At 35.1% G+C, this 1,128,108-nt stretch overlaps 10 protein-coding genes and 2 long non-coding RNA genes across 16 annotated transcripts; 6 read left to right on the forward strand and 6 right to left on the reverse strand.

Annotated features, from left to right (window-relative positions):
* The first annotated feature begins 12,151 nt into the window (after positions 1 to 12,151).
* On the forward strand, positions 12,152 to 16,224 carry LOC105261725 (uncharacterized). Its single transcript, XM_059127297.1, has 6 exons — positions 12,152 to 12,606; positions 12,668 to 12,999; positions 14,824 to 15,319; positions 15,352 to 15,627; positions 15,658 to 16,018; positions 16,074 to 16,224. Exons 1-6 carry the CDS (start codon positions 12,423 to 12,425, stop codon positions 16,213 to 16,215), a joined length of 1,791 nt encoding a protein of 596 aa, XP_058983280.1. The 5' UTR covers positions 12,152 to 12,422; the 3' UTR covers positions 16,216 to 16,224.
* Positions 16,225 to 68,557: 52,333 nt separating this feature from the next.
* On the reverse strand, positions 68,558 to 69,298 carry LOC109612274 (uncharacterized). Its single transcript, XR_009343142.1, has 2 exons — positions 69,083 to 69,298; positions 68,558 to 68,989 (listed from the first exon to the last, which is right to left on the reverse strand). It is a non-coding gene; the product is annotated as an uncharacterized LOC109612274 (long non-coding RNA).
* Positions 69,299 to 104,738: 35,440 nt separating this feature from the next.
* Positions 104,739 to 120,447, forward strand: LOC109612276 (glutamate receptor ionotropic, kainate 2). The gene is made up of 12 exons (XM_059127330.1): positions 104,739 to 104,878; positions 104,941 to 105,093; positions 105,172 to 105,234; positions 111,064 to 111,267; positions 111,332 to 111,543; positions 111,763 to 111,885; positions 111,937 to 112,140; positions 113,896 to 114,122; positions 114,181 to 114,364; positions 114,420 to 114,643; positions 119,194 to 119,762; positions 119,831 to 120,447. Exons 1-12 carry the CDS (start codon positions 104,782 to 104,784, stop codon positions 120,364 to 120,366), a joined length of 2,796 nt encoding a protein of 931 aa, XP_058983313.1. The 5' UTR covers positions 104,739 to 104,781; the 3' UTR covers positions 120,367 to 120,447.
* Positions 120,448 to 124,570: 4,123 nt separating this feature from the next.
* On the forward strand, positions 124,571 to 133,980 carry LOC101894975 (glutamate receptor ionotropic, kainate 2). The gene is made up of 10 exons (XM_059127298.1): positions 124,571 to 124,589; positions 127,402 to 127,605; positions 127,681 to 127,892; positions 129,549 to 129,668; positions 129,798 to 130,016; positions 130,078 to 130,304; positions 130,366 to 130,552; positions 132,496 to 132,719; positions 132,777 to 133,345; positions 133,403 to 133,980. Exons 1-10 carry the CDS (start codon positions 124,571 to 124,573, stop codon positions 133,918 to 133,920), a joined length of 2,499 nt encoding a protein of 832 aa, XP_058983281.1. The 3' UTR covers positions 133,921 to 133,980.
* A 6,716-nt stretch (positions 133,981 to 140,696) lies between these two features.
* On the reverse strand, positions 140,697 to 734,199 carry LOC131804446 (uncharacterized). 4 transcript variants are annotated; one of them, XR_009343139.1, is made up of 2 exons: positions 728,308 to 734,199; positions 140,697 to 141,035 (listed from the first exon to the last, which is right to left on the reverse strand). XR_009343139.1 is itself a non-coding variant. In XM_059127326.1 (2 exons), the coding sequence occupies exon 1, from the start codon at positions 729,280 to 729,282 to the stop codon at positions 728,326 to 728,328; it is 957 nt and encodes a 318-aa protein (XP_058983309.1). In that variant the 5' UTR covers positions 729,283 to 734,184; the 3' UTR covers positions 140,702 to 141,035; positions 728,308 to 728,325. The 4 variants fall into 4 exon arrangements, 2 of the variants coding, with proteins under 2 accessions (XP_058983309.1, XP_058983310.1); XM_059127326.1 differs by having other exon boundaries at positions 140,702 to 141,035; positions 728,308 to 734,184; XR_009343140.1 differs by lacking the exon at positions 140,697 to 141,035 and adding an exon at positions 727,798 to 727,919.
* On the forward strand, positions 243,343 to 243,979 carry LOC131804449 (uncharacterized). The gene is made up of 2 exons (XR_009343141.1): positions 243,343 to 243,594; positions 243,654 to 243,979. It is a non-coding gene; the product is annotated as an uncharacterized LOC131804449 (long non-coding RNA).
* Positions 396,615 to 403,662, reverse strand: LOC101891259 (gamma-butyrobetaine dioxygenase). The gene is made up of 4 exons (XM_005192156.4): positions 402,978 to 403,662; positions 397,456 to 397,582; positions 397,088 to 397,393; positions 396,615 to 397,022 (listed from the first exon to the last, which is right to left on the reverse strand). Exons 1-4 carry the CDS (start codon positions 403,507 to 403,509, stop codon positions 396,698 to 396,700), a joined length of 1,290 nt encoding a protein of 429 aa, XP_005192213.1. The 5' UTR covers positions 403,510 to 403,662; the 3' UTR covers positions 396,615 to 396,697.
* Positions 414,283 to 415,547, reverse strand: LOC131804440 (uncharacterized). Its single transcript, XM_059127299.1, has 3 exons — positions 415,332 to 415,547; positions 415,000 to 415,259; positions 414,283 to 414,942 (listed from the first exon to the last, which is right to left on the reverse strand). Coding segments are annotated over exons 1-3 (921 nt in total). The 5' UTR covers positions 415,333 to 415,547.
* LOC101900346 (alpha-tocopherol transfer protein-like) lies at positions 470,640 to 471,636 on the forward strand. The gene is made up of 2 exons (XM_005190275.1): positions 470,640 to 470,947; positions 471,021 to 471,636. Exons 1-2 carry the CDS (start codon positions 470,640 to 470,642, stop codon positions 471,634 to 471,636), a joined length of 924 nt encoding a protein of 307 aa, XP_005190332.1.
* Positions 623,537 to 850,205, reverse strand: LOC101887903 (uncharacterized). Of its 2 annotated transcripts, none has more exons than XM_059127329.1 (5): positions 849,832 to 850,205; positions 769,049 to 769,916; positions 676,664 to 676,746; positions 637,996 to 640,646; positions 623,537 to 625,538 (listed from the first exon to the last, which is right to left on the reverse strand). In XM_059127329.1, exons 4-5 carry the CDS (start codon positions 640,190 to 640,192, stop codon positions 624,613 to 624,615), a joined length of 3,123 nt encoding a protein of 1,040 aa, XP_058983312.1. In that variant the 5' UTR covers positions 640,193 to 640,646; positions 676,664 to 676,746; positions 769,049 to 769,916; positions 849,832 to 850,205; the 3' UTR covers positions 623,537 to 624,612. The 2 variants fall into 2 exon arrangements, with proteins under 2 accessions (XP_058983312.1, XP_058983311.1); XM_059127328.1 differs by lacking the exon at positions 849,832 to 850,205 and adding an exon at positions 802,998 to 803,367.
* Positions 749,971 to 758,768, reverse strand: LOC131804448 (uncharacterized). Its single transcript, XM_059127332.1, has 2 exons — positions 758,539 to 758,768; positions 749,971 to 751,463 (listed from the first exon to the last, which is right to left on the reverse strand). The coding sequence occupies exon 2, from the start codon at positions 751,459 to 751,461 to the stop codon at positions 750,403 to 750,405; it is 1,059 nt and encodes a 352-aa protein (XP_058983315.1). The 5' UTR covers positions 751,462 to 751,463; positions 758,539 to 758,768; the 3' UTR covers positions 749,971 to 750,402.
* Positions 850,206 to 878,658: 28,453 nt separating the features above from the next.
* LOC101901320 (uncharacterized) lies at positions 878,659 to 879,281 on the forward strand. Its single transcript, XM_005187543.4, has 2 exons — positions 878,659 to 878,913; positions 879,013 to 879,281. The coding sequence occupies exons 1-2, from the start codon at positions 878,699 to 878,701 to the stop codon at positions 879,161 to 879,163; spliced, it is 366 nt and encodes a 121-aa protein (XP_005187600.1). The 5' UTR covers positions 878,659 to 878,698; the 3' UTR covers positions 879,164 to 879,281.
* Positions 879,282 to 1,128,108: the final 248,827 nt, after the last annotated feature.

Genomic DNA, 1,128,108 nt, shown 5'->3' on the forward strand with positions numbered 1-1,128,108 from the left:
AGGAATATAAAATCGAATGAAACATATACAGGCTGAGATAAAAAAAAAAACTGCAATAAAATCAAACGCCATAATTATCAAAATGTCGGAAATAGCATCAAATTTTAGAATAAGTTTAGATTTGTTCGTATTGGTCACCTTTGACACGAATTATGGCCAATGAAAATATAAAAATAATCCAATGGTCATCCAAAATGTTTAAATTCTTCCCTGTCCTTAACTCTCTTCTCATACTAAATTGATGTCGATTAGTTTCAAATGTGTAATCAGGAAAAATGTTCTGTTTTTGGTTCATTTGAACCCTTAAATATTTTGCGAAAATACCCAAATGCAAGACGCCCTCTGTATCTCCAAATTTAGACTCATCTATATGATTTCCTTGTCTACGATATGTATGTATTTTGGATTTCGCCTGTAAGTTATTTTCAGCGTTTCGGTAGAATGGAAATGTTTCACACAAAACTATTGGTCCATTCTACCCGCTGTCCTGAACGCTAACTTCATGCGAGATTCCGTGTCCTTTGGTTTCTATTTGTGACCTTTATAACGGCTGCAACATCAGGAACATTTTTAAGTGTTGGTCCATTTTAACCCCTAAATATATTGCGGACATCTTCAAAAACAATAGGCCTAGCCCTTCTGAGCCCAACCCTACCCTAGGGAAAATTTTCGTAAGGATCGGACGATAATTGTTGTAAGGAGAAAAATATTACAAAATATACAGATTATATACTCAAAATATAGAACATCAATGAAATGCAAGGATTCGGCAAAATAATGTTGGCCGAGGTCAATGTTTAACAACTAAATAAAATTGTAACAAGATTAAAACATAAAAAAAAAACATTTTTTGCAAACTAAACTAAATTAAATGATACTTGTACAATAATTTATTGCATACTGGTTTTGCCAACAATACAACCAAAATAAAATGTAAATTGTTTGACAATAAAAGTACGAAACAACACCAGCCAAACAATGACCGATTGTGTTTGAAGCACACCAGTAAAATCTACAGAACCCGGCTAGTTGGATGGCTGTCGCGCGAGCTGGCCTATTCGGTGTCTGTGTGGACTGTCTGTAATGTCCCTTAACTTCGACATCGTAAATGCATATTTTCACTTTGTAAATTTACGATCGGTTTGAACGCGTTTTTCACTGATGGCTTGACAGTCAGTCGCAAAAGAGGTCAAACAGCCGTAAATCCGGTATTGTAATTAAACAGCAAAAACGATAGCAAAAAAAATGGAATATTAAAATGGCAAATGAAAACCCAAAATGAGGCACAACACAACAAGCTACTATCAACGCACAGATTTTTGTCATGAAATGTTGGAATTTATTTACCCATCGCATACATTTAGAAAATGGTTTAATTATAAAACCGCAAAGTATTTAAGCTGAAATGAGAACATAATGTAATGTGGGAGAGAACTAAGATAAAAGATAACTGAGAGGAGATATATTTTGTGGGATAATGTATTTTCCAAATGTTTGTTTCTTGGGTAATGAAGAACAGTTATCCAGAAATTTTTTGGGAGAAATATAATTGTACACAATTATTAAAATGTGTTTTAGTTTAGCAGGTCATTGTTAGATTTTAAACAAATAATTAAACAACCGTTTTGTTTTTCAGCCATAATCGCTTCTTAAGTAGCAATAAAATGGATGAAGCTAGTTCAGTTAAAAGTGCTGGCATCGTTATGATAGGTTTTAAACAAGTTTTCATATATGGAAATATGTACTGTAGCTATTATAGGACATACTTGTAATCCGCACCATATTTCTTAAGATTTCTAAATCTTAAAGTTTTTAAAAATTGAATTAGCCGAGTTCTTGCTTAATGTATTCTTGTCATACCCATTCCTATAAACAGTATATATATTTTGATACGGCTAAAATGTGTATCATCGATATAGCGGTTCTAGACCCTGATAATGTGTATCTTTTACACCAAAAGGTCTTCAAAATCTTTTATTTTGAAATTTACCGAGGAGGGTATTAGTAAAACAATTGCACAATGGGCCCTCACCTAACTTTTCTTTCCAAAACTATTTCAACGTCCCCATATGTAAAGTCTTAAAATCAGCAGAGTCCTTGAAACCGAATTTCAGAATTCCATGTCTCTTCCAACACCCAATGACACATTTTGTGTTATTTTATCTTTATAGTACGCATTTTCAAAACCACCTTCTTCTCCTTCGCATTTCTGAAACCGCCATTCATTGTAAATTCCAGGCTTTCAGCTTCATTCCTTCACTCATCACTTGTATTTTTAAAATATCTCAGACTGAGATACCAACAGTGACCTTAGTATCAAATTTCAGGATTTCACCATCAACACAAATATAGAACACAAACACAAGATACCATCAATAATCGAAATATCAAACATCAAAATTTTATCTATCTATACAGGGTGAGATGAAAAAACTGCAACCAACTTAAGACTGCTGTCATTTCTAAGCCACTCGTCCGACAGCTGTTTAAATCATTCCAGTGATAGCTCATTATATTGTTTACAAGCGTACAAAAGCATTTTGGTGAGACTTTTCCAGATTAAGGTTATTCGTGATGGAATTCAAGCGTGATAGTGTGATTTCTTTATATTTGGCTGGAAAACCACAAGTGGCTGTCGTTAGAGCACTTCAGCATTTAAATGTGAATAAATATAATAAATAATAAATCTGTTGTGTCTCGTACCATCGCTCGTAGCCTGACGTCAGGGAAGTGGACGAAAGAAAACAACAACATCGGCAGAAATGGTTCGAAAAGTAAAGAAGCGTCTTCATCGAAACCCGTGTCGCAGTGGCCGAAAAATGGCCAATGGGAAAAATGTGAGCTAAACGTATCGCAATATTCCATTCGGCAAATATTGAAAATCGGGCTCGGGGTAAAGCCATTGAAATTCCAAAAAGTGCAAGAACTTACACCGCAACCGAAAGAAAATAGACTCAAAGGAGCTAAATAGTTCCTTCGTTTGGCCGAAAGTGGTGAACTGCCAAATTTGGTTTTCTGCGATGAGAAAACATTCGTTGTCCAGCAATTTGTAAACAAACAAAATGATCGTGTTAATCTGGCAAAGAGGTCAGCTGAAAATGTGCACCTTCGGTTGGCTACCAGAACACAAGCGGCAGCTTGTAATAACCGACAAAATATCGAATATTATTGCGTAAATATTCTGGAGGGTGTATTAAAGCCTTGGGCACGCAAACATTTTGGCCGCAGACCTTGGACATTCCAACAGGACTCAGCACCATCGCACTCAGCACACGCCACCCAAGGATGGTTACAAAATAAAAGGCCATAATTCGTGCCAAAGATGACCAATTCGAACATTTTTTTTATCATTCAATAAAATTAAAAAAAAAATGTAAAAATGATGGCGTTTGACTTTGTTTCAGATTTTTTTATCACACCCTGTATAGTACACATTTCTGAAACCACCTCCGTATGTCCAGGCTACAAATACCAAATTTCGGATTTCAAGCACTATTTGTTCTCCAATACCAAATATTGTACTATTTATTACTTTTCGTGCACTGCAGTACACATTCCCAAAATCACCTTTTTGCCGCAAACCTACCACCAACAGGGACCACCAATATGTTCCAAATATAGTACCATTTAGTACAGTTCGCACGCTTATTTCACATTTCCACCTTCATATATCAAACTTCAAGTTTTTAGCTCTATTGGTTTATATGATTCCTAATGGCACACTATTAGAAGTTTAGTATTATTGTGGAATTTTTCGTAACCTTAAAGATCGAATTTCCAAAAATCCTTCAATAACATGTACATATCTCAACATCTCAATTCTAGAGACCTCAATATCAAATTTGAGGATTCTTGTCTTAGCCTTCACTTAATATCAAATATTGTACTTTTCAGTGCAAATATAGAACAAATTTCCGAAATCACCTCTAAATGTCCAGCATACACATGACCTGCGACTCTAATATCAAATTACAGTTTTCTAACATTTTCTGTTCGCTCACAAATTGTACAAAGTATACAGGGTGAGATAAAAAAATGCAATAATGAAGTAGTATCAAATTTTAGAATAAGTGTAGATTTGTTCAAATTGGTCACCTTTGGCACGAATTATGGCCTTCCAACGGCCAATGAAACCGTCACACGCTGCCCAAATGTTGCTCTGCGGTATTTTGGCCCATTCCCGGCGAAACGCTTGCTTGGGGTGATTGACACTGTTTTTTGCTTTCTAAAATACTCCAGACACAATAGTCCAACGGATTAGTATCCGGAGATTTTAGTGGCGCGCTGGAAATGAATCGAGGAACCTCATTCTGTAACCATTCTAGGGTGGCGCGTTGTTTACTAACTGCTGAACAACGAATGTTTCAATATTTTTCGAATGGAATATTGCGATATGTTCAGCTCACGAGCCATTTTTCGGCCAATGAGACGCGGGTTTCGATCGCTTCTTTACATTTCGAACTATTTTTGCTGGTATTGCTGTTTTCTTCCGGCCACTTCCTTGACGTCGGGCTACGCTACCAGTATCACGGTAACGAGCGATGGTACGAGACACAAACGATTTATTAGTACGCTTTTAAACAATATAATGAGCTGTCATTGGAATAAATTTAACAGCTGTCGGACGAGTGGCTTAGAAATGACTGCATTCTGAAGTTGGTTACAGTTTTTTCTTCTCACCCTTTAGTACTTTTCATGCACTTGTATTATACATTTTCCAACACACAATTTTAAAATTCTAGCTTCATCCGCTTACTCCAAACCAAACTGTTCTAAATTTAGTACAGTTCGTACACTTAGTACACATTTCCAAAATAATCTCATATAGCAAACTTACTTTTCAACCTTGATTCTCATAATATCGAATTGTATCATTTTAAAAATTTAGTGCCATTTTAGAATTTTTGGTAACCTTAAAGTTTGAATTTCCAGTACTCCATCGGTGACTTTCAAAACAAATTTAGAATTCTAGTTAATTCCGTTTTTACAATATAAAGTATTCAATAATAAGATTCTACATCAGTCAGTTAGTTATTTCACTACTCTTTTGTATATACGAGTATACCTAAAATGGTCGAATTCCAAAAAATCTTAATCCCAAAATATCGCACAAATGTTGAAGAGTGTGCAACTTGCACCCTCTATTTAGGTTTCTAAGCGATGAAAACTTTTATAACGCCGATATACTTGTTTTCTATTTTAGCTCTACTTTCATAATCTGGTGGATTTTCCTTGCATTTGTTGCAGTGTATTTGTCTTAAAGTGAAAAAAATGTCCAATTTTCTGTCAATTTCGAACATCCTAATATTTTTGGGCATTTTAGTGTAACTGTGAAAATTAATGTCTTTCTGGTACATAGAAAAAAATTAAAAATTGAATTTGGACTTTATATACCTCAACATTCTCTTAAGCGCTTTTATGAAATAAGAGATGAAGGAAAACTTAAAATGATATTAAAACATGTAAGCAAAGGCTACAGTCGAGCGGGGCCGACCGTTGAATACCCTACAACACTATAATAAATGATACAGTTTATATAGGCGAGATACTCGAAAGAATTCCACTAGATATTGTGACAAATAATAAGAGAAAACTATCAGGTTTCGTTCTCTAATTTTCGAATAATAGCAACTTTAACTAATTTGCACATTTCCAATTTATTGGTAAATGTTTCACGTAAATGGTCTTCCTAGATCTGGTACCAATATTTCCTAAAGACCTATAATCTCTCAGAAGTGGCAAAAGATTAACATTTATTATTGGTTTTTGACTGAAACGCATCTATATGAGATACAGACATTTGACTATATTCTTCAACGAAATCAGCGTTAACGAAATAGTCAGAAGTGCGTCTTTCCTGTATTTCTGAATTCTCTAAAAAGTCACTGGAATGGTCATTTTCGTATTTTGTCTACAAAAGTTGGCAAACTTTTTCACACATTGAATATTTTTGGATGGTCATCCAAAACTGCTTGGCTTTTGCAATGCCCGGTAACCCCCATTCAAATGTGCGTAAGGATCGGGCAATAATTACGACCTGCTGACAATTTTGCAGTTTTTCGGTCCATTTCAACCCCTAAATATATTGCGATCATCTCCAAAAAGAGTGGGCTTCTATTCTGACCCTCATCTGATCCCCATGCAAAATTTCGTTAGGATCGGGCCATAAATGCGATCTGTATATGATATCCTGATATCCTAACTACTTAGCTGTAGAAATATTAATTCAAAATGAAAATATGCCAAAAATGTGACAAAATTGAAAAAAAAATTTGAGAAAATTCTACAAAATCAATATTTTCATCTTTAGAGAGACATTTTTATGCGATTTTTTAGACGTTCTTTCCTTCCAAGAGGCTATTCTGAATTAATGAGAACTGTCGAAATCAGTTCAGCCGTTCTCGACATATAAGTGATCTTTCAAGTATATCTTCTTTGATAGACATATATATTGCACATATTTTGCTATATATCCGTTTTGTTGGATGTTAACATCAATGTAAAGATCAGAAGTAACCTTGTCATGGCTTTGTGATTTTGGCGGGATTTAAAATATTCGCGGTTTAATAAAAAAAATTGAATTTTTTCAACACAAAATGTATGGTCTATTTTACCCGCTAAATATTATCCGATGACCACCCAAATTGGTAGGCTTCTTCCCCGCCCTAAACTCTAGCTTCATGCGAAGTTCCGCGTCGATTGGTCTATAATTGCGACCTGTATAGCTACTGCAAAATCTGTCATTTTTTCAGTTTTTGGTCCATTTCGACTAAATATTATGCGATCATCTCCAAAACAAATAGGGTTCTATTCTGACCCTAGCTCCACCTCCGTTCCAAATTTCGTGAAGATCGGGCCATAATTGCGACCTGTAGAGTGATTACAAATTAACATGGACAGACGGACGGACATACATAGCTAGATCGACTCAACTCGGCGAGATAGGAAGATCCATATATACTTTCCTATGTGGGAAATCAATATTTCGAGGTGTTACATAATTTTTGGCCCAATCAAAGTTATAATACCCCCAACACATAGTGTTGTAGGGTATAATTATTTATCAAACACATATACGAAATTTGTTAAAAAGCAAACTAAACTTATCCAATCAAATTTAGCATGCATTTTCATTGTGAATTTTAGGTAAATGTTTTTAATGAGTCGACAGAGTATCTTCCTATATCCGCATATGATGACTTAATATCTGATTTTTAAGATGATTTTTCATTTATGGGTTACCAATTGTTAAAATTATTTGCCATTTTTTAATCAGAAGCCATGTTATGAAAATCTTGCTTATGCAATCATAATTTCACTTAATTTCACAGTACCTCCAACAATGTCAATAGACATGTTCGTTCCAATCACTGACATTTTATGCATTCACTTACGAACAGTTCAAAGCACTTTATAAATAAAAAACAAGTAAGCAAAGGCTACAGTCGAGCGGGGCCGACCGTTAAATACCCTACAACACTATAATAAACAATACAGTTTATATAGGCGAGATACTCGAAAGAATTCCACAAGATATTGTGACAAATTATAAAAGAAAACCATCAGGTTTCGTTCTCTAATTTTCGAATAATAGCAACCTTAACTAATTTGCTCATTTCCAATTTATTGGTAGATGTTGCACTTAAATGGTCTTCCTAGATCTGGAACCAATATTTCCCAAACACCTATAATCTCTCAGAAGTGGCAAAAGATTAACATTTATTATTGGTTTTTGGCTGAAACTCATCTATATGAGATACAGACACTTGACTATATTCTTCAACGAAATCAGCGTTAACGAAATAGTCAGAAGTGCGTCTTTCCTGCATTTATGAATTCTCCAAAAAGTCTCTGGAATAGACATTTTCGTATTTTGTCTATAAAAGTTGGCAAACTATTTCACACATTGAATATTTTTGGATGGCCATCCAAAACTGCTTGGCTATTGCAATGTCCGGTAACCCCCTTTCAAATGTTCGTGAGGATCGGGCGATAATTACGACCTGCCGAACAATTTTGCAGTTTTTTTGGTCCATTTCAACCCCTAAATATATGGCGATCATCTCCAAAAAGAGTAGGCTTCTATTCTGACCCTCATCTTATCCCCATGCAAAATTTCGTAAGGATCGGGCCATAAATGCGATCTGTATATGATATCCTGATATCCTAACTACTTAGTTTTGTTAGCTGTAGAAATATTACCAAATGTTTAATTCAAAATGAAAATATGCCAAAAATGTGACAAAATTGAAAAAAATATGAGAAAATGTTACAAAATCAATATTTTCACCTTTAGAGAGATATTTTTATGCGATTTTTTAGACGTTTTTTCTTTCCTGCCAAGAGGCCATTCTGAATTAATGAGAACTGTCGAAATCAGTTCAGCCGTTCTCGACATATATGAGATCTTTCAAGCATATCTTCTTTGATAGACATATATATCGCACATATTTTGCTATATATCCGATTTGTTGGATCTTAACATCAATGTAAAGATCAGAAGTAACCTTGTCATGGCTTTGTGATTTCGCCGGGATTTAAAATATTCGCGGTTTAATGAAAAATTTTGAATTTTTTCAACAAAAAAGGTATGGTCTATTTTACCCGCTAAATATTATCCGATGACCACCCAAATTGGTAGGCTTCTTCCCCGCCCTAAACTCTAGCTACATGCGAAATTCCGCGTCGATTGGTCTATAATTGCGACCTGTATAGCTACTGCAAAATCCGACATTTTTTCAGTATTTGGTCCATTTCAACCCCTAAACATTTGGCGATCATCTCACAAAGAAATAGGGTTCTATTCTGGCCCGACCCCGACCTCCATTCCAAATTTCGTGAAGATCGGGCCATAATTGCGACCTGTAGAGTGATTACAAATTAACATGGACAGACGGACAGACGGACGGACGGACATACATAGCTAGATCGACTCAGCTCGGCGAGATAGGATGATCCATATATACTTTCCTATGTGGGAAACCAATATTTCGAGGTGTTACATAATTTTTGGGCCAATCAAACTTATAATACCCCCAACACATAGTGTTGTAGGGTATAAATACTTAATGTTTTATTATTGTTAAAATTGAATTCATGTTGACTCTGTTAATGTGCAAACAAGCCAATTAATTTGACAATAAACATATGGATGGATGGATAGGTAGTAACAAATGATTAAAACATGTGTCTTGTGCGTGCATTTAATGATACGAGCTCGTAACGAAAACTATTTGATTGACGCTAAACTTAATGCACCTTTTGAAGTATGCTCTAACATAGAGGCTGAGATAAAAAACTGCAACAAAGTAAAACGCCATAATTTTCACATTTTCTTTTTAATTTTATTGAATGAAAGCAAAAAATGTCGAAAATAGCATCAAATATTAGAATAAGTTTAGATTTGTGCGAAATGGCCTTCAAAGGGCCAATGGGCTTGAGGTGATCGACACTTTGTTATTTCTTAGTGCCAACCTTGCTTTCCAAAATACTCCAGACACAATAGTCGATTGGTAATTGTGCGCTGGAAATGAAGCGAAGAACCTCATTTTGTAACCATTCTCGAGTGTCGCGTGCTAAGTGCGATGGTGCTGAGTCCTGTTGGAATGTCCAAGGTCTGCGGCCAAAATACACCTTCCAGAATATTTTTCGCGATAATATTCGGCATTTATTCTGAGGCCACGGTCGATTAATACAAGCGGAGAGCGACCTTCGGCTGTTATGGCGGCCCACACCATCACCATGGCCGGCGATTGAGTTCTGGTGGCCAACCGAAGGTGCATATTTTCAGCTGACCTCTTTGGCAAGTAAACACGATCATTTTGTTTATTTACAAACCGCTGAGCAACGAATGTTTTCTCATCGGAAAAAAAATTAAATTTGGCAGTTCACCACTTTCGGCCAACCGAATCAACTCTTTAGCTCTTTTGAGTCTATTTTCTTTCGGTTGTTCTTGCACGTTTTGGAATTTCAATGGCTTTACACCGAGCTCATTTTTAAATATTTGCCGAATGGAATATTGCAAAATGCTCAGCTCACAAGCCATTTTTTGTCCACTTCAACGCGGATTTCGATCAAGTCGCTTCTTTACTTTTCGAACCATTTTTGATGATGTTGATGTTTTTTTCCGTCCACTTCCTCGACGTCGGGCTACGCTACCAGTATCACGGTAATGAGCGATGGTACGAGACACAAAGGATTTATTCAAAATTAAATGCTGGAGTGCTCTAACGATAGCCACTTGTTGTTTTTCCTGCCAAATATAAAGAAATCACACTATCACGCTTGAATTCCATCTCGAATAACTTTTTTTTTTCTGAAAAATTCTCACAAAAATTTTGTAAGCTTGTAAACAATATAATGACCTGTCATTGGAATAATTTTAACAGCTGTCGAACGAGTGGCTTGGAAATTAAAGCAGTCTGAATTTGGTTGCAGTTTTTTCATCTCACCCTATAGTTACTAGTGATTATTGCAAAAATGGTTTTGGACTTAGTTCAGTGTTATTGAAATGGTGATATTTAAAAAAAAAACTGTTGTAAATTTCGACAGGCCTTCTAAAATCATCACAGAAAATTGGATTTACCAACAATGACATTATTCTGTCTTAACCGAAATTCCAAATTTCCCCCAAATCTGGTAATGTGTGTTAAACCCTTGTTAACCATATCAAGAATAGTTTTGGAATTTGAAACTAAAAACATGCAAAATAAATAAAATGGTAGAAAATATGAAAAATCTCATTGAGAGACATCTGTCAGAATGAGAATATCCAATATTTCAACGGTTTTCCTATTATTTATGACATTGGTAGTCTTTTGAGGGGAAGACTATAAGCAAAGACACATCTATGATTTGTGTCTTTGCTCTGAGGTGAATTTCGAGTAGAAATGGTTTTTGGCTGGGAAAAGTGTATTATTGTTGGAAATTGCTACTGACTACGGTGGTGACACCATCTATTTGCCAAAATGAGCCAAGAAGTAATTTTATCGAAATTACGGTCCAGATTTAGATGTAGCTCCCATTTATATCATTATCCGATTTTAAGTTTACTGTGCACCAAATCGTTAATATCAGCCTAAACTAAATACATTTTAATACATATGACAAAATTCGGTCGGGAAAAAAGTGTGACAAATTTGGTGACACACTTGCTATAGGTTCCATATATATTATTATACGATTTTGTATTTAAGCCCACCACACCCGTAAAATGCACTCGTGTCTTTAAAACGCATAACTCAAACCATTTCAGTTAATTGAAATAATGTTTTGAATTAAAAACTAGTTGGCGTAGACGAGGAAAAAATCTCAAGCCTCGGTCGAACAACTTTTGGCGGGTTTTATAAAAATATGGGACGAAAAAATCGATAATTCTCACAAAACTTCCGAGTCGGTTTAAGTAAACCTATACATTTTTGCGGACGCATATTTGATTTCATATCATACCTGCAGCCGGACTTCGGTTCAAATATTAGTAGACCGTGCCGTCCCCCCAAAAAAAAATTTCCGAGATCAGGGAATATATACCTATCTCTGGACTGGAGTTGATTATAGTAGAAGAAAATTGGTAGATTCATCAACACTTGGGAACTGTGATAAGTCAATAATTTTAGGATGTTTTTTAATTATGTAGAATTTTATATGTTTCTTATACGAGCCAATTGGAGGTTGTTATGATTTGCATTTTCAACTATTTTTACAAATTCGAATAATTTTTTGTTAAAATTTCAATTTCCAGTCCCAGCAGCTGCTACCTGCATTCTTATACCGTCATAACTTTGAATAATTTTTCGTTCAAAAATTTCAATTCCCAGACTCAGCAGCTGCGTCGATAAGACTACCTGCATTCTTACACCATTATAAATTTGAATAATTTTTCGTTCAATAATTTCAATTCCCAGTTCCAGCAGCTGCATCAATGCGACTACCTGCAGTCTTCTACCATGGAGTTGACCCAACCAGTGTCGTGTTCCTCTGGCTTTACATTTTTGCATAGTAAAAGAAGACGGACAGACGTGTCAAGGCTGGTGAACATTAATGTCCACATTTTTAAAAAGTTTGTTTGGAAGTTGTTTTGGTACGTATTTTTTAATAACTTTAATTCCAAAATTCATTTCAAAGTTCATTGTACCAGCAGCTGTGTCAATGTGGTAGTCTCAAATTAACTAGTTCCACAAATCCATTTTGATGAATCTTCCAGCTGTTTGTGTTTTCCCTATGTTTATTTCGTAAACAGCAGATGTTACCAGCATTATGCATTATTCTCATTCGTAAACATTATCTTTATTCATCAGCCGGCCAAACGTCAGGTTCTTGATGGTGTTACTCCCATCAAACGTATAAAAAATAAATATATATTGCATATAGGGACATCTTTTACGAATAAGGAAGCGATTACAATCAAAAGAAGGTGTCTTAAAATGTTTCCATCAGTCAACAAAAGTTTATTAACCGCCAACATTTTGCATTTCTACAAAGATGTGAGCTGTGAAGAAGATTTAGAAGATGTTGGGAAATATTTTGAAGGTAATGGAGCATTTAATATCACCGAAATTGTTAGGAGGACTTTTCCAGAACATGAGACCCCGGAAGCTGTCTTAAAAGGTAAGCTGTTCAAAGAGAAATGCTAGCTTTTGAATTTAACAGAACTTCATTGCATATTTAGCTATGGACGCTTTCAAATATGAAGATTATAAACGACGCTATACTGCTATTTCATCGATATTCAAAAACACACCAAAAATGTACCAGCAGCTACAACCATATGCCGAAATGAATTGGATTGGTACAAACAGCTCAATTCTTACGAAGTTAATAAGTGAATCTAAAGGCCTTAAAAAGAGCAAAACTGTGGAGAATATATTGATATTGACCTCACTAATGGAAAACGCTCTGGCGAACATCTATTTTACTGAAACCAATGGCAAATTTCCACCACATTTATTGCGGGATCTGATAAGCACCCCGGAGATAAGGAAGGTTCTTGGTGCAGAAATGGTAATTACTAATTTTGGAAAATGAAAAAACAAAAATATTAAGCCATTAATTCCACAATTACAGTATAAATCTAATAAACTATGAAAGTAGGGCTAAACATAGAAGACAAGGTATCGGCGTTATTAAAGTTTACATCGCAAAGTATGTTGTAGGTCATTCACCTGTGGCGAAAGCAACAACAACAATTTTTGCAAAAAGAACTGAAGTGACAGGGTGACTCAGATTAAGGGGTGATTAGGCAGCCCCATGATTAATAAATAAGTGGGAGACTTGTGGCGCGGCACTTTTAAATAAATTGAAATATTGAGAAGATTTGGAAGAAAAGATTTTGATGGTTAATAATGAACGTTTTGATTAATGTCTCGATGCCGTATATGGTTAGGAAAAATGAATGAAATTTGAAATCAGGGGTGATGTGAAATAAGTATTCACAATAAAGATAAAATGAATTACCAAAATAACAAATAGATTTTGAAAAGAATGGAATAGAATTAAAAATGGTTTAGCAAAAATTGGGTTTTGTGGAATATTAGCATCTGAATTTATGTGTTGCAAGTTTATATTTGTGTAAGAGGTAGTGACAGTGATTTGTTGAATAATCGTGTTGTAAAATGTGATGTGTGTTGCTCCAACAGGAAATTCGGACGACTTATAAGTCTCCAGGTAGCACCAAGAATTATCTTTGTTAGTTTGCACAATGGCAGGAAATTACCTTTTTTGTTGGTGACAGATTGGTAGTTGTGTATTGTCGGAGGAAGCCAGAAAAATTCCAGAAATAATTTTAAGCCGTAAGAAGCAAAAATAAAGTTAAGCAAATCAACGTGTGTAAAATCATTGCTCAGGTAATATATGTCTAATCGTTGTGTATTTTTGTATGTGACGTCTAAGAAATCAGCAATTTTATATGTATATGTAAGGTGTGTAAAATCACTGCTCAGGTAAAAGATGTCTTACCGTTGTGTATGTTTGTATGTAACATGGTACAATAAAAAGGTAAGGTAGAGGTAACAGCTGATTACAATTTTTTTCTAAGTGTGCCCGACTTCTGCCAATGTTGTGTATGTATTTATTGTTTTGAAAAATGAAAAAAAAATATATATTTTCACAACCAATGATTGGAAGACACATGAATTGTATCTCGCGCATTAAAGCTATTAACCAATATAGCCATGAAATTGAATGTTTGAACAGTTAGGATCATATTTTTGAGAGAAAAATCGAGACATTTTATTCATTTTTTCGCGCTTTTTAACTCATTTTAAAAATGAGGAAAAATATGAAAAAAAAAATGAAAACAATAATTTTGAATGAGTCTCACAGGAAGCGGGCATAGCCTCAGGGCTGTATTTTTGTAGTTTTACGAAGCCTCCTTATTGTACCATGGTATGTAAGGTCTAAGAAATTGCCAATTTTAAGAAAGAAAGAAAGAGAAAAAATTATAAGTCAACAAATTCAAGTAAAGTACCACGTTTAATTTAACAAAGGATAGGAGGTGTTGCGATCATCTTGAGTCCTTGTGATTCTATTCTATTTGTTAGTTCTGGAACCTCTAGTAGAATTTTATGACAAATAAATTTGTAGAACATTAAGATAAGCTACGATGCTCTTTTAAGTTTTTAATATTTTGACAAAAATTTGATATTTGTTACCTTGTTAGTGGATTTAAAATTTCTACCAACGTCTCTGTATAAGTTAATTTTGAGGAATCTTAATTCGGATATTTTAAAATTAATTTTCAATTTCATAATCTATTGAGTTTTTTGTAATTATTTCTGTGTGTTGCATATTGTTATTTTAATAATACCTCATTTACAATTTTTACAGGTTATTTTGTTGAAATTATTAATGGGCTCGCCAAATTCGATTAACATACGCAATGTGGTATGGCATGGTTTCCCAAAACCCCATGAAATTCCTGATTACTACGAAACTGTTTTATTTACAACAATATGCACATTGGGTTTTAAATTCGAGGAAATAAAATACGTAATTAAAGAACGGCCTTTGGTTAAAGATTTTCTGCAGCCTCTACAGCACATAGATGATAAATTTAAGTCGAAAATAGTTGATATTAAAACCCATGAAGAGAATATGAAAAATATTCATAATGAGTTCGCCAAAGATTATATAGAATTTTGGACGACTATTTGTAAATATTATCAAGAGGGCCGATATATTAATATGATTATATTAATATTACCACAAATTGAGCTATTGCTTCGTTTGCATTATGGACAAGTCAACAATGTGGATATAAATGCCAAATTGGATGAATATTATATCACCATGGATACAATATTTGAGGCAGAAATTGTAAATTGCAAAACTGGCGATAAGGAATGTGATTGCCAGCCAACAGAATATTGGATTTTGATTTATATCCACAATTTGAAGGGACTTTTCATTTGATGTATGATATATTTTTCAGTCCAAATGGGTGCCGTTTAAGAGACAAAGTTAGTCATGGTGAAGTGGATTATTTAGCGCTTAATAACTCTGAGTTGGCTTCCATCACATTGCACATTTTCCTGAATTTATTAGAGCCTTTAGATTTCAACAGTCTTTTCAATAATGAAAGTAAATTACATTTGAATAGTGTAAACAAATATTTATTAAAAGAGGTGCATGGAAGCTAAATAAATTCAAAAATGTAATTTTGCAAAATGACTTCAGGTGACAACTTTCAGGTTATATTAAATTTGCCAACCAGAAAAGTTTTGATATTTCAAAGACCTAACAAAGAATCTGAACTTATGTTGCTAATGAAAGTGATACTGGATAATATCGGGTGTACACTCGATAACTATCAGGAAGCCATTGAAATACGTACAGCACAATTAGCCCAACGTGAACTTCATTCGAAGAGAAGAAAAACTTTGGAGAAAATGCAAATGTCGTTACCACAAATCTACTCTACTCTGGCAGTGATGTTTAAATCTCTAATCAATTTGTTTAATTTACTACAAAGCAATCACCAATTAGTTTTTAAAGAAGCGGATATATTTGATAAAACCTTAAGGTAATAAAATAGAGTATATATTTTGGATGTATTTATTTAATATATTTATTTGCAGATATCTAAAACACTCAAGAACAGTATCAGAAAATATGGTCAAGTATTCTCATTATGAAAGTAATGAATGGATTAAAGCATTGGATTTGTGTCGTAAATTTCAAGAATTTTACAATAAATGGTTTATGTTTTCAACAAGCTGACCAAAATAATGAGTATGTGAATTAACATCATCAATACGATATTGTGGACCTATATAGACAAATCTATGTCTGAGGGTAAAGTACTCACAAGGAACTTCTTGTGTGGATTTTCAGGTAATTCCATTGGAAAATGTGGATAAAATCATCAAAATACCGAATATCAGTGGGTACCGTTATATGATATCGTCGACCTATATAGATAATTCTCTTCCGAGGTATAAAGTACCCACAAGGAACTCCTTGTGTGGATTTTCAGACAATTCCCCCGTTATATGGGGGATATACGAAATCGTTGATCTATATAGACAATCCTCTTTCAGGGGGTGAAATACTCATAAGGGTCTCCTTGTGTGGAATTTCAGACAATTCGATTTGAAAAATGTGGCTTAATATGTATACTTTGTTCAGTCTAAAATGATTATTTCAATGAGTTACAAACGGAATGACGAACTTAATATACCCTCCATACTATGTATGGTGGAGGGTATAACAATATAAGCAGTATACATTTTTTTTTAGTCTGTGAGTTCATAATTTTTATCTATATATGCAATCGTAAACTCCATATTTCTTCTTACCAAAAGTTGGAACAAACCATCACTTAACTGATAAAAATTTAGCCCTACGCAAATATACCCAAATTGAGTGAAGTGGCCCACCGAATATAGTTTCTGTAAGACTCCAAACAAGCCCCCTAACGTGTTTCATAATCGTCGCAACGAATTTGTAGCCGTGACCAAAACCTTATTTCGATTGGATACAAAGAATTGACCATATACATCAATAGATGTCGCTGAAAACTTTCATGATTCTTGTATGGAAACCCGTCAACAGGTTATATGAAACCAAGGGAGACACCGGGCAGAATAGAAAACACTAACCACACACTGCCGAGAAATATTAACGGAATACACAGAGCAAGGACGGTCAGAAGAAAAAAATAGAAATAATACTATGAAAAGCCCAACCTGTTGAAATTACGATAGAGTTATTAAAAATTAAGCTTTGAAAATGCACACAGGCATTGATATTATTCTAAGGATGTTTGATATTGAAAAGATTGGATCACGCTTAGACGAAGACCCAATATAACGATACCTCCTCATGGAGGTTTCTAGTCCAATATAAATAAATCTCCTGATTTGATGTATTTTGAGGGTTCGACCTATTTTTCAATCAAATTAACTGTAATTTTAAATTTTGGGCTCTCAAGGGTTGTATATCTCTTTGAAATTTTCAATATAGGTCCACCTTTTGTGATTTTCGGTATTTTGAAGGGTTCGGTCTCTATTTCCAATAAAATCAGCTGTAATTTAACATTTCAGGTTCTCTGTTTAACTCCTTGTAAAAATATTCAACATGGCCATATAAAGGACTTAAGGGATTTTGAGGATAGCCGATTTGGCCAGGTTTCGCATAGTGGTGAAATCAGCTTGATAAAGCAACCCCACACTGCTTAATAAAGCAACCCCACACCCTGCCTATTGGGTATAAACTACAGCATTGTTGGAACCAAAAGGAACTTCATCCAATTTCCATTATAGATACGATACGATCTAGAGGCATCTGAAAATAGGATAAGTGTTGTTGATGGAACACTAAAAAGGCAAACCCATCAAAGGGGAGTTTCTCGCCTTGATTGTGGAGTTTCCTTCAGGTTTTTGTAATTTGTATACTCTTCATGGAGGGTAAATTAAGTTAGACATTCCATTTGTAAAACCTCGAAATATAAATTTAAGACCCCACAAATTAGACCTATTCTTGATCAACATAAAATCCAATATCGATTTAGCGATGTCCGTCCGTCTGTGGAAATCACTCTAGATACCAAATTAAATGAAGTGGGTTAATAAAATTTACTCAGATGTGTGTTAGGTCTGCAGGACTGATAATGGACTATATAAGTTCACGTTTTGTTATAGCCTCCATACAATTTTTTTTAAGAAACATCCTTGTTTAGAGCTGACAGTCCTCATATTACTATACCTCCAGATATTCGGTACTATAATGGTTTGTTGCAAGCTTTTCACTCGAAATATTTCAAATATAGAATTTGAAGTTCCTAATAGGTACAACATCCTATGGCAGAAAATTGCATATGGGGGCCCACGTATTCATATAGCCCCCATATAATGGTACCTATCTATATTCGGTATTTTGATAATTTTAGATATATTATTCACTGGAATTCTATGAAATTTCGTATTTTAAGTTACTAATGGTTACTACAGCCAGTCACCGTCAGAATTGTCTATACAGGCCCAAGTCTTCATATAACCCTCATGTAATGGTATCTACCTATATTCAGTATTTTCATAATTTTAGCGGCATTATTCACCGAAATTCTCTCAAATTTCGTATTTAAAGTTACTAATTGGGTACTACAGATGGTCACCGAAAATAATCTATGCCTCCCTATATTCGGTATTTTGATGATTTTAGTGACATTATTTACCGGAATTGTATCAAATTTCGTATTTGAAGTTCCTAATGTGACTTACGACGGAATTGTCTTGCATTTCGTATTTTAGTATCGCAATTACCTATGAAAAAATTCATATACAAATCCACGTATTCGCATAGACCCCGATTTAACGGAACTCCCTATATTCCGTATATTTGATATGACATATATTTTTCATCGGAATTGTATAAAAAAATTGCAAATTCCATCCATTCGTCCCCGCCGAAGATACTGCTTTTTTACTTGTTAACAGAATATTTGATTTAGAACTCGGTCATGAACGTTTATAAGGACATGCAACCAGATTAGAACGGGATATTTAAGTTGTCTCTTGATGGTGCATCAACAATTGAGCCATCCATTTCACAACGGGTAGGTGAAGAGGTCATATCAGGTCCGACTGAGTAGGAAATCAGTTCCGACGGGAATGATGAACCTATTTGTAATGTATTGATGGTTGAGCACCTCATCGATGGATGGCCTCGAATTTGGAAAGAAGTTCTAGACTTTCAGTGCCTTTGTCATCCAATCTCCTTCATAAAGCCCACGACCTTTATTTAAAATTAAAAGACTTAACAAATTAATAGTTTGCAATTTGTCATTTTCAAGTCTGGAAATCTGTCAAAAGATTTCCACTCTTTCAGTTTATATTTTAAAGTAGTTTCAAACATTGAAATAGTCCAATATTTTAAAACTAGTCTTTAAGTTTTTTAAGAATGATTTTAATGAACTCAAACAACAGAAATCGTACATCTTTTTAGGTTCTCCGAAAAAATTTTATATTGAAGGCTTTAAAATATTTTGATTGGTTAAATTTATATTAAAAAGTAAACATGTTAATTAAAATTTCCCAATTGTTTATATCGTCGCAATCACTTTTGTAATAATTAATATCTCCCATTAATATTAACATCAATGATATTAATTTTTTAATATTTAATACATACATATATGTGTAGAGATGTAGGCCGGCTATTAAGGCTGCAATCACACACACATACAATCCGCGCCTTTCAATTAAGTAGCATAAAATAAGCCCTACCTGGATGTTTGTCATCACCAATATTTAATTGATTTTCAATAAATTATCAGAGTGGACAAAGCTCTTTATGAGTGCGTAAGTAAATATATTTATACAATATTTTTATTGATATCCAATGCTATGAAATATTGTAATTAAAAGTTAATTTATGTTCTTAACATGTGGTAAATAAATAAATGTTTGCATTTAAATTCTGTAAAAGAGAAAATGTTGTGACAACCTTTATCGTTAAAACTACAGACTTGGCAATTACCTAATGACTTTATGTGCTGTAATTTTCATACAGATTCCATATCATTGTGGAGATTTTAAAAATTAGCTTTATCTCATCCATATACATCAGCATTGAGCCCTTTTAAAACGCCTACTAAAGTTACTTCAACATATATATAAAACGTACAGTTATTATAAATTCCAACCATAACAATTACTAAAACATACTACATTGACATTGAAATTCAAAGTTCCAACATATATTTTTCTGCTGTAGTTTTTCTGAGCTCCATTTCCTCCGAATGTCAACCAACATCTTTGATATCATAAAACTTAATAAAAAAATAAGTTTTTATTATTCGGTGTTTAAATTTAACTGCTTTATTGTAGAACTTTTTTTGGTTTGGCATTCATTCAACAACTACAATCACGCGCATCTCATTTACTTCGTTCGTGGTTTCATCCCTTTTGTCGTCAACGAAAGGGGGGGTATTAGCAGCTTTTATGGATATGAAGATTTTTATGAACATTTCTATTGGCTTTTTTTTGTATGCTGTGTTCGGCAAGTTTGTGAACTTGCGCCATTTTTATGAGCGGAATTTTGAATTAAATTTAACCACTCTTTTATGATGCAATTGCATTGCATTAGTCCTTATTTTCGGTGCAGATGTTAGTAAATGGCGGCAGTAACAAGGCGATAAATGAATTTGTCGTTACTATTATTTTCTTTCTTTTTGTTGCTGAAAATTAAGTAAATTTTTGTGTAAAATGATTGGATTAGTGTTAATGACAGTTTTATTGTCTTTTGTTAATTGTTCCCTTTTTATATGAATCTCTGTAATGGTATTTGTGAAAATTGTGAAGTTTAAAAGGGAGCTTTCACAAAGGCCTTTAGATGATGTAGAGTAAATGTAATATTATAGCCCAACAATAATTCTAGGAGTTCACTTTCAGTCAATGGAAATAAAAATACTTTTCGGATTTTTTTATTGGCATTCCAGCAAAATATGTCTGTCTGTACGTCTCTAAGAAATGTTAAAGCCTTTAGTCACACAGAAATAATCCTGTAAACTGACAATGACAAAACAAGTAACAAGTAAAAAAGCTGTAAGTTCGGCTGGGCCGATCTTTGAATACCCTCCACCATTTGGAACAAATTTGCCAATTTTTCAAAAAATAAATAAATAAAATAAGTTAAAAATTCTGTTAAAATCTTAAAAATACCGAATGTAGTCATTATATTAGGATCTATACGACGACGTGGACCTGCATAGGTAATTACAATATTCAAATACGAAACTTGAAAACAATCGGTGAATAATGTAGCTAAAGTCATCACAGCCTGTGAAAGAAAATTGGTTATGCAGGCCCAGGTGTTCGTATGGCCCCCATATAACGGTACCTCCCCATATTCGGTATATTTATGATTTTAACCACACTTTTCAATTGTCTAAAAATCCACACACACAAAAAATGCAACAAAGTCAAACATCGTGGACCTATAAAGCCCATCTTCGAACTTGATCTGCCTGCAGACAAAAGATTGATCTGTGCACAGTTTTGCCTTCCTTCCTATACTATGTATGATGGAGGTTATAAAAAGCTGTTGTTTTATATTTTGGGATGCATGGAATAATAAATAATTTTAGAATTTTTTAAAGGCACTTAAAATTTGAATTATCCGCTTGGATTTTTTGTTTCAGATCTAATTTTTCCCTATTTAACACTCAAATAATTTTCTTGGTGAATCAACTTTAAATGCATTGCAATTGCTCTCAATGCTATCATATGACATGCCATTGTGTTTGCCGAATTCTTTTTTATCTCCTAACTTAAATTTAACTATCACGCTCAGTAAAGCAGAAAAATATATTCTTAGACATTCACATACTATTTGTTGCCATAGTTTTTTACGCAAATTCGGATTTGCACCCTTTGAAATGTCGTATGTCTTGTTGCTACAATATTCGTCAAATGTAGAAACGAATGCAGACATCTAAAGATCCAAAACGAAATAACGAACAAAATATTTCGGTACTATTATAACAGTCGATGAAGCATAAGCTAATGTGACAAAGCATATCCTGCTTAGATATTATTTAAATCCGCTTACTAGTTTGAATACGTAGAGTTTTGCAAAACTAAAAAAGAAGATAAATATTTTGTGTCCAGCGAATCTTAAAATCCCTTCACTTTAAGATTTGTAAATGTTTGAAGTTAGCGCCCAATTAATAGAAAGTGTAATACATAATATTGTATGCCACTACTTCTAAGAAACACTTTAAATCATACAATTATATAACTAATTGGCAAATATAAAGTTTCAAAATACCCTTAAAACGTCCAAATGGACAATGTTTGTAAATTAAAAAAATAAGAAAAGGCTATAGTCGTGCGGGGCCGACCATGTGATACCCTACAACACTACACTTCGAAGTCCCCTGATGTCCAAATCCATTTTGGAAGATTTCGTTTTTGAAATAATGCCTCTGTCCTTAACTCTCTTCTGATACGAAATTCCGTGTCCATTAGTTTTCAATTGTGGTCTATAGAGCGACAACAAAATTAGAAAATTTTTAATTTTTTAGACCATATGAACCCCTAAATGTACATCTTAAGAACAATAGGCTTCTATTCTGATCCTAACCCTACCCCCATACAAAATTTCGTGAGAATCGGGCGATAATTGCGACATGCATATAAAACAATCAAAACGTAGTGTTGCGGGGTGTAAAAATTTAAAAAAAATACAATTAAAAATTTTATGTCCAATTGAAAAAAATCGCATGCGATAAAAAATATGACAAAAATGGAACAAAAGATTTTCACTTTTTTATTGCTATATTTTTCCGCAAATTTCTTAGATTTTATCCGTTTCTGTCCGATGGCCGCCCGTCCTAAACTCTAACTCCAGTCCTAAACTCTAACTCCATGTAAATTTCCGCGTTGATTGGTTCATAATTGTGGCTTATTGAGCAACTGCAAAATCAATGAAATTATTCTGTTTTTGGTCCATTTCAACCCTTAAATAGTGTGCAATTATCTCTTCTATTCTGACATAATTTCATTTTCAATTTCGTGAGGATCGGGCCATAATTGCGACCTGTAGCTTGATTACAAATTAACATGGACAGACGGACGGACATACATAGGTAGATCGACTCAGCTCGGCGAGATAGGAATATCCATATATACTTTCCTATGTGGAAACCAATATTTCGAGGTGTTACAGTGTTGTAGGGTATAAAAATAAATAAATAAACAGGTATGCAAAAGCTATAGTCGTGCGGGCCGACCAACACTACAATATCTTAGAAGCCCCCTTATGTCCATACCATTTTGAAAGATTTCGCTTTTGAAATTATGTCACGGTACACTGCATAGATATTATTTAGCATTTTGACCAGGGACATTTGTCCAATATTTACGCACTTCGTCTGCTGTTAGTTGTTGCGGTCCATTTTACAGCTAAATATAATCCAATGGCCTTTCAAAATGCTAAAACTCTTCCCTGTCCTTGACTCTCTTCTCAGGCGTGTCGATTGGCTTCAATTGTGTGATAGCGATTTTTTTCTGTTTTTGGGTCATTGGAACCCCTAAAAAATTTGCGATCATCTCCAAAAGCCAGAGGCCTCTCTGTATCTCTAGATTTAGACTCATCTATATGATTTGCTTGTCTACGATATTTGGCTATATACATCAACGACTTCAGTATAAAAAAGCCAGAAGGTTGCCTTTGTGTATTTCGCCTGAAAGTTATTTTCATTTTTTCGGACGATAATTGCAATCTGTATATAATAACCCCAAACTGTGTTGTAGAGTGAAAAAATATTACAAAATATAATCGAAAAAATCGCATGCGATAAAAAATCTATATATTGATCGACTCATATACTTTCCTATGTGGGAAACCACTAGGACCGATTTTGCCCATCTTTCAGGAATAATTTTCTTCACAAAAATGCTACCCTTTAGGTATATTATTTTTGTACGTCCTGATTTTTGCTATTTTAAAGTTTTCTGACTCAATAGTATTTTTGGTCGTTCTAAGGTTCGTAAGTAGGTCTAAAAACCTAATGAGTCGAAAATATTCTCTCCAAAATTGTATAATATGGTGAATCTTATAATTTTGGGGTTTTGAAGGTTGAACTGAATGTACCATATATGAGTGTTTTTAAAGGATTGAGGGATTGGGGTCCAGGTCTCATCCAATACGACTACTTTTCTGACATTCTTTGTATATATTTTACCTGGTCAAGTTAATTTTTTGCTTGTTGGTCACCACGGTTTTTAAATGCATTTTTAGCCCATGTAAAATGAAAGAAAACAAGTAAAAAAACATTAAGTTCGGCCGGGCCAAACTTTTAATACCCTCCACCTTACGGTAAAGGAAACATTAGAAGAAATGTGGCGAAAACCATTAAAATGCTGAATATTGGGAGGAACCGTTATATGGGGGCTATACCAAATCGTGGACCTACACATGCAATGTTTCGCCACCGGAGCTGGAACCTATTATGACCAACAAATACCAATTTTTAGACAAATCCGTGATAAAATGTGGCAAAAATAATCAAAATACCTAATATCGGGAGATACCTTTATATGGGGGCTATACCAAAACGTGGACCTATGCATGCAATGTTTTGCCACACGCACAGGGACTCGTTATGACCTACAAATACCAATTTTCAGACAAATCCGTGGAAAAATGTGGCATAAATCATCAAAATACCCAATATCGGGAGTTACCGTTATATGGGGACTATACCAGAACGTGGGCCGATATATCTCATTTTCAATACCAACCATCCTAGACACAATAAAAATTGCTCTGCTAAATTTTGGCGCTCTACGTCAAACAATGTGGGCTGTATCGTGATTTCAACAGACAGACAGACGGACAGACAGAGGGACATCGTTAAATCGACTTAGAATTTTATGCTGATTATGAATATATATACTTTATGGGGTCTACGACGAATATTTAAGGATGTTAGAAACGGAATGACAAAGTTAATATACCCTCCTTTCCAAGGTGGAGGGTATAAAAATGAGTTCACAATAATGGTTTAGGTATAATTAGTTCAGTGCGATCGAATTTAAAGACGTTTTTACTTGTTTCACACTATTATTTTAGTACTTCATCCTAAACTGTGTTTTATATAGGCAATAAACACCATCTTTTACCACTTAGTATGTATTATAGTTACTAGGCCATGTAGGAAGTAAAAGATTTACGGTAGCTTGCCTCGCATTGAGTTTGTTTGGTGTCTTTTTTACTCGTCGGTGTATTGTGACCCAGTCTCGAACTATCGGAGTAAAAATAAGGCACTCATGCTAAGTACCAATCAAGTTAGTTAGAGAGATTTCTCTCTCTCTCTCTTTGTTATTAATGTTTCAAGCAATAGAGCAAAATTTATTTCTCATATCCTGTATGATCTTTGATCCTGCTGTAACATCACCTTCACCCTTTTAGCTGCAATTCCTTAACTTTACCTCATCTGCACTTCGATCCACGTAAATAAGCAATTCCCATAAATCTGCCGACGTGGAACACAATTATGGAATACAATCCATTACCAAAAAAGAAACGCAAACGTGCAACAACATTCCCACGATGACAATTATGACAAATTGTTCCACATTCCCTTTTATTGGCAATGTTAAGCAAACTGTCGAGCGAACGTTTTGCATAAATAATTCGAGCTTGCAAATCAAGCTGTAAATCTGTTTATAAAATATTTACCGAGGCACTGAATAATAAAAAAAGTGTCATAATGTCAAGGTAATAAATGTTCAAGATTCAGTTGTTATCCTGCTCTACTGTTGTTGTTGTTGTTGCTGGTTGGTTGGCCCATATTGTGTTGACTTGACATTGCTGGCGCTGCTGCTGTGCTACTACTGCTGTTTCCTTTTTGACGAATTCATTGTTGTTGGTTTTTGCCAAGTCAAATTGCCTGGAGCAAACAAATCTTTTGTTACTGTTTCTCCTGGTAAATGAGAAAAAAAAACTGCAGAATGAAGGTCGAGGTTTTATTGTGTGTGTGTGTGTGAGGGTGGGTGAGTAAGTGAAGGAGGTTGTTGTTGGTAGGAAATTTTTAAGGTTATTTTTTACTCATAAATATTATGCTGTTAGGTATTTTAAACACCTTCGGTTTTTACCTTTCAATATTTAGGAGCAAGGTATCCTTCAGTTGGATTTTTTGAAGGTAGATTGACATTTATATTATTAGGAAAAATTTGATTAATTATTTTTATTTTTAATTTGTCAATGTTAAAAAGTTGGTAAAATTGCGATGTCTATATCAGCCCATAATGGGGCTTTGCAAATGAATTATATTACTTCGTTATAGCAGAATGTTCAGTTAATTTTGCGTTTTTTTGTATAAATTATTTGAAGATTGTTAAGAAAAAAATATTTCATTACATGGCAAATTATTTTTTATACCCTCCACCAAAAAAGGTATGGAGGGTATATTAAGTTCGTCATTCCGTTTGTAACTCATCGAAATAATAATTTTAGACCCAACAAAGTACATATATTCTTGATCAGCGTAAAATTCTAAGACGATTTAGCCCTGTCCGTCCGTCTGTCCGTCTGTCCGCCCGTCCGTCTGTCCGTCCGTCCGTCTGTTGTAATCACGATACAGTCTAAACGAATTAAGATAGGAAGCTAAAATTTTGCACAGATCTCTCTTTTGTCTGCAGGCAGGTCAAGTTCGAAGATGGGCTATATCGGTCCACGATATCGTATAGCCTCCACATAACGGTACCCCCGATATTCGGTATTTTGATGATGTTATCCACATTTTTCAATGAAATTGTCTGAAAATCCAAACAAGTAGTTCCTCGGTAGAGAATTATCTATATAGGTCCACAATATCGTACATCCCCCATGTAACGGTACCCCCGATATTCGGTATTTTGATGAGTTTACCCACATTTTTCAACGGAATTGTCGGAAAATCCACACAAGGAGTTCCTTGTGGATACTTTATACATCGGCAGAGAATTATCTATATAGGTCAACAATATCGTATAGCCCCCATATAACGGTACCCCCACGGTATTCGGTATTTTGATGGTTTTTGCCACATTTTTCAATGGAATTGTCTAAAATTACACAAAAGGAGTCCCTTGTGGGCATTTTACCTCCTCAAAAAGAATTGTCTATATAGGTCCACGATATCGTATATCCGCCATATAACGGTACCCCCCCCCCATATTCGGTATTTTGATGATGTTAGCCACATTTTTCAATGGAATTGTCTGAAAATCCACACAAGTAGTTCCTTGTGGATACTTTGTACCTCGGCAGAGAATTATCTATATAGGTCCACAATATCGTATAGCCCCCCATATAACGGTACCCCCCGCGATATTCGGTATTTTGATGATTTTAGCCACATTTTCCAATCGTATTGTCTGAAAATCCACACACGGAGTTCTTTGTGAGCACTTTACCCCTGAAACGGAATTGTCTATATAGGTCCACAATATCGTATATCCCTCATATAACGGTACTCCCCTATATTCGGTATTTTGTTGATTTTAGCCACTTTTTCCAATGGAATTATCTGAAAATCCATACAAGGTGTTCCTTGTGAGTACTTTACACGCAGACATAGATTTGTCTTTATAGGTCCACAATATCGTATATCCCCCCATATATCGGCACCTTCCTATATTAGATATTTTAAAGATTTTAAAATAATTTTTATTGGATTTTATTTTTTTGAAAATTTTCTAATTCGTTCCAAATGGTGGAGGGTATTCAAAGTTCGGCCCGGCCGAACTTACTGCTTTTTTACTTATTTTTATTTTATTTTATTTTATTTTATTTTATTTTTTGAAAATACATGTAAAACCCATTAATAGTTGTTGGTTTTATTGTAACATGTTGTGTTCGTTTTGTCTATCTAATTTTAACTTCAACGTTATAAATTCTGCTAACGACCTTCATTAGTGAGCTTGACTGGGCAGACGTTTCGCAGATCTTCATAAAATCGAGCCCAATTCCAAATGGGGGCTAAAACTACCCTGATTTGTATATACAGCCGACATTCTTCTCTTGCAATGGATGGGGGAGTGAACTCCGAGAACGACATTCATACTAAAGGTGTTTATGTCATCTGGGACTGAATCAATATGAATGTCACTCAGACCTGCCTAATAAGCTCTCTCTTATAGTGTTGGACTGTTAGGGCGTATTATCCACCATATGATGTTTTGGATGACTTGTATAGTAAGATCCTAACGAATACAGCATCAAAGGCATGATTATACTGACGTACGGAAGAGCTTTCGCCTATTCATGTAGATGTTTCACTGGAGTCATGAAGAAGCAATCTGTAGCAGTTCGCAGGGCAGCATTCAGGCTGATCCAGATACTCTTCCACTGTGTTGCTCTAGTATTGGCGGACCACACTAGGCCTTATAGACGTTAAAAGATGTTAACAACGTTTCCTTGTGAGCGCCCCAAGTTCTGCGAGCTAGCTCCTCGTATATATTATAACCTTAGTCATATGGCTACAGAGGGTATGTGTCATTTGATACGGCCAAAACGTGTCCCATCGAAATAACGGGTTTAGCCTCTATGTCTCTTTAGACTTAATCCGTTTCAGGACATTTGGAGTCGATCTAAGGGATGACCGTCCGTCGGCCCGTCTGGCTGGTGAAACGATAATTCTCGAAGGGTGTATTCGTTTTGGTCTAAACTTGGCACAACGTAATATTATTAATGATCTTAGATCGTGTTTGGAGATGGACAATATCGGTCCCCTTCTTCTGGCACCTCCCCACAAAAGGTCATCATTTTCATAGAAAATAGTTTAACTAAGAGAAAAATGAAGGATCATCCAATTTTGTTCAAACTTTGCAAATCCCTATGTTTTTTGTTTAAGCAAAATCGGGTGCGAAGATGGGATATACCGGTCCACTCCTTCAGGTACCACCCCTACAATGGGTCAAAATTTTGAATAGCCACCCATGGTACATCTTGATATTTCTATCATTTTTGTGAAGGTGGTAGACATCGTGCAACTCCTTCTGGTACCTCCCCCAAAAAGGGTCAACATTTTGAATAACCAGACGCTCATAAAATGCGAAATAAGCATTCGATTATCTTCAAATGGCACACATCCCAATAGTTATAGTAAAACAATATCTGGTATGAAGATGGAATATATAGGACAATTCTCCTGGTTCCTCTCCCACAACTGGTCAAAAATTGGAGTAAGCGATTCATTCTAAGCTTCAGAAGATACAATGTATCGGCTGACGGATTAAGTACAAGTACCTTCCCTAGGGGACAACATGAGAAATAAGTCAGCGATTGTTTTCGAACTTGGTTTATCTAAATATTTTTCTGAACCAGAGATTTGATGTGAATATGGACAAAATACATATAGTCTATTTATGTTTGAATCAGGTAATACATAGCAGAAGACATGATACAAATGCATTAAAAAACAAGTAAGCAAAGGCTATAGACAGGCGGAGCCGACCATGTGATACCCTACAACACTACAATATTGAAGAAGCCCCCTCATGTCCAAATCCATTTTGGAAGATTTCGCTTTTGAAATTATGTCACGGAGCACTGCCCAGATATTACCCTTAGCATTTTGACCAGGTACATTTTCCCGATATTTATGCACTCCGTCGTGCTGTTAGTTTTTGTGGTCCATTTTACGGCTAAATATAATCCAATGGTTATCCAAAATGCTTCTTCAATGTGCTTAACTCTCTTCTCAAGCGTGTCGATTGGCTTCAATTGTGTGATCAGGAATTTTTTTCTCTTTTTGGTTCATTTGAACCCCTAAATATTTTGAGATCATCTCCAAAAGCAATTTGGCTATATTCGTCAACGAAATAAGCATAAAAAAGCTAGAAGTTCGCTTATTGTGTATCATGTAAGTAATGTTGGTATTTTTTCACACAAAAGTAGTGATCCATTCTACCCGCTGTCTTATATTCTAACTTCATGCAAGATTTCGTGTTCTTTGGTTTCTATTTGTGACATTTATAACGGCTGCAAAATCAGGAACATTTTGAGTTGCTGATCCATTTCAACCCCTAAATATATTGCGGACATCTTTGAAGCCTAACCCTACCTTTGTCAAAAATTTCGTGAGGATCGAACGATAATTGCAATCTGTATATAAATAATAACTCCAACCTGTGTTGTAAAGTGCAAAAATATTATAAAATATACACTTCAATATTATAAGTCAAATTGAAAAAATCGCATGAATTTGAATATGAAAAAATAAAAAAATGTCACAAAATACTACAAAATCTACATTAACATCATTATTAGTATCTTTTTATGCGATTTTTTTAGCTATTATACTTGTATGCCAAAAGGGAATTCTAAATTTACAAAATTTGTCAAAATCGCTCCAGCCATTCTGGAGATATAAGCATTCTAGATAACATCCCCTTCCTTTGTATATATACATTGTATATATTTCACTATATATATCCGATATTTTTACTATCGGCATCTACGTAACCGTAAGAATTGACCTGTTCGTCTATTTGTGATTTCGTGGGCATTAAAAATATTCGCGGTTTAATGGAAAATTTGACTTTTATTTAACACAAATGCTATGGTCTATTTCAACCACTAAATGTTACCCGATGACCATCAAAATTGGAAGGCTTCTGCCCAGCCCAAAGGTCTAGCCCCATGTTAACTTTCGCTTCGATTGGTCCATAATTGTGACCTGTAGAGCAACTGAAAAATCATTTTAACCCCTAGATATTATGCGATCATCTCCAAAAGAAATAGGGTTCTATTTTGACATTAACCCCACCTACATTTTAAATTTCGTGAAGATCGGGCCATAATTGCGACCTGTAGAGTGATTACAAATTAACATGGACGGACGGAGAGACGGACATACATAGGTAGATCGACTCAGCTCGGCGAGATAGGAAGATCCATATATACTTTCCTATGTGGGAAATCAATATTTCGTGGTGTTACATAGTGTTGTAGGGTATAACTAGTAAAGAAAATCGAGCGAGGCCGACTTTATGATACCCTACACTATGTTTATAAAGTAGAGATATCCGCAATATAAATAAACGTTTATATAGGGAATGTATGAGGATTAGATCATACCAACTATGATCGTTTTTGAGTGCATATTTTGACTTTAGAGCAGTTTAGAGTGGAACGTATATCCTAATGTGAATCGGTTTCCGCCAAATAAAACGGAGGCATTTTTGTCTGAACCGATTTTCACCAAATTGGATTAGATATTTGCTTCTAGGCTGAATTCGGTCGGATGCGCCGAAATACATTCTATTTGGATGAATATTACATATTTGCCGCACAATCTGAACCGATCTCGATACAACTTGGCAAAGGTATTTCTGAGCTCTATGAGATATCTAATATGTTGTAGATTACATATTACAAATGTGAGGGACTTAAACACCAAATCTGAACATATATATGGGAGTTATATTTTCCCCAAATTTGAAGTACTGAATTCGGTCGGAAGTGCCAAAATTCATTCCATTTGCACAATAAACGTGAGAATATATATATATATGGAAGTCATATATAAATATAAACCGATATTATTCTTGTAGTGTGCATATTAAAAATATTTTAATACTGCAATACAAATATTTTAAATAGGAGTACTGCAAATATTATAGATATTTTTCTGTTGTTGCAAAATAGTCTGGCTTAATCCCATTACTATTGTTTTTATGAAAACACCCTCTACAGGACTTTTGGTATTGAAAATGGGCCATGTAGGTCCACGTCTTATAACGGTACCTCCCGATATGCGGTATTTTGATGATTTCAGCGACATTAATCGATACCACAGCCTAAGACAGAAAATGGGTCATGTAGGTCCACGTCTTCGTATAGCCCCCCGATATTGGGTATTTTGATGATTTTAGAAACATTATTTACCAGAATTGTTTCAAATTTCGCATTTAAAGTTCGTAATGGATACAACAGCCTATGGCAGAAATTTTTCTGTGCAGGTCCACGTTTTATAAAACCAATGGTACCTCCCTATATTAGGTATTTTGATGATTTTAGTTACATTATAAACAGATTTTTTTCAAGTTTCGCATTGCATATGCAGGTCCACGTCGTCGTATAGACTCTAATATACGGCTACTTTCGATGTTTTTAAAATTTTAACAGAATTTTTAACGGATTTTATTTTTCTGAAAATTTGCCAAATTTGTACTAAATGGTGGAGGGTATTCTAAGTTCGGCCTGGCCGAACTTACAGCTTTTTTCTTCTCTCTTTTGTCTGGAATATCCCCCAAGAGTTATTTGAAACATTTAAAATTTAAAAATCAGGTGCGACAATGGCCATACTTGTTCCAAAAATTATCAATTTTTTAACAAATAATGGATCCCTTTTTTTGCTTTGGGAGTTTTCAAACAATTACCTCCTCCACGAAGGTCCAAATTTTGAATGCACAAAATGTTCATGAAATGAGAAATTACATAGCCCTAATTATGCAAAATTTAATAACAAAAATTAAATTAAATGACAGGACGGCTACCTAACATACCATAAAGTCTATCGGTATTACCAGACTAATATTTTCTAATGTGTTAAAAAGTATATTTTAAGAATCACTTTAGTAAATTCTAACAACTCCTTCTAAAATAGAATGTATACACCGACACACATTTCCCACATTCCATTTAGTACTTTTCAGAGATAGTACTTCGGAAAATGACACCTATAACCGCATTGAAATGTCAGGAATATGGCACACACAAATACTGAAATGGTTCTCTGTGCACCTGACGACAAACGTCTGTCTTGTCGTTCTGTGAAACTTTGTAACCCTCTAGCCAAAAATGTTGGTGTGTCATTGCAAAACGTTACCTACCGTTGGCAAACACATCATCATGATGGTATTTCTGTTTTGCATTTCGGGTTGTATTCTGACCATGGCATCAAATGACATTACTCCCCTAGAAATATGCAAACATGACTGCATAAAATGCCAAATTGAATGACTCTCGCTCTCTCTGCATTGCAATGGAGACAACTTTAAACTGCAGGCGAACTTGCAACACAGATGTGATGTTGTATATTGAAATTCAAAATTTTGGAGCCACTAAGAGTCAGGGAGGAATTTCTGCAAAGTTCCAGGGTTTTTATTAGAAATCCCTTCTTGTATTTTATGTAGGGAATTATTCCTTTTAAAATTGCAATTGCAATGGACACTTCGGGTTCTTATTAGGTAGAATTCTGTTTTTTTTTTTTCGAAAAATAAAGAGTGTACAATATTATAAGTTAAAATATTAATTCGTTTTAATTAAAATAGAAAAATTACCCAAATATATTATTATGATCTAATTTTGTTGGAAATTGTGTTATGTGGTGGATATATTGAAGCATGGACCCATATAGCCCATTTTCAACACCAATCACACTATATATAATATAAATCTTTGTGCCAATTTCCAAAGCTCTATATTAAATAATGTGGACTCTATCGTGATTTCAACTGACAGACAGTCGAAAAGACAGACCGGCATCTCGAAATTGACTAAGAATTTTACTCTGATCAAGAATATATATACTTTTTGGGGTCTCCGATAAATATTTCGAGGTGTTGCAAACGGAATGACAAATTTAATATAGCCTACAATGTATGGTGGAGGGTATAACATACCGAATAAAGGGAGTTACCGTTATATTAGGGCCTATACAAAGAAGAGGACTTGTATGTGACAGTGTTGTCACCAGTAAGTACGATATTCAATATTTTCTGTCATAGGATGTAGTACCCAAAATTCCGGTGAAAAATGTCGCTAAAATCATAAAAATACTGAATATCGGGAGGTACCGAGGCTACACGAAGACGCTGACCTCCATAGGCAATTTTCTATCACAGATGGTAGTGCTCATTAGAAACTTAAATACGAAATTTGAAACATTCCCTTGAATAATGACGCTAAAATCATGAAAAGACTGAATATAGGGAGACACTATATGGGGGGCTATACGAAGACATGAACATATATGAGCAATTTTCTGTCATAGAACCATTTCGAATTCCAATTTCGAAAGATTTCTGGTGAAAAGTGTGACACAAATTTGAATATCTGGAGGTACAGTTACTTGGGGGTTATACGAAGACGCGGTCCTGCATAGGCAATTTTCTGTGATGGACTAGAGTACCCACTAGGAACTATAGGAAAATATATTTCTTTGGGAACGGATAACCTGTTATTTAATCCTAAAATCCGGATTCAAGACTCGGGTTAGATCCGGATCTACAAAACCGATATGGATAATATATATGCCGAAGTGAAATGTAATGAAAATGACTATCCAATAATGGGATTATTTGAAACGGTTATATCAAAATTATAGATTTCTTTGAACCGGATTTTCGGAAAATGGCCCCATTTTGGAAGTCCAGCAAATATAAGCCAAATTATAGTTGACACTATCATCTTTCTAAAATGCTGCAATATGTGCTTTTATCTTTCCTGGATCCAGATATAATGGTCTTCGGACTGGGACAACTTGATTCTAAATTTAAGCAAAAAATTTAAGCCAAAAAAAAAAAAAAACAATAAAGCTGTTGGTATTTGATATATGGAAACTACACCAAAGCACGGCCCAATTTTAATAAAGTCCTGCAGACCTAACACACTTCTGAGTAAAATTGTATCTATCTACTTCCTTTCGTTCGGATGCTAGGGTGATTTCCACAGACAGTCAGACAGACGGACGGACATGGTTATATCGACATAGATTTTTATGCTGATCAAGAATATATATAGGGTGAGATGAAAAAACTGCAAACAACTTCAGACTGCTGTCATATCTAAGCCACTCGTCCGACAGTTGTTAAAATTATTCCAGTGACAGCTCATTATATTGTTTACAAGCGTACAAACGCATTTTGCTGTGAATTCTCCAGACAAAAAGTTATTCGTGATGGAATTCAAGCTTGATAGTGTGATTTCTTTATATTTGGCTGGAAAACCACAAGTGGCTATCGTTAGAGCACTCCAGCATTTAAATATGAATACATCTTTTGTATCTCGTACCATCGCTCGTTGCCGTGATACTGGTAGCGTAGCCCGACATCAAGGAAGTGGACGGAAGAAAACAACAACATCAGCAGAAATGGTTCGAAAAGTAAAGAAGCGACCTGATCGAAACCCGTGGCGCAGTGGCCGAAAAATGGCTCGTGAGCTGAACACATCGCAATATTCCATTCGGCAAATATTGGAAAATGAGCTCGGGGTAAACACCACAACAGAAAGAAAATAGCTAAAGATTTGCTTCGCTTGGCCGGAAGTGTTGAACTGCCGAATTTGGTTTTCTCCGATGAGAAAACATTCGTTGTCCAGCAGTTTGTAAACAAACAAAATAATCGTGTTTACTTGCCAAACAGGTCGGCTAAAAAAGGGGAACCTTCGGTTGGCCACCAGAACACAAGCGCCGGCCATGGTGATGGTATGGACCGCCATAACAGCCGATGGCCGCTCTCCGCTCATATCAGAATACATGACGAATATTATCGCGAAAATATTCTGGGTGTGTATTAAAGCCTTGGGAACGCAAACATTTTGGCCACAGACCTTGGACATTCCAACAGGACTCAGCACCATCGCGCTCACCACGCGCCACCAAAGAATAGTTACAAAATGAGGTTCCTCGCTTCATTTTCAGCTCACAATGGCCACCAAAATCTCCGGATACCAATCCATTGGACTATTGTGTCTGCAGTATTTTGGAAAGAAAGGTTGGCACTAAAAACATATTTTATAACAAAAAAAAAAAAAAAAAATCATATTTTATAACAAAAGTTTTCACTCGGTGGAGGTTAAAAGAAGAAGATCAGAAGTTTTTTTTTGTGCACCCATCATGAGCTTTAATTCACTTTGCATTAAATTAAGTTCTTAGCAACAAATTTAGTCCCACCTCCACATACCTATAAATATTTTAATATTGAAAGCACAACAAGCTTTACGTTTACATAACCGCTCACCTCACACTTCTCTAATACAATCTTAAACTTGCTTTAATAATGCGTGTCCGTATTCCATCATATTTTCATCAGCGTCGCAATCAAGTCTCACTTGTTTTTTATCATTTCTGTACTTTAAGAAAAATTAGTCTATTATACTTCAGAGTTAAGATTATTTTCCATTATCTTTATAGGCGAACGATAAAATACCGAACATAAATATTCATTCTTCTCTTTGCTTCGACGATATAAAGATGAAGAAGCTGAAGCTTTAATGCAGCTGTCTGCTGCGTTCATTCGGGCGTATGATGAATCGAGCAGATATTTCTATAGGTGTTCAGAGCTGATGTGTAGACGCTTCCATTTACCCACAACACAACGCAACGTAACGAAATGATTGATGTTTCGACGAAAAGTCAGCCAGTCAGTCATAAGGCATATTACTGTGATTTTCAAACAAATGAACCATTCATGCCAACGGCAAGGATGGTAGGCATCCTTTGCCAACCAGACCTGACGTTGAGAATATAATTAAAGCCATATTCATGGACTGCGACGGAGTTAATATCGATTAATGTCTAGCATTTGTTAGCGTTTTGCGGTGCGACGAACACACTGTGAAAGGATCGAAATGTAAATTTCAATGAAAGTGAAAGCCTTTTGTAAAATCTAAAAGCAAAATATTTCAATCAAAAGCGGATTGGTTTGTCTGCGGGGGAGCAACCAGCTAAATATTTATTTTACATATTAAGGGATTCTCGAAGAATGTGAATGAACTTTTTTTTAAAAAACTCCCTATGGTTAGGTTGGGAAAGTTTTTTTTTGGTTTAAGTGAAGGTCAAGATTATTTAGGAGCGCATGCAGTAACGAAATTAAATATATGTTTGTACTTCTTTTTTATAAAAAAACATTTGTAAAACTTAAAAAAAAAAACAAGTAAGCAAAGGCTACAGACGAGCGGGGCCGACCGTTGAATACCCTACAACACTATAATAAACGATACTGTTTATATAGGCGAGATACTCGAAAGAATTCCACAAGATATTGTGACAAATAATAAAAAAAAAAAAAAACATCAGGTTTCGTTCTCTAATTTTCGAATAATAGCAACTTAAACTAATTTCCTAATTTCCAATTTATTGGTAGATGTTGCACGTAAATGGTCTTCCTAGATCTGGAACCAATATTTCCCAACGACCTATAATCTCTCAGAAGTGGCAAAAGATTAACATTTATTATTGGTTTTTGACTGAAACGCATCTATATGAGATACATACATTTGACTATATTCTTCAACGAAATCAGCGTTAACGAAATAGTCAGAAGTGTGTCTTTCCTGTATTTGTGAATTCTCCAAAGAGTCACTGGAATAAACATTTTCGTATTTTGTCTACAAAAGTTGGCAAACTATTTCACACATTGAATATTTTTGGGATGGTCATCCGAAACTTCTTGGCTTTTGCAATGTCCGGTAACCCCCATTCAAATGTGCGTGAGGATCGGGCGATAATTACGACCTGCCGACAATTTTGCAGTTTTTTGGTCCATTTCAACCCCTAAATATATGGCGATCATCTCCAAAAAGAGTAGGCTTCTATTCTGACCCTCATCTTATACCCATGCAAAATTTCGTAAGGATCGGGCCATAAATGCGATCTGTATATGATATCCTGATATCCTAACTACTTAGTTTTGTTAGCTGTAGAAATATTACCAAATGTTTAATTCAAAATGAAAATATGCCAAAAATATGACAAAATTGAAAAAATATGAGAAAATTTTACAAATCAATATTTTCATCTTTAGAGAGATATTTTTATGCGATTTTTTTAGAAGTTTTTACTTTCCTGCCAAGAGGCCATTCTGAATTAATGAGAACTGTCGAAATCAGTTCAGCCGTTCTCGACATATAAGATATCTTTCAAGCATATCTTCTTTGATAGACATAAATATCGCACATATTTTGCTATATATCCGATTTGTTGGATGTTAACATCAATGTAAAGGTCAGAAGTAACCTTGTCATGGCTTCGTAATTTCGCCGGGATTTAAAATATTCGCGGTTTAATGAAAAATGTTGAATTTTTTCAACACAAAATATATGGTCTATTTTACCCGCTAAATATTATCCGATGACCACTCTAATTGGTGGGCTTCTTCCCCGCCCTAAACGCCAGCTACATATGAAATTCCGCGTCGATTGGTCTATAATTGCGACCTGTATAGCTACTGCAAAATCCGATATATTTTGAGTATTTGGTCCATTTCAACCCCTAAACATTTGGCGATCATCTCCAAAAGAAATAGGGTTCTATTCTGATATTAACCCCACCTCCATACTAAATTTCGTGAAGATCGGGCCATAATTGCGACCTGTAGAGTGATTACAAATTAATATGGACAGACGGACAGACGGACGGACGGACATACATAGCTAGATCGACTCAGCTCGGCGAGCTAGGAAGATCCATATATACTTTCCTATGTGGGAAACCAATATTTCGTGGTGTTACATAATTTTTGGCCCAATCAAACTTATAATACCCCCAACACATAGTGTTGTGACAGTGTTGTACTGTCATGCAATAAATGAAAAGCATTTGTACATTATATGAATAGTATGAATTAATGAACAATGTTCATATATCTTAATACATGGTTTCTTTTGAGAGTAAGCGAGAAACAAACGTTCCAGCAGATCTTTCGAATGTTGCTCAAAACTGTGTCCTACGCCCAAACTGTGCCCTACATAAAAACACTAAAACCAGTGTGCAAAATCTATCGCAAGTGTTGGATTTCTGCAATTTATGAACTCTGTTCATAGAACATGATGGCTATTCGTGAGCGGAAGAGAGACCAAACACGCATTTCTGTTATTGGTAACAAATGTGAGATAAACGCACAACGATTAGATTTAAAAATAAATTGTCTCATTTAATTTTTCTTGGTTTCTATATTCTTTTACGGTTTTATAAATGTCAATACAGGGCGACATAAAAAACTGCAACAAAATCAAACGCCATAATTTTTCTTTTTTTTAATTTTATTGAATGAAAGCAAACAATATCGGAAATAGCATCAAATTATAGAATAAGTTTAGATTTTTTCGAATTGGTTACCATTGGCACGAATTATGGCCTTCAAATGGCCAATGAAACCGTTACACGCTGCTGGAATGATGCTCTGCGGTATTTTGGCCCATTCCCGGCGAAGCGGTTGCTTGAGGTGATCGACACTTTGGTATTTTTTAGTGCAAACCTTGCTATCCAAAATACTCCAGACACAATAGTCCAACGGATTGGTATCCGGAGATTTTGGTGGCCACTGTGCGCTGAAAATGAAGCGAGGAACCTAATTTTGTAACTATACTTGGGTGGCGCGTGCTGAGTGCGATGGTGCTGACTCCTGTTGGAATGTCCAAGGCTTTAATACACACTCCAGCATAGTTTCGCGATAATATTCGGCATTTATTCTGATTAATAATAATACGAGCGGGGAGCGACCATCTGATTAATAATCGAAAGTGCACATTTTCAGCTGACCTCTTTGGCAAGTAAACGCGGTCACTTTGTTTTTTTTACAATCTGCTGGACAACGAAAATGCGGCAGCACTACTTTCGGCCAAGCGAAACAACTCTTTAGCTCTTTTGAGTCTATTTTCTTTCGATTGCGGTGTTAGTTCTTTCACTTTTTCGAATTTCAATATTTGGAATATTGCCATATGTTGAGCTCACGACCCATTTTTCGGGCACTGCGACGCGGGTTTCGATTTAGTCGCTTCTTTACTTTTCGAACCATTTCTGTTGATGCAGAGCCATTTTTCGGTCACTGCGACGAGGGCTTCGATGAAGTCGATTCTTTACTTTTCGAATCATTTCTGCTGATGTTGCTGTTTTCTTCCGTCCACTTCCTTGACGTCGGGCTACGCTACCAGTACCACGGTAACGAACGATGGTACGAGACATAAAAGATTTATTCACATTTAAATGCTGGATTGCTCTAACGATAACCACTTGTAGTTTTCCAGCCAAATATGAAGAAATCACACTATCACGCTTGAATTACATCCCCAAATAACTTTTTTTCTGGAAAATTCTCTCCAAAATGCTTTTGTACGCTTGTAAAAAATATAATGAGCTGTCACTGAATAATTTTAACAGCTGTCGGGCGAGTGGCTTGGAAATGACTGCAGTCTGAAGTTGATTGCAGGTTTTTCATCTCACCCTGTAAGGTACCTTTTGATGTAGGAATTTGGACAATTTCAGTCATATATTTTACGGAATTTTTTAAAATTCTGTGCACAGATCAAGTCATGGGTTCTACCAGCTGTGACAAAGTTTTTATACCCTACACCACATAGTGGTAAGGGTATTATGTCTTTGTGCATTTGTTTGTAACATGGAGAAGGAAACGAGATAGACGCATAGTTACTTTTGAGAACCTTCATAGAATCACTTTCTGAGTCGATTTATGCATGTCAGTCCGTCTGTCCGTCCGTCCGTCCGTCTGTCCATGTATTCTTGTGAACAAAATGCAGTTCGCATTTATTATCCGATTGAGATGAAATTTTCCAAACAATATTTTTTTGGCCCAAGGACGAACCCTATTGAAATTGGTGAGAATCGGATCAAATTTAGATATAGCTCCCATATATATCTTCATCCGATTTCGGGTTAAATGTGCACCAAATATCCACTATCAGTCCAAATTACCTGAATTTTGGCACACCCAACCGGGTTCGGCCTAGAAGCAAGTATATCAAATTTGGAGAAAATCGGTTCAGATATAGCTATAGCTCCCATATATATCTTTCATCCGATTTGGTGTTTAAGCCTCTCACATTCGTAATATGCACTCCACAAGAATGATATTTAGTACCAGATATAAGATACAGCCCAGAAATAGCTGTTTGTAATTTTATCGAAATCGGTTCAGATTTGGATATAGCTCCCATATATATCTTCATCCGATTTCGGGTTAATTGTGCACCAAATGGCCGATATAAGTCCAAATGGACTGAATTTTAGTACATCGGACCAAATTCAGCCTAGAAGCAAGTATATCAAATTTAGTGAAAATCGGTTCAGATATGGATATAGCAACCATATATATGTTTCATCCGATTTAGAGTTTTAGTCCCATACATTCGTAATATTCACTTCACATCCGTGATATTTGGTACCAGGTATTAGATGGAGCACAGGAATAGCTGTTTTAAATTTTATCGAAATCGGTTCAGATTTGGATATAGCTCTCATATATATCTTCATCCGATTTCGGGATGCACTAAATGGTCAATATCAGCCCAAATCACCAGTCTAGAAGCTAATACGTAAAATTTGGAAGAAGCTAATACGTAGATTTTGATTTTGTACCAAATATCTCATAGAGCTCTGAAATGCCATGTATAAACCTTTTTACGAGAGTTCTACTAAATATGCATAGTGGTGTAGGGTATCATATAGTCGGCCCCGCCCGACTTTTGAGCTTTCCTTACTGGTTTTCCATATAAGTTCTTGTTTGGATATAACCCGATACACCGGTGCCTTACAATGTTCTGTAGGAATTTAAAGAAGCAACGTTTTCAACTGGATTTTTTTTAATATTTAATATTTTTGAATTTGTGATGGTGCTACGTCCTTTGTCAGAGGTAGCGCCTATACAGCACCTCCTGATATTCTATATTCTTATGATATTTCGTGATTTAAGTCAAATTTTCAAAAGGAATGGTTTCAAATTCAATATTTACAGTTCGTAATGGGATCAATCTCCTGTGGCAATAAGTTGAATGAATAGGTCCACGTCTTCTTATATCCGAACATTTGATATCTGTGATATTTTAGCTACATTTTCACTTAATTATTCAAACTTTGGTATTTGAATCTTCTACAGCAGGAAATTGCCTATTTCGCCCCATGCAACGGTATTGCCTTTTTTTATGGCATTTTATAGGCTTTAACTGCAATCTCCAACTGATTTCAGTGGCAAAAATGAAATTAGCTCGACTATTAAATCCCAATATATTTATTTTCAAGGGGTTGATCTTTACCTCATGGTTGAGGGTGCCATAAGTTCGGCCCAGGTGAACTTAATTATTTTTAACTTGTCATTCTTGTTTTTGTTCATAATAAGAACCATTATCTCTATTTGCAAATTGAACTCGTCAATTCTCGACATGGTGGAGGGTAATCAAAAATAAGATTTAGAAATATAGTGCAAGAAATATTTGGGTATACCCTGGTGGGTATACATACAGCTGACGTACAGCTGTACACTACAACGTTCTAACTTTTGCAACACAATTATTTTAAAAAAAAACTGTCATTGTGCGGTGCGGTTGTAAGTGCTGTTGTAAGATTTAAAAGACTTTCCAAAAGAATTTTAGTTTTATTTAATTCTTTGGTTCCTCTTCTATTGAGCTTACGATCTCGTCACTTGGGTAAAAAATGTTTTTTGTTTGGGGAGAATATCCCAGATAAAACAAGTAAAAAAGCAGTAAGTTCGGCCGGGCCGAACTTTGAATACCCTCCACCATTTGGAACGAATTAGAAAATTTTCAAAAAAATTAAATCCAATAAAAATTCTTTAAAAATCTTTAAAATATCTAATATAGGAAGGTACCGATATATGGGGGGATATACGATATTGTGGACCTATAAAGACAAATCTATGTCTGCGTGTAAAGTACTCACAAGGAACTCCGTGTGTGGATTTTCAGACAATACGATTGGAAAATGTGGCTAAAATCATCAAAATACCGAATATCGCGGGGTACCGTTGTATGGGAGCTATACGTTATCGTTAACCTATATAGAGAATTCTCTGTCGGTGGGTAAAGTGCTCACAAGGAACCCCTTGTGTACAAAGAACCCCTTGTGACCATTCCGTTGAAAAATATGGCTAAAAACATCAAAATACCGAATATCGGGGGTACCGTTATATGAGAGCTATACAATATCGTGGATCTATATAGATAATTCTCTGCCGAGGTATAAAGAACCCACAAGGAAAATGTGGGTAAAATCATTAAAATACCGAATATCGGGGGGTACCGTTACATGGGGGATATACGATATCGTGGACCTATATGGACAATTCTATGCCGAGGTATAAAGTACCCACAAGGAACTCCTTGTGTGGATTTTTAGACAATTCCGTTCAAAAATGTGCGTAAAATCAGCTAAATACCGAATATCGGGGGGTACCGTTATATGGGGGCTATACGATATTGTGGACCTATATAGATAATTCTCTGCCGAGGTATAAAGTACCTACAACGAACTTCTTGTGTGGATTTTCAGACAATTCCGTTGAAAAATGTGGATAAAATCATCAAAATACCGAATATCGGGGGGTACCGTTACATGGGGGCTATACGATATCGTGGACCTATATGGACAATTCTCTGCCGAGGTATAAAGTACCCACAAGGAACTCCTTGTGTGGATTTTCAGATAATTCCGTTAAAAAATGTGGGTAAAATCATCAAAATACAGAATATCGGGGGGTACCGTTATATGGGGGCTATACGATATTGTGGACCTATATAGATAATTCTCTGCCTAGGTATAAAGTACCCACAAGGAACTCCTTGTGTGGATTTTCAGACAATTCCATTGAAAAATGTGGCTAACATCATCAAAATACCGAATATCGGGGGTACCGTTATATGGGGGCTATACGATATCGTGGACCGATATAGCCCATCTTCGAACTTGACCTGCCTGCAGACAAAAGAGAGATCTGTGCAAAATTTTAGCTTCCTATCTTAATTCGTTTAGACTGTAGCGTGATTACAACAGACGGACAGACGGACGGACAGGGCTAAATCGTCTTAGAATTTTACGCTGATCAAGAATATATATACTTTGTTGGGTCTAAAATGATTATTTCGATGAGTTACAAACGGAATGACAGAGTTAATATACCCTCCATACCTTTTTTGGTGGAGGGTATAAAAACAAGGGAACTGATGAGGATTGGTGGCTCTTTCCGAAACCTAGGTATTCCCTGCCTTACCCCCTGGTAAACATTACCATCGTTCTCCACTAATACACAAACGTTGTTTTTATAAAAACAACAATAAAGGGATAAAGCCTGACCATTATGCAACAACAAAATACTACGGTATCCAGAACAAACAAGCCACACTGTTATATTTTAAATAATTTTAAAAATTCCCATAACATATTTTATTTGAGAATACTACACCCAAAGACATTACTGCATATTTCCCGAAATTATATAATACTTTAAAATATTGCCTTACGTAATTGTTTGCTTAAAAATTGACAGTTATGCAAAGTCACTAAGTCAGTTGTCTGGTTCACAGCGAAGTTTTGGACATATTTCGTCCTCTAAAAAATATTCACACAAAATTTAAAAGAAGTTCAAAGTGGCTGGTCTAAAAGAGAGTTATGCGTTCTTATGTGGGTGGTTGAATGACTGCTTGTCTTTGTGGGAATTTTGTATAAATTAATGTCTTATGAGGCGACACACACAAACACACACACACATAAATATTTACACTCAACCAATATAAATGTCTTCTTGCAGCCATCCTTTAAACGTCGTTCCGTCATTTTTTGTTGTTGTTATTGTCACAACTCCAGACTTGTTGGTTTGCTGCCATAACTTGGTTGTTGTAGTGAATGCCTGATTACCAAGTCATTCTGCTTAAATTTACATGAAGATGCCGATGATGAAGATGAGGTCTAGGATGCTGGGTGAAGAGCTGGTGCTGGCTGGCAATGAATGATGCTATTGGTTAAGTGTATCTTGTCGAAATGGAGGTATTCTTGACATACTTAAAAGGACACTGACATAACAAAGGAATTTCAAGAGGACACCACTAGAAGTTCGGGAAATAATTTTATGCTAATGATACTGCCGAGATTGCCTAGCAATTTCTCAGCCGGCCACAGACTGTAATTGACTTGAAGAAATGTCTGAGAATATAATTTGACAGTGTTAATGATTTGCAAATAAATTAAAGAGCTTTGCGTTGGGAAATTGTGGCTGACCTATCTAAACGGACACTTAACACATCTTTCTTTCTGGCATTTTTCTGTTATTGAAATGGATTTAACTTGTCACTTGCATAAATATTCATAATTAGTTGCCCAAGGGTCTTAAATGAAATGCAAAATAAGTGTCTGGAAAATATTCTAGAATATAAATTTAATAGATTCTAAAGAAATGAGTTACAAAAAGTTTTCCTAGGAAGCAAAGAAAAGCAACACTATGGTGGGCATGCAATTAAGATTTAATCAGTAAGGGAAGAGCAAGATGTCTCATGCAGAATGTCATTGGTATTAAGCTTCTATTACAATTTCGAAGATACTGTAATTTCAAATCGTATGGAATATATCTGATGGATATAGCTATGCGTGGTTTGATTTCCGTAACGAGGCTTTTATAGCCTGTACGTGTTGGTCGGCTGAATTATATAAAAATGCCGACGAATTATAATTGAGACATAAATTAGGATTTAAAAATGCTCGAAAGATCATTTTTATACATATTTCATATTTTTGTGAACAAAATGCGCTTATTATCCGATTGAGATTAAATTTTCCAAACAATATTTGTTTGACCAAGGACGAACTCTACTGAAATTGGCGAGAATCTGTAAAAATTTAGATATAGCTCCCATATATATCTTCAACCTATTTTGGGCTAATTGTGCACCAAATGGCCAATATCCGTCCAAATGACCTGATGATCCGACAAAATTCAGTCTAGAAGGATATACTTCAAATTTTCATCCGATACCTATGTTCCATCCGATATGGTGTTTAATTCCCTCATCTTCGTAATATGATATTTAGTACCTGACAAATTATAGAACTCTAAAATACATCTGTCAAATTTTATCGAGATCAAATCAGATTGGGGTATATCTCCTACATATATCTTTATCCGATATCAGGTTTATTGTGAAATTTCAAGAAAGTTCGAAATGGTACTATATTTGTAAACTGGTACCATTTAGTATTATTACCAAAAAGAGTAAATAGTAATACAATGAGAGAATGAGGTGGGTTTGGCTCGTACGAAAAGTGCAAATTATGTTGGGATAGAGATGGAATTATGAAATTTGATATTCAGGCTACTGTTGGTGTCTAGGGTGGAGAGAAGGAGGTGTATTGAGACATGTGTAAAATGACTGCAAAGCTAGTTAAAGTTTGTAAAACTAAAACAAGTTAAAAAGCAGTAAGTTCGGCCGGGCCGAACTTTGAATAACCTCCACCATTTGGAACGAATTTCGAAACTTTCAAAAAATAAAATTCTTAAAAAATTCTGTTAAAATTTAAAAAAACCCCGAATATTGGGGTCTATACAACGTGTAGCTATATAGGTATTGCTTGTCATAAGTCATTACCATATTTAAATTCGAAACCTCCCTATATTCGGTATTTTGATGATTTTAGCGTCCAGTCCTCTGTTTAACATTTTACCTGCAGAAGATAATGTATTGCATATCGCTTAAAAAAATTCGATAAAAGTTTTGTGAAAAACTTTCAATGGTCAAAGCGTTCTACGTCATGTTATTCATGTGTGATAGATTATTCCACATTGACCATACCAACCGCTATGTCACTTTGAAAAAAAAAAAAAAAAAACACATGTATACCTCCAAGCCACCTCTACCGATGTATATCCTTTTTTAGAAATGCTCAGATTTTAGATTATGTTTGCTGATTGCCATGATTTCTACATTTTTTTGTGGTTCTCTTTGTGGTCTAAGCAGAAAATCCTCAAAAAAATATCCTCAAGTTACTAAAGCACACTTTTTGTCCGCACTTCGATTTGGGGACATATGCTACCATTCGAGCGGAAACAGATGTTTGTGAATACGTCATGTGTGTGAATGTATCTCTGGCTTCCGGGAAGGAGAAGTGTGGTTAGGAATGTGTTTTTGTGTCTGTGCTTTTTATACCCTACACCACATAGTGGTAAGGGTATTTTGTCTTTGTGCATTTGTTTGTAACATGGAGAAGGAAACGAGATAGACCCATAGTTACTTTTGAGAATCTTCATAGAATCACTTTCTGAGTCGATTTACGCATGTCAGTCCGTCTGTCCGTCCGTCCGTCCGTCCGTCCGTCCGTCCGTCTGTCCATGTATTCTTGTGAACAAAATGCAGGCCGCATTTATTATCCGATTGAGATGAAATTTTCCAAACAATATTTTTTTGGCCCAAGGACGAACCCTATTGAAATTGGTGAGAATCGGATCAAATTTAGATATAGCTCCCATATATATCTTCATCCGATTTCGGGTTAAATGTGCACCAAATATCCACTATCAGTCCAAATTACCTGAATTTTGGCACACCCAACCGAGTTCGGTCTAGAAGCAAGTATATCAAATTTGGAGGAAATCGGTTCAGAAACAGCTATAGCTCCCATATATATCTTCATCCGATTTCGGGTTAATTGTGCACCAAATGGCTGATATAAGTACAAATGGACTGAATTTTAGTACATCGGACCAAATTCAGCCTAGAAGCAAGTATGTCAAATTTAGTGAAAATCGGTTCAGATGTAGATATAGCAACCATATATATGTTTCATCCGATTTAGTGTTTTAGTCCCTTACATTCGTAATATTCACTCCACAACCGTGATATTTGGTACCAGGTATTAGATGGAGCACAGGAATAGCTGTTTTTAGATTTATCGAAATAGGTTCAGATGTGGATATAGCTCCCATATATATCTTCATCCGATTTGGTGTTAATTGTGCATCAAATGGCCAATATCAGCCCAAATGGCATGAATTTTCGTTTATAAGACCGAATTCAGTCTAGAAGCTAATACGTAAAATTTGGAGAAACCCGGTTCAGAGATAGCTATAGTTCGTAAAATGCACGATAATATTAGATAGATTTTGATTTTGTACCAAATATCTCATAGAGCTCTGAAATGCCCTGTATAAACCTTTTTACGAGAGCTCTACTAAATATGCATAGTGGTGTAGGGTATCATATAGTCGGCCCCGCCCGACTTTTGAGCTTTCCTTACTGGTTCGATTTCTTATTGTTGAGATGGCATATTGATATGTGATTCCAGCTTGATTTGTTATTAAATGCAAGTGTTGCTCAAATTGAATTTTAAATTTTGTTCTAGCAATTATGTTAATAAAATCAAAGCATTAATTTCATATTTTTTGCAATATATACTAAACGTAATATATACTAAAATATAACATAGCAGTTTATAAACAAACAAAATAATCGTGTTTACTTGCCAAAGAGGTCAGCTGAAAAAGTGCACCTTCGGTTGGCCACCAGAACTCAAGCGCCATCATGGTGATGGTAAGGGCCGTCATAACAGCCGATGTGTCGTTTCCAATCGTATTAATCGACCGTGGCATCAGAATAAATTCCGATTATTATTGTGAAAATATTTTGGATGGTGTATTTAAGCCTTGGACACACAAACATTTTGGCCACAGACCTTGGACATTATGGGGAATTCTATGCCAAAAAAAAAGACCATAGCCCCTCAATATCATGATTTTTATCACGATTATCTTCGGAACTACTAATATCTTTGGAACTGGTACAATTTCGGAAAGGCAAGAGTGAAGGCTATAATATATTATATAGATCTTAATACCCCATTAAGGGTCCATTTTCCACTTTTCGGTTACAAAAATACCAATTTTCTTGTATTGCTTCGAAACCGGCTCGAAAAACCATGACAACTTGTTGTATAGGCATTTCCATAAGCATTCAAATGACACACGTTACCCGTTATACCCATATCAGTTTTATAGAACCGAATAAAAGCCAGATATTGAAGACGAAGTTTCGGGTCGAATAACCGGTTATTTCCCCCACAAAGAATTTTCTGCCGTAATCGGGTTTAAATATCTACCTGTTATACAAATTTCAGGTCAATCGGAGCATAGCCCTTAAAATTTGTTTTCTTTCTGGAAATAATCACACGGTCATATTCCCCATGGAGATTATATCGGTATGGTCGTAACCCCCATTGTAAAGTCCATTATGGTAACCCCCATAATAATGTAGGGATTATCTCCGCATTAGAAACGGGAGCTATAACACTGTTATATGCGATCTACATCAAAACATAGATCCATATTGCCAATTTTTGTCAGCAGAGCTACAGAAAAGTTTTTAAAAGTTGAAATGAAATTCATAAAAATACAAGAAAAATTATACAAACTATACAGGGTGATATAAAAAAAACTGCAACAAAGTCAAACGCCATAATTTTTATTATTTTTTTTAATTTTATTGAATGAAAGCAAAAAATATCGGAATAATTTTAGATTTGTTTGAATTGGTCAACTTGGGCACGAATTATGGCCTTCAAACGGCCAATGAAACCGTCACACGATGCCCGTTTGCATGAGGTGATCGACACTTTGGTATTTTTTAGTGCCAACCTTGCTTTCCAAAATACTCCAGACACAATAGTCCAACGGATTGGTATCAGGAGATTTTGGTGACCATTGTGCGCTGGAAATGAAGCGAAGAATCTCATTTTGGAGTCAATCTTGGGTGCGCGTGCCGAATTCTGTTGGAATGTCCAAGGTATGCGGCAAAAATGTATGGGTGCCCAAGGCTTTAATACACCCTCCAGAATATTTTTGCGGTAATATTCGGAATTTATTCTAATGCCACTGTCGATTAATACGAGCGTGGTCCCCCTACGCTCGGCTGTTGTGGCGGCCCACACCATCACCATGGCTGCCGCTTGAGTTCTGGTGGCCACCCGAAGGTGCACATTTTCAGCTGACCTTTTTGGTAAACACGATCATTTTGTTTGTTTGTTTACAAACTGCTAGAAATCGAATGTTTTCTCATCGGAGAAAACCAAATTCGGCAGTTCACCACTTTTGGCCAAACGAAGCAACAACTCTTTAGCTCTTTTGAGTCTATTTTCTTTCTGTTGCGGTGTAAGTTCTTGCACTTTTTGGAATATCAATGACTTAAGCCCGAGCTCATGTTTCAATATTTGCCGAATGGAATCTTGCGATATGTTCAACTCACGAGCCATTTTTCGGCTACTGCGATGCGGGTTTCGATCAAGTCGTTTCTTTACTTTTCGAACCATTTCTGGTGATGTTACTGTTTTTTTCAGTCTACTTCCTTGACGTCGCTGCCAGTATCATGGTAATGAGTGATGGTACGAGACACAAAAAATTTATTCACATTTAAATGCTGGAGTGATCTAACAATAGCCACTTGTAGTTTTCCAGCCCAACATAAAGAAATCACACTATCACGCTTGAATTCCATCATGAAAAAATTTTTTTCTGGAAAATTCCCACCAAAATGCTTTTGTACGCTTGTCACTGTAGCTTTTGAGAGGTCCCGAACGTGAAATGTAAGTTCATCGAGGTCGCATTTCAATAATTCCATTGTTCATCCATTCAATGAATTTCAAACCAGTCTTACCAAAAAGACAATAACTTAAAACAATCACCACATATTTCGATCCTAAAACTGACTTCATCCAATATTCTCAACAGAGTGATGCACGACATATATATGCGCTTTATTAAATGTTAAAAAACAATCTAAAATTGTTTTTGTTTTGCACTTTTAGACAGTTTATCATCGCTTCAGTTTCCTTTTTTTTTGTTCTATTTCACATTCTTGCCCAGTTTCACTATTCTCACATCAACGCGCTGTTGCAGTCAGTATTGCCGCCTGCATCTGTGCATTTTTCAACGATGTTGGGTGTTAAAATATTCAAACTCAATTTTTTCACTGTTTGGAAAACATTGCTGGTGGCCCGCGTTAAACGATATTGTGTTAACATGTGTGTGTGTATGTGTGTACATAGTATAAAGCTACTGTCTAATGACAGTCTGACAGATTCAAAGGTCAGTTTTAAAGAGTGTGGTTTGTGTGAGGTTTTGGGGGACCATTTTAAGTTTAACTGAAGAAAAGAAATAATGGTGTTTAGAGATTAACAAGTAAATAAGCTGTAAATTCGGCCGGACCGAACTTTGAATAATCTCTACCATTTGGTACAAATCTTACAATTTTCAAAAAAAAAAAAAAAATATCCGTTAAAAATTCTGTTAAATCTTAAAAATACCGAATGTAGCCGTATATTAGGGTCTATACGACGACGTGGACCTGCATAGGCAAGCTTTGTCACAAACTATTACAATATTCAAATGCGAAACTTGCAAAAAAAAATCTGTTTATAATGTAGCTAAAATCATCAAAATACCGAATACAGGGATGTACCATATGGGTTATAAAACGTGGACTTGCACAGACAATTTTCTGTCATACGCTGTATATCCATTACGAACTTCAAACACAAAATATGAAATAATTCCGGTAAATTATGTCTCTAAAATCATCAGAATACCCAATATCGGGAAGTACAGTTATATGGGGGCTATACGAAAACGTGGACCTACATAGACAATTGTCTGTCATAGGTTTCATAGGCTGTAGTATTCATTACGAAATTCAAATACCAAATTTGAAATAGTTCCGGTAAATAATGTCGCTAAAATCATCAAAATACCGAATATCGGGGGGTACCATTGGGGTTATAAAACGTGGACTTGCACAGATAATTTTCTGTCATAGGCTGCAGTATCCATTACGAACTTCAAACACAAAATATGAAATAATTCCGGTAAATTATGTCTCTAAAAACATTAGAATACCCAATATCGGGAAGTACAATTATATGGGGGCTATACGAAGACGTGGACCTACATGGCCCATTTTCGAAATCAAAAGTCCTGCAGACATAATACACATTTGAGTAAAATTTTATCAACCTACTTCATTTCGTTCAGAAGCTAGAGTGATTTCCACAGACGGACGGACATTGATAAATCGACATAGAATCGGAGGTGACATTGAATGTAACAAATGGTATTTGCATCTATCTATCAGTTATACCTACGTATATCGTACAAAATCCTACTTTTTATTTTCATTGCCAATTCCGAATGACCAACTGCCCTTTCTATTGTCCATTTCATTAATTTTGTTTTCTAAAATATAATTTTGAATCTATCTGGGTATGTGGGACACTTTCTATAAAATTTGAAAAACAAAATCACTCACACACACATCCATGCTGTTGTATCTCTGACCAGTAGTAGCAACAGTTTCTCTACCTTTCACCCATGACCTACAATTGAATGGGACTGGCAATCATTATTTAATTTCAAATTAAATAACAGCTGACAGAAAAGAGGACACAGATTGTGGAATGTTGTCTTTGGAGACGTGATACCGTTTTAAATTATCCAACCAATAACTAATGAGACCATTCGGTCTAATGGACGACATCCATGTATTTTTTGTGTTTTGTCGAGGAGGCGAAGCAGTGATGTAGCATATTGAAATAACAGGCGAAGTTGGCAGGCACGTATTCACCAAAAATAAAATTAAGGACATTTTGGGAACACTTTAGTTTTAACGAAAAAGTTGGTTCTCTCATTCAGTTCGGTTTCATTGCAATTTAATTAATTACAATTTTAAAATAGTAATTGAATACAAATGATTTTTGGGAGTTTTAAAAAAGACAGTTCGTTATCATTCGTGTTCAACATTAAAGGCGGCCAACATAAATGCTAATCAAAGTAAATTAAATTAATTTTTACTTAAAAGAAAGAAGTTGGACAATATCAATCGGAAATTTATCCTCAATCTAACAGCATGTGTGTATATAACCAGCATTTATGACCACATGATAGGAGTTGTATTCTTTACATTCTAAAAAATCCACTATTTTGGCGGTATGGTTTTTAGATACATTCTATGTATATTAAGATTGTCATTCCGTTTGTAACTCATACCGTTGTATGCCCAATAAAGTATATATATTACCAGCGTAAAATTCTAAGTCTAAGTCCAATCGGCATGTGATAGGAAGCTACAATTTCGTATAGAGTTGTATTTTGCCTGCAGTCAGGTCAAGTTTGAAGATAAGCTATATCGGTAACGTTTCTGTATAGACCCCATATACCTCCCCATATTCGGTATTTTCACGATTTTAACCACACTTTATAACGTAATAGTTCTTTATAGGTCCATGATTTCATATAGCCCCCATAAAACTGCAACATATAAGTCAAAGTTTTTCTATAGCCTTTATCCTACCGACATTCTAAATTTTGAAGACTGTAGCCAACTTCTTTACAGAACTGTTTCAAATTTGGATTGGATGTTTCTAATAATACTGGAATTTCAGCATTTACAGATATATTCTCAGATAACTTACTTTCTAAATTGTGGAGGGTATAAAAAGTTCGGCCCGATTGAACTTAAGTGATTTTTTCCTTTTTTAAGTTCTTATAATTTGACTTGCACAGATACAAATATTATAATGTGCCAGATTTGGGCTATGTCGGCTATTTTCTCACTTTACGCAAGACTAGCAAGTTCCCGCTACTTCGTAAGAGAGAAGTCACCTTAAATTGTTTGATTCGTTCCAACAGTTCGTGTTAGACCGTTTTAGTACTTAAAATTCACAATTTGTTCGGTTTGATAACATTTTATACCCTCCACCATACTATGGAGGGTATATTAATTTTGTCATTCCGTTTGTAACTCCTCGAAATACTCATGTCAGACCCAACAAAGTATATATATTCTTGATCAGCGTAAAATTCTAAGACGATTTAGCCATGTCCGTCTGTTGTAATCACGCTATCCTTCGAACAAATTGAGGTAGAAGGCTAAAATTTCGCACACATGTACGTTTTGCCAGTAGGCAGGTTATGTTCGTAAATGGGCCATGTAGGTCCAAGTTATCATATAGCCCCCATATAACGGTACCTCCCGATATTCGGTATTTTGATGATTTTAGCGACATTATTCACCGGAATTGTTTCAAATTTGGCATTTGAAGTTCGTAATGGATACTACAGCGTAAGACAGAAAATTATCTGTGCAGGTCCACGTCTTTCTGTAGCCCCCATATAACGGTACCCCCCGATATTCGGCATTTTGATGATTTTAGAGACATTGTTTGCCGAAATCGTTTCACATTTGGTATTTGAAGTTCGTAATGGATACTACATCCTAAGTCAAAAAATGAGCCATGTAGATCCACGTCTTCATATAGTCCCCATATAACGGTACCCCCCGATATTCGGTATTTTGATGATTTTAGCGACATTATTTAGCGGAATTGTTCCAAATTTGGTATTTGAAGTTCGTAATAGATACTGCAAAACAGAAAATGGGCCATGTAGGTTCACGTCTTCATATAGCCCCCATATACCGTACCCTCGATATTCGGTATTTTTAAGATTTTAGCGACACTATTTACTGGGATTGTTTCAAATTTCGCATGTGAAGTTCATAATGGATACTTCAGCCCTTGCCAGAAAATTGTCTGTGCAGGTCCACGTCTACGTATAGCCCACATATAACGGTATCCCCCATATTCGGAATTTTGATGATTTTAGCTACATTATAAACAGATTTTTCTTCAAGTTTCGCATTTAGATATTGTAATAACTTATGACAAAAGTTGCCTATGCAGGTCCATGTCGTCGTATAAGCATTCGGTATTTTTAAGATTTTAACAGAATTTTTAACGGAGTTTTTTTTTTGAAATTTCCAAATTTGTACCAAATGGTGGAGAGTATTGAAACTTCGGCCCGGCCTTACAGCTTTTTTACTTGTTGTTATTCGAACCATCATACATCGTACTAAATTTTCAGAATTTCAAAGTTTGTATATTATTCAAGTTTTCCATTTTTCGGAAAGAATAGTAGGAAAATCTCTACCTTTTACACGAAAAGTTTTCAAAACTTTTTATATTGAAATTTACCGTGGAAGATTGTAGTAACACCATTTCAACGTCTGCATATGTAGACCCTAAAAACCAGCAGTGTCCTCACTATGAAATTTTAGAATTTCAGTTCTATCCCTTCACCCAATAATAATTTCAGCAACATTTAGCACGTATGTCCATAACAATATACTTCCCTCTATCCTAGACACCAACAGTGATCCGTTTAGTACTTTTCGAATAATTCCATCTCCATATCTCAATCCCAGGTACCAAAAGACACCTCAATATCAAATTTCAGGACTTCTTTAACTTTTCAACCAATACCAAAGAGTACTACTTAATAATTCTCGTACAATTACAAACTTTAGTACTTTTAGAAATATTACAACATGCATTTCCAAAACAATCTCCATATCTTAATACCAGATACCAACAGAAACCTCAATATCAAATTTCAGTATTTCAGCTCTTTTCTTAAAATTATAGTACACATTTTCGAAACTACCTCCATATCGCAATCCAGATACTTACAAAACCCAAATATCAAATTTCTGCATTTCATTTATATTCCTTCACCAAATACCAAATTTAGTACTTTTCGTACAATTATAGTACACATCTCCGAAACCACCTCCATATGTCCAGGCTACACATGAACAGCGACCCCAATACCAAATTTCAATCACTATATCCCAATACTAATTGTACCAAAATTTAGTACTATTTAGTACTTTTCGTACAATTATAGTACACATCTCCGAAACCACCTCCATATGTCCAGGCTACACATGAACAGCGACCCCAATACCAAATTTCAATCACTATATCCCAATACTAATTGTACCAAAATTTAGTACTATTTAGTACTTTTCGTGCAAATAAAGGATATATTTCCAAATCACCTACATATCTTATCCAGCTACCAAGAGAGACCTCAATATCAACTTTGAGTATTTAACTACTATTTTATGTATATTGGGCATATTAGCACCGATGAACACACAAGCTCAAAAATTAAAGTCAGTAAATTATACACAAATGTGGTATGAATGGAAGAACTGATTGTTATTTTATTGGTTTTTATGTCCCTACATTGAATACAAGAGCTCTTAAAGCTAAAATGACGGGCCAGCAACGCGGAGTGGGTCAGCTTGTTCCGGGGTTTAAATGCCAGCGCCATAGCCTTTCAGTGCTTTTACACGGCTAAAATATGTTCAAGAATAGCTATTTAGCCCGATTTTGACGATTGAGCCACCGATGACATATTTTTATGGTTGTTGTGTTGTCAACGTACAAATTATTTAAACAAATACATATTTATTTGAGCTCGACAGATAATCGAATTGAGTCTTGGCAATATTTTCATATGAAATTGCAGAATAATATCGTAGTGAACTGAAATAGACTTTAACAAGTAAGCAAAGGCTATAGTCGTGCGAGGCCGACTGTGTTATACCCTACAACACTACAATATGTTAGAAGCCCTCTTATGTCTAAATTCATATTGGAAGATTTCGCTTTTGAAATTAGGACATTTTTGAAATTAGGATCCCTTTTAAATTAGGAATTGGAATGTCCCTAGTCATTTGCCCAATATTTATGCACTCCGTCGTGCTGTTAGTTGTTGTAGTCGATTTTACAGCTAAATATAATTCAATGGTTATCCAAACTGCTAGAATTCTTCCCTGTCCTTAACTATTTCCTCAGGCGTGTCGACTGGCTTCAATTGTTTGATTAGGAAATTGTTACTGTTTTTGGTTCATTTGAACCCCTAAATATTTTGCAATGATCTCCAAAAGCAAGAGGCCAATCTGTATCTCTAAATTTAGACTCATCTATAGAATTGCTTGTCTACTATATTTGGCTATATTCGTCAACGAAATCAGCATTTTCGAATATCGCCCGTAAGTAATGCTGGTATTTTTTCACACAAAAATAGTGGTCCATAGTACCCCCTGTCCTAAACTCTAACTTTATGCGAGGTTTCGTTTTCTCTGGTTACTATTTGTAACCTTTATAACGGCTGCAAAATCACGAAAATTGTTAGTTGTTGGTCCATTTCAACTCCTTATATATTGCGGAAATCTTTGAAAACAATAGGCCTAGCCCGTCTGAGCCTAACCCTACCCTCTTGAAAATTTTCGTGAGGATCGGACGATATTTGAAATGTTATATAATAACACCAACATGTGTTGTAAGGTGAAAAAATATAACAAAATATTATAAGTCAAATTGAAAAAATAGCATGCGATAAAAATATGGAAAAATAAAGATATGGCACAAAATACTACAAAATCTATATTAACATCATTATTGGCATCTTTTTCTGCGATTTTTTTGTCTAAATCGTTCCAGCCATTCTTGAGATATAAGCAGTTGACTTTTATTTAACACAAATGTTGTGGCCTATTTCACCCACTTAATATTACCCGTTGACCACCAAAATTGGAAGACTTCTGCCCAGCCCTCTAGCCCCATACTAACTTCCGCGTCGATTGGTCTATAATTGCGACCTGTAGAGCAACTGCAAAATCAGGATTTTTTTCAGTTTTTGGTCCATTTCAACCCCTAAATAGTATGCGATCATCTCCAAAAGAAATATGCTTCTATTCTGACCCTAGCCCCACCTCCATTCTAAATTTCGTGAAGATCGGGTCATAATTGCGACCTGTAGAGTGATTACAAATTAACATGGACAGACGGGCATACATAGCTAGATCGACTCAACTCGGCGAGATATGAAAATCCATATATACTTCCCTATGTGGGAAACCAATATTTCGAGGTGTTACATAATTTTTGGCCCAATCAAACTTATAATACCCCCAACACATGTTGTAGGGTATAATTAAAACGCTTCATGAGTTGCTACTTCTTGGCGTAGCTATTTGTTAGGCAACATTTGTTGAAGAATTGGCGTCAGCATATACTAACTAGTTTTATTCTATAAAATTAAATTTTTTAAAAGTATATATTTTCATTTAAATTTGTTATACAATTTTTCCGATGAATTTGCTCCTGAAGATGTAATCTCTATCGTGATATCACATTTTCAACAAACATAAGAAGGTAAACAAACAAATTGGTAAACATTGCAATATCACTTCAGCTTCCGGCCTACACCCATTTATTATGCCCAATATGTAGGGGAGGAAATTAAATTTGTGCCACTGGACGTAATCTGTTCCGTTTGCCTTGTTATCATTCACCACCAATGGTGGTAGCTTGTCATTATGACGTGGCAGTGTAACCTCGACGGTTTTGCTGTGTTTTGTAAAAAAAAGTTAATTCTATTCAGATTAAATTTCCCCTCCACAAGTAGATGGTACAAATATATGTGTGTGTGTGTCTTGCCTCGAAAAACGAATACACCCTCAACGTCTAGAGCAAAGTGACCAATTGTAATTTTAATGATGGTCACTTTTACTTTGATTCTCTTCTCTTGAATTGGTCGATAATGCGATTAATACACCGACTTTCCCTGCCACTGAAAGTCAATAATACGAAACCAATAAAAAAGTGACCTAATCGGATACTTTTAACAGATTAATGAAAATAAAAGACGGCTTAAATAGCCTTCGATGCGGAAAAAAGGATAACAATTCTGCTCAGGATATTTCTAATGACCAATTATGTCCACAATGGTATCTTCAAATGTCATTGTGAGAAGACGAAGAAAAAGTGTTGATTTGAAGCGATTGCTATCTTGGTGATAAGAATCATTATACCCCACACCACAAGGTGGTCAGGGTATTAGGTCTTTGTGCATTTGTTTGTAACATTCAAAAGGAAACGAGATAGACCCATAGTTCCTTTTTGATGATCTGCATAGAATCACATTCTGAGTCGATTTATGCATGTCCGTCCGTCCGTCTGTCCATGTATTCATCATTTTTTGGTCCAAGGACGAACCCTATTGAAATTGGAGACAATCGGTCAAAATTTAGATATAGCTCCCATATATATCTTCGTCCGATTTGCTTTTATTGTGCACCAAACGTGTAATATCAGTCCGAATAGTATGGAATTTTGCACGTACAATCAGATTGGACCTGAAAATAAGTATGCCAAATTTGATCGAAATCGGTTCAGATATAGCTATAGCTCCCATACATATTGTTCATCCGATTTGTTATTTTTGTCCTCGGCAGCCGTAATATGCACTCTGTAACAACAATATTTGGGGAAATATATCAAATACAGCTCAGAAATACATTTGTTAAATTTTATCGAGATCGGTTCAGATTTGGATATAGCTCTAATATATAACTTCGTCCTATTTACCTTTTATTGTACACAAAACGTCTAAAATTTGTCCTGTGGGATGAGTCTAGAAACTAGTATGTCAAATTTGGTGACGATCGGTTCAGATATAGCTATAGCTCTCATATATAATGTTCATCCAATTTGTTACATTTGTTACCCACAACAGTAATATGCACTCCGTAACAACGATATTCAGAGAAATATATCAAATACAGCTCAGAAATATATTTGCCAAATTTTATCGAGATCGATTCCGATTTGGATATAGCTCCCATATATATTTTAATCCGATTTAAAATTAATTGTGCACCAAATGGGCAATACAAGTCCGAATTTAAAAGATACAAATGCTTCGGCATATTTAGTCCTTTGAACTTTAAATTATAATTATAATCATAGCGTATATGATTGAATTCTCCCATAAAAACTTTTAATTGTTATGCGCTACTAAATTAGCAAAGTGGTGTAGGTATCATAAAGTCGGACCTCTCCGACTTTAAGACTTTCTTTAAGTGTTTTTCATTATATTTTTGAAAAAATCTCCAACATTGATCTTTTATATGTGTATGCATATACTTACATATACGGTTTGTTTTTCTCCAAACTTAATATAGGAAATTGTTTAACAAATGCATGGAGGAATAGGAAAAGTAGGTCAATATAAAGTAAAACAAGTTAAAAAGGATCACGATTATTCAAATTGTTGACCATCTAATATTCTCCATTTCGTATCGTACCTATATAAATATGTTTAAGTATTGCTACGTGCCAGGTTTGGACTATATTGGTTACTTCCTTAACTTTATATGAGATATATGATATTTTTTAGAAAATTTTAAAATGTACGTGAGGTACGAGATAAAGTCGACCGAAGTAATTCATTTTCACACTTCATTTAATACAGATAAAAATATTGGTATGGGCAAAATTACAAAAAAATTGAACATTTATATCCAATTTTATGCGAATTTGTAAATTTCATATTCATCTCAGTTTTCTGGTTGAGAGAAATATTTTTAGCAAGTTGTAAAGAATCGCTGATTTGTTTCGCAAGTTGTGATAGATAAAAGTATTGAAAATTGTGACACTTTGTGGGTGAGGTACCAGAAGGGGTTTGCAAATATATATCATCTTCACAACAGATCTTGTGTTAGTAAAAATGTTTGGGTGTGTGAAATTTGAAGAGGTTTGTTTTTTTCAAAATCTTGAACGCTAGGTGGGCAGGAACCGTACGAAATGGTCTGATATCTACCATCTTTATAACAAATCTTGTGTTGATGGAAATATTGAGATGTACCAAGATTGGATGGAATCGGATGTTACTTTCGCATTTTATGAGCTTCATGGATATTCAGAATTTTTACCCTTTGCGGTGGAGGTACCTGAAGGAGTTCACCGATATATCCCATTTACATAGCAGATCCTGGGTTAGTAGAAATAATGGGATGCTTATTTCGGATTTAATTATCGTTTTGGTTTGACCTTATGTGGGGGTACCAGAAAGAATGGTCCGATCTGTACCATCTTTATAAATGATCTTGTGTTTATAGAAATATTAAGATGTACCAAGGCTGAATGAATTCGGATGATAATTTCGCATTTTATGAGCTTTATGGATATTCAAAATTTTAAACCCATTTTCATAGCACATCCTGTGTTAGAAGAAATTATGGAATGTGTGGAATACGAATAGAACTGGATGCTTATTTCGGATTTTGTGATCGTTTTGTTATTCAAAAATGTTTACCCTATGTGGGGTGGTACCAGAAGGGGGTGGACCGATATATTCCACCTTTACACCAGACATTGGCTTAGTAAAACTAAATTGGTGTGTGTAATTTGAAGGCTATCGGACTTATAAGACTTAAAATTATTCAAAATTTTGACCATTTGTGGGGGAGGTACTCGATGGAGTGAATGAATATAGTCCATTTTCGTACCTGACCTTTCTATGAGGTATGTTTGTTTGTATGTGTGAAATTTGAAGAGAGTTGGATGTTTATTTCGCATTCTTTGAGCGTTTTGCCTTTCAAAATCTTAAACCCCATGTGAAGACAGGTACCATGAAATGGGCCGATTTCTACCATCTTTAGAAAAGATCTTGTGTTCATAATATATTGATATGTACCAAGTCTGAATGGAATCGGGTGTTAAGACCTGAAACGGAGTTGGTCCAAAGAGTCCTAGGTTCTAAAACCGTTATTTCGATGAAGCACGTTTTAGCCGTATCAAATGATATATATCATCTGTATGTAAAATATGGAACCGACAAAATTCGGGCGGAATGGATTATATGACACACTACACCACTATGCATATATATCCGATCTACCGGTAACAAATATACCAACAAAATTACCAACTATTGAATGTATATTACGGTTTTAGATCGGTTTCAGTATGAAATCGAATAAAATTAATATATGGGACCTATATCTTGGTCTAAAATTGTTTCTATTAAATTTGACGGGACATAATTTTCTTCTGTATGTGAACCTTAATTCAACCTTATACGAATATTATGTGACTGCAGAGAGATTTTCTACTGCGATATGCTTCTTAAATGTTAGTATCATTCTAGGTTATTGCATGGTTGCCATAGCCAACTCTAACCCCTAATTTCTTATATCCGTGTACACAATATCTCTCCGCATCTATCCGATTGTACTTAACCCCAGTGTACAAAAAAAAACGAACCCTTGTAAAGGAATATGTTCAATTTCCTGTTGAATACTCATCGAAACTCTAACATGGATCATTTTAATGTCATTTTCTATGGGATGTCGGTATGTATGTACCGTCGTGTAGTTGTTGCTTCATTGGCTTCCTTGACACCGGTCACATAAATATAGACGAGATTCTATCTTCTCTAACTTTGGACAAACAATGCTTAACCTCCTGCTGGTGAAAATCCTCATTAATGGTGGCTTAGGGAGACAAAGCGTTTGCTGTACAAAAGTTGCAAACAGTAAAGTGCACTTCACTACACATAATGGCTATCACTCACTCTGTGAGAGAGGAACCAATGGCTATGTGGTTGAAGTTCAATAAATAGGAGAATGGATAAAGGTTGCTATACATTTTCTGTCAATTTAGGGATAGAGAGAGTAGAATACAAGTGTCAATCAGTTTTTCTTGTGCGGTTTAATTCGTCTTAATGGGTCATAGTCACTTGTTGCGTTCCGCATTCACATCCAAAAATCACATCCAAAAATGTCATAATCATAGTGTGGATTTGCTTACTTTATCAGCCTACTATCTAATTATTTTTGTAAGCATATAATTTGAAGAATGTGAGCGAAGAATGTGGGTCAATCCCTTTTTACCTTCCTCGCAATGGATAATATTTTTCATGAAATCAATCTATACCTTAGAAAGACAGTTGATAACATCGGCCTACATGTCATGCTACCGACCCCACAAAATTTTAATTATCATAAATACAATCAATTCTATGCCGTCTCTCAATTTTCTATCAACTTAGAGCATAGCAATATTTCAATCAACTTTAGTTATGCCCGTTCACAAACTGTCAAAATAGTCCATCATTTCATAAACCCTTATCTGTTTGGAAGAATTACTGTATGTAGGTCGAAAGTAAGCAATATTAGATTATTGTGTATGGTGCACGTACAAAAACTGTAATTGAATGCGGAATAATTCCCCAACTTTCTACACACTTTAAATAATGAAATTTACCTATAAAATACTTTTTTCGGCATAGAGATGGGGCATATTCCACTGTCATTTCTTGTATATCTCCTATAAAAAATCATAGTCCATAAGTAAGTCTGAGTTTTGCACATGATAATATTTATACCCTGCAACACTATGTATTGGCGGTATTATAAGATTGATTGGGCCAAAAATTATGTTACACCATTCTAATTTGTAATCATATTACAGGTCGCAATTATGGCATGATCCTCACGAAGCATGGAGGTGGGACTGGGCCAGAATGGAAGCCTATTGTTTTTGGAAATGATCGCATAATATTTAGGTGTTGAAATGGACCAATAAGACAAACATTTCCTGATTTTGCAGTCGCTCTACGTGTCGCAATTACAGCGTGAGATAAAAACCAGTAAGGAAAGTTCAAAAGTCGGGCGGGGCCGACTATATGATACCCTACACCACTATGCATATTTAGTAGAGCTCTCGTAAAAAGGTTTATACAGGGCATTTCAGAGCTCTATGAGATATTTGGTACAAAATCAAAATCTATCTAATTCTATCGTGCATTTTACGAACTATAGCTATCTCTGAACCGGGTTTCTCCAAATTTGACGTATTAGCTTCTAGACTGAATTCGGTTTTATGTACGAAAATTCAGATGATTTGGGCTGATATTGACCATTTAGTGCACAATTAACACGAAATCGGATGAAGATATATATGGGAGGCATATCCAAATCGGAACAGATTTTAATAAAATTAAAATCAACTATTTTTCGGCTTTATCTGATATCTGGTACCAAATATCATTCCTGTGGAGTGCATATTACGAATGTGAGGGACTTAAAGACCAAATCGGATGAAAGATATATATGGGAGTTATAGCTATATCTGAACCGATTTTAACTAAAATTGCTGTACTTGCTTCTAAGCTGGTTTCGGTCGGATTTGCCAAAATTGATGCTATTACGGCCATTTGGTGGTCAATCACCCGAAATCGGAAGAAGATATATATGGGAGCTATATCCAAATCTGAACCGATTTCGATAAAATTTAAAACAGCTATTCCTGTGCTTCATCTAATAGCTGGTACCAAATATCACGGTTGTGGAGTGAATATTACGAATGTAAGGGGCTAAAACACTAAATCGGATGAAACATATATATGGTTGCTATATCTATATCTGAACCGATTTTCACTAAATTTGATATACTTGCTTCTAGGCTGAATTTGGTCCGATGTACTAAAATTCAGTCCATTTGGACTTATATCGGCCATTTGGTGCACAATTAACCCGAAATCGGATGAAGATATATATGGGACTGATAGTGGACATTTGGTGCACATTTAACCCGAAATCGGATGAAGATATATATGGGAGCTATATCCAAATCTGAACCGATTCTCACCAATTTCAATAGGGTTCGTCCTTGGGCCAAAAAAATATTGTTTGGAAAATTTGATATACTTGCTTCTAGGCCGAACTCGGTTGGGTGTGCCAAAATTCAGGTAATTTGGACTGATATTGGCCATTTGGTGGTCAATTAACCCGAAATCGGATGAGCTATATCCAAATCTGAACCGATTTCGATAAAATTTAAAACAGCTATTTCTGTGCTCCATCTAATACCTGGTACCAAATATCACGGTTGTGGAGTGCATAGTAGGAATGTGAGGGACTTAAAGATCAAATCGGATTAAAGATATATATGGGAGCTATAGCTATATCTGAACCGATTTTCTCCAAATTTGATATACTTGCTTCTAGGCCGAACTCGGTTGGGTGTGCCAAAATTCAGGTAATTTGGACTGATAGTGAATATTTGGTGCACATTTAACCCGAAATCGGATGAAGATATATATGGGAGCTATATCTAAATTTGATCCGATTCTCACCAATTTCAATAGGGTTCGTCCTTGGGCCAAAAAAATATTGTTTGGAAAATTTCATCTCAATCTGATAATAAATGCGAACTGCATTTTGTTCACAAGAATACATGGACAGACGGACGGACGGACGGACGAATTTTCACCTTTGTTAATATTATTGAATAAAAGCAAAAAAATGTCGGAAAAAGCATCAAATTTTGGAATATGTCTAGATTTGTTCGAATTGGCACAAATTATCAAAATTATAATTATAACAAATCCGTCACACGCTGCCTGAATGTTGCTCTTCGGTATGTTGGCCCATTCTCGGCGAAGTGCTTGCTTGAGGTGATCGACACTTTTGTAGTTTTTTTTAGCGCCAACTTTGCTAAGTCGATCTAGCTTTGTATGTCCGTACGTCTGTTCATGTTAATTTGTAATCACTCTACAGGTTGCTATTATGGCCTTTTAATACCCTCCACCATTTGGAAGGGGCTTGGAAAATTTCAAAAAACTTCTGGAAACTACCACTTAAATGAAAACTGTTATATGGAGCCTATACAAAGACGTGAACCTGCTTACGAAATTTTTTGTCATAGGCTGAAGTAGACATTACGAGCTTCAAATAGCAAATTTGAAACAATTCCGGTAAATTATGTCGCTAGAATCATGAAAATACCTAATATTGGGGGGTTCCGTCATTATGTAGGGGCTACGAAAATTGTTGTAACCATTAAGATCTCCCGAGACGAAAGTTGAAACGATTCCGTTGAAAAAGGTTGCTGAAATAATCAAAATACCGAATATCGGGAGCTACCTTTATGTGGACTACGAAGATGTGGACTTGCATACAAAAATGTTTGTCATAGGCTGTAGTACCCATTACGAACCTCAAATATGAAATTCTAAATAATTCCTGTAAATACTGTCGCTAAAATCATGATCATAATACCGAATATCGGGAGATACTGTTATAAAACTATGCATGTATGCAAATCAAAGGAACTTAAATAAATTTGAGTCAAATTTTAGCCACATGCTTGAGATGTTACGAAAGAAACGACAAACGTAATATAACCTCCATAGCATGGACGGTTAAATAATTAAAAAGTTTATTAAATCCCATATTTTTTTCGAAATCTAGAGAAGAAATAATTTCGTTTTGTGGTTTATTGACCCATTTGCCTAGACGCTCATAGCCCCTAGGTATACTGATACTTCCAACTCTTCTCATATGTTAAATGATTATTTACTGTGGCATTCGTTTATTTTTTAAACCATCCTACACACATTTTAAGGAGTATGTTAATAAAATGTCTTTAACAAGTTTTCTCAAAAGTTAATTCAAAAACAACTGCTGTGTGCATGTTTCCAATATATTTTCTCTAAACTAAACATTTTCGTAAAGGTTTTTTTTTGGCAAAGTTTGAGCATTTGCATGTTTGTCAATGAGTTTAACTTTTATGTTTGTGCTAATAAGCAGAAGCATGTTGGGTTCGAACTTAATTTACCACAAAGCACTTGACGAGAAACAGTTTCTCTAATTTAATTTTATTTAAAGTTAGAGGAGAACAGTAAACGTATATAATATTAAATTAAATTTCCGTGTGCCTCGGTGTGTGTGTGTGTGTGTGTGTGTGTGTGTGTGCGAATGTCTGTTGCGGTGCGGGTTGCCATGCATGACTTACAAGCACAGTTTGATCCTTAGTCGCAATGGGTGGAAGGAATGAATAAAGGAGAGAAGGAAGGATGAACGGAAACAAATATTTGTTGGAATATGTCACTTTAATAAAGATATTTGAATTTAAATTAAATATATTATGTGTAACAACTTTAATGCAAGAGTGAAGATATGCTGATAATTTTTAGAATTACTTATGTGTGGTTATGGAATTAATTAAAGATGACATCTTTGATGATGGCATATTTGTTTAAGTTGAGCGTAATTATAATAATTTTGCACCTAAATAATTGTTGGCGTGTGATCATATTAAGTAACTCATTTATTCTCATTTTGTCTGCTTATCTAAATATTTACTTTGAGATTCTAAATAAAACTGTAAATTGGAGAGGAATTCCATTATCTCAAGAAAAGAAAATGTAAGTTTGCACATACAGGGTGAGATAAAAAAAAATTCAACAAAATTAAACGCTATAATTTTCACATTTTTATAATTTTATTGAATGAAAACAAAACAATGTTGGAAATATTATCACATTTTAGAATAAGTTTAGATTTGTTCGAATTGGTCACCTTTGGCACGAATGATAACCTTCAAACGACCAATGAAACCGTCACACGCAACCCGAATGTTGCTCTGCGATATTTTAACCCATTCCCAGCGAAGCGCTTGCTTGAGGTGATCGACACTCAGGTATTTTTTAGTGCCAACTTTGCTTTCCAAAATACTCCAGACACAATAGTCCAACGGATTGGTATCCTTTGTTGGTATATCATTGTGCGCTGGAAATGAAGCGAGGAACCTCATTTTGTAACTATTCTCAGGTGGCGCGTGCTGAGTGCGATGGTGCTGAGTCCTGCTGGAATGTCCAAGGTCTGCGGCCAAAATGTTTGCGTGCCCAAGGCTTTAAAATATCCTCCAGAATATTTTCGCGATAATATTCGACATTTGTTCTAATGTCACGGTCGATTTATACGAGCGAAGAGCGACAATCGGCGGTTATGAGCTTGAATTATGGTGGCCAACCGAAGGCAACATGACGCCTTTTTTAATTTTTGGTGAATTTTTTTAAATTAAAATTGCAACACACCAATAATACACTAGTCAAAGAGATTAAAACCAAACAAGTCAAAAAAGCAGTAAGTTCATCCAGACCGAATTTTGAATACCCTCCACTTTTTTTAAAAGCCATAAAAATATTCAAAATTTAAAAAACAAAAACCGGTGAATAATGCAGCTAAAATCATCAAAATAATGAATATAGAGAGGTACTGATAGTAGTATAGCAGCCTATACGGAGACCTGGACCTGCATACGCTATTTTCTTGCATAGACTGTAATTCCCATTACGCGCTCTAAATACGAAATTTGAAATAACTCCGGTGAATAATGTTGTACTGTTGTATGTGGGATATACGATATCGTGGACCTATATAGACAATAATCTTTCAGGAGGTAAAGTACTCAGAAGGAATTTTCAGACAATTTCTACAATAATCAAAATATTAACATAGTGGACCAATATGGCCCATATTTCAACTTGCCTACTTGTAGACAAAAGACTGATATGTGCAAAATGTTAGATTCCTATCTTTATTAGTATTTACTCTAGCGTGATTACTAGAGACGGACAGATGTAGAGACGGACAGGGCTAAAGTTTACGCTGATCAAGAATATATATACTTTGTTATGTCTAAAACTATTATGTCGATGAGTTACAAACGGAATGACCAACTTAATAGGGTAAGTGTACCAGTAGTCGGCACTTTTAGGATTTTCGCGTTTTTAATCGCTCACCATTCTGAGTGAAACTTTTCAATTATTATAAAGTTAATTTATTCAGATTCGAAATTTTGTATAGTTTTTCCAATAATAAATAACGTTTTAATAACTTTTTATTAAATTTTATAAATTTGTAGTTTTATTAAAACAATGCTTTTTTGCCAGTAGTCGGCACCACTTGCCAATTGTCGGTATGGCATGTTCCAACAGTCGGCATACCAATTTTTTTTTAAGTATAATTAATAATAAATTAATTCATTAAAATATAATATTTTCGTTTAGTTAAACCGATTCAACGTCTTTATTGTACTTTTCTTAAGAATATGGATTGTTGAGGACCTTCACAGACAAAAATTTAATTTTTATTAGAATAAATCATCTTTTCTTAGCGAAATTGTACACAAAGATAGCTGACAATGTATTTGAAGTAAACAAAATACATTTAGTTACAATAGTTTCATTTACTTGGGCTTAAAAATAAAAAGTGCCGACTACTGGGACATGCCGAACTTAGGCACACTTACCTTATACTCTCCATACTATTTATGATGGAGGGTACAAAAATATTAATCAATTCATTTTAAATATTTAATGTCATTTCTGACGTTTTTATTATGATAATAATATAAATTAAAGTATGTATAAATATATTGTATGTATGAAGATATTTAAATTATTAATGTTATAATTCGGAGTCCCCTAGGGCAACATTTACCAATGTCATTTGTTGTTTGGTCATAGTTTTTGAGGAATAAGTTTTGTTCAAATCGATTTCATCGCCGCCATCAAAATCAGCAACATCGTCATTATCATCCTCTTCCATAACTTCGTAATTACTCAAATCAAAATTGACTTTGTTATCTTGTAAAAATCCACAACTTGTGGCATTCGATAAATTAATGTTAGACATGGCATTATTTAAGCTTGTCATCTTGTAGGGATCGAGCGATTTGTCATAGTCAGTGGCGCTTACAAATTTTGCATTGGCCATGGTGTGTTTTTGCATTTCTCTGCAATTAGAATGACGAGATAAATATTTTAGATACCATTTTTTGTATAGATTTCAAAAATACAACCTATATTTTCAAAAATGTATACCTTACCTTTAAATCTATTTATTTTATTTAAAAATTCAATAACGTATTTGTTGACTGAAAATTCTTTGTATACTGACTCATTTCACTTTCGCCAACATCATTTTATAGTGACGATTCCTACCTGTCTCAATTATAATGGCCGGTTTTATCGTCCTACCTGTAGTTTATCTATTGGAAAATACCATCACCAACTTCTACCATTTTTCTTATTGCCTGCTTAAAAAGAAAATCCCAAAAGGATTAAACCTGTTTATATTCTGCAGATGTTATAAATTCTTTGCCTTATTTTTAGGTAGATTTCTGACTTGATTTAAGAAGGGATTTGCTTTCAAATTGGAATTCTTTCTCGACCATTATATGCAACGAGGCCAGGTGTCCTTAAATACGTTTATCTTCTTCCTCTGATAAGCTACACTGGAATTTACAAATATTTGTTTTATGATTTTTTCTTTTTGGTGAAATTAAGTCGGATGATGTAAATCATGTTCCAAATTAAAGGAAAAATAATAATCTTTTAGTTTATATTTAAGGATAACGTTTAGCAAAAAACTGCAGAATTAAGTAAAATTCTATCCTGTGATATTTTAAACACTTACGTTGTTATTAACCTTTATCCTACTTCTTTTTAATTTTTTGAGCAAAGAAAACTCAAATATATAAAAACATGTAAGCAAAGACTAAAGTCGGGCGGAGCTGGCCATTTGATATCAACAATAGCATGATATGCGGTAAAGTTCTGAAAATCTGAAATCCTTTTGAAGTTTTATCTTGACTTTTGACTGAAACCACGATGCTATGCAAATCTTCCCTATATTTACGCCCTATGACTTGTTAATGGGTATTCAAAACAATATTTAAAAATTAGATTCCTCGATATGATTGCTTATATCTTCGATATTTAGTTATAATCGTCAACGAAATCAGCATTAATGTAAAGGTACGCCTTTTATATATTTGTGACACCACACCTTAGTCAAGGTATTAAGTCTTTGTACATTTGTTTGTAACATGAAAAAGAAACGAGATAGACCCGTAGTTATTTTGAGGATCTTCATAGAATCATTTTCTGAGACGATTTATGCATGTGAGTCCGTCTGTTTGTCCGACTGTGTATACATTTTTGTGAACAACATGCATGTGGCATTTATTATTGGTTTGGCCCAAGAACAAACCCTATTGAAATTGGTGAGAATTATTTCAAATTTAGACCGATTTTGGGTTGATTGTGCACCAAATGACCAATATCAGACCAAATGACCAGAATTTTGCCACATCCGACCGATTTCAGTCTACAAGAAAGTACTTCAAATTTATTTAGATATACTTATGGCTCACATATATATGTTTCATCCGATTTTTTCACATGCTCAGTATGCACTCCCCAAGAATGATAATTTGTACCAGTTATCAGATACAGTGCAGAAATACCTCTGTCAAGTTTTATCGAGATCCGATCAGATTTGGCTATAAACCTCATATATATCTTTATCCGATATCAGGTTTATGATGCGCAAAATGGCGAATATCAGCCCAAAAAGACTGAATCTTAGCACTTTCGACGGAATTCAGCCCAGAAGCAAGTACTTCAAATTTTGGTGAAAATCAGTTCAGATATTGTTTAGCTGCCAAATGAATTTTTCATCAGATTTGGCGTTAAAGTCGATCGCATGCGTAATATGCACAACAATGATATTTGGTACCGGAAATCAGATACAGCTCGAAAATACCTCTGTCAAATTGTATCGAGATCGGTTCAGATTTTTACTCTTGATATATATCTTCATCCGATTTTATGGTTATTGTTCAACATATATTTAAAATCAGCCCAAACTGGATAAAGTTTTTTATATTCAGCCGTATTTTTCCATTTGGTGAAACTCGGTCCGGTATATCTATTGCTCCAATAAATATTTGTTAATGTAATTCATATCGAAGTCACTATTCATCAATGCTATTTGGTACTGGAAGTACAAAAGCCTCCCCCAGATTTGATGAAAATCGATTCAGTTTCGATATTGTTCCAAAATTGTGACTACTCTAACTCTTAACTCAAATAAGGTTCACGGTTCGTATGATCTACTTCAAATAAATTCCCAGAATATAAACTCAAATATACCTCAAAATATACATTTTAGACCCCACAAAGTATATATTTTTGATCAGCATAAAATTCTATGTCGATTTAGCGATATCCGTCCGTATGTGGGAATCACTATAGCTTCCGAACGAAATGAAGTAGGTAGATAACATTTTACTCAAATGTTTATTATGTCTGCAGGACTTTTGGTATTGAAAATGGGTCATGTAGGTCCACGTTTTGGTGTAGTCCCCATATAATAATACCTCCCTTTTTTAGTATTTTGGTGATTTAAGCGACATTATTCCCCGGATTTGTTTCAAATTTGGTATTTGATGTTCGTAATGGATACTACAGCCTATGACAGAAAATTTTCTGTGCAGGTCCACGTCTTCATATAGCCCCATATAACAGCCCCATATAACAGTATTTTCAATAGCCCCATATAACAGTATTTTGATGATTTTAGCTATATTATTCACCGACTTTTTTTTAAAGTTTCGGATTAGAATATTGTAATGGCTTATGACAAAAGTTTCCTATGCAGTTACACGTCATCGTTTAGACATTTGGTATTTTCAAGATTTTAACAGAATTTTTAATGGATTTTTTTTTTTTTTTGAAAATTGCCAAAATCGTTCCGAATGGTGGCGTGTATTAAAAAATCGGCCCGGCTTACAGCTTTTTTACTTGCTTTTACTTATTTCATTTAATGATGTCTAAAAGATACATATTTCCAAAAAAAATATTCCATTATCATTTCATTTCATGGCCCATTTTGTATCGCTCGCATTCAATGAAAAATTCTGATTTTCAATGTTTGGAAGATGCATAATTTTGATACTTTAGGTTTTCAGTAAATAATATATATTTTCAGGAGGTAAAAAATGCTCACTATTGGCCCACTATTCTATATTACTCACATATAGAGTTATGTATTGCCCTCATCTAGATGTATATTCCACTTTAAACGGGTTTAAACGCATTTTTATACCCTACACCACATAGTGGTAAGGGTATTATGTCTATGTGCATTTGTTTGTAACATGGAGAAGGAAACGAGATAGACCCATAGTTACTTTTGAGAACCTTCATAGAATCACTTTCTGAGTCTATTTATGCATGTCAGTCCGTCTGTCCGTCCGTCCGTCCGTCCGTCCGTCTGTCCATGTATTCTTGTGAACAAAATGCAGGTCGCATTTATTATCCGATTGAGATGAAATTTTCCAATCAATATTTTTTTGGCCCAAGGACGAACCCTATTGAAATTGGTGAGAATCGGATCAAATTTAGATATAGCTCCCATATATATCTTCATCCGATTTCGGGTTAAATGTGCACCAAATGTCCACTATCAGTCCAAATTACCTGAATGGAAGCAAGTATATCAAATTTAGTGAAAATCGGTTCAGATATAGATATAGCAAACATATATATGTTTCATCCGATTTAGTGTTTTAGTCCCTTACATTCGTAATATTCACACCATAACCGTGATATTTGGTACCAGGTATTAGATGGAGCACAGGAATAGCTGTTTTAAATTTTACCGAAATCGGTTCAGATTTGGATATAGCTCCCATATATATCTTCATCCGATTTCGGGTGATTGACCACCAAATGGCCGTAATAGCATCAATTTTGGCAAATCCGACCGAAACCAGCTTAGAAGCAAGTACACCAATTTTAGTAAAAATCGGTTCAGATATAGCAATAGCTCCCATATATATCTTCATCCGATTTCGTGTTAATTGTGCATCAAATGGCCAATATCAGCCCAAATGGCATGAATTTTCGAACATAAGACCGAATTCAGTCTAGAAGCTAATACGTCAAATTTGGAGAAACCCGGTTCAGAGATAGCTATAGTTCGTAAAATGCACGATAGAATTAGATAGATTTTGATTTTGTACCAAATATCTCATAGAGCTCTGAAATGCCCTGTATAAACCTTTTTACGAGAGCTCTACTAAATATGCATAGTGGTGTAGGGTATCATATAGTCGGCCCCGCCCGACTTTTGAGCTTTCCTTACTGGTTAAAAATAATAATATGTAACTTTACATTTGAAGTTCTCAGAGATCACAAATCCGCCTTACTGATCTCCTGATATCGGTATTCCCAAACATTTTCTTTACTTTAATCGCGTGCTGTATCATTAACCTCTTCAAAATATTGTTTATTATTATCAGCAACGTCCTTAATTTTTCCTTATATAACTTAGTCCCCCCTAAGGCTAAATTAAAGCAATCTTGATAAATAGCTCCATTTAGATATCTTCCTTTTGTTACAATTTTTTATACATTTGTAATAAAACTTTTAATGGAATTTTAAAATTTATAGCATTTGATTGCTTCATCTTCTTCTCCTCTCCTTTGGCTGACGTACGTACACATACCAAGACACGACCATTATTTGTACAGCATTTGTAGTGTAGAGAATTAACTTACAAGCCATAATATTCGGTGCAAATTACTGGACCGGAAATTTTAAGGTAAAGTTTCGTATTAATGATTTATTTCATTAGTGTATCTTTGGCCGACTATAAGTGTTTCGAACAAAGCCATAAACTTTCCAGACAAGTTAATAAATGTTGGGTGTGTGTGTGTGTGGGGGGTTTTATTTTGCTGGCTGACAGATACAACACCATTGTGTCGCTAAAGCGGCATTAAATTGTAAATTTTTAATTCACATGTCCTTAAATATACTTGAAAAAGTAAAACCATATTTATTTCATAAGCTGATAATAAAATAAACATGTGATTTTAAACAAATTTTCACATAAAGATAATGCATGCTAAGATTGTCAAGGCTAATACTTAGCTTGTTAAGAAATGTTAATGTGTACATGATTATGTTTATGAATACAAAACGACATTTGGATGTTTGTATGTATCGGCTTTGTCTCATATGGATAAAATTGGCAACAGGTTTGCGCAGTAAAAAGTGGTATACCATGGGATATATACAGGGTGAGATAAAAAAATTGCAACAAAGCTAAGAGACATAATTTTTCTTTTAAATTTTATCGAATGAAAGCAGAAAGTCGAAAATAGCATCAAATTTTAGAATAAGTTTAGATTTGTTCGAATTGGTCATCTTCGGCACGAACTATGGCCTTCAAACGGCCAATGAAACCGTCACACGCTGCCCGAATGTTTCTCTGTGGTATTTTGGCCCACTCCCTGCGAAGCACTTGCTTCAGGTGATCGACCCTTTTGTATTTTTAGTGCCAACCTTGCTATCCAAAATACTCCTGGGCTGGAAATGAAACGTGGAACCTCATTCTGTTACCATTATTTGGTGAAGCGTGCTGAGTGCAATGGTGCTGAGTCCTGTTGGAATGTCCAAGGTCTGCGGCCAAAATGTTTGCGTACCCAAGGCTTTACTACACCCTCCAGAATATTTCATATCTTCGGATAACCCAATAATATGGCAATTACCGATTTTAGAAATTTTTATAATTTTGCAGTATTTTTCTACCGATTTTTTTTTAAATCTGAAAATTTCTTCCAAATGGTGGACCCAAAAAGTGTATATATTCTTTAGGGTAATAAAATTATAATAATCCGTCTGCCTATCTGCTGATAGGCACGATGGAGTCCACACTATTTAATCCAGAGTTTTCCTAAACAAAAGTTTATATTATATGCAGGATGATTGTATAGAAAATTGCCGGTACATCCAGATTTCCGGTAGTTTGAATGTTTCTGCCACAATTTTCAACAAAATTAATTTTGGGGTTTTTGTTGGGTGTGTTCTCTCTTTGCAAAAAATGTTCGACACCAGGCAGGACCACTAATTGGTATGGCCCCCATCTACCGGTACCTGCAGGTTTGCGTATTATTTTGCAACAATTTCCAGCGAATCAGCTAAAACTTTACATTTCGGGTTCTTGGCAGATCTGTTCTCATCATTCGAAAAATATTCGCTACAAGTCCACTAATTGGTATAGCAGCCATTTAGTTGTACCTTTTTCGGTATTTTGAAGGTTTTTACCACAATCCAAACCAAATTAGGGTTCCCGGTAGGTTTGGTTTCTCCTATGTCGATGAACTCTGTCTGATACCCTTAATAGTAGGACGCATATCAGTAGGGTTATATCTTTTTAAGGGGTTATAACGAATTTTAGGTTTCAGACCAAACATCTGTCATAGAATTCATTAACCTATCTGGGTTGCATGCTCGGTAACTCATATAGGCAACTACCGAATCTAGAATTTGCTCCTCTGTGATATGTTATACGAATTTTTTCCACATATTCATGAAACATATTTGGTTCATTGCTGCTCCTTGCTAATTTTCGGAATAGTCGTACATAGTTGAAAACCACATTTGCATTATACAATTATCGCGTTTTAAATGTGTCTATATTTTTACTCCAATTATTTTTGTATTTTTTTTTTTGTAACTTTTTAATATGTCTTTAAGTTTGCCTGTTTTTCCTCGTTCTTTGTTGCCATGTTACGAACTTATTTATTTAATTAATTTCTGGCCCATAAAACGTTTCTGTGTTAAAAGCTGTCATTTCTACGAACATTGGATTTTGCTGTTTGGTTTCATTGTGCTTGCGGTTGAAACTGAAAATTCCAGCCACCAGCCCCAGGTCAAACTAATGTTGGAACATTTGTTCTGTGGTGCTTTTCATTTCCACCGCCGTCGTGGTGTCATGTTCACCTGTTGTTTGATTGTAAACTTTTAAAAAGGAAACATTCAGAGAATTTAAAATTACTGAAACTTTTTTTCAAACGAATAGTTTAATTGGGGGACTTAAAACAAGGAAAATAGAAATACTGAGGGGGAAAAATTCACTATCCCACACAATTGTATATATGTGTTACAAAGTAAGTACAATGTTATCAAAAATGTTTTTGACAGTCACAATGGCATTAGGGGAAAACAAAAGCTAAAAAAAGCCTGTTCGAGAAAACAAATACCAAGAATCAATAGGTACAATAATTGAACACAGATTGGACATTTTTTGCGGGTAGAAATGGTTGCTAATTTAACTGGAAATTTAAAATATCACTGAGACTTGTATTATTAGGAATCAGATGGTACCATTAAGAAATTTTGTTGTCTCAGAACCAGATTTCCAAGTTGATTCGTTTGGAATTAGTGGTTTTTACTTTAAATCGGGACATGTTGTAGTGTGGGTGCATAGGAGATGTTGTAGTATGAGGGTCAGAGTCAGATATACGCACAACTGTATTGCAGAATATTATGCATAATGTCCGTCTGTCACTATATTTATACCCTACAACACTATGTGTTGGGGGTTATATAAGTTTGATTGGGCCAAAAATTATGTAATACCTCGAAATATTGGTTTCCCACATAGGAAAGTATATATGGATCTTCCTCGCCGTGCTGAGTCGATCCAGCTATGTATGTCCGTCCGTCTATCTGTCCATTTTAATGTGTAATCACTCTACAGGTCGCAATTATGGTCCGATCCTCACAAAATTTAGCATGGAGTTGGGGTTAGTGTCAGAATAGAACCCTATTTTTTTTGGAGATGATCGCATAATGTTTAGGGGATTGAAATGGATCAAAAAACTAAAACATTTCCTAACTTTGCAGTTGACGTGTAGGTCGCAACTATAGACCAAGGCGCGGAATTTAGCATTGGGTTAGAGTTTAGGGTTGGTCATCGGACAAGCGGGTAAAATAGACCATAACTTTTAAGTAAAAAACTAAGAAAATTGTCACTAAACTGCGAATATTTTTAGTTCTGTTGAAATCACAAATACAAAAAGTTTTTCTTCTGACCGTTACATGAATGCTCATATCCAAGATACCGCATATATAGCAAAATATCTATAATCTCATATATAATGAAGGGCATTTTAGTTAGACCGCTTATAACTCAAGAACGACTGGACAGAATCTGATAATTCTCACAAATTCGGAATGTCTTTTTCCCAGAAAAGGATGAAATATAAGAAAATCTCATGAAAATATGTCAATAAAAAGTGAATATTTTTTTTATATTTTTTTTTGTGATATTTTTATCGCATGTGATTTTTTCATATTTGATTTACATTATTAAATTTTACATTTGGTTATATTTTTTCCACTATATAACACTATGTTTTTGGATTGTTATATTCAAGTCGAAATTATTATCCGATTCTCAAGAAATTTAGCATGTGGATAGAATTGGGGTCAGAATTGAAGCCCATTGTATTTCAAGATATATATTTAGGGGATCAAATTGACCAAAAATTAAGTCTTTCCTGATCTTAAAGAGGATCTGCAGGTCACAATTAAAAACCAATCGACACGGAGTTTCGCATTAAGTTAGGGGTTAGGACAGCGCAGAAGTGCAGCATTTCAGACGAACCGTGAATTATAGTTAGCAGGAAAATGGACCACAACTTTTGTGATAGTGTGATTTCTTTATATTTGGCTGGAAAACCACAAGTGGCTATCGTTAGAGCACTCAAGCATTTAAATGTGAATAAATCTTTTGTGTCTCGTACCATCGCTCGTTGCCGTAATACTGATAGTGTAGCCCGACGTCAAGGAAGTGGACGGTAGAAAACAGCAACATCGACAGAAATGGTTCGAAAAGTAAAGAAGCGACTTGATTGAAACCCGCGTCGCAGTGGCCGAATGGCTCGTGAGATGAACATATCACAACATTCCATTCGACAAATATTGAACTCGCGGTAAAGCCATTGAAAATCCAAAAAGTGCAAGAACTTATACCGCAACAGAAAGAAAATAGACTCAAAAGAGCTAAAGAGTTGCTTCGCTTGTCCAAAAGTTGTGAGTTGCCGAATATGGTTTTCTCCGAAGAGAGAACATTCGTTGTCCAGCAGTTTGTAATCTAAAAGCATGATCGTATTTACTTGCCAAAGATGTCGCCGCCCAAGGTGATGGTGTGGGCCGCCATAACAGACGATGGTCCATCTCCGCTCGTATTAATCGACGTGGCATAAGAATAAATGCCGAATATTATCGCAAAAATATTCTGGAGGCTGTATAAAAGCCTTGGGACGCAAACCATTTGGCCGCAGACCTAGGACATTCCAACAGTACTCAGCACTCGCCAACCATGAATGGTTACAAAATGAGGTTTCTCGCTTGATTTCCAGCGTACAATGTCTAGAGTATTTCAGAAAGCAAGGTTGGCACAACAAAGAAAAAAATACCAAAGTGTCGATCACCTCAAGCAAGCGCTTCGCCGGGAATTGGCCAAAATACCTCAGAGCAACATTAGGGCAGCGTGTGACGGTGTCATTGGCCATAATTCGTACCAAAGGTAACCAATTCGAACAAATCTAAACTTATTCTAAAATTTGATGCTATTTCCGACATTTTTTGCTTTCATTCAATATAAATTTAAAAAAATTGTAAACATTATGGCGTTTGACTTTGTTGCAGTTTTGTTTTATCTCAGCCTATGTATCCATCTTGGTGTATGTATATAAATGGATTATCTGCAATTCTTTTTCCAGCCAATTAGATTATCTTCTTATTCTCTCACATGTCAAGTTCTTCGAAGTACTGCTTCATTATTTCACGATTAATCAGTTTAATTTTGTTCTCTTAAATGACAATGAAAACTATTTGATTGTTCGGTAATTTATCAATTATTGCTGAATATCACAGAATATTTCAATGGGATTGTTTTAAAATAAAAAATTAAATGAAATATATTCACACACACACAATTAATAATATTTACCAATTAATTATGAAAACGCAAGATTGAAATAAATGACAATATATCCTGATGAGGCGAATTAAATAAACAAATAATATAAAAGTACACATTTTACTGAGTCAGTTGTTCGTTTGTCTCAACATTTATTCTGAAAATTGCATTACATATGCAATTAAGAATATTAAAAAAACAAGTTAAAAAAGTATCAGTCGGTTTTGCCGACATATGTGTATCCTCAGCCAATGTTCGATTATTTTGATACATTTTGACTTCTGCTATGATTATTCAAATTGTTGGCTTCTATGGTGTAGGTTCCGAAGGAATGGGCCAATATCGGATCTAAACGAGTTAAAAAACAGTAAGTTCAGTCGGGGCGAACTTTGAATACCCTCCACCATTTGGAACGAATTTAGAAATTTTCAAAAACTAAAATCCTTAAAAAATTCTGTTACAATTTTAAAAAAACCGAAGATAGTAGTTATATTGGAGTGTATACGACGTGGATCTACATATGCATTGTTTGTCATAAGCCATTACAATATTCAAATTCAAAACTTGAAATAAACGGTGAATAATGTTTAGCTACATCATCAAATTATCGTATATAGGGAGGTACCGTTATATCGGAGCTGTGCGAAGACCTGGACCAGCATAGACAATTTTCTGTCACAGGCTGTAGCATCCATTACGAACTTCAAATACCACATCTCAAACAATTTCGGTGGGTATTGTACCTAAAATCGTCAAAATACCGAATATAGGGAGGTACTGATATATGGGGCCTATACGAAGACCTGGACCCGCACAGACAATTTTCTGTCACAGACTGTAGTTCCCATAACGAACTTCAAATACCAAATTTAAAACAATTCCCGTGAATAATGTCGTTAAAATCATCAAATTACCGAATATCGGGATGTACCGTTATATGGGGGCTATACGAAGACATGGACTTACACAGACAATTTTCTATCTTAGACTGTAGTATTCATTACGAACTTCAAATACCAATTTTGAAACAATTCCGGTGAATAATGTCGCTAAAATCATCAAAATACCGAATATCGGGAGGTACCGTTATATGGGGGCTATATTTTAAATTACTTCCGGGAAAAAGGTCGCTAAAATCATCAAAATACCGAATATCGGAGGGTACCGATGGACTTGCACAGACAATTGTCTATTTTAGGGTGTAGTATCCATTTGGAACTTCAAATACCAAATTTGAAACAATTCCGGTGAATAATGTCCCTAAAATCATCAAAATATCGAATATAGAGAGGTACCGTTATATGGGGGCTATATGATAACGTGAACCTACATGGCCCATTTACGAACTTAACCTGCCTACTGGATAAAAAAAAAACATAAATAAACATGTGTGCAAAATTTTAGCCATCTATCTCAATTCATTCGAAAGATAGCGTGATTACAACAGACAGACGGACAGACAGACAGACTGACATCGCTAAATCGACTTAGAATTTTACGCTGATCAAGAATATATATACTTTGTTGGGTCTGACATGAGTATTTCGAGGAGTTACAAACGGAATGACAAAGTTAATATACCCTCCATAGTATGGTGGAGGGTGTAAAAAAGCCAGAAGTTCGCCTTTTGTGTATTTCGGATATCGCCTGTAAGTAATGCTTGTATTTTTTCACACAAAGTTAGTGGTCCATTCTACCCGCTGTCCTAAACTCTAACTTTATGTTATGAAACCAGTATTTCGAGGTGTTACATAATTTTTGGCCCAACACATAGTGTTGTAGGGTGTAAATACCAAAGGGTCGCAAGCGCTTCGCCGCGAATTGTCCAAAATACCGTAGAGCAACATTCGGGCAGCGTGTGACGGTTTCATTGGCCCTTTGAAGGCTATAATTCGTGCCAAAAGTGACCAATTCGAACAAATCTAAACTTATTCAAAAATTGGATGCTATTTCCGACTTTTCTTGCTTTCATTCAATATAAATTTAAAAAACTTGTAAAAGTCATGGCGTTTGACTTTGTTGCAGTTTTTTTTTATCTCACCCTGTGTATCCATCTTGGTGTATGTATATGAATGGATTATCAGCAAGTCTTTTTCCAGCCAATTAAATTATCTTCTTATTCTCTCACATATCAAATTCTTGGAAGTACTGCTTCATCATTTCTCGATTAATCAGTTTAATTTTGTTCTGTTATATGACAATGAAAACTATTTGATTGTTCGGTAATTTATCAATTATTTGCTGAATATCACAGAATTTTTTCACAGACTGAATTTCAATGGGATTGTTTTAAAATAAAAAATTAAATGAAATATATTCACACACACACAATTAATAATATTTACCAATTAATTATTAAAACGCAAGATTGAAATAAATGAAAATATATATCCTGATGAGGCGAATTAAATAAACAAATAATATAAAAGTACACATTTTACTGAGTCAGTTGTTCGTTTGTCTCAACATTTATTCTGAAAATTGCATTGCATATGCAATTAAGAATATTTAAAAACAAGTAAGCAAAGGCTACAGTCGAGCGGGGCCGACCGTTGAATACCCTACAACACTACAATAAACGATACAGTTTGTATAGGCGAGATACTTGAAAGAATTCCACAAGGTATTGTGACAAATAATAAAAGAAAACCATCAGGTTTCGTTCCCTAATTTTCGAATAATAGCAAATTAAACTCATTTCCTATTTATTGGTAGATGTTGCACTTAAATGGTCTTCCTAGATCTGGAACCAATATTTCCCAAAGACCTATAATCTCTCAGAAGTAGCAAAAGATTAACATTTATTATTGGTTTTTGACTGAAACGCATCTATATGAGATACAGACATTTGACTATATTCTTCAACGAAATCAGCGTTAACGAAATAGTCAGAAGTGCGTCTTTCCTGTATTTGTGAATTCTCCAAAAAGTCACTGGAATGGACATTTTCGTATTTTGTCTACAAAAGTTGGCAAACTATTTTACACATTGAATATTTTTGGATGGCCATCCAAAACTGCTTGGCTTTTGCAATGTCCGGTAATCCCCATTCAAATGTGCGTGAGGATCGGGCGATAATTACGACCTGCTGACAATTTTGCAGTTTTTTGGTCCATTTCAACCCCTAAATATAGGGCGATCATCTCCAAAAAGAGTAGGCTTCTATTCTGACCCTGATTTTATCCCCATGCAAAATTTCGTAAGGATCGGGCCATAAATGCGATCTGTGTATGATATCCTAACTACTTAGTTTTGTTGGCTGTAGAAATATTACCAAATGTTTAATTCAAAATGAAAATATGCCAAAAATATGACAAAATTGAAAAAATATGAGAAAATATTACAAAATCAATATTTTCATCCTTAGGGAGATATTTTTATGCGATTTTTTAGACGTTTTTTCTTTCCTGCCAAGAGGCCAATCTGAATTAATGAGAACTGTCGAAATCAGTTCAGCCATTCTCGACATATATGAGATCTTTCAACATATCTTCTTTGATAGACATATATATTCCACATATTTTGCTATACATCCGTTTTGGTGGATGTTAACATCAATGTAAAGATCAGGAGTAACCTTGTCATGGCTTTGTGATTTCGCCGGGATTTAAAATATTCACGGTTTAATGAAAAATTTTGAATTTTTTCAACACAAAAGATATGGTCTATTTTACCCGCTAAATATTATCCGATGACCACCCAAATTGGTAGGCTTCTTCTCCGCCCTAAACTCTAGCTACATGCGAAATTCCGCGTCGATTGGTCTATAATTGCGACCTGTATAGCTACTGCAAAATCCGACATTTTTTCATTATTTGGTCCATTTCAACCCCTAAACATTTGATCATCTCCAAAAGAAATAGGGTTCTATTCTGACATTAACCCGACCTACATTTTAAATTTCGTGAAGATCGGGCCATAATTGCGACCTGTAGAGTGATTACAAATTAACATGGACAGACGGACAGACGGACGGACGGACATACATAGCTAGATCGACTCAGCTCGGCGAGCTAGGAAGATCCATATATACTTTCCTATATGGGAAACCAATATTTCGAGGTGTTACATAATTTTTGGCCCAATCAAACTTATAATACCCACAACACATAGTGTTGTAGGGTATAAAAACAAGTTAAAAAGTAGACAAATATTCATTTTTTATTGGCATATTTTAAACGATTTTCTTAAATGTTATCTTTTTTCTGATAAGAGACCATTCTGAATTGGTGAGAATTGCCAAAATAAATCCAGCGCTTCTTAAATAATTACATTAATTTTCTTTATACATAGATTGTACCTATTTTGCTATTATCTTATATCATGGCTATGCTGAAAGCCTTGCAACGGTCAGAAGTGACCTTTTAATCTATTTGTGATTTCGCTGGGATTAAGAATATTCGCGGTTTAATGGAAATTTTCTTATTTTTTAGCACAAAAGTTATACACGCTAAGTTATTTTCCAAAGACCAGCCCTAAACTCTAACTCCACGCAAAATTCAATTTTTTATTGGTTTTTGGTCCATTTCAACCCTTAAATAGTTTGCGATCAACTCCCAGTACAATATCCTTCTATTCTGACCTTAAACTTACCTCCATGCTAAATTTCGTCAAGATCAGGCCTTAATTGCGACTTGTGGCGTGTTTATAATTTAACATGCATAGACAGACGGACGGACGGACACACATTGCTGGATCGACTCAGCTCGGCGAGATAGGAAGATCCATATATAACATCCTATGCCCTGGATCAATATTTCGATGTGTTACATAATTTTGACCCAACCAAATTCACAATGCCCCCAACATAGTGTTGGAGAGTATATTTATATTTAGTAAATCTTCTGAAAGAAACATTTTGAAACTTGGTATAAGAGGCAATAAAAATTGTGCCTATACCGTTTTTGTACTCTCCGCCATATGAGTATAGAGGGTATATTAAGTTTGTCATTCCAAAGTATATATATCAAGAATATATACTTTGGAATGACGTAAAATTCGTAAAATTCTAAGTCGATTTAGCCGTGTCCTTTTGTCCGTCTCTCAATGTGTTGAAATCATGCTAGCATGTGAGTTTTTGCATAGAGTTGTCTTTTGTCAGGCAGACCCAGTTCGAAGATGAGCTACATATGTACATCTTCATATTCGGTTTTTTTTTTTAAATTTTTACCACATTTTCGAAGGTACATTCAATTTTGACAGAGAATAGTTTTAACTGCCATATTACAGCATTTTTGTTTTGGAATTGTGTCTACGATGCCTAAAATTGAAGAGTGTATTAGGAAGGCTTGGTTAATATGGGTATACATAGCTTATCTCTGAAGCTGAAATAAAGTACAATGCTCATGCGTAGAAAATGTCGCCACAATATCGGCATTGCTGCATCAATTCAGAGCAAATAAAACCTGATAATGGAGTCGATTGAAATGGTCGTGTGTTCCACGACCTCATTTGAATTCGCGTAAAAAATCAATGGAATCGAAGCATGGCATGAATGATTTCACTTCAAGTCTTGCTTACGTACTTCATCAATTAATCTGTAAGTATCAATTAATTTCTCTCCTCTGGCCAGCATTCTAAGTACATATTGTGTCTAAAGGAGTCAACAGATTCACCTTAATAACATACAACGTCGGGCATTTGTCGTATGTAGCTAGAGTTTAGGGCGGGGAAGAAGCCTACCAATTAGGGTTGTCATCCGATAATATTTAGCGGGTAAAATAGACCATATCTTTTGTTTCGAAAAAATTCAACATTTTTCATTAAACAGCGAATATTTTAAATCCCGGCGAAATCACGAAGCCATGACATGGTTACTTCTGACCTTTACATTGATGTTAACATCCAACAAATCGGATATATAGCAAAATATGTGCGATATATATGTCTATCAAAAAAGATATGCTTGAAAGATCTCTTATATGTCGAGAATGGCTGAACTGATTTCGACAGTTCTCATTAATTCAGAATGGCCTCTTGGCAGGAAACAAAAATCGTCTAAAAATCGCATAAAAATATCTCTCTAAAGATGAAAATATTGATTTTGTAACATTTTCTCACATTTTTTCAATTTTGTCATATTTTTGGCATATTTTCATTTTGAATTAAACATTTGGTAATATTTCTACAGCTAACAAAACTAAGTAGTTAGGATATCAGGATATCATATACAGATCGCATTTATGGCCCGATCTTTACGAAATTTTGCATGGGTATAAGATGAGGGTCAGAATAGAAGCCTACTCTTTTTGGAGATGATCGCAATATATTTAGGGGTTGAAATGGACCAAAAAACTGTAAAATTGTCAGCAGGTCGTAATTATCGTCCGATCCTCACGCACATTTGAATGGGGGTTACCGGACATTGCAAAAGCCAAGCAGTTTTGGATGGCCATCCAAAAATATTCTATGTGCGAAATAGTGTCCCAACTTTTGTAGACAAAATACGAATATGTCCATTCCAGTGACTATTTGGAGAATTCACAAATACAGGAAAGACGCACTTCTGACTATTTCGTTAACGCTGATTTCGTTGAAGAATATAGTCAAATGTCTGTATCTCTTATATATGCGTTTCAGTCAAAAACCAATAATAAATGTTAATCTTTTACCACTTCTGAGAGATTATAGATCTTCGGGAAATATTGGTTCCAGATCTAGGAAGACCATTTACGTGCAACATCTACCAATAAATTGGAAATGAGCAAATTAGTTTAAGTTGCTATTATTCGAAAATTAGAGAACGAAACCTGATGGTTTTCTTTTATAATTTGTCACAATATCTTGTGGAATTCTTTCGAGTATCTCGCCTATATAAACAGTATCGTTTATTATAGTGTTGTAGGGTATTAAACGGTCGGCCCCGCTCGACTGTAGCCTTTGCTTACGTGTGGCTTTGTAAAACACAAAAATATTCGTAGCCAGATCGCATATATTCCTGATCGAAGTAAAATTATATATTAAGTTGTTTAGGAATTCACCCTACGATTTCTTTAGTACCGATTTTTAACGTGAGCTTAATGTAGAGGTATCGACCAGCACCTGGTATATTTTCAAAATTACCAAATTTTAGATTTCCAACTCTATACTTTCCCTGTTTTTTTTGTGCGCATTCTTAAAATCGCTTGAAATTCTCATCCCAACACACTAACAGAGACCCCAATGGGAAATTGCGGTTTCAAAGCTTTATTCGTTTACCGAATACTAAATGTAGTACCATTTAGTACTATTCGTGTAGGTGTAGTGCGTCTATACAAAATCCCAATAACAATATTTCAAATTTCGAGATCCAAATCCAAAAACTAAATTGTACCAAATTTAGTACCATTTAGTACACTTATTATATATTTCTAAAACCATCTCCTCGTATTGACCCTACTTCCTATACTTTATTCTGTTTCCAAAGTCAAGATTTTACCTCAATCCCTTCATATCATACCAAATGGTTACAAATTTATTGATTTTTAGTACTTTTTGTACACTTTCCAAAAAATCAGCCTTATCTCACCCATACGGATCAATATTGACCGACGGGAAAAATGTCAAGATTCTAGTTTCATCTCTGTGTTGAATCTATCAGTCAGTTACATATTCACTGAAATCTTTTCAAAACACATGTTTCGAAATGAATGCAGTGTTCACGTTAATGGTTTTAACTCATTACTCAAGGTTGGAGAGATAATCAACATTTATAAATCAATATCTGCATTATTTTTGAAAATATAACGACTCTAGATAATTCGTGGACGTGTTCAATTTTTCTTTCCATTAAAACCTATGTTAGATTATGACGGATATTTCCATAGCAAATTATCCTAATCGGTCCAGACGTTCTCAACTGATCCAATTACCAACAAACGACATTTAATTGTTATATCCTACACCACATAGTGATAAGGGTATTATGTCTTTGTGCATTTGTTTGTAAAATGGAGAAGGAAAGGGAATAAACCTTATTGTTGAGGATTTTCAAAGAATCGCTTTCTGCGTCGATTTATGTGTGCCAGTCCGTATGTCCATGTATTTTTGTGAACAAAATGCAGGTCGCATTTATTATCCGATTGAGATAAAATTTCCCATACAATATTTGTTTGGCCCAAGGACGAATACTATTGAAATTGGTGAGAAATGATTCAAATTGAGATTTTGGTTTAATTGTGCACCAAATGGTCAATATCAGTCCAAATTACCTGTATTTTTGCACATCCGGCCGAATTCAGACTAGAAGCAAGTACATCAAATTTGGAGAAAATCGGTTCATATATTGCTATATGTTTGATCGGATTTGGGGTTTTATGTCCCTCACATGCGTAATGTATACTCCAAAAAAATAAATATGAAATAAAATAAAAAAAATGAACTGAATCTTGGCAACTCTGACGGAATTCATCCTAGAAGCAATTACCTAAAATTTGTAAATTTTGTCAAGATCGGTTCAGATTTGGATATTGCTTCCATATATATCTTCATCCGCTTTCAGGATTTTCGTGAACTAAATGGCTAATTGTGGCACATCCGATCGAATCTAGAAGCAAGTCACTTCAAATTTGGTGAAAATCGGTTGAGATATAGCTACAGCTCGCAGATATATGTTTCATTCGATTTTATGCTTAAATCCCTCACCTTCGTACTATTCATTCTATAACAACGGTATTCAGTACCAGATATATTATAGAGCTCAGAAATACCTCAGCCAAATTTTATCAAGTTCGTTTCAGATTTTTATATAGATATACATCTTCATCCAATTTTACGGTTATTGCTCACCATATATGTAATATCAGACCATATTAAAAATATTTTTTCATATTCCAACGAATTTTACTATTTGGTGAAACTCGGTCCGGTATATTTATTGCTCCAATTAATATTGTTTATTTTTATTATTATATAGTCGGCCCCGCCCGATTTTCGAACTTCCCTTACTTGTTTTTCTTCTGATTTGCAACATCAGACAATGGGAACTGATCTCCCATGTTCACCGTTTCCTCTCAATAAATTATATATATTTCAGTTTGATAAAACATCTACACAAACCACCTCTGCAACCTTTTCAAGCATGCAATTCTCTCTAAACTTAAACAATGACAACCATGATTCCATTTCACCACCTAACATGCTGCTAAAAACGTTTACCACAAAAGTGGGTAATCGAACGTACGTTTCTATGCCAACATTGTTCCGCAAAATCGTGTTCGTGTTCATGATTTTGTATTTTCTATTTTTTGCCAGCGGAGCGTATGTTAGTGGCAGGATGTTACCACAAAGTTTTCACTTTGCCTATGACATTTATATCGCACATTTTGGTTACATCATTCTATGCACCACATATTGGTTAGATGGAATATTTATATATAGTTCTTTGCATGTATGCACGTATTTGCGTATGTATGCTATTTTTGGTGAATTTGATTCCTGCGATGAATTCAATTGATAATACAAACATTTGTCTTTTATGATGTGCTAGACAAAACATTACAAGTGAAGTTATACAAATTGAAATATAAAAGAAAATGGTTCGCAATGGGTGAATATGTAAAGATAGCACATTGATCTAATTTAAGGGGAATTGTAATATAAAATCGATGCGATGTTAAAGGGGAAAAATGTAATGTTATTGTCGGGAAGATTTAGGGCACTCGATTCATAACAGGAAATCTTTTTTAAATATACGTGTACTTACATTTTAAAATCAGTTACGCATTGTCTTGATGTTCTTTAAGTTTTACAGGAATCTAAAGAAAAAACCATATTTCTATTAAAGTCAAAACTTTTTGAATTCTTTGGACAGTTATGAATAGACTTTATTTTAGTACACCTTCCCTGCAGTTGGTAGCGTAATAGTTTGAGGCATTCTTTAATTAATGTATCCTCTATTAATGTATATATAATTTTCCATGTTCATATTTTTTTAAAAATTGTTTTGCATTTATTACCGGAGAAGATCGTAGTGTAGAATTATAGATTATAGAGTAGAATTCTAGATTATAGAGTAGAATTGTATAAGGTATTTTAATGCTTTCCTTTTATACCCTCAGCCATATGGCTAGAAAGTGTATATATAATTTGATACAGTCAAAGCGTGCCTAGTCGAAATAACGGTCTAGGTCTCTTTGGACCAAATCCGTTTCAGGACATTTGGAGTCGATCTAGCGATGTCCGTCCGTCCGACTGGCTGGTGCGCACGATAGCTCTCGAAGGGAGTTTCCGATTTGGTCCAAACATGGTACATCGTTATATTTTTGTCAAACTTAGATCGAGTTCGGCGATGGGCAATATCGGTCCACTCTTTCTGGTATCTTCCCCACAAAAGTTTGAACATTTTCAAAAGTATATTTTCTGCACAGAAAGAGAAATGATAATCCGATTTGGCTCGAACTTTGCAAATCTTAACATTTCCAAAATGGACATTATCGACCCACTCCATCAAGTACTTCCCCCACTAAGGGAGAAAATTTTGAATAATTACAACTCTTATACAATGTGATGTAAGAGTCCGATTGTCTTCAAATTTCACACATCCTTATATTTTTATGAACCCAAGATCTTGTGTTAAGATGGAATATATCTATCCACTGTTTCTGGTACCTCCCCACAAAATCTCGAAATTTTCAATATCCATTAAGCTCGTAAGACGCAAAATTAATATCCGATTCCATTTAGACTGGGCCCATCTAAATATTTCGATCAACACAGGATCTGTTATAAAGACGGTAGAGATCGGACTATTCCTTTTGGTACCTCCCCCGCAAAGAGTCAAAGTTTTGAATAACCAAAACGTTTATAAAATCCGAAATAATCATCAGGTTCCCTTTATATTTCACACATACCATTATTTCTACTAACACAAGATCTGTCGTGAAGAAGGGATATATCGGTCTGCTCCTTCTGGTACCTCCCCCACAAAGGCTTACATTTTTATACCCTACAACACTATGTGTTGGGGGTATTATAAGTTTGATTGGGCCAGAATTTATGTAACACCTCGAAATATTGGTTTCCCATATAGGAAAGTATATATGGATCTTCCTAGCTCGCCGAGCTGAGTCGATCTAGCTATGTATGTCCGTCCGTCCGTCTGTCCGTCTGTCCGTCTGTCCATGTTAATTTGTAATCACTCTACAGGTCGCAATTATGACCCGATCTTCACGAAATTTAGAATGTAGGTGGGGCTTGGACCAGAATAGAACCCTATTGCTTTTGGAGATGATCGTCAAATGTTTAGGGGTTGAAATGGACCAAATACTGAAAAAATTTCGGATTTTGCAGTAGCTATACAGGTCGCAATTATAGACCAATCGACGCGGAATATCGCATGTAGCTAGAGTTTAGGGCGGGGAAGAAGCCTACCATATTGGGTGGTCATTGGATAATATTTAGCGGGTAAAAAATACCATTTCTTTTGTGTTGAAAAAATTCAAAATTTTTCATTAAACCGCGAATATTTTAAATCCCGGCGAAATAACGAAGCCATCACAAGGTTACTTCTGACCTTTACATTGATGTTAACATCCAACATCGACATCGGATATATAGCAATATATGTGCGATATATATGTCTATCAAAGAAGATATGCTTGAAAGATCTCTTATATGTCGAGAACGGCTGAACTGATTTCTACAGTTCTCATTAATTCAGAATGGCCTCTTGGCAGGAAAGAAAAAACGTCTAAACAAATCGCATAAAAATATCTCTCTAAAGATGAAAATATTGATTTTGTAAAAATTTCTCATATTTTTTTCAATTTTGTCATATTTTTTGGCATATTTTCATTTAGAATTAAACATTTGGTAATATTTCTACAGCTAACAAATCTAAGTAGTTAAGATATCAGGAATCATATACAGATCGCATTTATGGCCCGATCCTTACGAAATTTTGCATGGTGATAAGATGAGGGCCAGAATAGAAGCCTACTCTTTTTGGAGATGATCGCCATATATTTAGGGATTGAAATGGACCAAAAAACTGCAAAATTGTCGGCAGGTCGTAATTATCGCCCGATCCTCACTCACATTTGAATGAATTGCAAAAGCCAAGCAGTTTCGGATGGCCATCCAAAAATATTCTATGTGTGAAATAGTTTGCCAACTTTTCTAGACAAAATACAAAAATGTCCATGCCAGTGACTTTTTGGAGAATTCACAAATACAGGAAAGACGCACTTCTGACTATTTCGTTGAAGAATGTCTGTATCTCATATAGATGCGTTTCAGTCGAAAACCAATAATAAATGTTAATCTTTTGCCACTTCTGAGAGATTATAGGTCTTTGGGAAATATTGGTTCCAGATCTAGGAAGACCATTTAAGTGCAACATCTACCAATAAATTGGAAATGAGCAAATTGGTTTAAGTTGCTATTATTCGAAAATTAGAGAAGGAAACCTGATCTTTAATTATTTGTCACAATATTTTGTGGAATTCTGTCGAGTATTTCGCCTATATAAACTGTATGGTTTATTATAGTGTTGTAGGGTATTCAACGGTCGGCCCCGCTCGACTGTAGCCTTTGCTTACTTGTTAAATATCCATGAGGCTATAAAGATGGTACAGATCGAATCATTTCTTCTGTAATCTCTCCAACATAGTGTTCAATACTTTGAAAAACAAAACTCTAAGGAACAAAACGAAAGAAACATCCAAATTTCTTCGTATTTCTTCCATCCAAGAATTTTTGCTAACACAAGATCTGTGAAGATGATATATACCCCCACAAAGGGTCACAATTTTCAATACTTTTATCTGGCATAACTGCATAAAATGTCAGCCATTTTTTACAACTTGCTATATCTAAATATTTCTTTCAACCAGTAACCTGATATGAATATGAAATTTATCGGAATATTCGATGTTCTTGTAATTTGCCCATATCAATATTTATACCCTACAACACTTTGTGTGGGGGGTATTATAAGCTTGATTAGGCCAAAAATTATAATTATGTACCACCTCGAAATAATGGTTTACCACATAGGAAAGTATATATGGATCTGTCCGTCTATCTGTCCATGTTAATTTGTAATCATTCTACGGGTTGCAATTATGGCCCGATCTTCACGAAATTTAGAATGGAGGTGGGGCTAGGGCCAGAATATTTAGGGGTTGAAATGGACCAAAAACTGAAAAATTTCCTGATTTTGCAGTTGCTCTACAGGTCGCAATTGTAGACCAATCGAAGCGGAAGTTAGCACGGGGTTTGAGCATATGGCTGGGCAGAAGTCTTCCAATTTGGATGGTCATCGGGTAATATTTAGTGGGTAAAATAGACCATAACATGTGTATTATTAAACGTATAATAAAAGTACAATTTTCCATTAAAGCGCGAATATTTTGAATCCCGGCAAAATAATAAATAAAAGAAGAAGAAGTCAATTCTGGCCGTAACGTAGATGCCGATAGTAAATATATCGGATATATATAGCAAAATATATACAATGTACATATACTAAAGAAGGAGATGTTAACTAGATTGCTTATATCTCAAAAAGTTTTTTTTGACAAATTTTGTCAAAGCAGAATGCCCTCTTGGCATTAAAGTATAAAATCTAAAAAAATCGCAAAAAAATATGCCAATAATAATGTTAATATAGATTTTGTAGTATTCTGTGACATTTTTTTTCATATTTTTTATCGCATGCGATTTTTTCAATTTGACCATATTGAAGTGTATATTTTGTAATATTTGTTCACCTTACGACAAAGGTTGAGGATATTATATACAGATTGCAATTATCGACCGATCTTCATGAACATTTTCACAAGGGTAGTGTTAGGCTCAGAAGGGCTAGGTCTTTCGTTTTCAAAGATGTCCGCAATATATTTAGGGAATTTGTACGTAAGGGGGCTTCTAAAATATTGTATGTTGTAGGGTATCACATGGTCGGCCCCGCGCGGCTATAGCCTTTGCTTATTTGTTAAATTTGATATACATATTGCTGACGATACCAGTATATAAGATTTGACGGTGGTTTCAAATTGCGTCCTATATTAGTACGAAAAGTATTAAAATGTACACAATTTGATTGTTGGTGAAGCGATAGAGCTGGAGTCCTGAAATTTGATAAAAATTAGACCTCATTTCAGTAGTATCTGGCATTGAGATATGGAGATGGTTTTGGAAATGGTACTAATTTTGGATTACTGTTGGTGTGTGTAGATTGTTTTTGATATACGTAGGTACTAAATGATTTTGATTTTGAGGTTACTGTTCCATGGAGGGTATATTAACTTTAAAATTATTTTGTAACTCCTCGAAATAATCATGTTAGACCCTACAAAGTATATATATTCTGGATCAGCGTATATCGATTTGGAGATGTCCGTCTGTCCACTTGTCAGTCTGTTTGTCCATCTGTCTGTTGTAATCACTCTCCCTTAAGAGCGAATTGAGGTAAAAGGCTAAAATTTTGCACATGTGTGTATTTTTCCAGTAGACAGGTTCGTAAATGGGCCATGGTCCACGTTTTCGTGTAACCCCCACATAGCGGTATTCCTAATTGGTTCCAGTGGGTACTAAGACCAATGACATAAAATTGTCTATGCAGGCACACGTCTTCGTATTCTTGTGCTATAGCTTCAATGCAAGTGTTTAAAATTTGCTATTTGATTTTCGCAATAGTTATCAGCCACTGATGGGGACAATTGTTTACCGAGACCTTCTGCTTCATCGGTATTTTGCCGATTTTAACTACAATTTATATATGATTTGTGGCACCCGGTATCTCATCGTCTACAAAAATTAACGTTTTTTCCTATAACCCCAATATAACGCTACCTTCTAATATTTGGCGTTTTGATGTTTTTAGCCACATTTTCCCACCCCCGTAGCAGAAAATTGTCTATGTTGGTAAGTTCAAAAACTTTGAATGTATACTTGATCTACTTTCATTGGCAATTTTAAATTGGAGTCGAATATTAAATCCCAATACTTTTATTTACAAAGCTTTTCTTTACCTCATGGTGGAGTATACTAAAAGCACTGCAAGTTTGAAATTAAAGCGTTGTACCTTTTTCTAATTCGGGGAAACCCTACTTTTTCATCTATTTTCTGGAGAAATATACTGTCATTTCTCGGAAAATGTTATCGATAAGGGGTTTCAAATAACCAACAGCGGCCAATAGTAAACTTTGTGCTTTTAAGTTCATTTGTGTAGGGAAGTGTGTTGCTACTGCGAAATTGCTGCTATAAAAAGCATTATACAGTACAACAGAATGAGTTGAGTGTATTATAAATTTGTACATTTTGCAAAAATTAGGGCAAGGGTCTGCTGATGAAAGCAAATTATGAATATCAACCACCTTAAGTTATTCTTCTTCTTCTTGTAAATCTTAATTTTACACATACACCCTTGTGTCACATGGTGTTGGCTTATTTTGTCCCTGTTATTCCAAGCATATTCTTAAATACCTTTGATGAGCTTAAATTCCCAAACGAAATACCCAACAGTTCTATTTCCACAAATCTATCAATCTGATAGCTATTAATACCTTTATTATCGAAATTAATTGAACACCAACATACCCAGCCAGGCAGATGAAATGAAATCCATTTATTATGCGGATGTACTTTGTTTTCTTCCAGGAATTTTGCATCTGCAGTTCGGTATTATATTGCTCCTTCAGCTCGCTCGCTTTCTCTGTTGGCTTTTGTTTTAGTCTGATTACATTTTGCATTTTAATTTCCTGTCACAAATTATTGTCATTTCCCCTTTTGTAGTTTCCTCTTACTGGCAGGGTGGCAGTGGCAGTGCGGCAGTGTTGTTGCTGTTGTTGTTGATGTCGGTGTTGTTCATTTTGTCAAATTGCTGGAGAAGATTTCCATTTGCTTTGCAGTGTAGTCGATGATATTCGATGCAGAACCAGTATCCTTTGTGAGGACTGATTGTGTACGATACACGAGAAGTATACAATTGGGTCTGTGTTAAAATCAACGAAGAGTAATCGAAATTACAAATCAATTTCATTGGATTTTGTATTTCATAGATAAGTTGACACACTTTCAGCATTTGTTACAAAACTTGTTATATATATTACATCATTTGTCTGTAAAAAAACAAGTTAAAAAGCAGTAAGTGCAGCCGGGCCAAACTTTGAATACCCTCCATCATTTAGAACAAATTTGCAAATTTTTTTAAAAAATGCAGTTTTAAAACAAATTTCGTAAATTTGGGCCTATACAAAGACACGGACCTGCATATAAAATTTTCTGTCATAGTCTGTAGAACCCATTAGGAACTTCAAATTCCAAATTTAAAACATTTCCGTTACATATATGTGACACAAGTCACAAAAATACGGAATACCTGGAGGTACAGTTATACGGGGACTTTACGAAAACCTGGACCTATATTGACAGTTCTACGCAGGGATGTTTCTTACCTAATTGGAACACATGATACAAAATTACAGCCAATGCGGCTTAAAATCGCAACTGTTATACAAGGTGAGATGAAAAAACTGCAACCAACTTCAGACTGCTGTCAATACAAATCCACTCATTCGATAGCTGTTAAAATCATTCCAGTGACAGCTCATTATATTCTTTACAAGCGTACAAAAGCATTTTGATGAGAATTTTCCAGAAAAAAGTTATTTGTGATGGAATTCAAGCGTGATAGTGTGATTTCTTTACATTTGGCTGGAAAACCACAAATGGCTATGGTTAGAGCACTCCAGCATTCAAATGTTAATAAATATTTTGGGTCTCGTGCCAGCGCTCATTACCGTGATACTGGTACCGTAGCCCTCGTGAGCTAAACATATCGCAATATTCCATTCGGCAAATATTGAAAAACGAGCTCGGCGTAACGTCATTGAAATTCCAAAAGTGCAAGAACTTATACCGCAAGAGAAAGAAAATAGACTCAAAAGAGCTAAAGAGTTGCTACCAACTGCCGAATTTGGTTTTCTCCGATAAGAAAACATTCGTTATCCACCAGTTTGTAAACAAACAAAAAGATCGTGTTTATTTTCCAAAGAGGTAAGCTGAAAATGTGCACCTTCGGTTGGCCATCAGAACTCAAGCGCCGGCCAGCCAATGGTCGCTCTCCGCTCGAATATTATCGCGAAAATATCCTGGAAGGTGCATTAAAGCCAAATAAAGCAAATATTTTGCAGCAGACCTTGAACATTCCAACAGGACTCAGCAACATCGCACTCAGCACGCGCCACCCAAGAATGGTTACAAAATGAGGTTCCTCGCTTTATTTCCAGCTAATAATGGCCACCAAAATCTCCGGATACCAATCCGTTGGACTATTGTGTCTGGAGTATTTTGGTAAGCAAGGTTGGCACTAAAAAATACCAAAGTGTCGATCACCTCAAGCAAGCGCTTCTCCGGGAATTGGCCAAAATACCGAAGAGCAACACTCGGTCAGCATGTGACGGTTTCATTGGCCGTTTGAAGGCCATAATTTTTGCCAAAGGTGACAAATTCGAACAAATCTAAACTTATTATTTTCGACATTTTTTGCTTTCATTCAAAAAAATTTTAATAAAAAAATGTAAAAATTATTTCGTTTGACTTTGTTGCAGTTTTTTATCTCACCCTGTATATTTATAATCAGCATAAAAATCTAAGTCTATTTGACGATGACCGTCTGTCTGTCTCTTTGTTGAAATCACGATGTAGCCTACATTAGATTCAGAACAATTTATTTTTATAATGGGTTCTAGCTCCGGTGGCGAAACATTGTATGTATAGGTCCACGTTTTTGTATAGCATCCATATAACGAAATCTCCCGATATTCAATATTTTGATGATCTTAGTCATTACCCCCGGAATTGTTTCAAAATTGGTATTCAAGAAGATTTGGTAGATGACAATCCTTGAAGTATAAAGTTATCTATAGGGGTTCCCGTTTTGGTATGACCCACATATATTATCCAAACGGTCTTACTGGTATTGTTAGCTTAAAGTGAAACACGTTTGAATTCAGATACTTTTAATAAAAATGTTTGCTTTACCCAAAGGTGAAGGGTATTAAGGCCCGGCCGAACGTAATGTGTTTTTTATACCCTACACCACATAGTGGTAAGGGTATTATGTCTTTGTGCATTTGTTTGTAACATGGAGAAGGAAACGAGATAGACCCATAGTTACTTTTGAGAACCTTCATAGAATCACTTTCTGAGTCGATTTATGCATGTCCGTCCGTCTGTCCGTCCGTCCGTCCGTCCGTCCGTCTGTCCATGTATTCTTGTGAACAAAATGCAGGTCGCATTTATTATCCGATTGAGATGAAATTTTCCAAACAATATTTTTTTGGCCCAAGGACGAACCCTATTGAAATTGGTGAGAATCGGATCAAATTTAGATATAGCTCCCATATATATCTTCATCCGATTTCGGGTTAAATGAGCACCAAATGTCCACTATCAGTCCAAATTACCTGAATTTTGGCACACCCAACCGGGTTCGGCCTAGAAGCAAGTATATCAAATTTGGAGAAAATCGGTTCAGATATAGCTATAGCTCCCATATATATCTTTCATCCGATTTGATCTTTAAGTCCCTCACATTCCTACTATGCACTCCACAACCGTGATATTTGGTATCAGGTATTAGATGGAGCACAGAAATAGCTGTTTTAAATTTTATCGAAATCGGTTCAGATTTGGATATAGCTCCCATATATATCTTCATCCGATTTCGGGTTAATTGACCACCAAATGGCCAATATCAGCCCAAATGGCCCGAATTTTGGCACATGTGACCGAGATTAGCCTTAAAGTAAATACAACAAATTTGGAGAAAATCGGTTCAGATTTGGATATAGCTCCCATATATATCTTCATCCGATTTCGGGTTAATTGTGCTCCAAATGGCCGATATAAGTCCAAATGGACTGAATTTTAGTACGTCGGACCAAATTCAGCCTAAAAGCAAGTATATCAAATTTAGTGAAAATCGGTTCAGATATAGATATAGCAACCATATATATGTTTCATCCGATTTAGTGTTTTAGTCCCTTACATTCGTAATGTTCACTCCACAACCGTGATATTTGGTACCAGATATAAGGTACAGCCCAGAAATAGCTGTATGTAATTTTATCGAAATCGGTTCAGATTTGGATATAGCTCCCATATATGTCTTCATCCGATTTCGGGTTAATTGTGCACCAAATGGCCGATATAAGTCCAAATGGACTGAATTTTAGTACATCGGACCAAATTCAGCCTAGAAGCAAGTATATCAAATTTAGTGAAAATCGGTTCAGATATAGATATAGCAACCATATATATGTTTCATCCGATTTAGTGTTTTAGTCCCTTACATTCGTAATGTTCACTCCACAACCGTGATATTTGGTACCAGGTATTAGATGGAGCACAGGAATAGCTGTTTTAAATTTTATCGAAATCGGTTCAGATTTGGATATAGCTCCCATATATATCTTCATCCGATTTCGGGTTAATTGTGCTCCAAATGGCCGATATAAGTCCAAATGGACTGAATTTTAGTACATCGGACCAAATTCAGCCTAGAAGCAAGTATATCAAATTTAGTGAAAATCGGTTCAGATATAGATATAGCAACCATATATATGTTTCATCCGATTTAGTGTTTTAGTCCCTTACATTCGTAATGTTCACTCCACAACCGTGATATTTGGTACCAGGTATTAGATGGAGCACAGGAATAGCTGTTTTAAATTTCATCGAAATCGGTTCAGATTTGGATATACATAGCTCCCATATATATCTTCATCCGATTTCGGGTTATTGACCACCAAATGGCCGTAATAGCATCAATTTTGGCAAATCCGACCGAAACCAGCTTAGAAGCAAGTACACCAATTTTAGTAAAAATCGGTTCAGATATAGCTATAGCTCCCATATATATGTTTCATCCGATTTCGTCTTTAAATCCCTCACATTCGTAATATGCACTCCACAGAAATGATATTTGGTACCAGTTATCAGATAAAGCCCAAAAATAGTTGATTTTAATTTTATTAAAATCTGTTCCGATTTGGATATGCCTCCCATATATATCTTCATCCGATTTCGTGTTAATTGTGCATCAAATGGCCAATATCAGCCCAAATGGCATGAATTTTGGCAAATCCGACCGAAACCAGCCTATAAGCAAGTACACACATTTTAGTAAAAATCGGTTCAGATATAGCTCTAGCTCCATATATATGTTTCATCCGATTTGCTCTTTAAGTCCCTTACATTCGTAATATACTCTTCACAGGAATGATATTTGGTACCAGATATCAGATAAAGCCCAAAAATAGTCGATTTTGATTTTATAAAAATCTGTTCAGATTTGGATATAGTATAGCATAGCATACTCTTCACAGGAATGATATTTGGTACCAGATATCAGATAAAGCCCAAAAGTAGTCGATTTTAATTTTCTCAAAATCTGTTCAGATTTGGATATAGCACCCATATGTATCTTCATTCGATTTCGAGTTAATTGTGCAACAAATGGCCAATATCAACCGAAATGGCATGAATTTTGGCATATCTGGCCAAATTCAGCCTAGAGGCAAGGACACCAATTTTAGTAAAAGTCGTTTCAGATATAGCTATAGCTCCCAAATATATCTTCATCCGATTTCAGATTAAATGTGCAGCAAATGGCTAATATTGGTACATCAAATTTAGTGAAAATCGGTCGGATACAGCTATAGCTCCTATATATACCTTTCATCCGATTTGTACTTTAAGTCCCTCAAATTCGAAAAATGTACGATATAAGAATAATATTTGGTATCAGATGCAGCCAAGAAGTATCTTCTTTTCCAGTTTTACAAATATCGGTTCAGATTTGGATATACCTCCTATATATATCTTCATCCAATTTCGTGTTGATTGCGCACCAAATGTCCAATATCAGCCCAAATGTCCTGGGTTTTGGCAAATCTGACCGAATTCAGCCTAGAATCAAATACATCAAACTTGGTGAAAATCGGTTCAGATATAGCTATAGTTCGTAAAATGCACTATAGAATTAGATAGATTTTGATTTGGTACCAAATATCTCATAGAGCTCTGAAATGCTCTGTATAAACCTTTTTACGAGAGCTCCACTAAATATGCATAGTGGTGTAGGGTATCATATAGTCGGCCCCGCCCGACTTTTGAGCTTTCCTTACTGGTTTTTACTTGTTTTTGTATTTTCACACTTCTTCGCCCTACTATTGTCCTCTTTCATATGTATTAAATTCATTGCCTTACTTTATGTGATCTCCAAAAATTTTTCTGCTTGTATTTTTTAATCTTCATCAACCATTAAGAGTTCTTAAAATGTTTGAAGTATTTAAATTGTTTTCTCATACTTTTCAGTTCAAGTGTCAATTGTATTTTAAAAATAAATAAATGTAACCAGTAAGCGTAGGTATAGTCTGGATCACCGAGCATGTGATACCCTACACCTTTATACTTTGAGGGGAAAATTCTCTTGATCTTAAGGCATTTTGCAGGAAAAATTTAGTAGATTATGAAAGTCAAGCTAAAAATAGGAGATACGTGTGTTGACGTTTTGAAATTTCACATTACAAAGTAACTTTAGCAAGAGGAGCAAATTTTCCCCTCTTCCAACTATTTTTATTTTTTGTATTTTCTTGAAATGTTTATATTTTAGGTATTTGGATTGGATTATTTTGGTTTAAAAATGACTAGATAGAACTAGTCATGAATTTGGGACTTTTTTTATACCCAACAACACTATGTGTTGGGGGTATTATAAGTTTGATTGGGCCAAAAATTATGTAACTCTTCGAAATATTGGTTTCCCACATAGGAAAGTATGTATGGATCTTCCTATCTCGCCGAGCTGAGTCGATCTAGCTATGTATGTCCGTCCGTCCGTCTGTCCGTCTATCCGTCTGTCCATGTTAATTTGTAATCACTCTACAGGTCGCAATTATGGCCCGATCTCCACGAAATTTAGAATGGAGGTGGGGTTAAGGTCAGAATAGAACCCTATTTCTTTTGGAGATGATCGCATAATATCTAGGTGTTGAAATGTTTAATGTATAAAATCTTAAAAAATCGCAGAAAAATATGCCAATATTGGTGTTAATATAGATTTTGTAGTATTTTGTGACATATTTTTATTTTTTTCATATTTTTTATCGCATGCGATTTTTTCAATTTGACTTATAATATTTTTTCACCTTACAACACAGGTTGAATTTATTATATGAGGATTGCAAATATCGTCCGATCCTCACGAAAATTTTCACAAGGGTAGGTTTGGGCTCAGAAGGGCTAGCCCTATTGTTTTCAAAGATTTCCGCAATATATTAGGGGTTGAAGTGGACCAAAAAAAAATTTTCCTGGTTTTGCAGCCGTTATAAAGGTCACAAATAGAAACCAGAGGACACGAAATCTCTCATAAAGTTAGAGTTTAGGACACTAATTTTGTGTGAAAAAATACCAGCATTATTTACAGGCGATATCCGAAATACACATAAGGTGAACTTCTGGATTTTTTATGCTGATTTTGTTGACGGATACTGCCAAATATCGTAGACAAGCAAATCATATAGAGAGTCTAAATTTAGAGATACAGAAGGGCTTCTTGCTTTTGGAGATGATTGCAAAATATTTAGAGGTTCAAATTATCCAAAAACAGAAATGTTTTTCCGATCACACAATTGAAGCCAATCGACACGCCTGTGAAGAGAGTTAAGGACAGGGAAGAATTCTAGCATTTTGGATAACCATTGGATTATATTTATCTGCAAAATGGACTACAACAACTAAAGCCCGACGGAGTGCATAAATGTTGGGCAAATGTCCCTAGTCAAAATCCTAATTTCAAAAGCGAAATCTTTCAATATGGATTTGGACATAAGGAGGCTTCTAACTACTGTTCGACAAGTGATCGCCGAGGATCTTTTCCGATTTCTACTACTACATCTAAAATTTTTTCCAATGAGAGCAGAGTCTCGTATGTGTCAAAGTGAGCTAACCAACAACAATCACCGCCCAATGGCATCTGCGCTCTACGGTCTCCGCCGAGAGAAGTTGCCAAAGATATGTCCGTGGTGTCAATCAGCATCCGTGATTGACTGGACACGTCTCTTTAAACGGGATCATAGCACGTCAAGATATAACAATCCTCTTACCAATTTAATACCCCCTTTTCGTAAATTTGATTAACTACATTGCTCCATGTACTCGTATGTATTTGCCATCCTTTTGCAAACAGATGTTTTTTCTTCAAAATAAAATTTTATTATCGAATCTAATATTTCATGGCCACTTGACATAAAGGATGAACAAGACCCAATTTTTTAAAAGAAAATATTATCAAAGTTTGAATAGTATTTATGAAAGCTTTATTTAAAAAAAGTAGATAAAACATGCTTCGCCCTTGAATCACATTTAAACAATTCAAAGATTTTATGGCGCCTACGTCACGCCCATCTGAAAATCAAACAAAAGCATAAAGGTATTGTTCAACATTAAAGATAAAAAAATACAATTAAAACAATCTGATTTCCTAACAAACCACTTGAACAACCTTTTTTTACCACTAAGGATATTTGTATTTTATGCTGAATTTTGTTAACCTAATTAAGACGATGAACAGAACCCGTTAACAATGTCTAAACGAGATAATTTGGCGAAACAATGCCATGTACCCCACATAATGTGTTTTGCTAATCGCACGGCTGCAAGTAGGTGAAAATATTCCCACAAAACTTTAGTTCGAAACGTGAAAGCTGTGTAAATGGAAAGAGGAGTTTGTTTTGCTGTTCGTTTTTTTACCTCATTCCTCTTGTTATTCAGGGTCAATAAGATAGGCTGTTAACCCTCCATAGAAAATGTACTACAGCCAAAGGGGAAAATAAAAACGAAAATCTAATGGAGATATTTAAAATGTCTGGAATGAATTCAATATGCTTGGAAAACAGACGAAAGCAATGCTTTTGAAATGCTAATGATATCAAATAAAGTAGGTTGTTCTATGTATCTGCTGTTAATTTTGTAGATTGCAATTAAATTGAATAGACGTACAACTTTTAAAGTAATACGTGTAAGTGGACGTCAAGCTCCGCCGGCTTGAACTTTCTTTCCTGAAAATCGCTAAAATATTGAGATTTACTTTATATGACTTAAAGCTTCAACAAGTTAAAAACATTAAGTTCGACCGGGCTGAACTTTTAATACCCTCCACCATTGGGTAAAGAAAACATTTTTATATATTTAATATCTGAATTTAAAATTTTTCCACTTTAAACTACAAATATCAGTAAAACAGTTTGGATAATGCTGTTAAAATTTTCAAAAAACCATAAAATGAGTGAGGCCGTTATATGGGGGCCACATCAAAACGGAAACCTCTAAAGAGGTTTCATAGAAAAGTTTATACTTTACAAGTTTTTACTTCAAGGATTGTCATCTACCACATTTTCTTAAATACCAAATTTCAAACCATTTCGTGGGTACATGTAATTAGGATTATCAAAATACCTAATATCGGTGGGTGTCGTTGTATGTCCGCTATAGGAAAAAGTGGACCCAATTAGCTGTACTGCAAATACCAATTTTAAGACAAATACGTGGAAAATGTGGCAAAAATCATCAAAATATGTCCGCTATAGGAAAACGTGGACCTAACTATCCAATGCCACCGGAGCTAGAACCCATTATGACCTACAAATACTAATTTTAAGAAAAAATCAAAATACCGAATATCAGGAGGTACCGTTAAATGAGGGCTATACAAAAACGTTGTCCTATGCATACGAGGTTTCCCAACCGAAGCAAGAACTCATTATGACCTACAGATATAACTTTTTAGGCAAATCCGAAATAGAAAAGTGTGGAAAAAATCATCAAAGTACCGAATATCGGGATGTACCATTGTATGGAGGCTATGCCAAAGCGTAGACCTATATATGCTATGTTCCGTCACCGGAGCTGTAACCCCTTACGAACTACAAATACCAATTTTTAGACAAATCCGTGAAAAAATATTGCAAAAATCATCAAAGTACCGAATATCCGAAAATATGGGTGCTATAGCAAAACGTGGACCAATATATACTATGTTCCACCACCGGAACTAGAACTTATTACGAACTACAAACACCAATTTTTAGACAAATCCATTGAAAATTTTGGAAAATAACATCAAAGTATTGAATATCTGGAGGTACAGTTATATGAGGGCTATACAAAAACGTGGATCTATGCATACAATTTTTCGTTACCAGAGCTAGAACACATTTTGACCTACAAAAACCATTTTTTAGAGAAATCCGTGAAAAAGTTTGGCGAAAATCATCAAAATACCGAATATCGGGAGGTACCGTTATATGGGGGCTATACCAAAATCTGAAAAAAAATATATATATATCATTTTCAATACCAACCACCGTAGACACAAAACAAATTGTTGTGCCACACACAAACGGACATCGTTAAATCGAATTAGAATTTTATGGTGATCATGAATATGTTACTTGTCGTTACTTAGGGACTTCATTAAACTATTTTTTCTAGGATTAGTTTTATTTATTGAGATTCCAAAATATATCAAATACTTCTACTATACTTCGTCTAGAAAATCTGTCCTTAAAAAACACCTAACGGCAGCAAACATAGTAACTGTATTTGTTTTCTAATGCTAATTTTTTATCTATGCCTATTAACAACAAATGTGCATTCTGATTTTCTTCCGTAATGCTTTCCACATGTTTTCCTCCGAAAATATATCAACAAAATGTATTTGTATACAAAATGTGGAAAAGAGAACATTTGTTTGTCGCCAAATGTTGAGAAGATCCATTTTTCTCTCTCGAAAATATTTTCCAAAAATTTTTATGTGTCGATCTAATATTTAGTTAGTTTCAAGATTCGTGTGTGCGCTGATGGAATGTTTCGCCTTGTGAAAAAATATATTATATGTGAAATAAATATTGAAAGTATCATATCTGCTCCCAAATATACATATAATTCATTATAACCGAAATTTGTAATGTAATGCAAAACAAAATGAGAAATAGTTTTACTTGGAGTGTTTTTCTCATTGCGGTGCTATTTATACGAAAATCGCAGCAAATTGAAAATATAAATATTGGTAAAAACTTTTTCGATTAAAACAAAAATTGGAATAAAAAAATTTGGTTTCTTTATTTAAAGGTGCATTATTTTATGACGATGAATACGAAATCGAAGAATCATTTGTTACAACAATTAATTTAATCAACAATCAAAATGAAGTGAATTTCAAATTAAATCCGTTAATTGAAAAACTTTACGATTATGATAGTTCGGCAATTTTAGAGAATAAAGGTCAGTAATTTGTTTGTTGTTTTGGAAAAATGAAAAATTTTATACTAAAGTGATTTATTTTTGTTAATAATATTTCAGTCAATAAACTAATAGAGAATGGCGCTGCAGTTATTTTTGGACCAAGTTCAAAGGCAGACAGTGGTATGTATGAACAATGTTTGCACGAACGACCAGTGATGGCAAATTGCAAATACTAGTACGTTGTACGGAAGAGTAAAATAGAGTAAAAACAATATATTTTATTGGAGGATTTGTGTGTGTGAAGTAGTAAAGTGATGTAGCTGTGGAAGAGGGATAGAGCCTGTACAATAGACAAGAAGAGAATATCAACTGAAGAGGAATATTTCAAGTTTAGACAAATAAACGTATAGACTAAAAAGTTTTTTTTTGTTTACCCTCCCAGGCCATGGTTGTTCATTGGGACAGTAAACTGAAACACTTTTTTCGAGCATAACAGATGATACAACTTTTTAGTCTATACCTTTATTTCCCATGTTGCAAAGGCTAGTCGATTTTGTGTAAAAAAAAACAATAAAAGCAGCAACACTATCTTATGTTTAGATTGTAGAGATCGCCCATAATCCTATTTATTTTTGATTTATTTACAGTTGTGTGTTGCAAATAATACAAAAATAACATAACAAACCATCTAAGAGAGTACTCTACAAAAGTAAAATTTTTTCGATTTCGCTATTTGAGTGGCACAGGAAAATAGAGTATACTTTAGGAGTACTCCCGTTTACATTTCGGGGATATAGGCAAACAAAATAAACTGCAACAGGTAAACACACAGTTAAGTTCGACGGTTAAGATTCCCTCCACTATTAGGAAAATAAACATTTTTAAATATCTAGCAATTGTATTCATATAGAGGGTAAATGAAAAGAATATATTTTTATACCCTCCACCATAGTATGGATAGTACATTAAGTTTGTCATTTCGTTTGTAACACCTCGAAGTATACATATTAGAACCCACATATTCTTGATAAGCATAAAATTCTATGTCGACTTAGCCATGTCCGTCTGTGGCAACCACTCTAGCTTCCGAACGAATTGAAGAAAGTTTATAAAATTTTACTCAGAAGTGTCTTTGGTCTGCAGAACTTTTGGTATTGAGCTTATGACCGTTACATTGATGTTGATATCCAAGATATCGTGTACATATACCAAAATATATACAGTTTCATGTATAACATAGACCGCTGTGCGGATTTTGACAACTCCTACTAATTCAGAATGGCTTTTCGGCAGAAAGAAATAAAATCTAGAAAAATCGCATTAAAAGATGCCAATAAATTGTGAATATTTTTCTGCAATATTTTTTTATTGTTTCTCATATTTTTTATCGCATGAGATTTTCTACAATTTGACTTACAATCATGGCAAAACAATAAAGGTAAACTCATTTACTACATTCCATAATTAAGTCTTACATGACTTGCCAGACTTTTTGTTTTCGGTTTTTATTTGACTTTTATACCCTCTAAAAGGCTTATTTCGACAAGTTTTGGTAATTTAAGTTCTTTGTATGAAGAGCCCATCCTTGCAAAAATTATAAATATATGCCCGCGTTTTGGGGTTATATCTTTGAAGTTATCTCATTGTTTCAGATATTTCTCTCAGGCCCAGGTACCTAACCAATGTTTTCTGGGGGTTGACAACACGGTATTCTAAACGTATTAAGTACAAAATATCAAATTACAGCTTATTTCAATGGAAAATCTTGCTAAGTTATTTACAATACTAACAAGTTAAAAAGCAGTAAGTTCGGCCGGGCCGAACTTTGAATACCCTCCACCATTTGGAACGAATTTGGAAATAAAATCCTGAAAAAACTTTGGTAAATTTGTAAAAATACCGCATATTGCCGTTATATTGGTGCCTATACGACGTGGACACACACATGCATTATTTGTCATAAGTCATAACCAAATTCAAATTCGGAACTTGAAATAAACGGTGAATAATGTAGCTAAAATCATCAAAATACCGAATATCGAGAGGTACCGTTATATGGGGGCTATGTGAAAACTTGGACCCATTTACGAACTTAACCTGCCTACTGGCAAAATAAACATGTGTGCAAAATTTTAGCCTTCTATCTCAATTTGTTCGAAAGATAGCGTGATTACAACAGACAGACAGACAGACAGACAGACGGACAGACAGACACACAGACAGACAGACGGACATGGCTAAATCGTCTTAGAATTTTACGCTGATCAAGAATATATATACTTTGTTGGGTCTGACGTGAGTATTTCGAGGAGTTACAAACGGAATGACAAAACAAGTAAGCAAAGGCTACAGTCGAGCGGTGCCGACCGTTGAATACCCTACACCACTATAGTAAACGATACAGTTTATATAGGCGAGATACTCGGAAGAATTCCACAAGATATTGTGACAAATAATAAAAGAAAACCATCAGGTTCCGTTCTCTAATTTTCGAATAATAGCAACTTAAACGAATTTACACATTTCCAATATATTGGTAGATGTTGTACGTAAATGGTCTTCCTAGATCTGGAACCAATATTTCCCAAAGACCTATAATCCCTCAGACGTGGCAAAAGATTAACATTTATTATTGGTTTTTGACTGAAACGCAACGAAATCAGCGTTAACGAAATAGTCAGAAGTGCGTCTTTCCTGTATTTGTGAATTCTCCAAAAAGTCACCGGAATGGACATTTTCGTATTTTGTCTACAAAAGTTGGCAAACTATTTCACACATTGAATATTTTTGGGATGGCCATCCAAAACTGCTTGGCTTTTGCAATGTCCGGTAACCCCCATCCAAATGTGCGTGAGGATTGGGCAATAATTACGACCTGCCGACAATTTTGCAGTTTTTTGGTCCATTTCAACCCCTAAATATATGGCGATCATCTCCAAAAAGAGTAGGCTTCTATTCTGACCCTCATCTTAACCCCATGCAAAATTTCGTAAGGATCGGGCAATAAATGCGATCTGTATATGATATCCTGATATCCTAACTACTTAGTTTTGTTAGCTGTAGAAATATTACCAAATGTTTAATTCAAAATGAAAATATGCCAAAAATATGACAAAATTGAAAAAAATATGAGAAAATGTTACAAAATCAATATTTTCATCTATAGAGAGATATTTTTATGCGATTTTTTTAGTCGTTTTTCTTCCCTGCCAAGAGGCCATTCTGAATTAATGAGAACTGTCAAAATCAGTTCAGTCGTTCTCGACATATAAGAGATCTTTCAAGCATATCTTCTTTGATAGACATATATATCGCACATATTTTGCTATATATCCGATTTGTTGGATGTTAACATCAATGTAAAGGTCAGAAGTAACCTTGTCATGGCTTTGTGAGTTCGCCGGGATTTAAAATATTCGCGGTTTAATGAAAAATTTTGAATTTTTTCAACACAAAGAAATGGTCTGTTTTACCCTCTAAATATTATCCGATGACCATCTAAATATTATTCGTTAACGAAATAGTCAGAAGTGCGTCTTTCCTGTATTTGTGAATTCTCCAAAAAAAGTCACTGGAATGGACATTTTCCTATTTTGTCTACAAAAGTTGGCAAACTCCTTCACACATTGAATATTTTTGGATGGCCATCCAAAACTGCTTGGCTTTTGCAATGTCCGGTAACCCCCATAATTACGACCTGCTGATAATTTTGCAGTTTTTTAGTCCATTTCAACCCCTAAATATATGGCGATCATCTCCAAAAAGAATAGGCTTTTATTCTGACCCTCATCTTATCTCCATGCAAAATTTCGTAAGGATCGGGCCATAAATGCGATCTGTATATGATATCCTGATATCCTAACTACTTAGTTTTGTTAGCTGTAGAAATATTACCAAATGTTTAATTCAAAATGAAAATATGCCAAAAAATATGACAAAATTAAAAAAAATATGAGAAAATGTTACAAATCCAATATTTTCATCTTTAGAGAGATATTTTTATGTGATTTTTTAGACGTTTTTTCTTTCCTGCCAATAGGCCATTCTGAATTAATGAGAACTGTCGAAATCAGTTCAGCCGTTCTCGATATATAAGAGATTTTTCAAGCATATCTTCTTTGATAAACATATATATCGCACATATTTTGCTATATTTCCGATTTGTTGGATGTTAACATCAATGTAAAGATCAGAAGTAACCTTATCATGGCTTTGTGATTTCGCCGGGATTTAAAATATTCGCGGTTTAATGAAAAATTTTGATTTTTTTCAACAAAAAAGATATGGTCTATTTTACCCGCTAAATATTATCCGATGACCACCCAAATGGGTAGGTGCCAGCCCTAAACTCTAGCTACATGCGAAATTCCGCGTCGATTGGTCTATAATTGCGACCTGTAGAGCAAGTGCAAAATCAGGAATTTTTTCAGTTTTTGGTCCATTTCAACCCCTAAATATTATGCGATCATCACCAAAAGAAATAGGGTTCTATTCTGACCCAGGCCCCACCTCCATTTTAAATTTCGTGAAGATCGGACCATAATTGCGACCTGTAGAGTGATTACAAATTAACATGGACAGACGGACAGACGGACAGACGGACAGACGGACGGACGGACATACATAGCTAGATCGACTCAGCTCGGCGAGATAGGAAGATCCATATATACTTTCCTATGTGGGAAATCAATATTTCGTGGTGTTACATAATTTTTGGCCCAATCAAACTTATAATACCCCCAACACATAGTGTTGTAGGGTATAATTAATATACCCTCCATAGTATGGTGGAGGGTATAAAAACAGCGCCACGCCATTTTTGACCCCCCTCATACTTCACTGTATCTTTGCAACACTGCGGCTTGAGTCCTTCATTTTTTTGGTCTTCTCACCGTAAAATTTTTCACGTCTGAGCCTTTAATACTAAACGTAGACTCATCCCAGAAATAATGTTTTTCCCATTGAGCTTGATTCCACTTAATATTATCGTTTCCGAAAGCCTTTCTGATTTTTTCAGATATAAATGGTTTTTTTGATGTCTTACGGGCATGCAGACCAGCTGCCACTACTCGTCTACGCACTGATCTCGAGCTTATATCCAATGATTGCTCTCTCACCAATCCAGTTGAACTCTTAAATAGTTGTTTTTTATTTCTCTCACAATTTGTGGATCAGTACGGGCTGAAGTTTTTCACGGCCTTCATCCGTTATAGACTGTTACTACTGATCCAGTTTCAAAAAACCGTCTTAGTATACAGAAATAATTATGAAATCACATAAATATTTATGAAATATTTCTCGGAAATCATTTTCTGTGATACGTTGTTTTGATAGTCACTGATAATTTGCTGTTTTATTCAGGTACTGTATTTGCTTATAGCCTTTTTTAAAAATTTTTTGGACAGTACTTAAAAACGAAGAGAAAAAAGGATTTATGACAAGCGAAATTATCGAAGGAAGCAAAAACCGATAAATATTACAATAAAAACCAAACATTATTTTTTATATAAAAATGAATTTTGGTTTTATGTTTTAGGTTTTTAAAAAGTGAATAAAGTACCTAATTTAAAACAAGAAAAACTTTCTCATTTTCATAATTTTTGGAGAAGTTACAGGGCATTCATTCTTCTTGTAATTTCAGTTGCTTTATTTTTGGCCATCAGTGTATATAATCATTTTTCCCAAATTTTCGACCATTTTTGGGTAGGTTTTATAATGTCTTCGTAATGGTACAATATACATCTTTCCATCCATACATTTTATTTTCTTTTATTTACAAATATTGTTTATTTTCAATAAATTTTGATTTTCCATCACTGTTTCGAAAATGCTTTAGTACTCTTTCATATGTAGATCTATTTTCCATCCCCACACAAAATGTGTGACCCACATTTATTTTATGATGGAGCGGTGGCGACAAAAATATCCATGTTTTTCACATTGGTTTCTTTGCTATTGCATTTTCTTTGTTTATGCTTTTCTTCTTATTGTTTTTATTCATATGTTTAGATATTGTCTCGCTTATTTGTAATGCCACCGGCATACCGCACATGCTCTTCGATTATTTGGAGGAAGAGAACGATCTCTTGAAGATTAACCATCAAATGTCTCTCAATGTCTTTCCCTCTCAGCCGGTGCTGTCGAAAGCGTATGCGGATATTGTACAGAATTATGGCTGGAGAAAATTTACGATAATCTATGATGAGGACGATGGTAAGATGAAAATGTGTAAAAAAGATATTATTTTATTATTATTTCTTTTCCTTTGTATTTTTAGCCAGTGCTCCATTTCGTTTACAAGATCTCATCCAGCTAAGAGACCTCAATGAAAAAATTGTTCGTGTTCGAACATTTAAGAGAGGCGTAGATCATCGCATTTTATGGAAGAGTATTAAGGGAGAAAGACGAATTATTTTGGATTGTCCACCCGATATGCTGGTGGAGCTTCTGAACTCTTCGATTCCATATGGAATGACGGCGCAGTTTAATGTAAGTTGTGAAAATAAAAAAAACCCTATGCTTAAATAATGGTATTAATTATTTATGGAAAAATTGACTGAAGATACACATTTTAATAAAATGTCGCATTGGGAATATTGTTATACATTTTTATAGTTATATGGAGAGGTGTATTTGGCCAACAATAAGTGACATTTTAAATTACTTCACCATTTCTACAAGGAACTACTTTTCTCACCTTCTTTTCAGCATTTATTTTTAACGAATTTAGACACCCAAATATCTGGTTTAGAGGAGTTAAAAGACAATGTGACATTTGCTGCCAATGTAACTGCCATTCGTATGAAACAACATGAAGTTGATAATTTGGAGGTATGTAACCGTATCGGCAATATATTTGCTTACAAAAAAAATTTTTTGTAGGAAAGCATTTGGAATGAAATCGACTTGCCAACTATGAAACTGTTACCAGACCTAATTCACGACGCCGTTATGCTATTTTATTTGGCCGTTAAAAATATCAGTGTTATGTACGAAATAAACCCGCCAGGTACGCCGTACACGTACGAGGAAGGCAATGAAAATCCTTGGCCTATGGGCTTGTACATAAATCGAGTTATGAAAGTGGTAAGTTGATGAGGAAAGAGGAAGATGAAATAACAGTATCCAAATAATATGTTTCTTCCATATCAATAACAGAGGAAGATGTTTGTACATTTGATTGTTTGTTTGAAATTTTTTAGACTCAAAACCCGCTAAACAGATTTTCCTGCAAGTTTCCAAATATCGCCTGACATAGGCTATATCAATTCCTAAAGGAATTCCACTTGGAACTTCAGTTATAGCATCAGAATCGCGTATGCACATATCTATTGATCTGTTATATATACAGTCTTCAAATTTGAAATGTTTAACGGAATTTGGTACAAAAATAAATTTGCTAAATTATATTGAAATAGGTACAGATTTGAATATAGGTCCCAATTATATTTTCGCCCGATTTGATGCACAAAATAGCTCCCATATATATTTTCGTCCGATTTCACATATTTGATGCACCAAACACGATATGTATGTCCGATTCCAATAAAATTCGGAATAAGAGAAGAAGTTTGGTACCAAAATTATGTAATAAATTATATTGAAATCGGCACAGATTTGGATGTAGCTCCCATACATATATTTTCGGCCGATTTCATATATTTAATGCACCAAATACTATATGTATGTCCAATTCCTATAAAATTTGGAATGAGTGCCGGCATTCAGTAGAAAAATGAATTTGAAATTGGTGACAATCAGATTTAGATATAGCTCACCTACATATTTTCGTCCGATTTCGATTTTATTGTCCTCCAATGCGTAATATTCATGCATACCCGATCGAATTCAGCCCAGAAGCAAATACTTCAAATTTCCTGAAAATCGGTTCATTCATAGCTATAGCTCTCATATATATGTTTCATCCGATTTGGTATTTAGATATCAGATACAGCTCCTACCAAGATTTTTTGTGATCAGTTCAGATTTGGATACAGCTCCCATATATATCATTATCCGGTTAATATCAGGCCAAATGAAATAGAATTCAGCATATCCAATCGAATTCACCCCAGAAGCAAGTTTGGTAAAAATCGGTTCAGACATAGCTATAGCTTCCATATATATATTTCACCCGATTTGGTGTTTAGGTCACCCACATTCGTTATATGCAATCCACAACAATAGTATATGGTCAGATACAACTCAGAAATATATCTGTCAAATTTTAATGACATCGGTTTAGAATTGGGGTATATCTCCCACATATATCTTCGTTCGATTTTAAGAATATTGTTCGCCAAGTGTGTAATATTAGCCCAGATGGGATGCTGAATTTCGATTCAGATATAGCTTTAACTCCCATAAAAAAGTCTCATCCCATTTTGTATCTAAGTCACTCAAATCTATATTATACACTCCATAATAAGGATTTACGGAACAAGATATTGTACACTTTAATACGACCTTTTCCAAGTTTTTTCGAGATCGGTTCAATTTTGGATACACCTCCCACATATATATTTCCCTCTAATTTGATGTAAAGAATTTAAGTGTTTCGAAAGTCATAACATGCACTCCATAGCAACGAGACTTGGTTCGACATAAAAATACATCGAATTTAAACCACTCTAAAGCCGTAGTACCAAAATTACTTATACGAAATCTACTAAATATTCAAAGTGGTAAATATTCAAGATATTCGTATATAAAATCAAAAGGGGTCAAAAGCGAAGCTCGTCATATATAAAACTCTAATTTAGAAGACAAAACATTAGTGCTATTATTTTGACCACTAGTTTATTACACTATTCTAAAAAATAATCTTTTTCAACTATTTAGCTTGCCTCTTCGGATGATCGTAATTTTCACATGAGCTATATGCAATTCGATGAAGGTGGTCAAAGGATTAATTTCACGCTGGAAATTTATGAACCGATCGATAATTATGTATTGGCCACATGGAGTCCGAATGGTCATATTAGTCAAAAAGTGGTGGAAATGACAAATATAAAAAAGATAATTTACAAAGTGGCTACACGTATTGGAGAACCCTATTTTATGTTGAAGTATACCTCATCGGAGAACAGTTGATTGTAATACAAAACTAAAGTCGAACATTTTCAGGGAAGATGCCGAAAACCGCACCGGCAACGATCGTTATATCGGATATGCTGTTGATTTAATCGATGCCATTGCAAATATTTTAAGTTTTGATTATTTATTTGTTCCGGTTGCGGACAATTCGTATGGTAAATTAAACAAGGAGACCAATCAATGGGATGGTATTATTGGTGAATTGATAAATAATGTAAGATCTTGAATTATTTTTTATAAAAACAAAATTGAATGTATTTCACATTTAGGATGCTCACATGGGTATATGTGATCTGACAATTACCCAGAAACGTAAGACGGTGGTGGACTTTACGGTACCATTCATGCAATTGGGTATCAGTATTTTGGCCTATGAAAAACCTATTGAACAGAAACCTTGGAATGCCTTCTTGGAGCCGTTTACCAATGAAGTTTGGATTTATGTCATGTTGTCGGTTTTTATTATGGCATTTTTATTTCTCTTTATGGCAAGGCAAGTATGGGAGTTATATCACTTTCTATTTTAATAAAAGAGTCGAGTGACTGATTTCTTGACTAATTGACTGATTCATCAACATCCAGACGATGATAGAATCATGCAGTTTTGGGTGAGGTTAACCTTAGGGCGAAGATGAGAAGTCTAGATTTTAGTAAATTTTTATTACAAGGGTATGATAAGAAGAAGGAGCGGTCACTGGCGGAATGAAGTATACATATACCAAAGGGTTTTTAGGAAATTTAAACTTCAAGTGTACGAAAGCTACAATTTTGGTACCATGATGTTTTACGGATAAAACTGAATTCTTGAAATTGTATTTGTGAATCAAAGTTAAGAATCATGCCTGATGTGAGGTGGTTTTGGAAATACCAACTTAAGTGTAGCAATCTTACCAAATGGAACTAAATTTGGTAAAACATGGTTTTGGGTGATGAAATTTAGTATTATTGCCATTGTTATTGTGTACAATTCAGATGAAGAGGTTATTAAGGAATTACGTACAATACGTGTAGGAAAATAGTAAATGGTACAATATTTGGCATATATTTTAGATATATAACTATACAGGCTTAGATGAAGAAAAATATGCAACAAAGTCAAACAACATAATTATACCCTACAACACTATGTGTTGGGGGTATTATAAGTTTGATTGGCCCAAAAATTATGTAACACCTCGAAATATTGGTTTCCCATATAGGAAAGTATATATGGATCTTCCTAGCTCGCCGAGCTGAGTCGATCTAGCTATGTATGTCCGTCCGTCCGTCTGTCCGTCTGTCCATGTTAATTTGTAATCACTCTACAGGTCGCAATTATGGCCCGATCTTCACGAAATTTAGAATGGAGGTGGGGTTAATGTCAGAATAGAACCCTATTTCTTTTGGAGATGATCGCCAAATGTTTAGGGGTTGAAATGGACCAAATACTGAAAAAATGTCGGATTTTGCAGTAGCTATACAGGTCGCAATTATAGACCAATCGACGCGGAATTTCGCATGTAGCTAGAGTTTAGGGCGGGGAAGAAGCCCACCAATTTGGGTGGTCATCGGATAATATTTAGCGGGTAAAATAGACCATATCTTTTGTGTTAAAAAAAATTCAAAATTTTTCATTAAACCGCGAATATTTTAAATCCCGGCGAAATCACAAAGCCATGACAAGGTTACTTCTGATCTTTACATTGATGTTAACATCCAACAAAACGGATATATAGCAAAATATGTGCGATATATATGTTTATCAAAGAAGATAGGCTTGAAAAATCTCTTATATGTCGAGAACGGCTGAACTGATTTCGACAGTTCTCATTAATTCAGAATGGCCTCTTGGCAGGAAAGAAAAAACGTCTAAAAAATCGCATAAACATATCTCTCTAAAGATGAAAATATTGATTTTGTAAAATTTTCTCACATTTTTTCAATTTTGTCACATTTTTGGCATATTTTCATTTTGAATTAAACATTTGGTAATATTTCTACAGCTAACAAAACTAAGTAGTTAGGATATCAGGATATCATATACAGATCGCATTTATGGCCCGATCCTTACGAAATTTTGCATGGGGATAAGATGAGGGTCAGAATAGAAGCCTACTCTTTTTGGAGATTATCGCCATATATTTTGGGGGTTGAAATGGAGCAAAAAAATGCAAAATTATCAGCAGGTCGTAATTATTGGCCGATCCTCACGCACATTTGAATGGGTGTTACCGGGCATTGCGAAAGCCAAGCAGTTTCGGATGGCCATCTAAAAATATTCAATGTGTAAAATAGTTTGCCAACTTTTGTAGACAAAATACGAAAATGTCCATTCCAGTGACTTTTTGGAGAATTCACAAATACAGGAAAGACGCACTTCTGACTATTTCGTTGAGGAATATAGTCAAATGTCTGTATCTCATATAGATGCGTTTCAGTCAAAAACCAATAATAAATGTTAATCTTTTGCCTCTTCTGAGATATTATAGGTCTTTGGGAAATATTGGTTCCAGATCTAGGAAGACCATTTAAGTGCAACATCTACCAATAAATTGGAAATGAGCAAATTAGTTTAAGTTGCTATTATTCGAAAATTAGAGAACGGAACCTGATGGTTTTCTTTTATTAATTGTCACAATATCTTGTGGAATTCTTTCGAGTATCTCGCCTATATAAACTGTATGTTTTATTAGTGTTGTAGGGTATTCAACGGTCGGCCCCGCTCGACTGTAGCCTTTGCTTACTTGTTTTTTTTTTTTTAATTTTACGAATGAAAGCAAACAATGTCGGAAACAGCATTAAATTTTAGAATGAGTTTAGATTTGTTGGAATTGGTCACCTTTGGCACGAATTAAGGCCTTCAAACGGCCAATGAAACCGTCACACGCTGCCCAAATGTTGCTCTGCGGGAGAAGCGCTTGCTTGAGGTGATCGACACTTTCGTATTTTTAGTGCTAAAATTGCTTTCCAAAATACTCCAGACACAATAGTCCAACGGATCGGTATCTGGAGATTTTGGTGGCCATTGTTCGCTGGAAATGAAGCGAGAAACCTCATTTTGTAACCATTCTTGTGTGCGATGGTGCTGAGTCCTGTTGAGTCCTTTAACAAACCCTCCATAATATTTTCGCGATAATATTCGGCATTTATTCTGATGCCACGGTCGATTAATACGAGTGGAGAGCGACCATCGGCTGTAATGGAGGCGCACACCATCACCATGGCCGATGATGTTGCTTTTTTCTTGACGTCCACTTCCTTGACGTCGGGCTACGCTACCCGTATCACGGTAACGAGCGCTGGTACGAGACACAAAAGATTTATTCACATTTAAATGCTGGGGTGCTCTAACAATAGTCACTTGTGGTTTTCAAGCCAAATGTAAAGAAATCATACTATCACGCTTGAATTACATCACGAATAACTGTTTTTCTGGAAAATGCTTTTGTACGCTTGTAAAAAATATAATGAACTGTCACTGGAATAATTTGAGCAGCTGTCGGACGAGTGGCTGAGAAATGACAGTCTTAATTTGGTTGCAGTTTTTTCATCTCACCCTGTAATTATTCATTTTTGTCTTATATAGATTTCGAAAAGCTTAGAATAAATTGCACAAAACGTACTAATTGATACTAAATTTCAACCGGGTAGAATTTTTAATACCCTCCACCATAATTTCAAGAAAACTTTAAAAATCGGTATTGAATATAGGGTCCATTTCCATTTTGACAGTGGTAAAGCCGATGGTTATTTTCCGGTTATTTTATTGGTTATTTTACCGGATATTTTCTACGTAGTTGAAATATATTACGAGTTTTAAAGTCGTAATAATACCGAATGGCGGGAAGTACAGTTATATGGGAGTTACAGAAAAAAGCGGACCTATGTAGACAATGATTTGCTACAAGGAGTAGAATTCATTATTAAGAACCATCAACAATAATAATGGATTTTTGGAATGTTTTTGATAGAACATCGAACCATTAAAATCAGATTTAGGGAACATTTTTGAAGGAATGTCAGACTAGTTACTGGGGATTTTTGAAAAATATATTTTTTTAGGTCCGACCAAAAATTTTAAATTTTCAAGAACAAATATCAAAAACTATTTAAAAATTGACAATTTCAGAAGGTCACTCGCTACGTCAGTGATGTTGAAGCATGATAGAGTTCATTTATTTTATATACATCTCTGCTGATAATGTGCCAGACGATAAAAAAATGCTTTTGATATAGCTCCCATTAGGATTCCTGATAAGAGAATTGTTGGTTTTCGATATTTTGAATATTTCTGCCTCAAAACTCGGCCGAGATTAAGATGTTTGAGGTTTGGTCATATTTCCAGCAAAAGTCGCTGTAATATAGTTTTGAAATCTCGCCAGATTTTTAATACCCTTCACCTTACCTCAAACTTTAAACTGCATAGACAATATTTTGTCATAGACTGTAGTTCGCATTACGAACTCTAAATACAAAATTTGAAAAATCTCCGATGAATAATGCCGCTAAATTCTTCAAAATACCGAATATTGGGAGTTATTGTACAATGCTATATGGGAAATATAGAAAAATGTGGTCCTATGTGGACAATTTTTAGTAGTCGGGACTTTTATATGCCAAACCTTAAACAATTCCGCTTAAAGTGTGGCCACAACCATTAAAAATAAACCAAATTTAGGGAGGTTCCGGGTTGTGGGGAAAAAAGAAGACCTACAACTGTATGGACCTTTTTCCGTCTGAGAGGTTGGTATCTACTAACAACTTCAAATACCAAGTTTCGAATAAATTCGTTGGAAAATGTGGCTTAAATTATCAAAAATCCTGAATATTAAAAGGTACGTTGAAACCCTGTTTTCAATTCCAATAAAATATGCATATCACCAAAATTTATGTTATGTATATTGATCCCTTCTAAAGTTAGAGTGACAGACATGTTTAAATCATTTTAGAATTTTACGCTAATCGCTAATTTACAAATTCTGTAGATTTTAAGACAATTGATTTAACAATATTTTATGTTTTGGCTTGGTCAAATTAACTCCGTTTTTACTTGTTTTATTCCAGAATATCGACAAGTGAATGGCAAAATCCCCATCCCTGCAACAATGATCCAGATGCATTGGAAAATTCTTGGAATGTTTCAAATGTGTTTTGGCTAACGGTGGGTTCCATTATGACAGCGGGCAGTGATATCTTACCGCGCAGTGCTCCTATGCGCACCTTCAACGCCATGTGGTGGATTTTTGCTGTTATTATAGCCAATTCTTACACAGCCAACTTGGCTGCCTTTTTGACCAACAGCAAAATGGAAGGTGACATTAAGGGCGTCGAAGATTTGGCCAAACAAAATGAGGTGAAATTCGGCACCATAGAGGGTGGTAGTACATATACATTCTTTTCGGAATCTAATGACACCGATTTTCGTTTGGCCTATAATATGATGCAGTCTCAGGAGCCGTCGGTCTATACTAAAAGTAATGAAGAAGGTGTGGAGAGGGTGTTGAAAAATAATGGTTCCTATATGTTTCTGATGGAAACAACCTCATTGGAATACAACACTGAGCGGAATTGTAAATTGAAAATGTTGGGTGAGACTTTTGGTGAGAAACACTATGCCATAGCAGTGCCATTTGGTAAGATTTTAATGACAAGACGGATTTACTTATTTAAAAATAAACATGTATTCTCTTTCTTCCTATAGGGGCCGAATATCGTTCCAATTTAAGTGTTGCCATTCTGAAACTTGGCGAACTAGGACGACTTTTTGAGATGAAGAAAAAATGGTGGGTTAATGAAGACAAGGATTGCCCCCAAGAAACCAAATCAAATTCGGAAACAAATGATTTAAATTTTACCGAAGTCAGAGGCATATTCTATACCCTCTATGTTGGCCTCTTCATAGCCTATGTTGTTGGTATCACTGAGTTCTTGATTTACGCCCAGCATGTGGCTGTTGAAGAGAAATTAACATTTAAACAAGCTCTGACCAAGGAATTGAAATTTGTTTTAAAAGTTTGGAATAACAAGAAACCAGTATCACCGGTCTGTAGTACACCCTCCTCGTCGCATAGATCCGGTAGCACTGACAAGTCGACCAAATTGTATGCCATTCGAAAATCACCATCGGATAAAATTAACGGAGATGTGGACGAGAGAAAGAGCATGAAAAGTATGAAGAGCATCAGAAGTTTGAAAAGTTTGAAGAGCGCCATTGTAAATACCATAAGAAAATTCTAATTATTTTTGTCAATCACTTATTTATATGATCAATAATGTATGTAAACGAAAATTAACAATAAAGTTTAACAAATTAATTCGAACATTGTTGTCGTGTCTATGGAAAAATAATAAAATAAGGGGAAAAAGAAAAATCATTTACATACTAGGTCTCAGTCGAAGTCTAATTTAACAACGATTCGTAATGGAATGCAATAAGTATATATTACTGGGCCAAAAATAAATCTAAACCAAATAATTATTCTTTATAGTATCCAAAGAAAAATACATACCAAAATAAATATCAACCAACTAATTATACCAAGTTTTATTAACTTTAGACAACGACTTCTGTTTCCGTCCAACCTTACAAAGATGCAGCGCCACTGTGTATCGAAGATTGTAAGTATAAATCAAACTTCTTGTGATGGCTTCAAGCTGTTTTGTAAGTTATATACAAGGGATTTTGGTTCAAAGAGCCCTACGGTCTGACATGACACTTTTTGGCCGTATCAAATGATAGTCCTTACACTTGCTTTTCTACTATTACGGCACACAGCTTCACAAACGAGCTTTGAAAGGCCTCGTTCTGATGGAATTTTATTTTAAATATAAATCAATTGAACTGAATATTTCGTTGCTTGTTCCTCGCCTATTTGGCTTACAGAACAAAATATTTGCATCGGTTTGTCTTCCAGAATTTCAGCGCAGTCATAAGTTTGTAAGTATGAATACAGTTGGCGTGAGTATTTTCGCGCATTCAAAACTTGAGTTTTTTTGGAATGTCAGAGACTGAGATTTTAATTTGAATATTTTCCCGATAATATTCGGCATTTATTCTGATGCCACGGTCGATTAATACGAGCGGAGAGCGACCATCGGCTGTTATGGTGGCCCACACCATCACCATGGCCGGCGCTCGAGTTCTGGTGGCCAACACATTTTCAGCTCTTTAGCAAGTAAACACGATCATTTTGTTTGTTTATAAACTGTTGGCCAACGAATGTTTTCTCACCGGAGAAAACCAAATTCGGCAGTTCACCACTTTCGGCCAAGCGATGCAATTCTTTAGCTCTTTATACCCTACACCACAAGGTGGTCAGGGTATTATGTCTTTGTGCATTTGTTTGTAACAGGCAAAAGGAAACGAGATAGACCCAAAGTTCCTTTTGATGATCTGCATAGAATCACATTCTGAGTCGATTTATGCATGTCCGTCCTTCCGTCTGTCCATGTATTTTTGTAAACAAAGTACAGTTCGCATTTATTGCCCTATCCAGTTGAAATTTTGCACAAATCATTTGTTTGGCCCAAGGACGATCCCTATTGAAATTGGAGATAATCGGTCAAAATTTAGATATAGCTCCCATATATATCTTCGTCCGATTTGCCTTTTATTGTGCACCAAACGTGTAATATCAGTCCGAATAATATGGAATTTTGCACGTACGATCAGATTGGACCTGAAAATAAGCATGCCAAATTTGACCGAAATCGGTTCAGATATAGCTATAGCTCCCATATATATTGTTCATCCGATTTGTTTTCTTTTGTCCTCCGCAGCCGTAATATGCACTCTGTAACAACAATATTTGGGGAAATATATCAAATACAGCTCAGAAATACATTTGCTAAATTTTATCGAGATCGGTTCAGATTTGGATATAGCTCCCATATATAACTTCGTCCGATTTACCTTTGATTGTGCACCAAACGTCTAATATTTGCCCAAATGGGCACTTTGGCACTTTCGACCGAGTCTAGAAACTAGTATGTCAAATTTGGTGAAGATCGGTTCAGATATAGCTATAGCTCCCATATATACTGTTCATCCGATTTGACATATTTGTTGCCCAGAGCCGTAATATGCACTCCGTAACAAAGATATTCAGGGAAATATATCAAATTCAGCTCAGAAATATCTTTGCCAAATTTTATTGAGATCGGTTCCGTCATATTTAGTCATTTGAACTTAAAATTATAATTATAATCGTAGCGTGTATGATTGAATTCTCCCATAAGAACTTTTAATTGTTATGCGCAGCTCTACTAAATTAGGAAAGTGGTGTAGGGTATCATAAAGTCGGCCCCGTCCGACTTTAAGGCTTTCTTTACTGGTTTTTATCTATTTTCTTTCTGTTGCGGTGTAAGTTCTTGCAATTTTTGCACTTGAAAATGCTTTTGTACGCTTGGTGATGGTGTGGAACGCCATAACAGCCGATGGTCGCTCTCCGCTCGTATTAATCAATCGTGGTCATGGGGAATATTCTGGAAAGTGTATTAAAGCCTTGGGCACGCAAACATTTAAGCCGCAGACCTTTGATATTCCAACAGGACTCAGCACGCGATGTTATAAAATGAGGTTTCTCGTTTCAAAATCTCGGGATCCGTTGGACTATTGTGTCTGGAGTATTTTGGAAAGCAAGGTTGACACCGGGAATGGGCAAAAAAACCCCAGACCAACATTAGGGTAGCGTGCGGAATGTTCGTACCACAGTTGACCAATTCGATCAAATCTAAACTTATTCTAAAATTTGATGCTATTTCCAAAATTTTTTGCTTCCATTCAATAAAATTAAAAAAAAAAATGTAAAACTTATGGCGTTTGACTTTGTTGCAGTTTTTGTATCTCACGCTGTTTAATTGACATATATCTCTAAATATAATATAATCTAAATATATTTCTGTTTTGGGTGTTAGTACCCGTTAAGAAATCTAAATATCCGGTTTTAATCTACTGCTTTAGAAAGTGTGACTAAAATCTTTAAAATGCTAAATACGGGGAGGTACATTTATACGAAAACTTTGACCGATATAGCTCATCTTCACCTGCCTGCACATACCGTTTGGACTCTAGTGGGATTACAAAAGACTGACGGACGGACAGAGCTAAATGACTCAGAATCTTACGCTGATCAAGAAAATATATATACTTTTTTGTGTTTCAAACGTCTATTTCGATGATTAACAACCGGAATGACAAACTTAACATGCCTTCCATACTGTGTATAGTAGAGTGTATAAAAAGTAAATCGTCTTAGAATTTTACACTGACAAATTACATAAATAATTCAGTGGGTCTAAAGTGGAATAAAAAACGTAATACAAATATAAATGAGGTAAGTGTCCGTCCGTTTCATCTCATAAATATTTTGAAATTATCTCCAAAAACTATACGCCTTATTCGTGCCATTACTCAGACACCATTACGATATTTACATCGACTGATGAACGGACAGACGCGCAAAGCTTCATCGTGTCAGCATCGGAAAACCAAATGTTGGGCCTAGGACCAATATTTCGAGGTGTTACAATCTCTCACATTAACACCACCAAATTTATTTAAGCTGATCTCTTGGATAGATTTTCCCTACCAACCACTGTGATAGCATAGCGTTGATGCGTTGAATTCCATTTCCACGTCAAATTTGCCGCAACAACAAAAGAGAGGCATCTCTTAGAAGAGTGAAATATGGGTTTTATTAAGAAAGTTTCTGCTTCCAAAATTTAGAAAATATCCAAAATAAGTTTATTAACAAAATATACAATTTAGTTGGTCGCGAGATTCGAATGTGTATGGACGATAGAGCTAGCCAATAAAAACAACGTCATCTGTGTTTAGCCCATTTATGTGTTGACATCAAAAATAAAAACATGAAATTTATTATATTACTATTGTGTCTAGGGGCTGTTAAGTGTCAAAAGAATTTCCCACAAGTTCCTCAAATTAAAATAGGTGACGTGTAATTTACAAGTGTTGTGATCTGGAAATGAATTAAAAGAGGGTTTTTAATTTTTCGTGTTTTTTTTTTTCAAAAGGTGCCTTGTTCTACGACAATGAATATGAAATTGAGGAAGCCTTCGTGCGAACAATTGAATTCGTAAACGCACTACCTAACGGTGAATTCATGCTGGAACCGATCGTCATGCGACTAAACACATACGACAACACAATGTTTATTGAAAAGTATGGTTCGTGGCCCATTTTATTTGATGTAAAAATACTTTCCTTCCAATTACTTGCCCGCAATTTGTTTTAAAAAGTCACAATTTTATTTACCGTCACTATTTCTAGCATGCGACTTATTAAATTTGGGTGTTGCTGCTATTTTCGGACCAAGTTCAAGGGCAAACAGTGGTACGTATGTATGAGTGGAAATGTTCATGTTCATCTTCGTATTGTCTGATAGCTGTCTGACTAGTGTTTTAGAGACCAATGACCGAAATGATAACAAAAACAAATAGTGGGTGTAAAAGTGACAGAATATATTAATATAATTCTTATTATAGATCCAGACAATCGTTGTTTATATTTCACGTGTGTGTATTACATTTATATCAAAATATTGTCTCATGGGAGACAAACTAATTGTGTGTGTTTTCATATTTATATGGGTAATTTGTTTGTCGAGATGTTCATCGAGAGCTTTGTTAAGCAGAATTTGTTCAATGAAAATAATTAGTTAAATATTGCTATTTGCCCATAATTAAACTATAAATAACAATTTTGAGGATTATCAGTGATATGGAACATTAGTAAATCAAATAGCATAAATGGTCCTACCGAATTGAATGTGATGTGGTATTTAGGGTTCCATGAATATTAAATCTATCACTTCTCTAAAAATCCTCATAATAATAATTTATTTTTCTTAGGGCTTCTTGTGAAATACATACTTTGTCTCTCTTAATATTTGGAAGCTATAGTCCACTAAATGTGAATTTGGCCTTAAAAATACTCTCAGATTGCCCGAGAAACATAATCTTTCTTTCAACCTACACTGCAATGTGGTGATAGGATATTTAGTGTTTGTTTTGCTCTAAATGCAAAACGGCAAAATAATAGTCCTTGAATCCACCTTTGGTGTACCAATCTTCGACGTGATGAAAATGTAAAATGTAAATATGATATATGTTTATATACAGCGTCCAGTGACAGCTCATTATATTGTTCACAAGCGAAAAAAGCATTTTGGTAAGAATTTTCCAAAAAAAAAAAAAAAAAAAAAAAAAAAAAAATTCGTGAAGGAATTTAAGCGTGATTGTGTGATTTCTTTATATTTGGCTGGAAAACCACAACCACAGTGGCTATCCTTAGAGCACTCCAACCTTTAAATGTGAATTAATCTTTTTCGTCTCGTACTATCGCTAGTTACCGTGATACTGGACGGAAGAAAACTGCAACATCAGCAGAAATGGTTCGAAAAGTATGTGAGCTGAACATATCGCAATATTCCATTCGGCAAATATTAAAAAATTAGCTCGGGGTAAAGCCATTGAAATTCCAACCAGTAAGAAAGCAGTAAGTTCGGCCGGGCAGAACTTTAAATACCCTCCACCATTTGGTACAAATTAGAAAATTTTCAAAAAAATAAAATTTATTAAAAATTCTGTTAAAATCTAATATGGGAAGGTACTTTATGGGATGACATAAGATATTGTGGATCTATATAGACAATTACCTTTCAGGGGTTAAAGTGCTCACAAAGAACTCCTTGTGTGGATTTTCAGACAATACCATAGGAAAAATGGCTAAAATAATCAAAACACCGAATACCGGGGGTACCGTTGTATGGGGGCTATACGATATCGTGGACCTATAGATAATTCTCTTCCGAGGTATAAATTACCCCACAAAGTACTCCTTGTGTGGATTTTCAGACAACTCCGTTGAAAAATGTGGGTAAAATCATCAAAACACCGAATATCGGGGGCTACCGTTATATGGGGGCTATACGATATTGTGGACCTATATATATAATTATCTTCCAAGGGATAAAGTACATACAAGGAACTCCTTGTCTGGATTATCAGACAATTCCGTTGAAAAATGTGGCTAAAATCAAGAAAATACCGAATATCGGAGGGTATCGTTATATGGGGGCTTTACAATGTCGTGGACCTATATAGATAATTCTCTTACAAGGGATAAAGTACTCATAAGGAAATTCTTGTATGGATTTTCAGACCATTCCATTAGAAAATGTGGCAAAAATCATCAAAATACCGAATATCGGGGGGTACCGTTATATGGGGGCTATATGATATCGTGGACCGATATAGCCCATCTTCGAACTTGACCTGCCTGCAGACAAAAGAGGGATCTGTGCAAAATTTTAGCTTCCTATCTTAATTCGTTTAGACTGTAGCGTGATTACAACAGACGGACGGACATGGCTAAATCGTCTTAGAATTTTACGCTGATCAAGAATATATATACTTTGTTGGGTCTAAAATGATTATTTCGATGAGTTACAAATGGAATGACGAACTTAATATACCCTCCATACTATGTATGGTGGAGGGTATAAAAATTGCAAGAACTTACTCCACAACAGAAAGAAAGTGGACTCACAATAGCTAAAGAGTTGCTTCGCTTGGCCGAAAGTGGTGAACAGCCGGATTTGATTTTCTACGATGAGAAAACATTCATTGTCCAACAGTTTGTAGCAAACAAAATGATCGTGTATACTTGCCAAAGAGGTCAGGTGAAAATGTGCACCTTCGGTTGGTCACCAGAACTCAAGCGCCGGCTATAGTGATGGAGTGGGCCGCTATAACAGCCTAATCTAAATCTAAACTTATTCTAAAATTTGATGCTATTTCCGACATTTTTTGCTTTCATTCAATGAATTTTAAAAAAGAAATGTAAAAATTATGAAGTTTGATTTTGTTGCAGTTTTTTTTATCTCATCCTGTATCTTTCTTCGAAGTTATTTAAAAACTCTTACCCAAAAACTGCTTATACTCAAATGACGATCGAAAGCTCAATAGAAGAGGAACCAAAGAAAGAAAAAATATTTCTGAAAAATCTTGCATCCACACTTGTAAACATATCATAGTTTGGTCCGTTCTTATGGGTTCATTGTACTAGTTATTGGTCGTCAAAATACGCCGATAAATAAGAGCGTACACATCGTACAAATAATATCGAAAAATGTTAAATCATGTAAATTCTAGCGGCATAATTATATGGAAGCCATACAAAATTTAAATTCATTTGTACTTATATTTTAATAACCTTCGGTGCATTTCTTAAAACGTTTACTCTTTTAGATATTGTTTCTGTACTTTCAAATATTACTGGCATACCAAACTTGTTATTTGACTTCATTAACGAAGAGACTGAGGAACAAAAATCTGGCCACCAGTTGAGATTGAATGTCTATCCAGCCGAACATATGCTTTCCAAGGCCTATTCGGATATTATCCTTAATTATGGTTGGAGAAAATTTACCTTAGTCTATGATGTTGATGATGGTGAGTACCATATCTGAATTCGTTCAAAAATATGGGACACCCTTACAAAATAAATGTTTTCCTTTTCTCATACAGATACTGCCCCTATGAGATTACAAGATATTCTCCAGTTAAGAGATCTATACATTGATGCGGTGCGGGTACGAACATTCCGAAAAGGCGATGATTATCGAAATTTATGGAAGAGTATGCAAGGCGATAGAAGAGTAATATTAGATTGTTCGCCAGATGTATTGGTGGACATATTGAATGCCTCCATTCCCTTCGACATGACCGGACAATTTAATGTAAGATTTTAGTTTTGAAAATCGAAATACTCAATTTAAGTATTTTTTATACCCTACAACACTATGTGTTGGGGGTATTATAAGTTTGATTGGGCCAAAAATTATGTAACACCACGAAATATTGATTTCCCACATAGGAAAGTATATATGGATCTTCCTAGCTCGTCGAGCTGAGTCGATCTAGCTATGTATGTCCGTCCGTCCGTCTGTCCGTCTGTCCGTCTGTCCATGTTAATTTGTAATCACTCTACAGGTCGCAATTATGGCCCGATCTTCACGAAATTTAGAACGGAGGTGGGGCTAGGGTCAAAATAGAACCCTATTCTTTTTGGAGATGATCGCCAAATGTTTAGGGGTTGAAATGGACCAAATACTGAAAAAATGTCGGATTTTGCAGTAGCTATACAGGTCGCAATTATAGACCAATCAACGCGGAATTTCGCATGTAGCTAGAGTTTAGGGCGGGGAAGAAGCCTACCAATTTGGGTGGTCATCGGATAATATTTAGCGGGTAAAATAGACCATATCTTTTTTGTTGAAGAAATTCAAAATTTTTCATTAAACGGCGAAATCACAAAGCCATGACAAGGTTACTTCTGATCTTTACATTGATGTTAAGATCCAAAAAATAGCAAATATATGCGATATATATGTCTATCAAAGAAGATATGCTTAAAAGATCTCTTATATGTCGAGAACGACTGAACTGATTTCGATAGTTCTCATTAATTCAGAATGGCCTCTTGGCAGGAAAGAAACAACGTCTACAAAATAGCATAAAAATATCTCTCTAAAGATGAAAATATTGATTTTGTAATATTTTCTCATATTTTTTCAATTTTGTCACATTTTTGGCATATTTTCATTTTGAATTAAACATTTGGTAATATTTCTACAGCTAACAAAACTAAGTAGTTAGGATATCATGATATCATATACAGATCGCATTTATGGCCCGATCCTAACGAAATTTCGCATGGGGATCAGATGAGGGTCAGAATAGAAGCCTACTCTTTTTGGAGATGATCGCCATATATTTAGGGGATGAAATGGACCAAAAACTGCAAAATTGTGGGCAGGTCGTAATTATCGCTCGATCCTCACGCACATTTGAATGGGGGTTACCGGACATTGCAAAAGCCAAGCAGTTTTAGATGGCCATCCAAAAATATTCAATGTGTGAAATAGTTTGCCAACTTTTGTAGACAAAATACGAAAATGTCCATTCCAGTGATTTTTTGGAGAATTTACAAATACAGAAAAGACGCACTTCTGACTATTTCGTTAACGCTGATCTCGTTGAAGAATGTAGTATCTCATATAGATGCGTTTCAGTCAAAAACCAATAATAAATGTTAATCTTTTGCCACTTCTGAGAGATTATAGGTCTTTGGGAAATATTGGTTCCAGATCTAGGAAGACCGTTTACGAGCAACATCTACCAATAAATTGGAAATGAGCAAATTAGTTTAAGTTGCTATTATTCGAAAATTAGAGAACGGAACCTGATGGTTTTATTTTATTATTTGTCACAATATCTTGTGGAATTCTTTCGAGTATCTCGCCTATATAAACTGTATCGTTTATTGTAGTGTTGTAGGGTATTCAACGGTCGGCCCCGCTCGACTGTAGCCTTTGCTTACTTGTTTATTACAGCATTTGTTTTTAACCAATATGGGGAACCTTGAAGGCGTTCTGGAGCCATTGAGAAATAATGAGACTTTCTCTCTCAATATTACTGCAGTTCGGCTGAAAGAAAGTTATGTCAATATGAATGTAAGTAAGCTAAAAACAGCGAATTACTTGAAACCGAATTACCATGAAATTTGGGAAGTTAAAAACTCAGGTTCAATAATTTACAAATGTTCATAAAAAATATCTTTTTTTTTAATGGTGAATATAAAGTTTGCGGATAAAGAAAATTTGGCGCGAGAAGAACAACCCAGGAAACTACTACCGAACCTAATACACGATGCTGTAATGTTATATTATTTGGCCCTGAAAAACATAAGCTCACATTATATGATAGAAGATTCACCGCAGTACTTCTGTGAAAATTTGGATTTCAGTGGGGAAATGCAACGTTGGCCTTTTGGCGAATACACCAGAAGAGTAATGGGCCAGGTGAGCTGTTATCATAATATTTAAATATCTCATAATAATATATCTCAACATGCAATTATAGGCATTTTATTTGAACGACAGTTACTTCAAACATGGTCAGATACAATTCGATAGCTATGGATATCGAACACAATTTGAAATTGAAATCTATGAACCAGTGGATAATTATAATTTAGCCGTGTGGAATACAAATGGTCACATACGCAATGAACATATTTCGAACAATGTTACAAAGAAAATTGTTTATAAGGTGGCCACACGCATCGGTGCACCGTATTTTATGGAAAGGTAAAGGGAAACGTATATCACTTTTCGTCACTTATTTCTAATAAAATATATTTTTTTATAGGGAAGATATGGGTAATGAAACGATTGGAAATTCACGCTATATTGGGTATGCTGTCGATCTTATTGAGGAGTTGTCAAAGGAAATGCAATTCGAATATGTTTTTGTGCCAGTTCCCGGTAATGGTTATGGAAAATACAATAAGGAGAGAAAACGCTGGGATGGCATTATTGGTGAAATTATAAATAATGTGAGTAAAAAGCGAGGGAAAATTAATATGGATAGCGGAAAAGTCAATTCAACTATTCAACTTTTATACCCTCAATACTATGTAACACCTCGAAATACACATTTTAGACCCTACCTAGCGATGTCCGTCCGTCTGTGGAAATCACTCTAGCTTCCGAACGAATTGAAGAAGATTGATTTTAGGGACATTTTTCACCAGAATTGTTTCAAATTTGATATTTGAAGTTTGTAATGGATACTACAGCCTACGACAGAAAATAGTCTGTGCAGGTCCACGTCTTCGTATAACCTTCATATAACGGTGCCTCCGGATATTCGGTATTTTGATTTTATCGACATTATAACCGATTTTTTTTAAGTTTCGCATTTGAATATTGTAATGGCTCATGACAAATGTTACCTACGCACGTTCATGTCGTCGTATAGACCCTAATTTAATAGCTACATTCGGTATTTTTAAGATTTTAACAGAAGTTTTAACGGATTTTATTCTTTTTGAGAATTGCCAAATTCGTTTCAAACCAAACTTACAGCTTTTTTACTTGTTTTTATTTCAATTTTCTTTTAAATTATAATTGGCCACCATCATCCTTAAATCCTAGAAACCAACAGAGACCTTAATACCAAATTTCAGGATTCTAGCTCTATTTATTCACTCAGCGGCAAATTTAATACCATTAATTACTTTTCAAACAACCATTCCTAATTCCAACGCATGTCCCAAACCAAATACTTCATACCAAATTTCAAAATTCTATCTCTACTTCAACACCAAACGGCACATTTGGGGACATTTTCCATTTTTGAGAGTTTATATTACGCATTGCCGAAACCACCTCCTTCTCTCAACTACAGACAGCAGCAGTGACATCCATATCAAATTTCAGAATTTCAGCTCCATCCCTTCACCCAATAACAAATTTAGTAATGTTTGGTTGTTTCGTACAATTATAGTACACCTTTCAAAAACGACCACCAAATCAAATTAGAGGATTCCAGTCTTATCTCTTCACCCAATATCAAATTTAGTACGATTTAGTACTTTTCCTACAAGTATTCGACGTAGTCCTACTCGATTTAATACTTTTCGTACAAATTTAGGATGCATTTCCAAAACCACCTCTATATTTTAACCAAAGACACTCTTGGTACACTGTCACTGTTGGTACATCTATATCAAATTTCAGCTCTATTCCTTCGTCCATTAACAGTATTTTTCGTACAATTATAGTATGCATTCCTAAAATCACCTCAATTTCTTATTTCCAAATACCTACAAAAATTAACACTATTTAGTATTTTTCGTACGATCATAGTACATATTTCCAACACCGCTTCCATGTCTCAAGTCCGGACATCAACAGGGAGCTCAATATCAAATTTCAGAGTTTTATCTCTATCCCTTAAACCAATACTAAATTTAGTACCACTGAGTACTTTTCGCACATTTATTATACAAATTATCGAAAACAATTCCATATATTCAGGCTACACATCAAATTGTATCAGGGACACCAATACAAAATTTCAAAATTCTAGCTTCACCCGTTCATCCTAAACCAAACTGTTTCAAATTTATTACCTTTCAAACAATCGTAGTACACATTTTCAAAATCCCCATATTCTAACCACAGAAACCAACAGTGACATATCTTTCAAATAATTCTAGTAATAATTAATAATTTTAGCAGCCTTGGAATTTTGCAAGTTCCTTCAAATAGGTGGAAGGTATCAAAAGTTCGGCCGGACCAAACGTAGCTGGATTACTACTTTTTAGCTCTAATTTTATTATCTACTGGATTGTTCCTGTAATTATTAAAAAAAATAATAATTTTGTGGCACAGTGTGGAGGCAATAAATATTTCGTCCCGACATAACTTTATGCGGCTTTTATTTTATTTTATTTTTATTTTTTTATTTTTTTGTTGTTGTTGTTTTTTTCAGGATGCCCATATGGGAATATGTGATTTGACCATAACACAGGCTCGCAAAGAAGTCGTGGACTTCAGTGTGCCCTTTATGACATTGGGCATTAGCATCTTGGCCTATCAGAAACCAGTAGAACGAAAATCATGGAGTGCCTTTCTGGAACCATTTCAGAGCGAAGTATGGGTCTACGTTATGGTTTCAATATTTATAATATCGTTTCTCTATTTCGCCATATCGAGGTAAGAACATGCGAACGAATATTGATAATTGTCTTATTATCCCGTCCTTTGTTCCAGAATAACTGTCGGTGATTGGGAAAATCCTCATCCCTGCAATAAAGATCCCGATGTTGTGGAAAATCGTTGGAATATTTCAAACAGCATTTGGATAACAATTGGTTCCATTATGACAGCCGGCTGTGACATCCTACCCACCCATTCGACAATGCGCATTTTCACAACTATGTTTTGGATATTTGCCATTATCATCAATAACTCCTACACCGCTAATATGGCTGCCTTTTTAACCAACAGTAAAATGGAGAGTTCAATTAACGGCATTGCTGATTTGGCCGGGCAAAATGAAGTGAAATTCGGCACCATTGAAGGTGGTAGCACCCACTCATTGTTTGCCGAGTCGAATGAAACAACTTATCGTCTGGCGTTTAATCGAATGCAAGGGTCAGAGCCTTCGGTCTATACAAAGGATAACAATGAAGGTGTCGAACGAGTCCTGAAGAATAATGGCTCTTATATGTTTCTGATGGAAACAACCTCATTGGAATACAATACCGAGCGGAATTGTAAATTGACAATGCTGGGTGAGACTTTTGGTGAAAAACATTATGCCATCGCTGTGCCATTTGGTGAGAGAAGTTTATAGAAATTTATGCATTTTAAGATAGAAATTTATTTCGTTGCAGGTGCGGAATATCGTCATGCATTGAATGTGGCTATTCTTCGGTTGGCAGAGAAGGGAATTTTACCCACGCTCAAACAGAAATGGTGGAAAAATACAAACAGCTCATGTGAACAGGAAGAGGAGTCGGAAAAGGACACCCCCGATTTAACATTCGACAATGTTCGTGGTATATTTTACACGCTCTATGTGGGTGTGTTTATAGCCTATGTCATTGGTATTACGGATTTTTTACTCTATACGCATCATTTGGCTGCCGTAGAGGATATGTCATTTAAAGAAGTTTTTCTTCGAGAATTTAAATTTTTTTTGAACATATGGAATAATAAGAAGCCCGTGCCGAAATCAAGAAGCATTCGTTCAAACTCAATTACATCGAGTGAGAAGTCGTACAGATCCTGTTCGAAATCCATAAAATCACACAAAAGCTGTAGATCACTGAGGAAGAAGTGCATGGCCAACGGAGATGTTCCGGAGGTAAAAAGTGTTAAGAGCTTGAAGAGTTGTCTGACAAAACATTAAATACAAATATTTTTCCAATAAAGATATATCAAAATTTTAAAATAATAATAAATAATACAATATTTAAAAATATATCTGAAGGACAATTTACTAAAAAATGTACAGAATGGTTACAAGGCTTGAATCAGACAAGTTACGAAAGTTGTATTCAGGATTGTTTTGTTTTCCTATCCCATCAACTTTTGCTGTTATGGGCCGCGGAAGTTTGGGCCTTTATATCAAAAAGGATGCATTTTGTGAGGCTTATAACTTGAAAATCATTTAGAATTTTGAATCTCTGAGGCTAAATTATAGCTATTGTAATCTATATATAGAGTACCGGAATAATTGATTGACTGGCTGATTTAGAATCAACGACCAAACGAAACGGCTGAAGCTAGAATCTTGAAATTTAGCACGAGGGCCAGTCTTAGTGCGTAGACTGGGTTTTTGGAAATTCGAAATTTAAGATTACGAAAAGTCCTAAAATGGTACTAAATTTCTAAAACGATATCATTTGGTATTATGTGAACGGATAGAGTTACAAACTTGAAGTGTGTTAACTGTACTAAGTGGTACTAAATTTGGAACAGTTTGGCTTAGGAAGAACGAATGAAGCTGGAATATGGAAATTTAGTATTGATGTCCCTATTGGTAGTAGGTTTGACAAGTGCACGAAAAATACTAAATAATAATTTTATGTGGTAATTGGTGAGCAGATAGTGCTGGAAAACTGGAATTTGGTATTTGGGCCTGTTTCCTTTAAATAAGGAGGTGGTTTCGGAAATGTTTACAATGATTGGACGAAAAGTACTGAATGGTACTAAACTTGGTATAAGGTGGAGGGATAGAGATAAAATTCTGAAATTTTAAATTTGAATTACCGATGGTTTCTGGAATTGAGATTTGGCGTTGGTTTGGAAATGCATTCTATATTTGTAATAAAAGTACAGTACAGTATTTGACATTAAGTTCTCTGTTGGTGTCTGTGGCATATATGGAAATGTTATTGGAAATGTGTTCTATAATTATTTAAAAATACTAAGTCTTACTAAATTGAATATTGGGTGAAGGGATGGAGCTGGAATACCGAAATTTAATGTTGAGGTTTCTATTGGTATTTGGGATGTAGTTATGAATGTGGTTATGGAAATGTGTACTATAATTGCACGAAATGGTACTAAATTAAATAGTGCTAAAATACTTGAATTTAATATTAATGTTAAGATCTGGAGGAGGTATGGGAAATGTGTCCTATAATTGTCCGAAAAGTACTAAGTTGTACTAAATTGGGTATTAGGTGAAAGGATGGAGCTAGAATCCCGACATTTGATGTTGAGGTCTCTATTGGTATCTGGGATAGAGTTATGAAAATGGTTTTGGAAATATGTACTGTTTCTAGGCTTACCTTTTTTGCCTTTGAGCCTTTTGAAATAATAAGAAATTAGTTTTGTTTTTTATTTTGTGTTTTTATTTATTATTATTTAGATTTTTTCCCAGGGGTAATTGCAATATAGATGTAACATTAGGTTTTAGGTTTTTGCAATTTATTTTATGTTTTCAATAGTTCATAAGTTTTATTTAGTTTATTTATTTTTGTACATTTTAACTCACTAGTTTCTAAGTTTCAATTCACTAGTTTTAAGTTAATATATTCTTAAATTAATTAGTTTGTAGGTTTTAGAATTCAAAACTTTCGTTGCATAATTTCACCTTCTTGTTGTACGTTGTTTGGCATCATACATCTTTGTTATATCTGCATTGAAGGCATATTTAAAAAATCTCCATTTTAGAATTTGTAGTACCAAATCTTGTTGTAAAATGGGTCCCGGAAACAATATGTCATTGAGACTTGTTTTGTTTGATGATGGGCAAGAAGCATTGAAGACGACTCTTAACTTTGTCGTGATTCGATCTGGCTTAATTACTGCATGATGTGGTAGATAATAATTTGGCATTTTATCTATTTCATTCGGATTGATTTTCCTCATATGACCAAGTTCTAAGTATTCTAGTATTGAGGCATCATATTGTTCTTTGATCTCTGGTGTTTTCATAAGTTTTTTCTCCATTCTGTAGAATTGAGCTAGGGCGATGTTTCTGGAATTCCCCAATTCCTCGCATTTTTTGAATGGGAGAGTCACCACATATCTTCCATCCTTGTTCCGTATTGTTGTTTCAATGAAGTTTTGTTCACAAAATTGGTCTTCTTCTGACCGTAAAACTTTTTTAGGGGTCTCTTCCACCTCCCAAAAACGTGTAAGTACTTTCTCTATTGAAGTTGTGTTTAAAAGTGAAATTTGTTTTCGTTGAAGGATGCTTCCTGGTATGGGTCCTCCAACTATCCATCCAAATTTGGTTTTTTGTGTTAAAATTGATCCAAATGTTTTCATTGGAGTTCCAATTGTGAATATTAATGGTCCTATGTCCATTCCAATAAGTAAATCGATTGGTTGACTAACGTAAAATTTCGGGTCAGCCAGTTCTAATGCTGTTACATCTCGAAGTTGTGAATCATCTAAGTTCTGTGGTGGTAGATTTGAAGGTAAGTTCTTTAAAACTGGAGCCCAGACTTCCAGTTTAAAGCTAGGGTCGTATTTGGATCTCATTGTAAACAAGCAAGATTTTGTTGAAGTCTCAGAAACAAATTGACTTAAGCCAGTGACATGAACTAAGTTGTTCCGTGTAGGTAACTTCAAAAAGTTTTTCATCTTTTCCGAAATAAAGGTGGATTGTGATCCTGAGTCTATTAGAGCTCGGGCATCGTAAAGTTGTCCTTTGGTTTCAATTTGTACTATTGCTGTGAAAAGTAGCGTTCCTCCAGATTGTCGCTCACTAATTTGCTTATCTTGGAGGGTCAAAGTAGTAATAGTAGTTGGTTCTAGGTTTGTAGTGGACTGTATTTGATTTGTAAGAGCGGCAGCACTAGTACTAGGTCGTGCTTCCACTCGAGCTAGGTATGAGTTAGTTGTTTGGGTTTCCGTTCCCTTGTGTAACAAAGTATTGTGTTTCATAGTACAAATACGGCAGCCAAAGCGACTTTTGCAATCCTTTACTCCGTGATTTGATGACAAGCAATTGTAGCATAAGTGTGAAGTTTTCACGATGTGAATTCTGTCATTCACACTCTTTTTCAAAAATTCGCTGCAATCTCTTATGAAATGATTTGATTTGCAGACTTGACAAGTTTGAGTATTTTTCGGCTTATTTTGTTGAGGTAATATTACATTAGTAGGTCTTCCTCCAAAGTTGTTTGTATTTTTTGAGACATTTGTTTGAAATGTTTTCAAAAATCTAGGCGTGTGATTGTTAGTTGGTTTTTGTTGAGCGAATTTCGATGTAGAAGGCTTTATGTTACCAACTGATTCCAAAGTTTTGAATTTGTTTGTTAAGAAAGCGTCAAACTGTTCCCATTTTGGAATTTGTTTACAATCGCTTAATGAGTTCTCGAATTCTTCTAAAAAGCCTCTAGGTAATTTTGTTGAACAAATGTATATTAAAATCGGATCCCATCCTTTAACATCGACATCAAGCATCCCCAGTGTCTGAATGCTGCTATTTACCGTGCGTTGTAGTTTTTGAATAGAGTGACTTGATTCAGCAGAAACTCCAGGTAGATTAAAAAGTGTCTTGATTTCTTCATTAATTTGCATTCGTTTATTCTCGTAACGATCTGTGAGATTTTTCCATGCTAATGTAAATCCATCATTAGTTAGTGGGACATGTGAAATAATTTCTCTAGCTTCTCCTGCTGTCTTTTGCGTTAAATGGAATAATTTTTCGACATTGCTTAATTTTGAGTTGTTTATATAAATTGCCGAAAATAGATCTCTGAAAGTTGGCCATTCTCTATAACCACCTTTAAATGTGTCTGTATCGCATGGAGGTAGCCGCGATACATTAGTAAAATCCACTTCCCTTCCTTGTTGTGACATCTCTGACTCTCTTTTCATTTTTTCCTGTGTCTTTTCATCCAAAAGATTTTGAATTTGTCCATTTATTGAACTCAGCGCTTTTTTGTACGATCCCATTGTATCCATATAGTACTTTCTCAGTTTATTTTTATCGATCGGCTTTCCTTCCTCTTCTGGAACATAATCCCGGCAGTCTATGTAGGCTCTCTTGACCTGGTCCCATGCAGAGTCCAACTCCATCCTTGTTGTCTCCAAAGTATGTACCGTGTCATCAGGTTTGGTTATTGAAAAAATTGAAATATAATCCAGAAGATCGTTGACGCAATTTGTGAATTTATCGCTTAACGTTTTATCCATTTTGAAAACTGAGCGTTAACCTTTACGAAATTTTGTTGGTTTACAAAAAAGAAAAGTTGCCCAATGAAAAGGACTAACTTGGTTTAGAATTTAAACTTTTATCCAAATTTTTATTTGTTAAAATGAGGATAAGTTTTTTTCTCAATAGTTGTCGACGAAAACGATCCTATTTTATTGGTTTGAGTCAAATTATATTTCGTTCCTTTCAATAATTAAAATTTTTTTTTTCCAAAAATTCAAAAATTTTCTTTATATTTGACGCCGGACTGACTTGATTAAAAAATGTTTGCTGGGTTACCAGAAGGGTCAAAATTTCGCCAAAATGAGCAAAAAGGAAAATAAAATCTCTTAAGGTCCACTTACAGGAGGATTTTATTCTTGCAATTCGACAAATAATCAAAGGTTTTTAAAACAAAAGTGTTTAAACGAGAATTGCAAAGCAGAAATTACCAGAGATGTTTTGCTCAGTAACAATTTTTTCCAAAAAAAAACGAGAGTCTAATTTGATTGTCAACGAGGAGTTGAAAATTCCAAAAAAAAAAATCAGAGAATCCAAAAAAATTTCAACGAAGTAAAAATGTGTGTTGGGTTGTCGAAAAAAATTTTAAAAATTTTTGGTTAAAATCACTTAATATCCTATGAAAGGAGGATTTTATTTTATAACCAATAACTTTGATTATTGCTTGTGAAAATTTGTCTGATTCAACAAATTTTCTAAATTCGCCAAATTTTTTCGATAAAATTCGCAACGAGAATTAGAGAAAATTATGTATGTATAAATCCAAATATTTCAGAAGAAATATTTCAAACAAATAATTTGGGTCAAAAATCCAAAAATTTGAGCAAAAATTTCCAAAAAATTTGATTTGGGTCAAGGTCCAAATATTTCAGCGGAAAATTTTATGTCCCAGCAAAATATTTCAAAAGAAAATAATTTGGGTCAAAATCCAAATATTTTCAGCATAAATTTCAAGAATTGCAGAAAAATTGAAGAAATTGCAAAAAATTTAAGAAATTGCAAAAAAAATCCAAGGAAGAAATTTTTCCCAAAAAGTCGTGTAATGTGTCACAAAATCAAAAAAGTATACCAGCAAAATATTTCTGCGAAAAATGCAAGAAATTAATTTTGGGTCACAGAAAAAATTTTAAGCTCCTTAGAGCAATAAATATTGTGCTAAATGGGAAAAAGGTTAAAATTAGAATAAAAATAAAAAATTGTAAATATATGGGATCGATTTTATGTCTGTCCACCAGACTCCGATATAAAATTTGTTCTCCAAAATTTTAAATAAATTTGTAGTTTAAGTTTCTCATGTATGTCTGTCCACCAGACGCTTGCCTTTTTTTTCCAAAAAATGTTTCAAAAAAAAATTAGGTTATTTTTCGTCTGTCCACCAGACGCTATTTTTTAAACGGGGTTTATTTACTCGTTTATGTATTCGGATGACGCCAAAATTTTCCAAAAAATATGGCGACTATATATTACAAGTGACGCTTTGTTTCAAAAGTTGTATATAAAATTGTTGTAATATGGCGTTTATATGCTTTCTTGGTGACGCCAACTTTCCAAAGTTAAAAGCTTATGTGTTTGTGTCAATATGGCGCTTATGTATTCGCCTGAACTCCACGTTCATAAAATTCCAGAATTTTTAGTATATATATATTTGGATATGGCTGAAAATTCCCGTTTTTTCAGAAAAGAATATGTCTGCCTGTTTTTCCCGGGTCAAAAGCCAACTGTCCGTCCAGAAAAATGGCTCAAAATTGGTAAATTTTCAGTCACTGTGTCAGAGTTGGCAACTAGCAGCTTTGAATATGGGTCAAAGTGTTATTGCAAATTATGGGAATGTGCGGGTCAATGCAAATATTGAAGATTTGCTTGCTCCCGAAATGCCCTTTTGTGTCAAAAAAGAAAATTTCACGAGTACTCACTTTGATGTTGGGTTTTGGGTCTCGGTTGTTGTTGTTGTGCTGCGTGTGTCCGTCCTACTGCTGGCTCCAAAATTCTCCGTGTTGTGGTTGTTTCGCAATTTTCCTTTGCCACTGCTTTTTTCCACTGAATACTGTCTCTTTTGTGTCACTGTGTATCGTCTTTTGTGTATCACTGTGTATTGTCTTCTTGTATAAAAAAAATTTAATGTCATTATTTTGTAAAATTTTTTGAGAATTGTATATTTTTTAAAATTAAAGAAAAAAATTAATTTTTCTAAAATTTTAAAAAATTTTATTATTTTTGTTGCACTGTGTATAGTCTCTTTTCGTTGCACTGTTCACTGTCTATTTTTTTTATTAATTGTTTTGTTTTTCAATATTTAACAATTTATTTTTTCTTTTTTGACTTTTTTGTTCTTTGCACTTATTTTTGCACCCACTGTATATTTCACTGTTCTTTTTTTTTTCACTGTTCTTTTGTCCGTCCACTCACAAGTTTTTTTCGTTTTTAATAATTTAAAAAACTTCACTTTTTTAATCCGGCTCTGGAGGACCAAATGTTTCTAGGCTTACCTTTTTTGCCTTTGAGCCTTTTGAAATAATAAGAAATTAGTTTTGTTTTTTATTTTGTGTTTTTATTTATTATTATTTAGATTTTTTCCCAGGGGTAATTGCAATATAGATGTAACATTAGGTTTTAGGTTTTTGCAATTTATTTTATGTTTTCAATAGTTCATAAGTTTTATTTAGTTTATTTATTTTTGTACATTTTAACTCACTAGTTTCTAAGTTTCAATTCACTAGTTTTAAGTTAATATATTCTTAAATTAATTAGTTTGTAGGTTTTAGAATTCAAAACTTTCGTTGCATAATTTCACCTTCTTGTTGTACGTTGTTTGGCTCTTTATGTTGTAACTTCACTGTTTTATGTCTCTATTTTTTGTAAAAGTTGTGTTATTAGTCTTGTTATTTTGGGGTTTTGTATTTACACTTTCACTTGTCACTCGGGGGGGAAACTCGCGTTCGCGCTAAGAATTCGATGAGAACTAACTATTCTCCAATTTGCATCGTCACATCAAACCTGTTTTGGCTGTTGACGATGCCTATTTATTGGAATTCAGCATTGGAATTTACCGGTGGCTGCATAAATGTATGTGTGTATGTGTACGTGTTTACATTATTTACATCATTTTGTTATGATGCCATTTATGCGGCCGCCGGTAAATATCCAACCAACAGTGTTGGGCAAATTTATAGCAACTTTATGAACATGTACTATAAATGTACGAAAAAAAAAACTAAATGTTACTAAATGGGTATTGGATAGAAAATTGATATGGATGTTACTGTTGGTGTCTATATTTGAGAGAAGAAGATGGTTTTTCGAAATAGGTACTAGGAACGTACGAAAAATCCAAAGTGCCTCAAAATGTTCCGTTGGGTGTTGGGATAGAAATGGAATTCTGAAATTTGGTATTAAGGTCACTGTTTGTGTATAGGGTGGAGAAAAGGAGGTGGTTTCGGACATGTATAGTTAAAGTCTATGAAAAGTATGGTGATAAATTTGGGTTGAGTCTTATGATTGAGCTGGAATTCGGAAATTGGACATGAAGAACGGTAGATATTAAGATATTAGCCTCACAAAATAATTTCTTTGGACGTAAAAGTCCCAAATTTTGAGAACCTATAAAAGGAAAAACTGATTAGGTAGGCGTAAAAGTCCTCCACAAAATATATTTAAAAAACCCAGGTTTGGTGACCCGTCGTTTAGAAAATATTTCAGATATCCTAGATTAGTGATCTTATTGTCTTAAAAAAAATAAAAATCCAGAAAAATCACGATTTAGGACTGAACAGATTTTGAGAAATTATTTTTTAAAAATCCACATGTGGTTATCTGTATTTATATTTAAAAATTCCACGTAAGTTGGCCTTAAAGTCCATAAGAAAATCTTTTTAAAAATTTCACGATTTTTGGCCGAAAAGTTCTTGAGAAAACTTTTTTAAAAAACGTATATTTGATGGTCTTAAAGTCCTTAAGAAAAATAGTAGCGTCAACAAGTAAGCAAAGGATACAGTCGTGCGGAGCCGACCTTGTAATGCCGTACAACACATTGTATATACATTGGCACTTGTCCCATATTAACGTCCTCTGTCGTTCTAATAGGTTTGCAATGTCACACAAAAGTTCCTGTTCATTTTATCGGCTAAATATTATCCCAATACTATGTACGTTGTAACGATTCTAGGACGAACGAAAATTCCTAGCTAGAACGACGTTCCATATGCGGCCAGGCCTATCATATCAAGGTGTTGTAGGGTATACAAATCCACGTTTGGGGACCTTGACATTAAAAAATCTAACTTTGATAACATGTGGGTCCTTCGGGAAATATTTAAAAAAATCCAACTATGGAAACCTTTATATGCTTCTGAAAATGTTACAAAAAAATTATTGTTTCCTAAAAGACTTTGAGAAATTTTTTTAAAGATCCTAGCTTGGTTGGCTTAAAGTCTATAATAACATTCTTTGAGCAAATATGCCTTGAGAAGATATTTAACATATATTATGTTTGATAGCCTAAAAGTCCCTGAGAAAATATTTTTAGAAAATGTTCAAAAAAATTTAATTTTTTAATCCACTTTTTGTGTGATGGTTATTGGGAAAATGTTAAAAAAATCCCGTATTTCATATATTTCCAAACATAATAACACCCAATATCAGTTTCCTTGCTCTTATGCTTATTTCGATGGACCAACCATCAGACATTTTACAAACGATTGCAGCTGTGTTTTGGAAAATACCTTCTGCCCCTCGTTTTTTTAAGGATAAAGTAGTCTATATTAAAGATAAAGTATCTATATTAAAAAATTCAGCTTGGTTGTCCTAACATTCTTTGAGAAGATATTTAACAGATATTATGTTTGATAGCATAAAAGTCTCTGAGAAAATATTTTTAGAAAATTTTCAAAAAAAAAATTGTAATCCACTTTTTGTGACCTGATGGTTACTGAGAAAATATTTAAAAAAATCCGTATTTCATATATTTTCAAACATAATGACAACCAATGTCAGTTTTCTTGCTCTTATGCTTATTTCGATGGACCAACCATCAGGATAAAGTAGTTCTCTGAACCGGCTGATAATCAGATAAATTAGATTTTCGATGGTTGTAGAATGTATGAGTTTATGAAATTGAGCATTCATCTGCAGTGGATGACTATGCAGAAATTTGCTTCCCAAAAAATCTTACTTATCTTGATATTTAACTTGGAGGTTATTGCCACCCCGAAAAGCACCATTGCATCAAATTCGTTTTTTTTTTTGTATTTTGTAGGATCTCGCATAGTCTAATTGATATCCCAACGGTTGTAAAACGCCAACACGTTTATATTATCAAGTTTTGATGACATTTTATCCCCTTTTTTTTAAGAATTCTTTTCAAGTTTTTTTATATTATTTACAGATGCTTATTTTTCAACAAGTTTCGGATAAGCTCTACTCGAATAACGCATTGCATGCCCCTTAGCCACAGTTGGTTTTTTTTTCTGCCAACTAATTTTCAAATGGTCCTCCCTTCAACTACAACATTTTGTTTTTTCTCTACTTTCCTTTATGTATATATCACTCAAGTAGCTCGACTTTATTTTTGCGTTCATCTTGATTGACAGTAATTCATTAGAAACAAATTGCGTACACCTGAATACTTAAAATATCAATGTTTTTTGCAGCTTATCTAATGTCAAATTGTCAGTTGATGTGCAATTTTCAAGAGTGTTCAGAAATTCTAAAATTTCAGCTACTTTAATTGACACATTTTAAAGATAAGTAGATTGGAGGGAGAATCGCAAATTGATTGAAACGAAATACGAGAATTGAAGGCATTGTAAAAGGTAAAAATTGTAAAAAAGAAACTGAATTGGATATGCCCGTGTATGTCATTAAGTTAATGGTCTTCTGCTAAGTATGTGTGGAAGAGATGTATAATATGTCTTTCTCAGATATTTAGTTGAAAACAAATAACAATTAATTTTTTTATAGAGTACATGTCTGGCTGGCGAGATTAGACTTTTTTAATTTCGATGTGGAAAAAAATGTATATGATTGAGAGTAAAGAATTGTAATGTGAAGAAAAATTAAGTAAAAATGACGTTGAGTTTGACCTAACCGGATTTATTTAGTCTCAACTACTTAAAATTATAATTGGATCGCTTGTTCAAACATCTCTTTTTTTGGGGAGTTTTGTTAAATATTTTTTATTTGTTAGGAAATCAAATTTCAAATTTTAGCCCATTCAGTTCAAGACACTTTCAGGAACGTTCTGCGGGTTGCAGAAAAACTTTAGAAAATTTACAATTCAAAATTGTAAATCATATTAACAACAAGTAAGCAAAGGCTATAGTCGTGCGGGGCCGACCATGTGATATCCTACAACACTACAATATGACGATTTTGCTTTTGAAATTATGTAACGGATATTACGCTTATCATATGGAACAAGGACTTTTGCCCAATATTTGTGCACTCTGTCTTGCTGTTAGTTGTTGTGGTCCATTTTACAGCTAAATATAATTCAATGGTCATCGAAAATGCCACAATTCTTCCCTGTCCTTAACTCTCTTCTCAGGCGTGTAGATTGGCTTCAATTGTGTGATCAGGATATTTTTTCTGTTTTTGGTTCATTTGAACCTCTAAATATTTTGCCATTATTTCCAAAAGCAAGAGGCCCCTCTGTATCTCCAAATATAGGCTCATCTGTATGATTTGCTTGTCTACGATATTTGGCTATATTCGTCAACGAAATCAGCATAAAAAGCCAACTATTTGTGACCTTTATAACAGCTGTTGGTCCATTTCAATCCCTAAATATGTTGCGGACATCTTTGAATACAATAAGCATAGCCCTTCTGAGCCTAGCTCTGCCCTTGTGAACATTTTCATGAGGATCGGACGATAATTGCAATCTGTATATAAAAATATGAAAAAATAAATAATTTTCACAAATTACTACAGAATCTATAAAAACGTCATTATTGGCATATTTTTATGCCATTTTTTATACTTTTATGCCAAGAGAGCATTCTGAATTGACAAAATTTTTCAAAATCGGTCCAGAAATTCTTGAGATATAAGCATTCTAGCTCACATCCTCATCCATTGTATGTACACATTGCATATATTTCGCTATATATATCCTATATATTTACTATCGGCATCTACGTAACCTGTTCGGCATCTAGTTGACCTGTTCGTCTATTTGTGATTTCGCCGGGACCAAAACAATTTGCGATTTAATGGAAAATTTGACTTTTGTTTAACACATATGTTATGGTCTATCAATCAAAGTTATAATACCCCAACTCATAGTGTTGTAGGTTATAAAAATCACACGCAAAAAAATATGACAAAAATTAAAAAAATGTAACAAAATATATTTACATTTTCATTGGCATTTTTTATGCGGTTTCCTTTTCAGGCATGAGATTAGTGGTCCAGCGGTTCGGGCCATAATTGCGACCTGTAGCGTGATTACAAATTAACATGGACAGACGGACGATCATAGATATTGGGGACCAATATTTCGGGGTATTACAAAATTTTTATTTTTGGTCCATATATAAAGATGAATATTTCCGATGCTTCTCTCATGTCATCCAGGCTTGTGTAGCATAAGTTACAATTGTGCAAAAAGTTGCATATTTAGTACTATTGGCACCTTTTCAAAGATTTGTATACCCTCAGCCATATAGCTAGATACGGACAAAATGTGTCTCATCGAAATAACGGGTTTGGACCCTAGGTCTCTTTGGGCAAAATGCGTTTCAAGACATTTGGAGTCCATCTTGCGATGTACGTCGGCCCGTCTGTCTGTCTGCCTGGCTGGCTGGTGCGCACGATAACTCCCCATCGTAATATTATAGTCAATTGCTAGAGAGATGGGCAATATCGGTCCACTCCTTCTGGTACACAAAGGGTCGAACTTTAAAAAAAAATATTTTGATGCACAAGAAAGAGCTGCAATAGAAAGGATAATTCCATTTTACTCCAACCTTGCAAATTCTAATATTTGCATTAGTGCTAGATTAGTTGGAAAATATCTGTTTACTCCATCAAGTACCTCCTCCACAAAGGGGCAAAATTTTGAATAATTGAAACTCTTATAAAATGAAGAGTCCGATTGTCTTCAAATTACACTCATCAAAATATTTTTATTAAACCAAGATCTGGTGTGAAGATGGGTTATATAGGCGCACTCCTCCCGGTACCTCCCCCACAAATCGTAAAAAAATTTAAAACCATGAATTATAACGAGAAATAAACATCCGTTTCCTTTCAAACTAGGCACATCTTAATATTTCTATCAACACAATGGTCTGAATATGGTATATATCGGACAATTCCTTTGGGTACCACACCCACAAAGGGTCACAATTTTGAAGAACCAAAACGATCAAAAAATTCGAAATAAGTTTCCGGTTCTCTTCATATTTCACATGCCATTATTTGTACTAACCTTATGTCTGGTGTAAAGATAGAATATATCGGTACATTATTTAATCGGTAATTTAGAATACCCATGAAGCTCATGAAACGCTATATCAACATCTGATTTGATTCAGACTTGGTGCTTCTCAATATTTCCATCAAGACAAGATCAGTTATATAAATAGTAGAGATCGGATGATTTCTTAGGCTTCAAGATTTTGAAAAAAAGAAAACGCTCAAAAAAACGAAATAAGCATCCAACTCTCTTCAAATTTTGCACATACAAACATTTTTACTAACACAAGATCTGTGGTGAGATATATATCTGCGAACCCCTTTTGGTACCTCACTCACAAAGGGTCACATTTTTATACCCTACAACACTATGTGTTGGGGGTATTATAAGTTTGATTGGGCCCAATATTATGTAACACCTCGAAATATTGGTTTTCCACATAGGAAAGTATATATGGATCTTCCTATTTCGCCGAGCTGAGTCGATCTAGCTATGTATGTCCGTCCGTCCGTCTGTCCATGTTAATTTTTAATCACGCTACAGCTCGTAATTATGGCCCGATCCTCATGAAATTAAAAATGAAGATGGGGTTATGGTCAGAATAGAACCCTATTTCTTTTGGAGATGATCGCATAATATTTAGAGGTTGAATGCAGCTGCTCTTTAGGCCACAATTATGAACCAATCGACGCGGAAATTTAGATGTAGTTAGAGTTTAGGATTGGGTAGAAGCTCACCAATTTGGGCGGCCATCGGACAATACTTAGGTTGAAATAGACCCTGACTTTTATGTAAGAAATAGAAATTTTTCCATTAAACAGCGAATAATTTAAACCCCAGCCAAATCACAAATACATTAAAAGGTCACTACTGACCGTTAAAGTGATGCTGATAGCCAAGATATCGGGTATACAGCAAAATAGGAACAATATATATGTAAAAGAAATAGATCTTATTTATTCTTATTTATTTTATCGCATGCGATTTTTTCAATTTGACTTACAATTTTGAATTGAAAATTTTCTAAATTTTTACACCCATCAACACTATGCTTTGAGGGTATTATATGCATGTCACAATTATCGGCCGATCGTCGCGAAATTGCATGGGGAAGCATTAGGTTCAGAATTAAGGCCTATTGTTTTTAAAATGTACATTTAGGGCTACAAATGGACAAAACAATTTAAGTTTTTCTAATTTTGTAGTCGCTCTATAGGCCACAATCGACTAATCGACACGGAATTCCGCATCAGAAGAGAGTTATGGACAAGGAAGAAGCCTAGCATTTTGGATGACTATTGGATTATATTTAACTATAAAATAGACCACAACTTTCGACGGAGTGCGTAAATATGGGCCAAATTCTCCGAGTCAAAAACCTAAGGGTAACATCTGGGCAGGGCTCTTTGACATTAATATACAAACGAAATCTTCCAAAATGGATTTGGATATAAAGAGGTATCACATGGTCGGCCCCGCACCAATATAGACTTTGTTTATTTGTTTTTTTTTTTTTTTTTTTTTTGAATGTTTTATGATTTTGCATAAAATGTGATAGAAATATTAGAAAATCCTCAATCTGGCCCCAGAAATAATTTTTAGCCCCAAAAACACAGTTTAAAGTCATTTTTTTACCACTTCGTATAAAGTTCCTGGAATACCATTTTATCACCCACTTACCTACGTCTTGTTCATTTATTGATGATACTTAACTTGTATTCTACCTATTAAGATTTCAAAATATCAAATTTTCACCCTTAAATATTTTCAGATAATGATTCAAAAGTGTGGGTTTTTTTCTGTCCTTGACCTGATCCTGTTTCATAATTGATCATAATCATATAATTAAAACCCATTGGTCAAATGCGATGTCAAGAAAAAAATATTTAAGATTTCGTAGGGATTTGAATTGATTACTAATTAACCTGGATAGACGGACTACGAAATACACATATGTGCCCAGCAAACCAAATTGGAGGGGTCGAATTCGAAGGAAGAACCACTTCCGCAACAACTATCATATTGTAATGACAAAAGAAAATATCAATAATTGCCGCCTATTCTTCAGTTGTATATGTTGCATATGTAAAACAATGCAAAGCATCTAAATAGGCTTATAATACACTGTCTGCATAGTAGTGAACGGTGTAAAACGCTATGTCGAAGTAGTTTCGGTGTTGTTTTTAGTACAATCGGAAGCTATTTTATATTAGCTATACTGCAAACAAAAATGCCCCATAAAATATTTCCTTATTTTAAATTTACACATGCCATTCAATGTACTTAAATTTCTACCAAATTTTGTGTTACGTACACAAACACAAGACCAGTTATTAATTATATTTGAATTTCCAGTTAATGAGTAAAATGTTCAAGTGACGATCTGTGAAATTAATGTAATTGAATTTTCCTAGAAATATATGAAATTAATTTACCATCAAAGAAATTGGTTTCAATATGAATTCAATTATGTTGCTGTTTTGTAAATTATATTAAACAAAATTTCTTCTTAATCATTCTGTCGAAATTTTCAGTTGAATCGATTCAATTAATATTTTGGCAAGAATTATGGGAATATAATTGTATTTTTCCATAATCCGGAATGGGTCGGTTGCTCATTTTTCATTTCTTCAATGTTGGTAATCGGATATATTAAGTAAAATATGAAAATTAATGTTACTTAGAGTAGTTATAAAATTATTAACTGAAATACAATTACGTAGTACCAAACACATACCAATGAAACAAATTTATTTTGTTCGCTTACTAACATGAATGTAAATACAGATCGGACTCCAAATATCAAATCAATTATGTTGGATAACACTAACCCCGTAAAGATATAAATCTGCGGGCCAAAATGGAACAAGAAAGAGACCTGAAATTGTGATTTTTTATCGAGTAATATTTAAGGGAGTTTGCAACTCCTCGAAATAAACATTTTAACAAAACTTAACTCAAATGTCCGTAGTCTACTAGGTCAACGTTTTTATTTACCGCCACATTTAAAGTTTTTGGGTGTTTTAGGTACGAATTTGCTATAAATTGGCAGCATGACTTGACATAATTTAATAAAAATTCACACACAAAACTGTCAATAAGTCTAGCTTTTGCTATAGTTCCCAAATAACATTCCGTATTTTGATGATTTGTGTCACATTTTTCACAGGAAATGGTTCAAATTTGGAATTTTAGGTTTGTCCATACAGGTCCACGTCTTCGCATACTTTTCATGTAACGGTACATTCCAATATACGGTGATTTGATGATTTAAGCGACACTATCGTAATGACATGTGCCAAGAATTACATATACAGGTCCGCGTCTTCTTATAGGCCTCAATATATAATATATGGAGGCCTATAAGAAGACGCGGACCTGTATATGTAATTCTTGGTACATGTCATTACGATAGTGTCGCTTAAATCATCAATCAATAACTGCCTATATTCGGGATTGTTATAATTTTAACAGTATTTTTCAGCGGATTGTTGTACCCTACATCACATAGTGGTAAGGGTATTGTGTCTTTGTGCATTTATTTGTAACATTTAGAAGGAAGCGAGATAGACCCATAGTTACTTCTGAGGATCATCATTGTATTCGTGTGTCCGTCCGTCTGTCCTTATCTGATTGAGATGAAAATTTCCGAACAAGATTTGTTTTGCCCAAGAACGAACCCTATTGAAATTGGTGAGAATCGGTTCAAATTTAGATATAGCTCCCATATATGGAAAATATCCGTCCACTCCTCTAGTGTACCTCATATAACAAGATTTCGTTCGATTAAGTACAAACTTTTAATATTTTTGTCCGTGCTCCATCAAGCACTTCCCCCACAAAGGGTCAACATTTGGAATAATTATAACACTCATACATTTGAGAAGCCAATTGCCAATTTCACACATATCAATATTTCTATCAACAGAAAATCTGTTATGAAAATGGTATAGATCAGACCATTCCTTCGGGTACACAAAGGTGCAAAGTTATGAATAACCAAAGCGATTATAAAATCCGAAATAAGCGTTCGGTTTTCTTCATTTCACACATCGCATTATTTCTACTAACACAAGATCTGCTGTGAAGGTGGAATATATCGGTCCACTCCTTCTGGTACCTTCCCCACAAAGGGTCAACATTTTAAATATCCATGAAGATAATAAAACGCGAAATTAAAATTCGATTCGATTCCATTCAGACTTGGCACATCACAATATGTCTATCAGCAAAGGATCTGTTATTAAGATGGTAGAGGTCGGAACATTTCTTCTGGGTTCAAACGCTGAAAGAAAGCGAAATTGATATCCAACTCTCTTCTCTCAATGAGAAACCTGCATAAAATATTATATAAATGTTCGATTTTCTTGTGATTTTTATCTGTATTAGATAAAGTATGGAAATGGAATACTTCGGTCGACTATGTCTTGTAACTCACGCATGTTTTAATAATTTTTCAAAATTATTACATATCTCATAATGGCGAAATATTTATATCATATTTATTTAGGCCCGACAATATTGGCCCATTCCATCAGAAACTACAGAAGTCAAAGTATATTTAAGTAATCGAATATTGGCAGAGGGTATACATCTATCCTTCTGTCCAACAGATATTTTATAACTTGCTTTATTTATTTATTTTTTTATTTATATATATATATTTTTTTTTTTTGCATTAGATTCTCTCTCATTTATCACTTCTTACAAAATACACATATTATATGACATACATATGTAGAAGGAAGCTCTAATTTTAGAGAAATACGACAATAGCCGAAATCAAGTGACGAATTTAATTTTCATTTTCGAGAAATTTACAAAAAACTTGTCATAAAATAAAAAATATTCAAAAATTAAAAATAAAAAAAAATATTTTTTGCTTACACACATTTTTCACATAAATATGCAACAAATGTGCCAGCAAATTCAAACATTTGATTAAAACACAAAGTGCTCTCAATAATTTTCACTTGCATGAAAGTCTGTACATTTGCCACAATTACTTTTTTGTCTGAGCATCATAAAATTATGCTCCAGTTAAAGTTGTGTACTTCATTCTCAATGATGAAGTATCATTTGCAGAATATTGCCCTGCCACGCAGAACCGAAAGCAGACAAATTGAGTTAATGTGACGACTCAGCAGACTTTCGGTTATTGAATGTTTTTATGTAATCCACTAAAGTTAATTATGTGAAAGAAATTAATTTGTAATTGGTCTTAACTGTGGCATGAATAAATTTAATTTAGCCGACTTTAAGCGTTATCACTTGTATGAAAATTAAATTAAAGGTTTAAGCGTCGTGTTAACATAACATGGATGGAAGTAAATTAAAGTAAACAAAAGGAAAGATGGATTATTTAAAAGACGCTTAAATTGCTTAAAACCATTTATATGTAAATTGGATTGAATTTAAATGAATATTAGAGATGTGCTAAATTTTAAGAAAATCGGTGCCTCATTTCTCATATTATAAGAGTTATGATAACACAAAAAATTAGTTTGTAAGGGAGGTTAAATGAAATATTTGCGAATATTTTACATTCCTCCTGACCTAAGTATGAAACAATTATTACGAAGTGGAAAATTTATATGAAATATGTGATAATTTTTAAAAAATGTTATATTGTGCGGAAAGAACCAGATATAGTCGACCGAAGTATTCCATTTTCATACTTCATTTAAATCAGATAAAAATATTGGTGTGGGTAAAATTACAAGAAAATCGAACATTTATATCTTCAATTTCTGGTTGGGAAAAATATTTAGATATCGCAGGTTGTAGCAGATAAAATTATTGAAAATTGTGACCCTTTGTGGGTGAGGTACAGAAGAGGTTCGCAGATGTCTATCATCTTCACAACAGATATCGTGTTAGCGAAAATATTTGTATGTGTAGAATTTGAAGAAAGTTGGATGCTTATTTCACTTTCTCTTAGCGTTTTGTTTTTCAAAATCGTGAACCCTATGTGGGGGAGGTACCAAAATAAATGGTCCGATCTCATTTATGACAGATGATAGAAAGATCTGTTTGAATGGAGTCGGATATTAATTTCGCGTTTTATGAACTTAATGGATTTTCAAAATTTTGACCATTTGTGAGAGAGGTACCAGAAGTAGTAGACCGATATATTCCATCTTCAGTCCAGACCTTGGATAAATAGAAATATTATGTTGTGTATAATTTGAAGATAGTTGGAATCTTACATCACATTTTATAAGAGTTAAAGTTATTAAAAATTTTGACCATTTGTGTGGTAAGTACTTGATGGAATGATTCGATATTGTCCATGTTGGTACCTGACCTAGCACTCATGCATATATTAGGATTTGCGAAGTTCGTTCAAAATCGGATTAAAGTTTTTCTCTCTGTGCAGAAAAACCTTTTTTTGAATATTTCTACATTTTTGTGGTTATGTACAAGAAGGAGTGGGCCGATATTGCCCATCTCCGAACTCGATATAAGTTTAACAATAATATTACGATGGACTTAGTTTGGACCAAATCGGATACTCCCTTCGAGAATTATCGTGCGTACCAGTCAACCAGACACACAGCTAGATTTGATCCAAAGAGACCTAGGGTCTAAAATTTCGATAAGACACGTTTTGGCCGTATCAAATGAAATATACCCTCTCATGGAGAAAGATACGAGATAGACTCATATTTACTTTTATGGCCCTTCATAGAATCACTTTCTGAGTCGATTTATGCATGTCAGTCAGTCTGTCATGTGAACAAAATGCAGGTCGCGTTTTTTTTATTCGATTGGGATGAAATTTTCCAAACGATATTTGTTTGCCACAAGGACGAACCCTATTGAAATTGGTGAGAACCGGTTCAAATTTAGATATAGAGCCCATTATATCTTCAACCGATTTCGTGTTAATTATATATTAAATGGCTAATATCAGTTCAAATGGACATCCGACCGAATTCAATCTAGAAGCAAGTACATTAATTTTGGAGAAAATCGGTTCAGATATAGCTATAGCTCCCATGTATATGATTTATCCGATTTGATGTTTAAGTCCCTCACATTCGTAGTATGCAATCCACAAGAATGATATTTGGTAACAGATGTCAGATACAGCCCAAAAATGCTTCTGCCAAAATTTTTCACGATCACTTCAGATTTGGGTATAGCTGGATATAGCTTGACTTGCTTATTTAGGTTACTTTGCGATGTCAAAACGCCGATTTACGTGTCTTATTTATCTACTTTAATTTTCTGCTGGACTTTTTCTGTAATTACTTCTTGTGTTGCACAGTGTTATTCAAGATTATAAAAACAGGTGTTAACACAATGCGTAATGATTTAAATTTATGCAAAAGTCAATATTGTCGCCAAAATTCGATTATATAAAAGATAAATTTCCCACAAACCATATTCGAGAGATCATGTTGAAAATGCATTAATTAACGTGTTTTATGCCATTTTTTGCTCTTGAAATAAACGAAACCTTGTGGATGTTATTGTAAAACTTATGTTGGCAAATTAACATATTGGTTTTTATGGGAAAATGTAAAGTCATGAAAACTGGTAAGGTTGTGCAAACTCGTATGTGTATGAGTGTGCTATGGCTTATATCAGTTCTGGGGTTACTCGAATTGGTTGTGAGGTAAAAAAGATTCCAGCTGCAGGGAAAAATGTGAAAAATCTCTGACAGCCCTCACCAGGGAAAATTACTCTCAGAAAAGATTTAATGGGAAATTCGATTTATTTAGTAACTGAGAAAGATATAATTCTCTGGAAAAAGCTTTTCTGGGGAAGTAATATATAAAATATTAACAGACGAGTCAATATATCTCGTGAGGACTTTATTTCAGCACTCAAGGGCTTACTATTGCCCTCAAATGAACTTTAAATACTATTAACTGATTAAAGCCCTTGTAAAAACATCTTTATAATATCTGCCACACTTGCCTTACAGAATAATACGAAGAAGTATTTTTTTTTAGTAAGAAGAAGGATATGTGGCCCAGACCTTATTTTAGAATCCAAAAGTTTTGGAGGAAAATCTTAAAAAAATAAGATTGACATTTGGTCAAAATAAAACCAGTAGGGAAAGGTCAAAAGTCGAACGAGGCCGTCATATATGATACCCTACACCATTATGCGTATTAATATATATGGGAGCTATTGCTATATCTGAACCAATTTTCACCAAATTTGATACACTTGTTTCAAAGCTAAGGAAGGGCGTATATGTCAAATTCCACTCTATTTGGGCTTATATTAGCCGTTTTGTGCACAATAAACCTCTAATCGGATGAAGATGCATATGGGAGATATATCCAAATCTGAACCGATCTTGACAAAATTTTAGACACTTATTTCTGAGCTGTATCTGATATCTGGTACCAAAGATCATTGTAGTGGAGTGCGTATTACGCATGTGAGGAACTTAAGACCCTAAATCGGATGAAATGTATATACATATGGGAGCTATAGCTTTATCTGAACCGATTTTCACCAAATTTGTTTCAAGGATGAATTCACTCGGAATTGCCAATATTCTGTTCATTTGGACTGATATAAGTCATTTGGTGCACAATAAACTATATATCGGATTAAGATAAATCTGATCCGATCTTTTTAAAACCTTGTATTTCGGGGCTATATCTGATAAATGGTACCGGATATATTTAGGAGGTATATCTAAATTTGAAACGATTATCACCAATTTCAACGGGGTTCGCGCATATCCATCGCTCTACATGAAATTTGATTTTTTTTGAAACATTTTTGTGGGAGAGGTATCAGAATGTGTGAATCTCCCAACTCGATTTAATTTTGGTAATAATATTACGAAGTACTAAGTTTGGACCAAGTCGGATATTTTCTTCGAGAGTTATGATGCGCACAGACAGTTAGAAACGTTTGTGCCTTACACCATACTAGGAAGTGTATATCAAGTTTGTCATTCCGTTTGCAATATCTCGAAATACTGTTAGACTATGTTAGACCTTACTCTAGATCAGCGTAAATTTCTAATTTAATTTAGCGATGTCCTTCTATCTGTTGCAATCACGCTATCTTCCGAACGAATTGAGATAAAAGGCTAGTATTTTGCAAATGTGTATATTTTTTGTAAATGGATCATATTTTGACCACGTTTGTGTATAGCCCCCATATAACCTCTCTATATCACGTTTTCACGTATAGCCCCCATATAACTGTACCTCTCTATATTCAGTATTTTGAAGATTTTTGTCACATTTTCTAACAGAATTGTATAAAATTCGGTATCTAGAATTTTGTAACAGATGTTACCTCCTGTGACCTCATTATAACCAAAAGTCTGCAGGTATAAAAATTCAGATGTACAAAGCACTAAATGAGTTTTTGAGATATTTAAGAAGAAGAAAAAAAAGCATTTTATTTGATTTAATAACCCTACGAAAGTCGCATCAACAATGATGAACTCCATCAAATTGAAGGGCATATTTAGTCAACTAAGTGAGTAAATATGTGTTGGTATAAAATTGTTGGAATCCATATTTCGCCATTATGGAAAATATGGATGTCCTATTGAAATTCCCATAAGCTATATTAAAATTTTTGTTGTGTGCATGGTTGCAGTTTAATGTGATATAAACGACGATTTGCAAAATGGTTGCTTTTTATGCAGCGATGCATATTTGAACTCCAACCGCATTGTTTAGCAATGAAGAAATTAAAGTGGCTTCATAAGGCAAATCTATTTTGTATTGCTATCATCACAACTAGTGCTTACTTTTTAAATCGAAGTCAATAATATAATAAACAACTAGGCTATAGTGGGGCGGAGTTAAAAATATCGCCATAATCTGCTGCGGAGTATCTGCAGATCTGAAATCCTTTTGACCTATAACATAATAAAAGAAATGTTAAACATAATTGTTCCTATTTTCGAATAATCATCATAGATCGGTAACCAATATTTTCCAAATACAGGGTGAGATAAAAAAACCGCTACCAAATTCAGACTGCTGTCATTTCTAAGCCACTAGTCCGATGGCTGTTAAAATTATTCCAGTGACAGCTCATAATATTGTTTACAAGCGCACAAAAGCATTTTGGTGAAAATTTTCCAGAAAAAAATCATTCGTGATGAGATTCAAGACCGATAGTGTGATTTCTTCATATTTGGCTGGACAACTACAAGTGGCTATCGTTAGAGCAAATCCAACATTTAAATGCATTTAAATAAATCTTTTATGTCTCGTACTATCGCTCGTTACCGTGATACTGGTAGCGTAGCCCGACGTCAAGGAAGTAGACGAAAGAAAACAGCACAGTACCATCAGCAGAAATGGTTCGAAAAGTAAAGAAGCGACTAGATGGAAACCCGTATTTCAGTGGCCGAAAAATGGCTCGTGAGCTGAACATATCAAAATTCAGCAATTATTGAAAAATGAGCTCGGGGTAGGAACGAAATTTCAAGAAGTACAAGAACTTACACCGAAGCAGAAAGTAAATATTCTCACAAGATTCAAAGAGTGGCTTCTCTTGGCCAAAAGTGGTGACTTGCCGAATTAAGTTTTCTCCGATGAGAAAACCTTCGTTGTCCAGCAGTTTGTAAACAAGCAAAACGATCGTGTTTACTTGCCAAAGAGGTCAGCTGAAAATGAACACCTTCGGTTGGCCACCAGAACTTATGTGCCGGCCATGGTGATGGTGTGGGCCGACATAACAGCCGATGGTCGCTCTCCGCTCGTAATCGATCGTGGCATCAGAATAAATGCAGAATATTATGGGGGAAAATATTCTGGAGGGTTCATCAAAGCCTTGGGAACGCAAACATTTGGCCGCAGACCTTGGACATTCCAACAGTACTCAGCACCATCGCACTCAGCGTTTTGGTATAGCCCCCATATAATGGTACCTCCCGATATTCGATATTTTGATTATTTTTGTCACATTTTTTTTTACGAATTTGTCTAGAAATTGGTATTTGTTGGTCATAATGGGTTCCAGCTCCGGTGGCGAAACATTGCATGTATGGGTATTGGTATAGCCCCCATATAACGGTACCTCCCGATATTCGGTATTTTGATGGTTTTTGGGCCATTTTTTCACTGAATTGTCTAAAAATTGGTATTTGTGAGTCATAATTGGTCCTAGTTCGTGTGGCGAAACATTGTACGTATAGGTCCACGTTTTGGTATAGTCCCCATATAACGGTACCTCCCGATATTCGTTAATTTGATGATTTTTTCCACATTTTTTCCACGTATTTGTCTGAAAATTGGTATTTGTAGGTCATAATGGGTTCTAGCTCCGTTGGCGAAACCTTGCATGTGTAGGTCCACGATTTGGTATAGCCCCCATATAACGGTACCTCCCGATATTTGGCATTTTAATGGTTTTTGCCACATTTTTTCTAATGTTTCCTTTACCCTAAGGCGGGGGGTATTAAAAGTTTGGCCCGGCCGAACTTAATGTTTTTTTAATTGTTTTATCTCACCCTGTATTTTGCGATCATTTTCAAAAAAATACGCTTCGATTCTTACCCCAAGCTAAATTTCGTCAGGATCGGGCCATAATTGAGACCTCTAGCGTAATGATGGACTGACGGACAGACAGACATACATACATAGCTAGATCGACTCAGCTCGGCGAGATAGGAAGATTCATATATGGTTTCCCATGTCTTGGACCAATATTTCGAGATTTCATATAATTTTTGACCAGATCATACTTATAATACCCCCAACAGTATAAACAGTAGACAACAGTTCGTCCCATTTTTCGCTTATTTCAAATATTTAAATTATGTTTTTTAATCATCTGCAATACAGCTTTATTGTTGTTTATTATTTTATTCGGATAATTGATAAAAAAAAAAAACCTTTAAAAATGTTTGTTTTTATTTTAAGCTTAATATTTTCTGTGTTGGTTATACATTTTTTGAACTAACATCCAGCAAAATTTATTAACAATATGAATTAATCTACTAAAACACACACTAGAACCATAACCCATTTGGAGAAAAATGCGAATAAAATATTTTTAATATTTAAATTGGTTATTTAAATATACATATTTTGGAAAAAGAAAAAAAAACGATATACTTTCTTATCCAGAGTTATGCAAACTATAACAATGGTTCATTGTTCCAGTTTGCCATGACCTCTCCACAGAAAAATACACAACTGGAGCAAATGAAAATCAGCTTCATTCCATGCTTAAGGCAACACAATGACTAACAAAAACAACATTGTGGAAAGTTCTGCAAATGATTGAGTCCAATGGTGTTTTCTTGAAATTGGTTGTTAGGATTGTAGAAAAAAAAAAAACATAAAACTCTGTGATATGTGCATTTTAAAATAATATACAAATCTATTTTTTTTATTAATGAAGGTTATTTTTTATACCGCACAACAGTATTTGTTGGTTGTATTATAAGTTTGATTGGGCCAAAAAAATGTGTAACACCTCGAAATATTGAACCTATCTCGTCGAGCTGAATCGATCTATCTATATGTGTCCGTCTGTCTGTCCTTGTTGATATGTAATCTCGCTATAAGTCATATTTATGGCCGATTCTCAAAAATGTGTAGTTCTTGATCGTAAACAATCGTAAACAAACGACCCACTCAAGTGGTTTTATGAGCTATTGTGACTAAACTTCGAATTTAAAGAACATTGTTTGGCATAAAACCACGAACACGTTTTCTTAAAGAGCTAACTGAGAAAATATGGCTGTATAGGCCAATATTAATAATGGCCAAAAATTACCGAATGGTCTCCGTTTGCTGATATTGGGTCTCTCTTAGTCAACAAAGTGGAGAATTTTGGTGAAAAATTTAAATGTAAAGCCTTTCAAAATACATCTGGTGCAAGTGGTTGCAAATTACGCATCGTATAATTACGAATCGGATAAAGCTCTCAATCGCTCAATAACTATATTGTAGAATTTTGCGTTTTCGATCGGAGGGTATAAACTCCACTATAGTATGGAGGGTATATAAGGTTTGTCATTCCGTTTGTAACACCTCGAAATATACTTTTTAGACCCCACAAAGTATATATATTCTTGACCAGTATAAAATTCTATGTCGATTTAGCGCTGTCCGTCCGTCTGTGGAAATCACTTTAGCTTCCGAACGAAATGAAGTAAGTTGATAAAATTTTTCTCAATTGTATATTATGTCTGCAGGAAGTTTGGTATTGAAAATGGGCCATGTAGGTCCTCGTTATGGTATAGCACCCATATAAGGGAACCTCCCTATTTTCGGTAATTTGATTGATTTTACCGGAATTGATTTCATTTTATTTTACCGGAATTGTTTCAAATTTGGTATTTGAAATTCGCAAAGGATACTACAGCCTCTGAAAGAAAATTGTCTGTGCACGTCCATAGGGAGGGTGTATTAAGCTTATATTTCCGTTTTTAACTCATCGAAATAATAATTTTAGATCCAACAAAGAAATATATTCTTAGTCAGCGTATAATTCTAAGTCTTTTGTAATCTAGTGTCCAAGCAGCTAAAAATTGATATTTTGAGTTTTCGTAGGTTTTCGTATAGCCCCCAAATAAATGCACCTCCAGATATTAGGTATTATGATGATTTTAACAATAGTTTCTAGCGGAATAGCATAAATTTCCGTAGTTGGAGTTACCTATAAACGCTGCATTCATATTCCGTACTTTCACCATTTTAACTTCAGATTTTAACGAAATTACTTTCAATTCGGTATTGGCTTCTACTGCTGTAGCAGGAATTTTTTTAAAGGGGCCACGTTATTCACCCTCTCCCGATATTCGGTATTTTAATGATATTAGACACATTTTAATAGAATGGTTTGAAATTCGGATTGTGTTTTCCTAATGGCAGAAGTGAAGCATTCCCCTCGAATTCAAGAAATTCGGTATTAACAGACATACTTTTAAGTGAGATACTTTACAAATGGTGGAGGGTATAAAAAGTTCGGTCCGGACGAACTTAACTGTTTTTTTTTTACTTGTTAGTACGTAAAAAGGCAACGTTTTAAATACAAATATTGCCACAGACAGACAAAAATTTATATCAAACTTGTTGTATCGCTATCAATAAAATTATAAGTACTTGAGTACTAAATTTCAAAACTATGTGGTACATTTTTATATATTCAACATATATACAATAATATATCATTGTAGAACTACATTTCAAAAACACACCCTAAATATTCGAATGCTAAAATTGTACATTTCATTATTTAGCACTTCATAGTTTTTAGCTTCAATTGTCGCAGATAGTTCCGCAGCTCACTGTCGATTCTAACAGTTCAATATTCAGTACTTTCTGGTACCCTATTATTACAGATTCCAAAAACATCACTTCATCTGATGTATGTCACCAAAACTGACCTACCTGTGAAATGGAAAGGTTTTATAGATTCATCACCACAATACAGTCTTAAGCACTTGTTTGAAACCTTTTTTTTACGAATTTTCCAAAACACTGCCTCATCAAAAGTCTGGTATCAATAGTTGAGTGAGAAATTTGAGGAATATAGCTTTGAACATACATATAGCTATAGTCGAAGAAACAAGTATTTAAATACTTTTTACTTCAAATTTTCAAAGACGACAGATTATCTGATATATCTTATCAATAGTAACCTTCATGCAAAAGTTGACCCAAAAATCAAAGATTTTAGAATTTTAGCACGAAAAACTCAATTTTGTACTATGTACCTCTTCCTACATGCCACATTTCAATATTCCGTATAGAAATATTATTTAGTAAAATAAATTAAATTTTAACATTTTCCCAGTGTCATTGCATAGTAGCGATAATGTAATGTATATCCTGGATGTATGTACAGAATGTATATACATTTCCGCAAACAAATATATGCCAGCAAACAGACTGACAAACGTCAGCATTAAAATACACAGGAGAATTGTAAATGTAGCACTCAAGTGTTGCATGCCACAGACATGTGTATGTACGTACCGTTTGTACACCATCAAATCATGGCGTTACACTAAACATTGAAATTGCATTCATTTCCGGTGATGCTGATCATTTGATTGACATCTGCTGTAAAATGTAGAGTTTGCTTTTTTTCTGTGAATGTTGTCGTCGTCGTTGTCTTTGGTGTTGTTGTTGTTGCTATTTTTTCTCATCACTCCCTCCCGTTAGCAGAGGTGGTTGCAGCTCTAAACGTTGTCGGGTGCGGGGACATTTTATTGCAACTGGAGATTTGTGAAAATGGAAATTGAATTTCAATTTCTATTCACACTGACTGGGCTGACTCTTCAGATAATGAATTTTGCGGATGAAATGGAATAAATTAAATTTAGCAAATAAAATGTGAAATTTGCAATGGGTGGGTGGGAGAAGGACAAGTTGAGAATTTTTTAAATTGCGGTTCTTGGGAATGGTAAATATTTCTTAAATAGTAATATTTAATTAAATTCAATGAGAAAAATAATTTCTTTTTGGTTGAACAATGCGTATGAGTATTATTGAATGAGAACATTAAATGTTGTTCATACGCACAGATGACATTTGAGTCATATGTCAGAAATGTGATAGAATCTTGTCATTTAGAAATATAAAGAGATACAAGATACAATTAAAGACAATTCCGTTTAAAAATGTGGCAAAAATCATTAAAATATATACGATATCATGGATCTATATAGAGAACTCCCTATCAGTGGGTAAAGTGTTCACAAACAACCCCACAAAGAAAAATTTCAGACAATTCTGTTGAAAAATGTGGCTAAAATCAACAAAATACCGAATATCGGGGGGTACTGTTATATGTGGACTATATGATATCGTGTACCTATATAGATAATTCTATTTCAATGAATAAAGTACAAGGAACTCGTTGTGCGGATTTTCAGACCATTCCATTGGAAAATGTGGCTAAAATCATCAAAATCCCGAATATCGAAGGATACCGTTATATGGGGGCTATACGATATCGATACACATAATTCTCTGCCAAGAGATAAAGTGCTCTTAGAGAACTGCTTTTGTGATTTTTCATACAATTCCATTGAAAAATGTAGCTAAAATCATCAAAATACCGAATATCGGGGGTACCGTTATATGGGGGCTATACGATATCGAGGATCGATATAGCCCATCTTCGATCTTGACCTGCCTGCAGACAAAAGAGATATCTGGGCAAAATTTTAGCTTTCTATCTCAATTCGTTTAGCTTGTAGCGTGATTACAACAGACGGACAGACGGACGGAAGGACAGGGCTAAATCGTCTTAGAATTTTACGCTGATCAAGAATATATACACTTTGTTGGGTCTAAAATGATTATTTCGATGAGCTACAAATAGAATGACGAACTTAATATACCCTCCATACTATATATGGTGGAGGGTATAAAATCGGGAAATGGAAATAACAAAGTAGGATAAGGGAATCTATTTGTCTGAATATGTTGTCTATTTAAGAGCAAAGATTATAATCACAAGGATTATACCTTTTATACCCTACAACACTTTGTGTTGGAGGTATTATAAGTTTGATTGGGCCAAAAATTATCTTCCTATCTCACCGAGCTTAGTCGATCTAGCTATGCATGTACGTCCGTACATGTTAATTTATCCATGTTGATAAGTAATAACTCTACAGGTCACACTTATGGCCCGATCTTCACGAAATTTAGAATGTAGGTGGGGCTAGAGCCAGAATAGAAGCCTATTGCTTTTGGAGATGATCGCATAATATTTAGGGGTTGAAATGTACCAAAAATTGCTCCTGATTTTGCAGTTGCTTTACACAAATCACAATTACAGACCAATTGACGCGGAAGTTAGCATGGGGCTAGAGCTTAGGGCTGGGCAGAAGCATTCCAATTTTTGTTGTCATCGGGTAATATTTAGTGTTTGAAATAGACCATAACATTTGTGTTAAATAAAAGACAAATTTTCCATTAAAACGCAAATATTTTTAATCCCGGCGAAATCACAAATTGACGAACAGGTCAATTCTGACCGTTACGTCGATGCCGATAGTAAATATATCGGATATATATAGCGAAGTATATACAATGTGTATATACAAAGTAAAGGGATGTTAGCTAGAATGCTTATATCTCAAGAATGGCTGGACCGATTTTGACAAATTTTGTCAATTCAGATTCAATTGGCATAAGAGTATAAAATCTAAAAAAAATCGCATAAAAAGATGTCAATAATGATGTTAATATAGATTTCATAATATTTTGTGACATTTTTTTTAATTTTTTCATATTTCTTATCGCTTGCGATTTTTTCAATTTGACTTATAATGTTGAAGTGTACATTTTGGAATATTTTTCAACTTACAACACATGTTGGTGTTATTATATACAGATTGAAATTATCGTCCGATCCTCACAAGAGTTTTCACATGGGTTAGGCGAACTTCTGGCTTTTATATACTGATTGTGTTGACGAATATAGACAATTATCGTAGACAAGCAAATCATATAATTGAGTCTAAATTTAGAGATTCAGAGTGGCATCTTGCTTTATTTGGGGGTTCAAATGTATCAAAGACATAAAAAATTTCCTAATCACACAATTGAAGCCAATCGAAACACCTGAGAAAAGAGTTAAAGACAGGAAAGAATTCTAGCTTTTTGGATGACCATTGGATTATATTTAGCCGTAAAATGGACCACAACAACTACCAGCACGAAGGGGTGCGTAAATATTTTGCAAATTTCCATGGTAAAAATGCTAAGGGTAATATCTGCTAAGGGTAAATTTCAAAAGCGGAATCTTGCAAAATGGATTTGGACATAAGGGGGCTTCTTACATATTATAGTGTTGTGGGGTATCACATGGTCGGTCCCGCACGACTATCGCCTTTGCTTGCATGGTACTAGCTACTTTGTAAGCGAGAAGTCCCCCTTATAATTTTAGATTCGTTTCACCAGATCATTTCAGCACTCAAAATGTATAATTTGCTCATCAAAACTTCCAAACAAAATTTTATACATCGCATTAACTTTTCAGAATGATCATCTCTTGCTCCAAACCTACCAGCAAAAAAAATTCATAATTTTAGCTTAATCCGTTCAACCTAGACCAAATTTGGTACCATTTAGTTAAGTTCGCACATTTCAAACCACATTCATATATCAAACATTCTTTTCACCATTGATTCACATACCAAATTTCAAGTTTTTAGATTTATCTATTCACGTAATGCCAAATGGGAGAAGAAGTTTAGTACCGTTTTAGAACTTTTCGTAACTTTAAAGATCGAATTAAAAAAAAAAAATCCTTCGAAACCACCTTCATATCTCAATTCCAGATAATAATATAGGTCGCAATATAGAATTTAAAGTTTGAAGAGTTAGTAACTATTAGTACTTGTCGTAAGAATATAGGCCATATTTCCAAACCACCTTCAAATCTCAATCTAAGATGCCAATAGAGAACTCAATATCAAAGTTGAAAAGCTCTAGCTCTATTGAGGATTTATCTAATACAAAATATATAGTACTATTTTATACTTTTTGTGCATTTGTAGTACACATTTACAAAAACCAGCTCTTTATCACAAACAAACCACCAACAAAAACTCTAATTATAAATTTCACAATTTCAGCTAAAAATTTAGTACTCTTTACTACACTTACTTTCCAACTTTGATTTTTATACCATAGTTCAAGTTTTTATACCCTCCACCATACATAGTATGGAGGGTATATTAAATTCGTCATTGCGTTTGTAACTCATCGAAATAATCATTTTAGACATAACAAAGTATATATATTCTTGGTCAGCGTCAAATTCTAAAACGATTTAGCCTTGTCCGTCCGTCCGTCCGTCTGTTGTAATCGTGCTAGAGTCAAAACGAATTAAGACAGGAAGCTAAAATCTTGCACAGATCAGACTTTTGTCTGCTGACAGGTCAAGTTCGAAGATGGGCTATACGGGCCACGATATCGTATGTCCCCCACATAACGATACCCTCCCATATTCAGTATTTTGATGATTTTAGCCACATTTTCCAATTAAATTGTCACGAGGAGTTCTTTCTGAGTACTTTACCCTCCGGAAGAGATTTGTTTATATAGGTCTACGATATCGTATAGCCCACTTACAAGGGTACCCCCGATATTCGGTATTTTGATGATCGTAGTCAAAATTTTCAATAAATTTTTCAATGGAATTGTCTAAAAATCCATACTAGAAGTTGTTTTAAAGCACCTTACTCCCTGGAAGAGAAATATCTATCTATATCCCACATACAATCCCAATATGGCGGCTATATTCGGTATTTTTAAGATTTTAACAGAATTTTTGGCGAACGTTATTTTTTGGAAATTTAATTTTTAGTACCCCTTCAGCGCGAATTTCTGAAACCCCAGTCTCACACCAAGACTGGCCCTTGTCCAAAATTTCAAGATTCCACCTTCAGCCTCGGCGTTGATTCCAGGTCAGTCAATTATTTTACTACTCTTTTATAGACATAGACACGTAACATTTAGTACTTTTTGTACATTTAAAGTACGAATTTTCAAGAATCACTACGCACGAGGGGAGAGCCACATACCGACACATCTTACAGACCGCTTTAGAACTCTGATATATCATTTTCGATTTTCTATACTTTCCATTCCCATTAAAAAGATTTTCAAAAACTCTGTGTCAACGCATCCGATTTTCCCCGTTTATGTGTCAAAATAGAGACATAACACAACAACGGTAATTGTTTTAAATGTAATTTACACAGAGAACAAAAATGAGAGCAAAAAATAGTTATAAGAAACAAATTTTGGAATATATAAAAAATGTATTTGATCTTGATATTAATTATGAAAAATTTAATAAAATATATTTTTGTTTGTGCTCATAATTCCCTATTCAATGTTGATCATTTCATACGGCTTCAGTACTAATAGAACAGAACAAACACTCATGATTAATAAATTCCTGTGAATTTGCTTAAAGAATATTCCATCGTCTGTATTTATTTCATATTTCAATATATATTTCAATATTACATACATATTTGTAACTTTAATCAATATTTACAAAATTGGATAAATGCTTTTGGGCATTACAAAAACACTACGTTGAGCAACATTTTCGTTTTTGGTCTACTTAGCAATAGTATTGAAATCGTTTTCTTTTTTCTCTTTTGAAACGAAAGCGAAAAGAAGCTGATTTACCATTATCCCATTTATTGTATGGTGATTCTCGCTAAGTGCAAAAAATGAAACGAAATGGTTCTATTAAACTTTCACCTTCTTGCTGGCATCATGGAAGCCATTTTCCTAATTCTCAAAATTGTTTTCCATCAACGTGTCTGGCGTTTTTATATAAACAGATAATTGCCTTTGTTGTCTGCTCTAAATCAAGGTTATAGCTGCTGTTGGTGTTAATATCCCGCATTTGTGAATGCGAAGATTAGGAGTGTGTTGCCTTGCAGCAACAAGACGCTTTATTGTTACTTTTTTCAACCCCGCTATTTGGATGTTCACAGACAGACTTTTGACGTGAAAGGATATTTTTACAAGTGATAATTGATTGATAGATAATCAACGAAATGGCGTCGGGGTCATTACAACTTTTAGAATAAGGTGAGAGATTTGAAAGGTTTTTTATTATATTAAAACAAGTAAGCAAAGGCTACAGTCGAGCGGGGCCGACCGTTGAATACCCTACAACACTATAATAAACGATACAGTTTATATAGGCGATACAGTTTATATAGGCGAGATACTCGAAAGAATTCCACAAGATATTGTGACAAATAATAAAGGAAAACCATCAGGTTTCGTTCTCTAATTTTCGAATAAGAGCAACTTAAACTAATTTGCTCATTTCCAATTTATTGGTAGATGTTGCACGTAAATGGTCTTCCTAGATCTGGAACCAATATTTCCCAAAGACCTATAATCTCTCAGAAGTGGCAAAAGATTAACATTTATTATTGGTTTTTGACTGAAACGCATCTATATGAGATACGGACATTTGACTATATTCTTCAACGAAATCGGCGTTAATGGAATGGACATTTTCTTATTTTGTCTACAAAAGTTGGCAGACTATTTCACACATTGAATATTTTTGGATGGCTATCCAAAACTGCTTGGCTTTTGCAATGACCGGTAACCCCCATTCAAAAGTGCGTGAGGATCGGGCGATAATTACGACCTGCTGACAATTTTGCAGTTTTTTGGTCCATTTCAACCCCTAAATATATGGCGATCATCTCCAAAAAGAGTAGGCTTCTATTCTGACACTCATCTTATCCCAATTCAAAATTTCATAAGGATCGGACCATAAATGCGATCTGTATATGATATCTTGATATCCTAACTACTTAGTTTTGTTAGCTGTAGAAATATTACCAAATGTTTAATTCAAAATGAAAATATGCCAAAAATATGACAAAATTGAAAAAATATGAGAAAATTTTACAAAATCAATATTTTCATCTTTAGAGAGATATTTGTATGCGCTTTTTAGACGATTTTCCTTTCCTGCCAAGAGGCCATTCTGAATTAATGAGAACTGTCGAAATCAGTTCAGCCGTTCTCGACATATAAGAGATCTTTCAAGCATATCTTCTTTGATAGACATATATATCGCACATATTTTGCTATATATCTGATTTCTTGGATGTTAACATCAATGTAAAGATCAGAAGTAACCTTGTCACGGCTTTGTGATTTCGCCGGGATTTAAAATATTCGCGGTTTAATGAAAAATTTCGAATTTTTTCAACACAAAAATATGGTCTATTTTACCCGCTAAATATTAACCGATGACCACCCAAATTGGTAGGCTTCTTCCCCGCCCTTAACTCTAGCTACATACGAAACTCCGCGTCGGTTGGTCTGTAATTGCGACCTGTATAGCTACTGCAAAATCCGACATTTTTCCAGTATTTGGTCCATTTCAACCCCTAAACATTTGGCGATCATCTCCAAAAGAAATAGGCTTCTATTCTGACCTTAACCCCACCTTCGTGCAAAATTTCGTAAGGATCGGGCCATAATTGCGACCTGTAGCGTGATTACAAATTAACATGGACAGACGGACAGACGGACGGACGGACATACATAGCTAGATCGGCTCAGCTCGGCGAGCTAGGAAGACCCATATATACTTTCCTATGTGGGAAATCAATATTTCGAGGTGTTACATAATTTTTGGCCCAATCAAACTTATAATACCCCCAACAAAAAGTGTTGTAGGGTATAATTAAAAATACTGAAACATCATTTAACATGGTCTCCAGATATAAAAAAGTAATGTTAATGTACGCTTATAACTGAAGAACGGGTGGACTATTTTGTCATTTCACACGCGTATTTGTATTCCCTTCAACACCATGTGTTGGGGGTATCATAAATTTAAATGGACCACAAATTATGTAACACCTCGAAATATTGGTCCAAGACATTGGAAGTTATATATGGATCTTCGTATCTCGCTGAGCTGAGTCGATTTAGCTATGTATGTCCGTCCGTCTGTCCATGCTAGTTTGTAATCATCCTACAAGTTGCAATTATTTAAGAATAGAAGAGAAATAGAATAGAGGTCACAATTACAGACCAATCGACTCAGAATTTTGTATGAGACTAAAGTTTAGGTCTGGGCAGAAGCCAAATTTTTATTTTTTTGTATTTTTAATTTTATTCCTGCGAAATAACAAACACGCTAAAAGGTCACTTTGGCCATTACATTGATGCTGATGTTCAAAAATTGGCATGTATAGCAAATTATATACAATCGCATATATCAAAGAACTGGATGTAAGATAGACCGTTTAGAACTCAAGAAAGGCGTAACACATTTTCTCATAAAGTCAGAATGACCTTTCGACAGAAAAAATATTTTTATTTAATATTTTGTCATATTTTTTATCGCATGCGATTTTGTTATACCCTCTACCATACTATGGAGGGTATATTAACTTTGTCATCTCGTTTGTAACTCCTCGAAATTCTCATGTCAGACCCAACAAAGTATATACACTCTTGATCAGCGTAAAATTCTACGTCGATTTAGGGATGTCCGTCTGTCTCTCTGTCTGTCTGTTGTAATCACACTGTACAAAATACTTTGTACATACTTTTGAGTGCGATTGAGGCGCTGGGAAAATGTAGCAATAAAAAATAAATGTTCTAAAATTAAATATTTCCCAGCCGCCATAAAATATCACATATGAAGAATTCAGTGATCTTGTGCGCTGACGCATACGATAATGTGTCAGATAATAAAGGTTATGACCCACAGGCACAGATATCGATGCGCTCAGTAGATGCACAAGACCACTTGAATGAAATTACAAGCAGCCCTGCAATGTTCTCCATTCAATATTAGAATAGATAAGAACAATTGTGTGGCTGCGACTAGGTTAAGTTAGATTAGTTTCAGTAGTACGTAAGGAACATATTTCTTAAATAAAATCAGAATTGAAATAACACACAGACGAAACGGTCGTGTATCTATTCTCAACACACACTATCTTTCGAACGAATTGAGATAGAGGGCTAAATTTGGCACACATGTTTATTTTGCCAGTAGGCAGGTTAAATTCTTGAATGGGCAATGTAGTTCCACGTTTTCATATAGCCCCCATATAACGTTACCTTCGTATGTTAGGTACTTTGATGACTTTGGCGACATTATTCACCGGAAGTGTTTTAAATTTGGTATGTGAAGTTCAAAATGGATACTACCGCCTAAGACAGAAAATTGTCCTTGCAGGTCCACGTCTTCGTATAGCCCCGGTATAACGGTACCTCCCTATATTCGGTATTTTGATAATTTTAGCGACATTATTTACCGGAGTAGTTTCAAATTACGTATTTAGAGTTCGCAATAAGAACTACAGTCTGTGACAGTAAATTGTGTATGCAGGTTCAGGTCTTCGTACAGGCCCCATATATCAGTACTTCGCAATATTCGGCATTTTCACGATTTTAGGTACAATACTCACCGAAATTGTTTGAGATGTCGTATTTAAAGTTCGTAATGGATGCTACAACTTGTGACAGAAAATTGTCTATGCAGGTCCATGTCTTCGTATAGCTCCGATATAACCGTACCTCCTCATATACGGTATCTTAATGTTTTTAATTACATTATTCACCGTTTATTTCAAGTTTCGAAATTGAATATGGTAATGGCTTATGACAAACAAAGCCTTTGTAGGTTCACGTCGTAGAGACCCCAATATAAGGGCTATATTCGGTATTTTTAAGATTTTTACAGATTTTATTTTTGAAAATTTCCAAATTCGTTCCAAATGGTGGGGGTATTAAATGTTAGTCCCGGCCGAACTTAATGCTTTTGAACTTGTTCAATTTGACTTCTAGTATTGAATTGTACATTTTGTTAATTTATTTCCTGGCAACACTATGTGTTGGGAGCATTATATTCAGGTTGCAATTGATTGACTTCCTTGTTGATAATCAAATTAATTAGATATACAGGACCTTTTTGGCAAATAATCGGGACCTTTTTGCAAAATAATTGGTAATGTGTGGTTAAATAAATAGATTTTTTCCGAGCATAATCATAACTTATTTTTACGATATCTACATTCGTGTGATGAGTAAGAGTAGAGAACAAAACTAAACACTTCCCAATATTACAGCCAAAAGAAAGAAACGATAAATTGAATCATTGTTGATAGAAAGTTTACTACCCATTGAGACCCCAAAATATAAAATAACAGGCATTGCGGTTGAAAACACACCACTATGTGAAAAAAATACTATATTTTTTAGTGAAGACATACTGATGTAATTCTGACTTCAAGATATGAAATTTCACTCACTTTATTTCAAAATATACAAATTCGAATGGTGTATATACAGGATGGGATAAAAAAACTACAACAAAGTCAAACACCATAATTTTTAAAATATTTTTTAAATTTTATTGAATGCAAGCAAGAAATGTCGGAAATAGCAAGTTTAAGAATAAGTTTAGATTTGTTCGAATTGATCAAATTTGGCACGACTTATGTCCTACAAACGGCCAATGAAACAGTCACACGCTGCCCGAATCTTGTTCTGCGGTATTGTGGCCCATTCCCAGTGAAGCGATTGCTTGAGGTGATCGACACTTTGGTATTTTTTAGTGCAGCCGTGCTTTTCAAAATACTCCAGACACAATAGTCCAACGGATTGGTGTCCGGAGATTTTGGTGGCCATTGTCCGCTGGAAATGAAGCAAGAAACCTCATTTGTAACCATTCGGTGGAGCGTGCTGAGTGCAATGGTGCTGAGTCCTGTTGGAATGTCCAAGGTCTGCGTCCAAAATGTTTGCGTGTCCAAGGCTTTAATTCACCCTCCAGAATATTTTCGCGAAAATATTCGGAATTTATTCTGAGGGCCACCATCGGCTGTCATGGCGGCCCACATCATCACCATGGCCGGCGCTTGAGTTCTGGTAGCCAACCGAAGGAATTTCAGTGGCTTTATCCCGAGCTCAATTTTCAATATTTGCCGAAAGGAATATTATGATATGTTCAGCTCCCGAGCCATTTTTCGGCCACTGCGACGAGGGTTTCGATCAAGTCGTTCTTTATTTTTCGAACCATTTCTGCTGATGTTGCTGTTTTCTTCCGTCCACTTCCTTGACGTCGGGCTACGCTACCAGTATTACGGTAACGAGCGATGGTACGAGACACAGAAGATATATTCACATTTTAATGCTGGAGTGCTCAAACGATAGCCACTTGTGGTTTTCCAGCCAAATATAAAGAAATCACTCTATCACGCTTGAAATCCATCACGAATAATTTTTTGTATAGAAAATTCTCACCAAAATGCTTTTGTACGCTTTAAAACAATATAATGAGCTGTCACTGGAATAATTTTAACAGCTGTTGGACGAGTGGCTTAGAAATGAAATTGGTTGCAGTTTTTTCATCTCACCCTGTATATGTTTCATCTGACTTGGTGTTTAAGACCCTATATAATACTATAAAATACTGCTCTACATCAGTGAAGTTAGAATGCATTTTCTCAGGCTTTCACCGAGCAAAGTTGCCTAACGTTCAGCAACGCAAAACTTGCACGTATATTTTTTTATTTTTCTTACATTTTGCACAATTCTCTCATCGAATATTTAATTGCTTTCCAATTGTTTATCATTTTATTTTAATATTGTTTACTTCGTAAATTTTCATTTTTTACGCTAAAGTTTATTGTGTATTGAAATAAAAGGGACTTTTATTGCTACATTTAACCAATTGTAATACGGAACAATTCCAATTATTGCATTTTAGAAAAAACTACAGAACAATGCGTATTTTTTGCAGTTTTTTTTTTTTTTTTTGCCATTTTATCCAGTTGCAGTTGGTCTATGAAAATTGCATTCGAAGTGCTTTTTGTTCGGCTGTTTGTGTGAGTGCACGTTGACTATATAAATGAAATTTATGACTATTGGCAGGAAACTTTAATATCATTTAAACATCAATTTCCTCTATTGATTTACGAACGAAAAAACAAGAAGCCAGCTACACGTTTGCATGATTTTAATGTGAAATTTATTTGACACGTACATGAGTGTAATGACTCTGCAGTAAATGTTAATCTATTAAATGTTATGAACTTTTTAGATTGCGACATGTATTCTGGGTGAATTGGCAGTGTGGCGTTTGGCATGCATTGATTTCGGAAAATTGTTAGTTTATGGCAAATGCAATTTTCAATTTATCCTTCATATGAATAAATCCCTCTTTTAGAGGTAATGAAATAAATAATACAACCCAGTGTTTCCAAAGAAAATAATATAGCAAAAAAATGTTTATTTCATTGTGAAAAGTAATTAGTTTTTGCTGCATTGTAACACTTTAATCCGATGATGGCGCAATTTTGACAAAAGTAGAATTTTTTTGTTGTTGTTATAGTCATTAGCAAATATTGGTTTAATAGATGCTACAACTACGTAAAGAATGAGCACATGAGTCACTAATAAAATCGGCGATGAAAGAATAAAGATCGAGTAAATCTACTACATGTTATCCTAAATTCTCGTCAACGCCAAGTGTATTTTAACGAAATTCAATATTTTTGGGAAGAAAATGAATGAATTGAGACAATTTTTTGAACATACAGGGTGAGTTAAAAAATGCAACAAAGTCAAAGGCCATAAGTTTTACTTTTTTTAATTTTATTGAATGAAAGCAAAAAATGCCGAAAATAGCATCAAATCTTAGAATTAGTTTAGATTTGTTCGAATTGGTCACCTTTGGCATGAATTATGGCCTTCAAACGGTCACACGCTGCCCGAATCTTGCTCTGCGGTATTGTGGCCCATTCCCAGTGAAGCACTTCCTTGAGGTGATCGACACTTTGGTATTTTTTAGTGCAGCCTTGCTTTCCATAATACTCCAGACACAATAGTCCAACGGATTGGTCTCCGGAGATTTTGGTGGCCATTGTGCGCTGGAAATAAAAGAAGGAACCTCATTTTGTAACTGTTCTTGGGTGGCGCGTGCAGAGAGCGTTAGTGGTAAGTCGTGTTGGAATGTCCAAGGTGTTGGAATGTCCAAAATGTTTGGAATTTTAATGGCATTACCCTGAACTCATTTTTCAACATTTTCCGAATGAAATATTGCGATATTTTCAGCTCACGTGCCATTTTTCGGCCACTGCTACGCGAGCTTCGATCAAGTCGTTTCTTTACTTTTCGAACCATTTCTACTTATGTTGCTGTTGTTCTTCCGTCCACTTCCTTGACGTCGGGCTAAGCGATGGTATGAGACACAAAAGATTTATTCACATTTAAATGCTTGAGTGCTCTAACGATAGCCACTTGTGGTTTTCCAGCCAGATATAAAGAAATCACACTATCACGTTTGAATTTCATCACGAATAACTTTTTTTCTGGAAAATTTTCACCAAAATGCTTTTGAACGCTTGTAATATAATATAATCAGCTGTCACTGGAATAATTTTAACAGCTGTCGGACGAGTGGCTTAGAAATGACAGCAGTCTGAAATTTGTTGCAGTTTTTTCAACACACCCTTTATTTTCTTAGTCTATTTAGCGATATCCGTCTGTCTGTCACGCTATCTTTCGAACATATTGAGAAAGAAAGCTAAAATTTTACACGCAAGTGTATTTTGCCAGTAGACAGATTAAGTTCGTAAATGGGACATGTCGGTACACGTTTTCTCATAGCCCCCATATAACGGAACATCCCAATATTCGTCATTTTGATTATTTAAACTCTGCATTTGAAGATTCTAATGGGCACTACAGCCTTTGTTAAAAATTACTTATGCAGGTCCACGTCTTCATATAGTCCCATAAAACAATACCCACAACAATGATATCTGGTACCAGAAACACCTCTCTCAAATTTTTGCAAGATCGGTTCAGATTTGGATGTAGCTTCCATAAATATCTTTATCCGATTTCAGCATTATAGTTCATCATATGTTTAATATTCATCCAAATAGGATGTATTTGGACACATCCGATCGAAATCAGCATAAAAAAAGTAATTCAAATTTGGTGAAACTAGGTTAAGAGATATGGGAACTATATCCAAATCTGAACCTAACTTGATAACATTTGATCTATGAATTGCTAGGCTATATCTGATATCTGGTGCTAAATATCAGTCTTGTGGAGTGCATGTGCTTCAAATTTTACCAAATTTGAAGCACATGCTTGTAGGCTGAATTCGGTGTTACAAACAAATGCACAGAGCCATAATACCCTCACCACTGTGTGGTGTAGGGTTTAAAAAGGTTCATAGTTGATATGATCTACATCAAATAAATTCGGAATGTAATCGTTTATGTGTTACTGTACTAAATATGCATGGTGATGAAGGATATCATATTGTCGACACCGCCCGATTTTGAGCATTTCATAAATGGTTCCATTAATAGTACATCTTCTCTAAATGTTTCGAAAATCATATTCACATATCCAAAATACATAGCCAGAATTTGTAGTCGGTTCCTCCGACCATAGACTTTTTCCACCGTGTTATATTGTAGATTGGTAGTTTTTCCTAGAAATTTGTTAACTTTTACAAACCCTACGGAACGAGTAATTTCTGCATTACATACAAAAATTGCCTTACATTTCGAACCCTTTGGATTTAACAAAACAATATTTTGCATTTAATTCGGATAATTTAATGTCTGTAAGTAGAACAGAAAAACACTTAAAATCCTTTTGTTGTCATATCAGCCGAAGGAAGTAAATGGTGATGATAATGGAAAAACTTTTCAAACAATTGAAACTTGTGAAACAAAGCAACAACAACAACAAAGTCAAGCTGTTTGTTTTGCCCTATGTTAACAGAGAATAGACTGAAATAAACACACAAATAAACAAACTTGCATACATTTACTTATACAACTCTTTGTTAACTTTATCAAAACCACAGACATACATACTGACACACACAACTTGGAATAGAGTTTTATGGTTTCTAGAAACAAAATAATATAAAGAGAGAGAATAATAAATGAAATAACAAAAATATAAGAAAATCAACTTTAGATCTCCACAGAGAGCTCACATTCGCAAACATCTGTGAACAAATTGCAATTCCAGGAACAGAATAAAATTTATTCCTCATGGTCTTGGCCATAGATCGACAGACAAAATTATCAGATAGAATTGTAGAAATATTATCTACGAAATTCGAACCATTTTTATAATGACATTAGATACAGTGTGTTTAGGTTTTAAACCAGCAGCGACAAAAACCACTTATCGGAGTTATGCTTAAATGTTCCCTATGCCATTTTGAGAGAAAAGTATTTTAAATTTTACAACTACTACTATTGCCATTATATGTTCTGTACTTTTTTCGCACCGTTTTAAAACGTCGTCATTCTTCAAAACATAATTTTTTAACCGTATCCTTTGAAAACTATTCGTGAAGATAATTTTTTTTCCAACAATGTTGGCATTTTTTTTTTTCTTTTACTAATTATTTCTTATACAAAACTTGAAGGTTTTTAATTATTTTCATCTCACGGTAATGCAACGACGATGTCTGCATTAAATAAAGAAAATGTCGTAAAATGCAACATTATGACGGCAAATTAATACAAGTTGGCATCATGTGACACTGTTAAGGTATGTTTTAAGTATCAGTTTGCCGTCACTTTCAGCAAAGTAAACAACATAACATTTTTCATGCTAACCATGATGACGATTAAATAGCTATTGTGCTGAAAATCTAATTTAAATGATAAGGGCAAAGTTGACAGAGATTTTTTTACGTTAAAGCCGAATATATGGACAAATACAAGGTGAGATAAAAAAACTGCAATAAAGTCAAACGCCATAATTCTTACATTTTTTTTTTAAATTTTATTAAATGAAAGCAAAAAATGTCGGAAAGAGTATCAAATTTTTAGAATAATTTTAGATTTGTTAGAATTGGTCACCTTTAGCACCAAATATGGCCTTCGAACGGCCAATGAAACCGTCACACGCTGCCCGAATGTTGCTCTGCGGTATTTTAGCCCATTCCGAAGCGAAGCGCTTGCTTGAGGTGATCGCCACTTTGGTATTTTTTAGTGCCAACAGTACTCTCCAAAATACTCCATACACAATAGTCCAACGGATAGCTGGAAATAAACCGAGGAACCTCATTTTTAGAGTGCGATGGTGCTGACAAGTGTTGGAATGTCCAAGGTCTTTCTCATCGTAGATAACCATATTCGGCGGTTCACCACTTTCGGCCAAGCGAAGCAACTCTTTAGCTCTTTTGCGTCTATTTTCTTTCTGTTGCGCTGTAAGTTCTTGCACTTTTTGGATTATCAATGGCTTTACCCCGAGCTCATGTTTAAATATTTTCCGAATGGAATATTGCGATATGTTCAGCTCACGAGCCATTTTTCAGCAACTGCGACGCGGGTTATGATCAAGTCGCTTCATTACTTTTCGCACCATTTTTACAGTTTTGCTTTTTTCTTCCGTCTAATTCCTTGACGTCGGCCTACGCTACCAGTACCCCTGTAACGAGCGGTGGTACGAGACACAAAAGATTTATTCACATTGAAATGCTGGAGTGCTCTAACGATAGCCACTCGTGGTTTTCCAACCAAATATAAAAAATCACACTACCACGCTTGAATTTCAACATCACGAAAAACTTTTTTCTGGAAAATTCTAACCAAAAGCTTTTGTGCGCTTGTACACAATGTAATGAGCTGTCACTGGAATAATTTTAACAGCTTTCGGAAAAGTGGCTTAGAAATGACAGCAGCCTGAAGTTGGTTGAAGTTTTTTCATCTCACCCAGTATATCTTCAACCGATTTCGGGTTAATTTTGCACCCAATGGGCAATATCTGTCCAAATGTCCAAAATTGGCCTGATTTTGAAGTTGCTCTATAGACCACAATTATGAACCAATCGACGAGGAAATTTGCAAGGAGTTAGAGTTTAAGACTGTGCAGAAGCCTACCAATTTGGACCCTAACTTTTATATAAGAAAATAGGAAAATTTCTGCTAAACCGTGAATATTTTTAACCCCAGGCAAATCACAAATACATCAAAAGGTCACTCCTGACCATTTAAGTGATGCTGATAGCCAATAAATCGGATATATAGCAAAATAGGAACAATATATAGGTAAAAGAAATAAATCTTATATATTCTGCTTTTAAATCAAGAACTGCTAGGCAGATTTTCACAATTAGGAATGGTTTCTGGCCAGAAAAGGATAAAATCTAAGAAAATCGCGGAAAAATATACCAATAAATGAGTGAATATCTTTTGTTTCATTTTTTCAATTTATGTCCTATTTTTTAATCGCATGCGATTTTTTCAATTTAACTTAAAAATTTGAATTGAAAATTTTCTAAATTTTTACCCTCCTCAACACTACGCTTTGAGGGTATTATATGCATATCGCAATTATCGCACGATCCGCACGAAATTGCATGGAGTAGCGTTAGGGTCAGAATTAAAGCCTATTGTTCTTAAGATGTACATTTAAGGGTTCAAATGGATTAAAAAATAAAATTAGTCTAATTTTGTAGTCGCTCTATAGGCCACAAATGAAAACTAATCGACACGGAATTTCGCATCAGAAGAGGGTTAGGGACAGTGAAGAAGTCTTAAATTTTAGATGACTATTGGATTATATTTCACTATAGAAAGGACCACAACTTTCGTGTGAAACTGTTTCGATTTTTTTTTTCTTTTTTTGTTTTGATGAAGTGCGTAAATATTGGCAGAATTCTCCGAGTCAAAAACCTAAAGGTAACATATGGACTGGGCTCTTTGACAATATTTCAAAAACGAAATCTTCCAAAATGGATTTGGATATAAGGAGACTTCGAACATATTGTTGTGTTGTGGGGTATCACATGGTCGGCCCCGCACGACTATAGTCTTTGATTACTTTTTTTTTTTGAGTTATGACCGACCAATGATTACAATGATTAAACAAGTAAGCAAAGGCTACAGTCGAGTGGGGCCGACCGTTGAATACCCTACAACACTATAATAAACGATACAGTTTATATAGGCGAGATACTCGAAAAAATTCCACAAGATATTGTGACAATCAATAAAAGAAAACCATCAGGTTTCGTTCTCTAATTTTCAAATAATAGCAACTTAAACTTATTTGCTCATTTCCAATTTATTGGTAATTAAATTGTCTTCCTAGATCTGGAATCAATATTTACCAAAGACATAAAATCTCTCAGAAGTGGCAAAATATTAACATTTATTATTGGTTTTTGACTGAAACACATCTCCACATCCATCCCTCCTCAACACTACGCTTTGAGGGTATTATATGCATATCGCAATTATCGCACGATCCGCACGAAATTGCATGGAGTAGCGTTAGGGTCAGAATTAAAGCCTATTGTTCTTAAGATGTACATTTAAGGGTTCAAATGGATTAAAAAATAAAATTAGTCTAATTTTGTAGTCGCTCTATAGGCCACAAATGAAAACTAATCGACACGGAATTTCGCATCAGAAGAGGGTTAGGGACAGTGAAGAAGTCTTAAATTTTAGATGACTATTGGATTATATTTCACTATAGAAAGGACCACAACTTTCGTGTGAAACTGTTTCGATTTTTTTTTTCTTTTTTTGTTTTGATGAAGTGCGTAAATATTGGCAGAATTCTCCGAGTCAAAAACCTAAAGGTAACATATGGACTGGGCTCTTTGACAATATTTCAAAAACGAAATCTTCCAAAATGGATTTGGATATAAGGAGACTTCGAACATATTGTTGTGTTGTGGGGTATCACATGGTCGGCCCCGCACGACTATAGTCTTTGATTACTTTTTTTTTTGAGTTATGAACGACCAATGATTACAATGATTAAACAAGTAAGCAAAGGCTACAGTCGAGTGGGGCCGACCGTTGAATACCCTACAACACTATAATAAACGATACAGTTTATATAGGCGAGATACTCGAAAAAATTCCACAAGATATTGTGACAATCAATAAAAGAAAACCATCAGGTTTCGTTCTCTAATTTTCAAATAATAGCAACTTAAACTTATTTGCTCATTTCCAATTTATTGGTAATTAAATTGTCTTCCTAGATCTGGAATCAATATTTACCAAAGACATAAAATCTCTCAGAAGTGGCAAAATATTAACATTTATTATTGGTTTTTGACTGAAACACATCTATATGAGATACAGACATTTGACTATATACTTCAACGAAATCAGCGTTAACGAAATAGTCAGAAGTGCTCTTTCCTGTATTTGTGAATTCTCCAAAAAGTCACTGGAATGGACATTTTCGTATTTTGTCTACAAAAGTTGGCAAACTGTTTCACACATGGAATATTTTTGGATGGCCATCCAAAACTGCTTATCTTTTGCAATGTCCGGTAACCCCCATTCAAATGTGCGTGAGGATCGGGCGATAATTACGACCTGCTGATAATTTTGCAGTTTTTTGGTCCATTTCAACCCCTAAATATATGGCGATCATCTCCAAAAAGAGTAGGCTTCTATTCTGACACTCATCTTATCCCAATTCAAAATTTCATAAGGATCGGACCATAAATGCGATCTGTATATGATATCCTGATATCCTTACTACTTAGTTTTGTTAGCTGTAGAAATATTACCAAAAGTTTAATTCAAAATGAAAATATGCCAAAAATATGAAAAAATTGAAAAAATATGAGAAAATTTTACAAAATCAATATTTTCATCTTTAGAGAGATATTTTTATGCGATTTTTTAGACGTTTTTTCTTTCCTGCCAAGAGGCCATTCTGGATTAATGAGAACTGTCGAAATCAGTTCAGCCGTTCTCGAAATATAAGAGATCTTTCAAGCATATCTTCTTTGATAGGCATATATATTGCACATATTTTGCTATATATCCGATTTGTTGGATGTTAACATCAATGTAAAGATCAGAAGTAACCTTGTCATGGTTTTGTGATTTCGCCGGGATTTAAAATATTCGCGGTTCAATGAAAAATGTTGAATTTTTTCAACACAAAATATATTGTCTATTTTACCCGCTAAATAATATCCGATGACCACCCGAATTGGTAGGCTTCTTCCCTGCCCTAAACTCTAGCTACATGCGAAATTCCGCGTCGATTGGTCTATAATTGCGACCTGGATAGCTACTGCAAAATCCGACATTTTTTCAGTATTTGGTCCATTTCAACCCCTAAACATTATGCGATCATCTCCAAAAGAAATAGGGTTCTTTTCTGGTCCTAGCCCCACCTACATTCTAAATTTCGTGAAGATCGGACCATAATTGCGACCTGTAGAGTGATTAGAAATTAACATGGACAGACGGACAGACGGACGGACGGACATACATAGCTAGATCGACTCAGCTCGGCGAGCTAGGAAGATCCATATATACTTTCCTATATGGGAAACCAATAGTTCGAGGTGTTACATAAATTCTGGCCCAATCAAACTTATAATACCCCCAACACATAGTGTTGTAGGGTATAAAAATTAATAGCGAGCTATTGTGGGAAACATTTTATATCCTTATTTCACCAATATGGAAAGTGGCAAACATATGCGAGGAACATTACTTTTATCAAAGAACATCTCTAGAAAAAGTCAAAGCTTTCCATATGCATATGGTAACGAGAACAAAACACGCCTACCATGTGGAATGATGTCATGGGATTTGTTATATTTATCATGTAAATCTGTTTTGTTCTTGTTGTTATTCTTAGAGATTTACTGATATGTGACTGAAATAAATTTCTTTCTATTTCTTCTATCCAGACTACAGGAGAATGTAAGCTGAGAGAATACTAACATGGCATTGAATTGCTTTTACTTTCCGTCAACAACTACACACTCAACTCAGCTCAGCTCAGTTCATTCACAATTACACCAGATAAAATTGTAGGTTCTGATGGCTGCTGGCAGCACAAGTTAATATCGACTGTACTGTTTATGCGGGAGGTGTGGTTTCGATGCTGATTGTTGGAAGTATTTCATTGTGACATGACCTCAAGTAATTGTATGATTTACAATGCTGCATGTCCTTGGAACGTGACACAGATTTTTTTTTTTAAATTCAGCTTACTTGCATTGGTATTATGGTGGTGTTTTAATGTAATTTTCTTTGCGCTCATTCTTTTTGCTAGTTAAAATAATATAAAGCGTTAATAAAACATTTTGGAGGCAGTGAATAAAAATTAGAGTGGCAGGAAATGAATAATTGTTTCAAGCACAAACCAAAACAATTTGCCTTAGGAAAGCAAGTAAATGGAGCATTATGATCTGCCAGTTTAAAATCTTCCGCTGTTTCTAATTTCCAAGTCACAAGTATATTTACCTTGATTATGGGAAAGTATATTGTCTTTCTTGATACCTATCCTACAAGATGTGTTTATTTTAGCAGAACCAAGAATTAAAATTAAGAAAGCCGGGGCTTTGGAACCTGCGGATGACAGCATTATAAATAAATAATAAGCTACGCTTTAAACATTTCAAACTCATAAGCACTTGTCATAAGCAGCAGAAAGCTGCAACGAGTATAAATGTGTAGGCTTGATTATACTTAACTACCCGAGTTGTTCAAACGAAATTGTTGTGATCAAAAACAATTTTTTTAAAGGTCTATGTTTGCAACCAAACAGTCAGCTCGAGTGTTTTGTCTGGCCATATAAGTTTGATTGATCGTTTGGATGATTATATGATTGGTTTTTGAGCGGGAGCACTCCAGCATACCCTACCTATACCCTGCGGCACAATGTGGCCCAAGGACGAACTCTATTAAAATTGATGATAATCGGATCCGATTGGGATATGGTTCCGGTATATAGTGTCGTCCGATTTAATTTTTTAGTGAGCCATATATTTATCATTCATCAGAATAGAATGAATTTCGGCATACCCGGCCGAATTCAGCCAAAAGCAAGAAATTTAAATTTGGTGAAAATCGGTTCAGATAAAGCTACTGCTCCCATATATATTTTTCATCCGTCTTGGAGTTTAACCCTATCACTTTCGTAAAATGTACTCTCCAACAATAATATTTGGTGTCAGATACGGTTCAGAAATAACTCGGCAAAATTTTACTGATATCGGTTCAGATTTGGGTATAGCATAGCAAATATCTTCATTCGATTTGAAGGTTATTGTGTACCAAATATGTGATATCAGGCCAAATTGGATGGATTTGATAAAATTTTACTCAACTGTATATTATGTCTGCAGGACTTTTGGTATTGAAAATGCGTCATGTAGGTCCACGTTTTGGTATAACCCCCATATTATAGTAACTCCCTATTTTCGGTATTTTGGTTAATTAAGCGACATTATTTACCGGACATGTTTCAAATTTTGTATTTGAAGTTCGTAATATATACTACAGCCTAAGACGAAAAATTGTCTGTGCAGGTCCACTTCTTCGTATATATAAGGGTACCTCCCAATATTCGGTATTTTGATGACTTAAGCTACCTTATTCACCGATTTTTTTCAATGGCTTAAAACAAAAGTTGCTATAACGGATACATTTGGTAATTTTATGATTTTAAGAGCATTTTTAACGGATTTAATTCTTTCTGCTGCTTATGAAATTCGTTGCAAATGGTGGAGGGTATTCAACGTTCGGACCGGCCGAGCTTACAGCTTTTTGACTTGTTTAACATTATAATCGTTGCAGTTCTCTTCAACTCATGGAGATTTTTTGTTTAGCCCAAAATAATTTGAGAATAAATTGCTGAGAAGAGGCTGAAGCTTGGATCTTGAAATGTTTCAGAGGCCAGATGTAGTCATGTGATGAGGCTGCTTTCTCTCGAACTAAAAGGGCACGAAAAGTACAAAAATGTACTTAAAACTTAACAAAGTGTATTGAACAAACGGAATGAACGAGAATCACTGATGGTGTGCAGGATCGAACGAACGTTAAAAGTATTAAATGTTCCAAAATGGTACTTAACTTCAAAAATGTTACAATTTGTTACTATGTGAACGGATAGAGCTAAAAACGTGAAATTTGGCATAAAATCCAGGTTGGAAATAAGTTTGATTTATGAAGGTGGTTTTGGAAATGTATACTAAGTGTGCGAACTGTACTGACTGGTACTAAATTTGGAACAGTTTGGTTTAGGGTAAACAGATGAAGCTGGAATTTTGAAATTTGCATTGGGGTCTCTTTTTGTGGTAGATTTGTAATAAAGTGGTGGTTTTGGAAGATTGTACTACAGGTGCACAAAAAAGTGATACATTTTTGAAATTTAATATTTCGATAAATAACTGTGTTTGAGATTTGGACGTGGGTTAGATATGCATAAATTAGGTACTGGGTGAGCTGAGACTCCGGAATTTCATATTGAAGTTCTGTAGGTATCTGCGATGGAAATATGGAGGCGGTTTCGGAAATGTGTATTATAATTGTACGAAAAGTACTAAATAGCATTAGTTTCGGATCACTGTTGATGTCTAGGATGGATAGATGTAAATTGTTTTGGATATACGTACTAAATAAAAACTAAATGTTGGGATAGAGTTGAAATCTGGAAAGTTGATGTTGAGGTCCCTTTTGGTGTCTGGAATTGGAGGTGGTTTTTGAAAAGATGCACTAAACAGTACCAAATTTGGTATTAGGTGAAGGTATAATGCTGAAATTATGAAATTTGATAGTATCTGAAATTGAGATATAGAGGTGATTGTAGATATGCGTACTATAATTGTACTAAGAGTACAAAGTTTGGTAGTGGGGAAATTACAGTTAGTGTTGGCTGTTGGTGGAGAATGGAACGGTGGATGGAGCGGTTTTGCAAATGAGCACTAAAATTATACGAAAAGTAGTATATGTTACTAAATTGGGTATTGGGTGAAGAGATAAGGTTGGACACCCCAAATTTGATGTTGGGGTCTCTGCTTATATCTGTAATTGATATATGGAGGTGGTCTTTGAAGGATGTGTTCTATATATTGTACTAAATTGTACCAATTTTGACCCTTTAAGCCTAACAACGACAGGAACCATTTTTAAGTTCGAAAATAGTTTGTCTTTCAGTTAACAATGAAACACAGTTTAACTCTAACAGAATTTATTTAAATAATTATAGTTTATTTCAAAAATTTATCTGGTAGTACAATTATAAATATTATTCAGTCATAAGTAATAAATTCGATATATTTTTAAGACCTTTTTCCATATGGGAACGTGCATATAATGTATATAATCCGATTCTGAAAAAGAAGAAAAGAACAGCAGATTAAATCATGGACAGTTGTTAAATAATTTCCTTAAAATAAGGTTTTGGTTTAAGAAACATACAGCTATCTATATTCATTTTTGGTTATTAAAAATTTCAATTTCAATTTCCAGTCAAAAACAAATTTTACTTTTTTGATACTTTTTGACCCATTTTACCATTGTGAAAATCGAGCATGAGACGAAGGTTGTTCAAACTTTATACATTATGAGCAAGTGTCCGCTACTTCGTCACCACGAAAATATCACCTTAAAATTTTAGTTTCATTCCATCAGCTCCATTTTATACTCAAAATGCACGATTGGTTTATTGATTCTTGGACAAAACTTCATACATCGTACTAACTTTTCAGCTGATCCAGTTCGACAATACTTTATTCATATTCAAGTTTTTTCTTTATCGATAAAGATTACTTTTTCCACCAGCAGAGCATGTTGGTCAAATCCTTGCACAATGGTTCCACATCCAATTTTTCTGGCCAAAACTATTTCATCGTCTTTTCATAATTAAAATTGGTCACTGCCATATCTAAATTTTAAAAACCAACAATGGCCTTTATATCAAATTCCAGTATTGAAACTATACCCAAAACTATTTATCTCGCAAAACTATTTAAACACTGGCCCTCATATAACATTTCAAAATTGGTTCAATTATGGTTCACATTTCCAAAACAACTTCCATATATCTAGTTCGAATACCAACAGAGACCTCCATATCAAATTCAAACATTCCAGTCCTTATTCTTCACCCTACACAAAACTTCGTCAAATTTAAAACTTTTCGTAAAAATATACGAGGCATTTCTAAACCAGAATTCAGAATTTTATCTCTATCCATTAGCCCAACACCAAATATAGTATCATGCCTTACTTTTCGTACAATTTAGTACATATTTCCGAAACCGCATCCATATGTCAGAATTTCAGATTTCAGACATTATTTATTTATCACTTTCCGTTTATTTGTAGTACACATTTCTAAAACAATTCATTATGTACCATTTTAGAATTTTTCTTAATTTTAAAATTCAAATTGCCAAAATACTTTCGCATCTCAATCAGTGACTCTTGTTCTATATTTCACTTCTCTTTTATATTTATAGAGATAACTTTTTTTTTAATTTTTTTGAATGAAAGCAAATAGCATAAAATTTTAGAATAATTTTAGATTTTTTCGAATTGGTCACCTTTGGCACGAATTATGGCCTTCAAACGGCCAATGAAACCGTCACACACTGCCCGAATTTTGCTCTGAATTTTTATACCCTACACCACAAGGTGGTCAGGGTATTATGTCTTTGTGCATTTGTTTGTAACAGGCAGAAGGAAACGAGACAGACCCATAGTTCCTTTTGATGATCTGCATAGAATCACATTCTGAGTCGATTTATGCATGTCCGTCCGTCCGTCTGTCCGTCTGTCCATGTATTTTTGTAAACAAAGTACAAGTCGCATTTATTGCCCGATCCAGATGAAATTTTGCAAAGATCTTTTGTTTGGCCCAAGGACGAACCCTATTGAAATTGGAGATAATCGGTCAAAATTTAGATATAGCTCCCATATATATCTTCGTCCGAAATTACAACCGAATTGAGCCTAGAAGCTAGTGTGTCAAATTTGGTGACGATCGGTTCAGATATAGCTATAGCTTCCAAATATATTATTCATCCGATTTGTTATCTTTGTTACCCACAACCGTAATATGCACTCCGTAACAACGATATTCAGGGAAATATATCAAATACAGCTCAGAAATATCTTTGCGAAATTTTATGGATATCGGTTCCGATTTGGATATAGCTCCCATATATATCTTTATCCGATTTCAAATTAATTGTGCACCAAATGGGCAATACAATTACGAATTTAAAAGATACAAATGCTTCGGCATATTTAGTCCTTTGAACTTTAAATTATAATTATAATCATAGGGTGTATGATTGAATTCTCCCATAAAAATTTTAATTGTTATATGGAGCTCTACTTAATTAGAAAAATGGTGTAGGGTATCATAAAGTCGGCCCCGCCCGACTTTAAGACTTTCTTTACTGGTTTGGTCTTTTCCCGGCCATGCGCTTACTTGAGGTGATCGACACTTTGGTATTTTTTAGTGCCAACTTTGCTTTCCAAAATACTCCAGGCACAATAGTCCAACGGATTGGTATCCGGAGATTTTGGTTGACATTGTGCACTGGAAATGAAGCGGGGAACCTCATTTTGTAACCATTCTTGGGTGACGCGTGCTGAGTGCGATGGTGCTGAGTCCTGTTGAAATGTCCAAGGTCTGCAGCCAAAATGTTTGAGTGCCCAAGGCTTTAATACATTCTCCAGAATATTTTCGCGATAATATTCGGCATTTATTCTGATGCCACGGTCGATTAATAGGAGCGGAGTGCGACCATCGGCTGTTATGGCGGCCCACACCATCACCATGACCGGCGCTTGAGTTCTGGTGGCCAACCGAAAGTGCACATTTTCAGCTGATCTCTTTGGCAAGTAAACACGATAATTTTCATCGGAGAAAACCAAATTCGACAGTTCACAGTTTTCGGTCAAGCGAAGCAACTCTTTCGCTCTGTAGGGTCTGTTTTCTTTCTGTTGCGGTGTAATTTCTTGCACTTTTTGGAATTTCAATGGCTTTACACCGAGCTCAATATATTTCAATATTTGCCGTATGGAATATTGCGATATGTTCAGTTCACTAGCTATTTCTCGGCCACTGCGACGCGGGATTCGATTCCGCTGATTTCGCTGTTACAAGCGATGGTACGGGACACAAAAGATTTATGCACATTTAAATGCTGGAGTGCTCTAACGATGGCCCCTTGTGGTTTTCCAGCCAAATATAAAGAAATCACACTATCACGTTTGAATTCCATCATGAATAACTTTTTTTCTGGAAAATTCTCACCAAAATGCTTTTGTACGCTTGGAAACAATATTATGAGCTGTCACTGGAATAATTTAACAGCTGTCGACAAGTGGCTTAGAAATGACAGCAGTCTGAAGTTAGTTGCAGTAATTTGATCTCACACTGTAGAGATAACATTTTGTCAAACATATATCCGGGTTATCTACTAGATGCCTCCCTTTAATATTAATGAGTTGAGCTGCTACTGAGAATTCATATCCCTAAACACCAGAAACCACAATAGTATTGCAAAATAGTAATCCCTTACAAGTTCTATATATAATTATTTTGAAATATTAAATTGGCCATTGGCTGAGAACATTATTTAAATCAGTTCTTGTTGTTTTATTTCCCCATCCCCATTAAATTTGTCCTATTTCTTTAAACAATACATGTTAAGCCCACTCTGTTGAATGTTGGTTCCACTATATATTTCTAAGTAAATGTTCTTAAGACCATTCCAATTCAATGGGCTTTTATCACTCACTCTTCACAATTTATGACATTAATTATGTCACCACAGCGTAGACAGCCGAAAGGTTAAGTTTACTTTTCGCTGGGCGGAAGTAATTGTTTGTCTTTTCAAGAATTAAAACTGCTATAGCAGGACAAAAAGTACACGAGCAATAACCAAAAACCAGGCAAACGAAAGAAATTTGATAAAAAGGGGGCGAAACTTCGAATACAATATACAGGAACATAATATAGGCTAATTACACAATGTCAGCCGCAGACACAGATTGATGTTGATATTTAAAATTTTAAATATTTTACAGTGTTGATAATGGGACAAAGGACAAATGGAACAAAGCGGGTGGAAATAAATTAGGACGCCCATTTTACAACTGTTTAATGAAATTAGCATAAAACAAGTAAGCAAAGGCTACAGTCGAGCGGGGCCGACCGTTGAATACCCTACAACACTATAATAAACGATACAGTTTATATAGGCGATACAGTTTATATAGGCGAGATACTCGAAAGAATTCCACAAGATATTGTGGCAAATAATAAAAGAAAACCATCAGGTTTCGTTCTCTAATTTTCGAATAATAGCAACTTAAACTAATTTGCTCATTTCCAATTTATTGGTAGATGTTGCACGTAAATGATTTTCCTAGATCTGGAACCAATATTTCCCAAAGACCTATAATCTCTCAGAAGTGGCAAAAGATTAACATTTATTATTGGTTTTTGACTGAAACGCATCTATATGAGATACAGACATTTGACTATATTCTTCAACGAAATCAGCGTTAACGAAATAGTCAGAAGTGCGTCTTTCCTGTATTTGTGAATTCTCCAAAAAGACACTGGAATGGATATTTTCGTATTTTGTCTACAAAAGTTGGCAAACTATTTCACACATTGAATATTTTTGGATGGCCATCCAAAACTATTTGGCTTTTGCAATGTCCGGTAACCTCCATTCAAATGCGCGTGAGGATAGGGCGATAATTACGACTTGCTGACAATTTTGCAGTTTTTTTTGTCCATTTCAACCCCTAAATATATGGTGATTATCTCCAAAAAGAGTAGGCTTCTATTCTGACCCTCACCTTATCCCCATGCAAAATTTCATAAGGATCGGGCCATAAATGCGATCTGTATATGATATCCTGATATCCTAACTACTTAGTTTTGTTAGATGTAGAAATATTACCAAATGTTTAATTCAAAATGAAAATATGCCAAAAATATGACAAAATTGAAAAAAATATGAGAAAATTTTACAAAATCAATATTTTCATCTTTAGAGAGATATTTTTATGCGATTTTTTTAGACGTTTTTACTTTCCTGCCAAGAGGCCATTCTGAATTAATGAGAACTGTGAAAATCAGTTCAGCCGTTCTCGACATATAAGAGATTTTTCAAGCATATCTTCTTTGATAAACGTATATATCGCACATATTTTGCTATATATCCGATTTGAAGGATTTTAACATCAATGTAAAGATCAGAAGTAACCTTGACATGGCTTTGTGATTTCGCCGGGATTTAAAATATTCACGGTTTAATGAAAAATTTTGAATTTTTTCAACACAAAAAAATATGGTCTATTTTACCCGCTAAATATTATCCAATGACCACCCAAATTGGTAGGCTTCTTCCCCGCCCTAAACTCTAGCTACATGCGAAATTCCGCGTCGATTGGTCGATAATTGCGACCTGTATAGCTTCTGCAAAATCCGACATTTTTTCAGTATTTGATCCATTTCAACCCCTAAACATTTGGCGATCATCTCCAAAAGAAATAGGGTTCTGTTCTGACCCCAGACCCACCTCCATTCTAAATTTCGTGAAGATCGGGCCATAATTGCGACCTGTAGAGTGATTACAAATTAACATGGACAGACGGACAGACGGACAGACGGACGGACGGACATACATAGCTAGATCGACTCAGCTCGGCGAGCTAGGAAGATCCATATATACTTTCCTATATGGGAAACCAATATTTCGAGGTGTTACATAAATTCTGGCCCAATCAAACTTATAATACCCCCAACACATAGTGTTGTAGGGTATAAAAATGTTGCCAAAGTACCTGGGTAGAAGGACATATACTATTATGCTTATTACACATAAATCAGGGGAGGTATTGACGTTGGTATACAGGGTGAGATGAAAACAACTTCAGACTGCTGTCATTTCTAAGCCACTCGTCCGACAGCTGTTAAAATTATTCCAGTGAAAGCTAATTGTATTATTTACAAGCGTACAAAAGCATTTTGCTGAGAATTTTCCAGAAAAAAACTAATTCTTGATGAAATTCAAACGTGATAGTGTGATTTCTTTATATTTGGCTGGAAAACCACAAGTGGCTAACCTTTGAGCACTCCAGCCTTTAAATGTGAATAAATCTTTTGTGTCTCGTATCATCACTCGTTACCGTGATAATGGTAGCGTAGCCCGACGTCAAGGAAGTGGACTGAAGAAAACAGCAACATCAGCAGAAATGGAGAAATTATGAAGCGACTTGATCGAAACCCTCGTTACAGTGGCCGAAAAATGGCTCGTGAGCTGAACATATCGTAATATCCCATTAGGCAAATATTGAAAAATGAGCTCGGGGTGAAGCCATTGAAATTCCAAAACGTGCAAGAACTTACACAGCAACAGAAAGAAAATAGACTCAAAAGAGCCAACGAATAGCTTAGCTTGGATGAAAGTGATGAACTGCCGAATTTGGTTTTTTCCGATGAGAAAACATTTGTTGTCCAGCAGTTTGTTAACAAACAAAATTACCGTGTTTACTTGCCAAAGGCGTCAGCTGAAAATGTGCAGCTTCGTTTGGCCACCCGAACTCAAGCGCCGGCCATGGTGAAGGTGTGGGCCGCCATAACAGCCGTTGATCGTTCTCCGCTCGTATTAATCGACCGTGGCATCGGAATAAATGCCGAATATAATCGCGAAAATATTCTGGAGGGTGTATTAAAGCCATGGGCACTAAATATTTTGGCCGCAGACCTTGGGCATCCCAACAGCACTCAGCACGCGCCAAGAATGGTTGCAAAATAAGGTTCCTCGCTTCATTTCCAGCGCACAATGGCCACCAAAATCTCCGGATACGAATCCATTGGACTATTGTGTCTAGAGTATTTTGGAAAGCAAGGTTGGCACTAAAAATACCAAAATGTGTCGATCACCTCAAGCAAGCGCTTCGCCGGGAATAGGCAAAAACACCGCATAGCAACATTGAGGTAGCGTGTGACGGTTTCATTGGCCGTTTGAAGGGCTTAATTCGTGCCAAAGTTGACAAATTCCAACAAATCTAAAGCTATTCTAAAATCGATGCTATTTCCGACAATTTTTCTTTCATTCAATGAAATTAAAACTTTGTTGCAGTTTTTTATCTCACCCTGTACTATAATGCTTATTACACATAAATCAGGGGCGGTATTGACGTTGGTATATGTTCAATGGCGGGCTGCATACACACCCACTATTGATTTCTCCATAAATATTAATCTGATATAACCTACAAATATTTTTAAAAATCACAATCTCAGAATTGTCTTTTTCTTGCTATGAGCTATTCAAAACAACCAAACTCTGTTCTGAGCATCATTCTTTATTCCTTTGCACACATTTTGTTTTAATTCACCGACAACATTGTAACAAACAAACATACTGTGAAACTTTGTAGTATGTGGGTGAATTGTATCAAAAAGTTGCAACAGAAATACATATTCAAAAGAAAGAAAAACAACAAAAAATATGAGCTGAAAAGAATGATGCTACGGTTCAAGAGAAAGCCATGATGAATTCCTACGCTACACGTTTTACTGAGACTGAATGAATTTTGCCAAGATTCTTGATAATAACAACGGCCCTTAAGGTTATGTGAAGTACGCAAATTGAGAATATTTTTTTTTTTTTTTTCAAGAAACTTAAACAAAATTTAAATACCATTAAAAGTTTGACTAAACTGTGCACTTGATGTTTGATTTGTATAGAATTCTTGATACAGGCTTTATTGCAACATTGGCGATTGCAGCGCTCAAGACTTAGGAATAGTTTCTACATGTTGGAAACAGTTGGATGAGGAGAGTATGGACAGTATATTAAGTTTGTCATACCATTTGTAGCACCTCGAAATATACATCCCATAAAGTATAAATATAATAAATATTATACCCTACAATACTATGTGTTGGGAGTATTATAAGTTTGATTGGGCCAAAAATTATGTAACATCTCGAAATATTGGTTTCCATCTTCACGAAATTTAGAATGGAGGTGGGGCTAGAGCCAGAATAGAACCCCATTGCTTGCTTTGGAGATGATCGCATAATATTCAGCGGTTGAAATGGACCAAAAGCTGAAAAAGGTCAATTCTGATCAATACATAGATGTCGATAGTAAATATATCGGATATATATAGCGAAATATATACAATATATATATACTAGGGAAGGGGACGTTAGCTAGAATGCTTATATTTCAAGAATGGTTGGACCGATTTTGACTAATTTTGTCAATTCAGAATGCCCCTCTAGGCATAAAAGTATTAAATCTAAAAAGATACATAAAAAGGTGTCAATAAATGTTAATATTGTTTTGTAATATTTTGTGACTTATAATATTGAAGTGTATATTTCGTAATATTTTTTCACCTCACAACACAGGTTGGGGTTATTATATATAGATTGCATTTATCGTCCGATCCTCACGAAAATTTTCACAAGTGCTGGATTAGGCTCAAAAGGGCTATGCCTTTTGTTTCCAAAGATGTTAGGTGTTGAAATGGACCAACAATTAAAAATGATTTTGCAGCCATTATAAAGGTCACAAATATTAACCAAAGGACACGGAATCTCTCATGAAGTTATAGTTTAGGAAAGCGAGTAGAATGGACCACTACTTTTGTGTGAAAAAATACCAACATTACCTACAGATGATATCCTAATTCGCCGACGAATATAGCCAAATATCGTAGACAAGCAAATCATATAGACGAGTCTAAATTTTCTTTTGAAGTTGATCGCAAAATATTGAACCAAAAAGAGAAAAAATGTCCTGATCACACAATTGAAACCAATCGACAAGCCTGAGAAGAGAGTTAAGGTCAAGGAGGAATTCTAGCATTTTTGATGACCATTAGATTATATTTAGCTGTAAAATTAACCACGACAACTAACAGCACGACGGAGTGCGTAAATGTTGGGCAAATATCACTGGTCAAAATGCTAAGGGTAACATCTGGGCAGTGCTACGTGACAAGCGAAATCTTCCAAAATGGATTTGAACATAAGGAGGCTTCTAACCAATTGTAGTGTTGTGGTGTCACATTGTGGGCCCGCACGACTATAGCCTTTGCTTACTTAATTGAGTCTATTTTCTTTCTGTTGCGGTATAAGTTCTTGAACTTTTTGGAATTTCAATGGCTTTACCCCGAGCACATTTTTCAATATTTGCTGATTAGAATATTGCGATATGTTCAGCTAACGATCCATTTTTCGGCCACTGCGACGCGAGTTTCGATCAAATCTCAATTTTTACTTTTCGAACCATTTCTGCTGATATTGCTCTTTTATTCCGTCCCCACCCTATATAGTTGTTCTGAATTGTCCACTGAACAGGGATTTCGTTTTAATTTTGAAAAATTATAAAATTTATGTTGTCAGTATTTTCTTGGAATTGAAAAAAAAGCTCAGACGAAGAATTTCCTAAGAAAACTGAGGGATATCAGATCAGAATTAGATTTTAATGCAAAATTTTTATTATAGCTTACATCAGGGTATTAGTAATTTGTCTGGGCTCAAATGTTAGAATTTATATCGAAAGACCCAATTTTCATTATAAGGATGGACGCGCACCTGTGTTCTATATAAATCTTGAAATCTCTTCAGAGGCTACAATTTTATGATATGTTTTGAAATTGATATAGATCCCGAACCAAAATTTTATATCTAGGTTTAAAGAACTATTTAAAATCTAATTCAATGACTCGTTGAGTACATCAAAATTCGTTCTTGAATTCAATGACAAAATACTAGTTAGAGTACCTATGAATTCATACATAAAATGCACGTGTAAAGCCATTAGATCTCAAAATCCACATTTTAAGTTCTAACTCGTTTTCAAAAAAAAAAAAAATCCTTTTCATAATTTAATTTTATAGTCCTAAGTATTCCATAAAAATTGTTTTCTCAAATTCCGATTTGAAGCTCATATAATTAATTCTAAAGATCCAAATTTATAAATCTACTTCAAATACCGATTTGAGCACCTCAAAATTTCCTCTAAAAATCCACAAAATCGACCTTAAGAGACTAAAAGGTCTCTCGTCCGTTAAATCCACGTTAAAGACCGATGATAGTCTTCGAAATTTCTATTTGAAAAAATCCTATTGACAGACCATTATTATTCCGCCAAAATTGTGCTTAAACCCCCATTTTAAAAAGCCGATACTTCATCGGTCTTGTTGATATTCTGTCTAAAACCCCACGATTTAAGGTCCATATTAATGTTAACTTTTAATGTTGCATTTAATGTTAACTTTTTTCGCGATTCTCTTAGATTTTATCCATTTCTGGCAAGCGGCCATTCCAAACTTGTCAAAATTGGTCCAGCGGCTCTTGAAACATAAACCAAAATCTCTGGATACCAATCCGTTGGACTATTGTGTCTGGAGTATTTTGGAAAGCAAGTTTGGCATTAAAAAATACCAATGTGTCGATCACCCCAAGCAAACGCTTTGCCGGGAATGGGCCAAAATATCGCAGAGTAACATTCGGGCATCGTGTGACCGTTTCATTGGCCGTTTGAAGGCCAGGGGAATAATTCGAACAAATCTAAACTTATTCTAAAATTTGATGCTATTTCCGATATTTTTTGCTTTCATTCGATAAAATTTAAAAAAAGGTGTAAAAATTATGGCGTTTGTCTTCGATGAATTTTTTTATCTCACCCTGTAGATTGTATCTATTCTGCTATATATACTCTATCTTGCCTATCACTTATACTGTATTTGTTATTTCGCCGGAAATAAAAATACTCATGCTTTGTGAAAAGTTTAGTATTTTCTGTACATAAAATTTACGGTCAAACAAAATGTTAGGCTTCTGCCTAGCCCTAAACTCTAGCTCCTGTTAAATTCCGTCGTCGATTTGTCTAAAATTGCGACCTGTAGGGCAACTGGTCCATGGTCCATGTTAACCCATAATTAGTTTATGATCATCTCCAAAAAGTATAACATTTTGTTCTGACCTTTACCCTACCTCCATTCCAAATTTCGTAGGGATCGGACCATAATTGCGACCTGTAGAGTAATTAGAAAATAATGAAACTAATAATTCCCCCGACACATAGTGTTGTAGGCTAAAAATTTTACAAATTTACACGTTTATGACAGTCTGTCGAATTTCTTATATTTTTATTTATATTATATTTATTTTATTTATATGACTCTTGAAAAATCTATACGTTTATTAAAAACTTTCATGAAAGGACATTCCTTTACATTCCCCGAAAATTTTATGAAAATGTTGTTTAAATTTCAAGAAGAATGTACAAGCAACCCTACAAAAATTGTAGATTTTAACACGTTCGACTCCGCCTCATTTTAGCCCTTTCATATTTTAAGCCTTTTCTACACATATGCATATGTTATTGATTTTATGAACGTGTATGTGTATTTAAGCTTTATTCATTAAATCAATGGAACGAACGTGTGCCACTCTGTTTGCACACCCAACGTATTGAAAGTTTGTATTGATTGATATGTTCAAAGCATTTAAATTTAATACACAGGCTTAAATTCATAACAAAAAACTTTTTGCTAGAAACTTTTCATGTGATACATTTTATTTCGAGGTATTTTTATCTTTTTTTTTTTGTATTTTGTACTTTTCCAGGCAATTTGAAACGTTTATTTCCAGTTGGTTACTTTACAGCTACTATGTGTTTTTTAGTTTCTTTTTTCAATTTTCGCTAGAAATCACACTAACACATTCACAATTTAAGTTTTCTTTTACACAAAAGCAATGTTGCGAACAGCTCAAAGCCAAACTTTTAAAACGGTGGTGTAAAAAATGCAAAGAAAAGAGAAAAACAACTTGAATTTTTATTGATTCAGAGAAAAGGAAGCTGGTAGCATAATAAGATGTTCCTTATTTATCATTTACTTTGGGTTTCTGGCTGATTCTTTTTATTTTGCATCTTTTACTGAGCTCTGTGATTATACACCATGTTTGCAAATTATTTTTTATGGCTTTAAAGTCTGAGTGCGAATCTATTGAAAAATTATTGTACTAATGGAAATATAACGAATATTAACGGTTATTAACCATCATATATGAAGTAATAAGTAAGGCAATAACTAAGTCTAAATCATTTATGGTGGGGGATGTCATATTTGGCAAAATGCAATAAGAAACAAGTTATCCTTATTTAAAAGTGGACCTTATCCAAAAATGGGTCATTTTCTCTACCTGTGATTCTGGAAATATATGTCAAAATATATTACATAAAATAGGGGTACTATTATATAAATAATAACTCAGACTGAGAAATTAAAAGAAAATTTGCAGCGAATTTAAAAAAATGCCAATTTTTTTCTAAAATAAACTAAGTTTTTTATTAACAAAAATTGATGCAATTTTGTATGGAACATATTAGGTATATCTTTTTAGAGCCTAACATTGAAATTTGATCTGAACTTGATTATTCTGAGATTTATGGTGAAATTTTGTGTAGAATATTTCTTTTTTTGATACCTTCCACATAAACAGAAATGTTATGGCGTCAAATCGAAAGAGGGCCGAAATATCAACCAGTAAGGAAAGCTCAAAAGTCGGGCGGGGCCGACTATATGATACCCTACACCACTATGCATATTTAGTAGAGCTCTCGTAAAAAGGTTTATACAGGGCATTTCAGAGCTCTATGAGATATTTGGTACAAAATCAAAATCTATCCAATTCTATCTAATTCTATAGCTATCTCTGAACCGGGTTTCTCCAAATTTTACGTATTAGCTTCTAGACTGAATTCGGTTTTATGTACGAAAATTCAGGTGATTTGGGCTGATATTGACCATTTAGTGCACATTTAACCCGAAATCGGATGAAGATATATATGGGAGCTATATCCAAATCTGAACCGATTTCGATAAAATTTAAAACAGCTGTTCCTGTGCTCCATCTAATACCTGGTACCAAATATCACGGTTGTGGAGTGAATATTACGAATGTATGGGACTAAAACACTAAATCGGATGAAACATATATATGGTTGCTATATCTATATCTGAACCGATTTTCACCAAATTTGATATACTTGCTTCTAGGCCGAACTCGGTTGGGTGTGCCAAAATTCAGGTAATTTGGAGTGATAGTGGACATTTGGTGCTCATTTAACCCGAAATCGGATGAAGATATATATGGGAGCTATATCTAAATTTGATCCGATTCTCACCAATTTCAATAGGGTTCGTCCTTGGGACAAAAAAAGATTGTTTGGAAAATTTCATCTCAATCGGATAATAAATGCGACCTGCATTTTGTTCACAAGAATACATGGACAGACGGACGGACGGACATGCATAAATCGACTCAGAAAGTGATTCTATGAAGGTTCTCAAAAGTAACTATGGGTCTATCTCGTTTCCTTCTCCATGTTACAAACAAATGCACAAAGACATAATACCCTTACCACTATGTGGTGTAGGGTATAAAAAGAAGAAATATCAAAAAGCAAGTAAAAGTCTATAGTCGTGGGGGATCGACCATGTGATACCCTTAAATACTGCAATATGTTTGAAGCCCCCTTATGTCCAAATCCATTTTGGAAGATTTCACTTATCAAATTTTAGCATTTTGAACAAGGCATTTTGGGGCAAAATCAGGAAATTTTTCCGTTTTAGCCCCTAAATACTTTGCGATAATCTTTCAAAACAATAGGGTTCTATGCTGACCCCAACCCCAGCTCTATTTTCAATTTCGTGAGGATCGGACCGTAATTGCGACCTGTAGCGTGATTACAAAATAACATCGACAGACGGACGGACATACATACCTAGATCGACTCAGCTCGGTGAGAGAAGAAGGTCATATACTTTTCTATATGGGAAACTAATATTTCGATGTGTTACATAATTTTTGGCCCAATCAAACTTATAATATCAAACTTATATAAAAAAAGAAGAAATATTTTCAGGTTGTTTTCCGGAATATTGATTCAAAAATATTTTGTCATAAAATGGGAATAGAGATTTTTTCCTATTGCGACTTATAGTAAAATTTGATGAAAAATATTCTTTGCCTTGACGTCATTCTTCTAAAATGATGATTTGTTGGAGATTTTTGCACAAAGCCCGACTTTAACCCCAAAATGTGTTTTTAATATATATGAAGTCCCGGCGCTTAAATAAGATTTGTATGTCAAATAATTTTGTGGAATTCTTTTTACTTGTTACGATCCCGTTTAAAGGAATGTTTTAATAATATTTTGAGAAAGGACCAAAAATACCCCTTTATTAAGTTGTTTGAGGGTTTAGACTTCCTACCAAAATATACGTCGTATTCTGCAATATTGATGAATACACTATATAACTTAAATGCACGAATTCCGAGGAATCTTTATCTGAAAATTTCCAAAATTGTGCTAAAGGTGGGAACTTGCCCCCTCTATTTTGGTTACTTTTCGACGTAAACTTTCAATTATATGCTTAGCTCTACATTTATAATCTGGTTTGACAGAACGTTATACAACATCGATCTGTCTCGGCGGATTAGAAATTATACCGGATTAAGTTGAGATTACACCGAAATAAATGACATTCCTGCAGCAATGTAGTTGCCAGTGGGTTCACGTTTACACCTGGCATCTTACGCCACATGTTGCGATTCCGGCTCCAGATTGTCCATTGTTTTTCTTGTATAATGGAAATGGAATCCGAGTCAAAATAGTTCAAATAGTGGAATTTATGAATCGGAGGATGCAATGAAAATTACAGCCTACAGCATTGTTGTGGTCACCGACGCAGCCATGGAGGTGCAAGGGGCCCAGCTTCCTCCGAAATGTTATATTTTCAGATATTTTTATGAAATCGGTTATTATGGTAGTAACGTATTGAGAAGGGATTGTACCAGAAGTGGAGGTGGGAGTTCCTGTGCTCCTATTACACCACTCTGTTCAATGCAGACCTATCTCGCCTGAGCTAGCCTCTAGTGACCCGTATACGGAATGTATGAGGTAGCAGTAAAGTGTGGAACTTTTGGAAGGAAATAACCCAGGCACTACGTGGATTCCAATATCCACCATTATTTGTGACATTCCGTCCTAGGTAATGACCAGAGGGGATTAGCGTTAGCAAATCCATTGCTCCACATTCTGAATTAGAAATGAAGATGCCCCAACCGAAAAAGAGGCGAGTGTCACAATTCACCACACTGAACCTGGTATGAAAAATGACAAGTCATATTATCTCTTAAATCAGACCATCTCCGGATTATAGTCCCCATTATCAGATCACCCTATTTCATATCCCCTGAATGCCACACTTTCCTTTCACTCAAATTAACTGTCCGACCCTTCTGATATTCGGGTAGCAGAAAAGTTTTTTCCGAGACATCATTAAAACTGCAGCTGCTCGCTTTGTACCAATACCCGAGATAAGACCAAATTTCATAGCATCCTACAGATTCAAGAGTCATTGAATTGAATAGGGAATTGATACGCTCTCGCAAAGACCTCAGTCGTAACTTCGACGTAACGTTGACTGATCTCTAGTCATTTTAACCGCCATTTTGTTGAGGAGAGCTATAGGGCAAAGCGAAAAGTTCTACATTGTATTAGATCTCTTCCCGTCGAGGAGGTACCACCAGTTTACGACGGAATCTCAATGGTAATTTTGGAGTAGATGGATACACCGGGAGTTGAGTACCTGGTTATGTCCCCAGGTAGATCGTTGCCGAAGTCTGGGCCGGTTCATTCGATCCGAATGTTCGGATTCAAACTGACAAAAGGGAAGCTAATGGAAATACCTAACCAACAAGTGGACGTATACCGGTATTTTTGTACCGGAACTTTTTGTAGAACCCCTAAAAACTCGAAATTGGACCTATGAAGATGAGTTATAAAAATCTACATACTTCATTATAGCCTACACTCTTGCATTTCCAAATATTGACTTTAAAATCGAAGACCGGCTACTTACAAAAGTTATAAAGTTTAGAAAAAAATATGGATACGGTGCTGGACATACCCCGGAGGAGAACATCTCAAGCCCGTCTACTTAAAGGAGAAAATTTTAATTTCATATTTTTTCACTAAAATTATTGGAACTATAAGAGACACACACATGCACATTCGGCACCATCTTGGAAAGGCAAGTGTGTAGGCTACAATTGAAAATGTATATCTTAATACCCCATAGTAGGCCAAATTTCGACTTTTTAGGGGTTTAAAAAAAGCTCCGGTACAAAAATACCGATTGAACCGGACTACATAATGATACTCATATTGTTCATATCAGTTTTGTAGAATCGGATAAAACCCCGATTTTGTATCCAAATTTGGGGGGGGGCACATAGCCGAAAAAATTACTTTGCCGTAATCAGGTTAAAAATATCTACCCCATATGGGGAAAATTTTCGTTACTTTTAGGAGGTTATGACAATTTTTTTTGGACATAATCCCCCTTTCCTGGGGGGGGGGGTGGTTAGAACGAAAAAAGGTCGTGACCCTCATAATGGTAACGGGGATTTTGACACAGCACTAGCGAAAACTCTTGTGGCTTTAATTATCCCTATCGTTAGAGAAACATTTCCAGATTCCGATCATCAAACCGGAGTCTTCCATAACATAATAACAAGACAGCATTACACTCCATATCCAAATATACTTGTCGAGGTCAAAACTAGAACAAGCCGTGTCATAATACGGTGTAGGTAACGCTGATTTATCAGAGTCGTTTCAGAACACTATTTCAGAATATCGAGAGAGCTACACTTCGGGCAAGTTTGCAATGTTGGAAAATCCACTCTATATGCAAGTTGTACGTGGAATTCCGAAACCAGAAGTCCAAACTCGTAGAAGGCCTGTAAAAGTAATTTTTGTGATAGGCCGTAGTATCGACTCCGATCTTCAAATACAAAATTTGAAACAATTCCGGTGAATAATGTCGCTAAAATCCTCAAAATACCGAATGTCAAGAGGTATTGTTATATGGGGGCTATGCGAAGACGAAGGCCTGCATAGGATGATGAATGTCCAGGTCGAAAATTTAATTCCGACCATGAATTACGACAATATCTTAGAAGTCACATTCGACAGCATGTGTAAATCGTTCGAGCAAGCCACAGATATCTGCGGTCAGTTAAAAAGTAGGACAAAATTTTCAGGAGATATGCAGCATACCTTGTTGCATCTAATAATGCGATAGATATGTCTGTGGTGAGATATGCGGCCCCAGTGTAATCTGTGTACACTAATGCTATGCGTTGAAATATTATCCAGACCTGCCAGAACGCTGTCTTGCGGACCGCAACACGTTGCCTTCTTAAGACCCTAGTACGTCAGCATAAACGCAAAAATTGGCGAAATGAGGTGGAAAAAGTGACTATAAAATTAAAAGATACTTAAAACAAGTTAAAAAGCTGTAAGTTCGGCCGGGCCGAACTTTTAATACCCTCCACCATTTGGTACAAATTTGGCAATTTCCAAAAAATAAAACCCGTTAAAAATTCTGTTAAAATCTTAAAAATACCGAATGCTTATACGATGACGTGGGCCTGCATAGGCAACTTTTGTCATAAATTATTACAATATTTAAATGCGAAACTTGAAGAAAAATCTGTTTATAATGTAGCTAAAATCAAAATACCGGATATGGGGGGTACCGTTATATGGGGGCTATACGAAGACGTGGACCTGCACAGACAATTTTCTGGCATGGGCTGAAGTATCCATTACGAACTTCACATACGAAATTTGAAACAATCCCTGTAAATAACGTCGCTAAAATCATTAAAATACCGAATATCGGGGGGTACCGTTATATGGGGGCTATATGAAGACGTGGACCTACATGGCTCATTTTTTTGATTTAGGATGTAGTATCCATTACGAACTTCAAATACCAAATTTGAAACGATTCCGGTAAACAATGTCGCTAAAATCATGGAAAAACCGAATATCGGGGGGTACCGTTATATGGGGGCTACAGGAAGACGTGGACCTACACAGATAATTTTCTGTCTTAGGCTGCAGCATCCATTACAAACTTCAAATGCCAAATTTAAAATTAATTCAGGTGAATAATGTCGCTAAAATCATCAAAATACCGAATATCGGGAGGTACCGTTATATGGGGGCTATATGATAACTTGGACCTACATGGCCCATTTACGAACTTAACCTGCCTACTGGTAAAAAATACATGTGTGCAAAATTTTAGCCTTCTATCTCAATTTGTTCGAAAGATAGCGTGATTACAACAGACAGACAGACAGACAGACAGACGGACAGACGGACAGACGGACAGACAGACAGACAGACACACAGACAGACAGACGGACATGGTTAAATCGTCTTAGAATTTTACGCTGATCAAGAATATATATACTTTGTTGGGTCTGACATGAATATTTCGAGGAGTTACAAACGGAATGACAAAATTAATATACCCTCCATAGTATGGTGGAGGGTATAAAAACTATTTGTAAAACTTTTATTTTTAATTATCGGATGAATTATTCAATTTGAATTGAATGTATTATGCCACAGCTTTAAATGTTTTTGAATATAGCGTTGCTAATTTTTTTACATTTCCACAGATACTCAAAGTCTTTCAATTAACATTGTTAAACAATTTATTGGACCATCATTGAAACTCACAAAAAAAAGCACAACCTCCCATCCACTTAATTTAACATCCCTCAACTATGCAACTTGTATAATTATAAGCAAAATAATGGTATGATGTATAACAGCATTAACAGTGAGGTAGGTTTAAATGTGTAGTGTCATCAAAAACCAGATGTGTAGGGTAATTATCCTTGACATACCCTAACACACACACACCGACACATTTCATTGCCACACATCACCCCTTCAATATTACATACGCAAAAAAAAAAGAAAATAGCAATTATGAACACACACCTATGTATTTAGTTACACATTTCCATAGATGAAAAACGAGCTTTTCATATAGACCGTGTAATCAATGTCATTCGCCACAAAAAATACGTCTGATGGCAATTTCGATATTGATGTGCTTCAAACGCGACAGTCCGATAATAACCGCTTTGTCTGCAATACTGTTTTTAGTCAATTCATGAAACTGGATTTTATATCATAAACATTTGTGGACTCTCATTTAAAGATGACAACTCTACTGTGTTATCGACCAGTTATGACAGTTATCCACAACTGAGCGTAAAATCAAGGCATGCGTTATACACATTCTCTTCGGTTTCATGTCCTTCCAGTGGCATGGAAATCTTACTTGGGGCAATAAGGCGAGTTTATAACAGTTTTCTTTATTCAACAACGACTACTGAATAATACGACCCAAATTTGTATAAAAGTTTCAAATCATTTTTTCCCTTTTGTCCTTCCATAATTATGGATTTGTTTTGGTTAACTTGTTTCAAGGGACACACACACATGTATTCGATCAAGGTGATATTTCCCCAAGGTAAATAAGTGGCATCCTGTCAAAGGATATTTTGGAAAAAAAGATTCTCTTTCCTATTTTCTTTAGTAAATCAACAGACGAATGCTACACAGGGAATTTGACTACAAAAACGATGACGAAAATGTGTTGGTAGTCCTCAATAAAATCTAATAGTTTGCTTCACTGTGCAGAGACTGGTAACTGCTATGGCGAAGTATGGGTGGAAAAGATAATTACACTCCATGAAATGCTCTGAATAAATGTTGGATCTGTTTATAGTTGCGTGGCTCAGAAGAAGTAACCAGTTGGGAGAGAACTAAAATGAGTCGACAAAACGATACACTACAATACCATGCAATATTCAGCTGCGTGTAGCGCAGGGAACACAGGCTAGGGGTTACGGTTTTTTGTCTGGGAATGTTCTTCTCAAGAGTTATTTGAATATCAGGTTTGGGCTGTATCGACTAGTTCCTGCACTGAACTTTTATTGGGAAGCTACAAGAAAAATTGAACCGAAATATTTTATATTTTTATGAGAGTTATAATTATTCAAAATTTTCATCCGTTGTGGAGGGAGGTAAGGAGTAATCCGTTATATCCGTTCATTATACTAGATATTATGTTAGTAAAAATATTGGTATGTCTATGGCTCGTTGTGGGGGAGGTACCAAAAGAGTAGTCCGATATCTTCCATCTTCATACCTGCTCTTTCGCTGATAAAAATATTGAAATGAGCCAAATTTGAAAGTGATTGGAGGCTCAGTTCGCATTTTGGAATGTTTGAAATTAAAGAGAATCGGACGCACATTTTGCATTTTATGAGAGTTGTAGTTATTCCAAATTTTGAACCTTTGTGGGTGAGGTACATGATGTTTCGCGTACGCACGTTTTGGCCGCATCAAAGGATATATACACTCTGTAGCCATATGGCAGACGGTATTTTTTTTTTGGTAATTTTTTAATTTGAATTTTGAAATTTGAATGTGAATCAATATTGGAGACCGGCTGCGTTTTTGGATATTGGAAACTAGGGTTGATCTAAGATGTATTTGAAAATGTGTAAATTTGTTGAACAGATGGAGCTGGAAATGTTAGTAGGGTTTAAATAAAAAGTTGCTTTTGAAATTACTTTCAATAAGTGTACAAAAAGTACTAAATGCTCTCGCATTTGGTATTTGGGTATAGGATAGAACTGGAAATCTTAAGTTTAGCTTAAGGGTTTTGATGTTGTGTAGAATTAACAAACCAAATGGTTCTAAAAAATTCGAACAATAAGTGTACCAAAAGTACTAAAATGGATTGAATTTATTACCATTTGGAATTTTGTAAGCGGTTAGAGGTTGAAATTTGGTATGGTAATTAAGTTAGGAAAAGTTGCGTTGATGTACGGAGGAGGTATTGGGAATATTTTCTGAGTGTAAGAACTGTACTGAATGGTAGCATGTGGTTTGGGTGGATATTTGGGGCAGGGTTAGAGCTAGAAATTTTAAATTATGGTCTTTGAAGTTGTGAAGTAAAAACAAGCCATAGAGTTTTTTGAAATTAAAATAATTAATGAACCAAAAGTACTAAAATGCCCTAAATTTGGTACCATTTGGAATACGGTGAACGGACTTTTTAAATTTGATTAGGTTTGGGAAGTAGGAGGTTTGGTTTATCTAAGGAGGTGGTTTTGGTAATGTTTGCTAATTCTAAGAACTGTACTAAATGGTATTAAATATGGCACAATAAGGCTATGGGTTAATGGTATAGAAATTGGTCATTCTGGTGTACAAAAAGTACAAAATGTTACTAAATTTGGCAAATATGAATGTTGGAATAAAGCCGGAAGTTAGAGGGATACTGTGAGCGTTTATCATTAGGTAAACGTTGAATTTGGAAGACCATTTTATATAGTCTACGAAAAGTACTAGATGGTACAAAATATGGTATATAGTGTTGGAAAAAGAGAAATTTGAATTTGGGAATTAGTATCACTGTGAGTGGATGGTGTGTACGAATAGTACAAACTAATAATAGATTTGGTATAGAGGGTAGGAATAATACTGGAATTATGAATTTTTGGTTTACTGATCACTGCAGGTGTGCAGGATTTAGACAATGTGGTGTTTTCGTCTTCGTCACAAGGGTTACTTTGGAAAGAATCACATCGAGGTAAAGGTGTTGTGTTGAAAATTGTACAAAATGATTTTCGGTAAAAATTAGAGACGCCCCAAATTCTGTCCTGAAGTAACCAAATCAAATACTCGGCAAAAAGATTAGCTCTTTGAATTTATAACATTCTCCAGCCAAATCATGGGCATAATGCCTTCCGAAAATATAAATTTCTCAAATCCAGCATATTAGTTCACATCATGGCAAGTTTCTAAAACAAAATGTTTAATGTTTTTATACCCTACAGCACTATGTGTTGGGTGTATTATAAGTTTGAGGGTGGCAAAAATTATGTAACACCTCGAAATGTTTGTCCCCGACATAGAAAACTATATATGAATCTCGTCGGGTTGTGTCGATCTAGCTATGAATGTCCATCTGTACATATTAGATTGTAATCACGCTACAGGTGAAAATGGAGGTGGAGTTAGGGTCAGAATAGAAGCCCATTGTTTTTGAAGATTATCTCAAAAGTTTAGATTTTGAAAAGCACCAATAACACAAAATTTCCTGATTTTGCAGCTGCTCCAGATGTCGCAATAATAGACGAATCGACGCGGATTTATTTAGCGGGTAAAATATACCATAGCTTTTATGCAAAAAATGCGACAATTTCCACAAAACCGCGAATAATTTTAGACCCTGTGAAATCACAAAAAAAGTAAATACATGCAATTACCGTTACAGCGATAAAAAAAAAGGTAAAATCTATATTTTTACAAAAATTGATGTAAGTTATTCCGCTTATAAGTCAAAACCCGCTGGAGTGATTTTCACAATTCTCATCAATTCGGAAAATCTCACCAATCTAAGAAAATTGCGCAAATTTGCATGAGGAGAAAGTTAAGGACAGGACAGAATTCTAGCATTTTGGAAATTGTTTTTTATGTGAAATAGTTTTGAATACCAAACAGGACGACAGAGAGGGGTAAACATAGAGCGAATTTCCCGTTCAAAAACCAAAGATAAATTGAAGGACCGTCTGATATTATTTAAAAATAATCGACTAAAATGGACTTGGACCTAAGGAGGTTTTCTAATATATTGTAGTGTTGTGGGGTATCAAATGGTCGGCACCGCACGGCTGTAGCCTTTGCTTACTTGTTAATTTTGCTTACTTCACTATTACTGATTTGATAACAAATACCAAAGATAATACATTTTAAATAGACCATATATAGACTAGTATCAAACTTCAGATTCATAAATGAGAACTTTATTTATCCTATTAGTCATTTCCACACACAAGTTATTCAGGTGGATGAAAAAAAAATATCACATTTTACACAACATTTTATTATCATTTCTAGTTTGCCCAATTTTCTGTGAAAGACTATTTCATAAGAATTACACTATTGAATCAAGATTGATGCTAAAAAAAGAACAACAGCAACAACACCTTATTCATCTTCCATTTACACCTTGCCACATAAATTAATCTCGGTCGTCCTTACAGTCAATCATTTGTCCATTACCTTCCACTCCTTAACACTCTCCACTTATTTATCTCGGTCGTTCTCATAGTCAAGCGTTTGTTCATTGCTTTCCAGTTCTTCGTCTCTTTCTTTTTTCAAAGAAAAATATCAACATCGAAAGAAGTGAATAAAGAATTATTGTCTGATGAAAGTAGTAGTTGGAAACATTCAAAAGATGTATAAAAATGATGAGCTGAATGGGTGAACGACCACTTGAATGAATTAAATTCTAAGAAACAGAAGTCTTATTGATAGAGGAAATTTTTCTCAGTGGCGTTTTGTGTCTCTCATTTTTAGTTGTATATAAAAAATGTATAAGCTTTAAGATGTTGCTCACAGAACAATATTTTAAAAAAATATATCATATTGCAAACAATAAATTTCCGCATTATTACGTCATGATATAGAGGGTATATATAAATTTTCTTTCTGTTTGTAACTCATCGAAATATTAATTTTAGACCCAAAATGTGACACAAAGCGAATATTTTACATAGATTTTTCTTTTGTCTGCAGTCAGTTCAAGTTCGAAGATGAGCTATATGGTCAATACGGTCCTCTAAATAATTGTACCTCCCATATTCGGTATTTTGATACATTTGGCCTCAGTTTCAAGCGGAAAAGCTTAAAAATTGGTTTTCGAAATTTATAATGGGTATTTATGTGGCAAAATATTGTCCATTTCCATTATCCTTCTTGATTTTATATGTAAAAAAGTAAAAAAAGACTACCAAAACGTGGACCGATATATTTTCAATACCTAGACACAATACAAATTGCTGTGCCAAATTTTGAAACTATGTCAAATAATATGGACTGTATCGTGATTTCAAGAGACAGGCCGACAGACATTGCTAAGTCGAGCACCCGTTACGAACTGCAAATAGGAAATTTAAAAAAATCAGTGAATAATTACGTAAATATTATTAAAATTCCGAATGTAGGAGGGTACCGTTATATGAGGGCTATACGGAGACCTGGATCTGCATAGGCAATTTTCTGCAACAGGATGTAGTACCCGTTACAATCTGCAAATATGAAATTTGAAACTGTTCCAATGAATAATGTCGCTGGAATCATATAGGGTAGTACTGTCATATGGGGGCTATACGGAGACATGGACCCTCAAAGTTCTGTCACAGGCTGAAGTAACCTTTGCGAAAGTTCATTACAAAATTTGAAACAATTCCGGTGAATAATGTCGCTTAAATTATCAAAATACCGAATATAGGGATGTAAAGTTATATGGGGGCTATACCTAAACGTGGAACTATGTGACCCATTTTCAATTCCAAAAGTCCTGCAGATCAAACACAGATTAGAGTAACTTTTTTTCGACCTACTTCAATTCATTCGGAGGCTAGAGTGATTTCCACAGGCAGACGGACATCGCTAAATCGACATAGAATTTTTTCTGATCAAGAATATGTACTTTGTAGGGTCTAAAATGTATATTTCGAGGTATTTGGAATAACAAACTTAATATACCCTCCATACTATGGTGCAGAGTATAAAAATTGGAAACATCTTATTTCAATTGTTCACCTTACTCTAATATGACATCAAAGATCTTATAAAATTGGTGTCACATGAAATATCCAACTGCAATATAGCTGAGGAATCCCATCCCTAAATATTGTCTTACTATCAAAATCGGCTTTATTACAAAGTCACTCAATTTGTCTTTGCAGAATTTAGTCACAGACAAATATATATGTCATATATTGCCACAGTAGAAAGATTTACGTGTGTGTGTGAGTGTCTCTACCACAAGAAGTGCACACCCTCAAAGACAATGGAGTTTCGAATTCAAAATTCCAGGAAAATTATATAAGTCTGTGTGACAGACTTGTCATTGTCTTAGAGTTAAAATAAACGACATGTCTGCATGGTGGTACACCAACCTCGCTACCACAACATAATCTTAAAGTTTCCCCACATCCTTCCTCTGGCCGCTTATCTTTGTTGCAGTTACAATGAAAGACTTGTTGGCTGCCATAATTTAGCTGAGAATGGCTGTTTACTAAATCATTCTGGTTAAATTTGCATGTTGATGAAGGATGGCTGCATGGAAGTTTGGGTAGGTGGCTGGTGGCAATGGTTGGTCGCATCCAAAGAATTCATGTCTTAAACGGAACATTGCTGATGGAAGAAATTATTGAAATACTTTAAAGCAAAGTGAAAAGTTGAAGGCTACTCATTGGGGATACAGCTTAGTTGGAAAAATAATTTTATGCTAATGATAGAACAAAGATTGAGTCGATGTAAACAGCTATTGCTGATGTTGAAGAGGTCAGAAGCAGACATAGCGTCCGAATTAATGATTCCAAAATAATTTGAGAAACTTGAAATAATTTTATTTGGCACACCTAAATGAGCGTTTAGCACATCTTTAGTTTGGATATTATTTCTTTGGAATGCGAAATTTGTGATTTTAACTTGAATGACATGCTTGTCGAAGAGGAAGTAAAGGAGCTTTTGGGAACGGAGAATCTGTTAGTTTAATGGCAATAATCAAATAATAATATAACAATATAACTATTTTAGGATCATGAATTAATACAGGTCACTAAAACAAAACTCAAAAACTTATTATACCCTACACCACAAAGTGGTCAGGGTATTATGTCTTTGTGCATTTGTTTGTAACAGACAAAAGGAAACGAGATAGACCCAGAGTTCCTTTCGATGATCTGCATAAAATCACATTCTGAGTCGATTTATGCATGTCCGTCCATCCGTCCGTCTGTCCATGTATTTTGTTCATCCGATTTGTTACTTTTGTCCTCCGTAGCCGTAATATGCACTCTGTAACAACAATATTTGGTGAAATTAATCAACTACAGCTCAGAAATACCTTTGCTAAATTTTACGAAATCGCTTCAGATATAGCTCCCATATATAACTTCGTCCGATTTACCTTGGATTGTGCACCAAACGTCTAATATTTGCCCAATTGTATGAAGCTAGCACGTCAAATTTGGTGAAGATCGGTTTAGATATAGCTATAACTCCCATATATCTTGTTCTTCCAATTTGTTATATTTATTACCCACAGCCGTAATATGCACTCCGTAACAACGATATTCAGGGAAATATATCAAATACAGCTCAGAAATATCTTTGCCAAATTTTATCGAGATCGGTTCCGATTTGGATATAGCACCTATATATATTTTTATCCGATTTCAAATTAATTGTGCACCAAATGGGCAATACAAGTCCAAATTTAAAAGATACAAGTGCTTCGGCATATTTAGGTCTTTGAACTTTAAATTATAATTGTAATAATAGCGTGTATGATTGAATTGTCCCATAAAAACAATTAATTGTTATGCGCAGCTCTACTAAATTAGCAAAGTGGTGTAGGGTATCATAAAGTCGGCCCCGCCCGACTTTAAGACTTTCTTTACTGGTTTTTAAATTAAAATTTTGTACTTCTTTCTTTTGTTTAAGTTTCAGTTTCCTTTCGATTGGGCAGCGACTAAGAACTTTGGTGTCTTGAAAAAGAAAATATGCCTATAGAAAACATTCAATATTGCCCTCATAAAATGATGATGGATTTCAGACTGATATCATTTCTAACCCACTCGTCCGACAGCTGTTAAAATTATTCCAGTGACAGCTCATTATATTGTTTACAAGCGTACAAAAGCATTTTGGTTAAAATTTTCCAGAAAAAAAAGTTATTCGGAATGGAATTCATGCGTGATAGTGTGATTTCTTTACATTTGGCTGGAAAACCACAAGTGACCATAGTTAGAGCACTCCAGCATTTAAATGTAACTAAATTTTTTGTGTCTTATACCATCACTCGTTACCGTAATACTGGTAGCGTAGCCCGACGTCAAGGAAGTGGACGGAAAAAACAGCAACATCAGCAGAAATTGTTCGAAAAGTAAAGAAGCGACCCACGTCGCAGTGGCCGAAAAATGGCTCGTGAGCTGAACATATCGCAAGATTCCATTCGACAATTCGGTTATCTCCGATGAGAAAACATTCGTTGTCCAGCAGTTTGTAAACATACAAAATTATCGTTTTTACTTGCCACTCAGCTGGAAATGTGCACCTTCGGTTGGCCACCAGAACTCAAGCGCCGGCCATGCTGATGGTGTGGGCCGCCATAACAACTGATGGTCGCTCTCCGCTCATATTAATCGACCGTGGCATCAGAATAAATGCCGAATATTTTCGCGAAAATATTCTGGAGGGTGTATTAAAGCCTTGGTCATGGACACATTTTGGCAGCAGATCTTTGACATTCCAACAGGACTCAGCACCATCGCCATTCAAGAGTGGTTACAAAATGAGATTCCTCGCTTCATTTCCTGCGCACAATGGCCAACCATGGATTATTGTGTCTGCTTTCATTCAATAAAATTTAAAAAATGTGGAAATTATGGAATTTTTTTATCTCACCCTGTATACCTTCAAATTAAACCCGACCCAACATATAACAGTATATCTAGGCGAACGGTGGCCCAACTAAGTTCCATTGCGAATATGGACTGCATCATTGAACTCCGCCTTATAAATTTCCACCCTCAGATATAATTATATAGCAACCCATTTCAGGATATTTTGTGTCGCAGCAGCTTTCTCTTATAGTTCATCAGTACGCCTAGAAGATGTACTCACGTAGCCCTCAATATTAATTCCCTATTTGGAATATAATTAAAGATCATTATGTTTTTATCAAATCGCTTTCAAAAGGATGAATTAAATTCTGTCACTTCTTCTAAAAGTTCTCATAATATGTTCATATATACGATCACAGGCTGAGGCTAGTAAAGACTTATACATTCTTGCTTGCCAATTCCAAAGTGAATAGAACAAAAAAATATTATTTCTAATTTATTTATTACATAATTAGTTTTTCATCAGCAACTGATTGCGTTATGTACAAATATTAAAGTAAAATACAATTAAACATTTACATTTTATAATTATTCGTCTTGTAGCTCCGTTTCCTCCAATGCCGTTGTTATCAGAGCTATTTGTTTCTTTGACATTGTTTTTGTGGTGTAGGTTTTATTTAAATCAATTTCATCGGAATCAGATGAATCGAACACATCGTAGAACTCATCATCGCTGTCACTTTCCATGGACTGGTAAGCACTCAAATCGAATTGAATCGAGTCGTCCTTCAATTGTGAGACATTGTTCAATGAATTAAAATTCAATAGACTACCTTGCTGACATTCAGGAACGAAGTCTTTAGTGCCAATATTTTGAATATAATTAGCAGTAGATTCGAAATTGATGGTTAAGTTGAACACGTTGTAGCTTTCCATTTCCTGAATAGTTGGATTATTTTTTTCTAAAAATAATGCGTGTGTATGCTTTCTTTAGTGTGGTCAATGACTTGTTATAAGTACAATGCGAGTTTTGCAACTGAGTGATGTTAGCTGGCCTCAATGGCAGTTATATACACAAATTATCTGCGTGACAAGGCCAACAGGTAAAAATGTGGCTGTCCTTTCGAAAATTAATGCATGCCTTGGAATCATAAAAGGCTAGAAAGGGAAATTTTATTAAGTCCTGGCTTTTCCGTAGGGGGAATACTCAGAAGGCCTACTTCTTGCAGATGTTAATTGCAGTTAATTCTTACAGGTAATAATAAATTTACCGACTAAATAACTGATTATAGCTTAAGACAACATAGCTTGGGGACAACATTTCATTTAAATTGTAAATGGAAAATTGTGCAGTTTTAGTACAGAAAAGAACATCGTAAATTAATACCTGTAATTTTGGAATGTCTAAGAAGAAGATTAAGAGAAATCAAGAAGCGTGCCCTTAAAGGTGTTTTTACGATAATTATAATTATAATTGTTAATAATTATTTATTGAACTGGATACTTTAAATATTCGAATTTGGGTCACTGTTGGTGGATATGGTTAAAATAAAGAGATCGTTTCATAAATATATACTACAGGTACACTACAGGTACATGGAACACAATTTGGTATTGGTGCTTGAAATCTGAAATTAGGCAATAAAGTGACTGTAGGGTTAAGATTTGAAGGTGGTTTTGGAAAAACATACAAAAAACCGAACTACGAAAAGTACTAAATGGTTCTATATTTTGCATCTGAGAAGTTATAGAGTTGGAAATCTAAAATTTGGTATTGGGATACTTTTTTTATGTACCTGGTACTGTTCGATATCGCTATGTGGAACTCAGGTCTAAATTCATAAGGTGATTTTACAAAACAATTTAATCAACATCGAATTTTATCAATTTTACTCTTATCAAGAAGCGAACTATGATGGCTTTTTACGATGGGGACTACTTCTTGGGAAATTTCAATATCATCGTCGTACGAGTGCAACAAGTGCTTATTTTATTTATTTATCTCACATATATTACAATGAAATCATCATTTCGATCAAAATGTAGGTATGTCATACTAAAATATGGTATAAATAAAAAATAATTTTAAAAAAACATTTCGGAAATAGCATCAAATTTTAGAACATGTTTAGATTTGTTCGAATTGAACACCTTTGGCACGAATTATGGCCTTCTGCTCTGCCGTATTTTGGCCCATTCCCGCCGAAGCGCGTGCTTGAGTTGATAGACACTTTGGTATTTTTTAGTGCCAACCTCGCCTTCCAAAATACTCCAGGCACAATAGTCCAATGGATTGGTATCCGGAGATTTTGGTGACCATTGTGCGCTGGAAATGAAGCGAGGAACCTCATTTGGTGGCGCGTGCTGAAAGCGATGATGCTGAGTACTGTTGGAATGTCCAAGGTCTGCGGCTAAAATGTTTGCGTGACCAAGGCTTTAATGCACCCTCCAGAATATTTTCGCGATAATATTCGGCATTTATTCTGATGCCACGGTCGATTAATACGAGCGGAGAGCGACCATCGGCTGTTATGGCGGCTCATACCATCACCAAGGCCGGTGCTTGAGTTCTGGTTGCCCACCGAAGGTGCACATTTTCAGCTGATCTCTTTGGCAAGTCAACACGATCATTTTCATCGGAGAAAACCAAATTCGGCAGTTCACCACTTTCGGCCAAGCGAAGCAACTCTTTAGCTCTTTTGAGTCTATCTTCTTTCTATTGCGGTAAACGTTCTTGCACTTTTTGGAATTTCAATGGCTTTACCCCGAGCTCATTTTCCAATATTTACCGAATGGAATATTGCGATGTGTTCAGCTCAAGAGCCCGTTTTTCTGCCACTGCGACGCGGGCTACTCTAGCAGTATCAAGGTATTCACATTTACATGCTTGAGTGCTCTAACGATAGCCACTTGTATTTTTCCAGCCAAACATAAAACACTATCACGCTTGAATTCCATCACAAATAACTTTTTTTCTGGAAAATTCTCACCAAAATGCTTCTGTACGCCTGTAAACAATATAATGAGCTGTCACTGAAACAATTTTATCAGCTGTCGGACTAGTGGCTTAGAAATGACAGCAGTCTGAAGTTGGTTGCAGTTTTTTTTTTTCATCTCATCCTGTAAATAACTGCATACAATTGCCAACTTAGTATTTCTTTCGTCTCTTGATGAACACATTTTTTAAATTTTTTTATCTAGAAATTATTTTCTTATTAATATGTTTGTCATTTTCTTTTTTTTCGGCCGGGTCGAACTTTTAATACCCTCTACCTTGAGGTAATGGAAAAATTAGAACCAATTATGACCCACTAATACCAAATTTTAGACAATTCGTGGGAAAATGTGGCAAAAATCATCAAAATACCAAATATTGGGAGGTACCAATATGTGGCTACACAAAAACGTACAATGTTCGCCACACGAACTAATACCCACTATGACCTACAAATACTAAATTTCAGACATATCAGTGAAAAAATGTGGCAAAATTCATCATACGGGGGCTATACCAACACGTGGACCTATACATGCAATGTTTCGCTACCGGACCCACTATTATCAACAAAGAACAATTTTTAGACAAATCCATGAAAAATGTGCCAAAAATCATCAAAATACCGAATCTCGGGAGGTACCGTTATATGGGGGCCGTACCAAAGCCTAGGTCTATATATACAATGTTTCGCCACACGAACTAGGACCCATTATGACCTACAAATACCAATTTTCAAAAAATCTGTGAAAAAATGTGGCAAACATCATTAGAATACCAAAAATCGGGAGGTACCATTATATGGGGGCTATACCACAGCGTGGACCCATACATACAATATTTCGCCACACGAACTAGGACCCGTTATGACCTACAAATACCAATTTTCAGAGAAATCCGTGAAAAACTGTGGCAAAAATCATCGAAATATCGAATATCCGGAGGTACCGTTATATGGGGATTATACCAAAACGTGGACCGATATATCTTATTTTCAATATCATCCTAGGAACAATACATATTATTCTGGTAAATTTTGACGCTCTACGTTAAATAATGTGGCCCGTATCATGACATCGTTAAATCGACATAGAATTTTATGCTGATTATGAATATACTAGCTGGCCCGGTCCGCGTTGCCGGCCCGTAGTTTTTGTCTATTATGCATATTTGTCAAAGCATAATTATTCAAAGATATGAATGATATAAGTGTTCGCGTACTGGTCGATTAAAAGGCTTTTTAAATACCTGTACCCATATTTAAGCCGTGGGCTTCAATATTTAAACCGTGGACTTCAAAGGTGTGGATGTGCTATACAAATCTATTAAAATGTATAAATCAATCTTATCCCCATGTAAGGGATCAAATTAATTTTTAGTATGGTAAAAATCGTAGCATAATTTTCCATTCAAATGAGCAGTAATTTGGAATTTACTGTATTTTGTACACCTCATAATTGAGGGTTGAATGAATTAAGAATAGCCAAAGTAAATTACTTTTTTAAAGCCATTAGCACCTCAGATTGTCCATTAGAGTTCTTATAAGTCCCTCTAACCATGTCGGTCTGTTTGTCCGCCAAAAAGTGGACTTGAGGGGGTACTATTATATGGAAAAAAAATCCTAAAATTTGTAGATATGTTCAAATTTTTGTGTAAGATTTTCACCCCCAAATACACATTTTTAGCCAAATCCTTTGAAATATGGTAAAATCAGGAGGTACTTTTATATGGGCACTACTCCGAGAGATCGACCTATATTGAAAACATTCTTCTAGCCCTTATAATCCAATATGACAAATAGAGACCAAATCAAAAATATAGCAGAACAACAACAACTGAAAAAAATTTCGCGTGATTTAAATGAGTAAAAATAGTTTTATCCACCATATTTTTCATCATAGTATAATTCAATGACGATTCAACAAATATTCGGTCCCGTGCTAATTTCATATATTTGTAATTTGTTCATGTTTCCACAATTTATTTCATATAGATGTATATCCCAAATATACGTTTCCAACCAATATTGTCTTGGGGGTTACAAATCCAATAGAATACAAAATTTTATTTTCTGACCACACATTATATGTGAAAGTGGACTTGGGTATACTCCAATGTGGGGACTTTACTTAAATAAATTCCTATGTGGCAATTATCTGTATGATGGTTCCCTAACCCCTTAGAGACAATGATGCCAAATATGGGCCAAGCAATGAAAAAAGTGGCCAAGACCCCAAAAATAGCTTAAATCATATGATGGTTATATAAATATGAAATCGGGATGTACCCTTATCGTGAGTTATGATCGATATCATGACCTGCAAAAGTGGTTTAAGGTATCTTGAATGTTTGTGAAGAATTTCTGGAAGGATAGAAATCCTTTTCTTACTAAGAGTCTCATTCGCTCTATATTTTCCACCCTTTATATTTGGTATTTTACTGATTGTACTCCCAAAGAATTTTGCATTGGACGGATTATTGTCACATGAAAGAAGTAGGTCCACGCTTTGAAATGAGCTCCATTTGGCTTTTTCTGTCATTTTTGGTTGTTTAAATGTGTTCGCATCTTCCATCTGAACCACGATGTCGGCCCTGTAATCGAAAATTAGATGTCAGTTAACATCGTATTTCGCACTTATTTCATTTTTTTTTTTTTTTTTTGGTGAAAAATTGTATATAGTGAAAAATTATTCTTTATTTTGTTCACAAAAAATCCATTGAATTCAATATGATAATACAAATTGAAAAAAATGACAAAAGAAGAATAACAAATTGAAAAAATCTTCAACCTGTTCGCTGATTTATTATAGCAAATGTTTAAAGACCCTTACTATCATTTTAAAATTCGATTCCACTGAAAATTTTTTCGATTTTTTCCCGATTTGAGAATTTTTGCAATGAGATCTCTTTTCTGTGATTTTTTTTAGCGATTTTGAAAAAGGCAAAGTTAATATACCCTCCTTTCCAAGGTGGAAAGTATAAAAATATATGCTTTTTTGCAACCTTATTTAAATACTCCATAAACAATGTTTAAAAATGCCCAGTTCGAAAATTCTGCACAAACAATGGAGAAGACAAAAGTTAAAGAAAACAAAGAATAATGTCAACAGGCTATTGATTCTTGAGTCTTTTCAATGGCCATGGAATAATAAATTTAAACAAAAGAGATTGACAAAAACCTTTTGCAATGTCAACTCATCTTCATAGCCAACTATGATATATGTGTGTATGTATGTATGTATGTACTGTTAAATATTTTTGATTATTCACACAACTGTGTCGGTATGTCGGTATGTATTATCACATATTTTGTGCTCTACAACAATATGATGTGGGAGCATTTTAAGTTTGATTGAAGCGACATTGATCTTTCTGTCTCACCGAGCAAATTTAAGTTAGCTATGGATGTCCATCCGGCTATCCATATTTACTTTTAACCCCTCTACATGTAACAATTACAGCCCGATCTTCACGGAAATATGCACGAAATTCATGAAAGGGAAAGGGAAAGTTTTGTTTTTATATCTATTTTGATTGCGCTAACGAAAAAAGTAACAATGACAATAATCAACCTTTAAGTTGGAAGTTAATATAGTATTGAGTTGACAATTAGGAACCAATCCTTGTTAATTGGAATGATTTATTAATTAGTATTGGGGTATATACATAAAGGTATTCATTCATTCTTATCAAAAGTCAAAAGATAATAGCGTAGGATATTACATGGCCGGCCTCGCCAGACTTTTTTTTTTTTTTTTTTTTTTTTTTGTGAATTTGATGAATTCATTTACAAATTACATTTGCATCTGTTGTTATTGGCATTTTTTATTTTGAATTTTTCGTTCAGTTCAATGAATACAATTGGCAGACCAAACAATTGTTTTCTCTCTATTGTGTTGAGTAAAACATAAACAAATGAATATCATATGCTTTGTATATTTTGAATACAATCAATAATTTAATCTTAATATGAAATCGAATGCGATTCTCTTATTGAAGAAATTTAATGTTTAGCGAGGGTATTAAAGATATTTAACTCATACTTTTAGATATACGACAATAATGGGTAGTTACCAAAATGAAACATTAAGACCCAAAGCATAAAATTCAATGTCGATTTAGCGATGTCCGTCCGTCAGTGGACATCACACTAGCTTCCGAACGACTTGAAGTTGATTGACAAAATTTTACTCAAATGTATATCTGCGGGACTTTGCTGAAATGGGCCATGTAGGTCCACGTTTTGGTATAGCCCATATATAAGGGTACCTCCTGGTATTCGGTGTTTTGATGATTTTAGCAATACAAATCGTCGATTTTTTTAAGTTTCGCATTTGAATATTGTAATGGCTTATGACAAATGTTACTTATGCGGGTAACTGTCGTCGTATATACCCTGTTATAACAACTACGTTCGGTTTTTTTAAGATTTTTAAAGAAGTTTGAAAGGATTTTATTGTGTTTTAGAGTTGCCAAATTCGTTCCAAATGGTGGAGGGTATTCAAAGATCGGCCCGGCCGAACTTATAGTTTATGTTCATTATGGGTATGTTTATTAGGATAATCTTCATTCTGGTCAAGAGGGTTTCAGATCTGTAAATTAACTATTTTTAAAATTAACCTTACCTATCCCTTATTAAAAAAATATTTTTTGAGAATTTAAGTTGTTTAATAGGTTTTATTAAATATATCTTAAAGTGTCAAAGTTAAAATTTCACACGTACATGCAAAATCCACTTTCAACCTATTTTAATCCGTGAAATATATTGATATTGCCAGGAAAGAGGTCAGCTGAAAATGTGCACCTTCAAGCAAGCGCTGCGCCGGCAATACCGCAGAGCAACATTCGGGCAGCGTGTGACAGTTTCATTGGCCGTTTGAAGGCCATAATTCGTGCCAAATGTGACCAATTCGAACAAATATAAACTTATTCGAAAATTTGATGCTATTTCCGATTTTTTTTTTTGCTTTCATTCCTTAAAATTAAAAATGAAAATTACGACGTTTGACTTTGTTGGAGTTTTTTTTATCTCACCCTGTCACGTTTAAAAAATCTCCTTTAATAATTCATTTTTATGGAAAGTTTTAGAGAAGAAATTTTATGCTGCAATTTTTTTGTAAAATTTCACACCTCCATGAAAAATCCACTTTCAACGTATGTTAATCCGTGAACTATATTGATATTGCCAGGAAATGTCCCCCGCTTTGGTATTCGATATTTTCACTGATTTATTTTTCAGCGAGTAAAAAAAACTGAATTTTAAATGTAATCTACAACATTGCACTTGTAAACTCAGCGTAGTGTGACGACAGATATATGCATAAAATATGCACACCCTTCCTGTTGACATAAAATCATTTCGTTCGCGTCGTTTTTGCAAAGGTTGTTCTTTTCATTGGAATTATACGAAACGGAGGCAAATATTAACTCAAGAACATTCGGAAAATTCAATTTAATCAAGAAATAAATTTAATCTGTTAAATGGGAGCAGGAAGACGCATGCGGTGTTTACCAATCATTTGCGTACGAACAGAATCGGACGCGTTACTTGATTGCGGTCTTGACAATTTGCACATTGGAAAGATTGTGGGGGACAGATTCGGCCATTTTGTGGGGGAGATTTCCCCCACACCCCATGTATTCGGTGACTACAATATATGAGCAATCAGGTGTGCATTTGGTCAAATTTGTATTTTAATTTAATCACTCTTACTTGGTTTATTACTCTTTACACTTGTCGGAGGATAAGCAATTATGTTACACAGTAAAAAAAAATAAATAACTTTGGCATAAAATTCAATTTTATTTTTTTTTTTTGCCACAGAAGGCGGAACCCATTAAAAACTGTATACACGAAATTTTAAACGATTTTGCTGAAAATAAGGCTTAAAAATCAGAATGCCCCATATGGGGAAGTACCGTTGTATAGAATATTTCTTCTTTTGATAGCTTTCACATAAAATGTAATTTAATGTTGAACTCGGACAATTTTCACAAAATAAGAAAAAAAAAACAAGTAAAAAAGCTGTAAGTTCGACAGAGCCGAACATTGAATACCCTTCACAATTTGGAACGAATTTGACAATTTAAAAAAAAAAACAGTAAAGAAAGTCCTAAAATCGGGCGGGGCCGATTTTATGATACCCTACACCACTTTGCTAATTTAGTTGAGCTCCACAAAACAATTAAAAGTTTTTATGGGAGAATTCAATCATACACCCTATGATTATAATTATAATTTAAAATTAAAAGGACTAAATATGCCGCAGCATTTGTATCTTTTAAATTCGGACTTGTATTGCCCATTTGGTGCAAAATTAATTTGAAATCAGATAAAGATATATATAGGAGCTATATCCAAACTGAATCGATCTCGATAAAATTTAGCAAAGGTATTTGTGAGCTATATTTGATATATTTCCCTGAATATCGTTGTTACGGAGTGCATATTACGGCTGTGGGTAACAAATACAAAAAATCGGATGATCGGATATGGGAGCTATAGCTATATCTGAACCGATCTTCACCAAATTTGGCATACTACATTCTAGACTCAATTCGGTCGTATGTGCCAAATTCCATCCCATTTGGGCCAATATTAGATGTTTGGTGCACAATAAAAGGTAAATCGGAATAAGTTATATATGGTTATATACAAATCTGAACCGATCTCGATAAAATTTAGCAAAAGTATTTCAGAGCTGCATTTGATATATTTCCCCCATATTGTTGTTAAAGAGTGCATATTACGGCTGCGGAGTACAAAAATAACAAATCGGATGAACAATATATATTGGAGCTATAGGTATATCTGAACCGATTTCGATAAAATTTGGCATACTTATTTTCAGGCCTAATTTGGTTGTATGCGTAAAATTCCGAATAGTATATTCGTGCTGATATTACACGTTTGGTGCACAATAAAATGCCAATCGGACGAATATATATAAGAGAGCTATATCTAAATTTTTACCGATTATCTCCAATTTCAATAGGGTTCGTCCTTGGGCCAAACAAATGTTGTTTGGAAAATTTCATCTTAATCGGATAATAAATGCGACCTGCATTTTGTTCACAAGAATACATGGACAGACGGACGGACAGACCGACTGACATCCATAAATCAAATCAGAAGGTGATTCTATGCAGATCATCAAAAGGAACTATGGGTTTATCTCGTTTCCTTTTACCTGTTACAAACAAATGCACAAAGACATAATACCGTGACCACCTTATGGTGTAGGGTATAAAAAAATAAAATCCGAAAAAATTCTGTTAAGATGTTAGAAATATCAAATGCAAAGGCAATTTTTGTCATAAGCCATTAAAGTATTCAAATGCGCAATTTGAAAAGAAATTCGGTGAATAATGTAGCTAAAATCATTAATAAAGGGAGGTACCTTTATATGGGGGCTCTACGAAGACGTGGACCTGCACAGACAATTTTCCGTCATAGGGTGTAGTACCCATTACGAACTTCAAATACCAAATTTGAAACATTTCCGCTGAATGATGTCGCTTAATTCACCAAAATACGGAAAAGGAAGGTACCATTATATGGGGGCTATACCAAAACGTGGACATGCACACACACTTTTCTGTCATAGACTGTAGTACCCATTACGAACTTCAAATACCAAATTTGAAACATATCCGGTGAATAATGTCGCTTATGGGGGCTATACCGAAACGTGCACCTACATCACCCATTTTCAATACCGAAAGTCCTGCAGACATAGTATACATTTGAGTAAAATTTCATCAACCTTCTTCATTTCGTTCGAAAGCTAAAGTGAATTCCACAGACGGTCGGACGGATAGACGGACGGACATCGCTAAATCGACATAGAATTTAATGCTGATCAAGAATATATATACTTTGTAGGGTCTAAAATGTATATTTCGAGGTGTTACAAACGGAATGACAAACTTAATATACCCTCCATATTATGGTGGAAAGTATTAAGAGGACCAAAAGGCCCCTATGTTGACTCACTTGAGGTTTAAAATATTCTTCATAATCTTATCTGCAATATTGCTGAAAACAATATATGATCAAGAATATATATACTTTGATCAAGAATATATATATATACTTTGTAGGGTCTAAAATGTATATTTCGAGGTGTTACAAACAGAATGACAAACTTAATATACCCTCCATATTATGGTGGAAAGTATAAAGATTACCAAAAGGACCCTATGTTGACTCACTTGAGGTTTAAAATATTCTTCATAATCTTATTTGCAATATTGCTGAAAACACTATATACCTAAACTGCACGGATTCTGAAAATGTCCAAAAATGTGGAAGAGAGGGGAACTTGCCACCTATTCATGTTTTTAGCACTACTTTCATAAGCTGCTGGATTTTCCCCGTAATTATTTAATGTGTTGGACAGTGTTATTTTGTTTCTAGGTTATATAGCATTCCCACTTCATTTGCTTTGTTTTCAAATCTAATTTATTGCTATGTATTTTATTTCTTTGAGCCTAATATCAAACATACATAAATTTCGAAAACTTTTATCATTTCAATATAACGACTAAATAAATATTTTATGGCCCAGACAAGACGTTATTTTATATGTATTTCTGTTGAATGCGGAGGGTTATCAAAAAGACCAAAATATATACAATTGAGTGTTTATTGAATCAGATTTTATTGCAATGGAGATATTTCGCTGCTAAAACCTTTAATCCTTTGTTAAATTTAATGCAGACATTGAAAAAATATTGCAACGGTAAATGTGTTTTGGTTTTCGTTGAGAATGATATACGATAATATACATCGAGACAGTGAAAGTCTCGTGAATATATATTTGAGATAAGGTATTTTTTTTTTTACCAAATTGAAATAAATTGTAATTGCCTTCACGAACAATAAAGATTACCTGATTTACGCACTTTTTATAGATTTCAGAAACAGTTTCATGTATTTTTATACCCTACACCACATAGTGGTAAGGGTATTATGTCTTTGTGCATTTGTTTGTAACATGGAGAAGGAAACGAGATAGACCCATAGTTACTTTTGAGAACCTTCATAGAATCACTTTCTGAGTCGATTTATGCATGTCAGTCCGTCTGTCCGTCCGTCCGTCCGTCCGTCCGTCTGTCCATGTATTCTTGTGAACAAAATGCAGGTCGCATTTATTATCCGATTGAGATGAAATTTTCCAAACAATATTTTTTTGGCCCAAGGACGAACCCTATTGAAATTGGTGAGAATCGGATCAAATTTAGATATAGCTCCCATATATATCTTCATCCGATTTCGGGTTAAATGTGCACCAAATGTCCACTATCAGTCCAAATCACCTGAATTTTGGCACACCCAACCGAGTTCGGCCTAGAAGCAAGTATATCAAATTTGGAGAAAATCGGTTCAGATATAGCTATAGCTCCCATATATATCTTTCATCCGATTTCGGGTTAAATGTGCACCAAATGTCCACTATCAGTCCAAATCACCTGAATTTTTGCACACCCAACGGAGTTCGGCCTAGAAGCAAGTATATCAAATTTGGAGAAAATCGGTTCAGATATGGCTATAGCTCCCATATATATCTTTCATCCGATTTGATCTTTAAGCCCCTCACATTCTTACTATGCACTCCACAACCGTGATATTTGGTACCAGGTATTAGATGGAGCACAGAAATAGCTGTTTTAAATTTTATCGAAATCGGTTCAGATTTGGATATAGCTCCCATATATATCTTTCATCCGATTTCGGGTTAAATGTGCACCAAATGTCCACTATCAGTCCAAATCACCTGAATTTTTGCACACCCAACCGAGTTCGGCCTAGAAGCAAGTATATCAAATTTGGAGAAAATCGGTTCAGATATGGCTATATCTCCCATATATATCTTTCATCCGATTTGATCTTTAAGTCCCTCACATTTCTACTATGCACTCCACAATCGTGATATTTGGTACCAGGTATTAGATGGAGCACAGAAATAGCTGTTTTAAATTTTATCGAAATCGGTTCAGATTTGGATATAGCTCCCATATATATCTTCATCCGATTTCGGGTTAATTTTTCACCAAATGGCCAATATCAGCCCAAATGGCCCGAATTTTGGCACATGTGACCGAGATTAGCCTTAAAGAAAATACAACAAATTTGGAGAAAATCGGTTCAGAAACAGCTATAGCTCCCATATATATGTTTTTTCCGATTTGGTGTTTAAGCCTCTCACATTCGTAATATGCACTCCACAAGAATGATATTTGGTACCAGATATAAGATACAGCCCAAAAATAGCTGTTTGTAATTTTATCGAAATCGGTTCAGATTTGGATATAGCTCCCATATATATCTTCATCCGATTTCGGGTTAATTGTGCACCAAATGGCCGATATAAGTCCAAATGGACTGAATTTTAGTACATCGGACCAAATTCAGCCTAGAAGCAAGTATATTAAATTTAGTGAAAATCGGTTCAGATATAGATATAGCAACCATATATATGTTTCATCCGATTTAGTGTTTTAGTCCCATACATTCGTGATATTCACTCCACTACCGTGATATTTGGTACCAGGTATTAGATGGAGCACAGGAATAGCTGTTTTAAATTTTATCGAAATCGGTTTAGATTTGGATATAGCTCTCATATATATCTTCATCCGATTTCGGGTTAAATGTGCACTAAATGATCAATATCAGCCCAAATCACCTGAATTTTCGTACATAAGACCGAATTCAGTCTAGAAGCTAATACGTAAAATTTGGAGAAACCCGGTTCAGAGATAGCTATAGTTCGTAAAATGCACGATAGAATTGGATAGATTTTGTTTTTGTACCAAATTTCTAATAGAGCTCTGAAATGCCCTGTATAAACCTTTTTACGAGAGCTCTACTAAATATGCATAGTGGTGTAGGGTATCATATAGTCGGCCCCGCCCGACTTTTGAGCTTTCCTTACTGGTTTTATATTTGCTTTTATTTGAAGTTCAAGATGGATTAGTCTGGAATATTGTCGGAAATCTATTCAACAATTGGAACTACGTTTCTTTGAAAATAACAATGAAATTTTCCAAGAAAATATGCCATATTAATTTATATATAATATATATTGTGTATATAAGTTCAACAATCAGCCACCGATGTTGAAACTGAAACATTTGTTTTCTGCCGTATCTTATTATTGACACCACCACATAAATGGTAACGAACTACATTTAGATAATTGAGTTGTTGGCGGTGTTGTATACTCCTAATAAAGATTACCACCAATGTGCCTGTTAACCAAATACACAGACCGTTTTTTGTGGTTTAACCAAAATCCATTTATATAGACTGTGAGAACCACATATGCAGGCAAAGAGCAACGCCACATAAAGGCATACGATAGTAATGTAAATTTAATAGAGGTTAAATGTATTGTAAACTTTTAGGTATATGATTTCATAACTGTTGGAGTAAGTTTCGGTGAATAATATTTTTACCCTTTATCCGTAAATGGATGATATATTAATTTTGTCTGTGTGGGGTTATGCCAACTTGATTTTCACCCAAATTTATGTAGCGTGCAGGAATGATAGAGAGACTTACCACCGACTTCGGAATCTATTTTGACCTGTTAGTCTATAAAATATAGACATCTATATCATCTATCATCATCTATATAGACATCCCTCCCACCGTCGTAGACCCCATGAAGTCTGCCTTCTATCCTAACGGATTTGTGTAATTTTCGTAATGAGTTCCAGCTCCTGCGTAAGAACACTGTACACACAGGTCCACATTTACTGTAGCTCCCATGTAACGACACCAACCGGCATTCGATCTTTTTATGATTTCAGCCATACTTTTCAATGGAATTGATTCAAATTTTACGCTATCCTTACCTTCGGATATTAAGTATTATTACGATTTATGACAAATTTTCTATAGGGTTTGTGTTAAATTTGTTACTTGCAGTTCACATATCATTCATATAATTTCCCGTTTTGGTATGGTCCCATAAACGGTTCCACTCTCTTTTTTGTTTATACCCTACACTATATAGTTCTAAGGGTAAGGGTAATTTCTGAGCCGATTTATGCGTGTCAGCCCATCTGTCCACCTGTCCATGTATTTGAACAAAATGCAGGCCGAATTTATTATCCGATTGAGATGAAATTTTCCAAACAATATTTGCTTAAACCAAGGACGAGCCCTACTGCAATTATTGAGAACCGGTTCAAATTTATATATAGCTTCCATATACAGGGTGAGATAAAAAACTGCAACGAAGTCAAACGCCATAATTTTTACATTTTTTTAAATTTAATTGAATGTAAGCAAAAAATGTAGTAAATAGCATCAAATTTTGGAATAAGTTTAGATTTGTTCAAATTGGTCACCTTTGGCACGAATTATGGTCTTCAAACAAAAAATGAAACTGTCACACGCTGCCCGAATGTTGCTCTGCGGTATTTTGGCCAATTCCTGGCAAAGATCTTGCTTAAGATGATCGACACTTTGGTATTTTTTAGTGCCAACTTTACTTTCCAAAATGCTCCAGACACAATAGTCCAACGTTTTTTTTTTTAATACACCCTGCTGAATATTTTCCCGATAATATTCAGCATTTATTCTGATGCCACGGTCAATAAATACGAGCGGAAAGCGACCATCGGCTGTTATGGCGGCTCACACCATCACCATGGCCGGCGATTGAGTTGTCAACCGAAGGTGCACATATTCAGCTGACCTCTTTGGCAAGTAAACACGATCATTTTGTTTGTTTACAAACTGCTGCACAACGAATGTTTTCTCATCAGAGAAAACCAAATTCGGCAGTTCACCACTTTCGGCCAAGCGAAGCAACTTTTTATCTGATTTGAGTCTATTTTCATTCTGTAGCGGTATAAGTTCTTGCACTTTTTGGAATTTCAATGGCTTTACCCCGAGCTCATTGCGATATGTTCAGCTCACGAGCCATTTTTCAGCCACAGCGACGGGGGTTTCGATCAAGTCGCTTCTTTACTTTTCGAATCATTTCTGCTGATGTTGTTTTTTTCTTTCATCCACTTCCTTGACGTCGGGCTACGCTACCAGTATCACGGTAATAAGCGATGGTACTAGACACAAAAGATTTATTCACATTTAAATGCTGGAGTGCTCTAACGATAGTCACTTGTGGTTTTCCAGCCAAATATAAAGAAATAACACATTATCACGCTTGAATTCCATCACTAATAACTTTTTTCTTGGAAAATTCTCACCAAAATGCTTTTGTACGCTTGTGTACAATATAATGAGCTGCCACTGGAATAATTTTAACAGCTGTTGGACGAGAAATGACAGCAGTCTGAAGTTGGTTGCAGTTTTTTCATCTCACCCTTTAGGTCTTCAACCGATTTCGGGTTAATTGTTCACAAAATGGCCAATATTAGTCCAAATGTCCTGAATTTTGGCCTACCCTACCGAATTCAATCTAGCAGCAAGTATATCAAACTAGCTGGCCCGGTCCGCGTTGCCGGCCCGTAGTTTTAGTCTTTAATGCAAATTTTGCATAGCATAATATTTCACAAATCTAGCTCATAAAGGTGAACAAATTTTAATATAAATATTGATTCGACTAAATAGAAATAAATAACTATGGAAGGAGGGCAAAATAATTTCTGAATAGTCAAAGTTAATTACGCTTTTACACCCATTACCATAGCACCTCAAATTGCGCATTAGAGTCCCCAAAAAGTCTATGTTCTTGTTCATGGTAAAATTCAATAACGATTAAAAAATACCCGCGTTGTTATCCGCCAATCGGTAAACATCACTATAGATCGGCGGGCCTGGGGACTATATGGTGACTGTACCAAAATATTTACATATTGTTGACATTTTTCTGTAAGATGGTTCTCTACTCACAAAGTAGCCTAAATACAGCAAATAATGGCCAAATCAGTTGAAAAACGTGGCCAAGACCACGGTCACAGCTGAAATCAGGGATACATTTATATAAGGGTTATACCAAAACGTGGCCCAACCAATATTCTCTTGGGGGTTACAAATTCAATAGAAAACAACATTTTTTTTTCTGACCACCAATTAGATGTGAAAGTGGACTTGGGAATACGCCAATGTGGGGACTTTACTTAAATAAATTCCTATGTGGCAATTATCTGTATGATGGTTCCCTACCCCAGAGTAGCATAAATACAACCTTTAGCCAAGTCAATTAATGAATGTGATCAAGACCAAAATGGGCCCTACTCTGAAAATTTCAAACTTTATGCGAAGAGGTTCTCTACCTCCTTAGAAACAAAAATGCCAAATAATGGCTAAAATATTAAAAAAGTGACCAAGACACCAAAAATAGCTTAAATCATACGATGGTTATATAAATATGAAATCGGGTTGTCCCTTATCCGTGAGTTATGATCGATATCATGACCTATCTTGAATGTTTGGGAAGAATTTCTGGAAGGATAGAAATCTTTATCTTACTAAAAGTCCCATTCGCTCTACTATTTTCCACCCTTTATATTTGGTATTTTTCTGATTGTACATTGGACGGATTATTGTGACAGGAAAGAAGTAGTTCCACGCTTTGAAATGATCCCCATTAGGCTTTTCCGGCAATTTTTGTTTGTTCAAATGTGTTCGCATCTTCCAGCTGAACCACGATGTCGGCCCTGGAGTTGAAAGGTAGATGTCAGTTGACATCGTATTTCCCACTTATTTCATTTTTTGGTGAAAATTTGTATATAGTGAAAAATTATTCTTTATTTTGTTCGCAAAAAATTTACTGAATTCAATTAGATAATACAAATTGAAAAAAAATTGACAAAAGAAGAATAACACATTGAAAAAATCTTCAACTTGTTAGCTGATTTTTTTACAGCAAATGTTTAAAGATCCTTATATAGTTTGTCAATAGAATGTACTTCTATTTTAAAATTCGATTCCATTAAATTATTTCGACATCATCTATTCCGTTTCGCCACCACATAATTCGGTACTACGCTTCCATGTAACTCGCCATCAATTTCATTTCTCAAGAAATCAACTCAATTAAATAAATTGGTATTAATATTTGAATTAAAAAAAAAAAAAAAAAAAATATATATATATATATATATATATATATATATATATATATATATATATATATATATATATATATATATAAAAAACACTACAAATGTACATTAGAAAAAAGTAAGTAAAAATGGAAAAAAATCATGCAAAATAAAACATTACTATTGTACATTTCAAAAGTCAAAATGAAAATGTTAAAATATCACATTTTTACGCGATTTTTTTGGATATTATCCTTTTCGGAGAGGAGAAAATTCCGAATTTGTTTGAATCGTTAAAATCAGTCCAGCGGTTCTTAAGTTATAAGCGTAGTAACTAACACAACTTTCTTTTATATATATAGATTTCGTATATAGCTAAAGCTCCCATATATATGTTTCATGCTTTGGGGTTTTGAGTCCCTCACGTGCGTAATATACACTTCTCAGGAATGAAATTTGGTACCAGATAACCCATGGAGCTCCAAAATACCTCTGTCACATTTTATCGATTATGATAAAGCTCCCATGTCTATCTTTATCCGATATCAGGTTTAGTGTGCACCAAATGGACAGTATCAGTCCAAATGACCTGAATTTTTGAACATGCGACCAAATTCAGTGTAGAAGTAAGTACTCCACAACAACAAAATCTGGTACCAACTCAGAAATAAGTTTTTAAAATTTTGTCAAGATCGGTTAACTTTTATATCCGATTTCAGGTGTTTGTGCACCAAATGTCTAATACCAACCCAAATGACCTGAATTTTAACACATCATTGCAGTTTTAAGTCACTCCTTTTTACTCACAATTCAAAGGCATGACTTGTATGACATGTGGTTTCAACAAGGCTTCGATGAACATTTTATTTCACATTCGGGACCGGTCAACTAGTTGCCTAAATCGCGCTAAATAACTCTCTTGGACTATTTTTTGTGGTGCATTGAAGGATTTATGTTTGAGATACCGGCTAAAAGGTTGGAATGTGTATGCCAAAACTGAAAAAAAATCGTATAAATTTTAATAAAAATGTCCTTTATTTGCAATTGTTAAAAATTCTTTCGCTTTATATATAGAATTACGTTTTGAAATTGTTTAACTTTTGTGGAAGAAGTATCAGAAAGAGGAGCACACTTTTTTTTTAATCAATCTAAGTTTGTTGAATCAATAGGATATGGAATATTTGGATGTTCCGTTCAAAAAATACTATGCGTACCAACCACACTGACATACATCACCTCATCAACTCCAAAAGTTTTAAGACCGATATCGCTCAATAAACAATATGATCTTCAAATGAAAAATATTACATCTATGAGACAAGTTTGGTTGCATTAAACAATACATACCCCTCTGTACAATACATGCGTGTTATAATACTTCAGTACTCGTATTTTAATATACAATGCCAAAGCCACAAATTCTTCTTAAGCTGTACGTAGGAGTCCCACCGTTGATGTTTTGTATAACTTTGCAACTGTTTTTCAATGGAATTCTATAATCTATAACAGGGCTAGGCAGAGAGCCTCAAATTTTTTTTGTGATTGTATGTGTTTTGAAATAACAAAATATTGCAAGTGCTTTTTTGCCTCTCTTTACAGAGTGAGAAATAATTTTTTATCTTTAAATTTTCAATTTAAAATTTTCTGTTTTAAAAAGGACTTTGTTGGTAAAAATTAATATTTTGATAAGACAATTCGGAGATATATTTGCACAATTATTTCAATTATGTTTCATTTTAAAATAAAAAAAAAATATAAGTTGACATTTTTAAAAATTTTATATAATTTTTATTAAAAAAAATTAAAAAAAATTATTAAACACAAATAATAATTTCGGACTTAACATCCTAACCATCTAAGTTGATCCTTTAAAAATTAATACGCAAATAGTTGTAAAATTTTATGCTGATCAGAAACTCATTTCCTGCGTTGGGTCCTAAAATATTATGTCTATGAATTACAAACAGAATGACAAACATCACATCCTGTTATTTTTCCAAATATTGACTAAGAAAGTACATATAATTTCAGAGAAATCAAGGGATATGAAAATGTCTATTAATTTGGAAGGACAATAAATTTGTCTAACAATATGAAATAAATTTCTATTCCTAACATGCGAATTTTTATACAAATTCTGTAAAAATAGAATTCAATCAAAAAAATAAATCTTAGCAGTTGTAATTTTTACAATTTCGGAATTATTTGCTTCTAATATGTAGTAAGATATATTTATGTGCTCCAATATTTCTTACGGTGTATTCATAAAAATATCCGACAGCACCTTCCATCGACTGCTCGAACCAAACTAAATATTCTCCCAAAACCAATTTGACAGAAAATTCAAAACAATTTAGTTTTTACAATTGTGTTGGTGAACACACAGATATCCCAAGGGATACTCTTTGCCTAGCCTTGATCTATAACAAGGCTAGGCAAAGAGTATCCCTTGGGATATCTGTGTGTTCACCAACACAATTGTAAAAAATAAATTGTTTTGAATTTTCTGTCAAAATGGTTTTGGGAGAATATTTAGTTTTGTTCGAGCAGTCGTTGAGGAAGGTGCCGTCGGATATTTTTATGAATACACCGTAAGAAATATTGGAGCACAAATATATCTTACTACATATTCAGAACAAATATTTCCGAATTTGTAAAAATTATAAATTTTAAGGTTTTTCTTTTTATACCCTACAACACTATGTGTTGGGGGTATTATAAGTTTGATTGGGCTAAAAATTATGTAACACCTCGAAATATTGGTTTCCCACATAGGAAAGTATATATGGATCTTCCTATCTCGCCGAGCTGAGTCGATCTAGCTATGTATGTCCGTCCGTCCGTCTGTCCGTCTGTCCGTCTGTCCATGTTAATTTGTAATCACTCTACAGGTCGCAATTATGGCCCGATCTTCACGAAATTTAGAATGTAGGTGGGGCTGGGACCAGAATAGAACCCTATTGCTTTTGGAGATGATCGCCAAATGTTTAGGGGTTGAAATGGACCAAATACTGAACAAATTTCGGATTTTGCAGTAGCTATACAGGTCGCAATTATAGACCAATCGACGCGAAATTTCGCATGTAGATAGAGTTTAGGGCGGGGAAGAAGCCTACTAATTTGGGTGGTCATCGGATAATATTTAGCGGGTAAAATATACCATATCTTTTGTGTTGAAAAAAAATCAAAATTTTTAATTAAACCGTGAATATTTTAAATCCCGGCGAAATCACAAAGCCATCACAAGGTTACTTCTGACCTTTACATTGATGTTAACATCCAACAAATCGGATATATAACAAAATATGTGCGATATATATGTCTATCAAAGGAGATATGCTTGAAAGATCTCTTATATGTCGAGAACGGCTGAACTGATTTCGACAGTTCACATTAATTCAGAATGGCCTCTTGGCAGGAAAGAAAAGACGTCTAAAAAAATCGCATAAAAATATCTCTCTAAAGATGAAAATATTGATTTTCTAAAATTTTCTCATATTTTTTCAATTTTGTCATATTTTTGGCATATTTTCATTTTGAATTAAACATTTGGTAATATTTCTACAGCTAACAAAACTAAGTAGTTAGGATATCAGGATATCATATACAGATCGCATTTATGGCCCGATCCTTACGAAATTTTGCATGGGGATCAGATGAGGGTCAGAATAGAAGCCTACTCTTTTTGGAGATGATCGCCACATATTTAGGGGTTGAAATGGACCAAAAAGTGCAAAATTGTCAGCAGGCCATAATTATTGCCCGATCCTCACGCACATTTGAATGGGGGTTACCGCACATTGCAAAAGCCAAGCAGTTTCGGATGGTCATCCAAAAATATTCAATGTGTGAAAGAAACAGTTTGCCAACTTTTGTAGACAAAATACGAAAATGTCCATTCCGGTGACTTTTTGGAGAATTCACAAATACAGGAAAGACACACTTCTGACTATTTCGTTAACGCTGATTTCGTTGAAGAATATAGTCAAATATCTGTATCTCATATAGATGCGTTTCAGTCAAAAACCAATAATAAATGTTAATCTTTTGCCACTTTTGAGAGATTATAGGTCTTTGGGAAATATTGGTTACAGATCTAGGAAGACCATTTACGTGCAACATCTACCAATAAATTGGAAATGAGCAAATTAGTTTAAGTTGCTATTATTCGAAAATTAGAAAACGAAACCTGATGGTTTTTTTTTTATTATTTGTCACAATATCTTGTGGAATTCTTTCGAGTATCTCGCCTATATAAACAGTATCGTTTATTATAGTGTTGTAGGGTATTCAACGGTCGGCCCCGCTCGACTGTAGCCTTTGCTTACTTGTTTTAATTGAATTTTATTTGACGAAATTTAAATACGAATTCAGGAATAGGAATTTATTTCATATTGTTAGACAAATTTATTGTCCTTCCAAATTAATGGACATTTTCATATCACTTGATTTCTCTGAAATCATATGTACGTTCTTAGTCAATATTAGGGAAAATAACAGGATGTGATGTTTGTCATTCTGTTTGTAATTCATAGTCATAATATTTTAGGATCCAACGCAGGATATGCGTTTCTGATCAGCATACAATTCTACAACTATTTGTATATGTCAGCCTGTGGTAATCGGTATTAATTTTTAAAGGACCAACTTAGATGGTTAGGATGTTAAGTCCGAAATTATTATTTGTGTTTAATATTTTTTTTTAAATAAAAATTATATAAAATTTTATTTTATATATTTTTTTTTATTTTAAAATGAAACATAATGTAAATAACTGTGCAAATATATCTCCGAATTGTCTGATCAAAATAATAATTTTTAACAACGAAGTTGTTTTTAAAACGGAAAATTATAAATTGAAAATATAAAGATAACCAATTATTTCTCACTCTGTAAAGAGAGGCAAAAAAAAACACTTGCAATATTTTGTTATTTCAAAACACATACAATCACAAAAAATTTTGAGGCTCTCTGCCTTGCCCTGATCTATAATCAATTATTTTATTCTTCTTTCTATTAATTCGTTTTGTTTATATTCTACTAGCTGGCCCGGTCCGCGTTGCCGGCCCCTACTTTTAGTTTTTAATGCATATTTTTTAAAGCATTATAGAACACTGATCTGAATGATTTCAAAATAGTCAAAGATAATTGGTCTTTTACACTCATTACCGTAATATAGGAATTAATTTATTTTTGTCATTAAAATTGTGCGTTGGAGAACCCATAAAGTCCATATTTTTCTTCATAGTATAATTCAATAACGATCCAAAAAAATAATATTCGTAATTATACCCTACACCACAAGGTGGTCAGGGTATTATGTCTTTGTGCATTTGTTTGTAACAGGCAAAAGGAAACGAGATAGACCCATAGTTCCTTTTGATGATCTGCATAGAATCACATTCTGAGTCGATTTACGCATGTCCGTCCGTCCGTCTGTCCGTCCGTCCGTCCGTCTGTCCGTCCGTCCGTCCGTCCGTCCGTCTGTCCATGTATTTTTGTAAACAAAGTACAGGTCGCATTTATTGCCCGATCCAGATGAAATTTTGCACAGATCATTTGTTCGGCCCAAGGACGAACCCTATTGAAATTGGAGATAATCGGTCAAAATTTAGATATAGCTCCCATATATATCTTCGTCCGATTTGCCTTTTATTGTGCACCAAACGTGTAATATCAGTCCGAATAGTATGGAATTTTGCACAAATCATTTGTTTGGCCCAAGGACGTACCCTATTGAAATTGAAGATAATCGGTCAAAATTTAGATATAGCTCCCATATATATCTTCGTCTGATTTGCGTTTTATTGTGCACCAAACGTGTAAAATCAGTCCGAATAGTATGAAATTTCGCATGTACGATCAGATTGGACCTCAAAATAAGTATGCCAAATTTCATCGAAATCGATTCAGATATAGCTATAGCTCCCATATATATTGTTCATCCGATTTGTTATTTTTGTCCTCCGCAGCCGTAATATGCACTCTGTAACAACAATATTTAGAGAAATTTATCAAATACAGCTCAGAAAAACATTTGCTAAATTTTATCGAGATCGGTTCAGATTTGGATATAGCTCCCACATATAACTTCGTACGATTTACATTGGATTGTGCACCAAACGTCTAATATTTGCCCAAATTGGATGAAATTTGGCACTTACGACCGAATTGAGTCTAGAAGCTAGTATGTCAAATTTAGTGAAGATCGGTTCAGATACAGCTATAGCTCCCATATATACTGTTCATCCGATTTGTCATATTTGTTACCCACAGCCGTAATATGCACTCCGTAACAACGATATTCAGGGAAATATATCAAATAGAGCTCAGAAATATCTTTGCCAAATTTTATCGAGATCGGTTCCGATTTGGATATAACTCCCATATATATATTTAACCGATTTCAGAATAATTGTGCACCAAATGGGCAATACAACTCCGAATTTAAAAGATACAAATGCTTCGGCATATTTAGTTCTTTGAACTTTAAATTATAATAGTAATCATAGCGTGTATGATTGAATTCTCCCATAAAAACTTTTAATTGTTATGCGCAGCTCAACTAAATTAGCAAAGTGGTGTAGGGTATCATAAAGTCGGCCCCGCCCGAGTTTAAAATTTTCTTTACTGGTTTTTTCATGTTTCTGCCACAATTTGATATTTCGGAGTTTATGGCATGTAGACGTACATCCCACATCTACGTTCCCAACCAATATTCTCTTGAGAGTTAAAAATTCAATAGTATACCAAATTTTCTTTTCTGACCAAACCTTGGTTAGGAAAGTGGATTTGCGGGTACACTAATGTGGGAACTATACTCAAATAAATTCCTATGTGGACAATTATCTGTAAGACGATTCTCCACCCCAGAGTAGCCTAAATACATTTTTTTAGCCAAATCAATTGATGAATGTGATTAAGAGCATATAATATAGCTTAAATTATATGATGGTTATGCCAAAACGTGATAATTTTTTGCGAGGATGGTTTCTTCTCAAATTACCAACTTTTGCTAAAATGCGTATGAGTAAAATATGGTTAAAATGTAAACTATACTTGAAAAAGGATTGTACCCTTATCCGGGGGTCATATATCATGACCTGCAAAAGCGATTTAAGATATCTTGAAAGTTTAGGAAGTTTTTTTCTTTTTTACCTAAATGTCCAATTCGCTCTACCATTTTGTACCCTTTATATTCGGTATTTCACTGATTGCCGTTCCAATGAATTGCATTTTGAGTTCTCATTGGGCGGATTATTGTAATATGAAAGAAATAGGTCCACATATAAGGGTTATACCAAAGCATTGTCCTATTCTTATAATTATTTGAAAAAATGTGTTGTTCTTCCTAAAATCTCAAATTACCAACATTTGAGGAATTTGAAAGGGGCTACATCATTTGAGGGACTACATCAATTTAGGCCGACCCTTTGTGTTTGGTTAAGCTATATAAAATGGACCCTAAAAACGTTTGATCCGAAACCCCTTTTTGGGATTTTTATGTACCAACCAAACAATTTTCCAAGTGTAATTTCCCGCAGTGTAATTACTGATTATAGCGCATAGTCACCGTATAACGTTACATGGGAGTTAAGGTTACTTTTAAGGTATCGGAAGAATTTCCCGAGGATATGAATCCTTTTCTTTCTAAATTTTCAATTTGCTCCACTATATAACAGTGCTCTTCATATTCGGTATTTCACTGGTTGCAGTCCCAATGAATTTTGCATTTTAAGTTCTCATTGGATGGATTATTTCCATATCTAGTCAATTTCCATTGAATTTTTTTTTTCGATTTTTCCCGATTTGAGAATTTTTGCCATGAGATCTCTTTTTTCGTGTTTTTTTAGAGATTTTGAAAAAGTAATTATCTTTTAACTTTGGTCTAACTGCGCTAAGTTATTTCGATATCATCTGACTGAATTCCATGCAACCCGCCATCAATTTCAGTTCTCAAGAAATCAAGTCAATTAAATAAATTGGTATTAATATTCGAATTCAAAAATAAAATATAAAAAACACTACAAATGTACATTAGAAAAAAGTAAGTCAAAATGGAAAAAAATCGTGCAAAATAAAACATTACTATTGTACATTTCAAAAGTCAAAATGAAAATGTTAATATATCACATTTTTACGCGATTTTTTTGAATATTATCCTTTTCGGAAAAGAGACAATTCCGAATTTGTATGAATCGTTAAAATCAGATCAGCGGATCTTGAGTTATAAGCGTAGTAACTAACACAACTTACATTTATATATATAGATATCCAACTTAATTTATGGAAATAAATATTTCTTGTTAACCGTTCTGTTGGGAAAAAATCCGAATAGAATAAATTGATATAGAGTGGTTGAGGCGAAACATCCATCTTTTGAAATGAACACAAAAGAGCGGTTATATTCCATCAGTATGTCAACATCATATCTATTGTACATGTGAACGTGTGTGTGTGTATTTATATTTATTTCCAATTCCGGATTATTTGTTGATTGTTTGTATTTCAGATGCGTGAAATACGTATTTGACGATAGGCAAATATTTTCTTGTGTTCGTACCCAATATCAATATTTGGACGTAGAGCAATTTGTATAACAATATTTACCGTTATTTGTCATCATAGCCATCAATATACATATAGATATTCACATATGCATATCTACATACATATATTTTTTTGTTGCCAAAATCGTTGAACCGTTAGCGACACTGGCGTGTATGCTGTGTATATGTAAATATTTCCGACTCTTTCAAACAAAAAACAAATTTTATGAAATTTTATAATACATTGCCAATCATCCATCATAATGTGGGCGTGCGAATCTATTACCAAAGTTACGTGCCAACGTGCAGAATTATTATTTATATATGGGGTGTGATGTATGCTATAAATATTTCAATTTCAATGGGGATAATAAATGTGAGAATGGAATAATTTAAATGTTCAATAAAACAATAAAAATGAATATAGGTTTTTTTTGAGGAACATATATTGTTACTCTGATGTATCAAAAAGGGGAACATCTTACGCATTTAAAGTGTTAATATTTTAGACCAACTTGCATCATTATATTTCGAAAAGTTCATATTTCTTTTGTCGAACCTTTGAATTTCTATTAGGAATTCGAAATACTCTCAATTAAATCTTAATTTACTTATTTAACTGAGAGTTGGTATTTCGAATTCTGTAAAACTTGTAAGATAATATTAGGAACAAGTTCGGTCGTCTACACCTGAGTTATAACATTCAAAGTACCTTTTTTATACCCTCCACCATAGTATGGAGGGTATATTAAGTCTGTCATTCCGTTTGTAACACCTCGAAATATACATTTTAGACGCCACAAAGTATATATATATTCTTGTTCGGCATATAATTCTATGTCGATTTAACAATGTCCGTCCGTCTGTCCGACTGTGGAAATCACTCTAGCTTCCGAACGAAATGAAGTAAGTTGATCAAAATTTACTCAAATGTGTACAATGTCTGCAGGACTTTTGGTATTGGCCACGTAGGTGGACATCTTCGTATAGCCTCCATATAACGGTACCTCCCCATACTCGGCATTTTGATGATTTTAGCGACATTATTCATCGGAATTGTTTCAAATTTGGTATTTGAAGTTCATAATGGATACTACAGACTAAGACATAAAATGGGTCATGTAGGTCCACGTCTTCTTATAGCCCCCATATAACATTATTCATCGGAATTGTTTCAAATTTGGTATTTGAAGTTCATAATGGATACTACAGACTAAGACAGAAAATGGGTCATGTAGGTCCACGTCTTCTTAAAGCCCCCATTTAACGGTACCTCCCCATATTCGGTATTTTGATGATTTTAGCAACATTATTCATCGGAATTGTTTTAAATTTGGTATTTGAAGTTCGTAATACTACAGCCTAAGACAAAAAATTGTATGTGCAGGTCCACGTCTTCGTGGCCCCCATATAAAGGTACCTCCCGATATTCGGTGTTTTGATGATTTTAGCTACATTATTCATCGGAATTGTTTTAAATTTGGTATTTGAAATTCGTAATGGATACTACAGCCAAAGGCAGAAAATTGTATGTGCAGGTCCACGTCTTCGTGGCCCCCATATAAGGGTACCTCCCGATATTCGGTGTTTTGATGATTTTTGCTACACAAATCACCGATTTTTTTTAAGTTTCGCATTTGAATATTGTAATGGCTTAGAACCTATGTAGGTCCATGTCGCCGTAAAGGCCCTGATTTAACAGCTACATTCTTTATTTTTATGATTTTAACAGAATTTTTAACAGATTTTATTTTTTGAAAATTTCCAAATTCGTTCCAAATGATGGAGGGTATTCAAAGTTCGGCCCGGCCGAACTTACTGCTTTTTAACTTGTTTTCAATAAAAATGCATACATCGTATTAAATTTTCAGACATTCACGTTTTTGTATTTTATTCAATTTTTTTCCTTTTTCGGCGAAAATAACAGAAAAATGTTTACTTTTACAACGAAAAGTCTTGAAATTGAAATTTGAGAATTCCCGACCTATCCCTTCACCCAATTTAGTATTATTGAACGCATTTCTAAACCACCGCCAAATCTGAAACACAGATAGCACCAGTAATCTAAACATCAAATTTCAGGATTTCAGCTCCATTTCTTCACCCAACACCAAATGTGTACCACTTAGTAATTTTCGTACAAATATAGGGCGTATTACAAAATCACCACCAAATCTTAAACTATTAGTAATCTATATATCAACTTTCAGAATTGTATCTCTATCCCTTTACCCAATACTACAGTACTTTTCGTACAATTGTAGTTCACAGTTCCGAAACCACCTCCATATGTCAAGACGACAAATGAACAGCGACCTCAATATAAAATTTCACATTCTAAGCACTATACCAAATTGTACCAAATATATTACTATTTAGTACTTTTCGTGCACTTGTAGTAGACATTTCCAAAAATTCTTCTAAACCGAGAAAAATTCTTAATATATTGCTATGTAAAAATAAGTAAGTAATGGACGCACTCGGGCAATTCCGATAACCTACAACACTATAATTTGCGGTAAACTCTCTACAATTAAAAAAAAAAAAAATAAAAATAATAATTCGGTCCATTTGATTCTTGAAATACTGTCATATAATCAAGTAAAGTTGTTATCTTCGATTTTTACCGGAGCCAAGAGACAATTTTCCTTTATTTTTGTCCCGCGCCGATCTAATGCGAATTCAAAAACAAGTAAGCAAAGGCTATAGTCGGGCGGGCCGACCATGTGATACCCTACAACACTACAATATGTTAGAAGCCCCTTTATGTCCAAATTCATTTTGGAAGATTTCGCTTTTGAAATTATGTTACGGAGCACTGCCCAGATATTACCATTAGCGTTTTGACCAGGGACATTTGCCCAATATTTACACACTCCATCGTGCTGTAAGTTGTTGTGGTCCATTTTATAGCTAAATATAATCCAATGGTCATCCAAAATGCCAGAATTCTTCCCTGTCCTTGGTCCATTTCAACACCTAAATATTTTGCGGACATCTTTGAAAACAATAGGCGTAGCCTATAATTGCAGACTGTATATAACAACCCCAGCCTGGGTTGTAAAGTGAAAACTATTACAAAATGTACACTTCAATATTAAGTCAAATTGAAAAAATCGCATTCGATAAAAAATATGAAAATATAAAAATATGTCACAAAATTCTACAAAATCAATATTAACATCAATTTGGCATCTTTTTTTTGCGATTTTTTGATTGATTTTATACTTTTATGCCAAGAGGGCATTCTGAATTGACAAAATTTGTCAAAATCGGTCCAGCTATTCCTGAGATATAAGCATTCTAACTGACATCCCCTTCCTTTGTATATAAACATTGTACATATTTCGGTATATATATCCGATATATTTACTATCGGCATCTACGTAACGGTCGGAATTGACCTGTTCGTCTATTTGTGATTTTGCCGGTATTAAAAATATTCGCGGTTTAATGGAAAATTTACTTTTATTTAATACAAATGTTATGGTCTATTTCACCCACTAAATATTACCCGATGACCAATCAAATTGGAAGACTTCTGACAGACAGACGGAAGGACGGACATACATGGCTAAATCGAGTCGGCTCAGCGATATAGGAAGATCCATATATACTTTCCTATATGGGAAACCAATATTTCGACGTGTTACATAATTTTTAATTTTTTTGAATTTTAATTTTGGTATTTTTCACCCGATAAAAACTATCCGATGACCCTCCCTAATATAAGGTTTCTACCCTATCCTAAACTCAATCTACTTAATATTATCTTGCAATTAATAATATCCTATAATAATTGTAAAAACTGAAAATTGTTGTCGATATACTTGATTCTCTCTCCCTGGTACTGTTTATAAAATGAGTATTTTTTATTACAAATTAATCCAACGTAACAGATGTGCTTATATCGTATGTTTTTCACCAGAAATACTATCAATAGCTTTTGAGTGGTTTTGTTATCCTCGGTTGTAAAAAATGATATTTTAAGTACATTTACAATAACAAAAAACAATGGTTAGTACGCGAAAACAATATTTTTATTTAGCGCAATAATCCAAAATATGATTATAAAAAATATTGTAATCTTTACAGTCATAAAGAGGATCAACAATTGAAGTAAGCTGATTTCAGAGGTATTAATCAAAATCAGCATTAAATCAACAATTCTTGCATCAGAAACACACAATAAATATAATTTACATATTGAGATAATGTTTATATTTATAAAATCCGAAATAAGCATCAGATTCTCTTTATATTTCACATATCCCATTATTTCTACTAACACAAGACTTGTTGTGGTTGCTTCTGGTTCCTCCCCACACAGATTCAAAATTTTGAATATCCTGAAGCTCATAGAAATCGAAATTAACATCCGATTCGATTCCAGACTTAGTACATCTCAATATTTTCATTAACACAAGTTCTGTTATAAAGATGGTAAAGATCGGACCATTTCTTTTGCTACCTGACCCATACAGGGTTCAAGAAACGAAATAACCCAACATACCAAAAATACAATACAGCTTGAGAATAATATTATGAAAATAGTTTATCGTAAGAATTCCTCAACAATGCTAGAGAAAAACTTTTTTGCACAAACTTTTCTCAAATCTGTCCTTTGTTGACAAATTTGTTTTGATTTTTTTTTTTTTTTTTTTTTTTTTGAAAATTGTCGACAAAAAAAATATTTTCTTTGGTTAAAATCAAAATCACGCGAATTTAAGACTCATTTCTGGACGAAACTCTAAGGTAATGATGAATAATAAATCTGGGAATCTGTAGTGTATATTATTTCAATCTCATTTCAGAATAGAGGCGTCAAAAAGTTGCAAGAATTCAAGAGAAGTGAAGAATTAGTGGAGGAGATGCGGAAGCTCAAATAAGGGGAAAGAAATCATCTAGGTATCAATGCAACAGGAGGCAGCGACAGCTGGGATGGCGATCAATGAATGAAATGTGTAAAATAATTAAAAAATAAATATTTTATACCATTGAAAAAATAAGCTTGATATAATATTACTTTCGTAAGCTTATTCTGCAATTACAAGAATAAGCTTATGAATAAGGGTTCCCTTTCGATTATTCTATAATTGTTAAACAAGCATTTCTCAATACATTCTCAAGATTTTCTCAAGCTTAAGGCTTATTTTTGAAAGCTTATTAAAATATTATTCTCAAGTCAATTTGGTATGTTGGGAAGCATCAAACTCTCTTCAAATTTCACACATAGGGTTGCCCACATTCGACGGACCTTTGGGCCCATTCCAATCGACGAGGCTTGTTCGCAGGCAACATTCTTTGCGTCAATTGAATTTTGTACGGGAACAAATGCAAATCAATGCGAATAATCCGTTTTAAAGTGGACCGAGCCATGCCCAACTGCTGAGAACGGCGTTTTTGGGATGTTCTTGGGACTTCTCAACACTGGCTCGTACGGCAGCGATATTCTCGGCCGATCGCCTTGGTCGACTTTTATATGGCCTCTTCCGATTAGAAAGAGCCTTACCAGTCGAAAATGTTTCGTATAAACGCTTCATGGTGTTCTTAGAAGGCGCATTTCTCACATTTTTTAATGTTTTAAAAGCACGTTGAGTTTTCACAATTGACTTCTTCTGTTGAATGTAAATTTTACCTATTTCAGAGCGCTCGCGTGGCGTGTATTGGTTCATGGTAAAAATGTGCTTGGACTGACGTTTCAAACGCGGTATGTCATTAAGCGATGTGACATCTCTGTCAAAAGTTATGGCATTGCCAGATGGGTTCGTCGAATATGGGCAACCCTGTACAAACATTTTTGGTAATACAAGATGTGTTGTGAAAGTGATATATATCTGCGAAACTCTTCTGGCAGCTCACCCACAAAGGATAATAACTTCAATACTTTTATCTGTCATAACTTGCGATACAAGTCAGCGATTATATCTAAATATATATTTCTCTCAACCAGAAACCTGAGATGAATACGGAATTTATGATTTCGTATAAAATATGATATAAATGTTCAATTTTCTTGTAATTTTACTCATACCAATATTTTTTATATGCATTAAAGTAAAGGATTGCTGCGGTTGGTTCCTCAGGCACATTATAATATTTTCTTAGAATTATTACATATCTCATATTAAATGAAGAATGTAACCAATATAGTCCAAACCTGGCAAATAGCAATATTTATATCGTATTTAATTAGAGGATCAACAATTTGAATAATCATAATAGAAGTCTAAACATACTAAAATAATCGAACATTGGTATATATCGGTAGAACCGATTGATATTTATTAACTTGTTTTATTTACTAGTTCGGCCCCTAAAATTGTTTCGAAATGTATTTCCGTTATTAATATTAAAATCACAAGCTAGCAAGATGTTCACTCTCCTTTTTCTTTACTTTTAATATGCACATTGTGAGATAGAGAAGACTATATTCTAGTCGCACTTTGTTCAAATTATCCAAAATTCAGCCTTAAAGGATGATCGTGAAATGGTTAGGTGCATAACTGCAACGACGATCGTAAAATAGTTAGGTGCGTAACTTGCAATGAAAAAAGGGAAATATAAAGGGGCTATATCTAAATATGGACAGAAAATAAAAAAAAAATGAAAAATGAAAAAAAAAAAAAATAATAATATTTTAGTCTTTTTACACGAAATTGTGGTTCATTTTGCTAGGCTTTAACGTTGTCCTAAACTATAAACTCATAAAAAATTTCATGACTATTGGTAGGGTCACATTTGTTATCTTGCTTAAGCCATTTCTCAAACAACCCTGAAACCCTGAACCCTGAAAGATATAAGACCCCTTTCCTTCCAACTAATTTTCTTCTGCCTGAAAAAAATTGTGGGTTTGAAAGTTAATTATCCCAATTTATTTCATTGTGCTTTGCGATTTCATTCATTACCATGGATTAATCAAAACTAAATTTGTTGGACTTATTTCATAATTATCCTTTTCATTTGTTGAATAAACCACAATTAGAATTTAATGAAAGGATTCAGGCAGACAGTGATAGTAAATGAATTTAATTTGAATTGAATTAAAACATTCTTAAAGTATTGCGTGCAGATAACTTATTGTGATATTGTTATTATCATAAATTTTGTGAACACTTTAAAATATTGCAAAATATCTTACTAATGAAGCTCAACAGCTGAATATAATCTATCAAAATACATCAAATCACGTTGATGTCGTTGCTATGTTTTAAATAATTAAAATATAATTAAATCTTGAGGATTGAGAACAATCAAATTAGAAACATGTATTTGGCGATAAATATTTGCGTTAAAAGAGGGGGAAGACAATTTTGTGTTAGACGAGAAAAAGGTAAAAGGGACCCAGTCAAGTGTTTCAATGGATAGGAGCTGGAATATAATATTAACCTGTGAGGAAAGTCTGTTAGGTGAATTATACCCAACATCATTTTTTTCGTAACATAATTTTTACATTTTTTTTAATTCTATTGAATGAAAGCAAAAAAATGTCGGAAATAGCATCAAATTTTAGAAAATGTTTAGATTTGATCGAATTGGTCACTTTTGGCGCGAATTATGGCCTTCAAACGGTCAATGAAAAAGTCACACTCTGCCTTATTTTCAAAAATACTCCTGACACAATAGTCCGGAGATTTTGGTGGCCATTGTTCGCTGGAAATAAAGCGAGGAACCTCATTTTGTAACCATTCTTGGGTGGCTCGTGCTGAGTGCGATGGTGCTGAGTCCTGTTGGAATGTCCAAGGTCTGCGGCCAAAATGTTTGCGTGCCCAAGGCTTCAATACACCCTCCAGAATATTTTCTATTTTCTTTCTATTGCGGTGTATGTTCTTGCACTTTTTGGAATTTTAATGGCTTTACCCCGAGCACATTTTTCAATATTTTCCGAATGGAATATTGCGATATGTTCAGCTCACGAGCCATTTTTCGGCCACTGCGTCGCGGGTTTCGATCAAGTGGCTTTTTTACTTTTCAAACCATTTCTGCTGCTGTTGCTGTTTTCTTCCGTCTACTCCATTGGCGTCGGGCTACGCTACCAGTATCACGGTAACGAGCGATGGTACGAGACACAAAAGATTTATTCACATTTCAATGCTGGAGTGCTCTAACGATAGCCACTTGTGATTTTCCAGCCAAAATGCTTTTGCACGCTTGTAAACGATATAATGAGCTGTCGCTGGAATAATTTTAACAGAGTTCGGACGAGTGGCTTACAAATTACAGCAATCTGAAATCGGTTGCAGTTTTTTAATCTCACCCTGTATTTTTGCTTTGGCAAGAGTAGGCCATGAAATCGTTTGAAACATATATATTGAAGCCATAATCAGATGTATCATGTGTATGTAGCCTATCATAGCCAGGGTTTTTGGAAATTCGTATTAAAAGCGTAAGAAAGGGAATTCTGAAATTTCAGTGTCGGATGGAGTGCAGATAGATGTCAATGATAGAGTGCAGGAGAGATGTAGCAAAGGGTTTTTGGGAATTCAAACTTTGAGGTAACGAAAAGTTCTAAATGGTACTAAACTCTTAAAATGGTACCATTTGATATTATGTGAACGGATAGAGCTAAAAATGAAATTTGGTATGAGAATCAAGGTTGGAAGTTTGAATATATAGGTGGTTATGGAAATGTGTACTAGGAGTACGAACTGTACTAAATGGTACGAAATTTAGAAGAGTTTGGCTTAGGGTGAACGGATGAAGTTGGAATTTTAAAACTTTGTTTTGGGGTCCCTTTTGGGCGTAGGTTTGTGATAAAGAGGTGGTCTTGGAAATGTGTTCTAAAGTATTAATAGTACTATATTTAGTACAATTTGGTATTATGTGAACAGATAGAGCTTGAAATCTGAAATTTGCGACCCTAAGTTCCTGTATAGCCTGGAGATATGGAACTGGTTTTGGTAATGTGTACTATAATTGTACGGAAGTACGAATTGAATGCTACTGTATTTGGTATTGGGTGGCATAATATTCTGAAATTTGATAATTATATTACTGATGGCATTTTTGTCTAAGATTTGGCGGTGGTGTTGAAATGAGTGATATATTTGTACTAAAAGCAATAGTTAGTATTAAATTATGTATTGGGTAAAGGAACTGAACTGGAATCCCGAAAATTATATAAATATTAATTTATATATGTAATTGAGATATTGAGTTGGTTTTGCAAATGTGTACTATAATTGTACAGAAAGTACTAAATAGTACTCACTTTGGTATTGATTCGAAAAGTTCTAGATAGTAATAATGAAGGGGTAGATGTGGAATACTCAAATTTGAAATTTAGGTCTGTGTTGGTATTTGAAATTGAGATATGAAGGTGGTTTTGAAAATGCATGCTGTATTTGTACGAACAATACTTCGTGGTACTAAATTGCATATTGGACGAAAGGATATAGCTGGAATAACGAAATTTGATAATGAGGCATCTATTGGTATGTGGTGTTTAGATCTGAGAGAGGTTTTAAAAATATATATAATAATTGTAAGAAAAATACTAAATAGTACTAAATTTGGTACTGGAATAGAACTGAAATCCTAATAATTGATATTAATGTCAATGTTGGTGCCTGTGGTTGAAAGAAGGAGCTGGTTTTTAATAGGCGTACTATTGTACTAAATGGTACTAATTTGGTAAAGGGGGAAATTAAGGAGCTGAAATCCAGAAAAAATAGGATGAGAGTCCGTTGTGCAATGCTTTTACTAATGTCCTCCACGGTAAACTTCAAAATGAAAGATTTTGACGACTTTTTGGTGTAAAAGGTAATCATTTACCAATTATTTTGTCCAAAAAAGAAACAGACTTAAAAAACATATAAGACCTTGAAAGTCTAGAAATTTAGTACGAGGTATGAAGTTAAATTTTGAAAAAAATTTTGTCCAACTGAACAAATTGTGCATTTTGAGTACAAGAAAAGCCGAACACGAACTGTTGGAACGCGTTTAAAATTTTAAGATGAACTTTGACGCAGTCGCGACCACTTATCTAATGTACGGCAATAAAAATTGTGTATTAGGATCACTTTAATAAGATTTGTTTCGGCTTTACAAAGTAGCCCAAAGTATACAAACTAATAAACTGTTAGGCTCAAACAATTCCATTTTTATAACATGTCATATATTGCCTGGAAAAGAAATAGCTTGTTTACTGGAAACTTTTAATTAACATTTGCTTCACATTGTTCAAAGGTGACAAATTCTTGGAAGCTCTTTGGTAACTTCCTGGCTCTACTTTACAAAATATTTGACTCACAAAATTAAAAACACTAAATCGGCATTTTAAGTGACAAAAAGTTCATTTGTATTTTATTTCCATTAATTTGTAATATGGATATGGGGCACTACAATTTATTTATAATTTCAAAAATATGCAAAAATTTTCAAAAATTTTAAAATGTTTTTAATTTTTTACCCAAGGCACTTAAAATGTGATTAAATAACCATATGACTCCTTCCTCCATACACAATTCCTGAAAAAATCCCAATCGGTGAGTAGCCCATATTGAAAAAGTCCGCACCGGAAAAAAGGATTGGTCCCCTGAGGTGAGAAATAGTACTTCCAGGAAAAACAACAACACAAAAAACGAGAAACAAAAATGTTTTCTTCTTCCATTCTCCTCTCTATGCAATTAATTTATGCAAATAGAAACAACCTTTTTTTGCTGTTGTACACAATTATTTAAACATGTTTTTGGATTTAAAGCATCACATCATAAATTTTATTGTGACAGACGCACACAATAAAAGAAGAGTTGAAAAGTCTCTGCTAAATAATGCAAATAGATTATTAAGTCTGTGTTTTAATTAAATTATTTGTTTATGCAAATTTCATTATTTTGCCATATCATGCCATAGAAATTTATGTATTTGATTTGCCCGATGGCAAAATATTAGAAAATACACATATAATGATTTGGGGTTTTGTTTTAGGACAACAATGGCTAATAAAGTTAAAAACAGAGATAAGGAGGTGTCTTCTATAAAATTTTAAATAGCAAAATATCTTGAAATACCCAAAATATGAAAAATTCCATAAAAATGATAAATCATTGAGTAAAACAGATTCCTTTGATTAGTTCCAAGGGACACAACAATATAATTTCAAAATCAATACATCTATTCAATGGCAATTAATTGCCAAAAAATCCTCTAAGTAATTAAACCAGTAAAGAAAGAACAAAATTTGTGCGGATCCGACAGTATCTAAAAAATGCATCTTAAAAACAAGTAAGCAAAGGCTATAGTCGTGCGTATAAGTTAAATTTGTCCTTTATTTATCAAAAATGCTATGGTATATTTCAACCACTAAATATTACCCGATGATCATCAAAATTGGAAGGCTTCTGCCCAGCCCAAAGCTCTAGCTCCATTCTAACTTTCGTTTCGATTGGTCTATAATTGTGACCTGTAGAACAACTGCAAAATCAGGAAATTTTTCAGTTTTTGGTCCATTTAAACCCCTAAATATTATGCGATCATCTCCAAAAGAAATAGGGTTCTATTCTGACCTTAACCCCACCTACATTTTAAATGTTTAAATGAAGATCGGGCCATAATTGCGACCTGTAGAGTGATTACAAATTAACATGGACAGACGGGCGGACGGACATACATAGCTAGATCGACTCAGGTCGGCGAGATAGGAAGATCCATATATACTTTCCTATGTGGGAAACCAATATTTCGAGGTGTTACATAATTTTTGGCCCAATCAAACTTATAATACCCCCAACACATAGTGTTGTAGGGTATAAATATGCATATTTTGTAGTTACGGGCAGCAATTCATGTTGTTTTTATACCCTCCACCATAGTATGGAGGGTACATTAAGATTGTCATTCCGTTTTTAAGTTCGTAATGAATACTACAACCTATGACAGAAAATTGTCTGTGCAGGTTTACGTCTTCGTATAGCCCCCATATAACGGTACCTCCTGAGATTCGGTACTTTGATGATTTTAGCTACATTATTCAACATCCGCTCTCCGCTCGTATAAATCGACCGTGGCATTAGAATTAATGCCGAACATTATCGCGAAAATATTCTTTAGGGTGTTATAAAGCCTTGGGCATACAAACGCCATCGCACTCAGCATGGGCCACCCAAAAATGGTTACATAATGAGGTTCCTCGCTTCACAATGGCCACAAAAATCTCCGGATACCAATCCATTGGATTATTATATCTGGAGTATTTTGGAAAGCAAGGTTGGCCCTAAAAAATACCCAAAGTGTCGATCACCTCAAGCAAGCTGTTTCATTGGCCGTTTGAAGGCCATAAATCGTGCCAAAGGTGATCAATTCGAACAAATCCAAAGTTATTATAAAATTTTATGCTATTTCCGACATTTGCTTTCATTCAATAAATTTAAAAAAAAGTAAGAATTATGGCGTTTGACTTTGTTGCAGATTTTATCTCACCCTTTAATACTACATTTGGAACAGTTTGGTTTAGGGTGCAAGAATGAAGTTGGAATTTTTAAATTTGTGTATTTGGGTCCCTGTTGGTGGTTGTTGGTGATAAAGAGATGCTTTTGGAAATGGGTACTACAAGTGTATGAAAAGTACTAGATTGTACTATATTTGCACACCCTACACCACATAGTGGTAAGGTTTGTAACATGGAGAACGAAGCGAGATAGACCCATAGTTACTTTGGAGGATATTCATAGAATCACTTTCTGAATCGATTTATTCATGACAGTCCGTCTGTTGGTAAGAATCAGTCCAAATTTATATATAGCTCCCATAAATATCTTTATACGATATCAGGTTTAATGTTCACCAAATGGCTAATATCAGCGAAAATTGATTGAATCTTGGTGATTCTGACTGAATTCATCATAGAAACAAGTTTTTCAAATTTGGTTAAAATCGATTCAGCTATATCTATAGCTCCCATATATATGTTTTATCCGATTTTATATTAAAGTCGCTCACATGCATAACATGCACTCCATAACAGTAATTTTTGGTGAAAAGATAGAGGTTGAAATTTGAAATGTGGTATTTTGTATTAGGTCATTTTTTTATACCCTCCACCTTGGAAAGGAGGGTATATTAACTTTGTCATTCCGTTTGTAAGATCCTTAAATATTCGTCTTAGGCCCCATAAAGTATATATATATTCATAATCAGCATAAAATTCTAAGTCGATTTAACGATGTCCGTCTGTCTGTCTGTCTGTCTGTTGAAATCACGATACAGCCCACATTATTTGTGTCTAGGATGGTTGTATTGAAAATTACATATATCGGCCCACGTTCTGGTATAGTCCCCATATAACGGTACCTCCCGATATTCGGTATTTTGATGATTTATGCCACATTTTTTCACGGATTTGTCTGAAAATTGGTATTTGTAGGTCATAACGGGTCCCTGAGCGTGTAGCAAAACATTGCATGTATAGGTCCACGTTGTGGTATAGCCCCCATATAAAGGTGCCTCCCGATATTCGGTATTTTAGTTTTTTTGCCACATTTTTCTACGGATTTGTTTGAAAATTGGTATTTGTTGGTTATAATGGGTTCCACCTCCGGTGGCGAAACATTGCTTGTATGGGTCCATGATTTGGTATAGCCCCCATACAACGGTACCTCCCGATATTCGGTATTTTGATGGTTTTTGCCACATTTTTTCACTGATTTGTCAAAAATTGGTATTTGTGGGTCATAATGGGTCCTAGTTCGTGGCGAAACATTGTAATTATAGGTCCACGTTTTGGTGTAATCCCCATATAACGGTACCTCCCCATAATCGGCATTTTAATGGTTTTTGCCACATTTCTTCTAATGTTTGATTTACCCTAAGGTGGAGGGTATTAAAAGTTTGACCCGGCCGAACTTATTGTTTTTTTAGTTGTTAATGTGTAGCCTGGATATATGGAAATAGTATCGGAAATGTGTACTATAATTGTACGAAAAGTACTGAATGGTACCGTATTTGGTATTGGATGAAGGGATGGAAAAAATTCATAAATTTGATTATAATATTACTATACCTATATCTGTGTTTAGGATTTGACGGCGATTTAAAAACACATGCTATATTTTTACGAAAAGTAATAAATGGTTCTTAAGTTGGTTTTGTGTAATTTGATATTAAAGTCTCTGTTGGTATCTGGAATTGAGATATGGAGGTGGTTTTGGAAATGTGTACTATAGTTGTACGAAAAATACCAACTCTGGTATTGGGTGAAAGGATAGAGCTGGAATCCTGAAATTTGATACAGATTTTACTGATGGTATCTAAAGTTGATATATGGATACTGTTTTGAAAATTCCTACTATAATTATTCGAAAAGTGCCAAATGCTACTAAATTAGGCCTAGAATTCTCAAATTTGATATTGAGGTCTCCGTTGGAATCTGGATTTGAAATATGGAGGTGGTTTTATTTACCGATTTTTTCCAAAAGACCATTGCAAAATTTTTGTGACAGCAAAGGCACTGTTCTAAGGACTGCATCTTCTCTTATCAGATCAATATTCTACCTCTTGAAGTCGGTAAAGATGTTCTCTTCTTTTTTCTTTTACCTTTCATTTTGCTACAAATAACGCTTAATTGCCGCCAACATTTGTGGTATTTCCGGTGGCAGTCATTCCTTATTTCCGGTTTCATCAAATTGTGTTTATTGTTGTCGCAATAAAGTCATATTTTATGTATAACAACCCTCAAATAAAGCCATTAGATAAAATGAAAATAATAAGTAAGAAATGAGATGATGAAATATCTGGAATTTAATGGGGAAAATATTTGAATCTAAACCAGTTTAAACTATAATTTAAATATGACGTAGATCTATGAATTTATAATGACAGGTAGTAATGGAAATAATTAATTTACAGTCAGACTTGTTGGCTTCCATATCCCGTAATGTTGGGATATGACGTACAGCTACAGCTCTTTCCCTTAAAAAGATATCAGAATAACTGTTAATAATCGTATATATTTCATTGGTTGAAAATTATATTTTCAATAATTGTAATGCTACACAAAGATCAACAATTATTTTTTAAAATTTTCAGCAGCAAAAATGATTTTACTTAGTTGAACCAAAACTTTCAAAAAACCTGGCAAGCATGAATTTTCGTAGACCTTAATTAAGGCGCAAAAATATACACACATACATATTTAACTACATTGCCACCAATACTTTTTAACATCAAAAGCAAAACAATTTTCCCACCCATTAGCATTGAATGTAATTACTCGTTGAAAATTAACATTGACTTTTTAATCAACATCAATCGATTAATTTTAAAAATAACAAACACGATTATTTGTTTGTATAATAAATTTATCACAGACAGGTGAATTTATTTTCATTTATCCACATGAATGTAGGACGCCGAGACAAACAAATGTGTGGATAAATAATTAACAAATAACGACATTTGTGTATAATTCAACACAACATTCGATTGATTCGGGACGAATTAAGTTAAATTCAATTGAACGATTTACAATAATAAATTGCGTTAAAATTATGAAAGTTAAATTGACGTCATAAACCATTCGCACACATATACAACTGCAAAGTACATATGTGAAAGTCAATTAAGAATATTGAATTGAAAAATATTTATACTCTACACCACATAGTGGTAAGGGTATTATGTCTTTGTGAATTTGTTTGTAACATTTAGAAGGAAGCGAGATAGACCCATAGTCACATTTGAAGATATTCATCGAATCACTTTCTGAGTCGATTTATGCATGTCAGCCAGTCTGTCTGTCCTTTGTGATCAAAGTGCAGGTCACATTTGTTGTCCGATTGAGATGAAATTTAACAAATAATATTTGTTTGGCCCTCGGACGAACCCTATTGAAATTGGTGAGAATCGTTCCAGATTTAGATATGTCCCCCATATATAGGGTTGCCCATATTCGACGGACCCATGTTTTTTTTTTTTTTAAATCAAAGAAAAAAATAAAAATTTGGCGGTTGGCAATGTTAATCATTTAATTTGTTCCAAGTAGATTTATTTACATCAATTTTTGAATATGATATCTCTCAAATGGCCGCCTCTGGCGTTAATGACGTATTGTGCCCTTTTTGCTGCATTTTCCATCGTTTTTGCCAACATTTCGGCCGGAATAGCGGCTATTTCTTCACGAATGTTGTCCTTAAGCCCTTCAACGGTCCTTGGCTTGTTAACGTGAACCTTTGACTTCAAATATCAATCAATGCGAATAATCCGTTGTAAAGTGGACCGAGCCATGCCCAACTGCTGAGAACGGCGTTTTTGGTATGTTCTTGGGGACCTCTCAACACTGGCTCGTACGGCAGCGATATTCTCGGCCGATCGCCTTGGTCGACTTTTATATGGCCTCTTCGGATTAGAAAGAGCCTTACCAGTCGAAAATTTTTCGTATAAACGCTTGATGGTGTTCTTAGAAAGCGCACTTCTCACATTTTTTAATGTTTTAAAAGCACTTTGAGTTTTCACAATTGTCTTCTTCTGTTGAATGTAAATTTCAGAGCGCTCGCGTGGCGTGTATTGGTTCATGGTAAAAATCTGCTTGGACTGACGCTTCAAACGCGGTATGTCATTAAGCGATGTGACATCTCTGTCAAAAGTTATGGCGTTGCCAGATGGGTCCATCGAATATGGGCATCCCTGTATATATCTTCAACCCATTTCGGGTTTATTGTGCACCAAATGGCCAATATCAGTCAAAATGACCTAAATTTTGGAACATCCGACCGAATTCAGTCTTGAAGAAGGTACATCAAATTTAGTGAAAATCGGTTAAGATATAGCTTAGAACCCCTTATATATATTTTTCTTCCGATATGGTGTTTAATAACAATGATATTTGGTACCAGATAACTTTTTGAGCTCAAAGATACCTCTGCCAAATTTTTTCTAGATCTGATCAGATTAGGATATAGGATATATAGCACCAAATGGCTAATATCAGCCCAAATGGACTGAATTTTGGCAATTCCAACTGAATTCATCCTAGAAATAAGTATTTCAAATTTGTTAAAAATCGGTTCATATATAGCTTTATCTAACATTTATATTATTCATCCGATTTAGGGTTTTTGGAGTCCCTCGCAAACAATATTGTTTAGTACCAGATAGAGCTAAGAAATAAGTGTTTAAAATGTTGTCAAGATCGGTTCAGATTTGGATATAGCTCCCACATATATCTATATCCTATATCAGGTTTGTCGTGCACAAATATCAGCCTAAATAGAGTGAATTGTGGCACTTCCGATCGAATTCAGCCTAGGGGTATGTACACCCGATTTGGTGTTTATGTCCCTCACATGTTAATATGCACTCCACAATAATGATATTTGGTACCAGCTATCAGATACAGCCCAGAAATATATCTGACAAATTTTATCGAGATTGGTTCAAAATTATATATACATATTCGATATACATTTTCATCCGATTTTACGGTTATTGTTCACCATATATGCAATATGAGACCAAATTGGATAGATTGTTTCATAATCAACCGAATATTTTCATTAGGTGAAACTCGGTCCGGTCTATCTATTGCTTCAATAAATGTTTTTAATATAATAATATAATATGATGCATTATACAGCAATGTTATTTGGTACTAGAAGTAGTACAAATCCCTCCGCCAAATTTGTTAAATTAAATTAAATTTGTTAAATCGACTCTGAGTTGGATATATAGGGTGAGATAAAAAAACTGCAAAAATTTCAAACGACATAAATTTACTTTTTTATTTTTGAATGAAAGAAAAAAATATCGGAAATAGCATCAAATTTTAGAATAAGTTTAGATTTGTTCGAATTGGTCACTTTTGGTACGAATTATGGCCTTCAAACCGCCAATGAAATCGTCACACTGCTCTGCGGTATTTTGACCCATTCCCAACGAAGCGCTTGCTTGAAGTGATCGACACTTTGGTATTTTTTTATTCTGATGACACGGTCGATTAATAAACTGCTGCTGGACAACAAATGTTTTCTCATCGGAGAAATTCAAATTCGGCAGTTCATCACTTTCGGCCAAGCGAAGCAACTCTTTAGCTCTTTTGAGTCTATTTTCTTTCTGTTGTGGTGTAAGTTATTGCACTTTTTGGAATTTGTAAAAAAATTCCAGATTTGACTACATTTCTCAGGCAAATATTTAATTTCAACGACGATGTTTGGTATAACAAGTCCTTTACCTCTACATGAAATTCTTCTATTTTTTGCTAAGGTTTCGACTAAAATTTTATCATTTGAAATCTTCCTTTATTTGTTTTTCTTTGTTGCCTGAAGTGAAAAGTTCGATGTTGCTGATGCTAATGTCAATTACGACCGAATTCGTGATAATTTACCCAATATCACAATGTTTTCTTAGTATTCTTAATTTGGTAGCTGCTATACAAGCGCCAAATGCACGAGGAAATCAGCCTTTGGTCGCGTACATTGTTTTCCAGACATTCCTGGCAATTCTTTTGAGTAGCTTCCTAAAACTCACAGGAAATGTTCAACATCGCAAGGTCTTTTGTTTAAACACTGCGTAACATCCAGGCTGGTTCTTCTGTTCGAACATGCTGCAACTGACACTCTTTGAAAAATTTCCAAACATTTTGATGTGTGTGGAATGTTTTTGAATGCATGGGCGAAGAATCTTTTGATGGATGCCTAATGCAATGTGAATTGTGGAATATTTCAATCTTTTAAAAATCTTCATCTCTACTCCTCACTAGACACAATTTCGAGCAAAATTTCAACAACACATACCAATCATCGCTACACTTGTCCATTGTTCGGTTTAAAGCCATTGCCTTTGAGTTTTACAACTTTGAACAGCATTGTCATAAGAAAAACATCATTCCCCAGCTACCAATTGTATCGACGACAAGGGTATCATTCGATTGACAACAACATCAACGATAGGACATTAGGATTCTTGCATGTCATAAAAGTCAATCGCATGTGGAACAACGCGTTGTAATGTTCGAGGAAATTTAATATTGTTTTGTTCATGCAAAAACAAAGCGGAGTATTTGAGAATGTGTAAATTGATGAATACAATAATTCCCCCATACGGGGGTCACTTGGACGATAGTTAGTCGGGTAGGGTTAAACTTATATGTAAAGTTAGAGAAATTCTTTTTTAATACATTTCTGCATTTTGGTATTTTTTACACAAAAGTTATGGTCCATTTCACACTCTAAATATTACCCGAAACCCATCCACACTGATAGGCAATGGCCCTTTCTTAACTTTTTATCCCATGCTAAACCTGCAGAGAAACTGCAAAGTCAGGAAATTCTCTTTGTGGTCCAAATCCTCAAAAACTAGAAACTCGGCTCAGCAAGATAGGAATATCGGTGTATAACCTTGTGGGAATAATATTTGTGAGGACTACTCAAATTCATAATACCTATAAAAATACATAGGTACTTGAAAATCTTTCTGTACCAATGATCTTGCGAAATATATCTTAAAATATAAGGGTCCCTCTGTATGTGAAAAAATATATAAAGGCTTAAGAACACAAAACTCGTTTGGGGTTCTGATCTTCAAGCAAGTGCTATCGATTTGGAATTTTCACGAACGAGACTGATTATTGAACTGTGAAATTGGAAGAAAATGAGAAATAAATTTTTAAAAAATACATACGATTTGTGTATTAACAAACAAGCTTTCTATACCCGTAAAATCTTGCAAGTTTTTATTCTTTAAAGTTAAATTTTATCTTTTTTACAGGAAAAGTGGTTAGATTGTATCTAATGTCAAGTAATTTTGGATATTATTATAAAACTCTGCTTTAAACACTAAATGGTTAAATACGAACAACTTGGAAGTCGTTAAAGGCATATTTTGGAAACTGTTGCTGTTATATAAACATTTCATAAAAAAAATGTCCCAATCCAAAGACAAACGTTGTATTTCTAGTATAAATTTAAATTACTTATTTCATAGTGACTTTATTTTTCACTATAAAAACAATCTCAAAATCTTGTTTTCATGTACTTCATTCTTTCCTTGGGACAGTTTCTGGACAGTGTCATGAATATATTGAACAGCACACCACTTGTAAAAGCAGTTTTCATGCAAAAGCTACCATAATTCTAGGAAAATAAAAAGTTATGGATTCACATTTCTCGCTTTTTATACCCTACACCACATAGTGGTAAGGGTATTATGTCTTGTGCATTTGTTTGTAACATGGAGAAGGAAACGAGGTAGACCCATAGTTACTTTTGAGAACCTTCATAGAATCACCTTCTGAGTCGATTTATGCATGTCAGTCCGTCCGTCCGTCCGTCTGTCCATGTATTCTTGTGAACAAAATGCAGGTCGCATTTATTATCCGATTGAGATGAAATTTTCCAAACAATATTTTTTTGGCCCAAGGACGAACCCTATTGAAATTGGTGAGAATCGGATCAATTTTAGATATAGCTCCCATATATATCTTCATCCGATTTCGGGTTAAATGTGCACCAAATGTTCACTATCAGTCCAAATTACCTGAATTTTGGCACACCCAACCGAGTTCGGCCTAGAAGCAAGTATATCAAATTTGGAGAAAATCGGTTCAGATATAGCTATAGCTCCCATATATATCTTTCATCCGATTTGATTTTTAAGTCCCTCACATTCCTACTATGCACTCCACAACCGTGATATTTGGTACCAGGTATTAGGTGGAGCACAGAAAAAACTGTTTTAAATTTTATCGAAATCGGTTCAGATTTGCATATAGCTCCCACATATATCTTCATCCGATTTCGGGTTAATTGACCACCAAATGGCCAATATCAGCCCGAATGGCCCGAATTTTGGCACATGTGACCGTGATTAGCCTTAAAGCAAATACAACAAATTTGTAGAAAATCGGTTTGGAAACAGCTATAGCTCCCATATATATGTTTTATCCGATTTGGTCTTTAAGCCTCTCACATTCGTAATATGCACTCCACAAGAATGATATTTGGGACCAGATATTAGATACAGCCCAGAAATAGCTGTTTGTAATTTTATCGAAATCGGTTCAGATTTGGATATAGCTCCCATATATATCTTCATCCGATTTCGGGTTAATTGTGCACCAAATGGCCGATATAAGTCCAAATTGACTGAATTTTTGTACATCGGACCAAATTCAGCCTAGAAGCAAGTATATCAAATTTAGTGAAAATCGGTTCAGATATAGATATAGCAACCATATATATGTTTCATCCGATTTAGTGTTTTAGTCCCTTACATTCGTAATATTAACTCCACATCCGTGATTGGTACCAGGTATTAGATGGAGCACAGGAATAGCTGTTTTAAATTTTATCGAAATCGGTTCAGATTTGGATATAGCTCCCATATATATCTTCATCCGATTTCGGGTTAAATGTGCACTAAATGGTCAATATCAGCCCAAATCACCTGAATTTTCGTACATAAGACCGAATTCAGTCTAGAAGCTAATACGTCAAATTTAAAGAAATCCGGTTCAGAGATAGCTATAGTTCGTAAAATGCACGATAGAATTAGATAGATTTTGATTTTGTACCAAATATCTCATAGAGCTCTGAAATGCCCTGTATAAACCTTTTTAAGAGAGCTCTACTTAATATGCATAGTGGTGTAGGGTATCATATAGTCGGCCCCGCCCGACTTTTGAGCTTTCCTTACTGGTTTAAACGCTGTCTTTCCTCACTTCATGAGTGGAAGTGGGCAAAGACATAAAACATAAAACTACAATTCTATAGAAATTTTATAGGATTCTCTTTGAGATTTCACAGCTGTATTTGAGTGTCACTGTAGTCATCATATTTTTTTTTTCAATTTCGAAAGTCCTGTTTCCCGATCTCCATTATTATTTTCCTATACCAAGAAACAACTCTGACAATATCAAAAAATTTCAATTTCTTACGAAAAACTGAAATGAACAAAAAATATCTGCTTTCATTGAGGCGTATTACGTAGGAAAACAAAACTTTTCTTTTGGATGTGATGATGATGGTGCGTATACGCCCTTACCACACCTTTCGGTCCCATGCCTTGCCATGATTGATGTTCGCGTAAAAAGTCATAGTAAGACATATTACATAGATTTTAAAACAAATTAGTGATTCTTGCCTGTGGAGCGAAAGGAAAGCTTCAGTCTCATGCTGGGCAAATAATTAATGTAAAATTGTAAAGTGTTACCATGTGACTGTCTCAACCATGGATTTATGTCTGGAATTTGTATGTTATTTGTTGTAGCCACAAAATAAAATCAACAAAAGAGATCCTAAAGTCTGCAGCTGTTCAAATTTAATATTTTTGTAGTATATGCAAAACATATTTATTTTTAATAAACGTTGCTTTATGTTTAAATGGATTCAATAAAACATTATTTTTAGCAATAAAGTAAAGAATTTAGTTTTATTGTCATAAATATGTTAAGTGTAGATTGATTAACTCCGGAGTATTCCCCATTGGCTTAACTTCATATTACTCACTATTTTGTTCTGCTGATTTTTTGGAAGTTAATGTGAATGATCGACACATATAGAGCTTGTTTACACCAAAGTCATCATATCAAAAAGCTGAAAAGGGCCAAAACGAAATCATGAAATTGGTAGCGATCAGCAAATATTGCAAAGCTGTCGGTTTTATTTAAAAAAAACATTGCTCTCTGTAATAGTAGAAAATGCAAACAAGTAAGCACAGGCTACAGTCGTGCGACAATGTGATACCCTACAACACTTCAATATGTTGGAAGCCCCCCTATGTGCAAATCCACACTCTTCATAACATAGTCCAGGACTCTAACACTAGAAATGTAGAATTTAAGTCCAAAAGTACATTTTAAATATTTTTTTGTACAGTTATTTGTGCGACTTTCTAAAAACACCCTCTCATTTGATGTATTTTATTAGTGTTGACACTAATAATTATGACTCATAACATACTTTGGGATTTTTTAATTGGGTTTCACTGTTTTTTTTAATAATATATCGAAAGTGACAATTTCAATACAAATTTTCACGAAACAACCATGACTTGCTCTAAACATTTGCTTTTCTCGTGAGAAACTGTAATGAGCAAAATATATGCGTTCATCGGAGCGTATTATGAATGAAAACAAATAATTTCACTTAGGTGTGATAATAATGCGTATACGCCACCGCGCCCAAACTCATGCTGAGCAAAAAATTAAATTAGAATGGGAAAGTGTTGCAATTTGTATGGTCCTCCGTGTGAAATGGATTTATGTCTAGCAATTATTTGTCATTTTGCTGTTTTTACAAAATATCTACACCTGAAATTTTTGAATAAGTCAAAAACGAAAGCAAATTGTCATATTTGTTTCTGAGAGAAGGGGCCAATGGACAAGTGTCATGTTCCCCATTCAACTATATAAAATTTATTTTTCTTACCGAAAAACATCTAGCATATTATGTGAAAATACATTGAACAAATCAAAAATATCAAATATTTTTTATAGAACAATTTTAAAAAAAAATTTTCTTTCAGTTATTTTGTCAAAATACAAGAAAATATATATTTTCTATTACAAACTAAAACCTCCAAATAGATATGATATATCCTAAATAAAATCCACATTGAAATATGTTTTTCTTCCTAAACCCCAATTCATCAAAAATGTCATTCAATATTAATTTTTCCGCTATGACATTTTTAACTGCTGGGATGTTTTTTAATATGCCATTGTTTGTCGTGAGATTTTATGTCACGCAGCGGCAGCGCACTCGTTTCCCCATTTAGCTCGTTGAAAAACAATATGAAAGCTGAAACTTTTTTTTGGGTTACCCCTTTTTGGTATGCTACCTTAACGGCATATTTTTTGTTAGTGAGAGTTAAAATATTCATACTCGATTTTTTCATCGTTTAGAAAACATTGAGTTATGGGCAAAAACTAACTTGTGTCATAATATAGGGAATATTCCGCATGACGGTTCGATATAGGGAAGCCCTTCTGAATGGAAATTTAATTTTTAAATGTAAATCGAAATAGTTTATAACTTTTGTTAAGAATTTGAAGAAATGTTTCAGTGGAATGTTAGATTGTCATTCAACTGAAACCTTTCTTTTCAGTTGTGAAGACTACTTCTTCAGTTCCCTGTAGACTTCCTTTTGAGCTCGAATATGAAATTAGACTCTCTTTTCAAGGCTAGTCTATCGAAATAGACTATTTGTCTATGGAACTAGATTCTTTGTCCAGGACTCCTCAATGGAAATAGACTCTTTTTCCAGCATCCATATATGTAAATAGATTCTCTGTCCAGGACTCGTCTATGAAAATATAGTCACTGTCCAGGATTCATCTTTTTAAATAGAATCACTGTCCCAGCCTCATCTATGGAAATAGACTCTCTGTTCACCTCGTTAGTGGAGATAGACTCCCTGCTCAGCTTGTCTATGGCAATAGACTACCTATTCAGCTTGTTTGTGGAAATAGACTCTCTGTCCAGGACTCGTCTATCGAAATAGATTCTCTGTCCGAAATTCGTCTCTGTCTAGGACTTGTCTATGGAAATAGGCTATCTGTCCAGGACTTGACTATGGTAATACACTCTCTGTCCAGGATTCGTCTGTTTAGCTCGTCTATGTAGCTTCTCGTCTGCGAATCTTCTCTTCTCTCCCTGCTCATCTTATCTCCCTGTCCCCCCATCGACTGTTCAGCTCATCTACAAAAAAATGAGACTACCCTCTTTCTCTCTCGATATGAAAATAGACCCCTTGTTCAGTTCGTCTGTACAAAAAAACTTAGCTCTTAGAGGAGAAAGTTTCCCTTGTCAGCTGGTACTAGAAAAAATCTTTAGTAAATTCATTAAATTATTCTTTCTTCTTCCTCTACAAAAGTTTCACTTCAGTTCTTCTTTTACGACTCCCCACAATTTTTAAAGAATCATAGCACAACATATATAATGTAACAATTCCATTAAAGAAACTATGCCTTAATTCCCTTTCCTTACTTTATTTCATTAGTGTTTTTTCAAAATTCCTCCAATTGCTTTCGCCACCTTCTTTAAATTCTTACCAATCGACCTACTTTCAGCTGGTAACTTTCGCAGGACAATTTACATTGCGTTTCCAAAAAAAAATGTTGATATTGCCATTCCATTTACATCCGGACTCCAGTAGCACCATTTATTATGACCGATATGTTGTGGAGGAAATTAAATTCATGCCACTGGACGTAATCTGTTCCGTAACTGTAATCGTTGTCTCGTTATCGTTTTACCACCACCACCACCTCCGCCGCCAACCAGCACCATTGGTGGTGGCCAGTGTAATCCATGCTGGGTCTTGTTAAAATTTAATTCAATTCAGATTATATTGCCATTCTAAGCTTGTTTGAGTTAGTCGTACAAGAAAATATGCAGAGCACAGCAGCATAGTGAATTTTTTCATGTAGATATATACGACAACGAGATCTTAAAGTGACTGTTTTGGTGATGAAAATGATAGTAAATTTTATCTGGATTATCTTTGCGAATCAATTGTAATGCAATTAAAAAAGTTAACATTTTAATATAGTGTTAATCTGTTCCTTGATAAAGTAATAAACATGATAAATGAAAATGGTTGAAAGTATCGTCTTCGTTTCAAAATTTAATGATTTACATATGTATGTACGTAAATATCTTGCCTTGTAACTAATAATGAATATAGCCTATGACGTATATGGAATAGTGTTTCCTTAATCCTTCGACCTATCATACTTTGTCATTATTGATCTCAACTTCCATCCTAGTTGCAAATTAAATTTGTATTTGCATTCTTGTATGGGTTCTAGTATTTTTCTGCTCTGTGCGTCATTTGAGAGCATAGTAGTTATTGGCTCCTTGAAGTACACTTTACATAATTGAAAAACTCTACCTCGTATTGAGCTGATGGATGCTGAAATGTCATTAATGAAGATTTCCTGAATCAAAGAATGGCTTTTTACAAAGCAAAGGAAAGTGGCACAAAATTTTCACACAAAAAAATATATATGTATATGCATTATTGGCAATACAGAACTCTGGATACAGGCGACACAGCGTTCGGCCGGGTCAAACTGTGGAGAACTTAAATTATATTCCAATCAGCTGATAAGGGTTACTACGACTCTAAAGGAGTAAAATGTGTTATTAACGTTATGTGAACGATGCTTCGTGTGATGTTTGATGTGATTGACTGACTAATCAAAGACTAGACGGAATGGTTGAAGCTCGGATCTTGAAAGGTCCTAACAAAAAATCTCACTACCAAAAATTGAATTTTTAGGTAACCATTATTATACCCTACAACACTATGTGTTGGGGGTATATAATAGGCCAAAAATTTTTAAAAACCTCTAAATATTGGTCCCCGACATAGGAAGACAATATGTATGGATCTATGGAAATAAGTCGTTCTATCTATTTATGTCCGTCCGTCTGTCCATGTGATTTTATAATCATGCTACAGGAAAATGGAATGGGTTTAGGGTCAGAATAGAACCCCATTGTTTTTTGAGATGAACGTAAAATATTTAGGGGTTGAAATGGACCAAAAACAAAAAAAAAATCCGAATTTTGCTTTTGCTCTGCAGGCCACAATTATAAACCAATCGACGTGAAACTTAGCATGGAGTATGAGCTTAGGGCTCGGCAGAAGCTTATTAATTTAGTGGGTAAAATGGAGCATAACTTTTATGTAAGATAATACGAAAATTTCCACTTAACCGCGAATATTTTTAATCCCGGTGAAATCTCAAACACATTAAAATGTTACTTCTGACCGTTTCAGTGATAAAGAAATATATCTTATTTATTCTGCCTATAAGTCAAAACCCGCTGGGCCGATTTTCGCAATTCCCATTAATTCGGAATGGTCTCTTACCAGAAAAGGACAAAATCTAAGAAAATCGCTTAAAAATATGCCAATATAAATGGAATAATTTTTTTTTTTTTTTATTATACCCTACAACACTATGTGTTGGGGGTATTATAAGTTTGATTGGGCCAAAAATTATGTAACACCACGAAATATTGATTTCCTACATAGGAAAGTATATATGGATCTTCCTATCTCGCCGAGCTGAGTCGATCTAGCTATGTATGTCCGTCCGTCCGTCTGTCCATGTTAATTTGTAATCACTCTACAGGTCGCACTTATGGTCCGATCTTCACGAAATTTCAAATGAAGGTGGTGCTAGTGCCAGAATAGAACCCTATTTCTTTTGGTGATGATCGCATAATATTTAGGGGTTGAAATGGACCAAAAACTGAAAAAATTCCTGATTTTGATTTTGAATTTCGCATGTAGCTAGAGTTTAGGGCGGGGAAGAAGCCTACCAATTTGGGTGGTCATCGGATAATATTTAGCGGGTAAAATAGACCATATCTTTTGTGTTGAAAAAATTCAATTTTTTTCATTAAACCGCGAATATTTTAAATCCCGGCGAAATCACAAAGCCATGTCAAGGTTACTTCTGATCTTTACATTGATGTTAAAATCCATCAAATCGGATATATAGCAAAATATGTGCGATATATATGTCTATCAAAGAAGATATGCTTGAAAGACCTCTTATATGTCGAGAACGGCTGAACTGATTTCGACAGTTCTCATTAATTCAGAATGGCCTCTTGGCAGGAAACAAAAAACGCCAAGAAAATCGCATGGAGAATTCACAAATACAAGAAAGACGCACTTCCGACTATTACGTTAACGCTGATTTCGTTGAAGAATATAGTTTTATATAGTTTTGTTTATTATAGTGTTGTAGGGTATTCAACGGTCGGCCCCGCTCGACTGTAGCCTTTGCTTACTTGTTTACTTTAGTAAACATTTTGCCAATTTTACTTTCCCCTTTAGTGTGTTCATCAAAAGGATAAGTCTCAGCACAAAATCCCACTGCACGATTAAGTGGATAGATACAAAACAAGGATACCCAGAGCTGGTTACAGGATTGAACAAATTAAATATTAATGAACAGTTTTGTATTTCGGTCAGACGCTGACGCAACATGGAATAAATTAGTTCTTATTTGCCAGAAGATATAATGCGGTCATTAATATGTAAATCGCCATCGTGCAGTGTCAGCATAGTAAGTGTTGAAAGTCGTTGCTTAATGAAGAAACTAAGGATGTGATTTGCGTAGAAGTTTTCGGGGAACTATTAGGGAAATAGATTAAGTTTATATTAGTCACTTATGCGTGTGACAATTTCTAAATATTATGTATGTAGAGAACCCAATGTTGTGGTAATGGGGGCTTCTATTGTATGCAGATGTCCAGAATCATGAAACAGCAGATGGGCAGCTTTTCATGTCATAATAAGAATGAAAATAAAAATGTGTATCATATTGTATTTAAATACTCTTCGGACCTTTGTTCATACATTGTAAAACAAGTAAGAAAGCGCTACATCGGATGGAGCTGACTATGTGATACCTTACATCTAACAAATAAGAACTGCTGATGCAAAATTTTTTAAAAAGAATGAACAGACGACAGCGGGGTATTTAGTAGAGCTCCCGTAACAAAAAAGGTTATGTTGGGATTTTATGTGAAGTAAACTATGAACATTATTTGAATGCGTATCATGGCTTTAGAATATTCACAATTCGGAAGCTGTATACAACTATGGACCGATTTTCAACAAACTTGACGGAAGCTTTTATACCTCTACTAACAAAAAAAATGCTGTATAGTGCATGATATGACTTCGATAAAGATTATATTAAAACAAGTAAGCAAAAGCTATAGCCATGCATTATATACAACAATATAACACCCTCAGGTCAAAATCCATTTTGGAAGATTTCGCTTTTGAAATTATTAGCTTTTCGACCCAGGACATATGGCCAATATTTCCTCACTCCGTCATGCTGGTCAACCAAAATGCTAGACTTCTTCCCTGTCCTTAACTCTCTTCTCATGCAAAATTCCGTGTCGAATTGTTTCAATTGTGTGATCAGGAATTTTTTTTTTTTTTTGTTTTTGGTTCATTTGAACCCCTAAATATATTGCGAACATCTTGAAAAACAACAGTGCCAGTCCTTCTGAGCCTAACCCTATTCTTATGAACATTTTCGCGAGGATCGGACGATAATTGTATTCTGTATATAATAACCCCAACCTGTGTTGTAAGGTAAAAAAATAATGCAAAAAATAAACTTCTATATTATAAGCCAAATTAAAAAAAAAGCATGCGACAAAAAATATGAAAAAATAAAAAAATGTCACAAAATACTACTAAACCCATATCAACATCATTATTGACATCTTTTTATGCGTTTTTTAGATTTAATACCTTTATGCCAAGAGGACATTCTGAATCGACAAAATTTGTCAAAATCGGTCCAGCCATTCTTCAGATATAAGCATTCTAGCTAACATCCCTCTCCTTTGTATATACACATTTTTTATACTTCGCTATATGTATCCGATATATTTACTATCGGCATCTACGGAACGGTCAGAATTGATCTGTTCATCTATTTGTGATTTCGCTAGGATTTGAATATTCGCGGTTTAATGGAAAATTTGACTTTTATTTAACAAAAATATTATGGTATATTTCACCCACTAAATATTACCCGATAATCATCAAAATTGGAATGCTTCTGTCCAGCCCTAAGCTCTAGCCCCATGCTAACTACCGCGTCAATTGGTCTATAATTACGACCTGTAGAGCAACTGCAAAATCAGGTATTTTTCAGTTTTTGGTCTAAATATTATAAATATTATACGATGAACAATAACCGTTAAATTTGGATGAAAACGTATATCGCACCCATCTCGATAAAATTCGGAAAGTTATTTTCGAGCTGTATTTGATGTCCGGTATCAAATATCATTGTTGTGGAGTGCATATTACGCATGTGACGGACTTTAACACCAAATCGGATGAAACATATATATGTGAGAGCTTTAGATATATCTGAACCGATTTTCACCGAATTTGAAATACTTGTTTCTAGATGAATTCAGTCAAAATTACTGAGATTAAGTTCATTTGGGCTGATAAGAGGCATTTGGTGCAAAATAAACATGAAATCGGATTAATATATATATATATATATATATATATATATATATATATATATATATATATATATATATATATATATATGGGAGCTATATCCAAATTTAAACCGATTCTTACCAATTTCAGTAGGGTTCGTCCTTGGTCCAAACATATTTCATATTAATCGGATAATAAATGCGACCTGCATTTTGTTCACAAATATACATAGGCAGACGGACTGACATGCATAAATCGATTCAGAAAGTGATTCTATGAAGATTCTCAAAATTAGCTATGGGTTTATCTCGTTTCCCCGTTCATGTTACAAAAAAATGCGCAAATACATAATAAGGGTACACCACTATGTGGTGTAGGGCATAAAAACAAGTCGGTATTAAAACTAGGATGTATTACTTTCTTCCGGTTGACTTTAAACGCTTAAATTTCTAAAATCATTACATTAATTTATTCTGAATTTGCAGTGCAAATACATATTATAAAACTTGCTTAATAATTTCTCTTTTTCTTGGTAGAATAGTATATTTGAATTATTCTTTCCCTTGAAGCCCTTGAAGATAAAAAATCCGCTTTAGAATATTTAGAAACATGATTTGATTTGCCTTCCTGAAATGTGGATACCACATGGGAAGCAAAAAGTAATAAATGATTCAAACCAAGGGAGCATATGGAAAGATTTTCATTTTTTCAGCAGCATTAATGTAAATGTTAAAATGGTTATATTACCTAACGTTCATTACAGTCATGAATTGTCACCAGGTGGATTCTGTTCACAGAGAAAATATGAAGTTGTTGACAACAAGAAAATAATAATCAAAAGGTATGGTAAAGAATAACTGGCTTAGTCGTTATTTTCCTAAAAACATTAAGATGGTGCCAACAATGGAAAATGGGTAGAATATCCTAATTCTTTTACCATATTACATATATTCTTACTGTTCTCCTTATAAATATAGTAAAAAATAAATATTCTTTGCCAGAAAGAAGTTAAATATTTACACATTACAGATTTAAAATTGATTGTGATCTTGAGATGCGTTGGGGAACATAGTAAATGTACCTTATACTGTGATAGAGTTAATAAAAAGAGAGTATAGAACTAATGTCTCGGTACAGAACAAGCTTTTGGACCCGAATCAACTTTTTATAAAATCTTCACATAGTGGGTGGGGTATAAGTGCATATACCGAATTTATGTTATACTGAAATAAATTCATATATTTCAGTCTACCCTAGCTAATATTCCCCTTTTAACTTTATTAGATATTCAAATTCTGCCGCTGACACGTAGTCACACACAGAGAGGGCATACATGTGTACGTATGGGCTCCATTTATTTTCACTTTTGTGAATTGTTTTTATACCCTCCACCTTGGAAAGGAGGGTATATTAAATTTGTCATTCCGTTTGTAACATCCCTAAATATTCGTTTTAGACCCCATAAAGTATATATATTCATAATCAGCATAAAATTCTAAGTCGATTTAACGATGTCCGTCTGTCTGTCTGTCTGTCTGTCTGTCTGTCTGTCTGTCTGTCCGTCTGTCTGTCTGTCTGTCTGTTGAAATCACGATACAGCCCACATTATTTGACGTAGAGCTCCAAAATTTAGCAGAGCTATTTGCATTGTGTCTACGATGGTTGGTATTGAAAATGAGATATATCGGTCCACGTTCTGGTATAGTCCCCATATAACGGTACCTCCCGATATTCGGTATTTTGATGATTTATGCCACATTTTTTCACGGATTTGTCTTAAAATTGGTATTTGTAGGTCATAGCGGGTCCCTGAGCGTGTGGCAAAACATTGAATGTATAGGTCCACGTTGTGGTATAGCCCCCATATAAAGGTACCTCCCGATATTTAGTATTTTAGTTTTTTTTTACCACATTTTTTCAACGATTTGTCTAAAAATTGGTATTTGTGGGTCATAATGGTTTCCAGCTCCGGTGGCGGAACATTGAATGTATGGGTCCATAATTTGGTATAGTCCCCATATAACGGTACCTCCCGATATTCGGTATTTTGATGATTTATGCCACATTTTTTCACGGATTTGTCTTAAAATTGGTATTTGTAGGTCATAGCGGGTCTCTGAGCGTGTGGCAAAACATTGCATGTATAGGTCCACGTTGTGGTATAGCCCCCATATAAAGGTACCTCCCGATATTTAGTATTTTAATTTTTTTTACCACATTTTTTCACGGATTTGTCTGAAAATCGGTATTTGTTGGTCATAATGGGTTCCAGCTCCGGTGGCGAAACTTTGTAATTATAGGTCCACGTTTTGGTATAGCCCCCATATAACGGTACCTCCCGATATTCGGTAATTTGATGATTTTTGCCACATTTTTTCAGGGATTTGTTCGAAAATTGGTATTTGTTGGTCATAATTGGTTCCAGCTTCGGTGGCGAAACATTGCATGCATGGGTCCATGATTTGATATAGCCCCCATATAACGGTACCTCCCGATATTCGGTATTTTGATGGTTTTTGCCACATTTTTTCACTGATTTGTCTAAAAATTGGTATTTGTGGGTCATAATGGGTTCCAGCTCCGGTGGCGAAACATTGTAATTATAGGTCCACGTTTTGGTATAGCCCCCATATAACGGTACCTCCCCATAATCGGCATTTTAATGGTTTTTGCCACATTTCTTCTAATGTTTCTTTTACCCTAAGGTGGAGGGTATTAAAAGTTTGGCCCGGCCGAACTTAATGTTTTTTTACTTGTTTTATACTCAGCTTATCAGAAATATGAGCATTTTATGAAAATTCCTTCACATTTCATAACAACAGTAGACGAAAAGACAAAGTACAATGTCCAATTCAATTTAACAATATCCCAGTAAACCAAATAACACAAGTTAGGAAGTTTGAAAAGATGATGGAAATTCGTTTTAAGAGTTAGATTATTTAAGTTATTAAAAGTTTTTATTTTGAGTATGTTCGAGTTCTTAATTTCTTCAGCAAAAAGTACAAAATGTCCATAACAAGTATTCTACTACAAATATTTGTGTGTGCATTCTTTGAGTTATAGGCGGTCTAACCAATAACTCTGTCTTTGATATATGAGATTTTATATATTTCGGCATATAAATATACGATATCTTTGATATCAGGATCAACGTAACGGTCAGAAGTGACTTTATCGTGCTTTTCCAATTTTTCTGAAATTAAAAATATTTGTGGTATAATGGAAATGTTCGTATTTTAATACCCACCAACTTGAAGAGAAGGGTATACCAGCTTTACCATTCCGTTTGTAACATCCCTAATATTCGTTGTAAACCCCATAAAGTATATATACTTGTTGAGATAAATAAAATGCAAAAAAGTCAATCGCCATAATTTTTACATTCTTTTTTAATTTTATTGAATGAAAGCAAAAAATGTCGGAAATAGCATCAAATTTTAGAAAAATTTAGATTTGTTCGAATTTGTCACGTTTGGCCCGAATGTTGCTCCGCGGTATTTTGGCCCATTCCTGGCGAAGCGCTTGCTTGAGGTGATCGACACTTTGGTATTTTTAGTGGCAACACTGCTTTCCAAAATACTTCAGAAGCAATAGTCCAACGGATTGGTATCCGAAGATTTTGGTGGCCACTGTGCGCTGGAAATGAAGCGAGGGACCTCATTTTGTAACTATTCTTGGGTGGCGAGTGCTGAGAGCGATGGTGGTGAGTCCTGTTGGAATGTCAAAGGTCTGCGGCCAAAATGTTTGCGTGCCCAAGGCTTTAATACACCCTCCAGAATATTTTCGAGATAATATTCGGCATTTATTCTGATGCCACGGTCGATTAATACGAGCGGAAATCGACCATCGGCTGTTATGGCGGCCCACACCACACCATGACCGGCGCTTGAGTTCTGGTGGCCAACCGAAGGTGCACATTTTCAGCTGACCTCTTTGGCAAGTAAACACCATCATTTTTGGACAAAAAAAAAGAGAAGAAAACCAAATTCGGCAGTTTACCACTTTCGGCCAAGCGAAGCAACTCTTTAGCTCTTTTGAGTCTACATTTTTCTGCTGTCTACTTTCTTTCTAAAATGTAAAGCATTCTGGTCAGAAAAACAACCAAACAACCAATACAAACTTTCTCAAAGGTAATAACCGAAAATTATATAATTGTCACAGATTTTGGTATCTTACTATTTTTCTCCCTCTGAGGTACATTTTTATGAGAATTCCTACCCGCTAGGAATCATATCAACCACTCCATGTGCCTTAAGCGATAATGTTGTATAGATGTAGCGTCCGAAATAGGAAATATCTGTCTGCATATGTAAAGACTTATAGACGACTACTGTCCTTGTGGTTTGCTGGGATGTTATGAAAATTTAAAAGCTGGAAAACAAGTCACTTGTGTGTATGGTTATTAATGTATTCGTTAACCACAATATTAAAATGAAAGAGGTAATGGTAAATATGTTTTCCCATTCAGTATCGAAAGACATGAACATTAAATGTGACAAATTACTAATACCCTACAACATTATTTGTTGGGGGTATTATTGGTTTGATTGGGCTAAAAATCATGTAACACGCATAGGAAAGTATATATGGATCTTCCTATCTCACCCAACTGAGTCGATCTAGCTATATATGTCCGTCTGTCCATATTAATTTGTAATCACTCTACAGGTCGCAACTATGGCCCGATATTCACGAAATTTAGAATGGAGGTGGGGCTAGAGAGCCTATTGCTTTTAGAGATGATCGTATAATATTTAGGGGTTGAAGTGGACCAAAATCTGAAAAATTTCCTGATTTTGCGGATGCTCTACAGGACGCAGTTATAGACCAATCGAAGTGGAAGTTAGCATGGGACTAGAACTTAGGGCTGGGCAGGAGCTTTCCAATTTTGATGGTCATCGGGTAATATTTAGTGGGTGAAATAGACCAATACATTTGTGTTCAATTAAAGTCAAATTTCCCACCAAACCGCGAATATGTTCCTAATTTGCAGCCGTTATAAAAGTCACTAATAAAAACCAAAGGAAACGAAATCTCGCATGAAGTTAAAGTTTAGGACAGCGAGTAGAATGGATTACTACTTTTGTGTCAAAATATTCCAACATTACTTACAGGCGATATCCAAAAATACACAAGGGGCGAACTTCTGGATTTTTTATGCTGATTTCGTTGACGAATATTGCCAAATATCATAGACAAGCAAATCATATAGATGAGTCCAAATTTGGAGATACAGAGGGGCCTTTTGCATTTGGAGATGATCGCAAAATATTTAGGGGTTCAAATTAACCAAAAAACAGGAACAGATTTTCCTGAATTTTCCTGACACAATTGAAACCAATCAACACGGAATATTGTATGAGAAGAGAGTTAGGGACAGGGAAGAAGTGTAACATTTTGGATGACCATTGTAAAATGGACCACAACAACTTGCAGCACGACGGAGTGCGTAAATATTGGTCAAGTATCCTTGTTGAGTGCTCTATGGCATAATTTCAAAAGCGAAATCTTCCAAAATAGATTTGGACGTAAAAGGGCTTCTAAAATATTGTAGTGTTGTAGGGTATAACATGGTCGGCCCCGCACGACTATAGCCTTTGCTTACTTGTTTAATTTCACAATGTGGAATTTGTCATATGATTTCATTGTCAACATTTGATTTTTTGTGTATTAAACCCTGGTCAATAGCCCATTCATATCAGGTCATTAGATCGTTGACCCCAGATAAATTGCTCATTGAACCCGTTGAAACTTTACTTGAATCATTTTATTTATATATAAATGGAACGTTCGTTTTTCTTCTACTTGGTATTTATTTTTTACACTTTATCCAAAAAGATTACTCAGAATTGCTCGTTTTGTTCCGCAAATAATTATGTTGCTTTAAAGCGCGTTTAATTTTTTTTTTTGTAATATTTTTTATCACCAACATGAGTTGTTAACATTGAGATTGTAATGTTTTGGACGTTTATTTAATTAATTCCTGGATCATAAAGTGATTGGGCATTACAACCTCCCCACACCGCTATCTTATTTTACATGAGCGTTGAAAATTGCTCTGTAATTTTGCTGCTGCATTCCTTCCCATGGAATCGGGAAAGAGCCGCTTAACAACCACAAAAGGTGTTCTTCACTTGGCCTAATGTGACAACATGCACTATGTGGTGTTTTAATAACCAACGCCACGTTTCAAAAACATGGTGTCATGTTCACCTGTTGTTTTTGTCGGTTTTAAATATTCAATTACAATGGCTTGGCTACATGCTGGGCGATCTGTGGTTATTGTTGCCAATAATTATATCGTTCGTTCAGTTCGACCACACACAAACACAAAAAATGTTGTAAACTTTATATTACATAAAAGGTAGTTAAGCCAATGATGACAGACATGAATTGAGTCATATATATATGGATATGCGTATGCATGCAAACATTTAAAGACAAAATACTACATTTTAAATGTGGAAACAATGTTGCAAAGCTAAGAATGGAAAACTTAAATTGCGACATTAAATCGCATATAGGGTAAGTGTACCAGTAGTCGGCACTTTTACGATTTTCTATTTTTCAATCTTTCAACATTCTGAGTGAAATCTTTCAATTGCAGAAAAATAAGGTTGTTCAGATTCAAAATTTTGTTTAGATTTCAAAATAATAAACAAAAATTAAATTTGTTTTTATTAAATTGGCAAAATTTGCAATTTTACTAAAATAGTAGTTTTTTTTTCCCAGTAGTCGGCACCATTTTCCAATGCTCGGCATGTCTATTTGCCAGTAGTCGGCATATGTTATTTCAGTAAAAAAAATATTATTTTGTATATTTTATTATTTCAACAATGCTATATTACTAATTCACAGTTTAATCCAGAATTTGAAATTAATTTCGTGTTTAAATAGTGCTTTATTTAATTATTATTCTAAACCAAATATAAGTAGAAAATCAAGAATAGTATGGTTACTTTCAGTAACGTATGGATTTTCAATTAAAATAAAAATGAGATTAAATAAAAAAAGAAAAAAAAGTACCTTTCCTATATTTGGTACCTTTTTTAAAAAAAATGCCACCGCTATCTAAAACGTCAAACAGATGATTTAAAAAACCTACTTAATTTAGAAATGTTGGTCAAAAAGCAGAAATAAAAGCAACTGCCAACTCAAAACTATTTTTTTTATTTGAGTAGTTTTTGGATTATTTTTTAATACTTTTCTCAAGTTTTGGTGAAATCGGTCAAAAATGATATTTTTTTAGTAATCGGCACCCGCTGCCGACTACTGGCAAATCTCTTTTTTTCCTAATGTCGGCATTAGATAATATAACAGAAAAATGCTTGATTTGTATGTTTTTAAGTTATAAAATGATCTTTAGACTGTTATTTACTTTTATAAAATATATCTGATTCCAAAAGTATTAAATTTAATTGATTATAAAGTTGACGCCATCACTAATTTTTTCTTTACAAACAAGCACTATCGCACGCGTTGGAAGACACTCACTGACGAAAACCATTATTCTCTCGTAAAAAATGATCGGAGCTCATTGTTTTTTTACAGAAAGAGAGCAGAGAACATTGTTGACGTTTTTTGCAATTATTTCATTATTTGGTCAATTCTATTTTTAGTTATTTAAGCTTAAATTTCAAAACTTCCAACTACTGGGACATGACAAACTTAGGCGCACTTACCCTACATGCTTTCGAAACACCCTGGTCCAGTTAAAAAAATTCGATAGATTTTTATGGAAAGAAAAAATTGACCACACCCACTTTTTTCGATTTATATAAAATCGGAGAATGGTCAAGCCGATTGGATAATTATTATACCATCCACTATTCCATGGAGGGTATATTGGCTTTGTATCTCCATTTGTAACTCCTCGAAATATTCATGATAGACCCTATATTCTGGATAAGCGTAAAATTATAAGGCGATTTAGCGATTCTATTGTAATCACGCTACCTTCCAAACGAACTGAGAAAGAAGGCTAAAATTTTACACACATGTGTATTTTGTCAGTAGGCAGGTTAAGTGCATAAATGGTTCCAAGTTTTCGTATAATCCCCAAAAACTGTACCCCCGGTATATGTTATTTTTTATTATTTTAGCGACATCATTCACCCGAATTGTTTCTGTAATGGGTACTACAGCTTATGAAAATATTCTTATGTAGGTCTACGTCTTCGTATATTTTTTATTTATTTTTCCGTTAGAATAGAAGCCTATTGTTTTTGGAGATTATCGTAAAATGTTAAGGGGTTGAAATGGACCAAAAACTGAGAGAATCCTGATTTTGAAGCTGCTCTACAGGTTGCAATTATAGACGGATCGACGCGGAAGTTGGCATGGGGCTAGAGCGGTGATTGGGTAATATTTAGTGGGTGAAATAGGCGACAACATTTGTGTTAAATAAAAGTCAAATTTTCCATTGAACCGCGAATATTTTAATCCCGGCGTAATAACAAATAGACAGGTCAATTCTGACCGTTACGTAGATGCCGATAGTAAAGATATCGGATATATATATATAGCGAAATTTATACAGTGTATATACACAAAGGAAGAGGATGTTTGCTAGAAAGCTTATATCTCAGGAATGGCTTGACAGACTTTGACAAGTTTCGTCAATTCTGAATGTCCTCTTGACATAAAAGAATAAAGTCTGAAAAAATCGCATGAAAAGGTGCCAATAGTGGTGTTAACATAGATTTTGTGACATTTTTTTATCGCATGCGATTTTTTCAATTTGACTTATAATATCGAAGTGTACATTTTATGATACAGGGTTGCCCATATTCGACGGACCCATCTGGCAACGCCATAACTTTTGACAGATACTAAACACGCCACGCGAGCGCTCTGAAAAAGTCAATTATGTCAATTGAAGTCAATTGTGAAAACTCAACGTGCTTTTAAAACATTAAAAAATGTGAGAAGTGCGCCTTCTAAGAACACCATTAAGCGTTTATACGAAAAATTTTCGACTGGTAAGGCTCTTTCTAATCCGAAGAGGTTGGAGTTATTATATACAGATTGCAATTACCGTCCGATCCTCACGAAAATTTTCACAAGGCTAGGGTTAGGCTCAGAAGGCCTGGTCTATTTATTTCAAAGATGTCCGCAATATATTTAGAGGTTGAAATGGACCAACAACTAAAAATGTTCCTGATTATGCAGCCGTTATAAAGGTCAAAAATAGAAACCAAATATTGCATGAAGTTAGAGTTCAGGACAGCGGGTAGAATGGACCACTACTTTTGTATGAAGAAATTACAACATTACATAGAGGCGAACTTCTGGCTTTTTATGCTGATTTCGTTGACGAATATAGCCAAATATCGTAGACAAGCAAATCATATAGATGAGTCTAAATTTGGAGACACAAAAGCCTCTTGCTCTGGAGATGATCACAAAATATTTAGCTGTTCAAATGAACCAAAAATAGAAAAAAAAAATCCCTCATCAAACAATTGAAGCCAATCGACACGCCTGAGAAGAGAGTTAAGGACAGGGAAGATTTATAGCATTTGGGATGACCATTGTATTATATTTAGCTGTAAAGTCTACCACAACAACTAACAGCACGGCGAAGTGCGTAAATATTGGGCAAATATCCCTGGTTAAAATGCTAAGGGTAATATCTGGGTACTGCTCCGTGATATAATTTTAAAAGTGAAATCTTCCAAAATGGATTCGGGCATAAAGGGGCTTCTAGCATATTGTAGTGTTGTAGGGTATCACATGGTCGGCCCCGCAGGACAGTAGCATTCCCTTACTTGTTTTTAAAATTGGACAGCGTCAGAAAATTTTATGTAATTTTTTATTTAGTAACAAATAAGCAGAGACTATGGTAGTGCGGGCCGATTTCGATTTTGAAAAAATGTACACAAATGTTATGTTTGTTTTTTTGATCGGAGTAACTTGCCTTACATATACAGTTACTGTCGTGCTTATAGGCATTCAAAACAATTTCACACGAAAGTCCAATTAGTCTTCTTCCCTGTCCTTAACTCTTTCCTCATGCGAAACTCCATGCGGATTGGTTTTCAATTGTGACCTATAGAGCTACTGCAAAATCAGGAACATTTTGATTTGTTTGGTCCATTCTTTAAAAATGGCGACCTGTATATATCTAATATATACCTCGACAACTAGTGTTGCGAGGTGTAGAATGGCGTAGATTTGACATACAATTTTTACTTTATTTTACCCGCTCAATATTGTCCGATAACTGTACATATTGGTTGGCTTCTGCCCAGCCCTAAACTCTTACTTCATACAAAATTCTACAAAAAATCTGTTTTTGGTCCCTTTCAACCCCTAAATTTTTTGCGATCATCTCCGAAAACAATAGGCTTTTATTTTGACCCTATCCCCAACTTCACATTTTCGTCGCGATGTTACAAATCAGCATGGACGGACGGACATACATAGATAGATCGAGATAGCTCAGCGAGATAGGAAGATCCATGTATAGTGTCTTATGTCGGAGACCAATTTTTAGAGGTGTTACATAATTGTTGGCCAATCAAATTCAAAATAACCCCAAAACTTATTGCTGTAGGGTATACAGATAGACAAACATGGGGTTGATTCTAAGGGGGATTTCCAATGTCTTATAGTGTTGTGGGGTATAATATGGTCGGCAACGAACGACTATAGCCTTTGCTTACTTGTTTCAATATCATATTTTCATAGAACTAGAATCCAGTCGCAGAAATTCCTGCTTAATTGCCAAAGAAAATATGGATATATGAATAAAATTAAAAAAATGTTTTGAAAACTTCAAAATATTTCATGCATATATTTTCTAATGAAATATTATTTTAAGCAAATAATATTGTAAATGCATTTTCACGGACAGCAAATAAATATTTAAATAAATAAATATATAAATATTTATTTCAAAATATGAAATGTGTGAATATTTTTTGACATACTTGATTTGTTTGTGAAAACAATAAACAAGGTTGAGTTGGCATTTAAGTTGATGTAGTGCAAATAAACAATTAATGAATTTTTGGAAAACTGTTCCAGCTCATTGTTTAAAACTGAAGTTCTCATTCATCTAAAGTTGTAATTTGATTTTGATATAGGAGAAGAAACAATTACCACATAATTGAAGGCACATTGAAGAAGATAAAGTTTTTATCAATATTTGCAGAAATTTAGGGATAAGCCTTCAATTATTCGAACGCGATTTTGATGTAAAAAATATACATAACACCGCAAATTAAAGTGTCCTGCAGGATATAAGCAATGTCATCTGTGCGTTTACTTTACACTCGAATAAACAGCCCGATATCATGCGAATAAGCTGTAAACAATAAATTTACATACAATTTGGTTTATAACTTCGTTTGTAATCTTCGCTGGAAATTACCACAATGCCGGGAAAAATATTAACTCAATATATTTCGTGTTAATTCCATATAATTCGGCTTGAACAGGAATTCCTACTTATCGCCGAGAATGTGCGGAAAGCGCTGAGATTTCACCTATCATTTGGTTGTGGTCTGCAGGATGTCACAAGTCCAACATGTGTGGTTGTGTGTATTGTGGCTATATATGTATGCAGTGTGGCACATAAATATCGACTTCGAGAATAATGAAGCTGATATACATATGACCAATCATGCGTGTAAATTGCGGAATCTTCGTTTAATTCGCCCTTTTATCTGATTGAAATAAGAGAGTTGAAATCATGTGAAATGATTGTGTGCGTGTGTGTGTGTGTGAGTGTGTTGCTAGGTAATAATTAAGGGCCAATCTGTAGGAAATCAGTTCGCGGGATTGCAATGTGCTAATATGTTGGTGTGCGTGCGTGTGTCATAAGAACAATTCGTACATATCACCTACGCGTAATTAGAGGACATGTTCATTGCAATTGAATAATCGTACAAATGTATTCATGTAATTAAAATTGATTGAGAATATTTAGCTGTACAAATGATTGAATTTAATTGATTTCAATGAATTAAAATATGACAAATAGAAATCAGAGTCGAATCTTGCTGTTCAGAGGCAAAATGCTACTTTAACATTTCTTAAAAAGGGTATATTTTTAGCACCCACCATTGTAGAGGATCATTATTACCCTTTCGCAAACATTAGATCCCAATTCGTGAATACGAAACCATATTAAATCCTAATAACTTTAGGCCCCGTACAAGTATTGATTGCAGGCATATACTAAAGGTTGCAGAATTGCTAAATTACATTTATATCGTGAGTATCTATGCCAACTAAGAAATAGTCAACCGTCCCATCTTTTTCAAATGTCGATATCGTCGTCCACTTTGTCAAACTAACCATGGTAGTATGATTTCCAATATCAGAAGTAGAATAATGAACATAATCATTTTAAAGATTTTCAAATTCTCTTGAAGAACGAATTTTTGTGTTTTGGGATGAAAAAGAATTGTAATCGTATTAAAAACTTGATATTGTGAAAAATCGTCGGCCCTCCATTTACTTCCTCCATTCCCGTCGAAGCGCTGGCTTAAGGTGATCGACACTTTGGTATTTTTTAGTGCCAACTTTGATTTCCAAAATATTCCAGACACAATAGTCCAACGGATTGGTATCCGGATATGCGCTGGCAATGAAGCGAGGAACCTCATTTTGTAACCATTCTTGGGTGGCGCGTGCTGAGTGCGATGGTGCTGAGTACTGTTGGAATGTCCAAGGTCTGCGGCCAAAATGTTTGCGTGCCCAAGGCTTTAATACACTCCCCAGAATATTTTCGCGATAATATTCTGGATTTATTGTGATGCCACGGTCGATTAATACGAGTGGAGAGCGAGCATCGGCTTTTATGGCGGCACATACCATAACCATGGCCGGCGCTTGAGTTCTGGTGGCAAACCGACAGCTGACCTCTTTGGCAAGTAAATACGATCATTTTGTTTGTTTACAAACTGCTGGGCAACAAATGTTTTTTCATCGGAGAAAACCAAATTCGACAGTTCACCACTTTCGGCCAAGCGAAGCAACTTTTTAGCTCTTTTCTTTGCGTTGCGGTGTAAATTCTTGCACTTCTTGGAATTTCAATGGCTTTACCCCGAGCTCATTTTTCAATATTTGCCGAGTGGAATATTGCGGTACGTTCAGCTCACGACCCATTTTTCGGCAACTGCGACGTGGGTTTCGATCAAGTCGCTTCATTACTTTTCGAACCATTTTTGCTGATGTTGCTGCTTTCTTTCCTCCACTTCTTGACGTCGGGCTACCCTACCAATATCACGGTAACGAGCGATGGTACGAGACACAAAAAATTTTTTCACATTTAAATGCTGGAGTGCTCAAACGATAGCCAATTGTGGTTTTTCAGCCAAATATAAAGAAATCACACTATCACGCTTGAATCACGAATAACTTTTTTCTGGAAAAAACAAAATGCTTTTCTACGCTTGTAAATAATATAATGAGCTGTGACTGGAATAATTTTAACAACTGTCGGACGAGTGGCTTATAAATGACAGCAGTCTGAAGTTGGTTGCAGTTTTTTTCATCTCACCCTGTACAATTATAGGTTTTAATGTTTAGATCGAATAATATACAATAATGAAAATAAAAATTCGAGTGTTAGGAAAACAACATCTGTACGTTTATGGTAGCAGGCATACTTTCATATATTTCCCACACATGTATGTAGTAGCACATAAATATCTACACAAAGTCTTCCTACGATGTTTCATGGCTACAAAGTAAATTTGCCTTTGTACCATTCTCCAATTACGATTAACCACAATCGATTGTTCATTGAAATTTACATAATTTATGATGGGTGATACACGGGTAGTATTTGATTTATAATCAAATAGGTAACAACCGTTGTGGATGCATAAGTAAATATGATCATATGGTAGTTTCCATATCAAATGAAAGAAAACATAAATTTTGTTTTGTTTATGTGAGTTTATGAAAAATTTCCCTACAATGAATGATTTTAGAAGGATGACGTCAAAGACAAGAAATATTCATCACAAAGTTTTACTGTAAGTCATCAAAGAGAAGAATTATCTATTTCCATTATATCTAGAAATTATTTGGATCAATTTTACCAAAAAAAAAAAAAAAAAAACTAAAATATTTTTATATTTTTGATTACAAGTAAAAACATTAAACTACAAATACCAGTAAGACCGTTTGGATAATGCTATTAAACTTCAAAAAACCATGAACCGGTTGAGGCCGTCATCTGGGGGCTATACCGGAACGGGAACCTCCATAGATAATTTTATACTTCAAGTATGTACCAAATTCTCTAAAATATCAAATTTGAACAAATTTGGAACGAATTCAAAAATGTTCAAAGCAATAAAATCCATTAAAAATTCTTTTACAGTTATAAGGGTATATACGATATCGTGGACATATACCGTTATATGGGGGCTATACGATATCGTGGACCTATATAGATAATCCTCCGCCGAGGTATAATATACCCACAAGGAACTCCTTGTGTGGATTTTCAGACAATTCCGTTGAAAAATGTGGGTAAAATCATCAAAACACCGAATATCGGGGGGTACAGTTATATGGGGGATATACGATATCGTGGACCTGTATAGACAATTCTCTCTCAGGAGGTAAAGTACTCACAAGGAACTATTTGTGTAGATTTTAAGACAATTTCATACCGGGTACAGTTATATGAGGGCAATACGATATCGTGGACCTATGTAGATAATTCTCTGCCGAGGTATAAAGTACCCACAAGGAACTCCTTGTGCGGATTTTCAGACAATTCCATTGAAAAATGTGGCTAACATCATCAAAATACCGAATATCGGAGGTACCGTTATAACTTGATCGGCAGACAAAAGAGAGATCTGTGCAAAGTTTTAGCTTCCTATCTTAATTCGTTTAGACTGTAGCGTGATTACAACAGACGGACGGAGAGGGCTACATCGTCTTAGAATTTTACGCTGATCAAGAATATATATACTTTGTTGGGTCTAAAATGATTATTTCGATGAGTTACAAACGGAATGACGAACTTAATATACACTCCATACTTTTTTTGGTGGAGGGTATAAAAATGTCGGCTGTATCGTGATTTCAACTGAAAGGCGGACAGACATACAGACGGACATCGTTAAGTCGACTTAGAATTTTATGGAGGGTAGATGGCATAAAATATATTATTTTAATCCTAGTTTAACAATTTTTAAATCTAAATAAAAAAGTACATTAATTTACTAAGTTTTAGGGAAGTTTCCAAGGAACAAATATTTAATATCAAATTTCACTGGGAGTCCCTGAACAAAAAATTAAATAAATTCTAAACATGAACCTAAATTTGTAAAAAAAGCACTGCAATTATTTTTTAAATTTCAATGATCAATAGCCAATATGGGTTGTGGAAAATTCCAAATGGATTTTATAGCAATCACTTTTTAAAATAAACCCCCAAATAAGTTTTATGAGATTTTCTTAGATGTTATTCTTTTATGCCGAGAGGGCATTCTGAATTGACAAAATTTGTCAAAATCGGTCAAGCCATTCTTGAGATATATAAGCATTCTAGCTTCCTTCCTTTGTATATATACATTGTATATATTTCGCTATATATATCCGACATATTTACTATCGGCATCTACGTAACGGTCAGAATTGACCTGTTCGTGTATTTGTGATTTTGCCTGGATTAAAAATATTCGCGGTTTAATGGAAAATTTGACTTTTACTTAACACAAATCTTATGGTCTATTTCACCCACTAAAGCCCTAAGCTCTAGCCCCATGCTAACTTCCGCTTCGATTGGTCTATAATTGCGACCTGTAGAGTAACTGCAAACACAGGACAATTTTCATCTCCAAAAAATAGGCTTCTATTCTGACCATAACCCCACCTCCATTTACAATTTCGTGAGGATCGGGCCATAATTGCGACAGACGGACGGAAGGACATACATAGCTAGATCGACTCAGCGAGATAGGAAGATCCATATATACTTTCCTATGTGAGAAAACAATATTTCGAGGTGTTACATAATTTTTGGTCCAATCAAACCTATAATACCCCCAACACATAGTGTTGTAGGGTATAAAAACATTGAAACAATTCTAGTGAAAAATGAATTCATAAAAATACCAAATATTTGAAGACACTGTTAAATGGGAATTATACCAAAGCGTGGACCTATACAGACAGTTCTGTGCAAGGAAGTATTCTTACTTACGGGAACACAATCTGCCAATTCACAGCAAATTAAGTTTAAAATTGTAACTAAAATAACCAAAATATCTAAAATCTTGCCGGTCTATACCAAAACGTGGACCTAAATGTCCCATTTTCAGTACCAAAAATTCTGCGGACCTAAAATACATCGGAGTAAAATGTTACTTTTGAAAATGGATACACCAAATTTGTTCCTTGTATGTGCCAAAACTTATCAAATTTGAGGTAATATTACAGTTTTTCATGGAGTGTATATTACATGGTAAGATACATGGGAGTAACATTACTCTCAAAAATAGATTTTCCAGCGCATGATACCATATGCAACATCTTCATATGTTGATCTTTTATAACACATTCATCGACAAGAATAAATTTGCACTCACACATACGCACAACCACAAAAGAAACTCACAGATGAAGTAAAACTTAACATTCTGCTAAGAAATGCAAAGATGTTTGCCAAAGAATATTTGAATTGTACATTTTCAAAGATATAAAATTGAGGTTTATCTAGACACACTCGCTCTACTGGTCAGTGGTTGTGTTAATATTGTTACGTTTAAGAAATATATAAGACAAATGTTGCAAAATTCAAATTAAATTGGGCTGCCATACGTAATAGTGCGTTCAAGATAATGTAATTAAAAATGTTTAGATAAAATAAATTATATTTGACAAATATGTTATGAAAAGTAAATATACACAAATGTCGATTTTCACTTTGACATAACACGATGTGTTTGATCAATGTATTTAATTGCTATCGCTTGAACAAATGCCATCCTTAAATGATTGTGGTGAAAATATTTAAGGACGACAACTACATGACGAAAATAATTCGGACAGAGACATACATATTTATTTGGCCATAGTATATTGTGAATAATGTGTATGAAAAGTTTCGGACATGTAAAGCCCATATTAATAATAATTTATTTACGAAATTAAGTGTAGAGGGTTAATGAGAATATCGCTTTTTGACTCCATTGCACCCAATTCTTTTGTACTCCACCATAAAATGGAGTCTGAGGAAATCACAATTGAGATCGCACCATTAAGGACGGGGTATGTGCTCCATTATGCTATGTGCTCTAATTTTTGTATTTTGAAGGTTGCAGGTGTTTTTTTTATGAAATGTAAAATTCCACTAAAAATTAATGCATATCCTATTTGAAGTGTAAGTGCAGTTAAAATTTAGAAAGTAGCTATCTCACTTGGATACCTTTCGGTCCATTGTGATCATTCTAAGTTAAAAACAAGTAAAAAAGCAGTAAGCCGGACCGAACTTTGAATACGCTCCACCATTTGGAACGACTTTGGAAATTTAAAAAAAAAACACATTTAAAAAGGTTTAAAGTACTCACAAAGAACTCCTTGTGTAGAATTTCAGACAATTCCACTGAAAAGTATGGCTAAAATCATCAAAATACCGAATATTGGGGGGGGGGGGGGGGGGTACAGTTATATGGGGCTATATGATATCGTGGACCTATATATAAATCTCATTCAGGCGGTAAAGTATTCACAAAAAACTCCTTGTGTAGAATTTCAGAAAATTCCTTTGAAAATGTGTCTAAAATGATCAAAATACCGAATATTGGGGGGTACCGTTATATGGGGCTATATGATATCGTTGACCTATATAAACAATTCTCTTTTAGGGGCTAAAGTACTCACAAGGAACTACTTGTGTGGAATTTCAGACAATTCCATTGAAAAATGTGGCTAAACTCATAATAATACCGAATATCGGGAAGTCCTGTTATATGCAGGATATACGATATCGAGGATCTTTATAAACCATTCTCTTACAGGGGCTAAAGTACTCACAAGGAACTCCTTGTGTGGAATTGCAGACAATTCCATTGAAATGTGTGGCTAAAATGATTAAAATACCGAATATTGGGGGGTACCGTTATATGGGGGCTATACGATATCGTGGACCTATATATGTTATTGTCTTCCAGGCGGTAAAGTACTCACAGAGAACTCCTCGTGTGGAATTTCACACAATTCCATTGAAAAATGTGGCGAAAATCATAAAAATACCGAAAATTGGGGGTACAGTTATATGGGAGCTAAACGATATCGTGGACTGTTGGGTCTAAAATTATTATTTCGATGAGTTACAAACGGAATGACGAACTTAATATACCCTCCATACTATGTATGGTGGAGGGTATAGCAAGTAAAAAAGCTGTAAGATCGGCCGGGCCGAACTTTGAATACCCCCACCATGCGGAACGAATTTGTCAATTCTCAAAACAATAAAATCCGTTAAAAATGCTGTTAAAATCTTAAAAATACCAAATGTAGCTGTTATATTAGGGTCTATACGACGACATGGACCTGGACTTTTGTCATAAACCATTACAATATTCAAATGGGAACATAAAAAATCGGTAATAATGTAGCTAAAATCATCAAAATACCGAATATCGGGAAATACCGTTATATTGGGGCTATACGAAGACGTGGACCTGCACAGACAGTTTTCTGTCTTAGGCTGTAGTATCTATTAAGAACTTCAAATACCAAATTTGAAACAATTCCGGTGAATAATGTCCCTAAAATCATCAAAATACCGAATATCGGGAGGTACCTTTAATGGAGTCTATACGAAAACGTGGACCAGAACAGACAATTTTCTATCTTAAGTTGTAGTATCCGTTACGAACTTCAGATACCAAATTTGAAACAATTCCGGTGAAAAATGTTGCTAAAATCATCAAAATATCGAATGGCGGGAGGTACCGTCATATGGACCTGCACAGACAATCTCAAAAGTGAGTATAATACTTCTTTTAGTGATATAGTAAATTATAACTGCTCTAAAAATAAATGTTGATAGGTGGTATAATCTACTCGAAATAAATTCTTTTGTTACGGGAGCTCTAGTGGTATAGGGTATCATATAGTCGGTCCCGCCCAACTTTTGACTTTTCCTTACTGGTTTTTGGGTTACAAAATCACACATAAATTATGATTATATAATTATATATAATTTTCTTTAAAGTACTACTAAGAGCTTAAGACAACAAAAGTTGCAAACGCATAACATGCACTTCACAATATGTTTGTCAATGACATTATTTCCACTCTCAAACTTAATTTGAAGTTGAAACTACTGCAAAAAACATTGATTACCCGGATATTCCGTATTTCTCTTAGTAAATATATATAGCTAAAACTTTCTGCAAGACTCTGTTCACTTGCATGTACTAAAATGCTTTGCCATTTGTTGTACATTTTTCAATTTTAATTTCCTGTTAAAAATTATTGTCATTTCCCTCGTATTGTGTCCTCCATCAACGATAGAATTGTTTCCTCTTTCAGCTGATATTTACTTTCAAATAGTAAGTAATACATCGTTGCAAATCCATTATCCTCTGTACAAGTGACATCAGTTGTGAATTTAGTTGAAAAACAGAAAAAAAAAATAAATAAGTTGTTACAAATCAATTTGTGCGAATTTATTCCAGCATTAACTTTTATCTATGCTGACCTATGATCAGCAACTTATGATGCAGCAAAACCGCAGTATATACACAGTATATACCACTATAAACAATTATGTTTCATTTATGTGGGAATTAACAGAGAAAGAAAGGTAAAATAAATGAAATTCGTCGGTGTTGTGCTTAAATGTGCACTATTCCATTTTTTAACTTCGTTCGAAAATCCATCCAATTTTAAACATTTTCCGCACAATGAAATTGAAATCGAGCGATGATCAATCGGACAATAAAAGTTATCTGTACTTTGTTGTCGCTGAAGAATCGCTGACTTGTTTCGCAACTAATGACAGTTACAAGTATTGAAAACTATGACCCTTTCTGGGTGAGGTACCAGAAGGGGTACGCAGACCGTCCATCTTTATAACAAATACTGTGTTGATGAAAATATTGAGATTTACCAAGTCTTAATGGAATTGGATGTTAATTGTTTCACTTTATACGCTTCATGGATATTCCAAATTTTGACCCTTTGTGGGGGAGGTACCAGAAGGACTGGACAGATATGTTCCAACTTCACACCAGACCTTGAGTTTTTAAAAATATTGTGATATGTGTAATATAAAGACAATCGGACTCTTACACAACATTTTATAAGAGTTATAATTATTCAAAATGTTGACCCTATATGGGGGTGGTACTTGATGGAGTGAACCCAAATTTTTTTTTGCAAAGTTGGAGCAAAATTTGATTATCTTTTCTCTTTCTGTGCAGTAAATTTTTTTGTTGAAAATTTCGATTTTTTGTGGGGGAGGTACCAGAAGGAGTGAACCGATATTGATCATATCTGAGCTCGATCTACGTTTGATAATAATATTACGATGTACCAAGTTTGGATCAAATCGGATACTCCTTTTGAGATTTATCGTGCACACCAGCCACACATACAGACAAACGCTGGGGGAAATCGCTACATCGACTCCAAATGTCCTGAAACGGAGACCTATAGTCTAATGCCCATATTTCGATCAGGCACATTTTGGTCAATCAAATGATACCTGTCTATATTCCTGATACCCTCTCTAGTCATATGGCTGAAGGTATAAAAAAAATCTTTTTTGTGTTTTATTTAATTGTGCTCTCTGTAGTCACACTGAACTTAATGATTTTCCATTACATTTATTTGCAAATAAATTTTACTATTTTGTTTATTCATTTTAAAAAATTATACAAAAATAATTTCAAAGTTTCATCTGGTTTTCGAAAACTACGAAAGCAGATTATTACTCAAAAACTGTAAATAGCTTAAACTTTGGCAACTTTTGATTAAATTCCCTAAGTGTTGATTTATTTTTTAAATTTAATATTGTTGGTTTTTCTTTGTGCTGCAAAAGTAGCTATGCACTTCGTACTTATCGAAAACTTTGAAAAAGTTTTCTGTTATTTAGTTTTATTCCATCTTAAATGTGAAGCTAGTAAATTTTGTAAATTAATTGAAATAAGAAAAAAATTAAACACATTGCTACAATAAAAGCTATTAGGCGGAACCAGGGCATTGGGTTGAAGTAAATGTTCTCCATAGATAAATTTCTCTTCTATCTTAAGGGTGAAAATAACTCTTGCTTATTCGGGACAATTTTGATAGTTTAATCATATTTTCATAATTTTATTTCTTTGTTATACCCTCAGTCACATGGCTGGAGAGGGAATATATCATTTGATACGGCCAAAACGTACCTCATCTAAATAACGGTTTTAGAACACAGGTCTCTTTGGATGAAATCCGTTTCAGGACATTTGGAGTCGATCTAGCTGTGTGCGTCCGTCCGTTTTTCTTTCTGTCTGGTGCGCATGATAACTGTCGTAGGGAGTATCCAATTTGGTTCAAACTTTGTGTATGGTATTATTATTGTCAAACTTAGAACGGGTTCGGGTCAATTTCTGGCCACTTCTTCTGGTATCGCCTTCATAAAAGTTCGAAATTTTCAAAAAAAAAAAAAAAAAAAAAAAAAAAATTAAAAATGCACAGAAAGAGAAAGGCTAATTAATTAATTCGATTTGCTTCAACTTTGCAACGTTACGAAATGGACAATATCGGTCCACTCCAAAAAAAAGGGTAAAAAATTTGAATAATAACCTATATCTATAAAAGAGGAAAATGTATGTTTGTTTGTAATCAATGTACTCGAAACCCGCTGAACAGATTTTCCTAAACATTTCCAAGTATACTACAACATCGACTGAAAATAACATAGGCTACATACATTTTTAAAATTCCACTTGGAACTGTAAATATAGCATCGGAATCGGAGGTACCTCCCAAAAATTTAGATTTTATATGCAGATATCTGATGATCGATTACAAATACACATATGTGCACACATTTGAAATGCGTAACGGAATTTGAAACAAAAAAAAAATGTTGCCAAATTATATTGAAATCGGTTCAGATTTGGATATTGCCCCCATACACATTTTCGGTGGATTTCATGTATTTGATGCACCAAACACGCTATGTATCTCTAATTTCAATGAAATTCGGAATATGTAACGGAATTTAAAACGAACATACATTTGTCAAATTATATTGAAATCGGTTCAGATTTGTATGTAGCTCCCATAAATATTTTCGACCGATTTCGTGGATTTGATGCACCAAACACGATATGTATTTTCTATTGTAATGAAATTTGGAATGAGGACGGGATTTGATCAGAAAATAATTTTTGCCAATATATATTGAAATCGGTTCAGATTTGAATATTGCTCCCACATATATTTTCAGCCGATTTCGTTTATATGATGCACCAAACACGATATGTATGTTATATCTTAATGAAATTTGATCAGAAAAAAAGTTTGCCAAAAATATATATATATATATATATATATATATATATATATATATATATATATATATATATATATATATATATTTCGGCCGATTTCATATATGCTATGCACCAAACATGATATGTACTCCCGATTCTAATGAAATTCAGAATCTGTGGCGGAATTTTTTTACAATAATAAATTTGACAAATTAATTAGAAATCGGTTAAGATTTCGATATTGCTCCCATATATATTCTTCGCCGACTTAAGCATATTTGACTAACCAAATACGGTTCAGATTGGGATATGATAATCAGTTCAGATTGGATTATGGTATTGGGCTAACAGTAAAGAACTACACAAAAATTCCTGACTTTGCAGTTGCCCTACAGGTCGCAATTATAGACCAATCAAAGCGAAAGTTAGCATGTGGCTAGAGCTTAGGGCTGGGCAGAAGCCTTCATCGGGTAATATTTAGTGGGTGAAATAGGCCACAACATTTGTGTTAAATAAAAGTCAAATTTTCCATTAAACCGCGAATATTTTAAATCCCGGAGAAATCACAAATAGACGAACAAGTCAATTTTGACCGTTACGTAGATGCCGATAGTAAATATATCGGTTATATATAGCGAAATATATACAATGTGTATATACAAAGGAAGGGGATGTTAGTTAGAATGCTTATATCTCAAGAATGGCCGGACCGATTTTGACAAATTTTGTCAATACAGAGTGCCCTCCTGTCATTAAAGTACAAAATATAAAAAAAATCGCAGAAAAAAATGCCAATAATGATGTTAATATAGATTTTGTAGTATTTTGTGACATTTTTTTATTTTTTCATATTTTTTATCGCATGCGATTTTTTTTTTTTTTTTGACTTATAATATTGAAGTGTATATTTTTTAATATTTTTTCACCTTACAATACAGGTTGGGGATATTATATAAGTATTGCTAATATCCTCCGATCCTCACGAAAATTTTCAGAATGGTAGGTTTGGGCTCAGAAGGGTCTATTGTTTTGAAAAACGTCCACAATATATTTGAAATGGACCAACAACTAAAAATGTTCCTGATTTTGCAGCCATTATAAAGGTCACAAACAGAAACCAAAGAACACGAAATCTCGCATAAAGTTAGAGTTTAGGACAGCACCTACAATGGACCACTAATTTTGTGTGAAAAAATACCAGCAGTACTTATAATAATTATCCGAAATAAACAAAAGGCGACCTTCTGGCTTTTTTATGCTGATTTCGTCGACGATTTTAGCCAAATATCTTAGACTAGCAAATCATATAGATGAGGCTTCCTGCTTTTGGAGATGATCGCAAAATATTTAGAGGTTCAAGTGAACCAACAGAAAAATGACACGCCTGTGAAGAGAGTTAAGGACAGGGAAGAATTCCATTGACCATTGGAATATATTAACCTGTTAAATGGACTACATCATCTAACAGCCCGACGGAGTGCAGAAATATTGGGCAAATGTCCCTAGTCAAAATCCTAATTTCAAAAGCGAAATCTTCCTTATGTCCATTTCGCTTTTGAAATGGGGGGGGGGGCTTCAAACATATTGTAGTGTTGTAGGTATAACATAGTCGGCCCCGCACTACTATAGCCTTTGTTTACTTGTTTTTCTTTCGAGATGGGCGTAATGATCTGAAATTTGAATGTTGTATCTCTTGTCCCAACCATAGTCCAATAACCTTTGCAAACTTGTTTTGTATTATTCATACAGTTTAAGTACGAATTGGTTCCACTAAATTTTATAGATTGGCAGGCCTGCCTAGACAACTATGTGATATTATTGGCAAAACCTAAATTTAGTGATAATTGAAATGCTTTCCCCCTAAAAATTCAATCAAAATAATTATCAGTCACATGGTTTAATCATGTGGTTACAGCCACGCATTGAATTGGACGCCCAAATCATATATTAAATTAAATCACTCCTACCAAATTGACAATGCCATAAACATTACTCAATGATGCCTAATTAACTGCGATGTGAAAAACAACAACGAAATAACATTGCCTTACCGCAAACATTATCAACAGACACGGGCAAAATATCCCACAAACATAAATAGCCAAATATCACTGGCAGGCAAAATCTGGATACAAAATTGCCAAAAATGCGAGCGTTAACCACTTTTATGGGGCAATGGTATGAAGTTCTTCTTGTGGTCATGCCAAACTCTATGCACAAAAATACACTCGCATCCATAGATAGACGACCGTGGTAAATAAATACCGCACAAATACCCAGACCACATTAAACGGCAATACAATAATGGTGTTATAATAGAGGCAAAAATGAATTCAGTTTCCATTTTCTAAATTATGTTCAGATTATCGCATTAAAATATAGCTTCCGCCTAACGGCAAAATAGCTAATGAAGCTAAAAACTTTTGAACAACTTTTATTTCCACAAAATAAACAACAAAGTTTGCAGTGAAAAGGGTTTGGTATTTAAAGACTCTTGGAAGGAGAACAGTTCTGCATAACATGTAGAGGGGATAATGTTATGTTTATAAGCACGTTATTCTGGAAAATTTGCATAGGCAAGGAAGAAATAGGAATTCCTAAGTAAGAGAGAAAATTAAGAAAATTTTGTAAAACTTTGGCACATAGTATTAGGATAACTATTTGAATTTCTTTCTCTATTAATTTACACATTATGTTTTAACTCGAACTAACACTCGAATTGGCTTTATTAATAACATTGGCTAATGAACACATTTATTTATATTTGAATTACAATATTATCTAACAATGTTAAACAGTAACTAAAGTCAGGGTTATACTTATATAAGGATTATACCAACTTTTTTCCTATATTAATAATTTTCTACAACGAAGGTATCTGCATAACACAAAATAATATATCAGAACTTGGCGCATTTAAATGGAAAATAAGACCAAAGCGTAGGAAATCTTGAAATATTTGCTTTATAAAAATACAGGGGCCCAAAATTGATGCCAAAGCCCTCTATAACATTTCAAAGTCCTATATTAGCTGCTCAGAAATATATGTTTAAATATTATATTCTCTTTTTATAGGTCTGTATGATAGGTCTTTTTATAGGTCTGTATCAAGACCCTAACAAAGTTTTGTTGAGATCCCAAAATGGTTTCGGGTCTGGATCACAAACCGAATACTACTAAATCCATTTGAAATTGACGTCGAGCTTAAAACTTTGGCAGAATAATTTGTATTAGGTCTAGAATGGTTGGAATTGAAAATGAGACATATCGGTCCACGTTTTGTGAATAGCCGCCATATAACGGTACCTCCCAATATTCGTTATTTTGATAATTTTCGTCACATTTCTTCATGGATTTTTCTAAAAATTTGTTCTGGTAGGTTATAATGGGTTCTAGCTCCGGTGGCAGAAGTTAATGTTTTCACTTGTTGTTATACAAATTTGATGATACTTTTTCTACCCTACAACACTATGTGTTGGAGATATTATAAGTTTGAGCCAAAAAGTATGTAACACCACGAAATATTGGTTTCCCATATAGGAAAGTATATATGGATCTTCCTATCTCGGCGAGCTGAGTCGATCTAGCTATGTATGTCCGTCCGTCCGTCTGTCCATGTTAATTTGTAATTACTCTACAGGTCGCAATTATGGCCCGATCTTCACGAAATTTAGAATGGAGGTGGGGCTAGAGTCAGAATAGAACCCTATTTCTTTTGGTAATGGTCGCATAATAATTAAGGGTTGAAATGGACCAAAAACTGAAAAAATCCTGATTTTGCAGTTGCTCTACAGGTCGCAATTTTAGACCAATCAGAGCGGAAGTTAGCATGGGGCTGTGCAGAAGCCTTCCAATTTTGATAGTCATCGGATAGTATTTAGTGGGTTAAATAGGCCACAACATTTGTGTTAAATAAAAGTCTAATTTTCCATTAAACCGCGAATATTTTTGTCAATTCAGAATGCCCTCTTGGCATAAAAGTATACAATCTAAAAAATCGTTTAAAAAGATGACAATAATGATGTTAATATAGATTTTGTAGTATTTTGTTACATTTTTTTTATTTTTCATATTTTTTATCGCATGCGATTTTTTAATTTTGACTTAAAATATTGAAGTGTATATTTTGCAATATTTTTTCAACTTACAACACAGGTGGGGTTATTATAGACAGATTGCAATTATCGTCCGATCCTCACGAAGGGCTAGGCCAAAGATGCTTCCGCAATATATTTAGGGGTTTAAATAGACCAACAACTAAAAATGTTCCTGATTTTGCAGCCGTTATAAAGTTAACAAATAGAAACCAAAGGACACGAAATCGCGCATAAAGTTAGAGTTTAGGACGGCGGGTAGAATGGACAACTAATTTTGTGTAAAAAAATACCAGCATTACTTACAGGCTATATCCGAAATACATAAAAGGCGAACTTCTGGCTTTTTATGCTGATTTCGTTGACAAATATAGCCAAATATTGTAGACAAGCAAATCATATGATGAGTCTAAATTTGGAGATACAGGGGGGCATCTTGCTTTTGGAGATAGTCGCCCTGCACGTCTTTTGCCTTTGCTTACTTGTTGCAACTTAAAAAGTTAAAAGCTCACTCATAGCAAGTCATTATATTCTACAGGTGTATTCTACAAACGTAAGGCAATTTATGCGAGTTTATGCAAAACTCTCTTAAAAAGCATCATATTAAAAGGATGACGCCAACGGCAAAAATTTTCTCCACCAAGTTTCACCGTATGTCAGAGTTTTTTGTTTTTGTGCATTTGTTTGTAATATGCAAGGGAAAACGGGATTAATTCATTAGATGATCTTCATAGAATCACATTCTGAGTCGATGTATGCATATCCATCCATTTATTTTTGTTAGTAAAATTTATAATATTTGTAATATTTTAAAATTTGTGAAAATCGTGTCAGATATAGGTATAGCTCCCACATAAATATTTCGTCCAATTTGTTCACTTCATAACCATGATATTCATTTTAAGATATCAGATACAGCTCAAAAATACTGCTAGCAAAATTCGATACCGGTTCGAATATGTATAACTTCATCTTATTTTACGTTTAATGTCTAAATGGGTTGGTTTTTTGGGTCAAATGACAAAGATTAGATCTAGAAGACCGAATGTCTTATTTGTCCCACCCATTTTTAAGCATTCATAAGCCCATAAACTATATTCTATAGCAATGATATTTGGTACGAGAGGTCACTTTCAACATAAAACCAGTAAAGAAAGTCCTAAAGTCGGGCGGGCCGACTTTATGATACCCTACATCACTTTGCTTATTTAGTAGAGCTAGACATAACAATTTAAAGTTTTTATGGGAGAATGTAATCATACACCTAATTCGGTTGTATGTGCTAATTTTCATACTATTTGGGCAGACATTACACGTTTGGTGCACAATAAAAGGAAAATCCGACGAAAATATATGTGGGATCTATATCTAAATTTTTACCGATTATCTCCAATTTCAATAGGATTCGTCCTTGGGCTAAAGAAACGATTTGTGCAAAATTTCATCTAAATCGGATAATAAATGCGACCTTTCAATTTTGTTCACAAGAATACCTGGACAGACGGACGGACGGACTGACATGCACAAATCAACTCAGAAAGTGATTCTATGGAGATCCTCAGAAGTATCTATGGGTCTATCTCGCTTCCTTCTCCATGTTACAAACAACTGCACAAAGACATAATACCCTTACCACTATGTGGTATAGGTATAAATACTTCCGTCATATTTATCGGAAATCACTTAAGATTAATATATAGTCTTGGTACCATCCAATTTTAAATTTAGACCGTTCAAAAGCCGTAACAAGCGATCAATGATTGTTCATTTAGTCTATTTCAAATGGAATAGTCTATTGACATAAATTCCAAATAAAAACGTTTATTTGTTACGGGTAGCTCTACTAAATGTGCAGAGTTTTTATGACATCGTTATGTCGGATCTAATTTTCATTACTGGATTTAGCTGTACTTTCATAAATTAACCTGGATGTTTCCCTTAAATGTGGAAACAAATTAATTTTGTTGGTCTAATGAGCTATAAAATAATGTGGTATATATTTTGCAATCATCTTCTTTAACTTATTTCATACAATCTCATGATTTTTATACCCTCCACCAAAAAAAGTATGGAGGGTATATTAAGTTCGTCATTCCGTCTGTAACTCATCGAAATAATCATTTTAGACCCAACAATATATATTCTTGATCAGCGTAAAATTCTAAGACGATTTAGCCCTGTCCGTCCGTCTGTCCGTCTGTTGTAATCACGCTACAGTCTAAACGAATTACGATAGGAAGCTAAAATTTTGCACAGATCTCTCTTTTGTCTGCAGGCAGCTCAAGTTCGAAGATGGGCTATATCGGTCCACGATATCGTATAGCCCCCATATAACGGTACCCCCGATATTCGGTATTTTGATGATTTTAGCCACATTTTTCAATGGAATTGTCTGAAAATCCACACAAGTAGTTCCTTATGGGTACTTTATACCTCGGCAGAGAATTATCTATATAGGTCCACAATATCGTATAGCCCCCATATAACGGTACCCCCACGGTATTCGGTATTTTGATGATTTTAGCCACATTTTTCAATGAAATTGTCTGAAATTCCACAAAAGGAGTCCCTTGTGGACATTTTACCCCTTCAAAAAGAATTGTCTATATAGGTCCACGATATCGTATATCCCCCATATAACTGTACCCCCCAATATTCGGTATTTTGATGATGTTACCCACACTTTTCAATGGAATTGTCTAAAATCCCCCTCAAAAAGAATTGTCTATATAGGTCCACGATATCGTATATCCCCCATATAACTGTACCCCCCAATATTCGGTATTTTGATGATGTTACCCACACTTTTCAATGGAATTGTCTAAAATCCCCACAAGTAGTTCCTTGTGAGTACTTCACCCCTGAGAGAGAATTGTCTATAAAGGTCCACGATATCGTATATCCCCCATATAACGGTACCCCCCGATATTCGGTATTTTTATGATTTTACCCACATTTTTCATCGGAATTGTCTGAAAATCCACACAAGGAGTTCCTTGTGGGTACTTTATACCTCGGCAGAGAATTATCTATATAGGTCCACGATATCGTATAGCCCTCATATAACGGTACCCCCGATATTCGGTATTTTGAAGTTTTTAGCCATATTTTTCAACGGAATGGTCACAAGGGGTTCTTTGTACACAAGGGGTTCTTTGTGAGCACTTTACCCCCCGACAGAGAATCCTCTATATAGGTTAACGATAACGTATAGCTCCCATATAACGATACCCCGCGATATTCGGTATTTTGAAAATCCACACAAGGAGTTCCTTGTTAGTACTTTACACGCAGACATAGATTTGTCTTCATAGGTCCACAATAGCGTATATCCCCCCACATATCGGCACCTTCTTATATTAGATATTTTAAAGATTTCATAAGAATTTTTAATGGATTTTATTTATTTATTTTTTTTTTTTTTTTGAAAATTTTCTAATTCGTTCCAAATGGTGGAGGGTATTCAAAGTTCGGCCCGGCCGAACTTACTGCTTTTTTACTTGTTTTTTCTTATTTCTTTCTGCCTTCTTCGTTTGGTTTCCATCAACACATACATATATTCCATACATTCTTTCATATTTTCCAGTATTCTGACATTTTTTACCCATACAGCATTTTCAGCCATTGTATATTCATACAATTGATGTCGATTGAGCTTCTTTCCCACAGAGTTTCAAACAATACATTTTTTTAAAAGTTTTTTTTTTAACTCTCGAAATTCACGGGATTTCCTTCGCGAATAAAATGCACATGCATGCCTCTTTGGAAAATTTTGTTAAACGCAAACAACATGAGGGATCTGTCTCAATATTAAAAAGTAATTGAAATCTTGAAAACTCGATTCGACCCGTATAACTACGAGGGAAGGTGGAAAAGTCACAAATGTATTAACCTCACCTCTTAGTTTAACATTTCGAAATCTAATTGTAAAGCAAATTAATGAATCAGTGTCTTTATTTGTGGCATTGTTAATTAATTGTTTTTATTTATAGTTGCTCGTGCCAATTTGAATAAAAACTACAATAAATTAAATTAATTAAATTTACCTAAATACGCTGATTATATATATTGGCACACGCACATATAATGTTTAGCATTTCATAAATAATGCAGTGACAAAACAGCATATTGCCATAAACAAAAGTGTACAGCAAAAAAAAAGTATGGATTATCATATTTGCAACATGGTTGCGGTTGTACGCACTAGCCACAATTTATTGATATAAATGTCCACATTTAATTATGCGACAATATAATGTAAAGCAAAAAAAAAAATAGAAACTACATGTCCCCTGGCATATGCCGATGTGCCATATAAATAAATTTTAATGGCTAAAATATTGTCACAAATAATATATGGACTGGAAAATTTCGAACTTTTACATTATATACACATTTTGCATTATCTTATTGATGTTGTTGTAGTTGCTTAGAAATATGTAAGAAAATGCATATTCAATACAAAAATGTGTATGCAAAGAATGACAGGAATCTTGTAATTCTATGTTTTTTGATGACACAATCATACTTTATCTTTTAATTTGTTATTCCGCTACTAGCAACAATTTTCAGCCCATTATATTTAATTGTAAAAAAGCTAAAAAAATAAATGTAGGTTTCCGATCTACAACGCATTCATAAATTAGGAAAATGCCACATATTAATAGTAGGATTGGGCAGAACAAAAAATATAGGAAAGGATTTGTGAATTATTAGAAAATCTCTAGAATGCCACAGGGGACACAATAAAATTAAATCACATTAAAAAGCAAAATCACAGTAATTATATTAAATCTCCATTTATTTAGAGACTCAGCAAAAATAAATAATAAACGATTCGCGATCTTCCACGTAAACATCACAGTGGACAGAAAAACTCTTGGGGCGGGGCCTACTATACATGATGGTCAATGTATATTTAGCTGATACGGGTACCATTTTGTTTGGGAATTTGTTAAGTAAATCATAAGAACTGTAATCGTTATATAGTGTGAACTACGGCTTTAGAATGGCTGAAGTTTGAAATTGAATGGACTTATAAATGGGAGCTATATCAATATGAATCGAGGTTTTATTCGACCCAAATAGCAGGTTGTATCAACAGGGTGAGATGAAAAAACTGAAACCAATTTCAGACTGTTGTCATTTCTAAGCCACTCCCCGACAGCTTTAAAATTATTTCAGTGACAGCTTATTACATTGTTTGCAGGCGTACAATAGAATTTTTATGAGAATTTTCCAGAAAAACAAATTTATTCGTGATGAAATTCAAACGTGATAGTGTGATTCCTTTATATTTGGCTGGAAACCCACAAGTGGCTATCGTTAGAGCACGCCAGCATTTAAATGTGAATAAATCTTTTGTGTCTCGTACCATCGCTCGTTACTGTAATACTGGTAGCTTAGCCCGACGACACTTCGGAAGAAAACAACAACATCAGCAGATATGGTTCGAAAAGTAAAGAAGCGACTTGATCGAAACCCGCGTCGCAGTGGCCGAAAAATGGCTCGTGAGCTGCATATATCGCAACATTCCATTTGGCAAATATGGAAAAATGAGATCGTGATAAAGCCATTGAAATTCCAAACAGTATAAGAACTTAAACCGCAACAGAAAGAAAATAGACCCAAAAGAGGTAAAGAGTTGCTTCGCTTGGCCGAAAGTTGTGAACCGATAAGAAACATTCGTTATACAACAGTTTGTAAACAACCAAAATGATCGTGTTTACTTGCCAAAGAGGTCAGCTGAAAATGTGCACCTTCGGTTGGCCACCAGAACTCAAGCGTAGGCCATGGTGATGGTGTGGGCCGCCATAACAGCCTATGGTCACTCTCCGCTCATATTAATCGACCGTGACATCAGAATAAATGCCAAATATTATCGCGAAAATATTCTGGAGGGTGTATTAAAGCCTTGGACACGCAAACATTTTGGCCGCAGACCTTGGACATTCCAACGGGATCAGCATCATCGCACTCAGCACGCGCCATCCAAGAATGGTTACAGAATGAGGTTCTTCGCTTCATTTCCAGCGCACAATAGCCACCAAAATCTCCGGATACCAACCCGTTGGGCTATTGTGTCTGTAGTATTTTGGAAAGCAAGGTTGGCACTAAAAAATACCAAAATATCGATCACCTCAAGCAAGCGCATCGCCGGGAATGGGCCCATATACCGCAATGCAACATTCGGGCAGAATGTAACAGTTTCATTGGCCGTTTGAAAACCATAATTCGTGCTAAAGGTGACCAATTCGAACAAATCTAAACTTATTCTAAAATTTGATCTGACATTTTTGCCTTTATTCAATAAAATTAAAAAAGGTAAAAATTATGGCTTTGACTTTTTTGCAGTTTTTATTATCTCACCCTATATGAAGGTTTTATTAAACAAAAGTAGCAGGCTGTATCTAATGTGTTGTACCGTAACAATTTCATACAAAAGTTGTGGTTCATTTTACCCGCTAAATATAATTCAGGGGTCGTCCAAAATGTTTTCCCATTCTGAATTAGTGTGAATTTTCAAAATCCGTCCAGCCGTACTTGAGACATAAGCGGTCTACCTAACATCCCCTGCATTGATAGTTGAGATTGTATATAAGTTTGCTATATATGCGATATCTTGAATATGAGCATCAATGTAACGGTCATAAGTGACATTTTCGTGCATTTGTGATTTCGCCAGTATTGAAAATATTCGAGGTTTAGTGGAAATTTTTTACATAATAGTTATTGTCTAAGCGCTAAATATTGTCCGATTATCAAACAAACCGGTAAGCTTCTGACCAGCCCTCTAGAACTATGCTAAATTCAAATTGCATTATCGGGAAATTTTTCTATTTTTGGTCCATTTTAACCCCTAAATATTATGCGATCATCTCCAAAAAATTGGCTAGCCCCATCTATATGCTAAATTTCGTGAGAACCTGGCCAGAATTAGTAGAGTGATTACAAATTAACAAGGACAGAAGGGCAGACGGGCGGACGGACATACATTAATATTAATTTATATATAAGTATCTGCTCATAAATTTGTTTCGCCTGATCACACCATGTTATGAAAAACCCCGGTCCAATAGCTCTCATATATATGTTTCATACGAATTTAAATATCACTGCAGGCGCAATACCCTTCAAAAAAAAAAAAAAAAAAAAAAAAAAACAAGTAAGAAAAGGCTATAGTCGTGCGGGCCGACTATGTTATACCCTACAAAACTAAAATATATTAGAAGCCCCCTTATGTCCAAATCCATATTGGAAGATTTCGCTTTTGAAATTAGGATTTTGACTAGGGACATTTGTCCAACATTTATGCACTCCGTCGGGCTGTTAGTTGTTGAAGTCCATTTTACAGATAAATATAATCCAATGGTCATCCAAAATGCTAGAATTCTTCCCTATCCTTAACTCTCTTCACAGGCGTGTCGATTGCCTTCAATTGTGTGATCGGAAAAACATTTCTGTTTTTGGTTAATTTGAACCCCTAAATATTTTGCAATCAATTCCAAAAGCAAGCTGCTCCTCAGTATCTCCAAATTTAGACTCATCTATCAGAAATTAACCTTTTGTGTATTTCGGATATCGCCTGTAAGTAATGCTGGTATTACTTACAAATTTATTCGTGATGAAATTCAAACGTGATAGTGTGATTCCTTTATATTTGGCTGGAAACCCACAAGTGGCTATCGTTAGAGCACGCCAGCATTTAAATGTGAATAAATCTTTTGTGTCTCGTACCATCGCTCGTTACTGTAATACTGGTAGCTTAGCCCGACGACACTTCGGAAGAAAACAACAACATCAGCAGATATGGTTCGAAAAGTAAAGAAGCGACTTGATCGAAACCCGCGTCGCAGTGGCCGAAAAATGGCTCGTGAGCTGCATATATCGCAACATTCCATTTGGCAAATATGGAAAAATGAGATCGTGATAAAGCCATTGAAATTCCAAACAGTATAAGAACTTAAACCGCAACAGAAAGAAAATAGACCCAAAAGAGGTAAAGAGTTGCTTCGCTTGGCCGAAAGTTGTGAACCGATAAGAAACATTCGTTATACAACAGTTTGTAAACAACCAAAATGATCGTGTTTACTTGCCAAAGAGGTCAGCTGAAAATGTGCACCTTCGGTTGGCCACCAGAACTCAAGCGTAGGCCATGGTGATGGTGTGGGCCGCCATAACAGCCTATGGTCACTCTCCGCTCATATTAATCGACCGTGACATCAGAATAAATGCCAAATATTATCGCGAAAATATTCTGGAGGGTGTATTAAAGCCTTGGACACGCAAACATTTTGGCCGCAGACCTTGGACATTCCAACGGGATCAGCATCATCGCACTCAGCACGCGCCATCCAAGAATGGTTACAGAATGAGGTTCTTCGCTTCATTTCCAGCGCACAATAGCCACCAAAATCTCCGGATACCAACCCGTTGGGCTATTGTGTCTGTAGTATTTTGGAAAGCAAGGTTGGCACTAAAAAATACCAAAATATCGATCACCTCAAGCAAGCGCATCGCCGGGAATGGGCCCATATACCGCAATGCAACATTCGGGCAGAATGTAACAGTTTCATTGGCCGTTTGAAAACCATAATTCGTGCTAAAGGTGACCAATTCGAACAAATCTAAACTTATTCTAAAATTTGATCTGACATTTTTGCCTTTATTCAATAAAATTAAAAAAGGTAAAAATTATGGCTTTGACTTTTTTGCAGTTTTTATTATCTCACCCTATATGAAGGTTTTATTAAACAAAAGTAGCAGGCTGTATCTAATGTGTTGTACCGTAACAATTTCATACAAAAGTTGTGGTTCATTTTACCCGCTAAATATAATTCAGGGGTCGTCCAAAATGTTTTCCCATTCTGAATTAGTGTGAATTTTCAAAATCCGTCCAGCCGTACTTGAGACATAAGCGGTCTACCTAACATCCCCTGCATTGATAGTTGAGATTGTATATAAGTTTGCTATATATGCGATATCTTGAATATGAGCATCAATGTAACGGTCATAAGTGACATTTTCGTGCATTTGTGATTTCGCCAGTATTGAAAATATTCGAGGTTTAGTGGAAATTTTTTACATAATAGTTATTGTCTAAGCGCTAAATATTGTCCGATTATCAAACAAACCGGTAAGCTTCTGACCAGCCCTCTAGAACTATGCTAAATTCAAATTGCATTATCGGGAAATTTTTCTGTTTTTGGTCCATTTTAACCCCTAAATATTATGCGATCATCTCCAAAAAATTGGCTAGCCCCATCTATATGCTAAATTTCGTGAGAACCTGGCCAGAATTAGTAGAGTGATTACAAATTAACAAGGACAGAAGGGCAGACGGGCGGACGGACATACATTAATATTAATTTATATATAAGTATCTGCTCATAAATTTGTTTCGCCTGATCACACCATGTTATGAAAAACCCCGGTCCAATAGCTCTCATATATATGTTTCATACGAATTTAAATATCACTGCAGGCGCAATACCCTTCAAAAAAAAAAAAAAAAAAAAAAAAAAAACAAGTAAGAAAAGGCTATAGTCGTGCGGGCCGACTATGTTATACCCTACAAAACTAAAATATATTAGAAGCCCCCTTATGTCCAAATCCATATTGGAAGATTTCGCTTTTGAAATTAGGATTTTGACTAGGGACATTTGTCCAACATTTATGCACTCCGTCGGGCTGTTAGTTGTTGAAGTCCATTTTACAGATAAATATAATCCAATGGTCATCCAAAATGCTAGAATTCTTCCCTATCCTTAACTCTCTTCACAGGCGTGTCGATTGCCTTCAATTGTGTGATCGGAAAAACATTTCTGTTTTTGGTTAATTTGAACCCCTAAATATTTTGCAATCAATTCCAAAAGCAAGCTGCTCCTCAGTATCTCCAAATTTAGACTCATCTATCAGAAATTAACCTTTTGTGTATTTCGGATATCGCCTGTAAGTAATGCTGGTATTTCTTCACACAAAATTAGTGGTCCATTGTACCCGCAACGCCTTACAAATATTTCAAAAATTATGATATATTTTTTGGCGGACGTTCTGCTAAATGGTGTATAATATAATAAAGTCGGCTCTTCCCATTTTTGACATTGCATTACTGTTTCATTATCTTACTTATTTTATATTCGTGAAGTTAGGAAAATATTAATTACTCCTTTAATGACTACGCTCAATAACATTTGAAAACGTATTTTCACCCAAGAGTTAAATTTGGCACTTAATTTAGGATTAATGGATCGAATGTGGAAATAAATGACGTCGAGGCACAAGCTATTCTTCCATCCACATAATGTATGAAGGTATATGTGATTTGTTCAGTAAATCTGTCAATGTCATCCACAATGAAGTAGCAACCCTTCATTCGCAATGACAGGTGCTAAATGTTTAAAAAGTGCCATATTTAATTTTTTAATGAACACCAAAATGCGTAGTCATATGTTTCCATGAGATTTGTTATATAATTTCTACAGCGTGGGTGGGGGGAGGTGGTTTTAACCCATTCCACGTAGTAATCTTAACAAATGTGAATGTACATACTCACATACTGACTGACATTCGCTAAAACATTTATCACTGTGCCAGTCATTATTACTTTGTTCATTCCATGAGGAACAAATTATAAAACTTTTGACTTTGTTGCCGTTGTTAAGGTGACAAATTACGTACTAGACCGCATGTCATGCCTTGTAAATATTCTACCCGTAAGTAACTACTTAAAAACTTTTTTTTCATATGTATCTCCTTCTTTTCGAAGGAGAAAAATACTTTTCAGAAACAACCGTGTGTACCAATATGAATAAAATTGGAAGTATTTAAAAATGATTACATGTTTAATTTATGAAATTTTAATGTAATGTCACTATAAAAAAAGAAGAGGTTAAAAAAATAGCATAAGGGGTAGATAACCAATTACAGGATAAGATAAAAAATGCAACAAAGTCAAACGTCATGATTTTTTATTTTATTGACTGAAAGCAAAAAAATGTCAGAAATATCAAATTTTAGAATAAATTTAGATTTGTTCGAATTGGTCACCTTAGGCACGAATTATGGGCTTCAAACGGGCAACTGCCCGAAAGTTGCTTTGCGGTATTTTGGCCCATTCCCGGCTAAGCGCTTGCTTGAGGTGATCGACACTTTGGTATACTTTAGTGCCAACCTGGCTTTCCAAAATACTCCAGACGCAATAGTCCAACGGATTGGTATCCGAAAATTTTGGTGGTCATTGTGCGCTGAAAATGAAGCGAGGAACATGATTTTGTAACCATTCTTGGGTGGCGCGTGCTGAGTCCTGTTATAATGTCCAAGGTCTGCGGCCAAAATATTTACATGCCCAAGGCTTTAATACATCCTCCAGAATATTTTCGTGATAATATTCGGCATTTACTCTGATTAATACGAGCTAAGAGCGATCATCGGCTGTCATGGCGGCCCATACCATCACCATGGTGGGCGCTTGAGTTCTGGTGGCCAACCGAGGGTGCACATACTCAGCTGACCTCTTTCGCAAGTAAACACGATTATTTTGTTTGTTTACAAACTGCTGGACAACGAATGTTTTCTCACCGGAGAAAACCAAATTCGGCAATTCACTACTTTCGGCCAAGCGAAGCAACTCTTTAGCTCTTTTGAGTCTATTTTCTTTCTGTTGCGGTATAAGTTCTTGCTTTTTTTGGAATTTCAATGGCTTTATCACTTGACGCGGCCATTGCGAAGTGGGTTTCGATCAAGTCGCTACTTTACTTTTCGAACAATTTTTGCTGATGTTGCTGTTTTCTTTGCTTTTGTACGTTTGTAAGTTGTCACTGGAATAATTTTAACAGCTGCTGGACGAGTGTCTTAGAAATGACAGCAGTCTGTAGTTTGTTACAGTTTGGGAATTCATTATCTAATAATAAAAGTTTTTGTTGGGCTTATTTTTTTAAGTAAAAAGCAGCTAAGTTCGGACGAATGGAAGGAAATAGCAAACTAAAAAAAAACCTCTAAAGTTCTGCACACCACTCGGCCAGTCATACGGACATAGCTAAATCAAATCCATATTTAAAAAAGAGTTACATCCAAACAAAGGGTCTAAAACCGTTATTAAGATGAGGCACATCAAATGATATATACTCTCTTAAGTGAAGAGAATATGCACTTTGATTGAGACATTTTTTCGACTTGGGTCAAAAGGAAACCGTAGAATGCGGGTAGGAAAATGGGCACTGTTCACTCCTTCTGATATCTTCCCTACAAAGACCCATACATTTGTATAATCATAACACGAACATATTCCATTGGTCTTCATTTTCCTTTGTATTTTTCAGAAACGTCATGAAGTTACCTACCTAGATCTATAACAAAGTTTAGGTCGTTCTCTTCTCTGGGGAATAACTCAATACTCTCAATTCCTACGACTTTTCTTGGCATTTCTTTCTTTGATGATAAGATTTTGATAAACGTGTAATACTCTACGATAATCATTTATCTGAACTAAAATAACAGACACCAACCCAAATAAAAATACTACCACAATAAAAACAAAATTCCTTTAAATATTGCCAAAATCACATAAAAATATATTTCCATAATATCTGAGGGAGAATATAATAATAAAATTCCATATAAAATTAATTTTAAATACCAATTAGATCTCTTCAAATTGCTTTAATAAAATGTCTGACACTCTACCTATAATTTTTATGTGAACCAACCAAATCCTATTTCAGGCGGTGCTGCTAAATGCCAAATGGAAACAGTAAATAAAAACTCAATTTCCAACATTTTAATTTTGTCGAAATAGACTCCTGCATTGATACAATTACCTATTCAAATGTATACAGCACAGTTGTTATTGACATTGGGCGCCATGATATCATTTGCATAGCAGGGCAAATGAATGTTATTTGGGTGTTGTTTTGCCCTCTAGTAGCTGTGTGTGTACAGATACAAAAATAAACATTTTGCTGCCTTCGAGCGGAAATTAAATTTACATTTTGACCATAATCGAAATGGCCACAGTTGTTCTATTTTATCATTATTTTTAAAGAAATAAATGCCACAACTGTATTTTTTCTGAGGAGTCAACGGACAAGGACATCTTTAAGTGTTTTTTTGTGGTTGAAATAATTAAATTTTATTCAATTTTAAACAAATTTCGCAGTTTAAGTTGATTTGAAGTTACTTAAAATGTAAGTCATGGTTCGGTGTTGTTTTTATGTGATATTAAGCACAGGTGTATAGAACGAAATTTTAAAATCCAAAAAATTGGATTGGGAAATCTCATCCTGTATTAAATGTATTTTCTTCAATTTAATATCAGCCAGTAATCAAAATTATACATTGTTTTAAAACTAAAATTTTTAATTTATCGAAATGTGTAAAATTAGGTAAAGATGGAAATTTTTGTTTAAAATAACAGAAGAGAAAATTATATACCTTTGAACTATTTATGTGAAAGGGATTTTTGAAAGAAACAGACCACAAACGTGTTGAGAGCCAAAAAAAAAGAACTCGTAGATGTGACTAAACAAAGACAGGTATCAATATTTCGCATTTTTGGCCAACTTAAACAAGTCACTTGGGTGAATGCTCATCTTTACAATGACAGATTCTGTCGCCGACTCGAGGACAACGCCAAAATGGATTTCTAAACCACTAGGCTCCCCTTCCCTCGCTATCTGCAGAACCTGTTCTTTGTTTCTTCACCTGAAAATATATTTTCAATGGTTTATCACAAACAATATAGAAACTTAAGAATGATATTAACTGACCATTTTAAGACAGTGTGTTATAGGCCCTATGTCTTTATACTCCGCCCGCAGTTTCGACAAGGCAAAATATATTTAATCAAATGTCTCCATAGACCTTTCTAGGAAATATCAACCCATATGGTGGAACGATGCTAACTTAAGGATGGTAAGCAGGGAAGCGCCCATAGTGCAGCGAGAAGAAGTTTGTTTCAGTCAGTCAGAAAAATGTTTCAAGATCCCGCAGTGCCCTTTCAAAGAATACCAAATTCATTGGAAGTAGTAAGCTAAATTGAAAATTGAGTTAGCAATTCTAAAAATATATTCAATGTAGGCCCACGTTTCGGTATAACACTCATATGAAGATAACTGCTGATTTCGTATTTTTCTGGAGTCATGGCCACATTTTTATTTGATTTGGTCCTTATTTGGATCTTGTTTTATAAAGGCGTAGAAAATAACTTCACAAAAGATTCTCAATATAGGTCAACGTTCTGGTGGGCACTAGCCCATATAAAGGTACCTCCTGATTTCACCTATTTCAAGCAACTTTACCACATTTTCCAACCCATTTTAGCTAAAAAATTATATTTAGGTTACATTGGGGTTAGAGGACATATTGCAGAAAAATGTGAATATAGGTATATACAGGGTGAGATGAAAAAACTGTAACCAAATTCAGACTGGTGTCATTTTTAAGCCACTCGTCCGACATCTGTTAAAATTATTCCATTGACAGCTCATTATATTTTTTACAAACGTACAAAAGCATTTTGGTGAGAATTTTCCAGAAAAAAAGATATTCGTGATGGAATTCAAGAGTGATAGTGTGATTTCCTTATATTTGGCTGGAAAACTACAAGTGGCTATCGTTAGAGCACTCCAGCATTCAAATGTGAATAATTTTTTTGTGTCGTACTATCGCTCGTTACCGTGATACTGGTAGCGTAGCCCGACGTCAAGGAAGTGGACGGAAGAAAACAGCAACATCAGCAGAAATGGTTCGAGAAGTAAAGAAAAAACTTGATCGAAGCCCGCATCGCAGAGGCAGAAAATTGGTTCCCGAGCTGAAAAATTGCAATATTCAATTTGGCAATTATTGAAAAATGAGCTTTGGGTTAAGTCATTTAAATTCAAAAAAGTGCAAGAACTTACACCGAAACAGAAAGAAAATAGACTCAAGAGAGCTAAAAAGTTCCCTCGCTTGGCCGAAAGTGGTGAATTGCTGAACTTGGTTTTCTCCGATGAGAAAACATTCGTTGTCTAGCAGTTTGTAAACAAACAAAATGATCGTGTTTACTTCCCAAAGAGGTCAGCTGAAAATTTGCACCTTCGATTGGCCACCAGAACTCAAGCGCCGGTCATAGTGATGGTGTGGGCCGCCATAACAGCCGATGGCCGCTCTCCGCTCGTATTAATCGACCGTGGCATTAGAATAAATGCCGAATATTATCGCGAAAATATTCTGGAGGGTGTATTAAAGCCTTGGGCATGCAAACATTTTGGCCGCAGACCTTGGATATTCCGACAGGACTCAGCACCATCGCACTCAGCACGCACCACCCAAGAATGGTTAGAAAATGGGGTTCCTCGCTTCATTTCCAGCGCACAATGGCTACCAAAATCTCCGAATAACAATCCATTGGACTATTGTGTCTGGAGCATTTTGGAAACACCTCAAGCAAGCGATTCGCGCGGAATGGACCGCAGAGCAACATTTAGGCAGAGGCCATAATTCGTGCCAAAGATGACCAATTTGAACAATACTAAACTTATTCTAAAATTTTACGCTATTTCCGACATATTTCGCTTTTATTCAATAAATTAAAAAAAAAAATAAATAAAAATTGTGTCGTTTGACTTTGTGCAAGATTTAAACTCATCCTGTACATGGTAGCTATCTTAATTTTAATTTCCAATGTCAGTAGGGCTTGTCTTTGGGCCAATCAAATGTTGTTTCTTTCACAAAAATACATGTACACACGGACGGCAGATAGACAGACTGACAGGCATAAATCGACTCACTAGCCATAATACCCCTACCACTATGCTGTGTAGGGTATAAATAATTGAAATCAGGGTATTCTCCTGATATAAAAACCGACATGACCCATATTTTGAGGATTTAATGATTCTACATGTAACCCATAAACCTATATCAAATTCAAAGCTTTATTTTAAATTTTGCGAGGTGTAGAGCAAATATTTGAGGCACTTTGTGTATGATTAAAAAATCTTTGGGCTAAAAATTCAAAACTCTTTTGGGATTTGAATCTGATAACCGAATAGTATCACCTTAACTTGGAACTTTCCACCCTCCAGGTCATGACGACGAAAATGTTGCACAATTTTATTAATAAACTCAAAATCGATAATTGATAAGAAAAGTAGATTTTTACCATTTGCAAAAGTAGTCTACGAATTTTAAAGTTTCCAATACCAAAAAAAAAAAAAAAAAAACAAGTAAAAAAGCAGTAAGTTCGGCCGGGCCGAACTTTGAATACCCTCCACAATTTGGAACGAATTAGACAATTTTCAAAAAAATAAAATCCATTAAAAATTCTTTTAAAATCTTTGAAATATTTAATATAGGAAGGTGCCGATATATGGGGGGATATACGATATTTTGGACCTATAAAGACAAATCTATGTCTGGGTGTAAAGTACTCACAAAGAACTCATTGTGTGGATTTTCAGATAATTCCATTGGGAAAAGTGGTTAAAATCAAAAATACCGAATTTTGGGGGGGTACAGTTATATGGGGGATATACGATATCGTGGACCTATATAAACAATTCATTTTGAGGGTGTAAAATGCTCACAAGGGACTCCTTTTGTGGAATTTCAGAAAATTCCGTTGAAAAATGTGGCTAACATCATTAAAATACCGAATATCGAGGGTACCGTTATATGGGGGCTATACGATACCGTGGACCCATATAGCCCATCTTCGAACTTGACCTGCCTGCAGACAAAAGAGCGATCTGGGCAAAATTTTAGCTTTCTATCTTAATTTGTTTAGCCTGTAGCGTGATTACAACAGACGATCGGACAGGGCTAAATCGTCTTAGAATTGTACGCTGATCAAGAATATATATACTTTGTTGGGTCTAAAATGATTATTTCGATGAGTTACAAATGGAATGACGAACTTAATATACCCTCCATACTATGTATGGTGGAGGGTATAAAAAAATGAAATGTCGACTTATACATCCTCCCTGCCCTTTTAGAGTGGAATAATTAGATGCTCAATATTGTCCCAAAGTTACCACTTAATGTCTACAACTTTAACCTTTCCATATCAATTTAAATAATAATTTAATAAGATTACATTCATTATAATATTATTTCTATCACAGAGAGAACACTTGATGGACATGAAATTGAGAACAAAAAGAAAACGTCTCAACAAGCGAAACAAAACTTTGCCGCCACATCATTAAATAAATTACATTTTATTTGTTTTTTGCACAAATAATTCTAGGGTTCTTGGGGAAGACTTGAAATTGTCTTTTTATGTATTGGCATAGTTACAAAGATGTCGAAAGGATGTCTGTTATTTTCAGCATACAATGACCCTAATCCAAATTTTATGTTTCTTTTTTTCTAACGAACACAAAACTTGTCAAGGTTATATATTTTGGAGACATTATGATGACTTTTACAACAGCTAATAAAATATATATTTTATTTTGGTTTGAGAATCAATGTAAATGAAGTCCCACGAAAAGTTGACCTTCAAAAATGAAAAATAAAAAGTTTGTTTTTATAGAAATGTCTCAACATTATGACACAAAACTTTTTTAATATTCTATCATATTTAAATAACAGATATACTAACAACTTCGTTGGCTGTATATTTTCAAAACTTTTGCATATTTACACCCTACAAAACTATGTGTTGAGGGTGTTATAAGTTTGATTGGGCGAAAAAATTATGTAACACCTCGAAATATTTATTTTCCACATAGGAAAGTATATATGGATCTTCCTATCTCGCCGAGCTGAGTCGATCTAGCTATGTATGTCCGTCCGTCCGTCTGTCCATGTTAATTTGTTATCAAGCTACAGTTATGAACCGATCCTGACGAAATTGAAAATGGAGGTGGGGTTATGGTCAGAATAGAACCCTATTGGTTTTGGAGATGATCGCACGATATCTAGGGGTTGAAATGGACCAAAAACAGAAAAATGTCCTTATTTTGCAATTGCTCTGTAGGCCACAATTATGTACCAATCGACGCGAAAATTTACATGGAGTTAGAGTTTAGGAATGGACAGAAACCTACCTATTTGGGCGGCAATCGGACAATAATTAGCGGGTAAAATATACTCTAACTTTTATGTAAGAAAATAGGAAAATGTCCACTAAACCGCGAATATTTTCAATCCCAGCCAAATCAAAAATACATTAAACCATTACAGTGATGCTAATAGCCAAGAAATCGGATATATAGAAGAATAGGTAAATTATATATGTAAAAGAATTGATCTTATTTTTTCTACTTATTAATCAAGAACCGCTGTTCCGATTTTCACAATATCCCATCAAATCGGAATGGTCTCTGGCCAGAAAACGATAAAATATAAGAAAATCGCGGAAAAATATTCCAATAAAAAAGAGAATATCTTTTGTCGAATTTTTTTAAATTTTTGTCATATTATTTATGGCATGCGATTTTTTCAAATTGACTTGCAATTTTGAATTGTAAATTTTCTAAAATTTTACACCCCAACACTACGTTTTGAGGGTATTATATGCATATCGCAATTATCGTCCGATCCTCACGAAATTTTGCATGGGGGTAGGGTTAGGGTCAAAATTAAAGCCTATTGTTCTTAAGATGAAAAAAAAAAAATTTCTAATTTTGTAGTCGATCTATAGGCCACAATTGAAAACTAATCGACACGGAATTTCGCATTTAAGGACAGGGAAGAAATCTGGCATTGTGGATGACCATTGGATTTTATTTAGCTGTAAAATGGACCACTACTTTCGTGTGAAATTGTTTTGAATACTTAACAATACTACGGAGTGCGTAAATATTGGCCAAATTATCCGTGCCAAAAAACTAAGGGTAACCTCTGGGCGGGGCTCTTTGACATTATTTCAAAAACGAAATCTTCCAAAATGGATTTGGATATAAGGGGACTTCGAACATATTGTAGTGTTGTAGGGTATCACATGGTCGGCCCCGTACGACTATAGCATTTGCTTAGTTGTTTATTACTTATAAGTATTGATAACATAAACTAAATGGTTTATATCTTAACTTTTTTAGTTTTGCGAAAAAGGTCCTACTTATAGTACAATTAGTAATTTCTAGTTTTCTACTAAGAAGCTTATCGAAAATGCATCCTATAATTCTTTGTTATGCCCTCCACCATACAATGAAGGGTGGATTTAATTTGTGATTCCGTTTGCAACACTCGAGGTGTTATATTCATCTTTAAAATTTTAAAATTCCTTCAAGTTATAATTTCAATATGTACATTAGAATGGCCTGTGCTAATATCCCACCATTGCCGCTATATAATTTCAAAATTATTTAATTATTTACATATGCTGTGTTTGTGTATTTGTATTTGTTTTTGTTGTTGTTCTATTTTCTAAACAAAATATTTGTCAAATATTTTATGTCGAATTTTCCCAACACATAAGCAATTTGTATGACAATATTCATCATCTGCATATTGTGCCTACAAACATCATGAACATATATTTTCCCAATAAAATTTATTGAACTACAAAACGGAACGTGCTAAACCAAAAGGAAAACATTTTTCATTCACACACATTTACACAACATTTTTTATGATTTTTTTTTTCGTGAAACATTTTCAATCATCCATCATATTTGGTTCACTGTTAACTGAAATAAATGTTTTACTATGCGGAATTTAAATTTCTGAAACGACTTCAAGTTATGGGCACGATTTTCGAACGCCTTCTATTAACTTTCACAAAGTTTCTACAGTTAAGAAGTTATACAAACTAGTAAACTGGGCTTAGCAATAAATAAAAGATAAAAAAACTACAACAAAGTCAAACGCCATAACTTTTACATTTTTTTTTAATTTATTGGAAGAAAGCAAAAAATATCGGAAATAGCACCAAATTTTAGAATAATAATAATTGGCACCTGTAAAATGATTACAATTTAACTTGGACAGATTCCATATAGTACATGTTTTCTTGATTATCATACAATTTTATGTAGATTTTCCAACGTCCACATGTTGAAATCAAGATAGAGGCTACAAATCTTAAGATAAATAAATTAGATTATGACACTGATATTTGTTATACCCTTTAGATGATGACGGACTGAACATGGGTTATATCGGTCCAAATATAATCCATCCATATAATACAATTTTTGGAATAGCTAATTCCTACCAATACCCTCCAAAACAGAAATTGTGTCACTTGTAGATTTATTTTTGAGTAGTACATACAAAATTGTTGAGTGTGTAAGAAATATGGCAGGCCAATTTACCTGTTTTTTATATCTTTTACCATACATAATAATTCGTTGCAAATGTTGGAGGTTATTCAAAGATTTTTACTTGTTTTTTTCTATGTTATTTAAAAAAAAATATTAATTTTTGGGACATTTTTTAAAACTTCAATAGTGATTTCCTAATTGCCGACATCAAATTTACATTTGTTTAGAATATTTAATGGATATGTTTGAGAAAATGCATAATATGTACTGTACTGTTTAGATAGATGTGACGTATTTTTGTGAGTTAGAACATCCAAAAAGCAGGAAGTTATTTCGAATATAGATATTTCAGAGTGTAATTTAGACTTAACAAGTCACATCAGTCTGTTTTGCTGACAGCTGTGTACCGTCAATACAAAATGTTATACATAGGTATTTATAGGTAATAACAATCAACAACTCAACAACCAGTAAAGAAAGTATTCATATCGGGCGGGGCCGACTTAATGATACCCTACGCTACTTTGCATATTCACATAACAAATAAAAGTTTTAATGGGGAATTTGAGAGAATTAAATCATACCAACTATTATTATAATAATTAAAAGTCCAAAGGAACTAATATATGGGAGGAATATCCTCCTCTGAATCGATTTCTACTAATTTGCCGAGGCATTTGAGCTTTTTCAATTCGGGGTTGTATTATCCATTTAGTGCACAATTAATTTGAAATCGGTTGTATATATAAGAGCTATATCTAAATCTGAACCGATCTCGAATCTGAACCGATCCCCGCAAATGTATTTCTGAGCTGTATTTGATATATTTCCCCGAATATCGTTACTACGGAGTCCATATTACGGCTATGCAGGCAAATTCAACAAATTGGATGAACAATATGTATGGGAGCTATAGCTATATCTGAACCAATTTCCACCAAATTTGACATACTGGTTTCTAGACTCAATTTGGTCGTAAATACCCAATTCCATTCCATTTGGGCTAATATTACACGTTTGGTGCACAAAAAAAGCAAATCGGACGAAGATATATATGGGAGTTATATCCAAATATTAACCGATATCGATACAATTTAGCAAGCGTATTTCCGACTTATATTTGATATATTTCCCTAAATATCGTTGTTACAGAGTGCATATTATGGCTGCGGAGGACAAAAATAACAAATCGGATGAACAATATATATGGGACCCATATCGATATCTGAACCGATTTCGATCAAATTTGGCATATTTATTTTCAGGTCCAATGTCATACTATTTGGGCTGATATTATATTTGATTGGGTCAAATATTATGTACCTCGTACGCCTCGAAATATTGGTCCAAGAGTTTATCCGAGCTGAGTTTATTTAGCTATGTATGTCCGTCCGTCTGTCAATGTTAAATTGTAATTACGCAACAGGTCTTAATTTTGGTTCGGTTCTTACGAAATTTAATAAATCTTACACCTTATGGTATAAAAATATTTGCGTTTGGGACCACACACACAGTTTCAAATATTCCTATATTTATACCCTCCACCATAGTATGGAGGGTATATTAAGTTTGTCATTCCGTTTGTAACACCTCGAAATATACATTTTAGACCCCACAAAGTATATATATTCTTTATCAGCATAAAATTCGTTGTCGATTTAGCGATGTCCGTCCGTCTATTCGTCTGTCTGAAATCACTCCAGCTTCCGAACGAAATGAAGAAGGTTGATAAAATTTTACTCAAATGTGTATTTTGTCTTTGCAGGACTTTTGGTATTAAAAATGGACCATGTAGGTCCACGTCTTCGTATAGCCCCCATATAACGGTACCACCCGATATTCGGTATTTTGATGATTTTAGAGGCATTATTTTGCGGAACTATTTCAAATTTAGTATTTGAAGTTCGTAATAAATACTACAGCCTATGCCAGAAAATTGTCTGTGCAGGTCCATTGTTTATAACCCCCTGGTACCACCCTATATTCGGTATTTTGATGATTTTAGCTACTTTTTAGCATGTGAATATTGTAATAGCTTGTGACAAAAATTGCATATGTAGGTCCACGAAGTCGTATAGACCCTAATATACGGCTAAATTCGGTATTCTTAAGATTTTAACAGAATTCTTAACGGATTTCATTTTTTTTGAAAATCGACCCGGCCGAACTTATAACTTTTTTACTTGTTTTACATCCATGATCTATTTTACTATCAAGTTCCATTAAATTTTTCAAATAGCTTATTTAAAATGGATGTTTCGGCCAGGCAAAATTAATTTTCTACCACTGTGTGCCATTTTCGTTGCTTCGTTTGAATTGCTTTCAAAGCACAGCTAAGCCATGGATGAGGAAATATATACACATACATAAATGTATGCTGAAACAATAAAACAATACGTAAGTGTGTAAGTGCCAAAAGCCTTACATTCACATGTACGCGTACGTTTGTGTGTAACATAATGATGGCAATTTCAGTTCACATTCATATTCTATGAAATACGCAAAGATAAATATAAACCTTGTCATAAAACATTTTTCTTTTTGTATAGATGTAATGTTGTTGATACCAACCACCACAGACGATTGAGTCAGTCAGTGTGTGAGTGAGTGAGTGCTTTATATGCGAGCATTTGAACCTTTAGCTACTGCGTTGGGTATTAAAATATTTTGCCCTCATCAAAATGATTGCTCTATTGGAATGTAGGTTTGCGGATATTTGAGTTATTACACATCATTTCTCGATTCCCTTTTCTGTTATATTTTCTTGTTTTTGTTGCTGTTGTTGTGGTTTTTGTTTTGTTTTATGAATAACCTCTTAAGTCTTTATTGTCGCCATTGTGGATGACTACCGTCGTCATGATTTATGTGATCGCATAGGATTCGTTATTTATTTTACGTGTTAAACTTCGTGCGGTAATATAATATCGGGGCTATTTTCCAAGAAATTTATGTTTGAGCAGAGACAGTGGAACGTGGTTACAGTGGTTTCGAAAAATGTGGATTAAGAATCCCGAAGAATAGTAAAGCCAATATTGTCAACTAATTGGTTGTAAATTGTGGCCTTCAAAACCTTCAAAATACCGAAAATCTGGAAGTTTGGAGGACCTAAATCGAACATTTTTTGCAAGAAGAGAACAAACCTGCCGAGTACCATAATTGCCAAGTTTCGTCTAATTTGGTGGGATATTTTGGCAGAAACTTTCAACATACCGAAATTCGGGAAGTACCGTTATATGGTTGCCATACCAATAAGTGGGCCTGCAGCGAATATTTTTGCAGGGAGAGAAAAAACCTACCGAGAACTCTAATTGTCAAATTTCGTTTAATTTGGTTGGATATTTGGCAGAAATCTTCAAAATATTGAAAATTGGTATTTTTGGGGACTTGAAACGAACAATTTTTGCTAAGAGAGAATAGACTTACCTAGAGCCCTTATTGTCTAGTTTCAGCTAATTTGGTTGGAAATGGCGAGAGAAACCTTCAAAATACCGAAAGTTGGGAGGTACCGTTATATGGCGACCATGCCAATAAATGGACCTGCAGGGAATATTTTTTGCAGAAAGAGAACAGACCTATCAGTAATAAGTACATGGAGCGATTATTTTTTGCAGGCAGGGAAGAGATCTACCAAGAACCCCAAATGTAAAGTTTTAGTTTATTTGTTTCAAAATACCGAAAATCATCAGGCACAGTTATATGGGGGCTAAACCTAAATGTGGACCCATGTAATCCATTTCAATACCAATCATAATTTAAACCTTTGTAGTTTAAAAATGCAGACTCTACCGTGATTTCAGCTGACCAAACTGACCTCATTAAATCGACTTTTTCGCTGTTCATGAATATGTATACATTTTAGGGTCACAGACGAATATTTCGAGGTGTTGCAAACAGAATGTCAATTTTAATATACCCTTATTGTGTGGTGGATGCTGTAAAAATACATGAAAATCACACATCTGACCTTTACTTGCATGCTGATTTCATTGACGAATATGGCAAAATATCGAAGATACAGAAAATCATATAGAGGAATCTAAATTTTCAAATATCGTTTTAAATGTCCATTAACACGACATAAGGCGTAAATATGGGGAAAATGCTACGATGATTTGCATGACCTCGAGGTTTCGGTAAAACGGCAAGACAACACTTTTGCAGGATTATATGACATTATTTCTAGAATGAAATAAAAACAAGTAAGCAAAGGCTACAGTCGAGCAGGGCCGACGGTTGAATACCCTACAACACTATAATAAACGATATAGTTTATATAGGCCAGATACTCTAAAGAATTCCACATGATATTGTGACAAATAATAAAAGAAAACAATCAGGTTTCGTTCTCTAATTTTAATTTTAAACTAATTTGCTCATTTCCAATTTTTTGGTAATTAAATTGTCTTCCTAGATCTGGAACCAATATTTCCCAAAGACCTATAATCTCACAGAAGTGGCAAAAGATTAACATTTATTATTGGTTTTTGACTGAAACGCATCTATATGAGATACAGACATTTGACTATATTCTTCAACGAAATCAGCGTTAACGAAATAGTCAGAAGTGCGTCTTTCCTGCATTTGTGAATTCTCCAAAAAGTCATTGGAATGGACATTTTCGTATTTTGTCTACAAAAGTTGGCAAACTATTTCACACATTGAATATTTTTGGATGGTCATCCAAAACTGCTTGGCTTTTGCAATGTCCGGTAACCCCCCATTCAAATGCGCGTGAGGATCGGGCGATAATTACGACCTGCTGACAATTTTGCAGTTTTTTGGTCCATTTCAACCCCTAAATATATGGCGATCATCTCCAAAATGAGTAGGCTTCTATTCTGACCCTCATCTTATACCCATGCAAAATTTCGTAAGGATCGGGTCATAAATGCGATCTGTATATGATATCCTGATATCCTAACTACTTAGTTTTGTTAGCTGTAGAAATGTTACAAAATGTTTAATTCAAAATGAAAATATGCCAAAAATGAGACAAAATTGAAAAAAAATATGAGAAAATTTTACAAAATCAATATTTTCATCTTTAGAGAGATATTTTTATGCGATTTTTTAGACATTGTTTCTTTCCTGCCAAGAGGCCATTCTGAATTAATGAGAACTGTCGAAATCAGTTCAGCCGTTCTCCACATATAAGAGATCTTTCAAGCATATCTTCTTTGATAGACATATATATCGCACATATTTTGTTATATATCCGATTTGTTGGATGTTAACATCAATGTAAAGATCAGAAGTAACCTTGTCATGGCTTTGTGATTTCGCCGGGATTTAAAATATTCGCGGTTTAATGAAAAATTTTGATTTTTTTCAACAAAAAAGATATGGTCTATTTTACCCGTTAAATATTATCCGATGACCATCCAAATTGGTAGGCTTCTTCTCCGCCCTAAACTCTAGCTACATGCGTCGATTGGTCTATAATTGCGACCTGTAAAGCTACTGCAAAATCCGAGATATTTTTAGTATTTGGTCCATTTCAACCCCTAAACATTTGGCGATCATCTCCAAAAGAAATAGGCTTCTATTCTGACCATAACCCCACCTTCGTGCAAAATTTCGTGAAGATCGGGCCATAATTGCGACCTGTAGAGTGATTACAAATTAACATGGACAGACGGATAGACGGACGGACGGACATACATAGTTAGATCGACTCAGCTCGGCGAGCTAGGAAGATCCATATATACTTTCCTATATGGAAAACCAATAATTCGAGGTGTTACATAAATTCTGGCCCAATCAAACTTATAATACCCCCAACACATAGTGTTGTAGGGTATAAATATGAAAAAATAAAAAAAGGTCACAAAATACTACAAAATCTATATTAACGTCATTATTGGCTTATTTTTATGCTATTTTTTTAGATTTTATAATTTTATGTCAAGAGGACATTCTGAATTGACAAAATTTGTCAAAATCGGTCCAGCCATTCTGGACATATAAGCATTCTAACTAACATACCCTTCCTTTGTATATACACATTGTATATATTTCGCTACATATAACCGATATATTTACTATCGGCATCTACATAACGGTCAGAATTGACTTGTTCATCTATTTGTGATTTGACCGGGATTAAAAATATTCGCGGTTTAATGGAAAATTTGATTTTATTTAACACAAGTGTCATGGCCTTTTCACCCACTAAATATTACCCGATCAAAATTGGAAGGCTTCTGCCCAGCCCTAAGCTCTAGCCCCAAGTTAGCTTCCTCTTTGATTGGTCTATAATTGCGACCTGTAGAGCAACTGCAAAATCAGGAATTTTTTCAGTTTTTGATCCATTTCAACCCCTAAATATTATGCGATCATCTCCAAAAGAAATAGGGTTCCATTCTGACACTATCCCCACCTCCATTCTAAATTTCGTGAAGATAGGGCCATAATTGCGACCTGTAGAGTGATTACAAATTAACATGGACAGACGGACGGACATACATAGCTAGATCGACTCAGCTCGGCGAGATAGGAAGATACATATATACTTTCCTATGTGGGAAACCAATATTTCGTGGTGTTACATAATTTCTGGCCCAATCAAACTTATAATACCCCCAACACATAGTGTTGTAGGGTATAACTAACAGTTACAACCAACAGAATGGGGAGTATCTAATGTACTTGTTGATTCGCTTAAAGCTTAAAAATCATTACAAAAACTGAAAAACCAATCACTTGTTGTATTTGAGCCACAAAAATATTTAAGTGTTTCACAATTTCCCGTAAGTACTAACATTCACAGTGTCCAAAGCTAATAATACAAAAGTCAAGAGTTTTATTTGTTTACATTTTTTTCAGAAAGCTCTGTTATATTGTGCAAAATAAGTTATACATATATATATATCATATCAATCTATTTAGCTATTTTGTTGTTCTATTCATTTTTATGGTTCTGATGGAAAAACTCTTTATTTAGATATTAGATAAAATCAATCTAATTGGAATGTAAAATTGAGTTTTGTATATGTGTGTTAAAGGGTCTCATAAAGTGGCACGAATTGTTTATACCTACACCAAACCTTTGATCAGAATATTATGTCTTTGTGCATTTGTTTGTAACATAGAGAAGGAAGCGAGATAGACCCATAGTTCCTTTGGATGATCTGCAAAGAATCACATTCTGAGTCGATTTATGAAGGTCCGTTCGTCCGTCCGTCGGTACGTCTGTCCATGTATTTTTGTAAACAAAGTCGGTCTGGTCTGTTCTCGCATTTATTGTCCGATCAGGAGATCGGTTCAGATTTGTGTACAGTTGCATATATAAATTCACTCCATTTCAAATTTATTGTGCAACAAATGGTTAGTATAAGTCCGAATTGAATGGATTTTGGCACATATGAACGTAATTAGCCTGAAGGATGTGTATAAAATTTGGTGAAAATCGGTTAGTTTATGGCTCCAGACCCAGAGCCTATTTACACACCGTCACATCCGTAAAATACTCTCCATAACAACATTATTTGGGTCCAGCCAGCGGATACAGATACGTGCGAGCTTCTCTAATTAAGAAGAGCGCAACCCTCAAAACAAATTTTCACTCCTGGTGGTAAGTGTGATTCTTAAATGAATTCAACGTCAATCTCACGCTTGTTGATATTAAATTGTATAAGTTTTAAAGTATTACAGACCGTAACACATTGCTGTATAGCCTCTTCCTCAATCTCTAATGAAATTAGTAATTTTATATTCTGTGAAAATTACACTTGGGGTAAAGACCCTTAGTTTTAAGGAATTTTCAATAATTTTTGGTTTTGGAGAAGAAACTTGAGCTGAGCCAGTACCAAACCGATGGAATACATCTGAATATGAATGACGGGATTGTATAAAGGGGATGTAGCACTAAAAGCATTGGTAATTACTTTCGAATTTATCTTCAATGCTACTTTTCTACATCTTTTTTCCAATTAAAACACTTTTTTTTTAATCCAGACAACACCTCAAACTTTCTGGATGACCATGATTTTCACCGTTGATGTAATATGACGGATTACCTTCTGCTACTTTACATTCGCCTTTTACGTTGTTTTCATCACATTTGATACAAGCAATTATGCAACATACAAGGTGAAATAAAAAATATTGCAACAAAGTCAAACGCCATAATTTTTACATTTTTTTTTAATTTTATTGAATGAAAATAAAAAATGTTGGAAATATCATCACATTATAGAATAAGTTTCGATTTGTTCGAATTGGTCACCTTTGGCACGATTATGACCTTCAAACGGCCAATAAAACCGTCAAACGCAGCCCGAATGTTGCTCTGCGGTATTTTGGCCCATTCCCGGCGAAGCGCTTGATTGAGGTGATCGTCACTTGGGTATGTTTTAGTACCAACCTTGCTTTCCAAAATACTCCAGACACAATAGTCCAGCTCTTTTGAGTCTATTTTCCTTCTCTAGCGGTGTAAGTTCTTGCACTTTTTGGAATTTTAATGACTTTACCCCGGGCTCATTTTTCAATATTTGCTGAATGGAATATTGCGATATGTTCAACTCACGAGCCATTTTTCGGCCACTGCGACGAGGGTTTCGATCAAGTCGCTTCTTTACTTTTCGAACCATATCTGCTGATGTTGCTGTTTTCTTCCGTCCACTTCCTTGACGTCGGTCCACACTACCAGTATCACGGTAACGAGCAATGGTACGAGGCACAAAAGATTAATTCAAATTTAAATGCTGAAGTGCTCTAACGATAGCCACTTGTGGTTTTCCAGCCAGATATAAAGAAATCACACTATCACGTTTGAATTCCATTACGAATAACTTTTTTTTTTGGAAAATTCTCACCAAAATGCTTTTGTACTCTTGTCAACAATATAATGAGCTGTCACTGGCATAATTTAACAACTGTCGGACGAGTGGCTTTGAAATGTCAGCAGTCTGTTTTTTCTGTTTTGCGGTTTTTCATCTCACCCTGTATGACCCCATTTCAGGCATTTATAACATCGCTTTGCTTCAACATATACTGAAGAGGCTTAAATTTTGATAGCATTTTACCAGACTGTAGTGTGACAAGATAAAAGTCTGTGTCGTTATTGTTTTTCCTAGAGTAAGAAGTTATTGAAAAGTCTACCCTTTTAACCCATCCAAAGTTAAGTCATTTTATCTACCATCTCACTTGGTGTGCCTCTCTCTGCATTCATACATGCCATTATGCATAAATGAATTTCACATAATATAGTTTTAGAAAAATTGTTGTCTCAAAGTCATCATGTGGAGTTAACTTGGAATATCTTCTCCACATCGAAGTAATGCACTCACGGTTGCCCATAGTCATTTCCTTTTACATATTATAGAAGAAGACAACATAGGATAAACTCCAACTTCATGGTAACAGACAACTGGAATATTATGGAAAACGATACAAATTCCTTGCATTACTCTAAACATTACCTCCCATTCCACATGAGGATATTCCTTGGGGGTATATGTATATGCACATTTTTATATGTTATTCTATGCGATTGTATTCTTATGCGGAATTTTAATGTTAAACTCACCACACTATCGTATGCAAATATCCTAGACCATTTAGCTGCAAGAAATGTAAATATTTCCATTTTTTTTGTGTTCGTCTTCAGTTTAGTTATGAAGTTTTTATTAGATATTTTCTGGAACTATTGGCAACTAGAGGCATTCGTAGAAGAATGAATGAATAGAGAAATTATCTCGATGAGTATGCTAGGCAATGCAACTAATTTTCGAAGTTCAATAAATATAATGGGTTGTTGTATTGAATAATTTGTATATTATTTTTTTATAAAACTCGAAATGTTCGAAATGCAACGGACTGGATTTAAAATTTTGTTCTTGCAATAACTATTCATGTTTTTGTTTATTTTTTATTTGATTAGATAGTACACTAAAGTATTAAAATCGAAAAAGTCGTCGGAAAACCCATAAAGTATATATATTAATGGGTAAAATTTTGTATCGATTCAGACATAGATTTCTGATGGTCTGTTGAAATTACGATAAAGCTCGCGCTATTACATGTAAAGCTTCAAACAAAATTGTACAAGAATTGATTTTAATCCTTTAATGTTTGGTACTGAAAGTTGAATATATCCGTATAGTCCACATATTACGGTACCCTCTTATTATCAAGAATTGTACTAGAATTGATTTTAATCCTTTAATATTTGGTACTGAAAGTTGAATATATCCGTATAGTCCACATATTACGGTACCCTCTTATTATCAGTTTTTAAGGATTCGGTGCAAATTTAAAAGTATTAGATATTTTGAGGAAATCCAAATTGGTCATAAGTCAAGTGTTGATGTGGTAATGGATGTACTTTTCAATGGTAATTGTTCAATGGAGAACTACACAGTTCATATCTTAATTCAGAAAATACCAATTTTCAATTTTTGTTATTTCAAAAATATTGACAATACTGAATTACTGAAAATTTGTTTCACATTTTGGTACAGAGGGTAAGATGAAAAAACGGCAACCAGCTTCAGACTGCTGTTATATATAACCTACTCGCCTGACAGTTGGTAAAATTATTCCAGTGACAGCTCATTATATTGTTAACAAGCGTACAAAGGGATTTTGGTGAAAATTTTTCAGAAAAAAAGTTATTCGTGATGGAATTCATGCGTGATAGTGTGATTTCTTTATATTTGGCTGGAAAATCACAATCAAATCAGCATTTAAATGTGAATTAATCTTTTGTATCTCGTACCATCGCTCGTTATCGTGATACTGGTCGTGTAGCCCGACGTCAAGGAAGTGGACGGAGAAAACAGCAAAGTCAACAGAAATTGTTCGATTTGGTAAATATTGAAAAATAAGCTCGGGGTAAAGCCATTGAAAGAAAATAGCCTCAAAAGAGCTAAAGAGTTGCTTCGCTTGGCCGAAAGTGGTGAACTGCCGAATTTGGGTTTCTCCGATGAGAAAACATTCGTTGTCCAGCAGTTTGTAAGCAAACAAAATGATCGTGTTTACTTGCCAGCTGAAAATGAGCACCTTCGGTTGGCCACCAGAACTCAAGCGCAGGTCATTGTGATAGTGTGGGCCGCCATAACAGCCGGTGGTTGCTCTCCGCTCGTATTAATCGACCGTGGCATCAGAATAAATGCCGAATATTATCGCGAAAATATTCTGGAGGGTGTATTAAAGACTTGGGCACGCAAACATTTTGGCCGCACACCTTAGACATTCCAACAGGACTCAGAACCACCGCATCAGCACGGACCACTCAAGAATTGTTACAAAATGAGGTTCCTCCCTCCATGTCCAGCGCACAATGGCCACCAAAATCTCCGGATACCAATCCATTGGACTATTGTATCTGGAGTATTTTGGAAAGAAAGGTTGGCACTAAAAAATACCAAAGTGTCGATCACCTTAAGCTAGCGCTTCGCCGGGAATGGGCCAAAATACCGCAGAGCAACATTCGGGCAGCGTGTGACGGTTTCATTGTCCATTTGAAGGCTATAATTCGTGCTAAAGGTGACCAATTCGAACATATCTAAATATTTATATATTTTTTGCTTTTATTCAATAAAATTTACAAAAAAAAGTAAAAATTATGGCGTTAGACTTCTTTCCAGTTTTTATGTGATTTTGCTGGAGTTAGAAATATTCACCCGCGACATATTCATGGATGACCACACCAATTAGAAGAATGCTATCCCAATAGTTTGTAATTGGTATCCCTAAAGGAACTGTAATATCAATTAATTTTTTAGTTTTTGGTCCATTTCAAACCCTAAATATTTTACGATCATCGCCAAAAAATATATATATATGCCCTCATCCAAGCCTCCATACAATTTCGTGGGGATCGTGTCATAATTTTGACCTGTAGCGTTAATATACATTTGCATGGACAGTCAGATATACATGGCTAATTCGACTCAGGTCGGCGAGATTGAAAGATCAATATATGTAACATCCTACGTCCATTTTAATCCTTAAATATCATATCCAAAAAGCAATATGCTTGTATTCTGACTCTAACCACATTTCCATGGAAAATTAGTGAGGATCGGTCCATACTTGCGACTTGTAGCGTGATTACAAATTAGCATGGACAGGCGGACGGACATAAATAGCTAGATCGATTTAGCTCGGCAAGATCCATATATACTTACCTATGTGGGAAACCAATATTTAGAGGTGTCACATATTTTTGGCCCAATCAAACTTGTAATACCCCCAACACATAGTGTTGTAGGGTATAATAATATTACTCATCTTACTTATTTATTTTCTATGTGGAGGGTTAAAATAGTACTATCTCATTGGTAATTTTTGATTCCTATTTAATAAGTTATAGACATATTTATATCTCAATAAGAAGTCAATGAATTTTCATATTTCTTATACAACGGATTTCGAAGAATGTTAAATAACTGCAGTTTCCTAGAAATAATTATAAAGAATTTAAATTGCACATCTTAATTGTTAGTGCTAGACAACGAGCAAAAGGAGGGAGAGAAAATAACGATAAATATTAACTGGAATATGACCTTAATTCGAGTAGTTAGTATGAAGATAAATATATTCACATTTTTTCCCACAGAATTTTCATAATCAGCTATCTCTAGCATCCTGTTACACTTTTTCAGTTTTCCACCTGCTGTTGCTATTTCTACCGCTATTCATCACACAACGTTTATCTAGTGGGGGAGGTAAGAATGAATATAAATTAAGGTTTTTTTTTGAGGTAGGCAGTCATACATATATATTTGCAGTAATTAGAATGTAATTAAATATTTTCTCATCGTTGGGGGAGCAATGTACGCTGAGAAGCTATCTCGACTTCGGCACAAGAAACACCAGATGTCATGATAAATATTTAAAACATAAATAATCTACATGAATTTGCGAGCACGTCGCAGGTGTAGGAAGGCGAACACATACATCACATTTGTTAATTTAATTGCTTAAATGTGTTTATTATTATCTGGTGTGTAGCTTTCGATTTTTTTTTCTTTGGAAAGTACTAAATTTTTAAGAAATTGGTATGGAAAATAAAAAAGTTATGAATACAGTATTAAGACATTGCAAAAAAATAATAAATTAAAATAAATAATAAATTAAAAATATTTATCTAAAAACATGGAAAATATACATAGATGATGTTTGCAATATTCACAGGGTTACAGGCGATTTGAAGGTAATGGAGACGATTTGAAAGTAATCGAGAACTCCGGTGTATGGACGTGGGGTATTGAGGTATTAAAGGCAATTAGAAACTACAGTACTGGTTTTTAGATTCAGGTGTTCGGATTGTGGACGATTGGGAATTATGCTGTTGGTGTTTCGTTGTAGAGAATTTAGAGATAATTGGAAACTCTGAGGTATGTCAGTTGTAAGTTAATGAATTTTAAGTAATCAGGAATTATGGCATTGTGATATAATCGTGGATAATGTTCGTGTTACAGAAAATTTGAGGGTTTGGGAAACTCTCATCGAATTTCTACGATTTCAAGGTAATTGAGAACTGCCACTAAACTGGATGATTGTCGGTTCAAAAAGATGTTCACAACAAGGAATTGAGTTAATTGAAGGACAGAAATTCATTCAAATATCAGTAACTACCTTCTAGACAAGCCACCTGAAGCGGCAAGTCCTCCCATTCGCAGAACGAATTAATCACTAAGTGTGATAAGCAGCACCAAGCGTGTGATAATTTTTCTCGTGAGAAGTAAACGGCATTTTTTTCGTATTAGAGTGTTCAAAAACGCTGCAAGCGTTAAGTTGGCTGTTTAGTTGATGATTTTGAAATCAGTATAGTGGTTATGACCAATCGACCAATTACTAATACACCCTCATCTTTGCATGCCACGATTGCCTTTACGACTCCTCCTTTTTACATCCTCCACCATACTATGGAGGGTATATTAACTTTTCCCGTCGATTTATATAAAATTCTAAGTCGATTTAGCGATGTCCGTCTGTTGTAATCACGCTATCTTTCGAACGAATTGATATAGAAGGCTAAAATTTTGCACACATGTTTATTTTGCCAGTAGGAAGTTCGTTAATGGGCCATGTAGGTCATATAGCCCCCACACAACAGTACCTCCCGATATTCGGTATTTTGATGGTTTTAGCGACATTATTCACCGGAATTTGGTATTAGAAGTTTGTAATGGATACTACAGCCTATGACAGAAAATTATCTGTGCAGTTCCACGTCTTCGTATAGCCCGGAAACGGTACCTTCCAATATTCGGTATTTATACCCTACACCACAAGGTGGTCAGGGTATTATGTCTTTGTGCATTTGTTTGTAACAGGCAAAAGGAAATGAGATAGACCCATAGTTCCTTTTGATGATCTTCATAGAATCACATTCTGAGTCGATTTATGCATGTCCGTCCGTCTGTCCATGTATTTTTGCAAACAAAGTACAGGTTGCATTTATTGCCCTATCCAGATGAAATTTTGCACAAATCATTTGTTTGGCCCAAGGACGAACCCTATTGAAATTGGAGATAATCGGTCAAAATTTAGATAAAGCTCCCATATATATCTTCGTCCGATTTGCATTTTATTGTGCACCAAACGTGTAATATCAGTCCGAATAGTATAAAATTTTGCACGTACGATCAGATTGGATCTGAAAATAAGTATGTCAAATTTTATCGAGATCGGTTCAGATTTGGATATAGCTCCCGTATATAACTTCGTCCGATTTACCTTTGATTGTGCACCAAACGTCTAATATAATACAAATTGGATGAAATTTGGCACTAACGACTGAATTGAGTCTGGAGCTAGTATGTCAAATTTGGTGAAGATCGGTTCAAATATAGCTATAGCTCCCATATATACTGTTCATCCGATTTGTCACATATGTTACCCGCAGCCGTAATATGCACTTCGTAACAACGATATTCAGGGAAATATATCAAATACAGCTAAGAAATATCTTTGCCAAATTTTATCGAGATCGGTTCCGTTTTGGATATAACTCCCATATATATTTTTATCCGATTTTAAATTAATTGTGCACTAATTGGGCAATACAAATCCGAATTTAAAAGATACAAATGCTTCGGCATATTTAGTCCTTTGAACTTTAAATTATATGTATAATCATAGCGTGTATGATTGAATTCTCCCATAAAAACTTTTAATTGTTATGTGGAGCACTACTAAATTAGCAAAGTGGTGTAGGGTATCATAAAGTCGACCCCGCCCGGCTTTAAGACGTTCTTTACTGGTTTTTACTTTAATGTCATTGATCACCGGAGTAGTTTCAAATTACATATTTAGAGTTCGTAATGGGAACTACAGTCTGTGACAGAAAATTGTCTATGCAGGTTCGGGTCTTCGTATAGGCCCCATATTTCAGTACCTCCCTATATTCGGTATTTTGACGATTTTAGGTACAATACTCAACGAAATTGTTTGAGATATCTATTTGAAGTTCTTACTGGATGCTACAGCTCCGAAATAACGGTACCTCCCTATATACGGTATTTTTATGATTTTAGCTTAGCCAAAACGTGGAAGTATTACGAACATGTTTGCGGGAATTTCTTCAAAAATTTTAATGTCACTTTAAAAGGCAATCAAAATTATTCAGCCGACATCTAAGGCTGAATAATTTTGATTGCCTTTTAAAGTGACATTAAAATTTTTGAAGAAATTCCCGCAAACATGTTCATAATACTTCCACGTTTTGGCATAGCTCCCAATTGTATTTACAATTTCGAATTAGTCGCAAATTCTTTCCAATAAAAGTCTATATTGTGACTCAGGCAGCACCAAACGATTTGATGTAGATTGAAAGTCGTAGTCATACATATTTTACAAATTTATGTTTTCATTCCATTTAACCACATAAACCTCTACTCATTTTTTTGATTACTCTCACTGACAGAAAATTTGCAATAAAGAAACATCTCATCCTGTTTTTTAACATTATCCATAGAAAATTTGCGTACTTACATTCCTCAGTGAAAATATTTCCCTTTCTCGTTTAATTATAGACCCAATAACCCCAATTTATTAGCCTATATTTTTGGTAAACAAGCTAGCGACCTTACCAATAGAGTTTTACAATTTCCCCAATGAATATACAAATTTTCCAAATTGCTCATTGTCAGAGACAGAAAACTAAAAAAATCTTTTCTCAGAAATGTGGTTGTGAATTCAATTTTTTTTGTTTGTGTGCAATCCCAAAAGAATTTCAATGGGCAAAATAACGAAAACAACAATCGTTTTTTTTCTTTCGTTGGACAAGCTTCTGAAACGAGACTAATTGCGACTGGAATTCAATTAAAAGTGACTTAGACTAGATTTTTGGAAAACAACAGCAGCAGTGACTTTGGCAAATATTTTACAATATGCAAAATTGTTTTTTTTTTTGTCGTCCTCTTCTTTTTCACCCGTACCATTAGTAATGCCACATTTTATCGTCAGCGAAAAACAAACACCTTAAATATACACTCACCGTGGGGATAAATCAAAAAAATTTAATCAACCATAAAAATAGAATTTATATCTGCACAGAAAAGTTAGAAAATGAATTTAAGACACACAAAAGTGAAGACGTTGCATGATTTTGGCAATAATCATATTTTACTTTTGGAATATGCCTTCGAGAAAGCCACCAACCAAGAAGCACCATGGTCTACTTCTTCACACGCACACACAAAGTTCATAAAACACACATAAGTTTGCAATTGCTATGTGTGTGTGTGGTTTTGTTTGTATTTATGTGTGTTTAAAACACACATCATCCTAGATACATACATTCTTATGTTGCAATGTAAATTTAAAAGGGTATATCGAAAGATAAGTTAGATGTTTATTTTTATAAATTCTACCCTGTTGTATGCTATATATAATTTAACATGACCGGTGCTATTTAGATCCCAAGTAACTTTAGACGAAAGAGATTAAAAAATATGTGGATACGATAATTCTAGAAGAAAACATACGATTTTATCGAAGCTTGGCACATTGTAATATTGTTGTTAAACGATTCGGCGAATGCGTAATATCGGTCAACTTCATCTGGCACTCCTCTTTTGCTACCTTCACAAAAATGACACACTAGAGTCCTAGTATCCGAATTTCAGAAAATTTCGCATATGAGAGTATTAATCTTCATATCAGGTTTAGTCAAACGCCAGAATTGTTAATTTTCTTTTTTTAGTTTTATTGAATTAATGCAAAAAATGTCGAAAATGGCCTCAAATTTTAGAATAAGTTTAGATTTGTTCGAATTGGCCACCTTTGGCGCGAACTTTGGCCTTCGATCGGCCAATGAAACCGTCACACGCTGCTCAAATGATACTCTGCGGTATTTTTGCCATTCCCGGCGAAGCGCTTGCTTGTGGCCAAAATGTTTGCGTGTGCAAGGCTTGAATACACCATCCAGAGTATTTTCGCAATAATATTCGGCATTTTTTCCGATTAATACGAGCGGAGAGCGACCATCGTTTGTTATGGCGGCCCACACCATCACCATGGCCGGCGCTTGAGTTTTGATGGCCTACCGAGGGTACACATTTTCTGCTGACCTCTTTGCCAAGTAAACACGATCATTTTGATTGTTTACAAACTGCTGGACAACAAATGTTTTCTCATCGGAGAAAACCAAATTCGGCACTTCACCACTTTCGGCTAAACGAAGCAACTCTTTATCTCTTTTGAGTCTACTTTCTTTCTGTTGTGGTGTAAGTTCATGCACTTTTGGAATTTCAATGGCTTTACCCAGAGCTCATTTTTCAATATTTGCCGAATGGAATAATGTGTTATGTTAAGCTCAGGAGACATTTATCGGCCATTGCGACGCGGGTTTCGATCAAGACGCTTCTTTACTTTTCGAATCATTTCTGCTGATGTTGCTGTTTTCTTCCGTCCACTTCCATGTCGCCGGGCTAGCTACCAGTATCACGGTAACGAGCGATGGTACGAGACACACAAATTTATTTACATTTTGCTCCAACGTAGCCACTTGTGGTTTTTAGCCAAATATAAAGAAATCACACTATAACTGTTGAATTCCATCATGAATAACTTTTTTCTGGAAAATTCTTTAACAGCTGTTGGACGAGTGTCTGCAGTTTTTCATCTCACCGGATAGACGTTCAGGATTTGATATATTAACTTAGAAAATGTCCCTGTGTAGTTTAAACTCTTTATATCGCACTTTGGCACAAATTTCACACTTATTCTTGAAATAATAGGGTTACATATTGCGCATTGAGAGATAGTTCGGCCGAGCTAAGCTTCTTGAGAGATATTTTTAAGTGAGGATTTCCATGGAAAATCCTTGAAGGGATTTCCTTCTCTCTTTATTATTTTAAATTACTTATGCTTAGTGGTGGTAAATGGGGTTATGACCTTAAAATCGGCTATAACCACTTTATTTCGATTATACTCAAGATTATCGTTAAAATTTAAAAGATATCGAATACCAAGTTTTACAGTTATATGGCGCTATACGAAAACTGTTACCTATATAGTCCATTATTTGCAAAATCACTACCAGATCTCAATACTAGATACCAACAGGGACCCGATAATAAATTTTGGTATTCACGCTCTATACATTCATATACCAACAGAGACCTCAATTTCAAATTTTAAGACTCCAGCCGTATACCTTCATCCGATACAAAATATAGTACTGTTTAGTACTTTTCGGACAAATATAGGACCCCTTTCCAAACCACCGCGAAATCTCAAAATTCAGAATTTTATCTCTGTTCCTGCACCCAATACCAAATATTATACCATTTAGTACTTTTAATACAAAACTACCTCAATATTTCCAGACTACACACGAACAGCGATCCTAGTGCCAAATTTTAGATCTCAAGCACTACATGCTCAACCAACACTAATTTGTACCTTAAATGGTATTATTTAGAACTCTTCGTACACTTTTAGAACACATTTCCAAGACACATTTCCTTATCACAAACCAACCACTAACAGTGACCGCAATACAAAATTTAAAAATTCGAACTTCATCTGTTCACCATAAACCAAACTGTTCCAAATTCAAATATCGATTAAAATTGGACTTCCCAAATTTAATAATTTATTAATTAACAAGTTAAAAAGCAGTAAGTTCGGCCGGGCCGAACTTTGAAAATCCTCCACCATTTGGAACGAATTTGGAAATTTTCAAAAAATAAAATCCTTAAAAAATTCTGTAAAAATTTTAAAAATATCAAATATAGCCGTTATATTGGGGTCTATATGACGTGGACCTACATAGGTATTGTTTGTCATAAGCCATTACCATATTCAAATTCGAAACTTGAAATAAACGGTGAATAATGAAGCTAAAATGATCAAAATATCTTATGTAAGGGTGTAGTATCCATTTCCAATTTCAAATACCAAATTTGAAACAATTCCGGTGAATAATGTCGCTAAAATCATCAAAATACCTAATATCGGAAGGTACCGTTATATGGGGGCTATATAAAAACGTGGACCTACATGGCCCATTTACGAACCTGCCTACTGGAAAAATAAACATGTGTAGCCTTCTATCTCAATTCATTCGAAAGATAGCGTGATTACAACAGACAAACGGACAGACAGACGGACATCGCTAAATCGACTTAGAATTTTACGCTGATCAAGAATATATATACTTTGTTGGGTCTGACATGAGTATTTCGAGGAGATACAAAGTTAATATACCCTCCATAATATGGTTTAGGGTATAAAAACTATTATAATTATATATTAAATTATTTACAAATTGGTTACCTGATCTATGTGCTTCCATCTTATTTCATACAAATTAGATGCCTTTTGGTATAGTCCTGTCGAAAATAAAAATGTCGGTCCGCCGGACCGGAATACCTTTAGAATATCTAAAATGGGAGGACATTGTTATGTGGCAGACACCCCAAATACCGGATCTATATTGGAATTTTTACAGGCATATATTAATTATTTCGTAACGTTACACCCTATTACGAAGCATATCCAAACATATACGCCTTCATGCATCCTATTCACATTCGCTGAACAAATACGTCCCGCTTTCGTATATTCAATTTTACAGAGGATTTATTATTTTTATTTCTGTCGTTCTGTCGTTGTGCTGGGGTAAAGTAAAAGTTGAAAATCGGCGAATTGCACCATTAAACTTATAAGAATGTCATGGCATATTAAAAGCTACAGTGATACGGAAATGATTGTGGAATTGTCTCCACTCCAGTTTCTCAAATTCGAAGAAGAATTAAAGGATATATGTGACAAGTCAAAAGCAGATATCTATTTTACATTGAACGTTATTCTTACATGGAGTCACAAGTTAGTGTTAATATATTTAACTTACTAGGGGACCGAATAGAAATGCTCAGAATCATTACATATATTAACAAAATGGTACTGAATTCACTATAAGCATCACAAGCTACTTTACAAATAAATCGGATCCAAATTTCACCATTATAACCATTCAGACTTTTGTGGCTATTAGGAATCTCACCAAACCACTCATTCCACTGTCTGAAATGGATTGTAAAGATTTCTTTACGCTACAAATGGTGGAATAATAAACGCTATAAATTATGTAAATAGTAAGCCAATATAAGGAATGTCACTAAAAGTAAAAAAAAGAAACATACGAACGAAAAGGAACAAAAGAAAATATTAAAACAAAACAGAAAATGTAACAGGAATAAGAAGCAGTATATCCCACGGAATAACGAAAAAGATGTGGAACAAAAGAAAAGGGAACAGTTGGCGATATGACAGCATCGGCAACTAAGAAACTCAAATACAATTTGCTCGGACTATGCAGTGCTTTGAAATATGTACCCAGTAGGAATTGTAAGAAATCGGTAAGGGTTTATGAGCCAAATAAAGTTAATGTGAACGTACTATTGTCTACATTAGAAGTAGTTTGAAAATAAGTGGCTATTCCTTAAAACAAAATACTTTTTTCATTACTCGGTAATGAACGAGAGCGTCCGACAATAAACCCGAAGGCTATAAATTCGACAAATAAAGGCAAAATAAATGAATATCTTTTAACCACAATGAATATTCGCAAAAGTGATGCAGAGTGTAGTGCTTTCAAATTCAAATCATAAGGTTTTGAATCCAGTCCAGAGCAAAATAATATCTACCTATTTCGGATGTCATGCCTCTGTAAAAGTAATAAGTAAGTAGACTAATTTTTTCAATGATAAAAAAAATTACCCAATAATAAATAATTATAATTTTACCTCTAAAACTGCATCACACAGTTGATTTCCGTAGAAAATATTTCTCATTTTTGACTAGGATGAAGGTTCCTCTAAGAAACATCCCCCAATATTAAAAAAACTCCAATACCTAAGAAAGCTTTGGTATTTGATGAAGCAGATGTTCCTACTAATTAGCTCTTTCTTAAAAAAAAAGAAATTTTACATTCAAAAGCTGTTCCATGCATATTGAATATTTAAGGTTCATTTCTTAAAATAATGTCAAAAAGACATGCAAAAGTTGTATCTTGGCTTTTGACCAAAACCACGGGATCTGGCAACTCTTCGTAGTATTTGCCCTATATCTCTGCTCTATGTCATGTAAGGTATACGGGTATTCAAAACAATATTCCAATTCTTCCATAGCATTGTCTGTATCTCCGATATTTGGCTATATTCGTTGACAAAATCAACATCATTACATTTATTTGTGATTTCGATATTTTTCATATTTTTTCACACAAAATTGTGGTCAATTTCAGCAGGTAAATATTATCCCATAACCTTTAAAAATACTAAGCGTCAACGCTGTCTTAAAGTCCAACCTCATAAAAAATGTCATGTCTATTGGCCTGAACTGTGGTGCGACTACAAAATGTAGACAATTTTTAGGGTTTTGGTCCATTTTAGCCCCTAAGTATTGTGCGAATATGTTCCAAAACATTAGGCCTCTATTCTGATCCCTAACCTACTTCCATGAAAAATTCCGCGAAGATCGGAAGATAATTGCGAATGTAATCCCACTCCAGATGGAGTTATAAAAACGAATAAAAAAGCAGCTAAGTTTGGTCTTGCTTGGGCTGAGTTTGGAACTTTTAATACCCTCCACCATTTTGTATGAACATGAAAAATTTCCAAAAAAAGGCTTTACGTAGCTGTAGTACCCATTACGCTTTAAACACGAAATGTGAAACAATTCCGGTGGGCTAAACGAACACGTGGACCTACATAGGCAATTTTCCGTCATAGGTTGTAGTACCCATTACGAGCTTCAAATGCGAAATATGAAACAATTCCTGTAAATAATGTCGTTATAATCACCAAAATACCGAATATCGGGAGGAATCGTTATATGGGGGTTATACGAAGACGTGGACCTCATATTCAATTTTTTTGTTATATGTCGTTAAAATCAGTAAAATATCGAATGTCGGGGAGTATTGTTATATGGGGGATATACAACATCGTGGACCAATATAGACATTACTTTTCTAGGAGGTAAATTCAGAAAGAACTTCTTGTGTAGAATTTCCTTCTTTTCCATTGGAAAATGTGGCTAAAATCATCAAAATACCGAATATCGGGGGTACGGTCATATGAGGACTATAAGATATCGTGGACCGATACATCCCATCTTCGAACATGACCTGCCTACAGACAAAAGACTGATCCATTCAAAATGTTCATTTCATCCGCTAAACATTATACCATGACCATGCAAATTGGTAGGCTTCCGCCCAGTTTTAATCTATTTTCCCATATAAAATTCCGTTCGAGCAACTGCAACTGGGTATGTCCCCCAGTTTCGGGAGTTTTCGTGCATAACTCCAACATTAACGGACTCATACTACGAAATGAATGCCATAGGAATGATATGAGATTTACGATTATCTTTGAGAGGAAATATTAAAAGGTTTAACCCATTTCTTTCTTGACCAATTATGTTTCAAGACATTTGGGTTGGACCGAACATTTGGTCAGAACATTGTATATCGGAAAGCATTTGTCAAGCTTAGATTGAGCCAGAAGGTGGGATATACAGGGTGAGATAAAAAACTGCAACAAAGTCAAACGCCATAATTGTTACATCTTATTTTAAATTTTATTAAATTAAAGCAAAAAAATGTCGGAAATAGCATCAAATTTCGGAATAAGTTTAGATTTTCTCAAAATGAAACCGTCACACGCTGTCCAAATGTTGCTCTGCAGTATTTTGGCCCATTCTCGGAGAAGCGCTTGCTTAAAGTGATCAACACATTGGTATTTCTTAGTGCCAACCTTGCTTTCCAAAATACGCCAGAGGAAATAAAGCGAGGAACCTAATTTTTTAACCATTCTTGGATGACTCGTGCTGAGTGGGATGGTCTTGAGTGCTGTTGGAATGCCTTTAGAATATTTTCTCAAAAAATATTTTCTCGATAAAATTCGGCATTAATTCTGATACCACAGTCGATTAATACGAGCGGAACGCGATCATTTTGTTTCTTTACAAACTGCTGGACAACGAATGTTTTCTCATCAGAGATAACTAAATTCGGCAGTTTACCACTTTCGGCCAGGCGGAGCAACTTTTTAGCTTTTTTAGGTCTATTTTCTTTCTGTTGCGGTGCACTTTTTGGAATTTCAATGGCTTTACCCCGAGCTCATTTTTGAATATTTGCCGAAAAGAGTTTTGCGCAATACTAGTGACACGATTAAATCAAGGACAAAAATGGACAGTATCCGTTTACTACATCTCGTACCTTTCTTACGAATGGTAAAAGCAATGTATAGTATCTCAGAGATGGTAATTTAGTGCGCCGGTTCGTTTTTCAAATTTCGCATATTTTATTGTGTCTTATGTAAAGATTGAAAATATCGGTTCATTTTTCAGGTACTTCCCCGACAAGACGTCAAAATGTGAAAAATCCGTAAATTACATATAAGTTTGCGCTTCACAATATAAGATAACTGTGGTCAAACCATACGCTGGGGTTATATAACTGCCGGCAGACTGACTGATAATAAGTAACTTAAACTTAAATTAGAGTAAGAATATTGGAAGTGTTATGGTTAAAAAATTGTTTACTTATTTCACCCGGAGAAAACTCCAAGGAAGAATTGGGTTTGCTTAAAATTTTGGTAGTATTTCAATCAAATCTATGTCGATGATGGGTTACATCGATTCACTTATAGTTCCCAAGTTGGAGAAAAAATAATTGCGATTTTCTGTAAACTTTATTATCCTTAGTATTTTTGCATTATTAATGCCAGTAAGAATATTCAAGTTCAGGTGCAAAAGGATGATAAGGGCCTCAACTTCCGGTACATCGCTTCACAAGGACTTTAGCTTCGTAAAAGACAGACGAGGTTCAACTTTTCCAAATGGTAATGGAATGATTCGTTGCGATGATGAAGTAAAGTAGTGCGGTGCGTCTGAAGCAGTGCTCTTAGATTTTTACAATTTAAGATTAAACGTTAAACACGAAATTTATAATTTGGACCTGACATATTTTGTATACCTCGAAATATATTTTAAGCCATTTTTGGGGAATTAAAGCTTGTTGTGTCGTTCCATAAACATTAGGAATAACCTATATAGAAGTTAACATTTAATAGCCCATAACCTTCTTGAAAAAAAAAAGAAAGTAAATTATTACATAAGTGTGTCAGAGTAAAAGAAAACTGCAACATTTGTTGTAAGACAAATTAACTTTTCAAAGTCGACATTGTGATTTCCCCTTAGAACAGAAGCGCACGTACGTGGTGAATACTGCAAAAAGCGAAGAGAGCAATAAAATTTGTTAAAGAACAACAATGATAAAGAATAGGACCCCAAAAGCCTCCGCAATATAAAAAGAATATAAAAAAGACAGTGAATCGTCGACAAATGTCATGTCAAGCGAACAAAAGACTTGTAATGCCACAGAAATTTCGTTTGAAACAAAAGAGAGAAAGATATTTCTTCAAATTATATTAAATCACAGCAGCTGAATGCAATGCAAATATCAAATATTTGTCTTCGTTGAGTAGTGGTGGTGATGGTGTTGGTCTGTCAACACCATGACGAAATGAAAGCAAAGTGATGACAAATGCAAATACGTTAATGAAAATGTTTTTGCTCGTTGCTAACTAAAGAGTTGTACATTTTGATTTAACATTATGTTTATACGAACTAAGTGGTTGGCTGTGTGTTTTACGTAGTCAACTGCTTGGGTTGCGGATACAGCAGAACGGAGAATAAAAAAATAATATGAATATTAAACTGTTTGAAAAAAGTAATGCTGCGATACTGAAATCATGTAGAAAATAATCTATATAAGATACACTCATATTTGATAAGTAAATGCTCGCTTTTGCGTATGCCGAGAATTGATTTTATATTAAATGGATTTATGTGTGATATTTTACCCTAAAGAGAATGTATTAAATAAGAGAACGCCTTTTCCTAATTTTAAGTTATAAGTTGAACGATAAAGTTCAATGCTCATCAAAAATAATTGGTTTTCATACTTTTATAAAAATATCATACTCCTCTGTATAATAATTTTCTAAAAATGGGCATATAATTTTTTTTTTTAGCTTTGTATTTTTATACCCTACACCACATAGTGGTAAGGGTATTAAGTCTTTGTGCATTTGTTTGTAACATGGAGAAGGAAACGAGATAGACCCCTTCATAGAATCACTTTCTGAATCGATTTATGCATGTCAGTCCGTCTGTCCGTCCGTCCGTCTGTCCATGTATTCTTGTGAACAAAATGCAGGTCGCATTTATTATCCGATTGAGATGAAATTTTCCAATTTTATCGAAATCGGTTCAGATTTGGATATAGCTCCCATATATATCTTCATCCGATTTCGGGTTAATTGGCCACCAAATGGCCAATATCAGCCCAAACGGCCCGAATTTTGGCACATGTGACCGAGATTAGCCTTAAAGCAAATACAACAAATTTGGAGAAAATCGGTTCAGAAACAGCTATAGCTCCCATATATATGTTTTATCCGATTTGGTGTTTAAGCCTCTCACATTCGTAATATGCACTCCACAAGATATTTGGTACCAGATATAAGATACAGCCCAGAAATAGCTGTTTGTAATTTTATCGAAATCGGTTCAGATTTGGATATAGCTCCCATATACATCTTCATCCGATTTCGGGTTAATTGTGCACCAAATGGCCGATATAAGTACAAATGGACTGAATTTTAGTACATCGGACCAAATTCAGCCCAGAAGCAAGTATATCAAATTTAGTGAAAATCGGTTCAGATATAGATATAGCAACCATATATATGTTTCATCCGATTTAGTGTCTTAGTCCCTTACATTCGTAATATTCACTCCACAACCGTGATATTTGGTACCAGGTACTAGATGGAGCACAGAAATTGCTGTTTTAAATTTTACCGAAATCGGTTCAGATTTGGATATAGCTCTCATATATATCTTCATCTGATTTCGGGTGATTGACCACCAAATGGCCGTAATAGCATCAATTTTGGCAAATCCGACCGAAACCAGCTTAGAAGCAAGTACACCAATTTTAATTGTGCATCAAATGGCCAATATCAGCCCAAATGGCATGAATTCAACCGAAACCGGCCTATAAGCAAGTACCCCAATTTTAGTAAAAATTGGTTCAGATATAGCTATAGCTCCCATATATATATTCATCCGATTTCGTGTTAATTGTGCACTAAATGGTCAATATCAGCCCAAATCACCTGAATTTTCGTACATAAGACCGAATTCAGTCTAGAAGCTAATACGTCAAATTTGGAGAAACTCGGTTCAGAGATAGCTATAGTTCGTAAAATGCACGATAGAATTAGATAGATTTTGATTTTGTACCAAATATCTCATAGAGCTCTGAAATGCCCTGTATAAACCTTTTTACGAGAGCTCGACTAAATATGCATAGTGGTGTAGGGTATCATATAGTCGGCCCCGCCCGACTTTTGAGCTTTCCTTACTGTTTTTTTTTCATTTGTAAACTTTAACCAAATTACATTACATACATTCCATCTTAATTCCGAAATGCACACACAAACTGAAAGTAACACTAATACGAAAGAAGAAAGCAAAGACTATATTCACGCGTTACCGACCATTTGAAACCCTACAACACTACAATTTGCGGTAAAATTTCTTCAGATCTTAAACTCCAAAAAAATACGATCTCTGAAAAATTAAACAAATACTTCACTCTATCACTCTCTCAAAAAAAAAAAAAAAAAAAAAAAAAATTCACTCACATTCAACAGTTTATTCTCTTGATTATACCTAATTATAACCAGTAAAAAAAGTCTTAAAGTCGGGCGGGGCCGACTTTATGATACCCTACACCACTTTGCTAATTTAGTTTATTTTTATTTAAAGTTCAAAGGACTGAATATGCCGAAGCGTTTGTATCTTTTAAATTCGGACTTGTATTACCCAGTTAGTGCACAATTAACTTTAAATCGGATAAATATATATATTGGAGCTATATCCAAATCTGAACCGATCTCGATAAAATTTGGCAAAGATATTTCTGAGCTCTATTTTATATATTTCCCTGAATATCGTTGTTACGGTGTGCATGTGACGGCTGTGGGTAACAAATACAAAAAACCGGATGAACAATATATATGGGAGCTATAGCTACATCTGAGCCGATCTTCACCAAATTTGGCATACTACCTTCTAGACTCAATTCGGTCGTAAGTGCCAAATTCCATCACATTTGAACAAATATTAGACGTTTGGTGCACAATAAAAGGTAAATCGGACGAAGTTATATATGGAAGCTATATCCAAATCTGAACCGATCTCGATAAAATTTAGCAAATGTATTTCTGAGTTGTATTTGATATATTTCCCAAAATAATGTTGTTACAGAGTGCATATTACGGCTGCAGAGGACAAAAATAACAAATCGGATGAACAATATATAGCGGAGCTATAGCTATATCTGAACCGATTTCGATAAAATTTTGCATGCTTATTTTCAGGCCTAATCTGGTTGTATGTGCGAAATTCCATACCATTCGGTCTGATATTACACGTTTGGTGTACAATAAAAGGCAAATCGGATAAAGATATATATGGAAGTTATATCTAAATTTTTACCGATTATCTTTTCAACAGGGTTCGTCCTTGGGCCAAACAAATGATTTGTGCAAAATTTCATCTCAATCGGATAATAAAGGCGAAATGTACAATTCAATATTGAGAAAATATCAATATCAAGTTGAGAAAATATCATGCAATAACAAAGTTCGACAAAAAAAATATCAAAAATAAATTTAAAAAATATTTACATTTTTTGGCGATTTATGCGAATTTTCTGTTTTTTTTTTACCAAAATCCCATTCGAAATTGGTGAGAATTGTCAAAATGAGTCCAGCTGTTCTTGAGTTTAAAGCGTTGTAACTTCTTTGATACATAAGATTTTATTTATATTGTAATACATGTGATGTCTTGGAAGTCAGCATCAATATAACTGTCAAAATTGACCTAATCGGGTATTTGTGATTTCGCCGAAATTAAAAATATTAGCCGTTCAATAGAAATTTTTCTATTTTTTTAAATAAAGGTCATGGTCTACTAAATATTATTTGATTGAATTCCAAATTTCACATTTCAGAGTTGATTAATTTTGACCTCTAGAGCAACTGTAAAACTAAGAATTTTTTCTGGGTTTTGGCTCATTTAACCCCTTAGCGCGTTTCCAATAAGCGCGTTTCCAATAAGTAGCATAATTCATAAGGTCATCTCTATTTATACATTTACCTAAAACTCAATGCCATTTACAAATTTTCGTAAACATCATATCCAAATTCACCACGTTGTACAGCTAACCTAAATACACAATACCAGCTCTTTTCCCTCACTATATACAACACTTAGAACATTTAGTATACTTATTGTATGCATTTCCGAAACCACCTTCGTTCATAATATTTCAAGTGGTACATATCCAACGCAACACCAAAGACCTTCAATCCAAGTATCAGGCAAATTTAATATCATTTAGTTCTTTTCGAACTTTTTTAGTACCTATGTCTATATCTCAACCCCACCTAAAATAAAGTGATCCTAATAACAAATTTCACATTTTCAACTCTATATCTTTACTAAATATCAAATATAATACCAATTAGTACTTTTGGTACTTTTTAGTACATATTTAAAAAAAAAAAAATCTCAACATCACCTCACAAGTGACTCTAATAACAACATTTAAATATTCATCTCCCGTATGTTCCTTAAATATTCTACACAAGATCAAATACACTCATTCCAGCTATCAGTTATCCAGCTCTATGCCCAGATACCAAATTTAATACCATTTAGTACATTTTACTATATATTTCCAAAATTTTTCCAAATCTTGACAACACTGCACAAAATATGACCCAACTACCAAATTTCAGATGTCCAACATTATCCCTACCTTGTATACCAAATTTACTACCATTTAGTAATTTTCGTACTTTTTTGGTATATATTTCCGATACCAAGAGAATTCCAACTCTATCCCTTCTTCGTTACCAAATATAATGTCATTTATTAATTTTTGTACTTTCCGAAACCACCTTCAAATATACACCCTACACACCAAGAGTGGCCCCAATATCAACATTTCCAAATTCCAGACCATCCGTGCGCCCAAAATTGAATTGTATTAAAATTAGTAACAATTAGTAGGATTGATTAGTAGGAATGACATACTCCATATACCTTCCAAATTATAAGATTTTAACTCTATCTCTATAACTACCACTTGCATGTGGTACAAAATTTAGTGAATTTTAGTACTTTTGCTGCAATTCAATTTTCTTAAAAACTCTTTGCTGCATCTATCCTACACGACATTAAAGTATCAACATTACGAATTTTATAATTCAAACACCGTCCCTTCACCCAACACCATTTAGTTCTTAATTACTCTTTTAGTACATATATCTAGAGTCACTACATACCTCAACACAAATTCACAAAATATGACCCTAATTTCAAATTTACAATTTTCAACTCTACTCCTTCCTCACATACCAAATTATGTACCAATAATTACTTTTCGTATTTTTTTAGTACATAATTTCGAAACAACCTCCAAATCTCAATCCTGTACATTAACAGTTATTTTAATATCAATATTTCAAAATTCCAGATCTATGCGTTCACCCCTACCCCAATTCTACTAAGTTCAGTACCATATAGTACAGTTCTTACACTTAGTACACATTTCCAAAACAACATCCTGGCTTGATATAAGGAGTTGGAAATGTGTACTAAGTGTAAGAACTGTACTGCATGATATAGTCCAACTTACTTCATATACCAAATATCAAATTTTAGCTTATCAGTTCATTTAATACCAAATGTTACGTAAGTGATACACTCATAGTGTAAATTTAAACAAGAAAGCAAAGACTATAGTCGTACGGGGCCGACTATGTTATACCCTACAACACTACAATATGTTGGAAGCCCCCTTATGTCTAAATCCATATTGGAAGATCTCGCTTCTGAAATTAGGATTTTGGCTAGGGACATTTGCACAATATTTCTCCCCTCCATCGGGCTGTTAGGTGTTGTAGTCCATTTTACAGCTAAATATAATCCAATGGTCATCCAACATCCTAGAATTCTTCCCTGTCCTTAACTCTCTTCACAGGCGTGTCGATTTGCCTCAATTGTGTGATCGGAAAAACATTTCTGTTTTTGGTTAATTTGAACCCCTAAATACTTTGCAATCATCTCCAAAAGCAAGAGGCCCCTCCGTATCTCCGAATTTAGACTCATCTATATGATTTGCTTGTCTATGATATTTGGCTATATTCGTCAACGAAATCAGCATAAAAAACGAGAAGTTCGCCGTTTGTGTATTTTTCACACAAAATTAGTGGTCCATTGTACGCGCTGTCCTAGACTCTAACGGTATGCGAGATTTCGTGTCCTTTGGTTTCTATTTGTGACCTTTATAACGGTTGCAAAATCAGGAAAATTTTTAGTTGTTGGTCCATTTCAACCCCACATCTTTGAAAACAACATCCGAGCCCTTTTGAGCCCGATCGTGAGGATCGGACGATATTTGCTATACTTATATACTATCCCCAATCTGTGTTGTAAGGTGAAAAAATATTACAAAATATTATAAGTCAAATTGAAAAAATCGCATGCGATAAAAAATATGAAAAAATAAAAAAAAAGTCAAAAAATACTACAAAGCCTATATTAACATCATTATCGATATATTCATACGTTTATCTTACAACGCATCAGCAACCCACATTCCAACTTGCAGAATTGTAGCTTTAGTAATATTATGTGTCGAAAATTCAAGGGAAATATACAAACTTTAGTACTTGTACATTGTTACAGCTTTAAATTAAGGATTCATTTTTTGACTTTCTGTAATATATTAAATATTTTATATATTGACATTATTTCATTTCAAAATGAAAATATAATATTGTAATGCCTTACTAAAATATTAATTTACATATTTCATATTTAAAATTCACCTTAATATATATATATATATATATATTGCCAGCTTAAGTGGTCTTGTCTGTTCTACTGTCACATATGTCATACCGTTTCCATTAATATCCCATTATTAAGTAAAAGTCCTATCATCATCCTATTATGCATTTTAATAAATTGAAATACACAAGTGTATTGCATAAACATTGTACGTTCTGGAACAAACGTAACGCTAGGATAGCCTGGCTGGTGTATGTCTACGCAAAATATTTCGTTTACTCTCTACATAACGTAGCCATGGAAGTGTTGGCCATATTAAAAGTAAACTGCTCAACAAATGAAGATGCATAGATATGTTCCTAAGTAGATGAAATTGCAATGAATCAAATTCATTGAGAGAGCTCTGTGGGATACAGATACGAATATCTGTAGATTGACAGTTTATTAATTTGCCAGGAAAATCTCCAATAGAGGAATTTGAATATGATTATGTTTAGTTAAACTTATGACAAAGGGTACATGAACGACAATATACAAAGAAATTAACAACAAGTTATTATGAAAAACGATACCACAAAATAACACTCCAGAAGCATGTTGGAAGATTTGGCTTGAAAATTTTCGTCCGTCTGTCGGTCTGTTTGTCTGTACGGTCGCATTTATTGTCCGATTGAGATGAATGTAAGCACAAATCAATTCTTTGGCCCGAGGCCGAACCCTATTGAAATTGGAGATAATCGATCAAAATTTAGATATAGCTCACATACACAGGGTGAAATAAAAAATTGCAACAAAGTCCAACGTTATAATTTATACATTCTTTTTATACCCTACAACACTATGTGCTGGGGGTATTATAAGTTTGATTGGGTCAAAAATTATGTAACACCTCGAAATATTGGTTTCCCCCATAGGAAAGTATATATGGATCTTCCTAGCTCGCCGAGCTGAGTCGATCTAGCTATGTATGTCCGTCCGTCCGTCCGTCCGTCCGTCCGTCTGTCCGTCTATCCATTTTAATTTGTAATCACTCTACAGGTCGCAATTATGGCCCAATCTTCACGAAATTTAGAACGAAGGTGGGGATAGGGTCAGAATAGACCCCTATTTCTTTTGGAGATGATCGCATAATATTTAGGGGTTGATATGGTCCAAAAACTGAAAAAAATCTGATTTTGCAGTTGCTCTACAGGTCGCAATTATAGACCAATCGACGTGAAAGTTAGCATGGGGCTAGAGCTTAGGTCTGGGCAGAAGCCTTCCAATTTTGAGTTAAATAAAATCAAATTTTCCATTAAACCGCGAATATTTTTAATCCGGGCGAAATCACAAATAGACGAACAGGTCAAACCTGACCGTTAAGTAGATGCCGATAGTAAATATTTCGGATATATATAGCGAAATATATACAATTTATATATACAAAGGAAGGGGATGTTAGCTAAAATGCTTATATCTCAAGATTTTGACAAATTTTGTCAATTCAGAATGCCCTTATGGCATAAAAGGATAAAATCTAAAAAAACGCATATAATGATGTTAATATCGATTTTTTAGTATTTTGTGACATATTTTTATATTCTCATATTTTTTATCGCATGCGATTTTTTCAATTTGACTTATAATATTAAAGTGTATATTTTGTAATATTTTTTCACCTTACAACACAGGTTGGGGATATTGTATATATATTGCAATTATCGTCCGATCCTCACGAAAATGGTTGGGTTTGGCTCAGAATGGCTAGGCCTATTGTTTTCAAAGATGTCCGCAATATATTTAGGGGTTGAAATTGACCAACAACAAATGTTCCTGAATTTGAAGCCGTTATAATACAAATAGAAACCAAAGGATACAAAATCTCGCATGAAGTTAAAGTTTAGGACTCTGGGTAGAATGGACCACTATTTTGTGTAAAAAATACCAGCATTACTTACAGGCGATATCCGAAGATATCAAAATATCGTATGCAGGAAAATCATATAGATGAGTCTAAATTTGAATCAAAAGCAGAAAAACAATCCTGATACACAATTGGAGCCATTCGGCCACTGCGACGCGGGTTTCGATCAATTTGCTTCTTTATTTTTCGAACCATTTCTGCTGATGTTGCTGTTTTCTTCCGTCCACTTCCTTGACATCGGGCTACGCTACACAAAAGATTTATTCACATTTAAATGCTGGGGTGATCTAACGATAACCACTTGTGGTTTTCCAGACAAATATAATGAACGAATAACTTTTTTTTCTGGAAAATTCTCACCAAAAGTCACTGGAATCATGTTAACAGCTGTCGGCCGAGTGGCTTAGAAATGACAGCAGTCTGATGTTGGTTGCAGTTTTTTTATCTCACCCTCTATATGTTTCGTCCGATTTGTGGTTTTGAGTCCCTCATATGCGTAATATGCACTTCACAACTATGATATTTGGTACCAGAAAACTTATGGACCTCAGAAATACCTCTGTTAAATTTTACCGAGATAGGATCAGATTTGGATATAGCTTCGCTAAATATTTTTATTCAGGGTTGGTGTGAACCATTAGCCCAAATGGACTGAATTTTAGCACTTCCGCAATGCAATTACTTCTAATTTTAGTGAAAATCAGTTCAGATATAGCTCTAGCTCACATATATGTTTCATACGATTTGGTGCTAAAGTGAATGTATGACATTATTTAAAAAACGAAATGGACCAAAACTGGTTTGAACTTTAGTAGGTTTTCCAATATATTATAGCGTTTTAGGGTATCGCATGGTCGGCCCGCACGTACTCGTTTTCATATTTAATCTAGACATACTATGAATTTTTGTCTTTAATAATCTTAAATACCGTTTGAAAATAATAAATGCAATTGCGTAAATTTACGAAGAAAATTATATCTAATTCTCTAACCTAAAGTCAATTTAATTTTTCTTCCCACAAAAACAGATAATAATTTTAAGTGATTAAAAACCTTAAGTAAATATTAGCTAAAGACATACAATAAACATCATTATTAGTGGCATTATACCCCCTAGATGATAATTTAACAATAATTATATCTTAATTTCAGTTTTATTTCAAACTTTCAGATGTTTGTCATACATAAGGATAGAAAATTCTTTAATGTATTGTTAACCAAATCGCTAGGGTATCATAAGGAAATGCTAAGATGTGTGCATGTGTGTGGGTTTATAAAATATCACTGGAAAATGAAAAGTTAGACATTGTCGTGTAGAAATTGTTTTTTTTTTTTCAACTTCCCACATCTTTAATTGTATGTCGTTTGAGAGTGTAGTTGGTGTAAATAGGCATTTTTGTCTCTTGTCTGAGGACTTTTTGTCGGGTTATGTTAAAACTAAGAAGGCAATTTTTTTCCGGAAATCCCAGCCGAAATGTTGAAAAGAGTATGCCAAAATTCGAGACCATTTGAAGGGGACGTTAGTTCAACCGCTTATACCTCAAGAACGGTTGGACGGATTTTGACAATTGTCAGAAATCGGAATAGCCTTTTGCCAGAAAATGATAAAATCTAAGAAAATCACGTGAAAATATGTCAATAAAAAAGTGAATATTTTTTTATATTTTGTCATATTTCTTATCGCATGAGATTTTCTTTCGCTTTTGACTTACAAGCTTTACGTTGGAAATATTTTTCACCTTTTTCACCGTTGCTAATATTTTTTCACCTTTTCACTTATATGTGCTTTATTGACAAAATAAAAATTCCAACGAACTTGAACCACAAAACAAAAACAACAGCAGCAACCTTCAACATCTCTAAAATAGCAAATTATTATTGACTCCTAATTATGTGTGTTTTGAACATTGAAGTGTATAATTTGCAATTTATCAACTGAACGACCTTTCAATAAACCGTTTGGTGGAGGCGGAACCTTGAATATCAATTGAATGCACATGAATTGATGCTAATTCTGTGTTGATCAAATTATAATTGTGAACTGATTGAACTGAAAATCAAAATGTTATTTCTTTTTTCGCCACAAATACTGGTGATGTAGCATAAAATTGCATTTGATTATAAACATAGCTAATGTTTTTGTAATGCAATAGAGCGAACGAAAAGAAGCAAAAAAGTAGACATATATATTTGATTACATATTTCACATTGTTTTTTTTTATTAAATATTTTTTGTCTATAAAAACACAAGCCATGTAATAATATTTATTATAGCTCTTGTTTTGTGTTAAATATTGAAAATTGATAAACAAATCAATAAATTCTTTTAACAATTCTGGTGATGTGAACAGTTGTCCTATAAAAATTTTAGGTTATTGAGAATATTGGATGCAAAATTCCAAATAACTCATTTAATTATGCATATTATTAATTAATTATGCATATCAACATGATTTTTAAAATATTGCTTTAATTATGACAGAGGAGCATTGCAATTCCTTTTAATTATTTTATTAATTTTTAATCGAAGATCTATATGCTTGTGATGTGAGTGGAAATTTATAAATACACTTGCAGTAACACCATTACTGTATGATGATTATTAAAGTATTTTTGTCCAAGTATTTGTTTGCAAATCTTATGCAAAACATGAACTTTGTCGAATCGATAGTAAGGCTTTTACTCAATATTTAAGGGAATCGATAAGCTAATGAAGCTTTTTCCCAGCATATGAAAATTGTTTTTACGCAATGTGTGCAAAATGTCATGTCTATGCGACATATAGTGTTAATGCAATTAATGAAAGGTCCACCTTAAAATTTTATATCGTTTCCCATAATTCGTGTTAGGCATTTTAAGTGCTAAAAATTCACAATTTTTTCAGTTTGATTAATTTTAATTAATTAATTTTCAGACTTTCGAGGTTTTATATATTATTTAAGATTTTTTTCCGGAAAGAATAACGGGAAAAAATTTAATTTTTATCCCTAGAAGTCTTTAAAGTTTTAATTTTCAAGTTAACCGATGAGAATATTAGTGAAACCATTGCACAATGGACCCACAAGTAATTTTTCTGTCTAAAAATATTTCAACGTGTCCATGTGTAAAAACTAGAAACCAGCATTGACTTCAATATCAAATTTTGGAATTTTAGCTCTATCCCTCCACACAATACCAAATTCAAGTTCTGTCCTTCACCCAATAATTAATTATCTCGACCTCAGACCCAACAGTGACATTTACCGAATGCGATAAAAAAAATGAAACAAAGTCAAACTCCATAATTTTATTTTTCTAATTTTTATTGAAAAAAAGCAAAAAATGTCGGAAATAGCATCAAAGTTTAGAATAAGTTCAGATTTGTTCGAATTGGTCACCTTTGGCACGAATTATGGCCTTCAAACCGCCAATGAAACCGTCACACGCTGTCCCAATGTTGCTCTGCGGTATTTTTGCCCATTCCCGGCGAAGCGCTTGCTTGAGGTGATCGACACTTTGGTATTTTTTAGTGCCAACCTTGCATTCCAAAATACTCCAGACACAATAGTCCACCGGATTGGTATCCGGAGATTTTGGTGGCCATTGTGCGCTGGAAATGAAGCGAGGAATCTCATTTTGTAACCATTTTTGGGTGGCGCGTGCTGAGTGCAATGGCGCCGAGTCCTGTTGGAATGTCCAAGATCTGCTGCCAAAATGTTTGCGTGCCCAAGGCTTTAAAACACACTCCAGAATATTTTTGGGCGATAATGCTCAGCATTTATTCTGATGACACGGTCGATTAATACGAGCACAGAGCGAACATCGGCTGTTATGGGGGCCCACACCGTCACCATGGTCGGCGCTTGAGTTCGGGTGGCCAACCGAAGCTGCACACTTTAAGCTGACCTCTTTGGCAAGAAAACACAATTATTTTGTTTGTTTGCAAACTGCTGGACAACGAATGTTTTTTCATCGGAGAAAACCAAATTCGTTAGTTCAACCCTTTCGTCCAAGTGAAAAAACTCTTTAGCCCTTTTGAGTCTATTTTCTTTCTGTTGCGGTGTAAGTTCTTGCACTTTTTTGAATTTCAATTGCTTTACCGCCAGCTCATTTTTCAATATTTGCCGAATGGAATATTGCGATATGTTCAGCTCACGAGTCGTTTTTCTACCACTGGGACGCGGGTTTCGATCAAGTCGCTTCTTTACTTGAAGTCGGGCTAAGCTACAAGTATCACGGTAACGAGCGTTAGTACGAGACACAAAAGATGTATTCAAATATAAATGCTGGAGTGCTCTGCCGATAGCCACTTGTGGTGTTCCAGCCAAATATAAAGGAATCACACTATCACGCTTGAAGTCCGCCACGAATAACTGTTTTTCTGGAAAATTCTCACCAAAATGCTTTTGTACGCTTGTAAACAATATAATGAGCTGTCGCTGGAATAAATTTACCAGCTTTCGGACCAGTGGCTTAGAAATGACAACAGTCTGAAGTTGGTTGAAGTTTTTTTATCCCACCCTGTATATATCAAATTTCAGAATTTTAGCTCTGTTTGTTCACCCAATACCAAATATAGTACTTAGCGCACAATTTTGTGCACATTCTCAAAACCATTTCAATATCCAATTCCAGATACCAGCAGAGGCCTCAATAAAAAGTTGAGGATTCGAGCACTATTCCTTCCCTCTATACCTAATTTAGTAACCCTTACTACTTTTCATACAATTATAGTACAGATTTCCAAAGCAACATTCATATCTTCACCACAAACATCAATAGTGCCTTCTATATCAAATGTCGGGATTTTAGCTCTATTCCTTCATCCAACACCTCCACATCCAATTTCAGATACCAGGACAAAATATCAAATTTGAGAATTCGATCTCTATCCGTTCACCCAATACCAAATTTTGTACCATTTAGTTCTTTTCTTGCAATTATATTACTCATTTCCAAAACCACCTCTATTTCTCATTCCCAGATACCAATGGAGACCTTGAATCAAATTTCGGGATTCTAGATCTGTCCCTTCACCCAATAGCCAATTTTCTCATCCTCAGACAGCAACAGTGATATATATATATATTACCAAATATATTACCAATTAGTAATTCTCGGTATAAAAATATTTAGGATATATTTCCAAAATCACGTCTATATTTCATATCCAGATCTTCAATTCAATACCAGCCGAGACCTCAATATCAATTTTGGGTATTCCAGGTATATACATTTACTCAATATTAAATTTTGTAACATTTAGTACTTTTCGTAAAATTTTGGTACACATTTCTGTAATCACCCCCATATGTCCAGGCTACACATGAACAGTAAACCTAACACCAAATTTCAACCAAAATGTATTTCGTGCACTTGTAGTACACATTTCCACAACCAACTCTTTATCACAAACCTACCGCCAACATTGACCCCAATACAATTTAAAAAAACCAGTTTCACCCGCTCATTATAAACCAAACTGTTCCAATTTTGGAACCATTTAGTATAGTTCGCGTACTACGTACACCGATCTAAAACCACCTTCTTATTCCAAACTGATTTTCCAACCTTGATTCTCATATCAAATTTCAATTTTTTAGCTTTAACCGTTCACACAATACCAAATGGTACCATTTTAGAAATTTTGTAAATTTTTAGGACTTATCGTAATCTTAAAGTCCAAATTTCCAAAACTCCTTTGGTAGATCTATCTATCTCCTTTGGTAGATCTATCTATCATCAGTGTTTCTCCTTCAAAATGCCAGAATTCTAGTTCCTTCCATTTGTCCAATACAAAGTATTCAATATTTAGTACTTTTCGTATCCTTTTAGTACGAATTTCCAAAACCCAGCCATATCACACGCGTATGCACCAAGGCTGGCCCTAGTGTACAATTTCAAGATTCTAGCTTCAGCCGTTTCGAATTCGCGTTAGTTCTCCGTCAGCCAGTCAGTCAGTTATTTCACCCCTTATTTGTACATATACATGTACATGTAGATAGATGAATATGTACGGTAGCTGTATACAAATCTGGAAGAAATGCTCAACAATTTCAATAGGGGTTTCTAATTTGTAATGCCAATGTATCCAATCATATCTATTTATCGATATCTTACAAAAACAAAATTGCACTTTCATTACCAATAACGAAATGAACTTAAATCCATCGATAATAAAATTCTATTGTACACTTAACATTCACGGCGTTCCTTCTTCTTGTGTCGATCTCGTTGAAAGAGACAATACGTTGCTACGTGAAATTACTTACACGAAATTAAGTTGGTTAATAAAGCGGGAATAAACATTTACTACGTGATTGCAAAAATGATGGCAATATCTGAAAAAACCCCGAAAACCAGAAAGGGAAACCAAATATTATGCATTTGTGTGGGTATATCAGCAGAGTCAATCCAGTGTTCGTGGTTGTTGTACTTTTTTGCCAAAGAGACATTTCTTTGCATAAAATACTCAACAAAGGTGTATAATAAACTTTAACACGCCGGAACCAGAAGATCTACCGTCCAACGTGAAGTGTACACAGTGGTAAAAAGAGAATGCAAATAATGAGAAGCTCATTCATTTCAAATTAATTGCGTGACATTATTGCAGCGGGTATGTTAATTCTTGACAAAATATTTTCAGTGTAGGTATTTCTTTGCTATATCCCGGATTTTCAGTATTTTAAAGGTTTAGTCTGGATTTCTCATCAAATCAGATGCAATTTGGTATTTCGGAGTCTTCGTGGGTAGATTAACTCCTCACAACAATTTGTTAATGTAGGCATTTCCCAAATTGTAGGAATTTTAAGTATAACCGATGTGACCATCAAAATACTGGGATGGATGAATTAACAAACAGAGTTAAGTCGACTCCAAATCCGGAGAGTATGTGTTTTGTAAATAAAAGATATTTATATTATTTTAGTATTTAAACAGTGTTTGGCTTGCTTGTTTGGGATACCATAGTATTTTGTTGTTGCAAAATCGTCAGGCAAAATCCCATTATTGTTGTTTTTATAAAAACAACGTTTGTTTATAAGTTATAAATTTTGTGGGCAAAATAATTTGCTTGAAAATATATATTGGAGCTATGTATATTCATATTTGAACCAATGACGACAAAATTAGATAGAGGTATTTCTGAGGTCTGTTTGATATCTTGTACTGAAAATCATTGTTATGGAGTACATACTAAGACTGTGAGGGACATATATATAAATCGGATGAATGATATATGTAAGAGCTTTAGTTACATCTGAATAGCTTATCACCAAATTCAGTACAATTGCTTATCGCCTAATTCGGTCATGTGAACAATAAAATTGAGATCGTACGTATACAGGATGAGATGAAAAAACTGCTACAAACTTCAGACTGCTGTCATTTCTAAGCCACTCGTCCGACAGCTGTTAAAATTATTCCAGTGACAGCTCTTATATTGTTTACAAGCGTTCAAAAGCATTTTGGTGAAAATTTTCCAGAAAAAAAAAGTTATTCGTAATGGAATTCAAGCGTGATAGTGTGATTTCTTTATATTTGGCTGGAAAACCACAAGTTTCTATCAGTAGAGTACTCCAGCATTTAAATGTCAATAAATATTTTGTGTCTCGTACCATCGCTCGTTACTGTAAAACTGGTAGCGTAGCCCGACGTCAAGAAAGTGCACGGAAGAAAACAGCAACATCATAATAGAAATGGTTTGAAAATAAAAAAAGCGACTTAATCGAAACCCGTGTTGCAGTGGCCGAAAAATGGCTCGTGAACTGAACATATCGCTATATTCCATTCGGCAAACACTGAAAAATGTTCTCGGGGTACAGCCATTGAAATTCAAAAAAGTGAAAGAACTTGCACCGCAACATAAAGAAAATTGCCTTAAAAGAGACTCTTTAGCTCTCTGCTACGCTTGGCCGAGAGTGGTGAACTGCCGAATTTGGTTTTCTCCGATGAGAAAACATTCGTTGTCCAGCAGTTTGTAAACAAACAAAATGATTGTGTTTTCTTGCCAAAGAGGTGAGCTGAAAATGTGCACCTTCGACTGGCCACCAGAACTCAAGTTCCGGCCATGGTGATGGTGTGGGCCGCTATAACAGCCGATGATCGCACACCGCTCGTATTAATTGGCCGTGGCATCAGAATAAATGCCGAATATTATCGCGAAAATATTCTAGAGGGTATATTAAAGCCTTGGGCACGCAAATATTTTGGGCGCAGAATTTGGACATTCCAACAGCACCCAGTACCATCGCACTCAGCACGCGACACCCAAGAATAGTTACAAAATGAGGTTCCTCGCTTCATTTCCAGCGCATAATGGCCACAAAATTCTCCGGATACCAATCCGTTGGACTATTGTGTCTAGATTATTTTGGAAAGCAAGGCTGGCTCTAAAAAATACCAAAGTGTCGATCACCTTAAGCATGCGCTTCAACGGCAATGGGCCAAAATACCACAGAGCAAATTCGGGCAGCATGTGATGGTATCATTGGCCTTTTGAAGGCTATAATTCGTGACCAATTCGAACAAAATTTAATGCTATTTCCGAAATTTTTCGCTTTCATTCAATAAAATTTAAAACAAAATGTAATAATTATGGTGTTTGACTTTGTTCCAGTTTTTATACCCTATACCACATAGTGGTCAGGGTATTATGTCTTTGTGTATTTGTTTGTAACATGGAGAAGGAAACGAGATAGACCCATAGTTCCTCATGGTGATCAGTATAGAATCACATTTTGAGTCGATTTATGAGTGTTCGTCCCTCCGTTCGTCCGTCCGTCTGTCTGTCCATGTATTTTTGTTAACAAAGTACAGGTCGCATTTATTATCCGATTGAGATGACATTGAGCACAAGTCATTCGTTTGGCCCGAGGACGAACCCTATTGCAATTGAAACTTTTGTGCATCAAACGTGTAATATCAGCTCAAATAGTATGGGATTTTGCACATAGAATCAAACTAGGCCTAAAAATAGTAGGCCATATTTGATCGAAATCGGTTCAGATATAGCTATAGCCCCATATATATTGTACATCCGTTTTTTTATTTTTGTCCTCCGCATCCTTAATATGAACTTTGTAACGACAATATTTCTGGAAATATGTGAAATACAGCTCAGAAATAACTTTGCTAAATTTTATCGAGATCGGAACAGATTTGGATGTAGCTCCCATATATAACTTCGTCCGATTTGCCTTTTATTGTGCACCAAACGCGTAATATCAGATCAAATGGGATGGAATTTGGCACTTACGACCGAATTTAGCCTAGAAGCTAGTACGTCATATTTCGTAACGATCGTTTAAGATAAAGCTATAGCTCCCATATATATTGTTCATCCGATTTGTTATATTTGTTCCCCACAGCCGTAATATGCACTCCTTAACAAATATATTCAGGGACAGATATCAAATACAGCTCAGAAATAACTTTGCTAAATTTTATCGAGATCGGTTCAGATTTGGATACTTCGATATATATCTTTATCCGATTTCAAGTCCTTTGAACACAACACAAAACTTTTAATTGTTATGTGAAGCTCTGCTAAATATGCAAAGTGCCCAGCCCGACTTTCTTTACTGGTTTCTATTTTCAAATATTTTGACATATGCACATAATTCACTAAGTACATACTTAACTTAAATTTGACCACTGTACTTTAGCTGGATGATATGAACGGAAGTAGAGTGACATTTCCAGTGATTTTATTTGAAGCACGTGACACTTCACCCTTCACTAATGATTTTCAATTTTTATGTTCAACAAAAAGTGTCGGTGCCTGTCTTTTTGGTACGTGTGCGGGGAATGTGTGGACTATTTTCTCTTCTTGTCAAATATTTTGTTTAAAATTCATTTGGCGCTATGCTTTGGCTTGGTTTCGTTTTTTCTTAGGGGCGTTGGTTGTCAGAGTTCGACAACAGAAGTCATAAAAATTCAGATGTTACGTGTCATCTGATATCACCATAACATCATTAAATTGTAAGTAATAAATATGGTTTTTTGCGGTGAATCTATTTGGTATGTGAATGTGTGTGTGCGTGTGATGCTATATTCGTGGAAGCTGTGCTCTACTGTATTTTATTTTCGTTTGTTTCACAAAAAAAAGATAGACAAAGTTATAAAATTGATTTCCCAATACTCTTTATGAGTTTGTTTTTCCCTTGTATCACAACTTTTTCTCCTTGCTTTTCGTTTCGCAAATTTAATGAATGTTTGGTGGGTGGAATTGCTTGGTGTTTTAAATACCAACGTGTCTGTTTAAATCGGATTATGTTAGGTGTTTTATGCCAAGCAATCAACGTTTTTTATACCCTACACCACATAGTGGTAAGGGTATTATGTCTTTGTGCATTTGTTTGTAACATGGAGAAGGAAACGAGATAGACCCATAGTTACTTTTGAGAACCTTTATAGAATCACTTTCTGAGTCGATTTATGCATGTCAGTCCGCCTAGAAGCAAGTATATCAAATTTGGAGAAAATCGGTTCAGATATAGCTATAGCTCCCATATATATCTTTCATCCGATTTGATCTTTAAGTCCCTCACATTCCTACTATGCACTCCACAACCGTGATATTTGGTACCAGGTATTAGATGGAGCACAGAAATAGCTGTTTTAAATTTTATCGAAATCGGTTCAGATTTGGATATAGCTCCCATATATATCTTCATCCGATTTCGGGTTAATTGACCACCAAATGGCCAATATCAGCCCAAATGGCCCGAATTTTGGCACATGTGACCGAGATTAGCCTTCAAGTGTTTATGGCTCTCAAATTCGTAATATGCACTCCACAAGAATGATATTTGGTACCAGATATAAGATACAGGCCAGAAATAGCTGTTTGTAATTTTATCGAAATCGGTTCAGATTTGGACATAGCTCCCATATATATCTTCATCCGATTTCGGGTTTATTGTGCACGAAATGGCCGATATAAGTCCAAATGGACTGAATTTTAGTACATCGGACCAAATTCAGCCTAGAAGCAAGTATATCAAATTTAGTGAAAATCGGTTTAGATTTGGATATAGCTCCCATATATATCTTCATCCGATTTCAGGTTAATTGTGCACTAAATGGTCAATATCAGCCCAAATCACCTGAATTTTCGTACATAAGACCGAATTCAGTCTAGAAGCTAATACGTCAAATTTGGAGAAACCCGGTTCAGAGATAGCTATAGTTCGTAAAATGCACGATAGAATTAGATAGATTTTGATTTTGTACCAAATATCTCATAGAGCTCTGAAATGCCCTGTATAAACCTTTTTACGAGAGCTCTACTAAATATGCATAGTGGTGTAGGGTATCATATAGTCGGCCCCGCCCGACTTTTGAGCTTTCCTTACTGGTTTTGTTGTTATTTTAATTATCGCATACAATTTTTTTTTCAATTTGACATACAAACAATAGTGATTTGTACATTTTGTAATATTTTTTCAATTTGCAACAGTTTTCGTAGAACAAGAATTGAGGTCCAGGTTTTTACAACATTTTCGATCCGATTTTAAAAACATTTTGCAAAGGATAGGGTTAGCATCAGAAGAGAAGCCTCTTTTGGAAGATGTTCGCAAATTGTTAAATAATATTGTCAAGATTTTACACCTAAGACCAATAGGCATGGATTTTTTAATGAAGTTAGAGTTTAGGGCAGAGTAAATAAGGAGTGGTGGTAACAAGCCAAAATATTTGTTTTGCAGGACTACATGACATTATTTAAAACAAAAAGTAAATAAATAAATAAGAATATAATTTTCAATAGGCATGGAAAGCAATTTTTGAATGTCAAATTTCATTTCTTTCCGAAGAAGCGAAATTGATATTTGACGTAGTAGGAAGAACTATTTCGTCAAATGCCGATTCATGTTTATTGTATTGATAGAGATTGTAGGTTTTTGGAAAATATTAGTTTCAGATCTATTATGATTATTCGAATGCAGGAGCAGGTTAATTCAACATTTGCTTTATTGGTGTAGTAGATGTGGGAATGTTTCTTAGGGGAATCTTCATTCCAGTCAAGAGAGTTTCAGATCAGAAACTTTACCGCAAATTGTTGTGTTGTAGGGTATCAAATGGTCGACTCCATCTGACTATACGCTTTACTTGATATATATTATATTTGGTTATACTATTTTAAAACCAATTTTACATACGTCGATTTAAAATATGAAAGATACTTTCTTTTGTGACTGATATGATTGACAGTTGGTATTTATATTTCATTCAAGAATATGACTATATGGCATTATTTCATCGGTAACATTTTTTATTTAATATAAACTCATACAATAACAAATAAGTATATTATTGTTGAAAAAATATATATTATTTCATTAAAAATGTACCACTGGCAATAAAGAAAATTGCTTTCCATCAATATAAATGATAAGTCTCTGTTAACTGGATTGCTTGCGGGTAAAATGGCAATGTTAATACACTTGACATCCAATTGTCTGAATCCATCAATTTTTCGGATATGATAAACATTGTCGTTGCCTGAGAGAAAATTGTATATAGAATTAACTTTATAAGCGTATAACTCTTCTGTGCCATCATCATCATGATTATTTCGTTATTCGAGACTCATCCGCAGCATGTTTTCCGTGAATCTTCAAAGCTATTGGCATTAATATTTTCACATCAATTACAAAGTGACTTCAGTTCATGGGAATTGTTACTGTCATTGACAGAAATGAGATAATTTTCGTATTCTTTCAATGTCATGTCAGTGAAAAGAAAGTATTCTCCAGAACTCATTGAAATGACGCTGAATGACGAATCAGATACATTTAGCTTCCATTCGTTTAGCCAACCCCAAGCAGTGTTTAGCTTCATTTCAAAGGAATGAAAATACTTTAATCCAAAAAATCAAAATAACAATCAGTCACTGTCCTAAAACAATTACCTACTTGTTTGTACCTATACTTGTACTCGATAAAAACTTTTGATTTCGGTTGCCCAAAGTATGAAATGAAATCAGAGCCAAAGAAGTAATTTTTGGCGTTCAATCAATGAACTTCGTGAGGCCCCATATTTTTTATATATTTGTATTCAGCTTAAAATTCTAAGTCGATTTAAAGATATCGGTCTGTATGTCTTTTGATATCAAGATAGAGGCCATATCTGGCAGCAGCTTTGAAATTTGGTATACAATTTTGCATTTCGTCTAGGAGGATTGTTATTAAAAATGAGCTATAGTGGCTCACATTTTATGGTTTTCTCAAAATTCTTTGAAAATTCATTTCAGGGCACGCACAGTGGGGTGAGATCCCAATGAGATCCCCTCAAAAAAAAAAGCAAAAGAACTTTTAATACCCTCTATCATTTGAAAGGAACTTGAAAAATTTCATAAAGCTTCTTAAATGAAAACTGTTATATGGAGACTATACAAAGACGTGGACCTGCTTACCGAGTATTGGGAGGTATCGTCATATGGGGGTTATACGGAGACGTGGACCTGAATACAAAAATTTGTATCATAGGCTGTAGTACCCATTACGAACTTTAAATAAGAAAATTGAAATAAATCCGGTAAATAAATTCGCTAAAATCATGAAAATACCGAATATCGGAAGGTACCGCTATATAGGGGCTATGCGAAGGCGTGGACCTGCATACGAAATTTTTTTCCATAGGTTGTAGTAACCATTAAGATCTCCCAATACAAAATTTGAAACGATCCCGTGAATAATGTTGCTATACGGAAACGTGGACCGACGTGGCCCATTTACGAACTTAACCTGCATATTGGCAAATTATGCCTTAGCCTTCTATCTCAATTCGTTCGAAAGATAGCGTGATTACAAAGACAGACGGACATCGCTAGATCGCCTTAGAATTTTACGCTGATCCTGAATATATGTAGTTTGTAAAGTTTATTATTATATTTCGAGGAGTTACAAACGAAATGACAAAGTTTATATACATACCCTCCATAGAATGGTGGAGGGTATAAAAAAACAGAAATGAATTCAGGGAAGCATTCTATCGCTCTGAAATTGTTCTCAAATATCTATATTACCCCAAGTATATTTGGTATTAAACGTGGGACATATCGTTCCACTTTTCGGTAAGGCCCCATATAGCGTTACTTTTTTCGATTTTCGAAATTTTGAATGTTTTGATCACAATTTTAAGCCAAATCATGTGTAACTTGACATTTAGAGTTCTGAGTAGGTATAATCTCTTCATGCTAAATCTTTTCAAGATTGCTCCAATATTTGGTATAGACCCCATATTACTGTACCTCCCAATTTTTGGTATTTTGAAGGTTTCGGCCACAATTTCAAACCCAATCATGAGTAACTTGACATTTTGAGTTTTGACCTGAAAAATCTTTCACTGCTAAATTCTGTGAAGATAAATTCACTATTATGTATTGACCATACACAACAGCACTTCCAATTTTTATATATTTTGAGAATCACTCCCTACAAAATTTTGTAAAGGTAAATCTACTATTATTATATTATACTTTGGAATCTTTGGTACTGAAGTAAAATTGCGTGTTTTATAACAGTTTAAAAAAGTTTATTCCAAAAGACGAATTTCACTTTTTTCAATTAATCTCCGTTTTTTTTTTTTTGTAATTTCACCTCTCTATGCGTAGGTGTTATACGCTAGCCATATTCATTATGTATTACAAATTTGTTAATTCTATGAATTGTGCCCTTTTCCAGATAAAAATTGATTGTTCTTAAAAATATTAATCCCTACTTTATGCCTCAAATAGAGAAATATGGTAGTTATTCTATCTTTTTGAAATCTCTACCAGAACATATCACTAGGGTGTCCTAAATAAAATATTAAATTTTATTTAAAAAATTCTTTGGCATTACGATTATCTCTGAATCTAGTAACCCCCACAACAATTGCTATCCTCTGTTTATTTCACATTCATTTCTTAAACATGGAATTACACGATATTTTCCTGAATTTTAAAAGCATAACTCAGCATCACTGCCTTGCTCTCTAAAGCAGCTTTAGCAGTGTGAATTCCATGAAATAAAGCGAAACATAATTTAAATGTTTTAACAAGAAAAAATATTCTGTTTTATCCACAGATTATAAATAATTGTGAATTATTGCCAAGCTAAGATCGTGTAACAGTCCTTTTGGGGAGACAAGTTACTTTAACAAATTACGTTGTTTGGCGTTTAGTGACTGCGGCAACTAGATTTAGGCAGTATATTTAATCTTTCATTCGTTATGAAACGTTATCATTGGAGTAATATTCTATTGTTATAAATTTGTGTAAGAAAATCGGAAATTATCCCTTAAATTGAAGCTATACTTATTATTATATTCTTTTTTTTTTTTTTGGTTTGTTGTAGAAATTCTTTGAAAAAAAAATATTAAATGCCATAGCCAATATCAATACATCTAAGCAATATCTTAATACCCTCCATCATAAGATATATGCCTCAGTAACTCAAAATACTGTTTCCTTAAATTCTGTAAAACTCCAAGGACAGGGCAGAAGTCTATCATTTTGGATAATCATCGTATAGTATTCAACAGATGAGTTGGACCATATATTTTAGGTAAAAAAACTAATTTTCGTTTGATCCTTAATATTATTAATTCTGAAAGCCAATTTGATGTATATATTTATTGGAGATAAAGCATCCCAAATTTTAAAATATTGTTTAAACATCTAGAGCACGTGAATTCAGTCAAAATCCATTTTGCTTGGCCATGTGACACTATTTCTAGTGTGAAATGGACCAAAAACATACGAATGCGTGAAATATTTCAAATGGACCAAAAACATACGTGTGCATGAAATACATCAACTTGCTTGGAAAAAGAGTTTTAAATTCGATTTTTTTTGAAAATGTTATTTCCGCTGGTGCCAATTGTGGTGATGTACGTACGTCTTCAAATTCCGATAATGTACTTTTATAATTTTTGGAAGTCGTACGTTTTGGGAAGGTATTGTTTCTTAACCTATGTGGATAAATCGAAACGTGGACTAATAATCACAAAATCTGTCTTAATTATAGAAAATAACACATTATTTATAACCACTACTAATCGAAAATTAGAGAACGAGCATTGATATTTCAAAAGATTTCTTAAGTAGACCAAAAATGTAAAAAGAAACAAATATTGAGAATATTAAATACAAAAACAAGTAAGGAAAGGTCAAAAGTCGGGCTGGGCCGACAATATGATACCCTACATCAGTATACGTATTAAGTAGGGTTCCCGTAAGAAAAAATTGTTTATATTGGAAATTTTTTGCGAAGTAGATCATACCAACTTTGAACCTTATTTGAATGCGGATTCAGAGATTCACAATTTGGAAACTATATTCATCTCTGAATCGATTTTGAATAAATTTGGCGGCGGTTTTTGCACCTTTAGCACCATATAGTGCATAATATGATTGCGATAAGGATTATATTATACAAGTAAGCAATGGCTATAGTCGTGCGAGGCCTATCATGTGATACCCTACAACACTACGACAAATACGAAATGTTCTAGGACATTTCCCATATATTACCCTTAGCTTTTTAACAAGGTACATTTGCCCAATGTTAACGTACTCCGTCGTGTGTGGTCCATTTTAAAGCTAAGTAAGGTAAGTGTACCAATAGTCGGCACTTTTAGGATTTTCGCTTTTTTAATCAATCACCATTCTGAGTGGAACTTTTCAATTATTACAAAGTTAATTTATTCAGATTCGAAATTTTGTACAGTTTTTGCAATAATAAATAAAGTTTTAATAACTTTTTATAAAATTTCATAAATTTGTAGTTTTATTAAAACAATGCTTTTTTGCCAGTAGTCGGCACCACTTGCCAATTGGCGGTATGGCATGTTCCAACAGTCGGCAAACCAAATTTTTTGTAAGAATAATTAATAATAATAAATTAATTCATTAAAATATAATATTTTTGTTTAGTTAAACTGATTCGACGTCTTTATTGTACTTTTCTTAAGAATATGGATTGTTGAGGACCTTCACAGACAAAAATTTTATTTTTATTAGAATAAATCATCTTTTCTTCGCGAAATTGTACACAAAGATAGCTGGCAATATATTTGAAGTAAACAAAACGCATTTAGTTACAATAATTTCATTTATTTGGGCTTAAAAATAAAAAGTGCCGACTACTGGGACAAGCCGAACATAGGCACACTTACCCTATAATCAAAAAAAAAAAAAAAAAAAAAAATTGTGACGATCGGTGTCAACTGTGTGCTCAGGAAAATTTTTCTGTTTGTGGTTCATTTGAATACCTAAATATTTTGCGATCGTCTTCTTCTCTGTATTTCCAAATTTAGACATACATAGTTAAATCGACTCAGCTCGACGAGATAGGAAGATCCTTACATGCTATCCTTAATGGGAAACAAATAGTTCGAGGTGTTACATAATTGTTGGCAAAATCAAACTTATAATACACTCAACACAGTGTTGTAGGATATAAAAATATTTATTGGAGCAATAGATATACTTTAACGAGTTTCAGGAAATGGTAAAATTTGGTTGAATATGAAATAATTTATCCAATTTGGGCTGATATGACATATATGGAGGATAACAACCGTAAAATCGGATGAATATGTGCAGCGAAGGTACATACAAATCTGAACCGATCTCGATAAAATTTGGCAGCGGTTTTTTCGAGTTGTATCTGATGTCCGGTATCAAAAATCATTTATGTGAAGTGTATATTACGCATTTGAGGGAATTTAACACCAAATCGGAACGGATTTTCGCCGAAATTTGAAGCACTTGCTTCTGGTCTGACCCGATTGGGGGTGATATTAGGCAATTGGTGCAAAATAAACCTCAAATAAAGATATACGTGGGAGCTATTTCGAAATCTGATCAGGTCTCGATAAAATTTGACAGAGGTATTTATGAACTGTATCTGAATTCTGGTACAAAATATTGCTTTTGTGGAGTTCATAACTAAAAAACATATATATGGGAGCTATGGCTATATCCAAACCGATTTTCACAAAATTTGATGTACTTATTTGTAGACTGAATTCTGTCGGATGCGCCAAAATTCAGAACATTTGGTTTGATATTGGCCATTTCGTGCACAAATAATACGAAAATATGTGGACGATATATATAATTCTCACCAATTTGCAAAAGGGTTCGTCCTTGGGCCAAACAAATAATGCTTGGAAAATTTTATATCAACCGAATAATAAATGCGACCTGCATTTTTTCACAAAAATAACTATTGGTCATGTTACAAAGAAATCTCATCCTAGACATAAACAGTCATACGAAATTTGTACAATTTACAACTTTGCGAACAATTATAGTGTACATTTCCAAAATCATCTTCTCTAACCATACACACTAACATCTATATCAAATTTCAAGGTATGAGATCTGTTCCTTCAACCAATGCCGAATTTAGTACTATTTTGTAGTTTTCGAACAATAATGATTCAAATTTCAAGCAGAGATCTCAATATTAAATTTGAGGATTCCAGCCCTATTTTCCAACGTTGATTTGAAATATCAAGTTTTTAGCTCTATCTGTTCACATGATACCAAATAATACCATTTTAGAAGTTTAGTACCATTTTAGAACTTTTAGTAATCTTATAGTTGAAATTTCCAAAAAACTCTCTGATACACCTATCCTGCACTCGATCATTCACTCGTTTTTGTATAATGCATTGTTTTACATGCAAACATTTGTACTATTTAGATATAATTTTCGGGACACTTGCCCTCGTAGTGATTCAAAATCCTAATGCTTAACAAAGTCGTCTAATGGCGAACAAAAACGCTTTCCCTCTTGTTATTTTACTGACGTTCGTCTTATGGTTAGTTAAAGAGATTTCATAAATTTTCAACATTTTAAATACTCCAGGGACACAAGTGTACTGTTGAAGGGCAAACTCTGTCTGTTCGAGATAGGGAATCATTGTCGTTTGTACCATTTTTGCATGAGCTCCGAAGAAGTTTACCAAAAGTGACTAAGCAGCAGTAAAACAATGACAGCAAAATAGCAGCTGGATGTAACAGCAACACGATACTCATAAGCAACAGATTTTCTGCGAGAGGTTTTTCCTTGCAACGAAACGGATTTGCAGCGTTCACAGAGAAGAAGAAGGCGAAAGGAAGAGTTAAAGAAAAATGAATCCAAACCGTTATTTTTTTTCAACGCAACTCTCTAGTGTTCCTTTTCACCGACATTAAATATGTACGCTCACTGAACACACACACACACACTAGCGAAAGGATGAGACCAGTGCAATGTGAATTGAGCTGAATGCTAAGCAATCAAGAGCACGCATAAATCTTAGAGGATTTTATTTACATGCAACATGAGTTTTTGGCATATTTCGGCAGTAAAGAAGAGATTAAGTTAACAAAATTCTTGCGTGCTGGGAATTTTGTCGTTTTGCACAAAATTGCAACGAATATTTTAGGATTATTTTGGCTCCACGAAAACTATGCAGAATACAGATGCTTTGGGTTTTTAATGAAAGTAACTGCTCAAAAATTCAGTTTCGGAGGAAAAAAATACAATTTGATCTTTGGTTCTCATGTTGACTGAATTATGCTAGAAAAGTCAGTTTATAAAATAATTATTTAAATCGTAAATTATATATATCGGGCACACAGCTACATAAAAATACGAAAAAATATGCTATGTTTGGCCGATACGAAATTTCGATACTTTCTATTGTTACGTAATGAAAATATGTGTTCTAAAAGATTGTAAAAACCCTCAGAAAATTTGAGTTTCTGTAAGTATTCAAATTTATACTATATCAGAGACAGGGATCGATTTTAATTGTGAGTAAAAAAATCTTGCTAATAGGGGTATTCGAAATGTAAAAATGTGCTATATAGAGAAAGAGTTTAATCGAAAACGAAATCGAGTGGAAATGTGAATTCAAAACGACAGGGATTTCGAATGAGGAAAATGAATTTATTTTAAGTGGATGTAAATGTGATATTTTAATCCAAGTAGAATGTATTCAATAAAAGATCTTTCATAATTAAAAGTTATAAATTGAAGGACTGACTGAATTGAGAGAATGACTAAATTTCATATATTTCACAGTGCACATTTCCCAATCGGCTTCCTTATCTAAAAGCTAAACACTCATAGTAATCCTAATAAAAAAAATATATATTTCCGACCCCCTTCCTAAACTCCCTACCGAATTTAGTATTTTCATACACTTTATAGCACGCATTTCTAAAAAACTGTCTATTGTTTAAGTCACTTACACGTTACTACTTATTTCTTTTTCACGCTCCCAGTGATACATATACCAATCACAATTTCAACTCCTTCCCTATACCCTATACCAAATTTCGTAAATTTCATACAGTTACAGTACATATTTCAGAAATTCGCATCCATATCTTCGTGCTTCGAGTTCACAGTAGTCCTAATACCAAAATGCATAATTCCATCTAGAACTTTTCGTGTTTTTGTCAGTATGTATTTCCAAAATCACCTGGAAATCTCAAAAGCACATAAAGTGACCCGAAAACCAAATTTCAGATTTCCCATTTGGATACTTTTCGTATTCAAATTTCGAAAAACAGTTTGGCTCGTCTATTCTGCACAACATCAAAGACGATTATTCAATATTACAGATTTCTAGCTCTATCCCTTAACCCAATACGAAATGTAATTCTAAATGATACTTTAAGTACTTTTTAAGTACTTTTTTGGTACATATTTCCAAAACCACGCCCTCAAAACCTCAACCCCAGCTCAAAAAAGTGACCGTATAACAAAAATTCAGATTTCAAACTCCATCCTTACCTCATGTACAAAATTGTGTACCATTTAGTGATCCCAATATCAAGATTTCAAAATTCAATCTTCATCCGTTAACCAAAAACCAATTTTTGTAACATTTAGTACACTTCCTACACTAAAGCAAAACATTTCCAAAACTACATCCTTATATCAACCATAATTCTTATACCAAATTTGAAGATTTCAGCTTTAATTGGAATGAGGGCCAATGGGTTGGTTTGTGATAAAGAGGTGCTGTCGGAAATAGGTACGAAAAGTAATTTGTTATTGGGTGAACAGATAGTGCTATTTGATATTAGGCTCGTTGTTCATGTAAAGCCTGTACATATGGAGATGGTTTCGGAAATGTGTACTAAAAGTACTGAATTGTACTATATTTGGTATTAGGTGAAAATATAGAGATTAAATTTTAAAATATGATATTTGGATTGCTGATGGTATCTGTGTTTGAGATTTGGCGGTGGTTTGGGTATAGGTCCTATATTTGTACGTAAAGTACTAAATTTGGTATTGGGTGAAGGGATAGAGCTTAGATTCTAAGTGGTATTAGATTTGGTATTGGGTGAAAGGATAATTCTGGTATCCTCAAATTTGATATTGAGGTTTCTGTTGGTATTTGCAATTTATATATGTAGGCGGTTTTAAAAATGTGTACTAAATTTGTAGGAAAAGTACTAAATTTGGTATTGGGTGAAGAAAAGAGCTGAAATTCTGGTATTATATTGGGTATTAGGTGAAAGGATAGAGGTGAAATTAAGAAATTTGATATTGTGGTTTCTGTTGGTATCTGGGATTAACATATGGAGTTGGTTTTGGAAATGTGTACTATAATGGGACTAAAAGTAGTTAATATTACGAAATTTTCTACTAGAGGAAGACATAAAGCTTAAATCATTTAAATTGTAGTTGTAAAAATAAGGTGGTTTTGGAAATTCGAACTTTAACGCATGAAAATGCCACAAAATGTCCTTTGGAGGTTGCGATAGAGATGAAATTCTGAAATTTGGTATCGCGTTTACTGCATAGGGTGGGCAGAGGTGGTATTGGACATGCGTTTTATATCTGTACGAAAAATATGGTAACAAGTTTGGGATTGGGTCTTAGAATAGAGCTGGAATTCTTAAGTAGAGAGGAGGTGAATTTGGGACTGTGTACTAAGATTGTTCGAAAAGTACTAAATTGTGCTACATTTGTCTTTGAGCGAATGAAGAGAGCTTGAATCCTCAAATTTAATACTGAAGTCACTGTTGGTTTCTAGAATTTAAATATGGTGGTGGCCAATTTTTATTATGAAATGACGTTGAAATAGTTTTGGCCATTTAGACTTTTTGCTGCAAAAAGTAATCATTTGTCGATTATACTTTTCAATAAAGGAAAAACTTGAATGTGAATAAAGTGCAGCTGGTGGAACTGGAAAATTAGTACGATGTATGAAGTTTGTTTGGAAATTTTGTTCAAGAAATATTGATCAAATTGTGCATTTTGAGAACAAAAATGAATTGGAGGTACGAATCTAAAATTTTAAGGTGGGCTAACTATCCACTGCTAGTATATATATAGCAAATAGTGGATTTTTATTGGAAATTTTGTGAAAGGGTATTAACATCCTCGAAAATGCTTCTGCAACCTTCAAAATAATTTGAATCGACAGGTTATATGTGGGTTATGTTGTGTCAGTGAATCAGTATTATACGATTATTTCCGAAAGAAAAATTACAATACTCCAATCTTTAAATGTCAAACTAGAATTCATTTGGTCGATGTTCTTAAAAATAAGCATTAAACACATAAATATGAGCCAGCAGTGTGGTCCGGTCAGCCATCAAAATGGAATATCACACCTTTCAGAACTTGAATGAAATCTTCGAATACTTAAAATATCAATTAACAAGTCAAAGAAGAAGTCTTGACTATCAGCTTAAATAACAAATTCGGATCTCTGACAAATAATCCATAGTTTAAAGACCTATCTCACCACAACAAACTTTCAATTCCCTCCCACGTAGCGGCAGACAAAAGGCAAATATTAACGTTCAACAATCTCTTGCTTTATGGATTTCATTTTTCTGTTTCTTCTTTCCTACATTTTCCTTCTCATTTCCCAATTGGGAAAATTTCTTTGGTTTTTTTATTTAAAGCAAAAAGACAATAATTAAAGTTTATGTTCGTGGTATGTCTCACGGCTAGCACAAAAGGCAAATGAATTTATGCATTCCCAAAGTATGGAAATATTTTCTTGGTAATTAATTTATTAATTTGGTTAGTTTGATTGCGTGTGTGCTTTGCACAAACAAAATATAGAGAAATGCTATTTAAAATTGTTATATATTGAAAACTTTTTATAGCAAACAATTTAATAAACATTTAAGTTATTCAGTTACAGAACCAAACAACAGCCATTATTTAACTATATATACATACAGGGTGAGATGAAAAAACTGAACCAACATCAGACTGCTGTCATTTCTAAGCCACTCGTCCGACAGCTTTTAAGATTATTCCAGTGACAGCTCATTATATTGTTTACAAGCGTACTAAAGCATTTTGGTGAGAATTTTCCGGAAAAAATTTTTTGCGATGGAATTCAAGCATGATGGTGTGATTTCTTTATATTTGGCTGGAAAACCACAAGTGGCTATCGTTAAAGCACTCCAGCATTTAAATGTGAATAAATCTTTTGTGTCTCGTACCATCGCTCGTTACAGTGATACTGGTAGCGTAGTTTTTAAAAAGTGCAAGAACTTACATCGCAACAGAAAGAAAATAGACTCAAAAGAGCTAAAGAGTTGCTTCGCTTGGCCAAAAGTGGTAAACTGTCGAATTTGGTTTCCTCCGATGAGAAAACATTCGTTGTCCAGCAGTTTGTAAACAAACAAGATGAGTCTAAATTTGGAGATACAGAGGGGCTTCTTGCTTTTGGAGATGATTGCAAAATATTTGGGGGTTCAAATTAACCAAAAACAGAAATGTTTTCCCGATCATACAATTGAAGCCAATCGACACGCCTGTGAGGAGAGTTAAGGACAGGGAAGAATTTTAGCATTTTGGATGACCATTGGATTATATTTAGTTGTATAATGGACTACAACAACTAGCAGCACGACGGAGTGCATAAATATTGGGCAATTATCCCTAGTCAAAATCTTAATTTCAAAAGCGAAATCTTCCAATATGGATTTGGACATAAGGGAACTTCTAACATATTGTGGTGTTGTAGGTTATAACATAGTCGGCCCCGCACGACTATAGCCTTTGCTTACTTGTTTTATTTAAAAATGTAAAATTTATGGCGTTTGATTTTGTTGCAGTTTTTTTTTCTCACCCTATATATCTTTTATAACGTGTGAAACAAATCGGCGATTATTTTCAAACTTGTTATATCTTCATGTTTTTTCCCAATCAAAGATGGTATTTATTGGCTCTTTACTTCTCGTACCTACTCCACAAAAGGTAGAAATTATGATTAACGACTATTCCCAAAAAATTTGTTATATATGTCAGATTTTCATCAAATTTTGTGATGGAATGCTTTGGTCTAATATATATGATACCTCACATGTATTTCAACATTTTCAGAAAATTTTCACATATCTCATATAAAGTGAAGGAAGTAATTAATGTTTGTAGATATCTGTTTCGCAATATTTTTCTCCAGAGTGTTCCCTTTTTATTCGAACTTGACAAAATTATAAATACATAATGTAAACCTATATTATTTTCACTTTCATACTACTACGTACGCACAACACATCATAGCCTGTTGCTCTGTTCCAGAATCTGCAAAAACCTACTATTTTATTTTAATTTTATTCGATATCATAAATGGAAAATCGGTCATCGTAGTAATTTTTTTTACATTATTGCAGTTCAGGACAATACCATGTATGTTATGATGTTTTTAAACATTATTTTCAATAAAATAAACTAATGGTGTTTTCTTATTTTCCTATTAGATTCAATTATACTGTTTTTCATGTGTGAAAATTAAAATAAGTAGCTATATCGTGTTATGATATGTATACATCACTTTTTCTAAATTCCAAGAAAGGTATCAGTCCACACACATTACATATTACATTCAAAGTCAGTTCCATTCTATACACACACACATACACAAACAAATGTTACAAGATATCTAAAAAATATTTACATAACACAAGAGCGTTTAATGGCATTAAACAATTTTTAAATGAAATGATTACATTTTAACACATCTCTATTTGTTTTCTATGTAAATATTCTCAACATTCGATTTCTCATTAAAAATTAAATTGAATTTCATTTATATATGTTTATGTAACCAACTGCAGGACGATTTACATTATCCTGCCATGGAGATTGAGTTTTGTGTCTAGCAAATGTCGCCTTTGTCCCATAGGTGGCGAGGCTGAGTGAGGGTGGCGGTTGGTTGTATTAGAAATGGATTGGACGACGCACAGCATGAATATATTCATGTGGCACCAAGTAACCAAGCCAAGTAACCAGCCAACCAAACACGAAACGAAAAAAATTAAGTACTTTTTGATGAAGTCACAGCTGTCAAATACGATTTCAATGTTCGAGTATTTGCATTTGTTACAAAACCAGACAAATAATGTCGAAGAATGGAAACTGTTGGGAAAGCAACAAGAAAAAAATTAATATTTTTTGCATGTTCGAGACAGTGGTAAGCATAAAAATGTGTTTGGTATAGCATTTGGAATTATAGAAAGATTTACTTAATATTTTATTGTTATGAAAATCGTACAAACAGAATTCCTGTTTAAAATATGAAATTTGGAACACGTTCATCAAATTAAATTGAATTCGGAAGTGAATGTCAATGCTTGCGAAAATGACACCCACTTGTTAGAATGCCTTCAAATAGGCAATGAGAGAAACATTTGTCAAAATATGTGAATGTTTTTACAATATTTTTTCTAGGGTACATTACTGCAATAATTTTATATTTCTTCGAATAATAATATATTCTTTATATGGAATCTTAAGGCAAATTTGTATTTTGTAGGTTTTGCCATATTTTACAAAGGATTTTGTATATATGTGAAGATATTATGGATAATCAATTTAATTTTTTTGATAAGGGTCATTATGTGTAGGCATTAGTATTTTGAGATTACATAACTGCCTAGATTACCAGACAAAATTTACATATATGATTATTTTCGTGTTTTTATGTTCTATTCATCCACTAGAGTCTCAGAAGTGAAAGCTTACTTAAGCCCTTGTTTAATATGGATGGTAGAAAAGCTAACGCGATGTTTCCGTTCTGCATTTACATATATTTTTTGTCGCGAAAATAGTTCATAGTCAAAAAAAAAAAAAAAAAAAAAATATATATATATATATATATATGTGATACCCTACAACACTACAATATGTTAGAAGCAACCTTACGTTCAAATCCATTTTTGAAGATTTCGCTTTTGAAATTATGTCACGGAGCACTGCCCAGATATTACCCTTAGCTATTCGACCAGGGACAAAAGCAAGAGGCCCCACTGTATCTCAAAATTTTGACTCATCTATATGATTTGCTTGTTTACGATAATTGGCTATATTCGTCAACGAAATCAGCATAAGAAAGCCAGAAGTTCGCCTTTTGTGTATTTCGGATATCATCTGTAAGCAATGTTGGCATTTCTTCACACAAAAGTAGTGGTCCATTCTTCCTGGCGTCCAGTCTTCCTGGAGGTTTCAGTCTGCGACCTTTATAACGGTTGCAAAATTAGGAACATTTTTAGTTGTTGGTCCATTTCAACCCCTACATTTGTTGCGGACATCTTTGAAAACAATAGGCCTAGCCCTTCTGAGCCTAACCCTACCCTTGTGAAAACTTTCGTGAGGATCGGAGAGATCGGATCGGACGGAATTTTTCAATTTTTGGTCCATTTCAACCCCTAAATATTATGCGATCATCTCCAAAAGCAATAGGGTTCTATTCTGGTTCTAGCCCCACCTACATTCTAAATTTCGTGAAGATCGGCCCATAATTGCGACCTGTAGAGTGATTACAAAGTAACATGGACAGACGGACGGACATGCATAGCTCGATCGACTCTGCTCGGCGAGATCGGAAGATCCATATATACTTTCCTATGTGGGAAACCAATATTTTTGGCCCAATCAAATTTTTAATACCCTACAACACTTTGTGTCAGTCGGTTTTGCCGACAGATGTATACCCTCAGCCAATGTTCGACTATTTAAAATACATTTCAATTCGGAAGGAATGGGTCAATATTGTCCATTTCGTATCGGACTCAAATATATATGATATAAATATTGTGATGTGCCAGGTTATATTGGTTACTTCCTTCACTTTATCTATATCTATAAAAGAGGAAAATGTTTGTATGTTTGTTTGTTTGTAATTTATGGACTCGAAAACCGCTGAATAGATTTTCCTGAAAATGTCCATATATACTGCAACATCGCCTGAAAGTAACATAGGCTATATACATTTTTGAATTTCCACTTAGAACTGGAGATATAGCATCAGAATCGGAGGTACCTCCCAAAAATTTAGATTTTATATGCACATATCTATTGATCGGTTAAAGATACAGTCTCGAAATTTGGAATGCGTAACGGAATTCGGAACAAAAATAAGTTTGCCAAATTATATTGTAATCGGTTCAGATTTGGATATAGCTCCCATATATATTTTCGACCGATTTCGTTCATTTGATGCCTCAAACACAATATGAATGTTCGATTCCAATGAAATTTGGAATGAAATAAATTTGTCAAATTATATTGCTCCCATATATATTTCCGGCCGATTTCAAGCATTTGATGCACCAAACACGCTATGTATCCCCAATTTTAATGAAACTTGAAACGTGTGATAGATTTTATTTAAAAAATTGATTTCCCAAATTATGTTGAAATCGGTTCAGATTTGGATATAGCTCCCATATAAATTTTCGGCCGATTTCATGTATTTAGTGAACCAAACACGATATGTATTTCCAATTTTAATAAAATTTAAAATAAGTAACGGAATTGGGAGCCAAAATGAATTTGTCAAATAAAATTGAAATCGGTTCAGATTTGGATATAGCTCCCATATATATTTTCGACCGATTTCAAGTATTTGATGCACCAAACACGCTATGTATCTCTAATTTCAATGAAATTTCGAATGTGTAGCGGAAATTAAAACAAATATACATTTGTCAAATTATATTAAAATCGGTTTAGATTTGGATATAGCTCTCATATATATTTTCGACCGATTTCATGTATTTTATGCACCATACAAGATATGTATATTCGATTCCAAAGAAATTTGGAATATGTAACGGGATTTTGATTAGAAAATAAATTAGCCAAATTATATTAAAATCGGTCCAGATTTGGATATAGCTCCCATATATATTTTCCGCCGATTTCACATATTTGATGCACAAAACACGATACATATTTCCGATTCCAATGAAATTCGGCATGAGTGACTAAATTTGGTACAAAAATAAATTTGACAAATTATATTCAAATACGCTCAGATTTGATTATAGCTCCCATATATATACTCAGCCGATTTCACATATTTGATGCACCCAAAGCGAGAGAGACAAAATCTGGCACCAGAAAAATTTGCCAAATTTTATTGAAATCAGTTGAGGTTTGGGTATAGCTATCATATATATTTCGGCCGATTTCATATATATGTTATGCACCAAACATGATATATATGACCGATACCAATGAAATTCAGAATGTGTGGTGGAATTTGGTTACAATAATAAATGTGACAAATTAATTGGAAATTAGTTAAGATTTGGATATAGCTCCCATATATATATATATATATATATATATATATATATATATATATATATATATATATATTCTCGGCCGATTCTAAAGAAAATTTGGAATATGTAACGGAATTTTGATTAGAAAATAAATTAGCCAAATTATATTAAAATCGGTCCAGATTTGGATATAGCTCCCATATATATTTTCCGCCGATTTCACATATTTGATGCACAAAACACGATACATATTTCTGATTCCAATGAAATTCGGCATGAGTGACTAAATTTGGTACAAAAATAAATTTGACAAATTATATTCAAATACGCTCAGATTTGATTATAGCTCCCATATATATACTCAGCCGATTTCACATATTTGATGCACCCAAAGCGAGAGAGACAAAATCTGGCACCAGAAAAAATTGTCAAATTTTATTGAAATCAGTTGAGGTTTGGGTATAGCTAACATATATATTTCGGCCGATTTCATATATATGTTATGCACCAAACATGATATATATGACCGATACCAATGAAATTCAGAATGTGTGGTGGAATTTGGTTACAATAATAAATGTGACAAATTAATTGGAAATTAGTTAAGATTTGGATATAGCTCCCATATATATATATATATATATATATATTCTCGGCCGATTTCACATATTAGACGCACCAATTTCAATGAAATATGAAAGGTGTGGCGGAATTTGGTGTAAAAGTATTTTTTTTTTAAATTATATTTAAATCGGATCAGATTGGGATATGATTTTAATAAGAACCATTGACCCACAACGCCTTAGGCTAACACTAAAAAACAACACAAAAATTAATTGGAAGTACGCTTGGTATTTGCTATGAAATAAATAAATTCGAAGGACAAAGCCTTCAAAGGGGGTAGCGAAGCGCACCGGGTTCAGCTAGTATAAGATATGTGATAATTTTTAGAAAATGTTAAAATGTGCGTGGGGTACCAATTTTGGTAAAATACCTCTGTCAAAATTAATCGGGTATATACATCTTTATTGTGCACCAATTGGCTAATATCAGCCCAAATGAACTGAATTCAACTGAATTTATCCCAGAAACAACTACTCCAAATTTGGTAAAATCGGTTCAGATATAGCTATAGTTCCCATTCATCCGATTTGGGGCTTAAGTCCTTCACACATGTAATATGCACTCCACAATAATAATCTTTGGCACCAGATATCAGATAAAGCTAAGAAATACATTTTTAAAATTTTGTCAAGATCGGTTCAGTTTTGGATATAGCTCCCATATATATCTTTATTAGATTTCAAGTTTATTGTGCACCAAATGGCTAATATCAGCCCAAAATGGACTGAATTCTGGCACTGTATACGAAACTGACGAAATTCTGCTCGAAAATATCTCTGCTAAATTTTCGATATAGATCTTCATCCGATTTTACGGTTATTGTTCACCATACATGTAATTTTTGCACAAATTAAATAGTTTTTTTTATATTCAACCGAATTTTACCATTTGCTGAAACTTAATACTATACTTAATATGCTAAACAAATTAAACGTCACTGTGAACAATTTGGTTTTCCAAAACCCCATTTTCATTATTTCCCACGAGTTTCATTAGTTTCTAATAACATGCTCACGTTTTTACATTTAAAGCAAGATTAATTTTTTTTATTTTCATCAATTTTTAGTTAGAATTCTGTGATTACTATCTTAATTACTATTTATGCAGTCGGGCAAAATATATAGCGTTTCATCACAGAATCAGTGTGTATGCTGCAATGAAGTCATTGAAGTTTCATTTTCACCAGTTTGCCTCGCCATTCGCCATTTACAAATGCAACTGACATCGAGCAAAATGCTAGAAAGTGAACTGCATGTGTGTTACGAGAAATTGAGACATAACGTTTAAGTTCGATTTTTAACATAATATGTTCAAAATGTATGGCTTTTGGTTTGGAGTATTAAATTTGATATTTTGTTCGAGGGGTAAAAAAGACAAAAAAAAATCCCCCTTATAAAATTTATTCAAATTTGCTAATGAATTTAGCAGAATTCATCAATAATTAATTGAAAACAAACTCTGCTGATACGTGAAACAATTAGAAGCAACTATTTAGTCACGAAAATTATTCAAATAAAAAGATATTTTACAGTGACAATTTTTTTAAGAAGGTACCCTATTTGCTTATAACCACAAAAAAATAAAAGAACTTGAGGTATACACTCATAAACGAGCAATGAAAGGTCAGATCTACACTTGTGTCTGATCTGAATTTCTTCTATTTGACCTGGTATTACATATATGGGAGTTATATCCAAATAATATAAACAAATAATATTTTACGGTGAAATCGGGTGAAACAAAGATATGAGACCCATAGCGGTACATATCTGAACCGATTTTCATCAATTTTGACACACTCTCTTCCGGACTATATTCACTTGTATATATCAAAATCCATTCAATTTGTGCATATATTAAACATTTGGTGCACATTAAACTTCAAATCGGATAAAGATATAAAAGGAAGCGATACCTAAATTTCAACCGATCCCTATAAAATTTATTAAATGTATTTCTGACCTGTATTCGATACATTTCCTGAAAATCATTGTTACGGAGTGCATATTACGGCTGTGGGCGATACAAATAACAAATTGGATGATCAATATACAGGGTGAGATGAAAAAACTGCAACCAACTTCAGACAGCTGTCATTTCTAAGCGACTCGTCCGACAGCTGTCAAAATAATTCCATTGACAGCTCATTATATGGTGAGATAGAAAAACTGCAACATAGTCAAATGCCATAATTTTTATATTCTTTTTCAAATTTTATAGAATGAAAGCAAAAAATGTCGGAACTAACATCAAATTTTAGAACATGTTTAGATTTGTTCGAATTGGTCACCTTTGAGACGAATTATGGCCTTTAAAATGCCAATGAAACCGTCACATGCTGCCCGAATGTTGTTCTGCGGTATTTTGGCACAAGCGCTTGCTTGATGTGCGCTTGCTTGAGGTGATCGACACTTTGGTATTTTTTAGTGCCAACATTGCTTTCCAAAATACTCCTGTTTATTACGAATTACTTTGTTTACAAACTGCTGAACAACTAATGTTTTCTCATCGGAGAAAACCAAACTTGGCAGTTCTCCACTTTCGGCTAAGCGAAGCAACTCTTTAGCTCTTTTGAGTCTATTTTCTTTCTGTTGCGGTGTAAGTTCTTGCACCTATTGGATTTTCAATGGCTTTACCCCGAGCTCATTTTTCAATATTTGCCGAATGGAATATTGCGAAGCGGTCAGCTCACGAGGCATTTTTCGATCAAGTCGCGTCTTTACTTTTCAACCATTTCTGCTGATGTTGCGGTTTTCTTCCGACCACTTCCTTGACGTTGGGCTACGCTACCAGTATCACGGTAACGAGCGATGGTACGAGACACAAAAGATTTATTCACATTTAAATGCTGAAGTGCTCTAACGATAGCCACTTGTGGTTTTCCAGCCAAATAAAAAGGAATCACACTATCACGCTTGAATTCCATTACGAATAACTGTTTTTCTGGAAAATTCTCACCAAAATGCTTTTGTACGCTTGTAAACAATATAATGAGCTATCACTGGAATAATGTTAACAGCTGTCGGACGAGTGTCTTAGAAGTGACAGCAATCTGAAATTGGTTGCAGTTTTTTTTTCATATCACCCTGTATTTTGTACTATTTCGTATTAGGTGAATATGTAGTGCTAGAAATCTGAAATTTGGTATTAGGGTCGTTGTTCATGTGCCTGGACATATGGGAGTGGTTTTAGAAATATAAACTGTAATTTTACGAAAAGTACTGAATGGTACTATATTTGGCATTGGATGAAGGAATAATGTTAAAACCTTGAAAGTCTTTTAGAGAACATTTTCGAATATTGGATTCAGAAACTTTTGTTTGTAAAGGTTTTCTTAACCAATGGTAGAGGTTACTTAAAGTTCCATCCGGCTGAACTTGAAGTGTTTACTTGTTACCCCTACTTCTATAATCGACTGGGTTTTCTCAGAAATTATGGAAAAAATTAAAATGAGTAATATAACATTTATACCGGATTAAATCATTACTTTTCGGTACATCCCGCTATAGCATATGATCACTAATTGTGAAAATCATAAATGCGCCAAGATAACATAACGTTCACCCTTTTATTGAGTTAATATATACATACATAAAAGAGCGAACAGGTAAAATAAATAACACTTAACTCTTTGCTAGGCGACAACTTCGCACATGTCACCACCATAGTCGCTGTGCGTGTCTTAAACCTGAGAATATCTCAAGAGCTACGATAATAAACAAATAACCGAACAAACAAACAAACAAAACCCTTAAGTTGATGCTTTCTCACCTTGTGTTTAAAAACAAAAGTTTTATAAAATCGTTTTTCTTTTTGTTTTTCAGACCTGCTTCCTCTTTTGTTGGTTAATACCTTTTCATGAAATATGCAAACAAATAACTGGTGTTATTAAATATGTACGATTTATATAAGTGTCGTGACACGATTCAAAGTTGGTCGGAAGCGAACACAAAAGGTTTCCACTAAGCACCCTTGAGACGACATAAAATGATTTATGAAGTCAACCGTTTCTATGTTCATTAAAAGCTAGATTTCGGAAGTGTTGATTTTATTGTTTTAATTTCGAGATGTTCAGGAGTTTTCAAAGTACTATTAAAAGTCGCAAATTATTTTTGAAATTTAAATATGTTAAAAATCCTTCGAAAGAATAGAACTTTTCAAACCTTTAATAATTATATTAAAGTCTTGGAGGGATGTTCATATCACTCATTTACTCAATGAACGTAACATCTCAAAAAAATCATATTAAAGTTATAAATTAAAAAGTTACTTCCTCAATTATAAAGATTGTTACACAAAAATAACTATGCATAAAAACATTTGTAAAGAGGTCTCAAAATATCGGTGCTTTTGCACATACATTGCATTTCAAAATCGTTTTGGGTTCTCTAGCAAAACTTTTTTATTGCCCTTTATACATAGTCTTAATATAACACACAGGGACCCAAATAGGCTGCTCTATACTTCACCATGGATTATTTGAGAAATTATATATACGATATGTGAGTCTTTGCGGTTCAAGTTTCGATATAGCCCCCATATATGGGTAAAAGCAGTTATTTGTTATACTCTTCGCCATATGTCTACATAGGTTATAGGTGAAAACGTGCCTCATCGAAATATCGGCTTTAGACCCTAGATCTCTTTAGACCAAATATGTTTCAGGAGTCCGTCCATCCGTCTGTCTATCTGCATTGCTGGTGCACACGATAACTCTCGAAGAGAGTATCCGATTTGGTCCATACTTAGTACAACATAATATTATTATCAAACTTCGCTCCTTCTGATACCTTTCCCAAAAAATATCCACATTTTGACAGAAAATAATTTACCTCATAGGATCATCTAATTTGTTTCAAATTTTGTAAATCCAAATATTTTTTTGTGACAATATAAACCCACTACTTCTAATACCTCCTTCACAAATGGCCATACTTTTATAAATGTGAAATGAGAGTCGAATTGTCCTGAAATTTCGCATATCCCAATATTTCTAACAACTCTAGGTTTGGTATGAAGAGGGTATAGGTCGGACCACTCCTTCTGGTACCTCCCCCACAAAGGATCAATTCTGAATAAATACGAAGCACATAAAACAAGAAATGATCATCCGATTCCAATCAAACTCGTCACCAGTGTTGCCAGTATTTTTCTGTCTCTTGTCCCCAAAATCAAAATCATTCCCAAGAATAATTTATATATCATTGAAACTAACCACGTCAACACTTCAAATTCCAAATCGGCAGCATTTTCAGTCTCATTTGGTTTATATAAATTTTAATAATTAAAAAGCTTTAACATTTCTTTTGTAGGCACAAAATTTTTGCAGCAAATGAAATTATTTGAAAATTGGGCTTAACTCTAGTTTAGAAAAAAAATCTTCAATATTTTCGAAATTTTTCCCAGAGGTAGGTATTTTTACCCTGATTCCGGGAAATTATGTTTTTTCTTGGGGGACGGACCCGGGACCCCAGATTTTTGACCCGAAAGTCCGGGTTCAAGACCCGGCCTGGACCTGGATGCGCTTACGCGATATAGACAATATAGGTATCATTTGAACGCTTATGAAAATACCTATCCTTCGGCGGGAGCTTGAGATTTTCCCCTCTGAGTATGTCCAATATCGGCTAACGCTAACCAAAGTTTTCTAAATTTGATGCTTTTGTAATCCAACAACGGCAACGCGAAATAAACCTTTTTTTATTGAAAACATAATTTTAATGAACTGGTTAGAATCGGGTTATGAAAAGACCCATATCTCTGGACCCGAAAAAGGTATTAGCACAAATTGTAGAATGTTGGAAAGGTAAGAGTGTCAACTATAATTTGACATAAATTTTGTTGACCCCCATAATAGCCCCTTTTTGACTTTTTTGGGTTCTATACAAAATCCGGGTCCAAAAAACGATAATTTGACTATAACGAACCATGACCATTTACTCCATCATGTTGTTGGATAGGGAAAATTCCTAAATACTGACAACACTGATCGTCACATCCCAATATCAATACAAATGAGGTGTGGGGATATGACATATATCACATCAATTTTTCCTGTACCTCCCCGACAACGAGTCAAATTTTTATACCCTCCGCTAAAAAAAGTATGGAGGGTATATTAAGTTTGTCATTCCGTTTGTAACTCATCGAAATAATCATTTTAGACCCAACAAAGTATATATTCTTGATCAGCGTAAAATTCTAAGACGATTTAGCCCTTTCCGTCTGTTGTAATCACGCTACAGTCTAAACGAATTAAGATAGGAAGCTAAAATTTTGCACAGATCTCTCTTTTGTCTGCAGGCAGGTCAAGTTCGAAGATCGGTCCACGATATCGTATAGCCCCCATATAACGGTACCCCCGATGTTCGGTATTTTGATGACGTTAGCCACATTTTTCAATGGAATTGTCTGAAAATCCACACGAGGAGTTCCTTGTGGGTACTTTATACCTCCGCAGAGAATTATTTATATAGGTCCACGATATTGTATAGCCCCCCATATAACGGTACCCCGGATATTTGGTATTTTGATGATTTTCTCCACATTTTTCAATGGAATTGTCTGAAATTCCACAAAAGGAGTCCCTTGTGCGCATTTTACCCCCTCAAAAAGAATTGTCTACATAGGTTCACGATATCTTATATCCCCCATATAACGGTACCCTCTGATATTCGGTATTTTGATGATTTCAGCCACATTTTTCAACGGAATTGTCTGAAATTCCACACAAGGGATTCTTTGTGAGCACTTTACCCCCTGACATAGAGTTCTCTATATAGGTTAACGATATCGTATAGCCCCCATATAACGGTACCCCCGATATTCGGGATTTTGATGATTTTAGCCACATTTCCCAATGGAATTATCTGAAAATCCACACAAGGAGTTCCTTGTGAGTACTTTACCCCCAGACATAGATTTGTCTATATAGGTCCACAATAGCGTATATCCCCCCATATATCGGCAACTTCCGATATTAGGTATTTTAAAGATTTTAATAGAATTTTCGATGGATTTTATTTTTTTGTACATTTTTTAATTCGTTCCAAATGGTGGAGGGTATTCAAAGTTCGGCCCGGCCGAACTTACTGCTTTTTTACTTGTCATTACTTATATCTATCATATCCAAAAAAAGGTTTTAATTCTCTTCAGATTTCACATATCCCAATATTTGTATTATCACAAGATATTGTATGGAGGTGAATGTGGAATATAATACCCCCCAAAGCATGGTTTTGTAGGGTATAAATAAGAAAACAATTTTGGAATATATGAAAAGCTAACATGTTTTCGAAAATAGTGAAATGTGAAATACATGATCAAAGATGAAAAATAACCAATGAAAGGTGGTGAGATTTTCTGTAAATATTTCAAGGTGTTGCAAACGAGGTGACAAAAAGTAAATTTATATCCGAAGATATGCAAACAGATATTTCGACTTTAATTACAAAGATTTTTGAATGAGATAGCTACACGTGGATATATATTAACCCTCAAATATTGATGGCTTAACGACTATAATGGGAATTGGTGCTATATAAGATAATTTACATTGTTTCTTATCCATGCGATATATAATCAAATATGCTTCATATATCCAACAAAGTCGTTAAGACTTTGTCCTGAAGAGTACATTTATATTTGATGTAGTAAACAAATATTATTCATGCTGAATTATGGTAATCAAAGCTGTCTACACGCAACAATAAATATGACGAACCTGGTTTCCGTTTGAATAATTTATTATTCCTGTTACGAAACCGAAGATTGTTGCGAGTGATTATGTATATTGCTAACTGTGTGTGCCATCAATTATGATTGATAATAGAATGAAAAGTATCCTTTCTGTTTTATCTTTACATTAATTATTCATTATGTTTGCTTGACAAATAACCAAACCACCTGGCGCATGGTTAAGTAAATGTCTAAGTAACAAAACAACATTCGTACAATAGTGCGGTTGACGAATTTTGGTAAGGTTATACTTCAACAAAAAGGATGACACCAAATGTTGGATTCAAAAGGACTTATTGAATTCTAAAATCAGTATCTGAAGTATTTTTTCATGAACTGGAGGAAATATTTTTCTACAGCAGATAGGGTCTTATGTAACGAAGGTTTTTTATGTCAAAGCCTTATGATTGCCCCCTCGTAGCTATAGTTATTTAGGACTTTTGTTGACAAAAGTTATTTATCAACTATTTGTCTCGCATTAAAACCACTTCAATTTGTTTTCCTTTTCTTCCTCCTTCTTTTTGCTGCTATCGATAATCTCAACATAATAAGTCTGTAAATATTTTATTGTAAATAAAAAAAAACAGAATGCGACCCCTACCGGGTGACATGTAAAGAGAAGTACAACGAAGACACGTGTAAATAAATACAACATAATCTATGAAGGCATAATGACATACCAAGTACATTTTAATATGTAGAAACAGTTCAGTAAATTTTTAAAATATTAAGTTGTTCTTCGTAAATTGTGGTTGGTCAGCAAGGAAAGTAGATAAATTGGATGGAACTGACTGTATAATATATTCTACACTGCTCAGGATATCCAGCAGAGTTTACCCTATACTGAATATTGGCGCTGTTTGTGTATAAGCGTTTTAAAGTTAAAATAGACGGAGTAAGTTCCGCCCTTTATGTTAAAGTTTTTTGGAATCTTTGCATTTAGGTATATAATATATTCAGTACAATACTGGAATAAATACAGAGTCAAACGCCATAATTTTTATATTTTATTTTTAAATTTTATTGAATAAAAGCAAAAATTATAAATTATCGCCTTTAAACGGCCAATGAAACCGTCACACGCTGCCCGAATGTTGCTCTGCGGTATTTTGGCCCATTCCCGGCGTAGCGCTTGCTAGAGGTGATCGACACTTTGGTATTTTTTAGTGCCAATCATGCTTTCCAAAATACTCCAGGCACAATAGTCAAACGGATTGGTATTCGGAGATGCGCTGGAAATGAAGCGAGGAACCTCATTTTGTAACCATTCTTGGTTACATTTTTTTTTAAATTTTATTGAATGAAAGCAAAAAATACAAATTATGGCCTTCAAATGGTCAATGAAACTATCACACCCTGCCTGTATTTTGGCCCATTCCCGGCGAAGCGCTTGCTTGAGGTGATCTGCACTTTGGTATTTTTTAGTGCCAACCTTGCTTTCCAATAGTCCTACGCATTGGTATCCAGAGATTTTGGTGAACATTTTGCGCTGGAAAAAAAGCGAGTAACCATTCTTGGGTGCCACGTGCTGAGTGCGATGGTGCTGAGTCCTGTTGGAATGTCCAAGGTATGCGGCCAAAATGTTTGCGTGCCCAAGGTTTTAATACACCTTCCAGAATATTTTCGCGATAATATTCGGAATTTATTCTGATGCCACGGTCGATTAATACGAGCGGAGAGCGACCATCGGCTATTATGGCGGCCCTCAACATGACTGGCGCTTGAGTTCTGGTGGTCAACCGGAAGTGCACATTTTCAGCTGACCTCTTTGGCAAGTAAACACGACAATTTTTTCTTTACAAACTGCTGGACAACGAATGTTTTCTCATTGGAGAAACCCAAATTCGGCAGTTCACCACTTTCGGCCAAGCAAAGCAACTCTTCTATTGAGTTTATTTTCTTTCTGTTGCGGTGTTAGTTCTTGCACTTTTTGGAATGGCTTTACCCCGAGCTCATTTTTCAACATTTCCCGAATGGAATACTACAATATGTATAACTCACGAGCCATATTCGACCACTGTGGCGCGGGTTCCGATCAACTCGGGCTACGCTACGACACAAAAGATTTATTCACATTTAAATGCTGGAGTGCTCTAACGATAACCACTTGTGGTTTTCCATCCAAATATAAAGAAATCACACGATCTCGCTTAAATTCCATCTCAAATGACTTTTTTCTGGAAAATTCTCACAAAAATGCTTGTAAACAATATAATCAACTGTCACTAGAATAATTTTAACAGGTGTCGGACGAGTGGTTTAGAAATGACAGCAGTCTGAAGTTTGTTGTAGTTTTTCACCTCACACTGTATATGACATTTAGGACTTCAGCTCCATTCCTTCATCCAATAAAAAATTTACTATTTTTAGTAAAATTTTAGTACACATTTTAAAAATCTCCTCCATAATTCCACTGCACATACCAATATAGTGCTCAATATCAAATTGGAGAATGACAGTCCTATTCTTTCGCCGATTACTAAATTTAGTAACATTTAGTATTTTTCGTACAAATATAGAACAATTGCCACAGTATTGCCAGATACGATATGTAATCTAAATACCAAATTTCAGAATTGTATCTCTTTCCCTTCACTCAATATCAAATTAAATACTGTTTAGTACTTTTCATACATTACTAAAACCATCCCCATATCTCAATTCCTGAATATCAACAGAGACCTCAATATTAAATTTTGGGATTTCAGCTTAATTCCTTCACTAAACACCCAATTTAGTTCCACTTAATACTTTTCGGACAATTATAGTATACATTTCCGAAACCTCCTCCATATATCAAGGCTACATATGAACAGCGACCTTAATGCCAAATTTCAGATTTTAAACACTTTTTGTTCATCTAATGCAAAATTGTGCTAAATATAGTAATATTTATTATTTTTCGTGCAATTGTAGTACAAATATCCAACCCACCTATTTCATCCTGAACCAAACTGTTCCAAATTTAGTACAGTTGGCACATTTAGTACATGTTTTCAAAACTACCTTAGTATATCCAACTTTCTTCCATCCTTGATTCTAATGCCAAATCTCAAGTTTTTAGCTCCATCCGTTTACATATCATTTAAGAAGTTTAGCACCATTGTAGAAGTTAGGTATTAGGTATCCTGCACTCCATCCAAGCTCCACTTATGTATCATGCACTGCTAAATTTCACAACTCTAGCACATTCCACTTGTCCAATACAAATACCCAATTTTTAATACATTTTAGTACAACATATTATTTTAAGTAACCTTTTAGCACGAATTTCCAAAAACCCAGTCTTATCACACTCCTACGCACTAAGACTGACCCTCGTGCAAAATGTCAAGAATGTAGATTCTGCCGTTTCGTCCGGGCGTTGACTCTGACAATCATCCAGTCATTATATCCTCAGGCATGTGCCTACATATGGTATATATCAGTGCTCGCCAGCAAACCGCACATGGGAAATTCACCACACCTCGCATTTTTGTGTATAAAACTCACATCGGTTGGTAAACGCAAAACCAGATCTGTTTGCTTGTTTACCAACAATAAATTTGATGTACCTGTATGACAGTAGCTATTCTGCTTTCAATGAAGTACAAAGTCTGGTCGCTCGATTTATGCATGGGTATGCATTTGAAAAGCTTCAGCCACTAAATATTATATTTATTATTAAGACAAGTAGGCAAAGGCTATTATTACAACACTACAATGTGTTCGAAGTCCCCTTATGTACAAATCTATTTTGGAAGATTTCGGTTTTAAAATAATGTCCCTGTCCTTAACTCTCTTCTGATGCGAAATTCCGTGTCGATTAGTTTCCAATTGTTGTCTACAGAGCGACTAAAAAATTAGAAAAATTTAAATTTTGTTAGTCCATTTGAACCTCTAAGTGTACATCTTAAGATGAATAGGCTTTAATTCTGACCCTAACCCTATCCCCGTTCAAAATTTTGTGAGGATCGGACGATAATTGCGACATGCATATATTCCCTTGAAACGTACTGTTGTGGGGTGTAAAAAATTGAAAAATGTACAATTCAAAATTGTAAGTAAAATTGAAAAAATCGCATGCGATAAAAAATTTTACAAAAATTGAACAAAATATATTCACTTTTTTATTGCTATATTTTTCCGCGATTTTCTTAAATTTTATCCGTTTCTGGCAAGAGGCCATTACGAATTGATGGGAATTGTGAAAATCTGCCCAGCGGTTGTTGGCTTATAAACAGAATAAATACGATGTATTCTTTTACACACATATTATACCTACTTTGCTATATATCCGATATCTTGGCTATCAGCATTATTTTAATGGTTAGAAGTGACCTTTTAATGTATTTGTGATTTGGCTGGGACTCAAATATTCGCGGTTTGGTGGAAATTTTTATATATCCTTACATAAAAGTTAGGGTATATTTTACCTGTTAAATATTGTCCGATGGCCGCCCAATTTAGTAGGCTTCTGCCCTAAATTCTAACTCCTTGAAAATTTCCGCGTCGATTGGTTCATAATTGAAATTTTCAAGAATTTTTTCTGTTTTTGCTCCATTTCAACCCCTAAATATTGTGCAATCATCTCCAAAAACAATAGGTTCTATTCTTACCCTAACCCTACCTCCAGTTTCAATTTCGTGAGGATCGGGCCATAATTGCGACCATAATTGCTTGATTACAAATAACATGGACACACGGACATACATAGCTAGATCGACTCAGCTCGACGAGAAGATCCATATATACGGGTTGCCCATATTCGACGGACTCATCTGGCAACGCCATAACTTTTGACAGAGATGTCACATCGCTTAATGACATACCGCGTTTGACCTTACCGCGTTCAATTAAAAAATGTGAGAAGTGCGCCTTATAAGAATACCATTAAGCGTTTATACGAAACATTTTCGACTGGTAAGGCTCTTTCTAATTCGAAGAGGCCATATAAAAGTCGACCAAGGCGATCGGCCGAGAATATCGCTGCCGTACGAGCCAGTGTTGAGAGGTCCCCAAGAACATCCCAAAAACGCCATTCTCAGCAGTTGGGCAAGGCTCGGTCCACTTTACAACGGATTATTCGCATTGATTTGCATTTGTTCCCGTACAAAATTCAATTGACGCAAAGAATGTTGACTGCGGACAAGCCTCGTCGATTGAAATGGGCCCAAAGGGGCCAAAGGTCCGTCGAATATGGGAAACCCTGTACCTTCCTATGTGGGAGACCAATATTTCGAGGTGTTACATAATTTTTGGCCAAATCAAACTTATAATACTCCCAACACATAGTGTTGTAGTGTATAATTAAATGTTAACCAGCTTTGGTGTCACAACGATTAACGATAAATATTACTGTGTAGACATTATACTACACATCAAAGAACCTCAAACATATTTATCCATGCTAGTTAATCTATAACAATTGGCATATTAATCACGCCGTAATTAATTATGGTGAAATGTTCCTTTTGGGTTCTTAATATAGATAAATTTATTTAATTCCACTTAAATAAGAAGTTGAAGAAATTGGATCACCAATTCGATTTTCGATTGATTAAAAAGGGTGCAATTAACTTTTTGGTTATAAATTGTTTCAGAAATCCAAATGTTCAAGTGGACTTTGTTTTTTTGAATTTCAATAAGATTGGAAAACATAATGTATCTTGGTAGCTTACACTGCAGTTACGATTCTATTTATGACCCTTAGGCCAACTAATTATACATTTTCATTCATAATTGCAACATAAATTGTGTTTTCTTTTTTTCATTTCAACTTTAATAGATTCCCTCAGAATAAACAGCACGCCTTGCTTTCGTTGCGTCCACACCCACAAAAAAGGAAAACTTTAACCTTTTTCGGACAAAACCCTATGCGTGATAATCAATTATGATCATCAAACCTAATGAATTCTTGTGGTCAGGACAACTCATAATGATAGAAATTTATAAAAAAAAGACAAAACTATTTCAAAAACATTTCTATTTTCCCAACCCAGCGATAGACGGACGAACCACTGAAGCGAAATGAAATGAATGTGAAAATAGTTGTAGTGGACATTAGAAATATTATGGTCTTATCAGGACATTAAAGATTAGCATTACTACAGTGGCATTGTGAACGACGGCATGGACATTGTCTCTAAATGCATGGGCAGAAGGCTTTAGGGTAGGCCCTAACTATGACCATTTGTTTTTCAGACTCAACAATAACCAGCCAGCCAGCCAGAGAGCCACACAGCAGGAACAATATAACAGCCGCTGTAAAAGGCCAACACATGGCACAATGATTACGTGTAGAAATGTGTGTCATGTAAAGAAGGAGTGTGTCACTGAAGGACAATGTCCTTTTTTACGTTGTTGACTGTTTCTGTGGCATTTTATATCTTTTGTAAATGGTTATTAGCTTTACATTTCCTTTCGCATTTCAGTTGTGTGTTGGAGAGGTGGAGGGGAGGTCATTATTATTGTTGCTTACACACCCCGCAAATGGCTATCACAATTTGTATTCTCGTTTTTTTTTTCGAAATACGTGACAACGTTGACCTACACATTTGTAAAATGAAATAGGCCAGATAAAAATTAAAGTAGGAAGATAATTTAATAATGATATTAAAAAAATAAATAAATTATGAGTTTAGGACTGCTAAAATTTTACTTTTTTTACACAAATGACAAACTAATAGCCCAAGGAAAATTTTGTAGATTTTTATTGTACTAATTATAGTTTCTCCAAAAGAAGTCGATCATTAAAAAACGCGTTTTATTAACCTTATCTCTTAATGGGGAAAGATAGGCCTGAAAGGTGGGCCTGAATTCATTTATTTTTCTACAAAAATATATTTTCTGGCATAAATCACTCAGTTCATCTATAAATTTGCCCATTGTTCTAGAATATGTAATAGAGATGTAAACAGTATAATTAAACCAAAAAATACCGACGTGTTCAATGTTGCCTTGTACGTGTGTCCCAAAAATATATTTCTATGCGCCACGTTGGGAAAAGTAGTATATGGAAGCGTGAAAACAAAGAAAATTGTTACAATGTTAATACCTATTATTTGTGTACCTTTGCTTTTGGGATATTTTTCTATGTAAACAAAAATATACTTGGGCACATTTATTTAGTTAACAAATAATCGTATTTGGCCTCCTTACACGTCACACAATGTGACCTTATGACCAAAAAATAGACCTATGAAGACGTTTTGTCACAACAGGGTAATTTTATGGTGTCAATTAAGTATGCCGGATGGCCTTCAGAAAAATTTATTTAGAAGCAGTCGCTTGAAGGTAAACGTTTTCAAAAGAAAAGTGCTCAGCTCAGTTATCTGGATTTTATGAAAGATTTTATAAGGCTTATAAGCAAAGTCTTTAGGAATATTTAAAAGACCTTCTGAAAGGGGAATATTTTCCACTTTCAACATTTTATCCAGAGATTGATAGTCAAAAGATTAATTCATAATGTTTGATTTGGGTTTTGCTAAAAGAATTGTATGAAAAAAAAAATAAAAAACAATTAAGCAAAGCCTTTAGTCAGACGTGACCAAAAATTGTATACCCTGCAACATATCCATTTTCGACATCCCCATATATACTACATAATAAAAGCAAATGCTGAACTTAATTTCCACTCTTTTTGAATAATCATCATAGATCTGGATCCAATGTTTTCCAAAATATGTTCCTACTATGTCAAATACCAAATTAGTTTTTTAAACTTTTGATCCATTGTAAACCCTAAATTTAAAATAAATTTCGTGCAAAAGCATTTTGGTGAGAATTTTCTAGAAGAAAGTTATTCGTGATGGAATTCAAGCATGGTAGTGATATTTCTTTATATCTTGATACTGGCAGCGTAGCCCGGTGTCAAGGAAGTAGACAGAAGAGAACAACAACATCAGCAGAAATGGCTCGAAAAATAAAGAAACGACTTGATCGAAACCCGGGTCGTAGTGGCCGAAAAATGACTCGTGAGCTGAACATATCGCAATATTCCATTGGAAAATATTGAAAAATTGAAATATGGAAAATTGAAATTCAAAAAAGTGCAAGTAATTGCACCGCAACAGAAAGAAAATAGACTCAAAAGAGCTAAAGAGTAGCTTCGCTTGGCCGAAATTGGTGAACTGCGGAATTTGGTTTTCTCCGATGAGAAAGCATTCGTTGTCCAGCAGTAAACAAACAAAATGATCATGTTTAGTTGCCACCAGAACTCGCCATAACAGCCGATGGTCGCTCTCCGCTCGTATTAATCGATCGTGCCATCAGAATAAATGACGAATGTTATCGCGAAAATATTCTGGAGGGTGTATTAAAGCCTTGGGCACGCAAACATTTTGCCCGCAGACCTTGAACATTCCAACAGCACTCAGCACCATCGCACTCAGCACCATCGCACTCAGCACGCGCCACCCAAGAATGGTTACAAAATGAGGTTCATCGCTTCATTTCCTATATACAATGGCCACCAAAATATCCGGATACCAATCCGTTGGACTATTGTGTCTGGAGTATTTTGGAAGGCAAGGTTGGCACTAAAAATACCAAAGTGTCGATCACCTCAAGCAAGCGGGAATGGGCCAATATAACGCAGAGCAACTTTCGAACAGCGTGGGACGGTTTATTTGGCCGTTTGAAGGCCATAATTCGTGCCAAAGATGACCAATTGGAACAAATCTAAACTTATTCGAAAATCTGATGCTATTTCCAACATTTTTGCTTCCATTCAATAAAATTTAAAAAAAAAAAATGTAAAAAGGAGGGCGTTTGACTTTGTTGCAGTTTTTTATCTCACCCTGTAGATTTTATTATTTTATGCCAAGAGGGCATTCTGAATTGACAAAATTTGTCAAAATTGGTCCCACCATTTTTGAGTTATAAGCATTCTAACTAACATCCCCTTCCTTTGTATATACATATTGTATATAGGGTTGCCCATATTCGACGGTCCCATGACTCTTTGGGCCCATTCCAATCGATGAGGCTTGTCCGCAGGCAACATTCTTTGCGTCAATTGAATTTTGTACGGGAACAAATGCAAATCAATGCGAATAATCCGTTGTAAAGTGGACCGAGCCATGCCCAACTGCTGAGAACGGCGTTTTTGGGATGTTCTTGGGGACCTCTCAACACTGGCTCGTACGGCAGCGATATTCTCGGCCGATCGCCTTGGTCGACTTTTACATGGCCTCTTCGGATTAGAAAGAGCCTTACCAGTCGAAAATTTTTCGTATAAACGCTTAATGGTGTTCTTAGAAGGCGCACTTCTCACATTTTTTAATGTTTTAAAAGCACGTTGAGTTTTCACAATTGACTTCTTCTGTTGAATGTAAATTTCAACTCTTTCGCGTGGAGTGTAATGGTTCATGGTAAAAATGTGCTTGGACTGACGCTTCAAACACGGTATGTCATTAAACGATGTGACATCTCCTGCAAAAGTTATGGCGTTGCCAGATGGGTCCGTCGAATACGGACAACCCTGTATCTCGCTATATATATCCAATATATTTACTATTGGCATCTACGTAACGGTCTGAATTGACCTTTTCGTATATTTGTAATTTCGCCGGAATTAAATTAAATTAAACGTTTTAATGTAAAATTTGACTTTTATTTAATACAAATGTTATGGTCTATTTAACCCACTAAATATAACCCGTTTATTAATTGGGTTAGACTCCTACCCAGCTCTAAGCAATAGCCCCAGTTAACTTCCGCGTATATTGTTCCATCGACTTGTAGAGCAATTACAAACAGAAACATTTTCCGTTTTTAGTCCATTTCATCCCCTAAATATTATTTGATCATCTCCAAAAGCAATAGGGTTTTATTCTGACCATAACCTCATCTCCATGCAAAATTTCGTGAGGATCGGGCCATAATTGCGACTTCTAGCGTGATTATAAATAACATGGACAAACGAAGGACGGACGTACATTGCTAAACTATTTCAACATCTCCAAACATAAACCCAAGAATTCAACCAACCTTAGAAATTTCAGAATTTCATTCACTTCACCCAATGCCAAATTTAGGAACTGTATATCCAAAACATTTTATATCTCTCCATCCTAGACTCCAAAAACGAATCAAAATTAGTAGCATTTAGTATTTTTGAACAATTTTGGTAGGGATTTGCCAAAACACTACCAGATACCAACAGAAAACTCAATATCAAATTTCGGAATCTCAACTCTATCCCTTCACCCAGTACTCAATTTAGTACAAATTAGTACTTTTCGAAAAATACAAAGATTTAAAACTATTTAATACTTTTCGAACAGTGTCCTTAGAAACAAATTTCAGGATTTCATCTTTGCAAATTTCTCTCCATTGGCAAATTTAGGCCAATTATAGTACGCGTATCCAGTCAGCAACAGTGACATCCATCAAATCTATTCTTTCACCCAATACGAAATATTGTACCACTTACTACATTTCGTACAATTACAGCACACATTTCCAAATCCACCTTAATGTCTAAATTGCAGATAATAACAAAGAACTCAATATCACATTTGAAGATACAAGCCGTATTCCTTCACCCAGTGCACATATAGTGCACATTTCCGAAACCACCGTCATATGTCCAGGCTACACATAAACAGCGACCCTAATATCAAATTTGAGATTTCAAGCACTATCTGTTCACTCAATACCAAATTGTACCAAATATAGTACTATTTAGTATTTTTCGTGTTTCGCGATTGTACCTCTGCCGCTAGTCGCTGAATATACAGGCACGACATTATGTGGGGTCGAATTTACTACTACACTATAACATTCATCCATTTTTCTCCCAATTTCCGAATTTTCGGAATTCCAGTCTTACCCGTTTGTATTTAGTACCAGTACCCCCTTTGTTGGAATTTCCAAAAATATATAATTTAATAAAACAGGATTTATACTCCAGATATGTCTGTGAGTGCAATTTACATTATTTACAATCTTCATGACATAAATAAAAAATTACTCATGAGTAATGCCCAATTTGGTTTGTAATACCCTCATTTTCGAATAAATATAATCCCAATCAACATAAGCTCCAATCAGATGACGTTTGTTATCCGGAGTGTCCTCAAAGGCCGTACGTCCGTGCAGCATTCGTCGATTGTTGAACACAAATACATCGCCGGGATGTGTTTTGAATTGCACCGCAGTTTCATTGGCAATTTCTATAAATTTATTGTAGGCCTCATACCACAAATCGACCGCTTCCAGTGGCACACTGAAGTGGCTATCTCTTTTGATGGTATTGAAATTGATGCGATGATAACGGCCATCAACATCCAAACTGAAAAATAAATTTAAAAATTAATAATAATATTTAAATTTTGACATCAAAAGAGTGTTACTCACTTTATGACTGGTTCTCTCCAAATATTATGATATTCTATATCTCCATCTTTACCAATATCATGCCAGTCGACCGGTGTTTTAAGCAATGACTCATAGTATTTCGGATAATGTTGTCGGATTTGATCGGCAACATAAAAACCATCTGTTAATGTATTTTCTCCACCCTTCGCCGACTGAACTAGACAATGTAAAATATGAATACCGGCTATATTTTCATAATAGGGTACATCAATGTGCAGCGGCAGTGGTACCATAAGATAGGCATAGTTGCTAGGATTTTCCTTAGATTTTATCTCAAATTGTTCACTGCAAATATTCGAATTAAACATTTGTCGTAAAGATTTATATTAGTTACAAAGGCTGTTTACCCATATGCAGTTTTCTTTATTATTCCAATGCGATTTCCCAGCTGTTGAGCAACCGTTGTATCATGCGGAGCATTTTTTACAATATTGACACCGTAAATGGCCAGGGAACGAATCCAGTTATACAGCTCTAAAATGTTAAAAATTTAATATTTTTGACAATGCTTAATGCAATAAATAATTGTCTATTAAAATGTGATAATATTTATTGTGATGGGAATAAGCGAAAAGAATAATTAAAGAAAATATTATACAAAACGATTATTGAGTGCAGTTGCAATTCTGATTCCTGGTCCATATTAGAATTAGAATAATTGATCTGTATCAGCAGACCACAAACACAAGCATGTTTGAAGTTCTCAGGAAGACCTTCTAAAAAGCTTTACATTCATATTTAAAACATATTTTTTAAAAAAGTGAATATGCAAAAAGTATAGAAGGTCATGAAATATAAACCGTTGCAAAGCCTCAGAATATAAACTTGAAAAATCTCTAAAAAGTGTTCATGACCTTAAAACAAAACAAGTAAGCAAAGGCTATAGTCGTGCGGGGCGACCATGTGATACCCTACAACACTACAATGTTAGAAGCCCCCTATGTCCAAATCCATTTTGGAATGTTTCGCTTTTTAAATTATGTCACGGAGCACTGCCCAGATATTACCCTCAGCATTTTGAACAGAGACATTAGCCGTTGTGCTCTTATTTGTTGTGGACCATTTTAAAGCTAAATGTAATCCAATGGTCAACCAAAATTCTAGAATATTCCCCGTCCATAACTCTCTTCTCAGGCGTGTCGATTGGCTTCAATTGTGTGATCAGGAAATTTTTTCTATTTTTGGTCCAATTAAACCCCTAAACATATTGCGGACATCTTTGGATGTTGAGGATCAGACGATAATTGCAGATTGTATATAATAACCAAAACCTGTGTTATAAGGTGAAAAAATATTACAAAATATACAATTCAATATTATAAGTCAAAATGAAAAAATCGCATGCGATAAAATTTATAAAAAATAAAAAATTGTCAATAAATACTACAAAATCTATAAAAACACCATTATTAGCAAATTTTAATGCTGTTTTTTTTAGATTTTATTCTTTCATGCAAAGAGGGCCTCCTGAATTGACAAAATTTGTCAAAATCGGTCCAGCCATTCTTGAGATATAAGCGTTCTAGCTAACATCCCCTTCCTTTGTATATATGTATTTTATATATATATCGCTATATATATCCGATATATTTACCATCGGCATCTACGTAACGGTCAGATTGACCTGGTCGTCTATTTGTGATTTCGTCGGGGTTAAAAATATTCGCCGTTTAATAGAAAATTTGAAGTTTATTTAACAGAAATGTTATAGTCTATTTCACCCACGAAATATTACCCGATGACCACCAAAATTGGAAGGCTTCTGCCAAGCCTGAAGATCTAGTCCCATGCTAACTTCCTCGTCGATTGGTCCAAAAGTGTGCCCTGTAGAGCAACTGCAAAATCAGGATTTTCTTCAGTTTTTGGTCCATTTCAACCCCTAAATATTATGCGATCATCTCCAAAAAAATAGGGTTCTATTCTGACCATATCCCCATTTTAAATTTCGTGAAGATCGAGCCATAATTACGACCTGTACAGTGATTACAAATTAACATGGACAGACGGACATACATAGCTAGATCGACTCAGCTCGGCGAGATAGAAAGATCCATATGTACAACCAATATTTCGAGGTGTTACATAATTTTTGGCCCAATCGAACTTATAATACCCCCAACACATTCAAAAGCGATTAAAATAAAACTAAGGTATTCAAACGTGCATTTTTACGAAGTTCAAACGTGAATGTCCAACTAATCTTTTTCTTTAAGGCCGATCTACAGTTTACAGCTAACGACCGATTACAATAGGAAAGAGTTTAGAAAGCGGTAGAAATTCATTTCATTCACTGGACAACGAGCAATCTGTGGTGCGAAAATAAAAACAAGATTGAGAACCCTAAAAAACATTGTACTGAGAACCCCAACAAGGTTTTGGGTTCCAGACCTAAACTCCTTTAACCTTACACAAAGGTACTCACTATTTTGAGTTATACAGGGTGAGATCAAAAAAACTGCAAGAAAGACAAAAACCATAATTTTTAAATTTTATTAATTTAAAGTAAAAATGTCGGAAATAGCATCAAATTTTAGAAGAAGTTTAGGTTTGTTCGAATTGGTCACCTTTGGCAAGAAATTTGGCCTTCATACGGCCAATGAAACGGTCACACGCTGCTCGAATGTTGCTCTGCGGTATTTTGTCCCATTCCCGGCTAAGCGCTTGCTTGAGGTGATCGACACTTCGGTATTTTTTCGTACCAACCTTGCTTTCCAAAATATTCCAGACACAATAGTCAAACGGATTGGTATCCAGAGATTTTGGTGGCTATTGTGCGCTGGAAATGTAGCGAGGAACCTTGATCGCCAGTTACGGCGGCCCACACCATCACCATGGCCTGCGCTGACCTCTTTGTCAAGTAAACACGATAATTTTGTTTGTTTACAAACTGCTGGTCAACGAATGTTTTCTCATCGGAGAAAACCATAGTTTTTATACCCTACACCACATAGTGGTAAGTGTATTATGTCTTTGTGCATTTGTTTGTAACATGGAGAAGGAAACGAGATAGACCCATAGTTACTTTTGAGAACCCTCATAGAATCACTTTCTGAGTCGATTTATGCATGTCAGTCCGTCTGTCCGTACGTCCGTCCGTCCGTCCGTCCGTCCGTCCGTCTGTCCATGTATTCTTGTGAACAAAATGCAGGTCGCATTTATTATCCGATTGAGATGAAATTTTCCAAACAATATTTTTTTGACCCAAGGACGACCCTATTGAAATTGGTGAGAATCGGATCAAATTTAGATATAGCTCCCATATATATCTTCATCCGATTTCGGGTTAAATGTGCACCAAATGTCCACTATCAGTCCAAATTACCTGAATTTTGGCACACCCAACCGAGTTCGTCCTAGAAGCAAGTATATCAAATTTGGCTGCCATATATATCTTTCAACCGATTTGATCTTTAAGTCCCCCACATTCCTACTATGCACTCCACAACCATGATATTTGGTACCAGGTATTAGATGGAGCACAGAAATAGCTGTTTTAAATTTTATCGAAATCGGTTCAGATTTGGATATAGCTCCCATATATATCTTCATCCGATTTCGGGTTAATTGTGCACCAAATGGCCGATATAAGTCCAAATAGACTGAATTTTGGCACATGTGACCGAGATTAGCCCTAAAGCAAATACAACAGATTTGGAGAAAATCGGTTCAGAAACAGCTATAGCTCCCATATATATCTTCATCCGATTTCGGGTTAAATGTACACCAAATGTCCACTATCAGTCCAAATTACCTGAATTTTGGCACACCCAACCGAGTTCGGCCTAGAAGCAAGTATATCAAATTTGGAGAAAATCGGTTCAGATATAGCTATAGCTCCCATATATATCTTTCATCCGATTTGGTGTTTAAGCCTCTCACATTCGTAATATGCACTCCACAAGAATGATATTTGGTACCAGATATAAGATACAGCCCAGAAATAGCTGTTTGTAATTTTATCGAAATCGGTTCAGATTTGGATATAGCTCCCATATATATCTTCATCCGATTTCGGGTTAATTGTGCACCAAATGGCCGATATAAGTCCAAATGGACTGAATTTTAGTACATCGACCAAATACTTCTAGGCTGTATTTGGTCGATGTACTAAAATTCAGTCCATTTGGACTTATATCAAGTATATCAAATTTAGTGAAAATCGGTTCAGATATAGATATAGCAACCATATATATGTTTCATCCGATTTAAAGTTTTAGTCCCATACATTCGTAATATTCACTCCACAACCGTGATATTTGGTACCAGGTATTAGATGGAGCACAGGAATAGCTGTTTTAAATTTTATCGAAATCGGTTCAGATTTGGATATAGCTCTCATATATATCTTCATCCGATTTCGGGTTAAATGTGCACTAAATGGTCAATATCAGCCCAAATCACCAGTCTAGAAGCTAATACGTAAAATTTGGAGAAACCCGGTTCAGAGATAGCTATAGTTCGTAAAATGCACGATAGAATTAGATAGATTTTGATTTTGTACCAAATATCTCATAGAGCTCTGAAATGCCCTGTATAAACCTTTTTACGAGAGCTCTACTAAATATGCATAGTGGTGTAGGGTATCATATAGTCGGCCCCGCCCGACTTTTGAGCTTTCCTTACTGGTTTCATCTCACCCTGTATAGCTATAGCTTCGATATATATTGTTTATCTGATTTGTTATTTTTGTCTTCTACAGCCTTAATATGCACCCCGAAACAACGATATTGGGCGAAATATACCAAATACAGCTCAGAAATGCCTTTGCATTTACTCAATTTCAAGTATTTTTTGTGCAATAAACGGTTAATATATGCCCTAATTGTATAGATTTTAGTACATACAAATGAACTCATCCTGGAAGAAATTGTACCAATTTTGGTGAACATCGGTTAGTACATAGCTATAGGTCCCATATACATGTTTCATTCTATTTTGTATTTAAGTCCCGCACATCCGTAAAGTGCTCCTACAACTACGATATTTGGTCCCAGCTATCAGATACAGAATAGAGGTACCTCTGCTTAAGTGTATGAATCGGTTCAGATTTGGATATAGATTCCATATGTATCTTCATCCAATTTTATGTTTATTGTGCACAAAAAATTTAATATCAGCTTAAATAGGATTGGTTTTGATGAATATCGGTTCATTCCGTCATATTTAGTAAGAGGGGATATACTTCCAAATATATGTTTCTTTCGGCTTTATGTCCATAATATACATTTAAAACGATAAATATTCCCCATTAAAACGTTTATTTGGAATGAGTAGCTCTACTAAATATGGGTAGCTCTACTAAATATGGGTAGATCTCATAAAGTCGGTCCCGCCCTAATTTGGGTCATTCTTTATTGATTTGTTTTGCTCAACTCTCACTATGCTATCAGAAAGAAAATATTTGCCGGATTGTAGTGCAATGATCTTCGACAGGTTTCGTTACACAACTAAAATTTTCCTAGGTAATTAAGGTCCATGAATATTGGTATAACATATTTTAAACTACTCCCTATCATTGCATTTTCTTCACATGTTCCATTAGTTTGCAAAAGAAGATATTGCAAAATATTTGTTAGCTATACACAATGTGTTGCTATACGATTATGTAGTTAATTGCATTTCACCACGAAGTTTTATTGTCCGTTTTTGTTGTTGGTATTGCCATAAACATGGATTAAGAAGATTACTCCCACGCCGAATGTATTCTCGCATGCACAACTTGCACAAATTCAAAATATAAAAACTGAAGCGATGATCAGTATTGTTTTTGTGTTTCCGAATATAAACGGAACAGACAACACACACACTCACACAACGTTATCCTCAACTGTAACCAAGTTTTTTTTTTTTTGCCCCGGCTTGACCTTACCTGTATCATCGCCAATAATCTTTTGAAAATCGTAAATTTTCAATACATCGGCAAATTCCTGTTTGCCCCAAACGACTTCCTTTGGCTTATAGACACTCTCGATGTACGCTTTTCGCTGTTCCGGAGAAAAGTCGCGTTTTCGCAGCCACTGCAAATCGTATTCGGATTTATGGGCATCTTGCCAATCTATGATTATTGCATTCTTTTCGGCATTGGCAACGACTCGGGCTGCACGAGCTGCAATGTTGTTGCAAGGCTCCCAATTGGTTTTACGGCTCTTGGTCGTGCCATGAAAGCACTCGCTGCACTGGCAATTGTCTCGCAGCCATACAATGGGAAATTTCATGGAACGCTCCTGCGAATTGCTCTTTTTTGTGTCTTCCTCCACGACCAGCACCCGGCCATCGTTTATCAGCTGTGTTCCCAATAAACGGTTTAGGGTATTTGCGAAACAATTGCCAGACAAAAGCAATTTTGTTGAGGCACTGCGATTTGTATAATTGAAATTTGCTTTGAATTGTCGCCAGAGCATGTTGAGGCGTGAGAGATTTCCGAATAAAACTGATACACTCAATTATCGTGTGTGCGAAGGGGGCAGCAACACCAGCACCACTGCTGCCGCTGAAATACCCTAGTAATGCCCAGCAAGTTGGATTAAATGTTGGAATTATCGGTTAGTTGTCGATTGCATGTCAGCTGTTTAAATGGCGTACACCATAACAACACAATATCAGCCGCAACAGCAGAAGTACGGCTGATAAGGCGTGATAAGCTTGCTTTAATTGTCGACAAATGTTAAAAATTGTATTCCATTGATAACGGCTGTATAAAGTGTATTATTCTGCCATTCTATCATCATACGATTGGGGGAATATGTTTGTGATTGCGAGCACTTCAGTTATCACAATTTGACAAATTATGAATAAATCATTTGATTGAAAACAACTAGGTAAAGGTCAGGGTGGGCGGTGCCGATTATTGGATAGGCTAAGTCACACTATGTTGCGAGTTCATATTAACGGTGGCCAAAAATAGAAGGAGTTGGCAGGGGTGGATGAATTTTGGTACAAATACTTATTGTTAGCTCACAATATCGAGGACCAAAGACTGGAACACTAGGAACACGTTTTTGTATATACCCCATATAACGGTACCTCCCGATATTCGTTATTTCTTCGATTTTAGTCACGTTTTCTAATGGAATTTTTTCAAATTTCGGTATTTGGAGTTCGTAATGGGTTTTATATCCTGTGACAGAACTTTGTCTATATAGGTCCACATTTTGATGTAGGGCCCATATAACTGTACCTCACGATTTTCGGTATTCTGATGATTTTAGCAACATTTTCCAGTAGAATTGTCTCAAAATAGTTACTTGGACCTTAAAAACAAATACTTAATTCAGTAGCAAAAATTGCACACCTAGGTCTACGTTTTCATATAGCCCCCATATATACAATAACCTGCCAAAGAAAGTAGAACTCATAACGAATTCTAAATACCGAACTTGAAACAATATTACTAGGAAATGTGGCTTAAATCGACAAATCATCGAATATTGATTTGTCGATTTAAGCCACATTTCCTAGTAATATTGTTTCAAGTTCGGTATTTAGAATTCGTTATGAGTTCTACTTTCTTTGGCAGGTTATTGTATATAAAGGGTAAGATGAAAAAAGTGCAACCAACTTCAAACTGCTGTCATTTTTATGGCCCTCGTCTGACAGCTGTTAAAATTATTCCGGTGACAGCTCATTATTTTGTTTACAAGCGTACCAAAGCATTTTTGGTGAGAATTTTCCAAAAAAAAATATTTTTGATGGAATTCAAGCGCGATATTCTGATTTCTTTATAATTGACTGGAAAACCACAAGTAGTTATCGTTAGAGCACTCCAGCATTTAAATGTGAATTAATCTTTTGTGTCTCGTACCATCGCTCGTTACCGTGACACTGGTAGCGTACGACGTCGAGGAAGTGGACGGAAGAAAACAGCACAGCTACATCAGCAGAAATGGTTCGAAAAGTAAAGAATCGACTTGGTCGAAACCCGCGTCGCAGTGGCCAAGAGACGGCTCGTGAGCTGAAAATATCGCAATATTCCATTCGAAAAATATTGAAAAATGAGCTCGGGGAAAACCCATTGTTATTCCAAAAAGTTCAGAACAGAAAGAAAATAGACTCAAAAGAGCTAAAGAATTGCTTCGCTTGACCGAAATTGGCGAACTGCAGAATTTGGTTTTCCCCGATGAGAAAACATTCGTTGTCCAGCAGTTCGTAAACAAACATAATGATCGTGTTTACTTGCCAAAGAGGTCAGCTGAAAATGTGCATCTTCAGTTGGCCACCAGAAATCAAGCGCCGGCCATGGTGATGGTGTTGGCCGCCATAACCGATGGTTGCTCTCCGCTCGAATTAATCGACCGTGGCATCAGAACAAATGCCGAATATTATCGCCAAGATATTGCGGAGAGTGTATTAAAACCTTGGGCACTCAAACATTTTGGCCGCAGACCTTGGATATTCCTACAGGACTCTGCACCATCGCACTCAGCACGCGCCACCCAAGAATGGTTACAAAATGAGTTTCCTCACTTTATTTCCAGCGCACAATAGTCACCAAAATCTCCGGATACCAATTCACTGGACTCTTGTGTCTGGAGTATTTAGGAAATAAGGTTTGGCACTAAAAAATACCAAAGCAATCGATCACCTCAAGCAAACGATTCGACGGGAATGAGCCAAAATACAGCAACATTCGGGCAGCGTGTGACGGTTTCATTGGCAGTTTAGAGGCCATAATTCGTGCCAAAGGTGACCAAATCAAAACACATTCTAAAATTTGATGCTATTTCCGACATTTTTCGCTTTCATTCAATACAATTAAAAAAGACCAGTAAGGAAAGCTCAAAAGTCGGGCGGGGCCGACTATATGATACCCTACACCACTATGCATATTTAGTACAGCTCTCGTAAAAAGGTTTATACAGGGCATTTCAGAGCTCTATGAGATATTTGGTACAAAATCAAAATCTATCTAATTCTATCGTGCGTTTTATGAAATATAGCTATCTCTGAACCGGGTTTCTCCAAATATGACGTATTAGCTTCTAGACTGAATTCGGTCTTATGTACGAAAATTCAGGTGATTTGGGCTGATATTGGCCATTTGATGCACAATTAACACGAAATCGGATGAAGATATATATAGGAGCATATCCAAATCGGAACAGATTTTAATAAAATTAAAATCAACTATTCCTGTGCTCCGTCTAATACCTGGTGCCAAATATCACGGTTGTGGAGTGTATATTATGAATGTGAGGGACTTAAAGACCAAATCGGATGAAATATATATATGGGAGCTATAGCTATATCTGAACCGATTTTTACTAAAATTGGTGTACTTGCTTCTAAGCTGGTTTCGGTCGGATTTACCAAAATTGATGCTATTACGGCCATTTGGTGGTAAATCACCCGAAATCGGATGAAGATATATATGGGAGCTATATCCAAATCTGAACCGATTTCGATAAAATTTAAAACAGTTATTTCTGTGCTCCATCTAATACCTGGTACCAAATATGACGGTTGTGGAGTGCATAGTAGGAATGTGAGGGACTTAAAGATCAAATCGGATGAAAGATATATATGGGAGCTATAGCTATATCTGAACCGATTTTCTCCAAATTTGACATACTTGCTTCTAGGCCGAACTCGGTTGGGTGTGCCAAAATTCAGGTAATTTGGACTGATAGTGAACATTTGGTGCACATTTAACCCGAAATCGGTTGAAGATATATATGGGAGCTATATCTAAATTTGATCCGATTCTCACCAATTTCAATAGGGTTCGTCCTTGGGCCAAAAAAATATTGTTTGGAAAATTTCATCTCAATCGGATAATAAATGCGACCTGCATTTTGTTCACAAGAATACATGGACAGACGGACGGACGGACAGACGGACTGACATGCATAAATCGACTCAGAAAGTGATTCTATGAAGTTTCTCAAAAGTAACTATGGGTCTATCTCGTTTCCTTCTCCATGTTACAAACAAATGCACAAAGACATAATACCCTTACCACTATGTGGTGTAGGGTATAAAAATGAACAAATTATGGAGTTTGACTTTTTTATCTCACCCTGTATGTTCTTGATCAGAAGAGTTAGCTCTTTCCGTTCGTTGTTTTTAAGCTGGAATCAAAACGAATTAAGATAGGAAGCTAAAATTTTGTACATATCAGTCATTTGTCTGCATTCAGATCGGTCCACGATATAGTATAGTCGCCATTTAACGCTACCTCCCGATATTCGTTGTTTTGATGATTGTTGCCGCATTTGGCAATGGAATTGTCTGAGATAAAATTGTTCGTAGGTACTTTAACCTCTGGAAGACAACTGTTATTCACGTTATTTTGATCAATTCAGCCGCTTTTTTCAATGCATTTTTATGGAATCCGATGTGTGAAGTTTTTAATAGGTACTAATGACACAGACAAAAAATGTGTAAATAGACCTACGATTGCATATAGCCCCTACATAAGGGTAACTTTAGATATGTTTTCATGATTCTGGACAATCATCTCTATAAAATGGTCAAATGTTTAGTGAGATTTTCCAATGGCTTTTTTCGTAATAATAATATCGAGCATATTATTATTTTGATGGGTTTCTTGACTCATTTTACGGTAGTCATAATAAATATTATATTTCATAATATTTCGGAAATTTGACATTTTAATCGCCAAATTTTTAAATACGCCAAACATAACTTTCTTTTTGTTTACATCTTTTCTTTGTGAAATAATTTCAAACATCAAGAAAATTATTGTTATTATTAACAATTTTTTTTAGGTACATATTGAGATCGGTTCAGATTTGGATATAGCTTCCATATATTTCTTTATACGATTTTACGGTTATGGTTCACCGTACGATATGTAATATTAACCTACATTTTATAGATTTTTTCAGATTCAACTAATCTTTTCCATTTGATGAAACATGGTTCGGGTTTTATTATCCTTAACGAAATCATATTGTGCTCTCTATAGCAATTTTATTTGGTACGAGAGGTACAAATGCTTCCCTTAAATTTGTTGAAAATCGATTAGGAGTTGGATATATCTCCCATATGTTAGATCCCTAGGAAGCCTATTTATAACTGCTCTAAATTCATGATACACATTCAAATATGGCTCATAGTTGGTATGTGAGTGAAGTTGGGTATCATATAGTCGGCGCTCCTGACTTTTGACCTTTCTTTACTGGATTTTCCTAAAATTATTACTTCTAACTGAAGTTTCAATTAGAAGGACAGTGGGTCAATGCACACTATGGTGTTCGTTTATAGCTTTTGTTAACAGCAAAATCTCTAATTCTTGATTAAATTAATTATTATTTACTGTTCTTATCTGTGTTGATTTCAAAAATGGTAAACACCAGCTTTTTCAAAATCTGTAAACAATTTCCGAATGGAGTGCAAACATTGATAGAAATCTGTGATAAACACAATCAATAATTGTTTAAATTTGAAGAATTGAATGTTTGTTGTACTTTGGTTTATCAGCAGTTATGAAATTATCTGAAATGTTTATAACTGGAGATTATACTTCTTATTCTCTCACCGCCTTAAATATTTTCTAGATGGTCTTTGTATCAATGAACTACGTATGCGGTGACAAATTGTGGTTTTGTGTTTTTAATAATAATTCCCAGATGTGGCTCAAAATAGTGGGCCTGGGAGGTACAACTATATATGGGGACTATACCAAAATATATACCTATACTGAAATTAATCCTAGCCCCACAAAGTAGCGTAAATACAAGTTTTTACCCAAATCGATTGGAAATGTGTTCAAGACTCTGAAAATAAATAAAATCAGGAGGTACCTTTGCATGAGCGTTACTCCGAAACAATGACCTACTTTGAAAATGTTGTGCGAAAATGTTTACTACCCCCCTAGAAATTAAGATGCCAAAGTAGGGCCCAATCAATTCAAAATGTGCTGAAATCACGAAATTGCTGAAATTAGGGTATACCTTCATACGAGGGCCTATATTGGTCAGTTTTTGCCAAAGCTTTCCGCACTTAGTATGAAGAATATGGCTAACATAAAAAAAATACTTGAAATATAGGGTATACCCTTCTGTGTGGGCTAAAACAAATCGTTTACCGAGATGACCCATACTTTGTACAATTGATTCTAGATATAACCCATAAGCCTGTATCAGCCTATCTTAAATTTTGCGAAGTATAGAGCAAAATATTTGAGACCCGTGGTGTATGGTTGGCCTGGGAACCCTTTTGGAATTTTGATCTACTAAGCCGAATACTACCCACATAGAATTTCCCTTCCTACATTTTGTATGTGCTCCATATGCTATGTCGGCCATTTTTATACCCTCCACCATTGTATGGAAGGTATATTAAGATTGTCATTCCGTTTGTTACACCTCGAAATATACATTTTAGATTCACAAATTATATATATTCGTGATCAGCATAAAATTCTATGTCGATTTAGCGAGGTCCGCCCGTCTGTGGAAATCACGAACGAAATTAAGTAGATTGATAAAATTTTACTCAAATGTATACTATGTCTGCAGGACTTTTGGTATTGAAAATGTGTCATGTACGTCCACGTCTTCAAATAGCCCCCATATAACGGTACCTTCCGATATTCGGTACTTTGTTGATATTAGCGACATTATTAACCGGAATTGTTTCAAATTCGGTATTTGAAGTTCAAAAAGGATACTATAGCCTAAGACAGAAAATTGTCTGTGCAGGTCCACGTCTTCTTATAGCCCCGATATAACGGTACCTCCTGATATTCGGTGTTTGGATTATTTTAGCGACATTATTCACCGGATTTTTTTCAAATTTGGTATTTAAAGTTCGTAATGAATACTACAGCCTACGACAGAAAAGTGTCTGTGCAGCTCCACATTTTGGTATAGTCCCCATACAATAGTACCTCCCTATATTGATGATTTTAACTACATTATTCACCGATTTTTTTTCAATTTTCGCAAATGAATATTGTACTGGCTTATGACAAAAGTTGCCTATGCAGGTCCACGTCGTCGTTTAGAACCTAGACGGCTACATTTAGTATTTTTAAGATTTTAACAGAATTTTTAACGGATTTTATTTTTTTGAAAATTGCCAAATTCGTTCCAAATGTTGGAGGGTACAGCTTTTTTACTTGTTGTTTATTTGAATGTGTAGGTCCTGGGATTGGAAAGTTATATGCCAAATCTAATCAGGAACTATCAGCATTTAACATCGTATTGAGCTCTAATTTTATTTTCTATATCTTAAATAAAGAGATATACCCTTCGGTAAAGTCCATCAAATTGAAAAAATCTCATGCGATGCAAAAATGACGAAAATTTAAAAAATATATATCACAAAAATATTTTTATTAGCATTTTTATTAGATTAGTTTTCGCGATTTTTTCGTATTATATCCTTATTTATCTAGAGACCATTCCGAAATGGTGTGATTTGGAATTTTTTGTTCCTAGTTATAAGACAGATTCACATTTTGGATTGGTCCCCACAGAATTATCCCTACCGATTTTGATTAAATTGTAACGTTCAGGCACTCTTTACAAGAGGCTTACTTGAAATAGGAAAATATTCCTTGTTCCGAATTCTCATTTAATTTTAAGTTAAATATTTCAAGTTAGTAATAATTGTGCATATATCTATCCAACTTTAACTTGAATTAACTTTGCTTAATGCTTTCCATAGTACTTTTTTCATAAATTAACCCATGATCTTTTAAAGAACACCCGAGAAGTTTCTATTCAATAGAGAGCAGACATTCTATACACTCCATTACATATGACTTTTTGAAAAGCTTTGTATGGTTATTTTAGTACAGGATTTGTGAAAAAGACTGGTCCCCCATGTCTGTACGAACATTCAGTAGCTTTGTGCACTCGTTGCCAGCCATTATATTTCACTTTTTCATTCAAACATATATACGTCCGCTTTGTACATTTTGAATGTGTCTGGGGACGATAAGTGGCATTGGCAATGCCAGAGAATTTTTGTGGCCACATTGTAAATGATTCTATTGAAAAAGATTTAAATCGCAAATGAAGTTGAAATATTAAAATGCCATAGCTTTTTCTGTACAGCTGAACAAAACCAAAAGCTGGATACCATGAGCGTTTATTCATTCATTCCTGCATTGCGCCATTGGAAGCAGTAGTCTCCCCAAAATGCCAAAATCTCTGTTGTCGACGAGAAACAGATAAATAGTCAAATTATTTTGGGAGCATTTGTAATCAATAGGCAATTTAGTGAATACATTTTTTGAAATCTAGAAAAAAAACAGAAAACAGAAAATGTAAAATCGATAGCAGGTCCTGCTACTACTATAGGGCATCGTTTGCATTTGTGGTTTATTTTAAAGATTAATGCTCCACTTATTTATACCAACAAAAGCAAAAAAACGTTCAAGGCAATGGCATGAATGCCAGCATTGATTGCAGTTGGTACGTTGAAAAACATTTATTTAACTGACTTTGAACAATGGCCTTGAGGAGAGTAGACAACCGCTTTCAATGTTGTAATGGAAAATCATTATTATTAAAAAGCGGCCTCAAAGCTTTAAGAATAAATTCAAAAGACCTACTAAAACAACTATTTGTCATTGATATGAAATAAATTAGAAAATGGGATGCGCTTTCAAATGGAATGATATTTCAAAGTATTGCAAAATACGACTATAGAACAGGAAAATAAAAGGGTCATTGAGTCAATGAAAACACCTAAAACTCTTACATGTAAGATATTTGGAAAGGCAAGTTACATTTGATGACAGTATTTCTAGGCATCTCATGTCACGTATCACCGTTACTAGGTATATGTATGGGATACTGTAATGGTGGACAAGCCAAGAGGAAGATTCCAAAATATATCACAGATCCGCGGACTGTTTATCCTTGTACGTCTTAAACCATCCATCTCCTCTCACTAAAGAAAAATCGTTGTAATTGCCCATGGATGAAAAGACTGAATATTTTCTAAAAACAAACTAAAACCAGTAAAGAAAGTTTTAATGTCGGGCGGGGCCGACTTTATGATACCCTACACCACTTTGCTAATTTAGTAGAGCTCCGCATAACAATTAAAAGTTCATACACGCTATGATTAAAATGTAAAGTTCAAAGGACTAAATATGCCGAAGCATTTGTATCTTTTAAATTCGGACTTGTATTACCCATTTGGTGCACAATTAACTTGAAATCGGATAAAGATATATATGGGAGCTATATCCAAATCTGAACCGATCTCGATAAAATTTAGCAAATGTATTTCTGAGTTGTACTTGATATATATTCCAAAATATTGTTGTTACAGAGTTCATATTACGGATGCGGAGGACAAAAATAACAAATCGGATGAACAATATATATGGGAGCTATAGCTATATCTGAACCGATCTTCACCAAATTTGACATACTAGCTTCTAGACTCAATTCGGTCGCCATCATCCGATTTGGTCAAATATTAGACGTTTGGTGCACAATAAAAAGTAAATCGGACGAAGTTATATATGGGAGCTATATCCAAATCTGAACCGATCTCGATAAAATTTAGCAAATGTATTTCTGATTTGTATTTGATATATATCCCAAAATATTGTTGTTACAGAGTGCTTATAACGGCTGCGGAGCATCAAAAATAACAAATCGGATGAACAATATATATGGGAGCTATAGCTATATCTGAACCGATTTCGATAAAATTTGGCATACTTATTTTCAGGCCTAATCTGGTTGTATGTGCAAAATTCCATACTATTCGGGCTGATATTACACGTTTGATGCACAATAAAAGCAAATCGGACGAAGATATATATGGGAACTATATCTAAATTTTGACCGATTATCTCCAATTTCAATAGGGTTCGTCCCTGGGCCAAACAAATGATATGTGCAAAATTTCATCTGGATAGGACAATAAATGCGAGTTGTACTTTGTTTACAAAAATACATGGACAGACGGACGGACAGACGGAAGGACGGACATGCATAAATCGACTCAGAATGTGATTCTATGTAGATCATCAAAAGGAACTATGGGTCTATCTCGTTTCCTTTTGCCTGTTACAAACAAATGCACAAAGACATAACCCTGACCACCTTGTGGTATTTTACAGATGCTCTACTACGTCAAATGCTTAATTCACTTTTTCGGAACAGAAATTTGGCATTCGAAAATTTTCATGTATATTGAAGACTTTAATATTAACCCCGAAATAACTGAAATCAGGGGGTACCTTCATATGAGGATTATACCAAAAAATGGTATGCATTATGAATATCATATATTAGATTGGGCCAAAATGTTTGTAACATCTCGAAAATTTTATGCCAGGATCACCCTATAATATACCGAGCATCATAACTCAACGAGCTAAGTCTATCTAGGTATGTGCCCCTGTCGTTGTGTCCATGCTAAACTGTAATCATTCACAGGTGACAATTGTGGTCTGACCCTCACGAATCAGAATTTCAGAGATGATCGCAAAATACTTAGAGGATGAAATGGAAAATATTAAAATGTTTTCCCGATTTTTCAGTTGCTTTCCAGGTCATGACCAAATTGACGCCTAATTTAGCATGCCGTTAGAGTTTAGAACAGAGAAGAAGTTTGCCATTTTGAATAATATAATTTATTTGCGTTATTGCGTTGTTCATTGTTTAAAAAATAATAATATATGCATATATAAAATACTAGCTGGCCCGGTCCGCGTTGCACTATGTCGCGAGTTCATACAAACGGCGGCCAAAAATAGAAAGAGTTGTCGTAGGTGGATGAAATTTTGTACAGATGCTTATTATTGGGCTAAAAAGCAAATTACAAAAATTTGGATAGATTGGACCAAAATTCGGTATACCTCCCATATATAGGGTCTTCCAAATTTCACTCTTTTAGCCTATAAAATCGTTAATATTCAACCAAATTTGATGAAAATTGGCATGTAACTTCTAATTGGGCCTATAAAACAGTTGACAAAAAATTGGATTGATCGGACCATGATTTGGTATACCTCCCATACAATGGGGCTTGAAAATTTCGATTTGTTGGCCTATGAAATCGTATGTATTCAACCATATTAAATGAATATTTGCAGTTTACTTCTTATTTAGTGAAATATTAAAATTGTCTGTAGGTTTACGTTTCAGAGTATTTTATATTACAAAACCCTCTTTTCAATAAAACACGTTTTATTCGTATTTAATTTTTATTAATAACATAAGCTTTGAAATACACTATTCACTACATACCTCACTGCAATCATCAGATTCATCTTCTGAACATATTTCCGGAATATTTAAGTTATTTTCTTCACAAATATATGATTTAATGTCTTCCATGTTATAATTTCGGGCCAATATATTATGACTGTTCAAGGATATTACAGGGTCCGATTGTAGTATCAAATACTGAATTAAATCCCTATTTGACTCGACTCTACCACATTTTCGGGTGTGTTTCAAACGGTTGCTCCTAATTATTTTATGGCAAATTTGTAGTTTAGTTAGAATGCTCTTCGCGGTATTATCCAAAAGTGTTTGTAGAGGTACATTCATTGATGTTTCCGTCACTTCTATATTTTCTGGAATCAATTTTTTCTTAGCTTCTGCTATAGCATAATACGATGGGAAACAATTTTTATGTATAGCATTTACAGCATTTCTCATCATGTTATACTGTCTAACTGATAAATCCATATCCACGTAGAGCGCCAATGCTTTTTCCACTGAAATAATGTCCATTTCCTTTACATTCGAAAATCTTTTTGCAGCTGTTGTTATGATGTCCGCCGAAGTAGATGCAACAAGTTCACCTACACGTCGCCTTTTTGTTCTACATGAACTTTCCTCAAAGTTAATGCGTGGTCGACCTCTTGATGTAGACTTATCAGGTTCCTAAATATTTAAAAGTTTTTAAATAATTGGTTTAATAAAAATAATCTTCAAATGTACCGAATCAAATTTAAACGTATCCATAAGAAACCAATCTTTTAAGACCATTTCTACTTTATCCCTCTTTCGATAGTATTTTTTCCACGTAGAAGACAATTTGTAGCAAATATTTTTAACCTTTATGTGTTCTTCGCCCGTCATTTTCCTTCCAATTCGATCCTCAATAAATTCTTTAAGTTTTGCCAGAACATATGACATACTTTGATCCTTTACTTCTAACCATTCCAAAAATATGTCACAGTTTTTTAAAGAGGTGGTCACTAAAAAAAGCAAATAACTCTTAGGACCGCAGGTTTCCGCAGCTAATTTTTTTATAGGTTAAAAATACATACTTTTCACAACTAAAATCAACAAAAATGTAGACTAAACTTTTTTAACCTTTTTTTTTCTACTCCACTAATTTCAAGATTTGCTTTACAAAATAGATGAACTAAGTACAACAGGTGTTTGTAACTGTAAACACCATATGATCACTATTTACACCCAAACAAAGGTGAAGCCAAGTTTTTGACATCCCAAGTAACTAAAATAAACACTTTTTTTATAACCGTTACTTTTAATATTCAACTTTTTGAACATATGAAAAAAGTGTCAATTTTCCGAAAAAAATAGAAAAATGCCGATTGCCAAAAACTATCAGATTTGAACCCTCGTACAGGCAAAACTACTTGACGTATCACTACCAAAATTCATATTATTCCTAACTGGAATGTTTTCTATCAATTCTCATCAATAAATTTGTGCTCTTATGTACTTGGTTTTTACCATTTTTGGCCGCGGTCGTGACACTGTGCGTTGCCGGCCCGTAGTTTTAGTCTTTAATGCAAATTTTGCATAGCATAATATTGCACAAATCTAGCTCATAAAGGTGAACAAATTTTAATATAAATATTGATTCGACTAAATAGAAATAAATAACTATGGAAGGAGGGCAAAATAATTTCTGAATAGTCAAAGTTAATTACTCTTTTACACCCATTACCATAGCACCTCAAATTGCGCATTAGAGTCCCCAAAAAGTCAATGTTCTTGTTCATAGTAAAATTCAATGACGATTAAACAATACCCGCGTTGTTGTCCGCCAATCGGTAAACATCACTATAGATCGGCGGGCCTGGGGACTATATGGGGACTGTACCAAAATATTTACGTATGTTGACATTTTTCTGTAAGATGGTTCTCTACTCACAAAGTAGCCTAAATACAGCAAATAATGGCCAAATCAGTTGAAAAACGTGGCCAAGACCACGGTCACAGCTTAAATCAGGGATACATTTATATAAGGGTTATACCAATACATGGCCCAACCAATATTCTCTTGGGGGTTACAAATTCAATAGAAAACAAAATTTTCTTTTCTGACCACCAATTAGATGTGAAAGTGGAGTTGGGGATACTCCAATGTGGGGACTTTACTTAAATAAATTCCTTTGTGGCAATTATCTGTATGATGGTTCCCTACCCCAGGGTAGCATAAATACAATTTTTAGCAAAAACAAATAAATGAATGTGGTCAAGACCAAAATGGGCCCTACTCTGAAAATTTCAAACTTTATGCGAAGAGGTTCTCTACCTCCTTAGAAACAAAGATGCCAAATAATGGACAAAATATTAAAAAAGTGACCAAGACACCAAAAATAGCTTGAATCATACGATGGTTATACAAATATGAAATCGGGTTGTACCCTTATCCGTCAGTTATAATCGATATCATGACCTGCAAATACGATTTAAGGTATCTTGAATGTTTGGGAAGAATTTCTGGAAGGATAGAAATCCTTTTCTTACTAAAAGTCCCATTCGCTCTACTATTTTCCACCCGTTATATTCGGTATTTTTCTGATTGTACATTGGACGGATTATTGTGACAGGAAAGAAGTAGTTCTACGCTTTGAAATGAGCCCCATTAGGCTTTTTCGGTAATTTTGTTTGTTCAAATGTGTTCGCATCTTCCAGCTGAACCACGATGTCGGCCTTGGAGTTGAAAGGTAGATGTCAGTTAACATCGTATTTCCCACTTATTTCATTTTTTGGTGAAAATTTGTATATAGTGAACAATTATTCTTTATTCTGTTCACAAAAAATTTACTGAATTCAATTAGATAATACAAATTGAAAAAAATTGACAAAAGAAGAATAACAAATTGAAAAAATCTTCAACTTGTTCGCTGATTTTTTACAGCAAATGTTTAAAGATCCTTATATAGTTTGTCAATAGAATGTACTTCTATTTTAAAATTCGATTCCATTAAATTATTTCGACATCATCTATTCCGTTTCGCCACCACATAATTCGGTACTACACTTCCATGTAACTCGCCATCAATTTCATTTCTCAAGAAATCAAGTCAATTAAATAAATTGGTATTAATATTTGGATTCAAAAATAAAATATAAAAAACACTACAAATGTACATTAGAAAAAAGTTAGTCAAAATGGAAAAAAAATCATGCAAAATAAAACATTACTATTGTACATTTCAAAAGTCAAAATGAAAATGTTAATATATCACATTTTTACGGGATTTTTTTGGATATTATCCTTTTCGGAGAGAAGACAATTCCGAATTTGTATAGATCGTTAAAATCAGTCCAGCGGTTCTTAAGTTATAAGCGTAGTAACTAACACAACTTTCTTTTATATATATAGATATACATATAATTTTGGAGTTCTTCTCTTTTGTAGTTCTATAAATCAAAAATGTTAAAATAACCATAGCATAGATTAAAAATCAGTTTTGTTATTATATATATAAGTGACATATAAAATATGCATCTAATATTGATAACTTTGTTGAATGAGGTCTATATATTTTTTTTCCACTTCGAAACACAATTTTAATTTATTCGAATCAGGGTTTTCATGATTTGCATATTAGTGCAATAAATCTAATCTCAAATTTTCCACTATTAAATATGGCATTTTGATTTATGAAAAAGGGGCATCATTAAATTATCCATTTGTGAGAAAGAACCTTTTTGATGTCTTTAAGAAAAACCAATGAGAAAAAAAATGCACATCCGTATCATTTCTCATGTCTTGTGATTGTTTATGTTCCATAGAGTGCAAAATGGGAGGAGAGAGAAAAATCGAAGGAAAATATAAAACAGAAATAACCTGTCAATTTATACAATTCGAATGCCTTCGATACTTCATTTGAATGTTGATGTAAATGTTGATGCCAATTCATGACAAAGGTGGAGCTAAAAGCAACAAAGAAAATAAACAAGAAAAAGAAATGAACACAAAGAAAAGCCAACTGTCTTCATGTTTATTTATTACCATTTGATATTTATTCTCTTCCTTCTTTATGGTTCTTGCCATTCGTTCTTGGGAGCGCAGTACTTTGAACATCTTTAGAATGTCCAAAGCAGATACCTAGTACTTATGCTTGATTTAAGATGATATATTTTAGATATTGAAATACGATGCAAAACAAAAGAAGCAAATACAAAAAACATTTATCTTCTTTGATCTGTATTCAACGCTGCCACAACGAAGAACATTGTCCAAGAAAATCTTCTAAAACTAATTGCCACTCCTTTGATGGACTGAAGTCAATTTTATGGAATTAAAAAAAAAAAAATACCTTTGAGAGGTGAGTGTTAAATTTCTATAAATTTGATATGAATGATTTATAAGGGTGTAAGGTGAATAAACGAAAAGTGAAGAATATTTGAATATATTTGAAGATTGTCACCATCAATCTTAGATTTTAAAATACTTCATTAGTTTAGTGGATAAGTACCCAAGTATTTATGCGATTGTGAATATTTTATTTTTGATTTTTTATACTATCCACCGTAGTATGTATGGGGGGTTAACTAAGATATATAACGGTATAACAGTATAATCGATATTTTGATGATCTTAGCGATTGTTTCGAATTTAAAGTTCATAATGGGTACTACAGCCTATGACAGGAAATTGTCTACACATGTCCACTTTCTCGTAAAGCCTCCATATATCGGTTTTCCTGATTTTAGTTATATTATTTACCGATTTTTTTCAAGTTTCGTATTTGAATATTGTAATGCCCTATGACAAAAGTTGCCTATGCAGGTCCACGTCTTCGTATAGACCCCATTATATATATTTGGTATTTTTAAGAATTCAAGAGCATTTTTAACGGATTTTATTTTTTTTTTTTTTTTGGAAAATTTCACAATCTTGTGAGAATTACAATAATTACATTTTCATTAGCACACTTCATGCGATTATTTTGGATTTTATTATTTTCTGTCAATAGGCCATTCCGAGTTGCCCAAATCCATCCAGCCACTCTTGAGTCATAAACGGTCTTCCTAACATCTCCTCCTTTGATGTATAAATATATAAAATCATCCTTTTCTTGTACTTGCGATTTTGCTGGAATTAAAACTATTCGCGGTTAAATAATTGCAACTCTCAAAAAATGTGATCCCAATATTTATATTAACCCAAGATATGGTTTTAAGATGGAATATATCGGTCCGCTCCTTCTGATACCTCCCCCACAAATGGTCGAAATTTTCAAAAATACATATTTTTTGCACAGAAAGAGTAAAGATTATCCGATTTTGCTCCAACTAAACAAGATCTGTTGTGAAGATGATAGATATCTGCGAGCCCTTTCTGGTACTTCACCCACAAAGGGACACAATTTTCAATATTTTTATCTGTCATTAATTGCGAAAAAACTCAGCGATTCTTTACAACTTGCTATATCTAAACATTTGTCTCTCAACCAGAATCCTGAGGTCAATATGGAATTCAAGATTTCCCATAAATTGGATATATATGTTCGATTTTCTTATATATTCATAATAATATTTATATCATATTTATTTTGGTCCGATTTGAAATGGCCAAGAGTTTGAAAATTCATAACTGATGTCAAAATATTTTTAAATAATCGAACATTGGCTGATGGTATACATCTGTCGGCAAAACCGACCGATACTTTTTTACTTGTTAAAATAAAATTTATGGTATATTCCATCCTCTATATATTATTCGAGACCCATTCAAATTTGTGGTAAGCTTCTACCCAGACCATAACCCCATGTAAATTCCGAGTCGATCGCTCTATTATTGTGACCTCGAGAACAACTGCAAAATCAGTAAAATTTTATGTTTTGGTCCATTTCAACCCCTAAATATTTTGCGAACATCTCCAAAACACAACATGCTTCCATTCTGACCTAACCCCACATTCACGCTAAATTACCCACCATCACTAAAATCGGGACACAATTGCGACCTGTGGCCTGATTACAATTTAACATGCACAGGCGGACAGACGGACACGCATAGCTAGATCGACTCAGCTCGGCGTCTGGGACCAGTGTTTTGAGGTGTTACAAACTTTTTGGCCCAATCGAACTTATAACACCCCCAAAAACATAGTGTTGTAGGGTATGAAAGTTAAAAAGTATCAGTCAATTTTGCGAAAGATATTCTTTCGACTTCAAGCCTATTGTTTTTGACTATATTCGAAAAATATTTATGGGTTTAAATGAGCAAAAAGTTAAAAATGTTCTAATTTTACTGTCGTTCCACAGGTCACCATCAAAGTCGAATAGCCGAATTTTGCATGACATTATAATTTAGGATAGTGCAGAAGCCTAGGATGTCCATTGGTAGAATGGGCCACAAGCTCAGTGAGAATTTTTTTTAATACCTATCAGCCCGACAAGTGTAGAGCAAATGCCACAGGTCAAAAAACAAAAGGTAACAAAAATAAGTTTAGACAAAGTTGAAGTTTCCAATATATATTTTAATGTTGTAGGATATCACATTATCAGCCCCTAACAATTACAGCATTTGCTTGCTTAGTTACAAGCGAAGTAACTAAAAGTCTGCGGTAACATGCAAATTTTTGCTTTCTTAATCGGAACTCTCGAGTTTCCTACTAAGATTTTTTCAATGTTTTCAATCGGAAAGCAATTCTGAAAAAAAAAACACACAAAAATTCATATAAAAAATCAATTTTGTATTTTCACGAATTTTCGAGATGAACATCTCAAAATTTTCTTTCCTAAAAATGTTCACTTCTATTACAATCAACCGAAAAAAATATAAGTCAAATCGCCTCAGTCGTTCTCTGTACATTTTTTGCGACATTTATATATCGTTAGCTAAAATGCAAAAACATAAACATAATTGCATAGGAGAAGCGAACCATTTTGAGTACAACAAAACCTCAAACCATACATAATGACTTAAATAATAAAGTTGTGACGACGAAAGTCATTTCATTTGTTTTCGTCCCCACTTTGTTGTTGAATTTTAAAATTTATTTGTGTAAAGAAAGAATTGTTATATAAATATGAATTTCCAAAAAAATCACCGTCCTTTTATTTCCAAAACTTAACCAACCCCCCTCATAGTTATTTACATCAACTTCTTGTTTGGCATTGATTTTAACACTGGACAGTTAGGTTCAATGACCATCATAGTCAAGGCCACGCAGTAGCAGCAAGAAATATTGTTAGATCACACAACTGCAATGCCAATGCATTAAACCAATGCATAGGCAGCCAACAACAAGCAAGCATCACAACGATCGATTCAACCAAAGCATTGCGCCAATGCATAAACACACAACAACAAGCAAGCATGGCACAATGCATAAACGCACAACAACAAACAAGACACACTGGGCATTGATGTTAATGCATGGTAGTGGAGACCGGGCAACGCAGGCACAGCATAACAACAAAGACCATGCATGACAGTGAACCATCGTTCGATGATGGCAAAGCGAAGGCATCAAAGACAAAATTTATAACTGTTTCGTGTGACAACAAAAAGGCTTTGGCATAGAAGGTCTAAGATCACGTGACATGCTGCGAGGCTATAAAAAGGAAAAATCCTATGAGAAGTTTTTTCAGTTTGTGAAGTGAACTACAGCGAAGAAGACAGGTGAGTCAGAGTGGTGAAAAGATAGGGAAACTGTAAGAGGTGTTCATAAGCCCTTCGGTAACTCGCGTTCTCGAGCTAGAGTTTAACCCCTTGAGGTGTCGTAAAGCCCTTGGGTTCTTCGGGTTTCTTCGTATTTCATCCCCTTGAGGTGTCATAAAGCCCTTGGGTTCTTCGGGTATTGACCTCTTGAGGTGTCGTAAAGCCCTTGGGTCTTCGGGTCTATTCGCTTCTAAACCCTTGAGGTGTCGTAAAAGCCCTTGGGTTCTTCGGGAATTAAGCCCTTGAGGTGTCGTAAAGCCCTTGGGTCCTTCGGGCTTCGTCGTTATTAACCCCTTGAGGTGATAAAGCCCTTGGGTTCTTCGTATTTCATCCCCTTGAGGTGTCGTAAAGCCCTTGGGTTCTTCGCTTCTAAACCCTTGAGGTGTCGTAAAAGCCCTTGGGTCCTTCGTATTTCATTCTCTTCGGGTATCAATCCCTTGAGGTGTCGTCAAGCCCTTGGGTTCGTCGTTATTAACCACTTGAGGTGTTTAAGCCCTTGGGTTCTTCGTATTTCATTCCCTTGAGGTGTCGTAAAGCCCTTGGGTTCTTCGGGTATTAACCCCTTGAGGTGTCGTCAAGCCCTTGGGTTCGTCGTTATTAACCACTTGAGGTGTTTAAGCCCTTGGGTTCTTCGTATTTCATCCCCTTGAGGTGTCGTAAAGCCCTTGGGTTCTTCGGGTATTAGCCCCTTGAGGTGTCGTCAAGCCCTTGGGTTCTTTGGTATTAACCCCTTGAGGTGTTAAAGCCCTTGGGTTCCTCGGGTTTCTTCGTTATTAACCCCTTGATGTGATAAAGCCCTCGGGTTTTCTTCGTTTTTCATCCCCTTGAGGTATTTGAAGCCCTTGGGCTCATCCATATCAACCCCTTGAGGTGTTTTATCGTTCATTTTAACCCCTTGAGGTGTTAGAGCCCTCGGGATCTTCGTTATTAACCCCTTGAGGTGATAAAGCCCTTGGGTTTCTTCGTTTTTCATCCCATTGAGGTGTTTTGGAGCCCTTGGGTTCATCAATGTCAACCCCTTGAGGTGTTTCCAGCCCATCGGGTTTTTATCCTTTTAACCACCAGCACCAAGAGAGCACGAACGTCCTAGGTACCGCTGAACTTGCCGCTGTATATATATTCTTACCCGAACTGTTAAATATAAGTAAACCCCAATCAATTCTGAATAAAATAAACATATTTGCTTAAAAAACAAACCACTTGCGTTTTTTACTCTCTCGGTCACTTTATAAATTTCTGTGGCAGACCCTCGACCCCGCGAGCATACCTCAGCAAGAAGAAGGGAATTTGGGTCGTTACAGTGGCGCCCGAGCAGGGACCTGAGAGAGTTTAAACGTTAAAAAAGAATTGATTGGAAGGATACGAGAATGCCGGCATCTTTGCGTGTCTCCTGGGCCTACGCCCTGAGAAGGGAAGACTTGTTGGCCTATTTAGAGGAGTTCGGTTGTCCAACATCTGGTACCGTCGAAGAGCTTCGTAGACGGTTCGCCCTCTTATTATCAGAGGACCACTCCCCGGAACGATTCTCTCGACTCATAGAATTGCAGGAGAAATATGAGAAGCCAGCTACCAGCCAGGAATTAAAATTTCTTACCCCGCAGAAAACACCCAGTATAACGGTCACCGCGTCAACTACTCCATCAGGTGAAATCAATCAACCCACAGACGAAAAGCAAAGGAAACAGGGACTGGCCGTGGCTGCTTCTTCAAATATACCCCCCGTACGGCCTGGTACCGATATTAACACAGACAAGGCGGCTTGGGATCCCCGGGCCCTAGCAGACCAGGTCCGAAAATGGAACATCAGTTATGATGGTAGCCGAGGTCCCCTAGAATTTATCGAAAGATTGGAAGAACTGGCCGTCATGTATGAGGTTAACCTGGAATATTTGCCCCGGATGATGCCTGAAGTATTGAAGGAAAACGCCTTGGTATGGTATCGGAACAACAATCAGCAATGGACAACCTGGAGGCAACTTCGAGAAGACTTCCTCCGTTTCTTTCTGCCGTCTAGGTATTTCGAACAATTGGAGGACGAAATACGGAAAAGAAAACAACGGCCACGGGAACCATTTAAATCATATACATTGAGCATGCAAAATTTGATGCGCCACAGCACATACACGGAAGGCCAAAAGCTTGAGAGAATTTTTCGAAATGCCCTCCCGGAATACCTCTGGTACATAAGACGTCGGGATTTTCATACGCTCAGCGACCTGCTCGAAATGGCAGACGATTTGGAGAGTTTACCTCCCGGCTCCGGTCCCATACGCGAGCAACATCGACAAATAGATCCGACCGACGGGGGGAGCAAACAGGACCGGGTCGATCCAATTACTGCCTGTAGACGCTGTGCTCGACCTGGACATTTTGCATCTGGGTGTAGGAATTCTCAGGTGTTGTTTTGCTGGGATTGTGGTCGTACAGGTGTTCGCACTATTGATTGCTGCCGTGTTATGTCGGGAAACGGCGATCGGATCCGAAAGAACAGAGGGGCAACGGATCCGCGGAAAATGGCCAGTCCTCTCAACTAAGAACTTCGCTTCGCGTAGAAGCAACTAAACTGGTGGCTACTATAATAGTGGCGAGTCAGCCTCTAGCTGCAACGGTGGATACTGGGGCAACCAGTAATTTCATCAGTGAAAAACTACGTGAAACCATTGACTCGGTACTTTTAAGCACCCCACACACTGCCCATGTTACCTTAGCCGACGGTTCCCAACGGCAAATACGAGAAGCGGTTCATACCCAGGTCATATTTGGAAACCGGCGATTGTCAGTCAGATTTCTAGTTATGCCTGATGCCACAGAAGACCTACTACTAGGACTCGACTTTTTGGTTAAAAGCGAGGCCCGTATCAGCTGCGCCGGTCTCACCTGCGACTTCGGTGTACAGCCGGAAGCACATCGACTCGGAACAATCATAACCACGTCAGCAGTGGAAGAAGAAGGAGCCAAAGCGGTCGGCCATAAAACGGTAAGTGAGCTTGAAAGAAAGGACCAAGCAAGGATACAATCCTTCTTAGAGGTCGAACTCGGACAATTTGACGAAATTAAAGGCCCGTCTACTGCGGCGATCCATCGAATTAAAATGAAGGACGTCCGGCCCTTTAAGGCCAGATATGCACCCCGAAATCCGGCTATGCAGGCCATCATTGATGAAAAAATAAACGAACTTTTAACATTAGGATACATAGAGCCCTCACATAGCCCGTACAGTTCCCCAATTACGTTGGCCCAAAAAAGAAACGGGACATGGAGACTATGTATAGACTTCAGGCAACTCAACAGTCGATCTGAACCAGACGCTTATCCACTTCCCAGAATTGATACCATCTTGAATCGACTACGAGAAGCCAGATACGTGAGCAGTCTCGATTTAAAGGACGGCTACTGGCAAATCCCTCTGGAGGAGGACAGTAGAAAATATACTGCATTCACTGTAGCTGGACGAGGGCTATATCAATGGAAAGTCATGCCGTTTGGTCTTCACTCGGCACCCGCAACATTTCAACGCGCATTGGATAGCGTAATCGGACCAGAAATGGAGCCACATGCGTTTGCCTATTTAGACGATATTGTTGTCATCGGAAGAACGTTGGACGAACATTTAGCAAATCTGCGAAAGGTGTTCCAGCGGTTGCGTGAAGCCCGATTACGAATCAACCCCGACAAATGCGAGTTCTTCAAACGGGAGACTAAATATTTGGGCCACGTAATCAGCGGACAAGGCATTCACACTGACCCCGACAAGGTTGCAGCAATTCAGGGGATAGAGCCACCCAAAACACTTAAGGAGTTACGGCGTTTTTTGGGGGTAGTTTCTTGGTACCGGAGATTTGTACCCGACTTTGCCACTATTGCTCAACCCCTAACGTCACTTCTTAAGAAAGGCAAACATTGGAAATGGACGGAAAACCAGCAGACAGTGTTTGAAGTGCTCAAAGCCAGACTCACCCAGGCCCCAGTACTCGCCTGCCCTGACTTTTCACGGAGATTTGTCCTTCAGACAGACGCTAGCGATCATGGACTTGGAGCGGTTCTAACCCAGGCTTTCGACGAAGGTGAACGAGTTATAGCATATGCCAGCAGAACGTTGAACGGGGCAGAAAACAACTACTCGGCCACAGAAAAGGAGTGTCTAGCGATAGTATGGGGCATTCGGAAAATGCGCCAATACCTCGAAGGCTACAATTTCCTGGTCATAACGGATCACATGGCGCTAAAATGGCTCAACTCCATTGAGAATCCCACTGGAAGACTAGCTCGCTGGGCGTTGGAGTTGCAACAATACACGTTTACCATAGAATACCGGAGGGGAAGCTTAAACGTAGTAGCGGATGCCTTGTCCAGACAGCCGGTGGAACCACTGATGAGAGCTGTGGAGGAATCCGTTACTCAGTGTCCCTGGATTAAAGAAAAATTGCAAGTGATCGAGAAGAACCCGGAGAAGTTTCCAGATTACGCCATAGTAGGCTCAAACTTGTACAGGCATATTCAAAGGACCAAGGATGACGAGGACGACACGCCATGGAAGTTATGCGTTCCTTCCCAACTGCGTGAGCGAGTTCTCCGGGAAAATCATAGCCAACCGGCAGCCGGACATCTAGGTATCCGGAAGACCATCAACAGAACGTGTGGACGCTATTATTGGCCTGGTATGACTCGTGATGTGACGCGCTTTGTGAAGAAATGTGAGTCGTGTCAAAGATACAAGCCAAGTCAGACAGCCCCGGCGGGAGAAATGTTAACTTCGGTACCGGAGGAACCCTGGGCAGTAGTGTGCGCTGACTTCGTGGGCCCAATGCCACGCACCAAGCACGGAAATAGCATGCTCTTAGTATTTCTGGACCGGTTCACGAAGTGGGTTGAGTTAGTCGCGATGCGGAAAGCCACGGCAGAGGGGGTGATAAAAGCATTTAGGGAAAGGATACTATCTCGATTTGGCGCACCGAAGTTATTCGTTACCGATAACGGAAGCCAGTTCACCAGTAAGGTACTGAACGTTTTCCTGGAAGAAACTGGAGTACGCCGACAATTTACTGCGCCATATTGTCCACAGGAAAACCCCACGGAGCGAGCCAACCGAACGATAAAGACAGTAATCGCTCAGCTAGCAGGCAATCAGCACAACAAATGGGACGACTTTCTGCCGGAAATTACATTGGCAGTTAATTCAAGTGTTTCTGAGTCAACGGGGTACAGCCCGGCTTTCCTTGTGCAGGGTCGAGAACCAAGGCTTCCAGGTGCTCTATTCGATGAGATAACCATCGGTTCGGGTGCTCGAGTTATAGAGCCTTCGAAGAGGGCGGTCGAACTACGTGAGATTTTCCAAATAGTAAAGAAGAATTTGGCTCAAGCTGGAGAAAGTCAGAAAAGACGGTATAATCTCAGACGTCGTAAGTGGACTCCAGTTGTCGGAGACCTGGTTTGGGTAAAACAGCACCCACTGTCAAAAGCTACAGACAATTTCGCGGCGAAATTGGCACCTAAATACGATGGGCCCTTCGAAATTATTAGTTTCCCTTCTCCGGTGATCGCGAGGGTTCGGAAAGTTAACGGGAAACACGAAAGGAACGCTCACCTCGGGGATATGAAACCTTACGTTTTACCGTCTGAACATCTAAATTGTGTAGGTACTAACATAGATACTGTTTCTTCTACCTCAACAGATTCCCAAAAATTAATAATGGACCAACCTACCCAACCACTACGTACAAAGGCTTTTTACAAGCATCAATACCAGCTTGTGGAATCCCTTAAACCCTGCTCCGTTGTGCTCACGAGGTTGGAAGAAAAGGAAACGCATGCACTGCGGAACAAGAACGCAGGGTCCAGTCCTACCCCTAAGCCATCTAAAAGGGCCAACACCACCAAGCCCAAAAAGAGTAGGCTCCCCAGCCAAAAGAAGATGCGGCGTGATGTACCATCCTCATCACCGGTAGTAGTCGAGACTATCGTCATCTCATCTGACGATGAGTTACCATCCACCCCGCCTCGAAGGCCACCTGTGGTACACGACTACCCGGTCACCCCCCCTCCTACAGTGTCACCCATGGCAGCCGGAGACACCATACCCGACTTACCACCGACGCCAGGTCGCACACTTTTTATGACCATGGGATTTCCACCGGCGACCGTACGCAACGTAGGTTTGGATCTGTCCCCTCGGTATGCACCGGACTCGGATTCGGAGACCGAATGCTACCAACCACATATTAATCGCCGGTTGGAGCAGGTGAGAAGCCCGAAACCCCCGACAGTATCCAGTGTGGTGGTCGTACCGGTAACCTCGGAAAAATCTGTTGAGGACATCCAATTTGAATGCCGGGAAATGCTACCAGAGGACATTAGGAGCGAATTACAGCCGTGTCTACGAGATGCTCTTCGCCGCTGGATACCTCACCACCAACACAAGCGGGTTTTTACCATTGGCGGGAAAAGGCTCCGGGTCCACGTCAATCGACAAGGGAAAATTTTTGTGCGGATGTTGTGAAGGCAGCCGGCTCGTTTAGAGAGGGGAGGCAGTGTGACGACGAAAGTCATTTCATTTGTTTTCGTCCCCACTTTGTTGTTGAATTTTAAAATTTATTTGTGTAAAGAAAGAATTGTTATATAAATATGAATTTCCAAAAAAATCACCGTCCTTTTATTTCCAAAACTTAACCAACCCCCCTCATAGTTATTTACATCAACTTCTTGTTTGGCATTGATTTTAACACTGGACAGTTAGGTTCAATGACCATCATAGTCAAGGCCACGCAGTAGCAGCAAGAAATATTGTTAGATCACACAACTGCAATGCCAATGCATTAAACCAATGCATAGGCAGCCAACAACAAGCAAGCATCACAACGATCGATTCAACCAAAGCATTGCGCCAATGCATAAACACACAACAACAAGCAAGCATGGCACAATGCATAAACGCACAACAACAAACAAGACACACTGGGCATTGATGTTAATGCATGGTAGTGGAGACCGGGCAACGCAGGCACAGCATAACAACAAAGACCATGCATGACAGTGAACCATCGTTCGATGATGGCAAAGCGAAGGCATCAAAGACAAAATTTATAACTGTTTCGTGTGACAACAAAAAGGCTTTGGCATAGAAGGTCTAAGATCACGTGACATGCTGCGAGGCTATAAAAAGGAAAAATCCTATGAGAAGTTTTTTCAGTTTGTGAAGTGAACTACAGCGAAGAAGACAGGTGAGTCAGAGTGGTGAAAAGATAGGGAAACTGTAAGAGGTGTTCATAAGCCCTTCGGTAACTCGCGTTCTCGAGCTAGAGTTTAACCCCTTGAGGTGTCGTAAAGCCCTTGGGTTCTTCGGGTTTCTTCGTATTTCATCCCCTTGAGGTGTCATAAAGCCCTTGGGTTCTTCGGGTATTGACCTCTTGAGGTGTCGTAAAGCCCTTGGGTCTTCGGGTCTATTCGCTTCTAAACCCTTGAGGTGTCGTAAAAGCCCTTGGGTTCTTCGGGAATTAAGCCCTTGAGGTGTCGTAAAGCCCTTGGGTCCTTCGGGCTTCGTCGTTATTAACCCCTTGAGGTGATAAAGCCCTTGGGTTCTTCGTATTTCATCCCCTTGAGGTGTCGTAAAGCCCTTGGGTTCTTCGCTTCTAAACCCTTGAGGTGTCGTAAAAGCCCTTGGGTCCTTCGTATTTCATTCTCTTCGGGTATCAATCCCTTGAGGTGTCGTCAAGCCCTTGGGTTCGTCGTTATTAACCACTTGAGGTGTTTAAGCCCTTGGGTTCTTCGTATTTCATTCCCTTGAGGTGTCGTAAAGCCCTTGGGTTCTTCGGGTATTAACCCCTTGAGGTGTCGTCAAGCCCTTGGGTTCGTCGTTATTAACCACTTGAGGTGTTTAAGCCCTTGGGTTCTTCGTATTTCATCCCCTTGAGGTGTCGTAAAGCCCTTGGGTTCTTCGGGTATTAGCCCCTTGAGGTGTCGTCAAGCCCTTGGGTTCTTTGGTATTAACCCCTTGAGGTGTTAAAGCCCTTGGGTTCCTCGGGTTTCTTCGTTATTAACCCCTTGATGTGATAAAGCCCTCGGGTTTTCTTCGTTTTTCATCCCCTTGAGGTATTTGAAGCCCTTGGGCTCATCCATATCAACCCCTTGAGGTGTTTTATCGTTCATTTTAACCCCTTGAGGTGTTAGAGCCCTCGGGATCTTCGTTATTAACCCCTTGAGGTGATAAAGCCCTTGGGTTTCTTCGTTTTTCATCCCATTGAGGTGTTTTGAAGCCCTTGGGTTCATCAATGTCAACCCCTTGAGGTGTTTCCAGCCCATCGGGTTTTTATCCTTTTAACCACCAGCACCAAGAGAGCACGAACGTCCTAGGTACCGCTGAACTTGCCGCTGTATATATATTCTTACCCGAACTGTTAAATATAAGTAAACCCCAATCAATTCTGAATAAAATAAACATATTTGCTTAAAAAACAAACCACTTGCGTTTTTTACTCTCTCGGTCACTTTATAAATTTCTGTGGCAGACCCTCGACCCCGCGAGCATACCTCAGCAAGAAGAAGGGAATTTGGGTCGTTACAAAGTATATTAATGCATATTTACATGAACATTTTGGTCTATTAACAACTGATATGGTAAATATTTGTCTAACTTATTTACACATTAAAAAGAATAGAATTGTTTTTTTTTTAATTTAATAAAAATTTCGCAATTTCAATAAACAATAGATTTCCTAGATAGTTTTCATGTCAATAGTTCAACGACAATGACAATACCTGTAAATATTTGTACGTGTGTTAATGAGTCTGCACGCATTTCTGTGGTTGTTAAATATTTGCTTCCGCTGATTAAGCCATTAAAAAAAATTCATGGTTGAAATAATTAAAAAGTTTTGAAATGACATAAATATTCGCACATTTCTATGTACGGTACGATTATAAATGAAATGGAAATTGAACAAAAATATATATACATGAATGTGTGTGTGACACAGATACGTTGACATTAGGATGTCAAGGGAAAGATATGTTCACTTAAAAAACAGATAAAAGGTGAGATCTGAAATTGTATACAACCAATTTTTAATACAAATATTGAATAAAAACGTTCCGGAAGATTTACCGGCGCTAATAAGAGTTTTGCCAATGTTCCCACAGTACACCTGTTCATTGGCGTATGAGTGATTTCATAAATTGCATATTGTTCATGTCACTCATACGCAGAGTTTTAATACAAACGGAACTAGATAATGAACTAGTTACTTCAATTGAACTAAATTGGCACAAATCTGGTGCTAATATACGCAGAATTTGAAGGACCCTTTTCAACTCACCATTACAGAACAACCAAGTAAAGAAAGTCTTAAAGTCGGGCGGCAAAACTTTATGATACCCTACACCACTTTGCTAATTAAGTAGAGCTCCACATAACAATTAAAAGTTTTTATGGGAGAATTCAATCATACACGCTATGATTATAATTGTAATTTAAAGTTCAAAGGACTAAATATGCCGAAGCATTTGTCTCTTTTAAATTCGGAATTGTATTGCCCATTTGGAGCACAATTAATTTGAAATCGGATGAATAATATATATGGAAGCTATAGCTATATCTGAACCCATTTTTACCAAATTTGACATACTAGGTTCTAGACTCAATTCGGTCGTAAGTGCCAAATTCCATCCCATTTGGACAAATATTAGACGTTTGGTAGACAATAAAAGGTAAATCGGACGAAGTTACATATGGGAGCTATATCCAAATCTGAACCGATCTCGATAAAATTTAGCAAATGTATTTCTGAGCTGTATTTGATATATTTCCCTAAATATTGATGTTGCATAGTGCATGTTACGGCGGCGGTGGACAAAAATAACAAATCGGATGAACAATATATATGGGAGCTATAGCTATATCTGAACCGATTTCGATCAAATTTGGTATACATATTTTCAGGCCTAATATGGGTGAATATGCAAAATTTCATACAATTCGGGCTTATATTACACGTTTGGTGCACAATAAAAAGCAAATCGGACGAAGATATATATGGGAGCAATATCTAAATTTTGACCGATTATCTCCAATTTTAATAGGGTTCGTCCTTGGGCCAAACCAATGATTTGTTCAAAATTTCATCTGGATCGGGCAATAAATGCGACCTGTACTTTGTTTACAAAAATACATGGACAGACGGACGGACGGACAGACGGACGGACGGACATGCATAAATCGACTCAGAATGTGATTCTATGCAGATCATCAAAAGGAACTATGGGTCTATCTCGTTTCCTTCTGCCTGTTACAAACAAATGCACAAAGACATAATACCCTGACCACCTTGTGGTGTAGGGTATAAAAACATAGAAATCCAAAAATTAAAATTGTTACTCGATCTTCTACAAACAGTTTTTATTACTATTTACATAATTATAATATATATAATATATAGCAGAGAAGTTCGGCCGAGCCGAACTTTTAATGCCCTGCACCATTTTGAAGGATCTTGAATAATTTTAAAAAATCTGTAGGAAAATACCACTTAAACGAAAACCGTTATATGGTGGATACACGAAGAGGTGGACCTGCATAAATAATTTTTTTTTAAGCTGTAGCATCGACTCCGAATTTCAAATACGAAATTTGAAACAATTCTGTTGAAAAATGTCTAATATATCAAAATACCGGACAAAGAGAGGTACCGTTATACCGTGGATCTATGTAAAATTTTTGGGCATAAGTTGTAGTACATTACGAGCTTCTAACTTTAAATACGAAATTTGAAACAATTCCGGTCAGCACTGTCGCTAAAATCATAAAAATACCGAATATCGGGGGTACCGTAATATGGGGGATATACGATATCGTGGACCTATAAAGGCAATTCTCTTTTTAGATAATTCTATCGAAAAATAAGGCTACAGTCATCAAAATATCGAATATCAGGAGGTACCGTTAAATGAGAGACAGAAGTTACTCAGAAGTAACTCCTTGTGTGGATTTTCATACAACTTCATTGAAAATGCGGCTAAAATCATGAAAATGCCGAATATCGGGAGGTACGATATCGTGGACCTATATACACAAATCTATTCCAGGGGGTAAAGTACTCAGACGGAACTACTTGTGTGAATTTTGAGATAATGATGATGAAAAATGTGGCCAAAATATCAAAAAGTAGCGAATATCAGGAGATACCGTTATATGGAGGAAATACGATATCGTGGACCTATATAGCAAATTATCTTACAGGCGGTAAAGTACCCACAAGGAACCTCTTGTGAGAAAAATTTCAGACAATTCCACTGGAAAATTATCAAAACAATGAATATCAGGGGAGTACCGTTATAGGGGGCCGTACGACATCATAGACCGTTATAGCCCATCTTCGAACTTGACATAAAAGACTGATCTGTGCAAAATTTTAGCTTCCTATCTAAATTCGTTTTGAATGTAGCATGATGATAACAGATGGACGGGCGGACGGGGCTAAATCATCTTAGAATTTTACACTGATCATGAATATATATACTTTGTTAGGTCTAAAATTATTATTTCGATGAGGTACAGGCGGAATGACGAAATTAATATTCCCTCCATACTAAACATATATGGTGAAGAGTATAAAAAACACAATTTAATTTCGCAAAAAACTCAATTATTTAAGATGTGCAGTTTATTCGATTCACTCTCATATTCGCATGCATTCCATGTACATTTGTTTCAGTATAAATTGTGACACGAGAAAGAAACATGCTTCAATCTACATTTGATCTGTGCAAGTGTGGATGTGTATGGGATACACACACATATAGTAACTATATGCATGCATATCTGTAGGGTAGTTCATATGTAACTATGTGTGACAGGAGGTATTTGAATGAATCCATCTGCATACGAAGCTGAATGTGTATTTACTATTTATGCAAACCTTGACATGACAGATACAGATGACATAACGACAGTGCGTGTTACAAAAACACACATACATCTAGTTTGTTTGTGTGTGTGAAAAAACAATGTCAGTATTTTTTATGCAACATTAAGTATTAAATGGGAACTTTTGTTTTTGTTGCTTTCACTTAGTTGTTGTATTGGGAGTTTGAGATAACATTATTTATACAAAGAGGCTGGTGCAATGATGTAAAAACAAAACATAAAAATAAAATTATGCCAATGTAAGTTATTCATTTATGTCAAATTTAAATAATTCAATGAACTGTATTGATAAAATAAAATATCGTAATTGTGGAATTGAAACTCAGTGATTTTGTAAAAAGAAATTCGAATCCGACTGCGTTGGAGAGGAACATATAGTTCACAGTGAGCAATTATTTTCATTGGAGTTTCCTGAAACATTTTTCACCACTTTCGAGCTCGTCATCTGATGTTTATTACCCAAAGTATGGTTCCAAAAGAGTACTACCTAATAATTTACCTTCGTGTTCGATTACAAGCTAAGAGCACGAAGTAGGATAATTACAGCAGTTTCCTAACAGGCAACCCTTCTAATTTTAATACTTTCCTAAAACATTGCTGAAATTCATATTAAAGTTTCCATTCCGTTTATAACCGTTTGAAATAATAATTTTAGATCAACAAACTTTATACATCCTTGATCGGCATTAAATTCTAAGTCGATTTAGCCAGGAAGCTAAGAAGGTATTAGCATAGGTATGTATTTTGTCTGCAGTCAGGTCAAGTTCAAAGATGAGCTACGTCGATAAACGTTTTAGTCCACGAAGACGTGGACCTGCATATAAAAATGTTTGTCAAGGCTGTAGTACGCATTACGAACTTCAAATACAAAATAATTCCTGTAAACAATGTCTCTAAAATCATGAAAATACCGAATATCAGGAGATACCGTTATATGGGGGCTATACGAAGATCTGAACCGACACAAAATTTTTTGCCATATGTCGCATACCCATTTGAAAGGATTCCGGTAAAAATGTCGCTGAAGTCATAAAATACCGAATATCGGGAGGTACCGTTTTATGGGGGCTATACGGTCCTGCCTACTGGTAAACTATGCGTGTATGCAAAATTTTAGCCTTCTATCTCAATTCGTTTGAACGATATCGTGACGGATAGACAGACAGGCGGACGGACATCGCTAGATCGTTTTGGAATTTTACGCAGATCCAAAATATATATACCTTGTATTTATACCCAACACCACAAGTTGGTAAGGGTATTATGTCTTTGTGCATTTGTTTGTAACAGGCAAAAGGAAACGAGATAGACCCACAGTTCCTTTTGATGATCTGCATAGAATCACTTTTTGAGTTGATTTATGCATGTCAGTCCGTCTGTCCGTCCGTCCGTCCGTCAGTCTGTCCATGTATTCTTGTGAACAAAATGCAGGTCGCATTTATTATCCGATCCAGATGAAATTTTCCAAACAACATTTGTTTGGCCCAAGGACGAACCCTATTGAAATTGGAGATAATCGGTAAAAATTTAGATATATCTCCCATATATATCTTCGTCCGATTTGCCTTCTATTGTGCACCAAACGTATAATATCAGCCCGAATATTATGGAATTTTGCACATACAACCAAATTAGGCCTGAAAATAAGTATGCCAAATTTGATGGAAATCGGTTCAGATGTAGCTATAGCTCCTATATATATTGTTCATCCGATTTGTTATTTTTGTCCTCCGCAGCCGTAATATGCACTCTGTAGCAACAATATTTGGGGAAATATATCAAATGCAGCTCAGAAATACCTTTGCTAAATTTTATCGAGATCGGTTCAGATTTGGATATAGCTCCCATATATAACTTCGTCCGATTTACCTTTTATTGTCCACCAAACGTCTAATATTTGTCCAAATGGGATGGAGTTTGGCACTTACGACCGAATTGAGTCTAGAAGCTAGTATGCCAAATTTGGTGATGATCGGTTCAGATATAGCTATAGCTCCCATATTTATTGTTCATCCGATTTGTTATATTTGTTACCCACAGCCGTAATATGCACTCCGTAACAACGATATTCAGGGAAATATATCAAATACAGCTCAGAAATATCTTTGCCAAATTTTATCGAGATCGGTTCAGATTTGGATATAGCTCCCATATATATATTTATCTGATTTCAAATTAATTTCGCACCAAATGGGCAATACAAGTCCGAATTTAAAATATACAAATGCTTCGGCATATTTAGTCCTTTGAATTTTAAATTATAATTATAATCAATCAACTCAACTGAAGCTCAACTAAATTAGCAAAGTGGTGTAGGGTATCATAAAATCGGCCCCGCCCGACTTTAGGACTTTCTTTACTGGTTTCAATTATGAATATTTCGAGGAGTTTCAAATGGAATGTCAAAGTTAATATACCCTCCATATAATGGTGGAGGGTATAAAAAATCCAAACAGGTATTTACAATTTTAAAAGAATAATTGTTACTTACAAGCCGAACAAGAAGGAGTGCCCGAAATATCAATTAGAAATTAGCTGAAATATGGATATACATGAAATTTGACGAAAATAGATGATCGAAAGGTTTATATAAATGACATGTTTTTGAAGCAAAAAATCACAGGGTCGAGGTAGAACTTCAAAAGTTCGTTTTAAGGTACTCGTTATGATCAGCACAGCATCTGCCAAATTTCTTTAAAATCGACAATTTTATAGATACAGCTTCCACAGATAACTTTCATCCGATTTGAGATTTAAGTCCCTCAGAGCTGAAATATGAACTATATAACAATGATTTTCGGTATGTGATATCAGATACAGCTTGGAAATACATTTGGAAAATTTTGTTGCTCCCATATATATTTTCCTCAATTAGGTTGTATTTTAGATCATACGATAAAATTCCGTAAAGATTAAAGTCTGTCATATTTGGATTAAATCAAATTCTTTTTAGCTACAGCTTTCTTATACTTGTTTCATTCAATTTCATATCCAAATCTTCTCAAGGTCATAATATACCCTCTAAAGCACTGATATTTGGTACGAAAGGTCACTACAGCATAATCATATCTCCTTTAAATGATTATGCTGTAGTCACCTCCGACTGCATATAACAAGAATATTATTTAAAAAAATTAATAATTTTATTTTTTTTACATTTCTTAAAAAAAATCTTCAGAACATATATTATGTTATTGAGACCTAGTTTGTTAAACTCGACCAAAATATTTAAATTTATATTATTTACAATTTTCATTTGAATAAAAAACCTTACTTTTTCTAATTTACTACACACGTCTTTATATACAAACTTTTTCCGTTATTCCATTTTGCTACCCATATTCGTTTCGATGTTGCCATAAAATCTAAATAACTGCATTTCACCTGCTTTTTGACAGTTCAATTTCAACCAACTTATTGCATCGGTTATGTATTTTACACAGAATTGAACATACACCAATGCACTTGACTTTCACAATTCACACAATTTCCAATGACTAAAAATCGAAAACAATTTTATTTCAATAAGTTTTCCCTTCTATGGCGGTGTTATTGCATCTGCATTTGAGTGATGGCTTTTCTTGTGTGTCTGTGTGTTCATGTGAGTGTGTGCGATTGCATTGTGACAGATTTCAATCATGGATGTAAGTTGTTGTTGTTGTTGTTGTGGTTATGAGAATATTGCAATTTATTTCAAAACGGAATCAATTGCATATAAAATGTCATATCATATTTTGCTGCAGCTCACTAAAGTAATAGTCTAGGATTTTTTGGGATCGGTGGAAGACAGAATAAGCGAATTTAGGGCAAACATATGAAAATAATTACCATAGCCCCACACTTCGTCATGGCGATCCCTCTAGTTAACGTGATGTTTTGTCATGGTGATGGCGTGGGCCGCCATAACAACCGCGCGTATTAATCGACCGTTGCATCAGAATAAATGCCGAATATTATCGCGAAAATATCCTGGAGGGTGTATTAAAGCCTTGGGCACGCAAACATTTTGGCCGCAGACCTTGCACATTCCAACAGGACTCAGTACCATCGCATGAAGGCCATAATTCATGCCAAAGGTGACCAATTCGAACATATTTAAACTTATTCTAAAATCCGTCATTTTTTGCTTTCATTCAATAAATTAAAAAAAAAATGAAAATTATGGCGTTTTTTTTCGAAATTCAAAAGGAATTCTGAGATATTCGAATAATTTTTTTTTTTTTTTTCAAAAAAATTTGAGAGGATTGCAATTTTTAAATATCGAATAAACAGACGTTGTTTTTATAAAACAACAATAAAGAGGTAAAGCCTGACCATTTTGCAACAAGAAAAAAATATAGTTGTACTGAATAGTACTCGGTTTGTGCTTCTTTGTGCTATCAAAATTATTTCGATTTCTCTTACAATATTCGAAAAAAAAATCGATCATTTCGAAAGTATGCTAGAATTGCAATTTTCGAACTTCGAAAAATTAAGAGTTTTTCTTGATTTCTGTTAACTTGTGATATTCCTAATATCTTTAACAGTTTTCGAGATATAACAATCGCAAATAAAAACAATCCTAACACAATTCAGCACAACTTTCCATTTTTCGATATTCGAAAATTGCAATTCCAACGGACACCTCATCCGGATATCCCTGATTGATTAACATGACATACACAAACAAAAACTTCCACTTGCCATTGTTTTGGTAGTTTTATGGCTTTTTACATTCTCCTTGCGCAGGCTTACAATGACTATAAAATATATGAAAAAATATTTCAAATTACATATTTTAATAAAAGAAAAAAAAAAGAAAACTTGGACAACGCAATATAATTTTTCATAGGTATTTTACTTATGTATAAAACATCGCCGTTTTTGTCACATGCCATTAATATTTACATTCATAAAATATGAAATTTTGTTTTTGATATTTTTGGAGGTGCAGAGGAGATGTGCAAAAAGTTTGCATGCAGATTACACGCATTTAATTAAATTTGTTTCATATAAATTGTGGTTTTGTGTCAAAAAACCGCAAAGCACCATCCGTGGGCTATTGCATTAAACAGATGTTATTGCGTGGTGTCAATTTATCTCGATATTTATCATATTTTTAATATTATAACACAAATAAAATTATCTGTTATAATAATAGCAACAAATAAAAACGTCTAGGATAATTTGTTGATTGTTGTGGACAAATACATTAGGGGTAAGATTACATAATGGCAAAGTATAAATACAAAGGACAAACTTTTTTTTAAAAATCTCAAATTAGACTTCTGATTATATGGTAGTATCCGATCAACTAATAGTCATAACGAATAAATATTTTCCGGCTTGTAATATTATAATATTTACATTAAGGTAGTTACCTTTTGGCCGTACCAAATGATATACAGGGCGAGATAAAAAACTGCAACAAAGTAAAACACCATAATTTTTACATTTTTGTTTTTTAATTTTATTGAATGAAAGCAAAAAATGTTTAGAATAAGTGTAGATTTGTTCGAAATGGTCACCTTTGGCACGAATTATGGCCTTCAAACGGCAATGAAACCGTCACACGCTGCCCGTATTGTGACTAAATTTATCACCATATTTACGTTTTTGGCCATTAAACCACCAACACGATAAGGTAGAATGCGAACTGATGAAAATATAGCAGCTGTATCGGCCAGTGTCAATGTGAAAATCAATTATCGATTCGTCACCGTTCGCAGCATATGGGCCTCGCTTTCTCAATAAAATGAAAAATTTTTCGGAAGAATTTAGTTGTGAAGCCTTTCAAAATAACGTCGGTGCCAGAAATAAAGATGAACGATGCACCGTAATACAGACCCACGATTTCGTTTAGCCCCATATAACGGTATCATCCTATATCCGGTGTATTGATAATTTTAGAGGCATTTTTCAATGAAATCTTTTCACAATTTTCACCATTCTTCCTAATGGTGGAGGGAATTGAAAGGAACTTACCTGTTTATATGCTACACCACATAAGTTGTAAGATTTTGGCACGCCCGACTGAATTCAGTCTAGAAGCAAGTACATCAAATTTTGTGAAAATCGGTTCAGATATAACTACATCTCCAATATATACGTTTCATCCGAATTAATATTTAAATCCATCACCTGTGTATCATGCACTCCACATCAATGGTACAAGATATCTAACAGAAATACCTTTGCCAAATTATATGGAAATCGGTTCAAATTTGGATATAGATATAGCTCCCATATATATCTTTATAATTGGGTAGATTTTTTCATATTCAACCGGATTTTTCCATTTGGCGAGACTCGGTCTAGTATATCTATTTCCCCAATAAGTATTTTTTAATATAGTCATGCACTATACTGCAATGTTATTTGGTACTAGAGGTACAAAAGCCTCCGTCAAATTTCTTGAAAATCTATTCCGAGTTGGATATAGTCCCCAAATTGTGAATACTCTAAAATCATGGTACGCATTTAAATAAGGCTCATACGCATAGTGGTGTAGGGTATCGTATAGTCAGCCTCGACGAGAGTGTTCTTCTAGCGTAAGTCGTTTTTCGGAAAATATTTAGAATTGTTCAACTAATGAACGTAATAATGACAAAATCCGACATATAAATTTTAAAATAATAGACTGTTTGTTACCCGTTAAGATTGGAATTTAGAGAATGAATCTTTATATGTGGAATTACGTTTTAAGTAGTCTATTTATGTATCTCAATATTCGATGGACTCGTTCCTTCCATTAAAAAACTTTCCTGATCTATAACTTTTTCACAATTTATATCAAAGTTTTTATGATACATATAAAAAGTGCTCGTTTCACTGTGACATTCTAGCTTACCTTTAAAATATTGCACATTCAAATATTTATGTTTTATTTTTCAACTAAGTACGGGCAATTATTTCCTTAACCATAAATGTCATCCTTCGTTTAAACAAGCATATTTCTTCGACCGCGTTTGCATATTTATTTGTCTTCTAATTAGCAAATAATTTGCCAGCATTTTTACACCAACCAAAAAAAACTTAATTCTAAGACTTCGCCTGCCACTATTGGCCCTTTTTGCTGGAAATTGTAATAAACTAGTCACGCATAGCCTCCTTTGGTGCGAACATTCATATTTTCTTTGTCCGTCTTGGGTGTAATATTTTACGGATGTTGTAAAAAATGTGTTTTCTTAGCAAAACACAAAAAACCCCACACTGTAAGTGGAACATGCTGAAAATAATTAATGTATACAGCGAAAGGATGTTGAATAGGAAAATAATTACATTAAAATTAAGAATTACAGCGGCAACAATTTATGTTCTTTGAGTTATGTGGAGCAATGTTGCAGAATAGGACTATACTTGGCATTTAAGAATAATAAAAGTGATAGAGTTGTATTATTATTGTTCTGTGGTGGGTGGAATTAAAAAGATATCTTCCTAAGTATTTTCTTAACTAAATCCAATGAACCTTCAAGGGGGCTCGATAACTATTACTGTCAATATAGTTAAAATATAAATATTTTTGAAATGTTACTCACTCTATTTAAAGATTTGACCATTTAAAAATCCACAACAAAATTTACATTACTTTTTAGTGGAAAATACTCCAAAATAAGAGAAATTCATATGATGATGTCATACTGAACGACCAATGCCAGTTGTAGGTGAATGAACTCTTCTTATACTTTACCACCCCTAAACAGAATGTTGGTGTTGTAAAACTGTATGTGGCTACCGAAAGTGTTAAGAGGAATTGTAATTTAAATAATTACTGCTGCCACAAACATGAAAATACCAACAGACAAAGTAATAATTATTTTTTAAGTGGATCAATTACAAATGGCACAACACACAACCAAAGGACATAAGGAAGATATTCAAAATTTATTTATGTTTTAAAGGTGGTTGCTAACAATTAAAAGTATTTTAAAATTAATATTAAGAAAGGCGTAACCAAAAACCTCTCTGTTTAGTATTAAAATTGAGATTTTTTAAGAATAAATAATAATTTTTTTTTTAACAAACACAAGTTATCTTTAAATGGCAAATCATTTCACTCCACATTCATTAAAATGTTAGATCTGTATCGCCAGGTTTCTCATTTGATCAGGGTAAACGCGGCGGGGTCCCAGCATTCGTAACAGAAATATGTTTTGTTGAGAGAGATAGAGAAATAGAATATCCTGCTTGCTTTACCCCATATAGCTAGAGAGGTTATATATCATTTGTTACATCCAAAATGTGCCTCATCGAAATAACGGTTTTAGACCCTGGGTCTGTTTGGACCAAATCCTTTTGAGAACATTTGGAGACGATCTAGCAGTGTCCGTCCGTCTGTCTCTCTGGGTACTAAATTTGATATTGGGCGAAGGTGTAGAGCTGAAATCCTGAAAAGTCACTCTTTGTGTCTGAAGTTGAGAGAAGAAGGTTGCTTTGGAAATGCGTATTATGAACATAGAAAAGTGCTTAATACCACAATATATGCAGTTTTTGGGTGGAAATTGAAATAGAATTTTGAAAATGATTGTTCTAAAAGTACTAAAAGACAGCTCATTATATTGGTTACAAGCCTACAAAAGTATTTTGGTGAGAATTTTCCAGAAAAAAGTTATTCGTGACTGAATTCAAGCATGATGTGTGATTTCTTTATATTTGGCTGGAAAACCACAAATGGCCATTGTTAGAGCAATCCCGCATTTAAATGTGAATAAATCTTTTGTATCTCGTACCATCGTGAAGCCCGACGTCAAGGAAGTGACGGAAGACAACAGCAACATCAGAAGAAATGGTTCGAAAAGTAAAGAAGCGACTTGATGAAAATGGTTCGTGATGATGGAAATGACTCGTGAGCTGAACATATCGTAATATTCCATTCGGCAAAAATAGAAAAATGAGCTCTGGGTAAAATCATTGAAATTCCAAAAAGTGCAAAAACGTACACAGTAACTGAAAGAAAATAGACTTAAAAGAGCTTGGCCGAAAGTGGTGAACTGCCGCATTTGGTTTTCTCCGATGAGAAAACATTCGTTGTCCAGCAGTTTGTAAACAAACTAAATGATCGTGTCTACTTGCCAAAGAGGTCAGCTGAAAATTTGCACCTTCGGTTGACCATCACAACTCAAGGGCCGGCCATGCCGATGGTGGGGGCCACCATAACAACCGATTGTCGCTCTCTGCTCGTATTAATCGATCGTGGCATCAGATTAAATGTCGAATATTATCGCGAAAATATTTTGTAGGGTGTATTAAAGCCTTGGGCACACAAACATTTTGGCCGCAGACCTTGAACATTCCATGAGGACTCAGCACGTGCCACCCAAGAATTGTTACAAAATGAGGTACCTCGCTTCATTTCCAGCGCACAGTGGCCACCAAAATCTTCGGATACCAATCCGTTGGACTATTGCGTCTGGAGTGTTTTGTAAAACAAGGTTGGCACTAAAAAATACCAAAGTGTCGATCACCTCAAGCAAGCACTTCGCCGGGAATGGGCCAAAACATCGCAGAGCAACATTCGGGCAGGGTGTGACGGTTTCATTCGTGCCAATGGTGACCAGTTCAAACCAATCTAAACATATTCTAAAATTTGATGATTTTCCTACTTTTTTTCATTCAATAAAATGTGAAAATTATGGCGTTTGACCCAGGCAAATCTACTGAGGTTTCATAAGAACCTTTGTATTTTGGTGGCTTTCCATTGTACACAAAATGTCATTTTCTGTAAAATAATAAAGACCAGTAAGGAAAGCTCAAAAGTCGGGCGGGGCCGACTATATGATACCCTACACCACTATGCATATTTAGTAGAGCTCTCGTAAAAAGGTTTATACAGGGCATTTCAGAGCTCTATGAGATATTTGGTACAAAATCAAAATCTATCTAATTCTATCGTGCATTTTACGAACTATAGCTATCTCTGAACCGGGTTTCTCCAAATTTTACGTATTAGCTTACAGACTGAATTCGGTCTTATTTACGAAAATGCAGGTGATTTGGGCTGATATTGACCATTTAGTGCACATTTAACCCGAAATCGGATGAAGACATATATGGGAGCTATATCCACATCTGAACCGATTTCGATAAAGTTTAAAACAGCTATTCCTGTGCTCCATCTAATACCTGGTACCAAATATCACGGTTGTGGAGTGAATATTACGAATGTATGGGACTAAAACACTAAATCGGATGAAACATATATATGGTTGCTATATCTATATCTGAACCGATTTTCACTAAATTTGATATACTTGCTTCTAGGCTGAATTTGGTCCGATGTACTAAAATTCAGTCCATTTGGACTTATATCGGCCATTTGGTGCACAATTAACCCGAAATCGGATGAAGATATATATGGGAGCTATATCCAAATCTGAAACGATTTCGATAAAATTTAAAACACCTATTTCTGTGCTCCATCTAATACCTGGTACCAAATATCACGGTTGTGGAGTGCATAGTAGGAATGTGAGGGACTTAAACACCAAATCGGATGAAAGATATATATGGGAGCTATAGCTATATCTGAACCGATTTTCTCCAAATTTGATATACTTGTTTCTAGGCCGAACTCGGTTGGGTGTGCCAAAATTCAGGTAATTTGGGCTGATATTGGCCATTTGGTGGTCAATTAACCCGAAATCGGATGAAGATATATATGGGAGCTATATCTAAATTTGATCCGATTCTCACCAATTTCAATAGGGTTCGTCCTTGGGCCAAAAAAATATTGTTTGGAAAATTTTATCTCAATCGGATAATAAATGCGACCTGCATTTTGTTCACAAGAATACATGGACAGACGGACGGACGGACGGACGGACGGACGGACGGACGGACGGTCGGACGGACAGACGGACGGACATGCATAAATCGACTCAGAAAGTGATTCTATGAAGGTTCTCAAAAGTAACTATGGGTCTATCTCGTATCCTTCTCCATGTTACAAACAAATGCACAAAGACATAATACCCTTACCACTATGTGGTGTAGGGTATAAAAATGCTAATCGAAATTGTCATAGTGACAGGAAAAGAAATTTCTTTATCCCTCAAAATTGATAAATTCTTTGGAAAAAAATTGATAAAAGGCTAAGGTACACAATAAATTGACAAATGTCACATCCCTTTGGAAATCTTGGAATTTCACTTTGATGGACATTTAGTTAATGATTTTCCCAATCGCATTGGCTCAGCACCACAAATTTAGATATTTATTATTTGTATTGAATTAACTTCAGATTTGTGTATTGTTTCGTCGTTCTCTTTGTTATGCCTTGTGGCATTGTCCTTGCCATTAATATAATCTGTCAACAGAATATCACTGTGTAATCATAAACAGCTTTCTCGACTAAATCCACAATATGTGTTTCGAATTTTTTATAAATTCACTGAACAAAACATAAGCAAATCCTCATTCGAATACCCTCCATTATTTCCAAATCAATAAATTTGAATATGAATGAACGAAGAATGGAAGTCCAAGACATGAGACCGAAAAGACAACAACAACAAAACATATTGAACAAATGTTTGTCTGGGTTTATACAAATGTGGTTTATTTGCCCTGATGGCGCTAGGGGTGAGGTATTCAAATACATATGCACATATATACCTTGTAAGATATCACACCCAATATTCGAGTCCCAATAACAATGTGTTGCCTCAAATTATAATATTGACACAGATTGTTGGTTCTGCTGCCGTTGTTGTTGTAGATGTTGCCACCACTCCAACTAAAACTACTCAATATTCCAACGTTAAAATGCCACAGATTTGTGTGTGATTTTTTTCGCTCACAAATGCTTTTAAAGCCATCGTGTGGAAGCCATGGTCTGTCTCCGTTCCGTTGTGGTTTACATTAAAACCTTATCACGTTTCCAGATCTTGTAAATTGCTTTTCATTACAGATGAATACATTTAAATGTGTTTGTGTGTGTGTTTGTTTGTTTTTCGTTCTCACATTTTTTCGTTTGTGTTTTTTTGTTAAGTCATAACTTTCATATTTTTATTCCAATTGTAATCACATACCGCATTAGGGAAAATTTGAAATCAAATCAAATAAAAAAACCAAAACCCAACTCAGACATATGTTTCTGCTATTCATCGACATCTTTGCGGTCATCTGTCTCCGGTATTAGCTTTAGCAGAGAATAACGATAAGGGAGTTATATTGGATTTCGACCATTATGGGTAATGAAGTGTGAATGAATATTGGAAGAAATTAATGTCGAATAAAAATATGCAAGAAGAAGAAATTTATCCATGGTGTTAGTGGCAAAGTTGTAAAAAGCAACGTTCTTATCCCTAAAATTTTAATTGGATTGGGATGCAATGTGGCGTTTGAACAATTTTATTGCAATGAATTGGTATAAATTATACGTTCTGATTTTTATTGGTCAATGTGTAGATTTATAGCTTCAGAAGCAGGCAATGGAACAGATTTTTTATTAGGAAAATTAATTACGTTTTAATGACTTTCAATTCATAGGAATATCCCTGTTAGAACAAATTGCGAGCAATTTCCTATGGTTATGTTGTATTGAAAGTAGTGGCTGGGTAATAGAGTTTCGAAATATACATTCATCGACAATAAAGGTATATTTCTCTAGATTTTGCACTCTATCTACAGGCCACATTTATTAATCGATGTTTGGGGTTTAAGTTTAAGACAGGGGAAAAACCTAGAATTTTTGACGGTCATGGATATACGGGTTGCCCATATTCGACGGACCTTTGGGCCCTTTGGGCCCATTCCAATCGACGAGGCTTGTCCGCAGGCAATATTCTTTGCATCAATTGAATTTTGTACAGGAACAAATGCAAATCAATGAAAATAATCCGTTGTAAAGTAGACCAAGCCATGCCCAACTGCTGAGAACGGCGTTTTTGGGATGTTCTTGGGGACCTCTCAACGCTGGCTCGTACGGCAGCGATATTCTCGGCCGATCGCCTTGGTCGACATTTATATGGCCCCTTCGGATTAGAAAGAGCCTTACCAAATGGAAATGTTTCGTATAAACGCTTAATGGTGCTCTTAGAAGGCGCACTTCTCACATTTTTTAATGTTTTAAAAGCACGTTGAGTTTTCACAATTGACTTCTTGTAAACTTCAACTATATCAGGGCGCTCGGGTGGCGTGTATTGGTTCATGGTAAAAATCTGCTAGGACTTACGCTTCAAACGCGGTATGTAATAAAGCGATGTGACATCTCTGTCAAAAGTTATGGTGTTGCCAGATGGGTCCGTCGAATATGGGCAACCCAGTATATGGTAACCCACATTTGTATATCTTTCCACGATAGAATGGATGGAATATTAAGTGTGTCATTCCGTTAGTAACATTTCGATATATCTACTTCCTATCAAAAAATATATATTTACAAGAAAACACACAGGACCAAACTTTTAATACCCCCACCTTTTGGGTAAGGAAAACATTTTTATATAAAAGTATCTGAATTCAAACGTGGTTCACTTTAAACTACAAATACCATTAAGACCGTTTGAATATTGCTGATAAACTTTTACAAAAACCATATATGGAGGTCATACCAAAACGGGAACGTCTATCGACAATTTTATACTTCAAGGATTGTCATTCACCAAATCTTCTTAAATACCAAATTTGAAACATTTTCGTGGGTAAATGTGACTAGGATTATCAAAATACCGAATATCGGTGGGTATCGTTGTGTGTGCGCTATAGGAAAACGTGGACCAAAATATTCAATGTTCTGGTACCGGAGCTAGAAAAATTTATTATACGATTGAGATGAAATTTTCCAAATAGTATTTGTTTGGCCCAAGGACGAACCCTATTGAAATTATCACCAGATAATCGGATCAAATTTACATATAGCTCCCAAATATCTTCAACCGATTTAAGGTTAATTGTCTACCAAATAGCCAATATCATTCCAAACGACTTGAACCTTGGCATATCTGACCGAAATCAGTCTAGAAGCCAGCACATTAAATTTGGTGAGAATCAGTTCAGATATACCTATAGCTCCCATATATATGTTTCATACGATTTAGTGTTAAAATGACTCACATTCGTAATATGCACTCCTCAAGAATGATGTTTGGTACCAGATATCAGATATAGCCCAGACAAATTTTATCAAGATCGCTTCAGATTTGAATATAGCTCCCAGACATATCTTCAACGGATCTTGGGTTAATTGTGCACCAAATATCAAAATCAGTGCAAAAGTCCGAAATTTTGGTGCTTACGGGAGCTCTACTAAATATGTATGGTGGTGTACCGTCCTACTTTTAACTTTTACTTACTGATTTTGTTATGAATCTTTACATTCTGCAAACTTTCTATTGCCCTAAGCCAACATTTTCAATCAAAAACCAGTAAAGAAAGTCTTAAAGCCGGCGGGGCCGACTTTATGATACCCTACACCACTTTGCTAATTTAGTAGAGCTGCGCATAACAATTAAAAGTTTTTATGGGAGAATTAAATCATACATGCTATGATTACAATTATAATTTAAAGTTCATAGGACGAAATATGCCGAAGCATTTGTATCTTTTAAATTCGGACTTGTATTGCCCATTTGGTGCACAATTAATTTGAAATCAGAGGGAGCTATATCCAAATCTGAACCGATCTCGATAAAATTTAGCAAAGATATTTCTGAGCTGTATTTGATATATTTCCCTGAATATCGTTGTTACGGAGTGCATATTACGGCTGTGGGTAACAAATACAACAAATCGGATGAACAATATATATGGGAGCTATAGCTATATCTGAACCAATCTTCACCAAATTTGACATACTAGCTTCTAGACTCAATTCGGTCGTAAGAGCCAAATTTCATCCAATTTGGGCAAATATTAGACTTTTGGTGCACAATGAAAAGTAAATCGGACGAAGTTATATATGGGAGCTATATGCAAATCTGAAGCGATCTCGATAAAATTTAGCAATTGTATTTCTGAGCTGTATTTGATATATTTCCCCAAATATTTTTTTTTGCAGAGTGCATATTACGGCTGCGGAGGACAAAAATAACAAATCGGATGAACAATATATATGGGAGCTATAGCTATATCTGAACCGATTTCGACCAAATTTGGCATACTTATTTTCAGGCCTAATTTTGTTGTATATGCAAAATTTCATACAATTCGGGCTGATATTACACGTTTGGTGCACAATAAAAGGCAAATCGGACGAAGATATATATGGGAGCTATATCTAAATTTTGACCGATTATCTCCAATTTCAATAGGGTTCGTCCTTGGGCCAAACAAATGATCTGTGCAAAATTGCATCTGAATCGGGCAATAAATGCGACCTGTACTTTGTTTACAAAAATACATGGACAGACGGACAGACGGACGGACGGACATGCATAAATCGACTCAGAATGTGATTCTATGCAGATCATCAAAAGGAACTATGGGTCTATCTCGTTTCCTTTTGCCTGTTACAAACAAATGCACAAAGACATAATACACTGGCCACCTTGTGGTGTAGGGTATAAATATTATTCATTGCTCTAGTATTCTAATTCGAGTTGTATTCTGTCTTCAAAGAAAACAACTTCGAATTTTTAATTCGCTCTTTCACTCAATTGTGATATAAAATAGAAGTCTTACTCTTGAGACTTTCCATCTCAACGAACATTTAACATTTTTTTGTTTGCTTCAATTTTTTCTTCTTCTTATCGATGACTCGCACAACTTGACCAAATTATGGTCAGTTGTGGTAACGAAGAATAAGAACTTTATTGACAGGTGCTTTGAATTGTCTCATATTTTGTGCGGCAGCTACTTTGGCACTAATTGCCTGCCAGTTATGTGTCAATGTCGTCTACGTGACAAAAATATTCCACAATTTATTGAATTGTGTTAGATATGACAAACAATATATGTATGCACGCATACATATATATTTTTTATTCGATGAAAATGAGGAAATGGAAAAGTGTGTATAAAAAATACATAAAATGTCTTAGAGGAGGAAAGAGTGTTTTTTTTTTTTTTTTTTTTTTTTTTTGAGAATAACAAACTTTTGAGATAGAAGCCTATGTAAAACATAACATATAAAGATTCATAATATTATTGTGTACGGTTGGATCTGAAATGTTTTAATCATTAAACTTATTGAGGCGTTTTATGTCTATTTCTAATATCTAAGGTTGTTTTCAAAGTGAGGATTTTTCTGCAAGGCAATATTTTTCAACGGATTTGGCTTTAACTTGATTTCTTAGGAGTGGAACTGTCATTGTTTTAACAACTATTAAACCTATAAATATGATTTACTTTGAAATCTAAGGTGAAATTTTGTGTAGAATATTTTTTTTTGGCACTGTCTGTCTAAGACGAAATTTTAGGTTGCTTACATGAAGGTCCTCAACAATTCATATTCTTAAGAAAAGCGCAATAAAGGCGTCGAATCAGCTTAACTAAACAAAAATAATATATTTTAATGAATTAATTTATTATTATTATTAATTACTCTTACAAAAAAATTGGTATGCCGACTGTTGGAAAATGCCGTACCGACAATTGGCAAGTGGTGCCGACTACTGGCAAAAAAGCATTGTTTTAATAAAACTACAAATTTATGAAATTTAATAAAAATTTATTAAAACTTTACTTATTATTGCAAAAACTATACAAAATTTCGAATCTGAATAAAATAACTTTGTAATAATTGAAAAGTTCCACTCAGAATGGTGAGCAATTAAAAACGCGAAAATCCTAAAAGTGCCGACTACTGGTACACTTACCCTACCAGCTTAGTTGACCAGTAGACAGGTTAAGTTTATTGTACCTTCCGATATTTGGTATTTTTTATTATTATAGCGACATTGTTTAAGGAATTCTTTCAAATTTCATATCTAAAGTTCGTAATGGGTACTACAGCCTATGACTAGATTTTTTGATGCAGGTCCACGTCTGTGCATAGGCACCTACCGATATTTGGTATTTTGATGATTTCAGCAACATTATTAACCGGAATCGTTTCGAAATTTGAAGTTCGTAATGGATGCTTAGCTGCTTTTTTTGCTTGTTTTTAATGTTATGGAAATTCCGGTTTTATTCCTGTGATTGTTTTTCTTTTCTTTCTTTAATGATGCTTCATAGGAGAATTTTACATGAACCATACGAAATGTGGCTTTAATTCTATATTGTCTTTAATCTTTATGATTTCCTGGAGATACATGGACGTTTGATGAATTCTGGGACCTATAACAGGATATTATGAAAATCATTTCGAAGAATATTTTGACTTGTTACAGAGAGTTTTTAATTATATTTTGCAAAGGAATCAAAGAGACCTTTTTGGCAAATTAACCTTTTTAATCAAAATAATTTTCGAGTTCCTGTTATTATTATTGACGATGGCACTATATATCTATATATATCTTATATATATGAATCTTCCTATCTCGCCGAGCTGAGTTGACCTAGCTATGTATTTGCGTCCGTCTGTGCATGTTAATTTTTAACCACGCTACAGGTCGCAATTATGGCTCAATTCTTACGAAATTTACCACGAAGGTGGTCACAATAGAAGCCTTTTATTGAGGGAGATGATCACAAAACATACAGAGTGGGATAAAAAAACTGCAACAAGGTCAAACGCCATAATTTTTACACTTTTTTTAAATTTTATTGAATGAAAGCAAAATGTCCTTATGTCCTTATATCCTTATATCCAGCCAATGAAACCGTCAGACGCTGCCCGAATGTTGCTCTGCGGTATTTTTGCCTATTCCCGGCAAAGCGCTTGCTTGAGGTGATCTACGCATTGGTATTTTTTAGTACCAACATCACTTTCCAAAATATTCCATATACAATAGTCCAACAGATTGGTATCCGGAGATTTTGGTGGCCATTGTGCGCTGGACATAAAGCGAGAAACATCATTTTGTAACCATTCTTGCTGAGTGCGAAGGTGCTGAGTCCTGTTGGAATGTCCAAGGTCTGCGGCCAAAATGTTTGCGTGCCCAAGAATTTAATACACCCTCCAGAATCTTTTCGCGATAATATTCGGCATTTATCCTGATACCACGGTCGAGTAATACGTGGGGAGAGCGACCATCGGCTGTTATGGCGGTCTACACCATCACCATGGCCGGTGCTTGAGTTCTGGTGGCCAACCGAAGGTGCACATTTTCAGCTGACCTCTTTGGCAAGTAAACTCGATCATTTTGTTTGTATACAAACTGCTGGACAGCGAATGTTTTCTCATCGGAGAACACCAAATCCGGCAGTTCACTACTTTCGGCCCAGCGAGGCAACTCTTTAGCTCTTTTGAGTCTAGTTTCTTTCTGTTGCAGTGTAAGTTGTTGCACTTTTTGGAATTTCAATGGCTTTACCCCGAGCTAATTTTTTAATATTTGCCGAATGGAATATTGCGATATATTCAGCTCGCCCACTGCGACGCGGATTTCGATCAAGTCGCTTCTCTACATTTCGAATCATTTCTGCTGATGTTGCTGCTTTCTTACGTCCATTTTCTTGATGTCGGGCTACGCTACCAGTATCACGGTAACGAGCGATGGTATGGGACACAAAAGATTTATTCACATTTAAATGCTGAAGAGCTCCAACGATTGCCACTTGTGGCTTTCCAGCCAAATATAAAAATATCACACTATTAGGTTGTATTCCATCACGAATAACTGTTTTTCTAGAAAATTCTCACCAAAATGCTTTTAAAACATTAAAAATGTAAGAAGTGCGCCTTCTAAGAACACCATTAAGCGTTTATACGAAAAATTTTCGACTGGTAAGGCTCTTTCTAATCCGAAGAGGCCATATAAAAGTCGACCAAGGCGATCGGCCGAGAATATCGCTGCCGTACGAGCCAGTGTTGAGAGGTCCCCAAGAACATCCATAAAACGCCGTTCTCAGCAGTTGGGCATGGCTCGGTCCACTTTCAACGGATTATTCGCATTGATTTGCATTTGTTCCCGTACAAAATTCAATTGACGCAAAGAATGTTACCTGCGGACAAGCCTCGTCGATTGGAATGGGCCCAAAGAGTCATGGGTCCGTCGAATATGGGCAACCCTGTATATGCGACATTTTGTATATGAGACCTTTAAGTGTGTTTGTGAGTTTGTTGAATTTAAAAATATATTAGCGGTTTAAATGGATTTTCATATTTTCACAAAAAAATTAAGGTCGATTTCACCTAATATATTGTTTCATGGTCATCTCAATAGGTAGGCTTCTGCCCAGCCCAAAGTGCTAGGTCAATGCAAAATTTATATATTATTGTGACCTGCAAAATCAGGAAAATATAACTCAGTTTCCTCAATTCGAACATTTTTGATAATTTAGTTTTTTTTTTTTCATAAAGAACTTCAATTTCGCTTAAAAATTTGTTATTTTCATTAATTGTTACATGCTAAAGTGGAAGATTTTAAAATTTCAACGTAGTGAATCTAAGGTGGGATTGGGAAGTGCACGAGTCCCATCAGATTTATTTCCATGTGAATTTACTTTGAGCTTTAAAAATAATATTTTTGATTAGTTACAAACAAAGTGATAAACTCAATATGGCATCCATACCATGGTAAAAATTTAAAACACATTGTATGTGGCACATGCCTTGTAATTTTAATTTCTTTCTGGGCTTACTGCAGTAAAAATACTGTACTTCCTGGCTAAACTGTAACATTTCTTAACTAGTTCTTGAAACTCAACTAGAGTGTGTTGTATAATCTTTAGTTATGAAATAGTTTTTTTTTCCTCATCTAACAATTAATTAAAGCTCTGGTCATCAGCTGTATATCACGAAAGAAAGCATTTTTATGAAATCCACAAGCGTTTCTTGTTTTCACAGCAAAGAAACTAAACTCATGCAAAGGTTTTTTTCTAAGTCCTTTTTCCTAGACTTTTTGTAACAGCAGCAATCCCCAACGATTTAATTAGTTTTACATATTACGGAAATTAGAACTCTAAAAAAGTTTGTAACAAAACAACAACAACAAAAACACCAAGCAAGACCACGCCAACAGTCCCAATGGTAACACTAATAACAACACAAATGGGCTGGAGTAACAGAAGGATAAGGGTACCATTAGATTCTTATTGTTGTATCTCAGGACACGAAGACAAGAATAAATAGTTTCCTTTTTTTCTTGCTGCCAAGTCTTTCTACTGTTTGTATTCAGTTTTTGTTGCTGTTGTTGTTGTTGTTGTGGCCGGAATAGAGCGATAACAAAAACAAACTTGAACTTTGCTAAACTGTTATTATCGTTTTGACCGACACAACCAAACAGCACAAGAAAAATGGAAAACTACAAATGTGGGGAGAAATATCATCAATACTCTAAGGCTCGAGCCGATTGCCAAGATATGCTACAGCCCATCTAAGGCGGGGGTATCAACATGTAAAACTATTTAATGCTCAATGAAGGGTCCTTACCAACGAAAAGTTATCAATTGTTTCATATTTCCAAGTTTCAATTACAATATGACAGGACAACTAAAATTCTCCTGTGTCCAAGAATGCCCACAACTTTTGGAGTAGTATCCCGTTTTTGTGGAATGGAGTAGGAAATTAAATCCAAGAACATGCAGAAATACAGCTCCACAACAACAACAACAAAAAACCGTTCACAACAAACTAGTCAAAGTATTTAAAAACAAACCTCGCAAAAAATTGAGCGTAAACTTATTTAAGAACAACATATTGTTGGTAATAAGTTTACGCTCCGGTCTAATGAGAAAACTATTTGCCACTTGCTTACGTGATCCGCTGCAAATATGTTAGGTACTTTTAATAAGAATTAATGGAAAAAAGTGTTTCAGCATTAAGCGGTTTTGGCAAACAAAGCTGGAATGGATGTTTATTTTACAATCGGATTATTAGCTTAGGTTTATAAAAACAAAACTGCATACCATGAACCTATATAAATATTAAAAAATATAAGTAGCTAAACATTTCAAACTTAATGGCAGTTCCAATTCGCAGTCCTGATTAACATTATAGCCTTAGGGCAACTAGGGCATCTAGCTACTAACTGGGTGGAGCGGAATAGTGTGATCAGCCGTCCCAGGAAGTTTTTACTCCCCGCAGACAAAAAACTGACTACGGGGATGTTCCCCTTAAAAAATATGGAAGAAGGAAAAATGAAAAAAAAAGTTACGGTGCAGGGCCTTAATAACCCAGTACCGGCGGGTGTTTGTAATCCAGCAACGAGTCACACCCTGTCGTCATCCATCGATCGTAGTTCATTGTCGAAAAAAATTAAATTGTAGCTTTTGGTATCTTTAAAGTCTGAATAACGGTACCCTAAACATATCCTAATTTCGTTAAATACTCAAATGATTGATCGATTTTGTGTGGACCAAATATTTTCATTAACAAATTATTATTCATCAACAAATGACCTTCGCTTCAACAAAAAAGTAAAAAATTCAAACAAAAAACATTTTTTTTTGATTCATTAGAATTTTTAATGATTATTTTAGCTACCAAATAGAATCAAGCCTGAGAATTCAACAAAAAGTAGTATTTTAGAAGTAAAAAAGTATATATGTTCGGTCGGACCAAACTTTTAACAACCCCTACCATTTAGAAGGAACTTGAAAAAAGCGAGGATATGCATTAGTAATTTTTATACCCGACACCATATTTTTGCAACATAGAAAAGAAAGCTAGATAGACCCATTGTTCTTTTTGATGATCTGCATAGAATCACAGTCTGAGACGATGTATGTATTTTTGTAAAAAAGTACAGGTCGCATTTATTTTCCGATCGATATGAAATTTTGCCCGAATCATTTGTTGGGCCAAGGATGAACCCTATTTAAATTGGATAAAATCGGTAAAAAATGTAGGTATAGCTTCCATATACGTCTTCGTCCGATTTGCTTTTTATTGTGCACCAAATGTGTAATTTTTGTCGAAATTGGATGGAATTCGGTACATACGACCAAATTGAGCAAAGAAAAAAGTATGTCGAATTTGGTGAAAATCGGTTAAGATATAGCTATTGCTCCCTTGTATAATGTTCACCCGATTTGTTGAATTTGTCTTCGACATCCGTAATATTCACTTCGAAATAACGCTATTCGGGGAAATATATCACATACAGCTTCGAAACAACTTTACAAAATTTTATCGAGATCGGTTCAGATTTGGATATAGCTCCAACATACAGGGTGAGATAAAAAAAACTGCAACAAAGTCAAAAGCCATAATTGTTACATTTTTTCTTATATTTCATTGAATGAAAGCAAAAAATGTCGATAATAGCATCACATTTGAAAATAAGTTAAGGTTTGTTCGAATTGGACACCTTTGGCAATGAAACCGTCAAACGCTGCCTTTTCCAAAATACTCCAGACACAATAGTCCAACGGATTGGCATCCGGAGATTTTGGAGGCCATTGTGCGCTAGAAATGAAGCGAGGAAGCGTGCCCAAGACTTTAATTCACCCTCCAAAATATTTTGGCGATAATATTCGGCATTTATTCTGATGCCACGGTCGATAAATACGAGCGGAGAGCAACCACCATGGACGGCGCTTGAGTTCTGGTGGCTAACCGAAGGTCCACATTTTCAGCTGAGCCTTTTGGCAAGTAAACACGATCATTTCGTTTGTTTACAGACTGCTGGACAACGAGTGTTTCTCATCGGAGAAAACTAAATTCGACAGTTCACCACTTTCGGCAAAGCAAAGCAACTCTTCTCTTTCCGTTGTGGTGTAAGTTCTTGCACTTTTTGGAATTTCAATAGTTTTACCCCGAGCTCATTTTTCAATATTTGCCGAACGGAATATTGCGATATTATCAGCTCACGAGCCATTTTTCGGCCAATGCGACGCGGGTTTCGATCAAGTCGCTTCTTTACTTTTCGAACCATTTCTGCTGATGTTGCTGTTTTCTTTCGCCCACTTCCTTGACGTCGGGCTACGCTACCAGTATCACGGTAACGAGCGATAGTACGACACAAAAAAAAATATTCACATTTGAATGCTGGAGTGCTCTAACGATAGCCACTTGTAGTTTTCCAGCCAAATATAAGAAATCACACTGTCACGCTTGAATTCCATCACGGATAACTTTTTTTCTGGAAAATTCTCACCAAAATGCTTTTGTACGCTTCTAAACAATATAATGAGCTGTCACTGGAATAATTTTAACAGCTATCGGACGAGTGGCTTAGAAATCACAGCAGTCTGAAAATGGTTGCAGTTTTTTCATCTAATCCTGTATATCTTTCTCCGATATTAAGTTTATTATGCACCAAATGGTTAACATAGGTCCGAATGCAATAGATTTTGGCGCATATGGCCGTCATAATACGCATCCAAAAACGATAATTGTTCGTATGATCTACTTCACACAATATCCCAATATAAACGTTTATTTGTTACGGATAGCTCTCCTAAATATGAATAGTGGTGAAAGGTTTCATAGGGTCGGCCTTTTGAACTTGTGTACTGGTTTGTCATTGGCTTTAATACCGATTCCGTACATCAATATGATATTTTAACCAATTCCGTTGAATAATATCGCTTAAATCACCAACATAACGAATAAAGAGAGGTACTTGTATGTGTGGGCTATACGAAAACGTGGACCGACATGATACATTTGCGAACATAACCTGCCTATTGACAAAATACACATCTATCCAAAATTTTTGTCTTTATCTCAATTCGTTCTACATTTATATAATTTTATATAATTTTACGCTGATCAAGAATATATATACTTTGTTGGGTCTGGCATGAGTATTTCATGGAATTACAAACGGAATCACAAGGTGAATATACCCTCCATAGTATTCCATCTACCATACTATACTATATTCTCGAACTGGGCATATGCCCGCATTATTTGTCAATTTTCAGGATTTTACATACAATTAGTAAGTGCCCGCTACTTCGTCCACGGGAAGTCCACCCTAAAATTTTACATTCGCTCCAACAGTTTAGTACACAAAATACGCAATTTGCTCCACCAGGGATTCCAGCTCTATCCCTTCACCCAATTCAGTACCACTCATTACTTTTCGTATAAATACAGCCCGATTTTTTGGTACATTTTAATACTTTTTGTGCCCTTTTAGTACCCATATTCTAAATTTCAGGATTCTAACTCATTCCGTTTGTCCAAAACAAAATATTCAAATTTTGGTACATTTTAGTAACGCTTTTAAAACCAGCCTTATCAAACGCCTTCGGAGCAAGACTGACCCTGTTTCGCCAGGTCGTCAGTTATTTCACTTCTCTTTTATATATGAATATGACACTGTGAGACAATTTTTGGGTCAGGGTCTGGGGGTTGGAAAATTCCAAGTGATAATATTTGGTTAGTCAATCAACAACCCAGGCAAACTTGTTTTTTAGGACATATGATATATATGTACTCTGATATCAAGTTTTAGTTACTGATACTGAATCAAATTTTGCTGATTTGATTTCTAAGAAACCCCTAAGATGCAAAAAATTAATGATATAGTCCCACGTTTTGGTATTACCCTCGTGTGAAGGTATCCCCTGCTTTAAGATTTTCCGAGGTTTATTCAAATTTTTCAATTGAATTGAACCTTATTTGGTATCTCGGTTTCTAAGAGGTAGAAAACTTCTTCACAACGTATGCCAATGTTTCGAAACATAGCCTATATATAAGTATTTTCTGATTTTACATATTTCGAGGGCCTTGACCACATTTTCCAATCGATTTGACTAACAATTTGTATTTAGGCTACTTTATGGATAGAGAACCATAATACAAAATTTCACCATATGTATATGTTCGTCCCAGGACCACGGTTCCACGTTAATTTTTTGAAGTGTGGGAAATTTTCCTTACGGGAAATTATCATTATTTGTTCATCGTTTTGTTTTAGCTCCTACAAAACGGAACCGTAGTTCTAAAAGGATCTTGCTCGATACCAATTTTCGTACTGCCTTTTTCAAAGGGTGGGTGTTATATAAACATCAGTCTAGTCGAACTTATAGTCTTTATTACAATTTTTGTTTACTAGGAAAGCATGAGGTTGTCTCTCATTGAAGAGCCATTTATTAGTTGATTTTTCCAAAATCTTTCAAAACTTAGTAATAACTCATGTTTTGACGAATTGGCCAATTTGAAAGATTTATGGAAACGGACCAATATTTCCAAAAAAAAAAAAAAAAAAAGAAATAAATAAATAAATAAATAAATAAAAATAAATATGCCACTGAAGTCAAATACACCTACACCTAAAAAAAGTTGATTCCGTCGAAAACACGTCGCATGCAGACTCTTTCCTTAATTTATGAATTTTAATGTCACAATGAAATTATACAATTCTACAAAATATCTCTGTCCGGCTGAGAGACAAAAAGGAATTGGATGGTGATGATAATGGAAAAAGTCTCTAAACAATTGAAACTAAAGAAACAAAAAATTAAAACAAAACACTAAAGTCAACATCTGAAGATGGAGATTGTTTATATTGTCCTAAGTTAACACTGCATAAAGTGAAATTTATATATACCCACAAACAGACACACTCCCATGCAGACATGCACTCATAACACTTTGTTAACTTTATAAAGCCACATACATCCCAAGTTTTGGTTTTAAGAATAAAAAAGAAGACGACATTACAAAAAATCTCAAAAGTATTAGAAAGAAAGAACAAAAGTATGGCACTGCCAACCACACTTACATACCGAACATCACTATGAAATTAAAAACTTATTTTCATTTTTGACTGCAAAGCAAACTTAACTGCAACGAAGGAGCAAGTCATTATCATTATTTGCATAATGGTGCAAAAAGTCAACACCCACGTAATACGAAATGTTGCTGAAGGTTGTTAAGAGTAAACATAAGTAAAACTTATGCAAAAGGAAGGTAACCCAGTGAAAAGTTTTGTCAGTCGCAAAGTACATACAATCTTTGAATTGCAAATTAAATACTAATTGGCCACATATATTATCCTCAATGTCCTTAAAATTTGGAAGTCTCGGTTTATAGGGTACCCACGCATTACCCGAAATATCAAATAACCGCTGATTTCGTTGGAAATTGTGATCGAAATCTTAAAAATGATCAAAATCAGGAGGTATCTTCGTATGGAGGCTTTAGAAAACAAGTAATAAAGCAGTAAGTTCGGCCGGACTGAACTTTGAATACCCTCCACCAATTTTAACGAATTTGGAAATTTTGAAAAAATTACATCCGCTAAAAATTCTGTTGAAATCTAAAAATAAAACGAATATAGCCGTTATATTGGTGCCTATACGAAGACGTGGACCTGCACAAACAAATTTTGTCATAAGCCATTATAACATTCAAATACGAAACTTGAAAAACATCCAGTGAATAATGTTGCTAAAATCATCAAAATACCGGATATAGGGCGGTACTGATATATGGTACCTATACGAAGGCCTGGACCTGCATAGATAATTTTCTGTCACATTACGAACTCTAAACACGAAATTTGAAACATTCCTGGAGAATAATTTCGCAAAAATCATCAAAATACGGAATATTGGGTTGTACCGTTATATGGAGGCTATACGAAGGCGTGGGTCTGCGTCCAAAATTTTATGTCACAGGTACTCATTACGAACTCTAGATACGAAATTTAAAACAACTCCGGCGAAAAATGTAAATATAATCGTCAAAATATTGTAAATCGGGGGTAGAGTTGTTGTGGGCTATACGATATTGTGGACCTATACCGGCATTTTCCTTCCAGGGAGTAAAGTGCTGGAAAAGAAATTCTAGTATACAATTTAAGACAATTCCATTGAAAAATGTGGCTAAACTCATCAAAATACTGAATATTGGAGGGTTCCGTTGCATGGGGTTTATACGATATCTTAGTCCTATATAAACAATTCTCCTACAGAGGGTAAAGTACTCAGAAAAAACTCCGTGTGTGGATTGTGTGGCTAAATCATCAAAATATCGAATATCGGGGGGTACGGCTATATGGGGCCTATACGATATCGTGGTCCATCTACGAACTTTACAGTATGTACACAAGACTGATCTGTTCAAAATTCTATCTTTCTATCTTTATTCGTTTTGACAATAGCGTGATTAAAACGACGGACACACGGACGGCGCTATATCGTCTTAGAATTTTTCGCTGATCTAAAATATATATATATGTCTAAAATGAATATTTCGATGAGTAACAAACGGAATGACGAACTTAATATACCCTCCATGGTGGAGGGTATAAAAAGGATTACAATTATTACAGCTGGTTTGATTGGAAATTAGGAGCAAACACTTCAAAACACCAAAAATTGAAAATTGTCCTTATGTGCCGGCTACACATAAATATGAATACGCATTCCTTTTTCCATGTGGAACGAATTGAGATAGAAGACTAAATGTTGCACACATGTGTATTTTCTTAGAAGGTAGGTTAAGTTTGTAAATGGGCCATGTCGGTTCACGTTTTCGTATAGCCCCCATATGACGACACCTCCCGATATTCGGTATTTTAATGATTTTAACGACATCATTCACCCGAATTGTTTGCAATTTCTTATTCTAAGTTTGTAATGGGTACAGGTCCACGTCCTCGTATAGCCCCCCATGTAACGATGCCTCCTGATATTCGGTATTTTGATAATTTAGAGACATTATTTAAAAGAATTGTTTCAAATTTCGTATTCAATGTTTGTAATGGGTACTACAGCCTATGGCAAAAAAATCGTATGCACTTCCACGTCTTCATATAACCCCAATATAACGGTAACTCCGTTTATTCTATATTTTGATGATTTTAGCGACATTATTCGCGGAAATTGTTTCAAATTTCGTATTTGAAGATCGTAATTGGTACTACTGCATAAGGACAAAAATTACTTATGCAGGTCCGAGTCCTCGTATAGCCCCCATATAAAGCTCATAATATAAACGAAGTTTTTCGGAATTTGTTGAAAATTTTCAAGTTCCCTCCAAACGGTGGATGGTATTTACTCGTTTTTTTCAACAACAGATACAGGGCGGAGAGGCACATATTCGACAATGAAATTTCTGATAGGCAGTACCTTTTTTGCAAAGTGCTGGCACAAGTCGATGAGTATCGTACTATTTAACATGAAATTGAAAGTAATTTGAAATGAGTCCTTTACGATTCAGAATGTGATTCTACACAAATTACCTACAGATGTATATTCAGTTTTCTATTGTACGTTCAGGTCAAGTACACTAAGACATAATATCCTGTATCATAAAATATCCAATATAAAATTCTATTTTCGTCGCGTAATATTAAAATTAAAATTAATGTAGAAAAATATTACTTAGGAAATCACTATATTTCTATTTTTTTTTTTTAGAAAATCGTGTACTTGGTGTTACAAAATTTTGTGCTGGTTTTATTTTTCATATTTTTTGTGTTTCTTTTTAAATTGAATAATTACTCTTACCGTTGCTGAGTTAGCAGGTTAATGCCAATGATGCAACGTTGTCTTCCACTAATGAGAAAAAAGCATAATGTCATATAATTAATGATCGTTTACATTACCAAGATTTTGTAATAAGTGCAGTGTTAAGACATTGTTATGTCACTAGTTATATCGCATAAATGCAAGGAGTGCAGACAACATAAAGTCTTTTAGAAAGTATAGGTCAAATTTCACGATTTCCTGAATAAATTGTTTTAATACCACTTTAGTGATTTGTTTTAGGTGGCATTTTTGTAGGAACTATTAATGGGCAAAATCCTGAATAATTAATCGTATTTAAATTTATATTTTCTATGCAATAATATGGATTTGTGTTCTATATTTTTAAGGCCTTCAATTGCGCCCCGATATTGTGACATTAGTTTTAAATTATGGTAATGTTGCAGAAAAATGCGTACGAAAGAAGAAAAGCACAATCAGCTCTGAAAAGTTATGCCATTTGGGCTCACAGAAAAGCCGGTGCACAAAAAATGAGGATATTGGCAATAATTGGATTCAACATAACGGCGCGATCTTCCACACAGCCAAAGATACACTAAATAAATATTGATATCTTCATAACGAATTCAGACAAACACAGCTGTATTTTGACGTCAGACAGGTCAAGATCCACATTGGGTTATATTGGTCCACATTTTCTAATAGACAGCCGTCTTTAAAGCTGCAATTACTTTTGTTTTGTTTTTTTTTTTTTTTTAATTGTTTTTCATGTGATTTTTTAATATGTTTATCTTCTTCATCTTGCTATTTATAGTGCAATGGTGAAGACATATTTTGGTATTTTTTTCGATCCATTCTCATCCGCCCTTGCCTACCGAGGATATCTCAATTGGCCGCGTACACCCCATAATCCGAACCAGCTACATATAAGAAAATCATGTAAATAATTGTGTTTTTAGGCAGAGATTCTGGTAATAAAAAAACACCAAAATGGTAAGAGAACTCAGCAATTGGATAACATTATATATCGACTAACAATTGCCCGCTACTTCATTAGAGAAAAGTCTAGTATTAGGCCTAATTAGGACTCAAAATGCAAAATTTGTTGAGTTTGAAATTTTTTTTATACTTTCAACCATATGGCTAGATTGGGTATATATCATTTGATACAGTCAAAACGTTTCTCAAAGAAATAAGGGTTTTTACCCTAGGACTCTTTAGAACAAACCCGTTTCAGGACATTTGGAGTCGATCTAGTGATGTCCGTCCGTCTGGCTGGTGCGCACGATAACTTTCGAAGGGAATATCCGATTTGGTCCATACTCGGTACATCGTAATATTATTATCAAACTTAGATCGACTTCGGAGATGGGCAAACTTGGTCCACTCCTTCTAGTACATCCCCCACAAAAGGTCAAAATTTCAAAAAATAATATTATTATCACGCTTAGATCGACTTCGGAGATACAAAAGGTCAACATTTAAAAAAAAATAAAAAAAATACTTTCTACCAACTTCGCAAATCCTAATATTTGGATCAGTGCTAGGTCAGTTGAGAAAATGGACTATTTCGGTCAATCCAATCAAGTACCTCCCCCCAAAAGAGGCAAACTTTTGCAATAATTATAACTCTTATAAAATGTGATATAATTGTCTTCAAATTACACACTTTAAAATATTTTCAACAACCCATTTTGAAACTGGAATATATCGGTCCACACCTTCTGGTATCTTCCCTACAAAGGGTCAAAATTTGGAATATCCGTGAAGCTCATAGCAGAAAAGGGTTCGAAAAATAAAGAAGCGGCTTGATCGAAACCCGCATCGCAGTGGCCAAAAAATGGGTCCTGAGCTGAACATATCGCAATATTCCATTCGGTAAATATTAAAAAATTAGCTCGGGTAAAGCCATTGAAATTCCAAAAAGTGCAAGAACTTACTTAGAGTTAACAGTTGCTTCGCTTGGCCGAAAGTGGTGAACTGTCGAATTTGGTTTTCTCCGATGAGAAATCATTCGTTGTCCATCAGTTTGTAAACAAACGAAATGATTGTGTTTACTTGCCAAAGAGATCAGCTGAAAATGTGCACCTTCGGTTGGCCACCAGAAGTCAAGCGCCGGCCATTGTGATGGTGTGGGCCGCCATAACAGTCGATGGTCACTCTCCGCTCCGAATATTATGGCAAAAATATTCTGGGGGTGTATTAAAGCCTTGGGCACGCAAACATTTTGGCCGCAGACCTTGGGCATATTAACAGCAGTCAGCAGCATCGCACTCAGCAAGAATGGTTACAAAATGAGGTTTCTCGCTTCATTTCCAGCGCACAATGGCCACCAAAATCTCCGGATGCTAATACGTTGGACTCTTGTGTCTGGAGTATTTTGGAAAGGAAGGTTGGCACCAAAAAATACCAAAGTGTCGAACACCTCAAGCAAGCGCTTCGCTGGGAGTGGGCCAAAGTACTGCAGAGCAATATTCGAGCAACGTGTGACGGTTTCATTGGCCGTTTGAAGGCCATAATCCGTGCCAAAGGTGTCCAATTCGAACAAATCTAAACGTATTTTAAAATTTGATGCTATTTCCGATATTTTTTGCTTTCATTCAATAAAATTGAATACTCAGGGCTATAACCCTAGATTTTTGAGAAAATTGTTTAAGGTTTCTCAATTCCTAGTTAACATTAATTTTAAAATATTTTCAACTATCTCAAAATACGGCGAAATTCCAATATATAATATTGAAAAGAAAATTCTTCACGGCACAATATCACAAAGCCCACGTATGTACGCAAAATTCTTTTCTTTTATGATGATTCCGAAAATCTACGAAAGAACACATATAACACTATTGCCACGAAAGCTGAAAACTGCAATAAAGTGTGATTTTAAGAGACAAACGCATGATTTGATTTATTTTTATGATAGGATTTAAGGATTACACGTAGTTTATCGTCGTCATAAAATAATTCCATGGAACTTCTATGATTTACTCTATATCACACTCACATACACACTGTCACCGTTACGGTTCGTAAGGTCGTGATGGTGTTGCGTGACAGGGAAAAGGTATAAAATAGTTTTATTATCCATTTCATTATCTGTTGAAGGCAGTAATATGGCATTGTTGGAGATTAGGTAAAAGAGATTGTTTTATTTGCGTTGACAAAAAGTCACGGTTGCAGTCAGAAAACATTTTCTGGGTTATAGAACTTTGACATTTAGAGGGAAAGTTTTCGAAATTAAACTATGTCGGCAGACGCAAATCGTATTAATGCTAAATTTTGTCCACAAATTTACAATTGCTCAGGAACTCGATTTTTCAGAAGAGGGATTGTTGATGGAATCCTATCTAGAGTAAAGTAGATAAGAAATCAGAGAATTGGTAAAATCTCTAATATATGTGTATTTTGTCAGTAGGCTGGTTGAGATCGTAAATGGACTATGCCAATACACGTTCCCTTAGTCCCATATAATGCCGTGATGAACGTGATATTTTATATGCAGGGTGAGATTTTAAAAAAACTGCAACATAGTCAAATGCCATAATTTTCAATATTTTTTTTTTTTTTTAATTTTTAAATTTTTACATTTTAATGAATGATCGCAAACAATTTCGCAAATAGTATCAAATTTTAGAATTAGTGTAGATTTGTTCGAAATTATGGAATTATGGCCTTCAAACGGCCAATGAAATCGTCACACGCTGCCCGAATGTTGCCGTACGATATTTTGACCCATTCCCGGCGAAACGCTAGCTTGAGTTGATCGACGCTTTGGTAGTGCCAGGCTTGCTTTCCAAAATACTCCAGACACAATAGTCCAACAGATTGGTATCCGGAGATTTTGGTGGCCAATGTGCGCTGAAAAGAATAGAGGAATTCTTGGTGGCGCGTGCTTAGTGCGAAGGTGCTGAGTCCTGTTGGAATGTCCAAGGTTTGCGTGCCCAAGGTGTTAATACACACTCGAGTATACTTTCGCGAACATTTTCGGTATTTATTCTGATGCCAGAGGAATTCTTGGTGGCGCGTGCTTAGTGCGAAGGTGCTGAGTCCTGTTGGAATGTCCAAGGTTTGCGTGCCCAAGGTGTTAATACACACTCGAGTATACTTTCGCGAACATTTTCGGTATTTATTCTGATGCCACGGTCGATTATTACGAGCGGAGAGCGACCATCGGCTGCTATGGGGGCCCACACCATCACCATTGCCGGCAATTGAGTTCTGGCGGCCAACCGATGTTGCACATTTTCAGCTGACCTCTTTGGCAAGTAAACACGATAATTTTTATACCCTCCACCTTACTATGGAGGGTATATTAACTTTGTCATTCCGATTGTAACTCCTCGAAATACTCATGTCAGACCCAACAAAGTATATATATTCTTGATCAGCGTACAATTCTAAGTCGATTTAGCGATGTCCGTCTGTCTGTCTGTCTGTTGTAATCACGCTATCTTTCGAATGAATTGAGATAGATGGCTAAAATTTTGCACACATGTTTATTTTTCCAGTAGGCAGGTTAAGTTCGTAAATGGGCCATGTAGGTCCACGTTTTCATATAGCTACCATATAACGGTAACCCCCTATATTCGGTATTTTGATGATTTTAGCGACGTTATTCACCGGAATTGTATACTACACCCTAAGATAGAAAATTGTCTGTGCAAGTCTATGTCTTCGTATAGCCCCCATATAACGGTACCTCCCGATATTCGGTATTTTGGTGATTTTAGCGACATTATTCACGGGAATTGTTTCAAATCTGGTATTTGAAGTTCCAAATGGATACTACACCCTAAGACAGAAAATTGTCTTTGCAGGTCCACGTCTTCGTATAGCCCCAATATAACGGTACCTCCCTATATTCGGTATTTTGATGACTTTAACGACGTTATTCACCGGAATTGTTTCAAATTTGGTATTTGAAGTTCCAAATGGATACTACACCCTAAGACTGAAAATTGTGTGTGCAGGTCCACGTCTCCGTTTAGCCCCTATATAACGGCACCTCGCTATGTTCGGTATTTTGATGATTTTAGCGACATTATTAACCGGAACTGTTTAAAATTTGGTATTTGAAGTTCGTTATGGGAACTACAGTCTGTGACAGAAAATTGTCGGTGCGGGTCCAGTTTCGAATTTGAATATGGTAATGGCTTCTGACAAACAATGCATATATATGTCCACGTCGTATAGACCCCAATATAACGGCTGTATTCGGTATTTTTAAAATTTTAACAGAATTTTTTAAGGATTTTTTTTTTTTTTTTGAAAATTTCCAAATTCGTTGCAAATGGCGGAGGGTATTAAAAGTTCGGCCAGGCCGAACTTACTGCTTTTTAACTTGTGTTTGTTTACAAACTGCTAGACAACGAATGTTTCTGTTTCTGTTGCGGTGTAAGTTCAATGGCTTTACCCCAAGCTCATTTTTCAATATTTTCCGAATGATATATTGCGATGTGTTCAGCTCACGAGCCATTTTTCTGCAGCTGCGACGTGGGTTTCGATCAAGTCACTTCTCTACTTTTCGAACCATTTCTGCTGATGTTGCTGTTAACTTCCATCAACTTCCTTGATGTCGTTACTACGTTACCAGTATCACGGTACCGAGCGATGGCTCGAAACACAAAAGATTTATTCACATTTAAATGCTGTAGTGCTCTAACGATAGCCACTTGCGGTTTTCCAGCCAAATATAAAGAAACGCTTGAATTCCATCACGAATACCTTTTTTATCGAAAATACTCACCGAAATGCTTGTGTACTCTTGTAAACCATATAATTGACTGTCACTGGAATAATTTTAAAAGCTGTCGTACGAGTGGCTTAGAAATGACAGCAGTCTGAAGTAGGTTGCAGTTTTCTCATCTCACCCTGTAAATGTGACTAAAAAGATTTGTTTGGTGTTTTGATATCAAAAGTTCTTATATACCTAATTATGGTGTATTAAACATTTTAATAAAAAATCTCTTAAATATCTTATTTATGCTATTTTTTTTTTTTTCATTTCCTTTTTTTCCACGATGCGTAATGGAATACATGATCATATTTCTTTTTGGTGTCTTTTTGTCGTTTATCCCTTTTTGCTGTCATTTCATTTTTCTTTTTTTCTTGCTTGCTAGCTTGTCCTTGTGATAAATGCTGTAATTAATTATACTTAGTATTGTTTTACAAATGTTACATAGAACATTACTCAACTGTTTTTACAAAGGGCGTTGAAATAGCTTCTGAGTATTTTTGTTAAAAAAAAATAAAACAAAAGCACGAAAATATTTCACATCTACACATTTCGGAATTTCGCACAAAATAAATAAATAAAAAAAGGACAAATCTGCTACTGGAATGGTGACAGTTTGTCATATAAAAATACAATTTATGAAATATTCTTCAAGGCTGACAGGCAAATGATGATTAAATGTTTAGCAGAGATTAGGTGTAGGGAATATATATATTTATAGCAAGTTAGAACAATTTAAATAAACTTTGTCCAAATTAGTTTATTTATTTTTTTTTTTTTTTCAAAATTAGCAAGGTAGAAAATATTAGTCTGTCTACCAAGAAATGTATACTCTCATAATAAGGTTTGGACTTAGTTTTTCATTTGGAATCTGTAAAATTGTGTGGGGGTGGTATCCGCCATTCTGACACCAGATCTTATATTGGCAGAAATATTGAGATGTGAGAAATTTAAGGAAATCGGACACGACTTATGTAACGTGACTGAAGCGACCACCCACCGACAATAGCAACAACTACCACTCAATACCAACCAGAACTAACAACACTCAATAGCAGTCACAACAAACTACACCACACTGCAATCTAACAACAATAGCAACACACAGCCCACAGCACCAACAGCAACGGAATAGACCGACGGAGAATTCAACCACCATAAGCAGTGCTTACGCAGCGTAACGTCGCTTTTTTGTCATTATCACCCTTACAGCACATGATGAATAATTCTCATTAACTTTACTATGGCGGATAAATTTATAATTTTGTTTTTGGCTGACGGTTGAAATTCGCTACTGAGGGAGGCTTATCTAAAGGGTACATGGTGGATTTGAAATTATTTACTGTCCTCCTACTAACAGGAACTGTTAAGTGGGAAGGTCTTTTTGGTCGACTCATTAATTTGAGTGACTATGAAGACACTGTTACTATAGCCTCGGGCTTGCAGTTCTAACTGGAGTTTTGGGCCCACAGTTCTTACATGAGATTGTGGTCACTGTCCCCACTAGAGCTTCGGGATCACGGTTCTCAACCGAAATCTAGAATAACCGTAGACGGTAGAATAGCCCGATTAACTAACCTCTGAACGCTGATACAAGATAACGATCATCCACTCCTCGTACACGACCCGAAAATCTGTGAGCCGATCACTTTTCGGGATCACGGTTCCCAACTGAAATCTAGAATAACCGTAGACTAGGTAGAATAGTCCGATTAACTAACCTCTGATAGTCCGATTAACTAACGAGATTACAATCATCCACCCCTCGTACACGACCCGAACATCTGTGAGCCGATCACTTTTCATAACCAGATCAGCGGAATCATATACAGCCCGAGCATCATCGTGATCCCGAACGAAGTTCCCGATTATACCCCAACAGCGGTATCGTCTACAACTCGAACAGTGAAATCGTCTGCAACCAGAACCTTATCATCGTAATACCCGGACGCCTGACGTCTTTTCATCAGAGTTTCCGATTAATTTCTAGTCGCCTACAATCCGAACATCATTTAAATCTTTAAAACAACCTTTTTTACCCCCAGGAAAGGGAGAATTCCACTTTTTATACCCTACACACCATACTGTAGCATAATTCCATTTATTGAAGATCCTCAAAAGCAGCTATGGGTCTATCACGCTTACTTTTTCATGTTACAAATTAATTCACAAAGACATAATACTCCTACCACTATGTGGTGCAGGGTATAACAATTAATAATTTTCTTTGTATGGAAGGTACAAAATTTATGCTCAATTAACCGACTCACTAAAGCGCATATTCGAGCTGACTAAATTTTGGACCAAACTTACAGGAGTTAGGCTATTGTCGTGCCGGGCCGACCATATGATACCCAACAGCACTCAAATATACTGAAAACACCATTTGGTCCAAACCATATTAGTCGATTTTTTGAAAAAGTGTACAATGCATGTCTTAATGTTTTTGGCCAATGCATACCTATTAAATCCATAATAACGAGTAGACTCTAATTTAATATTTAAATTAATAAAACATCCGGTTTTTACCCCCAGGAAAGGGTTACCCCCTTTCGATTGGATCAAAAGAGCATTGAGCAGACTCAATGATGCAACTCTCTCTCTCACTTCACATTCCTTTGTCAATACAAACATTTTATTTATAAGTCATGTGTTCCTTAAACTAACTCTCCGTTTTCCCCCTCTCGTTTCAGATGATGCTCACCAAGCCCACACCCGAAGAATGCGTCAGCATTCGCGAAGAATTGCGTGAACCCGAAAACCAAGAAGAAGTTGAAAGTGACATTAAATTGATCCGTGAATGGCTCGACAGCCAACCCCATTTGCCCAAGGACATGGACGATGTTCGTCTAACCAATTTCTTGCGAGGCTACAAATTCATTTTGGAAAAGGTCAAGAAGAAGTTGGACATGTACTATAGCATGCGTACTGCCATTCCGGAGTTCTTTAGTGAACGTGATATTGCCCGTGAAGAATTGAATCTGGTCTTGGAATATGCGTAAGTTTAATAGTCCGTCATTTGATCATACGGAAATGTTAATCCTTTTTTGTATCCTTTTAGACAAATTAACACTCTGCCCGGTGATCACTCTGACTTCCAATGGCCGCCGCATCAATTTCATTTGCGGTGTCGATTGTGATTTCCAAGCCAGCCAATTCAACGATGCCATGAAGGTCACCATGATGTTGGGCGATGTTCGTCTGGCCGAAGAGTGTGTCGGCATTGCCAGTGATATTTTCGTTTTGGATGCTGCCATTGCCACCACCTCTCATTTTGCCAAATTCTCGCCTAACGTCATTAAGAAGTTCTTCATTTGTGTTCAAGAAGCCTATCCCGTTAAGGTCAAGGAAGTCCGTTTCTTCAATACCTCACCCTTAGTAGATACCATCTTCAAATTCATCAAGCCCTTCGTCAAGGAGAAGTTGCTCAGCCGTGTCCACTTCCATCCTGACTTGGAAAGCCTGTACAAGAGCGTGCCAAAGGATATCTTGCCCGAAGAATATGGTGGCATGGCTGGTAAGATTAACGATTTTATTAGCCAATGGAATGCCAAGTTGACCGATTACACTCCCTGGTTCAAGGAACAAGAATCCAAGAAATCCAATGAGTCCCTACGTCTCGGCTCACCCAAGACCAGTGATAATCTCTTCGACATGGAGGGCACCTTCAGACAATTGAATATCAATTAAACCAGCAACTAATCTCACAATGCCACATCAACCCCAAAAAGTAGCTACCCCAAGGTGGATCCACACTTTGAACGTACATCTCAAAAATTTTCGTCCGAATGCCTGGACCCCACCTCCAAGCTGCTTTAGTTACAGTTAACCCGTAAACTGACGTATTAAAGCTTAATTGTGCGTTTTAGGTTTTTTTTTTTTTTTTTTTTTGTATTAATTAAACATTGTATTCTTAGTTTGAAAACTTATTTGCCCTGGCTCTGTCGCTCAGTTCTACACCCTACACCACATAGTGTGGGATAATTTAAATTTTTGATGATCGTTAAAAGCAATTATGGGTCTATCTCGCTTTCTTCTCCATGTTACAAAAATTCACAAAGACATAATAGCCTTACCACTATGTGGGGCAGGGTATAAAAATTAATAATTTTCTTTGTATGGAAGTTACAATATTTAAATCGAAGCTAAGCCTGTTTTATAATGTGCTAAGTAATCTTAATACTCCATTCGCTTTCTTTAAAAGGTTTACTTATATTTTTTTGCTGTTGCTAATCTAAGTTTCACAAATATATTACAACGTGCTAGGTTTGGATCAAATTTAATCATACACACCAAATGATATATATCAAATGTATCAGTACGACCTGAGGTTTAAAGATAAAACATATCATTGTTAATATATTTCACTGGATGCATTTGGCCCGAAATTCAGTATGTTTTATAGCTTTTTTAACATATTAGTGAACATTTGCAAAAATCTAAGTGTCTTTATTTGTTTAATACGTACGTTAATGTGAATCAACCACTGCAGTACTTCTAAATTTCTCTTTCTTTCATAGACTCCCCTAACTGTGTTACAGCATAATCAATATAATAGATGTTCATTTCGATATCATCCTCACTTTTGCTTAAACATAACACTAACAATTGTTTATTTAACAATTATTTGCAATTTGTAATACAATAGATAATTGATATCACTAATTTGTTCTGGCTTTCATAATTTATCTAAACAAATGTGTTTAGGAACAAATTACTTGAAGCTTTATGGCAAGATACCAATTAAACTCGACAATCGTTTACAGTGAAAGTGTGAAATATTCCATTTATCTTATATATCACATTGTTATGATATTTCAATTGTTTCCTAGATTGATATATTTTACAAAGAATGTGGTTGATAAACTGGGTAATAAGCAGAAATAAATGCCATTTTGACAGTATATTGGGCAAAAAAAAAAAAAAAAAAATAATAAATTATAGGAAGAACTTGGTATATTATCAGTTAAAGCTAATATTAGAAGACGCGAATATCGGTAGCTTAAGTTTACATCTCTCTCTAAATTGACAAGAGAAAATATTTTTTTGTGAATTTGGTGTAGATATTTTTGTCTGGATTTTTTAGGTATTATATTTTCAACAACACTGGTTTAAATAGCTCACTCACGTTTCACATTTTGCACCAAACTTAAATTGTTGGATATTACATCACCAGCACAATAACATAGAGGGCGAACTGAAGATTGGCCAGTGTTTCCGTGGACCATTAATCACAGGTTCGTCGGCGTTCGCAGGATTTAGCCTACTGTCGTGCGTGTGATACCCAACAACAATAAAACACCATTTTGTCCAAACCCATATAAGTCGATTTTTTGAAAAATCTTGCAATACATGTGTGTAACATAAAACTTCACTAAATTTCACTATAATAATAGTTTTAATTAATAGTTTTAATTTTCAAAAAATTCAAAATGGAATTTGATTATAAGGCTTTGAGCGAAAAAATGTCCAAACTTCATATGTATCATAAATAAGTTAAAAATAAACAGTAAGCTCGGCCAGGTCGATGTTTACATACCCTCCACCATTTGGAGCGAATTAGGTAATTTTCAAAAAAAAGTAAATCCGTCAAAAATTCTGTAAGAATCTTAAATAAACCAAATATAGGGAGTTACCGTTATTTTGGGATCCATACGAATATGTGGACATGCACAGACAATTTTCTATCAAAGGCTGTAATATTTATACGAACTTCAAATACAAAATTTGAAACAATTCCGGTGAATAATGTCGATAAAATCATCAAAATACCAAATATCTGGAGGTACCGTTATATGGGGCTAAAAGAAGACGTGGACCTGCACAGACAATTTCCTGTCTTACTCTGTAGTACAAAGTGGTGAACAACCGAATGTGGTTTTCTCCGATGAGAAAAAATTCGTTGTCTAGCAGTTTTTAAACAAACCAAATGATAGTGTAAACTTGCCAAAGAGGTCAGCTGAATATGTGACCTCACGCTCTGGCCATGGTGATGGTGTGGGCCGCCATAACAGTCGATGGTCGCTCTCCGCTCGTATTAATCGAGCGTGGCATCAGAATAAATGGCGAATATTATCGCGAAAATATTCTGGAGGGTGTATTAAAGCCTTGGGCACGCAAACATTTAGCCGCAGACCTTGGACATTCCAGCAGGACTCAACAACATCGCACTCAGCACGCGCCACCCAAGAATGGTTACAAAATGAGGTTCCTCGCTTCTTTTCCAGCGCACAATGGCCACCAAAATCTCTGTATACCAATCCGTTGGACTACTGTGTCTGGAGTGTTTTGGAAAGCAAGGTTGGCACTAAAAAAAAATAAAGTGTCGATCACCTCAAGCAAGCGCTTCACCGGAATGGGCCAAAATATCGCAGAGCAACATTCGGTTAGCATGTGACAGTTTGAATGGGCGTTTGAAGTCCATAATTCGTGCCAAAGGTGACCAATACGAACAAATCTAAACTTATTCTAAAATTTGATGCTATTTCCGAATTTTTTTGCTTTCATTCAAAAAAATTAAAAAAAAAAAAATGTAAAAATTATGGTGTTTGACTTTGTTGCAGTTTTTTATCTTACCCTGTATGTTCGACATTTTCGGATGCAGCTCAGAAGTGATCGCGGATTAAAAAATATTTTAGTATTTTTTACATTAAAGTTATAGTCTATTTCAGTCCCTAAGAATTATCCGATGACCATCCTAATTGGTAGACTTTTGACCCACCCTAAAATCTTACCCAATTCTGCGTGGACTGGTATTAATTGTGACCTGTAGAGCAACTGCAAAATTAGGATATTTTTCTGATGTTGGTCCAGTTATACCCCTAAATATCTTGCGATTATCTCCCCCAGAAAATAGGCTTCTTTTCTAAACTTACCCCTAACCACACACCGATTTTCGTGATAATTGGGCCAAAATTGCGACCTGTATCGTGAAAAGAAATTAATATGGAGACGGTCACACATAGCTTGATCGGCTCGGCTTGGCGAGATTGGAACATGCATATATAACATAATATTTGAAGAGATATCAAATTACATCTAATTTGCTCGAACCAAAAAATGTATAAATTTTAAAGAACTCCAAACAATTGTGAAGGCCCCTACAAACAATATCTGTATCCGACATAGAATATATCTTTTTAAAATTAACGCATGTATGTCTTTAGAGACGATAGCAACATGTCCTTCCTTCCTCCAACCCATGTTATGTTGAGTAGTATCAACAGCAGCTCTCTAAACCACAATACAAAATAATTTCTCAAAAACAAATATCCTAATTTTATGTCATGTAATCGACATTGTTACTGAAGGCTGTACGAAAAATATTTAAAAAAAAAAAAACAAGAGAAAAATGCTATGTCAATGTCAAATACAAGTTAAATTGATTGAAATAACATGAGCCTTACATAAAATAAATCTAAAGCCATTTGTAAAAGACGAAATTCTGTTTGCTGTTGAGATATATGGTTTATACAAAAGAACAGCAAGAAATGTACTTGTTTCTTTAAAAATAACAGCATATCACATACAGACTAAAGCATGAAGCAAAACAAAAAAAAATATAATAATAAAGCCACACAAAAAACCGTTAACAAACAAATGAACATATTCAAATAATGATGTAGTGAAAAATATATGAGATATTCATCATATTTTGGTACACTCTGGAAACGCCATGTAGTGTAAAAATTCGCATTTAAATCAGTAATAAAATGAGATATATTGGAGATAAACAGTTTATCTACTTACTCGATATTTTGTAATAATTTTAATAACGGTTTTAGACACTAGGTCTCTTTGGACCAAATCCGTTTCAGAACATTTGGAGTCGATCTAGCGATGTCCGTCCGTCCGTACGTCTGTCTGGCTGGCTGGTGCGCACGATATCTCTCGAAGGGAGTATCAGATTTTGTCCAAACTGGGTACATCGGTCCACTCCATCAAGTACCTCGCCCACAAGTGGTCAAAATTTTGAATTATTACAACTCTCATAAAATGTGATGTAAGAGTCCGATTGTCTTCAAATTTCACATATCTCAATATTTATATTTACCTAAGGTCTGGTGTTAAGATGGGATATATCGGTCCACTCCTTTGGGTACCTCACCCACAAATGGTTGACATTTTAAAAAAAAAAAAAAAATTCTGCACAGGAAGGGAATCGATAATCCGATTTTGTTCTTACTTCGCAACTCCTAATATTTACGTCAGTTCTAGGTCAGGTGCAAAAATGGGTAATATCGGTCCACTCCATTACGTACCTCCACCCCACAAAAGTCGAAATTTTGAATATCCATTAAGCTCTTAAAACACTAAATTAACATCCGATTCCATTCAGACTTGGCACATCTCAATATTTTCATAAACACAAGATCTTCTATAAAGATGCTAGAGATTGAACCATTCCTTCTAGTACCTCCCACACAAAGGGTCTAAGTTTTGAATAACCAAAACGAGCAAAGAATCCGAAATAAATACATCTGGCATAACTTGCGAAACAAGTCGGCGATTTTTTACAACTTGCTATATCTAAATATTTCTCTTAACCAGTATTCTGATATGAATATGTAATTTGACGGAATTTATGATTTCGCATAAGATTGAAACGAATGTTTGATTTCCTTCAAATTTTGCACATACCAATATTTATTATCTGTATTAGATGAAATATGAAAATGGAATACTTCGGTCCGCTACATATGTTACCTGACGCATATTTCCATTTTCCGAAAATTTGCACATTATATAAAGTACAAGAATTAGTCGATATAGTCCAAATATGTCACGTTCATAACTCAAGGCTGGGGGTACACATCTGTCGGCAAAACCGATTGATACTATTTTACTTGTTTACTTAACTTTTTATTCCACCCTCCCAAGACAAAAAAAAGTCCATTTAATGTAAATAATAGAATTTTCGTGGGGGAATTTGCTCATATTCGACTAACAAATGCATTTAGCATTTATGAATAAAATTGTTTTAAATCTTCGAAAATCATAAGAAAGCCACTAAGAATTATGCAGTACAATAGGATGTACTACGATTCTTACAGTTTAGTAAATCGATGAACATTAAATACTTAGATTATTGTCGTTTCTGAAGTGGGAAGTTGTCTTTTCTTTTTTAACTCATTCTTTCCTGGGGATAAAAAGTCGTAACCAGGGCCCAACTAGCAGAAACAAGAGGTATCTGCGTATGTCGGTGTAATTTGTTATTTGGTTCTCAGATTTTCTGGTAAGTAACGAACTGCATTGAATAATGTAGAACCTAGTATATTTGGTACAATTAAACATACATATTTTTTCCTTCCTCTAAAAATCAAGTCTTCCCGCCCCAGCTCTCAATGTGGAAAGGGCAATGTACGATTGTTTGTTAGTTGTGCTATAATATTTCAATTGGATCCGCAACAATATGTCATAGTGTACTAATATAATAACAAAAGACGAAACGAACAAAAACAGAGAAATTTAAAATAAATGTATTTTTTTCAAATTTTACAGATACAAACTTCCGTTTGTGGCGAAAGTTTCAGAAAAAGTAAACCTGAATATACAGGGTGAGATGAAAAAACTGGAACCAACTTCAGCATCAGCTGTTAAAATTATTCCAGTGACAGCTCATTATATTGTTTACAAGCGTACAAAAGCATTTTGGTGAAAAATTTCCAGAAAAAAAGTTATTCGTGATGGAATTCAAACGTGACAGTGTGATTTCATTATATTTGTCTGGAGAACCACAAGTGGCTATCGTTAGAACACTCCAGCATTTAAATGTGAATAAATCTTTTGTGTCTCGTACCAAGGCTCGTTATCATGATACTGGTAGCGTAGCCCGACGTCAAGGAAGTGAACGGAAGAAAACAGAAACATCAGCAGAAATGGTTCGAAAAGTAAAGAAGCGACATGAACAAAACCCGCGTCGCATTGACCGAAAAATGCCAAGTGAGCTGAACATATCGCAATAATCCATTGGGCAAATATTGAAAAATAAGCTCGAGGTAAAGCCATTGAAATTCCAAAAAGTGCAAGAACTTACACCGCAACAGAGGGAAAATAGATTCAAAAGAGGTAAAGAGTTGCTTCGCTTGACCCAAAATGGTAAACTGCCGAATTCGGTTTTCTCCGATGAGAAAACATTCGTTGCCCAGTAGTTTGTAAACAAACAAAATGATCGTGTTTACTTTACTGGCCACCAGAACTCAAGCGCCGGCCATGGTGGGCCGCCATAACAGCCGATAGTCGCTCTCCTCTCGTATTAATCGACCGTGGCATCAGAATAAATGCCGAATATTATCGCGAAAATACTCTGAAGTGTATATTAAAGCATTGGGCACGTAAACATTTTGGCCGCAGACCTTGGATATTCCAACAGGACTCAGCACCATCCCACTCAGCACGCTCTACCCAAGAATGGCTACAGAATGAGGTTCTTCGCTTTATTTCCAGCGCACAATGGCCAACAAAATTTCCGGATACCAATTCGTGTCTGGGGTGTTTTTTGAAATGCAAGATTGGCGCTAAAACAATGCCAACGTGTCGATCACTTCAAGCAAGCGCTTTACCGGGAATGGACCATAATGCCGCAGAGCAACACGTGTGACGGTTTCGTTAGCCGTTTGAAGGCCATAATTCGTGCCAAAGGTGACCAATTCGAACAAATATAAACTTATTCTAAAATTTGATGCTATTTCCGACATTTTTTGCTTTTATTCAATAAAATTTAAAAACAATGTAAAAATTATGGCACACATACAAAATATATTTGGTATTTTGATTTTAGCGGCGTTATTCACCGGAATTGTATCAAATGTCTTATTTGAAGTTCATAATATGTGGTGTCCGTTAGAATTGCAATTTTCGAATTTCGAAAAAAGGAAAGTTGTGCTTAATTGTGCTAGGTTTGTGCTCTATTGTGCCGAATTTTTTTTCGAAATTCGAAAAAAATTCTGAGATATTCTTAAAAAGATTTTTTTTCGAAAAAATCTGACAGAATTGAAATTTTGGAATTTCGAAAAAATTAAAGTTGTGCTGAGTCGTACTCGGTTTGTGCCCATTTGTGCCGTTAAAATTTTTTCGATATCTCTTACCAATATCGAAAAAAACGATAATTTCGAAAGTATGTCAGAATTGCAATTTTCGAATTTCGAAAAAAAATATTTTTTCGAAAAAAAATCTTTTTTCGAATATCTCAGAAGTTTTTTCGAATTTCGAAAAAAAAAATTCGGCACAATTGGGCACAAACCTAGCACAATTCAGCACAACTTTCCTTTTTTCGAAATTCGAAAATTGCAATTCCAACGGAGACCACATGTTCATAATGGGTACTACAATTCACGACAGACAATTGTCGATTCAGATCCACGTCTTCGTATAGCCCACATCTAACGGTACCTCCCTTTATTCGGTATTTTTGTGATATTAGCGACATTATTCATCGCCTAAGACGAAAAATTACATATGCAGGCCACGTCATCGTATAGTTTCCATAATACGGTTTTCATTTAAACGGTATTTTTCGATTTTTCTTAAATTTTCCATTTCTTTCCGAATACCGAACTTACCTTATTTTTTACATGTTTTACTTAGTTTTTACTCTTTTTCTGCCAATTTGCTATTCCTAATTGTGAAAATCAGTCCAGGCTACTTGAGTTGTAAGGGAAGTTATTAATATAAATTTCTTTTGTATATAGAAAGATTTACAGGTATATTGTCGAAAGAACTAAGATAGAAGAACTAATGCGTTCTTCTTTCTGTGGTAGAACATTTTCACGTTCTCCTGTAGCCCCCATATAATGGCACCTTCAAGTTTTCAGTATTTTCATGATTTAGCCACAATTTTCAGTGGAAGTGTTCAAGTTTTGTTTTTTAAGATCGCAATAAATACCAACCCCTTTGGCGTAGAATTGTCCATGTGGGTTCAATTCGAGTGGCGTCCATAATATATGAGTTCCGTCCATAAAATTTTAAAGACTTTAACTGCAGTCTTCAACCGATTTCACTGGTTTTTGGAATGGAACTAGTTTGAATGTTGAATCTCGAAACTTTTTTTAAAGATTTCTGTATTTCATGGTAGAGGATATTAAAAGACCGGCTAGACCGATCTTTATACCTTAACTGAAAATTTATGTGGACCTTTAAATTAATTCTCCGGCTCTATATTTAGAAACATAATAAACTCACTTGAGATATATGGTGTACACTAAACTTAAAGTCTAACAAGATGAAGACGTACATATTTAACCATTACGACCTTATGTACAAATTATGTCTAAAATAGCATGTGTATATCAAAGCATTAAGTATAGCGCAACAGCAACAAAGGAAATCAAAGCTACACTGTCTTAAATAAGCGATGCATTACAGCTGCCAGTCATAGGAGACGCTGTCATGTTCGCTAGCGAAAGAATATACCTACATGTGTACATCATCGTGCATATTCGATTCAAACAAATATTATTGTAGATATGTACAGCATGTTTCATAGAGCCTTGGGTCGGGTCAGGAAAATATGTGACGCGAAATGTATAAAGCGGCAAAGGAACAATGATGTACAGCACACCAGGGTATGATGTCTGAGGATTTGTTATATTTTTTGTGATTTAAATCTGTTGTTTTTTTCCCTCCACTTCTTTCCTTCATTTCTTTTACGATATTGTTGGTATGTGACTGACATAAATTTCTTTATAAATATCCTGACTATAGCAAATTGCGAATACGAAAGTTGTGCTGTCCCTTTTCCGACATCCGTGTCAACCCACACCCTGTTCTCATGAAGTTGCTCATTCACTTTCACTTGAGAAGCGAGGCGAGGCGAGGCTAGGGCGACAACGAAATTGACTGGTTGTGCTCAATGTTTTTGCTGATGATTGTGGTTGTGTGGGTTGGTAGGTGGGGGCGTTCGGTAGTTGGATGGATGATGACTGGTTGTTGGATGTATGTATTTCAATGTGACATGACCTCAAGTGATTGTCTACTTTGCAATGCTGAATTTCTTTGCTACGTGACACAGATTTGACAATTTTTTTCTTCCTTCATATTTTTCATTTCTTATTTTTTTGCTCTATCTTAAAGTTATGTTATGTCAGGTTAAGGCAGTTTCCTTGTGTGTTGCCTGTATTGAAGGTTTCCTTTGTATGGTTGGTGTGTCTTTTTCTTTTTTTGTTTTAGTTGTATAATCCCCATCTGTGACATTCGTTTACCACAAAAAAATTATATTGCTAAGTTAGTTAAATAAGAAATAAAGAGCATTTCAACGAAGAATGGTTGATTTTCTAGATTGAACATCAGCCAAAATAATGCTGTTCAATTGAACCCCCTGTTTCCGATCCAATTTATGAAAATTACTAATTTACAAATGAATTACTAAGGAATACAATTGAAGTTGTTACTAATGAAATTACTATAGCTGACATAGTGAATCAAGAAGTACACACGGGAATCAATATATAAGAAGAAATAACTCTGACATGTCATTGTCTTTAATAACAAGTTAAAAGGTATCAGTCGATTTTGCCGAATTATATTTAATAAATAAATATTTTACCCTCTATGGAGATGATTCCGAAAGAACGGTCCAATATCGTCAATTTCGTATTGAACCTAAATCATTATGATATATGAGGGAAATATTGAGATGTAACAAGTCTGAATGGATTTCGATGTTAATTTCACTTTTATGGGCTTCATGGATATTCAAAATTTTGACTCTTTGTGGGGGAGGTACCATTTGGAGTGGACCGATACATCCCATATTTACAGAAGATCTTGCGTTAGTAAAAATAATGGGATGTGAGAAATATAAAGAGTTGGATGATTATTTCGGATTTTATAATCGTTTTGGTTATTCAAAATGTTGACCACTTGAGGGGTTGGAGTGAAGGAGTGAACCGATATATTCCATCTTCACACCAGACAGTGTGTTAATTAACATACTGTGATGTGTGTAATTTGAAGGAAGTCGGACTCTTACATCACATTTTATAAGAGTTATAATTATTCAAAATGTTGACCCTTTGGGGGGAGGTACTTGATGGAGTCGATATTGTCCATTTTCGCACCTGACGTAGCACTTGTGGAAATATCAGGATTTTCAAAGTTGGAGCAAAATCTGATCATCCTTTCTCTGTGTATGCTGTAAAATATTTTTTTTGAAAATTTCGATCTTATGTGGGGGATGTACCAGACCGATATTGCCCATATCCGAACTTGATCTAAGTTTGACAATAATATTACGACTGAAATGGTTTTGGTCAAAAGAGACCTAGGGTCTAAAGCCGTTATTTCGATGAGGCAATTTTTGCCGTATCAAATGGTATATAACTTAGCCATACGGCTGAAGGCATAACAATAGGAAATGTACACTTCAATATGGTAAGTCGAATTGAAAAATTTCATTAGCATAGAAAATTGCGCAAATTTTTAAAAAAACATTTAAATATAAGAAAATTATTTATACCCTACAACACTATGTGTTGGTGGTATTATAAGCTTGATTGGGCCAAAAAAATATGTAACACCTCGAAATATTGGTTTTCCACATAGAAAAGTATATATGGGGCTAGGGCCAGAATAGAAGCCTATTGCTTTTGGAGATTTTGTAGTTGCTCTACAGTTCGCAATTAAAGACCAATCGATGCGAAAGTTAGCATATGGCTAGAGCATAGGGCTGGGCAGAAGCCTTCCAATTTAATGGGTGAAAAAGTCCATAACATTTGTGTTAAATAAAATTCAAATTCTCCATTAAACCGCTAATATTACGTAGATGCCGATAGTAAATATATCGTTTATATATAGCGAAATAGTTACAATGTGTGCATACGAAGGAAGGGGATTTTAGCTAGAATGCTCATATTTAAAGAATGGCTGGACAGATTTTGACAAATGTTGTCAATTCAAAATGCTCTCTTGGCATAAAAAAAATAAAATCCAAGAAAACCGCATAAAAAGATGTCAATAATGGTGTTAATATATATTTTGTAGTATTTTGTGACATTTTTTCATATTTTTTATCGCATGCTATTTTTTCAATTTGACTTATAATATTCAAGTGTGTATTTTGTAATATTTTTCACCTTACAACACAGGTTGGGGTTATTATAAACAGATTGCATTTATCGTCCGATCATCACGAAAATTTTAGCAAGAGTAGGATTAAGCTCAGAAGGGCTAGGCCTATTGTTTTCAAAGATGTCCGCGATACATTTAGGGGTTGAAATGGACCAACAACTAAAAATGTTCCCGATTCTGCAGCCGTTATAAAGGTCACAAAAAGAAACCAAAGGACACGAAATCTCGCATGTAGTTAAAGTTTAGGACGACAAGAAGAATGGGCCACAACTTTTAACACAACTACAGACGCTATCTGCAATACACAAAAGGGAATTTTCTGAAATTTTTATGCTGATGTCATTGACGAATATAACCAAGTATCGTAGACAAGCAAATCATATACATGAGTCTAAATTCTAAGATACAGAGGGGTCTCTTGCTTTTGGAAATGATCGCAAAATATTTAGCGGTTCAAATGAACCAAAAACAGAAAAAATTTACTGATTACACAATTGAAACCAATCGACACGGAATTTTGCCTGAGAAGAGAGTTAAGGAAAAAATTCTAGAATTTTGGAAGACATTACATTTAGCTGTAACATGGACCACAACTTTCACCGTCTAACAATACGACGGTGTGCGTAAATATTGGGCAAATGTCCCTGGTCAAAATGCTAAGGGTAATATCTGGGTCCTGCTTTATGACATAATTCCATAAGCGAAATCTTCCAAACTGGATTTGGACTTAAGGGGTCTTCTAACATATTGTATTGTTGTAGGGTATCACATGGTCGGCCCGCACGACTGTAGCCTTTACTTAGTTATTTGTGTTGGGAGTCCTATAAGTTTTATTGAGCCAAAAAGTTTGTAACACCTTGAAATATTCGTCAAAGACCCATGATTATACCCTACAACACTATGTGTTGGGGGGTATTATAAGTTTGATTGGGCCAGAATTTACGTAACACCTCGAAATATTGGTTTCCCATATAGGAAAGTATATATGGATCTTCCTAGCTCGCCGAGCTGAGTCGATCTAGCTATGTATGTCCGTCTGTCCATCTTAATTTGTAATCACGCTACAGGTCGCAATAATGGCCCGATCCTAACGAAATTTTGCACGAAGGTGGGGTTAGGGTCAGAATAGAAGTCTATTTCTTTTGGAGATGATCGCCAAATGTTTATGGGTTGAAATGGACCAAATAAAAATTTTGGGATTTTGCAGTAACTATACAGCTCGCAATTATAGACCAATTTCGAATGTAGCTAGAGTTTAGGGCGGGGAAGAAGCCTACCAATTTGAGTGGTCATCGGATAATATTTCGCTTGTAAAATAGACCATATCTTTTGTGTTGAAAAAATTCAAAATTTTTCATTAAACCGCGAATATTTTAAATCCCGGCGAAATCACAAAGCCATGACAAGGTTACTTCTGACCTTTACATTGATGTTAAAATCCAACAAATCGGATATATAGCAAAATATGTGCGATATATATGTCTATCAAAGAAGATATGCTTGAAAGATCTCTTATATGTCGAGAACGGCTGAACTGATTACGACAGTTCTCATTAATTCAGAATGACCTCCTGGCAGGAAAGAAAAGACGGCTAAAAAATCGCATAAAAATATCTCTCTAAAGATGAAAATATTGATTTTGTAATATTTTCTCATATTTTTTCAATTTTGTCATATTTTTGGCATATTTTCATTTTGAATTAAACATTTAGTAATATTTCTACAGCTAACAAAACTAAGTAGTCAGGATATCACATACAGATCGCATTTATGGTCCGATCCTTACGAAATTTTGCATGGGTATAAGATGAGGGTCAGAATAAAAGCCTACTCTTTTTGGGGATGATCGCCATATATTTAGGGGTTGAAATGGACAAAAAAAATTTGTAAAATTGTAGGCAGGTCGTAATTATCGCCCGATCCTCACGCACATTTGAATGGGGGTTACGGGACATTGCAAAAGCCAAGCAGTTTTGGATGGTCATCCAAAAATATTCAATGTGTGAAATAGTTTCCCAACTTTTGAAGACAAAATACGAAAATGTCGATTCCAGTGACTTTTTGGAGAATTCACAAATACAGGAAAGACACACTTCTGACTATTTCGTTAACTCTGATTTCAAATGTCTATATCTCATATAGATGCGATTCAGTCAAAAACTTCTGAGAGATTATAGGTCTTTGGGAAAGATTGGTCCAGATCTAGGAAGACCATTTAAGTGCAACATCTACCAATAAATTGGAAATGAGCAAATTAGTTTAAGTTGCTATTATTCGAAAATTAGAGAACGAAACCTGATGGTTTTCTTTCATTATTTGTCACAATATCTTGTGGAATTCTTTCGAGTATCTCGCCTTTATAATCTGTATCGTTTATTATAGTGTTGTAGGGTATTCAACGGTCGGCCCCGCTCGACTGTAGCCTTTGCTTACTTGTTTTATAAATGGAGTTGAGTCGATCTATCTGTGTGTATCCGTCCGTCCATCTCTCCATGTTAAATTGACAAATTGAAACCTACCGAATTACATGGTCATTAAATAACATTTAGCTTGTGAAATAGACCATGACCATTAAACCGCGAACATTTTAAATTCCAGTGAAAAAGCAAATATACGAAAACGTTTTTTTTTTTTTTGACCCTTACATTGATACTAATACCATATATAGCAAAACAAGTGTAAAATCACATATATGAAAGAATGGGGTGTTAGTTAGGTGGCTTATAAGCCAAAAGCGACTGGACAGATTTTGATAATACGCAAAAAATATGGCAACAAAAATTCTTAACATTAGTGACGAACAATTTCACAGAAAAAACATTCAAATAATAACAAACATTTTGAAAAACAACAGTTTTCCTTACAAGACTATAATGACATTAATAGATGAAACAAAGAAAAAAATTATAAATGATAAAAACAACAAGACGTCGAATATTACAAAAACAGCGCAAACGGAAGACAAGACAAATTTTTACGGTGTAAAATACATTCCTGGACTTTTTAACAATCAACAATTACGGAGGATAATAAAGAACAAAAATATAAACTTTGCTTACAAGCCAAACACAACGCTAAGCTCCATATTCACAAACACAAAAACACCAATCGACAAACAGCAACAAAGCAATGTTGTTTATCAAATACCATGCAATGGCAAAGAAAACGAAAAATGCAACAAAATATACATAGGAACAACAAAAAGAGCGCTAAATATACGAATGGGAGAACATAAACAAGATATACAGAAAGGGAAAGAAACTACGGCACTAGCACAACATATGATACACACAGGCCACTCACCTGATTTTGACAAAACAATAATATTAGACAAAGAGAAAAATGAGAAAAAGAGATTGCTGATTGAAAGTCTGAGAATACAACAACAAATTGACGTAACGATGAACTTAAAAGAAGACACCGACAATATTAGTGCAAGCTATGGAGTGGCAATAACGTAAACATACCTGTGTTACTAGATTTAAGTCGTTGTTTATTGTCTTTTTATGTTATTTTAATATAAAATCTATGTAAGCACGTCTTGAATATTAGTGTAAGTAAAGAATATGTTTACAATTGTTGTAATTTGGACCATATTGTTAACTGTTACATTTATTTTATTCAAATAGACGAAATCCCCTGAAGAAGTCACCAAAAAAGTGACGAAACGTTGGGAAAAATGCAATAAAACAAATCTTTTATTTGCAAAACTTACAGAGGTCAGTAAGCTAAAAAAATCAAATATAAAAAATCAGCGACGTTCCTTTAATTTTTCGAGATGTCCTCTTATATTAAAATATTGTGAAAAAATGTGAAATAAACAAAAACAACTTGATGAATTTGTTTATAAGTAAATTTTGGAGTTAAAAGACTTTAGCTTTAGAGTTTTATTCCGTATACTTCATCAATTTCCCCAACGCTGTATATACTGTATCATATTAGTGTCTTTATGTAGTTATACTTCCATTTCATTTATACCCAGAGTTGGTTAATAAAAATGGTTTTTTATACATATCAATAGGAAAGCTGAAAGTTTTGAAGTAGGATTAAGTATTTTTATTTAGGCAAATTTTTGAATATATTCTAATTATTAGAGCCCCTTGCACCAGAAACTGTAACTTCTACATGAGTTTATCTTGAAGTACACTTAACTCATCAAAGTTGCTCTTTACAAGAATTGCTTAACATAACGTATTACAGCATTTCCTTGTTTTTGTTTAACAAACTTCAAATATCTTTGTAATCGTCTTTATAGTCCCTTTCCTTTGTAGACTCTTTCAAGCATTAAGTCATAAGTTTTTGTTGTGAAAAAATAGCAAATTAACTTTTGTGTAATAATTTTGTGTGATGTTTGCCAGAGACTAATGACAATAAAAGTATTAAATACCCTCCAGCACAATTAACAAAAAAAAAAAAAAAAAAACAAAGAATATTATTTTAATGCTTTCAACAGAGAAGCAATCAAGCGTACATACTTGCGCACACACAGTTAGAACTAGCCGAGTACAGCAACAAATTCTTGTTCTTTTATGATCTCACAAAATTCAGAAGGACTTTTGTGTGTGCAGTTTTCTGTTAGTTTTTGTGTTTCTTTTTTTCATACATTCGCATAGATATTATCCTGCTTGAAGAAATGTCTGACGAATGTGCGCTCATGCACCGGTGTACGAAAATGTAAGTTTATTGTTTGCACATTTCTGTTGTCAATGAAACAAATGCTGTTTCAACAACAACACTGGCAGACTGGTCGGTGTACGCCTATCCGATGTAAAACAAATGTGGAACACAACATCCAACACATATGACAGTGAGGTAGTCAGTCACATCAGACAGTCAAAGAACCAGACAAACGGACAAGCGAAATGGGTGAAAGAACGTATAAAAGAAAATTTGTTCTAGAGCATATGCCATCCAAAGGATAACTATGAGAAGTGGAAAACAAAATAATAAAAACAACAACAGGAGTAGCATCTTTGTACATTTAAAGAAATATAACTAACGCAAATAAACAAAAGGATTAATGCATGCATGAGAAAATATTAAAAACAGAAGTTGTCATTATCCTCTTACGCAAAAGGTGCAGTAATTGCCCTAATGCCACAGTTACAAAGAATATGACTTTTTGCTTTCGTAGAATATTTCAATTTGTATTTTAAATGGGAAATTTTATTGCAATTTGCAAAACATTAAAAAACTGGATAAAGGTCAAAATATACTTCTAGTCAGATAAGGTAAGACTATGTTAGTACCTTGTGTATAGAAACGCTTTGTCTTTACGACGCGTTTTTTTATTTTTATACACTACAACCCTATGTGTCGGGGCAAAATATTATGTAACATCACGAAATATTGGTCCCCGACATAAGAAACTATACATGGATCTTCCTATCTTGCCGAGTCGATCTACCTATGTGTGTCCAACCGTCCATGTTAACTTATAATCACGCTACAGGTCGCAATTATGGTCCTATCCTTACGAAATTTAATTTGGTGATGGGGATATAGTCAGAATAGAAACCTATTGTTCTTGGAGATATTTGCAGAATATTTAGGGGTTGAAATGGACAAAAACAGAAAAAATCTTGATTTTGCAGTTGCTCTACATTCAACAATTACAAACCAATTGACGCGGATTTTTCCATGAAGTTAGAATTCAGGGTGCGGTCATCAGACATATTTAGCGGGTAAAAAAGTTTAACTTATATGTCAAAATACGAAAATTTCCACTAAACCGCGAATATTTGTAATCCTGGTTAAATCACAAATACATTAAACGGTTACTTCTAACCATTATAGCGATGCTGATAGCCAAGATATCAAATATATAGAAAACAAGCGACAGAAACACGCCAGAGTATAAAGATTTGTGGCAGTATCTGTCAGAGATCGAATATAAAAATGTGTGTGTTGTGCAAGGTTGCAAGGATATTGCAATGCATGCATGCGTTTAAGATATGAGAGTATGGTTTGGTTGCTGAAGACAAAAAAAAAACCAGTAAAGAAAATTTTAAACTCGGGCGGGGCCGACTTTATGATACCCTACACCACTTTGCTAATTTAGTTGAGCTGCGCATAACAATTAAAAGTTTTTATGGGAGAATTCAATCATACACGCTATGATTACTATTATAATTTAAAGTTCAAAGAACTAAATATGCCGAAGCATTTGTATCTTTTAAATTCGGAGTTGTATTGCCCATTTGGTGCACAATTATTCTGAAATCGGTTAAATATATATATGGGAGTTATATCCAAATCGGAACCGATCTCGATAAAATTTGGCAAAGATATTTCTGAGCTCTATTTGATATATTTCCCTGAATATCGTTGTTACGGAGTGCATATTACGGCTGTGGGTAACAAATATGACAAATCGGATGAACAGTATATATGGGAGCTATAGCTGTATCTGAACCGATCTTCACTAAATTTGACATACTAGCTTCTAGACTCAATTCGGTCGTAAGTGCCAAATTTCATCCAATTTGGGCAAATATTAGACGTTTGGTGCACAATCCAATGTAAATCGTACGAAGTTATATGTGGGAGCTATATCCAAATCTGAACCGATCTCGATAAAATTTAGCAAATGTTTTTCTGAGCTGTATTTGATAAATTTCTCTAAATATTGTTGTTACAGAGTGCATATTACGGCTGCGGAGGACAAAAATAACAAATCGGATGAACAATATATATGGGAGCTATAGCTATATCTGAATCGATTTCGATGAAATTTGGCATACTTATTTTGAGGTCCAATCTGATCGTACATGCGAAATTTCATACTATTCGGACTGATTTTACACGTTTGGTGCACAATAAAACGCAAATCAGACGAAGATATATATGGGAGCTATATCTAAATTTTGACCGATTATCTTCAATTTCAATAGGGTACGTCCTTGGGCCAAACAAATGATTTGTGCAAAATTCCATACTATTCGGACTGATATTACACGTTTGGTGCACAATAAAAGGCAAATCGGACGAAGATATATATGGGAGCTATATCTAAATTTTGACCGATTATCTCCAATTTCAATAGGGTTCGTCCTTGGGCCGAACAAATGATCTGTGCAAAATTTCATCTGGATCGGGCAATAAATGCGACCTGTACTTTGTTTACAAAAATACATGGACAGACGGACGGACGGACGGACGGACGGACAGACGGACGGACGGACGGACAGACGGACGGACGGACATGCGTAAATCGACTCAGAATGTGATTCTATGCAGATCATCAAAAGGAACTATGGGTCTATCTCGTTTCCTTTTGCCTGTTACAAACAAATGCACAAAGACATAATACCCTGACCACCTTGTGGTGTAGGGTATAAAAACAGTAAAGAAAGTCTTCAAGTCGGGCGGGCCGACTTTATGATACCCTACACCACTTTGCTAATTAAGTAGAGCTCCACATAATTAAAATTTTTTATGGGAGAATTGAATCATACTCGCTATGATTATAATTATAATTTAAAGTTCAAAGGACTAAATATGCCGAAGCATTCGTATCTTTTAAATTCGGAATTGTATTGAAATCGGATAAAGATATATATGGGAGCTATATCCAAATCTGAACCGATCTCGATAAAATTTGGCAAAGATATTTCTGAGCTGTATTTGATATATTTCCCTGAATATCGTTGTTACGGAGTGCATGTTACGGCTGTGGGTAACAAATCTAACAAATCGGATGAACAATATATATGGGAGCTATAACTATATCTGAACCGATCTTCACCAAATTTGGCATACTACCTTCTAGACTCAATTCGGTCGTATGTGCCAAATTCCATCCCATTCGGACAAATATTAGACGTTTAGTGCAAAATAAAAGGTAAATCGGACGAAGTTATATATGGGAGCTATATCCAAATCTGAACCGATCTCGATAAAATTTAGCAAAGGTATTTCTGAGCTGCATTTGATATATTTCCCCAAATATTGTTGTTACAGAGTGCATATTACGGCGGCGGTGGACAAAAATAACAAATCGGATGAAAAATATATATGGGAGCTATAGCTATATCTGAACCGATTTCGATAAAATTTGGCACACATATTTTCAAGCCTAATTTGGGTGTATATGCAAAATTCCATACAATTCGGGCTGATATTACACGTTTGGTGCACAATAAAAGGCAAATCGGACGAAAATATATATGGGAGCTATATCTAAATTTTGACCGATTATCTCCAATTTCAATAGGGTTCGTCCTTGGGCCAAACAAAAGATCTTTGCAAAATTTCATCTGGATCGGGCAATAAATGCGACCTGTACTTTGTTTACAAAAATACATGGACAGACGGACGGACGGACAGACGGACGGACGGACATGCATAAATCGACTCAGAATGTGATTCTATGCAGATCATCAAAAGGAACTATGGGTCTATCTCGTTTCCTTCTGCCTGTTACAAACAAATGCACAAAGACATAATACCCTGACCACCTTGTGGTGTAGGGTATAAAAATGGTAAAAAATAAATATAAAATAAATAGATCTTACTTATTCTGCTTATAAGTCACGACTGATTTCCCTAGTTCTCATCAATTCGGAATGGTCACTTGCCAGAAAAAAAACATAAAATTTAAGAAAATCTCGTAAAAATATGGCAATAAAAAATTAATATTTTGTGTTCAATTTTTTCAATTCGTGTCATATATTTTACCGCATGCGATTTTTTACAGATGTACATTTAGGGTTTCGAATGAACAAACATTTAATTTTCCTTATTTTGCAGTCGCTCTACAGGTCACAAATCAAAACCAATCGACACGGAATTTTTCATTAGAAGAGGTTAAAGACCACAACTTTCGTTGACTTTATTTCAAATACGTAACAACACGGCGAAGTGTGTAAATAAAGTGTAAAATCTGGGTAGGGCTTTAAGACTTCATTATAAAAACAAGTAAGCAAAGGCTATAGCCGTGCGGGGCCGATCATGTGATGTGACACTACAATATATTAGAAGCCCCCTTACGTATAATCCATTTTGAAAAATTTCGCTTTTGAAATTATGTAACCAGGGACATTTGCCCGATATTTACGCACACCGTCGTGCTTTTAGTTATGTGGTCCATTTTACAGCCAAAAGGCTAGACTTCTTCTTTGTCTTTAACTCTCTTCTCAGACGTGTCGATTGGCTTCAATTGTGTAATCAGGCATTTTTTTCTGTTTTGGTTTATTTGAACCCCAAATAATTTTACGAAAGTAAGAGGCCCCTCTGTATCTCCAAATTTAGACTCATCTATATGATATGCTTATTTTCGATATTTGGACATATTCGTCAACGAAATCAGCAAAAAAACCAGAAGTTCTCCTTTAGTGTATTTCGGATATCGCCTGTAAGTAATGTTGGTAATTTTCCACACAAAAGTAGTGGTCCATTCTACCCGCTGTCCCTAACTCTAACTTCATGCGAGATTTCATGTCCATTAGTTTCTATTTGTGACCTTTATAACGGCAGCAAAATCAGAGCATTTTTAGTTGTTGGTCCATTTCAACCCCTTAATATTATGCGATCATCTCCAAAAGCTATAGGGTTCCATTCTCGCCCTAGACCCACCTCTATTCTAAATTTTGTGAAGATCGGACCATAATTGCGACCTGTATAGTGATTACAAATTAACATAGACAGACGGACGGACGGACATACATACTTTCCTATGTGGGAAGCCAATATTTCGAGGTGTTACATAATTTTTGACCCAATCAAACTTATAATACCCCCAACACATAGTTTTGTAGGGTATAAATATCTTCCAAAACAGATGTGGACATAAAGGGCTCCAACATATTGTAGTGTTATAGGGTATTACATGGTCATATCTGTATCTTTTCCCGAATATAGTTGTTATTAAGTTCATATTACGGGATCTACAGCTATATCTGAACCGATTCTCACGAAATTTGACATACTTATTTCTAGGCTCAATTGGTATGTGCCAAATTCCATCCTATTTGGACTAATATCACACTTTGATGCGACTGGTATGCGACCTGTACTTCGATTTGGAATGTGGTTTTAAGCAGGTCATCAAAAAGAAAGACAAGCTATAGGAAAGTTTTTAAAAAATACATAATATTCCGAAAAAACGAATAATTTAATGTTTGAAGATATTTTCATACAAATGTTGACCCCTGTGTGGGTCAAGCTTTTGCGTTATGGAAGTCGGAAATCATTTCTCGGTAGCACTCACCATTCATAGTTACATTACGAAAGAAGCAGCATCTATTTCATGATGTATTGGTAACTTTTCCAATCTTCTGGCTGATCTTCACTCCACAATTCACAATTCTGCTTATTTACGAACCCATAGAGCCAAAAATTAACTTCGTCGCTGGACAAATTGTTTAGATAACGAAGTGAATTTTCCGCAAAATTATCAAGAACTTGCAGTAGGTCGTTCGGTTGCTTTATTTTTTCTTGCACCAGATTTATTTTGAAAGGCTTCACGCCTAAATTCTCTCTCAAAATGTTCCACGTTGTTCAGTACTAAGGGCTAATTGCTCCGAACGGATACGATATATATACAGCTGCGATATATATTTTCACTTCGCAGTCTTCGCAAGCGTTTTTGGTGGTTAAATGTCCAGCAATATAAATTTAGTCACAATAGCCCGACTATGTTGTTAATTCACCAGGACTGTGAAATGCCTCATATACTCAAAGGATAAAAATTAAAATAACACAAAAAGAACAAAAGATGTAGGATATGAAACAGGTACATTGTAAGATTGTCACACACAACAAGGTATCAACGTTCCAACCAATGTGCGTGTGTATGTGTTGCTGTGTTAAATATATTTTGTGCAATTCTTCAAATATAAATACGTTTAGGACAAAAAATAAACTGACAATAAAACTTTTGCTGTCTAGAATTATTTATAACTGCATGAAGTGTTGCACTCAACACTTGTGTCTGCTGAAAACACTTTCTTCTATATATATATAACTCAATGGAAACAGCAGCGGGTATTGTGGACTGTATGTGACCCTACAGGTTACGAAAAATAAAGTATATATTTAATATCAAGAGAATGATGGACCGTATTGAATGATGGACCGCTACTTCTAAATCATTGATCGACACATAAGGAAATAATTTACAATCACACTAAACACAAAGGCGAGAGCTCAAATAGACTGCTTGGATGATACCAAGTACTAAAGAAAACTTCTGGAATTGAAAAAGTCTTCGGCTCCTTTCTCCTAGCCTTATTTGCTTACAAAATGAGTTCGATCATCTTTTATCGTTAACGCAATTTGAATAAACAAAATTGAATTGAACAATGCAATACTCCCTAACAGATCGTCAAATGAGAACAGTTAACTCTCTGACCGCATTTACTTTATCCTTCAGAAACTAAGAAGTTGCGTTAAGTTTAACCGTTGACAAATCTACGGAAAAAGGAAAACATATATCTTTGCTTTCGTAGTACCTTCCAAAAAATTTATATTTTATATATATCTACATATATTTCTACATATATCCGCCTATTGTCATTTCGCCGATAGAGGATGATCATGATAATTGGACTTTGAGAGTCTATACGGCTAGCTAATTATCGGTGCAAAGTTTCTTGTAGGTATTAATAATTGAAATCTTGTTGACCTACTTGTCAAAGCAAATTCTTACCAGTTCCACTTTGAGGAAATAACACTCGAAATACTCAAATGTAATATCTTAGGGTTTTGCAAGACTGACCATGGATAGAAAATTCAGAGCAAGATCAATGCAAAACTTTACCATTAAAAGTAAGTGTTTTATATATTATTTGATGCTGGCAAAACGGGTCTAGTCGTTATTTTGATACAGGGTTGCCCATATTCGACTGACCCATCTGGCAACGCCATAACTTTTGACAGACATGTCACATCGCTTAATGACATACCGCGTTTGAAGCGTCAGTCCAAGCAGATTTTTACCATGAACCAATAAACGCCGCGCGAGCGCTCTGAAATAGTTGAAATTTACATTCAACAGAAGAAGTCAATTGTAAAAACTCAACGTGCTATTAAAACATTAAAAATGTGAGAAGTGCGCCTTCTAAGAACACCATTAAGCGTTTATACGAAAAATTTTCGACTGGTAAGGCTCTTTCTAATCCGAAGAAGCCACATAAAAGTCGACCAAGGCGATCGGCCGAGAATATCGCTGCCGTACGAGCCAGTGTTTAGAGGTCCCCAAAAACATCCCAAAAACGCCGTTCTCAGTAGTTGGGCATGGCTCGGTCCACGTTACAATGGATTATTCGCATTGATTTGCTTTTGTTCCCGTACAAAATTCAATTGACGCAAAGAATGTTGCCTGCGGATAAGCCTCGTCGGAAAAAAAAAAAAACATGGGTCCGTCGAATATGGGCAACCCTGTACTTGGTATATAGTAATATTTTTATGAAACTTAGATGAAGTTCTGAGACGAGCAATATAGGCAATATACCCTCTCCTTAAAGGTTCAAAAAAGTCAAATTTTCTTCAAACTTCGTACATCTCGATATTTTTTCCACACTTTCGGGTACCGCTTGCAAAAAAGACGCCGATTCAACAAAAATGAAAAAAAAAAATAAAATCTCATATTAGGCGCAGGTAACACCCGATACGGGTAAAATTAGGCGCAGTGTGAAAAACTCGGTAATATTTGATCCTATCGTTATTGTATCTCCCCAAAGAAAGGTCTAAATTTTTGAAGTTAGAATCTTGAAATTTTGCACGAAAGCCAGTCATGGTGCGTAGGCGCGGGATACGACTGGGTTTTTGGACACTTGTACTAGGAGGGTATAGAAAATACTAACAATTTAATAAAATTTATTCGGCAAACGGAATGAGCTAGAATTGTGCAATTTGGAATGAGAAAGAATTACTACAAGTGCACGAAAAGTTCTAAATAGTACTACATGGTTGTCCATATTCGACGGACCCATCTGGCAACGCCATAACTTTTGACAGAGATATCACATCGCTTAATGACATACCGCGTTTGAAGCGTCAGTCTAAGCAGATTTTTTACCGTGAACCAATACACGCCACGCGAGCGCTCTGAAATAGTTGAAATTTACATTCAACAGAAGAAGTCAAATGTGAAAACTCAACGTGCTTTTAAAACATTAAAAAATGTGAGAAGTGCGCCTTCTAAGAACACCATTAAGCGTTTATACGAAAAATTTTCGACTGGTAAGGCCACTTTACAACGGATTATTCGCATTGATTTGCATTTGTTCCCGTACAAAATTCAATTGACGCAAAGAATGTTGCCTGCGGACAAGCCTCGTCGAAAAAAAACATGGGTCCGTCGAATATGGGCAACCCTGTACTTGGTATATAGTAATATTTTTATGAAACTTAGATGAAGTTCTGAGACGGGCAATATAGGCTCACTCATTCTGTTACCCTCTTCTTAAAGGTTCAAAAGAGTCCAATTTTCTTCAAACTTCGTACATCTCAATATTTTTGTCCTCGCTTTCGTGTACCGCCTGCAAAAAGGCGACGATTCAACAAAAAAAAAAAATAAATAAATAAAATCTCATATTAGGCTAAGGTAGCACCCGATACAATCTGAAAAACTCGGTAATATTTGATCCTATCGTTCTTGTATCTCCCTAAAGAAAGGTCTAAATTTTTGAAGCTAGAATCTTGAAATTTTGCACGAAAGCCAGTCATGGTGCGTAGGCGCGGAATACGACTGGGTTTTTGGACACTCGTACAAAGAGGGTATGGAAAGTACTAACAATTTAATACATTTTATTCGGCATACGGAATGTGAATTGTGCAATTTGGAATGAGAAAGAATTGATAGGATGGGGATAGATGAACCAAAGGATTTTTAGAAATTCGAACTTTAACCCTTTCAGTGTCAATGAAAATTTTTGTCGAGATAAAAATCTGAAATTCCGTACTAATTTACTAAAATGTGCTCAGAAATTCGAAAACGAAACTAATAGAATAGAACTGCAATATTCTTAAATAGCGAACGTGTCTGTTATTAAAAAATATCAAAAATAACGGTTCGTAAGAAAAACAAAAAATGTCAAAGAAAGAGAGTACTTTTAAATGTCAAATATATTTGAGAAAAACACTGAAAGGGTTAAGATTACTAAAAGTTCTAAAATGATACTAAACCTCTAATATGCTACCATTTGGTATAATGTGAACGGATAGAGCTAAAAACATGCACTTTGATATGAGAATTAAGGTTGGATAGTAAGTTTAATACATGATGGTGGTTTTTGAAATGTGTACTATACTTGTACGAAACGGAATAGAGCTGAAATCATCAAAATTTTATATAGATGTCACTATTGGTGTGTGTGTGTGAATGGTTACTAAATGGTACTTAATTTGGAACAGTGTGGTTAAGTGTGAACGGATGAAGCTGGAATTTTGTATGGGAGTCGCTGATGGTGGTTGGTTTGTCATTAAGAGGAGATTTTGGAAATGGGAACTACAAGTGCACGAAAAGTGCTAAATAGTACTAAATTGGGTACAATTTAGTATTGGGTGAACAGAAAGTGCTTGAAATCTGAGAACTAGAGTATGGTTCGTTGTAGCCTAGATATATGAAGAGATGGTTTCGGAAATTTGTATTATAATTACAAAATTTATACACTCTTTTTTAAATTATATTGAATGAAAGCAAAATATGTGGGAAATAGTAAATAATAAAATGTTTGCGTGCCCAAGGCTTTAATACAACCTCCAGAATATTTTCTCGATAATATTCGGCATTTTTCCTGATGCCACGGTCGATTAATACGAGCGGATAGCGACCATCGGCTGTTATAGTGGCCCACACCATCACCATGGCCGGCGCTTGAGTTCTGTTGGCCAACCGGAGGTGAACATTTTCAGCTGACCTCTTTGGAAAGTAAACACAATGATGTTGTTTGTTTGCAAACTGTTGGACAACGAATGTTTTCTCATCGGAGAAAGCCAAATTCGGCAGTTCACCACTTTCGGTCAAGCGAAGCAACTCTTTAGCTCTTTTGAGTCTATTTTCTTTTTGTTGCGTTGTAAATTTTTGCACTTTTTGAAATTTACCTCACGCTCATTTTTCAATATTTGCCGAATGGAATATTGCTATATGTTCAGCTCACAAACCATTTTCGGCCAGTGCGACGCGGGTTTCGATCCAAACGCTAATTTACTTTTCGCACCATTTCTGCTGATGTTTCTGTTTTCTTCCGTTAACTTCCTTGACATCGGACTACACTACCAGTATCACGGCAACGAGTGATGGTACGAGACACATTCGATTTATTCACATTTTAAATGCTGTAGTGCTCTTACGATAGCCACTTGTGGTTTACCAGCCAAATATAAAGAAATCACACATCACCCTTGAATTCCATCACGAATAACTTATTTACTGGAAAATTCCCACCAAAGTGCTTTTGTGTGCTTGTAAACAATATAATAGCTGTTACTGTTACTCATCCAGTAGAGCCGGAATCCAGAAATTTGATTTGAGGTCTCTGTTGGTATCTTGTGTTGGGATCTTATAGTGGTTTTGGAAATGAGTACTATAATTGTATAATTGGTATTGGTTGAAAGAATAGATGCCTAGATTTGAAATCCTAAAAATTGATATGGGTGTCAATGTTGGTTTCTGTGGTTAAGATATGGAGGTTGTTATGGAAACGTAAACCATAATCTTTCGAAAAATACTAAATGGTACTAAATTGGGTTAGGGAATAGAGCCGAAATTCTGAAACATGAAACAAACGTTGAAATAGTTCTGTAAAGAAAAATTAAACGTGTGTCCATTGTGCAACGGTTTTACTAATATCGTCCTCGGTAAACTTAAAATAAAAGATCCTTTTCGCTGTAAAATGTAAAAATTGTCCTGTTATTCTCTACGAAAAGGCAAAAACTTGAATAATATATAACAAGTAAAAGTAACAAGTAAGTTCGGCCGGGCCAAACTTTTAATACCCTCCACCTTAGGGTAAAGGAAACATTAAAAGAAATGTTGCAAAAACCATTAAAATGCCGAATATCGGGAGGTATCGTTATATTGGGGCTATACCAAATCGTGGACATGCAATGTTTCGCCAACGGAGCTAGAACCCATTATGACCTACAAATACCAATTTTCAGATAAATACGTGAAAAAATGTGGCAAAAATCATCAAATTATCGAATATCGGGAGGTACCGTTATATGGGGGCTATACCAAAACGTGGACCTATACATACAATGTTTCGCCACACGAACTAGGTCCCATTATAATCCACAAATACAAATTTTTAGACAAATCAGTGAAAAAATGTGGCAAAAACCATCAAAATACCGAATATCGGGAGGTACCGTTATATGGTGGCTATACCAAAACGTGGACCCATACATGCAATGTTTCGCCACCGGAGGTGGAAACCATTATGACCCACAAATACCAATTTTTAGACAAATGCGTGAAAAAATGTGGCAATAGTCATCAAATTACTGAATATTGGGAGGTACCTTTATATGGGGACTATACCAAATCGTGGACCTATACATGCAATGTTTTCCCACACGTACAGGGACCCGTTATGACCTACAGATACAATTGTTCATTTTCAATACCAACCATCCTAGACACAATACAAATTGCTCTGCTAATTTTTGGCGCTCTACGTCATATAATGTGGGCTGTATCGTGATTTTAACAGACGGACAGACAGACAGACAGACAGACGGATAGACAGACAGACGGACATCGTTAAATCGACTTAGAATTTTATGCTGATTATGAATATATATACTTTGTGGGGTCTACGACGAATATTTAAGGATGTTACAAACGGAATGACAAAGTTAATATACCCTCCTTTCCAAGGTGGAGGGTATAAAAACTAGGAAGTCTGAAATCTAAGAAGGATATACTAAGATTTGACTAAAATTTTTTGTCAATCGTATCAAATTGATCGATAGTACTATATATCGATAGTACTATAAATACAAATACATATTTTATACAATTCTCTGAATGTTATGTGCCTTTTTTTAAAAAAAAAAATACGGCTCTTAAAAAATCACCATAAATTTAACGAAATTTATAGGGCAGGCCCCTAACAACTATTTATGATTTCTCGAAAACTATAACAAATTCTACAATAAATGGAACATTAACCAAATTAAAGACTGATGTAAAATCAAAGACTGTAAAATGCAAAATCAAATTTGTAAATCAAATTGCCTCATAATTGGCCAAACATCAACCAATGCTTCCATAAACTCCTCAACATAACTACATATCAAATTGCATAGAGCCTAACTTTTCCCAAGCTGTCACCTCAAATGGCACACACACAAAAACTTGTCGCATACGTACATATCAGCGTTTGTGTGTCATCTAAAGTAGACAAAGTTCCTTAACAACACCTGAAGTACCACTCCTTATTTTGTCATATATCCGTGTGCATACACACTTTTATTTTCATTTGCTCATCTGGACCAATTCGTTTTTCATTTCTTTTCTTCTACTTTTTTTCCTGAGAACATAAGCTCTAGTCTTGCATTTCCGGTATTTAAAGTGTTGTGTTGTGGAGCATTCGAAAGAAACAACAATAACAACAAGAAATGTATTCCAGAAGAACAAAAAAGACTATAAATAGGTACATACAAGTGTGTTAAATTCCTGGAAGTGATACGAATGCAACCAGAGTGAAAGATGGGTCCACTTCAATAGGAACTTTTCCATTTAGCTTTTTTTACAGGTAAGAATTTGAGAAAAAAAATTGGTTGTCGGGCAAAAGTTTTTAGATGCAGTCGCAACACTTTGAGAAATTAATTAGTTGTTTCATAAACAATACTTATTTATACAAAAAATGCGTGGCATAAATGTTATTTGAAAAAGGACATGTAAACTTCTTTGTACTTTCAATATTTTCCAAATAAATGGCTTATCGAATCGTTCCACATCAATTTTAGAGTGTACTCTAAACTAGAATTATTAAGGGCATAGGTTTTTTTTAAAACAAGGCTTCAAAGCTGTAATCCCCGTTCTAAAGGTTTTAATGGATTTTGGGGTATTTTGGTAATTGTACTGAAAAAAGCTGAATAAATTCTTTGCTATTTTTGTTACCTAAACATTTAATAAAATTGGATGGACTTGAAACCAGAAACAAGAAAAAAGAACAACAACTAGCTTATTTTCAAATTTACCCTGTAAGTAAGCAAATTAAAAGCACTTCTTTGTGTTTTGCAATTCCCCTTGTACGGGGAGGTGAATGCTGCTAATGGCATACAATGTGAAGGCTGAATGCATTTCCATTTACCGTTAAATTAGGCGGAAATTTTTTACTGTAATAATTTTTTGTGGGTTTATTAAGAGCTTAAAATTTGGAGTTCGCAATGATGAAAGATTTGAGATTTTCGAAAAGGTATTGTAGTCAAAATCAATGCATATTAATTATTTTTGTATTAATTAACTTAGAATATCATCTAAAATATATTCCGTTAAAATTACAAGGCGCATGTAGCAGCCTTTCCTTACAAGAAAATATACATTTTGTCCATATTGGCTGCAAACTATGGCTGAAATAGGGCATAGGTTTTTTTTAAAACAAGGCTTCAAAGCTGTAATCCCCGTTCTAAAGGTTTTAATGGATTTTGGGGTATTTTGGTAATTGTACTGAAAAAAGCTGAATAAATTCTTTGCTATTTTTGTTACCTAAACATTTAATAAAATTGGATGGACTTGAAACCAGAAACAAGAAAAAAGAACAACAACTAGCTTATTTTCAAATTTACCCTGTAAGTAAGCAAATTAAAAGCACTTCTTTGTGTTTTGCAATTCCCCTTGTACGGGGAGGTGAATGCTGCTAATGGCATACAATGTGAAGGCTGAATGCATTTCCATTTACCGTTAAATTAGGCGGAAATTTTTTACTGTAATAATTTTTTGTGGGTTTATTAAGAGCTTAAAATTTGGAGTTCGCAATGATGAAAGATTTGAGATTTTCGAAAAGGTATTGTAGTCAAAATCAATGCATATTAATTATTTTTGTATTAATTAACTTAGAATATCATCTAAAATATATTCCGTTAAAATTACAAGGCGCATGTAGCAGCCTTTCCTTACAAGAAAATATACATTTTGTCCATATTGGCTGCAAACTATGGCTGAAATATCGAAATATTGGTCCTAGACATAGGATCTTATCTTATAGAATCTTCCTATCCCACTGAGCTGAGCCGATCAAGCTATTTGTGTCCGTGTCACCCTGCTCGTCGGAATAGAAGCTTATTATTTTGGAAAATAATCGCAATATTGTTAGAGGTTGATATGGACCAAAAACTGAAAAGTTGCTATTTTGCAGTTGCCCTATCGATCACGATTAAAGAAAAATGTACGCGGAATTTTGGGGTTAGAGTTTAGGTTTAAACCGAAGTTTGCCAATTTTGATGGTTCGAATATTTGTTAGAGAGTGAAGTGGACCGTAACATTTGTGTACAAAAAAAAAAAAAAAACATTTCCTTTCAATCGCGAAAATTTTAAATCCAGACGAAATCAGAAAAAGACGTTAAATTCAATTCTGACTATAACAGTAATGATAGCCAACAATTACAGCAACTCAAGAACGGCTACATGGATTTTAACAATTCTCAGCAATTCAAGATGACATTTTGGCAGAAAAGTATAAAATCTAGAAAAATCGCATAAAAAGATGCTATTTTTATTTTTTGCCATACTTTTATCGCATGTGATTATCTTTTTAATTTGACTTACAATATTGAACTCTGCATTTCGTAATACTTTTTATACCCTCCACCTTGGAAAGGAGGGTATATTAACTTTGTCATTCCGATTGTAACATCCTTAAATATTCGTCTTAGACCCCATAAAGTATATATATTCATAATCAGCATAAAATTCTAAGTCGATTTAACGATGTCCGTCTGTCTGTCTGCCTGTCTTTTGAAATCACAGCACATTATTTGACGTAGAGCGCCAAAAATTTAGCAGAGCTATTTGCATTGTGTCTAGGATGGTTGGTATTGAAAATGAGATATATCGGTCCACGTTCTGGTATAGTCCTGGTATAGTATAACGGTATCTCACGATATTCGGTATTTTGACGATTTATGCCACATTTTTTCACGGATTTGACTGGAAATTGATATTTGTAGGTCATAATGGTTTCCAGCTCCGGTGGCGAAACATTGCATTTATGGGTCCATGATTTGGCATTGCCCCCATATAACGGTACCTCCCGATATTCGGTAATTTGATGATTTTTGTAATCTTTTTTCACGGATTTGTCTGAAAATTGGTATTTGTTGGTCATAATGGGTTCCAGCTACGGTGGCGAAACATTGCATGTATGGGTTCATGATTTGGTATAGCCCCTATACAACAGTACCTCCCAATATTCGGTATTTTGATGGTTTTTGTCACATTTTTTCACTGATTTGTCTAAAAGTTGGTATTTGTGGGTCATAATGGGTCCTAGTTCGTGTAGCGAAACATTGTAATTATAGGTCCACGTTTTGGTATAGCCCCCATATAACGGTACCTCCCGATATTCGGTAATTTGATGATTTTTGCCACATTTTTTCACTTATTTGTCTGAAAATTGGTATTTGTTGGTCACAATGGGCTCCAGCTTTGATGGCGAAACATTGCATGTATGGGTCCATGATTTGATATAGCCCCCATATAACGATACATCCCAATATTCGGTATTTTGATGGTTTTTGCCACATTTTTCACTGATTTGTCTAAAAATTGGTATTTGTGGGTCATAATGGGTTCCAGCTCCGGTGGCGAAACATTGTAATTATAGGTCCACGTTTTGGTGTAGCCCCCATATAACGGTACCTCCCGATATTCGGCATTTTAATGGTTTTTGCCACATTTCTTCTAATGTTTCTTTTACCCTAAGGTGGAGGGTATTAAAAGTTTGGCCCGGTCGAACTTAATGTTTTTTTACTTGTTTTAATTGGGATTGAGTTAGGAACTGAAAAGAAGCCTATTGATTTTTAAAATGTTCGCAAACTATTTGGGGGTTGACAATTTTCCCGATTTTGCAGTCGCTCTACAATTAAAGACCAATGCCAAAAAATTCGCATGAGAATAACTTTTTTCCTGCAAATTTTTGACAAAAATGTTTTTGTGCGCTTGTAAACAATATAATGAGCTGTCACTAGAATAATTTTAACAGCTGTGGGACGAGTGGCTTAGAAATGACTGCAGTCAGAATTTGTTTGCAGTTTTTTCATCTTACATCTTTGTTTACTTGTTTTTATAGCCTACACCACATAGTTGTAAGGGTTTTATGTATTTTTGCAATTGTTTGCAACATGGAGAAGGAAGCGAGATAGAGCCATAGTTCCTTTTGAGGTTCTTCATAGAATCACATTCTGAATCGATTTATTCATGTCAGTTCGTCCGTCTGTCCATGTGTTTTTGTGTCGCATTTATTACCCGATTGAGATGAAATTTTTCAAACAATATTTGTTTGTCCCAACCCTAATGAAATTGGTGAGAAAATAGGATCAGATATAGATATAGCTCCCATATGTATGCTTCATCCGATATGGGGATTAAAGTCCCTCACATGTGAACATATGCACTCAACAAGAATGATATTTAGTACCACGTATCAGATGCAGCTCAGAAATAAGTGGTTAACATTTTGTTAAGATCCGTTTAGTTTTGGATATAGCTCCCATATATAGCTCCCATATATATATATATATATATATATATATATATATATATATATATATATATATATATATATATATATATATATATATATATATAAATATATATATATATATATATATATATATATATATATATATATATATATATATATATATATATTTCTCCGATATCAGGTTTATTGTGCGCCAAAAGGCAGCCGTTATAAAGGCCACAAATAGAAACCAAATGACAAGAAATCCCGCATGAAGTTATAGATTAGGACAGAGGGTGGAATGGATCACTACTTTTGTTTGAAATAATACCAACATTGCTTACAGATGATATCCGAAATACACAAAAGGCGAACGTCTGGCTTTTTTATGCTGATTTCGTTGACGAATATAGCCAAATATCTCAGACAAGCAAATCATATAGATGAGTCTAAATTTAGAGATACAGAGGGGCCTCTTGTTTTTGAAGACAATTGCAAAATATTTAGGGGTTCAAATGACCCAAAAACAGAAAAAATTTCCTGATCACAGAATCGGAGACAATCGACACGCCTGAGAAGAGAGTTAAGGACAGGAAAGAGTTCTATCATTTTTGATGACCATTGGATTATATTTAGCAGTAAAATGGACCACAACAACTAACAGCACGACGGAGTGCGTTAATATTAGGCAAATGCCCCTGGTCAAAATGCTAAGGGTAATATCTGGGCAGTGCTCCATGATACAATTGTAAAAGCGAAAACTTCCAAAAGGGATTTGGACTTAGGGGGGCTTCTAACATATAGTAGTGTTGTAGGGTATCACATGTTCGGCCCCGCAAGACTATAGCCTTTGCTTACTTGTTTTTATATTGTCAAGGTTACATAAAATCATATTATTAATAATTCTTAGCAAACATCTGAATAAGATTTGCAGTCAGTTCCAAGCTATTCGAGATGGAAACTTTGAAATGCGTTTTTCTTCAAATATGCAAATGGCATATAACACTTATACGAATCCTTTTAGCATTTTAAACAGATATGATGAAACACCTATTGGTCTGGACTCATTCTGCCTCCACCTTCAAACTTAAATAATTAATATTCCCCACATAACATAATATTTGAAATCCACCTTCAAAATAAAACAATACATTATTGATCTTAGGATCATAGAAATATATATTTAAGAATGCAGCCAACTTTGATATTTCATTTTAAATCAAAATTTACTCTGGCTCAGTTTATTTCTAGCTTCATGCCTTATTCCATATGTTTAATCAAGCAAGACTACCATTTTTATGGGTTAAATGTTATTTTCATTTTATATACAAACAACAAAAATATATTCTTTTCCCCATGGCTTTGTGAGTAGAAATTCTGCAAAAGATTCTGATGTCGTGTTTGCTTCATTTGATTCTTGGATTGGTCAGGACATAAGAAAAATAAAATATAAACAAAATATAAGAAATTGGGTTAGCACATTTTTTTCTTTTCACCTACTCTGAGTGACACTTTTCTTATATTGAGAAAAGTGTGTTAAATTTTTCCATGTCAAAGAGATTGGAAGGAAGCTAAACCTGAAGGCATTGCAGTGACATATGGGAATACAAGATTTTTCTTTCTACTTCTTTCTTTCTAAAAATGTGCATAATATATAGAACAACTTTGGTGTTGAACTAATTCCTTTATTGGATAACATGTTTCTTTAATATTTTAAGCCATTATTTGTATGTGGTTATTTTGTATTTGTTCTGCATATGAGTTTTTTGATATTGTTTTTATATAATCCATCAGAGAAATAAATGTTGAGAACAATGAAGGTTTTATGGAAAATAAATATTGTTGCAGGCTATATTATGTTTTCATAAACTATTAAATAAATTTAAGAATATGTTATTTAAAATTATTCAACATTAATCCCAGTATTGTTGTTTTTTATAGTATTCACACACTGTGGCAAAGACTCATATGTCTTTGTGCATTTCCTGGTAATATATAAAAGATTTAAGATAGACCGTAAGCCCGGATTTTTGAGATTATTTAAGAAAGGATTGTCCGTCCGTCCATTTGAATTTTTAATCATATTAGATCGTAATTATGGGTTTATTCTCATGGGTTCTGGGTTTGGAATTCATAATTTGAAGGGCCCAAAAAAAAAAACAGTAAAGCAAGTCTTAAAGTCGGGCTGGGCCGACTTTATGATACCCTACACCACTTTGTTAATTTAGTGGAGCTCCACATAACAATTAAAAGTTTTTATGGGATAATTCAATCATACACACTATGATTATAATTATAATTTAAAGTTCAAAGGACTAAATATGACGAAGAATTTGTATATTTTAAATTCGGACTTGTATTGCTCATTTGGTGCACAATTAATTTGAAATCGGATAAAGATACATATGAGAGCTATATCCACATCTGAACCGATCCCGACAAAATTTGGCAAAGATGTCTCTGAGCTGTACAGGGTTGTCCATATTCGACGGACCCATCTGGCAACGCCATAACTTTTGACAGAGATGTCACATCGCTTAATGACATACCGCGTTTGAAGCGTCAGTCCAAGCAGATTTTTACCATGAACCAATACACGCCACGCGAAATAGTTGAAATTTACATTCAACAGAAGTAGTCAATTGTGAAAACTCAACGTGCTTTTAAAACATTAAAAAATGTGATAAGTGCACCTTCTAAGAACACCATTAAGCGTTTATACGAAAAAATTTTCGACTGGTAAGGCTCTTTCTAATCCGAAGAGGTCATATAAAAGTCGACCAAGACGAGCCAGTGTTGAGAGGTCCCCAAGAACATCCCTAAAACGCCGTTCTCAGCAGTTGGGCATGGCTCGGCCCACTTTACAACGGATTATTCGCATTGATTTGCATTTGTTCCCGTACAAAATTCAATTGACGCAAAGAATGTTGCCTGCGGACAAGCCTCGTCGATTGGAATGGGGCCAAAGAGTCATGGGTCCGTCGAATATGGGCAACCCTGTATTTAATATATTTCCCTGAATATCGTTGTTACGGAGGGCATATTACGGCTGTGGGTTACAAATATAACAAATCGGATGAACAGTATATATGGGAGCTAAAGCTATATCTTAACCGATCTTCACCAAATTCGACATACTAGCTTCAATTCGGTCGTAAGTGCCAAATTTCATCCCATTTGGGCAAATATTAGACGTTTGGTGCACAATAAAAGGTAAATCGGATGAAGTTATATACGGGAGCTACATCCAAAATAACAAATCGGATGACCAATATATATGGGAGCTATAGCTTTATCTGAACCGATTTCGATCAAATTTGGCATACTTATTTTCAGGTCCAGTCTGATCGTACGTGCAAAATTCCATATTATTCGGGCTGATATTACACGTTTGGTGCACAATAAAAATCAAATCGGACGAGGATATATATGGGAGTTATATCTAAACAAATGATTTGTGCGAAATTTCATCTGGATAGGGCAATAAATGCGAACTGTACTTTGTTTACAAAAATACATGGACAGACGGACATGCATAAATCGACTCAGAATGTGATTCTATGCAGATCATCAACAGGAACTATGGTCTATCTCGTTTCCTTTTACCTGTTACAAACAAATGCACAATGACAAAAGAAAACCCTGACCACCTTGTGGTGTAGGGTATAAAAATAGGTTTTGCTGATAGATGTATACCCTCAGCCTATATCAATTCTTGGACTATAACGACTACCTCCATCACTTTATATGAGATACCTCATCATTTTTGGGTAATGTGCGTAAGGTGACAGATGTAGTGCACAGAAATATTCCATATTCATTCTTCCACTAAACTGACAAATTCTTTGGATGTGCAAAACATAAAGAAAATCGAACGTTTATTTAATCAAAATTTTAAACTTTTGTTGGGGGTACTAGAATGATTAAGCAGATGAATTGCATATTCACATCAGATTTTTTCTCGGGTTTCGATCAAGTCGCTTCTTTACTTTTCGAATCATTTCTGCTGATGTTGCTGTTTTTTTTTCCATCTACTTTATTGACGTCAGGCTATAATACCAGTATCACGGTAACGAGCGATGGTACGAGACACAAAAGATTTATTCACATTTAAATGCTGGAGTGCTCTAACGATAGCCACTTGTGGTTTTCCAGACAAATATAAAGAAATCACACTCTGATGCTTGAATTCCATCAGGATTAACTTTTTTCTCTCCAAAATGCTTTTGTACGCTTGTAAACAATAAAAGTCCCTAAAAATACAAAAACTAATAAAATTACACATTGAATTTCGATAAGAAAGTTCTACTCTACAAGTTCCAAAAATAAGAATCTCTTCAATTAATTTATTGCAAGCAAGTGTGATTCCAAGGATTTTTTTCTTTGGTCTTTCGTAGTTCAATTCAATACTGAAATCTAACTACGAAAAAAAAAGTTTCATATGGACTTAACTTCACTTGTTTTCTCATTTCGTAAAACCTGAATATTTCATCTTAACACAAATTAAACAACATGTCACCGGCTCTGCCACAATAATTTATTAAACTTACTTCCTAAATAAGAAACAATTGCCAGTAAATCAATGTATTTGACACTTATTAAGAAATTCGTTTTTTTCTTTCTCTTATTTCCACGTTAAATTAACGCCGAGAAGATTAATTAGCGTTTTGTAATGAATTTTCGTTCATTAAAAGATAAATGTGTAATTTTAGTTTAATTACTTTTGTTTTACCTTGAAACTTCCGAAACGAAATAATGAAAATTTGAATAATGACTGGAGCTAATGTTTGACATAGACGGTGCTTAATTATCACACATCCATCTCGGGCACACAATGTCGTATAAATTTACAAGACTAACAGAGGGGGTATATTAAATAGTTATCATCATATTTGTATTGAATTTCATAAGAACATATTTTCTTGAAGGTACAATTGGTGGAAAAATAGAGTAAAGATGGCACTCAGTGACGAAGTTGTGGTTAAGTTGCTTACCGACAAGTGTGGAATATCAAAAATTCTATTTGAAATTGACCTAAGGATTATTGCATTTAACAGATAATGAACTTATAATATGGGATTTTTTCTAGGGCTGAGGACAGTCCATTGTGGCTAGAGAGGGTATATTTCATTTGATACGACCAAAACGTACCATATCGAAATAACGGTTTTAGGCCCTGGTTGAACCAAATCCGTTTCATGACATTTGGAGTCGATCTAGCTATTTGCGTCCCTTTGTCTGGCTGACTGGTGCGCACGATAACTCACGCAGGGAGTATCCAATCACACTTAGATCGAGTTCGGAGATGCGCAATATCGGTCCACTCCTTCTGGTATCTCACCACAAAAGGTGGACATTTTCAAAAAATTATTTTTGTGCACAGAAAGGAAAAGAAGACTCCCATTTTGATGAAACTTTGTAAATCCTAATATTAGGACAATATCAGTCCACTCCGTCAAGTACCTCCCCACAAAGGGTCAACTAGTTGAACAATTATAACTCTTATAAAATGTGATGTACGAGTCCGATTGTCTTTAAATTACACACGTCACAATATTTTTATTATCCCATTTTCTGGTGTGAAATTGAAATATATCCGCCGATTCCTTCTTGTACCTCCCCCACAAAGGGTCAAAATTGTGAATATCCATAAAGCTAAAAAAAACGCGAAATTAACATTGGATTCCATTCAGACTTTGTAGATCTCAATATTTTTATGAACACTAGACCTGTTATAAAGATGGTAGAGATCGGACCATGTCTTTCGGTACATCCTCCACATAGAGTTCACTATTTTGAAAAACCAAACGCTCAAAGAAATCGAAATAAGAATCCATCTCTCTTCAAACTTCACTTAGACAAACATTTTTGCTAACACAAGATCTGTTGTGAAGACAATATTTATACATAGAGGAGGAGATGAAAAAACTGCAGCAAACTTAAGAGTCATTTCTAAGCCACTCGTCCAACAGCTGTTAAAATTATCCCTGTGACAGCTCATTATATTGTATACAACCGTACAAAAGCATTTTGCTGAGAATTTTCCAGAAAAAATTATTCGTGATGGAATTCAAGCGTGATAGTGTGATTTCTTTAAATTTGGCAGGAAAACCACAAGTGGCTATCGTTAGAGCACTCCAACATTTAAATGTGAATAAATCTCTTGTGTCTCGTAACATCACTCGTAGCGTAGCCCAGCGTCAAGAAATTGGACGGAAGAAAACAGCTACATCAGCAGAAGTGTCGCGAAAATATTCTGGAGGGTGTATTCAAGCCTTGGGCACGCAAACATTTTGGCCATAGACTGTCCTGTTTCCAACAGGACATTCCCCGCTTTATTTCCTGCGCACAATGGCCACCAAAATCTTCGGATACTAATCCGTTGGTGTCTGGAGTATTTTGGACATCAAGGTTGGCACTAAAAAATATCAAATGTCGATCACCTCAAGCAAGCGCTTCGGCTGGAATGAGCCAAAATACCGCAGAGTAACATTCGGGCAGCGTGTGACGATTTCATTGGCCGTTTGAAGACCATAATTCGTGCCAAAGGTGACCAATTCGAACAAATCTAAACTTATTCTAAAATTTGATGCTATTTCCGACATTTTTTGCTTTCATTCAATAAAATTTGAAAAAAATGTAAAAATTATGGCGTTTGACTTTATTGCAGTTTTTTTGTCTCACCCTGTATATCGGTCCACTCCTGCTCCACTCCAGCTCACCTACAAAGGGTCGCAATTTTTTATTTTATTTTATCTGTCATAACTTGCGAAACAAGTCAGCGATTCCTAATAACTTCCTAAATCTATTTGCTTCTGCCAACCAGAAACTTGAGATGAATCTGGAATTTATGATTTCGTATAAAATTTGATATAAATGTTAGATTTACTTGTAATTTTGCCCATACCAATATTTGTATCTGTATTAGATAAAGTATGAAAATTGAATGAGTGTTATCACATATCTCATATAAAGTGAAGGAAGTAACCAATACTAGTATTTATTTAGGTCCGATACGAAATGGGCAATATCCTTGGGCCTACACTGAGATATTCGGATATTAGGCCTTGGGATGGGTGTATTACGATAGTCGTTGTCTCGAAAGTAAGTGTGTGATTACCTCTCTGCTCAAATATATTCGTATAGTCTTTGTTTCGGATGTAAATCTGGTCAGTTTGGAACGTGTTAAACTCAGAAGGCTAGCTAATAGTGGCTTGTAGTGGTCACTAAGGTATCCTAATTTTGTCACCATTTATTATGTTAAGACCTATCTTGCATATACCTGTATAATTTTACTATAGAGGCTACCTGCAACCACTCTAATTTATATCCGTTTAGTAAAAAAATTATTGTAACCTATTTTTACTTTAATCGTCATGCAATTTTGATAAATCCATTATTAAAGGATTTTGTTAAATCAATAAATTTAAACTCTCTTTGATATCACATGCAAAAAAATCAAAAACTCGTTGAATATGAATTTCAAAAAATTGCCTTTTTAATTTGCTGTGCGCTTTATCTCCAACGCAAATCGATTAATTTAAAAATAACAAAATAGTTTATTTATTATTTGCATAAATTCATCACATACAAGAGAATTAATTTTCACTCAGTCACAAGTAGGACGACATGAACACACACACGCACTAACGCCCCCGTACACATACACATACACTTATATGGATAAATAATTAACAAATAAAATAATTGTTGTTATTGTATTCAAACAATTTATCGTTTCGACGAGTGGGTAACGAATTAAGTCCAGTCAAACCGATCGCCGATAATAAATCACTTTTATTTGAACAAGTTAATCCATCGATATATTTTCATGCACAACAAATTGAATAACAAACGCATTTCAGCAATCACATTCTCCACAAGAAGAGCAAAAAACAGACAAATATTTTTTTATTATCATTGAATCGAATTAACTTTGGATTTCAGTCACTTTCAAATTGAATCAATATTATAGCCACACTGAAATAAAATTTAATTTTTACTGTCGTCTCGAACAAGTTTTTTTTAGTTTATATCACACATATGTATCTGTTTTTATAACATGGGACAAAAATCCTTTAAAAAACAAACTGGCCATTTTTTACGTCTGCGACTTGATTATTTGTTATACTCTCTGACTCTCTCTCTCCCTCTCTGTTATCACTTATATCACATTAATTTTAACAAAATGTTATTTTTCTTCAATTCAACTGAATGTAAAAAATTACTTAAATAATGTTGATGTTTTTCCAGGACCATAACTTTGTATGTAATAAAAACCAGTAAGGAAGGGTTAAAAATTAGGCGGGCCGACTATATGATACCCTACACCACTATGCGTAGTTAGTAGTGCTCCCGTAACAAAGAAGATAATATTGGGAATTTATGTGAAGTAGATCATACCAAATATGAACCAAATAACATACAGTTGTACAGTGCATGATATGACTTTGATAAGTATATATAAAAGCATATTTATTGGAGCAATATATATACCGGCCCGAATGGTTAAATTTGAAAAAAATGTATCAAATTCATAAAATCAGACAGATCAGAGATGTGGAAGCTATATCATAATCTGAAACGATCTCGATAAAATTTGACAGAGACATTTTGGAGCAGTATCTGATGCCCGGTATCAAATATCATTGTTAGGGAGCGCTTATTACGTATTAGAGGGACCTTAGCATCAAATCGGATGAAACATATATATGGGAGCTACAGTTATAAAATTTTAAGCATTTATTATTATTATTATTTTAGTTATAAGCTGAATTCCATCGGATGTGCCAAGAATTCATTTCATTTGGACTGATATTAGCCATTTGGTGTGCAAAACATCCTGAAATCGGATAACTGTATATTAAGGAGCTATATCCTAATATGATCCGATCTTGATATAATTTGACAGAAGTATATTTAAGCTCAATTAATTATCTACCAACAATATGATTATTGTGGAGGGCATATTAGGCATGTGAGGGACTTTAAGACCACCTCGGGTAAAACATATACAGGGTGAGATAAAAAACTAGAACAAAGTCAAACGACATAATAAATTTTACAATGAAAGCAAACAATTTCGAAAGGAGCTTCAAATTTTAGAATCAGTTTAGATTTTTTCAAATTGGTCACCTCTGGCGTCAATTATGGCCCTCAAAACGACCAATGAAATCGTCACACGCGGCCCGAATGTTGCCGTGCGGTATTTTGACCCATTCCCGGCGAAGCGCTTGCTTGAGATGATCGACAGTTTGGTATTTTTTAGTGCCAACCTTGCTTTCCAAAATACTCCAGACACAATACTCCAACGGATTGGTATCCGGAGATGTGCGCTGGAAATGAAGCGAGGAATCTCATTTTGTAACCATTAATGCTGAGTTTGATGGTTCTGAGTGCTGTTGGAATGTCCAAGGTCAATACGGAGATTTTGGAGGCCATTGTGTGCTGGAAATGAAGCGAGGAACCTCATTTTGTAACCACTCTTGGATGGCGCATGCTGAGTGCGATGGTGCTGAGTCCTGTTGAAATGTCCAAGGTCTGCGGCCAAAGGCTTGCGTGCCCAAGGCTTTAATACACCCTCCAGAATATTTTCGCAATAATATTCAACATTAATTCTAATGCCACGGTCGATTGATACGAGCGGAGAGCGACCATCGGCTGTTATGGCGGCCCGCACCATCACCATGGCTGGCGCTTGAGTTCTGGTGACCAACTGAAGGTGCACATTTTCAGCTGACCTCTTCGGCAAGTAAACACGATCATTTTGTTTGTTTACAAACTGCTGGACAACGAAAGTTTTCTCATCGGGGAAACCCAAATTCGGCAGTTCACCAATTTCGACCAAGCGAAGCAACTCTTTAGCTCCATTGAGTATAGTTTCTTTCTGTTGTGGTGTAAATTCTTTCACTTTTTGCAATGTCAATATCTTTAACCCGAGCTCATTTTTTAATATTTGCCGAATGGAATATTGCGATATGTTCAGCTCATGAGACATTTTTCGGTCAAGTCGCTTCTTTACTTTTCGAACCATTTCTGCTGACGTTGCTGTTTTCTTCCGTCGACTTCCTTGACGTCGGTCTACGCTACCAGTATCATGGTAATGAGCGCTGGTACGACACACAAAAGATTTATTCACATTTAAAAGCTTGAGTGCTCTAACGATAGCCACTTGTGATTTTCCAGCCAGATATAAGTAAATCACACTAACACCCTTGAATTCCATTACGAATAACTTTTTTTCTGGAAAATTCTCACCAAAATGCTTTTGTACGCTTGTAAACAATATAATGAGCTACCATTGGAATAATTTTAACAGCTGTTGGGCGAGTGGCTTAGAAATGACAGCAGTCTGAAATTGGTTACAGTTTTTTCATCTCACCCTGTATATGGAGCTATAGCTATAACTGAACCGATTTTCAGTCCATCTGGGCTGATATTAGTCATTTGGTGCACCATTAGTCGGTTGAAGTTATATATGAAAGCTATATCCAGATCTAAGCCAATCTTGATAAAAGTTGACAGGTATTTTTGAACTCCATAGTTATCTGGTACCAAATATCCCTCTTGTGGAGTGTATATTATGAATATGGGGGACTTTAACACCATATCGGATGAAGTGGAAGCTATAGCTTTATCCGAACCAATTTTGCTCCAAATTTAATGTACTTGCTTTTAAACTTAATTCGGCCAAATGTGACACACTTTCAGATCAATTGGCCTTATATTGGCCATTTGGTGGACAATTAACCTGAAATCGTTTGAAGATATATGTGTGTGCTATATCTAAATTTGAACCGATTCTCACAAATTTTAATAGGGTTCGTCCTTGGGGCAAACAATTTTTTTTTTTTTTTTGAAAATTTAATATCAATTCGATAATGAATGCAACCTGAATTTTGTTCACAAAAATTTATGGACAGACGGACGGTCGTACGGTCGGACAGACGGACTGACATGCATTAATCGACTCAGTAAGTGATTCTATGAAAAGTAATTATATGTCTATCTCGCTTCCTTCTTACTACTTTAACTTATGTAGTGCAAGGTATGAAGAAAGGGCTATAGAAGAGCGAATGCTACAATGTAATACCAAAAATTGCTCGTCAAAAATACCTTTCGATCATAACAAATATATTTCAGTTAGTAATGGAGAATTGAAGATTTGTGTGACACATATTTGATGCAACTTCAACATGTTGTAAGTCTATTACAAGATGTCCTGAGAAAAATGGACAAACAATCGGAATAAAATATACACAAAAACGTTTGTCCGGGTCGAATTTTGAATACCCTCCACCACGTGGTAAAGAAACGCCTTAAAATAAAATATAGGTATTTTACATTGTGTTCACGGATGAGTGAACAGATTTCATAAAATTATTTTAGTTGAATAGAGGAGATAAGTTGTGGAAAGGAAATCTATTGTTAACAAATGTACAGTCCACAAATAAATACAAACACCAAAGGGGCAAGCATGTGGGGGTCTTTAAATAAGATAAGAAACTGTAGTGAGCAGACCTTCGATTTAGAAATAAATAATACAGAATTTTCAATTGCTGCATGTGTTATGGTGGAGTTAGATTATGGGATGTAATCTTTACTCAGACTGATAAGCAAGTGCAGCATGTTTGCTTGCCACATATAAGATAGCTATGTGTGTGTATGATCTCCTCCTAAGGTTTATGGTGGCATGGTGCATATGCATGTGTACAGTTAGAATCTATCTCTCTCTCATTTACACTTAATGATAATTTAGGTTAAGTCATATTATCATAACTAGTTCTTAAGAAATATTTTTAATAAATAAATTGAGTGTAGTAAAAATATTCCAACGGTGCGTTCATTTCTTCCGCGAACAGTTTGGTCCTTCGAAACCTTAATTAAAAAAAAAAGAACCAGTGAAAATTAATAATTAAAAAAAAAAAATAAAATAAAATGAAGAAATTTACACAATTATGCGATGCCCAAAAAGATATCCACCACGTTCTGTCAGATCTGAAGAGCCAGTTGGAGGAACCAACACGTCCTAATAGATTGGCAGTCATGGAAAGGACGCTCGAGGAAAAATATGGAAACTTCCGTAAAAATCACGAAGTTATAATAACTCAGTTTGGCACATTCGGTGACTACCAGAACAGCGAAGTAGTCTCATCAATGCCGCAATTGGTGATGGACATCCGCAAATTAATTGAAAAGATGAGAAAGAAAAACGCTGAAACTGAAGGTATGCAGTCTGAAGATGAAAGCTGTTTCAAAGACGAAACGGAAAATAGACTAGTGGTGGCAGATAACAGTAACAATCTTGAAATTGAGACAACAAAGCGTATCCACGACAATGAAGAAAGGGATGCAATGAATGAATTGCTAATCCCTCCAAAGTCGAGTCAGAAGGAGGCTGCGGCAAGGAAAATGGTAGTGACGGCGAGTACAAAAGACGAGGGGACTTCAAATCTCAGTAAAAAGGCTGGGGAAAGAAGGGATGCGGCTATGGAGCCATATTCCCAAGAAGACGAATCGATCGAAGGCTCGGCACTGACCAAGTACGAGGTGGAGACAAGAGGTCTGCTACAACATATGGAACAGACCATGGATATGATGGATTGCCTTCAAACAGAAGATGAGCTGGATAATGCTTATAAATTCACCGAAGGTCTTATAAATGACGCTGAAAAGGAGGTCAGATTCGACTCGGATATTGCGGCTCAATGGAGACAGTTATTAATGAAGAAATCCATTAGAGCAGCAGAAATCAGACAGACTCAACCGAAAAAAGCAGAAAAGGTCGATAGGCCTTATACAATAATAAATAAAAAAGAAATTGAAGTTCCTACATTCATGGGAAATATAAGTGAATGGGAATCATTTCATGACTTATTTAAAAGCCTAGTGCACGACGCACCATACTACACCAACGTGGAAAAAATGCATAGGCTGAAAGCTGCTGTAAAAGGAGAAGCGAGCCGTATAATTCAACATCTTCGAACCCAAGATAGCGATTATGAAGAGGCGCTGGAATTATTGAAGGAAAGGTACGAAAATCGAAGAGTACTTTTCAACAAATTGGTTGACGCAATTTTGGATCAACCATCAATGGACACCGAGTCAACAAACAGCGTGAAGCAGATGCTAGATACTACCAAAAACAGTATTCAAGGGCTTAAGTCAATGAAGATACCTTTGGAAAATACAGCTACATTCTTCGCCAGAGTCATCCTGAGGAAATTTGACAAAAATGGTTTGCGATTATACGAACAACAGATAAAGAAGCCAAGAGAAATCCAGAAACTCGAAGATGTGATCCAGTTTTTGGAGCAACAATTTTTAGCGTTAGAAGCAGCAGGGGACTCGTTGGTGGCAAAGAAAGAATTTAAATTCGAAAAAAGAGTCAATCAAATGCAGGAGTCTTGTCATGTCTGCAATGGAGTGGGACACAAAATGTTTGACTGCAGAAAGTATTTAGCAATGACACCAATCGAAAGAAAAAACAAAGCTAAAGAGATTCAAATGTGCTACTTCTGTCTGAATCACAAAACTGATAAAAAGTGTCTAAGCTGCAGGCGGTGTGAAACGTGTAATGGACGACATCATACACTACTACACGTGAACGAACAAAAAGGCATAAAAAAGGCAGAGACGAAAAAAGATTCCAGCGGTTCAAAAGCAACGATGGTGACACAGGAGAATCATTCAACTGTATTGCTAGCAACAGCACAAGTGAAAGTGCGGGCAATAAGCGGAGAATATGTGATAATGAGAGCTATTATCGACCAAGGATCTCAATTGACGTCGGTGTCAGAGGAAGCCGCTCAAATTTTGGGACTCCCGAGGATCAGAACTAACACCGTGATTCATGGCCTTGGCAGTACACCCGTTGGGGTCTCAAAATACAAAGTTAAGTTGGATATGAAACCTCGATTTCTGAGTAATGATGTCTTCAGCACAGAAGCGTTAGTTCTGCCAACAGTGATGAGTGCACAGCCAGAAGAATCATTCGAAACCAGTATGGAAGAATGGAACAACTATACGCTAGCAGATCCTTTATTTAATAAATGCGACAGAGTAGATTTGATCATTGGCGGCGACCTTTATTCTGAAATAATGGAAGAAGGTCAAGTGAAAGATAAAGGACCTTTTGCGCAAAAAACAAAACTGGGATGGATCTTGTCTGGTAAAGTTCAGCTCAAAGATAAATCCAGAAGATTTCATTCGGCAGTGACAAACTTGGAAAGGTTCTGGGAGTTGGAGGAGGTGGACACACCATCAAGTATGACGATCGAAGATGACTGGTGCATGCAAACGTACAATGAAACGACGGTGGTGGAAGATGAAGGAAGAATAGTGGTGTCATTACCACTGAAAGATGACAAATCCCTTGGTGATTCGAAAGGTCTGGCAATTGCAAGATTATTGTCAATAGAAAAGAAGCTACGTCGTAATCCAAATCTTGATGAAAGCTACAAAAAATTTATGAAGGAGTACGAAGAGTTGGGCCATATGGAAAAGGTGTCAGCAGCAGTTGAAGGGAAGTACTACTTACCGCATCATTCAGTGGTAAGAGAAGGAAGTATAACTACGAAAGTACGAGTAGTCTTCGATGCATCGGCAAAATCAACAAATGGCAAGAGCTTGAATGACATTATGTACACGGGACCTAAGTTGCAAAGGGACATATTTGACATCATGCTACAATGGCGTATGTGGCGTTACGTGATAACAGCGGACGTAGAGAAGATGTACCGTCAAATAAAAGTGCATCCAGCTGATCAGGAGTATCAGTATATATTGTGGAGAGAGGATGAAAAGCAGCCGATTCAGCAATATAAATTGACAACAGTCACTTATGGAACAACAGCAGCGCCATTCTTAGCAGTGAGGAGTCTGTTTAGAATAGGAGACGATCCAGAAGTTGACACACATATAAAAAAGATTATACGAGAAGATTTTTATATGGACGATTTGATGACGGGTGCGGATTCAATCGACGAATGCAGAACGATTGTGACCAAGGTATCCAGGCAACTGAAGAAACATAAATTCAACCTCAGAAAATGGCTCTCAAATAACGAGGAAATCCTGGAGTCAGTAACAGACAGAGGAAACAATGATGTTTTAAAAATAGAAGATGACGAGTCCATAAAAACTCTGGGACTGTTGTGGGATCCAGTAAAGGATGAATTTAAATTTCATATGAAATTCGAAGAAATTTCAAAATTCACCAAAAGAAAAATTTTATCATTCATTGCGAGAATTTTTCATCCTCTGGGATGGCTCACTCCAGTCACAGTTGTAGCGAAACTCCTGATGCAGAAATTGTGGATTATGCAAACAGGCTGGGACGAAATTATCCCAGAAGATGTTGTTACAGAATGGAAGCAGTTTGTAAATTCAGTAACCGCACTAAATACACTACGAATACCAAGATGGGTGTCAACATCTACAAACGAGTCGATGGAAATACATGGATTCTCAGATGCTTCTGAAAAAGCATATGCGGCTGTGGTATACGTAAAATGCAAAAATAGTATACATTTACTGACGTCGAAAACGAAAGTAAATCCAATCAAGAATAGAAAGACGCTGCCAAAGTTGGAGTTATGTGCTGCACATTTATTGTCTAAGCTGCTAAAACGAGTTGTGCCTGTCGTGAGAGGTCAATTTACGATTTTTGCATGGAGCGACTCTACAATAGCTTTGAGCTGGATAAATAACGGTAAGAATTCCAACAGATTCATTCGAAACAAAGTGAATGAAATTAGAGAGTTGACCAACACAAGATGGAGCTATGTACCCACAAAAGAGAATCCAGCAGATCTGGGGTCTAGAGGAGTATTATCGATAGAAGAAGAAAGTATTTGGTGGAGTGGACCTAAATGGCTTCAGAAGACATCAGATGAGTGGCCCTCCATGCCGCAACAGAAGCAACCAGTATTGATGAGCGCTATAACGGCCAGAGACGAACATTTTGTAGATGCCATAACCGAGAAATGTTCGAGTTTTTCAAAGCTACAGAGAATTGTTGCCTACATTCTGAGGTTTGTTGGAATAGTGAAAGGCAAGAAACCAGGTTCAGCAGCGCTTGCAGTAGCAGAGATTGAGGGTGCAGAGGAAGTAATTTTGAGGCGTCATCAAATATTACAATTTCCTAAAGAACGAAGAGCTCTGATAGACAAGGAGTTAGTGAGCAGAAATAGCAGCATAGCGAGTCTTCATCCATTTATTGACAAGAACGGCATTATGCGAATTGGAGGGCGACTACAGAATGCAAGTATGCAATTCAACCAGCGACATCCAATGATTATTCAAAAATCCCATCTGGCTGAAATAATGGTTTCCGATTACCACAAAATAACTCTGCATGGAGGTAATCGATTAACTGAAACTGCTATTAAGAGAAAATATTGGATAACTGGTGTACGAAGAATTATAAAGAAGCAGATCCGCCATTGCACGAAGTGTATTCGTTATAAACAGGAAACAACTATGCAATTGATGGGAAATTTACCAGAGCCCAGAGTAATGATAAGTCATCCATTCTTGCACACGGGCGTGGATTATGCTGGACCAATTCTAATGAAGTGCTCAAGGACCAGGGGACAAAAATGTTTTAAAGGATACATCGCAGTGTTTGTATGTATGGCAACGAAAGCAATACACCTAGAAGCAGTTAGCGACTTGACAACCGAAGCGTTTATAGCAGCCCTCAAAAGATTTTTTGCCCGGCGAGGAAAGTGCGCAGTTATCTACAGCGATAATGGAACGAATTTCATAGGTGCCAGTCGAAAATTGGATAAAGATTTTAAGGCAGCGGTCAAAAACAACAGTTCAGCGATGAGTTTTTTGACAGGAGAGAAAGTGCAATGGAAATTTATTCCACCTGGGGCACCTCACCAAGGAGGTATTTGGGAAGCAGGTGTGAAATCAGTGAAATTTCACCTTAATAGAGTAATTGGAGAGTCAAAATTAACGTACGAAGAAATGAGTACGCTGCTATGCCAAGTTGAAGCAATGTTAAATTCAAGACCCTTAGTGTACGCAGAAAGTGAAGAAATCGAGTCACTCGACGTGTTGTCACCCGCACATTTTTTGATAGGCAGATCCTTTGTTGATGCCCCGGAGCATACGGAGGAGCACATCGGGTCGTTAAATCGATGGAAGTTGATTCAGAAAATGAAAAAGGATTTCTGGAACAGATGGAAGGATGAATATTTGACCACATTGCAACACAGAAGAAAGTGGTCCCAGCCAAAGGATAATGTGCAGAAAGGAGATGTGGTGATTGTCAAAGAGGAAACATCGCCTCCAGCAAAATGGCCTCTTGGTCGAGTCGACGAGACATTTGCGGGCAAAGATGGCAAGGTACGGGTAGTATCAGTAAAGTTGCAAAACGGATGTTTAACACGGCCTGTTCAAAAGATTTGTCCATTGGTGAAGGCAGAAGAAGAAGTTGATGTCCAGAAGAATACTAAGAAGGACAACAAAGTTTCAGCAGTTGGAGTGTTCCTGTCGGTGTTGTTGATGGCGTCGGTGAATTCAAGTAGAGCGGCACAAATTGGCGGTACAATAACCCCACTGAATAATTCAGCAGCATTATACCTGGACTACAGTGGCTCCGTGGATGTAGTAGCGTCAACATGGAATGTAATAGTACATTTCAATATGCAGCCGTATTTTGAGTTAATACAACGAGCACAGTTACTTTTAAAAGATATGAGAACATCATGTCCAAAGCTAATGGACTTTGAGAGCCAGTGCGATCACGTGCTAGACGCGATAGGAAGACAGGTGGGAAATATGGAAAAAACAAATCAATATTTGTTCCCCGGGGAAGTTCAGCGAGTGAAGAGAGCTCCCCTGGAGTTCATAGGATCGCTGCAGAACGTGTTGTTTGGGACAATGGATGCGGATGATCGAAGACATATGGAGGAAAATATGAAGAACCTATTAAACAACCAGCATGATTTGAAATTCCTGATCCAAAAGCAGACATCAGTGGTCGAATCTACTACAAATGTGTTGAGAAGAACCACGGAAGAGGTGAATGTTAATTTCAAGAGGATGGTTGAGAGAATCAACAACATTACGGAAGCCGTAAAAGAGAATTATTTCGTGTATAAAGAGTCCATAAAATTCTTCATGGTGACAAAAGACCTTCAGCTAATGGTGGAAGAGAATGAAAAGGTTCAGGCGCAAATAATTGAGTTGCTGATTGATATAAACCACGGGAAATTGAATACAGCGCTCCTCACTCCAGCACAATTGCAAGACGCAGTAAACCACATCAGACAGCATATACCAGACCACTTGAAGCTGCCAGGGAAGAAGGATGATCAGTTGCGGACAATTTATAAACTGTTGACTGCCAGAGCTACTACGTTGAAAAATGACTTGGTGATTGCTGTATCTATTCCTCTCTTCAATGACCAAGTGTCTCAGCTGTACAAAGTTATTCCGATTCCGTTTATGTTTGAAGGAACGAAGATGATAGCCACATCGAGGAACCAGTTTCTTATATACAATTACAATGCGGATGCTTACCACTTGATGTCACAAGCGGAGCTAAACGGATGTCAGCGATTAGCAGAAAATAAATATGTATGTCAAGGAGGATGGCCGTGGATAGACGCAAATGACAACTCATGTGAAGTGTCGTCGATAAAGCCTCTCAATAGCCACAGATGTCAATTTACAACAACACAGCTTGAACATCTATGGACAAAGTTACATGCATCGAACAGTTGGCTAGTTAGTTCTTTCAACATTACGTCGGCACATCTGCAATGTAATCCAGGAGGTCAAATGATAATGAAATTGCCGCTTCAAGGGATAGTGGAATTGCAACCTGGATGTACTCTGCGTATCAAAGGTGTTTTAATTTCTGCACCGGTACAATTGAAGTCGGAGCGAATTGTGGATAACAAGATGATGTTGGTCACCAATGTTACCGAGATAACTGCATTTAATATGGGTCCACTGAATGATATGAGGATTAACCATACGGAGACCATGCAAGGACTGCTTAAAGAAATCGCTGAGTTGAAGAAGACGAAGCTGAACCTTAGAGGACTGGATTTTCATCATCATAGCGGCATGGCGTCATTAATTATAGTACTTACATTCGTTTTAATAGCAGTAGTATTAAACATTAGAAATAAGTATAAAATGAAAAGGGCATTAGTTAGGATAAATTTAGATGTACCAAAATCACGTGAAGAAACAGAAAGTAGATTATAAAGATGATGGAAATTATGGGGGTAAATAAGCCCCGGGGAAGATGTTCACGGATGAGTGAACAGATTTCATAAAATTATTTTAGTTGAATAGAGGAGATAAGTTGTGGAAAGGAAATCTATTGTTAACAAATGTACAGTCCACAAATAAATACAAACACCAAAGGGGCAAGCATGTGGGGGTCTTTAAATAAGATAAGAAACTGTAGTGAGCAGACCTTCGATTTAGAAATAAATAATACAGAATTTTCAATTGCTGCATGTGTTATGGTGGAGTTAGATTATGGGATGTAATCTTTACTCAGACTGATAAGCAAGTGCAGCATGTTTGCTTGCCACATATAAGATAGCTATGTGTGTGTATGATCTCCTCCTAAGGTTTATGGTGGCATGGTGCATATGCATGTGTACAGTTAGAATCTATCTCTCTCTCATTTACACTTAATGATAATTTAGGTTAAGTCATATTATCATAACTAGTTCTTAAGAAATATTTTTAATAAATAAATTGAGTGTAGTAAAAATATTCCAACGGTGCGTTCATTTCTTCCGCGAACACATTGTGTGGCTGACTAAGAGATACCCTTCAACACTATGTTTGTGAAGATGTGGTGCCATTTTCCTAGAATGAACGAATTACTCAAGATATTGGGCAACTTAAACGACCATAAGATAAGGTTTTGTCATTAAGTAAGATTATAAGCTCCTTCTTTTGAATAATGGTCATAGTTGTGGAACAAATATTTTTTTCAAAACACATATAATTTTTCCGCCAAAACACATCTACTCGTGAAATAAAATTTAAATATTTAAAATATTCACTTTTCAACTCTTTAAGATCTGATTCATCAAATGTAAAATAATGTTGGACATTGTGTGAACATGACTTTCCTCTTTTCGAAATGCTTCCGGATATGTACAGAAGTAAAACATAAAGGAAACACATAGAAATGCAGCATGTATATGAGGATGTATGTAGTCTATGCTAACATACAATTTACTCTCGACGTACATACATTAACAACGTGAAACAGGAAATATTAGGAAATGTCTGCCAACATATGTAGCAGCGCATTATAAACTAAATGGAATATTTTCGGATGGAATGAAAACTTACACGATGCAGAAAAATAATTCATAATTTCTTTAAAAAGGATAAAAGCGAAAGGATTGTGTGCAGAATGATTCTGCTGAAGCGTCTAAATTAAAAAAAATCAGAAGGTTACCAAACTCTTGAAGTTGTTGGGAATAAAACGCCGTAAAAGGCATAATTGTTAACCGATGATTGCACTATTGTGGGCATGGTAACAATCGCCAAAAATATATACCAATTTGGTTTTAGCTGTTTTTCGGGTCAAGTCCATGAATATCGAATGACATAAAATTAACGAAAATATCAACAAAAATAAGTAGAAATGAATAAGCAAAAGCAATGTAATTTTGGGTAAGTTTTGCTCTTGACTAGAATGAAGATTCCACTAAAAAAATTCCCATATCTACCACGAAAAAATAACAAATGTTGAACTTAATTGCTCCTCTTTACGAATAATCATCATAGAATTTTAAAGAAATTACATTATATGACGAAGAAATTTAAAATCAAATTTTTTTATTAGATATTTTGCTTTCAGTTTGAAGTAATTTCACGCAGTCCTGCAAAAGTTTTGTCTTGGTTATTAGCCCAAACCACGAGGTTATGCAAATCTTCATAGAATTTGCTCCATATTTCCAGCACAAAGCGATTTAATGGGCATTTAAAACAATATTTGAAAACTTAGATTCCTCTATATGATTTCCTGAATCCCAGATTTTTAGCAATATTCGTCAACAAAATTAGCACCAATGTAAAGGTCAGGGGTGCGCCTTTCATGTATTTGTGGTTTTGTTAATTTTGGGGCCTAATCGTTGGGGTTAATCTACCGTCTGTCTATGTATTTTTTGTGTATTTTTTTGCGTTTATTGTCCAATTGAGAAGAAATTTTTCATAATTATTTTTTGGCTCAAGGACGAACCCTAACGTGCTGTTTTAATTTTTTTGTGGGCCAAGTGTGTAATAATAGGCTCATAAGACCGAGTTCAACCTAGAAGCAATTGCATCAAATTTGGTGAAAATCCATTTAAATATAACTCTATCTACCATATATATATGTTTCATCCGATTTGGAGTTTAATTTTTATTAATAATTAAATTATTAAAAATTAATTAATTTGGAGTTCTTCACATTCGAAATATGCACCCCCAAAAGAATGATATCTAATATAACTTAGAAATTCATTTGCCAAGTTTTATCGAAAACGGCTCAGATTTGGATATAGCTTTCATGTATATTTTTATCCGATATAAGGTTTATTGTGCACCCAATGGCTAAAATCAGCCCAAATAGGATTGAATTTTGGCACTTCCGATCTAATTCAGCCTAGAAGCAAATGCTTCAAATTTGGTGGAAATCGGTTTAGAAATAGCTATAGCTTCCATATATATGTTTAATCCGATTTGGTGTTTAAGTCCCTCACACTCGTAATATGCAATCCACAACAATGATGTTTGGTACCGTATATCAGATACAGTTTAGAAATACTTCTGCCAAAATTATATCGAGATCGGTTCAGATTTGGATATAGCTTTCATATATATATATATATATATATATATATATATATATATATATATATATATATATATATATATATATATATATATATATATATATATATATATATATATATATATCTTCATACGATTTCACGGTTATTGTTCACCATATATGTAATATCTGCCTAAATTTGGACAGAATTTGTTTAAATTTAACCGAATTTTCCCATTTGGCAGAACTCCGCTCCGATATATATTTTTTAATATAATCCTTCTCGAAGTGATACCATAATATAACAATGCTTTTTGGTATGACAGATGAAAATCAAATTTGGTGAAAATAGGTTCAGAATTGGATATACCTCCCGAAATATAATAGAAAACCTATGATATGCATTCAAATAAGGTTCATAGTTGGTACGATAATACTTCCCAATATAAACTTATTGAGCTCTACTATAGTCTGTTTCGTCCGATTTTTGATCTTTCTACACTGGTTCATAGTTTTTTTTACGAGAGCTATACACTTTCCTCAGAATAGCTCCAAGATTTCTAAACAAACTCTATGGTTTAGCCGAGAAATTTTTTTTTAAATATTACGTCCCCAATTTTTGGGAGTCAATTAAACCAAAGAGTCCACACATATTTGTAATTTATAAACAAGTAAGCAAAGGCTATAGTCGTGCGGGGCCGACTATGTTATACCCTACAACTCTACAATATGTTAGAAGCCCCCTTATGTCCATTTCGCTTTTGAAATGGATATAAGGAAGATTTCGCTTTTGAAATTATGATTTTGACTAGGGACATTTGCCCAATATTTCTGCACTCCGTCGGGCTGATAGTTGTTGTATTCCATTTTACAGCTAAATATAATCCAATGGTCATCCAAAATGCTAGAATTCTTCCCTGTCCTTAACTCTCTCCACAGGCGTGTCGATTGGCCTCAATTTTGTGATCAGGAAGTTTTTCTGTTGGTTCACTTGAACCTCTAAATATTTTGCGATCATCTCCAAAAGCAAGAAGCCCCTCCGTATCTCCAAATTTAGACTCATCTATATGATTTGCTTGTCTAAGATATTTTGCTATATTCGTCAACGGAATCAGCATAAAAAAGCCAGAAGTTCGCCTTTTGTGTATTTCGGATATCGCCTGTAAGTAATGCTGGTATTTTTTCACACAAAATTAGTGGTCCATTGTACCCACTGTCCTAAACTCTAACTTTATGCGAGTTTTCGTGTCCTTTGGTTTCTATTTGTGACCTTTATAACGGCTGCAAAATCAGGAAAATTTTTAGTTTCAACCCCCAATATATTGCGGACATCTTTGAAAACAATAGGCCTAGCCCTTCTGAGCCCAACACTACACTTGTGAAAATTTTCGTGAGGATCGGACGATATTTGCAATACTTATATAATATCCCCAACCTGTGTTGTAAGGTGAAGAAATATTATACAATATACACTTCAATATTGTAAGTCAAATTGAAAAAATCGCATGCGAAAAAAAAATGAAAATATAAAAAATGTCACAAAATACTACAAAATCTAAATTAACACCATTATTGGCAGATTTTTCTGCGACTTCTTAAGATTTTATACTTTTATGTCAAGAGGTCATTCTGAATTGACAACATTGGTCAAAATCGGTCCAGCCATTCTTGAGATATAAGCATCCTAACTAACATCCCCTTCCTTTGTATATACATATTGTATATATTTCGTTATTTATAACCGATATATTTACTATCGGCATCTACATAACGATCAGAATTGCCTGTTCGTCTGTTTGTGATTTCGCCGCGATTAAAAATATTCGCGGTTTAATGGAAACTTTGACTTTTATTAAACACAAATGTTGTGGCCTATTTCACCCACTAAATATTACCCGATGACAATTAAAATTTGAAGGCTTCTGCCCAGCCCAAAGCTCTAGCCACATGCTAACTTCCGCTTTGATTGATCTATAATTGCGACCTGTAGAGCAACTGCAAAATCAGGAATTTTTTCAGTTTTTGGTCTATTTCAACCCCTAAATAGTATGCAATCCCTACCCAACCAACCCTAGCCTCACCTCCATTCTAAATTTCGTGAAGATCGGCCCATAATTGCGACCTGTAGAGTGATTACAAATTAACATGGACAGACGGACGGACGGACATACATAGCTAGATCGACTCAGCTCGGCGAGATAGGAAGATCCATATATACTTTCCTATGTGGGAAACAAATATTTCACCAATATTTCGAAGTGTTACATAATTTTTGGCCCAATCAAACTTATAATACCCCCCACACATAGTATTGTAGGGTATGAATATCATTGTAAGATTTCAGTCATTCCGCGATTGAGGTGTTATAAACGCTTTGTCAGATCCAGATACTGACCTTGGAATAGTTTCAATGTTCATTACGAGTACTGTTGATGTATCAGAAGATGACATCAAACATTGATTTAATTCAAGTCTAAACAAATTACTTTATAGGTGTTTTATTGGCGTATCGTTCGTCCTATGAAGAAACATATCTTTCATATTTTCATATGTGCATTATATTTACCGGTTTGATTCTCCGTTTTGTATGTTTAGGGCAGATTTCTCCAACAACATTTGAAGCATCTTCAACTCTAATTTCCTCACATCAATAAAATAATAGTTTCTAAAAATAGAACAGTGTTTGGCTTGCTTGTTTGGGATACCATAGTATTTTGTTGTTGCAAAATCGTCAGGCAAAATCCCATTATTGTTGTTTTTATAAAAACAACGTTTGTTTATGAGTGGAGAACGATTTTCTAAAAATTGCTTTTGGTTTTAACTAAATTGTGTATAAATTTAGTTTTTTTTTCTTTATTGAGTTTTCTATGTCATGTCTTGTGCTCTATAATCTTTAGAATTTTCTTCTATCAGTTCAGTGTCTTCTTCTTTTTCATTCATTTTTAAACTCTGATGCACTTATCTCTCACCATGCACCCAAAGGAAATTATCGCAAGTGCATTATATTCACAGCATGACAAAGTCTTAGTTTTTGTTGCGTTTGCGTTCAACAAAAGCGGATGTAATGGCAGTGGTAGCAACAGTATTATTGGAACAGATTTAAAGTTGGAGCTGACCCCTCACTTCCCCTCGTGCACACACACACACACAGAGATACATGAAATCTGTTGTGCTTTGGAAGGAAGCTTTAAAACAGCACGGCTGTGTCTTGACTCGGCACATTGCCGTCTGGCAAGGCGGGTTAAGTAGGTATTCACATGAAAGGATATCTAATATCTATCTATAAATTGTATATCTTATTGGCACAACACGAGAAGCAAGTACATGAGTCCCATTTTTATTATGGTTTCCAATTTAGTGCAAACTCTAAAGAAAATTGTAAATGTTTATAAATGACAGTGTGCAGAAGAGACAACAAGGGTCACCGCAGTTTTGTAGCTGCAGCGACGAAGGAATATGATGAACATTATTATTACGACAAGATAAAGTAGTTTTGTGAAAGTCGAACGATATCTCAATCCTGATTGTCTATTAGTGGTTGGTATATTAAAGTATGAAGTCATTTGGTTTACTAAAAGAGACTTGTATGGGTTTTTTATCTTTGAAGAAAATGGGAAAGTTATGAAACATGGAGGAAGGGTATTTGTTTCATAAGACACCAATTCGAAGAACAGAATATATGGATTTTTCATATTTACAAGATATTAAGCTTCTTGATTGAACATATTTTAAAAGATCAGAAAATTCAATTACAAGATCTTGAAATGCTTAACTGAATACCACTACATGAGGGATTTAACAAAATGTAGGCCTATTCGGTTTTATTTTATGACAAAATACCAGAAATCGAAAGGAAGCCACATGGAGTCTATGCTAAACAGTAGATCTACATTACAAATTTTGTTCACGAACATATCATTATTTATATCAAAAGTCTGATTGGGCCAAAAAAGTAGTAAAAAACATTAAGTTCCGACGGAAAATTTTATACTTCAATCTACTTAAATTCCAAATTTTAATCAATTTCGTTGGTACCATTATGTTGGGGCTTTACGAAAACTTGGACCTATACGAACTATGTTCCGCTGCACGAGTTGGAACCCATTACAAATATATATATATATATATATATATATATATATATATATATATATATATATATATATATATATATATATATATATATATATATATATTCATGTTCACCATAAAATTCTTAGTCCTTATAACGATGTCCGTCTGCCTTTCTGCAGAAATCATAGGAAATCATATATATATATATAGAAGGGATAGAGCTTGCATCCCGAAATCCTGAAATTGTATGTGAATATCACTTATGGTCTCTATAGGTGAGAGATGGAAGTTGTTTTGGAAATGTATACTATGAACGTACGAAAAATTCAAAATTCCACAAAATGTGCCATTGGGAAAGAGGTGGAATTCTGATACTTGGTATTGAGGTCACTGTTGGTTGCTAAAATTTACATATGGAGACGTTGAAATTGGTTGATGGTCCATTGTGCAATGGAATTACTAATATCCTTCTATGTAAACTTCAAAATAAAAGAGTTTGCAAATTTTTTGGTGTAAATAAATATTTTTCTATTATTCCTCCTGAAAATAGGAAAAACTTGAATAGTATAAAAACCTAGAAAGTCTGAACATTTAGTACGATATATGATGTTTTGATTAAAACAATTTGTCAAACTGAACAAATTGTACAGTTTGAGTACTAAAAAGGCCTAAAAAGAATTGTTGGAATAAATCTAACATTTTAAGGTGAACTTTTCGCTGACGAAGTAGTGGCCCTTGCTAGTGTACAGATATAACGATTATTGTACTTTACTTCCCACCTTATTGTTTTCTAGCACCAATTATCAATAATTGTAATGAAATAATTCTCGATCACCATCAAATTTTTTTCCTTGACGTCTTCCGGCTCTTGCAGTGGTTCTCAATGTTTTATAGGTTTCTAAAAATATTATATGTATAGCTAAAATGTTTTGTTTCTCTTGCATAAATTGTAGACTACGGAATTCCTCAATTACCGCATGGAATTGTGTTTATTAGCGAAAGCATAACAGGCGATACATGGGTAAATGTTTAAAATTGCCATTGCCAAGTAATTGAAATAATTTTTTGAGCAAACGTACCCTGTATAAATACACAAAGTATTGCCCATGAAATTACAAGTCGATTCCCCAACCATTTATCATCTTTTGTTAACACAAAACGTCTCGTCATATTGTCGTAGAAACTTGACAATAGCCATAAGTACTTGCCCCAAACTCAAATGGCCACCAAACGAGTGCCTCCTATATACAAACACACTTTGATACATACAATTTAGTCTGGTATTTGCAATATCATCATGATATTACTATTAAATTGCATGTGTCCTGGCTGGATAAGTCGCAACTTTGTGTAGCAAATGTTTGCTCTATCGCTTGGTTGTCAAACGCTTGGCTCAACATTAACAACAATGACTGGCATTTTGTAGTTGTAGTTGAATTAAAACTAATGTGAATATTTAAACGAATGGCAATGACAATGTTTGCATATCTATTATTGCCTAGCATTAGGTGATTTGTGTATATCTTGCTAACATTGTTACTATAATTTTCCAAATAGTTTTTGAGAACAGAAAGAATTGTAAATAGAATTGACATAGCATGGAAAACCATACACTTGTTTCTGGTTGTCTTGTTTATGTGTCGTAAAACGTTCATTGGTGGCCACAATTTTGGATTGAAAATTAATTTTATTACGTATTTTACGAACCGAAAAAGAGTTAACTATTAATCAGATTTCCGAGTTATGACGTGATTTACGAATTATTTTTTGACTTTTTTTAATTTTTATTTTTAAAAATTTGAAGTTATAAGATTTTAATGTTGTAAATTAAAAAGAAGCTGATAAGTTCACCCAGCCCGAAGTTTTGAAAAGTTACATTAAATCAAGTAAAAAAAAAAACATTTTAAAAAGTATCAGTTGGTTTTGCCAAAAGATGTATTCCCTCAGCCAATGTTCGATCCCTTAAATATATTTTAACTTCTGTCATTATTCTTCAAAGTGTTGATCCTCTATGGAATGGGTTCCGAAGGATGTAAAAAATATGGTATAAATATTGCGACGTACCAGATTTAGACTGTATGAATATGTGATAATTTTTAGAAATCGAGAAAGAAAATCGAACATTTATATCTAATTTTATGCGAAATTATTAATTCCAGATTCATCTCAGGTTTCTGGTTGAGAAAAACATTTAGATATAGGAAGTTGCAATGAATCACTGACTTGTTTCGAAAATTATAACAGATAAAATATTGAAAATTGACTGATATATTTCCCATCTTCGCAAAGGTCTTGTGTTAGTAGGAATATTGAGATGTGTTATATTTGAAGAGAAGTGGATGTTTATTTCGCATTTTTTTGAGCGTTTTGATTTTTAAAATCTTGAACTCTGGGTGGGGGATGTACCAGAAGAAATGGTCTGATCTCTATAATTTTTATAACAGATCTTATGTTGATGGAAATATTGAAATGTACCAAGTCTGAATAGATTATTGAAAATGTTGACCTTAGTGGGGAGGTATAAGAAGATATACCCATCTTCACACAAGATCTTGGGCTAATAAAAATATTGTGATGTGTGTAATTTGAAGGCAATCGGGCTCGTACATCACATTTTATACTAGTTAAATATTCAACATTTTGACCCGTTTGTGGGGTACCTACTTTATAGAGTGGACCGAAATTATCCAATTTCGCATCTCTCCTAACACTGATACAAATTTTAGGATTTGCTAAGTTGGAGCAAAATTAGATTACCCGTTCTCTTTCTGTGCAGAAAAATATATATTTTTATACCCTACAACACTATGTATTGCGGGTATTGTAAGTTTGATTGGGCCAAAAATTATGTAACACCTCGAAATATTGGTTTCCCACATAGGAAAGTATATATGGATCTTCCTATCTCGCCGAGATGAGTTGATCTAGCTATGTATGTCCGTCCGTCCGTCTGTCCGTCTGTCCATGTTAATTTGTAATCAAACTACAGGTCGCAATCATGAACCGATCCTCACGAAATTGAAAATGGAGGTGGGGTTATGGTCAGAATAGAACCCTATTGTTTTTGGAGATGATCGCACGAAAATTTACATGGAGTTAGAGTGTAGGAGTGGGCAGAAACCTACCAATTTGGGCGGCCATCGGACAATAATTAGCGGGTAAAATAGACCCTTACTTTTATGTAAGAAAATAGGAAAATTTCCACTAAACCGCGAATATTTTCAATCCCAGCCAAATCACAAATACATTAAAAGATCACTTCTGACAATTACAGTGATTCTAATAGCCAAGATGTATAGCAAAATAGGTACAATATATATGTAAAAGAATGGATCTTATTTATTCTGTTTATAAATCAAGAACCGCTGGGCCGATTTCCACAATTCCCATCAATTCGGAATGGTATTTTGCCAGAGAAGCAGAAAATCTAAGAAAATCGCGGAAAAATATTCCAATAAAAAGTAATTATATTTTGTTCCATTTTTTAAATTCTTGTCATATTTTTTATCACATGCGATTTTTTCAATTTGAGTTACAATTTTGCATTGTAAATTTTCTGAATGTTTACACCCTTCAACACTACGTTTTGAGGGTATTATATGCATGTCGCAATTATCGTCCGATCCTCATGAAATTTGGCATGGGGGTAGGGTTAGGGTCAGAATTAAAGCCTATTGTTCTTAGGATGTACATTTAGAGGTGCAAATGACCTAAAACAAATTTTAATTTTTTCTAATCTGGCAGTCGCTCTATAGGCCACAATTGAAACTGATCGACACGGAATTTCGCATCGGAATAGAGTTAAGGACAGGGAAGAAGTCTAGCATTTTGGATGACCATTGGAGTACATTTATCTGTAAAATGACCACAACTTTCGCAACGTTTGCCAAATTCTCCGGGCCAAAAACTAAGGGAAACCTCTGGGTGGGGCTCTTTGACACTATTTCAAAAACGAAATCTTCCAAAATGGATTTGGATATAAGGGGACTTCGAAGATATTGTAGTGTTGTAGGGTATCACATGGTCGGCCCCGCACGACTATAGCCTTTGCTTACTTGTTTAATTTTTATTTTTAAAAATTTGAAGTGTATAAGATTTTAATGTTGAAAATTAAAAAGAAGCTGATAAGTTCATCCAGCCCGAAGTTTTGAAAAGATACATAAAATTTAGTGAAAAAAAAAAAAAAACAATTTAAAATGAATTAATTCCTGATTCATCTCAGGTTTCTGGTTGAGAAAAACATTTAGATATAGGAAGTTGTAATGAATCACTAACTTGTTTCGCAAATTATGACAGATAAAATATTGAAAATTTACTGATATATATCCCATCTTCCCAAAGTTCTTGTGTTAGTAGGAATATTGAGATGTGTTATATTTGAAGAGAAGTGAATGCTTATTTCGCATTTTTTGAGAGTTTTGATTTTCAAAATCTAGAACCCTGGGTGGGGATGTACCAGAAGAAATGGTCTGATCTCTCTCATCTTTATAAAACATCTTATGTTGATGGAAATATTGAAATGTACCAAGTCTGAATAGATTATTGAAAATGTTGACCTTAGTGGGGAGGTATAAGATGATATATTCCATCTCCACACAAGATCTTGGGCTAATAAAAATATTGTGATGTGTGTAATTTGAAGGCAATCAGGCTCGTACATCACATTTTATACTAGTTAAAATTATTCAACATTTTGACCCGTTTGTGGGGTAGGTACTTTATGGAGTGGACCGCAATTATCCAATTTCGCACCTCATCTAACACTGATACAAATATTAGGATTTGCTAAGTTGGAGCAAAATTAGATTACCCTTTCTCTTTCTGTGCAGAAAAATATATATATATTTTTAATTGGAATTTCTACCTTTTGTGGAGCAGGTACCAGAAGAAGTTGACCGATATTGCCTATCTTCGAACTCGATCTAAGTTTAACAATAATATTGCGATGTACAAAGTTTGGACCAAATCGGATACTCCCCTCGAGAGTTATCGTGAGCACCAACCAGACAGACGAACGGACAGACGAACGGACGGACATCGCTAAATCGAAGATCGCTAGATCAAAACGTTTTTTTTTTTCAAAAAGGCACGGTTTGGCCGTTTCGAATGGCATATACCTTCTCTTGCCGTATTGCTGAGGCAAGAGAGGGTATATTGAGGCATGTTGCTAAATATTGTCATTAGGTTTTTTTTACTCCGACTGCCGAACTCTGCTACCATGGTTGCATATCTTTATAATTCTTAGTAAAAATATCCTCAACTTAATTATTTAAGTTATCTCAATATCAATTTATTTTAAATTTCAACATATTTGGCAATTATGCATTTCACCCAATTATTCTATCATCCAGTAACAAGATTTCAATACTCATTAAAATAGTTAAGCTATTTCCTGGAAGCTAACGATATGGATTATTTACTAAATATTCAATATGCTATTAATTCTATTAAATTCCATTCCATTCCATAATAATTCTCTACAATATATACAATCCAACATTTTTTAAATAACAGAGTTATTGGGAAATTCTATCTAAATGTTTGATGTTTAGAATAAAATTACTTCAATTAATTAATACTGTTTACCTTAATATTTTGCAGATTTATTTTGCCAATACCGAATTGCCACTTTCACATTGCCCTCATGCCAACAAGCCGAAAATTTAATGATTTCAATTTAAGAGCACTTCCAAATAATCACAGTAACTACTCGGAAATGCAACGAAGCGGATTATGGTAAGGGAAAATCTCAACAACATAAAATTGCCATTAAATTGTATGGCTCTTTATTCAATTATTACTTTTTTCGTACTTTGCAGCAAAGGAGAACGCTCATTTCATGAGTGACTGCGTACCAAAATGCCAGACATGGAATCTTTGTAAAAGTTTTTAATTGAATTTACATCGATATGCGCGAGAACAGAGATTGTTCAAAGAATGTTTAAGCAGGAAATGGTAATTGCGGCACATGTATTTTTCATCGGATTTTCTTTGTAAATTTATAACGTAGCGTAGCACTTTGTGGTTGAAAATGAAAGGAAATTGCAGTTAACTGCGCTTACCAGGGTATTGTATTTTACTCCCACCACCACTCACTCTTTTCGGCTGTGTCCGAAAAGAATTGGAGTAAGTTGATGTAAGCGTAACAGATTTATGTTACCTATTAAATTGGTTGGTATCATAAATTGAAAGGACATTGACATATATTTAAGGAGTTTAACATTGTTACCTTAACTTCGACGTATTTCACCGCACAAGTTAAACATATGTATTTATATTAATATTTCCCAAATATGTCGGGTGTACAAAATTTCAAAGTTAAACAAAGAAATAGAAATAAATGCTCAAAAACAGTGAATTTTTGTAATTGGAAAATATTACAATTACAATAGATTATTTAACAAAAATTCAATTTATGTAACGGTTTTCTTTGTTATATTCTAAGATATGGACTTGTCGTATTTGGGTAATATGGAAGTACAAAACATTTCACAATGGTGGTGTAGTATTTTATCAATATTTGCATACGCTACGTAGGAATTTAAGGTAACGCTATAAAATTAAGAAATTTTGTTGTTAAATATACCGTCCCAGGAATTTAGAAATTTAGGATAAGAACGATGAAAACAGAAATATACAATAGCTTAAAAACAGTATTAACTTCGTGTTGGACCAAATTTGTTTTATTCTCCACCATTTATTTAAGCAAATTATTTGGTTTCAATGTACCTAAAATGTTTAAACGTAGTGTGATCGATATTGAAGAAAATTGCTGAATATCTTTTCGGGATATTCGTATACTCATTGACTATAATCTACAAAATACCAATATATACGCTTTAGCGTTATATAATGGAAGAATACAGAGCCTGTGCCTACATTGAACAATAAATAATTTGCTCTTATTCGGATTACAATTTAAAGAAATGTCGCTATGGCATTTCTCGTTTCATTTGGACGTAACCTGCAAGACCTGCAAATTAATAGGCGTAGTCAATAAACGCTTAGTTGCAGTTAATTATATCACCAACTTTCCAAGAACGGCGGGACGAATTTGGACTATTCTCACCTTATGGCAGAAAAGAATAAAATCTAGAAAGATGGCATATATCGCAATATTTTGTGATATTTTATCAACTTTTGTCATTTTTTTTTTTTTTGGCAGGAGATTTTTTCAATTTGACTTCCAATATTTAATTGTATATTTTGCAATATTTTTTCACACCCTACAATAGCATACAGAGTGAGATGAAAAACAGCTGTTCAAATTATCCCAGAAAAAAAGTTATTCGTGATGGAATTGAAGCGTGATGTCTTTATATTTGCCTGGTAAACCACAAAGGGCTATCGTTAGAGCACCCCAGCATTTAAATGTGAATAAATCGTTTGTGTCTCACTCGTTACCGTTATACTGGTTGCGTAACCCGACGTCAGGAAAGTTGATGGAAGAAAACAGAAAACATCAACAGAAATGGTTCGAAAATTAAAGAGGCGACTTGATGAAACCCATGCGCAGTGGCCGAAAAATGGCGTGTGAGCTGAACATATCACAATATTCTATTCGGCAAACATTAAAAAATGAGCTCGGGGTAAAGCCATTGAAATTCCAAAAAGTGCAAGAACTTACACCGCAAAAGAAAGAAAATATGCTCAAAAGAGCTAAAGAGTTGCTTCGTTTAGCCGAAAGTGTTGAACTGCCGAATTTGGGTTTCTCCGATGTGAAAACACTCGTTGTAATATGCAATAATCAGAATAAATGCCGAATATTATCGCGAAAATATTTTGGAGGGTGTATTAAAGCCTTAGGCAAACAAACATTTTGGTTGCAGACCTTGGACATTCCAACAGGACTCAGCACGCGCCACCAAAAATGGTTACAAAACGAAGTTCCTCGCTTCATTTCCAGCGCACAATGGAAACCAAAAACTCCAGATACCAATCCGTTGGACTATTGTGTCTGAAGTATTTTGGAAGGCAAGGTTGGCACTCAAAAATACCAAAGTATCAGTCACCTCAAGCAAGGGCTTGAGGTTTCATTGTAAAAATTATGTTGTTTGACTTTGTTGCAGTTTTTTTTTATCTCACCCTGTATGTTAATGTTAGGATCTGAATAAAACCCTATGATTTTTGGAAGATAATCTTAAAATATTAACTGGTTAAAACGAACGAAAAACCTTATAGTTGTCTGGGTTTGCACTTATAGTTCTCAACCTAGGACAAACAGACATGTAATTTTTTATCAGGTAAGAGTTGAGGACAGCGCTGAACTCTAACACATTTAAAAAAATAAAACTGATGAAACGGACCAAAATTTAGTGTAAAACAAGTAGAAAAGCAGCTAAGTTCGGCCGGGTCGAACTTTTAAAAATTCCGTTGCAAAAAAAAAGATGGAATGGACATTTTTTTACAATTTTTTTGTCACAGGCTATTCTGTTTACTACGAACTTTAAATACCAAAATTAAAACAATTCCGGTGAAAAATGTCTCTAAAATCATCCAAATAGCGAATGTCGGGGATACCGTTGTATGTGGTCTCTTTCAGAGTGCAAAGTACTCAAAAGGAATTCCTTGTGTGACCCACAACAATTTCATTGAAAATGTGGCTAAAATCATTAAAATTCCGAAAATCGGGAGTACCGTTATATTGGAAATATACGATTTCTTGGACCTTACGATATACATACCCCAACACCTATAATCTCATCATCATACCAGAAGTCAGTTTTGGTAGCAAATGCAACGATTTTTATACTCTACACCACATAGTGGTAGAATATTATGTCTTTGTGCATTTGTTTGTAACATGAAGAAGGAAGCGGTATAGACCCATAATTACTTTTGAGGATCTTCATAGAATCACTATCTGTGTCGATTTACGATATATATATATATATATATAAATAACCTGAATTTTGTTAACAAAACTACATGGACAGATAAACTGACATGAGTAAATCGACACAGATAGTGATTCTATGAAGATCCTCAAAAGTAATTATGGGTCTATATATATATATATATATATATATATATATATATATATGTATCCAATTTCAGGTATATTGTGTACCAAATGGCTAATATCAGCCCAAATGAACTAAATTTTGGCCAGAATTCAGCCCAGAAGTAAGTACTTACAATTTTGGTAAAAATCGGTTCAGAACTAGCTATAACGTCCATATACATGTTTCATCAGATTTTGTGCTGTAATCCCTCGGATTCGTAATATATAATTCATAGTATATAAAATACCTAGTCCCAATTTGATCGAGATTCAGATTTTTATATGGCTTCGATTTTACGGTTATTGCTCACCATGTATATAATATCAGCCCGAATTTTACTATTTGGTAAAACTCGGTCCGGTATATCTATAGCTTCAATAAACATTTTTTTTAATATGTACAACAATGTTATTTAGTTCATAGTTGGTATGCTCTACTTCACATAAATTACCGATATATACTTTTTTGTAACGTAAGGTCTACTAAATACACATAGCGGTATAGAGTATCATATAGTAAGTATCATATAGTAGTATGCACCGCCTAACGTTTGACCTTCCCTTACTGGTTTTCTCTTTTACTACTGTCAATACGAGAATTCTTTTGTCATTTTACCCTCGGCACGGAGGGCGTCTCTCAAACAAAATTCAAATAAATCCCGTCAATGTATCTCTGTAGGATGAGATCAAATATTTAGTTAATATAAAATTTTACTAAGTTCATCCCTTTAATTTCACAATGTTTATTGCGAACTTGCGAACATGAAATATTTTCTTGATTATGCTCATTTGAATAAATCAACAATTCGCCTGTTTATTTGCCAACCTTTTCTAATAAATGTTTTATTTGTTTTGCATTCACTTATGTATGTATCTAATTGCTGCAAATTAGTTTTGTGTGCCCAAAGCACACAATGGCAAACATTGTGTTCTCCGCCTGGGTATGTTTTTTTCAGACATAAATTAAAGTATAATTAATTTCAAATTAATTCGAATAAGATAGTGAACATATGTGCAAACACTACAGACACACTTTAAGTACAGTTGTTTTTGTTGCATTTAAAAATTGTAGCGGAAATATGCTAATATTCTAATGCATTATGACAACCCTTTCGATGTTGAAATCATTTTCATGCGAATGTATGTTGGAGGGGAATTTTGAATTATTAATTTTTATATGAGGCATTCTTGGGGCCCTCGTCTCAATGGGCCTCTAAGGGATGAATAATGCAGGGTGAGATGAAAAACCTGCAATCAACTTCAGACTGCAGCCATTCCTAACGCACTCTTCCGACAGCGGTTAAAATTATTCCAGTGACAGCTCATTATATTGTTTATAAGCGCACAAAAACATTTTGATGAGAATTTTCCAGAAAAAAAAATGTTATTCGTGATGTTATTCAAGCGTGATAGTGTGATTTCTTTATATTAGAGCACTCCAGAATTTTAATGTGATTAAATCTTTCGTGTCTCGTACCACCGCTCGTTATCTGATACCGGTAGCGTAGCCCAACGTCAAGGAAGTGGACGGAAGAAACCAGCAACATCAGCAGAAATGGTTTGCAAAGTAAAGAAGCGACTTGATCGAAACCCGCGTCGAAGTGGCCGAAAAATGTCTCGCGGGCTATATATTGTGAAACGAGCTCGGGATAAAGCGACTGTAATTTTAAAAAGTGCAAGAACTAACACCGCAACTGAACTGCCGAAATTGGTGAACTGCCGAATTTGGTTTTCTCGGATGGGAAAACATTCGTTGTCCAGCAGTTTGTAAACAAACAAAATGATCATGTTTACTTGTCAAAGATGTCAGCTGAAAATGTGCACCTGCGGTTGGCCACCAGAACTCAAGCGCCGGCCATGGTGATGGTGTGGGCCGCCATAACAGCCGATTTTCGCTCTTAGCTCGTATTAATCGACGGTGGCATCCGAATAAATGCCGAATATTATCGCGAAAATATTCTGGAGGGTGTATTAAAGCCTTGGGCACGCACAAATTTTGGCCGCAGACCACCACCCAAGAATGTTTACAACATGAGGTTCCTCGCTTCATTTCCAGCGCATAATGGCAACCAAAATCTCCGTATACCAATCCGTTGGACTATTGTATGTGGAGTATTTTGGGAAGCAAGATTGGCACTAAAAAAATACCAAAGTGTCGATCACCTCAAGCAAGCGCTTTGCCGGGGATGGACCAAAATACCGCAGAGCAACATTCGGGCAGCGTGTGTGGGTTTCATTGGCCGTTTGAAGGCCATAATTCGTGCCAAAGGATACCAATTCGAACATATTTAAACTTATTTTATAACTTGATGCAATTTCCGACATTTTTGCTTTCATTCAATAAAATTAAAAAAAAAAAAATAAGTAAAAATGCTGTTAGTTCGGCCGGGCCGAACTTTGAATAGCCTCCACCGTTTGGTACAAATTTAGCAATTTTCAAAAAAAAATAAAATCAGTTAAAAATTCTGTTAAAATCTTAAAAATACAGAAATCAGCCATATATTAGGGTCTATACGACGATATGAACCTGCATAGGCAACTTTTGTCATAAGCTATTACAATAGTCAAATGCGAAACTTGAAAAAAATGTGTTAAATCTGTAGCTAAAATCATCAAAATACCGAATAAAGGGAGGTACAATGGTGATTATAAAACATGGACCTGCACAGACAATTTTCTACCATAGGTTGTAGTATCCATTATACAAATACAAAATTTTAGATAATTCTGGTAAATAATGTGCTAAAATCATCAAAATACCGAATATCGGGGGGTACCCCTATATGGAGGCTATACGAAGACGTGGACTTCTACAGACAATTTTCTGCCATAGGTTGTAGTATCCATTACGAATCTCAAATGCGAAATTTGAAACATATCCGGTAAATAATGTCACTTAAATCGTCAAAATACCGAATATCGAGGGGGCACCGTTATATGGGGGCTATATGAAGACGTGGACCTACATGGCCCATTTTCAATACCAAAAGTCCTGCGGACATAATACACATTTGAGTAAATTTTTATCAACTTACTTCATTTCGTTCGGAAGCTAGTGATTTCTCACCCTGTATACTCCTCTCCACAATGGGTGAATGGGGCCATTGCGATTGGTTTTTTTTTTTTTTTTCTTAAAAACTAATACATTTAAAGGTTCGAAGCTAATTATTAAAAACACCCAAAATTTATATGTTCTATCCAATAATTTGAAAGAAAATTTATTGAATCATTCATACCAGTTTTGCAGAGAATCCCATAAAACAATGAGGGAATAATTCAACATATTTTTGGTGGGGCATTGTAGCAATCGTCCTTCACCACCGTCGGACTCAAACATACTCGAATGCGAAATATGAAGTAAAGTTATAATTCAAAACCAGTAAGGAAAGCTCAAAAGTCGGGCGGGGCCGACTATATGATACCCTACACCACTATGCATATTTAGTAGAGCTCTCGTAAAAAGGTTTATACAGGGCATTTCAGAGCTCTATTAGAAATTTGGTACAAAAACAAAATCTATCCAATTCTATCGTGCATTTTACGAACTATAGCTATCTCTGAACCGGGTTTCTCCAAATTTTACGTATTAGCTTCTAGACTGAATTCGGTCTTATGTACGAAAATTCAGGTGATTTGGGCTGATATTGACCATTTAGTGCACATTTAACCCGAAATTGGATGAAGATATATATGAGAGCTATATCCAAATCTAAACCGATTTCGATAAAATTTAAAACAGCTATTCCTGTGCTCCATCTAATACCTGGTACCAAATATCACGGTAGTGGAGTGAATATCACGAATGTATGGGACTAAAACACTAAATCGGATGAAACATATATATGGTTGCTATATCTATATCTGAACCGATTTTCACTAAATTTAATATACTTGCTTCTAGGCTGAATTTGGTCCGATGTACTAAAATTCAGTCCATTTGGACTTATATCGGCCATTTGGTGCACAATTAACCCGAAATCGGATGAAGATATATATGGGAGCTATATCCAAATCTGAACCGATTTCGATAAAATTACAAACAGCTATTTTTGGGCTGTATCTTATATCTGGTACCAAATATCATTCTTGTGGAGTGCATATTACGAATGTGAGAGGCTTAAACACCAAATCGGAAAAAACATATATGGGAGCTATAGCTGTTTCTGAACCGATTTTCTCCAAATTTGTTGTATTTTCTTTAAGGCTAATCTCGGTCACATGTGCCAAAATTCGGGCCATTTGGGCTGATATTGGCCATTTGGTGAACAATTAACCCGAAATCGGATGAAGATATATATGGGAGCTATATCCAAATCTGAACCGATTTCGATAAAATTTAAAACAGCTATTTCTGTGCTCCATCTAATACCTGGTACCAAATATCACGATTGTGGAGTGCATAGTAGAAATGTGAGGGACTTAAAGATCAAATCGGATGAAAGATATATATGGGAGCTATAGCCATATCTGAACCGATTTTCTCCAAATTTGATATACTTGCTTCTAGGCCGAACTCGGTTGGGTGTGCAAAAATTCAGGTGATTTGGACTGATAGTGGACATTTGGTGCACATTTAACCCGAAATCGGATGAAAGATATATATGGGAGCTATAGCTATATCTGAACCGATTTTCTCCAAATTTGATATACTTGCTTCTAGGCCGAACTCGGTTGGGTGTGCCAAAATTCAGGTGATTTGGACTGATAGTGGACATTTGGTGCACATTTAACCCGAAATCGGATGAAGATATATATGGGAGCTATATCTAAATTTGATCCGATTCTCACCAATTTCAATAGGGTTCGTCCTTGGGCCAAAAAAATATTGTTTGGAAAATTTCATCTCAATCGGATAATAAATGCGACCTGCATTTTGTTCACAAGAATACATGGACAGACGGACGGACGGACGGACGGACAGACGGACTGACATGCATAAATCGACTCAGAAAGTGATTCTATGAAGGTTCTCAAAAGTAACTATGGGTCTATCTCGTTTCCTTCTCCATGTTACAAACAAATGCACAAAGACATAATACCCTTACCACTATGTGGTGTAGGGTATAATTAAATTACACATTAACGGTCATTTAGGACACAACAACTTTGGCAGAGCATGTTGACATAAATACCATACCATTTTTCTGTCACAGGATGTTCGGTCGAAGGAATAGAAATACGATTTTATCAAATGCTCTGACAATCGCTGTTGATGCCAGCGAGGAACAATCAAGTTTGAACACACAAACACTGGAGCTGTGTTGCAATAAATTTTGGCCGCGAGAATTCAACGCCAATGTACCATCACACTCATTGTTGTTCACACACACACACACTCTCACAATAATGCTGTGACGATGGTTTTTGACAATGTCCATGTCAATATCAATGGTGACGGCATGTTGATGTTGGCCTTTGGGTGATGAAATGTCAATGATGTTGATGACAACGACCATGTCAGTGATGTTTATTGGCATTTTAATATAAATGATTGCTAGCCAGTCAGGCCAGCAGCCAGTAGGAGCATGATTTCTCAACTCTGACCTATAATCTGGATAATTGTGCAACGAAAATTGACTAACGCATATTAAAATGTTAATTCTTGTAATTTGTGTCGCATAAAGGGGAGATTTTCATAAAAAAATAGAAAAAAATGTTACATGGATTATAGTGAGTAACAATTTTGCATATTATTATTATGGAGTACTAAGTCATATTGCCAATAAGTTTCCTGACCAATATTAACCAGCCGTAACTGTCAATTGGACACGTCAAAGAAAAAAGTTATTATTCCTTGGCTATTAGGGGTCTACAAAAAAATAAAATAAACCAGTAAGGAAAGCTCAAAAGTCGGGCGGGGCCGACTATATGATACCCTACACCACTATGCATATTTAGTAGAGCTCTTGTAAAAAGGTTTATGCAGGGCATTTCAGAGCTCTATGAGATATTTGGTACAAAATCAAAATCTATCTAATTCTATCGTGCATTTTACGAACTATAGCTATCTCTGAACCGGGTTTCTCCAAATTTTGCGTATTAGCTTCTAGTCTGGTGATTTGGGCTGATATTGACCATTTAGTGCACATTTAACCCGAAATCGGATGAAGATATATATGGGAGCTATATCCAAATCTGAACCGATTTCGATAAAATTTAAAACAGCTATTCCTGTGCTCCATCTAATACCTGGTACCAAATATCACGGTTGTGGAGTGAATATTACGAATGTATGGGACTAAAACTCTAAATCGGATGAAACATATATATGGTTGCTATATCTATATCTGAACCGAATTTCACTAAATTTGATATACTTGCTTCTAGGCTGAATTTGGTCCGATGTACTAAAATTCAGTCCATTTGGACTTATATCTGCCATTTGGTGCACAATTAACCCGAAATTGGATGAAGATATATATGGGAGCTATATCCAAATCTGAACCGATTTCGATAAAATTACAAAAAACTATTTCTGGGCTGTATCTTATATCTGGTACCAAATATCATTCTTGTGGAGTGCATATTACGAATGTGAGAGGCTTAAACACCAAATCGGATGAAAGATATATATGGGAGCTATAGCTATATCTGAACCGATTCTCAAAATTTGTTGTATTTGCTTTAAGGCTAATCTCGGTCACATGTGCCAAAATTCGGGCCATTTGGGCTGATATTGGCCATTTGGTGGTCAATTAACCCGAAATCGGATGAAGATATATATGGGAGCTATATCCAAATCTGAACCGATTTCGATAAAATTTAAACAGCTATTTCTGTGCTCCATCTAATACCTGGTACCAAATATCACGGTTGTGGAGTGCATAGTAGAAATGTGAGGGACTTAAAGATCAAATCGGATGAAAGATATATATGGGAGCTATAGCTATATCTGAACCGATTTTCTCCAAATTTGATATACTTGCTTCTAGGCCGAACTCGGTTGGGTGTGCCAAAATTCAGGTAATTTGGACTGATAGTGGACATTTGGTGCACATTTAACCCGAAATCGGATGAAGATATATATGGGAGCTATAGCTGTTTCTGAACCGATTTTCTCCAAATTTGTTGTATTTGCTTTAAGGCTAATCTCGGTCACATGTGCCAAAATTCGGGCCATTTGGGCTGATATTGGCCATTTGGTGGTCAATTAACCCGAAATCGGATGAAGATATATATGGGAGCTATATCCAAATCTTAACCGATTTCGATAAAATTTAAAACAGCTATTTCTGTACTCCATCTAATACCTGGTACCAAATATCACGGTTGTGGAGTGCATAGTAGAAATGTGAGGGACTTAAAGATCAAATCGGATGAAAGATATATATGGGAACTATAGCTATATCTGAACCGATTTTCTCCAAATTTGATATACTTGCTTCTAGGCCGAACACGGTTGGGTGTGCCAAAATTCAGGTAATTTGGACTGATAGTGGATATTTGGTGCACATTTAACCCGAAATCGGATGAAGATATATATGGGAGCTATATCTAAATTTTATCCGATTCTCACCAATTTCAATAGGGTTCGTCCTTGGGCCAAAAAAATATTGTTTGGAAAATTTCATCTCAATCGGATAATAAATGCGACCTGCATTTTTTTCACAAGAATACATGGACAGACGGACGGACGGACGGACGGACGGACAGACGGACTGACATGCATAAATCGACTCAGAAAGTGATTCTATGAAGCTTCTCAAAAGTAACTATGGGTCTATCTCGTTTCCTTCTCCATGTTACAAACAAATGCACAAAGACATAATACCCTTACCACTATGTGGTGTAGGGTATAATTAAAAAACAAGTAAGCAAAGGCTATAGTCGTGCGGGGCCAACTATATTATAACCTAAAACACTACAATATGTTAGAAGCTCCCTTATGTCCAAATTCATATTGCAAGATTTCGCTTTTGAAATTAGGATTTTGAAAAGGGATATTTGCCCAACATTTATTCACTCCGTCGGGCTGTTATTTGTTGTAGTCCACTTTACAGATAAATACAATTGCATTCATCTGTCGAAGATATATATATCTAAATTTGGACCAATTCTCACCATTTTCAATAGCGTTCGTCCTTGATCCAAACAAATATTGGTTGGAAAATTTCATCTCAATCGGATAATAGATGCGACTTGCATTTTGTTCACAAAAAGACATTGACAGACGGACTGACATACATAAATCGATTCAGAAAGTGATTCTATAAAGAACTTCAAAAGAAACTATAACTCACTTCCATCTCCATGTTACAAACAAGTACACAAAGACATAATACTCTTACCACACCCTACCTACTATGTGTATGTAGGTAGGGTGTAACATGCATCCTTATTCGTAATCGAGATTCTTGCAAAATTGCTCGACTCCTCAGTGGTCAGTGAGTTTTGTGTCATGTGGCGTATACTACATATCTATGTAATGTTTTAAGTACTCATACGCCACATTCACCTACATATCACCACTTTTAACACTGTATCCACCTAATATATATCTTCTCTTTGTCAAAACTTGCAATTTGTACTTTGTTGTTTATTATCACATCTCTTCGACTTATTTATTGTGACAGTAATATGGCCACAAATTGACACGTTTACTCGTTCTCATTCTACTCCTTCTCATTCGTCGCCATATTCAAACATATATCTTTCAATAAACCAGAGAAAATCGATTAACGATACATTAAAAGTCAAATTCTGACATCTTAATGGCAAATCGAACATGTATCTGTTGATAATGTTGCCAATAAATAAGACTCAGTGGACGCCCAAATAATCAGATTTAAAGGATATCTGTGAACATACATACATACATTCATATATGTTTATGTGTGTCCTTGACAGAGGAGGTCCAACATACCGAAAATGAATTTGAATGTATTTTGATTAATGTCGGTATTTTCGAAAGTCAACACCGAATGCAAATCACTTGAATAAACAAAAAGATGGTATACGTAAATTAGAGCAATGGCATGGTTGTTCTCTTTAATACCATACTAAATTCGAATCAAAGAGATTTTTCAACTATCGAATTCTGTTGAATAAGAAATGTAGTGAAGTTGGTCCATTTTTAAAAGGAAATAATTGAAACTACACTTTTAAGAATTGTATTGTGATTTTCAATAATTGAAGTTTTAGAATGTAATATTTAGCTCAAAAAAAAAAAAAAATAAAAAAAATAAAAACGTAAATGACAATAAATTGCTAGAGGTATTTGAAAATCGTCAACAGGCTATGATGACTAAGAATTATTTTTAGTATCTAAAATGCAATTTAAGAGTCCATGAAGACCGCCAATTTATGTTTAGACGGTAAATAAAAAAAAAACATTTTTTTGTTATTCCAAAGTTTAAAACTAACCTACTTTTCCACAAAAAATAATTTTAAATAAAATCCTCTTTTAAATAACGAAAAAAAAACCAAACAAACAAACGTCAAATTTGATCATCAAAGTGAAAATGCAAGAATCTTTCTCATTGAAAACGTATCAAAGAGCAAACATCGGAAATCAATTCTAAATCAATTTTTGATGTCAAACGAAATCGTCCAATCGTAACTGACAACAAATACTCTATTGAATTTAAGTGTTATTCTCGCTTTAGGGTTTGTTTGGATACTATCCAAACATTCTTTTGTATACGAACGTTTTGGCAGCGATATAATGCTGATGAGTGGTGAGAATGGTATTCGAAAAGGGGCATGATGCACAAAAAACCGATTATTTACAAAGGAAAAATTGTAAAAAAAATCGTGATGATGTCACAGAAAAATGAAGAAACGGTACAGTCTACCATCAAAGTGGAAAAAATTAATTAATTTTATATTTGATGTAAACATATTTTCTGTGAGATAGTTCAAATAGTTTTTGAAATTAATTGCAAGTGGAGAGTCATCTTTGAGATTTTTATACCCTTCGCCATAGTATGGCGTTTATATTAAGTTGGTCAATCCGTTTGTAAGAACTCCAAACATACTTTTTTGACCCAAAGTATAAAGAGTATAAATAAAGTAGGCTGTATTCTTGGTCAGCAGTGGATATCACACTAGCTTCCAAACGAGATAAAACAGGTTGATAACCTTTTATGCAGGCGTCTTTTCCATATATAGGGTATTTTGATGATTTACACTTGTGGCACACTTTTCACTGGATTTATTTTAAATCTGGTATTTGAAGTTCGAAATGGGAACAAAAATTCCTAGAACGGTCCACGTCTACGTATAGCTGCATAAATTCACAATCTGAGTCGATTTATGCATGTCCGTCCGTCTGTCTATGTATTGTTGTGAACAAAGTACAGTTCGCATTTATTACCTGATCCAGATGAAATTTTGCACAAATCATTTGTTTGGCCCAAGGACGAACCCTTTTGAAATTGGAGATAATCGGTAAAAAAAATTAGATATAGCTCCCATGCATATCTTCGTCCGATTTGCTTTTTATTGTGCACCAAACGTATAATATCAACCCGGGTAGTATGGAATTTTGCACATACAACCAAATTAGGCCTGAAAATAACTATGCCAAATTTGACAGAAATCGGTTCAGATATAGCTATAGCTCCAATATATATTGTTCGTCCGATTTGTTATTTTAATTCTACGCAGCCGTAATATGCGCTCTGTAACAACAATATTTGGGGAAATATACCAAATACAGCTTAGAAATACCTTTGCTAAATTTTATCGACATCGTTTCGGATTTGGATATATCTCCCATATATAACTTTGTCCGATTTACCTTTATTGGGCACCAACCGTCTAATATTTGCTCAAATAGGATGAAATTTGGCATTTACTACCGAATTGAGTCTAAAAGATAGTATGACAAATTTGGTGAAGATCGGTTTAGATATTGCTGCAGCTCCCATATATATTGTTCATCCGATTTGTTATATTTGTTACCCATAGCCGTAATATGCACACCGTATTAACGATATTCAGGGAAATATATGAACTACAGCTCTGAAATATCTTTACCAAATTTCAGATTTGGATACAGCTCCCATATATATCAAATGGGCAATACAAGTCCGAATATAAAATCTTTGATCTTTAAATTATAATTATAATTGTAATTATAGCGCGTATGATTGAATTCTCTCATAAAAACTTCTTCTTCTTCTGACAGATAAGTTGTTATGGAAGTCCACTCCTTCGTATATCTCCATATAACTGTAATATATTCTGATTTTTAGCGGCATTTTTATTACCTACGCCACACTGTGGAACAAGATTGTTATGAGCCATATGAGTAATATTCGTCCAAATGAAATGTATTTCTGAACATACAATCATTCAGCCAAAAAGCAACCCCTTGAAATGTGCTGATCTAGCTATAGCTCACATATATAAGTTTCATAAGATTTGTTTTTTAAGTTCCTCACACTCGTAATATGCCCAACACGACAATGATATTTGGTACCAGATATCAAATGCAGCTCAGAAATACTTCCGCTCAATTTCATCGAGATCGGTTCAGATTTGGATATGTTTCCCCATATAGCGAACAGTGTTGGTATGTTTGTTCGGGTGATCCAGATCTGACCCGAAACAAAATCTGAGCGAATCCCAACAACATATCAAGCAAATGAAAACAACGCCGTTAGAGCACAGGTGGAACCAACCACAGCGAAACCAGGCAACTTTGGAAGCAAAAAAAAACACTTTTATTTTCGGCGTCGGAAAGAGAACAATTTTTATTTTATTTAAAAAAGGAGCAAATCCAAAGAATTCAAACAAATTAATTGTCCTATTAAAAAAGCGATTAGTTTAAGTAATGCGGACGTCTATTCCGTTCAACGAATCAAACATCGAATGGCAAATCTAATGACAAAAACATAATATTTTCGTCCAGGGTAGCTAGACCAACCAGAGGTGTTATAGTTTGGCAGTAGAATCCTGGGATTTCAAAATTAGGGCACGACACGGACAATAGCCTTTGCTTACTTGTTTTTATCCTAAATTGTCAACATCATTGAAAAACCCAAAAATCTCCTAAATTGATTTCAAATTTTTACATCACTATTTCTGCACAAATCAGTCTCCAAAACAAACACCCAAATTCCGTATTTTCTTCTCTACGCTTTAGTTTCATATATTCCCTTTCAAAAACAAAAAAAAAAAAACTAAACCTCAGTGTAAATTGTGTGATGATATCTCGTAAATTCCGAACCATAAATAAAATTTCATTTCACATGCAAATGAACATTGGCAGAGCAAATCATTCAATTGAAAAATAGAAAATGTGATAATTTTTTGTGCATTTTCGAATATTTCATTTTTGAATGTTGTTTTCTTCTGTTCAGCAGTTTCCCAATTCGGGTGTCGTAGTTTTTTGTGTTTGTCAGTTTGTTTGTTTGTTTGTCTCAATATCAGAACAATAGAATTGTTGAAATGGTTACGGCACATTTATGGTGCATGGCAAATAGAATTTAAGGCGTTCGTTGTACAATTCAATTCAGTTCGATTTGACTTTTTTAGCCAATTTAAAAATGTAAGCAAAAATGTATAAATCATATATTCCATTGACAAGCATTGTTGACATTTTCTGATCGGAATGTTGATAGGAATTTTCTAAAAAAAAACAAGGGTAATATTAAGCTTGGAAATCATGAAAAATTAATGATTTTATTGGGTAATATTTTCTTTTAAATGAAGTAATAGAAGGGTTGTGGGTGAAAAGGCAACTTTATGTTGGAAAACGTATTTTTGATTTAACTTTGAATCGCCTTACAAACAAACAACGCTTTTAAATCAATGAAATTTATTATCAAAATGTATTGCTATTGCTATGTTAAGAATTTACATTGTTGGACTAATACGAAAGTGCGAATTGAAGAAAATATCGAAATACTGTCACCGTTCGCAGCCAATAGGCATCTGTTACTCAACAAAGTGGAAAATGTTGCGGAGGGATTAGCTCTGCAGCCTCTCATAATAAAGCTGGTGCAAGGACTGAAGCCGAACAACCACTGCAACGCCGAATTTTTGGTGATTGGGCATTTGGAAAATTGGAATAGTGAGCAACTGCTGTGAGATGGTTTCCACTTTTTTAACAAAAAAAAAAAAAAAAAAAAAAACAAGAGCTTGGCCTGCATTTCTTGTGGATACAAGAGGACTTCTTGAGAGGCGAGTTTGGTTGTTCACGTTCGGTACCGGTCAATTTGTCGCTTACATCGCGTGAGTCAACACCTTTAGTGTATTTATACCCTACAACACTATGTGTTGGTGGTATTGATTGGGCCAAAAATTATGTAACACCTCGAAATATTGCTTTCCATTTAGGAAAGTATATATGGATATTTCTATCTCGCCGAGCTGAGTCGATCAGCTATGTATGTCCGTCCGTCCGTCGCAATTATGACACGATCTTCACGAAATTTAGAATAGAGGTAGGGCTAGAGCCAGAATAGAAGCCTATTGCTTTTGGACATGATCGCAGAATACTAGAGGGTTGAAATGGACCAAAAACTGAAAAATTTCCTGATTTTGCAGTTGCTCTACAGGGCGCAATTTTAAACCAATCGAAGCGGAAGTTAGGATGGGGCTAGAGCTTAGGGCTGGGCATCCGATAATATTTAGAGGGTGAAATAGACCATAACATTTGTATTAAATAAAAGTCAACATTACCATTAAACCGCGAATATTTTTAATCCCGTTCGAAATCAAAAATTGACGAACAGGTCAATTCTGACCGTTATGTAGATGCTGATAATAAATATATCGGATATAAACAGCGAATTATATACAATGTATATATACAAAGGAGAATGCTTAGCTAGAATGCTTATATCTCAAGAATGGCTGGACCGATTTTGATAAATATTGTCAATTCAGGATGTCCTCTTGATATAAAAAAATAAAATCTAAAAAACTGGCATTAAATGATGCAAATAATGATGTTAATATAGATTTTGTAGGTTTTTTTTTTCATATTTTTATTGCATGCGATTTTTTTAATTTGACTTAAAATATTGAAGTGTATATTTTGTAATATTTTTTACCTTACAGCACAGGTTGTGGTTATTATATACAGCTTGCAATTATCGTCACAAATAGAAACCAAAGGATGCGAAATCTCGCACGACCACTACTCTTATGTGAAAAAAATACCAGCATTACTTACAGGCGATATCCGAAATACACAATAGGCGAACTTCTGGCTTTTTTATGCTGATCACGTTGACGAATATAGTCAAATATCGTAGACAAGCAAATCAGATAGATGAGTCTAAATTTGGAGATACAGAGGGGCCTCTTGCTTTTGGAGTTGATCGCAAAATATTTAGCGGTTCGAATGAATCAAAAATAGAAAAAGTTACCTAATCACACAATTGAAGCCAATCGATATGCCTGAGAAGAGAGTTAAGGAAAAGGAAGAATTCTAGCATTTCGAATGTCCATTGAATTATATTTAGCTGTAAAATGGACCGCAGCAACTAACAGCACGACAGAGTGCGTAAATATTAAGCAAATATCCCTGGTGAAAATGCTAAGGGTAATATATGGACAGAGCTCCATGACATAATTTCAAAAGCGAACTCTTCCAAAATGGATTTGGACATAAAGAAGCTTCTAACATATTGTAGTGCCTTTACTTACTTGTTATTATTGTTGTGTTCTAGATATTCTGCTTTTCTGACAAAAGGTCATTCTATATTTTCTATTCACGCGCTAAATATTATTCGATGGTCATCCAAATTGGAAGGCTGATGCCCAGCCCGAAAATCTTGTTCTATCCTAAATTCCGAGTCGATCCATTTCAACCCCTAACTGTTCTAACGATAATTTTCAAAACAATAGGCTTCTAATATGACCATAACCCCACCTCCATGAACAATTTCATGGGGATCGTGTCATAATTGTGACACATAGCGTAATTACCATTTATCATGGATAGACGGACAGACACACATGTCTAGATCTTCGTAGCGCTGCGAGATAGGAAGATCTATAAATATCATCCTGTGTCTTGGACTCGTTCCACTATAGCCTTTGTTGACTTGTTTAAATAATATCACATATTTAAGATAAATGTGTGAAGTTATTTACATCATTGTATGACGACTTCTCGCCCAACATATCAATGTACGCAGTGCTTCCCACATTGTTTACCCCCCTTTCAACATTGGCATTAAAGCATGTTAAAGCATAACACAACGTACCTATCTAAACCTAATGTACATTAAGTTTGATTAATATTTAACCAGTTTGTCACTTAGTGACAAATGACTCTGTAAAGTAAAGCATTTACTTGTTTCGGAAAACTTTGTGTAATGCAATATATTGGAGTGTGTTCAATACACATTCTTTATCCATTGCTTCGATCACATTACGAACACGTGTTCCTCGTAGAACTTTTGCCACTAATGGCAATACCTAACACCATAACCAAGCAGTACAACCACAGTCAGCCACAATATCGTTTAGTTTAAAAATAACATCGATTACTATTAAATATGGTTTTCTTCTGTAAGCTGGTAGCTACCAGAGCTCTCGAGGTGGCTGACTGTGAGTGAATGTGTGTGTGTGTGTGTGAGTGTAGTAAAGCAAATAAGAAGGATGTTAAGTTCAACGAGATGTGTTCTTGCATTTTGACCTAGTTCCGTTGTTCAATGTTGCTGCAGCCATAATGTATTTCCTTACTGGGGCAAATCGATTTTCTCCATCTACTTTTGCCTTATCCAAATGTTGTGTAATTTTAAAGTAATTTAGAAAATATATTAAATGCAACTACGAACCGAACGTTTACACCATAAATAATATGAATTTTATTATTTCCGAGAGATATTTATGGCAGTTGTGCAGTGGAAAAAGTGATAGCGGCAAATAAAGTGGGATATGAAAAATTTGCATATTCTGAAATGGCCACTTTAATTTTTGTTTTATTATTTTATGAATAAATAAGTATGAAACTTCGACAACAATGGTGGCCTCTGAGCGATATTAAAGTAGTATTTTTCTCAAACTTTGACCTTGGTCGACCGAATGAGTTGCATTCTATGGTTTTTGTTCTTATTTTACAATATTTCGATTAAAGGTGTTGACCTTTTTGGGGGAAATATTAAGAAAACAGTTTTGTATCTTTTTCTGTCCTAATTAAATTCTTTAATTGGGCCCGGTCGAACTTATTGCTTTTTACACCCTACACCACAAGATGGTCAGGGTATTATGTCTTTGTGCATTTGTTTGTAACAGGCAAAAGGAAAAGAGATAGACTCGTAGTTCCTTTTGATGATCTGCATAGAATCACATTCTGAGATGATTTATGAATGTCAGTCCGTGTGTCCGTCCGTCCGTCTGTCCATGTATTCTTGTGAACAAAATGCAGGTCGCATTTATTATCCGATTGAGATGAAATTTTCCAAACAACATTTGTTTGGCCCAAGGACGAACCCTACTGAAATTGGAGATAATCGATAAAAATTTAGATATAGCTCCCATATATATCTTCGTCCGATTTGCCTTATATTGTGCACCAAACGTGTAGTATCAGCCCGAATAGTATGGAATTTTGCACATACGACCGAATTGAGTCTAGAAGGTAGTACGGCAAATTTGTTTAAGATCGGTTCAGATATAGCTATAGCTCCCATATATATTGTTCATCCGATCTGTTGTATTTGTTACCCACAGCCGTAATATGCACTCTGTAACAACAATATTCAGGGAAATATATCAGATACAGCTCACAAATATCTTCGCTAAATTTAATGGAGATCGGTTCAGAATTGGATATAGCTCCCATATATAACTTCGTCCGATTTACATTTTATTGTGCACCAAACGTCTAATATTTGCCCAAATGAGATGGAATTTGGTAAATACGACCGAATTGAGTGTAAAAGGTAGTATGCCAAATTTGGTGAAGATCGGTTGAGATATAGCTATAGCTCCCATATATATAGTTCATCCGATTTGTTGTATTTGTTATCCACAGCCGTAATATGCACTCCGTAACAACGATATTCAGGGAAATATATCAAATACAGCTCAGAAATATCTTTGCCAAATTTTATCGAGATCGGTTCAGATTTTAATATAGCTCCCATATATATCTTTATCTAATTTCAAATAATTTTGCATCAAATGTGCAATACAAGTCCGAATTTAAAAGATACAAATGTTTCGGCGCATTTAGTCCTTTGAATTTTAAATTATAATTATAATCATAGGGTGTATGATTAAATTCTCCCATAAAAACTTTTAATTGTTATGTGGAGCTCAACTAAATTAGCAAAGTGGTGTAGGGTATCATAAAATCGGAAGGAGGAAGGCCGAATTAAGAGGCTTTTTTTATTAAAGTTAATTTTTAGTGAGTAAACTGTTCTCGGAACTAATTTGAAGAGACTGCTGAATTTTTTGTACACAGTTGTCTTTTGCAGGTAGGTTGGGTTTAAAGAGGATTTTCTTAAATCGGGTCTACTGGGATCCATATGAAATATATTGGGATTTTTCGAATTTTTCTACAACAATATGTGTTGGAGGTATAACAAGTTTGATTGGGCCAAAACTTGGGCGAAATATTGTTCCAAGACATAGAATCTCATGTATGGATCTTCCTATCTCGCCGAGTTGAGTCGATCTGGCTAAGTGTGTCTGTCCATCCATAAGAAAGTTTACATCGAGGAGCGTCGAGGAGGCCTACTATTTATACCCTACAACACTAAGTGTTGGGGGTATTATAAGTTTGATTGGGCCAAAAATTATGTAACACCTCGAAATATTGGTTTCCCTTATAGGAAAGTATATATGGATCTTCCTATCTCGCCGAGCTGAGTCGATCTAGCTATGTATGTTCGTCCGTCCGTCTGTCCGTCTGTCCATGTTAATTTGTAATCACTCTACAGGTCGCAATTATGGTCCGATCTTCAAGAAATTTAGAATGAAGGTGGGGATAGAGTCAGAATAGAACCCTATTTCTGTTGGAGATGTTCGCGTAATATTTAGGGGTTGAAATGGACCAAAAACTAAAAAAATCCTGATTTTGCAGTTGCTCTACAGGTCGCAGTTATAGACCAATAGACGCGAAAGTTAGCACCGTGCTAGAGCTTAGGGCTGGGCAGAAGCCTTCCAATTTTGATGGTCATCGGGTAATATTTAGTGAGTGAAAAAGGCTATCACATTTGTGTTAAATAAAATCAAATTTTCCATTAAACCGCGAATACTTTTAATCCCTGCGAGATCACAAATAGAGGAACAGGCCAATCCTGACCGTTACGTAGATGCCGATAGTAAATATTTCGGATATATATAGCGAAGTATATACAATGTATATATACAAAGGAAGGGGATGTTAGCTAAAATGCTTATATCTCAAGAATAGCTGGACCGATTTTTACAATTTAGAATGCCCTCATGGCATAAAAGGATAAAATCTAAAAAAAAAAACGCATAAAAAGGCGCCTATAACGATGTTAATATAGATTTTGTAGCATTTTGTGACATATTTTTATTTTTTAATATTTTTTATCGCATGCGATTTTTTCAATTTGACTTATAATATTAATATTTTTTCACCTTACAACACAGGTTGGGGATATTGTATACATATTGCAATTATCGTCCGATCCTCACGAAAAGGGTAGCGTTAGGGTCAGAATGGCTAGGCCTATTGTTTTGAAATATGTGCGCAACATATTTAAGGGTTGAAATTGACCAACAAAAAATGTTCCTGATTTTGCAGCTGGGTAGAATGGACCACTACTTTGTGTAAAAAATACCAGCATTACTTACAGGCGATATCCGACGATAGCCAAATATCATAGACAAGAAAATCATATAGATGAGTCTAAATTTGGAGATTTAGAGGGACCTCTTGCTTTTGGAGATGGTTCAAATGAACCAAAAACAGAAAAAAATTCCTTATACACAATTGAAGCCATTCGACATGCCTGGAAAGAGCGATAAGGACAGGGAAGAATTCTAGCATTTTTGCACAACAACTAACAACACGACATAGTTCGTAAATATTGGGCCAATGTCCCTGTTCAAAATGCTAAGGGTAATATCTGCGCAGTGCTCCGTAACATAGTTTCAAAAGCGAAATCTTCCAAAATGGATTAGGACATAAGAGGGCTTCAAACATGTTGTAGTGTTGTAGGGTATCACATGGTCTGCCCCGCACTTCTATAGCCTTTGCTTACTTGTTTTGGAGATAATTGTGAAGTGAAACAAAAATAAAAACATGTCCTTACTTTGCAGTTGCTCTTGAGGTCAATTATAAAGCAATCGGCTCGACATTTTTCATGGGATTAGAGCTTATGGCTGGGCCAATTTAGATGTTCATCGAATAATTTTAGTGGTTGAAATAGACCAGAACTTTAAGGTAAAAAATACGACCATTTTCATTAAACCACTAATTTTTTTAGTTCGAGCGAAATCACCAAGTCGGAATGGAAAAATTTTCGAAAAATGGTTTTCATAATAGTTATTTTTGTGAAATTGGTACAGTTTTCGTACCTAAACTAGGTTTGTAAAATTTTGTAAAAATGTCTATCAAAATTTTGACATAAGCCAAGATGGAACTCAATTTGTTTTCTGTAACTTCTGCTATTTTTTAAGTTTGCCAAATTTTACCATTTCGATGGGCTACAAGAACGGAAGAAGTGGGCCGATTCTACTCATATTCGAACTTGAACAAACCCAAACTTAAATCGTCATGCTTCGTCTTATTGTCCACCTGGCATATTTGGTATATTTAAAGACTGCTGTCAAACGCCACCGCATGTTCCCATTTACTGTTAAGCTACAGTAAAAGCCAAAACTTCTTCCCTATGATGAACATCGACGATGGAACCCCTTTATAGCGTTGTTTTCATATTTCCCAAGATTGTAACATGTGCGTTTGAAGACTTTAACAAACCATGGTATTAACTGTAACTGAGTGTCACACATACAATAATAAAATTTGATTGTAAGTTCACATGAACATCAGAGCACAACAAAAAGGTAAAATACACACATACGCACATAAATGTCACTGCAGATATACCGAATGCATGCACTTATTGTTTCGTGTTGCTTTTCTCAGCTATTTGTTGGGGTTTATTTCCCTTTGCTTTGTTTTGCCGCACACACAAGGACATTATGCATGTCGCACTTCACTTTTATGAATGTTCTTTATACAATTATAACAGAGGGGTCCCAAGAAGTACCTACATGCGTTTTAACATTTTAAGTATGCACTTAAATTGTTGCCATGTATTTTTTTTTTATTTTAGCGTACTTAAGAAACTAACCAGTTAAGAACCATTTTAATGGTTAACTACATGTATACTTATGTATTTATTTCAGAAAAAAGTTACATTGTAAAAAAATTTTAAAATGATACCATCGACGGATTTGTGTTTGCTTTCAATTTAATCCAAACTATAACTAAATTCTATTTGTTTTTAATATTTATTATATGTTTTTCTTTTAATGTTCAAGTCACATCAAAGTACTTTATATTATAGTTACCCTTAGTAGGGTAGGTGTACCAGTAGTCGGCACTTTTAGGATTGTCGCATTTTTAATCGCTCACCATTCTGAGTGGAAATTTTCAATTATTACAAAGTTAATTTATTCAGATTCGAAATTTTGTATAGTTTTTGCAATAATAAAGTTTTAATAACTTTTTATTAAATTTCATAAATTTATAGTTTTATTAAAACAATGCTTTTTTGCCAGTAGTCGGCACCACTTGCTGATTGTCGGTATGACATTTTCCAACAGTCGGCATACCAATTTTTTTGTAAGAATAATTAATAATAAAAATAAATTAATTCATTAAAATATAATATTTTTGTTTAGTTAACTGATTGGACGTCTTTATTGTACTTTTCTTAAGAATATGGATTGTTGAGGACCTTCACAGACAAAAATTTAATTTTTATTAGAATAAATCATTATTTCTTAGCGAAATTGTACACAAAGATAGCTGACAATATATTTGAAGTTAACAAAATATATTTCGTTATAATAGATTAATTTATTTGGTCTTAAAAATAAAAAGTGCCGACTACTGGGACATGCCGAACTTAGGCACACTTACCCTATTTTCTATTTAATATTCTCATATGTGAGCATTTCCTTTTTTTCCAGTGTACACTCATAGAATCCCTCTAAGAGTTTGCCAGTGTGTAACATTTGTATATGAGTTTCTTTAAGTTAACGGCTTTAGTTACGTTTAAACCTTTAATTCTATTTCGAATGCATTATTAGCGCTTAGCAAGACCCCACCTTGACGATGTCAACGTTGAAAGGTGAGATTATTTCCTTTTGCCAGTCACTTCTATTGCTTCTTGTGGTGATTTTATTGCCAGATTAGGGGGCTTAGTTATTGTATAGTTAATACGTTTTTGAATACATTAGAGTTGCTGAATGGGCTCTTAGTAAGCTGCTGAGAGGCTACATGCATATCAAAGATGACAACGAAGAATGTGGTTAAAAAAAATATGTAATATGTGTATGTAAGTAGTTATAAACATACATGAGAGAGTTGTGTAGAATTGATTGATAGTCTACATCCACACTAATCGACTTGAGCTGGAATCTTTAAATAAAACAAAACGATGTGTAATAAGGCATGGTTTTGTGGGAAGTCAGAGTAAACGACTTTTAGGATAGTAATAGAAAATACTCACGAAAAATAATCAAAAAACAAGTAAGCAAAGGCTACAGTCGAGCGGGGCCGACCGTTGAATACCCTACAACACCATAATAAACGATACAGTTTATATATGCGAGATACTCGAAAGAATTCCACAAGATATTGTGACTAATAATAAAAGAAAACTATCAACTTACTAATTTCTTCATTTTAACTAATTTCCTCGTTTCCAATTTATTGGTAAATGTTGCACTTAAATGGTCTTCCTAGATCTGGAACCAACATTTCCCAAAGACCTATAATCCCTGTTTTTGACTGAAACGCATCAATATGAGATATAGATATTTGACTATATTCTTCAACGAAATCAGCGCTAACTAAATAGTCAGAAGTGCGTCTTTCCTGTATTTGTGAATTCTTCAAAAAGTCACTGGAATGGACATTTTCGTATTTTGTCTACAAAAGTTGGCAAACTATTTCACACATTGAATATTTTTGGATGGCCATCCAAAACTGCTGGCTTTTGCAATGTCCGGTAACCCCAGTTTTTTTGCAGTTTTTGGTCCATTTCAACCCCTAAATATATGGCGATCATGTCCAAAAAAAGTAGGGTTCTATTCTGACCCTCATCTTATCCCCATGCAAAATTTCGTAAGGATCGGGCCATAAATGCGATCTGTATATGATATCCCGATATCCTAACTACTTAGTTTTGTTAGCTGTAGAAATATTACTAAATGTTTGATTCAAAATGAAAATATGCCAAAAATATGACAAAATTGAAAAAATATGAGAAAATGTTACAAAATCAATATTTTCATTTTTACAGAGATATTTTTATGCGAATTTTTAGACGTTTTTTTCTTTTCTGCCAAGAGGCCATTCTGAATTAATGAGAACTCTCGAAATTAGTTCAGCCGTTCTCGACATATAAGAGATCTTTCAAGCATATCTTCTTTGATAGACATATATATCGCACATATTTTGCTATATGTCCGATTTGTTGGATGTTAACATCAATGTAAAGATCAGAAGTAACCTTGTCATGGCTTTATGATTTCGCCGGGATTTAAAATATTCGCGGTTTAATGAAAAATTTTGAATTTTTTCAACACAAAATATATGATCTATTTTACCCGCTAATTATTATCCGATGACCACATAAATTGGTAGGCTTCTTCCCCGCCCCAAAACTCTAGCTATGTGCGAAATTCCGCGTTGATTGGTCTATAATTGCGCCCTGTAAGGCAACTGCAAAATCCGACATTTTTTCAGTGTTTGGTCCATTTCAACCCCTGAACATTTGGCGATCATCTCCAGAAAAATAGGCTTCTATTCTGACCCTAATCCAACCTTAGTGCAAATTTCGTAAGGATCGGACCATAATTGCGACCTGTAGTGTGATTACAAATTAACATGGACAGACGGACAGACGGACGGACGGACATACATAGCTAGATCGACTTAGCTCGGCGAGCTAGGAAGATCCATATATACTTTCCTATATGGGACACCAATATTTCGAGGTGTTACATAAATTCTGGACCAATCAAACTTATAATACCCCCAACACATAGTGTTGTAGGGTATAACTACAAACCTAATGTAATGAAGAATATATATGCGTTGTAGGGTCAAAAATGTATGTTCCGAGGTGTTACAAACGGAATGACAGACTTAATGTTGGATGGTATAAAAAGGTGGGTGAAGCCGACCATTTGGCTGGCCTTAAAATCACATCGGATTCACTGCATATCTGACCCGACTTCCACAAAATGCCATAATTTTGCTTAATGAGAATGTACAAATGAGACATAGTCTAAGGAATGTTCCACAAATTATTGAACTATAACAATATAGAAAATCTCGTAGAAAATATATCATTAGTATCGATGAATCTTAAATCGGAAAGATTTTTAAATAAGGATTTTAACCATAATACCGATATATCATTACATTATTACCGTTATGTTGTGGAGTATACGCATAGGTGGACTTATAAAGAGATTAAAAAACTGCAACCAATTTCAGACTGCTGTTATTACTAAGCCACTCGTCCGATAGCTGTTGAAATTATTCCAGTGACAGCTCATAATATTGTTTATAAACGTACGAAAGCATTTTGGTGAGAATTTTCCTGAAAAAAAGTTATTCGTGATGAAATTCTAGCATGATAGTGTGATTTCTTTTTTTTGGCTGGATAACCACAAACGACTATCGTTAGAAGACTCCAGCATTTAAATGTAAATAAATCTTTTGTGTCTCGTGCCATCGCTCGTTACCGTGATACTGGTAGCGTAGCAAGGAAGTGGACAGAAGAAAACAGCAACATTACCAGAAATGGTTCGAAACCCGCGTCGCAGTGACCTAAAAATTGCTGGTGAGCTAAACATATCGCAATATTCCATTCGGCAATCTGTCGAACTATTGTGTTTGGAGTATTTTGGAAAGCAAGGTTGGCCAAATTACCGGAGATCAACATTCGGGCAGCGTGTGACGGTTTCATTGTCCGTTTGAAGGCCATAATTCGTGAAAAAGGTGACCAATTCGAATAAATCTAAACTTATTCTAAAATTTATTGCTATTTCCGAATTTTTTTGCTTGTATTCAACAGACTTTGTTGTGCTTTATTTATCTCACCCTAAATACGATAATATTGAGGATGTTTAATTTGCTTTAATTTGCAGCGACTGAGCTTGCCTCGAACTGGACGCAACTTCTTGTTAAACAAGTTAAAAAGTATCAGTCGATATATTCAGATATATTCCCTAAGCCCTAAGCTTATTAAAATATATTTAGACTTGTGCTATGGTTATTTAAAATGTTGATCCTTTATGTGGACCAATATTGGCCATTTCGTACATAAAAAAGCATAATATAATTACTACATGGCACAAGATTTGGCCTATATCGACTGCTGCTAAGATGTGCTAAGATGTGTGATACATTTTTGGATATAGTGGACCGAAGTATTCCACTTCACTTAATATTGATACAAATATTAGGAGGAGCAAAATTTTAAGAATATCGAACATTTATTTCCAATTTTATGAGTGTAATTGTCAATCAAATTTGTAAACTTTTGTGGGGGAGGTACCAGAAGAAATGGACCAAAACATTCCATATTCCCATTAAATTTCTGGTTAAGAGAAATATTTACAAAAAACTTTGACCACTTTGTGATAGTAGTACCAGAAGGAGTGGACCGGCATATTGGCATATTTTCACACCAGATGTTGTGTTAATAAAAATATAAAGATCTGGGAAATTTTAAAAGAATCGGATGTTTATTTGGCATTTTATGAGAGTTATAATTATTTAATATTTAGACCCTTTGTGTGGGAGGTACCAGAGGGAGTAGAACGATATATTCCATCTTCACACAATGTATTGTGTTGATACAAATTTCAGGATGTGTCGCATTAAGATTTGCAAAGTTTGCACTAAATTGGACGATCCTATCGTGTTCCATACTGCAAATTATTTTCTGTGAAAATTGCGACACATGATATCTGAGACATGTGCTATAACTGTTAACACCATATACTCGTAAGTGTAAACAGTGTAATATAATAATCCCTTATTGAATATCCTTCTTTTGGTCATACTTGTCCTTCGTGCCGGCCGTATCAAATTGGAAAGCCATATTTCAAAATATCTTTGTCTTTATAAACGGCGATTAAAAACAACTTAAATTAATTACACAAATATTGCATGCAATCATAAATAATAACCAACGTTGTTACAACAACAACAACAATAACCACTACAAAGTTGAGTTGCCTGCTTGCCTGTTTGCACTTGCAACAGCAGCAGCAGTGGCAGCAACAACTTTGTATTCAATATTATTATCGTTCAGAATTTTGTGCATTTGGCCAACATTTTTGCTGCACACACACACAAACACACATATAACCACCCACCCAGCAGGGATTCCTTACAGGGGGCGAAGCAGAGGCGGCAAGAATGAATGCCTGCAAAAATTTCGTCCGTATATGTGTGTGTGGAGAGTATTTATAAATTATGAATTGCAATATAAATTTTGTTGCAAACGAAAACGAAAGCAGCAGCGGCAACAGCAACAACAGCAGTATAATGAAAATGAAAAATAAGAACAGCACGAAATCCGAAAAAATACAAAAACAAAAAAAACTATGGTTTAATAGTAACAGCTGTGACTGGTTTTTGGTTGTGGTATTGTTATACTAACTGGGGTCCTTCGGGGCGTTTGAAAACTTTCTTTGCGAAAACACCCAAAGAAAAACGTTCCACCGTGAGTTGAAAATAAATTTTATGATAATCTGTTCATAAAGACCTGTATGATTATGATATTATTAATTGTAAAAGTAATTTTCGGGTATGTTGATACATTTTTCTCTACTAGTTATGATAGCATAAAATTATCAGGGAATTATTTTCTATATTTATTTCAAATGTTTATACCCTACAACACTATATGTTGGGGGTATTATAAGTTTGATTGGGCCAAAAATTATGTAACACCTCGAAATATTGATTTCCCACATAGGATAGTATATATGGATCTTCCTAGCTCGCCGAGCTGATTCGATCTAGCTATGTATGTCCGTCCGTCCGTCTGTCCGTCTGTCCATGTTAATTTGTAATCACTCTACAGGTCGCAATTATGGCCCGATCTTCACGAAATTTAGAATGGAGGTGGGGTTAATGTCAGAACCCTATTTCTTTTGGAGATAATCGCATAATATATAGGGGTTGAAATGGACGAAAAACTGAAAAAAATCCTAAAAAAAATTTTGCAGTTGCTCTACAGGTCGCAATTATAGACCAATCGATGCGGAAGTTTGCATGGGGCTAGAGCTTAGGGCTGGGCAGAAGCCTTCCACTTTTGATGGTCATCGGCTAATATTTAGTGGGTGAAATTGGCCACAACATTATGTTAAATGAACAGGTCAATCCTGGCCGTTACGTGGATGCCGATAGTAAATATTTCGGGTACATATAGCGTAATATATACAATGTGTATATGCAAAGGAAGGGGATGTTAGCTAAAATGCTTATATCTTAAGAATGGCTGAACCGATTTTGACAAATTTTGTCAATCCAGAATGCCCTCATGGCATAAAAGGATAAAATCTAAAAAGACGCCTATAATGATGTTAATATAGATTTTTTACTATTTTGTGACATATTTCTTTTTTATCGCATGCGATTTTTTCATTTTGACTTATAAAATTGAAGTGTATATTTTGAAATATATTTTTTTTTTAGAATGGACCTCTACTTTGTGTAAAAAATACCAGCATTACTTACAAGCGACATCCGACAATAGCTAAATATCGTAGACAAGAAAATCATATAGATGAGTCTAAATTTGGATATTCAGCGGGCCTCTTGCTTTTGGAGGTGTTTCAAGTGAACCAAAAACAGAAAAAAATCCTGATACACAATTGAAACCATTCGACATGCCAGGAAGAGCGATAAGGACAGGGAAGAATTCTAGCATTTTTGCACATCAACTAACAACACGACATAGTTCGTAAATATAGGGCAAATGTCCCTGTTCAAAATGCAGGGTAATATCTGCGTGACATAGTTTCAAAAGCGAAATCTTTCAAAATAGATTAGGACATAAGAGGGCTTCTAACATGTTGTAGTGTTGTAGGGTATCACATGGTCGGCCCCGCACGACTATAGCCTTTGCTTACTTGTTAAATTTGAGCTATTTCCCTAGTATACATCATACATCTTCATATGTTCAGCATATCGCATATTCAATACAAAGTAAGGCGGCTTCTTGATTTTGAACATTGTTTGAGCAAATCTCCGCTGGTTTGCTATTGACGTTCTTAGAGACCAACAAATGGAGAGTAAAAGGGCTAAAAATATTCATACTATATTTATTCTTGTCTTCGTCTGATGTAATGTTAACATTTTAGCTTATTAAAAAAATTATTCTCTGTTTTGTATTTGGACACCCCTCTGTAAGTTCTACCTGACACTACCGGGTGGGGAGTACTATTCATAACAAGGTAAACAAGGAAAGCATATAATTCATTTATCGCCTCAAAGAACCCGAAATGCTCAATTTGATGTTTTAACATACTCAAAATCTGCTTGCATCGATATATTCAGCTAAGGCATTTCTAGCTACGTTGGTGAACCAATATAATACAACTATTGCTGGAAAATATACCACAAAACCGAATATAAGAGCTCTTTCGGTCAGAAATTGTGTCAGAAACATGCAAAATGGCGAGTGCTAGGTGGTGGGATTATATGAGGGCTATTCCTAAACGGACATAGGTATTATATATACTCCTGGGATAACTTCAAAGATGCAGGTCAAATATTGGGACCGCTTTCATAATGTTAAGGGACTGGTGGACAGAAAGATGAACATAGTTTACGTGGCGTAGGATCTAATCCTCTTTGTACCCAAATAATATTTTGTGGTATAGTAATTTTAAAGCAGGAGTTACGTTGGGGTGTCCTTTTATGCCCATAGTCATGAGGTGGGCAAAAAAACACACACACATACAATTAGACTCATATAGTGTGCCCAGGAATAACCTAGAAAGAACCAGTAAAGAAAGTCCTAAAGTCGGGCGGGGCCGATTTTATGATACCCTACACCACTTTACTAATTTAGTAGAGCTGCGCATAGCAATTAAAAGCTTTTTATGAGAGAATTCAATCATACACGCTATGATTATAATTATAATTTAAAATTCAATGTAATAAATGTGCCGAAGCATTTGTATCTTTTAAATTCGGACTTGTATTGCCCATTTGGTGCAAAATTAATTTGAAATCAGATAAAGATATATATGGGAGATATATCCAAATCTGAACCGATCTCGATGAAATTTAGTAAAGATATTTCTGGGCTGTATTTGATTTATTTCCCTGAATATCGTTGTTACGGAGTGAATATTACGGCTGTGGGTAACAAATACAACAAATCGGATAAACAATATATATGGGAGCTATAGCTATATCTGAACCGATCTTTGGCATACCACCTTCTAGACTCAATTCGGTCGTATGTGCCAAATTCCATCGCATTTGGGCAAATATTAGACGTTTGGTGCACAATAAAAGGTAAATCGGACGAAGTTATATATGGAAGCTATATCCAAATCTGAACCGATCTCGATAAAATTTAGCAAAGGTAGTTCTGAGCTGCATTTGATATATTTCCCCAAATATTGTTGTTACAGAGTGGATATTACGGCTGCGGAGGCCAAAAATAACAAATTGGATGAACAATATATATTGGAGCTATAGCTATATCTGAACCGATTTCGAACAAATTTGGCACACTTATTGAAATTCATGCCTAATTTGGTTGTATGTGCAAAATTCCATACTATTCGGGCTGATATTACACGTTTGGTGCACAAAAAAGGCAAATCGGACGAAGATATATATGGGAGCTATATCTAAATTTTTACCGATTATCTCCAATTTCAATGGGGTTCGTCCTTGGGCCAAACAAATATTGTTTGGAAAATTTCATCTCAATCGGATAATAAATGCGACCTGCATTTTGTTCACAAGAATACATGGACAGACGGACGGACGGACGGACGGACGGACGGACAGACGGACTGACATGCATAAATCAACTCAGAAAGTGATTCTATGCAGATCATCAAAAGGAACTATGGGTCTATCTCGTTTCCTTTTGCCTGTTACAAACAAATGCACAAAGACATAATACCCTGACCACCTTGTGGTGTAGGGTATAAAAAGTAAAATAAGAAGTTAAGTTCGTCCGGGCCGAAACTTTAATACCTCCAATATTTTAATATTTTTGTCATATGCTGTAGTACCCATTACGAACTTTAAATTCGAATTTGACTTGACAATCTAGTTCGATGGAACGGTCCGTGGACTCCGGTCGGTTGCATGAAAACTCTGCGGATGAGTGTTGTGAAATTTATGACATCACTCATACGTTTAGGCACTGGTGTACTGAGTAACTACAGGTAACTGTGAACTGAATTGTCACAATTCTATTTTTCAAAATTTGTATTTGTTATGGGGGAAGAACAATATAGTATGAGTGGAACAATACAGTTCATTTCTGTTCCTAATATACGTCATATCTAAATATAATGACGCGTCAAACTTGAACGTTTCTTTTTTACATATTCAAACTGTAGTTCCCACACTTTCTCCAATATAATCAATATACTTGTTTGTGCTAAGGTTGAAAAATCGGACACAAATTTTACATTTAATAAACATTATTTCGGAAGAAGAACAAAATTTCTCCACGGTTTGCAAGATGTGAATTTCACAGAATTTTTCCTTCGTACATCGATCCAAAAAAAATACATAATAATAATAATTCCATCTTTATATATTTTTCCAGGTTGACCTTAAAAAAATATAAGTATATTCCTCAAAAATTCCTTTGGATAGAGGATTACATTACAACCCCAAAGGGGTTTTCACTATCGTTTAGTAAACAATTAATGTCGCCCGGATAAAGTGATATAATCTATCACATGCCTCAACCCGTCCAATTATTACTGTTTTTGAGTTATTCATTCATCCATATTTTCCATAACAACTTCATACGCTAAAATTGAAACGTTTTAATATTTTTCATGGGTGTGGACATCATTATAAAGTATTACGTTATGCTTTTGTTGTTTTTTTATATGCGTCAATGGCCAAATCGCATGTCTTTGCTACCATAATTCTTGCAGCAATAATATCCTTGATGTTTTTCTCCGCATTAAATAAATGTATAGGAAAGAATTGAATAAAAAATTTTATCAGAGATTCTTAAATATGTGTTGAATCATAGTCAGACAACAAGGTGGGGTAAACTCTAGAAAAAATGAGTTTTCCTAAAAGAAGACCACTACATAAACATGCGATGTAAGTTCGGAGACATAATCATAATTTATTAACAATGCAGAGAATTTACTTGATTCAATACATACTCGGCATCATCGTTAATTTTTCTCGTTGGTCGGATTTAACATCTGACCTATGTCTATGGGGACTAATAATTAGATGAAACCATGGCACAATTAGCCACAAGAAGGTAAAACAAAACTACCCCCTGAATACAATTATTTTATTTTGACGCCCCTAATTTTTCAAAACATATACACAGTTTGTATATGTGTGTGTATTATTTTGAATAAAATTAAAAATATTTTGAAATTATTTCAAATTTAAAGACCACAGAAATGCACATTTTCATGATAACGGGCAATAAAATGAATAATTTTGGGATCTAACAACTTTGCCCTATTCTCTTGAATTTACTTTTTTGGAGAAACTCCAATATTTTATTTAAGTTTTCTAATTTTTCCTAATTTAAAAATATTGTGAACAATTGTTGAATATTTAAAAAGTCCATTTGACATAATAAGAGTATAGTAGAGAGTTTCATTTTTCTGGTTTCTTTGAAGTTGAGCAAACTTTCTTATTGAGCCATGGATGTAACTATAAATAAGCCCATTGGGTACTGTACACAATTAAACTGTATAGCATAAATGTATTCAAGACTTTGTTAAGAAAAGTAGGCCAATAAAAAATGAATTCTGTCAGAGTGAAAAGTTATAATTTGAATAAATTATTCAGTAAATAGACATCGAACAAAAATACCATCAAAATGTTCCTAAATGGAAAACATTATTTTGTATAACCTTAATTGAAATTAGCGAATCCTCTACGGAGTTTAAACCCTTTATCGTCTGGACGAATTACTGTTATGGCTGGTCAGAATAGGCATTATTATTCCTTCCCTAAGCTGACAAAGGCACATTTCCTACAAAAATTGGGACTTTTGACACATCAACATATTTTTTATACCCGAAATAGGAAGAACAATTTTGGTCAAGGTATCCAATTATTGAAGATTAAAAACAATTTTGAACAAATTTATAAAACATTTGCTTCACAGATAATTCAAAAATTTTTTTCCTGCAGATTGGCATCAACTTTTCACCGTCAACAAGACTGAGGTCTACGTGAGAGTTATTGGGTAAGTCCATAAATTAATTTGATAATTTCATGTATACCAACGATTCTAAACTATGCAATACAAAATTGGGTGAACTTTGAGACTTAATGATTTTACGACTAGACAATTTACGGCGAAACATTTCAGAGATTCGAACTTTACGAATATGAAATGTACAAAATCGTACAACATTGTTTTTAAGTGAACGATAAGAGGTACAACTATGATAGTCTATAATATCAAACACGGATGAAATAAGACGTGATTTTTGAAATTCGTACCTTGGGGTTCATTTTGTTGTCTGATTGAGACAAAACTTATTTTTTGTTGTTGTTGAATCATAATAAAATTGTTGGCAATCGGTTTAATTTTTGATATAGCTGTCATATATATCTTCGTCCGATTTCAATTTCATTTTGCAAACAAGTAAGCAAAGGCTATAGTCGTTCGAGGCCGACTATGTTATATCCTACAACACTACAATATGTTAGAAGCCCCCCTATGTCCAAATCCATATTGGAAGATTTTGCTTTTCAAATTTTTGAAATTATGATCCGTTTAAAATTAGGATTTGGAATGTCCCTAGTCATTTGCCCAATATTTATGCACTCCGTCGTGCTGTTAGTTGTTGTCGTCGATGTTACAGCTAAATATAATCCAATGGTCATCCAAAATGCTAGAATTTTTCCCTGTCCTTAACTCTCTTCACAGGCGTGTCGATTGGCTTCAGTTGTGTGATCGGAAAAACAGTTCTGTTTGTGGTTAATTTGAACCCCTAAATATTTTGCAATCATCTCCAAAAGCAAGAAGCCCCTCTGTATGTCCAAATTTAGATTCATCTATATGATTTGCTTGTCTACCATATTTGGCTATATTAGTAAACAAAATCAACATAAGAAGCTAGAAGTTCGCCTTTTGTGTATTTCCGATATCGCCTGTAATTAATGCTGGTATTTTTTCACACAAAATTAGTGGTTCATTCTACCCGCTGTCCTAAACTCTAACTTCATGCGAGATTTCGTGTCCTATGGTTTCTATTTGTGACCTTTATAACGGCTTCAAAATCAGGAAAATTTTTTGTCGTTGGTCCATTTCAACCCCTAATATATTGCGGACATCTTTAAAAACAATAGGCCTAGCCCTTCTGAGCCCAACCCTACCCTTGTGAAAATTTTCGTAAGGAACGGACGATAATTCCAATACTTATATAATATCCCCAACCTGTGTTGTAAGGTGAAAAAAAATTTCAAAATGTTATAAGTCAAATTGAAAAAATCGCATGCGATAAAAATATGAAAAAATAAAAAAATATCACAAAATACTACAAAATCTATATTATCATCATTATTGGCATATTTTTCTGAGATTTTTTTAGATTTTATACTTTTGTGTCAAGAGGGCATTCTGAATTGACAAAATTTGTCAAAATCGGTCCAGCCATTCTTGAGATATAAGCATTCTTACAAACATTCCCTTCCTTTGTATATACACATTGTATATAATTCGCTATATATTTCCGATACATTTACTATCGGCATCTATGTAACGGTCAGAATCGACCTGTTCGTCTATTTGTGATTTCGCCGGGATTAAAAATATTCACGGTTCAGTGGAAAATTGGTCTTTTATTTAACACAAATGTTGTGGCCTATTTCATCCACTAAATATTACCCGATGACCATCGAAATTGGAAGGCTTCTGGCCAGCCCTAAGCTGTAGCCCCATGCTAACTTCCGCTTCGATTGGTCTATAATTGTGACTTGTAGAGCAACTGTAAAATCAGGAAATTTTTCAGTTTTTGTCCATTTCAACCCATAATATTATTCGATCATCTCCAAAAGAAACAGGGTTCTATTTTGACCCTAACCCCTCCTCCATTCTAAATTTCGTGAAGATCGGGCCATAATTGCGACCTGTAGAGTGATTACAAATTAACATGGACAGATGGACGGACGGACATACATAGCTAGATCGACTCAGCTCGGCGAGCTAGGAAGATCCATATATACTTTCCTATGTGGGAAACGAATATTTCGTGGTGTTACATAAGTTTTGGCCCAATCAAACTTATAATACCCCCAACACATAGTGTTGTAGGGTATAACAACGATGTTCAGATACAGCCTAGAAATACCTTTGCCAAACGTACAAGGATTGTAATATAAGGCATGGCATAAGGCATGTTATGTCTGAAATGTTTATTAGATTGGAAATAGGGTATATCGGTCCACATTTTCACATATTCTGCGATGAATTATATACCTCAATATTCAGTATTTCGATGATTGTAGCCACATTCTTAGTGAATGCCAACCTATCAAGCTGAAAGTAGTCTATATAGATCTATGATTTCAAATATTCTATATATGAAAGTACCTTCAAATATTCGGTATTGTAGCCTCATTTTCTAATGGAATTATTTGAAATTTGATAATTGGTCTTAGTGATGGCCACTATTTCCTCTAACAAAAAAATTGTAAACATATAGGTACATATTCGGTTTTATCTCCCATAAAACTGTATCTCTATATTTTTTAATCAAATTGTCTTAAATTTTATATTTGGAGTTCAAATGGATACCACCTCCTATGACAGGAAATTTTCTATACAGATCCTATTATTAAAGCTTCTATACAGATCCTATTATTACAACTTCTATATAAAGAAAACGACTTTCATCGCCTTTTTTAATATAATTGCATATATTTTTAAAATTTAAGTTCGTAATAGGAACTTCACCGTTGGTAGGAAATTGGCCTTGTCTCATATATATCTCTGAATTTAGACAATATATGTCTACGAAAACAGCGTCAATTAAATATCAGATCTGTCATTTTTTACCATTGATTTTGTCGGAAAGTGAGTTTTAGTATAAAAAAGTATTTGAGGTTAAATGGAAATTTTGGAAGTGTTCAATCAAAATGTTTGCTAATTATCCGACTTTATACTATCCGATGACCAACTGAAGTGGTAGGCCTCTGCCCTCCTCTGAACTCGAACTCGAAATTTAAGGAAAAAATATTAATATTTTGCACACATCTTCAGAAAAACGAATTTCGGGAAAATTGGGCCATGATTGCGACCTGTCGATGATAGATAGACGAACGGACACATGGATACGACAGTCAATCTTGGTGCGAATGTAAAAAGGCTGGGATTTGGAAGTTCGAACTAAAAGGATATGAAATGTGCTAAAAATTGAATAGTTTGTATTGGACAAACGAAATGAGCTAGAATTCTGAAATTTCGTACGAACGTCACTGAAGGAGTGCAGGATATATGTACCAAAGGTTTTTAGAAATTCAAACGTAAAGGTTAAGAAAAGTTCTAGAATGGTGCCATTGGCATTATTGAGCTAAAAACTTAACAATTTTTTATTGAAATCAATTTCGGAAAGAAAGTTTTGAAGGTGGATTTGGAAATATGAATTAGGTGTGCTATACTTAATTTGGAACAGTTTGGATTAGGGTCAACGGATGAAGCTGGAATTTTGAAATTTTGCATTGGAATCCCTGTTGGTGGTAGCTTTGTGTTAAAGAAGTGGTTTTGGATATGTGCACTGTACAAAAAGTTCTAAATAGTAAAATATAAAGTAGATAAAGTAGATAAAGTTAAAATTTTGAAATTTTCTGTATATGCACTAAATTTGGTATTGGGTGAAGAATTTTAAAATTTTGCGTTGGGGTCCCTGTTGGTGGTAGAATTGTTGTTAAATAAGTGGTTTTGGAAATATGTACTACAAATGCACGAAAAATATTACATTTGGTTTTGGTTGAATATATAGTGCTAAAATCTGAACTTTGGTATTAGGTTCGCTCTTCATGTGTAGCCTGGACATACGGAGGTGGTTTTGGATATGAGTGCCATAATTGTACGAAAATGGATAAATAGTACTATATTTGGTAAAATAGGGTATTGGGTGAAGGTACACTCCGCGACACATGAATAGGACACCAATGTAATTCATATTAAATTACAAGTTATAAACATATATAGCGAAAAAAATTTTAAATTTTTGCATTTTTTCAACCACAGGTAGTTCTTAACGAGAAAAATATTTTTCGATGTGATATGGATAATGGTTGTTTAAATGTAAAACTACTGCAAATTTGGCTTTATAATTGCGTCAGTAGAATAGGACACCCTTTAAAAAAACTCATAAAATGTATAGTTTGAAAATAGTTTTTATTTTGGTTTATTTTTAACGTTAAATTATTGAGATTTGAACACATTTTTGCAATATTAATAATGAGTAGGTCCTCCTTTGTTAAGAACTACTTCGTACATTCTGTCTGGAATGGAATCGTACAACGATTTAATGTAATCGAGAGAAATTGTGGACCAGGCCTCTTTTATTGCATAGATAAGGTCATCTCTGTTGTTGTACTGCTTACCAGAAGCGTAAACTTTTCTAACTAGCCAGCCCCACACATTTTCAATTACATTAAGGTCTGGGGAGTAAGGTGGCCAGTTAAGAAGCTTGACATTTTGGCTTCGAATCCAAGACTTTACGACTCCAGCTGTATGAATCGGTGCATTGTCGTGCTGGAATATCCATTCTAGGTCTCCAAAAAAATTGAGTTGAGGAAATGCTTTCTGAAGAACATTTTTGTAGCAATTTGCATTCATTGTGGTGGTTAGGAATTGCAAATCGATAGTGCCATAGTATGATATGGCCCCCCATACCATTACACCGCCCACTCTGCTATGCAAGCGATTCAAATAATGATTTTCTTTTCGAATATCGTGGAAATAATAATTAAAACCATCTGGCCCCTCGAAATTAAATTTTTTTTCATCAGAGAAGACGACACGGTCCAATTTGTTTTACCCGTCCAATGCGAACGACAAAATTCGAGGCGTGCCTTTTTACGCGTGTCGTTAAGCGGTGGTTTCTTCTTAAGTTTTAATCTCTTTAAGTGGTCAGCTTTAGAAATAACACGCTGAACAGCTCTTACGTTCGCTACTACACCTGTTTTAGCTAAAATTTGTGCTGCGGAGTCGTGAGAGTTTGAAGCTTTTCTAAGTATAGCACGTTTATCTGCTGCTGAAAGTACACTTTTTGTTCGACCTTTCATATTTTTTCCGTAACTTGACTCATTTTTTAAAAAATTGGATACTACATTCCGGCTTCTGCCAATTTTTTTTGCGATTTGATTAATAGATAAATCAGATTCTTTGTAAGTTTTAATTTTAAGTTTTTCTTCAACAGTCAATGATTTTCCTCGTCCCATTTTTCACAAATTGTAATTTAAATTACTTTAATTACGGTGAAAATTAAAATTATTGACCTTCACATTTTAACTTGTACGAAAAAAACGGGAATTTAAAGCAGTGTCTTATTCAAGTGTCGCGAAAAAATACTGTACTTTTACCACAGTACCAAAACAAAATAGAAAAAATCTCATAACGGTACATTTTCTGCACATTTAATTACACTCAAATAATGAGCGATAATCAATAAGAAAAAACAATAACAAATAACATACAATTGTACCTTTCTTTTGTAAAAACCAGCAGTCTCTTAAATAATATTTGCCTTGTCCTATTCATGTGTCGGGGAGTGTATAGAATCGGAATCTCGCGTGTGATAAGGCTGAGTTGGGAAATTCGCTCTAAAAAATGTGAAAACTACTAAAATGTATTAAACATTGAATACTTTGTTTTTGACAAATGGAATGAGGCATAACTCTGAAAAGTGGAATGGTAGGTATGCGATAAAGAGGGGGTATTGGTAAATTTATACCATAGTTGTTCGAAAAGTACGGAGGGGTACTAAATTGGGACTCGAGTAAAAGAATAAAGCTGAAATCCTGAAATTTGATATGGATGTCACTGATAGTGCATGTGGTTGAGAATAGGAGCTGGTTTTGGACATGCGTACTATAATTGTACTAAATGGTACTGAATTAGGTAATGGGGGATATTAAAGAGCTAAAATGTTGATATTAGATATTAAGGTTATTGTTCGTAGCTGTGGTTAATATATGAAGATTTTTTTGGAAATTCATCCTATGTTTGAGCGTTCCTATAAATTGAGCGTTGGGTGAAGGGATAGGGCTGGAATTCCGAATTTTGATTTGGAGGTATCGGTCCTGCAAATGCATACCATAATTGTTCGAAAAGTACTAAACGGTACTAATTATACCCTACTCCACAAGGTGGTCAGGGTATTATGTCTTTGTGCATTTGTTTGTAACAGGCAAAAGGAAACGAGATAGACCCATAGTTCCTTTTGATGATCTGCATAGAATCACATTCTGAGTCGATTTATGGTTGTCCATCCGTCCGTCCGTATATATACAACTTCGTCCGAATTACCTTTTATTGTGCACCAAACGTGTAATTTTGTCTAAATAGGATGGAATTTGGCACTTACGACAGAATTGAGTCTAGAAGCTAGTATGTCAAATTTGGATCGGTTCAGATATAGCTATAGCTGCAAAGGTTGTAGGGTATCATAAAGTCGGCCCCGCCCGACTTTAAGACTTTCTTTACTGGTTTTGTATAATTTTTGGTGTCTAGGATTCAGAAACGTCGATTGTTTTGGATATGCGTACATCATGTGACTTACTTTGGATAATGGGATGGAGCTGAAATTGTGAAGCTTGATATTGAGGTCACTATTGGTTTCCTGAGTTTACATAAGGAGACGTTAAATATGTTTTGAACATAAAAATTGAATGTGGAACCATTGTGCAAAAATAAAATGTTTCCAATAATCTCTGTTACGTTCTGGTCATATTTTGACAAGGTGTGTCCAAAATCTGGTTTTATACACAGAGTTACTATTTTGGGGGATGTATAATTGTCTCTCAATTACCAAATGAACTATGTTACTCATGACCGAAAGTAATTTTATTATTTTAAAGTTAATTCTCAGCAGTAGTGTCGAAGGGTATCTCGTCGTCCTCTCCATCCAAATATAGCCCCTAAGAGTATTTCAATTTACATGCGCATTACAATTCTAAGTTAAAATTTTTACTCCTTGTTGCTAACATTTTCTTGCATTTTTGTTCGCTATTTCCTCCTTTGTTCATGGATTCTTTAGTTATGCACCAATTGTGCTATGAAAGAGGGAATTTCTTCCATGCAAACCGTTTGCCTATCGCTGGCGATAAACTGCGTTTATGCAAAACAATGCGAGTGAAATATGCATATTTCAAGTGTTTTGCGGTTGATATTTTTACAGTTTTGTATTTCAAATGCATTCTTTGGAATGCGTTCGTTTCTCTTACTAACTCACCCTTACTGGCCCATATTATGATTATAAATATTCATAATACTGCTGAACAATAACTAACGATGCTTTGTTGGTTTGGTAACAAACAAACTAAAAAAAAAAAAGGAAAAAAACTTGAAATAATATTTGGCGGCATGCAACATTATGTTGTAACCAAAAAAAAAAGGAGATTTATGTATATTTAATTGTGTATTGAAAATGTTACATACATATTGTTTGTGTAAATTATGGGAGGCATAATGCGCTACATGCATTGTTAATGAAGTAGAAAATTTGTATTAATGTCATGAATTTAATCCTTAACATGGTGTAAATAATTAACGCACATTGCAATGGACAGTACAGCGCGTGATTAATCATCAAAAACAGTGTATGTATAATTGAAAATCACAATAAATTTACATAATTATACCCTACAACACTATGTGTAGGGGGTATTATAAGTTTGATTGGGCCAGAATTTATGTAACACCTCGAAATATTGATTTCCCATATAGGAAAGTATATATGAATCTTCCTAGCTCGCCGAGCTGAGCCGATCTTGCTATGTATGTCCGTCCATCCGTCTGTCCATGTTAATTTGTAATCACGCTACAGGTCGCAATTATTGCCCGATTCTTACGAAATTTTGCACGAAGGTGGGATTGGGGTCAGAATAGAAGCCTATTTCTTTTGGAGATGATCGCCAAATGTTTAGGGGTTGAAATGGACCAAATACTGAAAAAATGTCGGATTTTGCAGTAGCTATACAGGTCACAATTATAGACCGCTCTAGAGTTTAGGGCGGGGAAGAAACCTACCAATTTGGGTGGTCATCGGTAAATTAGACCATATCTTTTGTGTTGAAAAAATTCAAAATTTTTCATTAAACCGTGAATATTTTAAATCCCTGGCGAAATTACAAAGCCCTGACAAGGTTACTTCTGACCTTTACATTGAATATTAACATCCAACAAATCGGATATATAGCAAAATATGTGCGATATATATGTCTATCAAAGAAGATATGCTTGAAAGATCTCTTATATGTCAAGAATGGCTGAACTGATTTCGACAGTTCTCATTAATTCAGAATGGCCTCTTGGCAGGAAAGAAAAAACGTCTAAAAAATCGCATAAAAATATCTCTCTAAAGATGAAAATATTGGTTTTGTTACATTTTCTCATATTTTTTCAATTTTGTCATATTTATACCCTACAACACTATGTGTTGGGGGTATTATAAGTTTGATTGGGCTAGAATTTATGTAACACCTCGAAATATTGATTTCCCATATAGGAAAGTATATATGGATCTTCCTAGCTCGCCGAGCTGAGTCGATCTGTCCGTCTGTCCATGTTAATTTGTAATCACTCTACAGGTCCCAATTATGGCCCGATCTTCACCAAATTTAAAATGTATGTCAGAATAGAACCCTATTTCTTTTGGAGATGATCGCCAAATGTTTATGGGTTGAAATGGACCAAATACTGAAAAATGTCGGATTTTGCAGTAGCTATACAGGTCGCAATTATAGACCAATCGACGCGGAATTTCGCATGTAGCTAGAGTTTATGGCGGGGAAGAAGCCTACCAATTTGGGTGGTCATCGGATAATATTTAGCGGCTAAAATAGACCATATTTTTTTGTTGAAAAAATTCAACATTTTTCATTAAACCGCGAATATTTTAAATCCCAGCGAAATCACAAAGCCATGGCAAGGTTACTTCTGATCTTTACATTGATGTTAACATCCAACAAATCGGATATATAGCAAAATATGTGCGATATATATGTCTATCAAAGAAGATATGCTTGAAAGATCTCTTAAATATCGAGAAGGGCTGAACTGATTTCATTAATTCAGAATGGCCTCTTGACAGGAAAGAAAAAACGTCTAAAAAAATTGCATAAAAATATCTCTCTAAAGATGAAAATATTGATTTTCTAACATTTTCTCATATTTTTTCAATTTTGTCATATTTTTGGCATATTTTCATTTTGAATTAAACATTTGGTAATATTTCTACAGCTAACAAAACTAAGTAGTTAGGATATCACGATATCATATACAGATCCCATTTATGACCCGATCCTTACGAAATTTTGCATGGGGATAAGATGAGGGTCAGAATAGAAGCCTACTCTTTTTGGAGATGATCGCTATATACTTAGGGGTTGAAATGGTCCAAAAAACTGCAAAATTGTCAGCAGGTCGTAATTATCGCCCGATCCTCACGCACATTTGAATGGGGGCTACCGCACATTGCAAAAGAAAAGCAGTTTCGGATGGCCATCAAAAAATATTCAATGTGTGAAATAGTTTGCCAACTTTTGTAGACTAAATACGAAAATGTCCATTCCTGTGACTTTTTGGAGAATTCACAAATACAGGAAAGATGCACTTCTGACTATTTCGTTACGGCTGATTTCGTTCAAGAATGTAGTCAAATGTCTGTATCTCATATAGATGCGTTTCAGTCAAAAACCAATAATAAATTGTAATCTTTTGCCAATTCTGAGTGATTATAGGTCTTTGGGAAATATTGGTTCCAGATCTAGGAAGACCATTTAAGTGCAACATCTACCAATAAATTGAAAATGAGCAAATTCGTTTAAGTTGCTATTATTCGAAAATTAGAAAACGAAACCTGATGGGTTTCTTTTATTATTTGTCACAATATCTTGTGGAATTCTTTCGAGTATCTCGCCTATATAAACTGTATGGTTTATTATAGTGTTGTAGGGTATTCAACGGTCGGCCCCGCTCGACTGTAGCCTTTGCTTACTTGTTTTAAAAATTTAAAATTTCATTTCAAACGCACTTTATTCAAATTTCATAATTTGTCCCTTTAGAAAACTTTGCCCAACATTTTTGAATATCTGCCATTAATGGGCATACATTTTTTCTGTCATGGTATCTGAACAGCAAAGCCAAACATAATTTCAGCAACTATTCCTTTTTCTCAATTAGTACAGTCCTTTGTGTTTTTTCCTTCCCTTCACTTTAGTTCATTTTACATTCTCTCTTTTGTGTGACAGCTTTCTCTTTCGAGCGAGCAGACCAATCACCCAACTTGGCCTTCATACTTTACCCTATTTAACTTGCACCTTAATTTTCCTTTAGTTATTGGTTAAATTACATAATAATAAGGTAACATCGCCATCGTCAAAGTAAAGCAAAGAGCCAACAACTACAACGAACGCAAAGGATGCCTTCCTCCATTGCATCCTGATGAAGGCAATTACGCTGGCGAAGCTGAAAGTTCTGTTCCTTAAAAATCGTATTAATTTAATGCAAGAGAACAAACATGGTCACGAAAGTGTTCAAGCACAAATGAATGAAGTATTATTTGTAATGTTGTTTGAAATTTGCACACTTTCAGTGTTCATTGCCGCCAGTCACCGTGATGCCAGCCAGGACTGGGTGGGTAGTTTCCTACAACAGAGGGCATAGTTTCCACATTTCCGTTTGTCCTCCTTATGCTTATTTTCGTGCGTCCTTATTTCATTTTTTTTTTCTTCAGAGACAAGATGAAAAGTTTTTGGACTTGGACGAGTTGCATTTACCAACAAAGTTTTTCGTTATAATTGAATTTCAGTGCAAATTTTACTATTTTACATTGAACGGAGGGAGATATGAGAAAATCTGGAAGGAAATTTTTTTAACTTTATGTTTGGCAAATGCAAAGGCTGGAGAAAGAAGTATTCTTAGTCATAAGAAAGTTAAAGACAATCCCTTGTAATAACTAAAATTTGGGGGTATCTTTAAATATGGGCTGTATGAAAACCTGGACCTATATTGATAATTTTTATACCCTCCAATAAAAATGGACCATGTAGGTTTTTGTATAGCACCCATATATTGGTACCTCCCGATATTTGGTATTTTGATGATTTTAGAAATATTATTCATCGGAGTTATTTTAAATTTTGTATTTGCAATTCGTAATGGATAGCACAGCCCAAGACAGAAAATTGTCTGAGCATGTCCACGTATTCATTTGGATATTTTTAATATCAAGATAGTCTATAAATCTCAAATATGTTTTACTATATATGAATTCCTAGCGTTTTAGGTACGATTATGACTTATAATTTCTTTTAGGACCTGCAGTAGACATTTATGACGAATAATTTTGTAGAGTATTTTGCCCTGCTACAATGACGATGATTGATGATTTTAGAAATTTTATTCACCAGAGTTATTTCAAATTTGATATTTGCAGTTCGTAATGAATAGCACAGCCTAAGACAGAAAGTTGTCTGTGCAGGTCCACGTCTTCGTATATCCCCGTTTAACGGCACCTCCCGATATTCAGTATTTTTATGATGTTAGCGACATTATTCACCAGAATTACTACAAATTTGGTATTTGAAGTTGGTAATACATACTACAGCCTAGGACAGAAAATTATCTGTGCAGGTCCACGTCTTCGTATAGTCCCCATAAAACGGTACCTCCCAATATTCAGTGCTTTTATTATTTTAGCTACATTTTTCACCGATTTTTATTAAGTTTCGCATATGGTAAAAACTAATTAAAGGTTGGTGCTTTGATCTACAAACGAGTATTTTGAGATTTTCCCAAAAAATCATGAAGGTCGACAGGACCTAACTTTGGAAGTAATTTGCAATTTTTCAAAAAAAAAAAAAATCATTTGAAAATCCCAAATATAGGAAGTTGCCGTTATGTTGGGGCATATACGAAAACGTGGATCTGTAAATGCAATTTTTGTCATAGGCCATTACGATATTCAAATTCGAATCATCAATATACCAAATATAGGGAGGTACTGTTAAATTCGTGGGCTATACGAACACGTGCATCTGCATAAGCAGTTTTCTGTCACAGGCGGTATTACCAATTAAGAACTTAAAATGCAAAATTTAATACAATTCCGATGAAAAACGTTGCAAAAATCCGGAGGTACCGTTATGTAGGGGGTTTACGAATACGTGGACATGTATAAGCAATTTTCTCATAGAATATAGAAATCCTTTAGGAACTTCAAATTCCAAATCATAAATATTTCTTGTAAAAAGTGAGACACTAATCATCAAAGTACCGAATGTCTGGAGTTACAGTTATACCATGCTGCTCGACAACATGCTACCAATCTACAGCAAGTTCGACTAAAACGGCCAAAAAACCTTAATTCTTGCGAAACAGTCAAATGAGCCCATACCAAAACGTGGACCTACTGAGAAAAAACAAGTAAAAGAGCTGTGAGTTCGGCCGGGCCGAACTTTGAATACCCTCCACCAGTTGGAACGAACTTGGGAATTCTTAAAAACAATAAAATCCGTTAAAAAGTTTGTTAAAATCTTAAAAATACCAAATGTAGCTATTATATTAGGGTCTATACGACGACGTTGACCTACATAGGTAACATTTGTTACAAGCCATTAAAATATTCAAATGCGAAACTTAAAAAAATCGTTAATAATGTGGATAAAACCATCAAAATACCGAATATCGGGACGTACCGTTATATGGGGGCTATACCAAAACGTGGACCTAGATGGTCCATTTTCAATACCAAAAGTCCTGCAGAAATAATATACATTTGAGTACAATTTCATCAATTCACTTTAATTCATTCGGAAGCAATAGTGCCTTCAACTGACGGACAGACGAAAGGACATCACTATATCGACATAAAATTTTATGCTGATGAAGAATATATATACTTTGTGGGGTCTAAAATGTGTATTAGGAGGTGTTACGAACGGAATGACAAACTTAATGTACCCTCCATACTCTGGTTGAGGGTATAAAAACTATCGAAAATAGCATCAAATTTTTGTCACCATTGGCACGAATTAGGGTCTCCAAACCACCAATGAAACCGTCACACGCTGTCCGAATGTTGCTCTGGGGTATTTTGGCCCAATCCCGGCGAAGCGCTTGCTCGAGGTGTTCGACACTTTGGTATTTTTTAGTGCAAACCTTGCTTTCCAAAATACTCCATACAGACAATAGTCCAACGGATTGGTATCCGGAGATTTTGGTGGTCATTGTGCGCTGGAAATGAAACGAGGAACCTCATTTAATAAACATTCTTGGGTGGCGTGTGCTGAGTGCGATGGTGCTGAGTCCTGTTGGAATGTCGAAAGTCTGTGGCCAAAATGTTTGCGTGCCCAAGACTTTAGTACACCCTCCAGAATTTTTTGTCGAAAATATTCGGCATTTATTCTGATGCCGATTAATATGAGCGGAGAGCGACCATTTGCTTTTATGGCGGCCCAAACCTTCACCATGGCCGGCGCTTGAGTTTTGGTGCCCAACCGAAGGTACACATTTTCAGCTGACCTCTTTGGCAAGTAAACACGATCATTTTTTTTTTTTTTTTTTTTTTGCAAGCTGCTGGAAAGTTTATGTTTTCTCATCGGAGAAAACCAAATTCGGCATTTCACCACTTTCGACCAAGCACATTTTTCAATATATGCTGAATGGAATATTGCGATATGTTCAGCTCACGAGCCATTTTTCGGCCACTGCGACGCGAGTTTCGATCAAGTCGCTTCTTTACTTTTCGAACCATGTCTGCTTCTGTGGTTTTCCAGCCATATATAAAAAAATCACACTATCAGGCTTGAATTCCATCACGAATAACTTTTTTTCTAGAAAATTCTTACCAAAATGCTTTTGTACCCTTGTAAACAATATAATGAGCTGTCACTGGAATAATTTTAACAGCTGTCGGACGAGGGGCTTAGTATTGTCATTGTACTTGATTTCTGTGTTATATTAACACAAGTATATCTCATATGCCTTTCAAAGGCGAAATTTTTCCCTACATTCCTTGTTGTGCATTTTTATTATTTGCATTGTTTTTCTTACCGAGTTTTAACATTTTATGTCCCACAATTGAAGCGTAATCTAATGCAATAGCAAGTATCCAACACTGATTTTATCAATATGTATAAACACAGCTCAATACAGTGTTTAGATTTCAAAATTTTGTATTCATTCGTTTGGAATACAAGGTAAATATATTATTTATCAAAGTGGAATATTAACGCATTTGTGTTACTACTCTATCATTTACGACAACCGTCCACCAGACGGGGCGGTATTTTAAAAGTTGTAAGCAAAAAATAACTCCTTGTTTTATTATGTTTATTTGTTGGATTATTAGAGAAATTTTGAAGATAAAAATTCCTCGCAGCCCTACTGAATTGGTAGCAATTTTGTGTTTAGTATACGACGACCTTGGAATATACGAAGTTTTCGAATAAATATTCCTTGGATTTCTTTCATTTAGCTAAACAATGTCTTCAGTAAATTGCAGAAAAAATCAACGATTGTGAAAAATTAAACCTTTAAGCGAGTTTTTTGGGCCCTTTCCCTGAATTTAAAGAGGATCGTAGCAAGAAGTCTCTATTTTAATTTTAAATCAAAACAAGTAAGCAAGGGCTATAGACGTGCGGGACCGACCATGTGATACATTCGTATCACATTCGTGTCAATTGGTTTTAAATTGTGACCTGTAGAGCGACTGCAAAATTAGAAAAAATTTATTTTTTTTTCTTTTTGTTCTAAATGTACATCTCCATAACTAAAGGCTTTAATTCTGACCCTAACCCTACTCCCATAAATTTCTTCTTCAAATGTGATATCGTAGACCGATATAGCCCATCTTCGAGCTTGATCCGCCTGAAGACAAAAGACTGATCTGTGCAAAATTTTAGTTTCCTACCTCTAATTCGTTTTGACATAAGCACGATTACAACAGACGTACAGACGGACAGGATTTAAACATCTTAGAATTTTACGCTCATCAAGAATATATTTACTAAAATTATTATTTCGATGAGTTAAAAACGGAATGACGAACTTAATATTTCCTCCATACTATGTATTGTAGAAGGTATAAAAATGTTCGCGGTTTAGGGGAAAATTTCGCATTTTTTACGTAAAAGATATGGTTTATTTTACCCAGGCGTTTGCCTAGCCCCAAACACTAAATTCATGCAAAATTCCGCGTCAATTGGTCTATAGAACAAAATCAAAATCAAGATCTTCTTCTGTATTTGGTTCATTTCAACCCTTAAATATTTTGCGATCATCTCCAAAAACAATAGATCTCTATTCTGACCCTAACCCCAACCCCATTTTCAATTTCGTGAGGATCGGGCCATAATAGCGACCTGTAGCTTGATTAAAAAAATTAACATGGACAAACAGATGGACGGACGGACATACATAGCTAGATCGACTTAGCTTAAAAAGGTCGATATATAGTTTCCTATGTGCAGGACTAATATTTCGAGGTGTTACATAATTTATGGCCCAATCAAACTTGCAATACCCACAACACATAGTGTTGCTTATTTAATTCGATGCGGCCAAAACGTGACTCACCATTTTAAAAGCTTTAGACCCTATGTCTCTTTAAAAGAGACCTGGTTCAGGGCATTTAAAGTAAATCTTGTGCTGTACATACATCCATTCGTCTGTCTGAATTGCTGTTGCGCACGATAATTCTTGAAGGGAGTATCCGATTTGGTCCAACTTTGGTACATTGTATTGCCAAATGTAATACAGTGTTTTGGCTTACTTTAAGAATCATTGTTGTTAAAAATGGTCCATTTCCGTCCATTTTTGCTGTTGCTGCTATATAAAGGCCCTCTGGCTTATAGCTATAGGATCTCAGCTTTTATCAATAACTAATTAATTAAAAAGAAGTAAAAAAACATTAAGTTCGGCCGGGCCAAACTTTTAATACCCTCCACCTTAGGGTAAAAGAAACATTACAAGAAATGTGGCAAAAACCATTAAAATGCCGAATATCGGGAGGAACCAAAACGTGGACCTATAATTACAATGTTTCGCCACCGGAGCTGGAACCCATTATGACCCACAAATACCAATTTTTACACAAATCAGTGAAAAAATGTGGCAAAAACAATCAAAATACCGAATATCGGGAGGTACCGTTATATGGGGGCTATATCAAATCATGGACCCATGCATGCAATGTTTCGCCACCGAAGCTGGAACCAATTATGACCAACAAATACAAATTTTCGAACAAATCCCTGAAAAAATGTGGCAAAAATCATCAAATTACCGAATATCGGGAGGTAATTATAGGTCCACGTTTTGGTATAGCCCCCATACCAAAACGTGGACCTATAATTACAATGTTTCGCCACCGGAGCTGGAACCCATTATGACCAACAAATACCGATTTTTAGACAAATCGGTGAAAAAATGTGGTAAAAAAAAACTAAAATACTAAATATCGGGAGGTACCTTTATATGGGGGCTATACCACAACGTGGACCTATACATGCAATGTTTTGCCACACGATCAGGGACCCGCTATGACCTACAAATACCAATTTTAAGACAAATCCGTGAAAAAATGTGGCATAAATCATCAAAATACCGAATATCGGGAGGTACCGTTATATGGGGACTATACCAGAACGTGGACCGATATATCTCATTTTCAATACCAACCATCCTAGACACAATGCAAATAGCTCTGCTAAATTTTGGAGCTCTACGTCAAATAATGTGGGCTGTATCGTGATTTCAACAGACAGACAGACGGACAGACAGACAGACGGACATCGTTAAATCGACTTAGAATTTTATGCTGATTATGAATATATATACTTTATGGGGTCTAAAACGAATATTTAAGGATGTTACAAACGAAATGACAAAGTTAATATACCCTCCTTTCCAAGGTGGAGGGTATAAAAACAAGTAAGCAAAGGCTATAGTCGTGCGGGGCCGACCATGTGATACCCTACAACACTACAATATGTTAGAAGCTCCCTTATATCCATATCGATTTTGGAAGATTTCGCTTATGAAATTATGTCACGAGACACTGACCAGAGAAATTCGCCCAATATTTAAGCACTCCGTCATACTGTTGGTTGGTGTGGTCCATTTTTCATCCAAAACGTTAGAATAATTCCCTGTCCTTATCTCTCTTCCCAGGCGTGTCGATTGGCTTCAATTGTGTTTTTTTTTTTCTGTTTTTGTATCATTTGAAACCCTAAATATTTTGCGATCATCTCCAAAAGGAAGAGGCCCCTCTGTATCTCCAAATTTATCTCTATGACCTACAAATACCAATTTTAAGACAAATCCGTGAAAAAATGTGGCATAAATCATCAAAATACCGAATATCGGGAGGTACCGTTATATGGGGACTATACCAGAACGTGGACCGATATATCTCATTTTCAATACCAACCATCCTAGACACAATGCAAATAGCTCTGCTAAATTTTGGAGCTCTACGTCAAATAATGTGGGCTGTATCGTGATTTCAACAGACAGACAGACGGACAGACAGACAGACGGACATCGTTAAATCGACTTAGAATTTTATGCTGATTATGAATATATATACTTTATGGGGTCTAAAACGAATATTTAAGGATGTTACAAACGAAATGACAAAGTTAATATACCCTCCTTTCCAAGGTGGAGGGTATAAAAACAAGTAAGCAAAGGCTATAGTCGTGCGGGGCCGACCATGTGATACCCTACAACACTACAATATGTTAGAAGCTCCCTTATATCCATATCGATTTTGGAAGATTTCGCTTATGAAATTATGTCACGAGACACTGACCAGAGAAATTCGCCCAATATTTAAGCACTCCGTCATACTGTTGGTTGGTGTGGTCCATTTTTCATCCAAAACGTTAGAATAATTCCCTGTCCTTATCTCTCTTCCCAGGCGTGTCGATTGGCTTCAATTGTGTTTTTTTTTCTGTTTTTGTATCATTTGAAACCCTAAATATTTTGCGATCATCTCCAAAAGGAAGAGGCCCCTCTGTATCTCCAAATTTAGACCCATCTATATGATTTAATTGTCTACGATTTTTGGCTATATTCGTCAACGAAATCAGTATAAAAAAACCAGAAGTTCGGCTTTTGTGTATTTCGGATATCGCCTGTAAGTAATTCTGGTATTTTTTCACACAAAAGTAGTGGTCCATTCTACTCGCTGTCCTAAACTCTAACTTCATGCGAGACTTCGTGTCCTTTGGTTTCTATTTGTGAACTTTATAACGGCTGCAAAATCAGGAACATTTTTAGTTGTTGGTCCATTTCAACCCCCAAATATATTGCGGACATCTTTAAAATCAATATGCCTAACCCTACACTTATGAAAATTTTCGCGAGGATTGGACGATAATTGCAATCTGTATATAAAAACCCCAACCTGTCTTGTAATGTGAAAAAGTATTACACAATATACATTTCAATATTATAAGTCAAATTGAAAAAATCGCATGCGATATAAAATATGAAAAAATATAAAAAAATGTCACAAAATACTACAAAACCTATATTAACGTCATTATTGACATGTTTTTATACGATTTTTTTAGATTGAATACTTTTATGCCAAGAGGGCATTCTGAATTGACAAAATTTGTCAACATCGGTCCAGCCATTCTTGAGATATAAGCATTATAGCTAACATCCCCTTCCTTTGTATATACATATTGTATATATTTCGCTATATATATATATATGCGATATATTAACTATTTGCATCGACGTAACGGTCAGAATTGACCTGTTCATCTGTTTCTGATTTCGTCGGGATTAAATATTTTCGCGGTTTACTGGAAAATATGACTTTCATTTAACACAAATATTATGGTCTATTTCACCCACTAAATATTTCCCGATGACCAAAATTGGAAGGCTTCTGCCCAGCCCTAAGCTCTAAATATTATGCGATCATCTCCAAAAGAAATAGGGTTCTATTCTGATCATAATCCCACCTCCATTTTCAATTTCGTGAGGATCGGACTACAATTGCGACCTGTAGAGTGATTACAAATTAACATGGACAGACGGACGGACATACATAGCTAGATCGACTCAGCTCGGCGAGACAAAAAGATACATATATACTTTCCTATGTGGGAAATCAATATTTCGAGGTGTTACATAATTTTTGGCCCAATCAAAGTTATAATACCTCCAACACATAGTGTTGTAGGGTATAATCACCGGATTTAAATTTAATTCCCTGATCTTACTATATCACTTTTTAAAGACGGCCTTGAAGGATACTCCATTCGTGCGTGATTTACCCTTATTTGTGGGGCCAAAACAGTTTTCTTCGAAAATTAATTGTGACGTGCACCTGATAGTAACACACTGTGAATATTCAGTAGTTTTACTATCCTTCCTCTTAAACACCGGATATTTCGGCTTCTAAAGAAACTTATGGTGGTTGAGTAAATGAAGGCACATTTCTTTAGCACTTTAACGTTACAATATTGTAGTTGTTGTTGTAACTCTGTGCCCCATGGAAAAGGCAATCAACAATTTTGTCACTGAAAAATAGTTTGCCAAATACTTGAACATCTAGTCATACAGAAGACAAAGTACTTTTTCCTTACGTTTTCTTCCCACTTTTTTGTGCGTTTTCTTCGTTTTGCAATTAAACGACGTTTTGAAGAGTTTCGCAAGTGCAACGGAGTATCAAAGTGGCGAAAAGGAATGAAACAGGATAATGAAGGATTGTGCTTAATAGCTAGCTGCTCTATGGAGCGGGTGGGGCTGCTCGCTCAACGCTTTGACAACGAAGCCAATTCCCAATAATGAGTTATGTTTAATTAAAGCGGTCTTTGTTGTCGGGCATTAAGTATGCAGCGAATGGTGAAGGGAAATAGTTGAGTGAGGGACACATAATGATGCTCTAATGACTGGAAGGAATATCTTCTAATCATGCTGCTTTATTTAAATGGCTTACGTCAAAACGAAATCTGTTTATGGATTATAATGAAATTTTTCAATTGATCAAATGATGAGGACTTACAGATTATTCTATTTAATTGAAATGGTCATTTGAAAGGTTTGATATATAAAAGATTAATGAAATAACTTACTGACTTATATGGAATCAAAGACCAATTAAAATTTATCAAGAAGGCCAATCGTGGTTCGCAGGCGTATGATAAGATTGTGTTTTTGTAAATTCGTACTAAAAAAATAATTACGAAAAGTTCCAAAATGGTACTAAACTTTTAAAATGGTACCATTTGGTATTATGTGAACGTATAGAGCTTAAAACTTGAAATTTGGTATGAGAATCAAGGTTAGAAACTAAATTTGACATATGAAGATGGTTTTGGAAATGTGTAATAAGTGTTCGAACTGTACTAAATGGTACTAAATTTGGAAAAGTTTAGTTTAAGGTAAACGGATGAAGCTGGAATTTTGTAATTTTGTATTGGGGGCCCTTTTGATTGTCGGTTGGTGGTAAAAAAGTGACTTTTTCAATGGGTGCTACAAATTCATGAAAAGTAATAAATAGTACCATATTAGGTACAATTTGTGCATTGGGTAAACATATAGTGATTCAAATCTGAAATTTGGTATTAGAGTCTCTGTTTATGTATAGCCTAGACATATGGAGTTGGTTTCGGAAATCTGTACTATAATTGTACGAAGAGTACCGTATAGTATTATATTTGGTATTGGATGAAGAAATAGAGATACAATTCTGAAATATAATATTTAGATTAGGTTTGGAAATACGTCCTATATTTGTACGAAAAGTACTAAATAGTACTAACTTTTAAGGGTTCGGGATTGAATCCTCAAAAAGATATTGAGGTCTGTGTTAATATATTGTATTGAGACCTGATAGTTGTTTTGCAAAGGAATAGGGAAATTGAGATAAATATTGGCGTCTAGGACTGAGATATGGAGATGGTTTTTGGAAATGTATTCTATAGGTGTGTGAAAAGTACTGAAAGGTACCATATTAGGAACTGGGTAAAGGTATAGTGCTAAAGTCCCGAAATTTGATATTGAGGCCTTTGTTTGTATCTGGGATTGAGAATTGGAGGTGGGGTTTTGAAATGTGTACTATAATTGTATAAGTAGTACTAACTAGTACTAACTGTGGTCTAATTTTATATAAAAATTATAGCGCTTGAAATCTGAAATTTGAATGAATATATGGGGCCTATACGAAGACCTGGACCTGCATAGACATTTTTCTGTTACAGACTGTAGTTCCCATCACGAACTCTAAATAAGTAATTTGAAACAATTCCGGTGAATAATGGCGCTAAAATCATCAAAATACCGAATTTTGGGAGGTAATGTTATATGGGGGCCATACGAAGACGTGGACATGCGCAGACAATTTTCTGTCATAGGCTCTAGCATCCATTACGAATCTCAAATACAGTTCCGGTGAATAATGTCGCTAATATCATCAAAATACCGAATATAGGGAGGTACCGTTATATGGGGGCTATACGAAGACGTGGACCTGCCCAGATAATTTTCTGTCATAGGCTGTAGTATCCATTTCGAATTTCAAATACGAAAGTTGAAACAATTCAGGTGAATAATGTCGCTAAAATCATCAAAATACCGAATATCGGGAGGTACCGTTATATGAGGGCTATATGAAAACGTGGACCTACATGGCCCATTTACGAACTTAACCTGCCTACTGGAAAAATAAACACGTGTGCAAAATTTTAGCCTTCTATGTCAATTCGTTCGAAAGATAGCGTGATTACAACAGACGGACAGACAGACAGACATATATGGATATAACGGAATGACAAAGTTATTATACCCTCCATAGTATGGTGGAGGGTATAAAAACTACCATAAAATTTAAAATCGTTTTCTAATTTTGTTCAAATTTCGCATATCCCAATTACATATGCAGCTTTAAACCTCTCGTGAATATAACACAAAAAAAAATAAATAAAGAGATATAAGAAAGTTTTAAAAAACGTGTAAACATCGGCCAGGCCGAACTTGTAATACCCTCCACCATGAGATTAAGAAAACCTATAAAAATAAAAATATCGTTGTTGAACATTGGGTCCACTTCCATTTTTGCCAATGAAATTGGTTGGTGAAAAGTCTTTAAATAAGTCGATGGTACCGATTTCCTTCTTTAACCCATAGGAAAAGCTCTCCTGATTCAGAACGAGTCCTTCACTCTCCTTCAAGATTTTTGGACCGAAATTTCGTCTACTTTTGCGCACAGCTGTTCACAATAACAATTGGCAGTATCAAAACCTCGATATTCAGTCGGCACACATAAGCTTAAGGAATAAGCAACATAAGATTATAAAAGTAAGTATTGATCAAAATTTAAGAATTGCTTACTTTCCAAAATTTAACGGTCATAAATTCAGTAACATCGTTTGCAATGCATTCCATCTCAAAAAATTTAAACCATTTTTAATTAAATTTTCTCTTCTCTCATAGAATTGGAAATATGAGAAATGTTAAACCAAAAAAGCAAAAAAAAAACTGTTACAAACCAATACAAAATAAAATCCAATAAAATATTTTTACATTTATTAATATGTGTACTACAACTACAATGTTCGCATAAATAAAATAACGAAAAGAGCATCGCTTAAATGAAATCAAATAAAAAAATATCAATCTAGTGGTATTTTGAGCTATGGTACGAGAAAACAAAACTCAATTTGAACGCCACACGCTGTTCAACACTGTTGCTTTTGTTTATACTTCTGCAGCTGCAGCGGCTGCTAGTGGTGCGTGCCCTTTTCGTGCTACACGCGGCTATTAGTGTTGCGAGAAAAAAAACGAGGATGTTGTTAAGTCCATATTTATGTGAAATGGCGGCGTGTGGTGAATGGCTAAATACGTATAAACAAATGCAGTTACTTGCTTAACAGTTAGTCGAAAATGTTTAATAAATTTAAGTTTAAAATAGCTATACTGAAAGTGTATGGCAAATACAAATATCTTTGAGAATAGAGGTGGAAATCAATTAATTGATCACTTCAATTTTATTCACCTGAAAATCACACTTCTGTTCTTCAATTGATGATGAATTGATGATATATAGTCATATTACGAAGATATAGCTAAATTTCAAATTTCAAAAAGAAAAAAAAAATGATATCTATATTTGACTTAAAGATTTTGAAGATTATTTCAGGACTATGTTGACCGCCACTTCGCATCAAATGTTCCATCCGTTTAGCCCAACTCAATAAGTCAATTGCTACGCGTGCTGTGTTATATGTGGCACCGTCTTTTTGAAACCACATGTCAAGCTCTTTCATTTTCAGCAAAAGTAAATAAATAAATGATATCACATCAGTGCAGCGCTCACCATTCATAAGTACCAAGATGTGACTTTCCTGGATGCATTGATACTTTTGGATGCTACTCTTCATCGAACCAGAATCGGATGAACCAGAGATGGATGAACCCGACTTATATCCAAAGTGCATAGTTTTCAATAGTTAATCCAACAGCAGAAAATGTGCTGCAGAAAGTTTCCAAATGAGTTCGGTTGCAAATCCCACAACAGCTGTGTTTAATGAAATAGGAAAGGAGTAATCTATCAGTACATCCACCGTACTCAGCACATCATCTATAACTATAATCCTGCAGATCCGCAAGTCACCTACTTTCTATCGAGTGGTCTTATTGTTCACATGAATTCCCTCCAAGAATCGAGATAGCGCTCTCTTGAAAGAAGTCTTAGGAATCTTGATTTTTGTAGGGTTAGATGTGAAAACTGCAACCAAATTCAGACTGCTGTCATTTCCAAACCACTCGTCCGACAGCTGTTAAAATTATTCCAGTGACAGCTCATCATATTAGTTACAAGCGTACAAAAGCATTTTGGTAAGAGTTTTCAAGAAAACAAGCTATTCGCGATGACCTTCAAGCGTGATAGAGTGATTTCTTTATATTTGGCGGAAAAACCACAAGTGGCTATCGTTAGAGCACTCCAGCATTTAAATGAGAATAAATCTTTTGTGTCTCGTTCCGTCGCTCGTTATTGTAATGCTGGTAGCGTAGCCTGACGCTGAGAATGTGGACGGATTGTCCAGCAGTTTGTAAACAAACAAAATGATCGTGTTTACTTGTCAAAGAGGTCAGCTAAAAATGTGCACATTCAGTTGGCCACCAGAACTCAAGCGCCGGCCATGGTGATGCTGTGAGCCGCCATAACAGCCGATGGTCGCTCTCCGCTCATATTTATCGATCGTGACATCAGAATAAATTCCTAATATTATAGCGAAAATATTTTGGAGGGGGTATTAAAGCCTTGGGCATGCAAACATTTTGGCCGCAGACCTTGAACATGCCAACAGAACTCAGCACCATCGCACTTAGCACGCGCCACCCAAGAATGGTTACAAAATGATGTTCCTCGCTTCATTTCCAGCGCATAATGGCCACCAAAATCTTCAGATACAGGGTTGCCCTTTGGGCCCATTCCAATCAACGAGGCTTTTCCTCAGAACGAGGCTTGTCTGAGAACGGCGTTTTTGGGATGTTTTTGGGTACCTCTAAACACTGGCTCGTACGGCAGCGATATTCTCGGCCGATCGCCTTGGTCGACTTTTATATGGCCTCTTCGGATTAGAAAGTCAAGAGTTTTCATAATTGACTTCTTCTGTTAAATGTAAATTTCAGAGCGCTTGCGTGGCGTGTATTGGTTCATGGTAAAAATCTGCTTGGACTGACGCTTCAAACGCGGTATGTCATTAAGCGATGTGACATCTCTGTCAAAAGTTATGGCGTTGCCAGATGGGTCCGTCGAATATGGGCAACCCTGTACCGATCCGTTGGACTATTGTGTCTGGTGTATTTTGGAAAGCAAGGTTGGCACTAAAAAATAACTAAGGGTCGATCCCCTTCGCCATAGAGCAACATTCGGGCAGCGTGTGACAGTTTAATTGGCCGTTTGAAGGCCATAATTCGTGCCAAAGGTGACCAATTCGAATAAATCTTAACTTATTCTAAAATTTGATGCTATTTCCGACATTATTTGCTTTCATTCAATGAAATCAAAAAAAAAATTAAAAATTATGGCGTTTGATTTTGTTTCAGTTTTTATTTCACCCTGTATTTGTGATTTCGCTGGGCTTAAAACTATCCACGTTTTAATGGAAATAGTAGTTTTTTACAGTAATGGTCTATTTTCTCTTAACTCCATTCAAAATTCTGCTTCGATTGGTCTATATATGTGGCCTGATGAGAAACTGTAAACTCAGTAGATTTTTCAGTTTTGGTCCATAAATATTTTGCGATCACCTCCAAAAACAATATGTTTCTTTTTTGACCCTAACCCCACCTCCATTCTCAATTTCGCAAGGATTGGGCTATGATTTCGATCTGTAGCGTGATTAAAAATTAACGTGGTCAGGCGGACGAACATCAATAGCTAGATAGACGCAATGATAGGAAGATCCGAATGTACATTTCTGTGTGCGGGGCCAATATTTCCCAACATATAATATTGTGCGTTATAAGAAATGCGACAATGGCATGTTGCTCAATATAGGCTAAGATATATGGCTATTGGTAAAACCGACTGAAATATTTTAAATTAAATTATATGAGACGAGTTGACTCGAAATATTTACTAACTTTGATTCATGTCTAATAACAGTGTGCAGATTTATATTCAATCTTAAAAATTGCCTTTTTAGCAATAAATACTAATAATATCTTAATATAATGTATCTCGAGACATAAAATACTTGTAAATAAGCATACCACCAGCTGTAAGAGTTTATAATGAACTCATTGACATTCAATCCCATTTTTTACTTTTACATGCATCTATTATCAAAGTGTGGTATTCAATGGCCTTGGGCATACTTTTTCGATTTACTGTATACACATTGTATTTCTATAGAATGCATACAAATCAGAAGCAGACACACATGCAAATATGTGTGTTTACACACATATAAACGAAACACTTTCTGCACAGCATACATACATGCACACGAGTACGGTACATACATATTTGTGTATATTCGTTGGTTGGCCACAATTCAAATGCAAAATAATAAACGACGCCACTACCACTGCACTGGACATAAAATATGAAGGGCCCCATATTTCTGCGTTATTGCATTGATCCGAATGTAAAGAATGAGGAAAGGCGAAGGAAAAATAAATAACATTTCCAATTAAAAGTTTATTTCGACCAATAATGACTGTGGTATTTATTTGGAATAGTCAATGGTATATTGCAGTCGATTGATTTGGTGTTCCTTTTTTTGCGGAAACAAAACAATTCCGTACGTATGTATGTACGTATGCATGCATGTACGTATGTATATTGGCTGGAGGTTTTTACACATTGCCAATATATTCGGTTTCGTTGTTTTTCTTTTTTTTTATTTCGTTGTTTCACAACTGTGCCTCAAAGGTGATGAATAGGAACACATTTTATGGTTGGAATATGACTTTACAAATAAGTTGGAAAAAGTAAAGCAACAAAAACAGAAAACAAAAACTTCGTTCGAATAAGCCACATGCATGGTTTGCCTTCGGGGAAAGTGCTTCCGAGTGAAAAGTGTAGATATTGATTACATTTTCATAAGCAACCGATTGGCCAAAGTATATGGCCATGACGGGAAAGTTCGATGAAAAACTGCGTTTCAATTGAATTTGATTTTAGAAAAAAAGTAAAAACCTTGTTTGACAATCTCAATGGAAATAAAAGAAAATGAATTGGCAAAATGAAAAAAAAAAAAAACATTAAACGAAAAATGCTATTGAAAAAGAAAAACAAAATAATAATAAAAGCACTGGCAGGTGAATGTAGGGATTATGAACAATGTAGAGAACCCTTATAATAATGTCGGGAATAGGTTCGATTTTAAATTATTCGTTCGATTCAATGCCCAACTTATTATTTAATACTCAAAATTTAGGCATGTTTTGTTCATATGCATTTTATGTCGTTATACGTTTTCGCGTAGCCGCCATGTAAAAGTAACTCCCAATAATCGAAATTTTTATAGTTTTTATCACATTTTCCAATGCATCTTAGTATTTAAAATACTTAGTGAATATCACCATATCAGACGAAAAGAAGACCTACATAGGTCCACGTTTTCCACTAGCCTCCATATAACGGTACATCCCGATATTTAATATTTACATGAATGTATCCGCATTATCTAGTGGACCTGTTAGACTTTGGTATTTGAAGGTCTAAATGAATAATATGTCAGGCCAAAGGACCTCGATATTCGTCAAATTTTGCCTATGGCCCAATATAACAATACCTTTCGATATTTAGATGATTGTGGCCATATTTTCCCAACATAATTGTTTGAAATGTGGTCTTCCTATATAGGTTCACGTTTTCCTGTTACACTTATATATCGGTATCTTCCCACATATGGTATATGTAAGCTACATTTTCTGACTGAAGTAATATACATTAAAAACACATTTTAAGGTTATACCCGTACTTGATACAAACATCTCCTACAAAGCATCGTTTTAGAAAAATAACGTGAAAGGCTACAATATTCTTCATTAAACTTCACAATAAGTCATTAGAATTGTACATTAAAAATCGCTTCAATTTCCAAAAATAAATAAATAAATAAAAATACTGACAATATTTCAAAATTCTTTTGATCCATTTTTCCTCAGCTTTTTCCTGAGTTGACGCCTGACAGAAGCATAAAATTTCATTTGAAACAAAAGGTGTCAAAGGAGCAAATATTTTAAATAAAATTTCACTATAAATCTCAGAATAAACCATATATCTAGGCCTCATAGTTTTATTAAAATTACATTCAAATTAATGTCTAAAATTGAAAATGGTATGTTTGCTGTTGGTACTGTTAACTTAACACGTTTTCAATCTAAGTCAAAAATTCCTTAAAACCACAGTTTTTTTTTTTTTTTTTTTTTTTTTTTTTTGAGAAAAATGTCCAAGTAGGAATTTTTCTGAGTAAAATTTCTTTGTCTCTGAACAAGGAAAATTTGTATATTTAGTATATATTTAATTCTTATAATTTCACTCTCCAATAGAAGGGCTAAATTGTGGAAAATACCAAATTGACTTAACAGTACTCATTTGTAGGAGCTTTGGGTTCCTACGCGCATATTTGCAAAGGAACCTCCTAAGTTTGCGACACATTCCGCAATATTTATGATATAGCTTTAAAATTTGATAGAGATCTTCAGACTCATTGGTGCGAACATTTTCCAAAAAATTGGCTTCTTTTCGGATCACGACCCTACCCCAATGCAAAAGCTCGTGAAGACCGAACGATAATTGCAACCAGAATATAATGCACCTAAAAAAATATACAAAGTCGATAATTCAATATTGTAAGGCAAATTAAAAAATTTCATCAAATACAAAATATGACAAAAGTATAAAAATGTTTGCAGAAAAACATTTATATTAGCATATTATGCAATTTTTTTTAGTTTTTCTTTTCCGCCGAAATGTCATTCTGTATTGGTGAGAATTGTTAATATCCTTTCAGCCGTTCTTGAGTTATAAGCGGTTTAAAAAGTACTTCAAATTTGATGAAACTCGGTCCAGATATAGCTATGACTACCACATACATGTTTCCCTCCAGATATCAGATATAACTCAGAAAAACCTGTGCCAAATTTTATCGAGATCCGTTTAGACTTTTATTAAGCTCCCTCATATGTCTTCATCCGTTATCAGGTTTATTGTCCACCAAATGACTAATATCAGCCCAAATCTTGGCAATTCCGACTGAATTCATCCTGGAAGTAATTACTTCAAATTTGGTAAAAATCGGTTCAGATATAGCTCCCATACATATTTTTGACCCGATTTGGGATTTTAGGTCCCTCAAATGAGTAATATACACTCCACAACAATGATTTTGGTGGTATCAGATACAGCTCAGAAGTAAGTTTCTAAAATTTTGTCAAGTTCGGTTCAGGTTTGGATATAGCTTCCATATATATCTTCAGACTATTTCACGATTATTGTTCACCATATATGTAATACTAGCTGAACCCTGTGCTCTTTGCTACCCCTTTTGCGTTCAAAATTTCATATACTGAATTTTTGTGGTTTTTAAATAAAAATAAACAAATACAAGAGTTTTTGTTTTTCCTTCAGGGTTGTGAACATTCCACGTACAGCTGATCATTAGAAAGGAAAGAACATTCTATATTTAGTCTGCATACACGAAGATGTTATCTTTGGGATTTATTGAGGGTCATAGCAAATGTCAAGCGTACAGGAAACTGCAATTCTAGGCAGCAATATATATCAACCTACAATAATCGGTTTCAATATAAATTAACAAAATTTATAATTTGATCAAATTCCATCACATATTTTAAACTTCATGGAGCTATATCCAAACGTCCACCGATTTCCATATAATTTGATAAGTTTATTTTTTTTTTACCAAATTCCGTCACTTATTCCAAATTTTATTGGAATCTATCATACATAGCTTTTATAGGGGCTATACAAAAAGTGGATTGTACGTTGATCCAGTATATACATACTTTGTAGGGTCTATCATGAATATTTCGAGGAGTTACAAACGGAATGACAAACCTAATTTATCCTCCATAGAATGGTGGAGGGTATAAAAATTGTTTTTTTTTTTAACTTTACCCCCTAAATAGTTTGAGATAGTCTTCAAGAACAAAACGTTTCATAACACACTCCAAAAAAAAAAAAAAAAATGTCAAATTTGGTTTATAAAAACAAGTAAAAAAGCTGAATACCCTCCACAATTGGAAAGATTTTGGCAATTTTCAGAAAAATTAAATTCGTTAAAAATCCTGTTCAAATCTTAAATTATATAGCTAAAATCATCAAAACTCCGAATAAAGGGAGGTACCGTTATATTGGGTCTATGCGAAGACGTGGACCTGCACACACAATTTTCTGTCATAGGCGGAAGGATCCATTGCTTCTTGAAACAACAAATTTGAAACAATTCCAGTGAATAATGTCGCCAAAATCATCAAAATACCGAACATCGGGGGGTACCAAAACGTCATCACCCATTTTCAGTAACAAAAGTCCTGCAGACATAATATACATTTGAGTTAAATGTTATCAACCTACTTCATTTCGTTCGGAAGCTAGAGTGAATTCCACAGACGGACAGACGGACGGACATCGCTAAGATGACATAGAATTTTATGCTGATCAAGAATATATATACTTTGTGGGGTCTAAAATGTGTATTTCAAGGTGTTACAAACGGAATGACAAACTTTATATACCCTCCATACTATGGTGGATGGTATAAAAATTGTATTTCCGATAAATTAAATAATTTTTACGAATTCGCCGTAAATTGTACCGATCTGGGATATGGAAAATTACAAGTGAATTTAATAGTATTGAGTTTATAGATTGAAACCCTTTAGCGTTGATATAAAATTAATGATACACAAATGACCCCAGTATCTGGACACAAAACCACAAACATTTTAACATGTCACTAAATCCGATGTCAGTGCCAAAATTTCATTCGTTTTCCTTCCTCAAATATTTAAAATCATAATTAAAACCAGTAAAGAAAGTCTTAAAGTCGGGCGGGACCGACTTTTTGATACCCTACACCACTTTGCTTATTTAGTAGAGCTCCACATAACAATTAAAAGTTTTTATGGGAGAATTCAATCATACACGCTATGATTATAATTATAATTTAAAGTTCAAAGGACTAAATATGCCGAAGCATTTGTATCTTTTAAATTCGGACTTGTATTGCCCATTTGATATATGTGGGAGCTATATCCAAATCTGAATCGATCTTGATAAAATTTGGCAAAGATATTTCTGAGCTGTATTTGATATATTTCCCTGAATATCGTTGTTACGGAGTGCATATTACGGCTGTGGGTAACAAATACAACAAATCGGATGAACAATATATATGGGAGCTATAGCTATATCTGAACCGATCTTCACCAAATTTGACATACTAGCTTCTAGACTCAATTCGGTCATAAGTGCCAAATTCCATACCATTTGAAAAAATATTAGACGTTTGGTGCACAATAAAAGTTAAATCGGACGAAGTTATATATGGGAGCTATATCCAAATCTGAACCGATCTCAATAAAATTTACCTGAGGTATTTCTGAGCTGTATTTGATGTATTTCCCAAATATTGTTGTTACAGTGTGCATATTACGGCTGCGGAGGACAAAAATAACAAATCGGATGAACAATATATATGGGCGCTATAGCTATATCTGAACCGATTTCGACCAAATTTGGCATACTTATTTTCAGACCTAATTTGGTTGTATATGCAAAATTCCATACTATTCGGGCTGATATTACACGTTTCGAGCACAATAAGAGGCAAATCGGACGAAGATATGTATGTGAGCTATATCTAAATTTTTACCGATTATCTCCAATTTCAATAGGGTTCGTTCTTGGGCCAAACAAATGATTTATGCAAAATTTCATCTGGATAGGGCAATAAATGCTTACTGCACTTTGTTTACAAAAATACATGGACAGACGGACGGACATGCATAAATCGACTCTGAATGTGATTCTATGCCGATCATCAAAAGGAACTATGGGTCTATCTCGTTTCCTTTTGCCTGTTACAAACAAATGCACAAAGACATAATACCCTGACCACCTTGTGGTGTAGGGTATAAATAGATTTTTAACTATGCTACATAAATATTATTGGAGAAATGGAGGCGATAGCCCAATTAAGTTCGAAACTATATTTGTGTATATGACCATAGGCTGTCGGCAAAACCGAACGATTTGTTTTATCTTGTTATTTCATATAATATTCATTTATTTATTATTCCATCATATTCCACACTTCATACCGAGTACTTAAGTATACAAACCTTGTTGTCTAAGCGTGTCCTCTCCAATTAGCCGTATTTTTTACATTAAAATTTGCCAATTATATTATTTTGTTTGGAATAAAAAGCCTTGTTATGTTTTTGATTCATTGTTATTGATTTTTTTAAGGAAAATATACTTTTATTGTTTATCTAGAATTATGATTTCAATTATTTGCCTAAATATATTTATTCTTAATTTATTACAGTTTTATTTTGTTTTATTGTTTTTTTTTTTTTTTTGGTAGTCTATAACCATACTGGGTTCATATATAAATTGTTTATACTATATATATTATTATTTTTTTTCTTTTTACATAAACCTTAGAAATTTGATTAGCAATAGAAAAAAATTAAATGTATAAAAAACTGAACATATCCAACCAGAGCAAATAATCTTCCTATTCTTAAACACAGTAGAACTGGGCTATAATAAACACTGTTTATAATAAATCATTGTTTGGCGTGAAATACTCAACTTTTCGGAAAACCAACAAATCGAAGAAGACGTGTTCGTCATTTCCCAGTTTCACTGTTCACATTCTACTGCATTTATCTTTTAGCTACTCAATTTACATTCCATTCGAAATTTACATACAATCTGCAATTGATTCAGTTTTTCTATTTATTTTTCAATTTATTCGTTTTTTTTTTGTTTCTTGTTTTGTTTCATTTCAGTATTTCATATCACTACAAAATTTACTTTAGAATAAGTCTTTTCTTTAATACGCACATTCATACATACACTGATATATATAGTATATATTCGATGATATCTAACATTGTAATATAAATAAATATACAGACATATATATATGAATGAATACAGACACATATTTTGTGGTCTGTTGTTTTCTTTCTCATTCTTGTGTTTTATAAATGAAAGTGGTTTAATTTCATAAATTTATTTACAAACTATTAGGCAATAAATATTCGTTTGTTGTTTTGGTTGTTGTTAAATGGATTTATTCGTAAATCCGTGTCTGCTTCAGTGTAAAGAAATGCCATAGGGAAATCGGATTAATTGCAATAGAATGGCCATAATGAAAAATAATATTACACAGGATTAGAGAGGAGAAATTTATTTCTATAAAAAAGTTTCTATTATTGAAAGAACGTATACAGGGTGAGATGAAAAAACTTCAACCAATTTCAGACTGCTGCCATTTCTAAGCCACTCTTCCGACAGCTGTTAAAATTATTCCACTGGCAGCCCATTATATTGTTTACAAGCGTACAAAAGTGTTTTGGTAAGAATTTTCCAGAAAAAAGATTATTTGTGACAAGAGTGACAGTGTGATTTCTTTATATTTGGCCACAAGTGACAATCCGTTAAAAATTCTGTTAAAATCTTAAAAATACTGAATGAAGCCGAATATTATGGTCTATAAGAGGACGTGGACTTGCATGGGCAACTTTTGCCATAAACCATTGCAATATTCAAATGCGAAACTTGAATAAAAAATTCGGTGAATAATGTAGCTAAAATCATCAAAATACCGAATATATATAATTCTGTCTTAGGCTGTATTATCCATTACAAACTCCAAATACCAAATTTGAAACAATTCCGGTGAATAATGTCGCTAAAATCATCAAAATAACGAATATAGGGAGGTACCGTTTTATGGGGGCTACACGAAGACTTGGACCTGCATAAAAACATTTTTGTCACAGGTTTTAGTACCCATTACGAACTTCAAATACGAGATTTGAAATAATTGCGGTAAATAATGTCGCTAAAATTATGAAAATAGAATATCGGGAGGTACCGTTATATGGTGGCTATATAAAAACGTGGACCGAACTGTACCTGCCTACTGGTAAACTATGCATGTACAGGGATGCCCATATTCGACGGACCCATCTGGCAACGCCATAACTTTTGACAGAGAGGTCACATTGCTTAATGACATACCGCGTTTGAAGCGTCAGTCCAAGCGGATTTTTACCATGAACCAATACACGCCACTCGATATCTCCGAAATAGTTGAAATTTACAAGAAGTCAATTGTGAAAACTCAACTTGCTTTGAAAAGAACACCATTAAGAGTTTATACGAAAAATTTTCGACTGGTTAGGCTCTTCTAATCCGAAGAGGCCATATAAAAGTCGACCAAGGCGATCGGCCGAGAATATCTCTGCCGTACGAGCCAGTGTTGAGAGGTCCCCAATAACATCCCAAAAACGCCATTCTCAGCAGTTTGGCATGGCTCGGTCCACTTTACAACGGATTATTCGCATTGATGAAGCCCATTTCACACTGAATGGGACGTAAATAAGCAAAATAGCAGTTTTTACGCCACTGAAAATCCTCAGGAGATTCAAGAAGTGGCTCTTCATGACGAAAAAGTCACAGTTTGGTGCGGCGTTAGTGCGAAAACGGTCATTGGGCCGTTTTTCTTCCAAAATGAAAATGGCCATATTGTTACCATCAATCAGGAGCGTTATCGCGACATGATGACCAATTTTGTGATGCCAATTATTCGTCGAAAGCATATGAGGCAGTTCTGGTTTAAACAAGATGGCACTCCACCGCACACAAGTCGCATAACAATCGATTTTCTGAAGAATTTGTTATCCGGGCCGTTTGATGTCGAAAAGTTGTGATTTGGTTCGTCCGATTTGACGTCGGCTGACTTCTTCTTGTTGGGATATTTGAAGTCAAAGGTTTACGTTAACAAGTCAATGACCGTAGAAGAGCTCAAGGACAACATTCGTGAAGAAATAGCCGCTATTCCGGCCGAAATGTTGGCAAAAACGATGGAAAATGCAGCAAAAAGGGCAAAATACGTCATCAACGCCAGAGGCGGCCATTTGAGAGATATCATATTCAAAAATTGATGTAAACAAATCTACTTGGAACAAATTAAATGATTAACATTGCCAACCGCCAATTTTTTTTTTTCTTTGATAAAAAAAAAACATAGGTCCGTCGAATATGGGCAACCCTGTATGCAAAATTTTAGCCTTCTATCTCAATTCGTTCGAAAGATAGCGTGGTTGCAACAGACAGAGATACGGACATCGCTAGATAGTCTTAGAATTTTAGGCTGATCCAGAATATATATACTTTGTAGGGTCTATTATGAATATTTCGAGGAGTTACAAATGGAATGAAAAACTTAATATACCCTCAATTGAATGGAGTAGGTATAAAAATTGTGGCGTACCCTGTAGTATTACCCATTCACAAATTCCATTTTTTTCATTTCCTTCCCTCTGCCATAAATTTTCTCAGTTAGTTGTAGTATTTCGTAATATCCGTAAAGAATTAAGCAATTTAATGCACTTTTCATATTGCCATGGAAATCCACAAAACATATTTTAATATTTAGCATTTCCTGTTTAAAACTAAATTCTTCAATTATTCAAAACAAAAAGATTTTTTTCTGTAATTTAATTTTTACACTGAAATAAAGGATACTAATAAACAGTAAAAGCAATTCAGTCAAAGGAAAAACATTTTTAACTGGAAAATAAAATCCTAACGAAAAGCATATATGATGTACTTTTTGTTCGTGACTTGATCTGCAATGTATGAGTCCTATATGTTTATACCCTCAACCATATGGCTACAGAGGGTATATATCATTTGATACGGTCAAAACGTGCGTAGTCGAAATAACGGTTTTAGACCCTAGGTCTCTTTGGACCAAATCCGTTTCAGGACATTTGGAGTCGATCTAGAGATGTCCGTCTGTCTGGCTGGCTGGTGCGCACCATAACTCTCGAAGGGAGTATCCCCCACAAAAGGTCGAAATTTTCAAAAAATATTTTTTATTGCACAGAAAGTGAAAGGATAATCCGATTTTGCTCCAACTTTGCATATCCTAGTCGGTCCTTGGCAAATCTGAATATTTCTATCAACACAGGATCCCGTTATAAAGACGGTAGAGATCTCTTCAAATTTCACACATTCAAACAAACACGAGAACTGTTGTAAAGATGCTATATACGGGAGTTACCAACATAGTCCAGTCCTGGAACGTCACAATATTTATATCATAAGTATTTATATCCGATACGAAATGGTCCATTCTTACAAAGCCATGTTGTTCCATTCTTTCAAAACTCACTCCGTAGAGGGTCAAGTATTGAGTGAGTTTTGTCATAAGTCAAAATATTTTTAAATAATCTATCATTGGCTGAGGGTATACATCTGTCGGTCGATACTTTTTTTACTTGTTTTCTGATTATTTGAGAAAGGAAATTTATTTCGGAGTCGAGCCGATTCAATTCCCGATTCCCGATTCCCTAGCCATGATATGACCTGATTTTGACTTATAGTTTTTGATCAGGGGTTATATAAAAGTTTTATATGAAAGTTTTATCTAAATTCTCAATATCCATGATATCAGACCAACTAAACGAAATCAATGAATATTTGAAAGTAATAAAATGTATCTGAATATATACAGCACAACAACATTCTGAAAATATATTTGCGAATACAGTGCATATTTAAACATTTCTCACATTTATTTTGAAATTTGGTCAATATTTTAAACAAAGAGCTGCCTAATCTCCTTAATGCCATATTGTAAAGTTATTTTTCTTCAAAGAATTTCTCCTCCTAAGTCTATGAAACATTTTTGTTATACAAAAGTCATTCGTTTTATATATTTTTATTACCAATTTTTACATAGTCTATTGTTTTGTATATTAACCAATTCGTAATAAATTATAGACTTAATTCGAAATTATGATAACATAACTTGTATACAAATTAGTATAGTTTATCCGTACATTATTAAGATTCGAGTAAATATCTTACAATTTATTATTTGTTATGGAATTTTTACAAGAGTAGTTCTCTTTATTCATTTGCATGTGTTTTTTTTTTTTCGCTAAACTAAGTTTGTTTCTTTTTGTATGTTTTTCTTCTTTTTTTTTTTTTTTGTTTTGCTTGTAGTTTTGTACAATTCGCCTTAAATTATATTCGTATTACATGTTTGTCGTTTTCATTACAATTTCATTAGCTATTTCATGGTACAAAATTCTTCTTTCATGTTAAACATGCCATCTACAAAAAGGCTGATATTGTCGGTAAAAGGAATGTTATACAATTTGTTGTCGTTGTTGTTGAGTTTTCTTTATAGACACCGAACCAGGTTTTTGTTCGAAAAGAAAGCCGAGAAAACTTTTTTCCATTCGGTGCCTTTCATGATTTAAAGTAAATTTTCGGGTTAATAAGACATGAAAATTGTTAATTTGTAGTTAGGAAAAAGTTAATACTTTGGCGCCATTGATTACGTGATAAGAATGCGACAAAAGAATTGGTTATGTGTTCGATGTAGGTGAAGTTCAAGGGCAAACTTTTGCATGGAAGAAGAGAAAATAACAAAAAAGAATTATAAATAAATAAAAGCTTAAAGGATTGTGTACGTATGCGAATAATGTTTGCAAAGAATGACAAGCAGAACGGAGCTGTATTGGGTGGGAAACATTTATACCTTTTTCCCCTTGAGGAAAGAAATTGAATTTTATCTCGATGTAAAAATAATCCTCAAATTATTTGGCGAATACCAAATGTAGATTTATATACATATTTTTTTTTAAATTTTGTTACCTCCAAAAAATATATAATAAAATGTGAAGTCAACCCAGTAAAACATGTTTTAGATCGGTCTTATGCTTGAATCAAGCAAAATGTATATCTCGGTTTTTGAGCCGCGGTTACATTCAAAATCTCAAATCAATCGCCCTATATTTCAATATTAAGATTCCTGTTTATATTTTGTTGTATCTCTGATATCTATAAAAAGAGCCCTTCACATGTATTTGCGATTTCTCCGAAAAATGACTTTCAACTTTAAAAAAATGTGTGGTTGACAGGATTTATTCAAGCAAAAGTTGTAGTCCATTTTGCCGAAAATTATCCGGTGACTACCCAAAGGTGTAGGCTTCTGCACTGTCTTAAACTCCAACCTCTAATGAAATCAGAAAAATGCCCTCTCTTTAGGCCATTTTGCATAGTTATTATAACAAACGTAAACTCTTTCCAGCCATAGCAAAATGTTTGTGTATTTCCTTTTTATACCCTTAGCCATATGGCTACACGGATATATCATTTGATACGACCAAAACGTGCCTTATTGAAATAACGATCTTAGACCGTAGATCCCTTTATACCAAATCCGTTACAGAACATTTGGAGTAGATCTAGGGTGCCCGTCCGTCCGTCTGTCCAGCTGGCTTGAATGGAGTATCCAAACTTGTTATATAGTAACATAATTTCCATACATAGATCGAGTTCGGAGATGGACAATATCGGCCCACTACTCCTACTACATACCCCACAAAATGTCAAAATGTTTACAGAAAATAATTTACCATATAGAAAATTAGGGGTCATTCTTTTTTTGCTTAAACTTGGAAAATTTTAGTATTTGTATCAGTGCTCTGTCAGGTGCGAAAATAGACAAAATTGACCCGCTCCATCTATACTTCCCCTACATAGGCTCAACATTTTGAATAATTCTTACTCTTATAAAATGCGAAATAAGCATGACATTTTCGTCAAATTCCACACATATCAATATTTCTATTGGCACTAGATCTGAAGGGATATATCGATCCACTTCTTCTGGTACCTCCCCCACAAAGGGTCAACAATTTTAATAACCATGATGGTCATAAAACGCGAAATGAGCATTCCATCCATTTAAATACTTTTTCATACTTTTTCTTTTAACACAAGACCAGGTATGAAGATAAATTACGTCGGACCACTTCTTCTGGTACCTTTGAATAAATATAAATATTATATAATGCGAAATAATTATCAGATTCTCTTCAAATTTCACACATCTAAAATTTTTTGACAACCCAAGATCTGGTAGGAAGACAGTTTATATCGGCCCACTCCTTTTGGTACTTCGTCCACAACGGCATACAATTTTGAATAACCATGAATCCCGTAAAACGCAAAAAATGTATCAGATTCCTTTCAATTCTGCCCATTTCAACATTTTTATCAACAAACCAGTAAGGAAAGCTCAAAAGTCGGGCGGGGCCGACTATATGATACCCTACACCACTATGCATATTTAGTAGAGCTCTCGTAAAAAGGTTTACACAGAGCATTTCAGAGCTCTATGAGATATTTGGTACAAAATCAAAATCTATCTAATTCTATCGTGCATTTTACGAACTATAGCTATATCTGAACCGATTTTCACCAAGTTTGATGTATTTGATTCTAGGCTGAATCCGGTCAGATTTGCCAAAACCCAGGACATTTGGGCTGATATTGGACATTTGGTGCGCAATCAACACGAAATTGGATGAAGATATATATAGGAGGTATATCCAAATCTGAACCGATATTTGTAAAACTGAAAAAGAAGATATTTCTTGGCTGCATCTGATACCAAATATTATTCTTGTATCGTACATTTTTCGAATTTGAGGGACTTAAAGTACAAATCGGATGAAAGGTATATATAGGAGCTATAGCTGTATCCGACCGATTTTCACTAAATTTGATGTACCAATATTAGCCATTTGCTGCACATTTAATCCGAAATCGGATGAAGATATATTTGGGAGCTATAGCTATATCTGAAACGACTTTTACTAAAATTGGTGTCCTTGCTTCTAGGCTGAATTTGGCCAGATATGCCAAAATTCATGCCATTTCGGTTGATATTGGCCATTTGTTGCACAATTAACTCGAAATCGAATGAAGATACGTATGGGTGCTATATCCAAATCTGAACAGATTTTGAGAAAATTAAAAGCGACTACTTTTGGGCTTTATCTGATATCTGATACCAAATATCATTCCTGTGAAGAGTATGCTATGCTATACTATATCCAAATCTGAACAGATTTTTATAAAATCAAAATCGACTATTTTTGGGCTTTATCTGATATCTGGTACCAAATATCATTCCTGTGAAGAGTATATTACGAATGTAAGGGACTTAAAGAGCAAATCGGATGAAACATATATATGGAGCTAGAGCTATATCTGAACCGATTTTTACTAAAATGTGTGTACTTGCTTATAGGCTGGTTTCGGTCGGATTTGCCAAAATTCATGCCATTTGGGCTGATATTGGCCATTTGATGCACAATTAACACGAAATCGGATGAAGATATATATGGGAGGCATATCGAAATCGGAACAGATTTTAATAGATTTAATAAAATTAAAATCAACTATTTTTGGGCTTTATCTGATAACTGGTACCAAATATCATTTCTGTGGAGTGCATATTACGAATGTGAGGGATTTAAAGACGAAATCGGATGAAACATATATATGGGAGCTATAGCTATATCTGAACCGATTTTTACTAAAATAGGTGTACTTGCTTCTAAGCTGGTTTCGGTCGGATTTGCCAAAATTGATGCTTTTACGGCCATTTGGTGGTCAATAACCCGAAATCGGATGAAGATATATATGGGAGCTATATCCAAATCTGAACCGATTTCGATAAAATTTAAAACAGCTATTCCTGTGCTCCATCTAATACCTGGTACCAAATATCACGGTTGTGGAGTGAACATTACGAATGTAAGGGACTAAAACACTAAATCGGATGAAACATATATATGGTTGCTATATCTATATCTGAACCGATTTTCACTAAATTTGATATACTTGCTTCTAGGCTGAATTTGGTCCGATGTACTAAAATTCAGTTCATTTGGACTTATATCGGCCATTTGGAGCACAATTAACCCGAAATCGGATGAAGATATATATGGGAGCTATATCCAAATCTGAACCGATTTTCTCCAAATTTGTTGTATTTACTTTAAGGCTAATCTCGGTCACATGTGCCAAAATTCGGGCCATTTGGGCTGATATTGGCCATTTGGTGGTCAATTAACCCGAAATCGGATGAAGATATATATGGGAGCTATATCCAAATCTGAACCGATTTCGATAAAATTTAAAACAGCTATTTCTGTTCTCCATCTAATACCTGGTACCAAATATCACGGTTGTGGAGTGCATAGTAGGAATGTGAGGGACTTAAAGATCAAATCGGATGAAAGATATATATGGGAGCTATAGCTATATCTGAACCGATTTTCTCCAAATTTGATATACTTGCTTCTAGGCCGAACCCGGTTGGGTGTGCCAAAATTCAGGTAATTTGGACTGATAGTGGACATTTGGTGCTCATTTAACCCGAAATCGGATGAAGATATATATGGGAGCTATATCTAAATTTGATCCGATTCTCACCAATTTCAATAGGGTTCGTCCTTGTGCCAAAAAAATATTGTTTGGAAAATTTCATCTCAATCGGATAATAAATGCGACCTGCATTTTGTTCACAAGAATACATGGACAGACGGACGGACGGACGGACGGACGGACGGACGGACGGACGGACGGACGGACGGACGGACGGACAGACGGACGGACATGCATAAATCGACTCAGAAAGTGATTCTATGAAGGTTCTCAAAAGTAACTATGGGTCTATCTCGTTTCCTTCTCCATGTTACAAACAAATGCACAAAGACATAATACCCTTACCACTATGTGGTGCAGGGTATAAAAATCTGGCATAAAGATGGAAAATATCGGAAATTCTGGTACCCCTGCCATATCTGGTCAGCATTTTAGATAACTGTAAGTATAAGATTCTCTTAAAATTTCACACATCCTAATAATTTTATTAACACAGGATGTGGTGTGAAGATGAGATATATCGGTACGACCCTTCTGATACCTTCCCCACAATTACACAATTACTAGTATTCGTAAATTTCATAATTTTCAAAACAAGTCAGCGATTCTTTTCAAATTATTTATATCTAAATATTTATCTCCACCAGCGATCTGAACATTATCGGCCTACTTTGTCTGGTATCTTCCCTACAAAAAGATAACTTTTTGATTAACAACTATTCGCATAAAATTATATATAAATGTTAGATTTCCTTCAAAATTTTGCACGTACTAATATTGTATCTGTATTTGATGAAGTATGAAAATGGAATATTTCGGTCCACTACACCTGGTACCTCATGCACATTTCAACATATTTCTAAAATTATCACACATCTTATATAAAGTTGTAATATTTATATCAGACTTAACAATATTTACCTACTTCTTCGAAATGTATTTAAATTTTCGAACATTGGCTGCGGGTGTACATCTGCCGGCGAAACCGACTGATATTTTTTGACTTGTAAAACTTAAACCTATATAAAATACAAAAAAAAAAAAAAAAAAAAAAAAAAAAAAAAAAAACTTAAATATAGGTCATTAATTTCACCACCTTTATTGACTTAATGCATATTTCTTTATTCATTCAGTAAAGTTCCAAAGGTAATTCCTTTCAATGGCATTTAAAAATTATACACACAACGGCCAACTTACGAATGACTTACGAACGTTGTTCATTTTTATTTTCATTCCTGTTTATTACACATAAATTAAATACAAAAAAAAAAAAAAAAATAATTGAGCCATTACCAGAAAGAATGTGCATTTATCATGCAAAAGTTGAAGAAGAAATACAAAAGCAACAACAAATAATAAACAGACGAATGAACCGAAGCGGCGTTGAAGTTCGGCAGTTAAAATAATATATGTGGAATGTCTTTATGCATACAATGGATCTATATTTATATTCATTTGGAGAATGTCTGTTAAGGAGATAATGAAGCTAAATGTTTTAAATCTTTAAAATCTGGCTATATTCCTGCATTGTTGGCAGAGAGGAGCATTGGCTTCTTTAGCACAGACTACTTGCCACTACTTGGTTCGCAAAAATTCTTGGAAATCGTGTGCAGTACTGTGTACACTACGGCCGAGTTCTGTAGATTTTATTGCACAGACGCTTTATAATCTCGTTGTTATTTTACGCTGTAGTTGTATTACGAGCTGTATCCTCTTAATTCCATTCCATATAGACTTTTGTAAGGTATGAAAACTCAGAACTGTTGAATTCTTTTGTCGGAAATATGACAAAGTCTTAAAGTAATTTAAAAGGGATAAACAAAGTTGTTCGTGATGGAACTCAAGTGTCATTCCTTTATATTTAACTGGAAAACCAATAGCCGCCTATGGTTAGAGCACTCCAGCACTTAAATGTGAATAAATCTTTTGTGTCTCTTACCATCACTCTTTACAGTGATCAATATTCCATTCGGCAAATATTAAAAATGAGCTCGGGGTAAAGCCAGTGAAAGTCCAAAAAGTGCAAGAACTTACACTGCAACATAAAGAAAATAGACTCAAAAGAGCTAAAGACTTGCTTCCCTTGACCGAAAGTGGTGAACTGCCGAATTTGGTTTTCTCCGATGAAAAAACATTCGTTGTCCAGCAGTTTGTAAACAAAACCGTGTTGATCGTGTTTACTTGCCAAAGAGGTCAGCTGAAAATGTGCACCTTCGGTTGGCCACCAGAACTCAATCTCCGGCCATGGTGATGGTGGGGGCCGCCATAACAGCCGATAATCACTCTTCGCTCGTATTAATCGATCGTGGCATCAGAATAAATGACGAAAATTATAGCGAAAATATTCTGGAGGGTGTATTAAAGCTTTGGATACGTAAACATCTTGGCCGAAGACCTTGGACATTCTAACATGACTCAGTACCATCGCACTCAGAACGCGCCACGCAAGAATGGTAACAAAATGAGGTTCCTCGCTTCATTTCCAGCGTACAATGGCCACCAAAATCTCCGGATACCAATCCGTTGGACAATTGTGTCTGGAGTATTTTGGAATGCAAGGTTGGAACTAAAAATACATCACCTCAAGCAAGCGCTTCGCCGGGAATGGACCAAAATCCCGCTGAGCAACTTTCGGGCAAAAGGTATCAATTCGAACAAATCTAAACTTATTCAAAAATTTGAACCTATTTCCGACATTTTTATCTTTTGTTCAATAATTATAAAAATATAAATAAAAAGGCTATAAATTCGGCCAGGCCGATGTTTGAATACCCTCCACCATTTGGTACAAATTTGGCAATTTTCAAAAAAAAAAAAACGGAAAAATTATCTTAAAATATTAAAAATACCGAATGTAGACGTATATTAGGGTCTATACGACGACGTGGACCTGCATAGGCAACTTTTGTCATAAGCTATTACAATATTCATTAGCTAAAATCATCAAAATGTCGAATATAGGAATGTACCATGGGGGATATAAAACGTGGACCTGCACAGACAATTTTCCGTCATAGGCAGTAGTATACATTACGAACTTTAAATACCAAATTTGAAACTATTCCGGTAAGTAATGTCGCTAAAATCATCAAAATACCGAATATCGGTAGGTACCTTTATATGGGGGATATACGAAGACGTGGACCCACATGGCTCGTTTTCTGTCTTAAGCTGTAGTATCAACAGAGGTAGGGCCACTGTCATGTATTTATAAGGTCCTGATCAAATTTTCAAGCCAAAGTGGCTGTAATTTTTAAGGTCATAAAAAGTTCTCCAGTCTGAATTTAACAGCTTTTTACTTGATTTTTATTTCAATCCTGTATTATTTTACACTTAAATTTAATTTTCCAACTTTACAATATAGAAAATTCAATAGACAATTTATAGAGGTTTTCCAGTAAAATTAAGAAAAAAAAAGCAATAAAATATCCGTCGAAATTACCACCATTACTAACTAATTGTCTGCCACACAATTCTATGTACTGCAATACCAACTTCTGTTTATTATACAACGTATCGTTCCATTAGCATATTAAAAGCAACGTAAATTTAATGATACTTCCCTCTAATTAAATTCAAAAGTGAAATGGATCATAAACATTGATATGACGTCCTCCATTCGTTTCTAATATAGGTTAGCAGATACGTTATAATTTCAATTATGACAACAGTTGCCCTAAATATATATATACTTTTTAAATTGCTATATTATGAAACCATTAAGGAAGGTATTGAAATGGGATAGCTAAGAATGACCATGGTAAAGCCCTATGTGGCTTGCTGTGATATCCACTTTCCGGCATTATGGTTGGCAATGTGAATTTCTCCATTTTCAAGCTTCTATTTACAGCATTATCGAGAGAAAAAAGAGAAAACTTTGTTGGGCTTGTGCATAGATATATTTAACATCATCATCATCATCATGTGTTGAAAATTCCAGGAAATTTTGAAGAATTTCTAAATAAAAATATTCCATGAAATACCAGCAAAATAAAGCTGAAAGAAATAAATAAATATCATGCACAAACATTCTCAAAGACATAAATGTGGAATTGGCCTACACAACGGATGCATGTACATACATAAAAATAGATGGCAGTATGTCACAATGTTTGTTGTCACACATCAGCCATAGAATTCTGATATTGTATTCTATTTACGCTGGAAATATTCCATGTAGTTAAAGGAAAACATTTACTTTTATATTGAGGAAATAAGAAAAAAAAAACGAATCAACACAATCCTACTGAAGTTTTTGTGGTGGAACACTGGCTGCCGCAAGGTAGTACGTTTTACAACTACCAGGAATTTATTTGGGTCTCCTCCACCAGATGTGCAAAAATAAAAAGAAATTCACAGGACATCGTAACTATGAAAAAGACGAAGAAGAAGGACATAAATAAAAAAGTTCTAACCTCAGCAACAAAAATCCCCACAAAAAATCGACATAAGTCAACAAAGCCTATGTCATCATACCAGCAAAATATATACACATATTTTTTGTGTTCTGCAAACACACAGTGACTTTCAATCATTTGCCATCTAGCATGTTTACAAATACATGCCTACACACACTCACGCACATTTGTAGATCTAAAGATAGCCAAAAGACAAACAGAATGCCCCCACTCCAACTTGCTCTTCATGACGATATTATTTAGTGAGAGTTTGGGTATGAATGAATCTGTGCTGTGTATTTGTATTTGATTCCTCAGAATTTACCGCAGGCTAGGCTTTCAATTTTGTTGCCAACAAACATCCATCCATACATGTCCTTGACATTCTGTCATTTTATGCTTTTCTTGTCATTCAACAAATTTATTTTAAAGCAGGTCATATAAATGTTTTATTTGTATGAGTGCAAGTATGTCAATGTTGAGTGTGTGTTAAATTAACATGTCTCTGTATGGGGTTATGAACCCTACATCAGTTTGTGGTTAGGTTTGGTCGTTTTATGTTTTCCAAAAAAAAAAAAAAAGAGTTGTTATATGCAACCCTTCACAAGATATCAGAGATCATTGCCACATGCCCCAGACTTGTCAGGTGCGATAAGGATCAAAACATGAAAAATCATAGCTTCTAGTCAACGATTTTTTACCAACTTCAAATTTTGAATATTCATTTTAAAATGAAATAAAATGAGAAAATTGTAGTATAGGAACATGGTAATATAGGCCCTTAAAATATGCACCTTTTGTCATATTAGATAGGAAAACAGAAAAATTTGGTGCGTAACCCACATTGTACATTCATATAATTGTACGTAGCCATATTCGGTAGTTTTATAATTTATTATAAAATTTTCGAAGTAGTTATTTCAAATTTAGTATTTGGAGTACGTAATGGGTACCACTTCCTACATAAGAAAATTACTTATAAAGGACCACATATATATAATGGTAACGTCCGTTCCGTATTTTTTCGATTTTTGACACATTTTTAAGGGCATTATTTCAAAATTTATATTTAAAGTTGGCAATATTCCTTATCTGGCAAATAATATCCAATACAAGCCCACACTTTTGTTAAGTCCCCAGATAACTCTACCATCCGCTAATCGGTACTTACAATGGAATTTTATTTAAATGAAAACCCATACGTGTGCAGGTATTCTATGCGATATAGGGGACCTGGAGGTCTTCTGTGCGATATAGGAAACCTGGAGGTCTCCTATATCGCCTGGAGGTCTTCAATGCGATATAGGAGACCTGGAGTTCTTCTATGCGATATATTAAACCTGGTGGTCTTCTATGTGATATAGAAGACATGGAGGTCTTAGATGCGATATAGGGACCTGGAGGTCTTATATGCGATATGGGGGACCTGGAGGCCTTCTATGCGATATTCGAGATCTGAAGGTCTTCCATGCGCTATAGAAGACATCGAGGTCTTCTACGCGATACAGGAGACCAGGAGGTCTTCTATGCGATATAGAAGATATGCATGTCTTCTATGCGATGTAGGAGAAATGGAGGTTTTCTATGCGATTGAGAAGACTTGTAGATCTTCTATGCGATTGAGAAGACTTGTAGATCTTCTATGCGATAAAGAAGACCTGGAGGTCTTCTAAGCAATATAGAAGACCTCAATGGCGACATATAAGACCGGGAGGTCTTCTAGACCATATAGAAATCTGAAAATCTGCTATGCGATATAGAATAACTGGAAGTCCTTCATGCAATATAGAAGATCTGGTGGTCTTTATCTGCTACCGAAGAACTGGAGACATATTCCCTATATTCGTTACCGTTATTTTGGAGTCTATATAGTCATAGGTATGAACTTAAAATACTAAATTTTGAAATAATTCCGGTGAATAATGTCGCTAAAATTATAAAAAATGCAGAATATGATGAGTTAGACTTGCATATGCAATTACCTGTTATGAACTTCAAATACGAAATTTGAAACAGATCCGGTGAAGTTATAAAAAAAAACAGAATATAGAAAGATACCCTTATATAGGGGTTATACAATGACTTCGATTAACATATGCAATTATCTGTCGTAGAGTGTTGCACCCATTATGAACTTCAAATAAGAAATTTGAACAATTCCGGTGCATAATATCGCTTAAATCCTCAACATAACTGATATAGGGCGGTACGGTTATATGGGGGCTATACAAAGATCTTCTATGCGATTAAGAAGACCTGGAGGTCTTCTAAGCAATATAGAAGACCTCAATGGCGACACAGAAGACCGAGAGGTCTTCTAGACCATATAGAAATCTGAAAATCTGCTATGCGATATAGAACCGAAGAACTATAGGCAATTAATATTATGTATTTAAAATTACTTCGAAAGTCACCAAGGAAATATAATAATTTCCCTTGTTTTCTATGAACTTTTCATATATTTTGTTTTACACACTGACTTATTTCCACTTGCAATTGTGTAGAGAAATACATGCTTGTTCCGACTGTTTTTTTTTTTTTTTTTGGCTTGTCGTCTAGTTATAGTATTTTTGTATTTGTGTATTTTTACGATATCTGACAGCAATTGAAATTCCCCAAGCTCATGTCTGTGTACATTTGCATGCAAACGTTCAGATCGACTGTGCTTGTGTGTGTCTGTTGTTCTACATAATAAAGCTTTGCTTTGTTTATTTGATTTTCTTTTTGTGTGTTTATTTAAACAAAGAGAAAATCTTTGATATCTTTTGCATCGGAGAATAGAAAACAAATACAGTTATAACACGCAATGATAGTTTGAATGTCCATTCAATGAGATGAGTAAATGTTTAATAGTTGCTTTGAAAAATGTATTGTACTATGATGATATGCGCCACCATTTGATGTGTACTGCTAATTAAATGAAGGACACGTTTTTGTTTTCTACACAGAGTAAAAAAACTGAAACAAATTGTATGATCTACTATTCGTTCTGGAATTATTCTATCATCATTCGCGGTTAGAAATCATGCTTTGATATTTTCCATTGTCAAAGATATTAAAAATTCGCCGAGCTTAACAACGTTTTTCTTTATGGTAAATACACCACAAATTTGCCTGGCTTTAAATTTGTTATATGTCAAAAGTGATTATTTCATCATAGCATATCTCTGTCCATGTCTTTTTAAAAATTTGGATTTTCTCTTAGTGGCAACGTTGTAATTTCTGCTATAAAGAATTAATATCTTTTACACGTAAACTCCTTGTCAAGGTCAAGTTTCCAAATGCATTTTTCAGCATATATCTTAGGTCTTGATTTTGAAGAAAAGAGTTGGTGGTGTTTTATTCAGCTTCAGGGATTTTAATTCTATTAGCAAGACTAAAAGCTTCAAATTATAATTCATGATTAAAAAATACTAATACTAATTTCAATAGGGCTCGTCCTTGGGCCAAACAAAGAATGTAGAAAAATTTCATCTCAATCGGAAAATAAATATGACCTGCATTTTGTTCACAAAAATACATAGACAGAAAGACGGACGGAAATTCATAAATTGACTCCTCAATAGTAACTATGGGTCTATCTCGTTTCCTTCTCCATATTACAACGACATAATACCCTGACCACAGTGTGGTATAGAGTATAAAAACTCAATGATTTGCAAGCGATACGCATTTGTAAAATGATTGATGGTTATATAAAAATACCAATATGAAGGACAGTGAAACAAAACAGAAAACATATGGGAGCTGTTTAAACCAGTGTTGCCAAAAAGATAATAGTCATAACAAGTGGAAAAGTAGCAGGTTCGGCCAGGCCGGCCTTTTAATAAACTGTGATATGATGAAATAGAGCAATATGAAAGAGATCGACCGTAAAACAAAACAGGAAACACATGGGAGCTGTTTAAACCAGTGTTGCCAAAAAGATAATAGCTATAACAAGTTAAAAAGAAGTAAGTTCGGTCAGGCCGAAAACAAATTATAAATATACCGAGTATTGGGAGATAACGTCATATGGGGGCTATACGAAGACGTGGACCTGCATACAAAAATTTTTGTCATAGGCTGTAGCACCCATTACGAACTTCAAATACGAAATTTGAAATAATTCCTGTAAATATTGTCGCTAAAATCATCAAAATACCGAATGTCGGGACCTACCGTAATATGGGGGTTGTACGAAGACTTGGATTTGGAAGATAGACTGTAGTACCCTTTACGAACTTTAAATATGAAATTTGAAATAATTCTGGTAAATACTGTCGCTAAAATCATGAAAATACCGGATATCAGGAAGTATACGAAAACGTGGACCGACATGGCCCAGTTACGAACTTAACCCGCCTACTAGTAAACTATGCATGCATGCAAAAGTTTAGTCTTCTATCTCAATTCGTTCGAAAGATAGCGTGATTACAACAGACAGGCGGACATCGCTAGATCGTTTATAATTTTACGCCGATCCAAAATATATATACTTTGTAGGGTCTATTATAAATATTTCGAGGAGTTAAAAACGGAATGACAAAGTCCATAGAATCCGTTAATATTTGGTTACCGAATTCATACCCAATATTCCCTATATTCGTTACCGTTATTTTGGAGTCTATATGAAGACGTGGACCTACATAGTCAATTTTCTGTCATAGGCTGTAGTACCCAATATGAACTTAAAATACTATATTTTGAAATAATTCCGGTGAATAATGTGGTTAAAATTATAAAAAAATGCAGAATATAGGAAGATACTGTTATATGGGAGCTATACGATGACATAGACTTGCATATGCAATTAACTGTTATGAACTTCAAATACGAAATTTGAAACAGATCCGGTGAAGTTTAAAAAAAAAACAGAATATAGGAAGATACCCTTATATGGGGGCTATACGATGACTTCGACTTACATATGCAATTATTTGTCGTAGGGTGTTGCACCCATTAGAAACTTCAAATACGAAATTTGAACAATTCCGGTGAATAATATCGCTTAAATCCTCAAAATAACGAATATAGGGCGGTACGGTTATATGGGGGCTATACAAAGACCTGGACTCCCATATGCAATTTTTGGTCCCATTACGAACTTTAATACGATGTTTGAAACATATCAAGTCAATAATCATGCTAAAATATATGGGATTATACTATAATATGGGAGCTATACTATGACTTGGACTTGCATACGCAATTTTCTGTCATAGAGTGTAGTACCCATTAGGAAATTAAATACGAATTGTGAAACAATTCCGGTGAATAAAGTCACTAAAATCATCAAAATACCGGATATAAGGAGGTACTGTTATATATGGGGCTATACAAAGACGTGGACTTGCATAGCCAATTTTCCGTCACGGGCTGTAGTACCCATTACGAACTATCATTACGAAATTAGCATATAAAGAGACACAGTTATTTGGGGGCTATAACTATACGTGGACCTATATAGCCCATTTTCAATACCAAAATCTTGCAGACGAAACACATATCTGAGTGAAATGTTATCAACCTACTTCAATTCGTTCGGACGCTAGAATGATTTCCACAGTCGGACTGATGGACGGACGGTCATCGTCAAATCGGCATAGAATTTCAAACTGATCAAGTATACAGGGGCCTACATAGTCAATTTTCTGTCATAGGCTGTAGTATCCAATATGAACTTAAAATACTAAATTTTGAAATAATTCCGGTGAATAATGTCGCTAAAATTATAAAAAACTGCAAATTATGAAAAAACTGCAACTAGCTTCAGACTGCTGTCATTTCTAAGCCACTCGTACGACAGCTGTTAAAATTATTCCAGTGACAAGTCATTATGCAGTGGACGGAAGAAAGCAGCAACGTCAGCAGAAATGGTTCTAAAAGTAAAGAAACCCGCGTCGCAGTGACCGAAAAATGGCTCGTGAGCTGAACATATCGCAATATTCCATTTGGCAAATATTGAAAAATGAGCTCGGGGTAAAGCCATTGAAATTCCAAAAAGTGCAAGAACTTACACGTAATAGAAGGAAAATAGACCCAAAAGAGCTAAAGAGTTGCTTCGCTTGGCCGAAAGTGGTGAACTGCCGAATTTGGTTTTCTCCGATGAGAAAACATTCGTTGTCCAGCAGTTTGTAAACAGACAAAATGATCGTGTTTACTTGCCAAAGAGGTCAGCTGATAATGTGCACCTTTGGTTGTCCACCAGAACTCAAGCGCCGGCCATGATGATGGTGTGGGCCGCCATAACAGCCGATGTTCGCTCTCCGCTCGTATTAATCGACCGTGGCATCAGAATAAATGCGAATATATCGCGAAAAAATTCTGTGTATTAAAGTCTTGGAAACGTAAACAATTTTGCCGAAGACCTGGGACATTCCACCAGTACTCAGTACCATCGCACTCAGCACGCGCCTCGCAAGAATGGTTACAAAATGAGGTTCCTCGCTTCATTGGAGTATTCTGGAGTATTTTGGAAAGCAAGGTCGGCACTAAAATATACCAAAGTGTCGATCACCTCAAGCAAGCGCTATGCGGGAATGGGTCAAAATACCGCAGAGCAACATTCGGGCAGCGTGTGACGGTTTCATTGGCCGTTTGATAATTGGAGCCTAAGGTGACCAATTCGAATTCTAAAATTATTCTATAATTTGATGCCATTTCCGATATTGTTTGCTTTCATACAATAAAATTGAAAAAATGTAAAAATGTTGGAGTTTGATTTTGTTGCAGTTTTTTTATCTCACCCTGTATATAATTTGTGGGCTTTAAAATGTATATTTCCGTACTAGGGTCGAGGGTATTTAAAACACCCCTTTTATATTTTAAGGGGTCTCTAACGAAAACTTTTTGGTGTTTCGTATAGAATGAGAAATTCCCTTCTTCTACGGTAGAGTGTATAACACGAATTTGCATCTGTCTTTCTGGTTAAAAGTAAGAAGTTTAGTGTTTTTTTCAAATTTAATTTTCCTTATCTTTTGTGGTTTAATTGAATTAATATTATATTTCAATGTTTAATCAAGTTATTTATAACTTAAAATAATTCCCTTATTATCTTATCTTCTCTTCTCGATTACCATTTAATTTTACAAATATATATTCTATTTTGAGAACCTTTGAATGCAAAACATTTTCCCATTCCTTTTTCCTAAATATCATTCCTTTTCATGACAGCCACATCATTTATTAACATTTGCAAATGGAATTTTCTACCATATCAAAATATTTTTACATTGTTAGCGAATGCAAATTCTGTAACTGCATTTGACACATCTGTCAAGGTTCTCTCTCTCTCTTTCGCTCTGACTTACTTTTCTTAAAATATTTTAAGTCTTAAAGTAGGTGTTGAATAAAGGATCACCCATTAACTTTGAAATTGCAAACATCGTCCTCCAGTGTTAATTCCAGGCAATTTAATGTATAATTGAGAGCTAGCTGTCTGAGCTGTAGTTTAGGCCCCAGGTGCCGACGATGACCCCATTGCATATCCAATTATGGCTAATAAATAATGCTGCTGCAGGTGAAAACCCAGTGTGTGTATGGTTTTGGGTATGACTCACTGACACATCATCAGTGTCAAAAGCAGCAGTAGTAAATGTATATATGTATGTGTATATGATGGCAATGTGTCCGACAACGATGGACGCCATCATCATTTCATCAGTCTCCATGTCACTGCAACAGTTTGACAGCATTAACCTGGGGAATGCAACAACTGTTAACGTGACTGCTTCAACTGCCCAAGGGAATGATGATTACGATTACAACGATAGCTGCATATATGTTTGCCCACAACGCAGTAGTATGTTTGTAGGTATGTTGGTGATCATGTGGTCCGATGGTGGCAGCCCGCAGCCATTAGGTCGGAATACAAATGCCATCTTGACTTTTCACCGCAAACCACCACAAAAAATAAAGTCAACCTGCCAAACTTAGTGACCCATCTTCCAGGGTTTTTTGTCCTCATATACCATATACATACAAAAGGTATTCTGCAAGCATACCGCTCCACTCCTTTTCCACCTTATTCCATTTTAAGTCTTTTATTCACTCTTCCTTTTTTTTTTTTTTTTTTGTTCTTGAGATACAAATTTATCACAGCAATTGTCGTCGTGGCGATATTGTGGCCGTATTTGGAAAGCCCGTTATTGTTGTAGGAAAACTCATCGATGGCGAGGCTGTCACAATCGTTTGACGGGCCGTTGTTTCATACAGCGCCGCTATGCCACTCTCCCGATAGCCTTGATCTTTCGTGTGACTATTACGAGTTGAGTCCTCGATGTTGGTGTCGTTGTGACTATTGAAACTGGTACGTCTGGCTAGTAACAAATTACCCGTCGTACGATGGGTGGCATTGTAGGGCGGTGGGGGTGGTTGACGATATTCATAAGTACTACTGGTGTCGGTGGGGGTGGCCGTTGTTGTGGCACTGCAGACGGTGCGCTGCGGCATAAACATTGATTTCGAAGGACGCGTGGCACTGAGAATCTCACTAACTGGCGAAGTTCTTGTCAAGTTTAGAGAACTTGTGACAACGCCTGCACTCAGTTTCTCTTGACTTTTCTCCCTTTGTTTCCGGCTAATAGAGCCAAATCTATTCTGTAAATAATCTTGGGCACTGGCATTGTATTTGCTGCGACTATTGTTAGCACCTACACCGCCTTGGCTGGCCGGTGGTGGCAGCGTTGCCGACGTCATCGAGTTGCTGGAAGCAAATTGATGAAGTGGCTGTTGGTCTTCGTGGGAATTTATTGTCTTTGTGGTTGAGTTGGTGGTGGTTGAGCCGGGTGTAACCACAGGACTATACATAAAGTCCTGCTGTTGATTTTGATGTTGCATACTTTTGGTTTTCTGACTGGCATAGGATGGCAGTAAATCCGGTTGAAAGTCCACAGTCCCACTGCCATTTAATAAACCATCATTACTACGACTTAAGCTGTGATGCCCCGTTGTTCCTGTCACCACCGCCGCATTCGTTTCCGCTGGTGCTCGTCCATGTGGATATTTAATGGTAAGCAGATCTGCACCAAGGCAAAAAAAGGAAAAAAGGAAAATTTGTTGCTTAGTGTTTCATTGTTAACAAGGAGGAAAATATAAATATATTTCACATAAAGTAAAGGGAAATTCTAAAACTTTACTTGGCGAGAGTGAAGGGAAAAAAAAAAACAAATTGTAAGTCAGGAATTTGTTTGGCATCTGGCATGACCACAGAATCGGTTCATCATTTATAATGGTTTTACTTTCAGAGAAGTGCTTCTAGTTAGTTCTGTAAATTGTTTAATACAATATTAAGTAAATGAGATGTAATTTATTTAAACATCCTTTCTAATGTTGTTGTAAAAAGGGAATAATCGTCAGAAAATCTTAAAGTAAATACACTGGCATTAACGTATATATGTCATGGTCGAGTGCAGAAAACACTATATTTGGCGCATAGATACTTCATAAACTGTATTGGCTTAGCTGTAAATGAACGCAAAAATTCCGCTCATAACTCTTGTCCGAATTCCACAATCCTTTCTCGTTCAAAATTCGAATACTTTTAAATGACTAAAAATATTTTTATTATTATTTGCCTGACCAGATTTGGTATTATCTAAATTTCGACTCATGTTTCAATTTTTATAAAGTCATTTATTGTATTTTTTCATAGCGACTTTTTTTATACCCTACAACACTATGTGTTGGGGGTATTATAAGTTTGATTGGCCCAAAAATTATGTAACACCACGAAATATTGGTTTCCCACATAGGAAAGTACATATGGATCTTTCTATCTCGCCGAGCTGAGGCGATCTAGCTATGTATGTCCGTCCGTCCGTCTGTCCATGTTAATTTGTAATCACTCTACAGGTCGTAATTATGGCCCGATCTTCACGACCATAATATTTGTGTTAAATAAATGTCAAATTTTCTATTAAACCGCGAATATTTTTAATCCCAGCGAAATCACAAATAGACGAACAGGTCAATTCTGACCGTTATGTAGATACCAATAGCTAATATATCGGATATATTTGACAAATTTTGTCAATTCAGAATGCCTTCTTGGCATAAAACTATAAAATCTTAAAAAATCGCATAAATAGATGCTAATAATGATGTTAATATAGATTTTGTATTATTCTGTGACATATTTTTATTTTTTTTTTCATATTTTTTATCGCATGCGATTTTTATACCCTACAACACTATGTGTTGGGGGTATTATAAGTTTGATTGGGCCAAAAATTATGTAACACCACGAAATATTGGTTTCCCACATAGGAAAGTACATATGGATCTTCCTAGCTCGCCGAGCTGACTCGATCTAGCTATGTATGTCCGTCCGTCTGTCCGTCTGTCCATGTTAATTTGTAATCACTCTACAGGTCGCAATTATGGCCCGATCTTCACGAAATGTAGAAAGGAGGTGGGGTTAAGGTCAGAATAGAACCCTATTTCTTTTGGAGATGATCGCATAATATTTAGGGGTCGAAATGGACCAAAAACTGAAAAATTTGATTTTGCAGTTGCTCTATAGGTCGCAATTATGGACCAATCGACGCGTAAATTAGCATGGGGCTAGAGCTTCGGGCAGAAGCTTTCCAATTTTGATGGTCATCGGGATGGTTAGTGGGTGAAAAAGACTATACATTTATGTTAAATAAAAGTCAAATTTCCATTAAACCGCGAATATTTTTAGTCCCGGCGACCGTTACGTAGATACCGATAGTAAATATATCGGATATATATAGCGAAATATACATAATGTGTATATACAAAGGTTTGTATATTTTGACAAATTTTGCCAATTCAGAACGCTCTCTTAACATAAAAGAACAAAATCTAAAAAAATCGAATAAAAATAGGTCAAAAATGTTGTTAATATAGATTTTGTAGTATTTTGTGACATTTTTTTATTTTTTCATATTTTTTATCGCATGCGATTTTTTCAATTTGACTTATAATATTAAGGTATACAACACAGGTTTGGGATATTATATACAGATTGCAATTATCGTCCGATCTTTACAAAAAGGGTAGGGTTAGGCTCAGAAGGGCTAGGCCTATTGTTTTCAAAGATGTCCGCAGTATATTTAGGGGTTGAAATGGACCAACAACTAAAATATTCCTGATTTTGCAGCCGTTATAAAGGTCACAAATAGAAACTAATGGACACGAAATCTCGCATTTAGTTAGAGTTTAGGACAGCGGGTAGAATGAACCACTACTTTTGTCTGAAAAATACCAACATTATTTACAGGCGATAGCCGAAATACACAAAATGCGAACCTCTGCCTTTTTTTGCTGATTTCGTTGACGAATATAGCCAAATATCCTAGACAAGCAAATCGTATAGATGAGTCTAAATTTAGAGATACAGAGGGGCCTCTTGCTTTTGGAGATGATCGCACAATATTCAAAAACAGGGAGAATTTCCTAATCATACAATTGAAGCCAATCGACACGCTGGAGAAGAAAGTTAGGGACAGGGAAGAAGTTTAGCATTATGTATGACCATTGGATTATATTTATCTGTAAAATGGACCACTACAACTAACAGCACGACGAAGTTCGTAAATATTGGTTAAATGTCCCTGGTCAAAATGCTAGTAATATCTGGGCAGTGCTCCGTGACATAATTTTAAAAGCGAAATCTGCCAAAATGGATTTGGACATAAGGGGGCTTCTAACATATTGTAGTGTTGTAGGGTATCACATGGTCGGCCCCGCACTACTATAGCCTTTGCTTACTTGTTTCAATTTGACTTATAATATTTTGTAATATTTTTTCACGTTACAACACAGGTTGGGGTTTTTATATACAGATTGCAATTATCGTCCGATCATTACGAACATTTTCATAAGGGTAGGGTTAGACTTAGAATTGTTTGGCCTATTGTTTTCAAAGATGTCCGCAATATATTTATGGGTTAAAATGGACCAACAACTAAAAATGTTTCTGATTTCGCTGCCGTTATAAAAGTCACAAATAGAAACTAACGGACACGAAATCTCGCATGAAGTTAGAGTTGAGGACAGCGGGTAGAATGGACCACTAAATTTTGTGTGGAAAATTACCAAAAATACTTACAGGCGACATCCGAAATACACAAAAGGCGAACTTCTGGCTGTTTTTTGCTGATTTCGTTGACAAATATGGCGAAATATCGTAGATAAGCATATCATATAGATTAGTCTAAATTTGGAGATACAGAGGGGCCTCATACTTTCGCAAAATATTTTTTGGGGTTCAAATGAACCAAAAGCAGAAAAAACTCCTGATTACACAATTGAAGCCAATCGACACGTCTGAGAAGAGAGTTAAAGACAAAGAAGAAGTCTAGTATTTTGGATAACCATTGGATTATATTTAGCTGTAAAATGGACCACACAACTAAAAGCGCGACGGTGTGCGTAAATATTTGGCAAATGTCCCTGGTGACATAATTTCCAAAGCGAAATCTTTCAAAATGGATTTGGATATAAGGGGGCTTCTAACATATTGTAGTGTTGAAGGGTAACACATGGTCAGCCCCGCACGACTATAGCCTTTGCTTTGTTCGTGTTTACTTGCCAAAGAGGTCAGGTGAAAATGTGCACCTTTGGTTGGCCACCAGAACTCAAGCGCCGGCCATAGTAAAAGTGTCGCTCTCCGCTCGTATTAATCGACCGTGGCGTCAGAATAAATGCGGAATACTGTCGCGAAAATATTCTGGAGGGTATATTAAAGCCTTGGGCACGCAAACATTTTGGCAGTAGACCTTGGACATTCCAACAGTATCACCTGAATTTCGTCTAATTTAACCTTAGGCCTAAGAATCTTATTTTAATGAGGCGCATTTGAAATACACCTCCTGAAGCCATAGGACAAAGGAGATAATAAAGTCAGCGGTTATAAACGTTTATATGAGCTGAAACAGGACACTCTCGGCTGTGTTTTTGTAAAATATTTCTTTGGAACTAAAAATGGTCACGTTCCTACGACTCGTTCAAAGAGCACAAACAATTGAAACAAAATATTTTAAAGTGTTGGCATCGCGTGACAAACAAAACATTAATGGTAGGCTCTCTGAAGCTATTAGAAATTTAGAGTTTTTTGTTTGGTAGATAGGTTGGGCATTTAAAAGGAAAACAAATAATGGGGATTTTCTTTCTTATTTCAAAATAGTCTTGCTTATTCCCAAAATTATTTTTTCAATAAAAAAAAACAACTTTTATTTTTCTCTTTCCCTCGTGTTACTTGTTTACAACCATTTTGTTTGTAATTATTTTTACAGGCCTACTCTTTGTTATTGCGTTTAAAAACCCGCCCATAACGCATAATGGGATTATATTTCTGTTGGTCCGCAGTCCTTGCATCATTTTGTTCGGTGGGTCTTCTATCGTAATTATACTTCCATAGATCTTACGTTCATTTGTCATTAAACTTATTTTAATTCATTAATCAAAATTACAGATGCTTATCCAGTTCCGCTGGAATGCCATTGTTTGTTTAACAGCAGAGCGTGGTTAACGCGGCAAGCTAAAATAAATGAAAACGTTTACATAAATCCCTTATTTTTAGCTATTTATTATCGGATATTTATTATACGCTTGGTATGCCCTTTTATTTATTAGTGTATGTGTTATTTATTTGCGACCTGGGTTCGTGTCTTCTGGTTTTGTTTGTTTTTTTTTTTTTTTTCGCCAGATCCATTTATTTGTTTTTGAGGGGGTAAGGGCAATGTGTTCCATTTTATTCATTTTTGTCGTATTACATTATGGTCGTAAACAAAATTTATTACCATTAACTTTTATTAAATATCAGTGAAATGCGTTGATACCTATTTTTCTTTTGTATACACTGGTGGCCAAATCTAAAGCAACTGAAATTACAAGGAGAATGAATGCCCTGTAACTTTTTCAAAAATTAAGAAAATGAGTAAGTTTTTCTTGTTTTAAATTAGGTATTTTATTCACTTTTTAAAACCCTAAAACATAAAACCAAAATTCATTTTTATATAAAAAATAATGTTTGGTAAATTCAATTAACCCGATTTTGGCTTGGACAAAACAAAAGCAACTCTGTTGTACATTCATATAATCGCTGCAATTTCAGTTGTTTATATTTATCGCTTTTTGCTTCCTTCGACAATTTCGCTTGTCGTAAATCCTTTTTGAGAAGTTTTTTACAACAGTATGTGTTTTTCTTTTCGTTTTTTAAGTACTGCCCAAAAAAATTTTTAAAAATGGCTAGAAGCAAATACAGTACCTGTATAAAACAGCACATTATCAGTGACTATCAAAACAACATATCACAGAAAATGATTTCCGAGAAATATTTCATAAATATTTATGTGATTTCATAATTATTTCTGTATACTAAGTCGGTTTTTTGAAACTGGATCAGTAGTAACAGTCTATAACGGATGAAGGCCGTGAAAAACTTCAGCCCGTACTGATCCACAAATTGTGAGAGAAATAAAAAATAACTATTTAAGAGTTCAACTGGATTGGTGAGAGAGCAATCATTGGATATAAGCTCGAGATCAGTGCGTAGACGAGTAGTGGCAGCTGGTCTGGATGCCCGTAAGACATCAAAAAACCATTTATATCTGAAAAAATCAAAAAGGCTTTCGGAAACGATAATATTAAGTGGAATCAAGCTCAATGGAAAAAACATAGTTTCTGTGATGAGTCTACGTTTAATATTAAAGGCTCAGACGTCAAAAATTTTACGATGAGAAGACCAAAAAATGAAGGACTCCAGCCGCAGTGTTGCAAAGGTACAGTGAAGCATGAGGGAGGGTCAAAAATTGCGTGGCGCTGTTTTTCTTTCTATGGACTTGGGCCTATCCATAAAATGAAGGAAGTTGTGGATCGGTTTGTTAACAAAGATGTGTTGGACATCACGTTGTTCCCTTACGCCGAGTAAAATATTCGGCTGATTTGGGTGTTTCAGCATGACAATGATCCCAAACTTGTATCAAAACTTGTCAAATATTGGTTGCGGGAGTCAAAAATGCATGTTTTGTTATGGCCGGCACAATCACCTGACCTAAACTCCTTAGAAAACCTTTGGAGTATCGTAGATAGGAAGATCAAGAGAGATTCGGAAATAAATAAGCACAACATTTTCTAAAGAATTCGGGGTGCCTGGGAAAGCACACCCAAGGATCAAATTGAGCGTGTAATAGATTCAATGCCTCGTAGGTGTGCAGCTGCTATCAAAAATAATAGTTATGCTATCGACTACTAGCCAAAATTTGATTATTTTAAAATAAAAAATCAAAAAGTTGCTTTAGTTTTGACCAAGCAAAAATTGGGTCATTTTAGTTTTCCACATATTATTTTTCGTTCAAAATTATTTTTGTATTTTTATTTTTAGTTTCTTAAAAGTGAATTAAACCCCTCATTTAAAACTTAAAAAATAATTACGATTTGTTTATTTTTGTAAAAGTTACAGGACATTTATTGTCTTTGCGATTTAAGTTGCTTTAGTTTTGGCCACCAGTGTATGTGTGTGTGTGTGCAACCTGTGTGCGGTTGGCATGGTACCGTTTTCCTGCGCTCACAATTGCCGTAACAATTGCAAACATTTAAATCCCAACATCAATCAAGTTGAAAATGTCATGTGTGTCTGATAGGGAGTTCCTACTGTTCGCAGTATTGTTTTAAATATTCGCTCTTTAAGCAAACTCTCCGATTGTCATGGTCATGTCATGTCTGTTGGCATTTCCTCAATGTCCTCTTTGTTGTCTTTCTTACAGGCAGCTTGCGTTTAAAATAGGTAGTTAATTACTTCCTTCCGGTGAGTACTGAAACATAGCTCTGTGGTTGCTGGTTGCGTTCCAACGACAAAATTATTACAAAGCTAAGTGGAGTGAGGCTGATAAATGATTGTCGTGAAAACAGCTGCGTTTAAGTACATTGCCCTGCGTGCAAGCTTTTTTGGGGCGGACTACTTCGATCAACATATTTTGTTAATTATACATTTAAAATAGAGGACATTTCGTACTTTTGTGGCATCATTCTGCTGTATATGTTCTATAAATTAAGGCTTGGTGGTTTTGAATAATTATGATTGTACGAGGTAATCAGTGAAGTTTATTGAAGCTAATTACAAATCAAGAAAAGGGTTTCCGCAGGTTTCAAAGGATTTCCGCAGAAATGACCATATTCCTCGGAATCGCAGGTACCTTCTTTCTTTTTCATTACCTGGAAGACGGAGAAGGCACAGAGGGTAATGGATGTTTGAGGATAATGGGTGACTTACAATATTTTGAATATTTATTAATAATTAGCAAGTGCCCGCTACTTCATCATCGAAAAGGCCACCCTAAAATATTAGATTCGTATCAAGAGTTCGTGTTAGACCTTTTCTTAAAATGCACAATTTGTTCAGTTTGAAAAAATATTTATTTTAATCAAAACTTCATATATAGTACCAACTTTTCAGATTCTATATAATATTCAAGTTTTTCCTTATGCGGGAAGAACATTTTTACCATTTACGCTATTCCTTCACCCAATACAAAAAGTTCGTACAATTATCGCACGCATATCCAAAACCGGCTACACATCTCAAATTCAGGTATCTTAATACCAAATTTCAGGATTTCTTCTCTTCAATTTTCCACACTACCAATACTAGCACAATTAAAACAAGTAAAAAAATTAAGTTCAGCCGGGCCGAAATTTTAATACCTTCCACCATTGGGTAGAGAAAACATTTCATATAAAACTATCGGAATTCAAGCCTATTCTGCTTTAAATTACAAATACAGGGTTGCCCATATTCGACGGACCCTTGACTCTTTGGGCCCATTCCAATCGACGAAGCTTGTCCGCAGGCAAAATTCTTTGCGTCAATTGAATTTTGTACGGGAACAAATGCAAATCAATGCGAATAATCCATTGTAAAGTGGACCGAGCCATGCCCAACTGCTGAGAACGGCGTTTTTGGGATGTTTTTGGGGACCTCTCAACACTGGCTCGTACGGCAGGGATATTCTCAGCCGATCGCCTTGGTCGACTTTTATATGTCCTCTTCGGATTAGAAAGAGCCTTACCAGTCGAAAATTTTTCGTATAAACGCTAAATGGTGTTCTTAGAAGGCGCACTTCTCACATTTTTTAATGTTTTAAAAGCACGTTGAGTTTCACAATTGACTTCTTCTGTTGAATGTAAATTTCACTCGCGTGGCGTGTATTGATTCATGGTAAAAATCAGCTTGGACTGACGCTTCAAACGCGGTATGTCATTAAGCGATGTGACATCTCTGTCAAAAGTTATGGCGTTGCCAGATGGGTCCGTCGAATATGGGCAACCCTGTACCAGTACGACCGTTTGGATAATACTGTTAAACTTTTCAAAAAACCATAAAGTAGGCGTGTTGAAATAAGCCTAGGATTATCAAAATACCGATTATGGGTGGGTATTGTTACATATGCGCTATATTAAAACGTGGACCTAAATTTTCAATGTTCTGCCGCCGGAGCTAGAACCCATTATGAACTACAAATACCAATTTTTAGACAAATCCTTTCATCAAAATATCTAATATGTGGAGATACCGTTAGATTAAGATTATACAAAAACGTGGATATATGCATACAATGTTTCGCCACCGGAACTAGAACCCATTATGACCTGCAAATACCAATTTTTAGAAAACTCCGTGGAAAAATGTGGCAAAAATCACCAAAATACCAAATATCGGGAGACACCGTTATATGGCGGCTATGCCAAAACGTGGATCGATATACCTCATTTTCAATACCAACCATCTTTGACACAATACAAATTGTTCTGCCCAATTCGGAAACTCTACGTCAAATAATATTGGCTATATCGTGATTTCAACATACCGAAAGACGGACATCGTCAAATCGGCTTAGAAGTTTATGCTGATTATGAATATACGAGTATATGCTTTATGGGGTCTACGACAAATATTTAGGGATGTTACAAACGGAATGACCAAGTTAATATAACCTCCTTTTCAAGGTGGAGGCTATAAATTAGTATAATTATAGCACGCATATCTAAAACCTGTTCCTTCTCTCAACAAGAGAAACCAACATTAACATCTATATAGAATTTCAGGATTTCAGCTCTATTCCTTAACCCAATACCAAATTAAGTACTATTAAGTACTTTTGGTATAATTATAGAACCCATTTCCAAAACCACATTCATATATCCAGGCTACACATGAACAGCAACCTTAATACCAAATTACAAATTTCAAAGACTAAACACCCAATACCAAATTGTACTAAATAAAGTGCTGAATAATACTATAATTGGTATTGAATGAAGGGATAGGGCTGGAATCCTTAAATTTAATATTGACATCTCTGTTAATATCTGGAATTGTTATATGTAGATATTTTTAGATATGTGTACTATAATAGTACAAACATTACCAAATACTACAAAATTTGGTGTCGGATGAAAGAATACAGCTGAAATCTTAGATTTGATACAGATGTCACTGTGGGTGTCTGTTGTTAAGATGTGGAGGTGGTAGTGAAAATGTATACCATAACCAGTAAAGAAAGTCCTAAAATCAGGCGGGGCCGATTTTATGATACCCTACACCACTTTGCTAATTTAGTTGAGCTCTACTTAATAATTAAAACATACACGCTATGATTATAATTTAAAATTCAAAGGATTAAATATGCCGAAGTATTTGTATCTTTTAAATTCGGACTTGTATTGCCCATTTGGTGCACAATTAATTTGAAATCGGATAAAAATATATATGGGAACTATATCCAAATCTGAACCGATCTCGATAAAATTTGGCAAAGGTATTTCTGAGCTGTATTTGATATATTTCCCTGAATATCGTTGTTACGGAGTGCATATTACGGCTGTGGGTAACAAATACAATACATCGGATGAACAATATATATGGGAGCTATGACTATATCTGAACCGATCTTCACCAAACTTGGCATACTACCTTCTAGACTAAATTCAGTCGTATGTGCCAAATTCCATCCCATTTGGACAAATATTAGACGTTTAGTGCACAATAAATGGTAAATCGGACGAAGTTATATATGGGAGCTATATCCAAATCTGAATCGATCTCGATAAAATTTAGCAAATGTATTTCTGAGCTGTATTTGATATATTTCCCCAAATATTGCTATTACAGAGTGCATATTACGGCGGCGGTGGACAAAAATAATAAATCGGATGAACAATATATATGGGAGCTATAGCTATATCTGAACCGATTTCGATAAAATGGCATACTTATTTTCAGGCCTAATTTGGGTGTATATGCAAAATTCCATACAATTCTGGCTGATATTACACGTTTGGTGCACAATAAAAGGCAAATCGGACGAAGATATATATGGGAGCTATATCTAAATTGTTACCGATTATCTCCAATTTCAATAGGGTTCGTCCTTGGGTCAAACAAATGTTGTTTGCAAAATTTCATCTCAATCGGATAATAAATGCGACCTGCATTTTGTTCACAAGAATACATGGACAGACGGACTGACATGCATAAATCAACTCAGAAAGTGATTCTATGCAGATCATCAAAAGGAACTATGGGTCAATCTTGTTTCCTTTTGCCTGTTACAAACAAATGCACAAAGACATAATACCCTGGCCACCTTGTGGTGTAGGGTATAATTATTCGAAAAGTACCAAGTGGGACTTAATTAGGTATTGTGTGAAGGAATATTGCTTGAATCCTCAAATTTGATATTGTTCAAATCTGAGATTTAGATATACAGGTGATTTTGAAAATGCGTACTGTAATTGTACTAAATGGTTAAATTTTTAAATAGGGGAAATTACAGAACTGAACTTCTGAGATTTGATATTAAGGTCACTATTGGTACCTGAGGATGAGATATGGAGATTGTTTTGAAAATGCTTACTAAAATGGTTTGAACAGTACTAAATGCTACTAAATTTGGTATTGAATATAGGGATAGAGCTGGAATCCTGAAATTTGACATGGATGTCATTATTGTTGTCTGTAGTTGAAAAAAACCTTTCATATCCAAAAACGTCATTGTTTAACCCTTACACCAAATTAACTACTTTTCGTATAAATTATTGTATGGATTTCCAAATTCACCTACAAATCTAAACGCTACACACTCCATTACGAATAAATTTTTTGAACAACCAAAGAGCATTAAATTTTTGACATACCAAAATTTTTATTTATTATAAAACTCGGTGAACTCGGAATATAATTTTCAACTGAATGAACTACAGCCAATTGTATAGGTACAGGGTTGCCCATATTCGACGGACCTTTGAGCCCTTTGGGCCCATTCCAATCGACGAGGCTTGTCTGCAGGCAACATTCTTTGCGTCAATTGAATTTTGTACGGGAACAAATGCAAATCAATGCGAATAATCCATTGTAAAGTGGACCGAGCCATGCCCAACTGCTGAGAACGGCGTTTTTGGGATTTTCTTGGGGACCTCTCAACACTGGCTCGTACGGCAGCGATATTCTCGGCCGATCGCCTTGGTCGACTTTTATATGGCCTCTTCCGATTAGAAAGAGCCTTACCAGTCGAAAATGTTTCGTATAAACGCTTAATGGTGTTCTTAGGAAGCGCACCTCTCACATTTTTTAATGTTTTAAAAGCAAGTTGAGTTTTCACAATTGACTTCTTCTGTTGAATGTAAATTTCAGAGCGCTCGCGTGGCGTGTATTGGTTCATGGTAAAAATCTGCTTGGACTGACGCTTCAAACGCGGTATGTTATTAAGCGATGTGACATCTCTGTCAAATGTTATGGCGTTGCCAGATGGGTCCGTCGAATATGGGCAACCCTCTATTTATATATGGCCAAGCCAGTTGGTCATCTCCCGAAATGGTTTCGAAGTGCTTATCTGCAGTGAAGAATAAAAACAATTGATTTGACCGAACTTAACGTCACATTTGCTCCTTATTCGTTTGTATCCATCTCTCTAATTTAAGATTCAATTAAATGACTGTCTGTCTATCCGTTGAAAAACTGTTCCCTTTGACAGCAATTTCTTTTTCTTTTCAAATACATTCATTCCATTATTGAGAATAAAAAAATCAAAGCTTCTTGAAAAATAGCATTTTCACCCTAATATGAAAAGAAGAAAACCCGACAACCAATAATGAACAAGAAAAGCCTTTTTACTATTTTTTTTATTGACAAGCTATTAATTCAGTTTTTTTTATTCCGATTCCAAAGGATCTTTGCAATGCAGAGCTACTCTCTGTGTGACCATTTACAATAAAAAATACAAATAATAATGCTCGTACTCAAAGAGCACTGAATTTTGTTTCTATGAATGACCCATTTACACTTTGGGAGAAAAGAAAAATGAAAGAAACACGACATTTTGACCTGACACAACCACCCACACACACACCCCTACAGACAAAGCAGAACTTTTGCATAGAATCATAAATAATAAATGAAAAATGAGATTTCCTACTGTTTATTATGTTTGCTCACAATTTCATGCCACTTACCATCATTGTTGTGCTGCTCATAGTACTTTTTCTCCAATTGACCTAGTTGGACATCACAGCTTACTGCCTTCTTGCCAACGCCTCCAACACCGCCGCCGCCACCACCCCCACTAACGCTGATAGATTCCATCAAAGGTGAGTTGCCGGTACCCATGCTATCACCTCCATTTCCTCCTACACCTCCACCACCACCACCCCCACTGCCACCATTTTGTTTTAGCAGCTCTGTGTATTTGTCTTTAATTATGGAACTGCCCCCATTAATGGTTGTCTGCTGATGTTTTTTATATTTCAGGGTATCGCTGCTATTGCTGCCTCCATTATCAACCACCAGCCCATTGACAACACCCAACATGACGTCTGTATTACCAGCCACGGTCGTGGTACCATGATTGGCCACAACCGTGCCATGTGATGTCAGCGGATCATTGCCACTTAAGTCGAGATGGTGATGCCGATGATGCGCTGCCGTCGAGGCAATGAAACGTTTGTAGATGCAACAGGTAACCATGGCCAGGAACACGGACACACTCAAAAGACCCAAAGCCATTAACGAGATGACTGCAGCCAAATTGCCCTGCAACAGCTCGCGACCACTGGGCTTCTCCACGAGCAAAGTCATTTGAACGGAATCCTTACCACCGGCATTCTCGGCAATGCAAGTGTAGGTGCCCTCATCGGTTTTGTCCGCGCCCAATATGGTGAGCCGTGATATGTAAACATTGCGACCGAATTCCTTTTCCTTTGATTGGTCATCCTCAATGATTTGTATGAAAATTCGCTGCGGCTGCGGCTGCTGCAGCTGTGGTGTTGCCTGACCAGAACTAGTACTGCGATATATTTGCTTATTATAGTCCCAGGCAATGTGGGTATTGGCCGAGGCATGAACACGGCACACGAGGGTGACATTTTCCTTGGAGGTGGTGATGGAAGCTCCTTTGGCGGGAAAAATAATTCGTGGTTTGCATGCAAACGCTTCCGGCTGATCTTCTATCCAGAGCATGCCCCTCAGCTGGGCTGGATAATAACAGGCAGTGGGTGGTGTATAGAGATTTCGACGCAACACAAAATCACGAAATATTTGCAATTCACAGGTGCAATTCCAGGGATTGCCATCCAATGACAGGGCGGTCAAACGTTTGACATTTTCGAAACTTTCTTTGCGCAAGAAATTCAAGCGATTATTGTTCAAATAGATTTGTGAAAGCAGGGGAACATTTACGAAAACCTGGTTGGCAATTTTAACCAAGCGATTATCCTTTAGCTCGATTTTGTGAAGATATTTGAGATTTTGAAAAATGCCATCACCCAAGGCTTCCAGCAGATTGCCGTTGAGGACAATGGCTCGTACCTTAACTAAACGGGCAAAGAGGTTGGCCTGCAGCAGCTTCAGCAAATTATTGGACAAATCCAGTTCTATGAGTATTTCCAACTGGGTAAACGTCCGTGGATCGATGTGCTGCAGCGAGCTATTGCGTATATACAACTTGTGCAGATTCGTCAAATCGGCCGTTAGAAAGGCATTTTCCTCCAAATAAACGATGCGATTAAAGGATAAATCCAAAACCTGAACCTCGTTACTCAGATTTTCCGGTACCGAAGACAAGGTGAGATTTTTACAATCAGCCGTTTTCTTACCCGAATTCCACTTGCAATGGCAGTCACCACAGTCCATTAGCCAGTCGGCAGAGCTGAGAACGGGCATTTCACAGAGCAGTGTTAGCAGCAGTAATCTCCAAAACCAGGCCAGACTATAGTTGTGGTTGTAGTGACGCAAAAATGTTTTGGGAAATAGACGACTCTTGCTGCTGCTGCTGCCACCGGTTACGCTTGTTTGACGATTATGTGAAATGTCCTTAAAAGTATCCGTTTCCGTTTGCTCTGAAGACTTCGTTAATGTGGAAGTTGGAAGTAGAGTGGTGGTGGAGGTGTAGGTGGTTAGTGGTGGTGCTTGTGGCCTGGTCTTTTGCTCAAGTGTACTTCTAAGAAAAGCTAGTCTCCTTTCTCTTCCCTCCGAACCCGAGCTGCCAGATGCTTCAGCACTTGACGTGTTATTCTGATACTTGAGGTTTCTGGAACGTTGGTGAAATGTTTGTGGCTTCGTTTTCTTCTTCTTCTTGGGATTGCTTGTCGTTGTCGGCTGCTGCTGTTGCTGTTGTTGTCGCTTAAGCTGTTTTTTATTGCGCTTGTTTTTCATGTTTTTAAACTTGCGGCGCCTTTATCTCTTTCCTGCTGACATCAGTCACGTTGATGTTGATTTTGGCCACCGTTGCCTGCTCCGGAGTCGCTGCTGTGGCAGTTTGCTGAAACGTTTTAGCAATACGCTTCGTAATAATGCTGGTGGTCCTAATAACTCTGTTACACTTATTTCTCGCTGTCTTTGCATTAAAATAATTTGTTGCTTTTTTCCAAGCAAATGATAATGTTGTTTTTGAAGTTGTTATTGTTTTTGTGGCATATATATATATATACTTGTATATTTTTTTTTTTTTTTTGGTTAAATCGTTTCGTCTCCGTTGCAAATGTACTGTTGCTATTATTTTGTTAGCAAAATATTTTGTTTGTTTTGCCACAAGCCCGGTTGCACTTGACTTGTGGTAACGTTAAAGTTGGCACAGTGACAGCTGGTCAGAGTGGTACATTAAACCATGCTGAAAATAAATTAAAATGGAAAGGGTTAATAGATTATCCAGTTCTTTTTATTTCTTTTTATAGTTTAAAACAATTCATATTTTTATACCCTACAACACTATGTGTTATAAGTTTGATTGGGCCAGAAATTATGTAACACCACGAAATGTTGGTTTCCCACATAGGAAAGTATATACGGATCTTCCTATCTCGCCGAGCTGAGTCGATCTAGCTATGTATGTCCGTCCGTCAGTCCGTCTGTCCGTGTTAATTTGTAATCACTCTACAGGTCGCAATTATGGCCCGATCTTCACGAAATTTAGAATGGAGGTGGGGATAGAGCCAGAATAGAACCCTATTTCTTTTGGACATAATTGCATAATATTTAGGGGTTGAAATGGACCGAAAAATGAAAAAATTTCTGATTTTGCAGTTGCTCTATAGGGCCAATCGACGTGGAAGTTAGCATGCGGCTTGAGCTTAGGGCTGGGCAGAAGCCTTCCAATTTTGACGATCATCGGGCAATATTTAGTGGGTGAAAAAGGCCACAATATTTTTGTTAAATAAAAGTCAAATTTTCCATTAATCCGCGGATATTTTTAATCCCGGCGAAATCACAAATAGACGAACAGGTCAATTCTGACCGCTACGTAGATGCCGATATTGAATATATCGGTTATATGTAGCGAAATATATACAATGTGAATATACAAAGGAAAAGGATGTTAGTTAGAATGCATTTATCTCAAGAATGGCTGGACCGATTTTGACAAATTTTGTCAATTCAGAATGCCCTCTTGGCATAAAATCTAAAAAAATCGCAGAAAAATATGCCAATAATGATGTTAATATATATTTTGTAGTATTTTGTGAAATATTTTTTTTTTCATATTTTTTATCGCATGCGATTTTTTCAATTTGACTTTTAATATTTTGTAATATTTTTACCTTACAACACAGGTTGGAGATATTATATAAATATTGCAAAGGGCTATTGTTTTCAAAGATGTCCGCAATATAATGCAATATGAAATGGACCAACAACTAAAAATTTTCCTGATTTTGCAGCCGTTATAAAGGTCACAAATAGAAACCAAAGGACGCGAAATCTCGCATAAAGTTAGAGTTTAGGACAGCGGGTACAATGGACCACTAATTTTGTGTGAAAAATACCAGCATTACTTACAGCCGATATCCGAAATACACAAAAGGCGAACTTCTGGCTTTTTATGCTGATTTCGTTGACGAATATAGCCAAATATCGGGGGCAAATGTCCCTAGTCAAGATCCTAATTTCAAAAGCGAAATCTTCCAATATGGATTTGGACATAAGGGAGCTTCTAACATATTGTAGTGTGGTAGGGTATAACATAGTCGGCCCCGCACGACTATAGCCTTTGCTTACTTGTTTTCGATTCTAGTCGAGTTGTTTATGTTTCTATTCTAGACGAGTGCGATAAGAATTAATATACGGTGATTCTGAACGACTGTTTATAATCTTGCACATGTACAATTACTTAGAATAGTTTTTCTGACACAAATTTTACAACTTTTGATCTATTTTAATAACTAACTAATATCCGCTACTATAGTAGTATATAGTGATAGTTGGGCTAATGGCACCCATCATAGTTTACCCGTCTTTTAATTTAGTACTATTCTGTACTGAACGCACGCATGAAATTCAAGTTTTCACGTCTCCTCCGTATTGCAACCATTTACACTAATTTTAATCCTAACAAGTAAAACAGAATTTTGAATCAAATGAAAAATTAAAAAAAATATATTGCAAATGCCACTATAATTTTAAGAATGCCGAATATCAGGTATTACAGTTATATGAGGCGTATACGCAACCGTGGACTTCTACAGACAAGTGTCTGCCGCAAAAGCTGGTGCCTATTATGAACTGCAAATATCAAGTTTGAAATAACTTTGTTGAAAAATTTTGTTAAAATCATAAAAATACTGAATATTAAGAGGTACCGCTATATGGGGGCTACACGAAGTGTATTTGTATGGACAATTTTCTGTCGTAGGAAGCAGTACCCACTACGAACTCGAAATTCCGAAAAATGTCGAATATGGGAGGTACAGGCATATGTGAGCTTTACGAAGATGTGGACCTGTAGAAGAAACTTCCTGTCATGGCAGATAGTACCCAATGGAAACTTCAAAACCATTTGAAATTATTTCGGTGAATAGCGTGACACAAATTATCAAAATATCGAATATCTAGTTGTACAGATATATATCATATAAATATGAACTTCTAGAGCCAATTATCTGCCAGAGAATGTGATGGCTATTATGATCTCCAAGCACCAAGTTTGAGATAATTCTGTTGAAAAAAAATTAGCAAAACAAGTAAGCAAAGGCTAACGTATGATACCCTACAATGGTAAAGTTTCTGCAGATCTGAAACCCTTTCGACTAGAATTCAAATTCCCCTAAAAAGATCCCCACATCTACTCCTTAATTGCCTTTGGACCTAATTTCTTCTCTTTTCGAAAAGTCGATAATCAATATTTTCAAAAAAAAAAAAACCAGTAAGGAAAGCTCAAAAGTCGGGCGGGGCCGACTATATGATACCCTACACCACTATGCATATTTAGTAGAGCTCTCGTAAAAAGGTTTATACAGGGCATTTCAGAGCTCTATGAGATATTTGGTACAAAATCAAAATCTATTTAATTCTATCGTGCATTTTACGAACTATAGCTATCTCTGAACCGGGTTTCTCCAAATTTGACGTATTAGCTTCTAGACTGAATTCGGTCTTATGTCCGAAAAATATCAATTTAAAAAACATATATATGGGAGCTATAGCTATATCTGAACCGATTTTTAATAAAATTGGTGTACTTGATTATAGGCTGGTTTCGGTTGAATTTGCCAAAATTCATGCCATTTGGGCTGATATTGGCCATTTGATGCACAATTAACACGAAATCGGATGAAGATATATATGGGAGGCATTTCCAAATCGGAACAGATTTTAATACAATTAAAATCAACTATTTTTGGGCTTCATCTGATATCTGGTACCAAATATCATTCCTGTGGAGTGCATATTACGAATGTGAGGGACTTAAAGACCAAATCGGATGAAAGATATATATGGGAGCTATAGCTATATCTGAACCGATTTTTACTAAAATTGGTGTACTTGCTTCTAAGCTGGTTTCGGTCGGATTTGCCAAAATTGATGCTATTACGGCCATTTGGTGGTCAATCACCCGAAATCGGATGAAGATATATATGGGAGCTATATCCAAATCTGAACCGATTTCGATAAAATTGCAAACAGCTATTTCTGGGCTGTATCTTATATCTGGTACCAAATATCATTCTTGTGGAGTGCATATTACGAATGTGAGAGGCTTAAACACCAAATCGGATAAAACATATATATGGGAGCTATAGCTGTTTCTGAACCGATTTTCTCCAAATTTGTTGTATTTGCTTTAAGGCTAATCTCGGTCACATGTGCCAATTTTTTTTCGGGTCATTTGGGCTGATATTGGCCATTTGATGCACAATTAACACGAAATCGGATGAAGATATATATGGGAGCTATATCCAAATCTGAACCGATTTCGATAAAATTTAAAACACCTATTTCTGTGCTCCATCTAATACCTGGTACCAAATATCACGGTTGTGGAGTGCATAGTAAGAATGTGACGGACTTAAAGATGAAATCGGATGAAAGATATATATGGGAGCTATAGCTATATCTGAACCGATTTTCTCCAAATTTGATATACTTGCTTCTAGGCCGAACTCGGTTAGGTGTGCCAAAATTCAGGTAATTTGGACTGATAGTGGACATTTGGTGCACATTTAACCCGAAATCGGATGAAGATATATATGGGAGCTATATCTAAATTTGATCCGATTCTCACCAATTTCAATAGGGTTCGTCCTTGGGCCAAAAAAATATTGTTTGGAAAATTTTATGTCAATCGGATAATAAATGCGACCTGCATTTTGTTCACAAGAATACATGGACAGACGGACGGACGGACGGACGGACGGACGGACGGACAGACGGACGGACATGCATAAATCGACTCAGAAAGTGATTCTATGAAGGTTCTCAAAAGTAACTATGGGTCTATCTCGTATCCTTCTCCATGTTACAAACAAATGCACAAAGACATAATACCCTTACCACTATGTGGTGTAGGGTATAAAAAACCAGTAAGGAAAGCTCAAAAGTCGGGCGGGGCCGACTATATGATACCCTACACCACTATGCATATTTAGTAGAGCTCTCGTAAAAAGGTTTATACAGGGCATTTCAGAGCTCTATGAGATATTTGGTACAAAATCAAAATCTATCTAATTCTATCGTGCATTTTACGAACTATAGCTATCTCTGAACCGGGTTTCTCCAAATTTTACGTATTAGCTTCCAGACTGAATTCGGTCTTATTTACGAAAATGCAGGTGATTTGGGCTGATATTGACCATTTAGTGCACATTTAACCCGAAATCGGATGAAGACATATATGGGAGCTATATCCACATCTGAACCGATTTCGATAAAGTTTAAAACAGCTATTCCTGTGCTCCATCTAATACCTGGTACCAAATATCACGGTTGTGGAGTGAATATTACGAATGTATGGGACTAAAACACTAAATCGGATGAAACATATATATGATTGCTATATCTATATCTGAACCGATTTTCACTAAATTTGATATACTTGCTTCTAGGCTGAATTTGGTCCGATGTACTAAAATTCAGTCCATTTGGACTTATATCGGCCATTTGGTGCACAATTAACCCGAAATCGGATGAAGACATATATGGGAGCTATATCCACATCTGAACCGATTTCGATAAAGTTTAAAACAGCTATTCCTGTGCTCCATCTAATACCTGGTACCAAATATCACGGTTGTGGAGTGAATATTACGAATGTATGGGACTAAAACACTAAATCGGATGAAACATATATATGGTTGCTATATCTATATCTGAACCGATTTTCACTAAATTTGATATACTTGCTTCTAGGCTGAATTTGGTCCGATGTACTAAAATTCAGTCCATTTGGACTTATATCGGCCATTTGGTGCACAATTAACCCGAAATCGGATGAAGATATATATGGGAGCTATATCCAAATCTGAACCGATTTCGATAAAATTTAAAACACCTATTTCTGTGCTCCATCTAATACCTGGTACCAAATATCACGGTTGTGGAGTGCATAGTAGGAATGTGAGGGACTTAAACACCAAATCGGATGAAAGATATATATGGGAGCTATAGCTATATCTGAACCGATTTTCTCCAAATTTGATATACTTGTTTCTAGGCCGAACTCGGTTGGGTGTGCCAAAATTCAGGTAATTTGGGCTGATATTGGCCATTTGGTGGTCAATTAACCCGAAATCGGATGAAGATATATATGGGAGCTATAGCTGTTTCTGAACCGATTTTCTCCAAATTTGTTGTATTTGCTTTAAGGCTAATCTCGGTCACATGTGCCAAAATTCGGGCCATTTGGGCTGATATTGGCCATTTGGTGGTCAATTAACCCGAAATCGGATGAAGATATATGGGAGCTATATCCAAATCTGAACCGATTTCGATAAAATTTAAAACACCTATTTCTGTGCTCCATCTAATACCTGGTACCAAATATCACTATTGTGGAGTGCATAGTAGGAATGTGAGGGACTTAAAGATCAAATCGGATGAAAGATATATATGCTAGCTATAGCTATATCTGAACCGATTTTCTCCAAATTTAATATACTTGCTTCTAGGCCGAACTCGGTTGGGTGTGCCAAAATTCAGGTAATTTGGACTGATAGTGGACATTTGGTGCACATTTAACCCGAAATCGGATGAAGATATATATGGGAGCTATATCTAAATTTGATCCGATTCTCACCAATTTCAATAGGGTTCGTCCTTGGGCCAAAAAAATATTGTTTGGAAAATTTTATCTCAATCGGATAATAAATGCGACCTGCATTTTGTTCACAAGAATACATGGACAGACGGACGGACGGACGGACGGACGGACGGACGGACAGACGGACGGACATGCATAAATCGACTCAGAAAGTGATTCTATGAAGGTTCTCAAAAGTAACTATGGGTCTATCTCGTATCCTTCTCCATGTTACAAACAAATGCACAAAGACATAATACCCTTACCGCTATGTGGTGTAGGGTATAAAAACATCGGGATTTGAGAACATGTTCCTACTACGTCAAATACACAATCCTCTTTCGGAAGAACAGAAATTTCACATTCAATTGCAAAAGTTTTATCTTGACTTAAGAAGATAATTACAAAATCTGCAATTCAATATTGGAAGTCAAATTAAAACCAGTGAAGAAAGGCTAAAAGTTGAGCGGGAAGGACTTTATGATACCATACAGCAGTTTACATATTTAGAAGAGGTACCCATAATAAATAAACATATTAATGCGGAATTTAAGAAAAATTAAGCAGATATAATTTAAAGTCGAAATAAATTAATAAATGCAATTTGTATCCTCTGAATCGATTTCTACTAATTTGATCGAGGCAAATCAGAATACAAATATATATGATAGCTAAAGCTACATCTAAACCGATTTCCACGAAATTTTACATACGTATTTCTAGTCTCAATTTAACCGTATGTACCAAATTCCATGTTATTTTGAGTAATATTACAAGTTTGTTGCACAATAAAAAGAAAATCGGACTAAGATATATATGGGAGCTATATCTACATTTTGAACGGCCGTCTCTACTTTCAACAAGGTTCGTCTGGGCCAAACAAATGATTTGTTCAAAGTTTTATCTCGATCGGGCAATAAATACGACCTCTAATTTGTTTACAAAAATAAATGGACAGACGAAGGGACGGGTGGACGGATATTCGTAAATCGACTCAGAATATGATTCTATGCTGATTATTAAAAGGATTCTCCCTCTATGTTACAAACAAATACACAAAGACATAATAGCCTGACCACAATTTGGTGTAGGGCATTAAAATCTCATGCGATAAAAAATATGCCCAAAAATACATAATATTACAAAAAATATTTACATTTTTACTGGCATCTTTTTATTTCTAAATTTTTTTCTGAATTGGTGATAATAGATCAACTCAGTTCGGCGAGATAGGAAGATCCATATATAACATCCTATATCTAGGATCAATATTACGATGTGTTACAAATTTACACAAAATAGTGCTGTAGAGTATAAAAACATTAATTTCGACAGGGACAGACAGTTAAAAAAAGAGTATCTGGATTCAATGTTCGTGCGAGTCCCATTTTAAATCGCAAATGCCTTGGAAATCGGTTGAAGAATACATATATTGGTTTATATCACAACGTTAACTTTACAGAGATTTTTTTTTTGCTGCAGTGAAAACCATTCCGTGGAAACAATAGGTTAAAACCTTCAAAACACCTAATATCGTACTGTACCATTGTACTATGACTATAGGAAACGAGGACATATGTATACAATATTCGGCCGCGGAAGCTAAAACCCATTATGAACTTCGAATACTGGATTTTAGACGAATCGTTAAAATACCGAATATCCTATGGTACCTTTTTATGGGGGCTATTGTAAAATATAGACCTATATATAAATTGTTTTGCTGCCAGAAGCAGAACCCGTTACAATCTCTTAATACCAAATTTTAAACAATTTCTTGTAAAAATGTGGATAAAATCATCAAAATACTGAATATCAAGCAAGTGACATTATATGGGGCCTATACGAAGAGGTGGACTATTGTTCCAAAAATTTAAAGCTCTACGTCAAATAATGTGGGCAGGATCTTGATTTCCACAGACAGAAGGACGGTCAGATAGAACGACTAAAATCATTAAATCGACTTAGAATATTATGAGGTTCATGAAAATATGTTCTTTATGGGGGCTCCAAGGAATATTTAGAGGTGTTGCAAAAAGAATGACCTATTTAATATACCCTCCTATCCATCGTGGCGGGTATAATAACAAACCATACCAATTTCTTCACATGACATATGATCTGCAAATTAAAATATCACTTCGCAGTGTAATAGCATTTTTCATCTTAAAAGCCACGACTTTAATTGGAAAAATCTTGACATTTCTGGGAAAAATCATTCTGCTCCGCCAAAAAAAGTGGTACCACATATTTATTTCCAAGAAATTGTGTAGTCAACTTTATTTGCTCACGCTGTGTGTATTCTTCAATTATTATTCTAGTTGAAACTTTCAGGCTCTCTCATTCTCATAGTTGATTGATAGAGGATGGTAGATGAAAATATTCTTTCCACATTGAAGTTTGCGTATTTCTTTTTTTCCGTAGAAGTGTGCAGTGTTCTGGGTTGTTTGTGTACTCTTCTTCACTACTTGTTTATTTATTACCAACAAATTTTTTGGTGGTGAACTCTTGTGAAACTATGCTCCTCTGTGCTCTTCATAGAATGTGGAATGTTAGAGACAATGTCGAAGGAAAGCGGTGAAACGCGTGTGTAGGCAGCACCCAAGAAATAAATACAAAGTGAACGAATGATTACATGGCTCAACTTGAAGTCATGACGATGATGATGATGATGAACTCTTACGCTGAGAGACTACTACCAGCAGAATCAACTTTGTAAAGATTCAAAGGTGTGGCCCTCAGGGGAATCCACATAGTACACAAATTGTGAATATTTTGCAAGAAAGTTTTGCAACATTTAAATGCCATTAAAAGTTTCACTGAAATATGTTTTTGCATACATTGGAGTATCGAGCTCGAAATGGAACAAAAGTTCAGCTGCTGCTGCTGCTATTGCTGTTCAGTCATGCCTGCCATCCACATTTAGTGGTTTAAAAAAGATATTCTTAGGCATGACAATGGAATATGAAATATATTTCAAACAAATTTCTTAGAGGAAAGTACAAATGTCCTTTCAGCCCTGGGGTATCTTTCCACAAAACAAACTTAAATTTGAAAATTAATTTCTACACTTTCAAATATCAAAAAATACCATTTGTCACACTAATACCGCTCTGAAATCCCCATGTAATCCCTAAATGGTCATACCCCCACAGAAACACTCATTTATGGAAGGAGGAAGAATACGAAAAGCAAATGCACTATATATCGAATAAAATCTCCTTAACTTTGGAGAGAATTAAGTTCATGCCCACAAACATCTGCAGTAGATGGGAGAAAAAATCATAGTTTATATACTTTCCACTACAGATTCAAGTTTTAACGGAAATTATGCATAAAGTTATGTTTAAGGAGTATAACATTATTCTTGTGTGTGTGTGAACGTAAGTGCAAAGAAGAGTGGAAGTTTGACTTCACAACAAACACACACACACACACAACTGGTACATTGAGCTTCTTTACGCCTTATATGAAAAACTTTGTCTTTAATATCTTTCATTATGTTACACGAAGAATATTGTTATCAAGTTTTCAATACCTGAAATCATTAGCATTAACACAAATGTGAAATGTAGATTTTGAGAAAATTTGGAATACATAAGAACAAAAAAAGTAATAGCATGGATTAAATCAGTAAAACAAATGTTGCGAATAGTTTTCAGTTTTTGGGGTGCCTAATCGAAATAACCATAGGTCGCTTTGGATGAAGTACGTTTCAGACGATTTGGAACCGATCTAGCGATGTCAATCTTATCATATGGGTCCACGTATTGGTGGAGGTCAGTAAAACAATAGACACATTAACCAAGTTAAAAAGTATCAGTCGGTTTTGCCGACAGTTGTATTGCCTCAGCCAATGTCTGTTTGTTTATATATAAAGGGTGAGATAAAAAACTGCAACAAACTCAAACAACATAATTTTTACATTTTTTTTAATTTTATTAAATGAAAGCAAAAAATGTCGGAAATAGCATCAAATTTCAGAATAAGTTTAGATTTGTTCGAATTGGTTACCTTTGGCACGAATTATGGCCTTCAAACGGCCAAAGAAACCGTCACACGATGCCCGAATGTTGCCCTGCGGTATTTTGGTCCATTCCCGGCGAAGTGCTTGCTTGAGGTGATCGACACTTTAGTATTTTTTAGTGCCAACCTTGCTTTCCAAAATACTCCAGACATAATAGTCCAATATTCAAACGGATTGGTATCCAGAGATTTTTATGGTCATTGTGAGCTGGAAATGAAGCGAGAAACCTCATTTTGTAACCATTCTTGGGTGGCGCGTGCTGAGTGCGATGGCGCGATAATTTTCATTGTAAAAACCAGTAAAGAAAGTCTTAAAGTCGGGCGGGGCCGACTTTATGATACCCTACACCACTTTGCAAATTAGCTTTAGCTGCTCATAACAATTAAAAGTTTTTATGGGAGAATTCAATCATACACGCTATGATTATAATTATAATTTAAAGTTCAAAGTATTAAATATGCCGAAGCATTTGTATCTTTTAAATTCGAAATTGCCCATTTGGTGAACAATTAATTTGAAATCGGATAAAGATATATATGGGAGCTATATCCAAATCTGAACCGATCTCGATAAAATTTGGCAAAGATATTTCTGAGCTGTATTTGATATATTTCCCTGAATATCGTTGTTACGGAGTGCATATTACGGTTGTGGGTAACAAATATAACAAATCGGATGAATAATATATATGGAAGCTATAGCTATATCTGAACCGATCTTCACCAAATTACATACTAGCTTCTAGACTCAATTCGGTCGTAAGTGCCAAATTCCATCCCATTTGGACAAATATTAAACGTTTGGTGCTGAATAAAAAGTAAATCGGACGAAGTTATATATGGGAGCTATATCCAAATCTGAACCGATCTCGATAAAATTTAGCAAATGTATTTCTGAGCTGAGTTGAGTATTTGATATGTTCCCCAAATATTGTTGTTGTAAAGTGCATATTACGGCTGCGGTGGACTAAAATAACAAATCGGATGAACAATATATATGGGAGCTATAGCTATATCTGAACCGATTTCGATCAAATTTGGCATGCATATTTTCAGGCCTGTGTATATGCAAAATTCCATACAATTCGGGCTGATATTACACGTTTGGTGCACAATAAAAGGCAAATCGGACGAACATATATATGGGAGCTATATCTAAATTTTGACCGATTATCTCCAATTTCAATAGGGTTCGTCCTTGGGCCAAACAAATGATCTGTGCAAAATTTCATCTGGATCGGGCAATAAATGCGTGCTGTACTGTGTTAGTTATACTATTGGAACGTGTGAAATTTGAAGAGAATTTGAGAATTTCATTTTGTTTATTCAAAATATTGATTCTTTGTGGGGGAGGTACCAGAAGGAGTAATATCTACCATATTTAAACAAGATCTTGTGTAGAAATATTGAGATGTGCCGAGTTTGAAAGGAATCAGATACTCATTTCGCGTTTTATGAACTTCATGGATTTTCAAAATATTGAACAGTTGCATTTATATACCCTTAGTCATATGGCTACAGAGGATATATAACATTTGATACGGCCACAACGTAACTCATCGAAATAACAGTTTTAGACCCTAGGTATCTTTGGACCAAATCCGTTTCAGGACATTAGGAGCCGATCTAGCGATGTTCGTCCGCCCGTCAGACTGGCTGGGTGGTACACATCGCTTTGGTACATAGTAATATTATTATTGAACTTAGATCGAGTTCGGAGCTGGGCAATATCCATCAACTCCTTCTTGTACCTCCCCGAAAAATATTTTACTGAGAGGATAATACGATTTTGCTCCAACTTTGCAAATCCTAATATTTGCATCAGTGCTAGGTCGGATGCGAAAATGAACAATATCGGCCCAACTCATGAAGTACCTTCACCACAAAGGATCAACATTTCGAATAATTTTAACCTTTACACAATGTGATTTAAGAGTCCGATTGTCTTCAAATTACACACATCACAATATTTTTTTATTAACCCAAGGTCTGGTGTGAAGATATTTTGAATCGGTCCACTCTTTCTGGTACCTCCTCCAAAAATGGTCAACATTCTGAATATCCATGAAGCTCATAAAACGAGAAATAACATCCGACTCCATTCAGATTTGGTGCATCTCAATATTTCCATCAACACAAAAACTGTTATAAAGATGGTCGAGATCGAACCATTTTTCTAGGTTGAAGATTTTGAAAAACAAAACTCTCAAAGAAAGCGAAATAAGCATCTAACTCTCTTCAAATTTCATACATACAAAAATTTTTCTAACACAAGATCATAACTTGCGAAACAAGTTACCAATTCTTTACAACCTCCTATATCTAAATAATTCTCTGAACCATAAACCTGAGATGAATATGGAATTTATGATTTCGCATAAAATTGGATATAAATGTTCCATTTTTTTTAATTTTTCTCATACCAATATTTTTATCTGTATTATATGAAAATGGAATACTTCGGTCGACTATATGTGGTACCTCACGCATATTTTAACATTTTCTAAAATTATCACATATGTCATATAAAGTGAAGGAAGTAATTAATGTAGACCAAACTAGGAACGTCACAATATTTAAGTCATATTTATTTAGGTCCGATACGAAATGGACATTATTGACCCATTCTTTTGGAACCTACTCCATAATGGATCAAAAATTTGAATAAACATAACAGAAATCAAAACATATTTAGATAATCTAGCATTGGCTTAGTGTATACATCTGTCGGCAAAAACGACTAATACTTTTTAACTAGTTATACCCTCCACCTTGGAAAGGAGGGTATATTAACTATGTCATTCCATTTGTAACAACCTTAAATATTCGTCGTAGACCCCATAAAGTATATATATTCATAATCAGCATAAAATTCTAAGTCGATTTAACAATGTCCGTCTGTCTGTCTGTTGAAATCACGATACAGCCCACATTATTTGACGTAGAGCGCCAAAATTTAGCAGAGAAATTTGTATTGTGTCTATGATGGTTGTTATTGAAAATGAGATATATCGGTCCACGTTCTGGTATAGTCCCCATATAACGGTACCTCCCGATATTCGGTATTTTGATGGTTTTTGCCACATTTTTTCACGGATTTGTCTAAAAATTGGTATTTGTTAGTCATAATGGGTTCCAGCTGCGGTGGCGAAACATTGCATGTGTGGGTCCATGATTTGGTATAGCCCCCATATAACGGTACCTCCCGATATTCGGTATTTTAATGGTTTTTGCCACATTTTTTCACGGATTTGTTAGTCATAATGGGTTCCAGCTGCGGTGGCGAAACATTGCATGTGTGGATCCATGATTTGGTATAGCCCCTATATAACGGTACCTCCCGATATTCGGTAATTTGATGATTTTTGACACATTTTTTCACGGATTTGTCTGGAAATTGGTATTTGATGGTCATAATGGGTTCTACCTTCTTTGGCGAAACATTGCATGTGTAGGTCCACGATTTGGTATAGCCCCCATATAACGGTACCTCCCGATATTCGGCATTTTAATGGTTTTTGCCACATTTCTTCTAATGTTTCCTTTACCCTAAGGTGGAGGGTACAAAAAGATTGGCCCTGCCGAACTTAATGTTTTTTTACTTGTTTTTAGTACTTTTCGAACCATTTTGGTCCGAAAATGTTCAAGATTCTAGCTTCAGCCGTTTCGTCTGGCGTCTTTCTTGAACATACTAAATTATCCTGCATTTGGCTTTCAGGCCTATATTTGTTACTAATATAGGCTGAATTTTTATGATTTCCACTTATGAGTGAGTGAAAATATCTATGACAGTTTTATTACCAGACTATTTATGATATTGCCTTTAAGGTGCTGGCCAAAATGATGAGTTTTGTAGTGTTTAGAATCACATTTTCATAATATAAAAGTTAGTAGTTATGACTACTAAAAGGTTATTTGTATTGTTTAAGTGTATAGAATAAACTGAGAAACCGTTGAAGTAAATTGAAATAATAAGATATCAAGGTGAGGGAAAAAGATATTTATTCGATTTTATTAAATTATTCTTTTGATTATAGACTTTTTTCATTTTGAAAACATCTTTTTTCTACAACTTTTTTCTAAACTTTAAAATCAGGAAATTGTTTTTTTTTTTTTTTGTTTTTGTCATCTGCAGATATAACTCAAATGTACTTGCTGCTGCTGTTGTTAGATACAAAACACAATTTTCATTATATGGCGCATTTCATTTCATACACCATTCCATTATTCTCATTGTCGTCGTTGTTGATGGCATCAAGGAACACCGCCATTATTAACATCAAAGTTATCTTTGTAATAGCAAACACAAGCTCACACACACCCACATACATAGTTACACACACATCGCATTCATCCACACACATATGCGTTTTCTTCGTTAACATTTCCTAGTTCTACCATTTCTTTTGTTACTTTATGTAGTCTTTTCCATTAGACGACTTTTCTTAAAGTTTTGTTTTCTTATTATCATCGTCGTCGTCGTTTTTGTTGTCTTCAACAGTTGTTGTTGACTTAGTTTCAGCTGAGTAGCAGTGAGGAAGGCATTCTTAGCATTTGTTAAGTATTGCGTCTGTTTGCAGTTGTTACCACGCAACGTTCTATGTCACATTGCAGCAAACTAGTAGCTGAAAGATTAACAAGTTTTTGACATAATCCCCTCTCCGGCAATATATATGTTGTGTGAGCGTTATTGCGATAGAGAATAGAAGGCGTAGGAAAAGTTTATTACATTTGTATCTTCTAGAATTGGTAATCTTAGATTAGAAGGAGCATTGCATATTGGCTTGAATATTAATTATTACCTACAGCCTTACGGATACAGAGGGTATATTTCATTGAAAGCGATCAGGGTGTGCCTCATCAAAATAAATGTTTTAGAGACTAGGTATCTTTAAACGAAATCCGTTGCAGGACATTTGAAGTTGGTGTAGCCATGCCTCCCTGCCTGTGCCCACAATAACTCTTGCAATGAGTATTCGATTTGTTCCAAAGTTTGTTCCTTGTAACATTTTTATCAAACGTAGATCGTGTCTTGAGCTGGACAATATTCATCCTCTACCACAAGAGTTCAATTTTTTCCGAAAAAATACTTATCGCTTACATACTAAAAAATCCTTATTACTTAGGTTATATTAAGCCTGGGTTTAGCATTTAAGACCTCACACAGCTTATATGTTTTTATCACATTTATAAAAAAAAAAAAAACAGAATATATTTCTGTCTGTCTGTCCCTCTGTCTGTCTGTCCGTCTGTCTATTGAAATCACGACACAGCCCACATTGTTTGACGTAGAGCGCCAAAGTTTAGCAGAGCAATTTGTATTGTATCTAGGATGGTTGGTATTGAAAATGAGATATATCGGTCCACGTTCTGGTATAGTCCCCATATAACGGTACCTCCCGATATTCGTATTTTGATGGTTTATGCCACATTTTTTCACGGATTTGTCTAAAAATTGGTATTTGTAGGTCATAACGAATCCCTGTGCGTGTGGCAAAACATTGCATGTATAGGTTCACGTTTTTGTATAGTCCCCATATAAAGGTACCTCCCGATATTCGGCATTTTAATTTTTTGTCACATTTTTTCACGGAGTTGTCTAAAAATTGGTATTTGTTGGTCATAATGGGTTCTAGCTCCGGTGGCGAAACATTGCATGTATGGGTCCATGATTTGGTATAGCCCCCATATAGCGGTACCTTCCGATATTCGGTATTTTGATGGTTTTTGCCATATTTTTTCACTGATTTGTCTAAAAATTGGTATTTGTGGGTCATAATTGGTCCTAGTTCGTGTGGCGAACATTGTATGTGTAGGTCCACGTTTTGATATATCCCCATATAACGGTACTTCCCCATGATCGGTATTTTGATGATTTTTGACACATTTTTTCAAGAATTTCTCTGAAAATTGGTATTTGTAGGGTTCTAGCTCCTTTGGCGAAACATTGCATGTGTAGGTCCACGATTTGGTATAGCCCCCATATAACGGTACCTCTCGATATTCGGCATTTTAATGGTTTTGCCACATTTCTTCTAATGTTTCCTTTACCCTAAGGTGGAGGGTATTAAAAGTTTGGTCCGGCCGGACTTAATGTTTTTTTACTTGTTTTTATTAAATTTTTTCCGGATTTTTTCGAGTTGACGACTGAAAGTAATACAAAATTTCGTTTTAGACAAAAAGTGTCAAAAGAATAAATATTCTACATAAAATCTCCCTCTAAGTCTCAGAATAAACTATATATTTAGATACAATAGTTTTTTTTATGAAAATTATATTCAAAACTTATGAACTAAAAGTGAAATGTATATCTTTGCTTTTTATACTGTTAATTAAACACATACCCAATCTGAGTCAAAATCTCCCTTTATACCTTTTTTTTTAGGGAAAAATGTAAGAGGAGGTTTTACAGAATCACATAATCCCTGATATATCCCCTCTTTACAGCAGATCTTGTATTAGTAAAAATAACCGTATGTGCAAAATATGAAGGCAACCGGATGCTTACTTCGAATTTCGTTTTGTTTATTCTAAACTTTAACCCTTTGTTGGGGGAGGTACTGGAAGGAATGGTCCGATCTATACCATTTTTATAATAGATCATGTGTTGATAGGAATATTGAGATGTGCCAAGTCTGAATTGAATCGGTTTTGCGTTTTATAAGCTTCGTGGTTATTTAAAATGTTGACACTTTGTGGGGGGAGGTACGAATACTTGATGGAGTGGATCGATATTGATGCAAATATTAGGATTTTCAAATTAAAATAATTTTCGAAAATTTCTACCTTTTGGGGGGGGGAGGGGTGGTATCAGAAGGAGTGGACCGATATTGCCCATCTCCATTCCAAGTATGGACCAAATTGGGTATATGGCGCGCTAGTCAGACAGATGGACATCGCTAGATCTAGTCCAAATGTTCTGAAACGGATTTGTTCCAAATTTGTTAATTTTGCCCTATCAAATGATATATACCCTCTCTAGCCATATAGATCAATACAGTTATATGGGGCTATACCAAAACGTGGACCGATGTAGCCTATTTTAATACCAAAGGTCTTGTAAAGTAAAATTTTATCAATCTATTTAATTTCTTTCGGAAGCAAGAGTGATTTCAACAGTCGGACAGACGGACTACCGTACTTCGCTAAATCGACATACAATAATACCTTGTGTGGTCTAAAGTTTATATTTTGAGGTGTTAGAAACTGAATGACAGACAAAATATACCTTCCATACTACGGTGGAGGGTATAAAAATATGATTTAATATATTATTGATTCTATTCTCAAGGTATTAAAATAAGCATCAGTGTTATTTTACTGCTGCACGGTGTATGTATATCTTACCAGGAATTATACGGAAATTTATATGGAACCTATACCTAAATACAAAGTGTGTGAAAGACAATTCTAAGTTGTGTCCGATATTAAGTGTTGTTATAGTGTAAATATTACGACTATGATTTTTTCCCCAAAAACATGACATTAACCCCATAGTGCCCCCGATAAAACGTAGTTATTTTTCGAAAAAACATAACAGGAGTCTATGGCCCCAAGTCTAGTTTTTACACATATTCACCAAAATAATAGCTTTCTATATTGACTTAGAATTTTACTCTGACCAAGGATATATGTAATTTGTAGGGCCTAACATGATTTTTTCGAGGAGTTCGAACCTCATAGTATATCAAGGAGTACCATCACATGCTCAATGTTGAATCCGAAAGTATAATAACATAACAATATCTCCAAACACCAGTTTTATATAGAGTCCTATATCAACAATTTGATCTACTGACTTAATTATCAATAATTTTTTTGGGCCACAAGCAGTTCTGATTTTATCAATGGAGATTTGTAGCAAGCATGAAACAATGTAACCAAAAAAAAAATTAATAAATAAAAAAAAATAAAAAAATGAAAAAAATAAAAAATTGTTTTGACTCACCGAAGTTTGTTTTTGCATATCTATATCCCCTTTTAAATACTGCCCCTTTTTTTACTTATAATAGCCAATTGGTCTTAAAAAATCAAACCAGTTTTTCATGGAAAAAGAAAATGCATATATTTAAATTGAAGAAAAATGTAGCCATTTATGTCCTAATAAAAATACATGTTTAAATTTCAATACCAAATTGGTACACGTACATGTGCATATGTAATGGAATATGCAAAAAAGAAAAAACCGAACATGAAAAGATGTTCGTTGATAGGTTTAATTTAGGACATGCTAAAATTTAGAAGATATTTATCAGTTTAAAAATCATTTACATACACACATACCTGTAGGTGTGTATGTGAGTATGTTTAAACAAAACAAGTAAAAAAACATTAAGTTCGGCCGGGCCAAACTTTTAATACCCTCCACCCTAAGGTAAAAGAACATTAGAAGAAATGTGGCAAAAAACATTAAAATGCCGAATATCGGGAGGTACCGTTATATAGGGGCTACACCAACACGTGCACCTATAATTACAATGTTTCGCCACACGAACTAGGACCCATTATGACCCACAAATACCAACTTTTACACAAATCAGTGCAAAAATGTGGCATAAATCATCAAAATACCGAATATCGGGAGGTACCGTTATATGGGGACTATACCAGAACGTGGACCTATACATGCAATGTTTTGCCACACGCTCAGGGACCCGTTGTGACCTACAAATACCAAATTTCAGACAAATCCGTGAAAAAATGTGGCATAAATCATCAAAATACCGAATATCGGTAGGTACCGTTATATGGGGGCTATACCAAAACGTGGACCTATACATGCAATGTTTTGGCACACGCTCAGAGACCCGTCATGACCTACAAATACCAATTTTCAGATAAATCCGTGAAAAAATGTGGCATAAATCATCAAAATACCGAATATCGGGAGGTACCGTTATATGGGGACTATACCAGAACGTGGACCGATATATCATTTTCAATACCAACCATCCTAGGGACAATACACACACTTGTGCCAAATTTCAAAGGTCTACGTCAAATAATGTGGGCTCTATCGTGATTTCAACAGACAGACAGACAGACGGACAGACAGACAGACAGACAGACAGACGGACAGACAGACAGACGGACATCGCTAAATCGTCTTAGAATTTTATGCTGATTATGAATATATATACTTTATAGGGTCTACGACGAATATTTAGAGGTGTTACAAACGGAATGACAAAGTTAATATACCCTCCTACCCATGGTGGAGGGTATAAAAATCCTTTAAAAATTCTGTTAAAATCTTAAAAATACCAAATGTCTATACGACGACGTATACATGCATAGGCAACAACATACAAAATGGCTTGAGAATAATATTACATTAAGCTTTTGAACATAAGCCTTAAGCTTGAGAAAATCTTGAGAAAACATTGAAAAATGTTTGTGTAACAAGTATAGAATAATCGAAACGGAACCCTTATTTATAAGCTTATACTTGAAATTGTAGAATAAGCTTACAAAAATAATATTATAATAAGCTTATTTTTGTAATAGTATATAATATTATTATTTTTTAATTTTTAATCATTTTTCACATTTTTTTCTTAATGGACATCCCAGTAGTCACTGCCTCATGTGGCCTTGATACCCTGACGCTTTCTTCTCCCTTATTTGAACTTCTGCATCTTTTCCACTAAGACTACACATCTATTGAATTCCTTCAACTTTTTTGATGCTTCCAATCTGAAATGGGATTGGAATAATTTATGTGAAAGATTCCCGGATTTATTATTCATGCATACCTTAAGGGTTCGGTCCAGAAATGGGTCCTAAATTCGCGTGATTTTGTTTTCTGCCAAAGAAAATAATTTCTTGCTGACAATTTTCACAAAAAATCAAAACTAATTTGTCAACAAGGGACAGATTTGAGAAATGTTTGTGGAACATAAGTGTTTCTCAAGCATTGTTGAAAAATTATATTTTTATAATATTGTTCTCAAGCTGCATTGTATTTTTGGTATGTTGGGAAGTTATTACAACATTTAAATGCGAAACATGAAGAAAAATTTGTTTATAATGTAGCTAAAATCATCAAAATACCGAATATAGGGGGTACCGTTATATGGGGGCTATACCAAGACGTGGACCTGCACAGACAATTTTCTGGCATGGGCTGAAGTATCCATTACGAACTTCAAATGCGAAATTTAAAACAATCCCGGTAAATAATGTCGCTAAAATCATCAAAATACCGAATATCGGGGGGTACGGTATATGGGGCCTATACGAAGACGTGGACCTACATGGTCCATTTTCTGTTTTCTGCTGCAGTATCTATTACGAACTTCAAATACCAAATTTGGAACGGTTCCGTTAAATAATGTCTCTAAAATCATCAAAATACCGAATATCGGGGGGTACGGTATATGGGGGCTATACGAAGACGTGGACCTACATGGCCCATTTTCTGTTTTCTGCTGCAGTATCTATTACGAACTTCAAATACCAAATTTGGAACGGTTCCGTTAAATAATGTCGCTAAAATCATTAAAATACCGAATTACGGGGGTACCGTTATATGGGGGCTATACGAAGACGTGGACCAGCACAGATAATTTTCTGTTTTAGGCTGTAGTATCCATTACGAACTTCAAATGCCAAATTTGAAACAATTCCGGTGAATAATGTCGCTAAAATCATCAAAATACCGAATATCGAGAGGTACCGTTATATGGGGGCTATATGAAAACTTGGACCTACATAACCCATTTACGAACTTAACCTGCCTACTGGCAAAATATACATGTGTGCAAAATTTTAGCCTTCTATCTCAATTTGTTCGAAAGATAGCGTGATTACAACAGACAGACAGACAGACAGACAGACGGACAGACAGACAGACAGACACACAGACAGACAGACGGACATGGCTAAATCGTCTTAGAATTTTACGCTGATCAAGAATATATATACTTTGTTGGGTCTGACGTGAGTATTTCGAGGAGTTACAAACGGAATGACAAAATTAATATACCCTCCATAGTATGGTGGAGGGTATAAAAATTCAAATGCAAATATATACAAACATACATTTTCATTTTTATTCAACAACGGACAAACTTACACGCCCATTCAGTCCCCATTTGATATATCGTATCATTTGAGAAAGAATGAAATTTCAACTACAAAATAAAAATAAATTGTAAAATTTATTACATGCCATTTGTGTAAAATTCAGGCACATACATACATCGAAGACAACAACAGCAGCAGTAGCAGTAGCAAACTTTGATATATGTATTCTTGTGTGTACAATAGATCGGTAAGCTTGTCTATATGTTTATCTCGTTGTATTGTTTCGAATTTATTTCATTTTTTTGTCATGTGTAAATACCATAAATACACAAACGAATATAAATGGCAATTTCTCAGTGTAAAAACTTGAAAAAAAGGAACAACAACACAATTTGAGAAGCAAAATAAACAAATTATTTGCAATTTGTATGTAATTTATAGAGGTAGTTACACAAAAAAAGTACTATCAAATATGCCAACTGGGTATACCGATGCGTAAGTAGTGTACCAAACACATTCGTATGTATGTGTAAGCTTAAAGTGACTTATTAAAATGTGTAACACTATAAAAATGTATTCCGATAGCATAACTTTAATTATAGTTCGCTCAAGTACGAACCATGGTAAAATTAAGAAGGTAAAGTCGTTTCAAAAAAGCATTCCCATCTCTGCATATTCTGTAATTTACCTTGTTACATTTCACTACATCAAGACAGGTTCCCATCTCTGATTTGTGTATGTACAATGGATTTATAAATACAAATTTTGACAATGAGATGTTGTCTGATAAATATTTTTTTAGAAAAAATTGTAAACATATGATTGCATGACGTTACCTTTTTCATTCTACCATGGTACGGAGCATATTCCTAGGCCACAGAAATGTCACTTGACGAACCGAGGAGCGAAAAAAACACAAGTCAAAATATTTGATAACATCGGAAATAAAAAACTATCTTAAAGTTACTTATAAACAAGTAAGCAAAGGCTATAGTCGTGCGGGGCCGACCATGTGATACCCTACAACACTACAATATGCGAGAAGCCCCCTCATGTCCAAATCCATTTTGGAAGATTTCGCTTTTGAAATTATGTCACGGAGCACTGTCCAGATATTAATTACCCTCAGCATCTTGACCAGGGACATTTTCCCAATATTTATGCACTTCGTCGTGCTGTTAGTTTTTGTGGTCCATTTTACGGCTAAATATAATCCAATGGTCATCCAAAATGTCAGAATTCTTCCCTTTGCGTAACTATATTCTCAGGCGTGTCGATTGGCTTCAATTGTGTGATCAGGATTTTTTTTTTCTGTTTTTGGTTCATTTGAACCCCTAAATATTTTGCGATCATCCTCAAAGGACTCTGTGTCTCCAAATTTAGACTCATCTATATGATTTGTTTGTCTACGATATTTGCCAGAAGTTCGCCTATTGTATATTTCGGATATCGCCTGTAAATAATGTTGGTATTTTTTTACACAAAAGTAGTAGTCCATTCTACCCGCTGTCTTAAATTCTAACTTCATGCAAGATTTCGTGTCGTTTAGTTTCCATTTGTGACCTTTATAACGGCTGCAAAAAGAGGAACATTTTGAGTGGCTGGTCCATTTCAACCCCTAAATATATTGCGGACATCTTTGAAACCAATAGGATTAGCCCTTCAGAGCCTAACCCTACCTTTGTCAAAAATTTCGTGAGGATCGAACGATAATTTCAATCTGTATATAAATAATAACCCCAACCAGTGTTGTAAAGTGCAAAAATATACACTTCAATATTATAAGTCAAATTGAAAAAATCGCATGCGATAAAAAATATGAAAAAATAAAAAAATGTCACAAAATACTACCAAATCTATATTAACATCATTTGTGGCATGTTTTTATGCGATTTTTTTAGTTTTTATACTTTTATGCCAAAAGGGCATTCTAGATTTACAAAATTTGTCAAAATCGCTCCAGCCATTCTGGAGATATAAGCATTCTAGCTAACATCCCCTTCCTTTGTATATAAATATTGTATATATTTCGCTATATATCCGATATTTTTTACTACTACGTAACGGCATAACAAATATTCGCGGTTTAATGGAAAATTTTACTTTTATTTATCACAAAAGCTATGGTCTATTTCAACCACTAAATATTACCCGATGACCATCAAAATTGGAAGGCTTCGATTCGATTGGTCCATAATTGTGACCTGTAGAGCAACTGCAAAATCAGGAGTTTTTTCAGTGTTTGGTCCACTTCAACCCCTAATTATTATGCGATCATCTCCAAAAGAAATAGGGTTCTATTCTGATCTTGACCCCACCCACATTTTAAATTTCGTGAAGATCAAACAAATTAACATGGACAGACGGACAGACGGACGAACGGACGGACGGACATACATAGCTAGATCGACTCAGCTCGGCGAGCTAGGAAGATCCATATATACTTTCCTATATGGGAAACCAATATTTCGAGATAAATTCTGGCCCAATCAGACTTATAATACCGCCAACACATAGTGTTGTAGGGTATAACATTTGTAACATGGAGAAGGAAGCGAGATAGGCCCATAGTTACTTTTGAGGATCATCACAGAAACACTATCTGTATCGATTTATGTCGATTTATATCATGTCAATCCGTCTGTCCACATATTTTTAAGAAGAAAATACATGTCGCATTTATTATCCGATTGAGATGAAATTTTCCAAACAATATTTGTTTGGCTCAAGGATAAACCGTATTAAAATTGGTGAGAATCGGTTGATAGTTATATATAGCCCCCAGATATATCTTCAACGGATTTCGGGTTGCACCATTTGACCAATAAACGCACCAAATGACCAATATCAGTCCAAATGACCTGAATTTGCTTGATATACACTCTTCAACAATGGTATTTTATACCGAACATCAGATACTGCTCGAACACACCTCTGTCAAATTTTATCGAGATCGGCACATATTTTTATATAGGTTCGATATAAATCTTCAACCGATACGGTTTTTGCTCACCATACGGTAATATCAGGCCAAATTGAATAGATTTGTCCATATTCAAGCGAATTTTACGGGTGTATATGTCACTGTTGGTGCTTCAATAAATATTTTTTAATATAATCCTTATTTGGTTCATAGTTGGTATAATTCCCAATATAACCTTTTTTACGAGAGCTCTACTAAATATGCCTAGTGGTGATGACTGAAAAAGAATTGTCTATATAGGTCGACGATATCATATAGCCCCCATTTTACGGTACCCCCCGATATTCGGTATTTTGATGATTTTACCCACATTTTTCAACGGAATTGTCTGAAATTCCACACATGGAGTCCCTTGTAAGTATTTCACCCTCTGAAAAAGATTTGTCTATATAAGTTCACGATATCGTACAGCCCCCATATAACGGTACCCCCGATATTCGGTATTTTGATTATTTTACCCACATTTTTCAACGGAATAGTCTGAAAATCCACACAAGGACTTCCTTGTGGGTACTTTATACCACGGAAGAGAATTATCTATATAGGTCGACGATATCGATTAGCCCCATAAAACGGTACGCCCGATATTCGGTCTTTTGATGATTTTAGCCACATTTTTCAATTGAATTGTCTGAAATTCCACACAAGGAGTCCCTTATGGGAATTTCACCCCCTGAAAGAGAATTGTCTATATAGGTCCACGATATCGTATATCCCCCATATAACGGTACCATCCGATATTCGGTATTTTGATGATTTCAGCCACATTTTTCAATGGAATTGTCTGAAATTCCACACAAGGAGTTCTTTGTGAGCACTTTACCCCCTGACATAGAGTTCTCTATATATTGGGGTACAAAATGATGCTTAATGGAATTGGTGTGAACCGATAAAACTGGAATTCTGAAACTTGGAAATAGGATTTAAATAGTTTTGTATGATTGAGGTATGGAGGTAGTTTTTGAATTCGGAATGAGAGTCACTGATGGAGTACATGATACCTGTAATAAAGGTTTTTTTTCGAAATTCTAACATTAAGGTTACGAAAAGGTACAACATTTCTAAGATGACACCAGTTCGCATTATGTCAACTGATAAAGATATTTGGTATGAAAATCAAAATTGATATATGAATGTGGTTTGTAAATATGCTAAATGGTACTATATTTGGAAGAGTTTGGTTTAGGATGAACGGAAGAAGCTAGAATTTTGAATTTATTTTTTGGAGTCCCTGATTTTGGTTGGGTTGTGGTAAAGATGTGGTTTAAGAAATTGGTACATCTAGTGCACGAAAGTACTGGTCATATGGAGGTAGTTTCGGAAATGTGTACTATTATTATACGAAAAATACTGAATGGTACTATATTTGGTATTGACTGAAGGGATAGAAATAAAATTTTGAAATTTGATATTTTGATAACTGATGATATCTGCGTTCTATACTTGTACAACAAGTATTAAACAGTACAACATTTGGTATTGGTTGAAGAAATATATATAAAATCCTGAAAAAAAGAAATTTTATATATATGTCACTGTTGGTGCCTGTGGTTATAATATGGAGGTTGTATTGGAAATGTGTACTGTAAGTATTTGAAAAGTACTAAGTGGTACTAAATTTGGTATTGGGTGAAGTGATAGAGCTGAAAACCTGAATTTTGACATGGATGCCATTTTTGGTGTCTTTGGTTGGGAGAACTACAATTGTACTAAATGGTACTGAATTTAGAATTGGGGAAAATTACAGAGCGGAAATTCTGAAATTGATATTAGGGTCGGTATCTGAGGTTGAGATATGGAGATTGTATTGAACATGTGTACTTTATCTGTACGAAAAGTACTAAAGGCTACTTAATTTGTTGTTGGGTTAAGGGATAGAGCTCAATTTCTGAAATGTGATATTTTGAACACTGTTTTAAATATGGCGACGTTGAAAAAGTTTTGGACAGAAAAATTGGATGTGTATCCATTGTGCTAATGTTTATTGATATCCTCTTCTGTTAACTGCAAAATGTAGGGCTTGGATTATCGGTGTCCCACAAATATATCTGATTTGTTTAACCGAGATTTTAAGTAGACACAAAACTATTTTACCAAAGTTAATTTATATTTATGTAAGAAGGTTCAAATTTTCGGAAAAGGAAAATCTTGAATGAAATATATAACCATGAGACTTGGAAAATTTAGTACGATGTATGAGGTTTTGATTGAAAATTTTGTCAAATTGAACAAGTTGTGTTAAAAGTATCAAAAAGACCTAACACGAACTCTTGGAACGAATCTAAAATTAGTCTTTTCGCTGACGAAGCAGCGGCCACTTACTGGTGTTCACATATGCTCTCTATATATGTCGATATTGCGACTGATACATTCCAACTTATTTAACCTCATATAAAAATATCTTAAGAAACCTCTAATATTGCACAACAAAATTAGTGATAGATTCCACTAAAAAATGTTCAGAAAAATGCTTCACCTGATTTTAATGTTCCGGTTAATATGACATGCACATTATAACGTCCGTAGTCTACAAAATAATCATCCTTCCTCCTAACACTTACCTATACTGCAAAAGCACTACCATCAAATGATAATCGTTCCCATTAAATAACTTAATTTTATGCATTAAGTTGTTAATGTGTCAACACTTCTTGAGATACGAGGCAGAAGAACGAGAAAGAAAAAAAAATGGAATCGAATGAACTAACACTGGATAAAATCTCATGAATAGCAACTACCAGCAGGAGATATTGAAAAATAAACAGTGTTCAGTGTAGAGGTGTTGACATTAATATAAAATATACTTCCTTCTATGTGAGTATGGATGTATATATGTTTGTAGATACTTATAAAACTTTATGGCTTAACGCTAAGATTGTTCGCTTCCTTGCTTGCCACTTTCGAAGTGATTAACATATTCGAGGTGACTTTATGACACACTTTGTTGTTGATATATGTGATTCAGCGATGCCCTCCCACAGTTAATAATATTTACGATGGAATATTTTAGTTGCTTCTTTAGTGTGATTATGGAATAATCGTATATATACTTTATGTATGCGATGGTATAATATCTGCATAAATATTGTGAATTAAGAAATAATGTTAAATATGTAATTTCGTGTAAAAACGCCATAAATACTTATTCATTGCTATTGCTATTTTCGTGTCTATGAACGAAGGTTCACCCAGATTTGCTCAGGTATATTGAAATTGGTAAGTGTTGTTTATGGCTAAAATCAGTTTATATAAATAAAATATTCCGAAAATTCACTTTGAATGCTTTTAGAACCAAAGTGATAGAGTGGTGCCCTTATTATGGTGCGCGTCAATTGTTTATAAAAGCTCTTACATGTATTGTTGAGGAGAGCTCCGTTCACTGAGAGCACGTATGAGAGCGTTTGTCTCAAGCCAATTAAAGGTATGTGCCGTACATTTTCGTTTCATAAAAGTCAATGTTTTTAAATCATTTCATATTGGGTTTGATGTTTTACGGGATTGCGTTAACCGAAAATAAAGAATTTAATACATTCGGATACACCAGATTTCAGGTTATTATTTCGAAATTTTCTTTGCAATGTTTTGTAAATTTTATAATTTATTGTGAATAGTTACATTGAGATCCTTTTCATTTAAGTGCGTCATATCATCAAATATGATTGTTTACAGGTTCATATTATTTAAATTAGGAACAGCTAAGAACAATACAAAATTAGATGACAGCCTTCAAAATGGAAGCAGTAAAGTTGTACTTCTCGGTCGAATTTGCCGAGTAAAAGGGTTTTTCGGGAAATTACTTTAGTTGTTTCTGTTTTCTTGTAATCAACTTCCTCCAAAAAAACTAGTTAAAAATTATCAATCGGTTTTGCCGACAAATGTATTCCCTCAGCTTTTGTCCTCTTATTTAAATATATTTTGCCATCCATTATGATTACTCAAAATGTTGGCACTATGTGGGGGAGGTTCCTCAAAGGGTCAATATTGACCATTTCAAATTTTGCATAATTCTAATAAAAAAATTACAAGGTGCTGGATTTGGACTATATCGACTAATACAAAAATGTGTGCGAGGTAGAGTGGACTGAAAGCATTCCACCTCTTAAACTGAAGAAAATATTGGAATGTGAAAAATGAAAAGAAAACCGAAGATATATATTTCCATTATTATGCGAATAATTCGAAATTTTTACTTTTTGAGAGGGAGGTACCAGAAGTAGTGGACAGAAAATGTTCATATTCACATTGATAGAAATATTTAGACATACCAAGTTTGAATAGAATTCCTAACTTGTTTCGCAAAGTATGAGAGATACAAATACAGGGTGAGATAAAAAACTGCAACAAAGTCAAACGCCATAATTTATCCATTTTTTTAAATATTATTGAAAGAGAGCAAAAAATGTCGGAAATAGCATCAAATTTTAGAATAAGTTTAGATTTGTTCGAATTGATCACCTTTGGCACGAATTATGGCCTTCAAAAGGACAATAAAACGGTCACACACTGCCCGAATGTTGCTCTGCGGTATTTTGGGCGCACTCCTGGCGAAACGTTTGCTTGTGGTGAGCGACGCTTTGGTATTTTTTAGTGCCAACCTTGCTTACCAAAATACTCCAGACACAATAGTCCAAGGGATTGGTATCCGGAGATTTTGGTGGCCATTGTGAGCTGGAAATGAAGCGAGGAAAATCATTTTGTAACCATTCTTGGGTGACGCTTGCTGAGTCCGATGGTGATGAGTCCTTTTGGAATGTCCAAGGTCTACGGCGAAAATATTTGCGTGCCCAAGGTTTTAATACACCCTCCAGAATATTTTCGTGATAATATTCGGCATTTATTCTGATGTCACAGTCGATTAATACTAGCGGAGAGCGACCATCTTATGGCGGCCCAGACCATCACCATGGCCGGCGCTTGAGTTCTGGTGGCCAACCGAAGGTGCACATTTTCAGCTGACCTCTCTGACAAGTAAATTCGATCATTTTGTTTGTTTACAAACTGCTGGCAGTTCACCACTTTCGGCTAAGCGAAGCAACTCTTTAGCTCTTTGGAGTGTATTTTCCTTCTTTTGCGGTGTAAGTTCTTGCACTTTTTGGAATTTCAATGGCTTTACTCCGAGCTCATTTCTCAATATTTGCCGATGGGATATTGCGATATGTTCAGATTACGAGCCATTTTTCGGCCACTGCGACGCGGGTTTCGATCAAGTGGCTTCTTTACTTTTCGAACAATTTCTTCTGATGTTGCTGTTTTCTTAAGTCCACTTCCTTGACGTGGGGCTACGCTACCAGTATCACGGTAATGAGCGATGGTACGAAACACAAAAGATTTATCGACATTTAAATGGTAGAGTGCGCTAACGATAGCCACTTGTGGTTTTCCAGCCAAATATAAAGAAATCACACTATCACGCTTAAATTTCATCACGAATAATTTTTTTTTCTGGAAAATTCTCAACAATTGCTTTTGCACGCTTGTAAACAATATTATGAGCTATCACTGGAATAATTTTAGCAGCTGTCGAACGAGTTGCTTAGAAATGACAGTAGTCTGAAATTTGTTGCAGTTTTTTCATCTTATCGTATTTAGGCAACATTCAAAAATTAAATTTTATTTAATTGTTTGTGAATAGGTATTTCTGTTATTATTTTAGGAAACACATATTTTAATTTAGCAAAAGTATTAGTCAGTCATTGGTAAGACTGTTCCCCTTAAATATATATGTCACAAATTTTGATGATTCGAAAAAATGTGTATAAATGAACCTAATTTAGGTGCTTTTCAGTGTAATTATAAGCTATCGCATGAACGAAACCTCTCGACTTAATAACATTTTTAATTGTTTCACACATCTTTTCCCTCTTTATATGTAAATTAGTTTTCTTTAATTCTACTGCTTCTATTTGATTCTAAATATTTGGTAATTTGTTCGTTGAGTCATCCAAATGTTTTAAATATTTATTATTAGAATTGTCAATGATTTCAATGTCTCTAATTTATTGTCTCAAAAATATCCCCGTTTTGGTGGTTTTGTAATTTATCCTATTTTCATTCGTCTATTTATGTTATAATAACCAGCTATAAAAACCTTTAAAATGGAAGGCAAATTATCATATGAGAATTTTCGATTCATCCAGCTCTCAATTATTAACACTAATTATTGTTATTATTGGATAGTAAACAAGAGATAATCGTGCAATTAAAAAACAGGCATTGAGTATATTAAAATGTAGACCTATAAGAAAAAGGAAATGAGAAATCGTATCGAGTACATTCGATTGACGTATGAATAATTATTGTAACTCATACGTACCCCTACACCCCCAAATGAAAGTAATAGTAGAAATATGTCAAATAATAGAAACCAGTGCGCAGTTAATACAACAAATTTTAACTTTAGCGCTGCAAATATTCTCTTAACATTGTCAAATTTTAATATTCCAACTCATTTTTTAGCATTTTCTTTTGCAGTATGCTGGTTATTGAGGTTAAGATTCATTAAAGGTAGGTACTTTAATATGGGAGTTATACCAAAGAGTGAATATTTTTGTTGACAAATTTTTGACAGGGGTGAGATAAAAAACTGCAACAAAGTCAAATGCCATAATTTTTACATTTTTTTTTTTAATTTTATTGAATGAAAGCAAAAAAAGTCCGAAATAGTATCAAATTTTAGAATAAGTTTAGTTTTGTACGATTTGGTCATCCTTGGCATGAATTATGGTCTTCAAACGGCCTATGAAACCGTCACACGCTACCCGAATGTTGCTCTGCGGTATTTTGGCCCATTCCCGGCGAAGCGCTTGCTTGAGGTGATCGACACTTTGGTCTTTTTAGTGCCAACCTTGCTTTCCAAAATACTCCAGACACATTAGTCCAACGGACTGGTATCCGGAGATTTTGGTGGCCATTGTAGGCTGGAAATGAAGCGAGAAACCTCATTTTGTAACCATTCTTGGGTGATGAGTGCTTAGTCCTGTTCGAATGTCCAAGGTCTGCGGCCAAAATATTTCCGTCCCCAAAACTTGAATATAATCTTCAGAATATTTTCGCGATTATATTCGGCATTAATTCTGATGCCACGGTCGATTAATACGAGCGGAGAGCGTCCATCGGCTGTTATGGGGGCCCACACCATCACCATGGCCGGCGCTTGAGTTCTGGTGGCCAACCAAAGGTGCACATTTTTAGCTGATCTCTGCATTTTGTTTGTTTACAAACTGCTGGAATGTTTTCTCATCGGAGAATATCAAATTCGGCAGTTCACCACTTTTGACCAAACGACGCAGCTCTTCAGCTCTTTTAAGTCTATTTTCTTTCTGTTGAGTATATTTTCTTTTGAGTCTATTTTCTTTCTGTTGCGGTGTAAGTTCTTGCACCTTTTTGAAATTTCAACGGCTTTAACCCGAACCCGAAATATTGCGATATGTTCAGCTCACGAGCCATTTTTCGGCCACTGCGAAGCGGGTTTTGATGAAGTCGCTTCTTAACTTTTCGAACTATTTCTGCTGCTGTTGCTGTTTTCTTCCGTTCACTTCCTTGACGTTTGGCTACGCTACCAGTATCACGGGAACGAGCGATGATAAGAGACACAAAATATTTATTCACATTAAAATGCTGGAGTGCTGTAACTATAGCCACTTATGGTTTTCCAGCCAAACATAAAGAAATCATACTATCACGATTGAATTCCATCACGAATAATTTTTTTTCTTGAAATTCTTAACAATTGCTTTTGCACGCCTGTAAACAATATAATGAGCTGTCACAGGAATAATTTTAACAGCTTTCGGACGAGTGGCTTAGAAATAACAGGAGTTTGAAAGTGGTTGCAGTTTTTTCATCTCTGTATATAGAAAATGCAAAATAACATCAAAATATATTGAAAAGTTTTGGCAAAATCTTGAAATATATCTTAAATTGGGGTAGGGTTCCATGGGAGCTATATCATAAACTTGCTATACTATGAGAGCTATGTCAAATTGTGGACCTATATTAACATTATTTTGCAAGGAAATATTCCTAAAATCTTCAAATTTCTTCTAATCGAAGGGTACCGTTGTGTGGGGACTTCGCCGAAACGTGAACCAATCTTTACAAATTTATGATTACATTACTTTTTATTCCTTATGAAGCTACTCCAAAAAATAAGATCGATTAGACGTATAGAAACATTTTTGTCATAACTTCCCATACACGTGGGACCACTGTGCACTGAAAAAAACAGTATTGACATACAAATATAATTTTTGTACCTTAGAATATTTCAACCTCTCGCTTCTTATTCATGTTTCTATTCAAGTCTAAAAATTCAGAAATAAAACTTGTTACTATGAAAATTAAAGATAGAGAATTTCTGTCATATATGTTCATATGTACCTTGATTCTATGAAGGTAAACCAAACGAAAAGCACTTCTCATTCGCTGTCACTAATTCAATTCAAACCACTTGTACTAGGATAACCACACACAAAATGCAGACTCAAGAACCTAAAGAAGAACACAACGCCTGTTTTTTTTTATTTCTTTCTATTTCCCTTTTCCTTCACTTTGCCCCCTTTTCTTTTTTTCATTTATTTGTATGATGTGGGATAAGAAAGAAAATTACATTGTAATGTTTGGTATGTGACATTGTAGGAGTCATGAGTGCCGTTGAGTATGACAGTTGTTCACATCTGTGCAACATGCGTTGCTTTATGTTTTTTGTTTCGTATCCTAGTCATCGTTATCATCATCCCACTCTTTGTATACTCATGGATGATGATTTATTTATTTTTTTCTCGTAACCAATTTGAAGAAAGGGAAATTGAGAAATGAATATAAGTCATGGTACTGTGCTAGAGGATTCCTTCGGTTTAAGGTAGAATATTTGTGTTTCCCATCATATATTTTTTCAGATATTTAAAGCTCAATAAAACCTAAGCAAATATTCCTTAATACTAGCAAATGTAGAACTTAAGAAGTCCCTAGAAAATATTAAAATCCAATATTGTGGATATTAATATTTTACAATGCTAGCAATTCCCTAAATGATTTTTTTTGAAAAACAACCAGATTTCCATAAAAATATTTATTTATCTTGTGTTGGTACGAATTTTATAATCGTTTTGGTTATTCAAAACTTTGAGCCTTTATGGGTGAGGTACCAAAAGGAATGGTCCGATCTCCACCATCTTTATAACATCTTGTGTTGATAGAAATATTCAGATGTGCCTGATTGGAATCGGATGTTAATTTCGCTTCATGAATATTCAAAATTTTGACCCTTTGTTGGAAGGCAGCAGAAGGAGTGGACTTCTTGACACTAGACTAAGTATTAATAAAAATATTGCGATGTGTGTGATTTTAAAGACAATCGGGCTTTTAAATAACATTTTGTGAGAGTTGGAGCACCTGATACAAATATTAGAATTTGCAAAGTTGGAGCAAAATCGGATTATCCTTTCACTTTCTGTGCAATAAAATATTTTTTTTTTTAAATCTTTACCTTTTGGTGGGGATGTTTGGACCAAATCGGATATTTCTTTCGAGAGTTATCGTGTTCATCAAAAAACTGCAACGAACTTCAGACTGCTGTCATTTCTAAGCCACTCGTCCGATAGCTGTTAAAATATTCCAGTGGCTGCTCATTATATTGTTTACAACCGTACAACAGCATTTTGGTGAGAATTTTCCAAAAAAAAGTAAATCGTGATGGAATTCAAGAGTGATAGTGTGATTTGTTTATATTTGGCTGGTAACCTACAAGTGGCTAACGTTAGAGCACTCCAGCATTCAAATGTGAATAAATTTTTTGTGTCTCGTACCATCGCTCCTTACAGTGATACTGATAGCGTAGCCCAGCATCAAGGAAGTGGACGGAAGAAAACAGCAACATCAGCAGAAATGGTTCGAAAAGTAAAGAATCGACTTGATCGAAACCCGCGTCGCATTGGCCGAAAAATGGCTCGTGAGCTGAACATATCGCAATATTCCATTCGGCAAATATTGAAAAATGAGCTCGGAGTAAAGCCATTGAAATTCCAAAAAGTGCAAGAACTTACACAACAACAGAAAGAAACTAGAATCAAAAGAGCTAAAAGTTACTTCGCTTGGCCGAAAGTGATGAACTGCCGAATTTGGTTTTCTGCGATGAGAAAACATTCGTTGTCCAGCAGTTTATAAACAAACTTTCGAAAGAGGTCAGCTGAAAACGTGGACCTTCGGCCACCAGAACTCAAGCGTCGGCCATGGTGATGGTGTGGGGCGCTATAAGAGCCGATGGTCGCTCTCCGATCGTATTAATCGACAGTGACATCAGAATAAATGCCGAATATTAAATCGAAAATATTCTGGAGGGTGTAATAAAGCCTTGGGCACGTAAACATTTTGGCCGCAGACCTTGAACATTCAAACAGGACTCAGCACCATCGCACTCAGCACGCGCCACCCAAGAATGGTTACAAAATGAGGTTCCTCGCTTAATTTCCAGCACACAATGACCACCAAAATCTCCGGATACCAATCCGTTGGACTATTGCTTCTGGAGTGTTTTGGAAAGCAAGGTTGGCACTAAAAAATACCAAAGTGTCGATCACCTCAAGCAAGTGCTTCGCCGGGAATGCGCCAAAACACTCGGGCAGCGTGTGACGGTTTCATTGACCGCTTAAAGGCCATAATTCGTGCCAAAGATGACCAATTCGAACAAATCTAACCTTATTCTAAAATTTGATGCTATTTCCGAGATGTTTTGATTTCATTCAATAACATTAAATGAAAATGTAAAAATTATGGCATTCGACTTTGTTGCAGTTTTTTTATCTCACCATGTAGAAATAAATATACCAAATATGCTCGTTGAGCCGATATATAAAATTTTATTTTATCCATATTAATTGATCTCTTCGAAAGTTATAGTGATTGTCACAGGAGGAGGGAATGACATGTTAAAATCGTCTTAAAATTTAAACCTGCATAAAAATATATATTTTGTTGGTCCTAAATAATTGTTACCAACAATACGAAAAATTCAATATATGTATGATGGAGGTCATAAAAACGGGAACGGACTTCAATATATGCCTGAAACATTCAATATTCATGTTAACAATAATTATGTTTATATTTTTCATATTTTACAGTACAGTTATTAATTAAATAACATTAATTTAGCCTTTAAATTAATGATATAATTTCGAATAATAAATTAATTAATTTTTTTTTCAACCTGACATATTTTCGTATTCAGTGTAACAAGGTTCTTTCCTTCCCCAAAAGAAAAAAAAACTTTTTGGTTTCCTTTGCCAACGTGATAACGAGTGGTGTGAGTACACATTACTTCCTACCGATACCACATTATGTATACAGGAAACACATATCACAGCAGAGTGATAAGAGGAACACATTCGTGTTCTTTCGTGAGCCATACAAAAAATATATAATATATATTTAGTGTAATATATCTTGAAGCAACAAAGATTGTGATTTATGGTTGTCAACAGAGCAAAATCCCCTCAAAATATAGAGCCTTGGTAATTAATCTCTATTTTGGCAAACTTCTCCTCCTCTCCCTACCGTAACATCAGAACAAAGATAATTGTACAATATTTAATTAAAATTTCATGGATGCTCCCAGTACGACCAACAACAACACGTGAAGTGGATTAGGTTTGAAGCTCTATTTCTCAAGTTTTGATTCTTGCCGAAAATCTAACGCTAGGAAACTTCCAATATTTAAGAATCCTTAAAGGCTTTGAGGCTGAAAAATGTGGAAAAAAACTAAAAAAATAAGGAATGTTATCTTCGGAATTTTTAATATAAGGGTCTGTGCTATGTTTAAGATTTCCATTCGCTATTAGCCTCCTTAAAAATCGCATTTCAAAAATTTCTTTTAATTTTTCGACAGGAATTGCTTAAAATAATACATGAACTTTCTCTGAACAGCTTTAGATGATCATCTACTTGAATAAAATGAATTATTGATATTTTTAAAAGGATGATTTCTATATCCGAACTTTTGATACAAATGGAAAATACTGTGTCTTACATTGAACAAATACCGAAATATTGTGAACAGCTCGAAATATTTGAAAATACATACCAGTCAAAACTTATTTCAAAGACCATAATTTTATTCGGAATGATCGCTGGCTGCGTCATATTATATCGCAAACGGTTGGCCACCTAGGAAAAAAATATATAAAAAAGTAAAATATTAATGTAATTAATTTTCATAAATAAATAAATATTTCATAATGCCTCATAAACTAGTAAGACTTTTGAACAAAGCAAAGTTTAAAATCACATACAATTTAAAATTGTCTGGTGGTTTTTTTTTTCTAAGTAGATGTTTAGAAAATTTTGGGGTCATAGAAGTTTCCACAGATCTACTTGTTTATATTTACTTACAATAAATAAATAAGCGTGTATATAATTTGGATGGATGAACTTACAGAGCCTAAGCAGGGTTTGGCTCAAACTTCTTCAATTATATTATAATATTATGCGCGAAATTCGCCAACAAGGAGACACTAGCAAGACCAGTAAGGAAAGGTCAAAAGTTGGGCGAACCCCGATACATATATGATATCACATATATGGTGGACAATAACCATAAAATCGGATGAAATCTGAACCAATCTCGATAACATTTAGCAAAATTATTTGCGAGCTAAATCTGATGTCCGGTATCAAATGTCATCTTTGTGGAGTGCATATTACATATGTGAGGGACTCAAAACTCCAAATCGGATGAAAGTATGGCTTTATATGAACCGATTTTTACAAAATTTTAGGTACAAGCTTCTAGGCTGAATTCGGTCGGAAGTGCACATTTCACTCCATTTGGGCCGATATTAGCCATTTGGTGCACATTAAGTTTGAAATCGAATAAAGATATATATGGGAGCTATATTCAAATATGATCCGATCTCGATAAAATTTGGCAGAGGTATTTCTGGGCTGTATCTGATATCTGGTACAAAATAGCATTCTTATGGAGTGCATATTAAGAATGTGAGGGACATAAATTCCCAAATCGGATGAAACAAATATATGGGAGCTATAGCTATATTTGAACCGATTTTCACCAAATTTAATGTACTTATTTCTAGACTGAATTCGGTCAGATGTGCCACAATTCAGTTCACCATTTGGTACCCTACAAAACTATAATTTTCTGCAAATCTGAAACCGTTTTGACTAGAATGAAGACTCCATTAAGAAACATCCCAATACTACGCATAATAAATGCAAATGTTTAACTTAATTTATACTCTTATCGTATAATTATTATAGATCTGGAACCAATATTTTCCAAAACCATGCGATCTCTAAAAAAAACATCGGTATATGATGAAACAGATGTTCCTACTACGTCAAATACCTAATTTGCTCTTTTGAATAAGAACAGAAATTTCATATTTAAAAATGTTTTCCCATACATATTGAACATCTTATTTTATTCTTAAAATAATGTCACATAGTCCTGTGAAAGTTTTATCTTGGCTTTAGACCGAAATCACTTCAATGTAAATATCAGAAGTACGTCTTTTTGTATTTCTGATTTAGTTAATTATGGTATTTTTTCATACAAAAAATTCTGGTCCTAAATATTATATTATTATACTAGGCAATGTCTATTGGTACTTAGTTGAGATCTTAGGGGCGACTGCAAAATCTTGTCAATTTTTAGGGTTTTAAGTCCATTTTAAACCTTAGATATTTTGCGAACATCTTACAAAACAGTAGGCTTCCATTCTGATCCTAACCAAACTGTCGTGCAAAATTTCGTGAGGTTCGAATTGTGTTGAGGTGAAAAATAAATTAAGAAATGAATGATACGTCATTACAATTCATCAATGACGGACGATTGAGCACGGCGAGATAGGAAGATCCATATATAATATCGGGGATATATTTACATTTAGAGGTGTTTCAAATTATGAAATAAATGAATAATAACCCCAACATGTAGTGTTGCAAAAAAAAAATATGTTGTCAATCAACTTCTCAAACTAACACGAACATTACAAGGTGGAAAGCTCGACAAGGTTGAGGATTGTAAAAAAAAAACAAGTAAAAAAGCAGTAAGTTCGTCCGGGCCGAACTTTGAATACACCATTTGAAACGAATTAGAAAATTGTCAAAAAAAAATCCAATAAAAATTCTGTTAAAATCTTTAAAATATCGAATATCGGAAGCTGCCGATGTATGGGAATCTATATATACAATTACCTTTCAGGGGTTAAAGTGCTCACAAAGAACTCCTTGTGTGGATTTTCAGACAATACCATAGGAAAATATGGCTAAAATCATCAAAATACCGAATATCGGGGGTACCGTCATATGGGGGATATGTGATATCGTTAACCTATATAGAGAATTCTCTGTCAGGGGGTAAACTGCTCACAAAGAACCTCTTGTGTACAATTTCAGACAATTCCGTTGAAAAATGTAACTAAAATCATGAAAATACCGAATATCGGGGGTACCGTTATATGTGGGGCTAACGATATCGTGGACCTATATAAATATTTCTCTTCCAAGGGATAAAGTACTCACAATGAACTATTTGTGTGGAATTTCAGACAATTACATTGAAAAATGTGGCTGAAATCATCAATATACGGAATATCGGGGGTACCGTTATATGGGGGCTATACGATATCGTGGACCTATATAGATAATTCTCTTCCAAAGGATAAAGTTCCCACAATGTATTCCTTGTGTGGATTATCAGACAATTCCGTTGCAAAATGTGGCTAAAATCGTCAAAATACCGAATATCGGAGGGTACCGTTATTTTGGGGCTATACGATCGTGAACCTATATAGATAATTCTCTTTCAAGGGATAAAGTACTCATAAGGAACTTCTTGTGTGGATTTTCAGACCATTCCATTAGAAAATGTGGCTTAAATCATCAAAATACCGAATATCGGGGGTACCGTTATATGGGGGCTATACGATATCGTGGACCGATATTACCCATCTTCGAACTTGACCTGCCTGCAGACAAAAGAGAGATCTGTGCAAAATTTTAGCTTCCTATCCTAATTCGTTAATATGTAGCGTGATTACAACAGGCGGAGAGACGGACGGACGGACATGGCTAAATCGTCTTAGAATTTTACGCTGATCAAGAATATATATACTTTGTTGGGTCTAAAGTGATTATTTCGATGAGTTACAAACGGAATGACGAACTTAATGTACCCTCCATAACAATGTATGGTGGAGGGTATAAAAATAGATCGACAAGGATTACTTTTCCGTAAACTGTATCATTATAAAGACATACCTTTATGACGATCAACTTTTCCAAAAACATGTTAGAAAATTTGTGTCGGTGTTCCGAATTTATATTTTTATGTTCCTTTTTGGATACGTCCCATAAATGTTGGATCTACATGTCTCATCTTTATGATAGATCAAACATTTGAAGGAGAAGATGTTAACCGAGAGCTATGATAAAGTTGTCAAGATTTTGACCTTTTGGAGGGAGGTTCGAAAATAAGTGGTTCCATATTAACCATTTTACATTCCTGACTTAAATTTGACATGAGTATTACCAAAGCCCAATTTTAGATTTTGTGATGCACTCCATCCGTTTAGGATCAAATTCCATTAACTCTGCATATCCCAATATTTCTACCAAAACACAACAGCTGATGTGAAGATGGAATATATCGGACCAAAACGCTCTTAAAATAGGAAATACAATTCCGATTCTGAATATGATAAATATCGGCCCACCCCTTATGGTGCCTCTCCCTCAAATACATATTTGGTTAATTTTTTTTATGTTCCTATTCAAGAACCATTAAATCTCAATTCAATTTTGAAAGCTTTTCAATCCATTTTCCAATATACAAGCATTATTTCTTATACTATTATTGAATTAATGTAGAAAGCACGTGCAAACTACATGCACATGTAAATTACAGGTTTTGTTCTCACAAACACAAGCAATCACAATTAGTGGATGAGTGTTTTCGTACTTTTTAATTGTATTTCCAAACGACAAAAGTAATTAATTCATAGATTTATTTGTCTATACGAATTAATGTTTATCCAATTTTTTTCCATTTATATTTGCTGTTACAATACAAACATTGCTTGTATAAATAGCAACCGTTGATATAAAATAAATATTGGTATAGACAGCTTTTTCAATTAGGATACGTCATTGTGACAATAATGACTATCTCTCATTTCCAGAATAATCTATTAATAATTTGTGCCAGCAGATTGTAGACAAGATTAGAAGGCAGACACAATAAAGGTCATTAAAAACAGCTGCTAAGTAGCTTTAGGCTCGTGATATGGGTTTAAGGTAGGGACTAATATAGATTAGAGAATTTTAGTTTTGAGAATAAATGAATACTAATGGCACATATTTCGCAGCAGGATGGAATAATAGCCTAAATAAAATTGCATTAATTTTTCCTTTTGTACTCAGTCGCAATGACCACACGTATGATTGTAATTAAGAGCAATATAGAGTTGCCGTTCGAATGTTGTTATGATCCTATTTTTATACCCTTCACCTTGGAAAGTGGGTATATTAACTTCGTCATTCCGTTTGTAACATCCGTAAATATTCATCGTAGATCCCATAAAGTATATATATTCATAATCAGCATAAAATTCTAAGTCGATTTAACGATGTCCGTCTGTCTGTTGAAATCACGATACACCACACATTATTTGACGTAGACCTTCAGAATTTGACAGAACATTTGTATTGTGTCTAGGATGGTTGGTATTGAAAATGAGATATATCGGTCCACGTTTTCGTATAGCGCCATATAACAATATATATATATATATAGCCGCCGATATTCAGTATTTTAATTATTTTCGCCACAATTTTTCCACGGATTTGTATAAAAATTGGTATATGTAGGTAATAAGGGTTCTAGTTTCACAGGCGGAAACTTGAATGTAGAGGTTCATGTTTTGGTATAGCCCCCATATAACGGTGCGCCCCGATATTCGGTATTTTGATGATTTTGGCCACATTTTTCACGGATTTGTCTAAAAATTGGTATTTGTAGGTCATAATACGTTCTAGCTCGTGTGGCGAAGCTCTCATATAAAAGTACATTGCGGTATTTTGATGATTTTTGTCATATATTTCACGGATTTGTCTAAAAATTGATATTTGTAGGGTATTATGGGTTCTAGCTCTTGTGGCGAAACATTTAAGGAATATGTCCACGCTTTGGCATACACCCCATACAACTGTATCTCCCTATATTCGCTTTTTTTTATGATTTTTGCCACATTTTTTTTTTTCACGAATTTGTCTGAAAATTTGTTGGTCATGATGGGTTCTTCCTCCGGAACCGAAACATTGTTTGAATTGTCCTACGTTTTTGTATAGCCCCCAAACTCTCGATATTCGGTATTTTGATGATTTTTGATTGGTATTTGCAGTTCATAAAGGGTTTAGCCCGGTGGCAGAACACTGAATATTTAGTTCCACGTTTACCTAAAGCGCACATAATTATTTCAGATTTGATAGATGACAATCTTTGAAGTATAAAATTGCTTATAGAGGTTCCCGTTTTGGTATGGACCCATATAACGGCTTCACTCACTTTATGTTTTTTTTTTTTTATAAATTTAACGGCATTATGCAAACGGTCTTATTTATACGTAACAAGTGAGCAAAGGCTATAGTCGTACGGGGCCGACCATGTGATACCCTACAACACTACAATATAATAGAAGATTCCTTATGTCCAAATCCATTTTGGAAGATTTCTCTTCCCGCTGCCCACTCTCTTCTCAGGCGTGTCGATTGGCTTCAATTGTGTGATCAGGACAATTTTTCTATTTTTGTTTCATTTGAACCAATAAATATTTTGCCATCATCCCCAAACGCAAGAGGCCTCACTGTATCTCCAAATTTAGACTCATCTATATGGTTTGCTTGAAAACCAGAAGAAAACAAGTAAGCAAAGGCTTACTTGTGTCTTTCGTGCGGGGCCGACTATGTTATACCCTACAACACTACAATATGTTAGAAGCCCCCTTATGTCCAAATCCATTTTGCAAGATTTCGCTTTTGAAATTAGGATTTTGACTAGGGACATTTGATCAAGATTTATGCACTCCGTCGGGCTGTTAGTTGTTATAGTCCACTTTACAGCTAAATATAATCCAATGGTCATTCAAAATGTTAGAATTCTTCCCTGTCCTTAACTCTCTTCACAGGCGTGTCGATTAGTTTGAACCCCTTAATATTTTGCAATCATCTCCAAAAGCAAGAAGCCCCCCTGTGTCACCAAATTTAGACTCATCTATATGATTTGCTTGTCTACGATATTTGGCTATATTCGTCAACGAAATCAGCATAAACCAGTAAGGAAAGCTCAAAAGTCGGGCGGGGCCGACTATATGATACCCTACACCACTATGCATATTTAGTAGAGCTCTCGTAAAAAGGTTTATACAGGGCATTTCAGAGCTCTATGAGATATTTGGTACAAAATCAAAATCTATCTAATTCTATAATGTACTAAAATTCAGTCCATTTGGACTTATATCGGCCATTTGGTGCACAATTAACCCGAAATCGGATGAAGATATATATGGGAGCTATATCCAAATCTGAACCGATTTCGATAAAATTACAAACAGCTATTTCTGGGCTGTATCTTATATCTGGTACCAAATATCATTCTTGTGGAGTGCATATTACGAATGTGAGAGGCTTAAACACCAAGTCGGATGAAAGATATATATGGGAGCTATAGCTATATCTGAACCGATTTTCTCCAAATTTGATATACTTGCTTCTAGGCCGAACTCGGTTGGGTGTGCCAAAATTCTGGTAATTTGGACTGATAGTGGACATTTGGTGCACATTTAACCCGAAATCGGATGAATATATATATGGGAGCTATAGCTGTTTCTGAACCGATTTTCTCCAAATTTGTTGTATTTGCTTTAAGGCTAATCTCGGTCACATGTGCCAAAATTCGGGCCATTTGGGCTGATATTGGCCATTTGGTGCACATTTAACCCGATATCGGATGAAGATATATATGGGAGCTATATCTAAATTTGATCCGATTCTCACCAATTTCAATAGGGTTCGTCCTTGGGCCAAAAAAATATTGTTTGGAAAATTTCATCTCAATCGGATAATAAATGCGACCTGCATTTTGTTCACAAGAATACATGGACAGACGGACGGACGGACGGACGGACAGACGGACTGACATGCATAAATCGACTCAGAAAGTGATTCTATGAAGGTTCTCAAAAGTAACTATGGGTCTATCTCGTTTCCTTCTCCATGTTACAAACAAATGCACAAAGACATAATACCCTTACCACTATGTGGTGTAGGGTATAAAAACCAGAAGGTCGCCTTTTGTGTATTTCGGATATCGCCTGTAAGTAACGCTGGTATTTTTTCACACAAAGTGGTCAATTGTACCCGCTGCCCAAAACTCTAACTTTATGCGGAATTTCGTGTCCTCTGCTCTCTATTTGTGACCTTTATAACGGCTGCAAAATCAGGAACAGTTTTAGTTGTTGGTCCATTTTAGACCCTAATATATTGCGGACATCTTTGAAAGCAATAGGCCTAACTCTTCTGAGTCCAACCCAACCCTTGTGAAAATTTTCGTGAGGATCGGACGATATTTGCAATACTTATACAATATCCCCTACCTGTGTTGTAAGGTGAAAAAATATTACAAAATATTAAAAGTCAAATTGAAAAAATCGCATGCGATAAAAAATATGAAAAAATAAAAAAATTTCACAAAATCTATATTATCATCATTATTGGCATATTTTTCTGCGATTTTATACCTTTATGTCAAGAGGGCATTCTGAATTGACAAATATATACACATGTATATGTATGTATATACACATTGTATATATTTCGCTATATATATCCGATATAATTACTATCGGCATCTATGTAACGGTCAGAATTGATCTGCTCGTTTATTAGTGATTTCGCCGGGATTAAAAATATTCGCGGTTTAATGGAAAATTTGAGTTTCATTTAACACAAATGTTGTGGGCTATTTTACCCACTAAATATTACCCGATGACCATCAAAATTGGAAGGCTTCTGCCCAGCCCGAAGCTCTAGCCCCATGCTAGCTTCCGCTTTGATTGGTCTACAATTGCGACCTATAGAGCAACTGCAAAATCAGGAATTTTTTCAGTTTTTGGATCCATTTCAACCCCTAAATATTATGCGATTGTCTCCAAAAGAAATAGGGTTATATTCTGACCCTAGCCCCACCATTCTAAATTTCGTGAAGATCAGGCCATAATTACGACCTGTAGAGTGATTACAAATTAACATGGACAGACGGACAGACGGAAGGACGGACATACATAGCTAGATCGACTCAGTTCGGCGAGCTAGGAAGATCCATATATACTTTCCTATGTGGGAAACCAATATTTCGTGGTGTTACATAATTTTTGGCCCAATCAAACTTATAATACCCCCAACACAAAGTGTTGTAGGGTATAAAAATGTTTTCTTTACCGTAAGGTGGAGAGTATTGAAAGATCGGCCTGGCCGAACTTAATGTTTTTTTACTTGTTCGATTGAAATAGCAATGTGTAAATCCGTTGTTAGAGTTTTCATGCATTTCAAGTTCAAAAATGGTATATTCCTGTGGGTCTATATTTTATTATTGGGCAAATTGGTGAATAGTATTTGCCAACGGACATAGGCTAAAAATTGCACACAATTTTCACACACCTTCAGTGACTCGTTATGGCAGAGATGCCAAAAGTATGGGTATGAGAGTGCAGAAAGGGTTTTTGGAAATTTGGAATTTTAAGGTTACGAAAGTTTGAAAATGGTACTAAACTTCTAAATTGGTACATTTGGTGTTATGTGAACAAAAAAAAAATTAAATTTGGTATGAAAAGGTTGGAAAGTAAATTTGATATGATTTTGAAAGTGTGTACCAAGCGTGCGAACTGTACTAAATGTAGTCCTATATTTGTATGAAAAATACTAAATGGTACTATATTTGGTATTGGGTGAAGGGACTTTGATATGGGTTCTTTAGTGCCTGGAATTGAGATATGGAGGTGGCTTTAGAAATTTGTTCTATATCTGTTCGAAAAGTACTCAGTGGTACCAATTCAATTATTGGGTGAAGGGATAAAGCTGGAGTCACGAAATTGGATATTGAGGCTTCTGTTGATATCTGGAATTAAGATTTGAAGGTGGGCTTAGAAATGCGTCCCATATTTGTACAAAAAGTGCGAAAGGTTACTAAATTTGGTATTGGGTGAAGGAATGGAGCTGAAATTCTGAAATTTGGTGCTGGGGTCACTGTTGGTTTCTAGGGTTTACATATGATGACGTTGAAATAGTTTTGGACACAAACGTTGAATGTGGGTCCATTGTTGTTTTACAAATATCCTCCTCGTTAAACCTCAAAATGAAAGTGAACATTTTCCTATTATTCTTTCCGAAATATGAAAATTTTGAATAATATATACAACCTTTAAAATCTGAAATTTTGATATTTATTTCAAATTGTCTATGCATAATCAAAATGTTGATATCTGGTAGGAGAGATACCGGAAGCAGACATATCTCATATTAACACTGCATCCTGGGTTGGTAGAAATATTGCAATTTTAACTATCTTGTGGATCACGTCCCAAGAGAAAATTAGTTTTCAGACGTAGATCCCATCGTGATCCACAAGTTTTATGAAAGCATCCCGCTAAATACGTAACCTGCTAACTACACTTCTATCTGTAGACCTTTTCTTCTCTTCCTCGCTTCTATATCTCTCCTATGATCAACAACTTTATTCTTCGTAGGATGAGTGAAGCCGTTGTCGAATCCAGTGTAGCTGCCTTCACAAAAAACCAATACGTCTTATAAAAAAGATAATTACATTTTATAACATGGGCTCATAGCGTTCTCGGGAATCGGTACTTCTGTCTGCTCGATATAATACAGTACCTCAACTTGTCCATTGATTTGATGGCCATCCGTGGGAGAAACATTTCGTACCCTGTATTCTGAAAGGATAATAATCAAGCTTTCCAACGCCCATAAAGTCATTATAAATCGTCACATGTTACTATTTATATTTAGGGATGCAAAACTTTTCGTTTATTCTATAATAGGACAATAAGCTGACTCTAATGATTTGAACAAAAAACAATCCCTTTATGTGTTTATTATGGTTGTAATTTCTTTGTTTTACAAAATATAATCATGTACATGTCCTCTGGCAGACAAAGTCCTAGAGACAAAAGTTGCCTTTCCACAAAGAAATGAGAAAAAAGGTTAAAATGAAACACGTGCCACATTGTTAACATAAAATAGACTTCATGTCACAGAATTGTGGTGTAAACAAAAACAACAACAGCAGCAGGGGTTCAACAGCTACTCCTTTGGCCATATTCCAGTATGGGTTTCTTCCTTTTTTTAACTGGCCAAAAATTTAATGTTATGAAAATACAAACAAGCCCACTTAGGCCTCTTGACATATACCAACTGGCATACCCTGGGCTGGACTAGATATACGTACGCATGTATGTAAGTATTTCCTCCATAGGTTCCGAACTCTGTGAAAAAAACACTCTGAAAAAAAAAAACACAAAATGTAAGACCAAGAAGCCCAAACCGACACAAAACAAACACACATATTTCTCTTGGACCATAAAATAATTTATTAGCATAACCTTTTAAATGTGGCAGGCACGCACAGAATTTCCAAACACGTTGTCCAATAGCTACTCGTTTTGTCTAACTCTGGGCAATGATGTGCCTTTGTTGGGTACTTATTTTGGCCCCAATGTCATGTACACGCATACATATGTCTGCAGGCATGTGTGGTACATAAACCTAATGGCAAACGTGTATTATTCTCATTTGTAAAAATTTGTATATGTGGTCTGCCGTTCCTTTACCACCGACCGTAGTCACTCGAAGGCATTTACGTTGTAAATGCCTGTAGCTTCGGTGTAAACAAATCAGAAAGCAGTAGAATTAAATGAAATGTCCAAGAAAAAAACTCTTTTGAAAAATTTTACAAAAATTTCAATACAAAATAGATAGGAAAATTTGCGCTAAGAAGGCAAAATATTCGCAGTAAATTTCTCATCGAAACCCCTCCAATCCATTTTGCTTCTTATACCCTCCTTAATACAATGAAATATATATTTAATTTGTCAACCCATTTGCAACTCTTCGAAATATTCGTCGGATATCCCAGAAAGTGTACATATTCTTGATCAACATTTAAATTGATTTAGGGACGTCTGTCTGACTGATCTGACCGTTGAAATCACAATAGAGTCAACATTTTTAATCTGTAGCTTTGAAATTTGGCACAAAGTTTTATATTATATGTTGGTTGATTAGTATTGAAAATGGGCTATATGGGTTCACATTTAGCTATAGCCTCCATAGACCGGTACCTCTGTATTTTAAAGGTTACTGCCTCAATGTCCCAACAAATTAGATGTAACTCGTCAATTGGGGTTCTCGGTAGATCTATTATCTCAATGCAAGAAATGTTCGATTCAGGTAAACTTACAGGTATAGCCCTCATATAACGATTTTCGGTATTTTATAGGGTTCTGATACATTTTCTAACCAAATTAGATGAACATATGGAATTCGCCATTTTATTTAAAGGGGATTGATATTCTAAGTTAACATATTCTACTCTTTTCATTTTTATACCCTACACCACAAGGTGGTTAGGGTATTATGTCTTTGTGCATTTGTTTGTAACATGGAGAAGGAAGCGAGATAGACCCATAGTTATTTCTGAGGATCTCCATAGAATCACTTTCTGAGTTTATTTATGCATGTCAGTCCGTCTGTCCGTCCGTCTGTCCGTCCGTCTGTCCATGTATTCTTGTGAATAAAATGCAGGTCGCATTTATTATCCGATTGAGATGAAATTTTCCAAACCACATTTGTTTGGCCTAAGGACGAACCCTATTGAAATTGGAGATAATCGGTCAAAATTTAGATTTAGCTCCAATATATATTCTTCGTCCGATATGCCTTTTATTGTGCACCAAACGTGTAGTATCAGTCCGAATAGTATGGAAGTTTGCACATACAACCAAATTAGGCCTGAAAATAAGTATGCCAAGTTTGATCGAAATCGGTTCAGATATAGCTATAGCACCCATATATATTTTTCATCCGATTTGTTATTCTAGTCCGCAACCGTAATATGCACTCTTTAACAACAATATTTGGGGAAATATATGAAATACAGCTCAAAAATATCTTTGCTAAATTTTATCGAAAACGGTTCGAATTTAGATATATCTCCCACATATAACTTCGTCCGATTTACCTTTTATTGTGCACCAAACGTCTAATATTTGCCCAAATGGGATGAAATTTGTCACTTACTACCCAATTGAGTCTAGAAGCTAGTATGTCAAATTTGGTGAAGATCGGTTCAGATATAGCTATAGCTCCCATATATATTGTTCGTCCGATTTGTTATATTTTTACCAACAGCCGTAATATGAACTCCGTAACAACGATATTCAGGAAAATATATGTAATACAGCTCAGAAATATCCTTGCCAAATTTTATCAAGATCGTTTCAGATTTGGATATAGATCTCATATATTAAATGGGCAATACAAGTCCGTATTTAAAAGATACAAATGCTTCGGCAAATTTAGTCTGTTAAACATTAGGTTACAATTACATAGCGTATATGATTGAATTTTCCCGTAAAAACTTTTAATTGTAATGTGGAGCTCTACTAAATTAGCAAAGTGGTGTAGGGTATCACAAAGTTGGCCCTGTCCGACTTTAAGACTTTTTTTACTGGTTTCATTTCACTTTGAAAAACATGGTAGTGGAGAATAAAGAAATTCCGATCCAGTCGAACTTAAAGCCGTTTTTACTTGTGTTAGAAAATAAAGTTTATAATGCAATGTACTATTTTGGTACCATTCAGCACTTTTCGCAACCTTACAGTGTGAATTTCCGAAAATAACGTTGTATACCGCCTTCTATATAATAAACTAGCTGAACTCGGTGCGCTTCGCTACCCCTTTTAATTTTATATACATTCAAAATTTTATTTACGAATATATGTTCGTTAAAAAAAAAAAAAAAATTAAAAATTAAAAAAAAAATATTGCACTACTTTTATGCGTAAATAACCAAAACCATTAGAAAAGCAGTAACATGACATACATACACGAAGGGTTTGTCCTTCGGATTTATTTATTTCATAGCAAATACCAAGCGTGCAGTAAACTGCAATCTTTTGAAGTTGAGTGGCATTTCTATTGCAATTAGTGAATTCGAGATAGCAACATACTTCGCCGTAATAAGCGTATTTCAAATCAATTGTTGTGTTGTTTTTTAGTGTTAGCCAAGGCCTTGTGGGTCAATGGTTCTTATTAAAATCATATCCCAATCTGATCCGATTTAAATATAATTTTAAAAAAATCACTTTTACACCAAACTCCGCCACACCTTTCATATTTCATAGAAATTGGTGCGTCAAATATGTGAAATCGGCCGATAATATATATATGGGAGCTATATCCAAATCTTAACTAATTTCCAATTAATTTGTCACATTTATTATTGTAACCAAATTCCGCCACACATTCTGAATTTCATTGGTATCGGTCATACATATCGTTGGAATCGAACATACATATCGTCTGTGGTGCATAAAATACATGAAATCGGTCGAAAATATATATCTAAATCTGAACCGATTTTAATATAATTTGACTAATTTATTTTCTAATCAAAATCCCGTTACATATTCCAAATTTCTTTGGAATCGAACATACATATCGTGTATGGTGCATAAAATACATGAAATCGGTCGAAAATATATATGAGAGCTATATCCAAATCTGAACCGATTTTAATATAATTTGACAAATGTATATTTGTTTTAATTTCCGCTACACATTCCAAATTTCATTGAAATTAGAGATACATAGCGTGTTTGGTGCATCAAATACATGAAATCGGTCGAAAATATATATGGGAGCCAAATCTGAACCGATTTCAATTTAATTTGACAAATTCATTTTGGCTCCCAATTCCGTTACTTATTTTAAATTTCATTACAATTGGAAATACATATCGTGTTTGGTCCACCAAATACATGAAATCGGCCGAAAATGTATATGGGAGCTATATCCAAATCTGAACCGATTACAATATAATTTGGCAAACTTATTTTTGTTCCAAATTCCGTTACGTATTCCAAATTTGGAGAATGTATCTTCAACCAATCAAAGATATGTGCATATAAAATCTAAATTTTTGGGAGGTACCTCCGATTCTGATGCTATATCTCCAGTTGCAAGTGGAAATTCAAAAATGTTTATAGCCTATGTTACTTTCAGGCGATGTTGCAGTATATATGAAAATTTTCAGGAAAATCTATTCAGCGGTTTTCGAGTCCATAAATTACAAACATTTTCCTCTTTTATAGATATAGACTAGCAAGTGCCCGCTACTTCGTCAGCGAAAAGTCCACCTTAAAATTTTGGAGTCGTTCCAACAGTGCGTGTTAAACCTTTTTCGTACTCAAAATACACAATTTACTATACATCGTACTAAATTTTCACACTTTCAAGGTATTATATATTATTCAACTTTTTTGAATAGTGGAAAGAGTTTACGAGAAGGATATTGGCCAATGAACCCACATACGATTCTTTTGTCCAAAACTATTTTAACGTATCCCTATGTAAATCCCAGAAACAAATATTGACCTCAGTGTCAAATTTCAGAATTTCAGCTCTATTTATTAATATGCTACAAATTTAGTTACATTTCTGCTCTACTTATAAATATTCTACAAATTTAGTTACATTTAGTACGCACATACAAAACAGTCTAAATCTCTCCATCCTAGAGACCAACAGTGATCCAAAACTATTTACATTTAGTATTTTTCGAACAATTATAGTACGCATTTGCAAAACTACCTCGATAGTGACCTCAATATAAAACTTGGGGATTCCAGCTTTATACATTTTCTCAATACCAAATTAAGTAATATTTAGTATCTATCGATCAATAATAGTATGCATTTCCAAAACCACCCACGTATTTTAACCACAGATACATACAGTGACATTTATATCAAATTTCATGTTTTCAGTTCTATTCCTTCACCCAATACCAAAATAATAATTTTCTTAAAATTTTATTGCACATATCCAAAATCAACGCCAAATCTCAATTCCAGATACCAACAAAGGCCTCCGTATAAAAATTGAGGATTCCAGCCCTATCCCTTCACCTACTAACATATTTAGTTCCATTTAGTATTTTCCGTACAAATATTGCATTTCCAAACTACCAACAGAGTCCTCAATATCAAGTTTCCAGATTCCAGCTCTGTCCCTTCACTCAATACAAATGTTTGTACTTTTCTTAAATTATAGTTTACATTTCCAAATATAGTACCATTCAGTACTTTTCGTACAATTATAGCACACATTTCCGAAACCATCTATAAATATCCTGGTTACACATGAACAGCGACTTTAATACCAAATTTCATATTTCCAGCACTATCTGTTCACCAAATAGCAAATTGTTCCAAATATATTACTATTTAGTACTTTTCATGCACTTGTAGTACACATTTGAAAACCCACCTAACTATCACAAAATTGCCACCAAAAGAGACCCTAATATAAAATTTCAAAATGTCAGCTTCATTTTTTCACTCTTAACTTAACTGTTTTAAATTTAGTACTACTTAGTACAATACGTCCCTTCATATATCAAATTTACTTTCCAACCTTAATTCTCATATCAAATTTTAATTTTTTAGCTCTATCTGTTCTCAAACCAAATGACACCATTTTAGAAGTTTAATACCTTTTAAACTTAAAGTACGAATTTCCAAAAACCCTATCCTACACTTCATCATTGATTCTTATTCAAAATTGCAGATTTATAGCATTTCAGTCTTCGCTATTATCTATTGCCTAATACAAATTTGGTTCCGTATGAGTTCATAAATATCCATTCGTTTTAATACTGGTCTTTCATAATTAAATGTTTTACTTCTTATTGATCGTTGTCTTGGCTCTTATCCTCCTCTTCAATTGTTGGTAACAAAAATTCGTTCAACATGGCCCGATAACGATCGCCATTGATTGTAACGGCTCATTTTTGAAGATTAGTGGACCAATCATACCTCCGAAGCAAATACTGACTCGATTTGGGTTATCGACTTTTCAGTGTATGCGTTTAGGGTTTCAGCGTCTCAGACGCGAACATTTTGAAATTAACTTCACCTTTTTTATTTATTTATTATACCCTACAACACTATGTGTTGGGGGTATTATAAGTTTGATTGGGCCAAAAATTATGTAACATCTCGAAATATTAGGAAAGTATATATGGATCTTCCTATCTCGGCGAGCTGAGTCGATCTAGCTATGTATGTCCGTCCGTCTGTCCGTCTGTCCATGTTAATTTGTAATCGCTCTACAGGTCGCAATTATGATCCGATCTTCACGAAATTTAGAATGGAGGTGGGTATAAGGTCAGAATAGAACCCTATTTCTTTTAAAGATGATCGCACAATATTTAGGGGTAGAAATGGACCAAAAACTGAAAAAATCATGATTTTGCAGTTGCTCTACAGGTCGCAATTATGGACCAATCGACGCGGAAATTAGCATTGGGCTAAAGCTTCGGGCTGGGCAGAAGCCTTCCAATTTTGATGGTCATCGGGTAATATTTAGTGGGTGAAAAAGACTATGACATTTGTGTTAAATAAAAGTCAAATTTCCATTATACCGCGAATATTTTTAGTCCCGGCGAAATCATAAAAAGACGAACAGGTCAATTCTGACCGTTACGTAGATGCCGATAGTAAATATATCGGTTATGTATAGCGAAATATATACAATGTGTATATACAAAGGAAAGGAATGTTAGATGGAATGCTTATATCTCAAGAATGGCTGGACCGATTTTGATAAATTTTGTCAATTCAGAATGCCCTCTTGACATAAAAGTATAAAATCTAAAAAAATCGCATAAAAATAAGTCAAAAATATGCTAATATAGATTTTGTAGTATTTTGAGACATTTTTTTATTTTTTCATATTTTTTATCGCATGCGATTTTTTCAATTTGACTTATCCCTTGACCGATCCTCACGAAAAGGGTAAAAATGTTACTGATTTTGCAGCCGTTATAAAGGTAGAAACCAAAGGACACGAAATCTCGCATGAAGTTAGAGTTTAGGACAGCGGGTAGAATGGACCACTGCTTTTGTCTGAAAAATACCAACATTACTTACAGGCGATAGCCGAAATACAGAAAATGCGAACTTCTGCCTTTTTTTTTTTTTTTGCTGATTTCGTTGACGAATATAGCCAAATATCGTAGACAAGAAGATCGTATAGAAGAGTCTTAATTTGGAGATACAGAGGGGCCTCTTGCTTTTGGAGATGATCGCAAAATACGACGGAGTGCGTAAATATTGGGCAAATGTCCCTTGTCAAAATGCTAAGGGTAATATCTGGGCAGTGCTCCGTCACATAATTTCAAAAGCGAAATCCTCCAAAATGGATTTGGACATAAGGGGGCTTCTAACATATTGTAGTGTTGTAGGGTATCACATGGTCGGCCCCGCACCACTATAGCCTTTTCTTACTTGTTGTCATTTTTTTTTTTTTTTTTTTTTTTTTTTTTTTTTTTTTTTTTGAGGCAAAATAGGCTTTTTCTTCTCCATTTATAAATTTATGTTTGTGGCGCTTCACGCACACTCCGAAGAAGATTAGTATCTTATAATATTTAGTATTAAGTACTACTCAACACTTCCCCATATTATATATTTTTGTTGTGCAAAGGTTCTATTATAAAATATTAGCCCAAGAACACAGTTCTCAGTACTTTTCAAAACCTTTAATAACAAATTTTCCAAAACCCTACCTACCAAATTTTCCAAAGCCTACACACCAGCAACTGTCTTCATCGCAAATTTCAAGATTAATTTATTATTTTTTTCAGTGTGTTTCCTTTTCCCTCTTAAAACTAAAACTTGAACACTTCAGAATTACGCTCTTTAATATTCACATTTCACACATAAATACAAATAAGTCTGTAGGCTGGCATTTAATGGTTGGTCATTTGTTGAAAATAAGAACTGATGTCACTTTAAATATTTTTTGGTCTCTCTTGTCTTCACAATCGCCATCATCGTCGTTATCGTCATTGGAAGAATCATCATCAATGTTTACGTGTTTAGGCATTAGGCAATTAGTTATATCCAAGCCAACACATACATTCGAACCTACAGGCACTCAGAGGGATATCCCTTCACGTGTGCTATATGCGTGAGTTTTATTCATCGTACGTGCGTCAGGTATTTTGGGATATAATACCCCCAATCATTTTCGTAATATATTATAATTTAATGAATTTGAATATCAAATTTAGAATTTATCAAATATAAATTTAAGAAGGATTTTTTTTTTCGGAAAAATGTAAATTTAAATTTTTTCATCATATCATCCAACAAAATTCGACATATAACACATTGTTTTTTGGTTTTTCAAAGGGTTCGGAGCTTAACGTAAGAATCAACCTCAACTAAAACATATAAATTAGTAGTAAGATTTATAACCATGTATTTACCTTTCTATTAGAACCTGGATAAATGTATTCATATTGAAGTTTGAGAATGGAGTGGACAGGTCCTCACTGAGACCGAAAGTCCAAACTTTTGGCGTTTCCGAGGGGAAGAATATACACTTGTCTGATAATAAAAGCACAATAATTCCATGTCACGTGTGTAAATACGGAGCCACTGCCGATAACTAAACACGGCGAATCCAGATTGCGTTGCCTGTGTGGGTCGACAGAAGTCGACGGGCAACTTCTCGCGACAGAGGCCAAAAATTAATCATCAAAATATCGAATATTGGGATTAACCGTTATATGGGGGCTATACGAAGATGAGCATCTGTCTGAGAAAGCGGTGCCTATTACGAATTTCAAATACCAATTCTGAGATAATCCTGCTGAAATTGGGGATAAAATCATTCAATTATCAAATATTGGGAAGTACCGTTATATAAGGGCCATACGAAGATGTAAAACTGTTTAGACAATTTCTGTCATAAAAGGTAGTACCAGTCACGAACTGTAAATACTAAATTTGAAACAAATCCAGTGAAAATGTGTCACAAATCATAAAAATTCTGATTATTTGGAGGTACGGTTATATGGGGATTATACCAAAACATGAACACATATGCAGACAATTCTTAGCAAGGCTTTTTAAAACAAACTGGGAACACATACTGTGTATTTATAGCAAATTCGGTTAAAATTGTGACTAAAACACCCAAAACACCTTAAATTTTTCGGAGCTATACCAAAACATAGGCCAGTAGGGCTCATTTTTAATACAAAAGATCCTGCGGACTTAAAATAAATTTGAATAAAATTTTATTACACATTATAATTTCGTTCGGAACATAGAGTGTTTTCCACAGACGGACAGACAGGCGGAGATAGGTCAAATACTTATAAAGAATTAGTGAAATAACTGACTGAATTAGAATCAATGCCCAGACGAAACGGATAAAGGTAGAATCTTGAAATTTTGCACGAGGGTCAGTCTTGGTGCGTAGGCTTATGACAAGTCAGGGTTTTTAAAAGTTCGTACTAAAATTGAACGAGAAGTACGAAAATTTACCTAAAGTTTAATGATTTGTATTGGACAAACGGAATGATCTATAATTACGATAAAATAAAAGTCACTGATGGAGTGCAGGATAGATGTACCAAAGGATTCACTTTAAGGTTATGAAAATTTGTGAAATGGTACTAAACTTCTAAAAAGGTACCATTTGGTATTATAAGAAAGGATGGAGCTAACAAATTTAGTATGAGAATCAAGTTTAGAAAGTAAGTGGTTTAAGGTGGTTTAGGTACTCAATTTGGAACAGCTTGATTAGGGTGAACGGGTGAAGTATTGTATTGGGGTCCCTGTTGATAGTATCTTTGGAGAATTAAAGTTGGTTTTAGAATTGTGTACGAAAATTACTACATGGTACTAAATTTGGTACAATTTGTTATTGAGTTAAAAGATAGTGCTTTCAGTTTGGAAATTTGTATTGGGCCCGCTTAGGCTTATGTGTTTAGGTTGACATATGGAATAAATGGAGCTGAAACCGTGACATTTTATGTTACAATAACTGTTTGTCTTTAGATTTGAGATCTCGCACATTAGTACTAATGTTATACCAAAAGTGCTTAATAGCACCAAATTTGGCCCTGGCTGAAGCGATATAGGCAAAATTTTGAAATTAGATATGTATATAACTGTTGCAGTCAAAAGTCGACATTTGGAGGTGGATGTGGAATGGTGTTCTATAGTTGTTAGAAAATTACTAAATTGAACTAAATTTGGTATTGGTGCATAGATAGAGCTGAAACCTTGACATTTTTTATTGTTGGTGTCTAAGAGTACTAAAATTATACTGAAAGTACTAATAATTACCAAATTTGGTATTTAATGAATGTATAAAGTTGGAATCGCAAAATGTGATATTGAGGTTTCTGTTGGTATAATATATGGTTTTGAAATTGTGTACTATAATCGTACGAAAAGTACTAAATAGTGATATATTTGGTATTGGATGAGGGGACAGAGATAAAATCCTGAAATTTGAAATAAATATCACAGTTGATGTCTCTGGTTAATAGAAGGAGGTGGTTTTGGAAACATGTACTATAATTATTCGGTAAGTACAAAATGTTGGTGGTTTTGGAAATACATACTATAATTGTCCGAAAAGTACTAAATAGTATATATTTGGTATGTATTGAAGGATATAGATAAAATTCAGAAATTTGATTTTTTTTTTTTGAATTCAAAAGGCACAAGATAGTACTAAATTTTTGTTTTTGTTGAAAGAATAGAGCTGGAATCCCAAAATTTGATATTGAGGTCTCTGTTGGTATCTGGAATGGATATATGGAGGTGGTGGTGGAAATGGGTGTTATAATTGTACGAAAAGTATTAAATAGTACTCAATATGGATCATTTTTGGCGTCTATGATGGCAAGATGTAGATTGCTTTCAATATGCGTACTAATTGCTACTAAATTATTATTATTATTATTATTATTATTATTATTATTATTATTATTATTATTATTATTATTATTATTATTATTATTATTTTAAATTGAAATTCTGAAATTTTATATTAGCTTTGCTGTTGGTTTTTTGCGTTTACCTATGGAGATACCAAATTTGAAACAATACTGGTGAATAATGTCGATAAAATCATCAGAATTCCGAATATCGAGAGGTACCGTTATATGGGGGCTATACGAGGACGTGAACCTGCGCAGACAGTTTTCTGTCTTAGACTGTAGTACCCATTACGAACTTCAAATACCAAATTTGAAACAATTCCGGTGAATAATGTCGCTAAAATCATCAAAATACCCCATATCGGGAGTTGCCGTTATATGGGGGCTATACGAAAACGTGGACCTGCAAGGACAACTGTATTTCATAGGCTGTAGCATCCATTACGAATTTCAAATACCAAATTTTAAACAATTCCGGTAAATAATGTCGCTAAAATCAGCAAAGTACCGAACATGGGGAGGTACCGTTATATGGGAGCTATACGAAAACGTGGACCTGCAAGGACAACTGTATTTCATAGGCTGTAGCATCCATTACGAACTTCAAATACCAAATTTTAAACAATTCCGGTAAATAATGTCGCTAAAATCAGCAAAGTACCGAACATGGGGAGGTACCGTTATATGGGGGCTATACAAAGACGTGGACCTGCACAGACAATTTTCTGTCATAGGCTGTAGTACCCATAACGAACTTCAAATACCAAATTTGTACATCCGAATATCGGGGGGAACCCTTAAATGGGGGCTATACGAAGACGTGCACCTGCACCGACAAACTCCTGTCATAGGCTGTACCATCCAAATTTGAAACATTTCCTGTGAATAATGTCGCTAAAATCATCAAAATACCGAAAAAGGGAGATACCATTATATGGGGGCTATACGAAAATGTGGATCTACATGACCCATTTTCTTTGTGGGGTCTAAAATGTATATTTCGAGGTGTTACAAACTGATACATTTTAGCTTCAATGACGCATTCTAGCTTCATTGATACGTTTTATCTTCAAATCAGTGACACTAGTTAAATGTTACTGAAATGCTGGTATACTCAAATTCAAAGCTTTTAAATTCTTCTCATGTTTGAGGTTGAAAATTGTTCTCCCTCCTAAAAAAAATACTCTTCCATTCCACTTTGGAAATTGAAAAAGTAATAATTTATGTTTTTCCTGACCTTGTTAGTTGTTAGCAATGCAAAAACATAAAACTGCAATACAATACAGACCAAAACAAATGATTTCTAATCAATTTTATTGATTATTTTTTTTTTTTGTTTTCAGTCTTCACAACGATTTGGCCGTTTGATGTGCTTCACTTCGAAACACACAATTACTTGCCATAACCCGCCATATTCAACTCCCGCTAATCCCATCAGATTTCACTGACCAAGTGGTGTTTTATTTCGACCAAAGTTGAATTGTTTCTTTGGAATTACTTATATCGTCTGTGAAACCTTAAATTGTAGAGTAGTGTTGAGAAAGCCACTTCACAACCCCTAAGCCCAATGTCGATTAGTAACGTATTGCAATAAATTTCATATTATTTCATTTAATTTTCCCATTTAGAAGCCATTAAGTGAATGTTATTCCTTTGGGAAAATTACTTCGAACGTTGGTTGAGTTTAAGAAGCACCCAGGCAACCAAACAGCCAGCCAAACAATTCGCCGCCATTAACAGGCCAGTAAATGTGGCTTACTGTGAATGTGATTTTTCACTTTAGACTAAAATCTTATAAATGGCGCTGAAAGTGGAAGAAACAATGTTCAAGAGAATAGAAATTGACTGAGAAAAAATAAGAGAAAATAACCAATTCAAAAGAACGCCATTAGCCGCCTGGATATAAATTCATTTCTATTGCTTGTGCGGTAATTGAAGTTGAAGCGCACATGATGTTGATGATTTTCGGTGGGTAGACAATTGAATTTTATCGATTTGCGAAAGAGAAATGAGAGGAAAATTTCAAGCTTAAAAATAGATTTGTTTCCAAAAAAGAAAAGAATTGAAAGTAAAAATGGAAAACATTGATTGATTGTCTAATTTTAAATGCATTACAGTAAAAATAATAACTTATGATACTCTCCTTCATTGGGTTATGCTAGCAGAATATCTAATATGTAATCTAAGATCCCATTATTAATCGGTGATAATTTATATTCCAATTCCTACAAAATTTGAAGGAAGTAGGAGGCTTTTTCCAAACTTAGAAATTCAAATTCTACATTTCGCTAAAAAACCCTAAGACAGCATTCAGTGCCTTCAAGTTAGTTCTTTGGAATTCCCACAAACCAGCCTTTAGATTCCAATTTCAAAAAAAAAAAAAAATAAATAAATAACCCTCTATCCCTAAAACCACATGGATTTCTGTTCATTCGACGTGTAATTTTCAGTTAATATAATTTGAATTTCAATTCAAATACTGTATTGCATTATTCTAAGAAGTGAAGCTAAATGATATGTAAATATTCGTTACAATGTTATTCACAATTCACGATAAATTACATTTGTATGTACACAGAAGATAATAATTCAATTGCTATGCTAATATTTTGCCAAATTGCTGGGGGTAGATAAATTAATTTGAAACAATGAATTTGGTGTATAATTACATAACAAATTACCACACATGAAGGTGAAAAAGGACAATTGAGTCAGAAAAATTTGTATTTTGGTATCAACCACATGATGAAACCAGTAAAGAAAGGTCAAAAATCGGGTGGGACCGCCTATATAATACCATACACAACTATACCTATTTGGTAAGGCTACCCGTAACAAATAAACATTTATATTGAGAATGTAAGTAGATCATACCAACTATGATCGTTTTTGGATGCGCATTATGGCTTTAGATCAGTAATACAGTAGAATCAAGTAGAACTAATATATCCCACTCTGAATCGATTTCAACTAAATTTGATGGAGACATTTGTACCTCACGTACCAAATAACATTGCTGTAGAGTGCTGGATATGATTTTGAGAAGGATTCTATTAAGAACTATAAAATACCCGCTTCTTCGTCAACGAAAAGTTCACCTTAAAATTTTATTTTCGTACCAACAGTTAATTTTAGTACTCTAAATATCTTTGACAACATTTCAAAACAAAACTTCATACATTGCACCACTTCGAAAACACTTAACTCATATAGAAGTATTTCCTTTATCGAAATGGATAATCATAAAATAATTACTTTTTGTTCCAAAAAGTCTTTAAAAACTTATGTTTTGAAGTTTACAAAAGAGCGTAGAGGGCGAGATTTTATTGAACGAAGGCAAAAAATGTCGGAAATATCGTCAAATTTTAGAATAAGTTTAGATTTGTCCGAATAAGTCACCTTTGGCACAAATTACGACCTTCAAAAGGCCAATGAAACCGCTGCCCGAATGTTGCTCTGCGATATTTTGGCCCATTCCCGGCGAAGTGCTTGCTTCAAGTGATCGACACTTTGGTATTTTTTAAGTGCCAACCTTGCTTTCCAAAATACTCCAGACATAATAGTTCAACGGATTGGTATCCGGAGATTTGAATGAAGCGAGGAACCTCATTTTGTAACCATTCTTGGGTTGCGCGTGGTGAGTCCTGTTGGAATGTTCAAAGTCTGCGGCCAAAGTGTTTGCGTGCCCAAGGCTTTAATACACCCTTCAGAATATTTTCGCGATAATATTCGGCATTTATTCTGATGCCACGGCCGATTAGCACTAGGGGAGAGCGACCACCGGCTATTATGGCGGCCCAAACCATGACTATGGCCGGCGCTTGAGTTCTGTTGGCCAACCGAAGGTGCACATTTTCAGCTGACCTCTTTGGCAAGTAAACACGAACATTTTTTTTACAAACTGCTGGACAACTAATGTTTTCACATCGGAGAAAACCAAATTCGGCAGCTCACCACTTTCGGCCAAGCGAAGCAACACTTTAGCTCTTTTGAGCCTATTTATACCCTACACCAAAAAGTGGTCAGGGTATTATGTCTTTGTGCATTTGTTTGTAACAGGCAAAAGGAAGCGAGATAGACCCATAGTTCCTTTTGATGATCTGCATAGAATCACATTTTGAGTCGATTTATGCATGTCCGTCCGTCCGTCTGTCTGTCCGTCCGTCCGTCTGACCGTCCGTCTGTCCATGTATTTTTGTAAACAATGTACAGTTCGCATTTATTGTCCTATCCAGATGAAATTTTGCACAAATCATTTGTTTGGCCCAAGGACGAACCCTATTGGAATTGGAGATAATTGGTCAAAATTTAGATATAGCACCCATATATATCTTCGTCCGATTTGCCTTTTATAATATCAGTCCGAATAGTATGTAATTTTGCACGTACGATCAGATTGGACCTGAAAATAATGCTAAATGCCAAATTTGATCGAAATCGGTTCAGATATAGCTATAGCTCCCATATATATTGTTCATCCGATTTGTTATTTTTGTCCTCCGCAGCCGTAATATGCACTCTGTAACACCAATATTTGGGGAAATATATCAAATACAGCTCAGAAATATATTTGCTAAATGTTATCGATTTACTTTTTACCTCGTCCGATTTACTTTTGATTGTGCACCAAAAGTCTAATATTTGCCCAAATTGGATGAAATTTGGAACTTACGACCGAATTGAGTCTAGAAGCTAGTATGTCAAATTTGGTGAAGATCGGTTCAGATATAGCTATAGCTCCCATATATTCTGTTCATCCGATTTGTCATATTTGTTACCCACAGCCGTAATACGCACTCCGTAACAACGATATTCAGGGAAATATATCAAATACAGCTCAGATATATCTTTGCCAAATTTTATCGAGATTGGTTCCGATTTGGATATAGCTCCCATATATATTTTTATCCGATTTCAAATTAATTGTGCACCAAACGGCCAAGTCCGAATTTAAAAGATACAAATGCTACGGCATATTTAGTCCTTTGAACTTTAAATTATAATTATAATCATAGGGTGTATGATTGAATTCTCTCATAAAAACTTTTAATTGTTATGTGAAGCTCTACTAAATTAGCAAAGTGGTGTAGGGTATCATAAAGTGGGCCCCGCCCGATTGGTTTCTTTCTGTTGCAGTGTAAGTTCTTGCACTTTTTGGAATTTCAATGGCTCTTTTTTCAATATTTGCCGAATGATCACGAGCCATTTTTCGGCCAATGCTACGTGGGTTTCGAACAAGTCACTTCTTTGATGTTGGTGTTTTCTTCCGTCCACTTCCTTGACGTCGAGCTACGCTACCAGTATCATGGTAACGAGTGATGGTACGAGACACAAAAGATTTATTCACATTTAAATGCTAGAGTTGCTCTAACGGTAGCCATTTATGGCTTTCCAGCCAAATATAAAGAAATCGCACTATCACGCTTGAAATCCATCACGAATAACTTTTGTCTGGAGCGTTCTCACCAAAATGCTTTGTACGCTTCTAAACAATATATTGAGCTGTCACTGGAATTATTTTAACAGCTGTCGGACGAGTGGCTTAGAAATGATCTGAACCGAACTCGAAAAAATTAAACCGGAATTTCTGGGCTGCATCTGATACCTGGTAACAAATATCATTGTTTTGGAGTACATATTGCGAATATGAGGGACTTAAACACCACATCGGATGAAACATATGTATGAGAGCTATAGCGATATCTAACCCCGTTTTCAAAATTGAAGTACTTGCTTCTTGGCTAAAGTAGGTTGGATGTGCCGAAATATATCCTATTTGGACGAATATTACACAATAAAATTGAAATCGGACGAATATATATGGGAGCTATACCTATATTTGGACAGATTTTCTAATATTTTAATAGGGTTAGTCCTTGATACAAATGATTTGTAAAAATGTTATTTCAATCTGACAATAAATGCGACCTCTGAACAAATAAATGACATAAAACGACGCAGAATGTGATGCCATGAAGATCATTAAAATTATAGGTCTATCCTGCTTCCTCTTTCCCAAATACACCAAGACATAATACCCACAGTATGACGTAGGATATAACAATTGAATTTTCTGATGAAAGTCTTCAGGATAACGTGTGAAAAAATATTGAGTTCAGCAGGGCATACGGTGAATCAAAATCGAGATTTACGGATAATTTTTCTGAGAAATATAAAATGAAGGCCGAATATGTTAAAACAAAAACTGCTACCAAATTAGAATATTGTTGTAAATTTCTGTAAAAAATTATGTCTTGAATGGCATTTGCGTTATCGAGTTTATTGTTTTACTCTCAGCGCTGTAGCTATAGTGGCTGTATATTATTTGAGCAAAAACATATTGTTTCATAATAATAACGGCTTCGGACACAACGTCTCTTCGGATGAAATCGGTTCAGGATCTAACTTTAGGCACCTCCCCTACAAAAATTAAATTTTTTCCAAAAAAAAAGTTTCGATGTAAAAAAGTATTAACTTTTGAAACCAAATTGTTTCCAACATAAAAGTTCCGATGCGGGCTTTTAATATTATATTCATAGTAAATTTTTGGCTGTGTGGGAATATGTGCAATTTGTCCATTACTTTCAATAACAATTTTGACCATACTATAATTATTAACGTTAATTTTGAAGAAATCCTTAATCGATTCTATTTTCTTTCACAGTGTCATTATAGCCTCGAACAAAAATTGAAAATAATAATAACAATTAAATAAAAGTTGATAGCCGCAATTATTGTCTAATTATTATTTATAATTTTTTCAATGGCATTCTCTATAAACAATTTTGTGTGTGTGTTCGTTTGTGAATTATTTAGTCCGCAGCCTTTTTATAATTGTTATTTGGTGCGTCTCTCGAATAACCATTAGGCCGGGATATTGTCAATAGAATGTTGTCATAAATACCAAACTATTTAATGACATTTTAATTACTTTATCAAGGACAAAAGTCGATTGAACTACAACAACAAATAAACAAACAAAGGTCCCATTATCAAGTGCTCTTTGAGTTCTTAATTACTGGTGCAACTTTTTGACTTCAAATAAAAATAATAATATCGTTACAATTAATTACACTGCACGAAGAATTGATTTATATTGAAAACTTATTCCGCGTTGTTGGGTTTTTGTTGGAACAACATTAGAGCTGTGATTTTATTTTAATATCCTTCAAGGTTAAACTTTACTAAAACATATAGCACCATTTAAGTAGCGAATATACTTCTTTTCGCCCGAAAAGTTTTGAAATACTAAATGTTACGATACACAAAGTTTGGAGAATTGCAGTTGACGGAAGGACGTGGTAGTAGCGATTCAAAATGGCCCGAAACAACTTACGTCCAAAACCAGTAAGGAAAGGTCAAAAGTCGGGTGGTGCCGAATATATGATACCCTACACTAATATGCGTATTTAGAAGAGCTTCCGCAACAAAAACCAGTAAAGAAAGTTTTAAAGTCGGGCGGGGCCGACTTTATGATACCCTACACCACTTTGCTATATAAAGTTCAAGTATGCCGAAGCATTTGTATCTTTTAAATTCGGACTTGTATTGCCCAATTGGTGCACAATTAATTTGAAGTCGGATACAAATATATATGAGAGCTATATCCAAATTGGAGCCGATATCGATAAAATTTGGCAAAGATATCTCTGAGCTGTATTTGATATATTTCCCTGAATATCGTTGTTACGGCGTGCATATTACGGCTGTGGGTAACAAATATAACAAATCGGATGAACAGTATTTATGAGAGCTATAGCTATATCTGAACCGATCTTCACCAAATTTGACGTACTAGCTTCTAGAATCAATTCGGTCGTAAGTGCCAAATTTCATCCAATTTGGGCAAATATTAGAGGTTTGGTGCACAATCAAAGGTAAGTCGGACAAAGTTGTATATGGGAGCTCTATCCAAATGTTAACCGATCTCGATAAAATTTAGCAAATGTATTTCTGAGCTGTATTTGATATATTACCCCAAACATTGTTTTACAGAGTGCATATTACGGCTGCGGAGGACAAAAATAACAAATCGGATGAACAATATATATGGAAGCTATAACTGAACCGATTTCGATCAAATTTGGCATACTTATTTTCAGGTCCAATCTGATCGTATGTGCAAAATTCCATACTAATCGGAATGATATTACACGTTTGGTGCACAATATAAGGCAAATCGGACGAAGATATATATGGGAGCTATATCTACATTTTGAACGCTTATCTCCAATTTCAATAGCGTTCGTTCTTGGGCCAGACAAATGATTTGTGCAAAATTTGATCTGGATAGGGCAATAAATGTGAACTGTACTTTGTTTACAAAAATACGTGGACAGACGGACGGACTTGCATAAATCGACTCAGAATGTGATTCGATGCAGATCATCAAAAGGAACTATGGGTTTATCTCTTTTCCTTTTGCCTGTTATAAACAAATGCACAAGGACTAATAACCTGACCACCTTGTGGTGCATATATATATATATATAATTATTGGGAATTTATGTGAAGTAGATTATACAAACTGTGAACTAAATAACATTACCGTATAGAGCATGATATGACATCGATAAGGATTATATTAAAAAATACTTATTGGAGCAATAGATATGATAATAGATATAGATAATAGATATAGAAATGGTAAAATTTGGTTGAATATGAAAAAACTATTCAATTAAGCTGATATTATAGAAATTGTGAGCAATGACCTTTAATCGGATGAAGATGTATATCGAAGCTATATAAAATCTGAACCAATCTCGATAAAATTTGTCCGAAATATTTTCGAGCAGTATCTGATGCGCAGTATCAAATATCATTTTTGTGGAGTGCATATTACGCATGTGAGTTACTTAAAACCCGAAATCGGCTGAAACATATATATTGTTAGCTATATCTAAACCGATTTTTTCCAAGTTCGATGTACAGGCTTGCCCATATTCTACGGACCCATGACTCTTTGGGCCATTCCAATCGACGAGGCATGTCCGCAGGCAACATTCTTTGCGTCAATTGAATTTTGTACGGGAACAAATGAAAATCAATGCGAATAAACCGTTGTTATTGGGGACCTTTCAACACTGGCTCGTACGGCAGCGATATTCTGGGCCGATCGCCTTGATCGACTTTTTTATGGCCTCTTCGGATTAGAAAGAGCCTTACCAGTCGAAAATTTTTCGTATAAACGCTTAATGGTGTTCTTAGAAGGCGCACTTCTCACATTTTTTAATGTTTTAAAAGCACGTTGAGTTTTCACAATTGACTTCTTCTGTTGAATGTAAATTTCAACTATTTCAGAGCGCTCGCGTGGCGTGTATTGGTTCATGGACTGACGCTTCAAACGCGGTATGTCATTGAGCGATGTGACAACTCTGTCAAAAGTTATGGCGTTGCCAGATGGGTCCGTCGAATATGGACAACCCTGTACTTGCTTCTATACTAAATTCGGAGGTATGTGTCAAAATTCAGCTCATTTGGACTGATATTGGTCATTCGGTGCACAAATTTCCCGAAATATATATGGGAGCTATATCCAAATCTAAACCGATCCTGATAAAATTTGGCAGATCTATTTCTGGGCATGTGAAGGTGTTGAGCACCATACCGGATGAATCATATATATGGGATCTATATCAGAACCGATTTTCACCAAATTGTAAGTACTTGTTTCTAGGCTGAATTCGGTCGGATATGCCGAAAAACATCCTATTAGGACTAATATTATAAATTTGGCTCCCATTAAAATTGAAATTAGACGATATGTGAACTATATCTAAATTTGGACCGATTATCAGCAACTGCAATAGGGTTCGTCGTTGTGTTATACAAATGATATTCGGAAAATTCCATCTAAATCGGACTATAAATGGGTTCTGCAATTTGATCACCAAAATACACGGACAGGCAGAGAGACGGACTGATGGAGATGCATAAATATACTCAGACAGTGATTCTTTAAGGATCCTCAAAAGTAAATATGGGTCCATATCGTCTCCCTCTTTATGTTACAAACAAATGCACAAAGACATAATACCTTGGCAACAGTGTGGTGTAGGGTATAAAATAAATATCGGATGTGGTGTAGCGTATAAAATAGATTCCCACATAACTAACCTAGTTACACCAAATGTCGTAATTGCTTCCAGAATAAATTCGGTTACATGTGGGAAAACCCCTCAGTTATAACTCCCTAATTGGGGGAAATCAATGTCTTGTTTTCCTAAAATGGTTCATATCCCAAGATAAATAAGTGGTTAACTGTTGTGTAAAAGTTGAACTTTATGAAGTTACTGTATTTTATTGGGAAGGTACAATAAGGAGTAGAGCAGTATGGCAATTTTCCACCTGACCCTAGTCCATTCACGGGAGAAAAACTTAGTAGACTATGGAAGTAGAGCTCAGAATTAAATGTTTATTTGTGTGGGAGGTCCCAGTAGAAGTTTGATAAAAGTGTTAGGATGTAAAACATTTTGAAAGACCTGCTAGGAACGATTTCAAACATTTTGAAATAGATTTCGATCAAAGAGATCTAGGTTATAAAGTCCTTACTTAGATGAGACACATTTCGGCCATATCAAATGATATATATCCTTCGTAGCCATAGGGAGCCTTATAAGAACTATGAAACGCAAGTATCCATTTTGCCCAAAGACACAAATTTATCCAATACCAGGAACAGTAATTTCTTCGACATTGTTTCATCATTTTACTTGAATTATAAATTCTGTATGGATTCACATCATTGTATATAAGTTCCTGAAACAACAAAGTTTTTCCTTTACATTTTATTACCAAATATGTTATGCATGTCAAAACACATCAAGCGACGCATGTTCGCTGGCCAATTTTACAACCGAACCCTTCTGTTCTTCAATTATTTAGACCTTAATTCGTGCGAAGTATGAAAAATATAAACGCGCAAAAAAATCATCAAATTTCTCAAACCCCGTACACGGTCATAATGTTTCAGGCACTTTGGGGTTTTCTTAAGGAATGCCGAAAAGATGTAACTTCTAATCCTTTGATAAACTTTGTATGAAAACTTTACCAACCAACTCCACGCCCGTTTCATCCAAAAAAAAATCAATAAATTGACAATAAAATCCATTTATTTTCATCAATAAAATGTTACAGATGGTTTAGCTTGGGGCAGGCATTAGGAACGAAAAGAAAGCGTAGGAAACGAGTGAATGAAATAACAAAAATAATGGAGGAAATACAAAGCATTCCAGTAATTTAATAATGCATCAAATAGTCCACAAATAAACCTCCCAACAACGACCACGAAGAGTTGTTTGTTTACACGACTTCAGGCATCCCCACGCACACACACAAACACACTCGAACAACCCAAAGGATCGATTTAAAAACGACAGCCACAGCGAATTGATGAAGAAAAAGAAACTCATTTTTCCAACGCTCTTTACAGGATTGCAAAAAAAGAAAAGGCAGGACACAATAACAAACAAAACAACAACAAGAACTGGGGAATAGCAACAACGTTGTTTTTTTCTTTTTGCCCAAAGAACAAAGAAACGGATGTAAGAAAACCAAAACATGAAACTTATCGAGGGGAGAAAAGGAAATATTAAAGGAAATATTTACTATTTACGGTTATCCAAATAATCAGAAACCACCTACAAATACAACAACAAGAAGAGAAAAAAATAAATTGGAAATGGAAAGCCATGACGAATAATTTCACACTCTTCTGAATTCCAAAAAAAGTAAAAAAAAGTTTTGCTCTCATACAGTACAGGGTTGCCCATATTCGACGGACCCATCTGGTAACGCCATAACTTTTGACAGAGATGTCACATCGCTTAATGACATACCGCGTTTGAAGCGTCAGTCCAAACAGATTTTTACCATGAACAACTACACGCCACGCAAGCGCTCTGAAATAGTTGAAATTTACATTCAACAGAAGACGTCAATTGTGAAAACTCAACGTGCTTTTAAAACATTAAAAAATGTGAGAAGTGCGCCTTCTAAGAACACCATTAAGCGTTTATACGAAAAATTTTCGACTGGTAAGGCTCTTTCTAATCCGAAGGGGTCATATACAAGTCGACCAAGGCGATCGGCCCAGAATATCGCTGCCGTACGAGCCAGTGTTGAGATTTCCCCAAGAACATCCCAAAAACGCGGTTCTCAGCAGTTGGGCATGGCTCGGTCCACTTTACAACGGATTATTCGCATTGATTTGCATTTGTTCCCGTACAAAATTCAATTGACGCGAAGAATGTTGCCTGCGGACAAGCCTAGTCGATTGGAATGGGCCCAAAGGGGCCAAAGGTCCGTCGAATATAGGTAGGCTTCTTCCCCGCCCTAAACTCTAGCTACATGCGAAATTCTGTGTCGATAGGTCTATAACTGCGACCTGTAGAGCAACTGGAAAATCAGGAAATTTTTCAGTAGTTGGTCCATTTCAACGAGCATCTCCAAAAGAAATAGGGTTCTATTCCGACCCTAGCCCCACCTCCATTCTAAATTTGGTGAAGATCGGACCATAATTGCGACCTGTAGAGTGATTACAAATTAACATGGACAGACGGACAGACGGACGGACGGACATACATAGCTAGATCGACTCAGCTCGGTGAGCTAGGAAGATCCATATATACTTTCCTATGTGGGAAACCAATATTTCGATGTGTTACATAATTTTTGGCCCAATCACACTTATAATACCCCCAACACATAGTGTTGTAGGGTATAATTACAAAAAGTTTAAAATTTAGAAAGCTTTGGTTTGCGGAAACCGGTGGCGGACATACCCAAAGGAGAAAACCTCAATCCCCGGCCGGCTACTTAAAAAAGTTTCTAATTTATTAATTGTAGTAGACTTGGGTTCGCGTTAACCGGTGCGGAACATACCCAGAGTAGAAAGCCTCAAGCCTCAAGATATATACACCATATACAATATGTGTTTGATGATTTATGTACAGGTGGCAATATTCGTCCGATAGCCACGGCATTATTTATGTGGGCTAGGTTAGGTCCTGATTATTTTTGAGAATGTTCGCAAAATATTTTTAAGTTGGAATGGACCGAAAACTGAAAAATTGTCAAATTTTGCAGTCGCTCTATAGGTCACAATTAAAAAACCTATCGACACGGAATTTAGCACGAGGTTAGAGTTTAGGACAGCTAATAAGTAACTGACAAATTTGTGGAAAATATTTTATGCTAACACAAGATCTGCTGTGAAAATGATATATATCTGCGAACCCCTTCTGGAACTTCACCCACAAAGGTCACATTTTTCAATACTTTTATTTGTTCTAACTGGCGAAACAAGTCAGCGATTCTCACATCAAATTGCATATAAATTTTCGATTTTCTTGTAATTTTGCCCAACCAATATTTATACCCTACACCACATAGTGGTAAGGGTATTATGTCTTTGTGCATTTGTTTGTAACATGGAGAAGGAAGCGAGATAGACCCATAGTTACTTTTGAGGATCTCCTTAGAATCACTTTCTGAGTTGATTTATGTATGTCAGTCCGTCCGTCCGTCTGTCCATGTATTCTTGTGAACAAAATGCAGGTAGCATTTATTATCCGATTGAGATGAAGTCTTCCAAACAACATTTGTTTGGCCCAAGGAGGAACATTATTGAAATTGAAGATAATCGGTAAAAATTTAGGTATAGCTCCCATATATATCTTCGTCTGATTTGCCATTCATCGTGCACCAAACGTGTAATATCAGCCCGAATAGTATGGAATTTTGCACATACAACCAAATTAAGCCTGAAAATAAGTATGCCAAATTTGATCGAAATCGGTTCAGATATAGCTTTAGCTCCCATATATATTGTTCATCCGATTTGTTATTTTTGTCCTCCGCAGCCGTAATATGCACTCTGTAACAACAATATTTGGGAAAATATATCAAATACAGCTCAGAAATACCTTTGCTAAATGTTATCGAAATCGGTTCCAAACGTCTAATATTTGCCCAAATGGGATGAAATTTGGCACTTACGACCGAATTGAGTCTAAAAGCTAGTATGTCAAATGTGAAGATCGGTTCAGATATAGCTATAGCTCCTATATATATTGTTCATCCGATTTGTAGTATGCTGGTTTTAAATTAATTTTGCACCAAATGGGCAATACAAGTCTGAATTTAAAAGATACAAATGCTTCGGCACATTTGCACATTTAGTTCTTTGAACTTTAAACTATAATTATTATCATAGCGTGTATGATTGAATTCTCCCATAAGAACTTTTAATTGTTACTTTATCTGGTACGTCACACGTCATTTGGAAATCATTTGAAATATCAGAGAGCTGTTATTTTTTTATCTGATGAAACCTTCAAGAAATCATAGGTAGTTCAGTTTCTTCAGGAAGCTATCAGTATAGAGGGTATCAATATTCGTGTCTAAGCCAACGTTTGGGTCTATGTCAACAATTATACACAGGATTTCACAAAAAAAAGCAGTAAAAAAGCTGTAAGTTCGGCCGGGGCGAAATTTTAATACCCTCCACCATTTGGTACAAATTTGACAATTTCCAAAAAAAAAAATAAATAAATATATAAAATCCGTTAAAAATTCTGTTAAAATCTTAAAAATACCGAATGCCTATACGACGACGTGGACCTGCGAGTTATTATAATAATTTAAATGCGAAACTTAAAGAAAACCGTTATATTGGGGCTATACGAAGACGTGGACCTACACAGATTATTTTCTGTCTTAGACTGTAGTATCCATTACGAACTTCAAATGCCAAATTTGAAACAATTCCGGTGAACAATGTCACTAAAATCATCAAAATACCGAGTATCGGGAGGTACCGTTATATGGGGGCTACATGATAACTTGGGCCTACATGGCCCATTTATGAACTTAACCTGCCTACTGGCAAAATATACATGTGTGCAAAATGTTAGCCTTCTATCTCAATTTGTTCGAAAGATAGCGTGATTGCAACAGACAGACAGACGTACAGACAGACAGACGGACATGGCTAAATCGTCTTAGAATTTTAAGCTGATCAAGAATATATATACTTTGTTGGGTCTGACATGAGTATTTCGAGGAGTTACAAACGGAATGACAAAATTAATATACCCTCCATAGTATGGTGGAGGGTATAAAAAACGTAAAAACAAGTAAGTAAAGGCTATAGACTTGCGGGCTGACCATGTGATACTCTACAACACTTTAATATGTTAGAAGTTCCCTTATGTCCAAATCCATTTTGGAAGATTTCGCTTCTGGAATTATGTCACGGAACACGGCCCAAATGTTAAGCTTAGCATTTTGCCCAAGGACATTTGCCCAATATTTACGCACTCCGTCGTGCTTTTAGTTGTTGTGGTCCATTTTACAGCTAAATATAATCCAATGGTCATCAAAAATGCTAGAACTCTTCCCTCTCCTCTCAGGCGTGTCGATTGTCTTCAATGGTGTGATTAGTATTTTTTTCTGTTTTTGGGTCATTTGAACCCCTAAATTATTTGCGATCATCTCAAAAGCAAAAGGTCCTACTTTATCTCTAAATTTAGACTTTAAACCTAACTTGTGCTGTAAGGTGTAACAAAATTACAAAGTCAGATTGAAAAAAAGAGTGCTAAGTATGGTGTAAATGGGTTCAGTTATAGCAATAGGCTCTTCCGATTACGTATTAACGTCCCTTGCAAACGTAAATGCTCTCCACAACAACGATTTCTGGTCGCAGCTATTTTAAGAGAAATCTCACATATATATCTTGATCCGATTTCATGTTTATTGTGCCTAAAAAGTGTAATATCAGATCAAATTAGAAATTAGATAGTAACAAATAAAAAAAACATTAAGTTCGGCCGGTCCAAACTTTTAATACCCTCCACTTTAGGGTAAAGGAAACATTAGAAGAAATGTGGTAAAAACCATTAAAATGCCGAATATCGGGAGGTACTGTTATATGATGGCTATACCAAATCTTGGACCCATACATGCAATGTTTCACCACCGGAGCTGGAACCCATTATGACCAACAAATACCAATTTTTAGACAAGTCCGTGAAAAAATGTGGCAAAAAAAATAACGAATATCGGGAGGTACCTTTATATTGGGGCTATACCAAAACGTGGACCTATACATACAATGTTTTACCAACAAACAGACAGGGACCCGTTATGACCTACAAATTCCAATTTTCAGAAAAATCCGTAAAAAAAATGTGGCATAAATCATCAAAATATCGAATATCGGGAGTTAATATACCCTTCTTTCCAAGGTGGAGGGTATAAAAATCGATTATGAGGAGGGTATACTTCCACATATTAGTTTATAATACACTTCCTAATTCGATCCTTACAGCTCGAATTAGTATTTCTAATTTTGTATATTAATATTATACTCTGACTTTTACATTATATGTCATTTAAAGCATTTAATGTTCTAGACATTTAATGTCGAAGAAAAGATTCCAATATAAATCACAGCTCACGACAGTCTAGATAAACCAAAACATACTCAACATTTTAGCTTCATGAGATATATATTCGATAGGTGAATCAACAAGATAACAATTCTAATTCCAAAGAAAATCATAAGCCGAACATGAATGAAACTAAAAAAGGAAACCAATAGTAATGGAATACAACTATTGTTACGCTTGAATGTAACGTTGTTTGTTGCCAAAATAGAGAGAAACACAAAAAGCAAAGGAAAATTGCCGAAAAACCACAAAAACCCCAAAAAAGCAATTCAATACCACAACTTCTAAAGAAAGTTTTTTTTTTTTTTTCTTTGGAAATAGAAATACACAAAATGTGAAAGGCAACAAGTCGATGTAATGGCTGCAAAGCCAACAAAGTTAGGTTGAAAAATGGACTTAGGTATTTCCAATTACATATCTCAAATCTACAAACTATATTGGTCTTTCTAATAATGTTATGAACTTTGTATGGCTGACATGTTCTTAATGTATTGTGAATTCCTTATATCTTGTGTAGATATAAATGTATATGACAATAAATTATACTTTGTAATATGAACTTTCTATGTTAGTCTGTTTTGCATTTCAATAGCTATGTATTTTCCTATTTTGTATATGGAAAATCATATATTGTCATGTAAGCTATGCTAATACGGATATTACCACTCATAGGTGTAGTCTGGTAAAATGGCAAAATGCCAAACACAGAAACTATTTTGTGGCTGTGGAATAACATCTTTTGGTTGATATTATGCTGGTCTCATATCTACTGGGATAAGTGGGTATGTTTGTGTGCGTCGAGATTCAGATAGCGAATTAAACTAATATCAATACCTTTTTATTCATTCATTCACTCATTGATGATGTTTGTTTAACCAAAAATGCTTAAGAGAGGATATATTCAGAAATGAGCAAAACTAGCAGAAATTTATAAACCCAAAGAAAAACCGTTTAATAAATTACTCAATAAATAATAGAACAGTGGTTGAAAATTGCATAATTGAAAATTGAATAATAATTTATGGAGAATAAAAAGTTTAAGTTTTATAAACATATATATTCGGGTAAATACAGGGTGAGATAAAAACACTGCAACAAAGTCAACCGCCATATTTTTTACAATTTTTAAAATTTTATTGAATGAAAGCGAAAAATGTCGGAAATCGCATCATATTTTAGAATATGTTTAGATTTGTTCGAATTGGTCACCTTTGGTACGAATTATGGCCTTCAAACGGCCTATGAAAACGTCACACGCCGCCCGAATGTTGCTCTGCGGTATTTTGGCCCGTTCCCGGCGAAGCGCTTATTTGAGGTGATCGACACTTTGCTATTTTTTAGTGCCAACCTTGCTTTCCAAAATACTCCAGACACAATACTCGAACGGATTGGTTTCCGAAGATTTTGGTGGCTATTGTATGCTGGAAATGAAGCGAGGAACCTCATTTTGTAACCATTTTTGGGTGGCGCGTTCTGAGCGCGATGGTGCTGAGCCCAAGGTCTGCGCCCAAATTTTTTGCGGGTCCAAAGCTTTAATACACCCTCCAGAATATTTTTGCGATAATATTCGGCACTTATTCTAATGCCACGGCCGAATAATACGAACGGAGAGCACCATTTCGTTTGTTTACAAACTGGTGGACAACAAATGTTTTCTCATCGGAGAAAACCAAATTCGGCAGTTCACCACTTTCGGCCAAGCGAAGCAACTCTTTAGCTCTTTTGAGTCTATTTTCTTTCTGTTGCGGTGTAAGTTCTTGCACTTTTTGGTATTTCAATGGCTTTACCCCGAACTCATTTTCCAATATCTGCCAGTTTTCGGTCATAGCGACGCGGGTTTCGATCAAGTCGCTTCTTTACATTTCGAACCATTTCTACTTATGTTGCTGTTTTCTTCCGTCCACTTCCTTAACGTCGGGCTACGCTACCAGTATCACGGTAACGAACGATGGTAAATATACAAAATATTTATTTACATTTAAATGCTGAATTGCTCTAGCCATATTTGGTTTTCCAGCAAAATATATAAGAAATCACAGTATCACGCTTGAATTCCATCATGAATAACTTTTTTTCTGGAAATTTTTCACCAAAATGCTTTTGTACCTTTGTAGACAATATTATAAACTGTCACTGAAATACCTGGCTTAGAAATGACAGCAGTCTGAAGTTGGTTGCAGTTTTTTCATCTCACCCTGTACACATTAATTGGCAGAACATACCTAGGGGAAGAATTTTAAATATGAGCTAGTTCAAAGTGACCAAATTATTGTTAAATTAGCCATTTAGGAACGAAACAATTTGAAATGTCGTATCAATAAAAGGTGAAAGTAGTAAAAGAGTTTGGTGTTGAAAAAATCAAAAATTTTAACTGGGATATTTATTCCCTCAGCCATATGGCTACAGAAGGTAGGTAAGGTCTTTTGGACCAAATCCGTTTCAGGACATTTGGTGTCGATCTAGAAATGTCCGCAGGAGGAATTATCCGATTTGGCCCAAACTTGACCACTCCTTTTGGTGCGTTCTCCACAAGTGTTCAAAGTGTTCACAAAAAATTTTTGCCTTATAGAACAAAAAAGAAAACCCGATTTTGTCCAAACTTTGCAAATCTTTATACTCGCATCCGTGCTAGGTCAAGTGCGAAATGGACAATACCGGACCATTCTATCGGAATATATAGCGCCACTCCTCCTGGTTCCGCCTCAAAATTTTGAATAATTATAACTCTCATAAAATGCGAAATAAGCATCCGATTTTCTTTGAATTTCAAGCATCCTTTTATTATTATTATCTAATCTATCTATTTAAAGAATCTGGTGAGAAGATGATATACATCGGTTCCCTTCTTCTTGTACATCCCCCACAAGCGACACGAAATTAAAATTTTTACTAACAATTATTTAAATTTTTTATTTTATTTAAATTTTTATTCCAATTGAAAATAAATTTTCGATTTTCTTTAAATATTGCACATTCCAATATTTGTATACCTTCCACCATACAATCGAGGGTATGCTAAATTTTTCGTTCTGTTTGCAACACCTCAAAATATTCGCCAGATACCCCAAAAAATATATATACTCTTAATCAGCGTAAAATTTTAAGTCGGTTTAACGATGTTTGTCTATCTGTTTAAATCACGATACAGTTCACATTATTTAATCTAGAGCTTTGAAATTTGGCACCAAAATTTTTATTATATGGAGGCGGATTGGTACTGAAAATAGGTTGTATTGGTCCACATTGAGCCCCCAAATAACGGTACCTCCAGATTTTCGGCATTTTGGCCGTTGTTGCTACAATTTCCAAATATTTAACATTTGGGGTTCTTGGTAGGTCTGTTCTCTCCCTGCAAAAAATATTCCCTACAGGTCCACTAATTGGTATAGCCCCCATATCATGGTACCTCCTGATTTTCGGCATTTTTGAGGTTTTTTCACAATTTAAAAAATTAAATAAAACCTGACAATTCATTCTCGGTCTGTTCTTTCCTTGCAAAAAAGTTGGATTCATGTCGACTAATTGTTATAGCCCCCATATATGTTTCTACCTTACGATTTTCGGTGTTTTGAAGAATTCTCCCACAATTGGCAAAAAAATAAACTTGACATTTGGACTTCTTGAAAGGTTTGTTACCTTCCCGGAACGGGCTCTAATAAATACTGGATCTATGTAGAAAGTTTTTGCGAAGAGATATTCTAATTCAAGAGAAAAGTTAATCTTCACACAATCGACTTAAATACGGTGGTTACAAGACTTTAAAATGTTAAAAATCAAGAGGTACAGTCTTAAAACTAATCATCCTAGACATACGTACATATGGTTGTTAAGTAGTAATTCTATTGAAAAATTCACCAAAATTTCAAATATCTGGGGGACTATATTGAAAACATGGACCTGCATCTATTGAAAATTCCAAACATCAACTTTGACCAATTTCCGTTAAAAAATGAAAGACCGAATATATGGAGATATCGTTATATGGGGCCTATACTGAAATGTTTCACTACCTGTCCATTTGAAAAAAAAAACCAGTAAAGAAAGTCCTAAAGTCGGGCGGGGCCGACTTTATGATACCCTACACCACTTTGCTAATTTAGTAGAGCTGCGCATAACAATTAAAAGTTTTTATGATATAATTTAAAGTTCAAAGGACCAAATATGCCGAAGCATTTGTATCTTTTAAATTCGGACTTGTATTGCCCATTTGGTGCAAAATTAATTTAAAATCAGATAAAGATATATATGGGAGCTATATCCAAATCTGAACCGATCTCGATAAAATTTGGCAAAGATATTTCTAAGCTGTATATAATATATTTTCTGAAATATCGTTGTTACAGAGTGCATATTACGGCTGTGGGTAACAAATACTAGAAATCGGATGAACAATATATATGGGAGCTATAGCTATATCTTAAACGACCTTCACCAAATTTGACATACTAGCTTCCGGACTCAATTCGGTCGTAAGTGCCAAATTTCATCCCGTTTGGGCAAATATTAGACGTTTGGTGCACAATAAAAGGTAAATCGGACGAAGTTATATATGGGAGCTATATCCAAATCTGAACCGATGTCGACAAAATTATGCAAATATATTTCTGAGCTATATTTGATATATTTCCAAAAATATTGTTGTTGCAGAGTCCATATTACGGCTGCGGAGGACAAAAATAACAAATCGGATGAATATATATGGGAGCTATAGGTATATCTGAACCGATTTCCATCAAATTTGGCATACTTATTTTCAGGCCTAATTTGGGAGTACATGCAAAATTCCATACAATTCGGGCTGATATTACACGTTTGGTGCACAATAAATGAAAATCGGAAGAAGATATATATTGGAAGCTATGTCTAAATTTTGACCGATTATCTCCAATTTCAATAGGGTTCGTCCTTGGGCCAAACAAATGATATGTGCAAAATTTCATCTCAATCGGATAATAAATGCGACCTGTACTTGGTTACAAAAATACATGGACAGACGTACAGACGGACGGACGGACGGACATGCATAAATCGACTCAGAATGTGATTCTATGCAGATCATCAAAAGGAAGTATGGGTCTATCTTGTTTCCTTTTGCCTGTTACAAACAAATGCACAAAGACATAATACCCTGACCACCTTGTGGTGTAGGGTATAAAAATTGCAAGGACCTCACATACTAAGTGAAATTTGTACACCCACTTACTCCGTCCGTCTGTGGACATGCAATATTGTGCTGATCAAGAATATGTCTATATACATTGTAAGAATCTGAAATTCTGAATTTATTTGAAAGGGTTACAAGCGGTGGGACATTGATATACCCTCCATAATGGAGGATGGTGGGTAAAAAACGTAGATGTCGTAATTAAAAAATTGTATTTTGCAAATTTTCCTCTTAAGCAATCATAATCATTCACCCCTAAAATATTGTTTGACCTCCACACTTTGGGGCAGAAAGATATTAACCTTTTAACCCCTTATTTGACAATGAGCTTTGTTTTTTTTTCGTAGGAACTATTGCGATAACATAAATCATGAAAGTTTCACATTTAACTAAACCTTACCCACTGTATGTATATGTTTTTACATGCTGTCAACCCACAAATTTACACAAGCATAAAATCGGACCTTTGGGAATTCAACCTATTGCCACTTTAAATGGCAAAAGGCCAAAAGAAGGTAATCGCACAGAAAGAACAACTTACAAAACAACAACAAAAACATTCACAATAGTTTTCCTATTCGTTTTCGTATTTGTCAGAAACTTCACGCCTACATATTTACACACTTTACAGACTTGCTGCGGTATATTTGAAGGGTGTTAATTGGATTTATTTCAAAATGTTGCTACAATGCATACATTCGTATGTATATACATGTATGCATGAGTTGCTGCTGCTGCTTCGGCTTGGCCAGCCTTGCGTGTTTAGGTATTTGACAAGAGCAGTAAGCGGAGCAGCCACAACACAATATCACGTATCAATTGGATTTAATACAAATACAAATCATTTGGGCATGTAAATTGTTTGGCCCTAATGCAAATGCCAACATATTTATTGTTGGCTTGGTCCGACGGTTGTTCGATTGAATTGAGAGTTTCAACACCAGCAACAAAACCGACATAGCACAGCACGCATGTATGTATGTATGTATGTATATGTAAATGTACGTGCAGGCTGCTTGTTGTACACCTAATAGACCTCCTTGTTGTGTTGGGGAATTTTCTATTTGGCATTTATCAGAAACTTCGTTCGTAATAATGTTCCTTTCCAACATAAATCTCTAATACGGGGCTATAATTTATGTATGTGCGTATATGTGTGTGTGCATTATTATATTTGAAATTGTTTTGCAAAGGGGAAAGTGTTATTACCAACCTTCAAACACATTTATATAAATGTTACCGAAACATGTAAGTCCCTGATGATGATTAATGATGTCGATTTACCTGCAAAGGAGAAACGAAATAACAATGCTTAATTTTTCAAATTCCTGAAAATATATTGATATGTTTAAATAAGTATGTGACCGATAAAAATGCGGGAGATGGTTTTAAATAAGATTGGATACATAATATATTGGTATGGTATAACGTTGTAAAACACGATGCGGAATTGTTTGTGTTGAAGTTCGTGTTGTAGGCTAGAAACTGGAATTATGGTGTTTCTATTAGGATCGTAAATATATGTATAGTGTGTTGCATAGTATTTAATGCATAATTTCAAACTTTTAGGCCTTATAATTTCGTGTAATACATTTTTTGGTACAAAAGGTGCGAAGAGTACCAAAATATAGTAAAAATTTATAAATTTGCATTGGACAAACAGAATGAGCTAGATTTTGAACTTTGGAAAGGAAGTTACTAATGGCTTGCAGCACAGATATACCAAAGAGCTTTTGGAAATTCGGACTTGAAGTTTACGACAAGTTTTAAAGTGGTAAGAAACTTTTACTTCTGCCATTAGGTACTATGTGTTAGGATGGAGTTAAAAACTTTAAAGTTGGTACGAGAATCAAGGTTGGAAAATTAGTTCGATGTATGAAGATAGCTTTGTTAATGGGTACGAAATGTGTGAACTATGCTAAATTTGGAATATTTTAATTTAGGGTGAACTGATGAAGCTGAAATATTCAAATTTTGTATTTATGTCCCTTTTGGTGGTAGGTTTCTGATAAAAAGGTAGTTTCTGGAAATGAGTAGTATACAGGATGAGATGAAAAAACTGCCACAAACTTCAGATTGCTTTCATTTCAAAGACACTCGTCCGAAATCTTTTAAAATTATTCCAGTGACAGCACATTATATTGTTTACAAACGTACAAAAGCATTTTGGTGAGGATTTTCCAGAAAACAGTTTTTCGTGGTGGAATTGATTTAGTGTGATTTCTTTTTATTTGGCTGGAAAACTACAAGTGGTTATCGTTAGAGAACTCCTGCATTTAAATGTGAATAAATCTTTTGTGTCTCGTACCATCGTTCGTTACCGTGATACTGGTAGCATAGCATAGACGTCAAGAAAGTGGACGGAAAAAACAGCAACATCAGCAGAAATGGTTCGAAAAGTAAAGAAGCGAATTGATCGAAACCCGCGTCGCAGTGCCCGAAGAATGGCTCGTGAGCTGAACATATCGCAATATTCCATTCGGCAAACATTGAAAAATGAGTTAGGGGTAAAGCCATTGAAATTCCAAAAAGTTAAAGAACTTACACCGCAACAGAAAGAAAATAGGCTCAAAAGAGCTAAAGAGTTGCTTGGTTTGGCCGAAAGTGGTGAACTGCTAAATTTGGATTTCTTCGATAAGAAAACATTCGTTGTCCAGCAGTTTATAAAAAAAAAAAAATTATCGTGTTTACTTGCCAAAGAGGTCAGCTGAAAATGTGCACCTTCGGTTGGCCACCAGAACTCAAGCGCCGGCCATGGTGATGGTGTGAGCCGCCATAACAGCCGATGGTCGCTCTCCACTCGTGTTAATAGACTTCATAATAAATGCCAGTTTTTATCGCGAAAATATTCTGGACGGTGTATTAAAGCCTTGGGCACGCAAACATTTTGGCTGCAGACCTTGGACATTCCAACAGGACTCGGCAACATCACACTCAACACGAGCCACCCAAGAATGGTGACAAGATGAGTTTCCTCGCTTGCGCTGGAAATGAATCGAGGAACCTCATTGTGTAACCATTATTGGTTGGCGCGTGCTGAGTCCTGTTGGAATGTCCAAGGTCTGCGGCCAAAATGGTTGCATGCCCAAGGCTTTAATACACCCTCCAGAATATTTTCGCAATAATATTCGGCATTAATTCTGATGCCACGGTCGATTAATACGAGCGGAGAGCGACCATCGGCTGTTATGGCGGCCAACACCATCACCATGGTCGGTGTTTGATTTCTGGTGGTCAACCGAAGGTGCACATTTTCAGCTGACCTCTTTGGCAAGTAAACACGATAATTTTCATAGTCCTTAAATAGCACCCTTTATATACGTGATAGGCATAAATTTCTTACTTCGATTCACGATGACCATCCTTCCGTATGTCTACCCGTCAAGGTAGAGGTTACGTTTTCAAAGAACTAAAGTCGGGCGTGTCCGAAATCTATGGTCTAACTCACCCAAGCGTTGCTTACTTGCGTTATTTGCGTAATTTCGATTATCGGATCTGTCAAAAATATTGACCTTAGACAGACGTTTCAATTGAGTTGGGTTAATTTAAATCCTTTTCTGATGTGCAGGGAATTAAAAGTTTGGAGTGGAGTTGCTAAAAACATCTTTTCAAAAAATTAAAAAGCGTTTAATTTGTTTGATTAAAGATATCAAATACTTCATGTCGCCAATTATTTATATTTACTGTTTCTAATAGAATAAGTTAACTATGTAGCTTTATTCCATATTCAATGTATTTTCCCCCCAAAACTAAAAAAAAAATAAAAAATAAAGTCTATTATTTTCCAATTTTATACAAACTAATCCCTTTTAGCATGCGTTTTATCCCTATTCATTTATAGATGAGAAAACATTTGTATAACCAGTAAAGAAAGTCCCAAAGTCGGGCGGGGCCGATTTTATGATACCCTACACCACTTTGCTAATTTAGTTGAGCTCCACATAACAATTAAAAGTTTTTATAGGAGAATTCAATCATACACGCTATGATTATAATTATAATTTAAAGTTCAAAGGACTAAATATGCCGAAGCATTTGTATCTTTTAAATTCGGAATTGTATTGCCCATTTGGTGCACAATTAATTTGAAATCGGATAAAGATATATATGGGAGCTATATCCAACTCTGAACCGATCTCGATAAAATTTGGCAAAGATATTTCTGACCTGTATTTGATATATTTCCCTGAATATCGTTGTTACGGAGTGCATATTACGGTTGTGGGTAACAAATATAACAAATCGGATGAATAATATATATGGAAGCTATAGCTATATCTGAACCGATCTTCGCCAAATTTGACATACTAGCTTCTAGACTCAATTCGGTCGTAAGTGCCAAATTCCATCCCATTTGGACAAATATTAGACGTTTGGTGCACAATAAAATGTAAATCGGACGAAGTTATATATGGGAGCTATATCCAAATCTGAACCGATTTCCATAAAATTTAGCAAATGTATTTCTTAGCTGTATCTGATATATTTCCCCAAATATTGTTGTTACAGAGTGCATATTACGGCGGCGGTGGACAAAAATAACAAATCGGATGAACAATATATATGGGAGCTATAGCTATATCTGAACCGATTTCGATCGAATTTGGCATACATATTTTCAGGCCTAATTTGGGTGTATATGCAAAATTCCATACAATTCGGGCTGATATTACACGTTTGGTGCACAATAAAAAGCAAATCGGACGAAGATATATATGGGAGCTATATCTAAATTTTGACCGATTATCTCCAAATTCAATAGGGTTCGTCCTTGGGCCAAACAAAATATCTTTGCAAAATTTCATCTGGATCGGGCAATAAATGCGACCTGTACTTTGTTTACAAAAATACATGGACAGACGGACAGACGGACGGACGGACGGACGGACGGACGGACGGACGGACAGACGGACGGACGGACATGCATAAATCGACTCAGAATGTGATTCTATGCAGATCATCAAAAGGAACTATGGGTCTATCTCGTTTCCTTTTGCCTGTTACAAACAAATGCACAAAGACATAATACCCTGACCACTATGTGGTGTAGGGTATAAAAATTGAAACTTATTTGTTACAAACACAACAAAAACAACATTTTCCCACTGAAATGCCAACCTTTTTTTTAAAAACCCCAAAGTTAATCCATTTTCAAACCACATATTAGTCCACCGGCCACAAACACATTTAATCAATATATGGTATGAACTTGTGCAATTTTTCATCCCAATTTTTTTGTAGTTCGGTAGGCATTTTCATGTTTTAATAATGGAAAACAAACAATGGATATTGTTTGCAAATCCATGTGTTAGGGCACATTGTAAACATTATTTAGAAAATTATAAAAAAAAGTTACACAAAAATTAATCATTTTCAAACCCTGCGCTCCTGTTTTGTTGTTTCTTTCCTCCATTGCACACAAAAAACACCAATCCCAGATGCCATATTTCAAATAAATTCCCCCCAACAATTTCCGGTTGTGTTTTTAGGCTTACCTTTTTGCCTTTTAACCTTTTTTAATTTATAACCATTTTTTTGTTTTTCTTTTATTTCGTGTTTTTATTTAAAATTCTTTTTCTTTAGCTTTATGGGGGTTTAGTGCAATGTAGCTTTTAAGTATGGGTTAAGTTTTACATAGTTTATTTTAGGTTGGTTTTATTTTATAATTCTTAAGTTTTAATTCAGTATTTGATAAGTTTTTCTTTAGGTAAATTAGCACTTAAGTTTTATTTCACTGGAATTCAAGCTTTTTATACCCTACACCACAAGGTGGTCAGGGTATTATGTCTTTGTGCATTTGTTTGTAACAGGCAAAAGGAAACGAGATAGACCCATAGTTCCTTTTGATGATCTGCATAGAATCACATTCTGAGTCGATTTACGCATGTCCGTCCGTCCGTCTGTCCGTCCGTCCGTCCGTCTGTCCGTCCGTCCGTCCGTCCGTCCGTCTGTCCATGTATTTTTGTAAACAAAGTACAGGTCGCATTTATTGCCCGATCCAGATGAAATTTTGCACAGATCATTTGTTCGGCCCAAGGACGAACCCTATTGAAATTGGAGATAATCGGTCAAAATTTAGATATAGCTCCCATATATATCTTCGTCCGATTTGCCTTTTATTGTGCACCAAACGTGTAATATCAGTCCGAATAGTATGGAATTTTGCACAAATCATTTGTTTGGCCCAAGGACGTACCCTATTGAAATTGAAGATAATCGGTCAAAATTTAGATATAGCTCCCATATATATCTTCGTCTGATTTGCGTTTTATTGTGCACCAAACGTGTAAAATCAGTCCGAATAGTATGAAATTTCGCATGTACGATCAGATTGGACCTCAAAATAAGTATGCCAAATTTCATCGAAATCGATTCAGATATAGCTATAGCTCCCATATATATTGTTCATCCGATTTGTTATTTTTGTCCTCCGCAGCCGTAATATGCACTCTGTAACAACAATATTTAGAGAAATTTATCAAATACAGCTCAGAAAAACATTTGCTAAATTTTATCGAGATCGGTTCAGATTTGGATATAGCTCCCACATATAACTTCGTACGATTTACATTGGATTGTGCACCAAACGTCTAATATTTGCCCAAATTGGATGAAATTTGGCACTTACGACCGAATTGAGTCTAGAAGCTAGTATGTCAAATTTAGTGAAGATCGGTTCAGATACAGCTATAGCTCCCATATATACTGTTCATCCGATTTGTCATATTTGTTACCCACAGCCGTAATATGCACTCCGTAACAACGATATTCAGGGAAATATATCAAATAGAGCTCAGAAATATCTTTGCCAAATTTTATCGAGATCGGTTCCGATTTGGATATAACTCCCATATATATATTTAACCGATTTCAGAATAATTGTGCACCAAATGGGCAATACAACTCCGAATTTAAAAGATACAAATGCTTCGGCATATTTAGTTCTTTGAACTTTAAATTATAATAGTAATCATAGCGTGTATGATTGAATTCTCCCATAAAAACTTTTAATTGTTATGCGCAGCTCAACTAAATTAGCAAAGTGGTGTAGGGTATCATAAAGTCGGCCCCGCCCGAGTTTAAAATTTTCTTTACTGGTTATATATGTGTTTATACCCTACACCACAAGGTGGTCAGGGTATTATGTCTTTGTGCATTTGTTTGTAACAGGCAAAAGGAAACGAGATAGACCCATAGTTCCTTTTGATGATCTGCATAGAATCACATTCTGAGTCGATTTACGCATGTCCGTCCGTCCGTCTGTCCGTCCGTCCGTCCGTCTGTCCGTCCGTCCGTCCGTCCGTCCGTCTGTCCATGTATTTTTGTAAACAAAGTACAGGTCGCATTTATTGCCCGATCCAGATGAAATTTTGCACAGATCATTTGTTCGGCCCAAGGACGAACCCTATTGAAATTGGAGATAATCGGTCAAAATTTAGATATAGCTCCCATATATATCTTCGTCCGATTTGCCTTTTATTGTGCACCAAACGTGTAATATCAGTCCGAATAGTATGGAATTTTGCACAAATCATTTGTTTGGCCCAAGGACGTACCCTATTGAAATTGAAGATAATCGGTCAAAATTTAGATATAGCTCCCATATATATCTTCGTCTGATTTGCGTTTTATTGTGCACCAAACGTGTAAAATCAGTCCGAATAGTATGAAATTTCGCATGTACGATCAGATTGGACCTCAAAATAAGTATGCCAAATTTCATCGAAATCGATTCAGATATAGCTATAGCTCCCATATATATTGTTCATCCGATTTGTTATTTTTGTCCTCCGCAGCCGTAATATGCACTCTGTAACAACAATATTTAGAGAAATTTATCAAATACAGCTCAGAAAAACATTTGCTAAATTTTATCGAGATCGGTTCAGATTTGGATATAGCTCCCACATATAACTTCGTACGATTTACATTGGATTGTGCACCAAACGTCTAATATTTGCCCAAATTGGATGAAATTTGGCACTTACGACCGAATTGAGTCTAGAAGCTAGTATGTCAAATTTAGTGAAGATCGGTTCAGATACAGCTATAGCTCCCATATATACTGTTCATCCGATTTGTCATATTTGTTACCCACAGCCGTAATATGCACTCCGTAACAACGATATTCAGGGAAATATATCAAATAGAGCTCAGAAATATCTTTGCCAAATTTTATCGAGATCGGTTCCGATTTGGATATAACTCCCATATATATATTTAACCGATTTCAGAATAATTGTGCACCAAATGGGCAATACAACTCCGAATTTAAAAGATACAAATGCTTCGGCATATTTAGTTCTTTGAACTTTAAATTATAATAGTAATCATAGCGTGTATGATTGAATTCTCCCATAAAAACTTTTAATTGTTATGCGCAGCTCAACTAAATTAGCAAAGTGGTGTAGGGTATCATAAAGTCGGCCCCGCCCGAGTTTAAAATTTTCTTTACTGGTTTTAATATATGTGTTTTGTACAATTTTATTTGTTCTTTGTTGTATTTGTAATAGCCATATTTGTTCTTTGAAATAATGTATGTACAATGTTCTTGTGGTGTGTTTGGCTAGTTATGTTATAAATTCACTGTTTGATGTTTCTGTTTTTTTCATTAAAATTAATATTATTATTTTGACTCTTTTTTCACTCACACTTGCACTTATCACTCGGGGGGAAAACTTGAAACTTGCGATCGCGTGTAAATTTCGGTGAGAACTAACTATTGTCCAATTTGCATCGTCACATCAAACCTGTTTTGGCTGTTGACGATGCTTAGTTATTAGAATTCAGCATTGGAATTTACCGGTGGCTGCATAAATGTATGTGTGTATGTGTATGTATTTACATTATTTACATCATTTTGTTATGATGCCATTTATGCGGCCGCCGGTAAATGCTCAACCAACAGTGTTGGGCAAATTAATAGCAATATTATGAACATTTTCTGGGCCCCGAATGACAAGTGTAAGTATTCATTTCTAATATACCATAAGGATCTTCGGTCTTCAGTTCCTCGGCATGTTCTTGATTGGCCCAGCAAACACGTAGCCCAGTTGTGTGTTGTAGGCCAGGACATCTCCAATTCCAGCTGCTGTACACCCATCTTTCCTTATGGCGGAGTACGTGTCCGCTCCCAGTTCCACATCGATCGGACTATTTCCTCTGGGATCAGGGTCAGCTAAGGCGTAGCTCGTGAAGCATCTAGTGGGGTCTTCAAGTATTGGGTCCGAGTAAATGCGTCTTGGGAGATCTTCGATTATTACGGCATTTACCTTCAGACTCCAAGTACTGTTCGTGCGGCGGGGCGAAACTGTGAAGGTTGTGAATCGCTCCCCTTTGTAGCTCCGCGACTGCAGACCCAGGCGACGGAAAGCTGCATATGAGATCTTGGACATCGTCGCCGATTGGCTAACTATGGCCCGCAACATGCTGAAACCCTCCATACCCTCGGCCGTTATGCGTACCATAGCCGTCGGTACAAATACTAAGTCCCACGCGAAAGCTGGGGTGGTGACGGCTTCTATATTTAGGGATACCTCCTCCAATTGAGACGCCCCGTGCAATAGGGTATGGTGCCGGTCGTTGCATCTCCGGCAACCAGTTAAAGACGGGCAGTCGGGGGCCAAATGACTTCTCGCCAGGCAATTTCGGCAATACCCCCGACGCTCCACGGTCTCATATCGCTGGAAGGGCGTCTGCCGGCGGAACCTCTCACAGGCACTGAGGGCATGGTCTTCTTGGCATAGTCCACATGAGTATTGCCAGTAGCTAGGTCTTTCTTGGCGTTGGCGGGGTCTTACGTCGGATCGACTTCTCTGTCGCCTTTCAGGGGATGTGGAACTGGGTCGATGGATGGGCCGTATGGGTCGATTGGCGCTTCTTGCTGTGGGACGGGCAGGTGAGTCTGGGCTACGGTTGCGATCGTCCAGACGGCAGTCCTGGTTGGGCAAGTAAGCGGCCATATCTGAAAAGAAATTAAGGCGAGTACTAAATTCTTTTTTGAGTGAGAATCCGACTAGTCAGTCGGAAAACAATTTGACAATTTTTGTAATGGGTCTGCTAATGTTGCCACTTGCCGTCCGTATGTCTACAACCCTGGTATTTTGGTCACTACCTGGATACGTTTTTTCGATACGACCTAACTTCCATTCATGCGGAGCCAATCTATCATCCTTTACGACAACTAAATCTCCTTCTTTGATATTCTCTTTTTCATATTTCCATTTAGTTCTTCTGTGAAGTTCGTGAAGATATTCTAACTTCCATCTGTTACAAAAATATTGCGAAATAACTTTGAGTCTTTTCCAACGATTGACTAAGCTTAAATCTGTATCTGAAATGTCTGGTTCAGCTGGGGTAAGAATAGGTGTTCCTATTAAGAAATGACCAGGTGTCAAAGGGGAAAGGTCGTTTGGGTCGTCGCTAGCAGGACTTAAGGGTCGTGAGTTAAGACAGCCTTCAATTCTTGATAAAATAGTTGTAAATTCTTCAAAGGTGAAATTCATTTTTGGGATACTTTTTCGTAAATGAATTTTAAATGATTTGACGCCAGCTTCCCACAAGCCGCCCATGTGCGGAGCACCAGGAGGAATAAATTTCCAAGTAAGATTTTGAGTGAAATTATTTTGAATTGTGCTATTTTGAATATTCTTCATGAAAGCTAATCTATCTCGCTTTAATAGATCAACCGCTCCCACAAAGTTAGTTCCGTTGTCCGAAAATATACAAGACGGGCAACCTCGCCGACTAATAAACCTAGAAAAAGCGGCAAGAAAGGCATATGTCGACAAATCGCTTGTGGGTTCTAAATGTATAGCCTTAGTGGCGAAACAAACAAACAGGCACACGTAGCCTTTTGTAATAAAGCAGGCTCTTCCTGAATAACTTTTAATGTTAAAGGGTCCTGCAAAATCTACCCCTGTGTTTGTAAAGGGTCGAGAAAGAAAAGTGCGTTCGGGTGGTAGCGAAGCCATTATTTGAGTTTGGGTTTGTTTTTTGTGAATTAAGCAGATTCGACATTTTCGTATGGTTTGTTTGATAAGCGACTTGAGTCCAAATATCCAGAATTCGGACCTTAATACTCGGGTCATTAATTGATTACCCCCGTGTAAAGTAATCTTATGAGTGAATTCGACTAATAATTTGCTAAGTTTTGCGCCATGTGGTAATATTATTGGGTGACGTTCGCTATAGGTAAGGGCTGGCGATTGTACCAATCGGCCATTTGCTCTAATAATACCCTTTGAGTCTAGAAACGGGTTGAGTGTCAAGAGAGGACTTGAAGGAGAAATTTGAGTCTTTTTCATAAGTGAGTTGTATTCGTCTGCATATACGAATTTCTGGGTACGAATTATGCAAGATCGTTTTCCATCTTGGATTTCATCTGAAGTAAGGTCTTTTGATGAGGTTCGAAGGTGTTGCCTATTTGCTCCAGTATTTTTCCAGAGTCTTAGGGCATATGCGTATGATCGATAAACTTTAGATAAAGAGGAGAAATTTTTTAAAGGGTCATCTCCTTCAGCGAAAAGAGTCATAACTTTTGCCATTTTGGCTTCCAAATTTGTGTCATTTGGGATTTCATATGATGGCCAACGGTCTTTTTGCATTCTGAGCCATTGAGGTCCCTGCCACCAGAGATCACTAGTCTTTAGCTCTGCAGGCGAACATCCACGGCTCGCAATATCAGCTGGATTATTTTCCGAATCAACATGTCTCCAATTTTCTTGTCCAACATTATCAGCAATTTCCGAGACTCTATTTCCAACAAATGTGCTCCAGTGACAAGGAGGCTTTTTTAACCATGCTAAGACGATGGTAGAATCGGTCCAAAATTGTGTCGAATATTTTGATATTTGTAGACTATTTACAATGGATTTTGCTAATTTTGAAAGTAATACTGCCCCGCATAACTCGAGTCTGGGTATTGATAATTTTTTAATTGGAGCGACACGAGTCTTTGCTGCTAGCAAGAATGTATGTGTGGTATGGTCAGTATTTTCCACCCGAATATAAAGAGTGGCTCCATATGCGCTTTCTGATGCGTCACAAAATCCATGAATCTCTACAGAACCATCTAGCGTGTATTGAATCCATCGAGGAACTCTGAGATATTCAATATCTTTGCTATTTTTGACAAAATTGTTCCAGTTCATTTGTGTTATTGGCTTTAATTGATCATCCCAGTCAATTTTGTCTAGCCAGATTTGTTGCATTATTAACTTAGCTACGACGACCACCGGTGCCAGCCATCCACATGGGTCAAACAATTTAGCTATAGTTGATAAAACTTCTCTTTTTGAAGATACATTTTTATTTTCCATTGAGGGCGGTGTAAACGAAAAATAATCGCCTGAGATATTCCATCGAATTCCAAGGGTCTTAGTTGAAGCATCTTCGGAAATGTCTAGCCAATTGAGTGGTAGCAAATGTTCATGTGGAATATCTTGTATTATTTTGCGATCATTTGATGCCCATTTCATTAGTGTAAAACCAGCAGAGTCTAAAGCAGCAGTTAATTCTTTTCGAGCTTTTATTGATTCATCTTCAGTGTGACCGCCAGCTAATACATCATCAACATATAAATTATTCAAAATTATATTTGCGGCTCTAGGGTATGATTCTTTTACATCTTCTGCTAGTTTCAGAAGAGTTCTCAATGCTAAATATGGTGCGCAGTTAACTCCAAATGTAACTGTTAGCAGCTCGAAATCCTCTACTGGGTTTTCCGGAGACTTTCTAAAGAGAATTCTTTGATATTTTGTTTGCTTTGAATCCAAAAGTATTTGGCGATACATCTTTGTTATATCTGCATTGAAGGCATATTTGAAGAATCTCCATTTTAAGATTTGCAATACTAAATCCTGTTGAAGAATGGGTCCAGGATATAGTATGTCATTGAGACTTGTTTTGTTTGATGAAGGACAAGAAGCGTTAAATACGACTCTTAACTTCGTTGTGAGTCGATCTGGTTTTATCACAGCGTGATGTGGTAGATAATAATTTGGCATTTTATCTATTTCCTTCGGATTGATTTTCCTCATATGACCAAGTTCTAAGTATTCAAGTATTGAGGCATCATATTGTTCTTTGATCTCTGGTGTTTTCATAAGTTTTTTCTCCATTCTGTAGAATTGAGCTAGGGCGATGTTTCGGGAATTCCCCAATTCTTCGCATTTTTTGAATGGGAGAGTCACCACATATCTTCCATCCTTGTTTCGTATTGTTGTTTCAGTGTAGTTTTGTTCACAAAATTGGTCTTCTTCTGACCGTAAAACTTTTTTAGGGGTCTCTTCCACCTCCCAAAAACGTGTAAGTACTTTCTCTATTGAAGTTGTATTTAGAAGTGATATTTGTTTTCGTTGAAGGATGCTTCCTGGTATGGGTCCTCCAACTATCCATCCAAATTTGGTTTTTTGTGTTAAAATTGATCCAAATGTTTTCATTGGAGTTCCAATTGTGAATATTAATGGTCCTATGTCCATTCCAATAAGTAAATCGATTGGTTGACTAACGTAAAATTTCGGGTCAGCCAGTTCTAATGCTGTTACATCTCGAAGTTGTGATTCATCTAAGTTTTGTGGTGGTAGATTTGAAGGTAAGTTCTTTAAAACTGGAGCCCAGACTTCCAGTTTAAAGCTAGGGTCGTATTTGGATCTCATTGTAAACAAGCAAGATTTTGTTGAAGTCTCAGAAACAAATTGACTTAAGCCAGTGACATGAACTAAGTTGTTCCGTGTAGGTAACTTCAAAAAGTTTTTCATCTTTTCCGAAATAAAGGTGGATTGTGATCCTGAGTCTATTAGAGCTCGGGCATCGTAAAGTTGTCCTTTGGTTTCAATTTGTACTATTGCTGTGAAAAGTAGCGTTCCTCCAGATTGTCGCTCACTAATTTGCTTATCTTGGAGGGTCAAAGTAGTAATAGTAGTTGGTTCTAGGTTTGTAGTGGACTGTATTTGATTTGTAAGAGCGGCAGCACTAGTACTAGGTCGTGCTTCCACTCGAGCTAGGTATGAGTTAGTTGTTTGGGTTTCCGTTCCCTTGTGTAACAAAGTATTGTGTTTCATAGTACAAATACGGCAGCCAAAGCGACTTTTGCAATCCTTTACTCCGTGATTTGATGACAAGCAATTGTAGCATAAGTGTGAAGTTTTCACGATGTGAATTCTGTCATTCACACTCTTTTTCAAAAATTCGCTGCAATCTCTTATGAAATGATTTGATTTGCAGACTTGACAAGTTTGAGTATTTTTCGGCTTATTTTGTTGAGGTAATATTACATTAGTAGGTCTTCCTCCAAAGTTGTTTGTATTTTTTGAGACATTTGTTTGAAATGTTTTCAAAAATCTAGGCGTGTGATTGTTAGTTGGTTTTTGTTGAGCGAATTTCGATGTAGAAGGCTTTATGTTACCAACTGATTCCAAAGTTTTGAATTTGTTTGTTAAGAAAGCGTCAAACTGTTCCCATTTTGGAATTTGTTTACAATCGCTTAATGAGTTCTCGAATTCTTCTAAAAAGCCTCTAGGTAATTTTGTTGAACAAATGTATATTAAAATCGGATCCCATCCTTTAACATCAACATCAAGCATCCCCAGTGTCTGAATGCTGCTATTAACAGTGCGTTGTAGTTTTTGTATAGTGTGACTTGATTCAGTAGAAACTCCAGGTAGATTAAAAAGTGTCTTGATTTCTTCATTAATTTGCATTCGTTTATTCTCGTAACGATCTGTGAGATTTTTCCATGCTAATGTAAATCCATCATTAGTTAGTGGGACATGTGAAATAATTTCTCTAGCTTCTCCTGCTGTCTTCTGCGTTAAATGGAATAATTTTTCGACATTGCTTAATTTTGAGTTGTTAATGTAAATTGCCGAAAATAGATCTCTGAAAGTCGGCCATTCTCTATAACCACCTTTAAATGTGTCTGTATCGCATGGAGGTAGCCGCGATACGTTTGTGAAATCCACTTCCCTTCCTTGTTGTGACATCTCTGACTCTCTTTTCATTTTTTCCTGTGTCTTTTCATCCAAAAGATTTTGAATTTGTCCATTTATTGAACTCAGCGCTTTTTTGTACGATCCCATGGTATCCATATAGTGCTTCCTCAGTTTATTTTTATCGATCGGCTTTCCTTCCTCTTCTGGAACATAATCCCGACAGTCTATGTAGGCTCTCTTGACCTGGTCCCATGCAGAGTCCAACTCCATTCGTGTTGTTTCCAAAGTATGTACCGTGTCATCAGGTTTGGTTATTGAAAAAATTGAAATATAATCCAGAAGATCGTTGACGCAATTTGTGAATTTATCGCTTAAAGTTTTATCCATTTTGAAAACTGAGCGTTAACCTTTACGAAATTTTGTTGGTTTACAAAAAAGAAAAGTTGCCCAATGAAAAGGACTAACTTGGTTTAGAATTTAAACTTTTATCCAAATTTTGATTTTTTAAAATGAGGATAAGTTTTTTTTTTTCCAATATTGGTCGACGAAAACGATCCTATTTTATTGGTTTGAGTCAAATTATATTTCGTTCCTTTCAATAATTTAAAAGTTTTTTTTCAAAAATTCAAAAATTTTTTTTTATATTTGACGCCGGACTGACTTGATTAAAAATGTTTGCTGGGTTACCAGAAGGGTCAAATTTTCGCCAAAATGAGCAAAAAAGAAAATAAAATCTCTTAAAGTCCACTTACAGGAGGATTTTATTTTTGCAATTCGACAAATAATCAAAAGTTTTTAAAACAGAAGTGTTTAAACGAGAATTGCAAATTACCAGAGATGTTTTTTCCAAAAAAAAACGAGAGTCTAATTTGATTGTCAACGAGAAGTTGAAAATCCCAAAAAAAAATTCAGAGAATCCAAAAAAATTTCAACGAAGTAAAAATGTGTGTTGGGTTGTCGAAAAAAATTTTAAAATTTTTTAGTTAAAATCACTTAATATCCTATGAAAGGAGGATTTTATTTTATAACCAATAACTTTGATTATTGCTTGTGAAAATTTGTCTGATTCAACAAATTTTCTAAATTCGCCAAATTTTTTCGATAAAATTCGCAACGAGAATTAGAGAAAATTATGTATGTATAAATCCAAATATTTCAGAAGAAATATTTCAAACAAATAATTTGGGTCAAAAATCCAAAAATTTGAGCAAAAATTTCCAAAAAATTTGATTTGGGTCAAGGTCCAAATATTTCAGCGGAAAATTTTATGTCCCAGCAAAATATTTCAAAAGAAAATAATTTGGGTCAAAATCCAAATATTTTCAGCATAAATTTCAAGAATTGCAGAAAAATTGAAGAAATTGCAAAAAATTTAAGAAATTGCAAAAAAAATCCAAGGAAGAAATTTTTCCCAAAAAGTCGTGTAATGTGTCACAAAATCAAAAAAGTATACCAGCAAAATATTTCTGCGAAAAATGCAAGAAATTAATTTTGGGTCACAGAAAAAATTTTAAGCTCCTTAGAGCAATAAATATTGTGCTAAATGGGAAAAAAGGTTAAAATTAGAATAAAAATAAAAAATTGTAAATATATGGGATCGATTTTATGTCTGTCCACCAGACTCCGATATAAAATTTGTTCTCCAAAATTTTAAATAAATTTGTAGTTTAAGTTTCTCATGTATGTCTGTCCACCAGACGCTTGCTTTTTTTTTTCCAAAAAATGTTTCAAAAAAAAATTAGGTTATTTTTCGTCTGTCCACCAGACGCTATTTTTTAAACGGGGTTTATTTACTCGTTTATGTATTCGGATGACGCCAAAATTTTCCAAAAAATATGGCGACTATATATTACAAGTGACGCTTTGTTTCAAAAGTTGTATATAAAATTGTTGTAATATGGCGTTTATATGCTTTCTTGGTGACGCCAACTTTCCAAAGTTAAAAGCTTATGTGGTTGTGTCAATATGGCGCTTATGTATTCGCCTGAACTCCACGTTCATAAAATTCCAGAATTTTTAGTATATATATATTTGGATATGGCTGAAAATTCCCGTTTTTTCAGAAAAGAATATGTCTGCCTGTTTTTCCCGGGTCAAAAGCCAACTGTCCGTCCAGAAAAATGGCTCAAAATTGGTAAATTTTCAGTCACTGTGTCAGAGTTGGCAACTAGCAGCTTTGAATATGGGTCAAAGTGTTATTGCAAATTATGGGAATATGCGGGTCAATGCAAATATTGAAGATTTGCTTGCTCCCGAAATGCCCTTTTGTGTCAAAAAAGAAAATTTCACGAGTACTCACTTTGATGTTGGGTTTTGGGTCTCGGTTGTTGTTGTTGTGCTGCGTGTGTCCGTCCTACTGCTGGCTCCAAAATTCTCCGTGTTGTGGTTGTTTCGCAATTTTCCTTTGCCACTGCTTTTTTCCACTGAATATTGTCTCTTTTGTGTCACTGTGTATCGTCTTTTGTGTATCACTGTGTATTGTCTTCTTCGTATAAAAAAAATTTAATGTCACTTATTATTTTGTAAAATTTTTTGAGAATTGTATATTTTTTAAAATTAAAGAAAAAAATTAATTTTTCTAAAATTTTAAAAAATTTTATTATTTTTGTTGCACTGTGTATAGTCTCTTTTCGTTGCACTGTTCACTGTCTATTTTTTTTATTAATTGATTTGTTTTTCAATATTTAACAATTTATTTTTTCTTTTTTGACTTTTTTGTTCTTTGCACTTATTTTTGCACCCACTGTATATTTCACTGTTCTTTTTTTTTTTTTCACTGTTCTTTTGTCCGTCCACTCACAAGTTTTTTTCGTTTTTAATAATTTAAAAAACTTCACTTTTTTAATCCGGCTCTGGAGGACCAAATGTTTTTAGGCTTACCTTTTTGCCTTTTAACCTTTTTTAATTTATAACCATTTTTTTGTTTTTCTTTTATTTCGTGTTTTTATTTAAAATTCTTTTTCTTTAGCTTTATGGGGGTTTAGTGCAATGTAGCTTTTAAGTATGGGTTAAGTTTTACATAGTTTATTTTAGGTTGGTTTTATTTTATAATTCTTAAGTTTTAATTCAGTATTTGATAAGTTTTTCTTTAGGTAAATTAGCACTTAAGTTTTATTTCACTGGAATTCAAGCTTTTTATATATGTGTTTTTAATATATGTGTTTTGTACAATTTTATTTGTTCTTTGTTGTATTTGTAATAGCCATATTTGTTCTTTGAAATAATGTATGTACAATGTTCTTGTGGTGTGTTTGGCTAGTTATGTTATAAATTCACTGTTTGATGTTTCTGTTTTTTTCATTAAAATTAATATTATTATTTTGACTCTTTTTTCACTCACACTTGCACTTATCACTCGGGGGGAAAACTTGAAACTTGCGATCGCGTGTAAATTTCGGTGAGAACTAACTATTGTCCAATTTGCATCGTCACATCAAACCTGTTTTGGCTGTTGACGATGCTTAGTTATTAGAATTCAGCATTGGAATTTACCGGTGGCTGCATAAATGTATGTGTGTATGTGTATGTATTTACATTATTTACATCATTTTGTTATGATGCCATTTATGCGGCCGCCGGTAAATGCTCAACCAACAGTGTTGGGCAAATTAATAGCAATATTATGAACAGGTTGGTATTAGCCATATCAAGATTACTGTTTGTTTTTTTTTCCTTACAGGACAATGTGTTTAAATCCTTTACGGTGAAAGGATTTCAAATGGTCACGTTGCACGCTCGGCTGGTTGTCATTATTCGATGTTCCTTTTATTGTTGTAAATGTTATTTAATGGAATTTGTCATTGTATCCTAAAATTCAGCACACACACACACACACGAGCACAATAGAAAAATGGGAGGATTTATTTGTTATCCATTATTACGGTGGGAGAGGAAAGTGTGATGGCCTAAGCCGTGTTACACTGCTAATTCCGATATATATGTTGTAAAACCTTTTTGATAAAAAGGATTGTTTTTTAACAAAGTAGAAAATAGCCTAAAAAAATAGTTAAAAGTCTTCGGTCATCTTTTGTAAAGGGATATGTCAGTTGTGGGAGGGCGTGAGTAAATAATATAATTTGAAAAACTCTTTGTGGAATTAGGTATATGTAAAATATTATAATAACTTTACATCGGTTACTAAAAAACTAAGAAACAGATCCCTGGGCAATACATTTTAAAATCACTTATGAAAGAAAGCGAAGAAGTCCTAAAACTGCAAATAGATGCCTCAACAAAGCTGTATACCTCTTAATTTACATATTTTATTGAAATGCCTATTTTATTCTGATGCAGGTGACGTGCATTGAAATTATTTTGAAACAATACCAAGGACTCGTCCAGTCTATTAGATTTATTGAGCGATGGAATAACACGTAAACCGTCAAAGGCAAAAAAAAAAAAAAAAACAAGTAAAAAAGCAGAAAGTTTGGCCGGGCCAAACTCCCCTCCACCATTTGGAACGAATTAGAAAATGTTCAAAAAAAAAAAAAAAAATAATAAATGAAATCCATTAAAATTCTGTTAAAATCCTTAAAATACTTAATATCGGAAGGTGCCGATATATAGGGGATATACGATATTGTGGACCTATATAAACAAATCTATGTCTGGGCGTAAAGTACTCACAAGGAACTCCTTGTGATAATCAAATAATTCCATCGGAAAAATTTGTTAAAATCATCAAAATCCCGAATATCGGGGTACCGTTATATGGGTAAAAGTACTCACAAGGATAAAGTACTCACAAGGAACTCTTTGCGTGGATTTTCAGACCATTCCATTGAAAAATTTAGCTAAAATCATAAAAATACCGAATAGCGGGGGTACCGTTATATGGGGGCTATACGATATCGTAGATCTATATAGATAATTCTCTTCCAAGGGATAATTAACTCCTCGTGTGGAATTTCAGACAATTCAGTTGAAAAATATGGGTAAAATATTCAAAATACCGAATATCGGGGGGTACCGTTATATGGGGGATATACGATATCTTGGACCTATATAGAAAATTCTCTCTCAGGGGGTAAAGTACTCAGAAGGGACTCCTTGTGTGGAATTTCAGACAATTCCATTGACCCGTACCGTTATATGGGGGCTATACGATATCGTGGACCTATATAGATAATTCTCTGCCAAGGGATAAAGTACTCGCAAGGAACTCCTTTGGTGGATTTTCATACAATTCCATTGAAAAATTTGGAACGTAAAATTCTATGTATGTTGGAGGGTATAAAAAACATTTTCCTAGGTGTAATCCGTGTCGTATGGTTACTAGGATTTTGTGGATAATAAATGTTTTCAAGTCATATATGTATGCATTGGTTCCGGCCAGGTGGGTTTCCTTTTGCTTTTGGAAATAATCGCAAAATATTTAGGGATTGAAATGGACTAAAAACAGATTTCACCATTATACCCCAATCAATGCGGAATTTTATATCGGGCTAAAGCTTAGAGCTGGGAAAAATCCACAGGGCCAATATCGATGGTCGTCAAATCATATTTAGCGGGTTATGGCCTATAAATTTTATGTATTACAATAAAAAAAGCAATAAGTTCGGTCGGGACGGACTTTGAATACGCTTCCAAATGAAACAAATTTGGAAATTAAAAAAAATAAATATATAAAAAACCGTTAACAAGTCTACTAGAATCTTTAGTATCCAAAATATAGGAAGTTACCGTTATATAGCCGTCCATAAAAATCGTGGATGTGCATAGGCAAAGTTGTCATAGCCATCATAGTATTCAAATACGAAACTTAAAACAATTTCAGTGAAAAATGTCGCAAAAACATTAATACTCCGAATATACAATGTGAGATGAAAAAACTGTAACCAACTTCAGGCTGCTGTCATTTCTAAGCCACTCGTCCGACATCTATTAAAATTATTTCAGTGACAGCTCACTATAATTTTTAAAAACGTACAAAAGCATTTTGGTGAGAGTTTTCTGGAAAAAAAGTTGTTCGTGATGGTATTCAAGCGTGATAGTGCGATTTCTTTATATTTGGCTGGAAAACCACAAGTGACTATCGTTAGGGCACCCCAGCTTTTATATGTGAATAAATATTTTATGTCTCGTACCATCGCTTGTTACCATGATACTGGTAGCGTAGTCCGACGTCAAGAAAGTGGAGGGAAGAAAAGAGAAACATTAACAGAAACGGTTCGAAAAGTAAAGAAGCGATCGAAATCGCATCGCAGTGGCCGAATGGCTCGTGAGCTAAACATATCGCAATATTCTATTCGCAAATATTGAAAAATTAGCTCTGGGTAAAACCATTGAAATTCCAAAAAGTGCAATAACTTACACCGCAACAGAAAGAAAATAGGCTCAAAAGAGCTATAGAGTTGCTTCGCTAGGGCGAAAGTGGTGAACTGTCGAATTTGGTTTTCTCCGATGAGAAAACATTCGTTGTCCAGCAGTTTGTAAACTAACAAAAGGATCGTGTTTAGTTGCCAAAGAGGTCAGCTGAAAATGTGCACCTTTGGTTGGCCACCAAAACTCAAGGGCTGGCCATAATGATGGAGTGGGCCGCCATACCAGCCGACTCCGTCTGGAGTATTTTGGAAACTAAAAAATACCAAAGTGTCGATCACCTCAAGCAAGGCCTTCGCCGGGAATGGGCCAAAATACCGCAGAGCAACATTCGAGCAGCGTGTGACGGTTTCATTTGCCGTTTTTCCATAATTCATGCCAAAGGTGACCAATTCGAACAAATCTAAACATATTCTAGAATTTGATGCTATTTCCGACATTTTTTGCTTTCATTCAATAAAATTAAAAAAAATATGTATTACGATCTTTGACTTTGTTGCAGTTTTTTATCTCACCCTATATATGAGGACTATAGTAAGACCTGGACCCGCATAGGTATCTTTTGTCACAGGTTGTAATTATCGTTACGAAGTGCAAGTACAAGATTAGAAACAATTCCGGTGAATAATGTAGCTAAAATCATCAAAATGCCGAATGTAGGGAGCTACCAATGTATGAGCGCAATGCAAAGACGTGGACCTTCATAGTCAGACGTGGACCGTCTTTTGTAACCACGCTAGAGTCAAAACGAATTAAGATAAGAAACTAAACTAAAGTTCAAAGATTTGTTATATCGGTGCCTCTCTATTTTCGCTATTTGGATTGATAGCGAAATTTTTCAATGGAATTATCCACACAAGGAGTCCCTTCTGAGTTCTGGTTACCCCCCCATACAACGGTACCCCCAGATATTCGATATTTTGATGATTTTAGCGACAGTTTTCACCGGAATTGTTTCAAATTTCGTATTTGAAGTTCGTAATGGGTACTTCAACCTATTAGGGAGAATATTCGGTTATTTTGATGATTGTTTCAAATCTCGCATTTAAAGTTCGTTATGGTGATTACAACCTATTGTCTGTGCATGTCCACGCCTTTGTATAGCCCACATATAACGGTTTTCATTTCAGCTGTAATTTTCGACGACATTTTGGTAAATTTTTTCAAGTTCCTTTAAAATAATGGAGGGCATAAAAAGTTCGACCCTTTGGCCCGAAATTAGCGGTTGTTTTTACTGGTTGTTTAAAGTATATCAAATCGAACTATACTAAAACATATGTGTATAAATAGATGTTGATTTGTGAGGTCCATTGTATACAGGTATCAGCCAGTTTTTCTTGCTGATGTATATTATCAATTTTTGAACGTATTCATAATACGGCGTTTAACTACGCATGACTTATATTCAAAATTTATTGCAAATCTTTATCTGAGTAAACTTATGTATTTAAAATACTCATTTTTGTGTGAAATAACAAAATGATTGGTAAGATTGGTTTAATACAATCCATGGTTGGGTCGAAACTAAATGTCATGAAATTCATTTCGTCTGTGGAGATGTGATGCCTAAACCTTAATTTCAATACGTTTCCCGAAGATAAAAACAAAAATAAAATTCTTCCAATTGCAATCAATTTTGTTACAATAAATAAATAATAGGAATTCTGCTTTCAGCCCACCTGTCTAGAAATAATGAAAATATTCAAATTCTATTCTTCTAGTATTTATATATAACATTTATAAATTTGTATAATTGTCAAACGCATATAATATTCTTAACAAATCCACTTAACAAATGGCTTTAGCTATTAGAGGATTTGGGCAAAATACCAATATAAATCATAATTATTAAATTGACACAATAGAACATTTATTTTCAAAATTCTAATGGCATTTCTCTTTTTGGAAATGCTATTAAATGTATTTCTTATCTTTTAATTCTCTGCCTAAAGTTACAAATATTTAATCTGTTGGTTTATTTTGTTTTTAATTTATAATACAAAGCGCCCTCGGGCTATTTGTTTATCGATAAGAACAAGAAGAAAAATTATTGAAAATATTTCGTTGTGCGTGTGTGTGTGAGAGTGATTGCGCCGAAAGTACATCAATAATGAAGTCAATTAAATAATGAACAACACGTGGTGAGAGTTCACAACTTGCCAAATTGTTCATAATTTGCCTTTGAAATATGATATATACTCCGTGCCAATCAGAATATTTGTTAATTTACCCCTCCTAGTTTTAAAGTTAATTTTCCCGAGATGGCCGACCGGACGGCCAGCCACCCTCCGGATGTACAAATTCTCAAATAAGACAAATTTCTTGTACAAATTGTTTGATAACTTTGTGGCTTACAAGCTAATAACTCATGTAAAACAATTAATTCCGACAACATTAAGAGGAAAATGGACAAAATGTAAACACAACAAAACTTTCTCATCATCATTATAAGCAGCTTGATTATTACCCCCTTAGTAGATCCTTTTATTAAAGTCATTTTGAAATTTTCCATCTTGTGGAAACATTTTAAGCGAATTTCTTTGCCTGCAGGCTTTATTATGGGTGGACGGATACTTTGTTAAAATTCCACAAAAAGGGCACTGATGTAAAGGAATCATACGTTTGTGGGAAATACAAAATCGTAAGGATGGTTTGAAAATATTTAATAAGTTCTGACTTGGATATATTGAAAATTTAATATTTTTATACCTTACAATACTATGTGTTGGGGGTATTATAAGTTTGATTGGCCAAAACCTCGAAATATTGGTTTCCTACATAGGAAAGTATATATGGATCTTCCTATCTCGCCGAGATGAGTCGATCTAGCTATGTATGTCCGTCCGTCCGACTGTCCATGTTAATTTGTAATCAATTTTCCTGATTTTGCAGTTGCTCTATAGGTCACAATTATGAACCAATCGACGCGAAAATTTATATGGAGTTAGAGTTTAGGAGTGGGCAGAAACCTACCATCGGATAACAATTAGCGGGTAAAATAGACCCCAACTTTTATGTAAGAAAATAGGAAAATTTCCACTAAACCGCGAATATTTTCAACCAAAATATTTAGGGGTTCCTAATCACACAATTAAAGCCAATTGACACGCCTGAAAAGAGAGTTAAGGACAGGGAAGAATTCAAGCATTTTGAATGACCATGGATAAAATTTAGCTGTAATATGGACCACAAAAACTAACAGCACGACGGAGTGCGTAAATATTAGGCAAATATCCCTGGTCAAAATGCTAAGGGTAATATTTGGGCAGTGCTCCGTGACATGATTTCAAAAGCGAAATCTTCCAAAATGGATTTGGGCATAAGATGGCTTTTAACATGTTGTTGTGGTGTAGGGTATCACATGGTCGGCTCCGCACGACTATAGCCTTTGCTTACTTGTTAATGGGTGTCAATATTTGAACCCAATATACCAAACATATACAGGGTGAGATAAAGAAACTGCAACAAAGTCAAACGCCATGATTTTTACATTTTTTTGTTTAATTTTATTGAATGAAAGCAAAAAATGTCGGAAATAGCATCAAATTTTAGAATAAGTTGAGATTTGTTCGAATTGGTCACCCTTGGCACGAATTATGGCCTTTAACGAACCGTCACATGCTGCCCGAATGTTGCTCTGCGGTATTTGGCCCCATTCCCGTCGAAGCGCTTGCTGGAGGTGATCGACACTTTGGTATTTTTAAGTGCCAACCCGAATTTGGTATTTTGGTATTTTTTAGTGTCAACCTTTCTTTCCAAAATACTTCAGACACAATAGTCCATCGGATTAGTATCCGTAGACTTTGGTGGCCATTGTGAGCTGAAAATGAAGCGAGAAACCTTATTTACTAACCATTCTTGGGTGGCGTGAGCTGAGTGCGACGGTGCTGAGTCCTATTGGAATGTCTAAGGTCTGCGGCCAAATTGTATGCGAGCCCAAGGCTTTAATACGCCCTCCAGAATATTTTATTCTGATGCCACGGTCTTCAAAGGGTTGCCGAAAATGGTGAACTTCGGAATTTGTTTTTCTCCAATGAGAGAACATTCGTTGTTCAGCAGTTTGTACATGATCGTGTTTACTTGCCAAAGAGGTTAGCTGAAAATGTGCACTCTCGGTTGGCCACCAGAACTAAAGCGCCGGCCATGTTGATGGTGTGGGCCACCATCACATCCGATGGTCTCTCTCCGCTCGTATTAATCGGCCGTGGCATCAGAATAAATGCCGAAATACCTTTGCCAAATTTTATGGAGATCGGCTAAGATTTGGATATGGCTCCCATATATATCCTTAACCTTATTTTAAGTTAATTATGCAAAAAATGGCTAATATCAGCCTAAATGTGAATTTCGGGACGTACGTTTCCATTTGGTGGAACTCGGCATCCGATGGTCTCTCTCCGCTCGCATTAATCGGCCGTGGCATCAGAATAAATGCCGAAATACCTTTACCAAATTTTATGGAGATCGGCTAAGATTTGGATATGGCTCCCATATATATCCTTAACCTTATTTTAAGTTTATTATGCAAAAAATGGCTAATATCAGCCTAAATGTGAATTTCGGGACGTACGTTTCCATTTGGTGGAACTCGGCTCCGATATATATATTTTATAATATAATAAAGCAATGTTCTTTGTTATAAAAGATAAAAATGTCTTCGTCACTTTTAGTGAAAATCGATTCAGAATTGGATATTCCTCCCATATATTAGTTCCCTCTGAAACAAAATTATAACTGCTCTAAATGTTAATACATGGTATGATCTACTTCAAATAAATTCTTTTGTTACGGGAACTCTACAAAGTATGCATAATGGTGTAGGGTATCATAAAGTCGGCCCTGCCCGACGTTTGACATTACCTTAATGTTTTTTTTATACTCTACAAAACATAGTGGTAAGGGTATTATGTCTTAGTGCATTTGTTTGTAACATGGAAAAGGAAGCGAGATAGATCCATAGTTACTTATGAGGATCTCCATAGAATCACTTTCTGAGTTGATTTATGCATGTCAGTCCGTCCGTCCGTCTGTCCATGTATTTTTATGAACAAAGTACAGGTCGCATTTATTGCCCGATCCAGATGAAATTTTGCACAGAACATTTGTTTGGCCCAAGGACGAACCATATTGAAATTGGATATAATTGGTCAAAATTTATATATAGCTCCCATATATATCTTCGTCCGATTTACCTTTTTTTGTGCACCAAACGTGTAATATCTGCCCGAATTATATGGAATTTTGCATATACACTCAAATTAGTCCTGGAAATAATTATGCCAAATTTGATCGAAATCGGTTCAGATATAGCTATAGCTCCAATAAATATTGTTCATCCGATTTGTTATTATTGTCCTCCGCAGCCGTAATATGCACTCTGCAACAACAATATTTGGGGAAATATATCAAATACAGCTCAAAAATACATTTGCCAAATTTTATCGAGATCGGTTCAGAATTGCATATAGCTCCCATATATATCTTCGTCCGATTTACCTTTTATTGTGCACCAAACTTCTAATATTTGTCTAAATGGGATGGAATTCGGCACCTACGACCGAATTGAGTATAGAAGCTAGTATGTCAAATTTGGTGAAGATCGGTTCAGACATAGCAATAGCTTCCATATATACTGTTCATCCGATTTGTTATATTTGTTAAACACAACCGTAATATGCACTCCGTAACAACGATATTGAGGGAAATATATCAAATACAGTTCAGAAATATGTTTGCAAAATTTTATCGAGATCGGTTCAGATTTGGATATAGCTCCCATATATATCTTTATCTGATTTCAAATTAATTTTACACCAAATGGGCAATACAAGTCCGAATTTAAAAATATACAAATGCTTCGGCACATTTAGTCCTTTGAACATTATATTTTAAACTTTTAATTGTTATGTGGAGCTCTACTAAATTAGCAAAGTGGTGTAGGGTATCATAAAGTCGGCCCCGCCCGACTTTAGGACTTTCTTTACTGTTTTTTTTTTTTTTTTTTAATTTTTCTTTTCAATAAAATGTGTTTTTTTAATGAGCAGCAAAACATAAGTGTCTATTTCAGATTTTTTCACATCCACTTCTTTTAAATTTAGCGAAATCAAAATTTCTTAAAATTTGTTACATTTTACAGGGAATTTCTTCGCAATCTTGACCATAGACAACAGGCACTCGGTAACATTTTCCCCATTTCATAAATCTAACATAAACAAATTATAAGTTTAAATATTTAACTATTTAAAGCATTTCGCCAGAACCCCTTAATATTCTTCTTTTACCACTCATTTTTAGCACCCAAAAAAAAAAAAAAAATCCAGCAGAAAAATGTTAATAAAATGATCCGAAATTTTCTGCCGAAAAAAATCCCTACCAGTCTAATGCCACTTTCAAAATAAGTTCCCGGCAAAACGAAGGGCCAGGTTTATAATCTGCATAAACATATTGTTTATTTTTATACTAAGCACGAAAAAGGGGGGCATCCATTACACTAATGAACATAGCATTTTTCATGCTTATTAAATGAGTTTGTTGTTTTTTTTTTCGTTCGTTCGTTCTTTCGTTTAGCATAAACATAGCAAAACTTGTGTTTTTGTTTCTGCCTGCTTGCGTTTTTCTTTTATCACACAGCACGTTTTTTTTCGGTGTGAATATTTTCTTTTTGCTGCTGCTGGCACCAATGCTTTTAGCCATTCAAACAACGTTTTTGTTCCTAAAATCTTTAGTTTTATTTATTTTCTGTTTTTATTTCTTTTTTTCCACGAAATATGTAAAAGAATTCAAAGAATATTCAGGGCAAACCTCTCTTTACTTTGATTTAACCCGACTTAATGTAATTGTTGTAAATATTTCTAATTGATTCTACTTTTTTTTAATAAAACACACAATTAGAAAAAATCTGCTCAGGATAAAAATCGTTGAGGCTTCACCTGTTAATGGCGGCAGCAATAAAGAACAGAGGTTTTTATGGCTGTTGGCGGAGAATATTTCCACGACAGAAGCAAAGACCAAAACACACATTCGACATTTTATTTTTTGTATAATTCATGTGAACAAATTAATTATGTATAAGCCTAACAGCTTTGAATTTCTTGGCACCTCCTAACGATGCTGTTCCTGGCATTACCATTCCATTCCATTCAATGCGTTTAATGTTTATTTATATACATCCACACACACCCAATTATATACACCACAGAGGCTTCGTTCCCGCTCTCAATAATATTTGAAGGAATTTGCCACACGCCCATCTTGAATATTTATACGTGAGGGATAATGGATGGGGATGATGCGGATAGATGCCACAGCAAATCACTGTAATTATTTTTTATTACAATGAGTCCCAAAGGATTTCAGAGCCTAGTGGGAAAATGATGTAATTTAACTGCTTATTTATGAAAAGAATTAGAAAGAAGAAGTGGATGTTAAAAAAATATAATCCAGACAAAATTCCACAAAATCAAAATGTGATGTGTACGTTATTCTGTGGAAGCGTTTGAGTACCTCGAAACATATCTGTTTGATATTAAACAAGTAAGCAAAGGCTATAGTCGTGCAGGGCCGACAATGTGATACCTTACACAACAATATTTTAGAAGCATCCTTATGTCCAAATCCATTTTGGAAGATTTCGCTTTTGAAATTATGTCATAGAGCACTGCCCAGATATTACCCTTAGCTTTTTGACCAGGGACATTTGCCCAATATTTATGCACCCCGTCGTGCTGTTAGTTACAGCTTAATATAATCCAGTGGTCATCCAAAATGCTAGACTTCTTCCCTGTCCTTAACTCTCTTCTAAAGCAAAATTCCTTGCCGATTGGTTTCAATTGAGAGATCAAGGAAATATGTCTGTTTTTGATTCATATGAACCGCTAAATATTTTGAGGGAGGCCCCTCTGTATCTTCAAATTTAGACTCATCTATATGATTTGCTTGTCTACGATATTTGGCTAAATTCGTCAACGAAATCACCATAAAAACGCCAGAAGTTCGCCTTTTATGTATTTTGGATTTCGGATATAAGTTATTTTCAGCGTTTCGGTAGAAAGGATATGTTGGTATTTTTATACCATCCACCATAGAATGGAGGGTATATTAAGTTTGTCATTCCGTTTGCAACACCTCGAAATATACATTTTAGACCCCACAAAGTATATATATTCTTGATCATTGGCCGTCTTCCGTCCGTCTGTCCGTCTGTGGAAATCACTCCAGCTTCCGAACGAAATGAAGTGGGTTGATAAAATTTCACTCAAATGTGTATTATGCCTGGAGAACTTTTCGTATTGAAAATGGTTCATGTAGGTCCACGTCTTCGTATATATATTCGGTATTTTGACGATTTTAGCGACATTATTTACCGGAATTATTTCAAATTTTGTATTTGAAGTTCGTAATGAATACTACAGCCTATGACAGAAAATTGTCTGTGCAGGTCCATGTAATATAACCCCCATGGTACCTCCCTATATTCGGTATTTTGATGATCTTAGCTAAATTATAATGAGATTTTTTTTTTAAATTTTTGATAATTGTAATAGCGTGTGACAAAAGTTGCCTATGCAGGTGCACGTCGTCGTATAGACGGTAATATACTGTTACATTCGGTATTTTTAATATTTTAACAGTATTTTTAACGGATTTTATTTTTTTGTAAATTGTTATATTTGTACCAAATGGTGGAGGGTATTCAAGGTTCGGCCCGGCCGAACTCATGGCTTTGTTACTTGTTTTCACAAAAGTAGTGATCCATTCTACACTAATTTCATGCAAGATTTCGTGTTCTTTAGTTTGTATTTGTGACCTTTATAACCGTTGCAAAATCAGGAACATTTTTCGTTGTTGGTCCATTTCAACCCCTAAATATATTGCGTTCATCTTTAAAAACAATAGGCCTAGCCCTTTTGAGCCTAACCCTACCCTTATGACAAATTTCGTTAGGATCGGACGATTATTGCAATTATTGTATGTTGAAAAAATACTACAAAATGTACACTTCAATATTTTAAGTCAAATTGAAAAAATCGCATGCAATAAAAATATATAAAAAAGGAATAAAATACTACAAAATCTATATTAACATTATTAATTGCTTCTTTTTATTTTTTTTTAGATTTAATACTTTTATGCCAAGAGGGCATTCTGAATTGATGAAATTTTTCAAAATCGGCCCAGCCATTCTCAAGATATAAGTATTCTAGCTAACATCCCCTTTCTTTATATATATACATTGTATATGTTTTTTATTTCACCTTTTTTTATTTTTGTTTTCTATTTAATTAAAAGATGTTGTGTTTATATTTTTTTGTTTTATTGTTTTATTTCAATTTTTAAAATTCAATTTTTTTTTTTTGTTACACTTTTTGTTTAGTTTTAGGTTTTTTTTCTGTTCAATTAGTTTTTTCCTTTTTTTGTACAATGTATTGTTTACAAATTTTTTATTTATTTGTAGTTCTTTGTTCAATTGGTTTTGGTTTTTTGTACAATGTTTTATGTTTTTTGTATTATGTTTTGTTTTTGGTTAACACTTTGGGTTTTTTTTTTTGTTTTTGGGCACTGTTCACTTCGGGGGGGAAACTTGCGTTCGCGCTTTTAAATTCGAGACAGAACTGATCTAACTCAAATTTGCATCGTCACAGCAAACCTGTTTTGGCTGGTGACGATGCTTATTTATTTGAATTCAGCATTGGAATTTACCGGTGGCTGCATATATGTGCATGTGTGTGTGCATATGTGTCTAATATGTACATAATTTTTTTATGATGTTATTTATGCAGCCACCGGTAATGTAACAAACAACACTGTTGCGCAAAAATATAGCATCTTTTAAGAACATTTCTGGCCCCCGAATGACAAGTGTTTACATTCATTTTTGAAATACAATGTTGTTATTATATTTTTGGCATATTTTTTTATTGGACCGGCAAACACGTAACCCAGTTGGGTATCATAGGCCAGGACATCTCCAATTCCAGCCTCCTTGCACTCGTCTTTTCTTATGGCTGAGTAAACGTCAGCACCCAGTTCCACATCGACGGGATTGTTGCCTCGGGGATCAGGGTCGGCTAGGGCGCAATTTCGGAAACTTCTTGTGGGGTCCTCGAGGATTGGGTCCGAGTAAATGCGCCTGGGCAAATCTTCGATTATCAAGGCATTAACTCTAAGACTCCAGTGGCTGTTTGTGCGGCGGGGCGAAACCGTAAAGGTGGTAAATCGCTGCCCTTTGTAAATCCGCGATTGTAGGCCCAATCTACGGAAAGCCGCATACGATATTTTGGACATCGTCGCTGATTGGCTGATTAATGCCCTTAGCATGCTGTACCCCTCTATTTTGTCAGCCTTGATGCGCACCATAGCCGTTGGCACAAATACCAAATCCCACGCAAAGTTTGGTGTGGTTACAACTTCCACGTTTAGGGATACTTCCTCCAGCTGAGACGCCCCGTGTAGCAGCGTATGATGCCGATTGTTGCACCTCCTGCAACCAGTCAACGACGGACAGTCAGGGGCCAAATGACTTCTGGCAAGGCAATTTCTGCAGTACCCCCTACGCTCCACAGTCTCATAGCGTTGGAAGGGGGTCTGGTGGCGAAACCTCTCGCAAGCACTGAGGGCATGGTCCTCTTGACACAACCCACAGGAATACTGCCAATAGCTGGGTCGTTCTTGGCGTTGGCGGGATCTTGCAGCGGAGCGGCTTCGTTGACGTCTTTCTGGCGATGTGGAACTGGGAAGTCTGCGGTGTCTATGAGCCGGTCTGCTGGGAATGGGTTCGGTTGGGCGTCTGGGTCTGCTAGAACTTCTCGCTGTTGGACGTGCGGATTGGTTGGGACTGCGGCTGCGATCATCTAAACGGCAGTCTTGATTGGGCAAGTAGGCAGCCATATCTGAAAAAAACCAAAGGCGAGTACTATGTTCTTTTTTAAGTAGGATTCCGGCTAGTCAGTCGGAAAACAATTTAACAATTTTTGTGATAGGTCTGCTTATGTTGCCACTTGATGTCCGTATGTCTACAACCCTCGTATTCTGATCGCTACCGAGATATGTTTTTGCAATTCGACCCAACTTCCATTCATTTGGAGCCAACCTATCGTCCTTGATGACTACTAAATCTCCTTCTTTGACATTCTCCTTTTCACGCTTCCATTTAGTTCTTCTGTGAAGTTCGTGGAGATATTCTAATTTCCACCTATTGCAAAAGTATTGTGAAATAACTTTGAGTCGTTTCCAACGATTTGCTAGACTAAGATCTGTGTCGGAAATGTCTGGTTCAGCTGGGGTAAGAATAGGTGTTCCTATTAAGAAATGACCAGGTGTCAAAGGGGAAAGGTTGTTTGGGTCGTCGCTAGCAGGACTTAAGGGTCGCGAATTAAGGCAGGCTTCAATACTTGTTAAGATAATTGCAAATTCTTCAAATGTGAAATTCATTTTTGGAATACGTTTTCGCAAATGCATTTTAAACGATTTAACGCCGGCCTCCCACAAACCGCCCATGTGCGGAGCGCCAGGCGGGATAAATTTCCAAGTAAGATTTTGATTGAAATTGTTTTGGATTGTGCTACTTTGAATATTCTTCATGAAAGCTAATCGATCTCGCTTTAATAGATCGACCGCTCCCACAAAATTGGTTCCGTTGTCGGAAAATATACAAGACGGACAACCTCGCCGACTTATGAATCTGGAGAAAGCGGCGAGAAAGGCATAAGTAGATAAATCGCTAGTTGGTTCTAAATGTATAGCCTTGGTGGCGAAGCAGACGAACAGGCAAACATAGCCTTTTGTGATAAAGCAAGCCCTTCCTGAATAACTTTTAATATTAAAGGGTCCTGCAAAATCTACCCCAGTGTTTGTAAAGGGTCGAGACAGAAAAGTACGTTCGGGTGGCAGCGAGGCCATTATTTGAGTTTGGGTTTGTTTCTTGTGAATTAAGCAGATTCGACATTTTCGTATAGTTTGTTTAACCAGAGATTTGAGTCCAAATATCCAGAATTCGGATCTTAGCACTCGGGTCATCAATTGATTGCCACCATGTAAAGTGATCTTATGAGTGAATTCGACCAACAATTTGCTAAGGGTAGTTCCGTGTGGTAGTATTATGGGATGACGTTCGCTATATGTAAGGGCTGGAGATTGAACTAATCTGCCATTAGCTCGAATAATACCCTTTGAGTCGAGAAACGGGTTTAACGTCAATAGAGGGCTAGATGGAGAAATTGGAGACTTTTTCATTAGTGAATTATATTCATCTGCATAAACGAATTTTTGTGTACGAATTATGCAAGATCGTTTTCCATCTTGGATCTCGGCTGCGGTAAGATCCATTGATGAGGAGCGAAGATTTTGCCGATTTGCGCCAGTATTTTTCCAAAATCGCAGAGCATAGGCGTATGATCGGTAGACTTTTGCCAATGATGAGAAATTTTTTAATGGATCCTCTCTTTCTTGAAATATAGTCAGAACTTTTACAGCTTTAGCCTCTAAATTTGTGTCGTTTGGGATATCTTGCGATGGCCAACGATCTTTTGGCATTTTGAGCCATTGAGGTCCATGCCACCAGAGCTCATGAGTCGTTAGTTCAGTTGGAGAACATCCACGACTAGCAATGTCAGCTGGGTTGCTTTCAGAGTCAACATGTTTCCAGTTTTCTTGCCCAACATTATCAGATATTTCCGAGACTCTATTTCCCACAAAGGTGCTCCAATGACAAGGAGGCTTTTTTAACCAGGCCAAGACAATAGTAGAGTCTGTCCAAAAATGTGTTGAATATTTTGATATTTGTAGACTGTTTGTAATAGATTTTGCTAATTTGGAAAGTAAGACTGCCCCACATAATTCGAGCCTTGGTATTGAAAGTTTTTTGATTGGTGCTACACGAGTCTTTGCTGCTAATAAAAAGGTGTGTGTGGTATGGTCAGTTTTTTCAATCCGAACATATAGCGTGGCTCCATACGCGCTCTCCGATGCGTCACAAAATCCATGAATCTCAACAGAAGCCTCTAGTGTAAACTGTATCCATCTTGGAACTCTGAGAGATTTAATATCATTGCTATTTTTGACAAAGTTTTGCCAATTTATATGGGTGATTGGTTTCAGTGTATCATCCCAATCGATTTTATCCAGCCAAATTTGTTGCATTATCAGTTTTGCTACGACCACTATTGGTGCTAGCCATCCGCATGGATCAAACAATTTGGCTATAGTTGATAAAACTTCTCGTTTTGTGTAAATGTTTTTGTTTTCCACGGTTGGAGGTGTAAAAGTGAAAAAATCACCTGATATATTCCATCGTATTCCCAACGTTTTCGTGGACGCATCTTCAGAGATATCCAACCAGTTAAGAGGCAATAAATTTTCTTGTGGAATATCTTTTATTATTGTATGATAATTTGAGGCCCATTTCATAAGTTGAAATCCAGCGGATTCGAGCGCTGCTACTAAGTCCTTCCGAGCTTTTATAGTCTCCTCAATTGTGTGTCCACCCGCAAGTACATCATCCACATAAAGATTTTGTCTTATAATTCTTGCAGATCTTGGATACGAATCTTGAACATCATCTGCCAATTTCATAAGAGTTCTCAGTGCCAGAAACGGTGCGCAATTTACTCCAAATGTTACAGTTAGTAATTCATAGTCTTCAACTGGGTCTGTTGGCGATTTTCTAAACAGAATTCTTTGATATTTTGTTTGAGTTGAATCCAACAGTATTTGCCTATACATTTTAGTAATATCGGCGTTAAAAGCATACTTAAAAAATCTCCATTTTAGAATTTGTAGTACCAAATCTTGTTGTAAAATGGGTCCCGGAAACAATATGTCATTGAGACTTGTTTTGTTTGATGATGGGCAAGAAGCATTGAAGACGACTCTTAACTTTGTCGTGATTCGATCTGGCTTAATTACTGCATGATGTGGTAGATAATAATTGGGCATTTCGTCTCTTTCATCCGGATTGATCCTCCGCATATGACCAAGTTCTAAATATTCAAGTATTGAGGCATCATATTGTTCTTTTATCTCGGGCGTTTTCATAAGTTTTTTCTCCATTCTGTAGAATTGAGCTAAGGCGATGTTTCGGGAATTTCCTAATTCTTCGCATTTTTTGAATGGGAGAGTCACCACATATCTTCCATCCTTGTTTCGTATTGTTGTTTCAGTAAAATTTTGTTCACAAAATTGGTCTTCTTCTGACCGTAAAACTTTTTTAGGGGTCTCTTCCACCTCCCAAAATCGTGTAAGTACTTTCTCTATTGATGTTGTATTTAGAAGTGATATTTGTTTTCGTTGAAGAGTGCTTCCCGGTATGGGTCCTCCAACTATCCATCCAAATTTGGTTTTTTGAGTTAAAATTGATCCAAATGTTCTCATCGGAGTTCCAAGTGTGAATATTAATGGTCCTATGTCCATTCCAATAAGTAAATCAATGGGTTGACTAACGTAAAATTTCGGGTCAGCCAGTTCTAATGCTGTTACATCTCGAAGTTGTGATTCATCTAAGTTTTGTGGTGGTAGATTTGAAGGTAAATTCTTTAAAACTGGAGCCCATACTTCCAGTTTAAAGCTAGGGTCGTATTTGGATCTCATAGTAAACAAGCAAGATTTCGTAGATGTTTCGGCAACAAATTGACTAAGGCCGGTGATATGAACTAGATTGTTCCTTGTGGGTAATTTCAAGAGGTTTTTCATCTTCTCAGAAATAAAAGTGGATTGTGATCCTGAATCTATTAGAGCTCGGGCATCGTATAGTTGTCCTTTGGTTTCAATTTGTACTATTGCTGTGAAAAGTAGAGTTCCTCCAGATTGTTGCTCACTAATTCGCTCATCTTGGAGGGTCAAAGTGGTAATAGTAGTTGGTTCTAGGTTGGTAGTGGACTGTATGTGATTTGAAAGAGCAGCAGCACTGGTACTAGGTTGTGCTTCCACTCGAGCTAGGTATGTGTTTGTGGTTTGGGTTTCCGACCCCTTGTGTAACAAAGTATTATGTCTCATAGTACAAATACGACAACCAAAGCGACTTTTGCAATCTCTTACTCCGTGGTTTGAAGACAAGCAGTTGTAGCATAAGTGTGACGTTTTCACAGTGTGAATTCTGTCATTTACACTCTTTTTTAAAAATTCGCTGCAATCCCTGATAAAATGGTTTGATTTGCAGACTTGACATGTTTGAATATTTTGTGATTTATTTTGTTGAGGTTGTGCTAAGTTGTTTCTTCCTCCAAAATTGGTTGTATTTTTTGCGACATTTGTTTGAAATGTTTTCAAAAATCTAGGTTTATTGATGTTATTTTGCTTCTGTTGAGCAAATTTTGATGTTGAGGGTTTTATATTCCCTACTGATTCCAAGGTTTTGAATTTGTTTGTTAAGAAATCGTCAAAATGTTCCCATTTTGGTATTTGTTTACAATCGCTTAATGAGTTCTCGAATTCTTCTAGGAAGCCTCTAGGTAATTTTGTTGAGCAAATGTATATTAAAATCGGATCCCATCCTTTTACATCGACGTCAAGCATCCCCAAAGTTTGAATACAGCTATTTACAGTGCGTTGTAGTTTTTGAATAGTGTGACTTGAGTCTGTAGAAACACCAGGTAGATTAAAAAGTGTTTTAATTTCTTCATTAATTTGCATCCTTTTGTTCTCATAACGATCCGTAAGATTTTTCCATGCTAATGCAAATCCATCATTAGTTAGTGGAACATGCGTTATAATTTCTCGTGCTTCTCCTGCTGTCTTTTGAGTCAAATGGAATAACTTTTCGACATTACTTAATTTTGAATTGTTTATGTAAATTGCCGAAAATAAATCTCTGAAAGTCGGCCATTCTCGATAACCCCCTTTAAAAGTGTCTGTGTCGCATGGCGGCAGCCGTGATATTGGCGTAAAATCCACTTCCTTTCCTTGCTGTGACATCTCTGAATCTCTTTTCATTTTCTCCTGTGCCTTTTCATCCAAAATATTTTGAATTTGTCCATTTATTGAACTCAGCGCCTGTTTATATGATCCCATGGTATCCATATAATGTTTCCTCAGTTTATTTTTGTCGATGGTTTTTCCTCCTTCCTCTGGAACATAATCACGGCAGTCTAAATATGCCCTTTTGACCTGGTCCCATGCAGAATCCAACTCCATACGTGTTGTCTCCAAAGTATGAACCGTGTCATCCGGTTTGGTTATTGAAAAAATTGAAATATAATCCTGAAGATCGTTGACGCAGTTTGCGAATTTTTCGCTTAGAGTCTTATCCATTTTGATGACTGAGTATTAACCTTTACCGAAATTTTGTTGTGTTGCAAAAAGGAAAGGCAACCCAATGAAAAGGATTGACTTGGAATAAGATTCAAACTTTTATCCAAATTTTTATTTTTAAAAAATAAGGATAAGCTATCTTCTTCAATTTGATCAACGAAATCTATGTTAAATTTTTGGTTTGGGTCGAATTATATTTCGTTTTGTTCCAAAGATTTGAAAGTTCTTGCAAAATCCCAAACCCTTTACTTTGTATGAGACGCCGAAATAATTTTGTTTAAAAATGTTTGCTGGGTCGTCCAGAGAAGTCAAACTCAATCAAGATATACCAAGGTGTCATAAAATATCTTGAAATCCACTCACAGGGATATTTTATTTTAAGAAAATCCAGAAATAATCAATATTATTCCAAAAAGAGTAAAGGTGAGGATTGTACAGGCAAAAAACGCTACAAAAACGACCAAAAGATTTTTGATTTTCCACCAACGAGGGTTTTTTCCCAGCAGTAAAATTGTAGAAAATGAAAATTTTCAATAAATATTTCCAAAAATGAAAAATATTTTCTATTGAAATGAAAATGTGCGCTGGGTTGTCGAACAAAGAATCCTCAAAAATATTACCATAAAATTGCAGGAGTAATTTTAAATTTTGACGAGACAAAAATATTGCTATGAAAATTTGTTTGAAGCAACAAATTTTCTAAAAAACGCTAGGTAATTAATTTAAAATCACAAGGTGCTAGTATTGAGTCAAGTTCCACAAAATTTTTTTCCAGAAAAATTCCAATAATTTTCAAAATTTTCCAAAAAATTTGTATATCCCAGCCAAATGTTTGTTGTGTCAAACTCCAATTAAAATTTTCACAAAAATCTAACTTTTTTCGTTCAGCGAATTCTTTCAAAATGTTTGTTTTAGCAAAAAGCAAAAAAAAATACCAGCAAAATATTTCTGCGAAAAAATGCAGAAATAAATTTTGGGTCCCAGAAATGTTTTTCTTGATTTAAAAATTTTAAGATATTTGTAAAATATAATAAAAATGTGTTATATTATATATGGGATCGATTTTTTTTTGTCTGTCCACAGACGCCAATCTAATTTTTTTTCCAAAAATCCCGAAAAAAATTCTAGGTTAAGTATTGTTTCATGTCCGTCCACTAGACGCTATTATTTGCAAAATCCGTCTGTCCACCAAACGGTTGCTATGTATTTCGCTTATGTATTTTTGTGACGCCAAAAATGTTAAAAATATGGCGATTATATATTTTCATGTGACGCTAGATTTTTTTCCAATATGGCGTTTATATATGTGTCAAGCGACGCCAATTTTCCAATAAGAATGTTTTTTCCAATATGGCGTTTATATGTGTCAAGTGACGCCAATTTTCCAATAAGAATGTTTTTTCCAATATGGCGCTTATTTATTTTTTGAACTGCACGTTCAGCAATTTCCAATATTATATATTTATGTGTATGAAAATTCGCGCTATTTTATAAGTATTTATTGCGCCTATGTGAGTCTATGTTTAGATGTCCGTCCACAAAATGGTTCCAAAAAGGGAAATTTTCTCAAAAAAGTGTCTTAGAGGCAACGCAGCAACTTTAAAAAGTGTCAACTTGAGATTTCAAAATATGGGAATCTTCGGGTCAATGCAAATATTGAGGATTTGCCTGCTCCCGGTATGCCCTTTATGTCCAACAAGATAAATTTGATTAAGTACTCACTTTGATTTAGCCTTTGGGTCTCAAAAATTTGTTGTTGTAGTGTTGCTATTGTTGTTGTTGTTGTATTGTTGTTGTGTTGTATTGTTGTTGTGTTGCCGGAGTCCTTCGTGGTCTTCTGGCAGCTTCCACAATTTTGCGTACTTCTTTATTTTGTTTGGTTTTTTTTGTGATATTGTGTACTGTCACTTTTTTCACACCTTTTATTTTTGTATTTTGTCTTTTGTGTAGACCTTTTTTTATATTAACGAAAAAAAAAATAAAAAATTTAATTAAATTTTGTTTATTTTTGTAGCACTGTGTAATTTCTTTTAGTTCTGTAGCACCGTGTAATGTCACTTTGTATCACTTCTTAATGTCACTTTTGTAGCACTGTGTATTTTCTGTTTGTTTTGTAGCACTGTGTGTTGTCTCTTTTTTGTAGTAAATTTGTAAAAATATATATTTGTTTGTTTAATGTCACTTTTTTGTAGCACAGTGTACTTTCTATTTTTTTTTTTCACTTTTTCTTTTGGTTGCACTTTTTTAAACGTCACTTTTTGTTAATTTATTTATTTATATTTTATTATGCACTTTTGTTTTTGTTTCACTTCACTGTGTCTGTCCACTTAATACTTTGTTTTTTGTTTTTAATATTTTAAAAACTTCACTTTATTCTCCGTCTCTGGAGGACCAAATGTTTTTTATTTCACCTTTTTTTATTTTTGTTTTCTATTTAATTAAAAGATGTTGTGTTTATATTTTTTTGTTTTATTGTTTTATTTCAATTTTTAAAATTCAATTTTTTTTTGTTACACTTTTTGTTTAGTTTTAGGTTTTTTTTCTGTTCAATTAGTTTTTTCCTTTTTTTGTACAATGTATTGTTTACAAATTTTTTATTTATTTGTAGTTCTTTGTTCAATTGGTTTTGGTTTTTTGTACAATGTTTTATGTTTTTTGTATTATGTTTTGTTTTTGGTTAACACTTTGGGTTTTTTTTTTTGTTTTTGGGCACTGTTCACTTCGGGGGGGAAACTTGCGTTCGCGCTTTTAAATTCGAGACAGAACTGATCTAACTCAAATTTGCATCGTCACAGCAAACCTGTTTTGGCTGGTGACGATGCTTATTTATTTGAATTCAGCATTGGAATTTACCGGTGGCTGCATATATGTGCATGTGTGTGTGCATATGTGTCTAATATGTACATAATTTTTTTATGATGTTATTTATGCAGCCACCGGTAATGTAACAAACAACACTGTTGCGCAAAAATATAGCATCTTTTATGAACAGTATATATTTCGCTATATATATCCGATAGATTTATTATCGACATCTACGTAACGGCCAGAATTGACCTGTTCGTCTATTTGTGATTTCGCCGGGATTAAAAATATTAGCGGTTCAATGGAAATTTTGACTTTTTTATTTAACACAAATGTTATGGTCTATTTCACCCACTAAATATTATCCGATGACCATCCAAATTGGATGGCTTCTGCCAAGCCCTAAGCTCTAGCTCAATCCTAAATTCCGCATCGATTGGTCCATAATTGCGACCTGTATAGCAACTGCAAAAGCACGATTTTTTCAGGTTTTGGTCCATTTCAATCCCTAATATTATGTGATCACCTCTAAAGGCTCTTATTCTGACCATAACCCCACCTCCATACAAAATTTTGTGAGGATCGGGCCATAATTGCGACCTGTAGCGGGATTACAAATTAACACGGGCAGACGGACGGACATATATAGCTAGGTCGACTCAGCTCGGCGAGATAGGAAGAACCATATATACTTTCCTATGTGGGAAACCAATATTTTGAGGTGTTACATAATTTCTGGCCCAATCAAACTTATAATACCCCCAACACATAGTGCTGTAGGGTATAAAAACCAAATATGTTGGAAGGAATAGTCAGTCAGTTTGCCATCGAGTATATGCCCTTTGCATGTCACTATTTACTTATATAGTCCGGGCTTAAAATGTCAAAAGTTTTACGACTTGTTAACAAATAGTTCCTGAAAAAAATTTCGCAAGAAATCCTCTTTTCTATCATGTGGCCCCTGAAAAAAATTTAGTATATTTGACTGTTAAATCATTAACCGGTTGCATGGTAGGTATCAGGAAAGAGGACCGAAATATTTCATCTTAACATTTCATCTAATATTGACACATATACTAGAATGCAGGACATTTGATGAAAGTAAAGAATTGATTTAATTTAATTTATTTTTTTTAGAAATTGTTACCCTTTGTGGAAAACAAAAAGAAGTAGTTGAGATACTTATCTTAATTTTCACATCGGATTTTTTAGCTATTATCTTTTTTGGCGCCAACGCACAGTGCTCCGAAACCGTGAAAAATCGGAAAACTGTAAATATTCTCTTAACATTTAAACAGCATTTGGCAACCCAAAGCAGCGAAAATTGAATTTTTTGTTATGATTTTGGAGAAACTTGAAGTAGTCAGTTCAAAAATTAAACAAGTTAAAAGTATCAGTCGGGTTTCCCGACAGATGTATACCCTCAGCCAACGTGGACAATATTGGCCAAATCCTTCTTAGACATAACAAAGTATATATATTCTTGATCAGTGTAATATTCTAAAACGACTTAGCCCTGTCCGGCTAAATCACGCTAGAGTTACGCCGTCTATTGCAATCAGGCTTAGAGTCAAAACCAAAAAAAAAATAAATAAATAAATAAAATTTAGCACACATCAGTCTTTGCCTGCAGGCAGGTCAAGTTCGAAGATAGGCTTCATTGGTCCATGATATCATATAGCGCCTATAATTTGACTACAATTGTAGACAAATTTTTCAATAAATTGTCGGAAAATTCACAAAAGGTGTTCTTTCTGAGTACATTACCCCCTGGAAGAGCATTGTCTATATAGATCCACGATTCGTATATCCCCCCATACAACGGTACCTCCTAATATTCGGTATTTTGATGATTGTTGGAAAATTTTTCAATGAAATTGTCTGAAAATCCATACTAGAATTTCTTCTAAGCACTTTACCCACTGGAAGAGAAATGTCGATATATGTCCACGATATCGTATCGTTTAATTAATACATGACGCCCAACCCATTTCCTAAAAATATTGTGTTGATATTAGTTTTTAGGCCCTACAACACTACATGTTATATATGGATCTTCCTATCACGCCGAGCTGAGTTAATGTAGCTATGTGTGTCCGTCCGATTGTCTCTCCATGTTCAATTCTAATCACAATATTATGCCTGATCTTCACAAAATTTTACATGGAGGTGAGGTTGTGGTTAAAGTAGAAACCTATTGCTATTGGAGATGGTCATAAATTCAGGGGTTGTAATGGACCATATACAGCAGGATTTCCTGATTTTCAACTACAGTGTTGTCCATATTCGAGGGACCCATCTGGCCATAACATACCGCGTTTGAAGCGTCAGTCCAAGCAGATTTTTACCATGAACCAATACACGCCACGCGAGCGCTCTGAAATAGTTGAAATTTACATTCAACAGAAGAAGTCAATTGTGAAAACTCAACGTGCTTTTAAAACATTAAAAAATGTGAGAAGTGCGCCTTCTAAGAACACCATTTTCGACTGGCTCTTTCTAATCCGAAGAGGCCATATAAAAGTCGACCAAGGCGATCGACCGAGAATATCGCTGCCGTAAGAGCCAGTGTTGAGAGGTCCCCAAGAATATCCCAAAAACGCCGTTCTCAGCAGTTGGGCATGGCTCGGTCCACTTTAAAACGGATTATTCGCATTGATGTGCATTTGTTCCCGTACAAAATTCAATTGACGCAAAGAAAGTTGCGGAAAAGCCTCGTCGATTGGAATGGGCCCAAAGAGTCATGGGTCCGTCGAATATGGGCAACCCTGTACTCTCCATGTCGCAATTACAGAAAAATCGTGTTGGGCAGAAGCCCATCATTTTGCTTGGTCATTTGAGAATATTTAGCGAGCCAAATAGACCATAACTTTTATGTTATACGTTATAGACCCCAGATTAATTAAACTTGGCTCTAAATTTGTATTCCAATACAGTTTATACAATAACATTAATTAATTTTAATTAACTTTTAAACACAAAAAATTCCTTTTGCCCTCAAGGTGTCCACCTACACTGCAAAGGAACACCCATTACAATGACAAGCATAACATATTACCTTCAATCCGGTCAATTAGTTTTTAATATACATTTCTTACATTCCTTAAAAAGCAACAAAAACATACCCACAAAAATGCTATAAGATTATGTTAACGTAACAAACAATTTCCTGCCATTTACCAACATTTTCATTTATTTAATCACAACAATCTTAGTTTAACTCCCCTACCGCAACCTAAGAATATGCTCGCACTGATGGGCATGAAAACACGTGCGTTGAATACACACATATATGTGTGTACAATTGACATCACCAACATACATGTTGTTGTCCAGTCTACACACGTAAAAATGTCAAATCAACGTCCATTTTTATTTACACATTTATGTAATTTAGAAGGAATATCTTACGCATGGACGAGGGGAAATTAGGGTAATCACATTAGCAGAAAAAAGCGTCATTTTGATATATTAAGGCAAAGTTCATTTAACAATTGTTGAAAATAAGATTTGGTTAAAGTTGTTGGCCAGGAAAAAAAGGTACTCTAAAATGGAATTACAGAAAATGGAAAGCGGTTAGTAAAACCTTGAAAAACAAGTTAAATCGTTAATACCCTCAGCCAATTTACGATTATTTAAATTTGACTTCTATTATGATTATTCAAATTGTTGACCCTCTATGTAGTAGGTTCCGAGGGAATGGGTCAATATCGCCCATTTCGTATCTGAACTAAATATTGTGACGTGCCAAGTTTGGACAATATAGGTTACTTTCTTCATGTGATAATTTATAAAAAATATTAAAATGTGCGTGAGCTAGGAAGAATTCCATTTCTATACAGATCAAAATTTTGGTATGGGCAAAATTAAAAGAAAACAAGTAAGCAAAGGCTATAGTCGTGCGGGCCGACCATGTGATACCCTACAACACTACAATATATAACAAGCTTTATCGCATTTAAAATTATGTCAAAGAGCACTGCCCAGATATTACCCTTAGCATTTTGACCAGGGACATTTGCCCAATATTTACGCACTCCGTCGTGCTGTTGGTTGTAGTGGTCAATTTTACAGCTTAATATAATCCAATGGTCATCCAAAATGCTAGAATTCTTCCCTGTCCTTAACTTTCTGCGAAGGCGTGTTGATTGGCTTCAATTGTGTGATCAGGAAATTTGTTCTGTTTTTGGTTCATTTGAACCTCTAAATATTTTGCGATCATCTCCAAAAGCAAGTGGCTCCTCTGTGTTTCCAAATTTAGACTCATATATATTATTTGTTTGGCTACAATATTTGGCTATATTCGTTAACAAAATCAGGATATTTGAGTATTTTGGATATCATCTGTAAGTAATGTTGGTATTTTCACACAAAATTAGTGGTCAATTCTACCCGCTGTCCTAAACTCTAAGTTCATGCGAGATTTCGTGACCATTGGTTTATATTTGTGACCTTTATAACGGCTGCAAAATCAGGGACATTTTTAGTTGTTGGTCCATTTCAACCCCTAAATATATTGCGGACATCTTTGAAGACAATAGGCCTAGCCCTTCCGAGCTTCACCCTTCCCTTGTGAAAATTTTCGTGAAAATTTCAGACGATAATTTCAATCTGTATATAATAATCCCAACCTGTGTTGTAAACTGAAAAAATATTCAAAATGTATACTTCAATATTATAAGTCAAATTGAAAAAATCGCATGCGATAAAAGACATGAAAAAATAAAAAATGTCTCAAAATACTGCAAAATCTATATTAACATCACAACTGGCATTTTTTATGCGTTTTTTTAGATTTTATGCTTTTATGCCAAGAGGGCATTCTGAATTGGCAAAATTTGTCAAAATCGGTCCGGCCATTCTTGAGATATAAGCATTCTAGCTAACATCCCCTTCCTTTGTATATACACATTGTATATATTTCGCTATATGTATCGGATATATTTACTATCGGCATCGACGTAACGGTCAAAATAGACCCGTTCGTCTATTTGTGATTTCGTGGGGATTAAAAATATTCACGGTTTAATGGAAAATTTGACTTTTATTTAACAGAAATGTCATGGTCTATTTCACCCACTAAATATTGCCCGATGATCATCAAAATTGGAGACTTCTAGCCACCTCTAAGCTCTAGCTCCATGCTAATTTCTGCTTCGATTGGTCCATAATTGCGACCTGTAGAGCAGCTACAAAATCAGGAAATTTTTCAGTTTTTGGTCCATTTCAACCCCTAAATATTATGCGATCATCTCCAAAAGAAATAGGGTTCTATTCTGACCCTAACCCCACCTCCATTTTCAATTTCGTCAGGATCAGACCATAATTGCGACCTGTAGAGTGATTACAAATTAACATGGACAGACGGACGGACGGACATACATAGCTAGATCGACTCAGCTCAGCGAGACAGAAAGAAACATATATACTTTCTTATGTGGGAAATCAATATTTCGTGGTGTTACATAATTTTTGGCCCAATTAAACTTAGTGTTGTAGGATATAATGAAAAATTTATATCAAATTTTATGCGAAATAATAAATTCCATTTTCATTTCTGGTTTCTAGTTGAGAGAAATATTTAGATATAGCAATGTCTTACTTGTTTTGCAAATATTGCAAATAGTGACCCTTTGACCCATTTCCACAATAGACCTTGCGTTAGCAAACATCTTTGTATGTGTGAAATTTAAAGAGAGTTGGATGCTTATTTCGCTTTCTTGTACCGTTTTGTTTTTCAAGACCTTGAACCCTATGTGCAGAAAGTACCAGAGGAAGTGGTCCGATCTCTACCATAGCAGATCTTGTGTTGATGGGAAAATTAAGATGTATCAAGTCTAAATGGAATTGGATATTAATTTCGCGTTTTATGAGGTTCATGGATATTCAAAATTGTAATCCTTTGTGAGGGAGGTACAACAAGGAATGGGCCGATATATTCCATCTTCACACCAGGCTTTGGGTTAATAAAAATATTGTGATGTGTGTGATTTGGAAGACAATAGGACTGTTACATCACATTTTATAAGAGTTATAATTATTCAAAATGTTGACCCTTTGGGGGGTAGATACTTGTCCGATATTGAATATTTTCGCACCTGACCTAGCACTGGTGCAGATATTAGGATTTGCAAAGTTGGAACCAAATCAGATTATTCTTTCTCTTTCTGTGCAGTAAAATATTTTTTAATGTTGACCTTTTGTGGTGGAGGTACCAGAAGGAGTGGACCGATATTATCCATCCCTCGATGTTAGATTGATAATAATATTACAATGTATCAAGTTTTGACTAAATCGGATACTACCTTCGAGACCCTGCAGACAAACAGACAGACGAACGGACGGAAAGCGCTAGATCGGATTTGGTCAAAAGGTGCAAAAACCGTTATTTCGGTGAAGCACGTTTTGGCCGTATCGAATGATATATACCCTCTCCTGCCCTATGGCTGAGGCTATAAAAACGGTTGTCGATTAAACAGAACAATTTCAATTTTCATGTGAAAGCTTCTCGAGATTTTTATCAGAAATATGTATATTTGGATATATTTCCACCGGTAGCTATTAATTCAAAATATTCACTCTAATTTAACATTTATATCCTGAAATCCACTTCTCCCCCTTTCTATTATTTCAAAACGATATTTTTCCACTAATGTAAAAAAAAAACATATTTTTTGTTCATAAAAAAATATTGTGGTTGTATATTGCTATTGTGTGGAAAATGTTTCGGAAACTTATTGTGTTTATTAACTGTAAAAAGGCCGGAAGAAGAAATGTCCTTTATGCTTTTTTAACAGACAGTAACGAAAGCCACACGAACCAAAGCAAAAGCATGAAAAATATGTTCAAATGAAAAGTTTTGGTAGAAACGTTGCACAATCGGTTGAATATGTAAACGATGTTTAATTCGTAGTAGGTTTTTCGATGACAAACAGAATGTGGTGATTAGAAGATTAGGAAATCTAAAATATGGTTGAAGGTTGAGCTTGCTTTGCAATGTAATTATAAAACCGTATTTTTAGAAAATCTTATTAAAAATATTAAAAGAGACGCAGTATCTTACTACTGGTATAATTATTTTACTTCACAGGCTGAGATAAAAAAACTGCAACAAAGTCAAACGCCATAATTTTTACATTTTTTTAATTTTATTTATTGAAAGCAAAAACTGTCGGAAATAGCATCACATTTTAGAATAAGTTTAGATTTGTTTGAATTAGGCACCATTGGGACGAATTATGGTCTACAAACGGGCAATGAAACCGTCACACGCTGACCCAATGTTGCTCTGCGGTATTTTGGTCCATTGTGAGGTAGGTGAGTGTAAATGAGATCATTTGGTATTTGCTCTTACCCGCGCGGTTTGGAGTGGCTTTGGAACCATAGCTGCAGTACAAATGGATTTATAGGTCCTATGATATATCTGCATTCAAAATCTTGCCAAAATTAATATATTCCCCTAAATTGCTATTTTTATACCCTCAGCCATATGGCTACAGAGGGTATATATCATTTGATACGGTTAAAACGTGCCAAGTAGAAATAATGGTTTTAGACCCGAGGTCTCTTTGGATCCGTTTCAGAACATTTTGAGTCGATCTACCGACGTCCGTCCGTCTACCTGTCTGGTGCGCACGATAACTCTCGAAGGGAGTATCCGATTTGATTCAAACTTGGTACATCGTAATACTATTGTCAAACTTAGATCGAGTTCGGAGATGAGCAATATCCCCTCCTTCTGGTACCTCCCACACAAAATGTCAACATTTTCAAAGAAAATAATTTATTGCACAGAAAGAAAAAGGATAATCCGATTTTGCTCGAACTTTGCGAATCCTCATATTTTCATCAGTGCTAGGTCATGTGCGAAAATGGACAATATCGGTCTACTCCATCAGGGACCTCCCCCACAAAGGGTCAAAATTTTGAATTATTAAAGCTCATATAAAATGTGATGTAAGAGTCCGATAGTCTTCAAATTCCACACATCTGGTGCAAAAATGGAATGTATCGGTCTACTCCTTCTGGTATCTCCCCCACAAAAGGTCGAATTTTTCAAAAAATATTTTTTGCACAAAAAGAGAAACGATAATCCGATTTTGCTCGAACTTTGCGAATCCTCATATTTTCATCAGTGCTAGGTCATGTGCGAAAATGGACAATATCGGTCCACTCTATCAAGTACCTCCCTCACAAAGGGTCAAAATTTTGAATAATTACAAATCTTATAGAATGTGATGTAAGAGTCCGATTGTCTTCAAATTTCACATATCCCAATACTTTTATTAACCCAAGGTCTGGTGTTAAGAGTTTAATGTAGCGTTTATATTTAATCGCAATTGTTCACATGTAGGTCCGAACCGGCGCGCTAGCTCGCTCGCTCGCTTTCTTGCATGTATGCATGTAGCTTTTATGTGGTTAAAATACATTTGCTACCATTATTTGTTAGCTGATTTTTTTCTTCCAGCCTTTTTTTTTTCGTGTGTACATATATCGTGCTCTTTGTTTCGAATGCTTAATGTCAAATATTTAGTCTTCAAATTTCACATATCCCAATACATTTATTAACCCAAGGTCTGGTGTTAGGAGGTAATACATCGGTCCACTTCTCTTGATACCTCCCCCACAAAAGATCAAAATTTACAAAAAATATATATAAAATATAAGTAAATCACGCATATCTAAATATTATTACATATCTCATATAAAGTGAAGGAGTGAGTCGATATAATCCATACTAGGAACATCGGAATATTTATATCATATTTTTGGGTCCGATACGAAATGGACAATATTGACCCATTCCTTCGGAACCTGCTCCATAGAGGGTCAAACGTTTGAATAATTGTAGCACTACTCAAATTATATTTAAACAATCGAACACAGGCTGAGGGTATATATCTGCCGGCAATACCGACTGATACTTTTTACTAACTTGTTCGTAAACACATCGCCGTGATGAAAATGTTGCATGTGCTTTTCACAAATAATAAATGTAAGTCTTTTATTGTCGATTCGATTTGCATAATTTTTCTACTTGTTTTTAAAATCCTTATCATGACCTTTCATAAATTTAGCGTAAATAACCTTTAAATTCGAATTTTTTAAATAAAATTCTTTTCTATTCCAGACTGTCTGTCAATATTTACAATTTTCATCCAAAAAGGTAGAAGAAATTGAGCAGTAACGAATTGAGGGCCTAGTCAATAAAGCTGCAAAACCTCTTAACTTTTAGCAACAGCATTCCATTGAATACGGCCGATGAACAAGTAAATTGCGTTTAAAAGGTAAATTTAATAAATATTTGAATTCAGTATTTTTGCAATTGTTTTCATTCTTTATTTGGGGTTTCCGGCTGTTCGGCGGAAAAAAGGTAAAAATGAATGTTTCTCCAAAATAAACAAGAAAAAGCCTTTTATTTACTAACCTTTCTTTACATTTCAGCTGATGTTGCAGACATTGATGAACTCAGTTTTATAGAAAAAAACGTTTTTTTTTCTCCCTTTTGGTTGTTGTGGCTGGATGTTGTTGAAGCTGTAATTGTGGAACACGTTTTGGGTTTATTGGCCAGCCAGTGGAGCTGCTATGGCTTTAATTTACTTTTCACTTCAAGCGAAATTTTTTGTTCGTCTGATTTTTTTTTTCTAGTTCAGTTTTGAAATTTCCACTTTAATATTTGATATCATACCTCGCCACTCTGGTGTGTTCCATAAAACACATGAGTGCGGGTGTATTCCATTTTGTAGTTGTGGCGAGTTCATCAACAGCAGCAACAAAAACTGCATTGCATTTCTACTTTTTTATTTATTTTTCAGATTCGTTGAATCGTATTAGTCGTCGTTAGTTGTTGTTGCTGCTGTTTGCTGTTTGGACTCAATGTTCATTTCACAACATTTCAAGTTTAATGTAGCGTTTATATTTAATCGCAATTGTTCACATGTAGGTCCGAACCGGCGCGCTAGCTCGCTCACTCGCTTGCTGGCATGTATGCATGTAGCTTTTATGTGGTTAAAATACATTTGTTACCATTATTTGTTAGCAGATTTTTTCTTCCTGCCTTTTTTTCGTGTGTACATATATCGTGCTCTTTGTTTCGAATGCTTAATGTCAAATATTTAGTTTCAACGTTAGTTCTTTTATTTTTATTTGTATACATTTCACTCCGTTTGTAGCGTTCTCTTTATAATATATATTTTTTTTTCTGTTCACATAGTGGCGTTTTTGATACTCTCAGCTAGGTTATATTTTTCGCAACTTTTTTAATTTATTTCATAGAACAATAAACCCGTAGCTACCTAGAAAAGAAAAAAAAAAGAGTTCATATAATGACTGTATTAACAAAAGGATACAAAATGATTGTGTTGTTTATAATATGAACAATTAAACACCAGCGACGAAAAGAACATATATCCGACAAGGCCGAATATAAAAGACACTATACCAATGGGCGTATTTCGAGCTCTACCTGAAAAAAAGTTTATATTGGGAATGTGTAAAGCACATCATACTTATTTACACACATCTTTATTTAAACAAAAACGTAGTATCTCAATATGAAAAGAGCATTTCTTGTCAAGACTGAAGTTCTATGGCATTAGTACTCATTATTAGGTGCAACAAAAAACAAGTAAGCAAAGGATATAGTCGTGCGGGGCCGACTATGTGATACCAACAACATGAATACAACATGTTAAAAGCCCCCTTATGTCCTAATCAAAATTACAGAAGATTTCGCTTTTGAAATTATGTCACGTAAAAAAGCCAGAAGTTCGCCTTTGTGTATTTCGGATATCGCCTGTAAGTAATGCTTGAATTTATTCACACAAAAGTTGTGGTCCATTCTACCCGCTGTCCTAGACACTAACTTCATGCGAGATTTCGTGTCCTTTGGTTTCTATTTGTGACCTTTTTAACGGCTAAAAAATCAAGAAAATTTTTAATTGTTGGTCCATTTCAACACGTAACTATATAGCGAACATCTTTTAAAGCAATAGGCCCAGCCCTTCTGAGCCAAACCCTAACCTTACGAAAATTTTCGTAAGGATCGAACGATAATTGCAGTCTGTATATAATAACCCCAACCTGTGTTGTAAGGTGAAAAAATGTTACGAAATATACTCTTCAATATTAAGACAAATTGAAAAAATCGCATGTGATAAAAAAATTTAAAAAAAATAAAGAAATGTCACGAAATACTACAAAATCTATATTTACATCATTATTGGCATCCTTTTATGCTATTTTCTTTAGATTTTTTACTTTTATGCCAGAAGGGGATTCTCAATTGACAAAATTTTTCAAATCGGTTCAGCCATTCTTGAGATATGCGCTTTCTAGCTAACATCCCCTTCCTCTTTATATATACATTGTAAATATTTCGCTAAATAAATCCGATATATTTAATATCGGCATCTACGTAACGGTCAGAATTGACATTTTCGTCTATTTGTGATTTTGCCGGGATTAAAAAATATTCGCGGTTTAATGGAAAATTTGACTTTTATTTATCACAAATGTTGTGGTCTATTTCACTCTCTAAATATTACCCGATGACCATCAAAATTGGAAGATTTCTGGATTGGAAGATTTCCCAGTGCTAATCTCTAGCCCCATGCTAAATTCCGCGTTGATTGGTCTATAATTGCGACTTGTAGAGCAACTGCAAAATCATTAAATTTTTCAGTTTTTTGTCCATTTCAACCCCTAAATATTATGCGATCATCTCCAAAGAAATAGGGTTCTATTCTGACCTCAATCCCATCTACATTCTAAATTTCGTGAAGATCGGGCCATAATTGCGACCTGTAGAGTGATTACAAATTAACATGGACAGACGGACAGACGGACAGACGGACGGACGGACATACATAGCTAGATCGACTCAGCTCGGCGAGCTAGGAAGATCCATATATACTTTCCTATGTGGGAAACCAATATTTCGAGGTGTTACAAAATTTTTGGCCCAATCAAACTTATAATACCCCCAACACATAGTGTTGTAGGGTATAAAAACACACTCTTCGCCAAAAGACTAATAAACGGCACATGTCTATAGGTTTACCCATCACATGCCAGCGACTTTAGACACTGATTTAAAAAGAGGTCGCCTGGCTCTCAGATGTACGGTTGCAGTTATTGATATAAAAATTGCAGACACGTAAACCCGATTGAACTTCACATCATAAACTCCATTGAACTTCTTATATTTGTCCTCGGTTTTTGGCATATATATATATCAAATTATTTGGGTAAAAATTCATAGAAATAACCAATTTAAATATTGTGCCTCAAAACGTAATAAACAGTTTTCTGAAATATACAGAAATACAAAATGGCAATATAGGCAGAAATTTAAAAAAGAAACAAATAAGTAAAGGTTATATTCCAATCATTTGATACCCTACAACACTACCCTTTTGGCTAGAATGGAGATTCTCCAAAAAAACACCACATTTTCGTAGCATTTGCTCCATGTTTACACCCTAGGTTGTATTAATGGGTATTAAAAACAATATTTGATTTTGATTCTTCCACAGGGTGAGATAACAAAAAAAAAAAAAAAAAAAAAAAAAAAAAAAAAATCCCTTAATACCCTCCACCATTTGGAACGAATTAGAAAATTTTCAAAAAAATAAAATCCAATAAAAATTCTTTTAAAATCCTTAAAATATCTAATATAGAAAGGTGCCGATATATGGGAGGATATACGATATTGTGGACCTATAAAGACAAATCTATGTCTGCGTGTAAAGTACTCACAAGGAACTTCGTGTGTGGATTTTCAGACAATACGATTGGAAAATGTGGCTGAAATCATCAAAATACCGAATATCGCGGGGTACCGTTATATGGGGGCTATACGATATTGTGGACCTATATAGATAATTCTCTGCCGAGGTATAAAGTACCCACAAGGAACTCCTTGTGTGGATTTTCAGACAATTCCGTTGAAAAATGTGGGTAAAATCATCAAAATACCGAATATCAGGGGGGTACCGTTACATGGGGGCTATACGATATCGTGGAACTATATAGATAATTCTCTGCCGAGGTACAAAGTACCCACAAGGAACTCCTTGTGTGGATTTTCAGAAAATTCCGTTCAAAAATGTGTGTAAAATCTTCAAAATACCGAATATCGGGGGGGTACCGTTATATGGGGGCTATACGATATTGTGGACCTATATAAATAATTCTCTGCCGAGGTATAAAGTACCCACAAGGAACTCCTTGTGTGGATTTTCAGACAATTCCGTTGAAAAATGTGGGTAAAATCATCAAAATACCGAATATCAGGGGGGTACCGTTACATGGGGGCTATACGATATCGTGGACCTATATAGATAATTCTCTGCCGAGGTACAAAGTACCCACAAGGAACTCCTTGTGTGGATTTTCAGAAAATTCCGTTCAAAAATGTGGGTAAAATTATCAAAATACCGAATATCAGGGGGGTACCGTTACATGGGGGCTATACGATATCGTGGACCTATATGGACAATTCTCTGCCGAGGTATAAAGTACCCACAAGGAACTCCTTGTGTGGATTTTCAGACAATTCCGTTGAAAAATTTGGCTAAAATCATCATAATACCGAATATCGGGGGGTACCGTCATATGGGGGCTATACGATATTGTGAACCTATATAGATAATTCTCTGCCGAGGTACAAAGTACCCACAAGGAACTCCTTGTGTGGATTTTCAGAAAATTCCGTTCAAAAATGTGGGTAAAATTATCAAAATACCGAATATCAGGGGGGTACCGTTACATGGGGGCTATACGATATCGTGGACCTATATGGACAATTCTCTGCCGAGGTATAAAGTACCCACAAGGAACTCCTTGTGTGGATTTTCAGACAATTCCGTTGAAAAATGTGGGTAAAATCATCAAAATACCGAATATCAGGGGGGTACCGTTACATGGGGGCTATACGATATCGTGGAACTATATAGATAATTCTCTGCCGAGGTACAAAGTACCCACAAGGAACTCCTTGTGTGGATTTTCAGAAAATTCCGTTCAAAAATGTGTGTAAAATCTTCAAAATACCGAATATCGGGGGGTACCGTTATATGGGGGCTATACGATATTGTGGACCTATATAGATAATTCTCTGCCGAGGTATAAAGTACCCACAAGGAACTCCTTGTGTGGATTTTCAGACAATTCCGTTGAAAAATGTGGGTAAAATCATCAAAATACCGAATATCAGGGGGGTACCGTTACATGGGGGCTATACGATATCGTGGACCTATATAGATAATTCTCTGCCGAGGTACAAAGTACCCACAAGGAACTCCTTGTGTGGATTTTCAGAAAATTCCGTTCAAAAATGTGGCTAAAATCATCAAAATACCGAATATCGCGGGGTACCGTTATATGGGGGCTATACGATATTGTGGACCTATATAAATAATTCTCTGCCGAGGTATAAAGTACCCACAAGGAACTCCTTGTGTGGATTTTCAGACAATTCCGTTGAAAAATGTGGGTAAAATCATCAAAATACCGAATATCAGGGGGGTACCGTTACATGGGGGCTATACGATATCGTGGACCTATATAGATAATTCTCTGCCGAGGTACAAAGTACCCACAAGGAACTCCTTGTGTGGATTTTCAGAAAATTCCGTTCAAAAATGTGGGTAAAATTATCAAAATACCGAATATCAGGGGGGTACCGTTACATGGGGGCTATACGATATCGAGGACCTATATGGACAATTCTCTGCCGAGGTATAAAGTACCCACAAGGAACTCCTTGTGTGGATTTTCAGACAATTCCGTTGAAAAATTTGGCTAAAATCATCATAATACCGAATATCGGGGGGTACCGTCATATGGGGGCTATACGATATTGTGAACCTATATAGATAATTCTCTGCCGAGGTACAAAGTACCCACAAGGAACTCCTTGTGTGGATTTTCAGAAAATTCCGTTCAAAAATGTGGGTAAAATTATCAAAATACCGAATATCAGGGGGGTACCGTTACATGGGGGCTATACGATATCGTGGACCTATATGGACAATTCTCTGCCGAGGTATAAAGTACCCACAAGGAACTCCTTGTGTGGATTTTCAGACAATTCCGTTGAAAGATGTGGGTAAAATCATCAAAATACCGAATATCAGGGGGGTACCGTTACATGGGGGCTATACGATATCGTGGAACTATATAGATAATTCTCTGCCGAGGTACAAAGTACCCACAAGGAACTCCTTGTGTGGATTTTCAGAAAATTCCGTTCAAAAATGTGTGTAAAATCTTCAAAATACCGAATATCGGGGGGTACCGTTATATGGGGGCTATACGATATTGTGGACCTATATAGATAATTCTCTGCCGAGGTATAAAGTACCCACAAGGAACTCCTTGTGTGGATTTTCAGACAATTCCGTTGAAAAATGTGGGTAAAATCATCAAAATACCGAATATCAGGGGGGTACCGTTACATGGGGGCTATACGATATCGTGGACCTATATAGATAATTCTCTGCCGAGGTACAAAGTACCCACAAGGAACTCCTTGTGTGGATTTTCAGAAAATTCCGTTCAAAAATGTGGCTAAAATCATCAAAATACCGAATAGCGCGGGGTACCGTTATATGGGGGCTATACGATATTGTGGACCTATATAGATAATTCTCTGCCGAGGTATAAAGTACCCACAAGGAACTCCTTGTGTGGATTTTCAGACAATTCCGTTGAAAAATGTGGGTAAAATCATCAAAATACCGAATATCATGGGGGGTACCGTTACATGGGGGCTATACGATATCGTGGAACTATATAGATAATTCTCTGCCGAGGTACAAAGTACCCACAAGGAACTCCTTGTGTGGATTTTCAGAAAATTCCGTTCAAAAATGTGTGTAAAATCTTCAAAATACCGAATATCGGGGGGTACCGTTATATGGGGGCTATACGATATTGTGGACCTATATAAATAATTCTCTGCCGAGGTATAAAGTACCCACAAGGAACTCCTTGTGTGGATTTTCAGACAATTCCGTTGAAAAATGTGGGTAAAATCATCAAAATACCGAATATCAGGGGGGTACCGTTACATGGGGGCTATACGATATTGTGAACCTATATAGATAATTCTCTGCCGAGGTACAAAGTACCCACAAGGAACTCCTTGTGTGGATTTTCAGAAAATTCCGTTCAAAAATGTGGCTAAAATCATCAAAATACCGAATATCAGGGGGGTACCGTTACATGGGGGCTATACGATATCGTGGACCTATATGGACAATTCTCTGCCGAGGTATAAAGTACCCACAAGGAACTCCTTGTGTGGATTTTCAGACAATTCCGTTGAAAAATGTGGGTAAAATCATCAAAATACCGAATATCGGGGGGTACCGTTACATGGGGGCTATACGATATCGTGAACCTATATGGACAATTCTCTGCCGAGGTATAAAGTACCCACAAGGAACTCCTTGTGTGGATTTTCAGACAATTCCGTTGAAAAATGTGGCTAAAATCATCAAAATACCGAATATCGGGGGATTCCGTTATATGGGGGCTATACGATATTGCGGACCTATATAGATAATTCTCTGCTGAGGTATAAAGTACCCACAAGGAATTCCTTGTGTGGATTTTCAGACAATTCCGTTCAAAAATGTGGGTAAAATCATCAAAATACCGAATATCGGGGGGTACCGTTACATGGGGGCTATACGATATCGTGAACCTATATGGACAATTCTCTGCCGAGGTATAAAGTACCCACAAGGAACTCCTTGTGTGGATTTTCAGACAATTCCGTTGAAAAATGTGGCTAAAATCATCAAAATACCGAATATCGGGGGATACCGTTATATGGGGGCTATACGATATTGTGGACCTATATAGATAATTCTCTGCTGAGGTATAAAGTACCCACAAGGAATTCCTTGTGTGGATTTTCAGACAATTCCGTTCAAAAATGTGGGTAAAATCATGAAAATACCGAATATCGGGGGGTACCGTTATATGGGGGCTATACGATATCGTGGACCGATATAGCCCATCTTCGAACTTGACCTGCCTGCAGACAAAAGAGAGATCTGTGCAAAATTTTAGCTTCCTATCTTAATTCGTCTAGACTGTAGCGTGATTACAACAGACGGACAGACGGACGGACAGGGCTAAATCGTCTTAGAATTTTACGCTGATCAAGAATATATATACTTTGTTGGGTCTAAAATGATTATTTCGATGAGTTACAAACGGAATGACAAAGTTAATATACCCTCCATACCTTTTTTGGTGGAGGGTATAAAAAATTGGCAACAAAGTCAAACACCATAATTTTTAATTTTTATACCCTCCACCATACTATGGAGGGTATATTAACTTTGTCATTCCGTTTGTAACTCCTCGAAATACTCATGTCAGACCCAACAAAGTATATATATTCTTGATCAGCGTAAAATTCTAAGTCGATTTAGCGATGTCCGTCTGTCTGTCCGTCTGTCTGTTGTAATCACGCTATCTTTCGAATAAATTGAGATAGATGGCTAAAATTTTGCACACATGTTTATTTTTCCTGGAGGCAGGTTAAGTTCGTAAATGGGACATGTAGGTCCACGTTTTCATATAGCTCCCATATAACGGTAACCCCCCATATTCGGTATTTTGATGATTTTAGCGACGTCATTCACCGGAATTGTTTCAAATTTGGTATTTGAAGTTCCAAATGGATACTACACCCTAAGACAGAATATTGTCTTTGCAGGTCCACGTCTTTGCATAGCCCCAATATAACGGTACCTCCCTATATTCGGTATTTTGATGATTTTAGCGAATTATTCATTGGAAATTGGGTATTTGAAGTTCCAAATGGATACTACACCCTAAGACAGAAAATTGTCTGTGCATGTCCACGTCTTCGTATAGCTCCCATATAACGGTACCTCCCTATATTCGGTATTTTGATGATTTTAGCGACATTATTCACCGGAATTGTTTCAAAATTGGTATTTGAAGTTCGTTATGGGAACTACAGTCTGTGACAGAAAATTGTCGGTGCGGGTCCAGGTCTTCGTATAGGCCCCATATATCAGTGCCTCCCTATATTCGGTATTTTGACGATTTTAGGTACAAATGTTTGAGATGTGGTATTTGAAGTTCGTATAGGATCCTACAGCCTGTGACAGAAAATTGTCTATGCTGGTCCAGGTCTTCGCACAGCTCCAATTCAACGGCACATCCTTATATACGATATTTTGATGATTTTAGCTTTATTTCAAGTTTCGAATTTGAATATGGTAATGGCTTATGACAAACAATGCATATGTATGTCCACATCGTATAGACCCCAATATAACGGCTATATTCGGTATTTTTAAAATTTTAACAGAATTTTTTAAGGATTTTATTTTTTGAAATTTCCAAATTCGTTGCAAATGGTAGAGGGTATTAAAAGTTCGACCCGGCCGAACTTACTGCTTTTTAACTTGTTTTTGTAGGATCAATTTTTAGAATAAGTTTAGATTTGTTCGAATTGGTCACCTTTGGCACGAATTATCGCATTCAAACGGCCAATGAAACCGTCACACACTGTCCGAATGTTGCTCTGCGGTATTTTGGCTCATTCCCGGCGAAGCGCTTGCTTGAGGTGATCGACAATTTGGTATTTTTTAGTGTCAACCTTGCTTTCCAAAATACTCCAAATACAATAGTCCAACGGATTGGTATCCGGAGATTTTGGTGGCCATTATGAGGTGAAAGTGAAGCGAGGGAACTCATTTTGTAACCATTCTTGGGTGGTGCGTTCTGAGTGCGATGGTGCGGAGTCCTCTCGGCGGCCAAAATGTTTGCGTGTCTAAGGCTTTTATACATCCTCAAGAATATTTTCGCGATAATATTCGGCATTTATTCTGATGCCACGGTCGATTAATATGAGCGAAGAGCGATCATTGGCTGTTTTGGCGGCCCACACCATCACCATGGCAGGTGCTTGAGTTCTGGTGGCCAACCAAAGGTGCACATTTTCAGCTGACCTCTTTGGCAAGTAAACACGATAATTTTGATTGTTTACAAACTATTGGACAACGAATGTTTTCTCATCGGAGCAGAGAAAACCAAATTCGGCAGTTCACCATTTTCGGCCAAGCGATGCAACTCTTTAGCTCTTTTGAGTCTATTTTTTTCTGTTGCGGTGTAAGTTCTTGCACTTTTTGGAGTTTCAATGGTTTTACCCCAAGCTCATTTTTCAATATTTGCCGAATGGAATATTGGGATACGTTCAGCACACGAGCCATTTTTCGGCCACTGCGTCGCGGGTTTCGATCAAGTCGATTCTTTACTTTTCGAACTACTTCTGCTGATGTTGCTGTTTTCTTCCATCCACTTCGTCAGGCTACGCTGCCAGTATCACGGTAATGAGCTATGGCAGGAGACACAAAAGATTTATTCGCATTAAAATGCTGGAGTGCTCTAACGAAAGCCGCTTGTGGTTTTCCAGCCAAATATAATGAAATCACACTATCACGCTTGATTTCCATCACGAATAACATTTATTTCTGGAAATTCTCACCAAAATGCTTTTGTACGCCTGTAAACAATGTAATGAGCTGTCAGTGGAATAATTTTAACAGCTGTCGGACGAGTGGCATAGAAATGAAAAGACCCTGAAGTTGGTTACAGTTTTTTCATCTCCACGTGTATATGGGAGCTATATCTTAATTTTGACCGATCATTAGCAATCGCAATAGGGTGCGTCCATGGGTCAAACAAATGACTTGCGCAAAATTTCATCTGGATAGGGCAATAAATGCGAACTGCACTTTGTTTACAAAAATACATGGACAGACGGACGGATATGCATAAATCGACTCAGAATGTGATTCAATGCAGATAATCAAAAGGAACTATGGGTCTATCTCGTTTCCTTTTGCCTGTTACAAACATATACATAAAGACTAATACCCTTACCACCTTGTGGTGTATGGTATAATAAATCGATCGAATCTTGTTTGCTGCGTAATGCGAGCGGTGCAACTAAACAATTCGACGAAATAAATGTCAAAATTAAATGAAAAAGGTAAGTCAATTTTTAAAATTTATCAGGCAAAGTCAATAATTGTGTGATATCTAATATATAATACTTTTTCAAACCTCAATGGAATATTCATCAAATGCTCCCAAAGAAATAACAGCAGACAAATACTTTCAAAGCCCAAAATAACGTCAATAAGATCTTGTTAAGTAAAGAATAGTGAACCACGGCCCCCGATTATAATACATTTTTAGTTTTAATTTTGAATTGCATCTTCCACACAAATTTACTAACCAATCATTTCTCCTTGTTGCAGTGTAGAGTGTAAAGAGGAATGAACCACTGCATTGGTGAACTATGTAATTTGTAGTAGTTTTTTCTCATTTCATTAATTTCTCTTCTTTTTTCATATCCCTCAACATTTCACTAACCGTACGACTGGACATTTTTATGTTTGCCTTCATATTAGTTTCAACATATACATAGAATTATTTATGATCCAGAACATGTTTGCACCCAGAAAGGTGTGAAAACATTTTTCATATTTTTTACTGGTTTTGAACGGCGAACGAACGAACGGGCGGATGTCCGTTTGTGTGGCATAAAATACATGTATTATTCAAAATGTATGTAGGGCATAATTTTTTATTCTAGCAAAAATATATATATTTTAAATTCTAATTTATAGTTGTGGCTTATTCGAATAATACAACTAAATTTATTGGAAAAACCTAACAAGTGGGTAGACCATGTGAGACATAGCTATTTTATGGGAATAAGTTATGTGGACAAACCACGCAGATGATATAAGGCTCTCACTTTTTTTACGGGAATTGCAATATGAATACAGACGTTGTAGAATTCATTACCTTAAAAAGTTTGGATTTTAAGCAGATGAATCTTTTTATTAAAGCCTTAATAAGACAATTTCGGCATTTTCGTATTTAAACAAAGTTTCAATAAATTTTGAATTCAACCAACTAGATATCGACCACTTAATGTCATAGAAATTTGTCATTGTCCCTCTCTTTATGTTGGGGGTATTATAAGTTTGATTGGGCCAAAAATTATATAACACCTCGAAATATTGGTTTCCCACATAGGAAAGTATATATGGATCATCGTATCTCGCCGAGCTGAGTCGATCTAGCGATGTATTTCCGTCCGTCCGTCTGTCCATGTTAATTTTTAATCATAACATTTGTGTTAAATAAAATTCAAAATTTCCATTAAACCGCGAATATTCTTGATCCCGACGAAATCACAAATATATGAACAAGTAAATTCTGACCGTTACGTAGATGCCGATAGTAAATATATATGATATATGTACAAAGAAAAGGGATGTTAGCTAGAATGCTTATATCTGAAGAATGGCTGCACCGATTTTGACAAATTTTGTCAATTCAGAATGCCCTCTTTGCATAAAAGAATAAAATCTAAAAAAAACGCATAGAAAGTTGCCAATAATGATGTTAATATAGATTTTGTAGTATTTTGTGACATTTTTAATTTTTTTTATACTTTTTATCGCATGCGATTTTTATACCCTACAAAACTATGTGTTGGGGGTATTATAAGTATATATATATAGTATATGATACCCTACACCACTATGCATATTTAGTAGAGCTCTCGTAAAAAGGTTTATACAGGGCATTTCAGAGCTCTATGTGATATTTGGTACAAAATCAAAATCTATCTAATTCTATCGTGCATTTTACGAACTATAGCTATCTCTGAACCGGGTTTCTCCAAATTTGACGTATTAGCTTGTAGACTGAATTCGGTCTTATGTACAAAAATTCATGCCATTTGGGCTGATATTGATATATGGGACGCATATCCAAATCGGAACAGATTTTAATAAAATTAAAATCAACTATTTTTGGGCTTTTTCTGATATCTGGTACCAAATATCATTCCTGTGGAGTGCATATTACGAATGTGAGGGACTTAAAGACCAAATCGGATGAAAGATATATATGAGAGCTATAGCTATATCTAAACCGATTTTTACTAAAATTGGTGTACTTGCTTCTAAGCTGGTTTCGGTCGGATTTGCCAAAATTGATGCTATTACGGCCATTTGGTGGTCAATCACCCGAAATCGGAGGAAGAAATATATGGGAGCTATATCCAAATTTGAACCGATTTCGATAAAATTTAAAACAGCTATTCCTGTGCTCCAAATATCACGGTTGTGGAGTGAATATTACGAATGTAAGGGACTAAAACACCAAATCGGATGAAACATATATATGGTTGCTATATCTATATCTGAACCGAATTTCCCTAAATTTGATATACTTGCTTCTAGGCTGAATTTGGTCCGATGTACTAAAATTCAGTCCATTTGGACTTATATCGGCCATTTGGTGCACAATTAACCCGTAATCGGATGAAGATATATATGGGAGCTATATCCAAATCTGAACCGATTTCGATAAAATTACAAACCGCTATTTCTGGGCTGTATCTTATATCTGGTACCAAATATCATTCTTGTGGAGTGCATATTACGAATGTGAGAGGCTTAAACACCAAATCGGATAAAACATATATATGGGAGCTATAGCTGTTTCTGAACCGATTTTCTCCAAATTTGTTGTATTTGCTTCAAGGCTAATCTCGGTCACATGTGCTAAAATTCGGGCCATTTGGGCTGATATTGGCCATTTGGTGGTCAATTAACCCAAAATCGGATGAAGATATATATGGGAGCTATATCCAAATCTGAACCGATTTCGATAAAATTTAAAACAGCTATTTCTGTGCTCCATCTAATACCTGGTACCAAATATCACGGTTGTGGAGTGCATAGTAGGAATGTGAGGGACTTAAAGATCAAATCGGATGAACGATATATATGGGAGCTATAGCTATATCTGAACCGATTTTCTCCAAATTTGATATACTTGCTTCTAGGCTGAACTCGGTTGGGTGTGCCAAAATTCAGGTAATTTGGACTGATAGTGGACATTTGGTGCACATTTAACCCGAAATCGGATGAAGATATATATGGGAGCTATATCTAAATTTGATCCGATTCTCACCAATTTCAAAAGGGTTCGTCCTTGGGACAAAAAAATATTGTTTGGAAAATTTCATTTCAATCGGATAATAAATGCGACCTGCATTTTGTTCACAAGAATACATGGACAGACGGACGGACAGACGGACTGACATGCATAAATCGACTCAGAAAGTGATTCTATGAAGGTTCTCAAAAGTAACTATGGGTCTATCTCATTTCCTTTTCCATGTTACAAACAAATGCACAAAGACATAATACCCTTACCACTATGTGGTGTAGGGTATCATGAAACATTTGGTAATATTTCTACAGCTAACAAAACTAAGTAGTTAGGATATCAGGATATCATATACAGATCGCATTTACGGCCCGATCCTTACGAAATTTTGCATGGGGATAAGATGAGGGTCAGAATATAAGCCTACTCTCTTTGGAGATGATCGCCATATATTTAGGGGTTGAAATGGACCAAAAAACTGCCAAATTGTCAGCAGGTCGTAATTATCTCCCGATCCTCACGCACATTTGAATGGGGGTTACCGGACATTGCAAAAGCCAAGCAGTTTTGGATGGCCATCCAAAAATATTCAATGTGTGAAATAGTTTGCCAACTTTTGTAGACAAAATACGAAAATGTCCATTCCAGAGACTTTTTGGAGAATTCACAAAAATTCTTTCGAGTATCTCGCCTATATAAACTGTATCATTTATTATAGTGTTGTAGGGTATTCAACGGTCGACCCCGCTCGACTGTAGCCTTTGCTTACTTGTTTCAATTTGACTTATAATATTGAAGTGTATATTTTGTAATATTTTTGCACCTCACAACACAGGTTGGGGTTATTATATACAGATTGCAATTATCGTCCGATCCTCACGAAAATTTTCATAAGGATAGGGTTAGGCTCAGAACGGCTAGGCCTACTGTTTTTAAAGATGTCCGCAATATATTTAGGGATTGAAATGGACCAACATCTAAAAATTTTCCTGATTTTGCAACCGTTTTAAAAGTCACAAATGTAAACCAAAGTACACGAAATCTCGCATGAAGTTAGAGTTTAGGACAGCGGGTAGAATGGACCACTATTTCTCTCTGAATAATACTAACATTAGTTACAGGAGATATCCGAAATACACTTTTATGCTGATTTCGTTAACGAATATAGCCAAATATCGTGGACAAGAAAGTCATATAGGTGAGTCTAAATTTGGAGATACAGAAGTGCCTCTTGCTGTTGGAGATGATCGCAAAATATTAGGGGTTCAAATGAATCAAAAGCAGAAAAAAATTCCTGATCACACAATTGAAGCCATTCGACACGCCTGAGAAGAGCGTTAAGGACAGGGAAGAATTCTAGCATTTTGGATGACCATTGGATTATGTTTAGCTATAAAATGGACCACAACAATTAACAGCACGACGGAGTGCGTAAATCTTGGGCAAATGTCCCTGGTCAAAATGCTGAGGGTAATATCTGGGCTGTGCACCGTGACATAATTTCAAAAGCGGAGTCTTCCAAAATGGATTTGGACAAAATGGGGCTTTTTACATATTGTAGTGTTGTATGGCATCACATGGTCGGCCCCACACGACTATAGCCTTTTATTAATGCTGTTGGACTAAAAAAATCTAAAAATTATATTTCATTTAATTCCACTGATAAAGAAACCCATTAATTGTACCTTGTATTACCAAAAGGTAACAATTAAATTCCCATGTATTTTAATTATTTTAACAGCATGAAAACATGTGCAATTATGTGTATATTGTTGTAAACGGCTTCACACAGACATATTTCTGCTGGTCACCAGTAGCTACGAATACCGATATAAATTTCCCTAGAAATTTTTAATTATCCATTTTGATCCTATATTATATTTGTGCCACATAAACGTGATTTCCATTTCCGTTATTTTTTGCCTCGCTCATTTTTGCTCTGTGTGATATTTAAAATTCATTACAATATTAATTTTTAATAAAAATTTCCATTATACTTATTGCTTGACATGGACATTATACACAATTCAAATATTCCGCTGCCACAACTCCCTTCTTGGTTTTGTTATTTTGACTAAATTTGTGTGTGTGTCAGTTGTGACTGAAAGTAATTTCATTACATTATTATAGTCGAACAGTCTGTCTGTTTGTCGGTCGGCCGGTCTGTCGGTAGTTGTTTTAATGAAAGTGGTGTTATACCAATAAATTATGCGCAATTCACAAAAAGAGCAATTTGATTTTTTTTTCAGCATTATGTGTATGTGAGGGGGTGTGCGTGTAGGTGCGGATGGGCGTAGTAGTGGTTTTACATTCGCTAATGTCTATTTAAAATTCATTATAAAATTATTATTTCCCCCCATTATCAGTTATTGTATTGATGCATACCAGACATGGAAATTGTTTTAGACTTAACGCCTACATGCGAAAATGTCAAAAACTTATAGTCGTATTTACGCTAATGTTTGGGTGGATGGTGTACAAGGAACTGACGAAAATCCCCTACATTAGTTTTTAGTGTCCATATCCCTGAAGGAAATGGGTTGAAAGTGGAATTAAAACTAAAATGGTGACACTGAAGGATAATTTAGATCTAAATATATTGTCGTTTTAGCAACAGCCAATTATAAAAAATTCAAACTATATTATTTGGGATTGTATAAACTTGGCCATTTGATGGCAAGTTTCTTCTTAGAACAATCGCACTAGGCCTTATATTAATCATCTATTAAAAATTTGGAGCCAATGAAGGGAAGGTGGTATAAGGGATGAACGAATATATGTTTCAAATTCAATATTTTCAATTATTACCAGAAAATTCAAGTCGATTATCGGTGTTTTGAAAGTTTATTTTTCAAAATAATCTATCGGTGTTTGAAAGTTTATTTCTCAAAATAATCTAAATAGAAAAGGAAGTTTTTCTTTCTTTTTTTTGGATTTTTGAATTAAAAGTTATTGGAATCCATGCATTTTTGTTGCAAAGTAGTTTTGGCAAATATTACCGAAAATAAGATACAAACCTAAAACAAACAAATAAAACAGCACTAAGTTCGCTCAGGCCGAACTTTGAACACCTTCCACTATTTGGAAGAAATTTATATCATAGACTAAAGCACTTATTGTGAAATGCAAAGATGATATTTAAAGCAATTTCGGTTTCGCTGAATTCATCAGAATACCGTATATAGGGATATACAGTTATATGGGGGCTATACGAAGACGTGGACCTGCAGGGTAAGATGAAAAAACTGCAACCAAATTCAAACTGCTGTCATTTCTGAGCCACTCGTCCGACAGCTGTTAAAATTATTCCAGTAACAGCTCATTATATTGTTTAACAGCGTATTGGTGAGAATTTTCCAGAAAAAAGTTATTCGTGATGGAATTCAAGGGTGATAGTGTGATTTCTTTATATTTGGTTGGAAAACCTCAAGTGGCTATCTTTAGAGCACTCCAGCATTTAAATGTGAATAAATCTTTTGTATCTAGTACCATCGCTCGCTACCGTAAATTGGTAGCGTAACCCGACGTCAAGGAAGTGGACGGCAAAAAACAGCAACATCAGCAGAAATGGATCGAAAACAAGCGACGTGATCGAAACCCGCGTCGCAGTGGCCGAAACACGGCTCGTGAGCTGAACATATCGCAATATTCAATTCGGCAAATATTGAAATTCGCCATTGAAATTCGAAAATGTGCAAGAACTTACACCGCAACAGAAAAAAATAGACTCAAATGAGCTAAAGAGTTGCTTCGTTCGGCCGAAAGTGTAAACTGCCGAATTTGGTTTTGTTTGTCCAATAGTTTGTAAACAAACAAAATTTTCTTGTTTACTTGCCAAAGAGGTAAGCTGAAAATGTGCACCTTCGGTTGGCCACCAGAACTAAAGCGCCGGCCATGCTGATGGTGTGGGCCGCAATAACAGCCGATGGTCGCTCTCCGCTCACATTAATCGACAGTGGCATCAAAGTAAATTCCGAATATTATCGCGAAAATATTCTGAAGGGTGTATTAAAGCCTTGGGCACACAAACATTTTGACCGCAGAACTTGGACATTCCAACAGGACTCAGCACCATAGCACTCAACACGCGCCACCCAAGAATGGTTACAAAATGAGGTTCCTCGCTTCATTTCCAGCGCACAATGGCCACCAAAATCTTCGGATAGCAATCCGTTGGACTATTGTGCCTGGAGTATTTGAAAAGCAAGGTTGGCACTAAAAAATACCAAGGTGTCGTTCAACTCAAGCAAGTGCTTGGCCGGGAATGGGCAAATGTACCGCAGAGCAACATTCGGGCAGCGTGTGATGGTTTCATTGGCCGTTTGAAGGCCATAATTCGTGCCAAAAGTGACCAATTCGAACAAATCGAAACTTATTCTAAAATTTAATGCGATTTCCGACATTTTTTTCTTTCATTCAAAAATATTTAAAAAAAAAGGTAAAAATTATGGCGTTTGACTTTGTTGCATTTTTATACCCTCCACCATACTATGGAGGGTGTATTAACTTTGTCATTCCGTTCGTAACTCCTCGAAACACTCATTTCAGAATTGTTTAAAATTTGCTATTTGAAGTTCGTAATGGGATCTACAGTCTGTGACAGAAAATTGTCTATGCCCCATATATCAGTACCTCCCTATATATGATATTTTGATGATTTTAGAAACATTATTCACCGTTTATTATAACAAACAATGCCTACGATATTTTAATGATTTTAGCGACATTATTCACCGTTTATTTCAAGTTTCGAATTTGAATATAGTTATGACTTGTGACAAACAATGCCTATGTAGGTCCATGTCGTATAGACACCAATATAATGGATATATTCGGTTTTTAAGGATTTTATTTCCAAATGGTGGAGGGTATTAAAAGTTCAGCCCGGCCGAACTTACTGCTTTTTAACTTGTTTTATCTCACCCTTTATATATAGTATATAATTTAAGAAAAATCAAGTCGATTATGAAATTAAGGTGTAACTTCTAACGTGTATAGGCGTTGTGAAAGGTTATTTCTCAAAATAATCTAATTAAAAGCGGAATTTTTAATTTCTTCAACATTTTTTGGAATTTTCGAATTAAAATTTTTTGGAATCCATGCATTTTTGGTATATAGTAGCTTTGGCAATATTACCGAAAATGAGTTTTTTGGTCCGTTTTCAAAAAATCCGTTTCAGACATAGAATATAGAAGTTTCCTTTTATTGGGAAATGCCGAACATAGAAGTTTCCTTATGTTGGGGTCTATAAGAAGACGGAAACATGATAGGTAAATTTTCTTTTTGGCTATTACAATAATCAAATTCGAAACTTGAAAAAATTCCTTTAAATAATGCCGTGAAAATATCAAAATACCGAATATCGTAAGGTGCCATTATACGAGGGCTATAAGAGGGCGTGGATCTGCACCGACAATTTTCTTTACAGACTGTAGTACCTATTACAATGTGTGAATACGAAATTTGAGAAATGCCTGTGAATAATATCGCAAAAGTCATCAAAATACCAAATGTGGGAAGAAGGTACCCATATAACGGTACACAAGGAAGTGAACCTGCATACTTAATTTTCTGTCACAGGCTATAGTTCTTATTGCTAAGTGCAAGTACGATATTTGAAGCAATTTCGTTAAATAATGTCGCTGAATTCATCAAAATACAGAATATAGGGAGGTACCGTCATATGGGGACTATGCGAAGACGTGGACCTATTTAGCTCAGTAATATGTACTCTACAACGGTACATAATACGGCTTTTGAGAGTAACTAAAATATCAAATCTGAACAGATTTTCACCAAATTTCACTTACTTCTGAGTAGATTTCGGTTGCACGTGCCCAAATTTATTCTATAAGTTGTATAATAACCTAATCTAGCTTCTAGCGAAATCAGTATTGTGTGTCGTTGTGCAAAAACCAATGAATTATTCAACGTTTTGATGCAATCAGGCAAAAACACATAATTCAATTCAGAATTCAGTGATTATATGGAGATCACCAGAAGGAACTACAACTTTATCTCGTTTCCTTTCGTATGTTACAAACAAATGCACAAAGGCCACATTGTGTGGGTATAAAAATCCAGTAAGTTTAAACTTGTTCACCATAACAAGCTCTCCGTCTTATACCTCCCTTAAAATTAAATGTATTCAGATTCATACTGAATAAGATTTTTTACGTCATCCGTTTAAAATATTGTTAGTGGGCTCTAAACAATATTTTCAAAATATGTTGATTCCTATGAAAATGTTTTTGACATTATCGACAATAATACCTAAAATACATTCCCATCATGTATGTCAAATATTACGATTTTTCCATAACTATCGCACAGCACACACACACTGAATGAAGCAACAAATTTGGGTCAACACAAATGTCACATTTTGCAGCACATCATTGTTTTGCATTCCCATCCTCCATAAGCCTACCTCATCCTCATAACATAAATGTGGGGGATTATATTCAATTTATAAATTTAAATCACAATATAAATGTGTTCACATTTTGATTAGTTATTCTATTTATAATTTTGTGCATTCGAAATAGTCATTATAAAATATGTATGACTTATTTTCGGAAGCTCTACCACATTTCAATTTGAGTGTGGTCAACCAAATATTGGCAAAAATGTTTAATGGAGATAAATGACAGTACCTGAAATAGATTATGCAGTATTGAGTCAAAAGTGTCAACATTTATTGGGGTAGTGATTTCATTTAGATATGTATATGAAATTACTATGTGTTTGTGGAGATTTAAAAAAAAGAGTATGTGAATAATAACATAGGCAATGACACCGCATATACAATAATGAATTGGCATTATCAATGCCATTTTGGGGTTTTTGAAAGAGTATAGTTTACTGTTGTCTCAAATGGTTTGTGTGGGTTTATGCTACGTGAATTTGAATCAACTGAATGGAGCCATATTGACGTGGTCAGCCATGAGATTCGCTACTGTAGGGAAATTACATCCGATATTCGGAAATTTCTGTTAAAAAAAGTCGAAAAATAACACTGGGCTTAGGTTTTTAATCAATGATTACACTGTGCAAAAATAATTACGGGGAAATTCCAGCAGATTATGGAACTAGTGCAAAAAAAGATGATATGAGTATCGGTGTTTTGAAAGTTTACATCGCAAAGCTAGTTCTTCCCTCTTTCACAAGTTGGAAATTTTGCGATTAAAATTCCTTAGAATCGGTGCATTTTAGGTATAGAGTATATCAATATCGCAGATAAAACATGAAATATTTCGGAAAAAGGTTTTAAGTCTCCAGCAAGCCAAAAAGGGGGACTTTTTGTCACCTTTAAAGGATGTTAGAATTTGAGTCAAAATATTCGGCAAAATTCTATAACGAGTCCTAAAAACGTCAAAGGTCTAAATTCTACCTAAGCACTTTTACTACATATATATTAAAGACACATTTTAGGGTTTTGTGTGAGTTTGTTCAAAAACCTCCAACAAAGCATCATTTTAGAAGGATCGTGGAATAGAAATGTTCTTCGTCAAATTCAAATATAAATCGCTGTATTTATTTGTATTTAAATTGTATATCCACATTCCCACAAAAAATCCCAGAAATGTTCCGACATTTTTTGACGAATATTTCCTTGGATTTTTTCGAGTTGAAGCCTAAAAGTAATATAAAGTTTTATTTTAGGCGGAAGGTGTCAAAAGAAAGAATACAAGTTGAGATTTAAAAAAAAAAAAACTTCAACAAAGTCAAACGCTTTTGCTGGCCATTGTGCGCTGAAAATGAAGTGAGGGACCTCATTTTGTAACCTTTCTTGTGCGGTGTGGTCTGAGTGCGATGATGCTGAGTCCTGTCTGCGGCCAAAATTTTTGCGTGCCCAAGGCTTTAATACATTATTCTGATATATTTGGCATTTATTCTGATGCCACGGTTCATTAATAAGAGCGGAGAGCAACTACCGGCTGTTATGGCGGCCCACACCATCACCATAGCCGGCGCTTGAGTTCTGGTGGCCAACCGAAAGTGCACATTTTCAGCTCACCTCTTTGGCAAGTAAACACGATAATTTTGTTTGTTTACAAACTGCTGGACAACGAATGTTTTCTCATCGGAGAAAACCAAATTCAGCAGTTTCGATCAAGTCGCTTCTTTACTTTTCGCTGATGTTGCTGTGTTCTTCCCTTCACTTCCTTGACATCGGGCTATACTACCAGTGTCACGGTAACGGGCGATGGTACGAGACACTAAAGGTTTATTCACATTTAAATGCTGGAGTGCTCTAATGATAGCCACTTTTGGTTTCCAGCCAAATATAAAGAAATCAGACTATCACGCTTGGATTCCATCACAAACAACTTTTTTCTGGAAAATTCTCACCAATACGCTGTTAAACCATATAATGAGCTGTTACTGAAATAATTGTAACAGCTGTCGGACGAGTGGCTCAGAAATGACAGCAGTCTGAAGTTGGATGCCGTTTTTTCATCTCAACCTGTATGGTGCGAGATATATTTCGCAATATTTGTAATAGGGATTTTTATATTACACCAGAATTTTTGGTACAGAGAATTGGTCATATTGGTCCCTTATAAGGATCACTCTAATTTCAAACTATTTTTTAACTTTGACAAATTTTTACTATTACTATAGTGTAAAAACCCTTTTTTAAAAAATATCAATATTTCAAAATATTTAAAAATTTATACAGCAGTTATATAATGATATCCCCCGATTTTAGTTATTGCAAGGGTATTAACAATTCTTCAATCGATTTTCGACTTTCTTTGGGAATTTATGCAAATAATTTTTATTCTCTCGGCCATATGGCTACAGAGGATATATATCATTTAATAGGGCCGAAACGTGGCAAATCGAAATAACGGTTTTTGACCCTCGGTCTCTTTCTAACAAATCTGTTTCAGGACATTTCGGTCGGTTTACGTCCGTCTGTCTGGCTGGTGCGCACGACAATTCACGAAGGGAATATCCGATTTGATACAAATTTGTTACATCGTAATAGTATTGTCAAATTTAGATCGAGTTTGAAGATAAGCAATATCGGTCCAATCTTTCTGGTACCTCCCCCAGAAAACGACAGAAGTTTCGTACAAAATAATTTGCCTCATAAAACAAAAAAGGATCATTCAATTTTATTAAAATCTTGCAAATCTTCTTATTTTATCAGTGCTATGTCGGATGTGAAAACGGACAATATCAGTCCACTCCACCCATACAAAGGCTCAAAATATTGAATAGTCATAATTCTTATAAACTGCGAAATGAGAGTCCGTTTGTGTTCAAATTTCGCACATCCCAATAATTTTACCAACACAATCTCTGTCACGAAGACGTAATACATATCTGACCACTCCTTCTGGTACGTCCCTCACAATGGGTCAACATTTTAAATAATTATATGTCTCATAAAATGCGAAATAAGTAGCAGATTTATTCTAAACTTCACACATTCCAATATTTCTACTAGCACCAGATCTGTTGTAAGGATAATACAAATCGGCCCACTCCTTCTGGTACCTCCCCCACAAAGAATTAAAATTATACTGTCAATATATTTCACAGTATGAAGAGTGATAATGGAATTCTTCAGTTCACTCATTTATTTACACTTACTCAGATTTCAATTCCAATATTTTCCAAAAATTATCACATATCTCATATAAAGCGAAGAAAATGAAAAATTGACAAACTACCTTGAATAATCAAACGCAACTTAATATATATTTAAATAAAGGAATATTAGCGGAAGGTATACATCTGAACAACTCAAAACCTATATACGGCTTGAAAAAAATCGTTCAAGGTAGTCAAAAATGCATCGTATACTTAGGAATCACGTTTTTTTTTTGCTTACTTCTTTAATCTGGCAAGTCTGGCTGCACCATTACACGAAAAAAGAGAAAAGAAAACAGCATTATTATTTAAGTTTTGGCCCAAAAAAACAAAAAAAAATCATTCATTAATGATCCTAAAAGAAAACTTTCGCACATGCCACAATCATAGGAAAAAGCAAATTCATAACAGCTGTCGTCTTGAGATTTATTGGATATGCACTCGGTAATGCTAATTCCCGAGACATCCACATTATGGCGCATAAGTTTTGTTTTTCTGTCAAATTTATTTTTTCAATATTCAATGCTGTGGGAAATAAAAAGATGTTTTATCCACATATAAATTCTCTCTGCAATATTACATTTTTGTGTTCTAAATGGAAAAAAGTTAAGCTGCTTATATTTTCTATAAATAGAAAGAAAAAAATGAAATCTACTAGGTGTTGCTTTCTCCTTTTATTTGCCTTCTTTGACATAGTTTTCCATGGCATTTTCTCCTTGGCAACTATTCATTTTTCGTGAACTAGCCTAATTTATGAAAGTTTTCCTAGTAACTGCATGAACACGAAACAGGCGGACGTGCTAACCAGTTTTTTCTTTACTTTTCGTTTATGTGTTTTTGGACAAGAACTAGAAGACTGCAATAAAAGTTTGTTTTTTTGGTGATTTATTTCATTGCAATTGAATTAACTGAAAGTTGGTGCAGTATTTTTTTATTTTATTTTTTTTTTCGCATTTTTTGTTTCTCAAGTGAGAAAAAGGAAAAAGTTTTCCATTCTATTTCTTCATTAGCAAAATGGAAAGGTGGGCACTTTGTACAAGAATTTTAAATCGAAATAATTTGGTCTGCAGGCTAATGTTTATGTATTTAGGTAATATTTTCCTTTCATTTGAACTTTTTAGTGGGACAAATGGGATGGGTATCTCGTGATGAGTTAAAGCTTGACAGATACCAAGTGGAGTAAAAGCATTTTGGAAAATTAATTAAAATTTGATGTTGGGATTTAATTTATCTTCAAATGTATTGGGTTGCGTATGATTTATATAACATTTGCATAAAAATATTGATTATACGACCTAGGTATCCATAAAGAATTATTGGAAAGAGAAAGACAAATGTAAACAAGTAAGGAAATGTCAAAAGTCGGGCGGGCCGACTATGTGATGCACTACACACCTAACAAAAATATATATTTGGAAATTTATGTCAAGTAGATCATACTAACTATGAAACTTATTTGAATGTGTGTCATGGCTTAAGAGTAGTCACAATTTGGGAACTATATCCAACCCTGAATTGATTTACAACAATTTTGACGGAGGCTTTTACCTTTAGTACCAAATTACATTGCTGTATAGTGCATGATATGACTTCGATAAGAATTATATTAAAAAAAAAAAAAAAAAACATTTATTTGAGCAATAGATATACCGGACCGAGTTTCACCAAAAGAAAATATTCGCTTGAATATGAAAAAAATTTTCCAATTTATTTTAATGGACAATAGCCATGAATTCGGATGAAGACGTATATCGAAGGGATTAACACCAAATCGGATAAAACATGGGAGCTATATCTGAACCGATTTTCACCAAGTTTAAAGTAATTGTTTCTAGAATGAATTCTGTCGGAATTGCCAAGACTCAGTCCATTTGAATTCAAGAACTTTGAATTCACATCAGAACTTTGAACTCACATCAGATAAACATATATATATGAGAGCTCTATCCAAATCGGTTGGATGTGCCGAAATTCAGGTAATTTGTCCTGATATTGGCCCTGGTGCACAATTAACCCGAAACCGGTTGAAGATATATGGGAGCTATATATAAATTTGAACCGATTCTCACAAATTTCAGTAGGGTTCGTCTTTGGGCCAAACTAATATTGTTTGGAAACTTTGTTGTTGCAAAATGGTCGGGATTAATCCCTTTATTGTTGTTTTTATAAAAACAACGTTTGTTTATTAGTGAAGAACGATGGTAATGTTTATCAGGGCGTAAGACAGGGAATACCTATGTTTCGGAAAGAGCCACCAATCCTGATCAGTTCCCTTGTTTTTTCTTTTTTTTGTCTGGGATATTATCCCCAGAAGTTATTTTAAAAATTACTTTTATGACAAATAACTTTTTTTTACCAAAGGGACGAGATTGTAAGCTCTTAAGCCCTGGTAAACATTACCATCGTTCTCCACTTGGAAAGTTGGTTGAACATCCACTTTTTTTTATACCAACTACCATACAGTGGAGGGTAAATAAAATTTGTCATTCCGTTTGCAACACCTCTAAATATTCGTCCTATTCCTGATTAGAATAAAATTATAAGGCGATTTAGCGATATCCGCCTGTCTGTCCGCCCGTCAGTCAGTTCAGAAGTTATACATTATATGCAGGTTGATAGTAATTGAAAATGGTCCACATTTAGGTATAGACTCAATATTGCGGTACGTCCATATCTTCGATATTTTGTAGGTTTATGCCACAAGTTCCAACCAAAACAGCTGAAGCTTTACTTTTGGGATTCTTGGTTGGTCTGTTTTCTCCATGCAAAATATGTTCGAGTCAGGTCTACTAATTGTACAGTTCATATATAATGGTACCTCCCGATTTTCGGTGTTTTGAAGGTTTCTGCCACAATTTTCAACTAAATTAGATAAAACTTGACATTTGTGGTTCTAGAAAGGTCTCTTCTCTCTATGTTTCTTTTTTCGGCTCCACTAATTGGTATAGCCAACATATAAAGGTACCTCCGAATTTTCGGTATTTTGAAGGTTTCTGCCACAATATCCCGCCAAATATGCTTAAACTTGACAATTGGGGTTGTCAGTAGGCTTGTTCTTGCGATGCAAAAAAAATCTTCGTTTCAGGTCCACTAATTGGTACGCCCTCATATATCGCTACTTCCCAATTTTCGATATTTCAAAGGATTCTGCCACAATATCTCACCAAATTAGATGAAACTTGGTCAATTGGCCGCCTAGGTAGTGCGATTACGCCTTCAGATTTTAAGATTTATTTTGTAGGGCTATGGTTAAAATCACATTTCTACTGGCGGGATCATTTCAACTAATTCATTTTCATTCATTCCAAACTTGCATGAAAAACTATCCAAACATTAAATTATGTGAACAATGCTATCAATTCATATGAAGACATCATTAATTTTTCATTCTTTTGTTGTTTTTTTTTTTAATATATTTTTTATGTTTTGAATAATTTTTTATAGTTCATAAAAATCACCCTTTAGTTGGTATGATTTTCTTCACACATATTCCTAATATTGGGCTAGGGCTACATCAGTTTAATATACACTCCAATATCGGATATCATAGAGTCGACTCGGTTCATTTTTGTCATTTCTTTTCTGTTTGAGCATTTTGAAATACACATTTTAAAATTTAACGCAACAATACTGTTGTTTTCCCATATCAATACACATGAGTAATTTTAGTAACGAAACAAATCAGGGCTCCCCTCTATTCATAACAATATATAATTTTTCGCATAAAGAGAATCGAAACACTTGCTAAAAGGATATTAAGGACTTACTAAAAAATCTTCCACAATTTAAGATTCACATGTGAAATTAACCGCCCAAAATCTTCCATCAAAATAATATTATTTATTCTTTGCGATGTTTTATCTTCCTCTTCCATTTCCTTTTCATATCAAATTCAACTCATAAATAAACAAATAGGATTATGTTTCAATAATTCAAAAATCTCATATAGAAAGATTGATTGAATATCACTTAATATTCCCAGTGTTTGTCAATTTATTGCCTGCATGTCATCCATTTATTTATTTTTTGCTCATTTTCTTTCGTTTTAGTTTCCGTGCTAAATTGAGTTATTTCCATGCAATGACATGAAACATCCTTTCTATCACATGACGTATCACATAACAACTGCAACAACAACGGCAACAACAAAAAATAAATTCAACGGCAACAACAACGACATGATGAATTACATTGTAATGAATGACACCAACAATAGCATAATATTTACAAATATTGACAAGAACGTGAAAGATGTTAACGAATAAAAATCACGATTTACATTCACTTTAATGGTGAAGTGACTGCAATAAATATGAATATTACCGAGTTTAAAATTGACAGGTGATATTTACATTTTCAAATGTAAATAATTCAAAAATCTGTCAACAAAAAAAAAAACTAAATAAATAAATAAAAATGTTTCTTTAAAGCCTTTGATATGAATATTAGTTGAAAAACAAGTTCAGTCCGACAGAATCGACTATGTGATATCTTACACCAGGGAATGAATCTAAACAATAAGAGCTGTTAATATCCGGTATTGTGGGAAGAAAGTATAGACAGGAAAAAACCGGAGGTATATACAGGAATTGAAAAGACCGTTCAAAATATTATTTGGGTGCAATTTTTGTCATAATATAGGGAAATAGAGTCGGTTGTTTGTGTTCACCATTAAAATCAAGAATTATACTAGCGGACTTCTCTGAATAAAGATAATATTTCAAGGTGCTTAATATAAAACACATCTAGAATAAATTAATGTGTGAATATATAGTCACTTAAAGCCATGTCTGTATATGTTTTATAAATTAAACTGTTGTATACAATTACAATTCAGAACACTAAAAAAAATTTAATGCAAACATTAGTAGATTACGACAATGAAATTGTGAAAATTTTCGTGAGGATCGGACGATAATTGCAATCTGTATACATTATCTCAACCAGTGTTGTAAGGTGAAAAATATTTCAAAATATACACTTCAATATTATAAGTCAAATTGAAAAAATCGCATGAGATAAAAAATATGAAAAAATAAAAAAAACTTCACAAAATAAAGAATCTATGTTAAAATCATTATTGACAATTTTTTTGATTTTATATTTTATGCTAAGAGGGCATTCTGAATTGATAAAATTGATCACAATCGGTCCAATCATTCTAGAAATACAAGCGTTCTAGCTAACATCCCCTTCCTTTGTATATATACATTGTATATATTTCGGTATATATACATATCCGACATATTTACTATCTACGTAACGGTCAGAATTGATCTGTTCGTCTATTTTCGATTTCGCCGGAACTGAAAATATTCGCGGTTTAATGGAAAATTTGACTTTTATTTAATACAAATGTTATGGACCTTTCAAATTGGAACGGTTCTGCCCAGCCCCAAGCTCTAGCCCCATGCTAACTTTTGCGTCGATTGGTCTATAATAGCGACCTATAGAGCAACCCCCTAAAATATTCGATCATCTCCAAAAGCAATAGGCTTCTATTCTGGCGCTAACCCCACCTCCATTCCCAATTTCGTAAAGATCGGGCCATAATTGCGACCTGTAGAGTGATTACAAATTAACATGGACAGACGGACATACATAGCTAGATCGACTCAACTCGGCGAGATAGGAAGATCCGTTTAAACTTTCCGTTATTACAGTGTACTCTATTGGACTGGATTGAAATCAAGAATTGTGCTCGAATGCTTCTTGAGAACTCAAGAGCCATCAAGACAGGTCCTTCCGTTAAAAAATTTGTGGACAATTAAAAATTAACAAGTAAAAAAGCTGTAAGTTCGGCCGGGCCGAACTTTGAATACCCTCACCATTTGGTACAAATTTAACAATTTTCAAAAAATAAAATCCCTTAAAAATCTGTAGAAATCTTGAAAATACCTAATGTAGCCGTATATTAGAGTCTATACGACGATGTGGACCTGCATAGGCAACTTTTGTCACAAGCTATTACAATATTGAAATGCGAAACTTGTTTATAATGCACAGGCAATTTTCTGTCGAACTTCACGAACTTCAAATGCGAAATTTGAAACAATTCCGGTAAATAATGTCGCTAAAATCATGAAAATACCGAAGATCGGGGGGTACCGTTATATGGGGGCTATACGAAGGCGTGGACCTGCACAGACAACTTTCTGTAATAGGCTGTAGCATCCATTACGAACTTCAAATGCAAAATGTGAAACAATTCCGGTAAATAATGCCGCTAAAGTAAAACACACATAAGTTAAACACATGTATTTATATTAAATTTACCCAAATACGTCGAAAGTACGAAATTTCAAAGTTGAATAATTTCAACATTGATGTTTGAACATTGTGTTGAAAATAGAAACAAATAATACAAAAATGTGAATGTTGTAACTGAAAAATATAACAATTGAAATTTGAAAATTATAGATTTTTACAACTTTCTTAACGATTTGTGATTTCGTCAATTGGATATTCATTTAAGAAAATTCCAATTGAAATTCAGAAATTCAATTGAAATTCAGAAAATCCATTCAAAATTTCATTTGAATTTTAGAAGAAAATTTTCACACTTACTCTAATATATGCAAAAATATTAGAATGAGCGAAATTTAAAGATATTCGAAAACTGTTGTGGTGTATTCGAACTTTTGTCCTATTGTGGAAGAGAAACCAGAATGTGTTATATAATGTTAATTATTTTCGGATCTGAGATCTTGTTGAAATCGGTTACTCAGTACGGTTTTATGCGATAAATATTAAAATAAAGATGACAGGAGATTTATTTCACATTTCATAAGAGTTATGATTATTCGCAAGTGAGAGGATTTTAGAACAGAGAAGATGTTTAGAAATTTGATTGACGTCAAATTGTACCTTGACAATAACCTCTAACAATAACTAACCTCTAACTATCAAAATATATGGGAGTAATATACAAATCTAATCCGATATCGATAAAATTTAGATGAGGTATTTCTGACCTGCATAAAATATATGCTACCAAATATAATAATCGTAGTTGTATGCAACGATTTATTCTACAAATCGGAAACAAAAACCGTCAAATTACTAAAACTAAACACCCAATACATCCTTAATATGCTCGTGCATATTAAAACAAAACATGGACCTAAATGGTCCATTATCCATACAAAAAAATTGCGGACCTAAAATTAATCTGAGTAAAATTTAAGCAACCTACTTCATTACGTTCGGATGCCAGATGGACGAACATTGCTAAATCGACATGGAATTTTATTGTGATCAAGTATATATATTCTAAAATGTATATTTTGTGGTATTGAAAACCGAATGACAAACATACCCTCCATACAACGTAACAGCCAAAAATTTTCCGTCCGTCCGGAAATCATCCTAGCTTCCAAGCGAAATGAAGTAGGTTGATAAAATTTTACCCAAAGGTATATTATGTCTGCAGGTCCACGTTTTCGTATAGCCCCCATATAACGGCACCTCCTGATACTCGGAATTTTGATGTTTTTATCGCCATTATTCACCTATGACAGGAAATTGTCTGTGCAGGTCCAAGTTTTGGTGTATCCACCATATAATTTTACCTCTCTATATTCGGTATTTTAATGAATTTAGCTACATAATTCGCCAGTGTTTCGCATTTGAATATTGTAGTGGCTTATGACAAAAGTTGTTTTATTTTCGGTATTTTTAAGAATTTAATAGAATTTTTAACTATTTTTTTTTTTTTGAACCTTGCCAAATTCGTTCCAGATGGTGGTGGTATTGAAAATTCGGCTGAACTTACAGTTTTTTAAATTTATTTATTTATTATTATTCTTTTAATTTCGAAATGCTGTAAATTGCATTTAATGTTTTAATTTGGTCGATTAATTATTAAAAAACCAGCAAAGAAAGTCCTAAAGTCGGGCGGGGCCGATTTTATGATACCCTACACCACTTTGCTAATTTAGTTGAGCTCCACTTAACAAGTAAAAGTTTTTATGGGAGAATTCAATCATACACCCAATGATTATAACTATAATTTAAAATTTAAAGGACTAAATACGCCGAAGCATTTGTATCTTTTAAATTCGGACTTGTATTGCCCATTTGGTGCAAAATGAATTCTAAATCAGATAAAGATATATATGGGAGCTAAATCCAAATCTGTACCGATCTCGATAAAAATTGGCAAAGATATTTCTGAGCTGTATTTGATATATTTAACTGAATATCGTTGTTACGGAGTGCATATTACAGCTGTGGGTAACAAATACAACAAATCGGATGAACAATATATATGGGAGCTATAGCTATATCTGAACCGATCTTCACCAAATTTTGCATACTACCTTCTAGACTCAATTCGATCGTATGTGCCAAATTCCATCCCATTTGGGCAAATATTAGACGTTTGGTGCACAATAAAAGGTAAATCGGACGAAGATATATATGGGAGCTATATCCAAATCTGAACCGATCTCGATAAAATTTAGCAAAGGTATTTCTGAGCTGCATTTGATATAGTTACCCAAATATTGTTGTTACAGAGTGCATATTACGGCTGCGGAGGACAAAAATAACAAATCGGATGAACAATATATATGGGAGCTATAGCTATATCTGAACCGATTTCCATTAAATTTGGCATGCGTATTTCCAGGCCTAATTTGGTTGCATGTGCAAAATTCCATACTATTCGGGCTGATATTACACGTTTGGCAAATCGGACAAAGATATATATGGGAGCTATATCTAAATTTTTACCGATTATCTCCAATTTCAATAGGGTTCGTCCTTGGGCCAAACAAATGTTGTTTGGAAAATTTCATCTCAATCGGATAATAAATGCGACCTGCATTTTGTTCACAAAAATACATGGACAGACGGACGGACGGACAGACGGACTGACATGCATAAATCAACTCAGAAAGTGATTCTATGCAGATCATCAAAAGGAACTTTGGGTCTATCTCGTTTCCTTTTGCCTGTTACAAACAAATGCACAAAGACATAATGCCCTGACAACCTTGTGGTGTAGGGTATAAAAAGAGTTTTTCTTGTTTTTGTGTGAAGACATGTTTTCCAGTTTGTCGGTTTTTTTTTTTTTTTTTTTTTTTTTTGAGTATTAATAATTTAATTAGTTTTTTATTAACTTAATCCCTACACATGATGGAGAAAAGTTCTTCTAAAAAATATTTAAAGATTTGACTTTTGGCACTTTCTTATTTTGTCGCAATATATTCAAATTTTACAAGGCCATACTTGTATACACTTGTCTGTATCATGTTTTGTAATAAGTTTCAAACTTCATATGACGTTACAACAACTTCAACACATGTTGGCAATATGATACATATCCATTAATTTCCATTTATTGTTCTTCATATAATTCCAGGAACTTTGGGTGGAGTGACAAAATCAAGTGGCACATTTATTGTTTTTAATCAAAAAATAAAACTTTTTTTATTTGTTCTTTGTTAGATTTCCTCACTAAAATGAAATTCCTTACTTGAATGTTTTTTCAGTAATTTAAAATTTGTTTCTTAATTTTCATTCCCTTAGATAATCCAAAAGAATTCCACTTTTAAACTTCGCCATGAAATTGAAACTTTGTACTAAATTTTTTTTTTGTTTTCCCCCATTTTTTTCGTGTGTTTGTGTGTTTCCAAGCAATTTACGTTTAAAACATTGATTTCAATTGAATTTCAAGCATTGTTGGCTACACTCTAGGTTTGAGTGTGCGTGCAATTTTTCTTTTAGGTTTGATTTTTTTAAGATTTTCCTCCTTTTTTTACAAATCACACATTCACACTTGAAAGCACTTAACAATTGAAACATTGTCGCCCGTAGCATTTAACTGATGGCAGGTAGAATTTGATGTTGGCTGCGACAGGGAAAAAGAAAACGAAACGAAAAACTGCAGAAAAAATATCACATGATTTTTTAATGAATGAAAAATCCACCTGGTCGCTTGTGAACACCAAGAGCTCTTTAATTTTCAATGTTGCACTTGAGGGTTTGCTTAAATGCTTTGCTTTTATTTCATTTCTTTTTTGTTACATTGGTTTCCTTGGCCACTTGATTTGTTGCGATATTGGTGGTTTGTGCAATTCTACTTTGGCATTCAGCATTTTAACGATTTTCACACACACACACACAGAATTTTGACCGTGAACCCAACCTGCCGACAGGCACTTGCTGGTACTTTAAATCATTTACTATCATGAGGTTTCTTTTTTGCTTTTTTGTTTGGCATTTAATATTTTTTTTCTTTTCCCGTTTGTTTTTTGTGCTCAACTTTTCTGTTTTCCTTATCTTCAAGGAGAAATCTCTTCTCATCATTTATTATAGCACTTTGCTGACGGCTGAAGGTTTAACATTTTTTAACGCTATGCGGTACTCGTAAACATTTATTAGGCCATCATCGTTGAAGTAACGCACACACACACACATGCCAATGCACTTTTTACATCGGCACTTGCATAATTGCAGTAAATTATAATATGCAGTTGTGGTAGAATACCACCTAAACTGACATTGCTTTAGGTTTCTATTAATTCAAGGTAATCCCAGCAATCATCACTAGCAGCACCAGCAATCCTTTTTTGCAACAACACATTCCATTTAATACAGATGTGTGTAGGGTAATTATCCTTGACATACCCTAAGACATCTTCTCACACCTCATCCATTAAATTTTAATTACAATTAACACACTCTCTCTCGCTCTTTTTGCCACTCATTCATTCACTTACACATTTGTATTAACGCACCATAAATTGATATGTGCGAAGCCGATACATATGTACATAGGTATGTATGTAGACGACCGTATAATTAAAGTGTTGCCACTATTGTCGCGATGTTGTTATTGTTTCATTTCAATTCAATTCTTTCTGAACATTGAATGCATACCGTCCGATTATTCGAAAATATATAACGTGCGACAACGAGTACCCGATAATAACCACGTTGACTGCAATACTGTTTTTACTGATCCCATGAAACTTGATTTTATATCTAAGACATTCGTAAATTCGCATTTCAAGTACACGACCTTAACGGCACTATCGACATTTTATAACAGTTAGAGAAGAAATGCAGGCAACACGCAGACTCAAACCACAACTAGACTCACAACTGTCTCATTTACATTCTCACTTCCAGTTGTGTGGCACTCTCTTTCTCTCACATGAAATATTCACATGCTTTTCCTTAACCATTTTCGACGAGTTTTCACGTCTTCTTCGTCTCCTGTCACATGTTTACTTTGTATAACAGTTTTAAGCATTTCATTGACTTTGATTACCAGTTTATGCTGCTGTTGTTGTTGTTTCCAAATCTATGCCAAAGCCTTTTCGGGCAGTTCCTTAATCTTCAGTAAAATCCCCTCTGTTACGTTTTAACACAAAGCAGGCGAACTACTAAAACTCATTAAGATTTGTTGAGAAAAAAATTCTTTTGAAAAACGAACAAAATGAAACGAAATTGAAAATTCTTAGAGAAAATTGTTGAATGTCATTTCATGACAACTGACCTTAGCAATAATTTTACCTTTCAAAGTAATCCAGTTGCCAACAATTGATTGCTATTTCTTACTGCTGGATGCTTATTATTACTGTACCAGAATTGCAAATTATTTGCAACACAATAAAGCTATTATGGAAAATTTGTGAAAGCAATGGAAAAGGGAGAAGCCATGAATCAATATTTCTAGTTTAAAAATAAACAGTAATTACATTTATTTCGCAGAAATTATGTTTTTCATCACGTGGACATAAACATTTAGTTTTTTCTTAGAAAACATGAATTTGATGTTTTTTTATTAAAAATTTATTTATTTCAAATTTTTATTGACCAATTTTGGTTAGATTATTTGCAATTCAATGTAAGATCTTATTTATTTTTGCATAATCCTTGGCATTTTCTAAAATTTTCAAGAGCATTAAATATTTATACCCTACAACACTATGTGATGGGGGTATTAGAAGTTTGATTGGCCTAAAACTTATATAATACCTAGAAATATTGGTCCTTTACATGGATATTATACATGGAAATTCCTATCTCGCTGAGTCGATCTTTGTGTGCCCGTCAGTCTGTCTATCTTAATTTATAATCATGCTGCATTTATAATCATGTTTATGGTCCGATTCTCACGAATTTTTGCATGGTGTTGAGGTCAGGGTTATGGTACAATGATATCAAGGTAGGGCTATGATACCATATGATTTCAATTTTGTTATTTTCTTGGCTTAATATGTCATCTTTATTTGTTTATGTATGTGTTTTCTTTTCAACAACAAAAAAATTGTTCAGAAAACATTCAAATTCGGATGTTTTCAAAATGTTTATTTCATCGTATGCATCGACAAAATCTAGAGTTTTCGTAGCGAAATAATCCTTTAGAGATATATAGAACCTGGTTTTGAAAAGAAGTGTTGACTTTTCATTCAGTTTTCGCGGTTTTCAATTATTTATTCAAAGTAAATGCAACAAGTTGTTTGATTTTTTTATTGTTTTGATAGTAATTCTGACAAACAGGTAGACCTCTATACTTGCAATTTTTTCAAAGTTGACCTAATTTCTCTTCATTGTACCATGGTTCTTACGAAAGAAATTTTTGGTAAAAACGTGTAGAAAAGTCGAGATACTCAAAAAATCAAACATAATTTTCTCATATAGAGTTTTGTAAAGAATTGTTTTAGAATGCCTTTTGGAATTGAAAATTCTTATTAATTTTTTTGGAGATCACCAAAAGAACTGTGGGTGTATTTATGTACCTTCTGTATATTTTGAGTTTTTTTTTTTTCTTGAGTTATATAAACGTAATGACAAACTTAATATACCCTTCGTACAGTGGTGGAGGTTATTAAGCCCGCGGAGGTTTAAATCAATCAATTAAGAATACTCTCGGGGTTGAGAGAAGAACTTAGCTGAAATGAAATGTTGACAATTGGAAGGGAGGGACTAGAAGGAGTGATTATTTGGTTATTCAAAATGATGATCCTTTTTGAAAGAGGTACCAGAAGGAGTGCGACGATGTATAATATCTTCACAACAGTTCCTAAATTGATAAAAATACTGTGGTGCGACGAGTTTGAGAGGAATTTGATGCTCATTTTGCGTTCTTTAACTTTATAGCTATTAAAAATGTTGGCCTTTTGTGGAGGAGGTGTGGTATCTCCGACATATCCCATCTTCACACCAGATCTTGTGTTAGTAAAATTTTAGGATGCGTGAAATGTGAAGGCAACCGCATGCTTATTTCGCATCTTATAATTATTCAGAATTGTTACCCTTTATGGGGAGGTGCCAGAAGGAGTGCGAAAGTGCTTAATGGAGTACGACGATATTGTCCATTTTCGCACCTGAGCTGGCATTAACAAAAATATTGCGATTCTCGAAGCACAAATCGAATCATACTTTCTCTAATTAACTAATTTTCTTTAAAAATTTTGATTTTTGTGGGTGAGGTACCAGAAGGAGTTGATCGATGCACTATGGGTAAAAAACATGATTTTTTGGCATTAGAAAAAAAAAATGTTTAATATCAATACGGGTGGCAACCCTTTTTGCTGGCGAGCTTTTAAAGTCAGCTGTTTGAAAGTCACTTTGTTTTGGTACAACTGGCGGTAAAGATCAGCTAAGTTCAAGTGCTTCTGATTTGACAAAATTGAAAAAAATAAAATGTGTAATTATGGAAAACGTTAGTGCAGGTATGTAAAATTAAGACGAGGTGCCCTTTTTGTCATAATTGTCTGTTGTTGTAATATTGTGAAATGTTTCGTTTATGTATAGCTTTATATAAAATCTATAAATTGTAGATGTGTTCCGTGGAGTGTAACTTGTGAATGGCAAAGCATTGCAAAAAGGTATAAATGCCAAGTTATTAACAAAAGTGTGTTAATTAATGAGTAACTAGCCTTTTTTGTTCTATTTTGTGCCAACACGTGTTTTGCAGATAAACACGTGTTTGCCCATGCAGCGCTTATTGAAATTTGGAGCAGCAACAATCGCTCAGAAGATGCACTAGTAAAATATGTGGTACAGAACATCAATAATATCACTTTAAATGAAGACCAAATGCGTTTGATATCAAAACAAGTTAAAAATTTTGTAAATTATATAAAAAAGCATTTGCCAAAGTGCATCCGTAAACTAGAGCGATTTAAGACTAAACATTCAAAATGGCTTAGCAAAAGTAAAATTATTGTAATGGATGAGCAGTATGTTTCTCCAAATCATCATAGCCGATCGGCCAGATCGGCTATATAGCAGCTACATGAAATAGTGACCCAAATCATATGAAAATTCGTAGGTCATCTTGGGGGCATAAAAATGAATACAAATCAAATTTCAATTCAATAGCTTCATAAAAAAAAGTTGGGTCAAATCGGCCAGATCGGCTATATAGCAGCTATATGAAATAGTGTCCCAAATCATATGAAAATTGGTAGGTCATCTTGGGAGAATAAAAAATGTATACCAAACAAATTTCACTTCAACAGCTTCACAAATAAAAAAGTTGGGTCAAATAGGCCAGACCGGCTATATAGCAGCTACATAAGAAATAGTGCCCCAAATCATATGAAAATTCGTAAGTCATCTTGGGGGGGAGGGGTTAAAAAATGAATGCAAACCAAATTTCACTTCAATAGCTTCATAAACAAAAAAGTTGGGTCAAATCGGCCAAATCGGCTATATAGCAGCTATATGAAATAGTGCCCCAAATCATATGAAAATTCGTAAGTCATCTTTGGGGTATAAAAAATTAATACAAACCAAATTTCACTTCAATAGCTTCATAAACAAAAAAGTTGGGTCAAATCGGCCAGATCGGCTATATAGCAGCTATATGAAATAGTGCCCCAAATCATATGAAAATTGGTAGGTCATCTTGGAAGCATAAAAAATGCATACAAACCAAATTTTAATTCAATAGCTTTGAAATTAGAGTTTATGCCAAAATAAACGTAAAAAAACCCATAGTGCGATGTTGCAAATCTCCGGACTCGAACTAAGTTTGACGATTCGATTGTTATCGTGCAGACCACCCAGACAAACAGACGGACAGACACCCCTATATCGACTCTAAATGCCCTGAAATAGATTTGATCCAAAGAAACCTATGGTATAAAACCGTTATTTAGATGAGACGCGTATTGGCCGTATGATATGATATATACCCCCCATGGCTGAGGGTATAAAAAGCTGTTACTATTCGAGTTCTTCAAATATAAACATGAACATTTGATTAAAAAATAAAGAAAAATCCTACAAAAAAGTTTAATTTAAAAGACGGATTTTTGGAGTAAATGGTTCTTCGGTAAGTTACAAACGGAATGACAAACGTAATATACCCTCCATACAATGGTGGATTGCATATAAATCTTTTATATGGATTATCCTTCATTAGGCATTAAAATAACCAATAAAGAATAATTTCGGTAGGGTAGGGCAAAAAATCTTGATGAGGTTAAAAACCAAAATTTTCTTAGTTTGTTCCTCAGTTGAATTTCTAAATACCCAACCTAATAGAACAGTGAAGGCAAAGACCCACGTATGGCGCAAAACTTCATTGTGAGCAAATTCTCCCATTCTATCCCTTTTATAGTTGTTGTTATTGTTGAAAAAGAAATGGCTTAAAACAAATGTTAGCATGATATTCATGTCAAGTCTGCAATAAAACATACTTTGCCCATTTCCGAGTGCCACCTTTCTCTCCAACTCGAGTTGTAATATTTGTTTCGAGTGCTTTTACAATTAGACTGCTTTGTGTACCTTTTTTGTTGTCATCGATGTTGTTTGTTTGTTCGTTGTTCCACTGCTGCAGTTGTTATAACTGATTGGACTTGTCAACAACTAAATACACGCTGCTACTCCAGCGAATACTACAAATCTTTGACGATGAGAATGTCTTAAAACTAATGTAGCGGATGAATTGAAAATCAAAAACTTCCATTAGCGATAGCATGTTGATGAAAGCAGAATCGAAATGCAACAGCAATGGATCGCTATAAATGTATGTTCAAGTAGATGTCATACAAAATAACAAATACAACAAGAACAACAATGGACATGTGTTTTTATGTACAAATATATACATGTGTAACATATAAAATATAAATTCATCAGAAAAAGAAAATACATTTATGCATTTTTTCCTCTTGACATAACAATTGTATTCATCAAGTACTTGGGGACATAGTGGAAATATCGTTGTCATCAATTGCCAAACACGAATGCTTTTCTACGTTTGTGTTGGTGAAGATTTTTGAGAGGAAAGACTTTATTCGGAATGTCCTTACAATTTTTGGATATAATCGAGCACAGGCGGGACTTTGGAATGTTTTAGTCAGAGGCATAGAATTTTAAAGAACAATTTATATTAATTCCAGGACCTTTAATACTGAAAACGAATGAACTTTTCCTGTGTACATACTATTTTCAATCATTCCTTTAACATATACAGGATGAGATGAAAAAACTGCAACCAACTTCGAACTGCTGTCATTTCTAATCCACTCGTCCACCATCACCATCGCACTCAGCACGCGCCACCCAGGAATGGTTTCGAAATGAAGTTCCTGGCTTCATTTCCAGCGCACAATGACCACCAAAATCTCCGGATACCAATCCATTGGACTATTATGTCTGGAGTATTTTGGAAATCAAGGTTGGCACTAAAAAACACCAAAGTGTTGATGACCTCCAGCAAGCGCTTCACTGGGAATGGGCCAAAATACCGCAGAGCAACATTCGGGCAGCGTGTGACGGTTTCATTGGCCGTTTGAAGGCCATAATTGGTGCCGAAGGTGACCAAATCGAAAATATCTTAATTTATGTTAAAATGTGATGATATTTTCGACATTTCTTGCTTCCTTTCAATAAAATTTTAAAAGAAATAATAAAAATTATGGCGTTTGACTTTGTTTGCAGTTTTTTTATCTTTTATTTTAAATCCATACCCCCTGCGCTAATTTAATTTTCATTTGAAATACCGAACACAATGAGGTATGCCAATTGAAAAATACGGATTATTTCCTAATTGAAATAAATTTAATTAAACTAATATATTATCAAAGAAAAAAGAAATTCATTTTTTTCGTTAGTGTACAGACAATAAGAAAATATGATTTAATGTTATCACTTAAAAGCAGTCAACGAGCGCATGACAATATAAAAGACATTCTTCACAAACGTAGAACAAAACAAAAAAATGGGTGAAAAAATATTTTCATTCACACCATTATAAATTATCCAAACTATTTTCACACACACACAAAACGACTGGGAAACCTTTGCTCAATGAATGAGAACGTATGTTGCCCCGCTATAAATTGAAGAAGTCAAAACGTTAGAGAATTGAGACTTATGATGTCGGAACAAAAGGCAACTCTATGAAAATCCCTACAGAAAAATAAAATAAGACGATTATCCTTTAAGCCTATTAAATGAAATCACATTTATTTGCATTTTCCCAGACACTTGACAAATGGCTTAAGCAGTGAAGGGAGCAAAAGAAAATAATAACAGTGGTGAACATACAAATAGCACTATCTACACTGGTATGCAGTAATTGGAAGTAAACAATTAAATTTTCATTTCGGAAGAAGTCCCAATTTTTAGAAAATAGTTTTTTTTTCTGGCTTAACTCAAATTTTGTTATTTTTTGCTGATTTAGTTGAGAAAAAAATATATGAATGGGAATATCGAAATTCTTCCATTGCATTTATATCTGATTTTGGGGATCTAATCCCATTTGGCCCTGCGGAGACCTACGTTATAGGTGGTTTCATATTGACAATGTTTGTAGTTTTTATCCACTGAAAAACAATAAATCAAATAAAAATTTGCAAAACGCTCTGCCTGAAACCCTTTAAATGAATAAATGAAACCCTTTAAATTAAAATGGGTGGCCCGTGCTGAGTGCGATGGTGCTGAGTCCTGTTGTAATGTCCAAGGTCTGCGGCCAAAATGTTTGCATGCCCAAGGCTTTAAAACACCCTCCAGAATATTTTCCCGATAATATTCGGCATTTATTCTGATGCCACGGTCGATTTATACGAGCGGAGAGCGACCATCGGCTGTTATGGCGGCCCACACCATCACCATGTCCGGCGCTTGAGTTATGGTGGCCAACCAAACGTGCACATTTTCAGCTGACCTCTTTGGCAAATAAACACGATAATTTTGTGTGTTTACAAACTGCTGAACAACGAATGTTTTGTCAACGGAGAAAACCAAATCCGACAGTTCACCACTTTCGGCCAGGCGAGGCAACTCTTTAGCTCTTTTGAGTCTATTTTCTTTCTGTTGTGGTGTAAATTCTTGCATTTTTTGAAATTTCAATGGTTTTACCCCGAGCTCATTTTTTGTTATTTTCCGAATGGAATGTTGCGATATGTTCAGCTCACGAGCATTTTTTCGGCCACTGCGACACAGGTTTCGATCAAGTCGATTCTTTACTTTTCGAACCATTTCTGCTGATGTTGCTGTACTGTTTTGTGTGTGCTTCCTTGCTTTTGTTGTGCTTCCTTGGAGTCGGGCTACGCTACCAATATCACTGTCACGAGCGATGGTACGAGACACAAAAGATTTATTCACATTTAAATGCTGGGGTGCTCCAGTGGTGGGTTTTCAGCCAAGTATAATGAAATCACACTATCACGCTTGAATTCCATCACGAATAAATTTTTTTCTCCAAAATTCTCCCCAAAATGTTTTGTACTGTCACCACTTTCGGACGAGTGGCTTAGAAAGGACAGCAGTCTGAAGTTGGTTGCAGTTTTTTCATCTCACATAATAGTGGACTTATCTTTATTATTAGGGGTAATAAAAATGACTTAACAACATTTCAGAGTTATAGAATGTTTCCCTGAATGAATCTCCGTTTTTGGTGATCTCACCCCCATCACACAGTGAACCCATTAAAACTACCAAAACTGAATCCGAGAGAAAGTTCTATCTTAATCTTCAAAATTTTTTACATCTGGACGTACCGTTCTATGTGGGCTACATGAAAACGCGGACCTATATAGAAAATGTTATTTCAGAGGAAGAAGATCCTTTTCAAAATCTAAATATCAGATTTGGATCAATTCCGTATAAAAAATGTGGCTAAAATCCAAATATATAATATCGGGAGGTACAGTTATATGGGAGCTATACGAAAAAGTGGACCAATATACCTAATTTCAATACCAATCATCCTAGACACAATGCAAACTGATGTGCCAAATTGCAACTCACTTCTCGTCTTTCCCAAAAATCATCATAACATAATATTTCATCAACTTATAGAACACGATGAGCTCTTGGTTGAATATGTTTTTTGGTAACATCGATGCAAACATTTTCTTGATATACATATAATGGGAACAGAAATCTTTATTTTTTGCTGATTTAATTTTAATTTGGTCGTTTAACTTGATGCTAAGTAGGAGAATTTTGCATAAACTCCCATGAGTTCGGTGTAAATCCTAAAATGTGTCTTTAACATACATGAATTCCTAGCATACATTTTAGACTACAAAGTACCTGCTCTTTCGTCAACGAAAAATCAACATTCCAACAGTTCGTTTTAAACCTTTCTTCGCCCAATACCAAATTTAGTAATATTTAGTACGCATATCCAAAATCTGCATCTCTCCATCCTAGCGATCCAAAAATAGTACTTTTTGAACAATTATAGCACGCATCTTCAAAAACCATCACCGGATCCCAACAGTAGATACCAGCGAAGACCTCAATATGAAATGTCAGCATTACAGATCTGTACATTCACTTAAAACCAAATTTAGTAAAATTTAGTACTTTTCGTGTAATTAATTACAATTGTTGTACTCATTTGCAAAACTGTTCCATATCTAGACATCAAGAGTAATCGCAATATAAAATTTCACCCAATACCAATATTACTTCAATTTAATTAAATTTAGTACCTTTTGAACAACTCTAGTACACATTTCCAAAACAACTCCAAATCTGAAAATCAAATAAAGCAAATAATCTGAATATCAAATTCCAGAATTTTAGCTCTTACCTTCACTCAATACCAAATTTAATACTTTTCGTACAATTATGGTACACATCTTCGAATCTACCTTCACATGTCCAGGGCACACATGTACAGCGACCATAATACCTTATTCAATTAAAGTATTAATTTTTAACACAGTCTCCATATTGCAAACCCAGACAACAGACCTTATCCCCACCCAGCCCCATCTGTTCAGCCAATACAAAATGTGGTACCACTTAGTACTCTTCATATCTCTTTAAAAGTCATTTGGAAACCGTTCCATATCTCAATTCTAGACACCAACAGTTTTACGGTTTCAATTCTTTGCTTTACTGTTGCAATTTTAGTTCATTTTAGTACTTTTCGAATAACTATAGTTTGTATTTTAAAACCACCTCCATATCTTAACGACAGACACAAATAATGACGTCAATATTAAATATTGGGATTCCAGCTTTATCTCTTCACACAATACCCAATTAAGTACCACCTAGTACTTTTCGAACAGTTATAGTGTACATTTTCAAACCACCTCTATATCTTAACAACAGACACCAGCAATGACACTTTTACCAAGATTTGAGCTCTTTTTTTCACCTATACAAAATTTAGTACTTTTCGTACAATTATTGTACACACTACCAAAACCACTTCCATATCTCAATTCCAAATGCCAGCAGAGTTCGTAATATTAAATTGGAAAATTACAGCCCTTTCCGTTCACCCTATACCAAATATAGTACTACTTATGTAGAAATTTCGATTTTAATACCAAATTGCAGATTTCGACCTCTATCTGTACACCCAATTCCAAATTGCATTAAATGTTGAATATTAAGTATTTTTCGTGTACTTGTGTTTCGCATTTCCTCTTCATTACAAACTTACAACAAAGAAGGATTCAAATCATTCATTCACCCTAAACCAAACTGTTCCAAAATTTAGTACCTTTAGTACACATTTCCAAAATCAGCATCATATATTAAACTTAATTTCGAATCTTGATTCTTATGCCAAATTTTGAGTTTTCATTTCCTTAAATTTCGAATTCTATCTATCTATCTATCTATCTATCTATCTATCTATCTATCTATCTATCTATCTATCTATCTATCTATCAGTCACTCTCATTCCAAATTCTTCCTTATTGTAGATGTAGATAATTCTCTTCCTAGCTATTAGGTACTCACAAGGAACTCTTGTGTGGATTTTCAGACATTCCATTAGAAAATGTGGCTAAAATCATCAAAATACCGAAGGTGCCGTTATATGGGGATATACGATATCGTGAACTCCTTATGTGTACTTTCAGACAATTCCGTTAAAAATCATTAAAATACCGAATAAAGGGGTACCGTTATATCGTTATATCGGGATATCGTATATCGTGGACCGATATATCCCATCTTCGAACTTGACCTGCTTGCAGACAAAAGTCAGATATGTGCAAAATTTTAGCTTCCTATCTTAATTCGTTTTGACTGTACTAACTAAAAATTACAACAGACGGAGGGATGGACAGGACTAAATCGTCTTAGAATTTTACGCTGATCAAGAGTGGAGGGTATAAAAAATCTATATATATAAATGTAAGTTGTGTTAGTTACTACGCTTATAACTTAAGAACCGCTGGATTAATTTTAACGATTCACACAAATTCGGAGTTGTCTACTCTCCGAAAAGGATAATATCCAAAAAAATCGCGTACAAATGTGATATATTAACATTTTCATTTTGACTTTTCAAATGTACAATAGTAATGTTTTATTTTGCATGATTTTTTCCATTTTGACTTACTTTTTTCTAATGTACATTTGTAGTGTTTTTTTATATTTTATTTTTGAATTAGAATATTTATACCAATTTATTTAATTGACTTGATTTCTTGAGAACTGAAATTGATGGCGGGTTACATGGAAGTGTAGTAGCGAATTATGTGGTGGCGAAACGGAATAGATGATATCGAAATAATTTAACGCGGTCACACCAAAGTTAAAAGATAATTACTTTTTCTAAATCGCTGAAAAATCATGAAAAAGAGATCTCATTGCAAAAATCAAAAAAACATTTTCAATGGAATCGAATTTTAAAGTAATAGTACATTCTATTGACAAACTTTGTAAGGAAGGATCTTAAAAGATTTGCTGTAAAAAATCAGCGAAAAAGTTGAAGACTTTTTCAATTTGTTATTCTTTTTTTTGTCAATTTTTTTTTGTGAACAAAATAAAGAATAATTTTCACTAAAAAAATTGAATAAGTGCGAAATAGGATGTTAACTGACATCTACCTTTCAACTCCAGGGCCTACATCGTGGGTTAGCTGGAAGATGCGAACACGTTTAAACAAACAAAAATGACCGAAAAAGCTTAATGGGGCTCATTTCAAAGCGTGACAATGATCCGTCCAATGAGAGCTCAAAATGCAAAATTCTTTGGGAGAATAATAAGTAATATACCAATATTGAAATAAAAGGTGCAAAATAGTAGAGCGAATGGGACTTTTAGTAAGAAAAGGTTTTATATCCTTCCAGAAATTCTTCCCAAACATTCAAAATACCTAAAATCACTTTTGCAGGTCTTTATATCGATCATAACTCATGGATAAGGGAACAACCCGATTTCATATTTATATAACCATCTATGATTTAAGTTATTTTTGGGGTCTTGGCCGGCCACTTTTTTCATTTTTTGGCCCTTATTTGACATTTTTGTTTCTAAGGGGGTAGATAACCTCTTCGCATAAAATTTGAAATTTTCAGAGTAGGGCCCATATTGGTATTGACCACATTCATCAATTGATTTGGCTAAAAAATTTTATTTATGCCACCCTGGGGTAGGGAACCATCATACAGATAATTGACACATAAGAATTTATTTAAGTAAAGTCCCCACATTGGAGTATCCCCAAGTCCACTTTCACATCTAATGTGTGGTCAGAAAAGAAAATTTTGTATTCTATTGAATTTTTAACCCCCAAGAGAATATTGGTTGGGAACGTAGATTTGGGATGTGCATCCATATGAAATAAATTGTGGAAACATGAACAAATTACAAATATAAGAAAGTAGCACGGGACCGAATATTTGTTTAATCATCATTGAATTATCCTATGATGAAAATATGGACTTTAAGGGGTCTCCAACTTACAATTTAAATGGCAAATAAAATTAATTCCCATCTTATCATTCTGCCCTCAATTATGAGGTGGATAAAACTATTTTTACTTATTTAAATCATTCGAAATGCTATGACATGCTATATTGTTCTGCTATATTTTTGATTTGGCCTCTATTTGTCATCTTGGATTATAAGGGGTAGAAGAAAGTTTTCAATGTAGGTCGATGTTTCGGAGTAGTGCCCATATAAAGAAGGTACCTCCTAATTTAACCACATTTCAAAGAATTTGGCTAATAATGCGTATTAGGGGGGGTGAAAATCTTACACTAACATTTCAACATATCTACAAATTTTAGAATTTTTATCCATGTTATAATACCCTCTCAAGTCCACCTTTTGGCGGACAAACAGACTGACATGGTTAGGGGGACTTATGAGGACTCTAATGCACAATCTAAGTTGCTAATGGGTTTAAAAAAGTAATTAACTTTGGCTATTCTTAAATCATTCAGCCCTCAATTATGTAGTATACAAAATACAGCAAATTCCAAATTACTGCTCATTTGACTGGAAGATTTTGCTACGATTTTTACCATATTAAAAATTAATTTGATCCCTTATATGGCGATAAGATTGATATATACTTTTTAATAGATTTGTATAGCACATCCACACAGTTGAAGCCCACGGTTTAAATATTGAAGCCCACTGGTTAAAAATGGGTACAGGTATTTTAAAACACTTTAAATCGACCTGTACGTGAACACTTATATCAGTCATATCTGTGAATAATTATGCTTGGGAATATATGCATAATAGACAAAAACTACGGGCCGGCAACGCGGACCGGGCCAGCTAGTATATTATAAATGGGAACTTGCGCTATCTAAGATATATATGTCTTCTTTTTTATAATTTTCTATTTCGGAACAGCTTCCATATAAGGCTACCTTCCGATTTGTGTCGATTTAATGGTGACGCTCCTTTCTTAATCACGTTTTTTTAACTTAAAGCGAAATTTGAATGATTTTTTTCTTTTTTTTTTTGGAAATGACCCTTTGCAGAAAAAATATGTATTTCTATTTCATTGGTTTCATCCAGAAGGTTGTTGGCTTTATGATAAAAGGTCATAAATTAAAAGCAAATAAATATTATTTGTCCGCAATAATGCAAAGAAAAATATCAAATATTCCTCCACCTCCACTTCACCGTTTGCCTTCCATTTTCCATTGCTCTTAACCCAAAACAAATACAACAAATCATACGAACAAAAACAGGAAACATAAAATTATGAAAGAACAATTACGACAAAATTCACATCACTGCGTTATTATACCTTTTAACATTTTTATTGTATTCTATTTCTATTTCGCATTATGCTTATGCTCACTTCCTTGCTTATCGGGTTGCTTGCAGCAATGCTTTTCAAAGGTATTATTTTGAAACCATTAGTTAGTTGGTGGCTTTTGAGCTTCGTTTTTCACCAATCCCCCCAAAAAAAAAGGTAAAACGCTCATTTATTGTTCAAATGGTTGGAATAAAGAATATGAAGAACAATTGAATTAAAATTAATCTGCAATAAGAAAATAAAACTATTTGTTAGTACTCTACACCATTCAGTTTTGTTTTTTTTTTATTATTTTTCAGGGTATTAAATATTTTTAAATCTTAATTACAAATCTGTCATTGCCACGAAGGTGAGGTATCAAATATTGTTCCGTTCTTCAAAGTTTTGATTTAAAATAAGTTATAAAATGTTGAAGAATCAGGTATAGAAGCAGACTTAAATGAATTATCTCTTCCAAGTTTATTCTTGAAATTGATTTCATATATATTGACTAGGAAATGCAAACAGTTTCATTTCAAAATTAATACTTTGGAATGAATTGCTAAAAATTAATACTTTGGAATGAACTACTCGGAGCGTTTGGTATTATGTGATCGGATAGAGTTAAAACAAGTAAAAAGGCAGTAAGTTCGGCAGGGCCGAACTTTGAATACCCTCCACCATTTGGAACGAATTAGATATATATGGGAGATATATGATATCGTGGACCTATATAGACAATTCTTATTCAGTGGGTAGATTACTCACATGGGATTTCTTTTGTGGCATTTCAGACACTTACATTGAAAAATGTGGCTAAAATCGTCAAAATACCGAATACCGGGGGTACCGTTATAGGGGGGATATACGATATAGTGGACCTATATAGACAATTCTCTCTCAGGGAGTAAAGTATTCACAAGGAACTACTTGTGTGAATTTTCCATTGAAAACTGTGGCTAACATCTTCAAAATACCGAATATCGGAGGGAATGACGAACTTAATATACCCTCCATAGAATGTATGGCGGAGGGTATAAAAATGAAATTTGGTATAAGAATCAAGGTTGGAAAGTAAGTTTAATTTAAAGTGAATGTGGTACTGTAAATGTGTACTAATTGCGCAAACTGTACTAAATGGTACTGAATTTTTAACAGTTTACCCTAAACTTATGAAGCTATTATTTGAAATGTTATATTGGGGTCCCTGTTGGTTGTAGGGTGGTTTTGGAAATTTGTGCTGCAAGTGCACAAAAAGTACTAAATGCACAAAAAGTACTAAAAACTAAAATTTTTTACTGCTTGAACAAATAGTGCTTACAATTTGAAATTTGATGTTACGACCGCTGTTCATGCATAGCCTTGACATATGGAGGTGGTCTTGGAAGTATGTACAAAAGTGATAGTAGATTTGGCATTGGTTGACGTGAAAGAGATAACATTTTGAAATTTGATATTTATTTAGCTTTTGGTATCAGAGGTTGAGATTTAGAGGTGGGTTTGGAAATGTGTACTATAGTACTAAACTATAGTAAATATTGGGTGAAGCGAAATCCGTTTTGAAATTCGTGCTTCGAAAAGTATTAATATTACAAAATTTCGATAACCGTTAATGTGGAGATGCAAATTGTTTTGGATATATGTATAAAATATTACTAAATTTTGTCTTGCGTGAAGAGACATAGGCAAAATTCTGAAATTTTATATTGAGATCACTGTTTGTTTTTAAGGTTTACATATGGAGACTTCGAAATAGTTTTGGACAATAATTTGGTTGTAAGTCCACTGTGCAATGTTTTTACTAATATTCTTCTCGGTAAAAAAAAAATTTTAAATTTTCAATATATATATATATATGTATATATATATATATATATATATATATATATATATATATATATATATATATATATATATATATATATATATATATATATATATATATATATATATATATATATATATAACAAGTAAAAAAGCAATAAGGTCGGCCGGGCCGAACTTTGAATACACTCCACCATTTGTACGAATTAGAAAATATTCAAAAAAAAAAAAAATCTATTGAAAAATACCTAATATCAGAAGGTGCCGATATATGGGGGGATATACGCTATACGATATTGTGGACCAATATAGACAAATACCTTTCATGGGTTAAAGTGCTCACAAAGAAATCCTTGTGTGGATTTTCAGAGAATACCTTTGGAATATATAGCTAAAATCGTCAGAATACCGAATAACGGGGGTACCTTTATATGGGGGCTATACAATATCGTTAACCTATATAGAGAACTCTATGTCAGGGAGTAAAGTGCTCACAAAGAACCCCTTGTGTGGAATTTCTGACAATTCCGTTGAAAAATGTGGTTGAAATCATCAAAATACCGAATATCAGAGGGTACCGTTATATGGGGGATATACGATATCGTGGACCTATACACACAACTCTCTTTCAGGGAGTAAAGTACTCACAAGGAACTCCTTGTGTGGATTTTCAGACAATTCCGTTGAAAAATGTGGGTAAAATCATCAAAATACCGAATATCGGGGGTACCGTTGTATGGGGGCTATATGATGTCGTGAACCCCATCTTTGAACTTGACCTGCCTGCAGACTAAAGACAGATCTGTGCACAATTTTTGCTTCCTATCTTAATTCGTTTAGACTGTAGCGTGATTACAACAGACTGACAGACGAACGGACGGGCAGACGGACGGACAGGGCTAAATCGTCTTAGAATTTTACGCTGATCAAGAATATATATACTTTTTTGGGTCTAAAATGATTATTTCGATAGGTTACAAACGGAATGACGAACTTAATATACCCTCCATACTATGTGTGGTGGAGGGTATAAAAATATTTATATTTATATGTCACCAAATCGTAAAATTCGGTTGCATATGAAAAATTCTATTTAATTTGGGATTATATTAAATATATTGTTGCACTAACCGTAAAATCGAGTAAAGATGTTAATCAAACCTATATAAAAATCTGAACACAGAAATATGAAAAATGTATGGGCTATAGCTATATCTGAATCAACTTTCTCCAATTTTGATGTACTTGCTTTAAGACTGAATTCGGTCAGATGTGACAAAAATTCAAATCAATTGGTCTGATATTGGCCATTTGGTGCACAATTAACCCGAAATAGGTTGAAGATATGTATGGGACCGATTGAACTGATTCTCACCACTTTCAGTAGGGATTGTCCTTGTTTGGACATTTTTATCTCAATCGGATAATAAATGCGACCTGCATTTTGTTCACAAAAATACATGATCAGACTGACGGTTTGCCCGACATAAATCGACTCAGAAAGTGATTCTATGAAGATCCTTAAAAGTAACTCTGGGTATATTTCGCTTCATTCCCCTGTTACAAACAAATGAACAAAGACGTAATACCCTTACCACTATGTGGTGTAGGGTATAAAAATACTGAAAATAAAGACGAAGATGTGGAATTGAATATGAAACTTTTATCTTTGGTCATTACGATATTCAAATAAGTGAATAAGTGAACGATGTCGCTAAAATCATAAAACTACCTAATATAGGGAGGTAGCGTTATATAGAGGTTATATGAAAACCTAGACCTGCATATACTGATTTCTGTCAAAAGCTGTAGCAGCCTTTAGAGACTTCAAATAAGAATTTTTTAATAAATTCCTGTGGATAATATGGCTTAATCAATGATCAGAAAAGAGGGGGTACCGTCATATGGAGGCTATTTGAGCAATGTTCACAAGACATACTAGACATTAATTTTAAATTTTATTAATTTCTTAAAAAAATATGCATAGTGGTGTGGGTATGACAAAGTTAGCTCCGCCCTACTTTTGTTCTTTCTTGACTGGTTTTTGATATATCTCCGGCTAGCTCTAGTTCAATAGCTCGTAAGTACAAGGTTTGATGCTTTTTGTACGTTTCTACTTTAAATTTCTAAATATTCCATCTTATCGAATCTCTTCGAATTAACGGATGATATATAAAATCAATCATATAAATATCGTGCAAAACATGATTCAAAAATATGTGGGCGGAGCCAAAAAAAATTTGACATTTTCCAAAACCATAGCAAATTGATGTAGGGCCTTCAACAAACAGTCTGATCTGTGTCATATTGTCTTCCCGAAAAATGATCGTTGTAAACAAGAGAATACTATTTTTATATTGCGAACATATTAAAATAAAGTTGAAAATGATGATTGTGTTACTTTTCGTGCTTCTCGTGTAATATTTGTTTCATAGTTTCTTTTTTTCGCAATATTCCATTTAAAACTGCTCCATTTCTTTCTGAACTATTTTTTCTTGTATTTTCATTCAAGTTCTTCTTCAGTTGGTTGGTAAGAACGAACGAACGAACGGCTGTATGAATGAATAGATGGATGTGTTTTAGAGTGTGCTTTTCTTTGAGTTCATTGTAGAAAAATAATAAAAATACTAGGAATCCTATGAAAATATACTTATGCTCTTCTCTTCCCTTTTCAAGAAAAAAAAAGAGAAAAGTTTTCTATTTTTATACGCTTCTTCCTCGGTTGGAGCTTAGTTAAGCCGCTTAACAGCAAAAGGGCGGACAAGTTGTCTGAAATACGTGTCTGTCATCCGTTCGTTTTTTTTTTTCTCGAGAGCGACGGATATGGCGCGCATTGTGTTCCGGCATCTTATGTCATGTTCACAACATGACTGATAAGATGAAGCCGAGGACAGAGCAGTGAAACGTAAAAAAACGATGCAGAAACTGAAGAAAAACACTTTCAATGGGGGGCTTTAAAATTGATACGGTAATTCTGTTTTCTATTTCATTTTTTTTTTTTTTTCATTTTAGGTCTCAAGTACACTTGACAACGGAAATTTACTGAAAAGAGGAGGTTTTTGTACAAATATATGTATATGTATTCATATTCACTAAAGGATGTTATTTACTTCCTAAAGCTCTAGAAAACAGTAGTGTTTTGTAAGGAGAGGTGTGGGTATAAATGCAGGTAATATGTATATATGTATAGGACATAAGTGTTTTGCTTTAGTTTTAAAATCACAACTAACTCTGTTAAGCGGTTAAGACGTCCTTAGTTCTCTCCAATGGTTTGAATAACCAACACATTCCAAATAGAAAATAGATTATTAATTGAATTTATGTGTGATTTGTAACAAGTTGAACGTAATAGATTAAAGAAAATAGTACCTTATACATGAAATTCGTACAAAGTACGAAATTTCACATTTAGTACCATTTAGAAGATTTCGTGCATACTTTTACTTTAAGTCAAAAAATACGAAAATTTTCGCTAAACCGCGAATATTTTTTTAACCTAAAACACAAGGATATTAAAAGGTTACTTCTGACAATTACAGTGATGCTAATAGCCAAGTTATCGGATATATAGCAAAATAGATACAATATATATGTAAACATGTCATAGATAAAATAAAAATACAATAAAACATATATGTTCTTACCAATTCGGAATGGTCTCTTGCCGGAAAAGGATAAAATCTAAGAAAATGGCGTAAATATATGATAAAAAAAAGTAAATATTCTTTGTTACATCTTTTCAATTTTGTCATACTTCTCTACCGTATGCGATTTTTTCAAATTGACTTACAATTTTGAATTGTACATATTCTAACGTTTTGCTACAATTATATACAGGTCGCAATTATCGTCCGAACCTCACGAAATTCTCCATGGGTTTAGGGTTATGGTCAGAATTAAAGCCTGTTCTTTTTGAAGATGTACATTCAATTGGACCAACATATATAAAATTTTTCTGATTTTGCGGTCGCTAACAGGTCATTATTAAAAACCAATTGCCACGGAGGAATATAAAGGACAGAGAAGAAGTCCAGTATTTTGGATGACCATTGAGTTATATTCAGCTGTAAAATTAACCAAAAATTTCGTGTGAAATTGTTTTGAATATTAAGCAAATTGCCCCTGATCAAAAATCTAAAGGTAATATCTGGACAGGGCTCTATGACATCATTTCAAATTTCGTCTCATGTAAAATGTTCATATGGTCGACACCTCAAGACTATAGCCTTTGTTTACATGTTTTTTCTATTTTTTCGGAATACCATATTTTAAGGATTGATTATCAAGTTTTTTACAGAATTGTTTGAAATTTGTATTGTATATTCTTAATAATAGAATACTGCGGACGGAGCAAAAGAAATGAATTGCGGCAATTACAGGCATATTTTTAAACTGGTTACTTTCCAAATTGTGCAGCGTATTAAAAATTCAGCCGGGCCGAACTTAATTTTTTTTGTCATTATTCGAACTTACAAAACCCGTATTGTTCGTCTTTCCTACATAACATCACAGGCCCGCATTCCAAATTGTTGATTTTCACTGCTTCACGTATTTTTCTATGTTTAACTCATATTTTCCAAGGGATATTAATCCGACAATATAAAAAAAACAAGTAAACAACGGCTTTAGTCGTGCGGGCCGACTATGTGATACCCTACAACACTACAATATGTTAGAAGCCCCCTATGTCCAAATCCATTTTGAAATTATGTCCCGGAGCACTGCCCAGATATTACACTTAGCACTTTGACCAGGAACATTTGCAAAATATTTACGCACTCCGTCGTGATGTTAGTTGTTGTTGTCAATTTTTCCTGTCCTGAAATTTCTTCTCATGCAAAATTCCGTGTCGATTGGATTCAATTGTGTGATCAGGAATTTTTTTCTGTTTGTGGTTCGTTTAAACCCCTAAATATTTTGAGCCCCCCTCTGTATCTCTAAATAGATTTGCTTGTCTACGGCTTATTTGGCTATATTCGTCAACGAAATCAGCATAAGAAGCCAGAAGTTTGCCATTTGTGTATTTTGGATTTCGCCTGTAATGTATTTTCAGCGTTTCGGTAAAATGAAAATGATGGTATTTTTTAACATGCTGTCCTTAACACTAACTTCATGCGAGATTTCGTGTCCTTTGGTTCCTATTTGTGACCTTTATAACGGCTGCAAAATCAGGAACATTTTTAGTTGTTGGTCCATTTCAACCCATATATATATATTGTGGACATCTTTAAAAACAATAAGCCTAGCCCTTGTGAGTCTAACCCTACCCTTATGAAAATTTTCGTGAAGATCGGAAGATGATTGCAACCAGTATATAATAACCCCAATCTGTGTTGTAAGGTGACAAATTATTACAAGATATACACTTACATAACCCCACCTCCCTTTTCATTTTTGTGAGGATCGGGGCATATTTGCGACCTGTAACGTGATTACAAATTATCATGGACAGACGGACGGATAGCCATACATTGCTAGATCGACTCTGCTCGACGAGATAGGAAGATCCATATATACTTTCCTATGTGGGAAACCAATATTCCGAGGTGTTACATAATTTTTGGCCCAATCAAACTTATAATACCCCCAATACATAGTGTTGTAGGGTATAAAAATCCAACGAAAAAGCAATTTCGTTTTAATTTAAATGGCTTAAAAATGGAAACTAATATATGATCAGCACCAGATAACTTAATCATCACATTGCAGACGTATAAGCAGCCACTACAAACGTATATCCCCTCGATTTAAATAAATTTACCTTGTAAAAATCCCAGAAACAATAATAAATGCAGCTCACGGTCAACTTATAGACAAGCATTGGTCTTCATTAATCCCAAGATTTTAATAATCTTTTACGCATTTTTTTAATTTCCAGTTAACATAAAATAAATCTCTATTCAATGGCAAAAGACAAGTTTTTAGCAAAATAAAGTAAAACAAATCTGTTGCACCAAAAAACCACTTTAACATTCAACATGTATGCCCACACCCACAAGCCCGTGTATGTGTGCGTATGTGTTCAACACACAAGAGCTGACCAACATTTAACACAAACACCCCCAACCTGTGTTATAAGGAGAAAAAATATTACAAAATATACACTTCAATATTATAAGTCAAATTGAAAAATCGCATGCGATAAAAAAATATGAAATAATAAAAAAAAAAAAATACAAAATACTATAAAATCTATATTAACATCATTATTGACATCTTTTTATGCGATCTTTTTTAGATTTTACACTTTTGTGCCAAGAAGGCTTTTTGAATTGACAAAATTTGTCAAAATCGGTACAGACATTATTGAGATATAAGCATTCTAGCTAACATCCCCTTCCTTTGTACATACACATTGTATATATTTCGCTATATAAATGCGATATATTTACTATCGGCAACCTCGTAATGGTTGTATATTTGTGGTTTCGCCGGGATTAAAAATATACGCTGTTCAATGGAAAATTTGTCTTTTGTTTAACACAAATGTTATTGTCTATTTCACCCACTAAATATTACGCGATGCCCATCAAAATTGGAAAGCTCCTGCCCATCCCTAAGCTCTAGCCCCATGCTAACTTCCGCATCGATTGGTCTATAATTGCGAACGGTAGAGCAACTGCAAAATCAGGAAATTTTTCAGTTTTTGGTCCATTTCAACCCCTAAATATTATGCGATCATCGGACAGACGGGCGGACGGACATACATAGCTAGATCGACTCAGCTCGGCGAGATAGGAAGATCCATATATACTTTCCTATGTGGGAAACCAATATTTCGAGGTGTTACATAATTTTTGGCCCAATCAAACTTATAATACCCCCAACACATAGTGTTGTTGGGTATAAAAACGGTGAAAGTTTTTTTCATAATATACTGCGGCTTCTTGTAAATATTACAAAAGTTAAATTTTGTCGCACAGTAGTATTTGCAATATTCATACGAAGCCAAGGGCTATCTAATTAGTGCAATAAAAAACAAGATGAGTTTACCGATAATTTCAGTACCAATAAAGACAATGTTAAAATGTGAAGAATATTGGGCATAGATTTGTGAGTTATTAGTAATCAAAAAATGTTACTTTTTGGCGGATGTATAGATGTGTGTGTCAATTTTCCATTCGGATATTTGTCTTATTTAAATAATACGATGTACCAGGTTTGAACTATATAGTGTATTGCCTTCGCTGAGTTTAAGATTTGTAGTTTTATTAAAACAATGCTTTTTGCCAGTAGTCGGCACCACTTGCCAATTGTCCGTATGGCATGTTCCAACAGTCGGCATACCAATTTTTTGGTAAGAATAATTAATAATAATAATAAATTAATTCATTAAAATATAAGATTTTTGTTTAGTTATACTGATTCGACGTCTTTATTGTACTTTTCTTAAGAATACAGGGTTGCCCATATTCGACGGACCCATCTGGCAACACCATAACTTTTGACAGAGATGTCACATCGCTTAATGACATACCGCGTTTGAAGCGTCAGTACAAGCAGATTTTTACCATGAACCAATACACGCCACGCGAGCGCTCTGAAATAGTTGAAATTTACATTCAACAGAAGAAGTCAATTGTGAAAACTCAAGGAGCTTTTAAAACATTAAAAAATGTGAGAAGTACGCCTTCTAAGGGACCGTAAATAAGCAAAATTACCGTTTTACGCCACTGAAAATCCTCAGGAGGTTCCAGAAGCGCCTCTTCATGACGAAAAAGTCACAGTTTGGTACGGCGTTAGTGCGAAATCGATCATTGGGCCTTTTTTCTTCCAAAATGAAAATGGCCATGCTGCCATCAATCAGGAGCGTTATCGTGACATGATGACCAATTTTGTGATGCCAATTATTCGTCGAAAGCGTATGAGGCAGTTCAGGTTTCAAGACGGCGCTTCACCGCACACAAGTCGCATAACAAAACATGGGTCCGTCGAATATGGGCAACGCTGTATGAATTGTTAAGGACCTTCACGGACAAAAATTCAATTTTTATTAGAATAAATCATCTTTTCTTAGCGAAATTGTGCACAAAGATAGCTGACAATATATTTGAAGTAAACAAAATACATTTAGTTATAATAGTTTCATTTATTTTGGCTTAAAAATAAAAAGTGCCGACTACTGGGACATGCCGAACTTAGGCACACTTACCCTATGACTTGAAAAATAAACAAGCAACACCTGCAGTGCGATGTTACATTTGTATCAATCACTACTCATCACCTCACCTTACAGTCATCTAATTATAATTAGACGCTTCGCAACCTTATCAACGTTAAATGTCCAATCTCAACGTCATTCGATAAAAACTATTTATCTTACCCCCCAAAACGAAATTCAACCAGCCGTTGAAAATCAGTCGACACTTTGCCAACAAGTATTTGAAAAATGTCTGTGGTCTCTTTGGCCATCATGCCGCTGCAGTTGCACCCCAAACAGGCACAACCTTACACCGAACAAGTCAGCTTTGCTGTGTGTGTGTGGAGCAATGTAATCTCGGCACTGAAGGCATTTGCAAGCAAATATAGCAAAACATTTAACCCATATCTGTAGACAAACCTGCTAACTTGCAATACCAAATAGAATGAATGAAATGCAATCAAAAATAATAGGGGGGAGGTATGTGAAGTTTGGGGAAATTTATAGCGGAAAAAACTAATTTAAAATTGGGTTATCAAACCATTATTTTGAAAAGGCAGGCCTCACAAAATAGGTGTTTATTTCCTATTTTGGATCATTTCATTTAATTGATATTTTACGATCATCTCCCCCAACAATAGGCTTCTATTAATTGGGAATTGGACTATAATTTCGTCATGCAGATTGATTACAAATTTTTCGACAAAAAAGCGGTCAGACACTCATGGCCAGATCGACTCAGATAGAAAGATCGATATAAAACATCATGGGCTTAGGACCAATATTTCGAGGTGCTACAAACTTTTAGGCCTAATCAAACAATGTCCCTATCATATAGTCTTATAGGGTATAATAATTACGTTTCACTATAAACGGTCTATTTTCTTTCTCTATTCTTACATTTTCATACCACCACGCGAAGCAAGATTTTCCAACACGAGAAAAAAATACAACTCTTACTATATAGTGCCAAACTTTTCACTTTTAGAATGACATGCTCAGTGACTGTGAATGAATGCAGACAAATATATAGCAGTCATACACAAGCACAAGCAAAGGCACAAACACCAGAACCGTGAGCTTGGTAATGCACACCAGGCACCATGTGGATGGCGAATGGCACATTCATCGAGACTATCACACAAACACACCTGTCCTCGCGCTGGGTGCTTTAACTCAAATATTTCTATCCATTCATTCAAAGATATAATCACAGAACCTTGGCCCCATGTCTTACTACTCTCGCTCATTTTAGTATTTCATTTTCGTATGTCTTGGCAGGGTTGGGGACGGAGCAAAAGAAAAGAAAATCCACCGCCCGACTCGACTTGACTGCGACACACAAATTGAGGTCAGACATTGTGTTCAAAAGGTTACAAGAAAATTACGCTTCGTTCAGTGCAATTTTTTTGTGGTTATTATTCAATTTTTGTTGGCGTTTTCTTTTGGCTGGTGACCTCTCAACCCCAAATGTTGGGGCCTGCCAACAAAACTAATACATTTGGGCGGACATGAAGTTTAATTTAGTTTTAAAAGAATCAAAAAAAAAACCAGTAAGGAAAGCTCAAAAGTCGGGCGGGGCCGACTATATGATACCCTACACCACTATGCATATTTAGTAGAGCTCTCGTAAAAAGGTTTATACAGGGCATTTCAGAGCTCTATGAGATATTTGGTACAAAATCAAAATCTATCTAATTCTATCGTGCATTTTACGAACTATAGCTATCTCTGAACCGGGTTTCTCCAAATTTTACGTATTAGCTTCTAGACTGGTGATTTGGGCTGATATTGACCATTTAGTGCACATTTAACCCGAAATCGGATGAAGATATATATGAGAGCTATATCCAAATCTAAACCGATTTCGATAAAATTTAAAACAGCTATTCCTGTGCTCCATCTAATACCTGGTACCAAATATCACGGTAGTGGAGTGAATATCACGAATGTATGGGACTAAAACACTAAATCGGATGAAACATATATATGGTTGCTATATCTATATCTGAACCGATTTTCACTAAATTTAATATACTTGCTTCTAGGCTGAATTTGGTCCGATGTACTAAAATTCAGTCCATTTGGACTTATATCGGACATTTGGTGCACAATTAACCCGAAATCGGATGAAGATATATATGGGAGCTATATCCAAATCTGAACCGATTTCGATAAAATTACAAACAGCTATTTTTGGGCTGTATCTTATATCTGGTACCAAATATCATTCTTGTGGAGTGCATATTACGAATGTGAGAGGCTTAAACACCAAATCGGAAAAAACATATATATGGGAGCTATAGCTGTTTCTGAACCGATTTTCTCCAAATTTGTTGTATTTTCTTTAAGGCTAATCTCGGTCACATGTGCCAAAATTCGGGCCATTTGGGCTGATATTGGCCATTTGGTAAACAATTAACCCGAAATCGGATGAAGATATATATGGGAGCTATATCCAAATCTGAACCGATTTCGATAAAATTTAAAACAGCTATTTCTGTGCTCCATCTAATACCTGGTACCAAATATCACGATTGTGGAGTGCATAGTAGAAATGTGAGGGACTTAAAGATCAAATCGGATGAAAGATATATATGGGAGCTATAGCCATATCTGAACCGATTTTCTCCAAATTTGATATACTTGCTTCTAGGCCGAACTCGGTTGGGTGTGCAAAAATTCAGGTGATTTGGACTGATAGTGGACATTTGGTGCACATTTAACCCGAAATCGGATGAAAGATATATATGGGAGCTATATCCAAATCTGAACCGATTTCGATAAAATTTAAAACAGCTATTTCTGTGCTCCATCTAATACCTGGTACCAAATATCACGGTTGTGGAGTGCATAGTAAGAATGTGAGGGGCTTAAAGATCAAATCGGATGAAAGATATATATGGGAGCTATAGCCATATCTGAACCGATTTTCTCCAAATTTGATATACTTGCTTCTAGGCCGAACTCGGTTGGGTGTGCAAAAATTCAGGTGATTTGGACTGATAGTGGACATTTGGTGCACATTTAACCCGAAATCGGATGAAAGATATATATGGGAGCTATAGCTATATCTGAACCGATTTTCTCCAAATTTGATATACTTGCTTCTAGGCCGAACTCGGTTGGGTGTGCCAAAATTCAGGTGATTTGGACTGATAGTGGACATTTGGTGCACATTTAACCCGAAATCGGATGAAGATATATATGGGAGCTATATCTAAATTTGATCCGATTCTCACCAATTTCAATAGGGTTCGTCCTTGGGCCAAAAAAATATTGTTTGGAAAATTTCATCTCAATCGGATAATAAATGCGACCTGCATTTTGTTCACAAGAATACATGGACAGACGGACGGACGGACGGACGGACGGACAGACGGACTGACATGCATAAATCGACTCAGAAAGTGATTCTATGAAGGTTCTCAAAAGTAACTATGGGTCTATCTCGTTTCCTTCTCCATGTTACAAACAAATGCACAAAGACATAATACCCTTACCACTATGTGGTGTAGGGTATAAAAAGTAAAAGCAACTATGTTCTATAAAACAATGAAAATCCATTAAATTGAAATATATTGATTATTTGAGTTTATACTTGATAAAAAATTTAATTTTCGATAACAAGCCGAATTGGAAAATTGCATTTGTGGGTTCTATTTGGATAATAAAGTTACTTGTACATATTTATTATTATTTAAAGGATCTTTTTTATCATAGGCAAGTATCGAGTATATATAATGTTTTGACCAGAATAGCATATGATAATTTGTAACTAAAAAGGATTAAGAAAACTAATATTGATTATTTTCAATATCTATACAAATAAAACTCAAGCGAAATAACTGGCTGACTGCCTAAGAATCAATGCGCAGACAAAACAATTGAAGCTATAATATTGAAATTTTTCACCAGGGTCAGTCTTGGTGTGCAGGCGTGTGACAAGACTGTATTTTTGAAAATTCGTAAACTTCGGAAAAATACTAAATTGTACTAAATATTGCACAGTACAATAGTATTGGACAACCGGGGAATGGGAATCACTGATGGAGTACATAATAGATGTAGCAAAGGTTTTTTGGAATCCCGAATCTTAAGATTAGAAAATGTTCTAAAATGGTACTAAACTTCTATAATTTAACCATTTGGTATTATGTGAATGGATAGAGCCAAAAACTTGAAATTTGATATGAGAGTCAAGGTTGGAAAGTTAGTTTCGAATGTGATGGAATTTTATAAATATGTACTAAGTGTGCGAAACGTTAATTGTATTAAATTTTGGAACTGTTTGGTTAAAGATGGACGAAAGAATTTGAACTTTTGAAATTTTGTATTGGAAAACCTGTTGATGGTTGGTTTATGATAAAAAGGTGATTTTGTAAATGGGTATTACAAGAGCACGGGTTGCCAATATTCGACGGACCTTTGGGCCCATTCCAATCGACGAGGCTTATCCGCAGGCAACATTCTTTGCATCAATTGAATTTTGTACGGGAACAATTGCAAATCAATGCGAATAATCCGTTGTAAAGTGGACCTAGCCATGCCCAACTGCTGAGAACGGCGTTTTTGGGATGTTCTTGGGGACCTCTCAACACTGGCTCGTACGGCAGCGATATTCTCGGCCGATCGCCTTGATCGACTTTTATATGGCCTCTTCGGATTAGAAAGAGCCTTACCAGTCGAAAATTTTTCGTATAAACGCTTAATGGTGTTCTTAGAAGGCGCACTTCTCACGTTTTTTTTCACAATTGACTTCTTCTGTTAAATGTAAATTTCAACTATTTCAGAGCGCTCGCGTGGCGTGTATTGGTTCATGATAAAAATCTGCTTGGGCTGACGCTTCAAACGCGGTATGTCATTAAGCGATGTGACATCTCTCTCAAAAGTTATGGCGTTGCCAGATGGGTCCGACGAATATGGGCAACCCTGTATATATTACTATATGTGGTACAATTTTGTATTAGGGAACAGAAACTACTTGAAATTTGATATTAGGTACGTATACAAGTGTAACCTGGTTATATGGAGGTGGTTTCGGAAGTATGTGCCATAATTGTTCGAAAAGTATTAAATGGTACTAAATTTGCTAATGCGGCAAGGAATAGGGCTGAAATCGTCAAATTTGATACTGAGGTCAATATTGATGGAAATGTGTGCTATGATTGTACGAAAAGTATTAAATGGTACTAAATTTGGTAACACGGTGAGGGATAAGACTGAAATCTTCAAATTTGATACTGAGGTCATTATTGATGGGAATGTGTGCTATGATTGTACTAAACGGTTTATGTCTGGGATTGAGATATGGATGTGGTTCTGGAAATGTTTACAATATTCGTTCGAAAAATACTAACAGAGATGGAATCCTCAAATTTGATATTAAGGTCTCTGTTGGTATGTGGAATGGAGATATAGAAGCGCTTTTGGAAATGTATACTATAATTGTACGAATAGTACTATATAGTACTAAATTTGGTATTGGGTGGAGAGATAGAGCAGAAATCCTGAATTTTGATATGAATGCTGTTGGTGTCTGTTGTTGAAAGAAGAAGATGATTTTGGAAATATGTACTATTATTGTTTGTATCTTGTATTGGCATATCGAAGTGGCTTTTGAAATGTGTACTATAATTGTTCAAAAAGTACTAAGTTGTACTAAATTGAGTATTGAGTGAAGGGATAGAACTGGAATCCCAAAATTTGATATTGAGGAGTATATTGGTTTCTGAGATTGAGATTTGGAGGTGATTTTGGAAATATGAACTATGATTGTTCGAAATGTACTAAAAGGTATTTCATTTTGTTTTAGATGTACGGATAGGGCTGCAATCCAGAAATTTGATATGGATGTCACTGTTTGTGTCTGTGATTGAGACAAGGAGCTGGTTTTGGATATGCGTACTATAGTTGTACTAAGCGATACTAAATTTGGTAATGGGGAAAATTACTGGCTGGCTTTCTAAAATTTTATGTGGATGTCAATGTTGATGTCTGTGGTAAAGACATGGAGCTAGGTTTCAAAATCGTATACTATGATTGTTCGAAAAGTACCAAGTGGTATTTAATTGGATATTAGGAGCGAATTTGATTCTGAGATTTGGTATTAAAGTCATGGTCACATGGAAATTTGACTTGTGGTAAAATCTATCCACAGATATCTAAAAAATTGCACATCTAATTTTGTTTCATTTGGTGGCGGCATTTGAAGTCGATATTTTCATTTTCCTCCAAATTCGAGTTTTCCGATATTTTCTACATTAGATTGTTTACGTTAGAATATTTGTACGCGACTTATATCAGGTTCAGTAATACCGGCCCCTCTTTTCAAACCTCCTCCACAAAAAGTCAAAATTTTCAATAGAAAGCAAAAGAGGTAGCCGAAAGTCAGATATGGATATCGGTTAACTCTTTCTTGTGTTTCAGAAATCGATTTAATTCTTGTATCTTCAAAAAAATAATAATTCAAGATTTTATTATTTTTTTAAATTATTTGAAATATTATAAAATAGTGAGAATTTGGGACTGATCGGCCCCGCCTTTTTATACCTCTGCACAAAAGAGGGTAGCCAATTTTATAAGTCATATGTTACGGTTGCTAATATGTCAGATTCAATAAATGTTACAATCGCGGTTCTTAAACCTCTCACAGAACCTCCAACTCAGTAGTTCATCTACGCAATAAAAAGCTACACCAATACGACTCATACTCTGACAATAATTGACGTTTAATTTAATTTGTATAACATTGTAGTTGCAGATGTCATGAACATGTCACACTTGTGATTTATGTTCAATGTCGAACATGACCGACAACTATAACGGACAACAATTAATGTATGCTCTTGACAAAAGCACTTAAAACAAAGAAGCCATAGCAATTTAGATATGTTTGTGTGTGTGCATGCATATGTATATGACGACATTGTACATGTAGCATAAACTGCTCAACTGTGCAGACATAATGCGTTATTTGCCGCAAGGTCTTGTGGGGGTTTTCAGTGAAAATATATATTAATTTTATGTTCTTGCTGTTGCATTTGTACACACATTTGTACTTTAAATGAATTTTCAATTTTCATAAAAATTGATTAGCCGAAAACAGGGTTGCGTATTATCAATGTCGTTGCAGGCCATAATCATAAAATGTATACGCCACCGAATAAAATGTAGTCTGTATGGATTTGAATAATACGTATATTTAAAGAGAAATTCGAAAATAAACAAAGAGCATTATTAATTTTCAAAGGCGAGACAAAATACATTGTGAAACAGATGTATGTTAATATTTAAAATCCATTAAAGAAAAACAACATGACGCATACAATTCTCGGGAAATAAACAGTGTTTAACGTCGTTTAAATATCGGTCTTTTGCAAGCTTTTTAGCTAAAAACAAGTAAGCAAAGGCTACAGTCGAGCGGGGCCGACCGTTGAATACCCTACAACACTATAATAAACGATACAGTTTATATAGGCGAGATACTCAAAAGAATTCCACAAGACATTGTGACAAATAATAAAAGAAAACCATCAAGTTACGTTCCCTAATTTTCGAATAATAGCAACTTAAACTAATTTGCTCATTTCCAATTTATTGGTAGATGTTGCACTCAAATGGTCTTCCTAGATCTGGAAACAATATTTCCCAAAGACCTATAATCTCTCAGAAGTGGCAAAAGATTATCATTTATTATTGGTTTTTGGCTGAAACGCATCTATATGCGATACAGACATTTGACTATATTCTTCAACGAAATCAGCGTTAACGAAATAGTCAGAAATGCGTCTTTCCTGTATTTGTGAATTCTCCAAAAAGTCACTGGAATGGATATTTTCGTATTTTGTCTACAAAAGTTGGCAAACTATTTCACACATTGAATATTTTTAGATGGCCATCCAAAACTATTTGGCTTTTGCAATGTCCGGTAACCTCCACTCAAATGCGCGTGAGGATCGGGCGATAATTACGACTTTTGCAGTTTTTTGTCCATTTCAACCCTTAAATATATGGCGATTATCTCCAAAAAGAGTAGACCCTCATCTTATCCCCATGCAAAATTTCATAGGGATTGGGCCATAAATGCGGTCTGTATATGATATACTGATATCCTAACTACTTAGTTTTGTTAGCTGTAGAAATATTACCAAATGATTAATTCAAAATGAAAATATGCCAAAAATATGACAAAATTGAAAAAATATGAGAAAATGTTACAAAATCAATATTTTCATCATTAGAGAGATATTTTATGCAATTTTTTAGACGTTTTTTCTTTCCTGCCAAGAGGCCATTCTGAATTAATGAGAACTGTCGAAATCAGTTCAGCCGTTCTCGACATATAAGAGATCTTTCAAGCATATCCTCTTTGATAGACATATATATCGCACATATTTTGCTATATATCCGATTTGTTGGATGTTAACATCAATGTAAAGGTCAGAAGTAACCTTGACATGGCTTTGTGATTTCGCCAGGATTTAAAATATTCCCGGTTTAATGAAAAATTTTGAATTTTTTCAACACAAAAGATATGGTATATTTTACCCGCTAAATATTATCCGATGACCACCAAAATTGGTAGGCTTCTTCCCCGCCCTAAACTCAAGCTACATGCGAAATTCCGTCGATTGGTCTATAATTGCGGCCTGTATAGCTACTGCAAAATCCGACATTTTTTCAGTATTTGGTCCATTTCAACCCCTAAACATTTGGCGATCATCTCCAAAAGAAATAGGCTTCTATTCTGACCCTAGCCCCACCTTCGTGCAAAATTTCGTAAGTATCGGGCCATAATTGCGACCTGTAGAGTGATTACAAATTAACATGGACAGACGGACAGGCGGACGGACGGACATACATAGCTAGATCGACTGCGCTCGGCGAGCTAGGAAGATCCATATATACTTTCCTATATGGGAAACCAATATTTCGTGGTGTTACATAATTTTTGGCCCAATCAAACTTATAATACCCCCAACACATAGTGTTGTAGGGTATAAATATTGTAAATTTGTTGGAGTATCAAATATACCATACATGTATTTTGTAATCAAATTGTTGGCTACAATTACAGTTAAAATGTCATTTAAAAAGTTACAAAGTACCAGTGTGTTTTGTCGACTAAAGTGATTATACAAATTGTTACATTATTGGTGAAGAGCTACCAGAGAGAATTTACCGATATATTCTATTTTCAAACCGTTTACAATACTGATGGAAATTATTGGGATTCGCAAGGTATATAGAATACAGAACGTCCTTGAGTCTGTCCAGATATTTATTAAACAAAGTACAGGTAGCACATATTGTCCAATTAAGATGACATTTTCCGCAACTAATTTGTTTGGACCAAGGACGAACCCTATCGGTGTTAGTCGGTCAATATTTAGATATAGTTCCCAAAAATATCTTCCTAAAATTGCAATTTTATTTTGCGCCATATATGTAATATCCGTCCAATTACAAGTAAGATGTATTTCGGCACATCCGACAGAATTTCTTATAGAAGGAAGTACTACAACTCTGATGAAAATCTGTTAAAATAATGTTATACCTTCCACACATATGTTTCATGCGATTTGGTGTTTAAGTCCCTCATTTTCAAAATATGCACCCTAAAACAATGGTATTTGGTACCATATATTACATCAGAAATACATAGGCCAAATTAATACAGCTTTTAAATCTTCATTTTAATTTTCATCGGATCTCTTACTCAGATACATATTTTTTAATGTACAGGGTGAGATAAAAAAAAACTAGAACAAAGTCAAATGCCATAATTTTTTTTTTAATGAAAGCAAAAATGTCGGAAATAGCATCAACTTGTAGAATAAGTTTAGATTTGTTCGAATTGGTCACCTTTGGCATGAATTATGGCCTTCAAACGACCAACGAAACCGTCACAAGCTACCCGAATGTTGCTATGCGGTATTTTAGACCATTCCCGGCGAAGCGCTTGCTTGAGGTGATCGACACAATGGTAATTTTTAGGGCCAACCTTGCTTTCCAAAAATATTCCAGACACAATTGTCAAAATGAAGCGCGGAACCTCATTTTGTACCCATTCTTAGGTGGCGCGAGCTGAGTGCGGTGGTGCTGAGTCCTGTTGGAATGTCGAAGGTTTGAGGCCAAAATGTTCGGGTCCCCAAGGCTTTAACACAAACTCCAGAAAATTTTCGCGATAATATTTGGCATTTATTCTGATGTCAAATAATACGAGCGGAGAGCGACCATCGGCTGTTATGACGGCCCACACCATCACCATAGTCGGTCCTTGAGTTCTGGTGGCCAACCGAAGGTGCACATTTTCAGCTGACCTCTCTGGCAAGTAAATACGATCATTTTGTTTGTTTACAAACTGCTGGACAACGAATGGTTTCTCATCGGAGTAAACCAAATTCGGCAGTTCACTACTTTCGACCAAGCGAAGCAACTCTTTCTTTCTGTTGCGGTGTAAGTTCTTGCACTCTTCGAACCATTTATGCTGATGTTGCTGTTTTCTTCGGTCCACTTATGTGGTTTTCCTGCCAAATATAAAGAAATCACACTATCACGCTTGAATTCCATCACGAATAACTATATTTCTGGAAAATTCTCACCAAAATGCTATTGGAAGCTTGTTAACAATATAAATAGTTGTCACTGGAATAACTTTAACAGCTGTCGGACGAGTGGCTTAGAAATGACAGCAGTCTGAAGTTGGTTGCAGTTTTTTCATTTCGCCCTGTATAATATAGGATTGTTGTTTGTTACGAAAAGTACCAATGCCTCCGTCAAATTTAGTGACAGTTTGTGTTCCCAGCATGTAGGCAATATCCTTGCATAGAACTATCTATATAGGTCCAAGTTTTGCTATAGTCCTCTTATGACTGTACCTCGATATATTTGGTATTTTAAGTATTTCAGCTATATTTTTCAACAGAGTTATCTCAAACGTGGTATCTGGTGTACCAACTGACACCACCTTCTCTGGCAGATGGTATGGCATGTTTTCGTGTAGGCCCCATATAACCTTTTTTTGATGATTTGTGTCACTCCTTTTTGGTATTTGGAGTTCGCAATGGGTACTACCTTCTATAACAGAAAATATCCAAATATTACGGTACCTCCCCATATTAGGTATTTTGATGATCTTAGCTACATTCCTTAGCAGAATTTCCTCAAACTTAGCATTTGGAGTTAGTAATGTGCCCCACTTTTTCTGACAGATAATTGGAATTTTAAAAATACTGCGGCATGTATAAACTGATTTTTTTTTAAAATTTTGCAATTTCACACCAAATGATGGAGAGTATTAAAAGTTCGGTCCGGCCGAACTTAGCTACTTCTTTTGCGTATAGACGTTAAACCTTAAATGAAGTTCATTTACTGAAATTTTCATTTACACGTTGGAAAATTTTAACATATTTTAAAAAAATCCAGTATTGTTATAATCGGAGACCATAATAAAACACGGACATATATTTAATATTTTTTCGTATAACATAAATAATAAGTAATTCCAACATGAATTAAACGTTTATAAAATGTATAGGTCATTGTCATTGGGGCAATGCATAACCCATGCATTCTCAACAGTTGCAAATGTGATTTATGTATTTCATTCATTTTGTGTGGTAACATTTAATATTTTACAAAACATTACAGCTGACAGCGATAACAGCTAGCATATAAGGACTTGGAGCATGTATAGAGTTGCCGCTCTTTTAACCAATTGTGTGGAGAAAGATATAGAATAAATAACCTCTATCCATTGCTACTTTGCAGTACACTGAAAATCCCATTTTAATGGTTTCAAAAATATATATGTCCATACAAAGAAACAATAGCAAAATAAACCTTAAAATGGCCTCTCTACACAAGTTATGGAATCTTATTTCGTTTATGTTTTACTGCCAGTAATGTAATAATTTTGCACACACACAGACAGACGCCCAAAGTTTTGTAAACTTCTTCTCTTATATTTACTTAATATTTAAATTCGAAAAGCCATTGCGTGCCACAAGTCCATTAACTCGGCATTAAAAGATTTAGCTTTAAAAGCTAATGTAAGCAACATTTGGTTTTTGTTTTAATTATTATGAGAACTATTATTCGATATTATCACTACACACTATCGGAGAACGAAAAAAAGTGTTAAAGCGTTTTATAATTTCCACCCTGAAAATATTAAAAAAGGCGTGTAGACATGAAAACAGTAATTGAGGCATATTTTTTCAAAATATTTTGCACAGTCTCTTTGTTTTGTATGTATATAATGTGCATTTGGTTTTCGAAGGCCTTGTGAAATGCTATGAAAAAGATTTGAAGATATAGTGAATATATTAGGAGTTAATAATAGACACTGCTAATAAAAGAGTAAAGAAATTGACTGACTGACTGCTTGACTTAACGATTTATCAATACCCAAATTATGTTATAATCTTAATATTATGGATGAGGATCACTCTTGGTACGTAGGCATCTGATAAAGCTAGGTTATTAGAAGTTCATGCTAGAACGGTAAGAAAAGAAAAAGGTACTAAATATAAATATACGAACTCTTAAATATGCAAGTTGTACAATATTTTGCACCATTTCGTATCATTTGAATGGTTAGAAATAAATATTATTTATTTTGAGTTTTGCCTTGTAAGGGCGAAGATCATATGTTTTATGATTTATGTGTTTGTTTTCTCTTTCGAGACGAGCTTAATGATCTGAAATTTGCAGTGAAAAGGAAAGCCTGATAGACACTATCACACACTCACCACTATGCGACGCGTTTCGCCGTTGGTTAAGCATATTTGGTGTGGATGACGGCTTACAAGGGTCGTTCTCTGGAAAGTAGTTTATATTTCGAACTTATTGCAAATTAGCATATGCGAATTATACACTTGAAACTCTCCAGGTTCGACTCAAGTTCTATTGGCAGATCTTTTTCACAGCAAAGTTTTCTTTTTTTTTTTTGTTTTTGTAGTGATGGATTTTTTGTCCACAACAACTACATTGCTTCCAATGCATACACTTGTTTTAGTGCTGCTTTAGGAAGAAGGGTTAATGGCTCTGAACGTAGGGACGGCAACTTCTAGTTGGCTGCACACCGAGGTCCGCGGTTCAAATCCCATTATTAATTTTTAATTAAGAAACCAGTAAAGAAATTCCTAAAGTCGGGCGGGGCCGACTCTATGATACCCTACACCACATTGCTAATTTAGTAGAGCTCCACATAACAATTAAAAGTTTTTATTGGAGAATTCAATCATGCACGCCATGATTATAATTATAATTTAAAGTTCAAAGGACTATATGTGCCGAAGCATTTGTATCTTTTTAATTCGGACTAGTATTGCCAATTTGGTGCAAAATTAATTTGAAATCAGATATATATATTTATCTTTATGGAAGCTATATCCAAATCTGAACCGATCTCAATAAAATTTGGCAAATATATTTCTGAGCTGTATTTGATATATCTCCCTGAATATCGTTGTTACGGAGTGCATATTATGGCTGGGTAACAAATACAACAAATCGGATGAACAATATATATGGCAGCTATAGCTATATCTGAACCGATTTTCACCAAGCTTCGATTTTCATACTAGCTTCTAGACACAATTCGGTCGTATGTGCCAAATTTCATCCTATTTGGGCAAATATTAGACATTTGGTGCAAATAAAAGGTAAATCGGACGAAGTTATATATGGGAGCTATATACAAATCTGAACCGATTTCGATAAAATTTAGCAAAGGTATTTCTGAGCTACATTTGATATATTTTTTCCCCCAAATATTGTTGTTACAGAGTGCATATTACGGTTGCGGAGGACAAAAATAACAAATCGGATGAACAATATATGTGGGAGCTATAGCTATATCTGAACCGATCTTCCAATTTGACATACTAGCTTTTAGACTCAATTCGGTCGTAAGTGTCCAATTTATCCCATTTGGGCAAATATTAGACGTTTGGAACCGATCTCGATAAAATTTAGCAAAGGTATTTCTGAGCTGCATCTGATATATTTCCCCAAATATTGTTGTTACAGAGTGCATATTATGGCTGCGGAGGACAAAAACAACAAATCGGATGAACAATATATATGGGAGCTATAGCTATATCTGAACCGATTTCGATTAAATTTGGCATACTTATTTTCAGGCCTAATTTGGTTGTATGTGCAAAATTCCAAACTATTCGGGCTGATATTACACGTTTGGTGCACAATGAAAGGCAAATCGGACGAAGATATATATGGGAGCTATATCTAAATTTTTACCGATTATATCCAATTTCAATAGGGTTCGTCCTTGGGCCAAACAAATGATGCTTGGAAAATTTCATCTCAGTCGGATAATAAATGCGACCTGCATTTTGTTCACAAGAATACATGGACAGACGGACGTACGGACGGACAGACGGACTGACATGCATAAATCAACTCAGAATGTGATTCTATGCAGATCATCAAAAGGAACTATGGGTCTATCTCATTTCCTTTTGCCTGTTACAAACAAATGCACAAAGACATAATACCCTAACCACCTTGTGGTGTAGGGTATAAATACTGAGCGGTGCTAAATTTAGTTCAATTTCTATTTGAGTAAACAGATAGAGTTGGTATGCTGAAATATGGAAATAATTGTAGGAGTGTTTTGAAAAATAGAGGAGGGCCGATGTAAGCAGTAAGTTTAAGAAGCGTGTACTCATGTTTACAAAAAGAACTAAAGCGGCAAATTTTGTTCAATTTCGATTCGAGTGAACATATAGAGTTGGAATGCAGACATTTGGAAATAATTATAGGACTGTTTTGAAAATTCGTTTCGAAAGTTGAAATTTGGATTACTTTGAAAGTGTTAGATTGGGGTATGTTGGTAGCTTTGGAAATTTGTACTAATGTGTATTAAGTGGAAATAAATTTGGTACAATTTGGATTTGGACGAACCAAAAGGGCTGATACCTTGAAGTTTGGAATTGGGATTGCTGTGGGAATTTAGGATTGGGGTCCGTAGAAAGCTTTGGTAATTCGTACTTTTGTGTACTAAATGGTTTTAAATTTGGTAGAAGTTGGAATTGGGTGAGTCGATAGGACTGGAATCCCGAAATTGGGAAATCCCGAAATTGGGAAATCCTGAAATTTGGAATCAGGATTAATTCTGAAGTGTAGGTTTGGGGTATGTACTAAATTTGGTATAATTTCGATTAAGGTTAGCCGAGACGGCAGTAATCCTGAAATTTCGAATTAGGATTACTGTTGAAGTATAGGATTCTTAGTATCAGTTCATATGGTTTTGGAAAAGAACACTTACATGAACGAAAGGTACCAAGTGGTGCGAAATTTGGTTTTAGATATTTGTATAAAAAAGAAGAGAAATAACTGACTGACCAAGAATCAGTAGTTGATTCTCCAAACGGCTTAAGTACGAATCTTGAATCTTTTGCACGAGGATCAGTCTTGGTGCGTAGGGGAGTGATAAGGCTGGGTTTTAGAAAACTCAGAGTGAAAGGATATGAAAAATATTAAAATTTACTAATAATTGAATATTGGGCGAAAGAATGAGTCAGAAATCTGAAATTTAGTATGAGTGTCACTGATGGGGTGTACTATAGATTTTCCAAAGGGTTTTTGGCAACTTGAACTTTAGAGTTACGAAAAGTTCTAAAATGGTACAATTTGACATTCTGTCGTCCGATAGTGCAAGAACTTGATATTTGGTATGAAAATAAAGGGTGGGACGTAAGTTTTATACATTAAGGTGTTTTTGGAAATGCATTAAATGTACCAAATGGTACTAAATTTCGAACTGATTGTTTCAGGGTGAACGGATGGGTACATTGCAGGTAGCTAGGTTTGTGACAATGACTGGGTTTTGAATATGTCTACTAGAAGTGCGCGAAAAGTACAAAAAAGTAATATATTTGGCACAATTTTGTCTTGGGTGAAGAGATAATGCTTGAAATTTGAAATTTGTTATTAGGATCGCTGTTCATGAGTAGCCTGGACATATATATATATAGGTGGTTTCGGAAATTTGTACTATGATTATACGAAAAGTGCTGAATGGTACTATATTTGGTATTGGGTGTTGGGATAGAGATAAAATTCTGAAATTTGATCTTCAGATTACTGGTAGTATCTGTGTTTATAATTTGGAGGCGGTTCGAAAATGTCTCCAATATTTTTACGGAAAGTAGATAGAGCTGAATCCCGAAGTTTGATATTGGTGTCTGTGTTTGGGACATGAATATGGTTTTGGAAATTGTTCGAAAAGTGCTAAATAGTAATAAATATGATATTGGGTTGTCTATGGATGAGAAAAGGAGCTGGTTATGCGTTGTATGTATGAAATTGTACTAAATGTGGCAATACGGTAATTTCTGAATTTCTGTTCGAAAAGTACTAAACAGTAGCAATTTTAAATTACTCTTTGTGTCTAGGATGGAAAGATGTAGATTTATTGGATATGTGTACTAAATGTTACTTAATTTGGTATAGGGTGAGGGAATAGAGCTGAAACTCCGATATTTGACTGTTGATTTCTAGGGATCAAATATGGAGATGTCGAAAAGTTTGCGACAGAAAAATTGGTGGAAGATCCATTGTGCAATGGTTTTACTAATATCCTCCTGGGTAAACTTCAAAATGAAAAACAAACAAAAATTATCCTATTATTCTTTACGAATAAGGAAAAAAGTGAATACTATATAACATCTTGAGAGTCTGAAAATGTAGCACTATTAGTTTGAAAAAAATAGTTTTGGTTAAAACAAAAATTAAAATTGAACAAACTGTGCATTTTGAGTAGTAAAATGGACTAACACGAACTTTTAGAACGAATGCAAAATTTTAAGGTGGATGTGCAAATTAAATACAAATTTTTTTGCCAATCCCGTTTGAAATCACGGTCAAAACTTTTAAAATACCTAAAATCGGGCGGTACCGTTATTGGAGGCTCATAAGAAGCGTAGTTCGATTTCACTTTCTTGCGAAACCGAAATAGCAAAATATAGCTACTTTTTGAAAATTGCGGATCTATCTTGACAAAGATTTTCTTGAAATGCCTTTTTTTGGCAGTCTATTAAATTATAGTAAATTCCGTTGGTAGATGTTGTCTAAATCCTTAAAATACATGGAATTAAATCGCACCGTTATATGGGACCATAACAAAAACGTAATTTTTACTATCGACATAGCCAACATATCGCGTTAAATATCTAAGTTTGGTATTTTGAATACGGAATTGTCTGTAATTTGATATTTTATTGGTACGTTAACTTCTGAATTTATTTCATATGTTGGTATTTACCCGCATATAAAATATTAATTCTTTCCTCACAATTTCAATGGATTCTACCTAACCAGAGCACTTTTTGCATTAAAAAATAAATTGGGGACATATTTACCATTTTTTTTTTTTTTTTGGAATATGGGTACTTTACAATTTTTGTACCTTTACAATTTTTGTACTATTTTACTTATATATGATATATTTCAGGTTTTCGAAAATCCTTAGATTTTTTGGAACTTCAAAGATAAATATGATTTACTATAATTTCCATATGCTTAGTACTCGATAATTTGTAAAAACTATGAAAATGTTTTTTTTTTTTTTAATTGCAATCCAAATCAAAATATTTTTCCCTGGTTGTTGTTTTACCCTCCCAATGCGATTTAATGTATTGCCTAACAAAAAATGTCACATAATATTGGCAAAATGCCAAATCATTTGAAATATAATTTCAAATGTTATGTGTTGAGAATAATTTTCCGTTTTCAAAAAACGTAAACAAAAATTATAATCTAAATTATTTAAACGCTTTAATAATTAAGCAAATGACCATGGCGTAAACAATAATTTGCTACCGAAATGCCGACAATGGCAACGTCATAGAAATGTTAGAGCGCCATTTAAATACCATTAGAAACTGACAGCAGCGGTTATAACAGAAAAAAAAACTTAGATTTAAAAAAACACAAAAAGAGAAAACGCCCTTCATAAAATCTGACTATGAACCCAAATGAATATCCATTCAAAGTAGAAGCAGTAGCAACAATGTTGTTGACGAAAGGCATTGACGATGACAATGTTGTTGTTGTTTTTGCTGTCACAACAAACAACAATGTCACTATGCGATGACCTACCTTAAACTGTGTGACCTTGTGTGTGTAGCATGCAAGCACACATACCGTATTGTCACACAAAAAAGCACAAAGCAAACCCACACACACACACACTAACAGGCTCAACCACTAAAAGTGGCCAAACTGTATAACGTTCCCGGTTTTTCGTGTTATATGTATGTATGTACTCCCATATGTTGATAATAGTTTCTATGTCGGTTGTATATGATATAAACAAATTTTAGGATATATGTTAATAAAGAACACATATATGGGTCATTCCTATACATTTTGAAATCACATTTAATTGACTTAAAACGTAAGAAGTTAAATCAAACGCATTCCTTCAAAATATCAGGCCCAAAAATATTCTGTGTTATGGTATGGTTAGAGAACAGTTGATATCATTTGGAATATGAATTCCACTCGTAATAGACGTAGTAACCAAGTTTCTTCAATATATAGACTAGCAAGTGTCTGGTACTTTGTCAGCGAAAAGTCCACCTTAAAATTTTAGATTCGTTCCAAGAGTGTGAGTTAGGTCGTTCCAATACTCAAAATTCACATTTTGTTAATTCTGACAAAATTTTTCAATCAAATTATCATACATCGCTCTAAATTTTCAGACTTAAATTTTTATATATTACTCAAGTTTTTCATTTTTTCGGAAAGAAAAAGAGAACATGTTTATCTTTTACACCAAAATGTCTTCAAGATCTCTCATTTTTTAGTTCATCGATAAGGATATTAAAACAATTGCACAATGGTCCCACATCCATTTTTGCCATATGTAAGCCCTAAGACACTAACAGCGACAGAATTGCAGCTCTATTCCTTCACCCAATACCAAATTTAATAACATTTAGTACGCACATCCAAAACAATTTATATCTCTCCATACTAGACACCAACACTCATCCAAAATTAGTTAAATTTAGTACTTTCCGAACAAGTACAAATTTTCAAAACCACCTTCATATTTTAACCACAAACACCAATAGTGACATCTATATCAAATTTCAGGATTTCAGCTCTATCTGCACCAAATACCAAATTTAGTACCATTTAGTATTTTTCCCATTTAGATGCGTTTCCAAACCACCGCCATATCTCCCACGCAAATACCATCAGTATTCTAAATATCAAATTTCTGAACTTTATCTCTATCCCTTACTTATGTCAAAACCAAATTTAGTACTATTTCCGAAACAACCTCCATATGTCCAGGCTAAACATGAACAGCTAAGGCAAAATTTCAGAGTTTAAGTACTATCTATTCCCCAATACCACATTGTACCAAATATAGTACTCTTTAGTACTTTTCGTGCACTTTTAGTTCCTCTTTTTCACAATCCTTTCGCCAACAGGGAACAGCTTTTTTCGTTCACCGTTAGTAATATGTAGTACTTTTCAAACAATTTTAATACTCATTCCATATCTACATCTCTACATTCTAGACACCAAATCCAAAATTAGTACCATTTAGTACTTTTCGAACAATTATAGTTCATATTTCCAAAACCACTTCCATATCTCGATTCCAGATACCAGCATTCCATATAGCAATCCCTGATACCAACAGAGAACTCAAACTCAAATTTCGGATTTCCAGGCCTATCCCTTCACCCAATACAAAATTCCAATTGGTACCAAATTTAGTGCATTTTAGTACTTTTGGCACACGTATTGTTAGCATTTTTATAGCCTGCACCATTCTATGGAGGGTATATCAACTGTGACATTCCGTTTGTAACATCCTTAAATATTCGTCTTAGACCCCATAAAGTATATATATTCATAATCAGCATAAAATTCTAAGTCGATTTAACGATGTCCGTCTGTCTGTCCGTCTGTCTGTCTGTCTGTCCGTCTGTCCGTCTGTCTGTCTGTTGAAATCACGATACAGCCCACATTATTTGACGTAGAGCGCCAAAATTTAGCAGAGCTATTTGCATTGGGTATAGGATGGTTGGTATCGGTCCACGTTCTGGTATAGTCCCCATAAAACGGTACCTCCCGATATTCGGTATTTTGATGATTTATGCCACATTTTTTTACGGATTTGTCTGGAAATTGGTATTTGTAGGTCATAACGGGTCCCTGAATGTGTGGCAAAACATTGCATGTATAGGTCCACGTTGTGGTATAGCCCCCATATAAAGGTACCTCCCGATACCTCGGTATTTTAGTTTTTTTGCCACACATTTTCACGGATTTGTCTAAAAATTGGTATTTGTGGGTCATAATGGTTTCCAGCTCCGGTGGCGAAACATTGCATGTATGGGTCCATGATTTGGTATAGCCCCCATATAACGGTACCTCCCGATATTCGTTAATTTGATGATTTTTGCAACATTTTTTCACGGATTTGTCTGAAAATTGGTATTCGTTGGTCATAATGGGTTCCAGCTCCGGTGGCGAAACATTGCATGTATGCGTCTATGATTTGGTGTAGCCCCCATATAACGTTACCTCCCGATACTCGGCATTTTAATGGTTGTTGCCACATTTCTTCTAATGTTTCTTTTACCCTAAGGTGGAGGGTATTAAAAGTTTGGCCCGGCCGAACTTAACGTTTTTCTTACTTGTTATATCATGCTCTATTCTATGGAGGGTACATTAACTTTGTCATTCCGTTTGTAACTCCTCGAGATACTTATGTCAGACCCAACAAAGTCGATTTAGCGATGTCCCTCTGTCTGTTGTAATCACGCTATGCACATGTTTATTTTGCCAGTAGACAGGTTAAGTTCGAAAATGGGTCAAATAGGTCCACGTTTTCATATAGCCCCCATATAACGGTACCTTCCGATATTTGGTATTTTGATGAATTTAGCGACATTATTCACCGGAATTGTTTTTCAAATTTGGTATTTGAAGTTCGAAATGGATACTACAGCCTAAGACAAAAAATTGTCTGTGCAGGTCCACGTCTTCGTGTAGCCCCCATATAACGGATTTCAAATTACGTTCGTAATGGGAACTAAATTCTGTGACACAAACATTTTTATGCAGGTCCAAGTCTTCGTATAGGCCCCATACAGCAGTACCTCCCTATATTCTGTATTTTGACGAGTTTGGGTACAATACTCACCGAAATTTTTTGAGATCTCGTATTTGAAGTTCGCAATGGATGCTACAGCCTGTGACAGAAAATTGTCTATGCAGGTTCAGGTTTTCGTATGACTCCGGTATAACGGTGCCTCCCTTTATACGGTATTTTGAAGATGCTACATAATATGGTAATGGCTTATAACAAACAATGTAAATATAGGTGTACGTCGTATAGACCCCGGTATTTTAAAATTTTAACAGAATTTTTAACGGATTTAATTTTTGAAAAATGTCCAAATACGTTCCAAGTAGTGGAGCGTATTCAAAGTTCGGCCCAGCCGATCTTTCTGCTTTTTAACTTGTTTAAAACTCTTTTGTATCAACCAAACTGCACAAAAGATCATCCCAATGCCAAAATGTAGACTCCAACATAATCCCTTCCCCAATTAGAAAATTTAGTACCACTAACATTTTTTGGTGACACCAAATTTCATATTTCAAGTAGCATTCCTTCACGCAATACCAAATTTAGTAACATTCAGTACCTCTCGAGCTCCATATCCGAATCCTACACTCCCAGAGTAATCTTAATTCTAAATTTGAGAATTCCAACTCTAGTGGTTCATCCAAATTTAACCAAATTAAGTACAAATTTCCATAACCACCTTTATCATACATTCTAATGGAATTCTGTTCTCCAAAAATTTAAACTGTAGCAAATTAAGTGCATTTTAGTACATATAAGTTCATATTTCCCAAATTACCTTTATATCCCAATCCTACACTTCGACAGAAATCCTATTTCCAAATTTCAGGATACCAGCTATATTGGTTTACCCGATTGTACACAATTTAGTACCATTAAGTACGCATTTCCAGAACCACCTACATTCCTCAGTCCTACAATGCAATAGTAATCTTATTTCCAAATTTCAGAATTCCAGCTCCATTTAGTATTTTTCTTGAATATAAGTACACATTTCGAAAACTTCTTCTATATCACAATCCTACTCTCCACAAGAAATGTCAATTTCAGAAACATTTATACATCTGTTACTATTTCAATAGTTTAAAATAAAACTTAGATTAACCTCAACGTGTCCCGTTCAATTATCCAATGTGTCGACAACCTTCGATTTTGTGTTTTCTATTTTCATTATTTCCCCCAAGAACTAACATGAAATCTCTCATATTTTTGTTTTTTTGCTGCGAACATGTGAAGAAAGACAGCTGACATATAAAATGTGAAACAGTTTGTAACGGCTCGCTTTCGTTCTTCCTTTTTTAATCTTTTTATTTAGCTTAAGTAGCATGGTTATACTGCCGTGAACTTAAAACAAACATCGCATAAAAAACAAAACGCCACCGCCGAAACATTTTCCACACCTGTGCAATATTAAAATATTTATACAATTTACAACGGAGTTTTATTAAAGTTTTTTTTTTTTATTTTTTGCCGATGTTGGTAGTACACAAAAAATGTGATAAAAATGAAGTAAATAGTAGCGAAAAAACTAAACGTAAACTAAATTGCAAATATTTGCTATCTTTAGTTTTACTGACATTCATTAAAACTTTAAAGGCAAATTTGCATGTGAAACAACTTTCATTTGAACTGAATGAAAACTTTTTGGCACACTTGAATTTTACGCACTCTTAGTCGCACAGTTGCCGTTTTTTTTTTTTAGCACATGGCAGGGGAAATTAGAAGAAAGAACAAACAACCACACTTCTAGCTGAAGCCAAAAGGTAAATACATAAGTTTGTTGGCTTTCAGCTTAGTTGGAAGTCATTGACCTACTTATAGACCAACAATAGAAAGCACACATGTGAGATATTAAGTACTTGCAAGGGGTCAAATTTAAAAATTGTTGGTACGTCGAGTTTCCTCCCAATGTGTGCAATGTGATTTAATGGAGAGGGGGAGAGACTTTGGAATTTGTTTAGAATCAAGTATATTTTAAATTTAATATAGGAGTCATTGTACCGGTATTTTACACTCAGCCAATCTCAGATCCAAACTTGGTACATTATTTAATGATTTTCAATTTAAGATCGAGTTCGGAGTTGGGCAATATTGGTCCACTCCTTCTCCAAAGGGGTCAGAATTTTGAATAACAAAATTCACATGAAATAGTGTCACATAATTCTGCAAAAGTGTTATCTTTGCTATTGACAGCAACCACCAGGTCATGAAAATGTTCATAGCATTTGTATAACAGCATCAATGTAACGGTCAGAAGTGACATTTTCGTGTATATGTGATTTGGCTGAAATTTAAAAAAATTACGCTTTTATTGACATTTTTGTATCATTTACAAAAAAAGTTATGGTCTATTTTAAACGCTAAATATTATTCGATTACCATTTAAATTGCTGATCTTCTGTCCATTCCTAAACCCTCCACCTTGCGAAATTCAAAATCTTCACATTTTCTGTTTTTTGTCCATTTCTTTGATCTTAACCCCAACTCTATGCAATTTCGTGAGGATTTAGCCCATTTCAAGACTATCTATTTATACCCTACCACATTGTGGTCGGGGTATTACGCCTTTGCGCATTTGTTTGTAACATAGAGAAGGAAGCGAGTTAGACCCATTGTTCCTTTTGATGATCTGCATAGAATCACATTCTGAGCCGATTTCCTTCTGTCTGTCCGCCTGTCCATGTATTTTTGTAAACAAAGTCGCATTTCATGACTGATCACGAAAAAATTTTGCTCCAAGGACGATAATCGGTCAAAATATAGGTAACTCTCCCATATAAATATATTTGGCCGATTTGCATTTTACTTGGTATATTAGTCCAAATAGGATGAAATTTGGCCCACATAACCAAATTGAACTTAGAAACATGCCCCCATATGTATTGTTCATGCACTCCGTTTCAACGATATCAGAAATACGTTTTTTATTGAGATCGGTTCAGATTTGGATATAGCTACAGGGTGAGATGAAAAAACTGCAACCAACTTCAGACTGCTGTCATTTCTAAGCCACTGGTCCGACAGCTGTTAAAATTATTCCAGTGACAGTTCATTATATTGTTTACAAGCGTACAAAAGCATTTTGGTCAGAATTTTCCAGAAAAAAAAATCATTCGTGATGGTATTCAAACGCGATTGTATGATTTCTTTATATTCGCCTGGAAAACCACAAGTGTCTCGTACCATCGCTCTTTACCGTGATACTGGAAGAAAACAGCAGAAATAGTTCAAAAGTAAAGAAGCGACTTGATCGAAAGCCGCGTCGCAGTGGCCGAAAAATGGCTCGTGAGCTCAACATATCGCAATATTCCATTCGGCAAATATTGAAAAAATGAGCTCGGGGTAAAGCCATTAACATTCCAAGAAGTGCCAGAACTAACACCGCAACAGAAAGAAAATAGACTCAAAAGAGCTTAAAATTGCTTCGCTTGGCCGATGAGAAAACATTCGTTGTCCAGCAGTTTGTAAACAAACAAAATGATCGTGTTTCATGCCAAAAAGGTCAGCTGAAAATGTGTCCCTTCGATTGGCCAGCAGAATTCAAGCGTCGGTCATGGTGATGGGTGGGCCGCCATAACAGCCGATGGTCTTTCTCCGCTCGTATTAATCGACCGTGGCATTAGATGTCGAATATTATTGCGAAAATATTCTGGAGGTTATATTTAAGTCTTAGACACGCAAACATTTTGAACGCAGACCTTGGACATTACAACACAACTCAGCACCATCGCTTCATTTCAACTCACAATGGCCACCAAAATCTCCGGATACCAACCCGTTGGACTATTGTGTCTGGAGTATTTTGGAAAGCAACGTAGGTACTAAAAAATAACAAAGTGTCGATCAACACAAGTAAACGCTTCGCCGGGAATGGGCCAAAATATCGAAGAGCAACATTCGGACAGCGTGTGACGGTTGCAGTGGCCGTTTCTAATTCTAAAATTTGATGCTATTTTCGACTTTTTTTGTTTTCATTCAATAAAGTTAAAAAAAAAAATGTAAAAATTATGGCGTTTGACTTTGTTGCATTTTTTTATCTCAACCTGTATGAGAGCTACATATAAATATGCTGTACCCCGTACATTATTGATATGTAGGGTCTAGGAATACAAATGGATCATCAGGCATACAGCGCAACAGAAATTCGATAGCAAACGTATTTCTAGTATTTGGAACTCCTATCTGGCATGGGTCACTAGTCTGCATGAAACGCTGCACCTCCTAAAACACTACTTATCCCACCCCAATCTCACGATAAGAGGAAGTAAGAGGCCTGAAGAAGCAGTACGAGCAGCTACAATAAAAATCTTTGTAAGGTTAATTTTTCGCCGCACCAAAATATAAATCTTTCAATCTGTTCACTTTTCAAATGTTAAGCTATAACGCAATTTACCAGAAACCGCAATTGTGTTCGTCTTACTTTCAATCAGTATTATTATGTCAATCTGCCATGAACTAAACTAATCCGCTTGATCTCTTTAATTTCATTCCCCCGAAGAAAAAGTGTGGTATGAAACTCCCCGAAATGTGAACGAAATAAATAATCCCCGACAAGGTAACCACCCTCTTCCAAAGGCATTAAAATGTTCGACTGTGTTAAGAAGTTGTTAGTTATGTTTTAATCGTATTACGAACAGGTTGTTGCTGCTTTGATGTTCCTTAAACCTCATTAGGGACAACAGTTTTAAGCCACTTATCTGATGTTGTTGAATTGAAAATGTATGAGCCAGCTACCGACTGGCCCGAGCATAAAGTTGGGATCTAAATGGGATTTTCGCCGTCATTAAATACAATGAAGTTATTGTTTGTTGTTATTTTATGCACTGCTATTATTGTCCGCCACGAAGCTCTCCTGACCACACCGGCTGGGTATGCATACCAGCTTAACTACGACAATTATGGCGGTATATTGGACGAAAATAATTATGAAATAAAAATTTTAAATTTATTTAACATTTATTAATTTTTTATACTTCTGTATCCTTCTCCTTCTTGGAAATAGCATTCGTGGGTGTTTATGAAGCAAGATACTCTGGTCATGGCAACAATAAGTATATATTATTTGCCTGCATTTTATGGTTTCCGTGTTGGTTGGTATTGTTAATTAGGACAGATAGAATCTCATTTACGCGGTAGCAAATTGTAGTTGAAGGGTTTCTGCAATTCACACATTTTCCTTGCTTTTTTTTGAACAAATTACTGAAACACTCAACGAGTTCGGTTAATCACGTCACCACACACATAATTTACTTACACAGAAACAAATCTTTGTTGCCATGGAGCATATGCATGTTTGTGTACACACGACACATGTGTATTAACACACATATATTGAACATATATTAATCCGATCTGAATAAAGGGTGTTAATATATTTCAATACTTTTATGTAAGGAAGAACATCATTTAACCAGAATTAACTCATCTTCATGTTACAAATATTTGAATGAATTATGAGACGGAAATTATTGCAATTAAATTTTAAATGTAAATAATTTAAGAAGAGTGACTTAAATCAAAAGATACCACAGACAGAATTTTTCGTCAATAGAAAAAACATATAATATTAATTATTAGATATCCATATGTTCGTCTTTTACATGAAGCTTTAAATTTGCTACGGTAGAATTGTAAAATTCTTTTGGTCCGATGCAGAACGCCCACTATTCCTAAATTATCCACTATGGGTAACTCCATATACTTCAATTGAAGATGCAAGGGCAAAAGGCTAATTGGAAGAAGACCACATTTGTCTTCTAAATAGAAGAATACCACCTGGTCTTTTATAGAAAAAGACTTCTATAGGCCACATTTGTCTTCTATAGAAGAAGGCCACATTTGTTTCCTATAGAAGAAGACCAAATTGGCCTTCCATAAAAGAAAATCAACCTGATCTTCTATAGTCTTCTATGGTCTTCGAAAGAAGAATACCACCTTGGCCTTCTATAGTCTTCAATGAACTTCTAAAGAGGAAGACCACCTTGGTCCTCAATAGTAGAAGGCCACATTGCCTTTTATAGAAGAGGGTCTTCTTCTATTGAAAAAAGGCAATGTAGAAAATTTTGGACTTTTTTTAAAAAAATAATAATTCAAACAAGTAAAAAAACATTAAGTTCGGTCGTGCCAAACTTTTAATACCCTCCACTTTAGGGTAAAAGAAACATTAGAAGAAATGTGGCAAAAACCATTAAATTACCGAATATCGGGAGGTACCGTTATATGGGAGCTATACCAAAACGTGGACCTATAATTACAATGTTTCGCTACACGAACTAGGACCCATTATGACCCACAAATACCAATTTTTATACAAATCAGTGAAAAAATGTGGCAAAATCATCAAATTACCGAATATCGGGAGGTACCGTTATATAGGAGCTATACCAAAACGTGGACCTATAATTACAATGTTTCGCTACACGAACTAGGACCCATTATGACCCACAAATACCAATTTTTAGAATAATCAGTGAAAAAATGTGGCAAAAATCATCAAATTACCGAATATCGGGAGGTACCGTTATATAGGAGCTATACCAAAACGTGGACCTATAATTACAATGTTTCGCTACACGAACTAGGACCCATTATGACCCACAAATACCAATTTTTAGACAAATCAGTGAAAAAATGTGGCAAAATCATCAAATTACCGAATATCGGGAGGTACCGTTATATGGGGGCTATACCAAATCATGGACCCATCCATGCAATGTTTCGCCACCGGAGCTGGAAACCATTATGACCCACAAATACCAATTTTTAGACAAATCCGTGAAAAATGTGGCAAAAAAAAACTAAAATACCGAATATCGGGAGGTACCTTAATATGGGGGCTATACCACAACGTGGACCTATAGATGCAATATTTTGCCACACACTCAGGGACCTTTTATGACCTACAAATACCAATTTCCAGACAAATCCGTGAAAAAATGTGGCATAAATCATCAAAATACCGAATATCGGGAAGTACCAGAACGTGGACCGATATATCTCATTTTCAATACCAACCATCCTAGACACAATGCAAATAGCTCTGCTGAATTTTGGCGCTCTACGTCAAATAATGTGGGCTGTATCGTGATTTCAACAGACAGACAGAGAGACGGACAGACAGACAGACAGACGGACATCGTTAAATCGACTTAGAGTTTTAAGCTGATTATGAATATATATACTTTATGGGGTCTAAGACGAATATTTAAGGATGTTACAAACGGAATGACAAAGTTAATATACCCTCCTTTCCAAGGTGGAGGGTATAAAAATATCAACGTGGGCGAACTTTTTATAACCTCCACCATTGGGTAATGATTTTTATATAAAAGTATTTAAATTTAAACGTATTCCACTTTAAACTACAAAAAAATACCATAAAGTGGATGAGGATGTTATACGGGGCCATACCAAAACGGGAAACTTCGCAGGGTGAGATAAAAAAAAACTTCAACAAAGTCAAGAGCCATAATTTAATTTTTTTTTTTTTTTAATTTTATTAAATGAAAGAAAAAATGTCGAAAATATCATCAAACGTTAGAATAAGTTTAGATTTGTTCGAATTGGTCACCTTTGGCCCACACCACACCATGGCTGGCACTTGAGTTGTGGCAAGTAAACACGATCATTTTGTTTGTTTACAAACTGCTGGACAACGAATTTTTTCTTATCGGAGAAATTCGGCAGTTCATCACTTTTGGCCAAGCGAAGTAACTCTTTAGCTCTTTTGAGTCTATTTTCTTTTTGCTGCGGTGTAAGTTCTTTCACTTTTTGGAAATTCAATGGCTTACCCCGAATTAATTTTTCAATATTTGCAGAATGGAACATTGCGATATGTTCAGCTCACGAGCCATTTTTCGGCCACTGCGATGCGGGTTTCGATCAAGTCTCTTCTATACTTGTCGAACCATTTCTGCTTATGTAGCTGTTTTCTTTCGTCCACTTCCTTGACGTCGGGCTACGTTACCAGTATCACGGTAACGAGCGATAGTACAAGAAACAAAAGATTTATTCACTAAAAATGCTTTTGTACGCTTGTAAACAATATTATGAGCTGTCGCTGGAATAATTTTAAGAGCTATCAGCCGAGTGGCTTAGAAATGACAGCAGTCTGAAGTAGTTTGCAGTTTATCATCTCACCCCGTATGGACAATTTTATACTTCAAGTATTATAATCTACCAAATCTTCTTAAATACCAAATTTGAAACAATTTCGTAGGTAAATGTAACTAGGATTATCAAAATACCGAGTATCGGTGGGTATCTCTATATATGCGCTATAGGAAAACGTGGACCTAGAACCCATTATGAACTGCAAATACCAATTTTTAGACAAATCCGTGGAAAAATGTGGCAAAAATCATCAAAATACCGATTATCGCTAGGTACCCTTATATGGAGGGTTATAAAAAAGCTAGAAACCATTATGACCTAAAAAAACAATTTTCAGACAAATCCGTGGAAAAGATATGGCGAAAATCATCAAAATGCCGACTATCGGGAGATACCGTTGTATGACGGCTATACCAAAAGGTGGACCGATATATCTCATTTTCAATACCAACAATACAAATTGTTCTGCCATTTTGAAGTTTTAAGTCAAATAATGTGGGCTGTATCGTGTTTTCAACAGACAGATGGACATCGTCAAATCGAATTAGAATTTTATTCTGATCATGAATATATATTCTTTATGGGGTCTACAACGAATATTTAGGGATGTTACAAACGGAATGACAAAGTTAATATACCCTCCTTATCAAGGTAGAGGGTATAAAAAACCTTCTAATTTCATATAACAATGGAGCTTTTCTTCTAATATATCGAAATACCCCATCTTCTTTAGTTTTTTTCGACCTATTGATATTTAATATGTATGCCTTAAATTATTTTAATAATTCTACATATATATTGTTACAAAGGTAAAAGGTTGATCTTAATTATAGAATACAAATTCATCACATAGTACCCTAGGCGGCAATGAAAATCTTCAATTTATTTTAATTGTACATATTTCATTACACTTGCGTGTGTTTACTAGCCAATTAATGCCTCATTATACGTATCTGGCGATAGGCGAATTAAGATTCAATTTATCTTTTCATATCAGCAAATACAACAACAACGATGCGTATCACGCATACACACACAACGCCGATGCCGATACCGACGCCATCAATAAAATTAATTTTGAATAATGAATCTCTTAAGAACAAACTCACATGAATTCATTTACCTCGCTTTGATTTATTAACATTTCTTTTATGCCTAGTCCAAATAAAGATATTTCTCAGTGGCCTGATGATGCTAATATTCGACTTCGGACCTAGTGCAAAGCAGTTTTTCTTTTTTTTTCACAGCCTCACTGATTCCTGTCCGTCAGCTATCATTTACCACTCACAAAGTGATTCCCCTGACGGAAGTTATTAATCACGGAGATTTTTTAATTATTTTGCAAACGCTACTGGTAGCTGCTATTCGCATCGATTAATATTTTTCCTCGATGTTATTTATTTGCGTTTATTTCTCTCTCTCTCTCTCTCGCTGTGTGTGTACCACGATTGCAATTCATGTCAATGATTTTTTCTTTGCTTTCATTTGTCTTTCCGCTTTCATTTTGATTTATAATCATTTTCTTTTTGCCATTTATTTTGCATATAGACAACGGTGATTAAACATTTGATTGTGTAAAGCAATACTGAAAAAAAAAAAAAAATAGTAGCAAAGAAAGCGATTTGAAATGTCAGTAGTGTAACGATTTAAAATGATTGTCTCAATTTTAAAATTTATTGAATTTCATTTTAGCATAAGTTACAAACAAAGTACAGTTCGCAATTATTGCCCGATCCAGATGAAATTTGCAAAAATCATTCGTTTGGTCCAAGGACGAACCCTATTGAAATTGGAAATAATCGGTCAAAATTTAGATATAGCTCCCATATATATCTTCGTCCGATTTGACTTTTATTGTGCACCAAACGTGTAATATCAGCCCGAATAATATGAAATTCTGCACATACAACCAAATTAGGCCTGAAAATAAGCATGCCATTTTATCGAAATCGGTTCAGATATAGCTATAGCTCCCATATATATTGTTCATCCGATTTGTTATTTTTGTCCTTCGCAGCCGTAATATGCACTCTGTTACAACAATATTTAGGGAAATATATCAAATACTGCTCAGAAATACATGTACCAAATTTTATCGAGATCGGTTTAGATTTGGATATAGCTCCCATATATGACTTCGTCCGATTTACCTTATATTGTGCACCAAACGTCTAATATTTGTCCGTAACAACGTTATTCAGGGAAATATCTCAAATACAGCTCAGAAATATCTTTGCCAAATTTTATCGAGATTGGTTCCGATTTGGATATAGTTCCCATATATATCTTTATCCGATTTCAAATTAATTGTGCACCAAATGGGCAATACAAGTCCGAATTTAAAAGATACAAATGCTTCGGCATATTTAGTCCTTTGAAATTATAATTATCATAGCGTGTATGATTGAATTCTCCCGTAAAAACTTTTAATTTAATATGTTTTAATTTAATATGTGTAGGGTATCATAAAGTCGGCCCCGCCCAACTTTAATGCTTTCTTTACTGGTTTAATTTTATTGAATGAAAGCAAAAAATGTGGGAAATAGCATCAAATTTTAGAATAAGTTTAGATTTGTTCGAATTGATCACCATTGGCACGAATTATGGCCTTGAAAAGGTCACACGCTGCTTAAATGTTGCTCTGCGCTATTTTGGCCCATTCCCGCGGAAGTACTTGCTTGAGGTTATCGACACTTTGGTATTTTTTATTGCCACCCTTGCATTCCAAAATACTCCAGACACAATAGTCCAACGGATTGGTATCCGGAGATTTTGGTGGAAGCGAGAAACCTTATTTTATAACCATTCATGGGTAGCGCGTGCGGAGTGCGATGGTGCTGAGTCCTGTTAGAATGTCTAAAGTCTGCCCTCCAGAATGTTTCCGCGATTATATTCGGCATTTATTCTGATAATACGAGCGGAGAGCGACCATCGGCCGTTATGTCGGCCCCCGCCATCACCATGGCCGGCGCTTGAGTTGTGGTGGGCAAACGACACACATATCGGCGGACCTCTTCAGCAAGTAAACACGATTATTTTGTTTTTTTACAATCTGCTGGACAACGAACGTTTTCTTATCGGAGAAAACCAAATTCGGCAGTTCACCACTTTCAGCCAAGCGAAACAACTCTTTAGCTCTGTTGAGTCTATTTTCTTTCTGTTGCTGTATAACTTCTTGCACTTTTTGGAGTTCATTGTTCAATATTTGCCTAATGGAATATTGCGATATGTACAGCACTGCGACGCGGGTTTCGATCAAGTCGCTTCTTTACTTTTCAAACCATTTATGCTGATGTTGCTGTTTTCTTCCGTCCACTTCCTTGACGTCGGACTACACCACCAGTATCAGGGTAACAAGCGATGGTACGAGACACAAAATATTTATTCACATTTAAATGCTGGAGTGCTCTAACGATAGTCACTTGTGGTTTTCCAGCCAAATATAAAGAAATCACACTATCACGCTTGAATTCCATCTTGAATAACTTTTTTCTGGAAAATTCTCACCAAAACGCTTTTGTACTCTTGTAAACAATAAACAAAACAATTTGTGGCAGTTTTTCATTTCACCATTTAGGCATTAAAACTGAGATATCGGTCCATGTTTTGGCCATACCTCCCGATATTTGGTATTTTAACGATTTTCGCCACATTTTTTGACAGATTTGTCTAAATGTTAGTATTTGTAGGTCATAATGGGTTCTAGCTTCGGTGGAAAAACATTGTATGTATATATCCTTATATAGGTACCTCTCGATATTCGGTATTTTGATGATTTTTGCAACATTTTTCCACGGACTTGTTTAAAAATTGTTGTTTGTAGTTCGTTTCAAGCTCCGGTAGGGGAATATAGTACATAGGTATAGGTCCATGTTTTATTATAACCTCCATATAACGGTACCTCACGATAGTCGGTGTTTTGATGGTTTTTGCCACATTTTTCCAAAAATTGTTATTTGTAGTTCGTAATGGATTTAAGCTCCAGTAGGGGAACATAGTATATATAGGTACACGTTTCGTTTGTTTTGATAATCCAAGTTTACCAACGAAATTCTTTCAAATTTGGTACTTAAGAAGATTTGGTAGATGACAATCTTTGAAGTATACAATTGTCCATGTAGGTTCCCGTTTTTGTATGTCCCCCATATAACGGTCTTATCCACTTTATGGATTTTTGAAAAGTTTAACAGCATTATATAAATAATGTTACTGGAATTGGTAGTTTAAAGTTGAACATGTTTGAACTCAAATACTTTTATAAAAATGTTTTTTTTACCCAATGGTGGATGGTATTAAGATTTCGGCCGGGCGAACTTAATATTTATACCCTACACCAAAAAGTGGTCAGGGTATTATGTCTTTGTGCATTTTTTTGTAACAGGCAAAAGGAAACGAGATAGACCCATAGTTCCTTTTGATGATCTGCATGGAACCACTTTCTGAGTTGATTTATGCATATCAGTCCGTCCGTCTGTCCATGTATTCTTGTGAACAAATACAGGTCGCATTCATTATCCGATTGAGATGAAATTTTTTAAACAACATTTATTTGGCCCAAGGACGAACCCTATTGAAGTTGGAGATAATCGGTAAAAATTTAGATATAGCTCCCTTCGTCTGATTTGCTTTTTATTGTGCACCAAACATGTAATATCAGCCCGAATAGTATGGCATTTTGCACATAAAACCAAATTAGGCCTGAACATAAGTATGCCAAATTTGAACGAAATCGGTTCAGATATAGCTATAGCTCCCATATATATTGTTCATCCGATTTGTTATTTTTGTCCTCCGCAGCCGTAATATGCACTCTGTAACAACAATATTTGGGGTAATATATCAAATGCTGCTCAGAAATACATTTGCTTAATTTTATCTAGATCGGTTCAGATTTGGATATAGCTCCCACATATAACTTCGTCCGATTTACATTTTATTGAGCACCAAACGGGATGGAATTTGGCACATACGACTGAATTGAGTATAGAAGATAATATGCCAAATTTGGTGAAGATCGGTTCAGATATAGCTATAGCTCCCATATATATTGTTCATTCGATTTGTTGTATTTGTTACCCACAGCCGTAATATAAACTCCGTAACAACGATTTTCAGGGAAATATATAAAATACAGCTCAGAAATATCTTTGCCAAATTTTATCGATATCGGTCAGATTTGGATATAGCTCCCATATATATCTTTATCTGATTTCAAATTAATTTTGCACCAAATGGGCAATACAAGTCCGAATTTAAAAGATACAAATGCTTCGGCATAGTTAGTCCTTTGAATTTTAAATTATAATTATAATCATAGGGTGTATGATTGAATTCTCCCATAAAAACTTTTAATTGTTATGTAGAGCCCAACTAAATTAGCAAAGTGGTGTAAGGTATCATAAAATCGGCCCCGCTCGACTTTAGGACTTTCTTTACTGGTTGTTTTTAAAATAGTTTTATATTGACTATGAATCTCAAATTCTAAATTACATCTGATTTGGCTGCAAAGATTATTATTTTATAAAATAAATGATTCAAATTTGTTCTAAAATAACTTCAAAGTTCCTAAAATTGACCGGCAGTCATATATATGAAGTAAGACAAAACATTTTCTTACATGTAGAGTTTGAATCAACTGAGAATTCAAAATTTCAAGAGGCCTTAAAAAATATCACGCGTTTTTATGTCAATCCATTTCGCCGTTACCCCAGGTTGTAATAATCTATATGCTTCTCCGGTTATTATCATGTCAAAGTGTATATATTTATTGGTTTTTCTCCTTCAACTTTTTCACCCTACTCGTGGCTACTTAAACCTTCATTAAGTAGATATTAATTACATAACTTTTAGCTGTACTCAGAAACATCTGATTAATGAAACCGTATCCAGTGGTAGCAATTAAATTAATAATAGCTAATAAAGAAATAATTAGAACTTACGTTTGCTTTAAGGTATTTTCCATGGGGATTGAAAATAAGAAAATTATCTAATTTGGCTACTGCTTTTATTGAAATTATTTTCGGTTAATTATTTCACCATTTAGCTGTGTGCATGTGAACTGGTTTTCACAAAAGACAGCGGCGCACAGTGTCCCGAAATGTTTTAAGTCGAAGTCGAATTAACGAAAATGCCACCCACTGAAGTGGTAGAAATTGTATTTCCCCATAAGATTATTTTCCATGGAAAGTAATGTATGTTTTCAATTATGGTCGTGATAGAACCAGGTTCACTTTACCACATCAACTCCATATTAGTGTGCCACGAAGTATAAAAATGTGCGGGCTGCTTTAATTACTGTGATAATGTTTGGGCAAATTGTTTGCCAGCTAGTCAAGCAGGCGGTGGTAATGCTAAATGTATATTATGAGTTTGTATATGTGTATGCCCTTTGAGCTGAACACGAACCACGAAGACAAACTAAATACAAAACCACCTTTAACAATCATTATATTCGTCGACGCCGTCATCATCGTCATTTACCTTTTCACTTCAATTCACTTTATGATCCACTCTATGGCTCCCCAGGTAATGGCTTTACCGACTGCGGTCGCATAACCTGGAAAACCACATACACACACACGCTTTCTAAAACACCACATGCTTTCACACCCTCCCTACCTTCCTCCCGAGCTACCTCACCGCCACATCTAAAGGTTATTACCATGTCTAATAACATGAATTGTATTACAATGGGGTATACTAAAGCATTTATTTCCGAACGCTTTTCAATTACATATACCGCAGCGAAAATATTGATGGGAATAGCAGTAAATGAAGGGTATTAGAATAATTAAAAACGTGAGCTTGTGTGAGTATTCGAGTAATTGTCAGCAAATGTATCGGGAATTGCAGTAAGCAAATTTTCTTGTCACTAACAACAATAGGTAAATAGAATTACATACAATTTACATGTCATTTAAACCTTTGATAAATAATTCTTCATTTGATGAAGCCTAATTTTCATAATTTTTATTTTCTTAAGAATAGAATTTGGGGTTAACGAACTTGAACTTCAGAAGTGTTTAATAAATTAACTAAACAGTATTTGCTTTGTTTACCAGCCAAATCGGCTGTAATTTAGAGTTTAAGATTCATAGTCAATATAAAAATATCTGAAAAACAACCGAACCGATCTCGATAAAATTTGGCAAAGATATTTCTGAGCTGTTTTTTATATATTTCCCTGAATATCGCTGTTACGGAGTCCACATTACGGATGTGGGTAACAAATATAACAAATCGGATGAAAAATACATATGGGAGCTATAGCTATATCTGAACCGATCTTCACCAAATTTAGCATACTACTTTCTAGACTCAATTTGGTCGTATTCTTAGAAGGCACACTTCTCACATTTTTTAATGTTTTAAAAGCACGTTGAGTTTTCACTATTGACTTCAATTGACACAATTGACTATTTCAGAGCAATCGCGTGGCGTGTATTGGTTCATGGTAAAAATCTGCTTGGACTGACGCTTCAAACGCGATATGTCATTAAGCGATGTGAGATCTCTGTCAAAAGTTATGGCGTTGCCAGATGGGTCCGTCGAATATGGGCAACCCTGTATGATACCCTACACCACTATGCGTATTTAGTAGAAGTCCCGTAACAAAAAAGTTTATATTGGGAATTTATGTGAAGTAGATCATACCAACTATGAACCTAAGTTGGGGACATCAAAATACTGAATTTAGAAAGGTATCGTTATATGGGGCTATATGATTTTCTGTAGTTCAGACTGTAGTACCAATAATGAACTTCAAATAGGAAATTTAAAACAATTACGGTGTAAAATGTTGATAAAATCATCAAAATACCGATTAAAGGGAGGTACCGTTTTGCGGGGCTATACCAAAACGAGGACCTATATAGCCCATTTTCAATACCAAGAGAACAAACAAAGTTCTAAGTAACATTCTATCAAACTTTTTCATTTCGTTCGGAAGCTAGAGTGATTTCCATTTGTCATCTTTAAATCTACCTACGAGGATTATATTTCTTTCAACGAGGATTATATTAGTAAAACCATTGCATAATGGACCCACATGATATTTTGCTGTCCAAAATTATTTCAAAGTCTCCATTTGCAAACCCTAGAAACCAATAAAGATCTCAATATCAAATTTGAAGATTCCAGTCCTATCCCTTCACCCAATACCAATTTAGTACCCACCTAGTACTATTCGAACAATTACAATGGACATTTCCAAACCACCGTCAAATCTCAAACACATATACCATCAGTAATATAAATATTAAATTTCAGGATTTCAGGTCTATTCCTTCGTCCAATACCAAATTTAGTACCATTTGATACATTTAGTAACATTATAGTACACATTACCGAATCTACCTCAATATGACCAGGCAACACATTAACAGCAATCCCACTACCAAATTTCACATTTCAGGCAATATATGTTCAAATTTAGTACCATTTAGTTCAGTTTAAATATCAAACTTTCTTCTCAACCTTGATTCTCTTACCAAATTTCAAGTTTTAACTCTATCCGTTCACATAATTCCAAATTGTATCATTTTAGAACTTTTCTTAACATTAAAGTTCGAGTTTCCAAAAACCTCTTCGTGCATCTATCCTGCACTCCATCAGTGACTCTCCATTTCTTCATTCCAAATTTCAGAATTCTAGCTCATTCCATTTGTACAATACAAAGTATTAAAATGTTTAGTACATTTTAGACCTGTTCGTACCCTTTATGTACGAATATCGAAACACCCAGCCTTATGTCAGGTCTTCGCACAAGACTGACCCTTCTCCAGAATTCCAAGATTCTAGTTTTAGCCCTTTCGTCTAAGTATTGATATATTCGTAGATTACAACATTTTTTGAGCAAACTAAAAAATTGTGAGATTTTAAAATTAAATCATTGTCAAGTTAGCAATTTGGTTATAAAATAATAATATTCTAATTCTCACACGAATAAGGAAGCAATTTGTTGCAGTCACCTTGCAACGTTCTTTATAAAGCACAACTTATCTAAGCTATTATTGCCATTACATTCCTTCAGAGCCAATGACACCATAAAATTGATTTTTTACACCATAAAGCATTGGCGTTTTTCAATATTTCTTAAATGAATATTTTCTTCATGAATGACAAAATGATGGGTCCTCGGTTATTTGCATCTCGGGCCATAACATGACATTTAACGAGCATTTGTCCCTTTTCTGTGTTTTTATTATTGCCGTAGTGCTGTAGATTGGCCATAACGTGAAGAAGCGTTGAGTTCAATACCAGCATTTAAGGGTCGTCATGCATTGATGACTTCTTTTAGAGGCGGATCGAATAACCATAAAATTTTAGTTTTATGACTATGACTGCTGCTTGGCACAAAGACGGAGAAGAACTTTGCAAAAACCCTGTACAGTACAGTACTCCATTAGTCTGGGTTATGAACATAAAACGAATGGCTAAATTTAATATTGTATTCTTGTGAATATTTGCTACTCCCTTGCGTCTTCTCCCTTCTTTTTGTTTGCAATTTAATTTCATTTGAAAAACGGAAATTATCCAGCCGGAAATATTGACACCCCCACATTTTAATGGCGTGACCACTTTATATGGTGTTGTAAATTTTTTCTCATAAATATCATAAAATGCTATCAGAATATTGAAATGAAAACACAAATGTAGGAATGGGTTTCAATTAGTTGGTGACTAAAGTTGTATAATTCCCTGCAAGGAAATTGTTTTTTATTTGTTTATCACTAAAAAATGAGAACCGGGTTTTATTCTATCGTTTCTAAGACATCGAAATAATTCTATTACTACAAAAACTACACAGCCAAAAATGATCTCTGATGCAATTCCGGAAGGAGGCAAAAATTGGCTGTTTTAAGCAAATTAAACAGAAAATGTGTTGAAATTGATCATTTCGTTTAAATTAATCATAAGAAATCTCAAGATTTGTTCAATAATTTTCTATTGTTAGGTGTTAAAGGATATGAGTTAATTTTAATGTAAAAGCAGTCGTTCTGATTATCTATTTATTTACTGATCTTCATAGAGTTTCAATAAAATACTATCTCAAAAAAATTGTAAAAAGTAAAGCACTAATGAAGATTTAATACAAAATTATAGTTAAAAAGATCGATTCAATTACGTATTTTGCAGTGGAATTGTCTTGACTTCTAGTTATGACGTCCGTAATGGGTATTATAACAAATTGTTAAGTATTTTGAAGGATCTAACTGCATTTTATCTTTAATTGCATTCTACTACTCGTTCGAATACTGATCATTTTGTTTTAAAAAATGTTCTTTGCTTATGGTGGTTTCGCCACAATGGAGGAGGGGTTATGGTCAGAATAGAAGCCTATTGTTTTTGGAGATGATCGCAAAACATTTATATGAAATGGACAAAAAACAGAAAATTTTCCTGATTTTGCTGTTGCCCTACAAGCCATAATTATAAACTAATCGACGTGGAATTTTGCACGGAGTTAAAATTTTAGGTCTGTACAGAAGCTAACCAATTTGGAAATCACAAATAAATCAAAAGGCCACTTCTGACCATTACAATGATGCTGATAGCCAAGATATCGAATATATAGCAAATAGTTACAATATTGATGTTAGTAATTCCGCATATAAGTCGAGAACCGCTAGACTGATTTTTATAATTTTCACCATTTCGAAATGGTATCTTGCCAAAAAAGGATAAAATGTAAGAAAATCTCGTTAAAATATTACAATAAAAAAGTAAATATATTTTGTTAAATTTTTTCAATTTTTTGTCATACTTTTTATCGCATGCGATTTTTTTCGCAATTATGGTCCGATCCTCACGAAATTGTTTTTGTAAATGTACATTTAGGGGTTCAAATGGACCAAAAAATTACAATTCCCTGATTTTACAGTCGCGGGTCACAATTAAAACAAAACGGCACAGAATTTTGAATGAGGTGAGAGTTAAGGTCGTGATTATATTTGTAGAATGAGCTTAAACTTTTATGTGAAATTGTTTTGAATACAAATCAGCACGATAGAGTGGCGTAAATATAGGGTCAATGCCTAAGTAAAAAGCCAGGGTAACATTTTCGCAGGGCTTAACTATTTGAAACAAGTAAAAATACTAAGTTAGACTGCACTGAACTTTAAATACCCTCCACCATTGGATAAAGAAAACCTTTTTATTTAAATGTATCTGAATTCAAGCGTGTTCCACTTCAACCTACCTATACCAGTAATACCGTTTGGGTAATGCAGTGAAACTTATAAAAAAACAAGTAAGCAAAGGCTATAGTCGTGCTGGGCCGACCATGTGATACCCCACAACACTACAATATGTTTGAAGTTTCCTTATATCCAAATCCATTTCTGAAGGTTTCGCTTTGAAATGATGTCAAGCAGCTCTGCCCAGACCCGTAGAATTTGGCCAATATTCACGTACTCCGTCGTGTTGTATTCAAAACAATTTCACACGAAATTGTCATCCAACATGCTAGACTCCTTCCTTGTTCTTAACTCTCTTCTGATGCGAAATTCCATGTCGATTCGTTTTCAATTTGTGGCGACTACAAATTAGAAAAAATTATTTTTTTTTAATCCATTTGAAGCCCTATAGAAGAACACTAGGCTTTAATTCTGACCCTAACGCTACCTCCATGCAAAATTTCGTGAAGATTGGACGATAATTGCAATATACATATAATACCCTCAAAGCGTAGCGTTGAGGAGTGTAAAAATTTAGAAAATTTTCAATTCAAAATTGTAAGTCAAATTGAAAAAATCGCATGCGATAAAAAATATGACATTAATTGAAAAAAATTGAAGAAAAGATATTCTCTCATTTATTGGTATGTTTCTCTGCAATTTTCTTAGATTTTATCCTTTTCTGGCCAGAGACCATTCAGAATTAAGGGGAATTGTGAAAATCGACCCAGCGGTTCTTAACTTATGAGGAGAATAAATAAGATCTCTTTCTCTTACATATATATTGTTCCTTTTTTGTTATATCTATAGGTCTAACCTCTAACTCCATGTAAATTCCCGCGTCGTTTGGTTTATAATTGTGGCCTATAGAGCAACTGCAAAATCAGGAGATTTTTCAGTTTTTGGTCCATTTTAACCCCTAAATATTTTGCGATCATCTCCAAAAGAAATAGGGTTCTATTCTGACCTTAACCCCACCTTCATTTTCAATTTCGTGAGGATCGGTTCATAATTGCGACCTGTAGCTTGATTACAAATTAACATGGACAGACGGACAGAGGACGGACGGACATATATAGCTAGATCGACTCATCTCGGCGAGATAGGAAGATCCATACATACTTTCCTATGTAGGAAATCAATATTTCGAGGTGTTACATAATTTTTGGCCCAATCAAACTTATAATACCCCCAACACATAGTGTTGTAGGGTATAATAATAAGGTGAGTGAGGCCGTTATATGGGGGCCATACCAAAACGCGTTCCGTTATAGACAACATAATATTACACCCAATTTTATCTATTGCGAGTCTTAAATGACACGAATAGGTGGACCTATACATACAATGTTCTTCCAACGGAGCTAGAACCCATTTTGAACTACAAACACAAATTTTTAGACACATCTGTGAAAAAATGTGACAAACATCATCGAAATACCGTATATCGGGAGGTACCGTTATATGGGGGCTACAACGAAAACGGAGCTAGAACCCTGTATGACTTACAAATACATATTTTAAGACTAATCCGTGAAAAAACGTTGCGACACTTATCAAAATACCGAATATCGGGAGGTACTGTTATATGGCGGCTAAACCAAACGGGGACCGGTATATTTCATTTTCAATACCAACCATAATAGGCACAATACAAATTGTTGTGCTTAATTTTGAAGCTCTACGTAATATAATGTGGGATGTATCGTGATTTCAACAGACAGACGGACATTGTAAAATCGACTTAGAATTTTATGCTGATTATGAATATATTTACTTTATAGGGTCTACGACGGATATTTAGGGATGTTACAAACGTAATGACAATGTTAATATATCCTCCTTTTCAAGGTGGAGAGTATAAAAATCTACCAAATTTGGTTTGGATCTGAGGAGGTTTTCCAATATATTTCAGCTGAAAATGTGCACCTTCGGTTGGCCACCAGAACTCAAGCGCCAGCCGTGGTGATGGTGTAGGCTGCCATAACAGTCAATGGTCGATCTCCGCTATTTATTGGCCGTGGCATCAGAATAAAGACGAATATTATCGCGAAAATATCCTGGAGGGTGTATAAAGCCTTCGGCACGCTAATATTTTGGCCATACACGTTGGACATTCCAACAGGACTCAGCACCATCGCACTCAGCACGCGCCACCCAATAATGGTTACAAAATGAGGTTCATCGTTTCATTTCCAGCGCACAATGGCCACCAAAATCTCCGGATTCCACTCCGTTGGACTATTGTGTCTGGAGAATTTTGGAAAGCAAGGTTGGCACTAAAAAATACAAGCAAGGTCTTCGCGGTAATGGGCCAAAATACCGCAGAGCAACATTCGGGTAGCGTGTGATGGTTCCATTGTCCGTTTGAAGACTATAATTCGTACCAAAGCTGACCAATTCTAACAAATCTAAACTTATTCTAAAATTTGATGCTATTTCGGACATTTTTTGCTTTCAATCAATCAAATTTAAAAAAAAAATGTAAAAATTATGGCGTTTGACTTTGTTGCAGTTTTTTTATATCACCTTGTATATTAGTTGTAACCAATTTATAGCCATAATACGAATCCAAAATCATTCATTGTTCGTATGATCTACTTCACATAAATTCCCAATGCAAACATTTAGTTGTTACGGATAGCTCTACTAAATCTGAATAGTGGTGTAAGATATCATAAAGTCGGCCAAATTATGTACAGTTCTGTATATAAAAGGCTCACAATAGTCGTGCGGGGACGACCATGTGATACCCTACAACACTACAATATGTTCGAAGTCCCCTTATATCCAAATCCATTTTGGAAGATTTCGTTTTTGAAATAATGTCAAAAGCCCCGCCAAGAGATTACCCTTAGTTTTTTGGCCCGGAGAATTTGGCAAAAGTGGTGAAAGTTGTGGTCCATTTTACAGCTAAATGTACTCCATTGGTCATCCAAATTAGTGGACTTCTTCCCTGTCCTTAACTCTCTTCCGATGCGAAATTCTGTATCTATTAGTTTCAATTGTGGCCTATAGAACGACTACAAAATTAGAAAAAATTATTTTTTTTTAGTCCATTTGCCCCTCTAAATGTACATCTTAAGAACAATATTCTTTAATTCTGACCCTAACCCTACCCCATGCCAAATTTCGTGAGGATCGGACGATAATTGCGACATGCATATAATACCCTCAAAACGTAGTGTTGAAGTGTGTAAACATTTAGAAAATTTACAATTCAAAAATGTAACTCAAAATGAAAAAATCGCATGCGATAAAAAATATGACAAGAATTGAAAAAATGGAACTAAAAATATTCACTTTTTATTGGTATATTTTTCCGCGATTTTCTTAGATATTCTGCTTTTCTGGCAAAAGACCACTCCGAATTTATGGGAATTGCGGAAATCGGCCCAGCGGTTCTTAATATATAAGCAGAATAAATAAGATAAATTCTTTTACATATATATTGTACCTATTTTGCTATATATATCCGATTTCTTGGCTATTAGCATCACTGTAATGGTCAGAAGTGATCTTTCTATGTATTTCTGATTTGGCTGGGGTTGAAAATATTCGCCGTTTAGTGGAAATTTTCCTATTTTCTTACATAAAAGTTAGGGTCTATTTTACCAGCTAATTATTGTCCGATGGCCGCTCAAATTGGTAGGTTTCTGCCCACTCCTAAACTCTAACTCCATGTAAATTTTGGCGTCTATTGGTTTGTAATTGTGACCTATAGAGCAACTGCAAAATCAGGAAATTTTTGTATTTTTGGTCCATTTCAACCCCTAAATATCGTGCGATCATCTCCAAAAACAATAGGGTTCTATTCTGACCATAACCCCACCTTCATTTTCAATTTCGTGAGGATCGGTTCATAATTGCGACCTGTAGCTTGATTACAAATTAACATGGACGGACGGACATACATAGCTAGATCGACTCATCTCGGCGAGATAGGAAGATCCATATATACTTTCCTATGTGGGAAAGCAATATTTCGAGGTGTTACATAATTTTTGGTCCAATCAAACTTATAATAACCCCAACACATAGTGTTGTAGGGTATAAAAACATAGTATTAAATAATAAATGTTATTTTTTCGCCACATGTGCAAATAAATATTCCAGTTCTAATTTTATTCCATTAAATGTAATTTTGCAGTTTTCTTTTTTCCTAAAAACTCACATTCGAATAAATATTTACAATAATCCCATTATGTTTTGAGCTTACAGTTTACAAAACAATTCTAATTTCTAACTGAACCCAACTAATTTTAAAAATTGGTTACTTTGTAAACAACAGCAACAACAAAAATTATTAATTCCCTGAAAACTATAAATTTTTCATTTTTCCTCATCGTTATAGTTTAGCAAACAATTTCAGTTCTTCCCTTTGCTTACTGGGTCATCAGAACGATTTCAATTGGGCCACAACAACAATAGCAGCAACAACTTACGTTCATTGATGTATTCATTGCTTCTGGATAGGTTGTCCCACATTTTCCACTTATAGTTGGTAGGAGATTGAAGGGGGCAGGCTGGTTGGCTGTAAAATAGCTGATGGGACATTGTAGATGGACTTTTTTTTGGTGCATTTTTACATGTGTGGATATCTCTGTGTGTGTGTGTGTGCGTGCAACTTGTGGTGAAACCATAAAATTTCATTGTTTTCCCTGTTCGTGTTGTGTTCCATACAATTTTTCTCTCCACGGTGAGAAAAAATACGTGTATGTTCCCTGTATCGTTTGTTGCTGTTAGTGTTATCCTTACACAATTGGTTACCGCTCTCAATGTAGCTACATGTATGTGTATGACGGCTTTTTTCCCCAATTTCTGTTTGTCCGGGTACATAAAAGGCTTTATTTTCCGTTTCGATTTGTTCCTTTAGAGGTTTTCTATGCCTTTTTTTTGTCAGGTGTTTTGTTTTGGCAAACAAGCAAACTAAATTGTGTGGATGAATCTCGAGCGGTTAGGACAGGGAGTTTTCTGTCATATCCGTTGGTCGTTTTTTTAAGGTTTTCATTAAAGATGTTGTTGGCTGCATCAAATCTATTGTTTAATTTAAAAAAAAAATGTGTGAATGTTATTTGTTTTCACTTTTTCAAGGAATTGTACACAATAGTTATTTTTTCAGGAGTAAATACAGACATAATGGTCTTATGAAAAACAACAAAAGGCTACTTTAAGCTCAACTTGGCAACATTTTTTATAACCACGAAATGAGTTTATTTTTCATGAGAAAACTGATATAGCCAAATAGACTGGCCTTTCATTCATTAAAAGTCCAAGCACAAAAAAAAAATAACAAATAAGGAATTAAAAAAGTTTTAATCGATGTTGCGACAAATTTATACCTTCAGCATTTGACCGCTTGTTTCGATGTTTATACAAATATAGCAAAGCGCGAAATTTGAAAAGAGCTAATCACATCTTTGAAATTTTTGAGTTGCTATATTCATGTGAAATTTAAGTCTGTCGGAAATAGTATCAAATTTTAGAATAAGTTTAGATTTGTTCGAATTGGTCACCTTTGCAACGAATTATTTCCTTCAAACGACCAATGAAACCGTCACAAGCTGCCCGAATGTCGCTCTGCGGTATTTTGGTCCCGGCGAAGCGCTTGCTTGAGGTGATCGACACTTTGATATTTTTTAATGCCAACCTTGCTTTCCTGACACAATAGTCCAACGGATTGGTATCCGGAGATTTTGGTGGCCATTGTGTGTTGAAAATGAAGCGAGGAACCTCATTTTTTAACCATTCTAGGATGGCGCGAGCTGAGTGTGATAGTGTGATGTTGAAATGTCCAAAATCTGCGGCCAAAATAAAAAAGGGTACCCAAGGCTTTAATATACCCTCCAGAATATTTTGGCGATAATATTCGGCATTTATTCTAATGTCACGGTCGATTAATACGAGCGGAGAGCGAACATGTTGCAGGATGTTATGGCGGCCCACAAATTCAGCATGGACGGCGCTTTAGTTCCCTTGGCCAACCGAAGGTGCACATTTTCAGCTGACCTCTTTGGCAAGTAAACACGATCATTTTATGTGTTTACAAACTGCTGGACAATGAATGTTTTCTCTTCGGAGAAAACCAAATTCGGCAGTTCACCACTTTCGGCTAAGCGAAGCAACTATTTAGCTCTTTTGAGTCTATTTTCTTTCTGTTGCGGTCTAAGTTATTGTACTTTTTGGAATTTCAATGGCTTTACCCCGAGCTCATTTTTCAATATTAAGCTTATGAGCCATTTTTCGGCCATTGTGATGCGTGATTTCGATCAAGTCGCTTCTTTACTTTTCGAAACATTTCTGTTGATGTTGCTGTTTTCTTCCGTCCACTTCCTTGACATCGGGCTACGTTACCAGTATCACGGTAATGAGCGATGGTACGAGACGCAAAAGATTTATTCACATTTAAAATTGGAGTGCTCTAACGATAGTCACTTGTGGTTTTCCAGCCAAATATAAGGAAATCACGCTTAAATTCCATCACGAATAACTTTTTTTCCGGAAAATTCTCACGAAAATGCTTTTGTACGCTTGTAAACAATATAATGAGCTGTCACAAGAATAATTTTGCTGTCGGACGAGTGGCTTAGAAATAACAGCAGTCTGAAGTTAGTTGCAGTTTTTTCATCTCACCCTGTTTTTGACTTGAGTTAAGATTATTCCGATTGTTGACCCGTGGATTAGTCCAATATTTTCAATTTGGTATCTAACCTAAGTTTCATATAAATATTTTCACTTGTCAGATTTGGACTCACTTTATATGTTTCTGGCCCGTAGTTTGAAACGTTATTGCAAATCCAACTTTGGTGAAGAATATATGATTAGACACCAGGATGCCAAATAAGACCAAATCAAATAAAAAATCTATACAAGAAACAGGAAAAATTGAGGGTTATACCAAGCCAAAGGTGTCAAAGGAAAAAACTCTATCTTAGAATTTGTGTACTGCTAAGACGATAATTGCTGGTTTGTTTCGCAAGTCAGTGAGGAAATGCAGGAAGGATGCCCCGATACACACCATCTTCATTAGGAAACAAGTTAGCAAAGGCTACAGTCGAGCGGGGCCGACCGTTGAATACCCTACAACGCTATAATAAATGATAAGTTTATATAGGTCAGATACTCGAAAGAATTCCACAAGATATTGTGACAAATAATAAAAGAAAACCATCAGGTTTCGTTCTAATTTTCGAATAATAGAAACTTGAACTAATTTGCTCATTTCCAATTTATAGGTAGATGTTGCACCTAAATGGTCTTCCTAGATCTGGAGCCAATATTTCCCAAAGACCTATAATCTCTCAGAAATGGCAAAAGATTAACATTTATTACTGGTTTTTGACTTAAACGCATCTATATGAGATACAGACATTTGACTATATTCTTCAACGAAATCAGCGTTAACGAAATAGTCGGAAGTGCGTCTTTCCTGTATTTGTGAATGCTCCAAAAAGTCACTGGAATGGACATTTTCGTATTTTGTCTACAAAGGATGGCAAACTATTTCACACATTGAATATTTTTAGATGGCCATCCAAAACTGCTTGGCTTTTGCAATGTCCAGTAACCCCCATTCAAATGTGCGTGAAGATCGGGCGATAATTACGACCTGCCGATAATTTTGCAGTTTTTTGGTCCATTTCAACCCCTAAATATATGGCGATCATCTCCAAAAAAGTAGACTTCTATTCTGACCCTCATCTTATCCCCATGCAAAATTTCGTAAGGATCGGGCCATAAATGCAATCTGTATATTATATCCTGAAATCCTAACTACTTAGTTTTGTTTGCTGTAGAAATATTACCAAATGTTTAATTCAAAATGAAACCAGTAAGGAAAGCTCAAAAGTCGGGCGGGGCCGACTATATGATACCCTACACCACTATGCATATTTAGTAGAGCTCTGGTAAAAAGGTTTATACAGGGCATTTCAGAGCTCTATGAGATATTGGGTACAAAATCAAAATCTATCTAATTCTATCGTGCATTTTACGAACTATAGCTATCTCTGAACCGGGTTTCTCCAAATTTTACGTATTATCTTCTAGACTGGTGATTTGGGCTGATATCGGCCATTTGGTGCACAATTAACCCGAAATCGGATGAAGATATATATGGGAGCTATATCCAAATCTTAACCGATTTCGATAAAATTACAAACAGCTATTTCTGGGCTGTATCTTATATCTGGTACCAAATATCATTCTTGTGGAGTGCATATTACGAATGTGAGAGGCTTAAACACCAAATCGGATGAAAGATATATATGGGAGCTATAGCTATATCTGAACCGATTTTCTCCAAATTTGATATACTTGCTTCTAGGCCGAACTCTGTTGGGTGTGCCAAAATTCAGGTAATTTGGACTGATAGTGGACATTTGGTGCACATTTAACCCGAAATCGGATGAATATATATATGGGAGCTATAGCTGTTTCTGAACCGATTTTCTCCAAATTTGTTGTATTTGCTTTAAGGCTAATCTCGGTCACATGTGCCAAAATTCGGGCCATTTGGGCTGATATTGGCCATTTGGTGCACATTTAACCCGAAATCGGATGAAGATATATATGGGAGCTATATCTAAATTTGATCCGATTCTCACCAATTTCAATAGGGTTCGTCCTTGGGCCAAAAAAATATTGTTTGGAAAATTTCATCTCAATCGGATAATAAATGCGACCTGCATTTTGTTCACAAGAATACATGGACAGACGGACGGACGGACGGACGGACAGACGGACTGACATGCATACATCGACTCAGAAAGTGATTCTATGAAGGTTCTCAAAAGTAACTATGGGTCTATCTCGTTTCCTTCTCCATGTTACAAACAAATGCACAAAGACATAATACCCTTACCACTATGTGGTGTAGGGTATAAATATGCCAAAAATATGACAAAATTGAAAACATATGAGAAAATTTTACAAAATCAATATTTTCATCTTTAGAGAGACATTTTTATGCGTTTTTTAGACGTTTTTCCTCTCCTGCCAAGAGGCCATTCTGAATTAATGAGAACTGTCGAAATCAGTTCAGCCGTTCTCGACATATAAGAGATCTTTCAAGCATATCTTCTTTGATAGACATATATATCGCACATATTTTGCTATATATCCGATTTGATGGATGTTAACATGAATGTAAAGATCAGAAGTAACCTTATCATGGCTTTTGATTTCGCCGGGATTTAAAATATTCGCGGTTTAATGAAAAATTTTGAATTTTTTCAACACAAACGATATGGTATATTTTACCCGCTAAATATTATCCGATGACCACCCAAATTGGTAGGCTTCTTCCCCGCCCTAAACTCTAGCTACATGCGCAATTCCGCGTCGATTGGTCTATAATTGCAAAATCAGGAATTTTTTCAGTTTTTGGTCCATTTCAACCCCTAAATATTATGCGATCATCTTCAAAAGAAATAGGGTTATATTCTGACCTTAACCCCACCTACATTCTAAAATTTCGTGAAGATCGGGCCATAATTGCGACCTGTAGAGTGATTACAAATTAACATGGACAGACGGACAGACGGACGGACGGACATACATAGCTAGATCGACTCAGCTCGGCGAGCTAGGAAGATCCATATATACTTTCCTATGTGGGAAACCAATATTTCGAGGTGTTACATAATTTCTGGCCCAATCAAACTTATAATACCCCCAACACATAGTGTTGTAGGGTATAAAAATATTGGAATGTGTAAAATTTAAAGATAATGGGATGCTTATTTCGCTTTTATTAGCGTTTTGTCCTCCTTTGAAGGGGAGGGGCAAAAGGAGTGGTCCGCTATATCCCATCTTCCCACCAGATCATGTGATGACAGAAATATTAGGATATGCGAAATGTGATAACTGGACTTTTATTTCACTTTTTATAAGAGTCGATTGCCCATTTTTGGGCATTTTTGGGGGTATTATAAGTTTGATTGGGCCAGAAATTATGTAACACCTCGAAATATTGGTTTCCCACATAGGAAAGTATATATGGATCTTCCTATCTCGCCGAGCTGAGTCGATCTAGCTATGTATGTCCGTCCGTCCGTCTGTCCGTCTGTCCATGTTAATTTGTAATCACTCTACAGGTCACAATAATGGCCCGATCCTCACGAAATTTAGAATGAAGGTGGGGCTAGGGTCTGAATAGAACCCTATTTCTTTTGGAGATGATCGCATAAGATTTAGGGGTCGAAATGGACCAAAAACTGAAAAAATTCCTGATTTTGCAGTTGCTCTACAGGTCGCAGTTATAGACCAATCAAAGCGGAAGTTAGCATGGGGCTAGAGCTTAGGGCTGGGCAGAAGCCTTCCAATCTTGATGGTCATCGGGTAATATTTAGTGGGTTAAATAGGTCACAACATTTGTGTTAAATAAAAGTAAAATTTTCCATTAAACCGCGAATATTTTTAATCCCGGCGAAATCACAAATAGACGAACAGGTCAATTCTGACAGTTACGTAGATGCCGATAATAACTATATCGGTTATATATAGCGAAACATATACAATACGTATATACAAAGGAAGGGGATGTTAGTTAAAATGCTTATATCTACCGAATGGCTGTGCCGATTTTGACAAATTTTGTCAATTCAGAATACCCTCTTGGCAAAAAAATATAAAATCTAAAAAAATCGCAGAAATAATTAATTAATATAGATTTTGTAGTATTTTGTGACATTTTTTTACAGGCGATAACCGAAATACACAAGAAGCGAACTTCTGGCTTTTTTATGCCGATTTCGCTGACGAATATAGCCAAATACCGTAGACAAGAAAATCATACAGATGAGTCAAAATTTGGAGATACAGATTGGCCTCCTGCTTTTGGAGATGATCGCAAAATATTAGGGGTTCACATGAACCAAAAACAGAAAAAAAAAATCATGATCCTACAATTGAAGCCATTCGACACGCCTGAGAAGAGCGTTAAGGACAGGGGAGAATTCTAGCATTTTGGATGACCATGGAATTATATTTAGCTCTAAAATGGACCACAACAACTAACAGCACGACGGAGTGCGTAAATATTGGGCAAATATCCCTGGTCAGAATGCTGAGGGTAACATCTGGGCTGTGCACCGCGAAATCTTCCAAAATAAATTTTTGGACATTAAGGGGCTTCTAACATATTGTTGTGTTGTAGGGTATCACATGGTCGGTCCCGCACGGCTATAGCCTTTGCTTACTTGTTTCACCTGGTAAAATGTGCCAAAACGCATTTATTCCAAATATACCCAAGATCTTGAACCGTTATTTTATATTAATTTTTCAATAATATTCTATTGCAAGACAATTTTAATTACATTGCCCTTCCTGTACAGATGTAGTGGCGTAGGGTATCACAAGTTTAGCTGGAACTGAATACATATGTTTGTTGATATTTAAATTGTTTATAAACAACTTGTTATCAACTTAAATTACTACACACTGACATACATTTAGATCAGAATGTATCACAGAAACATTTCCAACTGATAACATTTAACTTTAAATCCACTTCTAATGAATTGAAAAACACTAATCTTTTAATTTAGTTTCAAATCTAATCTAAAGCGACGAACAACATGAAATTAATTTTTGCTTTTGTCTTTTCGCTGGTCATTGTGGCTTTTGCTCAAGCTGGTGTCTTTACTGAGCGATCTTTTCGTGATGACAAACATCCGGGCAAATGTGTGGTACAAGGCAAAGTTGTGAGTCCTGGCCAAAGTATAAAACATCCCACTATGGATTGTACCGAATTCAGCTGTGACAATGCCAATGGCATGGCAACAATTGAAACGTAAGCATTCCGCAAGAAATTGTCCAAAAATTTACCCATAAATTTCTCGGCTCATATTTTTATATATTTCATTTTCACCATTTTCACTTTTGTTTGCAGCTGTGATCCGATATCTGCTCTAGCATCACCTTTGGGAAAACTAAAAGATTATGACCGTGCACATCCACCCACATGCACATGGGGTGACTTTAAGGATACAAAGGCACCATTTCCGCAATGCTGTGAACGTCATTTCACATGTGTGTTCTAGGAATCAGCTTTGCGGGCTGGAAGGAATGTGTAGCGGGGTGTGATGATAATTAAAATGGTGCTAGAATGTACGCGTTTATAACAATGTAATAAAGTTAAACATTTAAGTGAAAAAACTATTTTAGAAATATATTATAATATCACGGATTTATGAGGAGTAAATTGCTAGTTCTAAATATTTAATTTACTGTAGGGAATTATCGTGGAACTACAATGTTTTTTTTTTTTTTTTCTTTTTCAAGAACTGTCAATATGGCAAAACTGAATTTTACGCAATGTTGTTTTCAGAATATATTTAGATTTTCAGTGAACTGTGAGAGGAATTTTAATGAATATTTAAAAAAAAAATTAAATATTAAACAAATTGATTATTAATACTTAATCAAAATGTAAAACCTTAATGGGGAATTACAGTTTGGAGTGGGAAGGAGTAGAAATATTGGGATATGCGAGATTTCAAGACAATTGGATTCTTATTTCACATTTTATAAGCGTTGAGTTTATTCAAAATGTTGATCCTTTGTGAGGCAGGTACTTGATAAGGGTGGATCTATACTATTCATTTCCGCACCTAACCTAGCACAAATACAAATATTAGGACTTGCATAGTTTGAACAAAATCGGATGATCCTTTCTGTGAGATAAATTCTAAGTTTGATAATAATATTACTATGTAATAATTTCGAATTAAATCAGATGCTCCCTTCGAGAATTATCGTGCGCACCAGCCAGCAGACATAACGACGGACGGACAACGCTAGATCGATTCCAAATGTCCTGAAACGTATTTGGTCCAAAGAGATATAGAGGCTAATACTGCTATTTCAATAAGTCACGTTTTGGCTGTATCAAATGAAGGTATAATCAGTAAAGAAAGTCCTAAAGTCGGGCGGGGCCGATTTTATGATACCCTACACCACTTTGCTAATTTAGTTGAGCTCCACTTAATAATTAAACGTTTTTATGGGAGAATTTAATCATACACGCTATGATTATAATTATAATTTAAAATTCAAAGGACTAAATATGACAAAGCATTTGTATCTTTTAAATTCGGACTTGTATTGCCCATTTGGTGCAAAATTAATTTGAAATCAGATAAAGATATATATGGGAACTATATCCAAATCTGAACCGATCTCGATAAAATTTGGCAAAGATATTTTTGAGCTGTACTTGATATATTTCCCTGAATATCGTTGTTACGGAGTGCATATTACGGCTGTAGGTAACAAATACAACAACTCGGATGAACAATATATATGGGAGCTATAGCTATATCTGAACCGATCTTAACCAAATTTGGCATACTAACTTCTAGACTAAATTCGGTCCTATGTGCCAAATTCCATCCCATTTGGGCAAAAATTAGACGTTTGGAGCACAATAAAAGGTAAATCGGACGAAGTTATATATGGGAGCTATATCCAAATCTGAACCGATCTCGATAAAATTTATCAAAGGTATTTCTGAGCTGCATTTGATATATTTCCCCAAATATTGTTGTTACAGAGTGCATATTACGGCTGCGGAGGACAAAAATAACAAATCGGATGAACAATATATATGGGAGCTATAGCTATATCTGAAACGATTTCGATCAAATTTATCATACTTATTTTCAGACCTAATTTGGTTGTATGTGCAAAATTTCATACTATTCGGGCTGATATTACACGTTTGGTGCAGAATAAAAGGCAAATCGGATGAAGATATATATGGGAGCTATATCTAAATTTTTACCGATTATCTCCAATTTCAATAGGGTTCGTCCTTGGGCCAAACAAATGTTGTTTGGAAAATTTCATCTCAATCGGATAATAAATGCGACCTGCATTTTGTTCACAAGAATACATGGACAGACGGACGGACTGGCGGACAGACGGACTGACATGCATAAATCAACTCAGAAAGTGATTCTATGCAGATCATCAAAAGGAACTATGGGTCTATCTCGTTTCCTTTTGCCTGTTACAAACAAATGCACAAAGACACAATACCCTGACCACCTTGTGTTGTAGGGTATAAAAATTATATCCTCTCCTCACACTACATTAGGTTATGTTCTCAATACATGTTGCAGTTGACCCCTTATTTAAAGATTATTAAAATGTAGAATGAATTTAGAAAACAAGTTAACCAACGCGAAATTATACAGGGTGAGATGAAAAAACTGCAACCAACTTTAGACTGCTGTCATGTCAAGAAAACAGCAACACCAGCAGAAATGGTTCGAAAAGTAAAGAAGGGACTTTATCGAAACCCGCGTCGCAGTGGCCGAAAAATGGCTCGTGAGCTTAACATATCGCAATATTCCATTCGGCAAACATTGAAAAATGAGCTCGGGGTAAAGCCATTGAAATTCCAAAAAGTGCCATAACATACACCGCAACAGAAAGAAAATAGACTCAAAAGAGCTGAAGAGTTGCTTCGCTTGGCCGAAAGCGGCGAACTGCCGAATTTAGTTTTCTCCGATGTGAAAACATTCCTTGTCCAGCAGTTTATAAAGAAATGTAATGATCGTGTTTACTTGCCAAAAATTCGGCTGAAAATGTGCATGTGCAAATGTTGGCCACCAGAACTCAAGCGCCGGCCATGGTGATGGTGTGGGCCGCATTAACAGCCGATGGTCGCTCTCCGCTCCGCATCAGAATAAATGTCGAATGTTATTGCGAAAATATTCTGGAGGTTATATTAAAGCCTTGGGCACGCAAACATTTTGGCCGCAGACTTTGGACATTACAACAGGACTCAGCACGCTCAGCACGCTCTCAGGAACCTCATTTTGTAACCATTCTTGGTTACAAAATGAGGTTCCTCGCTTCATTTCCAGCGCACAATGACCACCAAAATCTTCGGATAACAATCCATTAAACTATTGTGTTCGGAATATTTTAGAAAACAAGGTGGGCACTAAAAAAATACCACCCCAGAATGGTTACAAAATGAGGTTATTCGCTTCATTTCCAGCGCACAATGGTCACCAAAATCTCTGGATACCAATCCGTAGGACTATTGTGTCTGGAGTAATTTGGAAAGCAAGGTTGGCACTAAAAAATACCAAAGTGTCGATCACCTCAAGCAAGCGCTTCGCCGGGAATGGGCCAAAATACCACAGAAGAACATTCGGGCAGCGTGTGACAGCGTGTTTCTACCAACTATAAATCTTATCTCCATACGGAAGATATCGGTCCTCTCCTTCTGATACCTGCCACACAGAGGGTCAACATTTTGAATAATAACATGTAAAACAAATCAGCAATTATCCTCATATTTAGATTATATAATTATTACTCTCACACAGAGATCTTATGGGATATGACATTAGCGTATAAAACCCAAGTAATTTTAATCCGAAAACTTCTCAACCGCAAAAAAACATATTTACCTTAAAACTAAAATTTCATTGTACTAACAAACTAATTTTTGCCGTTTCCGGTCATCTTAATAACGTAGGTTGGTCACGTATGAATTTCGGTTTTTTTCTCAGGAGAATGCAAAATTTCTTGGAAGTTCTTAATAATATTGGAATATATTGGGTGTCCGGTAAAAACGTTATTAACAGAACTGTCTTCAACTGTCAACTGTCTTCTACGGAATTACCGTTAATAGAATTCTGTCCATTGGGTTTTGTTGAGTGTCTTCAAAGCGCATTTTTCCTTTTTGCAAATATTTCTAATGAAGAATTTATTTTTAGCAAACACTTCCACTTCCTTCCTGCATTCATTCAATTCACATTATTGCAAACTCAATATAAAATAATTAATATTTTGTGTATACATCACTCCGGTCCATTGTCAGTTCATTAATTTCCATTTAACATTCGACGAACCTAGGAGGAGCAAATTATTCGCAGTTGATTTTGTTTCCTCCAATGGCAATTGTGCGTGTCCATTAATAATTAATTACTTTGATGTTATTCTTTGTGCGCGTGTGTGTGTGTGAGTGTTCGTCTGTGTGTGAACGTGTGTTATACTAATTGTCGACATCGACAATAGACAACATTGTTGGTCTGGTGTGTTGAGTTTGACTGGATAATCTTAATTATTTACATTCAATAGCCATTTAGGCACTTTGGTATTGTTGAGAAAATATGAACATTGAACTAAAATTGTGGGTATAAGACATATCAGATATATAAGTTCCAATTGTAGAAATGAATAACTCATTAAAATGTTAATATGTAATGCACTACCAGTAGGCTGAAAGTAATGAGTTATTCCTAAATTAATTACCGAGTTATGAGATACATCGGAATAGAGAGAGGGAGAAAAATAAATAAAGTATAATAGTTGTAAAATATTACTAAATTGCATATATTTCGCAGTAATCTTAATACTGACATTCACAATTCTATCTCTTTTTTCCTGCTTTAAATATTTTTGTACAATCTATAGAAAATTTAATACAATTTAGCCCTACTATGCATTTTGTATCATATATGAGACAACCACGTTTTTTTCATTTTTTACATATGTTATCTCCAAAAAATTGGTAAAAGTCGCCATAATAAGTAAGACGACATATCAACGAACAAGATCAAAGAAGAATTGAAAGCTTATGCGATAATATGTATTCTGAAATAACAGTTGTTTTGTGACATACGCTGAAAAAGCACGTGTAATTTACAAGCAGTTATAAATCGTACGTTTTACTGTAGGTACTTCTGAAATCAGAGATTTAGTTTATATATCTTATTTGTAGTTTAGTATTTTTCATTATTAAGTTTGAGAATTTGAGAAATTTTATATTTTAGTAGTCAATAAGTAGTTTATTTCGGTTGTGCCATATATGATACATTATGCGTTTAGGAATAAAATAATGGTTGTAGCATATATGATACAACCACATATGTATATGCAATTTCACAGTAAAACACGTTTAAACAATTGTTTTTAGCTATAAACCATGTCATTTAAATCTAAATATTTAAATGACGAAATGATAACTAATTTAGTTAATCAATTTTCCGAGAGCGAAGATGATTTAGATGATAATAGTAGTGATGAGGAAGAATTTTCAAAAAACTTTAATCCTACGATAAGAGGATCACACACCGAGTTACCCGGGGATAATACAGAACCTAACGATGATATAGACGATTTCGATATAAATGATTTACCAATAACTTATTTGAACGAAAATGAAACCATTGGCCAATTCGCTGCAAACTCCAAAAAAGAAATTGAAGACTTGAAACGTAAATATAGCAACATTCTGTGGAAAAATCAAAATCTTCAGCTATTACCAGAAACTGTACAGTTCAAGGGTAGTGAAACGCTTTCCGCAGAAATAATTTCGCTAAGTACTCCGTTGCAAATTTTAAAATATTTCTTCAACGATGAGCTTATGTCAAAAATTGTTGAAGAATCGAATTATTATTCTGCTGAACTCAATATTGACAATCCAACAACGATAAATGAAAACCAGTAAGGAAAGCTCAAAAGTCGGGCGGGGCCGACTATATGATACCCTACACCACAATGCATACTTAGTAGAGCTCTCGTAAAAAGGTTTATACAGGGCATTTCAGAGCTCTATGAGATATTTGGTACAAAATCAAAATCTATCTAATTCTATCGTGCATTTTACGAACTATAGCTATCTCTGAACCGGGTTTCTCCAAATTTTACGTATTAGCTTCTAGACTGAATGCGGTCTTATGTACGAAAATTCAGGTGATTTGGGCTGATATTGACCATTTAGTGTACATTTAACCCGAAATCGGATGAAGATATATATGGGAGCTATATCCAAATCTGAACCGATTTCGATAAAATTTAAAACAGCTATTCATGTGCTCCATCTAATACCTGGTACCAAATATCACGGTTGTGGAGTGCATAGTAGGAATGTGAGGGACTTAAAGATCAAATCGGATGAAAGATATATATGGGAGCTATAGCTATATCTGAATTTGATATACTTGCTTCTAGGCTGAATTTGGTCCGATGTACTAAAATTCAGTCCATTTGGACTTATATCAGCCATTTGGTGCACAATTAACCCGAAATCGGATGAAGATATATATGGGAGCTATATCCAAATCTGAACCGATTTCGATAAAATTACAAACAGCTATTTCTGGGCTGTATCTTATATCTGGTACCAAATATCATTCTTGTGGAGTGCATATTACGAATGTGAGAGGCTTAAACACCAAATCGGATAAAACATATATATGGGAGCTATAGCTATATCTGAACCGATTTTCTCCAAATTTGTTGTATTTGCTTTAAGGCTAATCTCGGTCACATGTGCCAAAATTCGGGCCATTTGGGCTGATATTGGCCATTTGGTGGTCAATTAACCCGAAATCGGATGAAGATATATATGGGAGCTATATCCAAATCTGAACCGATTTCGATAAAATTTAAAACACCTATTTCTGTGCTCCATTTAATACCAAATATCACGGTTGTGGTGTGCATAGTAGGAATGTGAGGGACTTAAAGATCAAATCGGATGAAAGATATATATGGGAGCTATAGCTATATCTGAACCGATTTTCTCAAAATTTGATATACTTGCTTCTAGGCCGAACTCGGTTGGGTGTGCCAAAATTCAGGTAATTTGGACTGATAGTGGACATTTGGTGCACATTTAAACCGAAATCGGATGAAGATATATATGGGAGCTATATCTAAATTTGATCCGATTCTCACCAATTTCAATAGGGTTCGTCCTTGGGCCAAAAAAATATTGTTTGGAAAATTTCATCTCAATCGGATAATAAATGCGACCTGCATTTTGTTCACAAGAATACATGGACAGACGGACGGACGGACGGACGGACGGACGGACGGACAGACGGACGGACATGCATAAATCGACTCAGAAAGTGATTCTATGAAGGTTCTCAAAAGTAACTATGGGTCTATCTCGTTTCCTTCTCCATGTTACAAACAAATGCACAAAGACATAATACCCTTACCACTATGTGGTGTAGGGTATAAAGACTTGCAAGCATACATTGGAATTTGTATAATGACATCAATGCACCATGTGACAAATTTGCGCAATTTGCGTGGTTGGTAATCAAATTATAAAAGAAACTATGTCTCTTTCTAAGTTCGAAAAGATTAGAAGAATTCTTCATTTCAATCGAAATTCTGAAAATGTACCACGTGATGACAAAAACCATGATCGAATTTTTAAAATACGTCTTGTTGTTGATGCTCTATTGGAAGGATTTGCGACGGTAGCAATGGAACAAAACCTTTCTGTAGACGAACAATTATGTTCAACAAAAGCTAAAAGTTACTTGAAGCAATGCATGCCAATGAAACCCCATAAGTGGGGATATAAGCTCTTCGTTTTAAGTGGTGTCTAAGGCTTTACATATACTGGTCAAGAGAATGAAGTAAGGTTGACTTCAGAAAACAATTTAGGGTCTGCTGCAAATGTTGTCATTCGACTTTTACGCGATGTTCCAAGAAATATGAATTACCGTGTTTACTTCGACAATTATTACACGACTTTGCCATTAGCTGTGGAACTACATAAAATCGGCATACTAAGCATTGGTACTGTACGGCGAGATAGACTTCCATCGTGTAAACTACCAACAGAGCGGTCCATGAAATCCCAACCCAGAGGAACTTGTCATGAGTTTACATGTACCATAGAAGGAGTAAATGTAAGTTCGGTAGTTTGGAATGATACGAAATTAGTTCATTTTCTTTCGACCTGTTCTGGAAAGTTGCCAGTTCATTCTGCTCGAAGATATGACAGGAAGAATAAACGAGTGATTGAAGTGGAGTGCCCAAATATAGTAAAGATTTATAACACACACATGGGTGGTGTTGACCTACTTGATAGCCTTATTGGGCGCCATAAAATTAAACTCCGATCCAAGAAATGGTATATACGAATATTTTACCATTTACTGGATATTATAACAGTCAACTCGTGGATACTGTATAAACGCATTTCAAAAGAGCGAAACGAGAATAAAACTTTATCTTTAGCGGATTTCCGCATTGAAATCGGGGTAAGTTTATGTAGAATCGGCCAAACAGTGAAACCCCTTGGACGTCCATCGACTCGCGTGTCACATGAAATAGAAGCTAAGAAAAGAAAGCCTAACGCAGCTTTTATTCCATCAAAAGATGTTCGAGAGGATAATTTATCTCATTTTCCAGTATGGGCGAGAGATCGGCAGCGCTGTAAGCTAGCTGGATGTTCAAGCTTATCTTATATTTATTGGGATCGTAACTGTTTTTCAGTTTTCCATGGCCATTAACAAACCGTTATCTCACGTACTTATACAGAAATGTATAAATATGTTCTATAAAACCTTTTTGTATGTATGTATAATCAAAGATGAATAATCAAAATGAATTATGTTTTTATGTTATTTTTTCCCTTAATATTTTAAATTCTTCAAGAAGAATTATGTAATTTTTTATACTAAATGTAAGAAAACGCCATTAATTTATTTCAATTCCAAATAAATATCAAAAATTAAATTTTTGGAATATATGTGTTTGGTTTTAATACATAAGTGCATGATGTCTCATTTATGATACAGCCAGGGAAATCCATTTTCCACTGCCTTTCGACTTGCAAAGTTAAAAAAAAATATGTATTTTTCGATAATCCAGTATCCCAATTACACAAAAAAAAATATTTGTTTTTAAATAAATAAGTCGTGCATGGAAAGGTTAGTACAGTTCATACACTTAGTGCACATTTCCAAAACCACCTATTTATAACAACCCTATTTCCACGAATTGATTTTCATACCAAATTCCAAGTTTTTACCACTAAGAACCCAAATGACACCAAATTTAGTGCAGTTTAGCACTTATGGTACACGTATTGTTCGAATTTCGAAAAAAAACCTTCACTTTGTTTATCCTACACAGCATAAAAGACTCTCACTCCAAATTTAAGATTTCGAGCTCTATTCCTTCCCTAAATACCAAAGTTAATACTACTTAGTACTTTTCGTACTTTATAGTACGTTTTTCTAAATCCCCCACCAAGTATAAGCCAAACCGCGCAAAAAGGTGATCCCTATGCCAAATTTAAGACATCCCACTCAATCCCTTACTCAAATAACAAATTTTGTACCATTTAGTACTGTTTAATACCACCTCCAATTATCAACCCTGCGCATTATAAGTAAGTACCATTCAGTACCTTTCGTGAAGTATAAATTTAAAAATCTATATTCATATCCTAATCCTAAATTTTAGGATTCGAGCTCTATCGGTTCACCCAAATCAAAATTGTACCATATTTAGTACCATTTAGTAAATACAAGTACAAATTTTTATAACTACCTACATCATGAAACCATTTAGTACACATACGTACGAATTTCCAAACATTACTATATACTCAATCATACCATGTAATAGTAATTATACTTCCAAATTTATAGATTCCAGCTCTATCGGTTCTCCAAAACTAAAATTGTACCAAATTTAGTACACATAAGTACAACATTTTCAAAAATACCTTCATACCTAAGTCATACAATGCAATAATCTTATTTCCAAATTTCAGCAACCCCGCTATATCGGATCATCGAAAATTGTACAAAATTAAAACAATTTAGTACACATACGTATGAATTTCCAAACATTCGTACGTAACCAATCCAACTATGTAATAGTAATATCATTTCCAAATTTAAAGATTCCAGCTCTATCGGTTCTCCCAAAATTTAAATTGCACCAAATTTAGTATACATACGTACAATTTTTTCAAAAGCTACCTTCCTAACTCAGTCATACAATGCAATAATAATCTTATTTTCAAATTTCAAAAACTAAGTCCACATCTCAGATAAGGTAGAGATCGGACCATTCCGGCTGGTATCTCCCCCACAAAGGGTTAAATTTTTGAATAACCAAAACGTTTATAAAATCTGAAATAAGCATCAGGTTCTCTTTATATTTCACACATCCTGTTATTTCTACTAACACAAGATCTGCTGGGAAGGTGGGATATATCGGTGCACTCCTTCTAGTACCTCCCCCACAGAGGGTCAACATTTTGAATACCCACAAAGCTCATAAAACGGGAAATTAATATTCGATTTCATTCAGACCTTGTACATCTCAATATTTCCATATACATTTAGAGATCGGACCATTTTCTCTGGTACCTTCCTTACATAGGGTTCAATATTCCACGTATACAAACATTTTTGCTAACATAAGATCTGTTGTGCGTTTAATATACAGGGTTGGATAAAAAAAACTGCAACAAAGTCAAACGCCATAACTTTGACATTTTTTTTAAATTTTATTGAATGAAATTCATTCGAATTTGTCACCTTTGGCACGAGTTATGGCCTTCAAACGGCCAATGAAACCGTCACACTCTGCTCGAATGTTGCTCTGCGGTATTTTGGCCCATTCCAGGCGAAGCGCTTCTTGAGGTGATCGACACTTGGTATTTTTTAGTGCCAACCTTGCTTTCCACAATACTCCAGACGCAGGAGTCCAACGGATTGGTATCCGGAGATTTTGGTGGTCATTGTGCGCTGGAAATGAAGCAAGGAACCTTATCTGCCCAAATGTTTGCATGCCCAAGGCTTTAGTACACCCTCCAGAATATTATCACGATAATATTCGGCATTTATTCTAAGCCACGATCAATTAAAACGAGCGGAGAGTGACCATCGGCTGTTATGGCGGCCCACACCATCACCATGGCCGGCGCTTGAATTCTGGTGGCCAACCGAAGATGTACATTTTCAGCTGACCTCTTTGTCAAGTAAACACGATAATTTTGTTTGTTTACAAACTGCTGACGACGAATGTTTTCTCTCCGGGAAATCCAAATTCCGCAGTTCACCACTTTCGGGCAAGAGAAGCAACTCTTTTTCTTTTTTGAGTCTATTTTCTTTTTGTTGTACTTTTTGGAATTTCAATGGATTTACCCCGAGCTCATTTGTCAATATTTGCCGAATGGAATATTGCGATATGTTCAGCTCACGAGCCATTTTTCGGTCACTGCGACGCGGGTTTGGATCAAGTCGCTTCTTCACTATTCGATCCATTTCTGCTGATGTTGCTATTTGCTTCCATGTTCTTCCTTGACGTCGGTCTATGCTCACGGTAACGAGCGATGGTACGAGACACAAAGGATTTATTCACATTTAAATGCTGGAGTGCTCTAACGATAACCACTTGTGGGTTTCCAGCCGAATATAAAGAAATCACACTATCACGCTTGAATTCCAGCACGAATTCTCGCCAAAATGCTTAACACAGTCATCACAGCCAGTATCTGAGATACATTGTGTGTATCCAAAAACCTTGAAAACCGATAACTTAACAATATAGGTACCAGGTATAGGTATAGCAATGCAAAATTTCTATCCATAGAAAATCTATATAACACTTTTTGTACCTTTAAAGCAAACTCTATTTATTAAGGACATTCAAACCACTGTGATATCGTTATTAATATGTTCTCTCACACCAACCGTAGATTTTCATCAGTGTGATTGGATATCGAATTAACCGAAAAAAAAACAATGCGGAATATGTATCTTGTTCTATCATTAATTTCATCGAAACAAAAATAATTTCCTTTACCCTGCCCTGTCATTCAGTATTGAGGAAATGATTTTTTGTTCGCTTGACTCTAATTTCAATTTTATTCATGAGTTTGGTCAATCGAACCACAATATTAGCCAAAGTCTGTGTGGTTTTTTTACATGATATCGAGTCGACATAATCAAATCAATGTTTTTTTTGTTGTGCGGGGGGTAATGGCATCAATCGTTGTAGTCCATGTGTTTTCCCCCCACTACTCTGGTACCGTTTCGAAATTGCCACACGTTACATGGACAGCTGTTACGCTCCCATTGTCGTGCCGGAGATATGTCCTTGGCCATAGAACATATCGTTATTCTCAATTGTATAGTCCGACATAATCCCTATGTGTAAATTTGTGGATAATTTGTTTTTGTTTAGCTTTATTCATCATTCTGTTGTCCCTGTTCATTGGATTTAATTGGAGTGTAAATTATATTGGAATAATCCCTATTAGGAATTTTTTCTGCTGTTTTATTTTGTTGGTATAATCGTGTTATTTGTTAGAATTGTTTTGTGTGTGTGTGTTTGTACTCGTGTGTCTGCAAATATATGCAGAAGTTTAATTATAACAAAGTTGTTTTCACCCAATGTGTTGTTTAGGTTAGGATTCCATATTTACTATTCTGCAGATAGGCATCAAGTTAACATGGTAGGGATATTTTTATGAAGTAAAAATCGTTAATTTGAATTCTTTGTTTATTATTCGAATCTAACTAAAGTATGGAATTTTTTATATTGCAAGAAATAGAACAGTTACAGAGAGCTCCGAATGTGCATGGAGCATTTTAATGGAGTATGGTGGAATTGATAAATTCTTCAGATCCTGTGAATGGTGAGCGCTACAGTAAGATAATATCGAACTCGTTTTTGATCAAAATGCAAGAGCTTGACTTCCAGGACATGTGCTTTCATCAATACGATGCCAAATGCCACACAGCATGTTGCAATAGACTTATTGAGAGACGAGTTCGGTGAACATTTTTCGGTATTTTTGTGCAGCTATGTTCAAGGTCAAGCCTGTATATTGGTCGTAGACCCATTATGATGCATACGGATATTCCTATCTCACCGAACTAAGTCGATCTAGCTATGTTTGTCCGTCTGTCCATGTTAAACTGTAATCACGCTACAAGTCGCAATTATGGCCCAATCCTCAAGAAATTTTGCATGGAACTGGGATTGGGGTCTGTTGCTTTTGAAGATGTCAAATATTAGATATGATGATGATGATAAATATTTAGAAGTTGGAATGAACCAAAAACTGAAAAATTTTCTCGTTTTGCGGTCGCTCTACAAGTCACAATTAAAGACCAATCGACAGTGAATTTCGCATGAGGTTAGAGTTTAGAACGGGGCAGAAACCTAATATTTTGGATGGGGGGGTGGTGGGTGTTATTGGACCGCAACTTTCGTTTTAAAGGTTTTAAATACCTATCTGCACGGCAGAAGGAGTAAATATAGGGAAAATGCCACCGATTAAAAACCAAAAGTAATGCAAATCATTATTTCACATAATAGAATACAATGGGTTTGGACTTTAAGTGGTTTTCCAATATATTACAGTGTTGTAGGATATCAAATAATCAGACCAGTACAACTGTAGCCGTCGCTTACTTGTTGTATTTATTTTTGGCCCATTTAATTCTTGAACTATTGCCAGACAGACATTAAATATCGTTATCTTAGTTAATGAGCCAATACACCATGCACAATCTCTATTGTGCTCATATTCACAAAAATATTAAATATTTGTATAGACTTTTATATTTTTACATATATACAAGTGTGCCTTTTTCGTGTTCTTCAAAAAGTCACGTTGTCTACTCGAGGTAGTATTCTTTAAAAATTCAATGACAATGGACATTTTTATTTGAATTTAGATGGGTCTTCTTTAAAAAATCCATATTTGATAGTCCTTGAAAAATATTTTTTAAAAATACCATAGTACTTGAAAAATATTATTTAAAAATGCATGTTATGGACATTGAAAAATGTCTATGTGCGATGGCGTGTTGCTTCTTAAAAAAAAAAAAAAAAAAAAAAAAAAAAATTATAAGAAATCCACGATTGAAAGTCTGTTGGTATTTGAAAAACATTTCAATGAACTACATGTGTGATGGTCTGTTTGTCCTTGGAAAAATATACCTTAAAGTCAATAAAGTCAATTTTGATGGTCTATTGGTCTTTGAAAAAATATCCTTTAAATTTCCATGCTTCACAGTCTATTGGTGCTTTAAATAATATTCTTTAAAAATCCATATTTATGGGTCTGTGGGTCTTGAATAGTTATTTTTTAAAACATACAAATTGGTCCTTGGGAAAATATCGGTCCTCGGAAAAATATTCCTTAAAAATTTACATTTGTTGCCTGTTGGTCTTTGAAAAATATTCTTTAGATATCCACGTTTTACAGTCTATTGGTCCTTGGAAAAATATTCTGTGAAAATTCTCGCTCTTTGAAAAAATAGCCCTTAAAGATCCCCGCTTCATAGTCTATTGGTGCTTTAAAAATATTTTTTTTAGAATCTACTTTCGGTGGACGTCAAGGACCCGAAAAGAAATTTTTTAAAAATTCATGATTGAAAAAATCACTCAGTTAGTCCTTGTAATAATATTCGTTAAAAATCCAAGTTTGATGGTCTATTGGTGCCTGTAAAATTATTCTTTTAAATATCCATGTTTGATGTCCCTGAAAAAATATTCTTTAAAAATTCCTCACAAGTGGTCCTTAAAAACTATTTTTTTTTTTTTTTTTTGAAAACCCAAGTTTGATATTTTTTAACGAATTCAAGATGGATGTTCTGTTAGTTCTGGGAATATAATTTATTTAAAAGTTCACTTTTGATATTCTATCGGGTTCTGAGAAAATCAATGTTTTTTGGTCTGTTGGTCCTTGGAAAATATTCTTTGAAAAATTAATGTTTCTTGGTCTGTTGCCCACTAAAATCATAAGTTTTTATTATTTTTTAACAAATCCAATATTCATGTTCTGTTTGGCTTTGAAAAAAAGTTCTTTAAAAATCCACTTTTGATTGGGTCTTGAAAAAATTAAAGTTTTTTGGTCTATTAGTCCTTGAAAACTATTTCTTTAAAAATCTAAGTTGTTTTGTCTTTTAACCACTAAAATCATGTTTCTTAAAAAGTCAACATTTGATGGAGGCCAATGTGTTGTGGCATGTTGATCCTTAAGAAGATTTTTTAATTTAGCGTTTGCGGTGTTTTTGTCCTGGAAACAATAAATATTCTTTAAAAATCCACGTTCAGATTTTCTGTTGATCCATGAAAAAATATTCTTTAAGAAATGAGGGTTTTCGGGTGTTAGTTCCTGAAGAAATATTCTCTAAAACATCCACGTTTGAAGCTTTGTCATTGGAAAATAATTCTCCAAAAACTTCGCGTTTGATAGTCTATTGGTCCTTGAGGTATATGGCAACATCAACCCTATTGGGCTGATACTACACAAAAAAATACAAGGAAAGGTATTTATATCCCTTACCAAATTTTAAGTATTTTAAGCAGATTTGTCCATGAGGTAAGTTTTCGATCGACGTCGTTTTCACTTCTTTTTATTATACCCTTCACCATTCTATGGAGGGTATATAAACTTTGTCATTCCGTTTGTAACTTCTCGAAATATTCTTAATAGACCCTACAAAAACGATCGAGCGATGTCCGTCTGTCTATCTGTCCGTCTGTCTATCTGTCCGTCTGTCTATCTGTCCGTCTGTCTGTCTGCTGTAATCACGCTTTCTTTCGAACGAATTGAGATAGAAGGCTAAAATTTAGCATACATGCATAGTTTACCAGTAGGCAGGATAAGTTTGTAAATGGACCATGTCGGTCCAGGTTTTCGTGTTGCCCCCACATAACGGTACCTCCTAATATTCGGTATTTTGATGATGTCAGCCACATTATTCAACGGAATCGTTTCAAATTTGGTTTTTTTTAAGTTCATAATGAGTACTACAGCCTATTACAGGAAATTGTCTGTGCATGTCCAAGTCCTCGTATAGCCCCCATATAACAGTACCTCCCGATAGTCGGTATTTTGATGATTTCAGTAACATTATTTACCGGAATCATTTAAAATTTTGTACTTGAAGTTCCTAATGGGTACTACAGACTATGACAAAAAATTTTTCATGCAGGTCCAAGTCTTCGTATTGCCCCCATATAACGATACATCCCGATATTCGGTATGATTTCAGCCACATTATTCACCGGAATTGTTTCAAATTTAATACTAGAGATTATGGGTACAACAACCAAAGACAGAAAATTGACCTGCACGTCTTCGGTACCTCCCGATACTCCATATTTTCATGATTTTTGCGTAACAAATTTGAGTTCGTAATGGCCACTACAGCCTATGACAAAAAATTTCGTATACAGGCCACGTCTTCGTATAGTCCCTATATAACGGTTTTCATTTAGGTGGTAGTTTTCGGATTTTTTTTTTTAATTTTTCAATTTTCTTCGAAATGGTGGAGGTAATAAAAGTTCGGCCCGACTGAACTTAGCTTCTTTTGCAATTAATTGCATCAGAATCGTATATAAATAATATTGTACAGGATATTTGGATAAAACATATTTCAATGAAAGACTTATGTATTTATAATATCAAATAATCTTTATCAAGTCAAACACCACTGCTTATACATTAATTTCCCTAATTTAAATCAGCACTTAAGTTCACTTGCATATAAGAATACATACACATATACATAGGTCGAAGGCTTCTTTTAATCAACAAATCCTCCTTTAAATATGTATGTATAAAGAACGCAATCTAAACCTTCGTTCGTTAAGCATTCACCTCATTTAACATCTGTGTCTACGCTGTACACACCTTTGCAAGCGATGCAATTGCACTCTGCCGTGTAAACCAAAAATGCATTCGCCAAGTTGAAGCTAATTAAAAACGTGACTTGTCGTGGTAACAGGTTTCATTGAAAAATATTCTGCAGGTGTTTTCCCGCAAAGCGTTTTGCACAAATTTCACAAAAGCCTCCGCCTTTTTCTACTCCCTTCTTCGTCTGCTAGATGTTGGCCAAACGAAGCGCAAGAATGGCGCTTAATTGTATGCATGTCCTTAATATTCATTTAACAGCCACATTCGCAGATGTCGAGATTGAACAGCTAAAATGATAGTCAACTAAGTAAAGCTACAGTGGATTTTGTTGCTATTGTTTTATTAATTAAATGAATTCTTAGATATTTTATGCCCGGCTGCATGCTTATTATTCTTAATATTGTGTGTTCGTTTGATTTCTTTCTTTTTTTTTTTTTTTTGAATGAACCTTTATTTATAATTTATAATAGCACAAATTAAATACATTATTTTTACACGAATTTTATTATTGTGGTTATTAATTAAAATCTATTTTTCCCTCTGTTAATGTATGGGTGTGTAAATGACTGCAGAATGGAAAAAAATAGCTGAACCACAATATAATTTGATTTTGCTAATATGTTAGAAATAATTACAAATACATAATTTGTTCAAAGTATTAATAATTCACAATTTTAATTAAACATAAATTTAATTTAAGAGACTTAAGAAAAACAAAATAATTAAACAGTATTAATTTGAAATTAAATATCTCAAGTTAAAAAATAAAGGGTTTCCATATTTTCATAACCATTACTCTATGTGAGGGAATTATGAGTTTAATTTAGTCAAATTTTTAGCAACTAGAAATACTTATCCATGAGTAGTATATAAATAATCATATCTTGATGACCTCGATCACCTTAATATTACGTGTCACCCAATTTTATTTGTTTTAAAATACAGGTCAGAATCATTTTCTGAGCTGAAATTTTTTCTAAATAAGTGGACCAAAGATAGATTTTCCCCTGATTTTACAGGTTTTACACTGAAAGAAAAAGCTTTGAAATCCTACGTTCCGCCAATGAAATTTCTTATTGATTTTGAACTAACATAGAGGTTCATTGAATAAACGAAAAAAGTTTCATTGAGTTTCATTAATGTAAAATCAACGAAATTGTTCATAAATATAATGAAAATTCTTCATAGATTCAGTGAAACACATTTATTAATGCGATGACATTTCTTCATTAATACAATGAAAGACATTCATTAACAAAATGAAAAAAAAAATGTTTTTGTAGTTCGTAATGGGTTCTAGCAAAACATTTTTGATATCGGTCCACGTCTTCGTATCGCCCCCATATAACTGTACCTCCTGATATACGCTATTTTGATGGGTTTTGTCACATTTTTTCACGGATTTGTCTAAAAATTGATATTTGTGGGTCATAATGGGTTCTAGCTCCGGTGGCGAAACATTGTATGTATAGGTCCACGTTTTGGTATAGCCCCATATAACTATACCCCCCAATATTCGGTATTTTGATGATTTTAGCAACATTATTCACCGGAATCGTTTCAAATTTCGTATTGGAAGATCCTAATGAGTACTACAACCTATGGGAAAAAATCTTATGCAGATCCAGGTCTTCATAGCCCCAATATAGCGGTTTTTGTTTAAGCGGTATTTTTCGATGGAGTTTTTATAATGTTTTCAAGTTACTTCAAAATGGTGGAGGGTATTAAAAGTTCGGTCCGGCAGAACTTTGCTGTTTTTTACTTTTTAATACCTACACCACGGTAGAGAGTAATTTATCGTTTTGCATTTGTTTGTAACAGGTAGAAATACGCGAGATAAACTAAACTTTTTTGTATGATCTTTATAAAATCACGTTCTGAGTCGGATTATGCATGTCAGTAAGTCTGACCGTCTGCCCATGTATTTTTATGAACAAAATGCAGGCCGCCGTTATTGTCCAATTGAGATGAAATTTTCCATGTATCATTTGTTTTGGCCTAAGAACGTACTCCATAACGTAACTTTTCATTCATTTCATGAAACTGCTTCATTAAATTGGAGCACAAATTTAAATATAACAATTATCAGAATTTTCCCTCTATGTAAATACTTTGATTGGGTATTTCTTTGTATAAGACATCGCTATTATGTATCATTTCTATATTCACTTTTTTACTGATTTTTGTAAAAATAAGTAGCTTCGTAACATTAATGAAATGCGTTTCATATATTCAATGGCGGCCCACACCATCACAATGGCCGGCGCTTGAGTTCTGGTTTCAGCTGGACAACGAATGTTTTTTCATCGGAGAAACCCTAATTTGCCAGTTCACCACTTTCTGCCAAGCGAAGCGGTGTAAGTTCTTGCACTTTTTGGAATTTCAATGGCTTTACCCCTACCTCACTTTTCAATATTTGCCGAATGAAGCCACAGCGACAACATCAAGTCGCACCTTTACTTTTTGAAACATTTCTGCTGATCTTGTTGTTTTCTTCCGTCCACGCTACGCTACTAGTACACGGTAACGAGCGATGGTACGAGACACAAAAGATTTATTCACATTTATATGCAGGTGTGCTCCAACGATAACCACTTGTGGTTTTCCAGCTAAATATAAAGAAATCAAACTATCACGCTTGATTTCCATCGCAAATATTTTTTTTTTTTTCTGGAAAATTCTCACCAAAATGCTTTTGTACGCTTGTAAACAAAATAATGAGCTGTCACTGGAATAATAACACCTGTCGGAAATGACAGCTGTAGAAATGACAGCAGTCTGAAATTGGTTGAGAAGAAAGTGTGTCGAATTTGGTGAAACCCCATTCAGATAAAACTATAGCTCTCATATATAAGTTTTATCCATTTTTAATCCTTTTTTTAACCCTTAAAATGCACTACGATATTTTGAGCCAGGTAAAAATTGAAACAACATCTATATGTTGTATAGAGATCGGTTCAGTTGTGGATATAGCTCCCACATATATATTTATCCGAGTTTACGATTATTGTGCACCAAAAGTATAATATCAACTTAAATAGGATATATTTTGGTGAAAATCGTTTCAGATATAGCTACAGCTGCGAAAAATATGTAAATAGCCCCAAAATAAAACAAATGTACGATATTTTTAGAGTATTTTGCTTGTCGGGTTTTTGTACCCTCAGTCATTTGGCTACAGAGGCTATATATGATTTGATAAGGCCAAAACGTGCCTTATCGAAATAACGGTTTTAGACAACAGGTTTCTTTGGACCGTTCGCGTTTTAGGACATTTGTAGTCGATCCGTCTGTCTGGGTGGCTTGTGAGCATGATAATGTGGTGTTGTGCATACTTTGCAAATCCCAATATTTGTATCAGTGCTATGTCATATAAGGAAATGGACAATAACTGTCCTCTCCATTATGTACCTCCCCCACAAAAGGTCAAAATTTTGAATTATTATAAAATGTGCAATAAACATCCGATTGTCTGGAAATTGCGCACATCCCAATATCAACGTAAAATCTGTTGTGCAGATGGGATGTATCGTACACATTCCCAATATGAAGATTTATTTGTTGCAGGTAGCTCTGCTAAATATGCATGGCAATGGTGAGTATCAAATATTCCTCCTGATCGACGTACTTTGTTTTTTTTTTTTTAATTCTTGCTCGATTAACAGGAGTAACTTCATTTTAAAACTGGTCACATATATTTACCCAATAAGTGTCGATGTGACTCTCTCATCATAGCCTCCTTACGTATTTTGTTTTCGTAATAAACAGCTTTCGAATTTAGCTTTTTAATATCAGTCTTTTTAACAAACAAAATTGGATTAAATAGATGAACATAAAATTTCATTCCTTGTATTGTATTTGTTTTTAGCACCATCGTGAGTGACTTCGTAATGAATACTAATAGCCTGCATAGGTACAAAGTACAAACATGCCCACTACGACTACGACATAAAAACAAATGGCCCTGTACTACTAAAAATCCTTAATGAACCATTTGCCTAGCATTTAATGATTTCGAATTTACCTGTAGCAGCAGCAGCGGCCAACAGCTGCCCGGTGACAGCTTGTATCGGCTAAGGGCATAAAATTTGCTATTTGTTTTCCCCTAGCCAAACAACAATGCCGGTGTTTTGGGGAATGCGAGAAACGGCGCATAAGGATAACTGAATGAATCTATAGTCATTTTAAAGTTCATTGACTAATGAGGCCAACATTAGCGTGGTAGGATGCTACAAATTTGTCCACCCCCCTAACGTAACAACTAACGTGGGAAAACAAATTAAACAAGTGCCCACCGACACAAAAAGGCAATCAAAGCAAAATCATGAACCGGGAGGGAAAGAGTCCAGCCAGTTGAGGTAATGAGAAAAGTTTAGCTCATCGCAGCGTGTGGGTGATTAGATTTCGTTTAATAAAAAAATCCAATGTTATTGAAGTCTATATAAATTTAGATCGTATAAACGGATTTTAATTAATAAAATGTTGGTAGTCGTGTTGTTTAAGGTCGAAATTTCTGGGAGTCTCAAGGTCTATGAGGCTCATAAGTGCATGATGTCTCAAAATATTATTTTGAAGTTTAATTGATTAACGTGGTTGCATACAATATGTCAAACTGCAATGCATTGCATGCCTTTTAGGCAGAAAATCTCACATTTATAATGATTGTTAATTTTTAAGTTATTTATTTTAAGAGATTCATATCAAAATCCTCAACAATGTACCGCCGAGCCCCTACATGAACTCAGTCAATTAATCGCTCATTTCGATAATGCATGTTAAGTCTAGCGGGGCTAATTGATTGTCATTCATCAGTCAATTTCAAATTGATGGTATTACCACACGACCACAACGTATTTTAATAGAATTATTCATACATGCAGAAAATAAGAATACTTCATTCAGTCAGGATGAACTTGAGAAGGGAGAGGTTTCACAAACAATTTGACAAGGGCTTTGTGTGAAATATTTTGTGGGAATTAAAATATTCAAAGCACTTTAACAGGATGAGTTATCGTCATCGATAGAGCATTAAAATAATAATGATTTAATTGGAATAATAGAGATGTAACAGAATATATATAGGTACCCACACAACCGGCGCGAAAAAAACCGCTGACCTCTTTGGCAAGTAAACACGATTATTTTGTTTGTTTACAAACTGATGGACAACGAATGTTTTCTCATCGGAGAAAACCAAATTCGGCAGTTCACAACTTTTTGCCAAGCATCTCTTTAGCTCTTTTGGGTCTACTTTCTTTCTGTTGCGGTGTAATTTCTTGCACTTTTTGGAATTTCAATGCCTTTAGCCGAATTCATTTTTCAATATTTTCCGAATGGAATATTGCGATATGTTCAGCTCTCGAGCCACTTTTCGGCCACTTCCATGGCGTCGGGCTACGCTACCAGTATCACAGTAACGAGCGATGGTACGAGACACAAAAGATTTAATCACATTTAAGTACTGGAGTGCTCTAACGATAGCCACTTGTGATTTTCCAGCCAAATATAAAGAAATCACACTATCACGCTTAAATTCCATCACTAATAACTTTTTTTCTGGAAAATTCTCACCAAGATGATTTTGTACGCTTGTAGACAATATAATGAGCTGTCACTGGAATAATTTTAACTGCTGTCGGACGAGAAGCTTAGAAATTTCAGCAGTCTGAAGTTGGTTGCAGTTTTTTCATCTCACCCTGTATATTGGCGTACTCCTTTTAGTACCTACCCGCACAACGAGCCAAAAATTGAAATAACAATGAAGCTCATAAAACACCAAAGGGTCGAATTTTTGAACGAGTGAAAATCTTATAAAATGCGGAAAAAAAGAAACTGCTGTGAAGATGGGATATATCGACCCACTAAAGATTACAATTTTACAATGCTTCAAGCTGATCTTCAATCCAAAATCGACAATTCGACAATTCTACCAGAAAACCTATTGATTTTCTAATAGAAAATCTGTTGATTTTATAATAGAAAATCTGTAGATATTTTAATAGAAAATATGTTGGTTTTCCAATAGCGAACATATTGGTTTTCTATCAGAACATATATTGATTTTCTATTATAAAAACTGTTGATATTCTTATATTTATCTATTAATTTTCTTATAGAAAATCTATTGAGTTTTTTTATGAAGAATCTATTGAGTTTCTTATAGAAAATCGATTGAATTTCTTATATAAAATCTCTTGGTTTTCCTTTAAAAAATTGTTTATTGAATTTTCTTAAAGACATTATTATTTATTTGTTTTATAATTTTTTTGTAATTTTCTATTGAATCTCTTATAAAAATACTTCTTAGGTATTATTTGGAAAATCTTGTTATTTTTCCTATTAAAAAACAGACATCTGGTATAAAATTTGTTGATCTTATAAAAAATTACAGATTTTCTTATAAGAAGCCTTAAAGAAAGCAGGAAGAAAATAGACTAAAAAGTGCTAAAGAGTTGCTTCGATTGGCCGAAAGTGGTGAACTGCCGAAATTGGTTTTCTCCGATGAGAAAAAATTCGTTGTCCATACTTGCCAAAGAGGTCAGGTAAAAATGTGCACCTTCGGTTGGCCACCAGAATCAAGCGCCGACCATTGTGATGGTCTGGGCCTAGCTTCATTTCCAGCGCAAAATGGATACCAAAATCTCCGGATACTAATTCGTTGGACTATGGTGTCTAGAGTATTTTGGAAAGCAAGGTTGGCACTAAAAAATACCAACGTGTCGATCACCTCTAGCAAGCGCTTCGCCGGTAATGGACCAAAATAGCGCAGAGAAACACTCGGGTAGCATGTGACTGTTTCATTAGCCGTTGGAAGGCCATAATTCGTGCCAAAGATGACCAATTCGAACAAATCTAAACTTATTCTAAAATTAGAGGCTATTTCCGAAATTTTTTGCTTTCATTCAATAAAATTTAAAAAAATGTAAAAATTATGGCGTTTAACTTTGTTGAAGTTTTTTTATCTCACCCTGCATAAACATTTCTTCCAACATTTTTTTGGTGTTTTACAGAAAATTTATTGGTTTTCGTATTCAAAATATCCTTCATCCTGTATACAGCTAATTTAAGTGTAGATTTTTTAAAATATTGATTTTACATACGTCTTTAAAGGGAATCCTTTTATATTTTTTATTGAAGATTAAAAAAAATATTTTGAAGATTTAAGCTTCATTTTTTATCGGAATCTTTCCAAATTTGGTATTAAGAGCTTCTAACGGATTCTACCTCTGGTAGCTTAATACGTCCACGTTTTACTATTGCACCCTTATAACGGTACCTTCGGATATTCGGTATTTTGACAATTTAAGCTACATTTGTAACGAATTTGTCTAATATTTGGTTATTGTACTTCGTAATGAATTACAGTGGCTGAAAATTGTACATAGATGTCCACTTTTTCCTATAACGTCCATCGATCCGTGATCGTTTTAGCCATACTTTTAAACATTTTTTTAATGTGGTATTTTCAGTTTTCGTTCTTTTGCCGATCTCACTGGTATTTGTAGATTTAAGTGGGACACGATCGAATCCACACCCTTTTTTTAAAAAATGATATTTTACCTAATGGTTGAGGGTAATGGAATTTCGGCTCAGCCGAACTTGAGTTTTTTTTTTTTTTTTTGATTTTTTTTAATGTCTCTATATTTTTCTACGGAAATATTTAGATTTTCGTATGAAAGATCAAACTTCCTCCTTCATAACATATGTACGTATTCCTAACCTTAAATAGAATATACAAAGAACATGCAAATAAAGTATCAATATATCTTCTCAGAAAAAATCCAATGTTTATACTTTGCTTTCTGCCTTCGGAACATTGTAGGGAGTTATATGTGTTATACTTGTGCCTAGTGTACTAAAAATTGCATTTTTTCCGATTTCTCAAAAACATATGCTCTGTTCGTAAGAAATTTGGCTGTTACTATTGACTGTCGGCTTATTATAAATTCTCAGATGAGTTTTACGGTGTGCAAACGAGGGACAGTACATAGGGTGCATCATTACAACTTTTTTACCACAAAAAATATGTTTGTATTTTTTTTTTAACTCTCATAAATATTAAAACATTTTTCAGTATATAATAGCATTTAATAACAAGGCTACTTTACACTTTGAATCCTTTCCTCAAGCGTATCATTTTCTAGAAAATTGATTGAACAATTTAGTCTCATTTAAAAAATATTTCTACCAACATGTCTGGATTATCCTTGTTAACCCCATACCTAGGGTAATTAAAAATTCTTTGGATCGTAATGTGACTAGACATGAGCTGCATATTTGCTGTGAACATAACACAAAAAGGATTCAAGGACATTGTTTTCGGTTAAATATGACATGGGTACGGTAGGCAATTGACCTTTTCTGTCAAAATGCCAAAACAAAGGAGTATTTTTCTTATCGTTTTATTCGGTCTTGGTGTTTTTAGATGTTCTTTATTGTGACACGAATAGCTTGTCCGTCCGTTTTGGTCTATGTTCAGCTGTGCATGTCCCTGACAGTTTGTTTATGCAGTTGATAATATTTAATATCCTTTCAGATTAGAATATTATCACGTCCATTCTGGGGAATTTAAAATGTTTTTCCCTTTTAAAAATATATGAAAAAAAAAATGAACGAACGAACACAACAAAACACTCTCATTTAGCCCCCAACTGAAATTCCCTTTAATCTTAACACGTCTTCTCAAAAAAAAAAAATACTGTAAACATCGACCATAGTGTCCTCTCATAGGCAGCTTTAGTCGGATGAAATATTGGCTATGAAGGAGATTTGTTTTCCTTACTTTTGTAAAGGGAAAAGTGCAAATTGGATGGGTTTTAAATAAGGGACTTTTGAACAGTGAAGGGACAAGATATTAGAATAACCCACAATTCGGTATAAAACAAACAAGTAAGCAAATGCTACAGTCGAGCGGGGCCGACCGTTAAATACCCTACAACACTTTAATAAACGATAAAGTTTACATAGGCGAGATATTCGAAAGAATTCCACAAGATATTGTGACAAATAATAAAAGAAAACCATCAGGTTTCGTTCTCTAATTTTCGAATAATAGCAACTTAAACTAATTTGCTCATTTCCAATGGTCTTCCTAGGTCTGAAACCAATATTTTCCAAAGACCTATAATCTCTCAAAAGTGGCAAGAGATTAACATTTATTATTGGTTTTTGACTGAATTGCATCTATATGAGATACAGACATTTGACTATATTCTTCAATGAAATCAGCGTTAACGAAATAGTCAGAAGTTCGTCCTTCCTGTATTTGTTAATTCTCCAAAAAGTCACTGGAATGGATAATTTCGTATTTTGTCTACAAAAGTTGGCAAACTATTTCGCACATTGAATATTTTTGGATGGCCATCCAAAACTGCTGGGCTTTAGCAATGTCCGGTAACCCCTATTCAAATGTGCGTTAGGATCGGTCGATAATTACGACCTGCTGACAATTTTGCAGTTTTTTGGTCCATTTCAACCCTTAAATATATGGGGATCATCTCCAAAAAGAGAAGGCTTCTATTCTGACCCTCATTTTATCCCCATGCAAAATTTCGTAAGGATCGGGCCATAAATGCGATCTGTATATGATATCCTGATATCCTAACTACTTAGTTTTGTTAGCTGTAGAAATATTACCAAATGTTTAATTCAAAATGAAAATATGTCAAAAATATGACAAAATTGAAAAAAATATGAGAAAATGTTACAAAAGCAATATTTTCATCTTTAGAGAGACATTTTTTTGCGATTTTTTTAGACGGTTTTCCTTTCCTGCCATGGCCTCTTGGAATTAATGAGAACTGTCGAAATCAGTTCAGCTGACATATAAGATATCTTTCAAGCATATCTTCTTTGATAGACATATATATCGCACATATTTTGCTATATATCCGATTTGTTGGATGTTAACATCAATGTAAAGATCAGGAGTAACCTTGTTATGGCTTTGTGATTTCGCCGGGATTTAAAATATTCGCGGTTTAATGAAAAATTTTGAATTTTTTCAACACAAAAAATATGGTCTATTTTACCCGCTAAATATTATCCGATGGTAAATATTATCCGATTGGTGGGCTTCTTCCTCGTCCTAAACTCTAGCTACATGCGAAATTCCGCGTCGATTGGTCTATAATTGCGACCTCTATAGCTACTGCAAACTCCGACATTTTTTCAGTATTTGGTCCAATTCAACTTCTAAACATTTGGCTATCATCTCCAAAAGAAATAGGCTTCTATTCTGACCCTAACCCCACCTTCGTGCAACATTTCGTGTTGTAGGGTATAAAAAGAACGTTTTGGTATAATATGATGCTTTTATTAAATATATTTTCTCTGCATCTTCGTATGAACAATATAGAATCCTCTTATATCACCACAATTGCAATTAGGCTGCTAGTATATTCCTGCAGGTTCTATAACATAGCAATTGCGTATTTTACGATTTGACTATATTCCATAGCTCACAAACTAACTCCTGTAAGTTCTAATTTGTTATCACCATACTGTTGCAAATTGTTTCTGCAATCTACGCAATGTTTATTTAGTACATTTCAATATCACCAGGGCCATATAATAGCTTCATCATCACTACAAATGGCTAATGAAAAAAGAACGAAAGTAAAAAAAAAATCGTAAAGAGGAAAAGAAAATATGGAAAATTTTTGAACAAACTTAAGGAGTCAACGAATATGGTGTTGCCACTAAGATAAAAATAGATGTCCTTGTTTGACGGAAATGAGATAGCATTGAGGCAGTATAGATTCATCTAAGCCGTATATATAGTATAGGGTGAGATGACAAAACTACAACCAACTTTCGACTGCTGCCATTTCTAAGCAACTCGCCCGATAGCTTTTAAAATTATTCTAGTGACAGCTCCTTATATTATTTACATGCGTACAAAAGCATTTTGGATATACAGTGTGATTGGCGTGGTAGTATGATATCTTGCTGGAAAACAACAAGTGGCTATCGTTAGAGCACTCCAGCATTTAAATGTGAATAAATCTTTTGTGTTTCGTACCATAGCTCGTTACCGTGATACTGGTAGCGTAGCCCGACGTCAAGGAAGTGGACGGAAGAAAACAGCAACATCAGCAGAAATGGTTCGAAAAGTAAAGAAGCTACGTGATCTAAATCCGCGTCGCAGTGGCCGAAAAATGGCTCTTGAGCTGAACATATAGCAATATTCCATTCGACAAATATTGAACAATGACCTCGGGGTAAAGCCATTGAAATTCCAAAAAAATATTCTGGAGGATGTATTAAAGCCTTGTGCACGCAAACACTTTGGCCGCAGACCTTGGACATTCCAACAGGACCCAGCACCATCGCACTCAAGAATGGTTACGAAATGAGGTTCCTCGCCTTATTTCCAGCGCATAAGGACCACCAAAATCTCCGGATACCAATCCGTTGAACGATTTTGTCTGGAGTATTTTGGAAAACAAGGTTGGCACTAAGAAATACGATAGAGTCGATCACCGCAAAATAACGCAGAGCAACATTCGGCCAGCGTGTGACGGTTCCATTGCCCGTTTGAAGGTCATGACTCGTAAAAAAAGTGCCAATTCGAACAAATCTAAACTTATTCTAAAATTTGATGCTATTTCCGACATTTTATACCCTCCACCATAGTATGGAGGTTACATTAAGTTTGTCATTCCATTTGTAACACCTCGAAATATACATTTTAGACCGCACAAAGTATATATATTCTTGATCAGCACAAAATTCTATGTCGATTTAGCGGTGTCCGTCCGTTTGTCCCTCTCGCCGTCTGTGAAAATCACTCTAGCTTCCGAACGAATTGAAGAAGATTGATAAAATTTTACTCAAATGTATATTATGTCTGCAGGTCTTTTGGTATGGAAAATGTTCCATATATGGGTCCACATTTTGGTATAGCCCCCATATAATGGTACCTCCTGATATTCGGTATTTCGATGATTTTAGCGACATTATTCACCGGAATTGTTTCAATTTTGGTATTTGAGGTTCGTAATGGATACTTCAGCCTAAGACAGAAAATTGTCTGTGCAGGTCCACGTCTTTGTATAGCCCCCATATAACGGTACCTCCCCATATTCGGTATTTTGATGATTTTAGCGACATTAATCACCGGAATTATTTCAAATTTGGTATTTGAAGTTCGCAATGAATACTACGGCCTAAGATAGAAAATTGTCTGTGCAGATCCACGTCTTCGTGTAGTCCCCATAGAAGGTTACCAAATTTTGTATTTGAAGTTCGCAATGAATTCTACAGCCTAAGACAGAAAATTGTCTATGCAGGTCCACGTCTTCGTATGGCCCCCGTTTAACGGTACCTCCCGATATTCGGTATTTTAATGATTTTAGCGACATTATTCACCGAAATTGTTTTAAATTTGGTATTTAAAGTTCGTAATGAATACTTCAGCCTAAGAAAGAAAGTTGTCTGTGCAGGTCCACGTCTTCGTATAGCCCCCATATAATGGTTCCTCCCTATATTCGGTATGAGCTACATTATTCAACGATTTTTTTAAGTTTCGCATTTGAATATTGTAATGGGTTATGACAACAGTTACCTATGGAGGTCCATGTCGTCGTATTGACCCTTATATTACAGCTACATTCGGTATTTCTTAAGGAGGTGAAATGGACCAAAAACAATAAAAATATTTGATTTTACAGTTGCTCTAGAGGTCACAATTGTAGACTACTCGGAGTTTTGCATGGGGTTGTGATGGGGTATGATGTTTTTGCACTTAATGTTTCAAGTTTGAACTACATTGAGTACACCCTTCGCTTAGTATCAAATTTGTATACATTATTGAAAAATTTTTGAGCTTTTGTGGGGAGTAACAAGAAGAACATACTAATATATATTAAATTTTCACCTTTGTTATAATGAAACTAAAGTTTACTTAGAGTTGGCCATCATTTGGAGGGCATTATAACAAACCTTCCGTTACAAAATGTAGGGTGTCGGAAGTGGAAATGCGTGTGGCTTTTAGTCTTCTCCCTAATGCCAATCTTTATTGTTTTAATTTTTTCCAGTCGCATGGTTTCTATCATCCTTTCTTCTGTGCACGGAGATTGCAATGACCATCAGTAATTCTCTTGTCTCTTTTGTGTAGGCGATTTTTGTGCCTATCTTTAATGCTCAAAACAAGAAGAAGGAACATAAAAAGCTTGCAATGACCACACAAAAGGACTGCATGAAACATGAAGAAGAAGAAAAAAAAAGTAGAACCATGAAAGACATAAAAGCCCAAAAACCAATGAAGACACATTCAATGAATGTGTGAATGAATGAATGATGGGGCTATACAATACAGGCACAACCACACACACACACTCATCATTGTATAGCCAGGGTTTATTTATGTTTCAAAGTGTGAATGAAGTCTGAGACAGTGTGAGATGTTGTTTTTGTTGGCTGTTTGTTTGTTTGTTTTGGTCTATTTGTTCATACCTCTTCTCTACTCGTGTCATGCCTTAGATAGGCCAGCTAGCTTCCTCATGCCATAGATCTATTTGGAATAGGTTATGTATAGCCTTAGATTATGTTTGTGTTCGTGTAAGAAATTAGGATAGGCAAGCCATGGATAAACGTGTCGCGTTGAAAATTTCAATGTGTTAAAGGAGAGAGACAGAACAAAAAAAACAAAGCAAAACTAAAGCTGTAGCTAAAAGCGGATTTAATATTCAAACGGCGAACATCAATATAATCTAATAGCAACTAGTGAAGCTGTTATGCAGATAGCACAGCTACTAATACCAAAAGTGTGCTAAAGATTTTCAGGCTAATATTTGGAAATTCGCCGGGGTCATAAATCTTGAATATTTTGTCATGTTGTTTTGATACCGATTGCATAAATCTTAAGTGGCAGACATAGGCTTGATAAGGCACTTTGTTGTAGTTTTATGTATTTAAATTTTGTACATTTAACAAGCAGAATCTTCGATGTTTCTAGGAATGGAACCTTGCACGCTACAATAAGGCATTAAAATTACTAAGATGAAAAGCATTTATAGTAATTTTCGGTAATTTCCGCTATACATAAATTAGTAAAAAAAATTCGAGACATAGGCACAGCTTATTGATTGAATGGAAATTTCAAAATTTCTTCAAAAAACATATTTGCTAATTAGGCCTGTTTCTTTCCCGGGGGCTATATCACCAAGCAAGTTGATATACACCAATGGTCCACCATCGATTCAAGACCTTAAAAGTAAAAATTGTGAGTAGAGTAAAGCTTTCATGCTCTAACATGAGATAGAGAAAACTACAATTCTCGATCCAGAGACGTAAAATATTGCTGAAGTAGGAAACTGCGTCAAAAAAAAAAAAAAAAAAAAAACAAATAAGCAAAGGCTATAGTCGTGCGGGGCCGACTATGTTATACCCTATAACACTACAATATGTTAGAAGTCCCCTTATGTCCAAATCCATATTGGGAGATTTCGCCTTTAAAATTAGGATTTTGACCAGGGACATTTGCCCAATATTTATGCACTCCGTCGGGCTGTTAGTTGTTGTGGTCCATTTTACAGCTAAATATAATCCAATGGTCATCCAAAATGCTAGAATTCTTCCCTTTCCTTAACTCTCTTCAAAGGCGTGTCGATTGGCTTCAATTGTGTGATCGGAAAAACATTTTTGTTTTTGGTTAACTTGAACCCCTAAATATTTTGCAATCGTCTCAAAAAGCAATAAGCCCCTCCACACCTCCAAGTTTAGACTCATCTATATGATTTGCTTGTATACGATATTTGACTATATTCGTCAACGAAATCTGCATAAAAAAGCCAGAAGTTCGCCTGTAAGTTATGCTAGTATTTTTTCACACAAAATTAGTGGTCTATTGTACCCGTTGTTCTAAACTCTAACTTTATGCGATATTTCGTGTCATTTGGTTTCTATTTGTGACTTTAACGGCTGCAAAATCAGGAACATTTTTAGTTGTTGGTCCATTTCAACCTAACTAATATATTGCGGAGGTCTTTGAAAACAATAGGCCTAGCCCTTCTGAGCCCAACCCTACCCTTGTGAAAATTTTCGTGAGGATCGGACGATATTTGCAATACTTATATAATATCCCCGACCTGTGTTGTAAGGTTAAAAAAAATTTACAAAATATTTTAAGCCAAATTGAAAAAATCGCATGCGATAAAAAATATGAAAAAAATAAAAAAAATGTCATAAAATACTACAAAATCCATATTACCATCATTATTGATACCTTTTTATGCGATTTTTTTAGATTTTATTCCTTTATGTCAAGAGGGCATTCTGAATTGACAAAATTTGTCAAAATCGGTCCAGCCATTCTTCAGATATAAGCATTCTAATTAACATCCCTATATATTTCGCTACATATAACCGATATATTTAATGTCGGCATCTACGTTACGGTGTGATTTCGCCGGGATTTAAAATATCCGCGGTTTAATGCAAAATTTGACTTTTATTAAACACTAGCTGAACCCGGTGCGCTTCGCTACCCCTTTTGATTTTATATGCATTCAAAATTTTATTTACGAATATATGTTGGTTAAAAAAAAACAAATTTTATAATTAAAAAAAAAATTATTGCACTACTTTAATGCGTAAATATACAAAACCATTAGAAAAACGGTAACATGACATACATACACGAAGGGTTTGTCCTTCGGATTTATTTATTTCATAGCAAATACCAAGCGTGCAGTAAACTGCAATCTTTTGAAGTTGAGTGGTATTTCTGTTGCAATTAATGAATTCAAGATAGCAACATACTTCGCCGTAATAAGCGTATTTCAAATTAATTGTTGTGTTGTTTTTTAGTGTTAGCCTAAGGCGTTGTGGGTCAATGGTTCTTATTAAAATCATATCCCAATCTGATCCGATTTAAATATAATTTTAAAAAAAATACTTTTACACCAAATTCCGCCACACCTTTCATATTTCATTGAAATTGGTGCGTCAAATACGTGAAATCGGCCGAGAATATATATATGGGAGCTATATCCAAATCTTAACTAATTTCCAATTAATTTGTCACATTTATTATTGTAACCACACATATGTTAGCTATACCCAAACCTCAACTGATTTCAATAAAATTTGGCAATTTTTTCTGGTGCCAGATTTCGTCTTTCTCGCTTTGGGTGCATCAAATATGTGAAATCGGGAGCTATAATTAAATCCGAGCGTATTTGAATATAATTTGCCAAATTTATTTTTGTACCAAGTTTAGCCACTCATGCCGAATTTCATTGGAATCGGAAATACGTATCGTGTTTTGTGCATCAAATATGTGAAATCGGCGGAAAATATATATGGGAGCTATATCCAAATCTGAACCGATTTTAATATAATTTGACTAATTCATTTTCTAATCAAAATCCCGTTACATATTCCAAATTTCTTTGGAATCGAACATACATATCGTGCATGGTGCATAAAATACATGAAATCGGTCGAAAATATATATGAGAGCTATATCCAAATCTGAACCGATTTTACTATAATTTGACAAATGTATATTCGTTTTAATTTCCCCTACAGATTCCAAATTTCATTGAAATTAGAGATACATAGCGTGTTTGGTGCATCAAATACATGAAATCGGTCGAAAATATATATGGGAGCTATATCCAAATCTGAACCGATTTCAATATAATTTGAAAAATTCATTTTTGCTCCCGATTCCGTTACTTATTTTAAATTTCATTAAATTTGGACATACATATCTTATTTGGACCACCAAATACATGAAATCGGCCGAAAATATATATGGGAGCTATATCCAACTCTGAACCGATTTCAATATAATTTGGGAAATAAATTTTTTTTAGATAAAATCTATCACACGTTTCAAATTTCATTGAAATTGGGGATACATAGCGTGTTTGGTGCATCAAATGCTTGAAATCGGCCGAAAATATATATGGGAGCTATATCCAAATCTGAACCGATTTCAATATAATTTGACAAATTTATTTTCGGATCAAATCCAGTCACATATTCCAAATTTCATTGCAATCATAGCAAATACCAAGCGTGCAGTAAACTGCAATCTTTTGAAGTTGAGTGGCATTTCTGTTGCAATTAATGAATTCGAGATAGCAACATACTTCGCCGTAATAAGCGTATTTCAAATTAATTGTTGTGTTGTTTTTTAGTGTTAGCCTAAGGCGTTGTGGGTCAATGGTTCTTATTAAAATCATATCCCAATCTGATACGATTTAAATATAATTTTAAAAAAATTACTTTTACACCAAATTCCGCCACAACTTTCATATTTCATTGAAATTAGTGCGTCAAATACGTGAAATCGGCCGAGAATATATATATGGGAGCTGTATCCAAATCTTAACTAATTTCCAATTAATTTGTCACATTTATTATTGTAACCACACATATGTTAGCTATACCCAAACCTCAACTGATTTCAATAAAATTTGGAAATTTTTTCTGGTGCCAGATTTCGTCTTTCTCGCTTTGGGTGCATCAAATATGTGAAATCGGCTGAGTATATATGGGAGCTATAATTAAATCTGAGCGTATTTGAATATAATTTGTCAAATTTATTTTTGTACCAAATTTAGCCACTCATGCCGAATTTCATTGGAATCGGAAATACGTATCGTGTTTTGTGCATCAAATATGTGAAATCGGCGGAAAATATATATGGGAGCTATATCCAAATCTGAACCGATTTCAATATAATTTGAAAAATTCATTTTTGCTCCCGATTCCGTTACTTATTTTAAATTTCATTAAATTTGGACATACATATCTTATTTGGTCCACCAAATACATGAAATCGGCCGAAAATATATATGGGAGCTATATCCAAATCTGAACCGATTTCAATATAATTTGGGAAATAAATTTTTTTAGATAAAATCTATCACACGTTTCAAATTTCATTGAAATTGGGGATACATAGCGTGTTTGGTGCATCAAATGCTTGAAATCGGCCGAAAATATATATGGGAGCTATATCCAAATCTGAACCGATTTCAATATAATTTGACAAATTTATTTTCGGATCAAATCCCGTCACATATTCCAAATTTCATTGGAATCGAACATTCATATTGTGTTTGAGGCTTCAAATGAACGAAATCGGTCGAAAATATATATGGGAGCTATATCCAAATCTGAACCGATTACAATATAATTTAGCAAACTTATTTTTGTTCCAAATTCCGTTACACATTCCAAATTTGTAGACTGTATCTTTAACCGATCAATAGATATGTGCATATAAAATCTAAATTTTTGGGAGGTACCTCCGATTCTGATGCTATATCTCCAGTTCCAAGTGGAAATTCAAAAATGTATATAGCCTATGTTACTTTCAGGCGATGTTGCAGTATATATGGAAATTTTCAGAAAAATCTATTCAGCAGTTTTCGAGTCCATAAATTACAAACAAACAAACAAACAAACAAACGTACAAACATTTTCCTTTTTTATAGATATAGATAAATGTTGTGGCCTATTTCACCCACTAAATATTACCCGATGACCATCAAAATTGGAAGGCTTCTGCCAGGCCCTAAGCTCTAGCCCCATGCTAACTTCCGCTTTGATTGGTCTATAAATGCGACCTGTAGAACAACTGCAAAAGCAGGATTTTTTTTCAGTTTTTGGTCCATTTCAACCCTCAAATATTATGCGATAATCTCCAAAAGAAATAGGGTTTTATTCTGACCCTAGCCCCACCTCCATTCTAAATTTCGTGAAGATCGGGCCATAATTGCGACCTGTAGAGTGATTACAAATTAACATGGACAGACGGACAGACGGACGGACGGACATACATAGCTAGATATATAGGGATAGGAAGATCCATATATACTTTCCTATGTGGGAAATCAATATTTCGAGGTGTTACATAATTTTTGGCCCAATCAAACTTATAATACCCCCAACATATAGTGTTGTAGGGTATAAAATATAATAATAATAATTAGGTAAGAATTTGTTATTAGTTAGTTTCCAATATTGAAATTCCCAAATTCCTATCAAAAATCAAGAGTCGTCCGTGAAATGTCCAAGCTCTAATGGCCCAACTGTGAATGAAAATACAGCCACCCATTTCATTAGTTGTTTGGTTATTTGATAGGTTTGATAGTATCAAAGACATAGAACTATAAAGACTGGATAAAATGCATATGGGCTTTATTTTTCTATCAGGTAATACAATAATAACATAAATGTATTGGAAATTTTAGAAAATATGTTATTCCGATATCGCCGAAAAATGGCGAAAATACGCGGAAAAATATATCAGGTATGATAGACATGCTCTCAAAAATCTATTCTAAAAATCAACAACAAATCTTAAAATGTGTCAGCTCTGTTAAATTATAACATAATGCTATGTCACGATATTGTGACATAACATATTTTCCCCTAACAAAAGCCATCTATTGAAGAAAAGTGAAAATGTAATGTCGCATCTTATTATATTATATGTCTTTGATAGTATTTCTGATATTACAAGCCAAACGGGTAGACCTCTATATTCGGCCTTTTTTAAAGTTAACATATCTTGTCTTCATTATAAAATGGGTGTATCATCCGATTTTCAGTGTCTCGAAGAATTTAAACACAATTCCCACTTAATCAAAGCATTTGACTAGAGAGAGAGAGAGATTTTAATTAGAGATTAAAGTCCGAATAACTAAGGTTGTAAATATAGGGTGAGATAAAAAAACTGCACCAAAGTCAAACGCATAATTTTTACTTTTTTTAATATAATTGAATGAAAGCAAAAATGTCGGAAGTAGCATCAACTTTTAGAATAAGTTTTGATTTGGATAGGCATTGGTGAACTTTGGCACGAATTATGACCTTCAAACGGCCAATGAAACCGTCACACGCTGCCCAAATGTTGCTCTGCGGTATTTTGGCCCATTCCCGGCGAAGCGCTTTCTTGTTTTCCAAAATACTCCAGACACTATAGTCCAACGGATTGGTATCCGGAGATTTTGGTGGCCATTTTGCGTTGGAAATAAAGCGAGGGACCTAAGTTTGTAACCATTCTTGGGTGGCGTCGGAATGTCCAAGGTCTGCGGCCAAAATGTTTGCATGCCTAAGGCTTTAATACACCCTCCAGAATATTTTCGCGACAATATTCGGAATTTATTCTGATGTCACGGTTGATTAATTCGAGCGGACAGCGACCATCGGCTATTATGGCGGCCACCACCATCACCATGACTGCCGCTTGAGTTCTGTTGGCCATCCGAAGGTGCACATTTTCAGCTGACCCCTTTTAAAAAGTAAACACGATCGCTTTGTTTGTCCTAGTTATGACCTAGTTATGTATGTCCGTCCAGCTGTCCATTTATATTTGTAAACAAAGTACAGGACGCATTTAATTGCCCCTAGGACGAACTATATTGAAATTAATAAGAATCGGTTCAAATTCAGATATTGCTCCCAAATATATGTTTCATCCGATTTGGCGTTTACACTCCCCTAAAATAATATTTTGTACCAGATGTCAGATACAGGCCAGAAATAAATCTTTCTAATTTTATTAGTATCGGTTTAGTCTTGGACATAACTTCAATATATATCTTTATCCGATTTCAGGTTTTTGTTAATATCAGCTCTAATCGGGTGGATTTTGACAATTTCGACCGAATTCAGCCTAAGAGGATGTACGACCAATTTGGTGAAAATGGGTTAGGGTATGTCTAAAGCTTCTATATATGTGAATGCCACTGATAAATTTTATTGATATCGGTTCCGCTCTGAATATCGCTCCCACATCTTTATCCGATTTCACATTTATTGTGCACCAAATTGTTTATATCAATCGAAATGGAGTGGAATTGCAACCTCGAAGCATACACTTCAAATCTGTAGTAAATCGGTTAAGATATTTCTATAGCATCCATATATGTTCATCACGGCCATACTGCGCATTAAAAAAATTATGATTTGCTTCACAAACAATACCCACATTTTTTCAACTCTTCTTCTTCAACACTTTTTTTAATTTTGTGAATTTTTTGCAATGCTTTCTTTGGTTCATCTGAAATACTGACAACACAATCAAACCAAATTTCAAATACTTTGCTATTACCTTTAAATGTCGACCTAGATGAGCTTCCATTCAAAACAACTGAATGCATTATAACTCCTCTGATAATTTTTTTCTTCCTAAAAAATAAACCAACTAAAACTGCTTTCTGAGAAAGACAATTTCTGCCCACATCTTTAGGTAGCACCTAAAGTTGTCAGTAGTTAAATAAATAATTCCTTCTTCTTTTTTCAAATCAAATCGATATTGTTATGACTTTTGCAATCTTTTTGCTATTCTTTGGCACGTCAAATAAGCAATACACCGGTTTATTGACCTCAATCTAGATGACATGCTTCCTGGCATAGCTAATTAGCATTTGATGAATATGCTAAAAATAGCAACGCTATAAAAAGTTTGTTTTCTTTTCCACAGCGAGTGGAAAAATTGAGAAGCAATAACCCAAAGCTACGCAACAACATACTTTATCATTTACATTAATACCCGTGATTACCGACGATATATTCTTGCTTCTACTCTACCACACAGCTCAGCTCTGATTTTTGTTATATTGAAGTTCAGCAAAAGAAAAATACACTCATTTCGATTTTGTATCCACCATGCTGGCAAAGCTGCTTTGCGATTATGTTGTGTACCTATGTGTGTCTGTGTGTGTGTTATGTTTACTTTATTCGCCCTCCTCATGCAAAGATTTATGTCTGTTGCTTTATGGGATTTTGATGTTGTTGCTCGATTCATCCGTCCGTCTGTCCGTTCTTCCGTCCGCCCGTACCTACTTTATCCTACTTCACAACTATTGTTGATACAAAGGCGATACAACTTTGCCACAAGAGCTTCATTTAAGAGTGAAAACTTTTAATGTACTTTTATGAGATTCACCCTCCGCCCTCCGCCGTCTGTGGAGCCGTGATGGTGGTGGTGGTGCGATGCGTGCAATGCGTCCTTATGGGATTCGAAGATGTGAATGTGCTTGGTTATAAGCAAACAATTTTTGTTTATTATCATTCTTTCTTCCATTTGTGTTTATAGCTCATCTCTTGGTTAACGCCTTTTACCTCGCCCGGCCTCGAAATGTCCTCAACAATGGACAAGCATAAATGTAAACCAATTCGGCACACAACCATGTGATGATACCAAGAAACAGAGGGCAACAAAAGTTTTTCAAAATTATCTTCTTCTATATTTATTAAAGAGTAAGGAGTATGATTGACAGCCCACATCGTTGACAAGGTTAAGGTGAGGGTGCTTTAAGATTCTTGAAATTACAGGGTGAGATGAAAAACCTACACCCAACTTCAGACTGCTGTCATTTCTAAGCCACTCGTCCGAGAGCTGTTAAAATTATTCCAGTGACATTCCGACATTTTGGTGAGAATTTTCAGAGTGGCTATATTTAGAGCACTCCAGCATTTAAATCTGAATAAATTTTTTGTGTATCGTATCGCTTCTTACCGTGATAAAGGTAGCGACATCAAGGAAGTGGACGGAAGAAAACAGCAATATCAGCAGAAATAGTTCGAAAAGGAAAGAAGCCGAAAAATGGCTTTTGAGCTGAACATATAGCAATATTCCATTCGCAAATATTTAAAAATGAGCTCGAGGTAAAGCCATTGAAATTCCAAAAAGTGCAAGAACTTACACCGCAACGGAAAGAAAATAGACTGAAAAGAGCTAAAGAGTTGCTTCGCTTGGCCGAAAGTGGTGAACTTGGGGTTCTTCGATGTGAAAACATTTGTTGTCCAGCAGTTTGTAAACAAACAAAATGTTCGTGTTTACTTGCCAAAGAGGTCATCTGAAAATGTGCACCAGAACTTAAGCACCGTCCATTGTGATGGTGTGGGCCGCCATAACAGCCGATGGTCGCTCTCCGCCCGTATTAATCAACCGTGGCATCAGAATAAATGCCGAATATGATCGCGAAAATATTCTGGAGGGTGTATTAAAGCCTTGGGCATGCAAACATTTTGGACTCAGACCTTGGACATTCCAACAGGACTCAGAACCATCGCACTCAGCACGCGCCACCCAAGAATGGTTACAAAATGAGGTTCCTCGCTTCATTTCTAGCGCACAATGGCGATCAAAATCTCCGGATACCAATCCGTTGGACTATTGTGTCTGGAGTATTTTGGAACTCAGGGTTGACACTAAAAAATACCAAAGTGTCGATCACCTCAAGCAAGCGCTTCTTTGCGAATGGGTCAAAATACCATTTGAGGGCCATAAATTATGCCAAAGGTGACCAATTCGAACAAATCTAAACTTATTCTAAAATTTGATGCCATTTCCGACATTTTTTTCTTCCAGTCAATAGAATTTAAAAAAAATTGCACTTTGACTATGTGGTAGTTTTTTATCTCACCCTGTATTCAATTCTGAATCGATTTTCACTAAATTTGACGGAAATATTTTATCTTTTATAGCAAATAACATTATTACATGATGCATGGTATTACTTCGAGAAGGATTGTATTAAAATATATATATATATATATATATCGGAGCCGTGTTCCACCAAATAAAAACGTACGACCCGAAATTCACTACATTTGGACTGATATTGGCCATTTGGCACAATTAACTCGTAATCGGTCGAAAATATATATGGGAGCTATATCCAAATCTTAGCTGAACTCGATAAAATTTAACAAAGATATCTGGTACCAAATATCATTCATGTGGGATGCACATTACGAATGTGAGGGTCTTAAAACCCCAAATCCGATGAAATATTTATATATTTGAAGGTAATTTCCACCAAAGTTGATTTTTTTTTTTTTTTGATTCTAGACTAAATTCGTTCAGATGTTTCAAAATTCAGTTTATTTGGACTGAGATTGATCATTTGGTGCACAATTAACCCGAAATCGATAGAAGATATGTATGGACCTATATCCGCCTCTGAACTGAGCTTCATACAATTTAGCAGAGGTATTTCTGGGCTGTATCTGATATCTGGTTCTAAATATAGCTATATCTGAACCGATTTTCAACTAATTTGATGTACTTGCCTCTATGCTGATTGCCATCGGAAGTGCCAAATTTCAGGTCATTTGGACTGATATTGGCTATCTGGCAATATCTAAATTTGAACCGATTCTCGCCAATTTCAACAGGGTTTGTCCGAGGGAAAACTTAATCTTAATTGGATAACAACGACTCGCATTTTCTTCACAAAAATACATGGAAAGACGTATGGTCGGGCAGACGAACTGACATACATATATCGACTTAGAAAGTGACTCTATGAAGATCCTCAAAAGTAACTATGGGTCTATCTCGCTTATTTTTCCATGTTACAAGCAAAAGCACAAAAACATAATACCCTTACCACTATGTGATGTAGGGTATAAATATTTCTATTGAGCAATACAGAATATCTAGAACATTTGAATTTATAATCTACATTCCTGTAAAAAATTATAAATTATTGTTACCCTGTGTCATTGACCAAAGTGCTACCAAGTGCTTTCACTATTATTATGCCATTCAATATTCTCGCTTAAAGTTTTCTTCTTCAATGAAGACATTTCGAATTGTCGGAACGTCCTTCCCCATTATTTACGCATCATAAATATGCTGATGCATGAATCGAAGCACAACTAATGTCAACACTTTGCGTGACCATCCAGTTGAAGCCATTTAAGTGTGCGTCCGAGGTGGCATGGTTTATGATTCCAAGAATGTTTCTCCATCGATTACGAATTTCTATTTTTGTGTGGTTCGACATTAATGCCGAAACCGCTTGTGTTTATCTAAAGTGATAATGAATGAATGAATGGAAACGAGGAATTGAAATTGTATCTGGGGATTTTTAAGGTTAACACAAATAACACAAAGTATTTATTTAGTAGAGAATTAATGTTGAAAATATATTCAGTCATTTTGTGTACTCAAAGTGTTGTGCACACACACACACACAGAGAGAACAAAATAAATAATGTCCAATGAAATATTTGAATCCTTTGCTTTCGGAATAATTTAAATTGAAATAAATATTCCAACAGTGGGTGAAATGATTATTTTGAACATTAAGAAAGACAGATTGGTGATAAGTTCATCATTCCTAATGCTATTGACGGCATATAGTTACCAAACCACAAATATTGGAACTTGTTCCTAGTGTAAGTCGTAAAAAATCAATAATTTCAAAAATATTTGAAGCAAATGCCAAAGTGCTGATAAAGAAGATGAAAATTATTTCCATCTTTTGGTAAAAACAAGTAAAAAACATTAAGTTCGACCGGACCGAAAATATAATACTCTCCACCATTGGGTAAAGAAAACATTTTTATATAAAAGTATCTGGAATCAAACATGTTCCACTTTAAACTACAAATACTAGTAAGACCGTTTTTATAATGCTGTTAACTTTAACAAACAATAAATTGAGTGAGGCCATCATATGGAGACCACACCAAAACAAGAAGTTTTTACCTCAAGAATTGCCATCTACCAAATCTTTTTAAATACCAAATTTGAACAAATTTCGTGGGTAAATGTAACTAGGATTATCAAAATACCGAATATCGGTCAGTGCCGTTTTATGTCCGCTATGGGAAAACATAGACCTAACTATTCAATGTTCTGCCTCTGAAGCTAGAACCTATTATGACCAACAAATACAATTTTTTAGGCATATCCGTAGAAAAATGTGTGCAAAAATCATCAAAATACCAAATATCGGGAGGTATCGTTGTATGGGTATACCAAAACGTGGACCTATGTACAATACGGAGCTAGAATCTATTACGAACTACAAATAGCAATTTTTAGACAAATCCGTGAGAAATATCGCAAAATTCATCAATATACCAAATATCGGAAGGTGCCGTTATGTGGGGGCTATACCAAAACGTGAACCGTTATATCTCATGTTCAATACCAACCACCAAATTTTGAAGATCTACGTCCAATAATGTGGGCTGTATCGTGACTTAGGATTTTATGATAATCATGAATATACATGGTGAGATAAAAAAATGTCAACAAAGTCAAACGACATAATTTTTACATTTTTTATATATATAGAATGAAAGCGAAACATTTTGGAAGTATCATCAAATTTTAGAATAAGTTTAGATTTGTTTGAATTGGTCACCTTTGGCACGAATTATAGCATTCAAACGGCCAATGAAACGTCACACGCATCCCGAATGTTGCTCTGCGGCTTGCCTCGAGCTCATTTTTCAATATCAATATTTGAATGGAATACTGCGATATGTTCAGCTTAAGAGCCATTTTTCGGCCCTGCGACACAGGTCTCGACCAAGTCGCTTCTTTACTTTTCGAACCATTTCTGCTGATGTTGCTGTTTTCTTTCGTTCACTTCCTTGATGTCGGGCTACGTTACCAGTATTACTGTAAAGAGCGATAGTACGAGACACAAAAGATTTACTCACATTTAAATGCTGGAATGCTCTAACGATAGCCACTTGTGGTTTTCCAGCCAAATATAAAGAAATCGCACTATCTCGATTGAATTCCATGACGAATAACTTTTTTTCTGGAAAATTCTCACCAAAATGCTTTTGTACCCCTGTAAAAAATATAATGAGCTGTCACTGGAATAACTTTAACAGCTGTCGGATGAGTGGCTTAGAAATGACAGCAGTCTTTCAACTCACCCTGTACATACAAAACTACAGTCAGTTAATGTCGTGGTGTGTCGATAATTGAAACTTGTGCAAAGTAACCAAGAATTTGATCTTCATTAACTCCTAACTATTCAACTTATATGACAACTTTTGAATTTTTTATCCAGTTTTAGATGTTTGATTTAAAACGAATATATTATTTTAAAACTCATTCGAACTTTATGAAATTCGCTACGGTTCCTCCACTGTATGCCTTGATAAAAAATACAAAAAAATAGCGTATGAGTGACATTAAAAACCTTATATATTACACACTCGTTGCGTGAAAACATGAATCGCCTTTCCTCAACTTTGCAATGAAAATCAAACAAACCCCAAAAAGAAAAACAAATTTAATACCAAAACCAGGAAACTGATTTCGTTATCCCTTTTTTGTGGCAGCAGCACAGACTTGCTTAAATAAATAAATGTGAGTCCTTTAATGTTTCTCTTTGTTGGGGATTTTGTAAACTGCTGCCGTTAATATACATCGTATGAGTAGTACCAGAATAAACATAAACATGCCAAAGGTTGCGAAAAAAGTACGCCAAATGAAAACGAAATCGAAAACTCAAATAAAAACACGCATTCAATAACCAACCCCAAATACTGATGTTGATGATGACATTTGGCAAACAAAATGGAACGGAAGAGAATACGGCGCATCGAAATCGAAAACCCAAATAACACTTTAAATCACTCTGCCCGCTTCTCCAGTGGTTAAGGATTTTTGTCGCCTTTCATTTAAATTCTACTCTTATGGATTTAGCATGAAATCCTCAAAGCTGGCCGTGAATTTATATTCGTAAATGGTGTGAGATTTCCTGGTTTTCGAGAAAATTTATTGCCAAAGCCAATGCTAAATTTGAAAGGTGTTTAGAAAATGTTCAGCATACAAATGTACACTGTGAATGGGTTTTAAAGCTCTTGCGAAATTTAATCAAGACAATGTCATAAATTTTCTAAATATATTATGGCCAATTTTAACAAAATTTCAATTGGCAGCAAGAGAGATAAGAAAACGGAGGGCAGGAGTGGCCGCACCGAATTATTGACTTAACCCGCAAGAAGAATCTTTTTACTCGTATACATAGAACCAATATGACGTCGAAATCGGTTAAAAAATGGGATTAAAGCCTATTTTTAAAAGTATAAAAAACGATAAGGAAAGGGGCATTGCACTTAAAGTACATCAAATCAGTAGTACCATTATACGCGAATTACATTAAAATGTTTATTTAAAAAATATATAAATATATATATTTTTACATTAACTCTTCTTATTAAGGTTTAAAAAGTTGGCAACTAGTCGAAAAACGGTATAGGAAATGTTCTGTCATAGGAGGAAGTGTCTATTGCGAACTCCAAATACGAATTTTGAAAGAATTCCAGTAGAAATTGGGCCTTTAAGCCTTGATCTACAATTCTCCGAAGGATGTTTCCTACATACTGAAAACACATACACCCAATTTATGTTAGGTTAGGTGAGAAAATGCGCGGTTGCTTATAACAAACGGTACACTCGGAAACCTGCTGGTCAATTTTGTTAACACTAATTTAAGGAGAAGAGGAAAGGTAGAAGTATTAAGTAAAAAATTAGCTAAGTTCGGCGGTGCGGAAGGAATTAACATTAAAAAAAATCCGTAGAAAAATTCTGCTCGAAAAAAAAGCTTTGTATGGAGGTTATACGTAGACGTGGTGTCTTTAGTAAGGATTCCGAACTTCAAATACGAAATTTGGCGCAACTCCCGTGGATAATTTCCCTAAAATCGTCAAAATACCGAAAAAAGGGAGGTAGCGTTGTATGGGGACTATACGATATCGGGGACATATATAGACAATTCTCTTACAGATGGTGAAGTACCCACAAAGAACTGCTTGTGCAGAATTTCAGACAATTTCATTAAAAAATGTGACCATATCTTCATATCTTTATTCGTTTTGACTCTAGCGTGATTACAACAGACGTACAGTCGGACGGACAGGGCTAAATCGTCCTCGAATTTTACACTGATCAAAAATATATACTTTGTTGGGTCTAAAATTATTATTTCGGTGAGTTACAAACGGAATGACGAATTTCATATATTTAGGGTATAACTATGTATGGTGTAGGGTATAAAAAAGGAATAATATTAATATTGGCAGTGAAATGAGGAATATCCATATTATCGTATCGTCTTTAGCAATTTCAGTCTTCTGGCTAACTTAAGAATAACTACGAGCTCGGTTTCGTAGAATGAAGACAGGTCATGCAGAATTTGCTTAACCATGAGCCTATGTCTGACACCAAAAAGAGTTGGACAATGGCATAGTAAGTGCTCTGAAGTCTCTATCTCCATGTCGTCTTGACAAAGCCTATATGTGTTTCTAATATGAGGGAGGTGGATTTTTTATAAAATTGAGTCTAGAACACCCAAAAAAAATTAAATATGTCGGAACTGTTATGGGACCTATACCAAAAAGTGGGGGCTCTTAGCCCATTTCGAATACCAATACAAAGTCCTGCGGACCTAATACACATCCAAGTAAACTTTTATCAACCTACTTCATTTCGTTTGGAGCTAGGGTGATTTCCAGAAACAGGCAGACAGACTAGTTGACGGGTGTCGTTAAACCGAGATAGAATTTTATGCTGATCAAGAATATATCAAAAAAATATATACAACACCGATAATGTATACTTCGATGTGTTACACGCGAAATTAATATACCCCATATTTTTGGAAATGTGGCTAAAATCATCAAAATCCCGAATACCGGGGGTACCGTTATATGGGGAATATACGATATCGTGAACCTATATAGACAAATACCTTTCAGGGGTTAAAGTGCTCACAAAGAAATCTTTGTGTGGATTTTCAGACAATTCCGTTGAAAAATGTGACTGGAATCATCAAAATACCGAATATCAGACAACTCTCTTTCTATACAGACAACTCTCTTTCAGGGAGTAAAGTACTCACAAAGAACTCCTTGTGTGGATTATCAGACAACTCCATGGAAAAGTGAGGCTAACATCATCAAAATACCGAATATCAGGGGGTACAGTTATATGGGGTATATACGATATTGTGGACCTTTATAGACAATTCCGTTTCAGAGGTAAAGGGCTCACAAAGAACTCCGTGTGTGGATTTTCAGACAATACGATTGGAAAATGTGGCTAAAATCATCAAAATACCGAATATCGGGGGTACCGTTATATGGGGGCTATACGTTATCGTGGAGCTATGTAGATAATTCTCTGTCGAGGTATAAAGTACCCACAAGGAACTCCGTGTGTGGATTTTCAGACAATACGATTGGAAAATGTGGGTAAAATCATAAAAATACCGGATATCGGGGGTACCGTTATATGGGGGATATACGATATCGTGGACCTGTATGGAAAATTCTCTCTCAGGGGGTGAAGTACTCACAAGGAACTACTTGTGTGGATTTTAAGACAACTCCATGGAAAAGTGAGGGTAACATCATCAAAATACCGAATATCGGGGGGTACAGTTATATGGGGTCTATACGATATCGTGGACCTATATAGATAATTCTCTGCCGAGGTATAAAGTACCCACAAGGAACTCCTTGTGTGGATTTTCAGACGATTCCGTTGAAAAATGTGGGTAAAATCATTAAAATACCGAATATCGGGGGTACCGTTATATGGGGGATATACGGTATCGTGGACCTGTATAGACAATTCTCTCTCAGGGGGTAAAGTATTCACAAGGAACTACTTGTGAGGATTTTCAGACAATTCCGTTGAAAAATGTGGATAAAATCATCAAAATACCAAACATCGGGGGTACCGTTATATGGGGGCTATACGATATCGTGGACCTATATAGAAATTTTCTCTGCCGAGGTATAAAGTACCCTCAACGAACTCCTTGTGTGGATTTTCAGACAATTCCGTTGTAAAATGTGGCTAAAATCATCAAAATGCCGAATACCGGGCGGTACCGTTATATGGGGGATTTACGATATTGTGGACCTACATAGATAATTCTCTGCCGAGGTATAAAGTACCCACAAGGAACTCCTTGTGTGGATTTTCAGACAATTCCATTCAAAAATGTGTCTAACATCATCAAAATACCGAATATCGGGGGTACCGTTATATGGGGGCTATACGATATCGTGGACGGATATACCCCATCTTCGAACTTGACCTGCCTGCAGACAAAAGAGAGATCTGTGCAAAATTTTAGCTTCCTATCTTAATTCGTTTAGACTGTAGCGTGATTACAACAGACGGACGGACAGGGCTAAATCGTCTTAGAATTTTTCGCAGATCAAGAATATATATACTTTGTTGGGTCTAAAATGATTACTTCGAGGAGTTACAAACGGAATGACGAACTTAATATACCCTCCATACTTTTTTTGGTGGAGGGTATTAAAACGCTGAAGAGCAACGGAATATTTTTAAAAATTTAACTTAAGTTTCACATAGATATGTAGAGTTCAGATTAATTTTAGATGTGTGACATATTTGAAGCTTAAAATCACGGAGAGATGTCCATATTGCTCAAAATATGACCAACTTGCGGAAAACCATAAGATATAGCATTTACTTTTCATTTAGCTCAAATATAAGTACTGAACGCGTAACAAACACTCAAGACTGGTTATTGCAAGTGGCAATCAATAAAACAGCATTGGTGTTAGTTTCAAAAAGAAAACAACATTCGTACTGATTTACGGCCTTGGAAATTGTTTTGCTGTTTTTCACTCTTTCTCTCTCTCTCTCTCTCTCTCTCTCTCACTGTTGTTTTTAATATTAGGCAATAGAAAACAACTCAAATGCCCAAATCCACAATTTGCACTCACTAGCCATAGTCAATACGTGTTGATTCATGACCAAATAAAATCAGAATTGTTGAATACGAAATGAAAAATAAAACACCAGCAAAAAATCATCAATCCTGTTTTTTTTTTATCTGTGAATGAATTTGGCATTAAAATGGTAGAAAGTGTTGAAACTGGAACAGCTGGAAACGGAAAAGTAAAAGTTTGAAAAATGTGCTCTTTTCTTGCGAAACTTAGGGTGGAGTGAAAGGAAAACTCATTTTTGAAAATAAATAAAAGTACATAAATTATGATTAAATCATGACAAATCAGCTATTATAGGTATTTGTAACTTAAATACCATGCCAAAGATGATGATATAAAAACCTAGTTAATTATAGTGTATATACAATACAACTACATAAGAGAATGAGAAATACCAAGATTTAGCGCAACTGAATGACATATCATTGTACAGATGGTTTACGGTTCTTAAAAGTCCTTATTTCAACCCTGAACACCAATTATTTACTCAATTTTGTTATCCATTTCGAATTGTACCAAATCAAACAAAACTATGTCGTAGCCCAAAAGACCCCGAAACCCAATACAATCAGTTGTGATGTTCAATTTAAACAAGTTAAAAATCAGTAAGTTCGGCCGGGCCCAACTTTGAATACCCTCCACCATTTGAACGAATTTGGAAATTTTCAAAAAATAAAATCCGTTAAAAATGCTGTCAAAATCTTAAAAATACCGAATATAGCCGTTATATTGGGGTCTATACGACGTGGACCTACATAGGCATTGTTGTCATTAGCCATTACCATATTCATTACCGAAACTTGAAATAAACAGTGAATAATGTAGCTAAAATCATCAAAATACCGAATATCGTGACGTACCGTTATATGGGGACTATATGAAAACATGGTCCCACATGGCCATTTACGAACTTAACCTGCCAACTGGCAAAAGTAAAAATGTCTACAAAATTTTAGCCTTCTATTTTTTGTTTCTATTTCCCTTTTTGAGATTGGCGTATTCTTAGGACCGTCTTTGTTCGCATATCCCCAAATGCGGCTGTTTCTCACCCTTCCATATCATTTTTGAGCAAGTCTTCTATCTATACCCGTTTGCTAAATATCACGAATTATCGATCAGTAAATTTTAGTACTTTGATTTGCAATCCGGTTTCAGTAGTCTAGCAGGGCATTGTTACGTCAGTCACTAACACAATCATAAAGGTTATTTTATATACAGAGGATTCAAAGGGCCTATATCATTTGATACGTCCAAAATTGTTCTCATTAAAATACCGAATTTAGACGCAATGTCTCACTGGATGATATCCATTTTAGAAAATTTCACGTCAATCAAGTTCCTTTGTATTTGTAAGGCTGAGGCGCACCGAAAACCGATTTTGCCCAAATTTGGTAAATAGTAATAAAGATTGAGTTTAGAAATCGGCAATAACAAATGTTCACTCATTCTGTTTTCTTCAGCACAAAACGTAAAATTTGGTCCAAGTGACTGTCCGATATAATTAACACTTGGATCGTTATAATATTGATATAGGACTCAAGTCAGATGCGAAAATAGGCATTTTTGGTTCACTTATTCTCGTACCTTCCCTACAAAAGTTAACATTTTTAATAACCATATGTCCCTTATATTTAGCCGTTGGCAAGCTTAAAATCTGTTAAAATCTTTTGTATATTTTTTCTTTGAAAAAAAAACATAAATGGGGTTAAGCCTGACAATTTTGCAAGAACAAAATACTACGGTATCCCGATCAAACACTAAAACACTGTTCTATTTTTTTCTTATTGTTAAAAATTGTCCTAATACCGTACAAGGTAACGTATGATTTATCTACAAATTAAAATACATAACGTATACGCTATGATACACCTAATGGAACATGTGCATGTTACACCCTAATATTAACTTGCTGAAATGTATTTCCTTTGCTGTGGTTCTTGATTAATAGGTCAGATTATTGAAATCAAACCAACAAACCTATTTAGTTCATACATTTTTCATTTGAATCGGAAAACAAATGATGAGCCATTTTTCCTGTTTTTTTATTGTGTGCTTCATACCTACATAAATTTAAAATTCTGTTTAAACATATGTACGATTCTGCTGTGGCCTGATTTATTGCGTATTCTATTAGTGAACCAGAAACTTGCTTTCATGAGGTCAATATGTAAACCAGTAAGATGTGAAGATAGTGCAACTAAATTGAGGTTAGGGAAATATATGAAAGGGACCATGGCACTATCATCGAAATATAAACAATTTTTGGCTGTTTGTTTAGGTTTCGTGCTGCGATTTTAATCCCAATAAATATTTTACAACCCGTACAGATGATCAGTTGCGGTGATTTTAGTGTCATTGTTTGGGTTGGGACATGGTGTCAATTTTTTTTTTTTTTTTTTTTTTTTTTTTGCTTTATTTAAAATCTGGCAACTGAGTTTTTTATTATACCTTGCAACACTATGTGTCTGGAGTGGACCAAAAGTTATGTTACAACTCGAAATATTGGTCCGCGACATAGGAAACTATATATGGATCTTCCTATCTCACCGAGCTGGGTCGATCTAGATGTGTATGGCCGTCAGTCCGTATGTTCATGTTAATTTGTAATCAGGCTACAGGTCGCAATTATGGTCCGATCCTCACGAAATTGCAAATGCTGGTAGGGTTAGGGTCAGAATTGGAAATGGTTTTTGAAAATGATCGCAAAATATTTAGGGGTTGAAATGAACCAAAAATTATAGACCAATCGACGCGAAATTTGGATGGAATTAGAGTTACCAATTTGGATGGTCATAGGGCACTATTTTGCGGTTTTATGTTATCAAATACGAAAATTTACGCTAAACCGCAAATATTTTTAACCCCGGCGAAATCACAAAAATATTAAAAAGTCACTTTTGATTATTACAGTGATGCTGATAGTCAAGATATCCGATGCAAAATAGTTAAAATTTATATGTAAATGAAATTGAAGTTAGTTATTCCGCTCTTAAGTCAAAAACCGCTGGACCGTACATCCCGCAGGATTATGTATTGAGGGTGTTATATACAGGTCGCAATTACCGTCCGAACCTCAGGAAATTTTTCATGGGGTAGGGTTAGGTTCAGAATTAAAGCATATTGTTTTTGAAGATGTAAATTTAGGGGTTCAAATGGACCAAAAAATTAAATTTTCCTAATTTTACAGTCGATCTACAGGTCATTATTTAAACCCAATCGACACGGGATTTTGCATAAGGAGAGAGTTAAGGAGAAAGAAGAAGTTGAGCATTATGAATTAGAATTGGATTATATTTAGCTGTAAAATGTACTACAACTTCCGTGGAATTTATTTCGAATACATTACAACACGGCGGATTGCATAAATAAAGGTAAGATCAGGGTAGGGCTCTATGACATTATTTCAAATATGAAATCTTCCAAAATTGATATGGACATAAGGGGGCTTCCAACATATTGTAGTGTTGTGAGTATTCCATGATCGGCCCCGCACGGCTTTAGCCTTTGCTTAATTGTTGTACATTAATGTTGTAATTTCCTGTGTTTGTTGCGAGCGACGCACAGTGGTCCAAGACGCCAATCTAGCTGGAAAAAAGTCATAACTTCTCTTCGGAAGCAGCTAGAAGTATGAAATTTTGGAATTATGTATTTCGTATTGAAAGCATTCTTTGTACCAAAAATGGGCGTTGTAGGTAAAATAGTCGTGGAAATTTTTATGGCATTTGAAAGTATATGAATGTTAATATATACAAAACAACATAAGAATATTAATATATATTTAAAATAATAATCATTTATTTAAATTATTCTACATCTTCCTGTATAAAAGGATCTAAAAGTAATGAAATATCTTCATCACCTAATAGTTCTTCATTTCGAGAGCTAACAAATGGCTTTGCTGAAAAAGATGAGATTAATGGATCTGATGACAGAAGCAAATAATTGAAAAGATCTTCCATTGTTTTTTCTCGTGACATTTTTCTAGTGTGATGTTCGCGAATAAATCTAAAATCTTTGTTTCGAGACTCTAGTGCTTCCTCCGACATCATTCCTATCGGTAGTGCCGCATTTTGAATTATGTCTGCGCCGTGAATCAAAATTTTGTGGACACTCGATGGCATATAGTACCATTCATACAGTTCTACGTATAGTTCCGCAGTATCCATCGCATATTTTCGGAAAGCTTCCACATTAATTGCATAACCAGATGACATAGTTCTCAAAATTATTCCTAGTCTTTTTATTAAACTTTCATTTACACCTGTTATTTGAGAAGCTAAGGAAGGTTGCTGAAAAAATTTTCTAGCGGTATTACCGTCATTTGTGCTTCCTTCTCCAGGCTTAGGAATATCAATAAGCAAATTCATTTCTGATTTCAGAGCGCTAATTATTTCTTCTTTTCTTTTCTTCTGTGAATCTTTATCGGACGCACTACGAGCTTGCCATTTTCTAATTTCAATTTTGTAAGATATATGCAATACACATTCCAGGCATCTTATCCACGCATGCAATGTCGATAACCCATATTCGTAAAGATTGGCCCTTACATTTAAGGCTTTAATTTCGTGCAGTTTGTTCATAATGGTTGGCGTTGCTCCACAAATACCACATCTTTGAGTAGAGGAATCGCTAAGAATTGAGAAAACCTTGCCATCAATCATTGTTAAATAAAACACATGTTTAACAATAACCGTTTTATCTTCAATGTTAGAAGCTGTTGACACTATTGCATTAATTTGATTTTGAATGTAATTAGTTTCATCTTGAATCAACGATTTTGTTTCCTTTTCAAAAATCAGTTTAATTGGCCTGCAAAAACGTGTAGATGATGGACGTGGGTTTTCCCATATGATATGGTTATCGTACTTTAGCTGCAAAGGTACCAAGCAAATTGCAAACAAATATTCATCTGTCTTACGGGAATCATTTGAACTAAAGTTTTGCTTATAGGTTGAGTGTCCACTGCTACCATCACATCCCCATTTATACGTCAAAGTCAATTCCGTATAATTGAATTCCTCTATGACCTCTTTTTGTAACTTTAAAATTCTACATGCAGTGTGATCCACTAAGTCCTGCAGAGGCACTTCTGCTGTTACATCGGATACCTTTATTCCATTACTTGGGTAGCACTTTTCTTTAGCTTCTAAAATTCTATGATATGATGGGTATATATCCGCGTTACGGATCTTAGCACCAGCACGCATCGCATTATAACTTGCTTTTGTATATTTTACATCGATAAACAGTCGTAATGCTTCGTCATCTGTATATGGTACTGGTTCCTTAGATTGTGCATTAACAATTTTTTTAATTTTAGTTGCTCTCGTTGGAGATTCATTTATGTTCTTTAGAATCGCGGCAGCATTCCTCTTGCCAGACTTATAAAGACTAACGCCAGCAGCGAAAACTAGTTTCTCAGGTGAACATTCACTAACTAAAGTTGACACTTCCAAACGCTTCCCTTTTTCAGATTTACCTGAAAAATCAGATCGAGGTCTACCAAAATTTGACGTTGACGGTTGGATCCCTAAATCCTCTGGAATTTTAATCACGTTTTCAGAAGGAAGACAAAATACTCCATTTAACCAAATTTTATTAGAGTCTTCAAAATATTTCTTTGATCTTTTTGCTTTTATCCACCTTTCGTTAATTGAATACGTTAATCTCCGTACAGCTAACTCAACTTTATTGCAATAATCTTCTGTTTTAGTTTTCTGTAAACCACTCTTAGCAAAAAAATAACTAATGACAGCTTTTGCCCTTTCTTTGCTTTCCATTTCGGCAATCCACACATTATATAGTTCTCTCCGTGTTATGGGTATGTTATCTATATATGTATATAAAAGTTTACCGGTCAATAATTGCAGCTATTTCTTTTTTTCATCTAAAGTGGACACCACACAGATCAACAGGACACAATTCATTTCACGGGAATCCACGGGAATCCTATTTAAAAGTTACTCTAAAAACCATAAACTGCTAAATTTTGCTACACAAAACACATATTTCCTCTTACCAATTATTTTGCACACAGAACATTTAAATTCGACATTTATCTACAATATAGCTTAAACATACCTGACATGATGCAATGTAAAAAAAATTACGACAAAATTTTTTCTTCTTTGATGTTACGAACAGTTCAAATGTGATGCTGGCAATCGACAGGCCTGCTAAAACAACAGTGATAATACAATAGTTCATTTCCAAAACATCATAACAAAGCAAATTAGAAAAAAAACAAAAAAACTGATATACAGTTATGAACAGTGGACTGTTATCTAATGATTACCAAACAAATTATGTGAACATTGAAACATAAAAAAATTGAGTTTTTTCCAGCTAGATTGGCATCTTGGACCACTGTGCGACGTTGTAATTCGACCATTATCCGCTTTGTAGTTATACCCTACACCACAAGGTGGTCAGGATATAATGTCTTTGTGCATATGTTTGTAACAGGTAAAAAGAAAATCGAGATAGACCCATAGTTCCGTTTGATGGTCTGCATAGAACCACATGCGTGTTTGTCCATCCGTCCGCCCGTCTGTCCATGTATTTTTGTAAACAAAGTACAGATCGCATTTATTGCCCCATCCATATGAAATTTTAAACAAATCATTTGTTAGGCCCAAGGGCGAACCCTTTTGAAATTGCAGATAATCGGTCAAAATTTAGATATAGCTCCCATATATCTTCCTCCGATTTGCCTCTTTTGTGCACCAAAACTTGTAATATCAGCCCAAATAGTATGCAATTTTGCATATACGACCACATTAGGACTGAACATAAGTATGTAAAATTTGAGATCGGGTCAGATTTGGATACAGCTCCCGTACATAACTTCCTCCGATTTGCTTTTTATTGTGCACCAATCGTGTAATATTAGCCCAAATGGGATGGAATTTGGCTCTTAGGACCGAATTGAGTCTAGATGCTAATACGTAAAATTTGGTGAAAATCGGTTCAGATATAGCTATAGCTCCCGTACATATTGTCAATCCGATTCGTCACAGCTGTAATACGCACTCCGTTACAGCGACATGGGGGGAAATACACCAAATATATCTCAGAAATACATTCTCCAAATTTGATCAAGATCGGTTCAGACTTGTATATAGCTCCCATTTATATGTTTATCCGATTTCAAGATAATTGTGCACTAAATGGAATGAGCATTGAATTGAAAAGATACAAATGATTCTGCATATTTAGTCCTTTGAACGACTTTAAGACTTTCTTTGCTGTTTTTTTTTTTTCTTTATTGTGCACTTCAATTGCTGGTCACAGCAATTTGTGTTGACCCCTTGTAAAAAGTCCCACTGGCTTCGGATTTAATGCGAAGTTGCGTATTAAAATGCTATAAAAAGAAACGATTTAGAGGAATTAAATGCCTATTGCATTTTTTTATTTGTTCAACATTTTTGGTGAAAATCGGTCGCTTACTCCATAAGATGTGTAACGAGTTATTTCTATCGAATTCTTCATATTCTTCAAGTTAAAATTAAACAAACGAATTATTTCAATCCAAAAATTGTTGTTTTTATGAAACTAAACTAACATCTAATGTCTCTGCTGCCCACACCAAATTCAAGAGTCTCACATCTTGCTAATTTATTTAGATTGCCTGACAAACTATATTACCAATCTTTTTGTTTCATCTTCTTTTCAATTTGTTCCAATTTTCGTTACTTTGGGACAATTTTCATCTAAGCATTCATCCAATTAACCAGCCACTTGTAAATAAATCTCCGAAAATAAGTTTTCGATGAAATCATAGACGCTATTATCTTCACTTGCTGAAATTGCACTTAACACTTGTTTAATTTTGTTAAAAGTTTAATATTCCCCCAAAAATTGTCCTCTTCGTCCCCGCCGCCATTGCTTGCTGCTTGCCTTGTTACGGTGCGTGCAAATTGGTTAACAACTGCGTCAACGGCAATAATATTTTCTTGGTTTTTCTCTGCTTCGTGTTTTTGCTGCTTTGAGCACATTTTCGCTCGTCATTGTCTGCTGCCTGAGACAACAATGGAAATGGAAAAATGATACTTTTTGTGCCTAGGAGGTAGGATATAAAAATTAACGAACCGTTGCACATGTAATTTAGTAACGGTCGTTGAATACAACAAAAATTATCTCAACCATAAAGGCCAATGAATATTGCAACAATGGGCGAGAGCAATGGGACTGGCGTTTGTTCTCTCGCCATTTATGTCTCGGAAACCAACAGCTTCCAGGCTGCGGCTGACAAAATGTGTTTTAAGGAATGTAAAAATCCAACCGAAGCAACCATCCGACAGACCGACCGACCAGCCATTATGATAATGATGGTGTGAATATATGAATTTCAGATTTGTGCATAATAAAAACAGAGGCATGAGTGAAAAAATATATTATTAAAAAAATATATAATAATGAAGGCTCCAGCAATAAGGAGATGTTTGTTTCTTTCAGCAAATAAAATAATATTCAATTTGCAGTTTTGAATTTGAGAAGGAGTTTTATTGCTTTTTTAGAGTATTAAATTAAGAATATTGAGACGGAATATTTAAACATATTAAAGAGGCTTCAGTTAATCTCAGTGATATGTGATTTTTGAACAAGTCTATCCGAAATACCAAGAATTTTCTGTAAAAAAGAGCAATTAATATCAATATAGATGACTTATGTACAACAATTAATATTAACATCCATAGAACTTGTTGACGATTTCTTATATAAACTCCATGATATGTAAAATCATTCAAGCAATGAATCTTGTGAAATAAAATTCCCCCCACACTGGGTTCAAAAATTTTGATAAACAAAACGCGAAATAAACGTCCAAATATCTTCAAATGTCACACACACGCAAACATTTTTGCTAACACAAGATTTGTTGTGAAGGTGAAATATATCTGTGAACCATACATTCCGATTCGAATAGCCTCAATATGAAATAAACGGTATTTGGAAAGTTCATCAAAAAATGTTTGTGACTGATGGATCAGTTTGTACCACGTAATTTACATGTATTCAGTTAGCCAAAAATACTCGAAAATGGTAGTCATTATTGTAAAATAAATGTAGCTTCAGCTTCCATTTTGGAAATATTGTTAGTATGGGATTGGCAAAAAAATTGGTCAATATATATTGAGCTAAAAAAATGGAGTGATCAAGAAAACAAAATCGGAATTCGGGAGGAACCGTTTCACAACATCATAAACAAATATAACAGGTAAAAAACCAGTAAAGAAAGTCCTAAAGTCGGGCGGGGCCGATTTTATGATACCCTACACCACTTTGCTAATTTAGTTGAGCTCCACTTAATAATTAAAAGTTTTTATGGGAGAATTCAATCATACACGCTATGATTATAATTATAATTTAAAATTCAAAGGACTAAATATGCCGAAGCATTTGTATCTTTTAAATTCGGACTTGTATTGCACATATGGTGCGAAATTAATTTGAAATCGAATAAAAATATATATGGGAACTATATCCAAATCTGAACCGATCTCGATAAAATTTGGCAAGATATTTCTGAGCTGTATTTGATATATTTCCCCAAATATTGTTGTTACGGAGTGCATATTACGGCTGTGGGTAACAAATACAATAAATCGGATGAACAATATATATGGGAGCTATAACTATATCTGAACCGATCTTCACCAAATTTGGCATACTACCTTCTAGACTAAATTCGGTCGTATGTGCCAAATTCCATCCCATTTGGACAAATATTAGACGTTTGGTGCACAATCAGAGGTAAATCGGACGAAGTTATATATGGGAGCTATATCCAAATCTGAACCGATATCGATAAAATTTAGCAAAGGTATTTCTGAGCTGCATTTGAAATATTTCCCCAAATATTGTTGTTACAGAGTGCATATTACGGCTGCGGAGGACAAAAATAACAAATCGGATGAACAATATATATGGGAGCTATAGCTATATCTGAACAGATTTCGATCAAATTTGGCATACTTATTCTCAGGCCTAATTTGGTTGTATGTGCAAAATTCCATACTATTCGGGCTGATATTACACGTTTGGTGCACAATAAAAGGCAAATCGGACGAAGATATATATGGGAGCTATATCTAAATTTTTACCGATAATCTCCAATTTCAATAGGGTTCGTCCTTGGACCAAACAAATGTTATTTGCAAAATTTCATTTAAATCGGATAATAAATGCGACCTGTATTTTGTTCACAAGAATACATGGACAGTCGGACGGACGGACAGACGGACTGACATGCATAAATCAACTCAGAAAGTGATTCTATGCTGATTATCAAAAGGAACTATGGGTCTATCTCGTTTCCTTTTGCCTGTTACAAACAAATGCACAGAGACATAATACCCTGACCACCTTGTGGTGTAGGGTATAAACAGAAACTTCGGCCGGGCCGAATTTTGAATACCCTCCACCAGTTGGAAAGAATTTGGAAATTTTCAAAAAAATAACATTAGCCAAAAATTATGTTTAAATCTTAAAAATACCGAATATAGCCGTTATATTGGGGTCTATACAAAGACGTGAACCTGCATAGGCAACTTTTATCATAAGCCATTACAATATTGAAATACGAAACTTAAAAAAAAATCCGTAGCTAAAATACCGTATATAGGGAGGTACTGATATATGGGGCTTTTAAGAAGGTCTGGACAAGCATGCAAAATTTTGTGCCATAGACTCCAGTTCTCATTACGATGTGGGATGTGGGCTATACGATATCTTGAACCTATTTAGATATTTCTCTTCCAGGGAGTAAAGTGCTTGGAAAGAACTTCTAATATGGATTTTTAGACAATTCCATTGATAAGTGTTGCTAAAAGCATCAAAATACCGAATATAGGGAGCTACCATTATATTGGGGATAAACGATTTCGTGGACCTATATAGACCATAATCTTCGAGGAGATGAAGTAGTAAAAAGGAAATCCTTATGTGGATTTTCAGACAATTCTATTGAAAAATGTGGCTAAAATCATTAAAATACCGAATATCGGGTGTAACGTTGTATGGAGGTTTAACCATATCTTGGGAATAAAATACTCCAAAGGAACTCCTTGTGTGATTTTTTAAACAAGTCCGTTTAGAAATGTGGCTAAAATCATCAAAATACCGAATATCGGGGGGTACCGATGTATGGGGGCTATGCGATATCGTGGACCTTTATGAACAATTCATGGCATTTGAAAATGTGGCTAAAATCATCCAAATTCCAAATATCGGCGGAAGAGAGCCGTTATATGGGGGCTATACGACATCGTGGACCGATATACCCCATCTTCGAACTTGAAGACGAAATACTAATCTGTGTAAATTTTTAGCTCCCTATCTTTATTCGTTTTGACTCTAGCGTGATAACAACAGATGGATGGACGGAAAGGGCTAAATCGTCTTAGAATTTTATCAAGAGTATATATACTTTATTATGTCCAATATGATTATTTCAACGAGTTACAAACGGAATGACGAACTTAATATACCCTCCATACTATGTATGGCGGACGTTAGAAAAATTCAAAATGACTGGCTTCTATCCTTTCCGAATCTATCAATAATTTCTATGTGTAGAGCAAGCGATTATAGGTTTCCATTCTGATATAATGCAAAATTTAGTGAGGATCCTTACAGCGACCCGAATCATGATTACAAATTAAGAAGGAAAAACGGTAGATGTGTTCGTTTTTCCATTTGTCGGGATTTGATGTATGCCAAATTGTGGTATACATGCTAAATGTTGGTTAGTAAGTAAATTTGATATATTTCCCAAATTCTAAATGATATCATGAATAACCACAAGTATTTTTGAGGTTCGAAATAAATTGTAAACGCCTGTCTATGAAAGACATTTTTGTTTTGAAAAATACGTCTATCGAAGTAATTTTTTTAAATGGCAGCTTGTTTTTTGATGGGTTTTGGAGAGTTGGGAGTCCGCCCTATTTGAATTGAATTGATTTCATATAAATTCACCAATATTTTGCACTTTTCTCTACCTTGCTTTGTATAAACATTCTCCCAACCATTTGTTTTCCACTAGGTTCTAACTTTAATTTAAAGCTACATTTATTTTTTCATTTAATTTTAGATCGCTTATCACTTGACTGTCACAAAGTTCACTCAACCGAATGTGAAACACAACATTGTGTGTAACAACATACGTCAAATATTTGCATACATTATCATGCAAACAGAAAAACAACAACAACAAAAAAAGTAAATTACGAGCAACAGCAGCAACAAACAACAAAAAAGAGAAATTTTAATTTAATTAAAACTTTTTCTTTGAACAATACTTTAAGCAACATAACACAACAACTTTTCATTTTAAATTAGAAAAAAAAAAACTCGGTTGTAAATTAAGCAGTTTATGGGTGTGAGTACATAGATTTTAAACAAATAAAAATAATTTGAGCATGAAAATATGTGTGTGAGAATAAGTTCTAACGCATAAATAGAAAATTTTGTTCGAGCATGAGTTGTTAGAGAAGTTTTGTGAATGACATTTGATGAATAATAATAAACATAATAAATAATATGCGATATGAGTCATTCCGTGTCGAAATGCTTGAGGGCAGCTGCAATCGGTTTGGAAAATTTTCCATAACATTTTTATGCGCGAAATTTGAAGTAAATCGGTGGTATATTTTGGTCTTATGAGAGTCAATAATGTTTTTATATGTTTAGCAAGTGCCCGTTTCTTTGTCGGCGAAAAGTCCACCCTAAAATTTCAGATTTGTTTTTTCCAACTGTTCATATTAGGCAGTTTTAGTACTCAAAATGCACAATTTGCTCAGTTTGAAAAATATATCAAGGCTTCATACATCGTACTAAATTGTCAGACTTTTAAGGTTCTATATGTTGTTGTTTTTTTTTTTTTTTTTTTTTTTTTTTTTGGAAAGAATAATAGTCCAACATTTTACCTTTTACACCAAAAAGTCTTCAAAATCGTAAATTTTGAAGTTTACCGAGGAGGATATTAGTGAAACTATTGCACAATGTATCCACATCCAATTGTTAGGTTCAAAACTACTTCAACGTCTCTGTTTGTAAACCCTAGAAAAAAATTTCAGGATTCAAGCTCTTTCACATAAAACTAAATGGTATCATTTTAGAAGTTTAGTACCATTTTAGAACAATTCCTAACCGTAAAGTTCGAATTATTAAAAACCATTCGACACATTTATCTAACAGTCCAAATGCAATTTTTAGTACTTTATCACACGCCTAGTACTTTATCCCCAGGCTTGTCACACGCATTCGCTCCAAGACTGACCTGGTGCAATATTTCAAGATTTGATTCTACGAGTTGATTCTAGATCAGTCAGTCAGAGCAGTATGCAAATTTTTAATCCTTACGTCCCGAAGCTCACTACATTTGGGCAAATATTGGCCATTATTTGCTCAATAAACCTAAAATCGGATTAGGGATATATATGGGATCTACATCCAAATCTTAGCCGATCTCGATAAATTTTAGCAAAGGTATTTCAGAGCTCTATAAGATATCGGGTACCAAATATCATTCTTGTCGAATGGATATTACGAATTTGAGCGACTTTAAGTCCAAATCGGATGAAACATATATATGGGAGCTATAGCTATATCTGAACCGACTTGATGTACTTGCTTCTAGACTGAATTTGGTCAGATGTGTTAAAATTCAGGTAATAATAATACCCTTACCAATATGTGGTTTAGGGTATACAAATTTTGTACCATTTCGTACTTTTCGTCTATATGGTAAGAATTCTCCAATTCCCTACTAGTTATTGGCAATGTTGAATTATTTTCGTACCCTTCAAGTACGAATTTCTCAAAAATCCCACCCACAATTCACCTGAAATCGCTCATACCTCTCTACCTCATTTTAAATGTGCTAATTTATAAAACATAAAAGTATGAAACTTTTCCAATTTTTAAAAATGTATTTGAATTAACTTCAACAACAGAAATTGAAAACTTTATATGCTAACAAGAAAAAAATTAATTTCAAATTTATCAAATTTATGGTTTGTTTTCTGAAAAATTAAGCTTTTGCTCACATAGAAGAGTTTTCAAAGTGGCAAAAAGAAGAAAATATTAAAATTATGACCGGTGCTGTTACATATGTTTTCAGGAAGAATTTGGTATGCAGGACATCAAATATTGTTCGTGAGATGAATGTGTAGAAGCAGAGTCAAGTCGAGTGTCGGAACACGGATCCAAAAATAAATCAAACAAAACCCAAAAAGATTATAAAGAATGAGATACGATGCAGTTTAGAAATTTAAGAACTGCTTAGAATGAATAACACAATAGTACCTCACTAACATATGCTTAGAGGATTGAAAAGATGTATGTTTGCTATAAAGATGCCAAAATAGATTCATCAAAATCAATAAATTTGAAATATATATATTTTTTTTAATTTTAAATTTTTGTCGTGAAGTTGAAGAAAAGTGGACTATCGTTCATCATCAACGTTTGAATAAAATATGGCTAAATCGACATAGAATCTTACACTGATCGTAATATATCTAAAGTCAATTCGACAACTTACCTATTATAACCCATATTTTCACCTTTAGCCCCAAAAAAAAGGAGAATTCTACTTCTTTCATTTCATAAAGTTTAGTGGGTCTTTATTGAAACCCCGTTCGACGAGAAATGCACGTAACAGAACCCCATTCTTTTGTCTCTGTGTGTGTATGTCCTGTTCCACAATACTCACTTGTCGTACTAGAGTTTTAAGTTAGTGTAAACATCAAACTGTTCAGAACATTTTAAATTTTATTCTGCTAAGGAAAGGAGCCGTTTTGTCTTTCTACCTGGTTTTCAATGGCCAAGCATCGATCAATTGATGACAGCTTATTCTACAAGACCTGCCATTTCAAGAGCACTGTATAAGTCTGATACGTTCCACCACAACTTCCCGAGTCCAGTCAATCACGGATGCTGATTGACACTACCTTCTTCTCCTCTGCAATACCCCTCGGAGGAGATCGTAAAGTGCAGATGCCAACGGGCGGTGGTTGTCTCTCATTGGATGTAGCTTAGTTGTATTTAAAATGGGACAAGGGATCCACTGCGATCAAATAAAACCTTTGCGTTCACTTGTCTTCTAGAAGCCACCCCAAAAAGAAAAAAGAAGAAACAATAATGCCATGAAATATATGTAGATAAATTGTGTTTTATTTCCTGTTTTTTTTTTTTTTTTTGCTTCTCGTCACCACTCACACGTATCAATTTCGGGTAACACACAGTGCATTGCGTCCACAATTTACAAGGAGGGACAAAAATAATCCTCCTACCAGAAAATGCTGTAAATTTTACGATAGGACCCATATGTTCAATTCAGTTCAATTTTTCTAATTTTTTAGTAAATAAATGCGAAACACGCGATAATAAACAATGTTACGTTGCACTGCTCCACAACGCGAAATAATGGTGACTATTTATTTGACCAATAATCGGTCGATGACATAGGCACAGCGTGAAATTCCCGGCCGTCCAACGCCTACTGGTGAAACACTGCGAAGTTTAGTCGCTCGCCTCAAAGAGATTGGCACAACAAAAAAAGATGCAGCCAGGCATGGCAGACCGCGAAGTATCCGTTATGCACTGAATATTGCTGCCGTACCCGAGGATGCCATGGAAGGATGCAAATGGAAATCAGTCGACGGTCTTTACACCGAATTTTGGTACAAGATTTGAAGATGTTTCCCTACAAAGTTCAGATGGTGCATCAGCTGTGAGCTGCTTACCACCAAAAAGAAGATGATTTACATCAAAATTATTAATGAGTGATGAGGCATATTTCCATCTAAGCAAAATTTACTCTTCTGGGGCACTAAAAATCCGAGTGTAATACACGAAGAACCATTACACCCCCTCAAAGCACTGTTAGGTTTCCGGTTTTGCTGGAGAAGTCATCGGACTTTTTTTCTTCTATGACGTCGCGAGCCAAACGGTGAACGCTACAAAGCAATTATCAACGACTTCATTTTGCCGCAGCTTGGTGAGTTGGGATTGGAAAACATGTGGTCCCAACAGAACGGTACTACGGCAACAACTGCACTTGCCACAATCAATATGCTGAAAGATGAATTTCCCGGGCGCATAATCACCCATTTTGGCGATTTGCACTGGCAGCCATATCGCCAGATTTGGCCGCTCCATACTCCTTTTTGTGGGTCTTTTTGAAGTCGCGGTTATAAGTCAACAAGCCTCAGACTCTTTCAGCTTTTAAAGACGATATCCATCAAGAATAACAGGACCTATCGCCGGAAAATTTTGTCAAAGTGATGGAAAATGCCATAAAAGGGCTCAAATGACAATAAACTGGCCATTTACATGACAATATGTTAGAAGCACCCTTATGTCCAAATCCATTTTGGAATATTTCGCTTTTTAAATTGTGTCACGAAGCACTGCCCAGATATTAGCAGGGATATTTGTGCTGTTAGTTGTTGTGGCACATTTTACAGCTAAATATAAACCAATGGTCATTCAAAATGCTAGAATTCTTTTCTGTCCTTAACTCTCTTCTCAGGCGTGTCGATTGGCATCAATTGTGTGATCAGGAATTTTTTTTCTGTTTTTGGTTTATTTGAACCCCTAAATATTTTGCGATCATCTCCAAAAGCGAGAAGCCCCTCTGTATCTCCAATTTTGGACTCATCTATATGATTTGCTTGTCTACGATATTTGTCTATATTCGTCAACGAAATAAGCATAAAAAATGTTCTCCTTTTGTGTATTTCGTATATCGCCTGTAAGTAGTGTTGGTATTTTTTCATACAAAAGTAGAGGTCCATTCAACCCGCTGTCCTAAACTCTAACTTCATGCGAAATTTCGTGTCCATTTGTGACCTTTATAACGGTTTCAAAATCAGGAACATTTTTAGTTGTAGGTCCATTTCAACCCCTAAATATATTGCGGACATCTTTGAAAACCATAGACCTAGCCCTTCTGAGCCTAACCCTACCCTTGGCAAAATTTTCGTGAGGATGGGACGATAATTTCAATTTGTATATAAAAACCCAAACCTGTGTTGTTGGAAAAATATTACAAAATATACACTTCAATATTATGAGTCAAATTAAAAAAAAAATGCATGCGATAAAAAATATGATGAAAAAAATAATAAAAAATGTCACAAAATACTACAAAAACTACATTAACATCATTATTGGCATCTTTTTATGCGATTTTTTTTAGACTTTATTTTTTTATGCCAAGAGGTCATTCTAAATTGGCAAAAGTTGTCTAAATCGCTCCAGCCATTATTGAGATATAAGCATTATAGCTAACATCCCCTTCCTTTGTATATACACATTGTATATGTTTCGATATATATCCGATATGTTTACTATCGGTATCTACGTATAGGTCAGGATTGACCTGTTTGTCTATTTGTGAATTCGCCGCGATTTAAATTATTCGCGGTTTAATGGACATTTTTAATTTATTTAATACAAATGTTATGGTCTATTTCACCCACTAAATATTACCAGATGACCATAAAAATTGGAAGGCTTCTGTTCAGCCCTAAACTTTATCCCCATGCTAACTTCCGCTCTGATTAGTCTATAATTCCGACCTGTAGAGCAACTGCAAAATCAAGAAATTTTTCAGTTTTTGGTCCATTTCAACCCCTAAATATTATGCAAAAGCATAAATTCTAAATTTCGTGAAGATCGTGCCATAATTGCGACCTGTAGAGTGATTATAAATTAACATGGATAGACGAACTGATGGACAGACGGACGGAAGGACTTACATCGCTAGAACGACTCCGCTCGGCGAGATAGGAAGATCCATATATATTTAGTATGTGGGAAACCAATATTTCGAGATGTTACATAATTTTTGGCCCAATATTATAATATCCCCAACACATAGTGTTGTATGGTACAGGGTTGCCCATATTCGACGGGTCCATCTGGCAACGATATAACTTTTGACAGAGATGTCACATCGCATAATGACATACCGCGTTTGAAGCGTCAGTCCAAGCAGATTTTTACCATGAACCAATACACGCGAGCACTCTGAAATAGTTGAAATTTACATTCAAGCAATTTTGGAACAAAATTATCATGTCCGATGAAGCCCATTTCACATTGAATGGGACCGTAAATAAGCAAAATTGCCGGTGTGGCGTTAGTGCGAAAACGGTCATTGGGCCGTTTTTCTTCCAAAATGAAAATGGCCATGCTGTTACCATCAATCAGGAGCGTTATCGCGACGTGATGACCAATGCCAATTATTCGTCGAAAGCGTATGAGGCAGTTCTGGTTTCAACAAGACGGCGCTCCACCGCACACAAGTCGCATAACAATCGATTTTCTGAAGAATTTGTTTCATGGGTCCGTCCGTCACATTGTATCACTTGAATTTCATTTTTATTAAAATCTCCTGTTAAATTGCTTAAAAATAAAAATTATGTATGACAAAGTTATGTCATTCATTGCTATATTATCACAGAAAAAAAAAAACATTAAGCAAAACCTCAAATACAAGCAACATTCCAAAAAGAAGAAATTTTACCTGTAAAAACAGTTTTAAGCCAAAATCAATATTTTATTATTTCTCCTTTGTAAACGATGCAGCTAGCCCTTGGCATTACTGGCTGCTTTTCAAAGACTTGTAGATTGACTTTGATAATGTTCATGTGTGCTTGTTTGTTTTGATGTGTTTTTTCTGTTGTTTCTGTGTGAAAGCTTCTCAAAAACAAACGATAGCGGTAAATCTTCAAAAATTTGCTTTTGGCATTCGTACACAAACATATTTTCAAACATAAACAACAAATTTTATTATTTTAACTTATTTTAAAGAATGAACGAAAGAAAAAAAACAGTACATGTCATACCTTTAAGTACAGATGTTATGTGTTACATTCATAAAGGTATACTAATGTATGTGTGTGTGTGTGTGTGCTGGTGAGTGTGTGAACCTCCTCGAGGGCTAAACACAAACATGTTGGCACACAAAAACAAATCCTCTACTAAGTAGGTGTGAGTGTGCCAGTGTAAGTTGGTGCGAATGGATTTAAAAACACATATTATACGGTCCATTTGGAGGTATGAGAGACGCTTTCGCATGTTTTGTTAGTCGTCGTTTAGCCTTGAGCTTTTATTCTCATTTGACAAAATAATTAAAACACTTTACTACCAAAAAAAAATGAAATAAAGTAAAAATAGGAGAACGAAACGAAAGCAAAGACGAGATAAATAAACTTGTTTTTTTATTTTGTTCGTTTTAACCAGGTTCTTCTAGGTTTTTGTTTTTCGAATTTACACACTCGTAGACACATTCAAGTATGTACTCATGTAGAACAAAAATCTCATTTATTTATATTAGGGTGGAAATAAAAATGCAACCGAGAAAAATGGAACTAGAGAATGACATTTTCGAAAAAAATTTCCAACAAAATCTGCGGAAATTTAGAACTTTGGTCTGTAGGTAAGTAAAGTTCCAAAAGGAGCTTAAAATTTAATAGAAATATAAATTCGAAGTAAAAGTGCTAAGAAGCACTAAATTTATTATCATTTGGTTTAATTGGTTTGCAATAAATGGATGGTGCTGGAAATCTGAAATCTATCATTGGAGTCACTCTTAGTGTGTAGGGTTGAAAATTGGAGATGTTTTGAAAATACCTGCTAAAAAAATACTAAAAGGTAAAAACTTTGGAAAAAATCTGAGATTTGAATTTTTAGAAATTCGAACTTAAAGTGACGAAAAGTACTAGTTCTTTGGTACCACTATATTGTGGTACAACTTTGGAGCTGGAAATTTGGCATTTGTGTCACTCTTAGTGTATATAGTTGAGATTTAAATGCAGGTTGGAAAATACGTATTTAGAAAGTACTGAATGGTACAAAATTTTGTATTTGGGGAAGGAATAGAGCTGGAAATTTAACATTTGGATTTCGGATATTTGATGTTGTGTAGGATAATCGTAACTGAAATGTACAAAAAACACGCATATGGTACCTTGATGTTTATACCCTACGTCACATTGTGGTACATGGTATTATGTCCTTGTGCATTTGTTTGTATCATGCAGAAAAAAAAGAAGTAAATCTACAGTTCCTTTTGATGATCTTCCCTGAATCACGTTTTGAGTCGATTTAAGAATATCCGTCCCTCTGTCTGTCCATATGTAGATCAATTTTTGTAAGCAAAGTACAGATCGCATTCGTTATCTGTGTGAGATTAAATTTCCACAAATCATTTGATTAGAACATGTACGAATCCTATTGAAATTGATGATAATCGGATTAGATTTGGATATAGCTCCCATATATAGTATAGTCCGGTTTCAGTCCGAATAAAATTAATTTTAGCACACACGGCCAAATTCAGCCAAGAAGTGCGTTTGACAATTTTGGAGAACATCGGTTCAAATTTATTTATATCTCCCACATATATTTTCGTCCGATTTCATTTTTATTGTGCGCCACATGTTCTATATTCGTCCAAATGGAAAGAAATTCCGCAAATACGATAGAAATCAGTCCAGAAGCAAATGAAATTTTTTAAAAATCAGTTCAGATATAGCAATAGCTCCCATATACAGGGAGAGACTGAAAAAAAACCAATTACAGACTGCAGTCATTTCTAAGCCACTCATACGACAGCTGTTAAAATTACTTCAGTGACAGCTCATTATGTTGTTTAAAAGTGTACAAAAGCATTTTGGTGAGAATTTTAAAGAAAAAAAACTATTGGTGATGGAATTCAAACGTGATTTTGTAATTTCTTTATATTTGGCTGGAAAATCACAATTGGCTATAGTTAGAGCACTCCAGCATTTAAATGTGAATAAATCTTTTGTGTCTCGTACCATCGCTGGTTACCGTAATACTGGTAGCGTAGCCCGACCTTAAGGATGTGGACGGAAGAAAACAACAACATCAGCAGAAATGGTTCGAAAAGGAAAGAAGCGACTTGATCGAAACTTGCGTCACAGTGGCCGAAAAATGGCTCTTGAGCTGAACATATCGCAATATTCCGTTCGCAAATATTTAAAAATGAGCTCGAGGTAAAGTCATTGACGTTCCAAAAAGTGCAAGAACTTACACCGCAACTGAAACAAAATAGACTCAAAAGAGCTAAAGAGTTACTACGTTTGGCCGAAAGTGGTGAACTATGGAATTTAATTTTTTCCCATGAGAAAACATTCGTTGTCCAGCAGTTTGTAAACAAACAAATTGCTCGTGTTTACTTGCCAAAGAGGTCAGCTGAAAATGTGCACCTTTGGTTGGCCACCAAAACTCAAGCGCCGGCATGGTAATGGTGTGGGCCGCCATAACAGCCGATGGCCGCTCTCCGCTCGTGGCATCAGAATAAATGCTGAATATTATGGCAAAAATATTCTGGATGGTGTATTAAAGCGTTGGGCACGCAAATATTTTCGCCGCAGACCTTGGACATTCCAACAGCACCCAGCACCATCGCACTCAGCACGCGCAACCCAAGAATGGTTACAAAATGAGGTTTCTCGCTACATTTCCAGTGCACAATGGCTACCAGAATCTCCGGATACCAATCCGGAGTATTTCGGAAAACAAGGTTTGCACTAAAAAATACCAAAGTGTCGATCACTTCAAGCAAGATCTTCGCGGGAATGGGCCAAAATACCGCAGAGCAACATTCGGGCAGCGTTTGACGGTTTCAAGGTGACCAATTCGATCAAATCTAAACTTATTCTAAAATATGATGCAATTTTCCGAATTTTTTTGCTTTCACTCAATAAAATTAAACCAGTAAAGAAAGCCTTAAAGTCGGCCGGGGCCGACTTTATGATACCCTACACCACTTTGCTAATTTAGTAGAGCTCCACATAACAATTAAAAGTTTTTATGGGAGAATTCAATCATACACGCTATTATTATAATTATAATTAAAAGTTCAAAGGCCTTATGCCGAAGCATTTGTATCTTTTAAATTCGGACTTGTATTGCCCATTTGGTGCACAATTACTTTGAAATCGGATAAAAATATATATGGGATCTATATCCAAATCGGAACCGATTTCGATAAAATTTGGCAAAGACGTTTCTGAGCTATATTTGATATATTTCCCTGAATATCGTTGTTACGGAGTGCATATTACGGCTGTGAGTAACAAATATGACAAATCGGATGAACAGTATATATGGGAGCTGTAGCTATATCTGAACCGATCTTCACCAAATTTGACATACTAGCTTCTAGACTCAATTCGATCGTAAGTGCCAAATTTAATCCAATTCGGACAAATATTAGACGTTTGGTGCACAATCAAAGGTAAATCGGACGAATTTATATATGGGAGCTATATCCAAATCTGAACCGATCTCGATAAAATTTAGCAAATGTATTTCTGATCTGTATTTGATATATTTCCCCAAATATTGTTTTTACAGAGTGCATATCACGGCTGCGGAGGACAAAAATAACAATTCGAATGAACAATATATATGGGAGCTATAGCTATATCTGAGCCGATTTCGATCAAATTTGGCATACTTATTTTCAGGCCTAATTTGGTTGTATGTGCAAAATTCCATACTATTCGGACTGATATTACACGTTTGGTGCACAATAAAAGGCAAATCGGACGAAGATATATATGGGAGCTATATCTAAATTTTTACCGATTATCTCCAATTTCAATAGGGTTCGTCCTTAGGCCAAACCGGACGGACGGACATGCATAAATCTTCTCAGAATGTTATTCTATGCAGATCATCAAAAGGAACTATGGGCCTATCTCGTTTCCTTTTGCTTGTTACAAACAAATGCACAAAGACATAATACCCTGACCACCTTGTGATATAGGGTATAAAAAGTAAAAATTATGGCGTCTGACTTTATTGCAGTTTTTTATCTCATCCTGTATGTATTCGTTTTTGGGTCTAAAATTATTATTTTGATGAGTTACAAACGGAATGACTTCTTGGCCCAATTAGATTTCCAATACACCAAACACCTAGCGGTGTAAGCTACAAATGTATAACCTTCCACCCTAATACCTTTGCAACGAGTTTTTAAAAAGCAAACATTGTAAAAAAGTAATTAAGACTAAAAAGACAGCTACACTTTAATATTTACACGAGAATGTGTGCATTTTTGTACACGCTTTCATGCTTTATTTTTTTTTTAATTTTAGTCTTCTTTTTTGTTTGGAAAAAAGTAGGTGTCATATACATGTGGACATACATGCATACACTCACTGCTGTCACTGCTGAATATGAGGGCGTGGATTTCATGGTGGTTTCATCTTTTGTCTTGGGGTAATATACGAGACGCCAACAAACATCAGCAGCAATGGCGAAATGGGTGCTTAGGCTACTGCCTTGGTTACTGTTTATGCATCCAAGCATTATATGAAAATAATGCCATACACTACGGCGTGAATTAACATATGTATATGTATGTATGTAATATATGTCTATTAGGGGCATACATTTTTTGTGAGTACAATCTATACCTATGTTGTGATTATTGTCCTGATAACAAAAATACATTCTTTTAGATTAATTTGGTGAAAAGTTTACTTATAGTAATACTCTTTGCCTTTCGAAAGCAATAGTCTTCCTGGAAAATTGCAATAAAGAAATCATGGTCGAAAGAAGTTATAATGTTATATCCCTTATGTATGAATTTTACACACATAAACATTTAGAACTACAAAATTACCTGTTATTTGTATGACATTTAAAAAAATTAAAATTATTTTGTTTAAAAAATAACTAAAACAAAATTTCATAAATTAATTTTGATGAAGGCTTTTACCATGAAATTTATTAAAAGACGTAGGATGGGAGGGAGCTCAGCGTGCTTTGTCAGCATTTATTTCTTTGTTAGAATAATATTTTTATTATCAATGACTCTTATTCGAAAAAAAAAAAATATTTCGTTTTATTAACCAACAATTAGCAAACGACATCACGAGGTAGACTCACATAAACATCATAAATTATTGGAAGACACACTATTACAAAAAATCTTTATTAAATTTACTGATTTCAAAAATTTTGAAGATTGTGATTTTTAAGGGGTATGCATATGAAATTAATATATTTTCCTTTTTTTTTTGGTAGGGAATTGTTTTTGGTGGAGGATTTTTGTAAAAAATTATTGTAGTTGTAAATTTCTGGCATTTTTATTTAGTTTCTTTTATACCCTCCACCAAGTTTGTCATTCCCTTTTTAAACACCTCGAAATATACATTTTAACACAAAGTATATATATATATATATATATATATATATATATATATATATATATATATATATATATATATATATATATATATATATATATATATATATATATATATATATTAGCGACGTTTTTCACCGAAATTATTCGACGATTTGTTCAGTACATTCGGTATTTTTAAGATTTTAACAGCATTTTTAACGGAATTTATTGTTTTTCAAAATTGCCAAATTCGTCCCAAATGCTGGAGGGTATTCAAAGTTCGGCCCACTCGAACTTACAGCTTTTTTACTTGTTTTTTTTTTTTTTTTTGTATAGTTGGTATCAAAGAAATCATGATAAAATAAGATATTTTAAAATATTCGTCAAAGGCATATCACACTGCAATCGTAGATTTTTAAATAATCGAATCTAAATTAATGTCGTGGTGATATGATTATTTCACAGAATTATTTAATCATTAATCCAGGATTTAATGATGGGCTCGATGATATTCGAAATGATGTACTTGGCTTTGCTTGTTCGGTTGAAAAAGTCAGTTGGATGCATTCTGGCTGATGTTATTTTGGTCGGCTTAATGACAATTAGGCGATAGTATGCGTGTTAGAATTAATGTAGTAGGACTGGAAATAGTCGGATATAGTAATCGGGTATAAGAGTCGGTTCAACGTGTTCCGCTTAATGTAAGCGGCTTGGTGGCAATCTGGCTTAACGTTCGGCTCAATGATGCTCGGGATGATACTGTCGACTCTGAATTGGGAAATGAATTAAGGTAAATATAACAAATAAGGAAAGGTTAAAAGTCGGGCGGGGCCAACTATATGATACCCCACACTCACGCAACAAAAATTGGATCCAACGCTATATCTGAACCGATTTTCACCAAAATGTGAAGCAGTTGCTTTTAGACTGAATTTCATCGGGATTGCCACAATTCAGTCCATTTGGGTTGATATTAGCAATTCGGTGCACAAAAAAGCTTGATATCGGATAAAGATATATATGTGAACTATATATGTGTATATCCAAATCTGAACCGAACCTGGAAAAAATTTTAACACTTATTTCTAAGCTGTATCGGATATCTGGTACCAAAGATTATTGTTGTGGAGTGCATAGCACACATGGGGGGGCCTTTAACACCAAATTGCATGAAACATTTATATGGGAGATATAGCTATATCTGAACCGATTTTCAACAAATTTTAAGTACTTAATTCCAGGATGAATTTAAGTCGGAATTGCCAAAATTCAGTCCATTTGGACTGATATTAGCCATTTGGCTATGTCCTAATCTGATACAGATCGATTGAATTTGACAGAGGTGTTTTTGAGATCATAAGTTATCTGGTACCAAATCTCATTCTTGAGGGGTGCATATTAGGCATGCGAGGGCCTTAAATCCCAAATCCGATAAAACATATATATGGGAGCTATAGCTATATCTGAATCGATATTCACCAAATGTGCTACAAATTCATATTATTAGGACTGCTAATAGCAATTTAGTGCACAATTAACCCGAAATCAGATGAAGATATATATGGGAGCTATATCTACATTTGAGCCGATTCTCACCAATTTCAATAGGGTTCGTCCGTGAGCCTAACAAATATTGTTTGCAAAAAGTTCATATCCATCGGATAACAAAATCGTCTCAGAAAGAGATTCTATGAAGATCCTCAAAATTAATTGTGGGTCTACCTCGGTTCCTTCTCCATGTTGCAAACAAATGCACAGATATAATACCCTTACCACTATGTGGTGTAGGGTATAAAAGGAAACAAGTAAGCAAAGGCTATAGCCGTGCAAGGCCGGCTATGTGATTCTCTACAACACTATAATATATTGGAAAGCCCCCGTAGGTCTAACACATTTTGGTCGTTTTTTTTTACCACAACTATCTGCAAAAATGACCGGTGAAATTCACCCTATACTTATTACCTATGTCGTGCTGATAATTGCTCAAAAAATTACTCATAAAAGTTGTTGCCAATTTTATCCGCTAAATATTGTTCAAGGGCAATCCAAAATAATAGGCTTCTGTGCAGTCCTATAGATCTCGTCCCATATTACAATTATATAAGAATTATTATTATTCAGAATTTCGACCCTTTGTGGGAGAGATCAAATGATATATATCAAATGTATCAAATGATATGTACCCTCTGTAGCTATATGGCTGAGGGTCTAAATATTACAAAATGTAACAACATTATTTGCATTTTTACTAAAGTATTGTAAAGCAATTTTTTCGGTTTAATATTTATTTGCCAGAACAGAATTACACTATAGGCTGAGATACAAAAACTGCAACAAAATCGAGCGCCATAATATTTACATTTTTTTTTTAATAAAATGAAAAATGCTGGAAATGGTATCAAATTTTAGAATAAGTTTAGATTTGTTCGAATTGGTCATCTTTGGCACGAATTATGGCCTTCAAACGGCTAATAACACCGTCACCCGCTGCCCGAATGTTGCTCTGCGGTATTTTGGCATATTCCCGACGAAGCATTTGCTTGAGGTGATCGAAACTTTGGTATTTTTTAGTGCCAACCTTGCTTTTCAAAATACTCCAGACACAATAGTCCAACGGATTGGTATCCGGAGATTTTGGTGGCCATTATACGCTGGAAATGAAGCGAGGAATATTATTTTGTAACCATTCTTCGGTGGCGGCCAAAAGTATGCGGCCAAAATGTTTGCTTGCCCAAGGCTTTAATACAACCTCCAGAATATTTTCGCGATTATATTCGGCATTTATTCTGATGTCACGGTTGATTAATAAGAGCGGAGAGAGACCATCGGTTGTTATGGCGGCTCACACCATCACCATGGCCGGCCGATCGAAGGTGCACATTTTCAGCTGACCTCTTTGGCAAGTAAACACAATCAACACGATTTTGTTTGTTTACAAACTACTGGACAACGAATGTTTTCTCATCGGAGAAAACCAAATTCTGCAGTTCACCACTTTCGCCCAAGTCAGGCTTTTCTTTTGAGTCTATTTTCTTTCTGTTGCGGTGTAAGTTCTTGCCCTTTTTGGAATTTCAATGGCTTTACTCCGAGCTCATTTTTCAATATTTGCCGAATGGAATATTGCAATATGTTCAGCTCACGAGCTATTTTTCGGCCACTGCAACGCGTGTTTCGATCATGTCGCTTCTTTACTTCTCGAACCATTTCTGGTGATGTTGCTGTTTTCTTCCAATATTGCCAATTTTCAAGCTCGATATATGTTTGGCAAAACATAACGATGTACCAAATTTAGACCAAATCGTATAGGCAACACACGACCAGACACATATATGGATATGGCTAGACTGGCACCAGATGTCACAAAATGGATGTCGGCCGTTATTTCAACAAGGTACGTCTTGTCGTATGAATTGATAAGTCTAAGGATATAAAAAAATGGCCATGGCACACGTGCTTTGTATCTAAAATAATTAAAAACAAAAGTTTAAAAAAATTAACATAACACACTAAACGAATGCAAACATTTGAAAACTTTAAAATTTAATAAATACTAATTTTCTTCCAGCTCGGAATTAAATTTTTTTGTTGTGGTCTAGGTGTGTTCGTGAGAAAATAATTTGTATTAGTTTTCATTCTGGTATTAATATATGTTTCATCATATTTTTCCACAGCGTTTTTCTGCTTTAATATACAAAAAATGTTTATTTTCTTCTGCAGACGATTCTAGCCGCACATTCGTTTGCCTCCAACCACCATCAGCACACAATTCTACGGCTCCATATCTAATGGTAGATTTTATATGCAAACCTTGACATGGAAATATGAATACGTGGCCGTAATCATTTTTTTCTGTTTTTTTTTTCATATATCTGCACATTATATGAAGTATTAGGTTTTCTGCTCTCCATATTTTTCAATGCATTTTATTTTATTTTTTGAAGATATTTGCTTTTTTCAGGGCAGCAGTAGAAGCAGTCGCCCGAGCAACATTATTGCCGCCTAAAACATATATCCACTGATGCATGCAGGTCGGTTGGTTGTAGTTTTTGTTTTGAAGCACAAATCTGGCATACACACATGTAGACATGCAGGCAGTCAGTCAAGCAACCAAAACATAATGCAATCCAAAGGCGTTTTTGTTTTATTTTTTAGACTGACTCAGTTCGGTTTTCTGAATCCTTCGTAACAAATATACCTACCAAGTACGCTTATGCAGCCAGCAGAGGCTAACACATAACAAAATGGTGACTACCGTACCTACTCGCCTTGGCTTTTATGTTGGTTATGCTGGGTATGTATTTGTGTTTGTCGATACAATTCCATCATGATGGTGATATATATGCTACAGTGGAAGTTATTTATATAATGATAACTACACAATCAGGAATATATATTTTTTTGGTCCATTCTGACTCTAACCACCTTCCCCATGCAAAATGTCGTGAGGATCCGACGATAATTGCGACCTGTATATAATACCCTAAGCACATTCAGCCATAACCTCTAACTCCAAACTAAATTTCGCAACTGGAAACTCAGGAAAATGTTCTGTTTTTAGTCCATATCTACCTCTAAATATTTTACAATCATATCCAAAAAAGAGGGCTTCTATTCCGATTTTCAATTCACTTTAATAAAATTCCGTTAGGTTCGGCCCATAAATGTGACCTGTAGCGTGATTACAAATTAAAATGGACAGACGGACGGACATACACAGCTAGATCGACTCAACTCTGCGATATAGAAAGATCCATACATACATTCCTATGAACCGGACCAATATTTTGAGGTGCTACATACAGGGTGAGATATAATACTACAACAAAGTCAAAGCCATATTTTTTAAATTTTATTGAATGAAAGCAAAAAATTTCGGAAATAGCAATTTTAGAATAAATTGGTTCGAATTAGTCACCTTGGGCACGAACTGTGGCCTTCAAACGGCCAACGAAACCGTCACACGCTTCTCGAATGATGCCCTGCGGTATTTTGGCCAAATTCGGCAGTCCACCACTTTAGCCCAAGCGAAGCAACTCTTTAGCTCTATTTTCTTTCTGTTGCGGTGTAAGTTCTTGCATTTTTATACCCTCCACCATACTATGGAGGGTATATTAACTTTGTCATTCCGTTTGTAACTCCTCGAAATACTCATGTTAGACCCAACAAAGTATATATATTCTTAATCAGCGTAAATTTCTAAGTCGATTTAGCGATGTCCGTCTGTCTGTCTGTATGTCTGTCCGTCTGTATGTCCGTCTGGGCAGGTCCACGTCTTCGTATAGCCCCCATATAACGATACCTCCCGATATTCGGTATTGTGATGGTTTTAGCGACATTATTCAACGGAATTGTTTTAAATTTGGTATTTGAAGTTCGTAATGAATACTACAGCATAGGGCAGAAAATTGTCTGTGCAGGTCCACGTCTTCGTATAGCCCCCATATAACGGTCCCTCCCAAAATTCGGTGTTTTGATGATTTTAGCGTCATTATTCACCGGAATTGTTTCAAATTATGTATTTAGAGTTCGTAATGGGAACTACAGTCTGTGACAGAAAATTGCCTATGCAGGCCCAGGACTTCGTATAGACCCCATACATCCCTATATTCAGTATTTTGACGAATTTAGGTACAATACCCACCGAAATTGTTTGAGATATCGTATTTGACGTTAGTAATGGATGCTATAGCCTGTGACAGAAAATTGTTTATGCTGTTCCAGGTCTTCGCACAGCTCCGATATAACCGTACCCCCCCTATATACGATATTTTGACGATTTTAGCTACATTATTCACCGTTTATTTCAAGTTTCGAATTCAAATATGGAAAACAATGCCTATGTAGGTCCACGTCGTATAAACCCCAATATAACGGCTATATTCGGTATTTCTTTTTAAATTTCCAAATTCATTCCAAATGGTGGAGGGTATTCAAAGTTCGGCCCGGCCAAACTTACTGCTTTTTAACTTGTTTTTTTTTTTTTGGAATTTCAATGGCTCCCAGCTTATTTTTCAATATTTGACGAATGGAATATTGCGATATGATCAGCTCACGAACTATTTCTGCTGATGTTGCTGTTTTCTTCCGTCCACTTCCTTGACGTCGGGCTACGCTACTAGTATCACGGTAACGAGCGATGGTACGAGACAAAAGAGATTTATTTACATTTAAATGTTGGAGTGCTTTGACGATAGCCACTTGTGATTTTTCAGCCAAATATAAAGAAAGCACACTATCACGCTTGAATTCCATCACGATTTCCTGGAAAATTCTCATCAAAATGCTTTCGTATGCTTGTAAACAATATAATGAGCTGTCATTGGAATAATTTTAACAGCTGTCGGACTAGTAGCTTAGAAATGAGAGCAATCTGAAGTTGGTTGCACTTTTTTCATCTCACCCTGTAATTTTTGGCTGAATCAAACTTATAATACCCCAACACATAGTGTTGTTGGTTATAAACATCATATCTGATATATCAAATAGTCTGTCACTCACTTATCACTTAGTTCTTTTTTGGATTTATTTGAAGCTATCGTCGGTTTTAGACCTGTGCACTGAATATAAAATTGGTCCTGCAGTTTCTGCGTCAAAAATATTTCTTTCATAGTCCACACTCTAGAGCCACATATATAAACAATATATGAAACCTTTCTTATTTATATAGTCCAAATTCTTTAAAATGAAGAAAGATCCACTGGTTGCAGCGGTTAAATGTTGGTCAATTCATGTGTGTTGAACAAATACGCACACATACGCTGGCTCGTGGGTATGGGCATACATGTTGAATGTTGAAGTGGTTTTTGGTGCAACAGATTAGTTTTTCTTTATTTTGGTAAAAGCGTGTTTTTTGCCATTGAATAAGATTTATTTTATTCGAAAAGAATATTAAAATCTTGAGCTTAATGAAGATCAGTGCTTGTCTTTAAGTTGACGTGAGCTGTTGTTTCTAGGATTTTTACAAGGCAAATTTCTTTTATTCGAAGGGGTATACGTTTGTAGTGGTTGCTTATACGCCAGCAATGTGATGATGAAGTTATCTGCTGCTGGAAAAACTGAACATATATTAATTTCCATTTTTTAAGTCATTTAAGTCAAAACGAAATTGCTTTATCTTTGGATTTTTATACCCTACAACAAGCTGTGTTGGGGGTATTATATGTTTGATTGGGCCAAAAATTTTGTAACACGTCGAAATATTGGTTTCCCACGAAACATTGGTTTCCCTATCTCTCCGAGCTGAGTCGATCTAGCAATGTCATCGGGTAATATTTAATAAACCATAACATTTGTGTTAAATAAAAGTAAAATTTTTCATTAAGCTGCGATTATTTTTAATCCCGGCGAAATCACAAATAGACGAACAGGTCAATTCCGACCGTTACGTAAAATCCGATAGTAAATATATCGGATATACATAGCAAAATATATAAAATGTATACATACAAACAAGTGGATATTAGATAGAATGCTTATATCTCAAGAATAGCTGGACCGATTTAGACAACATTTATCAATTCAGAATGCCCTCTTAGTTTAAAAGAAAAAAATCTAAAAAATTCCATATAAATATGCCAATAATGATATAAATATAGATTTTTTGACATTTTTTATTTTTTCATATTTTTTATCGCGTGAGATTTTTTCAATTCGACTTAAAATATTGAAGTGTACATTTTGTAATATTTGTTCAGCTTACAACACAGGTTTGGGTTAATATATACAGATTGCAATTATAGTCCGATCCTCACGAAAATTTTCACAAGAGTGGGGTTAGGCTCAGAGGGGCTAGGCCTATTGTTTTCAAAGATGTCCCCAATATATATTGGACCAAAAACAGAAAAAATTCCAAATCACACCAGTGAAGCGAATTGACGCGCCTTCGAAGAGAGTTAGGGACAGGGAGGAATTCTATAATTTGGATGACATTGGCTTATATTTAGCTGTAAAATGGACCACAACAACTAACAGTACAACGGAGTGCGTATATATTGGCAAAATCTGGGCAGTGTTCCGTGACATAATTTCAAAAGAGAAATTTTCCAAAATTAATTTAGTATCACATGTTCGACCCAGCGCGACTATAACCTTTGCTTACTTGTTTAATACAATCCTTATCGAATTCATTTCATGCACTATAGAGCAATATTATTTGATTCATAGTTAGTATGTTTTACTTCATAAAAATTCCCAATTTAAACTTTTTTGTTACGGGAACTCTACTACTCTACTATACGGATAGTTGTGTAGGGCATCATATAGTCGGCTCGCCCGACTTTTGAACTTTCCTTACTGGTTTCAATTTGACTTACAATTTTGAATTGTACATTTTCTAAAGTTTTTCTACAGTCCGGAACACTTTATGTTGAGAGTATTACATACATGTCGCAATTATCGTCCGCTCACGAAATGCATGATTCAGAATTAAAGACTATTGTTTTTGAAGTTGTTCAAATGGACCAACAAGAATTGAAAACCATCACACCGAATTTTGCATGGGGAGAGAGTTTAAGACAGGGAAGAGGTCTACCCTTTTGGATGTCCATTGGATTAGATTTAGTCGTAAAATGGACCACAAATTTAGTGTTAAATGGTCTTGACTACCTGACAACACGACGGAGGGCATAAATATTGGACAAATGCTTCCAGTCTAAAAGCTAAGTGTAACATCTGGGCAGGGCTCTATGACATCAATTCCACAAAAAATCTTCCAAAATGGATTTGGACATAAGGGTGCTCCCAACATATTGTAGTGTTGTAGGGTATCACATGGACGGCCCTCACGACTTAATTGTTTTTTTATGATTTTTGAGAAACTTTAAGTACTCGTTGCAGTATAGTAAATTCAAAAATTAAATTACACTGAATTTTAGTGTTTCATCATTTTGTGGTTGAATGATGAAACCAAACCCAACTGATATATTCTAACTTGTTTTCATAATGAATAACTTAAATATATATATCCAAGTTCTGTCTTCTTCATAGAATTATATCCTTCAATTAGATTTTCTCATTTAAAGTATAGTACAAATCATGCATAATGTTACATTTTATGAAAAGCTCAATTAAAATTGTTTGCAACCAGACCATTACAAGAATTCACGCTATGCTGTTTTTATTTAATTTTGCAACTATTTCCCTTCAAATACTCCCTATGTCTGTTCATGCAGATCCCCTCCAACGATGAACTATGCGGGCCAACTTTATTAAATGTACTCAATCAGCTAAAATAATTGCAACATATACATATATATATTTGCAGTCCAAATCAAAATGTGCAAAACACATACTTTTATGAATAACGAACGAAGCATAGAATTAGAATTTGCCCATATTGAAGAAAACGGATCGAGCTAAAAAAGAACTGTTGAAAAACATGCATAGATATGCGTACATATTGATGAAATTCGAACATATTTACATTTCCGTACGTGGATGCAAACAACATCAATCGAAACATATGTATTAATGTAATGTATCTACGTGTATTGTGGGTAGATATTGTATGCAAAGCGTGATATTTGGGTTTGGAGCACGTGACCGAAATCCCTAACCTGGAAAATTATTTATATCAAATCAGTTCACGGAATTACGCAAACAATGTGTAAAATGAATGAAGTAAAAAGTGTTAACTTCGTGGCATATGCAGAAATATAAGTAAAGAAAATGTGAAATGTAGATTTTTGGTATCTCCAAGAGATTTGTTCATTTCAAAAACAAGTAAAAACATTAAGTTCGGCCGGGCCAAAATTTTAATATTTCCCACCATTGGGTAAAGAAAACATTATTTTTATAAAAGTATCTGAATTCAAACGTGTTCCACTTTAAACTAAAAATTCCAGTAAGACCGTTTCCATAATGCAGTTAAACTTACAAAAAATAGCATAAAGTGGGTAAGGCCGTTATATGGGGTCCATAACAAAACGGGAACCTCTATAGAAAATGTTATATTTCAAGGATTGTCATCTACCAAATTTTTTAAAATACCAAATTTAGAAATTTCGTTGATAAATGTGACTAGGATTATCAAAATACCGAATATCGGTGGGTATCGTTCTATGTGCGCTATAGGAAAACGTGGAAATAATTATTCAATGCTCTGCCATCGAATGGTTCTAGCATTATGAACTACAAATACCAATTTTTAGACAAATTCGTGTGAAAATTTGGCAAAAATAATCAAAACACTGAATATCCGGAGGTACACTATGTGGGGGCTATACGAAAACGTGGACCGATATTTCTCATATTTAATACCTACCATCCTAGACACAATACAAATTGTTCTACAAAATTTTGAAGCTCTACGTCAAATAATGTGGGCTATATTGTTATTTCAATAGACAGAAAGACGGCCGGACTTCTTAAATCGATTTAGAATTTTATGCTGCAAACGGAGTGACAAATTTAATATACCCTCCTTTTCAAGGTGGAGGGTATAAAAATTACAAATTACTTTTACTCGTAGTTTTATTCGTTTACAAGTCGACAGAAGTCCATTCAGACACCAAAATTCGTATATATTGGTGCGAAGTCGTATGATAAGGCTTGGTTTAAGGAAATTCGTACTAAGAGGATACGAAAAGTACTAATACTAAATTTAATTATCTATATTAAACAAACGAAAATGAGCTAGAAATCGTAATGAGAGTCACTTATGCAGTGCAGTATAGATATATCAAAGGATTTTTGAAAATTCGAACTTTACGGCTGCGAAAGTTCAAAAATGGTGAACGGATAGAGGAAAAAATTGAAATTTGAAGCGGAGTTTGCAAATTTGTACTTAGTGTACGAACTGTACTAGATGTTACTAAATTTGAGACCGTCTGGCTCAGGGCGAACGGATAAAGCTAGAATGTTGAAATTTTGTATTAGGGTGCTTGTTGGTGGTAGGTTTGGGATTGGAGGTGGTTTGGGAAATAGTACTATATTTAGTATTAAGTGAACAAATAGTTCTTGAAATCTGAAATTTTGTATTAGGGTCGCTGTTCCTGTATAGCCTTGACATATGGAGGTGGTTGCGAAAACGTGTTCTATAATTGTACGAAAAGTACTGAATGGTACTATATTTGGTATTGATTGAAGGGATAGAGATAAAATTCTGAAATTTGATATTCAGATTACTGATGGTGTCTGTGTTTAAGATTTGACTGTGGTTCGGAAATTCATCCTATATTTGAATGCAAAGTACTAAATAGTACTACATTTGGTATTGTGTGAAAAGTGGGGCCAATGTGATATCGGAATCTCTCTTGGTATTTGGAAATTTAGTGCGAGGGTCGTTGTTTTGGTTTCAAAAATTTGTAAATAATTGTACGAAAAGAACAGAATGGTACTATATTTGGTTTTTGGTTCAAGGGATAGAGCTAAAATCTTAAATTTGATATTCAGGTCTCTGTTGGTATTTGGATCTGAGATATGGCAGTAGTTTTGGATTTGGGTACTATAATTGTACGAAAAGTACTAAAATTTGGTGTTGAGTGAATGAATACAGCAGAAATCCAAAAATTTTGATGAGGATGTGGTTTCTGTTTTTGAGAGAAGGAGCTGGTTTTGGATACGCATACTATAATTGTATTAAATTGTACCAAATTCGGCGAAAGGGTGGGGCTGGAATCATCAAAGTTTATATTGAGGTCTCTGTTGGTGTCTGGAATTGGGATATAGAGGTGGTTCTCAGGATATAGCTAGAATTCTGAAATTTGATATGAAGGCCACTATAGGCATATAGTTTTGAGAGATGGAGGTGGATTTGAAAAAGTGTACCATGATTTTCGCAAATTATTGAGTGGTATTAAATTTGCCATTAAGTGAATGGCATAGAGGTTGAATCCTGAAAGTTGATATTGAGGTCACTGTTGGTAAGTTGATAGAAATGTTGTCCAAGAAATAATGAACAAATTGTGCATTTTGAGTACTAAAATGGACTGGTGAAGCGGACCTAAAATTTAATATAACCAGTTCCGGTGGCACCCATAACCTCCACCTTTCGTACGTTCCTGGAATACACATAATTAATGTCAGGCGTTTTATGTGTGTTACAACTGAAATTTCAAGTATATTAAAGTCGCGGAACTTAGTTGAACAACATTAACATTCGTTTGGTTGCAAAGAAAAGATTATACCAAGAAATAACATCATAGAACCCTGTGCAGTACACATTTTATCGTAAAATTAACAGTACTTCTGCATAGAAAATATGCCCCTAATCATAGACTCACAGAAAGACTAACATCCTCAAAAGAAGCTAAAATTATCTACCATATCATGAATGCGGTATCAAATTATTTTTTAATGATGTTCGAACTAAAATCTCAACAAAAATATTTCGAAAGTGGTAAGACATTAAAAAACTTTATGTACCATTGAAAACACACTTTTCCCTGATTTACTGAAATATTTTGATATTAGTTCCCCTTTAAAAATCCCCTCTAAATGGAGCCATTACCTTTAAATAGAAACTGAACATTTTTCTGGAATATCAGATAGATAAGTGTGGTGCAATTTTGGTATCATTTTGTAAATGTTATGCATATGGAATAATAATGAAAGCACCAAATGACACCATATTGTTAAAATGTGTATATGTGTATGTGTCTGTATGTGGGTATTAAAATCTTCTCACACCACATTTGACAATATCAATATGCCCGTATGACTATGTGCCTTGGAATATCAAAGTGCCTTGGAATATTCTACATCTACACTCCCTACGATTTTGTAGCACATGCAAAAGACCCCGAAAATTGTTGCCAGAGAAGCAGTAAACGAGCATTTTAGGCTAAGGCAGGACACCAATAGTAAATGGCCATTTGTGTGAGTGTATGGGTGTGTGTGTGTTTTTTTTTTTCGATTTTTTAGTTTTTGAAGGACTGACACCAAACTCATGAAACTGATTGGACACATTTGTACTTCGAGCATATGCCAAGACATGCCCGAGTTTGTATTCACAAATGACAAATGAGTATAACAACAGAAGCCGCAGTAGCAGCAGTAGGAAAAAATCGATTTTTGTTTTATATCACATACGTTGTCTTCTATTACTTGTGTCCTTATGCGGGCATGTGTGCTTACGAAATGATGTGAGGGGATTTGTGTACGGTGTTGTTATTTTTTTTTTCTTTTTTCAACAAGTTTACTAGATTTGTCAACAAACCTGGAGAAAAATGTCTGGCGAACGGGTTGTGGGCCAAAAAAAAAAATAATTGGATTTTTATAAAAAAACAATAATAATAATTATAGCAATATCAATACCAATATTAATACTAATACTCATGGTAATACTAATACTTCTGCTTCGAATTGCATCCTCTACAAATTAAATCGAACTTATTACACCGGGATGTCCATATATTGCGGGCATGCGTAAACGTGGCCAACAAAACCCATTTTCAATACCAATCCAATTATTTTGTCAAAGCTCTACATAAAGCAATAAACAATTAATTTAAAACTCAGAGTAGTATTCAAAAGAATTATCTAATTTTATAAGGAACTTCACTTTTTGAAATCAGCAGATATCGAGTCTGAAAATAGGTTTAATTGCCCTTCAGCGTCAGTACACATACATACATACATCGTTCTCTGTTAGAAAAGGGGTAGTCAGTTAAGCGGTTCTCCTACAATTTCAATGCAATTTCTCACATCTATTCACCGTTGTATGTGGGCTACACGATATCTTGAACCTATATAGATATTTCTTTTCCAGGCAATAAAGTGCTTGGAAAGAACTTCTAGTATGGATTTTTTAGATAATTCCATTAAAAATATTGTCAAAATCATCAAAATACCGAAGATAGGGAGGTCCCGTTATATTTGGGATAAACGATATCGTGGACCTATATAGACTATAATCTTCCAGGGGATGAAGTACTCAGAAGAAAACTCTTAGACAATTTTATTTAAAAATTTGTCTACAATAATAAAACAAGTAAGCAAAGGCTATAGTCGTGCGGGGCCGGCTATGTTATACCCTACAACACTACAATATGTTAAAAGCCCGCTTATGTCCAAATCCATATTGGAAGATTTCGCTTTTGAAACTAGGATTTTGACTAGGGACATTTGCCCAATATTTACGCACTCCGTCGTGCTTTTAGTTGTGTGGTCCATTTTACAGTAAATATAATCCAATGGTCATCCAAAATGTTAGAATTCTTCCCTGTCCTTAACTCTCTTCACAGGCGTATCGGAAAAACATTTCCGTTCTTGGTTAATTTGAACCCCTAAATATTCTGCAATCATCTCCAAAAGCAAGAATCCCCTCTGTATCTCCAAATATAGACTCATCTATATGATTTGCTTGTCTACGATATTTGGCTACATTCGTCAACAAAATCAGCATAAAAAAGCCAGAAGTTCGCCTTTTGTGTATTTCGGATATCGCCTGTAAGTAATGCTGCTAGTTTTTTACACAAAATTAGTGGTCCATTGTACCCGCTGTCCTAAGCTCTAACTTTATGCCAGATTTCGTGTCCTTTGGTTTCTATTTGCGACCTTTATAACGGCTGCAAAATCAGGAAAATTTTAAGTTGTTGGTCCATTTCAACCCCTAAATATTATGCGATCATCTCCAAAAGAAATAGGGCTCTATTCTTCTATATTGCGGACATCTTTGAAAACAATAGGTCTAGCCCTTCTGAGCCGAACCCTACCCTTGTGAACATTTTCGTGAGAATCGGACGATATTTGCAATACTTATATAATATCCCCAAACTGTGTTGTAAGGTGAAAAAATATTACAAAATATTATAAGTCAAATTGAAAAAATCGCATGCGATAAAAAATATGAAAAAATTAAAAAATGTCACAAAATACTACAAAATATATATTAACATCATTATTGGCAAAATTTTCTGCAATTTTTTTTAGATTTTATACTTTTATGTCAAGAGGGCGTTCTGAATTGACAAAATTTGTCAAAATCGGTCCAGCCATTCTTGAGATTTGACTTTTATTTAACACAAATGTTGTGGCCTATTTCACCCACTAAATATTACCCGATGACCATCAAAATTGAAAAGCTTCTGCCTAGCCCTAAGCTCTAGCCCCATGCTAACTTCCGCTTCGATTGGTCTATAATTGCGACCTGTAGAGCAAATGCAAAAAGAAATAGGGTTCTATTTTGAGCCTAGCACCACCTCCATTCAAAATTTCGTGAAGATCGGGCCATAATTGCGACCTTTAGAGTGATTACAAATTAACATGGACAGACGGACGGACGGACATACATAGCTAGATCGACTCAGCTCGGCGATCCTATGTGGGAAACCAATATTTCGTGGTGTTACATATTTTTTGGCCCAATGAAACTTATAATACCCCCAACACATAGTGTTGTAGGGTATAAATACTTAATAATGTTGGGGTACCCTTGTATGGGGGCTACACGATATTGTGGGCCTCTATAAACAATTCTCTTCCAGAGGGTAAAATACTCAGAAAGAACTTCTTGAGTGGATTTTCAGACAATTTCATTGGAAAATGTGGCTAAAATCATCAAAATAAATATAGCCTATCTTCGAACATTACCTGCCTGCAGACAAAAGACTGATCTGTGCAAAATTTAAGCTTCCTATCTTTATTCCTTCAGTTTTCTTTTCTATAGAGAGTACATTACACTAAGATTTTTTCTCTGAGTCAAACTGCATGCAAGTAAGTCCAAATATGTTCTAACATTGACTTACTGTTTACTAGTTTCGGACAAGTGGATGAAGGCATGCAAATGTTTGCATTACTAGTTGGCCAAGGAACTAAGGATTTAGTAGTAAAATTCGTGAAAACAGTATCAATTGGATGTCCTATTCATATTGTGGTGGGACTATCAGCCTGATTCCGAATATATAATATACGTCCGAGCTTAGCTCACACACCACGAAGTTCGCGCCAATAAAAGCAGGATAGACAGACTTGCCACAGTGAATATAATCTGTGTATCTTTAATTCGTATTGGGTTTCCAATCTTATCGACCACTATATATATTCGGTACTTTGAAGGATATCCCCACATCATCTCATAAATGGTTTGAAACAGCATCTATATAATTAAAACCGGTTTTTTTTTAAATAGAATATTCTATAATTTGTTATTACAATTTCAAAATGGGCACTGAATATTCTTGCTATATATTGTATGTAGTTTTATCTTTTGATATAGCCCAATTTCGTGTATTTTGAAGGTTTAACCACATACATTTCTGCATTATAGAATCACAAGTTCTTTATTCCAGCGATGTTAAAAAGCTTTCAAAAAAGAACATCAATTATTTGGAATTTGAACCTTTTCACCAAATTATTCAAAGAAATATTTTTTTTGGAGAGGAGAAAAACTTAAGCTCTGTACGAGGACCGGCTACTTAAAAAAAGCTATAAATGTTAGATTAGATGTTATTGGAGAAAATCTCAACTTCATAATTTTTCATGATTTGAGGCAAGACAGTGTATGCTATAGTGTAGTATGTAAATATTAATAGCCCATATTGAGTACATTTCCATTTTTAAGGATTCTTCAAAAATTTCTGGACAAAAATACAAATTTTCTTGTATTGTTCGGGGACCGGTTCAAACAACTATGATATGACCACTTAAATAAGCTTTCAAATGATACTACCATATCCGAACATTCGGGTCGATTAACCAGGTAACAGAGTATTTTCACACGAAACCAGCAAAGAAAGATCAAAGTCGAACGCTGCCGACTATATGATACCCCACACCACTATGCGTATTTAATGGAGCTCAGGTAACAAAAAAGTTAATATTGGAAATTTATGTGAAGTAGATCATACCAAATAACATTGCTACATTAAAAAAATATTTATTGGAACAAGAGATATACCGGACAGAGTGTTAAAATAATGGTAAAATTCGGTTGAATATGAAAAAATCTATTCAATTTGGGCTAATATTGCATATACAGGGTGAAATAAAAAAACTGCAACAAAGCAAACGCCATATTATACCCTCAGCCAAAGGCTACAGAGGGTATATATCATTTGATACGGTCAAAACGTGCCTAGTCGAAATAACGGTTTTAGACCCTAGGTCTCTTTGGACCAAATCCGTTTCAGAACATTTGGAGTCGATCTAGCGATGTCCGTCCGTCCGTCCGTCCGTCCGTCTGTCTGGCTGGCTGGCTGGTGCGCACGATAACTCTCGAAGGGAGTATCCGATTTTATCCAAACTTGGTAAATCGTAATATGTTTGTCATACTTAGATCGAGTTCGGAGATGGGCAATATCGGTCCACTCTTTCTAGTACCTCCCCCATAAAAGGTTGGAATTTGCAAAAAAATATTCTTTGCACAGAAAGAGAAAGGATAATACGATATTACTCCAACTTTGCAAATCCTAATATTTGCATCAGTACTCGGTCAGGTGTGAAAATGGACAATATCGGTCCACTTCATCAAGTACCTCCCCCACAAATGGTCAAAATTTTGAATAATTACAACTATCATGAAATGTGATGTGCGAGTTCGATTGTCTTCAAATTTCACACATCCCAATATTATTATTTAGCCAAGGTATGGTGTTAAGATGAGCAATATCGGTCCACTCCTTCTGGTACCTCCCCCACAAAAGGCCGAAATTTGCAAAAAATATATTTTTTGCACAGAAAGAGAAAGGATAATCCGATTTTGCTCCAACTTTGCAAATCCTAATATTTGCATCAGTTCTACGTTAGGTGTAAAAATGGACAATATCGGTCCACTTCATCAAGTACCTCCCCCACAAATGGTCAAAATTTTGAAGAGTTACAACTCTCATAAAATGTGACGTAAGAGTCCGATTGTCTTCAAATGTCGGACATCCCAATATTTATATTAACCCAAGCTCTGGTGTTAAGATGGAATATATCCGTCCACTCCTTCTGGTACCTCCCACACAAATGGTCGAAATTTTCAAAAAAAAAAAACATATTTTTTGCACAGAAAGAGAAACGATGATCCGATTTTGCTCCAACGTTGCAAGTCATAATATTTGCATCAGTGGTAGGTCTGGTGCGAAAATGGACAACATTGGTTCACTCCTTCAAGTACATCCCCCACAAAAGGTCAAAATTTTGAATAATTACAACTCTCATAAAGTGTGATGTAAGAGTCCGATTGTCTTCAAATTGCACACATCCCAATCATTTTATTAGCCCAATGTCTAGTGTAAAGATGGAATATATCGGTCCATTTCTTCTGGTACCTCCCCCACATATGGTCGAAATGGTTTACAAATATATGGTTTAAATGGTTTAAAAATATATATTTTCTGCACAGAAAGGGAAGCAATAATCTAATTTTGAAAAACATAACGCTCAAAGAAAGCGAAATAAGGATCCAACTCTCTTCAAATTTCACACATACAAGTATTTTTGCTAACATCAGATCTGTTGTGAAGATGCTATATATCTGTGAACACCTGCTGGTACCTCACCCACAAAGGGACACAATGTTCAATATTTTTATCTGTCATAAATTGAATGAAAGCAAAAAATGTCGGAAATATCATGAAATTTTAAAATAGATTTGTTCAATTGGTCACCTTTGGCACAGTGATTGGTATCCGGAGATTTTGGTGGCCATTGTGTAACCATTGATTTTGTAACCATTCTTGGGTGGTGCATGATGAGTGCGATGTTTCTGAGTCCTGTTGGAATATTCAAGATCTGCGGCCAAAATGTTTGCGTGCTCAAGGCTTTTATACACCTTCAGAATATTTCGCGATAATATTCGGAATTTATTCTGATGCCACGATCGATTAATATGAGCGGAGAGCGACCATCGTTATGTTATGGTGGCCCACACCATCACTATGGCCGGCGCTTGAGTTCTGTTGGCCAACCGAAGGTGAACATATTCAGCTGACCTCTTTGGCAAGTTAACACGATCATTTTGGTTGGTTACAAACTACTGGACAACTAATGTTTTCTCATCGGAGAAAACCAAATTCCGCAGTTCACCACTTATGGCCAAGCGAAGCAACTCTTTAGCTCTTTTGAGTCTATTTTCTTTCTTTTGCGGTGTAAATTCTTGCATTTTTGGAATTTCAATGGCTTTTCCCCGACCTCATTTTTCAATATTTGCCGAATTTAATATTGCGATATGTTAAGCTCATGAGCAATTTTTCGGCCACTACAACGCGCTTTTCGATCAAGTCGCTTCTTTACTTTTCGAACCATTTCTGCTGATGTTGCTGGTTTAAATGAACCAAAACAAAAACAATTTCTTGATCATACAATTGAAGTCAATCGACACGCCTGAGAAGAGAGTTAAGGACAGGGAAGAATAATTTACAAATGTCCCTGGTAAATAAGCTAAGTGTAATCTGGGCAGTGCTCCGTGACATAATTTCGAAAGCGATATCTTTCAAGATGGATTTAGACACAAGAGGGCTTCTAACATATTGTAGCGTTGTAGGGTATCACATGGTTTTTGGTCCAATCAAATTTATAAAACCTCCAGCACATAATGTTGTAGGGGTTCGTTGACTCACTCGAAAATAAAAATATTCGACCAAAATATCTTGGTGTTGGTATTATTGATGTCTTAAATTTTTGGATTTGATTTTATAATCTACTGATATTTTCCTGTAATTATTTGGAAAAAACGTACATACAATTTTACAGATTATATTTTAAAACTTGATTTTCCTAAACAAATTATCTTTTGTTTTTTCTTTACAAAATTTCAAAAACTTGGTAAAAGCGTAGTAATTTCCAAAATTCAAGCGATTCTTAAAACTCATATTTGCAATTGTTTTAAAACCCGAATTTTCAAAAAGCAAATTTTTTCAAAACATTCACATCTAATCCCGGCTAATATTCTTGATTTTCCAAAAAAAAAGCAATAAGTTCGGCCGGGCCGAACTTTGAATACCCCCCACCATTCGGAACGAATTAGAAAATATTCAAAAAAATAAAATCCATTGAAAATTCTGTTAAAATCTTTAAAATACCTAATATCGGAAGGTGCCGATATATGGGGGGATATACGCTATTGTGGACCTATATAGACAAATCTATGTCTGGGGGTAAAGTACGCACAAGGAACTCCTTGTGTGGATTTTCAGATAATTCCATTGGGAAATGTGGCTAAAATCATCAAAATACCGAATATCGGGGGGTACAGTTATATAGGGGATATATTCCATTGAAAAATGTGGCTAACATCATCAAAATACCGAATATCGGGGGTACCGTTATTTGGGGGCTATACGATATCGTGGACCGACATGCCCCATCTTCGAACTTGACCTGCCTGCAGACAAAAGAGAGATCTGTGCAAAATTTTAGCTTCCTATCTCAATTTGTTTAGACTGTAGCGTGATTACAACAGACGGACAGACGGACGGACAGGGCTAAATCGTCTTAGAATTTTACGCTGATCAAGAATATATATACTTTGTTGGGTCTAAAATGATTATTTCGATGAGTTACAAACGGAATGACGAACTTAATATACCCTCCATACTTTTTCGGTGGAGGGTATAAAAAAAACAATGCTTATTAAATAGTGGCCCAAATGGCACTGTTTACTAAGGAGTACGAATGGAAAAGGAGCCATCAATCTTCCTTAGTTCCACTACCTTTTATATTGATGCATTATATAGACCTCCATATGAGATTTGACAATTTTTGAAGAAATTGAACCATGGGTTACTTATAAAGCAAGGGACAAGAGGACTTAATTGTCATCAAAGAATTCTGCACAATTTTGTTAAGTTATGGATCGAACAGTGTTCCAAACTTTTTATAATTGTTTCAATTCTACATATTACTAGTCTTAGTTCTACGAAGCCGATAGATACTTTTGCACTGCTGACAAGACACACACTTCCGTACCCACGAATTACTTTGTAGGAGCGTTGGAGAAAGAATAACACGTATTTATTTGGAACACACATGTGTTGACGCCGGCGGTGGTGTTGCTGATGATGATGAGGACGACGACGACGACGATGATGATGATGAGATATGCATGAGGATAGTGTTCTCGTTTTGCTATTAGATTTTTACTTTTCTTCTTTTTCATTCAGGTTTCTTTTTTATTTTGTTGCTACTGCTGTTGTTGTTCTGTGGTATCCCAAATGCATAATTTAGCACTTATTGCAAAATATGTCCGTGTGTGTGGTGGTTATGTGTGCGTGCGTGTGTGTGCATTTGTGGAAGACCGCAATATGTACATACGTATGTGAGTGCATCATTTGCCACATTGCTGTTGTGAAGTCTTCAATATACGATTGCGAAAGACTGACAGTTGAGCTGACTAACTGACTGGAGGCAGGCATGACTTCATGCGAACGTTGTTTATATGTGTGCATAAACGTTCCCAGTCTTTTGACTTCATATAAAATTCATAATTTAAATGGATCGGTGTAGCCAGTGGAAAATTGAGGACACTCCTCAAGTCAGTTCATATAATTTAAGTGTTGCTGTAGAAAATTTACTGTACTTGCAATGGGGAGGGTTCATTTTATATAAGCTGTAATTTATAATCATAAATATGTAAATGAAATACATATTTTAATTAAAGTTGAAGTGTAGATAATAGAAGAAAAAACTTTTGAAAAATTCAATTGAAATACCACAACAATAATAGTTAAGGAATTCCAGGAAGATTAAAATTAACATATGTACACACATTAAGACAAAGACCTCTTTGAGGAAACCTATCTAGGTTATCGTTAAATGTAAATTTGATATTCTTAAATTTCTCTGTATGTCTGCATATGCTATTTGTATTGTACACTTAAATATATAATGGATAATATGATGGATAATATATCAGTTGTCTTTGAACCCATCAAAATATTTGCGGTCATTTATTCATGATCGGTGCGCAAACCTATTCAAATTAATTAATCACCGTAGTCACGCTGTTAATATCACAATATTTGAGATGGATATTTGATTATATTGATCCTTTTAAATTTGTTACTAAAAACAGTGTATATTAATACAAAGTTCTGGCACAATTCCCCCACAATTAATACCTCCTGACTAATAGTAGTTTCTGCCGAATGTGGTATTTATTTATTATTTTGGGCCTTATGTTTGTGAAACCCCTTCCCAAAAATGTTGCCAACATAAGGCACTTGTAAGGTATTTATAGCTGTATTTTCTAATATTCAGTATTTAGGAACGTTCCAATTATAAATGGTGAGAAAAAAACTGCGACAAATACAAACGCCACATTTTTTACATTTTTTTAAATTTTATTGAATGAAAACAAAAAAATGTCGGAAATAGCATCAAATTTTAGAAGAAGTTTAGAACCTCATTTTGTAACCATTTTTGGGTGTCGCGTTCTGAGTGGGATGTCCAAGGTCATTCCAACAGGACTCAACACCATTTGCTGCAAAAATTGTTGCGTGCCCATTGCTTTAGTAAACCCTCCAGAATATTTTTTTACGATAATATTCGGCATTTATTATGATGCCACGGTCGATTAATACGAGCGGAGAGCGACCATCGGCTGTTGTGGCGACCCACACCATCACCATGGCCGGCGATCGAGTTCTGGTGACTAACCGAAGTTACACATTTTCAGCTGACCTCTTTGGCAAGTAAACACGATCATTTTGTTTGTTTACAAACTGCTGGACAACGAATGTTTTCTGATCGGAGAAAACCATATTCGGCAGTTCACCACTTTCGGCCAAGTGAAGCAACTCTTTCGCTCTTTTAAGTCTATTTTCTTTCTGTTGCGGTGTAAGTTTTTGCACTTTTTCGAATTTCAATGGCTTTCTCCGAGCTCATTTTTCAATATTTGCCAAATGGGATATTGCGATATGTTCAGCTCACGAGCCATATTTCGGCCACTTCAAACCAAGTGTAGATTCCACATAACAGTATCACATAATTATTGAAATTTGAGGGCGCCAGAGCGTCCTTTGTCGTTTTCTGATATTAACGCCTTCGTTATTTGTTGCATTTAAATTAGGTTTTAATTTTAAAGCTTAATCTCCTTTATATAAGGGATTCTTCACGGCGTATGATGTATATTAAGGCTTCATCATTAGCACGTATACGTTCCATGAGCACTTAAGTTCATCAGGCCAGAATTTTTATACCCTCAACCATATGGCTATAGAGGGTATATATCATTTGATACGGCCAAAACGTGCCTCATCAAAATAACAGTTTTAGACCCTATGTCTCTTTAAACAAAATCCGCTTCAGGATATTTGGAGTCGATTTAGCGATGTCCGTCCTTCCGTCTCTCTGTTTGTCTTGTGCGCACGATAAATCTGGTTGTCAGTATTCAATTTGATTCAAACTTGGTACAGCGTAATATTTTTGTCAAACTTAGATCGAGTTCGGAGATGGGCAATATCGGTCCACTCCTTCTGATACCTCGCACACAAAAGGTCGACATTTTTAAAATAACATTTTACTGCACAGAAAGAGAAAGGATGATCCGATTTCGCTCCAACTTGGCGAATCCTAATATTTGCATCAGTGCTATGTCAGATGCGAAAATGAACAATATCGGTTCACTCCATCAAGTACCTCCCCCACAAAGGGTCAACATTTTGAATAAATATAACACTTATAAAACACACATAATAATATTTTTACTAACCCAATGCCTAGTGTGAAGATAGCATATATCGGTCCACTCCTTCTGGTACCTCCTCTGTAAAGGGTCAACATTTTGAATATCCATGAAGCTCATAAAACACGAAATTAACATCCGATTCCATTCGGACTTGGCATACCTCAATACTTCTGTAAACACTAGATCTGTTATAAAAATGGTATATATCGGAACATTCCTTCTGGTACCTCCCCCACAACGGTTCAAAATTTTGAATAACCAAAACGATCATAAAAATTACACACATCACAATATTTTCCTGGTGCTTGGTTTGAAGATGGGATATATCGGTCCACTTCTTCAGGTACCAAATACCAAGTTTGAGATAATTCTGTTAAAAAAAGAACTAGCTAAAATTCTTAAAATACCCAATATTTGAATGTTAGGAAGTTTCTTACATGCAGCGAACACAAACTGCTTTACAACAAATCCGAGTTAAAATTGTGACTAAAAAACAGCTAAAGTCTGGCGGTATAGTTATTTTGGCGCTATTTTAAAACGTGGAACAACTTGGCCCGGACATTAGATACAGTAACTTACCTGAAGACATTAGATACATCTTAGTTAATTTTTATCGACCTACTTTATTTCGTTCGAAAGCTAAAGTGATTGCCACTGAAGGACAGATGAACGGACGAACATAGCTAAATCAACAAAGAATTCGCTGATCAAGAATATATATATATTTTTGGGTTCTAAAATGTATATGTTCAAAATAGAAGATAGGTTCCGCCCGGTCGAACTTTTAATACCCTTCAATAAAAATTCATTGGAAAATGTGACTAAAATCAAAAAAAAAAAAAAAACAGTAAAGAAAGTCTTGAAGTCGGGCGGGGCCGACTTTATGATTCCCTACACCACTGCGCATAACAATTAAAAGTTTTTAAGGGAGAATTCAATCATACACGCTATGATTATAGTTGTAATTTAAAGTTCATAGGACTAAATATGCCGAAGCATTTGTATCTTTTAAATTCGGACTTGTATTGCCCATTTGGTGCACAATTAATTTGAAATCGGATAAAAATATATATGAAAGCTATATCCAAATCGGAACCGATCTCGATAAAATTTGGCAAAGATATTTCTGAGCTGTATTTGATATATTTCCCTGAATATCGTTATTACGGAGTGCATATTACGGCTGTGGGTAACAAATATGACAAATCGGATGAACATTATATATGGGGGCTATAGCTATATCTGAACCGATCTTCACCAAATTTGACATACTAGCTTCTAGACTCAATTCGGTCGTAAGTGCCAAATTTCATCCAATTTGGGCAAATATTAGACGTTTGGTGCACAATCCAAGGTAAATCGGACGAAGTTATATATGGGAGCTATATCCAAATCTGAACCGATCTCGATAAAATTTAGCAAATGTATTTCTGAGCTGTATTTGATCAATTTCCCCAAATATTGTTGTTACAGAGTGCATATTACGGCTGCGGAGGACAAAAGCAACAAATCGGATGAACAATATATATGGGAGCTATAGCTTTATCTAAACCGATTTCGATCAAATTTGGCATACTTATTTTGAGGTCCAATCTGATGGTACCATACTATTCGGACTGATATTACACGTTTGGTGCACAATAAAAGGCAAATCGGACAAAGATATACATGGGAGCTATATCTAATTTTTACCGATTATCTCCAATTTCAATAGGGTTCGTCCTTGGGCCAAACAAATGATTTGTGCAAAATTTCATCTGGATAGGGCAATGAATGCCAACTGTATTTTGTTTACAAAAATACATAGACAGACGGACAAACGGACGGACGGACGGACAGACAGACGGACAGAAGGACGGACATGCAGGAACTATGGGTCTATCTCGTTTCCTTTTGCCTGTTACAAACAAATGCACAAAGACATAATACCCTGACCACCTTGTGGTGCAGGGTATAAAAATAATTATGACGGATCTTTTCCAGTCCATTTTCAATACCAAATTTCTTGCGGGCTTAAAATACATCTTGGTTTATAGTTGATAGTTGGACATATAGACACACGGGCGGACATGGCTAAATCAAAATAGAATATTATGCTGTTCAAGGATACATTTCATATGAAGGGTATTAAATGAATACTTGGAGGTGTTCCAAACCGAATTCCCAAACTTAATAAATAATAAACATTTGCTCTCAGTATGTAGTACATATATAGTACATATAAGTGTTTCAGATCTACAGAAACTTTACCGCTAATTCTCGTGTTGTGGGTATCAAATGGTCGGCCGACTATAGAATTATCTTACTTGTTTTTCCCTACCGATGGTATTTGAAATCGCCAACTTTTTAAAAATACTCGTAAGCACATTTATCATTTCCTCTTTCCAAATTTACTCACGTCAAGTGCTTGGGACTTTTCCTTTACATACGCTCTAACTTTCGACCTTTTATAAAATTCAACTATTCCAATTATGCAAATGATCCTTCAACAAATCCCATTGCTAAAAATGCAAATTTGTCATCCATACTTGTGCCAGTTTCACCTCAAAAGAAATTAGAAATCATGTCAAGGAAGTTCATCATCAAGCTTTTCCCAATAAACAACTGTAAAAATGGAATACCGATTTGAAAAGATTCAGTCAATATACTTACAGTCGATTATCGCAATTGTAATAATGGAAACAAAGGCGAACTTTGAAGTGTAACCCCTTCAGTAGGGAATTGTGTTTCTAGGATGATTGCAGTGGTCCCTTTGTGTCGTCTCCTCTTAGTGCCACAAAAGTTGTCAACATTAGTTCCTTTAAATTTTAATGACCCAGTTGTATGTCATTCCTTAGCTATTGTGTTGGGTTAATGTTATTTTTATGTAGCTGAACCGAAGTTGTTGTGTTCGAGTCTGGTCTCTTTCCCGCTTCCTCTTCCGTCGTCTGTTTGTCCCAATTCGGGGTAGAACATAAAGGACAACAAACAGTACATAACATTAGAATAAAACAAAACAGAACAGTATCAAATGAAAATGTTAAGCACCGAATTCGACTGCACATCACACAAACACACACACACACACAAATATACATAAAGTAATTACAAAATAATGTTAAGGGACTATTAAATATAAAAAACTTTTAATAACATAAAAAATAACAACAACAGCAAACAACGAAAAATGTTTATAATAATATAATAAACAAAAGCATACAAGAAGAACAAGAACAGTGGCAAAACATTTAGGTAATTATCCAGTAACAGTAAAAAATAAGAGGATGACACATTAAACCCTCACCCACGACAAAAAACAGAGAAACTACAACGACATCTGCAGTAAATAAACAAAGGGTGAAAAATATGAATAAAAAGAAGCATACAATTTAAGAAAAACGCTTTGAAAACCAATACCGAGAAGAAATCAGGACCGGTAAGGTCGACCTTGGGATATGCTATAGTAGTATCAACTTAAAATATTATGGTATGAAGAACAATTGTTAAGCCTTGGGGGAATGGAATCGTTATACGTAAATATCAGCCTTTGGTACAATAGATGACAATACTATCTAACAATTTCACTTTTTGGGCAAATCCAATTTAACAAAAAAAAAAAAAAAAAAACAAGTAAAAAAGGGGTAAGTTCGGCCGGGTACCCTCCACCATTTAAAACGAATATGAAAATTTTCGAAAAAGCTAACATTCACCAAAATTTCTGTTAACATTTTTAAAATACTGAATATAGCCGTTATATTAGGGCCTGTACGACAAGCGCCTAAATAGGCATTGTTTGTCGCAAGCCATTACCATATTCAAATTCGAAACTTGAAATAAACGGTGAATAAAGTAGCCAAAATCATCAAAATACCGTACATATAGGAGCTATATGAAGACAATAGACAATTATTTATAGACAATTTTCTGTCACAGGCGAACTTCAAATACGACATCTCAAACAATTTCGGTGAGTATTGTACCAAAAATCTTCAAAATACCGAATATAAGGAGGTACTGACATATGGGGCCTGTACGAACACCTGGACCTGCATAGGCAATTTTCTGTCACAGACTGTAGTTCCCATTACGAACTCTAAATACGTAATTTGAAACTACTACGGTGAATAATGACGCTAAAATCATCAAAATACCGAATATTGGGAGGGGCGATATGGGGACTATACGAAGACGTGGACCTGCATAGACAATTTTCTGTCTCAGGCTGTAGTAGCCATTTCGAACTTCAAATGCCAAATATGAAACAATTCCGGTGAAAAATGTCAATAAAATCATCAAAATACCGAATATCGGGAGGTACCGTTATATGGGGGCTATATGAAAACGTGGACCTACATGGCCCATTTACGAACTTAACCTGCCTACTGGCAAAATAAACATGTGTGCAAAATTTTAGCTTTCTACCTCAATTCGTTCGAAAGATAGTGTGATTACAACAGACAGACGGACAGACAGACAGATAGACAGACAGACGGACATTGCTAAATCGTCTTAGAATTTTACGCTGATCAAGAATATATATACTTTGTTGGGTCTTACATGAGTATTTCGAGGAGTTACAAACGGAATGAATATACCCTCCATAGTATGGTGGAGAGTATAAAAGTAAAGAAAGTCAAAAATTCGGGCGGGGCCTATTTTATAACACCCTACACCCCTTTGTAAATTAATTCACATAACTAATAAAAGGTTTTATGGGGAATTTGTGGGGACAAAATAATACCAACTATAATTATAGTCATAATTTATTGTCCAGAGGTACTAATAAAGAGTGATTTGTTAAGAGCTTGATAACTTTAAAAAAAAAAAACTCATAAAATTTGCAAAATCTCATCGGTTCTTTATTTGAAACGTTAGATTGGTCCATGACATTTACTTTTTGAAGATAATTTCATTTAAATGTTGACTGCGGCTGCGTCTTAGGTGGTCCATTCGGAAAGTCCAATTTTGGGCAACTTTTTCGAGCATTTCGGCCGGAATAGCCCGAATTTCTTCGGAAATGTTGTCTTCCAAAGCTGGAATAGTTGCTGGATTATTTCTGTAGACTTTAGACTTGACGTAGCCCCACAAAAAATAGTCTAAAGGCGTCAAATCGCATGATCTTGGTGGCCAACTTACCGGTCCATTTCTTGAGATGAATTGTTCTCCGAAGTTTTCCCTCAAAATGGCCATAGAATCGCGTGCTGTGTGGCATGTAGCGCCATCTTGTTGAAACCACATGTCAACCAAGTTCAGTTCTTCCATTTTTGGCAACAAAAAGTTTGTTAGCATCGAACGATAGCGATCGCCATTCACCGTAACGTTGCGTCCAACAGCATCTTTGAAAAAATACGGTCCAATGATTCCACCAGCGTACAAACCACACCAAACAGTGCATTTTTCGGCATGCATGGGCAGTTCTTGAACGGCTTCTGGTTGCTCTTCACTCCAAATGCGGCAATTTTGCTTATTTACGTAGCCATTCAACCAGAAATGAGCCTCATCGCTGAACAAAATTTGTCGATAAAAAAGCGGATTTTCTGACAACTTTTTGGTAATAAAATTCAATGATTTGCAAGCGTTGCTCGTTAGTAAGTCTATTCATGATGAAATGTCAAAGAATACTGAGCATCTTTCTCTTTGACACCATGTCTGAAATCCCACGTGATCTGTCAAATACTAATGCATGAAAATCCTAACCTCAAAAAAATCACCCTTTATATGGGATGAATATACTTTTCTGAATCGTTTCTCCTAACTTTGCCGAGGTATTTGTGACTTTTTAATTCGGGCAAAAAATAACTTGAAATCGGATTAAGATATATATGGAAGCTATATCCAACTCTGAACCGATCTCGATAAAGTTTGGCAAAGATATTTCTGAGCTATATTTGATATATTTCCCCGAATACCATTGTTACAGAGTGCATATTACGGCTGTGGAGGATTTTGATCAAATTTGGCATACTTAATCCCAGACTTAATTTGTTCGTATGTGCAAAATTGCATGTTATTTGGGCTGATATTACACGTTTGCAAATAAAAGGCAAATCGATCGAAGACATATATGGGAGCTATATTTAAATTTTGACCGATTATCTCCAAACAAATTACTTGTGCAAAAGTTCATCTGGATCGGGCAATAAATGTAACCTGTAATTTGTTTACAAAAATACATGGACGGGCGACTCACAATGTGATTCTATGCAGATTATCAAAGGAACTATGGGTCTACATCGTTTCCTTTTGCCTGTTAAAAACAAATGCACAAAGACATAATACCATAACCACCTTGTGGTGTGTATAAAAATAACAATTAGCATGTATGTATAAGAAAGAGAAAATATGAAAGACAGCAACAATATTGAGAATATTTTAAGTCCATTTTTTCCAAGTTGAAATATAGTTCAAGCCTATTTAAACATTCTAAATTAAGTATTAAACCATCAACTTTGGGCGATCAATAAAAATGTTTAATAAAAACCCAAATAACCGAAAAAAGGAAAGGCCTATAGATTTCGCCACCTCCCATTTCCACATTATTGAAAATTTTGGCTTAAGGTTTCTTCAAATACTTTATGAAATAATACAAATTTAAAACTCTATATTAAAGTTACGAAATATAACCGAACACTATAAAAATTCACACAATTTGGACTGATAATGGCAATTTGGTGCACAAGAAACCTAAAATCGGATGGAGATATATATGGGAGCTATATAACAAGTAAAAAAGCATACCCTCCACCATTAGAACTAATTAGAAAATTTTCAAAAAAAAAAAAAAAAAAAAATAAAATCCATTAAAAATTCTTTTAAAATCTTTAAAATATCTAATATAGGAAGGTGCCGATATGGGGGGATATACGATACTGTGGACCTATAAAGACAAATATATGTCTGTGTGTAAAGTACTCACAAGGAACTCCTTGTGTGGATTTTCAAAATACCGAATATCGCGGGGTATCGTTATATGGGAGCTATACGTTATCGCTAACCTATATAGATAACTCTCTGTCGGGGGGTAAAGTGCTCACAAAGAACCCCTTGTGTACAAAGAACCCCTTGTGACCATTCCGTTGAAAAATATGGCTAAAAACATCAAAATACCGAATATCGGGGGTACCGTTATATAAGGGCTATACGATATCGTGGACCTATATAGATAATTCTCTGTCGAGGTATAAAGTACACACAAGGAACTCCTTGTGTGGATTTTCAGGCAATTCCATTGAAAATGTGGATAAAATCATCAAAATACCAAATATCGGGGGTACCGTTATATGGGCGCTATACGATATGGTGGACCTATATAGATAATTCTCTGCCGAGGTATAAAGTACCCACAAGGAATTCCTTGTGTGGATTTTCAGACAATTCCGATGAAAATTGTAGGTAAAATCATCAAAATACCGAATATCGGGGGTACCCTTATATGGGGGATATACGATATCGTGGACCTGTATTGATAATTCTCTGCCGAGGTATAAAGTACCCACAAGGAATTACTTGTGTGGATTTCCAGACAATTCCATTGAAAAATGTGGCTAACATCATAAAAATGCCGAATATCGGGGGGTACAGTTATATGGGGGATATACGATATCGTGGACCTATACAGACAATTTTTTTTTGAGGGGTAAAATGTCCACGAGGGACTCCTTTTGTGGATTTTCAGACAATTCCATTGAAAAATGTGGCTAAAATCGTCAAAATACCGAATATCGGGGGTACCGTTGTATGTTGGCTATACGATATCGTGTACCGATATAGCCCATCTTCGAACTTGACCTGCCTCCAGACAAAAGAGAGATCTGTGCAAAATTTTAGCTTCCTGCCTTAATTCGTTTAGACTGTAGCGTGATTACAACAGACGGACAGACGGACGGATAGGGCTAAATCGTCTTAGAATTTTACGCTGATCAAGAATATATATACTTTGTTGGGTCTAAAATCATTATTTCGATGAGTTACAAACGGAATGACGAACTTAATATACCCTCCATACTTTTTTTGGTGGAGGGTATAAAAATCAGAACCGATCTTGATAAAATTTAAATCATGAATTGCTAGGCTGTTTCTGATATCTGGTGCTAAATATCAGTCTTGTGGAGTGCATATTACGAATGTGAGGGACATAAATACTAATCGGATGACACATATATATGGGAGCCATAGCTATATCTGAACCGATTTTCATCAAATATAAAGTACTTATTTCTGTACTAAATTCGGTCGGAAGTGCCAAAATTCACACACCATCTGGACTGATATTAGTCATTTGGTGCACATTAAACCTAAAATCGGATGAAACATATATATGGGAGCTATAGCTATACCTGAACCGATTTTCACCAAATTTGAAATACATGATTGTAGGTTGAAGTCGGTAGGAAATGTCAAAATTCACTCCATTTCAACTGATATTAGCCATTTGGACCACAATAAAAATGAAATAGGTCGTAGTAATATAAATATAAAAATAAATATAATAAAACAAATAAGCAAAGTCTATAGTCGTACGGGGCCGACCATGTGATACCCTACAACACTACAATATGTTAGAAGCCCCTTTATGTCCAAATCCATTTTGGAAGATTTCGCTTTTGATCACGGATCACTACCCAGATATTACCCTTAGCATCTTGACCAGGGACATTTGCCCAATATTTACGCACTCTGTCGTAATGATAGTTGTTGCGGTCCATTTTACAGCTAAATATAAACAAATGGTCATCCAAAATGGTAGAATTTTCCTTTGTCCTACTCTTCTCAGGCGTGTCGATTGGCTTCAATTGTGTGATCAGGAATTTTTTTCTGTTTTTGGTTCATTTGAATCATCTCCAAACGCAAGGGGCCCCTCTCTATCTCCAAATTTAGACTCATCTATACGATTTGCTTGTCTACGATATTTGGCTATATTCGTCAACGAAATCGGCATAAAAAGACAGAACTTCACCTTTTGTGTATTTCGGTTATCTCCTCTAAATATAACAACTGCAAATTCAGGAACATTTGGTCCATTTCAACCTCTAAGTATATTGCGGACATCTTTGAAAACAGTAGGCTTGGCCCGTCTGAGCCTAAATCTACCCTTGCAAAAGTTGTCGTGAGGATCGGACGATAATTGCAATCTTTATATAACCCTAACATGTCTTGTAATGTGAAAAAATATTACAAAATATACACTTCAATATTTTAAGCCAAATTGAAAAAATCACACTCGATAAAAAATATAAAAAAATAAAAAAATGTCACAAAATACTACAAAATCTATATTAACATCATTATTGGTATCCTTTTATGCTATTTTTTTAGATTTTATCCTTTTATGCAAAGAGGGCATTCTGAATTGACAAAATTTGTCAAAATCGGTCTAGCCATTCATGAGATATAAGCGTTATAGATAACACCCCTTTCTTTTGTATATATAAATTATATATATATTTCGCTATATATATCCGGCATCTACATAAAGGTCAGAATTGACCTGTTCGTCTATTTGTGATTTCATCGGGATTAAAAATATTAGCGGTTTAATGGAAAATTTGACTTTTATTTAACACAAATGTTATATAGCCCCATGCTAACTTCCGCGTCAATTGGTCTACAATTGTGACCTCTAGAGAAACTGCAAAATTAGTTAATTGGTAATCATTCTACAGGTCTCAATTATAGACCAATCGACGGTGAAGTTAGCATGGGGATAGAGCTTAGGTGGGCAGAAGTCTTCCAATTTTAATGGTCATCGGGTAATATTTAGTGGGTGAAATAGACCACAACATTCGTGTTAAATAAAAGTCAAATTTTCCATTAAATTTTATAATTTTCCATTAAATTTTATAATTATTCATTAAATTTTATAATTATATTCCCGACTAAATCACAAATAGATGAACAGGTCATTTCTGACCGTTACGTATAAAAAGCATAAAAAGATGACAATAATGATGTTAATATAGATATTGTAGCATTTTGTGACATTTTTTTATTTATTCATATTTTTTTTGCATGCAATTTTTCAATTTGACTTAAAATATTGAATTGTATATTTTTTCACCTTACAACACAGGTTGGGCATGTTATATACAGATTGCGAATGCCGTCCGATTCTCACGAAAATTTTCACAAGGGTAGGGTTAGGCTCAGAAGGACTAGGCCTATTGTTTTCAAAGATGTCCACAATATATTTAGGGTTTGAAATGGACCAACAACTACCAATGTTCCTGATTTTGCAGGCGAAGTTAAAGTTTAGGACTACTTTTGTGTGAAAAATACCAAATGAACCAAAAAATACCAAATGAACCAAAATGAGAAAATGACATAATTTCAAAAGCGCAATCTTCCAAAATGAAATTTGACATATGGATGCTTCTAACATATTGTAGTGCTGTAGGGTATCACATAGTAGTTTGTTTTCTTGTTAAAAATTCAAACCAATTGAAAAAGTATACTGAAATTCCACTAATATGCTTTACAACATTTTCATGAATTTCCTGAAAATTATTTAATTCTGCAGAGTGGTGATAAGAGTACAAAGTGAGAGAAAGAAATACTCTCCGTAAATTTTGGAACCATATAAAACTTGCTGGGAATGATATACTCAGCTAGTCAAATTTCCAAATTAGAATGTTAAGCCCAATGATATATTTAAACTTACATTCTGATGTACAGTGCAAAGAAAACAACCAGAAAGGCATCTCCCCATCAATACAAGTACAAATGAAAATATTTTTTTCAGCTTTTTTTGTGTTTTTTGTTTAACAACATTTTTTCATCAGCACAACATACAAATTGTCGTAAACATTGACGACGACATTCTTTCATTATGTTGCTGTGTAATCTTTCTTTCCCCTTTTCTTATTTTGAAAATATAAGAACAATGATTGTCTTCTTCTTCAGTTTTTCTCATTCTGTAAATGATATGCTTCTGTCACCCGACATAAATTCCGACATAGCTGTTCTTTTTTTTCAAAGCGCAAATATGTATCTTGAGAAAGAGATGAAGAAGGAGGAATGTCCTCTTAATGATGTCGTTGAAATGAGCAAAAGGATTTATAAACATTTAATTATTGTTACTCAACGAATGGGCAGCTATTAATATCATTTTTTAATTTATATATTAATAAGATTTTTTCTTTTAAATGATAAGAAATATTGACCTAAGCATTGAAGAATATGGGTGTGATATTTATCGTTAGGAATTATAAGAAGCCAGTAGATACTGAGGCGCATCAGGCATTAAAATAGTGAAGACAATCCTTGTCATAAGAGGAAACTTTCCCTTCGATTATCAATAAAAGCTTCCTGACCAACTTTATAGCGCAAATGCATTATACGCCATATCCGTGGTCGAGGATTCTACGAGGACAGAACCTACCATAAAATTGCAATCATGAGGACTACAGTAGGATGAATTCTTATGGAATGAGTAGACGAAGATTTTTTCGGTTGTAATTTTTTGCTATACCTGATTGAGTGTTATCATGGAAATCATCCAAACCATTATATGTCGAATATAACTACTCTACAGGATGAGATGAAAAAACTGCAACCAACTTCAGACTGTTTTCATTTCTAAGCTACTCGTCCGACAGCTGTTAAAATTATTCCAGTGACAGCTCATTATATTGTTTACAAGCGTACAAAAGCATTTTGGTGAGAATTCTCCTGAAAAAAAAGTTATTCGTTATGGAATTCAAGCGTGATAGTGTGATTTCTTTATATTTGACTGGAAAACCACAAGAGGCTATCGTTAGCACGTAAATGTGAATAAATCCCTTGTGTCTCGTACCATCGCTCATTACCGTGATACTGCTAGCGTAGTCCGACGTCAAGGAAGTGGACGGCATAAAACAGCAACATCATCAAAAATGGTTTGAAAAGTCAAGAAGCGATTTGATCGAAACCCGCTTCGCAATGGCCGAAAAATGGCTCGTGAGCTGAACGCATCGCAATATTCCATTCGGCAAAAATTGAAAAATGAGCTCCGGGTAAAGCCATTGAAATTGCAAAAAGTGCAAGAACTTACACCGCAAGAGAAAGAAAATAGACTCAAAAGAGCTAAATAGTTGGTTCGCTTAGCCAAAAGTGGTGAACTACCGACATTTCTACGATGAGAAAACATTCGTTGTCCAGCAGTTTGTAAACAAAGAAAATTAAGGTGTTTTCTTGGCGAAGAGGTCAAGCGCCGGCCATGGTGATGGTGTGGCCCGACATAACAGACGATAGTCGCTTTGCGCTCGTATTAATCGACCGTGGCATGAGAATAAATCGCGAAAAAAAAAACAAATAATCGCCAATATTATCGCGAAAATATTCTGGAGGGTATATTAAAGCCTTGGGCACGGAAACATTTTGGCCGCAGACGCACTCAGCACGCGCCACCCAAGACTGGTTACAAAATGAGGTTCCTCGCTTCATTTCCAGCGCACTATGGCCACCAAAATCTCCGGATACCAATCCGTTGGACTATTGTTTCTGGAGTATTTTGGAAAGCAAGGTTGGCACTAAAAAATACCAAAGTGTCGATCACCTCAAGCAAGCGCTTCGCCGGTAATGTGTCAAAATACCGCAGAGCAACATTCGTGTTACGGTTTCATTGGCCGTTTGAAGGTCATAATTCGTGACGAAGATGACCAATTCGAAAAAAACTCTAAACTTATTCAAAAATTTGATGCTATTTCCGACATTTTTTGCTGTCATTGAATAAAAATTAAAAAATTAAAATTATGGCGTTTGACTTTATTGCAGTTTTGTAATCTGAACATATACATATGTATGATTTATGAACTGTTGGAACTAGTTGCATTTGAAATTAGAGTTAGAAACAAAATTAGCAGAGTAATCGACAAAAACAGCATCAAGAACAAACTATCCGTATAACGTTAGGTTTCCAATAAAATATGCATTCTGTGAAAAAATGTGAAAATTTTTCAAAATTTTGAATTATGGGTTTCCGGGGCGTAAATAAAGCTCATGCCACATTTACTTTTTATTGCCTCTTCTATGATGCGCGAATTGATATACAAATGTCGTACTTTGAAAGATTGTAAAGGGTGTTTTTTTTAAGCCCGATAGAATTTAAAATTGTAAAATATAAAACAAAAAATTTAATTTTAATCAAAGAAAAAAAATTTTATGCGACAGATCAGTACGTGGCATTTGCATTTGAAAATGATTTCGGGCATATTGACACCGCGGCTATTCTTGACGAAGTGCATTCTTAACGTCCAAATTTTGGCCACTTTTTCGAGCACTGCTGGGCGTATGTCACGAATAACATGAACAATGCTGGCCTCCAAGGCGTCAATTGTTGCTGGTTTATCAGCATAAACCAGTGACTTCACGTAGCCCCACAGGAAATAATGGAGAGGTGTCAAATCGCACGACCTTGTAGGCCAATTGACAGGTCCACTTCTCGAATCAACTTATTGCCAAATTTTGATTTCAATAAGTCGATGGTTGCGTTCGCCGTATGGCACGTAGGGCCGTCCTGTTGAAACCACATCTCCTGCGGATCAATGTCATCCATATTTTAAAACAAACCAGTAAAGAAAGTCCTAAAGTCGGGCGGGGACGACTTTTTGATACCCTACACCACTTTGCTACTTTAGTAGAGCTCCACATAACAATTAAAAGTTTTTATGGGAGAATTCAATCATACACGCTATGATTATAATTATGATTTAAAGTTAAATGGACTAAATATGCCGAAGCATTTGTATCTTTTTTTATTGCCCATTTGGTGCAAAATTAATTTGAAATCAGATAAAGATATATATGGGAGCTACATCCAAATCTGAACCGATTTCGATAAAATTTAGCAATTATATTTCTGAGCTAGATTTGATATATTTCCCCAAATATTGTTGTTACAGAGTGCATATTACGGCTGCGGAGGACAAAAATAACAAATCGGATGAACAATATATATGGGAGCTATAACTATATCTGACCCGATTTCGATCAAATTTGGCATACTTATTTTCAGGCCTCATTCGATATATTTCCCTGAATATCGTTGTTACATACTGCATATTACGGCTGTGGGTAATAAATACTACAAATCTGATGAACAATATATATGGAAGCTATAGCTATATCTGAACCCATCTTCACCAAATTTGACATACTGGCTTCTAGACTCAAGTCGGTCGTAAGTGCCGGATTTCATCCCATTTGGGCAAATATTAGACGTTTGGTGCACAATGAAAAGTAAATCGGACGAAGTTATATATGGGTGCTATATCCAAATCTGAACCGATCTCCATAAAATTTAGCAAATGTATTTCTGAGCAGCATTCGATATATTTCCCCAAATATTGTTGTTACAGAGTGCATATTACAACTGCGGAGGACAAAAGTAACAAATCGGATAAACAATATATATGGGAGCTATAGTTATATCTGAACCGATTTCGATCAAATTTGGCATACCTAATTATAGGCCTTATTTGGTTGTATGTGCAAAATTCCATACTATTCGGGCTGATATTACACGTTTAGTGCACAATAAAAGGCAAATCGGACGAACATACATATGGGAGCTATATCTAAATTTTGACCGATTATCTCCAATTTGGGCCAAACAAATGATATGTTCAAAATTTCATCTCAATTGGATAATAAATGCGACCTGCATTTTGTTCACAACAATACATGGACAGACGGACGGACGGACGGACGGACTGACATGCATAAATCAACTCAGAAAGTGATTCTATGGAGATCCTCAAAATTAACTATGGGTCTATCTCGCTTCCTTCTCCATATTACAAACAAATGCACAAAGACATAATACCCTTACCACTATGTGGTGTAGGGTACAAAAATCATTGATCATGGTGCGGTAATGATCTCCATTGACCGTAACGCCATCTCCGGCCTCATTTTTGAGGGAATAAGGTCCGATGATGCCACCAGCGTGAAAACCGCACCATACGGTGCATTTTTCTGGATGTAATGGAGTCTGTAGGGCCTCTTGTGTATTGGTCTCACTCCATATGCGGCACTTTTGCCTGTTAACCAACCCGTTAAGTCGCTGAACACAATTTTCCGATAAAACAACGGGTCATTTGCCAACTGCTCTAGAGCCTGATTTTCAAAGTAAATTTGAATAATTTCATTTGTCAGAGTATAGTGAAACAAATAAAAGAAAAGTTTCATCAAAATTTATTTTTTTACCATTTAAAACTCTATCTAGCTTAAAAAAACACCCTTTATTTATATCGAAGTTATTCTGGTAACCTATTTGCGAAATAAATTTCGGAATATAGTACATCATTCTTTTTTTAGCAAATTTTTGTTAAAACAATTCTTTAAGAATTTGACTTCAATACTAATTTATAATAATTCCATATCTTGTAAATTCCATAAAACTAATAACATTATACACGAAACAAAACATAATGTAAGTCCATATGTGACTGCCTTGACAATATTACATTTTTGTGGGTCTGTCTTTTTCGAAAATTCGATAATTGCCGTCTGATATGGCATTGTGTGTGTTCGTATTGTGTGCCCACAACTTTTAAGACAATTTAAAGCAATATCTAACGAAAAGTTTCTAAATTATTGATACATGCTAACAAGACAAGGACAATTTTGTTAAATATTGATGTAGGAATGTTAACGACTGCAATGGGCAACAACGACAACAGCAACCATGCGACCATGGCAATTGAGACGAAACATATAAACACTCTCACACAAACGATAATTGCAGCACAAAATAATATTACATGGTTGGAAACATTTTCGAGCGGTAGAGTCGATCATGCAGTACCTTACTTTTGGACATGATCGAAAATATTTTGGTATTTAAATGAGGTAAAAACAGAAAAATGTCTTAATTTTGCAGTTGTTCTAGAAGTCACAATTATAAACCAATCGACTCGTAATTTTGCGCAGAACCTGAGCCTACCAATTTGGATGGTCATTGAATATTAATTATTTGGTGAAATTCCCCATAACTTTTATGTAATAAAATATCCACATTTCTATAAAACTGCAAATATTTTCAATTCCAGCGAAATTAAAACAAGTAAGCAAAGGCTATAGTCGTGCGGGGCCGACCATGTGATACCCTACAACACTACAATATCTTAGAAGCCCCCTTATATTCAGATGGATTTTGGAAGGTTTCCCTTTTGAAATTATGTCACGGTGCACTGACCTGACCAGGGATATTTGCCCAATAACGAAATCAGCATAAAAAGCCAGAAGTTCGCTTTTTGTGTATTTCGGATATCGCCTGTAAGTAATGCTGGTATTTTTTCAAACAAAAGTAGTGGTCCATTCTACTCGCTGTCCTAATCTCGAACTTCATGCAAGTTCAGGAAAATCAGGAACATTTTTAGTTGTTGGTCCATTTCAACCTCCAAATATATTGCGGACATCTTTAACACCAATAGGTCTATCCCTTCTGAGCCTTACCCTACCCTTGTGAAAATTTTCGTGAGGATCGGATAATAATTGCAATCTGTATATAACCCAAACCTGTGTTGTAAGGTGAAAAAATATTACAAAATGTACACCTCAATATTATAAGTCAAATTGAAAAAATCGCATGCGATAAAAAATATGAAAAAATAAAAAAATGTCACAAAATACTACAAAATCTATATTAACATCATTATTGGCATATTTTTTGTGCGATTTTTTTAGATTTTATACTTTTATGTCAAGAGGGCATTCTGAATTGACAAAATTTGTCAAAATCGGTCTAGCCATTCTTGAGATATAAACATTCTTGCTAACATCCCCTTCCTTTTCATACACACATTGTATATATTTCACTATATATAACCCACATATTCACTATCGACATCTACCTAACGGTCAGAATTGACCTGTTCGCATTTTGTGATTTCGCCGGGACTAAAAATATTCGCGGTTTAATGCAAAATTTGTGTTTTATTTAACACAAATGTTATAGTCTATTTCACCCACTAAATATTGACCGATGACCATCAAAATTGGAAGGCTTCTGCCCAACCTTAAGGTCTAGCCCCACGCTAATTTCCGCGTCGATTGGTCCATTATTGCGACCTGTAGAGCAACTGCAAAATCAGGATTTTTTTCAGTTTTTGGTCCATTTCGACCCCTATATATTATGCGATCATCTCCAAAAGAAATAGGGTTCTATTCTGACCTTAACCCCACCTTCATACTAAATTTCGTGAAGATCGGGCTATAATTGCGACCTGTAGAGTGATTACAAATTAACATGGACAGACGGACAGACGGACAGACGGACAGACGGACGGACGGACATACATAGCTAGATCGACTCAGCTCGGCGAGCTAGGAAGATCCATATATACTTTCCTATGTGGGAAACCAATATTTCGAGGTGTTACATAATTTTTGGCCCAATCAAACTTATAATACCCCCAACACATAGTGTTGTAGGGTATAAATACACGAAAAGTCGCATGTATAACAAAATAGACAGTTAGACTGCTCATAACTCGAGAATGGCTGGAAGAATTCTGAAAATTCTCACCACTATAGAGCGGCCTTTTATCAGACAAGAATAAAATCTAGAAAATTTCTTAAGAAGATGCTAATACTAGTCTTATATACTCTCATAAGAATACAGAGGGTGTATATCATTTGATAGGTCAAAAAGATCTTCATCGAAATAACTGTTTTAGACCATAGGTCTCTTTGGACCAAATTCGCTTCAGGACATTCGACTTCGATCTAGGAGTGTCCGTCGGTCTATCTGTCTGACTGGTCCGCACTATAAGTCTCAAAGGGAGTATCCGATTGAATCCAAAATTGGAACATCGTAATATTCTTATCAAACTTAGACCGAGTTCAAAAATACACAATATCGCTCCGCACCTCTCCCACAATAGGTAAAAATTTCATAGAAAATAATGTACGTCATAGAACAAGAAAAGATCTTCCAAATTTGTTCAAACTTCTGAAAACCTAATATTTATATCAGTTCTAATTGAGATGCGAAAATGGACAATATTTATTCGATGTTTCTTTCAACTTTGCAACATGCAATGCCTTCATCTACATTAGTTCTAGTGTGAATATGAAACTCAATCGCCCACTCCTTCTAGTACCTTCCCACCAAATAAATATTGCACATCTTAATATTTTTATCAGTATTAGTATTATCTGTTTTAATACATACGCCCACTCTTCCTTTTAGCTCCTTCACAACAGTTCTACATTTTCCAGAAAATATGTACAACTATCCCAAAGCTTAACTTGTCGTTTTAGTCCAAACCTGGCATGTCCCAAAAATTATATTAGACTTAGATCGTAGGCAAAATGGAAAATATTGCCCCCCTACTTCGATACCATTCCAATAAAAAATAAACGTTTTGAACAATCAAGTCAAACCGTCATACAAAATCCGACTGATACTTTTTATCTTGTTCCGTATTATTTAGCCACAGTTTATTGTTACATTTTTTATCGCAATAGATTTTTTCAATATGACTTATAATATTTAATTGTACATTTTGATCACCTATGTGTTGCAGGATGCAATTATAATCCCATCTTCATGGAATTTTACATAGGGGTAGGGCTTAAAATGGACCAAAAACCTAAAATTTAGCTGGTCAGATGGATCACCATTTTGTATGAGAAATTATCGAAATCACATGGTGATTTCGTTGAAAAATATAACCAAACATCGGAGATATAGGAAATCATATAGAAGAATCTAAATTTTCAAATATAGTTTTGAATACCTGTATATTATGACATAGGGCGTAAATATAGGGCAAATGCTGCGAAGACCTCCCGGTTGCGGTCAAAAGTCAAGATAAAACGTTTGCAGGACTATGTGACATTATTTAAAGAATGAAATTTTCAATATGCCTGGAAAAAATTTTATGTGAAACTTCTCTTCCGTAACAGAAGAAGTAGAAGTAGTCGTAGGAACATCTGCTTCATCAAATACAGAGAGATGGTACAGCACATAGTGGATAGTGTGTTATGTCTCTGTGCATTTGTTTGTAACATCAAGAAGGAAACGAGATAGACCTATAGTTACTTTTGAGGATCTTCATAGAATCACTTCCTGAGTCGATTTATGCATGTCAGTCCGGCTGTCCATCCGTCCGTCCATATATTCTTGTGAACAAAATGCAGGTCGCATTTATTATCGAATTGAGATGAAATTTTCTAAACAATATTTGTTTGGGTCAAAGACGAACCCTATTGAAATTGGTGATAATCGGAGCAGATTTAGATAAAGTTTCATATATCTTCAACCTATTTCAGGTTAATTGTGCACCAAATGGCCAAATCAGTCCAAATGAACTGTGTTTTGCCACATCCAACAGAATTCAGTCTAGATATCGGTTCATCGGTTCAGATATAGCCATAACTCCTATACAACAATGATATTTGGTACCAGATATCTTATAAAGCTCTGAAATACCTCTGCCAAATTATATCAAAATCGGTTCAGATTTGGATATAGCTTCCATAAATATCTTCAACCGATTTCGGGTTAATTGTGCTCCAAATGGCCAATATCAGTCCAAAAGTGCTGAATTTTAGTACATCCGACAGAATTCAGTCTAGAAGCAGGTACATCAAAATTTGTATAATTTGGTGAAAATCGATTCAGACCAAAATATAACTGCTCTAAAGTCACATGTTGATAGGCGGTATGATCTATTTCAAATAAATTATTTTGGACTTTCTAAATATGCATAGTAGAGTAGGGTATCATATAGTCGGCCACGCCCGATTTTCGACTTTTCCTTACTTGTTTTAAGATTGTATTAGGATTATTCGAAAAGGGGAGGACATATGAGGATGTTTCTTAGCGGAATCTTCCTTCTAGTCAAGAGGGTTTCAGGTCTCTGGAAACTTTACCACAAATTTTGGTGTTGAAGGGGTTTCAAATGGCCAGCCCTGCCCAGCTATTGACCTGGCTAACTTGGATTCGAAGAAATGTTGACTCAGAATATGTAAATGATTTTAGTTAAAATCGTTGCCTTATTAAGGCTTTGATGGATATTTGATATTTTTTCTTTTTCTAGTTGAGCTTATAAAGACATAAGGAGATGACATTGAAAATTGGAATCTAGCGAAATCTCGTGCTCCAGAAGTCATTAACCACCAATGTGTCCTTATATCGAAATGTGTCCCCAAGTCATGGAGTGCAGTTAACATTCCATTGTACTACCTCGCACTGATGTAGCGCATTAATTACATTACAGACAAGAAGCTTGTGCCACTACACATGCGATTAGTTTCGTGTTTCATTGCATGGCATGGCTGACAACTTGTACTTTTCATGTTTTGTAAGAATACTTCTTCTGATGTCCTTGCAATTGTCGTCAATTTAATGACACCCGCGTCGCATTTGCAGAACTGGGAGCAGTTGGTGTTGGGGAGTTATGTCGTCCTTGTCGTTGCACTTGTCACTTGTGTTTGCTAGTATGTGTATGCGTGTGTTTGCCTGCGTGTATGTATTCTTGCTGTGTCCAAGTGTTGTCATGACAATGTTACTGTTGTTGTATTGTTTTTATTGTTGTTCTAAATATCGAAGTGACTGGCTAAATGTCAGAATGTACATGTTCGCAAATGTTTAATAGCATTGAATTCATGTTCATATCGATGTATTCCAGTGCACCAACGGCATGTGTAACTGAGGAATTGAATCTGTTGGTGTTTGACTTCTAATGGCAGCTGGTAACAGTCGATGCAATGTGATGGCCATTGGTAAATGAAAATTATTCATAACCCGAAAGAGATTTCTTCCAGGCTGGCCATATAGTTTGGTATATATGGGTCAAAAATTTAAAAAAATGGAAAATCAAACCCAATATACTTCGCATCTAATACTGAAGAATATGTCAACGTGCTCTCTTGATTTGTTTATAAAGAAGCGATGAAGTAATTTTAATATTTATTTGCTGAGCTTTGTAAATCCCTCTTCTTTCAGATCCACTGTATTCTACGCAATTGAACAGTTTAGAATTAGCTACATAAGGAGCATACTATACACACTGTTGACAACCTATTCCAATATTTGGCTGGGAAATAACTATAACAAGATGAGACACATCAAAATTGGTTGCAGCCTCACATTTTTTAATGCAAACACTAAATAGAGATCCAAATTTTTGTGATATAGAAATTTTGGCTACAAATCGATTTTTATACCCTACAACACTATCTGTTGGGGGTATTATAAGTTTGATTGGGCCAAAAATTATGTAATACCTCGAAATATTGGTTTCCCACATAGGAAAGTATATATGGATCTTCCTATCTCGCCGAGCTGAGTTGATCTAGCCATGTATGTCCGTCCGTCCGTCTGTCAGTCCGTCCATGTTAATTTGTAATCACTCTACAGGTCGCAATTATGGCCCGATCTTCTCTAAATTTAGAATGGAGGTGGGGTTAAGGTCAAAATAGAACCCTATTGCTTTTGAAGATGATCGCACAATATTTAGGGGTCGAAATGGACCAAAAACTGAAAAAATTCTGATTTTGCAGTTGCTCTACTGGTCGCAGTTATAGACCAATCGACGCAGAAATTAGCATGGGGCTAGAGCTTCGGGCTGGGCAGAAGCCTTCCAATTTTGATGGTCATCGGGTAATATTTAGTGGGTGAAAATACTATAACATTTGTGTTAAATAAAAGTCAAATTTCCATTAAACCGCGAATATTTTTAGCTCCGGCGAAATCATAAATAGACGAACAGGTAAATTCTGACCGTTACGTAGATGCCGATAGTAAATATATCGGATATATATAGCGAAATATATACAATGTATATATAACAAGTAAGCAAAGGCTATAGTCGTGCGGGGCCGACCATGTGATACCCTACAACACTACAATATCTTAGAAGCCCCCTTATGTCCAAATCCATTTTGGAAGATTTCGCTTTTGAAATTATGTGACGGAGCACTGCCCAGATATTACCCTTAGGATTTTGACCAGGGACATTTGCCCAATATTTACGCACTCCGTCGTATTTTGCGATCATCTCCAAAAGCAAGAGGCCCCTCTGTATCTCCAAATTTAGGCTCTTCTATACGATCTTCTTGTCTACGATATTTGGCTATATTCGTCAACGAAATCAGCAAAAAAAGGGCAAAAATTCGCATTTTGTGTATTTCGGCTATCGCCTGTAAGTAATGTTGGTTTTTTTCAGACAAAAGTAGTGGTCCATCCTACCCGCTGTCTTAATCTCAAACTTCATGCGAGATTTCGTGTCCTTTGGTTTCTGTTTATGACCTTTATAACGGCTGCATAATCGGGAACATTTTTAGTTGTTGGTCCATTTCAACCCCTAAATATATTGCGGACATCTTTGAAAACAATAGGCCTAGCTCTTCTGAGCCTAACCCTACCCTTTTCGTGAGGATCGAACGATAATTGCCATCTGTATATAATATCCCAAACCTGTGTTGTAAGGTGGAAAAATATTACAAAATGTACACCTTAATATTATAAGTCAAATTAAAAAAATCGCATGCGATAAAAAATATGAAAAAATAAAAAAAAATATCACAAAACACTAAAAAATCTATATTAAGAACATTATTGACTAATTTTTATGCGATTTTTTTAGATTTTATACTTTTATGTCATTAGACATACTGAATTGACAAAATTTGTCATGGATTCTACTAAATTTGCAGAGGTATTTGTGCCTCTTCAATTCGGGCTTGTATTACCTATTTGGGTAATATTAACTTGAAATCGGATAAAGATATATGGGAGCTATGAACCGATCCCGATAAAATTTTTCAAAGGTATATCTGAGCTGTATTTCATATATTTCCCCGAATAACGTTTCTACGGAGTTCATACTGCGGCTGTGCAGGACATATTCAACAAATCGGATGAACAATATATATGAGAGCTATAGCTATATCTGAACCGATTTTTACCATATTTGACATACTTGTTTCTAGACTTAATTTGGTAGTAATTGCAAAATTCCATCCCACAGGGGCTAATATTACACGTTTGGCGCACAAAAAGGCAAATTGGGCGAAGATATTTATGGGAGCAATGTCCAAATCTGAGCCGATCTCGACAAAATTTAGCAAAGATATTTCTGAGTGGTTTATTATTTTACTTTATATACATTACGGCTGCGAAGGACAAAAATAAGAAATCGGATAAACAATAAACAATAAATAGCTATTTCTGAACCGATTTCGATCAAATTTGGCATACTTATTTTCAGGCCTAATCAGGTGTGCAAAATTCCATACTCTTTGGGCTGATATTAGACGTTTGGTTCACAATAAAAGGAAATCGGACCAAAGATATATGGGAGCTATATCTAAATTTTTAGCGATTATCACCAATTTCAATACGGTTCGTCCTTGGGCAAACAAATTATTTGTGCAAAATTTCATCTGGATCGGGCAAAAATACATGGAACGATTGGACAGACGGATATGAATAAATCGACTCAGAATGTGATTCTTTGCAGATCATCATAAGAAACTATGGGTCTATCTCGTTTCCTTTTGCCTGTTACGTTTCGTAGGAAAGTCAAACCTATTGCATTTTATAATCTACCGATTTGTTAAGTTAGTACCAATGATTGGAAATTTAATATCATCTAGTACAGGGTTGTCCATATTCGACGGACCCATCGGGCAACGTCATAACTTTTGACAGAGATGTCACATCGCTTATTGACATACCGCGTTTGAAGCGTCAGTCCAAGCAGATTTTTACCATGAACCAATGCATGCCACGCGAGCGCTCTGAAATTGTTGAAATTTAAAAGAAGTCAATTGTGAATACTCAACGTGCTTTTAAAACATTAAAAAATGTGAGGAGTGAGTTTATACGAAAAATTTTCGACTGATAAGGCTCTTTCTAATCCGAAGAGGCCATATAAAAGTCGACCAATGCGATCGGCCGAGAATATCGCTGCCGTACGAGCCAGTGTTGGGAGGTCCCCAAGAACATCCCAAAAACGCCGTTTTCAGCAGTTGGGCATGACTCGGTCCACTCTACAACGGATTATTCGCATTGATTTGCATTTGTTCCCGTACAAAATTCAATTAACGCAAAGAACGTTGCCTGCGGTCATTCCGTTTGTTACACCTCGAAATATACATTTAAGTATATATTTTTACTCAAATGTGTGTTTGGTCTGCAGGTCTTTTGGTATTGAAAATGGGGTTTATAGGTCCACGTTTATTTATAGCCCCCAGCGACATTATTCACCGGAATTGTTTCAAATTTTGTATTTGAAGTTCTTAATAGGTACTACAGTCTATGACACAGAATTGTGTATGTAGGTGCAGGTATCTTCGTATATTCGGTATTTTGCTGATATCAGCGACGTTATTTACCGAAATTGTTTCAAAATTCGTATTAGACGTTCCTAATGGCTACTAATGGCCTGCGACAGAAAATTGTCTATTCAGGTCCAGATCTTTGTATAGCTCCCATATATCAGTACCTCTCTATATTCGGTATTTTGTTGATTTCAGCGAAATTACTCTTGGAATTGTTTCAAATTTCGAATATGCGTCCAATTGTTACTATCGTATACTTTATATGTGCTACATTTCATCTGCATACGTCATACGCCCTTCGAGAGCAACTGTAATTATCACACGACAATTAAGCAATACTACGTAGATTGTAAATAACGACATTGGGAATTTTTATACATATATTGCAAACTGGTATTCTACATTGGGGAATTCATATTGCATTGGACCGACTATTACCTTCATTGCTTCATTAAGCAAATGCCACTGTACGATGAAAAAATGTTGTCTTGGAGACTTACATATATGCAATATGTGTGTTTGTATGTAATAAACAATACGTGTTGTTTGCTTTCCTAATGGTTCCATCATCAACAAATTGCCTACAAATGTCACCCCCAAGGCAATCATCAACAGCATCAAAATTGATTGCCACAAATTAAACAAACAAATCGAATCTATACCGTTTCGCACGGTAGCAAGGTGTGCGAAGAGATGTGTTAGACAAATCATACAAAGATTGAAATTTAATAACCATGGCCAATATTCATATGTTTGGATACGAAGAAAATGTTATTTGATTTGTCTAAGAAAATGTACAAAATTAAGGCGTTTAGTATTGGAGGGCTTAGTCTTAGTTGATTACATAAAAATTTATAATTGCGTAGACTCAAACGAATATCACTTTATGTCGATGACCTGTTTGTGTAAATGTATGAGCAAGGAGCAGTAGTTTTTGTCTCAATGCAAAGCAGCGGACAAATTAAAACCAGCGGTGACAGCCATACAATATCATACAACACTACAATATATTGGAAAACCCCTTAGGCCCAAACACATTTTAATCGATTTTATAAAATAATAATTCCATACAGTTCTGCATAAATGTTAACATTGGTTTTTGATCGGGGCATTTACCCCATATTTACGCTCTATGTCGTGCTGATAGTCTTTGAAACCATTTCACACAAACTCTGTGGTTGAGCTGGTAACTAAATATAATCCAATGGTCGTCCAAAATGCTAGACGTCTGCTCTGTCCTAACTCCTTATCTCATGCAAAATCCTGTGTCGATTGGTTTCCACTCGTCCGACAGCTATTAAAATTATTCCAGTAACAGCTCATTATATTGTTTACAAGCGTACAAAAGCATTTTGGTGAGAATTTTCCAGAAAAAAAAATTATTCGTGATGGAATTCAAGCGTGACTTCTTTATATTTGGCTGGAAAACCACAAGTGGCTATCGCTAGAGAACTCCAGCATTTAAATGTGAATAAATCTTTTGTGTCTCGTACCATCGCTCGTTACCGTGATACTGGTAGCGTAGCCCGACGTCAAGGGAGTGGACGGAAGAAAACATCAACATCAGCAGAAATGGTTTGAAAAGTGAAGAAGCGACTATATCGAAACTCGCGTCGCAGTGGCCGAAAAATGGCTCGTGAGCTAAACACATCGCAATATTCCATTCGGCAAATATTGAAAAATGAGCTCAGGGTAAAGCCATTGAATTTCCAAAAATTGCATGAACTTACACCGCAATAGAAAGAAAATAGACTCAAAAGAGCTAAAGAGTTGCTTCGCTTGGCCGAAGTTGCTGAACTGCCGAATATGGGTTTCTCCGATGAGAAAACATTCGTTGTCCAGCAGTTTGCAAAAAAACAAAATGATCGTCTTTACTTGCCAAAGAGGTCATCTGAAAATATGCACCTTCGCTGGGCCACCAGAACTTAAGCGCCGGCCCTGGTGATGGTGTGGGCCGCCATAACAGCCGATGGTCGCTTCCCGCTTGCATAAATCGGCCGTGGCATCAGAATAAATACTGAATATTATCGCGAAAGTATTCTGGAGGGTGTATTAAAGCCTTGGGCACGCAAACATTTTTGCCGTAGACCTTGGATATTCCAACAGGACTCAGCGCCATCGCACTCAGCACGCGCCCGCAAAGAATTTTTACAAACTGAAGTTCCTCGCTTCATTTCCAGCGCACAATGGCCACCAAAATCTCCGGTTACCAATCCGTTGGTCTATTGTGTCTGGAGTATTTTGGAAAGCAAGGTTGGCACTAAAAAATATCAAAGTGTCGATCACATCAAGCAAGCGCTTCGCTGGGAATGGGCCAAAATACCACAGAGCAACATTCGGGCAGCGTGTGACGGTTTCCTTGAGCGTTTGAAGGTCATAATTCGAGCCAAGGGTTACCAATTCGAACCAATCTAAACTTATTCTAAAATTTGATGCTAATTATGGCGTTTGACTTTGTTGCAGTTTCTTTATCTCCCCCTGTAGGCTTCTATTCAGACCCTAACCCTACCTCCATTTTCAATATCGTGAGGATCGGGCCACAACTGCAAGCTGTAGTGTGATTACAAATTGACATTAACAGATGGACGGACGGACATACATAGCAAGATGAACTCAGCTCGGAGGGGTAGGAAGATTCATACATAGTTTCCTATGTCGCGTACCAATATTTCGAGGTGTTACATAACTTTTGACCGAATCAAAATTTCAATACCCCCAACACATAATGTTGTAGGGTATAAAAAGTAGTATTCCATTATATATTCACATTTAATATACTTTAGGTATTGCGTATAAAAAAATGGTTTATGACCAATCGGTCAAGGTATATACATAAAAAACCTAAATTATTGTCACTTCCTTTGATAACCACACAATTTATGCAAACATCGTAAAGTTTATGCTTTTATGTTTAAGTATTTCATCTTCATCTTAATCGAATATTCCATCATCATTTTCGTCCCTTAAAAAGACGAAAGTCATAAATTCTACAATCAATTGCATTTGTGCGGAATTACTTTAATTTTGCAGACCACTTCCAGAGAAAACGGCACGGCTGACTGATAGCTCTGTCTTCGTCTATGGCAAATTATCCTTGTGACGGAATACAATGTACGCAGTCCAACGGACTCATTTACTGCCATAGCATTTCGTCATTAGGGCACAAATGTTCAAATTTAATGTGTCAGCGATAATTTTACTATGTCCGGGCATGTCTAGATTTCCATATCTCCCCCTCCAACAAAAAGAGGAACCGCACTTTGCCATTGCAGTTCGGCGGAAAAAAACAACAAATTGTAACAATTTCCGGAAAGTGAACGATAATAAGCATTAAAATGGCCTCGATAGACAAAAACTGCTATTAAATTTCATCAGTGGCAACGAAAAAAAGCTGATGAAAAGCGACCATAAAAAATCCTCGTAAAATGTTTCCTTTTTTGTCAGTATTTATTTTGTCCAGATGCAGTTACGTTCACATTTTAAATTAATACAGCCATTCTCAATTTTTGTTTTGATGGTTTGTCCTTCTTGATGTTGTTTATGGATGAAAAAAAATTAAAATTGTTTTTGTTGGCTATCTAGTGTTAAATTTCATATTTCCTGATGAACCTTGAGTTTACTCTTCTTTTTTACATTAATTAGAACATTGAAAATGTTTTATAAGTTAACAGAATTTTTATTACATCCTCTACAATACAATGGAGGGTATATTCAATTAAAAAATGAGCCGGAAAAAGCGTTTTATGTGATCGGATGATATCATATGAAAGAAAATGCTCGGGATGTCCATTTAGAATGCAATTGTATGAAGACCCTAACATACAGGTCTGAGAAGTCAAAATTAAGCATTTTTTATACCTTAAAACACTATGTGTTTGGGGGTGGATTAAAAGTTTGATTGGGCCAAAAATCCACCTCGAAATATTGGTTCCCCACATATGAAGGTATATATAGATCTTCGTATCTCGCCGAGCTGAGTCGATCTACCTATGTATGTCAGTCCGTCCGTCTGTCCAGGTTAATTTATAATCAAGCTACAGGTCGGGGTTTGGGGGTGGGCTTAAGGTCAGAAAAGAAGCCTATTGTTTTTGGGAATGATCGCAAAATATTGAAATGGTCCAAAAACGGAAAAAAGAGCAATTGACGCGAAATTTTGGATGGAGTTAGAGTTTAGGGCTAGACAATATTTAGCGGGTAAAATAAACTATATTTTTTTTTGCCAGCAAAGGGTAAAACCTAAGATATTCTGTTACATTTTTTAATTTTTGCCATATTTTTTATCGTGTGTTGAGGGTATTATATACAAGTCGCAATTATCGTCTGATCCTAACGAAATTTGGCATGGGGGTTGGGTTAGGGTCAGAATAAAGGCCTATTGTTTTGAAAATGTACATTTAGATGTCCAAATGGATGAAAAAGGAAAAATTTCCTTATTTTACTGTCGCTCTTCAGGTCACAATTGAAAACAAATCGATATGAAGTTTTGCATGAGGAGGACAGGGAAGATGTCGAGCATTTTGGATGACGATTGGATTATATTTAATTGTAAAATAACCACAACTTTGGCATGAAATTGTTTTGAATGCCAAATGCCCCCGGTCAAAAGTCTAAGGTTAACATCTGGGCAGTGCCCTATAAGATTATTTCAAAAACGAATTTTTCCAAAATGGATTAGGACATAAGGGGGCTTCTAACTTATTGTAGTGTTGTAGGGTATCACATTGTCGGCTCCGCACGACTATATGCTTACCTGTTTGTGATAGGCTGTAGTACCAATTACGAAATATAAATATGAAATTTGAAACAATTCCCGTTAATAATGTCGCTAAAATCATCATAATACCGTATACAGGGAGGTAACGTTATATGGGAGACATACGATATCGTGGACTATATGGACAATTTTCTTTAAGGAGATGTAGTGCTTAGGACGAACTCCTTGCATTTTCAGTTGATTCCATTGAAAAATTTTTCTTCAATCAAAATACCGAAAATAGAGGGTACCGTTTACTATATGATATCGTCCATCTTTGAACTTGACTTGCCTACAGACAAAATACAGACCTGTGCAAAATTTTACATTCCTACCTTAATTCGTTTTGACTCCAGCGTGATTACACCAGACGAGCGAACAGGGCTAAATCGCCTTTGAATTTTACGTTGATCAAGAATACATATATTTTGTTAGCTTTAAAATTATTAGTTCGATGAGTTACAAATGGAATGATGAACTTAATATACCCCCAACAATATGTATGGTGAATGGTATAAAAATATTTGGGGTTTTTTTGTTTTTGCATTTTTTTACATAAAAATTATGGTGTTTTCCACCCCCTAAATATTATTTCATGACCATTCAAAATGGTAGGCTTCTGCCCAGCCCTAGTCTCTACCACATGCAAAATTACAAGTCAATTAGTCTATCTACCAAAATCCAGAAAGTTTTCTGGCTTTCGTCCATTTCAACCCTTAAATATTATTAGCCCCACCTTCGCGAAGATCGGGCCTTAATTGCGAATTGTAGCGTGATTTCAATTTGATGTGGACAAACGGACCCACATCGCTAGATCTACTCAGCTCGGCGAGATAGGAAAATCCATATATACTTTCCTATGTGAGAAACCAATATTTCGAGGTGTTACATAAATTTTGGGCCAATCAAACTTATAATACCCCCAACATTTATTTTTTATACCCTACGCCACAAGGTGGTCAGGGTATTATCTCTTTGTGCATTTGTTTTTAGCAGGCAAAAGGAAACGAGATAAGCCCATAGTTCCTTTTGATGATCTGCATTGAATCACATTCTGAGTCGATTTATGCATGTCCGTCCGTCTCTCTGTCCGTCCGTCTGTCAATGTATTTTTGTAAACGAAGTACAGTACGCATTTATTGCCCGATCCAGATAATTTTTTTTTTTTTGGCCCAAGGACGAACCCTATTAAAATTGGAGATAATCTGTAAAAAATTACATGTAGCTCCCATATATATCTTCGTCCGGTTTCCATTTTATTGTGCACCAAACGTGTAATATTGGTCTGAATAGTATGGAATTTTGCACATACAACCAAATTAGGCCTGAAAATAAATATTCCAAATCTTATAGAAATCGGTTCAGATATAGCTATAGATGGGATCTATATATTGTTCATCCGATTTGTTATTTTTGTCCTCCGCAGTCGTAATATGCACTCTGCTACAACGATATTCAGGGAAATATTTCAAATACAGCTCAGAAACATCTTTGCCAAATTTTGTCGAGATCGGTTCCGATTTGGATATAGCTTCCACATATAACTTTATCCGATTTCAAATTAATTGTGCACCAAATGGGCAATACAAGTCCGAATTTAAATGGTACAAATGTTTCGGCATATTTAGTCCTTTGAACTTTAAATTATAATTATAATCATAGCGTGTGTGATTGAATACCCATAAAAACTTTTTATTATTATATGGAGCTCTACTAAATAAGCAATTTGGTGTAGGGTATCATAAAGTCGGCCTTTAAGACTTTCTTTACTGGTTTAGGGTTTAAAATAGTTTGTGTAACTCTTTCCTTTATATCAGTATACTAAAAGGTGTGTGTAGGGTATTAAATATTTTTAGAAAAAAAAAAATAAAAACACTCTTTGAAGGGTAAAACTATAACAAAATATAACATATCAAATTATTCGAGATTTCCACATAACAAAACAATGATAGTAACCTTGAGTTGGTAGATCATGAATTGAATTATGATGGTGATGAACAAAACACCATAATGACTGATTTTTATACTAAAGTATGGAATGGAATTAAAGTTTAATATTTACAACAACCTTTTTTAGATTAGGTATTCCACGAAACTGAAAGTGTAAAAACTTCGGAGAAAATTGAAATCATTGTTTAAATAAGCATTAATTGTTATTTCCTTTTTATTTTATTAGCATTTTCATTTTTATTCCAATTTGTATTGCAAAAGATTAATTTATGCACAATTATTTCAGAATATTCGATTAACCAATAGTTGGTTTATTGTAATGGTGTAAAAAGATCATGTACTTTTCGTACTAAACAATTAAATAGTTCTACTGGGAAGATAAATAAGGGATAAATACAAGTGTAATAGCATTTTAGAAAAGGGCAAAAAACACAAAAATTATAAACTAGATATCACATTAGATATCACCCAAAGCTCACTGGCCTTTTATTGAAAAAATAATATGCATTTAAAAGCATATATGCTTTATTAAGGCGAAGATCATACTACACATTTAGCAGAAGAGTGTCACATCCCAAAAATATGGGTTTGGGGAAAATGCTTTGCATGTTAGAGATTATTATTTGATTTTTCGTATCTCCGTGTCAATAAACAAAAAAGAAGTAAGAACGATTTAGTCTGTACTCCAACAGATTCATACCCTCAACATTGGAAGAATTATACCCTCCACCATACATAGTATGGACGAAATAATAATTTTAGAACAAAGTATATATATTTTCGATCTGAATAAAGCTTTAAGACGATTTAGCCCTGTCCGTCTAGCTAAAATGTTGCACAGATCTGTCTCTTGCTTGCAGGCAGGTGTAATTTGTAGATTGGCCATAACGGTTCATGAAATCGTATAGCTCCCACATCTCGGTTCCTCTCGATATTCAGTGTATTGATATTTCTAGCCAAATTTTTCAGTGGAATTGTCCGAAAATCCACACAAGGAGCTCCCTCTGAATACTTCACCCCTGAAAAAGAATTGTCTATATATATCCACGGTTTAGTATAGCACTCATAAAACGGTACCTCCAGATATTCGGTATTTCCATAATCTTCAAATTTCGTATTTGAAGTTCGTAATTGTTAATTACAAACTATGGCAAAGAATTTTACGTTTTCGTATAACCCCATATAAGAGGTATTTTTCGAATAATATAGTAGGTTAAAATTTTGTACAGATCAGTCTTTTGTCTGCAGGCAGGTCAAGTTAGAAGTGGGGATATATCAGTCCACGATATCGCAAAGCCCTCATATAACGGTATCTCCCAATATTCGGTATTTTGATGTGTGTAGCCAAATTTTTCTATGAAGTTCCTTCTGAGTACTTTAACCCCCGGAATAGTATTGTCTATATATGTCCATGATATCGTATATCCCTTATATCGTACCCTTATAACGGTACCTTCCTATATTCGGTATTTTGTTTTTTTTTATACCCTACAACACTATGTGTTGGGGGTATTATAAGTTTGATTGGGCCAGAATTTATGTAACACTTCGAAATATTGGTTTCCCATATAGGAAAGTATATATAGATCTTCCTAGCTCGCCGAGCGGAGTCGATCTAGCTATGTATGTCCGTCCGTCCGTCTGTTCATGTTAATTTGTAATCACTTTACTGGTCGCAATTATGGCCCGATCTTAACGAAATTTTGCACGAAGGAGGGATTAGCGTCAGAATAGAAGCCTATTTCTTTTGGAGATGATCGCCAAATGTTTAGAGGTTGAAATGGACCAAATACTGAAAAAATGCCGGATTTTGCAGTAGCTATACAGGTCGCAATTATAGACAAATCGACGCGGAATTTCGCATGTAGTCTAGACTTTGGGTGGTCTTCGGGTAATTTTTAGCGGGTAAAATAGACCATATCTTTTTTTATTGAAAAAATTCAAAATTTTTCATTAAACTGTGAATATCTTAAATCCCGGCGAAATCACAAAGCCATGACAAGGTTACTTCTGATCTGATGTTAACATCCAACAAATCGGATATATAGCAAAATATGTGCGATATATATGTCTATCAAAGAAGATATGTTTGAAAGATCTCATATATGTCGAGAACGGCTGAACTGATTTCGACAGTTCTCATTAATTCAGAATGGCCATAGGAAAGAAAAAACGCCTAAAAAATCGCATAAGAATATCTCTCTAAAAACGAAAATATTGATTTTGTAACGTTTTCTCAAATTTTTTCAATTTTGTCATATTTTTGGCATATTTTCATTTTGAATTAAACATTTGGTAATATTTCTACAGCTAACAAAACTAAGTAGTTAGGATATCAGGATATCATATACAGATCGCATTTATCGCCCGATCCTTACGAAATTTTGCATGGGGATAATATGAGGGTCAGAATAGAAGCCTATTTCTTTTGGAGATGATCGCCATATATTTAGGGATTGAAATGGACCAAAAAACTGCAAAATTTGAAATGGACCAAAAAACTGAAAATTTTTGGCCATCCAAAAATATTCAATGTGCGAAATAGTTTGCCAACTTTTGTAGACAAAATACGAAAATGTCCATTCCAGTGACTTTTTGGAGAATTCACAAATACAGGAAAGACGCACTTCTGACTATTTCGTTAACGCTGATTTCATTGAAGAATGTAGTCAAATGTCTGTATCTCAGATAGATGCATTTCAGTCAAAAACCAATAATAAATGTTAATCTCCTGCCACTTTTGAGAGATTATAGGTCTTTGGGAAATATTGGTTCCAGATCTAGGAAGACCTTTTACGTGCAACATCTACCAATAAATTGGAAATGAGCAAATTCGTTTAAGTTGCTATTAAAAAATTATAGAACGAAACATGATAGTTTTCTTTTATTATTTGTCACAATATCTTGTGGAATTCTTTCGAGTGTCTCGCCTATATAAACTGTATGGTTTATTATAGTGTTGTAGGGTATTCAGCGGTCGGCCCCGCTCGACTGTAGCCTTTGCTTACTTGTTTTTTATTTATTTATTTATTTTATTTTTTTTTTTTTTTTGAAAATAAAAAGGTTGCTTGGTTGCTTTTTACTTGTTTTTTACTTGTTTTTTGTCTTGTCAAAATAACTACTTTGTTCCTCTTGCTATGCAGTTTTATCTTTCTTTTTTTTTTTTGTGTGACATGTTTGCACGTTTATTTTGAAAGAAGAGTTGTTTCAAAATATATCCTACTTAGAATAACTTCCACGGTTCCATCGGTAATGTAGTGGACACTCTTTCTAAGCCTTCAGAACAAAAAAAATCATGTCATTTCTCATATGAAGCAGACTTGCGGTATATGCCTTCAAAGGGTTAGAGTTTTAAATAACCATTATTTTCGACAAACACATCGTACTATTTGTTTGAATCTGACTATGGCCTTAAAACATCCACATTGGCCTCCTTTATAAATTGAATGGCAATTCCTATCTTTAACAGCAATTTTAACTTCTTAAATGTAAAATTAAAAAATTTAATTTTCAATGTTGAAAATTTAAAGCAAACTATTCTTCCTCAAAATGCTTTAAATCTTATATGGATTGGTGAAAATACGTGCATATGGCAAACTGAGTCAAAAACAAGTAAGCAAAGGCTATAGTCGTGCGGGGCCGACCATGTGATACCCTACAACACTACAATATCTTAGAAGCCCCCTTATATTCAGATGGATTTTGGAAGGTTTCCCTTTTGAAATTATGTCACGGTGCACTGACCTGACCAGGGATATTTGCCCAATAACGAAATCAGCATAAAAAGCCAGAAGTTCGCTTTTTGTGTATTTCGGATATCGCCTGTAAGTAATGCTGGTATTTTTTCAAACAAAAGTAGTGGTCCATTCTACTCGCTGTCCTAATCTCGAACTTCATGCAAGTTCAGGAAAATCAGGAACATTTTTAGTTGTTGGTCCATTTCAACCTCCAAATATATTGCGGACATCTTTAACACCAATAGGTCTATCCCTTCTGAGCCTTACCCTACCCTTGTGAAAATTTTCGTGAGGATCGGATAATAATTGCAATCTGTATATAACCCAAACCTGTGTTGTAAGGTGAAAAAATATTACAAAATGTACACCTCAATATTATAAGTCAAATTGAAAAAATCGCATGCGATAAAAAATATGAAAAAATAAAAAAATGTCACAAAATACTACAAAATCTATATTAACATCATTATTGGCATATTTTTTGTGCGATTTTTTTAGATTTTATACTTTTATGTCAAGAGGGCATTCTGAATTGACAAAATTTGTCAAAATCGGTCTAGCCATTCTTGAGATATAAACATTCTTGCTAACATCCCCTTCCTTTTCATACACACATTGTATATATTTCACTATATATAACCCACATATTCACTATCGACATCTACCTAACGGTCAGAATTGACCTGTTCGCATTTTGTGATTTCGCCGGGACTAAAAATATTCGCGGTTTAATGCAAAATTTGTGTTTTATTTAACACAAATGTTATAGTCTATTTCACCCACTAAATATTGACCGATGACCATCAAAATTGGAAGGCTTCTGCCCAACCTTAAGGTCTAGCCCCACGCTAATTTCCGCGTCGATTGGTCCATTATTGCGACCTGTAGAGCAACTGCAAAATCAGGATTTTTTTCAGTTTTTGGTCCATTTCGACCCCTATATATTATGCGATCATCTCCAAAAGAAATAGGGTTCTATTCTGACCTTAACCCCACCTTCATACTAAATTTCGTGAAGATCGGGCTATAATTGCGACCTGTAGAGTGATTACAAATTAACATGGACAGACGGACAGACGGACGGACGGACATACATAGCTAGATCGACTCAGCTCGGCGAGCTAGGAAGATCCATATATACTTTCCTATGTGGGAAACCAATATTTCGAGGTGTTACATAATTTTTGGCCCAATCAAACTTATAATACCCCCAACACATAGTGTTGTAGGGTATAAAAAGCGAGAGATAGAGTAAATGTCATATCATGGTGTCGTATAATCTGTTAGAAACCACAAACATTACGCGCATGGCATATCAATTGGGAAATATGCCAAATGTTAACAAAGCGAGGCCGGTTTAAATTTTTCTAAAAAATAAATGAAATGAAAAACAAAGACTTTGCATAGATTCGCAATATGTTTTCTCATTTTGACTTCTATAATCCAAAATCCAGTTTTCTTTAAAGGTTCTGTTTTGCCTTCAAAACGACCCTCATATTATATCTCTTCATTCCAAAACGAAGAATTAATTATTGCACATCACCGCAAAATGCATTGGTGTAACTTACAAAAATTTTCCCTCACATAAATATTTTCCCAGAATTTCGGACGACAGACAGACAATAAGTGTGCCGTACCATCTCCACAGTGGTTGACGTAAAAGATGTCAACATGTCTGTTAATTGCTATAAATCTGAACGATACTCCTTTGATGTTTATGACTTATTCTTCTTGTTCTTCTTCTTCTCTCTTCTGCTCCTTTTTGTTGTTTCAATGTATCCTCATCTTTTGTGTGTGTGTGCGTGTCTTGCTGCACTCGTCTCCGTCTTGATGGTCTGGTCGGTGGACCCAACTGTTAAGAGGAACGGATATGCACCTTCGAATCATTGGGGTTGAATTATTTTCCTCTTTTTTTTTCTTCGTCTTTCTTTTCTCTGCTATCTCTCCACAGATGCCGTCGCAGTGCAACTTAATGTTGAAAGTGTAAAAGTAAACTCCTTCGAGTCAAGTACATTTGATGTCGTGCCAGTGGATAGGTGACTGTCATGACGTGCTAGCGTAGAATGAACGGGGATGCATTTGGTATTGTATAAACAGTTTGCTCAGCGTTGTTATTTAAATGATTTCATATTCTATTGTATTTTCAACTGAGGTTTGTTGAACAAATCCGGTTTTGGGTTTTGATAGAAATACTTGGAATTTCGATTGAAAATAAAGCAAGCAAATAGAAATATAAGAGCATGGAAATCTAATATTTTTACCCTTTACATATTAATATACACTCCGCGACACATGAATAGGACACCAATGTAATTCATATTAAATTACAAGTTATAAACATATATAGCGAAAAAATTTTTAAATTTTTTGCATTTTTTCAACAACAGGTAGTTCTTAACGAGAAAAATATTTTTCGATGTGATATGGATAATGGTTGTTTAAAATAATGCCAATGAATGTAAAACTACTGCAAATTTGGCTTTATAATTGCGTCAGTAGAATAGGACACCCTTTAAAAAAACACATGAAATGTATAGTTTGAAAATAGTTTTTATTTTGGTTTATTTTTAACGTTAAATTATTGAGATTTGAACACATTTTTGCAATATTAATAATGAGTAGGTCCTCCTTTGTTAAGAACTACTTCGTACATTCTGTCTGGAATGGAATCGTACAACGATTTAATGTAATCGAGGGAAATTGTGGACCAGGCCTCTTTTATTGCATAGATAAGGTCATCTCTGTTGTTGTACTGCTTACCAGAAGCGTAAACTTTTCTAACTAGCCAGCCCCACACATTTTCAATTACATTAAGGTCTGGGGAGTAAGGTGGCCAATTAAGAAGCTTGACATTTTGGCTTCGAATCCAAGACTTTACGACTCCAGCTGTATGAATCGGTTGTTGTTGTTGTTGTAGCAGTAATAAACAAACACAAATATGTACATACTGGGTTGGCAGCCGCTGGCCGAAACTGGAATCTTGTTGTTTCGGGTCAATCCGGTATCGTAGAACCCGCTGCCGTGGGATTGGTGCATTGTCGTGCTGGAATATCCATTCTAGGTCTCCAAAAAAATTTTTGAATTGAGGAAATGCTTCCTGAAGAACATTTTTGTAGCAATTTGCATTCATTGTGGTGGTTAGGAATTGCAAATCGATAGTGCCATAGTATGATATGGCCCCCCATACCATTACACCGCCCACTCTGCTATGCAAGCGATCCAAATAATGATTTTCTTTTCGAATATCGTGGAAATAATAATTAAAACCATCTGGCCCCTCGAAATTAAATTTTTTTTCATCAGAGAAGACGACACGGTGCCAATTTGTTTTACCCGTCCAATGCGAACGACAAAATTCGAGGCGTGCCTTTTTACGCGTGTCGTTAAGCGGTGGTTTCTTCTTAAGTTTTAATCTCTTTAAGTGGTCAACTTTAGAAATAACACGCTGAACAGTTCTTACGCTCGCTACTACATCTGTTTTAGCTAAAATTTGTGCTGCGGAGTCGTGAGAGTTTGAAGCTTTTCTAAGTATAGCACGTTTATCTGCTGCTGAAAGTACACTTTTTGTTCGACCTTTCATATTTTATCCGTAACTTGATTCATTTTTTAAAAAATTGGATACTACATTCCGGCTTCTGCCAATTTTTTTTGCGATTTGATTAATAGATAAATCAGATTTTTTTGTAAATTTTAATTTTAAGTTTTTCTTCAGCAGTCAATGATTTTCCTCGTCCCATTTTTCACGAATTGTAATTTAAATTACTTTAATTACGGTGAAAATTAAAATTATTGACCTTCACATTTTAACTTGTACGAAAAAACTGGAATTTAAAGCAGTGTCTTATTCAAGTGTCGCGAAAAAATACTGTACTTTTACCACAGTACCAAAACAAAATAGAAAAAATCTCATAACGGTACATTTTCTGCACATTAAATTACACTCAAATAATGAGCGATAATCAATAAGAAAAAACAATAACAAATAACATACAATTGTACCTTTCTTTTGTAAAAACCAGCAGTCTCTTAAATAATATTTGCGTTGTCCTATTCATGTGTCGGGGAGTGTATATAAAATTATACGCGTACTTAACTGTTGTTTATATATTCCCACGTTTAGGTAGATTATGGCGCCTCACGATTTTATGTATCCAAGAAGTTGTAAATATATCAGATAAAACATTCAAGTTTTAGGTTCGCAAACGACAATAATGGTTACTCCTGTCTCTCGGCATTTTTGGCAAGTTTTCTAAACAATTTCAAAACAAATTTGGAACTAATTTGATATTTTGGTTTGAGTCATTAACTAAAAGATTCACTTGAGGGTTAATATTTTGCCAAAGAGATTGTATACATTCATTTGCATTAGAATTACTGTTAATGTGCATGGTCGGGATTTGGAGATAAGGGATTGAGTTAGAAGTCTAAAATTTGGCATTGGGATCACCTTTTGTGAGTTTTGGTATATACATGGCGGGGGATTTGGAGATACGTACTAGTAAAGTACGAAAAGTACAAAATAATATTAGCTCCGGTATTTGGGAAACGAATAGAGCTGGAAATCTGAAATTTGTTGTGAAATAAAGAAAATTCTAACAATATATGTACTGATGGTACTAAAATTCACTAAATTTTGTACCGTTTGGAATCATATGAACGTATAGTGGTAAAATCTTAAAAATTTTTATGTTAATCAATTTTTGGAAATTGTGTCGATATAAGGAAGTGCTTTTGGAAATATGTACTAAGTATAAAAACTATACCAAATGGTACTAAATTTGGTAAAATTCCGTTTCCGGGGAACGAAAGATGCCGGTAATTCAAATGTTGGTCACTGCTTGTGGGTTAGCACGCGTACAAAATATACTAATATTGCATGAAATCTGAAATTTACCTTTAGGGTCATTGTTAGTTAGTGTATAGGATTGAGAATTAAAATTAGTTTTGGAAATGTGTGCTGCAAATGCACGAAAAGTATTAAATAGTACTAAATTTGGTATAATTTATTATTGGGTGAACCGATAGTGCATGAAACCTAAAATCTGGTACTGGAAATGCGTCCCATATTCTACGAAAAGTTGTAAATGGTACTAAATTGTATATTGGATGATGCGATAGGACTGGAACCCAAAAATTAATATTATGTTGGTATCTGGAATTTAGATAAGGATGTGATTTTGAAAATGTGTACTATGAATACTCGAAAAGTACTAAATGGGACTAATTTTGAATCACTGTTGATGTGTAGGATGGAGAAATGTAGATAGTTTTGGATATGCGTACTATATGTTACTAAATTGTGTATTGGGTGAAGGAATAAATCCGAAATTCTGAAATTTATTATTGAGCTCATTGTTAAAATAGTTTTTTTTTTTTTGCAATAGGATTATAAATATAGTGGGAGGTACCGTTATATGTAGGCTATACAAAGACGTTTACCTGCATAGACAATTTTCCGTCACGGGTTGTAGTACTGAAACCACTCCGGTTAAAAATGTCGCTTAAATAATCAAAATACTGAATATATGGAGGGATATACGATATCGTGGACCTATATAGATTAAACTACTCAGAAGGAAGTCCTTGTGTGGATTTTCAGACAATTCCATTGACAAATTTGGCTACAATCATCAAAATACCGAATACCGGGCGGTACCGATATATCGGAGATACACGATATCGTTGACCCATATAAACAATTCTCTTCCAGGCGGGCAAACTACTCAGAAAGAAGTCCTTGTGTTGATTTTCAGACAATTCCATTGAAAAATTTAGCTACAAATACAAAAGACAGAATATCGGGAGGTACCGTTATTGTGTGATATACGACAATTCCCTTACAAGCGGTAAAATGCCCGAAGAGAACTCTTTGTGTAAAATTTCAGACAATTCTATTGTAAAATGTGGTTAAAACCACCAAAAACCGAATATTTTTAGCGGGAGGGCTATACGATATCGTGGACCGATTAGCCCATCTTCAAACTTGACCTGCCTGCACACAAAAGGCTGATCTGTGCAAAATTTTAGCTTCTTATCTTAATTTGTTTTGACTCTACCGTGATTACAACGGACAGACGGACAGGCGGACAGGATTTTACGTTTTAGGATTTTACGCTGATCAAAATTTGTTATTTAAAATTGTTATTTTAATGACTTAATGGAGGGTATATTAAGTCATTAAAATAACAATTTTAAATAACAAAGTCTTGGATTTTAATGGAGGGTATAAAAAGGGCCTAACACGAACTGTTGGAACGAATCTAAAATTTTAAGGTGGACTTTTCGCTGATGAAGATGCGGTCACTGGCTAATCTAATATATACGGATACCAAAGAATCACAATTCCAAAATTTCAAAAAAATTGGAAAAAGAAGGACATTTCCCCCTCTATTTGGGTTACTTTGCGATGTAAACTTTCAAAACGCCGATACACTTGCCTTACATTCTTATCCCCACTTTTGCATCCTATTGCATTTTTCCTGTAATTATTTTTTGTGTTGTACAGTGTAATCAGCTTCCAAAAATGCCTTTGTTCTTTCAATATCTTTCAAACCGAATCCGGTTTCAATCTGTGCAGCATCACACACGTCGACTCCAAGTGTGCACTTCATGCAACTCATCCAGACATTGTTATGGCCGCAAAAGACGTCGTTATTATTTTCACAATCATCGTCATCGTTCTTGTGTCCTCCTTTGCTGCACTCATCGTTCTCGTCAATGTTGGCAAAAGGCTGTCCGTTGGCCCTTAGCATAAATTGTTGCATGGGCATACAATATATACACACACACACACACAAGCACAGTTTCATGACGGCTCTGGCACATCATGTCCTGGGTCGTGTCGGTGCACGCTGCTGTTTACTTTTGTAGGAATTATTATTATTGCAGTTGTTGCAGCAACATAATGGTGATGGTGGATGGGAACGATGTCAAGAGTCAAGTATAATTCGAATTTTTATATGCACAACAACAACAACAGCGACAGAAAGAACGATTTCTGCAACAAATCCAATAACGAAATTTACTTGGCTTCTTTTTTCTCGCCATTCGCCTTACCAATTCGATCCTTTGGTCCATGGCTCTGTGGACATAACGTTTGAAGTTTGATAATTTGTTGTTCGAAGCAATGTTTTGTACATTTTTATTTGAAAAGTTCTCTCTTCCTCCATTTGATGTTGATGTTATTTTTTTTCGTTGCTCGCCTCTCTCTCTCTCTCTGTTGAGAAAAACTAGTTATCACTTTTTTGGAAATTTAGCCATAATAGAATGTAAAACTCAAGCGGAAGTTTGTTGCTTTTTTTCGTTGCAGTACGTCTCCAGCCATCTGTTCAGACATTACGACTCTGACAATATTGCAAAAATTTTGAATTTTTGTCCATTATATAGTAGTGGGAGTTTTTTCTTGTATTTTTATAGCATGGCGTGGCGAAAAGAAAGTTGTGACAAACTATTTACAGTAATTATGGGTGTTATTTGTAAGCAATTTAAATATTTTGTAACTATGGCGGAAGTAAATGGTACATATTTTGAAAGTGCTCTGACTTGAATCATTCTGGATTGTGTGGTATTTCAACAAAAAGTTGAACAAATAGTAAAGCACCAACATCCACACCGTTCAAAGTGCAGAGGTTTGTAGTAAGGCTTAAGATGAAATACATTAAAATGTAATGAAGTTTCCAATGGCAGCTGCGCTGTGATTTTTCAAATTTAAGGTGTTTAGGAGTTTTTTAATCGAATCTACTGTAAATTGGATGTTTATTCTAGGTTTGGTGCAGTCGCCAGGTTCCTCCCGATATTTGGAATTTAGATGAATTTAGCCTTATTTATGAATGGATTTATCTCAAAATTGGTATTTGGAATTCGCAACAGGCACCGTCTTCTGCGGCAGATAATGGTGTTTTTAAAAATTTGCTAGTCCCCATAGTCTCAATATTTTCAACAACATTTTGAGATATCTATCTTTAAATAAATATATAATACATCGATCTTCCTATCTCGTCGAGAAAAGTTGAAGTAGCTACACCGGGTGAGATAAAAACAAGTAAGCAAAGGCTTTAGTCGTGCGGGCCGATCATAAACTGCAACAGAGTCAAACCCAATACTTTTTAAACTTTTTATACCCTACAACACTATGTGTTGGGGGTATTATAAGTTTGATTGGGCCAGAATTTATGTAACACCTCGAAATATTGGTCTAGCTATGTATGTCCGTCCGTCCGTCTTGTTAATTTGTAATCACGCTACAGGTCGCAATTATGGCCCGATCCTTACGAAATTTTGCACGAAGTGGACCAAATACTGAAAAAATGTCGGATTTTGCAGTAGCTATACAGGTCGCAATTGTAGACCAATTGACGCGGAATTTCGCATGTAGCTAGAGTTTAGGGCGGGAAAGAAGCCTACCAATTTGGTCATCGGATAATATTTAGCGGGTAAAATTGACCATATCTTTTGTGTTGAAAAAATTCAAAATTTTTCATTAAACCGCGAATATTTTAAATCCCGGCGAAATCACAAAGCCATGACAAGCGTACTTCTGACCTTTACATTGATGTTAACATCCAACAAATCGGATATATGTGCGATATATATGTCTATCAAAAAATATAAGCTTGAAAGATCTCTTATATGTCGAGAACGGCGGAACTGATTACGACAGTTCTCATTAATTCAGGATGACCTCTTGGCAGGAAAGAAAAAACGGCAAAAAAAATCGCATAAAAATATCTCTCTAAAGATGAAAATATTGATTTCATAACATTTTCTCATATTTTTTCCATTTTGTCATATTTTTGGCATATTTTTATTTTGAATTAAATATTTGGTAATATTTCTAAGTAGTTAGGATATCAGGATATCATATACAGATCGCATTTATGGCCCGATCCTTACGAAATTTTGATCGCCATATATTTAGGGGTTGAAATGGACCAAAAAACTGCAAAATTGTCAGCAGGTCGTAATTATCGCCCGATCCTCACGCACATTTGAATGGGGGTTACCGGACATTGCAAAAGCCAAGCAGTTTTGGATGGCCATCCAAAAATATTCAATGTGTGAAGGAGTTTGCCAACTTTTGTAGACAAAATACGAAAATGTCCATTCCAGAGACTTTTTGGAGAATTCACAAACACAGGAAAGACGCATTTCTGACTATTTCGTTAACGCTGATTTCGCTGAAGAATATAGTCAAATGTCTGTATCTCATATAGATGCGTTTCAGTCAAAAACCAATAATAAATGTTAATCTTTTGCCACTTCTGAGAGATTATAGGTCTTTGGGAAATATTGGTTCCAGATCTAGGAAGACCATTTAAGTGCAACATCTACAAATAAATTGGAAATGAGCAAATTAGTTTAAGTTGCTATTATTCGAAAATTAGAGAACGAAACCTGATGGTTTTCTTTTACTATTTATCACAATATCTTGTGGAATTCTTTTGAGTATCTCGCCTATATAAACTGTATTATTTATTATAGTGTTGTAGGGTATTCAACGGTCGGCCCCGCTCGACTGTAGCCTTTGCTTACTTGTTTTTAAATTATATTGAATGAAATCAAAAACTGTCGGCAATGGTATCAAATTTTCGAATATGTTTAGATTTGTTCGACTTGGTCACCTTTGGCACGAATTATGGCCTTCAAACGGCCGGTGGGCCTATACATACATTGTTTCGCCACCGAAGCTAGATGCCATTATACACTACAAATACCAATTTTTAGACAAATCCATGAACAAATGTTGCAAAAATCATCAAAATATCTGATATCGGGAGGTACCGTTATATGGGGCTATACCAAAACGTGGACCGATATATCTCATTTTCAATATCAACCATCCTAGACACAATGCAAATTGTTCTGCTAAATTTTGAGGCTCTACGTCAAAAAAAAAAGTGTTCTGTATCGTGATTTCAACAGACAAAGAGACATACGGACATCATTAAATCGACTTAGAATTTTACATATGGGGTCTACGATGAATATTTAGGGATGTTACAAACGGAATGACAAAGTTAATATACCCTACCCCTTTCCAAGGTGTGGGGTATAACCAGTAAAAAAGCAGTAAGTTCGGCCGGGCCGAACTTTTAATACCCTTCACCATTTGAAACGAATTTCGAAATTTTCGAAAAAGTCACATTCGCCAAAAATTCTGTTAACATCTTAAAAATACCGAATATAGCCGTTATATTAGGGTCCGTACGACGTGGACCTACATAGGCATTGTTTGTCATTAGTCATTAGCCATTACCATATTCAAATTCGAAACTTGAAATAAACGATGAATAAGGTAACTAAAATCATCAAAATATCGTATATAGGGAGGTACCGTTATATCGGAGCTGTGCGAAGACCAGGACCAGCATAGACTATATTCTGTCATAGGCTGTAGCATCCATTACGAACTTCAAACACAACATCTCAAACCATTTCGGTGGGTATTGTAGCTAAACTCATCAAAGTACCGAATATAGAGAGGTACTGGTATGTGGGGCCTATACGAAGACCTGGACCTGCATAGACAATTCCGGTAAATAATGACGCTAAAATCATCAAAATATCGAATTTTGGGAGGTACCGTTATATGGGGGCTATATGAAGACGTGGACCTGCACAGACAATTTGCTGTCATAGGCTGTAGAATCCATTACGAACTTCAAATACCAAATTTGAAACAATTCCGGTTAATAATGTCGCTAAAATCATCAAAATACCGAATATTGAGAGGTACCGTTTTATGGGGGCTATACGAAGACGTGGACCTGCATAGACACTTTTCTGCCTTAAGCTGTAGTATTCATTATGAACTTCAAATGCCAAATTTGAAACAATTCCGGTGAATAATGTCGCTAAAATCATCAAAATACCGAATATCGGGAGGTACTGGTATATGGAGCCTATACGAAGACGTGGAGCTGCACACACAATTTTCTGTCGTAGGCTGTAGTGTCCATTTCGAAATTCAAATACCAAATTTGAAACAATTCCGGTGAATAATGTCGCTAAAATCATCAAAATACCGAATATGGGGAAGTACAGTTATATGGGGCTATATGAAAATGTGGAACTACATGGCCCACATTTTAAACATGTGCGCAAATTTTTAGCCTTCTATCTCGATTCGTTCGAAAGATAGCGTGGTTACAACAGACAGACAGACGGACATGGCTTAGAATTTTACGCTGATCAAGAATATATACACTTTGCTGGCTCTGACATGAGTATTTCGAGGAGTTACAAACGGAATGACAAAATTAATATACCCTCCATAGTATGGTGGAGGGTATAAAAACTAAATTAATTATAGTTTTAACTCCATAAATATATTATATTATTTAACCGATTTCATCGACAATACCTATATTTTAGCTGTCAGCTATAGAAAATATTGAATTGTGGCAACTGCTGACATTTTACCAGCTCTACTTGAAGGACTATTACATAGCCCCATTGGGCTTCATGTGGTAAACAATTGTAGGTCGGAGCAAAATCAATTATATCAAAATTTTGCTGATGTTGATATCAGGTGCTGAAACATTTTCCAACTCATAATTGTTCACCTATTAGGTCTATTCAAAAATGGTACATCCACATATATTTGCAGTGGTTACTTTATAAAATGGCAATATTAAATTAACCAGATGAAGAAATTTCGGTTTTTTATACATTTTTCTGAATACCAACAGATCTAATTGGTCGTGTCTTTCATCTACATGACTCAATCGAGCCAGTCATGCAATTCATTTTCTTTTTTCTCAGCTGTGCCAACCAATATAGCGGTCGACCATTTTTTTCTCCTCGTCGTGCCCCGACAAACACAGTTGGTGTTGTTGATTCTTTAGTTTTAAGCGACAGCGGAGATAATAAAAAGTCATCAACCATCCTTCCACTTAACATTGCAGTAGTTGTGGTTCGGCAAAAGAAAACCGCACGCTTTAAAGAATAAAGAACAAGCTAACCAGCATACACGGAGGCATGCCAACATTGTGTTAATATCTGTGTGCCTTCGACTGTTGCAGTTTTCGTTTTGTTTTTCATCACACAGAAAAAAGCGAACTCATCAGTCACCGAGTCAAGCCGTGTCACAAGAAATGCGGAATTTATTTGCCATTCTGCAAAAATACAAAACGAAGTCTTGTATTTTATTATTTCTTCGTCTTCATCATCATCATCATCTCATTCTTTTTATTATTAAAATTAATTCTTCAGAAAAACTAATTAAAATAATGACTGAAAAATACACACAACCCAACCGAGCATACAGGCAGACCGCTGCGACAAAGAGTCATACTCTTTATTCATTTTACAATGACATGACACATATAGTGGGTATGGTTGTGTGGGTGGAGGTGGGTCGGGCTTGGTCGAGCTATAATGTCTGTCTGAATGGCCAAAAGCTTGTTTGCCGTTGATTCGGAAATCCCTGCGTCAGCAGCTACAGAAGATGGAAAACAATTTAAAATCTCTTTTTCTTGTGTTTGCTCATTATTTTCTTAAAGACAGACCCTTTTTCAAAATTAAAGATTTTCTCTTTCTTGAAATAACAACAACATCAACAAGAAAGAGTGGAGAGAAAAGTGTCCAGTTGAAAATCAAGTAAATGGGTGTACTGTAAAGAAGATGGAATATTAGGAATTTTACAGTGATGCATAAAATAGGAGCATAAAATCAAACGCTTGAACGTTTTCCAAAAATAGCTTCGAATTATTTTGGGGGTTTTGTTTGGGCCATGTGAGTACGGTATTATTGAAATATCAATATTCAAAATTCTTTTTTTCCTTTTTGGATATTGAAAATTAGTGTACCCTACAATATTTTGTGTTGAGGATATTATAAGTTTGATTAGGCCAAAAAGCCGAGCTTAGCCTATCTAGCTCAGCATGTTCGTTCGTCTGGGCATATAAATTTGTGATTACACTACAGGTCACATTTGTGGTCCCATCCTCGAACCCTTCTCGTCAAAGTAAAATTAAATCCGTTACAGGACATTTGGAGTCGATATAGGGATGTCCATACATCCGACTGTCTGTCTGGCTGGTGCACAAAATAACTCTGGAAGGGAATATCCGATTTGGTCCAAACTTGGTACATCATAATTTTATTGTCAAAATGATAATATAAACAAGTAAAAAAGCTGTAAGTTCGGCCGAGCCGAACTTTTAATACCCTCCACCATTTGGTACAAATTTGGCAATTTCCAAAAAAAACCGTTAAAAATTCTGTTAAAATCTTAAAAATACAGAATGCTTATACGACGACGTGGGCCTGCATAGGCAACTTTTGTCATAAATTATTACAATATTTAAATGCGAAACTTTAAGAAAAATCTGTTTATAATGTAGCTAAAATCGTCAAAATACCAAATATGGGGGGTTCCGTTATATGGGGGCTATACGAAGACGTGCACCTGCACAGACAATTTTCTGGCATGGGCTGAAGTATCCATTACGAACTTCAAATACCAAATTTGAAACGATTCCGGTAAACAATGTCGCTAAAATCATCAAAATACCGAATATCGGGGGGGTACTGTTATATGGGGGCTATATGAAGACGTGGACCTGCATAGATAATTTTCTGTCTTAGGCTGCAGTATCCATTACGAACTTCAAATACCAAATACGAAATAATTCCGGTCAAAAATGTCGCTAAAATCATCAAAATACCGAATATCGGGAGGTACCGTTATATGGGGGCTATATGATAACTTGGACCTACATGGCCCATTTACGAACTTAACCTGCCTACTGGGAAAATATACATGTGTGCAAAATTTTAGCCTTCTATATCAATTTGTTCGAAAGATAGCGTAATTACAACAGACAGACAGACAGACAGACGGACAGACAGACAGACAGACGGACAGACAGACAGACAGACACACAGAGAGACAGACGGACATGGCTAAATCGTTTTAGAATTTTACGCTGATCAAGAATATATATACTTTGTTGGGTCTGACATGAATATTTCGAGGAGTTACAAACGGAATGACAAAATTAATATACCCTCCATAGTATGCCTGTTTATCAGGCATATGTCAGATACGAGATGTACAATATTAACCAACTCCTCAGAACCTCCTCCATAAAGGGCAAACAGTTTGAATTTTCATAATGCAAATTAGCAAATCGGCACCCACTGACACTTTTAACTTTTTAATGCTAAGAGTCAGAGTCACGAAATTACTAGTAAATTCAAATGCCACATTTGGCTTTTACATTGATGATTATTACGTAAACTAATGTAGTCTGAAATCGGAAATATAGTACATGAATTAAATTTTCAAATGATGTTCCGAATATACATTAGCACGAGAGAAGGCGTAAATACAAGGCAATTATCAAGGAATTTGATATTGTCTTGTAGCTTTGGCCATGTTCGAACGGAGTAATGTAACAATGACAGCAATTACCTTAAAACTAGAATTTATTACATATCGAATGACATTTTTGTATATATTTATTACGATCTTTTTTATATAGTCCAATAGTATATCCCAATATCCCATTTATTTGAAACCCTGTTTTAATATTTCACACCTAAATAACTGATCGCAAATAATAGCAAAAAAGCCGAAAACACAATATTTAAGGAGTTGTGGCCATTTTAAAGTATTTAATAACTCCATTTTATGTTTTACTTGACTACTTAAGGTACGCCCCCTCCAATAAGTTTTCTATACAACCTTTATGAAAACCAAATAGGTACATTTGTGCTCATTTTTTCACCTCAGCTGCAAAAGCAAAAAATAAGAAAATAAAATGAATAAAATCATGACAGAAAAAAAATTGTTCCAAGTCATTGCTCAGCAAATCTTGCTTAAGAAAACATTTACAGTTTTAAAATTATTATGGGACAATTTGCAAATAGTTGACATGTCTCTCTACCTAGCGGGTATTTTATGCAGGAAAAATTTTCTAATCGGAATAACGGTTTTAGACCCTATCTCATTGGACGAAATTCGATTTAGGATATTTGGAGTTGATCGAGTAATATCTGTCTATACATAGTAATATATTTTTAGCAAACATAGATCGAGTTTGTAGATGGTCACTATCGGTCTCCCTCAAAATATACGAAAATGTCTACTAAATCGCGAATGGCCAAATGCTGATAGCCAAGATATTGGATATATAGCGAAATAGATACAATACAGGGTGAGATGAAAACACTGCGACCAACTTCAGACTTCTGTCATTTCAAAGCCACTCGTCCGACAGCTATTACAATTATTTCAGTGACAGGTCATTATATTGTTTACAAGCGTACAAAAGCATTTTGGTGAGAATTTTCCAGAAAAAAAGATATTCGTGATGCAATTCAAACGTGATAGTGTGATTTCTTTATATTTGGCTGGAAAACCACAAGTGGCTATCGTTACAGCACTCCAGCATTTAAATGTGAATAAATTATTTGTGTTTCGTAGCATCGCTCGTTACCGTGATACTGGTAGCGTAGCCCGACGTCGAGGAAGTGGACGGAAGAAAACAGCAGCATTAGCAGAAATGCTTCGAAAAGTAAAGAAGCAACTTGATCGAAACCCGCGTCGCAGTTGCCGAAAAAATGGCTCGTGATTCCTCACTTCATTTCCAGCGCACAATGTCCACCAAAATCTCCGGATAACAATCCGTTGGACTATTGTGTCTGGAGTATTTGGGAAAGCAAGGTTGGTACTAAGAAATACCAAAGTGTCGATCACCTCAAGCAAGCGCTTTGCCGGGAATGGGCCAAAATACCGCAGAGCAACATTCGGGCAACGTGTAACGGTTTCATTGGCCGTATGAAGGTCATAATTCGTGCGAAAGGTGGCCAATTCGAACAAATCTAAACTTATTCTAACATTTGATGCTATTTCCGACATTTTTTGCTTTCATTCAATAAAATTTAACAAGTAAAAAAGCATTAAGTTCGGCCGGGCCAAACTTTTAATACCCTCAACCTTAGGGTAAAAGAATTATTAGAAGAAATGTGGCAAAAACCATTAAAATGGCGTATATCGGGAGGTACCGTTATATGGGGGCTATACCAAAAGGTGGACCTATAATTACAATGTTTCGCCACACGAACTATTACCTATTATGACCCACAAATATCAATTTTTAGACAAACCAGTGAAAAAAAAAAATGTGGCAAAAACCATCAAAATACCGAATATCGGGAGGTACCGTTATATGGGGGCTATACCAAATCATCTACTCATACATGCAATGTTTCGCCACAGGAGCTGGAAACCAAATACCAATTTTTAGACAAATCTTTAAAAAATGTCGCAAAAAAAACTAAAATACCGAATATCGGGAGGTACCTTTATATGGAGGCTATACCAAAACGTAGACCTATACATGCGATGTTTTCCCACACGTACAGGGACCCGTTATGACCTACAAATACAATTTTTCAGACAAATCCGTGAAAAAATGTGTACCTAAATAGGGGGGCTATACTAAAACGTGGACCTATACATGCAATGTTTTGGCACACGCCAAAATCAAATCCAATTTTCAGACAAATCCGTGAAAAAATGTGGCATAAGTCATCAAAATACCGAATATCGGGAGGTACCGTTATATGGGGACTATACCAGAACGTGGACCGATATATCTCATTTTCAATACCAACCATCCTAGACACAATGCAAATTGCTCTGCTAAATTTTGGCCCTTTACTTCAAATAATGTGGGCTGTATCGTGATTTCAACAGACAGACGGACAGACAGACAGACAGACGGACATCGTTAAATCGACTTAGAATTTTATGCTGATTATGAATATATATACTTTATGGGGTCTAAGACGAATATTTAAGGATGTTACAAACGGAATGACAAAATTAATATACCCTCCTTTCCAAGGTAGATGGTATAAAAATAAATGTAAAAGTATGGCGGTTGACTTTGTTGCAGTTTTTTATCTCACCCTGCAGATAGAAAAAATTTCGCAAATATAAATACTTTATTTATTTTTGTGAGACTGTGGACGAGCTCGGTTCACTCCTTCTGGTACCTCTACAGCAAAGGGTAAATATTTTGAATAAAAATAATAATGACCGTAAAATGCGAAATTGAAGATGATCACACCTATCACACATCACAAAATATTTGCCAATAGAGCGATTGTGACTCAGTGACAAGTTGATTGCGTGTAAAATTTCTCATAATTGTCCTTCTAACAGATGCCAAGTAGTACAATGTATCTTTGTCCTCTTTATAAAAATAATTTATAATGCACATAGACACACGGATATACCAACGTAGTCTACTGAGTTAAAATATGAAGATGCAACTAACTATGATATATAAATTTTACAGTGTTGTCAATTTATAGAACCAGAGATTTATCCTTATAGGCCTCGAATATAACATATAAGGAAGTAGCGTCTAGCGATCTTGACATTTTGGTATAGGATATTGTATCTTTGTATTTATCTTTGTATTTAACGATAGGTAACTGTGGAAAAATTGTAAAGCTCTAGCTATTTTGGATTTATGAATAACAAAGTTGTATTATTTTTCAGTATTTTCGAATACTTAAATAATGCGTTTCTCAAAATACCGCCTAACTCCTTACCCCATCAGTTATTCTCAAGCTAAATTTTAGAGATTCCAACCTCAGCCGTTGTAAATAGGCTTCAATGAGTCAGTGAGTCAATCAATTACCTCTGTTATAGATATAGGTTAGCATTTATTGTAGACAAATAAAATTAAAATTATAAATTAATGGAAACAAGTAAGCAGAGGCTACAGTCGAGCGGGGCCGACCGTTGAATACCCTACGACACTATAATAAACGATACAGATTATATAGGCGAGATACTCGAAAGAATTCCACAAGATATTGTGACAAATAATAAAAGAAACCCATCAGGTTTCGTTCTCTAATTTTCGAATAATAGCAACTTAAACTAATTTGCTCATTTCCAATTTATTGGTAGATGTTGCACGTAAATGGTCTTCCTAGACCTGGAACCAATATTTCCCAAAGACCTATAATCTCTCAGAAGTGGCAAAAGATTAACATTTATTATTGGTTTTTGACTGAAACGCATCTATATGACTATTTTCTTCAACGAAATTAGCGTTAACAAAATAGTCGGAAGTGCGTCTTTCCTGTATTTGTGAATTCTCCAAAAAATCACTGGAATGGACATTTTCGTATTTTGTCTACAAAAGTTGGCAAACTATTTCACACATTGAATATTTTTGGATGGCCATCCGAAACTGCTTCTGTTTTACAATGTGCGGTAACCCCCATTCAAATGTGCGTGAGGATCGGGCGATAATTACGACCTGCTGAAAATTTTGCAGTTTTTTGGTCCATTTCAACCCCTAAATACATGGCGATCATCCCCAAAAAGAGTAGGCTTTTATTCTGACCTTCATCTTATCCCCAAGCAAAATTTCGTAAGGATCGGGCCATAAATGCGATCTGTATATGATGTCCTGATATCCTAACTACTTAGTTTTGTTAGCTGTAGAAATATTACCAAATGTTTAATTCAAAATGAAAATATGCCAAAAATATGACAAAATTGAAAAAATATGAGAAAATATTACAAAATCAATATTTTCATCTATAGAGAGATATTTTTATGCGATTTTTTAGCCGTTTTTTCTTTCCTGCCAAGAGGTCATTCTGAATTAATGAGAACTGTCGTAATCAGTTCAGCCGTTCTCGACATATAAGAAATATTTCAAGCATATATTCTTTGATAGACATATATATCGCACATATTTTGCTGTATGTCCGATTTGTTGAATCTTAACATCAATGTAAAGATCCGAAGTAACCTTGTAATGGCTTTGTGATTTCGCCAGGATTTAAAATATTCGCGGTTTAATGAAAAATGTTGAATTTTTTCAACACAAAAGATATGGTCTATTTTGCCCGCTAAATATTATCCGATGACCACTCAAATTGGTAGGCTTCTTCCCCGCCCTAATGGTCTATAATTGCGACCTGTATAGCTACTGCAAAATCCGACATTTTTTTTCAGTATTTGGTCCATTTCAACCCCTAAACATTTGACGATCATCTCCAAAAGAAATAGGCATCTATTCTCGCCTTAACCCCACCTGCGTGCAAAATTTCGTGAAGATCGGGCCATAATTGCGACCTGTAGCGTGATTACAAATTAACATGGACAGACGGACGGACGGACATACATAGCTAGATCGACTCAGCTTGGCGAGCTAGGAAGATCCATATATACTTTCCTATATGGGAAACCAATATTTCGAGGTGTTACATAAATTCTGGCCCAATAAAACTTATAATACCCCCAACTCATAGTGTAGTAGGGTATAAAAATAAACCGCGCCACATTGATAACACCGTTCCATTTCATTGTTTCCATAAAATAAATTGGCAAAAATGTTTAGTGGCTTAGTTGACATGTAGGACATAAACAAGCATCATAAAATACCCTATAATTGAACGTTCACTGACTCCAAACAAGACTTGGCAGAAAAAAACACACACACACACATAAATAGCCGTCCAACTCCGACACAAAAGGCCACAAGCCGTCATGCAAGCAAACATCAACATTTTACAGCTAACAACTTTCAGAGTCGCTTGTGTGTGTGCGAACAGTGTATATACAAACACACCTACGAGTGGCAGGCAATCCCAATGGAGGCTGGTTTCTTTTGGCCACCAAAGGCTCTGTGGCTTTAAAGAAAAATGTTACTGATGAATTTGTTATTGCAAAGTTCTGATGTTCTTCGTGTTACTGCTGCTGTTGACGATGATGATGATGCTAGGGTTAAAGTAGCAAATATTTTACATTTTGTTCTCCAGCAAACTCCATGGGTTATTGTTGTTGTTGGGTTGCTTGTTTGTTTTCGGTTAGTATGTGGTGTAGGTGACCCGGACCATAGTCATCGTAGGCAGTGTAATTCCTATAACCAAACATTAAGCAGTTACTTATGTTTGGTGGTTGCCCGGTTCATTGTTGGTCTGTCGTGGTTACTTGCCTGGTTTATACCACGCACTCCCACAATTAGTTGCCTTAACAATTGTGGCAGTTTTACATACGAAACACGTTCATCTTGTGACGACTCCGACGGCTACGACATCATCAACGATGTGTAACAAGACAATAGCAAGCAGGCAGCTGGACAAGCTTAAAATCCCCATCAAGACAGTGATTAAAATAGGAACCATTACAAAAAAAAGAACAGTAAGGAAAAACCAAAAAGCGGGCGGGCCGACTATATTATACCCTACAACACTATACATATTTAGTAGAGCTCCCGTAACAAAAGAATTTATTTGAAGTAGATCATACCACCTATCAACATTTGGCTTTAGAGCCGTTACAGTTTGGTTTCAGAGGGAACTAATATATGGGAGGCATATCCACTTCTGAATCGATTTTCACTAAATTTAACGGAGACATTTTAACCTTTTATACCACATAACAGTGCTATAGAGTGCATGGACAGGACATCTCATGCGGATACATAATATTTGAAAACAACAAAATCATACGCACCGATGTTCACAATTACAATTCATACTATGGTGAAAAGAATAAAATATTACATTAGGTATATACAGGGTGAGATGAAAAAACTGCAACCAACATCAGACTGATGCCATTTCTAAACCACTCATCCGACAGCTGTTAAAATTATGACAGTGAAGCACGTTAGCGTAATACTGGTAGCGTAGCCCGACCTCAAGGAAGTGGATGGAAGAAAACAGCAACATCAGCAGAAATGGTTCGAAAAGTAAAGAAGCGACTTGATCGAAATCCGCATCGCAGTGGCCGAAAAATGGCTCGTGAGCTGAACATATCGCAATATTCCATTTGGCAAATATTGAAAAATGAGCTCGGAGTAAAGCCATTGAAATTCCATAAAGTGTAAGAACTTACACCGCAATTGAAAGAAAATAGACTCCAAAGAGCTAAAGAGTTGCTTCGCTTGGCCGAAAGTGGTGAACTCCCGAATTTGGTTTTCTCTGGTGGGAAAACATTCGTTGTCCACCTGTTTGTAAACAAACAAAATGATCGTGTTTACTGGCCAAAGAGGTCAGCTGAAAATGTGCATATTGACCACTAGAACTCAAGCGCCGGCCCACACCATCATAGGCCGCCATAACAGCCGTTGGTCGCTCTCCGCTCGTATTTAAATGCCGAATATTATCGCGAAAATATTCTGGAGGGTGTATTCAAGCCTTAGGCAATCAAAATTTTTGGACGCAGGCTATTGACATTCCAACAGGACTCAACACCATTATACTCAGCACGCGCCACCCAAGAATGGTTATAAAATGAGGTTCCTCCAGCGCACAATGGTGAACTGCCGAATTTGGTTTTCTTCCATGAGAAAACATTCGTTGTCCACCTGTTTGTAAACAAACAAAATGATCGTGTTTGTTTGCTAAAGAGATCAGCTGAAAATGTGCATCATCGATTGGCCACCAGAACTCAAACGCTGGCCATGGTGATGGTGTGGGCCGCTATAACAGCCGATGGTCGCTCTCCGCTCGTATTAATCGACCTTGGCATCAGAATAAATGCCGAATATTATAGCGAAAATATTCTGGAGGGAGTATTAAAGCCTTGGGCACGCAAACATTTTGGACGCAGACCTTGGACATTCCAACAGCACGTGCCACCCAAGAATGGTTACAAAATGAGGTTCCTCGCTTCGTTTCCAGAGCACAATGGCCACCAAAATCTCCGGATACCAATCCGTTGGACTATTGCGTCTGGAGTATTTTGGAAAGCAAGGTTGGCACTAAAAAATACAAAATTTTCGATCAACTCAAGCAAGCGCTTCGTCGGAAATGGGCCAAAATACCGCAGAGCAAAATTCGGGCAGCGTGTGACGGTTTCATTGGTCGTTTTGAACAAATCTGAACTTATTCTAAAATGTGGTGCTATTTCCGACATGTTTTGCTTTTAGAATTAAAAAAAAAATACAATTATGACTTTTAACGTTGTTGCATATTTTTTATCTCACCCTGTACTTATAAAAAAATTCCATTCAGCAGTCTTGCACTTGATTTGATTATTCACCAAGAAATCCCTTAGACCACTGTACACCAGTAATGCAAATTATTTAAACATAAGTACATAAGAATCAGGCTTGTTTCTTTGTTTCATCTGCCTTGTCCACTTATAAAATTGCCATTGTGTACAATATCATCATGTGTACAAAACCACATACACACACACACACACGCTCATCCACTTCAACCGTACTGAGATAAATGTATGGTTTAATATATCCCTGTCGCAATATAAAACTCGGTAGTTTCAAGGTTTCACATGTGGTTATACGTGGATTTTATTTAAAACACACACAAACATAGGCACAAACACATATACTTTAACACACAAACAGTGTATATTCACCGCCTCTGGAATGGGTAGAGGCCAACCAGCACCCACGTAAGAAATAATATGTTAAATCCAGCTGTTATCCATATTCGTGGCATATTTTGTCTCCGGGTAATCGTGATGGGGGTAAATGAAGCAACAGAGATGCCAATTTATTTAAATGGCGGTAAACAATTTGCCATGGCAATTGTGTTATAATCGTAAGATTTATCTTTCGATGAGGATGAATAGAATGAGGAATATACAAAAGATTGATTGATCTGATACTAAGCTAGTAACAATGGCAATATGTCCATATATCGATGAATGTTTAAAAATCAATCTTATTATAGATCGTGGAATACATCAAAAGTCTAAATTATATCTTAAGGGGCGGAACTTATAAATATTATTAACACTCTGTTTAGAGTTAAAATCGTACTCCATATGAGTTTTGGCAAAATACTCATAAATACGACGTCAAAGAAGAACACATCCTTCATTAAATTTCATTGTAAGTCATCAAGGAAATTACTCAATTGTATATCAAACCAGTAAGGAAAGCTCAAAAGTCGGGCGGGGCCGACTATATGATACCCTACACCACTATGCATATTTAGTAGAGCTCTCGTAAAAAGGTTTATACAGAGCATTTCAGAGCTCTATGAGATATTTGGTACAAAATCAAAATCTATCTAATTCTATCGTGCATTTTACGAACTATAGCTATATCTGAACCGGGTTTCTCCAAATTTGACGTATTAGCTTCTAGACTGAATTCGGTCTTATGTACGAAAATTCATGCCATTTGGGCTGATATTGGCCATTTGATGCACAATTAACACGAAATCGGATGAAGATATATATGGGAGCTATAGCTATATCTGAACCGATTTTTACTGAAATTGGTGTACTTGCTTCTAAGCTGGTTTCGGTCGGATTTGCCAAAATTGATGCTATTACGGCCATTTGGTGGTCAATCACCCGAAATCGGATGAAGATATATATGGGAGCTATATCCAAATCTGAACCGATTTTGGTAAAATAAAAAACAGCTCTTCCTGTGCTCCATCTAATACCTGGTACCAAATATCACGGTTGTGGAGTGAATATTACGAATGTAAGGGACTAAAACACTAAATCGGATGAAACATATATATGGTTGCTATATCTATATCTGAACCGATTTTCACTAAATTTGATATACTTGCTTCTAGGATGAATTTGGTCCGATGTACTAAAATTCAGTCCATTTGGACTTATATCGGCCATTTGGTGCACAATTAACCCGAAATCGGATGAAGATATATATGGGAGCTATATCCAAATCTGAACCGATTTCGATAAAATTACAAACAGCTATTTCTGGGCTGTATCTTTTATCTGGTACCAAATATCATTCTTGTGGAGTGCATATTACGAATGTGAGAGGCTTAAACACCAAATCGGATAAAACATATATATGGGAGCTATAGCTGTTTCTGAACCGATTTTCTCCAAATTTTTTGTATTTGCTTTAAGGCTAATCTCGGTCACATGTGCCAAAATTCGGGCCATTTGGGCTGATATTGGCCATTTGGTGGCCAATTAACCCGAAATCGGATGAAGATATATATGGGAGCTATATCCAAATCTGAACCGATTTCGATAAAATTTAAAACAGCTATTTCTGTGCTCCATCTAATACCTGGTACCAAATATCACGGTTGTGGAGTGCATAGTAGGAATGTGAGGGACTTAAAGATCAAATCGGATGAAAGATATCTATGGGAGCTATAGCTATATCGGAACCGATTTTCTCCAAATTTGATATACTTGCTTCTAGGCCGAACTCGGTTGGATGTGCCAAAATTCAGGTAATTTGGACTGATATTGGACATTTGGTGCACATTTAACCCGAACCATGCCGACCATGTCATACCCTACAACACTACAATATGTTAGAAGCCCCGCTATGTCCAAATCCATTTTGGAAGATTTCGCTTTTGAAATTATGTCACGGAGCACTACCCAGATATTACCCTTAGCATTTTGACCAGGAACATTTGCCCAATATTTACGTACTCCGTGTTGTTAGTTGTTATGGACCACAACACAGCTAAATATAATTGAATGCTCATCCAAAATGCTAGAATTCTTCGCTGTCCTTAACTCTCTTTTCGGGCGTGTCGATTGGCTTCAATTGCGTGATCAGGAAAAACATTTCTGTTTTTGGTTAATTTGAACCCCTAAATATTTTGCAAGCATCTCCAAAAGCAAGAAGCCACTCTGTATCTCCAAATTTACACTCATCTATATGATTTGCTTGTCTACGATATTTGGCTATATTCGTCAACGAAATCAGCATAAAAAAGCCAGAAATTCGCCTTTTGTGTATTTCGGATATCGCCCATTGTACCCTCTGTCCTAACTCTAACTTTATGCGAGATTTTCTTTGGATTTAATTTGTTAACTTTATAACGGCTGCAAAATCAGGAACATTTTTAGTTGTTGGTCCATTTCAACTCCCTAATATATTGCGGACATCTTTGCAAACAATAGGCCTTGCCCTTCTGACGCTTACCCTATCCTAAAATTTTCAAGAGGATCGGACGATAATTGCAATATGTATATAATAAGCACAACCTTTGTTGTAAGGTGAAAAAATATTACAAAATATACATTTCAATATTTTAAGTCAAATTTAAAAAATCGCATGCGATAAAATTATGAGAAAATAAAAAAATGTCACAAAATACTACAAAATCTATATTAACATCATTATTGACATATTTTATGCGATTTTTTTAGTTTTGATTATTTTATGCCAAGAGGGCATTCTGAATTGACAAAATTTGTCAAAATCGGTCCAGCCATTCTTGGATATAAGCATTCTAGCTAACATCCTTTCTTTGTATATACACATTGTACATATTTCGCTATATATATCCGATATATTAACTATCGGCATCTACGTAACGGTCAGAATTGGCCTGTTCGTCTATTTGTGATTTCGCCGGTATTAAAAATATTCGCGGTTTAATGGAAAATTTGATCTTTATGGTCCCACTAAATATTACCGATGACCATCAAAATTGGAAGACTTCTGCCCAGCCCTAAGTTCTAGTCACATGCTAACTTCCGCGTCGATTGGTATATAATTGCGACCTGTAGAGCAACTGCAAAATCAGGAAATTTTTCAGTTTTTGGTCCATTTCAACCCCTTAATATTATGTAATCATTTCCAAAAGAAATAGGGTTCTATTCTGACCCTAGCCCCACCTCTATTCTAAATTTCGTGAAGATCGGGCTATAATTGCGACCTGTAGAGTGATTACAAATTAATATGGACAGACGGACGGACGGACGGACGGACATACATAGCTAGATCAACTCAGCTCGGCGAGATAGGAAGATCCATATATACTTTCCTATGTGGGAAACCAATATTTGGAGGTGTTACATAATTTTTTGCCAAATCAAACACAATTAAAACCAACACATAGTGTTGTAGGGTATAAAAATCGCATGCAATAAAAATATGAGAAAATAAAAAAATGTCACAAAATACTACAAAATCTATATTAACATCATTATTGACATATTTTATGCGATTTTAGTTTTTGGTCCATTTTAACTCCTAAATATGCGATCATCTCCAAAAGAAATAGAGTTCTCTTCTGGTCCTAGCCCCATCTACATCCTAAATATCGTGAGGATCGGGCCATAATTGCGACCTGTAGAGTGATTACAAATTAACATGGACAGACGGACGGACGCACATACATAGCTAGATCGACTCAGCTCGGCGAGATAGGAAGATCCATATATACTTTCCTATGTGGGAAATCATTATTTCGAGGTGTTACATAATTTTTGGCCCAATCAAACTTATAATAGTGTTGTAGGGTATAACAACACATAGTGTTGTAGGGTATAATTATATCAGTTTTGTGCCATCTTTTTTAGAGATTTATAGTGACATTTTGTGAATTTCGGCACTTTTGCATCAACTCGAAAAAGGGCAGAGCAAAGATTTAACAAAAATATGAATTTTTAGTTGTGCCTTGCTAAAGCAAAGATCATATGTTTATAATTTACTTGTTTAATTCTCCCTTTAGACGAATTTACTGATCTGAAATTTACAGTAAAAAATAAAGCCGGAAGGACACTGTCACACATTCACCAAAATGCGAAGCGTTTCACGGTTGGAAGAGACTCATCGGACATATTTGGTGTACACGATGGCTTACAAGGCCCGTTCTTTGGAAAGTATTATTTATTTCGAAAGTATTGCGATTAAGCAGTAATACAATAGATTTTCTTAAACTTATGCTTGCATATCTTTGGAAAATAATGTAATTCCACCAAATTTTACAATATTTATAATGTTTATATGGCAACTCCGCTATTCTGTTGACTTGTTTTGTTAGCGTTCTCATAGTAAATATATTCATTGGGTGTGTGTGTGTGTGCAACGAATTTGTATGTGTTGAGTTTTAGATATCTGCACATTACTTAATGTTATTATAAGCGAGTCTTGACTAAATGGCTGCCAACAAAACGTGTTCCAGAATGCACGTATTCCAGCTGTAAGTGTATGCATGTATATTCAAGCAGTTTATTTTTAGTTAGAGTTAATGCAAATATCTTGGTGGTATTTGAGGTAATCATATTGCAGTCAAGCGATATGGGATTATATGGGGTGTACGTTATGGAAATGTTTAATATTTCATACTTTTCTAAGCCATTTTCCATCTACAAATCGTTTATAGAGTTATCTGTGTCAATAGTCGTGCGGGGCCGACTATGTAATACCCTACAACACTACAATATATTAGAAGCCCCTTTATGTCCAAATCCATTTTGGAAGATTTCGCTTTTGAAATTATGTCAGGGAGCACTGAATTTTTACCAGTGACAGCTAAATATAATCCAATGGTCATCCAAAATGCTAGAATTCTTCCCTGCCCTTAACTCTCTTCTAGGGCGTGTCGATTGGCTTCAATTGTGTGATCAGGAATTTTTTTCTGTTTTTGGTTCATTTGAACCTCTAAATATTTTGCAAGCATCTCCAAAAGCAAGAGGACCCTCTGTATCTCCAAATTTAGACACATCTATATGATTTGCTTGTCTACGATATTTGGATATATGCGTCAAAGAAAACACGTAGAAAGGCAGAAGTTCGCCTTTTACTTACTTCATCCGAGATTTCGTGTCCTTTGGTTTCTATTTATGACATTTATAACGGCTTCAAAATCAGGAACAGTTTTAGTTGTTGGTCCATTTCATCCCCTAAATGTATTGCGGTATCCTTTAAAAACAATAGGCCTAGCCCTTCAGAGCCTAACCCTTTCCTTATGACAATTAACCCCAACCTGTGTTGTAAGGTGAAAAAATATTACAAAATGTGTACTTCAATATTATAAGTCAAATTGAAAAAATCACATGCGATAAAAATATGAAAAAATGCCACAAAATACTACAAAATCTATATTAACATCATTATTGGCAACTTTTTATGAGGTTTTTTTTTGGATTTTATTCTTTTATGCAAAGAGGGCACTCTGAATAGACAAAATTGGTCAAAATCGGTACAGCCATTCTTGAGATATAAGCATTCCAACTAACATCCCCTTCCTTTGTATATACACATTGTATATATTTCGCTATATATATCCGATATATTTACTATCGGCATCTACGTAACGATTAGAATTGACCTATTCGTCTATTTGTGATTAAAAATATTCGCGGTTTAATGAAAAACTTTACTTTTATTTAACACAAATATTGTGGCCTATTTCACCCTCTAAATATTACCCGATGACCATCAAAATTGGAAGGCTTCTGCCCAGTCCTAAACTCTAGCCCCATGCTAACTTCCGCTTTGATTGGTCTATAATTGCGACCTGTAGATCAGGCAGCAAAATCAGGATTTTTTTCAGTTTTTGGTCCATTTCAACCCCTAAATATTATGCGATCATATCCAAAAGAAATAGGGTTCTATTCTGACCCTAGCCCATCCTCTATTCTAAATTTCGTGAAGTTCGGACCATAATTTCGACCTGTAGAGTGATTACAAATTAACATGGACAGACGGACGGACGGACATACATAGCTAGATCGACTCAGCTTGGTGAGCTAGGAAGATCCATATATACTTTCCTATGTGGGAAATCAATATTTCGTTGTGTTACATATTTTTTGGCCCAATCAAACTTATAATATCTCCAACACATAGTGTTGTAGGGTATAAAAAAATTAAATCAATATCTCTTCACCTATACAAAAACTATACTTAACAATAATATTCCAAATAGCTTGAGCTATATTAATCACAAGCTTTGTGGAAACCACCATATATGTTTATATATGTGTTCAACAGCCAAGCAATTTCTAACCTTTTATTATGAAGTATAGTTAGGGTTGATGGTTGTTAGCTGACAGTAGGAGCACTGACAACAGCAACGGCTGCACCAAAGATACTTCATTTATTACACTTAATCACAACGCACAACGTCATATGTCAAAAAGCATGACTTCCACAAGAAACCCATTGAAGTACCGGAGAAGTACTTAGACATTTACCACAACCACGAGTAAACCACCATAGAGTTGATGTGCAATGGCTTCCTTGTGGCGTCAAGTAAGACAATGCACCTGATGTGCCATCATCAGCATCGGTTAGAGGCGTCAGTGATTAATGTTGGTTTTGACTCATTCATAATATTCTCATGAGTAGATTTAATATATAATTTATTTAAAAACAGGTAATCGGGCGGGCCGAACATTTGATACCCTACAACACTACAATTTGCGGCAACCCTGCTGATTTGAAACCCTTCCGACCAGAATGAAGATTCCCCTAAAAAAAGTCCCATATCTACTACAATATAAATGAGTAAGGAAAGGTATGTGGTTAATTTAATTTTTTGGTCCATTTGCGACCTGTATATAATACTCTCAACTCATAGTGCTGCAGGCTGTGGAAAAAAAAAACTTTTGAAAATGTACAATTCAAAATTGTAAGCCAAATTGGAAAAATCGCATGCGACACAAAATACGACAAAATGTAACAAAAAATATTTACTTTTTTATTGTTATATTTTTACGCGATTATCTTAGATATTATCCTTTTCTGACCATTCCGATTTGCTGAGAATTTTGAAAATCAGTCCAGCGGTTCTTGACTTTTGAGCAAAATAACTAAGATGTGTTTCTTTTAGATATATATTGTATCTCTTTTGCTATATATCCCACATTTTGGATATCAAGCATTACAGCAACACTGTAATGGTCAGAAGTGGTCTGGTGGAAATTATCGTATTTTTGACTTAAAAGTTATGGTTTATTTTACCCGCTAAGTATTGTCCGATTACCATCCAAATTGGTTAACTCCTGCCCAGTCCTGAACTCTAACTCCATACATTTCCGCGTCGATTGGTTTATAATTGTAGCCTATTGAGCAACTAAAAAATCAGGAAAAATTTCTGTTTTTGGTCCATTTCAACCCCTAAATATTTTGCGAATATCTCCAAAAACAATAGGGTTCTATTCTGACCCTAACCCCACCTCTATTCGCAATTTTGTGAGGATCGGGCCAAAATTGCGACCTGTAGCCTGATTACAAATTAACATAGACAGACGGACGGTCATACATAGCTAGAACGACTCAATTCGACTAGATAGGAAAATCCATATACAGGATGAGATAAAAAAAAAAATTGAAACTAAGTCAAACGCCATAATTTTTACATTTTTTTAATTTTATTGAATGAAAGCAAAAAATGTCGGAAATAGCATCATATTTTAGAATAAGTTTAAATTTGTTCGAATTGGTCACATTTCGCACGAATTATGGCCAATGAAACCGTCACACGCTGCCCGAATGTTCCTCTGCGGTATTTTGGTCTAAGTGCTTGTGCTGAGTGCTGTTGGAATGTCCAAGGTCTGCGCCAAAATGTTTGCGTGCCCAAGGCTTTAATACACCCTCCAGAATATTTTCGCGATAATATTCTGCATTTATTCTTATGCCACGGTCGATTAATACGAGCGGAGAGCAACCAACGGCTTTTATGGCGCCCCACACCATCACCATGGCCAGCGCTTGAGTTCTGGTAGACAACCGAAGGTGAACATTTTCAGCTGACCTCTTCGGCAAATAACGGTAAAGGGCGATGGTACGAGACACAAAAGATTTATTCACATTTAAATGCTGGAGTCTTCTAACGATAGCCACTTTTGGTTTTCCTGCCATCACGAATAACTTTTTTCTGGAAATATATCTGAACCGATTTCCCCCATATTTGAAGTAGTCGTTTCTAGGCTGAATTCTGTTGGATCACCAAATTCAATAGGGTTCAAATTTGGGCCAAACAACTGATTTTTGGAAAGTTCCATTTCAATCAGACGATAAATGCGACCTATACTTTGTTTACGAAGATACGTGGACAGACGGACAGACACGCATTAATCGACTCAGAATGTGATTCTATGCAAATCATCAATCTCTCAATCTTGTTCCTTCTCCATGTTACAAACAAAAGAGAAAAATATGGGCCACCTGACCCAAAAAAAGTTCATAGCCAAAAGTTGATCGATTTCTGTCTGATCAACTTTAGTCCCAACATTACACCGAGGAACAAGACTTAATGTCTGAAATTGTTATGTCCCATGCCATAAATCCAAAATATTTAAGAATTTTAAACAAATATTAAATACTTGAATCATTAAATTTATCTGCTACTTTACTTTACAGTACAAGAAAATGTCGGAAAAAAGTTTTCTTTCAACAATTTAATATGAACATAAGTTTTTCGGTAGATTTTCTTTGCGAATTCCTTCCATTCAATCAGACAACCATAATCTTCCTTCAACATGTAAAAACTTTTGCATTATCTAGAGGAAAACATACAAAAAGGATGTCTGATATTTCTGTGATTCCATTATGGGGTTTTTCTACTTTTAGTTTAGAGCAAAGTTTTAAAAGTTTTTTTCTCGTTTTCTTGGAAAACATTGTTCAGTAATTTGCTGGATAAAAAAAATGTATCTATGGAGTTACTAATATCAGTAAGTAACTAAAAAACCCACTAAGCGTAGGCATTACATGCCAAGGACGAATGTACTTTATGTCATTACCATTATTTAAGAAAATTATTATAATTTTCATTCTTACTTTTTTTGGAATTTGTCGATGAGATAAAATATGTGCGGTAAGGGTTTTTCTCAAATTCGCTCTAACCAAATAACCAAGCAATTGTTGAAATTAATGGCCTATATTTTTCAAATTTCGCGAATCTCATTATTTGTATATGGGTGCACCTTTTCTGTCTTTTTCCAAATCTAACTCAGGTTTGAAAATTGAAAACATCAGCTCACTCTTTAAGTTACTATCCCCCAAGAGGATTGAAACTTCTCCATGAAATATGCTTGTCAATTTTATATTTCAGAAAGTACCACACAGATGGTAAAAATGTCAAATGATCTTTAATATTCCAATATTTCCTTAAAATTTAAATATCGTTTCGAGTAAACCCTTTTGAAACAAAATAAAAATATGATAATTTTTATCAATTTAATATAGACGTTTGCTATGGAATATATAATTTCTCAAAAAAAAAAAAGTAAAAAAGCAGCCAGCCGAACTTTTTATACCCTCAATCATTTGGAAAATTCTGTCGAATAATAACGCTAGAATGCAAACTACTATATGGGGGCTAAACGAAGACGTGGTAACGGTTCCGAACTTTATATACAAGGTTGCCCATATTCGACGGACCTTTGGGCCCATTCCAATCGACGAGGCTTGTCCGCAGGCAAGGTTCTTTGCGTCAATTGAATTTTGTACGGGCACAAATGCAAATCAATGCGAATAATCCGTTATAAAGTGGACCGAGCCATGCCCAACTGCTGAGAACGGCGTTTTTGGCATGTTCTTAGGGACCTCTCAACACTGGCTCGTACGGCAGCGATATTATCGGCCGATCGCCTTGGTCGACTTTTATATGGCCTCTTCGGATTAGAAAGAGCCTTACCAGTCAAAAATTGTTCGTATAAACGCTCAATGGTGTTCTTAGAAGGCGCACTTCTCACATCTTTTTATGTTTTAAAAGCACGTTGAGTTTTCACAATTGACTTCTTGAACATTTCAACTATTTCTGAGCGCTCGCGTGGCGTGTATTGGTTCATGGTAAAAATCTGCTTGGACTGACGCTTCAAACGCGGTATGTCATTAAGCGATGTGACATCTCTGTCAAAAGTTATGGCGTTGCCAGATGGGTCCGTCGAATATGGGCAACCCTGTACGAAATTTGATATAATTCCGGTGAATAATGTCGCAAGAGTCATGAAAATACCGAATATCTGGGGGTACCGTTATAGGGGCGCTATACTTAAACGTGTATCTATTTAAACAATTCTCTTCTTAGGGGTAAAGTACTCAGAAGGAACCCCTCGTGTAGATTTTAAGGCAATTTTATTGAATAGATATCGTGGACCTATATAGACTATACTCTGTCAGGGGGTAAAATACTCATAAAGAACTCATTGTATGCAATTTCAGACAATTCCATTGAAAAATATGGCTAAAATCATCCAAATACCGAATATCGGGGGGTTCCTTTATATGGGGGCTATAAGATATCGCGAACCTATATGGAGAATTCCCTTCCAGGGGATAAAGTCCTCACAAGGAACTCCTTGTGTAAATTTTCAGACAATTGCGTTGAATAATGTGGCTAAAATCGTCAAATATCGGGGGTACCGTTGTATGGGGGATATACGATATCGTTGACTTATATAGACAATTCTCTATCAAGGGGTTGAGTACTCATAAAGAACTTCTTGTGTAGAATTTCAGACAATTCCATTGAAAATTTTGGCTAAAATAATCAAAATACCGAATATCGGGGGGTACCGTTATACGGGGGCTTAACGATATCCTGGACCTATAACGGACCATCTTCGAGCTTGACCTGGCTGTAGACAAAAGACAATTTTAACGGAGCTAAATCGTCTTAGAATTTTACGCTGATCATTAATGTATATACTTTGGTGGGTCTAAAATCATTATTTCGGTGAGTTACAAACGGAATGACGAACTTATACCCTTCATACTATTTATGGTGGAGGGTATAATTAAATTAACATTAATTTCAAAGAAGTAAAAAAGCAGATAAGTTCGGACTGGCCGAACTTTTAATACCCTCGAACATATGGAAGAAACTTGAAAAAAATCGTCGAAAAATACCGTTTTGATGAGAACAGTTATATGGCTATACGAAGACGTGGACCTGCATAAGTAATTTCTTAGCATAGGTTGCAGTACCCTTTAAGATCTTCCAATACGAAATTTGAAACAATTCCGGTCTATAATAGCGCTAACATCAAAATACTGAACATTGAGATGTACCTTTATATGGGGCCTATACGAAAACGTTGACCGACATGACCCATTTACGAACGCAATATTTTAGCGTTCTATTTCAATTCGTTCGAAACATAGCATTATTACAACAGACAAATGGACCTAACATAGTTAACATACCCTATATAGTGTGGTGGAGGGTATAGAAATAACATTTTTTGTAAAATTACTGCCTGCCATGTGTAATGGATTTTAGGATTATTTTTTTCATACTTCCAGAAAAAATAGTGAGTTGTTCTAAACATTTTTTGAAAGGAGTTCCGGAAACTTTAAAACTGCAACAAATTCAAACTCCATAATTTTTATTTTTTTTTTTTTATTTTATTGAATGAAAGCTAAAAATTTCGGAAAAATCATCAAATTTTAGAGTAAGTTTAGATTTGTTCGAATTGGTCACCTTTGACACGAATTATGACCTTCAAAACCGTCACACGCTGCCTGAATGTTGCTCTGTGGTATTTTGGCCCATTCCCGGCGATGCGCTTGCTTAAGGTGATCGACACGTTGGTATTTTTTAGTGCCAACCTTGCTTTCCAAAATATTCCAGACTCAATAGTCCAACGGATTGGTATCCGGACATTTTAGTGGTCATTGTGCGCTGGAAATGAAGCGATGAACCTCATTTTGTAACAATTCTTCTGTGGCGCGTGCTGAGTACGACGGTGCTGGGTCCTGTTGGAATGTCCAAGGTCTGCGGTCAAAATGTTTGCGAGCCCAAGGCTTTAATACACTCCCCAAAATATTTTCGCGATAATATTCGGCATTAATTCTGATGCCACGGTCTATAAATACGAGCGGAGAGCGACCATCGCACAGTGGTCGCTGCCATTGGCCAAAATTCAAAAAATGAAAATCAGATATTTATTATCAAATGTGTACATATGAACTCTTAAGAGGTTAAACTTTTTAGAAAACATAATAATCTTGGCTTCATTGCAACGGGACACTTCGAAAATAGCATTAAAAAAGAGAGAATGTAGTTAGGTGCTTTTTTCAGTGGGATCAGTGAAAAAGTGGAGTAAAAATAGATCTGTATTACAATATTAAATACATTTTAAAATGACAAATCTTAGTATAATTATTGAAAAGCAAGGTATTGACTTATTTTTAGTGCAGTAATTTGTGTGTTTAGTAGTTGTGTATAATATAGACGATGTGAGTGTTCTGAGTTGCCTTTGAGATTAATTTTGAAAATAAAATTGGATTTCAGTTAAAGTTTTAATTGTTTTCCCCCCTGAATCCTCCAATGTGATTTTTTTCACGCCATTAGTAATGGTCCTAAGATTTAAGAAGTGCTAATTTAACTTTCAGATTTTGTCAGATTTGTATGTTATGCCCAATATACTGAAGTGACTTCGCTCCAATTTTGTCTGTTCTATGGTGCTAGTGACATAGAATATGTTTTTGTTGTTTGGGATTGATAAGGATATAATTGAGGGGTGTTCAATAATGTTGCCTGCATTGTCTTCTGGGTATAATATTAATGTCCAAAAATTTAAGGCCTTTGCACTGAAAACGGCTAAAGAGTTAACAAAAAGATATCCATGGCACTATCTTTCACCCACAGCTAATAAAATTTTAATACAGGGTTGCCCATATTCGACGGACCCATCTGGCAACGCCATAATTTTTGACAGAGATGTCACATCGCTTAATGACATACCGCGTTTGAAGCGTCAGTCCAAGCAGATTTTTACCATGAACCAATACACGACACGCGAGCGCTCTGAAATAGTTGGAATTTACAAGAAGTCAATTGTGAAAACTCAACGTGCTTTTAAAACATTAAAAAATGTGAGAAGTGCGCCTTCTAAGAACACCATTGAGCGTTTATACGAACAATTTTCGACTGGTAAGGCTCTTTCTAATCCGAAGAGGCAATATAAAAGTCGACCAAGGCGATCGGCCGAGAATATCGCTGCCGTACTAGCCAGTGTTGAGAGGTCCCAAAGAACATCCCAAAAACGCCTTTCACAGCAGTTGGGCATGGCTCGGTCCACTTTACAACGGATTATTCGCATTGATTTGCATTTGTTCCCGTACAAAATTCAATTGACGCAAAGAACCTTGCCTGCGGACAAGCCTCGTCGATTGGAATGGGCCCAAAGGTCCGTTGAATATGGGCAACCCGGGATTTGTTTAAAAAATACTTCTATTCTTGAAGGTACCTTTACAGAGGGACTCTACCTGAAGGCGGACCGTTCCAAATAATTTTCAAAAAGACTATTTTTTAGCTCTTTAGAACGTAAAATGTCAAATAACAGAACAATCTAGTGTAAAATGTGACAAAAAGTTATATGGGGACCATGCCAAAACATGCATCGACCATATCCATTTTGTCACATTTTTAATTTTTATCCCATCAATGTACCATAACCAAAGAATCATATTGATATCTGCACTGAAAGTATTTTTGGCCGCTGTTCCCATACGACCTCGACCACTGTGCATCGGCTGTTGTGGCGGCCCACTCCATCACCGTGGCCAGCGCTTGAGTTCTGGTAGCCAACCGAAGATGCACATTTTCATTTTGTTTGTTTCCAAACTGCTGAACAACGAATGTTTTCTCATCGGAGAAAACCAAATTCGGCAGTTCACCACTTTCGGCCAAGCGAAGCAACTCTTTTGAGTCTATTTCTCTATTCTGTTGCGGTGTAAGTTCTTGCACTTTTTGGAATTTCAATGGCTTTATACCGATCTCATTTTTCAATATTTGCCGAATGGAATATTGCGATATGTTCAGCTCACGAGCCATTTTCGGCCACTGCGACGCGGGTTTCGATCAAGTCGCTTCTTTACTTTTCGGACCATTTCTGCTGATGTTGCTGTTTTCTTACGTCCACTTCCTAGACGCAGGGCTACGCTACCAGTATCACGGTAAAGAGAAATGGTACGAGACACAATAGATTTATTCACTTTTCTTTTTGGAAAATTCTCACCAAAATGCTTTTATACGCTTGTAAACAATATTATGAGCTGTCACTGGAATAATTTTAACAGCTGTCGGACGAGTGAAGTAGAAATGTTTTTTTATACCCTCCACTATACTATGGAGGGTATATTAACTTTGTCATTCCGTAAGTAACTCCTCGATATACTCATGTCAGACCCAACAAAGTATTTATATTCTTGATCAGCGTAAAATTCTAAGTCGACTTAGCGATGTCCGTCTGTCTGTTGTAATCACGCTATCTTTCGAATGAATTGAGATATGTTTATTTTTCCAGTAGGCAGGTTAAGTTCGTAAATGGGCCATGTAGGTCCACGTTTTCATATAGCCCCCATATACCGGTACCTCCCGATATTCGGTACTTTGATGATTTTAGCGAAATTATTTACCGGAATTGTTTCAAATTTGGTATTTGAAGTTCGAAATGGATACCCCACTCTAAGACCACTTCTTCGTATAGCCCCCATATAACGGTACCTCCCGATATTCGGTACTTTGATGATTTTAGCGAAATTATTTACCGGAATTGTTTCAAATTTGGTACTTAAAATTCGACATGGATACTACATCCTAAGACAGAAAAATGTCTGTGCCTGTCTTCGTATAGCCCCCATATAACGGTACCTCCCTGTATTCGGTATTTTGATTATTTTAGCGACATTATTTAACAATTTTTTTTTTTTCAATTTGGTATGTGAAGTTCGAAATGGATACTACACCCTAAGACAGAAAATTGTTTGTGCAGGTCCACGTCTAAGGGTACCTCCCAATATTCGGTATTTTGTTTTTAGGTACAATACCCATCGAAATTGTTTGAGATGTGGTATTTGAAGTTCGTAATGGATGCTACAGCCTGTGACAGAAAATTGTCTATGCAGGTGCAGGTCTTCGCACAGCTCCGACGTAACGGTACCTTACTATATACGATATCTTGACGATTTTAGCTACATTATTCACTGTTTATTTCAAGTTTTGAATTTGAATATGGTAATGGCTTATGACAAACAATGCCTATGTAGGTCCACGTCGTATAGTCCCCAATAGAAGGCTATATTTGGTATTTTTTAAATTTTAACAGAATTTTTGAGAATTTTATTTTTTGAAATTTTCCAAATTCGTTCCAAATGGTGGAGGGTATTCAAAGTTCGACCTGGCCGAACTTACTGCTTTTTAACTTGTTTTTTTTTTTTTTCAAGGTTCTTAAACTCCACTTTTTGTTAAAAATGTTCAAAGGTAGACAAAACATTTTATTTATGTATTTGTTTCTCTTTCGAGACCAGCTTAATGATCTGAAATTTGCAGTGAAAAAGAAAAGCCAGATAGACACTATCACACACTCACGACTATGCGACGCGTTTCGTCGTTGGTTAGGCGGCTCATCAGGAATATTTGGTATGGATGATGGCTTAAAAGGTCCGTTCTCTGGAAAGTAGTATATATTTCGAACTTATTGCGAATTAGCATATGTGAATTACATACTAGAAACTCCCTAAGTTCGACTCAAGTTCTATTAGCATATCTTTTTCACAGCAAAGTTTGTTCTTGTAGTGACGGATTTTTTGTCCACAACAACTACATTGCTTCCAATACATACACTTGTTTTAGTGCTGCTTTAGGAAGACGGGATATTGGCTCTGAACGTAGAGACGGCAACTTCTAATTGGCTGCACACCGAGGTCCGCGGTTCAAATCCCACAGCCAGGCTGGGCTGAATTTTAATTTTTCTATGCATCTCCACTCTTCTCTTGAATGAAAAATAAACTCAAAACCCACTAGAAAATATTCATCGTCCATCTTTTATTTACCAACGTACCTAGTGGCATATTAAATTAAAAGAACAGCACTAAAAATGAAACGTTAGCAATTGTCCTCAATTCCGTGTGATTATTACCACCAATAACGGTAAAACATTTATTCATTATGATGACTACGCAATTTTTCTCGAATATGCTACATTATACATTAGATTTAACAAGAAATGACAGGTCATGAAAATAATTTAGTCTGGATGGTGGTGGCAACAACATAAAAACGCAATTGGCGTTTAAAATTTATTTGCATTCCTAATGAAAAATGGCCAGCTAAACATTTATGCGTTGCCACAGCGTAAAGTTTTTTTTACGGTGGCGGTGGTGGTGGTGTCGTAAAAAAGCGAGAAAACCACAACGGAACTGAAAATAAAATATTCTCTTGGACAATATGAAGTCAATTGTAAACCACAGAATATCAACATCCTACCACATCCGGTACTTGTGACTTCTGATTATGCCTTACGAACGGAAGTAGCCTTATCTTTAGTTGTCTGCGCCATCGTCGTCTCAAATACATCTTCTTCTTCAGATATTTATATAGCTTGGTTGTCGGTCGTCATCATCAACGTCACTACTATTGATATTGCCAGGTACAACATAATTTAATGACGTTACAAGGAACAACTGTCATTATCATCAGTGAGCGCGCGCTTCGTCTAACAGCCATAAATGTGACATTTGAAAAATATTTCAAATTCTTGTAGAAATTTCCCCCCGCTTGTCAAATACCTCGAAAATTTTGCAGCCTTTTACTCCTTCTGAATTCTTGCTTCAAATTTGTTCCTTTACCTGACGGCAGCTCCTTCGGCAAAAGCTGTCATCACAGACGAACTTCGTTTTAAAGATGCTACGATAAAACTTTGTGGAAAATAGTCATTTCTTTTTTTGTCGTTTTTGAACGGAAATGCTTTCCTAAACTATGTACTTACAGGAAAGCAGTTTCAGGTCATTGAATGAATATGGAACTGGAATTGCCAAAACAAAGAAATGGGAATTTTTTTAGTCATGGAGCGAGCAGTCAATGCATTTTGAAATTCGTACTAAATTACACCTAGAAATACTGCATACAGTATTTCTACTGAATGCTGACCATCGATGTATGATTTAGTCTGACGAAAATAAAATATTCTGCAATTAGTACCATATTTAGGGCATTTAAGAAAGTAGAAGCAATTTCCTGATTAGCAAAATATTCTAAGTCGATTTAGCGATGTCCGTCCGTCGATCCGTCTGTGGAAATCACTCTAACTTCCGAACGAAATGAAGTAGGTTGGCAAAATTTTACTCAAATGTATATTATTTCTGCAGGACTTTTGTTATTGAAAATGGCCCATATAGATCCAGGTTTTAGAATAGCCCCCATATAATGGTTTCCTCCAATTTCCGGTATTTTGGTGATTTAAGCGATATTATTCACCAGAAATGTTTCAAATTTGGTATTTGAAGTTCGTAATGGATATTAGAGCCTGTGACAGAAAATTCTCTGTGCAGGTCTACATCTTCTTATAGCCCCCATATAACGGTACCTCCCGATATTCGGTATTTTAATGATTTTAGCGACATTATTCGCCGGAACTGTTCCAAATGTAGTATTTGAATTTCGTAACGGATCTTACAGTCTATCACAGAAAGTTGTCTATGCAGGTCCACACCTTGGTATAGCCCTCATATAACGGCACAAAAGATTGCCAAATTTGTTCCAAATGGTTGAGGATATTCACCGGGCCGAACTTACAAATTGTTTACTTGTTTATACTAATTCTTATAAATCCAATATTTTTAAAGTTGCCGAATTTTAAGATTCCAATTTATTTAGCTGTGCCTTCTGTGTCACTTATACCGCACTTCTCACATAGTCGATTCAGTTTCGATCTCACATAGTCGATTCACTTTCGATTCCAAATTTCTTTCCTACAATACGCACCAAATACTGTACTCTAAGTGATTTCACTTCATCAATGAATATATGTGTGTTGTCTTCTTCGTTTGTGTATGTATGTCACTTAAGGTGTGAGGTTACTAAAAACGGCAAAAGAAATGAATTCAAATAAAAATTTTTATTTGAAAACTTTACGATGCTTCAGAATACGTTGTCGGCTATGACGACGACGACTACGACTTGATTGCCACATAGTATTTTAGTCGTTGGCCCCGAAGCAGGGGTGTGCGACGGCAAGGTGGCAAACGTCATGTGATTTAGATAAGAAATTCAGTATGAAATGCAATTTAGCAAGAAAATACATGTAACAGGGCAATATTTCTTTTTCGTTGCTTTGCATATAGCGGCGCTAAGTACCTGGGATTGTTGGTCCTATTTCTGTTCCGAGGTTGATTGATTGCTTGTTGGTTAGCACAATTTGTTGAAATACATTTGTGAATAAAATTTGTTTTGTGATGGACATTGCAGGAGAGAGATAGAGATAAGTCAAACAAGAACTGGAGAATTGAAAAATAACAGAAAAATTGAAAAAAGAAAATAATTGCCTTATTAGGATATATACATGAAAAAAGGAGAAAGAAAAGAAAAAAGAAAGAAAATATCTCTTTATAAATCGAAAAAAATTGGGCTGAACAGATTAGATATTCAAGGGGTATTCCACAAATACAAGTCTGAAGATAATATATTAAATTCTTGTAATCTTCCTTAAGCAGAAGTATTAAAGTGACTTTATATGGTAAAAGATAACAAAGACTGTGAGCGAAGTTTTATTCTATCTACTTAACGGTACCTACAGATTTTAGGTTTTATGACATTTTTAAAGGATATTTGGTATTTGCATTTTGAAATGTGTAGCAACTCCTCTGGCGGAAAATTGTCTATTTAAGTCCACGATTTCGTTGAGTCTTCTTATGACGGCGCATCCCAATGTTCGATATGTGGGCAATGTTTGTGACAAAACTTGCTATTGAATACTTATAGTCCGTAATACCCTCTGTCCACCAAATCAAAAGTTTTTTAAACGAATTTTTTAACTTTTTTTTAATTTGGACAAATATATAACAGAAATAATATGTACCGGTCGAGTACTATATCTACTCAATTACAGACATCTTTGAAAACTATTGGCCTAGCCCTTCTGGGCCTAACCCTATCTTTGTGAAAAATTTCGTGAGGATCGCACTATAATTTCAATACTTATATAGTATCCCCAACCTGTGTTGTAAGGTGAAAAAATATTACAAAATATTTAAAGTCAAATTGAAAAAATCCCATGCGATAAAAATAATGAAAAATGAAAAAATAAAAAAGCCACAAAATACTACAAAATCTATATTAATATCATTATTGGCATATTTTTCTGCGATTTTTTTAGGTTTTATACTTTTATGTCAAGAGGGCATTCTGAATTGACAAAATTTGTCAAAATCGGTCCAGCCATTCTTGAGATATAAGATATAATATATTTACTATCGGCATCTACGTAACGGTCAGAATTGACCTGTTCGTCTATTTGTGGTTTCGCCGGGATTAAAATATTCGCGGTTTAATGGAAAAGTTGATTTTTATTTAAGACAAATATTGTGGTCTATTTCACCCACTATATATTACCCGATGACCATCAAAATTGGAAGACTTCTGCCCAGCCTCAAGCTCTAGCCCCATGCTAACTTCCGCTTTGATTGGCTTAAAATTGCGACCTGTAGAGCAACTGCAAAATCAGGAAATTTTTCAGTTTTTGGTCCATTTCAAACACTAAATATTATGCGATCATCTCCAAACGAAATAGGGTTCTATTCTGACCCTTGCCCCACCTCTGTTCTAAATTTCGTCAAGATCGGGCCATAATTGCGACCTGTAGAGTGATTACAAATTAACATGGACAGACGGACGGACGGACATACATAGCTAGATCAACTCAGCTAGGCGAGATAGGAAGATCCATATATACTTTCCTATGTGGGAAATCAATATTTCGTGATGTTACATAATTTTTGGCCCAATCAAACTTATAATACCCCCAACACATAGTGTTGTAGGGTATAAAAAGGAGGTACATTTATATGGGCGTAACTCTGAATCATTAACCTAGATTGAAAATTTCCTGCGAAGAGGCTCACTACACCCCTTGGAAACTAAGATGCCAAATGAGGGTCAAATCAATTGAAAAATGTCTTCAAGACATCGGAAATAGCTGAAATCAGGGGATGCCTTCATATGAGAGTTATACCAGATCTTGGGCCCATATTGATAACTTTTTGCGGGGATTTTTGTACTAATAACTTAAATTACCAAAATTTGCCCAAATTAGTATGAAAACAAGTAGGCAAAGGCTATGGTCGTGCGGGGCCGACCGTTGAATACCCTACAACACTGCAATATGTTGAAGGGCCCCTTATGTCTAAATTCATTTTGGAATATTTATTTTTTGATATTATGTCATAGAGCATTACCCTCAGTTTTTTGGCCGGGGGCTTTTCCAGAATATTTACGCACTGCGTCGTAATGTTAGGTATTCAAAACAATTTCACACAAAAGTTGTTGTCCATTTTACATGAACCAATGGTTATCCAAAATGCCAGACTTCTTCCCTGTACTTACCTCTCTTCTCATTGAAAAATGCGTTTTGATTGGTTTTTAATTATGACTGGTAGAGCAAGTGTATAATCAGGAAAATTTTAATTTTTTGGTCCATTTGAACCCCTAAATGTACATTTTCTAAAACAATAAACTTTAATTCTGAACCTAACCACATCCAAAATTTCGTAAACATCGCGCGATAATTGCGACCTGTATATAATACCCTCGACACATAGTGTTGCAGGGAATAAAAAAACTTAAGGAAATGTACAATTCAAAATTGTAAGCCAAATTTAAAAAATCGCATGCTATAAAAATATGACAAAAATTGAAAAAATGTAACAAAAAATATTCACTTTTTATACCCCACACCACAAGGTGGTCAGGGTATTATGTCTTTGTGCATTTGTTTGTAACAGGCAGAAGGAAACGAGATAGACCCATAGTTCCTTTTGATGATCTGCATAGAATCACATTCTGAGTCGATTTATGCATGTCCGTCCGTCCGTCTGTCCGTCCGTCTGTCCGTCCGTCCGTCCGTCCGTCTGTCCGTCTGTCCATGTATTTATGTAAACAAAGTACAGGTCGCATTTATTGCCCGATCCAGATGAAATTTTGCAAAAATCATTTGTTTGGCCCAAGGACGAACCCTATTGAAATTGGAAATAATCGGTCAAAATTTAGATATAGCTCCCATATATATCTTCGTCCGATTTGCCTTTTATTGCGCACCAAACGTGTAATATCGGCTTGAATTGTATGGAATTTTGCATATACACCCAAATTAGGCCTGAAAATATGTATGCCGAATTTGATCGAAATCGGTTCAGATATAGCTATAGCTCCCATATATATTGTTCATCCGATTTGTTATTTTTGTCCACCACCGCCGTAATATGCACTCTGCAACAACAATATTTGGGGAAATATATCAAATATAGCTCAGAAATACATTTGCTAAATTTTATCGAGATCGGTTCAGATTTGGATATAGCTCCCATATATAACTTCGTCCGATTTACTTTTTATTGTGCACCAAACGTCTAATATTTGTCCAAATGGGATTGAATTTGGCACTTACGACCGAATTGAGTCTAGTAGGTAGTATGCGAAATTTGATGGAAATCGGTTCAGATATAGCTATAGCTCCCATATATATTGTTCATCCGATTTGTTATTTTTGTCCACCGCCGCCGTAATGTGCACTCCGTAACAACGATATTCAGGGAAATATATCAAATACAGCTCAGAAATATCTTTGCCAAATTTTATCGAGATCGGTTCAGATTTGGATATAGCTCCCATATATATCTTTATCCAAATGGGCAATACAATTCCGAATTTTAAAGATACAAATGCTTCGGCATATTTAGTCCTTTGAACTTTAAGTTATAATTATAATCATAGCGTGTATGATTGAATTTTCCCATAAAAACTTTTAATTTTTATGTGTAGCTCTACTAAATTAGCAAAGTGGTGTAGGGTATCATAAAGTCGGCCCCGCCCGACTTTAAGACTTTCTTTACTGGTTTATTGCTATATTTTTACGCGATTTTCTTGGCTATTAGCATCACCTTGACCGTGACCTTTTAATGTATTTGTGATTTGGCTAGGATTAGAAATATTCGCAGTTCAAATTTGTATCTTTTGACATAAAAGATAAGGTGAATTATTCAATATTTTAAAATGGCCATAACTCCTTAAATATCAACATTTCGGGGTTTTTAGCTATTATTTGTGATCACTTTTGAGGCATGAATTATTCAATATTTTAATATGGCCATCACTCCTTAAATATTAACATTTCTGGGTTTTTAGCTATTATTTGTGATCACTTTTTGAAGAATGAATTATTCAATATTTTAAAATGGCCATAACTCCTTAAATATTAACATTTCGGGGTTTTTAGCTATTATTTGTGATCACTTTCTGATATCTCAAGAATGGCTGCACTGATTTTGACAAATTTTGTCAATTCAGAATGCCCTCTTGGCATAAAAGTATAAAATCTAAAAAAATCGTATAAAAAGATGCCAATAATGATGTTAATTTTTGTAGTATTTTGTGACATTTTTTTATTTTTCATATTTTTTATCGCATGCGATTTTTTCAATTTGACTTATAATATTGAAGTGTATATTTTGTAAAATTTTTTCACCTTACAAGACAGGTTGGGTTATGGTATACATATTGCAATTATCATCCGATCCTCACGAAAATTTTCACAAGGGTTGGGTTAGGCTCAGAAGGGCTCAGAGGGGCCAGTCGCATTTGGCGATGATCGCAAAATATTTAGTGGTATAAATGAATCAAAAACAGAAAATTTTTCCAACCAATCGACACGGAATTTTGTCTGAGAAGAGAGTTAAGGACGGCGAAGAAGTCTTGCATTTTGGATGACCAATGGATTGTATTTAGCTCTAAAATGGACCACAACAACTAACAACATGACGGATTGCGAAAAATTTTGGGCAAATGCCTTTGGTCAAAAATCTAAGGGTAATATTTGGGCAGTGCTCCGTGACAAAATTTCAAGAACGAAATCTTCCAAAATGGATTTGGACATAAGGGGGCTTCTAACATATTGTAATATTGTAGGGTATCACATGGTCGGCCCCGCACTAATATAGCCTTGGCTTACTTGTTTTTATTATATTTTATGGGGAGAATTGTTAAAATGAGACTAGCCATTCTTGAGTGATAAACGGTCTAACTAACATCCCCTTCTTTGATATATGACATTGTATATATATATATATATATATATATATATATATATATATATATATATATATATATATATATATATATATATATATATATATATATATATAGCTATATATGCGATATCTTGGATATCAAAATCAATGTAACGGTATCGTGTGTTTGTGATTTGGCTGAAATTAAAAATATTCACGGTTTAATGAAAATTGTCGTATTTTTTAAAGCCTTATGTAATGAGTCATAAAATCATTGTGGCTTAGAAACCTAAAACCCTTTTGGGACTTTGATCTATTAACCGAACACAACCCACTTAGAATTTCCCAGCCGCCAGATTGACTGTTGCACAGCGTGATTACGCAAAATTGCGCATAGTCCCCGGTATACTGCTACCTACATTTCTTACTAAATTTCAGATTTTATACATTCCATCCAGAATTCGAAACACAAAAATGTACACCTCAATAAAGAATTTATCTCAATTTTTACTAGGTACACAAAACGGAAATCCAACAGTCGCCAACCCAAATTTTCATATTGCTAATCAACCCCTTTAATGTCCTGTAGCAAAGCACGGTATTTATCTTATGGACTTAATCAGTTCTCCACAAATTTACTTTACGTCGACAACGAAAATTGCCAAATCCTGCGCGGCTGCTTTCTACTTAATTGTACTTTACCAAAACAACATCTTATTTTACATGTAATTATTTTCGAGTAATTTCTCCTTCAAAGTTTACCTCGGATCTTTGTACGAAATTTATTTACTAAACTTTAATTAAACCTTTACTGAAATTCGTACTGACAAAACGACCGACAAAATTCAATTTTGTTCTTCGTCTACATTTAATGGTGAAATAATTTTGAGATTTTCCTCTCCCTTCTGCCTTTGGAGGGAAAATATTACTCCAGAAAAAAAAAAACACGAAGGAAGACAGACATGCAATGCTCAGAGTACATTGAAATTTTAATATTTTCCAGCTTATTCAAAATACTGTCATGCGAAAGTAACATTGCATTTCATTGTTTTCTTGTTGTGGTTGTTGTTGTTTTTTTATAGAACGAAGGACCCATAGAAATCCAATGATACCTTCATATTCGGAATAATGAGGAAGAGGAGGAGAATGTCAGGCATTATATTTTGCCCAAAAACAAAAAAACACACACAACAACAACAACAAAACACCAAAATAAATATTGTGGAAAATTCATGAAAATGTTATTCGTCGCTTCGGAATATTTAGTAATCCCTCTACCGTATTATAGCTACACCACTTCTCTTTTAATGCTGTCGGCTATAGTAATATTAAAATATTTAAGCTATTGCTAGCAATAATAATAACAACAAAATTATATTTTTTGTTGCAGCCCACAGACGCGAACAATACATGTGGTTGGATGAATCAAACCACAAAGAACGGGAACAATTTCAAACGCACAGAAGTGGCACCGTGTGCGAATATTGGAGTTTTCAGGAACAATTTGGTTGGGTAATTTACAAAAGCAAAACCCAATGTCATTCTAGCTTTTGAAGCGATCAGCCCAGAAGATTAAAATGTGGATCTTGATCATATATATCATGGCTGCAATTTTTGTAGAATCGAAAATGTTATATATCGGTCCATGTACATGTACACCATATAACGACACCTCACAATTTTAGTTATTTTTAAGGATTTAAACACATTTTGAAAAAAATCTACAGGGCGAGATGAAAAAACTCCAACTACATTCAGACTGCTCTCATTTTTAAGCCACTCGTCCGACAGCTGTTAAAATTATTCCAGTGACAGCTCATTATATTGTTTACAAGCGTACAAAAGCGTTTTTGTGAGAATTTTTTCAGAAAAAAAGTTATTCGTTATGGAATTTAAACGTAATAGTGTGACTTCTTTATATTTGGCAGAAAAACCACAAGTGGCTATCGTTAGAGCACTCCAGCATTTAAATGTGAATAAATCTTTGGTGTCGCTCATTACCGTGATACTGGTAGCGTAGCCCGACGTCAAGGAAGTGGACGGAAGAAAACTGCAACATCAGCAGAAATAGTTCGAAAAGTAAAGAAGCGACTTGATCGAAAACCGCGGCGCAGCGGCCGAAAAATGGCTCATGAGTTGAACAAAGCGCAATATTACATTTGGCAAATATTAAAAAACGAGCTCGTGGTAAAGCCATTGAAATTCCAAAAAGTTCAAGAACTTACACCGCAACAGAAAGAAAATAGACTCAAAAGAGCTAAAGAGTTGCTTCGCTGGCCGAAAGTGGTAAACTGCCGAATTTGGTTTTCTCCCATGAGAAAACATTCATTGTTCAGCAGTTTGTAAACAAACAATATGATCGTATTTACTTGCCAAATACGAATTACGGCCTTCAATGTCCGTTTTAAGGCCATAATTCGTGCCAAAGATGATCAATTCGAACAAATCTAAACTTATTCTAAAATTTGATGTTATTTCCGATATTTTTGCTTTTATTCAATAAAATTTAAAAAAAAATTAAAAATTATAGCGTTTGACTTTGTTGCAGTTTTTTCATCTCACCTTGTAATACGAGCAGTTTCTTATAGAAAAAATAGGATTTCGCTTTTGGAGTCGATCCGCAGTGGTAGTCTGAGCAAAACTGGCTCTACCTCGTAGCAGTCCACGATTTAATCCAAATTTGCCTTAGCCAAATATTTTTTCACATTTGGGCCGGGTTCAAAAGTGGCCAATATCCCTCCCGCTCTAGCCAAAATTTTGGAGCGTTAGTAATGTGAAATTATTTCCGGGTTTCTTCATATATCCAATCTTACAATATTTTTATACCCTACAACACTATGTGTTGGGGGTATTATAAATTTGATTGGGCCAAAAAATTATGTAACACCACGAAATATTGGTTTCCCACATAGAAAAGTATATATGGATCTTCCTATCTCGCCGAGCTGAGTCGATCTAGCTATGTATGTCCGTCCGTCCGTCTGTCCATGTTAATTTGTAATCACTCTACAATTATGGTCCAATCCTCACGAAATTGAAAATGTAGGTGGGGTTGGGGCCAGAATAGAACCCTATTGATTTTGGAGATGATCGCATAATATTTAGGGGTTGAAATGGACCAAAAACTGAAAAATTGCAGTTGCTCTATAGGTCGCAATTATAGACCAATCGAAGCAGGAGTTAGCACGGCGCTAAGGTTTGGGGCTGGGCAGAAGCCTTCCAATTTTGATGGTCATCGGGTAATATTTAGTGGGTGAAATAGACCATAACATTTGTGTTAAATAAAAGTAACATTTTCGATTTAACCGCGAATATTTTCAATCCCGACGAAATCACAAATAGGCGAACAGGTCAATTCTGACCGTTACGTAGATGCCGACAGTAAATATATCGGTTATATATAGCGAAATATATACAATGTGTATATACAAAGGAAGGGGATGTTAGCTAGAATGCTTATGTCTCAAGAATGGCTTTACAGATTTTGACAAATGTTGTCAATTCAGAATGCCCTCTTGACATAAAAGTGTAAAATCTAAAAAAATCGCAAAAAAGACGCCTATGAGAATGTTAATGTCGATTTTGTAGTATTTTGTGAAATTTTTTTTTTTTTTTTTTTAATTTTTTATCGCATGCGATATTTTCAGTTTGACTTATAATATGTACATTTTGTAATATTTTTTCACTTTTCAACACAGGTTGGGGATATTATATACACATTGCAATTATTGTCCGATCCTCACGAAAAGGATAGAGTTAGGCACAGAAGGGCTAGGCCTATTGTTTTCAAAGATGCCCGCAATATAATTAGGAGTTGAAATGGAGCAACAACTAAAAATGTTCCTGATTTTTCAGCCGTTATAAATGTTATAAATAGAAACCAAAGGACACGAAATCTCGCATGAAGTTTGAGATTAAGACAGCGGGTAGAATGGACCACTATTTCTCTCTGAAAAATACCAACATTACTTACAGGCGATATAAGAAATACACAAAAGGCGCACTTCTGGCTTTTTTATGCTGGTTTCGTTGAGGAATATAGCCAAATATCGTAGACAAGAAAATCATATAGATGAGTCTTAATTTGAAGATACAGAAGTGCCTCTTGCTTTTGGATATGATCGCCAAATATTAGGGGTTCAAATGAATCAAAAACAGAAAAAATTTCCTGATCACACAATTGAAGCCATTCGACACGCCTGAGAAGAGCGTTAAGGACAGGGAAGAGTACTAGCATTTTGGATGACCATTGGATTATATTTAGCTGTAAAATGGACCACAACAAAAAAAGCACGAGGAAGTGCGTAAATATTGGGCAAATGTCCCTGGTCAAAATACTGAGGGTAATATCTGGGCTATCTGGGGCTTCTAACATATTGTAGTGTTGTAGGGTATCACATGGTCGGCTCCGCACCGCTATAGCCTTTGCTTACTTGTTTTATTATCGGTTTTAAACAATTATCCGCTCTATGATTATGACTCATCTCCTTCTCAGCTTATATAGTGAGAAATTAGTGCCCGATTTTTTGTAAAAATTTCTACACATATTATGTCCTATGCAAAGATGGCTTGTATCGGTCCACTTCATTCTTGTACATCCAGGGCAAACAGTCAATTTCTTAAAAAGTAAAGTATAATAGCTTTCATCCAAATGAAATATATTGCATTTTTGAACAGTCCAGCCATCACAATTATTAAAAAAAATTATTTCGTGTTTTTCGTTTGCAACCTTTATGGTACGAATTTTCTAAAATCCAGCCTTCCAGTCAAAAACTTACACAAGAATTGTAATTATCGTGCAAAAAATTAAGATCATAGCTTTAACGGTGTAACTATTATCGACCACGACCAATATGTCGTAATATTTAGTATTTTTCGTACTCTTACGATACTCATTTCTTGAAAACCCAGCATTACCATATAATAATCACTAATATTGGGCATCGTACAGAGATTTATACTAACAGTATGAATATCCGCCCAATACTGAGATTTTAACAGTTTCATGCACCAACTAAATAGCAACTCACTGTTCCTTTGAGAATCTTTGCAATATTATCCACATCATGTCTCATCATCGTTCGTTTAAATGTCCTTGCATGCGAACAAAAGCAGTGGACTTAACTAATTCATATTGTTGCAGCAACTTTTTGGGCACATATCGGATGAAGTGAAAGCCAGAATGTAACTGGTATTCAAATTGCTCGTATTACATACGCCAATCGACGGGGCAAGGAAGGAGGTTGAGGCAGCTGTACAACATTTATGTGACTTTACCAAAAAAGGTTCGGCAAAATAGCAGCTGCAGCATCAACAGGGACGGAAATAAAAACCACTAACATTGTAGAACTTTTACTTGCCATAGTCCTCAAAAAATGGCAATGTTGAAGAGTTATTTTGAATTTCTAGGATCTGTATATGGCTCCTAGTCCATTCCATATCGTCTCTGTTGCTATCAATGTAAAGTTGTTGTTCTAGATTTCGTTACAAATTGGCTACCATTGAAAATGTCTAAAACATTGTTTGTTCATGGTGGGGGGGGGGTCGATAGAGGAGAACAAACTCTTTCGAAACTGATAAAACATCGTCATCATCAACAAGATTCCACCTCCATCACCAAGGATGACGTCAGCCTTAGCAATATCATCAGGGCAAATTGACAGCAGCATATACATTATGTGGCATACACAGCGAATGGAATGAATCGTCGAATGCGTAAAGTCAACACAGTATGATTACGAGATGAAAACTCAATGAAACATGGAATGCAGCAAGATTGACTTGAAAGTGGAGCAAATTAAACGATAGACACATCTATAGCCCGAAAAGGAAATTAAAATGTGAAACGAACATTATTGCGTGGAAGATATTGAGTTTTAGTTCTTGTTCAATATTCGACGGTAAGCCCTAATGATGATTTACAGGAACACAGTACTTTTCCCAGAACTAATTACATTTTCGATTGGACGCAGGGGAGATATTGCATACCTTTTTGGCAATTTAAGAAAAAGTTAGACATAAATTTTGTTTTGTATATTTCGTATGAGTTCACAATGGTATTCAAACTTTTTATACCCTGTGTTGGGTGTATTATAAGTTTAATTGGGCCAAAAATTATGTAACACCTCGAAATATTGGTTTCCCACATAGGAAAGTATATATGGATCTTTCTATCTCGACGAGCTGAGTCGATCTAGCTATGTATGTCCGTCTGTCCGTTTGTCCATGTTAATTTGTAATCACTCTACAGGTCGCAATTATGGCCCGATCTTCATGAAATTTAGAATGGAGGTGGGGCTAGAACCAGAATAGAACCCTACAGCTTTTTGTTTTATCGCATAATATTTATGGGTTGAAATGGATCAAAAACTGAAAAAATTCCTGATTTGCAGTTGCTCTACAGGTCGCAATTATAGACCAATCGACACGGAAGTTAGCATGGGGCTAGATCTTAGGGCTGGGCAGAAGTCTTCCAATTTTGACGGTCATCGGATAATATTTAGTGGGTGAAATAGACCATAATATTTGTGTTAAACAAAAGTAAAATTTTCCATTAAGCTGCGATTATTTTTAATCCCGGCGAAATCATAAAAACGAACAGGTCAATTCTGACCATTACGTTGATGCCGATAGTAAATATATCGGATATATAGCAAGATGTATATATACAATGTATATATACAAAGGAAGGGGATGTTAACTAAAATGCTTATATCTCAACAATGGCTGGACCGATTTTGACAAAAGGGTACAATCTAAAAAACTCATAAAAAGACGCATATAATGATGTTAATATAGATTTTTTAGTATTTTGTGACACATTTTTAGTTTTTCATATTTTTTATCGCATGCATCATATAAATGAATCTAAATGTGGAGAGAACAAACAAGAGGCCCCCTTGCTTTTGGAGATGATCGCAAAATATTTAGGGGTTCAAATGAACCAAAAACAGAAAAAATTTCCTGATAACACAAGAAGAAAGTTAAGGACAGGGAAGAATTCTAGCAATTGGATTTTATTTAGCTGTAAAATGGACCACAACAACTAACAGCACGACAGAGTGCGTAAATATTGGGCAAGTGTCCCTGGTCAAAATGCTAAGGGTAATATCTGGGCAGTGCTCTATGACATAATTTCAAAATCGAAATCTACCAAATGGATTTGGACATAAGGGGGCTTCTAACATATTGTAGGGTATCACATGGTCGGCACCGCACGACTATAGCCTTTGCTTACTTGTTTAAATTTGACATAGAGTTGTAGATAGTTAGGAGAGGAGTGGGATTGATCCAATATAGCAAACTACATTGACATAAAAAGCACCACAGTGGATAGAAGACTAAACATTATCTTAAGATAACCTACATTTCTATTTAAGGTATTGCATGTCAGGGAATTAAACAAGTTAAAAAGCAATAAGTTCGGCCGGGGCGAACTTTGAATACCCTCCACCATTTGCAACGAATTTGAAACATTTCAAAAAATAAAATCCTTAAAAAATTCTTCTGAAATTTTAAAAGTATCGAATATAGCCGTTATATTGGGGTCTATACGACGTGGACCTACATAGGCATTGTTTGTCATAAGCCATTACCACATTCAAATTCGAAACTTGAAATAAACGATGAATAATGTAGCTAAAATTATAAATATCGTATATAGGGATGTACCGTTATATCGGAGCTATGCGAAGACCCGGACCAGCATAGACAATTTTCTGTCACATGCTGTAGCATCCATTACGAACTTCAAATACGACATCTCAAACAATTTCGGTGGGTTTTATACCTAAACTCGTCAAATGAGGCCTATACGAAGATCTGGACCGGCATAGACAATTTTCTGTCACAGACTGTAGTTCCCATTACGAACTTCAAATACGAAAATTGAAACAATTCCGGTGAAAATTCCGAATATCGGGCGGTACCGTTATATGGGGGCTATGCGAAGACGTGGACCTGCACAGATTATTTTCTGTCTTAGGCTTCAAATACCAAATGTGAAACAATTCTGGTGAATAAATACCGAAAATACCGAATATCGGAAGGTACCGTCATAGGGGGCTATATGAAAACGTGGACCTTCATGGCCCATTTACCAACTTAACCTGAGGATATATTGAGTTTGAAATAATAATTTTAGACCAACAAAGTATATACAGGGTGAGATAAAAAAATGCAACAAAGTCAAATGCCATAATTTTTACATTTTTTTTATGAATGAAAGAAAAAACGTCGGAAATAGTATCAAATTTTAGAATAAGTTTAGATTTTTTCGAATTGGTCACCGTTGGCACGAATTATAACCTTCACACGGCCAGTGAAACCGTCGCACACTGCCCGAATGTTGCTCTGCGGTATTTTGCTCCATTCCCGATGAAGCGCATGCTTGAGGTGATCGACACTTTGGTATTTTTTAGTGCCAACCTTACTTTCCAATATACTCCAGACACAATAGTTCAAAGGAATGGTATCCCGAGATTTTGGTGGGCGTTGTGCTCTGGAAATGAAGCGAAAAACCTCATTTTGTAACCACTCTTGGGTGGCGCGTGCTTAGTACGATGGGGCTGAGTCCTGTTGAAGTGTCCAAGGTCTGCGGCCAAATTGTTTGCTTGCCCAAGGCTTTAAAACACCCTCCAGAATACTTTCGCGATAATATTCTACATTAATTCTGCTGTCTCGTTCGATTAATACGAGCTGAGAGCGACTATCAGCTGTTATGGCGGCCAACAACATCGCCATGACCGACGCTTGAGTTCTGATGGCCAGCCGGAGGTGCACATGAACAATGCGAATATTCTGTTCACGAGCCATTTTACGGCCACTGCGACGCGGTTTTCGATCAAGTCGCTTCTTTACTTTTCGAACCATTTCTGTTTCTGTTACTGTTTTCTTCCGTCCACTTCTTTGACATCGGGCTACGCTACCAGCTCTCTGCTCTAACGATAGTCACTTGTTGTATTCCGGCCAAATATAAAGAAACCACACTATCACGCTTGAATTCCATCAAGAATAACTTTTTTTCTGGAAAATTCTGATCAAAATGCTTTTGTTCGCTTGTAAACAATATTATGAGCTGCCACTGGAATAATTGTAAAAGCTGTCAGACGAGTGGCTTAGAAATGACAGCAGTCTGAATTTGGTTGCAGTTTTTTCATCTGACCCTGTATATATTATTGATCAGCGCAAAATTCCAAGGCGTCTGTTGTAATCACGCTATATTCAAAACGAATTACGATGGGAAGCTAAAATTTTGTCTGAAAATTCACACAAGGAGGTGTTTGAGCGGTATTTTTCGAAGGATTTTTTTCTTTTGAAAATTTGAAAGCTTCTTTCAAATAGTGCCGGCCGAACATAGCTGCTTTTTTAATTGTCTTTTGTTTTTTTTTTTTTTTTTTTTTGCAAAATTGTGACCTTTTTTGCTGGAGGTCCCCAACGGAGTAGAAAGATATTGCTCATCTCCTAACTAGATTTATGTATTGTAAAATATTAAGATTTACTGCCTTTAAAATTTATTTTTCGCACCACCTGGTCAGACAAACAAACGGACATGACCCCAAATGTGCTGATGCAGATTTCATGTCAAAAGGCAAATAGTCAAAACCCGTTGACGAGTTTGATTAGCCAAAACTATTTTCGTATTTTTGCTGCAAACACTTAAGGTTCTTCTAGTTAAATTTCATTCAGCAATAAAACAGAAATAGCCAAGTATCCTAAAAAGCATTCGTCCAACGTCCTCTATTTCGTCTCAAAAAACAAAAATTATTTTAACTTTTAAACAACTACTTGCTAGAATTCTCCTAATGAGATAGGTCACAATTTCGCAAAACTCTTTAACCTCAAAAACAAAAAACCAAGTGAGCACCACCCATAAAAATAATAGCTTCAAGTTCATTCCTACCGCGAAGTGGCAACATACCACATTCTTCAAACGTATAATTAATAAAAATTATCGAAATGGTATAAACCTGTTCATTTCCTTCAGTTATTCGAAGCCAATGAATGTCAGTGCGGTAGACATTGCACCGTACTGTTCTTGCCAATGGTGCTAATGTAAAAACTATGCAGTCGGTTTGTTGAATAGCTTGGTAATCAGACAAACGTGACGGCATCAGTTTGCCGACACTTAAAAGACAACAAAATGCTTTTAATGTCAGTTTGAAAAATAAAATGAAATGAAAACAAAACAAAACAAAAGAAAACAGAACTAAAGCACCAACACGCACAGAACACAACCACCCAACCAAAGAGACATGTATGCCTCAAGCGTATGATACCAAATGGGCAGAGAAAGATTTTCTGCACGTCTAATACCCGTAATTGACACTGGGTATAGGTTTTGCAGAACACAAAGCGATGTGAAAAACTCCGCACCTATTAGAAGCCATGGCTAAATCCATTACATTTCACAACAACAACAGCCATCGAGACAGCTAAACAGACAGACAGACAGACAGGTGTTGTTGAATGGCATTGTCAGCGTTTGATGGTGTCACATCGAGTGACACTAATGATAGAGTTCAACTGTCATCCACACGGACTTATTAGATGAAATTGTGTGCTGGATATATGAATATTTGTTGAAAATTTTGCACTTAGCTATTATGGTCACATTAGTTATTGCTGCAGGGCAATATTATTATATATGAGATATTCAGGATGAACTTGAGCACAATGAAAGAAAAATGACACTTCATTATTTATGGAAAGAAAATTCTTTAATATTAAGTGGGAGATAAATTTTACAAATTATCTGTTGATAAAAAGTCTTTGTCTTTTGAGAAACTTAGAGTTAAATTTTTATACCCTCAGCTATATGGCTACAGAGGGTATATATCATTTGATACGGTCTAAACGTGCCTAGGAGAAATAACGGTTTTAGGCCCTAAGTCTCTTTGGACCAAATCCGTTTCAGAACATTTGGAGTCAATCTACCGATGGCCGTCCGTCCGTCCGTCTATCCGTCTGTCTGTCTGTCTGGCTGGTGCGCACGATAACTCTCGAAGGGAGTATCCGATTTGATCCTAACTTGGTACATTGTAATATTTTTGTCAAACTTAGATCGAGTTCGAAGATGGGCAATATCGGTCCACTCCTTCTGGAACCTCCCACACAAAATGTCAAAATTTTCAAAGAAAATAATTTATTGCACAGAAAGAGAAAGGATAATCCGATTTTGCTCGAACTTTGCGAATCCTAATATTTCCATCAGTGCTAGGCCAGATGCGAAAATGGACAATATCGGGCACTCTGTCAGGGACCTCCCCCACAAAGGGTCAAAATTTTGAATAATTACAACTCTTATAAAATGTGACGTAAGAGTACGATTGTTTTCAATTTTCACATATCCCAATATTTTTATTAACCCAAGGTCTGGTGTTAAGGGGGAATACATCGGTCCACTTCTTTTGGTACCTCCCCCACAAAAGGTCAAAATTTAAAAAAAAAATATTTTCTGCATTTAAAGAGAAGCAGTAATCCGATTTTGCTCAAACTTTGCAAATCCTAATATTTGCGTCAGTTTTAGGTCAAGTGGCAAAATGGACAATATCGGTCCACTCCATCAAGTACCTCTCCCACAAAGGGTCAACATTTTGAATAATTACAACTCTTATAAAATGTGGTGTAAGGATCCGAACGCATTCAGATTTCACAAATTCCAATATTTTTACAAACCCAAGATCTGGTGTTAATATGGAATGGATCGATCCACTCCTTCTGGTACCTCCCCCCCAAAGTGTCGAAATTTTGAATACCCATGAAGCTCGTAAAACGCCTAATTAAGATCCGATTCCATTTAGACATGGCACATCTCAATGTTTCTATCTACACAAGATCTGTTATAAAGGTGGTATAGATCGAACCATTTCTTCTGGTACCTCCACCATATATAGGGTTCAAGATTTTGAAAAACAAAACGCTCAAATAAAGCGAAATAAGCATCCAACTCTCTTCAAATTTCACACATACAAATATTTTTGCTAACACAAGATCTGTTACGAAGTTGATATATATCTGCGAACCCCTTCTGGTACCTCACCCACAAAGGGTAACAATTTTCAAACACAAAGTTAGAAAGAATCAGTAGATGGGCCGACAGATTGAACCGATGTCGATAAAATTTGGCAGAGGTTTATTCGAGCAATACATTTAACAAAAGATTATTGTTGTGGTGTGCATATTACGCATGTGAGGGACTCCAACACCAAATCGGAAAAAACATATATATGGGAGCTATAGCCATATCTGAACCTATTTTCACCAAATTTGAAGTACTTGTACCTAGGATGAATTCAGTCGGATTTGCCAAAATTTAGATAATTTGGAGTGATATTGGCCATTTGATGCACAATTAACCCGAAATCGGTTGAAGATATAAACGGGAACCATATCTAAATTTGGACAGATTCTCACCAATTTCAATAGGGTTCGACCTGGGTCAAACACCTGATTTGTGGAAAGTTTCATTCGATCAGACAATAAATCCGTCCTGTGCATTTTCATGATTTGTGGAGCAATATTTACCGGGATTGTAACAAATTTCGTATTTAAAGTTCGTAATGAGTACTACAGCCTATGACAAAAACTTTTGTATACAGGTTTACGCCTTCGTTAGGCCAACTAATAACGGTACCTCCCCATATTCGGTATTTTCATGATTTCAGCAACATTATTCACCCGAATCGTTTAAAATTTCGTATTGGAAGGTTTTAATGGGTATTGCAATCTATGAAAAAACAAGTAAGCAACGGCTATAGTCTTGCGGGTCCGACCATGTGATACCCTATAACACTACAATATGTTAGAAACCCCCCTTATGTCCAAATCCACTTTGGAAGATTTCGCTTTTGAAATTATGTCACCAGGTACATTTGCCCAATATTTACGCACTCCGTCGTGTTTTTAGTTATGTGGTCCATTTTACAGCTAAATATAATACAATGGTCTACCAAAATGCTAGAATTCTTCCCTGTCCTTAACTCTCTTCTCAGACGTGGCGATTGGCTTCAATTGTGTGATCAGGAAATTCTTTCTGCTTTTTGTTCATTTGAACCCCTAAATATTTTGCGATTATCTCCAAAAGCAAAAAAGCAAATATTATAGGTCAAATTGAAAAAATCGCATGCGATAAAAAATGTGAAAAAATAATAAAAAAAAATGTCACAAAATACTACAAAATCTATATAGTATCAACATTAATGGCATATTTTTATTCAATTTTTTTAGATTTTATACTTTTATGCCAAGATGGCATTCTGAATTGACAACATTTTTCAGAGTCGCTCCAGCCATTCTTCTTGTATATATGCATTATATATATTTCGCTATCTATTTCCAATATATTTACTATCGGCATCTACGTAACGGCCAGAATTGTCCTGTTCGTCGATTTGTGATTTCGCCGGGATTAAATAAATAATTGCGACCTGTAGAGCAACTGTAAAATCAGACAATTTTTCAGTTTTTGGTCCATTTCGACCCTAAATATTATGCGATCATCTCCAAAAAAAATAGGGTTTTATTCTAGCCTCAATCCCACCTCCATTTTCAATTTCGTGAGGATCGGTTCATAATTGTGGCCTGTAGCTTGACTACAAATTAACATGGACAGACGGACGGACGGACATACATGGCTAGATCGACTCAGCTCGGCGAGATAGGATGATCCACATATGCTTTCCTGTGTGGGAAACCAATATTTCGAGGTGTTACATATTTTTTGGCCCATTCAAACTTATAATACCCCCAACACATAGTGTTGTAGGGTATAAAAATGTCGTATGCAGGTACGTCTTCGTATAGCCCGCATATATACGGTACCTCCCGATATTCGGTACCTGATGTTCGTAAGGGGTACTACAGCCTGTGACAAAAAAATGTATATGGAGGTCCACGTCTTTGTATAGCCCCCTGATAACGGTTTTGTATAGCGACTAAAGAGGCACGCAGACAGAGGAAAGTAGGTATATCGACTTTAAATGTTCCGAAACGAATGTCATCCATAGATAAGGTCAAGCTGTTATTTCAATGAAACATATTTTTTTCGTATTTAATGATATATACTACGGTAGCCACAAGACTGATCGTATAAAAACGGTCATGTTTATGTCAATATGTTTACTATGATATAAATTACAAATCGACGACACAAAATTATGAAGTTTTTGATTAAGAAAATCGAATTGTGAAACCCTAAACTGAAGCTCATATAAAGGGCCGCAAGTTTAAGAAATATATCAGTAAAAAGATTTGCACATTCTGAGTCGATTTATGCATGTCCGTCCGTCTGTCCATGTATTTTTTTTAAACAAAGTACAGGTCGCATTTATTGTCCTATCCAGATGAAATTTTGCACAAATCATTTGTTTGGCCCAAGGACGAACCCTATTAAAACTGGAGATAATCGGTATATCTCCCATATATATCTTCGTCCGATTTGCCTTTTATTGTGAACCAAACGTGTAATATCAGTCCGAATAGTATGGAATTTTGCACGTACGATCAGATTGGACCTCAAAATAAGTATGCCAAATTTGATCGAAATCGGTTCAGATATAGGTATAGCTCTCATATTTATTGTTCATCCGATTTGTTATTTTTGTCCTCCGCAGCCGTAATATGCATTCTGTAATATTTCTGTAATATTTGGTGAAATTAATCAAATACAGCTCAGAAATACATTTGCTAAATTTTATCCAGATCGGTTCAGATTTGGATATAGCTCCGATATATAACTTCGCCCGATTTACCTTGGATTGAGCACCAAACGTCTAATATATGCCCAAATTGGATGATTGGCACTTACAACCGAATTGAGTCTAGAAGCTAGTATGTCAAATTTGGTAAAGATCGGTTCAGATATAGCTATAGCTCCCATATATACTGTTCATCCCACTTGTCATATTTGTTACCCACAGCCGTAATATGCACTCCGTAACAACGATATTCAGGGAAATATATCAAATACAGCTCAGAAATATCTTTACCAAATTTTATCGAGATCGGTTCCGATTTGGATATGGTTCCCATATATATTTTTATCCGATTTCAAATTAATTGTGCACCAAATGGGCAATACAAGTCCGAATTTAAAAGATAGCGTGTATGATTGAATTCTCCCATAAAAACTTTTAATTGTTATGCGCAGCTCTACTAAATTAGCCAAGTGGTGTAGGGTATCATAAAGTCGGCCCAGCCCGACTTTAAGACTTTCTTTACTGGTTTTGATTTGCTATTATTTTATATAGTACAGAAGTTAATATCAAATTGTTTGAGCTTTACACATTATATTACCCTGAAAACCATCTATAATCTCCAAACCACACAGTACAAGCCCATTTCTTGTATTCACATTGTTAACAAATTACATGACAATGTTTACACCTGTTCTTAGGGGCGCCGTAAAAAAGAACAAAAACCTAGAGAAAGGCAGCTCAAACCTGTACAGGATATAACTGATAGAAACATTATACCTCCATACACACGTGTATAGGGGTAGTTTTATATTCATATCTATATGTTTTCCAACAAATAATCTTTATGGGGACATTATTAGCATGTGTTGACAAAAAGAATCCAATGTAGGGGGTTGGGGATATTTCATTCCTTACCAAGAAGTTACCGGCGATATAACAAATCACCTGCAGGTTGGGTCCTCTTTGCAAAGGAACTTGAACCAATGATACTTACCGCACCGAACTGGCAAATATTTCATAAACAATTGGGACATGCGTACAGGTGTGCGTGTGTGTGTGTGTGAATGTTAGTGAGTTTTTCATAACACAAACAACATCTTTATTATCATGTTCCCAAAATTGTCATAAATTTTATGTTCCAACACACTCAATGTATGGGAGAAGGTTTTGTGCCCCAAGAATGCCCCATACGTTTTGAATATTTTCAAATGGTGTTTTCTGTTTTTATTTATGGCATTGCTTTTAAAGTGGAAAAGTTAAAAGCAATTTGTGGTTTTACAACGAACGATACATTGCGATATCACATCAACACATGACCTAATAAATGTATGTACGTAACTTATGCACCTGTAACCGTATAACGGCGGGGAGTTACATATAAATGTTTATCATTTTGGGGAGGAGGTTAGGTAATGATATATGTTGGTTGGATTTAAATTAACAAAAATATTTTTAAAGAAAATAAGGACTAATTACAAAATCACTAAGAATTTGTTTATTTATTAACCTCACACATGGATCTCCCTAATTTAATTATTGATATATTCTAATCACTTGTGTTTTTATTCCATTTCTTTTTGGAATTATATTCTACTCCCATTTCCCATATTAAAAATGGTCAGATTAAAATTTAATATTGGAGAAAAGTTTCCCCTATATATTGTTTTTAAATCCACAACAAATTCTCAATGAGGGGGCCAGTTCAACTATTATTGAAAGTTCGTCATATTTAAGATTGCCAAAATGACTGATATTAATAATGGTTTATATATAAATGACTGATTATAATAATGGTACCGAGGTCCAAGGTTAAGCACGATCTCATATAATGTTATCTCCTAAAATTTCCCAACAAACTTAAACCTAATATGACATTTCAGGTTTTCAGCATATTAAAATCCCTTTCCGGAAATAATCATTAAATGCTGCTTCACAATGTTGTTTTTTATTCATTCCGTTTGTAACTCCTCGAAATACTCATGTCAGACCCAACAAAGTATATATATTCTTGATCAGCGTAAAATTCTAAGACGATTTAGCCATATCCGTCTGCCTGTCTGTCTTTTGTAATCACGCTATCTTTCGAGCAAATTGAGATAGTAGGCTAAATTTTTGCACACATGTATATTTTACCAGTAGGCAGGTTAAGTTCGTAAATGGGCCATGGGTCCAGGTTTTCGTATAGCCCTCATATACCGGTACCACCTGATATTCAGTATTTTGATGATTTTAGCGACATTATTCACCGGGATTGTTTCAAATTTAGTATTTGAAGTTCGTAATGGCTACTACATTCTAAGTCAAAAAATGAGCCATGTAGGTCCACGTCTTCATATAGCCCCCATATAACGGTACCCCCCGATATTCGGTATTTCGATGATTTAAGCGACATTATTTAGCTAAATCGTTCCAAATTTGGTATTTGAAGTTCGTAATGGATACTACGGCCTAAGACAGAAAATTGTCTGTGCAGGTCCACGCCTTCATATAGCCCCCATATACCGTACCCCCCGATATTCGGTAATTTGATGATTTTAGCGACATTATTTATCGGGATTGTTTCAAATTTCGCATGTGAAGTTCGTAATGGATACTTTAGCCAATGCCAGAAAATTGTCTGTGCAGGTCCACGTCTTCGAATAGGCCCCATATAACGGTACCCCCCATATTCGGTATTTTAATGATTTTAGCTACATTATAAACAGATTTTTCTTCAAGTTTCGCATTTAAATTATTGTAATAACTTATGACAAAAGTTGCCTATGCAGGCCCACGTCGTCGTATAAGCTTTCGGTATTCTTAAGATTTTAACAGAATTTTTAACGGATTTTATTTTTTTGAAATTGCCAAATTTGTACCAAATGGTGGAGGGTATTAAAAGTTCGGCCCGGCCGAACTTACAGCTTTATTACTTTTTAAGTATTTTGAAGGGTTTTAAGATATTTTCGAGAATATAAATGTCTTTATCACAAAATTTGTAAAAAAAAAAGTCCACTATTTATTTTATTTCTTTTACAGCAGCACCTATTGATATCCGTTTTTATACCCACAGAATGGTAGGGCATTATGTCTTTGTGCATTTGTTTGTTACATGGAGAAGGAAGAGCGATAGACCCATAGTTACTAGCTCATAGAACGAACCCTATTGAAATTGGTGAGAATTTCAAATTTGGTGAAAATCGGTTCAGATATAGCTGTAGCTCCCATTTATATGTTTTATCCGATATGGTGTTTAAGTCCCTCACTTCGTAATATGCACAACACAAGAATGATATTTGGTATCAGATACAGCCCAGAAATACCTCTATCAAATTTTCTCGAAATCGAATCAGATTTATATATAGCTCCCATATATATTTATTCGATATCAGGTTGATTGGGCACCAAATGGCTAATGTCAGTCCAAATGAACTGAATCTTTGCATTTCCGACTGAATTCATCCTGGGAACAATTACTTCAAATTTGTTGAAAATCTGTTCCATATACTTTCCATCCGATTTGGAGTTTTGAAGTCCCTCACATCCGTAATATACACTCCACAACAATGATTTTTGGTACCAGAAATCAGATACAGCTCAGAGATAAGTGCCTAAAATTTTAGTCATACAGAAATGAAGCAATAGCTCCCATATATATGTTTCATCCGATTTGGTGTTAAAGTCCCTCACATGCGTTACTCCACAACAATGATATTTGAAACCGGGCATCAGACACAGCTCGAAAATACCTCTGCCAAATTTTACCGAGATCGGTTTAGATTTTTATATACTTTCGATATACATCTTCATACGTTTTTACAATATTTGTCCACCATATATATGTAATATCAGCCCAAATTGGAGAGATTTTTTCATATTCAACCGATTTTTTCCTTTTGGTGAAACTCGTTCCGGATTCCAATAAATATTTTGTAATATAATTCTTATAGAAGTCATACCCTGCACTAACAGCAATGTTATTTGGTACTAGAAATACAAAAGCACCCGTCCGTCAACCGTGTTTACTTGCCAAAGAGGTCAGCTGAAAATGTGCACCTTTGGTTGGCCACTAGAACTCAAGCGCCTGTCATGGTGATGGTGTGGGCCGCCATAACAGCCGATGGTCGCTCTCCGCTCATTTTAAGCGAAAGCACGCCTTGTACATTCCAACAGAACTCAGCACCATTGCACTCAGTATGCGCCACCCAAGAATGGTTACAAAATGTGGTTCCTCGCTTCATTTCCAGCGCACCAATCCGTTGGACTATTATGTCTGGAGTATTTTGGAAAGTAAGGTTGGCACTAAAAAATACGACAGTGTCGATCACCTCAAGCAAGCGCTTCGCCGGGAATCGGCCAAAATATAGCAGAGCACCATTGCAGCGTGTGACGGTTTCATTTGCCATTTGAAAGCCATAATTCATGCCAAAGGTTACCAATTCGAACAAATCTAAACTTACTCTAAAATTTGATGCTATTCGAAGTTTTTGCTTTCATACAATAAAATTTAAAACAAAAATAAATATTATGACGTTTGACTTTGTTGCAGCTTTTTTATCTCACCCTGTATGTTATGGTAAAATAAACAAGTAAAAAACATTAAGTTCGGCCGGGCCAAACTTTTAATACCCTCCACCTTAGGGTAAAAGAAACATTAGAAGAAATGTGGCAAAAACCATTAAAATGCCGAATATCGGGAGGTACCGTTATATGGGGGCTACACCAAAACGTGGACCTATAATTACAATGTTTCGCCACACGAACTAGGACCCATTATGACACACAACTACCAATTTTTAGACAAATCAGTGAAAAAATGTGGCAAAAACCATCAAAACACCGAATTTTGGGAGGTACCGTTATACGGAGGCTATATCAAATCATGGACCCATGCATGCAATGTTTCGCCACCGGAGCTGGAACCCATTATGACCAACAAATACCAATTTTCAGACAAATCCGTGAAAAAAAATGTGGCAAAAATCATCAAATTACCGAATATCGTGAGGTACCTTTATATGGGTGCTATACCAAAACGTGGACCTATAATTACAATGTTTCGCCACACGAACTAGGACCCATTATGACCCACGAATACCAATTTTCAGACAAATCCGTGAAAAAAATGTGGCAAAAATCATCAAATTACCGAATATCGTGAGGTACCGTTATATGGGTGCTATACCAAAACGTGGACCTATAATTACAATGTTTCGCCACACGAACTAGGACCCAATATTACCCACAAATACCAATTTTTAGACAAATCAGTGAAAAAATGTGGCAAAAATCATAAAATTACCAAATATCGGGAGGTGCCGTTATATGGAGGCTATACCACGACGAGGACCTATACATGCAATGTTTTGCCACACGCTCAGGGACCCGTTATAACCTACAAATACCAATTTTCAGACAAATCCGTGAAAAAATGTGGCAAAAATCATCAAAATACCGAATATCGGGAGGTACCGTTACGTGGGGACTATACCAGAACGTAGACCGATATATCTCATTTTCAATGCCAAACATCCTAGACACAATGCAAATTGCTCTGCTAAATTTTGGAGCTCTACGTCAAATAATGTGGGCTGTATCCTGATTTCAATATACAGACAGACGGACAGACAGACAGACGGACATCGTTAAATCGACTAAGAATTTTATGCTGATTATGAATATATATACTTTATGGGATCTAAGACGAATATTTAAAGATGTTACAAACGGAATAACAAAGTTAATATACCCTCCTTTCCAAGGTGGAGGGTAAAAAAACAAACATTTCACACAATTACCCCATTTGAAAAAATCCAAACTAATCAAGTCCTCATGTACTCCCACTTGTCATAAATTTAAGGTGTTTTCTTACAGATTCTAATTTGATTACCACAGACACACTCACACAAAAAAACATATTTCTTGTAGAAAACTCATATCTAGATTGCACTCATTCGTTTGCAGCACTGCAACATGTACTGACGACGTAACAAACCCTATCAGATTCTAATCATCAGAGCTCAAAAAAAGGGACTGGAGGAAAGCAGGACAACAACACCTATCCATATTTGAGTAAAAAAGGAAATTAAACCATGGAAAACTAAACTTAAAAGTCATTCATTCGAATTCAATGTGATTTTTCATTGCACTTTGGAAAGAGCATTTGAGGTTTGTTCGGTTGCTCACACATCTGAGGTTTGAAGTTTTATATTTTTGCTGTTGGTGTTGTTGTTGGCGTTGTCTTTTTAGTTTTTGCACATTTTGGTTTTTATTTCTATTTTAATTGGGTTCGTTCGTTACCAGCTTCTCTCTCATACATGTGTGTGTGTGTGTTCGTTTACAGCAGAATCAGGACTTATGTGGTATTATGACATTACAAGAAGAACATGGACTACAATTAGAGTTCTGAACATCATCAGATAGACGCTCAGGAAAGATTATGTTGATATTATCAAATTAATTAAAGGCATTGAGAATGGAATTAAAAGTAGAATTTATAGAGATTCTTGGATAAAAATTCAACATCAAATGTGAGGCAGAGAGAGAGAGAGAAGAAAATGTTAGAGAATGATATGTAATAACTATAGGTATTATTTGACATACAAGAGACTGGAATATCTCAATGGATCTCAATGTTATGCAACAGTAGAATTTATTGGAACTGAAATTCTGGAAGATCAATTTATAGAAAAACAATTAAAATAAAATAATAAAAAATAATAAAAAAGTAAAAGTAAGATTTTTAGAAAAAAGGGGATCAAGATTTTTATGAACTGCAACAAAGTCAAACGGCATATTTTTTAAATTTTTTTCTAATTTTATTGATGGAAAGCAAAAAATGTCGGAAATAATATCAAATTTTAGAATAAGTTCAGATTTGTTCGAATTGGTCACCTTTGGCACGAATTATGGCCAATGAAACCGTCACACGCTGCTCGAATGTTGTTCTGCGGTATTTTTGTCCATTCCCGAAGAAGCGCTTCCATGAGGTAATCGACACTTTGGTATTTTTTAGTTTCAACCTTGCTTTCCAAAATACTCCAGACACAATAGTCCAACGGATTGGTATCCGGAGGTTTTGGTGGACATTGTGCGCTGGAAATGTAGCGAGAACCTCATTTTGTAACCATTCTTGGGTGGCGCGTACTGAGAGCGATGGTGCTGAGTCCTGTTGGAATATCCAAGGTCTGTGGCCAAAATGTTTGCGTACCCAAGACTTTAATACACCCGCCAAAATATTTTCGCGATAATATTTGGCATTTATTCTGACGCCACGGTCGATTAATACGAGCGGCGACCATAGCGATGGTGTGGGCCGCCATAACAGCCGATGAACACTCTCATCGGCTGTTATGGCGGCCCACACCATCGCTATGGTCGGCGCTCGAGTTCTGGTGGCCAACCGAAGGTGCACATTTTCAGCTGAACTTTTTGGCAAGTAAACACGATCATTTTGTTTGTTTGCTAAATGCTAGACATCGAATGTTTTATCACCGGAGAAAACCAAATTCGGCAGATCACCACTTTCGGCCAAGCGAAGCAACTCTTTAGCTTTTTTGAATCTATTTTCTTTCTGTTGCGGTGTGAGTTCTTGCACTTTTTGGAATTTCAATGGCTATATACCGAGCTCATTTTTCAATATTTGCCGAATTGAATATTGCGATATGTTTAGCTCAAGAGCCATTTTTCGGCCACTGCGCCGCGGTTTTCGATCAAGTCGCTTTTTTACTTTTCGGATCATTTCTGCCGATGTTGCTGTTTTCTTCCGTCCACTTACTAGACGGAAGTCACAGTTTACGCTTGTAAACAATATAATGAACTGTCGCTGTAATAAATTTAACAGCTGTCGGACGATTGGCTTAGAAATGACATCAGTCTGATGTTGGTTGCAGTTTTTTTCATCCCGCCCTGTAACACTTAAGTTTGGCAAGTAGGGTTGATATAAGGAGGTGGTTTTGGTACTAAATGTAGGAACTGTACTAAGTTTGGTACAATTTGATTTTTGTTTCTGGAAATTAGAAATGTTAGTATTGGCGAGATAGGTTTAAATAAGTGAGAAACTGTTAATAAATTTAATATTTTGATATATGTTTACTCCATTATATACGTCCCACACAAAAGCTAACCTTTTGAGAAATTTGAATTCCTATATCTGGCAAATGGATCGTTAATACAAACTTGGAATATCATACAATATTCATAGATTTCTTAATTGGGTATTTATTTGTTATCTTAAAAAGGCTTGTCAAACTTTTACCGGGTTCTGAGATGTTCAAAAAATATTTTTTACAAGAAAAGGTCAAGAATATGCACATAACTTTTTAAACGTTTCTTGCCAAAAATCGCATTTAATATCTTATCAGTCCATTTAACTCGAGGTTAGAGGACGAGGCAGTTACTTATTATTTTAGATGTCCATCGAATAATATTCATCCACAACTGAAGTCTAAATACCCATTATTCAAATATAGGGTGATTTCCATGAGATCTTGCAGGGTCTAGTGTTCCCATTGATATTTTAAATAATATTTACGAAGTCATATTATGCACCCCAATATGTTGAGGTATTCTTTCCTTTTATTTCAAAGGTAACACATTTTCAGACAATTTAGTGTTGTACTGCAGAGCAAATCCAATTTAGTGAAAATCGATTCACAATTGGATATGTCTCCCATTTATTAGATCCATTTGAAACTGGTATGATCTACTTCAAATAAATTCTTTTGTTACGGTGTCATACGGTATCATATAGTCGGCCCGCCCGACTTTTGACTTTTCCTTACTGGTTTTATTACGTCTTTTTGGAAAACATGCTTATGTGCTGAATTTGGTCGAATATACTTCATCTTATTCGTGCATATATTTCAGCCTAAACAAGTAAACTGTGCAAAATTTATCTCAATCGAAAAATAAATGTAACCTGTAACCGGTCGCATAGACATGTCTGATCCCATGTAGATTTTCAAAGAAAAATTTAATTTAGCTTGTTACAAATAAATGAACAAGGACATAATACGCAACACGCCATAAATAATACAGCTATTGTCTGATATTTGTTAAAGCTGGGTAGTGGCAAAGAAAATGTTTTAAAGTTTTTCGGGTTCACGTTTAGCCCTCTTGGTCTGGGCTAGTTATACCCTCAGCCATATGCTTACAAAGGATAAATATCATTTGACACGACCATCGAAATAGCTGTTTTAGACCCAAAATCATTTCCATTTTCCATTTAGAGCCGATCTAGGGGTTTCCGTCCGTCTGTCTGTCAGGACCGTTTGGGCCCTTCTACGAAATAGTTTTTCTTTCTTTTCCACCCGAATTATTATAACGTCGCTTGCATAGCAGACATCTTGAAATCCTTCTTTGGTTAATGTCCTTAACCCATTAACGCCGACAGGTGCGAAAACGCACCAAAAATAGATGTGTTTTTTTGCATGCATAGCAACGGTTTCATATTTGATATCGCTTTTCTGTTTCTTGGTATAGATAGTAGATGGATGGGTTTTTTTATTTGACTTTGGCTGTTTTTTAATCAGACGTCACCTACATGATGATAAACGCATCGCCAAGTGCAGGTTTTCCCACATGCAAAAAATAACCCTATTATACAAAGAAAACATATAGACAAATAATATGTTTTAAATATGCATTGGCATGGATCGGTAGCCCTTTGCCCTATATTTAACTCATAAAATTTTCAAAATTGTACATATAAACGTCGTTGCATATATACGTATTGTGCGTTTTCGCAACCGTCGGCGCTAATGGGTGCTCTTTTACTAAGAAAAGTATTTACGGTTAACCATATGTGCGAACGACAATGAAGCGCTCCCAATGAAAATAGCTGTCAAACCGCCTGCTCTCTGTCACGATCTCTTTAATGCATCATTTCGCTTAAAAAATGTCTAAAGAGATTATATATGTATATATGGGAACAGAGTTTCAACAAGTGTCGTATTTGCTTCAGGATAAATTCAGTTGAATGTGCCAAATCCAGCCAACTTGACCTAAAATTACATATTTGGTGCACAATAAATATGAAATTGTATGAAGATATTTATGGAATCTATATTCAAATCTGAACCGATCTCGATGAAATTTGTCAGAAATGTGTTTTAATTATATTTGTGCAGATTACGAATGTGAGGGACTTAAACCCCAAATCGGATGAATCATATATATGGGAGCTATAACTATATCTATACCGATTTTCACCAAATTAGAAGTACTTGCTTCAGGGTTGAATTCAATCGGATGTGTCGAAATCCATCAATATTGGATACATATTAAACATGTGGCACACAATAAAATTTAAATCGGACGAAAATATATATGGGAGCATCGAAATCTGAATCGATTGCCAGAAATACTTCTAGACTGAACCTTGCTGCGTGTACCTAAATTGATTTGATTCGGACGGATATTACGCATTTGTATTGTATTGTATTATATTGTGCACTACTTATGTATTGTGCTCTACTTATGAAATCGGACGACACTATGTATGGGAGCTATATTCAAATCTGATCCGCTTATTACAATTACCATTGATTTTCAATTGGATGATTCTTTCTCTTTTTATACCCTCCACCTTGGAAAGGAGGGTATATTAACTTTGTCATTCCGTTTGTAACATCCCTAAATATTCGTTTTAGACCCCATAAAGTATATATATTCATAATCAGCATAAAATTCTAAGTCGATTTAACGATGTCCGTCTGTCTGTCTGTCCGTCTGTCTGTCTGTCTGTCCGTCTGTCTATTGAAATCACGATACAGCCCACATTATTTGACGTAGAGCTCCAAAATTTAGCAGAGCTATTTGCATTGTGTCTAGGATGGTTGGTATTGAAAATGAGATATATCGGTCCACGTTCTGGTATAGTCCCCATATAACGGTACCTCCCGATATTCGGTATTTTAATGATTTATGCCACATTTTTTCACGGATTTGTCTTAAAATTGGTATTTGTAGGTCATAACGGGTCCCTGAGCGTGTGGCAAAACATTGCATGTATAGGTCCACGTTGTGGTATAGCCCCCATATAAAGGTACCTCCCGATATTTAGTATTTTAGTTTTTTTTTTACCACATTTTTTCACCGATTTGTCTAAAAATTGGTATTTGTGGGTCATAATGGTTTCCAGCTCCGGTGGCGGAACATTGCATGTATGGGTCCATAATTTGGTATAGTCCCCATATAACGGTACCTCCCGATATTCGGTATTTTGATGATTTATGCCACATTTTTTCACGGATTTGTCTTAAAATTGGTAGTTGTAGGTCATAGCGGGTCCCTGAGCGTGTGGCAAAACATTGCATGTATAGGTCCACGTTGTGGTATAGCCCCCATATAAAGGTACCTTCCGATATTTAGTATTTTAGTTTTTTTTACCACATTTTTTCACGGATTTGTCTGAAAATCGGTATTTGTTGGTCATAATGGGTTCCAGCTCCGGTGGCGAAACATTGTAATTATAGCTCCACGTTTTGGTATAGCCCCCATATAACGGTACCTCCCGATATTCGGTAATTTGATGATTATTGCCACATTTTTTCAGGGATTTGTTCGAAAATTGGTATTTGTTGGTCATAATTGGTTCCAGCTTCGGTGGCGAAACATTGCATGCATGGGTCCATGATTTGATATAGCCCCCATATAACGGTACCTCCCGATATTCGGTATTTTGATGGTTTTTGCTACATTTTTTCACTGATTTGTCTAAAATTATTTATTGTATTTGTGGGTCATAATGGGTTCCAGCTCCGGTGGCGAAACATTGTAATTATAGGTCCACGTTTTGGTATAGCCCCCATATAACGGTACCTCCCCATAATCGGCATTTTAATGGTTTTTGCCACATTTCTTCTAATGTTTCTTTTACCCTAAGGTGGAGGGTATTAAAAGTTTGGCCCGGCCGAACTTAATGTTTTTTACTTATTATAAGGTAAAACATTTTCTTTGTATCAAATGACACTACCCTCTTAGTCATAAGACTGACGTTGCAGAAAACCGAAAAAAAACATAAATAAAATTGGTCGTTTAGTATCATGTTTTCGATCGTTTATGTTACTCTTCAGACTTATCAACATCCAGCACGAATATTCGAATCCTTATACTGTAAATTTGTTAAATTAAGCTATTTAACTACTATGAAAAGTATAGTATAATAATAAATAAAAAGGGTGGAAAAGTCACGTCAAATTCCTTTATCGTTGCTATATTCTCAAACAAATTTTCTGCAATATTTATAATTAGAAAAAGTAAAAAAGCGGTAAGTTCGGCAGGACCGATCTTTGAATACCCTTCACTATATGAAACGAATTAGGAAATTTAAAAAAAAAATTAAAAATACCGAATATCGGAAGGTGCCGATATATGGGGCGATATAAGATATTGTGTACCTATAAAGACAGTTCTTTTACAGATAGACAATTCTCTTACAGATAGACAGACGGACGGACATTGTTAATTCGACTTAGAATTTTGTGCTAATTATGAATATATATACTTTATGGGGTCTTCAACGATATGTTACTAACGAAATGACAAAGTTAATATGCCCTCCTTTCCAAGGTGGAGGGTATGATAACGTGCAACCTTTGGAACATGTATTACTTCACTATTTTTTAATATTATCGTCTAATTTTTGAGTAATTTTATTAAAATTGCAACTTAATTCATGTATTTTCCTTTACAATGCTATTAATTTATTAAAACAATTTCTAGTACTAAAATTGTACTCAGTAACGCCGACGAATGCGAAAACGCACCAACCCCTGCACGAGACAGAGATAGGGGGCTGAATTTGTGTGCGCGGAATATGAGTGACATTTTGGCATCCTCCACTAAGTTTCCCACAAATAAGGGAGCCGGCGTTAATGGGTTAAAATACTATTAATTGTAGTAACACAATTTTCCCAAGACAAACTTTAAAACCATTACATATATAATTCCTAACCTCACAATAGTTAAACGATAATTTTCTTTCCAAAACAACATTAATTAAAGAGCACAACGGTCCTTGTGATTATGCCTAGCACTCTTTTATCCAAAAAAAAACCTGACCATGAGTTTCCTAATAACAGTACCTTTATTCTCTTTAATTTTCACAGTTTCTTCTAATACATGCAATATTTATTGCTATTTTTCTTTTTGGTTAAAAATTGAAGTAACAAAACAATTTTATCTCTCTGTTTTAAGTCGGCACCTTTATTTTTGAGTTTCCGATAAATTCTTCGGTGACTCTACTAACCAATATTTTTGTCAACTATTTACATCCTGTTGTTATGGTTTGCCACTTTTAAATCTTCTTACTTTTTTTTTTTTTTTGTAGATTACAACAGCAAAAAATAAAACAACAACAAACAATGCCAAACAATAGAATGTGAACAGACACCGCAGACCACACCAAGGCAATGTTCTTCTCTTTCAAGTATTTGCTTAAGCAAAGGTAACACAGTAACAACACCAAAAACAAAACTACAACTACGAGAACGACAGCATATGGGTTACTACACAACAAAGCCAGCAGGAAATGATTTCGCAAAGGATGTTGTGGACAACCGAATACACGTGTGTGTTGTTGCCTCAGACATAAAGGAAGTCATATGAATGTAGGACATTGAATGGAGGGCAAAATGATGATGAAAATTCTTACAGCAACAAATATGTAGTCTTGGTGAATTGTTGCCAAGTGTTAGGGGTTGTTGCATGTTACTCCATGGGATACATTGGAAGTAATCTAGAATCTAAGCAATAGTAGCCTATCAGTTGTTACTCTTCAAAGCAAATTTCAATTAAATTGGAGCAGGCAATTTTTTATTTAATTATTTTATTAATTTTGTTTATTTTTTTATATTATTTATTTATTTATTAATTTTTGTTGATAAAAGCAAGCCCTCATCGTTAATAGCTGAAATCCCAAATTTTTAGTACAAACCTTTTCAAAAAATACCAAGTAGTATTCCCCTAGAAAATCACGTAGCCTTCTCTCAGAATAACAACTTGTCTTCTAATTCTGGTATTCGAATAAAAGACCATGTGGTTTTCTTATAGAAATCAAGGCTGTCTTCCTACAGCAGAAGAAGAAGGTTTCTCATGGAAGACCAAGCGGTCTTCTCACATAAAACCAAAATGACTTTTCATTGAAGTGGTCATCTTATCGAAGACCATAGGACATCTCCAAGACGACCAAGTGATCTTTTCATAGAAATATCATAGAAGACCAAGGGGTCTTCGCATAGAACTCCAAGTGTTGTCTTATCATGGAAGACCAAGTTTGGTCTTCTCAATGAAGACCAAGTGTGGTCTTCTCATGGAAGACCAAGTGTGGTCTTCTCATGGAAGACCAAGTGTGGTCTTCTCATGGAAGACCAAGTGTGGTCTTCTCATGGAAGACCAAGTCGTCTTCTCATAGAAGACCAAGTGTGGTCTTCTCATGGAAGACCAAGTCTTCTCATAGAAGACCAAGTCTTCTCATAGAAGACCAAGTGATCTTCTCATAGGAGACCAAGTGTTCTTCTCATAGAAGACCAAGTGGTCTTCTCATAGAAGACCAAGTGGACTTCTCATAGAAGACAAAACGGGCTTCTCATAGAGGTACCAGCAGTAGTTGTCTGATCTATTCCATTTCCATACAATATCTATACAATTAGTAAAAATGTTGGGATATATGAAATTTCAAGTCTATCGGACTCTTTTTTTTCACATTTTCGAATCGTTGAGATTATTCAAATAGTTTACCCCTAGTGAAGAAGGGTTGTCTGATCCATTTTCATACAATGGTAGTAGAAATATGCGTATATGTTAAATTTGAAGACAATCGGACTCTTCTTTCACATTTTATAAGCGTTGCGTTGACCCTTTGTCAGCGAGGTACTAATAGGAATGGACCGATATTGTTCATATTGACATCTTACTTAGCCCTGATATCAATATTAAGATTTGCATGCTACGAGTTACATTATATTCTTTGATCGACTCCAAATATTCTGAAACGGATTTGGTTCAAAGAGACATGGGGTCTAAAACCGTTTGTTCGATAATATATACCCTGTGTATCCATATGGCTGAGGTTATACCAAACCATTCACTTAAACCGAATATATCTTACCCATTCCTGAGGAAGACTGTAGCGTATAAAATAAAAATAACAACCTTCCTAAATATATAAATATTCTATCATAATACTGCTAGCTCACTCAAAATGTCATATATTTTAAGTACGAGTATGTGTTCTCCCACACATATACACATACATACATACAATGACCTTATTTCGTCGTTCGTCATCGTGCTACCGTCATAGACTATCTGGCCTATCTGGCTGTGTTGTTACGGCTTTCACGTTGCTGTTGTTGTTGTTATACTCTTTTTTTTTTTTTTGTATTAAAATAGCTTGGCTTACATTCTTGTTTTGACGTGAAATTTATTGGGAAAATGTTGACCTGCATATCATGGCTAAAAGGGAAAAACACTTGCAGCGAAAAATGAAAAGTACAACAGCAACAACAAAGGAGAAGCAGAAGAGAAAACAAAATTGTTTTGTCTACTCCTCCAGTGAAGCTAATTTAGTGCACAACAGCAATATATCAGATGGGCCCGAAAGAGGATTGCTTCTTTTTTATGTTGGCCGAGAGGAGCTGTTCAATCTTTTGTGACGCATAAATGTGGGCAAATGTTTTGGGTTTTTGTTTGCTATGAAATATTGCAATGGGGTTAATAGATTTTTTAGTGTGTGTGTGTGTTTGAGTGAGTGTGTTTGGTGGTGTTGCAAAATATTGAAATATATTAGAGGAAATACATAAAATAGAAACTGAAGTGATTACGGCAAGTGATAAAACGTGATTTTGGACAGGTCAGCTCAAAAATGTAAGAACGTTCTCTTTGATGGTAGTCCTGTGAAATGTTTCTATTTGAAATGAAATTTGAACTTTTTTGTGGATGGATTTTTTAAAATGCTTGTTTCGAGTATAGCAGTCAATAACCTATGGTCCACTATACCATCTACCGTCTATGTGATCATGCAAACATGTGTAGACTTCTATTTGGACTCTAACTCAGTTCGTATGTAAAATTTCGTTAGGATCGGACTAAATAAATCAAAGAGAAGAAAGATAAGCATATTGGTAAGAAGAAAGTTCAATGTATTGGAACGCATTCCCAAAGGTCATCAAAAAAATATTTAAAGCTTCTCGAAATTTTAAAACAGCAGTATTTTTGAAAAAAAAAAAAAGACAACACAAGTTAAAAGGGCTTTAAGTTCAGCCGAACCGAACTTTTATAGAACAAAAAAGACAAATAAAAAGTCCGACTCAACTTTTATAACCTCCACCATTATGCTTATCAAAGTAAAATGAAAAAAAAAAAATGAAAAGAGTAGATTATGTTAACTTAGAATATCAATTCGTTTCAATTTAAACAAGTAAGCAAAGGCTATAGTCGTGCGGGACCGACCATGTGATACCCTACAACACTACAATATGTTAGAAGCCCCCTTTTGTCCAAATCCATTTTGAAAGATTAAAAAAAAAATTATGTCACGGAGCACTACCATGTCGTGCTGTTAGATGTTGTGGTCTATTTTAGATCTAAATATAATCCAATGGTCATTCAAAATCCCCTGTCCTTACTCTCTTCTCAGGCGTGTCGATTGCCTTCAATTGTAAATATATTGCGTACATCTTTGAAAACAATAGGCCAAGTCCTTCTAAGCCCATACCTACCCTTGTGAAAATTTTCATGAATATCGGACGATAATTGCAGACTGTATATAATACCCCGATCTGTGTTGTAAGGTGAAAAAAATACAAAATATACACTTCAATATTAAGTCGAATTGAAACAAGTAAGCAAAGGCTACAGTCGAGCGGGCCGACCGTTGAATACCCTACAACACTATAATAAACGATACAGTGTATATAGGCGAGATACTCGAAAGAATTCCACAAGATATTGTGACAAATTATAAAAGAAAACCATCGGGTTTCGTTCTCTAATTTTCGAATAATATCAACTTAAACTAAATTGCTCATTTCCAATTTATTGGCAGATTTTGCACGTGAATGGTCTTCCTAGATCTGGAACCAATATTTCCTATAATCTCTCAAAAGTGGCAAAAGATTAACGTTTATTATTGGTTTTTGACTGAAACGCATCTATATGAGATACAGACATTTGACTATATTCGTTAACGAAATAGTCAGAAGTGCGTCTTTCCTGTATTTGTGAATTCTCCAAAAAGTCACTGGAATGGACATTTTCGTATTTTGTCTACAAAAGTTGGCAAACTATTTCACACATTGAATATTTTTGGATGGCTATCCAAAACTGCTTGGCTTTTGCAATGTTCTATTCTGACCCTAGCCCCACCTCCATTCTAAATTTTGTGAAGATCGGGCCATAATTGCGACCTGTAGAGTAATTACAAATTAACATGGACAGACGGACGGACGGACATACATAGCTAGATCGACTCAGCTCGGCGAGCTAGGAAGATCCATATATACTTTCCTATATGGGAAACCCATATTTCGAGGTGTTACATAAATTCTGGCCCAATCAAACTTATAATACCCCCAACACATAGTGTTGTAGGGTATAAAAAGCAGTAAGTAACTTTGAATACCCTCCACCAAATGGAACGAATTTGGAAATTTTCAAAAAAAAAAACCGTTAGCAATGCTTTTAAAATCTTAAGAATGCAGCATGTAGGGTGTTATTGTCATATTGGAGCCCATACGAAAACGTGGATGTGTATTGGCAATTTTTGTCATAGCCAATATAGTATTTAAATACGAAAGTTGATATTATCACCATTCCGGTGACAATATAGCTAAAATCATGAAAATACCGTATATATGGAGGTACCGATATATGTGTGCTATACGAAAACCTAGACCTGCATAGGCAATTTTATGTCACAGATAGTGGTACTCGTTACAAAGTTAATGTAGCTAAAATCATCACAATACCGAATATAGGGAGGTATCGATATAGGAGGGCGCTATAGGAAAACATGGTCCTACATAGACAATTTTATGTCACAGGACTTTGTACCGATTAGGAGTCCAAGTACGAAATTTGAAACGATTCCGAGGAATAATATGTCTAAATTCATCAAAATACCAAATATAAAGAGGTACCAATATTGGAGGCTATACAAAGACCTGGACCTACATAGATAATTTTCTGTCACAGGTTGTAGTACTCCTTGCGAAATTCAAATACAAAATTTGGAACCATTTCGGTGAATAATGTCGCTGAAATCAGCAGAATACCGAATACAGGGAAGCTCCGTTATATACGGGCTTTACCTAAACGTGGACCGATATAGCCCATTTTCAATACCAAAAGTCCAGCAGACCAAAAACACAGTTGAATAATATTTTATCAACCTACTTCAATTCGTTCGGAAGCTAGAGTAATTTCCATAGATGAACAGACAGACGGGCATCACCAACTCGAAATAGAATTTTATGCTGATCAAGAATACCGTTGAGATGAAAAAAACTGGAACAAACTTCAGACTGCTGTCATTTCTAAACCACTCGTCCGAAAGCTTTTAATATTATTCCAGTGACAGCTCATTATATTCTTTAAAAGTGTACAAAAGCATTTTGGTGAGAATTTTTCAGAAAAAAAATTCATTCGTAATGGAATCCAAGCGTGATAGTGTGATTTCTTTATATTTGGCTGGAAAACCACAAGTGGCTATCGTTGGAGCACTTCAGCATTTAAACGCTCGTTATCGTGATACTGGTAGCGTAGCCTGACGTCAATGAAGTGGACGGAAGAAAACAGTAACATCAGCAGAAATGGTTCGAAAAGAAAGAAAGAAAAGAAAGAAAAGAAGCGACTTGATCGAAACTCACGTCGCAGTGGACGAAAAATGGCTCGTGATCTGAACATATAGCAATATTCCATTCGGCAAATATTGAAAAATGAGCTCGGGGTAAGGCCATTGAAATTCTAAAAAGTGCAAGAACTTACACCGCAACAGAAAGAACATAGAGTCAAAAGTGTTAAAGAGTTGCTTCGCTTGGCCGAAAGTGGTGAACTGCCGAATTTGATTTTCTCGGATGAGAAAACATTCGTTGTCCAGCAGTTTGTAAACAAACAAAATGATCGTGTTTACTTGCCAAAGAGGTCATCTGAAAATGTGCACCTTCGATTGGCCACCAGAACTCAAGCACCGCCCATGGTGATGGTGTGGGCCGCCATAACAGCCGATGGTCGCTCTCCGCTCGTATTAATCAACCGTGTCATCAGAATAAATGCCGAATGTGATCGCGAAAATATTCTGGAGGGTGTATTTAAGCCTTGGGCATGCAAACCTTTTAGACTCAGACCGTGGACATTCCAACAGGACCCAGCACCATCGTACTCAGAACGCGCCACCCAAGAATGGTTAGAAAATGAGGTTCCTCTCCTAATTTCCAGCGCAAAATGGCCACCAAAACCTCCGGATACCAATCCGTTGAACTATTGTGTCTGGAGTATTTTGGAAAGTAAGGTTGGCACTAAAAAATACCAAAGTGTCGATCACCTCAAGCAAGCGCTTCGCCGGGAATTGCCCAAAATACCGCAGAGCAACATTCGAGCAGCGAGTGACGGTTTCATTAACCGTTTGAAGGCCATAATTCGTGCCACAGGTGACCAATTCGAACAAATCTAAACTTATTCTAAAATTTGAAGCCATAAGAAGTACAAATGCAAAATTTGGAATCAATCATTTTCATTTCCTTCGGAAACTAGAGTAATTTCCACAAACAGACGGACATCGTTAAATCGACATAAAATATTAAGCTGACAAAAAAAATATATATATATATTCTTTGTGGGGTCTAAAATGCATATTTCGATGTGTTACACACATAGTGACAAACTTAATACACCCTCCACACTTGTTGTAGGGTATAAAAATAACCCAAATACCGAAACCCATATTTATATCTAATTTGGTTGGACATTATGGCAGAAACCCTCGAAACGCCAAAAATCGATATTTTGGGGGTATACCAATAAGTGGACCTTTTTCGAATAGTTCTTGCAAGAAGAGGACAGTCCTACTGGCTGAAACCCTGAAACAACCGTAAATAGGGAGATACCGTTATATTAGGGACAGACCAATTTTCAATTCCAATCAGCCTGCATAAAATAGAAACCTTTGTGCCTAATCTCAAAGCACTATTTTGGATATTTTGGGGGTATACCAATAAGTGGACCTTTTTCGAATAGTTCTTGCAAGAAGAGGACAGTCCTACTGGCTGAAACCCTGAAACAACCGTAAATAGGGAGATACCGTTATATTAGGGACAGACCAATTTTCAATTCCAATCAGCCTGCATAAAATAGAAACCTTTGTGCCTAATCTCAAAGCACTAGATTAAATAATGTGGACTCTTCGTGATTTCAACAGACAGACAGAGGGTAATCGACTTTTATGCTAATCAAGAATATATATACCGTTTTGGGTCTCCGACGAATATTTTGAGGTGTTACAAACTGAGTGATAAATTTAATATACCATCCATTGTATGCACCAAAAGGGTTGCAAAGTTGAAATTCTTTGACATTTTCCATCTGTTCGGCTTCGTTTCTGAAAAATTAATTTGTCATTATTTTGGTTTGAGCTCGTGACCTTCGTTTTACAAATCTGATCTGAGCTACACCATTACATCACAGTGGTCGCTTAACTTTATATCCTTAGATCTAAGACATATGTGTTTTGCATTCATTGCCTTATTTAGACCATAAAAAAATACAAACACCACAAAACAATCCAAAAATCCAGCTGTGGCCCCTGCAAATGTCCTTCGAAAATCTTTATTAAATTTTCCATGTCAAACATTTGCCCCGTGTCTCGGCATATAAGCTTGTTACTGACACAATAATACTTTCAATTGCTCGCCCATCAAGACAATCCACTCGGTTGACAGGTTTTGGTGCGTACATACGTACGTCCGTTTACACATGCTAACAGACATATGTGTCTGCGTGTATGAATTTATTTATGACCTGGTTTTGATGTTGACAGTAAAACTCAAATAACCAAAATACAAGATAATACTACACATCCAGAGTCTTGATCCTACCTTTGCTACCATCATTTGCCACTAAATATAAGTTTTTTTCTTTGCTCACCGGAGTGTGACAGCAAGACAACAACACAAGCTGTTGTTCTCGGCGATCAGCTTTTACTACACTCACCACGTGCATGTGTGAGCCTTTAGTCTTATACCACATGTCACCAAACACAATCACACCAAAACAGATATAAATAAACTGGTGGCATTCTCCTGTTTTATGGCGGATTCAGTGGAATGTTTCATTTCTTGTTTCACGTTTTTTATTCGAGGTTTTTGTTCTTCTTTTAGTTTCAAACTCTCAACACTGGGTGACACCAAACCGACAATACGCAAAGTTTGATATTTCTTTTTTTTTTAAACTCAGAAGTTTGAGACATGGGCTCGTTAGTACAACAGCAGGCTGATAGAAAGAGATGGAGAGATGAGGTATACATTTACGCATACGTATAACAGATTTCATATGAGAGATTTCATAACAAACATACAAATATATATTTAAAAGTGATAGTATATATAAATATTCCAATAAGATAATAATAAATAATAAGATAAAAATAAATAAAATCAAATTGCCTTTCGAGCATTTTACCATAAGAAGGACAAATATCGGGCGGAACCTACAATATTGTAACCTACATCACGGTGCGTATTTAGTAGAGCTGCCCATAACAAGTAAAAGCTTTTAGTTGGAATTTATATCTGGGAAATTATAACTACTATGATCGTTTTAGAGCAGATTCAATTTTAAATAGGATGAACCTAGATTTTGAAAGCTATATACTGATCTTATTAGATGTGCTTTACATTTGTCGGTAACATTTTTACCCTCCACCATACAATGGAGGGTATATTAAATTTGTCATTCCGTTTGCAACTCTTCGAAATATTCGTCGGGACCCCAAAAAGTATACATATACTATAAGGTTGGCACAAATTATATTATATGCAGGCTGATTGGTATTGAAAATGGACCATATTGGTTCACGTTTAGGTACAGCCCCCATATAACGGTACATCCAGATTATCGGTATTTTGAATTTTTCCTACCAAATCAGCTGAAACTTTACATTTGAAGTTCTCGATAGGTCTGTTTTTATACCCTCCACCATACATAGTGTGGAGGGTATATTAAGTTCGTCATTCCGTTTGTAACTCATGGAAATAATCATTTCAGACCCAACAAAGTATATATATTCTTGAAACCAGTAAAGAAAGTCTTAAAGTCGGGCGGTGCCGACTTTATGATTCCCTACACCATTTTGCTAATTTAGTAGAGCTCCGCATAACAATTAAACGTTTTTATGGGAGAATTCAATCATACACGCCATGATTATAATTATAATTTAAAGTTCAAGGGACTAAATATGCCGAAGCATTTGTATCTTTTAAATTCGGACTTGTATTGCCCATTTGGTGCACAATTGATTTGAAATCAGATAAAAATATATATAGGAGCTATATCCAAATCGGAACCGATCTCGATAAAATTTGGCAAAGATATTTCTGAGCTGTATTTGATATATTTCCCTGAATATCGTTGTTACGGAGTGCATATTATGGCTGTGGGTAACAAATATAACAAATCGGATGAACAGTATATGTGGGAGCTATAGCCATATCTGAAATAGCTATATCTGTAGCTATATCTTCACCAAATTTGACATACTAGCTTCTAGACTCAATTCGGTCGCAAGTGCCAAGTTTCATCGCATTAAATTTTTTGACAGAGATGTCACATCGCTTAATGACATACCGCGTTTGAAGCGTCAGTCCAAGCAGATTTTTACCATGAACCAATACACGCCACGCGAGCGCTCTGAAATAGTTGAAATTTACATTCAACAGAAGAAGTCAATTGTGAAAACTCAACGTGCTTTTAAAACATTAAAAAATGTGAGAAGTGCGCCTTCTAAGAAAACCATTAAGCGTTTATACGAAAAATTTTCGACTGGTAAGGCTCTTTCTAATCCGGAGAGGCCATATAAAAGTCGACTAAGGCGATCGGCCGAGAATATCGCTGCCGTATGAGCCAGTGTTGAGAGGTCCCCAAGAACATACCAAAAACGCCGTTCTCAGCAGTTGGGCATGGCTCGGTCCACTTTACAACGGATTATTCGCATTGATTTGCATTTGTTCCCGTACAAAATTCAATTGACGAAAAGAATGTTGCCTGCGGACAAGCCTCGTCGATTGGAATGGGCCCAAAGAGTCATCGAAATGGCCGAAGAATGGACAAAATTATCATGTCCGATGAAGCCCATTTCACGTTGAATGGGACCGTAAATAAGCAAAATTGCCGTTTTTACGCCACTGAAAATCCTCAGGAGATTCAAGAAGTGCCTCTTTATGACGAAAAAGTCACAGTTTGGTGCGGCGTTAGTGCGAAAACGGTCATTGGGCCGTTTTTCTTCCAAAATGAAAATGGCCATGCTGTTACCATCAATCAGGAGAGTTATCGCGACATGATGACCACTTTTGTGATGCCAATTATTCGTCGAAAGCGTATGAGGCAGTTCTGGTTTCAACAAGACGGCGCTCCACCGCACACAAGTCGCATAACAATCGATTTTCTGAAGAATTTGTTTCCGGGCCGTTTGATGTCGAAAAATGGTGATTTGGACTGGCTACCGCGTTCGCCCGATTTGACGCCGCCTGACTTCTTCTTGTGGGGATATTTGAAGTCAAAGGTTTACGTTAACAAGCCAAGGACCGTAGAAGAGCACAAGGACAACATTCGTGAAGAAATAGCCGCTATTCCGGCGGTAATGTTGGCAAAAACGATGGAAAATTCAGCAAAAAGAGGACAATACGTCATCAACGCCAGAGGCGGCCATTTGAGAGATATCATATTCAAAAATTGATGTAAACAAATCTACTTGGAACAAATTAAATGATTAACATTGCCAACCGCCAAATTGTTTTTTTCTTTGATTTAAAAAAAAAAAAAAACATGGGTCCGTCGAATATGGGCAACCCTGTTCAAGAATTCCGGTGCACATTGTATCACAATAGAAGAAAAGGGACTTAATTGAAGACAGATCATACCGCACTGTTAGAGATCGCCAAAAGTACAGTCCTCCGGCCAAGTTTGAACATTGGATGATCTGTTATATGAACTCCAGTGATAGTATGGACTACAATATATCTGGTATATCCCGTTCTCCCAATGATGTCGAAATTCCTACGTATGTGGATGATTGAGTAATCTTTGTGTTGGGTAATACGTTGAGGACATATTGCTCGTTTAATACCTATATATAGATATCCAATGATTTTAAAGAGTGCCTCTAGATCAATAAGTATATCAGACACGTCTGAGCTGTATTCATTTTTACTAGTCGCCGATGCACCATTACAATCATCCTAACAAAAATGTCTCAATCCGCCCCAGTTCCAATCTATCCATCCTGTTGCAATACAAAAAATCAATTTCACACCTTTCACTTTCCAAACGATCTGCAAATCACTGAAACCTCGTTCCGTTTAAAAGCCACAAAGCTGCCGGCAGAGTTTAATTCAATTTTATGGCACACAATATTTCTAAACATTTCCGACACCAAATGCCTCATAAGATCCAGCAGCGTTTCCCCACAATCCCAGCGGGACAATAAACGTATGTGGAAACGTGTTTTACCACTAAAGTTGTGGTTTTCTATTCGTCGTCGTCGTTGATGTTGTTGTTCTGCTGCTACTTCTTCCTCTCCTTCTACTTCTTGCCTGACACTACTTCTACATTTCCGTCTTACAAAACCAAATTCTGGCATTACTGGTGGTTTTTCTACCGGCAAAGCACAACACCGAACAGCGTTATTATTGTCACTCTGGCGTGTATTTGTGTGAATGTGTGCATGTGTATGTGTGTCATTGTTGTTAAATCCTCTTTAGCTGTTACTTACTTCTGTTGTATATTCCTGGTTTGTCTCCTCTTTATCTTGGTTTTGTCATGTTTGTTCACACTTAATCGCCTTACAAAACATTCGCCATGAATTCCATGCACCCGGGGCTTGACTTGGCACCCTTCCATCGTTGGCTGCCGGGTTACCTCCACATGTTGTTGACTGGGAAATGTTTATGTGTTAATAGCTTAAATCTCTGCCAGGATATTTATGTCCTGTGTACTTTTGTACGGCTAAGCATTTGTGTGTGTGTGTGTGTGCGCCTGTGTGATCACACATTTGCATGTGCAACAGCATTTCATTTGGCTGCTGCTGCAGTTAAAGTTGTTGCATCTCACCACAATAACCCGTGTAAACGTCGTTCGTGTTTATTGTGACAACACAATTTGTGTCATGTTTACTTAAGTTAACACATCTGCTATTATCACTCTGTAGACACACACATACATGTACATATTTTTGTATGTTAGAAGGGGAAATGAGATTAAGTAAAATGGAAATTAAAAAACTTGCAAGGTTACCATTACCCCTCAGAAAACTTTATTTGCAGATCAAACCTGCGCACATAACTTTAATTGAAATCAGACAAAACACCACCATGTCTAATGTGGACAATAAAAGACAATTAAAGACATTAAACCTCAGAAAGCCTCCATGCCCTCTGGTCTCCTGTAAAGAATAGAAGACATCTAGATCTTTAATAAGATCAAGAAGTCACTCAAGATTTCTATAGGCAATAGAAGATTTCCAGGTCTTCTACGGAAAAGAGAAGACATCCAGGTTTTCAATAAGGAATGATGCCTACATATCAGACATCCAGGCCTCTGTAATCAAGAGAATATCTCCTGGCCGCCTGAAAGCAATAGAAGACCTACATGTTTTCTACAGTAGACTTCCAGGTCATTTATAGGCAATACAAGACCTTCAGGTCTTCTACAGGCAGTAGAAGACTTTAAGTCTTCAGACATTCAAGTCTTCTATAAGTATTAGAAAACTTTCATGACTTCTAAAGGTCATCTAAAGAGAGTAGAAGACCTTCAGGTCTAATGGTAGTAGAAGACCTTCAGATATCCTAAAGGCAGTAGAAAACATTCAGCAGACTTTCAGCTCTTCTAAGGGTTTTAAAAGACTTTCGAGTCTTCTAAAGGTAGTAGACGACCTACAGGACTTCTACAAATGACCTTCAGGATTTCAAAAGGGAGTAGAAAAATTTCAGGACTTCTAAAGGAGTAGACGATCTTCAAAACTTCTAACAGGATTAGGCGATCTTCAGGTCTTCCAAATGGGGTAGACAACTTTCAGGACTTCTAAAGGGACTAGAAGTCTTTCAGGTCGTGTATAGACCGTAGAAGACCATCCGGTCTTGTATAGGCAGTTGAACTCCTACAGGTTTTGTATAGGCAGTAGAAGACTTTCAGGTTTTCTTATAGTCCTCCAAGGTTTTCTGCAAGTCCTCTAGAGACAATGGAAGACCTCCAGGTCTTCTATAGGCAATAGAACACCTGGAGGTCCTCGAAAGGCAATAGAAGACCTGGAGGTCCTCTATTGGCAATAGGAGACCTCCAGGTCCGCTATAGGCAATAGAAGACCTCCAGGTCTGCTATAGGCAATAGAAGACCTCCAGGTCTGCTATAGGCAATAGAAGACCTCCAGCTCTTCCATAGGCAATAGAAGACCTCCAGCTCTTCCATAGGCAATAGAAGACCTCCAGCTCTTCCATAGGCAATAGAAGACCTCCAGCTCTTCCATAGGCAATAGAAGACCTCCAGCTCTTCCAAAGGCAATAGATGACCTCCAGCTCTTCTATATGCAATAGAAGACCTCCAGCTCTTCTATATGCAATAGAAGACCTCCAGCTCTTCTATATGCAATAGAAGACCTCCAGCTCTTCTATATGCAATAGAAGACCTCCAGCTCTTCTATATGCAATAGAAGACCTCCAGCTCTTCTATATGCAATAGAAGACCTCCACGTCTTCTATAGGCAATAAAAGACCTCCAGGTCTACTATAGGCAATAGTAGACCTCCACGTCTTCTATAGGCAATAGAAGACCTCCAGATCTTCTCTAGGTAAAGGAAAACCTTGAGCTCTTCTCTGGGCAATAGAAGACATCTAGCTCTTCTATAGGCAATATAAGACCTCTAGCGCTTCTATAGGCAATAGAAACCCTCCAGCTCTTCTAGCGGCAATAGAAGACCTCCAGCTCTTCTATATGCAATGGAAGACCTCCACGTCTTCTATAGGCAGTAAAAGACCTCCAGGTCTAATATAGGCAATAGTAGACCTCCACGTCTTCTATAGGCAATAGAAGACCTCCAGATCTTCTCTAGGTAAAGGAAAACCTTGAGCTCTTCTCTGGGCAATAGAAGACATCTAGCTCTTCTATAGGCAATATAAGACCTCTAGCGCTTCTATAGGCAATAGAAACCCTCCAGCTCTTCTAGCGGCAATAGAATACCTCCAGCTCTTCTATATGCAATAGAAGACCTGCACGTCTTCGATATGCAATAGAAGACCTCCACGTCTTCTATATGCAATAGAAGACCTCCACGTCTTCTATATGCAATAGAAGTCTTCCAGCTCTTCTATATGCAATAGAAGACCTCCAGCTCTTTTATAGGCAATAGAAAACCTACAGCTATTCTATAGGCAATGAAAGACCTCCAGGTCTTCTATAGGCAATAGTAGACATCCACGTCTTCTATAGGCAATAAAAGACCTCCAGGTCTTCTATAAGCAATAGTAGACCTCCACGTCTTCTATAGGCAATATAGGACCTCCAGGTCTACTATAGGTAATAGTAGACCTCCACGTCTTCTATAGGCAATAGAAGACCTCCAGATCTTCTCTAGGTGAAGGAAATTCTTAAACTCTTCTCTGGGCAATAGAAGACATCTAGCTCTTCTATAGGCAATATAAGACCTCTAGCGCTTCTATTGGCAATAGAAACCCTCCAGCTCTTCTAGCGGCAATATACCTCCAGCTCTTCCATTGGCAATTGGAAAAGATCTCCATAACGTTATCTTCTTTTATGCGATACTTAGAAAATATAAATGCGGCATTTTCAACGGGAAATTTCTTTAAAATTTAAACACCATGAATTCCGCGCAAATGGTTCCGAATTCACATTGTATACTTTTGTGAAATCCCACCATAATACCCCAAACTTCTGGTAAATACTCGGAATGTGAAGTCATTTGTTAACAGGATTTCATGGTGTACCAATGAGAGGGAAAAGCTTCACCATCATTCACATGTGAATCATTAATTCTGAACAAATCTTTCACAAGTTGTTCGGAATGTTTAGGACAAAAAATGGAAACATGTGTGTGTGTGTCTATCGTATACCTACTTAGTGTTGTACATAAATACTATGCATTTAGCAATGCAGAAGTTGTATTGTACTCCTAAGGACATCTTTGGCGTTTTTCCTTGCTCTCTCTTCCTACATCTGTCTCTCTATTTTACCATTCAAAATGAGTTGAACACTTACAACATCTACTACTGTCAGAGTACTTTTCGGAGCTAATTAAACATGCATTTAAATCTATTTGCAACACATAATTACACACACACACGTTCCCATATGCATGCTAACATGTATGCATGCATTCCGCATTCCAACCAACGAACACTTCTTTAAGGTACTACCCACATGCAGAGCTTCTACCAAAACTCCCGGGTAAAACAAATGATAGGACATCGTTATACCCATTCATGTACTCACTACTGGACCGGCAGGACGAATACCCATCTAGCCATACCAACATGCCACTACCTCCCAATCTCCCCATCAGGCAAGAGATATTTCACATAGTTCGTTTGGTCTCCCACCACTACATAGCGGAATTACAAGTACTTCTGCATGTCTGTTTGGCATTACACCAAAGACAAAAAGCAGGGATATTTTTGGGCAATTGGAACAAGTACAAATGGCTGTGTCATATATCACCTTCCGTCCGAACGTAGAACAGTATCACCAGTGTGCGGCGTTCAGCATCCGTTGTAATGGTGCAACAGGAACTACAACAAGAGCTCGACCAAATTTGACGCTGACAACATAAACAGCAGCGGCAACAACAACTTCGAAAATGAAAGAAACTTTAAATAGCAACTCATAAATTCGTTCATTCATTGCGAGCGAGGTGAATAATGTGACGGAGCATATTTTAACATGTTACGAGTAAAAAAGCGTTAAGTTCAGTCAAGTCGAAAATTGTTATTCCCTCCACAATTTAGGAAGTTTTACTTTAGGAAGTTTTACCATTCAAAAAAGTCAGTTGAAATTTAAAATATCGAATATGGGAGGTACCGCTGTATGGGGCCTATAGAAATCAGAAAATTTGTTTCCAAACATTAAAAATATTTAAATTTTCTCTATTAATATCGTTTTTATTTACTTCAAATCCATGTCAAATTGAACCACAATTCTAAATATTTTACTGAAAACCATCAATTAAATAAAAATGCTTAATTGACAACATTTGTGGAATAATAGTCAATACTTAAACAAATATACATATGGCACACACACAAATAATAACACACATGCATACATACACACATATATATGCCACTGTTTATTTGAACTCAAATAAAAACACAAAACACAGTCCTCCGACAGTATAGTCATGCGACCCTCGCTTTTAATGAAAATATAGCCAACAGTTTCACAACAATCCGGTTGGCGCTTCTCTGACAACGAAAATGCCACATAATAGCGATAAATTTCAACCGAAAACTCACTCAGCCAGCACTGGCATTCACACCAGATGCGGATGTTGGTGACATCAAATGTTGTCCGACGTTCGTTCGCATTCGCAAAAGGAACCATCGAAAGGAAGACACTGAATATCTTTTACAACTAGCCATTGATATTGGGTTGTGACGCTGTTCAGTGGGATAGAGGGACAATAGACTGAATTCTGAAAACGTGGCCTTACCCTTAAACGGCCAAAATCAGAAGGTACCATTATACCATATCTGGGCATATACAGCATTTTTTTACGAGAAGTCCACACTTCAACTTGAAATCAATTTAAAAAGCAGTAAGTTCGTTCGGGCCAACTTTGAATACCCTCCACCATTTGGAACGAATTAGGAAATAAAATCCTTAAAAAATACAAAAAATAAAAATTTTAAAAATACCGAATATAGGCTTTATATTGGTGTCTATACGACGTCGACCTACATGGGCATTGTTTGTCATAAGTCATTACCATATTCAAATTCGAAACTTGAAATAAACGGTGAATAATGTAGCTAAAATCATCAAAATATCGTATATACGGAGGTAGCGTTATATCGGAGCTGTGCGAAGACCTGAACCAGCAGAGATAATTTTCCATGACGAACTTCAAATAAACGTCTCAAACAATTTCGTTGGGTATTGTAGCTAAACTCGTCAAAATACCGAATATAGAGAGGTACTGATATGTGAGGCCTATACGAAGACCTGGACGCTAAAATCATCAAAATAACGAATTTTGGGAGGTACCGTTATATGGGGGCTATACGAAGACGTGGACCTGTAAAGACAATTTTCTGTCATAGCCTGTAGTATCCATTTCGAACTTCAAATACCAAATTTGAAACAATTCCGGTGAATAATGTCGTTAAAATCATCAAAATACCGAATATCGGGAGGTACTTATATATGGGGGCTATATGAAAACGTGGACCTACATGGCCCATTTACGAACATAACCTGCCTACTGGAAAAATAAACAGGTGTGACTTTTTTAGCCTTCTATCTCAATTCGTTCGAAAGATAACGTGATTACAACAAGCAGACAGACGGACATGTCTAAATCGACTTAGAATTTTGTTCTGATCAAGAATACTTTGTTGGGTCTGACATGAGTATTTCGAGGAGTTACAAACGGAATGACAAAGTTAATATACCCTCCATAGTATGGTGGAGGGTATAATGATAGCAGAATCCTACAAATAATGACAATTAGGAGGTATTTTAATTAATCCTTTTATCAGGAAGTATCTTTATATAAGGCCTGTAATGCTACAACTATATAATGCTTAACATAACAAATTTCAGCATGTTCATTCAAAGGTGTAGGTAAAGGCTTCAAAATACTGAAAATCGGAAGAAACAATGAAGCGGTCTATTTATACCCTACACCACATATTGGTAAGGATTTTAAGGCTTAGTACATTTCTTTGTAACATGGAGAAGGAAGCGAGATAGACCCATGTCAGTCTGTTCATGTATTTTTGTGAACAAAATGCAAGTCGCATTTATTATACGAGATCGAATTTTCATATCGCAATATTCCATTCGGCAAATATTGAAAAAAAAAATGGCTCGGGGTAAAGCCACTGGAAATCCAAAAGGTGCAAGAACTTACACTGCCACCGAAATCTCCGGATACCAATCCGTTGGACTGATGTGGCTGGAGTATTTTGGAAAGTAAGCTTGGCACTAAAAAATATCAGAGTGTTGATCACCTCAAGCAAGCACTTCGCCGGGAATGGGCCATAATACAGCAGAGCGACATTCGGGAAGCGTGTGACGGTTTCTTTAACCGTTTGAAGACCATAATTCGTGCAAAAGGTTACCAATTCTAACAAATCTAAACTTATTCTAAAATATGATGATAGATCCATTTTTTGCTTTCATTCAATAAAATTTAAAAAAAAAAATGTAAAAATTATGCCGTTTGACTTTGTTGCAGTTTTTTTATCTCACCCTGTAGAAGTATAAAATTTGTTGAAAATCGATTCGAGTTCATGATACGCATTCAGATAAGGTTTATAGTTGTTATGATCTACTTTACATATATTCCCAATATAAACTTTTTTGCTACGAGAGGGCATTGTGGTATAGGGTATCATATAGGCGGTACCGCCCGACTTTTGATCTTTCCTTACTGGTTTAATACCAATTAGCCTAGACCCAATTCTAACATTTATGCAATAATTCAGAGGTCAGATATGGCGTTATGGAATACGTGCATACATTCTGTAGTATCCGATGAATATTTCGGGGTTGAAATTTACCAAACACTGAAAATTTACCTGTTTTTGCAGTTACTCTACAAGTTACAATTAAAGATTAATGGACACTTAATTTTAGAATTAGATTAGAATCTAGGACAGGGCAGAAGCCTACCAATATCGGATTATATTTAGGGGATGAAATGTCCCACAACTTTTGTGTGAAACTGTTTTGGATACTGTTTAGCGCTACAAAGAGTGTAAATATAGGCCAAAAAGGTAACATTTTTAATGTCTGTGTGACATTTTTCCAAAAACGAAATCGACTAAATGAGGTTTTGCAATATATTATAGTGTTGTGGTTTGTTGTGGCGTTATATGGGAACTATGTCTAAACGTGGACCAATCCTCACATATTCATATCTTCATTATTTTTTACTCATTATAATGCTACTATAAAAAAATCTGGTCTATTACTTGTATAGAAAAATTTTGGTCACATCTTCACGATAAATGTGGGACCACTGTGCAATGTTAAGTTATTTAAATCGCTAGGATATTATGCACTTAGTTTTGAAGGTCCATGGAATAGAATTTTGAAATCAAACTATTCGATTTGTGAAACTTTTATTTGCAATTGTTTCTATAACTATATTAACATGCCCATTCAACTGGTGTGTGTAGTTGCTCAGAATGAATTTTGTCTAATCGTTCGCATTTTAGATCTTTGTTATATTTAAATATAGGTACGTACAAATTGGTCTAATGAGGATATATATTTGTCAACAAACAGTATGATATATTTTAACTTGTTTCCATAGAAAAATCCCGGTCATATAATACAACAAGTTAGCGAAGGCTATAGTCTTGCGGGGCCGACCATGTGATACCCTACAACGCTACAATATGTTAGAAGCCCCCTTATGTCCAAATCCATTTTGGAAGATCTCGCTTTTGAAATTATGTCACGGATCACTGCCCATATATTACCCTTAGCATTTTGACCAGGGATATTTTCCCAATATTTACGCACTCCGTCATGCTGTTAGTTGTTGTGGTTCATTTTAGCACAGCTAAATATAATCCAGTGGTCATCCAAAATGCTAGAAATCTTCCCTGTCCTTAAATCTCTTCACAGGCAAAATTCAGTGTCGATTGGTTTCAATTGTGTGATCAGGAAAATTTTCCGCTAAATATTTTGCGGTCGTCTCCAAAAGCAAGAGCCCCTCTCTGTATCTCCAAATTTAGACTACGATATTTGGCTATATTCGTCAATGAAATCAGAATAAAAAAGCTAGAAGTTCGCCTTTTGTGTATTTCGTATATCGTCTGTAACTACCGTTGGTGTTTTTTCACACAAAGGTAGTGGTCCATTCTACCCGATGTCTTAAACTCTAACTTCATGTCCTTTGGTTTCTATGACCTTTAAACGGCTGCAAAATCAGAAAGATTTTTTAGTTGTTAATCTATTTTTATATATATTGCGGACATCTTCGAAAACAAAAGGCCTAGCACTTCTGAGCCTAACCCTACCCTTGTGAAAATTTTCGTGAGGATCGGGCGATAATTGCAATCTATATATAATAACCCCAAACTGTGTTATAAGGTGAAAAAATATTACAAAATATACAATTCAATATCATAAGTCAAATTGAAAAAATCGCATGCGATAAAAAAAATGTGAAAAAATAAAAAAAATATCACAAAATACTACAAAATCTATATTAACATCATTATTGGCATCTTTTTATGCGATTTTTTTGATTTTATGCTCTTATGCCAAGAGGGCATACTAAATTGACAACATTTGTCAAAATCGGTCTAGCCATTCTTGAGATATAAGTATTCTAGCCAACATTCCCTTTCTTCGTATATACACATTGCATATAATTCGCTATATATATATCGGATATATTTACTATCGGCATCTACGTAACGGTCAGAATTGACCTGTTCGTCTATTTGTGATTTTGCCGGCATTAAAAATATTCGCGATTTAATGGAAAATTTTACTTTTATTTAACACAAATGTTATAGTCTATTTCACCCACTAAATATTACACGATGATGATCAAAATTGGAAGGCTTCTGCCCAGTCCTAAGCTCTAGCTCCATGCTCACTTTCGCTTCGATTGGTCCATAATTGCGACCTCTAGAGCAACTGCAAAATCAGGAAAAATTTTAATTTTTGGATTATTTCAACCCCTAAATGAAATGCGATCATCTCCAAACGCAATAGGCTTCTGACCATAATCCCACCCCCCATTCTAAATTTCGTGAAGATCGGGCCATAATTGCGACCTGTAGAGTGATTACAAATTAACATGGACAGACGGACATACATTGCTAGATCGAATCAGCTCGGCGAGATAGGAAGATCCATATGTGGGAAACCTATATTTCGAGGTGTTAAATAATTTTTGGCCCAACCAAACTTATAATACCCCCAACACATAGTGTTGTAGGGTGTAATTATAATTTTTATACCCTACACCACAAGGTGGTCAGGGTATTATGTCTTTGTGCATTTGTTTGTAACAGGCAAAAGGAAACGAGATAGACCCATAGTTCCTTTTGATGATCTGCATAGAATCACTTTCTGAGTTGATTTATGCATGTCAGTCCGTCTGTCCGTCCGTCCGTCCGTCTGTCCGTGTATTCTTGTGAACAAAATGCAGGTCACATTTATTATCCGATTGAGATGAAATTTTGCAAACAACATTTGTTTGGCCCAAGGACGAACCCTATTGAAATTGGATATAATCGGTCAAAATTTAGATATAGCTCCAATATATATCTTCGTCCGATTTGCCTTTTATTGTACACCAAACGTGTAATATCAGCCCGAATAGTATGGAATTTTGCACATACAACCAAATTGTGCCTGAAAATAATTATGCCAAATTTTATCGAAATCGGTTCAGATATAGCTATAGCTCCCATATATATTGTTCATCCGATTTGTTATTTTTATCCTCCGCAGCCGTAATATGCACTCTGTAACAACAATATTTGGGGAAATATATCGAATGCAGCTCAGAAATACCTTTGCTAAATTTTATCGAGATCGGTTCAGATTTGGATATAGCTCCCATATATAACTTCGTCCAATTTACAATTTATTGTGCACCAAACGTCTAATATTTTTCCAAATGGGATGGAATTACGACCGAATTTAGTCTAGAAGGTAGTATGCCAAATTTGGTGAAGATCGGTTCAGATATAGTTATAGCTCCCATATATATTGTTCATCCGATTTATTGTATTTTTTACCCACAGCCGTAATATGCACTCCGTAAAAACGATTTTCAGGGAAATATATCAAATACAGCTCAGAAATATCTTTGCCAAATTTTATCGAGATCGGTTCAGATTTGGATATAGTTCCCATCTATATTTTTATCCGATTTCAAATTAATTTCGCACCAAATGGGCAATACAAGTCCGAATTTAAAAGATAGAAATGATTCGGCATATTTAGTCCTTTGAATTTTAAATTATAATTATAATCATAGCGAGTATGATTGAAAAAAACTTTTAATTATTAAGTTGAGCTCAACTAAATTAGCAAAGTGGTGTAGGGTATCATAAAATCGGCCCCGCCCGACTTTAGGACTTTCTTTACTGGTTCCTATTGCTTTCTATTGCAAGTATTTCCCAATCGAAATTTCGATGTAACCCAATATCTTGTAATGCCATCATATAATATTGGATATGTGTATGTATAATGTATGCCTTTACTCTGTTAGTGTGTGTATGTGTCCATTCTTCTGAATATAATATGAAAGTATAAAAGAGACTTTGTTGTATGAAACACTGCTTCTACTGTCACCGTCATCATCATCACTATCATCATAGCCGTCATACTGGCTGGCCATAGCCTTCCCTGTGACATCCTTTAAATGTTGTCAACATTTGTTACCCTCGTTGCTATTGTTGTTGTGTCTTTTATGTTTACATTACATGTTGTTGCCTTGATATTTGTATTTTACATGAACTTTATTTCGTTTCGGAGAAAACAAAGAAATGTTTCAAGGAAAATATTGCTCCCCTGTTTTTTACGAAGAAAATTGCGATTGATTAAGCGAAAAGAAAGTAATACAAAAAGTGTTAAAAAAAATATGCCGATATGAAAGGGCGTGATTCTTGGAAGTTATTGTGAGAGATTTTTTTCAGTAATGTGTAATGAATCGAAAGGGGTCATAGCAGTAGGTTAAGAGTATTTCCATTAAATAATTTTCAAGATGCAGAAAACTGAGGGTGAATTTATCAGAATTTAAATAAAAATGTATGCTGTAATAAAAACAAGAAGAAAGGATATTGAAGTCAATTGAGAATATATGTCATGACGTTTAATAAAGGCTGGCTTTCAGCTATTATCTTTAAGGTAACACTAGTTTAAACAGCTCACGCAAGTTTCATATATGCTTTCTCTGTTAAATATTCTAAGCTTGTATCGTCTTACAAACAAACACGCTTACAAATCGTCGAATGTTATAATAGAAATACATGGGCCAATTATGAACTTTATGTTTATATAGGGAATTTATGTGAAGTAGATCGTACCAACTATGAACCTTAGTGCGTATCATAGCTTGGCTTGATATGACTTCGATAAGGATTATATTAAAAACAAGTAAAAAAGCTGTAAGTTCGGCCGGGCCGAACTTTGAATACCATTTCGAACGAATTTAGCAATTCTCAAAAACTATAAAATCCGTTAAAAACTCTGTTAAAATCCTAAAAATACCGCTTTTACATTAGGGTCTATACGACGACATGGACCTGCATAGGTAACTTTTGTCATTAGCCATCACAATATTCAAATGCGAAATTTAAAAAAAAAATCGGTGAATAATGTAGCTTAAATCATCAAAATACCGAATATCTGGAGGTACCGTTCTATGGGGGCTATACGAAGACATGGACTTTCTGTCATAGGTTATAGTATCCACTACGAACATCAAATATCAAATTTGAAAAAATTTCGGTGAATAATGTCGCTACAATCAACAAAGTACCGAATATCGGGAGGTACATTTATATGGGGGCTATACGAATACGTGAACCTTCACAGACAATTTTCAGTAATAGGCTGTAGTATTCATTTCAAACTTCAAATACTAAATTTGAAAAAATTCTGTTGAATAATGTCGCTAAAATCAACAAAGAACCGAATATCCGGATGTACCGTTATATGGGGGCTATACGAAGACGTGAACCTACACAGACAATTTTCTGTAATAGGCTGTAGTATCCACTACGAACATCAAATACCAAATTTGAAAAAATTTCGGAGAATAATGTCGCTAAATTCAACAAAGTACCGAAAATCGGGAGGTACGGGAGGTATAGGGGCTATACGAAGACGTGAACCTGCACAGACAATTTTCTGTAATAGGCTGTAGTATCCACTAAGAACCTCAAATACCAAATTTGGAACAATTCCGGTGAATAATATCGCTAAAATCATCAAAATACGGAATATCGGGAGGTACCGTTATATGAGGGCTATACGAAGACGTGGACCTGCATAAGCAATTTTCTGTCATAGGCTGTAGTATCCATTTCGAACTTCAAATGCCAAATATGAAACAATTCCGGTGAATAATGTCGCTAAAATCATCAAAATACCGAATATCGGGAGGTACCGTTATATGGGGGCTATATGAAGACGTGGACCTGCACAGACAATTTTCTGTCTTAGGCTGTAGCATCCATATCGAACTTCAAATACAAAATTTTAAACAATTCCGATGAATATTGTCGCAAAAATCATCAAAATACTGAATATCTGGAGGTACCGTTATATGGGGGCTATACCAAAACGTGAACCTACATGGTCCATTTTCAATCACAAAAGTCCTGCAGACATAATATACATTTGAGTTAAATTTTATCAATGTATTTCAATTCGTTCGGAAGCTAATAAACTGACACTGGCGGAGGGTATTAATACTTTCTGACTTGTTATAAAATTAGTTTAATTGTTGTGGCTTCAATAAGATAAATATTTTTGTTATATTTTTGCCCCCAAAAGGAACCGCCTTCCGAATTCAATGGAAATGTCAAATGAAAATTATATTATTAACTAAATTTCATATGAAAAATCTTACAATTGCATTAACAAATGTCTTTTATTTCCATAAGTTTGCCTGCCTTTTTTCACTACACATAATTCCAAGCGAATAAGACATTATACATAGTTGCGTCTTTTTTTATATAATCTCACTTGTGCGTTCGTCCACCGTAGAACACGACGGTATACCACCTTTTGTGAATATTCTTAGTTCCTTGTTTGCCTGCATAAGTAGTATTCCACAACATTTTTCTATCTTGTCTCAAACGTGCTAAAGTGGCCGATACGAATAACATTTCGAAGAACTGAAGCGGAGACACACAGAAAAACGCTAGCATGAATTAATTTTGTGGACAACAATCTACACACACAACAACCTACATCCAGTGATGAGCAGTTGGCGAAAAAGTATATTTTCCATGTAAAATACAAAAATGTTCGTATCGGAAAAATGTCAAAAATGTAACCGGATAAAATTTTAGTCATCAACAAGGTAAAATATGTTGCACACATCCCTTACCCTTGTATATCAGTATGATACATTTCCATTTTTATACCTCCTCCATAGTATGGAGGGTATATTAAGTTTATCATTCCGTTTGTAACAACTCGAGATATACATTTTAGACCCCACAAAGTATATATCTTCATGATCAGCATAAAATTCTATGTCGATGTAGCGATGTCCGTTGGTCTGTGGAAATCACTCTACCATCCGAACAAAATGAAGTAGGTTGATAAAATTTTACTCAAATGTGTATTATGTCTGCAGGACTTTTGGTATTAAAAATGGGCCATGTAGGTGTAAATTGTCTGTGCAGGTCTACGTCTTCGTAAAGCCCCCATACAACGGTACCTCCCGATATTCGATACTTTGATGATTTTAGCGACATTATTCACCGGAATTGTTTCAAATTTTGTATTTGAAGTTCGTAATGAATACTACAGCCTATGACAGAAAATTGTCTATGCAGGTTCACATCTTTGTATAGCCCCCATAGCTGCTGGTAGCTGCCTATATTCCGTATTATGATAATTTTACCTACATCATTCACCGATTTTTTTCACGTTTTGCATTTGAATATTGTAATGGCTTATGACAAAAGTTACCTATGCAGGTCCACTTCGTCGTATAGACCGTAATATAATAATATAACGGCCGCATTGAGTATTTTTAAGACTTTAACAGAACTTTTAACATATTTTATTTTTTGTGAAAATTGTCAAATTCGTTCAAATTGTGGTATTCAAAGTTCGGCCAGGCCGAACTTACAGCTTTTTCACTTGGTTTTCTTTTTTCGGGCGAAACCAATACTTCTGGAACCTTTCCTCCAAAGTTAAAAAGTATAATAAGTATTTTGTTATATATTTCTACCACAGGTGGAGGGTATTAATAGTTCGGATCGACCGATCGATACATCATACCAGTGGTATTGGATATTGTGTCATTGTCCATGTGTTTGTAACATGCAGAAGGAGATAAGATAAACCCACTTTTCCTTTTGATGATATCAACAGAATCACAGGCTGAGTCGATATGTGCATGCTCGTCCATACGCCTATCTGTCCATGTATTTTTGTAAGCAAATTGCAGCTCCCGATGAAGTTTTCTACAAATCATTTGTTTGGCCTAAGAACGAATCCTATTGAAATGGGTGATAATCGGTCCAAATATAGATATGGCACTCATATAAAGTTTTATTCGATTTCATGTTTATTGCGAACCAAATCTGTAATATCATCCCGAATTTGATGCATTTTGACACACTTGCCCTAATTAAGCCTAAAAATTGGCTCAGATAAAACAATGATTTTCCTCAAAAGATATCAGATAAAGCTCAGAAATACCTTTGCCGCATTTTTTGTTGATTTGATTAGACTTGAATATGGATACTATATATCCTCATTCGATTTGAAGTTTGTTGTGGATGAAATGAGTCCAAAATGAATCTATTTTGGTACAGACAGCCGAATTTAGCCTGAAAGCAAATGTGTCGAATTTGTTGAAAAACGGCTGATAATACTAGTTTCCAAATATATAATTTCCCCGATTTGATATATAAGGGCCCAAATCTTTGACCGGATAAATCGTGCTTTGAAAATAATGGCAGGTAACAAATGATCATATTACGGGCATCTCAAATATAGAAGATTTAAATTCTCGATTTGAAATGCCCGAAATTTGAATGCGAATATTGCGAAATTTATTGTGGCTAAAATGAGTATGGGCATGGTTTCAGAATATTATCCATTTCATACATTCCAGAAGAGCCCTATAAATGTTTTAATTTTTTGCGGAGGAATTTGTGGACTTAATCAGAGTTTGGCAATAATTCTAAATTTTGATCAAATCCGATAAATCATTTGAAACGAATAGCACTAGGTATATTCCCAAAACCAAACCAAGCCTAGACTTAAGAGTATACAAATATTTGTCTATCAATAATTAAATTTTTACAGTCGTAAACCCCACAACTGACTAGACACATCCGATCTGATCTACAACACTAACAATTCATTCATTTCTTTATTCATGCCTAAGCAGATGAATTGAATTGAAAAGCTACTGCAGTAGATACTACTGCAGGTTATGTTGATGCATCAACACGTTCTTCAGTGACGTCAACAATTCAAGCTGGCGATGTTGTAGCATAACACGATGACTCAGCATAAGTACAAACTATTTTTTCAAGTACAGGTAGTGCTTGTATATAAGACCTAAGATATTCGAAGAAATATTTATTTAGACGTCATAATTAATTTTGATTGAATAATATGCAGTTTTATAAAATGAGCTGCATGAAGAACAGCAGCATAAATTCCACACATATACACTAAAAGAGAAATAAATATTCTCTTGAGGAAAACTTAAATTTAACATCTAATATTCTTATTTTGGTCAAAACGCCTTATGTCAACGCAATATGGTCATAACTCCTTTGTTTTTTGATCACTTTTTGAACCGTAAATAAATATAAAATTTAAAATGACCACAACTCCTTTAATAAATATTCAGTTACTTAGCCATAAATTATTAAATATTTTTAGCTATTATTTGTGATCCGTTATTTAGATAAATACTCTAAAATAGCCATAACTCCTTAAATATTGAGTTTTCGGCGTTTTTAGCTATTATTTGTGATCAGTTATTTGGGCGTGAGTCATAACAAATTTTAAAATGGCCATAACTCCTTAATTATTGAGTTTTCGGCGTTTTTAGCTATTATTTGTAATAAGTTATTGAGGCGTGAATTATTACAAATTTCCTTAAATATTGAGTTTCGGCTATTATTTGTTATCAGTTATTTAGGCGTAACTTATTACAAATTTTAAAAATGCAATAACTCCTTAAATGTTAAGTTCTTGGCATTTTTCGCTATTATTTGTGATCATTTATTTAGCCGTGAATTATTACAAATTAAAATGGCCATAACTCCTTAAATATTGAGTTTTTGATCAGTTATTTGAGCGTGAATTATTACAAATTTTAAAAAGGCCATAACTCTTAAATATTGATTTCTTGGCATTTTTCGCTATTATTTGTAATCAGTTATTGAGGCGTGAATTATTACAAATTTTAAAATGGCCATAACTCCTTAAATATTGAGTTTTCGGCGTTTTTAGCTATTAATTGTGATCAGTTATTAAGGTGTGAATTATTACAAATTTTAAAATGGCCATAACTCCTTAAATATTGAGTTTTCGGCGTTTTTAGCTATTAAATGTGATCACTTATTTAGCCGTGAATTATTACAAATTTTAAAATGGCCATAACTCTTAAATATTGAGTTTTCGACGATTTTATCTATTATTTGTAATTTGTTATTGAGGCGTGAATTATTACAAATTTTAAAATGGCCATAACTCCTTAAGTATTGAGTTTTCGGCGTTTTATCTATTATTTGTAATCACTTATTTAGGCATGAATTATTACAAGTTTTAAAATGGCCATAACTCCTTAAATATTGAGTTTTCGGCGTTTTTAGCTATTAATTGTGATCAGTTATAAAGGTGTGAATTATTACAAATTTTAAAATGGCTGTAACTCCTTAAATATTGAGTTTTCGGCGTTTTTAGCTATTATTTGTGATCAGTTATTTAGCCGTGAATTATGACAAGTTTTAAAATGGCCATAACTCCTTAAATATTGAATTTTCGGCGCTTTTATCTATTATTTGTAATCAGTTATTGAGGCGTGAATTATTACAAATTTTAAAATGGCCATAACTCCTTAAATATTGAGTTTTCAGCGTTTTTAGCTATTAATTGTGATCAGTTATTAAGGTGTGAATTATTACAAATTTTTAAATTGCCATAACTCCTTAAGTATAGAATTTTCGGCGTTTTTAGCTATTATTTGTAATCAGTTATTTAGGCCTAAATTATCAAATACTTTAAAATGGCCATAACTCCTTAAATATTGAGTTTTCGGCGTTTTTAGCTATTATTTGTTATCACGTATTTAGGCGTGAATTATTACAAATTTTAAAATGGCCATAACTCCTTAAGTATAGAATTTTCGGCGTTTTTAGCTATTATTTGTAATCAGTTATTTAGGCCTAAATTATCAAATACTTTAAAATGGCCATAACTCCTTAAATATTGAGTTTTCGGCGTTTTTAGCTATTAATTGTGATCAGTTATTTAGCTGTGAATTATGACAAATTGTAAAATGGCCATAACTCCTTAAATATTGAATTTTCGGCGTTTTTATCTATTATTTGTGATCACTTATTTAGGCGTGAATTATTGCAAATTTTAAAATGGCCATAACTCCTTAAATATTGAGTTTGCGGCGTTTTTAGCTATTATTTGTGATCACTTAATTGGGCGTGAGTTATTGCAAATTTTAAAATGGCCATAACTCCTTAAATATTGAGTTTTCGGCGTTTTTAGCTATTATTTGTGATCACTTATTTGGGCGTGAATTATTGCAAATTTTAAAATGGCCATAACTCCTTAAATATTGAGTTTTCGGCGTTTTTAGCTATTATTTGTGATCACTTATTTGGGCGTGAAGTATTACAAATTTTAAAATGGCTATAACTCCTTAAATATTGAGTTTTCGGCGTTTTTAGCTATTATTTGTGATCACTTATTTGGGCGTGAATTATTGCAAATTTTAAAATGGCCATAACTCCTTAAATATTGAGTTTTCGGCGTTTTTAGCTATTATTTGTGATCACTTATTTGGGCGTGAATTATTGCAAATTTTAAAATGGCCATAACTCCTTAAATATTTAGTTTTCGGCGTTTTTAGCTATTATTTGTGATCACTTATTTAGGCGTGAATTATTGCAAATTTTAAAATGGCCATAACTCCTTAAATATTGAGTTTTCGGCGTTTTTAGCTATTATTTGTGATCACTTATTTGGGCGTGAAGTATTGCAAATTTTAAAATGGCCATAACTCCTTAAATATTGAGTTTTCGGCGTTTTTAGCTATTATTTGTGATCACTTATTTGGGCGTGAAGTATTACAAATTTTAAAATGGTCATAACTCTTAAATATTGAGTTTTCGGCGTTTTTAGCTATTATTAGTGATCACTTATTTGGGCGTGAATTATTGCAAATTTTAAAATGGCCATAACTCCTTAAATATTGAGTTTGCGGCGTTTTTAGCTATTATTTGTGATCACTTATTTAGGCGTGAATTATTGCAAATTTTAAAATGGCCATAACTCCTTAAATATTGAGTTTTCGGCGTTTTAGCTATTATTTGTGATCACTTATTTGGGCGTGAATTATTGCTAATTTTAAAATGGCCATAACTCCTTAAATATTGAGTTTTCGGCGTTTTTAGCTATTATTTGTGATCACTTATTTGGGCGTAATTATTGCAAATTATAAATTGGCCATAACTCCTTAAATATTGAGTTTTCGGCGTTTTTAGCTATTATTTGTGATCACTTATTTGGGCGTGAATTATTGCAAATTTTAAAATGGCCATAACTCCTTAAATATTGAGTTTTCGGCGTTTTTAGCTATTATTTGTGATCATTTATTTGGGCGTGAATTATTGCAAATTATAAATTGGCCATAACTCCTTAAATATTGAGTTTTCGGCGTTTTTAGCTATTATTTGTGATCACTTATTTGGGCGTGAATTATTGCAAATTTTAAAATGGCCATAACTCCTTAAATATTGAGTTTGCGGCGTTTTTAGCTATTATTTGTGATCACTTATTTGGGCGTAATTATTGCAAATTATAAATTGGCCATAACTCCTTAAATATTGAGTTTTCGGCGTTTTAGCTATTATTTGTGATCACTTATTTGGGCGTGAATTATTGCAAATTTTAAAATGGCCATAACTCCTTAAATATTGAGTTTTCGGCGTTTTTAGCTATTATTTGTGATCACTTATTTAGGCGTGAATTATTGCAAATTTTAAAATGGCCATAACTCCTTAAATATTGAGTTTTCGGCGTTTTTAGCTATTATTTGTGATCACTTATTTGGGCGTGAAGTATTGCAAATTTTAAAATGGCCATAACTCCTTAAATATTGAGTTTTCGGCGTTTTTAGCTATTATTTGTGATCACTTATTTGGGCGTGAATTATTGCAAATTTTAAAATGGCCATAACTCCTTAAATATTGAGCTTTCGGCGTTTTTAGCTATTATTAGTGATTACTTATTTGGGCGTGAATTATTGCAAATTTTAAAATGGCCATAACTCCTTAAATATTGATTTTTCGGCGTTTTTAGCTATTATTTGTGATCACTTATTTGGGCGTAATTATTGCAAATTATAAATTGGCCATAACTCCTTAAATATTGAGTTTTCGGCGTTTTTAGCTATTATTTGTGATCACTTATTTAGGCGTAAATTATTGCAAATTTTAAAATGGCCATAACTCCTTAAATATTGAGTTTTCGGCGTTTTTAGCTATTATTTGTGATCACTTATTTAGGTGTGAATTATTGCAAATTTAAAAATGGCCTTAACTCCTTAAATATTGAGTTTTCGGCGTTTTTAGCTATTATTTGTGATCACTTATTTGGGCGTGAATTATTGCAAATTTTAAAATGGCCATAACTCCTTAATATTGAGTTTTCGGCGTTTTTAGCTATTATTTGTGATCACTTATTTGGGCGTGAATTATTGCAAATTTTAAAATGGCCATAACTCCTTAAATATTGAGTTTTCGGCGTTTTTAGCTATTATTTGTGATCAGTTATTTAGGCGTGAATTATTACAAATTTTAAAATGGCCATAATCCTTAAATATTGAGTTTTCGGCGTTTTTAGGTATTATTTGTGATCACTTATTTGAGCGTGAATTATTACAAACTTTAAAATGGCCATAACTCCTTAAATATTGAGTTTTCGGCGTTTTCAGCTATTATTTGTGATCACTTATTTAGGCGTGAATTATTGCAAATTTTAAAATGGCCATAACTCCTTAAATATTGAGTTTTTGGCGTTTTTAGCTATTATTTGTGATCACTTATTTGGGCGTGAATTATTGCAAATTTTAAAATGGCCATAACTCCTTAAATATTGAGTTTTCGGCGTTTTTAGCTATTATTTGTGATCACTTATTTGGGCGTGAATTATTGCAAATTTTAAAATGGCCATAACTCCTTAAATATTGAGCTTTCGGCGTTTTTAGCTATTATTTGTGATCACTTATTTGGGCGTAATTATTGCAAATTATAAATTGGCCATAACTCCTTAAATATTGAGTTTCGGCGTTTTTAGCTATTATTTGTGATCACTTATTTAGGCGTGAATTATTGCAAATTTTAAAATGGCCATAACTCCTTAAATATTGAGTTTTCGGCGTTTTTAGCTATTATTTGTGATCACTTATTTGGGCGTGAATTATTGCAAATTTTAAAATGGCCATAATCCTTAAATATTGAGTTTTCGGCGTTTTTAGGTATTATTTGTGATCACTTATTTGAGCGTGAATTATTACAAACTTTAAAATGGCCATAACTCCTTAAATATTGAGTTTTCGGCGTTTTTAGCTATTATTTGTGATCACTTATTTGGGCGTGAATTATTGCAAATTTTAAAATGGCCATAACTCCTTAAGTATTAAGTTTTCGGCGATTTTAGCTACTATTTGTGATCAGTTATTAGGCGTGAATTATTACAAATTTTAAAATGGTCATAAATCCTAAATATTGAGTTTTCGGCGTTTTTAGCTATTATTTGTGATCACTTATTTGGGCGTGAATTATTGCAAATTTTAAAATGGCCATAACTCCTTAAATATTGAGTTTTCGGCGTTTTTAGCTATTATTTGTGATCACTTATTTGGGCGTGAATTATTGCAAATTTTAAAATGGCCATAACTCCTTAAATATTGAGTTTTCGGCGTTTTTAGCTATTATTTGTGATCACTTATTTGGGCGTGAATTATTGCAAATTTTAAAATGGCCATAACTCCTTAAATATTGAGCTTTCGGCGTTTTTAGCTATTATTAGTGATTACTTATTTGGGCGTGAATTATTGCAAATTTTAAAATGGCCATAACTCCTTAAATATTGATTTTTCGGCGTTTTTAGCTATTATTTGTGATCACTTATATGGGCGTAATTATTGCAAATTATAAATTGGCCATAACTCCTTAAATATTGAGTTTTCGGCGTTTTAGCTATTATTTGTGATCACTTATTTAGGCGTGAATTATTGCAAATTTTAAAATGGCCATAACTCCTTAAATATTGAGTTTTCGGCGTTTTTAGCTATTATTTGTGATCACTTATTTAGGTGTGAATTTTTGCAAATTTAAAAATGGCCATAACTCCTTAAATATTGAGTTTTCGGCGTTTTTAGCTATTATTTGTGATCACTTATTTGGGCGTGAATTATTGCAAATTTTAAAATGGCCATAACTCCTTAATATTGAGTTTTCGGCGTTTTTAGCTATTATTTGTGATCACTTATTTGGGCGTGAATTATTGCAAATTTTAAAATGGCCATAACTCCTTAAATATTGAGTTTTCGGCGTTTTAGCTATTATTGTGATCACTTATTTAGGCGTGAATTATTGCAAATTTTAAAATGGCCATAATCCTTAAATATTGAGTTTTCGGCGTTATTAGGTATTATTTGTGATCACTTATTTGAGCGTGAATTATTACAAACTTTAAAATGGCCATAACTCCTTAAATATTGAGTTTTCGGCGTTTTTAGCTATTATTTGTGATCACTTATTTGGGCGTGAATTATTGCAAATTTTAAAATGGCCATAACTCCTTAAATATTGATTTTTCGGCGTTTTTAGTTATTATTTGTGATCACTTATTTCGGCGTGAATTATTGCAAATTTTAAAATGGCCATAACTCTTTAAATATTGTGCTTTCGGCGGTTTTAGCTATTATTTGTGATCACTTATTGGGCGTGAATTATTGCAAATTTTAAAATGGCCATAACTCCTTAAATATTGATTTTTCGGCGTTTTTAGCTATTATTGTGATCACTTATTGGGCGTGAATTACTGCAAATTTTAAAATGGCCATAACTCCTTAAATATTGATTTTTCGGCGTTTTTAGTTATTATTGTGATCACTTATTTAGGCGTGAATTATTGCAAATTTTAAAATGGCCATAACTCTTTAAATATTGTGCTTTCGGCGGTTTTAGCTATTATTTGTGATCACTTATTTGGGCGTGAATTATTGCAAATTTTAAAATGGCCATAACTCCTTAAATATTGATTTTTCGGCGTTTTTAGCTATTATTTGTGATCACTTATTTGGGCGTGAATTGTTGCAAATTATAAATTGGCCATAACTCCTTAAATATTGAGTTTTCGGCGTTTTTAGCTATTATTTGTGATCACTTATTTAGGCGGATTATTGCAAATTTAAAATGGCCATAACTCCTTAAATATTGAGTTTTCGGCGTTTTTAGCTATTATTTGTGATCACTTATTTAGGCGTGAATTTTTGCAAATTTTAAAATGGCCATAACTCCTTAAATATTGAGTTTTCGGCGTTTTTAGCTATTATTGTGATCACTTATTTGGGCGTGAATTATTGCAAATTTTAAAATGGCCATAACTCCTAAATATTGAGTTTTCGGCGTTTTTAGCTATTATTTGTGATCACTTATTTGAGCGTGAATTATTACAAACATTAAAATGGCCATAACTCCTTAAATATTGAGTTTTCGGTGTTTTCAGCTATTATTTGTGATTACTTATTTGGGCGTGATGTATTACAAATTTAAAATGGTCCATAACTCCTTAATATTGAGTTTTCGGCGTTTTTAGCTATTATTTGTGATCACTTTATTTGGGCGTGAATTATTGCAAATTTTAAAATGGCCATAACTCCTTAAATATTGAGTTTTCGGCGTTTTAGCCATTATTTGTGATCACTTATTTGGGCGTGAATTATTGCAAATTTTAAAATGGCCATAACTCCTTAAGTATTAAGTTTTCGGCGATTTTAGCTACTATTTGTGATCAGTTATTAGGCGTGAATTATTACAAATTTTAAAATGGTCATAAATCCTTAAATATTGAGTTTTCGGCGTTTTTAGCTATTATTTGTGATCACTTATTTGGGCGTGAATTATTGCAAATTTAAAATGTCATAACTCCTTAAATATTGAGTTTTCGGCGTTTTTAGCTATTATTTGTGATCATTTATTTGGCGTGAATTATTGCAAATTTAAAATGGCCATAACTCCTTAAATATTGAGTTTTCGGCGTTTTTAGCTATTATTTGTGATCACTTATTTGGGCGTGAATTATTGCAAATTTTAAAATGGCCATAACTCCTAAAGTATTAAGTTTTCGGCGATTTTAGCTAATATTTGAGATCAGTTATTAGGCGTGAATTATTACAAATTTAAAAATGGCCATAACTCCTTAAATATTGAGTTTTCGGCGTTTTTAGCTATTATTTGTGATCACTTATTTGGGCGTGAATTATTGCAATTTTAAAAATGGCCATAACTCCTAAAATATTGAGTTTTCGGCATTTTTAGCTATTATTTGTGATCACTTATTTGGGCGTGAATTATTGCAAATTATAAATTGGCCATAACTCCTTAAATATTGATTTTTCGGCGTTTTAGCTATTATTTGTGATCACTTATTTAGGCGTGAATTATTGCAAATTTTAAAATGGCCATAACTCCTTAAATATTGAGTTTTCGGCGTTTTTAGCTATTATTGTGATCACTATTTGGGCGTGAATTATTGCAAATTATAAAATTGGCCATAACTCCTTAAATATTGAGCTTTCGGCGTTTTTAGCTATTATTAGTGATTACTTATTGGGCGTGAATTATTGAAAATTTTTAAAATGGCCATAACTCCTTAAATATTGAGTTTTCGGCGTTTTTAGCTATTATTTGTGATCACTTATTAGGCGTGAATTATTGCAAATTTTAAAATGGCCATAACTCCTTAAATATTGAGTTTTCGGCGTTTTTAGCTATTATTTGTGATCACTTATTTGGGCGAGAATTATTGCAAATTTTAAAATGGCCATAACTCCTTAAATATTGAGTTTTCGGCGTTTTTAGCTATATTTGTGATCACTTATTTGGGCGTGAATTATTGCAATTATAAATTGGCCATAACTCCTTAAATATTGATTTTTCGGCGTTTTTAGCTATTATTTGTGATCACTTATTTAGGCGTGAATTATTGCAAATTTTAAAATGGCCATAACTCCTTAAATATTGAGTTTCGGCGTTTTTAGCTATTATTTTGATCACTTATTTGGGCGGTAATTATTGCAAATTATAAATTGGCCATAACTCCTTAAATATTGAGTTTTCGGCGTTTTTAGCTATTATTTGTGATCACTTATTTAGGCGTGAATTATTGCAAATTTTAAAATGGCCATAACTCCTTAAATATGAGTTTTCGGCGTTTTAGCTATTATTTGTGATCACTTATTTAGGCGTGAATTATTGCAAATTTTAAAATGGCCATAACTCCTTAAATATTGAGTTTTTGGCGTTTTTAGCTATTATTTGTGATCACTTATTTGGGCGTGAATTATTGCAAATTTTAAAATGGCCATAACTCCTTAAATATTGAGTTTTCGGCGTTTTTAGCTATTATTTGTGATCACTTATTTGGGCGTGAATTATTGCAAATTTTAAAATGGCCATAACTCCTTAAATATTGAGTTTCGGCGTTTTAGCTATTATTTGTGATCACTTATTTAGGCGTGAATTATTGCAAAATTTAAAATGGCCATAACTCCTTAAATATTGAGTTTTCGGCGTTTTTAGCTATTATTTGTGATCACTTATTTGGGTGTGAATTATTGCAAATTTTAAATTGGCCATAAGTCCTTAAAAATTGAGTTTTCAGTTTTTAGCTATTATTTGTGATCACTTATTTGGGCGTGAATTATTGCAAATTATAAATTGGCAATAACTCCTTAAATATTGAGCTTTCGGCGTTTTTAGCTATATTTGTGATCACTTAGTTTGGGCGTGAATTATTGCAAATTTTAAAATGGCCATACTCCTTAAATATTGATTTTTCGGCGTTTTTAGCTATTATTTGTGATCACTTATTTGGGCGTAATTATTGCAAATTATAATTGGCCATAACTCCTTAAATATTGAGTTTCGGCGTTTTAGCTATTATTTGTGATCACTTATTTAGGCGTGAATTATTGCAAATTTTAAAATGGCCATAACTCCTTAAATATTGAGTTTTCGGCGTTTTTAGCTATTATTTGTGATCACTTATTTGGTGTGAATTTTTGCAAATTTAAAAATGGCCATAACTCCTTAAATATTGAGTTTTTCGGCGTTTTTAGCTATTATTTGTGATCACTTATTTGGGCGTGAATTATTGCAAATTTTAAAATGGCCATAACTCCTTAATATTGAGTTTTCGGCGTTTTTAGCTATTATTTGTGATCACTTATTTGGGCGTGATTATTGCAAATTTTAAAATGGCCATAACTCCTTAAATATGAGTTTTCGGCGTTTTTAGCTATTATTTGTGATCACTTATTTAGGCGTGAATTATTGCAAATTTTAAAATGGCCATAACTCCTTAAATATGAGTTTTCGGCGTTATTAGCTACTATTTGTGATCACTGATTTGGACGTGAATTATTGCAAATTTTAAAATGGCCATAACTCCTTAAATATTGAGTTTCGGCCTTTTAGCTATTATTTGTGATCACTTATTTGGGCGTTAATTATTGCAAATTTTTAAAATGGCCATAACTCCTTAAATATTTAGTTTTCGGCGTTTTTAGCTATTATTTGTGATCAGTTATTTAGGCGTGAATTATTACAAAATTTTAAAAATGGCCATAATCCTTAAATATTGAGTTTTCGGCGTTTTTAGGTATTATTGTGATCACTTATTTGAGCGTGAATTATTACAAACTTTAAAATGGCCATAACTCCTTAAATATTGAGTTTTCGGCGTTTTCAGCTATTATTTGTGATCACTTATTAGGCGTGAATATTGCAAATTTTAAAATGGCCATAACTCCTTAAATATTGAGTTTTTCGGCGTTTTTAGCTATTATTGTGATCACGTTATTGGGCGTGAATTATTGCAACTTTTAAAATGGCCATAACTCCTTAATATTGAGTTTTCGGCGTTTTTAGCTATATTTGTGATCACTTATTTGGGCGTGATTAGTGCAAATTTTAAAATGGCCATAACTCCTTAAATATTGATTTTTCGGCGTTTTAGTATTATTTGTGATCACTTATTTCGGCGTGAATTATTGCAAATTTTAAAATGGCCATAACTCTTTAAATATTGTGCTTTCGGCGGTTTTTAGCTATTATTTGTGATCACTATGTGGTCGTGATTATTGCAAATTTTACAGATGGCCATAACTCCTTAAATATGATTTTTCGGCTTTTTAGCTATTATTTGTGATCACTTATTTGGGCGTGAATTACTGCAAATTTTAAAAATGGCCATAACTCTAAATATTGATTTTCGGCGTTTTTAGTATTATTTGTGATCACTTATTAGGCGTGAATTATTGCAAATTTTAAAATGGCCATAACTCTTTAAATATTGTGCTTTCGGCGGTTTTAGCTATTATTGTGATCACTTAGTTGGGCGGAATTATTGCAAATTTTAAAATGACATAACTCCTTAAATATTGAATTTTCGGCGTTTTTAGCTATTATTTGTGATCACTTATTTGGGCGTGATTGATTGCAAATTATAAATTGGCCATAACTCCCTTAAATATTGAGTTTTCGGCGTTTTTTAGCTATTATTTGTGATCACTTATTTAGGCGTGAATTATTGCAAATTTTAAAATGGCCATAACTCCTTAAATATTGAGTTTTCGGCGTTTTTAGCTATTATTGTGATCACTTATTTAGGGCGTGAATTATTGCAAATTTTAAATGGCCATAACTCCTTAACTATTGAGTTTTCGGCGTTTTTTAGCTATTATTTGTGATCACTTATTTGGGCGTGAATTATTGCAAATTTTACAATGGCCATAACTCCTTAAATATTGAGTTTTCGGCGTTTTAGCTATTATTTGTGATCACTTATTTGAGCGTGAATTATTACAACATTAAAATGGCCATAACTCCTTAAATATTGAGTTTTCGGTGTTTTTCAGCTATTATTTGTGATACTTATTTGGGCGTGAATTATTGCAAATTTTAAAATGGCATAACTCCTTAAATATTGAGTTTTCGGCGTTTTTAGCTATTATTTGTGATCACTTTATTTGGGCGTGAATTATTGCAAATTTTAAAATGGCCATAACTCCTTAAATATTGAGTTTCGGCGTTTTTAGCCATTATTTGTGATCACTTAGTTGGGCCGTGAATTATTGCAAATTTTAAAATGGCCATAACTCCTTAAAGTATTGAAGTTTTCGGCGATTTTAGCTACTTATTTGTGATCAGTTATTAGGGCGTGAATATTGCAAATTTTAAAATGCTCATAACTCCTTAAATATTGAGTTTTCGGCGTTTTTAGCTATTATTTGTGATCACTTATTTGGCGTTGAATTATTGCAAATTTTAAACTGGCATAACTCCTTAAATATTGAGTTTTCCGGCGTTTTTAGCTATTATTTGTGATCACTTATTTGGGTGTTGAATTATTGCAAATTTTAAAATGGCCAATAACGTCCTTAAATATTGAGTTTCGGCGTTGTTTAGCTATTATTTGTGATCACTTATTTGGCGTGAATTATTGCAATTATAAATTGGCAATAACTCCTTAAATATTGAGTTTTCGGCGTTCTTAGCTATTATTGTGATCACTGATTTGGGCGTGAATTATTGCAAATTATAAATGGCCATAACTCCTTAAATATGATTTTTCGGCGTTTTTTAGCTATTATTTGTGATCACTTATTTAGGCGTGAATATTGCAAATTTTTAAAATGGCCTAACTCCTTAAATATTGAGTTTTCGGCGTTTTTCGCTATATTTGTGATACTTATTGAGCGTGAATTATTGCCAAATTTAAAATGGCCATAACTCCTTAAATATTGAGTTTTCGGCGTTTTTTAGCTATTATTTGTGATCACTTATTTAGGCGCTGAATATTGCAAATTTCTAAAATGGCCATAACTCCTTAAATATTGAGCTTTCGCGTTTTAGCTATTATTAGTGATTACTTATTTGGGCGTGAATTATTGCAAATTTTTAAAATGGCCATAACTCCTTAAATATTTAGCTTTTTCGGCCGTTTTTAGCTATTATTTTGTGATCACTTATTTGGGCGTAATTATTGCAAATTATAACTTGGCCATAACTCCTTAAATATTGAGTTTTCGGCGTTTTAGCTATTATTTGTGATCACTTATTTAGGCGTGAATTATTGCAAATTTTAAAATGGCCATAACTCCTTAAATATTGAGTTTTCGGCGTTTTTAGCTATTATTTGTGATCACTTATTAGGCGTGAATTATTGCAAATTTAAAATGGCCATAACTCCTTAAATATTGAGTTTTCGGCGTTTTTAGCTATTATTGTGATCACTTATTTGGGCGTGAATTATTGCAAATTTTAAAATGGCCATAACTCCTTAAATATTGAGTTTTCGGCGTTTTTAGCTATTATTTGTGATCACTTATTTGGGCGTGAATATTGCAAATTTTAAAATGGCCATAACTCCTTATATGAGTTTTCGGCGTTTTTAGCTTTATTTGTGATCACTTATTTGGGCGTGAATATTGCAAATTTTAAAATGGCCATAACTCTTAAATATTGAGTTTCGGCGTTTTAGCTATTATTGTGATCACTTATTTGGGCGTGAATTATTGCAAATTTTAAAATGGCCATAACTCCTTAAATATTGAGTTTTCGGCGTTTTTAGCTATTATTTGTGATCACTTATGGGCGTGAATTATTGCAAATTTTAAAATGGCCATAACTCCTTAAATATTGAGTTTTCGGCGTTTTTAGCTATTATTTGTGATCACTTATTGGGCGTGAATTATTGCAAATTTAAAATGGCAATATCCTTAAATATTGAGTTTTCGGTTTTTAGCTATTATTTGTGATCATTTGGGCGTGAATTATTGCAAATTTTAAAATGGCCATAACTCCTAAATATTGAGTTTTCGGCGTTTTTAGCTATTATTTGTGATCACTTATTTAGGCGTGAATATTGCAAATTTTAAAATGGCCATAACTCCTTAAATATTGAGTTTTCGGCGTTTTAGCTATTATTTGTGATCACTTATTTGGGCGTGAATTATTGCAAATTTTAAAATGGCCATAACTCCTAAATATTGAGTTTCGGCGTTTTTAGCTATTATTTGTGATCACTTATTTGGGCGTGATTATTGCAAATTTTAAAATGGCCATAACTCCTTAAATATTGAGTTTTCGGCGTTTTTAGCTATTATTTGTGATCACTTATTTGGGCGTGAATTATTGCAAATTTTAAAATGGCCATAACTCCTTAAATATGAGTTTTCGGCGTTTTAGCTATTATTGTGATCACTTATTTGGGCGTGAATTATTGCAAATTTTAAAATGGCCATAACTCCTAAATATTGAGTTTTCGGCGTTTTTAGCTATTATTTGTGATCACTTATTTGGGCGTGAATTATTGCAATTTTAAAATGGCCATAACTCCTAAATATGAGTTTTCGGCGTTTTTAGCTATTATTGTGATCACTTATTTGGGCGTGAATTATTGCAAATTTTAAAATGGCCATAACTCCTTAAATATGAGTTTCGGCGGTTTAGCTATTATTTGTGATCACTTATTTGGGCGTGAATTATTGCAAATTTTAAATGGCCATAACTCCTTAAATATTGATTTTCGGCGTTTTTAGCTATTATTTGTGATCACTTATTTGGGCGTGAATTATTGCAAATTTAAATGGCCATAACTCCTAAATATTGAGTTTTCGGCGTTTTTAGCTATTATTTGTGATCACTTATTTAGGCGTGAATTATTGCAAATTTTAAAATGGCCATAACTCCTTAAATTATTGAGTTTTCGGCGTTTTTAGCTATTATTTGTGATCACTTATTTGGGCGTGAATTATTGCAAATTTTAAAATGGCCATAACTCCTTATATTGAGTTTTCGGCGTTTTTAGCTATTATTGTGATCACTTATTTGGGCGTGAATTATTGCAAATTTTAAAATGGCCATAACTCCTTAAATATTGAGTTTTCGGCGTTTTTAGCTATTATTTGTGATCACTTATTTGGGCGTGAATTATTGCAAATTTAAAATGGCCATAACTCCTTAAATATTGAGTTTTCGGCGTTTAGCTATTATTTGTGATCACTTATTTGGGCGTGATTATTGCAAATTTTAAAATGGCCATAACTCCTTAAATATTGAGTTTTCGGCGTTTTTAGCTATTATTTGTGATCACTTATTTGGGCGTGAATTATTGCAAATTTTAAAATGGCATAACTCCTTAAATATTGAGTTTTCGGCGTTTTTAGCTATTATTTGTGATATTTTGGGCGTGAATTATTGCAAATTTTAAAATGGCCATAACTCCTTAAATATTGAGTTTTCGGCGTTTTAGCTATTTTGTGATCACTTATTTGGGCGTGAATTATTGCAAATTTTAAAATGGCATAAATCCTTAAATATTGAGTTTTCGGCGTTTTTAGCTATTATTTGTGATCACTTATTTGGGCGTGAATTATTGCAAATTTTAAATGGCCATAACTCTTAAATATTGAGTTTTCGGCGTTTTTAGCTATTTTGTGATCATTATTTGGGCGTGAATTATTGCAAATTTTAAAATGGCCATAACTCCTTAAATATGAGTTTTCGGCGTTTTAGCTATTATTTGTGATCACTTATTTGGGCGTGAATTATTGCAAATTTTAAAATGGCCATAACTCCTAAATATTGAGTTTTCGGCGTTTTAGCTATTATTTGTGATCACTTTTGGCGTGAATTATTAAAATTTTAAAATGGCCATAACTCCTTAAATATTGAGTTTTCGGCGTTTTAGCTATTATTTGTGATCACTTATTTGGGCGTGAATTATTGCAAATTTTAAAATGGCCATAACTCCTTAAATATTGAGTTTTCGGCGTTTTTAGCTTATTTGTGATCACTTATTTGGGGTGAATTATTGCAAATTTTAAATGGCCATAACTCCTTAAATATGAGTTTTCGGCGTTTTTAGCTATTATTTGTGATCACTATTTAGGCGTGAATTATTGCAAATTTTAAAATGGCCATAACTCCTTAAATATTGAGTTTTCGGCGTTTTTAGCTATATTTGTGATCACTTATTTAGGGCGTGAATATTGCAAATTTTAAAATGGCCATAACTCTTAAATATTGAGTTTTCGGCGTTTTAGCATTATTTGTGATCACTTATTTGGGCGTGAATTATTGCAAATTTTAAAATGGCCATAACTCCTTAAATATTGAGTTTTCGGCGTTTTTAGCTTATTTGTGATCACTTATTTAGGCGTGAATTATTGCAAATTTTAAAATGGCCATAACTCCTTAAATATTGAGTTTCGGCGTTTTTAGCTATATTTGTGATCACTTATTTAGGCGTGAATATTGCAAATTTTAAAATGGCCATAACTCCTTAAATATTGAGTTTTCGGCGTTTTAGCTATTATTTGTGATCACTATTTGGGCGTGAATTATTGCAAATTTAAAATGGCCATAACTCCTTAAATATTGAGTTTTCGGCGTTTTTAGCTATTATTTGTGATCACTTATTTGGCGTGAATTATTGCAAATTTAAAATGGCCATAATCCTTAAATATTGAGTTTTCGGCGTTTTTAGCTATTATTGTGATCACTTATTTGGGCGTGATTATTGCAAATTTTAAAATGGCCATAACTCCTTAAATATTGAGTTTTCGGCGTTTTTAGCTATTATTTGTGATCACTTATTGGGGCGTATTATTGCAAATTTAAAATGGCCATAACTCCTTAAATATGAGTTTTCGGCGTTTTAGCTATTATTTGTGATCACTTATTTGGGCGTGAATTATTGCAAATTTAAAATGGCCATAACTCTTAAATATTGAGTTTTCGGGCGTTTTTAGCTATTATTTGTGATCACTTATTTAGGCGTGAATTATTGCAATTTTAAATGGCCATAACTCCTTAAATATTGAGTTTTGGCGTTTTTAGCTATTATTTGTGATCACTTATTTGGGCGGAATTATTGCAAATTTTAAAATGGCCATAACTCCTAAATATTGAGTTTTCGGCGTTTTTAGCTATTATTTGTGATCACTTATTTGGGCGTGAATATTGCAAATTTTAAAATGGCATAACTCCTTAAATATGAGTTTCGGCGTTTTTAGCTATATTTGTGATCACTTATTTGGGCGTGAATTATTGCAAATTTTAAAATGGCCATAACTCCTTAAATATTGAGTTTTCGGCGTTTTTTAGCTATATTTGTGATCACTTATTTGGGCGTGAATATTGCAAATTTTAAATGGCCCTAACTCCTTAAATATTGAGTTTTCGGTTTTTAGCTATTATTTGTGATCACTTATTTGGGCCGTGAATTATTGCAACCCATTAAAATGGCAATAACTCCCTAAATATGAGTTTTCGGCCGTTTTAGTATATTTGTGATCACTTATTTGGGAGTGAATTATGCAAATTTTAAAATGGCCCATAACCTCTTAAGATTGAGTTGTCGGCGTTTTAGCTATATTTTGTGATCACTTATTTGGCGTGAATTATTGCAAATTTTAAAATGGCCATAACTCCTTAAATATTGAGTTTTCGGCGTTTT

Source organism: Musca domestica, unplaced genomic scaffold (genome assembly GCF_030504385.1).
Source record: "Musca domestica strain aabys unplaced genomic scaffold, Musca_domestica.polishedcontigs.V.1.1 44, whole genome shotgun sequence".
Taxonomy (NCBI): domain Eukaryota; kingdom Metazoa; phylum Arthropoda; class Insecta; order Diptera; family Muscidae; genus Musca; species Musca domestica.

Bases quoted from the DNA above. Each gene is read 5' to 3' on its own strand.
- LOC105261725 (XM_059127297.1), top strand. From the start codon at position 12,423: ATGTTTCCATCAGTCAACAAAAGTTTATTAACCGCCAACATTTTGCAT. The intron at 15,320-15,351 runs GCAAAACTGGCG...TGTGATTGCCAG, and splicing joins TGAGGCAGAAATTGTAAATT to CCAACAGAATATTGGATTTT. The intron at 16,019-16,073 runs GTAATAAAATAG...ATTTATTTGCAG, and splicing joins ATATTTGATAAAACCTTAAG to ATATCTAAAACACTCAAGAA.
- LOC109612276 (XM_059127330.1), top strand. From the start codon at position 104,782: ATGCAAAACAAAATGAGAAATAGTTTTACTTGGAGTGTTTTTCTCATT. The intron at 111,886-111,936 runs GTATGTAACCGT...AATTTTTTGTAG, and splicing joins ATGAAGTTGATAATTTGGAG to GAAAGCATTTGGAATGAAAT. The intron at 114,365-114,419 runs GTAAGATCTTGA...TTTCACATTTAG, and splicing joins TTGGTGAATTGATAAATAAT to GATGCTCACATGGGTATATG.
- LOC101894975 (XM_059127298.1), top strand. The intron at 129,669-129,797 runs GTAAGTAAGCTA...GTGAATATAAAG, and splicing joins AAAGTTATGTCAATATGAAT to TTTGCGGATAAAGAAAATTT. The intron at 130,305-130,365 runs GTAAAGGGAAAC...ATTTTTTTATAG, and splicing joins GCACCGTATTTTATGGAAAG to GGAAGATATGGGTAATGAAA.
- LOC101891259 (XM_005192156.4), bottom strand. From the start codon at position 403,509: ATGCTCTGGCGACAATTCAAAGCAAATTTCAATTATACAAATCGCAGT. The intron at 397,394-397,455 runs GTAAACAGCCTT...GAATATTTGCAG, and splicing joins ATAAAGAAAACTGCATATGG to TGAACAATTTGAGATAAAAT. The intron at 397,023-397,087 runs GTGAGTAACACT...TTTATTTTTCAG, and splicing joins TGGAGAGAACCAGTCATAAA to TTTGGATGTTGATGGCCGTT.
- LOC131804440 (XM_059127299.1), bottom strand. The intron at 414,943-414,999 runs GTACATTTGAAG...TTAAATATTTAG, and splicing joins ATACGTTTAAATTTGATTCG to GAACCTGATAAGTCTACATC.
- LOC101900346 (XM_005190275.1), top strand. From the start codon at position 470,640: ATGATGCTCACCAAGCCCACACCCGAAGAATGCGTCAGCATTCGCGAA. The intron at 470,948-471,020 runs AGTTTAATAGTC...CAAATTAACACT, and splicing joins CTGGTCTTGGAATATGCGTA to CTGCCCGGTGATCACTCTGA.
- LOC101887903 (XM_059127329.1), bottom strand. From the start codon at position 640,192: ATGAAAAACAAGCGCAATAAAAAACAGCTTAAGCGACAACAACAGCAA. The intron at 625,539-637,995 runs GTAAGTGGCATG...GCCTTGGTGCAG, and splicing joins TGAGCAGCACAACAATGATG to ATCTGCTTACCATTAAATAT.
- LOC131804446 (XM_059127326.1), bottom strand. From the start codon at position 729,282: ATGGCCGCTTACTTGCCCAACCAGGACTGCCGTCTGGACGATCGCAAC.
- LOC131804448 (XM_059127332.1), bottom strand. From the start codon at position 751,461: ATGGCTGCCTACTTGCCCAATCAAGACTGCCGTTTAGATGATCGCAGC.
- LOC101901320 (XM_005187543.4), top strand. From the start codon at position 878,699: ATGAAATTAATTTTTGCTTTTGTCTTTTCGCTGGTCATTGTGGCTTTT. The intron at 878,914-879,012 runs GTAAGCATTCCG...TTTTGTTTGCAG, and splicing joins GGCATGGCAACAATTGAAAC to CTGTGATCCGATATCTGCTC.